Source organism: Triturus cristatus, chromosome 4_1 (genome assembly GCF_964204655.1).
Source record: "Triturus cristatus chromosome 4_1, aTriCri1.1, whole genome shotgun sequence".
Lineage (NCBI taxonomy): Eukaryota > Metazoa > Chordata > Amphibia > Caudata > Salamandridae > Triturus > Triturus cristatus.
Genome location: NC_140585.1, coordinates 246,785,746 through 247,722,163, shown reverse-complemented (window position 1 = coordinate 247,722,163; position 936,418 = coordinate 246,785,746). Strand labels below are relative to the sequence as shown.

Sequence of the window (936,418 nt, the reverse complement as noted above, 5' to 3'; positions counted from 1 at the left end):
TGTCTCGGGAAGTTCTCGACTGTACTTAGACACCAAACAATATCAGTTCCTGCCGTGATACATGTCATAGAAGGGCCAGAGGCTGACTGTCTTCTTAGTTTGCCGACGGCCGAACGACTGCGGTTGGTAGAGATCTTGTATCGTGTCAGCAATGACTGCAACATTGTCCACAAGTTCCCAAAGCTGTTCATGGGACTTGGCAAGATGAACAGGGGCCAGATCCGTCTACACATTGATGACCAAGTCCGGCCGGTTGCCCAACATCCTCGGAAGGTGCCGTTCCATCTCCAGCAGGCCGTGGAAGATGAACTGCAAGATCTGCTAACGGCCGACATCATCGAACGGACGGAGGGTCCCACACCATGGGTGTCACCAGTGGTAATTGTTCCGAAGAAAGGGACTCCGGGAAAGGTGCGGTTGTGTGTGGACATGCGGATTCCCAACACCGCCATCGAGAGAGAGCGTCACCCAGGCCCCCACCTGAGTGACATGATAGCAGCACTGAATGGTGCTCAAGTGTTTTCCAAGCTCGACCTCAACAAAGGGTACCATCAGTTGGAACTTCACGAGAGCTCTCGGTACATCACAACATTCGCAACACACCTGGGGCTATACCGATATAAAAGACTGAATTTCGGCATCTCCTCAGCCGCCGAAATATTTCAAGAGGCCATTCGCCAGACCATCCATCACATCCCCAACACACTTAACTATAGCGACGACATCCTGGTGTATGGGGCGAATGTCCAGGACCATGACACTGCCTTGGACCGAGTCTGCCATGCCCTTCTGGAAGCAAACTTAACGCTCAACAAAGATAAATGCGAGTTTCACCAATCGAAGCTGAAGTTCTTTGGGCACGTCTTCTCGGGGGCCGGGATGAAGCCCGACCCTGATAAAGTGAGCACGCTGAATGACACCGAGAGCCCACGAGATGTCAGCGATGTGCGGTCCTTCCTGGGAATGGCGAGCTACTGCTCGAGGTACATCAAAGACTATGCCACCCTCAGCCACCCACTCCGAACACTGACCAAGCAAGGACAGCCATTCGAGTGGACTCGTGAGTGCGAGCACGCCTTCCAGGAGATTAAGCAAGCGGTAGGAGCAGCTGGGAGTCTGGCATACTTCAGCCCTGACCGCAAGACTGAAATAACGGTGGACGCCAGCCCTGTCGGCCTAGGTGCCATCCTAGCACAATACGACAACGACACAGATCAACGCCACATAGTGGCTCATGCCAGCTGGAGTCTCTCCGACACGGAGAAGGCATACTCCCAACCCGAAAAGGAGAGTCTGGCGGTAGTGTGGGCCTGTGAACACTTTCACGTGTTCATATATGGGAAACACTTCACCATGGTGACGGATCACCCAGCGCTCGTCACCATCTTCGGGAATCCACGCTCCAAAATGCCACCTCGCATTGAACGCTGGGGACTGCGCTTGCAAGAGTATACTTACACCATCGTACATAAGCCGGGAAAGTCAGCTAACCCGGCAGACTACATGTCGCGACACCCCAGGGCATCCCAACTCTCCAGACTGTCTGTGGCCGAGGAGTATATCCACTTTGTGGTGGATCAAGCGCGACCGCCTGCTGTTCCCCTGGAGGTCATTCAACAAGCCACGTCACAAGATGAGATGTTGCAGGGGGTGATCCGCAGGGTGCAGACACATCGATGGCGGCACGATGAGCCCCAGGAAGGGAGTGATCCGACGACGCGTCAGGAACTGCAGGCGTTCAGAAACGTAAGCGGAGAGCTGTCTGTCACCGCTGAGGGCCTGCTACTGAGAGACCACCGAATTGTCATCCCCAGCCAACTGCGCCAAGGAGTCATTAACCTGGCTCACGAAAGTCATCGAGGTGTAGTTGCGACAAAGAGGGCTCTCTGAGAGCGGGTCTGGTTCCCGTTTCTTGACAGAATGGTGGAGCTCACTCTGAAGGAGTGTCCGCAGTGCCAAGTGGTTGGGCACGGGGATCCTCCAGCCCCACTTCAGATGACGCCACTACCACCCGGGGTATGGCATGAATTAGCCATGGACTTCTACGGCCCAATGCAATCGGGCAAGTATGTTCTCGTAGTAATTGATGAATACTCACGATTCCCCATCGCCCAGTTCGTGCCATCCACCAGCGCTACCGCCACCATTAAAGTGTTGGACGAAGTCTTTGCAGCCTGGGGTGTGCCCAAGGAATTAAAAAAAGACAATGGTCCCCCTTTCAACGGACAGGAATTCAGCGACTTTGTGAAGTTAATGGATGTGCGACACCGGAGAATAACGCCCCTATGGCCGCAAGCCAACGGCACCGTTGAAAGGTTCATGGCCACCCTAAAGAAGACATTCCAGCAAGCCACGCTTGACAAACGAGACTTGCAAACGGCTCTCAATGACGTGCTTCGATCATATCGAACAACACCCCATGCCACCACTGGCAAATGTCCGGCCACACTCATGCTAGGGCGCCCCATTCGAACACGGATACCTACCTGGGAGGGAGCTTTACGATCAGTGTCCCCAAGCCGCATCCATCACGAAGTGGCGATCGCGGACAGAGCAGGCAAGGAAAACATGAAGGCATATGCTGACGGCAGGAGACGAGCCAGATCCCTCTCCTTTCAGGAAGGGGACTGTGTTGTGGTCAAGCAAGAACAAGGCCGAAAGACAGACTGCAGGTTTAGAGCGGAGCCTTTAACAATCACTCGACGAAAAGGCACCATGCTGACTGCGGAATCAGAAAACAGGCGCATCACTCGGAACGTGTCTCACTTCCAAAAATACAGTCCAGCCATGCAAGAAGCACTTGTGGCGGGGCCAACGACAACTGGAACTGAGCACTGTGAAGAACAAGGTGAGGCTACCACCAATCAGGAAGGGGATGATGGAGGCCCCTCCGGAACTGTGGCTGAAGGCCGGTCCCTCCGACCGCGACAGACAATTCAACAGCCCAAGAGGTTAATAGAAGAAATATAAACTTATGTCATATTGTTTTGTTAACAAAGGGGAGATGTACAGTCGTGCGCAGGCTAGTAGTTGAAGGGGCGGAGTAGCGGGAGGAAGGAGAAAAGGAGGAGCGACTGCTGAGGCGGGCAGTTAGAATAGGGACGGCAAAGTAAGAGGATATATGTAATAAAGCTCCGTAGTTAACGATCACGGTGTCTGTCATCATTGGGAGAACCACGACACGACAAGACCGGATACCGGGGTCACTTTAAAAAAAAAGAAAATAATAAGGTGATTAATTTTTTTATTTATTGTGGTTGTATTTGAATATATTATTATTATGCAGAATATTTCTCCTCTTTCTGCCGACACCTGCTGAACCACTTTTGAAGTGGTCAATATTGAAGAAAGTTTTTACTAATTATTTTAAAGTGTGTGGTTCCAATTTCTCTACTTAGAAATAGGCTTCCTTTCTATTTTATTGCTTGGGATCAGAAGGACAGGGCGTTTTTAAAAACTTACTTACATAAGGCCACATCTAGTCCTAATGAAAATGAAATGTGTTCGAGAAAATGGGACAAGCATTATCTGCCTAAAAGCTCTATTGTTTTGGAACGTGTTAATTTTGGTATGTGTTCTCGACATGCAGATGAGTTTGTTGAAGATTATGTCACAGCTCTGAAGCAGTTGGCATCCACATTTGAATTTGGTAGTAATGTTGAAGAGCACATACATGACCAGTTTATGTTGAAATGTAAAAATGATAAGGTGAGAGAGGAAAGGAACTATGGTTGAAAGGTGATCATAACCTCAGTGAGGTGTTGATAATTGCCAACCAAATTGAACATTCTTTTGCATGTGTTGTTGAGGTACAACAAGGAGAATGTGAAGTAAAGTCTGTTCATGCCATCAATGTTAATTCTTGTGTCAAGAACAGGTTAACGCTAAAGGGTAAGAGCGCATGTTTCAGGTGAGGAGAGTGTAGGGCACTCAGAAACTTAATAAGGAAGGCCCTGCCATCAGATATATTTGTACTGTGTGTGGGGGCAAAAAGAGACATTTTGCAACGTGTTGTAAGAGTAATCCTAAGAAATCTAAAACTAGTGAAAGAGTCAATGATAAGATTGGTGAAAAAGTAAATGAAGTAAACTCCTTGAATGAACCTTATCTTATACAAGTTTAAGAGTACATTATAGAAGTCGGTGAGGATTCGGCCATCTCACTTGTTAACGGCACAGGTGTAGAGATGATGATAGATTTTTGGGCACCTTTTACCCTAATTTTTGGTGTTGTTTTTGACAAATATTTTAAAGGGAAGGTTTGAGCCTGATGTCAGCCCATATGCCTATGGCAGTCGGCCCATTGAATTAATTGGCTATATTGAAGCACATTTTAATTTCAGGGGCATTTGGCCGAAGGTAAAGTCTACGTGCCAGTGGTTGGTAACACTGTGCTAAAAAATTACTAGCTATTTTCTTGAACCCCGATGACAGTCCTGAGGTCTAAGACAACTGTGTCAACCAAGTTCCAGAAGATTTGGTTGCAGAGTTTCCCTCTGTGTTTCTTGGTAGGATTGGTTGTTTGAAGAATTATAAACATGATAGAGAATTCAAGGAGAATGCTGTACACGTTTCTTGCTAAGCGAAAAATATTCCTTAAAATATTAGAGAAGCAGTCAAAAAGAAATTCAGTAAGTTGTGCACCGAAGGTGTCATTATGCAGGCGGAGGCTACCGAATATTTGGCACCTATTGTAGTAGCCTGTGAACCCAATAATGAGATCAGGCTTTGCATTGATGTGAGAGAACTTAACAAGAGGGTGGTGGATTACAGGCGTCTGCTTCCTAATATTTTGGAAATGGTGGGAGCCCTTTCAGGTGCAGGATGGTTCACCACTTTGGATTTTACATCTGCTTACTATGAGGTTGAACTCACTGAATGATCCAAGGATCTCACCTGTTTCGTAACACCGTTTGGTACTTACAGATTTAATCGCATGCCCTTTGGTCTGTGTTTGACCACCTCTGGCTTTCAGAGACTCATGAAAAGGATGTTTGGAAATATGGATGGAAGTTTGTATTTTCACAATGACGTCTTGATTTTTGGATGTGATGTGAAGTAGCACAAGGAAAGAGTTAGAAAAGTGCTCAGTTTTGTGAATGAGTATTGAGTCACACTTAAGTCCAAGAAGTGTACATTTGTCCACTAAGAGAACGATTATCTGGGGCATGTGATTGCTGAGGAAGGTGTTAAACCAAAGGATGACTTGGTTGCTTCTATACAAAGATTGTCAAGGCTTGAAAGGAAGGAGATTGTCCTAACCTTTCTAGGAATGGCAGAGTTCTATTCTTGTTTTCTTCAGACTTTTGCTAGCAGGTGGTGAAGTTAGCGCGAACTATTAAAGAAAGAGTTGAGGTTAAACGGAGTGACAATTTGAGGATAAGTTCTTGGATATTAAAGAAAGTTTGTGAAAGGCACAAAGTCTTGGCAGCTCTGTACCAGGCCTTCCTTTTTCTGTCTCCACTGATGGCAGTGATGGGGGTATTGGAGCAATCTTGAGACAGGTCCAAGACTGTAGTGCTGTGACCAGGACATTTGCTTCTAGAGCACTTAGCGGCCCGGAATCCAAGTATTAGATGATTGCAAAAGAAATGCTGGCTGTTTACCATCAAAAAATGCAATACGATTTTATGGGACAAAGATTTGATGTCCATTCAGAGCACAAACTTTTGCATGACATTTTTAAAAAACAAAAGGGTTGGATTCTGTTTCAAGTCTCATCTGTGAGTGGATTGCAATTTTACAGGAGTTTCATTTTAATGCTAAATTAATGCCTGGTGCCATGAACAAGACTGCAGGCTGTCTCTCAAAATTGGTGAAGAAGGATTTTTGTTCGGATGTTGCTGAAAATTATTAGGTTGCTGAGGAGATCAGCGTGTGTCAGGTCACAAAGGGTTGTATTTTGGAACCTGAATGGCTGGAAGGATTGGAAAATAAATGATTGGTTTTTGTGTAGGGCAATGCGGATGATGATGTTTTTGACCAGCTTCTCAGAGGTGGAGTTTGAAGTTCTCCTAATGCGGCAGAGTTGTTGTTTAGAAAAGTGGCAATGAACTGTCCGTAAATAATGGTTTGGGTATAAGAGTTTCGCAATTGGTACCTCCTGTGTCATTGAGAGAAAGATTGATAAAACTGGCGCATGTTGAGCATCTAGCTTGAGTAAGACTAAAGAGAGCTTGAGATGTGACTATTGGTAGCCTGGAGTGGACATTGAAGTGGAACAGGTTTTCAGGGAATGTCTGGATTGTTGTCAGAGTGACAAGATAAGAAAGGTAAGGAGGCCACCATTTAAGTGTAGAGAACTTCCCAGGGGACCCTGGGAAGAAGTGGTGTTGGACATTGTGGGTCCGGTGTCCATGGAATCTACTCCTTCCTATCTACTTGTGCTTATGGATATGTTCTCCAGGTTGCCAGAAGTGGCTGAAATTACTACAGTATCTGTGATAAAGATTTTGGAAAAAATTAGTATTAAAGAAAGTCATTCTTGTACCATTCTCCCCGATAACGGGGTACAGTTCAATTGGAGAGGTTTCTGAAGGAGAGGGGTATAAAACATACAAAAAGTTCTTTATATCACCCCCAAACAAATGGCATGGTGGTGAAATTCAATAGGATGTTAAAGGAAGGTTTACACATTTCTAAGGATTGTGGGAGAAAATTGAAGTGTATAGATTTACCCCAGATGCCACCAATCGTAGTAGTTAATTTGTAAAAATCTGAGTGCCGCGGCTCTCGTCATGAGGCAGATTCGACCAGTCCATTTCTCCTGTTAGTGTTGCCTAACACAGAACCAACAAACCTTACAAGTGTGGAAATAATATGGCTTAATGGCCAGAGCTGCCGACTTCAGAGCTAGGGAATAAGGTTAGAGTCTCGGTGTTGGCTCAACACTGTGATTGTGGGCGAATCACTTAATCTCCCTCTGCCTACCATAAATTAATGTGTCCTTAAATGGTGCTCAAGCGCTGATGTTGATGATTAAGTGCCAGTGCTGAGCACCGGAAACCACCACCTCAAATTAAGCACTGAACACTGGACAAACACCATTCACGTTATATTGTAGAAGACAACCCAATACTAGTGTTTGCCCTCTGTGGATGAAGAGGAATGCTGAGAGTGAAGTTACTTAGATTGTATCTAATCAAAGGATTACCGATGACTGTCTGTTGAAAAAGAAAGACAAACAGCTACGGATGAATGCTTGTTATGATGAACGTAAAGGTGTGATGGATGGTAAAGTGGCTGTAGAAATGGTTGTTGTGAAGTCATCTAAACGCTGTCACACCAACTCTTAAGTTAAAGCAAGCCCCTCAACGTGGTTACATTGTTTCAGGGTCCTGTAAAGTTACGGAATGGACATATTTGGGAATTGAAAACATATTGATGTGATTAAAATATATGTATAATACTTCTTAGTTGCAGGATGAACGTATATGGATTTTAAACATATTGCTGTGATTAAGAAATTATATTTATAATTTGTTCGGCTGGTCTTGTTTTTTGTGTTTTCTCCCTTTTCCTGTAATTGTATTTTATCTTTCCCTGCAACTATGTGTTGTGTTTGTTTGTTTCATGTTTTAGAGGGAAGATGTGTGGTATCTGCTCTGCTCTTCTCTGAGCTCATGTGTTAGGTCTTTGTGTTCTGCATTCTATATTCTATGTTGGCAGTTGGGAGGGGAAAGTGTGGATGGAGGTTTGAGTCGTTCCTGATGGAATAAACCTTACTTTTGTTTACCTACTTGCTGTAGTCTTAGATTACTGTTATCCTGGATTACAGCACATTCTTCACATGTCTCATTCTGTTATGCTATGAGACTGTTTTGCACTATATTAATGGACAGGTTACAGTTGAGTTTCATTTGGGTATATGATTTGGTCTTCTGTGTAGTGTCTTGTCTTATATTTCCCCGGGAGACCACTGCTCCTCCTGTGTGGTGTGGTATAGTCTTGTGTTAACATATTGAAATGATTCATCCACTGTGGAATGGGAAGATGTCACTGTTATTCGATCTTGGCAGATGAACCCGAGTAGGAAACGTCACGCTCCTTCCTAATGGGGTCGTGCCTTACTTCATTATATCCTTTAACTGCTGAATAATGAAGCCATTCACTTACACTGGATAACTGCTCTTTCTAGATAAAAAAAAAAAGCCGTATTGCTTTTCTGACTCAATGGGTAAGATTTGACAGTTTGTTTTTGAGGCCTTGTGCTGGTCTTGTGCTGGAAACCAAAGAGTGCTCTCTTACACAGGCAAGCTACTGCATTGTTACATCATCTGACCTAAAAGAGTCTGAGGAAATTTGCAGGCTTGACCTTGGTGCTGAGAGACCAGAGAGGTCACTGGTGGAAGGAAATGATGTGGCGACTGAGCCTTTAATAGTGTTTTAGTACAACACTTTATTCTGTACAGTTTGTGTTTAAATTATGCTGCTTGGTTGAGGTTGTGTTGTTGCTGGTGTTTCATGTACCAGTGTTGTTGAAGATGCTTACACTAGTGTACGTAAGAAAATAGGATGGCTGCAGGCTTCCCGGAATGCATGCATTAGTTATCCTAGTAGTTGATAGATGACCTGTTTGGTTGGGCTGCATGGCTGTGTTCTGTCCCCATATGTAAAAAGGAGCTTCCTAAGTGTTTGTTGGAGTTTGCCACATGTTTTGGTGCAATGGAGTCCCTCTGGGTAATTGGCTGATGCATGTTGGTTGAGTTTGTTGTGATGTATGACAAGTAGCCCAGGAGTATCTTTGAAGATTCTTTATTAGTCTTAGTTGCCGGATGGTATCCATGTACAGCAGTCCCACCAGGAGCAGCCTGCCTGTTGCTCAGCCAATACTCCAACTGTCACACCTCACCTCACAGACACCCAAATATTCCATTCATCTCCATCACACCAACATTCCACTCAGAACACTCACACTGGCTGAGCAGCAAGGAGCCAAGGTAACAGAAGAGATGCATGAATACCTAAGCAGGATATAACAGAGTGTATGGCTGCTGTCTGCCCTGAATGCATGTACTGGTGTTCTCAGCTGAAGATAACTGGGCACCTGTCTTGGGTGGGGTGTATTGTGCGCAGTGATGCTCCCCTGTGGATGATTGGAGGACAGAGTGGTGACATATGACTGGTATTTCTCAAGCGCATTGAGAATGGATGTAGTTGTCTACAATGCAGTTTCTCATGGGTGATCGGGGGACTCATGTTGAAGTCTGCTCCAAGTTTTTGTTAATGTGATCCCTATGAGTAACTGGATAATGCGCATGGGTGGTGTGTGGAAATATGGATTTTTCTGGTCAGTTATGTCCCCTATCTTGGACCCCAACGGTTCTATGTGCATGTCACAAGTACATGTATGCTCCCTCCAGTTCCAGTAATGATGACGCAAACACATGTGCGTCCACCGTCAACATGTCCTCTGTCAGATCCGCCATGAATGGGCTGGATATTCCATTCCTAAATATGAAAGGCCACCGGCTTTATATGGTTCACTTATGCCATTTTACAGTCCAGGCAAGTAGGCCCTGATTCTGTCATCGAACTCCTCTTGCCTTCTGCCTCTGAAAGCTCCAGTTCAAGCCTGCATCTGTGACCATGAACTTTGTCTCATTCTCTGCGCGGCTCACGAAGCCTGACATCAGCCTATTCTCTGCCAAGAACTGTATTTCACCTTCGAATTATCTGCTTCCCCCTCAGCCGATGCATTCCTGCCTAGTAGCTTAAGTAAACATTCTTCCAGTTACCAAGCAAGAGGGCCCATCTTCTCTGTCCTCATGCAAATAATTCATAGCCCTGTTACCATGGAATATTCCTACCCCCTCGCATTCAGTGTAGACACCTAGACGCTTGTACACGCACGCACAGTCAGTATAGAATAGATTCTGTCCGAGAGTCCTTCTTTTGTGGATAACATAGTTCTTTAAACATAGGATGTTAGATATGATTTGGGATTAGGTTGACTTGACCCCCCAGACTTCTTGTCTCCACACGTAGAGCTAAATGTCAAGTCCCCGTCACCCCCTAGTTACACGTCAATTACTCGTCAGACTGCTGCGCGCGCATCAATGCCAAGTATTATCTTATAGATCCACCTATGTATTACATCATAGCCAATCATGTTCCTTTTTACTCATTATTACACCCATTTTCGGTTACGTAAAACCAAACGTCAATGTCCTTATCAATTGTTACGCCTACTGTATTCACTTCATTATGATGTATGTATTATAAAAGTTACTGCTTGTCAATAAAGTATGTACTTCACTTCCTGAACTCCCGTGGTGATGGAACTTGAAGCATCCGATTATAATCGCTTATTGGAATAAAGCCCATTCTGAAACTCTAATATCACGGATTCTGCCTCTCATTTTACTGAGCTACTTTATAATGTTCCTGTATCAAATTCAGTCCCGGTAAAGGAGAAATATTTACCACATGATGGCGCCCGAACAGGGACACTTTCTCATCTCACGCGCCGGCGGTGCGTTGCAGGCCCGGTCTCCTGCCACAGCTGGACGGACAATAACGCGTACCAGCAGGATTTCCTGTATCTCCCTCCGGTCAAGCGGGGGCGACTGAGACTGCAATCAACACCCAGACGAGGCGGTGAGAAGTGCGAAGTATCCCGACCAGAGCCTAGCTGAGAGAGCAAGATCCGAGGTATACAGAGACCCACCAGTCCGACGTCAAGCCCAGTGTCCGACGAGTCGAGTCGAGTCCAGTCCAATCCGAGTCAAGTTCAAGTTACTGAGGCCTTCCGTTTTCGAAGCTACCCGGTGAGTACCATTGCTGGGGAGGCATTTCTGACGTGCACATAGGTTGTGCCGGTCAAGACGGGTTTGGGTACACAAATCCGGTCTGCACTGTTTTAGCAGTGTATCTGTACTGTTTAGCAGTATATCAAGTATTCCGAAGTATTCCGAAGTGTCTAGTTATTTATCTAGTTATTGTCGAGAATTAAGCTTGGTGATTAGTTATGCAGACGATCATCATTGTTGTTTCAGTTAAAGGGTTAATGTTTAATGTTTGAAGTGTTTAAGTATATCGTGGTATGAATGACTGTTCATTATCGTGTTTATTGTATTAAGTCTGTTCAAATTCAAGTATCAGGTCAAAATCAAGTATAAGGTCAGTTCTCAATATGCCGCTCTTTTCGAAATTAAGACAGATCACTACCAGAAAAGGGGTTCTCGAAGAAGCCGTCCCTATTCCTCCTAGGGACACTCCAGGGCATTTTATGTATCACAAACATGGCTTAGACGCTATATTATTTCTTGACTTATGGGTAGACTATACCAAGGGATTACCAGAAAGTCAGAGGTGGCCCACAGCGGGGACCTGGGATGCAGAGTGCATCATGAAAGTCGAGGAAGAGTTATGGAAAAGGAAAGTCAGACAGTCACAGAAAGACGCCGTTGAATTATGGCGTAAAGAATCACATAGACGAACAGAAAAAGCACGTAGACAGGAGGAGAAGAGTAAAGAGAGTTCCAATAAAGTTCGAGAGAATCTATTAATTGAGGAAGGTATCCGAGTGAAATCAGAACAAGTAGACAGACAAAGAAATGCCCTTATGAATGGTATGTATCCCCTTCTGGCCGAAGGATTACCTAAGGCTACTCCGGAAACGCCAAAAGACTTGCCAACCCCATTGTTCCCCATAAAGGTACATCCTAAGGGGCATCCTAGAACGGCAGAAGATGTTTTTCTTTCCTCATATTTAGATGACGCAGCTCCCGAGTATGCCAATTCCGCCCCACGTAGACCGCCTATCAGGGAGGTTCAACGCCAAGATCCAGTACCCGTATCCCTACAGCAACAAATCGAGTCACAAGTTCCGGCAAGCACATCTGTTTCTGTATCCGCTCCTACAGCTACTTCTATGGTTGTGTCCACACCTGTAGTTGCTGTGTCACGTTCAACGAATCCTTTTACACCCGACGCCACAGATGGGGCCGCGGGAGGAGCTACCAATGTCTTTTCTACGCCACCCAGAATAAATAAGCTTACTTTTCAAGAGTCAGCGCATTCACGTACACCCAAACTCCTTAGTACCCGTACGCTTAAGGAACTTCTTATAGATTGTAGATATGACCCGGTGCCTGGAAAAGAGGACGAAATGACCCTAGCATCATTACGTATCAGACGAGCCGCAGTGTATTTAGCGAAGTTACCAGGAATGACTGCGCATCTAGATAATATATATCATTTTGTCCAAACAGGGCGAGATCCAGAATGTATTTACAGAGCTATGGAATACCAGAAAGTAGAGATACAGGGGGAACTGTTACGTTTCCTCATAAACTGTGTGATCAGAAATCAAGACCGACCGGGGGCAGACCCGGAAGCCATGAGAATTCTTACAAGATGGAGCCAGAATATATCAGAAGGGAGACATGATAAACAAAATTGTATAATAGCCATGTGCTGAAAGATCCGTAAAGAAATAGAACGCCTACACGAAGAGAGATTAGAGACAGACGAGTTCGAACAAAACGAGGAAGAAGGGCCAGGACTGCCCACAGGACAGTCAGACACCATAGCCTATGTAGGTAGAGGAAGATCTTGTAATAGGAATCAGACTAGATATCATACTGACTCAATACATCCGACGTGTCCAGATAATAACAGGAATTTTCAAATACCTATAATTAATATAAGGTCTAACGAGCATTCGTTCCAAACCGCCGACAAACTACTCCGAGAACGAAGGGGTTATCATTTCCTCGATTCTATGGATGAACAAGATTTAGCCAGGGCAGCTGTTCATTGGGTGGACAGTCCCGGAAAATATAGTGATGATACAGTAGTACGCACATTTTTGAATCTTACCCCAGATGAACAAAGGTTAGCTGGGATTTATATGGTCCAACAACTCATTATACTATATTGGAGTCAGCATTCGGACCCTGGTCCCTTGCCTGACATACTGACTGAATTACTTATGAATAAATGGAGAGGTCCAGGTACTGAATTAATTAAAGAAATTCTAGAATCAAGAAAGCAGTATATTCTTTTCGTATGTTCAGAACATGTTCCATTGTCCGTCAAGGAAAGAACTACGTATCACATAGATAGACAGAATCCCTTACGAGAAGTGCACCCAATAAAGGGTGAGGACAATGAGTTTAAACGCGTATTTGTATATACGCCTATATCGAAAATAGAATTATTAGAAATGAAGAAAGTAGTACCCAGTCATGACAAGGACCCAGCGGGGTTTCACCGAGAAATTAAAGACATGTTACTCATGGGAGAGTATACCTACCCCGACATTATGACAATATTAAAGGTGTTGATGCCTGCTGGCATTTATGAGAAACTCAAAGAAAAAGAGTGGGAGGTAGGTGATCAAAAGATAGAATGGTCAGCATTAGAAGCAGAAGAAAGAGCCCGAGGTCCAGGTTCGGGGCTTGGGGACAAAACTAAGGCATTACCAGGACTACTAGTACAGGTACTGCCACGTTTATTAACCACGAAAAAGGAAGATTGGGGTACAATTTCAGCCTGTAAACAGAAGCAAGATGAAGACACTAGTGATTACTATGCCCGTTTTGAAAAATGTTTTGGTATAAATAGTGGCATAAAAGCAAGTAGCGAATCCTATCCACATCTGTTTGTAACAAAATTAGTAGAAAATGCTCTGCCTCCAGTAAAGAATAGAGTATTAAAATTCGAAAGTACCTGGCAAGGTAACACTCCAACACAAATGTTACAAATGTTACAGTACCACCACAATAGAATTAAAGAGGAACAAGAACATGAACACAGACGCATGAAAGACACAAAAATGAAAATGCTAGTTTCCCAGACAGTTCCAGCTGAAGGACATAAAAAGGGTATGACACATTCCGATTCAGCAGGACCTGTAAAAGGGACATGCAATTATTGTAAAAAGCCAGGCCATTACGTACACGATTGTTCAGTTTTAAAACATAATATCGCCATAGGTAAAACACAAGAAAGATCACGGCCACTCAGACAAGACCAGAGTGAACAAGGAGCTATACCGAATGCCCAGGCAATGCCAGCCGCACAACAGCCAATACAGTTTGTGCCAGCTGCACCCCCATTGCCTGTTGCTGCCACACAGACAACAACACGACAAATGTATCAGACCGCACAGTATGAATATCCCGAGTATCAGCGTTACGCATGAACTAGCCTAGAGAGGGAAGTTGACTTACCCCTTATCGAGATTCCTGTAGATCAAGAAGGACCTTATGTACATAGTAAATTATTAGGTCAAGATAGAAAATTTTTACTCGATACAGGGGCAAGTCGAACAACAATAAAACGTAGTGAAGTTCCAGGGGCACCCCTCTCAGGCTCACAGAATATTTCCCTTGGTTTTTCAGGCAAACCTATTGTTAATGAAGTGTCACAGCCCCTTCCACTTACGAAAGGACCTCTGACCCGAACTACAGATTTACTGCTTACTAAATCATGTCCAGAAAATTTATTAGGAATAAAAACGTTAAAAGCTCTAGGAGCCATAATATGTTGTTCTCCGGAAGGAGTAAGATTGTTTTTACGTGATTTTAAAGGTCACTATGTAGCTAGAGACATGGATCCCCGACTGCAGACTTTACCTACACATCTATGGGCACAAGGCCCTACTGATGTTGGTTGCATGAATATTACACCATATCGAGTCACGCTAAAGGCAGGAGTGGTGCTACCACGAATGCGACAATACAAGTTACCACCAGATGCTGTAGTGGCTTTACTACAAATCATTGACGAGCTCATTGCCCAAGGAGTAGTTGTGGAAACAGACTCCAATATATGTAATTCACCGATAATACCGATCCTTAAACGAACAGATCCGAAGGCCCCGCCAGTATATCGATTGGTTATTGATCTGCGCGAGTTAAACAAATGCATTGTGCCACAATTCCCTGTGGTCCCAGATATCTCGTCATTACTGACAGCTATTGATTCCGAAGCGACATTCTTCACTGTAATCGATCTCAAGAATGCCTTCTTCAGTGTCCCAATAGATCCGGAAAGCCAATATTTGTTCGGATTTAGTTTAAATGGACGTAGCTTTAAATTCTCACGCGCACCTCAAGGATTTACAGAAAGCCCCAGCATCTATAGCCAAGCATTGAAACGAGAACTTGACAGTATCCACATGCCAGTTAACACGGCTCTGTTTCAATACGTCGATGATCTGCTGATCACCGCAAGAAGTGAACCTGAATGTGAGAAAGCATCACTGACAGTTTTACAATTTCTAGCCGAAAAAGGGCACAAGGTGTCCCCTTCTAAGCTGCAATTCTGTGTCCAGCGAGTTGTTTATCTTGGACACTCGCTGGACAAGGAGGGAAGGCAGCTTACACCCGACCGCATTCAGTTAATAGCTAACATGCCAATACCCAAGACACAAAAAGAGGTGCGGGCTTTCATAGGCCTCACTTCATATTGTAGACAGTGGATCCCGCAATATGCATTCCTAGCAAAACCACTCATTCAGTTGACAACCCAGGAGGCAGCCACATCGACTGTTCTCCCTTGGACTCAGGAACACACACAAGCTTTTGAAAAACTAAAGAAAGCTTTATGTCAAGCACCAGTTTTAGCAACACCATGTTACAGAAAACAGTTTACACTCTTTGTTACAGAACGCGAAGGTACTGCCTTGTCAGTACTCACACAGGAACAAGCAGGAGCACACAAACCATGTGCTTATTTTTCTAGTACATTAGATCCCGTAGCTCAGGCTTTGCCTGCGTGCCTGAAATCAGTGGCAGCAACAGCTTTAGCAATCAGACAAAGCGATGCCATAGTGTTAGGACATCCATTAACAGTTCAAGTACCACACGCAGTAGAGGTTCTTGTAAATAGAACACAAACACAACACTTGACCGTAGCACGACTTACAGGGTATGAACTTACATTGTTTCAGCCACATATAGAAATAAGACGCTGTAACACATTGAATCCTGCCACACTTTTGCCAGTAATCGGAACAGACCCACTAGCCCATGACTGTATTGAAGTTATTACTGTAACGACAAAACCCAGACAAGACTTGACCGATGTTCCATTGTCAGATCCAGACCTGACATTTTATGTCGATGGTTCATGCATGAGAACAAGTACAGGAGAGTTAGTAGCCGCTTATGCAGTCACAACAGATACTGAAGTCATTGAAACTAATCGTATAAATACTTTGTCAGCTCAAGCCGCAGAGCTCATCGCTCTGACACAAGCCTGTATTCAAGCCACGAATAAAAAAGTCAACATATACACTGATTCACGTTATGCATTCGGAGTTGTACATGACTTCGGCGTGCTGTGGCGAGAGAGAGGTTATTTAACTTCCCACGGTGCCCACATTCAGCACGGACCCCTCATTCATGCATTATTAGATGCAATACATCTACCCACTGCAATATCAATTATGAAATGTAAAGCCCATACAAAGGTTACTGATACCATTTCCCAAGGCAATGATCTAGCCGACAGAACAGCTAAACTGACTGCTCAAACTCAAACCCCCGATATGACAAAGACAATAGTCCCGACACCGACACATTGTATGACAGTTAAAGATCCTACTCTTGACGTAATTGACATACAGACACATGCTACACCGGACGAAATAAAGAAATGGACTGAATTAGGAGGGATCCAAACGGACCAAGGATGGATGATGAAGGAAAGGTCTGTATGGTTCCTTCCTGATTCAATGGTCCAAGTCATAATTAACACTATACATAGTCCAGCACATCTAGGAGAGAAAGCTATGCTAGACAGCATTCAACACATTTGGTTCAATAAGCATTTACGAGCAGCAGCCAAACAAAAGGTCCGTACCTGTATGATCTGTTGCCAGTTCAACCCAGGAAAAAGTGTTCCCGTAGAACAGGGTGGATTTCAGCCTCCTGATCACCCTTTTGAAGTCCTACAGATGGATTATATCCAGATGGAACGATGTCGAGGATTCAAATATGTTCTCGTAGTTGTCTGCGCTCTGTCCCGTTGGACAGAGGCGTACCCGGTTTCAGATTACACTGCCCCGACTACTGCCAAACAGTTAGTTCGAGAATTTTTCCCACGATACGGTTTACCACGTGTTGTCTACTCAGATAACGGCCAACCGTTCTCATCCGAATTAATGAAACACGTTTCACTTCTGTTAGGTTATCAGTGGAAATTCCACTGTGTCCGACATCCCGAGGCAGCAGGTCTCGTAGAAAGACATAACCAGATACTGAAAATCAGACTGTCCAAAATATGCAGAGAGAAAGGGGTCGACTGGATAGTAGCATTACCAGTTGCACTCTTTTACATGAGAATGGTAGCACACTCTAGAACAGGGCTATCCCCGTATGAGGTGATCTTCGGTAGACCACCGAATATGTGGGGGACGCCCATACCACGCAAAATAACTGATATTGACTGTAATATGCTGACAGATTACTTGGCTTCCTTGATGTCTGCACTACAATCTTCTCGTTCACAGGTAGCTGCAGCCTTTCCCGACAACACTGAGGTGAAACCCCATGACGTTGTTCCGGGTAATCTTGTCTTTGTGAGAAATTTCGACAGGAAAACTCAACTGGAGCCCAGGTGGAAAGCACCCAAGTTGGTCCTGTTGACCACAAGAACAGCCGTGAAGATCGAGGGCCGCAAGGGATGGATTCATTCAAGTCACATAAAAAAATTTCATGGACTACCTTCGGATATAGACACTGTGCCCTGCACTCCCTCACAGACTGATACAAAACTCCCTTTTGTTGAACCTAACAAATCTGAAAATTACAAACTAAAGCTTAGGCCCACCAAGTCGAGCAATTTGATTGTTTAAGTCCTCTCCAAGGTGAAGCGGTTGAATTGTCTCTGACATGTATCCCCTGGACCTAAGTAGAGGAAATACCGGGAAAATGTTGAAACGACAGGCGTATTGTAAATCACTGCGTAGCCACTGCATAGTGACATTATTAATTTTGTTTTTATTGAGTCTTTTAATAATTATTACAAGTATGTTGTTGCACATATATTACCCTATTTCTAGACATGTTTATAATGTTGCTGCTGAACATTCTTTTAGTGACTTACCTCCGCATGAATTGTCTTATAGACTTGCGCTGCGCAATAACACTTTCATTAGTATGTTACATCATTCCCATCAGACTAGTAACGCCACCAATTGTTGGGTGTGTGGCCGACTCCCTCCCTATCAGAATTATGAAGGAGTCCTGCCTTTCTTTCCACATCCATTTACACATAATGGCTCCTGTGGAGCATGGTTTAGTTTAATTAATTCCATAGACTCAAACACAGCAGTTTACCAAGATCATTGGGTATGGGGAAACCTGAACCTAGTTTTACTCAAAATCTGCCACCCTGACAAGGAGGGTCGCCCCAAAAGAACAGGAACTGATCTAGAAAATGAAGTATATGGATTAGGTAATTTTACACCTAATCTCATGATTCTAAATGTCGTATCCGAAGTTGAGCTAGTCTTACCCACCATGTCAGTATTCCCAGCGAAAGGTGAATTGTGTGTAAGAAAGGTTGGTTCTATACATATGGGCCATAGTAAATGCACTACTACAGTAGAATTCAGTGATCAAGGAAAATCTTCATTCAGAGCTTCCCGCCACTCCTACTTTATATGTGGTCAGACTGCATATATGCGTCTACCTCTAGATTGGGATGGTACCTGCTACATTGCATTCCTTTTGCCACCTGTTTTCCTAGCTCCTCCTGATTATTACAGAAATATTCATTTAGTACACAACAGAGAACGGAGAGATCTCCCCATTGTCGATTACACTGAGACGGCATGGGACAAGTATGTAGATTTTAATAAAGGCATCTTTCCCTATATAGGTACTGTTACTAATAGTAAGCTAATACGTAGATTAACTAGAACCCTTGAAGCAGTAGTGAATGAAACTATTTCCGCCTTAGGCAATTTAACAGAAGAACAGTCTGCTATGCGGATTGTTGTGCTTCAAAATCGTCTTGTCCTTGACGTCATCCTGGCTGATAGAGGCGGAGCTTGTAGGGTCATCGGATCAAGCTGCTGCGTATTCATACCAGAAAATTCGCCATCCGTATATAAAGCCATCACTCGCCTTCATAAGATTGTAAGCCAGATACACCAGAACCCAGGCACTTGGACTTGGTCCAGTTGGTTTTGGAATACGGTATCAGCCTGGGGATGGAGAGTTCTATCCTTCCTAGGTATTGGCCTTCTCATACTATTCAGTTGCTGTCTATGTCTACAATGTGGACCAGCAATTTGTGGTCTATGTGCCACATCGTGCATTCCACATCAAGATTTTCATTCAAGATCCCGGAAGAAGAAAGAAGAACAAATGATGCTATATGAACAGATCAATGGATTGATGAAGATTGATATCTCTTGAAGGGCAAGAAGGGGACAAGGAGGGAATGTGGAAATATGGATTTTTCTGGTCAGTTATGTCCCCTATCTTGGACCCCAACGGTTCTATGTGCATGTCACAAGTACATGTATGCTCCCTCCAGTTCCAGTAATGATGACGCAAACACATGTGCGTCCACCGTCAACATGTCCTCTGTCAGATCCGCCATGAATGGGCTGGATATTCCATTCCTAAATATGAAAGGCCACCGGCTTTATATGGTTCACTTATGCCATTTTACAGTCCAGGCAAGTAGGCCCTGATTCTGTCATCGAACTCCTCTTGCCTTCTGCCTCTGAAAGCTCCAGTTCAAGCCTGCATCTGTGACCATGAACTTTGTCTCATTCTCTGCGCGGCTCACGAAGCCTGACATCAGCCTATTCTCTGCCAAGAACTGTATTTCACCTTCGAATTATCTGCTTCCCCCTCAGCCGATGCATTCCTGCCTAGTAGCTTAAGTAAACATTCTTCCAGTTACCAAGCAAGAGGGCCCATCTTCTCTGTCCTCATGCAAATAATTCATAGCCCTGTTACCATGGAATATTCCTACCCCCTCGCATTCAGTGTAGACACCTAGACGCTTGTACACGCACGCACAGTCAGTATAGAATAGATTCTGTCCGAGAGTCCTTCTTTTGTGGATAACATAGTTCTTTAAACATAGGATGTTAGATATGATTTGGGATTAGGTTGACTTGACCCCCCAGACTTCTTGTCTCCACACGTAGAGCTAAATGTCAAGTCCCCGTCACCCCCTAGTTACACGTCAATTACTCGTCAGACTGCTGCGCGCGCATCAATGCCAAGTATTATCTTATAGATCCACCTATGTATTACATCATAGCCAATCATGTTCCTTTTTACTCATTATTACACCCATTTTCGGTTACGTAAAACCAAACGTCAATGTCCTTATCAATTGTTACGCCTACTGTATTCACTTCATTATGATGTATGTATTATAAAAGTTACTGCTTGTCAATAAAGTATGTACTTCACTTCCTGAACTCCCGTGGTGATGGAACTTGAAGCATCCGATTATAATCGCTTATTGGAATAAAGCCCATTCTGAAACTCTAATATCACGGATTCTGCCTCTCATTTTACTGAGCTACTTTATAATGTTCCTGTATCAAATTCAGTCCCGGTAAAGGAGAAATATTTACCACAGGTGTGTGAGGCTGCAGTCTTTTTTACTCAATTGTATGGTCTTTGAACTGTACCCATGTATATGTACTGCCACAGTGTCTTCGTTTGTCTTTAAATGGAGTGTGAGTTTAGTGCTATTTCTTCCGTGGTGAAAGTGTGGTATGTTATTGTTCCATGTTTTTATGTGTGTTCCAGGCAACCCTGACATCATACATACTGGAGCATGTGGACAACTTTGCTTCTGATGAACCACCTGCTATGTGGAATGAATATGTGAATTAATCAGCCTAACTTGTTCAGGTGTACTTTTTCAATCGGTACATATGGCAATCTTCAGGCTGGCTTTAACACCAGCAGGATTGTGCCACAGTATGTCTTCTGTTAATAAAAAATACTACTCTCAAAAAAACTTTGCATACTAGAGATATCCCAACTAAACCTAAAACAACCGCCCAATACCAGCTGCGGAACTGATTGAAAGGGATGTTGTAACACGGAATCAGAAGACTGATGGAATTGTGACACACCACAGTCCAGGGCCATTTGGCTTGAAGATAGACTTCTGTACCTTACTTTCTGTGGACATGAATTCAATTAGGATTGATGAAATCACAAGAGCATGTTTTAAGCTCTAGGTTGACAGTAAAATAATGATCTAGAGCAGTGTTTCCCAAACTGTGGATTGCGACCCATTAATGGATCACCAGCCGAACTTTGGTGGGACACCAAATTCCAAGAAATAAATAAAGATGCCTTTAAATTCTGTAATTATCTTGACACATTGGCTAGGCTCCAAACACGGAGGTCAAACGTCAGGCTGTTATTTTTGTAGCTTATTTTTTTAAGATGAGGACTGGTGTTTACAAACTCCTCTCACTTTGCAGTCAGAAAACAAAATTAAAGTGAATAATGCGACAATCGTGCTATGATACATGAAGTCTAGAAGAAAAGAAAGGCTGTAGCATGTCATTCTTATGGTAAAACAACAACATTTCAAATACCTCAAAATGAACTGTTCACATTCACCAGTAAGGGAAGATAAAAACTTAGCATTTTGGGGTAATTCTAAAGTGTGATGGAAACAAAGATTTAAATAGGATCAGAACAAATCAAGACACGTTGGTGATGCAAAAATAATATATATTCACTAAAATCCGATTTCCACACATTATCTTTTGTGTGCAATATAGTTTTAATAGTTAAACTGTATGTTTGTTTACATTTAGTGACCATTTCATTGGAAAACGTGCTAAATGACAATGTGCTACTACACGATGCTTTAGTGACATCCAAAATCGCCCTCCTCATGTCTATTAAAGCGAGGGTCTCAAACAATTGTATGCTAAAAAGTGGGTCATGGTTCGAACAAGTTTGGGGAGCACTGCTCTTAAGACACACCACCTAAAAACAACCAATCTCTCAAGTAGAACAATAGCTTCACCTTCCTAGTCAATACAATCTGTTACTTCCGATATGCAACCGTAATTATCTTGGTCTGAGCTCTACCCCATGAACCCTGAAAACCTGCAGAGGTAGAGGAAAATAAAATAACTGTGATGCTTGAAAACACTATATACAGAAAACTGAAAATTGTGAACCACATTGCAAGAAAGGAAATTATATAACAATAATTAATACAATTCGCCTCTGTATTGGGTCATTTGCTCACTCTAGTTTTAAGAGCGTCAAGAAACTTTCCCCTGAGGAGAGAAAACCACAAAGTCACACCTAAGATATAGCTCACTTTGCTACTAAAGGAAACTGCACAGGGCAGCTAAAAGTGCTGGGATAAAATTCAAATTAGACTTGGACAAGGTTCGTTACAGGGTTTTACACATTTCCGGGCATATTATCAAGGGTCTTATCTCCGCTTTTTTGGATTAAAAAGCCAAAAAAGCGGAGATAATGTTTTCGCCCTATTAACAAGAGGGTGATTAGCACCCTTTTACCCGACGCCTCCCTTTGCATCTCTAATGAGATGCAAAGTGGGCATCACTGGGCAGAACAACCTTGTAAATATCGCTGAGGTGCACATCGCAATATTTACAAGGAGGCCCAAGCATTTTTGCAGGTGTTAATTTTTGGCGAAAACAGAGGTTTTCGCCAAAATCTAACCTCTGCAAAAATGCTGACTTACCTATACTTTATATTGGAGGTGGATTATGCTGATACGACTGCAGGGTCTTATCAGCAAGGTTATCACCGTTTTCCATGGAACATCGCTGGAAAACCAGTGATGTTCCATGGAAAACAACGCTATCGCTGGAATAATTATAGCCATTGCGCTATGCGTTGTTAATACAGCGCTAGCATGGCAATAATTATCAGCGATAGCCGGCGATAACAATTCTCACGCTAAGAACGGCCAGCGATAATTATCGCTGGCCGTTTTCTAATATGTCCCTTCATTCTAAACAGTCATTTTTCAGTGCACCTTTATTTTGCACCGTAATACACCAGTCCTACAACAAATTTGTAATACTTTTGAGAATATCAAACTGGTATACCCCGTGGCCACTCACCCCCCCCACACAGTATTTCTTTATCAAATAATTGTTCCTAATATATTTTAATTGAACACATATATTTTATTACCAGATGTGCGGCAGCCCATCAAACACCTCCTTCAATGCTTTTAAGGAATACTGTGGTCATTTATAAACAAAGCTTGGCCACAAATTACTTTTTGAGTAATTTTATAGCCGAATGTGGATGTAGCCTAATCCATTTGCTCTTAAAGATAATATATTGAATTTAAAAGAAATTCAATAAAGCACTTATTAATAATATTAAAATACTCCTTTAGCATTAAATGATTTATAGAATAAGTGTAAACAAAGAAATAGTAAACTCTCAGTGAAACTAAGAGTTATTCACACTGTTGTGAACTTCTCACTGAATCTACCCAAGGACATCAGTTTAGAAGCAATGACGAATACAATCCTGATCCTCAATCCGATTGGATTCAGCAGTTGACCCATTCCCGTCATTGTGATGAAGATCATAGATGTTTCTTCCACACTCGCTTCAATTTAAAATCAATCCCTGACACAATGCCTGGTTCCAAAAATAATTACCCATTATTTTTTTATTTTTTAAACAGACTTTATTAGGTCACAGAACAAAATGCAGTCAATCCCCGCCCCCAATACTCCGCCCTCCAGCCAAATCAGGACGTAGTGCAGTGACCGCCCCACCACACTGACCACAACTGTACAACATTCACCCCAACAGTATCTGTGCTACAAGGTAGTGCATCCACAGGAGTAATCCACAGTGAGTGTGCGATAAAGCCAAAATACCCCCCGCCCCATCCCCCAGCAACCCCCCCACTCTACCCACCCACCCAAGCATGTCGCCAGTATCTATCAGAATTACATGTACATCAAAGCCTCACCCACCACTCGTCGGATCCGCCTCCCAGCAATCCCAACAGAGAGTGCCTCAAGAGCATAGGGGGAAGCCTGTTACAGGGTGCTCAAGGAACCGGGGTCCCATCATCCCCCACCGGATCTCCCCCATCCCCCACAGCCGAGCGTTTGAACAAGTCCAGGAGTGCCAACCATGCCCAGGCCCATTCGTGCGATCTTTCATTTTCACTACGTCGAGCCAGACATAGTCTATAGGTCCCCTCACTTCCCGCCCATTTCTCCATTTCCCTAGTCCACCGTAAGAAATTAGGTCCCTGCCGCGCCTTCCATTGGGAAGTAATCTCCCGCTTGGCCAGGACCAGCCCCAGGTCAATAAACCTACTGGTGACCTTAGTCTTTGCAGTATGCGGAAATCCATGTAGCAAACAGACCCCCGGGCCCACCTCCAAATCCCTCACCGTCAGGAGTAACGTCGCCACTTCCTCCCAAAACCCTGTCACCTGCGGACAGTCCCAGAACATGTGAAGAAAAGTCGCCCCACCATGACCACATCGGGGGCAAGCATCTGGCCCCCCAAAGTACTCAGCTATCTTGCGAGGGGTAAGGTATGCCCTATGAAAAACATAAAACTGAATAAGCTGGAAGCATGCATTTTGTGTACACTTCCAAGGGCGCTCCATGATTTCCTCCCAGTTTTTGTCCGCAATAGGCGCTCCCAGGTCCGCTTCCCACTTGACGCGCAGGGCAGCCAGGGGTTGCCGCATATCTCCAGTAATCCGCCTATAGAGACTCCAAAAATAATTACCCATGCAAACAAAACCACTGTAAAGAGAAGCATTGCTTGAACCGACTCAGGTAGGAAATCATTGCCTCTGTGCTAACCTTCCTGTGGAGCACAAGGGTCAATCCTGATCACACTTGGTGGATTGCCCTGGGCCCTGTGGCAAGCACAGGTATACCGACATACTATTCCGAGCAGAAGAACAGACAGGTGGTGCCTCATAAATCTCTACTGAAATTACACCCAGAGAGGTTTAGGTTTGGAATGCAACAAATAATAAGCATTGGTAATGCATCGGTTTCGCCTATGCGATGAATAATAAGGTGTTTTGATCAATCATCGTCCGGAAGGAAAGAGGTCCCTTACAAGTAACACAGGATTTGAGAGGATGTAACACAGCGGCCAGAGCTGCTGACTCAAGAAGTGGGGCTCCTGGTTAGAGTTTTGGTGGCGCAACATCCTGTGATTCTGGGCGAATCACTTAATCTCTCGCTGATAAGTTGCTATATAAATCTGCAGCAAGACGAAATATGATTGTATTTTTCTTGTTGGCCATGTACTCCACGTATGCTGCGGCTCCTGCCTGTGACTGACTTCAGTCATTTTACTTCAAGCAGATTGTGTTTTCCCTTAAAAAAAAAAAAAAGTCAGCCCAAAAATGATTTATGTATGTTGCAAGCTTGTTAAATCTTTGTGGGATCAGCTAAATGGAGGGCATCTAAAGGTACATGACAATAAGAGAAGGCGCTCTCAAGTGGCTGACAATTTCTCAGTGTTAGAGTGGGAAGACACCAGAATTTGAATCCCATAACCCCATGTGACTAAATTGTGTGACGCTAGACACGCAACTTTAGGAATACATTGAATCCAGCATTGAAAGCAGATTCCGGAAATGCTGTTAGGCTAAGCTTTTCAGACTGTTCTTTGAATAAAATACAGACTTGGTGTGAGTGAGCGAGTGTTGGACCCGGCCTCGTAGAATGGCCCTCCGTGCCCCCGCACCACCGAAACCTGGGCCTGCAGCCCAAGCACACGGCCCAGCCGACCCTTTCCACCAGGACACCCGCACCAACCCCGGACATCCCCGTCCATGGCCTCTCTCCTTTCGGCCACCCCGGGCCCACGTGCCCACTCCATGCAACAAGATGGCCGCCCGGCCCCAGCGAGACCCGGGCCTCGAGGCGCCACTCCGGCTGGAGGACATCACGCTTCCAGGGGATGAGAGAGGGAGGAGCAGTTTCTATCGCACCTCTAACTCCCCTGGGACGATGGGTTTCGATCGGCCCTCCGGCCTCCCTGCGGGCTGGCTCCATGCCTGCTGGGTGTCTGGGACTCCTCCCGACCCGGCCCTGAAAGGATCAAAAGACAATAGCAGGAAACCCCGACAAGCGGCCCCCAGGTGACAAGACCCCTGCCTGCACAGACTCCGGACATCAAAGAGGGGTCGTCCTATAACAAGGGGTGCTCTGAGGCTGTCCGGCAGATTCGACGCTGGAACAACGAGAGCCTGCCGACGCGGTCGCGGCTCCTGGAACTTGAACCTACCTGAGCCCTGCTGAGTGACTCGCGGCTCCCTGAAGATCGTAAGACCTCCGAACTCGTACTTGAGCCCTGCTGAGTGACTCGCGGCTCCCTGAAGATCGTAAGACCTCCGAACTTGTACCTGAGCCCTGCTGAGTGACTCGCGGCTCCCTGAAGATCGTAAGACCTCCGAACTTGTACCTGAGCCCTGCTGAGTGACTCGCGGCTCCCTGAAGATCGTAAGACCTCCGAACTTGTACCTGAGCCCGCTGAGTGACTCGCGGCTCCCCCAGACTCTCACGGTCCCGCCGGACCCCGACTCCGACCACGTATCCCCCAGCTCGAGGATTGTGAGCTGTGCGCCGGATACGTCCCTGCTTTGAACCGTTACCAGAGACAGTCCCGCTACCCCCTACCTTTCCGAGACTCTTGAGCCCGTGCTCACCTTGTACATATTTGCAGTGATACCTATTTGATAAAGCTTGTTTTCTGAGAATACCCAGTGTGGTCTCTCTGTGTCGTGTGGTGCCAGAAGTACGATCCTAGTTGCGAGATTCCTCCCCCTGGGGAATCTCTCGCCAGTGCCCGGCTACAATACTACACGGGTGGGACTCAGGGTAGTCAGGACCCCCTTACGGGCTCCTCTGAGGTCGCCGTCTAACATTGGTGGCAGCGACGGGATTCGGGCCCATCACCTAGAGATCGTACAGTGAACAACGGACGCACGACCAACAAAGATGGCAGAAGGAAGCGCCATGAGCTCCGCAGAAACCAACGCCAACAGAGTGTTCCAGGTGGAGCATCTGGAAGAATACACACACAAAGAGCTAAAGCAATTTTGCAAAGAACTTAAAATCGCTACCACTGGCCTCAACACTAAGGAAGACTTGCAGAAAGCACTGAAAACTTGGGTGGAGACCGGGGCCTCCCGCCCGGAAGGCACGGGGGAGCGCCCCGACGAAGCCGAACCCCCTCCAAGCGAAAGCAGCGACAATCAGGTGCGAGGCATTGTACCAGACGGGGGCCTATCCCCGGAAGAACTCGCGGACAGAGATAGAAGCCGCAGTCATGAACTCGAGTTAGCCAAACTCAAAATCGAGGGCGAATTGAAGTTAGCGGAGAAAAAGCTAGCGGTAGAGCAAATGCGCGTACAAGGCGAACTGGAAGAAAAGAAGCTCCAACGGGAGCACGAAGGAAGGAAGCTCCAACTGGAGCACGAACGCAGCTTAAAAGAACTCGAGCTCAAGGCCCGAAATGAGGACGGGAGGCCCTCGGGAAACCGAGAGACGGCCCCCCCAGCGGAACAGAAGGTCCACATCCCCAAAGATGTGGTCAAGGAATATTATAAAAACGATGACATTCAGCAATGGTTTCGGGCCTACGAGGTCGCCATGACCTCCAATCGGATTCCACAGAAGGACTGGGGGGCGGGGTTGTGGGGGCGGTTTCTGAGCGAAGGAAGGGACACCCTGCTCGACCTACCCCTCTCCCTGCAGACCTCCTACAGCCACATGAAAGAGGCTCTCCTCACAAGATACGGCCTCACCCCAGAAATGTACCGCCAACGGTTCCGGGACTGCAGGAAGATCCCGGGCACCACCTGGGTGGAGTATGTAAACTTTTTTAGTCGGGCCTTCGATGGGTGGGTCAAGGGCAGCAAGGTCACCACCCTTGCCGAACTCACGGATCTCATGTTATGGGAACATCTGGCTGCGAACTGCTTCATAGAGCTACGTCAACATCTGCTGGATAGCAAGCTCACAGATCCCCGGAAGCTGGCTGTGGAGGCCGACCGCTGGACCAACACCCGGGTCTCCCGGGGCATGGTAGGAGAATACCCCCGAACCAGTCAGGGACCACCCCGCCAGAGAGGGGGAGGGAACCAGGGAGGGCCGAGAGAGTCCCAGCCTAGCCCCCCGAAGACACCACCTCCACCTCCACCTTTCCCGGCGCCCCCCCCACCAGTAACAGGGCCCCCTGGGAGACGAGGACACCGGGTGACCGTCACATGTTTCCGTTGCCAGAAACCCGGGCACTACGCCAATGACCCAGAGTGCCCCCTGGCCACACAAGTCACCCCTACCACCCCTGCGAGACAGATAGCCAACGTAGCCCTGGGGGAGGAGGTTGAGGAAGCCGAGGAGTGGGAACCCGCCGCTATGGCCCTAGTATCCCTGGGAGATAGGGAGATGATCCCTGGTAGCCTCCTACCCTCCAACACACAGAAATACGGGCAGCTTGTCAAGATCAATGGCCACCAGGTAGAGGCCCTGCGGGACACCGGGGCCAGTATCACCGGTGTCCTCCGGCACCTAGTTCCCGAGGAGCAGATCCTCCCCAATGTCTTTTGCCCCGTAGTATCTGCAGACAATAGGGAAAGTATGTGTCAGGTAGCCCTGGTGCCATTTGAGTGGGGAGGGGTGATAGGTAAACTCAAGGTGGCCGTAAGAACCTCCCAGCCGGTCGACTGCCTCCTAGGGAACGACCTGGAGAGTTCTCCCTGGAAGCACGTAGAGCGCAAGGCCCACCTAGGAATGATGGGACTCCCCGAGTGGGTGTGTGCCACCACCCGATCTATGACAGCCCGACTCACTCCCCGGAGAGAAGTCGAGGGCCCCCCGGTCGAAGAAACCCGTACCGCCCCCGCCGAGGGTCCTCCCGTTCCCCCATCAGAAGGGTCCGTCGCCAGCAACGAACCCGCCCCATCCGACCCCGCCCCGGTCCCCGAGTTGGGGGATCTACCCGAGTTGGCCCATTGGCGCCACGAGGGCGGGCCCACCCGGGAAGAATTTTGCCGGGAGCAAGCCACCTGTCCTTCCCTGATCGGGCTGCGGCGCCAGGCCGAGGGCCAAGCCGCAGGCGACCAGACCGGAACGCACCGAATCTATTGGGAGAATAACGTCCTGTATAGTGAGCAGAAATCGGTGGAGCTGGGATCCGGACGGGTACTGGTAGTACCCCTCCGCTTCCGAGATTTCCTCCTGGGCTTAGCCCACGATGTCCCCCTCGCCGGTCACCTGGGTCAGGACAAGACCTACAGCCGTCTCGTGACCCATTTTTATTGGCCTAAGATGAAAGCAGCGGTAGAGGCACACTGCAAATCCTGCCCCACGTGCCAAGCCAGTGGGAAGAGTGGGGGGATGCGCAAGGCTCCACTCCAACCCTTCCCGGTCGTCAGTACCCCCTTCGAACGAGTCGGAATCGACATTGTGGGGCCACTGGACCCCCCCACCTCCCAAGGTCACCGTTTCATCTTGGTCCTAGTAGACCACGCCACCCGCTATCCGGAGGCTATTCCCCTACGCACCATTACGGCCCCCGTGGTGGGCCGGGCCCTGATGGGGATCTTTTCCAGGGTGGGTTTCCCCCGCGAGGTCGTGAGCGATCGCAGCACTAATTTTATATCAAGGTATATGACGTCCCTGTGGCAACAATGTGGGGTGTCCTATAAGTTCACCACCCCGTACCATCCCCAAGGGAACGGCCTAGTAGAGAGGTTTAATAGGACTTTGAAAGGGATGATCGCTGGCCTAGAAGAGCCCCTCCGGCGTAAGTGGGACGTCCTGCTCCCCTGCCTCTTGTTCGCTTACCGGGAGGTCCCCCAGAAGTCCTTGGGGTTCAGCCCGTTTGAATTACTCTATGGGCACCCCGTCCGAGGTCCCCTCAGTTTGGTTAAGGAAGGGTGGGAGGCAGCACCCCAGACCACCCCCCGAGATGTGTTCCAATATGTCCTGGCCCTCCGGAACCAGACCAGGAGGTTCCGAGAACTGGCCGAGGCCAACCTGGAGGCGAGTCAAGAAGAAATGAAGCGCTGGTACGACCAGAATGCTACTCTGGTCGAGTTCCAGCCGGGCCAGCAGGTGTGGGTCATGGCTCCCGTGAAGCCTGGCGCCCTCCAGGACCGATGGACTGGGCCCTACAAAGTGGTTGAGAGGAAGAGCCAAGTCACCTACTTGGTGGACGTCCAGTCGCCTCGGGATCCCCTCCGGGTCCTGCACGTGAACCGCCTCAAGCCTCACTTCGTGCGGACAGAACTGAGCCTCCTGCTGGCCACCGATGACGGGGCCGAAGATGAGTCGGATCCCCTCCCGGACCTCCTGTGTGTCAAGGAACAGGATGGCTCCGTGGAGGGAGTGAACCTCTCCCCAGCCCTCACTGCCCAGCAACAAGCGGACTGCCGCCAGCTCCTCAGACAATTTTCCGACCTCTTCTCCCTGACCCCCCGGGTCACCAACTGGTGTGTTCACGATGTGGACACCGGGGACAGCCCGCCGGTGAGACACCGAGCCTACCGGGTTCCTGACCGGGTCCGGTCCTGCATTCAAGCTGAAGTCTCGAAGATGTTGACCCTGGGGGTGATCGAGCCCTCTGACAGTCCCTGGGCCAGCCCCGTGGTCCTGGTTCCGAAGGTAGCAGCCCCCGGTGTCGCCCCCGAGCTCCGGTTCTGCGTGGATTACCGGGGGCTCAATGACATTACCCGAGCCGATGCCCACCCCATTCCACGAGCCGACGAGCTCATTGACCGACTAGGGGCCGCCCGGTTCCTCAGCACTTTCGACCTCACCTGCGGCTACTGGCAGATTGCGCTCACCGAAGGGGCCAAGGAGCGGTCTGCTTTCTCCACCCCCGATGGGCACTACCGCTTCCGCGTGATGCCCTTCGGGATGAAAAATGCCCCGGCCACTTTCCAGAGACTGGTAAATAGGGTCCTGGCCGGGCTAGAACAATTCAGCGCGGCCTATCTGGACGACATCGCTGTCTTCAGTTCAGAGTGGAGTGAGCACCTCCAGCACCTCCGGAGAGTGCTAACCGCCCTGCGCCAGGCAGGCCTCACCGTAAAAGCCAGCAAGTGCCAGATCGGGCAAGGATCCGTAGTCTACCTGGGGCACCAAGTCGGGAGTGGCCAGGTCGCCCCTCTACAGCCAAAGATCGACGCCATCCTGGCCTGGGAACCACCCATCACCCAAACGGAAGTCCGAGCCTTTCTGGGACTCACGGGCTACTACCGCCGATTCATTCGGGGATATGGCAGCCTGGTCGGCCCTCTCACTGAACTCACGTCTAAAAAACAGCCAAAGAAGGTGCAGTGGACGGCTGCCTGCCAGGAAGCTTTCGATGCTCTAAAAAAGGCCATGTGCACTGCCCCCGTCCTCCAGGCTCCCGACTACACCAAGGAGTTCATAGTCCAGACCGATGCCTCCGAGCATGGCATTGGGGCCGTCCTGTCCCAAGTGAATGATCAAGGCCTAGACCAGCCCGTCGCCTTCCTCAGTCGGCGGCTGCTGCCCCGAGAACAGAGGTGGAGCACCATAGAGCGCGAAGCCTTTGCCGTGGTCTGGGCACTCAAAAAACTACGACCCTACCTGTTCGGCACTCATTTCAGAGTCCAAACTGACCATCGGCCCTTGCGATGGCTCATGCAGATGCGAGGAGAAAACCCCAAGCTACTGCGGTGGTCAATCTCCCTCCAGGGGATGGATTTCACCGTAGAACACCGCCCTGGTACGGACCACGCCAACGCTGACGGCCTCTCCCGGTTCTTCCGCCTCAGCGAAGAGAACCCCCCAAGGTGATGGGCAGTTCTCTCCGGCTTTCAGCTGGGGGGGACGCATGTTGGACCCGGCCTCGTAGAATGGCCCTCCGTGCCCCCGCACCACCGAAACCTGGGCCTGCAGCCCAAGCACACGGCCCAGCCGACCCTTTCCACCAGGACACCCGCACCAACCCCGGACATCCCCGTCCATGGCCTCTCTCCTTTCGGCCACCCCGGGCCCACGTGCCCACTCCATGCAACAAGATGGCCGCCCGGCCCCAGCGAGACCCGGGCCTCGAGGCGCCACTCCGGCTGGAGGACATCACGCTTCCAGGGGATGAGAGAGGGAGGAGCAGTTTCTATCGCACCTCTAACTCCCCTGGGACGATGGGTTTCGATCGGCCCTCCGGCCTCCCTGCGGGCTGGCTCCATGCCTGCTGGGTGTCTGGGACTCCTCCCGACCCGGCCCTGAAAGGATCAAAAGACAATAGCAGGAAACCCCGACAAGCGGCCCCCAGGTGACAAGACCCCTGCCTGCACAGACTCCGGACATCAAAGAGGGGTCGTCCTATAACAAGGGGTGCTCTGAGGCTGTCCGGCAGATTCGACGCTGGAACAACGAGAGCCTGCCGACGCGGTCGCGGCTCCTGGAACTTGAACCTACCTGAGCCCTGCTGAGTGACTCGCGGCTCCCTGAAGATCGTAAGACCTCCGAACTCGTACTTGAGCCCTGCTGAGTGACTCGCGGCTCCCTGAAGATCGTAAGACCTCCGAACTTGTACCTGAGCCCTGCTGAGTGACTCGCGGCTCCCTGAAGATCGTAAGACCTCCGAACTTGTACCTGAGCCCTGCTGAGTGACTCGCGGCTCCCTGAAGATCGTAAGACCTCCGAACTTGTACCTGAGCCCGCTGAGTGACTCGCGGCTCCCCCAGACTCTCACGGTCCCGCCGGACCCCGACTCCGACCACGTATCCCCCAGCTCGAGGATTGTGAGCTGTGCGCCGGATACGTCCCTGCTTTGAACCGTTACCAGAGACAGTCCCGCTACCCCCTACCTTTCCGAGACTCTTGAGCCCGTGCTCACCTTGTACATATTTGCAGTGATACCTATTTGATAAAGCTTGTTTTCTGAGAATACCCAGTGTGGTCTCTCTGTGTCGTGTGGTGCCAGAAGTACGATCCTAGTTGCGAGATTCCTCCCCCTGGGGAATCTCTCGCCAGTGCCCGGCTACAATACTACACGGGTGGGACTCAGGGTAGTCAGGACCCCCTTACGGGCTCCTCTGAGGTCGCCGTCTAACAGCGAGGAATCCCAGATAGATTTGTCCCACATTCAGTTAAACCCCTACAGCCCGACAATAACTGGACTTGTAGTTCTTACTGTATAGTGCTCTGCAGTTACGTGGAATAGACTTGCAGTGCTATATAAATCTCCTAAATAGGTAGAGAAGAGGATGTGGTGCAGCAGCCAGAGCTGCTGACTCTAAAGCTGGGGATCCTGGTTGCTCTCAGCATCACAACATCCTGTGATTCTATGCAAAGCAACTAATCTATCCAGGTGATAAATTGCTATATAAAACTGCTGCAAAACTTTATGAAAAAATAGTTCCACCAAAGCGGAGGTTGACAATATTTTGGCTTCAGAAAACTGATAAAAGAAGCAGACGAGGAACAAGCATTGCTAAATGCAGGAAAATATACTACAACCAATCGAGATGGAGTAAAAGTAAATGGCACACACAGGAACCAAAGAAAAGCCAGGAAAGAGAGGAGGTGGGGTGTAAGCTCCTTTTAAGTTTATAGTGAAAACAATAGATTCCTCAAACACAGCACAAGCACTGTGCAGGCAAAACCTAAAAAGGAAAGGTGGACACTGGAGGGTCAAGGTGTCCTCGGACACATCCATTCTGTTCTGTTGTACCCGAAGAGCTCTTCAGGTGGGCACAGGGGATAGCACCTTCCAAACCAGGTGGTGAAAGGGTCAGATAAACGTTCTGAAATTACTCATGATGATTGCGGCAATGTGTCAACTGCCTTGTTCTATTTTAAGTTGGTGGGTGTTTACATAACATATATTACTATTATTTATGTCGTTTATGTAGAAGGTACCCAACAGAGGTCTTTCTAGTTTTTAACGTTTTGTTTGTATTGCATACAGACAGGTGATACTGTTGTCAAATTGTAATTTTTGTTACTGGGGTGTGTTCAAACGTCACACTGCTCAACGGTCACTGGTAAAGGGGCCTCAACAAGCACAGGCCATCATTTTTGCATTGAGGCAAGTATCGCCTAACTCTTTAAGAGTTAATTGTTCCTAGAAAGGCTTTTAAAAGCCACGTTCCTTTATAGCAGAATTTAAAACTGTTTCTTTTCGCAGGTTTCCATCCAAAGAGTGTATGCCACCAATGAAAATCTCCACCTGCTATATTCCCTAAAATCCTGCATGAAAATTGACAGTGAATTAAACTTTTACTTTTTTGCTAACTTATTAGGTCTGACATAAAGACAGCTTAAGCTGTTTGGCCAGCCTCATGTTTCCAAAACATATCTAACAAAAATATATAAATCCCAACCAACACTCTTTTACCACTCTTTTTTGTCACTCAAGTTATTCTCCCTCTCACTGTAGCACAAAACACAGAATAAGGGACCAGCCCTCTCAAGCCATTGGATGCATACACTTTGAGTAACTACATTTTTCCCTTGCACATGTATACATCTAAAAAAAAAAAAAAAGCTCCCCAAGAATAGAACTTTCAGCCACTAGTACTTTCCAGATAGTGCTAATCCCTATGTAAATTAGGGTTTTATCAACTATTTCCATTGTAATTTGACCCTTCACTATAAACAAGCTTTGCATATTTTGTTATCCTACAGAAAATTAGCACAAGTCATTAGAATAGATAGTTTATATGCAAAATTTCCAGGTTGAAGCCACATTCCCTCAGATTTGTGATTGACATTTCAAGAACTTATATTTGAGAGAGATCACTAGTAACTATGGGTGTAACTGTAGCTTCAGAACAGATTTGTTCAGCTTCAGGAAATAATTTTTCTACTTCGTATTGGTCATCTTCTACCGGAGATTGTCTCGTCTACCTTCCGATAACTAGCACACCGAGCTCGTATCCTCCTCCCATTAACTTGTGGCATTTAGCACATCAAGACTCGTCTCCTGATCGCACCATGATGCCCACGGAGGCTCGTCTTCAACCTGCGCCTGAGCAATTAAGAGCTGGGGCTCATTTCCTGCCATGAGCAACTAAGACATGTTTGTCTTAACTCGTGTTATGAGCGGATTTAGCACATACTGACTTGTGCTCCTCTTAAAATAAAGTAAAAATAATAGCATTTGTAAAGCGCATAGTTACACCAAATGGTGTGTCCCCGCACTAGGGCGGAAACTCCACAGGGAAGTAGGACAGAAAGAGTTTTTTCCGGAAGAGACCCTCCAAAGATTCTGAGCGGAGAGAAACAGGATAAGCATTCCAATTTCTGTCTGCCAAATAGCTGAAAGATCGCACCCCATTCTGGCTTTTTGTACTTTAGGGACTTTGACCAGATAGGTTCCGGCTGATCTGATATGGCGTGTGGGACCATACGGCGTGAGTAAGCCATGCAGATAGCTAGGATCTTTGCCCTGTTAGCTACGGTGGCTAGTGCATAAGAGCTTTAAATAGGACTATTTTCGCAACCGGCAGCCATTGTAGGTCGTCGAGAGCCTTCCCCGTAGAAGCTCTCCTGGGCAGCTTCAAAACTAAGCGGGCCCCCTAACTAGTGTCAACAGGACTCCTTTCCTTCTCCCATTAACAAACGCCATGAGCGACGTGGATGCAAATTTATATGTCAAAGGCACACCCCCTCAGCTTGTCAAAGGTCAATTTGAAGCAGTTGCATCTAACTGAATGGGGACCTCTAATAACAACTTGTGGAACGGCAGCTTCATGAAAGAATTGTAAGGATTCTATAGTTTATTCAAAAGCTACATCTAGTAACGCCTTGAGGAACAGCAGCTCGGAGAGAATTTTGAAGACTGCATCTGACTGGAGAGGGACCTCAAGTCAGACAAGTCAGATGCAATTAAAGAAGAATTTAAATTCTTTCATGAATCTTCAGTTCCTCGAGTCTCTACTTGAGGAACTGAAAATTCATTAAAGAATTTAAAAATGTTTTTGCATATGACTCGAGAGGGGCCTTTAGGAACAACTTAATGAAATGCAGCTATATGTATGTGTGAGTCTTTATATGTGATTAAAAACCCTTTAATAAAATATTGTTCTGTATTCTTTTGCTCTACTTACATTGATATTTTACTTCTGTGTCCTACAGCATAGGGCATTAGGCTTTAATACAAGAGATTGGGAATACTGGCTATCACGTACGTGCGACTCGAAAGCCAATTTGCTAAGAACAAGTTTGAATGAATTTAAATTTACAAGTGAGTTCTATGCCCAGGTTTATTACCATTTTACATCATGGTTGTGCCTCTTATTTGGCACAGCCACAATGTAAAATGTTAGTCTAGGTTGAAAAAGACATGCAAATCTTGATTTGCGTGGTATATAAATACATTGCCCCCAAAAAGTAACTCAAGACAGCACAGTGTGATCAGGAAGGAAATGGTTACTGATATCAATATTAGGAACAATAGTAATAATATTTTTTGGGGCAGATTTATGTTCCCTGGCGCATCCCTGCAAATCAGCATGGATGCGCCAGGGAAGATGCGTCACGCAAGTTTGCCCTTGCGCCACCGCAGATGCGCCGCATTTACAATGCGGCGCATCGTGGCGCAAGGACAAGCAGATACATGACGCATCTGCCAGCGTAAGGTTGGCACAGTGCTGAAGTTGCGTCGCAAGCGCAACGCAACTCCAGCACTGTTCCAACCTTTCCTATCCCTAACATGGTGCGTCAAGCCTTACGCCTGCTTCAAGCAGGCGCAGGGTTTTGACGCATCAGCGTTGGGAAAGTGACTCAGTGAAATCTTATAGATTTCACTGAGTCACTTTTCAGGGGCGTTCCTGCGACACAATGCCCCCCCTGAGTTGAAACGCCCACATGAAACCTGACGCAGGTTTCATGTGGCGCAGGGCTTTACACCGTGACGCATCTCCATAGATGCGTCACGATGTAAATGGGGCGCAACATGGCGCAGGGTTTACGCCACCGCTGCGTCACAAAAGTGACGCAACGGCGGCGTAAAAGTGGCACAAGTCCGATATAAATCTGCCCCTTTGTGCTTACTGCTATTGTTTAGGGCAATCAAATTTTGCATATTTCAAAAGACGAGAAATAAAGAAGTTGAAAGGTCAAAGACTGATCTTGAAATGGAAGACGCACAATGCGGATTCTATGATGAAATAAAAACTGTAGGAGTGTGTATAAGGAAAAGACTGAAGACTACACACCCAAATCTGCAACATCTGATGAGATAATAAGGTGATGAGTAAATGCCACCAAAGGGGGGATTGATAGAGCGTGAATATTGAAAACATACATGTTCAAGAAAAATTAAAACATAAATTTGGAAATTACACATTGCACACATTGGATAGAAACATCATGGAGTATAAAGTTTAGTATAGCAGAAGCACTGTAAAAGTGTGCTTTAAAACATAAGACATAAGAACACATGCAAATTTATATATTCACGTAAAATACGTGGAAAAAGAAAACCTGGCCTAGTGTCATGAAGAGTGCAAGGGGGAAATAACATGAGGTAGAAAATGTGGTGGTATTGATACTAACCAATGTGCTAGAAACCTAACATTTTAGAAAATCATATTAGAAGGGATATACTTTCTGAAAATGTCAAAACTAATTTTATATCTTTAAAATACAATGACTTGAAGAATTATAGGATTGATAAAAATTTGCAGAAATATAGCATACCTAAGCATAAGTAGTGCACTATGATGATACGTCGAGTACATGGTTAAAACATGAATTGCTGTTTGTTAAATCGGTGCATCTTTTGCCCAGTAAGAAGTGGATTTGCATGCCATCTGCATACATGTGAAAGTTCACTTGGTACCGTGCAATTAAATCAGCCAAAGGAAACAGATGTTGAACAGTACACAAGAGAGGGATGATTACTGGAGAATGCCTCTATAAACTTAGAAGGTGGATAAATGAACTGGCTATAAATTCATAGCTGCCTCTTACTCCAGCATTTTCAGCAGTACTGTGTTGTCAACAGTGTCATACGTAGTGGATTACTGGTGTCCTTTTGTCTATGTACATGGAGAGGTAGAACTTCACCCCAAAGTTGGCTATGGCTGGTTCGCTGCCCCTTGCATGTCTGAATTCTGACAGATGCACATGGAGAAGATGGTTAGGTCACATGTTCTTGGAATTCTATTGTCACCTTCTCTTTCCATGATCTTGCTGGAGAAGGGAAGGTTGGACCCGGACCTGTAGTTCACCTTTATGTTAGTATCTGTCAAGTATGGTCAAGAGGAGGGTGAGAAGGAACATTGCAAAGAGCCTGGAATGAGCCCAGAATGGAGGAAGAAATTGATCATGTTTCTTGTGCAGGTTGCAACAGAGGTGAAGAGTTGTTTGAAACATGAGACTAATGCCGGCTCCATAAAGGAGATGGGGGATTTTAACTTGGTATGCAAGCCTTTCATTACTTCAACCCTCTTTGCACCTGTACATATTGCAATTGCTTTGTGCATTGCTGGTCCGCATTCCTCACATCCTTGCAGCGTTTTGCCCCATACTGCCTGCTTGGTGTTTTTAACCGTTGTTATAATCCCCAACGGGCTACTATGTTTTTCAAATTTCCTGAAACGACTAGCAAGTCTGATCCAAACAGCAGTGTTCATTATTCTTCATTAGTGACTCCACCTCCTGCTTACATTGCTAGTTTTCCATGGTCTTTGTTCAGGTCTTGTGGACACACACACACTCAGACTGTCCCCTTCCAAGCTGGTAGGTTACTAACTGTTAACTCATAAGGACTCATACTCATTCCATGAGTTAGTATTGATTATTCCTGTAAATTCATGAGCAGATTGTTAAAACTAAGGGATCCACATAGTCAGGTCATGTAGATAGCTGTTGTAGGTTTATTCTTTATATCTTCAGTTACAAGTTATCAGGAAGATCTTCCAGTGTAATGCCTCACCAGAAGCAGTCTCCTTGCTGCACAGCCCATTCACTCCAATTGACCACTCATCCAAGCACAAACACTCTCCACATTCTAATGACCTCACACGCTGGCAGAGCAGCAAGGCAGAGAACAGCAGTAGGAAGATTGCATTATACAAACAGTAGGTTACAACATAGATCACCCCTGTGTCTGGAGTAAGATACATCCACTCATAGAAAATAGTCCTGTGAACCCAACCCTTACTCTCTATTATCAAGGCCAATGACTAAATTGCACTGCGTTTGGTGGTACTCTGGTCTCCCAAATGACTGCCAAAGTACATCTTTCGACACACTATATTAAGTGAGTGTCATTAAAGGTAGAGGTGTGCGTGTTGGAGCAGCACCCAGGCCAGGTAAATCAATAGTGAGCTCATTGGATGTCGATCGAGTCTGCCTGCTGATATTTCAACACTTCTAAGAATCCTTGGAAAATAATGTAGTTGGTTTAAGCATGCAGATCTTAAATATGATAACTACTGTCAATAATGACCCCTGCTTCAGGAATTGACCAAATCTTCCTGTAAAGACCATGAGACCCTAGGGGTCTGCCTGCTGCCCTGTACAGCTCATCCCACTATTTATGAGTGAATGTCATCCTGCTAACATCTAGAACACCAGGCACCTTTTTGTTTGAGATAAATGAGGATGAGGAGGCTGTAGAGAAACCCCTGTATAGTAATGTGATTGCATTTATATAATGCACTTCAAACCACATATGAGATGCTGTGGTAGATTAATGCAGTATAAACTAATGGTTGGTTCTGTCGAAAAAGGTAGAATTGCTTCAGAATGTTTTGCATTTATCCCGACATCTAGGAGCACCAATCACTGGTATACAGTCAGCATTGAGTACCACAGACAAAAAAGGTGAGACTGACATTATTTACTCAAAATGTGACCGATACATTAAAAATCATATATCGTATAAAACAATACAGGGCATAGTCACAATGAGTTATTGCCGCGTTAGTGGCACTTTTCTGCCGCTAATGCGGTGATAATTTTATCGCCCTGTTACCAAGCTGTCGCTAACAGCCATTAGAGACAGTTTTTAGGCAAAAACGTCTGTTATAAAGATCGCTACTTCTGTTAGCGATAATTATATACAGGAAAGGCGTTCCCATGCAAAAACGCCCGCAAACACCATTACTCCATATTCACAAGAAGATCCTTGAACTTCTGAAGACCAAAAAAACTGGCTCTAACTGCAGTTAGAGCCAGTTACTTAAGACCAGAAAATAGCTAGTGTTAAAAAACAGGGATAACACTTGGGGCCACTTCTCAACAGGTTTTGGTGCTGGACAGCGCTGCAAGCAACGTTGCAGCACTGCCCTGCGACAAAACTACAGTGAAGGAATGCACACCATCAATTCCTGTGCCCCAGTCATGAAAAGTGTTGCAGCGCTGCAACAAGACAGCATTGCAACACTTCTCACTATGCCCTTCTTGCGACAGCATGGATGCGCTGTATTCACTGGACAGCACTCCATGACGCAAGTAATGGCAGGCAGAAGGTACTGACGCAGTGCCGTTCATGAGGGGTGCCCGAATGTCGGCGTTGTTGGAGATCCATCGGTGGTGGTTGCGTGCTGCGGTGTTATAGTTTGGAAGCATTGGTGGAGTGTTGTTGCAGAGGTAGTGGACGAGACGTTCTTCGGTGACTTTGATCGAGCTGCGAGGGGGTGTGATGATGGCTGTGGCATCCGGTGGGCAAGGTGAAGATGTGATGTTACCAATGATGGCCGGTCCAGGAGAGTCCGGTGTTGTGGCTGTAGTTGAAGTACCCGCTGGCGGAGGTGACATGCTCGATCGTGTGTTCTGCTATGTGGCTCGTTGAGCTGACTTGCTGCTTGCGTCTGATGTAGGAGACCTTCCCCAGGAGGGGGTGGTATCCTGGTCACAGGGGTTTTCCAGGTGGAACTTGAGTTCACGGAGTAGGATGTCATCGGTGGATGGGAGACCCTGGGGTGCAGTGAGGACTACAATGGTATTGGAGAATAGGGGGCCATGACCAGAAGGGCCTGCATATGAGGGTGCCACAGAGGATGTGCTTGGGCCGGGTCTGGGAGTTGAGGTGGTCCATGGTCACCCTTAGGTAATTAGAGTGCGTGGTCAGTCAGAGTGTGCTTCTGTAGGTGATGGCAATGCCTCCTCCTTGATGGTCACGGTGTTCCTTGAGGGCGACACTGCAGCCGTCAGTGATGGCGATGGCGATGGCGATGTCCGGTCCGGAGCAGAGGTTGGTCCTGGCAGGTGAGGTGGAGTCCAGGGTTGATGGCGAGGAGGGTGCTGGCGTCGTAGCGGTGGAGTGTCCAAGAGGAAGGCTCTTTGGTGCAAAGCTCTGTCCAGGGGCAGACGGACGCAAACGGCGTAGCCTATAGGTTGCCTTTGGCACAGGAGACGACCATTACAACACAGGCAGTACATCATCAGCAACGCAACTCCGACAATGCAGGTCCTTTTACATCGCATTTGATTACAACCCATTGTGAGGACAGTAATGGGGTAATTTAAAGTTTTTCTGGTGGGTATGGGTTTTGGATGTAAAATATGAAAATTGGAGTGTGTGTTGGGGTAGGAAATGGAATTTGGGATGTGCATTTGGGGTAAAATATGAAATTTGGGATGTGTTTTGGGGTAAAATATGGAAATTGGGATGCATTTGGGGTGCAAAGGTTAGTTTTGGGTTGCACTCACTGAAGTGGGAATAGTGATATTAATGTCTCTTCTATGCAACACCTACTCTACTGTTGCAATGGGCGTAGTATTAGTATGCATTGGAATGGAATGCAATGTTATGGCATGCGTCGCAACTACGTATGTGTCTTTGGCACACCTGCTGTGCATGGTCGCACAGCGTCCGCCATTGAGAAGTGCTGGGGGGGCTGGACAGCTGTAAAGTGGTAAATGCTGGAAAGAACACTGGATGGGGTGTGGATGTGTGTGTGAGCGGCGGTTGTAAAAATGTTTAGGAGGAAAGTCTTACCTAGAAGTCGGGTCCCGTGTCTTCGTAGCTCCTGGTGGTCACAGGCAGAATGCACGCCGCTGGCGCGCCTAAGGCAAGCCCGTCTGCACCGGTCTGCGACCTGTCCGCAACCAGCGCCAGGAACTCTGGATCTAGAGCCACCCACTGCTACAGCGCCGCCACCTTCCAGGCACTCATCCCCGGAAAACTCAGACTGCCAACAGGCCTCGCAAAACACAACCCACGGCCAGTTCTCCTGCCTCCACTGCCACCAGACCTTAATCCACCACCCCAGCCTCCAACACATCCGACGCCAGCACCGGCGACACCCTAAGATGCATCCTCCTCAACGTGCACAAACACCCCATGGCCTTACTCGCTGCCAAAGACGACATCCGCACCCTCCTGGACCAAAACCACTCTGCAGGCCTCATCCTACTCAACCTTTCAGCGGCCTTTGACACCGTCTCCCACTGCACACTATTTGCCAGGCCACACGACGCCGGCAGACAAGGAAAAGCCCTAGACTGGATCCGATCAGTCCACACTGGAAGAAGCCAAAGGATCAGACTGCCACCCTTCCTATCCGATCCCACGTAAATCACCTGCGGAGTCCCACAGGGGTCATCTCTGTGCCCGGCCCTCTTTAAGATCTATATGACCACCCTCCCAGCCATCGTCCGACAACACGGCATCAACATCGTATCCTACGCTGATGACACCCAGCTCATCCTCTCCCTCACCAAAGACCCCACCACTGCCAGACTCAACTTCCAGAAGGGTATGCAAGATGTCACAGTCTGGATGACTGACAGCTGCCTGAAGCTCAACGCCAAGAAGACCGAAGTCCTCGTCCTTGGAACCACCCCTTCAGCATGGGACAACACCTGGTGGCCGACCGCCTTCGGAAGCCCACCTACCCCCTCGGAACATGCCAAAAACCTCAGCCTCGTATTCGACTCATCCCTCACCATGAACCGACAGGTCAACGCTGCCACCCTCCGCATCCTCTACAAGACCTTCAAATGGATCCCCCGGAGTAAAGGAAGACAGTCACCTATGCACTCACCACCAGCAGACTGGACTATGGAGTCGCACTCTACTGCGGCATTACCAAGTCCCTACTCCGCAAACTCCAGACATTACAGAACACCGCCGCCAGACTCGTCCTCGGCATCCCCCAGCACGAACACATCAGCCTACGAAGACTCCACTGGCTCCCCATGGAGAAAAGAGTCACCTTCTAAGTCCTCACTCACGCCTACAAAACAACAGACCCAAATACCTCAATGACAGAATCAACTTCCACGTACTCAGAAGAAACCTCTGATCTTCCAAACTTGCACTGGCCGAAACCCACAGAGCCAGAGCAGGAGGAAGATCCTTCCCCCACATTGCAGCCAAGAACTGGAACGAGCTACCGGCAGACATCAGACGGGCCCCCTCCCTGAACATCTTCAGGAAGACACTCAAGACATGGCTCTTCAACTAACAGACCTGCGGCCCCCCCTCTGCGCCTTGAGACCCTCGCGGGTGAGTAGCGAGCGTACAATTCCCCTGATTGATTGAGCTATCTTCATGCGATGAATGTTCCCCTTCTGCACTGCTTGACGCAGTGGGGCAACGCTCTTCCGACATTGCGGAAGTGCCGCCACTCGGGTGCGTCATCTATGTGTGATAGGCCTGAGTGACTCGCTACCCAGCCCTCCTGTGCTATGCGTGCCACCTTCTCCTTACCTGGACATTGACACCGTGGCGCAATCCACTGCACTCTCTCCAAATCTGTGACTCAGCCAGCAGGAGCCTCAGCTCAGTGGGATTTCACTAAGCCGGGTACAGTCGTCACTGCCTAGTCCGCTGGTGGACCTCCAGATGCAGTTGATGCAGCAGGGCCCCCTTAGGCATGAAGTTGCAGCGCTCACACCACACAAGTTCAGCGTAACACAGGGGCCTCACCCTACACAGCATATGGCCAGTACAACATCATGGAGCCTGTAATGCACGGAGAAAGCACACAGCATTGGTAATCCCCTTTGTGCACCCTGGTGTAGTGGTGGATCGTAGTATGCGATGCGGACCTCACTACGTTGGTGCGCAGGAGCGCCTCTACCATTAACAGCTCCAAGGGTCGCAAGTCGGTCTTCTCACATAAGTCAGCAACGTGTCTCCATGCGACCTGCCAGACTTCGCCACCAGGTACGGGCGATCGTCGCGCCTCAATTTCTACTGCCACGGCTCATCGACTCCACAGCTCCTCCTACATCCAGGCTCCAGGAGCAGGTCCAGCAAGGCATCCAGGCTCCAGGCGCAGGTCCAGCAAGGCATTCAGGCTCCAGACGCAGGTCCAGCAAGGCATCCAGGCTCCAGACGCAGGTCCAGCAAGGCATCTAGGCTCCAGACACAGGTCCAGCAAGGCACCCAGGCTCCAGGAGCAGGTCCAGCGAGTCATCCAGGCTCCAGGCGCAGGTCCAGCAAGGCATCCAGGCTCAGGTCCAGCAAGGCATCCAGGCTCCAGACGCAGGTCCAGCGAGGCATCCAGGCTCCAGGCGCTTGTCCAGCTGTCGCATCAGCCCCTCGTTGGACTGAGTAAGGGGTGCCGAACAATTCCACGGGAGCGAAGATAGCTTCCCTTCACCTCCCGAAGGCAGAATCTAGCGCTACTGTATCACACCCGGCCCAGAAAATCTGCCTCCAAAAGATAAGGTGAATGAAACCCAGAGTGACCCTCACTCTTCTCCATTGGTTATGACAGGTAACCCCTGGGGAATCGTCAGGTTACTCAAAGAGCTGCATGAGAAAATAAACTTAATTACCAATAACAAAACAAACTCTAGATTATTATGATCCTACACGTCAATGATTAGATACAAAAAACAATCCCACTTACCAGCCAATGAGTGTGCCAGGCGGAATCATGGGGTCTTGGGGAAGGAGTTTCAGTCACTCCTAAATAAAGCAGAGCCCAGCAAAGAGGCACTTCCAGGACGGTGCCAGAAAAACAATAGATCCTCCTATCAAATCCAAATGAAGTTCCAGAACATAAGGAAGGAATCCAAATGATAACCAAAAAAGATAGGGGTTAATACAACCCGAGGTAGAGCTGGCACACAAATGTGGCATCTGGATTCTGTGGAACAGAGCACTGTGGTTTTTTTTTCTGATGCTGGGGGCTGGGTGCACAAGGAGACCGGGCTCTGATCTGTAGAAGGGATATGCACAGTGCAGCTGAAATACAGGGGAGTAACAGGACAAGGCAGACAAAGGAGCATAAGGCAGAGACCTATGAGAGGGCACGTGGAAAGGCTGAGCAGCGAGGGATACATAAAGGGACAAAAATCAGGGCAGATGCGATAACTATCAGCTGCACTTGTTATCAGCAACAAGGCGAAGCGGAGTGGGGAAGACAAGTGTTTCGCAAAAGCGGGGCACGCAAATAACTTGGATGGATGAAGGGCGTGAAATCTGCATACCAATACAGGTGCATGGACATGATCAGCTGGCTCCCAAGACACAGCTTCAGGGGAATAACCCACCCAATCTATGAGATATTGTAATTTTCCCCGGTTTCTTTGGGAGTCTAGGATTCGTTTGACCTCATACTCTCTTTCCCCGTTTACAATCACAGGAGGAGGAGATTCTTCGGGTTCTAGTGAAGGGGGTGTATTTCTTGATCAAGGAACTGTGAAAAACTGGGTGTATTTGCATTTCTGGAGGTAACTCTAATTTCAATGTAACTGGTGTTAGTACCCTTTGCACTGCATAGGGACCTATGAAGCGAGGCTGTAACTTTCGAGGACCTTCTAGTCTTAAGTTTCAACCAGACCTTTTCTCCTATCTCATAGGTGGGTTCAGGGCTACGGTGCTTGTCTGCCTGTTCCTTCATGGCCTCTTTGGTTCATTGTAACTTTTTTGGCAACTTCCCAGGTAGCCAGATGAGCTGTGTGGTGGTTTTTAACAGCAGGGATACTTTCTAAACAGGAGGCAATGCAATAGGAAGAAAACGAGGATGATGGACGTGAGAGAAAACAAAAGGAGAGATACCAGTAGAGGAGTGTGTAGTGTTGTTATATGCAAACTCTGCTAACGGAAGGTGCCTGTACGCACTCACTGGTAATGGCAATGGTGGTTAGAAGACAACGCAAGAACTGTTCGAGAGTCTGGTTGGTACGTTCTGTTTGGGGGTGATACGCGGTGAATAATCTATGGGCAATCCCCAGAGCGGTGCACATGTCTTGCCAGAACCTCGACACAAGTTGCGCTTCTCTGTCTGATATAATGATGGAAGCGAGTCCGTGTAAACGTACTACTTGATCATGGAATACCTGCACTAGTTCACTTCATGAGGGTAGTTTTTTCAGAGGAATAAAATGGGCCATTTTTGTGAACATGTCTACTACCACAAATATCGTGTTGTGCCCTTGGCTGCGAGGGAGGTCTGTAATAAAGTCCATGCTAATGGAGTGCCAGGGTATGGGTGGAATAGAAGTGGGTCTTAATAAATCGGCATGGGAACTATGCAAGGCTTTTTGTCTAGCACAAACCGGACAGGAATTAACAAAGGCTGTTATGTCCTTACCCGTCCCCTCCCACCAGAGCCATCTTTGGCAGGTCTGTAATGTCTTTTCACCTCCTGGATGCCCAGCAAGAGCACTGTTATGGCACCATTTCATGATTTGAAGTTGCAATGAAGGGGTGGGTACATATAATTTGTCTTCATAATAATACAATCCCTGTTTAACATGATTTACAGGATTTTGTTTCCACTGCGTGAGAGGAATAGTAGAACAGGCGTTCATCGATTTATCTAGAAATGTTGCAGATGGAACGCTTCTAACGTCCCCAACTCCGATGATCTTATTGGTAGGTATAATGGGAGGAGGGATGTCAGGACCATCTGTTTTATCTGGACCTAATCTAGATAGAGCGTCAGCTTTCCTATGTTGTGGTCCATGCCAGTAAGTGATCAGGAAATCATACTGCTAAAAAACGAAACCCATCTCATTTGTCAGGGTGTGAGGGCCCGAGCTGATCTGAAAAATTGTAGGTTTCTGTGGTCTGAGTAAATGGTGATGGTATGAGGGGAACCCAACAAAAAATGTCTCCATTCCTGAAATGCTAACTTGATTGCCAGTAGCTCCCGTTCTCCAATGGAATAATTCTGTTCGGCTGGCAACAGGGTCTTCGAGAGATAAGCCACTGGATGCAATCGTCCTGTTTCTGGGTCTCTTTGGGATGAAACCCCTCCCACCGCTTGTTGAGACACATCAGCCTCAACAAAGAAGGGTAGTGTTTTGTCAGCATGTCTGATGATAGGCGCTGTAGTGAATCTTTCTTTCAGGGGCATAAACGCTCTTTCAACTTCTTCAGACCACATAAATGGTACACCCTTGCGGAGGAGTCTGGTAATTGGTATCAGCAATTCAGAGAAATGGTCAATAAATCTACGACAGAAGTTTGCAAACCCGATGAAAGACTGCACTTATTTTACACAGTTTGGGCTGGGCCATTTCACTATCGCGTCGACTTTCTTAGGATCCATGTGAACGCCCTGGAGTGTGATTACAAAACCCAGAAAGTCCATCTGGGAGGTATGAAAGAAGCTTTTGTCTAGCTTGGCAAACAGGTGATTCTCTTTCAGTTTCTTTAGAATTTTCCTTACATGTTGCACATGATCTTGTTCGGTCTTGGAGTATATCAAAATGTCGTCGATATACACGATGACAAAGATATCCAGGTATTCTTTTAGTATTTCGTTAACAAAAAACTGAAAGGCGGCTGGGCATTGCAGATGCCGAACGGAATCACGCAATATTCGAAGAGCCCACATTTGGTGCGAAACGCAGTATTCCATTCATCCCCCTCCTTGATTCTGATTAAATGATACACTCTTCTTAAATCGATTTTGGTGAAACTTGTTGCTCCTCGTACCTGGTCCAGCAAGACAGAAATGAGAGAAAGAAGGTATTTGTTCTTCACGGTAACTTTATTGAGGGCGCGATAATCCAGGCAGGCGCGCAAACCCCCTTCTCATTTGGGAATAAAAAACAGAGGAGAGGATACCGGAGAGCTGGAGTGTCTAATAAAACCCTTCTCCAGCATCTCGTCCAAATATTTCCTCAAGTACTCAGCTTCAGGTGCAATTAGCAAATAGATGCGACTAACCGGTAGCTCGGCTCCAGGGACAAGATAAATGCGGCAATCGTAACTACAAAGCGAAGGGAGGGCTGTGGCCTTTGCTTCATCAAATACCTTACTACGTAGGGGTATATTCCCAAGAACGTGTGATAACTACTGCAAGAGTAGTGTAAAGCAACTTTCAATATCGCAGCCCATCACGGGAAAATAACCCCATGTCAACGTGGAATTCACAACAAGGCGGTAGCATAGCGGTAGATGTATCGCAGACAATGTCCGCGATACAACCACCCCGACTGAGATAAAAACACAAACCACAACACCAGAAAACTTGCGATGAGCCCTTCCGCGATGAGGAAAGCAGGGATAAGCAGCGCGAGGGCAGCAATACTCACGCGCGATGCAGGAACAATCCAGATTCCACAGCACCGAAACACCCTCATCGCCGCAACCAACGACATCAGGGCCATGATGGACAATGGAGAAACCACGGCCCTCATCCTCCTGGACCTCTCGGCCGCCTTTGACACTGTCTGCCACCACACGCTACGCACACGCCTCCACAACACAGGGATCCATGACAAAGCACTGGACTGGACCACCTCCTTCCTCACTGGCAGAACCCATAGTGTCCACCTCCCCCCATTCCGCTCTAAAGACACCAAGATCATCTGCGGCATACCCCAAGGATCACCTCAGCCCGACACTCTTCAACATCTACATGGCACCACTCGCCAACATCGCCAGATCGCATGACCTCAACATCGTCTCATACGCCGACGACACCCAGCTGATCCTCTCCCTCGCCAAGGCCCCCGCCACCGCCAAATCCAACCTCCACGAAGGAATGAAGGCCATCGCCGAATGGATGACGATCAACCGCCTGAAACTGAACTCTGACAAGACCGAGGTCCTCATCATCGGATCCACCCCCTCCATCTGGGATGACTCATGGTGGGCAGCGGCACTGGGAGCTGCACCGACGCCCACTAACCATGCACGTAACCTGGGAGTCATCCTGTACTCTGCATTGTCAATGACCCAGCAAGTGAACGCCGTCTCCTCCTCCTTCTTCAACACCCTCCGCATGCTCCTCAAGATCTACAGATGAATCCCCACCGGTAAAAAAAGGACAGTCACCCAGGCCCTCGTCAGCAGCAGACTGGACCACGGCAACGCACTCTACACAGGAATATCAGCCAAACTCCAGAAACGACTACAACACATACAGAACGCCTCTGCTCGCTTCATCCTCGACATCCCCCGCCACAGCCACATCACAGCCCACCTGACCTACACTGGCTCCCCGTCAACAAGAGGATCACCTTCAAGCTCCTCACCCACTCTCACAAAGCTCTCCACAACACCGGACCAGCGTACCTCAACGAACGGCACCTTCTACACCCCGAACCGCCAGCTTTGCTCCGCTGACCTCACCCTCGCCACCGTTCCCCGCATCAGTCAAGCGAGTGCTGGCCGCAGATCGTTCTTCCACCTCACCGCAAAAACCTGGAACACCCTCCCCATCTGCCTACGACAGACCCAGGACCTGCTGGCCTTCAGGAGACTCTTCAAGACCTGGTTGTTCGAGCAGTAGCAGCACCCCCACACCCCAGCGCCTTGAGACCATCACGGGTGAGTTGTGCACTCTACAAATGTACTGATTGATTGATTGAACAAGCACAAGAACAGCATACGGACAATGCCACTGCACAAAATACATCAACAGCAGACTACCACGGATGCACCCTGGCTGACTGCAGAGGACAACATGCACACCACAACATTCAAGCACCGTGGAAGGACTGAACCGACAGGCACACCGCATGAAAGAGACCATTGGCAGACAAATCTGATCCACTGGAGCGATACACCCACCGTGCAGCATACGCACATAAGCAGAAGTGCACCTCGACATTGGCAACATCCCGGTACAAACAGCAACCCCTCCACAACTGAACACAGGATACACCTGGACTGGCAAATGTGCACAACCATGCAAATCACATCCGTAACCCCAGGGATATGTTACATGACAATGCTCAATTCCAAACATCAACCTGCAAAAATGTTTAATTCACACATGCAGTGCAATTGGACATCTACTACAGTCCCATGATTGCCACGGACCGACACAATGTGATGTGCTCACGAGAAGTAGGTGTCAATGATGTAGTTCCTACGGGCCATTCCTGCCACAGCTGCAGTGGGATGTGGCCCACCTTCCCCATCACCATTGTTCGGTACCTCTGGTACTGGGATCCATGGGGCCCTGGTGCGAACACAGATGTGCAACACACAACTATCATCTTGCACACGATGTCCGGGCTGTACAGGAGCTTCCCATCTGTGCCTTCCAGGCACCTGCAACGTGACTTCAACACGCCAAATGTGCGTTCAACGATGCCTCTGGTGTGTATGTGGGCCACATTGTACTGCCTCTAGGCGGGTGTGTTCGGGTATCGGAGGAGTGTCATCATCCAAGGGCAGAGTGCATATCCTTGATCTCCTGCAACAGTGCAGGGAGAAAAGAGGCAATACTTGGTCCGGCAGGATGTGATGGCAGGCCCACCAACTCAGTGACGCCTGTGCTGGCTGTGTGTGGGGTGAGTAAGCTAGCCCTCAGGGAGTAGCCCCGGATGACCATGGAGTGGTGTAGCCGTGTCTGGTAGGTGGTCTTGTAGTCTGACATGTCGAATGTGGCTTGGTCACGTGTGCATCCCCACTGTTCTTGGCTGTGGGATGTGTGGTGTGATGATTTGGTACTTACCAACGAGTAGTCCAGTTCCATATGTGCCAACCTGGAAGCGCTGGTTGAGGATGGACTGTCGGAAGATGAAGGAATCGTGCACACTGCCTGGGTAGTGTACAATGACATTGGTGAAGAGTCCCCGGTGGACCACTACTGCCTGCACATTGATGGAATGCGTGTGCTTTCTGTTGCGGTAGTGGTGTGCAGTATCCGTAGGGGGCACAAGTGGAACATGTGTGCAGTCAATTGCCCCCAACACGGCCAGGAATCCAGCTATGACATAGAAGTCTTGATTTGTCTCCAGCTGATCCTGCGCAGTGTTGGGGAAGTGAAGGTACTGAGGTATGAAGCTGAGGATGGCATCCAGGACAGGTGTGATGAACTTTGACAGGGCTGGCAGTTGTTGGTTGGAAGGTACCAGAGGGCAACAGGTGCAGCACAGCCAGCAGCTTAGTCTGTGGTGGGATGTTGGTCCTCCGCTGTGTTGGGACCGTCAGACTGTAGGCGATGTGTGTCATGATGCGGAGAATGGTTGTGCTTTTGAGCCTGTAGTGGGCAATGAATTCCACGGGCGTTAGTTCTGTGAGAGGTGCGTTTTCGGTAGGTCCGCTGTCTTACTCTACGCTGCCTCTGTGGTGGTACCGGAGGGGGGGTGTGCGGGTCCGGGTCCTGGGGGTGGTGGCCGTCCAGGGTGTGGTGGCGGTGGGTGTTGTGGCCCTGTTGGGGCTCCGAGCTGCATGATGAGTAGCTCCATGGCGTCATTTGTTCTTCGGGTATGGCTGTGTGCGGGGCTTTGTTGCCTACTGCAGTTAGGAGTCTGTCTTTACACCTGCTTGAGGCAGGTGTTGAATACCTGCGGCCACCGCGGCTTATCACCGGTTTTTGGTTCGCTTCGCAGTTTCTGGCAGTTCGTTATGAAAGTGGTGGTGGTGTTTTTTCGTGTGTTTTTGCACAGGTACTCTGCATCTAATTAGAGTTAGTTGGTGGTGTCTGCCATGGTGTTAGATTTTGGGGCAGTTATCGCGGGAATACTGGCGATATCCGCGGTTTGCACCTGCTTGGGAATGGGGTGTTAAATTTGTCTCCACTTTTGTTGCGTTAAGGTGGAGATAAATCAGAGATAAGTCCCTTAATTGGGTGTCCCCTGCGCAATTATATCTAGCATCAGATGCAATAACCATGTTAACCATAGCACAGATCCCTACTCAGTGGTGTTTAGATCAGAGTGAAAGGTGGTCAACCATGATACTCTGGCCGGAAAACAACTCCAGCGTGATCAAGTCATTGAAGCAGACACTGAGAAGGTTTTCAGCCAAAGTGTGAATTCCCGAGACTCAAAGGTTTCAAGTCCCCACTGGGAAGATGCTGGATGAGGGATAGACTTTGCTTTTGCATTGAGAATCGCTTGACATAAAGACAGGAAGGAGTCCCCAGGGAAAATATTTCTGCAGGGATCAGCTTGAGTGAAACACTCCTGGACGACTACTGCAGTAAGTAGCAGCGCCAGACAAGGTGGAAGCCATTTGGACGACCAAGGCAAAAGACAACATTATGGCGCACCAAGTAGCGCTGCTCTCTGCAGAGGTGATTTGTAAGTTGAAGAATGCCAGTGGTCTTCCTATGGTCCTCGAAGAGTGTACAATGGTGAGAGGTCAAAAGGAGTCCTTAGAAAAAACATCTACCAGTTTCAGGTTTATTTTGGATGACATGCATATGGCTCATATCACCAAAAAGAAACCTTCAGTTTTAACCTTTTATGGGATTGCAACTCACACCCTTCGGGTAAAGTGCAATAAAGATGGTTGGCAGGCAATGAAGAGACAGGGCAGATGTGTATGCCCTGTCTCCAGACTGTCTGCACGAGTAATTCCCTCAAGAGTAAAAGAAAGGTTCTATTATCACAAAAAGTCACACACTTGCCATAATGCTGCAATAGTGGAGCTTTGTCATTGGTTAGGTGGGGTGTAATGTTAATTTTCAAGACTGGGTCCAAACCAGTAGAAGAGAAGGTTTGTGCGCCTCCACCCTTGTGGCCAGGTTTCACTGTGCACCACTCCTTTGCACAAATGTAAATAGCAGAAATCAACAAGGAGTAGTAGCTGAGAATTGAATTACTGACAATTTAGCACTAGCTCCCTGTAGATATCTCTTCAGTAGGGCAGGACTAGGAACGCAAACCAGCCCTGGAAATTATGACATACCGGCCCCCGGAGGGGTGGACGAGGGTGGCGGGTGCTGGTGGAAAACACTGCTGTTGCTCTTTTGTTACAGGGGGACGATTTTGTAGCACTACTGTAAAACCAGCCCCCAGTAACAACCACCCCCCTCCCCCCCCCCCGACTGGTCCGAAACCAGTCCCCACCCTTCAGGCCCACCGGTAAAACACCCGGTGCCCGCTACAGTCAGTCCAGCCCTGCTCCTCAAAGCATTCTGCTTTCCTTTGCCATTATGATCTCTTCCCTACAGAAGAGATCCAGCTACTAAGGGTGAGAAAAAACAACTTAAGAAGACAAAGTCGGCCAGCCAGATTCACAAAGCCATTTAGTGCCTGTGTATGACCAAAAATGTCTCTATAGAGAAAGCAGCCCACATAGAAACAGCAAAAACTAGGAGAAATTAAGAAAATGTCCTCGTTTCGTCATGTTAAGGCCAGCTTTTCCCTCGTCTGTATGTTCACGCTGCCCCATATTTATGTCACCCTTGTAAATGTGGGACAGCGTCAAAATACAATGGGTGTTGCGCCGGAAGCCCACCACAACACCCATTTCACGCCCCTTTCACACTAAGCATAGAATGATAGGTGGCCTGATCTACAAGGCGGCATGAAGCCACATGAGGTGACTTAAAGCCCCTTGTAAATAAGGCGATGGGTTTATCGCCACACAAATGTCGCAAAAAGTCAATATGCCTCTTAGTGTCCTGAACCTAGAGACCAGAAGGGAAGCCCTCAATGTGACTGCAGGACTGGTGGATTATCAGTTTTCACACGTGTAACACTGTGGTGGCAGCATGCTGTGTTTTGTAGTAACTATAGTCTGACCTGTCCGTTTACTGGATCATAAGAACGGGAGCCCACTATCTAATTCACTCGAAGTTCCCTTGCTAACAATGAATGTGGAATTCTCATGCTGAAATCCTGGGTTCCTGGACAGATGCATTAATGCAAGTGGAGTTGGTATGCAGTGAATGAGTGCCCAGGTCCAAAGGGGCACAGGCCTGTGAGTTCCATTTTGGAAGCCACGGCTTGTCTATGTGCACAGGATGGAAGTGAGTGCTTTCCAGGACAGTGTCAATATAATGCTGACATTTCGGAGATGGAGGGGGGAACCGTGACCGTTAAGTGAGACAGGAGACAGGCTTCCCCTTAGAAATTTGATTATGTCTCTTCCTATACAGAGGGCTGCTGGGGCCTTCCGAAACTGCCATTTGGTGGATGGTAGGGGTGAAGGGTGGGACAGCAGCATCTCCGTCAGGGTGCAAAGATCCATTGGAAGGGGAACAGCGCTATGTCACTCCTACTGATCACTGTCAGATGTGGCCGATGAGAGTTATAGTGCAGACACCTCTTTGTGTGTTGGGTGCTTGCTTGAGACCAAGACTGAAGCCCAGATTTACAAAGCCCTTACAATGCCATTGCATCAGACAAGGTCTTCAGTGAGCAGGGCCGGACTGGGAACCAAAACCGGCCCTGGCAAAGTGCTCGACCGCCCCCCCGGGGCTTGGGGGTGCCGCCGAGCTCTTTTCCAGGGACGGTTTTCCGCCGTTTTTGTTACAGGGCCGATTTTGCAGCTATGCTGCAAAAACGGCCCTGTAACAAAAACGGCCCCCAGGGGCCCAAAACCGGCCTCCACCCGTGCGGCGCACCGGGGGATTGCCCGGTGCCCGCTACGGCCAGTCCGGGCCTGTCAGTGAGACGCTTTGCGTGGCTTAATAAATCCAGAATAACGCACGGCAGCACAAGTCGCTGCCTTGCGATACTCTGTGTTGGCAAGGCATTCCATGGGTGGAGCGTGGGTGTTCCCATGCATTCAACCATGGATTTTGGCACATTCCCAGATTTACTAAGACTAGTAAACTATAGGAATGTGTCAAAATGCTACACAATCCCAACAGTGGTGTAACGAGGAGAAATGTTCTCATTTATCCTCGTTATTTCCTCTTCCTGTGTGTGCTACATTCTGTAGCACACGTGGGAAGAGAAAAATACCTCTGAGGATTGTTTTTGTGCAGGAAGCTGTGCCTTTCTGAACAAAAAGAAAATCCTGCTTGTAATGCATTGGCACTAGGCAGTACTGTGTGCACCAGTGCAGGGAGAGAGCAGAGATGCACATTAGATTAGTCAATATACCGCATTTCTGCTCTCCACTCACTTGGCGCAGCACAGCACGTTGTATTGCTGCGCTGTGTGGCATTTAAGGCCTTCTTTAAATTAGATTTTTCAAATGTGATATTTTGAAAAACCGTGATGGAGACACCACTTGATTGCTCAAATGTAAAACTGGCTCCACTTATTACAATGCTTCTGCTGCACTCTAGTGGTACGTTTGATTAATGCTGCTATCTAGTGGCTCATTGCTGGACTTTTGAGGTTTCTTTTATTCAGTGCTGACCTCACCAGGTTTGGTTAAGCTTTCACTCCAGTCCTGACACAGGGACTAAAACATCTAATAAGAAAAGCACAAATAAAAAAAAGTCAATAACTCATTTAAGCTCACACAAGTATAGAATACAAACGCAAAATACGTAAAAGAAACAATTAAAACATATGTAAAAGAAAAGGAACAACATGAAAAATAACCATCCGCAAAATGCCATCCAAGCTAAAGCTATCATGCAACAGCTAAAGCTATCTTTAGCCAGACCCATAAAAAGGCAGCACGCGCTCCCTGTTCTTACTGAAGCAGTCATGTAAAGATTCGCTGTGATAATAGCATCAGCCCTATGATAGCACAGGTTATCCAGACATGCAAGCCTCACGCTTTGAGGCCATATGGACACATGAATTATATTTATTTTCATGCATGCACAAGAACCGGTATGAGAACCTTCGCAGTTATTTGGGTTCAAATTGCAATTTCCCATGGGATAGAATTGGCGGTACTCGCCAAGGTGCCCCTGAGGATTAAGGGCAGCTTCTGTCTCTGGGGATTACTTGCTCAAGTCCTTCTAGTTCAAAGAATTCCTGTCAAAACATCTCTGTTCTCTCTTACTGAGGTCTCTGTTCGCCTCCTGCTTTACGGAAATTAGATTCTCTTCTTGGTTAGATGAGCATCCGTACCCCGGAGCCCTGCATTCTCTCTGGCTGACTGAGGACATTCTCATGGTACGGAAGAGAATGTAACGAAGCATAAATAAGAAGTTCAAATAAAGTAGAGGTGGTGCTCTTTCTTGCATTAGTCAGAGCTGTCCGGTTTCCTGGTCCTTTGCATTCTGGAACTTATAGTCCTAAGAGTGTCTCTCGTTCAATACCAGCTGTACCAGATGGGGAACAACATTTACAACGCAACTGTTACAACGCACTACACTTCCAACGCATTTTTTACAACGCAACATCCATTACAACGCATTCCATTACATAGCATGACACTACAACGCATTTTTAAAAACTACCTTTACAACGCATTCCATTACATCGCATACTACCTTTACAATGCATACCATTACAACGCATAATATTACACTACACTATCCAACACTTACCCTACTGTTGCACCCCCTGGAGTTAGAATAGTAATTTTTACCCCTATACTATCCAACACTTACCCTACTGTTGCACCCCCTGGAGTTAGAATAGTAATTTTTACCCCTATACTAGCCAACACTTACCCTACTGTTGCACCCCCTGGAGTTAGAATAGTAATTTTTACCCCTATACTATCCAACACTTTCCCTACTGTTGCACCCCCTGGAGTTAGAATAGTAATTTTTACCCCTATACTATCCAACACTTACCCTACTGTTGCACCCCCTGGAGTTAGAATAGTAATTTTTACCCCTATACTATCCAACACTTTCCCTACTGTTGCACCCCCTGGAGTTAGAATAGTAATTTTTTCCCCTATACTATCCAACACTTACCCTACTGTTGCACCCCCTGGAGTTAGAAAAGTAATTTTTACCCCTATACTATCTAATACTTACCTTAAATGCAATTTAATATTATGCGTTGGAATGGTACGCGTTGTAAAGGTAGTATGCGTTGTAATGGAATGCGTTGTAAAGGTAGTTTTTAAAAATGCATTGTAGTGGCATGCTATGTAATGGAATGGATTTTGCGTTGTAAAAAATGCGTTGTAAGTGCATGCGTTGTAAAAGTGTGCGTTGTAACGACATACATCCGTACCAGATGGAAGCAGCTAGTCTGTTGTGCGAGCTCAGAATATTTTCACCACTAAGTGCACGGTGTTAATATTGACAAGAACAGAAAATCACAAGCGTATGCAAACAGCTTCAAACGCAGCATAAAAGAAACGTTTGGAGTAATACTGTTCCACACAAACTGGGGAAAAAAAAAACAAGAAGGAATCCCCAAAACACAAGATCCCCGGGAGAGACTCCGTTCAGAGAGTTTTTGAAAGAGGAACCAATCATGCAGTTTCTGTCAATCACTAGAGTCATCATAATACATGGAAAATGCTCCTTCTCAAAATGTATGCATTATGTGCTGATCCAAAGAAGTTTTCACAACATTGTAATGATGAAACTGGTATTGCAAATCATTTGTACAGTAATTAAATGAACCTAAATGTAATTTTGCACAAACATGTTTTTTTTTTCCTAGGTGTGGTTTGTGCTCCTAGAAGAAAATCCACGTTCCTCCCAATGGTACATGACGGATAGGTTTGCACCTTATCGTGATTTTGCACCTTAATGTGATCCCACAATGCTGTTTACTTGCATCCGTGGTAATTTTCCACCTAAACGCAAAATTGCACAGGAATATGATTTAGCACCTTGATCTTCTGTGATACAAAAAGGTGCTATGCAGATCCCTTACATCGAATGTGACCTCTTACCACATTTTCTCTCAGTACAAAGTTATTTTGCACCTAAGGAATATGCTACTTACCAGTATGCATCTGTTCTTGGCATGTAGAGCTTCAGATCTACACACTTTTGCATAGATCACCATATGGTGTTGGGCTCGGATGGTTGCAGTTTGTTTTTCCTCTAGGAAAGTCTTTGGAAGTCACGAGGTCGGTGACGCCTCCCTTGGATCGTATTGCGCATGGGCTTCGGCTCCATCCTCAGATTGTTTTTCGCCAACAGGGAAAGATGGAGCGTAGTAATAACAGTGAAGAAACCCATGTGTGTTGTATCTAAATAAGATAGACTGGAACGGATACAGGTAGACGGGGGGGGCGTGTGTAGATCTGCAGCTCTACATGCCAAGAACAGATGCATACTGGTAAGTAGCATATTCCGTTCGAGGCATATGAGCTGCAGATTACACACTTTTGCATAGACTATATAGCAGTTCCCAACCTTAACGGCAACCACTGGTATCTGTTGCAGTGGTTTGAAATAGTGTTTTTAGTACAGCCTGGCCCACACTAGCTTGTTGCTTGGTTTGCACATCTATACAGTAATGTTTAGTGAAAGTGTGCGGTGTTGACCATGTAGCTGCTTTGCAGATATCATCTAATGGGATGTTCCCTAGAAAAGCCATAGAAGCCCCTATCTTTCGTGTAGAGTGGGTTTTAGGGGGAACAGATAGTTTGTTTTGCTTTGGGGTAGCAAATCTGGATGCATTTTACAATTCACCTAGCTATCCCTGATTTTGAGATGGGGTTGCCTTTTGTGTGGTGGAGAGAAAGAGACAAATAGTTGTTTGGTCTTTCTGAAAGGTTGTGTTCTTTGGATATAGTAAAGTAAGGCTCGTTTGACATCTAGCGTGTGTAGAGCCCTTTCTGCAACAGTTTGAGGTTGCAAGAAAAATACCGGTAATTCTACCGATTGGTTTAGATGAAAAGGGGAAATTTACTTTAGGTAGGAATTTTGGGTTGGTACGGAGAACAACCTTGTTCTGGTGCATTTGGAGAAAAGGTTCTTGTATGATAAGTGTTTGTATCTCACGGACCCTTCTAAGGGAAGTGATGGCTACAAGAAAAGCTGTTTTCCATGTGAGAAATTGCAGTTCGAATTTATGCAAAGGTTCGAAAGGCGGTCCCATTAGCCTTGTGAGAACTATATTTAGGTTCCACACAGGTGAGGAGGGTACTCTGGGGGGAATTATTCGTTTTAGGCCTTCCATGAAGGCTTTAATGGCAGGCACTCTGAAAAGTGATAGGTGCTGCCTGTTTTGTAGGTAAGCGGCAATTGCTGCGAGGTGTAGCCGAATGGACGTATATGCTAGGTTACACCTTTGTAGATGGAGTAAGTAGCATATGATGTGTTGTATAGACACGTCTAGAAGATTGATTGTGTTGTTATGGAAATAAACAACAAATCTTTTCCACTTTGCAGTGTAGCAGGCTCTAGTGGTAGGTGGTCTAGCTTCTCTGATGACGTTCATACAGTCAGGGGGGAAGGTTAAGGTATCCGAATTCTAGGATTTCAGGAGCCAGATCGCAAGGTTGAGCTGAGCTGGGTCCGGGTGCCTGATCTCTCCATGGTTCTGGGTTAGGATGCATGGTGAGAGGTGTAGCTTTTGGTGTGGTACTACCGAGAGTTCCAGCAGTGTGGTGTACCACGTTGTCTGGCCCATGTTGGAGCTACTAGGATCAGTGTGAGGGAATGCTGTTGTAGCTTTCGCACCACTAATGGAATTAGTGGGAGAGGTGGAAAGGCGTACGCAAATTTGTCTGACCAGTTCATCCATATCGCATTGCCTTTGGACAATGGGTGTGGGTATTTGGCGGCGAAGCTTGGGCATTTTTTGTTTTCGTGGGTGGCGAAGAGGTCTATCTGCGGATGCCCCCACATTTGAAAGAATGGGTGAAGAAACTGCGGGTGAAGTTCCCACTCGTGGATCTGCTGCGTCTGTCTGCTGAGCAGATCTGCCATGGTGTTTTGGACTCCTGGTACATGCTGGGCCAGGAGAAAGATTTTGTGTGGAATTGCCCATCTCCATATGCTCTGTGCTAGTTGAGAGAGCTGGGGAGAGTGTGTGCCGCCTTGTTTTTGAATGTAATACATGGCCGTCACGTTGTCTGTGCGAATGAGGACTGCCTTGCCTAAAATCTGTGTTTGAAAGGATTTTAGGGCTAGAACGATTGCCAGTAACTCCAGATGGTTGATATGGAGTAACTTTTGTTGCGGCGTCCATGTGCCCTGCACTGTGAGGTGTAATAGATGAGCTCCCCAGCCGGAGAGCGATGCGCCTGTTAGTATTATTTGTGGAACCGGGTCCAGGAACGGTCGACCTCTGGAAAGATTTGTGGTGTTCCACCACTGCATAGAGCGATGGGTGCGACCGTCTACCAACACCAGATCTGTGAGTTGCCCCTGGGCCTGGTTCCATTGGCGCGCTAAGCACTCTTGGAGTGGACGCATCTGGAGTCTTGCGTGAGGCACTATGAAAATGCAAGAGGCCATCATCCCTATCAGTTGCATAAACACTCTTGCTGGAAGGGAGTGTTGAGGTATGAATCTTTGACGCAAAGCCTGAATGCTTGCAATCCTGGCCGGATTGGGGTAGGCTATGGCTTTTGAGGTGTCTATGGTGGCACCGAGGAATTGCTTTATGTGGGATGGTGTTAGCTGGGACTTTTGGTGGTTCACCGTGAAGCCTAGCTGGGGAAGTAGTTGGATTGTAGTGGCGGTGTGGTGTACACATTGGTTGTAGGACGTGGCTTTTATCAGCCAGTCGTCCAAATATGGGAAGACGTGAATGTGCTTTCTGAGGTGTGCCGCCACTACCACTAGGCACTTGGTGCTGTTGTGACCCCGAATGGGAGCACCTTGAACTGGTAGTGTTGCCCGTCCACTACAAATCTGAGGTACTTTGTGAGCATGGTGTACCGGAATGTGAAAGTATGCGTCTTACAAGTCCAGTGTGGTGAGGAAGTCGTTCTGGGAGAGGAGCGGAAGCACTTGCTGAAGCGTTACCATGTGAAAATGGTCTGAATGTATATATGTGTTTAGGGGCCGGAGATCTAGAATAGGCCGTAGATCTGAAAGACTTACAGGCCGGACAGTCTCGAGCCTCGTGTTCGGGGGAGAGGCAGAGGTTGCACACCTCATGAAGATCGTGTGGGGGAATTTGGACCCACATCGAGGGCACTTCTTGAAAGGAGTTCTTTCCATCAGCCAGGACCGGAGCTTGGGTAGGCCCGAAGGCCTCTGTCGACGACTGGAATCGAAGATGTGTCGATGAGGTGATTGAGGAGATCTGGATCTGAACAATACCGCGATGAGCGAGGATTCCGCTTCGATCGTCGAACTGGAAATGTTCGGAACCGGAGCGCGAAGATTACATCCGAGCCCTATGGCGGAAAAAAACAATCTGAGGATGGAGCCGAAGCCCATGCGCAATACGATCCAAGGGAGGAGTCACCGACCTCGTGACTTCCAAAGACTTTCCAAGAGGAAAAACAAACTGCAAACATCCGGGCCCAACACCAGATGGCGATCTATGCAAAAGTGTGTAATCTGCAGCTCATATGCCTCGAACATATAATACCACAAATTTGTTGTCTTTGCACAAGGGAGGAATTTGGACCTGTAGGTTTGTGCACGTAATTGTTATTTTTTCTCTTAAATATGTTTTTGCATCTAAGGCACTTCTACTGGAGTTGTATCAAGAATGAATTTGCATGAATTGATACCACAATTCTGATTATTTTGAACCTAGAAGTGATTTTGCACATAAATGCTTTTCATGCCCATCAGGTTTTCAATGCTCATGCTGCTGTTGCACCAAAGATGATTTTGCACCTCTGAATTGTCACGCAAATGCAAGGTCATACCGGTGCATACATACCTACTTGACTTAATCTGACATGAGATTATATCCGTTTCTATTGGCAGTGAGCTGTCCCATCCTAAATCTGCTTCTCGAGATAAATAACCTGCATATTTGTCATAGGATCCTATTATGAAGACCACACCCAACAGTGCTTCTTTTGATGAACTCCAGGATGCCTGCAACATCTAGGAGACTGGAAGCTATTGCTCATACGGAAACCTGTCTGTGAACAACAGGACAAGTATATTTACTCCTGCAAGTTGGAGGAAATAATCTAGCCCTGACTTCCGCCATGAAGTCGATGGAGGCCCAAATATTAAGGGTCCTTCTGAGGTCTCTTAAATGCAGCAGTCGGCATGCCTTCTTCTCACCCCATGCAGACTCCGTTAGCATATCTGCAGCGTAAGAACTCTTAAACAGGACTAAAAAAGGTGTCATGTGATCACTGGAAGTTAAATGGATTGGTCTGAAGAGGTTCTAGAAATGGATTCGGACTAGATGATAAAGGGACAATTGATCATGGCTCTATAAGAATATGGATCCATGTCCGGCCTTTCAGGATGCAGTTTCCATGGAGAAAATCACAAATAAAACTACAAAACACGTTGAGGTGTGGAGCACTTCATTTATTTGATTTTAATCTTTATTTTAAATATGTACATTTCAGATATACTCAGTGTTAGCTACACATAAAAATCAATGTCGCATAAATACGACAAAGAAAGGTAAAATATAAAGTGCGAATGTGCTAAAATTTGACAATAATTATCAATTACATATTAGCAGAATAATGTGAATACAAGATTCAATCAATATTTAATGTCAATTATATTTATTAAATGCTAGTTTATAGAACGCAACACTGTCGCAATCTTACCAGACACATACGAATGCCTGTGTCCATCATTGCGCTGTATCAAGCGGCTGCACCTTGGTCAGGCAACTATATCATTTGACCAGTCTTATCTTTGAAAATCACCTGGCATATACTGTAATACAAATGCCATCTAGAAGACAATTTGGAGGAGGTCTTCTATAATTTTTTCAGGGAGGGGTCGTGGAGGGGCCCCTGCCCACATTATCCCTGGGCCCGAAATCCTGGGCAGTGTATGCAAAGTAAGGAGCCCAGAAGCCCAGGAGGAGAAGGGAGCAGGGCCGGACTGGGAACCAAAACCGGCCCTGGCAAAGTGCTCGGCTGCCCCACTCCCCCCTCCCGCGGGGGGTTGGGGGTACCACCGAGCTCTTAGCCAGAGTCGGTTTTTAGACGATTTTGTTACAGGGCCGATTTTGCAGCTATGCTGCAAAAACGGCCCTGTAACAAAAACGGCCCCCACCCGTGCGGCGCACCGGGGGATTGCCCGGTGCCCGCTACGGCCAGTCCGGCCCTGGAAGGGAGCGCCATCGTACCCCCACCCCAGTAGTGGTGGGCCTTACCCGCTCCCCGTGCCCATATCTGGGAGGGTGAGGGGGTCGACACGAGCAGAGATTCCTGCCTACAGGAGCGGGCAGGGAAGGAGAAGCTGCAGGCCCCTGCGGTCACACACGGAAGTGCGAACTGTGCGGGAGCCGGTGGCGCAACAAGGGGTGGTCTCACTCGGCTGCCCCTAACATTCTGGAGGCATTGGGGTGCCCAGGTAGGACCAGGCACCCCTCAACTAGAAAAGAGGCAGAAAAAATGCGCACAGCGCAAGGCTGCACGCCAAAGAAAACAAAAAGCCACTCTCCCCAGCGCAGCGGAAAAGCTGCTCATCTAGTTTTCCCTGGTCTAGCCTGGAGCACCACATAATGTCCTCCGGGGCTTCCTTTGTGCATATCTTTCTGAATTTGTGGTGTCTCCAGAAGGGCAGGGGCCAGGCGCGCAACACCCATTGGACTCAAAGGGCTTCAGCCCTCCCCCCCTCGTGTGTGTCAGCCCGTCAGACAGCTTCCCGGGCACACACACAGTGTGTACTTCACAGGTCTTTAAAAGACCATTTGCATGTTAATGAGGCCTTGCTATTGTTTCACCCCTTCTAAGAGCCCCTGCAGCTGCACTCTGCCTATTGCTTGAAGATTCAGCCCCCCGAAATTTTTTCTTAGCCCCCCCCCCGAAATTTGGTTCTAGTTGCGCCTCTGGCAGGGACACTACCAATAAATTCAGCAACTGCGGGGGGAGGGGGGCGCGGGGGGCTGTTAAATGCCAGCCCCCCCAGGAGTAATATTTAAGAACTGACCCCATGTCTACAGGATCCAGAAACCATGACCATCCTAGGATTTTCACACTTTTAAAGCACATTTTAAAGCTTTTGCTCTGCAGCTGGGAGCTCTAGCGGCTTGTTTTATGGTTGCATTTAATGGGGACTGAAAAGGTTTAAGAAATGTACATTTTGTGATTGCCTCTAGAGGCTGTTTTTAGGATTGGATTTTCATGGTTTGAAAGTATATAAAAAGCACAAAGACAAATGATATATTCATTTGTAAATGCTTCATTGATATAATGATGTTGACCGTGATTACTGATCAAAGTGAATATGCTTTATTAATAACTGCATTTACACATGAATATTGATTGCATTTATGAACAAAATTTTGTTTTTAAGATGTGGTTTATTGTTCTTGCAGTATGGTTCCCCATTGACAAACTTAATAGGCTAGTTTTATTTAAAGTGATGTCCCATTATATTGTGAGGTATTATCTGGTATAGGTGTTAAAAAAATTAAAAAAAACATTAAAAAAAAACACATTTGCAACGTGTCACACAAGGTCTCTAAATTTTCACTTGGATCTAAACTTTGTCCTCCATGTACTCCTCCTCCGTGAACCAAGGCAGCATTCGAAAGGCTGCAACTCCCTGTAGCAGCACCATGGAGTCTGCTGCAATAAGGGCCAGAAAACCATAGCCTAGCTGGGACACCTCAATCAGTACCCCTGCAAACAGCAGGAATGTGCCAATGCCGATAGACAAACTCAGGTAGGTGATGGCCGACAGCCCCAAAGCCAGCTTCCATATAGAGCGTGACTGACCCAACCGGGCAAAGATCAGTGTCAGTGGAACAAATACATAGATGGGCAGAGAGCAGAAGCCCAAGACGGACCCAAAAGCAACTCCTGTTGGGTAGACTACGCCATGCCTCTTCAGATCGTCAAAATGAGGATCACAGGTGAGCTTCCCCATCGTTTCGTTCCACAGACAGAAGGAAAGGAAGCCAACCTTCTTGGTGTTGGTGTTGATGAAGACTCCTCCTTCCCCGATAAGGGCGTAGAAGAGCAGAGTACATACGATGACAGCCAGTCCTAGGACACTCAAGAATCCGAGCACGGCCTTCCTTCCCTGCAGCGATACCATCTGAGCAGATCTCCAGGGCCAGAAGCCCTGGTTTCGAGTATTCAGAGAAAGACTGTAAATATAAAGAAAATTGTAAGAACACTTTCTTGTTTTGCCCTTCACAATTCCCCATACAGATCACTTTAGTCTACATTCATGTGCACATTCTCTCTTGTTTGCATACTGGTATCAGAGAACACTGTCAGCAAGAGGAGGATATAGGATTAACCATAGCAGTATTGCCCACTGGCCGTATGTTACCTTTACTGTAAATCACTCACATAGACTAATATTTACAACACAGGTTTTAAGCAGCATATCATTTACATCAAAACTTTACAAATCATTAAATGTACTGTAGTTAAGGAAGCATACCTTTTTTGAGAAGTTCTTTTAAAAAAAAAATTCTATTAATATTTGAATTCGAAAATAGAATTTTTTTGGACTTATTGAGTTTTTATAATTATTGTAATATTACTTAAAGTTAGCGATATACATAATGACTTCGAAGTTATTAACCTTCAGAGCCAGTGGATGGAAGCGTGGTGTAAAAATAGTGTCCATACACCGTAAAGCATGCCCTTTCCTAAATCCGCAGGTGTGATCCCATACATCCGGGTTTGCTTTGGCTGCAGGCTTGTATGCATCAGAAATGCTTTTTTGAATGTTAGAAAGTCCTCCTCAAATCTAAGATGGCGGATTAGTGAGTGCAGGTGTGGAGCACTAGAGCTCTGCCACCAAACCATTTTTATTTTTACAGGTTAGGGGGCTAGCAAGTTCAGGGATGGAGAAAGCAGTCACCTGGCTGGTACTTCTGGAAGAACCTACTTCAGTGGGCGAGGACCCTCCTATTTTGTTTAAATACAGGAATGGAGGTGTAATGTAAGGAATCTGGAGTGCGGTGTAATCTGTGATATTCTGCAGGCAATTGGAGCCAATCCAGTCCTGGATTTCCACCTGGCACACTGGAAATTCTAACCAAGACACCCAAGCTCAGCCAGGAGCTGGGCGTGGTAATTGGAAGTGTGGAAATAGAAGCCTTGGGACCAAATAAGAGGAGCAAGAATTTAAACAGGACTATTTAAAATAAGAGAAGAAAGCAAGAATAACCATGGGGTTAGTACGTAGGCCTTAGATGGGAAAGAGGACGAGATTACTGTTCGAATGTTACTAGAGAGAAAATGATGCATCCATGCCAGTGCGGTGCCTTATGGTTTGAAAGAATATCATGGGATTTACACCGCTGACATCAGATGCCATTCGAAGTTTGTCCATGACTGACACAAGTACTGTTTGGAGCCCCAACTCAGGTACAATATTCAAGTGTGAATCCTTTTTGTTGGCATCATAAACAAGCATTTGCAATGCAATAGGTCTCGCAATTACACGAGTTAAAGCTATTGGCATTGTAAATGACAATGCCAATAGGCATTGTTATTTGCAATGTCAATAGCTCAAACTCGCGTAAATGCGAGACCTAATGCATTGCAAATGCTTGTTTTTCTAAGTTGTCAAAAATAGTCAGGATAAATGCAGAACAGCGCACGGAAGAGGACAGGTTTCCCACCTCCGTGCCCCGCTGCACTCCTTAAGCATAACTCACGAGGGGTACACAAAGGGCATAGACAATGAGGGCCGTGGGGAGCCTGCTTATACCTCGCTGGGGTGGTGATGAGAAAAGCAAACCCATTCTTTTTATTGAGCCAGCCCCACCCTCCTCGCCTCCCCTCATGCACACTCCCTTCCGAGGGGGTCTGTGCCGTACAAAGAGGCTTCCCTAAACCCTGTGCCCAGGTGCACCTCTGAGCCGCGCGAGCAGGGGGTCCGAGTGTGTGTGGGGCTCAGCCTCACCCGGTGCACCCACTGACACACTGGTAGGTGTACAAATGCCGCATGCTGGTTACAGCGCAGGGGGTTAATGCTCCTAGCACACCCCGCTCCCCAGTCTTCTGTCCTGTATTATCAGCCCGTCTTACGCTAGCTTCGCGCCTCCTCCTCACGCGAGTAAACATTTGGCTAAAGGCCTCAGCTCAACCTGAATGGCGGGGGGGGGGTGGCCTTGTGAAGTGCCTCGCGCGCCCCCCGATCGCTGATGGTTTTGTGCTGAAGTACATAGCTGATAACAAGCCTGTGACCCCGGCGGCGGCCGGGCCGCTAGAATTACAGGGTAACCAGGCGAAAGCTGGCTGCAATACACATATATCATAGATGTTGGGAATCTTTGAGCCGCTGACTATCTGTCAGGTCTTGCGAATTCGTACTGCCAATACAGCTCTAGGTGGGATTTCGTGGTGATGAAGGGCGGGTAGATGTGCCCAGGTGTCACTTCTTCTGCTTTTCGTTCGATTAATGTATTTAAACACCCCTTGCAACCAACAGGCACTTTCAATGAGATTCATCTCGGGCAGCGCTGCGAGGTCATATTAGTGCAATGCAACGCTGCACAGATCTCTGTAACATAACATTCTAGTCACCTACTCTGTCATGGGGTATAAATCAACATCAGGGCTTTCTATCTTTTAAAATCTGCGCGCCAAGCACCCCTCCCTGCCCCCGGCCCGTTCCCTACAGAAACACCTGCACTCAGAGCTGATGACGCACATCCCATGCACGCGACCGGCCAGGGTGCACAGAGAAGCGCATGGCGCCACGTGAAGTGCTTTGCATAATGGTACAGTTACAAACAAGACCCGCGTCTACTCTCAATCGGTGCCCGCCCTTTGCATATTAGCCTCGAGAGACAGATGTTTTTCCAAGAGACAATATGAAAATTACCCTCTGAAGAACATCCCGGCGGCCGGTGGGCCTCGGGTCCCAGTGACGAAGCCTGCAAATCCAAGTTACAATAAAAGCATGTTGACTTTTGGGTACTCTTGTGTAGCCAGAGGAAAAAGTGAACTTTAAAGCTGTTCATCGTATGATGAACTAGCCGGGCATACTCCAGAAGGAAGGGCACGTGAGGGAAGAGAAAAGGGGCAATTTTGCAAGGCTAATGTCTGGTAGGACAGGACCGGTGACAGCCTGACAAAAACAGATATGCTTTGAAGTCACTGCAATCCTCTTTCCATCAGGCCTTGACGCTTCCATATGGAGGGTGCATGTCAATTGCCTCTGACCCAGTTCACATCCCAGCCAGTGGCGTAGCTAGATCTTTTGGTGCCCATGGTGGTCCCTGCGTTTGCTGTCCCGCGACGGCAGTAGGTAAGAGCGGGGTGTAATTTCTGGGTTTAATATGCCTGTTCAAAATATTGTAACGTTGAGATATTTTGGTACCCAATTGATGATATATGGAGAAAAAAAAGTGATGTCATTACGACGTGTGCTCTGCACTGAAGTGTGTCTTTCAGAAGGAGACCGCACAAGTACCGTTTTGCGCAGCTCTTAGTTTCAAAATCCTATCCTTTATACTGAATGAAATAAAAAAAAAAATACATTGCAATGTGAGACTCCAAAAGCCCTGTTCCTGTACGGTTATCATTTGTGGAAAAGCAGCTCGACCGTGCATATATCAAAAGTGTCTGGGTTGCAAAGACATGCGTTTTTGTGTATTTTCAAAGCACTGCCTATTTGGGTTTACCCTGTCGTGTCTGCAGAAGGGAAGCAGCTTGATTATCATTTTGACATGAAAGAGTGAAGATGGACAAAGTAAACGATTGTGACGAAGAGACGTGGGGCAGAGCAGAAAGCAAGCGCCAATCCGCTATGAGTGGTGTAATCAGGTCTTCGGACACTCGTGCACGGGGCAGTCAGTACCTGAAGTTCTGCCCACGTATACAAGTCGGGGGCAAATGACGTGGGAAATGGGTAAAAAAACACAAGACAAGCCCGCCGCTGGAAAAAAACATGAAGCTGACGAGGAGGGAGTGGGAGGGGCTCACTGAAAGGGACACGGCAGTGAAAGGAAAACAAACAAGCCCGGCGGAGCGTGGCGCGAGCGCTTGGCAGGGCAATTTAAAACGACCCATTGCTCATTGAAGGTGGGAACAGGCTATGCGTGCAGCCAGAGAAAATAAACAAACGAGAGGGGAGGGGGGAATGCCAGCAACAGAGGAGCCCGCGAAAGTGATCACGATCGCTATGAAGGAAAGACACATGGCGCTGCGCGCGTGCACGTGCACTGTAGCTTTAGGCCACGGCAGCACTTTGAAAAGCCCAGATATAAAATGTCTCTTAGAGCCTTTGGCTCACGAGACCTAAAAAGCACAGCATATCATGATCAAAATAACATAGTAAGCTACACAGCTTAGCAACAAATACAGGAAAAACAAGAATATGAGCGGCTGTTAAGAGTCAGATCTCATATACCTCTGCGCAGGTAGCATGGACTTAAGTTATCAAAGAAAAAGGGGTACCTGTACCCCAACCCCAAAATCTCCCAAATTATCTTAACACTTGTAAAGAACTGAGCAACAAGTCAAGAAATCGCCAAGTCCCAACAGAATCATCACTAAATGCACAGGACCAGTATTACTACCAAGGTCTGCAACACGCAACACTTAGAGGCTTCATGCAATGTTACACCCTTCCCCAATTCTCTTCTTTAGCTCCTACGTCGCCACTGCCAACCTGGCACAGTCTGGAAGCATTAATATAGCACCTGCATGCCACTCGCCACACTTTGCAGGAGCTCTACTGTAAGAGGCAGCAAAGAAGAGAGGATCCAGGGGGAGCGGGTTCAATAAAGGTTCAAAGAAAGCTTTTTGAGAGATGCTCGTCCTCACATCTCTGCTGATGCTTCCTTGATTTTAATTAGGGCTCCCAGTTTTCCGTTTTTACTGATTTTTACAGATAAATACAGACCGAAAACGATTTTCCGGTCTGTATTTATTTTTAAATACAGCAAGAGGTCTTTGGATGATTTTTTCTACTGTCAATCATGAGTGCCAGGTCAGTAGGTATACAGATTGAGAGATCGGGAAGATGGAAAAAGAAAAGATTTCCCACTTAAGTGCAGATCTACAGTAAATTGTGCTAATCTACAATGTAAGTGTTTTCAGAAAATGCTACTGCACCGTATACTGCTGAAACCTTTTGGACATTCAAATGCGAGTAAACGTTTATCAGTCAAATAAATGTGGAAAAATACCCATTGCAGCTTCATTTACACAGAAAACACAAAATTTAAATGGATATATACAGAAAAAAACAGCAAAAAATAAAGATGGATACATACAGACGGAAATGTCGAAAAAATAAATACTGTAAAACCGGGAGCCCTAATTTTAATAGAATGTTTATTTTTCAGTTCAGTATTTGTTATTGGTTTTAAGGTATAAAGTAACATCTGACAGAGTCCCTTCTAAAGACTGGAAACCAAGTTTTATTGAGTCAATTGAAATAAATGTTAGACAGAATCTTTATTTTTTGACACTGGGCAGCTGGTTCGATAATCTACTCCTTCAGATCTTGACGCTCCAAGGAATTTCGTTTTTCATTAAGTGGGGTTGGATTGATGTATTTATTCCCTACAACACTTGTTGATCAAACTGTTCTCTGTGCAGGAGTTAAGTTTTGGGTAGCACAGTACCAGCAACAGAGCTATGGATTCAAACTGCATCTAGACCCCATCATGGGGAAGCTGGGAGAAGCAAAAAGGCTCTTTTGACTCTCTTTAACATGACCCTTCTTGGTTGTATTTTTACAAGTCCCACATCAGACTATTTTACCAGATGTTGCTTTCTTGGTTTCTTCTTTGCAGGCGCATTGCTGCTCAAACCGCCAGCACCCTTGAGAATGTGACTTGACTGTAATGCTGCTTTTATCAAGGTGTGCTTTTCAGCTGTTGCTTTCAAACATGTTTACTGTGCGTTAAAGGCCACACAGCTCCATTAATTGTTACACTCTAGTCTCGACTGTTGTGACTGCGATACCTTTCTCTGCAGCTCGAGATCCTCAGAGGCCCTGGGAACACGTCCAACGGAATGGATGCTTCCATTAGCGCTTTTCTAACTGACAGATTCAAGAACCATAAAGCGCTTCTCTGGACATACTGGGATCCGTGTTAATCCCGAGGGGTCTGGTGTTGCACTCCAGAGCCTGGCACACAAATCGATACACTCAATAATTGAAGCCCATTAGGCTCCACTAAAAGGACAAACAAGATTTTAGTATCAAACCATCAAGGCTTATTAGAAGTTAATGGTTTACGGGTGGCAAAAATCAGGTTAATAATAATAATAAAGAAGTTTATATAGTGCTCGGATATACTACCTAGTATGTCCCCGCGCTGCGGTGCAAGGTTACCATCAATTTATAATCAGAATGTGCATGCTTTAATTAATATGCAAATCACACCTTATGAAGTAGAGGATGAACCAGCCTGGGGCCATTTCAAAGGGAGGGACGTAGGAAAAGTCAGTCCTCTTGCTGTGCGATAACTATGAAAACTCCTTCTCTGCTTTACTTTATTCTACTCTAGTCTGAACTAAAAGAAACAGACACTAACATTTTACAAGCCTACGCGTAGTTCTCATAACTCTGTCCATTCAGGTTAAAGCAAAATTATACTTTTCTCACACTACAAGTTTGCTCTGGCTTTCGAACTTACGCTATCCTTAACAAGATAAGAAACATGGACTGGTCTGCACACTGCAGGTGTCTCCTGAATCCACTATTCATGGAAACATTCCACAATAATCACAAATTAAAGCAAATGTTCCTTTACATGGGAAAGGAGGAAAAACCTCGCCTTTGACAATTAGAACTCCAGGTTTCTTGGAAATAAAATGTTCATGTGTCATAAAACAAGATGGCAAACTACATTAGACGCTTTGAAATGAAGGTCTACATTGGCTATAGTCAATCTAAATTTGAATGAACAATGCGTCTCTGCGTATAGCATTAGCACGTCTATTTGTTGACGTAAACTATTGTAATATATAAAAACATCTCCACTTCCTTATATAGGAGTATTGATTTTCTCACTGAAGTGATGCATGCATATATATGGTCGGTGACAGTAACATGCAGAGGTAAGCTGTCTGCAGATTGGTGAACAAAGGTGCAAACGGCATTGTAACTTGACCTCTCTGGTATCCAATACAAGGCTGAATAAATCTACAATTCAATGATTATATGCCATGGGTCGGCCTCAAACTGCTGCGATACACCTTTGCTGGACTATGGCATGGGCCCTGGCAGCATGGGTGACAGGTGAGCTCTGGCAGTACTGGCGGCCGCCCCTGAAGCGACTTGTGGTCCCTGCCTAGTGTAGGGGCGCTGCAGACGTCAGGTGAGCTCTGGCAGTACTGGCGGCCGCCCCTGAAGCGACTTGTGGTCCCTGCCTAGTGTAGGGGCGCTGCAGATGTCTGGATGACTAACAGCTTTAGGCCTATATGTGGCTGAAGAACGTATTCACGAACTGACTCTTGCTTAACTATAACCTATGCCTCGGCTTAAATGCCCATGTATAGAAACTATTCGTGTGTAAATAAATCAGCAACCCATGTGGATATATTTAGGTAAAACTGTAAAATAAATAAATCCAACCACTCTTCTGTCCTGGTTAGATCTTCGACGCGAGTGATACCTTTCAATGGTAACATTAACGAGTTGGATGTAATGCTAGGTTTGTACGCCTTTTCAAAGGCCAGTTTACTCACTGCATCAAAAGCAGAGGACGACAACATATGGCAGCGACTTCTCCCTATATGGAGTCCCTTGAGGGAGGAAAGTATGGGAGAATAAACATTGCTGTTGGTTCTGAAGGTGGGCTCTCAAAGATGGGTACCCCGGTTGCATCACAACTCCTATACTGTACCCAGCATCACAGTACAAGCCCTTCACGCTGAATCTGCATATGGAGACCCTCCTGTGTGCAGACATAGTTCATAGGTACCCTGTCTGCACACAGCCTTGGATCTACACAGCTTGTCATGTTTCTAGGCATAAACCCCCAGTCTCTTAATCACACATACGCTAGCACCTTAGGGCTGTACATGTTCAACATGATGGTTCTTTCTTTTTGTCTAGATGAAACTGTGCTTGCCTTCTGGTTGGCATCTCCTTTTGCATGCTTCCATTTTAGCAACACTGAAATGTTCCTTATTGATAACTTAACGTAAGGTGGGTTTTCTAGCCATAATCTACTTTTTATAAGGTTCTGCATTACGTGGCAGCCCTACTTTTTGTGATCTAGCCTCACACCCTGAAATATGAGGGAATAGGAGGTGCAGCTAGAACAATACGATTTAGGATTGGTTGTTTTCAGGCACCAGGCATGGTGGCATACAATAGCATCACTACGTCACCCTAAAGCTCCCATTGAACTGGGACAAACCCTACCTTGTATTATTTTCCCTCGTTGCATGAGGAGTCTATTCTGTACCGCTTTTGCATGACACCCATCAAAGCCACAGGAATCCGCGACCAATACAAGCGGTGAATCAATGGTTATAAGTAAGCAATGCTTCAAATGTGCATCAGGTCTCGAATGTAGATTCACAACTCGTGCCTCAACTAGGAGGCCATACCCTCAACAGTACTACTGCGGCTTTCTACGCGTGGAGAACGAGCAGGGCTGAGGCTCTTCAGGGATCTCTGGCTCGCCACAGCTTTTCTCCTGGCTTGATTATTCGCATAGTAACATCTGGAGAAAGGGTGGCTTGAAGAGCACATCACTACGTTACAGATGTTCACATGGAGTGTATTTTTAGGAATGCAGTGGTAGCCGCTTTCTTATGGGAGTATTTGACATGCTTGAGTGGGACACATTTTCCACCCCTGATTTCAAAATAGCTTTAGCCTTATGTAATTGCAACAGACACCTGGTTCATTGTAAGGAACAATGTTGTGCAATCAACATAGTATAAACTGGCCCTTCTGACACAAAGCATAGACAAATATTGCTGGATTCGTGAAGAAAGAAGCTGGTTTTATAGTGCGACACGAAAGGGTGAAACTACTTCCGTTAAGAAGTGAGAGAGAATGTGTGAGTGGATCCTTTGTCGTGGGTTATCCGCAAATAAGGCTGAAAGGGGCGTGGTCAGGAGCCAAGCAAAGAAGTGTCCCCTAGATTCCCTTGCAGGCAACCACGGGAAGGGCAGATCGTTTAATTTAAAGGCGATTCCACTTCATCATAGCTAAAAATATGCGTCACTAACTGCAGCATACTTACAATATGTATTCCTCCTTTTCTATTGATTAGTTAAGCAGTGCCCACTAATGAGTTGTAAACGAGTACTGGAGAATCCTCTGTGGTCGACTTAAGCCATGGTGTGGCTATATATAGAGCGCACGGGCGCAGAAGTGTCGCGGCCCTGATGGACAACACATCACAAAGGAAAGTATGGATTGGTCATCACACAGAGAATATAGGAACGCCCACTGAAAACACCCATGTTTTAATGCTTTCCTCAGTTTCAAGAGGCAAGGGTCTCCACGGATGGATTCAGGCAAGGAATTGGATTCCAGTACGTGAAGATGGAGTCTGAAACTGCTGGTCGCTTTCCCTTAACGTCCTACAATAGGGGTCAAAGTTCTGCTCGAGAGGCTGAACAAAAGGTTCAGCTAGGTACATACCTTTGATTCTAACAATAAAATAATTAAAAAAAGAGAACATTAGTCAAGCCCTGGTATATGGCCTCCTCTGCAGTTGTCATGGACTTGAAAATCACTCTACACCTGAAAGTAAATGAAAAGGATTGCCAGGTAGGAAAGATGATCCCACCAAGACAATCCCCGAATCAGATGGGCAGTGCCATCCTGGACCAGTGGGAGGCAGGGGGCAGTTTCTGAGGGGCCTCTAGGTAGGCTGAGTTCCCATGGCCCCGCCGTGACTGAACGCGAGTGCTCACAACTCTGACGTGCAGGTGCGGCTCAAAGGAGGAAGTATTCTTTTAAGAACTGACAACTGTAGAACAATGCAGACATTGGCCACTTTGATCTACTGGCTTTCGAGAGAAAGATTCTTATCAAAGAGGCCCAAACAGCATTGATGAGCGTTGAAGAGGGACCCATCATCGAGGGTCTGAAGCTGGTTTGCGAATGTGGGGATTTTAGGAAATTGTGGGGGCAAGTTTGAAGAAATGACTAGATATCCATGACCCATTCTGAGATGCACGCATTCCAGTTCTGGGGAGAGCTGTCGCAGGCAATACTCTGGATTCCTGTGAGCCCAGAGATCAGGTGTGTAATTAGTATTCATGTAAATACGGGGCCCGGGCAGGTGTACTCACTTTGATCGGGGCTCGTGTAGATATAAAATAAATAAATAATTAGAAGACAGACCCTTGCTGGTTAGTTTGGGTTCGGAATCTGAAAGTGGGAGCCCGTCATTCGAGAAGACGACTCCAACTGGGTCAATATCGTGACAGAATAACCTGCTTCCGGTGGCCCAATAGCCAAGATCGTGCCACCGATGGCGTTGAATGCTGCTCAGCAATCTAATAACAATAAAAACACGGAGGCACCACCACTGGCCACGCTCTCTGCCTATCGCCCAATGCTTCGAGTCTGGCAATAAATACCCTTCGGCACAGCTGGTCCTCAGTTTCCCAAAATGTCTTCAAGTCTCTTTTAAATCCCATGGTCTCTTCCTTTATTGACATGCGACGTAACTTTTTTGTTTAGCTATTTTTACGATCAGATCTGGAAGTCTCCAGATTTCCTCCAAACGTCTCTGTGCGTGCATGCTGCTCCCCTTTGTTGTCCGCCATATATCGTTCTTTCTTGCCGTTTCTCATTCTCTACATATTTTTTTCTAAACCTCCCCCGTCTCATTCACCCTCTATCTCTCCCTCCTTTTCCCCTCTCTCTCCTGCATCCCTCCTTCCTCGCCTTCGTGTCTGTGCAGTGTTGAGACTGTTTGCACGTTCTTTGCAAGTCAGTGGCTGTTCTGGTTTTTGTGACGAGCACACGCTAAGCCAGAAACCACATCTATTTGTTTCATATTCGGTTCCAGATTCATGGGGAGTTTAGGTGCGGTCGGTTATCTTAGGCCGGAGTTTTAGGAGAGACAAGAAAATACCGCAACAGGCTACTTACCAAATCCCCCGGCTGGGGCTCTGCGGCCCGGAGGAACGGCTTCCAGGCCAGGCAGGACGGCGAGGCCAACCGCTACCGGTGCTTCTGCCGGACTTTACACCTTCATTACGGATAAACAGAAGAAAAGTGTGAAGAAAGGGCGAAGTCTATGCAGAGAGAGCGGAATATATACACGCGGCGCGAGTCAGTGATCGCTATATACAGAAACAATTCCAGCTCTAACTGGCCATTCAACAAAGCACAGCTGTGTGAAACAATCCCACAATGCTGGGCGTGCCTAGGACCAGGCCCACCAATCAAACCACAGCGTTTTTCGCGTACACACGACGTTGGGTCATTCGCCACAAAATACGATGCCTGTTGCCTAATTTTGTGGATTGTCACAAAAAAGCTCTTTGGTGTTTCTAGATCAAACATTATCAAACTGGTTGTTCGTGAGGGTTGCAATAGCTGCGGATACCCAGAATAGGGAATTTAAAGAAACAATGCATGTGTACCTCAGAGACAGTACTCGACGTGGCAGATGTGTCCTAACGTCCAGAGCTTCCGACTTTGGGCATGGACGTCATTTATGGATCGCATCTGAGATCCCTGGCTTGCCTTTTGCGACCCCTGGCACTGCCTTTGCGACCCCTGGCGTCAGAGGTGGCAAAACCAGAGCCAGGAACACAAGAGGAGCTCGTCCTCATGGAAGTCTGTTGGGCCGCCACTTTCCTTGTTTTCTCCAAAATTGTATTACACTAATAGTGATTAATATTTCAATAATATATATATGGCATTACTTACCATTTGGTGGCCTCATTATCACTATTCTTTGCTGCCTTCTAATTCGGCAGCACGTGAGAGGCACTACTTCCTTGTCTTTGTGCGGAGCATGGGCCAAGTACAGATTGATACAACTTTATTAGTGTCCATCCGCTGCTCTTGCTGTGATTCAGGTACTAGCTCTTTTCTTAGGTCTCGCCTGGCGAACGCAGCGCGAAGCGCTGCTGTCGCCAGCGAGATCAATTGTTGCTGACTTGCCTCGGAAGTGGCACAGGAGATGGGCACGCGCAGGCTTTGGCGGATTTGAGTTGGTGTACGCGCACGTACAGCCACGCGGTGTGCACATCTCCTGTCCCCCGGACATCCCATGTGCACCCGCAGCGTCTCTTCTCGCGCTCCCCCTTTCACTTTTGCAAGCGAGTTTCTGCTGCTCTGTCCCCGCGTGAATGCAGCGCGCGCATGGTGCACTTTAACTTTCTCTCCCTCTTAGTATCAGTGATGCGCTGGCGGCCGCACTCTCCGACACACATCAGTGTGATGGCTGTAATTTATCCAGCCCAAACCCCTCATCTGTCCAGGATCACCGCATGCGGCAGCCTCGCCAATCTACCCCACCGTGCGCGAGTCCGACGATTGTCTGCCATAACCCCTGCTGAAGCGCTGCCCGGCCACCGCGCCGCCCAGTCCCGCAGCCAAAAGTAGAGATGTGCCCCTGCCCCAACGCGATTCCCCCCCCCCAAGTCCTCCGCCTCCCCTCCCCCCCTCCATACACCGCGCAACCACCATGTGCTCCTGCTCCAAACCCCCACACCCCTGTGCCCTCTGCTTCCCCCACCACCGCTCCCATCCGTGTCCGGGGCGACTGTGGGGGCAAACCTCATGTACCACATTGTTGCAGCCATTGATGCACTAATACACTCCGAAACCCAAAAACATCATTTTTTTCGACACCTTAGGCCCAGGCCCTACCCATTTCCTATCTCAAAGTCGACTACATAAAGCTGCTTTACCTCTTCTACTTCTCTCTCTCTTCTCCATTTCGCCACCCTCGCTTTAGGAAGCTCTTTCTTTCCAGAAACCACAAGGAAGCTGGCGCTGTTGCAACTGCATCAGTTCTCTCACCGCATGCTCGCATTTAGTATACTTCGCTGGCTGCGAGAAACGTTTCTGGTAGATTTCCCTGTGCGTGCCCCGGAAGTGTGTGCAACGGCATTCCGGAACAGGAGGGAGCCTCGGGTCCTTCCCGCTGAAGCGGCTGAGCCAAGATGTGCTCCAGAGGATGAATGAGGAGGCAACGTGAGAGAGTATGAGAGGTGAGAAGGGGCAGAGGGTGCGAGGGGAGCATTTCAAATCCTTTTATCTTTCGTATGTAAAGACATACAGCATTTATAAAGTCCTCTCTGAGTCTCAAGTATGCTTAGCTGAATTGTCTATGGCGTCATTAACTATTAGTCTTATTTTATATAATTTTATATGACGACCTAGCCGACTTCAACTTACATTGTTTCCAGCTGTGATGCTTATTAAAACATAGTCCATTTTCCCTTTCTGTTCTTTTTCTATCATATGTGCTGACCTGGTCCTCTTTCTGCTTCTGATATATTTGTAGCTTTATTGTCAATGACGTCATAGTCCTCACTCAGCTTCTATTTTACATTATTGCATATGACAACATAGTGCAATTTCAACTTCTAGCATTTGTACCCCTTTTGTACTATGATGTCACGGGCGTGTATCAACGTCTTTTAAATTATTGCGTATGAACATCTGGTCCGCTCTAAAGTTCTAGTTTTCTTTTCATTGTTGTGTATAACGTCATTGCCCTCATTCAACTTATGTTTTATTTGTATTGTAGTTTTAATTAAGCTAGTATTTGTATTATCTTCTTAAAATGACGACTGACTTAAATACAATTTATTTTATCCACTACGTATAAATTACTACGTAGTGATGAAGCCTGTCCGCTATCTGTTGTCCCTTATTAAAATCTAATTAAAAACAGTAAAAGTTTCTTGGCTACATATTTCTTCCAGTTCTGGCCTCACAAAGTGCGTCACAAAAATTGTTGCATCGCTGTGAACAGTAACATGCGGTAGATTAAAAATCAATGTTTCCTGAAAGTAAAAACAGATTATGTCGTTAATCTGCGGACAATGCCGTCAGGGAGCTCGTTAATGCACTCACTTATGTCAGCATCTGATGCGAATAAAACACACCCTGGGTTTTAAAGACAATAAACTCGCCGCGTGGAGCCCCTCGGAGAGGCTGCGGCTCGTAGAAGTCGCCTTCGCGGCAGGTTTGGGCGGTGATCGGAGCCCTCCACCCGGACAATAAGTGGACAAACCTCGTCTAGGTGTCAATGTTTTTATTCAGCTGAGGGCTTTTTCCTCGGTACATCTCAGATGTTTCCTTGGAGCCAGACTGTAATAACAAACTGCGGTGTTTGGAAGGATGTTGTTGCTCGTTTTTGTTACCCCCTTTCTGACTCTGCCCCGTACCATGTCTTAAGAAAACAAGCATTTGCAATGCAATAGGTCTCGCATTACTGAATGTTTGAGCTATTGGTGTTGCATTATTATTAGCAATGCCAATAGCTCGGACTTTAATAGTGCGAGACCTATTGCATTGCAAATGCTTGGTTTTTTTGCATTCTTAAATAGCGCAAACTTGACCTCACCAAAATGTATTGGGGCTCTTTACATGAGCACCAGTTACATGACACAAGGTCACATTCACTGCTTTAGGGAGGGGTGTTTAAGTTATTTGCTCAGAATCACAAGATTCTCATATGCCCGAGAGATTCGAACCTGGTACACAAGTTCTAAAGTCGGCATCTCCGGCCGTAGCGCCACATCCTTCTGCCCCTTCCTACCAACTCCACCATTCAGATTAGGCATAGTTTTATTTTAGCCATGTTGCACAGCAGTTGACCTTTGACAGTGTCATAGCTGATTTATTTTATTTACTTTCAGCCATGTTGCAGCTGTGCTGCTGTTCAACATGGCTAAAAAACATTGTTAAAGCCAATAAATCTCGCATAGGTAAGGCTATTGTTTTGCCAATGCTTCTTTACCCTTCCCCTTTTCCATGTTGCTTGTCCCTCCCTCCTATTGTCTGTTTACTGCTACCCTTCCTCCCACTGTCCATGTTGCTCATCTCCACCCGCCATAAGAAAATAAAAAGTGCTATGGTGCGGCCAGCACTTTCAGTTGTGCATAGCGTTTGCATATGCAAGAGCTATTTGTTTTGCAAGTGCTTGTTTTTTTTCCACTGGCGCAATCCTTGTAGACACAATATCTGTTTGAAAGAGCAGGGTGTCCCTTGGAATTCAATGCCTCCTCAGACAGCCGAGGGCAGGCGCATGGCTCGGAGCAGAGGTGTCCAGAAAAATCCAGCCTAGAAAAGCAAATCAAAAGTCTACACAGATATCTCCCAGCATCAGAAAAATATACACCAATGGGGCGGGTAAATACCAACGTTTCCAGCTGAGTCTATCTCTTGGGGCAGTTCGAGAACCACTTTCACAGCTCTGGCAAGGTACTTCTATGCTGCCCTCTTAACAGTCCTGGTCCTTACACAGAGTTCTGCCATGCACTTCCATCCTGCACACCTAACACAACCAGGACCCATGGAACACTCCGGCACATCAACAGAGCGTTTCTAGGTGTGCAAGGAACCACACAGAGCTCTCCCAATGCACCTCAGCCCTACCATCCTTACAATACTGGGGCTCACAGTAGGCTATGTACTTCTTTTCCAGCACTCTTAAAAAAACTGGGACCCGCACAGCTCTATCACTGGAGAGGTGTGGTGCAGCAGCCAGAGTGGCTCACTCCGGAGCGCGGAGCTTATGGTTCATCGCTAGCAGCAGCTCAGCTCACCATCACGTGACTCTGGGCGATAGCTCACTTAATCTCCCCGACAGCCTCCAGCGTCTGGATACCTTTAGGGGTGATAAGTCGCGCTTTACAAATCTGTACGCGTCTGTAATACAGCGCGGGTGCAGAGGCAAAGAAATTCCCTCATTTGCATTGGGCACATCCTCATGCAAATGAGGGAACTCCCCCTGAAAATAGCGCTGGTGCTTCATGTGCGCCAGCGCTATTGGTAATACCAACGTGCCACGCAAAACGGGCGCAACCGCCCATTGCGCCCCCGGAGCACTTTGTGTAATACGGCCCCTGGTGTCCTTTATGAAGTATCAACAGGACTCCTCCTCTGCCGGCCCAGTAGCACCTAAATCATAATGTGGGTTGAGCCACGAACCTAGTATCCGCGGTTGCCACTGATCCAAACTTGATCCATCAGCCTGCTCACAGCAGGGGGCCAGAAGATGGCAGCTTCTGGCTCTGTTGTAACAAGTCCACCCGGTGCAACAAGTCAAGCATTTCCAAACCAGCTAAAATCACCAAACGGATGTTGCAGCACATAAGTTTAGTAACTCCAACCCCTTCTTCTTGCCCTCCCCCGAAAAAACCCCAACATATTCTTGACCCCTGTTCTCTATCAGCACCTTGCTCAGCATTGAGCTGCTGGTGGGTCTGTTATTTGCTCTCCACTAGCCCCTCATATCTACCAGTACCAGCACAATTCATGTACCTTCCTTTCTCTCAGTTGTGCCTGCACAGAGCTGTCAATTGATCTTTTGTCTGCAGATTTGTCTCTTGATTTCCCTCTTTGTCTATGTCTCTCCATCTCCAAGTTTGTATTAATTTTTCTACAACCATTCTGACTTTGCACACGTTTCTATCTCTGTCTGCATTCTCTATTTGGGGGTCTACGTAAGCGACTCTCTCCTGGATTCTGTTTAGATGGTTCGCAGTCGTTCGCTCCATGCTTTGATTTTTCTTAGGCCCTTACACCGCATCTCTGACAGTTTCTGTCTCCCATATTTGCACTAATTGTTGAGACTAAAGTCTTCTGCACAGCTTGGACTGCCGTCCCAACAACCTTTTTTTTTTTTTCTTGCCCATCTTAAATGTTTCACTCCAGCAAACTTACCACTCTGTGAGTGGACTGGAGTTAAATGTTTATGCTGTGATGTTAGTCAGTAGAGTCAAGCGCGGTGGACAGTGGGTCATATAATGCGCACCCCAAACTGAGCGACGGAACCTTCTTCCCCATCAATCCATGCCATAGAGTAAAGGTGGCAGACAGTCCTCACACAGGACACTACCTAGCTTTCTGACTCTGTGTAGTGTTGAGCACTGCATGCCTCGCCTGACGTGCTCAGGTAGGTTTGCGGATAAAGAGGTATGTTAGTAAAGTTAAAACTGGCAACAGCACGCTAAGGCCATCATGTACCTACACATCCTGGAGACACAGAATTTCCAGTAGCAAAGAAAGATTAGTACTGGAAAATCCTCAATTCAACAAACAGAAAACACTCGACCAAGCCTCCCTGGAGCAGCGCCGGGGATCTGGGGTGGCTTTCCCGCTGAGCCAAGGAGGGCCCATTCTCAGCTCGACTTTAAACGAGGTCTGAAAGAATTTCTATTCCTTGAATAAAGGTCTTAATTAACTCAGCAAGTCATGTTCCATATTTCCAACTACGAATAGCAAATGCAGCTTTCTTTTTACTCCCAGGATTAGTAAATCTGTCTTCCTTTATGTATTCTGACACGTTTAATTTTGAAAAGAAAGTGTATAATTTAGTGTTCATCTCTTATAACGCGTTTCCTTCCATCAATGTAAAAGCACTCGATTGTCCCAACTAAATGTATGTGGCATCATGTATTTCTAACGAAGCCACCTGAGAGTGAAGCCACATGGTTTTTCCTTTGTGTCCAAATTCCCTAATATATTATGCGACATCATCATAGGCGTTTTAAGCGCTATATAAATATTGTAATACACTTCTATACGTTATACAATAATATGCCAGTGGTAGGTTTCTTTTTGCTGATTGATGGTGTTAAAACTGTAAAGTTCCTACCTCTTTTTGATTGCAGAATATTTGCATGTAAGAAAATGGAGAAAACAGTGGGATGATATACATGTCTGATCGTCTCTCCACAGGGCACCATGCACCTTTCTGTCAGACTGTCTCTCCATACGTGGAGTTGCTCCATTATTCACTGGCCTATTTCCGTCTCCACCCACCAGGCCTGTCCCCTTTTGCTGAGCTATGAGTCACAGTTTGTCAGAGGCGGTGTTATTCTGCGGACGCGGCCCCTTACTGTACGGGAAATCACATGACTGAATGTGACATGCAGAAAATACGTTTCTTTTTCACTCAGAACACACAACGTGAGATCGCCTGATGCAGCGTTTCCAGGAAAGAAAAATAACACGACGCAGGAGAAAATCTCAGGCAATTTCTAGGGAGGCATGGGGCCAATGTGGAGCCTGAGACTAACCTGGGTGCTCCCAAACTTTACACACAAAACTACTCCATTGAGCAAAAGGATGTACGTGCAAGGCCCTCTTTTGCAATGTCCCTGCATTTGTAAATTGAGTAGTTCAATCAATGTAAGTCGTGGAAGGATACAGGTACTACAGTCGAAGGATGATAAAGAATGTGGAGGCACCAACACAAGATGGGATAGCCAATGACCAAGAGGCAAGCATCATGATTGACGAGAAAAACAACCAATGGGCTAGCTAAAAGCTCACTGTATGTATCCTATTGCCCTCAATAGGTCTTCGAAAACAGACAGCGAAAACCTAAAAATGAACAAAATACATGCATGGGGGCACATGGTTCTTTGCCTGCGTCTGCCGGGTCCATGGGTCACTCGGTGGACTATTCATTACTATAGGTGTAACTGTCCTCGGTCCTTGAGCCATCCCTGGTCTATACCATCTCTCCCAAACGGGCCTCTGATTTTGTCCGGGTCCAGTGTCTCTGTGTACATCAGAGGCTATACTGCTCTGCAGAGGCCAAACACTTTATGGGAAACCACATGACTACTTGCAACAGGAGCAGAGAGTTTCATTTTCACTCAGCACAGCCCACGTGATGTCATATCGCCTGGTGCCGCATGTGCAGGAATAAACAACATGACGCAGCAATAACTTTCTTATCAGCTTCGGAAGTGCACATTCACACCCCCGTCTCTCTGGGAGAATCCCGGCAGTCGATGCCAAGCCTGAAGTACACGTGGAAGGGCTTGCTGACAGGACGTCTGTAGCACTGAACTGGCAAAAGAAAGAAGTAGGAGGGCCGTAAAGAAAGGGTTAAGCTCTATCCTATAATGTCATTTTTAGGTTTTGCCTAGACAGCGCATGCGCTATCTCTGCAAGACGTTGTTTACAGACAGTGGGCTTACAGACCGCCCACAGCTTACCATTTGTTAGCTTCAGAGTGGGTCTCATTATCTTCGTCCCTGTTTATCACAGCACGTGGGCATTATGTCCTCTTGTTGTGTTTGGCCCTCCCCTGGAGCATAGACCCAGTACATGTGTCCATCAATTGCTCCAGTCCTTGTGTTAAAGCACTCCATAGGAGTGCTTGTGTTTTCAGCGCTGGCAGGCCCTGGCATGTACAAACACACAGCATGTATGCAAAGGTGGGTGGCTGGAACAATTCAATGACATGTAATTGTATTCACCGTGCAGGGTGAGGTGGTACATATTATCAACATGCGTGGCTTATAGACGATGTAGTGCTTGTTATTCAACATAGTTGTTCATGTTGGCTGAAGTTAAGATCTTCTTTACTTTAACCATATTATCATTTTTTTTTCTCTTCTTATTAATGAGTATTACGACAATGCGCCATTTCATTGCATACTGGTTTTGAAACGTAGCACCAATGACTAAGCTATAAAACACCCTAAAAGCTTTGAATTCTACCAAGATATTATGCAACTAATGATGTATAGCATAATATTGGCTGTCATATAATGAGCATAAAATTATGACAATACTAATTATAAAAAAAAAAAAAAAATCTTGTGTTTTGAGTCCGTCTGCCATATTCCCGTCTATGTACATTCTGTACCATCTCACACATCCCCTCCAATGTTTTTTCTTTTCCCTCCCACCTCTTACCCTTTACTTTACGCCACTGTATTGTACACCTCTGCACCACTCTACGCCACTGCACTCAACATCACTCTGCTCTACACTACTCTTCGCCACTGTACTCTACACCATTCTGGTCTTCTATGCACCACTCTATGCCACTGCACTTTACACCACACTACTCCACCACTCAAAGCTACTTTACTCTAAGACACTCTGCTCTGCACCACTCTACTCTATGCCACTGCACTCTGCTCTGCACCACTACACTTTAGGCCACTGCACTCTACACCACTCTTCTCTGCACTAGTACACTCCACTTTACACCACTCTACTCTATGCCACTCTATTCTACACCACTCTACTGTACACCGCTGCACTCTACGCCACTGTGTTCTACGTCATGCTATGATACTGCACTCTACACCACTCTGCTCTATGCCACTTCACTCTACGCCACTCTACTTTATGCCACTCTACCCCCATGCACTATACATTGTTCAAATCTACACCACTCTACGCCACTGCACTCTACACCCCCACCACTGCACTCTATGCCACTGCACTCTACTCTATAGCACTACATTCTGTCATTCCACGCCACTGCACTCTACACCTATGCACCACTCTACGCTATGCTACTGCACTTTACTCTGCACCACACTACTCTAGGTCACAGCGCTCTATGCCACTGAACTCTGCACCACACTTCTCTAGTGCTTACTATTATCATTGAATTCTATGCCACTGCACTTTACACTATGCCACTCTACTCTATGCTACTACACTCTACGGCACTGCATTGTACGTCACTCTACTCCATGCCACTGCACTCTACATCACTCTACTCTGCACTACTGCACTCTACACCTATGCACCACACTACTCTAGGTCACAGCACTCTATGCCACTGCACTCTGAACCACTCTACTGTACTGCATACTATGCCACTGAATTCTACGCCACTGCTCTTTGCTCTATGCCTCTGCACTCTTCACAAAGTCACTCAACTCTACGCTACTACAATCTACGCCACTGCACTGTACGTCACTCTACTCAATGCCACTGCACTCCACATCTATCTTCTCTGTACAACTACACTCTGCACCACTGCACTCTAATCCGCAACACTCTACTTTAGGCCACTGCACTCCATGAGCCTGTACTCTGCACCACTCTACTCTATGCCACTGCACTCAACTCTACTCTACACAACTTTACTCTGCAACACTCTACACAATGCTGCTTCACTCCACTCACCTCTACTTTACACCACTCTACTCCTCTGCCACAGTGCACTATATGCTGCTCTGCTCTACTCTGCACCACTCCACTACTCCACTGCACTCCACGCCACTCTACTCTACTCTACCCCACTCTATCCCACTTCACATCACTCCACTCTACGCCACTCCACACTACTCCACCCTTCACCACTCTACTCACCTCTATTCCATGCCAATCCACTCTACGCCCTGCACTCTACACCACTCTACTCCATGCCAGTCCACCCCACTCTACTCTAAGCCAATCCAAGCCACTCTACTCCATTGTATGACACCACACACCACTCTAAGCCATGCCTCTACACTCTACTCCACACTGCTGTACAACATGGCTAAAAGGCGAAACCTACTGGCATTGCCAATGCTTGTTATATATTGCCTTCTATGGTGCACACTCCACATAACCTTGTTTCAAAGCGCTGTTCAGTGCATATTTAAAAACAAAGTCAGTCACACGTTGACTGTAGCAGTTAAAATTGCATTTTTGCCCACATGCACAATTATCTACGTAACTTTTACACCGGCAATTGCTTACAGCAGAATAACTGGTATGTACGCATAACAGAGGTGAGCGATGCGGGTCTACAACATTAAAAAAAAAACAACAAATGGCTTATTAACACCATAACATTAATAAACTAGGAAGAGAGTAGGGAAAGGGGAGCTGGGCTAGTTAGGTGAAATTACCGGTGGGAAACAGATTCTGTAAAAAGGGAAATTCAGTTGTGGTTTCAGAACTGGGAGTGTGATACAGACTTCCCTGGGAGGGGGGAAGCGGCTGAGACTGAGGGATCTCTTAGGGATGTCAATAGAAAGCAATAGCAGCATGAGATTATTTATATCGAGAAATTACACAGTACTAGGGGAGATGCAGAGAAGTTTTTTACGCAGAAGGAACAGAAATCATATATTTGTTAGTAGATAAGAGAACAGGAAAATGTACAGCTCCAATGAACAGTGAAGGCAAGAAGTGACTCATCAACTGTGCAGTTAATGGGGAGCAGAAATAGGCATTGTTATCAATCTGTTTGTTTCGAACCAAAGCCCATAAAACGTGAAGCACAATCATAAAGCATACGTCAAGCACCGCCTCTCTATCACTCCCACCAGACAACCGCTCTGCCCATCTGGCCCTTGCCACCATTCCATGGATCTGCTAGGCCACGGCTGGAGGAAGATCCTTCTCCTACCTCACAGCGAAGACCTAGAACTCCCTGCCTCTGCACCGCAGGCAATCACCATCGTTACAGCAATTCAGGAAGGACCTCAAGACCTGGCTCTTCGACTAAACTGCAGACCTCCTCTACCCCCACTTAGAGCCTTGAGACCCTCACGGGTGAATGGTCACGCTATTACTGATTGATTGACAATCAAAAACATTTATAAACAAGAGCAATCGCCCAATAATTAGTGCATAATTTATTGGAAGAAAAAAAGAGAAAAATCAATATGTGCAAGGCTCCACCGCTGAATGCCAGGGTTGACTAACTCCAAGATTCACCCTGGAACACTCACTGCCCTTTCCAGAGTGGTATTTTTCATGCACAATATTACACCAATACTGGCTGAAGAGGGCAGTGTCACCTTTTGAAATATCCTTGCATTTATAAACTGAACCATTTGCACATCTAAGCCAAACTTACATGAGAAAATCAATCTGCGAATCAGGACCTTATTTTTGCTTATTGATCAGTCTAACTGAATCTCATTACTCAGGATATCAGTAATTAGAATGGAGTTTGATAAACAATACATATCCATATTCGGTAAAAAGAAAATAGTTCAAGGGACGTTATGGCTCTAAAAACTGCCATGTGTCGGGGCGAGCAACCATCACTACCCCAATTCACAGTTTAGGATCTCAAACAATATCTAAATGGTCAAGCTGGTGCTACATGTAGGGTAAAACCACACAGCGAATGGGGCGTGGCCATTGCCCATGTGCAGTGCCCTCAGAGCCAAGACAGAATCACTGACTTTCAGCAAAATACTCATGTGGAGGAAGTTTACAAAGCAGCCCCTTGGGATTCATCTCATGTCATGTGTACAGATTGTGTGCTTGAAGTTGGCCCCAAGCAGAAGCTTAGTTTGGTGATTTTATTCTCAGGAACACACGCATGCCCTTGGGAGCAAAAATCTTAAGACTATATCTAGGGTTGAACAGTGTCAGAGAGCAGTTTGGGAATAACCTGTGTGTTCCCAAACTTTTCAGGGAAACCTTGCCCTGCAGCACCCATTCCCAAACAATTACGTTTTACTCTTATGAAATATTAGACCATTGTGGGGGGGAAATGTGTGCAGGTAAAAAGAATTAGGAATGCCAGGTCACATTTTGCAATGTCCTTCATTTGCAAAAGGTATATGGGTAAATCAGGCTTAAACGCGCAATTCACTCTGTGGAGTGGGCTCTTGGTTTAGTAATTTAGCCATCAGCCTGAATCTCATTACTCAAAATATCAGCTATTAAAGGAGTTTTATATACAAATGCATATGGATATGCCATCAATAACATTTGGAAGTCAGTCTTTACATGCACACATTCAACTGCAGCCTTGTTTTGATAGTTCAGTAATGAGCCTGACTCTCATTCCTGAGGTAGTCATTGGAGGGCAGTTCAATACAAATATACATTGAACACTGGATATTCCATAAAAAAAGAACTTTTCGTGGAGAATCCTTATAGCCACGATCTCCCAAAAAATGGACACACATCAGTTTGGGGGAGCTGTGCATCCACTCTTCTCTTGGTTGCATAGCTCCTGATCTCACACATCACACTATCTCACAAATGATATCATAGGTGCTTCCCATAGCACAAAACTGAGGTAAGAAGAAAAATAAAATGATAATAACATTGGTTTATTATCATTTTCTTGTGTTTTAATCTGCTGGCATCTAGTGTGGCGACGCTCCTCTGCCATCACGGAGGATTCTCCCCTGTACTGCAGAGAGGATTTTCAACTTGATTCTCTCTTCTCAAGTGAGGGAGGCGGGGGGGGCAGTGAAATAAAACTATCTAGGAGCGCAAACATTTTTTGCACATTTCAAAGACACAGAAGAGTCTTGGGGACAGACTCCAATCAGAGAGACTATGAAGCTTGTATGCAGAGCCAGCCAGTGCCCTGACTCCAGGTGTGCCTCTGAGCCGAATGTGACGTTACCACTAGACTTGCCACCTTTAGCACTAGGGAACCGGAGGCATGAGTTCAATATCGTGTGATTTTGGGCAAATCACTTAATATCTCCATGCCTGAAAAACAAATGTGATATGTGTGTGATGTAACTGATCCTCATGAAAAGGGATTCAATACCTTCGGGTCCAGTTCAAGCTATATAAAAACAAAGAAAAGTGAGGTACGGAGCCAATTACTTTACTTAAAGACTCACAGGGGACAGATAGGTGGCTGGAGGCCTTTCTGCTACGGCCTATAAGGAAGAGGTAAGATTCAGGGATCATTATTAGGTTTCGCCTGCACAGCGCTTGCTGTGCTTGTGAAATTACCAATGCTTGTTCCTCGTCTTGTTCTCTTATCGAAATGCTGTTAACATCCACTTTTGTGGAACTATTATTTCATAAAGTTTTGTCTCTTTCTGCTTTTTCGTCTTGCAGCAGATCTATATTATAGCGCACGTCTTCAACATAAACCGGACTATTAATGTTGGTGTGTGCGGGGTAAAAATATACCTTTTGGAAATGGAATAATATAAACACACTAGCAACGGTAAAACCTGGTATCGTCGTATGAGTCACTGTGGATGCTGGAGGAGGAGCCATATTGAAGACCACGAGCATCCTCAAATGTAAAGATACCCCAAGCGCCGCCTCGGCTTTGGAACGATAACATCGCGAAAGTGAAAGTTATCGCGATCAAGCGCGGCGAGCGGCCGCGTGAGGCCACCAAAAGCCTGTGGTGGCACTTTTAAAAGCCGCTGTCTAAATGTCTCGCAGAGCAGCGCATGTGCTGGCTCAGGCGAGACCTAAACATCTTCCTTAAATGTGGAAGCAATGTGTAGATCAATGCGACCTCAAAAGGGACGTGGTGGCAGGTGTATCATTTGTGATCCATGGGACATTCGTGAAAGGGAATATTCATTATGAAAAGGTCTGTCCTTTGTAGTTAGCACCCTTGTCGAAACAGCAGATTTAATCAGTGTACGTTAACAGCACTGGAGATTCACCTAGTGGTCATGAGCCGATGTATTGAGAATTCAAACAGACATTACTTTCCTTACTTAAATGTACCAGCAACAAGTATGGGAACGTCTGTAAAGCTGTGCTAATGATGCAGCAATCACATGTTCATGCATTTATAATTTGTTTCTCCACTTACACATTATCTGGTAAAATTTCTTATTATTTCTGTTATGATTCCGAAATAATTGCTTGTTACGCGAAAGGTTTATTTAAACAAAACCTTTGTTATGAGGTTTTTTACTAAACTCTGTTTATCCACATTTATTTTTATGGTAAAAAAGACACGATCAGAATAGTTTGTCGATTTCTATTTCACTTGGCCAGCCAGACTGTCACGTGACACGGATTCATCATTTGTTATCATTTTAAAGCACCTGATATGCTTGTGTTCAATAACAGTGTACTCACTGACAGATAAACTAGTCTTGGTTTCACTGACCATTGCAGGTAAATTAAGTTTGCATGTCAATCATGTATATTTTTTATTTAGTGGGTGGAATGGACTCTGTGGTGGCCTCCTGCTTCATTTTGGGCCCCACCCATCCTGATTCGCTCTAGATTTTGCTATGTATCTTACGTTTTCTTTCCTTCTTGACCTCATGTAAAGCACTCTGATACCGTCTTTGGTCATGTTCGTGCCATATAAAACTTTATTAAAAAATGCAATAAAGAAATACGCTGGAATCAACAGATCTCTCCTACACAGACTCCAATCCATCCAAAATGCCGCTGCCTGACTCGTCCTCGGGACCCCACGCCACGAGCACATGACCCAACACCTTTGAGACCTCCACTGGCTCCCAGTCGAGAAGAGGGTCACCTTCAAACTCCTCACCCACGCCTTCAAAGCCCTCAACAACATCGAACCCAAATACCTCAACGAGAGACTCTCCTTCCACGTACCCAAGAGGAACCTCTGCTCCAACGACCTCGTCCTGGCGGAGGTCCCCCGCAATCACAGAAGCAGAACAGGTGGGAGAGCTTTCTCCTACATCGCAGCCAAGACCTGGAACGAGCTCCCCGTCAATATCAGATGCTCGCAAACCCTGCACACCTTCAGGAAGGACCTCAAGAAGGTGTGCAGGGTTTGCGAGCATCTGATGTTGACGGGGAGCTCGTTGACCTCAAGACCCCCACCCCTCCCACCTCCCCAAGTGCCTTGAGACCCTCACGGGTGAGTAGCGCGCTTTATAAACCCCCAATTCCCTGATTGATCGATTGATATGTTTTTTCCACTTAAAGCCCTGGAACAAGAAGAGTGCTGGAGTAGCACGCTTGTGCATTTAGGGTCCATGCGTGTATGGCTTATCCAGTCCAGATTTGTTTTCTTTGCATTCTGGAACTTGAAGCCTTGTTTATTACATTATTAATTCAGGACTATGAGTCCCAGATTTCCAGACTCCTGCACAAGTCTTCTTACTTGGGTAGCACTGCCATTTTTTGGGGAACTGATCACAAATTGTTGTCCCAGGCACTTTAAACTTGTGATATCCTGCACTGGGCACCTTCTTTGACATTACTTCTGCATAACTGCTTTTGTTTTGCACTTGTACTTTGACATCTTGCTCATTGACCTTTTATTTTTTTAAATTATCGCTTTTAAAGGTTATATGCACATTGTGCAATAGTTTTATTTAACTTTGCACTTTAATAAAAATTAAACTTGAAACTTGAGTCCCAGATTTCAAACAAAAACTTAACTTGGATGTATGTACCTGAGGAACTGGATGCATGTTACTAGGAACGTTGAGAGCTTTGTAGGTGCCCCAGGAAGTGTTTTAACACACGGAAGGCAATCAAGGTTCACACTGTGAGGAAATACTTTCAGTTTTCCTAATTCCTTTTGCAAGTTCAGTTTTTTTCTTTGCATTCTTGAATTTGTAGCTCTGTTTATGTTATTACCAAACCAGGACAAGAAGTCCCAGAATGCAAATAAAAAAAAAGCAAGGAGTAAAAGAACTGCTCATGCACGTACCTTAAAAACTTGAGAGGTTTTAGTCATAGTCCAGGGGAGTATTTTAACAAAATAATTGCTGCTCTAATAAATCCTGCCCAAACCAGCCACTCACTCACTCACTGTCTCTTCTAGATCCTAAACTGTTGGAGGGGGCCTAAACTAAAATCATTTTGCCCAGGGGGGCTCAGCACAAAAACGTCTGAATACTTCTGGTCTAGATTTACACGTTCGAATTCTAGCACTTTGAACTCAATCATTCATCCTTCCAAGGTTTATCAAATTGAAACAATTTGCGAGGAAAATAACCACAACTGACTTTAAGCATACAAAACTCATTGCATTCAGTTGTGTGCAACAGAGACTAACCGCAAACTGAATGAAAAAGTGTTTGCTAATGTTTTTTAGTAAAAACCACAATGTACAATTATGGAACCTCTTACATTTGACTAAAGTACATATGTGAATAGAGTTATTTCACCCTGAGCCCACCTTAAAAGGTATCTAGACAGTATTCAAGAGCAGGTGACTCTAGGATTATCCAAGGAGTCTTTGTGTTTCAGAACTCTCATCTCGCAAGTAGCTTACCCAATCCAGTTTTTAGGTCTAGCCTAAGCCAGCGCATGCGCTGCTCTGCGAGACATTTTGTATGTGGGATTTCAAAGTGCTACCCACAGTGTTTTGCTGGCCTAATGCTTCCGTTCACGATTGCGTGCACAGCTGGCATCTAATGGCTCCTCTGTTCGCACTACCCCCTCCCTACTCTTTAGCTTGATTCAGGCTCCTTTGTTTACATTACGCCCTTCCCTTCTCTCCCCGCTCTTCTCTGATTGCACTACCCCCTCCCTTCTCGTCCGCTTCATTGAGGCTCCTCTGCTTGTACTCCCCCCCCTTCTCTCCCCACTCTTCTCGTCACCTCTGATTGAACTACCCCCTCCCTTCTCGTTAGCTTCGTTGAGGCTCCTCTGCTTGCACTTTCCCCTCCCTTCTTTCCTCGCGTCACTGATTGCACTTCCCCCTCTCTTCTGCTCTTGGCCTGTTCCCTTCAGCGTCCATCTGATTGCACTACCCCCTTCAGTGTTTCACTTCTTGTCACAGCTCAGACTTTTCTGATGCGAATAACAGTTAGCCACGTGAACTTTACTGGCAGCCAACAAAGTCAGCACAGCTCAGAACTACCCCCTCCCTTCTCGTTAGCTTCATTGAGGCTCCTCTGCTTGCACTTCCCCCTCTCTTCTTTCCTTGCGTCCCTGATTGCACTTCCCCCTCCCTTTTGCTCTTGGCCTGTTCCCTTCAGCGTCCCTCTGCTTGCACTACCCCCAGTAGTAGCGCGCGCTTCTCCCCCTGCAGCCGGCAGCCTGCCTTGCTTGTTTTTTCTTCCCTTTTAGCAGCCTCTGCTCCCTGACACTATGCTTGCCTGGGGATATGGATTGAGTGTGGCGTTAAGTTTGAACTGAGAGCCACTGGAACTTAAAATGATTATTTTTCACTGTATCCTACCAAGCAGTTTATTATCTAACTCTGCTCCTCCTGCTGACTGACATTATCTTTCCTGGCTCACATTTGTGTTGTTTTATATATTCCACGTTTATGGGGGTAACTTCAGCTCCAATGTTAATTGACACCTGTAATTTGTAGAGAAAATTTAACATTTTATTTCGGCTGATAGTCAGTGCAGTGATGGTAACACTGTTCTTTAGTGATCTTTATGGTATTCTTGGAGGGCAAGAGGCGCCTGGGTTCTCGAGCTCCCGAGATAGCGCCTCTCCTACAGAGCTAGCTCTTTCTCTTGCGGATCCCAGAAGGCGCCTCGAAGTCCACGCACTTGATTCAGGCGCTAAGGTGCTTTATATTCTTTGCACAAGAGCCACCTTGGTTCTCGAGCTCCAGTTAGAGCCTCTCCTACAGCTTTAGCTCCTTCTCTTGCAGGTCCCAGAAGGCGCCTCGAAGTCCACGCACTTGATTCAGGTGCTAAGGTGCTTTGTATTCTTTGCACAATAGGCACCTTGATCTCTCTTCATCTTGAAATATGTAACCACGCTCTACGATAGTAACTGGGAAATTAGAAGTCACAGTTCAAAGTTGTTTTCATCACCCACTCTCCCTCTCTTTTTTCCTGCCTCCACCGTTCTTTTTCTCTCCAGCTTTCGATTGCCTCCTGTCGCACGCCCGTCCTCCTCTTCACCTGCCTTCCTTCTCCCACGCTTTCCTTCCCCCTTCTTTACGTCTCTCCTGCTCTTTCCCCTAGCTGCCTCTTCTCTCCCACTCTTAACACCCCCCCCCCCTTCCAGGGGCTTAATTTTCACAGGTGTCTCACGGAACGCTTATTATACGTCGCTCGTTTTTCATTTTCTGCCCCCTCTCTACCTCCCTCTTGCTTTCATCACCCGCTCTCCCTCTCTTTTTTCCTGCCTCCGCCGTTCTTTTTCTCTCCAGCAGTCTATTGCCTCCTGTCTCACGTCCATCCTCCTTTTCACCTGCCTTCTTTCTTCCACGCTTTCCTTCCTCCTTCTTTCCATCTCTCCTGCTCTTTCCCCTAGCTGCCTCTTCTCTTCTCTCCCACTCTTAACCTCCCCCCCCTTTCGCTGGGCTTAATTTTAACTGGTGTCTTACGGAACGCCGATTATCAAAAATTATGTCAACAAGCAATTTTACGTGTAAAACATATACCATGATAGTGCTAGTAAGCTATCAGTTTCAAAGAGCAATTAAGCAGTAACGTTGTGTAAACTGCATAGATTTAAAAAATATTTCCTCCAAAATCTTAAACATATCCTGATATTAAACTAGTATCCTATTACTAAATAATTTAAAGCTTCAGTTGCTTGTTTAGGGCAGTCCTCACTTGGGATGTCTTTACAGCCAGCCTTTTTGCTCGTACACACGTCCCTAGTCTGTACACTTGTTAGATCAACAGATAAGGCCGTGGAATATCTCCAGGGCGGACTCTGTTTAGTTTCACCACAGCCCCTCCCCCCCCCCAACCCCGCATTATGGCTATTTTTAGGCAGTCAGACGAGGTGTTTGTAAGAGGCCGCGTCTCCTATGGTGCGTTTATAATGCATATGTGTTGTTTGGGTTCACGAAAGCAAACAAAAGCCCCAGCACTCCTGGAAGCGCCACTGTAGCCATACAGGGGTTTAATTTAAAGTGGTATTTGCCGGGATGCTTTGCAGCGAAAGGCATTTACACATGCCATATACCATGCGATAGGGCGGTTTATAAATGGGCTTTTAAAGTCAAAGTTTTTTGGGGGTTTGCTTTTTGTAGTGTGCATTCTTCTCTCTCAGCCCTACCCTTGACTGTCTTCTTTAACGCGCCGTCCTGTTAGGGTTGGTTTGGGCTAAAATACAGATGCAAGTAGGCCTAGTGAAAGGTAAGGGAAACATTGTGGCACGCGTGAGCACTTGCCTCCGACGCGCATATGAGTGCGTTTCAACTGTGTACCATTAGTAGCGTGCTGTGCGTTGCCCTTTCCAATGTTGTCTTGGGTGTACATTTTTTTTTAAACGGCCATCTTTATAACACAAATCAAGTTGCCCCTTGGCACAGTGCCTGCTGTCACCATCCCATTGGCATTCGCCGTGTTAGCCTCAGAATGGTCGGAGGGTATACCACTGTGCAGCATGCATATTATATACAAATTACAGTAGTGAACACTGAACTCGCTCGTCTATCCTAACAGTTGTAATAATGCATTAACTTATTAGAAATAACTATATGCAGAGCACTATTTAAGGTAAGATGCGCATTCTGTCTTTGGCAGAAACAACTTTACAAAACTTCATTACAGCCTTCTTTTTACCATACCATCCGACCCTCGATACTAGAACACAAATCCTTACATTGTGCATTACTCTCATGCTACCACATCCCTCCTCGAGCAGCATACATGATTTGCGCTACAGGCCGCCAGTGCGATTCCTTCAATGGAAATGCCTATAGACAAATTCACACTCAAACATCAACATTTCGCTGCCATCCACCTAGCCATCTGCAGGTTACTGGCGCCACATCAATTAACCTATTAAACTTCATCAAAGAACTCAACAATTAACAGGACCAACTGCCATCTAAACAAAAACAGTGCTACTAACACCCTACTGCTAATGTTTTCACTACTTCCCCATTCACACCGCGACTGGCTCCATCTTGCTCTAGGTCATGTAGCCAGGATCTCTCTTCATCCTGAAATATGTAACCCCGCTGTACGATAGTAACCGGGAAATGATAAGTCACAGTTCAAAGTTGTTTTCATCGCCCGCTCTCCCCCTCTTTTTTCCTGCCTCTGCCGTTCTCTTTTTCTCTCCAACACTCAGTTGCCTCCGGTTGCTCGCCCGTCCTCCTCTTCACCTGCCTTCCTTCTCCCTCGCTTTCCTTCCCCCTTCTTTCCGTCTCTTCCGCTCTTTCCCCTAGCTGCCTCTTCTCTTCTCTCCCACTCTTAAATTCCCCCTCCCCCCTTTCTAGGGGCTTAATTTTAACGTGTGTTTGACGGAACACTTATTATTAAAAAGTATTAGCAGTTACAATCAGATAAGTAAGTTTTACAAACTCGGGTATTCATTTTTCAAAACTGTAGAAAATTCTTTGCGCTTCAATAAAAATGACTTGTTAATTCAGGTATTCTTTGATGCATTCGTTGTTGCCATGCATGTGGAGTGCAGCCTAGCTGGGAAACAACTGAGCGCTGCGTTGATGGCTTTGGCAGAAGGGAAGCCTCATACTACTGTTAAAGTTTACTCAAGCTGCAGCACAAATCCTGGGAAACTTCCACCTTCTAACAACAAAGATGTACATTTTAGTTGTTACGCTTTCTCCCCCTCCCCCCATCTTTTCCACACAAATCCTTTAGAAACTTCCAGTGTGTGTGTGGGCGAGGGCAGTGACTCGGAGTCACAGCTACCATCTGGCCCCAAATCATAGCGTGCTTTTGCCAGCCCTAGGTCATGTAGCCAGGATCTCTCGTAACCCCGCTCTACGATAGTAACTGGAAATAAGTCATAGTTCAAGGTTTTCATCACCCGCTCTCCCCCTTTTTTTCCTGCCTCCGCCGTTCTTTTTCTTTGCAGCTGTCTGTTGCCTCCTGTTGCTCGCCCGTCCTCCTCTTCACCTGCCTTCCTTCTCCCTCGCTTTCCTTCCCCCTTCTTTCCGTCTCTTCCACTCTTTCCCCTAGCTGCCTCTTCTCTTCTCTCCCACTCTTAACCTCCCCCTTTCCATGGGCTTAATTTTAACAGGTGTCTTACAGAACGCCTATTATGCGTCGCTCTTGTTTCATTTTCTGCCCCCTCTCTACCTCCCCCTTGCTTTCATCACCCGCTCTCCCTCTCTTTTTTCGTGCCTCCACTGTTCTTTTTCTCTCCAGCAGTCTATTGCCTCCTGTCACACCCCGTCCTCCTCTTCACCTGCCTTCCTTCTCCCACGCTTTCCTTCCCCCTTCTTTTGTCTATCCTGCTCTTTCCCCTAGCTGCCGCTTCTCTTCTCTCCCACACTTAACCTCCACACCCCCTTTCCAGGGGCTTAATTTTAATAGTTGCCTTACGGAACACGTATTATCAAAAAGTATGTAAGTAATCAATTTTACATGTAAAACATTCCATGCGATTGTGCGGGTAAACCATCTGTTTCAAAAAGCAATAAAGCAGTCCGATTGTGTGAACTGTCTGCGCAGTTTTAACTGGTTTCATATTACCGATTCTTTTAGAGGGCTCCCAGCATGCACCTGTATAAGGCCAGCTCCATGCCCCAGTACCCCCAGGCATCTAATTAGCTCTCAACATGCTCAAAATGCACACTCGACAGTTAGGCAAGTGTGCAGACGAAAAGTTTTAGCGGGACTAGTGAATCTACGGCTAGGCCAAACATAGTCTAGAACACATGCTCTGCCCCCTCTCTACCTCCCTCTTGTTTTCATCACATAACACTCAGTACCACATAATTACACACCACGTAATTACAGTATACTAAATGCACCATAAATACACTCCACATAATACCACTAAGTACCACATGATCACACAACACAATTACACTCTACTCAATGCAACATAAATACACTCCACATAATACCACTAATTAAACTACACACCACATAATTAGACTCCACTCAATGCAACATATATACACTCCACATAATACCACTCAGTGTCACATAATACGCTCCACATAATTACACTCTCCTCAATGCAAAACAAAATACCACTCACTGCCACATAATTGCATGCCACATAATTACACTGTACAAAATGCAACATACACCCCACATAATATCACTCAGTACCACACAATTACATACCACATAATTACACTCTACTCAATGCAACATAAATACAATCCACATAATATCACTCAGTACCACGTAATAACACACCACATAATTACACTCTACTCAATACAATATAAATACACTACACATAACACCAATCAAAACCACAAAATTACACCACATAATTACACTCTACTAAATGCAACATACACTCCACATAAAACCACTCGCTGCCACATAATTAAATGCCACATAATTACACGCTACTCAATGCAACATAAATACACTCCACATAATACCACTCGGTGCCACATAATTACACTCCACATAATTACTCTCCTTACTGCAATACAAAATACCACTCACTACCACATAATTACATACCACATAATTACACTCTACTCAATGCAACATAAATACAATCCACATAATACCAAAACCACATAAGTACACCACATAATTACACTATAATAAATGCAACATACACTCCACATAATACCACTTAGTGCCACATAATTACACTCTCCTCAATACAACACAAAACACTCCACATAATACCACTCAATGCCACATAATTACATGCAACATAATTACACTATACTCAATGCGCCATAAATACACTCCACATAATACCACTCAATGCCACATAATTACATGCAACATAGTTATACTCTACTCAATGCAACATAAATACACTCCACATAATACCACTAACACATATTTACACGTCACATAATTGCACACATTTCAATAAAACATAGACACTCCACATACCACTCACTGACACATAATTAAACACAACATAATTACACTATACTCGATGCAACATAAATAAAATCCACAAAATACCACTCAATACCACATAATTACACGTCACACAATTACACTCTTTTTAATGCAACATAAATACACTACACATAACACTCAGTACCACATAATTACACACCACATAATTACAATACACTCAATGAAAAATAAATACACTCCACATACCACTCAGGCCACATAATTACACACCACATAATTACACTCTACTCAATGCAACATAAATACACTCAGTATAATAACACATAGCCAATAGGTCTCGCTTTTGGGACCTTACAAGTATTTAGTTATGCAGCACAATATCCTTGGTGCAACAACATCAACTGTTGCATGGCTGAACACTTATAAGGTCCCAAAAGCGAGACCTATTGGCTATGCCAATGCTGGTTTACTTTGCATTGTAGGAATTGTAGTCATGTTTATTCTATTATCAAATCAGTACTGCAAGTCCTACACTGAAAGATAAACCTTGGTGTCACGCATGAACATAATACAATTGCCTAGATCCAGGGCTTTAAGTGGGCCGGGTCCTGAGCACCGGCAGTTAGTTCTAAAGAGCAGGTGCTGAGACGAGTCCCTATCGGGCTCTCCATTTTTGCCATCGCCCTCAGGGTGAAAAAAATCTACACTCTGCAGCAGCGCCACCCTTCGCTGCCTTTGATGTAACTTTAAAGAGACTCGTTATAGTTCTTTCAGTGTCATCATTTCAGAATTGTAGCATTTTCAATATTCTATACAACGAAGCCATAGTTGTTGCTTATTTATCTTATGCAACTAACAACCACTGACAAAGCCAATAGTCCTGGCTGGTTGTAGGTATATTCTTACTTGTTGTATTTTATATCTGGATGCAATGACAGAAACAGAAAAATACGTCAGGCGGCACAATATGCTAAGCAAAGATTTTTAGCTTGTGTGTTTTTAAGCCGAGACCTTCATTACATCGGCCACACCCCTTTGAGAGTCCCCCAGTCGCAACGCGGCGCATGGTTTACGCCGCCGCTGCGTCACAAAAGTGACGCAACGGCGGTGTAAACGTGTCGCAAGGGGCTTGTAAATCTGCCCCTCAGTCTCTTAGGGAACAGGGAGTGTCCACTGCACAGGCAACAAGAAAGCAAACCGCAAAATAACGTTGTTTTTGGCACAGATCCGTGTGTGTCCATGCAGCAGCTGTGTTGTATAACCCGTCCTGAGCCGCCTGTATGAAGCCTGCTCCAAAGGAAAGCATGGGCGGGAGGGGTTAGCTAAACCTACCGAAAACAGGGGCTTTTAGCCTTGCTTTCGCAAGAAGCATCTTAGAACACCTTACAAGCAGCTCCGAAAATGCACTGCCAGACAATGACTTTCCACACCCTCGCATGTGTAAATATAGGCTCCAAAAGTCCCACCAGGCAATGTGGTAGAGGCTAAAAAAAGACAGTGGTGGGCGATGGTGTAAGGAGGGCCCTTGGCAGCTATGCCCCCCGCAGCACATTTCAACTCAGTTGGATTCACCTAGACACGGGCCAGATTTCCAAAGGTAAAGTTACACCTTTGTGTAAGTTTACAGTTTGTTTTGGAATTCCCACAACGGCACTTTAAGGGCAAGCTTAAGTGTGCTGAGACTTCGCATTCAGGGTGGAGAACTCCACACATTAAAAGATAGGCATGTCATATCTTTTTATTTGCGGAGTACTCAGCCCTGAATGCGGAGTCCCCGCACTCGTAAACTTATCCTTAAAATGCAGTTTTGTCAATTTCAAAACAAAAGTAAACTTAGGCAAAAGTTTAAGTTTTCCTTTGGGAATCAGGTCCAACATGTTTATATATTTCTACACTACCAGCACCTCCAACTAAAGGTCATATCTGTTTTCAATAATATGCATTCGCACAAAAAAGTGGGGCCAACTGTTCACATATCAAGCAAGTTAAAAATACATAGTAGGTGGATGAGAGGGCTTGGCTTGCAAGTGAGAGGAAGTGGAAGTGTGGCACATGTTAGTCGGGAGTGCATGGGGGGATTCGATTGGAGAGGCAACCATGCTCTGAAAGCACCCAAGTACTCGTTGCATGTGTCCGACATCTTCAGCCCCACTGTGAGGACACCTATGCAGCATGTAGAACTCCCATCACCTCAGCTAGACTGCCTTGTGTCCAGTGCCATTTGCAGAGGGGTGTTTTGTACATGGCGGACGATAGGAGTAGTGTGGCCAGGCCCTGCTCGCAGCCCATGACTGCTGACCAACCCCTGCTGTACACTGGCTCCGGTCACGCACAGCAGCCAATGGATACCGGGCCAGGGCTTCCAGTGACCTCATAAACTAGGGTTCTCCAAAGTCGGTCCTGGAGGGCCGGATCCATGCCAAGGCTGAGTGCTTTGCAAATGCCACCAGAGCCCCGAGATGGCAGTATAGCACCATGTAACACCTTACCCATTATGTATTGCATCTTTATTTTGGGGGCGTTAGCTTCAAAAGCCTACCCTGGTTCTGGTGGTCCAGGGTTTGGGAGAGCAAGACATTCCGTCTTTTGGCTGTTTTGCGCCCGGGCTTTTCAGTTCATCGCTAGCATCAACGCCAGGGTAAACTTTTGAGCTGCATTATAGTCCATAGTTTTACCTCCGATACGGCATCACAGAAGGGGACAAGCCTTCAACCAATCACTCCGTTCACCTCACATTATCAACGTGAGACAGTTTGTGATCCTGGCTAGTTGTAGTGTTTCTTCCTCCCTGCGTGAACATGACCAAGCGTGGTCCATCACTGCTCGTCCTTCTCGGCTTGCACCTACATACAATACACATACGCAAATCTAACGCCGCACCCACCTACATTCACCCAAATACTTCTGCTTAGAACTTGGAAACATTCTAAAACAAATATCTTGCTGAGCTCATTCAAAACATGCACGTTTTACTGTAACTGCATGTTTTTGAGGAACTGGTTTTGTGTGCAAGAGTGAGGGAAGGCACAAACCATTAACTTGAAAACATGCAAGCAGTGAATAGTAGGTACTCAGCCACAGCACTAGGACTGCTTCTCAGACGAGTGTATGGATCGCAATAACAACCTTGAATGTGTTCATTATTTTTATGTAGCTTCTGAGAAGCAGACACCTTGGCCATAAAGCATGAAATGTGACAACATGTGTTCCTGCCCCTTATGTTCTGCAGCCCAAGGCCAATGTTGGGATGTGTCAGTGTGTAGGGCCAGCCCCTCATGTCTTTGAGGGGTGGGGTTCGGAGTAGGTTTTCCTCCTGCTTGTCAGCCGCTGTCCGCACATCATTTTAGATGTGACCAAGGCTGGTTCGATCATTGGGCCACCATGTTGGCTTTTTTCCTGCATGTTTTTTAATCTGTCCGAGCAGCAGCTGTGGGTTTTACTGATTCAGCTGAGATTCGCAATCCTAACGCTTGAGATACAGAGTTCTGTCCTATATCGAAGACATCAAACACCCGCGCAACCACCACCAAAATATCTCGCAATGGCCCAGAATCGCCTGCCAATGATCACTGAAACTAAACTTGCGCCTTATATAATCCCTGGCAAAGTCTTGCCACCCACTAGTGTAACTGCGGCTTAATAAATTGGCTACAATGGAGGGACCTCGTCAATGGCTCTTGCGGCCAAGCCCTTGGATTTCTACAGGCCCGTGGCGGAAATTAAATCTAAATCTTGAATCCACTATAGAGTTTGCCAACTCTTAGCTTTTGCTTCTGGGTACCATGCCATTTGATTCCCTCGGGAGGCTTGAAGATTGTAGTGCGAGAACAGCGACTTCCAAGTTGGACGCATACTAGTCGAATGCATTTTTAGCGAGCCTTTCCAAAGAGTGGCTCCATGCTGCAGTCCAGCTGATTGTCAGAGATGGCAAGTATGACTACATCACCCAAAGCTAAGGCTTTATTATTACGGACCTCTATTAGAGGCCCACATGAAAATCAAAGTTGGCTGCTTGACCTTTAGCACAGTTCATCCAGGCATTCAATTCCATGAGGCGCTGACACACAAAATCCATGTTTGGTCACAAGTTTCTAGGAGTAACTCCATTGTTAAGATTAGAGGCTTCTAAATGTTACCTGCAGTCCGGCTTTTACTGGAATGGCGGCACCTATCTCGGTTTCTTTGCCAGGGCAACTTCTGGCTTTTGACAGCTTAGCTTTCAGTCTGGAAGAAATAGACAGCATTATTATTCTACTTGCATTTGGGTTGTGTTGTTGCTTTTTTGCTGAGACTTTGTTTTATTTCAAAGTAACTTATTATCTTCGGCTTTTGTAGAATGGGAGCAACTTCTAAGGAGCCAAGAAATACTTGCTCCACAGAAAAAACTAAAAAAAGAGGACTTGTGCACCTCAATAAAGAGTTTTACAAAATAGAGAATTTAGAGGTCCCATTTATAGTCCTTGATTCTTGCAATTTAACATTATTAACATTTAAATCTGTCATAAGGTCTAAGAAAAGCGGAGGATATGAGAGATGCCAATGAATGGTGGAAAGCTGACAACTGCACAAGGTCTCAACATGGAGGTGTTTCATAAGATGTCTTGATGGAATTTCATATGTCTACAAGTGTATTGGGCTAAAAGCGCGCCAATGACCTTGGTTTATTAAAAGCATCGTAAAATACTGTATCAAATATCTGCTATACCATCACCAATGAAGAACGCTAGAAGATATTTCAATTGCCTTGTTTTCCAGTGTGGCTGAAAAATGCAATGGAGCGCATTGCTGCTCCCAGGGGCAACTTGCGTAAACGCAAATCTTTCCGCAAAGGAGGATTGATTCTAGAGCCTATACGCACTGCCGAACAATAACATGATGTAGAAATTAGACAATATGGCCAAGATGCATGAACTGCTACACAGACCTCTGGGACCACAATTGGATAAGATTTTAGGCTATATGTCGGAGGGGTGGGGGGAGGGGCTTAATGTGCACTGATTGATCTTTGTCATGTTTTATGTGGTTCTGTTTTCTGGGTGTACAGATGCACAATTTATCCTGCAGTAAACTGTGTATGTACGCAACCTTTATGGGTCATATCGATGGCAAAAACCCAATAATATGATTGCAAAGAAAATATATATCTTTCAGCAAAGAAAATGAACGAGAATAAAACATTAAAGGATAGCTCCATTTTCCCCTTTCCCTCCTACTATTTCCATTCTCTCGTGCCACCTCTCTTGCATCTGCCCTCTGAACGCGTGACATCTTAAGACCACAGAGAGGTCAGGGTACCACTGCACTTTGTACCCTTGGACTGCTTGTCTTCTTCTATGTGGATGCTCCTGTCTGCATTAGTATTGGATTAGATGGTGCACACACTGCCCTTTTCTCTCTGAGCAGTGAGCGTGTGTGTGTACCTGCATTGCTTGGACTGTGCACTATAAGGGATGAGGGTGAACTTTCGGCTGAATATTTTGGACCAGTTTTAATTACTACACACTGATTTTTGAAGTTTTAAAATTCTCTTATTGATACTTTAAACCCCATAATTTCAAAAACCCTAGTTAAAAAAAAAGCTGTAAAAGAGATAGAAAGAAATGGTTACAAAATCATGGCCTTGTGTCAAGAAACACTCACCCACACATTATAGGAATGGAGTTAGAATAATAGTTAATCTAGTCTCCAGATAAGAGGAGGGAATATTTTCCAATAATAGTTCATCTATTCTCCTGATAGACGGGGGGATTATTTTGCAAGGATCGAACGATTGTTTACCCAATTATTTTCCCAATTTCTGAAATGAAAGACTGGGCTGGAATGATTACCCTGATCGTACAGTGAATTGGTGAACGCTTCTAGTTTTGAGCCCATGTCTTACACACAATGGGCCTGGTGCATCAATGCCTCGGTACATATGGGCCACTGCTCTTTGAATGGACCTCATCCCTTCTTCTGAGTCCATGTCCTTACCTCAATCACCACTAGCCGCGCTTTGACTTGTGACGCCGGTTCAGCTTGGACACTCTGCGTGAAACTTCTCCCAAGCACAGGACACACATGTTGAAAGACCTGATCAAAAAGAAGACGCGGAGGTGGTCAACAGAATAAGAACGAAGATGCCATCTTCAAGAAAACGAAGCCATGAGCACGATCATAACATGGAGAGGAATGAGACTTGATAGTATGTAGCGGAGTCTCTGGTCCCAAGGAATGGTCACAAAGTACCCCCCTCAGGTGAGGGACACCACAGAGCCCCTTCTAGCGAGCAGAGATACTTCTGCCTGGTGGTCCGGACCTTGATGTTTATAATAAGGTTCTCACAATATTCCCGAACGACTAAGCACCAGCAAATTATTGCACGGCTCACAAGACAGTGCAACAAAAAGGCAATAGTGGAACCTCTTGGATCAAATAAGTATGTAAGAGGTGCATAACACCAGACATGGAATTTGGCATCACATTACCAATGCAAAATTATTACTCTGGTGCATAATATATACCAGTCATACCCCAGCAACCAAGAATTAATAAATAGATGCATTGTGGTCTAACATCACTTGCTGAGTTCCAGTCTACATTGTGATTTTGCACTAGTATGAGCTACTTTAGCTTGACAGAATGTTGTATGTGATTTCATAGAAAAACAATTTCATGGAATACCATTACTGAGAAACCATTTCACCGAAACCGTTTAATTGGAAATTTTCAGAGTGAATGGGATTTACTATTTCATAGAAACCAATTCATAGAATGTCTTTTTGTTTGAAATTGGCTTTTGCATGCTTACGTTTTAAGGTGTAAATGCAATAGTAACAGGTCTTACTTTCAGAAACAGATTTGTTGGAGGTATTTATTTCAGTGCTTTACTTCAGGAGACTTAATTTCAGATTCATATCTTTTCCATTGTCAAACTATTGCTTTGGATACTTTTAATTTATTGACCCATCAACGCCCCTAAACACCACCCATCCCTTGCCCCTAAACACTGCTCACCATGCCTATACTGCTCTCACCTCTGACTCATTAAAGTCCTTTCTACCCCTGCACTCTACCCATTCCTGAACCGCAAACCCACTCACATCCTTTAAACTACAGCATTCCTGAAGCATTAAAAAAAAACTATTTTTACCCTTAAACCTCACCCATCCCTGACCCCTTTAAATCCCTCCCCACCCCAACCTCCACCTATACCTGAACCCTAAAAAACCTCTCCACCCATCCAGGACTCCTAGGAACTCCTCACCACCCTTAAACTCTACCCTTCCCTTACCCTAAAACTCAGTATCTGCATCTTAACTCCACCCATCCCTCAATCCTTTCAAACCTCTTATCACTCTAAACTCCACTGAATCCTGAACCCTAAAAACTCTTCACCACCCTTAACCTCTACCCATCACTAAACCTTAATAAAGAATCACTAGCCCTAAACTCTGCCTATCCATAAACCCTACAATTCCTCAACACCCTTACACTCCACCCATCCCTGAACCCTAAAATCACCTCACTACTCTGAAATTCCACTCATCCGCAAACTCTAAAAAAATCCTCACCACCCCTGAACTCCACCCTTCCTGATACCTATAAAATCCTCACCACCCCTAAACTCCACCCATCCCTGAACCCCCAAGAAACCCTTTTTAAGCCTGAACTCCACCCATTCCTGGCCCCTGAAAACCTCTCATCACCCCTAAATATTACCTTCATCTACGTCCCTGAACCCAAAATCTCCTCACTGAAATGATCTTTCCTTTAAAATGTTTCCTTTAATTTTTGATTTATTTATATTTCTTTAAAATTTTCTTTCTTTAAAATTGCTTTTCCAATATTTGGTTTCTTAAATTTGGTTGCTTAGTTTTCGTTTATCCATTAATTGATTTACATCATGAAACACACCTACCTAATTGGCACATGCAGCACTGTGGATCTCTCGGTGCTGGGCGTGCAAGGGTTTGGGCTACATTATTTCTTTTTGAAAGTCTCAGTAGGTTTAAAAACACTTAGAAAGAGCTTTCTCCTACCTCGCCGCCAAGACCTGGAACACTCTCCCTACCAACTTACGACAGACCCGGGACCTGCTGGCCTTCAGAAGTCTCCTCAAGACTTGGCTCTTCGATCAGTAGCAGCCCCCCCCCCCCACCCCCCTCCAGCGCCTTGAGACCCTCACGGGTATGTAGCGCGCTTTACAAATTGTATTGTATTGTATAGTATTGTATAGCTTTGGGTCTTGGTCATCTTAAAGTTAGGTACACTGAGTGGCTTATGGCCCAAGGTATCACCCACAGGGATGGCTGGCCATCACTGGTGTAAGTATCAGAGGCATGTCAGGAAGTAGAACGTGACATGCCACGGTGGAGTATTGCGATCTAAACACCTTTTCCACCTCACCAGGTCTGCAAAATAAATCAATAAAGAACACAAACAAGGCTGTCAAGCAACGGGCCACACTGTGTTTAGAAATAACTTATGGGTTTAAAAGTACCTGCTGCTGTTCCTTGTGTGTCCAGGTAACCATAACATATCAAGATAACTCTGGTGAGTAATGTTCCTGCTGGAGAGCGATGGGAGCTATGGCAAGTGGCAGTTCTAACTCATCATAAAGTAGCGCAGAAGGCTAATATTGTTGCTGCAAAGACAGTGTACCATGCAGATCAAACTACTGCATTTTATGTGGCTAGCTCAGCTGGTTACTTTCATTAAAAAAATTACAATCCTACTTTGGTACAGTGACCTACAAACTGTCATCAAAGATTTGCATGCAAACTGCCAGGTATAGTGTAGAAGGTTATGTTTTACCCCAGTCTTTCATTGTCCTAATGTTGCTAAAAAGGGGTTGTTTTGGTAGAAATACATTTTTATTAGTAAAACCAACCCCAACCACTGTGGAATATTTTTAAATCCTGAGTTTGTGCTTCTGCAGACCAAACACTTAATATACACTGCCTACTAGTATGGATGGCATGATTCCTACCCCTTGTAATACTCATTGTCTTAGTAAGATTTTCTATACACTGATTTACACATGTACAATTCTTTGTGTCTGTGTGCGTAATGTACAGTGCTCCATCACCCTACACTGGTATGAGTAGCACTATATAGCAAATTAAATGCATGCGACAAAGGGGCTATGGAGAGATGAGGGGCACTGTTGGAGGGTGGTACTGAGGGAATCAGAGGAGAAGAAGGTCATTGGGGCGCCAAAAAAGATTGTTGCACCGGGCGCCACCAGCACTAAAGCCGGCCCTGTCGTAATGGTAATTATTGGTACTAGCCTTTGAAACTGCGTATTAAAATATCATCAGATTGCTTTTTAATTGCCATTTCAAACTATTTCCCAAACTGTTTTTTTTACCAGATCAGCCCTTTGCAACAAGAAGGCTGCCAGTGCCAAGCTGGTTGCTGGGCTTGGTGTGACGGTTCAGTAACCGGTGTCATTAAGACCAGGGCACAAGTTGGGGGTAGAAGGAGTGTACGGAGTACCCCCACAGTTTTTAGGTCTCGCTGAGTCAGCACGCATGCGCTGCTCGGAGAGCCTTTAGTAGGTGAGTTTTGAAAGTGCTGCTAGCTGGCGACAAGCTTGCGTTCACGCGAGCGTGCAAGCGCGAACCGCCAGCCATCAGCACCATCGGTCTTTCCTCTTGCTTGCTCCCTGCTGAAGACGGCTGAAATGCCAGAAACCGGTCCTAGGCAGCTTGTTTCCGGTCCAGGGAAAACATGGCTTGGCAGTTCGGGCTGGACTGTTCCCATGAGGCACAGGGTCAGACTGATTTGCATATGGTCATGTCTGAACTGGGGTGGCAGAGTGGGCTAAAGAACGGTGATGGATTAAACCCAGATCAGTTGACTGGGGGTGAGTGCTTGCAATGTTCAACACTCCGTCCATCATTTCCTTTGGTTTTGCCACGGACAGCTGTTTGTACTGTTCAGAGTAGCTACCCGGTGTACAGAAAAAGCAAGGCCTGTCTGCCTGGCTGCATTTGTAACAATCCCCAACCACAGGCTTTGTGAATGTGGCTTTGTTTCATGTCATCTGTGGATTTGAGATGTATTGCGACATCAATTACAGGATGACCCCTTTGCATAGACAACGGGTCAACACTGCAGCCATTCTACAACCACTGACCCTGCGAAACCCAAGATGCCAGAGTAATGCCCATGAAACAGAGACGGGTTGTCCTGCGGTGAGAAGGCTTTTGCCACATTTTATTTTTCAAAACACAGTAGGGAGTGCTTCTGGTATTGCAGAAAAGTTTCAGCTGATTTCCTAACACACATGAAAGGAAACTACTTGGCAGAAACACAAGTCATGTCACCACTTGTGGCCACCACCACCTTGAGACGGAGATTCCTGACTGTTGGGCCTACCATGCACCACATCCACAACCCTGGAAAATGAATTTCGATAAAAACGTACATATGCCACACAATTTCCACCCATCCATTTTTCAATATTCGATACACTTCAGCAGTTAGTGACTAACAATTTCAACTATTTGAAGACCAACAGAAAAGGTCGTCTGTTAAACCTTATTTTCTCACAAGAACCAGATTAACAAGCATTGGCATAGCCAATAGGTCTCACCTTTGGGACCTTATAAGTGTTTAGTTATGCAGCACAATATCCTAGGTGCAACAACATCAACTGTTGCATTGCTAAACACTTATAAGGTCCCAAAGGCGAGACCTATTGGCTATGCCAATGTTTGTTAGACAGTGGACTCCGTTCCTGCTACCCGAGGCAAATGGAGTCTGCGAACTGTCTCCTGTGCCCCACCAAAGAAGTAGCTTGCATTTAGAAACACTGTTAGCGAGTAACCTGGCCTCTGGGCGATTTCAAACCCCCTTCCCACTGGTAGCATCCCCCCTATGTAAGAGGGGCCCAGTGAGGAGATATGTTTGGATCGTATTTGAGAAGTATAAGACAACTTCACATCAACCCCTTTACCCTTTAATGAGCACCCAGCACACTAAATGCAGTTTACATGTGTCATACCAAGTCCCACGTCTCTTTTAAAACAGTATTCCTTTCAGCAATTTCTGAGCTTCATTACTGAACAATATGTGGAAAAGCTACACATGATTTACAAAAATTTCAAATATACCTAAAATGTTCTTTTGAAGTTTCCTTGTTATTAATCGAAATGGTTTGTTTTTGCAAAACCAGTCCGGTTAAATTCTAGGAGAGGAATATTATAAGGGTTTAACATTACTTTGTGTGACGACACTGTCTGTGACATAATTGTGAATTAAATAGCCTAATTAGCCCCCCTACCTTTCTCCAAGGCTTGTGCCCGCATTAGGACAGACTGCAGGGTCTCTCTAGGATGTGCCTCTGTGTGAGGGCTGCTCTAAGGAGCCCACTCCAGGCGTGCCAGACTCACAGCTTTGCACTCACTCGCAACGCAGAAGCCGCACCTTCGTTTGCTGCACAGGCACCACCTGGCATGTGTGCACAAAAGCATAGGTACCCCCTGGCATGTGTGCCAGAAGCACAGGTACTACCTGGAAAGTGTGCACAGAAGCACAGGTACTCCCTGGGAAGTGTGCAGAGATGAACAGGTATGCCCTGGCATTGGTACCCCCTGGCATTTGTGCACAGAAGCACAGGTACCTCCTGCCATGTGCGCACAGAAGCACAGGTACCCCATAGCATGTGCGCGATGAAGCACAGGTACCCCTGGCATGTGTGCACAGAGGACAGGTACCCTCTGGCATGTGTACAAAGATGCACAGTTACCCCCCTGGCATGTGCGCACAGAAGCACAAATATCCCTTGGCATGTGCACACAGAAGCACAGGTATCTCTTGGCATCTATGCACAGAAGCACAGGTATTCCCGGGCATCTGCGCACAGAAGCACAGGTACCCCCTGGCATGTGTGCACAGAAGCACAGGTACCCCCTGGCATATGTGCGCAGAAGAGCAACACCTTTTTACCTCACCTTCCATCGAGAGGACTCAAGTGCTTCTTGATAATGCCTACTCACAGCAGAACACACGACCATTGACAGTCAGTGACTCAAATTGTTCCCCCCTCAGGACAACTAACATTCACTCCAGGCGTGTTTTCTGTGCAAGCACTAAACTGCTCACTGGTCAGTGACATCACTGATGACATCTCAAATGACATCACTGATTACATAATCCAGTGACTGTGAATGTTTTTAAAAAGTTCATGAGTGTTAAATATATATACTAAGGTGTATTGGTGGATCAGTGGGTGTATGAGTGCCTGTATGGATGATTCAGTGGGTGGGTGCCTGACTGACTGTATAAGTGAGTGGTAGGTGTCTCAGTGAATGTATGGGTGAGTGACTGGTTGTGTGAATGTTTGTATCAGTCTGTCAGATGGTGTCCAAGTGGCTGTATGTGGGTGTGAATAGATACGTGAGTGGCTGCATGGGTAATTTGGCTGTCTGAGTACCTGTATGTGTGTCTGTGTGGATGGGTGAGTTGGTGAGTCAGTGGCTGTATGGGTTAGTAAGTGCATTTTTGAGGGGCTGTATGGGTGAGCTAACTATAACTCACGCCCCCGCAATGCACTGCTTAATGACACTTAATGACGACTTCATTCTCAAACTAGCAGTGCGCAAGGAGGTGTGTTTGCAGAGTGGTGGAAAAAGGGGGCGGGGCCACAAAGACATCTCAGAAATCCTGCAGTGTGGGACTTACTGAAGGTAACAGGAGGGGTAGTTGACCCCAAGGACATCCTTGGGGACCAACAACTCCTTCTGTTACTTCCAGTAAGTGCCATACAGCGCGATTTTAAACTCTAAATATCATTGCACATCTATCTGGTACTGGGTGTAATTTAATTTTAAAATAATTACTTGCTTATTCACCATGCCTTCAGTCACAGTCTGGAACCTCTTAGAACTATAAATGCATGTTACTATTCTCCTATGAGCCAACAAGATTCAGGTCTGTGACTGTCTAGTCTCAGGCACAGACATCTACAGTGATCACATTAACCAACTGAGCTTTCAGAACACAAAAGAGTATATTTCGCACTAATTACTTGAACTAGCATGTATTTCTCATTTATAGATCAATATTCAGGTCCGGACTGGGAAACCAAAAGAAGCCCTGGCAAACATGGTCAAACATAACATAACACGTATTTGCAAAGCGCATGTTCACCCAAGAGTATCTTACCGCTGAATAACAGATGCTTATTGTTACCCAAGCCTTCTCACTCTCCCACCTACCTAGCTGTCCTGTCTGCCTGTCTTTGCACTGCCTTCGTTCTGCCTACCTGCCCTTCTGCTACCTGCATGCTTATCTGTTGGCCCACAGGAGCCTGTTCTGTCTCACCTTTGCTCTCTGTTTCTCTATATGTCTGGGTCCCTGCTGTGCAAGGAATCCCTTTCCATCAGGTAACCCCTGTTCAGCAGTGTACCTTTTTATCTGCCTAAATGCTATTTCTGCTGTCCCAAACGCTTGTCTAATCGCTTTTATTTCCTTCAGCCTGTCTTCTTGTCTGACAACCTGTGTGACTGACTCTTGACTTCTGCAAGTTTCTCTCCTCCTGTCAGGTGAAGGTCACATTTCACACAATTGAATTGGAATTGTGCCCAGAATGTCTCTCGCTTAGGGCGATGTCATCCCTTAACTACCAGGCATATCTACCAGATATTCTGCTGCAGTGTGTCTGGCATCACTGCCTCTCATTGCCGCCTCTGTGACAGGCTGCTTGATGCCTGTCTCTTCCCCTATGTTGCCACCACCAGGTTCTGAAGGATCTCGCTCTAGTCTGTATGCTATAAAGATCTCTCTTTCCCTTGATCACCATCGTCGCTTGCTGCATGGAGCGTCTCTGATGTGGATGCCAGAATCTCTCTCTGCAATTCAGTGGCTGTGGCTGGATGTGGAGTTCAGCGATTGCGTTTTCATTAGGAGCCGTCTCTGTCGGATGTATGACGGAACCCTGCCTGCATTTCCCACGCAGGCCCTTACTCCGCAGTCACCCTGACTGCAACGCTACCACACTTTCCTTTACCATGCAAGTTATTACAACGAGTTGCCTTGGGGGGGGGGGGGGGGAAGGAGGGGGGAATCCTGTACTTTGGAACACTATAAATTACTATTCCAACTCCAGTCAGTGTATCAGTAGGGAAGGTGTTGTACTAAAAATCCTGGTACAGCATACGCATGACACGCATATCCCACATTTCACTCTCCCGACCCCCACCCGACTTCTTGGAGACAGCCCTTCAGGTCACTCGATCCGCATTGGTTGCCAGAGTATCTGCTGGTTAATAAATACACCCCTTGCCAAACATTTGCCATTGGCTACAACTTTAGTGATATTACACGGGCCACCATGTCCTACCGGACGGGTCTTTGCATCATTTCACTTCTACTGCTTTGCTTTAACCCCTTGAGTGCCCCGCCCTTTCCACGCCCTGTGCCGGGCGTTTCATTAGTGGGTGGGGTCCATGACGAGATAGTCTCGTCATGGGCACAGCGCAACCGCGGCCCATGACGAGACCATCTCGTCATGGGCACTCAAGAGGTTAATGCATACCTTTGACCACGGATGTAATTAATTTTCACCAATTGCCACAGAGAGTATACTTTTACAAACTTGCGGACATTGCTTCTCACAGAGCGTGGGCCCTCATACACAATCAGTTGTCTGTTGGCCACATTTTACTGTTAAGGGGTTCGCACCCTTATGCTATAGGCCACATTCTATGGCGCACACACACATTATTTTTGCATTATTCATTACATATTTTCTCCAGCTTCACTGATGGAAAGCTTATACCTCTGGGAATAATAAACCATGGCACACGAGCGTCCAAATCAGCAATTAGCTGCCATGGGTAAGCCTTTACCTGCTCTGGTGAATCGGTCTTTCATTGTTTTTTTCCCCTTTTTCTGCTGTCCCTTGATTAGCCATTCACGTTGTTTTTCTCAGAGCCCCCTGTTCGAGGAATTGCCCTGATATGATGAGATGTCCTCAAAGTCTCATCGTGGACCTCTCCATTTCTTCTTCACTGGTGACCAGTGGTACTGGCCCAGCCTTTGACGATTACGCTCAAAATAATTCCACCAATGTGAGTTTATTGGCTCCATTACTTTTCTGGCCCAATGGCTGTTGGTGGTCAGAAGAATTTGTTAATGTCTCTGAACCCTGATAGGAGTAGCTTACTCAGCCCTACCTTGTTTTTTCTCTATTCAAGGTCGCTTGGATTTCCTTCAGCTACCTTTAGACAGTATCCCAAATATATGTACACTGGTCTAAATTGATTTGTTTAATTTGTTTTCTTGGAGGTCATTTTCCTTTTTTCCCCATTAGGCAGTAATCTTCTTGCTTGTGTTCTCTTGTCCTGAAGATGACCTCGACTTACGAATGTCGAAACGTCGTCAACTTCTATCAGCCCGATTGGGATTGCTAATTATGCCATGATTTTTTCACTAATTTGATTATGAAAGTAATGTTTGTGCATAATATCTGCATCAAATAACTCCCAATTTATATGCCGATTTCTTTGTTCCTTTACGTATTTCACTTGCGCCGTTTAAACATTTTTTTCCACAAGCACTATGTGTTCACTCTGCACTTTAAACATAACCTGAAAACGTTATTGATGCTGCTGCCAAATCTCCCTGTAAAGTATACAGTCAATACTTTCTTGTGGTAAATACAAATCATTCAACTTCCCAAAAATACGATTGCGTGTTCTTCGTGTAATTAATTCACTGTTATAATTTGTACTTTTTCATTGACTCTCACTGAGACATTGTTGCAGGATATCGTACTTGAAATTCAACTCAAGTCCAACAACGCGCCCCTAAAGCAAGTCGTTGTAATGACTTACACGGTAAAGGAACACTTGATAATGTCGCAGTCGGGGTAATGACTTCGGACTAAAGGCAGGTTGTGATTCAGCCTGCGGGATGAAGGATGTTTGTCGTCTCTGTCACTTCTCTCTGGTACAGCAAGCTCTCTCTAGGATGCATCTCTACCCCGTGTCCTGTGCTCGTATGCATTCATCTTGTCGCCTCGATGCAGGAAGTTGTCTGCGCTGTTCACTAGTTTTAGGACCAGCCTTGGCCATCTCTCTTTCTTCTACATACCGATGCCCAAGATGACATATCTCTTTGTTACTTTATTTATTGTGGCTTTGTGTAGTGCCACACACTCCAGGGGCAACTTCAGTGCTGTTTGTTGCTGCATAGTAACAAATAGAAAAGTTAATATAATACTTAGCGTAGAGTTGGAGGCACTAGTGTTTGGATGGTTCCCAGCACCTTTAGACAGTCATAGGTTTCCAGTAATAATGCTGAAAGCAAAACTACAAGTCCCAGAATGTGAAGTTCTGTTGGGTAAAGCTAGAAATGGTGGAAGTGTTCCACATGAGTGTCCAGTTGGCAGAAGTGCCAATGCTAATAGTAGACAGATGGAAGGAAAACAAACAAAGCGCCTTGCAGGGTCAATAGGTCTGGCTTCAAAGTGCTAATGGAGCTGCACAGAGCTGCACACACCTCCCCCCTAGCACCTTGAGTAGAGCGCTCTACAAAACTCCTTATTGATTGAAAGCATGTAAACCCAAGTATACCCTAAGGCACGCTTGTGCATGCCTGTGTTTGCATGCATTGGCACATTAAACTCAGAGCTATTGACTCTGCCCATGCTTTTTTTTTTAATGACAGATGATTCATGTTTCTAAGCTGTGTTTTAATCACAATAAAACTTCCTATTGCAAAGTAAGCCAGCAGCTTCCCAATTGCCTATTGCACTTGGCGTTGTAATTATGGCTAAGGAACTCATTTTCTTATTGCTTGCAGTATGCAATTAACAGAAACGGAGTAATTACCAGTAATCTTCATTACCCCTAGTCCTATTAGTCCACATCCTAGTAATTACTTATGATCAATGTTTCCTCTATAATATGTTTTCCTTTGAGTGGCATCGAAAGTCTTCTGTGCACTACAGCCAAGGCCTGCACCTCCTTTATGTTGCTTGCCCACCGCCCTCCCCCCTCCTCCCGCATTTTGGTGTGTATAAAATATATATATATATATATGTAAAAAATGTCTTTACGCTTATTTTTTTACTGGATTTTTATTTTTTACCGTTATTGGAGCGAAAACCCACAGCCCCCCTTTTTAATTACCTTTACCACTCCATAACTTTACCCAACCCTAAGCCTAAAGCCCCTAAGCCCTACAAAAAACCCTAGCACTCATCACCTTACCCAGCCCGAAACCCGAAAAATACCCTTACCACCCTTAACCCTACCAATCCCTAAAAATACCTTTACCACCCCATGCCCCTACTCACGCCAAAGCCTAAAAATACCCTTACCAATTTATATATATATATATATATATATATATATATTAACTACTGGCGGTCGCCAGTAGGTAGTTATAGTTAGGACCCCTTTTCCATAGGAAATCCGCAACATTCTATTTTGAATAACTTTGGCGCCGGTTGACGAATCCTCGCAAATTTTTCAAAATAGGTGGGGCGCTACGCTCCGCTCCTACCCTGAAAGTCTCGGGGGGATTCGTCAAGCGGGGGCTGAGATAAAAGGGGGGTCCCAAAACGCGTTTTTCCCATGCATTTTTCCATAGGACCTTTAGACAGGGCTACAGCCCGAACGGCTGAACAGATTTACTTGAAATTTGGCAGAGAGGTAGTCCTCAGGTCAAGGAAGTGCCTTTTGTAGGTTTGGTGTAAATCTGTTCAGTATTTCCTGAGAAAATAGCATTTAAAAGCATATATATATGTGGGCGGAGCCTAACCACACATCTCATCCTGAGATCTGATTGGCTGTCAGCACTTCATCCAAGAAGTGTTGGCAGCCATCTTGGGACCAATATACATGATAGCACCTCATTAAAAAGCATTGCAGTTAATAGAAGGTTTTAAGACTTTAGTTACATTATAAATCATTTGTTGATGGTACCATACTCATTTTAGGAATTGTGGTATGTTCTAAGGTGATTTCACCATGTGAAAAAGCCTTCTGCTGGGATATCATGATTGAGAGAAAAATATTTTCTCATGCTTTTACCACAGAGGTTTGGAAGGTGATCTATAAGCTAAACTGAGAGCTTATTTTCTGTAAATTCACATTATCTTTCTCAGTCATGTGAGAATGAAGTCTGACATTCTTAGTAAAACATGTACATCCAACAAGGGCAGAGACTGTCAGTTGATTCCTTTGTGTTCTACTGCAGCTTCCCAGAGTGTTCCAAAGAACTACTAGAGCGCTAACAGTCCTACCTATGATAAACGTATGGCACACCTGAAGCCATCTTGCTTGGAATAAAGTGGTAACTCTTAAAACATTTAATTTCAAAAGGAACAAAATGAGGGGGTTCATTTTTCCATAAAAAGTATGATTAGTGCTGCAGAAAGAAAAATTAGGGCACATTTTGAGTGACTTCTCAAATCCTCTTCTATTTCATGAAAAAATTCTGACATGCAGACTGAAACATGAACTTTCAATACCAGCAGCAGTTTTCCCTGGTGAGCAGTAGCTTTACTACAGTGATCTAATGAGCAAAAAGAGTGCTAACATTCTGAATTTATGGCAAATGTGTGACACATCTGAATGCCTTCTTGATGGAATCAAAGTAAAAAACTGAAAGTATTTCCTACTGAGGAGACTGCAGTAAATGAGGAAATTAGGAAACTTCATAACAAATAAGTCTCCCAAGATGGCCACCAGAGACAAAAGAGCCCAAATATCACCCAGATGTAGCCCAAGTATAGCCCAATGACAGAATGTCCCAGAATGTTCTTAAAAACAACTAGAGCGCTTACTGTCTTCATTATGACAAAAGTATGGCACACCTGAAGCCATCTTGATTGGAATAAACTGGTAACACTTAAAACATTTAATTTAAAAAGGAACACAATGAGGGGGTTCATTTTGCCATAGAAATTATCATTAATGCTGAAGAAAGAAAATGAGGGCACATTTTGAGTGACTTATCAAATCCTCTTCTATTTCATTAAAAAATTCTGACATGCAGACTGAAACATGCACTTTTAATACCAGGAGCAGACTTCCATGGTGAACAGTAGTTTTACTACAGTGATCTAATGAGCAACTAGAGTGCTAACATTCAGAATTGATGGCAAATGTGTGACATATCTGAATACCTTCATGATGGAATCAACGTAAAAAACTGAAAGCATTTCCTACTGAGGAGACTGCAGTACATGAGGAAATTAGGAAACTTCATAACAAATAAATCTCCCAAGATGGCCACCGGAGACAAAAGAGCCCAAATGTAGCCCAAAATCACCCAGATGTAGCCCAAATATAGCCCAATGACAGAAGTGTGCAAAACACTTATTATTTAGTGTTTTTGCAGTGTTATATAGTGCAGACTTGTCAGGTATTGGAGTGCTTTACATGAGCATTGGTTACATCACACAAGCACATATTCATTTTGGTTGTAGACATGGGGAGACTAAGTGATTTGACCAGAATCACAGAATGTCGAGCTGAAGCAGAAACTTCAACCTGGTTCCCCAGTTGCAAAGTCTGCAGTTCTGGAAGTAACACCACATCCTCTCCCCTAAGTGCAACATTTAATCAAGTGGTCAACTGGATAAAAAAACATAAAGATAACAAATAATTTAAAAGTGCTTTGTCGCTATTTGAAAACTCAGACAAAATGTCCTTATTTTAGTCTTTTAGAGCACTAACCATAATTTTGATGCCAATAAGACCCTCTCATATATGTAATGTCTAAAGGAAATGCTCTAGGTATTACAGTTTTGATTACATCAAGATGATGTCAGGCGTTCCACACTTTTGTAATAAATATAGAATGTTAGCAATCTAGTTGTTCATTGGGATACTGTTGAGAGGCAAAGGCCAGGGGCACGGACTCTGAAAATTGAAGGCAGGTAGGAGAGTGCAAAGGCAACAATTTAACCACACTGAGCAGGCAGGAAGGGCCGTGGAAGCACAACAGACTATGGAGGGCAGTGGAAAGGGGGGCAGGGGCAACAAACCAACAATACAGGACTTGCAAGAGAGGCTGTTGGAGGGAAGATCTATTACGGGTCAAGGAAGCTAGAGGCGGTCCCCAGAGCCCCGGGAGCCACCACAGAACTGAGCAGGAGAGTGAGTCAGGGACAAAAGGGGCACCTTAATTTGAGCCGGGGTGCCTAGGAACGCTTGCTCCAAAAATGAAGAAAACAGACATATGAGACATGGAATTGGTGGCAGAATACAATGGCAGTTTAATGAGAAGATACAACTTCAAAGAAACCGCAGAATAGAGACATAAAGTACAAAATACAGAATCCAGATAATCATACAGCTGTCATGATATTCTCTGTATCTCAATTAATGTACTGACAGAGAGAGAGAGAAAACACATCTATAAATGCATCATGAGAAACAAGTTACACCAAGGAAAATGTTACCTAGGAACACTCACGTTTACTCTTAGAGCAAGCATTCCTGCAATTACAATACAAAATCTTTTAAATGCAAAAGTAAAGAGAACAATGGTTAAACATAACATGACATTTCATATAGGTAAAATAGAATAAGATACTTCAAGCAAAGCAGAGCAAGACATTTTAAGCAAAGGAAGACAAGAGCTCCCAGCTCTTGGGGAAAACCTGCACAGCCTGTTAACCTACATACAGACGGCGAGGTAGTCTGTCGATATCTGTGGGTGCTCCCTTTTTATATCATTTTGTGGGCTCCTTTGCACGCTACATCTACCTACGTATGCTACCCAAAAGCTTCGTCTGCAGATTTTACCAGACATTTCGTCATTTACCCACTTAATGCTGACAATGGACTGGGTGAAAAGGTCAGTCTCTCAGGCCAATCGCTTATCGTAAGTTCCATAGAGCAAGCAGAAAATAATTGGTATTGTACGGGCATTCAATATATTCATGTACAAAATCTCCTCAGTTCTCCTAACTTGACGCTCTGCGGTTGCCACTTCCTTAAAAGCGGGAAACCTGCCCAGGAAGCAAGTACCAGTCCAGGATGCAGCCTACTGTATGTCGACAGCTTCAGTGGGATGTTGAACTTTGATACCGAGCACGGAGCACTCGGGTAGGGTGGGGGCTACTAGTTTGGAGCAGAAGGCCTCGCAGACCTGCCTTCAGACTGCTATACACTAAAATTGCAGAGCTATGGTCAATTTAACAAAGAGGCCTACATATTGAACAGAAGGGCCTAAACAGGGGTTTTATGCTGGCTGAGTGGTAAGGATGTCTCAGGATAATTATATAGCAACACAGGACCCGCTGGTCAATTTAATACGGCCTACAAATGCGGCTGGCAGGGCAAGGACAAGGGTCTCATACTTCAGGTGTGGACAGAACGGGCCAGGGGCCCCCTGTGATACAAAATCTACCCTCCTTCAAGGCTGTGGCAATGTAATAGACCATTGTGGGCAGAAGGAAGAGGCAATGGTAGTACAACCATACATGCCAACAGACCCGATTCAGCCAGGAAACGTCCAATGTTTTTAAGCTCAAATGGGCTTTATTTGATCTGTCTCCTGTCTACAATATCCTCTTTTTCAATGTAACTCAAAGGGGAAAATCAATACCCCAGTTTTTTTTCAAAATCTCCCTCTTACCAAGTTCAAAATGTTCGCAAGTATGGTACATTGGATCATGGAAGGAAATGGGATAGGGACATGGACTTGGATAACAGAGGACAAGAGGGACATGGAGAGGTGCACCAAACTGACCCTGCAGGGCAGGCATCAGGGTTTGCAGCAGCACAATACACCACACAGGGCATGCAGGACGGGAGTGCAGCACAACAATCCATAGAAAGCAAGAGGGAGGGGACAGGACCATGCACATGGACAACAGAGAACAGAGGGGCAAGAGGCAATGGTAGCTAGCTGACCATAATGGACAGACAGGAGAGAAAGCTGCAGCATTACAGACCATAAAGGGCAGTAGGGACGGATCAGGGGCATTACAATGGAACAGACAAGCCAGGAGGGAGGGAGTAGGGGTCTTCACATGTAAACAGAGGGCTGGGGGCAAGGGGGCAGGGCAGGAGCAGCAAGATAGCCATGGAGGTCAGGCAGGATGGGCACTAGAAGCAAGACACACCATGAAGAGCAACAGTGAAACTGTGATGGCATACACACAGACCATGGAGGGAAGGTGGGAGGGGGTCAGGGGCAGCTAACTGACCACACAGGGAAGGTGGGAGGGGCCATGGCAGCACAGAAGACCAATGGCTATGATGGGCAAGAAGGAGGGTGCAGGGGCATGCACAAAGGACGATGGAGGATAGAAGGCAGGGTCAGGACCTGTGCACAGACAAGAAAGTTCAGGGGAAGGGACCTCACAACAGACCACACGGGGCAGGCAGGAGGAGCAGTTGCAGCACAACAGACCAGGGAGGGCAGAAGGGTGTGGCAGTACAATGGACCATGTAGGACAGGAGGAAGAGGATAGGGGCATGGCATGTGGACAGGCAGGGTGGAGGTGGCAGGGACAGGTTACAGTCATCTGACAATGCTAGGCAGGTGGGAGGGGAGTGGCAGCTCAACAGAACACTCAGAGTAGATAGGAGTGGCAGGTCCATGGGACATGGTGGGCAAAAAGGATGGAGCAGGGGCATGCACAAAGACATCGGAGGGCAGGGGGAAGGAGAATAGGGGCAGCAAGCTAAGCACAGAGTTTAAGCAGGAGGTCAATGATGGGGCATAGAATTGGGCAATGGTAGGCAGGAGGAGTGGACTGGTACATCATACTAAATTGAGGGCAGTGGCAGCACATCAGACCATGCATGGCAGGAGGGAGGAGGCTATTCCATGGATTCACACAACAGAGGATAGGGAGGAGGGGGATGGGGCAGCAAGCTAACTGTTCAGAGAAGGCGGGTATTAGGAACTTTATTGTTTTTAAAACATTGAGTCTGTGCGAACTACTTAAAATATGAACAAGTATGCAGCATAATCTCACTTTTATTCAGGAAGAAGAGGACGTTTGTGACTGTGACTCCGGGCTCACTTGGCAGAAACACACCCTGACCCTCCACCCCCTATCGCAAAATGTAATGCCCGTGAAAAGGGTAGGTGAACACAGTGTTATATAGAACATAGTCCTGAGAGCACGATTGAAAATGAAAACTAGATATAGTGTATGGTATAAACTATGCACCAAAAAGTGTGATATAAGATGAACCGGGCGTGAAATATAATATGCAATACATTGTGCGCAATGACAGATTCATTGGAGAGCGCGAGATAGCACAGGCACTAGCGCGTGCTATGCGATATGCGCCTTGGAGTGTAATATGCACAGGGCAGTGTTGTGTAACCTAACTAGTCTCTAAAGTTGTAATATAAAATATGTGCTGGGGAGTGTAACGTTGCATATGCACTGTGACACAGATATGGATCGCAGATTGTAATATGTATGGCATAGCACTGTGCGTTATAACATAGGCATCGAGGAAGGCACGTTAGATGGGGCAATATAACCCGTGCGAAGACAAGTGTGGCATGACATATTCACGGGGTGGTGTTACAGTGCACATGGGCTAGAGAGTGTCATAGCATATGCACTAGCTAGTGGAATACAACACAGAGGTGTGTGGCACTCGGCAGGCAATGGTGGGTGTAACACAGCATTGGGCTCTGTCAGGAGCGCGCTGTGACTCTCAAGTGATGTTCGTCCCCTTTCCAGAGAGTAAAATAAAAAGTATTACACATCCGGCAGTGGATGTGTGTTTTATTAACCGTGAGGGGGGTTTCTTGCATAGTTTTGGTCGAATTTTTGTCGAATCCCCTTTGAATGGCTTGGTGTGCATGTGTATTAAATGTGCCCGTCAATAGCTACCCATGTTTGTATAAATAAACGACAAGGGTGTCTACCGGGATTAGGCACGGTAGGGCATCAGACATGTCAGAGCTTCACTAGTAGTGTAAATACATTCCACGTGGATTCATTGCATGCAGTCGCCTTTTAATGACTATCCCGCAAATCGTCATGGTGATAGGTACGTACGGTTTGTCCAGCATGTCCTAGGTGTGTCTATAAATAAATATTTTTTTAAAATAATAAAAAACAGTGGCCGGCCCTAGGGATTGGGGTCAAAAAAATATAATTAGGAGACAGGCCCTGGGGGATGGGGTCATCAGGGCCAATAAATTAGAATAAGAAGGGGAACCACACAGCCCCCCTTCTTAAAAAATTAAAATAAATAAAAGACTGGCATCGTGCCGGAGGCCATGCCCCCTCCGTGCAGCACTCTGCAAACGCGCCCCCAACAGGCATCTCCAGTATGCGCCAGGGAGCTGCGCTGCAGACAGGTGTTCTGAGGCCAAGCCCCTTTTTACACCTCTCTGCAACGCAGCTCTGTGGCGCTTACTGGAGGTACCTAGTGGTCTTGTTTGACCCTAGGGACCCTTAGGATTCAAGGGGACTTAATCTCTCAACTTAGAACAGCCACAGGGCGCGTTTACACAGTGGTGAAGGGAGGGGACGGGGCCTGAGGTGACGTGTGCAAACACGCACTATGGCACGTTTTAAATTGGGGATATAATTTCCCTTCAATATTGAGGGCCCCTGGGGGCTAACTAGCCCACCAAGTGCTTCCAGTAAGCGCCACTGAGCTGCATTGCAAGGAGGTGGTCCAGGCCGTGCCACTTTTTACACCTCTCTGCAACACAGCTCTGTGGCATTTACTGGAGGTACCTAGTGGGCTAGTTGGACCCTAGGGACCCTCAGGATTCAAATGAACTTAATCTCCCAACTAAAAATGGACACAGGGCGTGTTTACACAGTGGTGAAGGGAGGGGACGGGGCCTGAGTTAACGTGTGCAAAAACGCCCTGTGGCCTGTTTTAAGAGGTAGTTTTAATCCCCATGCCCTATTATGTACTAGGGGCTTACAGAGGAGGTCATGCTAATCACAGGGGGACCCCAACGCATAATGTTCCCTTGTGTATGTAGGTGTTTTCACTGTATTCTAAGTGTCTTTTAACATAGCACTGGCTCTAGGACTGGCTAGTCAGACTCAGTTACCACCAGTATCCGTCTGAAAAAGTTGAGGGTACAGGATGATTTTGCAACAAGGCTAATTTCTGCTCTTCTTTTTGTTCTTTCTGCACGTTATCCTTCTTCCTGCACTTATCTTCGTATTTGAGGACTTCTGTTGCTTCTTTCTGCACTTCTTTTGTTTCTTTCTGTGCATTTTTTCTTCTTTCTTCACATGTCCTATCTCTGTAGGCATAGTTAGAAATTAGCATTTAAAAAACCTTTGAAATTCACAGAAAAAACCATAGGTTTCAGGCACGTTATAGTTAGGAATTAGCATTTAAAAAACCTCAGAAATTCACTGAAAAAACCATAGGTTTCAGGGGTGTTATAGTTAGCTGGACTTTTCACTTGTACAAAACCATTGAAATTTCCCCCGTTATAGTTAGTTCAGCTAACTATAACTCGCGCGCCCGCAATGCACTGCTGATGACGTCACATATTACATCACTCATGACATGGTCAGTGACATCACTCATGACATCACTGATGACATCTCAAATGACATCACTGATGACATCACTGATGACATCATCCTTGTGATAGAGTGGCAGACCTCCTCTCACCCTAATATAACCTTTGATACACACATTCAAAAATAGAGACTAAAATTTTCAAAACAATGGACATACCAATACCAGTTACAACAACCTCTTCAGTAATTCTAAGATCCACATACACATCCACTCATTCACCAACAGTCCTATACAGTCACTCATACATGTACTCACTCATCATATGTACTCATGCACCTATACATCCTGTTACACAATGCCACTCATCCATAGAGTTACTCACACACATAGTCACTCATGCTAATAAAGAATCAAACATACATTTACTTGCATATACAGTTATATTCACACACCACCACACTTACTTCTACGGAAACTTACACATACTTAGTCTTTTAAACAATCACTTATAGAAACACATACTTATTCATACAGGAACTCTTTCAATCTCTCACTCTCACATATACTCACATATATACACCAATAGTCACATATACTAGTTTAAAACATATGTAGTTACTCATAAAGACACTATTGAGACAGTCATTCACTCACTAACACACCCATACACACACTCATCCACCCATACAGTCCTGCACACATGCTGTGTTCAACACATACAAACAGTGAGTCACTCATTCATGCACCTATGCACTACGTAATACCCCCCACCGAACCATGCAGACACTCAGACTGATACTCAAAAAACCAACTAATAACCTATATAGACACCCATGTAGCTACTCACCAACCCATGCAGCCACTTATACACAAAGTGAGAGACTGATACAGATATTTACATATTTAAACATTACTCACTAAGCCATGTATTCACTATGATACACTTAATCAGTCAGTTACACGATCAATTTTTCAAAAACAAATCATCCATTTAGACACTTATCTACCCATTTATTCTTCCATCGACCTTGAGATATACATATATAAAACATATTTAATTTTCAGAAAAACACACATTCACTGGATGATGTCATCGGTGATGTCATCAGTGATGTCATTTGAGATGTCATCAGTGATGTCATGAGTGATGTCACTGACCATGTCATGAGTGATGTAATATGTGACGTCATCAGCAGTGCATTGCGGGCGCGCGAGTTATAGTTAGCTGAACTAACTATAACGGGGGAATTTCAATGGTTTTGTACAAGTGAAAAGTCCAGCTAACTATAACACCCCTGAAACCTATGGTTTTTTCAGTGAATATATATATATACACACACACACATATATATAGCTACCTGAACTACACTCACCTTGTGTGGTATAAAGCATATGCATGATAATGGCATACATGGTAAATGGTGCGTGGTAAAGGCTGTTTCCCGCTGTTATTCCCCCATCCAACCTCCTATCCACCACAAAAGCAGTAAACGAAGCCAAATACCACTCACATATCTGAGAACTATTTGGCTTTGTGAATGCTTTCTTGGATAGGCTGCTATGCAACATGGATTAAAGAGGAAAAAATGCACGATGACGCAGTGAACGCCGACTGCGTCATAGCACTTTTTTCTTAACTTTAAACCTGTGCTGCTGTGCAACACATCTAATAAAACATTGACAACACCAGTAGATCTTGCTTGCATAGGCGAAACCTTTTGGCTTTGCCAGTGCTTGTTACTGTAGCCATTCACATGTCTTCAGGTTTGGACAGGGAAGCAAGTGGCCTACATTAGCGAACGAGACAGCTAAAATAGTGGGCCACATTTGCAAATTAGGGCAGTTTTGAAAGTGTAAAGACATGGGGGCTTATTTACAAGCCCCTTGCGCTGCAGGTATCTCTCTTTTCCCCATATTAAAAGTGATGCATTGGTGGCGCAAGGGGCTCGTAAATAAGCCCCATGCTGTTTAAGTGTTTTACAAGGTCTGCAACACTCCATGCATTTGTGTTTATTGCAGGCAGTTCTTGTAATGATATTAGGGAAATATACAGTAAAAACCGGCCCACAAATAGGCCTCAAACAGGCCAAACAGGACCTGTAAGACCAGCCTGATGGCTCTATAGACTGGTGAACCTGCGTTTCTCTCCTGCAGCCTGTTGATATGTTAATACACTTAACATCTCGTCAAGTCTTTTCAAGCAAACGGATCAAGCAAAATGGCTTGTAAAGTTGTGAACTGCATTAGCATATTTACTTAAAGAGCTGCCTAGTCACACTCAGGGGCGTAACAAAGGCCCCCGCAGCCCCCGCAGTGCGGGGGGCCCCCGAGCTCCAGGGGCCCCCTAAGCGCACTCACTGTACACTTTTACACTCACAGACGCGGCGGCGCCGGTGGCTTCAGCGTGCTGCTCCAGCAAGCTTGGGGCTTGCAGCAATCTGCTGGCAGCCTCACCCAACTGCCTGCTACAATCACACTTCCCTCGTTTACACAACTTCTATTTGAGCATTAAAGGCCCCGGAGCCGCGCGCTGGGCTACTGGCAGCGTGCGGCCCCGGGCTTGTGTCACCAGCAGGGATAAAAGCAAATCTGCTAATCACACTTCCCTCGTTTACACAACTTCTATTTGAGCATTAAAGGCCCCGGAGCCGCGCGCTGGGCTACTGGCAGCGTGCGGTCCCGGGCTTGTGTCACCAGCAGGGATAAAAGCCCCGTCGTCGAGGTGAGGCACAGCCGCGACTGATGGTATGGACTGAGGGCGTCGCTGCGGAATGATGTGCGAAGACTGAACCCTGCTAGAGCCAGAGCGTGAAGGGTGGGACAGGGTGTGCTGTGCTGTTGGAGTCGGAGACACTGTGCATAGCAGACACATGCTCCTGGCTGCTGCCCTAACATTCCCTGCACGCTTCTAGGCGATATTCGATTTTCAGTAGTATAAAATTGATTTATCCCTACACATCCCATAACTATTCTATTTACAGCCCTAAGATATGTTTAAAAAATGTATTCAGACCCTGGGTGCCATCGGGCTGCGTTGCTGGCACTGGCACCGGGAATCAAACTGGTCCAGCCCTTGGCTCCCCTTGTTTCGAGTCATTCTTTGCAGGGGTGTTAGTCCACTTAGTTAAAATAATGTATATGCTTTCATATATCCAAGTACAATTACGGACATGAAATAAACACGAGTATTTCTAGAAGAGGACGATAGATACTGTCAGTACATACAACATCCAATAATTGTTTAAATGAACTAGAACGGGAGACAATTTGTCGTCTGTTTTCTCTAGCACAGGTAGGAGCTTAGCTGGGTTGCAGCGTTGTAAACTTTTGTGCCTAATCTAGAGTAGAAAGAGGTCTTCCCAGCTCTCAGCATCCTCTTTCTCATGAAACTGTGTGGGCGCTCTGGAGGGGGTGTCAGCCTTGAATGGAGCGGCGCCCGTCTGCTGTCCAATAGGGATTCAAAACACAACTTCTGGCTGTGTCTTACTGGCAGCCATGCAGATTTCATTAAGTGCCTGCAAGGATGTGTGGTGGAAAGGATGCCTAAAAATCAGAATTATTAAGGAGCGCCCCCAAAACCCCAGGGAATGCCTGCCTGCAGCACACACAGCAACCTCCCATGTACCGTTAAGTGTCAGGGTTCTTGCAGTAGGATCGCTCACACCAACCTGCAGCATGAGTACTTGACTGTGCTTGCAAGAGTGGGCACAAGGGTGCTGCTCCAGGCACTTACACAACTTGTAGCACAAGATGCCCTACCAGGCAGTACTTCGCAGCACACTTCATCGGGAAGCTTGGGTCACCCTGCACTTGCAGCGGCGGCACTTCGAGCAGTTTTTACCGCTGCATTTACAGTACTTATGTCGGCCGAGCGCCTGTTGCATAAGGTGCCTCCTATTGCACGTGGACACCTGCAGCTGCCCTCTTACACTGTGTACAGCCCCCACACACCACCCAACACAACCCTACAGGGGTCCTACATATGCACCATGGGAGCGTGCATGCTGGATAACCTTGTAAAACAACACATGTGGTGCGCGCTGAGCAAAACAATCCCAAAATAACACGGTTACTCTGGAACGTTCGCGCTGGGATTAAGATCGCAGATAGAGTGATTTAAACATGAGAAGCGATGATTAGCGTCCGAATTAGCTGATGTGGGTCCTATATGTTCGCCGTTTAACCTGCACGGCCAGACATGTAATCACTCACGATGATCACGGCTGCCGAGTATCGTGTAAACAAACCTCGTGCACTCACACACTAGACACTCTGTGTTTAAGGAGCGAGATTTTTTTTTTTTTTTACATCTGTTTGTAAGAGGGTAACATTTCACATGCCATGCACATTCTATTGGGTGGGGGGCACAGCTCATTTATACGGCCATAAAGACCCCGTAAAAAAGCCCTGCGCACCCTTCTCGTGCCCCTCCGCGACTCCCATGTGAGATGCACATTACTGATAACAAATTGGTAGGTGGTGGGCCGGGCCGCTGGCGGGGGTCCCCCTCATTGTGCTTTGCAGGGGCCCCCTCAAGTTTCGTTACGCCACTGGTCACACTGCCAGCCTGAGGGGCCCCATCAAAATACTGATGGGGCCCCAGCAAGATCTCTTTTCAACCGGAATCCCCTCTTGAAGTGCGCACATGTAGAGAAAACGTCCTTCCAATCTGCTGCGTTCTTTTTAAATGAGCAGCTGGGGAAGTTTCTGTCCGTGCCGGTAATCCTTCAGAGGTGCTAAGCAGTGGCGGCTACAACTTAACAGGGAATGATTTTTTTTTTTTTAAATCACATTCCTGCTTCGGTCTTCTTAGGTCTATTCCACAAGTAGGAGGCTCCCAGACTCCCCTAGCCAGCCACAACGCTGGTGTCACCGGCATGACAGCAGCATTGTGATAAGTCTGAGCGCCGTGGTTCGGCGCTCAGTCAGGGACTGTGAGCATGTGCATGTTCTCCACCCAGGCTGTGCAATACATGCAGGTGGAGAACATAGTAAGTGGGCATGACTGTTTGGTCAGCCCAAGATGACCGGCCAAACCATCATGCGCGCCCAAGAGTGCCCACCAATCCGCCCCTGCTCCTGTGACAGCCCAGCCCAGCACGCCCCTAAAATATAAAGCCAGGACGGAAAAATAACGTGATAATAACATTACATTATTATTATGTTATTTTTCCTTTTTGAACTGCTCACAGAGCAGTGAGGCGACGCTCCTCCACCTAAGCGGAGAAGCCGCCGCTGTGTGACAGTGTAAGGTTCACAGGGAGCATAACTTATGATGTGAAGAAGCCAGCGTACCCTGAACTGAACGCCATAAACAGGCTATCCTTGCCAGTATTCTCATGGCATTTCAAGCCATAATAAACTCCAGACTACTCTAAGGAGGATGGGTGCTTCATAAGGTAACTAAGTGAGTGGCCTAGTGTTAAGATTACTAGGACTGTAATGTGCACTGCTGTTGAGTTCTTTCAATTATTTAATTCAATTTTCAAACACAATTTTCAAAAATCATATACATTCTTTCAATATGCATTTCCATTTTTATACAGTGACATAATCAATAAGAATGTATTCAGTTATACATGACTATTATTCAAAAAATAAGGAACAGAATAGCATCTTTAAGCACCCAATGCATTTCGGGACGTTTAAGTCCCTTCGTCAGGGGTAAGCTGTGGAGAAAAGGGAGAATTTCAGAATCTGCGTATTGCGAAATCACTAAGTCACAGTTGAACTTATGGTGGTAATGTGCTCCCCTCACTACAGTGACCAATCTGTGGTATACGATACCTTAGGAATTTGATGCAAGTTTCTGGGGTTCACAAATTCAGTCACTGAGGGAACAACATTAAATGAGTTGAAGAAAACTAATCTCTCATGTCATTCACTGCTCTATTTCAAATGCATTTAAAGCCTTTCTTCGTACCTGGTCTGTGTGTATGCTACTTTGTGTTCGATTCTCGTTGATAAGCGGAATCTATAGGAACGAATAGGAGCTGAGTATTAACTGATTTGTATTAGATAAAAGATAAATGGTAAAAAATATGACAGGGAATCATAGCTCACCTTATTCTAAGATATGCGCGTGGCAGCGAAGCCTAGTAACGTGTAAAGATTGGTGTCAAATTTAATTGCGACCGGAGACCGTTAAAAGTCTGAGAATTAAAAATAAATAATGCAACAAATTACCTAAGATCCAAAAGGATACTGGAAAAATGAGTAAAGAAGTTAGGTAAATACGGTGAGCTTACTGAACAGAAGTTCGAATTGGCGGCGTGTATTTCCGAAATTCGCTCTCGACCAGGAGTACACTTCCTGGTTTTTTATGTGTATGTAGCGACGTGTTCAAGAAACACTAAAAGAGGACTAAGGTGCTACCAGCTCAAAAACCGAGCTCTGGTAATGATCTCTGCCTATGCGTGTTAATAAACACAGAGAATGGACTATAGTAAAGTGTTTAGAAAGATAGTCCGAGAATATCGGTTGCTGCTAGAGTAAAATAGCTAAATGTGACATATGAACGTAAAAATACAAAGTTGTCCAATGTATAATGGTTAGAAAAATATTATCAATGAAGAAAACGGTGCGTGTGGTTTGTGCTAGGCATTCGAGGAAAGTCTCATAAATCTGTTTGTTTCTCTTAATAAAGATGTGTGAATACGAAGTTATCCAATATGACGTTCCGTTCTCTAATGTTTAGAGAAAATGCTATAGATGAATGAATAGGTTCTGATGTGTGGTGTGTATTGTTTATTCTGGACATTCATGAAGAAGCTCCTGTGTCTGTCTATTCATCTGAATAAAAACGTTATATCTGTTTGAGACAGTGTTGAATACTTCTAAGAAAGACGCAACTGAATTAAAACATACATCTTAACTATCTTACCACAACATCGTTTTACAGTGGAAAAGACATCGTTTTGCAGTTGAAAAAGCATTATACTATATTCATTCAATCTATTGATTGGTACAAGATATTCATACAATATTCATTCAATCTATTGATTGGTACAAAATATATATTTCTCTGGTTGCTAAATGTGGGGGTGGTACTAGTGTGGATTTGAATGGATTCGAATGGTGGTGAGTTAAAAATGGGTTGGGATCCCAATGTGGAATAGATGTATCAGATATTCTTTTTTATTAAAGAAAACAGGCCATCTCAAGTTTGTCGTTGAGTCCGTTTGGGGTTAAAGTTTTTAATCTTTTAATCCAGAATACTTCCCTTTGTAGTAAGTACTTTGAGTTGTCACGGTCTGGAAGCTTTGGTACTTCTTCGATGATTTGAAACTTTAGTTGGGCAATTTGGTGACGTGCTTCCTCCCAATGTGTGGCGATGCTTGAGGTGGTGCTTTTAGTGCGTATTTTGCTTTTATGCTCCGTTAATCGAGTTTTCATTTTTCTCTCAGTTTTGCCGACGTACAACAGTCCGCACGGACATTTGATCGTGTAAATCACATTTTCAGAGTTACATGTTGTACTACTCTGTATTTTAATTTTTTGGCCCGTAGATGGGTGCAATAAGGTGTCTCCTGTGATTGCGTTATTGCAATGGATGCAATTCCAGCATTTTTGTGTGCCATTTTTGTGACCAGATTCCAAAGTTGTAGGTGGTTTCTTTCTTTTTGATAAAATTTCTTTGAGATTGTGTGCTCTTGTGTAGGCAAACAGTGGTTTGTCCTTGAATAAACCTTTAAAATCTGTTTCTGATTGTAGTAAGTCCCAGCGTTTCTGTATAATCTTTTTGATCCTCGTTGATGCTGTGAAATATTTAGATACAAAAACTGTGCGTGTACTGGTTTGTTTGGGAGACTTTTGGAGTAACTCGTCACGAGGTCGGTTTTTAACTTTATTAAGTTGCTCTCTGAGTAAATTCACAGGATTCCCTCTGTCTGTGTAGTTCTTAATCTGTTGTTGCCATGTTAATTCACACGCCGTGTTAGTTGAGGAAATTCGTTTGGTTCTTAAAAATTGTGAAACTGGTAGATTCCGAATGAGAGAGGGAGGATGGAAACTGCTGAATAATAAGGTGTTGTTTTTGTCAGTCGGTTTTTTGTACACACTGGTGTGTATTTCACCCTGTTCAATGTCTATCCAGACGTCTAAAAATGAGATTGCCTTGCGACTGATGGTATGAGTAAATTGTATTCTAGGATCTATCAGAATCAATGTCCGTATGTTATTAGTTAGTGCTGGTTCTGATTGGTTCCAAATGAGTTACTTTACATGCCTCGCAAGCACATTGCAATGTTGCACGCATATCGATTAAATTTGCTTACATTTTTTAAAACGAGTGCTCTCACCACCCATTTTTATGCTTCAGAAGGTAGTCATAGTGGAAAACAAGTCATGGGTGTAATTCCACTTAATTTTAAGTTTTTAAACAATATTTTTAAAGAAGAAACCTTAAACCCCCCAAAATATAGCTTGTGCCGAGCATATATAAGCCAAAGCAATTGAGAATTAAATTTAAAAACAATGAATAACCACGTCATGGTCATGGTAGTTTAAGGGTGTGTGATGCCAATTTCGATGCTTTTAGCATGTTGGTGACTCAAGGTCAGTGGTTGAAGGGGGGGGAGCTAGTGGGAACAACATTCCTCATCATTTTTAACTTTTCAAAAACAGTTCCCCTTCTTTAAGTTAAAAAATAACCACCCCCGATTGGTTAATGTTTCCCTTGAGGTGCCTCCAGCTGAAAGGGAAAGGAGGGGGGCTTCTCTACAGTGAAGACATGGGAGAGGCAGAAACAAGCCTTCCCGCCAAAGTGCCTGCTATCTGAACGAAATGTAAATGTGTGCACCTGGTTAATCATCAAGTTAAAAGACTGATTAGGGGCAGTGTACGCTGGATCAGATGGAGTTATATGGGGCTTCCTGGTGACAAACGTATTGTTTTTGCACGTTTTGTAATGTAAAGGTGATAGCAGCAGAATTCTGTAGTGCGTCCTTCTAATGGAGACTTACGAAAAAAGGTTCGAGTAGGTACCGTCGGACTGCATATTAATACAAATATATATTTTGAAAGCACTGGTTTTATTTTAAACTAAATGTCATTGCACATCTATCTGATATTGTGTATAATTTTAAAATAATGGCTTGCTTATTCACATTGCTTTTAGTCGCAGGTTGGAGCCTCGTAGCACTATAAATATAAGTTACATATTCCCCGCTGCGGCAAACAGGATTCAGGTCTGTGACTGTCTGGTCTCAGGCACAGACATCTACAGTGATCACATTACCCAACAGAGCTTTCAGAACACAAGAGTATATTTCTTCTCATTGAATATGCATGTATTTCTCATTTAAATTTGAATGCATTGTATATCGATATTCAGGGACAGACTGGGGAACCAAAGTAAGCCCTAGCAAAATACTCCAACATAACGTGTATTTGTAAAGCGAACGTTCACACAAGGGTTTCTTGGGACTAAATAACAGATGTTTATTGTTACCCAACTCAATGGTACTCAAACCAGCCCCACTACCTTCACCCCCTCCTGCTATCTCTGTATTTCCAGCCATCCCTGCTCTCTCTTTCCTCAGCTCTCTCTTCACCCTCTCTGATCACTTTCTCTCTACCTTCCCCTCGCTCTCTCTTGACGCCCACCTGTGCCTCCTGCCATGGACCACCAGGAGGCGGGGAAACTGAAAGGCACCAGGAATAGGTCTGGGGTTTCAAAACCAGCCTCCAACCAACCAGGGAAATGCCCGGTGGGTTAAAAGCTCTGTCCAGCCCTGTGTATATTTACCTCAAGGAGAAAGGCCAACAGAATAGTTGCCCAATCGTTGCACAATACTGTGTCCTTTCCCGCCATGTCTCTGGCACAGCCACCGCTCACTGACCCCCGCCCCCACTCAGCCCCAGTCAGAATTTCAGTGCTGAACTTGTACCACCGATCAATACCCATGCTGGGAAGTTTCGTTCTTTTTGAGCATATCGGAGTTAAAAAAATAAATACTAAAAAACTGCCTGCTAAAGGGAATACATAGTTGGGCTGCCCTGCAAACGCAAGTCGGTGAAGAAGCCACCTGCTTAACTTGAGCTTTGCTTTAAACATGTGAGTGGGTAACAGTAACTGCTGCATATTTTATTCTGCAGTTTTCTAAACCGCGAACTCGTACTAAAAGGTATTGGAGCGCTTTACACATACACCTGTTACATTTCCCATGGACACATGGATTTTTATTTTTTAAATAGTCGATTTAAATGATTTGCCCAGAATCGCAAAATGTTGAGCCAACGCCTAGACTTGTGCCTGGCTCCCGAGTTCCATAATCGGCAGCGCTAGCCGTTACACCACATCCTTGCATGACGAGGCTACGAGAATTCCAAAGGGTGCCACATATTTTACAGCATCGGATACCCCGCCCAACAATTAAACCCAAATCCAGCTAAACCGTAATAGGAGAACGGCTCGGCACATAAGAACATGTCCGGAAGAGCCGCAGGAAAGGGAAGCACTCAACGCGCTGCTCGAGGGCTTGTACGCGGAGTGTCCCTGGCGCCCCCCGTACTCACATTGGGTGTGTCATGACGTTCGACGATCCGAGGGAAGGGGCAACACGGCTGACTGGGTGCGACTGGGACCTCACGGCTTTCCTCTCACGACGTCCCTGCCTTTCAACCTCCCGTTCAACCAAAGTGTTTGGACGATATGGAGAGTTCTCGGCAGACCTCGGGTTTTTCTTTATTTAGCACTTTCGGTTTTGTTTTTACTTGGCTGGGTGGGTGGGAAGACTCCTGATCATCACATGATTGTTGTGGTCTGATCTGTGTTTACATCGTGCGCACCGCACCGCCTGGCGACTAAGGAACAGCACTAAAGAGCAATTAACATTCTTTCACTTATTTCTGGGTGGTTGAGATAACGTTGCTTTCGTTTTCCATCTTTCTTTCCATTTATTTTCTTGCTGAATTTTCTTCGTTTGTTTTCGAGTGACCCTGCTACTTGTTTAAGTCCAAAGCCAGGGCTTTAAATGGGACGAAAAAACTGGGGGGGTCTCTCAAAGGGGCGTGGTCAATGTAATTAAGGGCGCTTGGATTAAAAACAGGTAAACTAACAAGCATTAAAAAGGCAATAGGTCTCGTCTTTGTCCAAGTTAGAGCATTTTTTTTTAGCAAATGGTGTTTCTTTTTAGAAGTGTTTTTATTATTGTGTTGGCAGTTTTCAATGTACATAATATGCATATTTATGGATGCATTTAGAGGTTTCGTTATTTAGATATGCAGATGTATTGTATGTGTATATATGTGCATATACATATTGGTCTATATATGTATATAGGTATATAATAGCATAGTGTGCATACATATACAGATCTATACATGTATAAAAGCATATTTTAGTGATATTGGGATGGATATATGTATATATAGTGATATCTTTAATAAAATTGCTTCAACTTTAAAAAATGCGAGATCTGTTGCATTTGTAATGTTTGTTATTTAGTGTATACATATGTATATTTGTGGAAAGATATATGCATATATATATTGACATGTATACATATATATGCATGTATATAGGTAAGTGAGTAGGCCTCCTTTTGTTCGAGTCTCTTGGTTGGGAGCAGTCAGGAGCCTCACACCTGATGCAAATGCAGCAGGGAAAACAAAGGCTCACACTTTGTAAGCACTTCACACATACTTAAGAAAGGCAGCTTGTGGACAATGACACAAGCCAATGAAAAATATGGGCAGAGAGTGGGCGGAGCTTCAAGTCCATACCTGAATACAGCATGCCTCGCAGAGCAGCGCATGTTCTGCCCAGGCTCGACCTCAAAACAGTATTTGATTCCCAAATGCCTCAGCTAAGAAGCTTATAGGAGCAATTGACTCTCCACTTGCTTACAATTGACAGTAGTGATTATAAACTTTAAAGAGAGGTTTATCTTGCACAGAGGCACCACATAAGGAATGACCCATCACTAATCTCCTCAGCAAGCAACATTACTGGCATCCCACCAAAACCAACTTGAAAAGGAGAAGCCAACTAGAGGAGATCACTTCACTTCCCATCATTCATCTGCACAGGAAGTGACATCACTTCCTGCCTTCTCCTTACTTCAGTCAACTCCCCAGGGCACCCCAGCAAAGCGCGGACTCAGACAAAAGCACTGACTGTTTGTGCCAGAAACACCTGTGCGTCACCCAGCCCCGCATACCATCAACCCCCACACCGAGATACAGACAAGTCAGACACTCACATAGCATTGGCGCTACACACACACAACCTTGTACATGCCCCACTAACTACTGCACACACCTCTAACTACAGAACACACATTCCAACTCATGCTCATTAACGCTCACTCAGCATACTCCATGCACCAGACGTCGCAGATCGCATCAGCTATGACAAGCTTGACACCCTCCTCATCACAAAAACATGGCGCACACCCACATCATCACACATCCTAGGAACCATCTCCACACAGGCTACAGCAGCCGTCGTGTGGACTGTGCACAAAAGAAGGGTGGAGGCTTCGCTATCATCCATAAATCATCCTGGTCCTGCACCTTATGCAAGTAACACTCAACGCCAAAGCCTCCTTGGGCGTATAAGATCATAATTGATTAATTCTCGGGTGGTCTCACCACCTCATCTTTCAGACACACCCACACCGCCCTCTTGGGGAAACTTCACCTTCCCAGAAAACCAAAGCTCAAAAACACAAGAGACACCCTCACCTACCTCATCGACACAGTCAACACGATACAACACATTGCTCAACCAACACGCTTCAAACGCCACAACTATGACCTTGTCTTCTCAACAACACCAGCAATCTAACGCAAACCACACATGCTCCGGACCAGACCACCTCACAATCTCTATCTCCCTTCTCAGCATCTATCAACAACAGACTGCCTGGTCTGCAGTGGTTTCTACATCCTGGTGCAAGAGAGCACCTCGTGGCAGCAGAGTTCAGCCGCACAGGCACTTGGGGAGGATGTGGCATAACACCCAGAGCGGACAACTTAGGAGCGGAGGATCGGGTAGGTTTGAGTCTCGGAAATGACTCTAAACATCTTGTGATTCTGGCCAAATCACCTATTCCCCCCCCTGCCGAGCAAAGATGAATGTGTCCTCGTGTAACACAACTGGTGCTCATGTAAAGCGCTCCAATACCCTCGGGTCGAGGTCGCGCTATAGAAAACTGCAAATGTAACGCCAAGAAGCAGGAGCAGACAGCGCTTGTCCTGCCAGCCTCATAGACGTGCGCTCTGTCCAGTTTGTAACGTGTCCCAGCTGGAGGCGCTCTGCAGCCCTGACCTCTGCCCTCCATCACCAGGGAGCGTCACCAGGGAGGTGGGGGGCACTCACTCTATTCTTCAAGGGTGGACAGTGGCAGGGGCGCCGGACAGTGCCCTCATGCCCACAGCCCCTGTCCTTGCCGCCATCACTGGGTTAACGCTGTCAGGCTTCACTGCTACGCCGGCGTTCGCTGCGGCAAACAGGATTCAGGTCTGTGACTGTCTGGTCTCAGGCACAGACATCTACAGTGATCACATTACCCAACAGAGCTTTCAGAACACAAGAGTATATTTCTTCTCATTGAATATGCATGTATTTCTCATTTAAATTTGAATGCATTGTATATCGATATTCAGGGACAGACTGGGGAACCAAAGTAAGCCCTAGCAAAAATACTCCAACATAACGTGTATTTGTAAAGCGAACGTTCACACAAGGGTTTCTTGGGACTAAATAACAGATGTTTATTGTTACCCAACTCAATGGTACTCAAACCAGCCCCACTCCCTTCACCCCCTCCTGCTATCTCTGTATTTCCAGCCATCCCTGCTCTCTCTTTCCTCAGCTCTCTCTTCACCCTCTCTGATCACTTTCTCTCTACCTTCCCCTCGCTCTCTCTTGACGCCCACCTGTGCCTCCTGCATGGACCACCAGGAGGCGGGGAAACTGAAAGGCACCAGGAATAGGTCTGGGGTTTCAAAACCAGCCTCCAACCAACCAGGGAAATGCCCGGTGGGTTAAAAGCTCTGTCCAGCCCTGTGTATATTTACCTCAAGGAGAAAGGCCAACAGAATAGTTGCCCAATCGTTGCACAATACTGTGTCCTTTCCCGCCATGCCTCTGGCCCAGCCCCCGCTCACTGACCCCCGCCCCCACTCAGCCCCAGTCAGAATTTCAGTGCTGAACTTGTACCACCGATCAATACCCATGCTGGGAAGTTTCGTTCTTTATGAGGATATCGGAGTTAAAAAAATAAATACTAAAAAACTGCCTGCTAAAGGGAATACATAGTTGGGCTGCCCTGCAAACGCAAGTCGGTGAAGAAGCCACCTGCTTAACTTGAGCTTTGCTTTAAACATGTGAGTGGGTAACAGTAACTGCTGCATATTTTATTCTGCAGTTTTCTAAAGCGCGAACTCGTACTAAAGGTATTGGAGCGCTTTACACATACACCTGTTACATTTCCCATGGACACATGGATTTTTATTTTTTAAATAGTCGATTTAAATGATTTGCCCAGAATCGCAAAATGTTGAGCCAACGCCTAGACTTGTGCCTGGCTCCCGAGTTCCATAATCGGCAGCGCTAGCCGTTACACCACATCCTTGCATGACGAGGCTACGAGAATTCCAAAGGGTGCCACATATTTTACAGCATCGGATACCCCGCCCAACAATTAAACCCAAATCCAGCTAAACCGTAATAGGAGAACGGCTCGGCACATAAGAACATGTCCGGAAGAGCCGCAGGAAAGGGAAGCACTCAACGCGCTGCTCGAGGGCTTGTACGCGGAGTGTCCCTGGCAACCCCCCCGTACTCACATTGGGTGTGTCATGGCGTTCGACGATCCGAGGGAAGGGGCAACACGGCTGACTGGGTGCGACTGGGACCTCACGGCTTTCCTCTCACGACGTCCCTGCCTTTCAACCTCCCGTTCAATCAAAGTGTTTGGACGATATGGAGAGTTCTCGGCAGACCTCGGGTTTTTCTTTATTTAGCACTTTCGGTTTTGTTTTTACTTGGCTGGGTGGGTGGGAAGACTCCTGATGACCAACATGATTGTTGTGGTCTGATCTGTGTTTACATCGTGCGCACCGCACCGCCTGGCGACTAAGGAACAGCACTAAAGAGCAATTAACATTCTTTCACTTATTTCTGGGTGGTTGAGATAACGTTGCTTTCGTTTTCCATCTTTCTTTCCATTTATTTTCTTGCTGAATTTTCTTCGTTTGTTTTCGAGTGACCCTGCTACTTGTTTAAGTCCAAAGCCAGGGCTTTAAATGGGACGAAAAAACTGGGGGGGTCTCTCAAAGGGGCGTGGTCAATGTAATTAAGGGCGCTTGGATTAAAAACAGGTAAACTAACAAGCATTAAAAAGGCAATAGGTCTCGTCTTTGTCCAAGTTAGAGCATTTTTGTTTTAGCAAATGGTGTTTCTTTTTAGAAGTGTTTTTATTATTGTGTTGGCAGTTTTCAATGTACATAATATGCATATTTATGGATGCATTTAGAGGTTTCGTTATTTAGATATGCAGATGTATTGTATGTGTATATATGTGCATATACATATTGGTCTATATATGTATATAGGTATATAATAGCATAGTGTGCATACATATACAGATCTATACATGTATAAAAGCATATTTTAGTGATATTGGGATGGATATATGTATATATAGTGATATCTTTAATAAAATTGCTTCAACTTTCAAAAATGCGAGATCTGTTGCATTTGTAATGTTTGTTATTTAGTGTATACATATGTATATTTGTGGAAAGATATATGCATATATATATATTGACATGTATACATATATATGCATGTATATAGGTAAGTGAGTAGGCCTCCTTTTGTTCGAGTCTCTTGGTTGGGAGCAGTCAGGAGCCTAACACCTGATGCAAATGCAGCAGGGAAAACAAAGGCTCACACTTTGTAAGCACTTCACACATACTTAAGAAAGGCAGCTTGTGGACAATGACACAAGCCAATGAAAAATATGGGCAGAGAGTGGGCGGAGCTTCAAGTCCATACCTGAATACAGCATGCCTCGCAGAGCAGCGCATGTTCTGCCCAGGCTCGACCTCAAAACAGTATTTGATTCCCAAATGCCTCAGCTAAGAAGCTTATAGGAGCAATTGGCTCTCCACTTGCTTACAATTGACAGTAGTGATTATAAAGTTTAAAGAGAGGTTTATCTTGCACAGAGGCACCACATAAGGAATGACCCATCACTAATCTCCTCAGCAAGCAACATTACTGGCATCCCACCAAAACCAACTTGAAAAGGAGAAGCCAACTAGAGGAGATCACTTCACTTCCCATCATTCATCTGCACAGGAAGTGACATCACTTCCTGCCTTCTCCTTACTTCAGTCAACTCCCCAGGGCACCCCAGCAAAGCGCGGACTCAGACAAAAGCACTGACTGTTTGTGCCAGAAACACCTGTGCGTCACCCAGCCCCGCATACCATCAACCCCCACACCGAGATACAGACAAGTCAGACACTCACATAGCATTGGCGCTACACACACACAACCTTGTACATGCCCCACTAACTACTGCACACACCTCTAACTACAGAACACACATTCCAACTCATGCTCATTAACGCTCACTCAGCATACTCCATGCACCAGACGTCGCAGATCACATCAGCTAAGACAAGCTTGACACCCTCCTCATCACAAAAACATGGCGCACACCCACATCATCACACATCCTAGGAACCATCTCCACACAGGCTACAGCAGCCGTCGTGTGGACTGTGCACAAAAGAAGGGTGGAGGCTTCGCTATCATCCATAAATCATCCTGGTCCTGCACCTTATGCAAGTAACACTCAACGCCAAAGCCTCCTTGGGCGTATAAGATCATAATTGATTAATTCTCGGGTGGTCTCACCACCTCATCTTTCAGACACACCCACACCGCCCTCTTGGGGAAACTTCACCTTCCCAGAAAACCAAAGCTCAAAAACACAAGAGACACCCTCACCTACCTCATCGACACAGTCAACACGATACAACACATTGCTCAACCAACACGCTTCAAACGCCACAACTATGACCTTGTCTTCTCAACAACACCAGCAATCTAACGCAAACCACACATGCTCCGGACCAGACCACCTCACAATCTCTATCTCCCTTCTCAGCATCTATCAACAACAGACTGCCTGGTCTGCAGTGGTTTCTACATCCTGGTGCAAGAGAGCACCTCGTGGCAGCAGAGTTCAGCCGCACAGGCACTTGGGGGGGATGTGGCATAACACCCAGAGCGGACAACTTAGGAGCGGAGGATCGGGTAGGTTTGAGTCTCGGAAATGACTCTAAACATCTTGTGATTCTGGCCAAATCACCTATTCCCCCCCCCCTGCCGAGCAAAGATGAATGTGTCCTCGTGTAACACAACTGGTGCTCATGTAAAGCGCTCCAATACCCTCGGGTCGAGGTCGCGCTATAGAAAACTGCAAATGTAACGCCAAGAAGCAGGAGCAGACAGCGCTTGTCCTGCCAGCCTCATAGACGTGCGCTCTGTCCAGTTTGTAACGTGTCCCAGCTGGAGGCGCTCTGCAGCCCTGACCTCTGCCCTCCATCACCAGGGAGCGTCACCAGGGAGGTGGGGGGCACTCACTCTATTCTTCAAGGGTGGACAGTGGCAGGGGCGCCGGACAGTGCCCTCATGCCCACAGCCCCTGTCCTTGCCGTCATCACTGGGTTAACGCTGTCAGGCTTCACTGCTACGCCGGCGTTCGCTGCGGCAAACAGGATTCAGGTCTGTGACTGTCTGGTCTCAGGCACAGACATCTACAGTGATCACATTACCCAACAGAGCTTTCAGAACACAAGAGTATATTTCTTCTCATTGAATATGCATGTATTTCTCATTTAAATTTGAATGCATTGTATATCGATATTCAGGGACAGACAGGGGAACCAAAGTAAGCCCTAGCAAAAATACTCCAACATAACGTGTATTTGTAAAGCGAACGTTCACACAAGGGTTTCTTGGGACTAAATAACAGATGTTTATTGTTACCCAACTCAATGGTACTCAAACCAGCCCCACTCCCTTCACCCCCTCCTGCTATCTCTGTATTTCCAGCCATCCCTGCTCTCTCTTTCCTCAGCTCTCTCTTCACCCTCTCTGATCACTTTCTCTCTACCTTCCCCTCGCTCTCTCTTGACGCCCACCTGTGCCTCCTGCATGGACCACCAGGAGGCGGGGAAACTGGAAGGCACCAGGAATAGGTCTGGGGTTTCAAAACCAGCCTCCAACCAACCAGGGAAATGCCCGGTGGGTTAAAAACTCTGTCCAGCCCTGTGTATATTTACCTCAAGGAGAAAGGCCAACAGAATAGTTGCCCAATCGTTGCACAATACTGTGTCCTTTCCCGCCATGCCTCTGGCCCAGCCCCCGCTCACTGACCCCCGCCCCCACTCAGCCCCAGTCAGAATTTCAGTGCTGAACTTGTAACACCGATCAATACCCATGCTGGGAAGTTTCGTTCTTTATGAGCATATCGGAGTTAAAAAAAAAAATACTAAAAAACTGCCTGCTAAAGGGAATACATAGTTGGGCTGCCCTGCAAACGAAAGTCGGTGAAGAAGCCACCTGCTTAACTTGAGCTTTGCTTTAAACATGTGAGTGGGTAACAGTAACTGCTGCATATTTTATTCTGCAGTTTTCTAAAGCGAGAACTCGTACTAAAGGTATTGGAGCGCTTTACATATACACCAGTTACATTACCCATGGACACATGGATTTTTATTTTTTAAATAGTCGATTTAAATGATTTGCCCAGAATCGCAAAATGTTGAGCCAACGCCTAGACTTGTGCCTGGCTCCCGAGTTCCATAATCGGCAGCGCTAGCCGTTACACCACATCCTTGCATGACGAGGCTACGAGAATTCCAAAGGGTGCCACATATTTTACAGCATCGGATACCCCGCCCAACAATTAAACCCAAATCCAGCTAAACCGTAATAGGAGAACGGCTCGGCACATAAGAACATGTCCGGAAGAGCCGCAGGAAAGGGAAGCACTCAACGCGCTGCTCGAGGGCTACGCGGAGTGTCCCTGGCGCCCCCCCGTACTCACATTGGGTGTGTCATGGCGTTCGACGATCCGAGGGAAGGGGCAACACGGCTGACTGGGTGCGACTGGGACCTCACGGCTTTCCTCTCACGACGTCCCTGCCTTTCAACCTCCCGTTCAATCAAAGTGTTTGGACGATATGGAGAGTTCTCGGCAGACCTCGGGTTTTTCTTTATTTAGCACTTTCGGTTTTGTTTTTACTTGGCTGGGTGGGTGGGAAGACTCCTGATGACCAACATGATTGTTGTGGTCTGATCTGTGTTTACATCGTGCGCACCGCACCGCCTGGCGACTAAGGAACAGCACTAAAGAGCAATTAACATTCTTTCACTTATTTCTGGGTGGTTGAGATAACGTTGCTTTCGTTTTCCATCTTTCTTTCCATTTATTTTCTTGCTGAATTTTCTTCGTTTGTTTTCGAGTGACCCTGCTACTTGTTTAAGTCCAAAGCCAGGGCTTTAAATGGGACGAAAAAACTGGGGGGGTCTCTCAAAGGGGCGTGGTCAATGTAATTAAGGGCGCTTGGATTAAAAACAGGTAAACTAACAAGCATTAAAAAGGCAATAGGTCTCGTCTTTGTCCAAGTTAGAGCATTTTTTTTTAGCAAATGGTGTTTCTTTTTAGAAGTGTTTTTATTATTGTGTTGGCAGTTTTCAATGTACATAATATGCATATTTATGGATGCATTTAGAGGTTTCGTTATTTAGATATGCAGATGTATTGTATGTGTATATATGTGCATATACATATTGGTCTATATATGTATATAGGTATATAATAGCATAGTGTGCATACATATACAGATCTATACATGTATAAAAGCATATTTTAGTGATATTGGGATGGATATATGTATATATAGTGATATCTTTAATAAAATTGCTTCAACTTTCAAAAATGTGAGATCTGTTGCATTTGTAATGTTTGTTATTTAGTGTATACATATATGTATATTTGTGGAAAGATATATGCATATATATATTGACATGTATACATATATATGCATATATATATGCATGTATATAGGTAAGTGAGTAGGCCTCCTTTTGTTCGAGTCTCTTGGTTGGGAGCAGTCAGGAGCCTCACACCTGATGCAAATGCAGCAGGGAAAACAAAGGCTCACACTTTGTAAGCACTTCACACATACTTAAGAAAGGCAGCTTGTGGACAATGACACAAGCCAATGAAAAATATGGGCAGAGAGTGGGCGGAGCTTCAAGTCCATACCTGAATACAGCATGCCTCGCAGAGCAGCGCATGTTCTGCCCAGGCTCGACCTCAAAACAGTATTTGATTCCCAAATGCCTCAGCTAAGAAGCTTATAGGAGCAATTGACTCTCCACTTGCTTACAATTGACAGTAGTGATTATAAACTTTAAAGAGAGGTTTATCTTGCACAGAGGCACCACATAAGGAATGACCCATCACTAATCTCCTCAGCAAGCAACATTACTGGCATCCCACCAAAACCAACTTGAAAAGGAGAAGCCAACTAGAGGAGATCACTTCACTTCCCATCATTCATCTGCACAGGAAGTGACATCACTTCCTGCCTTCTCCTTACTTCAGTCAACTCCCCAGGGCACCCCAGCAAAGCGCGGACTCAGACAAAAGCACTGACTGTTTGTGCCAGAAACACCTGTGCGTCACCCAGCCCCGCATACCATCAACCCCCACACCGAGATACAGACAAGTCAGACACTCACATAGCATTGGCGCTACACACACACAACCTTGTACATGCCCCACTAACTACTGCACACACCTCTAACTACAGAACACACATTCCAACTCATGCTCATTAACGCTCACTCAGCATACTCCATGCACCAGACGTCGCAGATCGCATCAGCTATGACAAGCTTGACACCCTCCTCATCACAAAAACATGGCGCACACCCACATCATCACACATCCTAGGAACCATCTCCACACAGGCTACAGCAGCCGTCGTGTGGACTGTGCACAAAAGAAGGGTGGAGGCTTCGCTATCATCCATAAATCATCCTGGTCCTGCACCTTATGCAAGTAACACTCAACGCCAAAGCCTCCTTGGGCGCATAAGATCATAATTGATTAATTCTCGGGTGGTCTCACCACCTCATCTTTCAGACACACCCACACCACCCTCTTGGGGAAACTTCACCTTCCCAGAAAACCAAAGCTCAAAAACACAAGAGACACCCTCACCTACCTCATCGACACAGTCAACACGATACAACACATTGCTCAACCAACACGCTTCAAACGCCACAACTATGACCTTGTCTTCTCAACAACACCAGCAATCTAATGCAAACCACACATGCTCCGGACCAGACCACCTCACAATCTCTATCTCCCTTCTCAGCATCTATCAACAACAGACTGCCTGGTCTGCAGTGGTTTCTACATCCTGGTGCAAGAGAGCACCTCGTGGCAGCAGAGTTCAGCCGCACAGGCACTTGGGGAGGATGTGGCATAACACCCAGAGCGGACAACTTAGGAGCGGAGGATCGGGTAGGTTTGAGTCTCGGAAATGACTCTAAACATCTTGTGATTCTGGCCAAATCACCTATTCCCCCCCCTGCCGAGCAAAGATGAATGTGTCCTCGTGTAACACAACTGGTGCTCATGTAAAGCGCTCCAATACCCTCGGGTCGAGGTCGCGCTATAGAAAACTGCAAATGTAACGCCAAGAAGCAGGAGCAGACAGCGCTTGTCCTGCCAGCCTCATAGACGTGCGCTCTGTCCAGTTTGTAACGTGTCCCAGCTGGAGGCGCTCTGCAGCCCTGACCTCTGCCCTCCATCACCAGGGAGCGTCACCAGGGAGGTGGGGGGCACTCACTCTATTCTTCAAGGGTGGACAGTGGCAGGGGCGCCGGACAGTGCCCTCATGCCCACAGCCCCTGTCCTTGCCGTCATCACTGGGTTAACGCTGTCAGGCTTCACTGCTACGCCGGCGTTCGCTGCGGCAAACAGGATTCAGGTCTGTGACTGTCTGGTCTCAGGCACAGACATCTACAGTGATCACACTACCCAACAGAGCTTTCAGAACACAAGAGTATATTTCTTCTCATTGAATATGCATGTATTTCTCATTTAAATTTGAATGCATTGTATATCGATATTCAGGGACAGACTGGGGAACCAAAGTAAGCCCTAGCAAAAATACTCCAACATAACGTGTATTTGTAAAGCGAACGTTCACACAAGGGTTTCTTGGGACTAAATAACAGATGTTTATTGTTACCCAACTCAATGGTCCTCAAACCAGCCCCACTCCCTTCACCCCCTCCTGCTATCTCTGTATTTCCAGCCATCCCTGCTCTCTCTTTCCTCAGCTCTCTCTTCACCCTCTCTGATCACTTTCTCTCTACCTTCCCCTCGCTCTCTCTTGACGCCCACCTGTGCCTCCTGCATGGACCACCAGGAGGCGGGGAAACTGGAAGGCACCAGGAATAGGTCTGGGGTTTCAAAACCAGCCTCCAACCAACCAGGGAAATGCCCGGTGGGTTAAAAGCTCTGTCCAGCCCTGTGTATATTTACCTCAAGGAGAAAGGCCAACAGAATAGTTGCCCAATCGTTGCACAATACTGTGTCCTTTCTCATGCCATGCCTCTGGCCCAGCCCCCGCTCACTGACCCCCGCCCCCACTCAGCCCCAGTCAGAATTTCAGTGCTGAACTTGTACCACCGATCAATACCCATGCTGGGAAGTTTCGTTCTTTATGAGCATATCGGAGTTAAAAAAATAAATACTAAAAAACTGCCTGCTAAAGGGAATACATAGTTGGGCTGCCCTGCAAACGCAAGTCGGTGAAGAAGCCACCTGCTTAACTTGAGCTTTGCTTTAAACATGTGAGTGGGTAACAGTAACTGCTGCATATTTTATTCTGCAGTTTTCTAAAGCGCGAACTCGTACTAAAGGTATTGGAGCGCTTTACACATACACCTGTTACATTTCCCATGGACACATGGATTTTTATTTTTTAAATAGTCGATTTAAATGATTTGCCCAGAATCGCAAAATGTTGAGTGAACGCCTAGACTTGTGCCTGGCTCCCGAGTTCCATAATCGGCAGCGCTAGCCGTTACACCACATCCTTGCATGACGAGGCTACGAGAATTCCAAAGGGTGCCACATATTTTACAGCATCGGATACCCCGCCCAACAATTAAACCCAAATCCAACTAAACCGTTATAGGAGAACGGCTCGGCACATAAGAACATGTCCGGAAGAGCCGCAGGAAAGGGAAGCACTCAACGCGCTGCTCGAGGGCTTGTACGCGGAGTGTCCCTGGCGCCCCCCGTACTCACATTGGGTGTGTCATGACGTTCGACGATCCGAGGGAAGAGGCAACACGGCTGACTGGGTGCGACTGGGACCTCACGGCTTTCCTCTCACGCCGTCCCTGCCTTTCAACCTCCCGTTCAATCAAAGTGTTTGGACGATATGGAGAGTTCTCGGCAGACCTCGGGTTTTTCTTTATTTAGCACTTTCGGTTTTGTTTTTACTTGGCTGGGTGGGTGGGAAGACTCCTGATCATCACATGATTGTTGTGGTCTGATCTGTGTTTACATCGTGCGCACCGCCTGGCGACTAAGGAACAGCACTAAAGAGCAATTAACATTCTTTCACTTATGTCTGGGTGGTTGAGATAACGTTGCTTTCGTTTTCCATCTTTCTTTCCATTTATTTTCTTGCTGAATTTTCTTCGTCTGTTTTCGAGTGACCCTGCTACTTGTTTAAGTCCAAAGCCAGGGCTTTAAATGGGATGAAAAAACTGGGGGGTCTCTCAAAGGGGCGTGGTCAATGTAATTAAGGGCGCTTGGATTAAAAACAGGTAAACTAACAAGCATTAAAAAGGCAATAGGTCTCGTCTTTGTCCAAGTTAGAGCTTTTTTTTTAGCAAATGGTGTTTCTTTTTAGAAGTGTTTTTATTATTGTGTTAGCAGTTTTCAATGTACATAATATGCATATTTATGGATGCATTTAGAGGTTTCGTTATTTAGATATGCAGATGTATTGTATGTGTATATATGTGCATATACATATTGGTCTATATATGTATATAGGTATATAATAGCATAGTGTGCATACATATACAGATCTATACATGTATAAAAGCATATTTTAGTGATATTGGGATGGATATATGTATATATAGTGATATCTTTAATAAAATTGCTTCAACTTTCAAAAATGCGAGATCTGTTGCATTTGTAATGTTTGTTATTTAGTGTATACATATATGTATATATGTGGAAAGATATATGCATATATATATTGACATGTATACATATATATGCATATATATATGCATGTATATAGGTAAGTGAGTAGGCCTCCTTTTGTTCGAGTCTCTTGGTTGGGAGCAGTCAGGAGCCTAACACCTGATGCAAATGCAGCAGGGAAAACAAAGGCTCACACTTTGTAAGCACTTCACACATACTTAAGAAAGGCAGCTTGTGGACAATGACACAAGCCAATGAAAAATATGGGCAGAGAGTGGGCGGAGCTTCAAGTCCATACCTGAATACAGCATGCCTCGCAGAGCAGCGCATGTTCTGCCCAGGCTCGACCTCAAAACAGTATTTGATTCCCAAATGCCTCAGCTAAGAAGCTTATAGGAGCAATTGGCTCTCCACTTGCTTACAATTGACAGTAGTGATTATAAAGTTTAAAGAGAGGTTTATCTTGCACAGAGGCACCACATAAGGAATGACCCATCACTAATCTCCTCAGCAAGCAACATTACTGGCATCCCACCAAAACCAACTTGAAAAGGAGAAGCCAACTAGAGGAGATCACTTCACTTCCCATCATTCATCTGCACAGGAAGTGACATCACTTCCTGCCTTCTCCTTACTTCAGTCAACTCCCCAGGGCACCCCAGCAAAGCGCGGACTCAGACAAAAGCACTGACTGTTTGTGCCAGAAACACCTGTGCGTCACCCAGCCCCGCATACCATCAACCCCCACACCGAGATACAGACAAGTCAGACACTCACATAGCATTGGCGCTACACACACACAACCTTGTACATGCCCCACTAACTACTGCACACACCTCTAACTACAGAACACACATTCCAACTCATGCTCATTAACGCTCACTCAGCATACTCCATGCACCAGACGTCGCAGATCGCATCAGCTATGACAAGCTTGACACCCTCCTCATCACAAAAACATGGCGCACACCCACATCATCACACATCCTAGGAACCATCTCCACACAGGCTACAGCAGCCGTCGTGTGGACTGTGCACAAAAGAAGGGTGGAGGCGTCGCTATCATCCATAAATCATCCTGGTCCTGCACCTTATGCAAGTAACACTCAACGCCAAAGCCTCCTTGGGCGTATAAGATCATAATTGATTAATTCTCGGGTGGTCTCACCACCTCATCTTTCAGACACACCCACACCACCCTCTTGGGGAAACTTCACCTTCCCAGAAAACCAAAGCTCAAAAACACAAGAGACACCCTCACCTACCTCATCGACACAGTCAACATGATACAACACATTGCTCAACCAACACGCTTCAAACGCCACAATTATGACCTTGTCTTCTCAACAACACCAGCAATCTAACGCAAACCACACATGCTCCGGACCAGACCACCTCACAATCTCTATATCCCTTCTCAGCATCTATCAACAACAGACTGCCTGGTCTGCAGTGGTTTCTACATCCTGGTGCAAGAGAGCACCTCGTGGCAGCAGAGTTCAGCCGCACAGGCACTTGGGGAGGATGTGGCATAACACCCAGAGCTGACAACTTAGGAGCGGAGGATCGGGTAGGTTTGAGTCTCGGTAATGACTCTAAACATCTTGTGATTCTGGCCAAATCACCTATTCCCCCCCCCTGCCGAGCAAAGATGAATGTGTCCTCGTGTAACACAACTGGTGCTCATGTAAAGCGCTCCAATACCCTCGGGTCGAGGTCGCGCTATAGAAAACTGCAAATGTAACGCCAAGAAGCAGGAGCAGACAGCGCTTGTCCTGCCAGCCTCATAGACGTGCGCTCTGTCCAGTTTGTAACGTGTCCCAGCTGGAGGCGCTCTGCAGCCCTGACCTCTGCCCTCCATCACCAGGGAGCGTCACCAGGGAGGTGGGGGGCACTCACTCTATTCTTCAAGGGTGGGCAGTGGCAGGGGCGCCAGACAGTGCCCTCATGCCCACAGCCCCTGTCCTTGCCCTCATCACTAGGTTAACGCTGTCAGGCTTCACTGCTACGCCAGCGTTCGCTGCGACTGGGACGCACCACGCGTCGCTAGGGAGGTGGGGGGTATGAAACTACAATACCCATCACCCCTAGCGAACGCGCAAACGTACTTCCTGAGGCGATACAAAAGCCTCGCACACGGAAGAACCAGGGCTTGTCAATCAAGTCCCTTCTGGCGTTCCTCGAGGTAACGGACCTCGCTTGACCTTTTTCCCGAGAGTACTTTGCTTCGTGAGCCGTGACCAGGCTCAACCCCACGGATTCCTTCCAAGACGACCTTCACGCTCGTAAGAGCTCCACTAGACCTGTAAGACCGCGTGATTCTTTTGGTAGCGCTTTCTTCCCGGAATTACCGACGCGCACCGTCCCGTGACCCCGAAGCGTCTGGAGACCTGGCCAGTGTCTCTCCGCATCGAGGACTGCCTATTCTTCACCTGTCCTGTTTCTGCGCTTGGAGCCGACTGACTCCTGGACGACGCTGCAGAAACCTCCTGGGTGCAGTTCCTGCGCTTGGAGCCGCCTGAAAGGCTCGGAGAGCGACCGCGCCTCCACTACGTGGGGACCACTACTGGGAAGGACTTCTTTCACCTCCTCTCCTGTGCCTGCTGGGGCGTGAGTAACTCTGTGCTGAGAGCGACTGCCTGGGCGATACAGGGAACTGCCTGAGAGTGAGTGTATTGGGGATGCCACCCTTTCTGTAAATTGTGTCTCTCCTTGCAGTGTGGGTAGGGGTTCCTGTGGCTCATGCCTGTTCCTTCTCTCTCAACAGGAGTGGGTGTCCGGAGTACAGGTTCCGTTTAGTCATCACAGCCCTTCCCCTGTTATCCCTTTTCCCCGGGGGTGGTGTTGCTTATAGAGGGGTTTTGGAATCCTCGTAGGTAATACCGTTCTCGGGGAGAGAGGACTCTAGCGTCGTGGATCGCCCCTGCTGTATCCGGCTTATAAGGTTAGTGAGCAGGGTTGCCCGCTGACAGATTGACAAGCCCACGGATAACTACAGCCCGGGCGATGGATACCGCTAACGTCCTGGCCACTATGTTGGACAACTTGAACGCGCTTAGAGCGGAGGTGGACGCCTTTAGGGTGGAGAATCTTGAGCTTAAGAACGAGATGGGCACCATGAGAAGAGAGGTAGCCTGTCTGTCCCGTCACCCGCCCGTTGGAACAAAAGGGGGTTCCTATATTCGAGACTGGACCCTGCCTCCCCCAGTGAGATCCCAAACACATTTAGCGGAAGGGGGTACTCAGGCTTCAGGCGGGGGGTCACCAAGCCCCGGGGTCTTCCCGCATCACTCTTTCTCTACGCCTCTCCATTCTGGTTCCAAACCAACTGTCTTCCCAACTGACCAGGCAAAAACGGCCTTTGTAATGTCGTATTTAGGAGGCAATGCGGCTAGTTGGTCCTTCCCTTTAATCGAATGGGACGACCCTGTTCTGTACAACTTCCCAGCCTTTTGTGTGGAGATGCGACGGCTGTTCGATCGCAAGGCGCATCAGTTGTCATTGGATAAAGAACTCCTTACCCTGAAACAGGGTTTACAGGACCTGCTGACTTACATTACCTCCTTCAACAGACTCTTGGTAGAAACGGACTGGCCAATGGAAAAGAGAACGTCCCTATTCTATCAAGGGTTGAGAAGCGAGCTCAAGGATGTTCTGGCCCAAGTGGTACATATGCCGGCCACTTGTGAAGACTTAATTGATTTAACCATCCAATTGGACCACCGGCTTCTAGAGCGAAAAGGGGACAAGAACCGCAGCAACACCAGCGACACCCGGTTCCCTCCCAGTCGGCCCGATCGGTTCCAGAGGAAAGGCCTTCCCAAGGGGATGGGACCGAGCCCATGCAGATCGGTGGCATCCGAGGCCCCCTGAGTCAAGCAGAAAGAGAAAAAAGGAGAACTCAGAAACTCTGCTTATATTGTGGCAAGCCGGGCCACTTCATTAAAGATTGCAGAAGCCGACCCAAGAACACAACTGCTGGAACCCCTGGGCTTAAGAACCTGTCCGTAGTGGATTACACGACCGAGGACCAGGGAAACTGACGCGCCCAAATAAGATGAAGACCGCTTGTTTGAGGCCTAGAAGCAATGCGGTCTTCCTTGCTGTAGCCAATACTATACAGCCCTACGTCGCTCACATGAATGTGTGCGTCTTGTTGAACTTGCCTCATGACATATCTGTGGTTGTCCACTCCCTACTGGATTCCGGGGCCACCGGTAATTTTATGGACCAACAATATGCCAAGGAGCTAGGTATCCCTTCTGATCAAAAGGATACACCCGAGAAGGTGAAAGCAGTGGACGGCTCGGCTCTGACCTCGGGTCCGGTGTGTTATCACACAAAGCCCCTAGTGATGCAAATAGGGTTGAACCACTTCGAACAGATACGGTTTGACCTAATCGATGCCCCCCATTTCAAGCTTATACTAGGAATGCCTTGGCTGACTCTCCATGATCCCTTAGTGAGGTGGGCAGCACGCACTGTGACTTTGAATTCGTCTTTTTGCCAAGAACACTGCACCGCAGAACAAGTCAATACTTTGTTCCATAGTGGAAGTCCAGCAGGGTTCCTTGCCAGCACGTGCAACCCGCAACACATAAGTCCAGTCACCGAGTTACCCAGCGTATATGAGAGATTTAGACCTGTCTTCGACACACAAGAGGCAAAAAGATTACCCCCACACAAGGACTATGATTGCATCATAGAGCTAGAGGCAGGAGCCAGTATACCATGCAGCAGAATCTACGCCCTTACCGAAGCCGAAACCTCGTACCTTCGGACCTATCTTGACGACATGCTTTCCACTGGTTTCAAACGTCTGTCTTCCTCGCCTGCCTCCTCTCCGATCTTCTTCATTCCGAAGAAAGAGGGCGGATTAAGGGCCTGCATTGACTACAGGGCGATCAACAAGGTCACCGTAAAGAACAGATATCCCCTGCCATTGATCCCTGTTCTGTTAGACCAACTGAAAACCGTGAAAGTATTCACCAAACTGGACCTCAGGGGAGCCTATCATTTGGTGCGGGTACGACGCGGCGATGAGTGGAAGACAGCCTTCCGGACCAAATTCGGCTTGTTCGAATATACGGTCATGCCCTTTGGCCTGTGCAACGCCCCCGCCGCGTTCCAGTACTTCATGGATGAAGTGCTGAGGGGCCTCTTGGATGTATCATGCATCGTGTACATCGATGACATCTTGGTGTACTCCGCATCCCTGGAAGAACATGTGAAGCACGTGGCGGCGGTGCTGGAGCGCCTACAAAAGTATGCGCTGTACGCCAAACTGGAGAAGTGTTTGTTCCACGTTTCTGAAGTGGAATTTTTGGGATACATCATCGGTCCTGACGGATTGGTTATGGACGATAAGAAAACGCAGGCTGAGAATCGCCTACCAATGTGAAATCCCTACAAAGTTTCTTGGGCTTCGCAAATTTTTATCGCCGCTTTATAAAGAACTTTTCTGGTATTATACAACCGTTAACACTTCTCCTGAGGAAAGGAGCCTCCTTCGAGTGGACCGACGCTGCGGAAATGGCCTTTCAGACATTAAAGAATTGCTTCAAGACAGCCCCCGTGCTTCGCCATCCGGACGCCACACGTCCATTTGTGGTTGAAACCGACGCCTCCCAATTTGCAATAGGGGGAATTCTATCACAGTGACACCCGGACACGGGACAGTTGCATCCCGTTGCATTCTTTTCCAAGAAATTGGCTCCCTGTGAAGTAAGCTACAGCATTATGTATAAGGAGCTTCTGGCCATAAAAAGAGGGTGCGAAGAGTGGCGACATCATTTACTCGGCGCCAGACACACCGTAGAGATCTATACGGATCATCGGAATCTCTTATTCCTAAAGACCGCCAGAGCCCTGAACCCGAGGCAACTACGTTGGTCGTTGTTTTTCTCTGATTACGACTTCGTAATCAAATACCGTCCGGGGCCACAAAATGGAAAGGCCGATGCTCTGTCCCGGCCCCAACAACCCCTCATTACGAGCCCTGCGCCCATCGCAGACACCCCATTGATTCTAGAATCTGCATCATTCCCTGATGAATTGACGGCAGCCGCCACTACACCCGACTTCGTAGAAGAAGTACGAAACCAAACCTCAGCGACCGATGAAGTAGCTTGGGTAGCCAAAGACCCGCTACACCGGTCCTCCATGCAGCATCTATTATTTCAGGATAAACGCTTATATCTGCCGACCTCTTCCCTACAACAACAAGCCTTGAGATGGGTTCACGACTCCACCTTGGGTGGACACCTGGGAGTACTTAAAACCACAATAGCAATGAAGCGCCATTTTTGGTGGCCTACATTAAACCCAGATACCGCTGCCTACATCGCGGGGTGTGCCATATGCGCGCAAGGGAAGTCTCAGCACAAACGACCGAGCGGACTGCTCCACCCTATTCCAATCCCTCCAGCTCCGTGGCACACTCTGTCTATGGATTTTATAGTGGATATGCCCTCTAGTAGAGGAATGACTACCATCCTGGTCGTCATAGATCACTTGACGAAGATGGGCCATTTTATTGCCATGGAGAAACTCACTTCAGCGGCGGGCCTAGCCCAGCAGTTTTTACAACACATTGTAAGGAGTCATGGAATCCCAGCCGTTCTCATTACCGACAGAGGCACGCAGTTCACGTCGCACTTTTGGAAGGCCTTGTGTCAAGTCATGATGGTGGATGCACGTCTCTCCACGAGCTACCACCCTCAAACAGATGGCAAGACGGAGAGACTGAACCAGACGCTGGAGCAATACCTAAGATGCTTTACGTTGCTCTACGAAGAAGAATGGAGTACTGTGGTAAATAATTTAATTACCGGTACTTAATTTGATGCGGAAAATTAATAAGAATAGCTCAATAAAATAAGAGGCAGAATCCGTGGTATTAGAGATTCGGAACGGGCTTTATTCCTATACAAAGGAACATAATTCGAATTATGGGCCTTCTATTCCATCACCACGAAAGTTCAGGAAGGAAGGAACAATACATTATTGACAGGTAATCATTTTTATAGAAGAGGCATTACAGTGAAACAGATGCAGGAGGCGTAACAGTTGATAACAGAGATAAAGGCATACATGCGTAACTAAAATGGGTGTAACTAGGCGTAACTAAAGAACGTCATTAGGTATGATGTCACAAATGGGTGGTTCCATGAAAGAATTTCGCAATGTCAGCAAAAATACTTGGCAGAGATGCGCGCGCAGCAGCATGACGTGTGATTTGACGTGCAACTAGGGGGAGAATGGGACTTGACATTTAGCTCTACATGTGGAGACAAAAGTCTGGGGTTATGTCAACCTAATCCCAAATCATATCTAATATCCTATGTTTAAAGAACTGTGTTATCCAACAAGAGAGGTCTCTTAGGATAGAATCTTATTCTATACTGACTATACTGACTGTTAGTGCGTGTACAAGCGTCTAAGTGTCTACACTAGATGCGAGGGGGTAGGAATATTCCATGGTAACAGGGCTATGAATTACTTGCATGAGGGCAGCGAGGCCTGGCCCCTTTGCACGGTAGCTGGAGGAATGTTTACCTAAACTACTAGACAGGAATGCATCGGATGAGGGGCGGAGGAGATAATCTCGAAGGTGAAATACAGTTTTTGGCAGGCGACGGGCTGGATCAGGCACCGTTAGCCGCGCAGGGAGTAAGACAAAGTTCATGGTCACAGATGCAGGCTCAGACTGGAGCTTTCAGAGGCAGAAGGCAGGAAAAGGCTTGAAGACAGAATTCGGGCCTACTCGCCTGGACTGTAAAATGGGATAAATGAACCATATAAAGCCGGTGGCCTTTTATACTTAGGAATAGAATATCCGGCCCATTCATGGCGGATCTGAAAGAGGACATGTTGACGGTGGACGCACATGTGTTTGCGTCTTCATAACTGGAACTGGAGGGAACATACATGTACTTGTGACTTATACATGAAACCGTTGGGGTCCAAGATAGGGGACATAACTGATCATAAAAATCCATATTTCCACATTCCCTCCTTGTCCCCTACTTGCCCTTAGGAGATATCAATCTTCATCAATCCATCGATCTGTTCATATAACATCATTTGTTCTTCTTTCTTCTTCCGGGATCTCGAACGAAAACTTGGATGTGGGATACACGAGGTGGCACATAGACCACAAATCGCTGGCCCACATTGTAGACATAAGCAGCAACTGAATAGTATGAGAAAGCCAATACCTAGGAAGGATAGGATTCTCCATCCCCAGGCTGACAACACGCCCCAAAACCAACCGGACCAAGTCCAGGTGCCTGGACTCTGGTGTATCTGGCTTACAATCTTATGAAGGCGGGTTATGGCTTTATATACTGACGGTGAATTTTCTGGTATGAAAATGCAACAACTTGATCCGATGACCCTACAAGCTCCGCCCCTATCGGCCAGGATGACGTCAAGGACAAGACGATTTTGAAGCACAACAATCCGCATAGCAGACTGCTCTTCTGTTAAATTGCCTAAGGCGGAAATAGTTTCGTTCACTACTGCTTCAAGGGTTCTGGTTAATCTACGTATCAGCTTACTATTAGTGACTGTACCTATATAGGGGAAGAAACCTTTATTGAAATCTGTGTATTTTTCCCATGCTGTTTCAGTGTAATCGACGATTGGGAGATCTCTCTGCTGTCTATTGTGTACTAAATGAGTATTTCTATGATAATCAGGAGGAGCTAGGAAAACAGGTGGTAGAAGGAATGCTATGTAACAGGTACCATCCCAATCTAGAGGTAGGCGTATATATGCCGTCTGGCCACATATAAAGTAGGAATGACGAGAAGCTCTAAATGTAGACTTGCCTTGATCACTGAATTTTATCACAGTGGTGCATTTACTATGGCCCATGTGTATGGAGCCATTCTTTCTTATACATAGTTCCCCTTTTTCTGGGAATACGGACATGGCGGACAAGATTGTTGTAGCTTCAGATTCAACGTTCAGGATCATGAGGTTAAGTGTAAAATTACTTAATCCATATACTTCATTTTCTAGATCAGTTCCTGTTCTTTTGGGAAGTCCCTCCTTGTTAGGGTAGCAGACTTTAAGCAAAACTAAGTTCAGGTTTCCCCATACCCAGTTGTCTTGATAAACTGCGGAATTCGAATCTAGGGAATTAATTAAACTAAACCATGCTCCACAGGAGCCATTGTGTGTGAACGGATATGGAAAGAGGGGCAAAACTCCCTTATAGTTCTGATAGGGAGGGAGTCGGCCACATATCCAACAATTTGTAGCATTGCTAGTCTGATGGGAATGATGTAACATACTAATAAAAGTGTTATTGCGCAGCGCAAATCTATATGACAACTCATGCGGAGGAAATTCCCTAAAAGAATGTTCTGCAGTTATATTATAAGCATGCTTAGGAATAGGGTAATACCTGTGCAACAATATACTTGCAGCGATTATTAAAAGACATAAGAAAAACAAAATTAACAACGTCACTGTGCAATGACTACGCAGTGATTTACAGTACGCATGTTTCTTGAGCAGCATTTGATTATTTCTTTCTCTATTCCGGTTCAGAGGATACATGTCAAAGACAAATTCAACCGATTCACCTTGGAGAGGACTTAAACAATCAAATTGTCTGACTGACTGGACCTCAATTTTAGTCTATATAGTTCCTTATCGCTTAGTTCAACCAAAGGAAGCTTGGAGTCAATCGGTGAAGACACGCGAGGTGTAACGTTTACATCAGACGGTAGTCCATGAAATTTCTTGATATGACTTGAATGTATCCAACCTTTGCGACCTTCGATCTTCACGGCTGTCCTCGTGGTGAGCAGTACAAGTTGAGGCGATTTCCACCTAGGATCCAGCTGAGTCTTCCGGTCAAAATTACGCACTAACACCAGGTCCCCGGGAACTACGTCATGGGGTTTCACCTCGGTGTTGTCGGGAAAGGCTGCAGCTACCTGTGAACGACAAGATTGTAGTGCAGACATCAAGGAAGCCAGGTAATCTGTCAGCATATTACAGTCAACGTCAGTTATTTTACGAGGTATAGGCGTCCCCCACATATTTGGTGGTCTACCGAAGATCACCTCATACGGGGATAGCCCTGTTCGAGAGTGCGCTACCATTCTCATGTAAAAGAGTGCAACTGGTAAGGCTACTACCCAATCGACACCTTTCTGTCTACATATTTTGGACAATCTAATTTTCAGAGTTTGATTATGTCGTTCCACGAGACCTGCTGCCTCGGGGTGTCGGACACAGTGAAATCTCCATTGATAGCCTAACAAAAGTGAAACGTGTTTCATTAGTTCGGATGAGAACGGCTGGCCGTTATCTGAGTAGACAACACGTGGTAAACCGTACCGTGGGAAGAATTCTCGAACTAACTGTTTGGCAGTAGTCGGGGCAGTGTAATCTGAGACCGGGTAGGCTTCTGTCCAACGGGAAAGAGCACAAACAACTACAAGAACATATTTGAATCCTCGACATCGTTCCATCTGGATATAATCCATCTGGAGGACTTCAAAAGGGTGATCAGGAGGCTGAAATCCACCCTGTTCCACGGGAATGCTTTTACCTGGGTTAAACTGACAACATATCATACAGGTACGAACTTTTTGTTTAGCTGCTGCTCGTAAATGTTTGTTGAACCAAATGTGTTGAATGCTGTCTAGCATAGCCTTTTCTCCTAGGTGCGCTGGACTATGTATAGTGTTAATGATGACTTGGACCATTGAGTCGGGAAGAAACCATATAGATTTTTCCTTCGTCATCCATCCTTGATTCGTTTGGATCCCTCCTAATTCAGTCCATTTCTTTATTTCATCTGGTGTAGCATGTGTCTGTATGTCAATTACGTCAAGAGCGGGATCCTTAACCGTCATGCAATGTGTTGGTGTCAGAACTATTGTCTTTGTCATGTCAGATGTGTGAGTTTTATTCTGAGCAGTCTGTTTAGCTGTTCTGTCAGCTAGGTCATTGCCTTGGGAAATGATATCAGTAACTTTCGTATGAGCTTTACATTTCATAATTGATATTGCAGTAGGTAGATGTATTGCATCTAATAAGGCATGAATGAGGGGTCCGTGCTGAATGTGGGCACCGTGAGAAGTTAAATAACCTCTCTCTCGCCACAGCACGCCGAAGTCATGTACAACTCCGAATGCATAACGTGAATCAGTGTATATGTTGACTTTCTTATTTGTGGCTTGAATACAGGCTTGTGTCAGAGCGATGAGCTCTGCTGCTTGAGCTGACAAGGTAGTAATACAATTTGCTTCAATGACTTCAGTGTCTGTTGTGACTGCGTAAGCGGCCACTAGCTCTCCTGTACTTGTTCTCATACATGAACCATCTACATACAACGTCAGGTCTGGATCTGACAATGGGACGTCTGTTAAGTCTTGTCTGGGTTTCGTTGTGATAGTAATAACTTCAATACAATCATGTGCTAGTGGGTCTGTTCCGTTTACTGGCAAAAGTGTGGCAGGATTCAATGTACTACAACGTCTGATTTCTATATGTGGCTGAAACAATGTCAGTTCGTAACCGGTGAGTCTCGCTATAGTCAAGTGTTGTGTCTGTGTGCGGTTCAAGAGAACTTCTACTGCGTGTGGTACTTGTACTGTCAATGGATGTCCTAACACTATGGCATCGCTTTGTCTGATTGCTAAAGCTGTCGCTGCCACTGATTTCAGGCACGCAGGCAGAGCCTGAGCTACGGGATCTAATGTACTAGAAAAATAAGCACATGGTTTGTGTGATCCTGCTTGTTCCTGTGTGAGTACTGACAAAGCAGTACCTTCGCGTTCTGTAACAAAGAGTGTAAACTGTTTACTGTAACATGGTGTTGCTAGGACAGGTGCTTGACATAAAGCTTTCTTTAGGCTTTCAAAAGCTTGTGTATGTTCCTGAGTCCAAGGGAGGACAGTCGATGTGGCCGCCTCCTGTGTTGTCAACTGAATGAGTGGTTTTGCTAGAAATGCATACTGAGGGATCCACTGCCTACAATATGAAGTGAGGCCTATAAAAGCCCGTACCTCCTTTTGTGTCTTGGGTATTGGCATGTTAGCAATTAACTGGATGCGATCTGGTGTAAGCTGCCTTCCCTCCTTGGACAGCGAGAGCCCAAGGTAAACAACTCGCTGGACACAGAATTGCAGCTTAGAAGGGGACACCTTGTGCCCCTTTTCGGCCAAAAATTGTAAGACCGTCAGTGAGGCTTTTTCACATTCGGGTTCGCTTCTAGCGGTGATCAGCAGATCATCGACATATTGAAGCAGGGCAGTGTTAACTGGCATGTGGATACTGTCAAGTTCTCGTTTCAGTGCTTGGCTATAGATGCTGGGGCTTTCTGTGAATCCTTGAGGTGCGCGTGTGAATTTAAAGCTTCGTCCATTTAAACTAAATCCGAACAAGTATTGGCTTTCCGGATCTATTGGGACGCTGAAAAAGGCATTCTTGAGATCAATTACAGTAAAGAATGTTGCTTCGGAATCAATGGCTGTCAGTAATGAAGAAATGTCTGGAACTACGGGGTATTGTGGTACAATACATTTATTTAATTCGCGCAGATCAATAACCAATCGATATACTGGCGGGGCTTTTGGATCAGTTCGTTTAAGGATCGGAATTATCGGGGAATTACATACATTGGAGTCGGTTTCGACAACCACTCCTTGGGTAATAAGCTCGTCAATGATTTGCAGTAAAGCCACTACAGCATCTTGGGGTAACTTGTATTGTCGCATTCGTGGTAGTACCACTCCTGTCTTTAGTGTGTCTCGATATGGTGTAATGCTCATGCAACCAACATCTGTAGGGCCTTGTGCCCATAAATGTGTGGGTAAAGTCTGTAGTCGGTGATCCATGTCTCGGGACACATAGTGCCCTTTGAAATCACGTAAAAACAATCTTACTCCTTCCGGATAACAACATATTATAGCTCCTAGAGCTTTCAGTGTTTTTATACCTAACAGGTTTTCTGGACATGATTTAGTAAGCAATAAATCTGTAGTTCGTGTCAAGGGTCCAATCGTAAGTGGAAGAGGCTGTGATACTTCGTTAATGATAGGTTTTCCTGAAAAACCAAGGGAAATATTCTGTGAGCCTGAGAGGGGTGCCCCTGGAACTTCACTACGTTTTATGGTTGTTCGGCTTGCCCCTGTATCAAGTAAAAATTTTCTATCTTGGCCTAATAGTTCACTGTGTACATAAGGTCCTTCCTGATCTACAGGGACCTCGATAAGGGGTAAGCCAACTTCCCTCTCTAGGCTGTTTCATGAGTATCGTTGATAATCAGGGTAGTCATACTGTGCGGTCTGGTACATCTGTCGTGTCGTTGTTGGTGTGGCAGCAATAGGCTGCGGTGGTGGAGCTGGCATAGACTGTTGCGGAGCTGGCATGGCCTGTGCATGCTGCGGGGCTCCTTGTTGGTTCTGATCCTGTCTAAGTGGCCGTGGTCTTTCTTTTGTATTACCTATGGCGATATTATGTTTTAAAACTGGACAATCGTGTACATAATGACCTGGCTGTTTACAATAGTTGCATGTCCCTTTTACAGAACCTGCTGAAACACTGGACTGTGTTTCATGACCGTCAGCTGGAACTGTCTGGGAAACTAGCATTTTCATTTTCGTGTCTTTCATGCGTCTTTGTTCATGTTCTTGTTCCTCTCTAATTCTATTGTGATGGTACTGTAGCATTTGTAACATTTGTGACAGAGTGTTACCTTGCCAGGTACTCTCGAATTTCAATACTCTATTCTTAACTTGGGGCAAGGCATTTTCAACTAATTTTGTCACAAACAGATGTGGATACGATTCGCTACTTGCTTTTATTCCACTATTTATACCAAAACATTTTTCGAATCGGGCATAAAAATCACTAGTGTCTTCATCTTGCTTTTGTTTACAGGCTGAGATTGCACCCCAGTCTTCCTTTTTCGTAGTTAATAAACGTGGCAGTACCTGTACTAATAAACCTGGTAGTATTTTGGTCTTTTCCCCAAGCCCTAAACCTGGACCTCGAGCTGTTTCTTCGTTTTCTAATGCTGTCCAATCTATCTTTTGGTCTCCCACCTCCCAATCCTTTTCTTTGAGTTTTTCATAAATGCCCGCAGGCATTAATACCTTTAATATTTTCATAATGTCGGGATAGGTATACTCTCCCATGAGCAGCATGTCTTTAATTTCACGGTGGAAACCCGCTGGGTCTTTGTCATGACTGGGTACCACTTTCTTCATTTCCAATAGTTCTATTTTAGATATGGGTGTGTATACAAACACACGTTTAAACTGATTGTCATCACCTTTTATCGGGTGGACTTCGCGTAAGGGATTCTGTCTATCCATATAATACGTCGTTCTTTCCTTGATGGGCAGTGAGACATGTTTGGGGCATACAAAAAGAATGCACTGCTTTCTGGATTCTAGTATTTCTCTAATTAACTCAGTACCTGAACCTCTCCATTTATTCGTGAGTAATTCAGTCAATATATCAGGTAAGGGACCAGGATCGGAGTGTTGGCTTTTATATAATATAAGGAGTTGTTGAATCATGTAGATACCAGCTAAACGCTGTTCATCTGGGGTGAGGTTCAAAAACGTGTGTGCTAGTGTATCATCACTATATTTTCCGGGACTGTCAACCCAGTGAACGGCTGACCTGGCTAATTCTTGTTCGTCCATAGAATCGAGTATATGATAACCCCTTCGTTCTCGGAGTAATTTGTCAGCGGCTTGGAACGAATGTTCGGGGGACCTTATATTTATTATAGGGGTTTGGAAATTTCTGTTATTATCTGGACGTATCGGACGTATCGGATCAGTAAAGCATCTAGTATTATTACAAGATCTTCCTCTACCTACATAGGCCATGGTTTCTAACTGTCCTGTGGGCAGTTCTAATTCTTCCTCCTCGTTTTGTTCAGGCTGGTCTACCGGCAATCTTTCTTCGTGTATTCGTTCTACTTCTTTGCGGATCTTTCGGCACATAGCTACTATACTTAATAGTTTATCATGTCTCCCCTCTGATATATTCCGACTCCATGTGGTAAGAATTCGCATTTCTTCCGGATTTACCCCTGGTCGGTCTTGATTTCTGATCACACAATTTATGAGGAAACGTAACAGTTCCCCCTGTATCTCCACTTTCTGGTACTCCATGGCTCTATTAATACTTTCAGAATCTCGCCCTGACTGGACAAAGTGATATATATTTTCTAAATGTGTAGTCATTCCTGGTAGCCTCCCTAAATATATTGCAGCTCGTCGGATACGTAATGATGCCAGCAGCATTTCGTCCTCTTTGCCGGGCACAGGGTCATATCTACAATCTACTAGAAGTTCCTTAAGCATGTCGGGAGTTACTAGTTTGGGCGTACGTTGGTGGGCTAATTCTTGAAAGGAAAGTTTATTTACTCTGGGTGGCGTGGAAAAAATGTTTGTTGTACCTCCTGTAGCACCGCCTGGGGTGCTGGATGTGAAAGGATTCGTTGAACGTGATATAGCAACCATAGGTGTGGGTACAGCTGTAGAAACAGATGTGCTTGCCGGAACTTGTGTCGGAGTTTGTTGTTGCGGAGGTACAGACGGAGGGTCTTGGCGTTGAACCCCCTCGGCGGGCGGTCTATGCGGTGCAGTATTAGCATACTCGGGAGCTGCGTCGTCTAGATAAGAGGAAAGGAAAACATCTTCTGCGGTTCTGGGATGCCCTTTGGGATGTGATTTTATCGGAAACAATGGGGGTGGCAAGTCTTTGGGTATCTCCAGAGTAGCCTTAGGTAACCCTTCGGCCAGAAGAGGATACATACCATTCATAAGGGCATTTCTTTGTCTGTCTACTTGTTCTGCTTTTGCTCGGGTACCTTCTTCAATTAATAGATTTTCTCGGACTTTATTTGAATTCTCCTTACTCTTCTCTTCCTGTCTGCGTGCTTTTTCTGTACGTCTATACGATTCTTTACGCCATAATTCAATGGCATCTTTCTGTGATTGTCTAGCTTTCTTTTTCCATAATTCTTCCTCTACTTTCATGATGCAATCTGCATCCCAGGTCCCAGTTGCGGGCCACCTCTGACTTTCTGGTAATTCCTTGGTGTAGTCTACCCATAAATCAAGAAATAATATGGCGTCTAGGCCATGTTTATGATACATGAAGTACCCTGGAGTGTCCCTAGGAGGAATGGGAACAGCTTCTTCGAGTACCCCTTTTCTAGTTTTGATCTGTCTTAATTTTGAAAAGAGCGGCATATTGAGAACTGATCTGATACCTAATTTTGAACACGTTTAGTACAACAAAACACAATAATGAACAGTCATTCACACCACAATATGCAGAACGTATTTAAAACATCTAACATTTAACATTTAATGAACAACAATGATGGCCATTTAGGGATCTAGTCACTAAGCATAATACTCGGCACTAACTAGGTAATTCTGAATTATATACTAGACATACTAGATATACTGCTAAACAGTACAGATACACTGCTGAAACAGTGCAGACCGGATTTGTGTACCCAAACCCGTCTTGACCGGCACAACCTATGTGCACGTCAGAACGCCTCCCCGGCAATGGTACTCACCGGGTAGCTCGGAACGGAAGGCCTCGGAACTGAACTTGAACTGGACTTGGACCGGACTGGACTCGACTCGATACTTCGGAACTTCGGAACTTGGTGGGCCTCTGTATACCTCGGATCTTGCTCTCTCAGCTAGGCTCTGGTCGGGATACTTCGCACTTCTCACCGCCTCGTCTGGGTGTTGATCGCAGCCTCAGTTACCCCCGCTCGGCAGGAGGGAGATACAGGAAATCCTGTGGGTACGCGTTGTTGTCCGTCCAGCTGTGGCAGGAGACCGGGCCTGCAACGCACCTCCGGCGCGTGAGATGAGAAAGTGTTCCTGTTCGGGCGCCATATATGTGGTAAATAATTTAATTACCGGTACTTAATTTGATGCGGAAAATTAATAAGAATAGCTCAATAAAATAAGAGGCAGAATCCGTGGTATTAGAGATTCGGAACGGGCTTTATTCCTATACAAAGGAACATAATTCGAATTATGGGCCTTCTATTCCATCACCACGAAAGTTCAGGAAGGAAGGAACAATACATTATTGACAGGTAATCATTTTTATAGAAGAGGCATTACAGTGAAACAGATGCAGGAGGCGTAACAGTTGATAACAGAGATAAAGGCATACATGCGTAACTAAAATGGGTGTAACTAGGCGTAACTAAAGAACGTCATTAGGTATGATGTCACAAATGGGTGGTTCCATGAAAGAATTTCACAATGTCAGCAAAAATACTTGGCAGAGATGCGCGCGCAGCAGCATGACGTGTGATTTGACGTGCAACTAGGGGGAGAATGGGACTTGACATTTAGCTCTACATGTGGAGACAAAAGTCTGGGGTTATGTCAACCTAATCCCAAATCATATCTAATATCCTATGTTTAAAGAACTGTGTTATCCAACAAGAGAGGTCTCTTAGGATAGAATCTTATTCTATACTGACTATACTGACTGTTAGTGCGTGTACAAGCGTCTAAGTGTCTACACTAGATGCGAGGGGGTAGGAATATTCCATGGTAACAGGGCTATGAATTACTTGCATGAGGGCAGCGAGGCCTGGCCCCTTTGCACGGTAGCTGGAGGAATGTTTACCTAAACTACTAGACAGGAATGCATCGGATGAGGGGCGGAGGAGATAATCTCGAAGGTGAAATACAGTTTTTGGCAGGCGACGGGCTGGATCAGGCACCGTTAGCCGCGCAGGGAGTAAGACAAAGTTCATGGTCACAGATGCAGGCTCAGACTGGAGCTTTCAGAGGCAGAAGGCAGGAAAAGGCTTGAAGACAGAATTCGGGCCTACTCGCCTGGACTGTAAAATGGGATAAATGAACCATATAAAGCCGGTGGCCTTTTATACTTAGGAATAGAATATCCGGCCCATTCATGGCGGACCTGAAAGAGGACATGTTGACGGTGGACGCACATGTGTTTGCGTCTTCATAACTGGAACTGGAGGGAACATACATGTACTTGTGACTTATACATGAAACCGTTGGGGTCCAAGATAGGGGACATAACTGATCATAAAAATCCATATTTCCACAGTACGCTACTATGGATGGCTGAATTCGCCTACAATAATGCCGAACACTCATCGCTGGGATGCTCCCCCTTCTTCTGTTTAACTGGATACCATCCAAACATGTTGCCCTTTGAATGGCCTGCACAAACCAAACACCCTTCTATCCAAGAACATCACTCGCACCTGAAAAAGGTATTACAGACAGCAAAGAAACAACTGGAAACAGCCCAAGAAAAAGACAAACACTACGCGGGCAAAAAAAGAACACCTGAGCCGGCCTACAAAGTAGGAGACAAAGTGTGGTTAGACACAAGACATTTACGCATAAAGGGGAACACGCGCCTGAAACCAAAATACGTGGGCCCATACCCCATTGCAAAAGTGGTGAACTCTGTAGCCATGAAATTGACTCTCCCGCCCACGTGGCACATTCACCCAGTGTTCCACGTCTCTCTGCTAAGACCATGTCTCCCTCTCACTAGACTCACCCCAAAACCTCAGCCACTACTTTTAGATACGAAGTTAAAGGGGTACTAGATTCTAGATACATCAGAGGCAGGCTACACTACTTAATCGATTGGAAAGGGTATGGGCCCGAAGAGAAGTCCTGGGAACCTCTGGCCAATTTGCATTGCCCTGTATTGCTTCACGCGGCTCACCCTACAAAACCCAGGGGCCCGTCGAGACGCCGGCCCTAGTAGGGGGGTTCTGTCAGGCTTCACTGCTACGCCGGCGTTCGCTGCGACTGGGACGCTCCACGCGTCGCTAGGGAGGTGGGGGGTATGAGACTACAATACCCATCACCCCTAGCGAACGCGCAAACGTACTTCCTGAGGCGGTACAAAAGCCTCGCACACGGAAGAACCAGGGCTTGTCAATCAAGTCCCTTCTGGCGTTCCTCGAGGTAAGGGACCTCACTTGACCTTTTTCCCGAGAGTACTTTGCTTCGTGAGCCGTGACCAGGCTCAACCCCACGGATTCCTTCCAAGACGACCTTCACGCTCGTAAGAGCTCCACTAGACCTGTAAGACCGCGTGATTATTTTGGTAGCGCTTTCTTCCCGGAATTACCGACGCGCACCGTCCCGTGACCCCGAAGCGTCTGGAGACCTGGCCAGTGTCTCTCCGCATCGAGGACTGCCTATTCTTCACCTGTCCTGTTTCTGCGCTTGGAGCCGACTGAAACGCTCGGAGAGCTCCCGGACGACGCTGCAGAAACCTCCTGGGTGCAGTTCCTGCTCTTGGAGCTGCCTGAAAGGCTCGGAGAGCGACCGCGCCTCCACTACGTGGGGACCACTACTGGGAAGGACTTCTTTCACCTCCTCTCCTGTGCCTGCTGGGGCGTGAGTAACTCTGTGCTGAGAGCGACTGCCTGGGCGATACAGGGAACTGCCTGAGAGTGAGTGTATTGGGGATGCCACCCTTTCTGTAAATTGTGTCTCTCCTTGCAGTGTGGGTAGGGGTTCCTGTGGCTCATGCCTGTTCCTTCTCTCTCAACAGGAGTGGGTGTCCGAAGTACAGGTTCCGTTTAGTCGCCACAACCCTTCCCCTGTTATCCCTTTTCCCCGGGGGTGGTGTTCCTTATAGAGGGGTTTTGGAATCCTCGTAGGTAATACCGTTCTCGGAGAGAGAGGACTCTAGCGTCGTGGATCGCCCCTGCTGTATCCGGCTTATAAGGTTAGTGAGCAGGGTTCACGCTGACAAACGCCTGGTCTGCAGTGGTTTCTACATCCTGGTGCAAGAGAGCGCCTCGTGGCAGCAGAGTTCAGCCGCACAGGCACCTGGGGAGGATGTGGCCAAACCCCCAGAGCAGACGACTTCGGAGCGGAGGATCGGGTAGGTTCGAGTCTCGGCAATGACTCTAAACATCCTGTGATTCTGGCCAAATCACCTATCCCCCGCCTGCCGAGCAAAGATGAATGTGTCCTCGCGTAACAAAACTGGTGCTCATGTAAAGCGCTCCGATACCCTCGGGTCGAGGTCGCACTATAGAAAACTGCAAATGTAGCGCCAAGAAGCAGAAGCAGACAGCGCCTGTCCTGCCAGCCTCATAGACGTGCGCTCTGTCCAGTGTGAGGGAGAGAGGGGGGGCACACAGCTCATGTGCCCCTACAGCTCTCACTCAGTTGTGAGCCCTTAAAATCACAAACGTATCAAGCATTGACAAACCCAGCAGGCGGGGCTTTCGTTGCTTCTCTTTGTGTAATGCAAGCAGATGCCACAAAATAAAATAAAATCAAATGCAGGTGTCTAAACTTGGCTGCCGCACGTTTGCAATAAACATGTTTACATTATAAAACATTCACTAAGGCGGCTGCTTTACTAGTGGGGTTTTTAAATAGCAAGCCCTTCAATAGCACGGGACATTGTACGATTATTTGAGAAGGAGACGAGAATAAATCAACACTAAACCCTCCAATCACAAGCGCTGTGATCACAGGGACCTCTGACGCGTCACTCACGGGAATTACTACAACAGCTTTAAAACAAGCGCTCGCCATGGCGTAGACTTTTGGCTTTTTCGCCCGTCCCACTTGGACGGCCTCGCCTGCTTTCTTATCTTTATGGGGCCATGTGTTTGGCCCCATAAAGATAAGAAACATTTTACTTCAGAAGGAAAGCAGGCGAGGCTGTCCGAATGGGACGGCTCAAAAAGCCGAAGGAAAACGTCACAACAAGCTCTTTTCCAATGGCTGGCCACCGTTTAGCATAAACGGTGACGCCAGCCAATGGAAAAGAGTGGCGGGGCTTGAATCCCCTTACAGAATATACCTAAAAACATTAAATCTAGCCAGCGAGACTGCGCTTGTGCGCAGCCCACGCTAGCCGAGACCTAAAAACCTGTGCTTAGCATAGTGTGCCGCCCGACTTGTATTTTGCTGTTTCAGTCATTGCATCCAAATATATGATGCAACAAGTCACATCATAAATACAAGTCAGGACTATTGGCTTTGTCAATGGTTGTTAGTTGCACAAAATAAATAAGTAGCAAGTATGGCTTGTATATAATATTGAAAAAGCTTCTGGTGACACAACAACAATGTTGCTGCTCCTGAGATTCAAAAAGAGAAGGGATATCCAGAGAGAAAATGACTCTCTTTAAAGGATTTCCCTTCGGGGGCGTGGCTTGGACAGCAATGGGCACAGACGCCTGACTCCGTAGCTCCGTCTTCCCAAGGAGCGAGCATTACAAAAGAACTTAAGTGTGCTGAGAGAAAAAGGTAAACGGGAACACCAGAAGACATCGGAACTAGCAGAGACTCGGCAGCGCCGCTTGGCTCAACCGAACAGGCAAAGAAAGTGAGGAAAACCCCAGAAAGGAAACACCCTGGTCGGAGAAGAGAGAAAGATCAAGATGGTGGTCGCAAGCTGAACTACCCCCGAGGAGAAAGACCCACACTCAGCTACGCACATGGTGAGCCCAGCAGCATACCCTTTCAAGTAAGATCAGAGTAGAAGAAATTTCATGTGATCTCGCAGAAGCTATAACACTGATATAAAGACAACTAAGGTTCCGCTAAAATATCTGGCGAGAAACTGAAACTAACTTGACTGCTGGGGGCCACCATTTTGGGGAGAACAAAAACAAGTATGATGCGATAAGTTCGGTAAACAATGAAAAGCCTTGCTTTCAGACGGCGGGTGGGAGAAGAGGTCGCCTCAAGTATAAGGGGGGCCTGATACCGCCGATCAAAACAATTAAGCCTCACATAGACCAGTGGAATTAAATGCGCTGTGAGAGACAGAAAAAACGGGGGCGACAGAAAAAACGGTGGCAACAGAAAACGCCGGAGCGAGCAGAGAGGCGGCAGCATCGCTTGGCCCAACCGAACAGACAAAGAAAGAGAGGAAAACCCCAGAAAAAGAAACACCCTGGTCAGAGAAGAGAAAAAGATCAAAGATGGTGGTCGCAAGCTGAATTATCCCCGGGGAGAAAGACCCACACTCAGACACGCAAATGGTGAGCCCACCAGCATACCTTTTCATGTAAGATCAGAGTGGAAGAAACATCATGTGATATCGCCGAAGTTATAGCATTGATACAGAGACAACGAAGTTTCCGTTAAATTATCGGGCGAGCAACCAAAACTAACTGGACTGCCGCCATCTTAGAAAGAACAAAACAAGTTTGATGAGATAAGTTCGGTAAACAACGAAAAGCCTTGTTTTCAGACGGCGGATGTGGGAAGAGGACGCCTCAAGTACAAGGGGGCCTGATACCGCAAATCAAAACAATTAAGCCTCACATAGACCAGTGGAATTAAATGCGCTGTGAGAGACAGAAACAAAAAAAAAAAACGGGGGTACCAGGAAACGCCGGAGCTAGCAGAGAGGCGGCATCATCGCTTGGCCCAACCGAACAAGCAAGGAGGGATGAGAAAATCCCAGAAAGAAAAGACCCTGGTTGGAGAAGAGAAACGGATCAAAGATGCTGGTCGTAAGCTGAACTACCCCCGAAGAAAAAGACCCACACTCAGCCACGCACACGGTGAGCCCTGCAGCATACTCATTCAAGTAAGGCCAGCGTGGAGGGAAACTACATGTGATATCGCAGAAGCTACAGCACTGATATAGAGACAACAAAGTCTCCGTTAAAATAACGGGCGAGCAACCGAAACTAGCTTAACTGCTGGGGGCCGCCATTTTGGAGAGAGTAATAACAACCATGATGCAATAGGTTCGGAAAACAACGATCCTTGTGTAGACGACGGGCGTGGGAAGATGACGCCTCACGTATAGAGGGGCCGGGTAATGTAAACCAAAACAAAGAAGGCCCGCATAGTCCAATGGACTTAACTGTGCTGTAAGAGAAAGAAAATGGGGGCACAATAAGACCACGGAACTAGCAGAGTGACGGCAGCGCCGCTGGACTCAACCGAGAAAAACAACGAAGGGGGAGAAAATCCCAGGGAGAGACCCTGGTCGGAGAGGTTAAAAGGAGCAAAGACGTTGATCGAAAGCTGATCAATCCCCGATGAAGAAGACCCATACTAAACCGTGCACATGGTGAGCTCTGAAACATATCCGCCCAAGTAAGGTCAGTGCGAAGGAATACTTCACGCGATACCGCAGCAGTGTCAGCAATAATTTAGAAAACAAACAAAGTCTCAGTTAAAATATCTGGCGAGAAACCGAAACTGACTTTGTGTCGGGGACCCGCCATTTTGGGGAGAACAAAAACAAATAAGATGCGTTTGGTTCGGAAAACAACGAAAATCTTTCTCAAACGGCGAGTATGAGAAGAGGATAAAGGGGTCGGATACTGCAACCGGAACAATATTGCTTTCCATAGTCCAGTGGAAGAGCAGGGCGCACGCCTAATACTCCAGCGCTCCCGGAGCGAAACCGAAACTATCGGCAGGGCGCCGCCATTTTAGGGCCGCACTGTAAACGGCAACAAAGCCAAACTGGGGACAACACGCTCAACCAGCACAACGCACAGGGAACGGCGAATTCCTAATTCGGAAAGCTCAAACTAACGCTCCCAAGCCTGGCGCAGCTTCGTCTCTCTGGGGACCATAGCCACATAGCCGAATAACCCGATCCACTCCGCAAACTGCCACTTGCACCAGTCAGACAATAGAATGCCAATTAAATAGGAACGTACACAAAAGAATAATTGAAAGAAGACAAAACTCAGTGGGTGCACAACGAGGAATAACTAGATCAATAGTAAGACCAAAATACGCTGTTAAATCCAGACCAGCGAAGTAAGGTCCATACTTGACATTCTGCCTACATACATAGTCCAACTGGCCATATTCGCCACTCATAGAACAACAAAAACTTATGACCCTAAGACAGAGAGCCGACATATCTAAAGTCAATTATCAAAAAAGAAGACAATTAAGAAACTCAATCATTAAGCGGAAAGCTAGAAGCAGCTCACCCTACAACAGGAGAAGAGGGGAAGAGCTGCAATGGCTGGTAATGAGGGGAAGCTCACACAATAAGCAAAAAAAAAATAAGAGTGATTACCTGGAATCCCCTATCAAACAAAGACCAGACATTAACAGCACGCTGGACATGATCCTAAAAAAACTGGCAGATGTACATGATCTAGCAAAATCGACCGAGCAAACTACAGATGCCATACAGCTAGAATTGGCAGCGGTTAGAGCAGGCATACATGCAGCAAATAACAGACTAACGGAGGTAGAACAGAGGGTAAGTGATGTGGAAGACAAAGAACAAAAATTGAACAAGGCTCTGCAGGAACTCTCAAAAACAACAGCAATACTTCTAAAACAAATAGCTGAGATGGACGATCGAAATAGAAGAGGCAACATCAGGATTCTAGGAATCGCCGAAGGAGAAGAAGAGAAAAACGGATCATGCATGGCCTTCCTGCAAGATTTGATCCCTAAACTCACCAACCTGAAGTTCGATATGCCTCTTGAACTAGACAAAGCCTACAGAGTTCCGGCATACAGACCGACAAATATGGCTGGACCGCGCCCCATAATATGTAAACCACTGAGACTCCAACACACGGAAGCCATTTTTGCACTGGCCAGGAAAAAGCTGAATTTGATGTGGAACGGTCAAAAAATAATCCTAACCCAGAACTATTCGAAACACACAGTAGACACAAGAAAACAATTTCTTGTACAAAGGGAAAAACTGAGGAAGGAAAACATCCTCTTCTCTTTCATAGGCCCTACGAAATTCAAAATTACAGACAGGGGCAGAGTGCACATCTTCGAAGATCCCAACGATCTATCCAACTATCTACGAGAACCATCAACACAAGACATGGAGCTATCGCAAGCTAACGCGAACAAGAGAAGAGCCTCACCAGAACTAGGGGACAGCGTGTGAAGCTATTTTTCACCTCACGACCCCGGACACTAACACACGTACAACCATCTACCTCACTCTCAAAATCTACCTCACTTAAACCATTAATCGTAGCCACTCGACTACCTCAAGAACCAAGGCCTGGGACTGAACGTCAGAAAAGACTGCATAATGAGAATGGCGGGGCACCTGGAAAGAACAATCACCGAATCCAGCATCGAACATATGCGGAATCGAAGCGAATTAAGCGAATACTAGATCAATAATATCCTTTTCTTAAAATCAATGTTATGTGACCTCCAGTCTAAATAAGATGCAATTAGAGCAAATAAGATGCAAGTAACTTGGGAGGAAAAGAAGAGATGCACTGTCGAAATATTAGTTCAGGGAAGGGGAGAAGGAGCGTTGCTGTCACACGTCCGAAATTCAAGAAACAGGACGCGGGGGGGCTGGAGGGACGGCTCTGGCGGGGGGGGGTTTGTCTGTATGTCATGTTAGTTCTAGCACTGTTTGTCAAGCACTCGAATGTAACTTCTACATCATGTACCCTCTTGTCTCCAAATCTCCCCACCTACAAATTCATGCACATTGTTGAATCGAAAGGAGCAGGGGCAAAATCGAACATACTCGCAGAGAGAGACCTAAGTCAGGGACAATACCCACGAAACACTAAGAAACAACGTGAATACTACCATATCGAAAGGGGGCAGAGTCCGAAAACTACAACCACAGCTTAGCCTCACATTATGACCCCTACACAAAATAAGACACCATCTCTCTCATCCAATCTGAAGATTGTGTCCTTGAATGTCAAAGGCCTTAACCACCCAGTCAAAAGGAAGAAAGTTCGTGACTATTTAGCTAAAACAAAAGCGGATGTATTTCTCCTCCAAGAAACCAGGCTATCACAAGATGATGCAGAACGCTTTAGGGCAGGATGGACAGGGCAAATGGCGTGCTCCCAGGCAGTAGGGAAAAAACGTGGTGTGATCACACTAATAAATAGAAACTCCAAAATAAGCATAGAAGACCATAAATCCGATCTAGAGGGAAGAATCCTATTGACACACCTCAAAAGGGGAGACGAAAAATTTAATGTACTTAATATATATGGCCCAAACGCGGACGAGGCCATCTTCTGGGATAACGTGTCGGAGAGGATGGAAGCACCCCCACAAAATGAGCTAACAGTGCTAGCAGGCGATTTTAATATGGCTTTGGACTACACCTTAGACAGACAATCGCATTGCCACACACTACCTCCAGGGGGACATAAAGTACTTAGAAATGTATGTACCAAGTACAACCTGATAGACACCTGGAGACTTCAACATCCCGACACGAGAGATTACACCTTCTATTCAAACCCACACAACTCATATAGCAGAATTGACTACATACTGATATCTGGATCACACACCCACCTAATAGAGCATACGGACATAGCCATGAGAACAATCTCAGACCATTCCGGTGTCAGCCTACTTCTAAACGGCCGCCATGATGAGGACCACCCCGTAGATGGAGATTTAACACTGATGTCTTAAAAGAACAAAGTAATAGAACCAGAATAGAACAAGCCATAAAGGAATACATTAACTTTAACGACACAGCCGAGGCGGACCCCAAAATCATTTGGGACGCACTAAAAACCACAATTAGAGGTACGATCATGGACATTAAAGGCAGGATGAACAAAAGCACCAAGGCCCAGTTAAACCAACTAGTACTCGACATTCAACAACTATAATCTACACACATTTCAGGCACAAAGAATGTGGGGGTCCTTACAGATCTTGCAAGAAAGAAATACAAATACAATAGAATTCTAAGATAGAGAGCAGGCCTGTGGGTAAACAAATACAAGGCGATTAACCTGTGCGAAGCCAACAAAGCGGGTAAAATTCTAGCATCCTATTTAAAACACAAACAGAGGCAACACACCAGCTCCGCGATCACAGACCCCCATAACGTCACACACACACACAAATAAAGAAATTCTTCGCACATTTAGCGACTTTTACCAGGAGCTCTATAATAAGGACCAAACATTAGACGAAAAGGGCAGTTTAGAATACCGTAACAGCTTAAATCTCCCCAAAATAACACCGGAGGACGCACTCAGTTTGGAGAAGGAGATCAGCATAACCGAAATAGAAATGGCAGTTAAGTCTCTTAAAACTAATAAGGCTCCCGGACCTGATGGCTATACAGCCATCTTCTATAAAACATTTATCACATCACTACAGCCAATATTAAAAAAAGTTTTCAACCACTGCTAAAGGGCGGGGTCGATCTCTCAAACAATGGCTGAGGCAAACATCATAGTCATACCCAAAGAGGGCAAAAACACTCATCTCCCACAAAACTACAGGCCGATATCCCTGATTAACGTGGATTGCAAGATATATGCAAAAATCCTAGCAGTGAGACTTAATGGGTTACTCCCAAAACTTATAAGGAACACACAAGTGGGCTTCCTCAAATCACGCATGTCACATGACAATACCAGACTCCTTTGTCACATTATCGACAGAGCAGCCAAGCAAGTCAACCCAGCACTGGCTATAGCACTCGACGCAGACAAGGCTTTCAACAGGGTATCATGGCATTTTCTAGAACGCTGCATGCGGAGTTTCAATCCAGGAAGTGAGTTCATAAAGAAAGTTATGGCACTATATGACAAACCATCTGCCAGCATAGTGGTAAATTGGGCCATCTCCGAACCTTTTAGTCTCCACAGAGGCACAAGACAAGGATGCCCACTATCCCCCTCACTATTCCTACTTGCACTTGAACCACTGATCAGGGACATTGAGTCCAACAAGAGGGTGAAGGGTTTTGCCATCAAGGACACTGCAACAAAACTAGCGGCATATGCGGATGATATTCTTGTTGATACTGAAAGCCCTGAAACCTCCATCGTGGCCTTTATGGACTTCATATACAGATATTCGGCCCACTCCGGCTATAAACTCAACAGAGATAAGTCGGAATGTAAACCCCTCAACATACATATAACTAGAGACATATTGGGTGACTCTGGCCTCATTTGGCAAAATGGGTTCATCAAATACCTCAGCATCTATTTTGACAAAGATCTTAAAAACACGCTAGAACACAATGAGAAGATGCTTTTGAACAGGATAAAAACACTACTTGAGGGATGGTCACCAAAATTTATCACACAGTGGGGGAGGATTGAAACTATCAAAATGATGGTCACACCCATGATCAATTACCTCATTAACATGCTCCCTTTGATCCTCACTGTAGATTTCCATAGCAAAATAGACAAGATATTAAATACTTTTATCTGGCGAGACAAAAAACTAAGAATGAGTCTTAAGAAATTAAGACTGACGAAAATTCTGGGGGGTTTAAATCTGGCCGACTTCAGGACTTTCCAAACGGCCTACCTAGCAAAACAGGGCAGCTACTGGATCTTACCAGACCAAGAATATACTCCGGCGTGGCTGAAAGTAGAAAGAGCCATCCTAAACAATCTAGAGCCAATAGCACTTCAAACAACCAACAGACACAACACTCTATCGAACACTATACTTACAAACACCAGAAATGCCCTATAAAGGGTTGATCAGAAGTTAGAACACAGATTAACAAACTCGAGATGGGAATCAATATGGTCAAATAACAAAATAAAATACAAATGCAAAACACTCTATATGGAAACATGGGTGAATGCAGGAATATCCCTCCCTATTCAGCTAGAGGAGGAAGGAAGGCCTATCACTTTCAGCTCGCTTAAGGAAGAACGCAACCTACCGTATATCGAACTATACAACTACCTAAAAATCAAGGCGGCAGTGTCCAGAGCGAGACTGTCCAATGCAATACCCTCAGTCTTCCAATTTATGTCCAGCATTAACAAAACGGGCCACCAAGTGTCACACATCTATTGACTCCTGCGCCCAAACAGTTCAAGACTCAACACCAAAGCACAAACTTACTGGGAGTCACAGCGAAGTAACACTCTAAACGAGAAAGAAAGCCAAACGTTATGGTCCTCCCCCACACACAGTAAAGTAACGCCGATACTGGCTCAGACAGAATTCTGGATCTTACACAAACTACACTGGACCCCTGCTCACCTAGCGAAACTAGGAATAAACACAAATGGCCTATGCTGGAACTGTAATGGCGAGAAGGGAGATCTAGCTCACCTCATCTTCTACTGCCCCAAAGTCAAAACCTACTGGGAGAAAATCTTTACCTTCCTAACTGACATGCTAGGGTGTTCCCTTAAGCCAGAATTCGCAACTCTGGTAACTACCCCTATCACGACAGAACCTCTATCACAAAGAGACAGCGATCTACTCGATCTTTTGCTTCCTGCAGGGATTAAAATGATTCTAAATAAGTGGAAGAACACATCCAAGGCATCGTTCAAAGGGTGGCTCAACTGGGTAACATATCTTAGAGGTGCGGATACGTTGTCCCTACAAGACTCACCGTGGAGACAACCCAACAGAGGGATGTGGACATCTATGGACAAATACTTAGGCCCATACGAACCCCCATAAAAAAAGAGGGTGCTACCCCAGCCTAATAGCTGTCAGTACAAACTACCAAGCTCTCTCTCTCTATCTATGCTCCTATAAACTTAACGCAGCTCAGACCCCTATCTCTTCTCTACACAAACTAGACTCTTTACTAGAACAGAGGGGAAGGGCAGACTATAAAAGAAAGAGAAGGAAACGGGGGGTACCGTAGAATATAGTGTTCACGGATTCTGTGCATGTTCTATGTTTTTTGTATGACTAAATGTTTAGCTCTGTATGTGCTGGTATTGTTTTTGTTTTTTATGACAAAATCTCAATAAAAAGTATTGAAATTTAAAAAAAAAAGGATTTCCCTTCCCCTCCAACGCTCACCTAGCATGACGTCTTGCCATAACTTCTCCACTAGTGAGAAGTGAGCAGTGTGAGCACGCGCACATCGATGTGCCTGCTGTCCCGGAAAAAACAGACCGCCTGTGCCAGGGCACAAAACAGAGTTCGATAGAGACCCGTTTCGAGCCCCCCTTTAAACAAGCATTGGCATAGCCAATAGGTCTCGCTTTTGGGACCTTATAAGTATTTAGTTATGCAGTACAATATCCTTGGTGCAACAACTGTTGCATGGCTAAGCACTTATAATGTCCTAAAGGCGAGACCTATTGGCTATGCCAATGCTTGTTTCAAACCTTGGGTCGATCGTCATAGCCCTTGGGCCTGTGAGCTGGAGAAGCCCCACGGCCAATTAATGCCAGCACTCACACCGCACGCAGTTTAGAGTTTCATGAAATCACCCCCGCCCACCCCTCCAACAAACCGAGTGTGAGGAGGGAGCACCCGAGGAGGTACAGCGCAGAGGTCTTATGAGAAACGCACCTGGGCAGACAGAACCGGGGTTCAGCGTGGGACCCTCATGCTGGAGACAGAAGACGGGGGGCCCTGATCCCCCCGGTGAGGCGGCACCCTGCGGAACACAGCAGAGAGGGACTCCACCCCACGGGTCTTCTGTAACACTTATAAACATATACACACGCCTGCATGACTTTTTGTGATGCCGAGTGCGACTAAATCAGTACTGAGATCGCTGCCCCGGGGTGTTCAGATGTTATGCTGTGCACTACCAAGTGATGAATCACTGCCCCCCCCTCACAACAGCGGGCAGTAAACAGCTCCTCTTCAATCCATTCAGGTACTTTACTCCTTCAGTCCGGCCATATGTTCAGTGTGGAATGTGCAATTGTATTTATATGGCGCTTACTACCCTGTCGAATCGCTTTTCGGCGATTAGTGGTGAAATTCTCTGTTAAAGTGCGCACATTTAATTCCAGCCACATCTGCAATCGTGTCTTACTGGCCTCTAAAGTCATTTTGGACGCCAAATGCACTTGTAAGTTTCGTCTTTCAAACTGCAAAATACCCGAAACCCTTGCGGCTCCACACGCAGAAGCCAGTCCCGGAAGGACTTATTGTGTGTGTCATATTTCATTATAGCCCGGATCACTGAATAATGGTCCGGAACGCGTGATGTTTCGGCAGAAAACCTGCCACGCATGTACCTTGGAAAAGGCGCGCTGGTTCATCCACGTACCAACCTAAGGCAGCGAAAAGAGGAGCGCTTAATGTGCAGGCTCTAACAGGCGATTTTAAGAACACTAGAGATGCCAAAGAAGTCATGGAGAACAAGCGCAGTGCACCCTGAAGCTTGTCTGGCCTTGTTTGTAGCCCTGAAGTAGTAAAGTCTACAGACTGAGCACTTTGTAAAACTGAAAAGAAATGGAGAAAGGTCCTATTTACATTAAAGACGTGCCCTGAGCACAGGAAGCAATGCTTCCCTCTTCACACCGGTGTAGATTCATCAAAGCTGGGTGGGGTGGGGAATGGGGAGGGCAAGGCATCACACTGGGGCACACAAGCATGAGGGGGGCGCCTGGTGACGGCTAAGTGCCGACACCAGAAGGTCCACGGGACTCCATGGCCACACACCTCTCTCTGCCCCAGGGGGCGGGGGGCATGGCTGGGCACCACACTCTGGAGGAGACACGGACGGCACAGTGCACGCCACCACTTTGGGCTCTGCCTCCCGCTTGCCAGAAAGGGGCTAAAAATGACCAGTGCTTGCAAACTGACGATGTTTCAATAGAGGGCCCTCCCCACCACAGCCCTGCAACTTGACAAAACCCACACCGCATTCTGCCAAAACGAGCACTGTGCGTGCACTTCTCGATAGCTGCAGGGTAAGGGCATGCTTTCACGGGAGTTACCCAGACTTTCCCTGTTCATACAAGGTTCGGGTGTAAACAGTATCAGTATCAGTGGGCCAGGTTTCATTTGACACTTGCAGCCGGCCTTGGGGAGGCGGGGAGGGGGTTGTGCTGAGACAAAAGTTACACAAGGGAGAGGAAAGTCGAGGTGTCCTTTTAACTGAGCAAACTCTGACCAACTCTTGATTTTTAGCAGCACACTGTTAAAATTAGCTGAGATGACAGGGGCAGTAATGTCGCAGAATTTACATAACGAGGATTCGATCAAACACATGCGTGTGCATTGGGCAGAATAAAGCAGATCATCTTTAAACATGCACGCAGGTATCCCAGAAGACTACTTCTGTTGGTCTCTGTTATTGCATTCCTCTCACAAAGGTGCAGAGGGCTGGTTTCTTTCACCGCCATTAAAAAAAAATAAAGAAAAATAAACGTGCGCGCCTCGCGCTAAAGGAGGAGGCAGCAGGGGCAGGGGAGAAAGGAGGGGGCCTGCGCCTGTTTCCCTTGCGGGAGCGAGCAGGGGCACCATATGTTTGCAAGTTAATTACAAACATATGGTGTCAAAGCTCGCTCCCACAAGGGAATCGCCAAATGTGCACGCATTGACATTGAAAGAAATGCAATGCGTGCACATTTTTGGCTCAAAAGGCGAATCGATGGCTAACGATCTTTTTCCTAAGCAGCGCATGCGCGCTGCGTAGGCGAGACCTAAAAACTGCCGGTGCTCAGCACCGGTGAGACCCGGCCCACTTAAAGCCCTGTCCACTGCCTTTATCTCCTTTCATCGACCGACTCCACGTTCAGTTTTCACCCTCTTCCATACAGGGCAACAATAGGTTTTAGTCAGGGGTGGGGGTAGCTTCAGATTGGCAGGGTGGGGGCTTGGGGTGTGAAAACACCCAAATACAAGTATTCTTGCCTTGCCAATTCGGCATGGGTGTCCGGAGTCGGATCTGGTACGTCTATGTTCTTTTTCGGGAGCCAAGAAACCATAATCTCTGATCTAAAACAGGAGAGAGAGACACAACTGGTGACTGAATTTCAAACTGTGAAACCAGATAACCTGGAATCAATACAACCCTGCTTGCCCAAATCCTAGACAAATATTTTATTTCACAGACCCTCCTTTTTCCTTGTTATCACATATAAGCAGACTTTTAAATACTTGGGTTCTGGATGGGCTGCGTAAAAGCACCTTTTATGTTTGAATTAATAGACTATAATAGGAATCTAGGCCACATTTAGGGTTTACCTGACTAATTACTTATCTGTTAGTTCACTAATAGCTTTGTCATTGGGAGGTCAGAGATGAGTGTTTCTAAAAATTAGCACTTAATAAATGTCTGTCTATACCGTGATATAATCTGACGTGCTATGGTGAAACGGTTTCACATTGTAGGAGAGTAGGATCTGCTTCATATGTTTACCCCCACTTTTTGCTGGAGTTTCACTGTTTTTCGACTTTAGTTTAGTTTGGCTGGGACCCTGGTATTCAGGGCCCCAGCCTAGCTGCTTCCTCTCTAAAATGATTCCATGTACTTTAGGTACAGTTCAGATTGGATCTGAGGTGCCGTTATAAGTCCCTAGTATATGGTATACTATGTACCCAGGGCATAGGTACCCCAGAAGCCTACCAGGGGCTGAAGCATGTATTATGCCACTCCTGGAAAGCCACCCAAAATGACACCACAGGTCTGCTACTGCAGCATGGGTAAGGTGGTGCATGCACCCCTTACTGAGATATAGGTTCACTATATCTCACCATATACTGCACATACAAACCTATCAGTCACCCCTATGGCAGGCCTTATCAATCCTGAAGGCATGGTGCTTGGTTATATGTGAGGGGGTGCCCAGGCATGAGCTGAGCCCCTCTGCAGCCTTCGGAATCTCTTCTTCAGGGTTGCCAGTAGTGCAGCCTGACCATATACTCTTAAATGTATCATAACCAAACGGTAAATGCTAACTTTGGACTGGCTGCATGGAAACATGTCGTGTTTGGTGTCACACACCTTGGAATCATACCCCCATGCCAGTAACTGGTGTGGGAGTATGATCCCACCCTTCTTGAGGGAGAGACAGGACGGCACTGGTATACCCGATAGAAACTTAATAGAGCCCTGGCATCACAAAATGGATGCTGCAGCCACAGACATGGGTCTGGCCTCCTGATGCTGACCGAAACTCCAGCTGGGGAGGCCTGGGCAGTAGGTTTCCTGTCACAGGGAGGTGTAACCACCTCCCAGACAGGTTTATGTGTATTGGGGCTGAGTGGGAGCACTCTCTGAGTGATTTGAAGTCCTGCACTGGGGGCACATTTGGTTTTCGTGTGCATAGTCCAGCTCAAAGCGGTTCAGGGGCTTCCAGCCCCTGCTCTAGCGCGAAACTGGACAAAGGAAATGGGTGTAGCCACCCCTCTTTACGAACCCTCCCATAGGTGGGTCCCCAGAGTATGTCCAACCCCCTACCTTAGTATAAGTATGAGACCCCAGTCCATAGGACTTTAGATTATCCTTGACAAAACTCTGACTTTTCTGGTTGCTACAGACGTGCCCTGACTCCCAACCAAGTGGTGAGTCCCACAGACCTTGCTGGCCTGCACCGAAGCATCTTTCTCGTTTCTGCGTGGGTTGCTGTTGCCAAGGCTTGTTGTGTCCAATCAGGGCACCGACGCTGCAGCACTCGACATCCTTCGTGGGACAGCTCAAATCCAGCTCCTGGTCATCCTCGACGCCTCCTGGTCCTCGTAGCTGAAGAGTCAAGCTTTAACTCTTTCACCTGAAATCACCCGACATCGGGCATCTGTCCATCGCCTTCCTGGTCACTGGCTAGTGACCCAGACAAGTTCCCCTCTGCTTTCAGGTTCTTCTCATCTTCAATCCAAGCTTGGATCTCTTAGGACACTTCGCATCTTCACGGCAGCACTTCTGCGCCAGCTCCCACTAAAATCGACGACGCGACCCGACACCAAAAGACACCTATGCACCCGGCTTCCCTGGGTGAGGTAACACGAGTACTCCGGTGCGCCCGTCTGTGCTAGTCCTACAACTTCCTAAGTCCAAAAGGTTTCTGTCCTGACTCATTTTTAAGTGTCCCTAATCTGTAAAAATCTAACCGCGACTTTCCCCATAGAAGCTAACGGGAGCTCGCGGCTGTGTTCACACACTGCCTCCGTGGGTTCCCTGTGTCACTACCTTGGGTGGCTCCTTGGGGTCCCAGCGATTATACAGGCTCTAGGCCTTGTGTCTAGTTAAGTCGTGGTTCTTATATCACTATTTTAGTACATGGTTTGTCTCGCCTCTAGGGCCTGACGTGTATTTGTGCTATTTTACTGTGATTATTGAAGTGTAACTTATGTGTTTTGACCTCTAGTCTCATAAAGAGACTAGGAGGGTGTGTTTAGTAATAAATACATATATTTTTATATATATACCTGGTGTGGATACCTTTCATTTAGTGACTCGAGATTATAGACAGGTAAAACAAGCTGCTTTACATTCCTTCAAGACTTAGCCTGAAGGCTGCTCTCCATAGCTACCACTAGGATAGCTTTCAATAAAGGTTGTCTTTAACCTATAACCAATAAGGGGTTGTTTGGACTGATACAAGGTGCCCACTATAACTAGTGGACAGCATATATCAGGCCAACTTCTCACATTGGTGTGCAGCGTGTGGGATTCCAGCTTGCTATTGTTTTACCAGATAATCTCAATTGAGTAACTAACTGAAAACCACTAAAGGTACCCTAGGTACATATAATACAAGCTTTAGAATAACAGTAAGTTCTACTGAACTTAGAGTTGTGTGTTAAGGGATAGCATACCCTTTCTACAACTCAAGAGAGTTTAGTAGGCCACACTAGAGTAAGTAGTGCAATACACCACACCACACTAGTAATGTCTTCAAGGCCAGGAACCAGTAGGTCCTTGCCAGAAGCCAATGGGCTTCAAGATTTCCAGTATGATAGACTCCCATTCATGGAGTTGAGAGCATTGTGTAAAACTAGGAAACTGAAGACAGGCAAAAGTCCAACCACCCAGCAGCTCATAGAGGTACTCAGGCTGGATGACCTTAGCAAATCTTTAGGATTGAACGGCTAGGCAGAGTGGGTGGGACAGCACCTGAGGAGAGGCCAGGGGGAGTAATTCCCCATGACCTGACCTCTGAGGCTGGCCAGGCAGATCACAATGATCTGGACTTGGAAAATCCGATTCCCCTAGACAGTGATGGAGGGGGTGCCCAGGCATGAGCTGAGCCCCTCTGCAGCCTTCGGAATCTCTTCTTCAGGGTTGCCAGTAGTGCAGCCTGACCATATACTCTTAAATGTATCATAACCAAACGGTAAATGCTAACTTTGGACTGGCTGCATGGAAACATGTCGTGTTTGGTGTCACACACCTTGGAATCATACCCCCATGCCAGTAACTGGTGTGGGAGTATGATCCCACCCTTCTTGAGGGAGAGACAGGACGGCACTGGTATACCCGATAGAAACTTAATAGAGCCCTGGCATCACAAAATGGATGCTGCAGCCACAGACATGGGTCTGGCCTCCTGATGCTGACCGAAACTCCAGCTGGGGAGGCCTGGGCAGTAGGTTTCCTGTCACAGGGAGGTGTAACCACCTCCCAGACAGGTTTATGTGTATTGGGGCTGAGTGGGAGCACTCTCTGAGTGATTTGAAGTCCTGCACTGGGAGCACATTTGGTTTTCGTGTGCATAGTCCAGCTCAAAGCGGTTCAGGGGCTTCCAGCCCCTGCTCTAGCGCGAAACTGGACAAAGGAAATGGGTGTAGCCACCCCTCTTTACGAACCCTCCCATAGGTGGGTCCCCAGAGTATGTCCAACCCCCTACCTTAGTATAAGTATGAGACCCCAGTCCATAGGACTTTAGATTATCCTTGACAAAACTCTGACTTTTCTGGTTGCTACAGACGTGCCCTGACTCCCAACCAAGTGGTGAGTCCCACAGACCTTGCTGGCCTGCACCGAAGCATCTTTCTCGTTTCTGCGTGGGTTGCTGTTGCCAAGGCTTGTTGTGTCCAATCCGGGCACCGACGCTGCAGCACTCGACATCCTTCGTGGGACAGCTCAAATCCAGCTCCTGGTCATCCTCGACGCCTCCTGGTCCTCGTAGCTGAAGAGTCAAGCTTTAACTCTTTCACCTGAAATCACCCGACATCGGGCATCTGTCCATCGCCTTCCTGGTCACTGGCTAGTGACCCAGACAAGTTCCCCTCTGCTTTCAGGTTCTTCTCATCTTCAATCCAAGCTTGGATCTCTTAGGACACTTCGCATCTTCACGGCAGCACTTCTGCGCCAGCTCCCACTAAAATCGACGACGCGACCCGACACCAAAAGACACCTATGCACCCGGCTTCCCTGGGTGAGGTAACACGAGTACTCCGGTGCGCCCGTCTGTGCTAGTCCTACAACTTCCTAAGTCCAAAAGGTTTCGGTCCTGACTCATTTTTAAGTGTCCCTAATCTGTAAAAATCTAACCGCGACTTTCCCCATAGAAGCTAACGGGAGCTCGCGGCTGTGTTCACACACTGCCTCCGTGGGTTCCCTGTGTCACTACCTTGGGTGGCTCCTTGGGGTCCCAGCGATTATACAGGCTCTAGGCCTTGTGTCTAGTTAAGTCGTGGTTCTTATATCACTATTTTAGTACATGGTTTGTCTCGCCTCTAGGGCCTGACGTGTATTTGTGCTATTTTACTGTGATTATTGAAGTGTAACTTATGTGTTTTGACCTCTAGTCTCATAAAGAGACTAGGAGGGTGTGTTTAGTAATAAATACATATATTTTTATATATATACCTGGTGTGGATACCTTTCATTTAGTGACTCGAGATTATAGACAGGTAAAACAAGCTGCTTTACATTCCTTCAAGACTTAGCCTGAAGGCTGCTCTCCATAGCTACCACTAGGATAGCTTTCAATAAAGGTTGTCTTTAACCTATAACCAATAAGGGGTTGTTTGGACTGATACAAGGTGCCCACTATAACTAGTGGACAGCATATATCAGGCCAACTTCTCACATTGGTGTGCAGCGTGTGGGATTCCAGCTTGCTATTGTTTTACCAGATAATCTCAATTGAGTAACTAACTGAAAACCACTAAAGGTACCCTAGGTACATATAATACACGCTTTAGAATAACAGTAAGTTCTACTGAACTTAGAGTTGTGTGTTAAGGGATAGCATACCCTTTCTACAACTCAAGAGAGTTTAGTAGGCCACACTAGAGTAAGTAGTGCAATACACCACACCACACTAGTAATGTCTTCAAGGCCAGGAACCAGTAGGTCCTTGCCAGAAGCCAATGGGCTTCAAGATTTCCAGTATGATAGACTCCCATTCATGGAGTTGAGAGCATTGTGTAAAACTAGGAAACTGAAGACAGGCAAAAGTCCAACCACCCAGCAGCTCATAGAGGTACTCAGGCTGGATGACCTTAGCAAATCTTTAGGATTGAACGGCTAGGCAGAGTGGGTGGGACAGCACCTGAGGAGAGGCCAGGGGGAGTAATTCCCCATGACCTGACCTCTGAGGCTGGCCAGGCAGATCACAATGATCTGGACTTGGAAAATCCGATTCCCCTAGACAGTGATGGAGAGGACCATAATGGACCCCTCTTTGTCCCTCCTGGGAGAGTTGGTGGTGGGCCAAGAAGGTCAAGATCTTCCTCCAGGGAGTCTAACCATTCTAACACATCAGTAGGGCCCTCAATCTCCTCTCATAGGAGGGAAACCTCTCAGGAGAGAAGGGGAGACTGCTTAAGTATAAGGAAGCTCAGCTTGAAATCAAAAGAAAGCAGGTAGCCCTAGATAGGGAGGCCCTAGAGCTCCACAGAGCTAGAAAAAAGATGGGACTAGAGTCCAATGGTGGCAGCAACATCCCTAGAGATAGGGAAAGGTCTTATGACCATAGAAACCTGAATAAGAGTGTCCCTCCCTACCGGAGTGGGGATGGCATCCACAAATGGATAACTGCACTGGAAAGGACCTGTAAAGTACAAAGGGTCCCCCAGGAGCAGTGGGCAGCAATCTTATGGCTCTCCTTTGCAGACAAAGGTAGAGATAAACTCCTCACTGTTAGAGAATATGAGTCAGATGATTACAACAGTCTGAAGAGTGCCTTAATTGATGGGTTTGGCCTACCCACTGAGCATTACAGGTTAAAGTTCAGGGATACCCAAAAGGCACAGACTCAGGACTAGGTAGACTTTGTAGATTGTGCTACTAAGGCTCTGGAAGTTTGGTTACTTGGCAGTAAAGTGCATGACTATCAAGGATTGTACAAGTTGATTATGAGGGAGCAGATCCTTAATAATTGTCAGAATCAGCTGTTGCACCAGTACATGGTGGACTCAGATCTGACCTCTCCCCAAGAATGGGGAAAGAAAGCAGACAAGTGGGTCAGAACCAGGGTGAGGCGGAAGGTACAGAACCAAGGTGGTGATCCCAAGAAGCAAGATCCTAAAAACTCTGATTAGGGTGGGGAGAAGGGTAAAGACCAGAAGTCTTCACAAGGCCCCCCAAAATCTTCTTCAGGTGGGGATTCACAGTCTAAGAAGGGAAAAGGCCAAAAGAAACCATGGTGCAAAATTTGTAAACAGAAAACTCACTTGACCAGTGATTGCACCAAGTCCAAAGAATCTACTCCAGCCACCATTGCCGGTGATGGATCAAACCCAGATCTGTTGACTGGGTGTGAGTATTTGATTGGTTCTGATGCTCTGTCCATCACCACCCCCTTTTGTACCATTGCCCCTAAGGCAACTGTTCCCCCTAGTACAGTGGTGCTAATGTTCAGAGTAAGGGTGTAGTAGGGTTGACCCTGGGTTCTGAGATGGACTCTGGCCTAGTCAGAGTTCCAACTCAGGCTGTGTTAGTCTGTGATGGGGGCATGGATATGTCCCCCTTTGTGAGCCCCAGTAATCTGGCCAAATACAGACAACAGCCTTTAATAAATGGAGTAGAGGCTTGGGCATTCAAGGACACGGGAGCAAGTGTCACAATGGTGACAAAAGATCTTCTGGATCCTGGGCAGATTATATTTGGTGAAATGTACCAAGTGACCAATGCTAGCAATGTCAGAACAGACCATTCTCTGGCAGTTGTTAACTTCTCCTGGGGAGGGGTAACTGGCCTTAAGAAGGTTGTGGTAAGTGCAGACCAACCAGTACAGTGCTTGCATGGCAATGATCTAGAGACTTCAGCTTGGGCTGAAGTGAAGGTCAGGACACATGAAGAAATGTTAGGGATCCCTGCTCATGTCTTTGCTGTGACTAGGTCACAGGCCAAAATGTCTAAAACTGGACAGGCCCTGGATTCTGGAATAATGGACCAGGTGCCTTCCAAGAGGAGGAGCAGTAGGGTTAAGGCAGTGCCTTCCCACCTGACTTAGAATGCAGATCAGTCTCCTCAGGGAGATGATCTTGAGCTTAGACTATTGGCTTATATCTAGAGATGCACTTGCCGGGACCACGCTGGTCACACACCTCCCACATACACTCTCTGACCATGTGCCAGTGATGTTGAAGATCCAGATCCCACAGACTATCCCTCGCGCCTTTTCATGGCAACTCCCCCTGAACGCGTTCTGCGATGTGGCCTTTAGAGAGGACATCCACAGCGCAGTTACAGACTATTTTGCACAAAACACTGGGTCAGTTGCGGGAGGCATTTAAGGTGGTAATATGCTGTTGCTGCATCGCGAAACTGTCCAGAGTACTGCGGGTGCGGCGTGGTACTTTAAGCAGACTAGAGTCTGAAATACAGGTCCTAGAGAGAGACTAGTTCAGAAATCCCGATCCTCCATACTAGCTGATATAAGAGAAAAATTACTGTCTACCAATAGGAGGCCAAAAGGGAGGCACACTACCTAGGCTGAGAAGCCCAGGCGCAAAGATATGGAGAGGGAGACCACCCTGAGAAGACATTAGCCAGACTATTACGGAAACCTCATTCCTCTACGTATGTCACTGACCTAAGGAGAACTGACTCCAAACGGATTTCCTCTCTGTCTAAGCTGCCGAAAATTATGTCCACCTTCTACTTCCAATTGTACATTGCCATAAATGACAATGAATCACAGGCACTGCAGGAGTTCTTTGATTCCATCCAACTCCTGTGGCTGGACCAGGGACACAGGGGCTATCAGGATGCTCTGATCACGCCAAAAGAGATTGCCCAAGTTATGGCAGACCTGCCGACGGACAAGGCGCCTGACTTAGACGGGCTGGCGCTGGCTTTCTACAAGGAATATGCATCCATACTCATCCCACACCTTATCAAGATGTATCATGAGTCGCTGAAACTGGGGCAACTCCTGCCTTCGCTGAAGGAGGTGGTAATAGTGACAATCTTAAAACCAGACAAACCAGCTGATCTGTGCAACTCATACGTCCCCTATCCTTGATAAATACCGACAATAAGATTTATGCGAAAGTATTGGTAAACCGCCTGCTGCCCCACCTGCCACTAATAGTCTGCCCGGACCAGTCAGGCTTCATGCCTGGACGCACTACATCGCATAATCTCCGTACTATATTCACGATTATGCACCACATTCACCCCAATATACTAGTGGTGGCTGCCTTGCTGGACGCCACCAAACCATTCAATACTCTTGAATAGTCCTTTATATTCTCGCTGCTCCGATGTCTAGGGCTGAGCCACAACTTTATTTTGAAAATACAGCTCCTGTATTCTCTCCCCACAGCGATAATTAGGCTAAACGGTCACGTTTCGGAACCAATAAAAACCACTTGCGGCACAAGGCAGGGATGCCCTCTGTCCCCGCTACTATTTGCCATAGCCATGGAGCCATTGGTGGCCAGACTAAGACAACATCACACTGACAGGCCATCGACTTTACTATTCGCGGCCTTGTAGTACCCATGTATTCCGCTGATGGGACATTATATGTACGTGAACCGAAGATGAACCAGGAGCCCATGATACATGTGAGGAAGGCGATGTTGGGGACGCCGAAGTCTAGCACGTCCCAGACCTCCATGATGTGTTTATGGAGGGAGCGTCTGTGGAGCAGGATGCACTTGAGGTAGCCAGGTCCAGTGTTTATCGGACGTGCGGTGGGTAGGGCTAGTGTCCGGTGGCAGGTGAAGGTGCAGCTCCGACAGGAAAAAGGGTCTTGGGCTTCCATCTGTGATGTTCGTCGGCATGCGGTGAGGCATCTGATGTTGAGGGCGTGGAGGGTGCTGGCGTCTTAATGGTGGCTGGTCCAAGAACCAGGGTCTATGGTGCTGGGTGTGGCCCAGGTGCGACCAGGCTCAGACAGGCTTGCCTTTGGTGTGCCCATGCAGCAGCCGCCATGAGTAGTGAGGGGGAAGGCTGGATAGCTGGGAGGCGGAAAAGCAGGAATCAGCGCTGGAGAGGGGCAGGGCTGTGGTGACGAGCAGGGACATGGAGGGAAAAGGCACAAAAAGAGGCAAGAAAGGAAATAATGAAAAATGTGAAAAACAGAGAAAATCAAAGAAAAATGAAACAGTGGGAAAAAGAGATCAGAAGGCAGAAAGACAGAGGGCAGAGCAGCAGCAGAGCAGAGACACTCAACCACTGGACCACCAGGGATGAGGCGCAGGCAAGAGCCTGCGGGTGGAGGAGTGCCTCGAGCTACTGACCAGAGGGTCGGTAGCAGCTACCAGCCAGAGCTGTGCAGGGAAGGGAGCAGTCCACTGACAATCTTTCCTATTTGTGTCGTAGTTTATCTACCATGTTGATTGAGTATGTTATTAATAAGTGAGTGGTATATTTGTGACACAAGCTACTTGTGTAGCTGAATGCATAATAGCTTGTATTTTATCGGTGACCTCTCCTTTATGTTCATCAGCACCTATGAGTTTTTGGCTAGTGCATGTCATTGTTGCATATATTTATATGTTTGCATCACCACTAGGTCATACTCTATCTTCACCTCCTCTAAGGTTTTTGTGTCCCTCTTGCTCCCATATATCACCAGTCTTCAAGATGCTTGCCAGGTACCATTTGTTATATAGAGCTAGTGATGGAGCAGGTAAAGCAAAATTTTGTATACCTTCTCTATTTGCATGAAAATACTAACTATATAACCTACTTATATTATAATTTGACTAACGGTATGATGTGTTATACTAATCAACCTTTTGCAAATTTTTGTAAACACCAATTACACGTGGGACTTATTGCTATTTGCATGGCAAAATAACTCTAATTACTAAAATATGTACGCATATTAATAGTAGTACATGTGGTAATAGGATATCGCATGATTTATGTGGCTTATGTGACGTTTGCGTTCCAGTTTTGGATCGTAAAGGTGAGTATTATCGCTTTAAATGTCGCTAAAAGCTAGGAAAATACTAATACATAAAGGGATTAGTGATTAGTGATTAGTGATTCATTTCTTTGTATTAATTATTCTTTTGTGTTTGTTTCGCTTAAGTTGGCATTTGGGCCTGCCAAAATATGGCGTCCGAAATGGAGTTCAGAAGTGGCCACCGTCTCGTGAGCGCGATGTCTACTCCGCAGACTCGGATGGCTCCGTAGACCTCCAGGCGACCCCAAGTCACAGTGTTCCTGGTCAAGGATAGGAGCATGGATGACTGCCATACTTCAGTCAGTAAAATCTGGTCTAAATTAACAATTGGGACTTACAAGCAAATCTTCAACAATGTTGCATAAGGGCAACACGGACAGAGGAAGTGAACCAGCAAAATCCATGAGAACCTCATAGTGAAAAAATCGGATGTTCCCAACCAGCCAATCACCTGTCTTCTTAGCCTAAGAATGTTTCATGTTATCCCGAAATGTATTATAAAAGAGCAGTAGAATTGGGAGGAGTTAGGTGGAATGAAGATCGATTGATGCAGATGCTGCCTTCATACTCGATGACCGCAAACCTCTATTGACCCCACAGGCGATTACAGATGCTTGCACGATTTCTGGTCCTTTTGAGATCTTTGGGACTGTAACATGCTGAGCAAAGAACTTTTGGACTTTGAGCTTTGGCCTGCTTATTTTGGACAATTAACGGATAAATTCGGTTATGCAGAGCCAAATGAATTAGAGAAAAATATAGATAGCAAGAATAGGTAAATATAATGTCATGCGATTTGTATTAATTGAACAAACTTTTGATCGAGCAAAAATACTAATATTAATTGCAAACAATATTTAGATAAACAAATATTTAATTAACAGCAATTACGAGTTTGTGGTTTTTCAATGAAGAGAGTAGAGGATTCTGAGTCTTAAATGTGTTTTTAGCTGGTTCTAAATCACCATCAACCAATCCAACTAATTGGTCCGTCGACCAAGTGGTGGAGTGCCTTGATGTTTAGGATTAGGAATCTATAGGTGGTGAATGATAATGTATATTATGTAAATTTACTTTTCTTCCCTATAGATAATAAGGGACCCCCCACATGTCCAGCGCGAAATCATCATCCCTCCTGTGTGCAGACTCGTGAGTGGAGACGTCCGAGTGTTGGTGTTATGGGCCCCACCAATGAATGCGTATGTGAATGAGCTAGTGTGATGTCGGGTCTGCGACGCAGAGAGGATAAGTTGTAAAATGTTGTCCCTTTCTTTCCCCCCCTCCCCCCGGTCACGCGCTGGATCAGTTTTTCTGGTAGCAGAATGATGGTTTTATTGCATTTGGTTTGGTGATTATTGCTTATGGATTTCCGATTTTTTGAATATCGATGATTGATTGCGGATGTTTGAATGAGTATTGATTTATATACTAACACTCTATGTTGAGTCGCGTTGTGTTCTATGTTGTTTTGGAAGACTTCTGGGATGTAGGAAGTCGGATGCCCTGTGACAAGTGAAGTCACATGGTGAATTGTTTGTTGCCCTGTAGGTACACAGGGAAAACGTGTGACGATTGAAGTTGCACGACGCATTGTCTGGGTTCGATTTGGTAACATTGCCGTGTGTTACCGTTAGGGACATTTGTGTGTGAAAGAGGTGTATGGGTAGCGAAGGCCACCTGTGAAATTTTGGTCTTAAGTAACAGGAGTCCACGTGAACTCTGATTACGCTTATCACTGGAAAGGTAATAGGTGTCCCTAAGCTTGATAGAAGGGTAAAGTAGATGCTACTTTATTAACGAGTGTAATAATTCTGTAGTAGGGCAGAGATAAGCGCTGCTCTCGGGAAAGACAGGATTCTGTGTGAATTACAGGGTTATGTAGACGCTCCGGATTGGTGCGTTGGTGTGAGTCGCGCTAGGATTGGAGAATTGCAAAAGTGACATAGACGCCCCGGATTGGTGCGTTAGTGTAAATCGCGCTACGATTGGATAAAACATCAGAATAGTCGTAGGAGAAATCTAGCGATACTCAAAAGAGAAAATGATGTATTACGATCCACCAGAAAAGGAGAAAAAGTCCTGGTTCGGAAAGATCAAGAGTTTATTTAAAAAGGACAAACCAATTGTGACTAGAGAGGGACAATTGCTTCCTCCACCGAAATCACCTGCATCCTTTATGGTTGCGAAATATGGCTATCATACATGTATTTGGTTAGATAATTGGGCAAAGTATACAAAAGATGATGGATTTTTAGCATTTCCGGAACATGGTTCATTCAATTTAGCAGTATTAAGGAATTTAAGAGAAAGTATGATGAAATTAGAACCAAGACCTAGACCTACTCAGTTTGAAGCATTGACAGAATGGGGAGATGAGATGTATGACAGAGAACAACAGCGGAGTGGCGGAAGGTACAAATAAATGTTTGGTAGATTGTGTGGACAAGAGAATCAAGATGACAGAATGAGAAGATGGCGAAGTGCAAATATGGCTGATGGTATGTTCCCTATGAGAAGTGCTGAAGAGACTATTAGTAGAAAATGTACAGAAAAGAGAAATAATACAGGATCAGAAGGTTATAAGTATGATGTGCATGAGTCGGAGGATGATGTTCTTGAGGACATGTTTTATAAAAATCCACCCCCGTATCAACCAAGTTCCACATTATTGACACCAAATGCCCCAGGAAAAGAATCACCACAAAATATAAAGTTTGAATCAATACCAAATGAGGTAGGAAGAAATAATCCCTTTAGAGAAACAGAAAATACACGACCTGGTAAAATGGCAAATGGAAATTCAGCTGAATTAGCCAGAACTACCTTAGAGTTAACTGAAAAGATTAGGGAATTGACTAAAAACATGGAAGCTGTAACAGTTTCTGTAACAATAGGACCTGTAATGCCTATTTTTGATAAACAAAAGGATAGTGAGCATTGTCTGACGATTCCTTATAACAGTAATAAACAAACCGAAATGCAAAGAAGAGGTTCAGGATAAAATCCATGGGGACAAGTGGTAGGGATTTCTGTACAAAGTACTCCTAAAAATTTGACAGTAAATCAGAGTCTAGCGAATAAAGCAATAATGACAGAATCCGTACCAGGGTCACCAAAAAGTTTAGAACAAACACAAAATTAAATGGTTCCTGTAGGTCCTACTTCTGATGAATTAAGTGAATGGTTAAGGAGTTTACAGCAAAAAGATGCTGAACCTCGACCTTTAGATGTGTCCAAATTAAAAATAGTTTTAGAAGAATTAATAGTAGGAACTATTCCCACAGAAAAGTTAAAAGCCTATCAGGATGAAGAATTAATGTTTCTATGCAAAAGTATAACGTGGAGATGGGTATCGACTTTGAAAAAGTAAAGTCATTACATAAACCATACAGAGTAGACTTTTCTGAAAAAGACATTGAAAATTTGAATACTGCAGGACGAACAACTCAGATTAAAGACTTAATTATTTTACTTAGAAAATGGGGCGATGTAGACAAATGCAAAAGTAGATGGTTTCGAAAACGAGACGATGCAACAGACAAAATGTTTGCAGCTTACCCAGTAAGAGAAAAAGAAAAGGTGGTAACTGAATGTCCCATGAGGGAGATTCCAGGCAGAGGCTATGTGCATGTCCCCTGGACCAGACAAGACATTTTATCATTCACCAATGACTTTCCCCGCTTGCGCGAGAAGCTGGTTGAGTGGTACAGGCAGGTAGACAGGTTTGTAAAATTATCAAAAGTACTATGGATTGATTTGAATAGTTTATTTGACATAATTGTACCAGCAGACCTATGGGCAGAATGTAAAATTACAATAGGTTGGCCTACTCAAGAATACCCTAGAGATCCAAAAACAGGTGCTCCTGACCCAGAAGTAAGGAGAAAATATGAACAAGTAGTTACCTTTCTGAAAAATAAAGTGCCTCCTAAAGAAACTGATTGGGTAAAAATTGATAGAACTCATCAAGAAGTGAAAGAGTCTGTACATGCCTATTATGAGAGATTGTTACTAGCTTTTAAGCAATATAGTGGTGATGAAAATTTGAGTGAGATGGATTTGAGTCATTTTGTATATCGATTTGTGTATGGGTTGCGTCCTGAGGTAAGTGAAATGATTAAACAGCATACAGTGGATTGGCAAAATAAAAAGATAGATGAAGTACTGAGACATGCAAATTATTTTAGTGATGAAATTGAAGTAAAACAGCGTAAATTTAAAGAAAAGGCTATGTGGGCTCAAGTAAAAGTGGCAGAAAGACTGGAAGCCCAATTGATTGAACAAGAAAATGGTACGAGTATGAAACAAAAACCCAACATTGGGAAAAGGAAAGGACAGATTAGTCTAGAAGAAGCTAAAAAGAAGTGGCCATGTCATAATTGCGGAAGAATAGGGCATTGGAGGACAGAGTGTAAATTTCCCCCAAGTGCTAATGGTGATAATGCATCATTGAATCCACAGGTGCAGAATGAGGTGAGTTGTCAACCGCAGCGACAGCAGCAGGTTGTTGCCCAACAGCGTAAGGCACCAAAACCGCCTTTTCCACAGAGCGTAAATCCTCAGAAATACAGTAATGAGACAGGACTCTACAACGAAGAACAGGTAACTAAGCTACCGCGCGCTAGTGCTGTTTTGCAGTATTGGCTACAACGCGAGTCAGAAGAAAGCTATTGATGGTGCCAAGGGGAGGAAGAAGAGTGCGTACTTGGTGCAAATCTAGAAGTAGACCAGACAGGCCCTTTTGTGGATGGAAAGGTAAATGACGAAAACATTACTTTCCTAGTAGATACTGGTGCTACTCTTTCAACTGTTAGGTCAGCTGATGTCAAAAATCTTCCTCTCTCGGATGAACCAATCCAAGTAGTTGAAGTATCCAACAGACAGATAAAAACATATCTCACTGAGCCAGTTAAAGTTAAAATAGGGAAATTTTCTGAAATGCACCATTTTGTCATGTGCGATTCAAGCCCTGTAAATTTGTTAGGGAGAGATTTGCTGTGCAAAATGAACTGCACAATATTCTGTACTCCTGATGGCATAGCTTTTGAGACTCCTGATGAGGATGTACTGTACAAAATGACTATAGCTAATGTGGAACCTGAAATTACCGAGGCATTTGCTGTATTTGACCCCGAGGAATTGCCTCAAGAATTGAAGAAAACAGTAAAAACGGAGGTATGCGATTTCACAGGAGAAGATGTGGGATTGATGAAAAATGTAGATCCCGTAAAAATTTCTGTAAAGGAAGGAGTAAGTTACCCAAATATTCCGCAGTACAAATTGACACCCCAAATAATTGCGGGAGTCACTCCTATAATAGACAGAATGGTTGAGCAAGGTATTCTGAGAGAAATAATGAGCAATCCATGTAACTCACCAATTATGGGTCTGAAAAAGTCTAACGGAACTTTTAGAATAGTGCAAGACCTGAGAAAAATCAATAAAATCGTTGTATCAAGTTGTCCCATTGTACCAAATCCATCTGTGATATTATATCAGATTCCTTATGATGCAGAATAGTACACAGTGATTGATTTGTGTCATGCTTTCTTTTCCATTCCGTTGCACCCTGACAGCCAACAGATTTATGCACATTCCGGTTTGGCGAACGTACTTTGGCATGGTGCCGAATCCCACAGGGGTATTCAGAGAGTCCCTCGATATTCAATCAGATTCTGAAAAAGTCTTTAGAAGATTTAAACATGCCCGAAAGTTCGGTATTAGTTCAATATATCGATGACCTACTTGTGGCATCGAGAACTCAAGAAGCTTGTGTAGTGGATACCATTGCATTGTTGAATCATTTGGCAGATGGAGGACTTAAAGTATCCCCATCGAAATTGCAATTCTGTCTGAAAGTACAATATTTAGGCCACAAAATTGAAACAAACATTTGCAATGCAATAGGTCTCGCAATTATCCGAGTTTGAGCTATTGACATTCTAAATGACAATGCCTTTTTTGTTTTGTTATGCTTTTTAAGACCTAAATAAAAGGCGTTGTCATTTACAAAGCCAATAGCCTAAGCTTGCGTAAATGCGAGACCTATTGCATTGCAAATGCTTGTTTTGGGGTTGTTTGCTTTTGAGATGTTATTAAGCAGTGATGGGCCTGACATGGGAGGAGGATCACTGAGCAGGAAGAAATATGATGAGAAAAGGATTGTCAGAGTAAAATAAAGACTTTTGATAAGTATTCCCAGCATTCACAGTTCAGCTTCTCTGGTTTCATTTTGATCTGCAAACTCAGTGTGAAAATGTATGTTTTCTGTGCGTTTAAAAAAACATAAAGACTGAGAATGCCGAAGTCAGATTTCTCTATTGGGTCGTAAGTTCCGTTTTGAACTGGCTTTCATCAAAAATTCGGTTGGCCCTGACCACTGCTACGAGGCTGTGGGTGGAATGAGGTCTCACCACCCTCTGCAGTGGTGGGTTAGTACTTACTGCTCACTAAGTCGCCAGAGCAGGCATGCGCACTGAGCAGGATTGGCGGCGTAGTTCAAAGAAATGACTATTTCCTTGAGGAAAGAGAAACTCCACCTCCAATAGAACTGAGATTCTATCCTATAGCCCCCGTAAACTCTTGTCTCTCCCATGGGTATATCAGGATGAGATTTGTAAACAAATATCACTAACAGTTACATAATCATGTAAACCAGAACTTACATACAGTCCAGCATTTATTTTTCAAAAGAAGGGGAAGGGCACCGAGATGGCAAGCAAACCCGAGCCGCAATCATTCTGCTTACAGGTCACCACGTTGCTTCTCTCCAGCCCGAAGGGGTAGAAGTCCTCGAGGGGCATCCAGCTCCTCACTGCTGCGCAGCTCAGCATGAAGATTAGCGGTATGCAGGAGGGAAGCTCCCCCATTCCAGACAACGTCCTAGTTGGTGATAGGGAAGGCAACACACAAGGTAGGCTTAAAAGAGTTTAGAAAACTAGCGTTGTGCAGATGGAAACGTGTGCCCCAAAGAAAATCCCACATAACGTAAATTATACGACAAAGAACTCATCCCGAAGTAAACAAGGAGGCGGGGCCAGACACAAGGGCGACATTAATTAGCGACGGTGTGGGTGGTGTATTTTTGATAATGAATGCCAGGCGCCCGTGTTGTTTTTGAAAGCGAGCGCCCATGTGCTGCCTGTAGCGACGGGGTGGGTGGGACATCGGGATAATAAATGCTGGGCGCCCTCCTTCTCTTAAATACGAGCCCCTGGCATTTATTGTGGTTTCTGAAAGCAGGCGACCATCTGAAGGATGAGCAATCGGGTGCCTTGCAGTCTTCAGTTCATCAGATCTATTTGGAAAACGTTTTTAGAAAAATGGCATTGCAAATGGCCGCCATTGACCCGGCTGCGCTTGGAAAGTGAAAGTGAAAGCGGGCGTGGCCAGCTTGCTGAATGTAATCAAAGCACGTCGTCATCGTGCCAAAGTAGGAGAAGCTCCTCAATAAAGAAAAGTGCTCACCAGGCAGCCACGGCAGAACAACGAAAGAACGCATGCAAAGTGAAAGTATTCATTTCGCGGCTGCCGCTTTGATGTTCTCAGTGGCCGCGCGGCTCACTGAGAACATCAAAGCGGCGGCCGCAAAATGATCACGCAGGCTGCCAAATGGTGCGCGCGCCCGGCGCACATGCACTGTAGTTGGCGGCCTGAAAGCACTGGTTTGCACTTCCAGATCCCCCTTTTACAAAAGCTCTCGCGAGAGCAGCGCTAAAACGCTGGCTCAGGCGAGACCTAAAAACTGGCATACTGCCTACCGGATGAAACACTGTGCTGGACGTAATAACTGGTAGTACTGGTCACTTCTATACAGGCCTCGCATGCTTTTCAATTAAGGCACTTTGAGCTATAGTAAATGTAGCTGCCAGCCTGTTTGGGACAGGGTGGGCCTTACTCTGCCACTCAAGCTCTTTGTTTAATGAAGTGGATGGCTGTCTCAACTGATATTACTTTAAAAGCGTTACTAGTGCTCTATAAAATACCCTAATTAATGCAGGCCCAGCTACATGCTTAAACAATATTGTCGTTTGAGCAATACTGAGTGGTTCAGAGATGCTGGGTCACAACATTTCAATGTACAAAATGCAGCTAGAACTCTTTGATGGCAAATCATAACTTTAAAGAAAAACAGCATTGGTTTGACAAATATTAAACCCTACAGCAATACACCTTTTTGATTCCATTGTAAAAGTTTTGGAAGTGAGAAATTAACACGTGATGCAAGAGGCAGGAGCTTTGAATTGTATAGTGTGCTATTCTAAAACAAGATCGATAAGTGCACTCTATGAAGGCAGGGCTAGGCTGGGGGAGCGGGAGGAATGAATTTTGGTTCCGTGTCCAACTAGGATTCTTTGCACACAACACGCTACTGGCTTAACCCTTAAAATTTAAAGAATGTCAATGGATTCACGACATTATAAAACAAGCCGAATGTGAATGGCAGGCTGCGAAGGGTTTCCGAAGACCCTCGGGCCCACTCCAAGGAAAACAATGTGATGCGCAGAAGACGCGTCGATGGGTCTGCAGTGCGGTGCTTGGCAGAGAAACAAAAGGTCAGATCTGATGACCCACATTTGTGAGAGTTAAAGCTTTTGGCGTTGTAAATGGAAATGTGTTTTACCTATGTGTTTTGTTTAGAGTGTTGTGGCTGGATGTGGTGTACCTTGTACAGTAAAACATGGCGGATCAGGTAAAAAGCCAAAGATGAGCCTGCAGTGCACTTAGAAAAGAAGGAAGCAGGATGTCATGTAATAGGAGCACGAAAAAAAATTGACGGGAGGTGGTGGTGGGGGGAGGGCACCGCACGGGGAGACTAGGTAGCGAGAGTGGTGGTCAAGAAGTTAGATTGTTCACTTTACATCCAGCCCTGTGCAGCAGTATTCAAAAGCTTTCAAAGCACTGGGAGTGCATAGAAAAAGTTAAATGTGTGAAGCTGTTCATGATCAACGTTTTTATCTGATGATTGCCATCTAGATCACAAACAAGTCATGAAATACTGAATACTTTAGCCGCTGTACACGTTGAATGCCGACTACAAGCACAGCAGCACATAAGAAACTTAACCATGGCTGTGAAAACTAACAAAGGGCGCTACTAGCAGGCAGAGGTTCAGAATTAAGGCAAGCACATTTGCCCGCAACGTCAACAAATTACTTTATGTATCCAGGGCTTGCCTTGGGCACACATTTACTTCAATTTCCAGCGACAGCCATAAAAGCAGCTGCGTTTTCAAGTTAGCCGCCCACAGCCTCTGCTCGTCTAGTAACCTGCCGTTTGAGCTAACTCAGGCCAGCTTACATTCAGCTGAGCTGCAATGAGAGGTCCCGCGCCGTTGCGTTTGAGTCAGCTGCCGCCAAGACCATGGTACAATGAGGTGCAGCGCTTTGTTCAACGTATGCGCCGGCACTTACTTTTGCTTTCTCTCAGAGCAACGAGGGAGGAAACGTATGGGCGGAAAAGCAAAGCAATGGGCAGGGTGGGAGAGAAGCCGAGGAGAGGGAGGAACGAATAGAGCAGAAGGTTAAAACAAGGACAGGGAATGGCGGGGAAGGGGCGAAGGGACAACACACAGGGGAAGGGACCAGTAACCAACTCTTACTCAAAGTACCTACCATTAAGAGGAGCAGACAGGGCGGGAAAGCCCTATCAGTGGTAGGTCCAACACTATGGAACAAATTGCCTTTTGAGCTCAGGCAATGCTCAGAACTCCTGGTTTTTAGGAAAAAGCTTAAAACGTTTTTGTTCTAGTAACTATCAATCATTTTAGTAGTATATGGCCAAGTTGAGCTGAATTGTACCATTCGCCTCCTGTAGCTGCCAAGATCTTTTTCCTTTCTTTCTATGCGCAGAGATACTCTTTAAGAGTCGATTCTAGCGCGATATAAATCCATAAATAAATAAAAATAAAAAAGCAGTTACACAGGGAGACCAGCGAGGAGAGAGCAGAGACAACAAGCGTTCGCGCATGTGAATAGCAGCTGCTAAAAAGACAAGACAAGCCTGGCGGAGCGTGGCGCGCACGCTTGGGGGCGGGGGAGCGCATTCCAGGCGGGGGAGCGGACCCTTTGAAGTGCGATGCCAAGCGGATTGCATGGCGGCACGATGCGCGTGATTGTGCGCGTGCTAGCCATGCAATCTGCTTTTTGGGAGCACTTTTAAAACCCCCTTACAATAGTCTCGCTTTGCGATCGCTTACGCGATAGCAAGGCGAGACCTAAAAAGGACTAAGAAAAGTATAATAAAAGGAATGAGAGCCCCAATGACTCAAAGAGAAGTGAGAATGTTTCTTGGATTGGTTGGATATTGCCGTCAGTGGATAAGTAATTTTTTCCTTGATTGCAAAACCTCTGGTACGCTTGACAAGGAGTGATGTAAAAGATCCCATTGAATTAAATAATGAAGAGTTCAAGGCTTTTAAACAATTGAGAGATGGTTTGTGTGAAGCACCAGCTCTTGGCATGCCTGACTATGAGAAAGAATTTGAGCTCTATTGCAGCGAAAGAAATGGATGTGCACTTTCTGTGTTAATACAGAAACACGGAAAATTGAGGAGACCAATTGCATATTTTTCAGCTATGTTAGACCCTGTAGCTGTAGCATTGCCTGGTTGACTGAAAGCTGTAGCAGCTACTTGTAAGAGTCTGGAACAGAGTTGTGATGAAATATCCTGTGAGAGTGTATGTACCTCATGATGTGGCAATCCTTTTAACAAGGAGCCGCACTCAGTTCATGACGCATAGTCGTCTGACTAAATATGAGAAAGTCATCTTAGGTGCAACAAATGTGAGCCTTGTGAGATGTCTAAATGTGAATCCTTCAACATTGTTACCTGATGCTGAGAATGTGGAAGTCAGAGATGATGTGGATCATGACTGTTTGGAAGTACTTGATTTTTGTACCAAACCACGTCCTGATATAAAAGATGTACCTTTGACAGAAAGTGACTATGTGATGTTCATGGATGGATCATGCTTGAGAACAGATGAGGGAATTTTGAGTGCAGCGTATGCAGAATGTACGGTAGCAGCTGTACTGGAAGCATCTTGTCTGAAAGGAGTAAAGTCAGCCCAGGTTGCTGAACTTTTTGCATTAACAAGAGCATGCAAGTTGGGAAAGAATGTGAGAGTGACTGTGATAACAGATAGTCAGTACGGCTTTGGTGTGGTGCATGACTTTGGGCAGATCTGGTCCCAAAGAGGGTTTTTGACATCTAGTGGAACTCCTTAAGGGAATGCTGAAGTGGTTGGAAAATTGCTTGAGGCGATACAGCTGCCTAAGCAGTTAGCAGTGGTGAAATGTGCTGCGCATTCCAAGTCCGCTGATTACATTTCAGCGGGCAACCAGTTTGCCAACGACATGGCTCAGTATTGTGCACGTAATCAGAACTCTGTGAATCGTGGGAGAGAAAAAGAAATGAATTCATGTCCCTTGTTGTTTACTAACACTGTGAATACATGGGAAGAAGTGAGGCAGTTGCAGGAAGAAGCAGGAGATGAGGAAATGAGACAGTGGGTAAAAGCAGGATGTGCACCACGAGAAACAGATCATGTGTGGGTTTATCGGGATGGAAGACCAGTCATGCCAGATAGCATGGTTTCTACCATGGCACGATGTATCATGGACAAGCACATGTAGGAAGAGATGCAATGATCAGACTTTTCAGACATACATGGTATAATGCATTATCTAGACTTGTAGCTGAAAGCCTTTGTCAAAGATGCCTTATATGTCAGCAATTTAATCCTGGAAGAAAAATAGTGGTAAGTCTGGGAACGATAGGACGAGAAGGAGGGCCTTTCACAAGAATGCAGATTGACTTCATTGAAATGCCCCCCTGCAACAGGTTGATGTATGTTCTAGTGATGGTTTGTCTGTTCTCTCGATGGGTGGAAGCATACCCAACTAGAAGGAGTGATGGAATCACAGTAGTCAAGCTACTATTGAGAGAGTCCATTCCTAGATTTGGTTTTCCAGTCACGATCGAGTCAGATAGAGGAAAACATTTCCATAATGAAATCATGAAATTAATTTGTGAAGCATTGAATGTACAACAGAAACTACATTGTGCCTATCGCCAAGAGGCTTCTGGTGTGGTGGAACAAGTAAATGGCACCATTAAAAACAGACTGGGAAAAATGTGTTTAGCCACAGGTTTGAAATGGCCTGATGTCTTGCCTCTGGTACTCATGACTATTAGATCTATTCCGGATAGGAATACAGGCTTGAGTCCTCATGAAATAGTGATGGGAAGAGCAATGCAACATGTTTTCATACCTGTCAACAAACTATTACCTATATCTGATGACTTGGTGTTGGATTATTGCAAGGGGTTGGCTGATTCCGTTCATTCTGTGTTTCATCAGGTTGGATCGGATGCAAACACTCTTGAAAAGAAGCCGCTCATGATCTGAGCCCAGGTGACTGGGTGAGAATAAAAGTGCATAGAAGAAGAAACTGTTTGGTCCCAAGGTGGGGTAAACCACGTCAGGTGATCCGGACCACGACGACAGCTGTAAAATGTGCAGGAGTGAAGAACTGGATTCATGCTAGTCACACCTTGCGAATTCCAAATCCAGTGGATAACAAAGAAGGAGAATACTTTGAAGAATCTGATACAAGTTCCGAATCAGATACAGAAGAAATAAGAGCAAGACAAACTCCTGAAAGGGGGGAGTCAGAACCAAGTCCAGCTATAGCACCAGAGAATCTACCAAGAAAATTGTAAATTCCTGACACCAGCTCAGAATCAGACACTGAACAAGTACAGGCACATAAGAGTGAAAATAAAAACAGAGAAGAGACTGTCAAAGAAATTCTTGATAAAGAAGTTCCGTATGAAAAGTCAAGAGAAATTCCACCTGAAATAAAAGAAGTAGATGGTAAGGTACCAGAAACAGAGAGAGAGGGAAAGATTGTTGTGGAAGACCCCCGAGGAGATGTAGGGAAACCATACATTCAGGTAGAAGAAGGGACAGTTAGTCAGCAGGAAGATTGTGTGGAAGAACCATGAGGAGGGACAGAAGTAGAAAAGAAAAAGGAAGTGGTGGAAAGAAAGACTACTGAAAGTAAGAGTCAAGTTGGAACTGAATCGAATGACAGTGACGAAGAAGTACCAGAAGGTCGAGTCCTGAGGAAAAGAGCATGGAGAACTAAGTGAAATGAAAAGGGAAGTAAGCTAAAAAGGCAAGCAAAGGATGAAATTTGGCTAAACAAGATAAAGAGATTGAGATGCAGATTGACACGAGTAAATTCTTTCAGAGCTGAACAAGTGAATGAGGTGTCTAGCCAAGAGAAATCAAAAGACGTTGAACAGACACCATCAGAGGAAAGCAAAAGGACTAGAGAACCCAACCAGAAGTATAAGTCACCAGAATGGTCGTATGTGGCACTTCCTGAAGTACAAGAAGAGGCAGACAGCCAAGGAGATCTAGAGGTGACTGTACCAGAAGTGGTTGAGGAAGACGAAGAATCGGAAATCCTGAGAGTTATCTTGTCCGACATAGGGGAAGAGACGGATGTTCAGGAAATTCTGAATCAAGATTGTGAAAGAAAAGTGAAAGACGATCAAATGCCAAACTGAAGAGACAAAAGTGCTCTAAAAGGAGAAACTTGAAAATGACTAAATAAAAGAAATAACAGAAAAAGAACCAAGTAGGTGCTTAGATCCTTGGGTTTAGACAAAACTAGTTGTGAAGTAGACGAGGCTAAGTCAAAAGACACTGATCATTTTCTGAAATGGCAAACACAGAAAGTAGAAAATCTACATGTGTGTTCCTTCGAAGATGGTGCAAAATGTGTTGTTGTTGTACAGGATTACTAATGCTTTTGTGGAGTGTGTTGGCTTTAATGGTCTCATTTAAGGTTACATTAGAAACAATAGAAGGTCATAGTGAGAATAAGACTGATGTAGAAAAGATTCAAAAGGTTTATCCAACTAAAATAGATAGAAATTATTTACATAAAGATGGGTCCATAACTGATTTTTCTAACAATCTTTTCTCAAAATTATTGTATGAATATGTGAAAACAATTGATGTGAGGGACTGTTATGTCTGCATGCAGTTGCCTGCATCAGTGTCTGAGGGAGTGACGTACCATCACCTCCCAGTGACATATGGAATAACATGTAGCGTATTAGCAAGTTTGTTTTACAAAATAGGGAAACTAGAATATTACTTTTCAGATGTAGATAACATATTTTCACAAGTACCTGTAGTCAATAAACTGAATAAAGTAAAACCTGCTAAAGTGTTAGGTGAATTTTTCTTAGAAACTAAAGAATTAACATTAGAGTCAATATTCAGAAATAATCTAACTTGCAGTCTGAAAAGAGAGAAGACTTTCTTAGATATGGTAGAAGAAAGAAGACTAAAAATGCAAAAGAAGGTACATGAGGGAAAAGAAGAAAAGACGGGTTGGGATGTTGAAAGAGAAAAACATTTGAAAGGAGAAGCTAGTCCAACAATGGCTCAAGATTGGCCTCAGAAAGGGAAGTTGTGTATTAGAAGAAATCAAACTGCATATGATAACTATTTTGTAGGTACAAGTGATTGCCATGATACTTATAGAATAATGGGCGGATGGGGATTTAAAGGAGGAAATGATCCGGTATTTCCTGGATTATATTTTATCTGCGGAAACAAATCTTATTATCGATTACCGGACAATTGGTATGGCACATGTTATCTAGGCCTGGTTTTCCCAAAGATATTTCATGTGGGAAGAGGAAAAGATGGTGCACATGAGATAGGTAGACAACTAACACATAGGAGAAGAGAATCTTGGTCAGAAATTGTAGGAGACATTTTTGGAGCGTTGATACCAGCAGTTGGAATATTTCTGAATGCACATAAAATTAGAAAATTATCAACAGTAGTGGATCGCTTGTCAACAAGCACTGCTGGAGGATTTTTATTGGTAAATACCGAAATGGTTGCCATGTGAGCCATGGTGATGCAAAATTGACTTTCCCTTGATATAATTTTGGCAAAAGAGGGTGGAGTCTGTGGAATGCAGGAAGGTTCAACATTGTTGTACTTATATTCCTGACGAAAGTCAAGATTTAAAGACGTACATAAAGAAAATAACTGATTTGCATGAGGAGATTGTTCCACTGGAGGTTGAAGGTATTTGGGAGAAGATTGGAAAAAAGTTTTCTACTATTAAAGACTTTTTACTAAAACTAGGTGGTACCTTTATTGGTAAGATTTTATTTCCAGTAACATGTGTGATTATTCTAGTATTCATTCTCAGATTAGGATGTCTATGTAGCAAAAGAAGGAAAATACGAAATAACATAAAAAGAGAATCTGTAAAGAAAAGAGAAAGAAAGAAAAGAAAGAGAATTTGAAAAGGTAGAATTAGAAGAGGCGATAGAGAATATGTATAAAAAGACAAGAAAAGAAGAGACAGGGGAAACAGCCATGTGATCTAACAAATATTGAGAGAACTGAATTCATTTCTACTTACAAATTTTATAAAAATTTAAGGTAGTGTGGTGATGTTAAAAATCACCAAAGGGGGGATTGATAGAGCAGGTAAAGCAAAATGTTGTATACCTCCTCTGTTTGCATGATAATACTAACTATATAACCTACTTATATTATAATTTGACTAACGGTATGATGTGTTATACTAATCAACCTTTTGCAAGTTTTTGTAAACACCAATTACACGTGGGACTTATTGCTATTTGCATGGCAAAATAACTCTAATTACTAAAATATGTACGCATATTAATAGTAGTACATGTGGTAATAGGATATCGCATGATTTATGTTGCTTATGTGACGTTTGCGTTCCCGTTTTGGATCGTAAAGGTGAGTATTATCGCTTTAAATGTCGCTAAAAGCTAGGAAAATACTAATACATAAAGGGATTAGTGAGGGTTTAACATTAGAATCTTCATTTCTTTGTATTCATTATTCTTTTGTGTTTGTTTCGCTTAAGTTGGCATTTGGGCCTACCAAAATATGGCGTCCAAAATGGAGTTCAGAAGTGGCCACCGTCTCGTGAGCGTGATGCCTACTGCGCAGACTCGGATGGCTCCGTAGACCTCCAGGCGACCCCAAGTCACAGTGTTCCTGGTCAAGGATAGGAACATGGAGGACTGCCAAACTTCAGTCAGTAAAATCTGGTCTAAATGAACAATTGGGACATACAAGCAAATCTTCAACAATGTTGCATAAGGGCAACACAAACAGAGGTAGTGAACTAGCAAAATCCATGAGAACCTCATAGTGAAAAAATCGGATGTTCCCAACCAGCCAATCACCTGTCTTCTTAGCCTAAGAATGTTTCATGTTATCCCGAAATTTATTATAAAAGAGCAGTAGAAGGGAGGAGGTAGGTGGAATGAAGATCGATTGATGCAGATGCTGCCTTCTTACTCGATGACTGCAAACCTCTATTGACCCTACAGGTGATTACAGTTGCTTGCACGATTTCTGGTCCTTTGGAGATCTTTGGGACTGTAACGTGCTGAGCAAAGAACTTTTGGACTTTGAGCTTTGGCCTGCTTATTTTGGACAATTAACGGCTAAATTCGGTTATGTAGAGCCAAATGAATTAGAGAAAAATCCAGATAGCAAGAATAGGTAAATATAATGTCATGCGATTTGTATTAATTGAACAAAATTCTAAACTTTTGATCGAGCAAAAATGCTAATATTAATTGCAAACAATATTTAGATAAACAAATATTGAATTAACAGCAATTACGAGTTTGTGGTTTTTCAATGAAGAGAGTAGAGGATTCTGAGTCTTAAATGTGTTCTAAATCACCATCAACCAATCCAACTAATTGGTCCGTTGACCAAGTGGTGGAGTGCCTTGATGTTTAGGATTAGGAATCTATAGGTGGTGAATGCTAATGTATATTCTGTAAAATAACTTTTCTTCCCTATAGGTAATAAGGGACCCCCCACATGTCCAGTGCGAAATCATCATCCCTCCTGTGTGCAGACTCGTGAGTGGAGACGTGCGAGTGTTGGTGTTATGGGCCCCACCAATGAATGTGTATGTGAATGAGCTAGTGTGACGTCGGGTCTGCGACGCAGAGAGGATAAGTTGTAAAATGTTGTCCCTTTCTTTTTTTTCCCCCCGGTCTCGCGCTGGATCACTAGCACATCCTTTAGATGGCACTTCTGTCGCAAATAGCTTTTTGCAATTTTGTGCTGTGCCACTCCTTTTATAGAATGCGCTCTCGTACATGTTTATATGAACTTTTTTAATTCACTGATCCAGGATTGCCATTTGCCATCTCGAAAAGGGAAATTAAAAAAACATAATGACAAACAATCATGACAAATGCTCATGCATGTGTGATGATACATGTAGGCAAATATCCTCTCGCTGGGCTGCTGTAGCATCATGATGAATGCAGACAAACATGTAATTGCATTAAAAAACAAAATGCCAATGTTGCACAACATTGGCAGCAAAAAGGGAAGACCTTTTTGCTTTTCAAATGCTTGTTTGTCTTGGCCCCAGAGCTGGGGTTCTGTTTATGCGCAGAAGAAAGATCATCACCGAAGGGGATTGGTATGGAAACCTGAATAAAGTTTATCTAGCACCTTCCACTGTTACGTTGTGGTGCAAAGGATTACCATCAGTATGAGGCTTGTATCTAGTCGAGGTACTTGAGGCACCATCGCCAAAGCCAGGCAGCACTGTTAGCAATCCATCAGGACCTAAGTGGGAATGAGGCTTACCCTCCTTGGACAGGCTCTGGCACAGGGGGTTTTGCTTTAAGGCCTTATAGAACCTCAGAGTGTCTCAGCCTGTTTGTTGTGGTTACCAGGCTGATGCACTTCTGCGCGTAACGACCTTTTCAGGCACCAGTACATCATTAGAGTCAGAGATCCTGCAAGTTTATGACTGGCTGCCATCCTTGTAAGTTTATGCACCTGAAGGATTTGCTTCTTGAATGGGCAGTGGAAGGTGACCCTCACAGCTGTATCCAAATCCCTTTAACTGAACTGGATGGTTAGAGGCCTTCTCCTGGAGCCATGGGACAGTTAGAGGTTACAAGTGACTACCCACATCATTCTTACATCTCCACTCCCTCACTAGGCACTATAATTCTGTTTTTATTGAGCTCTTTGGCCAATGCTATTGATAACGCTCTTTCTAGTGGATACTCTATCTACCTTCAGAATCCTCAACTTTTCGATCTTCCCAGGCGAAAGACTAGAGCCGGAAAATCTTCATCACTTGCTGAAGTCCTGGTAGGTGGTGCCATCAGCTTCCATCTCAACTCCATCCCAGCCCAGTCATGAAGACACAGAGCCACATATAGGTGCCAACACTGTGCGCGGACATCAGTTTTCCTCCTTTTTTCTACACCCTCAAGACCTGGAACCGTGACTGGATAAAGACTATTGGAAGAACGGCAGTGAGGAAAACTTTCTTGGACCCTTATTAATTCCCAAATCTGTTCTGCGTGCCGTAAGATTGAATGCAGATCCCTGAGCACATCTGTTGTGATCTGTACAAAACCATACCTTGCCTCTTTGCATGCACAGCTGCACAGCCTCTCAGGAGAGAGGACACCTTGTTCCTCCCAGCGCAGCTTGGTGGAATGGTTCGTTGATGCAGCAATAAGTAAAATTAAGCACTTGCGTTCATTGAGTTCCTGATGCTGTCCACCTGCGGGTATGTCTGTTCACTTACCTCACAATCTTATGCCATTCCTGTTTCTTTTAGAAGTCTCCAAATCTCACACCAGATGGCACCCTTTCATTCACATACCCTGTCTGCTCCTAATGACCCGAAGGTGGACCTTTCAGGAACGGCCCAGCTGTGACTGGGGCAGCTGAGGTGAACTGTGGAGCTGGCATTCTGCATCTTCCATTGCTCCTTCTTCCATCTTGTCCATGCTTGGTCTTGTATCCCCTAACGTGTCTTGTTACCCGACAGAAGCCCGCTACCATCCCGCACAGAAGTCACTGTACTATGGAATACGGATTTAGGACTATGAAGCCTAAAAATACAGTTATGAAGCAGCTCAAAAGGTCCACACATCAGGTCAAGATGTAACTGAGGTCAAACTGCAGAATAATACACGAATTAGCAAACATATGGAACACAACCTTAAGGAAAGGCATCACAACAGGTGATCTGACAAATAAAGGGCGACCATGTTCACCGAGAAAGGCTGAAAGGGCCAATAAAAAACCTTTAAAAATGCCCAAGGCAAAACCTTGCCGCACCATAGATAAGGTGAACTAGAATACACCCAACAACTTTGCATGCAAAAGATGAACATGCTTCTCCTCACCCAAGGAGATGATGCAAGCCCATATCCAGAATATCATCCACCACTTCTGCCCAGGTCATAGCCTCTCAGCTGGTCCTGCTCAATCTCAATGCACGAAGGTGTAGACTGTGGAGGTTCAGATGAAATACCCTGCCTTGTTCCTGGGACATTAGGTTTTCCAAATGGGAAGCCAAAGCGCAGGGCAGGTGATCGAGGTCAGAGGTTCAGAGTGTCAGACCCTGTGAGCTGAATCAATGGCCACTAGAATGACTTGTGCTCGGTCATGCTTCACTTTCTCTAGGGCACACGGGATATGGGGCAGTGGTAGGAACATGTACAGAAGACCAGCAAAGGTGAAACATGTCTCTCGGAAATCCTCAAAGAGGACAGCTAAGGGTGAAAAAGAGGTCCACGGAACATTTTCATAGGTGGCAAAAATGTCCACCAAGGGCGTGCCTCAGTGGGCAAAGTTCACTTTAACTACCTCTAGGTGTAGACGCCACTTGTGGTCAGCAAGATGATGCCTGCTGAGCTCATCTGCACCGATGCTCAGGAAAGCTGGCAGATGTGGACCACAAAATCTTGTTGAGCACTAGCCACATCTCAGTGCCTCCAGACAGAAAGCAGGCAAGCCCACAGAGTCCAGCTTGGTACAGTACTACATGGCAGTCGTACTGTGGGTACCTAAATAAACTTGCCTCTTATATAAGTCTGAAGCGCTTTGATGGCAAATGCAGATTGAGAGGGTTTATGTGGCAGCGCTGCTCTGACCGGGATCAGAAAAGACCGATTTTTTGTTCGTCTAAGCGACCTCCCCAGCAGAGGGTCAATACATCTATCACCACTGTGGCCACTGGTGGGGGCAGACAGCAGCATGAAGATCCTCCATTAACGTATTTAGGACTTTTGGTGCCATGTCTCAAATGGTAGGACAGTTGAGGGCCAATTGGCAAGAAGCATTCAGGGAAAACAGCCAAACTAAGAAAAAAATCTTTCTTGTACACGGGATCAATGCATATCAACTCCCAGCCCAGAGGAGTAGAAGGGAAGGAATTAGAATTAAACTTACAAGTAGAAGTCTTTACTACCAAAATCTCAGATGTTGGGTGCCTGACAGTGGTTATAGTGGTCTTAGACAACCTTAGAAAGCTTTCCAAGTGGTAGCTGTGGAGAGCAGCCTCCAGGCTTAGTCCCGGAGTGATAAGCAGCTTGTTTTACCAGATCTAATCATTTAGTGTAGGTTAAACGAAAAAGAACCACATAGTGTAGTTATCAATATATGTCTATTTATTACACAACACTTACTAACACATTGATGTATCTCCTAACCGGAGATATCAACACAAATACACACGAATACTTCAATTGCAAGAGGTAGGTAAGTACAATACACAGTGGTCTCCAGGAGAGACCAAACCATATACTAAGAAAGTGGAATGCCACGGAGGCTGTGTGCAGAGTGGAAACACAGCCGCGTACTCAATAGAAGTCAACGGGAAAGTTATGGTTGCAGTTTTGAAGAAGAAGGACCCTTCCCAATGGACACCGAAGAAACCCAGTGGAAGACCGAAGGTTGTAGAGGGATACCCTAGGAACTAAGATACTTACAACAGGGAAGCCTGGTGCATAGGTGCGGAGTGATGTTGGATACCATCGTAGACCACAATGGAGGACTTCAGTAAAGATGTTGCTGGCAAAGACTGTGCAAGAGTCCAAGAATGGATTCTTGAAGAGAAGAGCCTGCAAGCAGAGGTTACGGAGTCAATGTCACTCTGAGGTGACCATGAGGCACAGAAGAGCAATGCCTTGTTGCTGCAGCTGTGAGGCCCAGGCGATGCTGAGGAAGACCAGGAGCATGCACAAGCTGTCTCACGTCGGAAGTCGAGAACCAGGGGGTCGGTGTCCGGTGGAAGCACCAACGAGCCTTGGCAGCTGCAACAGGAGTGGAAAGCAAAGAAGGAGCAACGTTGGGATAAGCAAGGTCCAAAGGACTCACCAAGTGCAGGAGAGTCAGAGCTGGCCCCGAGTAAGCAAGGGGTCCCACTGAAGCAGGAGAAGACCCTCGAGAGGACCCACAGGCCAAAGCCACAGGAGTCGTAAGAGGACCTCGAGAAGTTAACCAAAGATGATGGCCCACGGTGCACAGAATGTGGTGAGGGCGCTGATCTGTGAAGGAAGAGATGCAGGAGGCTGCAGCTTCTTGTGGCCCGAAGATCTCTGGAGTGCAGAGCCAACATACCTTGGCAAAGGCAAGTCAACATGGTGTACCGGGATTCAGTTGTTACAGCAAACAAATGATGGACGGAATGCTGACAATGCAAACATTCTCCCCCAGTCAAAATATCTGGGTTAAATCCATCGTTCTTTTGCCCACTACACCACCCCAGTTTGGACCTAGCCATATGCAAATCAGTCTTGACCCTGTACCCCATGGGAACAGTCCAGACTGAACTGCCAGGCCAGGTCTTCCCTGGACCAGAAACAAGCATTCTGGGACCGGTCTCAGGGTATGTCACCCTTCTTCAGCCAGGCTAGCTTAAATCCAGTGGCACAGTGAGCAAGGGACTCACGTCTGGGCATACCCATCCCATTTAGGGCAAAAAGTGTTACAGCAAACAAATGATGGACGGAATGCTGACAATGCAAACACTCTCCCCAAGTCAAAAGATCTGGGTTAAATCCATTGTTCTTTTGCCCGCTACGCCACCCCAGTTTGGACCCAGCCATATGCAAATCAGTCTTGACCCTGTGCCCCAAGGGAACAGTCCAGACCGAACTGCCAGGCCAGGTCCTCCCTGGACCGGTACAAGCATCCTTGGACCAGTTTCAGAGTATGTCACCCTTCTTCAGCCAGGTTAGCTTGAATCCAGTGGCACAGTGAGCAAGGGACCCACGTCTGGGCATACCCATGCCACTTAGGGCAAAAAGTGTTACAGCAAACAAATGATGGACTAATGCTGACAATGCAAACATTCTCCCCCAGTCAAAAGATCTGAGTTAAATCCATCGTTCTTTTGCCCGCCCCTCACCCCAGTTTGGACCCAGCCATATGCAAATCATGCCACTGGAGTCAAGCTTTCCTGGCTGGTGAGGGCTGAAAGCCCGAAACCGGTCCTAGGATGCTTGTTTCCAGTCCAGGGAGGACCTGGCCTGGCAGTTCGGACTGGACTGTTCCCATTGGGTGCAGGGTCAAGACTGATTTGCATATGGCTGGGTCCAAACTGGAATGGCATGGTGAGCAAAAAAACAATGGATTTAAGCCCATATCTTTGTACTGGGGTGAATGTATGACATTGTTCTGCATTCTGTCCCTCAATAGTTGTTTTTGCATGTGTCACCCCGAGTAGGACGGTTATGCCCAGACGTGGGTCCCGTGCTCTCCATGCCACTGGAGTCAAGCTATGCTGGCTGATGAGGGCTGAAAGCCCGAAACCGGTCCTAGGATGCTTGTTTCCAGTCCTGGGAGGACCGGGCCTGGCAGTTCAGGCTGGACTGTTCCTTTTGGGCGCAGGGTCAAGACTGATTTGCATATGGCTGGGTCCAAACAGGAATGGCATGGTGAGCAAAAAAACCGATGGATTTAGGCCCAGAACTTTGTACTGGGGTGAATGTATGACATTGTTCTGCATTCTGTTCATCAATAGTTGTTTTTGCATGTACCAGGATTCAGTCCCAGCGGTTCCGACGAGGGATACCGGTCTCCAAATTGCAGACAGGACAAGTCAAGCCTCAAGGGAGTTGCAGAACCACCACCTGTGTTGCTGTGCCTTTCAAAGTCCTTGGGATGTCAGCAGCAGCAGACCGGTCAGCTTTGCTGCGGTGACTGCAGATGCAGGGGAGTGTCTCCTTCACTTTCATGGGAGATTGCTTCAGGTGTCCTTGATGCCCACAGGTCTGTTGAAGATCCTGGAAGAAGCACAGACACAGATGACAACGATAAAGACTTGCAGAACAGCGAGACAAGGAGCAGCAGGAATCTTCCTTGGTGCAGTCTCAGTTCCAGCTGGAATCCTGCGAAGTCCAAGTGCCTAGATGGTTGAAGAGTGACTTGGTTTCAGGCTTTAGTCTTGTCCCACGATGAATCTGAGGATCCGACAGGTAAGCCCTTTTATACCCTATGGGTAAGGACCACAGAGGGGAGCAAACTCTCAAGTCGTTTGTCCAGTTTTGACCCAGAGCAGGAGCCAAGGGCTCCCAGAACTGGTTCCAACTGGAGTATGCAAGGAGGCCACCAAATGTGCCCTTCAAAGCAGTCTGGTGGCGCTGGCAAGCACCCCCATCCCAGCCCAATACACTATGTCCTATCTGGGAGGCTGTCACATCTTCCTTTGACAGGAAACCTATTGTTCTACCTTCCCCTCCTCGAGCTCAGCTCAGCAGCAGGAGGGCAGAATCGTGTCTGGGGTTGAGAGCAGCACTAGCTTGCTGGCAGACCCTGCAAGGCTTTCACTGAGAGTACTGGAGGCTTCCCGGAGGAGCCCCACAGTGCATGGAATCATACCTTCAACACCGGTAACGGTGTTGGGGTATGATTTCAACATGTTTGATATCAAACATGCCCAGGTTCAGCACAGCCACTGTATAGTTAGTTATTGCATAATGACTGATGGCCACTATATGTATCAAAATGGCTGACCGCACTTACAAAGCCTAGAGACTCGACTCCAGGGTTTGCAGGGATGTCCTGGTCATGCACACTTATAACCCAGCACCCGGCCTTCAGGATTGAAAGGCCTGCCTTAGGGGTGACTTATAGGTTTTAAGTATAGTGACCTCAGATTTACGGAAACCTATATCTGTCATAAGTGGTGCTAGCACCAGCTTAAACAGGCTGTAATGGCACGCCTGTAGTCACAGTTTAAGTGGTCTCTAATGGGTGGCATAAGACACGCTGTAGCCCATGGGAGATCCCTGGTGTACATATGCCCTGGGTACCTCAGTACCATATACTATACACCAGTAGCCAATTGTGGCAGTACAAAAGCACTTACCATGTCAAATTTAGGAGGTAACCATGAAAGCGGACCCTACTTTCCTACAGGCGGCCAATAGCTCTGGTGGTAACAAGGCATAGATAAGCTGACAAGATAGGGTCTATCAGTGTCTCATTGAAGGATAAGACAGTCTCAGTAGGAGATGACCAGGCTGTATGATTTCCAGATACAATTTGTTTTGGTCTTCTCTGACAGAAGTAGTAGTTACAACACCTGGGCAGCTCTGCAAATAACCACTTCAAATGATGCACTTTCCTCAGTAAGAGGAGCATAAGGAGAATCAATAGCCAAATTAGGTGAGGTGTCCAGACCACTGTAAATCTGGGTAATGTGCAGGAAGTAAGGTTTCTGCTTCCTCATTATCATCCTCATTTAAGACATCTGCATTATATTAGAATCGGAACCGAAAAGGTAAGTATGATGACAACCGTCACAGCCTCAGGCAAAGGAGTACAGGAACGACCCAGTGCCAGTGGAAGTGAGACTGGAAACCCCTAAGGTTCTGTGGTATGAGAACCAGAAGACATGTCAATAGCAGGCAGTCATATTAAAGATTTGCTGCAACCTGCTTTGAAGCCAACAGCACGCAGAACTCAGGTTGCACCTTTTTCAGGTACGGGATCAACTCCGAGGATAAAGATTAAGCCAATACTGTGTCCTGTGGATGTAGACTATGCAATGTCTCCTATGAATGGGAGCATCTAGAAGTCAAAGTCTTGCTTACGCCTTATCACTTATTGGAAGCATTTTCCCATGACTTACCCGATGAGGGTGAGACCTGGAAAAGAAATGACCTTGTTTCTTGTGTTTAGCAATATATGTCTTTCTGCTTCCTGATCGCCTTCGGATGCATACAAAAATATCTGTCCTATTTGGCCTCCAGACATGAAAGATATTGTGACCATGATCACATCTGCTTGCATCACATACAGCACAGTTTAGCACATTTAGCGGTTTATTTATAAGCCCATGCGTCACTTTTGTGCCACCGTTGCATCACTTTTTGTGAAGCACTGGCGGCGTAAAATATGCGCCATGTTGCGTCCTATTTACAAAGTGACCCATCTACGCAGATGCATCACTTTGTAAAGCCCTATGCCAAATTATACCTGCATCAGGTATAATGTATGCAGTGTGTGTGTTCCCCCACAAAAAGCCATGTAGATGTGATGCATTGAAATCTATGAGATTTCAGTGCGCCACTGCTAGGAAGCCATTGTGTCAATATCTTACGCCTCCCTCACAGCAGGCATGAGACTGACACAGTGCTATAATCATAGCCCTACCCCTGCATTACTGCAGTTGTGTCACGCTTCAGACACAAATCCAGAAATGCGTCAGTTTTGCGCCGACAGATACGTCAATAATACTAACGTATCTGTCATTCCTAGCAACATGATGCATCATACAGTAAATATGACGCATCCATCATGTCACAAGAAGGGTGCACTGAGAAGTGATGCATCACTGTTTTCATGCAGCGATGCTTCACTTTTCATAAATGAGGCCCTTCGTTTTCAGTTGCAATCTTCCTGCTACATTACAAGATTATATATATTTTTTGTTTGAAATTGGAGAAGAGTTCAAGATCTTCACCGAGGGGCACAGAAAAAAAGATCTGACATCAGCATATATATGTCTATATGCAGCTCAGTGTCATTATGTGAGGGACAGGGTGGCAATAGAAACCAATGGCGCCACCTACTTGCGCATTGGTGCTATTCAAATTTTTAAGGATCCATTCTGACACCTTGGTGGATTCTCAAGGTCAGGAATCTGTAGGTAGAAATTTCCATCAGAAACAGGTTTTTGAATGACTGGATACAGGCAGGGATTGTGGCACTCACACTGATGTAGCCGCTTGTGTTATCCAAAGGATCTTCTCAAGTACAAGAAGGCACCTCAAAATTGTTCAACCTATAGCGTTCAAAATGTCTTTGCCAAACTCCACCATCCAAACAAGATTCTCACCCTCAGACGTCTGTGGCCACTTCCAACACTGTCAACGTGGCCAGATGGTTGTCCACAACTGACTATTATGGGTAAGACTTCATGTCACTGGAGTACAGGACCAATAGAGGGCTTAACTGGTCCCTCTAACTTTAGATGGAGAAACTGTTCTTACACCTCTAACTCAAATTCTGTCCCCACAGCAGGCAAGAGGACTGTGTACTGGACAGAGATAATGTAAAAGAAACTTAACTTTTAACAAGCGGTAATACTGGAACTATAAGGTCTAGAAATATGGTTCTGCAATCAGCTGATCTCCTCTTGCTCGAGCAACTAGAATTTACCTAAGGGTGTAAAAACGGACTGTTTCTGGTACCCGTTTGTTAAAGAAAAGGTAAGCAGGGACACAGGGTGTAGATCAGGATGATACAGACTCATCCTTCGCGATTCCTGGAGCCTTCTTTGAGTCAGCTGTGGAGCTTGCTTTTCCTTGTGCGGAGTTGGTGTTGAGGCTACTGGGAATCCTATGTTCCTTAAGCTGTCCTCACAAAGGTCCAACCAGTCAGCTGGGGCTTGTGAAGTTTATTTATTGTTAAACCCAAAATAATCATATCATCAAGAAATGAAACAGAACCACGATACAAAAAGTCTTATACAGTTTTGTTTTAGCAAAGATTTTTGTATGTTAGATGCATGATAGGTGTTGACTGAGAGACAAACTTACGCACATGACAGTTACCAAGAGGCAAGCTAGACACTATTGTTTATGTGTACCATCTATCTTATCAGAGAACTAAGGATAGAAACAGTGAGTTGGTAATAATTAGTTGAGATCACTTTCTTGGATAAGCTGGTCAGTATTTAAGGCAATATTAAAAGCGGTAAGCATTTCGATGAAGTACAGTTAAACTAGGATTCAAGTCAAAGTTTCCTTGATATGAGGTCACTTACTCATGACGTGTGCTCTCCATGTCCTAGTGCAAGCAGGTAGGTCTTCCTTCTATTACCAGTCAAATAGCAAGCAAATCTGTAGGCTACCTGGACTTAGGATGAGACCTGAGGAGAATGGCAAACAAAGATTCTGCTGCTTATCTTATTCTTACACTAGACTATAATCCCTTTCGGAGTATGATGAATGGGGATAAAATAAGTTGTGGATGAATACTTATTCTCCTCTAATGGTGAAGGCCAACTACCACAGCTAATTAGAGGGTCTACTGGTGGAGCATTTTTCACTTCTGTTGTTGGCTAGATTTGGAGGCATTCCACCAATATTTGCCACTGGTGTTGTTAAGTGGTCACCACTATGGTGTAGTATCAGGCAGCATCATCATTGGGTTTCGCACCTAGGTACTCGTTGCCCTTGGTGAGTCCCGCCTCCTTTCGAGGGGAAAGAACTGGTGGGATCCTTGTGGAAAACAGGCAATAATTACCTTCTGTATCGAAAGATTGACTTTAATGCGGGTGTGGTACACAGTGGTGAGATTAAAAAGTAAGGTGGTGATGTTCTTGGGACGTGTAAATTATCCTGAGCATCAAATGTGTGGGGTCACCATGTTTCTGCCCTAAATGCCCATCAGGGTCCAAGCCTTTGTCAGGACTGGCCTCTGAGATCAACAGATCCCTTGTAATAACTCTGTAGACTCGTAAGTCACTATTTGCATTTCTTCTGACCGATTAATTGTATCATATATATCAACGGCTTAGACTGAGCCTGTAGTTAGTTGGAAAAAAACAAGAAGAACAAAGAGCATGGCTAAATACCTGTTATGCCTTTTTATTATTTTGAAAGTAGTTTCTAGTCTCTAAGAAAACCCAATTTCACTTTGCATAAGCTCATTATCTCAGATTGTATTTGTTGCTGAGTTCTTTCTTATATATGGGCCATGCATTGTTGGCCATCTTATGTTTTTTGAGGTACTTGCAAGTAACAGTTTAAAAAGGAGTGGGAAAGAATGCCATTTGTGGTATGACGCATTCTGTGATAAAATACAGGAAAGACAAGGAAGCCACCAAGTTCCTTATCTACTAGTCAAGGGTTTGACAAATGAGTATATGTACATATATATATATATATTCACTGAAAAAACCATAGGTTTCAGGGACGTTACAGTTAGAAATTAGCATTTAAAAAACCTTAGAAATTCACTGAAAAAAACCGCACGTTTCAGGGACGTTATAGTTAGTTGGACATTTTACTCGTACAAAACCAGAGAAATTCGGCTGTTATAGTTAGTAGAGCTAACTATAACTTGCGCCCCCGCAATGCACTGCTGATGACGTCACATATTACATCACTCATGACATGGTCCGTGACATCACTGATTACATCACTCAAATTAATAAGCCCAGGGGAGGTGGCGGTCCCCGGGACTGTGGGGGCACCCACACCCTAATTTTATATTGCCCCCGGGACCTGGCCCACCCGTACTTAGTTTTTTTTGTTTTTGGCAGGATTTGCGCACACAGCGCAAATTCTGCCGATTTGTTTTAAAATAAATGGCTTTTTTTGGCCCTGGGGTCCCTGTGGGACCCCCTGAGCAGGCCTGGGGGGGGGGGGGTCAGGGTCTTTCTACCCTGCCCCCCTTTTCTTGTCTTTTACCTTTTATTTTACTCTTTTCTTGTGACTCGGTTACTGAGTCACAAGATGGCTGCCAACACATTCTGGATTAGAGTGTTGGCAGCCAATCGGAGTGAAGCTCGTGCCCAGGAGGGTTCGCGACTCAGATATCGATATTTTTCTTTTTTAAATTTCTCAGGAACTACTGAACGGATTTACACCATTTAAATAAAAAGGTCTCTTTCTGAACCAAGGGCTACCTTTTTGCCAAATTTTTTGTAATTCCGTTCAGCAGTTCGGGCTGTAGTAATTCCGTTCAGTAGTTCGGGCTGTAGCCTGTTCCAATTTTTCCTATGGAAATGAACATGGGGAGAACGTGTTTTGGGACCCCCCTTTTTTCTCTGCCCCCGCTTGAGGAATCACCCCGAAACTCTCTGGACAGGGGCTGACCTGAGCGGGCCATTAGTTTTGAAAATGTCGCAAAGCTTCGTCAGACGGCGCCAAAGATATTGGCAAAAGAAAATTTTTGAATAGAAATGAGGTCCTAACTATATATAAATATATATTTGGGGGGAAGAAATCATATACATTATCCCAAAAAAGGTCTTGTGTCATAGCCATCCAATGCTTTTCTACGTGTTCGTAATTCTATATTTACACCATAGGTCATGGATGAGGCCAGGGTGTCGTGACTGTCTGAAAAATAGAGATAAAACCACAGATGTTCTGTTTTGCAGTGTCTCACAACCTCAGTAATTATGTTATCTTCTTTGGAGCATTGTAAAATATGTGTTTTCTCTGTTTATCTATGAACAGTGAGGTGAATTGCTGTAGAGTGTTTTGGTTTGATCGGTACTTCTCAGTGTCTTCTGGTAATGCAGTCCTTTATGGGGTCGAGGCACACTGTGATCTATAAAGTTAATATCTTAAGAGGGCTTCATGGTGGATATTATGTCCCTCTGCATGTTTGGAGTGATTTTTTTTTACTTTGCTGATAACATCGGGATTTTTCTATTTTAAATAAAAAAAATGACCTTTTGGAACAGTATTTTTTCGCCGTTTGCTTCAATCTTGTCCAATATTTTCAGGACGAACCTACGAAGGTCATTCTCTGTGTGTTTCTCTGTGCGCTAGTGGTTGATCATGCTTGTTGTTCTTCTTCCACATCTGATACTGCTGCGGTGTACACCTATCCACACTTTCACCTTTCTGCAGGTCATTTCAATGTACTTAACTTGGCATGGATAGGTTATCATGCAAAATACATGAGTAGTATTGCAGTTTGTTAAAAATGGGGGTCTCTAGTCGAAAGTGGCTGGCACTGATGTCGAATAGTGACCCTTCTTCCTAAGTCAGAGTAAGGGGGCTACACCCTTTGATAACCCCTGCTCAAACCTGTGGTTACGTAGCACGAGCAGACAGGCCTATCTCAGAGGCAGTGTGTGAAGCATTTAAGCATTTAGGACCATACACAATAACGCAGGAAAGACGCTACAAAATACACAACACAAGCAGTTATAAAAAATGGTTATCTTTATATAGATTAAACACGAAACTGAGAAATGCTCAAGGAACCACAATGCACGTAATTACAGATTCGTCTCAAGAGCGATGAAAGCACTTGTGCGTGCGGGTGGAACGAACTTGGTTCGGGGCCGGGATCTATGCGACCCGGTGATGCACAATGTACAAGGTACTTAAGATATAAAGGGGCACGGGGCACAGCTCCTCAGGGAAGGTGCGGGATGGCAGGAGGACCCCCAGCAGCCACAGGTCCTGGGAGGTGGCGATCCGCAACGTGAACTCATGATAATCCTGGGACGGGTAAAAGCGGCACCCAGCGGTGCACGCGGAAGTTGACAAGGCTCCCGATGTGGGGCTAGCATGGTCACTCAGCGGCTCAGCTCTTCAGCTGCAGCGGCCCACAATAGCGATGATTCTTGTGGCAAAGTAGGGATGGGCACTCAGCGGCACAACTTCTCAATGGCTGCGGCCCAAAACAGTGATAGTAAGGACTCTTGTAGCAAAGCCAATGCGGGCCTGCAGCGACACAGCTCCTCGGCAGCAGCGGCCCATAGTGGCGGTGGTACTGATTCTCGTAGTAGGGCAAATGCGGGCAGTCAGCGGCACAGCTTCTCAGCGGCAGCGGCCCACAATAGCGACAACAAGTTTTTTCTTAGCAAGGCCAAGTTAGGCACTCAGCGGCACAGCTCCTCGGCTGCAGTGGCCCACAATGGCATCAACAATAGATCTCGTAGCAAGGCCTATGCGGGCACACAGCGGCACAGCTCCACGGCTGCAGCGGCCCACAATGGCGATAGCAATAGTTTCCGTAGACAAGGCAAATGCGGGCACTCAGCGGCACAGCTCCTCAGCTGCAGCGGCCCACAATGGCGATAGCAATAGTTTCCGTAGATAAGGCAAATACGGGCACTCAGCGGCACAGCTCCTCAGCGGCAGCGGCCCACAATGGCGATAGCAATTTTTCCGTAAACACGGCAAAGGCGGGCACTCAGCGGCACAGCTTCTCAGCTGCAGCGGCCCACAATGTCGATAGCAATAGTCTCCGTAGACAAGGCAAATGCGGGCACTCAGAGGCACAGCTTCTCAGCTGCAGCGGCCCACAATGGCGATAGCAATAGTTTCTGTAGACAAGGCAAATGCGGGCACTCAGCGGCACAGCTTCTCGGGTGCAGCGGCCCCCAATGGCGATAGCAATAGTTTCCGTAGGCAAGTAAAAGCGGCGTTCCCCACAGTGGAGCCAGAGGCCTTGGATTTCTCGACAGAAGCCTCACCTGTGAGTAGGATTTCTCTCAATCGGAATCCGGGCTGCTGATGAATGAAGTGTAATGTCCCTGAGACTTCGGCAGGAGGCAAGCTCAATTCAGGCCCTTGGTTTGTTGCTTTAGTGGATGGATGAAAGTTTCAAAGTCCTTTCCCTCTCGTTTCCATGGCCAGAGGTTTGCCTTCGCATCCCGAAGTTACACACCACGAAGGGGTTTCAGCTCAGATATTTATACCTCCAAAGTCTTTGTTCTTGAGAAAGTCACAAATCACTTGACTCGGCCAGAACCAGTTTGGTGTCGACTTGGGTTACTTTATTTACGAGGCTGCATCCTCCCTTTCAGGGAGAGGGGGCCTATCACCAGACACCCAGCGGGAGGTGGAGCCATCATTCACCCTGCCAGGCACAGCCCTGCTCAGATCAAAGGGGTCACCCCTCCCCATACTTCAACGGCAGATTGTTCCGTTCGACCCAGGTCAGCCCCAGCCTGCTCTGGCCCTCTAAACCAGACGACCAATACACATACCAGTGAAACACACAGAAAGACTTAGATAAAAAGATACCTACTTTCCAAAAGTGGCAGTTGCACACGCAGAATATAAAGACAATCACTAGTACCAGACACACTTTAATATTTGGAACGGAAGCATACCAAATTCGACTTCCCTAACATGTTCCTTGGTACTACTAGGACTACACCGGTTCATCAGTTATTTTATGATAAGGAGCATTCGCGCTGTGTCACTGAATGGCAGTGGCACAGCGCCCAGAACATCTAACGTCAGCAATCAGGAAGGAGACAAAAACAACAAAAATGGAAGGGAGACCTACGCCAATGGTGCGAGGTCTAACACAGTTGGTATGTTTTCTTATCATCCATTTCAAGTTGGTATCCAGGTCGGTCGATCATCCTTGTTTTTTTTAGTGAGGTGGCACACCGAGCATGTGCCACATGGATGGTGCCCAGTGATGGGTTGTAAGCTGCAGGCTGTCGAAACGGATTTCTTTTTTAGGGCAAGATAGTGATATTGTGTGCACCAGGTGATCTCTGACACTCTTGCCTCATTAGTAGGCAAATCTGGGTTTGGCCAGTTTAGGTCTCCGGAGGGGATGATGCTCCAGTGTTTGATAGCTTTTTTGACTCTATCAGATACTGAGTAGAACGTGGTGACTGAGGTCAGGATGTACTCATTTTGAGGTATGTTGGTTTGTTCCAAGAGTGCTTCTGTATTCTGGTTCCTAGAGCGCTTATTGCATCTATGATTTTGTTAGGGTATTTCCTTTCGTGCAGTTTTTCTGTTAAGTCTCATCCTTGATCTTTTCGTTTGAAGACCGTGGATGGAAGCTGTCAAATGTCAATACGCTGTTTTTATCCGTCGGTTTATAGTCAGTTTTGGTTCGTAAACCTGTGCCGTCTGAAAAGATGGTGAGATCCAAAAAGGCTAGGTCAGTTCGGTTTGTTGAGCATGTAAATTTTAGGAAATTGTGTCTGGTGTTAAGCCATGTCATAAAGCTTTGGACAGATTCTTTGTCTCCTTGCAATACTAGGAACACATCATCGATATACCTTCTCCAGAAGCAAGACTCTTGTTTATAAGGATTGGAATCATTAAAGATGTGTGTACCCCAAAAATCCCTGACATACAATCTGCCAGGCTTGGGGCAAAGGTGCTGCACATCGAAGACCAATGTTTTTGCAGGAAGAGGGAACCTTCATACTCAAAGAAGTTCTCAGTTAGAGCTAGTCTGCAACATTCAAGGACAAAATGTCTGGGAACAGTTGACCTGGATACCAACTTGAGATGGCCAATAAGAAACACACCAACTGCAATACCACTCATAAAATGTACATGATAACCTGTCCAGGCCAACTTAAGTACATTGGAATGATATGCAGAAAGGTGAAAGTGAGGTTAGGTGAACACAGCAGCAATATCAGATGCAGAAGGAAAACAACACGCATGAGCAACCACTATCACACAGAGAAACACAACTTCACTGGGTCGTCCTGGAAACATTGGACTAGAATGAAGCAAATGCCGAAAAAATTCTGTTCCAAAAGGAACAACGATGGGTATATCAACTCAAAACTTTCCAGAAAGACTTAAACGCAAACATTCACTGGCTGGCTTTTTCAAGATATTATGGGAACAAGCTTTTCATACAAAAGCCTAGCCCCTACAAAATAAGCAACATGATACTAGCGTCAAAAAATTATGACGACACTTTTTCGTACCATCTCTGAATGAATCAACAGGCAGATAAGCAATACCATCTCACAGCACCACAATAAATGAAGAGAGTAAAAAAATCCACATTTAAACCATTTTACTTGAATACTCCACAGGATTTTCTTGAGATGAAGATGAGCAAGCACTGCCTTTTTAAATAAACTATCAAAAGCCTCCAACACTTCAGACAATTAATAGTAATAATGAACACCGGTAAGCCCATATCCACCTTTGGAAAACAACAAACATTCTCCATTGTCCATCTCGCAACAAGGCACATTTTTACAACCCAACCTCATCATTTATATCCACCAGATGAACAATTGGGTCTTTTTCTCAAAGAGACGTCCTCTACTCCCCCAAACATGTTACCAATTTGGCAACTAGAGAACAATTACACAGGGTTTGAAAACCCTGCGGCAGTGACAATACGTCCTCCGTTCAGGTCAGATGACGACAATCTAGGTGGAGACGTGGAGGGTTGGTCAGCGTCAAGTGGAGCTGGGGATAATTCACCCTCTCTTCTCCCCCCCCCACATTTGAGGTATACAATACGCAAAGCATATGCAGGCACATGCATCAACCCAAAAATAAATCGCAAAATTTGCGAATCGCTAAAATATCCCAATTGCGATTGCAAACCACCCTGCAGCAATGCATGAATGAAAATATAGCGAAAACACGTTTTCGCTAAAATAAGGAATCGCTAAATATTCTGAGAATTTATTTTGAGAATCTGTAATTGAGTCTCCCAATTATCGAATCACAAATAAGGAGTCGCAATTCTATGCATGAAAAATCGCTAATTGCTAATTTCATGAAAATGCTAAATAAGAAGGAACAGAACCAGGTGGTAATCATTAGTGCAAATCAGAAACAGCTGAAATTCAACAGAAAGGTACTTAAAAACACACACAGAGTGACCCTGAACATTTCACAATGGCAGCGCTTTACCTGATGGCGAGGAGGAAGAGGCTCCAGGCTGCAGCACCCAGAAGGAGGAGAGTACAGGAGCGCATCTTCAGAGTCCGCGTTACATGACTAGGACTGACAAAAGAGGAGATATATGACAAGTATAGGCTCAATGCTCAAATGATCCATGATTTAATCAATGAATTGGATTCCCTTCTGCAGTGTCAGACACATAGGACCAATGCTATACCCACGCATGTGCAGGTTCTATGTTGCCTGCACCTACTGGCGTCAGCCAGTTTTCAGGGGCTCATAGCAGTAGCTGGAGGTGTGTCTCAAAGCGTACTTTCACGTATCCTCAAAGCATTCCTCAATGCCATGATGTCCCGGATCCAATCCCACATAAGCTTCCCCACAACCGCACATGACCTGACCAAGACCAAACAGGAATTTTATCAGATAGCCCGCTTCCCACAAGTCTTAGGTTGCATTGATTGCACCAATGTAGCAATATGTCCCCCTGCAGGTATGGAATACATATATAGGATTAGGAAATGTTATCATTCCCTAAACATACAGGTAGTATGCAATGCAAAAAACATAATAACTGACATTGTGGCTCAATACCCAGGAAGCGCACATGACTCCTATATATTCCGCCAGAGTGGCATACACACTCGTCTTGTCAGAGGTGAATTTGGAGTGGGACATCTGCTTGGTAAGCATGTGTTATTAATTCTCACAGACATTGCACATATGCCAATGCACGACCGCCACTGACTCTTTGCTTACTTCGATGTAGGTGACAGCACATACGCCTTGCGGAATTACATCTTGACGCCGTACCTAAATCCTACAACCTCCTATGAACAGAGGTACAATTCAGCGCATATCTCCACCCGGAACATAATTGAGCGCACGTTTGGCCTGTTGAAGAGCTGCTTCAGATGCCTACACAAAACAGGTGGAGCATTGCAATACAACACTGAACAATGCTGCAGGATAGTGGCTGCATGTGCCATTTTACACAATATTGCCACAAGGGGAGGCATAGCCATAGAGGTGTATGACAGCGACTCGGATGACGACAACCAGCAAGGGCCACACTGACATGCAGCACATGGGGCAGGCACAGCAGAAAGGTGCAGGAGACGCACGGAAATCACACAAGGTTTTTTTTTAGGTGAGTAATGATGAGATAATGCACGGCTCTTGCAATCAAAAATTGTTTTTATCAAATAGGGACTTTAGTGTTGAAGTCATGTGCCCAGTAGCACAGGAATTGCATTAATGAACAAACATAAATGGAAATAATATCATGACTCCAAAGTCAGTCACAACTGTTGCCTCGTCAATAGTTACCTCACCATGTCTGGATGTCTGTGTCCATGCCAGTTCATCTCTTCCTCCCACGCACACCCAGACGCCTTTTGGATGATGCATCTTCATCCCTCATGTTGACAGCGGAGGATGTACTGCTGCGTGTGTTGCGCCTTCTTACAGTGCTGACAGGCATAGATGGACTGCTGAGGCTTGAGGCCTCCTCACTGCCCTCTTCCAGTGTAGCAATGTTAGACCCAACTGTGCCAGCCTGCATTAGTTCCACTGCAGTCGTCACCTGGCCCAGTGCCTTTGCCTTATCCCCACTCCAATGGGACAGCTAAGTCTGCATTGTCACAGACCTACGTGCCAGCAGTGCAGTGGTGGTGGCCAGACTATTATTTGATTTGGCATATACGTGCAAGCGCTGCATCAGCAGGCGATGGTGTCTCCTCTGTGACATATGTCCCTCCCTCATCACCCTGGTCAGTTCCCTCACGAAATCTGTCAGAACTGCGATGTTGCCTGACATCTTTCCAATTTGAGCCTGCATTAAGCGAAAGTTTTTCGTCTGCAGGCGCTGAACCCGGAGCATATGGCCCTCCAGACCACCCCAGGCCAGTGCTTAATTTGTAAAAAATTAAGTGCAGGTGCTCAAATATTTTTAAGGAGGCTGCACCCACTTCCCTGGCTCCGCCCACTTCCTTTGTTGGCTCCACCCACATCCATAAGTCTAACACATCAGAGCCACCACCTCACTTCTTGAGTTCCACAAAAAGGTGAAGACCTGGCTCTTCACTTAGGCACCTCAGGGACGAAGTGAAGAATCACAAAGCAAGACAGAAAGGTCAGATCAGGATAGAGTGCGACAGGTAACATCACTGAGATATGCAAGTATGTACTTTTGTGCGTATACAGGATATCCTTGCTCTCAATGCAGTCCCTTAGTGAAGCTTTAGAGCAATAAGTATCCTTCAACTTCATCTCGTTAGTAGTGGCATGGAACATAGCCATATACTACCAGATTTATTGTAACACAATGCGGAGCAATCCTCTAATCCAGTAGTTCTTAACCTGTAATCCAGGGACCACTAAGGGTCCAGAAAGGAAATTTTAGGGGGTCCACGACTGCTTAGAAAAATTATTAATATTTTACAGATCAGTAAAGAGAATATAAATAAAGAAGCAAAAGGATGTGAAATTGACATTTTAATAATGTTCTGTAAATGTGAAGGAATTTGAAATTGGAGGGTAAAATATAAATTGGTATCCTCATATTCATTCATGGGAGCAGTCGGTACAAAAACATCAAACACCTTATAATATGGATGAATGGTGGCTTAAGTTGAATTTAGAAAGTTCCAAAATTCCCATTAAAATTGTATTTATATATTTGTTTGTGAATTAAACAAAATATGTAATCATTTGTACTTGTTTGATGAATGCTTTTGTCTATTTTGTTTTGCGGTTCATCATCAAAATTGCTTACAACGGGGTGCCTGATTCCAATCATGATTCAGTGGTAGTCCACAGAAGTCAACAGACTCTGATTAAGTGGGAGTCCACAGAAGTCAACGGGTTAAGAACCACTTTTATAGTTTCTGATCAACATACAAGCAAATTGATAGGGTGAGAGAATCAGGGACAAGTCACATGACTTCCAGTTCATTTAATTCTGTACCCATAATGAAAACTGTATTCTATCTTCTGTTTGGAGTTCTTTTAGTACAGATACCTTAGCTGCTTTCTTCCCAACCGTAAGATGGCACACCATGGGAGACTGCAAACCACAGGAGCTCTGATCTCATTCACTTCCATTTCATTCAGTGTCGTTTGTGTTTACTCTAAAAACTAACAAGTTTAAAAACGTGGCTATAACATTATACTTCCCACAGTTGCAACAGGTGAATGTATGACAGTGACCTTAGTGGAAACAGTTGCAAGTAATTGATTAGTTTAACTCAATGGCCCCTGGTGTATCCAAAATACATTTCTTAAACTGAAAAAAGGCCATCAAGGGTCTGTCATCAATAATATATTGCACAATTCAGAAATTGTAGAAAAATGTCCACTACACAACTATTAACCCTCTGTTTACAGCAATTTGCATTCTCACTTACATTTAGATCATTTGATTTCAAGAGAAATGTGGTTTACCTTCTTCCCAACTCATTTAAAGACTAAGGGCTTGTTTGGAGCTTGTCGAATGGCCGCCTGGTCTACGGTGGCAGGTCCTTCGTTTCATTGGAGGATGTCCACCCACCATATTTCTAGATTTCTCTGACAGGCAGTAAGGGCTCTCTGTGAAGCTATCATTGCGGTGAATGCGCAGAAAGCACTGTCGCTTTACTTAGCAGGCCTCATGCTGAGTGTACCAGCTCAAAGTTTTGTTTTTCAAAAACAAACTTCAAAAGCTCAAGTTAGTTACTGAAAAAATAGCCTCGGCACGCTGGGAGTTTTCTACCAGTGCAAGAGGGTTCTTTCTTTGGCTTCCCATTCGGAACGGACAGGTTTGCCCTGGTTGTCTAGAACAGGAAAAATCTGCAGCAGGACCTTTCTCCTAACTAGGATGGACAGTTTGACGTCGATTGAGTGATGAACTAATGGGAGATGAGCTGCCCATCAAAAGAGTTCTTACATCAGGGCGAGCATAGGCTCTTCCATTAGAAACATGGTGCTCCTCAGGTGCTAAATAGAGGAGGGGAAGCAAGAGTTTAGTTAACAGGACATCAAAACTCTAAATGAGGCCCAAGGTTTTGTACATGGAGAAGGGAAGATAGAATTGCAAAAGTTTAAAAAACATAATTCCAGCAAACTTGTCCTTTGGTGGCATCCCTTACTTACACATTTCATCCTGGCTACCATTTCAGAGGAGACTACTATTTAGTTTGCTGAGCATTTGCATTTTGATCGCTGACTGATGGAGCACATTGAAACAAATAACACTGGCATTGGTTCAGTGACCTTATTGTATGTGGCATGCAGTGTAAGTGGGGCCACATTTTAAACTAACTGGTTTGTTCACAACCCTATACTATGTGACTATAAAATGTTAATGTGAAGAAGTTTGATTTTTAGACTAGAAGAAAAACAGCACGCCTAAGCACACCTTTAGTCTGCAGAGATTCGTGCCAACAAGAAATACTTTGTTTTCGTTAAGTGCATATGGCACCAGCCTGCCTCCGGAGAGTTCAATGCATATTATTTTTGTTCTCCACTCCCAACACAACAGAAATAACTCTTAGAACCCCATGTCACCCCTTTCCAATGCTCTCGAAATCAGCGTATAAACAAGCAGGCTGCAGAAACATCTAAGAAATGTTTGGGGAACATTTTCAGTAAAAGCCACCTGACAGCTTTCTAGTTTTCAAGAAAGGTTACGAACTACTGGCATGAGAGGCTTTATACATAAATAACCACTGTACAAGAAGCGAGAGTTCTAGAAATAGTCTGATCCATGGTAACAAAAAAATGACATATACAAGGGCCTACAGGCCTGTTTAAGTACAGCATGCAGTGCACTTTTAAGCTGCTCACACTCTGACGCTCACCAACCTGAAAAAGGACACTTCTTCCATTGAATAGCAATGAGTGCTCGGAGCGCTCGCCAAGAAAAAAAACAAGGCTACAGCTCTGTGTTTGCAGTCATATCCACTGAATGATGAATAGCGTCTCCCGTCCCGAGCACACCACTTCCGCTTCAAGGTCAAAGTGGTTCCATTGTGCATTTACGTGTGTACGTGTGCCTCATGATAGGGCGGGAGGCTGGAACGTCCAAATTTAAATATTTTACGGACAAAGCCAGCCGGCAATGAACCCAGGCTGGCATAGATTTACCGCGCCACATCAGCACTTTACCGGGGAGACAGAGGGAACTTAGTGAGTCAATATTGCATGTAGACCCGGCCCTAAGAAATAAGTGCTGGTGCTAAGCACCGGAAAGCACCGGCACAAATTAAGCACTGCCCCAGGCATCAGTAGGTTGGTCCGACTGCCGTGTGATTTGTGACCTGGCTCTTCGCCGCCGGAATCGGACTGTGCTTCTCCGGAGCTGTGCTTGGGGAGTCGGCGTGGGTGTTTCTTGAGGCAGGCTTGTCACTGGTGTTACATGTCCCTCATCCTCGGTTTCCATTGTCACAAGTGGTGGGACTGTTGCCCTGCGGGTAGTAGGGACACGTGATGGTTGTTGTGGTACCACAGGTGTGTCTGTCTCATCTACAGTGGTATTTTCCTGTGTCTCCGTGCAGTCACTGTCCACTGCCTCTTCTTGTTCTGCATCTGTGATGTTAAACAGTGCAAATCACCATTAATTTCTGTCTTTGATGTAATGTCACATTAATCATTACTTTCCTGCAATTAAATAATTTGCTGTTACACTATATTTGAGTTGTTTCATTTTTATTTGTGTGTTTGCCATAGTACCTGCCTGCATCTCCCATAATGCACTTTGATGTGTTTGGAAAATGTGGACTGGATTTGCATCATGGACACTTGTGCTGTACTGAGCTGATGTGATACCTTTCATATGTATACCAATGGTCACTTGCATGCATCTTATCTTGAGATGTGTTGGCCGCTCCAGAGGTGTCCAGCTGTGTCATCCCAACAACAGCTTCAGGCTGGAGTGTCGACTCCACCATGTCCTCTATAGGTGTGTTCCCAGTCTGTGTGGATGTTCCCCCTCCTGTCTTTCTTCATCCTCTCGGCGATGCGTTCTGTTGCTCGACTGCGCAGGTCGTACCATCTTTTTTTTTATTCGTCAACGGAGCGGTGTGTTACCCCAACAGCATTTACTTCATTTTGAATCCGGATCCATATTTTCAGTTTTTCTTGCTCTGGTACTTTCAGAGACAATTTCCCAAGGCTGTTTACCACATCCTCAATTAGAGTCTCTAATTCCTTCTCAGAAAAATTAATTTTCCGCTTCCTGGCTGTTTGGCTGTCTTCTGCTGTGGTTGCATCCATTTTGGCCAAGGGACAAGTGTTGTACAAAGTTTTTATTTCACTCCTGTTCATCTCCTGCAGTCAGCTCCCTCCTCTCCTCAATAACTGTGCACTGAATGAGGCATGGGCTGCTGACTTCCTGGTTGTGATGTCATCAATATGCACCAAACAGCTATTGCGATTTCCTGTGATTCGCTATTTAATCGCAGATTTTTTGTTGCATTGCTATTTGCGATTCCTTATTTGCGATTCCTTATTTCTCGCAAATAAGAAATCGCTAATTTTGTATTTGATGCATGTGCCTGATAATGCCTAGTACAATAACAACACCATGGGTATAGTTCACACTCGCACGAGCTGTGACTCCTATTCACTGAACCGCTACCAAGGATACTGGAACAGAAGCCCTTAAAAAAACGAGTATAGCTAAATTCCTTCTTACTCCGTATAGAGAGCACTACGGGTATTCAGCTCACACAAAGCGTAGCCAAAGAGGCAATCGTTAATTTTTCTAGTTAAACAAAAAAAGATCTCAATGTATCAGCAGAGTAAAAAAAAGCACTTAAAACATACAGAGGGACATCATAGCCACTACGAGGCCCTCGAAAAGAGATTAACTTTTATAGAGCACAGTGTACCTCTACCCCATAAAATACTGCATTAACAGAATACATCCATAAGTACAGATCAAACCAAAACATCCTACAGCACTTCACCTCACTGCTCATAGATAAATAGAGAAAACACATATTTTACAGCACTCTGAAGGTGATAACATGATTACTGAGGTTGTGAGACACTGTGCAATGCAGAGCATATGTGATTTTTTTTTTTTTTCTGATAGTCACGACACCCTCGCCTCATCCATGACCTATGAGGTTGATAGAGAATCACGAACAGGTAAAAAAGCACAATCATTGTATGGCTATGACACAAGACATTTTTTTGATTAATGTATGGGATTTCCCCCCACCCACTATTTATACGAACTTGTCAAATGCTTGACGAGTAGATAAGAAATGCAGTGTCCTTGTTTTTCCTCGATTTTGTTACAGAAAGCGTCATACCGCCAATGGAATTCCTTCCCACTCCTTTTTAAACTGTTACTTGCAAGTACCTCGAAAAACATAAGATGGGCATCAACAAATACAATCAGAAATAATGATCTTATGCAAAGTGAAATTGGGTTTTCATAGAGACTAGAAACTACATACAAAATGATAAAAAGGCATAACAGGTATTTAACCATGTTCTTCTTGTTTTTTCCAACTCACTACAGGCTCAGTGTAAGTTGTTGATATACACGATAAAATGAATCAGTGAGAAGACATGTAAGTAGTGACTTACAAGTCTACAGAGTAATTACAAAGAATCTGTCGATCTCAGAAGCTGGTCCTGATCAGGCTTGGACCCTTATGGGCAATTAGGGCTGAAACATGTTGACTGTACCCATGTGATGCTCGGGATAATTTACACATCCCAAGAACATCACCACCTGACTTTTTAATCATACCCCTGTATGTCACCCACATAAAAGTAAAGTTTTCAATACAGGAGGTAATGTTAACCTTTTTTTCACATGGATACCACCAGGCGGTATTCATCTAGGGAAGCGAGTACCTAGGTGGGATACCCAATGATGATGCTGCCTGATACTACACCATAGTGGTTACCACTTAACACAACCAGTGGCGAATTTTGGTTGGGGGATTCGGGTAGACAACTGATACCTGAAGACACCATACAACCTGTAAGATCACGCTCTTTTGATTAGGATAAGTTACACTAGTGGGAGCCAAGTGACCATTACACATGCTTTTACCTCCCCCTCCCCATGTTGTTTGCTAGATTTGGAAGCATCCTACCTTGGTGACTAGTTTGGGCTGGCTTATATGCTTTGTGTACTGGCCTGTGTCCAGAGAGCCATGTCAGTAGATATGTACACAAAACAAGAAAGGTTAGAGGGATAGATTTCACTCAAGAAAACCTGCTCTAAAAAAGAATGTAAAGGATACTGCGCCCACCTAGCTGGTAGAGCTGTTATATGGAGGGGGATAGGAGAGTGTATACAACCAGGCTGGAATGTGCAAGATGGACTGTACCAGGACAGCATAAAGGAGACCACCATCTTGTGAAGTGGGACAGACACACACACACGCACATGTGAAGCCCCCCACCCCCAAGGACTCAGTAATCAATTCATAACACATAAATCTACAATATGCTTCCTTCATACATGCCCCCAATACGAGGAAGGACAAGGCTACCAGGTATGGGGACTACATACCTTGCACAGGAAAGAGCGAATAATCAATCTCCCCTAGGGGAAGAGGTAAAAAGGTTTGCTCCGGGCTATTATCATGTTGCCAAAATGTACAGGAAACAGAAGCTGTACACTGAACTCCTAAGATTATCAATCCCATTGGGAAAACACTCAGAACTTTCCAGAAAACGTACAAGGGAGGGTGTAAGTCACTGACCACAGAAATGGAGGTACATTAGCAGACACCTAGAACTGAGCTGGCAATGCATGGATAGGATGAAGGTCCAGTTCATGAGGGAGGGGACTGTCATCTTGGACATCATTATTTTATTTTTTTAGAAGAGTTTTCTGATCCCGCCTGCATTGTAGGACATTCCTTTCTGTCTGAGATGATGGAAATTCCTCACCATTTGACAAAGAGAGAAAGTCAGAAGGACACGGTAATCTCACATTCACAAAAGTTATTGATCATGATAACTATTCTCCATTACACCTTCGTGAGGCCAAGCTGAATGAGATCATAGGCGTTTGTTTTGTGAAGTCTTTAATATCTTTCAACTGAGAAATAACCAGACGATCAAAAAGAAATAGAGACTTTTATTTTTTGTGCCTCATTTTATGTTACTGAAAGCAAATAAAAAAGAGGAATCAGTACCTAAGTCCGTGTTTTAATAAAGTCATTTTACAAAAGGCTTCTCATTAAGATCTTGGGGAAGTTCGCAACAAACATTTTGTCTTTGAAGAATTACCCATTCTCTTTGATTTCAAGTATTGAATCCATTAAAAAATCTCTTAAAATACTCTCATAAAAAGTAAGTATTGAACCATTTACTTAAAGTTATCTTTCCTTTGTGTACGTAAAGGAAAATGTACTTTGTTTGAAAACCACATGTGTGATTAAGCCGGTTTAACTTTAGAGGATTTCTCAGGTATTGCCAGCCGAGGGAAGAACCCTAATGATTCCTTTTCAATAAGATACGCACATTTGTCAAAACTATTACACAGAGCTCGAAGTGGGGAATACTGTACCATCATCATGACACTACCTTATATTTATGGACTTGTACACCTTGGTAGTGAGAACATGGCACATTTCCTTTGCAGAAAAATAACATTTCTACAATCATTTTATTAAAATATTATGAACATACACTTTCATAAAGTAAAAACTAACTTTTTTGGCAGATACACAATTACTGTAGACTATTTACGGAAACAATCCCTTTTCCTCAACATGAACAATACTGCATAAACATTAATGTAGCTATTTGTGTGTGTGCATTTAAAAGGTGTTAATTTAGACTACAAAAATATCATTTGGTTTCAAACATGACTGGTAAAGTTCCATTTGTGTACAGTAAATACCATAAAACAGCAGAACTGAATGTGAAGTATATATCAAAACTAAACACAGCACTGCTATTTGTGGTAAGGTTAGCGTTTTCATTGGTGTTGGTCAGAAACATGTGACAAGCAGAGACGTCTCCAACTTTGGTTTGTAATATGCATTTGTATTTGGAAGACTTTATCACTGTTCTGTGCAAATAGTAGTGACATAAGTACTTTCCACTATTATTGGTGTGCAATGTCTGGTAAAAGGAAGAATGAATGTATGTGGATTTTTCATGTATAGAGAAAAAACCTACACTCCATCGATATTGTCTTGTGGACATTGATAACCTAGGAGATAAGTTGAGTGGATCACATTGCACAAGCTCTTTAAAAAAAATCAAAAATACTGTCTTTTATTTTCAAAAGAGCCATGCTGGCCACTGTCTTCAGTTGCATCTTCCTCAGTTGCTCTGTGAATTGACCTACGATGGTTATTGCTTGATGGAGGCTTGTTTAGCCCATCAATTACTAATGGTGCTCCTGGACCTTGAAGACCGTCACTCCAGATGCCTGCAGGAATTTTAGTGTATTTAGTAACTGGAATCCATGTTTTAGAATTAGCATTCTTTGCCACATCTACGTTTCCCGCAGGACATGTAGTGAGTTCCTGTAATGTCTTCTGGTGCTCTGTAAATGAGCCAGTGCAGGAGCGCTGAAGTGATGATACTGCAAGTTCTCGAGGTGGTACGTAGTTCTGTTTGCTGCATACTGTTGCTGTGATAAGCTCTTCCACCGAGTTTTCCGAATTCATTAGGGCATGTCTGTTAAGAGAGAGGAAACATGAAAACTACTAACTACTGTGAATACTTTAAAAAAATATATATATTTTCTATCTTCAGTGTCTCCCAAACCATCTGGAATGGTAATGGCCTAACAGGAAAAGAGCCATTAGTATAACCAAAGGGCATATAATAAATAGCAGCAGATATTAAGATAGTTCTTTTTTTGCAGAGGTGGGACTCTTACACAGCACTAGTTCAGATAAAGTGGATCATTAAGAGTATTAATAGGCACTGAGTCAATACAAAATCTAAGGGATCAGTTTCTCAATGACATCATGCAGCAGCACTTCATGAATTATAGATGAGAGCGAAAACGGACATCTAGCAATGCTGAAGCATTTACTTGATGTGGGAAAATAAAAACTTCCTGAAAGCTCTGGAATCACATATGTAATAGACAATTAAGAAAAGTGTCCTTAGCTAAATGTCGGAGAAGTTGACAAGTCCAGGTTAACATTATCTGAGCACATGATTACTGGATCAGCAAAAGGTCATTGAGGACAGTCTTTTCCAGTATTATCCTAGGACTCAGAGAATGTGATGGCAAAGACAAAGCTAACTCCATATTAAGAGAGGTATTCAAGTCAAATGAACAAGTTACTTACCTCTGGTAATGCTCTTTCTGGTAAAACAGGCACCTGACTGGATCTAGAATATTCTCCCAGCAATGACGTCTGTGTGCTGATAGGATGTGCTTCCCTGTAAGTGAAGGGGCAGGGCAGCATAAAGGCATGCCACTCATGCAAGGTGATGTAAGTTCCTTAATACTTTTTCTCCATCTATATACTAAAGCATAGATCAATGTAAACAAATGCAAAGTAAGCATGTACCGAAATGTTTGAATGCATGTTGTATTTCTATAGCATAGACCTAATCAAAAGGCAGCTTACTGCTGTACAGGGTCAAAATCAAGCCTAAAATCAAAAAGTGATAGATGAGGTCGCTGGTTTGGGGACTGTTAATGCATTGTGATGTAGTAGCCTTTTTAAAGGTGATTCTTCATCGCTTTCCTAAATTGAAGTAGTTTTGGGGGCAGTCTTAATAGATATGGAAATGTTTTCCAGATCCTGTGTGCATAGACGGAAAAGGCCTGCTGCTTTGGTTTTTATTTTATTTTTTACATTTCTTAGTCTACAGTCAGTTGTCCTGACAGTGGGTTAGCTAAGAAACACCAGAGACGGTGAACTCGTAAATGATGCAGCTGATTTTGAAGATGGTGTGGGCCTGCAAGGGGAGCCAATGTAATTCCATCAGTATGGAGGTAATGTGATCATATTTCTTCAGGCTCTGGATGAGATGTGCTGTGGCATGTAGATGTGGATTCTGTGAGGCCTGAAACTGGGTGTTACTACCACCCAGATGCAAGTGCATGAGGATTTGAACTGCAGTTCTGAAGTTGCTTTCTGGAAGAAACTGTTTCAGTTTCTTTAGAAGAGTGAGCTGGTACCAGGCCACCTTTGTTTTTGAGGCAATGTCCAGGTGGAATCCAAGTGACTTGGATTTCAGTGAAAGTAGGGGTTGGAAGCTGCCATGGTTCAGAACATTGAGTCAGGTTTGTACTGATTGTCGTTCTTCAGAAATAACTGGAATTCTGGTTGGTTGGGTGAAGCTTCGGTGGATGCAGGGCTTTATTAAGTTGTGCAGATTTCCACTACATAGAATGAGAAGGACAGAGGACAGTGACGAATCTGCAGTTAGATAACAGTATCCACCAGAGGCAGCCTTACGAAAGGTAAGTAACTTGTTCTTCTGCTGGATACTTCTAACTGAAGATTCCTCACCTTTACATAGCATAGCATACCTTAAAAAAGGTGGAGGATGTGATGAGTGCACTCAAACCAAAAGGTTTTTCAGGATTGAAAGGGAAAAAGGGCCCTTTCTGAAGACCTGGCTGTCAAGGCAGTAGTGCTTTGTGAAGGTTTGCACCAACACACACGTCACAACTTCATAGATGTCTAGGACGGCATTCCGCTTGCCAGAACAGTTCTTGTAGCTTTGGCCCGGGTGGAATGGGCTTGCAGGCCTTCAGTAGACTCCTTTCTAGTGAGGGAATAATAGATCTTTATGCAATGAACTACGCAACTCAACAGAGTCCTCTTCTGTACCACCTTGCCTACCGTGTTCCCAGCTAAAGAAACAAAAAGCTGGTCGTTCAAGAGGCAGTCCCTTCTAGGGTAAAAAAAACAAGATCACAGCTCTTTTATGGTCAAGTTGATGAAGCCTCTCTCCATCTTTTCAGGGTGTGGCTAAGTGAAGAAGGTGCGAAGAAGGCCGGTAGGATAATCGACTGTCTGGCATGAAAAGCAGTACCACTTTTGGCAGGAACGCGGCCCAAGTTCTCAGCACTAGTTTTTCTAGAAAGCACTCAGATGTGATCACGATAAAAACGACAGTTTAGTCAGAAGGCACTAGGAACAACTGTGCACTGGCTTAAATGGGGATCACATGAGGAATGTGACAACCAAATTGAGATCCCAGCAGTGGCAGCTGGTGAACCCTAAAAGTGGTGGAATGTAATAGTGGTCACTGGTTCACCTCGTTGTTTTCAAAATTTGCCTTGGATGCCCTCGCATAAATGTACCCATACACTCACTCTCACTGCTTGTCAATCACAAACAAACTTACCCACACACACACACACACACACTTACACTTTCAGGATCACTGACCCTCACTCAGAGGTGTACAGGAGCTCTCATTTGAACTCCTGGGGTACAGGTGGTCTGCTTTAATAGTGCAGCAGGTGCAGTTGCACCACAGCTTTGGTGCCCTGGTGCCATTGCACCTGTTGCACCATTGATAGAGGCACGCCTGACTCACTCCCACTCCCTCTCACAATCTCCCCCTCACTCACTCATTCTAACTCACTCACACTGCTTAAATCCCTCCCTCGTTGTCCCTTATTCATACCTACTCTCACTCACTGATTCTCATTCTTTCATTCCATTAACACTTTAAAACACATTAAAATAACACACACTCTCACTCAATATAATTCTCTCTCAATCACTCACAAACACACTTTCACTCACACATAAACAGAGAAACAACACTGATTGTTTTACTTAACTTTATTTTCTTTGCTGACAACGTAATGGTTCCATGACAGAAGCAGAGCAGGAATCTCTTGATCTACATAGGAACCAGCAAGCCATAATTCATAACGAGGAGCCAGACAGAGCAGTAGGGACATGTTTTAGAGGAAGACCAACTTTAAACCCTCTCCCAGCTTCTTGATGTGAGAAGAAGCACATTCCTATCAGATTCTGGGAGAGTGCTTGAGGACCTAGCTCTGCTGCTCTGTGTGACTCCTCATTGGCCTCAGGGATGATGTGCGCCCTGACAGCCCCATTTTAGCAGTTACAGCGCTCTAGAGCCAAAAAAATGTGTGGAATAGATGTGAGCCATCAAAAGACATCCATAAGTAAGGCCTGTATGTCTCCTGAGAAACCTGTGAACGCGTTCAAGCATGGCGATGGAGCACCAAACTGGTACCACCTGCTTATCCCACACAATCAGTAGTATCAAGACCAGCACAAATCACATATTGGGACATATCCTGACCATCTTGAATGATTTGAGCCAGGGAGACCCTAAGTTCTTCTGGGACTACTGGCAATATCTCACTGGCCATGTCCCTGAGGGCATAGTATATTGGCCCAATAACCGCACTGACTGACCTCAACACTAGGTTGGCCAATGAGACCAATTTTTTTCCGAGCGCCTCAATCCGCTTTGACTCCTTGTCTGTGGGGGCATGGGTCTTAGGTAGTGAATTAGGGTCCACCTTGCTGGTGGAAGTCCTTCACCACCAGGCACTCTGTAGTGGGATGCTGTATAAGGAAAGCAGGGTCACCAGGAGCCAGGCGTCTGGCTACCTGCCTATTCACCGGTGAGGCGCGAACAGAGTTTTGACCAGGTGCCCAATAAGGTATCGGTTAGTGCTTCATTGAATGGAAGCATCGGCTCAGATGAGGCTAGCCCAAGTGTAAAACCTCAATAAAGAGACGTATCTTGACTTCAACTGAAGGTAGTTGTATTTCTGCAATCTCAACTGCTCATCTAATTACCATGGCGAAAAAAGCACTCTCTTCCGTTGGGGGCCCAAGAGGTAAATTCATTTTGTTTCAGGGGAAGTATCATACACACTGGCCTACTGTAAGTACATATAAAGGTTGTCATCAAAGTGAGTGAGGGAGTCTAAATTGCCCCCATCTCCTCCGTTGTTATTCCCGAGTGGTGACGAGCTCTGATCAGCGTCAGAGCCAAAAAGATAGTGGAGCCTCTGAAGGTGTCTTTGGGGTAGTGTTAGCACAGGATCAGGTTTGGGGACCGGGCGCGCTGTAGTAGATTTGGATCGCAACCTTGGTTGGGGTCGGACACTGAGCTGGTGCGAATTCTCCTCTGGTGTCAATGGAGAAGGGACCGACTGCAGCATAAATCCGCATCAGATTCAGTGCTGAAGGTGTGATGGGTGCAGACAGTGCTGAGAACAGATCCACTGGTGGTAATTGGGGTTCAAAGGCACAAAAGAGAGGGTTGGCAAAGTGCCAGATATAGCATGGCCTCCTTAAATGCCTTGACTTACCTCTGTGTTGCTGAAGGCCCAGGGACCTTGATGCGCTTTGGGATCAACTGTGGAATCGTCTCCTCATTTAAAGATCGGGAGTGAAATCGAATGGCACTTTATACCCCTGCAAATACTTTTTTGATAGAGAATGGCTAGATGAGAGATGACACTTTCCAGATTCCTTATGTCCTACAAAACAAGCCCTATAAGGTCCCAACACAATTCTTCAAAAAAGGCGTACAGTATAACTGCTATTGTGGGATGCCCCCCCCACCACTATTGAACTGGAGAAATTTATGGGAGGGTTGTACGAGGAAGGTGTAGCCCTAATGGACATTCGTAAATACTACTGGACAACCCAGCTTACAGTCCTAACTCACTGAGCACATGCAGCTCAAACTGAAGCGGTGGTAAGACTGGACAGCTACATGATGGGTGACAAAGGATACCCTGCAGCACAATGCGAATGGGAGCCCCTTGAAAACCTTCCCCCGCATTCCAGAATGGTAGCATCTATTTGGAGGTGACATTGTATCTGGGTAGGAAGGGCAAGCTCACAGCAGAAACTGCACTATGGGCCAGTAAGGCGCTGGCAGACCTAGGAGACATCAAGAGACTGTAAAGGTGGGACACAATAGGCATCACAAAGTTGTGGGACCTGTGTGAGGGAGGTAAGATGGTCCCCCTGGGGAAACCCCAGGACAATTACCAAGGATAGAAACATACCGCTACCTATAGGTGAGACATGTATTATTGTCATATACCACCACAGAGACTGATATCCCAGACTCCTCGCAACTGGAAGAGGGAGTGCTGACTGAATCCCACATTAAGGGGGCCATTGCCTTCCTGCCCTGGAAAATAGGTAGTAGTTCTCCAGGATGTCTCCACCGATTAAAAGAGACCTAGGAGATTAATCTGGGACCATTCCCGGAAGGCGAGTGGGAGAAGGCACTGCAAAGCCCTAGAGAAGGGGCAATCTGGATGTAGTTTCTGCCTGGTGCAACTTCATGTGTTACATAGGGTGTACTATAGGAGCACAAAATGCCTATGAGGATGAGGGACGGAAGGATCCTTCTATCACACAATATGGAAACACAAACATATTAGCAATTAATTCTGGGCATCATCTCAAGCATAACTGGGGTCCAGATTGACAATATGACGAAACGCATTCTACTCACTATAACAGACGAGGAACCAACCACAACCTATCAAAAGAAATAGACAGCACTGGGCCTGGAGGTGGCGATAAGAAATGCTGCCTGGTAATGGGGAATAGAGGACACTCCTAATGCTGGAGGAAGTGAACAGACACAGACTTGTGTATGCTAGTGGAATAAACTACCTATGAGAGCAGGGGCTCCCCCTGAAAATGGGAAAAAACTTGGGCAGTAAGGAGGATAAACAGCAGGTTATTTTTGGGCTCCCACAGAGGGGGAGGGGGGAGGATTTGACTAATTTTAAGATGTGTTCCACCTATTCATTTATCGCTGATCAACTGTGTAAATACTGTGCAACTTTCATGTTTCTGAAAAGAAAAAAAACGTTAAAAAAAAAAAAAAAAAGAGAGAGAGTGGTGGGATGTGGTCGAGTTCCACTTGGCTTTGTTATGCTTCTGCTTGGACTTCGACTTACCCGAGGGTCTTTACTACAAAGATGACTTCTTGTGGGAGCAATCACGAGAGCGGGACACAGAGAGGGTCTGCTTCCAAGACTTGGAGCACGACATGCGTGGCCCGTGACTTCCTTCTGTGTTTGGTGACATACAGCTCAGCTTCACGGTCTTGGACCACCGTCGGGTACTTAAGGGAGCACTCATCACACCAGTTGGAGTTTTGGCCCGAACCCAAGCACCAACGACACACCATGTGTGTGCCCTTGATGAACATCTGTTTTTTGCAGTCACCGAATGGTTTGAAGCCTGTAGGTTTTAAGAGTGGACTTTGTTCCATTGGACACTGGATTTTGTTTTGGGGGTCGTTGAAAATGACAAAAGTGAGAGTGGAGCTCTGATTTGCATTTAAAGGGGCAGAAAAGAAGGAACTGACGTCGGCACGCAGGGATGGTGTTTGTAGGCTGTACTGCACCACTTCAAAGACGGAACTAGCAGCACAATGCCACCTAGCGGCACATAGGAGCACTGCTAAGAGAAGTTTAAGGATCCAGTCTGGTGCCTGGGTAATAATGTTAATGTTAGGAATCTGCTGTTAGAATTATCATTGAGTCTTAAGATCACTCAAGCATCGAAATAGCCGTTTCCTGAAAACATCTAGGGCATGAAAATGTGGCTGGGTGTCCCCAGAAAATCCATTTGCCCACATCCTACCATACCATCTAGCCACTAAGTTGGTGCTGACAGCACAGCCTATGAAATGGGTAGAGTCCAGGCCAGCACTTAGCACATGTTTTGCTGCATACTCTCGAACCTGAAATGTTTGGGTAGGAGATGACTTGAGGTCTTCTTGGATGGCCGGAAAAATGTTATTGGCCATCGTGGATATACTTGCCCAGACGGCACACTACTTTCGAGGAGCGTAGGGCCAGGCTAGCTTATGAAAACCTCTTTTTGTTCGTATATTTTTTATTAAATGTACATTACATTTCCTCATTATCAATGACAAAGATGCAAATAAAAATGATACAAAATGCAAAGGTAACACCAATCACAGCAATTAGCGTTAATAAAGTATGGATTGGCAAAAGGAAAGTGAGAAAAGAGTGACAAAATAGCTTAGATACATAGGAGTCCATGTAAGGTGTTTCTCCGTTGCATTCCAAAAGAGGCAAGCATCCGAGTTCCCCTTGAGAGGAGCAAGAATGCGGGCATATAAACAATGAATGGACCCTGTGTCCGGGGCCACTATGAATCTGTTCTAAAGGCTGTATGCAGTGAGTCGAGTGTTCGAATGACAGTGCAGTATTTCGGATACCCAGGGTTCCCGAAAGAGTCTTGCTGTTCTATGGGAACCATACGCCAGTAATGACGATGAAATGCAAAGATTTATGATATGCACCAATGAAAAGGGCTCCACACTACTTGAATGCTGGTAGTCGGTCAATGATTTTAGTAATAGATCTTTCAAAAGCAGCCAGCATGAGCATGGCCTTGGATCATTAGGAGATTGATGGGGGACGGGTGGTCTTCCACTTTAGCACAGATCTTAGCCATCACCAGTGAAGAAGTCCTCCATCTCCTCTTTTGAGAAGTCAAACATTCACATCATCGAAGTATGTTGTATTGTCACATCGAGAGTCCGTTGGATGCTCACCGATCGAACCTGGTGCATAGTGTTGTAGATATTGGACCAGAAGGGCTCAAGAGTGGGACAAGACCATAGGATATGAATATGTCGCCGACAGTCTGATTGTATCACCAACCACGTGACATTGGGGCGTGTTTGGTTTGCTGTAATTTAAGAGGGGACCAGTGCTGTTCATGGAGTATTTTTGAAATAAAGACATTTGAGGCAGGTTTCTCTGAAGCCCTTGTTGTATGTTGTGAGCATGTCCACACTTCCTCATCGAATGCTTTCTGGCATTTCTTGGACCATAGGGACTGCGGGTGTTTCTTGGTTGGAGTGAAATATAACACACCTATAATGCTACTGTATATGCCACATATTATTTGCAGTATCTGCCCCACTTAGTGAGAAAGGTATGGATGAAAGAAGATGTGGATATTGTAAGTTTTCTCCTCGGTTTCAGCTTATACATGGTATGTAATACCAGTGCTGGGTGTCATCGAGGCCGTATTCCGATTCCAGACCTGGGAAACTTTTCTTTGAGTCCATTCTAAGTAGGTACAACCTCGAGGATACCCTTTGATTCCAAGGTATTCCAATGATGGGGCAAATCGCCTATCCTAATACTGGTATTCTGCCAGATGGGGCCCTCAAGATGAAAATACTTGTACAGAACATTTGTACGCTACACCATGTTCTGCAGAGATCTTTTAATGTAGACAGTCTGGGGTTTCCAGATCACCCTGGAAGTGTTAAGCAAGTTGCGAGAGGTGGTAGGCTGCATAAAAATGCTCTAACTTAGGGAACCGGAAGCCACCGAAAACTGGCAAATGTGTCGAAGTACTTTGATACCCTGTCTGGATGGTTTGAGGGGGGCGGGATTTGGATTCAATCTACTCATTGATGCCTGTTGGATAAGGCTTTCAAGTGTAGGGTGTTTTGTCAGGAAATCAGGATCAGCGGAGGACAGTCTGAGATGCCTGGCAGGAGGAGCGACCGTAGTTTCCAATTAGTAGCGATGCCTGTTTCTGTGAGTGCCTTATTAAATGGTAAAAGAGATGGCTGTGATTAGAGTTTTCAGTCAGAAAATTGCCTTTGATTTCAACAATAGGCAGTTGTAAATTTAGCACCTCTGCCACTCAGCACAATACAACTGCAAATGAGACACCTTTTTCTGCTGGTGAGTCCAGCTTAGGCTTGGGGAGATCTCAAGATGATTCGCATTCTGTAGGTCTAGAAAAAGTCCTTCAAAGGTGTATTGTGGTGGGAGCAGATTGTCTGCCTCCTTTTCATCATCAGTGTCATGGCGAACATTTTGTAGGCCCTTCACAGCATTAGAATTAGAACTCCAACCTCTAGTAAGACTGGCTTTGTGGAGGAGGCTCAGGATCTGGTTCAGTGACCACTGGCTGCACCTAGATAATCTCATATTACCACATAGGCCTGGCACAGGCAGGATCAGAGACCAGTTTTGGGATCGGAAGCAGTATCGGTGGAATCAGTAGCCGCACTGAAGGAAATGACATGGACATTGGAGCTGGAGTACAAGCATCGACTGATGTCGGTATGGGCCCAGAGAGCAACCAGCACCGGTGGAAGTCTGACCGCAGGCCCCAGCGGCCTTAAGGCACACAAAAGGGAGCTGTCAGCATCTGAAAAATCTGCAACATGGCCTTCTTGAAGGCTGCAGTCTGTTGCAGATCGATGATAGTCCAGGTAATTTGGAGCATACCTGAACCAACTGTGGTATTGAACCGGATTTGGGAGGCACTGAAAGTGGAGACCATTGGGTGTCGCCCTCATAACTTCTACTCTGATTCCAAGTAACAGTGTGGGGTCAAGTTGGCTTTTTTTTGCTTATGGAGTGTTTTCAATTTCCTTATGTCATGACTTCAAGGAAAAATGACATTTTGCACAAGAGCAGTCCAGTGACTTGGAGCGGATGCAAGATTACTGTTTTGAATGTTACCTCTTCTTATGCTTGGCGATGTTCCTATGCCCAGGCACCAAAGTTACACATCTAAAGATCTTGATAGCAGCCCTTTATGGAGGGGGTATGTGTTAGTTTTGACATCAGCAAACAACTTCTTTAATCTGGTCACAACTTGGTGGACTTTGTCGCCAGATCTATGGGCTCATCTGTCTCCCAGTTTCTCTCTGTCCATTTGAGTCACTCTGGACTTCCATGAGATTTTAGGATGAACTTTTGTATTCACCCTTTATTAGTTTTAATCTTTTTTGGAGCCCAGTCTCTCAAGATGTTTAAGCCAGAAAGTGCCTCCAGCCATTCTGGACGAGAGATTCCTCCTGCTTGTCGACTCTCGGTCCACCTGAAATTTCAGAAGGTTGATTGAAGAGTAAGCCCTACAGGATGCTCAGGAGTGTTGGTCTGATTTGGATTTTATTTTCCCTCCTTGTGATTTTATCCACTTTTGTCTTAAGACTTGAGTGCCAAGCTACACTGGTTGTAGATGTGATTATTATGCTTCCTTGTACTGTGCACCACTTTGGTATTTCTTCTTCCAGTTCAGCTTGTATTGCACCTCTTGGATATGCTGAAGGGGTGTCTCGGAATGGCCTGGCTTCCTTGTTTTCAATATTGCTTGTGCATAGCTGCTGCCTGCTATAGTGGTCGTTCCATTTAAGTCTGGTCACTGTGGAGCACCAACTTCCTATTTGGGCTACTTTCTGTTTCATCTTGAATGATGGCGTGGCCTTGGGTCTTGGTCCCTTATCTGCAGGGGTCTTGTTTGGTGATAGGCTGCATTCTCAGTCAGAGTTGTCGCACCATCGTTCTTTCAATGTTGTGTATTACATTTCATTTTTGCTTCTGTTGACTGTTCCTGTCTGTTTCAGCTGTTGGACCGTGCTGCTTCTGTCTATTCTGTGGTCACTTTGAGTAGAAGATCTACTAGATCCGTCTTCTCCATTTTACAACTGTTCTTGTGAGGTGAATGGTCACGGCTGACCCTTGGGCCTATCGTGAAGATAAAGGGGGGTGGGCTGTGTAGGGGGCAATTGTTCTTTGCGGATTTTGTTTGCCCTGCACTGCGGTTATGGTCTCTGTCTGTGTAGCTCTTGTTCACTATTCAGTGTGTGTTGTATTGTCTTATTGACCGGCAGGCTTTGGACGGTGTGAGGCCTCTAGTGGGCGTTTCCAGTGTAGTAGAGTTTTTCAGTAACCATGGACGGTGTTAATGGTTAGTTCTTCAGCTTTCCTTTCCCCTTGCTCTCACACTTGAATTTGGTAGGCTGCAAGTGGAGGATTAAATGTGCTGTTCATCCTTGTTTGGTGGTCTGTTGACTATTAGCCATGGTGCTTATTGTCTCTATGATTGGCTTGCCACACAAAAGTTATTCCGGTCTTCTGTTCTAGCTGGACTTTTATGCTTGCTACTCCTTGGTGCCTTGGCATTCTTGCCTGTATTTCTTTGTCCTCTGAGGTTGAATGTCTTTTGGTCATGCAGCCTTCCTGGACTGCATTTATGGGCTGCGGGGGATGTCTCTTCTTGACTGTTGCTTGGATAGGGTGGACTCCTTGAAAGGTCTTTGGGTTTATACCTCCCCTGTGAAAATAAAAACAAACTAAACAGGAGAGAAGATATTTTTTATGTTTTATTATTCCAACACTCATCCCACTCATGACTGTCGCACACCAGACAATCTCCCTCCTGGTGGAAGATTATGAACACCTGGAGAACAGGACACTCAGGTGCCAAGACCCTATGATGATTCATTCCAATTAATCAAATAAGTGGAGAACAAAGATATATCACTGCAGTGACAGTGTGGCTGAGGGTCATTTTCAGAAAATTTCCAAGAAACTCTGGAAAACGACCTAAGTGATTCACTCTTTTTAATTAGTTAAGTACTGGTTCGGGAAGCTGAATAAATCTCTGCTTCTCCCTCCCTCTTCCTGTTTTTTGGTATACATGGAAATCCTCTACGAGAGAACTAAAGGAAAGGCTACTGGGTCAGGGGATTGAAGAGTAGCCATTCCCACTCCATCCTCCTTAGGTGACTCCACGCAGCCGGAATCGGCAGCTCGCCTTTCCAGTGGATTTGCTCATTACTATCCAATCACACTCAGTCTGCCACCCTATCCCCATATCGATCTGATGCCTCCAAACTTATCTGTGGCATGCTCCAGGGATCCTTCCTGAGACCCACCCTCTTCAATGTCCATATGGCCTGTCCCCTTCCATTGTCCACTCCTTTGGCATCAGCACTATTTCCAAAGCCAACAACACCCAGCTCATCCTATTCCACTTGGAAGAAGCACCCATCACTCCGTTCAACTTCGTCAACTGCATGTCCTCCGTGGCAGACTAGATGAGTAGCAAAAGTCTTAAACTCAAAGGTGACAAAACTAAAGTTGTACTGTTTGGCAGAGACACCGCCCTCTGATCACCTGCTTGGTGGCCTACCAAGCTTGGTCCATCTCTCCTTCCCTCAAAAAATGCTAGAAAACTGTAAACTCTGATTAGCAACCAAATTTCAATATCCAATCAGGTCAACGTGGTTGCCGTCGACAAGCTTTCACATCATCAGTATGATCAATAAAGTATGGCTTTTAAAAGGCTTCTAGTTAATGTCTGCAGTAAAGTGATACAAGCCCTCATCACCAGCAGACTTGACTACGGCAACACGCTATATGTGGGTGGCGCTGCCCAGCTCCAAGTGGTGTAAAACGCTCCGGCCAAACATACGCACAACCACCCCATACAGGCCCACACAAGCAGGCATCTGCTGGATCTCCATTGGCTCCCAGTTCAGAATAACTCCCTCTTCAAGCACCTTTAAGGCCCTGCACAACCTGGGCTCCTCATATGTCAACTACAGCATCCACTTACACATTCTGACCAAAACTCTCAATTCTGCTGTCAAACTACTGGCCTCTTTCCCTCACATGGGGTGAGCCAAAGCAGGAGTACAGGAGTATGCACCAGATGTAGTAGCGGCACAGAGGACATTAAGACATGAGCTCCTTCCGCTGAAGACAGCTGCACATGATGTGAGAACTAACAGTCAGACCCAAGGTAGTCCTACCCCATGCTCTCAGATCAGGGACCCTCAAGAAAGGGTTGTGATGAGGAGCAACAAAGCTGTAGGATCTCCACCAACATGTCAGTCTTCACCTCCACCCCTATTTGCACTTTCAAAAAGCCTTAAAGCATCACCTACTCGTTCTTGAAAGTGGTAACACATGATTCTTACTAACTCAATGTTTCTTTTGCTATGCATAGTAACTCTTGTCAAAATACTTATCTCTTATCAAATAAATTAATAGCTATTAATGGATTCTAAATACCACTTAAAACATGGCCCTGTACGAAGTTAGGTCATCTCGGATGAACTTTCCAGCCGTAGTGGCTCTTGGCCTTACCTTAGCCCAGATGATGCTCCTGGTACAGCTGGAAGAGAGAGTTGCAACTTTCTCAATAATTTGGCACTGCTTTCTTCATGTGTTTGGTCCTGGCTCCTAGCCCTTTCATTGATACTTTCTAAATGCATGGCTGAACTCCGAATATTTGGCTCGTTCTTGTTACGATTGTGACCTGTGTAAACAAGCAGACAAAGATGTCAGATTATATTGGTCTGAAGACTTGTTTTACAGGCTGCCCAGTAGTTTTCCCAGTGATTCATGTATTATGAAGTTATCAGGGATTTTTTGTACTACAGTAAATGGGTGTTTTTCACTTTTGAAGAGGTGAATTTTCTTCAGTAGCTTCAGGTGGAAGCTGCTAATTCCAATCACTCAAAATACTAGGCTTTCGAGATGAGTGGTCAAATAGCAAAGTATCAGCCCCACTTTTAGGTCTGGAGTTAGCCAAGACGTTTTGATTTTATCAAAATTATATGTATATTATACTTACTTTAGGGACTTTCAGCCAGTCTTCTTCAGCCTCTGGTCTGTTATTGGGTCATTCACACTTCTCGTTCAGTTCATTTCAGCCATTGGTTAGCTTCACAGTGAGTGGCGGCGTTCTGCCCTTTCACAAGGAGCACGTCCACCCACAAAATATACACCATAAAGCACTACTATGGCAATGTGTGCTTCGTGAGACCCAAAAATATTTTAGATTTTCAACATTTATTTTTTGATTGATGAGAGCACAGCAGCTTTCTCAACAACAAATGTTTTGCAAAAGCCATTACAAAACAAGCATTGACAAGCAAAAATTACGCGATACGCCAGGCTTATTGGCTTTGTCAAAGTTTGTTGAATTTTTTGGTAGGTTTGATGTGTAATGACGCTTATGCCATTAGTTTCAAACTTAATTTTATCTATAGCTGTATAAACTACACATACACACAGATACATCCAGGAGCTTTAACCCCTTGTGTGCCCATGACGAGCTGGACTCGTCATGGGCCGCGGTTGCGCTGTGCCCAAGACGAGTCCAGCTCGTCATGAACCCCGCCCGCTAATGCAACGGCCGGCACAGGGTGGGGAAAGGGCGTGGCACACAAGGGGTTAAGCCATCTCTCTTGATACATTGCTTTATCACACTCTCGTTCACATTTTGGCTCTGTGAAAGGCTAGCTTCCTTCACTCATTGCCTTTCTTGATATTGTGATTCATATGCTGGCCAGCCAGCAGGACAGCCATTTGATGTGTTCTGTGTTAGGCAGTTTGAGTGACATCATTTTCCCATGTAACTGTGAACCTGCACCAAGCAGGAAAAAAAAGTTCCACTTCAAGTGAATGTTTTTTCATTCTAATCCATGTATTTGTAGCGGGAGCAAACAGAATCCATTCTGGGAGTAACTTTCCTACTGTTGGGGCGCTCAATTACTAAACAGAGCCCCCAGTCTAATGCTGTTCATGTCAGGTCACTCATATAGTTTGCAGAGTACTGGGAAGCCACAACACCAATGCTACACATTTAGATGTTGCAGTACCGAAGCTTTCCTAAGACTATTTAGTATTTACATTTTTAGAAAGCTTTTTAGTAGCCCGATTTCTTGTTATATGTTGCTGAGAAAATTTCTTACTACTTTTTAAGTCGGTAGTGCATGTTTACCTTCAGAGTAAACAGAGGAAAGCTTCACTCTGTGATTTTCCTTATGCTGATGCCCAAACTTCTGCATTGGAACCGGAGGATACCAAGGTGAATATTTTATAACTCAAGTGTCAGTAGTGAAGAGGGCAGCAATACCACTTCAGGAGAAGACACCATGTGAAGAATTTCCTCCTTACTGGAAAAAATAGGAAGTTATGCTTCAGATATTTCCAGACACTTTGGGCCTTATTCCGAGTACGGCGGCCCTACGTCCGCCGTATTCGCGGTGGTGGTCCAACTTCCGAAATCATTGCGGGTCGAGTGTGGCATTTGGACCGCCGCAGGACGGCCGCCTCTACCGGGATCCAGGATCCCGTGGCGTGGGGCAGTGGGAAGGGGCAGGAATATGCTGGTGGTACCGCTGCGGCACCACTGAGCATATTCCAAGCTGCATTTCCAGCACCCATTTCATTGTGAATAGCCCACCATGAAAAGGGTGGCGGAGATAAAACTAAGGGGGCCCTAACCAGGGTCCCCTGCCCCTTCTGGGTCTGGGGGTGCATGCGGTGGTGGACACATGTAGTGCCCCCCTGGAATTCCACATCGTGCAGGAACGTGTTGCAAGTGCTGTGAACGCAGCGGTCTGCTGTTCAAGCTCTCTTAGAGCTAGCTAGCACATCACTGAAATATAGACTATACAATGTAAAGCAGGAGCAATAATACAATAGCTCGAATTCATCTCAAGCTGACGACAAGGAATATGAGGGCTGAACAACCCCAGATAAACCCGTCAGGTACTTGCGTATGTGAACAGAGACAATATAGACACATACACACAGTGGGCAAAAACAATTATAATACACTTAACCATAGGTCACTGGTAGAGACTCTATCTAACCCGATATTCCTCACCTTTTAAATATTCCAGAAACTCTTTTCAGCAGTACCAATGCACAGTGGTACCAGTGGCAGCTCCTCCGCTACGGCGGAGGAGCGTCGCTCCACTGCTTTTGAGCAGTGCAAAGTAAAGGAAATATAAAATGATAATAACTTTGAGTTATTATAATTTTAGGTTTAATTTGCAGGTGGGCGGGGCTGTTCTGCTCTCGGAGCAGGGCAGGGTAGGAGTGGTTTGCACACTCCAAAGTGCACAGTGACTGTTTGGTCGGCCCTTTTGGGTCGGCCAAAACAGTCATGCGCACTTTCCCTGCTCCCCATGCAGGCTGCATTACAACATGCGTGGAGAACATGCTCAGGCCCCCATTCTCTGGTTGAGCATTGAAGCAGGATGCTCAAACCCAAACACAACACTGCATTGCAGCATTGTGATTGGTCAGGGGAGCCTGGCTGTTCTTCCTGGCTTCCTGTTCCTCGAGTCCCACGAGGAGAGCAAGGAGCAGAGACGCGGAACCTGGCCGTAAGGTATGTTTATATTTTTGTTTTTTTTCATTGCGCAACCCCACGCCTCCCTCAACCCCATCGCGCCCACCCCGCCAGTCATGCTGGCCACCATGGAGTGGTACTGCTGAAAGAAGTTTCTGTAGGTAGCGCCGTGTGGTTCCCCACTGACGCCGTTCTGCTCTGGAATGATGTGCGGAGCTTATATAGATGTCACTCTTGTGCGCCGATGGCTGTCTACGCCCCCGGATGTTATGCCCCAAAAGCAAATTGGTTGTGACCAGTGTGCAGATTCCTAAACTTAGAATCTTATTAAAGGATGTAGGCCAGTTCCCAGAAGGGGGAGTGAGAGACATTGCCTTCTTAGAGGACCATTCCTGAAACTTATTGCTTTTTTGTCCTCCTACTCTTCACCTACTCTCCGTTTTTGGCCCTAGAACTCGGGGCATGTTCCCACTGTACTGCAGTTGGAAGATAAGAGCACCCTACCTATACAGGTTAGGAGCGGGGTGGTCACACAATTGGGTTAAGCGCCGTACCTGGGAGGGCCCTATGAAAAGGTACACCTATACCCAGGGCAGGTACGGCATTGGCGAGTAGGGGGATATGGCACTGATCATGCCCCACAGGACTTGCCTGCCCAGTATGTCTCCTACTCAGGTTGACGTCTCTAATGGTAAGTATATCTGGAGGGGGCATCCCTTACCGCCAGAGTGGCCCTAGGGTACTTCCCAAGGGGTGAAGCTCAAGGTAGGTGAATAGCCGGGTGAAGAACTGAGCATGACTGCTGCCCAACAGGAGAATGCCCCTAGGTCGGGTCCCACTACCTCGGGGGTCAGTTTCCCTCCATGGGACACCTCCTGAGGTTGCCCAGGCCCCTTTGCGGCCATAGGGCCGCAGCCCTTCCCCACTGGTGGTGCAGTGTGGAAGTGCATCCACCCTTCCTACCTCTCGTAGGAAGTAGCGCTTAGCTGAGGGGTGTAACGGATCATCCACATGTCATGACAAGTGGTGGGTGCATCAGCACCAAGGTTGTGCTGGTTCTGGGTCTGGCCGGATAGTGCCGGTCAGCCTGAGCCCTTCCACCCGTGCTGTTTCTAGGCGCCCACCGCCAGCCTGACAAGATTGGCTGGTGTGCGTGTTAGGACCAACGATGTGCTTAATCTGGACTGCCATTGTCGGCCAGATAGCGGACTGACACAGCGGGTGTCCTGGAGACATGGGGCAGCTGGCCTACAACTGCATGCCAGTGCGCGTGCTGGTTCTCATGTGGAGCCTCGAGGCTGCAGTGTGAAAGTGCGCACACCCTTCCTACACATCAGGTAATGGTGTGGACATGATGTTTGTAAATGTAGGTCAGGCCTGACATTGCGGCCCGGTTGCGCAACTGCACTGCTGGTGTGGTTTACCTCTGTGTCCGATCTGCTATGGCATGCCAGTGTGCACACTCGCACAGACAGTACGATTAAACATGTGTCTGACCTGCCCCAGCAGGTCTGTGAGAGCTCCCTTTCGCACGTACTCCAGCTGACCCATAACAAACACAGGCCAGTCGGAGGGGGGCCTTTCACCTCCACTCGGATGGAAGGTGAAGTGCTGGGCAAGCATTTACAGGTGTTCGCTGCCCAAGTAGTGTGGAAGACCCACAAGTTTCCCTAAAGTTAGCATGGGAAGAGGTTGCCTGTATTTTAAGCTGCAATAATGGATTGCAGTAGCGCAGCCTCGTGATGTTCCCTATCAATTGATTCGCTAGGCCAAACCTGCTCCAATGGTAACAGTGGGCTTGGCATATCTTGTGTGGAAATGCCACGTATGGAAAGTTGACTTTTTAGGCATCAAACTCTTTGCGTGCCATGGTGTTTGGCGCCGGTCAACACCAGAGGCTGGGTGAGCACATCTGGCATCAGTGACCGCCGTAAATCATTGGGCATGCAACTGAGATAACGACCTCTGCCATTTAAGGGCCTGGCAGAATAGACAGGGGTGGCAGAGATTGTGACATCTGGCCTCTGGGTCCAGATTACAGTCCCCACAAAGACAGAGATCTACATTCCACCGCCTTATGGCAGACAGGACTGAAAATTTAGGGGAGACACCTGGGGTCAAAGGCCCAATGGGGTATAACTATACAGTGCTACCCCACTGAGCAGGGAGATTCGCTTGTAGGGACGCAGGAACAGAGAACCTGGAATGCGTAGTACACATTGCCAGGGGACTCTGTTGTGCACATGATGGATAACTGCATGTGGAAAGGACCGCATGCCTTCCTGAATAGTGGCTGGCCTGGGATAATGACCTGCTGACGCGTGGCACCCTGAAGTGGACTCCCAAGGACCTGTTGGCCTGTTCTCTCAGAGGTCTCAAGGACATGAGAGATCTCCTACGAGGGGCCCACACCATCTACCAGTGACATCTGGGATGCAATGCCCTCTAAATGCCCACATTGCCTGCTGAAAGCTGGACAGCGCAGTGTGAGCTTGGAACTACAGAATTGTGCTTGGAGACCGGAGGGCCTAGTGTGGAGCTCAAAACGTTAGCAGCATCTGCGGCAAAGTGGTTCCTGTACTGCAGGGACTACGGCACAGATAAGCATCTTGTTGGTGGTGAGCAGATTCACCTGTTGGTGAATCCAAATTGGCCCACTTTGTTGATTGTGCCGCATTTCTCTTGTGCGCCACGCAGACTGCTTGCAGTGTCCGATTCACATGTTGCTACCATTGGAAATGGGGGAAGCACTGATTGCAGAGTCTCATTCTATCATGTGAGGCACTGCTAAATTTGCACCTGTGTGTGTGTCCGGAATCATCTGCTGCGACTGACATCAAGGTGTGCTGGACATAGTGGCTCATTTCCAGGGAGGTACAGAATTGCAACTTTACTTTGTGTAACCTGAAGTGTCTGGTCTAACTCATCTCTTTGTGCACCAGACCCTGTGCCCGGATTGCCAGGGCACCTCCCGATCCACGTGTACCAGACAGGGTGCATTCTCAAGCCGAGAGACTCCTCTGTGTGTTGTTACCCATTCACTGCTTGTTCCCTCACTGGTCCCTTCATGGTGGACCAACTGCCCTCTCCCCATCTGGCCCCCCAAAGACTTTGTGGAGCCCGGTAAGAGTGAGAGGAAATGACTAGGCTGGAGGGACGCTTCAGAGAAGGCTCAGGAACAGGCCAAGAGACTGTGTAACCTCATTTGAGCTTTGCAGAACTGGGCTGGTACCAGAAGGACCTGAGAGGCCCCTGTTTGTAACAAATTATTGCTCTTGGCCCATTTCTGCTTCACAACTTGTTGGTGAACTTCCTGAGTGGTACCAAGACCATTTGTTTGCTTTTACCTCTTGTTTCTGCTTACTGTGTTATCCCCACCTGCTTTCTGGGAACCCAGACGAGGTGTGACCTCAGCCATGAGTGGCAGTGTATATGGAGCAAGGGGCTGGTGAACTTACATCTGGGTGACCGGGGCAGTGGGGCTGAATTGGAGGGCGACGGGAGACTTGGAGCCACAGGCTCTGCAGCATGTTATTTATTGACCCGCTTAGTATCAATGACACCGCATTAGGGTTTCGAGTACATACCACTGTGAAAGTGCCCATACAGACCGGGTTGGTACCTCTTGCATTGCGTAGTGGTGGAAAGTGAGTGTGAGTGTGGGGGAGTGGCAGTCTGTAAACCGCTTTTGCTTCATGACACTGGTCGCCAGTGTTGGTTTATAAGTTGTTCTCTTACCAAAAACACTTTACCTCTCAACAGTTGGTTTATAAGCGTGGCTTAGTCCTGCAACGCTGCTAATAGTGTTTTGATTCTGTGAATGCACATATTACTGATATCGTTGTAGTAGCCCAGGGTGCAACCTATAGCCATGTGAAATGGTATAATAAGGATGCTGTGTGGGGTTTAGAATAGTACTGTTCCCATGTGTGCATGTTAATGAGATCTGATCAACACAAATTTGGCCTAGTACTGCTAGTAATTTTGCCAAGTGTGATTAATGCCCGGAACTCCATGATATTCATGTGACATTGTTTAATATGAGAGTTGACTATAAACAACATTTCTTGACGTCAAGTGTGAAAACTCTCATTTGTGTTGTGCGGAATATTTATTGTGCTCGCGTCCTGTGTTTTTGCATTACACCTTGCTTCTGAGGGACGCCTGACTACTAAGTGCCAAGCAACCAAAGGGTGAGCCCAGGTTGTACAATGTGTGTAATCACCTGCCCTTAACGGGAGCGGTGCGTTCTACCTGGCTACAGCACCCCCTCAGCCAATCACACAGTGCCAGTTCCAACAGGGAGGATGGGAGGAGTCGGTGAGGAATCTGTGATAAAATAGAATCTCTACCAGAAAGAGTGTCACCGAAAGTAACTTACTCTTCTGAGAGAGACTTCTAGCTGCAGGTTTCTCACCTTTTGAATAGATACCGAAGGAGTACCTATATGGTGTTGGTCTCTGAATGGATTCAATCCAATAAGTCCTGTAGGACTGAGTGGGCAAAATGCTCCTCTAGGCAAACGTGGCTGTCCAGTCAGTAGTGCATCCTGAACGTAAGGAACAATGCCCACATAGCTGCCTGGCAGATGTCCAGGACAGGAACTCTGCATGCCAAAGCAGTGGTGGCAGCTTTGACCCTGGTAGAATGAGCTTGCAGGCCTTCCAGAGACTGCTTTTTGGCCAGTGCATAGCAGATCTTTATGCAGCGCACAATCCAGAGGGAGATGGTTCTTTTCTGCATGGCTTTGCCTATTTTCACGTTAATTAACCTCACAAAAATGTTACCCTGTATTCTCTGCTATGATCAATGTAAAAGTTCACAGTGCCCTTCTAGGGTCCAAGAGATGGGGTCTATCATCCACCTCCTACTTAGAGGGGTGAGGCGGAAGAGCATAGAATGCCAGTAAGGTGATGGTGAGTCCGATGTGGAACAGCGCCACAACTTTCGTCAAGAAGGATGCTCGCAACCGCAAAACTAGTTTATCAGGGAAGAAGGTGGGACAGGGCAAATGGACATAGAGAACCTGAAGCTCACTTACTCGCTGCACTGATTTATGGCGACGAGGAACACTGTCTTGAGGGTGAGATGCCGCAATGGACAGTGGTGAAGGGAGTACACATCAAATATGAGAGGATCAAGTTTAATTGTGGCATGACAAAAGGAGAAGGAGGAAACATGTGGTAACCCTTTAAAAAAACCTCACAACAGGTGATTTAAATAATGAGGGCCGATCCGCAACTCCAAAACGGTCAAAAGATACCTTTTAATTGTGTCCAGCGCAAAGCCTTGCAGGGTGATAGGACAAAACAAACAGCAAAACTTCAGATAACCTTGCCTGGAGGGTGTCTATCTGCTTTTTGCTGCACCAAGCTACAAACTTGCTCTGATGACAGGCTTATACTTTTTTTTGTTGACGGATGTCTGGATGCCAAGATGCATCAACCACCTTCAGAGGAAGGTCGATGGTGTTCAGCTGTCGCCATTCAATCTCCTAGCATGAAGGTGGACATTGTGATAGCCCTGGTTCAGAATCGTGTCCCATTGCTGTGCAGCAGATCCTCCCAGAGGGGCAACCTAATCGGCCAACAGATGCTAGTGCCTAGGATTTCAGGATACCATGCGCTCTGTACACAATTCGGGGCCACTAGGATGACTTGGGCCTGGTCGGTCCTGAAAATCTTCAGAACTTGGGACAGAAGGGTTATCAGCAGAAAGGCATAAAGGCGTCCCGCGTTCCACCCTGGACGTAACATGTCTCCTAGCAAGAGATGCTTTGGAAACTCTAGTGTACAGAACTAATGACATTGCACGTTCTCTGCGGTGACGCATAGATAAAGCCATGGTGCTCCCCATTTGCCGAAGATGCATTGCACCACCTCCTGGTGCAATGACCATTTGTGATCTGCGAGGCGTCAGCAGCTGAGCTCGTCTACCCTGGCACCAGGAAAATTCCTTGATGATCCCACCATTTCCAGAGCCTAAGTGCCTCCTGGTACATGGTCTGTACCCCCACCCCTGCTCTATTTGTTGCAATACCACATGGTGTTGGTGTTGTCTGTAAGCACCTGCAGTAACCTCCCCTTAATGCATGGAAGGAAGGCTTTCAATGCCAAGCGAATGACCTTCAGCTCCAGAAGGTTGATATGGAACTGGGTCTCTGTCAGAGACCAGAGGCCTCTGATCTCCACCTCTCCCAGATGGCCGCACCAATGCATTGGTCACCTCTGTCAGCTCTGTGTGGGGTAAGGCAAGAGGTTCAGGAGCAGACCCAATTGTGGTTCAGTAACCACCACTGCAGATATTTTGCATTCTCCTCCAAAATATGGATGCGGTCAGAGAGACCCCCTTGATGTCGGGCCCACTTAAACTTCAGGGACAGCATATGCGACCTAGTGTGCTTGACTAGCAGGATGCAGGAGGCCATCAGTCCCAGCAGACTCGGAGTCAATCTCACTGAAATCCAGGACTGAGATTTAATGATTTTGATAATAGCCTAAATGGCCTGCACTCTACTGTCTGGGTGAAAGGAATTAAACAGGACAGTGTCCAGAATAGCTCCGATGAAGGGGAGAGTCTGAGAAGGAGTCAGGTGTGACTTCTGCACATTGATAGTGGACCCCAAAGATGACCGGAAGTTCACTATCGTCTGGAGGTGGTTGACAACTGCCTGGGGCGAGCCCGCCTTTAACAGCTAGTTATCGAGGTTGAGGAAGACTAGTATCCCCGACCCCCGGAGATGTGTTGCTTCCACGCCATCACTTTCATGAACCCTTGAGCGGGTCTGGTAAATCCAAAGGGGAGTACAGCAAACAGAAGATGCTCCAGGCCCACCATAAACTGCATGTAGCGACGATTGGCCCTCAAAACGGGAATGTTGAAATATGCGTTCTGCAGGACCAATGCTACCAGGCTGGTCTCCAGGGTCATGGGCAAGAAAGGCCATAGCTAGGGTGAACATTTTAAATGTGTTCTTCCAGAGGAAGGCTTTGAGGGGAGCAGATCTAGAATAGAATGAAAGTCTCCATCCTTCTTTGGCCAAGAAAGTATCTGGAATAAAAACCATGACCCACGTCTGATGCAGGCACCCTCTCAATAGCCCCTTTGGCCAAAAGGACTTGCACTTCCTGACACAGGACGGCAGAAGGTGCAGTGAAATAATTGTGAAGGGTAAGGTGTATCCTTACCCTTCCAACAAAATGGACCCACTAGTCTGATGTTATAGCGTGCCACCTGGTAAGAATCGTTAAAAATCAGACATTGCAACAAAAGGTCTGATTACTTTATGGAATCTGATACCTTGATGCAGAGGCTAATTGAGAGGAGCTATCCTAAATGACTAGTAAAACAAGTAAGAAAGAGGGCCTGATACAATCCGAGAGAAAAGCTGCTAGAATCTCGACAACAAGATAGCTACTTTGATCGGATTATCTGTGTGACTGCATTATGTCCTGCAATAAACAAAGTGAAAAGGATTATACTAAAGCACTGGAATTTGGTTATAGGTCACCTACCAATTAAGGAAGCTCCCCTTTTCACTTTTAAGAGTGGTACCAACTTGAAGGATACATTAATGAGTCATCTTACCCCCTCCATCAAAATCCAATTTGAACTCTTATTGGGGTTTAGCTCCCCTTGTGGGCAATTTCAAATGTGCGCAATGTGTTGCATGTAACTTCTGTATTAAATCAAAGGTATTTTCGCACTAGGATGTTAAAATCAACCATAAAACCTTCACTAATTGTGATACACAAAATGTTATCTATACTGTTTGGTGCCCTTGTGACCTGATATATATAGGTCAGACAACACAAAGTTAAAAGCAGGACCATGCAACATCAGAGCTGGATGAAATGTGGAATTGTAGGAGCACCGATGGTCAATCAATCAATCAATCAATCATGGTATTTATAAAGCGCACTACATACCGGTGAGGGTCTCAAGGTGCTGAGGGTGCGGGGGGAATGCTGCTACTGTTCGAAGAGCCAGGTCTTGAGAAGTCTCCTGAAGGTTAGGAGGTCTTCAGTCTGCCGCAGGTGGATGAGGAGGGTGTTCCATGTCTTGGTGGCGAGGTGGGAGAATGATCTGCCACCGGCGGTCACTCTTTGGATGCGGGGGATGGTGGCGAGGGCGCGGTCTGTGGAGCGGAGCTGGTGGGTGGGGGTGTAGAGGCTGAGTCGGCTGTTGAGGTACGCTGGTTCGGTGTTGTGGAGTGCCTTGTGTGCATGGGTGAGGTCCTTGAAGGATATCCTCTTGTTGATGGGGAGCCAGTGCAGGTCTCTCAGGTGGGGTGTGATGTGGCTGCGGCGGGGGATGTCGAGGATCAGGCGGGCAGAGGGGTTCTGGATACGTTGGAGCCGTTTCAGGAGTTTGGCTGGGGCTCCTGCGTAGAGTACGTTGCCGTAGTCCAGTCTACTGCTGACGAGGGCCTGGGTGAACGTCCTTCTCGTTTCGGTGGGGATCCACTTGAAGATCCTGCGAAGCATGCGGAGGGTGTTGAAGCAGGAGGCGGAGACAGTGTTGACCTGTTTCATCATGGAGAGGGTGGAGTCGAGGGTGACCCCTAGGTTGCGTGCGTGGTCGGTGGGTGTGGGGGGTGCTCCTAGTGCAGTCAGCCACCAGGAGTCATCCCAGGCCGAGGGGGTGGTTCCGAGGATGAGGACCTCCGTCTTGTCCGAGCTCAGCTTCAGTCGGCTGTTTCTCATCCAGTCGGCGACGGCCTGCATTCCTTCGTGGAGGTTGGTTTTGGCAGTGTGGGGGTCTTTGGTGAGGGAGAGGATCAGCTCGGTGTCGTCGGCGTAGGAGATGATGTTGAGGTCATGTCGTCGTGCTACATGGGCGAGTGGTGCCATGTAGACGTTGAACAGCGGCATGAGCCTTGGGGGACACCGCAGATGATCTTGGTGGCTTCGGAGCGGAAGGGGGGGAGACGGACGCTCTGAGTTCTGCTGGAGAGGAAGGAGGTGGTCCAGTCCAAGGCCATCTCTTGGATTCCGGCGTCCTGGAGGCGTGTTCTTAGTGTGTGGTGGCAGACCGTGTCGAAGGCATCTGACGGGTCCAAGAGGATGAGGGCTGCGGTTTTTCCATTGTCAAGCAGGGTTCTTATGTCATCAGTGGCGGCGAACAGGGCAGTTTCGGTGCTGTGGTTGCTGCGGAACCCGGACCTGGACAGGTCAGTTGTTTGTTGACGGCCTTTTCGATGACCTTCGCTGGGATTGGGAGCAGGGATATGGGTCGGAAGTTCTTGAGGTCCTTGGGGTCCGCCTTGGGTTTCTTGAGTAAGGCGTGGATATCTGCGTGCTTCCAGCTCTCCGGGAAAGTCGCTGTCTCGAAGGAGATGTTGATGGTTTTCCGAAGGTGGGGTGCGATGGTGCTGCTGGCTTTGTTGAAGATGTGGTGTGGGCAGGGGTCTTCCGGGGATCCGGAGTGGACGGTGTTCATGAACTTGATGGTGTTGTTGTCGTTGATGTTGGTCCAGGTCAGCAAGCGGTTGGTACGGGTGGTGGTCATGGGGGCGGGGTTCTTGGCGGTTGTTGGGGTGGTGACGGCGTTGAAGCTGTCGTGTATGTCTGTGATCTTGCGATGGAAGAAGGTGGCCAGCGAGTCGCACAGGTCTTGAGACGGTGGGATATCGTTGGTGTTGGAGCTGGGGTTGGAGAGTTCCTTCACGATGCTGAAGAGCTCTTTGCTGTTGTGTGCGTTGTTGTCTAGGCGGTCTTTGAAGGAGGTCCATTTTGGCGGATCTGATGAGGTGGTGTTGCCTGCGGGTGGCGTTCTTGTGAGCTGTGTAGCTTTCCGGTGTTTGTTCACGGGTCCAGTTTTTTATTTTTAGTTTTCAGCAGGTTCGCTTGGAGGCCTGGAGGTCTTCGGTGAACCAGCTGGCTCTCTTGCTGGTGCGGGTGTTGGGGGGTTTCTTGAGCGGGGCGAGGGTGTTTGCGCAGTCATCGATCCACTGTCTGAGGCTACACGCTGCAGCGTCGGGGTCAGTCGGGTCTGCGGGTGGGCTCTGGGTGAGGGCGGTGGTGAGCTGGTCCTCGGTGACCTTGCTCCAGTTGCGGCGAGGCATCTGTTGGGTGTGGTGGTGGGTTTCTGGAAGGTGAAGTGGATGCAGCGGTGGTCAGTCCAGTGGAGTTCGGTGGTGTGGTTGAAGGAGACGTGGGTGCTTGCTGAGAAGATGGGGTCAAGCGTGTGGCCGGCGGAGTGGGTGGGTGTTGTGACGAGTTGTTTGAGTCCGAGGTTGGCGATCAGGGTGGAAGAGTTGGAGTCGTCGTTGTTCTCGAGGTGGAAGTTCAGGTCCCCGAGGAGGATGTAGTCCGTGGAGGCGAGGGCGTGTGTGCTGATGAAGCCGCCGATGGAGTCGCTGAACTGCGGTCGGGGTCAAGGTGGTCTGTAGACGAGGGTGCCTCTGAGGGTGGTGTTGGGGTCGGTGTGGATCTGGAAGTGCAGGTGTTCGGCGGTGCTGAGGGTGTCGTCGGTGTTGGTTGATACTTTGAGAGTGTTCCTGTGAACGATGGTGATTCCTCCTCCTACTCCGTTGGTGCGGTCCTTGCGGGTGATCTTATAGCCTTCTGGGATGGCTATGGCGATGTCGGGTGCCGAGGAGGGGTTCAGCCAGGTCTCCGTCAGGAAGACGACGTCTGGGGCGTTGGTGTCGAGTAGGTCCCAGAGTTCGACGGCGTGTTTGTGGGCCGATCGGGTGTTGAGCAGGATGCATCTGAGGAAGTTGGGTTCTTCGGTGGGCGGGTTGGAGGGTCGGATGCTGGTGAAGCTGCAGTTTCGGCAGGAGAAGGGTCCTTGGGTGCGCCTCGGGGTGGCCAGGCAGCAGGTGCGTGATTGTCCGTCGTTGAGTGCGTGGAGGGTGTTGGAGTCGTAGTGGAGGCGGGCGTCGTGGTGTTCGCCGGGGCCAGGGGTCCTGGCGCTGGGCGCGGTCCAGGCGCAGACGGGCTTGCCTTAGGCGCGCCTCAGGCGACCCAGCGGCACGGCCGTGCAGCTGCCGGCATATATGGGGAGGTGGGAGGGAGGAGCAGCTGGTTGAGCATTTCCAGCTTCTTAACCACACGGCGGAGAGCATACGCGGACATGAGATCAAGGAAGTGAAGTTGGGCCCGAGAGGGGGAGACAAGTCAAATGCACTTTTACGTAAAGAGCTTTATTGGATTGAGAAATTGTGCTCAATTGTACATGGACTCAACACAACGGAAGATTGGCGACAAGCTGTGTTCGACATATACTGACAATGGTTATATATATATCCATATCTGTCTTTGCTCTTACATGAATTAACTTGGTTTGGGCACAGTTGATGATATTTTTTTACCTTGATTATATGGGCCCCCAAGTTCACACAATATGAATTAATGGAAGAGATTATTTTGCCAATGACTTACTTGGGTTCAAGTTTTTTTTCTATTTCTATTTCTAATATAATACCTTTTAGATAAAGTTCTTGTTGTTTGCCTGCCAATTTCAAATGAGACAAGGAGTCTTTTAATCTTTTTCAATTTTCTTTTTCGAGTCTTTGTTCTTTTGTTTAGTATTCAAAACACGTGCACCCAGCCAGCTGGCTTCGTTCTACGTCTGCGCCGAAGTGAGCAGACAGCTTCTGAAATACACAGCATCCGGCTTGTAGCTCTACCATGAAAACTGTTTTTTATGCACTTGGTGGCAGAATAAAGCCATTTTCATGCTTTGTTCTACTTTTATTTACACAATTTTTTTGTATTTACAGAATATTTCAACCCAATCACAACCGATCTGTAGACTATGTTGGGGCAGAATGTTCTTGCCTTATTTTACTTGCTTTTTGCCAGTGAGTTTCCCACAGATATTGGCTTGGTTTTAGTCCTCGGATTTCTAATAAAGACATGCAATATTGTTTATAGTTTTGTGATAGAATACATTCCAGTATTGTATTTTGGGGAGCTATCCATCACTGACCTAGAGACGCTGCTTGAGGACTTTTCACATTATTACCACGTCTTTGGTTAAAGTCTCAATGTCGGGTTCATTCAGTTGCTGCCTCGTGACTACACGAGATAGTAATTATTTACTGAATGGCAGCTAGCATACTATTGCTTTTTTTGTAGAATCCTCTTATAAGTGACACAAAGTGGGTTATGCGAAGAGTGCCAAGAGGTTGTGTAATGAATACACCTGGATGTTTCACTTAAGATTGATATGTTATAATTTGTTCTTTCTAGAAGTAATCATTCACATCGTATCGAGAGGAATGTTAATGAATTTGGCCCATTTTCTCTTTCCAGGTGCTACCTTGTTTTTGGTTCTGATGATGGCTCTGTTTCAAAATATTGTTTATAGGGGTTGAAACCTTGACAAATATACTGGAGGACTGACTTTAATCAGGATCTTATCTACTATACTCTGATGCGGAGTTGTGTCAATGAATTTTAGATTTATGTCCGCCACTAGGTTTGTACATATATATTGTACATAGCATTTACACCCTTTAATAACTACTCAGCGTCACTGCGTCCTTTCTTGGAGCACCCTTTGATACAATGTGTCTGTCTATGTCTTTGTATATATACCGAGTATAATCTCATTGTTGTCCATAATAAATTGAATTAATTTCCCTACAATAAGCAATCAGGTGGTAGCCTTCTTAAAATTGCCATGGAGGCAGAGGCCTGCATTTCTCTGAGGGGAGCATTGTTTTATTGTATTGTATTCCTGCAAAATATCAGGCACTTCAATACCATTGGATCACAGAAACTATTGGCAGGAACAATTATGGTAATTGCCTGAACAATGCAGCCGCTCAAATAGAACAATTGAATAGATTAAAAACACCAATGGCTGGGAGAGTTGCCCTCATGAAAATGGTCTTCCTGCCCAAACTACTGAACCTTTTTAAAACATCCTTATACCACTCAATCTGATTTTTTTTAAATCAAAGTCATTGATGATAAAGATGGCCTTGGCTGAAAAGCAACCTAGAATTAGTTTGAGTGAACTATAACTATCGTATAATGCTGGGGTTTTGCCGCCCCCAATTATGTGGTATTTACTTGGTCTCCCAAGCCCAATCCACGCACCACTGGTTCCATAACATCAGGAAGGTAACCCACTATAAATTTGAAAAAGCATTGACACCCCCCTCCCCGCCGCCACTGAATACCACAATCATGAAGAAACCCCACAGACCCAACAGAGACATACACATGGTAGATAGCACAATATGGCATGGAAACGACCAGCAGAAATCTGCACAGTAGAAAACATAATACACTCATCACACCTACTGCTAAGAAGCAACCCACATATACGAGTGATGTGTCAACCACTTACAATAGTAAGGCTTCTGCATTCCTTTCCTACTTCATTCCTTTCTCTTCCCCTCACCTCTTTTCAGACATCCGTCCTGCCTTCAATTCATCCTTGCCTCGTTTTCCTAATTACCTCCCTTTTTCTTCCTTCCCCCCCCCCCCTTCAGTCCTTATTTCCATCGATAATTCCTTCATTTTGTCCTTCCTTCCTTAATTCTCTCTCCTTCCTTTTCATTTCTTCACACCGCCTTCGCTCTATTTTTTCTTTTCTTTCTTCCGCCTTTCCTTCCTTCTTCTCTCATTCCTTTAAACCCTCACTCCCTTCCATACCTATTTGCTTCTTTCATTTTGTCCTTCCTCCCTTGTCTTGTTCCTTTCCTTACACCAACCTCCTTTTCATTTTGTCTACCATCACTCCTCCTTCTTTACATCCTTTGTTCCAGAGTTCCTTTATTGCTTCCTTCCATTCCTCCTAAACTTTCCCGTTTCGTACTTCCTTCCTTCTTAGCATCTGCTTTAATTTCTTCACCTTTACTTCCCTTTCTCCTTCCTTATGCCATCCCGCCCCCAATTTCTCCCCTCTCCTGCAGCTTCCCATCTCTTCTCTGCATCCCTTCTTCCTTCCTATTTTTTTGTTTCAAAATCTAATGTGCCATTCTTGTCAAACACATCGTAATCTAACCCTACATTAAATAATACATGCATGATGCGGTTTCAGGTTAGCATCCTTCAGCAGCCGCGGTGCGTCCATTGGGGCGTAGGGGCGTAGCCCCACCAGCCCTGGACCCGCGTTAAAGAATTAAAATAAATGAAACTTTTACGAAATAACTACTTTACTTACCACATTTACACGGCGCCGGGCAGCACCCGACTTTATCGGGAGGGGGGGGGGGGGGCGGGCCGGGCTGGCTGGTGTGGATTGATTGACAGGTCTGTAAAAAAACGTTTTTTTCCCCGCATGTATGCTTCGGGCAGCAACTTGCCCGAGCATGCGCACCCAGGCCGGCCCCATTAGCTAGTAGGGGGGGGGGGGGGGTGCAGGACCTGCTGGCGGCAGCGCTGGCAGCAAAAGGGCGACAGGGCGAGCAGTCACTGTGCCCTCCAAGCCAATCCTGGTGCTGCATGCAGCGCCACTGCGCCAGGATTGGCCGGTCACCGCAGGGGCGGGCAATCCATATTGGATGCCGAGCGCGTGACGTAATAGGTAACGGTCGGGTGACGGGTGCACTTCACCACTCTGTCTCGACTCGTGCGCGTCGCCTGAGCCCAGCCTGACAGCCTCGTGGTCGTGAGGGACGGTGTGTGCTGCTGCTGTCTTACTCGTACAAGATCACCTTTTCTGTGAGTTTGGTTTGGAGTTGTCGTTCAGTGACTCTTTTTTTTAGATGAACAGTGGAGTGACGTTTCATCAACTAACTTGTGAAACTGAGTAGATTGTTGCTGCCTAGAAGAGATTTGGAGTCCCCGCATTCAGACATGACTAATACCTGGTCAGACGCACTAATACGATGTGCTGGATTGAGACGACAGTTTGCAGCACATTTGTGAATAACCTTCTGCGGACAGGACATGAATAGTTGCGCATTTTACGCATTTTTGAAAACGTTGGCACAACTCGACGTTTTGACTTCGGTAGAGATGGCACGCCAGGGGCCCAGACCAGGTGTTCTATGATTCATACCCCTCGTGTATGGGCACAGCACTGAGGGGCGTCTGTGGGCTAGGGGATAGATAGCCGAGCCTCAGAAGAAGGTTGTGGTACGCTGGGGTGAATAGCCGCTTTGATACCCTTAAGTGCTCTACGAAGGGTGCCCTTCCCGTTGTGTAATGTGGACTAGAACCCGAAGTCAGGGCACAGGCCACAGGGGTAGAAGGGTTTTTTAGGAGGTGGGTGAATTAGTTACTGTCGAAGATATTTGCAAATCTTGGGGTAAATAAGTCCCTTTGGAGCCCGAAGAAACCACGAAAGGTGGTAAATTGTTCTACGCGGACGTCCCCGAAGCGGGAACGGGACAGTGCGCGTTGGTAGGCGGACAGCCCTTTAGGACACGCCGCACGCCCTTTGCTGGTCGAGTTTCTCGGTAGATTCGTGCCGTTGCAGCGAATGCTGCTGACATCGCCGGCTTCTCTTGTCGCATTATACGCGCCCGTTACTGGGTATCGTGACGCGGGAGATGTGGGCAGAGGGGGCACTGGGGCAGAGAGGGCGCCGACTGTCATCTGCCTGCACGTGCGGGCAGTTTGGGAGGGAAGCAGCCATTTCGCCTGCTCTGTGGTGGGTCGGCAGGAATGGGGTGCAGTGAGGCACCCCGAGCCTGGGGCTGTCACCGGGTGCGTACTGACAAGGAAGTGGGGCGGCCGCGGCTCGCAGGGTGACCGCCGGGGCCCCGATCCCTCTGTTTTTAAAGCACGTCCAGCAGCTTCACCAGCTTGTTGTCAGACGGCCATTTTGGAATCTGCAGCAGCCCTTCACTGATGGCGTTTTATACACACGCTTCCCCGCTCCGGGCTCTCACCCGGGGGAAGCGAGCAGAGGGGGCAGAGGGACGCAGGGGTCGCCGGGGACATCGGAGATATTGTCTGGATCGAATCGTAGGACATTTTATGTTAGGAAGGAGGGATGTTCACAGGCGGGGCTGCTGTGCAAGGTTTGCAGGGAGAGGCTGGCTGTGCTCTGAAATGACACTTTTCATTGCTAGCCCATTTGGAGGGTAGCGCGGGGTGCCGTGTGTTCTGCTAACCGGGTAGGATTCTCGAGGGATAGTAACAATCAGAGACAGAGTGTCCATGATTGTTTTGGTACTGGACGCACCGGCGTGGGTCTAAGCGGGTGCCCTGCCCCCCCGCACCCGCACCCGCGAGAAGAGGCCTGAGCTTGCTCTGAACCCCACACAAGGACACCTGGTTTAAGGGAGCACCTTTCCACACACTACAGCCGTCTGATAACATACTATTGATAAATTTACACACACATTCTGACGGCCTTCGATGTACAGTAAGTAAAATAGTTCTGTTCTAGACGTGTATGTGCAAAGATAAAGAAAAACGCATCGAGCCATCTACTGCCTGATGCAGTCCCAGGTTTTCTGATACAATACTTGGGACATTTCTTAATTGGTCACCAGCGTTGCATTTCGATGCACGATTTTGCTGTACTGTTTTTAGTCGTTCGTACAGTGTTTTTTTTCTTTTTTACTCTCTCTTGTATTGCATTGCTGCTGTTGTTGTTTCCCTTGGTTTGTGCAGTAACTTCATTCCCGTTAATGCCAAGGCCTTCCTTTCCCCGTGTTATCTATTTTAGCAATGACCCCCTTGGAAATCTTCCTAATATCTCATTTGTAAATAATGACCTCACTCCAGAACTCTAAGACTTCTCTCCAATACGCTCCCTGATAACTGGCCAAGTTACTGTGGGTCTTACGGCCAGAGCATACATGACACGGCAAAAACAAACACACTTCACCAGGGTTACTGGGGATTAGACATTTCATGAGACTGCTTGCTTAATGCGGCCATTTAACAAAGGGATTCCCGACAGTTATGTCGCTTTTGTGCCATAAAATATCAATGCAGGTAGCATTAAGGATTGCGCGCTTCGCTGCACTGTAGGCGTCTGGTGCTCATAAAGGGACTCTGGCGCGCGGGCTAGCATTTATGAAGGCGCTGCTTGCTATGCGGGGGGGGGGGAGAAGAGGGAGGGGGGGGGGCCTGTCGCAATGTCGCATACTTCGAGACAATCTCCATGGATTTCAACTTTATTCTACCGCCATTAACAGAACAAATAACAACCCAGCCGTAAAGTGCGAAACGACAAGGGACTCTTTTTAAATCCTGCAAAAGTTGGTCGCACACTGCTCGTCACACCAGCAAGTTGCCCCAAAGGACTGTGGTAAATGTAGTGGCGACGGGGGGTACCCCTATGCCACGATGTGTAAAAAGAACAGTATGTGTTGCGTTAGCCATCCCTGGACACGTGTTTCGAGGTAGTTGCCTCTCGTCAGCAGGGAGCAGGTCAGTGTAAAGGGGTGCCGTGTGGACTGCCAAAATGTAATTAAAACAGGTCAAGTACCTCTCATGGCGCGCAGGTGCAGATCCAAGGCTCGTCAGCCCGTTGGCTCAAGGGAGCCGTAATAAATTATGCAAAAGTTGGTCGCACACTGCTCGTCACACCAGCAAGTTGCCCCAAAGGACTGTGGTAAATGTAGTGGCGACGGGGGGTACCCCTATGCCACGATGTGTAAAAAGAACAGTATGTGTTGCGTTAGCCATCCCTGGACACGTGTTTCGAGGTAGTTGCCTCTCGTCAGCAGGGACTGTGGTAAATGTAGTGGCGACGGGGGCAACTTCTTCTACTCTTAGAGCTGAGATTTCCATGAGTCTTATAGTCTGAATTCAGCACCTGAGCATAATAGGACAGAATGTATGAAGCTCTGTGGTAATACTGAATAAGCAGCTACCTATGTTATGCCATCTATTAATGTAATAACTGCACTTTCACAATTGCTTTATTAACCTTCCTGCTTTCTCAAATTTGCTTGAAAATGCACGATTTTTCTTCTTTTTTTCCAAAATTTTCTTGGGGGGGGTAATCCCCCCAAACCCCCCTTTTGGGGTTCGGGCTCGCGAGCTGCGCTCGCTCGCTACGGTGCTGTATGCTAATTCGGTTGCGCCCCACCACTTTCTAATCTCACCCACCGCCCCTGTCCTTCAGCTATTCCTTTGTCACAACATCAATCATATTTTGAATCAGCACACAAGACAGCATACACAGAGTCGACACTTAGCTTCCTTGATGGCTTCAGTTGCAATGTGTATCACCCCACAAGACAGCCATTCGATGTGTGGAGTGTCAGGTAGTGTTTGTGAAGGCATTTTCCCACTTTATAATGCCTTTGCAACCCAAAGCGAGAGCTTTAAAGATCAACATGATTCTGCTTCGAGAGGACATTTCTTCCTGCTGGTCTGCTGGTTTACTATCATGTGGAGAAACAAATCCACTTTGGGAGGAAGTATCTTCATGGCAGGCCCCTCACTATGCAAAGTGCCTGGCAACCCCAGCATTCCTGCTGGGCCAATCAGTATGTATAGAGAGCAACTGGCAGCCTCCGAACCACTGTTACGGAGTGGCTGTTCATTTCAATAGAGACCACTAGTGTGTTGCAGGTGTTGTTCAGGTGGTGTTATGTTATGTAATTTTAGTATACAAAAAATGGATGAGATGCTTGAATTATTCTCAGCCACTGTTAATTAATATTAGCCGTAGCCCAGTCCATCGCTATTGCACACTAGGCCACCACAGTTTGGATCCAGCCATATGCAAATCAATCCGGCCACTTCAGACATCTGAAGCTTCTACCCCTGCTCGAAATGACCTTCCTCCTGAATCCCTTCTTTGTAGATTTCCTCTTCTTCGTCTGCTTATGGTTCTGGCATCACTGAGGGCTTGTCTGATTCCTCTTCTTTGCAGGCTTTCTCAGAACTGAAGGGCACTTAAGGGGATTGAGAATCCCTTGATGCAAGATTGGACTCAGTTTTCCTCTTTATCAGCACTTTCATCTTGGCCTTAGGTGGTTCTTCCTCTTTTCAACATTGAGAGCCTTCTGCTCAGTGTCAAGCGTCAAGGCCGGTCATATTGGCACACTCTTTAGGCTCCTCTTCTCTCCCACACTCCTTATCCCCTTTCATAGTCCAGGCAGATTCTGAGGGTTTACCACCAACTGTATCCTTTGACTTCGAGCTGTGGGGATCTCTTTTGTTCATGGCTTCTCCTCGATCACCGAATGCTTTGTCACTGAGGTTCTCTTCGAGGACTGTGAGACAGAGGGTCTCAGCTTGGTTCCACTGCACCCGTGTGATGTCACCTGGCACTTTGACCCCCTTCCTTTCGAGATTTCTCTTTTTCGACATACGGTGACACCTCGGTGTCGGATCCTTCACCCCGTGCAACTTCTGTTTCCTTGGGCTTCTCCGAGTCGCTAGACAACCCTAGGCCTCGTAAGGAGGGTTGTCTATACTGTGACTGTGTCATGGCTCTATGAGCCTACCTGTGCTTCTCGCTGGTATTTAAGGTATTGGGCAGGAACTTGGTACGTGCATCACACCCCTTTAAGCTGTGATCATTCAGCAGACTAATGTTATACACCTCGCGACTGTCCTCCTGGACCAACTTGGTGGCACTATGGCAGAACCTAAAGGGGGTATGCTCCATCCTCGAAGCCTCAGATTACTTGTATGTTAATTCTCCCAACCACGTGGCGGAGGTACTTCCCCAAAAATTATTCGTTTTTTTCTCTGTTTTTTTCCCTTCCCTCAACATCGGTTGCAGAATTCTGTTATCCTTAGTGTCTTTTCAGTTCTTTTCTGGTGTTCCTGAAACAAAAAGTTAATTGTTTCACAGCTCCTAAGGTCTCAATTATGCTTCCAGACCCAAGAGGGAAAAAATGAATCTGAAAATGACAAGAATGTACAAGGGATCTGAGGCATATGTCTGACATTATGTGAGGAGGGATACAGCACACAATGGTCGATGTTCTCCACCGAAGAAAAAACACAGAAGAGAGAAAAGAGACAATTCTGAATGCAACCACTAAATGGCATAATAATGCACAGCATGGGAATCCACAAAATATTCACACTGCAATACCAGATAGCCTATTTTACTGAGAGCTGGTTCTTAAGTCAGTGAAAAGGTAGGTAAAGTCCCATCACAAGCCTACACAGGGGCACAAAGTGCAGTTGGTATCTAAGCATAAGTATTAAACAGAACAGAGAAAGAGAGTCCATAGAGGCATGCCACAAAAGTAAAAAAAGAAAAAACAGACAAGCAGACCATTCTAGTCCTTAACTAAATAGGTAAAAGAATATTGCACCAACCTAGTGATTTACAGCCAAAAGTGCACGCATTCAACCATTGCAAGACTCCCAGAAAACATTAAAGAAAGCTACCAAAGGCAAGGTAACCCAACAGTCCAGATAAATCTCCAGTAATCCATCCAGATTGGGAAACAGAACCCTACCCAATTCTTCCAACTGTTCAGAGAAAAAAAACTCCAATCCGAGCACACAAAGAGAAGTCCAAAATCAACAATGTAGTAAACACAGGTGTAGTCGTAGTCCGCTTTTAATCCAAAACATTCAGTCCGGGTCACACGATATCCAATTTTTTTACAGCCAATATTCAATCCAATTGCTTTACATAAAGTATTTTGTTCATCCAATCCACGTAATCAGCATATACTCCTTCAGTATTATATACGAGATAAAGCCAACAAGTGTTTCCTCGTAATTGATACCTCAACTTCAGGACTGTGGGAACAGGACTTTGGGGGGCCGTGGCAGGCCCCCCTTCACCCGGGGCCCTCCAAATCGGTCACGGGGTTGGAGTGTGGTGGACACTATTGGGTGCCCGCCACAGGGTGTACGCTTTTCCCCACCCATCCCATTTTGCTATGGGAGCCTGTGTATGCATTCGGTATACAGGCTCCCATAGAGTTCAATAGGAGCCTGACCAAGCCGAGTCTGTCAGCATACGGATACATCATACTCGTTCGGTCAGACTCTCACAGCGCATTTCGCTAGGAAAGCCCTTCAGATTTGAGTCGTACAGAGGGCTTTCCAAGCGAGATCAGAATCAGCCCCTAAATGTCTGCTTTAGAAGAGGTTGAAAACACATCTAGATGAGAATCCAGAAGAAACCAAATGACAAATCAAGCAATCTACAGCTCTTGCCAATTCAAGAACTAGACAAACCAATCATGGTGAGTTTATTACTTGCAACTCTAAAAGGAAATGGCAAAATATATGTTCCTCCTCTGAAGTACAATATTTCTATCTAAGCAACCTTAAATTAAGCTGTAGCTTCATCTGCTTTAAAAGCTGAATAACAAATATTTCTTAACTAGCAGGAATGCTGTGATTATAAGAGATGCTACTGAGATTTCAAAGAAACAAAATCTGTGTAAGTGTAAGGGCTATACGTCGATCATATTGTCTTAATAAAAACCGATGCACAAGAAGCTTCACGTACTTGCATCCATCCTTTTGTACAGAGATCACTGAAGAATCGGAAGAAGGGTCTGTAAAAAATTTCACGTGATCAGTGTAAAAAATGTGTGAAGTCGCGGTGACAAACTGCGGTCATTAATACAGGAGCACTTAGTACTGGTTCCATCCAATGCTTATGGCTGCTGCTTATTGTGTTCAGTACCCAAATAGGATCTGTGTGTTCATAAGGAATTGACATGGATATGTGATGTCTTAAGAGTGTATCAATGATTGACGTTCTTAAGTGCAACATTTAACTGCAACATTTTACATTTATACACTGATCGCGTTATTTTTTTATTAGATCATTCCTTGATATAATACTGTTGAACATTCATTATAATTAAAGTAATATTTAGTCAATTTAATGAGCGCATATTAATATTTGAGAAAGGTATAAAAGAGCAGGGCTTCTCCTGCTTTGTTATCACTGATTTGTTTGGAATGCCACTTCTATGTATATAATTATATTGGTCAGTCCCATATAATTATATTGGTCAGTCCCTTTTCACTGTTGTTAAATTACCGTATATGTGGTGTCTATGGGGAAAAAACACTCTAGGCCATGAACAAGGCGCAGGCCGGAATGTGTGGACCTTGTTGTTTGCCATGGCGAACTATGAAACTTGGGAATTAAATCATGCTGATTTTTCTTATAATTCGGTGACGTGTCTGTGAATTTCTCCATTTCGATTTCATTCTGGATATAAGATACATAACGGATAACCTAGTAATATAGTACACAACTGCCATAGATGTTTCTGGTGATGTCATAAATAAAAAAGCAAAAGACCGAATGGTTTACTAATGTCATCGCACCCTTCAATGGCAATATAGGACCATATTACACATGATAAGTATAATGTTTTTTCATATTACATGATTATTTTTGGGTAGTCACTCAGTGATAAACACATTTTTCTTCAAAGTGCATCTAACAATGGCCACTGATTAGAATTACAATATTTAGGCTTACGTTTGTGAAAAATCTGCAGATAAAAAATGGACAATGGTGATGGCCAGTGGATTTATGCTATTCTGTGGCTGCAACTTTTACTAGATGATTGTGAGTTTACCATATTTGCCACATAATTTGCAGAATTTGAAAATTTCACAAACATTTTCTTCCAGCTCAAATTGATGAAGATAACACTGCCATAGAATATGCCTCATAATTTAGCTTTTTAGCCACATGATTTAGATCAGTTTGATGCAAGACTTGGTCATCCATTGCCCATGATCCTAGTGGCCCGAACAATAGAATAGAGTGGTTTCAGTGTTCCATATAAAATACGTTTTTTGTACCACCGCATTTCGTGCCATAAAGAACACCCAGTCTGAGAAAATAAACGTGTGTGTTAGTGCTCGTGGGAGTGTGTGTGAGCGTGTGTCCAACAACCTCACCTGCTTTTATGTGCCATTCCTCTGCGCTTGCTGGGTAGATGGGGGCTGAACCATAATGTCTCTTGAAGGCCAGCTGCTCCTGGTTCAGGTGTTGTTCATACAGCCCTGGCGGTTTCCTAATGCTGCTGCTTTTCAGGTGAGGCTTTCTTGTAGCGCTGAAGGAGGTATAAAACTTGTTATCTACATGACTTTTTTTTCCGAATCTCCTTACTTATATCTATGGTGTTGGTTAACTAGAAATGTACAAATTAACACAACAAACAGCACTCACAAAGAAACAGGAAGCAGACAGTCTCACACACGTTGCTTGCCATAGTTTAATTGTCAGCCTTTCCACTTTTCAAATCATCGTTGCTAATGCTCTCCACTTGGTCAAGTGCTGTTGTCTTCGACTTTTTCAGGAAACACTTCATAATTGTTCAAAAGCAGCACGCGGTGCTGCTGGGTAGGAACTCAGGGGGGAGGGGGGGGGCATGCTTTTAAAGATAACCATTTGCATGATTGTCTCAGTAACCAGCCATGCGTCGTGGTCTCTCTATTGTACAGTTTCTTTTAACATACCTTTCCCCCATTCAGTCAATACAACTGTGTTTTAAGCAACGTGAATGTTCATCCTTAAACAGCAAGAATAGAAAGCTATGCGAAGCAAAATCTTGGAATGAGACTGCTTCATGAGCTCCTTTGCGTGCTGTGAAATATTGTCTTTATATCACTGCATTTTGTGTAATAAATACACCTCAACATGACATAATATATACACACACACACACGTATAGAATTGTTTCAAGAATCAAAAAAGATGGTTACAGATTTGATCTGATTTAATCCCACATTAGTAAATATGCTCCTCTCTGGAGGCAGACGGCTCGAGTAAAGGCGAAAGGTTAGTTGTACATAGAGCAGGGTGGGCGGATTGTACACTTTTAACTACAGAGAGGCAGACGATCTTTATGGATGGTGTGAAAGATTCTGGCATCTAACACAAAAAGTAACTGCAAAGAATCACACATGGAAACAAATAAGGCGTCAGTTGCATACACAGCATGCAAGTAAATGCTGTTGATCTTGTTCAATCAATCTGCTTTTCGATCAGACAGTTGGCAAACCGTGAAGCATAATTCACGCGTACAGAGGTTTGGCTCATTCAGCCAAATGTGTTTATCCTAATTTCTAAATTAGTAAGTGACCTGTTTCATTGCAAATTTTTATTTGTGGGTGGGATAGGAAAGGTACAGTAGACCACTTTCATAATCGTCATAATCTTCATATCACAAAAGGACAAGAAGACGATTGGTGAATAGGGAGTTCAGTGGTCTGGGAGATTAATCTTTGAATGAGACATGCGGAGATAAAAAGAGTAGTTAATCTAATGGAAGAGTGTCTTGTAAATAGGGTTGCCAAAAAGTGAAGTCACATGAGATTTATACATTTTGCACGTCTAAGAAAATGTTGTTTGAAGTCTGGTAAGGTACATTGTAGACTGCCTAAGCCAGAGCCACAAATTGTTAATAATGAGGAAGCAGAACGTTCCTAAAGAATGCCAGGGTGTGACTCACTGACTGGATCACCTCTGAACATCTGTGAGCAGCTATGTTTCTTTTTATTTGTAGGCATGAGTATGTCTTCCAGGAGCAGAAAGGACAATGACCATCCTCAGATAAAGAGATCTTCTGTTTCTAGTTGGAGACCTAGAACAGTCTTGGCTTAAGATTAAGTATCTGGAATACTTAAGAAGTAGCCTAGTAGCCGTGGTGGCGGGTGCTCCTCCAGATCAGAAGGGAACGGAGTCATCACAAGCTCAGTCCAAACTGAGGGAACAGTTTAGGAGATCTAGCAAAGTTAGAGCTGTTGAATGAAACAATGTACGCAGAATACTGTAGAAACTTGAGTAGGTTTAGTATTTCACAAAATACCGCTATTTGTGTCAAACACTTGCCAAAAAACTGAAGTCCAAATATCCAGAAAATGATCAAATTAGACCCTCTAACTCATCAGAGGATGAGAGCCCTTATCCGTTCCTGGCTGTGCTTCCCCCTGCAAGGAGCACTCTTTATCCTGGCTACTACTCTTTATTGTCAGCTCTCACCAAGTCAATCAAGGTTGAGAAATCATCTTTGGATGTTTCCTGTGGCTTGCAGTTGAGTTCTGTGCACTTAGAAAAACACACATTTTGACAAACGCCCGTGAAAAATCAATCAAGTGACTATAGTGCTGTATATCCTTCACTCATCTGAAGCTTAGTATTCATCTTGCCCTTCCTGCGGCTCAGCAAGCCGTTCCAAGCAAGGGAACCTGCTTCAGATACCTTCTGCGACCAGCCCCTGCTAGGGTGTGCAGAGATACCACGACTCCTCTCTATGGACCGAACCTCTGACCACAGGATGATCTTGTTTACTTACAGCCTGACCTTTCTATTGCTACCAGTCTTAAAAAAGAAACAGACACACATCCACATTTTTCCAAAGACTGAAGTAGGCCCCTAATGGCCTCCCTTATAGCAAAAGTTATTCTTCGAAAACTTTGTGGTTATAATGGTTAGTAAATTCTCTTCTTTTCACATATAACATTTTTGTGATTCTAATCAATAATTATCTATTATTTGTACATTGTGTATAGGTTTGCACCTTACATTCTATAATGTGTAACTGTACCGCAGAGTGCTGATTGACATCTACCTTCTTCAACGCCTATAGTGGAGCTAATATGAAGTTTAGCATGTAGTGCCTACAGATAAGTCAATGGTATGTCAAGAAAGCATTTTTCCTGCCTCTGTTTGTGGACAGCTGCATTGTGGTACTGTGTTGTGTGGCTAAGCTAACGGGTACTGATCAGATACCTATTCTATCATCCATTTCCCCACAAACATGCTAATCCAAGTGGGCTCGCAGATTAAAATTCATTCAGGAGCACCACCTCGCCTCACTTCATTTCTCCTCACATCACCTCACATCTACACCACTAGACCCCTCACACGCACCTCACCTACACGGCTTGGGAAAAAGATCTTCGACAAAGAGCCCCTCATAGGGTGCCCATCAGGCATTGCAGCACCGGCCTGACGAGGAGAAAGCCCTATGATGGAGCATGACACCCAAATGGGTGAATGAGGGACCCACTTTCCAAATTCGGAGACACCCACACTCCACTACTGAGTAAGGGTGTTGGCCAATCTAGCCTCCTTCTCTTCTTTCCCCACCCTGCAGGAACTGCATACTGCTTTGGTGCTACATTGTATTTATTGGGGCCTGAATGCTGGACCTATATGTGCCCCTTCTCCCTCATTTGTACTGAGTACGGATGAGAGGAGGCCAGATACCAGTTCTTTTTTAGGTTGAATCTAGGCAGCATGCATGCGTTGTCTGGAAGACCTGCTGTAGTCGATAAAGGACTTGCCTCTTGCCTGCTGACTTCCCATTGGTTCAGTGCCGCTTTATTTGCTGCTTTCTAAATGGTTCATCTGGCGATATGTCACTTTCGTTTCTTCGTAGAGGAGCACCACTCAAATACAGTGTTTGCCCGCTTACAATGGTGATATATTGTTTCAAGAACTCTTTTTTTATAATTGTGGCAGCGCAGCATGCGAAAGTGTAGTTCCGCATACGGTGGTCGTGCCCTTCTTTTGTTCTGCACAGCTGCCTCTTCTCCAGCTCTTTGCAAGGAATGGAGCCAGTTCATGGGCTGCTGCCCCGCACATGGACTGGCTCCATTTCCCGCAGAGATCGGCTATTTCCCTGCCCCTCTTTACCACTTTTCTGACTGACTACAGAAGGCTTGCATGCAGTACCAGAGCCCATTATTAAGGGTTTTGATATTTTTAATCACGGTAAGTGTGAATTCAGCAGTAGCCATAGCGCGCCGATCTCAGTCCATCTAAGTGTTTGCCACTGTTTTGCCACTCAATGTTAACGCAGTTCCCGTTTAAGAAGGCAGGTCTACCCCATAAACGTGCAACTTACCCCAAAGCCCGAGTTTCAAGCCGGCCTGGAGTGACCCCACCTTCCAGTTCCACAGAGTCCACATTTTGAAATGGCTGTGTGGCTGTGACTCGCCTCCAGTGTCTGTGTCCCGAGGAGGTGCAGAGGTGTGCGTTGCACCCCTGTTGAGATGGCTCAAACGTTTGGCAAAGGCCGGCGGCGAGATCATACACAGGCTTCAGTCGGTCTGGAGCTGGGAAGGCTGCCTTTATATCCGGAAGCTCTCAGCGTTTGAATTCCTTGGGCTAGCCGCAGGTCACCTGCACCACTGCTACATGAACAGTCGCCGCTGCTCGGGGAAAATGCTGTCTACTCTGCACAGGGGCAAACACCGGCTTTGAAGACAATGAAATAAACACAAGCGGAGTCTAGATCATAAAATAACATGTCCTTCGCGCCGCGCGCTTCACACCTCAGGAGGTTTAAGATAAAAATGTTATCGTTCTCGAAGCCTTTCAGATTCGGTGTTACATACAGTGCGAGTATTGCCGCGGGACTCGCGCATCTCTAGAAATCCGAAGTTCGAGACTCTGTTGTACGCCGCCATGAATAACAATCATGACACGCTGCGCGTGTACTGCGCTCTACAGCACGTCAAGGTTTTGTAGGGCGCATTAACGCCACCGCGCTTCCCTCCGAAACCAAAGAAATTGCGCCACAGGAGGATCATTTTAATGATGCCCTCACCCCACGTCCGTCCTCTCAACCCCCTCTCCTTTATTCATGCATTTTCAGAGCTACTATGAATGCTGCCGAAGTACTAAGAACCGGACCCAAATATTCGTTCACTTTCTGGTTACATGCCTCAATACAGGAATGGCAAGGCCCAAACTTCAATCAGTCAGAGGAAAGGCACAGCAGCGTGTTCAGTATGGCAGCGCCAGCACACCTCAGAAGCATTTGACATGTTTGTATAGGGCATATGAATGGCAATGGCACCATGCAAATATGACCACGCCACTGCAAAAACAATAAATAAATATGCATTGTAATTCACGCCCCCAGTAGCTCCTCCTGTGACGTTCGCCGTTCCCCTTCTGCAACTTGTTGGTAAACATCGGGGCACATATGTGGGAGGAAGGACCTTTCACCACTTTTATTAATGTTTTGCATTCACAGCGCGCTCTCCCACAGCGTCCACGAGCAGAACAATGAGGCGCGCTGCACCACAAGCACAAACAGGAAATGCGCTTTGTGGAACTTTCTTTAGGGTTTGACAGCATGTGTTTATGTTTTCACTGCCAGCAGGGCTGGACAGCCTGGCGGGATTATATGTGACAAGGGTGAATGCAGTGCGGATTTCATATTTTACATTTTTAGGTCTCGCCTGACCCAGCCTGACCCAGCGCATGCGCTGGTCTGGCGAGACTTATTGAGAGGGCTCCAAAAAGTGCTACCAGGCCAGCCTAGAGCTACAGAGCATATGTGCGGGGGTGCGCGCGCCGCGCTTTACCGCAATTACTTTCACTTTTGCCGCTTTGATGTTTGATCGCGATCGAGATCTCTTTCACTGCCGCTTGGCATAGCCAATAGGTCTCGCTATTGGGACCTTATAAGTATTTAGTTATGCAACTGTTGCATGGCTAAACACTTATAAGGTCCCAAAGGCGAGACCTATTGGCTATGCCAATGATTGTTTTAAATCTAGCACCAACACTGAACTGCGTGTATTATCTATGCTGCGTCTGCCATTGTTTGATTGTATGCATGCAGTGTGCACTTTGCCCTTCCCCCGCCACTCTCCGTGGTTGTGCAGCCTTTTACTGGTCCCACTTTGTTGCTTCCACCCTCCCACGACGTTCACTGTTCTCCTCCCATAACCTGTTGGTAAACATCGGGGCATGTGTGTAGTTGGACCTTAGCTGTCAGGCTGCAGGTTTAATCGACTCATTGGTTACGTTGTTTTCCTTGTTTAACTTGCCAGGCTTAAGCACCGGCCACAACTTTGTGCATCAGCTCCTGTCTCACCGATAAAGACAACGCACTCATTCCAAGCATATTTTAAGTCCAGGCAGCGCCCTTGCAGGCATGCTGGTTTTATTTATTCAGTGGAATGCGACAGTCCAGTTTATCACGGCTTTCTTCACCCCGTGAACTTGGAATGTAATCTTGTTTTTGTAGCAGTTCCTTCCTCTAGCGTGAAGCAATAATTTCTAAATATTACATCTCCCTAATTAACAGATAGACAGGTATCTAGAGGCTACAAAGGAGTGAATCAGGACTGTGTGGGCATTCTCATTTGGATTGTTAGCAAAGTCAGCACAAAAGGCTTTCTTTGCAAACCTCCGCAAATAAGGGAAAAGCACAGTACTTGACAAACACCCACTATCTAATGTTTTTAAGGCGATGTCCCAATAAAACCTGGATTTTTTTTTTTTTTTAAATCTAACACCCTATGGTGTGCATGTTTTTTTAGGTCTCGCCTGACCCAGCGCATGTGCTGGTCTGGCGAGACTTATTGAGAGGGGTCCAAAAAGTGCTACCAGGCCAGCCTAGGGCTACAGAGCCGGTTTCACACTAATTGGGGCTCATCAGTGGAACTTGGTTCCAGTGGCATGCCCAAACATGGGCACCTTGCTCACTGTGCCACTGGAACTAAGATACACCTGACTGATGAGCTTGAATGAGAGCAAAACCTGTCTTGGATTGCTTGTTTTTTGGTTTTCTGATACGGTATGGTGGGCAAAGGAACAATATGTCAGAATGCTACCCCAAGCGTTTGCCAGTGGTTAGACTTGTTGCGAGTATTCCTCTCATCATCTTTTGTGTGGTTTATGTACCACCTGTACGTGCACTGTGCCATATACTTAGACATGTTTTTGTTTTCAACTTTATACAGTGTGAATGTGGCCCATGGGCATTGGAGAGCGCTGTGCATTGGCACCAGTTATATTACACAAGGTCATATTAATTTTTCATTATTTTAGGCACAGGGAGATTAAGTGATTTGTCCAGGATTACATGATGTTGAGCCTATGCCGGGGCTCGAACCTGGTTCCCCAGTTGCCAAGTCGGGAGCTCTGGCCATTATGCTACAGGTTGATGATAACTTTGCACGCTGCCAGTCTGGCACCTTCTGCAAACATAAGACGATCACTGAATGTGGGTGTTATGATAAGGATCAAAGGCATCCAGGAAATTGGTTTAAAAAAGGATACTCTTTTTGCAAGTGGCACTGGCACCGCCTTTGCGCCGGTTGCTTTACCTTCTGTTCTAGTACTGCGGCTGCTGAAACAGACGAGACATCAACAGCGGGCCAGGGCGGATCGCAGCCGCTTCCTTCTGATGAAGGAAATCATTGGGAGATTTCACCTTCAGAGAGACAACCTGTTCAATAGTGAAGAAATCTTGCTAGGAAGTAAGGTGAAGAGAGAGCAAGGAGAAGCTGCAGCTTCCCTGAAGCCTTCAATGCTGCTCTTGTTGCTGAGGCTGGGTTAAAACTGGAAAGGCATGGTGAGCAAACAAACGATGGATTTAGGCCCGTATCTCTGTACTGGGGTGAAGGTATGACATTACTCTGCATTCTGTCCATCAACTGTTGTTTTTGCATGAGGCCAGCAATGCCGGCAGTGCTCAGCTCATTGCAGTCATCAATTATTTAAATAAGAAGTGCCAGGGCCCAAGATGTTTCTCATGAGACCACTGCAACTTTCACCACTTAATGTCCATGCAAGCCGTGCAAAACACCAGTACCAGTCATCCGTATTTTCCATTAAATTCCCACAACTGTGACAAGTTGGACTATTCTGTGTGACCCAAAGCTATAAAAATGGCATGAGCACCTTGGTAGTGTTATTATTTTTTATTGTATTTTTGAACACTTTGCTTATGTGCTTCTTAAAAAATAGTATGACTGCATCACCTTGTGGTGGACCTTCATAAATAGGTAAAGGTGCCACGAAATAAGTGCCAGTGCAGAGCACCGGCAAAAACTGCACAAATTAAGCACTGGCACATTGTACTCTTGGATGGTGCCCATGGTGCCCATTGAGCATAGAATGCATGTAAACCCCTCTCTGTCACCGTGCACAAAGTACCAGCAAATTGTTTGTTTTCTTATATGAAAACTATTCTAGAACTCTTGTAGAAGTAGAGATTCCATTCAGAGTCTGTATTAAAACATATGGAACTTGTAGAAGGAAGAAGGACTCCTTTTTAGGTAAAGACTAACTTCTATTTGGGGGCCTTTTCCTATTGTCCAGCCTTGAAATTTTGCATATAATGAGTAACAAGCCTTTGCAATGCAATAGGTCTCGCATTTAGGCTGGTTTGAGCTATTGACATTGCAAATAATTATGCCTTTCATTTTGGTTTTTGTTTCTAAAACAAAGAAAAGGCATTGTCATGTATAATGCCAATATCTTAAGCTTGCGTAAATGCGAGACCTATTGCATTGCAAATGCTTGTCTTACACTGTCCCCTGCCTGCTGCTCACCTCTCAGTATCTACACATTGCACCCACACTCCCCAAAGTTTATTGCTTTCTGTGCCCCTTCCTATGTGTTGTTATTTTTTTTTTTACGCGCGGCTAAGTCGGGTCCTACTACGCTACTCCTGCCGCTAAGCAAGGCAACCTTACTCTTCCCTCTGCCCCTTCATTCTTTCTCCTACATCCGGCTTTATTTTAAATTTGATGCAGGCTGTTCCTTCGTTCAAAAAAGAAAAAAATGTTAGGTGGCAGGCTCTTTATTGTTTTTGTTTTAATTTAGCCCTCCAAGATGGGTGTCTAACCATCTTAAAATGGTCAATTATCACAAAATGGACACCATGTCATGGTGCATTTGCACGTATATATACTGAAAAATGAACCCCTATGTGTCTTGTCACCACGTTGGTGCCAGCCACTTTCCTGAAGTTCGCAGGTTTCACATCCTATGTGTGTGCTTTTGTTTTGTAAGTATTTTTTTATTAAATAATAGGTAGTCCCTGTCCCCTGCTACACATTCCATCTTGCATTTTAAGATCTCTTTTTTGTATTTTATTAATCCACTCACATCCATTTAAATTAACATAGCCATAGCTTTACTGTTCAGTTGCTTTAAAAGCTTATAATATGGTACAGTGTGCATTTTTCTTCTTTAAATAATCACTCCACCTCCAAAAAAAAAAATTGCCATTTACAATGCCAATAGCTCCAACTCGAACAAATGCGAGGCCTGTTGCATTGTAAATGCTTGTTTTATATTTGGGAGAAGGATGGGAGGCCGCCAAACATAAGATACAATTTTAGAAGGGTAAAAAATGAATAACAGGTTTTTTCTTCATCTTTAGGTTCTGACTGATAAAGACTGCTTCGCTCTTGTTGTCTATTTCATGTTACTCAAGATCCCTCAATAAAACACATTTCAGATATTCACTGTTATGCATGAATAATTCGATATATTATCCATAGCATGTGGATTAGAGCACTTCATAGTGGATCACAAATACATTGGTTTTCAAGGGTTATAGGACAAACTTCTACACAGAAAATTTAACGATTGCTTAGTTTAAAAAAAATCAAAAGGCCTCATTCTTTCAATGTGGTCTGTTCAGTTTCCTCTACAATTTTATGCACAAAATAAAAATGACATCAAAATAATAATGCTATAGAAAATTGTACCCTCACCCAGAATGCTTTCCGAAGGGCCGCAATGTTGATAGCGATGGCTTTTTCCCTGTTAATCATGGAAAGATAAGAGAAAAGTGTTAGGGCATTCATGTTAATGTTGTAGACTTGTAAAGCGCACAGCTACCCTAGCAACGGGGCGTCCCGGTGCTGTAGACCGCTGGGGAACCCGTCCTGGCTATCCCTGTGAGATGGTCCCTTTCTGGGTATCTCCAAGGTGAAACCAGGCATCCCCGGCGTCTGTGGGGGGCCGTTGTAGAGATGAGGCAAGCTTAATGCCCAGAATTGCCGAGTGTGTTCCTGGTTAGAGTAGGTACCGAGGCGAGAATTATCGAGTCCGTTTTGACCCTGGTCCATGACCCTGCCGCGTTGGGAATTGAACCCTGGTCCCTGGCCGATTCTCTGCTTACAGGTCTGCTGCCTCTAACTAGTGAGCCACACCTCTCCACACTAGTGAGCCACACCTCTCCACACTAGTGAGCCACATGTATGTATTGCTTTTCGAATGCGCATTCCCATTCGGCTTCTACTGCTCGCAATTTATCTATAAAATATCCCTATAGCAAATAGCTCTTCAGGCTCATATTGTTTTTCTGCAAGTTAAAAAAGTGTTGACTACTGACTCAACAAAAATAATAGCGACCCTGTGTAAGGGATAAATAGTGATAACCGGGTTATTTGTTGGACGTCTGTAAGTATCTAGAATACATATATACACCTACTACTTGCTTATAAACTGTTAAGAACAAATTCTCCACATAGTCACTGAATTAACCTTTTATCTGGTTCCTTGTAATAATGCTTTTAGGGACCATTGTGCATCCAGCCCTCCACACCCTCCGCGGAGAAACTAGATGGGATATGGACTGTGGTACAAAGTAACCAGGTTGGAATGGTAGCATTCTTGTTGCACTGGTAAAAAAAGAGTAGTGGTAATGCCAGATTCAAGATGGATAAGTACAAATTCCAGCAGAGGGTTCACTTGACCACCGCAATGCTGCAAGATAAGGATTCTCATAGGACAGACGTGCCCTAGGTGCCAGGAAAAGCAGACTATAAGCATATGATGCGGGACTACATTGTGATATCGACGTATCGGGAAACTGTTATCCAATATATAAGGGCCACAGTTGGTAGCCATTTAAACGGAATCTTAAACATTGTGTCCTTGGGTTCCACCAATTAAAAAGGAAAGAGAAAACAAAACATGAGTTTGCAGCTTTGTGTAAAACTGAGAAATGAGAATAGCTAGATGACAAGATGATGTTTTAGGATGGACCATAGCGTTGGAACTGCGCATACTCACACCCTGGAGAGACCATAAGGCTGGTGATGAAATGAATCAGTGGAGGGGTCTGTGAGAGCATAATTGTTCCCCGGATACACTAACTCCATATTTCAGAGGCAGTCTCACAGTAAATCACTTTCTGTGTTGTATATTGCATATATCGCTGAAGTACTGTAGACTTACAGTCTCTTCACCGACTACAAAGAATTCACCATGTGCAAATGGCGCATCTATTTGGATGTATGCTATCTGTTCTATGTAAAAAGTAGTTGAAACATTTTCAAACTATTAACGTCCTGTAGAGGCCTTAAACCACCACGTTACATTTATTACATTTGTGACATGCTTAAGCACACCCTAGCTCGAAGGCATTGTACAGCAAGACGAAAAAAAATGAAAGTTCATCAAGCTAAAAAAAAAAAAACAACAACTAGCAGTACAAATATATATAATACAAATGAACTTTCAAAGTTAAATAAAAGAAAAAGGGAGAAAAGATCGTAGTTAGAGAGAGCAGAAAAAGTGCAAAGACCCCACTGGAAAAATCAATGTTAAGTGAGAAAACACAATTGTAAAATTAGGCACAGCACAGTATATTGGAAAATGAAATCAGAAATGCATGGTCTGAACGTCTTCCTTTGTCAGATATGACGTTTGGGAAGGATATAGCCGTAGCCCTACATAAATTGGACTTGAAAAAGAAGAGGCAACAAGGATGAGTAAAACAAAATAGGATGGTGGGTACCAACATCTAAGTCGTAATCACCTAAAAGGCTTCTTTAAGCAGTACCAAGATGGAAGAAGGCAGCCATAAAAGATAGCAATGCTGCCGGCAATTTAATGCAAAGGGAGTGTACAAAGAACCTAAACAGTGAAGGAACATATGGCACTACGTACCAACTATCTCTGCATCCCGAGTGCCAATCACTACTATTGAGGTGAACCCACCACATGGCAGGAGAAAAGAAGCACATGTATGGGGTCAAGTTAAACTCACCCTTCCGATCACCCAGTGCACTCTACACGGATAGCTTATCCAATAGTCTTCCTGTTTTCTCCTGTCTTCTGACTGGCACGAGGACTATCAATATGAGATCTTTGTTGGGTCCCCGGCCTCCTGCTCTTTGTCTCCTCTGTGCCGAGCACGGGGAGGCTTGGACTGCGCTACACTTGTAAGATACAACAGGAAGATAGGCAGCAGGGCTATTTGGAGGGTATACCAGAAGAGGAATCAGTGTTCTGCTTACCTGTAACCCAGGGAGAGACAGGTGGAGTTTCTATCTGATATTTCTCTTGATATGATATGTGTATCAGCCCTGAATTAAAGTGCAACTATTGAAATTGATTCGAAGGAGTGGTACAGCGATGCAGCACAGAAATCAACCACTTTGTGCCTACTCTGTGAATAAGTTCAGCTATTCGGTTCAAAGCCAGAAGAAAAGTTTGATCATCTGTTTATATAAGAAAAAGCCTCCTTCTTTATGTCAACTCCCTACTTCCTCATTGCAAATATCATCCAAATCTTCCTTTGTTCAGCCATCTAGAACACCTCCTCCACACCACTAATCTCCAAATACAAGAAAGCGTTGTGGAGGGAACTTCAAGGAGCAGTCTAAGTCTAGAGGAAAGCCTTGTTTACCAAATAATACTCAGTGCTCCTGAATATTCTGAAGAAAGAATGAAGTTCACCAGTTGGAGGCCGATGTTCATTTCAGGAGTCTACCTCAGACGCTTAGCTATTGAAAGACTGGGACTATACATATAGCCTTCCCTCACAATCCAGTCAAGAGAGAGGCAATGATACCAGCTACTCATGCTCCCATTCAGAAGAGACGGACTCAGTTCTTCTAGTTAAGGAATGTCACAAATAGATTATGAAAGTGTTATTCAAAATGGAGACACTACAGAGGATAATATCATTAATTATGCAAGGAGCCTTCATGATTACTTTGGTTTGGATCTCATAGACACCTTCTTCCAAATTTGCATTGCAGTAGATCATCAGAAGTTCCTGGAGGTCTGTTTTTCAGAAAAGCCTTATCAGTTCCAGGTACTGCCATTTAGTATCAGATCTGTCCAAAGAGTATGTACAAAGATGTTCTCTGTTGGTTGCTTTGCTCCATCTATGAGGGTGTCACATTTTCCTGTACCTAGACTATTAGCTTATTTGCCTTGGAAGATCTGCTAGCACTTCAGAGATGCCTGGCTCAACACAGACTACTCATCAATTTACCGAAATTTCAACTAAATACTTCTCATGAAACTCTAGGGACAGAGGTTGCAGAGATCAGCGAAAGTTACTCAGATGAAACAAGATATGACAACACAAGTATGTCTGGGGGATGATGCTAGAGATGACTGAACATCTTCAAAAAAGTCAGTGGGCGCATTTATGCATGGCGGCAGAACACCACACTGGTGCCGACTGCTCGCCCCAAGCAATTGATCTCCAGCACAACTGTAGTATTTGGCTGCATCCTGACCATCCTAAATGGTTTCAGCCAGGGAGCCCTAACTTTGCATGGGTCCTCAGGCAAGTTCTTGCTGCCTGTGCCCCAGAGGGCACGCGTGTATCAGCCTAGTAGGCAAACTGCATTGACTGACCTTAGGGTCAGGATATCAGCATTGGCGTGGTCAGTCCCAGGGGGATGTTCCACCATGAAGTACATTCCCTGTAGGAAGATGGACCACCAAAACAGTTTATGATTCTCCCCCTGCATCACCCATCTAAGTGGCCTGTGGTCATTCTGAACCTGGAAACAAACACAACAAGTACTGTCCCAGTTTCTTGATGGCCCAGATCACTCCACCTTTGTTCCTTGGGAAGTAGCCACACACATTTATTTTAACCTCAACAGAAGGCAGTTGTAAGTCCAGGACCTCAGCAGCACATCCAATTACCACAGCAAAGGAAGCACTCTTTATTGTTGGGGGCCCAGTGAGGAACAAAAACCCTGTATCGGGGAAATTACAAAGCACACTGGCCTCCTGTTGGTCCAAATATAAACAGTCAGCTTCATAATTTGGGAGTAAATCATCACCACCATTGTCATCTCCAGGAGGTACACTTTAGTCCAAATTGGAACCACAAAGATGATTGAGTCTCTGAGGACGGTTCTGAGGTAGAGGCTGTATGTTGTCTGATTCAGGGTGTGCCGGAACCAGGTACGCTAGAGTGTAATCAGAGTGCGATCTCAGAAAGAGTCGAGATGGATTCGATTTGAGGATGGACATCTGAGTCGGAACCAGATCCCCCTCCAGCACTGGCAATGTCGGTAAAATGAAAGTGGAACCAGCGCCAGAATGAAAGGCCTCAACTTTCTGTAGTGTCACCTATGGCCCAGGGAACTCAGGGCACATCGGGATCAATTGGGGAATCTAAACCTCAAGCGGTAGTGGGAGACAGATTGGCACCTTCACACACTTGTGACTTCTTTCCCAATAGAGAGTGGCAGGAAGGAGTCTAATGCCACTTGGCCCTTCCGGGACCAGACTGAAGAGTGAGAACGGCTTCACGCTCTTCACTTGGAACGGGACATACATCAAGTCCGTGACTTCTTGCAATGTTCTGCGACATACAGCTTTCACTTCATGTTCCATGATCACCTTCTAGTTAATAAGACTACACTTAACGCATGACTTTGAATCAGCCCCTGAGCCTAAACACGAAATGCACACTTCTTGGGGGTCCATTACTGACATCTGTTTCCGACAGTCACAGCATGGTTTAAAACCTGTAGTTTTAGGTGGGGACAGAGTTCCCTTGCGCACTGGTTTTAAATTTAGAAATCGTCAAAAACGAAAATGGGCGCAGAGATTCGGAAAGAAAGGAACTGACATCAGGGAGAAGGGTTGGAGCCTATATGCGGCTACGCTCCCTCAGTTTCAGGGCAGAATAAAACCAATGCCAGACCACACGGTGACACCTAGTGGGAACACATCTGAGAACATTTCCAAATCCAATCTGGCAAATTCAGATATTCTATAGGTGAGGAATATACAAAAGGATCCATCAGAAAAGGTATAATATTTTATTGCTTCTCCCCAGTACTGTTAAAAACACAGCCTGATTTTGTGAAAAGCCTTTCGGACTGAGAGTTCTTTGGCTCCTCATTTAATCTTCTCCTCCAGTCGCCCTAAACCGTGAAGTCTGGTTTTAACCATTTTAAATTTCAGAAACGTTTCCTTAAATTGACCAGTTTTAAAGTTTTCAAGCTATGATGGCACTTATTATCGGGGGAATGCAGCATTCGTACATACTTGGTTATAATAACAGCCTAAATAACAAGGAAGCCAAAAGTTTTTAAATCGCCACAGAGTGATGGCAGGAACACCTTTGGCATCTTGTACTAGCACAGTACTGAACGACTATTATTGGGCTCTGGTCTGGCAAATTCCAAGATATGACATTGTGATATATTGTACCTGCTGCGCAATAAACCAGCAAGTGCACAACTCTTTACAATGGCTTGGATACCAGGGTGAAATTGGTGGCCATGGGTAAGTTCTACACCCCCTCTCAATATTTAAACCAGCCTTTCTCACACTAAATAGAATGCTCTGTAATTCAGAAAAAAGCTGAAGATTTCACTGTCCCCCCAGAATCATGCTATTCAGTTTAATGCTAATCTGATCACCAGCCTCGGTGCTAAGAGGCAGTCAGATGAATGCTCCACTTTACAAACAAAGGAGAAGAGGGAGATTTGGCAAGGTGTGGTTTTGAATGGGGTTCTCAGTATGGGGAGATGGTAGCCAAAAACATCTTCTCAAACCACTAGATTAGGTGAATGTGATCTTGGTAGTGTTAATGCAATGCTGGAGTGCTGAAAAGACTAGAAAATTGAACTCTACTTACCCACTAATAATTTTGATATACTTTAAAAATATTAACAAAATATACACAATTCAACCGAGGTCCCATTAACAGAGGATAGACAACCAAAACATAATAGGCTGCATAGAACCTATGAATGAAGAAGTTGACTTTTCCCAAATAATTTGATCTTTATTTTTTGTTCCGTGAAATTTTCTCACAATTTGTTAGTGTGTACACTGGTCACATGCTGTACATTTTGACTGAAGAAATTAATCTTCCCCAGTTCAAATGACTCCCATTTGCTACTCACTGAGGGTGAGGACACAGTCATTCATGCACTGTGATGGCACGCAGCAATAACACGAACAGGAAGAAGCTTTACTATTTTCATACCAGTAACTTCCATTTCTCTAAGCACATTCTTTCTCAAGTAAGTTTCACTTTATGATTTTGCACAACTTAAGTTGCTGTAATTCCAATAAAACACATAGCGCCTGATTTAGAGTGCGGAGTATGGTCTGCACTCCATCACAGTGATGACAGGGTACCCATCCTCTGCATTTACAGATGTCTGCCAGCCCTGCATCCTCTCTAGTTGTTGACTGGGGGAACCTTTGTCACAGGGGTTCTTGCCAATGTGTTAAAAATGTAAAATGCTGTACCATCAAACTGATGGACGTTCATCAAACTTTTCACGCGTTTGGTTTTTCAAAACAAACTCCGGAATCAGGATTTTGTTTTTGGAAAATCCAAAACTAATGACCCCCACACGCTGGGAGTTAACTTCTGTGTTGTGGTGGTCATTTAAAAAATGTTACTGTCCCTTATCACCAGGTCTTACCCGGTGGTGATGGAGAGTAAAAACTGTCCGTTTGACCGCCAAATCTAAATTACCTGAGCCCTGACGGTCTGTACTCTGCTGGGCCACCTTGGGTCTGTCGTTGATTTACACATGGTCTGCCTACTTGAAAATCAGGCGGGCGGACAAAGGGTTTGGCTGTAAACCATAAACAGCAATAAACATAGTATAAAACAATAAAATCAAAAAGCATACACCAAAAGAAGCAACAAAGCTTGCTTAGATCAGACATGCATCATAAAATATATGATAAAACCGACGCAGCCAAAACATTTAATAAACTCCATAAAAGAGTCACAAGAGTGAACAAAATCAGTCTTGGTCCATAAATCCTCACGGTGCTGGTGCATAAGGGAAAACAACGTTTCTAACGGCACCCTATGCTTTAATAATGAACAGGTCCAGGCATGAGCTACAGCGCCTCAAAGCGCTACTGCATGAGGGGAGCAGAGACACTGGGAGCACCCTGTGCTACTGCGACAGGGCCCGCGTTAAGCCTGACATCATGCGCCTAGTCCAGGTAGTGGGAGACATAAAAATAATGCTTTCACTCGCTTTATATCTTAAAATATGAAGAGCCTCAACATGTTTTTTAATCCCTACATTTTAGTATACTGATAGTATCCATTTTTTCCCTCCCCTTCACATAGGCGAGGCGGAAGAGCAGTGCATGCTCCATAGTTTCCTTGTTGGTACCACAAGAGGGGCATGCCCACCTGTCCCGTCCATGTGGCCTAGCCCAACCTGAGGTGAAAGAGAGCAAGGGAAGGGTGGCATAACAAAACTGGAGGTATAATTATATAGGTGCCGCAGGTTCAATCTCGTCAAGGTACCACTCAGTCTTAAACTCATCCTTCACCAAGATGAAAGCGTGGGTTAGAGGGCTGAGGGATGTTTGTGGCTACATTACCTTTATTGTGTACTGGCCATAATTGGTTTGATGGTATTCTTGCTAATAGACCCCGCTGTCATCAGGTCTTCCCACAAATACTCTAAATGAGGCCTATGTACTACAAATAACCAGGCTCACACATACTGTATAACATAACAATCACCTACCTCGCTTACAGCTCTTTGATTCCACCTCTTCTCCAAGATCACACCCTGCTTCAGGCAAATAGGGTGCAAGTAAATTCCCATCTTCTCCACTGGCACCAATGTAGTAACTGCGCCCAAAGGCGGTGGAACGGGAGGCAGTATTAGGCACAAGAATTCTTTGAGACGGTAGATTCCGGGATTGGAGATGAGAGTTGCGCCAGATAAATTCTTATATAAACAAAATGAAAAAAATCTGAGGCAGTGATTGAATCTAAAAAAATATGATTAAGAAATAACTACATGGACCATTAATATAATAGGCTCCATTTCCCAGGTGACACGTCTTTTTCTCACTCTTAATGATAATAAATTGAATATCACAATATATATTCCTGCACACATAAGCTAATAAGGTTTCTCTCAAAGCAGATGGGTGGTTTATATTAATTATCACTGATCACATCACATATCAGCGATGACATCATCAGTGACATAAGAAGTAAACAGTCAAAAAGCTACACAATTTTCATTTACGTAGCGCTTAGTAATTGAGGCACTGATGCACTTTACTCTAAGTAGCCCGCAAGACTAAAACCCAAGTCCAGTAGAATTATTGATTATTAGGTTTAGTCTTGTTCATTGAGGTAAAACATACACCTACTTCACGGACTACACGGACCACTGCCTGCTCTTAAAAAATGAAAAGAAAACTTTTCATTTTACTTTTTGTAAAGCATCTCGTTTTCCTTTAAGGAAAACGGGCTGCTTTACAACAAAAATAAGATTGCTTTATTTAAAAGCAGTCACGGACATCGTGGTCTGCTGACCTCAGCGGGCCACCATCCCCACGATTTTTGCGATTCCTAGGGGATCCCCAATTGCGATCTACCTCATTAATATTAATGAGGTAGAGTGATTTGCGACCCCCTAGGAATCGAAACTCTTTGAGTTTCATGCATTGTAAATTGCGATTACCTAATTGCGATTCTCAGTAATTCGCAATTAGGTAACCGCAATATACAATTTTGAATATATTTTCAAAAGTACCTCAACTCAGGACATGTGTGTCTAGTGCATTGTATGCTTTAGAAAAAAAGCCCATTGCAATTGGAACATGCACACTTGCCATTGTGGTGCCTTCCTAAGGCTCACTGCCTGGGAGCGCCAAAGCACCGCCCGCCAGACCAGGATAAAACTCTTAATCTGGCGGGCGGTTGGCAGTGGAGTTTGGGGGTGTGGGAGCGGGGTGCTGGCATGATGGCCCGCTCCCACACCGCCAAACTCGTAATCAGGCCCTTAGTTTTTTTTTATGATCTGAGTGAACTTTTTTGTTTAAGAGAAGACACAGTTCAGTAATCAACTTCTTTATTTAAGAACCAACATTCATCTACTTGAAAGTTGATTTAGTAGCTCAAAAGACAAAACTGTGACTTACCGAACTACCAATGGATACATTGAGTCCTACCTTTAGAATATATTTTTAGCATCAGGATGTACTGGGTCTCAAAGAAAAATTAATTTCAATAAGGAGTAAAAATTATCGGCACTCTACTGGTTTTACGGAGATACCATCAAATGCAGAATCAAACCTGCAAATAGTGATTAACTGATTGAGACAGTACACATTGGGCCATCGTTACAAGACGCTTGTCATTTCCAATGGGGCTGCTAGCCCTGCAACCAGGGTGTGGCAATTACTCTACATTGACAAACAGACTTCTTGGAATGAAAATTATAGTGAAATGGAACATGGTGTCTGCTGCTACAGGCTGTAGGAACAGTAATGCATTTATTTTAAATGTTGTCCTTAGTACTTATAAATACTCCTATCGAGTACGCTAGATAAGAAAATATATGGTTAGTTCCCACCATTCTGTAGAGCTGCTTTGTAAGGGCAGTAAAGAAGCATTAAATCATATATGCAAGTCCGGTGTCTTTCATTTTATACTATGGGCATGTAAGAGAAAACCATGGCCCTGGGACCTCGAATTCTCTTCATTTGATTTTGTTCATATATAGCAGATATTTTTCTATGCTTTTTGATAGGACAGCTCTGTGAACATATGGTATTGAGATACGTGAAAATTGTCCTTTCTGTTTTGAGGCTCACTGATCCCTTCTCTTCTCTTATGCTTCTCTTAGGGTGAATCCTCCTTGGATGTTACGGCTTTGTGATGGTGAAAGTGATCTAATACAGTGGTCTAAGGAATGATTAAGTAAACCTGTTCTTGATGTTCCCTGTTTTACAGCAAAATACCCTTAGCAAACAAGTTCCGAAACTTGGCAGCATAAACACAAAATAAAGCATTTTTACCTTTCATGCCATTGTTCGCTTGCTGGAGAGTTTCTTTCTGCAGTTTGGAATGAGACTAGGTAGGTGACAAAATTGAGGCAATAGTTAAATTGGCTGGTCTTCAGTAAAACCATTTAAAGAAAGAATCTATAAGAAACTGGTATGACTCAACTTGGTGGAAGGATGCTTCAGTGTCACTCATCTTAAGAACACAATGCTCATTCTGTGTTTATTTTCCTCAATTTGAAGATAGCTGGAGGTGCTCTACAATTACTTGAATGACAACAGCAGAGCATGCACAACACCATTAAGCCAATTGCTAGTCCTCTGACAAATGTATGAATTTGTATTGTGTGGCTCAGAAAAGTGAATACCTCGAGGTACGTCCTGGTAGGATTAGTGTATTTTCAACCAACATTTCTCATATAATTTCATCCAATTACGAACAACCTTACCACATAAATACTTCACCTTCAAAAGCTGGCACAAAAACCACTATGAGGAGAGGATTTACCATACATCTGCTCAACAATCTTTTTCTTTGTTCCAAACAATTTACTGGCAAATGAAAGGATATCATATAATCACGATCATTTGACAACTGATCACTTCACCTTTTATAGCACATGATTTTTTATAGCAATTTCTAGATCTCTTCAAATGCCCCAATTAATGTATTAATATATCACAAGCATCACAGTCTTTGGCCTACTCTTCTCCCTGTCTCTGGTCACCCCTCACTTCTGGGGAAAGACCGATTATAAGGGGAATGGGAGGGGTGTACTGGTTATATCCAATTTTTGTAACTCAATCGGAAAGGGGGCTCCCTCTCCTGAGCCTAATAGCTACCTCCATGAAAGGTAACAAAGAACAGCACTACTGTTCATCACACATTGAACAGGCTGACTTCCTTTGCAATTCTACCAGTGCGACCTTTTGATTGTGACCTGGAGTTTGTGGGTACTAAGCACTCCTCCAATGTATTCCTAGGCATCAGAGTTTCTAATTAACATTCCTACGTAACCACCATTGCCTAGTTTGCCAAAAAAGAGAGGCATCTTCAAGGTAGCTTTTGTCAGTTTGAAAAACGTCTGTGGAAATGTTCCCTTTGCTAGAATGGTTTCTCACCTGTAAACCTAGTTCTCCTTAAGGGGAATATCCATTGAACAGTCCTTCCATTGTGCTGGGATGCTACAGCACTTTTTTCAAAGTCACATTTTGTGTAGTAATTTAGCCAGGAAGTATATGAGACACAAAAGTATACTCTAGCAGCTTAATAACAGACGATATTGTCAATCCCATTATTTACTTTAAAATATTAAAGAAATCAAAATCAAGCCTCAAAAAAGGCCACTAAAAAAGAAACATTTAAAAACAGCCTTCACAAACCCCTTTTGTTTCTTTTAAAGGGATTGTTAGGGAAGGAAACTGCACTGGGACAATCTCTATGCAGGAAGCCATCTTACCCATAACAACATCACCGTTCTGACTGGCACATGCCGATTTGGTTGAAAAAGTGGCAGTTGGGTCTGGAAATTTAGAACCCTCTGGGCATTGGGGTACGCTTTGGATGGGATAGAATTCAGAACTGCTCCCAGACATGGCTGTATGTGGGTTTTTGTGGCATTGATCGTGAACCCCAATTTGCATTACATATTGACAGTGGTCTGCATGTCCTGTAGATACCTCTTTCTGCTTGGACTCCTAATCTTCCAATCGTCTAGGTATGGGGTGACATTAATGTTGTGTCTTCTTACATGTGCTATCACAACTGCCAGATATTTTGTAAATACTGGTGGTGCTGTTGTCACTCTGAACGGCAATACCTTTAACTGTTAATGACGTCCCCTTACCTCAAACCTCAGGTCAAGACGATGTACCGGATGAATGGGAATGTGAAAGTAAGTACCCTTCAGGTTGAGTGCCGCCATGAACTCACCTTCCTGTAGCAGTGGAACCACATCCTGCAGTGTCACAATATGGAAGTGTTCTGACAAAATGTTGTAGTTGAGAGGTCAAAGAGCTAGTATGGGCCTCAATGTTCTGTACTTTTCAGGCATTAAAAAGTAAAGAATATAATCGTCTGCCTGGTGCTGCTTTGGGACTAGGCCTAATGCTCCTTTCAAAACCAGCACTTTTACCTCCTCTGTGAAAAGATGGAGGTATTGAGGGCCAAGGCCCTGGCTGTGTGGGGGTATGTTTGGAGGGTGTGATGTAAGTTCTACCAGTATCCTGGCAGACAGCACCCACTGGTCTAAAGTTATTTCTGGCCATTGGTGGTGAAACTGCTGTAGTCTTCCCCTGACAGATGTTGTCTGATCGAGGGGGGAATGTGTTATGTTAAAAATGTATACAGCGCACGAATACCAGTGGTGTCTTGGCACTAAAGTGTGAGACAAGTCACTGCTTTGAGGAGGAGGGTCCCTTTCCAGGTACTTCTACCTTTGCCTCTCGTACTATCACATTTGTATTCTCCCCTGCAAAAGCCTTTTCCTCCCTGATGGTAGGTTTGTTGTTGTCCTTGGTAGGACAGGTTGTCAGTACTGGTGGCTTGGGCTGAACCTCTGCCACAGTACCTACGAAAGGACTGCTTCATAAGGGCTATTGTCTGCATTGCACCCATGTATTTTGCAGTATCTTTGTTCTTTTTGATCTTTTCTAATTAGGCATGTACCTCTAGGCCAAAGAGCTGTTCCCCATCAAATGGGACATTGAGGAGGTGATGTTGTACACAGCCAAACATGCCTGTGTACTATAATGGCTTTATTAATCCCTTGTGCAGTGGTATCTGCACTGTCTAGAGCACATCTAATAGTGGTGTTTGAGATGTGTTTTAACTGCATTGGTCAGGAAGGTGCTGTAGCAGCTCTTCCATGTCATCCCAGGTAGCTCTGTTGTAACAGGAGAGCAAGCCCACTAAATTGGCAGTGTGCCAATGATTAGCATGGTCATCTGCCATCTTTCCTTATCTGGGGAAGGAGCATCACCTGTACTCTGGAAAGCTGCCCTCTTTCTAGCTGTAGTGACCACTAAGGAATCGCTACACTGTGTCCCCTAAGGTAAAGTGGGTCAGCAGGGGAAGGCTTGTATTTGCACTCAATACGGGTAGTGGGAACCCTTGACTTCACTGGTTCTTTGAAGATCTCAGTAGAAACCTTTTGCATTGACCCTCTCATAGTTAAGTATGAGTGCTCGGTTTTGGAGAGCGTCTCTCCCAAAATGTCAATTTTTGTTCCTGAGTAGTCTCCATCTGGACCCGATGGCACACTGAATGACTGTGGTATGAAGTAGTTTCATCTGAAGGCGAGGCTTTGACCGGGAGTGATTGTATGAGGCTGGCTTAGTATATGGTGCTGCACACTTATTTAGGTGAAGCCCCTTCCACCAATCCAGACAACCCTTATGGTGATTATACTGGTCTTAGACAACCATAGAAAGCTCTCTAAGTGGTAGCTGTGGAAAGCAGCCTTCCGGCTTAGTCCAGAAGGAGTGTTAATTCTAGGTTTACTGAATAATAACAATAGAAAAAATACTCAAACATTTCAGTAATAATCAATGAAAATGTTAGAGAAGGAAGAACAAACAACACACCAAAAGATTGCATGAATCTGAAGATGTATTAAGTGACATTTCAATATATTCTTTTACATTTTATGATGTCAAAGTAACATTAGAAGGCTGTCACAGTTCATGAACATATGAGTTGTTCAAACAGTGCAAGTGATATGGTGAAAAAAGTGCGAAAAAAGTGCTAAGTGTGAACGAGATATATACAGTGCTGTACAGGTGGTTAAAAACTGGTCATTCAAAGAACATCCATCCCTAGGTACATAAATCTCTGCTTGGGATTTAAATTCCATTTCATGTGGGGCAGAGAGAGTAGGGTCAGGATTCTGCCAGGCACGTCGACGTTTCGACCCAGAGAAGTGCGTGATTGATTAGTAGGCACAGCAGGTCTTCCTCAGGACAAAGCAAACCAAGGGACATCCTGATTTGAAGAAAGAAAGAAAGAAAAGTCCTAAGGGTTTGGTCCAGCGTAGGTTGGATTCAAAGAAATGATTGTATGAGGTCCTTGATGATGATGAATCACATCAAAGGAGCAGCACAGTTCAGTAGCTCTCCGGTGCTGCTCTGGAACTAGCTTCTCAGTTCCCGAGCATACCCTGGAGACTGAAGAGAGAGAATCCTGACCCTACTCTCTCCGCCCCACGTGAAATGGAACTTTAAATCCCAAGCGGAACAACTCATATATTCATGAACTGTGACAGCCCTCTAATGTTATCTTGACATCATAAAATGTAAAAGAATATATTGAAATATCACTTAATACAACTTCAGATTCATGCAATCTTTTGGTGTGTTGTTTGTTCTTCCTTCTCTTACATTTTCATTGATTATCACTGAAAAGTTTGAGTATTTTTTTCTATTGTTGTTATTCAATAAACCTAGAATCAATTCTGTACCCGACAGAGTCGACCCCACGGAGGCTGTGTGCAGAGTGTAAACACAGCCACGTGCTTAATGCAAGTCAATGGGGAAGTCCCAGTTGCAGTTTTCATGAAGGACCGTTCCAAGTGAACCCTGAAGAAACCCTATGGAAGACAGAAGGTTGGAGAGTCACCCCACCCATGGATACCCTAGGATACCTACACTAGGGAAGCCGGGTGCATAGGTGCGAAGTGTCGTCGGAAACCGCCGTAGACCACAATGGAAGACTTCAGGAAAGGTGCCGCCGGCGAGGCAGGGGGAGGAATCTGGTGGAATCCAAGGATGGATTCTTGGAGAGAAGTACCTGCAAGCAGAGGGAACAGAGTCTATATCACTGGGAGGTGACCAGGAGGCATAGAAGACCAATGACCACTGACGGAAGATGCAGGAGGCATGACAGTGACCTAGTTGCTGCAGATGTGAGGACCAGGCGATGCTGTCGAAGACCATGAGCTGTTCACAAGCTGTCCCACGTTGGAAGTCGAGAACCATGGGGGCGGTGTCCGGCGGGATCACCAACAACCCTTGGCAGCAGTAACAGATGTGGTAAACGAAAAAGGAGCAACATTGAGACGAGCATGGGACTCACCAATTGCAAGAGAGTCAGAGCAGGCCACGAGCAAGCAGGGGAGCCTACGTAAGCCAAAGAAGACCCTCAAGAGGACCCACAGGCCGAAGGCACAGTGGTAACAAGGGGACCTCGAGGAGCTCAACACAGATGCAGGCCCACGGTGCAGAGGATGCGGTGAGGATGAAGATCTTGGCAGGAAGAGATGCTGGGAGCTGGAGCTTTTTGTAGCCCGAAGATCTCTAGAGTAGAGAGCCAACAAGCCTTGGCAAAGACAAGTTGACGCGCTGCACAGGGGTTTCTGTTCCAGCGGTTCCGACGAGGGATACTGGCCTCAAACTTGCTCAGAGGACACTTTTGTATTTAAGGTATCCAAAACTGATCCCAGAAAATAAAGGGATTGAACTGGAATGGAAATTGATTTTGTGGGATTTTCATGCAGTCCAAATATGTTGACGGTGATGACAGAAATCTGGTAATGTCGCCACACTTGCTGATATGTTGAAGTTCTGATTAGTCAATGATCTAGACAGGGGTACACAAATATCTTCAACCTCCTGAGATATGCTGGAATGACTCGCATGCATTTTTGAAAAGGACCTTAGTGCAGACTTAATACTAAAAGGAAGGACTTTGTATAGGTAATGGCCGCTTCGCACTGTAAACCTCAGGAATTTGAAATTTTCTTTAGCATCTTGCAGATCTAGAGCATAGCCAATCCCCTGCTGGAGTTGGGGGTAGATCTGATGGCCAGCCAACATTCTGAACTTTTGTTTACAAATCCATTTGTTGCCTTTCTTCAGGTTTACAATAGGTCTCAACTTATTCTTTGGTTCCTTCTTGTTCACGAGAAAGTAATAGAAACAAAATTCTCATTCCTTTGTGAGGAATTGGGATCTTTTCCACAGTCAGATTCCGTGACAGGATGTAGACTTCTTGCTGAAGTTGAAAGGGCATGACTTCTTAGGTGAAATTGCTGGGGGGAGGATACTTGAATCAGAGGCAGTAACCATTTTGTATAATATTTGGAACCCCGTCACTAGATATAGTTTGCACTCTTAAGTGTAAGGAGTAATGCTGCCCCCACTGGAGTGGGTAACAGAAGAGGGGAAGTGGGAACTTCTAGTTTAACACTGGTGGTAAATTTAGTGGCTGGGGCAGACTGTTGGTGACCTCCTCTGCATCTGGATTAACACCTCTGCTGTTAATGCTAGTGAGTCAATTAAACCATATTGGGGTAGTATCAGTGGTGGGGTCTGGGAATGTTTACTGTATTCCTTTCTCTTCTTCAATCTGACCCCTCACAGAGTGTTGAGTTACGTTTTCATGCAAGAGATTTCATCAGCATGTAATCCAAACAATGCGTTACCTGAACATGGAAGATTACATATTCTGTGTTGTGCTTAAGGTTTCAGTCCCATGAGTCTAAGCCAAGGTGAATTAAGTAAGGCTAAACCCTCATAGTGTCCATAGGTTGCTAAAAGGGATGTACCTCCTGCTGCAGCACTTATGACTTGACTGGATACCATCCATACCTCTGTTTATGATTTCTCTTGAATTCTTTGCGTATGTCTCTTGGCAGGACATCTATGAACTACTGCAGTGAGCCCCAAAGTGACTGTCCATACCTCCAACATACTTTCCTCCAAACTGATTCCAGTTTTTAGGTCGAGCCCTGAGCCAGTGCGCAAGCGCTGCTCTGGGGTTGATCTGTGGTAGTAGAGTACGCCCACTACCCGGCCCATCTTTTTCATTGGCTTATGTCTTTGTTGTTCCTAAATGCTGCCTTCCGATTGGTTTATAGGCTTGTTAGTCCCTCCTTATGTAAATGTAAATTGATACTTGTATAGCGCACTACTCACCCGCAAGGGTCTCAAGGCGCTTGTACGAATACCGCTGTGGAACCCATCCTGGCTTTCCCTGTGGAGGTGGAGGCCAGGCATCCTTAGCGTTGTGGGGGCCGTTGTGGAGATTAAGCAAGCTATTGCCCAGAGTTGCAGGGTGGGACTCCATGATTGGAATAGACACCGAGGCGAGAATGATCATGTCCTTGGAATTTTTTTGAACCCAAGACCCCCCGAGGCGGGGAATTGAACCCTGGTCCCGGGCTAGACCTCTGCATCAGGGTCTACCACTCTAATCATTGAGCCACACTTCTCCACCTTATGATGGCCATGTCGTCATTTGCATCCTTCCAAGGCTACTGGGCGCTTTACTCCGAGTGTTGCACGGTATGTGTTATTCAGATTGTAAGTAGGCCTGGGCGAAAATTTCGTTCCGTTCGCGGAAATTGCGATAATTTGACATTTTCGCGTTCCGCGGAGAGCGCGAAAATGTCAAAATTTCTGCTTTCCGCAGCTTGGCGATAATTTGTTTCTTGCTCGCGCTGTAAAATAATACATTCTCGCGCGCGATCGCCTTACCTGAATCCCTGCGTTCGCCGACAAGTTTTCTTGATCCGGTCGCGTTCTCCATGAGATGTTGTATTGTTTTTAGCCATTTGCGCTGTCTCGCGACAGTTCGCGCCCGCAGTGACGTCATGCGTCGCACGATCACGTCTTTCTTCTCGCGATCATGCACCGCGAGACAACTCAAAACAAGATGGCCGCGCCCGCGAGCAACCACATGGGTAAGTTGGCAACCCGCAACCATGCAGAAAATCTCGCGAACATGCGGGAAAAAAACTTCCGCATCTTCGCGATATTTCCGCTTGTTTGCGATAATTTTAAACATTTTCGCGATAATTTGCGGAAGTGGATTTCGCGAATTCCGCCCACCCCTAATTGTAAGCACTATTTTCTTCCCGTGCCTCCCCCCTGCAGTCCTTGCCTTCTCGCCCCCCCACCCGCACTCCTGTTGTTCGTGTCTTCTCGCCCCCCTGCCCCGCCCGCACTCCCGTTTGCAATGCAATAGGTCTCGAGTAAATGTGAGTCCTACTGCATTGCAAATGCTTGTTGCTAGTTTTTTATCAACCGCAATGCGCTCATGGCCGCTCACCGTTTGATTGAGCCACAACTTCCAATTTCAGTATGTGTGCTGCAGAAGTGAGCCCGAGGCTGAAGTAAAGGTGCTTATTTAATGTAGACTTTTCAACCGTGAGTTTGTCTATGGCTAATGTTTCTTATGTAGTCCTCAATGTCTACTATCTCGTGTATTAGTACATGGCAGGGATTCCACCTTCCCATAGACTGCATTTTGTACAGCGTGATTTACTACTTGTAGTTTTCTTTGACCGGGAACCGCTGGCTCTACACTATACTGCTATCTGCAGCGACGAGAGCAGCACCGGGATTGAAATGTGTAGTGGGGGCTAAGTGTGGGGGCCCCGAGCCCCAGCCTGCCAAACATGGGCGGATCCAGCCCAGAAATGAGTCTGTTTCTGTTTCAGGATTAGTTCCTCTCTCTCCCTGCACTGTGGCCCCTTGGGCAGCACCAGGAAAGCTCCCCTCCTCCATGGCGGGCTGGAAGGGCGACTCAGTGCAGGAGAAGTATCGACTGGTACTGGTAGGCAGCGGAGGCGTAGGCAAGTCTGTGCTCACCATGCAGTTTATCCAGGTGGGTATACTATGTCTGGCGTGCATGGCTCGTCTATGCCCCCACTCCTTACTCACGCCGGCTGTAAACTACCCTTCACCCAGATGCTGAGCCACTGAACCCTGGTCTCTGCTCTCCTTGGCCCACCCTATCTGAGCCTGTCCCGCCCCAGGCGGTGTGCTATGCACTCTAGACACTGCCCCCTACTTTGCGAGCTTTCAGGACACTGCTGCCCATCCACCAGACACTGAAATAAATTCCATCCCGTCTACACACACCGCTCCCACTCTGGGCCCCTGAAACTGGGGCAATCATTCTTCCACCTTAATATGTGCTCCCAGCGAGTGAACTCTGTCTTTGCCTCCCCCATACACTGCTGCACATCCTGCCCGACCTGTTGTACCTTCCTAGAACACCGAATCCCTTGGCTCCTGTCACTTGCCTCTACACCCCTTACTATCCCTCCTCCAAACACTGCTAGCAACCCAGTCACTGTGTGTCTCTAAGACACTCTCCCCCCCTAAAGATCTCTCCTTCCATCCCTCACTGCGCCCAAAGTAACTATGACCCGCCGCCCAGCATCCCTGTCCATTCCTGCCCTATGTATTTTACTTCACATTACCGTCCGTCTGGTTGTCCCTGATATTTGTCCCTTCTTGCCAACTCACACTCAGCCCCATATCACTTGTTTGTCCACACAGCTGTTGTTAAGCCCTGCAGACTCACCCTCTTTTGCCATACTATTTGTAACTTCCACATCCCCTTAAGGCAGATGTCGCTTCTCCTTCTACCCCAGTCCCACTCTATCCTTTTATACCACACCTACCCAGGTACCTGTGCCTGCTCCTCCCTCATATACAGTCAAACTTGCTTATAATATCAATGTGTATTTTATTCTTGGTCTCACTGGCCCTTACACAGATTTTCCTTTTCTGCTGCCAATTCATCACATTATTTCTCATTTTTCGTTTCCTAACTGTCCTTTCCTTTTTCATTTTCCAGAGTCTAACAGCCCGTACCTGTCCCAAAATTGCCTACTTGTGTTTGATTTTTCTTAGTCAGTCAATTCAGTGTTTTTTCTCTATTTTTGGTACATGGCCCCCAAGTGCAATGGCATGGGCACACCTTCTGCCATTGCTGTCTTTCTTTCTAACCAACTTCACCTGTATCCTGGGCATAGCTGAAACACGTTTTTCATTAGACTCGTGGGCTTGAATTATCCAACCTGTAAAGTATGCTTGCCTTTGTATGATTTTACTTCTGGCCTGCACTGGCTGATGGTGGCACAGATGACATGGAACCACTTGGTTCTCCTCCCGTCATTACCTTGTCCTATGCTGACCCTTGCCTTTCGTCTTTATTTTACTTTGCTGGGCTCTGTTTCTTTTTAAACTAACCCAACAGCTACATTTGTAGTTATTTATTTTACAGTAACTTGTAAAAGAATCTAGAACTGAACATGGCCATTTGGATACTTGCCTCTCTTCTCTTTTCATCTTTCTCTATCCCTCATCCCACCCCGCCTTGCCCCTTCCAAATCTGGTCCCTCTGCGCCTCCCTGCTTCACTCTCTGACACACGTTTGTCCATCTCAGCATCAGCACATCAGCACTTCATCAGTGCAGCATGAACTCAGCACCAACACAGCACCTCCTCAGCACCAATGTAGCAAGACCTCAACACGTGCGCAGCACCAGCTCAATATTATCACAGCACCATCTCAGCATCAGCACAGGATCACCTCCGCATCAGTGCACTGCAACAGCGCAGCCCTTCCTCAGCACCAGCACAGCCTACCTCAGCAGCAACTCAGCACCACTCAGCACCACCTGAGCACCAGTGCAGCATCACCACCTCAGCAGAAAACAAAACTAAGAGAAATTGTTTTAATTTATTTTTTTAATAGGGTCATTCAGTTGTACATAATGTCTTTTTGGTTATATATAAGGTAACAAAAATGCTTTTAACACTTTTCAACATGCTGCACAGCAGCCGCAATGCTCTAAAACATAGCTTAAAGACATTGGCAAAGACAATAGCTCTGGCTAAACACTTATGAGGTCTGAAAGGCGAAACCTATTGGCTATGCCAATGTTTGTTTACTCTCCTTATCTGGAGGAACTGTAGAGGGAGCTGTGGCAAGAATGGGGAATCCAAGCCAAAGAACAACAGACCCTGGTCAGGCGGTCTGTATTTGTTCTGCACGAGAAGGAGTCACCTTGATAGGGGCTGGTCAGGAAAAGAACAATGGCTGGTTCAATGAGACCTTGGCCCAGAGGATGTAATGGCCTTGATATGGACTGTTGGTGCAAGGTCTCAAAAAAGTACAGATGTTAAGTGTTGGACTTGGCCCTTCTGGCAAGTTCACCCCTAAAACGTTTTGCATTTATCTTAGCGTTTTTCCTATGTTGTATTAGTGGTTTTAGGCCTCTAGGCGCTTTTACACTGTGTCCCAGAGGAAAGTGCGTGCGCTCTGTGTATGTTTTAGTGAGACTGACCTGCCCTCCCATAGGAATGCATGGGGGATCTGAGTGACCATGTTAAGTCCTGATGTGAGAGGAGTACAGGGTCGAGTTTGGTATGTGCGAACTCGTGAGATTGAATGCTGCGCGATGATGTGTGCGGCGTTACTGTGTCTAGTGTAGAAGTGCCACTTCTAGAAGCTGGCATATCTGTGTAATAAATGTGAAATGGTTGTGCTTGTGATTGGCTGGTGTGCCAGGCGTTTGTAAGCCCTTTGGGCTCCTGAGCTCGTATTTACCGTTGTTTCCTAGCCTATCGGGCTGTCGAAATTCCCTTTAGGGGACTTGAACTACAGAATTTCACTTCTAACTATCCATTGTTTTTATTGCATGTGGATTAATATGACCCGAGGTTTGATGTTGTTGTCGAATGTGTAGTAGTATGATTGTGTTGTCTTGAGGGAGTGTGTGGGATGATTATTTGTTTTATATTTGAAACTTGTTAGGCTCCTTATTGTCAACCCTATTGGGTGTAATTTATTAATACGTCAAAAGTATAAAAATATTTGTGTGTATGTACATCTATGCATAATTTCAAGTAAATCAAATCAAAATTTATATAAAAAAAATAAATAAAAAATGATTTAATGAATTTTGTGATACATTGTTTCTGAGTTGCCCTTTGTCCTGGTTTGCCCTTTTGGTCTTGAACACTTATCCTCTTGGACCCTACTCTGGGCCTTGTTGTATCATATACTTGCTGGCAGGTTACCTTCTTTCGTTTAGATTCTCTGTTAGTCCCCCTGCTGTACCTGCCTTATCCCATTTCAGGGGTCCCCCTTCTTATTAGGTGCCTGGCTCCAGGAGTCAGGATGGGTCTGCCCCGGTGGTGAATGGAGAGAGCTGCATGTTGATGGCAGGGAGGAGTACACCTGGGACCTGAATAGGGCTGGGCTTTCCCTCCACGATGCTGGCTCCACCCCCTGTGGTGCGTCTAATGTCCCTGGCCTGTCCTCTGAATAAGGAGAGGGGCTGAGGAAAACAAAGTGCTCAGGAACCAGTTGCATCTGGTTCGCCCCTTCCCTGCACCTTAGGAGACAAAGGATTTTGTGTATAAAAGAGGGGCTGTGACCCCATGAAAATGTTGTTGTTCTTGGACTAGAAACTACCAGGGGCATGCTGCTGCTGGGGCTTAGGGGAAGGCTTGCCTCCCTGGGCCCTGCCCAGCCCCTGGATGCCCTGGATGCTGGAGGACTTCTTTTGGACCCTCCTGCCTGGCCTGAGGATGGCTGGGAGACTGTCCTTGCCCTGAAAGCCTTGCCCTGCATGGCCCCTTGCCCCACGAAGACTGCTGCTGTTTGACAGACCTGCTGCTTTTCTTTTATTTTCTGAAGATGAACTTGTGCTCACAGCGATCTCCAAGGGCCTGGAAGTGAGCTGCCCCCAAGTGCGTCCCGTATCGCTGGACTGCCGCGAAGCCGACCGGTGCCTGCCCGCACCCGTGTGACCCGCTCTGACCACGAGCCGTGCCAACACCGTGTCGCTGGGCTGCCCACACCCGCTTCGCCCTCCTCTGAAGGGCACACTGTTCTGGCTGCCCGCACCCGTGTGACCCGCTCTGACCACGAGCCGTGCCCACACCGTGTCGCTGGGCTGCCCACACCCGCCTCGCCCCCCTCTGAAGGGCGCACTGTTCTGGCTGCCCGCACCTGTGTGACCCGCTCTGACCACGAGCCGTGCCCACACCGTGTCGCTGGGCTGCCCACACCGCTTATATCGCTATTTTCGATGGTGGGTGCCCATCCCGCATTCTTGTGAGCTTGCGGGTGCCCACCCCGCAGTGGCCGCCGCATCGATGCTGTTTGATGAAGCCAGAGCCCACCCGGCATCGCCGCATTTGTTACATGCGCGGGTGCCCACCCCGCGACTTTGCCGCTTATTGAGTGATCGTAATGGCGGGTGCTCACTTTATTGAGAAAATCACCACTGCGGCCGCTCCGGAAGTCAGGCAGAGATTGCCTGTGACCTGGGCGGGACCTCCCTGGAGTCCGGAAGCCCCGCCCACCGAAAAGAAGCTGCCCGGAAGAAGGAAGATGGCGCCTGCCTGTGCGGGGCTCCCCTGGTTTAGGGAGAGCCCCGCAGGCGCCACCAAGTGCCGATCGAAGGCGGAGGGGGCTCGATGCACAGTGCCGGTGCCTGCCCCCACCGCGGGTGAACAAGGAAGTGACAGAACCTCCAGGCTCCGCGGGGAAGTCTCGGTCCCAGAAGGGGGACCGGGCGAAGAGGAGCACACGCCGAGAGGAGCCTCCCCCTGCATAGCCGGTGAGTGGGGCCCTTAGGCCGTCCTCGATTCTTTGTTGTGGTGCCTGGTAGAGGCACGGTACCCGTGATGCTGGTAGAGCGGCCCCAGATTGCAGCGGGCCGCTCCAACGTGAGCCTGTGCGCTCCAACAGTGGGGCCATTATTATTTTAAGAGCCCAATGTGGCTCCAACAGGTGATATGGTTATTTGCAGAGCCCCAGAGGGGCCCATGCTTGTCCCCGTGCCTGGAGCCATATCGAGGCGCATTGCCGGCGCCTGGGCGGCCCCGCTTGCGAGGGGGGGCTGCCCCAACGTGAGGACAGGTTTATTCTTCGAGCCTAAGTGGCTCCAACGTTTGGTACCTTTACTTTCATGGCTACTGAAAGCCCAGGCCACATTTGAGTAATGACAGCTGCCCAGCAAGTAGTGGGCAGCTGCACCATTTAGGTCTTCCTTCCTAGGGACTTGCTCGTTGTGAACTCAGGAGTGGGGCACACTCCTTCGCCCCTACTTTGGCCTTCCACAGCTGCGCAGCACTTAGTGCCAGCTGCAGCGTTTAGGCCCTGTTCTTGTCCCCAGCTGCCCAGCAAGTAGTGGGCAGCTGCTACGTTTAGGTTCTGGCGCAACCTGGACCCTCATGTGATTGAAGTACTACTGTGTTAATGCTTATGGTGTTAGGGAATGTACTGTGTGTAGTATGTTTTGCGCACCCGGTATTTTATACCTCTGGAGATGATTTCTGCATAGGAGGTTGTTTTACCTATTTAGGTTTGTTAGGGAGATTATACCTCCCTGTGTGATGTACGCCCCTAGTGTAATTATACTTAGGAGGTAGGGTGTAATGCGTTAGACTTGTGAGAGATTGCATAATGTGTTTATGCCCCTGTGATGTATACAGGATAGGTTTTATACCTGATTCTATTGTGATAATGCTGGGGTCATTATTACGCCAGTAGTTACTGGCTGTGCTCTACCGTTATGATTTGTGTTACAGTTGGTATCTGTTCTACAGTTACCATTGGTGATTTGTGCTAATGCTGACAGTGGTCCATGTGGCCCTGTCTAGTGTAAATAGTCCCCTGTAAAATTCTGCCAGTGCCAGTTGGCACAGTGTAAATTATGTGATTATCATCTAATGTGTTTATTATAATACAAAGGCTATTTTTTATATATAAACTTGTGTGGAGTTTCTTTTGTGGTGGGCCTAGGGTGTTGTTGCTGTGTGTGCGCGCAAACGCTTTACACATTGCCTCCGGGATAAGCCTGACTGCTCGTGCCAAGCTACCAAGGGGGTGAGCAGGGGTTATCTTTGGCGTGTAACTCCCCAGCCCTGACTTAGAGTGGTGGTCTCTGCCTGCGTTTGGCGCAAGCCTTAGCCAACCAGAGATCCCATTTCTAACATTGAGGCTATAGTTAACGGAAGAGGGTATTCAATTTGTTAGCACCTCCTATATGAACCTCCTGGAAGGTATTAATGTTATCCACAGGAGATTTGCTCATTGGAGGAGAGCTATCTGAGTAACGGTCAGTGGACGTGGATGTGTGATAAGATCTTGTACAACACAATAGGGATGTGGAATCCTATCTGTATCTTGAACTAGACCACTTGGAAAACCTGGAGTGCTATTGGAGACACTGATACCTGTAACTTCTACCTAGATCTTTGGCAAAGTCTGGTATGTTGATAACAAGATCTGGAATGTAAAGAAAGAAAAAGAATGAAAAATAGTCTCTAAAAGACCAAACATCCAACCATGTACGTATAGTAGCACGAGACCAGGGTAAAGTCAAAAGTTATGGTCAACAGCAATGGAACGTGGTGCAGATACATAAAGTGTAATGGGCTAAGTCTCCGCTACTCTTCGGAATAAGAATAATTTTGTAGAAAAATGTCTGAGAAGGTAAAGTTCAGTGGGGCAAGGCAGCCAGAGGTGTCCGAGGAGGAGGTGTTGTCATCTGTGAGCTACTGGTTGAAGTCACAGTGAAGATTTCTATGTTCAGACTTAGGGCCTAATTCACAAATGTGACGAAGATCACGCCCGCTGTATTAATATCCCATGGTGATCATAATACGGCAGATGGGAGTGTGACGGAGTGTTCCATCCGCTGACATCTAAATAAGGCCCTTAGTCTCTTTTTTGAAAGTCAAAAATCTCCAGCAGGATAATGCGGCACGCTGTAGCCAATGAGTACTCCACAAGCCTGGATACCCCTTCTGCGAGAAGCTGTTGAACACTATTTGCTGAGGCAGAGAAGAACATAGCAGGGGCTACCAGGAAGTCAGGTCCACCGGTTCTCAAGGCACTTTTTGGCTGAAAATTGTTTTGAATGCCAAGATTTGGATTTGGGTGCCTTTAGCACCACTTCCAAGGGTCCAGGACTAGAGAAGGTACCACTTGGAGGGACAAGATTCACCTTGTCTTGGTCCAGGTGGTTTAAGATGGTTGGAGCCTTTTCTGTTCCTGAGGCATTGATCAAGAGGCCAGCCGTTTAGCAGCTGGAGTCACTCTGGCAGTCGTGGGTTCAAGCAGAAAAGCAGGTCTTAAGCAGTGGGGCAGTCCTCTGAGGGCACACAGCAGGTTTCAGGCAGCAGGAGTAGTTCTCTGAAGTAAACAGCAGGCCACAGGCAGCAGGGCAGTCCTCAGAGTCCTCCACAGGTCCAGAAGAGAACTTAAGAGTGGGTCTGAGGATTCTAATCTTATACCTGGTGCGAGATTTGAAGTGGAAGAAACTTCTAGAGGAGAGGTTTTCCCCCCCACAGAGGTGCTGGAATTTCCTTCCTCCCAGCCTTGGACCCAGGATGTCTGGGGGAAAAAAGACTAGTGTGAAATTGTGGGCTGAAATTGTTTATTTAAAGTGCAGGTGGGGGTGTGCACAGCCCTGCCCCTCTTATCCTATCAGTATGGCCCATCCTACTAACACCCAGTCCCCCTTTTGTGCAACTGTCTGAGAGGGATAAACAAAGGCCAACTAAACCAGTCATATAACCCAGGAACCAGACAGAAGGCACCAAAGGATTAGGAAATGCCAACTTTCTAAAAGTGGCATTTTTAGAGCTGAGTCTTTGGATTCAACTTTAACATTAAATTCCTTAGACACTACACATGACATTTCCACCTGCTCCCAAACGAAGTTTAGTGCCTAATAAATACAATAAGGTAAGCCGATGTTATCCTATGAGACAAGTAGGAGTCACCGTTGTGAAAAACACATTTGTGACATGTAAAAATTAAAAGTACATGTTCCAACTTTTTAAATACACTGCACCCTGCCCTAAGAGCTGTTTAGGGGCTACCGCAGGGATGACATATATATTAAAAAGGGAATTTTTGGTCTAGCAGGGGGTTTACTTTGCCAGGTTGAATTAGTAATGAAAACTGCTCACAGGCTGCAATGGCTGGCCTGGTACGTAAGGGGCTACTTAACTGGGTGACACAATAAGTGCTGCAGGCCCACTAGTAGCATTTAATTTACCTGCCCTGGGTATATGGTATACTATACCACTTTACAGAGGCCTTAAATTTACATTACATATGCCCATTAAGTTTAAGCCAATTTTATCATGTTTTAGGGAGGGGGCACAAGCACTTTAGTACTGGTTAGCAGTGGCAAAGTGTGCATAGTTCTAAGGCACACAAAGCCGAATTCAGCAAAATAGGAGGGGAGAAGTCAAAAAGTCTGGGAAAAGACCACCTACGGGGGACAGGCCTACCAGGTATGATTATAGGAGAAGCTTTTCCAGAAGGTTTGTAAGCGCTGGAGTTTGTAGGGAAGCCTCACCTTCGAAAGCCATTCCGCCGTCTTCTTTTCTACAGTGTAAGAGTGTCCAGACGCTAATGAATCTCTCTTCTTCGATGCTCTCCTTGTCCTCGATGTCGACACAGCCCTTTACGCTGAGTAAATAGGTGCTGTATCTCGTCTCAACATCGATGTCCTCTATTTTATATTGTCTGTACCCCCAGCATCCAGCAGAGGCTTAATTGTCTCCAATGAAGAACTATTTCAGCCACTCAAAAAGCCCTATATGGCTCCACCCTTTGTCACCATTTGCCCTATAGTCTCCATGCACATGCTAATGCTGACATAGAAAATTAAATCCAAAGGAGACAGAGTGCCAACACCATAAGAGAATAAATTCATACTGAGGTCAAATTGACTCCTCACATTCTGAGCAACAGATTAATTTTCCTACACAGTATTAGATAGCAAAGACATGTGAATAAGTGGATTCACAACCTTTCATCCCTTGTCAATTCGTTACCCAGCCCATGTCAGGTTAAGGTTATAGATATATAGCTGCTGTCCTTGTCCTACATGTCAGTCAACGATATGTCTACATATGCCAATTTGATGCCGATTTGTTGGTTTGATATTTATATTGTAACCTGTAAACTGAAAAATAAAGTTTATAAAAAAAAGTAATAGATTTATGAAGAAAACCCCTGTTCGAAACTAATCTGGACAGTAGAAAATCTAGTGGAGAAACCTCAGGTGTTCAGCTAATACACTCTAAACATGACAAATTTTCGATTGCTGCCTTGGTGGAGGTAACGACTTCACCACAAGTCTACCAATAGGATGTAAAAAAAACCTGGCCAGATAAGAAGGAAGTTCCGAGTCATTCCTCTGTAACTGACACCATGCATTCACATACATTATTACTAGTCTTGGTTACTATTTTAATTATGCTAATGAAATTCGTGAAATTCCCGAATTCCAAGTTAGACGAAATTCCTTGAAAAATGTCATTATGTGATTTCACATAACTTTTTTTTACCTCACATAACAAAAAAATCTTGGGAGATACCAACAGGAGACTAGTAAAAAAAATGTCTAAGAGAAAGAATTTTCTTCTCGAACCACTCTCCTGGCAGTATTAAGCAGGACATACTAACTTGAGGTGTGTGCTCGGGTCAAAAAAGATATCAACAAGCAATATTTTGCCACAAAGTATAATTTTCTAACATTTTTGTTGGAATTTTGTGAGAATCAATACACAATTTCGTATACCCCAATGATGTCCTGGAAACAAGGAACAATAGTAAAACCAAATATCACACATATATATGGTCATCATTGTACCCAATATACTGCATTTACCATGACCATTATCAGACTTATTACTATGCCGTCAAAGCTGCCCACAACCAATTGTTTGCACAGGCAAGAATTACTTATGTTGAAACAATCAGGCCTAATGTCCTCAAGAGGAGCCATTTCCAAATTCAGACGTCACAATATCTCTTTGAAACTGAATCTGCCGTGTGTGATTTGAACTGCAGGGCTGAAAGGATCGCCATAAGCAAGGGGCTCTTCTATTTGTATGTAACCTAAAAAAAAGAGGTCTTATCCATACCTATTCTGGAGAACCTTCCATGTAAACTGCGTCCATATTTAAATTTTCAAAAGTAAGGATATTTCCCGAGTTCTAACATGTCTTTCATGATCAAAAAGCTTTTATTTTCTATATTGGATAACAGAGAACTTTTTTGCTATCCCTTTTTTTTTAAACTGTTTTTTTGGGTGTTGGTGGGGTAAGCCCCACAAAAAACTTACCCACAACTCCCCCAATCTATAGACTTTATGGTCTCCACCTTTGTGAACTCTTTCACTCTTCTTATTTATTGTTTCTTTTTGTCATATATCTCTTCCTTATCCCATCTTCTCTCCATACCACAAATCGAGGGAGACTCCCTAACAGCACACCTCTTCCCTTCACCCCCCTCAGTCTTCTGTACTATACTACTTATAGTCCCTCTATTTGTCATATCTACAATTGTGCTTCCACTTCGTGTCTTTCGTTTTTGTTTTTACATAAATCTTAATCTCTTCTAATCTGCATCTTGTCCTGCCTCCAAAAGTGTGTAATATTCTGTTTTTCATGGTTTCCTCCATCTTGTCTGTTAGATCCTCCAGGCCAAGGTTTGGCAGACAGATTAAATAGACACATTTTTTTAAAGCCCTCTTCAAACTCATTTTTTTTTTAAATACCCTTATTCACAGTTTTTAATACAGTTTGAAAGTTATTTTTTATATTACAGACTACTGATTCAAACTAGGCTTTAGGAATATTTTTTATGAAAATCTTCAGATTTTGGTCAACAATGTTTTACACAATTTTGGCAGTTCACCGATCTAGAGATTCTTCAGCCTGTGGTCTGTGGACTGGCAGCAAAAACTCACCCCACAAATACCCTAAAGGGGAACTGCGTTATTTTACAGAACTACTTTTCAAGTATAACGGCTATACGTTAGAGCAAAACGTCATTAAAAGAAAAATGGTGTTTGTATGTACTAACAAATTATTATCCTTTAACTTGCTAGTAATTTGTCTGAAACAAAAAAAAATATTGCTGCATAGATGTATGGTGTATATAGTCTCCTACTTTGAAGGTTAAGTATTTATGTGGAAAGGTGGTTTGTAAGAAAAGATAGGATCTGTTGCCAGGTGAATGTCAGTACGAGCACTATCTTGCATTAGGACTGTGCCAGAGACAACTGTAGCAAAAGTATTTTTTCTCAAGAGCACCATCGCCTCTTCATTACTATCCAGCGCAAAGTATGTGCCACTCTGTAACTGAGACCAGCAGAAACGTGTTCTGCTGTACAAGAGGTTCAGAAAATGAACACTCAGCGCATTCGTACCACTACTCCGTGGCTCTCAGTCATAATCCGTATGCATCTTACTTCATGTTCTCTCATATTATGAGACCAGGTGTAATCCGTATGTATTGTGTCTTTGCTTTCTTTTTAGCTGCAGGGATAACTTCTTACAGGTACGATGCGTTCAGGCAGACTTGAGCTGCAGGATCTACTGCATCTGTGAGAACCCGTGGCTTCTGGCTGACAGTCACAAGATCAGTATTGCTGTCCATGATACTGGGGTTTGATAACCTTCTGCCAGCTGTGCTCACAGGTTACTGGCTGCCTTAATGATATGTGGCTGGGAGTGGATTAAAACACTTTTACTGGCGTGCCACAGGAAACTTTGAGAACAAACCTGAAATGTTATGAACTTGATGGTTCCTCAGATCCAGTCATGTTCCCGTTTAGCATCTTTTGTGAATCTGTTGTGTGATCTACTGTATGCCTTCTAAATTCTTTGGTCTCCCCTTTTGTACACTTGCTTGAGTCCTTTCAAGTATAATTTTGAAGTATTCTTATGACTACTAGACTTGTATCCTTCCACTGCTCACATTTAGGGTACTACTTTTTTCATTCTGTTTAAGCAGTCCACGACACTGCAAGTTTTGTCTAGCTCTCTTTCTCTCTCTCGTGTGTTGCACCCGCTCATCCATTGCTTCCCCACCGCTTGTGGACCTTCATATAAAAACAACTTTGTTTTTATGTTTTTTTGGAAGGGACCAGCAGGGGATATTTGCTGTTGGGCCGCATTGCAATTAAAACAAGCATTGGCATAGCCCAGTGGTTCCCAAACTTTTTGACCCATGGCTCCCTTGACCCACTTGGCAGTTGGCCGTGGCTCCCCACCATTTTTTTACCGGCACACCGGGGTGCCGCGGCGCACAGTTTGGGAACCACTGGTCTACATGAAGAATCAAGCCTAGACGTGATGAAGGATTCAGAGAGTAGACATCACCATCATAAAACTTTATTTGCAATCAAAAAGATCTTATAAAGTACATCTCAATTGCTAGAGAAAGGCTCAAGGAGCTCTGTGGCGTTACAAGAAGTTTACATGGGGTGGGCTCTGATGAACCCAAGATGGCTCACCAGATCCCCTCTACCCAGTGTTTTAAGTGTGCTTGGTCCTGCTGGTGCAGTTCTAAAAGGCAGGTGTCAGGACAATAGGTAAGTTTTACAGACACATCAGAGGAGGTCGCGCAGTAGTACATAAGTAAGCCCAGCCATATCCAAACATATTCAACCATTTGCAAACCTATCCATCATGTATCCTTCCATCTATCATTTCACTCATCCATCCCTTCATCCATCCTTCACTCATCCATCCATTATCCATCCATCCACCCTTTCACCCTATCCATCTGTATACGCATCCATCCACTCTTGTACCCATCCATCCATTCACTCATCCATCCAGCCATTTACCCTTTCACCCATCCAGCCATCCTTTCACTTACTCATCCATCCACCCAGTCACTCATCCTTCCACCCATCCACCCTTTCAGTCATCCATCCATCCATCCTCCCTTTCTCTCTCCATCGACCCTTTCACTTAGCCATCCTTCCATCCATCCACCCACCCACCCATCTACTCATCCACTCATTAATCCATCCATTGACCCGATCACTCATCCATTTATCCTTTCACTCCTTCACTCATCTATTCATCCTTTTGTCCGCCTACCCTCCCTTTCACTCACCCATACATCCATCCTTACATCCACCCTTTCACTCATCCATCCATCCATTCACCCTTGCACTTATAAATTCATCAATCCATCCATAATTTCACACCTCCATCCTCCCACTTACTCACTCATCATCCACCTTTTCACATATCCATCCTTTCACTCATCCATCCCTTCACTCATCCATCCACCCTTTTACCCATCCAGCAACCCTTCGACCCATACATCCAGCTATTTACCTTTTCTCTCATCCATCCTTCCACTCACTCATCCATCCTCTCATTCTCCATCTATTCAATCTTTCATTCATCCATTCACCCTTTCACTAATTCATCCAGCCATCCACCCATCCCTTCACTTACTCACTCGCTCACCTTTTCATATTAATTTTGAGCTGAGCCTTTTTGAGAAGAGGCCCATCAAGAACTTCACTCTCGCTGCAGGAGCCATTCCAGGACTGGGACAGAAACCACCCAGGGCAGAGACAGGATCCACCATGGGGGGGGGGGGGACAGGAGCCATCACAGGTTTTGGGGGGGGGACAGGAGCCATCAGGGGGGGCAGGAGCCATCACATGAGGGGGAACAGGATCCACCAGGGTGGGCACAGGGGTGGGCATGCAGTATTCTAGTATCATCTTTGTCTCTTCCAGGGTGGGGTAGGGCTCCTCACCCCCTCCTGGACAAGACAACGAGACGACAGGGTCTCTGTCAAAAATGTTAGTTTTGCCATCCCCCACTGTGATGTACAGTACTTAAATGAGAACTGATTTAACGGATTGTCCTCCATACTTTGTTAATCAGTGTGGGTGCGATTGTGCCATGTCTTTAGTTTATTTTATTACATTTTAGACTGCATGTTTGAAGAACCGAGGTTTTCTTACAATTTAGTAACATGAATTATATTCTGTGGAGAGAACCACGTGCTGCCTCGGTGTAATCGGGGCCTGTTCTACGATTTGTATGGCCCTAGGCAGGAAGGGAATGTGTGAGGCCCCTCTAAATTGCAGAGACATGACACGACGCATTCAGGGTTGTTTGCATCTGAAAAGATGCCCCTGCGACCGAAGCTGCAGCCCCTCCCTCTCAGTCACCTTCAAACACGACTTAACAGCTCATGACGGGGCTGAAGGTGTGAGTGTTGCCATCCCGCTGTGCCTCTCCAATGCTGCTGGGTATCTGAGCTGCGGCTGCAATCTCCCACATCCTGCGCGGCGGCGCGGCGCCCCTGGCTTCTAATCGCGGCGCACCGGGGTGCCGCGGCGCACACTTTGGGAACCACTGGCATAGCCAATAGGTCTCGCCTTTGGGACCTTATAAGTGTTTAGCCATGCAACAATACTTATAAGGTCCCAAAAGCGAGACCTAGGCCGTGCGGCCGCAAAAGTGAAAGTGATCGTGTTCGCGATCACGAGCAAACATCAAAGCGGCCGTGCTGCCGCGAAAGGGAAAGTAATTGCGGTAAAGCGCGGCGCGCGTGCCCGCGCACATGCACTGTTGCTCTAGGCTGGCCTGGTAGCACTTTTTGGAGCCCTCTCAATAAGTCTCGCCAGACCAGCGCATGCGCTGGGTCAGGCGAGACCTAAAAAGCGCTTTAGTGCAAGTCAAATTAAATCTATTAGTTATCAACTGCCCAAAGTGGGATCTGCTGTCTTATAAGTAAAAATACAATTTAAAAAAGTGCATGCGTCATTTAATAGATGCACGCATGTGTGGTAAGGCATGCATGTGCCTATGAAATGACAACAGCTTTCAGTATCATTAAGTTCATTGCACCTTTTTTTCCATTTCATTTTCTTTTGTCTTGGTCGATGCTGCACAGCATTGGCAAAATCATTGGTAAAGATAACAACTCAAACAGAAGAGAAACTCTTGCTTGCTTGATTAGCACATGACCCAGCCAGTGGTGTCACGGTTCCACCCATGTACACACCCCTCATTAACCTCTTCAGTGCCCATGACGAGATAGTCTCGTCATGGAGCACGGTCGCGCTGTGCCCATGACGAGACTATCTCGTCATGAACCCCACCCACTAATAAAACGCCCGGCACAGGAGGGGGAAAGGGCGTGGCACAGAAGGGGTTAATAGGTTGACTAGTCTAATGGTATTAAAGGCTACTCCATTCATTCTGTAATTTCCTGCTTTCCTCTTTGGTTAAGGAGTTTTCTTGCAAACTGGCTATACAAATGCCAACTCCCCTGGAATACAAGCAAATTCTCCTTTTCATACATCCGGTAAGCCCCTTTACATTGCGAGTCACGATTCATAAACCATCCCTGTCAATGCCACTGACAATGAAATCCAGTTCTATTCTACTCTATTCGCCGGATTTAAAGAGCACATGGCTACCCGCCAAAGGGCTTCCTAGTGCTGTCTCATCTAGCTGGAGTGAGAATAATTGGGGTGACTGGGGAAAAAGATAGGTTTTTAGTTTCTTGCTGACGCTCAAGCCTTCAGCTTCCAATTCTCTCTATAATCCACCCTCTCAGCCTTCCCAATTGCCTAAATCACCCCTCCACTCAGGTATTTGATAAAACACCAGCTTCATCTTGGGGATCTAGAATGCTTGTATCAGAGTCGATCTGTCAAACCAAAGCATACTAATAAAAAGTAAAGGAAATACATAAGCAATTATGCTGAACACCACAACCTCATCCCTCTGAACATGCAAGCAGCAGCCTCAGCAAACAGCCTGTCCCACAATACCCATGCTAGCATGAGGCATAGGAGGCAATAGGAATTGGATAGAATATAACCCTTTACGACCGTATGTACTAACTAAACAGTAAGATAGGGGCACATGTCTCAGCAAACCCCACTGTGTGAAGTAGACTAATATGGAACACCGTACGCTGTTCAGGAATCCTCTTCCTCTACAGAAATGGACAACACTTGTACGTGCCAATACTTGCCCTAGCAACCCAAAGGATCAATAGTTCATGTTCACTGCGAACTGATAGCTATTTCCTCGACCAAATTCAGCCACTGACTAACTGCCTGCAGAAAAGTGGCAGAACCTGTGCAAGTGAGAATCTTTATGCACTTCCAATTAGCTGCAAACTTCTCTGTGACACGCCAGATGACCACTCTTGGTTGTGGCTGGGTTCTCTGTGAATGGTGACTACAATATATTGTTTGTCTGGTTCATCTCCTCCGTCGCCAATCCAGTTGCCTAACCAGATCCAGGAAGACTCGTGTGTCAGAAAAGATGACCACATTAGGGTCTAGGGCTACAGCACCACTGTGTGTCTCTAGCAAAGAACTGGATTCCCCCATTGCAACCAGGGCATTGTTAATAGAGGCCACTGAATTCTCCCACTCCTCTGGCTATGTGTGTAGTTGCGCCTGTATCTGCAGGGCAGCTGTTTGTCTGATAAAGTCTTAAAGTTTTTATCCATCTTGTTTAGCTGGGAAGGTTTGTAGACCTCATCCTTCACAATGATATACTTGTCATTTCATTGTATTGTACTGTTGCACAAATATGTTATATTAGACCACCCATGTTGATCAGTGTGCCTGGGAGCTTATCATTGCGCAACAATTGCAGTGCAAGTGTTCCAGCTACTTTGTGCTCTTTTCAGTAAAGCACTCTGGTGTGTGACCTGTTCCCTATATTATTTAGTTTCTCTGCATTCCTCTCACATACACCAAGTGACCTCTATTAGCAGTACCAATGAGACCAGGGGAATCAATCGGGAAGGTGCTTGTAGTCACTAGCACCACATTCAGCCCAGTTAAACATTCATACGTATGTAGCGTTACAGATCTCCACTGCATAATGAACCTTAATGTCCTTTTCGCGTGCAGTTAGGAACGTGTGGAGCTGGAAGCCCAGTGCCTCATTAAGTGCACCAGATTGCTCATATTAATGCATTCCGCCGGCCATTAAATTAGGCTCTTCACAATTCTACAAACTTCCCATGCCTGGGGAGAAGAAATATTTGGCAAAGGGGAGGCAAGACACCCCAAATATTCTCACTGTGTCCATGTTTAGTGCATGGGAAAAACATCACCTCTGCTGCTGCAGCACTGATGTGTCACCCCGGGGATTGTCAGTTGTCACTCCTGCTCCTCTACTGTGTAAGCAACATACCTCTGCAATAGCTAAAGCACCGAGCAGGCCAGCCTGGATGTTTTTGAGTTCAGGCTGTCACAACTAGGGGTGGGCGGAATTTGCGGAATTAACCTTCGCAAATTATCGCGAGAATGTTTAAAATTATCGCAAACAAGCAGAAATATCGCGAAGATGCGGAAGTTTTTTTCCGGCATGTTCGCGCGATTTTCTGCATGGTTGCGGGTCGCCAACTTACCCATGTGGCTGCTTGCGGGCGCGGCCATCTTGTTTTGAGTTGTTCTCGCGGTGCATGATCGCGAGAAGAAAGACGTGATCGCGCGACGCATGACGTCACTGCGGGCGCGAACTGTCGCGAGACAGCGCAAATGGCTAAAAACAATACAACATCTCATGGAGAACGCGACCGGATCAAGAAAACTTGTCGGCGAACGCAGGGATTCAGGTAAGGCGATCGCGCGCGCGCGAGAATGTATCATTTTACAGCGCGAGCAAGAAACAAATTATCGCCAAGCTGCGGAAACCGGAATTTTTGACATTTTCGCGCTCTCCGCGGAACGCAAAAATGTCAAAATATCGCAATTTCCGCGAACGGAACGAAATTTTTGCCCAGGCCTAGTCACAACTTGTTCAACAGCGCGCACAAAGCTTAGTTTGAGATCTTCACTCAATAGGTCAGTTCTTGATCAGCCAATAAGAGAGAACTACAGCGAGTGCTCCCACTAACTGCACACAGTTTCTCTGTACATTGTTTCACCAGGGATACAAGCCGGTCTCAGTTTAAAGTGCAGCAAGACATAACAATAAGTATCTGTACTGCTGATGGGGGAAGCAAGAGGATTACACTCACCACATCATGTCAAACCATGGCAATAGACATCACAGGCTTTCCCAGAATTTAGAGACCTGAATGTACTTTGCTGGAATAGTTCTAAGTTGGATCATCTCCATCCTCAACTACTGCAACAGCTGGTTAGAAATATGACTGCCACCATACTCCTACCCCCCTCTCACTGCAGAGAACCTCAGGGTCTAATACTTGCTCCTATTCTGTTTGTATAGGGAGCAAATGACAATTCTGATGGAGGCGACTGGTATGAAGATCTACCAAAATGCCTATGACACCCATACCTACCTATATACAAACTCCCTTCAAGACAGTCTTGCTTCAAAGTTCTGTCTGACAAAACTACACGACTAGGTGGTATATAATTGCCACAGATTGAGCTTGAGGAAACTGAATTCACCAAATGTATCAATTCAATCAGAAATGGCTGACAAAACATTAAACCAACAACTTCCCTTCTATCAAATGGGGTAAAGCCCCTTGGCTTCGGGACTGATCACTCCCTATGAACTTCCTCACAGGTCGAACACACTGAGATGTCGCCACAGCTACATTAATCTCTAAAACCTAATACTCATTCTGCCCCTAACTGAGTTTTGCCGACTGGTTCAAGCTCTAGTAGAATCCGTCCCTGATTATAGAAATGCCACCCTCATGGGGGTCCCTAAGGCTATCTTGTCTCCTCTCATTGCTGTCCTGTATTTGGCAGCAGGCAGATTGTCATCAGACACCAACTAATTTGATCACAGCATCCTAGTACTAAAAGAACTGCATTGTCTAAAGCTATAAATAACCAGCATAATGGACTAAGCCATTCATCTACTTTGCCGGGCCTAATTATCTACAACCCCACCCAAACAATTTAAGGCAGGAATAAAAACTAAGGAGCAAAGTTATATTCAGAAAAAAGTCAGAAAAAAACCTGAAAACACCTCTCCCAATCCTTATCCAGAGCAGCCGCGTCTTTATAGAACATCCTCCCAGATTTAATGAGATGTCAAGAACAACGGCCCCCAGGGGCCCAAAACCGGCCCCCACCCATGCGGCCCACCGGGTGATTGCCCGGTGCTCGCTATGGCCAGTCCAGCCCTGTCCACTACATTGTTAATTTTTACTTTGACCGCTTGATCACTTACCTCCAAAGCAGTATCAAACACTGTTCAATTACAAACATGTCCAATGGCTGTTTAATTATTAGCTGTAAGACATCCAGCCACACAGCCCATTTGACTGTAACTAAGACCTCTGTCTGCAGAGTTTCATTTTACTGTAAGACACACTGACTTTTACGGTAGAGTGGCTATATTGAAACATGTAAAATAAATACATATACACACTGGAGGCAGAGCCCACTTTAGAAAAGGCTAGGGCACCTATGCTAAATGGCAAGACATCCCCTTTTGAGACAAGTTGTTTATATAGATTCAATAGCAGTGAAAGGCACCAGTTCTAAAAAGAAGGCAAAAGCATTCTAGTACACCAAGATTGGCCAAGCTACTCCCACATTCTTCTTTGGTATGTATTCTAAAAAGAAAGTCAACAGGGTCACTAGTCAGTCCTTGCCTAATGACAGGTGTCTCTGGACCATTCACTTTTGCTCCATACTATTCTATTGTTGGCATACCTAAGTCCAAGGTCTTTTTTTTTAAAAAAAAAGGCAAGTGTGAAGACGTCTTCTTTTGAATGTGAATATGCCCTATAGTTCATGCATGACAACAAGATACAAGGGGGGACCCTACTCACAAGGAACCAGGGTAATCAAATTATTAACAGAAACAATGGTTCCTGCGGAATAATATAGCAATCTATACTGATATGGGTATGCACAATCACAATGGCAAGGGTTGGGGTGATGTCAAAAGAAGAAGAGACCACATACACCTTTACTTTGGTTTTTCACAGTTGTTTTTTTATAAGGGTTAATCAGATAAAGGTTAATCAAATATATACAGCAAGTAATAAGACAATAGTGCAAAGTGTCCCCAGTGAAACTGGAACCTAAAACATTGGTGACATATGAACTTGGTTTCCAAAATTTTCTAAAGTCGACCATTTTAAATTATACACATTGTGAACCGCGTCCATTTACAATGATAAGCACTGGTTAATGGTTCGCTTTAGATATTTGTCTACGACATTTCGACCCTTTGTGCAATGTAGGGTCTCTTCAGGACTTAGCGGTGTAAGGACATCTAAAAAGAGGAGTCTATCAATGGGAGGCCGTAATAATAGCAACAATACTTTAACTGGAGCTTACCTGAGGAAGAGATTGCGCAGCCGCGTGATGGTTGTGTGCCACAGGCGAGTGAAAAGAAAAGGGAAGGATACTCACATGGGACCCAGCCGGGTACTGCGCATGTGAGAAGAAGAATAAGATATAAGGCATTAGAGAGGCAACTGGTAAATAATAATAAGTCACAGCAGTATTGGCAATCTAAGCTACTAAATGGGACCTTACCCAAAATGAGGGTGGGGAGAGGCTGGCAAACCGGAGAATGGCACAGCACAATTACTCAAGTGATTATGTAGTAGAAGTGTATCCTGGCGCACAACAATGTGTGCAGTCTTGTGTGATCTCTGTAGAGAATAAGATTTTGTCAACAATACTATAAACGAAAGCAACTTATATGAAATTGGGGGAGAAGGAACGTCATCTTACCGGAAAGAAGAATGTGAGCACAGGAGGTGCGGATGCTATGACCTGTGATATTTAAATTTAGCCAGCGGCTCAATGAATCAGTCTCAGAGGTATTTGTTTCTTGTGAAATGACAGGATAGTGGAAATTATTAAATGCTGATTCCATGTGTGGCCTAAGCGCCTCATGATAAACTGTGAGGTTCTTACCTAGAGAATCTTGTGGGTGGAGATCATTAACGCGTGCCGAGGCTACGTGCACTCGCAGAACAGCATGTGTCTGTCTGCCCAGGCCAAATGGCACCGAGCTCGCGGTGACCTCACCAGTATATACACTTGGGTATCGCCAAAACCGGCTCTCACCGCAGGCATCACTAGTGATTGCCACTAGACGGTGTGATGCGTTTTTCGGTGTCCATAAAGGAAATAAGGGAAAGACCAGTAAAGAAGAAAAGATATAGTGAAAGAATAGAAAAAGAGAAAGATAGAGGTAAAGTGTGGCATTGCTTTAATGGCTGGCAAATTGTAGGCGGTGTATGTGGACATATGAAAATATTATCTGTGCGAATGCTGATGCGGGAAAATATGTACAGCGTCTAGTGAATACGTGCCGAATTGATCAAGCAGCTCACTGCGAGTTTATGGTAAAAAAGGGGTATTGTGTAACTATCAGAACACTAAACAGAATAATTCTAAACATGCTGTGTAATTGAATCGCACACCTGCGGATATCAAGACAGACAATATAGCAAAATAATAATACACATCGTGTAGTTCTATGCTTCAGAACGATGTGTACAACACAGAGGATGATGCGTAGCCCCGGCGGCTCATAATGGCAAATAAGCTGTGGCGAACAGTACGTTATTGGAGGGTAAGTCAAACAATGTCCAAAATCAACACACGTCGTGTAGTTCTACCAAAAACATGCTGGTGTTGTCCATGCGATCAAGTGAAATGATGCTTGTAAGGACACACTATTGCTAATGCGGTCAACGTAATATTATACTGCAAAACGTTATACACATTACACATGCCTGTACACTGAAAATGACAAGTAAGCAGTGGAGAGCAGCTCGATATAATACCATGCTTCGGTTATACATAAATTATTACATTAGTTCCGAAGAGCATCATACCATACACAGTATGAGTTCACCATTCGGCCTTTTGAAAAGATAATAATACATGTAAACATACACCTGATTGTAAGGGGCAGTACAAGAGGGGCACCACAAACAAGAATGGGACAACCATGTAGTGGCAGTATAAACACTTGTTCTAGCTCATTAGTGAGGCCACAAAACCTCGCCACTCCTCAGCGGAGTTAAGACCCTGGTCAATGGAATTTGTCCTCTCTATCCAACAGCATTCAAGTAATTGTAGAATCTGTGTGAGATCTCCGCCTCTTTCTGGGATGATAGATCTGTCAATGATCTGTCCTCTTATGTCATCTGCAGTATGGTTCTTTTCAGAAAAATGAGTGACTAAGGGAGCATTGGCAACAGAGCACCTTATGCGACTGCGATGTTGCCCAATTCGAGCCTGGATGGATTGTTGGGTTTGTCCAATGTATGGCAGATTACATGGTACCATATGCAGTACACCACATTTCGTGTGTTGCAATTGGAAAGGAATGTGTGTTTCACATTAGTATGTTCAAATGTTTTGGTGTTAAATGTGAAAGCACAGGAGACACAATTTCCACATTTGAAGTGTCCGTTTACCTCTGGTAGGCCCCAGGTTGATTGTAATGTGCTGGTGTTACGCACAGTACACTCTGTGGATGAACGTGATAAATAATCTTTATTTAATATTCTTGCCACGTTTGAAAGCAAACATAGGGGTCTCATTATCAGGATCTATGCTTTTTATTATGTCCCAGTTTTTTATGATTAAATTGGGGACCTTGTTGGTATGTACCCCAAAGGTAGTCACACAGATAAGTCTGTCAATTGAGTTTTTCTTTTGTTACCAAACGTTCCTCTCTGGGGCACAACCAGATGAAAGACCCTGTGTCCTTAGACTGTAACGTGCTTTACTTTTTGCCAAATCGCACCAAATTACTCTGTATTTACTGGACTCCAACACTCTCCAGGACTTTGGAGTTTGTAGACGATCCTAGTGTAGGATAACCCTTTCTTTCACCCAAAAGAAGCTGAATAAGCTTTGGTATATTCCTAACCTTACGAGACAGTGGATATCCGGAGTCCTCGTGATAGTTCTAGGGATTCCGGAGAAACCTAGGGGATCAGGCCTACTATAGCCATCCCTAAGTCTTTCGCAAACACCAGAATTGAAGCCTTGAGGAAGTCACGGTGGTGACGAAACGCGCGTTGGCTGTTTCAGATAGAACGCTCCACGTGTCAACCCTTGCATTTACAAGAACTGCAAGAACTGAGATGTGTATACCAATAAAAAAAGTCTTCTTTGTTTGATGTCTTATCTGACATTTGATGTTACACGCTAGATGAAGTGCTTTGTGTCTGACAATTATTAAAACTGAGTTCACAGCACACATTTGAACATTTCATGACATTCTCTATACCAATTGGTTTCCTCTCTATATTACTTGGTGCGTGCAGCTCATATGATTAATTTCAAACAAATGTGATTGTTTTCAATTTGATGGAGAGTGCCGGGGTTTTTTTTTTTTTGTTCATATTACGGGCCATGTTTGACCTGTTTAACCGATATCCTTGGTAGTGGGGTATCTGACCTCGAGTCGGCACCTTCTTTACATGTGTCTCACAGTTGATTATATATACTGTATCAAACTGCCCCATCATCTGATTTAAATTGTTTATGTGATTGTGCGACTCACTATCCACCACTACCTTGTGTACTGATTAGATAGAACAAGGGTTCTAGGATTTTCGGAATGGCATTTAAAAACTCAAATTCTTTTGTGCTTATGTATCCCTGATTCTTACCCTCTGTGGTGACTTTCAATATTTCGTTCCTAATATCTGGTAATGGGTTCCCAGCCAGCTTCCTGTAGTGTTTTTCCTCACTGATTTGTTGTTTCTGGATCTCTGTGTGATAATCTTTGCAGTCTTGGACCACAATACCACCACTCTTGTTGCCGGGTTTCAAAATTATAGTCCTTTCATTTTTAAGTTCATTCAGTGCTTCGCGTTCCTGTAAAGTAATGTTGTACGGTATGAAGCATCTGTTGTTTTTTAGATTGTCTAGTCCTCCTAGTACTAACTTCTCAAAGGTTATTAGTTCTGGTGGCATCATGGTGTTAGTAGGGTAAAAAGTAGATGGTGGTCTTAGACCTGTTACTGAGTCTTGTAACATGGGTTCCCTGTCCTGGAAAAATAGTCTCAGTGAGATAGAATTCAATGACTTTGTAATGTATCTAAATAACATTCAGACACACCTCACCCTCACCTTCACCTCCACCATACACAAATCCATCACAGCCTTCTTAGATTTCAATATTCAACATGACAATGGTACCGTATACACCTCGCTTCACAGGCAACTTATTGAGAGCAACACACTTCTATCATACATGAGCCACCATCCACGAGCACTACGGTATGGCTTACCCTTTGGTCAGTTTCTGCTTTTACGCAGAAACTGCTCATGCAAGGAGCACTATATGACAGAGGCAGAAACATGGAAAGCCAAGATAGTGGCGCGAGGTTACCCAAACGGACTGGTTAAAAAATCATTGAAACAAGCTTGGTTGTGCCCCAGAGAGGAACGTTTGGTAACAAAAGAGAAAACCTCAATTGACAGACTTATCTGTGTGACTACATTTGGGGTGCATACCAACAAGGTCCACAATTTAATCATAAAAAATTGGGACATTGGGGGCCTGGACCGCTATCCCGCCAAGCTGCGCACAGGTGGAGCTTCTTCTACCGGGAGCTTTGTAGCTGCACTGGGACTCAATGACACATGGAGGTACCGTAACCCCGATAAACGACAATTCACTTTCTATTCTGGGGTACACAATAGCCTCTCCAGGATAGAATATTTCTTTGCATCAGCTGAATGCTTGAGCAATGTAGCGACTGTTGAGATTCTACCAAGGGGAATTTCTGACCACTCCCCAGTGCTCTTAACCTACACTAGCCACTGCAAGACACGGCAGCGTGTTTACCCAATTTACCCTGGATATTTACATGTCCCTAAGATCAAGAAAGCTCTCACCACTACCAAACAACATTACTTTCAAGAAAACGCGTCCTCGGTCAACTCTCCGACCATTCTGTGGGAAGCCTACAAAACCGTGCTCAGAGGACAGGCCATTGCTGCTATTACAGGTCACAAGCGCGACAAACACCGGGAGCTAAATGACTTGGAACAAGAGTTACGTGAGGCAGACGCCCAATGCACCCGAAACCCCACCCCAGCTTCGACCCAGCGCTTGCACCTCAGGCAACAAGAACACAGGGAATATCTCAGAGAGGTGGTTAGGTCACGCATGTCTGCCACGCAGCAAAAGGTTTATGAAACCGGCGATAAAGCCGGGAAACTCCTGGCATGGCTCGATAAATGGGAACTGGGGAAGAAATGTATAGCTAGACTTCGTACATTTGAAGGTCGGTTGGTAACAGACCCGCACACAATAGTGCACACGTTAGCGCGACATTTCCAGCAGGTGTACACATCGTCATCCACTATGACCATGGAGGAGGCGCAGTCCTACATTAAAGATATTGCTATGCCCAAACTCACACCAGAGGAGGCCTCTGCGCTCGAAGCTGATCTTACGATCGAGGAGCTGCAAGTGGCGATCGGTTCATTGCAATCGGGAAAGGCGGCAGGGCCTAATGGTATACCTGTTGAAGTATATAAAAAGGTAGCTGGAACAATTGCCTCACACCTACTACATATGTACTGCGATAGTCTAAAGGTTGGTGAACTTCCAATAGATCAACGACTGACCACTATAGTAGCGATCCCAAAACCTGGAAAGCCCCCAAAGAACGTACCTCGTATCGCCCCATATCTTTAATTAATGTTGAGGCAAAAATCCTGGCGAAACTCCTTGCATTACGACTGACACCGCACTTGGGGACCCTGATACACCCAGACCAATCCGGCTTCATGCCGGGCAGAAGTACGGCATTAAACTTACGACGCTTACATGGCGTGATGGCCCGCGTGTCATATTTGAAAGAGCCAGCAGTTCTCCTTTCCCTGGATGCGCGGATGGCATTCGATATGGTGGAGTGGCCCTTCCTTTTTGCTGTGCTTAATCACTTGGGCTTTGGTCCTAAATTCTGCGCGTGGGTACGTTTACTGTACACTAATCCAGTTGCACATGTGACGGCCAATGGTCATATCTCCAAAGATTTACCACTGTCGCCACTGCTATTTGCTCTAGTGTTGGAGCCGCTGGCGGTGTGGATCAGATGGGAACCGATGATTCGGGGACTCAGATGGTCGGAAGACTGGGAGGACCGCATCTCCCTATACGCGGATGATGTGCTGATATACATGGCCTCCCCCAGTCGTTCTATTGAGGTACTCCTCAACATATGTGAACTTTTTGGCCGGGCATCGGGATACACTATAAACTGGTCCAAGTCCGTCTTATTTATATTATGTGGCCCGCCCCCTCGGCTCCCCAGAGATTGCCCACTGCAGGTTGCGGAGGGCACATTCAATAATTTGGGTATCTATATAACCGCAAACCCAGATGACTTCTATACGCGGAATCTCGTGCCTCCTTTGGAGCGCCTCAGACGGGATGCGTCACATTGGGGCACATTACCGCTGACCCTCTTGGGAAAGGCGGCGCTCTTTAAAATGATGGCGCTCCCTCGGTTCTTGTATGCACTGGAGAACACATCGTTCCAGGTACCCCCAAGCTATTTCAAAGCGATAGAGGCACGAGTTTCCAGTCAGCTATGGGGAAACAAACCGGCGCGTATTGCACAGGGCAAATTGGTTAAAGGGTGGTACGACGGGGGAATAGCACTTCCAAACATACAGTTGTACTATTGGGAAGCACAATTGAAGATTATTAACCAGTGGATACACGTCCCGCAAACAGACCCCGCTTTTAAGGCGGACAGACACAGGCTAGGGGTAGAAGGTATGATGTCAGTGTTGTATAATGAGAAACGACCCCCCACATTGATTGGGCCCACAAAACACACAATCACCTTGTGGCACAGGGTGCATGCAAAACTGGGGTGGAAGGGAATCATAACTCAACTTACTCCACTGTGGGATACCAAACGTCTGGGATGGCTCAGGAATAGTAAGGGGTTTGCCCAGTGGGACGCAATCAGCTTATCCACGGTGGGCGACATGTGGCGTAAGGGGGAGATAATCACGTTTGAACGTCTTAGGGAACAATACGAGTTGGCGCCGTCGGAAATGTTTCGATACCTGTAGGTACAACATGCGTTACGAGCGACTTTGCCAGCGTGTACCGAAGTTCCAGAGGCCACCCCCTTGGAGGATAGATTACTCACAGATTATATGCAAAGGCGTGCCACTTCCCCCACCTAAAAAAAATTGGTCAACATCTTGCCGGACCCTATGAGGGTACTCCGGGGAAAATGGTCTTGAGCTGTTGGGGAACTCGATGACACCGAGTGGCAGGAAGTAACGGCATGTCCAAGGGAGGTGGGGATACCCTCAAGGCTTAGGCTGGTGCAGCTCAAAATTCTGCACCGTACTTACTATACCAGACTAACCCTCTGCAGGATGGGAAATGCTTTGCACCCGTACTGCTTGAGGCGCTGTGGGGAGGAGGGGTCATTATACCATACACTGTGGCAGTGTCCGAAAATAGCTGAATATAGCTGAATATTGGGTCAAAGTAATGAGGACAATGTCGCAAGTAGAAGAGGTGTCATTGGTGCCGGATCCCAAGAGATGTTTGTTGAATGTGTGGGAGCCTAACGATCTTACGCACCCAGCACAGGAATGGTTTACTTTGGGTATAATGATTGCAAAGCGTAACATAGCACAAAAGTGGGGCTCAGAGGAGATTCCGACACTCAAGGCTTGGTGTAAATATATGGACACAGCCATGGTGACAGAAAAAGCAGTATACATTAACCGAGGTTGTCCGCAAAAATGGAATAAAGTGTGGGGAGCTTGGAATAAATTCCGGGGATACATATGTGAACCTCCTAGGGTGCAGTTGGATGGGGCATCAGAGGAAGAGAGTGGTGGGGAAATGTAAGATTCATAGGGGCGGTATTGTCAATGGTTATGATCTAAATAACGGCAGTAAGCAAAGTATTGCAGTAATGTCAATCATCAGAATGCACTTGCTATGCGAATTGATGAAAAGTGAATGTGCCTTGCAAATTGTATTAATAAAAAGGTATTTAAAAAAAAAAAACTGGAAAAAAAAATTGGGACATAATAAAAAGCATTAATCCGGAGATTGAGACCCCTATTTTGCTTTCAAACGTAGCAAACATATTAAAGATCATTTAATGGGTTCATCCACAGAGAGTACTGTGCGAAAAACTAGCACATTGCAATCAACCTGGGGCCTACCAGAGGTAAAAGGACACTTCAAATGTGGAAATTGTGTCTCCTGTGCTTTCACGTTTAACACCAAAACATTCGAACATGCTAATGTGAAACACACATTGGAATTCCTTTCCAATTGCAACACAAGAAATGTGGTGTACTGCATATGGTGCCATGTAATCTGCCAAGCATTGGACAAACCCAACAATCCATCCAGGCTCGAATTGGGCAACATCGCAGTCGCATAAGGTGCTCTGTTGCCAATGCTCCCTTAGTCAACCATTTTTCTGAAAAGAACCATACTGCAGATGACATAAGATGGCAGGTCATTAACAGAGCTATCATCCCAGAAAGAGGCGGAGATCTCACACAGATTCTACAATGACTTGAATGCTGTTGGATAGAGAGGACAAATTCCATTGACCAAGGTCTTAACTCCGCTGAGGAGTGGCGAGGTTTTGTGGCCTCACTAATGAGCTAGAACAGGTGTATAGACTGCCACTACATGGTTGTCCCATTCCTGTTTGTGGTGCCCCTCTTGTACTGCCCCTTACAATCAGATATATGTTAACATATATTATTATCTTTTCAAAAGGTGAACCCATGCTGTGTATGATGCTCTTCTGAACTAATGTAATAATTTATGTATAACCGAAGAATGGTGTTATATCGAGCTGCTCTCCACTGCTTACTTGTCATTTTCAGTGTACAGGCATGTGTAATGTGTATAACGTTTTGCAGTATAATATGACGTTGATCGGATTAGCAATAGTGTGTCTTTACAAACATCATTTCACATGATGGCATGGACAACACCAGCATGTTTGCGGTAGAACTACACGATGTGTGCTCATTTTGTACATTGTTTGACTTACCCCCAACAACGTACTGTTCGCCACAGCTTATTTGCCATTATGAGCCGCCGTGGTTACGCATCGTCCTCTGTGGTGTACACACCGTTCTGAAGCATAGAACTACACTATATGTGTATTATTATTTTGATATATTGTCTGACTTGATATCCGCAGGTGTCCGATTCAATTACACGGCATGTTTAGAATTATTCTGTTTAGTGTTCTGATAGTAGCACAATACCCTTTTTTTTTACCATAAACTTGCAGTGAGCTGCGTGATCAATACGGCACTTATTCACTAGACGATGTACATATTTACCCACATCATCATCAGCAATCCCCAAGGATAATATTTTCATATGTCCACATACACTGCCTACAATTTGCCAGCCATTAAAGCAATGCCACACTTTACCTCTATCTTTCTCTTTTTCTAATCTTTCACTATATCTATTCTTCTTTACTGGTCTTTCCTTTATTTCCTTTATGGACACTGAAAAACGGATCACACCGTCTAGTGGCAATCACAAGTGATGACTGCGTTGAGAGCCGATTTTGGCGGGACCCAAGTGTATATACTGGTGAAGTCACCGCGAGCTCGGTGTCATTTGGCCTGGGCAGACAGACACATGCTGTTCTGCTAGTGCGCGTAGCATTGGCACGCGTTAATGATCTCCATCCACAAGATTGTCTAGGTAAAAACCTCACAGTTTATCATGAGGCGCTTAGGCCCCACATGGAATCAGCATGTAATAATTTCCACTATCCTGTTATTTCACAGGAAACAAATACGTCTGAGACTAATTCATTGAGCCGCTGGCTACATTTAAAGGTCACAGGTCGGAGCATCCGCACCTCCTGTGTTCACAATCTTCTTTCCGGTAAGATGACATTCCTTCTCCCACTATTTAATATACGTTGCTTTCGTTTAAAGTATTGTTGACAGAAATCTTATTCTCTACTGAGATCAAACAAGACTGCACACATTGTTGTGCGCCAGGATACACTTCTACTACACAATAACTTGAGTAATTGTGCTGGGCCATTCTCCGGTTTGCCAGCCTCTCCCTACCCTCATTTTGGGTAAGGTCCCATTTAGTAGCTTAGATTGCCAATACTGCTGTGACTTATTATTGTTTACCAGTTGCCTCTCTAATGCCTTATATTTTATTCTTCTTCTCACATGCGCAGTACCCGGCTGGGTCCCATGTGAGTATCCTTCCCTTTTCTTTTCACTCGCCTGTGGCACACAACCATCACGCGGCTGCGCAATCTCTTCCTCAGGTACTTCTTGACCTTTGCAGCTCCAGTTCAAGTATTGTTGCTATTATTACGGCCTCCCATTGAAAGACTCCTCTTTTTAGATGTCCCTACACCCCTAGGTCCTGAAGAGACCCTACATTGCACAAAGGGTCGAAACGTCGTCGACAAATATCTAAAGCAAACCATTAACCAGCGCTTATCATTGTATATGGACGCGGTTCACAATGTGTATAATTTAAAATGGTCGACTTTAGAAAATTTTGGAAACCAAGCACATATGTCACAAATATGTCACCAATGTTTTAGGTTCCAGTTTCACTGGGGACACTTTGCACTATTGTCTTATTACTTGCTGTATATATTTGATTAACCTTTATTTGATTAACCCTTATAAAAAAACAACTGTGAAAAACCAAAGTAAAGGTGTATGTGGTCTCTTCTTCTTTTGACATCACCCTAACCCTTGCCATTGTGATTGTGCATACCTATATCAGTATAGATTGCTATATTATTCCGCAGGAACCATTGTTTCTGTTAATAATACTATAATTCATGCATGCCTACAAAATTATGAGGGTGCCATTTTTTTATTTACCGATCCGAGATGTTTCGAAATAGAGGTAGCGCAATGATAAGGTGGATAACTCTGCAGTAATTTGTTTACTGATACTCCACAAAACCCAATAATAATAATAATATTAATAATAATAATAAGGTTGGGGACAGGATGCAGCAACGTGGCCGCTGGAGCGTGGGAGGGGGAGTAAGAGGGGATAAGCAGCAGCACTCAAAGAAGAAGTACCCTGTTATGTGGTCTACGTTTAGTCACCATTTTAGCTGCTCATTTTTAACTTGGCTTCTTTTTTTAGTGGTGGTTTGCACATGCTTTTCCCTCGAGAGATGTCCTTTACATGCATACATTGTCTCCTTGTAGTCTGCAAAATTAAGTTTCATGGTCGTACAATTTAGAATCAAAGGAATTGTTTTTTTTTCTGTACTAGTAGGACACCTTCTCCGCTGTAGTCTAATTATCACGTTGTTCTGCACCTCTGGCACAGTGTGATAAGCTTGCTGTTTTGTTATAAAAACAGCGTCCATGCTGAAGTCAATGAGAAGTTCACTTCATGACAGACTTGTCATGAAAAGCTGCTGTGACCTGTGACTAAGATTCAGTTCAGCTGTCCCCGACCTTTATTATAAAAAGGAAGATAGCCATGCAGAAAAAGTGTGCAGGCTTCAACACTCAAAATAGAGTGTATTCCTTAATGCACTAAGGTCGGCTTACTGACATTCAATACCAAGGTATGGGGTTGGGTCAATCCAATAGGCTTCCTGGCGGATGGGTAGTCGCGAAATGCTCTTTAGCATAGAGAAATTAGCAATAGATAGGAGTAATGTTAGTAACATTATGGACCATTAACATGGTTGAATTGTTTGTGTTTTTCACCATTTTAAGAATGCTTATTTCTATGATGTGTCATGTTTTCCATAAACGCTTGAAAATGCAATATTGTATCTTTTCTTTGTGACACTTTGAGCATGTATGAGTGACAAAACTAAGGGCAGACCTATTTTCAGGTTTTCCTTGTCATGTTACATGTTACTGACACCATCTATAACTCTGCAGGTTTATGAGTTTAGATGCAGTACTGTGAGCTAGCCAAACAGACCAACAATTAGTGATTATATGGTAAGAGTGAGTCTCTGAATTATGAAGTTTTGCTGTTCTACATACACAGTCCTACTAGAGTTTTAGGAACCGTATAACACAGGCGAGAAGGTTATGTGGGTGGAAAAGCCCAGTGGGAGTAAGAAGAACAAGTTACTTACCTTCGGTAATGCTTTTTCTGAGCATGCATGAGTGACAAAACTAAGGGCAGACCTATTTGCAGGTTTTCCTTGTCATGTTACATGTTACTGACACCATCTATAACTCTGCAGGTTTATGAGTTTAGATGCAGTACTGTGAGCTAGCCAAACAGACCAACAATTAGTGATTATATGGTAAGAGTGAGTCTCTGAATTATGAAGTTTTGCTGTTCTACATACACAGTCCTACTAGAGTTTTAGGAACCGTATAACACAAGCGAGAAGGTTATGTGGGTGGAAAAGCCCAGTGGGAGTAAGAAGAACAAGTTACTTACCTTCGGTAATGCTTTTTCTGGTGGATACAGTATCTGCCTGTGGATTCTTCACCTTTTGAATTCTCCCCTGCGCCAGCATTCCAGTGAAACTTTTTTCTAGCTCTCCCACATCGACGAGGATGTAATAATGGCACGGCTCTGCTCGTGACTCCGTATGACATCACCGGAGCCACAAGTAGACCTCATCGGCTTGCTGACGTCAGTTCCACCCGTTTTTCCGTGACTCCGAGGCGAACGGGTGGACCGACAACATAATTGGAGTATACACAGTATACAATATGAACACAAATACCCACAAATACCCACAGTATAAAGAAAAATAGGACAAGCTAGAGAAACAAAGCATTTCCTATAAACCAATAGCAAGGTAATCAAAAGACATAGGGAAACAACCATGTGAAATAACTAATAACTACCGCGAAGGAAGGAAAGAAAGGCCTTAAGAGCTAAACGTATCGCCCGCAATTCCAGCAGGTTGATGAGAAATTACCTTTCCTCCGGAGACCAAAGGCCCTTGATCTCCAAATAACCCAGATGAGCACCGCACCCTGGAGTGGAGGTACCGTGATCACTGTGGCCACCGGTGGAGAAAGATGACAAGGCTTTCCTTGCGACAGATTGCCCTCCACACTCCACCAAGTCAGATCCGCTGCAGTGTCTCGGGAGATCCTGACCGACTCCCTGAGCTCTCCATTGTGCTGATACCACTGCCTGCGGAGGCACTACTGGAGAGCCTTCATGTGCCAGAGTGCATGGTTGACCAACAGAATGCAGGAAGCGAACAGTCCGAGCAGGCGTAGGACCTTCAGGACTGGAACAACTTCTCCATCGTGAAACAAAGGAATCATCTCTTGAATGTCGAGAATCCTCTGCGGAGGCGGGAACGCTCGACACACAACAGTGTTCAGTACTGCCCCTATGAACAGATTGTGCTGTGAGGGCAACAGTTGAGATTTGGGCACCTTTATCGAGAAGCCCAAGCTGAACAACAGCGGTGCTGTCACGTGCAAATGATGAAGCACCATCTCCGACAACTTTGCTTTGAGCAGCCAGTCGTCCAGATAGTGGAAAACATGAACCCCGACTTCCTGAGATGAGCTGCCACCACCGCCATCACCTTTGTGAAAACTCGAGACGCAGAAGTAATGCCGAACGGAAGGACTGCAAACTGGTAGTGCTGAGACCCTACCGTAAAAAGGAGATACTTTCTGTGTGACTTCAGGATGGGAATGTGAAAATATGCATCCAGCAAGTTGATCAACACCATCCAGTCCTGTTGTTGCAGCACTTAAAGGACCTGAGCTAGTGTCAAAAGCTTTAATTTTTCCTGTTGGAGGTAAAAATTCAAGACCCTAAGGTCCAGGATAGGCCTTAATCTGCAGTTCTTCTTGGGAATCAGGAAATATCGGGAGTAGCAACCATGACCCCTTTCCTGCTCCGGAACCACCTCTATCGTGCCATTCTGCAATAAGGCAAGAACTTCCTGCTGCAGAAGCAACAAATGATCCCCGGAACACCAACCCTGGTGAGGAGGGTAAGGAGGAGGAAACTCCCGGAAGGGAAGGGCATACCCATTTTCCACAAGATTCAAAACCCAAAGGTCTGAAGTGATAGATTTCCAATCTTGAAGAAAATGGGACACCTGACCCCTACAGGACCTGCATGCTCCAAGATGGGGATCTAGAGCTGCTTTCCTGTGGTACCAGTGGTGGGGGCAGGAGAGGAAGAAGAGGAGGAGGAGAGTTGATGGGATGCACCTCGCAGATGACCTCCGCCCTTTCCCCTGCAAGATTTGAACAGATGATTCTGTTTCTGTTGCTGTCGAGGCTGCTGCCAGCAACGAAAGGAAGCCGCCTTACCAAAACCACTGTATCTTTTATATCCAAAACCCCTGGTTTGAGACTGAAGACCCAAATATTTTGCCGTGGCTCTACTGTCTTTAAAGCTCTGCAGCTCAGAATCGGCTTTCTCTCTAAACAGCTTGGACACGTCGAACGGCAGATTGAGGAGAGTAGCCTGCACATCTGGCGAAAATCCCGAAGACCTGAGCCAAGAATGTCTCCTGGTGGCAATAGAGGAACCCATCACCCTGGCCACCGAATCAGCAGTATCCAAACCAGACTGGATGACCTGACAAGCTGCAGCCTGCGTACCCGGACCACGATCACCATCCGGCAATTTGGGAGCCAACTGCTTGGCCGAATCCATTAGGACATGGACATATCTCCCCAACAAGCATGAAGCATTGGTGGATTTCAACGCCATACTGGTTGAAGAGAAGACCTTCCTGGCAGACTGTTCCACTTTTTTAAAGTCTCTGTCTGCAGGAGCCTGAGGAAACGATCCCGTTGACTGTTTAGAACAGGAAGTTTGCACAACTAAACTTTCCGTGAGTAGGATGTGCAGAAAGAAAAGCAGGATCACCAGGAGCAGGCCTGTACCTCCTTGCCACAACCCTGACACGGCAGGAGGAGAAAAAGGCTTCCACCACACCTCAAGAATTGGCTCAGCCAAAGCCTCATTAAAAGGCAAAAGAGGCTCAATCACAGAAGATGGGGAATGCAAAACCTCCGTAAGAATATTAGGCCTCAACTCAGACAAGGGCAACTGAAGGTCTAAGAGTTCAGCAGCCTTTCTGATCACAGCGTGATAAGGCACCACATCAGGAGAAGAAGAGGCCTTTGGAGAAGAAAGCTCACACTCTGGGGAAGTTTCCAGACCACTAGCCTCTTGAAGGTCCTCAAACTCATTCACAGTCTCATCAATTTCACCTTCTTTAGCTTCCTCCCGCTGAAACTCTTCCTCTTCCAACAGCCTTGGAGCCTCTCTTCTAGACCGCAACTTCAGGACTGGCATCGGCGGCGCAAAGCGCGGCACTGGAGACAGTCTCGATGAAGGCATCGGCGCCAATCAGAGAAGAAGAAGGTCCACCGGATGGCGCCGGAGACTGAGGAAACGGCGTTGAGAACCTCAGAGCCAGAAACTGCCAAGATGGCACCGTTGGTATGAAAGGCATGAAGGGTGCCTGGGCATATTGTTGTGGAACACCCAAAATGAAAGCAAGCGGACCCGCAGGGCCCGACGGCGCACCGGTGGGGTAGACTGCTCTGGCAAACATGCCATACATCGCATTCAGAAAATGCAAAGGCTCTGACTCAGGACCAGGAAATGGTGGAAAAGAGGCCTCAGGGCTTCAGGGCTTTCGGACCCAAAACAGGTGAGGTCGTAGGCACAGGCGAAGATGACCTAGGCTCCTGACTATATCTTGGCGATGGAGGTAACCTTGGTGCTGGAGAACCCCTCGGCGTCGGTGACTGCGCCGGAGAACCCGTCGGCGACGGAGAGTGTGCCGGAGTCACTTGAGAAGGAGAAGGCAACGGCGAGATGAAGTCCTTAGAACGAAGTTGTAAAGCCGAAGAAGGTGACTTCGAAGCTCTATCCTTCGATGAACGACGCCGGGAACTATGCCTTCGCTTTTTCTTATGCTTCCTCGACTTCGAAGTATGCGAAGTCAATGACTTTGATTTAGACTTCGACCTCTTTCGGCCCCTCTTCTCCTTTCTCGCCTTCACCATAAAGAGCTTTGCCTCACGCTCCTTCAAAGCCTTTGGATTCATCTTCCGACAACTGGAACAGCATCCAACGTTGTGGTCCGAAGAACAACACCACAAACAGTCTTCATGAGGGTCAGTCTATACATATGACCCCCACACTCTCTGCAGAGCTTAAAACCCTACTTCTTTGATGTCACCATAGCACTGCAACACCAAGAAAAACAAAAGATAACAAAGTAACTGTACAGAAAATGGAGAGTCCCAGAGAACCATTACGCGTCGACAGCGTGGAAAAAAAGGAACTGACGTCAGCACGCTGACGAGGTCTACTTGTGGCTCCGGTGACGTCATACGGAGTCACGAGCGGAGCCGTGCCAATATGACGCCCTCGTCGATGTGAGAAAGCTAGAAAAAAGTTTCTGTGGAATACTGGCGCTGGGGAGAATTGAAAGGGTGAGGAATCCACAGGCAGATGTATCTATCAAAAGCACATAATATGATAAAGAGGGGGCGAGAGAGAAGCACACAGGAGAGAGAGCAATATGGAGCTTAGTGGGGGGGAGAGAAGTGCACATGGGCGATAAGTGGAAAACTCTATGGAGTGCTTAACCAAGATACGACTGGAACACCTCACTGGGGGGACCAAGGAGAGAGACATGACCATCCCGATGATCCCTGGGTGGGGGGGGGGGCGGGGGGGGGGGGAGTGTGTCCCAGGGGGGCGCCTCGGCCTGCTCAGTGGGTGCCGGGATATTACATGACAAGGAGTCAGGTGGGCACATGTGGGCACAGATGCCCCCCACACCTCTCCTCAGAGGGAGACCCCAAGACCCCCCTTTGGCAGAATAGGAAACACACATTCCCCCAAGACGGTATGTTGTCATTTATGGGTTTGGTTGGTTTCTATCACAAGGCATATCTGTTATACCCCAGACTAGCAAGCAGTCACAGAGAGGTGATGCAATTCCCACAGTGGACTCAAGCCCATGGAATGGTACCTAAGCCATGATATCTGGTGGGTAGGCGCAAAAAGCACTGGACAAATCACACTTCATTCATATGGTTGTTGGGAATACTCAGGGGAAAACCCGCTAGGACTGTAGACATTAAACTGGGGACTGTGATGCGGGGGTAAATTCACTGAATAGCAATTACAATGTGTGTTTAAAGCAATAATAACGTACTGTACCATTGTGGCATGAGTGACACGGAAATCTGATAAATGCCAATAAAAAAGAAGTGTTAAAAAATATAGGGGCTATGCTCCATAGAAGGTACAAACACAGAAGAGGAAGGCAAGCCCACAGAGGACAACAAAAACAAAACAAAGCTAACGAAAGGGACAATAAAGGCAACCAATAGTAATCAGTCAGAGGGTTTAAGTTCACTGTGAATGCACAATAGGCCTTTCTCAACCAGACAGCTTGTACTCTTGGGTAAGTGAGACCTAAAAAGCTGAGTTGCAATTAAAACCCAGTCTTCCATGTAGCACACAGATCTCTATAGTAGCTGCATTATCCCACTGAGATATTGTTCTAATGATGCAATCAGAGCTAAAGCTCTCAGCTATCTTATATTCTGCTCGTCTTCCTTGACCATAGCCGTCATTGGAATGTTGTCCATCCTAGGCCTCTATTACCTCCAGGACACAATATTAAGCGGGCAATATTTTACTGAACTAAAGTATTGTTTGTTAGCGCACTGTCATTTACAGATAGCGCATTTTCCATTGAAATGGACACTCCATTTGCACCGACATTTATGTTTTACTGTGAGAAAACGAATATTACACAATAATGTGTGAATATCTGGTTTCAGTGAACATTTATCATTTGTGCATCACCAAATAATGCGTCTTGATTTGTTTTGATACTTTTAAAATCTTTGTTTCCATAAGACTTCGAAATTACAAAATAATGTGCTTCATTTTTGCTTTCCTGACGGCTGAATGTGTACAGTTCGTTTTCAGGTATTTACAGTTTCTTGTATGTTAGAAAAAATACATCCTACAGCCTTTCCTTTTGCACTTCCTGTACCCCAGCAAGATTTTCAGATAATTCACTTTAATTTTCTTTCCCAGAATGCAAAGTGAGCAGACTTTCTAAACACCAATGCCCATCTAAAAAACATAAGCAGCAATTTGTCAGAAGACAACAGACTGACATTAGACGTCTGTCTTTGAAGCGCGGCAAATGTGACAAGATAAATACAGAATATAACGGCATCTTAATTTACTTCTTGGACTTTCACATTCCACTAAACATTGGTCTGCAACATAAAGTGTAAGTTACTGTGCAGGACTTCTCAAGTGTACATTTTCTGTTCGCTTACCATGGTGTGGACATCTCCAGAGTCAAATAAGAGGTAGACAACGGCAACCTTTTAAGAAACGAAAGAAAAAAAACACTTTTATTGATTATTTAATTTCTAAGGTGTCACACTTAGGCACTCACTTATAAAACAGGACACAGATTTCATATTCCATATGTATAAGTTTGTGTATGTAAAATGTGACTTTCCTGTAAGCATCTGTTCGTGGCATGTAGTGCTGTAGATTCATATGCTGTGCATACTCCTTCCATCTACTGCTGGGCTGGAACATGTGCAACTTGTTTTTCTTCAAAGACATCTTTTCGAGTCACGAGCTACTGTGACTCCACCTATTGCTTGTAATGGGCATGGGCATCGGCTCCATTGTTAGATTGTTTTTTCCGCACGCAGGGTAAGGACTCAGATGAAGCACAGAGATACAGAAAGATGACTATGCACAGAAAAGATCATACATAAAAGTTTAAGAGAAAATGTCTAACACTGAAAGGCATCTGGGGAGGAGGGTGGGTGTAGGAGAGTAGGGTCTGCTATCCTATGGTCACCCCAAATTTTTGCTTTTTGCTTCACTGGTTTTTGACATATTGAGGCTGTGGGCCTGCCAATCAGACCCCCAGCCTGCTGTTCTCTCTACTAAATTAAAACTATGCACCCTAGGTGCATAACCAATTGGAAGTGGATCACCCTGTCAGCCCCTGTACCAGTGTACACTAGGTACCCAGGGCATTGGTGTACCCAAGGCCTGCCAGGGGCTGAAGCATGTATTATGCCACCCCAGGCTTGGCCTAACAATTTGACACAACTGGCTGATCACTCAGCTGGGGTAAGTTGGTGTAATCACCCCTTACTTAGGTGTAGTATACCTATACCTAACCTTAAATGGGACACCTGGTAACCTATAAGTCACTCCTATGGCAGGCCTTAACAATCCTGAAGGCAGAGTGCTTGGTTCCATGTGAGATGGTGCTCTGGCATGAGCTGAGCCTGTCTGCAGTGGTCGGAACAACTTCCTTCTACTGTTTCCAGATATCGTCATACCATATACTCTTAAGTGCATTATGAACCTCGCGGTTAAATGCTATCTTTGGTTTGGCTTTATCAAAACATGTCGAGTAAGGTGTCATACGAATTGGAATACTAACCCCTCACCAATTCTGGCGACGGGGTTAGCATTCCACCCTTCTAGAGGGACACGACATGTACAGTACCTGAAACCCGGGTAAAATCAGACATAGCCTCAGCTCCACAAAATGGATGCTGCCACCACAGACACAAGTCTGCCCTCCTGCTGCTGGGAGTCCTTCCAGCTTGGGAGGTGTGGACAAAGGGTTTCCTGCAAGGGGAGGTGCATGCACCACCCCAGACAGGATTTTGTGTATTGGTCAGGTAGGGCTTGAAAGAAACCAGACATGCCTGTGGCTCACAAGGAGCCTCGGTGCATATGCCAGTTCAAACCGGTCCTGGGGCACACCAGTCCCGGGCCTGGGGCGAGCTGGACAAAGGATTGGGGGTGTAACCACCCCCCTTCCTGGTCCCACCCATAGGGAGGGACCTAGCAGGTAGTCCGGCCCCTAGAATCCGCTTAAAGGTAGGAGCTGTGTCCTAAGACTTCAGACATCCTGGAATCAACTTGAAACTAAGAAGAAGACGGGAACTTCGACATTCTGCTGCACAGAAGACTGAAGGAAATCTCCCCTGTGGTCAGGGAGTGACCACCTTGCTAACGCAAGCACCATCCAGCGAATCAACGTCTGCTTTGCCGCTGCCTCCCGCCGGAGCCCGAGCCCAGAGACTGACAAGACCTGGACCTCCAGACCTCTCACCGCCCGATCCACAGTCCCTGAAAAGAGGAGACCCGTGGAGGCACCGAGACACGTGGAGCCAGCCATCTTGGAAACGACGACGACAAGCTGCAAGTGCAACAACCGAGGCTCCCTCCAAGTTGTGCTTCGGGATCTGAGAAGCCCAACCCTCGAGCAGCATTTGCACCAAAGGTGAGCCCTCCAGCATCTCCACGATCTGCGTGGGGCCCTTCTGCATTTTGCCACTCGACGCGCCTAACCGGTTGCTGGCCCGCTGGCTAGTAGCCATCTTGGCGACGAACTTCACAAAATACACCGCTGGTCTGGTTGCTCCAGACTGGCCCTTGCTCCCCTCCAAAGGAGCAGTCCCTCTGACCTTGCTGGTCAGAACCATCAGCTTATTTCATCTCCTACAACAATTGCTTTTGCCAAGGCTTGTTTGTTTCGATCAAGTCGCCGACACAGCCGACAGCGAGAGCCTGCGTGGGACAACTCGTGAACCGACTCCTGGACGTCGTCGACCTCCAGGGACCACGTGGCTGCAGAGACAAGCTACACCTTTCTTCCTGTTTGCACCCGACATTGCCCGGTACCCACCTGGTGCCACGCTGGTCACTGGCTAGTGACTGTGAACACTGTCCCCTCTGCTTACAGGTCTTCAACATCTCCGAACCACTCTTGGATCCACCGCATCTCTCCCGGACCGACCGCCTGCAGCATCTTTGTCTTCAGGCTCCACGGAACAGATAGAAGAAACCCGACGCACTTCGAGGCCTATGCACCCGCTTCCTGTGGGTGAGGTAAAGCTGGCACTCCTGTGCCCAAGTGTAGTATTACATCTCTAGTGCCTGTGTTCCAAATCTTGAGTTCCTAGTCCATCCGGAAGATCCGCTTTGCAGTAACTTTGTACTTTTTACGCACCCATTGAAACCTATGGGAGCACGCGTGTGACTATTTGCTCTGCACACGCCACCCGTGGACCTCCTGGTCACTAACTAAAGTTAGATCCTTGTAGGCCCAGCGATTCTAGAGGCCCTAGGCCTTTTCCCTTTTCTGTTCGTGGTACTTATACCACTATTTTAGTATATGGTTCGAGCGGCCACCAGGGCCTATCCATATAAAGTGCAACTTCTGTGTATTCTACTGTAATCTTGTTTGACGATTTGTGCTCCTGTGCTCATAAAGAGACTAGGGGTTACTTTGAGAAATAAATACATATATATTTTGAATATATATCTGTGTGGTGTCCTTTCATTGGTATAAAAGGGGGTTGCATTTGGTAAAACAGCTGGCTTAACACGCTTCACGAGTTTAGCCTCAAAGACTGCTTAGCCTACGCTACCACTAGGGCAGCTAGTCCGAAAAGGTTGACTTACAACCACACCATAAGGGTTGCTTGGCATGGTACAAGGTGATCACTTTAACTAGTGAGCATCATATACCAGGCCAACTTCTCACATTGGTGAGCAGCGGTTGGATTTGAGCTTGCTGTGTTTTACCATTGTAATCTCTTGGTTACCAATTGAAAGATCACATAGGTACCTGTAGGTACATATAAAACAAGATTAGATATACAAAAGTTCTACTGAACTTAGTTGTTGTAGAGCAAAGGGAGTAGCACACCCTGACTACAACTACTAGATAGGTTTAGTAGGTAAACCCAAGTGTAGGTAGATTGCAACACATCCACCCACACTTAAGAGCAATGGCTGGGGCAGAGGGGTCCACTGTACCCATCTCTGTTGAGAGTGACCCCCAGAGGGCACCATCCATCTTTGCTACCCTTAACCAGAATGAACTCAGGCATTTGGCAACTCTTAGAGGCCTTAAACAGCCCAAGAACCCTACCTCTGCTGAGCTCAGAGAACTCTTGCAAAATGATGAAAATCAGAGAGAGCTCAAGAAAGCTTCCCAGTTAGCCCCCTTAGGGTCAGGAACAGGAGGCCCCCCTTCTGAAGATGCTACAGAAGTACCCCTTTCCAATAGCCATCCCTTAGATGAGAACCATACTACAGAGGAGGAAAGTGGGGAGGATACAGAGAGTAGTGATGATGAAGGGAGAACTAGCCCAGTGCCAAGTGTTATACTTGGCCCAGCTAAACTAAGGCTATTGGGGACTGACAATGGGATTATCCCATTGGATCTCCCCAGTGGACTTAACCAGGGGCTTGGGAGGCAAAGGAATCGCTCAGGTGACTCTAATGCTTCTCATGCCTCTAGAGGCTCTCAAGGTCACTCCAGGAAAAGGATGACCACCCCTCAGAGGAGGGAACATGAGGCCAGAATACAGGAAGCCCAGCTGAGGATCAGGAAGCAGGAGCTAGAAGTAGCCCTGATGGAAGAAAAACTGAATAAGGCTAGGCAACCTAGAGAGAGTGGGTCTATACCCACTGGTGGCAGCATTGTCCCTAAGGACAAAGATAGGGTCTTTGATAATAGGAACCTGTCTAAGGTTGTGCCCCCCTACAAAAGTGGGGATGACATCCACAAATGGATGACTGCTCTTGAGAGAGCCTGCAAAGTACAGCAGGTTCCTGAAGACCAGTGGGCAGCAATCCTCTGGCTCTCCTTTGAAGGAAGAGGCAGAGACAGACTCCTCACTGTTAGAGAAGAGGATTTCAGAAATTACAGAGTCCTGAAGAGTGTTCTGGTTGATGGGTTAGGCTTAACCACTGAACAGTACAGGTTAATGTTCAGAGACACCCAAAAGACACAGACTCAGGACTGGTCTGAATATGTTGAATGTGCCACTAAGGCTTTGGAGGGTTGGTTGCTGGGAAGTAAGGTATCTGATTTTACAGGATTGTATAATTTGATGATGAGAGAACAGATTTTAAATAACTGTCAAAACCAGCAACTGCATCAACACTTGGTTGACTCTGATCTGACCTCTCCCCAAGAATTGGGAAAGAAGGCAGACAAATGGGTCAGAACCAGGGTTAAGCAAAAGAACCAGAACCAGGGCCAAGGGGGTGATCAGAAGAAAACAGACCAAAAGGGTGGAGATCAGAAATCTAAAGACCAGAAGTCTTCAACAGGGCCCCAAACTACTGCTAAGGAGGGTGGGTCCCAACAACAATCCAAGGGAAAGAAGAAAGAAGGTCAAAAGAAACCCTGGTGCAATCATTGCAAGAATACAACTCACTGGACCAGTGATTGTAAGAAGGGTGGAGCCCCCAACACTGTTGCCCCTAAGGCACCTGCTCCCAGTACTACTGTTAGCAGTGTTGGTCCCCAGACAAAGGGTGTAGTGGGAATCACTATGGGAACTGAAGGAGATTCTGACTTAGACAGAACCCTGACACAGGCAGTCTTGATCTGCGATGGGGACATTGATTTGTCCCTGACTGTGAGCCCCAGTAACCTGGGCAAGTACAGACAGACTCCTTTAATTAACGAAAAAGTGGCTCAAGCCTACAGGGACACATGTGCCAGTGTCACTATGGTGACACCAGGCTTTGTGGACCCTGGACAGTACATACCAGGTGAGAACTACCTGGTGACCAATGCCAGCAATGCCACTACTTCACATAGTGTGGCAGTTGTTAACTTCTCATGGGGAGGGGTAACTGGCCTCAAAAGGGTTGTGGTTAGTGCAGACCTCCCAGTAGAATGTTTGTTGGGCAATGACCTAGAGAGTTCTCTATGGTCAGAAGTGGAGTACAGAACTCATGCAGAGATGTTAGGTATATCATCACATGTCCTTGCTGTGACCAGGTCACAGGCCAAAAAGTGCCTCACTGAACCTCAGGTCTTGGATCCTGGAACAATGGACCAAGCACCTACCAAGGAGAAGAACAGGAGGGTCAAGGCTGTGCCTTCCCCCCGCCTCAGAGTGATGATCAGCCTTCCCAGGAAGCTGATCTAGAGGACCCTGAAGGAACTGTCCCTGAAGAGCTTGAACCTGATCAGGTTGAGTTTCTGGGGACAGGGGGACCTTCAAGGGCTGACTTGAGGCAGGCTCAGTTATCCTGTCCCTCTCTTGAACCCCTCAGACAGCTGGCTACTGCTGAGGCTGCTGGGAATGCTCAAGGTACCCATAAAGTGTATTGGGATGAAGGGCTCCTTTATTCAGAGGCTAGAGACCCCAAGCCTGGTGCTACCAGGAGGTTGGTTATACCTCTGCAATTTAGGGGCTTCCTTCTTACCTTGGCCCATGATATTCCTTTAGCAGGACACTTAGGCCAGAACAAGACTTGGGACAGGCTTGTCCCTCACTTTCACTGGCCTCACATGAATGAAGATACAAAGGAGTTTTGTCGCTCCTGTGTGACCTGCCAAGCCAGTGGCAAATCAGGTGGCACCACAAAGGCCCCCCTAATACCACTACCTGTGGTGGGGGTCCCCTTTGAAAGAGTGGGAATAGACATAGTGGGTCCCATGGATCCTCCCACTGCATCTGGGCACAGATTTATACTGGTGGTAGTGGATCATGCCACCAGGTATCCAGAGGCAATTCCCCTTAGGACCACTACAGCACCTGTTGTGGCCAGGGCCCTGCTGGGAGTATTCTCCAGAGTGGGGTTTCCTAAGGAGGTAGTTTCTGACAGAGGTACCAACTTCATGTCAGGATACTTGACAGCTATGTGGAAGGAATGTGGTGTCAACTACAAGTTCACCACCCCTTATCACCCACAATGCAATGGGCTTGTTGAGAGATTCAACAAGACCCTAAAGGGTATGATCAAAGGATTACCTGAAAAGCTCAGGCGAAGATGGGACATCCTTCTACCCTGCCTTCTGTTTGCTTACAGAGAGGTCCCACAAAAAGGAGTTGGCTACAGCCCCTTTGAATTGTTGTTTGGGCACCCTGTAAGAGGCCCACTGTGTTTAGTGAAGGAAGGATGGGAGTTACCTCTCAAAAAGCCTAAGCAAGACATAGTGGACTATGTACTTGGTCTCCGCTCCAGGATGGCTGAGTATATGGAGAAGGCATCCAAAAACCTTGAGGCAAGCCAGGCCTTACAGAAAGCTTGGCATGACCAAAAGGCTGTCTTGGTGGAGTTTCAGCCAGGACAGAAGGTATGGGTGTTGGAGCCAGTGGCCCCAGCAGCACTCCAAGACAAATGGTCTGGACCCCATACAATCCTGGAAAAGAAGGGAGAGGTCACCTACTTGGTAGACCTAGGAACTCCCAGGAGTCCCCACAGGGTACTCCATGTTAACAGGCTTAAAGCATATGTTGACAGGGCAGACATGGGCTTGCTCATGGCTACAGATGAGGGACAGGAGGAAGAGAGTGACCCTCTCCCAGACCTGTTGTCTCAGAACCCTGAAGATGGCTCAGTTGAAGGAGTGACCCTTGGAGGCAACCTCACTGCCCATCAGCAGACTGAATGTAGACAGGTTCTACAATCATTTTCACATATGTTTTCCTTGATACCTAGTCAAACTGACTGGTGTACCCATGTGGTGGACACTGGTGACAGTCTGCCTGTAAAGAACAAGCTTTACAGACAACCTGACCATGTCAGGGACTGTATAAAGGCTGAGGTACATAAAATGCTGGAATTAGGTGTCATTGAACCCTCAGAGAGCCCCTGGGCTAGCCCAGTGGTTCTGGTCCCCAAACCTCACACCAAAGCTGGCAAGAGAGAGATGAGGTTCTGTGTGGATTACAGAGGACTCAATGCTGTCACCAGGACAGATGCACACCCTATTCCAAGGGCAGATGAGCTCATAGACAAACTAGCTTCTGCAAAGTTTTTGAGCACATTTGACTTGACAGCTGGCTATTGGCAAATCAGATTAGCTGAGGAGTCTAAGGCCAAAACAGCATTCTCAACCCCAGGTGGGCACTACCAGTTTGTGGTGATGCCCTTTGGTCTGAAGAATGCACCTGCCACCTTCCAAAGGTTGGTGAACCAAGTCCTTACTGGGTTGGATGACTTTTGCGCAGGATATCTTGATGACATTGCTGTCTTTAGCTCCACCTGGGAGGATCACCTGATCCACCTGACGAAGGCCCTTGAGGCTCTGCAAAGGGCAGGCCTCACTATCAAGGCCACTAAGTGCCAGATAGGGCAGAGTAAGGTTGTATATTTGGGCCACCTTGTAGGTGGAGGCCAAGTTCAACCACTGGAGAGTAAGATACAATCCATCAAGGACTGGTCTCCTCCAACCACCCAGACTCAAGTTCGAGCTTTCTTGGGCTTGACTGGGTACTACAGGAAGTTTGTTAAGAACTATAGGTCCATTGTGACTCCTCTTAATGATCTGACATCCAAGAAGATGCCCAAAAAGGTTCAGTGGACAGTAAGCTGTCAAAAGGCATTTGATGACCTGAAGGAGGCCATGTGCTCTGCACCTATCCTGAAAAGTCCTGACTACTCCAAAGAGTTTATTGTCCAAACAGATGCTTCTGAGTTGGGTGTGGGAGCTGTGCTGTCACAACTTAATGTAGATGGTCAAGACCAACCCATTGCTTTTATTAGCAGAAGGTTGACCCCCAGAGAGAAGAATTGGTCAGCTATTGAGAGGGAGGCCTTTGCTGTGGTGTGGGCCCTGAAGAAGCTGAGGCCATACTTGTTTGGTACTCACTTCAAGATTCAGACCGACCATAAGCCCCTCTTGTGGCTAAATCAGATGAAGGGTGAAAACCCCAAACTGCTTAGGTGGTCCATTTCCCTACAGGGGATGGACTTTACAGTGGAGCACCGGCCAGGTACTGACCATGGGAATGCAGATGGGCTCTCCAGGTACTTCCACTTAGGACATGAAGACGAGACTGGTCAAGGCTAGTTTAATGTCCCAGCGTTTGGGGGGGGGGTTGTGTAGGAGAGTAGGGTCTGCTATCCTATGGTCACCCCAAATTTTTGCTTTTTGCTTCACTGGTTTTTGACATATTGAGGCTGTGGGCCTGCCAATCAGACCCCCAGCCTGCTGTTCTCTCTACTAAATTAAAACTATGCACCCTAGGTGCATAACCAATTGGAAGTGGATCACCCTGTCAGCCCCTGTACCAGTGTACACTAGGTACCCAGGGCATTGGTGTACCCAAGGCCTGCCAGGGGCTGAAGCATGTATTATGCCACCCCAGGCTTGGCCTAACAATTTGACACAACTGGCTGATCACTCAGCTGGGGTAAGTTGGTGTAATCACCCCTTACTTAGGTGTAGTATACCTATACCTAACCTTAAATGGACACCTGGTAACCTATAAGTCACTCCTATGGCAGGGCTTAACAATCCTGAAGGCAGAGTGCTTGGTTCCATGTGAGATGGTGCTCTGGCATGAGCTGAGCCTGTCTGCAGTGGTCGGAACAACTTCCTTCTACTGTTTCCAGATATCGTCATACCATATACTCTTAAGTGCATTATGAACCTCGCGGTTAAATGCTATCTTTGGTTTGGCTTTATCAAAACATGTCGAGTAAGGTGTCATACGAATTGGAATACTAACCCCTCGCCAATTCTGGCGACGGGGTTAGCATTCCACCCTTCTAGAGGGACACGACATGTACAGTACCTGAAACCCGGGTAAAATCAGACATAGCCTCAGCTCCACAAAATGGATGCTGCCACCACAGACACAAGTCTGCCCTCCTGCTGCTGGGAGTCCTTCCAGCTTGGGAGGTGTGGACAAAGGGTTTCCTGCCAGGGGAGGTGCATGCACCACCCCAGACAGGATTTTGTGCATTGGTCAGGTAGGGCTTAAAAGAAACCAGACATGCCTGTGGCTCACAAGGAGCCTCGGTGCATATGCCAGTTCAAACCGGTCCTGGGGCACACCAGTCCCGGGCCTGGGGCGAGCTGGACAAAGGATTGGGGGTGTAACCACCCCCCTTCCTGGTCCCACCCATAGGGAGGGACCTAGCAGGTAGTCCGGCCCCTAGAATCCGCTTAAAGGTAGGAGCTGTGTCCTAAGACTTCAGACATCCTGGAATCAACTTGAAACTAAGAAGAAGACGGGAACTTCGACATTCTGCTGCACAGATGACTGAAGGAAATCTCCCCTGTGGTCAGGGAGTGACCACCTTGCTAACGCAAGCACCATCCAGCGAATCAACGTCTGCTTTGCCGCCGCCTCCCGCCGGAGCCCGAGCCCAGAGACTGACAAGACCTGGACCTCCAGACCTCTCACCGCCCGATCCACAGTCCCTGAAAAGAGGAGACCCGTGGAGGCACTGAGACACGTGGAGCCAGCCATCTTGGAAACGACGACGACAAGCTGCAAGTGCAACAACCGAGGCTCCCTCCAAGTTGTGCTTTGGGATCTGAGAAGCCCAACCCTCGAGCAGCATTTGCACCAAAGGTGAGCCCTCCAGCATCTCCACGATCTGCGTGGGGCCCTTCTGCATTTTGCCACTCGACGCGCCTAACCGGTTGCTGGCCCGCTGGCTAGTAGCCATCTTGGCGACGAACTTCACGAAATACACTGCTGGTCTGGTTGCTCCAGGTTGGCCCTTGCTCCCCTCCAAAGGAGCAGTCCCTCTGACCTTGCTGGTCAGAACCATCAGCTTATTTCATCTCCTACAACAATTGCTTTTGCCAAGGCTTGTTTGCTTCGATCAAGTCGCCGACACCGCCGACAGCGAGAGCCTGCGCGGGACAGCTCGTGAACCGACTCCTGGACGTCGTCGACCTCCAGGGACCACGTGGCTGCAGAGACAAGCTACACCTTTCTTCCTGTTTGCACCCGACATTGCCCGGTACCCACCTGGTGCCACGCTGGTCACTGGCTAGTGACTGTGAACACTGTCCCCTCTGCTTACAGGTTTTCAACATCTCCGAACCACTCTTGGATCCACCGCATCTCTCCCGGACCGACCGCCTGCAGCATCTTTGTCTTCAGGCTCCACGGAACAGATAGAAGAAACCCGACGCACTTCGAGGCCTATGCACCCGCTTCCTGTGGGTGAGGTAAAGCTGGCACTCCTGTGCCCAAGTGTAGTATTACATCTCTAGTGCCTGTGTTCCAAATCTTGAGTTCCTAGTCCATCCGGAAGATCCTCTTTGCAGTAACTTTGTACTTTTTACGCACCCATTGAAACCTATAGGAGCACGCGTGTGACTATTTGCTCTGCACACGCCACCCGTGGACCTCCTGGTCACTAACTAAAGTTAGCTCCTTGTAGGCCCAGCGATTCTAGAGGCCCTAGGCCTTTTCCCTTTTCTGTTCGTGGTACTTATACCACTATTTTAGTATATGGTTCGAGCGGCCACCAGGGCCTATCCATATAAAGTGCAACTTCTGTGTATTCTACTGTAATCTTGTTTGACGATTTGTGCTCCTGTGCTCATAAAGAGACTAGGGGTTACTTTGAGAAATAAATACATATATATTTTGAATATATATCTGTGTGGTGTCCTTTCATTGGTATAAAAGGGGGTTGCATTTGGTAAAACAGCTGGCTTAACACGCTTCACGAGTTTAGCCTCAAAGACTGCTTAGCCTACGCTACCACTAGGGCAGCTAGTCCGAAAAGGTTGACTTACAACCACACCATAAGGGTTGCTTGGCATGATACAAGGTGATCACTTTAACTAGTGAGCATCATATACCAGGCCAACTTCTCACAGTGGGCATGAGTGAATCTACAGCACGACATGCCACAAACTGATGCTTACGGGGTAAGTAACATTTTCCATTAGTGACATCTGTAGCCGTAGACATACATGCTGTGTATAGACTGTAAAGCAGTCCTCCCGAAAGTGGTGGCTAGCCTGAGGATGTTGCAGAAACTTGGAAAAGTGTGCTAAGGACAACTTGACCAACATTGGCTTCTTGGCGAGCTAAAACATCAACACAATAATGTTTTTTGAATGTGTGGGGAGTAGACCAGGTAGCTATTTTGCATATGTCAAGCATAGGAATATTACCCAAGAAAGCCATAGAAAAGCCTTAGAAGCACCTTTTCTGCGGGTTGAGTGGGTTTTACAAGGGACCGGCGAAGGGCATTTGGCTTTCACATAACAAATCTGTATGAGGGGTGGGTAATAAATTCCGTTTACACTGGAGGGCTTCGCTGAGATTTGGCCACTCCGCATTAGGCTTCTAATGCAGAGTTCTAGCCAAACTCTACATACCGCTGCATGGCAGAGGTTTTTCTTGCATGCGGCTTGCCAACGGTAAGTAAGCGAGCGAGAATAGGCATTTCCCAGCGCCATATTCAGAGAGGAGGAACAGCATAGGCAAATATCCCCGATCAGCTCATCAATCGGGCATTGCCCATGGACTGTGGGTGTGGAAACCTGGAGGCAAAGTTTGGGTATTTTGCATTTTTGGCAGTGGCGAAGCAATCTATGAGGGAAACCCCAACAGAGGCAGTACACAAGTAGGACTTGGGGGTGGAGTTTCCCATTCTTCGACCTGTTGATGCATCCTACTGAGCAGGTCTGCAAAGTCGTGGTCCACCTCGGGTATGTGTTGTATGAGGAAATGGACCTTCTGCTGAATAGCTCACCGCCAAACGGCCTGGGCTAGGACCAACAACTAAAGGAAGTGAGTGCTGCTCTGTTTCTGGAGGTAAAACATGGTAGTTGTGTTGTCTGTCCGGAAAAGAGCTACTTTGTATTGGATGAGTGGGAGGAAGGCCTTGAGAGCTAACTGTATCACTAACAACTCCAGATGATTCACATGAGGATCACATTGAGCGTGTGTCCACACACCTTGTATGGTCAGGTCTTGTAATTGTGCCCCCTCAACCAGTCAGGAAAGCATCTGTGGTGATGATCACTTGGGGAATTGAGTACAGGAAAGACCTTCCCTGCAGCAGATTGCTGGCATTCCACCACTTCAGAGAGCGATGACTGTGGCCCCAAATCAACACTAAATCCTCACACTGGTCCTCCGCTTGTGACCATCGTGATGCTAGGTACTCTTGTAACAGAAACATATGTAACCTGGTGTGTGGAACTATGGCTATACAAGAGGTCCTCATGCTTAGAAGCTGAATGGTTGTCCTGACAGGTACATTGCGATCTGGTTGAAAAAGAGGTATGATCGACTGGAATGCTAGCAACTTTACTGGGCTGGGGAATACTTTCCCTACTTTGGAATCTAGAATGGCCTATACGAAGGGCCATACTTGTAGGGGATGGAGATGGGATTTGATTGCCTTGATGGTGGATAATTGACACAATATCGAAAACAATAATATTGTGATGCAAAAATATTGTGCCAAAAATATCGATTACAAAAAGATTGTGTCCCTATACTTATAATGGCAAGTACACAAATGTTGAAATAAAGTATTGTTTTACACGAATATTGTTAAAAACAAACATATTGTTTTAGATATATATATATATATATAGTCACTGAAAAAACCATAGGTTTCACACATGTTATAGTTAGCGGAAATTTTACTGATAAAAAACCAATGAAATTCCCCCGTTATAGTTAGTGCAGGCAACTATAACTCACGCGACCGCAATCCTCTGCTGATGCTAATACTGTATTTAGACACTTATTTGCCCATGTTTTCTTCCATACATTTTTAGCTATACATACATTACAAATATTTTTTTTTCATAAAGACACATATGTCATCAGCAGAAGATTGCGGTCGCGTGAGTTATAGTTGCCTGCACTAACTATAACGGGGGAATTTCATTGGTTTTTTATCAGTAAAATTTCCGCTAACTATAACATGTGTGAAACCTATGGTTTTTTCAGTGAATTTGCAAGGTTTTTTAAATGCTAATTCCTAACTATAACGTGTGTGAAACCTATGGTTTTTTCAGTGAATTTGTACGGTTTTTTAAATGCTAAGTTACTTTACGCCATTCGTGGCGTGCGCGCCCACTTAACGCAGTTCGTTCCGTGCGCGCACGGTGCGCTTCGCGCACCGTGCGCGCACAGTGAGCACGCGGTGCGCTTCGCGCACCGCGCGCCCACTTTACGCAGTTAGTGCCGTGCACGCACGGTGGGCACGCGGTGCGATGACAAAGCAAGAAAGCACGTCAACAAATCTGTTTCTGCTTTCCTCCGTGACTATGGTATGGGTGCCATTTACCACAACAACTTGCGTTATGACATGCAAGACATTTATAGAGGAGATGGTGTGCACTTCAATGATGAAGGGAACAGAGTCTTCCTCTTGAACCTTAGACTCTGCATCGGTACTTACTTGTAGGTACCACTAAAAAATCATTTCATAAACACAACGGCTCTTTTTAGAGCCCCCTAATATCTAAACACTTAAATCTGATTTTCTTATTTTTTTTTTTTTTTTCTACCGTACGCTTACCGTAAGCTTACCGTACGCGTACCCCGTGATTTTTTTTAAAATCAATAAATGTTTTCTTTGTACTTTACAGTCCTTCTTTGACCCCCTCACAAATGTAAGGGGGTCTGTAACTCTCCTCATTGCCCCCTTTTCTTGTTTTCACTCTTTTTTTTCTGAGTGAAATACACAAAATGGCGGCCGCCGCTTCCTGGTTTCGGCCGATTCGAATGTTTACTAAGATCTAAGAGCCAATCAGAATCGCGCTCGCGCACGCCACCGTACGCTTACGGTAAGCGTACGGTAAGCGTACCGTAAGCGGGCTCAGATATATATATTGATTTAAAGGCTATTTTCTTAGAATCTACTGAACAGATTTACACCAAACCTACAAAAGGCACTTCCTTGACCTAGGGACTACCTCTCTGCCAAATTTCGAGTAATTCTGTTCAGCCGTTCGGGCTGTAGCTCGTTCTAAAGGTCCTATGGAAAAATGCATGGGGAAAACGCGTTTTGGGACCCCCCTTTTATCTCAGCCCCCGCTTGACGGATCCCCCCGAGACTTTCAGGGTAGGAGCGGAGCGTAGCGCCCCACCTATTTTGAGAAATTCGCGAGGATTCATCGACCGGCGCCAAAGTTATTCAAAATAGAATGTTGAGGTTTTCCTATGGAAAAGGGGTCCTAACTATAACTACCTACTGGCGACCGCCAGTAGGTAATATATATATATATATATATCATGTGATCAAAGCCCTTCGGGGCTGAAACGCGTAATGACTGTGATGGTGTTGGCGGAATAAAGAAGACAATTGAGCACCAATTTGGCGGTCCGTGCTCCATTTCTTCGAAGCAGATTGAAGCGCCTCTGGCGGGTGGAGTACTTTAGAGAGAGATATATATATATATATATATATATATATATATATATATATATATATATATATATATATATTTATATATATATATATATATAGAGAGAGAGAGAGAGGGAGAGAGAGAAAGAGAGAGAGAGGGAGAGAGAGAGAGAGAGTTTTAAATAGTAAATTTTAAATATTTTAATATACAACATTCATAATATGTAAATTAAATTAAAATAATATTCAATAATATAGATACATATATACCTAAACACATACACAATAATGTGTGTGCATTTTTATATATTATGTAACACTATTATAGAGGATATACATTTCAAATATTATCAAATTATTTGGGTTATATTTTAAATGAAGTGCTATAACAAACATATCTATGATAACACATTCACTCAAACAAAGTTACAGATAGGTTCAAGTTGTACCCACACAAAATCATAGTCCCTCAGTGACCCCTCATGTGTCCTATGGAGTCAGGATACCTCTATTCTGACCCCTTATATGTTTTCACACTTTATTTTTTCCTCCCCCGAGCCAAGCGTGTTAAAAACAGGCAAAATCCCTATGGTCATTGCATGGGAGAAAAAGCGTTTAAGGGCCCCCCCTTTTCCTCAGACCAATCACCCCAATACATTCCATACAGCAGCTAAAGTAACTGGAACACTAGTATTAAAATATTTGTGAAGATTTGTCAAACAGTGCTAAAGTTATTAGCAAAACAAAAAATACTTTGTCTATGGGAAAAGTTGGTCCTAACCCACACTACCTACTGGCTATTGGCAGTAGATAATATTTAGGGCTCCCGATTTTATGTTATTTATTTTTAGGACATTTCAGTCTGTATTTATCCATATTTATTTTTTGATAATTTTATCTGTATTTATCCATATTTATTTTGGGTTTTGTGAAAAAATGAACCTGGAACAAGTATATTTCTACATTTATTTAAGCGAAAAATTGTGCTCCTAAGCCTGAACCGTTAAAAGGTTTCAAATATAAAAACACAATCAGATGACAACATTTGCACGTATACGAAAAAATTTAATTTTAGTATCAAGGTTGTGCATATCTACTGCTGTTTAAGGCTCTTTACTTAAATGTCTTTATTTTTTTAACCCCTTACTTGTCAATCCACACAGCTATTGGGCCTGGCAGTCATGATTGACAGCACTTAGAATCACTCCAAAAAAACAATTTCCGTTTTTATCCACATTTTAAAATAAATACAGACAGGAAAATAAATAATTTTCTGTTTGTATTTATCTGTAAAAATCAGTAAAAACGGAAAACAGGGAGCCTTAATAATATTATATATGTATCTGTATATCTATCTATCTATCTATCTATCTATATATATATATATATATGTAACTTTTTTATTATTAGTTTATAAATATGTATTTTTAAATTATTAGGATATTTTAGTAAATTACTCCTTTGGGGGTTTTATTGTTTTTTATATTTGAATATTTGGTCATTATTTTATGTTTTGCAGTTGATTTGTTAATATTTTGTAAGTTTCTTTCATATATATATATATATATATATATATATATATATATATATATATATATATATATATATATATTTATACACGTACAAAATATATAAAAAATATATATAAAATCTATAAAACCCCCAAAGGAGACATTTACTAAAATATTCTAATAATTTAAAAATACATATTTATAAACTAATAATATAAAAGTTACAAAATAAACCAATAATAGTAATAGATATATTAAAACCATATCAGGGAAAGTATTGAAGACTGGGAATAATAGATATACTCCTACTCCATTTTATGCAAAAGTAGTGAAAGTATCGGCTTTCAGAGGAGTTTCACTTACTATTCCCACTACAAACAAGTCAGCAGTAGGGAAAGCATTGGATTTAGGAGGGGTAAGATTTACTATTCCACCTCCAGTCTGTGGAACAGTAGGGAAAGCATTGGACTTCTTAGGGAAATATTTACTATTCGCACTCCAGCCTGTGCAAGAGTTGGGGAAACGCTGGACTTTGGAGGGGTGAGAATTACTATTCCCACTCCAGTCTGTGAAAGAGTAGGGGAAGCTTGTACTTCGGAGAAATTACATTTACTATTTCCACCCCAGCCTGTGCAACAGTAGGGAAAACATTTGACTTCAGAGTGGTTCATTTAGCTGTTTCCACTCCAATCTGTGGGAAAGTACTTTACTTCAAACATATTACATATTTAAATAACCCTAATAATTTAGAACAAATATAAAACTCTTAATATGAACATTATTAATCAACTCAAATGTTTATTATATATTTAAAAAATAACAAATAATAAAAAAATTACATCAATGTAATAATTAATTCTCAATTTAAATAAAATAAGGGTATTTAGTAATTACTTAATTAACTTCACACGCACACCCCCACAAACCTAGCAGCTCAAACTTAAAATATAACTAAAATACATAAGTATAACACCATTTACATAATTGATAAGAAAACAAGTTACTTACCTGTAACTACAGTTATCCAGTATTGGTATCTTTCATAGATTCACATGCATGCATGGCTTGTTGCCATTGAAGTTGCGGTTCCTCCTGAAGAGGTCGCATTTTGAGCCGTACCAAGGGTATGAGATGTATCATTGAAGAGCACATCCTCAGGAGCGAAGCGAACATTCGGACTGAAACTGGCCTCTTTTTTTTTCAATTAACCTTGCCAATTTGTGAAGATGCAGTTGGCGACCTAGTGACAACAATGCGTTGCATTGGACCGTGTGTAACCTTGCTCCGAGAAAAAACATGACTTGGAGAGGACGTAACTGATTTGCTGTCGTTGAGAAACAGCCTCAGAGAAGAGAAGAGATGGATACACTCTGCTGTGGCAATCTTGGTTTCATGTTCTGAAGGACCTTTGAGCAGCCAATCGTCTAGATAAGGGAACACTTGTATTCCTCGAGATCGTAATGCTGCTACCACTGGTGCCAAGCACTTCGTGAAGGTTCTTGGTGCCAATTTCAGCCCAAACAGGAGCACTTTGAACTGAATGTGCGCAAGGCACTTGAAAGCGAAGATATTTGTGATGTTTGGGGTGGATAGGTATGTGGAAATACGCATTTTCCATATCCAGAGAAGCCATAAAATCTCCTTTGTTTAAACAACTCAAAATCTCATGACGACGAGGGGGACCCCTGGGCAGAGTAATAGGTGGCTCTTTGATGAATTCCAGGGTGTGGCCATTGGTTACTAGGTCTAGAACCCATTGGTCTGATGTAATTTCCTGCCACTTGTGAACAAAGCTGATATCTTCTGGCCCACGGGTAAGAAGGGTAAAATGGTTGGTGCCCTACGGAGATCACTGCTTCCTGTTAGCGTCTCGGCCTTGATACTGCGATATCTTTCGACCACCCTGACGGGAGAAACTAGCCGTAGACTATTGACGGTATGATGTCTGGCTGTAAGGCTGTACTGGGATCGATACTGCCTATTCTGTTGGTTTTGGTATCCTCCTCTTGACGAAAAAACCACGTCCTCTCACTCCTCCGAAAGATCTGCACCCGTATTAAAGGTGCCTGATGATCCTGCAGTATCCGTGTTAATTTTTATATCTAAGAGGGTTTCATCAATATGTTCACCAAACCAAAAACCTCTTCATCATAGGCCATGTCTAGAATCTTTGATTGCCCCTCAGGCGTGAAAGTAGTGGCTTTAAGCCATCCCTGGTGTCCAAACACTGCAGCCCCTGCTAGCTGACGAAAGTTGGTGTTCACTATGTCCAAGGCGCATCTATAGTTTCCGATGCGGCACATTCTCCTTCCAACAGAATCTTTCTTGCTTTCTGCCTTCGGCCCTCAGGAATGAGGTCAATGAGACTCGCCATGTCTGACCACATTTGACGGTCATAACAGCCGGTTATGGCTAGAGGATTGGCAGCTCTAATAGAGGCCGCTGCCATGGTAGAGAATTTTTCACTGTTGGGCGGCCTGTAAAATTATTGAAGCTGGCCGAGGGTGACCCATTAGACATTATGGGCTTTAGCAGGTGCACAGTATTTCTTTTCATCTAGAATAGATGTAGTCTAGTATAGGTACCACACTCGAGATCTTCCAGGACTCTTCTTTAAAATCATAAAGGAAACATTCTGTCTGCTCGACTAACTGGCAGTAGAAGCCTAGTTCTTGCCCACTGTATTAAATTATGTACAGGATGCAGTCATAAATGAGGCCATCATAGACGAACTCATCGTAGACTTTGCTGTCGTAGACATGGGTATGTAGGCGAGGTTATTGCAGACGAGGCCGTCGTCATAGATGACCGTCCTGCACAACCATCATAGATGAGGCTGTCGTAGACGACCGTCATAGACAATGCCATCATAGATGAGGCAATCATAGGTGAGGCCATCCGTAGATGAGGCAATCGTCATAGACAATGCCATCATAGATGAGGCAATCATAGGTGAGGCCATCCGTAGATGAGGCAACCATAGATGAGGCAACCATAGATGAGGCAACCATAGATGAGGCAACCATAGATGAGGCAGTCCTATGATGGCCATTTGTGGATGAGGCCATTCGTAGATGAGGCCATTCGTAGATGAGGCCATTCGTAGACGAGGCCATTCGTAGACGAGGCCATTCGTAGATGAGGCCATTCGTAGATGGGGCCATTCGTAGATGGGGCCATCCATACATGATGAGGCTGTCGTAGACGATGGTCATAGACAATACCATCATAGATGAGGTAATCATAGGGAGGCCATCCATAAATGAGGCAGACCTAGATAAGGCAATCGTATGAGGAGTTTTTCTTCGAGATGAGGCTGTCCTGGGCAATCTCATTGTAGAGGAGGCCATCGTAGATGAGGCCATTTGTGGGTGAGACCATCATAGATGAGGCCGTAGATGAGGCCGTCGTCGACGACCGTCGTAGATGAGGCCATCATCGACGACCATCGTAGATGAGGCCGTCGTCGACGACCGTCGTAGATGAGGCCGTCGTCGACGACCGTCGTAGATGAGGCCGTCGTCGACGACCGTCGTAGACGAGGCCGTCGTCGACGACCGTCGTAGACGAGGCCGTCGTCGACGACCGTCGTCGACGAGGCCGTCGTAGACGACCGTCGTAGACGAGGCCGTCGTAGACGACCGTCGTAGACGAGGCCGCCGTAGACGACCGTCGTAGACGAGGCCGTCGTAGACGACCGTCGTAGATGAGGCAGTCGTAGATGACCATCGTAGACGACCATCATAGGAGGCCCATCATAGACGAGGCCATCGTAGATGAGGTCAATATTGTTGAGGCAGTAATATTAGACACGGAGTTTTGTAATAGACTCCTTAATGTCAGGTTAAACAGATTTCCCTGATGTAGGGATGAAAAGGGAGTTGTAAGATCAGCCTCTGAGGAGATTTTTCCCACTTGCCTCTCTCTGTGAGAAATGCCTATCAAGACTCAAGGTAGGTCTTTATGGCTTTTTTGCGCGCCCTCAGGAGGTTCCCGGCGCGACTTCTCCCTTTGACCTCTCCTATGAGGTGAAGCAATCCTCGTCGTTCTCATCAGAAGTGACAGATGAAAGTCTCTGTAGTCCCAATAATAGCCTCATCTCTCAGAACGTGAGAGTTATTGAGGAAAGGTTAGACATATTTCGTAGTCTATTACCTTGTTTCCTGCCACTCTGCCATATTACTGCCTTAATAGGGTCAGAGAAATGAAGTATGTTCCAAAAAGTAGTAATAGCTGAAGAAACTGAGCAGAGCTCAGGGAGACTCCCTTCACACACGACGTGCGGTGAAAATCTGAGGAGAACTGCCTCTGCTGGGAAGGTTCTGGAGGGTGCTGGCAGCTGATTGGCTGGGACCAATCTTTGGTTCTTTTTTCTATAATGATGTAGATAGGCTACTAAGACTTAGGCCTTAGGCTTTTTCTTTTAGCCTACTACTATTATTTACTCTTGGCACTACTTTTGTATTTACCGTGGGACTCCCGCCTCGGCGACGGGGAATGATTCAGGCATGTGAATCTATGAAAGATACCCCAATACTGGATAATCAAGTAACTAATTACCACTTAATTAATAAATTATTACTTAATGTCACACCCTATACCTATACAAATCTTGCAACTGGCAACTAAAATATAACTAAAATAAATCAATTTTACATAATGTGAATAATTAATTAGAAATCAAATATGTATTAATAGATAAATAATTGATAATTAAGTATTACTTAATTAACTTCTCACCCTATATCCCTACACACCCACCAGCCCACATCTAAAATATAACTAATATATAAAATAATTGAACACTTTACATAAGTAATAATCAATTAATAATAAATTAATATTTAATTGTTGAATAATTATTATTTAACTTTCCACCCTATACCCCAAAAAACCTAGCAACCCGCTACAACACTGTAGATTAATGTTAGCAACTACATTAAAAATGATAACTCGCTTAAAATTACAAACTATATTTAAAAATATTATTAACAAATATACAAACAATAATGACACACAAAATTAATATATGAATTAAAACACATTAAGATCATTTAAAAAATATATTTTTTACAACTATATTATTGAAAATTATATTAACAACAACGATATTCTGAACGATATAACTCACATGAAAAAACAGAAGATGTTTGTATCACAATAGGTTTTTCCAAATATTTCTGTCTCCTGATATAAAAAAAACATGGTACTTTGTAAAACACTCTGGGAGCTATGGTTACTCTGAAGGGCAGCAATTTGAATTGATAATCCTGACCTCTTACCACCATTTGGGTGTCACAAAAGAGTTACACAGGCTGATACACATTTGTGAGCAAAATAACCACGTACTCGATGCTGTTCTCAAACTTAATCCCATTTATTCATCAATGTTTGTCCATATTTATCCGTCACGTCAAAGATACAAAGTTGTTCTGAACAAACGCGCCAGGTCATGGGGAGATTACGCCGCTGTTGATACTGCAAGCTTTTCACAGATACCCCTGAAGAAGGTCTTATAATGACCGAAATGCATTGGGTGAACTGCACAACACAGAGGAATTACGTTTATACGTGCCTGCGAATAGGCCCGGATGGGCATTTCCTGTGTAAATGAAAAATGCTTGAAAACATGAAACTTTGTATCTTTGACGTGACGGATAAATATGGACAAACATTGATGAATAAATGGGATTAAGTTTGAGAACAGCATCGAGTACGTGGTTACTTTGCTCACAAATGTGTATCAGGCTGTGCAACTCTTTCGTGACACCCATATGGGTGTGTCATATTCTGGTGAGACACAGGCATGTGTGCCATTTTGACTCCTAACTTTTCTCTGCACCAAAACACGCAACCTGCAAAAGCAGTGTGTGTGTGTTAAGGTACAGGACCTCTAAGGGTGGCACAATATGTGCTGCAGCCTTCAGAGGCCTTCCCTGGTCACAGTGCCCTTGATACCCATGCTACCTTTTACAAGGGACTTACATGTGGCCAGAGAGGTGCCAAATGTGGGTACAAAGGTACAGATTTGGGAAAGAACACAGGCCCTTGAAACCTGATTGGCAGGGACCCAGGGCACATCAAGTCAAAGTGCATCAAAAATCTGTCAAAAAGGGGGAGGGGAGGCTACTGCAACAGAAACCCAGCTTCCTACAAACCCTATCTAGCGGTCTGAATAATTATTTTCTAACCTTCCTGTCTAACAATCTTTTCAGATGTCAAAGACTCCATTGCATGACAACAAGCCTTCTTTCTACAAAGCCCACTATCCACTGCACTCCCTGCCTACCTTTATAAAAGACTCTATTTTGGAGTCCAAAAAGCTATAATCGACATGGAAAATCTCCTTTCACTGCACTAAATCATATACCAGAGTGAACCAAATAAACCTAAGATCTGGGCCTAAGACATCTAGGACATCTATATGTAGGACAAAAAGTCAGGCCTCGGGTAAGGCAAATTTCAGGTACAACAAGGTATCATCAACACAGAAATGTAATCAGATGTTATAGTCTAAAGAGGGAGCTGAGTGGTTCCATAAAAAGGTTGACGAGTGTTGGGGAGAGCATCAACCTATTTGGACTCCTTAGAGGAGGGAAGGCTTGAGAAGACGTTTGCCACTTTTATTTGTTTGGAGCAAATGGTGAGATAGAATTCCATCCCTTCATGAATGAGCTTCTAATTTCCACCTGTTTTAGCAAAGTCTTTAAAAGTGAGGCATGTTTGACTTTGCCAAATGCTGCTGACTGGTCAAGAAGAATAAAAACACGATTAGCCTTTATCAAGAATGCACAGCTTGTCATCCCTTTATTGGAACATTTTGCTGTGACCAGGTGTGACACCCAACTGGATTTTCACATTTCCAACAGGGGTGCAATCAAAGGTTATCGACATGCCTTCCAATGGTCTACATTTGTTTGGAACAGAAAACATGGGAGGATGGAGGCAATAAAGGTCCAGCACACACGCTGTGAAAATGTCAGGAATCCCCTCCCGCACATGGATTCCCTCCCACGATGCCACTGCCGTGAACCTGGTGCGCTTGGAGGAGAGCGGACTACAACTCCCAGAATGCCCTCCGGCAACAGTGCCTTATGCAACTCAAGAGTTCTGGTTACATAACACCAAGGGTAACGCCTAGTTTTCGTGTTATGCAACTCAAGAGTCATGGTTATACAACGCCGAGAGTACTACTTAAGGAGAAGACCACTGGGACTCGGCGTCGGATATTCTGATCTTTACCGGAGTACCTGGTTGAGGTACACGGACCCGTTGGAGAGTTGAGCGGCGGAAGGAACATTCTAAGGAGCGGAGGAGAGGTGCTGCGTGTGCTTCCTGCCCGTGTCCTGTCCCGTTCTGAGAGCCGTATTCAACGTCATTGGGCACAGGTACCGTTGGTAGAGTCGAAGCTCCCAACGGCCTGACAATTGGAGAAAACGAGGTGGGTGCGAGCCGAAGCTCCCCACCCTCGTTACTTGGGTAAACACACGCCTAGAGCTAAGACGCTATCCAGGAGGTGTTTCCGCGTCTTAGCCATCGACACTCGTAGGAGAACTGGGATAGGTAGAGCGGCTGCTCCCATCCATTCTTTGCACCACCTTGGGTATCATCACTTAAACCCGGATACAAGAGACGCACACTAGGAAGTGTTCCCAGCGTCTTTGTGTTGTGGCAGTACTCTGGGGGATACTGGTAGAGCGGCTGTTCCCAGGTGGTAGAGAGCCCGGCCGGGTGACTCCCACGTGCCCCCCCCCGTAGATTCCACAACCTTGGAACTACCCTTCACAGCGGTCGAGTGGCATTGTCGGCCACTGCTTAGCACTGTGCCCTCCGTTGGAGCATACCGGGTCCGGTGTGCATGCGGAGGACAGTTAGAAGAGCTGTGAATGGGTATCGTACTTTAACTGGTGATTCCAGTACCGGTATTCTTTGTTGTCTGTATTTGTTTATCTGTTTATTAAATCATCCTTAACATCCATTTCTCTGGTCCGTCGTCTGTTTGTCCCAACCCCGAGAAAGCCAGGACGTTACATAATACCCGACCTCTTCCATAACAATCTCCTGGTTGGGCGAACGACATGGCCACGATTGAGGATGTGTTGGCCGTCTTAGCCGCGATGCAAATCGAGCTCACCGCTTCCAGACAGGAAACAGCAGACGTTAAGGCTAGAATGGACGCTCTGCAGAACGATCCGCTACAGGCGGGTGCCTCTCACACGGCCACGGCCCCTGCGGTTGTGGTAGAGATGCCCGTAGCCATTCCTTTGGCGACACCAGAGAGGTACAGCGGAGACCCCAACACAGTGCAGGTATTCCTCACTCAAGTAGCACTGCATCTGTCCTGCAAACCAAAGGCCTTTCCTACCAGCCAAGCCAGAGTGGCCTTTCTGATCTCGTATCTTGCTGGGAACGCGGCGCAATGGGCAGTCCCACTGGTGAGCAGGGACGACCCTATCCTATGTGATTGGGGAGCCTTCCGAGAGGAATTCTTGAAGGTGTTTGATCGAAGGGCGGACTCGTATACTGCCGATCGAGAGATGTTGGAGCTGAGGCAAGGCAACAATGATCTGGTGCAGTACCTTAATGCTTTTCGAAGGTTAGTGGCCGAAACCAAGTGGCCCATAGCCAAACAAACCGCACTGTTTCACCAGGGCTTGAGCGAAGAGCTCAAAGATGTGGTAGCACAAATCGACCCCCAACCCAAGACATGTGAGGGCTTGATCAACCTGGTGCTACGGCTGGACCATAGATTGAACGAAAGAAAGGGCGATCACAAGAGGAAAGGGAAAGCGCTGCCATCGTATGTTTCGATGGGTGGCCCTGAGACCAACTCCTCCACCAGGACGGAACCCATGGACATAGGAGCTATAAGGGCGAGCCTTACAGCCACTGAAAAAGAATCACGCCGCAAGCAAGGCCTTTGCCTTTACTGCGGAAAAAGGGGGCACTATGTACGCGAGTGTCCAGCCAAGCCAAAAACCTCACGATACCGAGCGAACAAAACGGTGACAGCAGTGGTGGACGCACCGGCGGAAAACTGAGGGACTCCGGGTCTAGGGAAGGGGCATCTTGGAGTCACACCCATATCCCTTCCATGTTGAGCCCGAATCAAGGAGGGCGAAGACATTTGTTTATTACCTTACACGTAGGAGTGCAGGACCAGTGGATACCTGTGGTAGCCATAATTGATTCAGGAGCCACGGGCATGTTCATGGACTACAATGAAGCACGGAGACTGGGTCTCACTCTCCTTCCCAAACAGATACCAGAGGAGGTGTATGCAGTGGATGGGAGAAGTCTGGTGACCGGACCTATCGGACAGCACACAGGAGACGTACCGGTGAGGTTCGGAAAACAGCGTAACGAACGTATCGATTTTAGCATAATCAGAGCCCCGCAGTACGGGGTCATATTGGGCCTACCCTGGCTCCAAAAACATAACCCAACGGTGGATTGGCCTACGCATCACATTGAGATGACTTCCCCGTTTTGTGAACAATGGTGCGCCATGCGGCAGGACCCCCACGAAGGTGAGGTAGGCGAAGGTCACACGGTCACCACGGCAGCAGAAAAGGCCGTAAAGCTGCCCAGAGTGTATCACGGTTTCGGGGACGTCTTCGATGAAATCCGAGCGGAGGTGCTCCCTCCACATAGACCGTTCGACTGCCAAATCGACCTGGTTCCGGGGGCTAGCGTTCCCAGCGGCAGACTGTATGCGCTCACAGAACCCGAAAACGTATATCTACGGGGATATTTGGATAAGTTACTAGGGCTGGGGTTCATCAGGCCGTTGAAATCCCCTGCCGCATCACCTCTCTTTTTCATCCCGAAAGCGAATGGCGAATTGAGGGCCTGCGTGGACTTTAGGGCCTTGAATGCGATAACCATAAAAAACCGGTACCCCCTGCCTCTCATAAGCGTCCTGCTGGAACAGGTAAAAAAGGCCCAAATATACACAAAGCTTGATCTCAAGGGGGCATACCATCTTGTGCACATGAGGGACGGCGACAAATGGAAAACCGCCTTTAAGACCAGGTTCGGGCTCTTTGAGTACCTCGTCATGCCGTTCGGACTATGCAATACCCCTGCCGCCTTCCAATACTTCCTCAATGAGGTGTTCTGGGAGGTATTAGATATTTACCTGGTCGTTTACATAGACGACATACTCATCTACTCCAACTCAGAGGAAGAAGACGTACAGCACGTATCCGCGGTTCTCAACAAACTGAGGGAAAACATGCTATACTGCAAACTCAGCAAATGTGACTTCCACGTCACATCAGTGGAATTCCTTGGGGTGATGCTGAGCCCCAACGGACAGGAGATGGCGGAACGCAGGATCAGAGCGGTGGAGGAGTGGCCGGTGCCCCGAGGAGTAAAGGAAGTCCAGAGCTTCATAGGCTTCGCCAACTTTTATAGGCGTTTTATTGAGGGGTGTTCTGGCTTGGTTGCCCCGATCACGCAACTACTACGGAAGTCTCAGGAGTTCGTGTGGGGACCGGAAGCACAAAAAGCATTTGTGGCCCTCAAGAAGGCCTTCAGCACCGCCCCGGTGCTAGCTCACTCGAATCCGGAATTACCCTATGTGGTAGAAGCGGAGGCCTCTGATGTGGCGCTGGGTGCCATTCTATTTCAGAGTAATGAGGTGTCAGGGTTGCTCCATCCTGTGGCGTACATGTCTCGTAAATTGAACGACGCGGAACGCAATTACCATATTGCGGAGGAGGAACTACTCGCGATAAAGGACGCATTTGCTGAGTGGAGGCATTTGTTAATGGGGGCCAGACACGTGGTTACAGTATATACGGACCACAGAAACCTCCAGTTTCTGACGGCGGCGCGGCACTTGTCTCCCCGTCAAATGAGGTGGATGCTCCTTTTCTCCGGTTTCAATTTCCACATCACATACCGACCCGGTACGGAGAACAGGAAAGCGGACGCGCTTTCGAGGCAATCGAATGCCAGGGATCCGCAGCCGGTTGCCGAACATTCCATCATCCCTCCAGGAGTTGTGATAGGGGCGATTCAACCACAGACGTTCCTCAGGGGGGTTCAGAAGGGGACCCATACCTTCATGTGGCGGAGGTGGCTTCACAGTCACAAGGAGTGGCAGATGAAGGACGGGATTCCGGTGAAAGGACGATGTATGTTGTTACCCACGCCTAGGCTTCGAAAACAGGCCTTCACCTGGTGCCACGTGTCTCCCTGTGCCGGCCATCTGGGTGTCGAAAAGACGGTAGCGAGCCTAGGACGGCAGTTCTGGTGGCCTGCCATGAGAACAGACGTCCGGAATTGGTGTTCATCATGTACCGTTTGCGCATCCATGAAATCGGACCACAGAAGATCGCAAGGACTCCTCCAACCCCTTCCTACACCGACCAAATCTTGTGAAAACATATCCTTAGACTTCATTGTCGGGCTACCAAAGGATCAAGGAAAGACGGCCATACTGGTGGTGGTGGACTATCTCACGAAGATGGGGCACTTCCTCGCTTGCAATCAGGTACCTTCGGCAGGAGAGCTGGCGTCGTTGTTATTGAGGAATGTAGTGAGACTACATGGCCTACCCAACGTGATCGTGTCAGACAGGGGGTCTCAGTTCACGTCGCACTTCTGGAAAACTTGGTGTTCGGCGTTACACGTCAAATCTGCCATGTCCACGAGTTATCACCCGCTGATGGACGGCCAGACGGAGCGCCTGAACCAGTCGCTCAAACAATATCTACATTGTTTTGTAGAGCAAGGGAAGGATGAGTGGGTGGACCTACTTTGGATCGCGGAAATCGCGTACAACAACGCCACACATTGTTCCACCAAGGCCTCCCCTTTCTATTGTAACTACGGCCATCATCCCCGGTTCTTGCCGTTTCTGCACCCGGTCAGGGAAGACAGATTGCCGACAACAGCCAAGCGGGTGGCCCGCATCAAGGAGGCCTTGCTGAGTTCTCGAGTTGCCCTGGAGGGGGCTAAAGCCTTGTATAAAGCCTTTTCTGATAGGAGGAGAAGGCCTGGACCCGTCTACAAACCTGGGGATTATGTCTGGGTCTCTACACGGCACATGAGATTCAAGAAAAGTAGCATGTTCCTTCCTCGCTTCATGGGCCCATATAGGATCCTTCGATGCATCAGCCCGGTGAACGTGAAATTGTGCCTGCCCCAGTCCCTGCGGATCCATCCCGTGTTCCACGTTTCCCTCTTGAAACCCGCGAACGCGGTGAGGCCTTGTGCGCCGGTGTCGGTGAATGTGGATTCGGAGGTGGAGTACGAGGTGGCTGGTATCTTGGATTCCACGTGGCGCAGGGGCAAACTATGGTATCTGGTGGCATGGAAGGGGTACGGACCCGAGGAGCAGTCATGGGAACCTGCGGTGGGGGTTCACGCTCCTCGTCTGGTGTCGTCGTTCCATTGTCGATTTCCTTCTTGTGCTGGTCCTGATGGGGGGCGCTGATGGGAGGGGGATGTACTGTCAGGAATCCCCTCCCGCACATGGATTCCCTCCCACGATGCCACTGCCGTGAACCTGGTGCGCTTGGAGGAGAGCGGACTACAACTCCCAGAATGCCCTCCGGCAACAGTGCCTTATGCAACTCAAGAGTTCTGGTTACATAACACCAAGGGTAACGCCTAGTTTTCGTGTTATGCAACTCAAGAGTCATGGTTATACAACGCCGAGAGTACTACTTAAGGAGAAGACCACTGGGACTCGGCGTCGGATATTCTGACCTTTACCGGAGTACCTGGTTGAGGTACACGGACCCGTTGGAGAGTTGAGCGGCGGAAGGAACATTCTAAGGAGCGGAGGAGAGGTGCTGCGTGTGCTTCCTGCCCGTGTCCTGTCCCGTTCTGAGAGCCGTATTCAACGTCATTGGGCACAGGTACCGTTGGTAGAGCCGAAGCTCCCAACGGCCTGACAATTGGAGAAAACGAGGTGGGTGCGAGCCGAAGCTCCCCACCCTCGTTACTTGGGTAAACACACGCCTAGAGCTAAGACGCTATCCAGGAGGTGTTTCCGCGTCTTAGCCATCGACACTCGTAGGAGAACTGGGATAGGTAGAGCGGCTGCTCCCATCCATTCTCTGCACCACCTTGGGTATCATCACTTAAACCCGGATACAAGAGACGCACACTAGGAAGTGTTCCCAGCGTCTTTGTGTTGTGGCAGTACTCTGGGGGATACTGGTAGAGCGGCTGTTCCCAGGTGGTAGAGAGCCCGGCCGGGTGACTCCCACGTGCCCCCCCCCGTAGATTCCACAACCTTGCAACTACCCTTCACAGCGGTCGAGTGGCATTGTCGGCCACTGCTTAGCACTGTGCCCTCCGTTGGAGCTTACCGGGTCCGGTGTGCATGCGGAGGACGGTTAGAAGAGCTGTGAATGGGTATCGTACTTTAACTGGTGATTCCAGTACCGGTATTCTTTGTTGTCTGTAGTTGTTTATCTGTTTATTAAATCATCCTTAACATCCATTTCTCTGGTCCATCGTCTGTTTGTCCCAACCCCGAGAAAGCCAGGACGTTACAGAAAACAAGAGGTGTGCTGTTCCTATAGCGAGCAAAAGAAAGTGGTCCTAACCGAGGGGGCACACACGGGAAATGCTCCTATAAGGAGCCATAGTCCTCACACATCCCAAATGATGTCATGTTTCATCATCGGGCAGCTCCTCAGTGGGCCGGCGCTGCAATGCCCAATGGGCTTCGCAGGGGGCTCTTTGCCATGGATCTTTTACCTGTGCCCTTGGCCGATGATGAAGCGGGTGTGTGTGGTATGTGAGGAGTATATACAAAAGTGAGTAGAGTGTGGGGAGAACGCGAGTTAAAAATAACTGTTAGAACCAGCTAAACCAACTTTAATTAGCGGGTTCCATGTCCTGATTTAAAAAAAACGTTGATATTTGCAAGAGCAGGATATAATAATCTTATCAAGAATATATAAAGTAAGGATATGGGTCTAAATGTTTCATGCCCTTTAGCGTCTCTCCGATCGTGGCATTTCTTCAGGACCAATTAACCCTAATATATACTCACTGAGGGGCAGTTCATATCTGTATGTAGAGATAAATAACCATATCTTCTCCAAATTACACCAGCCGAAACAGTGTCTCTCGGGGTGTGGACCTGAATGTAGCGGGAGGAAAATGGCAAACACTACAGGGTCTTGGACGCTCAATGGCGTCGCGCCCGACCTAGTTGCCAGTGTGCTCAAATAGCAACTGACATACCCTCCGGGCTATTTATTTGGATCAAATGTAGACCAATTAAAATTGTTATTGACAAAGCCAAAACATTGGTAATTTTACAAAAAAGACAACCATATTTTCTATTCCAAAAACATCAGTATAGACAGAGGTTATTTCATTAGGGATTTTCAACCACTTTCCATGCCTAGAGCCAGAGATATTTAACCAGAACATAAACACAAGATATGGAAGTAGACAAGTGAGGAGCAAACTTTAAAGGATGAGTAGTGGCCAGTCAAATAACCAGGGCCATGACAGAGGACTACGAGTCTGGCTCTCAGAACAAGACAACCTCCCTCAAAGTCAATGTGGGAGAAACAATTTAGGGCATTTTTTCCTGCATGACGAAAAAAAAGCATTATACCCATGGGTATTGAACATTACCCGAAATGGACACACAATAGAATTTACATCTATGGCACCAAGAATGCCTACAGTCAAGAAGCACCACCATCTGGAGGCACTGAAACAGTAAATAAGAAGCTATTGCTCCAATATGCCACAGAACCAGTACCAGAAAACAAGACCTTTTTTTAATTTTAATTAAGATTTTTTGGTATCCTCTAAAAGAATGGGGCATTAAAAAAGTTTGAAAAAACGCAAACTTTCAAATTATTATCCTCACTGGATGTACTGCACTCAATAAACTATTGTATTGTATCAACAGAGCTGAAATATTCATATTTCCTTCACCTGATGCTTTAAAAGCACCTGAGATACCACCGCTTCATGGTAGATGGAACAAACTACCAGTTGGAATCAGTCCCATTTGCCCTAAATCCAGAGTATTAATGAAAAATGCATGGTTCCAGTAGTGGTTTACTTTTGTTGAATGAGTATATATCCATACCTCGATAACTGGCTTATCAAAGTACCATCACCACAACAAACAGTTACTGCACTATACCATACATAGACACTACTAAAGAATTGGGTCCCACAAAAACACTGACAAGTCCATCTTAGTGCCACCTCAGAACATTTTGTTCTTGGGGCAAATAGATCCACAAATCAACCGAAAGCGTATCCATGACAAGAAAGGATCGACAAGCTATTCTATGTGATTGAGAATATAAGCTGTAAAAAGGTGGATAAAAGTAAGGAAACTCAAAGTATTGTTAGGGATACTTTCTTCCTGCATTCCACTCATACCGCAGTGGAGACAGAGAACGAGACACCTTTCAGGAAGGTTAGGAGCTGCTGAAAATAGAAATATATGCTGGCCAGCACCTATACGAAATCAAACCACTCTTTCTTATAACTACAGATGCCTGGATGGAGGGCTTGCATGCACCCAATTTGGATAAGACCAAAACCTACATATAAACCTTCTGCAATTGAGGGCAGTCTGGCTAGCATTGAAAGTGCTCCTCTCTCTGATAAGACAGAACCATGTCAAAATACAAACAGAAACATTATGGTATATAAGGAAACAAGGAGGAACGAGAACCACAAAACTGTTCCAGGAAGCTCGCCTACTGTGGCACTAGGCCTTGAAAAATCAACCCAACAGTAGAACATGTTCGGTTTTACAGAATGAGATAGCAAATGCACTTACCAGAAACTATGGAAATGTGAAATAAATAACAACCCCTTAGATCTAATCATCGAAAAATGGGGCAAGCTGCAACTACTTCTATTTGTGATGCTGAAGAATGTCAAATGCCAAAACTACACACGCAGATGGTGGTGTCTAAACTCTCAGGGGAAGGGTTTTTGACTCTTTGATTAGGGAAATGCGTGTGTGCTTTACCCCTAATACCACATAATCCAAGGATCTTGAGGAAAATGAATAAATAATCATACACCATCATATTAACCGTCAAGGCTTGGACCAAACAATTCAGGTTCACAAATCTATGGGACCTATTGATACAAAGACCAGTTTTATTCATGACAGATCCATTCCTACAATCCAATGATCAATTCGGAATCTTACATCACAATCCAGCCTACATGCATTGACTACCTAGCTATTGCTGGCCGAGATTTTAGATCACAAAACATTCTGTCAAACTGTAAAACGATCTGCAAGCAGCAAGAGTTGAATCAATGGTTAAAAAATATTCCAGATGGAAGAGGGTTTGTACCTGAGCATCAGAAAATAAAGTCAATCCTTTCTCCATACATCCACATGAAGTACTACCTTATTTGATAACCTTGGCACGTACAGAACTAAGTTATGGCTCTATAACTGTACAGTATCTTACATCATGACCCAGGCTCCCTGCACCTAACTACTTGGAAGTTTGGATCACTAAACATTACGCCAAAGTTCAAAAAGATCTGCAAGCAGCAAGAACGGATTTAATGGTTAAAACATATTCCTTTGAATAGAAGAGGTTCTGTACCTGGGCATCATAACACAAAACTGACTTATTCTCCATGCATTCAACTGAAGTACTACCCTCATTTGCTAACCTTGGCAAAATCAGGACTAAGCTATGCCTCGATCAGAGTACACCTGGCGCTAATTCTCAATATCCCAGGAATCCGTCTCCACCTTAATTGTTCTATAGTAGGGTGGTAAAGGAATATATGTGAGATTTATATCGCACCTTCCTACAGCTGCAAAAAAAAACTCTATCTTGGGATCATAAGAAAACCATTCAGTCTGATTCAAGGCATCTTTTCAAATGTCGTCATGGAAATCAGTCTTTCTAATGGCTAAAACTTCAGCAAGAAGATTTGGAGAAATTCAAGCCTTTTTAATTAAGGCAGCAGTCATGAAATTCACCAAGAATAGAGTGACTTTGCCAACCAATCCAAACTTCATTACAATGGATGTAACATCTTACCATCTGAGCAAAAATGGACATCTACCAACCTTTCTATCACAAGATGACTTTAGAAAAACTGTCCAGCTGTTTGTCTATGTAAAGTAGTGACCTGGTCCTCAACCAACACTTTTACAAAAGATCACTGTTTGAATGTCATATCAAGTGAAACAGCAGTGGGTCAAGCAGTGCTGCACAACTTTTTTCATCAAAGTAAATCTCATTACCACCTAATCTAAGATAAGATACTGCTTTGGTAATCATAATTCAAACATTTGAATCTTTAAAAAATGAAATGCTACAGAAGAAAAAGTAACTTACTTGAACCTACATTTCTGCAGCATTGGTATCTTTCATTGATACACACCCTTCCACCCTCCTTACCCGCTGATGTCGCCATAATTTATTACAAGATTAAAAAATACTGCTGTAGTAATATTGACTACCTGGGGTTCCCAGTGTAACGTTGGGAGATAATACAAGCATGTGAATCTAGGTAAGACACAATACTGAAAATATTTAATTTCACTTTGAGTGCTATGATTTCAAGACCCCATTCTTATGTTTTTACTGTTTGATACTTTGAGTGTTTTTTTCCTGATAAACAGTTTAGTTATGTATATACTTTTGTGCACATGTAAAAAGTGCTCGGCTACCCTGGTGGGTCTGATGTGCACTATACAAAACTACAAATAAATAAACAAAACCCTCACCACTAGTTGACTTCTCCTATAAAAGTAGAATATATTTGGCCTATTTCCAATGTGATTCACAATAAGAATGAATAATGTGGGGACCAGGGCATTTCCCTATTTAACTCCTCTGGCAACTGTTCATGACTTGCCATGCTGTTCACATTTGCTTGGCACAAACAGCATTTAATAGCATTATCAGAATGAATCAAACACAAAAAAGAATTAGCACAGTGCCCATTTTTCAAATATTCATGAGGATGTTCTTTATTAATTGAATCAAATGGAGATTTAGGCAAAGAACAGAATATGGAAAATAAACCTTTGTTACATTTGACATAATTTATTATTGCAAGGCGTGCTGTGTATATTTTTTACTATTGATCTTGGGATTTTGGGTTAATAAAAAGTTTCCACAATACCTTAAAGGTGATATTGACTGGAGATGTATGAACGTGTTTTGCAGGCAAAGATTTGTCTAACCTTTTAGGAGAAATTTCACTATTTCAGTCTGCACTCAAACATAGTCTCATTACAGAAATATTAATTCCCTCAGAAAATATAATTTTTTAGAATTATAAATCTTTTGTATAAACCAAAAACAATGCAAACACTGCAGAAAAAGAGACAAAATACATTAACAGGCTTAGCAAATATTACCACCAGTGGAATATACCCCTCATGACTGTCTCACTCCTCACCAGGAAGATCTTCCGAGTTCTCAAGCTTATTTACAAATATACGACCCTTGAGTTGGCAACATGTCTTCAGGCCACTCAAATGCACTTATTTCAGACATATCTATTGCGCTCAAATTAATATGCCACGTTTTAGCTAACTCTATTTCTCCTCAATAAGAAGCCAGAGGATGACTTAATCTGCAGATTGCTCAAATCCCACTTGAGCACAATTGCAAAACTTTGTCTGTTATAAATACATGCTTATGCCCTGATTTAACATTAATAGGTGATGTACGAAATAACACAGGAACATGTTTAGGATAAGACATATAATGAACAAAGCCCTTCACAATTCTGGTCCCAATATCCCTTCTTGATTCACCATACAAATCCAAGACCAGTCAGTACATTTACCTCATTTAGCCCATGACCTGTAGGCAAAAATTTGGTGGAAAGTCATTAATTGTCCGGGGTCCTTCTTTTTTAAATAACATGCCACCTACATTGAGAAATTAGGAGGACTATGCCAATTCAGTAAAGATCTTAAAACCTTACTATTCATGGACACATTCAGCCTACCTGCCAACTTCAAAGTCACCTGTTGAAGCAGACTACTCTCTTGTACCTCTTACTGTAAATCCACCAAATGAAGTTGATCTGAACGCATCTTTCAGCCCTGTGTCCTTCGAAGAAGCAGGCAGAAAACTAAATATTTAAATAAAATCGTACTATGCATAAAGTCAGCTTAGTAAATATATGGACTAATGTTTCAGATTTCTATAGATACTGTAGGAGCGAAATGCAAAACCAACACCACACACAAGTGGTACCAGATATACTCTTCGCACTCACAGGTCCGATGATGGTAATTTGCACCATGGAGTATCTCTAGATATCGGAAGCAGGTAGTCTTTTCTCTAGGGTATTAATGATTAGAGCAATTAAACCTTGATAATCTTAGTGTGGGAAATCTCTAAAGGAAACGTTTTCATTAGGAATACCCCTTGACCATTATGCTTACTAAACAATGTTTTTAGACAGAGTTTCCTTGATGGACTTGAAAAATACAAAACACAGACCTTTTTGCCATCAAAATCATTAAAGATGTTTCTTCCATCCAAGCTGGGAATAGGGTTCACGTGCAGCCTCTGAAGACCGTCAAACTTTTTGGTGTGGCGGGCACGGGTCTGAGAAGAGAGAAACCTCTAAAAAAATGTTGAGTTGTTAACATGCAAAGCTTTCTTCAAATTCAAATCATAAATACTGTTTTAAAAACAAGCTGCTGTGCCGTACTTGCAAAGAAGTTATCAAGGTACTAACAAGCATTTGTATAGCCAATCAGTCTAGCTTTCTGCCTGTTTTTCAATTCCGGTGTTGGCTTTGATAATGCTTTTAGAATTGCAGCACAGGCATTGGCAAATAAAACAGCAGCATGAGGCCATCATGGAATGTTATTTTGTATACATTCCATGATGGCTGTTATGTTGCATCGAGACACAAATGACAACTATCTCAGAACCATATACAATACACATGTGGGGTGAGGACGCTAATGGGTCAAGTGTGTTGCGGTGGCAATGGGGAGAGTCATTTAAACGGAGAAATAAATTGAGTACATGATATGGCATTGCTGTGAAAAAACAGTATATAGATGGAAAGAAAGAGGAGACTCAACTTCCATTGTGTGCATAGCTTTGGTGCTTTGCAGCTATGTTATAAGTTTCATTGATAAAAGGGAGAAGAGTTAGGAGTGAGCTGCAGGAAAAGAGCAGGTGGGCAAACGAGTAACATGCAAAAAGAGAGAAAGTAAGGAGTGAAAAAACAAGAGTAGGGAAGGGTAAAGGAAGATGTGAGTTAGTCTGAGTTGTTTGTAGAGTACAAGACAAGTGGTGAATGGAACGCAAGCAAGTATGAGAAAAGGGTACAGCATGAGTGGATGAAGAGCGAAAGGAAGGAGTGCAAAAATTACATAGAACAATTTGAAGAGTTTGGTACAGAAAAGAAGGAAGTTATTTCAAGTGGATGTGAACAATTTGCACATGCTTTGTTCAGTCTATCACAGTGATGGGAGTGAATGGGTAAAGTGGGCAGCCCCATGCTGTATGTTGTGAAAATGTTAATGATAATTTTACCGACCAAGGGAGGAAGTCCGATGATCAAAAGCCCCTCCGTATATGCATATTATGTAGACAGTCTGGTGAGACAGCTAAAGATCTGTCTAAATCCAGACTTAAAACATGCAGCAAATAATCCAGGTATACAAGGCAATCTACATACAATCTGTTTTGCCTATGCAACCTAACACTTTAATTCATCTCTCGCTCTGCCCCCTCGCCACGTCTGACAACAAAACCCTTCTAAATGACTCCAACACTATTTTGGAAAACTACGTAAACTTCCATGCTCAAACTAAAACATGTACACGCAAAATGAGACCTTCAGCACCTTAATTCACGACAGACCTCGCTGACAATAAATGTAGCTTCCGCAGAGAGGAAACAAAACAGAACTCCCGATGACCTCATAATGCTGAAGTCCCTCCATGCAACACACAAACAGCTCATCACATAAGCCAAAGCAAGGCACTATCTAACAATGAAGCAATCGACAGAAGCAGAATGCTCATCAAGACAATCAAGCACTGCTTCAACCTCTGCCTCATTCTTCTGTCCCACACTCCACTGACAAGTGCAATGCCATCAATCTCTTCCTTAGTGAAACAATACAGATATCCAACAGCACAATGGCAACACCAAGCCTGATAATCCTCTTACACCCACCTACATCTCACAACAATCATCCTTCAAAACCCTATTACTTGCATATCATGCCGGAAAGCAACTTCGTTGAAGATGTCTTTCCTCGCCCATCATCCAATCTTTCTCTTGGAAAGCACTCTCACCCTGATTCACCACTATCAATGCCTCCCTCACTCAAGCATCTTCCCAGAAGCTCTTAAAATAGGCCAGATCCTCCTACTCCTAAAGAAATTTATCCTAGCCACTGATGATCTTATAGCCTCAGCAAGATCCGCGAAAAAGCAGTCTATGCTCAACTCCAAAATCACATCAATACTAACCATCTCATGTACAACCAATCTGGCTTCAGATCAGACTGGTGCACAGAGACTGCTACCTAACACATTGTAGACGTCTGCCTCCTGACCACAGGTGAAGATGTCCCCTGTCTCCTGAAATTGCTGGATATCTGAGCTGTCTTCGACACAGTAGAGCAGTTATCCCATTCCCCACCCTGGAGTCTCAAATAAGGTTCACTGGCAATGTCCTTCACTGTTCTCCTCCTTTCTTTCCCAACAACACCAGTTCGTTCAAAAGAGCACCTCCAGGTCACAAAACATCCCTATCAGCTGAAGAGTCTCTTAGGGTGCCATGCTATCCTCTGTCATCTTCAACCTTTACATGGAGTTTAGGGGCTCTATTCACAGGTAATATCATCCAGATTCACCAAGATGTCAATGATACCCAAGGATACCTGAAAGTCTCCTTTGCTCCAGACATATAGTGTCTCAAACACTGCCTGCATCGCATCCAAAAATAGATGTCCTGTACTTACCTGAAAGTCAACCCCACTAAAATAGAATTCCAGTTATTTGAACAACATGCAAGAAATAGTACTGTCAGTAGAGGACATGGAGTTAGGTCATCACCCTAGGCAGCGTGTTGAGTGCAACTGGGCTCGCCAAAAATGTCTTGATGTTACGGCACTGCATGCCCAAAGGATGCCCTCGGGTTTAGCAGCTGATGCAGCACAACTGTTGTGCTTCTGGTGCTTTAGAGCCCAGGATATGTACTGTGTCTATGACATGCAGTCTGTCACTATCTAAACACACAATTATCAAGCCAGCAAGCTAGCATTTACATCCTTAAATCAGGAGAAAGTATACTTTTGCCAGCGCATTTAGTCACACTGTGGCACACATTTTATAAGGAGGCAGAGTCAAATGCAAGCACAATTCTCAGAAAGCCGGTCTGCCTACCACCCAAAGCTGCAAAAATACATCAAGAACAACAGTTCCTACATTTAGTGGGGTTGTGCAAATCCACCTCTTCGGGGCAGAAAGATTAGAGAAACAGTCAGTCATAGCACACAATAATTCAACATAGTAGGAACTTCAACTCAGTAAATGGTTTACACCATTTTAGGGTCAGGAAACTAGACACCTTAATCAAAAAACTTAAATGCCAGGCAAAAGGGAACCCAAATATCATGGTAGTTCAAAAGGGATGCAAAATCGCCCCTCAATGTTCTGCCAATTTGCCACCTAGGAAGTTATGTGCGCACATACTTAAATAATCACACTATAAACAGTCCTAATCTTAAGATCTCAGTACTGCCAGAGGGAGAGAATGGCTACCAGGCACTCTCCAAGAGGCAAATTCCCAAAGTCCAACAGAAAACCCTCGAGCACTACTTGCAAGGGCAGTTAAAAAACAACAAAGTCACTATATTGTTCCAAATCTTTTTCATTCAATAGATCATTCCTCTGCTCTAGCCAATATGTGTTTTGTCATCTCTGATTTCATCAGGGGTAGAAACCATATAATACATAATCTAAATTACTAATTTCTTTTTTTATCATTCACTAATGTAATAATTTTTTTTTAAGGATTGTAATTCTCCTGCACCAAGTGATACACTAAACGAGCAATTGGAAGACCATCTCAAGAGACTTCCATTGTTCCGTGATACCCGAATGGATTCATAGTATTCAAGAGAAACACTTGTGTTCAAAATAACATGCTAATATTAACACAGTAAGTTTAAAATTAGTTAAAACTATATACCAAATGTGGCATAACAATCAGTTTCTGCTTTTATTAATCCTAAAATTTGGAAACCACATATTCTGTGACAATCAAACAGTACCTGTGGCGTGCAAATCACAATTCTGGCAATAAAGTACTGAAACATCACACAGCTCACCTTTTTCAAATTCAAAATTATTCCAAATCTAATCCTATGTTCCACCAACATCTGCTTTAGACCCGTTTAGGATCATCCATGAATGTACAGTTCTGAAAACTCAAAAGTGAACTTAGTAGTTAAATAAATTCTCCCATTCCTTTTATCCGTAATTAGGTGACATCCATGTTATAAGTGTGATGAATCTCTCATATCCAACAAGATTTAAATTTCACCATGCCATCTTAAAAAAGCCTGGGCAGTGAACTCTGCTCCGTTCGCGGAGTTTGCAGAGTTTTTTGCACTCGTGTTTTTTCCTCGCTTGCACCCGCCAACAGTAAGTTGCCGAGCGCAAGTAAGGAAATTTCAACGCTAGACTGCTTCCTAGTGAGATTTCTCAACACAGGTGGTCGTGGATGGTCGCTAACGCTCGTATTGAGAAACCTGCCGTACGCTTGGGGAAGCTGACGCTCGAGTAGAACTTCTACTCGGGCGGAAGAAAGAAGCAGTGCCCGCTTACACTGTGCAAGATGCCGTTCACGCCGATTTAACAGCGCAGGACAAACACATGGCACTAAAAATCAGTGCGAGCGGAGTGAGGTAACCCACTCAGCCGCTAGCTGAGTTATTTTGTCACATAGCGGAATTCGGCGAGCTCCACCCAGGTTTACTCTTAAAAATACCAGTGTTAACCAATCGGTAAACAAGCTTCTCTACTCCAAATCAAATGACTCAACTATATCCAAACCAGGGTATGCAAGTACCTGGCTGCACCCCAAATCTGGTCTGGAAAAAAAGCAGATGTGCCACCAATTACACTATGACACTAAGATGCTAGATACAAAGTTTGCAGCTTAGTACGGGTCCGTAATACTTGTAAACGTACCCCATTGTTGCCCGAGGTCACCCGATTCATCCCGTAGCACAATGTGTATATGGTGTTCTACATGGGCACCATCCTGCATGTAGTTTAAATACTTGTAATTAAAAAACTGATTAGCCAAGTTAATTCGAGCACTCACCCCAAATATGAGAGCCATCTAAAAGAGCTTCAATTTTCGGTTGCACCAATAAACCTGCAGACTAAAAACACTATTTTCGAACGTGTTCCAACACTTGTTACTAGGTAGCCTAGAGTTGCATATACATTCTCTTTGTCTCTCAATGCACCAATCAATAACGCGGTCTTCATACCCCATAACCTATATACTTGGGCTTAGCGCAACAAAAGGCACCGCACCCTAACAGAGGCCATGTTAGAGTATGTAAACATCTTAACACATGTAAAAGAATAAACTGTGTACCCAAACTTTCCAATGTATCCCAAAAACTCGGGGTCTGCCATACGTGAGCTCGAAGTGCTATTTACAGGTCCCTGTCAATTGAATTGTGCCAATGTATGTCGCCTGTTAATCAAAATGAACTTCAGATACCATCTTGAATTGTGCAAGCATACCAAAATTCCGAAATATTCCATAGGAACACATGGAGTGGGTGCTTATATTTTAAAAAGTATTAATGTCCCCCAAACCATAGAAGTCTACTATGCTGTGTACAAAAAGCTCCATTTGCAGGTTCATAGTTTCTTGTCTTTAGTTGTGTATTAATTTGAGCGTCTCAAGTAAGGAACCAATATCTTGTAGCCCTTATTCAAACAAATTCAATTGTGTTTAACTTACTCCAATCACACATAAAATACAAGAATATCAAAATGTAGGCCCCAAAATCAGGTAAAACCCATCTACTCACGTGAACCTGGTTGTGCGTCACTTACATGACCGGAATATATTTAATCCAGTAAAAAAAGACTGTAATTCAAGATCAATGTTTGGAACTCTCTCACCCGCTTTAACTTCATAATTCATCAGGCTTCTGTGCAACGTAGATACAGTTCTCTTTTCTTAGTCCTAGAGTTAGCGCACACTTCAATATCACAAAATTGAAAATTAGTATGCAGATTCTGCAAATCTCTCTCGTAAGGTTAATATTGTACTACCCATGTAGATCTTTCTCCCAAACACAAATCAAGATGTAAACCACATAATTTCCATTTTAGCTGTGGACAATGCATCATGTGCAAACTAGCTGTAGACAGAAATAAATGTTTCAGCTATAATTTGATATGGTCCCCTTAAAGAAAACCATGGTTACAACCAAAGAGTAGTGGATAACCAAGTCCACAGAGCGAGCAGGTTTCCTCGGAGCATTATCTTCCAATACAAAGTAAAATAAACTCAACTGTTAAATCCACTAGGAGCTGGTTTGAAAAAACTTCACAACTTTATGAGTCACTATCATGACTGAAAATACTCCACCCCTTTCCTCTACCCTCAGAAACAAAAAGGTTGTAACTTTCTGACCTGACAACAAACTTTTTTCTGAGGAATTCATCTCACCTTAAATGACTCTAAAATTCTAACTCTCAAGCCTATACAAACAATGACATGACAAGTAACTGGCTCTATTCAAGCCCTCCTTCCCTAAAGAGAGGATTTATTTAAAATGCAACTGAGGGTACCCAAACTCTTCTAGCAATCCAGAGGCTCTAACGTGGCTTTTGGGTTGTCTTACACTCACCTAGTTCACTAGCTACACACAGCTTAGCCTCATTAAATGATTAACTCCACCTCAGCCATATCAATCTTCAATAATTTAAGGTAGGATAGATGACTGATTATGCCTATCACCACCCACCTCTGAGTCATCAACCTAACATGTCTTTTGGTGACATAAGCAGGGTTTGCGACTAACTGCATCCCAAGTCTTCTGCATCTACAATGGTCTGTACCATAAACTTACTTTGGTCCCTGTCCAGTTTGTGACCGACACTGCCCCAGTTCTCAGACTGGCCAGAGATACCGACATAGCTATAACATATGTATGAGGTCTGTCATTCACCTCAGGTCTGGCGCCTCGCGGGAGGGATATACCTTGTATATCATTTTCATATGGCCCTAAGGTGCACCAGTTTCAATCTTGCATTACTTGATCCTTTTTTAACGTCTGCCTCTGACGCACCACTTCTCTAACAACTGGGGTTCTCCCTTAGGCCAGTATTCCACAGCACCAGCGGGATGTAGCAGGCTCTCTGGAGAAATTTGAAATGTATGATAAGCAGTCTACTTTTGGAAATCATCATGCCGGTCTAGGCTCATTAGAACCTCCAGACTTCCTCTGGCAATTCTAACCCCAATTCCTCTCCCAGCCTAGTCGAGCTGTCTGAGTGAGCCCAGAGGACTCCTCCTGAGCCAATATGTACAGACTCAATATTAAAAGCTTAGTGGAGGTTGCCATTAATAGGGTCTCCAGAGATGGGACAGGCTCCAAAGGAAAATTGGGGACTACCTTCTTCCTAGATTCTGGCTGCCGATAACACTGAAATACGTCTAAAGAGGTTTAGCGTGAGTCTCCCTTAAACTCTGCTAGTGAAATGAGAATAAATAACTCTTACTATAAAGATCCCCCCAGCACAGAAAACCTCAATTAGTCAGCTGGCATATAGCCTTATCTTCGTGTGTAACTGGCAGTAGAGGATGATAGCTTAATGGCAACAAGGGAGGGGGAGTAGTTCATGGCTGCTTCCATCCTCTCACTTAACTTATCTCAGGTGGTAATCGTGGAAGCATGAGTGGCTCTTGAGCGGGGTGTGGTAAGATGACGGTGTGCCAGTCAGTGTCTGCAGTCGGACAGAAGCCACCCCGTCTTTTTCAATTACAAGGTTCATAAATAAAGGGCTGGTTGAAACCAATAAAGTAAGTCTGAGTGAACAAGTAATATCATTCTGGATCAGTGGCTTCAAACCACCCCCTCCCAATCCCCTGCTGAAATAACAATGTGTGTTTACCACTTCATTCTGGGCCACCCAAACCAGTGCCACTGCGGAAGAATACAATAAGCTAATCCAGTCCAGCAACTTCTGAGGCATGCCCATTCTGCTAGAGTGAATGCTGGGGTATGCCCATTCTAGGGAGTCAAATGCCTAAGAGGCATCCAGAACTACAGCAACGGTGTCAAGGTACGGATCTAAATCTTGCAGCAGTGAGTAGTGTGCACAGATTATGAGTTGTCGATCAGCCTGGAATAAACCCAGACTGGTCCAGTCTCAACTAGTCAGGAAAAAGGACTGTTAAACGGTTGGCTATTAATTTGGTGAGGATTTGGGCATCACAGTTCAGGAGTGAAAGAAGTGTCTAGAACTCATGTTTACATGCTGATTTTCCTGGCTTAGAAGCATGATAAGGATAGCTTCGCTCATCAACAGTTGAAGGCCGCTCCGCGTTCTGGCCTCCTCATAGACTGCCAGCAGATGTAGGATATGGAGAGCAGCATAACACTTGGAAAAGTTCGTCGGCAGGCTGTCAGAGCCCGGCACCTTACCGGAACGAAGCTCACTGATAACTTCTCTAATTTCCTCTAGAGTAAAGCATTGTGCAAGAGAATGGTGATGAGTGTCCTCAAGCCACCCCGCAGCGGTGGCATCTAACTCAAAGTATTGTGCAATTTGAGAATGGGTACAAGAGCACATTGACGTGTATAACATCTGATAGCATTGTGAAAAAATATTCAGTGTACTAAGAGTAGTAGTGGATCAACTAAGTCATATCCTCCACTTTGCAAACTATGTTTGCAGCACAGGGGGCATTTGATCATGTCCGCTAGTGACTTGCAACGGCACTCTCCTTCACCATATGCTCGAGCATGCACATACTAACCAAAGAATTTACACTTGATCTCCATCGCTTCATTAAATTTAGAGAGTTTGTCCCCGATCTGCCCAAGCCCAGGGCTGTTATGACCCTGGGTAGGAGACTGGTCCAAGTCCTTGAGACTGCCCTCCAGGCAAGTCAGATGAGCCCAAAGAGACTTCAGGATTCTATGCACCAAACCCTAATCGTATCCTTGATCCCTGATCCTTGATCCCTGATCCTTGAACCCTAAGCCTTGATCCCTGCTAGCCACAGTGCCATGATTGAGATTGAGATTGAAGTATATCTGGATTTCATTGTTCAGCAAAGACAACATCAAGCACTGCCTCAGTGCCAACTCACCAAAGAGCTCTTAACAAGGCCATGTATGGGATGATATGGTGGAGGAGAACTGGTGAGATATATGAGAGGGGGCGAGACAAATGCTGCACCGCGTCCACCTATGCACTGACAGCCAGAGACACCAGCCTATAATCAAGCCATGTTCCCATGTGGTGCATAGCTGATTAAAAGCTGCCCTTGTTGGTTCACAGTTTTCTATGCCTCCAAAAATAAAGCAGATTGTAGTCACTCATAATGGTGTGCAAGTGGGCAGATCTCCCTTCCCCTGCAGTGTGAGACCAATGCAGCCGATCTCAGAGTACAGTTCATATTTCTAACCATATCAGAGATTGGGACACAATCCATGAAATGGGTGAGCAATTTGCCCCATAAGCCATCATAGCACCAAGAGTCATCGATGTTTGGCCTATAACAGTTCACAATAGTGAGTGGGGCAGAGCCAGTCTTGCCCCATACTACAACATATTTGCCCTGCCCATCTTCAAGAGTGACCAGCATCTTGAACAGTGCACCCTTCTTTAACCTCTGACATAGGAGGAATATACAGAGCCAGTACAATGCAAGATCCATCTACCTGCAAATTTGTGACTGGTGTCTGAGGCAAAGTGTGTCTCCTGTAGCAGGGCCACTTGTATATGATGCCTATCAAGATATGCTAAAACTTGTCATATCTTGCAGGGGTTGCAGGCAAAATAATCCTGACAGCCTCAGATCATTCATGGGGCATTAGAAGTTTGTAGTAGGACATAGAGAGATGTGATGTGCGACTCCCTGGACACATGAATGCCAGTAAACGTGATGTGGTGGGTGTTACCTTATAGACCCCAAACATCCTCCACTATCCTAACCTGCCACCCCCACACTGACAACCCAAACCTCTCAGGACAATACCCAACCACAAATTTAGAACCCATCCCATCATAAACAGTTAAAAAGTAGTTAACAGAAATAAGTAACACTCTAAAAAACCCACAATGAAGGGTGAAACCCTTGATTATTGCCATGAGAGCCAGCAGTAACCCCTCTAGGTGCGGCTGAAGGATCAGAGGACTCAGTGGTAACACTGACCATATTTATGCATTGTGACACTGCGCTTAACATGGTGCCAGCACGCTAATCCATCTGGGCTGGAGCACTGATTGAGTACTGCAAGGCCAGAGAGACTATGGGAAACAAGACGTGTCACCAGTCTGCAGAGCTCAATTGCAATAAAAGTAGAGGAGAGCTTTGCTCTGAGCCGAATGCTAGTCCGAGTCAATCTACCTGGTTGGCAATGTGCATGGCCCTGAAGAGACCCGACAGCTCAGATCCTTACGAGCAACTTTTTTAGCAACTTGGCTGCCTGCTACAGTGACTGAAAGATATGGGGGCATATGTATCAAAGGATAAATTTGCGATTCTCAAAGAGCGATTTTTAGAGAATTGCTATTTGAGAATCACAAAACGATATGTATTTAAAAATTAGCAATATTTTTGCAATTCCCTCGCATTCCTTAATTGCGGCTCGCAAATTGCGAGACCCAATTAAGGAATGGCTTCCCATTCATTCCTAAGGGCTAAGAGGCCCATAGGAATGAATGGGAATTGCGCACGCAATTTGCGAGTACCCAAAAGGTACTCGCAAATTGCGCGTGCAATTTCAAGGTTGCAAGGGTTCCAAAAGGACACCCTGTTGCACCCCTGAAATGTGCATGTGTGCACATGTGGCACACATACATGCCCTAAGGGCATGTATGTGTGCCACATGGTACCTTGAAAAAAGCAAAAAAGTGCTTTTTTAAAGGAAATCGCAAATTACCACCAACTTGAAGTTGGTGGTAATTTGCGATTCCTTAAGGCAATATCATAATTTGCCATGCCTACTAGCATAGCATTTAGGGAATTGCAAATTGCGATTCTCTAAATGCTTGCACAAACTAAGGAATCGCAATGTTTGCGATTCCTTATTTTGCGAGTAGGTTTAAACTTACCTACATAGCACACAGCTAAATTGCGATTGCAAACGCTGAAATTCTGCGAATTTCAGCGTTTGCGAACACAAGTTACTAGATACAAATGGCCCCATGATGCTTTCCCTGGTGGGTAACCTTTAGACATGTTGGGTAAGGCATTGCATGTTGAATGTTTGTCCTGAGAGGGTGCTGCTTCATAGCAGCAAATTTATACCTAGATTCCTGTATGGTAACAGTGAAGCCTGGGAACAGACAGATGTTGTATCCAAATTAAGGCTGCGATTCTCCTGTGCCAGTCTCAGGGCTGAGTCTCCGTCTTGAATTGAGATGTGCAATAATGGTTCTCACTAGAGCCCGCCGGGGTAGTCTAGTCCCCAGTGATCTGTGTGCTCTCTCAGTCAACAACAATCGCAAAAAGGCCTTTGAGCCAAAGACTAGTAGTTGCTCCACATCTTATTCCGACTTCCCTGTATTGGCAGATACCAGGATGTCTGTAATGAGAATGTTATTCTGGTGACATCTTGCCTCCAAGTCTTTGTTTTTTGAGGCAGTGACACAGTATTTTCTCCATATTCACTAAAGAGTCACCCTTAGCTGCCAATTTTCTTCTGCCGTCAAAATTCTTTGTTACGCCCTAAAAGTCTGCTATCGTGCTTCTCCAGCTTCTGGGAGATTAAATTAATTCAAGAGTTACAAGTGTCCATTTTAAAGCCTATTGAGACTAGACTTCCCTGCATGGCTTTAAGGAGTGACTTTATATCTGCATCTTGGTCGTCAGATGTTAGTGCAGGGTTCTGAGAGACGGAGGGGCCACCATTCTCTGCAGCCATTTTTGCCCCCCAGCTTGGCCTCAAACTGCAGTGCCTGCTGATGGCCATCTATTTATCACGGTGAACTGTCGGGAGGAAGGACTGTGCTGATGAAGCAACCACACATTTCACTGAAGAGTACATATATGCAGAATAACAGGGTTGCCCAAGTGTACACCCAGCATGCTGTTCACCGGTCGGGATTTGAGAATTATGTTCAATATCTCGACAGTCTGATTCACATAACAAAACTAGAACCATGTTGACATTTGGCTGTGGAAAATTAAAAAATAATCTCTGTCATAGGTGCTGAATATAGTTAAATTCAACTTACCTGACAAGTCTCTAACCATCAAATTTACAAGAGAAGTAAGACTCAAAGAAAAACAGGATTATGAGCAATATGACCAAGGTAATGGAAACAGGATCAGTATTGCCATGTGAAACTCTAAGATAGGAGATGGAACTTGGAGTTTTTACGAGCGACAGGCCACAGTGTCAATGAGACAAGAAGCAGGCTTGACATTGAGTACATATTTTGTATATGAACCATTTGATCAACAGGGAGAAGTGAATTTATGGTACAGTTTGCACCTTTTGGGCTGTCCTAGTAATCGGATACCTGTGTTTAGGTAGTTGGCGTAAATTCAGAAGGACCATGCAGGTAAATCATACTTGAGGTGAGATTAGGGCTTTCTCTTTCCAGATGGCCTAATTTACCACAGTTGAACACGACCTTCCTGGTAGGGTTTGTTCATCTCTTTCACTTCTATTACATCAACCTGTGGACCCCCCTTCTTGCACTTCTCCTTGTTCACTCTGCTCCTCTTCTTGACTACACAGTTCAAGAAATCCCTACTCCTCAATTTGACAGTCTGTTGGAGTGGAATTTCAGTCTCATTATTATGAATTCGTCATCCAATACTGTAAGTAAGTATCTGATCATGTACATTTCGCAATAATCCCAACACAAAGGCAGCACCTAATCTTTGTGGGCTAAATCTGTGGAATGGGCTATGCACAAATATCTTTCAACAGAGATACTTTAGAAATTATGCCAGAGACTCTCCTACATTCTGCTTAAAAAACAGAAATCTTGGTCCGGTCCGTGCATGAGGTTTGTTTTTTAAAGATGTCGCTTTGAACCTTCTTGTCCTGGACATACAGTCTAAGATCCAAAAATTCAATATTGTCTCTTGAATATTTGATTGTTAACTTCACATTAAAAGTGTTTGTATTAAGATAAGACAGATATGACAACAGCTCCTCCTCTCCACCATTCCAAATAAGTAGGACACCATAGACAATTTAAGTTAACAATCAAATATTCAAGAGACAACATTGAGTTTTTGGATCTTAGACTGTATGTCCCGGACAACAAGATTCAAAGCGACATCTTTAAAAAACAAACCTCATGCAACAGCGTGTTACACGCGGAGAGTGCACACCCTAGAGCAACCATAAATGCCATTCCATATGGCGAGATGGTTCGTGCTAGACGAAATTGTAGCCAGGATAACACCTTCCAGGCTAACATAGAGACAATAAAAAAGAATTTTAAACACAGAGGCTATTCAGACAAATGCCTTCAGAAGGCTGAGAACAGGATTAAGAAAATAAACAGACAAAGCACGTTAATCCAAAAACCAAAAACTGAAGGGAGAGATGAAAATGAGAATGTTGTGTTTATAACCAATATAATGCACATAGCCACCACATTTATAACATCTTACGGAGAAACTGGCACCTATTAAAATCTGCACAGCTGCCAGTTGGCACTATCTCCGATAAACCCAAAGTGGTATACAAGAGGGGTAAAACATTTAAAAAAATGCTCTGTCCTAGCTGTGTGAAAAATCAGAAACAAGATATGACTACATGGCTACCAAAGAAACCAATGGGGTTTTTTACGTGCGGTTCATGTAATATTTGTCAATTTGGAAAATATAAAATATCTGAATTCCAATATAATATCGAAAGAAAATTCTGAATTAACACCTTCATGAACTGCAACACGACTTTTACCGTATATGTTGTTGGATGTGAGTGCAATAAAGTATACGTGGGTAGCAGTATTCGCAATCTTAAAACCCGCATCCAAGAGCATGTAAGGGCTATAAAAAATAGAGACAATAGATACCCAGTCTCCAATCATATTCATGAAATGCACCCAGATAGACAAAAAATATGGTTTCATGCGATTGACTCTATAAATGCTCCTGAGAGATGCGGTGATAGAGTGAGAATGTTGAGACAAACTGAAGTTAGCTGGATCTGCCGTCTCAGAGCTATCACTATGGGTTTGATTATTAATAATGAAATGTATCAGTTTCTATGAAAAAGAACTTAAATGATTGGACTATGCACAACTGAGGACATATAATGGCTGTACTTTAAAATTGTCCACAATGTAGTGACATCTGAAGTGATACATCTCATCCCTGCTAAGTGAATATTGTCTATGTACACAATGTCTGCAATGAGTACCTCTGATTAATGTACTATCATTATGATCTACCCTCTGAGTGTTCCCTCTCTGGGTGTCCTTTAAGGACATTCAGGGTGAGTAAGAACACTAAATGTAATAGATTCATTCAGATAAGACGTTACTATGGATTCGGAGCTAAATAGAAATTATTTCGAATCAAATAATTGATCTTATAACCAATGGCAGTTATATTCGCTAAATATACAATTTAAGTTTTAAATTTCGGATTAATCATGGAAAGGTTTGTAGATAAGATATTATTGTGGATTTGGAGCCAAATAGCAGTGATTTTTTAAATCTGTACTATTGCCAAATTGTGCGGTCGTAGAATGACTCTATGTAAACTGTTTTGCCAGTACTTTAAAGATGGCTGCCGTTTAACCCAAACAAATGAGCTAATACGGTTTTGGTTTTTTCCTTTTTACCATCTTTGAGTAATTAGATAAAAATGTTTTTTCATGAATTTTCAACAACGAGACAGGGTTGAACTCTCCATCTTTTAACAGAGGAATTTTTTGCCTAATTTGAAATTCGGCATTTCATAATCAATGTCATATATTACGTGGCTTAATTTATAATTTTGCAGGTATTTTTGGAAATATGGAACAATTATCAATATAATCTAGGCCAAACTTAGTAGCTCATTATCGTTTCATTATGGTTTATATCGGGCCAAGATAACGTTCGGCCCAACTTAAGATGGCGGCCATTATCTCGTCATATTGAAGGATATATTCAGGGCGGTAATCACAATGTAGATACAAACATGCCCTGGAATATCTAAATAATTAAACAATTGCCGGCATTTGAGTGAGACTGTAAAATGGCGAATATTGATGTTATGAGATTGATTCCTGGGCTTTTTAGGGCTTTCCTCTGTGCTTTTCACTATTACAAGATGGCGGATACATCCAGGTTAAGATACGTGTGCGCTGAGCGAAATTGATCTCAGGTGTGACCGTGGGCGGGTTATTTAAATGCCGGTTTTCATGTAGGCTATGAACTTGTGAAATACGGCCGGACGTTTGCAGCCCAGGACTGAAATGGTGTTGTTTTACAAGTAAGTGTGGGGATAGGGGCGGAGCTTGGCTCGCAACGAAGATGGCCGCTTGAGCTCGGAGCTCCGGCGAGCCACGTTCAATATCCGTAAATAATCCTGACCCCGACGAATCCCAGAGCAACGGTCGGCCCCAGCGGAACGTACCGGGGTGCCGGGCAGTTGAACGCCGCGATTTCCAGCCCGATCGAGCGAACGGGCGACCTCCGGAGCCGGCGACTCGAGCGGCGTCCTAGGCCGCGGATCCCCGGCCTCGGGTGGGGTGGACAGCCGACGACGTGCGGAGGCGTGCGGCCAGCGGACCTGAGGTGCGTGGCGGAGGACAGCGGCGATTAGAGGCAGGGTCCGCCGGCGCACACAGAGGCAGCGGACAGCACCGAGAGTGAGGCGCCGAGCTGCAGAGAGTGAGATCGGCACGCTGAGAGGCCCGGGTTGCATCCCACGGCGCCCGCAGCGCGGAGGATCGGTGATACCCCCTGCACGCCCTAAGACAGAGAGACTGGTGGTGAGACGCGTTGGGGGCGCTCCTGGACATCGTTGCGGCGGCGGCCGAGACGAGGGGCGCTGGTGAGCCCTGCAGCGGATCGGGAGTCACCACGGGTGAGACGCCTCCGAGGCTGGGCTGAGCGCGGACACCACGAGCTTGGTAGCCTTGCAGCTGGGACGGGGCGGACGGCCTGCCGGACACCTGGAGTGGACGTGAGAGGATTGGTACACCGGGTGAGGACAACAGGTGCTAATTGAACCGCCGAGACGCCCGCAGTGGGCTGCCTGCGACTGTGCCACGGCTGGGTGGTGACGGGGAACTTGCCAGGCCAAACGGCGGCGCGCTGAGCGGAGTGGGGGCACAAGATGGGTAAAGCTGATAAAACTCAGTCGAAACTAAAGTTCGAGCAGCGGCGCCCCCAGCCGCAAACACCGATGGAGGGTGCTACGGGAGGCGGGCCTGACCCCGCGGAAGACGACCGGGACTTGAAGGGCCTCTTGTTGTCCATGGAGAAGGGACTGCAGAGCGGCATCACTGCCCTGGGCGCCAAAATCGACGCGCTCTCCTACCGAATGGACCGTATGGGAGAGCGCCTGGACAGGCATTCGGAGCGCCTAGACCAGGCTGACAGCCGCATATCGGAGGTGGAGGGCGCGCAGACGGCACTGGACAGCGACCACAAGAAGCTCGAGCGCCAAATGCAGATGCTGCAGGACAAGACAGAGGACTTAGAGGCCCGTTCTCGGCGATGTAACTTGCGCATCACTGGCCTGCCGGAGTCCACTGCCACAGGCCGCATGGAGACCTTCGTGGAGACATTGCTGGTTGCACTGCTGGGGAAGGAAGTGTTCTCCGGGATGTTCGTGGTAGAGAGAGCGCACAGGTCCCTGGGCCCAAGGCCCCCGCCAGGAGCACCGCCCCGACCGGTCATAGCTAAACTTCTGAACTACAGAGACCGGGATGCGGCGCTGAGAGTGGCCCGGGAAAAGAAGACACTGTCCTACGAAGGGTCGCCTATCTCGCTCTACCCGGACTTCACAGCCCGGGTGCAGGAGGCCAGACGACAGTTTGCCCCAGCCAAAAAACAGCTCCGGGAGCTCGGAGTGGACTATGCCATGCTGTACCCGGCTAAGCTACGAGTCAACCGACAGGGCAAGTTGCACATATTCCAGGACCCTAAAGCACTTCAAAAGGCGCTGAAGGAATGGGCGAAGGAGCAGCGTCGGAGCCAGGCGCCGTCACCGCGAGGGGACGAGAGAGAGATGCCGACCTGGACGCACGGGACTGATCAAGAGTGCAGGACTCATCTAGTTGGTATTTGGTCGAGACATGCTTGGCTGCGGGGAGGTGGGATCTGAGGGGCACGGGGGGTGAGTGGTTGGACGATATGGTTATGGGGTACTGTACAATGTGAGATGCACTCCCCACCGGACTAGTCGCAACAGGGAGGCCCGGGGACAGTGACTTATCCCCCAGTTGCTTAACTCCTTTATAGGATTATAGAGTATGCTGCTGGGGCCAACCACCTGAGAGCGCTGTTAAGAAGTTGTATCAAAGTGCTGGGAGGGGTCGAGAGGCACCATAGTGGCTCGCTGGGCCGGGCGGCGGCTGTTGGGTGCTAGGTGCTTCCACACTAACGTGTGAGCGCTGAGCGACCTCCGCCCGCGTGTGCGTTCCACTCCGTTGAGAGTTCGAAAGTTAAGGGTGGGGAGGCGGGAGGTATGGGGTGCCCAAGTTTGGGAATCTGCAAGGCCGAGTTGGGGAGGGTCTGCTGTGGGCGGGGGGGAGGGGGGGGTTTGAGTTCCGGGGGTTTGAGGTCACTAGGATGGGGTGCGAGCTTAGCACTACTAGTATGCTCCTGCGCTTGGAGGCGCGCTCAATTGAGGGACTTGCACCCAAGAGCAAGCTATGGCGAACACCGAAGCGGCCATGCCTGAGAGGCGCGACGCACTAAGAATCCTCTCTTGGAATGTACGGGGACTTAATGACTACCGAAAAGCCCGTAAAGTGCTGCACTACCTTAAGAGGCATGAGATAGATATTGCACTCCTGCAGGAGACGCATCTTCCTACTAACAGCCCTATCCTGCGCACCAGGGACCTGAGGGAGGCACATGCGGCGGGGTTCACTACACACTCTAGAGGGGTGCTTACATGGGTCAACGCGCGGGTGGAGCACAGATTGCAGTGCATTGCCACAGACAACGCGGGCAGGTATGCACTCACGCGTTTTCAGGGAAAGGGCATGGATTTACTACTGGTTAATTGTTATGGGCCGAATTATGACTGCCCTGAGTTTTTCACAGCGCTGGCGGGAGCGGTGGGGGATACAGGCGCGCGGCAGGTACTATGGGGAGGCGACTTTAATGTAGTGTTAGACCCGGAGCTGGATAGATCAGGAGGCCCGAGCCGAGCGCAACCTGCGGCAGCGAGGGCGATCACTCGGGGTATGCTATGTTTGGATTTGGTGGATTTGTGGCGCACTCGTAACCCGGCAAAGGGAGGCTACACGCATTACTCGGCATACCATAACCTGCATACGCGGATAGACTACTGGCTACTATCTGCGCCCCTCACTTCGCAGATTCGCGAGTGCGTGGTACTCCCACGAACGCTTTCTGACCACTCGCCGATACTGCTCTCCCTGGCGACGCCCAGAAAGGCCCCCCCGCCGTTCCTTTGGCGATTTCCCCCTTACTCGCTGCTGGATCCTCTGTTCAAGGAGGAGCTAATGGCTGCGATCGAACAATTCTTTGCCACCAATTTGGGCTCCGTGGAGGATTTCCAGACTGTCTGGGAGACCTTCAAGGTCCATATTCGCGGAGTGGCGATGGCCAAACACTCGGGGGTACTCCGAAGTATCCGGCGCCGCCTTGCGACGCAGGAGCGTAATCTGGCAGCGTTGGAGACAAGGCTGCTAGAGGCGGGCGGAGATGACACTACTGAGGAGCTAAAGGCTCTCCTGGCAGAGTATCATGAAACGGCTGATGCAGAGGTGTTACACCTGGGGAAGTACGCCACGGCCAGGGTTTATGGTGAGGGGGACAGACCGGGGTCGGTGTTAGCTAACCTGCTCAAGGCTCGCAGGCGCAGGACCGCCGTCACGCAGGTCAAGGCAGCGGATGGCTCACTGCTCACAGAGGAGGAGGACGTGGTGGAGCGATTTCGGTCGTACTACGCTGGACTCTATGCTTCTAAACAAGCCGGCATGGAGGACGGCATAGGAGACTATCTGGACCATATAAAGTTGCCGTTCCTACCGAACGAACACAGGGAGTTTCTCTCCCTACCTATCGAGAGGGATGAAATTCTAGAGGCCCTGGCGAGCATGAAGGCGCAGAGCGCCCCAGGAGCTGATGGCCTCACTGTCGCGTTCTACCGAGCTTTCATAGACCAGCTCTTACCACACGTGTCGACGCTGTTTGACGATATGTGCACGAAGGGACATATGCCACCGTCCATGCGCGAAGCGCTCTTAGTCGCTATACCGAAGCCAGGCAAACCGCCCGAGGAGTGCAGCTCCTATCGACCGCTGTCGCTCCTCAACGTGGATACGAAATTATATGCCAAGGTCCTGGCCACGCGGCTGGCCCTGCTCGCTCCCGAACTGGTCGCCCCAGAGCAGGCGGGATTCATGCCGGGCAGGAACCTCACATACAATTTGCGGACGGTGTTTGGCGTCATGCAACACGTTCGCCCTGAAGCGCGCGCGCTCGCTGTGTTTCTCGACATGGAAAAGGCATTTGACTCGGTCGAGTGGCCATTCATGCGGCAGGTCCTGACGCGCATGGGGCTCGGTCCGATCTTCCTTCAAATGATAGGGGTGCTATATAATGGCCCCACGGCAAGAATACGCTTGGGCGACCGAGTCACGGAACCGATAACAATTACGAGGGGCACGAGGCAGGGGTGCCCCCTGTCGCCTTTGTTGTATGCCCTGGTGGCAGAACCGCTGGCGTGCGCTATGCGTGAATACCATAGCCTTCGTGGTATCAATTTCCCTACTTACAGGATAACGATATCCACGTATGCAGACGACACCCTGCTATATGTCAGGGACCCGGAAAATAACCTAGCCCCAGTGTTGAGGGAGGTAGTCCACTTTGGAGCGCTCTCCGGGCTGACGGTGAACTGGGATAAATCTATCGTGTTCCCGCTGACGCCAGTCACGACCCCATTTGCTATGGAGTACCCGTTGCACTGGTCTGAGGAACCGGTCCGGTACTTGGGGATCCAGCTCCATAGGGACTCGGAGGTGGTGCTATCTGAGAATTACGGACGGGCCATAAGTAAACTGGAAGACGACGTGGAGACCTGGATCAAGCTGCCCCTTTCGTTATTGGGACGCATATCCATTATGAAGATGGTGGTGCTCCCTCGGTTCCTGTTTCTTTTTATGAACATCCCCATGGTGCTCTCGCGTGCTTTCTTCGCGCGGCTACAGGCGACAATGCTAAGGCTGGCGTGGGCTGGCAAGCAGGCGCGGACCAGCTGGAGAGTACTGACGCTACCTTACCAGATGGGTGGCCTTGGGGCACCCGACATGGAGCTGTACTACCGGGTGGCGCAGGGAGCTCAGGCGCATAGTTGGATACACGGGGGAGAGGCTGTCCCGTATCTCAGACTGGAGACACTGTTTGCGGCGCCGTTGCCGCTCCCAGCGGTAATTTTTGAGCATCCGGACCGCCGCACGGGATTTCTTGATTCCTTGAACTCCACTAGGCATGCCTGGAACTGTATACTACAGCGCGACTCTGGGGCGCAGCTGTATTCGCCGGCAATGCCCACTGCCTGGGCGGTGTGGCTGGCCCCTTGCAAGGAGGAGGGAGTGCGGCGAGCGCTTAAGGAGATGGGAGTGCACACCATGGGTGACATGTTTGCTGACGGCCAAGTCAAGACGTGGGAGGCGGTGGCAGCCTCGGGCGCGGAGGGCACACAATTGCAGCGTTTTCAGTATTACAGAGTCAGGCAGGCCTGGAGGCAGTTGTTGGGGAGTGATATGGAGGAGCCGGCGGAGGTTCAGGAACTGACATACACAATTAAGAATGACAACCCCCGCGGGTTGATCTCTAAGCTGTACAGAATGGCGCAATCTCATAGGGTGCACGAGTTCGCAAAATGCAGACTGGACTGGCAAAGGGACTTAGGGATTACCATTGACGATGCAATGTGGGCGTACTGCTGCACGGGGATTAGACGCATCTCTCTGCATGGCAGACACCGGCTGGTCCATTTCAAATTCCTCAACAGGTACTACTACACGCCGGAGCGCTTGCATAGATATGGGCTGCGTGAAGACTCTGTATGCGAACGTTGCAGACACCCGACGGCTGGCTTCCTTCACCTAGCGTGGCAATGCCCGGGCATATACAACTATTGGGTGGCGGTCTACCACCAGATAGTGGGGGTGACGGGGGTGGAGCTGGCTCCGGACCCGGCAGTGGCGCTATTGGGGCATTCAAGAGGTGTACCAAAGGCGGCCAGACGCTTGGTTGATATGGGGATGCTGGTGGCGAAAAGACGAGTGGCGATGAGCTGGATGCGTGGCCCCGTGCCCACGGTGGAGCAGTGGAAGCGCGATGTGCTGTACTGCTGCACCCAAGCGGAGAGGTTCAGCGAGTTGCTGCCGCCGCGTAGCAGGCCTAAAAACTTCTGGGAATTGTATGAGGACTACCTGAGCGGGCGGGGGGCTGCAGCGGGAAGCTCGGATGGGAGCCCTGACACGGAGGTTGCAGAAGAGGAAGCTCCCGTAGGAGGTGTTCGTGCGGGTGACGCTAGATGGAGATGAGTGGCGGCTGAGTGCGGGATGCGAGCGATACTGCGACTGACTTAGGACCTCAGGGGTTTGGTTGGGGAGGGTGGGTTAGGGGAGTTGGGGGAAGCGTGAGGGGAGGGAGGGGGTTTGGAGTTTTATGGCCATAAAAAGAGTGACTGTCCCCTAAGCTTTGGGGAAAGGAGCGCGTTAAAGCCTGACCGCAGACAGGGGGTCTGCCCCGCAAGCAAGCGCTGAACTGGAGGGACACTCGGAAGACATTAGGTATTTATTCAGTTTAGCACGGTGATGCCCGGCCTCCGGGATGTGGGATAGCCGATATAATCGATTGCGAGATGAGACAAAATGGCGGGCCTCAGGTTGATGGCACTCGGATATGTATATTACTGTTCCTTGTATGCAGTCAATAAATACATTTAATAAAAAATTTCAAAAAAAAAAAAAAAAAAAAAAAAAAAAAAGTGTGGGGATACTTTCTGTGCTCATTTTAGGTCTCTGTTTTAATAGTCATATGTTATAGGAATAAAAGGGTGGTTTATGTTAAAATATAGATGCCTACGAAAACCATATCCCCCTTTAACTAAATTTAATTTATCTGACTCCTCTACCTTTAAAGCCCGAATTATTAACTAAAATAGGAGGGCTTATGCGATCGCACATATAATATGTAAAGGGCATCAGGATATATTCTGCTCATTTCAAGACAGTGACGAAAAACTTGTTATGGGCTTTTTATACTTTTTTTATATGACCCAGAGTGCGAACGCAGGTGGTTTTACTCAAAACGCCAGTTGCCTATCAGACTTAGAATATTGTTTACTGGTTATTGTTTACAATAAGCTTACAATGCATAGAATACACTTTGTTTAGTAACGGTTTATGGTGTCTATTTTTATAGGCTACGATAGGTATAAATATCATACCTCTAATACTGATGGACGATAATATTGAGCTCACCGTCACAGCGCTCAGGAATTTCCATTGAGGTATGGGTACATAGATAAACACTTTTTTCCATGATTTTAGTAGTGGTTTCCAAAAAATAATATATTTTTTTTTAATATACATTTTTATATACATTGTACCGCTCTTGTCTGCTGCTTAGGGAGTTATTGGAAGCGATTGATGAATCGCAATTCCTACATCCTTTTTTGTTCGAAAAAATCCACTTAAAGATCGAAAAGGGACACAACAAGAATAATTTTGGTAAGCGGACATATAGTTAATCATAGGTTGATCTTTCTTAGATTAAAGAATCTTCCCAGAATCTTCCCAGTATATCCCCCTTTTAAACAAAAATGAAGAAGTCTCTCAGCGTACTTCATGATGACATATACTATTCAAAATAGTTTGTGATGTCTCTCTGTTGTAATAAAATCATAATATCATTTGAAGCTGAAATGAAGCGAATATAAAAGAATCTAGCCTGATTTCTGACCCTCTTTGTAATTTCCTAAATAGGATGTAATTTAGACCCTCTTTGAATCAGCAGATCATGGTTTTAATGATTGATGTTAGGGGAACTTGTCTGCTTTCCTCTCTTTCTCGTGTAGTTTCTTTAGAAATTTAATTGCTCATTTTTGTATATTAATTCAAAATACTCATGAATGAATAAGAAATGTAATGGATATTTCTTGTGTGTTGAACAAAATCCATTGTTTTTAAAGGCCTTCCATAAAATTGTGTTTTAAATGTATATATTAATAATTTTGTATATAATTGTATATATAATGGATTTTGTACACATTATCTAAAATTATGTTTATATATATTTGTATGTAGCCCTGAAGAAGTCCGTAAGGACGAAACGCGTTGGCTATTTCGTGTCATTTTTAAAGAAGAATTTTGAATGAAGAAGTTATACAACGACCTGCTGATTTGTTTCTGACAATTCGTCTTTTATAAACATATGTATCACTGAGAAGAGTGCCGGATCATAGTTTGTTTATTATATTCTGTATCAAAGTCATGGTCATCTTCATCCTAGTGTGGAAATTTAGCGTGCAAACTGAACATTATCTGCGCCATCTTGCCTCTCCCCAGCGCCACGCACAGCGAATGCACGGCCGCCATTTTAGGCACCCCACTCTCTCCCCGCTCACTCTCGACCGCCAGCGCTTTCCCCTGGCGCTGCAAGCATCCCCCGCGCGCTGGCCACCCCCGCTCTCTCATACAGGCCATAAACCCTCTCCTTCTGCGCGACCCTGCTACGGAACCACTTCCGACCGACAACCCATACATGGTCATGCCTCTCCTTTGATAACCCCCTTCCTCTGCGCCCCATTGTCTGAACTAGTCCCAGGCCATCACCTAGCCCTGCGGATGCAGTTTATTGCCCCTACTGTAAGGGAAACACCCCACATCAAAGGGATTACAGTAGATCAAAGCCCCTACCCCCTGAGACCCGGCCGGTTGCACACACCCCCGGGAATTAGCGGAATTCCCTGCTGCGCGATAGCCATCTCCCACTGCGGGTAGGGTGGGAACCTCTACTGTAACCATGTGTGGGATCGGATCTGAGCCGGGGCTTCAGGGGATATTTCCCCGCACATCAAGGGAATCTCAAGAATGTACTATGTATAATAAAGCAATAAACCAGTGTATAAGAGACCAGGTCTCAGAGATGCAGTTAGAGCACCTCGTGACGATACCTTGCTGTCTGATCTGATGTGTTCTGCTCCGACGGAATAAAACTTTGTTTCCTGCCTTCCAGTCTCCGGCGCCTGCCTCTTTTATTGGTAAATTATCGAGTGGTATGAGAGGCGATTACCGCCGGGCAAATACTTGAAAGGTTATCGACTGAAACTGCCGCTACCATTTAACAATTGGCGTCCCAAACGTGGGGCCCATCAGCGACACGTGGATCCAGTGGGAGAGGTCCCGACGACAGAGTGAACGACTGCAACGATCGGGAGAGCTCCTGCCCAATAGACCCTCGTCTGGCAGCCGATCATCCGAACTTCACTGGTTCCGAGCAGACCTCTCTCGAGTGATCTACGGTCCTGACTGGGAACCATCAGGAGTGCCGCGGCAAATACGGAGAATAGAGGACGATCGGGCGCTGGAGGCGGAAGACGAGAAACTGTCCACGCGGTCCGGGTAAGGTCGTGAAATACGACAAAAGTGCGAAATAATTGATTGATTGTTTGAATACTAGTATTGCTCATTGATTGTTCTCTTTGAGATATTCGCTGTCTACAAACGGGGAGGAGTAGAAATACTCTCTCTCTCTCCCTTTGCAGATAGTGAAGGGTAGGTAACGCAGACTTTTGTCCCCGTTGAAACCCGTCGTGCCTATCTTTATCTCCCCATTATTGATTGTCCGAACATTGATTGTTTTGAAGAATAGTGCTTTTTGAGATATTCTCTGTTTGCAAATAACGTAGAATAGGAATATTCTGTCTAGTCTTTGCAAATAGTGAAGGGTAGGTAACGCAGACTTTTGTCCCCGTTGAAACCCGTCGTGCCTATCTTTATCTCCCCATTGATTGATTGATTGATTGTCCGAACACTAGTTGTTCGATATTGGTTCTTTGGAGGTATTCTCTGCTTACAAATAACGAAGAATAGAGATATTCTGTCTAGTCTTTGCAAGCAGTGAAAAGATAGGTAGTGCTGACTTTTGTCCCCGTTGAAACCCGTCATGCCTATCTTCTCCCCACTGATTGGTAGTTGGTTCTGCCCGGACCGCTTATTAGAGGTGAACCACCCGGCTCCACTGGAAGGCACCCCTAATAAGGACATGTTCACTAAATATGGACTAGTCGCCGTAGCTTATAGCAAGCTGTGGCATAAATATACCAAGAAGGACCCCGAAAGTCAGTGGCCACTGATGGGATCCTTCGACGACCGCAAGATAGAAGCGCTAGAAGTAGCTCTGCGTAGCAATAAGACGACGCCTACTATGCTTGACAGTATTGGCATGTGGCGCAAAGAAGCGACGCAACGGAAAAAGAGGGAAGAAGTAAAAGCAGAAAAGGAATTACGAAAGGCAGCTCACCTTGCCGCTAGAAAGTTAGAAGAAGACATAAAGGAGAGAAGGGAAACTAAACTAAGACAGGAGCCCGAAACCTCAGGCCAGTACGCTGTTAGGACCCCTTCTTTGCTCTACCCTGAGTTGTCCTCCAAGCAGCGAACGAATGACGAGTTACTGTTAGGTCCCCCGATCATTTACATGCCCCCTCCGTATGCACCCTCCCAATCAGTAGTGCAACACCCACAACCCCCGAACACGAGCGAAAGCAGTACAGGGGCCTCGGCCCTCACGGCCTCCGCGCCGGCTGAGCCTCTTGTACTGAACCCAATGTCGACTACAACGCTAGATGACCATGAGATGGGAAAGAAAGAGTCCACCAGAATGAATCGATTAACTAAGGATGAACGAGCAGGAATCGATAGGATAGTAGGGACGCTGGTGGAGCGAAAAGAAAGTGAGGAGTATATAACAGACGTGTATAGCTCGTATGCCGACAGCCGCAGACGACACTTCGTCGTACGGCTCTGTTATCACGCCCTGAATGCATATGAGGACAGATACCACGATAAAGGTCCCGAAGGCTTAGCGGCCCTATATAGGAAGGTAGACATTGGGGAAGAAGGAGAGGGCGATGTAACGAACCTCTTCACTCGTACACTCGAGGTCTACCGACACCTTAAAGAACATGGACAGACCACCAAAACAGAAACCCCCATAGCAACTAAGCCCCAGGGAGGAAGGGCCGATGCCATGATGCCCATTAAAGAAGCTGCCCCCTACTGGGTTCCCCCACGGGGTCAGGGAACACACGACGACATCAACCACCAAGATGCGAAGGGAAGGGTTGTATATAACTGGGTCTACCAGCCGTGGGACCGGCAAGATATTTTGACCTTTAGAAAGACTCTACCCGACTTGAGAAAGAACCCGACTGCCTTCTACACTGAATTGGGTACAGCCTTAGGCTCAACGATAATGACGTTAGCAGATATCGACTTGTTCTTTGGGCTATGCCTGCCGGCTGATGTGTGGAAACAAATCCGGAAAGTTGACCACGCTGAGCCGTTCGGATATACCTGGATACAACTCGATACCATAGATAAACAGCGAGAACCAGGACAGAAACCCCCGAAAGCCATCTTAGAGCTCCCAGACAAGATTGTACAAAAGCTGAAGACTCTAATCCCAGAAAGAAAGGTAGACTGGTCGATAGTGACGGCTTGCCGCCAGAAACCCCAGGAGGATGTGTCTGAATACTTCTCCCGATTCGAGACTGTGTTTTCCGATTACAGTGGCCAAGACATGACCACCGCAACCGGACACCACCTCTTTGTCCAGAATTATGTAAAGGGTCTGTCTCAAGAAGTTTCCCAGAAGCTACAGACCAGCGAGAGCAGTTGGGCAGCCTCCAAACCCGCAGCGATTCTCCAGATGGCCCAATACTACGAAAACCAGAAGAACGAGAACGATAGGGCGTCAGAGAAGAAGAAAAAGGAATTAAAGGAGAGGGTGATGATAGCACAGTTGCAAGGGGTGACCATAGGAAGGGAACCCCCAAAAGAGAATTACCAACCAACCGCCCCTAGAAAGCTACCCCCTAGAGACCATACACCTACACCCTACAACGGACGGAGAGACTTAGATGGAAATCAATGTGCGTTCTGTAGAGGGTTCGGACACTGGAAATCCCAGTGCCCGGTCCTTCTGGAAATGAACAAGAATAGGGACCCCAGAGACCCAGCATATGACCCCAGAAATAGAGGACAGGGACGAGGGCACACGAACAACACCATCAACGACAGGCCAGGCAGACCAAACACCTTTGATCGCCCCCGCCAAAACCAGTGTCAGCAGTCCGACTATGAGAGCACTCATGACTTCGCATAGGACCGCCAGGGGCAAGGGAGGGATCCAGTCGAACTCCGTGTTGACCAGCAAGGTCCTTACGTCACCGCTAAGGTCTTGGGCACAAAATCTCCATTCCTGGTAGATACTGGGGCGACACGTAGTGCGTTATCTAAACGACTGATTCCTAGGGCACCCTTGTCTGGCTCACACGTAACCTCAATAGGCTTTGACGGAACGCCCTCCACTAACCCCTTATCAGCACCAATCTCCTTTGACTTAGAAGATAACACCACTGACACGACCTTTCTGCACTCCTCCAACACCCCCGATGCTATTATGGGACTTGATTTGCTAAAGCATTTTCGAGCCACAATCAGATGCTCCCCAGACGGAGTTCGAGTCATCCTACACGATAACCCAGATCTGTCCAGACCCTGTCACACACGGCGTATGCTGTCTATAACCGATGCTGATATGTCCCTACTCGACACATTACCTTCACATCTATGGGCTAAAACCGACTCAGATGTAGGGCGCATGGTGATCGACCCGGTACACATAACCGTCCGACCGGACGCAGTGCTCCCAAAGCTTCCACAGTATCGGATATCACCCGAAGGCGAGAAGGCATTGGTGGAAATCATCGAGTCCCTGGTCGAGGCAGGAGTGGTAGAAGAAGTAGTGAGTAATGTTTGCAACAGCCCTATCCTACCCATTGTAAAGAAGCAAGGCGAGGGGGATGAGAAAGCCTACCGTTTCATTGTTGACTTGCGAGAGGTTAACAAAGTAGTCATACCCCAGTACCCCGTAGTCTCAGACATCACCACCATCCTCACCCTGATTCCATCCACTGCCACCATCTTTACTGTTATTGACCTCAAGAACGCATTCTTTTCCATCCCCATCCACCCAGACAGCCGCTACCTGTTCGGCTTCACTTTAAAAGCCCGTTCGTACAGATTCTGCAGGGCACCCCAAGGCTACACTGAGAGTCCCAGTATTTACAGCCAAGCCCTCAAGAGGCAACTGGATGCAGTCCAACTACCCGATGGAGTGGTGTTGATACAGTACGTCGATGACATTCTTTTGGCGGCCGACACCACTCCTCTTGCCGTCACAGCCACCATTCACCTCCTCCGCTTCCTTGCGGAGAACGGTCACAAGGTCTCCAGAAAGAAATTGCAATTCTGCCAGCCCCAGGTAACTTATCTAGGCCACCTACTATCCAAAGACGGGAGGAAACTTACCCCTGACCGAATTCAAACCATCCTAGAAACCCCTGTTCCCAAAACTCAGAAGCAAGTACGATCCCTAGTGGGCCTCACCTCCTTTTGTCGACAGTGGTTGCCAAACTTCAGTCTCACCATAAAGCCTCTGCTTTCCCTGCTGGCTAAGGATGTCCCCTTCCCCCTCCCCTGGACACCCGAATGCCAATCCTCCTTCAAAGAATTACGAGACGCCCTCTGCTCGGCCCCAGTCCTAGGAACCCCAGACTACACTAAACCTTTCTCCCTCTACACCCACGAAAGGGAGGGATGTGCGTTGTCTGTCCTAACCCAGTCCATAGGCCCTAAGCAACGCCCTTGTGCCTACTTCTCTGCCACTCTCGACCCCGTAGCCAGAGCCTTGCCCGCCTGCCTTCGAGCAGTAGCCGCCGCTGCTGTCTCTATCCGACAAAGTGAGGGGATCGTGCTCTCGAACCCCCTCACAGTATTGGTACCCCATGCTGTTGATACCCTCCTGAACCAAACCAAGACTCAACACCTGACTAGCGCACGACTGACTGGGTATGAACTGACTCTGCTTGCACCCCATATCACATTGAAACGATGCACCACTCTGAATCCAGCTACTCTACTACCTCTCCCTGACGCTGACCCCAATGCATCCCCTATACATGACTGCGTGACCCTCACCGACGAACAAACCAAGAGTAGGGTTGACCTCCGGGATACTGCCTTCCCGGACCCTGACGGAGAACTGTGGGTGGATGGCTCATGCATCAAGCTCCCTGATGGCACCACCTCAGCTGCCTATGCAGTCACCACAGCTCGAACAGTTGTTGAGACAGCCCGCATCACACAGCGATCCGCACAGGCGGCTGAACTAATTGCCCTCACACGAGCCTGCATCCTGGCAGCAGGGACAACCGCAAACATTTACACAGACAGTCAGTATGCCTTTGGGGTAGTTCACCACTTCGGGCTCTTATGGAAAGAGAGGGGATTCTTGACTTCTCATGGCACACCCATCCTGCATGGAGATCTAGTCTCTGCCCTGACCGAAGCAGTCCTCCTCCCCACACGGATAGCTGTGATAAAATGCCAGGCACACAAGAAGGTGACAGACATTATAGGTCAGGGAAATGCACTAGCTGACATTACTGCCCGAACCACAGCCGAGAATAGGTCCACGACCCGCATGTACGTGACCAGGTCACAAACTGAGAAATGGAAGGATGCTAGGGAAACGATTAGGGATATCCAACTAGCCAGCACACCACACGAATTAACTGAATGGGCCCGGGTAGGATTGAAGGACGATGACGGTTGTTGGCGAACTAAAGACTCGAACAAATGGTTGCTACCCGACTCATACTTGATCCCCATGCTGACCATGGCACACTCCCCCGCACACATAGGGTCTGTCCCCATGATCGAACTCATCTCCAAAGTCTGGCACAACGACAGAATACCAGACTCAGCCAAACGTCTGGTCCAACAATGCCTAGTATGCCTCCAACACAACCCTGGGAAAGGAACTGCTGTACCCCGGGGAGGGTTTGGGGTCCCCAATCACCCCTTTGAAGTCCTACAAATGGACTACGTCCAGCTAGAAAGGTGCCAAGGTTTAAAGTATGTGCTTGTCATTGTGTGTGCCTTCAGCAAGTGGGTGGAAGCCTACCCGACCCATGACAACACCGCTATGACTACTGCAAAAGTACTACTGAAGGAATTCTTCCCCCGATACGGCCTTTGTCGAATTTTGTGGAGCGACAATGGCCCCCACTTCGTAGCCGAAGTTATCCAACTCATCTTAAAAGGGTTGGGTATAAAACAGAAGTTCCATGCGGTCTTCCATCCCCAATCTGCAGGCCTGGTTGAGCGACACAATGCCACATTGAAGCTTAAGATAGCAAAAATAGTCGCCACCACAGGGCTAAGATGGCCAGACGCTCTCCCACTAGCATTGCTATCAATGCGTTCCACCCCCACCAAGCACCACTTAACCCCCTACGAGGTCGTCTTCGGGCGGCCCATGAACCTTTGGACTGCACCAAAGCCGACATCCATCCACGACTTCCCGGACGTCCTCATGTCTGATTATCTGTACAATCTAACTAAAACGTTGTCTATCATCCATCAGCAGGTGCTGCACGCCATTCCCGATGTTTCCAGGGGCCCGGGACACGACATCCAACCCGGTGACTTCGTCTTAGTGCGTAACTTCCAGCGCACCAAGAGTCTGGAGCCCCGGTGGACGGGCCCCCTGCAAGTCCTGATCACCACCCGAACAGCTCTTCGAGTGGAGGGGAAACGCAATTGGCTGCATGCACACCACTGCAAGAAGGTATCACCGACCCTGACAACCACGGACAACATCACCGCCCAAGAGGAACTACTGGACAAAGACCGACCATCCCTGAGCCGCTGCCCGGATACAGAGACACTTGAGTTGATTGAATATCCCGATCCCACTGTGCCATCCAAAGAAGGGTATAACTTGCGACGAAAGGAGAGAACTTCGGCTAAGCAGACCACAGGCTAAGTGGAAATCTCAGAACGGTAGCCTAGTCACCTCAAAGGCCACCAGGAGAGAAACTAAAACAAAGTCTGTGGTTCTGCCCGCTACCGAGTCTCTTGAAGGTGATGGAAGCGCCCGACATGAAGATGATGGAAGCAACCGGACGTCCGAAGATCCACTTCAAAAACCCAAAGACTGACCGAATGTACAGCTTTAAGACAATAGCACTTTTCATTTCCCTTCTCTTTTGCCTTCTCCTCGTGGTTACCTTCTGGATCATGGAGGAGAGCACACCCGCTCATAAGACATTGCTGACTACCGTTCAACCTACCACCACGAAAGAACACCATCTGATCTCACTTTCACCCCAACTCCGAGAAAGGCGTAAGGAGTTCTGGAATAACTCTTTTGTGCAGTTACTCCACCAACACAATCTTGCCACCAACGCCACTAACTGCTGGATCTGTGGATTGCTACCACATGCCACTGGGCACTCAATCCCTTTCATCCCTTCACCTTTTTCTGTCCATGGTTCCTGCCTCGCCTGGCTGATCCTCCTGCAGGAGAGCTACAAGGACAATGCCACTTCCGGCAGAACCATGTCACACTTCTACCATGGGTTCTGGCTGAACAAAACTGGTAGAACTTCCGCCCTCTTCTGCCCTCTGAGATCGAACACTTCCTTTCACATGGACATCCCTGCCAAAGAACGAGTTGAAATGCAAGTGTTCAACAATCCAGCCAGACCCACCTTCTCTTACCTCCGAAAACGGACGGCCGCCACCCTAACAGTGGCCCTGTCCGTCATCAACATCACTGGATCTGTATGCCTCGAAGGCCTGGGGGCACAGCTGGTGGGCCACAGCTCCTGCCTCATCACCCGAACATTGGACTCAGTTGACCCACCTTCCTTTGTTGCCTCCCCGAATATGTACTTCGTGTGTGGTACTAAGGCCTACACCTGGCTCCCGAAAGGTTGGGGAGGCACCTGCTACATCGCCTTTGTCCTTCCTCCGACGTATGTGGCTCCAGCAAACCATCACCGACAGAAACGTGCCAAAGACATTGTACAAACCGACTCCACCAGAGCACAGTTCATGGACGCAGTAAAGGGTCTTGTTCCGCTCTGGGGTCCGATGGCAAACAGCCGTGCCATCCGCCACTTAACCCAGGCAGTCGAAACAGCAATGAACATTACAGCTGGCGCCCTCGCCAACAACACCGCTGAGCTTCAGGCCGTCCGCCTGGTGGCTCTCCAGAACCTCCTTGTTCTAGATGTGGTTCTGGCTGACCGCGGAGGAGCATGCCGCATCATTGGGTCCAGCTGTTGTACCTACGTACCGGATAACTCACCCTCAGTCTACAAAGCAATTGAACACCTCCACAGACTGTCCACAGAGGTCCATCAAGAACAAGAGGAATGGTCACTGGGGAGTTGGTTTTGGGACGCTATTAAAGGTTGGGGATGGAGGCTGTTTTCATTTATCCTCATACCAATCATGATACTATGCGGATGTTGCTTGGGGATTCAGTGTCTGCCACCTTTATGTTCGCTTTTTATGAACTGCATCTGCCCTAAGACTTTGGACTTTGAAACTGAGCGGATGAAAGCTCTGAATGAGGTGGAGGTACGGGGTATTATGGGGATAGATCCAAACTAGGCAAGCTGGCGAGACATGTTAAAAGGGAGGACTGTGGAAATTTAGCGTGCAAACTGAACATTATCTGCGCCATCTTGCCTCTCCCCAGCGCCACGCACAGCGAATGCACGGCCGCCATTTTAGGCACCCCACTCTCTCCCCGCTCACTCTCGACCGCCAGCGCTTTCCCCTGGCGCTGCAAGCATCCCCCGCGCGCTGGCCACCCCCGCTCTCTCATACAGGCCATAAACCCTCTCCTTCTGCGCGACCCTGCTACGGAACCACTTCCGACCGACAACCCATACATGGTCATGCCTCTCCTTTGATAACCCCCTTCCTCTGCGCCCCATTGTCTGAACTAGTCCCAGGCCATCACCTAGCCCTGCGGATGCAGTTTATTGCCCCTACTGTAAGGGAAACACCCCACATCAAAGGGATTACAGTAGATCAAAGCCCCTACCCCCTGAGACCCGGCCGGTTGCACACACCCCCGGGAATTAGCGGAATTCCCTGCTGCGCGATAGCCATCTCCCACTGCGGGTAGGGTGGGAACCTCTACTGTAACCATGTGTGGGATCGGATCTGAGCCGGGGCTTCAGGGGATATTTCCCCGCACATCAAGGGAATCTCAAGAATGTACTATGTATAATAAAGCAATAAACCAGTGTATAAGAGACCAGGTCTCAGAGATGCAGTTAGAGCACCTCGTGACGATACCTTGCTGTCTGATCTGATGTGTTCTGCTCCGACGGAATAAAACTTTGTTTCCTGCCTTCCAGTCTCCGGCGCCTGCCTCTTTTATTGGTAAATTATCGAGTGGTATGAGAGGCGATTACCGCCGGGCAAATACTTGAAAGGTTATCGACTGAAACTGCCGCTACCATTTAACACTAGGGCAAAATAACTACTTTGCATATCTGCAGGTATTGATTTAGACTCATTTACATAATCGTACTCACAACACATCGATTGTATAAGGAACCCGTGGCTATCTTTATGGTATAAAAGAACCATACCAACACTAGATAGGCAGAGGAGAAGCTTCCACGCAGACACAAGACGCTGAGGTCCCTGCACACAGAAGCTCCAGCATGCAGTGGTCTGACATCCCTCTCAGGGAGTCCAACTCAAGACCAGGACAGGGTCCTTCACTCTCTCCAGGTAATGGGTTTGGATCTTTCCTGGGAGATTCTTGGCTTTACACCCACATATATGCTAGGTACACTTAGGTAGGGTTTGCATAGGAGTACACTCGATTACAATCATGTATCTATATGCCTGCATATATTCACTGTTTTAGCACCATGGTAGAATTCTACCCTTTATTTACTCTGTTAGTGCTTGTAATCTTATACATCTGTTTCTGTCTAATGGTTGTCGCAACAAACATGTTTTATACTTGAATGACGCTGGTTCAATAAATGCTTATTGAAAACGTCCCCATCGTTTATTCTGTGTATCTCTCTGATACTAAGTGAGTATGACAGACTGAACGAAAAGTACTGTACTGTTTCCACGTCCCCTGAAGGATCAAGGGTTGTCATGTTCGGTAGTAGCAAGAAACTCCTCTCCTTGATAAGGTTAGGGGGTTTATGGTGGCACTGTGAGCTAGCTGGTGTAAAGACTAACATATCCTTTGAGGGTGTCTGGAATCAGCCTGTACACCAATTCCTTAGCTTATGTTGTCTAAACCAGCAGATCCAATATATTTTTAGGAACTACATGACATTACAACATTTGCCAACCTTTTCTGGCGCAACTAAAGCATGATTATCTGCAGGAGCTTGTAAGGAATACCCACTCTTCTCTATCAATCGATCTCTCTCATTGCTGAGCACCACAAATCGCAATAGCTGATTCAAATCTGCACAATTTGGCTTACACTCTTCAAAATACATTTGTAATTCATTACATAGCAGGTTTCTGTGATATGTTGGAGAACTATTTATTAATATTAAATCAGAGGGGGCTAGGGAACATGAACAGTTACTCTTCGTCTGGGGCTAGAGTAAACTTACCGAGTAAAGAGGGCACCAGGGTTGCCAGGTTTCTCGTCATCGGCCTCATTAGAGGGTGAGGAATGTCTGCAATCATGATTATTTCAGTATAGATCTTTGACTACGCGTCCCACTGTGCACCTCAAGACTATCCCTGGCATTAATAGGACTGTGATCTCAGTATGCGTGACCTTTTAAAGGAGCTGCACAAACACAGAGTCTGGAACAGGAGTGCTATTTGGAGGAGGTAGTGTCTTGTTGTGAGTACCGTTCGCCATCCTCTAGCACCTGAGAGATAGTAACCTGCTTCGCTTCACCTGCTTGTGCATTATGTCCTTGTGCCCCTCCTGCTGGGGGCACCACCGGCACTGACCTGTGTTTAGGTGTGGCAGCAAGCATGCCCCTGGTATGTCTTGCTAGCATGGGAAAACGTAGAACATCCAGTATGTCCTCCTCTTTGTTCTCTTTTGCTCTGAAGAAAGATCATGAAACACACACAGTGTCTTTACTCCAGGAACTCCTCCTTCTTCTACCCACTCATCAAGCCTAAACATGTTGTTTCCTACCCAGATGAACAAGCAAAACACCAAAAATATAAGCATGAAATATAAGCATTTTAATCTGCAGGTTGGGTGTTGGGCCGTGCTCCACCTCTGGGGTCGGTCTGTAGAGTTTGGTCCAGCTCCTCCCCCACCTCAGCCTTAAAGTAGGAAGTTCCTGGCCTGAGGCAACAGGTTCTGTGAAAGAAAACAGTATCTCCAAGCCTAGTTAAAGTCTAAAACATGTTAATCATGCAAAAATTGTAATTTGCAAAACAGAGAGAGACAAAGCTTCATCCCAGCAACGCATGTGATCATATAATGCTAACTCCTCGCCAAATTTCCCAATTTCCTCACACAAGCAACAGAAAGAAACGTCCAGGTGATAAAACCCGAAACCCAGACAGTGAGAGTAAGCAGGTGCTCAGCTTTCTCAAAAGAAGTGTGCAAAAAGACCTTGAATCTAAGATACACGAAGGGTGGATCATCTGCTGATCCACTGGCTAGCAGATTTGTGTGTGAGGCCACAATGGCAACAGGGTATGAGAACATTGTTTTTTTACAGGTCTAAAATACTTGGGAGTGGGGAGAGGAATGTCATCAGGGATCACTGTTGTGAAATTAACTTACTGTCATTGCTCTGTTGTGTAGCAGTGAGAGGTGTCAGCGAGTGCCCATTGGCAATATTAATGCCTGCACTGAATTTGTGGGCTTTTTTAATAAATAATTGTAGTTAGGGAGTTGCATAGCGGAGATGGGGATTGAGTGAGGTGGTACTCCGAGGACTGAATTAAAAATACCATAAATTATCGGTCATACATAAAAGCTGGGATAACACTGGGTGACTATAGGGTGGGAAAGAAGGACATTCGTTCATTGTATACGTGAAGTCTACTGCAATTAAGTTTCCTCTTACAACTTGATCATTCAGAGCAAGCAAAGCAATAGCAAAGCAGACTGCTGAATAATATTTTATCCTACTATGAACTATTGTATTTAGTGATTAGAATACATATTGGTAGGTCAATGGCTAAGTGCTTTTTGAAACATCTGTTCTCCAAAAAGGAAAGTATTAATTATGGAAATAGTCACCTAACATACACTGGAATATGATTTAAATTCTGAATGAAATGAGATTCACTAAAAGTGAAATCTTGATAGAAATGGCAACCAACAAACCAAACTCATTGTTTGTCATTATTACACTTTCATCATGAGTTCCACATGATCCTGTTGGCTTAGAATGTAAATCTGTAGCTTCATTGTACAATGTAAACGTGGCCTGATCATTTCGAGGTACACAATTTCTGGACAACATTTACTAGTTATAAACCAGACCAGAAAAAGGAATGTTCTGCACAAGCTGGCATTTTATTTGTTCCTTACATTCTTGGTTCCCAGGTCATGGAGTGCCTTGTGGGTTATGGGTTTCTTGCTTGGTGTTCTCCTGTTCTCCTGTGGAGAAAGAACAGAGGGCTGATGCTTAGGAAATCTGTTTCAGGCAAATTACATCAGGATCACATTGATTCCTGAGCTCATAAATACTGAACCCATTGGCAAATCCATCCAAAGAACTTTTTATAAATAATGAGGCTGAAAGTTACAAGAATATGAATTTTATCTTTAGACACCGTTCAGTGTCTACTGATGCTCACAGTGAGCATCACAAAACCCATTTATAGAGATCTTAGTCTCTTTATTCACTGTGCCTAAGGGCACATCCTGTCACATGCATGGGAAGGCTCCTGGTGAGACCGGAGATGCAATAACATCACCTGAAACAGGAAGGTCAGGTAAACTCACTCCTAGTGGAAACCCTGCACAGGTAGGTCAGCTGTTCTGATTATATTAAATGTGTTGCTTCCAAATGTAACTAACAAACCTACATACTGCTCTTGAAGATATATATTGCACTATCCATATAATGCAAGCTCCAGCACAGAAGGACTCAATTCTCTCACCGTGGTTCATTCCACAAGAAATTACATTTCAAGAGGTAAAAGCCACAAAAGACAGACTCCATCACACACCCAACAAAATGTCTTTATGACCCATACAATACATACAGCTATCTGTAGTATTTATTTGCAGTATGCAGGTAACAAAGATTTTCCGATCTAGCCACATGGGAAGTTGTTCATCAGTCATATGTATTGTATGGATGCAACCCTTGGAGACCAATACAAAGTATGATGCAAGTATGTCAAGTGGTATTACCAACAGCCGATTTTAGAGTTGCCTTAAAAATATGGTCACTGAACATGCTTTAGAAATTTGAAACCTCAAGGGATTTACATGTGGCCACAGAGGTGCCAATTAGGGGTACAAAGGTACAGTTTTGGGAAAGAACACAGGCCCTGGGAACCTGATTGGCAGGGACCCTGGGCACATCAAGTCAAAGTGCATCAGTAATCTGACAAAAAGTGTAGGGGCGGGGGGGGTTACTGCAACAGAAACCCAGCTTCCTACAGGCTACACCCTGTATTAATTCCCACCTGAGGGATGGGTTTGGCAAAGGTGAGCACACCTCTCCTCCTAACCTGGTATTCCCGCCGATTCTAGCGCCCAAAGTGGGGTTCAGACCCAGTGGGGGCCAGTTGCTGGGAGCAGCAAATGGCTGGGGTAGCTCACAAAGGCGGCAAGCCTTTGAAGCTTTCCCTTCGTGGACCCTGCCCATCTGGGGGAGGAGGCTTGGCACCTCGTCCCAGGATATGCATTGTTTCAGGACCCCGAGAGCGGAAGGCTCTCGACCCAGGGGTCCAGAAACATGTCTTGTGGTGGCAGCTGGTGAGCAGCCACTCAGCCAGGACACTAGACTTGGGTCATTTTTTCAGGGGGCATCTCTAAGATGTCCTCTGAGTGCATTTTTTCAGTAAATCCCATACTGGTCTCAGTGTGGGTTTAATGTGCTGAGAAGTTTGATACCAAACTTCCCAGTTTTCAGTAAAGCCATTATGATGCTGTGGAGTTCGTAATGACAAACTCCCAGTACGATATACTCTTAATGATATTACTGTACGTACATTGTCTAAGAATTGGCATAGACACTGTAGGGATACAGGGCTCATGCACTTGTACCCCCGCCACTGGTATGGTGCACCCAGCTAGAGGGGTGGCTTATCTATGCCAGGGCAGTGGGTGGTAGGCATGGCACACAGTGATGTGGGGGTGGGGTGGGGTGGGGTGTGTGTGTGTGTGTGTGTTTTACAAGACACTGACATGTGACCAGAGTTGCCAATTGGGTTTTGAACAGTACAATTTGGGAAAAGAACATAGGCCCTGGGTACCTGGTTGGCAGGAACCCAGGGAACACTCAGTCAAAGTACATCAATCGTTTGGCAAAAAGTGGGGGCAACCATGCAAAAAGGGGCACTTTCCTACAGTATGGATCCCTCCTAAATGTGCAATAGGGTGTCTCACATTACTGAAATAGTCGTCTGAGTGACATCAATTTAATCTTGGATCAGGAAGGATCAGCTGTCCTGATTCACCCTGATATATCTGCGGTATTCAACGCAGTGTATCAAACAAAACTATTTCAGTGCTTATACAAATCGATGATTTGCCTTCATGCTTGAGAATGGCTACAGTCCTTTTTGTCGAAGAGAACCCAATCTATTCACATGCCCCCTATCACTCATCTTCAGGTTATCTCTCATAAGGCATACCCCAGGACTACACACTGAATCACACCTTTTAATGGGCCTGATTCACAAATGTAAACTTAGGCATATGTCTAAATTTAATGCTTTTTGGTGTGAACAAAGGTGAGTTACTACAAGTAACTTTACTAATAGTAATTTTACTAGTAGTAACTGTGTTATATTAGTAACTCTACTAGTAGAAATGTTACTAGTAAATAACTTTTGTGAATACCAAAAAGTAGTAAACTAAGACTTAAGTAGTTAACTTAAACTTAAGTCTAAGTTTACTACTTTTTGGCATTCACAAGGATGTGTTACTACTAGTAACTTTACTACTAGTAATTTTACTAACAGTAACTTTACTACTAGTAACTTTACTACTAGTAGTAAAGTTACTAGTAGTAACTTATCTCTGAAACTAATCCACAAAGGCAAGTTTATAAAGGTTGGGGGTCAAATACCCTGGACACTGATCTGAGAGCTTTAACCAACCTGCATTAAAAGATAACCTAATAAATGCCTGTGATCAGGGAAAGCAGCTGGTCCTGACATATCCATACTGGGTCCCACACCCAGTCACAAGGAACAGAACCCCGACTTTAACAGTCCATCACTCTTACCTGGGGCCCATTTCTTTCCTGCACCATGTCTCGGCAAGGTCACTCTTTCAATATGGGAGAGTAAGGGGGAGAAATCAAACTGCATTTAGAGGGAACGGGCCAATGATCATTTTGTATCTCTTGTGTTCAACCCTCTGTTATGGTATAGAATTTTATAAAGCGCACAGCTAGTCAAATAGTGTCCCGGTGCGAGCCCAGTGTGAAGAGAGAGAGAAAAAAGAGAAGACAGCTTAATTAAAGAGGAAAGACTTAATGCTCTTCCTAAATTTTTAGGATCTTGAAGGCAGCGTAAGACAAGAGGGAGTTGGTTCCAGGCCACAGCAGCTGTGTACGCAAGAGAGCTGCCACCTACCCTTTTTAGGCAGAACCTGAAAGTGCAGGCCATCAGCACAGTGGAAGAGCGAAGCTGCCTAGTAGGAGCATAGAACTGAAATAGCTTCCTTAGGTACACCCAGTGCTTAATTTGTGCCCGTGCTTTCCGGTGCTTAGCACCGGAACCTATTTCAGAGGGCCGGGACTATAAATCTTTTCTCCCGCGATCAAAATTCTCAATAACTTTTCAAAATAAATATGCCTGCCTGGATGGCTGCCCGATATGTTTTCACAGCCTTGCCATGTCTGATTCTGGCATGATGCATGTGTATTGTGCATCAGTTTTACTTTTCAGGACTGTGTGCCTTTGTTGACTCAGATAGAGACCCTTCGAGTGTTGCCTGTACTGGGCACAGGCGTCAGCGCGAGTTCTGCGTTCTGCAGTCTCAAAGAGCACAGAAGAGGATTGAATTGTCAGTCTGTGTGACACTGTGGTCGAACTCCGGAAAATGTCCTAGGCCACTAAATCAACGGAAAGTTTGCTAAAGGCGCACTGCCTCCCTCCTTGTCAAAGATTGGGTTTTGCGCTGCCTCAGACAGAGCTCCGTTTAGGTCTGTCTTTTGCCCTCATCTCGTACAAAAGTTTAGAGCTCCGGTTTGGAGGTTGTTAGGGTTTTCTTTTATGCTGTGCTTCATTTTGGTCATTAAGGGGTTTCTAAGCACTCCTTTAGCACTTGAGGCAAACTGATGCCGGGAGATGAAAAAAAATGGTTATGGTCAAATGATAAAGGCACGTTAGGAAGCTGGATTAGAACTGAGCTGAAAACTTTAACAGCCTCGTTTATTACCCGGCCTGTGCACATTGGCATTAAAGTCTGTGGGGGGCGCTGGGCGACTCACGTGCCTGACACACTGAACTCGTGGATCACTGCACCACTATGTTAAGAATGCCTACTGCTGCATCATACCAGCACCCGCGTGCTGTGGGCATTGCACTGGCCCAGTACTTAATATTACTAGTTTGGGGCTAGTAGGCAAGCGCACTTCTCCAAAGCCGATTCATGTTCCTAGTCCAGCGCGCTGAAAGTACTGCTAGGCACACTGGACTACCCTCACAATTAAATGCATCTGAAGAATTTAAACTTCGGGCACCACAAAGCGTATGCCTACTAGGTGGTATTGCACCAGGTCCACCTTGTGTATATGGTGTAACTGTATTGTGACAGTAATCTTTGCCAGGGCACTTCAGTGCTGTGACTGTAACTTGTGCCAGGGCACTTCAGTGCTCGGAAGCAGCCTTGCTGGCAAGTGGCGCTTTACCAAACACAAAGATAAGGAAATTAACTAAATTCATCATCACTGCAATGTGTGTAGATGTAGTACTTCTATTGAGCGCAAGATAGCAGACAAAATGTGCATCGTGGGAGCAAAATAATGGTGCCCATCCTGCCAGCACCTCCGTAAAACATTGCACCCTTTCACACTCAGTCGATTCTACCCAGAAAAAGTTAGTTGAACTCGGAGGTATTGTTTTATCTTCATCCTCGTACCACCCCAATCGCAATGTTTATACATAAATGGATCCCGCTCTCCATAGCGCTCACTGTAGAACTTCAGTGCATGTAGGCGCTTCATAGAGATTACCATATGGATTCGATGCATAGTGAAGTCGACAGAACACAAGAATTCAAATCATATTTCAGGCACTGGGTTTCTGCTCAGGCATTGTAATTTTTGGTAGATATGATCATTTCCCTCATTCAGATACATTTTGTTTGAATGAATGCGGTTGTTGTGCAATAAGTGGACTGTTATAATCCATGTCATGATTCTCAAGCAGTAATTTATTTTTGATTTTGGCGGCTTTCGCGTTGTCCACATAGGTGGTGGGCATGATAATTGGGTGGTGCCAGGAATGTAGCTGGGTGAATTCACTAGAAGTTGTGACTGCCGCCTAAGAAAAAGTTTGAGCACCGGTACTTATTTTGTTACAAATTAAGCACTGGGTACACCAGGCTGAGCCCATGAGGGGCAGCATGTGCCATTACGAGGGACTTAAATTTCACCCGTACTTTCACCGGTAACTAGTGCAGGTTACGAAGGTGCTGCCTGATGCTGATCCTCTTAGGGAGGTTACGAAGAGTCCTGGCCGCAGCACTTTGAACTACCTGATGTTTGTCCAGTAAATAGCCGGGCAGACCAGTATACAATGCATTGGCATAGGTAATGAGTGCGCGAGTGACCGTTTCCCTTGCGGAAAGAGGGAATAAAGGCAGAAACCTTTTTAGTGCTTTCAAAATACCAAAGCACATTCCAGTGAGCTTGTTGATTTGAGGGCCAAAGCTCAGCTTTCTCTCAAACCAAATCCCTAAGTTTTTAACAGGCTGACCCGGTGGTATGGGCCGGGGAGAATCGTTTGGCCAGAAGGAGTGTCAATACTGCGGAGGAAAGTTACCTTGTGGATAACAGCAATTATGTTCGATTTCCACAACCGAAGAAAAGAATCTTGGTTTATAAATTCCCTAATAATCTATGCTATTTACAAGCTTATCCCTTCAGATTTCTAGTGTATATGATTAATCACTCAGTGGAAAAACATTTAAGGCATTAAGCATAATGGATATCTTACCTTCTTTAAAATGAGCACATGTTTTTCTGTTACATTCAGTGGAATTAAGTGCATACCTTCAGAATTGATGAAATCTTCCTAACATATAGTGTACACTAAAGATTAGATGAATCTTCAGTAATGAAGTAATCTCATAACTACTGCCATTTACCAAGTTTCTACTCGCTGTATTCCATTGGAGACATCACATTTTATTTGTTGCGCATGCCTAAGCGGATGCCACTGTTTTCACTGTGCATTTATATTCCTGTTTTCTGCTATATGCAATCCTTCTCTGACATTATCTGGATGAGAAGTCACACACTTAGCCTCACTGATAACCCTGTGCAGTAAGTGATAGAAATGTCAGCTACCACTGGAATAAACTGTGTTGCATTTCACAGTGTCTCCTCAGATTGCGTATTTTGAGGTTACAAAAACTTACTGGAAGTAATCCAATTCTTATTTTTGTAGTGGTCTATTTTATTTTGGACTGGACCTGGGGCACTGCATTTTAAATACTTTATTGATACTTAACTAAACATTACCTCTTCAGACCCTTAGAGCTCTTTTTCCTCTAATGGGTTTGGTCTTTTTACTCAGGCCTCTGTATGATGCATTATTTTATGTTCAGGATCATGATCTAGTGAGAATAAGTCTCTCTAAAAGATGGAGACAATATCTGCCTTTCATATTTAGAATGTGCACTGTGCTGCAACTGTGCAACACATCACGCTACAGAAGTACTCTGAGAGAATATACTAAAACACAAAAGAGTATTTTACAACTAATTTTCATATGTCACTAGATCTGAGTACTTGTTCTTCAAAAATCACTTGTAGAACTCACCTGGATCATGGTTAACAGTCAATTGTAGAAGCATAACATTTTCGCAGGCCTTCATGCATTCCCTTACAGTTTTAAATGTGTCCAGATACAGAAGCGAGTGAGACACGAAAGCCATACTGACAATAATCAGTTATAACCAGTTCTTAAATCTCAAGATTACAGGACTAATGGAGGGGGGTGGTTGTTCTCGATACATATCCGTCTATACAAATGTTACCTGCATTTCTTCAGTAAACTCTTCATTGGCTATTTCAAGATGTGCAAAGCAGGAGTTTCTTTCTTTCTTTGTTTTGAGACGCTTCTTTCTGGACTTTCGCTAAGGAAAGGAAAAATAAGGGTTATCTAACCAATTGAATCACAAACCAAGTATAATACAAGACATCACACATTAACATGGGCCCTGGGCTCCTCTGGATAAAGAACTTGTTCAACGGCCATGAGAGCACTGCAGAGAGTAATCAAAGTTTAGTTTGGCAAAATATAAAATAATCACTGAAAAATGTTTATTAAATAACATGTTTGTTCTATACTATACTTTAGTATAACATTCTTAGACATTCAAAGGTCCAAACAAAAACCCAAAACAGTAAAACTCAGACAGTTATGACTAGCCATGTAGCGAGAACTTGCATCACCTCGCCTTTACACACACTGCCCCTCTCGCTCTGATAAAAATAAACATCTGCCTAGAAAAGGAGATCTGATAGGATACTTGTGAATTCAAAGGACATATCCATGGTACAGCGCAATTTTTCCAGAAGAGTAACTTTTTTTCTCCAGCTCTGAATCTCATTTTATAGGGAATGCCATGATTGAATTTGTTCCTCTGAAAAGGTTTCTTATTAGTAAGAGGTGACACTAAAAAGTACCATTTTATTATTTAATTTTTATGTGTCGATCTAGCACCATACTGCAAACGTTTAATGAACGGAAAAAAGAACTGGCAGTGAAATGAACTGAAAGTCAGGAACCTCTGCTTAACAATGATAGAAAGATGAAATAGATGTATGATAGGTTGGAAAGCGGGTAAAAACAAGTCTGTAGAAAAGCCTTAAAAGAGTCAATTATTTCCAACATAAATGGCACTTCAAATGGGTATCTTACGTTGGTGCCCAAATGGTGTAATTTGTCATGTTCTCGGACTTCTTGTGCAAAAAATAAAGGGCGCTATCTTGAATTCACCACAGATGAGACATGGACTACAAGATTTAGTTCCTATGAAATGATTTTAGACCCTTTTATTCCGAAGGGGTACACAAACCGGTACATCTTCATAGGACGGGGGATTGTCCTTACTCAGAGATGGGTGTTTATATGGATCAGTGGCAGGACCTTGTCTTTTCAAGAATGCATGTGCATTCATTTGCCATTCATAGTAAAACATTTTGTCCATTGAAGCATAAGCAACAAATAAAGTACAACATGCATTCTTAGGTGACATTACACAGCTGAGAGACTCAGCAGAAGGATATCCACTGTGAGCAGTCCACAAAAGAATTATCTAGTATTAATTTCATATTGGCAGAAGGTTCTCTGGCTATAAACTCTTAACTGATGTATTAACATGACTACCGAAAGAAGCAAGCAGGTGTAATTATAACTGTGGTATATACATACATATGGAGGAAGCAAAGTGGAAAAAGAACACCACTGAAAGATATTCTGCCTGTGTATTAGATTAAAGAGAGGATGGAAAGAATATCACACAGGACTACATTTGGAACTTTGTAAAATATAAAAAGGCTACATCTGCAAAGGTGGAAACTAATGGAAGTAACATTTGTCATCCAGATCTCATTCTTTTAATGGCACATTTACAAAAAGCTCAGATGTGTTTGATTCATGCGTTGATAGAAAAAACAATTAACACATATGCAGTCAATATTCAAGGAATAGAAAAGATACAAAAGATAGCTGGGACTTTAGGAAACAGTTATTTTTACAGGATGTAAACAAATAATTGTAAAGGTACATGACAAATACAGTTGCTTCTGGGTGGAAGGTGAGATATTAATGTGCTCACTGAGATTAGCTCTACATCTATAATCTTATCAGGTGGGGTTTGAACACCTTTTTGGGCACTGAGTCAGTTCTGGTCTTTGTCAGATGATCAGCAGCTGATCTCCAATTGCTAAGGTATCTCTACTGTGATTCTTTCAAACTGGTCAGTGCCTTTGACGCTGTTGATTAATCACTCTTGATCATACACCTGAAGGTAAAGGTTATTCGAGCAGGACCCTGGGACATGTACTGGTTCTACTCTTCGTCTGGAATGACCTAGTCAATCTACTTTCTCTTTGACTTATGAATGATGGCTCCTGGCTGTCCTCCAAGAGACTATGTTTAGCTTCACTATAAATTAGGGTGATCCTGCATTATGCTTTTAAACTTATCAGCGACTGATAGCCCAGACCACACCACAGTGGTGAATATGGTTAGGAGTCTCATTGGGATGCCAGAAGTAGCTAGTAAGATGCCGGAAATCCAGTGTTATTTTAGGGCTTCAGAGTGGTGAGGAGTTGATGACAGTACGAGTTACGCTGAGGTACACATTTTCTCTATTGTTTGTTAGTACATTCAACCACTACACTTGCTTCTAGTAGACAGTGGGGTGATTGCTAAAACTATTCCAAGATAGGATCTTTGACTACATGAAAGAAAATCTGCCTAATGCGGTTCTGCTGAGAGTCTTTAATGCATTTGATAAAATCAAGTATTGGGTAGATTGTAATTGGGTGAGTCTGAATTTACCCGACAGAAATCTTAATGATGGGGAATGATTCAAGCATGTGAGTACATAAAATAACCAATGCTGAAGAACATAAAATGACTTATTTGTAACACTGGTTCTCTAGCACTAGTGTACTCTTCAGATTCATATACTTTTTAATTTGTTCCTCACAATTGCAGAGATATGTAGAATACTTTACACAACTTATTTTTAAACGTCTTTCAATACATTTGTTTTAACAGTGGCGACTGTCTTTAAGGCAGGAGGCCTATGCTTTGTTGAAAGAGAGGGAACTCAGTATGCATTAGATCAATGGAGTTTCTTCAGTTCTGATTATTTTCACAACTAATTCAACTCTGTGGGGTGGTAACTTTTTTCCAAACACTGCATCATTCCCAAATTGAAATGCTGTTAGTATCAGGAAGAATTTCTTAAAGAATACCCCTCTTATCTTAGCCTAGTCCTGCTCTAGCTTCAATTCTGCCAGCCAAGTTTCTCATAGTGGGCTGTTATGATTGAGCATGATATTAAAAATGGGCTTCAGGGTATGAATATTAAATACCGAAGCCAGTGGCTTTTGAATAGCATTGATTTGCACCTTGAAATATACATAATAATTCTATTGTGGAACCTCCGATCTATTCATAATGGTGACAGCCATCTTACCTTAGATGTCAGGTCCAACAGATGTGCTGGGAGGCCATTGGATTCAGAGCTGTCTGAGCCTTCAGTGCTAGACGAGAAAACAATCATTTATTAATTATATAGATAGCAAGCAAATAGAACAGATGGATAATGTCTATCACAGTTCATGCTGGAGAAGTAATCATATGTGCAAGACTGTCACACAGATATTAATGTACATGCATTTTGAATGACCTCACCAATTTATTTCATTAAATATATTAAAGACACTACTAGGCCGGTCAAATCCCAGATTTCGAATTCCTGGGCACTTGAATTCAATTTAGAAGTATTCATTCATTCTACCTTCCTTCAGCTCTTCGGGTTGTATACAGGAGCTCTATTGTCCCAACAGGTCTGTCTGCTACCCACAGGAATATGCCTTTCAACAAAGACTTCATTTTAAGTGCTCAGAATTGTTACTAATGTATTAGCTATTTATCTCTGTAAACTGTGGAACCAGGAAAGAGGAGTGTTGGACTTGGCCCTTTTTGCAGGGTCATCCCTAAACTTTTTGCCTTCCTCCTGTATTTTTTCTGACCTGTTGTTGGCTGTTTTATGACTCTGGGCACCTTACCACTGCTGATCAGTGCTAAGGTGCATATGCTCTCCCTATGGTAAAATGTTGAAATTGATTGGTTTCCATGTTTGGCTTATTTGGTTTACTATCAGCCCCTAGTAAAGTGCATCAGGAGTGCCAGGGCTTGTAAATACAAATGCTGCTGGTGGGCTTGCAGCACTGGTTGTGCCACCCACAGAAGCGTCCTAGTAAAATGTGTCTAGGGTCTGCCACTGCAGAACCTGCGCGCGGTCTGGTACTGTCGCGCTGATTGCGCAAGTGCACCTACTTGCCAGTCCCCAAACCTTCACTTAACTACATATTAGCCACCCCTCTGGTAGGCCCAAGGTCAGGGTGCATTGTAGGCATAAGGTAGGACATGCCCTGATGTGTGTGGCATGTCCTAATAGTGAATTACAGCCATTTTCGTTTTTCACTATTGAAGGCTAACTGCTCTTCATAGGCCAGAATGGGCTGCTGGAATTACAACACGCTGTAATCCCAGGGGACTCAGAGAGCATGGTAGAAAGTCAAGTTTAGTATGCCTGAACTCAGAATAATAAAATACTTATTTTAGTAAAGTTTATTTTAATATCCTGCGTTTGTAAATACTACTTTTAGAAAGTTAGTATTTACTGGCCTGGCCATTTCAGTCCGCCTCTGCTGTGTGTGTGTGTTCTGCCTAGTAACAGTAAGGAGCAGGGCTGGGGAATTCCAGGAGACAGGCTGGCTGCCAGGTGGTGGGTAGAGAGATTACACCAGGATGGGTGGGAGGAGTACACCTTTGACTCTGAATAGACCTGTGCTCTGCCTCTACAATGCCGGCTCCGCCCCCTGTGGAGCGGCTGATGTCTCTGCCCTGCTGCTGAAAGGAAAGAGCAGAGTCACCACAACAAAGTGCTCCAAAACTGGACTGAGCCAGGCCCAGGCCCCCTGGCGACAAAGAACAAAAGAATTGTGCTATAAAAGAAGGAGCCCTGCTCCTAAGAATTCAGATCCTGTTTGCGCCAAGAAGAAACTCTGCCTGAAGAGAAGGACCTGGGAAAGCTGCATGGAGGACTACTGTCTCTGACCTGTGAGACTGGCCTGTGGTGGGTGCCTTGCTGCAAGAAGGAGAGGAAAAGACTAAAGGAAAAGACTTTGCATCAACTTGTGCTTTCAAACAATCTCCAAGGGCTTGCTTGTGAACTTGCCCCCTGAACTGCGCCCCAGGAACAGTGGGCGCTACCTTTCCCCCAGAAGAGAAAAAGCTGCTGGAAGCGATCCTGTGACGCTGACCCCTGAGGACCTTGTGCCCCTTCTCTGAGCACCGCGACATCTGACACCGGGGCTACTGCGAGCACCGCAAAGACCTGTCCATCTGGTCCAAGCACCACAAGCAACTGCCCCCCGAGCCGTAGCTCGCACCGCGAAGAAAAGAAACTCATCCGGCTCCAAGTGCTGAGGCTCTGCGACCCCCCTGGCCGTGGAAGCTCCTGTAAAGACCGGTGACGCACTGTGTGTCCCCTTCGTGAAGCTGACAGTGCGACGCACTGAAGAGATTGCCCCCGAGCTGCCCCTCCTGCTTCTGCCCGTGATCGTGTGGCCGAGACCGTCCTGGAGCACCCCACGAAGCACCGCCGCCCACTGCCTCAGAGGGACGACAACGCGACGTGGGACGCTCCTGCAGGGACCCCTGAAGCTGCTGCGATCACCCTTGTGTGAGAAATTAGGTACTGTGTGAGAACGCGCTGAAGTAAGACCCGTCCGCTGCTTTGTTCGGGCCGTACTAGCGCTGTAGACCCGCTAAGCGACTAACGCGTGAAGTGTGAGCTTTTGTACGGTTCGAAATCAGCTGTTCGAGGCGTCCCGACGAAGGTACGGCTCGTCCAGCATTAGATACATTGACGGCGCTCACGCGGGAAGCGTGAGCTTTGGCAAAAGGCGTACCGGACGTGTACGACGCGTACCAACGAAGGTACGGTACGTACGGTTCACGTCCCGAGTACGCGTGCTCACGCGAGAAGCGTGAGAAACGACAAGTGACGTCCAAAACCTCATACGAAGCGTACGCAAGGCGCTACGAAGCGCACAGATACCCTAAAGAAGCTATTTTAAGTACAATTTTGCCATTTTAAGAACTGTGGACTGCCTGAAAGCCTTCAAGAGTAACTGGAACCTTATTTAAGTTAAAGACTGTATTTTTGACAACCTGCCTAAAGAAACCTTTTATATAAAGAACTTTATTTTAATACAAATACAGCCTTGTGTCTTTGTGTGGTGGGATGGTGATTATTGTGTGGGACAACTTGAACGCTTAACCTAATGCCCTCTAGCCTGACTGCTCGCGCCACGTTACCTAGAGGGTGAGCAGGGGTTATTTTTAAAGAGGTAATCCTACGCCCTGACTTAGAGGAAAGGGTCCCTGCTTGTGGCAAGTGCATACCTGCGCCAACCAGAGACCCCGGATTCTAACATTGGTGGCAGCGGTGAGGATTTACGGATTTGCGTTCTTGGTGTCTGCGCAGTGATTACTAGCCATTGCACAGTGAGGACAGTCCAGTAGCTTGAGCCACAGAACTTTACAATTTTAACTTCGCTTGCCAAGAAAGAAGATCCCTTGTGTTTGGAGTCATGCCGGGCACAAACAGCATTGAGAAATCAATCTCTGATACCTCTGAAAAAGGAGAATTGGTATGGGATGAGTCAAAACTGTATAGCTATACAAGAGACCAACTCAAGCACTTCTGCAAAAACCTAAAGGTTCCACATGCAGGATGCAAGAACAAATCAGATCTCTACAAGGCGCTGAAAGCCTGGATTGAATCAAGGCGTACAACTAAGGAAGTTACACCATTGAAACCAGCGGAAAGCGTTCGCAGTTTTGGCAGAGGCCTGTCGCCAGAGGAGCTGGCAGACAGACAGGCCACCAGGGATCATGAGATAACATTGGCAAAGCTGGAATTAAAAAGCCAATTGGAGCTAGAAAGCAAGAAGCTGGCTCTGGAAGAAAAGAAAATGGCACTTGAAGAAGGAAAGATTCAGATGGAGCATGACTTCATAATGAAGAAATATGATATGGAGCTCGAGAGGCTTGAGGCCAGGAGTGTCTCAGCCCAGCAACCAGAAAGGTGCGTAGCTCAGAGATTGAGCTTTTCTGAGTGGGAGGAGGAATCCAGCTCAGATGGTGGCAGACATATTGAATTTTCTAGTGCTGAGAGAGTAGTACGCACACCCAGAGATGTGGCGCCTGACTTGAAGGAGGGGGTTAACATACACCAGGGGGTTCAAGGGCATGAGGTAGCTCCAGTAGTGCGCAGTATCCCTGAAGGGAATAGGGTAACTGGCGCAGGGGTTCATGGTCCTAGTGGCGGGAGGGACACTCTACTGACTCTAGATGAGAGGTGCAGGGAGAGGGGTTCCCCCAAAATTGAAGTCCTGGTATGTGAGTGCGAAGACCGCCCAGAAGAGTGTGGGTTGTGTGACAGAGACAGTCAGATACTGTCTTGCCAGTCTCAGGAGAGTGGTGTGGAGTATGTGTGTGAGGCACTGGATGGTGAGGTGAATGATAGTTTGGTTAACCCTGCTAGGGGGCTGTGTGATCCAATTGTGGGAGAGCATATTGTAAGTCCCTGTTTTCCAGAGCTAAGCCAACACCTGTGTGAGGGTGAGTTATCTGACCGCAGCGAGCTCACATTGGAGGCAGACCTTTTGGTGGAGTCCAGAGGGTCTGGAAAGGCATTGGGGAGTGATCCCGAGAGGAATGGTTCAGGAATCTTCAAACCCAGTGTGGTGGAAGTGGCTCAGAGTAGCCCAGCTAGGTCCTGTAGTAGTGAGAGGGGTGTAGGGCCTCACGTCCTGTCTTTAAGGGGAAGGAGTGAGAATGGGTTATGTCCCGGTAGTGCCCAACCTCAGTCTCAGAGCCTGGATGGTTCTTTAAGGGAACACCAGGTGGGGAGCCTAGTCTGTCCTGAGGGGCTGCCCGTTGTGCGGGATCCCCTAGTGTCTGGTGAACGGGGAGTGTCTGTAGGCAAGCCTCCCTCAGTTCTAGTGTCTGGCAGTACCGCTCCAGTTGGGAGGGTGCAGAAGTCCAGAGTGAGGGGTGAGAGGGGGAAAGAGTCCTCAGTGGAAAAACCAGTGGGTCAGGGGCCGGCCAGAAGGGCTGCGTCACCGGTGAATGACCATGGTGACACCACTTCTGTCCTGGGGGATCTTCATGCACTGTCAGATGGACAGGGGTCGGAAGATCTGCGCCAGGCAGACTGTCACACGACACATGAGTTATGTGTCACCCTCAGGGGGGGCATGCGTGCTCCCCGGCAAGTCCTGGTGCCCCAGGCGAGCGTTCAACCGCATGGGTTGAACCCAGGGTTGGGAAGCCAGGTTCAGGTGTTGTCTGACCTGGAGGGTGGGACCACTGTAATCACTGTCCTGACCCATGTTGCTTCTAGGGGTACCATGCCAGTTGGGAGTGGGCAGTACTCTGGAAGGGGGTGCAGAGGGAGGGAGTCCTCGCCTCTGACCCCGGCTCAACTGAAGGGTTTAGACCCTAGGTTGGAGGGCCAGGTTCAGGGTGTCCCCCCTGACCTGGACGCCCAGTTGCAGGATAGAACCCCTGACCTGGTGGGCGAATTGCGCAGGACACCTGCCCCAGGTGCCCTGGCAATTCTGGAAGGGGGTACCACTCCAGATGGGAGGGTACAGAGCCCCAAGGAGGAGGACCGGGTGTGGGAGAGGCCACCCCCGTCTTTGGTCCAGCCGCCGGGTACAGTCCTGGGGCTGGTGGGTCAGTGCTAGGATGTCATACCTGACCTGACAAGGGGGAGAATGGACAAAGGGTGCCAAGCACCTGGGGTTACTGCCCCCCGCTCCCTGACGCCACAGAGGATTGAGAGCCCTGAGAGGCATACGGCCTGGGTCTCATCCCTGACTACTGACTACTACAATTGGAGATCCTAATCTTTGCCTTAGACATGTCTGGCTCAGAATCATGGAATGGGGCATTGATATATAGACCTCCAGGCTCGAAGTCACACTTTGTCAATCAACTGTTAGAGTTTATTGCACCTCATGTACTCGCGGCAGATAACTTCATCTTACTTGGTGATTTTAACTATCATGCCGAACAGTCACTCGACCCCGATACAGGCCACCTTATTGGGGCAATGTTAACACTGGGTTTGACTCAGAAGGTGATTGGACCAACTCACTCTGCAGGTCACACCTTAGACTTAATATTCACTAATTCCCCTAAATTAACTATTAATCCTCCCCGCCCGACAATATGGACCGATCACTTCATTCTTAACTTCAGTATGCCCTCAATCATGCCTACCAATGATAGTTTAAAGAAAAACACCTGGATACGGCCTTGGCGCAAACTTTCAATTGACACCTTTTTATCTCACTTTGGGCCTCTCTCACAAGGAGTAAAGGTGGATGCGGTTGATTCCGCTGTTAGTAACTTAGAATCATCCATCACAAAGACCCTTGATAAAGTTCTCCCTCTTACAAGGGTCCAAGTAAAAAGTAATGCTTCACCATGGTTCACCGAGGCACTAAAAGTCGACAAACAAAAATGTCGGGCCGCTGAACGCCAGTGGAGAAAATCAAAGACTGACGAGCACCGCAGAAATTATATAAATTTTCATTCAACTTATATGAATAAGATTAAATCCGCAAAAAGGGCCTATCTTACTCAGCGTATCAACAAAGCAGCCCACTCTAGTAAAGAGCTGCACAAAATACTGAAGGAATTTACCGCTCCCCAGGTTGAGCGATCTTCTTTTGTACCTACCCAAGACTGGGTCGATTCCATTGCCTTGTTTTTTGATAACAAGATCAAAACTATCTATGCCTCATTTTTCTCTCGGGTAGCCGTTCACGTCTGCCATACCACCAATATGAGCCAAACCAGTCTCTCGCCACAACAAAATAACATTCCTTTATTAACGGAGTTTGATCCCATAACAAGCATCGAAGTCAGTGAGAGCCTAGGAAGGGTTAAGTCCGGCTCCCCCGCCGATCCCTTTCCTCCCCGTTCCTGTGCCAAAATTTTACCTCTATTTGTGGATATTTTAACCTTTGTTTTTAATCTGTCTTTTAATCAAGCCACATTCCCCCGAAGCTGGAAACTGGCACAGGTGAAGCCCATTCTTAAAAAACCCTCAGCTGACCCTAGCGTGCCAGCCAATTATCGCCCTATCTCCTTGCTCCCCTACTTTGGGAAGGTCCTGGAGTTCTTAGTCAATAAACGTCTCACGACCTATCTCGAAACCCACAGGCTCCTCGATCCTTCCCAATCTGGCTTCCGTGCGGCTCATAGCACGGAGACCGCAGTTATTGAGGTAGTGGACAATATTAGACTGGCCCTGGATCGCCGAGAGTCGGCAATTCTGGTCCTTCTGGGCCTGTCGGCAGCATTTGACACAATCTCCCACAGTATTCTCAAACATCGTCTGTGGGAGATTGGTGTCAGAGGGAGGGCCCTGGACTGGTTTGCGAGTTATCTGGCAGATCGTTTTACTATGGTTTCTGTGGATGGGATTACTTCCTGTTCATACCCAGTAACGGTCGGGGTCCCGCAGGGCTCGATCCTCAACCCAATGCTGTTTAATGTTTATCTAGCCCCGTTGGCTGACATCATCAGGTCTTATGGTTTTGACACACTATCATATGCCGATGATACCCAGTTGTTAGTGACTTGTGATCCCGACCAGTCTGATGTCCAAACCCGTTTCAAGAGCTGTTTGACTAAGATTAATGACTGGATGCACTTAAACAGGCTTCAGCTCAATGGTGGGAAGACTGAGGTTATCCTATTCGGGAAGGCCGAACAATTCTGGACCTGTGACTGGTGGCCTCCAGAGCTGGGTACCTGCCCTTCGCCCAAGCTCGCAGTCCGCAACCTGGGTATTACAATTGATAATTCTCTATCCCTGAAGACCCACATAAATCAAGTGCTGGGGACCTGTTTCGTCATCATGCGTCTGCTACGCAAGATTTTCAAATGGCTACCCATAGAAGCCAGGAAACCGCTGGTCCAGGGTCTAATCATTAGTCGATTAGATTATGGCAATGCTTTATTTACTGCACTCAACCAGGATCAACTTTCCAAACTTCAGATTCTTCAGAACACGGCCGCGAGGCTAGTTCTGGACCTCCCCCCACGCACTCCCTCTGCCCCCATTTTGAACACCCTATATTGGTTGTCAATTCGCCAAAGAGGGCGCTTTAAAATCCTATGTCTTACGCACAAGTTAATGCAAGGCACTGGCCCTTTATATCTGGCGAAAAAACTTCAAAGGTACGTCCCAGGACGCTCGCTGCGGTCTAGCTCTAGACCTCTACTTGTCCAACCCCGTGTCCGGACTGCCCGTAATGGAGGTCGCTCTTTTTCATACCAGGCTCCCATGCTATGGAATAGACTTCCATTGGATTTACTTTCCATAACTGACCATCCACTTTTTCGTAGAAAGCTGAAAACCTGGCTCTTTTCTCAAAAAGCTTAGGCACATTAATATCACGTTACTGCCCGGTTTCTTTGTCTTGGTTGCCAGCGCCCTGCGACCTTTGGTGATTTGTGCGCTATACAAAAATCTTTGACATTGACATTGACATTGACTGTCAGTGGCCACTGTAGCATTTTTCTGTCTGTCTGTTGGGACACACCTGTGGGCCAGTTAAGGTTAGGTGCTGCACAGGTGGTATCCATAGGTGAGGAGAAGGGTTCCCCATGGATTGGCTTGGTGGGCCCTGAGAGTATGGACAGAGGAAGTCCAATAGGTTCAGATTGGCGAAGAACTGGAGTCTGCCCATGCAGTTGCGGGCCAGGTCCTTGTTCTATCGCCCCAAGCAGGGAAGCCCATCACGGTGGTGACTGGTCTACCCTGCGTTTTGGCTGGAAGGGGGTTGTGTTGGACTTGGCCCTTTTTCCAGGGTCATCCCTAAACTTTTTGCCTTCTTCCTTTATTTTTTCTGACCTGTTGTTGGCTGTTTTATGACTCTGGGCACCTTACCACTGCTGATCAGTGCTAAGGTGCATATGCTCTCCCTATGGTATAATGTTGACATTGATTGGTTTCCATGTTTGGCTTATTTGGTTTACTATCAGCCCCTAGTAAAGTGCACCAGGAGTGCCAGGGCTTGTAAATACAAATGCTGCTGGTGGACTTGCAGCACTGGTTGTGCCACCCACAGAAGCGGCCTAGTAAAATGTGTCTAGGGTCTGCCACTGCAGAACCTGCACGTGGTCTGGTACTGTCGCGCTGATTGCGCAAGTGCACCTACTTGCCAGTCCCCAAACCTTCACTTAACTACATATTAGTCACCCCTCTGGTAGGCCCAAGGGCAGGGTGCATTGTAGGCATAAGGTAGGACATGTCCTGATGTGTGTGGCATGTCCTAATAGTGAATTACAGCCATTTTCGTTTTTCACTATTGAAGGCTACCTGCTCTCCATAGGCCAGAATGGGCTGCTGGAATTACTACACGCTGTAATCCCAGGGGACTCCGAGAGCATGGTAGAAAGTCAAGTTTAGTATGCCTGAACTCAGAATAATAAAATACTTCTTTTAGTAAAGTTTATTTTAATATCCTGCGTTTGTAAATACTACTTTTAGAAAGTTAGTATTTACTGACCTGGCCATTTCAGTCCGCCTCTGCTGTGTGTGTGTGTTCTGCCTAGTAACAGTAAGGAGCAGGGCTGGGGAATTCCAGGAGACAGGCTGGCTGCCAGGTGGTGGGTAGAGAGGTTACACCAGGATGGGTGGGAGGAGTACACCTTTGACTCTGAATAGACCTGTGCTCTGCCTCCACAATGCCGGCTCCGCCCCCTGTGGAGCGGCTGATGTCTCTGCCCTGCTGCTGAAAGGAAAGAGCAGAGTCACCACAACAAAGTGCTCCAAAACTGGACTGACCCAGGCCCAGGCCCCCTGGCGACAAAGAACAAAAGAATTGTGCTATAAAAGAAGGAGCCCTGCTCCTAAGAAATCAGATCCTGTTTGCGCCAAGAAGAAACTCAGCCTGAAGAGAAGGACCTGGGAAGGCTGCTTGGAGGACTACTGTCTCTGACCTGTGAGACTGGCCTGTGGTGGGTGCCTTGCTGCAAGAAGGAGAGGAAAAGAATAAAGGAAAAGACTTTGCATCAACTTGTGCTTTCAAACAATCTCCAAGGGCTTGCTTGTGAACTTGCCCCCTGAACTGCGCCCCAGGAACAGTGGGCGCTACCTTTCCCCCAGAAGAGGAAAAGCTGCTGGAAGCGATCCTGTGACGCTGACCCCTGAGGACCTTGTGCCCCTTCTCTGACCACCACGACATCTGCCACCGGGGCTACTGCGAGCACCGCAAAGACCTGTCCATCAGGTCCAAGCACCGCAAGCAACTTCCCCCCGAGCCGTAGCTCGCACCGCGAAGAAAAGAAACTCATCTGGCTCCAAGCGCTGAGCCTCTGCGACCCCCCTGGCCGTGGAAGCTCCTGTAAAGACCGGTGATGCACTGTGTGTCCCCTTCGTGAAGCTGACAGTGCGACGCACTGAAGAGATTGCCCCCGAGCTGCCCCTCCTGCTTCTGCCCGTGATCGTGTGGCCGAGACTGTCCTGGAGCACCCCACGAAGCACCGCCGCCCACTGACTCAGAGGGACGACAACGCGACGTGGGACGCTCCTGCAGGGACCCATGAAGCTGCTGCGATCACCCTTGTGCGAGACATCAGGTACTGTGTGCGAACGCGCTGAAGTACGACCCGTCCGCTGCTTTGTTCGGGCCGTACTAGCGCTGTAGACCCGCTACGCGACTAACGCGTGAAGTGTGAGCTTTTGTACGGTTCGAAATAAGCTGTTCGAGGCGTCCCGACGAAGGTACGGCTCGTCCAGCATTAGATACATTGACGGCGCTCACGCGGGAAGCGTGAGCTTTGGCAAGAGGCGTACCGGACGTGTACGACGCGTACCAACGAAGGTACGGTCCGAACGGTTCACGTCCCGAGTACGCGTGCTCACGCGAGAAGCGTGAGAAACGGCAAGTGACGTCCAAAACCTCGTACGAAGCGTACGCAAGGCGCTACGAAGCGCACAGATACCCTAAAGAAGCTATTTTAAGTACAATTTTGCCATTTTAAGAACTGTGGACTGCCTGAAAGCCTTCAAGAGTAACTGGAACCTTATTTAAGTTAAAGACTGTATTTTTGACAACCTGCCTAAAGAAACCTTTTATATAAAGAACTTTATTATAATACAAATACAGCCTTGTGTCTTTGTGTGGTGGGGTGGTGATTATTGTGTGGGACAACTTGAACGCTTAACCTAATGCCCTCTGGAAATCTAGCCTGACTGCTCGCGCCACGTTACCTAGAGGGTGAGCAGGGGTTATTTTTAAAGATGTAATCCTACGCCCTGACTTAGAGGAAAGGGTCCCTGCTTGTCGCAAGTGCATACCTGTGCCAACCAGAGACCCCGGATTCTAACATGGAGCATGGGAGAAAAAAGGCCACCAGAGAAATCAAAATCAATAGTTTTTACCCGTATTTTGGAAAGTGAACAGTCTTTTTTGTTCAGTTTAAATACGTGTCCTCCTCCCATACAGCTCTCCACCTGTGCTTCTGAATTTCACTTACAGTTCATGGAGCACATCTGACCAGCTAAAACAAGACAATCCCACAACTCACCATATGGCTCTTTAAAAGACAGGTCTATACTGAACCCAGTAACCTGCTCTTCCTTGGTAACTATGTTATTTATAGTACTTGGCTCTTTTTCGTGCCTTGATTCTCACGCAACACCATGGTTAGAAATCCTGTCTCTGTTCAAACCTCTCTAAAGTTATGCAGCATGTGACTCATCAGTGAATCTCTTGTGTATGGAGGTTGTGACAGTGTGGGCAGCTGTGCTGGTTGCATGGGAGGCAATCGCTAAGAGGTTATTCATGTATCAACAGAGGCGGCTCTATTGGCTCGCCAGGCAGTGCTCATTTTAGAAAATAGCCCTTAATTGTCTAGGGATATCTCAGTATCAACTATCATGAATTAATGCATTTATATTCCTAAAGTATGATATGCTGCAACGACGCCTACTCAGTAACTGGCATGACACACTCAAGCTTTAGCTGGTAAACTCAAAGTCCTCTCTGAATATCATTGTGTTTAGGCACCTGAAACCATTAGGATGTTTGTGCAGAACAGTTACAGCTCATTTTGATGCACTGCTCAGCAAACAGAGCAACCCACCACCTGCAGTGCCAGTGATCCACCATAGATCTCTTTGCCTTATGTGCATTCTCTCTTGTCTTCAACTACAGAAGGCTAGGACGCTCCTACCAGTGGGGCAGGGCTTTCATTTGAATAACAGAATGCGGATCAATGATTATAATTTCACCATGATTTCTATGGCTTTCACTGTGTGTAAAACCACTAAAACTGGAGCACAAATAACAGAAGAGCTATCTGGTCGACTTAAAAGGAATGAAGAAGCCAAGCATGCTAACTTTTGACTTTATCAACCAGTCACCTTCTTCACGCTGCTGCAAGCTGGAGAGTGAATCCTACACCATAACTATCATCTTCCCCTTATGAGCTGCAGCTCACTCAGACATTCCTGTCCGATGTTTTTTTTTTTTTTTTATAAAAACCTTTATTTTCAAAAGTCTGGACACAGCTATTCAGCCGACAACCCGGAGGTTCGGCAGCTTCGATAAAGAGGAACAGAGACGCGTCCACAGTACAGTGAAGGAGGAGTGCAAAGATTCCATTTTTAAATAAACACAAAACACACAACAACCCCCAGCAAGGCAAGAACACTGAATGCCCATGGTGATAGCCCCCCAGGGGAGGCAGAACCCCAATCATCTACCAGTTACAGTACTGTGAAAAGAGGAAGAAGGGGGACAGCAGAGGCCAAAGAAGTCCATTAACCATACTGAGCTGGAAAGAAGGTTAGGAGGAAAGCTGTTCCTCGGGGGTATCCAAATCAGGGGCAAGACAAATTCCCCCCCTGTATTGATTCCACCGCCCCCAGATGGCGCGCCACTTCCGAGGGCGGCCTCTAGCGCAATATACCGTCTTCTCCCTTAGCATACTCCAGTCCATATTTTCTTTCCACGCGGTCAATGTGGGGTGTCCCGCGGAGCCCCACAATCGTGCGATATCTCTCTTAGCGACCATGTTACCCAAAGTCACCCATTGGGTCTGTGCCTCATCGTGGTCAGTGGGCCCCCAGACATTCAGGAGGCAACACCGCGCTTCCGGCTGCATAGCAATGCCCGTCACCTCCCCCATCACTGCATGGACTCTCCTCCAGAAGTCCGTAATGACACCACATTCCCAAATGATATGCAGGAAAGTACCCACCATACCACATCCCCTCCTGCATAGGCCGCCCTCCGAGAATCCCATGTGAACCAGCCTTGGCCCCGTCACATACACTCGATGCAGTATTTTAAGCTGCACCAGCCTCAGACGCGACGGGATCGCAACCTCCTTAGGAGAGGAAACAGCAGACTGCCAATCCTCGTCATCCAACTCGAGGCCATCCCTAGTCCACTGGTCCCTCAGCCCCAGAAGCATATCCGCCCGGACGTTGATCAGTTTCTTATAGATGAGCGAGATCGTGCTCTCGGGCATATGGCCATCAAGGACCCGGTCCTCCAAAGGAGAGGACTCAGGCACCTTCTCACCCTCTATGAGGACTGATCGGAGGGCGTGACGCACCTGAATATAGCGGAAAAACTCGGATGGCCCCAGCTCATACTCCTTCTGCAACTCTTCAAAGGACTTCACCCTCCCCTTAATCAGCACATCTCCGACCCTGGAGATGCCGATCAAGTCCCATTTGTCAAAGCCTTTTGTGTGCCAAAGCCTACCCAGTCTCTCAGATTCAAACAGCGGGGTAGCGAGGGTGAGCCTATCCTTCCAGCCCAGCGAGTCAGTTGCCATCTTCCACACACGCACCGCCACACCAGTGGGCCCCGTGAGGGATGAGTCCAGGGACCGCGAGTACAACGCCCTGTAATAGTTACCACCACGCAGCAACCACCTGTCCATGGCATACCCAGGGCTGAGGGCAGGGCCATAAAACCCATGATTAATCGCACTCAGCTGGGCGGCCCAATAGTACCGTCGGATGTCTGGAAGCGCAATACCCCCGTCGTACCATGGAAGCGTCAACTTTGCAATAGCTATTCGCGGCCGCCCATCCCACAGCAACGTTCGTTGGAGGCCTTCGACCTCCCGAAAGTAGTTGGCCGGTACCCAATCCAAAGTATTCTGCAGCGCATAGAGGAACCGTGGAAGAGACATCATTTTGAACAGGGCCGCGCGCCCAACGAGGGAGAGCGGCAGCCTCCGCCAGCCCTCCACATCCCGCCTCAGGCGCGCTAGGGGGGGGAGCAGGTTCCTCTCATATCGCACAGCAGAGTCCATGGAGATAAAGATCCCCAGATACACGAAGCCCTGCTGAGCGACCTGGATCGAACAAGTGCGAGGGATCGGTGGAACCTCGCCACTAAGAACATATAAATACGATTTACTCCAGTTGATAACGAGACCCGAGTTCCTACCGAAAGATGTGAGTACGTCACAGACCACTATAAGTGATTTCTTGGGTGAGGCAAGATACAACAGGATGTCATCAGCATAGAGCGATATACGGTCCTCGTGTTCAGGCGACCATCTAAGTCCCCGTACATCCGGGTGCCAGCGTATCCACGCAGCCAGCGGCTCAAGGGCGAGGGCGAACAACAATGGCGACAGGGGACAACCTTGCCGAGTACCCCTCCCAAGCTGAAACGGAGTCGACGCCCGGCCATTTACCACCACACTCGCAAGGGGGCCCTCATACAGCAACCTAGCCCAGCTCACAAAACCGTGGCCAAAGCCGAACTTGGTCAACACGGCCCACAAATATGCCCATTCCACCGTGTCAAAGGCCATTGTGGCATCGAGAGACGCCACAATAGCTGGTTCACGCAGCGTGCCCGCCCTGGCAATTACACCATGAAGGCGCCGAAGATTTAACGCTGTGTTACGGTGCGGGATGAATCCGAATTGATCCGGGTGGACCAAGTCACCGAGTACCCTAATCAATTGGGCCGCCAGGATTTTAGCCAGAATTTTCGGCTCTGCGTTAAGGAGTGAGATAGGCCTATACGAGGCGCACTTATCTCGGGGTTTGCCCTCTTTGTGTATAACCACAATCGTCGCCAGTCGCTGATCCAACGGGAGGGCCCCACTCCCCCGCGCCTCCACGAACATGGCGCGCAGGTGAGGGGCGACCCTATCCGGAAACAGCTTGTACAGGTCGACCGGCAAGCCGTTCGGACCCGAGGCCTTGCCCGAGTTCAACGCGCGGATAGCCCCCGCCACCTCATCGACCGTTATGTCACCATCTAGATCGTCCCTATCTATATCGGAGAGACAAGGCAATGCGATATCACGCAGGAGGTCACGCGAGTCCTCGGGCGGCCTGTCCGACACTGAGGCATAAACCATACGGAAATAGTCCGAGAAACACTGTACAATCCTCTCAGGTTCCACAATCACCTCTCCCCCCTCACCCGTCAACTCCGGCACTACTCTATTGACCCGTTCTTTTTTGTCCAGCCAAGCCAGGAGTTTCCCGGCCTTGTCACCAACATCATACAGACGGCCCTGCTGTTCCCTACTGAGGGTCTTAGCGGCATTCGTCACCAGGTCCTTATACTCGGATTGCTTCAAGCACAGCTCATGCAGTGTGGCCTCTGTAACCTCCTCCTCCAGCGCTCCCTCCAAAGCCGCGATCTCCTCCTCAACCTGCAAAACCTCGCCATCTCTCCGCCGCTTGGCCGCCACTACAAGGGAGAGGGCTTCCCCTCGCAGCACGGTCTTAAATGCTTCCCACAGCGACACTGCCGAGTCCACGGATCCCTGATTGTCCTTGAAAAAATTATCTACTGTCTTTACCAGCGCGCTGCGCATCTTGGGGTCTCGGAAATACCAAGGGTTGATAGGGGCCACCCTTCCCCCTCCCTCCCGACCTAGATCCAGCCTGACCCACACTGGCGAATGGTCAGATATACCACGCGCCATGTGCCTGGCCTCGGACACCAATGAGGCATGCGCAGCCAGAGTGAGTAGGTAATCAATCCTGGAAAGGCTACCATGCGCCCCGGAGTGGAAAGTGTATTGGCTCTGGGTGGGGTGCCGGAGCCTCCAGCAGTCTATCAGGCCAAGCGTGACTAGAAAGTCTGGAAGCCACTTCTGAGCCCCCCCTGTGTCTCTGGGCGGGTATCTATCCAGCAGACCGGAGCCAACAGCGTTGAAATCACCTCCCACCACAAGCATACCCCCCGGGAGATCCAGCAAGGCCCTACCCAGATCTGTGAACGTGGAGGCCAGCCTTCCCACCGCCCCGCCACCGCCACAAACCTCCCCCTATCGTCAACAATGGTGGAGTCCACCTCAAATGGTAGCGAGGCTCTGACTAGGATGCCCACACCCCTGGACCCAGAGGAGAATCCTGAATGAGCTATGAATTTATAACCCTTCCTATTCAGGGCATAGCACATATTACCTATAAGATGCGTCTCCTGCAGCAGGGCAACATCCGGCAATGACTGTTTCAAGAATTGCAAAACAATCCCACGCTTAATGCGATCCCCCAAACCATTAACATTCCAGCTTATAACACTTAAACCCCTACCCCCCCATCCCCAAACGTAAAGAGGCCCACCCCACACCCGAAGAGCCACCATGGAACAGTCCTGGAAATAATCACTATGCCTTGCGGAAACAAACCCCCCAACAACAAACCCAAAATCCCGGAAACCCCCCCCCACCCTGCACCCCTGCTGCAGCTTACAAAGCCCCCCCAACTTGCAGTGTGCCTGTCGCCCTACCAAACCCAAAATCTACAAAAAGTACCCTAAGGGAGGAAAGAGCTCCCCTCGTCCTCCCACAACCTCCGTATTTACTGCAAGTCATTATCTAAAGTCAGTCCGAGTCAGTCCGGTTCCGAAGACATCAACCTTGTTCATCCCGGCCACTGTCCCCGTCTACGGCAGTGTCCTCTTCCGTGCGTCGTGGAGGCAGAGCGTCCAGCCATTCATTCGCCATGGCAGGCGACTCAAAGAAGAATGTTCGGTCTTCAAACACCACACGTAGTCTGGCAGGGAAGAGCATGGCGTATTTCAGTTCCCTCTCCCGAAGCCTCCTCTTCACCCCCAGGAAGCCCTGCCGCTGCCTCTGCACCTGCTGGGTGAAGTCAGGATAGAAATTCACCGACGCGTTCTGGAAGGGGACCGGGCCCGTTACCCTCGAGGCCTGCAGGATAGCGTCCCGGTCTCGAAAATGAAAGAGCCGGGCGACAATCGGCCTCGGTGGGGCTCCCACCTTGGGCCGCCCACCCGGCACTCTATGGGCCCTCTCAACTGCGAAGAACTTCCCTAGACCCTTAGGCTGCAGATGGTTGAGCACCAAGTCCTCCACGAGCAGGTCCACTGAAGTCTCGTCCGAGGACTCCGGGACCCCGATAACGCGCACGTTGTTGCGCCTGGCCCGGCTCTCGAAGTCCTCCAGCCGACGGGCGGCGAGATCACTCTCGGTCCGCAACTTACGGACCTCGGTCTGCAGGTCCGAGACATCATCGGCGAGGCCCGTGGTCTTGATGTCCAGGGATTTGACCCGTTCATTTGTTTTGCCCAAATCCGCGCGGATCAGATTGACATCCACCAAGATGGTATCCACTTTGTGCGCCAGGGCATCAAACTGTCTCCCAATCGAAGTCTGCAGCCCGTCAAGTGCGCCCATGACATCCTGCAGTGAGAGCTCCGGGGCCAAGGGTGAGGCAGTCTTCTGTGTGTCCGGGGACTGGCTCGGTGCACCCGGTGACCCCTTCTGCTGGGCATAGCGGTCCATGTTATTGGCTTGAGTATAAGCTCCCCGCCTGGTGGCCTTAGGCTTCGGCCGGTCCACCTCTGCTTTGCCCGACATGGTGGGCTCGAGCAAGTCGGTTCAAACAGGACCGCCCTCTCTCAGCGAGAGAGATCAGGAGTGCTCCGTCTTACGATGGGTCGCCAGTGTGGCTTGCAGAGCGTCCAAATGATAATAAAGCAGCCGTGAGCACTCCCTGGGCTGGGCAGACAAAGGGTGAGAAAGTGAAAGTGAAAGGATAGGGACCTCCGTCCGGCAGTTCACACCTCGCCTGGCCGCTGTTGTTCAATTAGAGGTCGGGCATCCTGCCAACTCGAGCCCCTGGCATCCCTCAGAGATAGGCCTCAATCTTCCGCCATGCGTAACTCCGGTTCCCGGTGGGCGATTCGACCTCGGGTGGCATCGATCGCCTCCCTGACAAGTCATCTACACGATGCCATGCATACAAACAGGATTATATACAGGATAGACGACGGAGGGCACGAGGGTCTCGGGAGCTCAAAGCTCACGCGGCCATCTTGGTCAAGCGCTAGGCTCCTCCTCCCCTGTCCGATGTTTTAAGCATCAGCATACCTCTGGTTTATCTTGTGAGGCAGCTTTGCCTCCTTCCATGAACAATCATATCCAGAGCAGTAGTATCCTGTGTTTGGTAGATTACATAGCTTAGGAGGCGCACTCCTTTGTATTCTCTAAATGCTGGTTTGTGATATACTTTTACTTTTCCTTAGGGAAGACAGGTCCCTCACACTTGATTCACCGCCTGACTGATTTCCAATATTTTATCCTCTTAGTTAAGGGCCTTTCTATGAGCATCTTCACACTGCACTGTTCTGTCACGCTCCAAAAATACCCTACTACTTTGATCATTCTCTCTCCAGCTTCTACAAGCAGATTTGCTGTTCTGAATACCCACGTAGGTAAACTTCAGGGTCCATTTATTTTGAAACTTTTTGTCAGGTATGGGGGAATACATGATGGATACTAGTGTAAACATACAGGTACAATTAGCACCACCCAGGAACAAGAGATGGGCTCCATACACCAGCAGTGAGGATTACAAGGCCTAACACTTGTGAGACACAGAAACCTGCTGTGAGACAGACAGACAAGGGGCCACATGTATCAACATTTGGAATAGCGATTACCTAATTGCGATTTTCAGTGAATCGCATTTAGGTAATCGTTATTACAAATGTATGAAACTCCAAGAGTTTCATAAAGTGATTCATAGGAGGTCGCAATTTGACCTAACTTATTAATATTAATGAGGTAGGTCGCAGTTTGCGACCCCTAGGAATCACTAAAATCACGAGGATGGTGGCTTGCTGCAGTCAGCAGACCATGTTCATGATTGCTTTTAAATAAAGCAAATTTTTTTTTAATGCAGCCCATTTCCATTAAAGGAAAACGGGTTTTGTTTAGAAAAAGAAATGAATAGTTCACTTTTTCATTTTTTGAGAGCAGGCAGTAGTCGGTGCTTGAAAGTATTGCAGCAGGAGCCTCCATTGTTTATCATAGTCCTTCATTTACCCTCTTGTCCCCTTAGCTAGGCTTTCCATCCCCACAAAGCCACCAGAAGCCTTCGATCCATTTTGTCTCTGAAGGTACTGCATGTTGTCCCCACAATGTTAGTATTGTTTGAATAGCAGCCTGTAAGGTAAAGTGTCTCACATGGACTGCAGCACTCGTTGTGCCACCACGAGTGTGACAAAACAAAAGCATGACTCCCAGTCTGCCACTGCTGGCTGGAAGAGCAGTTTTAAACTGCTAACTCAACTTTGCCATTTCAAGCCATGAAAAAGCCCAAGCCTTCTTATTTAACATTTGAAAGTCACCCCTAAAGCATGCCTAATGAGCCCTAAAGGCTGGGTGCATTATATTAAAAGGTCAGACCTGTAGTTTCATGGTTTAAGTTTCCAACAGTTTAGTCCAACATTGTCGTTTTTACTGCTGAAAGGCTAATAGCTCCATTGAAGAGTAAAGAGCTATAGGCTGACCACTCAGCAATGCAAACTTCTAAATGGAAATATTGAGGTTGGTACTTAAAGGAATCAAAAGAATCACTGCATTAAATCTGATTTGATGGTTACATCAAATTTAATGTCACTAGTGGACAAAGTGCAACTTTTGAAAGTTGCCACTTTGTTGGCCAAGATTTTCCAGGGCCCATTTATGGTTGCACACAAAGGACTATCTTCAAAACAGCCTCTTGGGGAAAAGTGTGAACGTCTCCAAGTTAAACCTAGGAAGGGTCTGCTGAGGGAGGAGATGTTATCTCTTCCTATCAGGAAAAGCAACACAGGATGTGAGCCCAAAAGGCAAGCTTCAAAGGGGACGTTGCCTTTGAAAGGGAAATGACAAGAGGATGAGGGGCTGCTTCATTTGTTAGGTAGACAGGAGTACGTCAGGGACAGCGAGGGGAAAACATTGATCAGACTAATCTCCCGTGGCCATGTAGCCCAGCTCCACAAGTTGAGAGAGGGGTTCTGCCATCTTGAGAGTGGGTAGAACACAGCATTCTGAGATAGCTAGATGCCACACTCCACAGGAAGTTGTCATCAGATTTGAGAGACACAAATGAAGAGAGGAACGAAGAAGGATTGCCCATATGACTTTGGAACCGGCAAAGTGAGGCTCCACCAAAGATTGGACTGTACCTGCTGCTCTTTGGGCTAGCAAAGAGAGGGCTGTGCCTGTAGTGTCTGCCACCAGAAAAAGTTGTCCCGAGCCCCAGACAAAAGAGGTGACTCCAAAAGTCAGCTGGCTCACTTCCTGTGGCAGCACCAGGGCAACAAAGGCTGAGGAAGCCTGCCCTGGGGAGTTGGTATTCAAGATCACTAGAACATCACTCCTCACCAAGTGCAGTCTGGGAGACCAAGTCTCAATGCCCAGACACTGCACCTCAGTCGGCCGCATCCTGGAGAGTCATTGTAGAGCAGTTTGGACAAGCTATCGCCAGAAGAATGGAACCACTGATTTTGTCACAGCCAGAGAGCTTCAGACTAGTGGCAACTGGGTCTGTGCTGGACTCCATTTGGACTTCGAGGGACGTTGACTTATATGGCCAAAGTCACACCACTGGGTTCATGGATCGAGGGATGGCCCCATTAACCGGAATATCAACTACCCTCGTCAACAGGAATATCAACTATAGCATCTTTGAGTATGTTCAGCATCCTGTATCCCTGACATCAGGACCACTCCGTTGGAACCTGTGGCAGGTTGCCATTGACACTCAACTGGAGGCTTCTTTCTTGTTGAGGTAACTGTCCTGTTGAACCTGGTTGGTCCCCATGACCTGCTCCCTGCCACTGTTGGCCGCCCAAAGTGACTTAAAGTGACCTGCTTTCAACTTTGCAATTGCAGGTTTTCTTCAAAAAGTTTCCAAGCATCAAATTTGTGGTACTTTCCAATGCTTACAGCAGATCCTTCAGAGTGGCAGCCTTATTGATGGCAGATGCTGAAGCCCAGGAGTTCTGGATACCTTAGTCATTGTGCCCAGTCAGTAGCCACTTGGATGATTTGGGCCCAGTATGTACTAGGTGCAACTGGTGTTAATGGGAAAAAGGGGTGTTGCCCTGCCACCCTCGGGGAAGAAGCAAAAACAGGGAAAATAAACACAGAGCAGCTTAAAAGAAATTACTTCTTTGAGGCGGTGTGCTGAATCTCCTGGGTGAACTCTAGTGAACTTTGCAGATGTCCCACTGCGTAAGCGCCAGCCAGGCAATGTTTTCTTCGACCTGCAGGCACAAGCTACAGCAATGACATCACATGAGAGGGAGTGCTAAATTAGAATGCCATGGATACAGTTGCTTTTAGGATGCATGAACAGTGGCCCGGGAGGAGTTACAAAACTCCATGCCTTCAACGGCTGGGGGTGGGAAAGGCCGATTAGGACAAGGAGGGAGTGGGTGGCAACAATTTGTTTATTATCACAGAGGGGCAAGCTGTAGAAGGGGTGTGGGGGCTGCTCTCCTGGCAGTCACACATGTTTAGTACTGCATTTGGTTTAACTTTGAAAAAAATAATATGGAGCTGAGCACACAGAATGCTCCTCATCTCCACCCAAGAAAAGGAAGTTAGCAGCTGTGGGCAACAATTGCCCTAGTGGACTCCCTGATTTAGCAGCTACAGAGAGAGTAGGGTTCTTGATGGGCCTCTTCTGTCTGAAGCTTGGCAGATAAAGGCTCATAATGAACTTGGGAGGGTGAGTGAGTGAAAGGAAGGATAGGTGGATGGATGGAATGGTGGATAATAGATGCATTGATGAATAACTGACAGGATGGATGTAAGAATGGAAGAGTGAAAGGGAGAGAGGGTGTTCGAGTGAAAGGGAGGATGGACGGATGAAAGGGTGAATAGATGGTGGAGTAAAAGGATGGATTGATGTATGATGAGAGAAAGGATGGATGGGTGGGAGAAGGAGTGAAAGGATGTATGGATGAGTGGAAGTATAAAAAGGTGGCTGAATAGATGGAGTGAAAATATGGCTAGAGGAGCAAAAAGATGGATGAGTGAAAGGATTTATGTAAAGATGGATGAGTAAAAATGGATGCATGAGTGAAATACAGAGTAGGTGGATGTCTGGATGAAAGGATGGATGAATGAAAGGGTAAATTGATGGATTCATAGATGGATGAGTGAAAGGTTAAATGAAGGGATGTGTGAGTGGACGGATGAGTGGGATGAAGGGTGGATACATGGGTGTAAGAATGGATGGCTGAGTGAAAGGGTGGATAGATGGATGAGCCAAAGGGAGGATGATGGGTGGATGGAGTGAAAGGACAGATAGGTGGAGCTAAAGGGTGGATGAATAAGCGAAAGGATGGATGAATAACTGAAAGGATTGATGAATGGATGGATGAATGAGGAATAAGTAAAAGGATGGATGTATGAGTGGATGGATTGGTTTGATGGATGGGTGTCCACAGACCAGTGGTGGCTCTCCTTTATGGGCTTCCCAGCTACATTAACCTGCCTTGTTTAGTGGTCCATTTTTATTATATCTAGAGTAAATAATTATTCACTCTTGGTACAATAAAAATTAAAATGCAGACCCGCGTTGGGTCCAGCAACAAACTGACATTGTTTGATTGATGACACAGGTGCATGAAGGTGCCTGTGGCAATCCAGCACTGTGAGCATGTCTGTGTAACAATGTGTTTGAGTTAAAGTGAGAAGGTGTCAGTGAAGGAGTAAGTCAGAGTGAGTGAGAATTAGTGACAGTAAGGACGAGTATGTTTGAGAATGAATGTGGGTCAGTGAGGAGAATGACTGCGAGTTCAACTGGGTGTTACTGTGTGTGAGGAACAGCAAGACTGAGTAATTCAGAATGATTGACAATGAGTGGGACTGAGTGAGACAATGTGTGTGGGGGTCAGAGTAGAATGAGTTGGATTGTGTGAATTAGTGAGACAGACTGAGTCAAATTGAGACAGTAAACTTAGGGTTCATTTACAAGAGGCCTGCGCTGGAGCATCACTTTAAAAAAATGCTCCGGTGGCACAGGCCTCTAAATCATATCCAGGGGCGACCTAAAGGCACCCTGTGTGGCTTTGCATGGCCTCATAGATATGGAGTAAGACAAGGCAGCGCAAAGTGCTGTATGCCTTACTCTGTGACAAGGAGGTGTTCCATGAGCGTTGCGCTGGGTGTTCCCATGCAACACCCATGGATTTTCATGCTGCCCCAGATTTACAAAGTCATGTAAACCTGGGGCAGTGCCAAAACCTTACAACTTTCCAGAGCAGTAGTAACAAGGAGAAAGGTTTCCATTTCTCCTGTTTATTTTCCTCTTTCCATGTGTGCTGCATTTTGCAGCAAACATAGAATGAGGACAATGCCTCCATGGATTGTTTTTGTGCAGGAAGGTGTCCCTTTCTGCACAAAAACAATCTTGCCAACAACCCAGAACAAGGGTACCTGTGTTAGCACTAAGCACCAAATTGTGCCCTGGCTGAAACAACAGAAATGAACTGTATCTCATAGATAAGGTGCATTCATGCCCTGTCAATTTGGCATAGGACAGTGCAGCAAAAAGACTTGTGGCACTGCCCTAAGTCAAATCTTTATAAATGAGGCCCTTAGTGCAAAAAAGTGTGAGAGAAACCTTCAAGAAGAAGCTCATTGGAATTCGAACCAAGGATTATGCCCACCACTTTTAAAGGTTACCAGCCTCCTCTGGTATGTCCTGATCTTCTTGAGAACTCAGGTCAGGAGTGTTATAGGTGAAAAGTAATACAAGAGTCTTAAATTCCACTGAAGTCGGAATGTATCTCTGAGGGAGGGACGCCCCGGAAACAACAACGTTCAGAAGTGCTGACATTGAGTGTTTTCGGTGGAACAGGTCACCTCATTTGTGGAAGAGATCTTGCGATACCTTCAGGGTGTAACTGCCAGCAGGCATGCTCAGCCAGCAGGATGCAGAAAATCAGAGGTCTCAGCAGCCTCAGATTCGACCTCACTGTAATCCAGGACCGAGGCTGAAAGATCGGGATCATAATCTTTTTTCCATGGGAAAGGCACGTAACCGAGCCATGTTCAGAACAGCTCCGATGTGGCAGAGTGTCTAGGAGGCAGTCTAATATGGCTTCTGCGTGTTGATAGGGAACCCCAAAGATGACAGGATGTTCACCGTAGCCAGGAGTGGGTTGATGACAATTTGGGGTGAAACCGACTTAAACAGCCAGTCATCAAGGTTGGGGAAGGCTAGTACTCCTGATGTCCAATAGTGTGCTGCCACCACCACCATCACTTTTGTGAACATCCGAGGACACAGCAAACTGAAAATGCTCCTCTACCATACAAACTTCACGTAGTGCTGATGGTCTACAAATAGGCATCCTGCAAGTCAAACGCCAAGGTTGAGGGCAGACAAGACCTGGGACAGGTGAGCATTTTGAATTACTCCTTCGGAGGAAGTGATTGGGAGAGCACAGGTCTAAAATAAGCCAAAGACCTCCATCCTTCTGGAGCACCAGAAAGTAGCGAGAATAACAACCACATTATACTTCTTGCGCTAGCACCCTCTCGATGGCCACTTTGGCCAAAAGGGCTTGTATTTCCTGTTGCAGAATGGAGAGATGTTCCTCTGTCAGTTGTTGGGTGAATGGTGGTCTGTGGGGCAGAGATGAAAGGAAGGGTAAAGCATAGCCTTAGCAAACGATTTGAATGACCCACCTTTCCATTGTGATTTCTTGCCAACCTGGATAGAATTGATAGATTCTGCCCCCCACCGGGTGGCAGTGACCCTGTAAGGGTAATCTAAAGACGTTTGGCAGGTAGGGTGGTGGGGGGAAATCAGTGGACTGAGGAGCACGTTGATCTTGGTAAGGGGGCAATGGGCCTCATGGCCTCTCCTGTGAAACTGCTAGCACAAGCTAGCGGAAAGGAACACCTCATCCAAAGTCTTGAAAGGACAACTAGGTGGAGAGGTTCAAAGCATGAACAGAAGCCCTACTCTCCTTGAAAGGTTGAAGGGCAGAATCAGCCTTGTCCCCAAACAAGCAAGTCCCATCGAATGGCATGTGCATCAGGGAGGACTGGACGTCACCTGAGTACCCAGTTGATCACAGTCACACATGGTGAGAATGACAACACTGGCGCCTAAAGAGGTCAGAGGTGTCCAAGCCATAATGAATTGTGAACTTAGCCGCATCACACCCATCGTGTATTGTTTGTGAAAGTACAGTATGAAGGTCTTCCAGAACACTGTGGAGGACTTGTGCCACCCAGTCCAAAAGGGCATGAGCATAGCGGCCCAACAAAAGGGAGGCATTGATCGATTGCAGGGCCAAACTGGCTGAGGAGAATAATCGTTTTCCAAAAGTCTTCACTGTCAGGGAAATTGTTGGGGTTGTTCTTACTAGCGGTGCTGTGACAAACAGGCTGGGTCACCTGGTGCAGGCAGTGGCACCTGGCAATGTGCCGGTTAACTGGAGGGCCAGAGCAAGCCTTAGCCCAAGCCACTAGAAGGGTAACTGTTCATGTTTCATTGAAGGGAAGGGGAGGCTCTGAAGCTGTCCAGCCAGGCGGCAACACTTCTGTCAATGCATTCGATTGCACCTACATGGTGGGGAGGTGGTGCTAAAGGACTTCAGCCGCCCAAAGCATAACCATGGTGTAGGAGGCAGATTCCTCCATGACCAGGCCAGGCAGAGAGAAAAGGGCTGTCTTAGGGGAAATATCTAGCCCACAAGCCCCTTGAAGTCTTCATAACAACTGTCATCGGCATAGGGCTGAGCATACTCATCACCCTGGTCATTGTCATTGTCAGAGTCTGTCCCAAAAAGGGAATGTAAAAAATGTTGCCTGCCTTGTGGTGTGAGTGCAGAAACCTCTGATGGATTCGGTTGTGACGTCAGTCAAAGTTGGACTGGCACTGAGTTGGAGAGCACAATCAGAGCCACCACTGTTCTGGTGGAAAGGTTGGCATCGGCATTGACATGCCTGGGCCTGGTGTGCTCGTGGGCGCTGGACGCGGCACTCGAGTCAACACAATTTGCCCGGAGGGTCCAGCTGGCACCTAGGGAGAACCCGCTGGTGGTAATCTTCATGGTACGCCTCTCAGCTCCGTTAGGCCCGAAGGCATGCCAGAGGGAAATAGTAGAAATCCATAGAGCAGGAGCATAGCTGCGCAGAACTCTTCGATCTGGAGCGACGTGGCTGTTAGTCCCGGAAACTCATTTTGTGCGTGAATCAGCTGCGGTACTAAAATTGGCTGACTTCGGGAGTGGAAAAGGGACTACTGGTGCTGCCCACATACTTCATCAGGTGATTGGAAATGGTATGAAGGAGTGGAACTCCGCTTTGACTTCTTATGTTTTTTGTGTTTACCGGAGGACTTGCAGCACAATGAAGACCTCCCTCTAGAGCAGCTCCGTCACTGTGGAAGCCGGAGCAGGATTTAGCCTTAGACTTGGAGCAGTCCGGGCGCTGTGTCTTCTTGTGCTTGGCAACAAAGTTTTACCTTGAATTCCCTAATGGTCTTCTGGTTCATCGATGTGCAAAGTAAAGCCGAACAGATTGCCTTTTTGGACACACTGCCAATATAGAAACTGACACCAGACCGGTCAGAAGTGCTGGATATGAAAACCAAGACAGAGGAAATCATACATGCAGTACAAATTATGCCTCTGGGTAAGACACCAGGCGAAAATGTCTTCCCTATTGACTTTTATCGTATTACGTCTAAATTGACCACCCCACTACTAACTGATTTGTTCTGTGATTGGGAAAAGTCCACAGTTTGCACCCAGGAAGCAGATGATTGGATGCAGCTTGGGAGCAAGTTCGATTTCTACCTTTGGACTTAGGGCCTGATTTAGATCTTGGCAAATCTGGTCCCGCCATCACCTTTTCAACGGTTTTACCATCCGCTCTATTTAGATGTTGGCAGGTCTATGGATGAAAGACCGTAGAGTGCCGCCGACTCTGCCAGGAATTATCATCCACATCGACTGCGTCATAGGCAGAAGCAGCTGTCAGCAGGATTCCAGCTAAGATTACCGCTGGGCCAATCATGATGTGTCTTTCCGTCAAGTAAACTGTGGCAGGGATACCTCCTATTCTGAGCTGGTGGAATAAAAAGAAATGAGGTAGAAACGTACCTTTTATTATGTTTCCCACTTCTGTTTCCGTTTGGAACCCCATTGTCTACGTCCTTCCTCTGCTAAGTCTACCTGACCATGACAGTAATCAACTCAGCTATCCCCGGGATCTTAGGTAAGCTACTTTTACTCTTGTCTTACTATGAATCTTGTGCTGAAAATTGCTTTAGCCTCGTGTATTTTTACAATGCTCTTACATGCACTTTTTTATGTGTAATGCATTAGTGTTCATTTTACTACTTATCATGGTAAAATGAACACGCTTGTATTGACACAAAAATATATATGTCGTTGTAGTGGCTGTGGGTTTGTGCTTGTGGTGCCTATGGGTGTGGCACTGAATAGTGTGTGTTTGTTGTTTGTGTGCAATGCTATATGTAAATAAGGGCCATGCCACATTACCTACATATATTTTAGAAGCAAACCCAACATATATGTGTATTGACACATTGATCAGTAGTACTTACCTGTCTCCACTCCACCAGGGACACCTTCCATAAAGAATCCGCCGCTAGGACAACCCCAGCACAACAGGGTAATCTAAATAGGGTCGGCGAAAATCCGCCGGCTTTACGGCGATGGAGTACTGTCGGATAGCAGAGGAGTCTGCCACGTTGACGGAGGTGAGCCGTTTATGCAACGCTAACTGTTGATGCAGACAGCGGTTCAGCCAGCCCTCATCAAATTACGACCGGTGACACTCCGCCAGTTAGAAGGAGTACTTGTAATTGCTACCATGGGGGGACACTGGTCGTCCCGCCAAGATCTGAATCAGGCCCTTATTCTCATTTATGAGGTCAGATTCCTTGTGCGAGGCAAGGCTGCAGACAGTAGCAAAGGAGGGTTTGATGAAGTCAGATGCCGATCTACATCGAGAAAGCAGAATTGGATTTTCCTACTGTGGAGAACACAGTGGAAGGTTGATTCCGGTCTTCTGTCTGTTCTCCAGCCAAATAACCGTGAAAAGTTTTGAAGTCTTAGGTTCTAGGATTAAGCAAGAGGAGTACAATCTGACACCAGTCAAGAGTTCCAGGACTTCAGAAACACTTGGGCATCAGAACGCACACCACAGAATAGACCAGTGAGGTCCAATGAAGGCCAAGTTGTAACTGGCCTGGTGGGCACTCTCAGGAAAGTGGGCTTCTTGCAAATTCTGTGTCCCTGTAGCTTAACAGGAGGTCAGTCAACTGAATTTATTTGACCATAGGGTTTATGTTTATGTTTATATGCTTATATAGAGCTCGAATGCCATGGCGTCTTGGAGCTGGGTGTGTGGACAGGAATGGTGCACTATGGTTGATGGCGGCCTATGCAGATGTAAACAGCAAGGTTTTCAAGCTCTTCCTGAAAAGCTGCAGGTTGGGTTGGAGCTTCATAGATAGTGGCAGTTTGTTCCAGAGCTTTGCTGCTCATTGTGATATTGCCCTGCCCCTCCATCTTGCCCGTCAGGTCTTTGCGATCTTAATGAGACCCAGGCTGGCAGATCTAAGAGCGCGTGGAGGGATGTATGGTGGGAACAGTTTTTGAATGTCCTCAGCGCCACCTCCATATATTGCCTTGTGCACAAGGCTGAGGGACTTGAATTCTACACGCTGTTTGATCGGAAGCCAGTGAAGTGATTTGATTCCAGCAGAGGTTGACTGTCCTCTGGGTATGCCCAGGAGTAGTCTCGCTGCGGCATTTTGTAGAGACTGCAGTTTTTTCAGTTGGAATTTGTCGATAGCCAAAAATAGGGCACTACAATAGTCCAGCTTGGATAGAAAAAGTGCTGCCATCACCGTTTTTTGCAGCTCTTGAGAGATGTATGGAAAACATTTTCTCAGAGTTTTTAATAGGAGAAAGCAGGATGATGTGAGACTGTTTATCTGGGTGCCAAAGTTCAGATTATCATTAAAGATGATCCCTAAATTCCTGGCCTTGTTCACCGGGCTGGGGCATTCTCCGGCCTCAATTGGCCACCATGACCTGTTCCACAGGGGCTGGTCTGGGCCGAATTCCATCACCTCTGTCTTGTCTGTATTTAATTCCAGGAAGCTATGGCTCATCCAGGTCATTATCTCAGTGAGACAGACATGGAACCTAGCTGTTGTGGTCTCAGGCTGATTGGTGACAGAGGTGTTGTGAGTCATCAGCGTAGGAGACCAGGACGAAGCCATGCCTCCCGATAAGGTTAGCCAGTGGGGTGACGTAAAGGTTGAACATTGTCAGGGAAAGGGCAGACCCCTGTGGGATGCCGCATGGAAGATGGAAACTGTCCGACTTCAGGCCATCCCAGAGCAGCCTCTGCTCTCTTGCCTCCACGAAGGCGAACAGGAGGGCCAAGGCGGTCCCCTCTACCCCTACGTCCCTCAGCCGCTGCACCGGAACTGTATGGTTCACGGTGTCAAACGCAGCCGATAGGTCCAGGAGCACGAGGACCGCCCTCCCACCCTAATCCACCACCCTTCGAATCTCTTCGGTGGCTAGGATTAAGTCAGATTCAGTGGAATGGCATGAACGGAAGTCATGCTGGGAGGTGTCCAGCAAGTTATTTACATCCAAATAGTCGGTCAACACTGTATTCAGTTGTTTTTCCAGGACTTTAGCTGCAATTGGTAGGCCAGCAATGGGACGGTAGTTTTTTGGTTCATTGGGGTCCAAATTAGATTTCATCAAAAGGGGCATAATCAATACTTTTTTCCAGGTTTCTGGGTAATAGCCAGATTCCAGGACTTGGTTTAGGAGGGGAGTGAGGTTATCGCAATCTTGTGAGCAGCCTGATGCATGATAAAGGGAGGGCAGGGGTCGGTAGGTGAACCGGTTTTTATGCAAAGCAAGAGTTTTTGTGCTTCCTCGCTGGTTATTGGCTGGAAGCGGGATAGTCTACAGTGGGTCGGTCCCATTGGTACTTTTATGTCCTGAGGTCCTGGGCAGCTAGGAAGTCGTTATAGATTCCTTGCACCTTGTCTTGAAAGTACCCGACGAGTTTATTGCACGAGGTTTGATCCGGCTTAAAGGCATTATCCTGTTGCGGTTTGGCTAGCATGTTAACATATTTAAACAGTTCCTTTGTGGAATTGCCAGCCTCCTTTATTTTGGTTGTAAAAAAAAGTTTTTTTGCGGCAGTGATTGCCTCCTTATATTGTAGAATAGCTAGATTATATGTGGATTTCATTGCAGTGTTATAGTCTTGTCTCCAGAGGCGCTCAGCTCTTCTGCAGTTGATTTTTAGAGTCCACATCTTATTTCTGGGTACATGGTTCACCTCAGAGGTCACAATAAGTGCATCCTTCTTCTTTCTTCCACAAGTCCAGAAGGGTTCTTGAGAGGGTGTCCATGAGTGCCACTATTATGCCTGGCCCATCCTTGACCAATAGGGAAAAAAGCCCATGGGTAATCCTACCCACGTTTGCAGCAGTTCAAGTGTACCCTACAACAAACAATCACACAGTGTCCCTCTCTACCTAAAACCAAGATGGCAGAACCTTTCCTCCCTTGTGAGGAGCTCCTGTGCCCACCCTAGGGATGTGTCCAGGGAAATGAGCAAACCCTCCCAGTAACTCAAAACCATTTCTGGGGGCAGCTCCTCTCCCACTGGGATTGGTGCCAGGGTGGCTAGTTAGCAAAAAGAAGGATCAGGCTGAGGTCTGAGATACAGCTGCCTGTTACAGGGAAGGCCCCTTTGAAGATAATGAAGTTCCTTTGCACTGCCAGATGGTCAACATGTCAGAGAAACAAGACACCTTACCACACCAAAGTCTTTTGTCTCATCTCTGGGAGCTGCTCAGACAGATCCTGGGTTGCAGATGGAAGCTCAGGCAAATGGGCTTCTCTGAACTTCTAGACTTTAGGTAGGCTAATGGTAACTTTTTAAAAATACCTTTTGTAAAATATTTGGCACAAATCCGACTTTACTAATGAATTGGATTTGTGATAAATATTATAAAGATCCAAGAAGTAAATTTAAACACCTGTGGCTACTGGTCAGTGAAGACATACGACATATGGTACAGGACAATGTGCATTAACTGATTGATGAAATGCAGCATAACAATCACAAATGGAAGGGGCTCTAAATCCTCTGCAGCAGGATTCATGACAGTTGCCCATTGCTTCAATTATGCGTTCCGCATGTTTCCACTATGCGTACCGTGCAAACTTCTATAGATGTCCAAATAAGATTGCTTACATGAGGTGGCAACGAACATAGACTGCCTAGCTCAAAGTTTTTGGTGACATCACAGAAGGAGGCCTGTGACTCCTTAAAATTGAACATTACTATATAGCACAACAATTATCAAAGCTGAAGTACCACTTTGGAGAACTAAAGACCCCAGATTGGGTCATTATAGAACGAAGTCTACAACATGACACCACTGCACCTCAGGTTCTAGACAGTTCACAAAATCCAAAGTGCCTGAAACACCAATGCAAAAAAGCTCAATACCTAACTGGAAGATGCAACATAAAGCCTTCCGACACAACAGCTCTTTTCAGCTAAACATCCCAGTCAGGCAAAATGCTGAATTACTAATCAATAGGTCTCCATTCATGTGGGGTGATTGGTCCCCTGCAGGCATAGAAATGGTCTGAGAACTACTTACAGGAAGACAAGTTAAAAGTTTTCAAGATCTCCAGTAAGAGTTTGGTCTTCCAAATAAACTAATCTGGAGATACCTCCACTAGCTTAAAAACATGCTTATTAAAAAGATGGGCTGACACACAGGAGTACCTACCTCTTCCATCATATACAAATACTTAGTTCAGTGGGGGGGGGGCATACAAACCTGATCTCAGTCCTATATCCTGCGTTCACAGATTAACCATATTCCAAAACAACAAAGGGGTCACTGCACTCCTATTGGTCTGAGCACACCCAAAACACTTTCACGATGACAAATGGGTCGCCATCTAGTCTGAGCAAGGGAGGGGTCTTAGAGAAACTTGTTGAAAGTTTAGCTTCCTAAAGGTACTGATGTAATAGCATTATACAAACTTACCTAGAGTCCTGATCCCATCCACCATCCACAAGTGAAGTGTCAGAGTCAGATAATGCTCCCTCCATGCTATGTTTCCTCCGCAGCTTTTCCATTTCCCCCAGCTCTTTCAGACAGAGGTGATACTGCAGAATGAGATATGTTTAGGAGTGAATTATTTCACATTTATTGTGCCCAGGTGTGTTAGGTTACTTATTTGAGATAATTTAACTTCACTTATGATTCCAGTTGAGAAACACCAGCCGTGTAGTGCAGGGATACATCTAATGTGCTCTGCCACATTTTAATGGCTGATAAGTTTACTAATATACGTAGGGTAAGGTCAATGGGGCACACAGGAAAGAAAACATTCTGCATTCATTAATAATTTTACACTGTGTCAGAGTTCACAAAATCTAGTGTTTGGTGGTATTTCAGAGCTAAGCCTACAGTGGCAAAGGTCTACCCAGACTGATTAATCATTAATATAATTATAAACTATTGAGGGTGTGGAGGAAGGAGAGAAATTTAAAATGTCACATTTTCGGTTAATCAACAGCAAATGTAGAAATTAATACATGACAGTTAGTTGCTATATCTCTTGCTTTTTAATGTGTGTATTCATTTAGAATATTTCTAAAGCACTCATAAACCACTTGGTGGTTTCTTGGTTTTGAAAACAAGTTTGTCCAGAGGGAAATATAGATGACAGGGTAATAACTGCCTAAACAGACATATCAACAGCATTACAGAAGGCCAGGTGTGATTCAATGTTTTAAACTGTCAGGTGTGGTATAAGAGCTATAGGGAACATTAGCAGTAAAAATGATGGGACTGTGACCTCTGGTCTTGTGTTGGCACACACAAAAGTGCAGGTTTTACTTCCTCAGGACATCCCAGAATACCGTTACTAAATAATATTTCAACAATAAAATGTACTTTATAGAGGACAGCTTAGCAATCTATTGCTTCAGATTTAGCACTCACAGACTTTTTCTAAATCATTACCTTCTGACCCTCCATTCCCTCAGCCTCCTTATTTAAGAAAGCCTCCTACTAAGGAGATTTGATCTTCAGTAAGGAGTCTGAATCTGCAGGCTGTGTTTTTAAGCCGGAGTGCTTCACTGGCTACTGTCAACCAGGCCTTCGGCCCCATACTACAGAACCATAAGTGGTTCCATTGTTACCAAAACAGAACTCACTAACCATGCCTTAAAGAAAGCTCCTGATGATTCTAGTGATGTCATATTCATATTTTCTAATTTAGAAATCACAAAATTCCATGTATTCATGTATTACCGTGCATGCTATCTCCATGTCAAATACACAGCACTTGGTATGGTTTGAAACGTGTTTCATTGTAATTTGATAATTCAGCTTGTAGGGATATATTGTTTAATATGTGTTGGAGAATAATCGGATTGCTTTGTTTGTAGACATATATTATTTGTTTGCTTGATAGACTGACAATTGTTTTTCCAAATATTAACATTTCACAGTGTTTAATATTTATTTCAAGCACTTCAGTAACCATGGATACATATAATTCAAACAAACAAATATATATTTTCATAGAAGTATAACTAGATAAAAATGCATCAAGGCTGATATATATTGATCATTGATTTTAATAACATTCAACATGCTGAAAGTGGTATTTTAACTGCAAATAGAGAAAAGTTCCTTTTGATGTTAAGACTTGCTTAGTTAGAGGCCAGGAGGAGGGGCTGTAGAACAAATGAAAGGGGTATCTACAATGCTTTTTTAATGTTGCCATTTTTCCTAGTAATATGTATGTTAGCTGCTATTGTTGCAATTTTTCACTTTCTTTTTATAGTTAATAAAATACAGATTATATGCACTAAATTTAGAATTTGACTTTTATAAAAGCCATAAAAGTAAACTCTTAGGGCTCTATTACGAGTCTGGCGGTCTGGGGACGGCGGTGGCAGATCAAGCCACTGCCGCACCAGAGTTCTGACCACCCAATTATGTCTCAGGCAGTAGGACTGCCAGCTCCACCAGGGAACTGCCGTTCCCTGGCATAGGAGCGGTGGTCAGAGGCCACAATATGCTTGGCGGGACAGCCACAGTTGGCTCTCAGCCAGGCTTTTCATGGCAGTTCCACTGTGATGAAAAGCCTGGCAGAGTGTGTAGGAAGCTGGCTTTGTATATACTATACCAGTGTGCACAGAGTCCAGTGGATCCCCAAAGGCTTACAGAGGTTAAAGTAGATAATACCTTACTCTCTATTTGTGGTAGTGTGGGTGAGCACTAAAACTTTATCAGAGGGTAGTGTTAAGCATTTATTGTACCCACTCAGGCAAGCAATGATGTCACACACTCAAAGACTGAACTCAGACCAATGGTTTTGTTTAAAACTATGTCTTTGTTGTATTTTATTTATAGAACCGAGCAGGACTAGGTACAGGTAAATATGATTGTTCTTTTCAAGATAGATTATTAAAAAGCAAGCTGGATGAATAATTACTTTTCTTACAGGGTTATAAAATTACAGTTGTAATTACTTTTGGATTACTTTTGATTACTTTTCAGGATTACTTTTCAGGATTACCTTTTCTACTCAGGGTGATATGCCTAGATATCACACTGGGACATTTCCTGGATAAAAGGTAAGTAAAACTGTTTTTCTCAACACACACTTGTATAGATTTTCATACAATTTTCAACTCCACACTTTTTCCACAGAAAAACAGCCAATGCAGTCCAATGGGAGAAAATCTGGTTATCCGTTTAAAAGCAAGTAATCGGTCTTGGGAGTTGAGTTTCTGGGGTTAGAACCAGGTTTCCCCCAGGGTCCAGGATGCACTGTAAGAGCACCCACGGCTGCACTAGTGCGGCCAGGTGCAGAGTGCTGAGGCACAATGTTATCCAATGGGGGGTATGGGGCCTCCGGTTGTCAGCTTTTCATGGACACGCCATGCAAAGCTCCTAGGGTTTAGCTCAGGGCAAAGTGGGATCCGTGTTTGCACACAAGGTGCACCCACAGCGGCACAGGGCGGCCAGGAGCAGAGTGCTGATTTGGCATTGGGTGCCCTGTTTTCAATGGGAGTTGCAGGTTTTGGATTTTGCTGCAGGCTTGGTCCGGGAAGTCTTCCGGGAGGAACCAACAACTGGGCCGGTAAGTTGGAGGACTCAGGGACGTAGGTGCACGCCAGGGCCTCTTCTTCAGGGCTCAGGGCGGCTGGATGCAGGGGGTCTTTTAAAAAAAACACTTTTTATTGATTACAACAAACAATGGTACAGATATCACTCAGCACATTTTTGATTCACATTCATAATTACTGTGGAACATATAGGGTACTCTCAACAATCAATACGTCCCTTGATTAGATTGCTCCTGTCATTTATGACTGACAGTTGCGATGGTCAACTGGGTGGTACACATATGTCCCCCCTGTATTCGTTCCATTTGCCCCATATTTGCATCCATTTCTTCGGGCACCCCTGGATACATATTACTGTTTTCTCCCTAAACATGCACCAGCCCATATATTTTTTACAGTCCATCATCTTCTTGTGCCCCCCATTTTGCTTAGCGACCATCTGACCCAACGACATCCATGTTTTCTCTTTACTACCCAAATCTGTTGGTTCCCATATGTTTAGCAGACATCTTTTGGCCTTGATTAGTAGTCTCTCTCCCAGTACTTCCCCCATGCACAGGACCACATGACTCCAGAACTTACTAATATGTGAGCACTCCCATATGATATGTAAGAACGTACCCTCCCGGCCGCACTGTCTTCTGCAACTAGGGTGTTCCCTATATCCCATCTTGACCAGAGCTGGTCCTGTGACATATACTCTATGCAATATTTTCAGCTGCACCAATTTTAGATTGGAGAAAATTGCTACTTTCTTTGGCGATGCTAGTGCTTCCAGCCAGTCCTCATCATCCAGCTCTGACTAGTTACTTTCCCATTTTCGCAGAGCTGCGGAAGAAGATCCGGTGAATGGTTAATCAGTTTAGAGTAAGTCAGGGAAATTGCTTTTTTCGCAGGAACCCATTGAGAAAAATATCCTCTATTGCTGAAGCCTCAGGAGGAGTCTCTGCCCTTGGAACCGCTGTCTGCAGGGTGTGTCGTACCGGTAAATACTGGAATTTCTCAATTTCCGCCTATTCGTATTCTTGCTGTGGAGTCAAGAAAGGGCACTACCACCCCCTTTTTCCAGACGTCGCCCACCCTCGATTTTTTTTTTTTTTTATAAACCTTTTTATTGGATTTTGCATCTTTCATATAGATTATACATCTTACACCATCGTTGGACATTATTGGACATACATTACATGCATTATCTTGACATAATATCCTCATCAGACTAGTTGTAGTCTCAGTGCATGTGGTATGTGGGTCTGTGTGCCTGCTTAAAGACGATGAGTTTCAGATTAAACTGCGTAACTCTTGGGTTTGGCTGGTACTCTCTCATTGCGTGTGTGTACATCATTGGGTAGAAAGAAATCCATTCGGACAACCAAACGGGGGAGACCTAACTGGGGAAGGTGGGGTTAGGAGTAGGGGCAGTGTTCTTCGCTGATCTACTAATTCCACGCATTGTTCTCTCTCACTGGGCCAAGGACTGTGTGTCACCTAGGCTAGCGACGAGAGGGATCCGCCCAGAAGAGGCTTGTGTGGTGCGGGGGATGATGGGGCTAAGTGCCATTTGGGTACCGGCGGGGGTTTCTGTGGGGGTGTCTAATACCTGCTTGAAGCTATGCTGGAGCATCGACCACTCCATGGATATGGGGCACCGCCTTGTTCCGTGCACCTCCTGCTGTCTGATTGTATCCTCCTCCGCTGCAATGCACCCCATTTCTTGACCGCCCCCCTCCATGCTGCTATCGGTGGACTATCAGGTGAGCGCCAGTGAAGTGTAATGCTTCGCTTTGCCAAAAGGAGGACTAGTATTGCAAACTGGGTTTCCACCTTTCGCTGTTAACTTCACCTAAATATCCCTCAGGCGCTAGCCTTCCCATGTGGCGAGCCCTGTCAGGCCTGTGACTGTGTGGATTGAGGTGTGCACTGCCGTCCAAAAGGGTTGTAACGTGGGGCAAGTCCATAACATATGGATGAACGTGGCCTCAGAAGTGTGGCACTGCAGGCAATCGAACTGTGATGCAGAGAAGAAATGCTTGAGCCTTTCTGGTGTGAGATATGCACGTGCGGTATATTAAATTGGATATTTTCGAAGCGTTGGTTACGTGATACCTTCTTGTGGTGTTCCAGGGCCATCCGCCATTCACTATCATGTAGCGCTCGACCAAATTCCTCCTCCCATTTTAACCAAAGCCGCGTTAGTGGTGTACGTGTAAATCCATGATAGATTTATATAACAAGGTGATAGGATGTCTCCCCTCCACCATATGTAATTTTGTGTGCAATACAGCATGTGTTATGGGTTCACTTGCCGTCAGATCCCACGTTTCCCTACAGTTAGCCACCCGTTGCCTGTGAATAAGGAACTGTCCTGCGGGAAGCCCACTTTCCTCCATCAGGCCCTCAAACGAGGACATCTGACCTTCCGTGAATAGGGCTTCCACCTCGGTTAGTGTGTGTTCTGTCCACACTGATAAGTCTCTGGTCGTGTAGTGTCCGTGTCCTTTGGTAAATGCGGGGAGTATATTGGCACTGCTCCAGAGAGACGGTGGATCCTTAACATGCAGGTTCTAAACACCTTCACCAACAGGGGATGTGCTGGATTAGGTTTGGTCCCTGGGAGGAGCATCCAGGTTATCTCCGGAGTCAACAGAATACCCACCCGTGTTTCCGTCTCCTCCAAGTGACGTCCAGCTGTCCAGTATGCGAGCCACTGCTCGTGGTGGGAGAACCGGGACATTTACAAAGTAGTATAGAAGACAGGGCACCATTATCATTTTAGAAAAAGCTACCATTCCTATGGGAGCCAAGGGTAACGTTCGCCAGAAGTTGACCTGGGTTCTTAATCCGCTCTGGGCTCTGTAGTGATTCCCCTCTAGGAGATCCCAAGGTGTGTGATATAGTCTAATTCATAAGTTTCTCGGGGCGTCCCCCTTCCATGACAATTTGGCCTCCCCCACACTGATCTCCCAATGAGGCATATCTGGGTGTAGGGGGTAAATAGTGGATTTGGCCCAATTTACATTTAACCCCGTTGCCTTCCCAAACTCATCGAGTGTGGCCCAAAGAGGAGTGAGGTCTGCCGTAATGTCCCTGACGTATACGAGGAGGTTGTCTGCGTATATGGATACACTGTGCGTTCGTCCCCCGAGTGGTATACCCCAACGATCGCCTTCTTCTCTCAGCCTTATCGCCAGTGGTTCTATCGCCGAGGTGAATAATAATGGGGATAGGGGATATCCCTGACGTGTTCCACGCGTTACTGAGATGGGGGGCAAGCTATGCCTGCCTATGCGGATCCGGGTGGTCGGATTGGTGTACAGCAGTTTGATGTATGCCATTGGTTGGGGTCCCATTCCCACCCGCTGCAAGACCTCAAATAGATACTGCAACATCTTGCAACATCTTGGACCTGGAACAACCTACGTATATTTTGGGATTTGTTCCTCTCTGGTACAAAACTGCATTGGTCAGGGTGTATTAGATGGGGGAGCACCCCTGTGAGTCTATCCGCTAAGATCTTTCAGAGTATTTTACAGTCCGTAGTTAGCAAGGTAATAGGGTGATACGACGACCGAAGCAGAGGATCCTGGGCTGGCTTAGGAAACGTCACCATTATTGATTCCCGCAGGGTCTTAGGGAGCACCCCCGTCTCCAGTGCTGCCTTATAGACTATGTTTAGCTGCGGTACTAGTTGTTGGGAGAATGTGTTATAAAATTCAATGGGGAAGCCATCGTGGCCGGGGGCCTTATTTTTGGCTAGGTGTCGGATCGCATGTTTGATCTCTACCGCCGTGAGTTGTTCATCCAGAGCGGATCGATCTTCCTCCGTTAGCTGTGTTATTGTATCGGTGTGCAGTATTCTGTGAATATATGCTTCCCTGTCTGGGATTGGCTCCCTATGCAGTTCTTGGTAGAACTCATGGAAGGCCATCTGAGGGTCATAACGTGCATTGTTGTCCGAAATCACCCTACCCAGGTAGTCTGAGTGCTGCGTCAGGGGGAGGATCGTCCGTGTGCACATAAATCGGTCTAGCCGTACTCGCAAATTATGAGGGATAGAGTGGAAGTGTGGAAATCTGAAATAATTTCCGTTAGCATAAGCTCAAGCCATCTTGGTTGTGGCATCCATTTTGTCAGCTATGTAATTCTTCCGTCTTCACTGTTGCTTGCTCTTCTATTCTGCTTGTGTCATCAGCTTTAGTTAACTCCTTCTTTACTGAGCCAAAGCAATGTACGTGCTGAGAAAAGGCCTGCAGCTGCTAAAATGCACCTGGTTAAAGATGTAACTGTCAACTATTTTCTGCTGTTGTAAACAGTTCTGTTCCCCCTCCCACTTTGCTGACTAAGTGATCACCCATCTGTCCATGTTTGTCGGTAACTATTTCTGTGTAGGCCTGTACCTTCTATTTGTATCTACATGCTTACTCTGCAACAAAGTGTGTATAAAAGCTCCATGGTCTGTGTACTCAATGTACTACCTCCTGCAACACTTGAGGGTGTTGTATGGGCGTGGTCCCACTCATGAGTGATTAATAAACTTGTTATTTGAATTCCAGCATCAGTGCGAATCTCTATATTGTTGGTCTATGGACCCGTGGACAGAGAAGGGTGACCCCTGCACCCGTGTGCTCATTAAAAGGCAAATTTCCGCAGAAGAAGTAGAGTTTAGTTGTCGGTGTGCATGTCGCCAGGCGTCCGTCAGCAGCCATTGGTTTGTCCAGGCTTGGAAGCGGGCTGTTTGTGTGTGGGCCAGTGAGGTGTTGGCAGGGGGGTGGGACCTATCTAGGGCAAGTTCTCAAGAGAAGTTATAATCCCGTCCCAACACCCATGGGGACGATGTGAAATTGAGCCAAGCTGCTCGACAGGGTCTCCCAAAATGTTGTTTGTTCTGTATTGGGGGCGTATATACTCCCTATTAGTATGGGCTGGCCGTCTAATAAACCTTCCAGTAATGCATATCTACTATCGGGATTTATCTTCCTCCCGGTCTCTAGGAAGGGGAGTCCCGGGCGAAGCCAGACAAGGGCTCCCCGCGCATACGCTGAGTATGTTGTGGCGCAAAAGGTACTCTGCCATTTCTTCTGCAGTTTGTCAAGTTCCCCCTTTGTCAAGTGAGTCTCTTGCAGAAGGATGACTTGCGCTAGATGGCGTATTGCTTTCTAGCTGTATGTATACCCCGTACATTTAGAGTGAGAAATGTAATATCTGTCATTGGAATCATGGCGGCTGATAGGCCGTGCTACGTGAAGTAGCTGTCCTAGGGGTCCCAATCTAAGCCCTGTGGTGTGGGTCGGGGGTGCCAAGTGCGATCCGTAGATATGCTAGCGGGTAATCCTGCCCTTTGTGACGGGATGGGTGTGAAGACAGGCTATGGTGAGGAGTTGAACCAGAATACTGTGGGGTGAACGACCCAATACTGGGGACCTGTTGTAGTGTACAGCATATCCAAACCGGTACAACCGTGTACCTATCAACGGAACATATCGGGGGATCCACCTGGCTCATGCGTGTTCCTATGACCCTCGAGCGGGACCCCTTCTAGTGTTATGTGTACAATACGCGGGGATGGCTTGCGCTGTTAGGTGTGGGGCTCGCTCCATCGTGGGGTGTGCCATACTTTGTGGAGTTAGCACGTGTGGTTTCTCAGACAATTGGGGTCTATATATCTACCATCACTCATGGACTTCATATGAGTGTGTCAGCTGTCTGTGGCATAACTGTTGGCGGGATCCCAGAGTTCTCGCCAGAGTCACTGTAGTTGTTAGGGTTCTCTTCGGGGCCTGAAAATGTGTGGAGTGCCTTCGTGATCTGATGTTGAGGGGTTCGTTCCCAGTTCTGCTGCTGCCTGGATTGCTTTCCGGCGTTCAGCTACGATCTGTTCAAGATCTGGCAATGTCAACGATTTCTGGAGTGCCTGCATGTCTGACTGGCTCTGGGTTCTCTTGTTGTGGCGTCTTGAGGGCCTGGGTGTTGCAGGCCTCGGTGCTCTTGTGTTCCTCTTCTTGGAGTCCATTTTCAGGTTCAGCTCCAGCCAGTTGGTGGCTTCCTGCGGGTCTGTGAAAAATACTGTAGTGTCCTTGTGAATGACTTTAAGCCGTGTGGGGAACAGCAGAGAGTATTGATCTTTATCTCGAGGAAGGATGCTCGCCTTCACTGGACAGCCCTAGAATAATCTGGAAAGAGCATGACATGCTTATCTTCCACTGTGATTGGATTGTTTTGTCTGGCAGCTCGCAGTATGGCATCCCTGTCCCGGAAGTGGAGCAGTTTTACTAGCATAGGGCGAGGAAGTAAGCCCGGGGAGGGCGCCGCGCCGGAACTCTGTGCGCCCTTTCTATAGAGAAGTAAGGAGTAAGTTCTTCTCGCGACGTGAAGGACTGGAGCCAGGACTCCATTTACTCAATGGGGTCTCTTCCTTGCACTTCCTCTGGCAAATACTCCGGCAAATTGAGGATTCGTAGGTTGCTCCTCCTGGAACGCCCTTCTAAATCATCCGTCCTCTCCTCCAGGGCCATAACTTGGGTTTGCAGGTCTTTTATAGATTCTTGTTGTGCTTTGGCCTGCGGGTGTATGGTTGACAACGTTTTTTCCCCATCTGTCACCTTATCCGCCAGTTTCCGATGGTCATCCCGCAGCAGGCTCAAGTCCGTAGCCAGGGTGCCAAAGCGCTCTTCCATGGTGACGCGCGAGTGCTCTATGGCTGACAGGACTTTATCCAGTTTATCGAACATAATGGCGTTAGAGTCTGCGTCTGTCTTTGGGCCTGCTTGGGTTGGGGATATGGATCGTGCTTGGTGGGCGGTCTGAGGACCCCCTGTTGCCTTATCCCATATCTACTGGCAACGTTATAAGTGCTAAGCCACCTTTCATTACTTCTTGACTCAGGGTGGGGCCCTATCACTGTGGGTTTCGTCGTCCCTCTCCGGACAGCCGGAGAGCCCCCGAGTGATCTGTCGCGGTGGTCTTCGGTCTTTACAGGGCCTCTTGGCGGAGATTATTCTCAGTCGGCTCTTCGCACTGCCTGTACCAGCACTGTACATTTGTGATCTAGCTGCCCCCTCCTTCTCCATCTGCAGTTCCCGGGCATCCGATCAGTTTTCCTTCGGCCGTTGCCCTGCGGGTGCCATTTGGGGTCAGGCGCCCAGCCTCTTCGCAACCTCGATGTGTTCGCTGCAGTCAATCCTTTTCACCTACTGTCCCGGTACCAGTGTTATATTAGGAGGATCAGGCCACCCCCTCCTTACTTATTCACTGTGCCTAGGTGTCTGATCAATTGTTCCCCGGAATTTACTCGGCGGTGCCATTTTAGGGTCAGGCGCCCGGCCGCGTCGCAGCTTTGAGGATTTGCTTCTGCCGGCCCTTTTTGCTCCGCAATACTTCGTCCCCCTCACCGGAGTGTCATAGCTCAGCGCAAGCCCTTTCCTTGCCTCTCTAGCCCCTGCCTGCGCTTATGTTTGGCGCTTGTCGGGGTCCGCGCTTGGAGCCCTAACAGAACACGTCCACAATCGTGGCTAGACAAGCCATGCCCCCCCAGAGGTCGCCCACCCTCGGTATGCCAATGGTATCCCATATATCGAAACCCCTTGTCTTCCAGAGTGAGCCCAGTTGTTCCACATCCCACAGCGGGGTAGCCAGTGTTATTTTCCCTGCCCATCCCAGACTCCTATGTGCCGTATGCCACACCTGAATCAAGTGTTTCGCGGGACCTGTTAGTTGAAATTTTGCGGGCCGTGTATTAAGCGCACAAGTGTAATTCTGGGGTCGGTATATGCAGTGATTGATGGCAGGTAATTGTGCCGCCAAGTAGTGTTTGTTAATATTCGAGAGCCCAATTTCCCCATCATACCAATCTCTTGCTAGTTTTGAAAATGATATTCGAGGTGGGCTGCTTCCCCAGAGCAACGTTCTTTGTACACCTTCCACTGCCGAAAAGAAGGACTTGGGGACTGAGTTAGGTGAATTATGGAGGACATGTAGGAAGCTAGGCAACTACATCATCTTAAAGAGTGCCGCTCTGCCTAGTATCTGTAGAGGAACAGTCTTCCAGTGCTCCACATCATGCCTTAGCCGCTGTAGTGGCAGCAGTAAATTAGAAGTATAGAACAATTTGGGATTTTTTTTACCTGCTCACTTGCTCCTTCTGAGCTTTTCTTCGCTCTTGGCAGCCCCGCACAGCTGATCCAATCACTGTTGCGGAGCCTCACATTGCCGCCGCCATTCCCCGGAGGACATTGGCCACGCCTACCACTTCAGGCCACGCCCCTTCCGTTTCCCCCACTACATATAATGTGCTTCCCCCGACCGCGCAGCGGGTGGGCGCAGTGGGCGCGCCGCCTGCGCGCCGAAGGCGCGCCAAAGGCGAGCCCGTCTGCGCCCGTCCGCGACCGACCGGGACAAGGGGCAGGCCACTATGCGCAATTCATAACATATACTTCTGACCAACTGTGCGCTCTCAATAAAAAGTGGCCCCTGAATATTGCTACACTGTCTTATGTTCAGCTTCTTGGCATTGCCTTGTCTAAGCCCACCACACCCGCCCCTCCTCTCTCCTCCTCTACTGCTGCCCTCCTTCTGAACACGAGGTCAGCCGTCAAACATCAGATTGAAATATTCGATCTATTAGATTCCAACTCTCCTGACCTACTGTTTCTAACTGAAACATGGTACAGGTCGGATTCCCTACCTAGCATTTTGGCAGCCCTCCCGCCTCACTATTCCATGCTCCGCGCAGATCGCTCGGAGAATAAAGCAGACGGCGGGGTAGCCTTAATTGCTCGCAAAGACCTTCATTTTCAGACACTTGCCTCATCTATGATTTCTACAGCCGATTGCCTTGTAGCTCGCTCCACCTCCTTTAAGATCCCAATTACCTGTGTACTAAAATATCGGCCACCCCAATCATCTTCAGGTTTTCTCTCTGCCTTCCAGGACCTATTGGCCACCTTGGTGGTCAATAACGCCTCCGTTCTCGTCCTGGGAGATTTTAATTTTTGGCCTACCGATCCTGCTGAAGATACCAAATCCAAGGACTTTACACAACTGCTCCTCAGCCTCAATTTCACTCAGCATGTTCAAGGCCCTACTCATACTCAAGGCCACATTCTCGATCAGATATGGACACTAAATATCCCGATGTCAGTCCCCAAAATTTCCCCCTGTCCATGGTCTGACCATTCTATGCTTGCTTTTTCCTTGGATTTGAGTCATAAAACAATACCTTCTTGCCCAAAAACCACTCGAACAAGGAACTGTAATCGAGTCGATATTCCTTCTCTGTGCAATTCGCTAATCACTACTTGCCCAGACTTATCGGGCCTGATCCCCTACTCCCAGACCACCACTCTAGATCATTGGCTAGCTAAAGCCTGCGATGCAGTGGCCCCCCTGAAGCGGGTTACCATCAACCGCACCCACAATGCCAACAAGTGGTTCAGCTCTGGCCTCAAAGCCAAAAAATTGGAGTTACGGCAGGCCGAACGAGCCTGGAGAAAAGAATACTGCCCTATCCGGAAACAATATTACATTACCATTCTTAAAGAATACAAACAAGCCATTCTGGCAGCTAAAACAGAATACTTTTCGGAGCGTATTTTTTTTTTTGTAAAATTTTTATTGTTTTCACAACAGTTAGAACATGAGGACATCGAGACAGACCGTGCTCAGAAATCTTATAACAAATTCCCACCCAAATGCATAATGTCACAATCAATACCACCGCTAATGCAGAGATAAGGACCACGTCTCCCCCGCTCCCCAGCACCCCACAGACCAACTTAACCATCGGAATCAGAGGAGTCTTCATCAGACACAGGCGGCGGATCACATATTCCTCCCCTGTACCTGTTCCATGCCCCCCAAACCTTGGCCCACTTGCGAGGGCATCCCCGCCTGACAAACACTGACCGCTAAGCAAACATGGCTGCGTCCATCTCTCTCTTCCACACAGACAGCAACGGCGCCTCCACCGCTCCCCACCTCTGGGCTATATTCCGTTTGGCCGTCATGATCCCCAGCGACACCCAGCCCTGCACCTGACGATCAAGATCATTGGGCTCCCACACATTCAGCAAACAGCGCCGGGGCTCCGGCACCAGCGATATCCTACACACCTGTGACATTGTGCGCAGCACCCGCTTCCAGAACACCTGAAGGATGGGACACTCCCAGACAGTGTGGTAAAAGGTTCCCTCCTCCCCACATCCCCGCAGGCAGAAGGGGTGAGTCGCTCTACCCATCTTGTGCAACAAGCGTCTGGTGAAGTACGAGTGATGCAAAATACGCAGCTGCACCAGCCGCAGTCGCGATGATATACCTGCCTCGCGCGGCGAGGCCAGCGCCTCACGCCACTCCGGATCATCAAAGTCACTGATCTCCGCAGCCCACCGTTCCCTCAGGAGCCCCAAGGGGTCTGGCAAGTTGTTAATCAGCTTGCGGTACGTGAAGGACGTAGCCTTCTTTGGCATGTACTCCGTCAACAGTCTATCCTCTAACGGGGACGCCTCCGGAACCTGGGCGCCAGGAGTCAGTTGCGCCATCAGTGCGTGTTTCATCTGGAGGTATCTGAACCATTCTGAGGGAGCCAGCTCATAGTGCTGTTGTAAATATGAGAACTGGACGATCGCCCCTTTTTGCCACACATCGCCCACCACCGAGATTCCGATATTGTCCCAAGCGTCGAAACCTTTGCTGTCCCTTAAACGGCCCAACTGCCTGGCGTCCCAAAGGGGCGTAAGTTGAGTCAGGACCCCCCGCCACCCCACCTGGCCCCCTCCGCATGCCAGATAGCCACAGTTTGCCTAAGGGGGCCAATCAGTTGCGAGGCCCGTCGGGCATCATATAGAGGGGAGAGCATACCCTTCTCCCCCAACACTTCCCTGTCCGCCTTAAATGCGGGATCAGACTGAGGCGCGTGAAGCCACTGGTTGATCACCTTAAGCTGCGCCGCCCAGTAATAGAGTTGGATATCTGGGAGCGCAATTCCCCCATCGTACCACCCGCGAACCAATTTTGATTGCGCAATGCGCGCCGGTTTATTTCCCCAGAGTAAGCTGGAAACCTGCGCCGCTATCGTGGACCAGCACCGGGTACGGGGTATTCTCCAACACATACAGAAACCGCGGCAGGGCCATCATTTTGAAGAGCGCGGCCCTCCCCACCAGAGTCAGAGGCAACGCTCCCCAGTGCTGCACATCACGCCTGAGACGGTCCATCTGGGGGCTGAGGTTACGCCTGAAAAACTCCGCCTGATCCAGCGTCACATGCACCCCCAGGTATTTGAACGACCCCTCCACCACCTGTAGCCGGCATCCCGCCGGTAGCCTCGGAGGGGGGCCTCGTAGCACCAGGAGGATCGATTTCGACCAGTTTATCGTATAGCCCGATGCCCGGCCAAATATGTCGCAGATGTTCAGTAATGTCAAGATGGAACGTCTAGGGGAAGACAGGTAAAGCAGTATATCGTCCGCATAGAGGGAGACGCGGTCTTCCCAGTCGGCGGACCACCGAAGGCCCCTCATCATGGGCTCCCACCGTATCCAAGCCGCGAGCGGTTCCAGCACCAGGGCAAAAAGCAGTGGTGACAGTGGGCAGCCCTGACGCGTGCCGCGCGCCAGAGGAAAATCCTCCGACATGTGTCCGTTGGCCGCGACATGGGCCAGCGGTTTAGTGTAGAGGAGCCGGACCCAGGCACAAAATTTCGGTCCAAACCCCAGGTGCGCCAGCACCGCAAAGAGAAAGGGCCATTCCACCATGTCGAACGCCATGCGCGCGTCCAGGGAGAGAATGACAGCCGGTTCCTGTAACCGCTCCACCCGGGCCAGCACACCATGCAGCCGTCTCAGATTATGGGATGTACTTCTCCCGGGCATAAAACCTGACTGGTCCGGGTGCACTATGTCAACTAAGTGGGGTGTGAGCCGGATGGCCAACAACTTCGCAAGGATCTTGGCCTCTGCGTTGATCAGCGAGATGGGACGATAAGAGGTACATTGGTCTGGCGGCTTACCCGGTTTCGGTATCACCACAATGGTGGCCGTCCGTTGGTCAACGGGGAGCTCTCCCAACTCCAAGCTGTGCGTGAACATGTTTAGCAAGTGCGGGGCCAGTGTCTCCGGCAGCCGCTGGTAAAGCTCTATCGGAACACCATTAGGCCCCAATGCCTTACCGGGCCGTAATGCGCCAATAGCCGCCTGTAGCTCCTCCAGCGTGAGCTCGGCCTCCAGAGTCTCCCGGGCCTCCGGGGAGAGCTTGGGCATCTGCAGGTCTTGGATATAAGTCAGCGCCACCTCCTCTGACATGGAGGAGGTGGAGGAGTACACTCCCCGAAAGTGCTCCGCCAGGGCGCACACTATGGCCCGTGGGTCCGCCGTTGTCAGCCCTTCTGCAGTGTCCAGCCGCGCAATGCTTCGGGAGCCGTCGTCACGTCTGTCAAGCCACGCGAGAAGCCTACCAGTTTTATCGCCTACATCGTAGACTGTGTGCCTCGAGGCCTCTAGGCGCTGTCTGACATGCCCACTCAGGTGCTCCTTGTACTTCGTCCGCACCACATGTAGGTCGCGCGAGGCCTCACGGGAAGGGGCCTCGGCCTGAAGGGCCTCCGCTGCCCGGAGTTCAATTTCCAGCGACCTCAGTTCCGCTATCTGTTCGCGCTTGTACTTTTGGAGCGTATTTTAGCTGCAGAAAGTCAGCCACGGGAGATCTTCGAACAGAACTCTGCCCAAGATCCTCCCTTCTCAGGTGCTATGTGATTCACTAAATGAATTCTTCATTGATAAAATAGCTTGTATCAAAGCAAATATTCCCCCCCTGCGCTCAGTTTTCCTCACTCCCCCCCTCCAGGTAATGCATTGTCCCTTACTTCCATTCCCGCACTCACTAGAGAATCCCTGCTTCCTTTGCTTAGCCGTGTCAAGTCAGGCTCTCCAGTTGACATCTGCCCGGCACGTATTCTCTGTCAGATCTTTGCCAAATGCCCATCCCCGGTCCTTACCCTCCTTAATGACTGTTTCATGCATGGTTTCGTCCCTGTCGCTTTCAAGAAGGCTATAATCCTCCCCATACTAAAAAAACCGGGGGCAGATCCCACATCCACGATAAACTATCGACGATATCCCTTCTTCCATATCTGGGCAAGATAGCTGAGTCCCACGTCACTCAGACACTTAGCACTTTTACTGAGGACAGTAATTATCTCGCACCCTGCCAGGCGGGTTTTCGCCCCCGCCATTCAACGGAGAAGGTGGTTATTTCAGTTATGGATCAACTCAGGGAGGGTCTCGATACCAGCACTCCTCAGGCCTTGGTCCTCCTGGATTTGTCCGCCGCTTTTGACACGGTGGACCATTCCATTCTCTTGTCCCGTGTTGAGGCGGCGGGCATAGGGGAACAAGCACTGGCCTGGATAGGCTCCTTCCTGGCTGACCGCACTCAGGCCGTTCATTTGGCTGAATTTTTCGCCCCTCCTCGCAGGGTCCAATGCGGTGTCCCTCAGGGCTCCTCTCTTTCCCCCTTATTATTTAATCTTTATATCTTTCCTCTTATTTTTGCATTACAACAAATGGAGGTCACAGTCTATAATTATGCTGATGACCTACAACTCATTTTTAATTTCTCCTCCCCCTCACTAGCTGTTACTGCCTTCCAGTCTGTCATGTTGTTTATCCGGGATTGGATGAATGCGAACCATTTCAAACTCAACCCGGATAAAACAGAGTTGATTCTGACAGGTGGCAGTGGCAACCCTTGGTCTTCTTCCTTTTTGCCCCCTTCCCTTGGCTCACCTCCCACGCCCTCCCATTCAGTTAAGACCCTTGGTATCACACTTAACCATCATTTGACCCTTCACTCTCACATTAGCTCGGTTGTCTCTTCTTGTTTCTTTACTCTGCGCATTATTAGGAAAGTATCTCGGTTCTTCTCTCCCTCTGCACTTAAACTGATTGTAATGGCCATGGTTCTATCCAAGATCGATTACGGGAACATTATTTATAATGGTGCCCCCGGCTACGCACTTCAACGTCTTCAGATGGTACAGAACCAGGCAGCTCGTCTGGTACACGGTCTACCTAAATTTCATCATTCGTCACCTCTTCTCATTGCTCTTCATTGGCTCCCCATTAAGCAACGGGCCCTGTTCAAGCTTGGTTGCCTTACCTTCCAAGCCCGGATGGGCACGGCCCCTGCCTTCATAAATTCTGCCATTATCAACTACTGTCCTCCCAGAGTTCTTCGTTCATCCACCAAATCTCAATTAGTTATTCCTCGTTTTAAGAAACAAAGATCAGGAGGCCAGAAATTTGCGGTGCTTGCGCCCACTTTCTGGAACACTCTCGCTCTCCATCTCAGACATTCCTTCCTCTTACATGGAGTTACGTAAGGTCCTCAAGACTTTCTTGTTCAATCAGGCCTTCAGCTTATAGTCGTCTGTACTTTCTTGCCCAGGAATCCCTCTAGCGCCATGAAACTGCTTTGTGAACGTGCGCTTTATAAATTTTTAAAAATTCAAATTCAAATTCAAATTGGGATCTTTAGTGATGAATAGTCCTAGATATTTGAATCCCTCTTTGGCTATCTCCACCTTGCAATCTTTAGGTAGGGCCGGCGAGTTACCTTGCAATACAAATATAAGCAATTTGGTCCAGTTAATGGTATAGCCGGAGTAGGTATCAAAATTAGTAAATATATTGAGAACCCTGTGCAGAGAGCTCTCCGGTGAGGCCAGATACAACAAAATATCATCTGCATTGAGTGTTATTCGGTCTTCCCACTCTTCTGCCCACCATAACCCCCGAATAAAAGGGTCTTTGTAAATCCAGTATACTAGGGCCTCTAACCTTAACGCAAATAAAAGCGGGGACAAGGGACAGCCTTGTCGCGTCCCCTTTGAAGTGTGAATATGGCTGACTTTTTTTTGTTGACAACTACTTGTGCAAGTGAGTCAGTATAAAGGATCCTTACCCAGTTGATACATTTTGGACCAAACCCGAGTTTTTCCAAGACGGCAAGGAGATATGGCCACTCCATTTTCTCAAAAGCCATGGTAACCTCCAGGGACACCACCACTGCCTCCTCTCTTATGGTATCCACCCTTCCCATGACTCCATGCAATCTACGAAGGTTTAGCGATGTATTCCTTGACAGCATATAGCCCAATTGGTCGGAGTGGACCAATCCAGAAAAAACCCAGACCAGCCGGGTGGCCAGAAATTTGGCCAGTATTTTAACCTCTGCATTCAACAGCGATATAGGTCGGTAGGACGAGCATTTATTTTTGGGTTTCCCTTCTTTATATATCACTAACAGAGTAGCTATTCTCTGGTCTTGTGGAAGATGCCCTTTCTTGAGGCTTTCCTCATACATTTTCTTAAGATGAGGGGCTATTTGTAGAGCTCGACAGAGAGGACGTTTGGGCCCATCACTTTCCTGGATTGGAGTGTTCATATGGCCTGTGCTATCTCTTCCTGTGTGAGGTCATTATCTAGCAGAGTCCTATCCTCTATTGCTATCACCGGTAGTTTCATTTCGGACAGTAAAGCCTTGATTTCTCTCTCCTGTCTAGTGGTCTGGGATGTGTATATTTGCTTATAATAATACTTGGCGAATTCATCAGCAGTTTCTTGAGTATCTGAAAGACTGTCCCCAGATTCTATGAGGAGCTCTGTGACCAGCCGACTCGCCAGTTCTCTTCTGTCCAGCCAAGCCAGCAGTTTCCCGACTTTATACCCTTGCTCATATTTTCGTCCGAACTTGTGCCTACTTAGTGTTTTCACCATTTCATTCGGCTCGCTCCTATATTCCTCTTTCTTTAAGTTGAGAATGTGTGTTTTGCCCTGCTCTTCTGTTGTAGTGAGTTCTCCCTCTAATTTCAATATCTCTTCTTCTAGTCAGGTTAGCCCTGCATTTTTTCCGTCTTTGCTCCAGCTATCTGGGACACCACATGCCCCCGTATTACCATTTTAAAGGCTTCTATCACCATTTTAAAGGCTTCCCAGAGGATCTGAGCCGATTCCACAGATCCCTCATTTTCACTAAAGTAATGGTATATTTCCAGAGTGATCTTCAATTTAATCTTCTGATTAAGAAGGTGCCAGGGGTTTATAGGCGCTATTCTAGTCCCGCTTCCTTTCCTGACCTCTACATGTGTGAATCCCGGACCGGCGACGTGGGGTAGGTCTACCGCCACCTCCGTTTTTTGGAACCGACACTACAACTTAGTGTCTCCACGAGCTGGATCCTAAACACCAATGCCATGACCCTAATGGGTTATGTTTTTTGAGTTACAGGTACCACACTTTCTTTGGGTGCTGTAAGGGTGGTCAATAGTATACTTTACCGCAGACCACCACCACTTAAGTGTAGGTAGTTATTCTGGTCCTGATGAATTGCCGTCTAAATTGACTACAAGGCAAGAAACATGTTGACCATCTGACAGACGCTACTAACCAGCATCCTTATAGTTGGTTATAGCGTTGGTTTGTCTTATTATTTTTAATTAGGGTTGGGGCCACGTGCATTAAAATATTTCTGAGTGGACCACCTCCCCTATTTTAGATTCTTCACACACACATCACTATCACCTACACCAATTTTAGGGCCCTCACTTGCACTTCACCAATCGGCTTCTGGAAAAAAGATCTCCGCCAGGAAGGCCCCTACTTGGGTGCCGATCGGGGATTGCAGCGCCGCCCTGATAAGGAGCAGACCCGATGATGAAGCATGACACCTAGCTGGCTGGGTGTGTGAGGGTCTTATTCCAACTAGGAGAAGTTTCTTCTCCCCTCTTACACTCTAATATTTACTAGAGTTCACTCTACATTTACATAACCTACCTGTGTATTAGGAACTGCATACCTTCTTTGTTAGAGCTCTACATGTGCCCATACTGGGGAATGATCGGAAATACCCCTCGCTAGGTGTCGGATCTCCTTAACATGTCTTGCCTGATCAGCAAGGGTAAGGATATAATCAATTCGGGAGAGACTATTATGGGCCCCTGAGTGAAAGGTAAAGTGTGTAAAGTGTGTGTCAGTTGGCTGGTGAATATCGCCATGCATCTGCTAGCTCCAATACGTCCGTGAAGTGTGGGAGTATCACTTGCGATGGTGTATGTGGGGAACGTTAGAATAACTTTCCCTAGGTCTCATAGTGCGGCCTCCTGTAGGCCCGGTGGAGCGTACATCGATACTATAGTCAGTGCTTCAGCCTCTCAATTTCCAGACACTGCTGCATATCTACCCTTGCCCCCCTCCCTGCTCCCCAGCACTCTCGACTCAAAACTGCCCATGTCCCCAACTATGCAAAGTGTCTGTCACCCTATATCTAACTTAACTGAAGGTAGTGTTGGGGGGGTGGCCAGGCCAGATTCCACCGCACCCGCACTCTTGCTCAATGTACCCTCATGTCTCTATTCATAATTATCACAATATCAATGGAGTCACTTATTGTTCCCTGCTTGACCCAGATCTGCAGTGATGCCCAGTCCAACAGTCCTTCAGCTGTGTTCGCCACTCCCCTCGTTCGCCTTCGTTGATGGATCATATCTCCCTCCTTGTTATGACGATTTGCTATTTGGGATGTATTTCTTCAATTTTCAGTGATTATGTTCTCTTGCCAGTCACCATCCCTCCAGTCAGTCTGCCGCAGATTCCGGTGTTTCAAAGCACCAGGACCTTCCCTTTGCTTTGACTCTGAGTTTCGCTGGAAACAGCATCGAGTATAGGATACCTTTATCTCTTAGTTGCTTCTTAACCTCCAAAAATGTTCTCCTTTCTCTCTGAACGGCAATCGTGAAGTCTGGATAGAAGGTGATTTCACTGTTTTCATACTCGATCTGTGGGGCCGTGCGGGTAGTTTGTAATATAGTGTCTTGGTCCCTAAAATGTAAAAGTCACGCCAACAGGGGCCTTGGGGGCACCCAGTTTTGGCCTACCTCCGGGAATTCTGTGCGCTCTCACTGTAAAAAATGTTGACACGGTCTTTGGTTTCAGATAATCCCAAATTAGAGTTTCCACAAAAAGGTCAGCTGACGGCCCTTTCGCCTTCGGGGAACCCCAGTATCCTGATATTGCACCTTCGTGATCGGCCTTCATAGTCGTCCAATAGTCTCTCCATTTTCTTACTGGCCACTTAGAGCTCATGGATTTCTCGTCTCATCTGGGTTGACTCTCCGCTTAACTCTGCGGTAATCACTTCTACGGTTTTGACTTTTTCACTAATCTCATCAGCTTCACCTCAGCCGTTATAGAGTCCATTCTATTTTCCAAGGATGTACGAACACCCACAATGGCCTCTATGATATCTTTCAGTCATGTTTCCCCTTTGTCCAGTCCCAGCCCCATTTCTATTCCTCCCTTGCCGAGAGTGTCTGGGTCAGATCGCTTTTGTATAGTAAATTATCCAATTTGGTCTGGAGGGTTCCCTTTCCCTCCCGACATTGCGACCAGTTTGCTGATGACCTGCTGGGCCCCAGTGGGTGCTGCACACTCCCAATCCTTCAGCCTTCCTGTGTACTCTTGTGTGCACCTCGGCGTCTTTGCCAGCAGGCCTCCACACTCCTCTGCTTCCCGTACCTTTGGTCGTGACTGCTATCGGAGCTGCTGATCACCCCCATTCCGTCCACCTCTCCTAAGCCTCAATCCGGGGTCTCGTCGACGCCCCTTTGTTACTCAAGCTTGACTTGGCACCTAAGAGGGGGCTTCTTCTCAAATATAAGGGCACTACTATTGAACTCGGTAGTAGATTGATCTACTTCAGTCGCCGCAGAGACATTGAAGATCACTTCCTTCCTCCTTCTCGGCTGCGGGGTATGACGCCTGGTTGTCCGCCACAGCTCTTTCCCTGTCCTCCGCAGTACCTGGTCCATGTATTGGCTGTGTTAGATACATCTCGTATTTTGAGAGTAAATAGATCTTGGCAAAGCGGTATTTTGCGCTGGGGTGGCTCCCGCCCGTCTCCTCTCTCATACTCTCGCCCCGGTTGTTGCTCCCTATTTACGACCTCAGGCGCCTCGCTATTTCAGCACCATCTTAGTTATTTGGCCAACCTCCCTCTTCTCCCCATGCCGGTGCCTTCCAATGGGGTGTTTGGTGCCCTGGCCTAGACTGCGTGTAATGGGCCTGCATCTCACACGTGCACTTGCCGGCGGGGGGGCTGGGAGGGGAATGTCAGCCACGCTCCACTGCTCCCCCAGCATTCCCCATGAAAGCAGCTGTTCAGTTGTGGCGTTTCCCAGTCCACGGGGCCGCTATCCCTCGCCTGCATCAATCCCCTGCTTTCGATGATCCAGGCGCTGTTCGTGGTCTCGGGGCCTGCGATGCACTTGTCTGCTTGTTTGTTGTGCAGCGATTGCCGCCTTCATGTTTTTGGGTACTCGACGACCTTCACCAGTTTCTCTCGCGTCTCCGGCCGGGCACCAATTCAAATTTAGTCTGGTGCTTTATCTCCTCTCTAGGCCGCACCTACAGATCCGGGCAAACTCCACCCCCGCTGTCCGCTCTTTCTCTGCATCACATACCACTCGGCCTCCGATGGATATCTTCAGTACTCCGACATGAGTTGTTGATATTTGGACGGATTAACTACGAGCAGAAGCCCAGGGAATCACGGAGCCTCACCGAAGTGCGGCCATCTTGATCGGTGCCTAAGCCACGCCCAGGGGGGTCTTTTGAGGTCTGATTTCATCTTACCGGGCCACTGGCGGTTGGGAGGGGGTCTATGTGAAGAGGCTGCAGGCAATGTGGGGGAGTCCTATATGGGTCAACTCACATTGGACTTGGTCTCTGTTTCGCTGGGGGACCTCGCTGGGACCGGTGGGCCACTCGATCTCGAGCCATAGGCGATGGCTGCAGTGGTGGTTCCAGGCGTCAGGTTTCTTTGTCTTCAGCAGGCTCGGAGTCTTGCTTTGGAGATTCTTTTGAACAGAGCTGCTGTTCACAGGAGATCCGGTCTTTGTTGAAGACAGTCAGTCCTTGCAGTGCATGCGTGGTAACCATACAGGCAATTTTGACAGACACCCCCAGGGGTCCTTTTCATCTGCCAGGAAAGGAAACCAGGCGGTTATTTAAGAGAGTAAGCCGCCCCCGTTGGTACCTCCGGTTGCAATCTCATTACACAACGGAGTACCGACGGAGAGGTGAGTAGGTTTAACATTTATACAATTGTAGTCTTAGATACCGGCATGACTTCGCTAGAGAATAACATCCCCCGGTTGGAGGGCGAATAAGGTCATATTTGTAATTCGGCTTTTCTGAATTGTTTTTATGGCGCCCTTCTTAGATCAGAACCCTGAATGTCTGTCGAGGTTTCATATTTCAGCGGATGTGGTATGCACGCAGCCACCGCGAGATTTATTCTCACGGGTGGATTTGACTCTCCCATTTGAATTACAAATACCGTTGTGGAGAGATTAATGGGTGCGTCTCATATTTCAAAGCTGATAAGCACTATTGCTTTGTACTATGATCAAAATGATTCTTATGCTGTTGTATTAATAGTGTTTGTCTGCATCTAGGGATATAGCTTATAGACACGAGTATGAATATGAAGTGGTTGGGGCACTAATACATATCAGGAAGTTGTAAGTATTAGCGTGCTTCAATGGGTAATGATACCAGATAGTGACCTCTAAGGTATAACCTACAGATTGCATGGCATAAGGCATACACTGTTCAAATTGATTTTAATATGAGTGCCACCATTTGGTTTTGTTAACCTAGAAAAGATGGTCACTCACCTATCATTTTATAGTAATTTCCACTCTGGTTAGTTATTTTTAGACGGCTTTACTTTCACTTTTTTGGAAACACACCGCAATGCTGATTTACTACATTTTGGTTTTTTGCTTGTGATTACAGAGCAGGGCTCCCCTTCCTGAGTTGTGACCAGGTAGAGGTGGGCTTACTTGTCCTACTATATGGGTGAGTTAATATTTGTTGGAGTACCTGAATGGACGTGCATTTGAGGATTGATGAGCGAGACATCCTCATGTTTTCAAAAAAAGCATATAAAAAAAGCGTTTAAGAAATTGTTAATTGAAGAGTAATTGTTCTTTTTGTGTCTCTTTTCGTTTAGACAAGTTCCAGTGATACTGATTCTGGACTTGGATCACTGGTTCTGTACTAAGTATACATTTTGCTTTTTCACTTTTTGCAGCAGCTTTGTTATTGGTCCTGAAGAAAGCCAACACTTACTTGTTAGATGTTAAATGGCTGAAACATGTCGACCCTTTTTTCATTCTAGCAGTTTGAATACATACTGCTGAGCACTGCGTTTTAATCCTGCCAGTATTGATGAGTTAATAAAGTTTTCTTTTCATCTGCACTAGGCAGTTTTAGATACACATTTTCTTTGATTTGTTGCGCTGCACCCTCACATCACCATCTTTTGCTCACATTTGGGATTTTAGCATCCATCTCTGAGGTTCGAACATCAAAACATCCCAGAGCTCCCTCCTCTCAGAGAGGAGGTTGCAGCCCTCAGTGGGACTAGTGTTTCCCTCTGGGAGGAGAAAGCCCAAATGATGAAGCATGTCACCTTTGGTGAGTGAGGGCATTCGTCCTAAAAAGGGATTCCTCCCCTATTAAATCTTTATTTAAGAGACACTTTCATTACTCTTTTCCTTCTTTTTCTTTGGCTGCCTTACTGCATTGCTTATAAGCTGTATTAGACCCAAGAAATCCATTGTGTTTAAAATATTTTCCTATAGGGGTATTATTTCTTGCAGGTCTTTAAATACACATACCCTCGGACCCCCCCTTGTTTGAGTATTTGGTGTGTTCTGAGTTCTGCACGGCTACGGCCGCGGGTCCTATTGTCATAGTCCACCACACAGGTGTACTATTTTTCACAAAAAATCTTTTTTTCGAAAAGTTGGGTTTGGCTGGCTTACTTTTTACTAATAGAGTGGTTACTTTTTTAGGAATATTGTCACATTTGAACAATGGCTGAACTTCTGGGTTTAGCCTTTGACGAGACAATAGTACGAGATATTCTATTAACACCTAGTATTTTAGAGATTCCAGCTAATGTCAGTTCTACATCTACTGATGATTGGGCCAAACTCTTGGTGCTAAAACGCTCGCATTCACAAACATATATACATGGTGCGATCATGACAGAATATTTGAGAGCCAACTGTGCACCAACTGGCCTCATTGTTACCAACACACCACGTTTGTTCTTGGAGGACAAGCAGTTCCTCAAGGATTGGTCTTTGATCGCATGGCGTTGTACCAGAGATTGGCTCATCTTTTGCTATAGGGGTATTATTTCTTGCAGGTCTTTAAATACACATACCCTCGGACCCCCCCTTGTTTGAGTATTTGGTGTGTTCTGAGTCCTTCCAGGGCTTCGGGAGGCCGCTGGCTGCAGGACAAGGTGACTTTTGGTGCAGGATCTCTGGAAACTGCAGACGGCACGGTAGGGCTGGGGCCAAGTTCCTCTGCTGGGCGTATTAGACAAATGATACACCTTACTTAAAGATACAAGACTCTGCACGTATTTCACCACTTTACTCTGGAGAAACATGAACTCAGAGAGGGGCTGATAATTTTACAAACGATTCCTTAAACTGCATGTTTAACAACTTAACAAAAGACTTGTAAAGAAATACAAGACATAAAACAGGAGGCAATAGCATCTTCAAGTCACACATTCAGGACCAGAGAAATGTTAGTCTGCTTATTAGGCTAGCCATATCACTACTTTGCATTCAGAGTAGAGCTAAACCTGCCTGTCTACAAGGAGCTCATCTATCACTGGTAAGAACCTCAGAGTTCCCCTGGACACTAAACCAATGAAGACCTTCCCTTACCTCACCTCCCTCACACCCATATTTCCACATCAAGGCATTAGACAAGCAGGACAAAGCAATGTAGTTTATGTGGATCCCAGTATGTTTTTCTACACATAATGCCATACCATGAAATCCAGGGGCAGAAAATGGAGCTACTGGTGACACCAGTTTCAGCTAAAAACTGGTCATTTTATGGTCAACTTGAACATGGCTTCAACTGGTTAAATCTCTGGCACTTTAAGGGCAATAAATGATTTGAACAGCTCTGTAATTAAGGCATCCTGTTCCAGAACTGGATCCTATGCAAGAGAGTTAAGGCCAACTACCTCTTGGCCCCTCATGGGCTAAATATGGGTAAAAACTGGCATGGGAAAGGCCAGATACTTCTCTGGTGTTCCCTTATCAATGAGTGGAGGCAACTAACAGCTTGACTATGCAAATGATTCTCATGCTTCCTTCTGGTCAGTTGGACTGTGGGAATCTCAAGGCTCCTGTGCAGACTTAATGTGAGAGATGTACTCATGTAGGCCCTTAACTCAACTAGGCTTGTTGTGTGCTTTTAATGTTTAGGCTTTGAAGCTCCACATAGCATACCTTCACATACTTATTAAAATGCACAATTTTAGTTGGTTTTGAATTTTTGGGTGGAATTTCAAAATGTTCATTGCTGTATGTGTCATTCTTCTAAGATGATAAAAATTAACACAGCCTATCTAACTGAACAGCAGTGTCGACAAGCTAAAACTTTCTATTTTGCAGCAGTATTGTTCTCCAACCTGAGTAAACATTGCACTTCATGCTTTCACAAACCCTGATCACATATAGTGAGAACTCTCTTTAAGTGCTCTGACTTATCACACAGTCATCCAGAACATTTGCATGTAACAATAAGCCATCATCAAGACTGCTTTGTTCGAGCCACCATAGTCGCTAGTGCATGCACCAAACCAAAATATGTGGAGCCATTGCTTTCACCATTCCTGGATGTGTCATGTTTCTTTACATTAGGCTCTTAATATTGTAAAGCACTATTTATTAACTCCAATGCCAAATGTGATGCCTTAGTCACCAGTATCATCCACAAGTTTGTTCCTCAGTCATGTGCTGGAGCGATTGCGATTGATTTGGCAAAGCAAGCTCCTCCTGCTTCTTGTGTGGTTTATGGCATAAGCTCAGTCAAACATGAGAAAAGTTATCAGTTAGTGCTACTAGCTCTTGTGTAGCAGTCTGTTGCTTCTTCTGCCTTTTTAGATTTTTGATTTTGCACCATGCTCCATAGTCGTATAGTTTGACTAAAGTGCATTAATTCTGACTGAATATTGATATAAACATATTCACTAGATTTGATTTGTTGCCTATTAATTCGGGGGTGTTCTGGTCATTGCATTTTTCTACTTTGAGCATCCCCCACATAGCATACATTCATGTAGTTATTACAATGCCTAATTTTATTATATTATTTTATTTACATCAATTCACACTGTGGCAATGTTTTGGTGTAGGTGCACCAATAGTTCATATGTTATGTATTCACAGCATAAAATTTTGAAAGAAAACAAAAAGATTAAGACAAGAGAAGTCACACCTTTTCCACAGAAAGCTTATTTTTCTCATAGTATTGTTGAGAACAGTATAAAAAATCCAAGCGAGTGCCTCTTAGCAAGAGTGAAGCGTCAGCATTCCTGAAGGAGCCTCACATTTATAAAGAGACTGTCTGAGGGTTGCATACTTGTGCTGGCTATCTGCTTTTCAAAAGAACAGAAACATAACATCAAAAGAGATTGACATGGCTCTAAATGCAAAGAGCTTCTGGAAAACACGTAGTTGTGAACAGGTATGTTTGTTGCTAGCCATTTGGGAAATTTCTACTTAAGGTAGAGTATATTGCCAATGTAGACATTAGGTAGGGGATAGCAAAGAACGGACTCCATCTTTGATTCCTCCAAAGAATGCTATCTCAAAATGTTTCAAATGTTCATTGTTTTTACGTGAATTGCATTCATAATATTCACCATAATCTTTTATCGGTAATATAAGCATAAGCTCTGCAATGTAATCATCTGCTCGGCACTAGAACCAGGCTTTAACATTAATACTGCCTTTTAAAATTATAGTCTGAATTTCTTGTGTCTGTATACGTTTGGAGAAAGGTGTTCCAGTAACCCACAAAAGAAAATGCATTGCAGATTGTCCTTGGCAGGATCTGATTTGTTGACAGAAACGTGCAATCTCGAGGTAAGTTGGTAGGAGATGCACAAGTCATATCCAAGCTGGTCTTCTTACTCAAGATGGTAAGTTTGTTCAAACCTGTGCTTGCCTAAGGCCCAGGGAAGGTCTATTGAGCTGTATTTATGAATGGGGGTGGGAGGAATAAAATCAGTTACTTACCTGTAAATGTGTTCTTCCAGTATTAGCATCTTCACACTTTTCACACCTTCCTCCCAGATATAGTTCACAACCGGAATAGCTCAACTGGATCTTCTAGCCGTTTCTTTAAAATCATAATGAAAGCAATTGTTCATTGGCATTGGCAACTCAAATACTTTTGCTGCTCGTCCCATCAGAGTATGGAAACTCCCAATAGCCTCAGGAGGGGAATCTACCAGATGAGGAACTGATGAAGAGGAGCTTGTAGCGGGTGATCATCTAATTTATTAGATGCAGAGTGGTCGTCTGGTACTTTTCCCTCTTACCTGTCCTCATCAGAGGACATTACATCATCTGCAGGTGAAACAACAATGCTTGAAACTGGCGTTCATTTTGGTGTATGCACTGCCAGGAAATTAAGCAATGTGGGTTGTGTCCTGCAGTTTGTGTTTGGGGAGAGTGAATTGTTTGCAGTGATGATGTAGCATGAAAATGCCCTGGAAATCTTTTATAATAGTCTCATGCAAGTCGTGAACCAAAGCTCTATGTACCAGAACCATTTCCTCCTGAGGCTCATGATGTCCGTAGGGTTGGTAATGCTTAGTATATGAGGTAGACTTATCCATAAAGTGTGTTCCTGAGAAATAATAATCCCCTTGACATTAGTCCTTACCCTCTTCTTGATGTTTAACATGTAGTTTTGAAGGACTATGTGCTGTTCTAAAAGGACTGTCATCCTCTGAATCCACTACATCTAACAAATGAGTAGGTGGAAGAGGTGAAACTTTACTCAGAGATGTATACTCAGGCATTGTTGAACCAACAGTATCTTCGCCAATGACATTGACGATTGCCTTGTTGACATTATCGGTGGCTATGCTATTGACAGAGTTACCTCTTTCGCCATGGAGTTGTTGACAAGTTTCTCATCGACAATGTCCAGTAGGTGAGATCATAAGTACCGTGACCGATGACGATGGTACCATCAACATCAACGATGCCGTTGTCGTCAAAGGTCGCAGATAGTGTTGTCATCCATGACAGGGCTAATTTCATCAACAGTGTTGTCGACAACAACGGAGTTGCCTTTGTCGATGTATCATCATTGTCGACAGATTTGCTGATGGGTTTTTCTATAGAGTGGATTTCTCCATTGACGACACTGAGGGCGGCTTTCTGAACTGCAACTACAATCTTGAAGAAGGTGTTTCAGTCTCTGATTTTTATTCCAGGAAATATCTTCCTTAGAATGCTTATGCAGGCACTCAGTAGAAGAATATGCTCTTTCGGATGAGCCATGATTAGTCTTCTTGTGAGTTTTTTTAGGTGGTTCATGAGACATATGACCCCCAGCCATTTCTCTTTTCTGAGACCTCCATGACTTAAAAGAATCATCATTCTCCTTCCTGGTCTTAACTTAAGCTTTTGAAGCCATAACAAAAGCCTATCTCTCTCTATTCTTTTAAGTTTGTGAGAAAAAAGCACAGCAAATCTTACAGTCTTTTACCCTATGAGAAGAGTAGAGGCAGTAAATACAGTGTTTGTGAGGACCCTCAGAGTACAGTCTTTTCTTGCTGCAGGACTCATAAGGTCTTAAAATAACTTTTCAGCTTGAATCTTACATTTTAGCTAGTCAGGTTTGAATAAAAGATGGAGTAGTTTAGAGAAATACAGTTGTACATTTATTTACTGATTGAGAATCCTGGAAAACTGAGATGGGCTCAGGGCTACTCCCTTCACACGACATGCAGTACAAAATCTGAGGGAGCGAAGCCTCTGTGGGGAGTGTTCAAGAGGGTGCTATCACCTGATTGGCTGGAGTTTGGTTCTTTTATAATGATGGGGATAAATTATTAAAGTGAATTCTTTTAGCTCTTTGTGTGTGACCTATACTGCTTCTAAATGTACTTCGCCGACAGGGAATGAATCAAGCACGTGAATCTATGAAAGATCCAGTACTGGAGAATCTGTAATTATGCATTTGGTCTTCAGCAAGACTTCCCGGAGATGAAGCCACTCCTCCTGACAGGCATAGCCCAGCTTTTCAGCAAGTAGGTAAGACTCACTCTTCTGGACTTCGGTCCAGTCTGGATGGAGAAGAAAAACAAAACACACAAAAATTCCTAATATGATTTTGTCATCTTCTTTTCCTAAATTGGAAAGGATGATGCTAAATCAAGTACTGGGTGACCGATCCTATACTAAGACCCCCACTAGTTGTCAAGCCAAATTGACCAGGACAATTGGAGGGCCTGCAATATTAAATGTTTTTATGGTTCTACAATTCAGAAGGAGCATCCTGTCCATTTAACCCCTCAGTTGGTGAGGCTCCCGCTACCCACAATTCCCCACCCCAAGTGCTGGGCCCCTGTTTTGATGTTTGGGGCAGTTTGGCCAAAGTCTACATAATTCCTTTTCCACATAAGGTATCCAGTTCAAATTTAGATCCTTTCCCTACATTTTGGGGATTCAAAAGCTATGTAGGGTTTGTGTACTCCCTGGAGGGCACAAAGAAAATGCCCAAAATGCAGCTATTTGTTTTTAAAAATGGAAAAAAGTACTGTAAAAGAAAGTTTATTTTCTAAAAATAGAATCAACATCTTTTCAGTTTTCTGTAACATGCAAACTGGAAAAAATCCAATTTTTTTTAACACCGTTTTTGTATTTCTTCTAAGCAGTAGTTGATTTTTCCTATTCCTTGTGGTTTCTATCTACTTACAGAATGTGGTGGAAACAGGTGTGAAACCCACTGGTAAATGCAAAAAGCTATACATTTCAGCAAACATTATTACATAAATAAAGATAAAATTCTGAATTTTGGTAGCAGTCCAAAAAAAATAATTTATGAAACCTGTGACCATATTACGTAAATTTTCTCTTAGCATGCTCCCTAGTTGGGATAGTTCTTGTCTCATGTAATAATTCCATCCACACAGGTAGGGTACCATTTTTATCTGGGGAAGTGTGGGAATGCTGGGTGGCAGGAATTGTGTGGATCCCGCAGTGCATGGAACTTTCTCTTGCACAAATGCAAATAAGGTGCATGATTTTAGCCAAAGTCTGGTGGTTATAGGGCCTTCAGGGTAAGAAAACGAAGCAGGCTCCATATAAGCCACACCAACTTTCATACATAATGGCAGTTAGGGAGCAATTGCATTGTACTTCCACAGTCTATCAGTGGTGCTTAACTCATGGAGGTCTAACCCCCAACAACAGTCTTCAAAACCCCTCTATTAAAGTATAAATCCTATTAGAAGCAAGCCACACCACCCTGGATTTGCCTGAATCTCTAAATCTCTAAGCTTCATAGATGCTCAAGGTTCATAGGGCTGACTGGTTGCTTGCTGATCCAGAGCCAAAATAGGGCGACCATTAACCCTAGCAAATGAGAAGAAATTGTTTGCGGTGGTGATGTATCATAAAAAGGCTCCAGAAATCTTTTATAATAGTCTTGCCGCATGCTCTGCAAGTCGGGAATCAAAGACCTTGGTAGTACTCACACTAGGAATTCTTTCTTCTTATCCCATCTAAACTGGCCCGTACGTCAACACTATGCCCAAGAGAATCCAAATTTCCTCTCCCTTACAGCAGGGGCTGGTGCAGGTAAGAGCGGTGGGGTGCACCGCTCTTACCTGCAGCGGCCGCGGCTGCTCTCTTGCCAAGGAAATGGGGTTACTCAAGGCCCCAGGGGGCAAAACATTTTTGGGGCTTGCAATGTTTGAAATATTTCTGGCATCTAGTGGGGTTTCTGTCCCCCCAGGGGCAGTAGTTGAATCCCTGCTTGGGGATCATGGTCCTGCAGTGATCCTCAAGCACAGACCCACTAGGAAGAGGTAGAGGTGAATAGGGGGCATTGTCCTATTTCAGGAGATACCTCTCCCACTAAGATGGATGCTCAGGGAGCAGAGATGTATCCCAGGTGCTATAAGCGCCGACTTGTTTCACCTTCATTCAGTGTTTGATCAGACTCTGAGTAAAAAATATAATCCAGGGTGCGAGAGTTGCTCCTCTCTAAATCCTTTTAATGTGAGCACAAAAAATATTTTCCCCCTAAATGTGGAAAACAAGATGTTCACGTCCTCCGCATTCCAGATGTACTGCAAGGCACATGAACATCTTTTTCTCCACATTTAAGCAGCTAACATGCTTCTGAACCCACAGTTCGATTAAGAGTGACTGGTCAAGGTGTTTGTGTATCGGGCTAAAACTTTGGCCTAAATCAGCTCCCATTCCCTTAGGAGGAGGCGTGCAGGAAATACAGATAAAACTAAGGCAAGACAAAAGGGCTGAATAATTCCTACATGGAGGATGTATGTGCAGGCTGGGATATTTGGGATGGTGTAGGAAGCTGGCTCTGTATATACTATACTAAAGTGAGGTATAGTGTGCACAGAGTCCAGGGGATCCCCAAAGGTAGGCAGAGGTTAAAGTAGATAGTACCTTACTCTCTATTTGTGGTAGTGTGGGCAAGCGGTAAGGCCTTATCAGAGGGTAGTGCTGATCATTTATTGTACACACTCACGCAAGAAATTATTTCACACACTCAAGGACTGAACTCTGACCAATTTGTTTTGTATAAAATATTATTTAGGTATGTTTATTTTCTAGAACCAAGCCAGGCCTGTTACAGGTAAGTATACAAATATTTTGCAACCACATGCAGTTTAAATACAGTTTGAATGCAGTGAATCGGTTACAGAATAATTACTTTGTATTTGCAAATAGTCAGAATTACTTTTCAGTTACTTTTCTTACAAAGCCAGGTATGTCTAGATACTAAGCTGGTGGATTTCCTGAGAGAGGGAAAAAGGAGATATTGCTTTTGCAAGCTCAGTACAGGTTTACAGTATTACTCACGAGCCACACCTAGTCCTGAGAAGACAGAACTGGATTTAAGGGTCCGTGGGTAGGATTCGGTAAAATGGGCACTCGAGTCGCACCGCCAGTGGCACAGAGGCGAACGGGTGCAGAGTGCAGCGACCACACATTAGCAAATGGGCTAAGCAAAGGTCGTGGTGACTGTGGAAAGTAGTCCACCAGGTTAGGAAACAAAAGCTACTGGGGTCGAAGTCAGCATGGTAGGGCCAAATGGCCAAGACAAGAACTAAACTGCCAGCGGCACAGAGGCGCCTGGGTGTAGAATGAGGTCTTGACTGAAGCTGCAGATTCTGTTGAGGGTCCCTCGGAGTTGGTCAGCGGCTGAGTCATCGTATACTGACTGCAAGCGTTCTGAGACAGAGTTGGTCGGACGGTCGCGGTTGGTCTTTCTGGAGCACTTTGGTTATAGAGTTGGTCAGGGTGTTACCTTCGGTCGCAGTTGAGGGGACCGTCCAGTTGTTGGCTGCAGATTTGGTTTAGGAGGCTGTAGTGGTTCAGGGTACACTGGGATCCAGGTTAGGATTGCCAGGGGGGACCTCCTGAGGATATTGGGTCACTCGGGCTCAGGTCGCCGGGAGCAGAGTGTTGGAGACTCTCAGAATCGACGGGAGTCAGAGTTGGTTGGTTTTGAGCAAGTACAGTGCTCACGGGAGACAGAGTCTGTTTGGTTGCAAAGGCAGTGCAGGTTCAATGGGTTTTTGAGGACTGCTGGCTGCAAGACACACTGAGGTTTTGCAGGAGGAGTCTGAGGTTGGGCCAGGCCGGGGGGGGGGGGGGCTGGGGCCAAGTCAGTGGGTGTCCTCCTCTTCCATTCTTCTGCAAGGCTGTTCGGTCCTTCTTCTTATGGTTTCTACTTGTCGGCTCTGATCTGAAGAGGCAAGGTTTAGGGATGCCCTAAATACTAAATTTAGGGGCGTTACAGGTAGGTAAAGGTTGGGACCAATGGGTTCCTTCCTTGGGGTGGGTACACCCCCTATTATGCCACCCTCCAGTGGGAAGGGAGCATAAGCCTCACTCTGGTTGGCTGGGTCCTCCCATCTTCAAGATGGTGGCGACTGAGAGTTGTGCTTCGCCTTGCTTATCCTAACTGAGGGGAGGGGTTGGCAAAGGTGGGCACACCACTCCTCTTATCTTGATTTTCCCAACAATTCTCCCACCCAAAGTGGGGGGCAGAACCAGTGGGGGCCAGTTGCATGGAGCAGCAAAGGGCTGGAGTAGCTCACAAAGGCGGCAAGCCTTTGAAGCTTTCTGTTCATGGACCCTGCCCATCCTGGGGGAGGAGGCTTGGCACCTCGTCCCAGGATGTGCATTGTTTCAGTATCACGAGTGTGGCAAGTTCCTGACCCAGGGGTCCTGAAACATGTCTGGTGGTGGCAGCTGGTGAGCAGCCACTCAGCCAGAACACTAGACTTAGGTCGTTTTCTCAGGGGACCTCTCTAAGATGCCCTCTGAGTGCATTTTTCATTAAATCCCACACTGGCATCAGTGTGAGTTTAATGTGCTGAGAAGTTTGATTCCAAACTTCTCAGTTTTCAAGAAGGCCATTATGGTGCTGTGGAGTTCGTAATGACAAACTCCCATACCATATAGTCTTTTGGCATTAAAGCACTTACAATGTCTAAGAATTGATTTAAACACCAAAGCGGTACAGGGTTCATGCACCTGTACCCTCACACTGGTGTAGTGCTAAAGGGGTAGCTCACCTATGCCAGGGCAGTGGATTGTAGGCATGGCACACAGGGATGTGTGTCATGTCGACTCTTCACTTTGTCTGTACCAAAACATTCAGCCTGCAATTGGGGTGGGAGGGGGAGAGAGGGGAGAGGGGAGTGTGTGTGTGTGTGTGTGTGCGTGTATATATATATATATATATATAATGGTACAGGGCCTCTGAGGATGGCACAATAAGTGCTGCAGCCCTCAGAGGTCTTCCCTGGTCACAGTGCTCTCGGTACCTAGGGGGCCTTTTATAAGGGTCTTACATGTGGCCAGAGAGTTGCAAATTAGGTTTTGCAACAGTACAGGTTTAGGGAAAGAACATAGACCTTAGGTACCCGGTTAGCAGGAACCCAAGGCACACTCAGTCAAAGTACCTCAACATTAGGCAAAAACGTGGGGGGCAACCATGTAAAAAGGGGCACTTTCCTACGGATGGTCATTACGGTTTTCCACAAAGGAAACCACCAATTTGAGGAGTAAGCGCGCGCGTGCACACACACACACACACTCTCTCACTCTCTCTTTCCCTATCAGTCACACACAAAAACACTGAAAGAGAAACTCACAGAAATTGAAAGAAAGATACAGAGATGTAGGGTCCATATCAACGCAACCATTCACCAGTCCACTAGTGCACCACCCACTCCACATACACACAACATATATCATACTTCCACTATGAAGGCAGATGATGCAGGTTAGAGGACATGGATTAACCTTTCATTTTGAGAGCAGGTATGGAAATTCCCCGATTATAAAATGCAGACTGGCCATGAGGATCAATTTTTAACAAGTCATATTTCAAGCCTATCCCTTCATTAGCATTAAATGTGGTATCTGAGCTGTTGAACAAGCAAAATTGTTGCCTTCCGTCCTGTCAAAGAATGTAAAATGTACTAGCCTAATGATATGAAAGTATTCATTCTGTCAAGCTCAAGGAGACGACGATTATCCCACCATAATCTTGTTGTGTTATATGATTCATTTTATACTACTGTATCGATGTTATATTGATTTGTTTTGTCCCCTCCCTTGGTGGACTGTTGGTTTTGCTGGACTGCATTTGTAAACAAAGATAATTTATTAATTTTCTTACTTATCATGGTATTCTGTAAGTAGAATCAAGCCTGATGCACAGTACCTGCTTTCTTCACTCCTTGCAGCAAGGAAAGGGGACAAGATATCTGTGTTATGCAATGTTATAGACTTAACAGGTATTGTATTACATCACCTGATGCATGTTTTTTTAATCACTAGGTTCATGGTTGCTGTAGTTCTTTTTAAAACTTTGACATGGAACAGCTGAATTAAAGTAATGGAACAAGGAAATATAATCCTTGCCTTCACTTACGTTATAGAATTAAACCTTTTATATGCAAAAGCTAAGAAACTTTGTATTTTCACTTTTTCCATGGAAGCCCATAGAGAAAACCCCCTTACACTGCTATATAGTACTTGAAGTGATCACTCAACAATTCAAAGCGCAATAGCACACATCTTGCTCCTTTTAGGTCGGCTTAAGAGGCAGTGAGCAGAACTTTCATGTGTTTAGACTAATTCACATTTTTCATACTTCCATGACCAGTATTTACTGATTCACTGAATTTGACTGGTTGTTGTGTTACAGATACAACTGAAATAAAAGCGCATGTGTCAGGTACAAATTCAATCTAATTTAGCCAACTGTGACTGAGAAAAGAAGTTTTATCAGTTATGTAAAATGTTTGACCTTGCTCAAGATGAGAAAAGGAGACTTGACTTAAGGGAAGTCAGTGGACCTGTTGAGGGATGGAACCCAAAAAGAATTCAAGCCTGGGTTCTCGAATTTGCTTCTTTTGTGTGCTATGAAATAGTGATCCTTCCACCTTACCTATTTAGAGAAACTGTCATGCTGATAGGGAGCAATGTTTGACTATGAAGCAGAGCAACTACCATTGGTCTTACCTTAGTCTGATCAGGATCACAGTAATCCAAAAGAGCATCACAAAAATGGAATCCCATGGACTCCAGGTCTTTGGTGCTAAAATGAGTGCCCCTCCTTCGACCTACAAAACAAGGAATAATGCTAAGTACACATCAGACGGCAAGACATGGAAATCAATCTTCAGCTAATGAGAGGGTTTCTTTATTTTTGCCTGCAGAAGCAAACAACCAATGACCAATGAAAAATCTTCAATATTCCTACAGCCAATATATTTTACCAAGCATGAATAATACAAACATTACACATACAATAGGGATAGCAACAGTTAAAGGGAACATGTTACTCACTGTCAGAGGAGACTGACTGCCACACTGGGAGAAAATGTCTGTTTCTGCATCCCACAGGGTGGTTGTGAGCTGCTAAGGACAAACTAAAATGGTTTGGTGGCTGATGCAGCAGGGTAGGGGACAGAGTAGAGCATTGCCCATGGTGACCTGTACAATGTCCTGTTCCTGGCCATGAAAGAACTGGGGTGGCTGTTACGGGCTGGCGGGCCTGGTGTTATCTGTATGCCAGCCCTCTGGAGTATTCTCAGAAGGAGCAACCGTAATGGGAAAGATGATTAGCTGAGGTCTAAGGAACACGATATGGCTCTGCTTTCCTAAAGCATTTGTGAAAAGTTTGCTTTCTCTTCAGATAGGTGGGACCTATCGTAGGGCATATCCATAAGGAATGTCTGCAAATTTCCAGAAAAAGCCAGTGGATCACATCCACCAATGTTTGTGAAACACAACACTTGTGCCCATAACTCGTCCCAAGCAATCAGTAGTATGAAGGCCATCCCTAATCACATATTGGGCTGCATCCTGTGCGTCCTGAATGGTTTGTTCAATAGAGGCCCAAAATTCCTCTGGGTCCGCCGGTGAAATCTCTTTGGCCACTTCCCAGAGGATGTCTGGAGGAGCCATGGGGAACACTTTTAGATTGACTTTTCTGGTGGAAGCAACGTTTTCTTTTACTTCATCAGAAGGCCCCTGAGGGTCCAGGGCCTCAGCTTCATATCTAATCCCTACCGCAAATGATGCACTTTCCAGCACTAGGGGTGAAATCAACCCTGTATCAGGGGGAATATCAAGCCCACTGCCCTCAAGCAAGTCCAAGTATATACTGTCATTATCATGATTTTTTTTTTTGTAAAACCGTTTTTATTGCAGAACAATAATAGCAGCAGCATACATTAGTACTTTGCCTGCATCACTGATACCAATGCCACAGATCCTGTGGCCATTCAGACAGCCTTACACAGCTCATGAGCCCACATCCCGGAGGCCGGGCAGCGATGGTCAGGGATCATCAGACTGAACTGTAGTGCGAGCTTTACGTTTGCTGCTAACAGGGTAGGGTAACTACGTTCCGCTTTAGAGTTTTCCCCCCCCTCCCTGTCCCTCACCCCCAACACTGCCCCTCCCCCATCCCATTCCCCGTTCCCCTCCCTCCCTCCCCACCTCCCGTGCTCACTCCCGCAACTGCGACTTGTCCCGGCTCTTATTTGTAGACTGGGTGCCGCTCAGAAGTACAGAGCTATTCACTGTGTTTGTGTGGCTGGATTGCTCCGGGGGGGCCCCTTCGGGCTCGGATGGCGTCTCGTCCTCCTCCAGCATACTATTTCGCAGGGCTTGCACCAGTCCCTCCCATGCCGCGGCCGCCTCTAGCGCCCTGTCATCAGCCTTGCGGGTTGCCAATTGGTATCGAAGCGTGCTTTCGCTCGCCGCCCATTTCTGTAGCTCCTTGGCCCACCTCCCGTGCGTGGGGCCCGCTTTTGACTTCCAGAGTCTTGTCACCTCTCGTTTAGCTAATAGGAGGCCCATGTCTATGAATCTACTTGTAGTTTTGTTCTTGGGTGTGTGAGGAAACCAGTGTAGGACACAAACCGCCTTAGTGTATTGTAAGTCTCTGTCCGTCACCTCGGTCAGCGTTTCCCCAACTGCCCTCCAGTAGTCCTGTAGGTGCAGGCAGTCCCACAGCATATGCCCCAGCTCCGCTCCCACCATTCCACATCGTGGGCACGCCGCGTCTGCCACCCCAAAGTACTTCCCAAGGTTACTGGGTGTAAGGTAGGCCCTGTGGAGAATATAGAAGTGTATCAGCTGGAAGCGCGCATTCCTGGTACTTTTCCGAGCGCGCCGCACCAGTCCCGCCCATGTAGCGTCAGGGATCTCAGTCTGCACTTCCAGCTCCCATTTCTCCTTCAGTGCCGTGAGCGGCCGCAGAGTTTCGCGCAACATTCTGGAGTACAGACAAGTCACCGCCTTATAAGTACCAGCAGACATCATGGTGTATTGGCAGGCCGCGGATGTGGCGGGTTCCAGGAGCCCCGCTCCCCAATGCGCCTGCATCGCACTTGTCACTGCCGCATGCATCAGGTAATCTCCCCGCGGGAGGTCGAAGCGCTCCTGCAGCACACGGTAAGGGATTAGCGCTCCCTCTTCGTATAAGTCACCCAGCATTTGGAGGCCCGCCTCTTCCCACATCTGCAGTCCCGACCAGTCTCTGCCATGCGGGAGCGCCGTCACCATTCCCAATGGGATCTCTGGCGCATACGGACGCCGCACCCCGGCTTGTCGTTGCGATCGGTTCCAGCATTGCCGGAACGTCCGCTCCTCCAGAGAGAGGTCCCCGATAACCAGCCGCTGTTGCAGCGTAATATACGCCAGTACATGGCGAGGGGTGCCCCCCTCCCTGTCCTGCTCTGGCCCCCGGTATACTCGTGCCACCTCCTGCGTGAAAATCTGCAACTGCGCTGCTAGGTAATAAAGTTCGAAGTCAGGCACCGCCAGGCCTCCATCGTCCTTCGGCCGGGTCAAGGTCGCCAGCGCCACCCTGCGCCGCCCCGTGCCCCACAAGAAAGAGACCACCAGTGAACGCAACTGTCGGAAGACAGAGCACGGAATCCACACTGGGAGCGTGCGAAAATAATACAGAAGCCGCGGTAGTGCAATCATTTTTAGCAGCGAGATACGCCCCGCTACCGAGAGCGGGAGGGTGGACCAGAAGGACATGTTGCCCCGCAGTGCTCTGATACACCGCCCCACATTGCCATCCAGCATATCCGCTGCAGAGTGGTATATGTGTACTCCGAGGTATTGCAGGCAGTCAGGCTCCCATTTAAGCAGTGGCCGGTGCACCGGGCGTGGCTCGCCGCGTCGCAACGGGTATAAGCAGGTTTTGGACCAGTTCACCCGCAGTCCAGAGAGCCCGCCAAATCGCGCAAGGAGTCGCTCCGCTCCGTCCAGTGCCTCCGCTGCGTTCTCCAGGAACAGGAGCAGATCATCTGCATACAAGGAGATGAGTTGCGGGGCCCCTCCATAATCCAATCCCCCCATACTGTCATTATCATGATGTGGAGTAAATCATCTCATACCCCCCAAAGTCAGATGGAAAAAAATTCTAGATAAAATCCGAGGGAAAAAGATGATGGAGCCTCCGGGGAGCACTCTGGTAGAGGAAGCATTTTGTCAGAATCTACAGGAACTGGGTGCACTGGAGTGGAGTTACCTTGTGACCTTGGCAGGATCGGACATTGGAGTCAAGGGCTCAATCTCGCGTGACATCAGGACTGGCATTGATGAAAAAGGAACCAGTGCAGGTCTTAGAACCTGAGTGAACTTCGGCACTGGGGTAGATGTGGAACCAAGCAGGGCTTGAGGGGGCGCAGACAGTGCTGAGGGTGGACCTGCTGGAGGTAACCCAACTGGAGGCCCCTGCAGATCCTTAGGGCCAAAAGGTGCACCTGAGAGAGCCAAGAGAGTGGCAGGAGTACGCAGCATGGCCTCCTTAAGGGTCTCGTATGTTGCAGCATCACTGATAGCCTGGGAAATTCAGGGTAAAGCAGGACCAGTTGTGGAATCAGCTGCTCGATTGAGGATGAGAAGTGATATCGTTTGACACCTTGACACCCCCCCAAACTCTCTTTGGACAGAGTGGCGGGATGGAGTTGAGCCCTAATTTGACTCCTTATACTTTTTCTTTGACTTGGACTTCGACTTACCCGACAACTTCGAGTACGAAGGAGACCTGTTGTGGAAACAACTCGAGAGTGGAAGTGGGTCCATGCCCTCAACTCAGAGCAGGAGAGGAATTTGTACGCTCTCTGGAGACTTCTTTTTTTTTTTTTTTTTTTTTTTTCAGATTTATTGATGTTTTATTCACTGTTTGTTTAGTTATTTATTTTTTTTTGTTGTTTTTTGGTCGTAAGACATTTATTATTAACAAATGAAAGAGATGTTGTACACTGCGTCACGCCAACAACCCGGAGGCAGGCCGCTATCTGGTAGATTATACAAAGATTACATATAAATAACTTTAAGGCCGTCATCCGGGCGGTGGATCATTCAGAGGTAAATTTAAGGTACAATAAAATCTGCATTTTGCACTGTGCATCTCTAGCAAGTAAACGGTCTTACTTTTTCTCTTAGTGCTGCTGACAAGTGAAGGATAGCGTAAATCAATGAGGCCGCCTCCAGATAAGCAGCAGGCAACCACCCGCCACAGCAGCCTATAAAAAGGACGTGCCAGTCAGCACCTTGTTTCTCCCAACAAGACCCCCAAACAAGCCAAACCAAAAACGTCAAACATAGGTGCAAGTACTTGGAAACAGCGTTTGTACCACATTTCAGTGCTCCAAAGGGTCGAGTGGGTCCGCCAATGGTCTCCCCAGTAGAGGGCCAGCCCTGTCCAGGGCAGGCTCGGAAAGGTATCCTGGCTGGGTATGAGTTAGCGACAGGCGGGCGGGGTAGGGGGGAGGGGGGGAGGGGCAATGAATTATCCACAGTCGGCCCAGTAGGGCGGGAGGGGGGGGGGGGGCGGGGGACACTATCCGGGTCAGTGGAGGCAGTAAACGCAGAGCTTATGTCTGGGCAGTTCCTGTCAGTGTAAGCGCGGGGGCAGCGGGACCTCTGTCGTTAACCTACGCAGCGCGTACCTTCAGCCCATGTCGTCTGAAATACTAGTAGCCCGTGAAGTACCGGCTGAGTCAGGGGCCGTGCGTTCTGTGGTCCACTGTACAAACGGGCCCCATATATCAGTGGGCCTGGAAGCGGTGGGCATGGTCTCCCAATAGTGTGTCAGTTGAGTGTGGCCGTAAGTCACATCTCTGATCCAGCTCTCAAGCGTGGGGAGGGCAGGCCTGCCCCAGTGTAGAGCGATCTGCCGCTTGGCGTACAAAAGGAGTAATGCATGTAGTTTCCTGTCGCAGGGCACAGTGTGCTTAACATACCCCAGTAATCCCAGCAGTGGAGACGGTGAGTCCCTCCTCCCCATGATTTGATTGATGGCATTGAAGATCCCTGTCCAGTATGCCCCCAGCTTGGGGCAGCTCCAAGCCACATGAAGAAAGGTGGCATCGTCACCCCCACATTTCCAGCAAGAGGCGTCCTCACGTAGACCCATGCGGCGTAGTAGCGTCGGAGTGCGGTAGTATCTGTGTAGGAATTTGAAGTGGATAAGCCGCAGTCGGTAACACGGTGAAAGAGCCGTGAGTTGAGCGCAGCAATACTCCCATGCGTCTTCCGGCAGCTGGTCCCCCAGGTCCTCAGCCCAAGCGGCCACGGCCGCGGCTACTGTCACCGGTGCTTGTTCCTGCATGCAGTTATATAATCTGGACACCAGTTTTTTAGAGGAGGGCCGTGAGAGCAAGTTTTGCAGGGCCTCTAGTGCGCAAGGCTCTTCCGGGAAGCACGGTCCCATCTTCTTGCAAGATTCCCTAAGGGAATGATATAGTAATTTGTCAGCAAACGTACAAGGCTGGGCATCCCCATCCACCGGCATCTCGAAAAATGTGCCATCTGGATATAGGTCAGCGAAGGTGAGAAGTCGACTCCCACGGATAGTGAGGACGTCACCTCTCGCCGTCAAACAAGGTAGCAGCGGGTTGCCCCTCAGAGGAATTGCCGGCGCATAAAGCAGGGAGAGACCAGCTCGTTTCCGAAGTTCGCGCCAGGACCAGCGGACCATTTCCACTGTGTCCACATCACGCGACGGGCACGTAACCTCTCCATATAGTGCCACTCGTAATGGCGAGGGGGCGACTACTGCTAGTTCCACCGCCAAATGCGGCTGGTAGGGGGTTGGGTAGGCCCAGAAATGTAAGAACTGAGCTTGTGCACAGAGTGAATAGAGCTTCAAGTCCGGGGCTCCCAGGCCTCCCTGTCGGAGCGGAAGCGTGAGAAGGTCCCAAGAGACCCTGGCCTGGCCGCCGGCCCACACCAGCTTCAGCAGTAGTGATCGGACCCGGGTGTGGAAGTGCGTTGTCATAGGTAGTGGCACGTTGACGAACAGGTACAAAAATTTGGGAAGGACCACCATCTTGGCAAGAGCGATTCTAGCGACCAGGGACAGCGGTAGCTTATTCCAGACTTCGATCTTTCCTTCCAGCCAGTCCACCGCCCTTCCAAAATTCAGTGACCACAACTCCTGTACATCCCGGCTGATCCAGATGCCCAAATATTTGACAGCTTCCGTCTCCCACCTGAGGGGGTAGTCAGGGGCAGGCCGAACAGTGCTCTCCGTCAGGGGGAAGGCCACCGACTTCGACCAATTAATGGATATCCCTGCCAAGCCCTCGAACCTCACAAATTCACGAAGTATAGGGCTCAGGTTGTCTTTAGGGTTCAGGACGTACAAGGTGACATCGTCCGCGTACAGTGAGATCAGTAAGCTTCTAGCACTGAATCCGATGCCCCTGGCTGTATGGTGCTGCCGAACTCGAGCTGCTAACGGCTCCATCGCAATTGCAAAGAGGAGCGGGGATAGAGGGCAGCCTTGCCTAGTGCCCCTCGAGACATCAAACGGTTTGGAGACAAGGCCATTGACGCTCACTCGGGCTCTGGGTTTCGTGTAGAGGAGCTTAATAAGGGTCAGGAAGTTTTGGCTGAATCCCATCCGCCGCAGCACACAGAAGAGGTAGGGCCATTCTAAGGAGTCAAAGGCTTTGGTGGCGTCTAGAAACACCACCGCTGCCTGTACTGACGGGTGTAAATAGTGAAGGACCGAAAAGATCGTTCTGAGATTATGAGATGTTGCTCGGCCAGGGATGAATCCCGATTGATCTGGGAGCGCTATCATCGGCAACATCGGTTGCAATCTATCGGCAATAACTTTTGCGTATATTTTGGCATCTACGTTGATGAGGGACAGGGGCCTGTAAGAGTCCAGCTGTTGGTCGTCCTTGTCTGGCTTGAGGAGCGTGACAATGAGAGCCTCACGCATGGAGTCTGGGAGGGAGTGTGACTCGAGGGCCTCGACAAACACAGAGTGTAGTCTCGGCGCTAGTTCGGCCACGTAGGTTTTATAAAAGGAGGTGGTCAGGCCATCTGGGCCAGGAGCTTTATTGGCCGGCATGCTTTTAATCACCTGGGCGATGTCTTGCACTGTAACGGTGAGGTCCATGTATTGTCTGTGATTGTTATTGAACCACACAAGTGCTATGGAGTCAAGGAAGTCCCGTAGTGACGTCGGTGTCGTGGGCTGTCTCGAGGTGTACAGAGCAGCATAGAATTCTGCGAAGGCGCCTAACACCGCCTCTTGGCCTACTACCAGTCGTCCAGTGTTATCATAGATAGAGTGTATGTAGTTCGACTGTGTGCGAGGAGCAATCAGTCTGGCAAGAGTCCTGCTAGGCCTATCTCCCTCCCCATATCTGCGCGCCTCTGCCTGCCGCCCTAGAAACCGCACCTCTCGCTCCGCCTCCTCATTAAATGCCAACAGCTTAGTTTTCAGAGTGCCAGCAGTCGCCAACGTTGGGTCGGAGCTAAAAGCGACATCTAAGTCTTTAAGTTCCCCCTCAAGTTTAGCTAGTGCGTCTCTTATGGTGCGTAGGACCCCTGCTTTACGGGCAATACATTGACCCCTTATAACAGCTTTAAATGCATCCCACACTATGGCTTCAGAAGTGGCTGACCCAGCATTTTCAGTGAAGTAATTAGTGATATCCTCTCTTATCTCCTCTACAAACACAGGGTCTGTGAGTGCGTGTGGGGGAAGGCGCCATTGGAACGCCCTATGTACGGCGTCGGGGGGCTGCAACACCAACATACATGGAGCATGGTCTGATAATGATCTAGCCATAATATCAACATTTGACACCCATGTCGCAACTTCAGGAGACACCAACCAGAAATCTAGTCGCGACCACGCAGCCTTATGAGAGGTGTAGCAGGTCCCCACTTTTGCACCCGGGTTTCTAACTCGCCACACATCTGAGAGTAGACCCTCCCTCATGATATCCAAGATCGCTTGGCGCGCTCTAGTGTGCTGCGGTCTACTCACACCTGTGCGATCCGCATCATCGTTTAACACAACATTGAAATCTCCTCCCAACACGACCGCCTGACAATCCAGCAAGACAATTTGCGCCCAAACATTTCTAAAAAAGTCAGGATCGTCCACATTCGGGCCATAGATTGCAGCTAGGACAATGGGTCGCCCCTGTAGAGCCCCATGGAGCAGGACATATCTACCCTCCGCATCCCTCACCTGAGAGTACTCCCGCCAATCCAACCCTCTGCGAATTAGTATGGCTACGCCCCTCGCATAATTGGAGTAAATGGAAGAGTAAACGTGCGCCCATCTGGAATTCTTCAATCTAGCTGAGGGGGTGACATTCAGATGTGTTTCTTGTAGGAAGCAAATATCAACATTGTGTCTTGACAACATGCCATGCAGCAATCGGGCCTTCTTAAAGTCCCCAAGGCCTCTAATGTTCCAAGTCCAGATTTTGATTCCTCCCATCAAAGCATTCGACAATCCCGGACTCCCAGCACCCAACCCCGCCCCCGGAAGCCATCCTGGCACCTGAACCCCACACCCATAGAGCTAGCACCTTGAAATATAGGCATGCGTAGTAGTACAATGCACCCAATACGAACCAAAACTCGAAACAGAAGAAAACCCCCCCCCCACCCCCTACCCTCAGCAACCCCCCAATCAGGTCGTGACATATCCCAGTAACATGTACTCATTGCAATGAAATACCCCAACATCAACAACAGAGGGAGGCACCCCATGAGGCGTGGTGCGCTCGGCTTACACCCCCGTATACTCGGGGTGGCTACCATCAAACTTTAGCGGTCCTGGGTTCTGGCAGTACCCCCACCCCGTAATCCTCAAGGTCCGCAGCCAGCCTGTGTCCCAGTGGGAGTGCGGAGACTACAGCACAAGCCAGCGTACAGTGATGCCGCAGCCCCCCGCCCCAAGGACGTCAGTTCGGGAGGAGCAAACCTGTGCGAGAGTTCAATCCAGCGTTCAACTGTGTCGCAAAAGAGTAAATTTGCAGCCTGGCAGGGTGATCATGTCAGAGACCTCAGTCGTTGTCACTCAGGTGTTCCGAAGCTTCCTCGTGCCTGGGCGATTTCCTCCTGACCCCAGCACAGACGTGTTTAGCAAATTTGAGGGCTGATTTGGCGTCCGTAAAGAAGTGCGAGGTGTTGTCGTGGAATACCTTCAGCTTTGCCGGGTATAAGAGAGAGTAAGGCACTCCGGCTTGTAATAGAACTTTCTTCGCTGGTAAAAATTCCTTCCGGGCTGCTTGCACCAGCGGGGTGAAATCTGGGTAGAAGGAGATGTGATTACCCTTATGTGTGATCTTGCCCTTCTCTCTCGCCAATTTGAGAATGATGTCCCTATCTTGGTAGTTAAGTAGTTTAGCCAGGATCGGACGCGGTGGGGCCCCCACCGGTGGCTTCTTCCCCAGTGATCTGTGTGCCCTTTCCACCGTGAACACCGGGGACAAGTCCGGGTCGAACAGTTCATGCAGGAGGTTCGACACAAACGATTCCATCTTCCCCGTGTTTGTAGTCTCTGGGACGCCCGTAATGCGGATGTTGGATCGTCTGGAGCGCGCTTCCAAATCGTCCGACTTGGCGCGCAGAGTGTCGAGTTCGCGCTCCAGCGTCGTGATGTGCCGCTTAGCCTGTTGCTGGAATTCGCAACACTCAGTTTGCCCATTTTCGAGGCAGTCCAGCCGCTTCTCATGGGCGTCCACCTTAGCCGTCACTGTTTCGAGTTGCGCCGTCATGGTGTCGAGTTTAGCATCTATGCTTTTAAGGCTGGTCCTCACCTCCATGATCAGGGCCCCAAAGTCTATGTCTGGGGCAGCACCCTGCGACGCCGACGTGCCAGCATCCGGCTCCATTATCGCGGTCTTCGGTGGCCTTTTACCATCAAACGTCAGCTTAGGTTGTTTGGCGTCGGTTTTCCCCATCTCAGCGGTCAGGAGCTATCCAACGGCCCAGCAATAGGGCAGCACCCCTCCGTGCCGCCTCTAGCTATTGCCCTGTATGTGCGCGACTGTTCAGACGGCGCCAGCCCGCACCGGGAGCGACCCCTAACACGTGGCAAGCAGGGCCAGCCGCTCTAGTGAACTTCGCAGGTGCCCAGTGAGCTCAGCAAGCAGCAGCGTACAACCAGGGCCTCCCCCGGATCCAAAGCGGCGGGCGTCCGCAGCGCAACGATATGTCCGCTCACTCACCCAGGATAGCGCCGCGCCGGGGCTCAGGGGGTTCAGGGCTGCATGGGTCCTTCAGTTGTGTGACTCGCCGGGTTGCAGATCAGTGGGAGGTCCCTGCGCTACTACGAGGCGGCAGGATCAACTGTGCCCCTCATCCCTTCATGGCACCCTCTCACCTCCTCTGCGGCCGGCGCCTCGATTGTGCTGGCGCTGACCAACTTCCACAACCTCCGCCTGGCTCGACACCGGCCAGCGCCGCCCCCGGTCGCCGCAGGATCCACTCGCCGCGGCAAGGCCGCTCCGCTAAGGCGCACCGGTCTTTGTTATCACCCCGTAGCCTTCCGACTGGGGAGCTCTCCGTCGGCAGCAATGTGGCTCTCGGTGCGGGGCGCCCGCAGCGACTGCCACTCGATCCGCTGGGGCCTCCGAAGCCGCGGCCCACCGTGATTCGCGGCTCCCGGCGAGGGGCACTTCCGGCGCGGGCCAGGACCAGCCCGCCAGCCGGCAGAAAAGGAGTCCGTCGCCGCTTCCAGGGGGAACCGCCCCCGCTCTCCCGGCTCGGATCGGAGGATCACCAGGGTGTAGGCTGCAGGACCCGGGAGGTGTGGGGTTCCGCAGTCTCCAGGTTCAGGATCATAAAAGGATTAATCAGAGTAGCCGGCGGAGCTCACTCAGAGAGCGGCCATCACGCTGCTCGGCTAGCCACGCCCCCTCTCTGGAGACTTCTTACAGTGTTTGGAGACATACAGCTTCCCTTCACAGTGCTGGGTCGCCTTTGGGTGCATGAAGGAACATTTTTCACACATCTTGGAAGCACCAGTGTCAGACCCCATGCGGGCCCGCCACCAACATCTGTTTCTGACAATCATGGCATGGTTTGAACTCTGTAGCCTTTGGTGGGGACAACGTTCACTTGCACACTGGAGAAAGGAATTTGAAAGAATTGATCAACTGACAAAAAAAGAGCAGAGCTCTAGATTCGAATTCATAGGCGCAGAAAGAAATGCTTGGACGTTGCAGCGCAGTAGTGCTCCATCACTTCTGGAGCAGAAAGAGATCAATGTGGAGCCACACAACTCCACTTAGAGATGCGCAGATGCACTGCTGGGAATGTGAGGAAACTGTGGTTAGAAGTATCCATAAGAAGACAACCTCTCATCAGTATGGTGGGATTTAGCCCTCTCTGCAGGGAACTCCCCCAAACCTTTTTTCTTTGCCCCTCCTATTTTAATGAATTCGTTTTGCTGGACATAAAACTATGTGTACTTCAACACTGCTAAACACAGTTAAAGTGCTTGTGCTCTCACCTTTAAACATGGTAAATTGGCGAACAACTAATTGGCACATTTAATATACTTATAAGTCCCTAGTAAAGTGAAACTACATGTAGCCACAGTCTGTAAATTAAACGCCATAAGTAGGAAGCAGCACTTATTGTCCCACCTACTTAAGTAGCCTTTTTTACATGTCTCAAAGTAACCCCCTTGCTAATTTTTAAACTGCCTTTTTTTTTTTTTTTTTAAAACCTTTATTTCAAAATTCAGGACACAGCTATTCAGCCGACAGCCCGAAGGTTCGGCAGCATTAAGAGTTAGGTACAGTGATGTGTCCCCAATACAGTTCAAAGAGTAATGAAAAGGTCCAATTTTAAATAAACACAGAAAACACTCACAACAAACCCCAGCAAGGCAGAACAGTGAAAGCCCATGGCGAAAGCCCCCAGGGGAGGCCGGACCCCACTCATCTACTAGTTACAAGACTGTGTACGGAGGAAGAAGGGGGACAGCAGAGGCCCAAAACGTTAAACTGCCTTATTAATACATAAAAGTCACCCGTAGGTTCGGCTCTAAACAGTTCATAGAGCAGGGTGCATTGTAATACAAAAAGGTAAGCTGAACATGTACCTTCACATGTCTTCACTTAAATCAGTGTGGACAGCGAGAAAACACTTTGATATTACAAACCCACCCTTGCTTGATGACTTTGAAACCCCCAAGTGTTCACCAAGAGAGTCACAACATTCAGAATAACAGTGATAGGCACCTCTGGTTCAGAATCATTGGACTGGTTCTCATTATTTAATTTTGATTTCAATATTAATTTTTTGTCTATTCCTTGTTGATAATGACTGTTGTATAGGAATCACTATTTAGGTTCTCTTGTTACTCAATATTCACATTTGTAATAAATATGTGTTGTTTTATATGGTATCATGTTTAAACTGTTCTGTTTTGTGGTATATTTGATAAATGAAAAAGTTGAGAAGTTTTCCTTTTCAAGATAGATTGAAAGTCCAGTAATTGTTTTTGAATGAATTGTGAAATAAATACACGGGCCATGAAAATTAATTCACTTGACCTGTTTTTCCAATGAAGAAACTTGAACAATTACAGCCATTTTTCTGTTTTGTGTAACTTGCTAACAGTCCAAAGTGGCTATAGAAAAAGGGCCCAACCTATTCGTTCGTCACTTTTAGAAAGTTGCCATTTTTTTGTCCCAGACATTTGGTTCCTGCAGCCTGGTCCTGGGTGACATGGCAGGGTGTAGTTGGCATTTTGCTTTTGTATCTTCCTCCCAGACAGCCATACAATAGAGGGACTAGATGTGCCTGGATGGGCCATCTCAGGCAGCATGGGGGGTGGAGCTGTGCATAGCCCCATTTGCCCTTCAAAACGCTGCACCCTGCTCTCACACAAATAATTTCACACTAGTCTATTGTGCCTGCAGTCAGACTAAGACCAGGGCAGGGATGCAGGAAATTCCAAACACTTCTGAAAAGGGAAACCTCCAGAAACTTCTCCTACTTGAAAGGAGGCACCAGGTCTAAAAATAGGACCCTCAGACCCACTCTTCAGTTCACTTTCTGGACCTGCATAAGAACTCACAGAGGATTGCCTGCTGCTGCGGACTGCTGGGTACTTCAGAAGACTGCTTTGCTGCACCAAGAAGGACTGCTATGCTGCCGGATGCCTGCTCTGTGCCCCCAGAGGTCTGCCCTACTGCTTGATCCCTGCACTTCTTCTTCAACCCGGGACTAACAGATTGATTCCAAGGGCTAATTGGCTGACCTACTGATCAGAGCCACAGGGACAGAAAATGCTCCAACCATCTTGAACCTGCACCTGGACACTGCCTGAGTGAGTCCTGTCCCTCCAGTTGGTGCCCCTCCAGTCCTGGATCCTTGGAAGTGGTGCAAAAGGTGCCAAAATAGCCCAAATCCAAAACTTCAGACTTTAAAACTTTCAACCAAAAAGTGCTCAGATAATCGGGAGGAGACTGGGAAATACCTGCTTGTTGATTCACCCAAGGTGCATTGCTGATCGACCTCACTTCCTGGCAGCTTCTGCTACGTTCTTCTTGTTCGCAACAAATCCTGTTCAGCGTCTCCTCACAAAAGAAGTATATGGCCTTGTGGAGCCCTTGTGGGCTACAGCCTGCAACTAAATCGTGCTGGAGGTTTACGACTTCCGAACAAAGGACCCTTCACTGCGACTTTATCCAGCGGCTCCTGGATAATGATGCCTCGTCATAGGACACCAAGCTAACCTTCTCAGACATTTTCATCTGAAATGTCTTCTAAGTCCAAAGGTTAGTGGAGACCGGGCCCAAATTCATAGTTCGACTGAATGGATTTTTGTTGTTTTGGTATCAAATAGTTTTTTACAATTTACACTATTTTTCTAAATTTGTGTGAGATTTTTCTTGTGTTGTGTTTTCACTTTATTTCTGTTTATGTGCTGCATACATATTTTGCACATTGCCTCTAAGTTAAGCCTGACAGCTTTTGTGCCAACCTGCCAGAGGGTTTGTGGTTCACCCTGACAAGGATTGTGGCAGTTGCTTCAGTAAGGTTTCACCTCACTCAACCAACAACCCAACTTATCACAAGTATAAGGGGAAAGTACATAACTTCTCCCCTCATCATCATCACTGTCATGAGAAACATTAGCAATGTCCATTGAATTGGACCCACAGAGAGTCCCTAGCCATACAGGTAATACTGGTGTCACGGCAGAAGACTAGGATTGGTGTCTGGCTAGAGAATGACTGGTTGCGCCGTTAATATTAGCATAACTGAGATTCTGCCCTGTTTATGGCCTTCTTTGCAAACTGCACTGGTTCCCTGTGGAGAAGCGTGTGTACTTCAAGATATTGTGCACCACCCATAAGATTCTACTTTCCCAGGTGCCCCCCTATTCTATCCAGTTTCTCTCCATGGATTGACCTTTATGGCCCTTGTGCTCAACCAACCTCAAGTTGGCCACTGTTTCTCGTGTTAAGAGAGTGAGAGCGTGTCGCCGCTTGTTTAGTGCAAAAGCCCCAGTTCTCTGGAATACACTTCCTACCCCTATCAGGAACGTCCACAACTACTTGTCTTTCAGGAAACTTCTAAAGACCTGCTTTTTCTCTACTTGTCCTTCAGTAAACTTCTGAAGCCCTGGCTTTTCTCAGTTTAGGATTTTCCTTTCAACATTCTGTTTCCCTGGCAATTGTTGCAGCAGGTTTAGATTCGAGACTAGCACCGGGAAGCCTCATTGCTGGGGCAGCAACACACATAACATAACATATAATAGGCCTGAAATGGGAAGATGTCAGTTTGGTGTCAGAGACCAGCTTTTGGATCGGAATTTGAATTAGTGCCTGCAGAATCAACATCAGCATAGAAGGAAAATGGACCGTGGTGCTGGAATAAAAGTCTGCACTTTCATCGGCGAGGCTTCAAGGGGCAGTTGGCATCAGGTGCAGCCCTCCCCCCACCCCCAGTAGAAACCCCACTAGGGACCCCTGGGGCTTGAAGCTGTGCCAAAGGGAGCCGGATGCCGCATGAAATCTTCGAAAAGTGCTATTTGCTGCAGGGTCGATGACGGGGCAAGGATTTCAGAGTAAGATTTTTATCTTGATGCTCTTGTGCAGTCTCACTGGACTTCTGGAGCTGGGATGTGGTTGAGTCCTGCTTGGCCATCTTTCGCTTATGGCATGTTTTCGACTTCGAATCACCAAAAGACTTCAACCAGTGACTGGACTTTAGGTGAGAATGGTCTTATGACCGGAACCAAAGATGGAAGAGTGACTTGTAGTGGGATATGTGCTTTTTCTGTTTGGAGACAAGCTTCACTTCTCGTGCCCCAGAAAGCCTTTGGGTGCAAAAGGGTGCATTTATAACATCACTCTGAGTTGTCACCGAAGCCCCCAAGTACCAAAGGTACATGACCAAAATCTGCTGCCTGCAGTCTCAGCATGGTTTTAATCTTGTTGTTTTGGTGGGAATATTTTTCCTACCATGTTGTAGTAATTCAAATTTAAAGTAGTCAGAAGGACAACATAGTTAGCAGCTGGGCACCAGGTCTGTGTCGAAGGATGTGGAAAAAAAAGGAACTGACATCAGGAAGCTGGGGTGGTGCTTATATGCAGCTCCACACTGTCACTTTTGGGATGGCACAGAGTTACTGCAGAGCTACACAACACCATCTGCTGTGGAAAAGGAGCACTGTTAAGAAAAATCTTAGGTTCCAGTGTGGTGCCTAGGGATATTTTAAAGGTGAGATCTGCGGTTAGAAGTATGAATTAGGATTCTCTTTAATACATATTACAATCTCTTTGTCAGAAAAATTAAAGTATCTTACCAAGTGTAGATCCACAGAATGTAGCTTCCATTGTGTAGCTGTTACGGATTCCCATCCTCCACATCACTACTCGCCCGGTTCCTTCCTTGCTCTTCTGAACTTTAAATTTGCATGCCAAGATCGAGAACTGAAAAGTTAATGGGTATAACGTTACTTCTGACAAGGAAACCAATAAAACTTACAGGGCCCTTTAAAGAGGAACTGATTATAGATAGTTGGAATTAGTTTGAATCCTATTTCACAACACAAATCGTTTATTTTGGCGTGGACTGATGATAAACACGGTGGACGTTTTTCCAAGTGAGGACTGAAAGACAAATATTTTTGCCTTTGAAATAGGGTCATCAAAGTCACTTATGGCATGGAATAAGAACAGTGGTCAAAGAGGAGACTGATAAAGGCACACCTTTTGAGGTAACACATGCCATGATCATACTACAAGTGCCCACCAACTAACTGGCTGACACAGGGACAAGAGACAAACTGCCTGCAATGCCCACATAGACTTCTGGACAGTAGGTTGGATAGGAAGACTCAGGCTGTGTCTGTACCTGAGATCTGATTATGGACTGACAACTCATATGTCGCTATCCCCATGCAGTGATTGAGGTCTATGGCACAAAAGAAAGAGAACCAAGCACGACCCATAGTGGTCGAGTCAGGTTAATTGTGGCATTTCTGTTTTAGCATCAAAGAAGTCTGGAGCACTACATAGTTAACTAATTGTTACCAGAGAGTAGGGCAGCAATATGTCTGATGTAAACAGATGCTGAGACAGTAGATCTACCAGCATTTGACCATAATATTGAGAGTGATTACCAAGGCTCAGGAGAAGGGTGCAAGATTGCTAACAAAATGAGAACAATAACTGTGCAACATCAAATCCAGAATCTCATGAACAAGGGCCAGAATTAACCATCTTTTGGCCTTGAGGAGACTCAGTCCCAGTGGAAACAGCAGCAGGAGGCTTGGAGATTATGTTTTGATTCCTAAAATGTGGCTGAAGGTAAAGATGACTGTACAATGTGATTTTTTTTGTATGACCGCCTTCTAAATTTCTGGACGATTGCTGCTGGTTTTTTGACTCTGAAGTGTACTGGGCCCTGCTGACTAGGCTCCACTGCATGTGCTCTGACCCCTCAAAGTGCCTATGCCAGTGGTTCCCAAAGTTTTTCGACCCACGTCTCCCTTGACCCATTGACTGTTGGCCGCGGTTCCCCATTATGTTACTTTTTTATTTGGGTGGGGGGATGTAAGCCCAGCCTCGGCTCGCTACCTTAGGTTCTCTTGAAGTGGATATTTCAGTTACCCTAGTAAAGTGCCGTATGTAGTTCCTTTTTTTGAAGGAGCCAAGGGAAGAGATTTTCCAAATGTTTTTGGGTAAGAAATTGTAGGAGAGCAGACCTTTTGCTTTTTGAATTGAGTTCCTTCCAAGGTGGGTTAGGGAGTTTACTTGTATACTGTCTAAGTTATATAGCATGAGTAAAGCGTGTGAATACATTTGAAGACACAGCAAACTATTCTGAAGAATATACGATCTCTTGCTGAACCTATGTAGAGTCTCTTCCTCCTGAGAGAAAATGGACAACAGCATTTTGAGGTCTTTGGAGATTATGGGCTAGTAATGCAAGAAGACTAGCAAAGACTGAATTACAGTTGTAGTAGATGATGGCTTTAGAAGCAGTTGACAACGATGCTGGCTTCAAGCAAGGAATATAAAACATGGGCAGAATGAAGTGAGTTATGTGCACCTGGCAGTTATTAGCCTTCCTGTAGCAATAATTAGAGACAGACTAAAGGACAAGCCCAGTCTAGAAACTTCTTCACCTTGAACAACATAAACTGCAGTCCCACCTTTGCCCCTACCATCCACTGAACAGCAGTGTTCCAGAGGAACTTATCAGCATCACTTAACTAAGAGGGCTTTCATTCAATTTCTAAAAGGGTGCCCTGGCTCCATTCTCCTACACATCAATGTCTGTGTCTCTGCATTCCAGCCACAGGAAGGCAATCCATACATCCCACTGTCCGGAAAAGCTGTATCAACCCTCCATCTTGGTCTATGTTGAACTAGAGGCCATTCAACATAGATCTTACAGGTCCCAGTACAAAATTCTCACCACACACACAGTCCCACTAACAAACATGCACCAAGCTGTTGTTGCATATACACACACTGTATGCACGTATGTGATATTAGAACAAGAATCTAGGATTCGCACAACAGCAGTAATTTGCATGAGGTGTTGGTAGACTACCCTCTCCCTGGCACAGATAACAAGCATTTGCAATGCAATAGGTCTCGTATTTACGCGAGTTTGAGCTATTGACATTGCAAATAACAATGCCTTTTATTGTTGTTTTCGTTTTTAAAACATAAATAAAAGGCATTGTCATTTACAATGCCAATAGCTTAAACTCGCATAAATGCGAGACCTATTGCATTGTAAATGCTTGTTACAGATGTAAATACAGCCTTACAGCCTTTTGGCCAAGATCTCAGACCAGCGAGGTTAACATTAGACAGTTGTGGTTACTGTGACTAAATGGATAAGCAGGTAGTTACCCACTTAGTGAAAGTGTCATATGCTTTAGTGACAGAAACAAAGCAAAAACGTTCTTCTCCTGCGGACATTTCTGCCATCAGAGGGCAAGAGGCCGCTTACACACATGCATTCATAAGTCTGGGAACCATAAGGGAGTGAATGAGACTTACATTCAGAGCGCTATTGTAGGAAAGTGGCATGTGACATGCACTGGGAATAGGGGGGTGTCATTGGTAGAGCTGGTGAGGGGGGTCATATTCTCCAAAGGGATTGAAGCCTGAGGTAGGAAGAAGGATGTCTCCAGGTAGGGTCTCTCCCACAAAACCTTTTTCCTCCGTCTTTCCACTCCTACACCACCATCTACCTTCCATAGCGCATTGAACTCCCCAAGCAACATGGATTACATTGCGTAAACTTTAGAGTGTAGTGAATCTTGCGACGACTTTTGCATGGGTAATAAACGCGGAAGAGCGGTATGTTTTTACCTCAAAGTGGCGTTACGTATGAAAAATGAAGCCTCTCCTACTGTAATTAGATAAAGCAAATAATTTTTTTTTCTTGGGACAGAAAAACGAGGCGGCAGAAGAGAAGCGCATATTAGCTGCTTTTACCCTGCTGCTCGCAGGGTGTCCCAGCTCCAGATACCAAGCATTGCAGGGGCAGCTGCAGAAGCTCACGGTGTATCCTGTAGGACTTAAGCAGCGAACGGACTTGGAAGTGGCTCTGGAGGCGCGAGAGAGATTAACAGCCCCTGTGTCCTCCCTGTAACCAAGTCCAGTGCAAAGCGAAAAAAAATACAAAGAAATGCCTGCTGCATGATACTGCTGCTGGTCTACTTAATAAATTTAGTAGATTCGCTATTCCCTGGGCCAATCAATCTCCCCAAAGCAGGCATCAATTATGGATGACGGGGTATGCGCGAGAGGCAGCAGGATGGGAGGGTGGAGGGGCAAGCCTACTGTAAGTCCAAAGAATAGCAGCTAAAAGACACATTGAAACAAGTATTGGAAATGCATTTGGTGTGGTCCTGCTGCCATAAATGCGTGCTCCAAGGCTGGGGAAGGGGTGGTGAGGGGGACTGGAGCAAGGGTGGGCTGAAGCCAGGAGAAGGTCATGGCGGGTCAGGAAAGGACACCATGCCGAGCACGCTAAAACATATAGCGCGACGCCCGTGTCAATACGGCTGCCCGAGGCCACCACAGGGGGCCACTCAAAAGGGGGGCCCTGTAGTGGCAGCGGGCCCCACCCCCCCACCTTCCTCCCCCCCCTTTTCTGGGGGGGGGGGTTTGGCCAGGGAGGAGTCCCCATTAGGTCGCGGTGTCCCGGCCACGTCCGGTGCGCGGGGCAGGGTGAGGGGTACATAGGTATCCCCCACCCCTTTTCTGCCTCTTTGTGCACCGGACGCGCCATGGACACCACGCTTCCCTCATGCTCTGGAGCTTGTCCGATTTAGCGCGGTGAGTGTAGGCCATGCCCCTCCACCCTCCCCCAAGCCGGATCTCCCCATGTGGGAGATTTAGGGCGGGCGGTCCAGCCTAGGCTGGAGTCTGCCGGGGACGGGGGGAGCAGGGTGCAGCTCCGGGGGTGGGTGCGGGGGTGCGCCGGAGCACGCAGCCAGTCGCCCACCCTGCAGGCCCGCCTGCGACGGGACGCTTCTGATCGCAGCGTTACCCCGTCCTCTTGCGTTGAGGCCCCCTCTTACTCAGTCGCGCGGCGCCCCCGCCTGCCCTCCTTATTTGCCTCGGGGGACGCACTGGGCCCATGGGTTGTGGGCGAGCACGAGACCGGGGTGGGCGCTGAACCCCGGCATCACATTAACCCAGGACAACCGAGTAAGCCTCGTGCGAGCTGGTGCTCAAGGCTGCTCTCGGGACGCTGGCACCTACGCGTGTCCAACCTCGGTAATGGGCAGTGAGCATATTCCTGGGCGTTCGCTTCTAGCTTGTGGTTCGCGGGGGCAGTGAGCGTATGGTGAGTATTTTTCGACGGGCTTGGCCAGCAGCCCGTGTGCCACCCCCTCCCTCCTGGGCCCTCCTGACCAAGCTACCACAGCGTGCATCCTCTGAGCACCGTGGCCGATGTATGTGCGGAGACTCACCAATGTCGGGGTTAATTGCCGCTGCCCTGGGTTCTACGCTCTCTGGTCTGCCGCTGCCGGTGCTGTCACCGCAGTGGTGTTGTTTCGTTGTTTGTGGCGGTCGGGAGGCAGGGCCCGCGCGGTGCACCTCCAGCACCGCGGGTTCTGCCTTGCGCCGCTGGATGCCTGTGGTGCTCCCATGGCTGTGTGGCAGGGGCATCCCCCCCCGCCCGGAGATGCTGCGTGGGGAGCGGGTCCTTGCGGGGTCTGCCGAGCCGGGTGGGAAACCGGGTCTCAGCACTCGGCCTCGCGTTCCCTGCTCACATGTTAGGTGAGTGCGCGCTCCGGGTCGGGGCATGCGCGGTGCACCCCTCCCCCTCCTGAGCACCCGTGCCAATGTTAGGCCTTAGACTCCCTCTGGCACCATGTGGTCCGTCGGCTAAATTGCTGACTTTGGCGGCGGAAACCAGGGTTCGAACCACGGGGTCGCGTTCACATTCTGGATCCTGGGCAAATCGTAGGGGGCTGTATAGACAGGGGTTTAAAGCAGCGGGAAGGCGCCTTGCACGCTGTGTGGCTGAGCTCCCATATGTTACTGTGTTCGGCCGTTCGTCTCAAGGACGGAATGGAGCTTTCAGCCTCAGCCGAGTGCAGCACATTTGCAGTACAATTTTCAAATATGTTTAAAGGTCCCTGGTTCTATCCCGTCTTCCGGCACAGTGCAAGAGGTTCCTTGATTCTTGCCAAATACGTTACTGAATCTCCCCGTGCCTGAATGTGTAATGTAAATACGGTGCTCGTGTAAAGCACTCCAATACTTTTGCAAGCAGATGCTCCTGCCCCGGTCTTTCAGGTCTCCGCTCGCTCAGCCAGAGCCACTGTGGCCCTATGGTTGAGGTCTCTGACGCTTACTCTCAAGGTTAAGAGTTATAACGCCAATGCTCTTTTCTGAAGGATTCCTTTCAAAACAAGTGGAGGCAACTGTAAGCCCCCAGTTAGGGGGTGATATTTTGGCGGTCAGGTGGCGCCTCGGGCAGACTCCGGTCCGGGCCAGACACTGGTAAAAAAAAAAAAAAAAAGATTATTATTTCACGTATAGCAGACGAGGGTAGGAGCTCCATGGTGGTGTGCATGCTCCAGGTGTTGTGGCCCTGGGGTTTCGCCCGGCACGTTGCGGCCCCCTTCCCCAGTGGCCTTACACCACCCCCCGGTGCCCCGACGCTGCGTGCCTGCGTCACCCTCCACTTTCAGCTGCCTGTGACTGTGCCACCCCCCCTGAGCCACGGTCGCTGTGCGCATGCATATTCAGGGGACTACAGCCCAGGCTGGGCTCCTGCCATCTTGGGGGGCGCGGGGGTAAGGTCGGCCCTGCACATTGCACCGGCGGATGGCTGCCGTCTTTGACTTGTTTGCCCTGTCTGCGACAGTGAATGTATTAACGTGATTTGTTTGTTTATGCAGGAAGGGATTGATGCCAGGCCCCTCTACCCCTTCTAAGGATTCGCTAGGACCGCACAGGTGAAGGGTAAGAGCCGCCAGGGGCAAGGTAGCACAAAGGGCGTTTAGACGCCAAACGGTGCGGCGCAGGGTGAGCGTGTCCTCTCAACAGGCCGGGCGGCGCGCCACATGGCCAAGGTATCCTAAGCGGCCTGCCAGGGTGACCGTAGTCAGGTGGTGGATAAGCCACCACCTCCTTCTAATGTCGCGCTGTTTTGTTTTCCAGCTACGTCTCACGCTCCCAGACGGTCGCCAAGGTGCAGGGTGCAGCACCAGCCCTCTTGCAGAGGTGTTTTCAGAGGTAATGCATGGGGGGGCAAAGCTGAGGGGGCAAGGCTGGGGGGTACACAAGAACAACACCAGCTCAGGGGGGAAAGGAGACATGATGGACAGCCAGGGATTGGGAGCCGTGCCAGCGGCCGGCAGACCATTAGTGTCCAATGGTTAACAATTTTCCCATCATCCGCACACAGGGTTCATCAAGATCCCCCCCAGGCATCACGAAAACACAAGCATTGTCACGGAGAGTGTAGCGACTACACGAAGTAAGTATGGGGTCGAGGGTTTGGGACCGAGCGTCGAAGGCAAGGACAGGGTGCCGATCTGGCACCTTGCAGCTAGGTTTTGGCTCACAGTTCAATTTCTCTTCCAGGTGGGCTGTCGCAGATCCATCCGGATGAATAGCCAGGGATCCCCTCTGCTTTTCTCGCTGATGTCCCAGGTGGAGGATTCCCAGCCAGGAACCAAGATGCGCAGTTGTCGGCCGTTATGGAGATGGTCAGGGCTAAAGGAGTGGCTTGGGTCACTGAGCTGTTGATGGCGCACAGCCTGGACGACTCTGGTATCTCCATGCCTGCCCATGCATGGGTCAGGAACCCACAGAGGAGAACGGTCCCACCAGATCCAAGAGGGTCCGCAGGCCCACAGTTAAGGACTTCCCAGCTGATCCGCTGGTAGCTAAGAGCCGTACCATGAGCATTGTGCGGACTGTGGCCGTGCCAGTGGCCGATGCACCACTGCCCCCCACAGCCGGACCAGTGCCCCTCCTGGTCAACGCAACGCCGCCTCCGAACTTTGCCAAACGTGATGACCAGGGTAAGCTTCACCGACACGCTAACGAACTTCATGACGAAGGTCAGAGCTGGCCTCCTGGCGGTTAACAACGGCAACATAGCGAACAGTGGCGTTGGGGTAGCTAGACCAGCACCACCCGCACAAGCACTAGGTGCGCTTTCAGTCACACATGTTTGGGGTGGAGGGGGGCCAGTCACTGAGCAGAGTTGCCACAGGGCAGCCTGCAGCAAGGGGTCTCAGTGCCAGTGCCAGAGCCCGGGGCAATTGAGTGCACACTCCACTCCCATGGGAGCCGGGGCACCAGAGGAGGACCTCGCCTGAGCTAGGTGGTCAGCAACGGGCAGAGCCAGCCATCCCGCCTGCAGCCACATGCGCCCCCCGCGGTCCCTGCCGCCACCTCCGCCCGCGTCCCCAGCATCAGGCACCCCCCCCCCGCTGCGACGCCTCCTGTGCTCCCTGCTCCTGCGCCACAAATCACATTGGCCCCCCTGCTGTCCGGCCAGTGTTCACTAGCGTGGGAGGTGCCACTTGCGGCCAAGGAAGGAATATGGAGGAGGGAATTTATCGACATCTTTACGCTTCTGATGCACGGGGCAGAAGAGGTGGATACCAGAAAATGGGTGGCAAGGAGGAGGACAAGAAGGTTCGCTTCCAAGCATGGCCTGATAAAACAATTAAGAGATGGGGGCCGGGCTTCGCTATCCTGGCAGTGGTGGTCATGGAGCGATACCCAGAACAAGGGCCGGGGTTGTTCCAATACGCCGGCATCATTACCAATGAGGCGGAGACTAACGACGGGATGGGCTGGTACAGGTATGACTGCGAGTTCAGGAAAAAGTTGGCCATGTGTCCGGAACTGGGGTGGGACCAGTTGGAGGTGCATCTCTGGGTCCAGCACATGGGCAAGGGCAGGGTTGAGGCCGACGAGAAGCCTAGCACCAACATGAAGAAGGGGGAGCCGAGCAAGGGCCAGAGGCAGGACAGGAAGGGTCAGTTTAAGCAGCCCTTTCGGGGAGGCCGTGGTGGGGGCCAGAAGCAGGGACCCAGAAGAGTTTTCAGTGGTACGTGCAGGCTGTTCAATGCAGGGGCATGCTCCTGGGGCAAGGCCTGTCGATTTCCCCACACCTGCAGCAAGTGCGGTTCTCCACACTCGGCCACCTCTTGCGACAAGCATGAGCACGCATCCATGCCGGCCATACACGACAAGTAGGCCCCAGGGCCGGCCTTCCCTGGCCAGGTCCTCCCCTTCCTCTCCCCCCAGGTCAGCCCAACCTGCACGCCCTGTGGTGCCCCCTCCTGGGACCTGCGGGGCAAAGGTCCATCCCCCATTTTCACCGCCAACCTGCTACCACTAATAAGGGAGTACCCCAATGCTATGGATAGACTGTCTCTAGCCCATGGGTTCTTGGAAGGCTTCAGAATTCCCTATCGGGAACCAATGGTCAACAGGGATGCTGAGAACCTAGGGTCAGCCAGGGACCATCCCGAAGTAGTAGGGGCAAAGATCAAGAAGGAAACGGCCCTGGGGAGGGTGGCAGGCCCCTTCCTGCAACCCCCCCTTCCGAACTTTGTGGTCTCTCCCTTTGGGGTGGTCCCTAAGAAGGAGCCAGGGGCTCTCATGCTGATCCAACACCTGTCATACCTGGAGGGGGATTCAGTGAACCACTGGCTGGAGGAGGGTTCTTGCTCGGTCTCTTACTGTTCGCTCGACATGGCAGTGGACATGGTCAGGAGGGCGGGCGGGCAGGGGAGCGTGGTTAGCCAAGGCTGACATTGAGTCCGCTTTCCGCCTTCTCCCTGTCCACCCTGAGAGCCAGCACCTCCTTGGATTCAAGTGGCAAGGTGAATTCTTCTACAACAGGTGCATGCCAATGGGGTGTGCGGTGTCGTGTGCCTACTTCGAAGCCTTCAGTTCATTCCTGCAGTGGGCTCTCTCAGGGAGATTTAACGTAGGTGGGGTGACCCACGACTTGGACGATTTTTTGTTAATTGGGGGTGCAGGTACACAGGAGTGCAGCAGGGGGCTACAATGCTTTCTGGAATTGGCAAGACACCTTGGGGTGCCGTTAGCACCTGGTAAGACGGAGGGTCCTGCGCAGGTTCTCACCTTTTTGGGCATTGAGCTGGACACGGTGACGGGCATGTCTAGGCTCCCCGCAGAGAAGGTCCAGGCTTTGCGACAGGACATCCAGTCACTGCTGGGGAAAGACAAGGCTCCTTTGTGTGTCATCCAAAGCCTCTTGGGCAAGCTCAATTTTGCAGCCAGAGTCATCCCGGTGGGGCGAGTGTTCGCCAGGAGATTAGCCAGGGCCACAGCTAACGTGTCTAAAAAACACCATCTGGTCAAGTTGGGGGCAGGCTTGAAGAAGGACTTGGTCATGTTGGGGGAGTTCCTGTCGCACTTCAATGGGACGGTTATCTGGAGGGCCCCCTGGGCGGACAGTCCCGAGCTCAGCCTGTTCACGGACGCATCTGAGAGGGAGGGCTTTGGGACAATCTTGGGCGAGGAATGGTGCGCACAGGAATGGCCCAACGCCTGGCGCAAGCGCGGCATCGCTGCTAAAATCACAGTTTTGGAACTTTTCCCCATTGTCATACCCCTCCACCTGTGGCCCGCGATCTTGTCCGATAGAAAAGTCTTTTTCTGGTCAGACAACATGGCGGTCGTGAGGCCATCAACGGGCAGACTGCCAAGTGCCCGCTGGTGCTCTGCTTGCTCAGGGAGCTCGCCAGAGGGAGCCTGCGCTGCAACTTCGAGTGTAGGGCTAGACACATTGAGGGGGTCAAGAATGTGGCGGCTGACGCTCTCTCTCGTTTTCAGTGGCTCCGTTTCCGGGAGGCCTGGCTGCAGGCGAGAGGGGAGATGACCCCCTTCTCAGCAACCCTCTGGAGGATCTTGGAGTGGAACAACAATTAAGAGCCATGGGGGAACGGGCCTTGGCCCCCGGTACCAGGAAACGGTACCTGGCACACTTGACCTCCTTCAACAATGTGGCTGATGCCTTGGGCCTGTCCGGGGTACCCATGGAGGGCAAGGTACAGGCGTTTGTGTTTTGGGCCAAAAAACAAGGAAAGAGCCACTCATGGGTCTGTGGTCATTTAGCGGCGGTCAGCCACGATGTCAAGCTTAGGGGAGGACAGGACCCAACCAAGTCCTTTGTCATCAGGGCGGGACTGAAGGGGTGGGCCAGGGACGAGCCCCGGGTTCCAGACAACAGGTCCCCCATCACCTTCCCCATTCTGCAGGCCATGCTGGATGTCCTGGGAGGAGTCACCCCCTCGCCCTACGAGGCGTCCCTCTTTTCCGCCGCTTTTTGCTTAGCATTTTTTGGAGCATTCCTTATCAGCGAGTTAGTGGCCCGGTACAAATCGGATAGGTCAGGAGACGCCCTGGGCATAGTGGATATTCGGTTGGAGGGTAAGTTGACGATCCACCTCAGGAGGTCAAAGAAGGACCAGAAAGGGAAGGGGGTGGAGGTGGGGTTATTGCCTTTAGGAGACCCCAGATACTGCCCGGATGCCAGGGTCCGGGAATACGTCTCATTTCGCCCTGTAGCACATGGGTACTTATTGATATACACAGACTTAGTTCCCCTAAGCATCTTCCAGGTGGAGCGCGTAATGGGTGCTTGCCTGTCCAGGGCCGGCCTACTCCAGGCTGATAAAAAATATTCAAGCCACTCTTTCAGGATTGGGGCAGCCACCACTGCATTCACAGCAGGTTTGGAACCTGCACGTGTTAAAAAAGTAGGGCGCTGGGAGTCACAGTGTTATAAGCGAGATATCCGCCCCTGAAGGGGCCTGCTTAGTGTAAATAGTATTGTAACGTGCAGTGTTGTGTGCCACAAGTTTTATGGTTTTGTGGTTGTAAGTGCAATGACATATTGTTTATGGTAAAAAAACGTTTTGAGTTGAAACGTGTCCTTTGTTTCATCAGGGTCACGTGTGTGGGTCATTGGGCACATTGCCATCTCCCGGTTGGCCCGTTGGGCATCGATCAGAAACTGAATGCGTCGATTCTCGCAGACAAAGTTTGAGTGGTTGGGTTTTCCAGGGATGAGATGGAGCAGCCTCATGAACAGACTGGGGCACTCGCTAGCTGCGCTGGGTGCCCCGCCTAATTTTTGGGTGATCCACCTGGGGGGCAATGACTTGACTGCCTCTGGGAGGACTTTGCTCCTGCATGCTATGAAGACTGACTTGGGAGAACTGAGCAAGCACTTAGGTCAGTGCGAGCTCTGGTGGTCAGAGATTGTGCCACAGGGGTCTGGCAGGGTGCTAAGTCTGGCGAGGCGGTGGAACGGTCCAGGAGACGGGTGAACACCTCCATGCGCAAGTTCACTCAGCAGAGGGGCCTGGGATTTATCAGACACGAAATGATTCAGGAAAGGGTCAAAGGATACTTCGAGTCTGACGGGGTACACCTCACTCCAGTGGGGATGGACTTGTTCTTGTTAGACTTGGAGGAGGCGCTAGCACAAAAGGGTTGCAGGTAATAGACTAGAGCAGTTGGTGGGGGGCCCCGGTGGCGACAGTTGGCGGCCTCCAGGGCTGTGGCGGAGTTACAGGGCGATCTGGAAGCATACGGGTACAGAACGGTACCGCTGCACGGCACACAGGGGTGCCAGAGCCGAACCCCAGGAGCCTCATGGGAGGTTCACGGATTCTATGTCGGCGCCCTATTAGTCCTTCGGGCGGTTGTGGGCCTGAGCAACCGGGGGTTTGCCTAGCTACGCTCCGCCCAGAATGAACGTGAGTATAATGGACCTAGGGTGGTCAGGTGATCCGGGAAGGGGATCACCAGAAGGTGCAGTACAAAGTGGTTCTCCACGGTGGTGCTAGGCTCATCAGGCGGGCAGGTGGCGAGAAGGCTGCCTGTCCTTGGATCGCCCGTAAGCTAACCCACCAGATTACATAACGTTGTATGTAATAAACCTGCAGCAGTTTTTTCCCAAGTATAAACTTGTGCGGTGTGTATTTATTTGCGGGCATTCATGCTGTGAGGGGGGGACCTTTGCCATGATGGTGCTATGCAGGAAGCATCAATTGGGAAGGTCTCAGTGCAACATATGTGCGGAACCCCGCCCCCTTTGGTTGAATTCACTCACACTCAGGGGAGTGCTGCGGCGAGAACGGGTTTCAGATTGAGTTTCTATGATGGACTTTGAAACTCTGCCAGCACTGATTGGTGGAGGTTCATCAGGATTTTGGATTGGCTGCAGAAAACTGCCCATGCCCCTAAGTGCCCCTGTGTAGCCTGTGCTATGCGAAGGGCATGTGAGCAAAGAAGGCAGCAACGTGGGACCGAGCACAGAAGAGGCACCCCTGAAGTGTGAACCCCCCTCCAGCCAGCAACCTACCGACTAGGTGAGAGCACCCCTAGACGTGTGAGGAAGACTCGATTAGCACCCCAGAAGTGTGAGCGCTCCAGAGCCAGGAACTTGTCTGCTTGCAAGGACATGAGAGAAAGACACCCCTCACATGTGAACATCCAAGAGGCACCCTTTTACGGATGAATAACCCTGCGCCAACCACAACTCGATGTCTTAGGGCCCCAGAGCCTCCCTCGACTTGTGATTGCACCCGACCTGTACTATGCAGGAGAAAAACTCTGACCTGTGTTTACTCCTTTCACGCATGTCTGGACAGGGTAAGAGGGTTTAGTTCCTTTCCTCATAAAATGCTTTTAATTCCAGATCTTTCCCTCCAGGTTCTTATATGAATATATATTATTTCTTGTATGTAACCCAATTCTTACTTTATGTCACCAATTAACTTATATACACATCTTTCTGGGGTTAAGAAGAGTGATTTACTTATTTTATCTTGTAACTTTTCAATTGCTTGTGTAAAGCACTTTTAATATTTTGGCCACATTTGAGGTATAAAAAATAACATGAATAAATAAAAACTCCTACCCCAGGGCTCCCCTGTACCAAGCTTTGCCCCACACACCACCCTTACCTTACTGGTCTATGTCTTTTCACAACACTCCATCATATCCCAGCTGTGCCCAGCACAGGCCTTCATGCTTAGCACTGTCTTCTGTCACCACAATTTACAACCTTACCTTTTCCCCTGTGTCTCTTTTGATTTTATTCTCCATGATATTACAGTGTACTTTTTGATTTCAGTGCCTTGTTCCCTACAACACATTTTCAGTGCCACATTTTGGCACTTTCCTTCTCTAAATACAGAGATCTCAAACACATCTCAACTTGGTGCCCAGCGGCTTGAAATTAGCCATATGGTGGTTGTTGGAATGGGAATGTTGCCCACGTAGAAAACATGTGTGTACCCCTGGCCTACTCTGTGTGCCCGGCTGCATGTGAAACTGATATTGTGATTTTGTTTAGCTCTGGCATCATACTAACCTAGGGCGTGCCTAACGTGTTTATGGTAATGCAGGGTGCAGAACCTATGTTGTGACTTTGAGGGGTGCACAATGATCGCCCTCATAGCATGCGTTGAACAACTTTCCATGTTCTGGGTAAGTTACACAGAGAGGTGGTGGCAGCGTGCCTGGCTTTTGTAAATCGGCTGAGTGATCAAACATTTTTATCTGTGCCAGGGAGAGGGTAGTCTACCAACATCTCATGCAAATTACTGCTGTTATGCGACTCCTAGATTCTTGTTCTAATATCACATACGTGCATACAGTGTGTGTATATGCAACAACAGCTTGGTGCATGTTTGTTAGTGGGACTGTGTGTGTGGTGAGAATTTTGTGCTGGGACCAGTGAGATCTATGTTGAATGGCCTCTAGTTCAACACAGAACACGATGGAGGGTTGATACAGCTTTTCCGGACAGTGGGAGGTAGGGATTGCCTTCCTGTGGCTGGAATGCAGAGACACAGACATTGACGTGTAGGAGAATGGAGCCAGGGCACCCTTTTAGAAATTGAATGAAAGCCCTCTTAGTTAAGTGATGCTGATAAGTTCCTCTGGAACACTGCTATTCAATGGATGGTAGGGGCACAGGTGGGACTGCAGTTTATGTTGTTCAAGTTTATAGACGGGGCTTGTCCTTTAGTCTGTCTCTAATTATTGCTACAGGAAGGCTAATAACTACCAGGTGCACATAACTCACTTCATTCTGCCCATGTTTTATATTCCTGCTTGAAGCCAGCATCGTTGCCAACTGCGTCTAGAGCCATCACCTACTACAACTGTAATTCAGTCTTTGCTAGTCTTCTTGCATTGCCCATAATCTCCAAAGACCTCAAAATGCTGTTGTCCATTTGCTCTCAGGAGGAAGAGACTCTACATAGGTTTAGCAAGAGATCGTATATTCTTCAGAATAGTTTGCTGTGTCTTCGAATGTATTCACACGCTTTCCTCATGCTATATAACTTAGACAGTATGTTATGTTAAAAGTTATTTATTGAGCGCACATACCCCGGGCGGTTTCTTGGCGCTAAGTAGGGGCGGTTGTATTCACAAGACAGTGAGCTCAATTTTTGAGTAGTTTTCTGAACTGGGCATAAGAGGTGGCCATACGCAGTTCGAAAGGAAGAAGGTTCTAAAATTGAGGAGCCAGGACCGTGAATCTGAAGCCCCCATGTTTCTTACGTTTGAAGGGTTGAGGGTCAACAGGTTTTTGTTAGAAGAACGTAGGTAGCGAGAGGGGACATACCGCTGTATCTTTGAAGCAATAAAAGCAGGGCCGCATCCTGAGAGGGCTTTATAAATGGTGCAGCCTAACTTGAAGAGACAGTGTTGGGACAAAGGAAGCCAATGGAGGCTCTTCAACAATGGTCTAACATGATGGTGCTTAGGTTGACCAAGGATTAGCCTGGCCGCTTGATTCTGCACTAATTGCAGACGATGTAATTGGTATGCTGGTATACCAGCATACAGGGAATTCGCGTAATCAATATGCAAAATTACCAAGGCAAGGACGACCTGGGTAAGGGCCTCGGTGGTCAAGAATCTGCTGATCTTCCGGATTCTTCGCAGATGGAAAAAACGAGCGGAGACCACTGAGCTGATCTGGGCCTTCATAGTTAGATCATTACTGATCACAATTCCCAGGCTTTTGACAGACCTGGCTGGGAGTGGGGGACTCCCCAGTAGTGGAGGCCAGAAATTAGAATTCCACGGATTGGCTGGTCCACCAGTGAGAATTAACTCGGTTTTATCAGGGTTTAGTTTGAGCTGGTTGACATTCATCCAGTCACTGATAAAACTCATTGTAGATTGGAAGCTCGCAACTGATGATACAGATGAGTCGATATTAAACACTAGCTGAAGGTCATCAGCGTAGTTAAAAGTTACGACCTCTCTCTTACGCAGGGCCAGAATCAAGGGTAAAATATACAGGTTGAAAAGAAGGGGTGAGAGGGAAGAGCCCTGTGGAACCCCGCAGGTCAGTTTTCTTTTTTCTTCAGAGAAGTAGTAAGGTGGACTGCTTGGAAGCGGTTGCTGAGGAAGGAGGAGATCCACTTCAGCGGCAGACCCTGGATCCTGGCGCTGCCGACACGGTCGATCAGATGGTGATGGTCGACCGTGTCAAAGGCGGCCGACAAATCCAGGAGCACCAGGGCCTGGGTAGTGCTCTGGTCGGCCCCCCTTCTAAGTTCATCCAAGACTGCCAAGATGACTGACTCAGTGGAATGTGCAGGTCTGAGATCTGCTTGATGGGAGTCCAGGTAATGAGATTGCTCTACAATGGAACTGAGACAGTTGGCAACATGGGCTTCTAGAATTTTGCCTAAATAAGGCAAGGAGATGGGACGATAATTGCTGGGGATCAAGGGGTTAGAGCTGGGTTTCTTCAGAATAGGGACAACTTTGGTGTTTTTAAATAAGTTGGGAATAGTACCTTGAGCAAGGGAGTTGTTTAGAAGCGATAGGGGGAGGGGGGGTCCGGACAGGAAAGGAAAACTTCCCGAAGGATGTGGGGAGGACAACTATCCATAGGGGAACCAGAACAGACCTTTTTAAGTAGGGCAAAGAAAACATTTCTAGTGATTGAAGGGATTCGATCAAGATGAAGGGAGTTTATGTGTGGGCACAGAGGGGCCAAGGGAAAGGTAGATCTGGGGATACTGGCCTTAATGCTGGCAATTTTCTCGATGAAAAATGAATTGAGAGAATCGCATTAAAGTTGTGATGGAGCAGGTTTTGCAATGACTCGATCTGGCTTAGCAAGTTTATCCACTATAGAGAAGATGTCCTTGGCTTTCTTGGCTGATTTTAATATTTTTGAGGAAAAATATTCTGCTTTGGTCTGGAGGATAGCACTTTTGTAATCTCTGAGTAAGGACACAAAAGCGTCCTTTTTATCGGAGCAATAATCGCATCTCCACCTACGTTCAGCTTGTCTCAGAGCCAGTTTCTTCGTTTTTAGGTCATCAGAGAACCATCGTTGAGCGTCATGGGGCCTCTTAATTTTAATTTTCCTCAGGGGGACTATGCTGTCTCTGGAAGATTCAAGCCAGGTGTTGATGTTTTCTGCCTGGGTGTGGAGGGACTCCTCCTGAGCAGTGGGGGCTGGGGCAGTTAGCAAGGAGCAAAATTCATCGATGTCCACCCGACCCCAGTTTCTAGCCATGAAATTTCATGACACAGGAGCTTTGGTTGGGGGGACACTAGAGATGGAAAAGGTGATAAAATGGTGGTCCGACCATGTACAAGGGGAGATCAGCAGGTGGGAAATTTCGAGGTTGGAAGTCCAAACCTGGTCTAAGATGTGCCTCTTGATATGGGTGGCTGCCTTTTCATGCCGGATACAATTCATTCCCGCTAGGAGATCAGTGAGTTCAATAGAACAGGAGCTTTCCCGTACATCGTTGGGCCAGAAGTTGAAGTCTCCAATTATCAAGATTCTAGAATGATTAACAACCAATTCGGCGATCATATCGCCCAACAGCTGGTGCAATGTAGGCATGTGATGTGGGTGTCTATAGAATAGAGCACAGATAAAGGAAGAGTGATGGGATTCAAATGTTAGTAAAAGGCTATTGACTGAGGGGATACCTGAAGTCACTAATGAGGTAAATTGATTTTTCTGTTGTATTATAGCTGCTACTCCTCCTCTGGCTTTACCCGCGGGTCTGTTAGCCTGAAGGATGTAATAGTTGTCTGGGATTGCAGCAAGGACATCAAGAGCAGACTCCGCCGTCAGCCATGTTTCAGAGAGGAGACAAATATCCGGTTTATCAGCATCTAAGAGATAGAAAATCTCAAGCTGATGTTTTACCATCGAACGGGTATCAAGGTAACAGATTGAAAGTCCCTCCTGCGCCTGATATGTGGGGGTGGCTGGAGCTTGCTGATGCTCATCTTTGTTAAGGGGCTCCTGGCCGTGTAGTTTGTAAGAGATTTCAAGGTGGGGATCCCTATGGGTCAAAATCCCGCACTTGTCTAGTTTGATCCGGGTGCGAGGGTCAATAGCCCAGTTCCCCTGCATTGATTTTAATTCCAATGCAGAGTAGCATAACAAATGGGCATACTGTATGGCCCCTGGCCCCGGCCGGCCGCGGACGGGCGCAGATAGGCTTGCCTTAGGCACGCCCGCTGTGCGCGTCCACTGCGCAACGGGAATGGCATGGCGTTAAGGTAGGCTGCAAGCGTGATGCTAGTCGCTAGGCTCCGCCCTGAACAACCAGAGACAAGTTGCTTCCTCGCAGGAACCCTCCACAACAATAAGGGAAACCCCGTGGTGGACCGAGGTGAGGGCGATAGCAATCAGGTAAAATGCAAGTACAAAAGTAAATAGCAGAATGCAAGTGTTTTTTAAAACAATAAAAAGCGGTATGCTAAAATTACTGCTGGGCGATGGGAATTCTCACAGAGACTTAGATAATTTTAGCAGCTGCAATGTGTCTGCGCGCATCTGCTACGTGACGGGAATGGCATGGCGTTGAAGTATACAAGGAGCAAATGTAAACTTCCTAACCCACCCTGGAAGGAACTCAATTAAAAAAGCAAAAGGTCTGCTCTCCTACAATTTCTTACCCAGAAACATTTGGAAAATCTCCTCCCTTGGCTCCTTCAAAAAAAGGAACTACATACGGCACTTTACTAGGGTAACTGAAATATCCACTTCAAGAGATCCTAAGGTAGCGAGCCGAGGCTGGGCTTACATCCTCCCACCCAAATAAAAAAGTAACATAATGGGGAGCCGCAGCCAACAGCCAATGGGTCAAGGGAGCCGTGGGTCGGAAAAGTTTGGGAACCACTGTTATAGGAGGATGACATCATGTAAGTGTCAGTTACAGATAACAGATTCATACCTAGGAGAATCCATTAAAAAATATCAGCTCTAACAAGTCTCAGATAGATTTATGTTGGTAATTATCTATCTACAGTGGAGATGAACAAGTTACTTACCTTTGGTAACACTTTATCTGTATACTAGCAGCAAATTCCTTATCTTTTGTATTCTCCCCAGGCGCCAGACTGGATCTGGACATTTTTCAGCAGTACCTCCATGCGTCGGGGGACGGCGCTGTATAACTCCGTGATGACATTGACTCCAGTTGGGACGCCTCCGGGTTTTAGAAGACTAATATTCATTCATTCATTCATTTATTCAGTGGAGTCATAAGTCCCCTCCGGCGCACGGACATGAGCTTCTTCTGTGAAACCTTCTGTGCCACAACACAGAGCCTCTATGTATAAACCAGGGTTGTAAAAAGAAAACCTCATACACTACAAATCGTTCGCGGGGAGGATGGGTAAAGCATTAAGGAATCTGCAACTAGACTATGTCTCTACCAGACAATGTGTTACCAAAGTTAAGTAACTTGTTCATCTGATCGAGACATATAGCCGCAGATTCCCTAACTTTTGAATTAAATACCGTACCTATACCCACCTGGAGGAGGGTCTGCGAACTAATCCAACAAAAGTTCTCAGAGAGAACCAGCCTGTCAAAATTAAGCATAGACCAGACGTATGTAGGAATTAGCAGAAAAAAAGTGTGAGCTCCTTATAAAAACTGTAGCAAGGACCACAGGAAATGAAAATAAAGACAACCCCTGCCGGCACAAAAAAACCCGTGCCCAAAGGGCACTGGAAACACGCCGAGATCAATGCCTTACTCAAGAAACCCAAGGCGGACCTAAAGAACCTTCGACCCATCTCTCTGCTCCCATTCCCGGCGAAAGCCATTGAGAAGGCTGCCAACAGACAACTGACCCACTTCCTTGAGGAGAACAAAATACTGGACTCCTCCCAATCCGGTTTCTGAAGCAATCACAGCACCGAAACTGCCCTCATCGCCGCCACCGACGACATAAGGGCCCTGTTGGACAACAGCGAAACCATGGCCCTCATCCTCCTGGACCTCTCGGCCGCCTTCGACACCGTCTGCCACCACAACCTGTGCACACGCCTCCACGACGCAGGGATCAGCGACAAAACCCTGAACTGGATCACCTCCTTCCTCACCGGCAGAACCCAGAGAGTCTACCTCCCCCCATGCCGATCCAAAGCCACCATGATCACCTGCGGCGTACCCCAAGGATCATCCCTCAGCCCGACCCTTTTTAACATCTACATGGCACCTCTCGCCAACATCATCCGAGCGCACCACCTCAACATCATCTCGTACGCCGACACCCACCTGATCCTCTCCCTCACCAAGGACACGGCCACCGCCAAATCCAACCTCCACGAGGGAATGAAGGCCGTCGCAGAGTGGATGAAGACCAGCCGCCTAAAATTGAACTCTGACAAGACGGAGGTCCTCATCCTCCACCCCCTCCACATGGGATGACTCCTGGTGGCCGGCCACGCTGGGAACTGCCCCAACACCCACCAACCATGCTCGCAACCTAGGGTTCATCCTGGACTCCACGCTCTCTATGACCCAGCAAGTCAACGCGGTCTTCTCCTCCTGCTTCAACACCCTCCGCATGCTCCGCAAGATCTACAGATGGATTCCCACCGAAACCAGAAGGACAGTCACCCAAGCCCTTGTCAGCAGCAGGCTGGACTACGGCAACGCCCTCTACGCGGGAACCACGGCCAAACTCCAGAAAAGACTTCAACGCATACAAAACGCCTCCGCACGCCTCATCCTCTGAATCCCTGGCCACATCACCGCCCACGAGAGACCTGCACTGGCCCCCGCTCAACAAGAGGATCACCTTCAAGCTCCTCACAAAGCACTCCACAAAGCCGGACCAGCATACCTCACGAACAACTCACCTTCTACACCCCGAACCGCTAGCTTCGCTCCGCTGACCTCGCCCTCGCCACCATCCAACGCATCCACCGAACGACTACCGGCGGCAGATCATTCTCCCACCTCGCCACCAAGACATGGAACACCCTCCCCACCCACCTGCGACAAACCCAAGACCTGCTGACCTTCAGGAGACTTCTCAAGACCTGGCTGTTGGACCAGCAGCTGCTTCCCCCCCAACCCCCCCCAGCGCCTTGAGACCCTCATGGGTGAGTAGCGCGCTTTACAAATGCTTGATTGATTGATTGATTGATTGAATAACACTCAGAAGACAACAGTCAACAGTAGGACAGTAGTACATTAAGGGTGAAATGAACTTATGGACCAGAAGGGTCAAAGGCAATAACAAACACCCTGTGAACTACAGTTCCCTACACCAGTAAGGAGGTATTCTAAAGAATCTGTCCTAAGAAATCCAGAATAAAATAAGTTTTAGAACAAACTCATCCACATTAGAGCTTAGATGAATAAACGTATTCATCGTAAAGTCGGAAAGACCAATCCAAGAACAAAATTACCCAAAGGTGTTTAGGCACATGAGAAAACCGCTCAAGAACACAAGACATGTTAGTGGCCCTTGAAGCAGAACTAGTCAAGGAAAAAATATGTTTACCTCATGAATCGTGTCGCCTAGAGTCTCTATCCAATGGAACCTTATGTAGAGAAACAATATTTTGTGAGGCTGAAGCAGTCTGAACTACCAAACTACGAGGAGTAGGATGTTTTAGGAGGCAAGCTCGATCTCCTTGAGCAGGCAAATGCCTGCAAGATATATCCCGATCTACCGAGACCCCCGTATCAGGCTTGGCCCAAAGTACCCAACAGTATGTCGTACAAGGCCTCACTATATGGTAGAACAAGCTCCACCCCTGTCTGACCTTGATAAAGGACATCAATTAGGGGATCAGTGGACTTCACCACCACAGACAGAGATAACCCCAATACTGTAGCCACTCTCCTCAACATATCTGCAAAAGTGTAACTCACCGCAGTAGCAAGATTAGGAGGGGAAAGCAACCCCGAGACTGGGAAAGATTCCAACCCACTAGCCTCACCAAGTGCAGAAAGCCAATTCGCCTCTATAAGAGGTAGAATAGTCTCCAAAATAGGCTGCAACAGCCTAGACTCTTCGGTTTCACCCACTACATGGCGACTTCCACAAATCCCACCATGAGAGAAAGGTGGAAAAACAACATTCTCCTCAGTTAGCTTTACCGACTCCACACCTGATGCCGGTGGATGTCGAGTAGGCAACGCCGAGAAGGCAACACCTTGAAGTCAAGCGAAAGAGGAGAAATGACTTTGATCAATGCCGCCGATGTCAATGCTGGAGTCGGCTGTTTGAGAATGGATGGCAATGGTGGAGACGCCGAAGAGCTATGCGCTGGCGTCAAAGTCAAGTCGGCCAACTCAGACGCCGACCGGTGCTGACCCAATGACTCCAACAGTTCAACTTGCACCGAGGACTAACCCACAGGTGGGGCTCCTCTCACTTCCATGGGGTCCGACGGCACTGCAGAGGAAGGTGAGGGCCCATAGATAAGATTTAAAGCATTATAGCACTCTCTCATCGGGGCCATCGTCGCCCTGGCTCCTGGAAAGATGTGGAGGCACGGGGAAGAGTCGTGTACGGCCTCCTCAACCGGCAAGCGGGAGGAGCTGTGGGAGACTGTGTCTTCTTCACGTGGCAAAGTTGAGGAGTGACGCAACTTCAAATGCCTGCGCTTACCTTGGGACATCGATGGAGAGCGACGTCACTGTGAATGGCTCTGATTCCGGGAACGTCCCGAGAACCACCATCTGAACCAGCAGAAGGAGACGAAAGGTGAAGTGAAGTCCCTCTAGACCGTGACACCTGCGCCGCAGGACGTTTCATACAGTTTTTGGCAGGAGCCGCAGTCTTTGGAGTCGTGGTGATCCCCTAAACACCACATACAAACGGAATATGGGTCTGTAGCCAACATTTGTCGAGTACAAGACCCACAAGGCTTAAAGCCTGAAGATATAAGCAAGGGACACTGATTCCAGTCAACAAAAACTGTCAAAGTAAGCCCCAAAACAGCGTGAGAAACCGCTTCTCCGGATCTGTGTTACAGTACAGGAAAGAAGAAAGTGATTGTCCGCGCGCCGGAGGGGACTTCTATGACTTACTGACGTCACAACCAGAGTTGATGTCATCATGGACAACATCGTATCCCGGCTCGTGGAGGTACTGCTGAAAACTTTCCGGATCCAGTCTGGTGCCTGGTGAGAATTCAAAAGTTAAGGAATCTGCGGCTAGATGTTAGTTTGCAGATAAGCTCACCATCTGTGATTGTTCTCAGCACGTCCACGGCAACAAAAACCTTTAGACTGCAGACTAAGAAGTATAAAAAGAGAAAATAAGGAAGTATGCCCTTTCCATTTATGCACTCAGGATCTGGAACAACATCCCTTATCCATCAGGACCACTCAAATGTTGCTCCAATTAATGAACGAGATGAAAACACACCTCTTTAAGCAACACTTCATAATAATGCATTAACTGACCACAAACAGGCTACCTCTCCTAACACTCATTGGCTTTATGCTTGGACTGTACGTGCTCCGCTGTACTTTGGCTAGGTTAGCGCTATGAAACGACCACATACATACATACATGCAGCCAAGGGCCTGCTAACCTTGTCAGGACAGTTTTTATGAAGCATCAAGGGGAAGACACGTTCTCTCAGGCGTGTGGATTCTGTCTGTCCCCTCGTCGCGCACCCATACATGAAGACATTCTGCTTCCTGCTGTGGCCATGAAGGTCACAATATAGCAGCACCTCTCGTTCTTCCATCATCCTGCAAAAGGGAGAAAATATATGCATTACAGATGTGACAGAGAGCTGCATAAGTATATGTAAATTTAAACTACCATTGGCAAAGCAAATCTGCCTTGTATTTTGAGTGCTGCCTATAATATTCTAAAGACCTGTTGCAGTAAAAACAAAACATACTGGTCTCTATATACGAATGATCTTTGAGATAACTAATCACTTATGTGACGATTCAGTGTACTTTTGCATACAAAATGGCCCCTTATGCATTGCAATGCAATAGCTGTTGTTTTTGGTATTGTAAAAAACAATGCTTTTTAATTCATTAAAAGCATTGGCATTTACAATGCCAATAGCTCCACAACTCGCAGTTGCGAGACCTATTGCATTGCAAATGCTTGTTTAATGGTGCATGCTCGCAGATATGTCATCATTCATGGGCATGTGTAGGAAATGGCACACCCGCATCATTGTGCATTTCTTTTTCTTCCTTTAGCCAATGCTGCACAGCATCCACAAAACGCACTAGCAATGCCAATAGGTGCAAAAAGCAAGACCTATTGGCTTTACCAATGTTACTATAATTTAAGAAGAAGTCATCCCTGATCTGTGAATAATTATATTGATCACATTCATTTGAAGAAACATAATGCTTTTGTGTTTAAGCGATGGGGAGCTCTTTAAAGCTAAAATATTAGTACTGATAAAAGCGCTTCAATTCTTTAGGCTATGACCGTAGATACTTATTATCCCAGCTAAATCCATGAGGGCGGGGGATGAAAAAGAGGCATGAGTAAAGAAGACCAGTGGAAAAAGCATCCCTTTCATGAGATGATCCTGCAATGCGTTAATATGAGGGGCGTCAGGCTGATTTCCGATAAAAAAGAAATACATCTCAGAATTTGGGAAACCAATTATTTCAAGCCAAAGGGTTTTCTACAACAAAGCTGCTGTATTTAGAGAGCCCTAAGGCCCGCCCCCATGATTTGGAACTCGACTCTAAGAAGCTCCAGCTCCAGCTCCTTGCTTGTCAAACTTGCAAAAAAGTTCTAAAGAAATGTAAGCACTTCCAGAATAAAGCATCTAGGACTGTTGTTGCACATCACAATGTTCTTGATAAAAACAAGAGGAAGAATGTAAAGGCGAAAATAGCCAGCGCTTTCAATTTACAAAAGAATCAATTTGTTAATTTCACTGCAGTTTTGGAACTTCCAATGTATAACTGAATGGATTTGTTCAGTCGACTGCAGTTTTCGAACAGTTCAAAATCCTACTTCTGTCTTCATAACTACGGCCCGAACTATTAGAGGAATACGGAGGACTTACAGCATTCAATTCAGAGGGTGCTAGAACTAGCATTTAGTCCAAAGCAAAGGGAGCTAGCTAGGAAGACTTACAGCATTCTATCCAGAGGGAGTTAGGATGACTTATAGAATTCCGTCCAGAGGGAGTTAGGAGGACTTACAGCATTCAGTTCAGAGTGCGCTAAGAGGACTTACAGAATTCAATCCAGAGGGTGTTTGGAGGAATTACAGCATTCACTCCAGAGGGTGCAGGTAGGATTTACAGCATTCAGTCCAGAGGGTGCAGGTAGGACTTACAGCATTCAGCCCAGAGGGCACTATGAGGACTTATAGAATTCAGTCCAACGGGCGCTAAAAGGACTTAAAGCAGTCAGTCCAGGTAATTTGAAAGGTATTTATCCATAGTGTGCATGATTATGATCAGCTCAGATAAAAGGAGAGTATTAGCTTCCGTCAAAGGGCTGATAGTGGTATGAAGAGATACCAAGAAAGCGAAGTCCGGGGTTTTATTACTGCATCCTCCTCTAATGAGCTGCTCGGTTCCTCTTCTTTATTACGCTAGAACGCAGATATTGACTCAATAACGCAGTTAGTCTCGACCAAAAAGATGCCAGGAGTAACAATGTTTATCCTTGAGTTTCTGCAGTAGAAAGGTTAAAGGTAGTATCAAGATGGCCCAAAAATCTGACACACTTGCCTGCAGATGTGAGGCAATCTAGAAAAAGGAGGTCTCAATTTTAATAATCTAACAGGACGAGAATTAAATGCCATGGCGGCCATCCATGTAGAAAACCTACTTCACACAACATAATTCGTTTTGAGAGCACATTTTATGGTAGGGGAACTACACAACTAGGAGACTGATTAAACATTCTATTTGGTTCCCCTTGCCACCAACAAGACCTCTCGTGTTCTAAGTAGGTAAACTGGATACCCTTGATAGTAAACCGCTAGATTTAGGAGCCACCTAAGATCATGGCTTTTGACAGCAAGTAATGCTACCTGTACAATAAACTGCTTCTTGATGATGGACAGTCTCTAGATGAAAGATCAAAATTGTGTTAGATTTGATGTTAAGGCTTGGCTCAATTGTGTGGTCTGTTCTGAAGTACTGGCTTGCTGACATCCTAGGCTCCCATTGACACGGCATAGCATGACCTGATGTTTTGGGCTCTGCACATTCCTTGGCTATCGTGGCACCATTGAGTTTTAGATGTCATGACATGAAGGCCCCTTCTAGTGGGTAAGACAGGGCATTCTGCAACATGTCTCGTTTACATTGTGACCTCCACTTACTATAACCTTCTAGATGTATGATAATTATATGTCATGGGGTTATGTCAAAACCCTTGTAAGGCCTTGTTTGATGTTCAGGCCTCTTTCATCACTTCAGGAAAAATGAGCCAGAATCACCTGAGGGACCTCTCAGGGTATCATATGGTAGTTCCCCTTACTGTGGAGGTAAACATTTTCAGCAATAAATAAATGGGGAATGTTTCAGTGTTATCTTGTGTTATTATAACAAATCAATTTTAAACAAATTGCACTCGCTTACACCATGCTGTCAGTAACCTGATTTCTATAGTACAATAATATCACAAGGTAATTCTTTGATTACCATACAGCGTATCTATTTCATCAAATTATCTATAATACATTAGGTTACATAGAACCAGTAAACATGCTGCACAGCAGGAGAAAAGGAAAGAAGCAGCTTATTTAGGGACACAAAACAAAGTTTGTTTAGTGAAACCAAACAAAGCTAAGTTGGAGCACAATTTGTCTAGCGAGGCATAAAGTTTGCTTTGCGTAAAACCTTTTAAACAGAACCGAGTCTGCATTTAAAGAAAGGCCTCACTTATTTGGCACTAAATACTTCGCACCCCAGACTATCTTCCGGGTAAATATATAAGACTAGATGCAACAATCATAAATGGAACCCCTTGGGACTCTACTCAAAGACATCAAAAGTCACCAATAAGATGATACACAACAATATTTGACAGTCTCTTCTACTTCATACAACCAACGCTTCTAACACTGCTCGAACCTCATCTACACCTAGATACCCAGCAACTACTGAAAGCTGAACCCGAACAAAATAGAATTTCTGCTATTCTCCAAGAACAGTAAGCAACAACTAGTCGAGCTTGTATCAATGGCATGAACCTGGATGGCTTTGAACCTCGAATTTCAATCAAGTTCAAGTTCAAGAAGTCTTTATTTCGAAATTTTCATCATAAAAGACATTTCCATACTAAAAACCTCATTTAAAAACATACACCAATGTAAAATCTGAATAAAAAACAACAATAAAAACAAAGTTTAAAACCTACGACAAGAATAGGATAAAATACCATAATTAATTTCTGAGCCATCAGAACGGGTCGTCAGGGAGACCAACCACTAGGTCCTGTTTAGCCCTCAGGATCCACACCCAGCCTAAAAATTTTGATACAGCTATAACAATTTGTTCGCTTGTGTCCGACTTAAGAAGTCTTAGGGCCTCAGACCCAACCCTTATTGACAAGTTAAGACAAGTTGGTTTGAGCCATTTTGCCCGGGGAGCTGCATAGACCGGGCATTCAAAGAATATGTGGGCAATCGATTCTTTGCGTTCAGTGCATCTACGACAACAATCAGACTCCTGACCTTTCCATTTTTTTGCAAACAATCTCGTTGGGAGGGATCCAACCCTAAACTGGTGGTAGAGTTTTCTATCACTGGGCTTTGTTACTGTGTCCCAATATTCTTCTAGGGCCGGAATGGATTTAAAATCCAGAAAAATTCCTGACAGAGATGTAGATGGAATTTGGCAGGCGTGTTTCTGGTAAACTGTTGCCCAATAGATGTTTTTATAAACTTTTTTTGGGGGAAACAAATTGTTGACAGGATCTGACCACAGATTACCCAAGCCCATTTGCTCGAGTGATAGTTTGAGATTTTTGAACCAAGGAATATTACCCGAACCCAGGATGGATCTTACATCCATGGTGGCCTTGGCATAAGCCACTAATTCAGGGGTGGTCCATAGCCTCCTCCACAAAGCCCCTGGCTTAAAGTGTGCTAAGTCATCTATTGCATGACAGCCTAGATCCAATAATAGAGGTATCGTGGGGCTAGAGCTGGGGAGGGCTGTCAATTTTCTTAAAAATATGTTCTGTATTTTTACCAGAGCAGACAGGTCGGCAAAACCCCAGAGGTCCGCACCATACAGGATCGCAGAAACTATCTTAACGTTGTAAATCTTCATGGCTGGGCCTATCCTCTTGGTCTCAGACTTTCTCTGTTCTCTTATCAAACACCCCGTGAGCTGGGCAAACTTTAGCGACAAGGCTTCAATCTGGGGCTTCCAACTCATTTTGCTCTCCAAAACAATCCCGAGGTAGGTCATAATATTTGTCTGTTCTAGCTTGATGTTATTCATTTTAATATGGCAAACCGCGGGTTTACTCTTGGTGAACACCATAAATTTAGTTTTCGAGTGCTGGTGGAACCTATGGGCTGAAATAGAGGACTGCAGCTACCCCTCCAATGACATGAATGTTATGTATTTGATTAAGTAAAGTGCTCTTCTGCCTTTCAGCTATGTACATGCTATATACCTACCACATACATACATGTGAAAATACATTTTCAATCCAACACTCACACCTGTACAGTAAAAGAGATTGTACTTATTTTGACTGGCTAATCAAGTTCCTTCACTTTTCTAACAGCAATCACTGCTCAGTGAAAGACTGAAGTACACACAAAAGAAACCAATAAGGAGCAACGAATGTGACTTGCAGTGCCTGCAGGAGTTAGGGGTAGAAGTGTGCTACAACGACTGTTAATTGTTACAGAACAAGGGACCAGTTGGGAAACAGTAGATGTGCTGTGAAATAGGGTTGTGTACATCTCAGTCCACTTTGTTCTGTGAAAGACTTACATATTTTTATGGTCAGTGTGATTTGTATCATGTTTTAGTGTCACTATTCCTGAATGTACTCCTTGTTTGCTACTCACATACAGACAAGAGTATTCCTGGATAATCATGACTTACCGTTTTATCATGTTGCGGGTATACCAGACAGAGGGGAAGGAGTCCTTCAAGATAGTTCTGTAGTTACGATTCAGGTCCCGGCCAGCAAGGGAGCAGCGATAGTTGCCCACGATTACACCATCAGGATTAAGCATTGGTACTACTTTGAAGATGAAGTTGTCTCGAAGCAAGCAGGCATCCTTCTTGCTGCTCAGTATGAAATCCAAGAAGCCCTTCATCATCCAAGAGCTGTTTGTCTCTCCTGGGTGGACTCTGGCCGTCAGAATCACAGCCTTTTTGCGCTTTACCTCCTCATCAGATGTTGAGGGATTGGTGATGGTAAGCACATACACCATGTTTCTGGCAAGCGACTGGCAAAGAACACGGATTTTGCAGAACTTAGAGCGTTCGGGGTCACTGGCAATGTCGGCAAGATAGCTTTGCAGATTTGAGTAGGTGTAAGGGTAGCAGTGTGCAAAGTAGCAAGTGTCCTGGTGATGCTGGAACTTAAGCTTCCAGGAAAGCGAGTAATACTGCTGCCGGTCTTGCTCAAGGGCATTTCGATAATATTTGATTTCATCACCAACTCTGTGCCAGCCAATTTGATGAGTCGCTGCCTGTAGCTCAGAATACATCAGTGGACGCATACCCACATTGTAAAGGCTAGAGGGCTTTGTCAAGTTGACAATTGTGAATCGGTAGGGGACACCTGTCTGGGTGTTTTGGACTCTGAAGTAGAACCACTGTGTGTGTCGGTCCGTGTAGAGATCATTGCGCAGGGTTAGTTGGTAGTCATACTCGCCACTAAGTACAGAAAAAAGAAATTAATTTACTGTTTTGGAGGGGTGGTATTTCTACTAAGCATAGTAATAACTCACAAGAAAATGAAATTAAAGTAGCACCAATACAGTAATAGGAACCAAGCTAGCATGTTACAAACAAAAAACAACTGCAAGAATTGAACAAGAAAATTAACATACAATTTCTAGACCTAAAGCACACCTTAGAGACCCTGTGGACATTCCAGATCCTAAGTAGCTAACTATGTAGGATACGCAATAGCACTCCAATAATACACCTCTAACAGTGCTCTGAAATGTGTACAATTGTCTAGGAACGGTGCCTGATCACAATATAAATAAGGTAAACAGGATGCTGAATAGCTTTAGATTATTGGAGTGATATAATTTTTTTTTACGATCAGTACTTTGATTACTTTAAATAATTCTATTTTTTTTCAGAAAAGCAAGGTATACTTGTGAATCCAATATCCACTCCTGCATTTATGTTTGTTGTCATACCACAGATTCCTCACCTTTTAAATATTCCCCAGGTGTTACCCCTGGATGCTGAAACTTTTGAGCAGTACCTCTGGGCCAGTAGGTTGCGCCATGCAGCACCGCACTGACACCGTTCTGCTCTGAAAATGACCTGTGGGACCTATGTAGGCGCCATTCCCACGTGCTGATGTCAGTCGATTTGGAGGCTGTCCACGCTCGCAGATGCAGAGCCTCAACAACAGATTGGCTTTGACCAGTGTGCAGATTCCTAGACTTTGAATATTAGTAATGGGTAAAGCCCACTTCACAGAACGGGGAAGATGGGAGGGTTGGTGATGAATATGCAGTTAGATAGAGTTTCTATTGTTACTCAAGGTAAGTAAGTTGTTCTTCTGTTAGAGGCTTCGAACTGCAAAATCCTCACTTTTGAACAGATACTAGAGCAGTTTCTATTAGGAGGTGGGTCTGTAAATTGGCCCAAACCAAGAAGTTAGGTAGGACTGATTGGTCAACAAGCCCCTTTCAGTGAACCTGACTGTCCAGACAGTCATGCTTCATGAACGTATGGAGCGATGTCCACACAGCTGCCTGGCAGATGTCCAGGACTTTAACTCGGTATGACAACGCAGAGGTAGCTGCTTTGGCCTTGGTGAAATGAGAAGAAGAGCTTCTAGAGGTTATTTTTTTGCCCAATGAGCAGCAGATCTTGATGCAGAGTACGATCCAAAGGGAGATGGTCCTCTACTGCATGGCCTTGTATATTTTCACCCTGGTGAATCACACAAACAGCTGATCTTCCACAAGGAGCTCGTCCCATTGATGTAAAAGCTCACCGCTCTCTTGTTGAAGCAATGGAGTTTCACCTCCTCTTTATAGGTGTATGGTGAAGCACCGAAGAAAGATGTCTGCATCAGCAGAATCAGTCTGTGTGAGAAGAAGATGCTGTACTGTGGGTTAAAACAGAGAACCTGAAGCTCACTCACTTGCTGCATCGAGGCAATTGCAATGAAGAGCACCGACTTGAGAGTGAGCAGCCACAAATATATCCCAATGAAAGCGCGTATACAGTTTTTATCAGGGGCTGCTAAATTTACATCAACCACCTCTGAAGGCTGTCGCCGCTCAATCTCCATGCGTGAAGGTGAAGAGTGTAAAAGTCTGGGTCCATAACTTTGCCCTGTTTTTGTGACAGTAGGTTTTCCCGGAGGTAAGGCCTGATCAGATGATAGATGCTCAAGCCCAGGAGTTTTAGATGCCATACTTTTCATGCCCAATCAGAGGGCCAAATGGATGACTTGGGACCAGTCATTCCTGATCTTCTTCAGAACTTGGGGCAGGAGTGGTATTGGCAGGAAGGCGTACATAAGTCCCAAGTTCCATTCTAGGCTGAATGTGTCACCTAGTGAGAGACCCCTTGGAATCTCCAATGCGCAGAACACCTGGCATTGCACATTCTCAGCAGTGGTGAACAGATTAAGCCAAGGGTCTCCAAATATGCTAAAGAGACCTTGCGCCACCTCTGGGTGTAACTGTCGCTCGTGATTCAATCAGAGTTAATGGCTGAGCTTGTCTGCTCTGGCATTCAAAGATACTGTCATGTGGTTCACAACCAGAAAGAATCCTTGATAGTTTACACATTTCTAGAGGCGTTGTGCTTCTTGGTACCGAGACCAGGACCCCACACCATCCTGCTTGTTGGTGGTGGTGTTGTCCGTATGCATCTGCACTAGTCTCCTTTTGATGAACGGAAGGAAGGCTTTCAATGCCAAGTGGTTGGCTCTCAGCTCCAGGAGGTTGATATGGAGCAGGGCCTCCACAGGAGACCACATGCCTATGATCTCCACCTCTCCCAGAAGGCTGCCCCAACCAAGAAGGGCCACATCAATCCTCCTGTCAACTCTGGATAAGTTATAGAGAGGGGCCTTTCGTTGACCCAATCATAGTCCAGTAACCACCACGGCAGATCTTTTGCAGTCTCCTCCAAGATCTGGTCGGAGAGGTCTCTTTGATGCTGGGCCCACTGAGCCTTCAGATCCCATTGCAGCGCCTGCATTTACCACCTGCTGTGCTTGACCAGAAAGATGCAGGAGGCCATCAGTTCCAGTAGCCCACAGTTGACCTCACTGAAATCCTGGACAGAGGTTAAAAGAATGGAATCATAGCCTGAATGTCTTTGACTCTCCTTTCCAATGGAAAGGCACAAAACCAAACATATCCAGAATGGTTCTGATGAAGGGGAGCATCTGAGAAGGGGTCAGGTGTGACTTCAGCACACTGATAGTGAACTCCAAGGATGACAGGAGGTTTGCCATAGTCTGAAGGTGATTGACGACTGTCTGGGGTGAGCCCACCTTCGACAGCCAGTCTTCGAGGTAGGGGAAAGACTCAGACCCCCCACCTCCAAAGGTATGCTGCTACCACTGCCATCACTTTCGTGAACACCGAAGGGGATTGGTGAGACCAAATGGAAGCACAGCAAACTGAAAATGCTCCAGTCCCACCACAAACCAAAGCGCCGCCAATGGGCTCTGCAGGATGGGTATATGGATTTGGGCGACCTGCAGGTCGAATGTCACCATCCAGTCTTCAGGGTCGAGGACAGCCAGAACCTGGGCCAGTGTGAGAATGTTGAATTTTTACTTCCAGAGGAAGTCATTGAGAGGGAGGATGCAGCTCTAAAATAGGACAAAGACCTCTCTGTCTTTCTTTGGTGTCAAGAAATTGTGGGAAAACAAACCACAACCTACTTCTAGCATCCTCTAGATAGTTGACCAAAAGGGCTTGTACTTCCTGCTGTAAGACGAACAGATAGTCCTCCGTCATTCACTCTAGGGACAGTGGAAGGGGCAGCGGAGTGGCAACAAAAGGTAAGGTGTATCCCTTATGGACTGTCTGCAAGACCCACCAGTCTGACGTGATGGTTTGCCAAGCCAACAAGAATCGATGGTTCCTGCCTCCAAACAAGTGACAGGGCTAGAAAAAGGGCACACTAAAGGGGTTTATCAGGTATGACTGTGTGGGGGGTAAATGCAGTGGACTGAGTGGCTGCTGGTCCTGGCCGTAGGAGTGGACAGCACCACGGCCAAGAAACTGCTGTGCACCTTGCTGGGGCTGAATTGGCTGATGGTATGAGGTGCCTCTGCAAAGCCACAAAAGGAAAGGTGGGGCTAATGGGGTGGTGAGATGGGGCTGATAAACCTAGACAGAGTGTGCTGGCCCTGCTCTCCTTAAACCGATCCAGAGTGGAATCAGCATAGTCTGTAAACAGGCAAGTTCCATCAAAAGGCATGGGGAGAGGAGTTGGCCTAACGACTTAACTTAATCTACTCGTGCTTAACAAAAAATGAATGTGTCCTCATGTAACGTAACTGGTGCTCGTGTAAAGCGCTCTGATACCCGATACCTTCGGTTCAAGTTCGCGCAACATAAAACTCAGTAAAAATAAAAATAAAATGTCCATAATGGACGATTGGACATCACCTGAAAATCTGGTTGACCACAGCCAGGCGTGATGGCGAATGGCAACACTGGTGCCAATTACTCACCAGATGAAATCGGTGGAGTCCAATCCACAACAAAAAACTTGCCCACATCACAACCACCCTGTATGGCTTGGGGTTGAAAAGGTTAAAGGTTGTTTGGAACAAATAGGACTTGAACCACAGAATCCCAAACAGCGTGGGAATAGGAGTCGAGGGGGCAGCTGGCATTCACAGGTCTGAGGGCCAAGCATGTGGAGTAAAATACCCCCTTCCCAATGGCCTCTCTGGGGGAGTAGTTGGACAGATATTTGGGTTCATCCTACTTGTAGACACCTGTACCACCAAGTTTTCAGGTAAGGGGTGCTGAGACATAAATGCAGGTTCACCTGTGGCAGGGCAGTGGGGTCTCGCAATCTGGTAATTGACCAAGGGGCCGAAGCAAGGTTTGCCTCAACCCCCTAAAATCAGTATCTATAAGAGCTTCATTGAAGGCCAAGAAGAGATCAGTAGATGTTTGCCTTGGCTTGAGAACCTCCATTAAGACATTGGTTTTGACCTCTAAGGTGGGAAGCAGGAGGGCAAGAACTTTGGCTGCTCGACGCATGACCAGGGCTTCAGAAGTACTCTCCTCCAGTGAGAGGAGTCCCAATTTAGGTGCAGTATCAAGGTCACTGGCTTCACAAAGGCCATCAAACCAATTTTCCTTGTGGTATGTTTGCCCAATCTCATCACCGCATCTTAACTACTGTCTGAATCCATGCCAAATAAGGAATACAACGTATGTGTCCTTCCTTGTGGAGGTGGCAAGTCAAGTGGAGAAGGCGATGCTCTGCTGGAAGCCAACCAGAACCTCAGACGAGGTTGTAGTGGTGCAGTCTCAGAGCCAGAGAGCACAATGGGCACCTTGTCCTCTGGAGTCTATGGAGGTAGCTTCGGTGTTGATGTTCCAAGAACCCGCGTGGAGCCTGGCACCAGAAGGTGGGTCGGAATGAGCGCTGGAGGAGGCCCAGTGGTGGATTCGGAGGGTCCAACTGGCACCAAGGGATAACCCACCGGCGGTACCCTAGATTGAAGGCAGCTCAGCTCCTTGGGGCCCAAAGGCATGCCAGAGGGAGTTGGTAAGGATCTGAACAGTCAGAGCATGGTCTTATGGAACTCTTCCATCTGCCTCAGTGTCGCAGACGGCCCCAGAAACTTTGGCATGGGCCGGTGTCGCCGAGTATTCTGGTGCTTGGTGCCATAGAATTTCGCCTCATGGTCTCGTTTGGCCTTCGGGTTTATCGACGCACAGTCAGTACAGTCCTTAGAGTTGTGGCTCAACCCCTTGTACCACAGGCAAATATGAGGAAAATCTGTCATTGATATTTCTTTGTGACAGTCCGTACAGGGTTTAAAACTGTCTTACTATGAGGTGACATTTCATTTGCACATTGTAAGTATTTTGGATTAAAAACTGTCACAAACAGACAAGGGGTAGCTTCGGATCTGAATCTAGTGGCGCGGAAAGAAATTAACTCCATCAGTGCACTGGAGTGGTGCCTATAAAGACCCTGCATGTCAGTTCCGGAGCAGAAGGTTGTCAGAGCGGAGCCATGCCACCTACTGGTGCACAGAAGCCAATCTACATAATAATCATGATATAGTCGTGGGACTATTCAAAAGGTGAGGAATCTGCAGCTATCCAAAAAGTTAAAAGTTTAACGATTGGAGTCCTGATCGCATTTAAATATCAGCAGTGGTAGAAAGTGGTAAAAAACTTTTAATTTTACTTTTCACCTTTGATATCAGAATGGGAAAATGATGCTTTGACATATTATTGCAGCATTACCAAAAGGTCATACAGCTGGTCAATGGACTCTGAGGCTCTCCTATAGGAACGAGGTCTTCTACTGCATAAGCAACCCCTGCAATTAGCCGCCCCTCACGACAATCCCTTGCCAGGGCACCACACACACTCAGTATGTACCACATCATCAGTAAAATAGAGCAGTGTTTAGGCGGTGGCAAGCCTATGGTTTGATCCGTGTGCTTTACACAGCAACGTTGTAAGGGGACCTGGCTACACAACATATTTTGCCTGTGAAACATTTTACGCATAACAGTTTTGAACAGCCATTCTTGTACATAACCTAATACCTTAGTAATGTAATGAATTGAATATAACTAAAAAGTATGTGTAATTATGGATATGAAACATTGACATCACTGATCCAGAAAAACTAGGAAGAAAAATACATCAGGGATAGTATCAGTGGTTATTTATATAAGTTTAAAATAAAGTTTTGTAAATAATAATTATTCCCAAAATCATCTAAAAAAGAAAATTGCTCAAACACATATTATCAAAATAATCAAAGAACATGGCAACAAACTTGCAAACAAGTTGCTGCTTAGGAGTCATAAAAAAAACTAATCAATGTATTCAAAGTATAATTCATAAACTCAGGAAGGCAATGTGAAATATTTGCTACATAAACTCTACATGCATTCGAAGGAGCACGAACTCTGAAACAGGCGTAGACCACATGAACGATACTGGCCCTGCTTATGAGGTGGCTGAATTCAGATGGGGTCATTGACAGTGGCATAGCAGGGAGGGGGGGGGGGTGCTCTCACCTGCGGCCTTCGTGGGGCGGGAAACCCAGCATCCCATACCACCCTCGCCCCCCCTCGCTATATTGCCTGCCCTTACACCGAACGTTAATGTTTGACTACTCCGGTAGTTAATTTGTAACTTATTTTTTATTGCATAATAGGAAAGAATGCTTAACATTCTTCAAAGCAGTATGGCAATATTATGTAGCTGGTACCTCTGAGAGGGAAACATCGTTTACAACGCGGGGATTACATCGCGATGCCATTACATCGCGGTTTTTACAACGCAAGTCGTTACAACGACTTGCGCTAGATGGCGCTCTAGGACAAGGAATAGTATAATTTACTATCCAACACCTTCCCTACTGTACGTAGACTGGAGTTGGAATAGTAAATTATACTACTCCTAAGTCCTATTCCTTGTCCTAGAGCGCCATCTAGCGCAAGTCGTTGTAACGACTTGCGTTGTAAAAACCGCGATGTAGTGTACCGCGATGTAAACGTATGCGTTGTAACGTCATACATCCCTCTGAGATGTGTAAAGCAGCCACCTCGAGATCAGTGCACACATTTTCCAACCATTATTGCTTCAGCCTCAGGGAATGTATTTGCCTAACATTGCTGTGAGAATATATACCGCTTGCTAAATACAGGGACTGATTACTGCTCGCAGTTTTATTATACACAGCTGTGGGTCTGGGATAGGCTGGCTATTCTATTCTATTTTCATGACAATCGGCAAAGATCTAAAAATGCAAAAGAAAATGATACCTGTAATCCTAGTGCCACAATGTGAAAATCCCCGATAAAGTCTTCAACAACACTTCTGCCTCCCTGGTTGTTATGGTTACAACGAGCAATCTCAGTTATATCACAATACTTTTTGCAGCTGAAAAAGAACTGGGGCTGTGAGGCTAAGTGCCAGTACAGCACATGCTGGGAAAGGGATGCTGCTGGCTTCTTAAAGGAACAGTGTCTGTTTGCTGTAGTTTCTGCACTTTTGACCCAACAGGCACCTTTTCCTTATTTTTTTTTACTTTCTCTAAGTCAAGGCTGCAGGTTATTTTGGATTGTGTAGCACATTCCCTTCCGTTAGGGGCTGTGGTCTTACTACTATAAAAGTTGTTTTCTACATAAGAACAATCATTGGCATAGCCAACAGGTCTCGCTTTTGGGACCTTATAAGTATTTAGTTATGCAGCACAATATCCTTGGTGCAACATCATCAAGTGTTGCATGGCTAAACACTTAAAAGGTCCCAAAAGCGAGACCTATTGGCTATGCCAATGCTTGTTGCTCGCGCTTCTTGTTTTCTAATGCTGTGTGTTGAAGCAAGATCCGAGTCCGCCAGATATTCGTGTTATATAATGCTGCTATCAGCTTGTTCTGTGCATTACATAAAAGGGTTCAGTGGCCTTTTCAGAGCTCGAATTGGAATGATTGTCACCATGGTGTTTTCTTCATGTACTGATACTCCTGTTTGCATTCACTTGCCTAGACGAGGGACTGATATCTGTCTGCATGCGTATATGTTGCTGTGCAAAGCTTATATTGCTTCTGCAAATAATTAAAAGGAACAGTTTAAGCCCTCAACAAGAACACGTTTGTATCCTTTTAAGGAAAACTGTGTGCATTTGAAAAACTGACTTCAGACAGTCACTAACCTTGGGATGTTCGAAAGGTTTCCTGTTGCTCATTTTTTATTAGTCATAATTGACCAGCTTCTGGTAATTAAAATAGGAGCTCCGTTAGTCATGACGTTTATGGAGTGTGTGTTTACGATGCATGACGTGGCCCGGTTGGCATTTCCTGGTTCTTAATAGGCAGCGTCTTCATTTATTTTCGGTGTGTAACTCATCCAAGACTACATCAGAGGCAAATGTACTCAAATGTTAGGTATTTTCTTTTTAACTCAGTTCCTACTTAACCCGTACAGTCTCCTTACTAGTGAGGAGGTTAAAGGTCAGCGTACTACGCATCTGCGCCAAGATCTGTCAGCTGTGTCTACTTCACACAGGTTCTGGGCAAGTTTGGATTTGCCTTGATTGTGTTGCAATTGCGGTTGCCGCGGTGCCATCTTGCACGTGCTTTGACGAATCTATGCCTTCACTTGTGTTGTAGGTTCCACTGGCTTAGATGGGAGCCATTTGTAAAGTACAAATAGCAAGTGACCACTTTTAATATTGTAACACTGATAACTGTGATCACAGGTGTGTGCGGTTACCCAATGCCATGATTGTGATGTAACGTCTTCAGTCAGCCGTATAAAAGATTGGCATTATTGTGGAGCGGAAACAAATTTTTAGCATCATCGGAGTGTGGGTTTTCAGAGACATGTTTCAGTTGTCTCGAGACATCTCTAAGGCCCTTATATTGAGATAGGGTAATTTTGGATCCTGATTTCCATAACAGCAGCAGTTAACTTCCTGGTACTGATGAAAGTTGTTATCATTTAGGCTACAAGTCACCGAACATATACTGCCTTTGATGCTAGGAGACAGAGCAGTTCTGCCATTACTTCATGCAACAATAATGAAGTTGTGTTATTAATTGGGAGCGATGGATGAGGAAGGACAGTTGACTTTTTTTTTTTTTTTTAAGAATCTTTATTCGGTGATTAAAAAACACCATAAAAGCATATATATATACATGGGTAAAAAGTCATTAAACATTAATCGAGATCCTTATACAGAGTTAGTGCAAATAGAGATACCGACATACAGGGTCATAAAAATAGAAAATCCAAAGTCTTTCATTCCTCTCCCCTAGTCATCTTTAGTCGGACCGCAACCTTAATAAAATTCATAATACAGCACAATGTTAGTGGATCAGAGGCTTTTTGCAAAAAGACTAATGCGTCCCTGGCACGTTCCTGTTGGGCTTTTTTTAAAATAATTACAAGAAATCTGCGCCTGGGCATAGAGAAATAGGGACAGAGCAAAACAAAATGGAGGGAATCCTGCGGAGACCTGTTGTCGCAGCCGCAGGGTCCCTTCTGCTCAATTGACGTGGTGAAACCTGCTGGTGAGGCCAACATAAAAGGAAGTAAATTCAGTCTAAAACGGCACATAAGAAATCTATCCTGTGCATTATGCACAAGATACAGATAAGGCTCCATACCCTCCACACTCTTTACCAAATTATGAGCCCTCACAGTCTTTTTAACACCTTCAGCCTCAGCTCTACATTGGGTTTTCCGCTCTAGGAAAATTTCCCCTACTTGTTTCTTGTGCTGGGCTGAAATTGTTGTGGGGTTCGTGAAGAGGTTTCCAAAGCCTAAATCTTCAAGGGTGTTTCTTACATATTTAAGCCAGGGGATGCGCATACAATGGGTCCTATCTAAGCAGTCCAATAACATTTCTCTGCTTAGATGCGCATCTGGATTAACCCATATTTTTAGCCAGGCCACAATTGGCCTAAGTTTTAACAGGTCATCCAAGTATGGTCTCCCTAGCTCCCTATGAGCTATGATTCCAGCGGTACTTGGTGGTGCCCTCAGGATAGATTTCAGATATTTGTTTTCTTCCTGTTGGATTCTAGTGGTGTTCACAAAGCCCCATACTTCTGCCCCATAGATTACTTTGGAGCATGATACGGAGCCATACAAGTTCATCACCTGTTCCGGGCTCCATCTACCTAGCCTCCTTCCATATCCAGCTATAGCCCCATTAGAGGCAATCATTTTGCTACAACGTTCCGCCACTAGGGAGTTAAACTGCAAAACACCATCAAAGGTTACTCCAAGATAAGAGAACGTTTTGACCTCCTCTAAAGTATGGGTGCCTATTGTATAAGTAAATTTAGAGGAAGGTTTTTTGCCGGCCAGGAGTACATATGATTTGCCCAGGTTGACAGATAGATCCAGTGTACTCATGAACCTAACAAACCCGTCTATCAGGATTTGTAAGCTTCGGGGTGTGCGTGCAAGCAGAACCGCATCATCTGCGTAAAGCAGAACAGGAATATGCTGCGCCCCGACCCTTGGGGAATCTGCCTTTAACCCCAAAAGGAACTGCTCCAGGTTATTGATATAAAGGGAGAACAAAAAAGGGGCAAGAATGCAACCTTGTCTGACTCCACTCTTACAGGGAAAAGAGTCAGACAATCTTCCCTCCCTATTAAATCGAACCTTGGCCGTGGTGTCGCTGTGTAATTCCCTTAATATGGTAATTAAACCACTCTCAATCCCCATGCTTGACATCATATCCCACAGCTTTCCTCTATTGACGTGATCGAATGCTGCTGCCAGATCCATGAATCCCATATAAATGGGTTCATCACTGGCCAGAGTATATTTGGCAGTCAGCATGTAAAGGTTCAGGCATTGGTCACTGGTGGACCTCCCTGTCCTAAACCCGTATTGAGTGTCCGAGAAGGTGTTATTCTCTTCGGTCCACTCAGACAGTCTGTTGAGGATTGCCCTACCCAAAAGTTTAGCCGATACGTCAATCAGGGAAATGGGCCGGTAGCACTTGGGGTCATCCCTATTGCCCTTTTTGAAGATTGGCACGATGATCGCTTTAGACCAGGATGGCGGCAGGCCACAAGTGGTCGCAGTATTTATGACCCTGGTCATCAGCGGGGCCCATAGTTCTATATTACTAAGAAACAGGTCAGGGGGAATTCCATCCGGCCCCGGGGCTTTATTTTTAGTCAGACCCTCCATCCCTGCAGTAATCTCCTTAAGAGTGAATACTACCGAGGGAACCTGACTTGTGGTTACGGGTGACTCTACATGGATACCGGGCTCATGGTTATATAGACCCCTAAAGTGTGTGACCCACTGCTCCGGGAGGATGTTAACCCCTATCTCTGGGGAATCATTTTCTTGAAAGGTCGGTTTATTAATGATTCTCCAAAATCCCGCTAGATCCCTTCTTTCGCCTGCCTCTCTTAAGTCTGCCCAAGCTTCTGCCTGCAGGGCAAGTTTCCTCCTTTTGGTCTCTTTTTTATATTTTTCTCTGCATACCTTGATTTTTTTAAGGTCCCTTGGTTTTAGCTTAACCCCTTCAGTGCCCGCCCCTTTCCCCGCCCAGTGCCGGCCGTTGCATTAGCGGGCGGGGTCTATGACGAGCTGGACTCGTCATGGGCACAGCGCCACCGCGGCCCATGACGAGTCCAGCTCGTCATGGGCACTGAAGGGGTTAAGGGAGCATTTCAACTCCCTCAATGCCTTAGAACAGTCTTTATCAAACCACCGGGGATTTACCAGATTACGTGTGGGCGCACTGGTCCTAAGTAGGCCATCGACCAGGTTAGCGATCTGGTCAAATGCTTCCAGTACCCTTGGTCCCTGAACTTCTAGGTCTAGACAGTCGTTAATGGCCAGTAGGCCCTTGTCACCCAAAATTTTATAAAACTTTACCCCATCTATTTTGGACCATTTCAGTCTCCTACCTTGATCTGTGACCCTCTCCTCAATTGAGCGGTGGACTCTAGTTCCAGCACCCACCCTATACGAGAGCATCAAAACAAGGGGATTGTGGTCACTGAAACTGCTCCAATCTATCCCTACACTGATTATTTTGTTTATCAGGGATCTCGAGGCCAGAATATAATCTATAATAGATGAGCAACCCCTGCCCTTGAAAGTTGGTAGAAGTGTACCATCCGACTGTGGGTCTATCATATTAATGGTATGCTCTAAGTCGTACTTAAGCCGAAGCAACCTAAGAGCCAACCCAGTAGGCGTATGAGAAAAATGCGGCCCCTTCTCCATTGAGCATTGTGACCAGTCTGTGTTTACCTTGACCAGTGCCGGACAGAGGTGGCAATTAAAGTCTCCCACTAAAAGCAGCCCGTGCGGCGGCCCCTTATTTTGGAATGTTGTTTCTTGTCCCAGCCTATGGTCTAGTTCAGCTAGTAGCGGGATATGGTTGTTTACTATCTCAGTGTTATAGATGTTAAAAACAGAAAATCTTAACCCCTTTCCAAGGAACCGAACTACCTGAATCCCATGTGAGTTCCAATCTGGGGAGGACCAGGAGCCTGGGAGGTCTAAATCTACGTAGATGGACAAACCGCCCATTGCTCTCCCTGATCTGGATTTTCGGGCGGGGACAAAAAAACACTTGTACCCCTGTAGATGGTAATTATTCACCAAGGCCCATGTCTCCTGTACACATATGACTTGAAATTTTCTAATAAAATCAACCCATTCCTTGTTATTAAATTTGCCCGCTATGCCTGCTACATTCCAGGAGATGAATCTCACTCCCTCTCCCCTCCGTCTTGAACCCCCCTGGGGCCTTGATGGTATCTCCTGTATTGACCCTTGCGTAGCCAGCCCATGTCCCCCTCCTATACATTCTATGGCTGTAGCGTTAGGTTCAGCAAACATGGAATTCCCCACACCACTCGGTAGAGTTTGCTGAGCCTGAGAGTTTTGCTCCTCCACCACCTCTACCAAAACGCCCTTATCCATGTAACCCTGGAGGACATTATCTGTTTGTCAATCCACCCCCTCTAGACCGTTCAGGCAATTAAACCGGTTATAGGTGTACAAGGGTGGTTCTGGTCGGCCAAATAGTGGCCTAGGGTTGAATGCCCAGTGTCTCCCCCTCCTGCCAACCCTCTCCCAGTTGTCATGAATTTGGGGCGGCTGCAATGGGACTGGAATAATGGGGAAAAAGAAAGATACACGAAGGGTTTGGATAGTGGATTCTTTGGATCTATTCTTCCCTTGGCATATGTAGGACACGGTTCCTGTGTCCCTAAAACTCACCAATATGCAGTCCCCTATAATAGATTTGTATGTTCTCCCCACCCATTGCACCCTTCTTACCATTATGATTTCGTTATTAAGGTGTGTCGGAAGGGGTCTGTTTATGTTTAACCACTTAATAACCCTACTTTTCAGGGCACAAAAATCCTCAGTTTCACCTTCTTCGAGTGGGGGGACACCCACCATGACTAGAGTGAAATCATTAGTCTCTGGGGGTAGGTTAGGTCTGCGTGGTCTCAAGGGAAGCTTCATTAGGGGAGTCGGTGTGGTACTATCTACCGGCTGTGCCGGATGAACAGGGCCTGAAGGAGGAGTAGGCATGTTAGAGTTAAGGGGCTTAGTTGGTGCAGGCTTGGGCCTTAGGGGTTTTTGCGGGGCCGCCGCGTTTGCGGCTTGTGGAGGGACTAAGTTTGCTGCACTATTTACAGGCTGTTGAGGGGCTATTGTGGCGGGGGTAGATTCTAGATGCCTTCCCTGATGACCAGCCGGGATTTTCAGACTACCTAGTGTGGCCTCCAGAATAGTTAGTCTGATCTCAATCTTTTTTATACTCTCGCTAATCGGTAGTAATAGAGACCTTAGCAAGAATTCCAGATTTCCAAGCGGGACAACAGAGAGGGGGACATTAGCGGTATTAGTTCCTATGTCTTTTATCAGGGCGGGAGCTAGATCCTCCCGGGCAATAGATTTGGGGTGTGATTCAGCCGGTAATTTCGCTGCTAATACAGGGGGTTTTGAAGATTTCCCAAAGTCCGAGTGAGAGATCTTGGGTTTACTCCTTCCCTGGGCTCCCTTCGATTTCCTCCTACGTTTATTAGGAGGGGGCCCCGGTGCTCCTTGTGTGGTGACTGGCTTGGGTTTAGCTTTCCTAGCCTTAAAGGCTGGTAGCTGGGACTATATTCATGGCTGCAACTGGTGAAGTGTTTACACAAACCCTCAGCAGGAGTGGGACCTCATCTATTAGGGACAACTCCTCCCTGGGCGTAGTGGGTTGTTCTCCAAGGGGGATGTTTTTCAAGTTATCTATTGAGCGTCTCCGTTCTGCCCTTAACCGGGACAGGTTGCACTCTTTGTCCCCCTCCCCCGCCGCCCGGGAGAAATAGTTCTCTAGGGTCCTATTTTTAACTCCTCCCGGCTTCAATGGGGTACTCTCCCTTGCCTGAGACGGCATAATGTGAGTGATGGATTATAATCGGCAAGGGGCTGTGACAGTAAATAGGACCAGGGGTCGAATGGACGACCCAAGAGAGTAGGCCCAGCCCGGCCTACTCCGGCCTCTGACGGCCACAGACGGTCCCGCCCTTGTCCCGGGCTTCTCCCGGGACGCTCCCGCGTGCGCTCCCGCGCAGCGGGAATAACAGATTGAAAAAATAGAGACTCTCGTTAGTGGGGGCGGGGCAGGCAGGGAGAGCGGCCCAGATGATTGTAATTAGGGCTGGCGGGGACTCCTGGGAGAGGTAGTCCCGGTCCCGCAGCTCGCAGCCCTGCCCACGCGCACTCACACCCACTGCAGGCTCCGCTTTGGCAAGGAAACAACTCCAGGGGTCCAAAGGTCCAGGACAGCACACCCCTCGAAGCGGGTTCCGCGAGGCGCTGCAAGGAAAAGCAGCAGTCAGGGCAGCAGTTCTCCACACGCACCAACAGTTGACTTAATATTCTCCATCTCTGTGATAGTCACGTGCTCAAGGGAGCTGAAGCTAATGAAATGCATTTGGCATTACAAATATTTCCGGAAATTAAATGCCATGTAATTAGACTTATTTTAGAAAGTTGCTATTTTCTACTCTTCCTAAACCAGCAAAACAAAGTATTCCGCAATACTCCGTTATAGAAAAAAATGTCCTAGCAGTTGCAATGGTATTTCACATCAAGCCAAGTCTAAGACATCCTCATCAAGTTAATTTTGGTAACCTTTAGATTAACCGAAAGATACAATTCAAATTCGACTGAATAATGCGCAGAAAAAGATTTTACTGAATAATGTTGCTAACACGGCCTACGTTTTCCAACTAATTTTAATTGCAAAAAAAGCATTCGCGTTCCAACAGTAACATCCTTTATGTACAACCATTACTTCACCAAAACCATAGGGGTAGTGTAGGTGACACCAACCGCGCTTTGCCCTCCCCCCGCACATAATATCACAGGAGGTGGCATCATTCAGTAACGGTTTCACAAGTGTGCTTTGTGAAGTTTAACAAAACACTTCCTACTTTAATTCAGGTTTATGTTGTTATACCAACCGTGACGGCTGCTCACACAACACTGTTCTGGACTTTACACAATAACGAACAATAAATGTTCTGGCACCCAGGATAATGTGCTGCAAGGCTAAATACTTACAAGTTCCCAAAGGCGAGACCTATTGGCTATGCTTGATAGGTTGTGGAAATGTGGATTTTCCTGATCAGTTATGTCCCCTATCTTGGACCCCAACGGTTCTATATGCATGTTACAAGTACATGTATGTTCCCTCTAGTTCCAGTTTCTAAGACGCAAACATATGTGTGTCTACCGTCGACATGTTCTCTGTCAGATCCGCCATCGATGGGCTGGATATTCGATTCCTAAGTATGAAAGGCCACCGACTTTATATGGCTAAGTTACTCCATTTTTACAGTTCAGGCAAGTAGGCCCGATTCTGTCCTCAAAGCCTTTCCCTGCTCTCTGTCTTTGACAGCTTCAGCTTGAGCTCGCATCTGTATCCATGAACTTTGCCCTACTCCCTGTGCAGCTAACGGTGCCTGCCTCGGCCAGTTTTCGCCTGCCTGCCAAGAAGCTGTATTTCACCTTCAAATTATCTATTTTGCTCTTCAGCCGATGCATTCCTGTCTAGTGATTTAGGTAAACATTTCCTTTAGCTCACAAGCAAAGGACTCAGCCTTTCCGTCCTCCTGCAAGTGATTCATAGCCCTGCTGCCATGGAAAGTTTTCTGCCCCTCGCATCTCATATAGACACTTAGGCGTTTGTGCACGCACACAGTCAGTATAGACTAGATTCTGTCCGAGAGTCCTTCCTTGTGGATAACATAGTTCTTTAAACATAGGATGTTAGATATGATTTGGGATTAGGTTGACTTGACCCCCCAGACTTCTCGTCTCCACATGTAGAGCTAAATGTCAAGTCCCCTTCACCCCCTAGTTGCACGTCAATCACACGTCATGCTGCTGCGCGCGCATCTATGCCAAGTATTATCTTATAGATCCACCTATGTCTGATAATCCTAACCAATCATGTTTCTTTTATTCCTTATTACGCCTAGTTTCGATTACGTACCTGTTTTGTCACTTTTCTTATCAAATGTTACGCCTTCTACATTCGTTTCATTGTAATGTACTTATTATAAAAATGCATGTCTGTCAATAAAGTATTGTACTTCACTTCCTGAACCCTCGTGGTGACGGAACCTGAAGGCCGCGACTCGAGTCGGCCATTTTTGATGGAATAAAGCCCATTTAGAAACTCTTATACCACGGATTCTGCCTCTTGTTATTCTGAGCTATTTTATTTTATTTCAAGATCCCGTATGAAATTCAGTCCGGTAAAGAAGATTTTTGTTTACCACATAATGGCGCCCGAACAGGGACACTTTCTCATCTCACGCGCCGGCGGTGCGTTGCAGGCCCGGTCTCCTGCCACAGCTGGACGGACCATAAACGCGTACCAGCAGGATTTCCTGTAAGCTCCCTCCGGTCAAGCGGGGGCGACTGAGGCTGCGATCAACCCAGACGAGGCGGTGAGAAGTGCGAAGTATCCCGACCAGAGCCTAGCTGAGAGAGCAAGATCCGAGGTATACAGAGGCCCACCAGTTATTTCGAAACCCCGATGTCCAGAGGGTCCGCTGTCCGCAGTCATCGAGTCCTGTCCATTCTCTGAGGCCTTCCGTTTCAAGGAGCTACTCGGTGAGTACCATCGCCGGGGAGGCGTGTTGACGCGCACATAGGTTGTGCCGGTCAAGACGGATTTGGGTACACAAATCCGGTCTGCACTGTTTAGCAGTGTATATGTACTGTTTAGCAGTATATCAAGTATTCCGAAGTATGCAGTTATTGTCAAGAATTCAGCGTGGTGATTAGTTAGGCAGACTGTCATCATTGTCGGTCGTTGTTAAAATGTTTAATGTTTAATGTTTAAAGTGTTCAAATATTGTGGTATGAATGAGTGTTCATTGTTCACTGTTCATTATTGTGTTTTTCGTATTAAGTGAGTTCAAGAGTAAGTATCAGATCAGTTGTCAATATGCCGCTCTTCTCGAAGTTAAGACAGATTACTACCAGAAAAGGGGTGCTTGAAGAAGCAGTTCCTATTCCTCCTAGGGACACTCCAGGGCATTTTATGTACCATAAGCATGGCTTAGATGCCATATTGTTTCTTGATCTATGGGTAGACTATACCAAGGGATTGCCGGAAAGTCAAAGGTGGCCCGTAGCGGGAACCTGGGATGCAGAGTGCATCATGAAAGTGGAGGAAGAGTTATGGAAAAGAAAGGTCAGACAGTCACAGAAAGACGCTGTTGAGTTATGGCGTAAAGAATCTCATAGACGAACAGAAAAAGCACGTAGACAAGAAGAGAGGAGTAAAGAAAGTTCAAATAAAGCTCAAGAAAGTCTATTAATTGAGGAAGGTATCCGAGTGAAATCAGAACAAGTAAATAGACAAAGAAATGCTCTTATGAATGGTATGTATCCCCTTCTAGCCGAAGGACTACCTAAGGCTGCTCCAGAAATGCCAAAAGACTTGCCACCCCCATTATTTCCAATTAAGGTACATCCAAAGGGGCATCCCAGAACCGCAGAAGATGTTTTTCTTTCCTCATATCTAGACGACGCAGCTCCCGAATATGCTAACGCCGCACCACATAGACCGTCTGGTGTAGGGGTTCAACGTCAGGATCAGGTATCTGTCCCCGTGCAACAGCAAGTCCCGACGCAAGCGTCAGCAAGCACATCTGTTTCCGCATCTGTCTCCGCAGTCGATTCTACAGGGGTATCGACACCCATAGTTGCTGTGTCACGTTCAACGAACCCATTCACACCCGACGCCCCAGATGGGGCCACGGGAGGTGCTAGCATTACCTTTACACCACCCAGAATAAATAAACTTGTTTTTCAAGAGTCAGCACATTCACGTACACCTAAATTCGTAAGTGAACGTACGCTTAAGGAACTCCTTGTAAATTGTAGATATGACCCAGTGGTTGGTAAAGAGGACGAAATGGTCCTGGCATCATTACGTATCAGGCGAGCCGCAGAGTATTTAGCAAGGTTACCAGGAATGACTACGCATCTAGATAACATATATCATTTTGTTCAAACAGGACGAGATCCAGGATGTATTAACAGAGCTATGGAATTCCAGAAAGTAGAAATACAGGGGGAACTGTTACGTTTCCTCATAAACTGTGTGATCAGAAATCAAGACCGCCCGGGGGTAGACCCGAATGCAATGCTTATTCTTACAAAATGGAGTCAGAATATATCAGAAGGGAGACACGATAAGCAAAATTGTATAATAGCCATGTGCCGAAAAATCCGTAAAGAAATAGAGCGTATTCATGAAGAGAGATTGGGAACAGACGAGTTTGAGCAAGATGAAATGTCCGAATCAGGGAATTCCGCAAGACAGTCAGAGACCATAGCTTATGTAGGCAGAGGAAGATCCTGTGAAAATACTAGATGTTTTTCTGATCCCATACACTCAGTATGCCCAAATAATAGCAGAACGTATCCGACGCCTATAATAAATCTGAAGTCTCCTGAACATTCGTTTCAAGCCGCAGATAAAATATTACGAGAACGAAGGGGTTACCACTTCCTCGATTCCATGGATGAGCAAGAGTTAGCCAGATCAGCCGTTCACTGGATTGACAGTCCTGAAAAATACGGTGATGAGACCGTAGCACACACGTTTTTTAATCTCAGTACAGATGAACAACGTTTAGCTGGAATCTATATGATTCAGCAACTCCTCATATTATATAAGAGCCAACATGCTGACCCTGGTCCTTTACCTGATATATTAACGGAACTACTCACAAACAGATGGAGAGGTTCTAGTAACAAGCTAATTAAAGAGATATTAGTGTCACGTAAGCAGTATGTCCTTTTTGTAAGTCCGGATTCTCTCTCGCTGCCCCGCAGAGAAAGAGCGCCGTACTATATGGATAGACAAAATCCCCTACGAGAAGTGCACCCAATAAAAGGCGAAGACAATGAGTTTCACCGTGTATTTGTTTACACACCCATATCAAAAATGGAATTATTGGAAATGAAGAAAGTAGTACCTAGTCATGACAAAGACCCAGCGGGTTTCCACCGAGAAATTAAAGACATGTTACTGATGGGAGAGTACACCTTTCCTGATATTATGACGATATTAAAGGTGCTTTTGCCTGCTGGCATTTATGAAAAACTGAAAGAAAAAGAGTGGGAAGTGGGTGACCAAAAGATAGACTGGACAGCATTAGCAGAGGAAGAAAGGGGCCGAACTGCAGGTTCAGGGCTCGGGGATAAAGTTAAACTGTTACCAGGTTTACTAGTACAGGTACTGCCACGTTTATTAACTACAAAAAAGGAAGATTGGGGTGCAATCACAGCCTGCAAACAAAAGCAAGATGAAGACACAAGCGATTATTATGCTCGATTTGAAAAATGTTTTGGTATAAATAGTGGTATAAAAGCAAGTAGTGACTCATATCCACATTTATTTGTGACAAAATTAGTGGAAAATGCATTGCCTCCAGTAAAGAATAGAATATTGAAATTCGAGAGTACCTGGCAAAGTAACACTCCGTCACAAATGCTACAAATGTTACAGTATCATCACAATAGAATTAGGGATGAACAAGAACACGAGCATAGACGCATGAAGGATACAAAAATGAAAATGCTAGTTTCTCAGACAGTACCAGCAGATGGTCACAAAAAAGGTGTGACACATTCTGGTGATTCTGCAGTTCCTGTAAAAGGAAGCTGCAATTACTGTAAACAACTGGGCCATTATGTACACGATTGTCCAGTTCTGAAACGTAATATAGCTACAGGTATTGCAAAGGAGAGACCACGATTAGTTAGACAAGATCAGAATGAACAAGGAGCTATGCAGCATGGACAGTCCATGCCAGTTCAACAACAGTCCATGCCAGCCTCACAGCAACCCATACAGTTTGTGCCAGCTGCACCGCCGTTGCCTGCTACTGCCACACAAACCACAACACGACAAATGTATCAGACTGCACAGTATGAATACCCTGAGTATCAGCGTTACGCATGAACAAGCCTAGAGAGGGAAGTTGACTTACCGCTTATCGAGATTCCTGTAGATCAAGAAGGACCTTATGTACATAGTGAATTATTAGGTCAAGATAGAAAATTCTTACTCGATACAGGGGCAAGTCGAACAACCATAAAACGTAGTGAAGTTCCAGGGGCACCCCTCTCAGGCTCTCAAAATATTTCCCTTGGTTTTTCAGGAAAACCTATTGTTAATGAAGTATCACAGCCTCTACCACTTACGATAGGACCTTTGACACGAACTACAGATTTATTGCTTACTAAATCATGCCCAGAAAATCTGTTAGGAATTAAAACTCTGAAAGCACTAGGAGCCATAATATGTTGTTCTCCGGAAGGAGTAAGGTTGTTTTTACGTGATTTTAAAGGTCACTATGTGTCTAGAGACATGGATCCCCGACTACAGACTTTACCAGTACATCTATGGGCACAAGGCCCTACGGATGTTGGCTGCATGAACATTACACCCTATCGAGTCACCCTGAAAGCAGGAGTGGTACTACCACGAATGCGACAATACAAGTTACCGCATGATGCTGTAGTGGCTTTGCTGAAAATCATTGATGAGCTGATTGTCCAGGGAGTAGTTGTAGAAACAGACTCCAATGTATGTAATTCACCGATAATTCCGATTCTTAAACGAACTGATCCTACTGCCCCACCAGTGTACCGATTGGTTATTGATTTGCGTGAACTAAACAAGTGCATTGTACCACAATTCCCTGTGGTCCCTGATATATCATCATTGTTGACAGCAATTGATTCCGAAGCAACATTCTTTACTGTAATCGATCTCAAGAATGCCTTTTTCAGCGTCCCAATAGATCCGGAAAGCCAATATTTGTTCGGATTCAGTTTAAATGGGCGCAGCTTTAAATTCTCACGCGCTCCCCAAGGATTCACAGAAAGCCCCAGCATCTACAGCCAAGCACTGAAGAGAGAACTTGACAGTATCCACATGCCAGTCAATACTGCACTGCTTCAATATGTCGATGATCTGCTGATCACAGCGAGAAGCGAGCCAGAATGTGAAAAAGCTTCTCTGACAGTTTTACATTTCCTAGCCGACAAGGGGCACAAGGTGTCTCCTTCTAAGCTGCAATTCTGTGTCCAGCGAGTTATTTATCTTGGTCACTCGCTGTCCAAGGAGGGAAGGCAGCTTACACCAGATCGCATCCAGTTAATTGCTAACATGTCAATACCCCAGACACAAAAGGAGGTGCGAGCTTTCATAGGCCTCACTTCATATTGTAGGCAGTGGATCCCTCAGTACGCTTTTCTAGCAAAACCACTCATTCAGTTAACCACACAGGAGGCAGCCACATCGACTGTTCTCCCTTGGACTCAGGAACATACACAAGCTTTTGAAAGCTTAAAGAAAGCTTTATGTCAAGCACCTGTTTTAGCAACACCATGTTATAGCAAACATTTTACACTCTTTGTTACAGAACGCGAAGGTACTGCCTTGTCAGTACTCACTCAGGATCAAGCAGGATCACGCAAGCCATGTGCTTATTTTTCCAGTACATTAGATCCCGTAGCTCAGGCTTTGCCTGCATGTCTGAAATCAGTGGCAGCGACAGCTTTAGCAATCAGACAAAGCGATGCCATAGTATTAGGACATCCATTGACAGTACAAGTACCACATGCAGTAGAGGTTCTTGTGAACCGAACACAAACACAACACTTGACCATAGCAAGACTTACCGGTTATGAATTGACATTGTTTCAACCACACATAGAGATCCGACGGTGTAATACATTGAATCCTGCTACACTATTACCTGTAATTGGAACAGACCCACTAGCTCATGATTGTGTTGAAATCATTGAAATAAAGACGAAACCTAGACAAGACTTGACAGACGTTCCGTTGTTAGATCCAGACCTGACGTTGTATGTAGACGGATCGTGCATGAGAACAAGTACAGGAGATTTAGTGGCCGCGTATGCAGTCACAACAGACACTGAAGTTATTGAGACAAATTGTATAGATACTTTGTCCGCCCAAGCAGCAGAACTTATTGCTCTAACACAAGCCTGTATTCAAGCCACAAATAAGAAAGTTAATGTATACACTGACTCACGTTATGCATTCGGAGTTGTACACGACTTCGGCGTGTTGTGGCGAGAGAGAGGTTATTTAACTTCCCATGGTGCCCACATTCAGCACGGACCCCTCATTCATGCTTTGTTAAACGCAATACATCTACCCACTGCTATATCGATTATGAAATGTAAAGCACACACGAAGGTTACTGATATCATTTCTCAAGGCAATGATTTAGCTGACAGAACAGCTAAACAGACTGCTCAGAATCGCACATTAGACATGACAAAGCCAATAGTTCAGACACCAACACAGTGTATGACAATTAAGGATCCCGCACTTGACGTAATTGATATACAGACACATGCCACAGCAGAAGAAATAAAGAAGTGGACTGAACTAGGAGGGATCCAGACAGATCAAGGATGGATGACGAAGGAGAAATCTGTATGGTTTCTCCCTGATTCCATGGTTCAAGCCATTATAGCTACAGTTCACAGTCCAGCACATTTAGGAGAGAAGGCTATGCTAGACAGCATTCAGCACATTTGGTTCAACAAACATTTACGAGCAGCAGCTAAACAAAAGGTTCGTACCTGTATGATATGTTGTCAGTTTAATCCAGGAAAGAGTGTTCCCGTAGAGCAGGGTGGATTTCAGCCTCCTGACCATCCTTTTGAAGTCCTCCAGATGGATTATATTCAGATGGAACGTTGTCGAGGATTCAAATATGTTCTCGTAGTTGTCTGCGCTCTCTCCCGTTGGACAGAGGCGTATCCCGTATCAGATTACACTGCCCCGACTACTGCCAAGCAGCTAGTTCGAGAATTCTTCCCACGGTACGGTTTACCACGTGTTGTATATTCAGATAACGGCCAGCCTTTCTCATCCGAATTAATGAAACATGTCTCACTTTTGTTGGGATATCAGTGGAAATTCCACTGTGTCCGACACCCCGAGGCAGCAGGTCTCGTGGAACGACATAATCAACTTTTAAAAATCAGACTGTCTAAAATATGTCAGGAGAAAGGTGTGGACTGGATAGTAGCTTTACCAGTTGCGCTATTTTACATGAGGATGGTAGCACACTCTCGAACAGGGCTATCCCCTTATGAGGTGATCTTTGGTAGACCACCGAATATGTGGGGGACGCCTATACCCCGTAAAATAACTGATGTTGATTGTAATATGCTGACAGATTACCTGGCTTCCTTGATGTCTGCACTACAATCTTGTCGTTCACAGGTAGTCGCAGCTTTTCCCGACAACACCGAGGTGAAACCTCATGATGTAATTCCCGGCGATTATGTTCTCGTCAGGAATTTTGATCGGAAAACCCAACTGGAGCCAAGGTGGAGGCGTCCTAAGTTGGTCCTGCTGACGACCAGAACAGCTGTGAAGATCGAAGGGAGAAAAGGCTGGGTGCATTCCAGCCATATAAAGAAATTTCATGGACTTCCTCCTGACACAAACAGTACTCCCCGTGTGTCTTCCCCCATTGACTCAAAGCTACCTTTGGCTGAGGCCAGTAGCACCGAACTTTACAAGCAGAAACTCAGGTCCAGATCTAAACTGTCGGACGATTTGATTGTTTAAGTCCTCTCCAAGGTGAAGCGGTTGAATCTGTCCCGACATGTATCCCTTAGGTCTGAATCATGTAGAGTCCAGAATCATAATGAAACGACATGCTTATTGTAAATTACTGCGTAACCACTGTATTGTGACTTTATTAATTTTGTTTTTCTTGAGTTTTTTAGTTACTGCAAGTATATTGTTGCATATGTATTATCCTGTTTCTAAACGTGCTTTCAATATAACTGATGAACATTCTTTTAGTGAATTCCCCCCACATGAGTTGTCCTATAGACTTGCGCTGCGCAATAACACATTCATTAGTATGTTACATCATTCCCATCAGACTAGTAATGCCACCAATTGTTGGGTGTGTGGCCGACTCCCTCCCTATCAGAATAACAAAGGAGTTCTGCCTTTCTTTCCACATCCGTTCACACACAATGGCTCCTGTGGAGCATGGTTTAGTTTATTAAATTCCATAGACCCAGACACAGCAGTTTATCAACAACATTGGATATGGGGAAATCTGAATCTAGTTTTATTCAAAGTCTGTCACCCTAATAAGGAGGGTCACCCCAGTAGAACAGGAACTGATTTAGAAAATGAAGTGTATAAATTAGGTAATTTTACGCCTAATCTTATGATTTTGAATGTCAAATCCGAAGTTGAACTAATTCTGCCCACTATGTCAGTATTTCCAGTTAAGGGTGAATTATGTGTGAGAAAAGTTGGTTCCATACACATGGGCCATAGCCAATGCGTTACTACAGTAGAATATAGTGATCAAGGTAAATCTTCATTTAGAGCTTCTCGCCATTCTTACTTTATATGTGGTCAGACTGCATATATGCGTTTGCCTCTAGATTGGGATGGTACCTGTTACATAGCATTCCTTCTGCCACCTGTTTTTCTAGCTCCCCCTGATTATTATCGAAATGTTCATTTAGTACACAATAAAGAGCGAAGAGATCTCCCAGTTGTCGATTATACTGAGACGGCATGGGACAAGTATGCAGATTTCAATAAAGGTATCTTTCCCTATATAGGTACAATATCAAATAGTAAGCTGATACGTAGACTCACCAAGACTCTTGAAGCTGTAGTAAATGAGACTATAGCCGCCCTAGGCAATCTGACAGAGGAACAATCAGTGATGAGAATTGTTGTTCTCCAGAATCGTCTTGTCCTTGACGTCATCCTGGCCGATAGGGGCGGAGCTTGCAGGGTCATCGGATCCAGCTGCTGCATATTCATACCAGAAAATTCGCCATCTGTATATAAAGCTATAACACGCCTTCATAAGATTGTAAGCCAGATACACGAAAATCCAGGCACTTGGACGTGGTCCGGGTGGTTTTGGAGTGTGATATCAGCCTGGGGATGGAGAGTTCTATCCTTCCTAGGTATTGGCCTTCTTATGCTCTTCAGTTGTTGTTTATGCCTGCAATGTGGACCAGCGATTTGTGGTCTGTGTGCCACATCATGCATTCCATATCACAGTTCTCGTTCAAAATGCCGGAAGAAGAAGGAAGAAGAAATGATGCTCCATGAGCAAATCGATGGAATGATGAAGATTGATATCTCTTGAAGGGCAAGTAGGGGACAAGGAGGGAATGTGGAAATGTGGATTTTCCTGATCAGTTATGTCCCCTATCTTGGACCCCAACGGTTCTATATGCATGTTACAAGTACATGTATGTTCCCTCTAGTTCCAGTTTCTAAGACGCAAACATATGTGTGTCTACCGTCGACATGTTCTCTGTCAGATCCGCCATCGATGGGCTGGATATTCGATTCCTAAGTATGAAAGGCCACCGACTTTATATGGCTAAGTTACTCCATTTTTACAGTTCAGGCAAGTAGGCCCGATTCTGTCCTCAAAGCCTTTCCCTGCTCTCTGTCTTTGACAGCTTCAGCTTGAGCTCGCATCTGTATCCATGAACTTTGCCCTACTCCCTGTGCAGCTAACGGTGCCTGCCTCGGCCAGTTTTCGCCTGCCTGCCAAGAAGCTGTATTTCACCTTCAAATTATCTATTTTGCTCTTCAGCCGATGCATTCCTGTCTAGTGATTTAGGTAAACATTTCCTTTAGCTCACAAGCAAAGGACTCAGCCTTTCCGTCCTCCTGCAAGTGATTCATAGCCCTGCTGCCATGGAAAGTTTTCTGCCCCTCGCATCTCATATAGACACTTAGGCGTTTGTGCACGCACACAGTCAGTATAGACTAGATTCTGTCCGAGAGTCCTTCCTTGTGGATAACATAGTTCTTTAAACATAGGATGTTAGATATGATTTGGGATTAGGTTGACTTGACCCCCCAGACTTCTCGTCTCCACATGTAGAGCTAAATGTCAAGTCCCCTTCACCCCCTAGTTGCACGTCAATCACACGTCATGCTGCTGCGCGCGCATCTATGCCAAGTATTATCTTATAGATCCACCTATGTCTGATAATCCTAACCAATCATGTTTCTTTTATTCCTTATTACGCCTAGTTTCGATTACGTACCTGTTTTGTCACTTTTCTTATCAAATGTTACGCCTTCTACATTCGTTTCATTGTAATGTACTTATTATAAAAATGCATGTCTGTCAATAAAGTATTGTACTTCACTTCCTGAACCCTCGTGGTGACGGAACCTGAAGGCCGCGACTCGAGTCGGCCATTTTTGATGGAATAAAGCCCATTTAGAAACTCTTATACCACGGATTCTGCCTCTTGTTATTCTGAGCTATTTTATTTTATTTCAAGATCCCGTATGAAATTCAGTCCGGTAAAGAAGATTTTTGTTTACCACAAGGTTACAACTTTGATAAATTGATTGGTTATAAACGTAGTGTTTTGTAGAGATCAGCCAGGTGGATTAATGTAAAAGGAATGACCGCCTCGCTTTTGGGAATGCGTGATTCTTTGAAGCAGGAGGCGGCATCATTTTGCGTTTCGCCACTGTTGTGCACAGGCCTACCACCCTTAAACATAGACCATGTGACCTATGCACAAGAAAAGTGCGGTCCTACACTCTGCACCACCCTACAGTGCACCAGGGCAGCACTGCTTGAGTGAGGTGCACTTCGGCTCACCACAGATTGGTTGGCCTGTGCACAAGGACAGAATAGTCAATGCGTTGCTCCTATCACCAACACTCCCTCCCCAATCCTCCACGGACTGCATAGTCTGTGCACAGGGACAGCACGGCCAGTAAATATGATTGGCGTAGAACAATCCCTTCGTGTGTGCCGTACGAGTGACTTTTGAACCGTTTCTAAGATCGTCTGTCACCTCCTAGCAAAGTTTCAGCTGTTGCCGGGAGGCAGGTGAGTGGAGGAAGTGGGGGGCATCGCTGGGGGAGCTTATCAAGCAAAACCACTTAAAGAGTATCCAGGGTTATCAGCAAAGCAATTCCTTCAAGGACAACCAACCGCCAAAGGAGGAAGAAGAGAACGTGCAGTGCTGCGGAGAGGAGGAGCAGGCACTACACGGGGCACAACAGAGGTGGGCAGATTTATGTGGCAGAGGGTTACTCAGCCGACCTCGAGACAGAGGGGCGCCTCCTCTACCGAACCCCCGCAGAGATAGACTAAGGGGGTCACAAGGAGCCTACACCAACTAAAAGGGGGGCATAAGTGGGCACAGAGCAACCCTGCCTACCAAGAGAGGGATGGGCAACTTAAAGACGGGACGGGATGAATACTCATGGGAAATTCACTGACCCCGAAGCAAAGCAGAATGGGCAGAGTAAAAATATCTAAATAAAAAAATAAACAAAGAACACACCCAAGGAATTCGCTGACTCCAGCCGTGATACACACTGAAGCGGCAGAGAAACCACCCCCTCCGACCACTTGAGACGTGCGCACTAGCACATGGATTTCAGGGGGATGGGGGTTGGTAAAATGGTAGGGGGGGAGAACACCAGAAAGATGATTGAACAATTTTGAATGGTTTTGGAAATGAATGTATATCCAATGAATGAATTTCATTTTGACTATGCGGCATTGAGTTACATGCCTAACAATTGATTTGTGATAGTGTCAAAATGTTATATGTCACTTACCCTCATACCTCACTCCATTCACTACCTTGCCCCTCCCTTTGGCACCCTGCACTTTGGATCAGTATTGATTAATTTCTAATAATGTGTATTTTGCCAAGTGTGATTAAATAACACTTTGCCATTACGTAATTGTTCAATCATCTTTTGATGCTGATTTTGTTAATGTTTTACAAGCCTTTACACAGAAGCGAGCAGGACTTGAGGCTCAGCCCAGCTCTGTCTGACATGTGCACTAAAGGGAGTTGCAAACTCCGACTAAGCTGCTGGGGCTGAGGACAGCAGCCCCGCCCAGCAGCAGTAATTATGTACTTTTGTTACAATCACAGCATTCGCACGGGTGACGCGATTGTAACAAAAATAATGAAAACAAAAATACGTTTTAATTACTTTTGTTACAATCACGTCACCTGCGCGGGGGGCTGTGATTGCATCAAAAGTAAATAAATAGAAATCAATTTTCCCCCTATTTCTTTACCCACGTGGTTGACGCGATTGTAACAAAAGTAACGAAAATGAAAAGAAATAATGGGCGATCGCTTTCAGCATGTACCTCCCCTCGCCTCCGCCGTCTCTGCCATTTTGCATGCGGACAAACCTACCTGGTGGTGTCCTTGGGTGTCCTCTTCTCAGGAGACGAGAAACTCGGGATAAAAAAGAAAGTGAAAGCTTGCACACCGTAGCAGGAGATGGGGCCTGGGACCTCTGAAAGCCTGACGGGCGGCAGGAAATATGATTAATGAGCAAGGTATAATGATAGCAGGAAGCCGATTAGCACCACAAAAAGGTCACAGATCAAAGTAGTATGCATTTCATGAGTCCGCAATCACTACATGCAATCTGCGGACTGGGAGAGGTAAGCTGGAAGTCAGGAGGAACAAGACACACGGCCACGAGACGTGCTCTGTGGTGGGGGACGGGGGGAGGAGCGTTGAAGGCGAGCAAGACGGAGAGGTGGATCTGTATACACCGTCCCTTGAAGGTTTAGAGGGAGCGTGCAGCCTGAGCGTATAATGGTCAATAAAGTTGAAAAAAGAGAAGGGTTTAAAGCTTTCAACAGTGCCAGTCTTTTTGTGCATTCTGAGGGACCTGGCTGAGAGGAGGCTGATAGGCAGTGAGTGGCCGGGGGCGGGTTGTGTGTGTGCGGGCAGGGGGGCTGGGTTGTGTGTTTATGCGTTGGTGGTGAGGAAAGGCTAGGCAGGGAAGTGGGGTTGCTACAGAGGAGGGCTGCGTGGGGGGGTAGTGAGTGCTGAGAGCAAGGGGGTGGAGGAGCATGCTGTAAGGCTTAATGAGCCATGAAAGAAAGGCAAATGGCGGCTGCGCGCATGCACACGGGTGTAACCACAAGCTTGAGGCCAGCAAAAGCCTCTTATAGCACTTTGAAAACCCACTTACTAAATGTCTTGCAGAGTAGCGCATGCGCTGGCTCAGGCGAGACCTAAAAATGTAGTGAAACCTAGATTCCCATACTAATTAAAGAGGCACCCCCAGACTACGAACACTGGGGTGCTTACCTCCTTCTACCGATTGACTTATATTCAAATGAAAGTGTTGCAGGGTCCCCGCACATGGGTAGGAATATTCTACCAGTGAGGATCCTATGATACAGAATGGATGGGTTCACTGTCCAGTTTGTGACCCCATTCGTTTCTGGTGATGGGGCTTATGTTAGACTAATGCCATTGCGCCCTCAAAATGTGTTTACTTTGCTGACACAGCAAATATTTAAATTATGCTTTACGGCTTTTTAGATCGAGCCTACAACAGCGCATGAGCTGCACGTGCTCTCTTTTGCAAGAGATATTGTTTACAATAAAGGACTTGGAGCCCGCATATTGTTTACCATTCATTGGCTTCCTAGTCACTCGTTGCTGCCTCCTAATTGGCCAGCACAGGAAAAGCGTCCCTCCGTTCCTTTCTGTTGAGTAGAGACCAAGCACAGATTGATTTAACTTAATTAGTGCCCGTCTGCTGCTCGGTCTATGATAGAGGTTCTATTTATTCATCAGCCCTCCCACTCTCCCTTATGCAGGGATACTTCTTTCTCCTCCCACCCAGCCCATTACCGTGTTCCTGCCCTCTGTCTGGTCCTTTCTCTCCCATATCTCCCTTGTGTTGCTTACTAAGACTCTGCTCCCTGACCGCCTGTTTAGGGCAGCTGACTCATCTTTCCAAAGGCTGCTTGATGGGACATCTGTCTATTCGGATGTCCCATTGAGGGAGTGTTCACTGCAGCAGCATCCTTCTCACCGGAGGCTGGCTGGACATCTGTCTTCACTCGGACTTTGGTGCTGACATCAATCTCTTCTCTGGGATGGTTGTTTGCAGAGACAAATCACTCTTCTCCAGGTTTTATTTGGTCGACTCAGCTCTCTAGTTACTGAAACTTTTTGCTCGGACAGCATTCTTTCCTCAGAACGACTCTGCTGGACAGCCAAGTTGCACAGCGACTGCTCTACAACACGGCTGAAAGTTTAAACAAACATTTGCAATGCAATAGGTTTTGCATTTTTTAGTAGTGTGTCACAGACTGTGCTAGTGACTCTACATCCTGCCATTTTTAAAACTTTTGATAATTTCCAGAAATATGGTAACCAAAATGTCATATGTCAAAAAGAGAAGTATGGGGTATTGCACTGTGAAGACGTTTTTAGGTAGCAGACATTGAATAGGGGTAGCAAAATAGATATTTTGGGAACTTATGGCACGTGGCAAACTGAACTGACAAGTAAACAATCCTGGATATAAGTGGCAGGTGTAAGGTGTCGGATGTGTGAGTAGTTGGATGAGGGAATGGTTGGATGTGTAGGCAGATGGGTGAGTATATGGCTTGGTGATGGATAAATAGGTTGATTAACACATGGAGTGATGGACAGGTGTATGGATACGTAGGTGTATAAATGGATTGGTAGGTGGAAAGATGAGATAGTAAGTGCTTTGCAAGGTGGATGGATGAATGGCTATGTGTTTGGATGAGTGACTAACCAAATGGGTGGACAAATGGGTAAGTAAATGGATAATTGAGTAGCTGGGTGCACAGGTAGATGGATGTGCACCATGGCAAAACAACACATTGACAAACCCAGTAGACCTATAGGTTTTGCTAATGCTTGTTTGTTTAAGAAGTGCTTGGTGTTTGGCTGTATTAGTCCTAATCCCTAATTGCCCTGTCCATTCAATTGGTTCACTTTGCTCTCATGAGAACATGATGTTGGATGTATAGCTTTTTATAAATCACAAAGTAAAGACAAGCACGCACACAGGCTTTCTTAAAGATGCAATGAAGATATTGGCCCTTTACCTACAGTATCCGCTATGCAATATTTTGCTGTGCATGCCTTTTAAGTTCACCACTTGTAAACTTCATCTTACGACTCCTTTTCATAACATTCTTCTTTGAGGACACCGTTTCGCGCTCATATGCAGCCTGTTCAGGAAAGTGCATTATTCAAAGCTTCCATGTTATTGTAGCCGAAGGTGTTACTTCTATATGGAATTATCTTTCTAAGACAGCACAGGAGAACACACTCAAACGTCCCTACCTATTCTCAAACTCTTCCCATAAACCAAAGTCAGAACTATGGTTTTTTTTACCAGGTTTGTCAAACGCACATAAAGCAAGACGTAGAAGTCATAAGGTTGGTGGTGGTCGAAGTGCTGGAGGTTATGCAGTCTCTTTAGTTCAGCTATCTATTCAGTGCAGAGGCACCGAACTGCTGAACAAATAAAACTGTCTATGTGAATGAATGAGTGGGTTAACTTGCAGGTATCAGGCACAGACAGAGAAGGAAACTTACACCTGGACCACCTTCTGTAGATTGCCACTTTCGAATCGGGACTCGAAGATTAGCGTCTTGTTGGATACCTTTTCGTGGACTGGAGTGGTGACATCCCTTAAGTGCCGGTTACCGCCAACCCGGGAGCAGATGAAATAGGATGATTTGTTGGCTGGAGGGAAATAAAATCATACAAAAGTTAGACAAAGTCTTGTTCCAAGTCAGGTGGTAACAGACAGCAATCGACCTATTTAAGCCTGCTTCTGATTGGGAATAATACAACTACTTTTTATGATGATGTTACGACCTTGAACATTTAAAGAACTGTTCTTAGTATAAACTACAAATGTTCTTCTCAACTGAAGACGTGCATCCTAGAACACAGTTGTGTCTTCTTGTGTTGTTGTGACGTAACCACTGGATTACTTGCAGCCTATATGTGTTACCCCACATTAAGATTTTCAGATGACGGTCCCCCTTATTTGCATCCCAGGTAGATGGCTTAAACCTAAATAGAGCCCTGTGAGAAACAAGTTCCCCTTGGGTCTAGCACCTTGTTGTTGAAAAGCATTGGCAAAGCCAATAGGTCTCACCTATCCAACCTAGTGGCTTTGCAAATGTTTTTTGCCGATGCTGTGCAGCAAAAAAAAAAAAAAGAGAGAAAATAGTGCAAATATGTGTATCCCACATTGAGACATGACCCTATGGTAGCCTAATATGATGACCTATGTGCACGCATATGTCCCCACGCATGAGCATATCGCATGAGTTGGCCACCATTTTGTTTTATTTTTATTTACTGGTAAATTTGTCGCTTGAAGCGGTATTTAGGAAAACTTAATTTAACTCTCTTCAAAACGCACATTTCTCAAATGAAGTGACTAAGAAGCAATTAGCAGCTGCCAAGCCCTCCTAGAATTGTAAATTAGATTTGTGATGTCAGGGATGGCGAGCAGTAGAGGAGTGGGTGGGGGAAAACTTAACATGAGGAGCAAGGCCAAGTGGCAGGGTAGCAACGGAGGAGACTTAGCCCGAAGATGGGATAGGAATAAAAAAATACAAAATAAGAAAAGACAGGGTAGGGGAAGGAATAGACAAGGTGGGAGTCGGGAAAAGAGGGAGCAACACAGAGCATGGGGGGGGGAGACGCTGGGGGTGCAGCACACGAGGAAGTGTGCAAGAAAACAAATGCACTCTCATGGAGTTCTGAAGGAATAAAGAAACAAGTTTCCCAACTGTGAGTATAGGAAGGATACAAGTCAACCAATCAAAAGGATGGCAAAGAAACTATCCTACAGGGGAGGGAAAAGAAGAGGAAGGAAAGTCATCAAATAAGAAGCAAGCAAATGAGAGAGACACGAAAGATGATCTTTGGGAAGCCTGCTGTAAGTTTCTGGTATGGGCCACTAAAGGTCTTTCGCAACCTGTCTCTACAGGAGACCTAAAAACAAACTACAAGGTCTCATTTTTCCCAGTTTACTGTGAAAGTGCAATTTTTGGATCTATAGCTGCTCCGCACGTCATTGCCCTCTTTATCCCCTAACAACCCAACACACACCCAAGGAGCATTGATAATTCTACGATACGCTGCAACCTTAAGATAAAATAGTTGGTTCACTCTTCATTGCTGTCATGGTTTGCTCCAGCCATTTCAACATAATTCCATTCATGCATGGTGTAATACTAAGAAACAGTTGTGTAAGCTAAAAGCTAAAGAATGTGTTATGCCTTAAAGCAAAAGCAATAAAAAAAAAGATAAGAGAGCAGTATGTACATTATAATAATACAAAATAAAAGATACTTAGTAAACTTTGCAACAAGTCAGAAAGAAGTTCAAAAGAACAAGTTAAGTACTTTTTGTAATGCTCTTTCCGATGGATAATTTATCTAGTAGATTCCTCACCTTGCGAATTTCCCCAGATGCCAGATTGGAGCTAGAAACTAAAAAGCAGCTGGTAGGTGGCGCCAGTAGGTAGGTGGCGCCTCTAGGTGGTGCCATGTGGTTCCACACCAATGTTGTTCTGCCCCGAAAGTGACAATGGAGCTGCATGTAAGTACCACCTATCAGTGCTTACGTCAGTTTCTTTTGAAGGCTTGTCCGCACCCTCAGAGCCCGTTGGCAAACTGGAAGGACCAGTGCACAGATTTCTAATTTGGAACCTTTATATATCGAAAAGGCAACCATTCCACAGAATAGGGACATGGGAGGGTGGTTAGTAATCTGCAGTTAGATAGAATATCCACCTGAAAGAGCATTACCAAAGGAAAGTCACTTGTTCTTCTAAAAGTTACTTTTAATGGCAAGTTCCACACATTATGCATGGATACCAATGCAGTACCTCCCAAAGTGGTGGGTTTGTGGGATGGCTCAAAACAAAAGGTCCTACAGGTCTGAACTGGCAAAATGCTTTTCCTGATGGACTACAGTGTCAAGGCAACAGTGAGAGTGTGCACGTCCATGTAGCAACCTGACAGATACCGAAAACTCAGCATGTCTATGCAGTAGAAGCAGCCTTGGCTAGGGTGAATGAGACCTCCTACCTTCTGGAGGCTGTTTCTTAGAGAATGTATTTATTTTTGAAGCTTATAAAGCGCACAGCTACCCCCAACGAGGGTGTCCCAGCGCTTGTGGCAGGCGGCAGATGAGGAACTAGACAGGGTCTAAGGGCTGGAAAACAACCAGGTCTTTAAAGAACGTCGGAAGAGCGTCTCAGACTCGGCCGACCGTAAGGAGAGTGGTAGGCTGTTCCAGGTTTTGGCCGTGATTCTAGAGCGGCGGAAGCGTGGAGTAGCCAGAAGGCGGAGACTGTTTGATCTGAGGACACGGCTGGACTTGGAGTGCTTGAGTCGAGCTCTAAGATAGGCTGGGCCGTGACCCCGAAGCGATATAAAGGCCAGGACGAGAGACTTGAATTGGATGCGTTTGGTCACAGGCAGCCAATGGAGTTTCCTTAAGTGGGGAGAAATTGAATGGCGATAAGGGGTTTTGCAAATCAGCCTGGCAGCTTCGTTTTGAACAATCTGCAGACGTCTGATCAGATAAGCAGGAGCTACCACATAGACTGTTTGCATAGTCGAGATGGGAGGTGATCAGGGCATGGATGATGGTATGATGGGACTCCATGGGAAGAAAGGTAAGGATTTTGCGGAGCATGTGCAGATTTCCAAAGTAGGCAGAGGAGACCTGACTGATTTGGGATTTACACGATAATTCATTATCAAACACAAGGTTCCTAGCCGAGTTCACCGGCTTGGGACGGGGATTCAGCTCGGATGACCACCACAGGGATGTAGGAGGGGGGCTTGTTTGATTGAAAAATAGGACCTCCGTTTTGTCCGAGTTGAGTTTCAGCGTGTTCTGCGACATCCAAATGGAGATATTACATAAACAGTGTCTGAAATTGACAAACGCTGCCTTGGCGGGATCATCGAACGAGAACACCAGTTGTGTGTCGTCGGCATAGGAGATCACTCTTACCCCACAGGATTCAACCAGTGCTGCCAGTGGGGAGAGAAAGACATTGAAGAATAGGGGGCTCAGTGCGGAGCCTGGGAGACCCCGCAATTCAAGGGTTTCTCCTTGGAGACAAAAGGTTGGAGAGAGACTTGTTGAGTGCGGTCACTCAGGAAGGATCGAGTCCAGGACAGAGGGGTGCCCTGGATCCCAAGTTGAGAGTGAGAGACCGTATCGAATGCCGCGGAGAGGTCAAGGAGCACTAGCATGGCCGATCTGCCTGAGACCACATGTTCGCCGACGGTCTCGGAGACTTCAAGCAGGACAGTCTCAGAACTGTAGCCGGATCTAAACCCGGACTGGGAGTCGTGGAAATGACACCGGGATTCAAGATAACTAGACAGCTGTTCTTGAACTAGCTTCTCCAAAACTTTGGCTGGCGCTGGAAGAAGGGAAATGGGATGGTAGTTTTTAAAAACGGACGGGTCAGCTTCCCATTTTTTTAGGATAGGTACGAGGAGGGCCGGTTTCCAGATAGAGGGGAAAGTACCCGAGATCAGGAAGGAATCCCAATTTCGGTTCAGTGGCGTATTAATAAGGGGGGCTAAGGTGTTAAAGAACTGCACCGGGCAGGGATCCTTAGATGAACCAGATTTGCAGGCGAGGAGTTTATGAAGTGAGGTGTCAGTGGGGATAGGGTGGAATGAAGTCAGTGCATCGCCGGAGGCCGTCGCAGTGTCTGGGATAGGGGAAGGTGAAGGTGGGGCAAACGATGAGTAGATAACCAGGATTTTATCATGGAAGAAGTCCGATAGCCTGTTGCAGAGATCCTGGGTAGGGGGAGTAGTACTCGAGATGGCAGACGGGATGGTGAAGTCTTTTACTATTTTAAAGTGAGTTTTTGAAGAATTCCCGGCGATGTTCATTTTATTGATAAAAAACTCTCTCATCGTCACACGTTTAAGTTTATGAAAAGTTTTTATGGCGGCTTTATAGATCAACTCAGCCGCGGAATCATAGCATGATCTCCAGCTGCGTTCAAGTTTCTTACAGCGGCTTTTCTCTGCCCTCAGTTCTGAATTGAACCAGGGGGCAGATGGCTTTTGTCTAGCGAAGTTGATATGTTTAAGGAGGCAACAGCGTCAAGGGCCGTTGAAAGCCAGCTGTTGAAGTTTAGTGCATCAAGCTCAGGGTCACCCGCCAGGTAGAGGGGGGTAGAAGAGAGTGCGGGAGTCATGGAATTACTGGTGATTTTAAACCATTTACTACTGTATTCCCGGTTGGTGGAAGTGTTAGATGATCATAGGGGTAGTGCAATGCTAAACGGAATTAAGAAGTGGTCAGACCATGTAAGTGGTAAGGGGGGAGCTGTGGCTAGGTTAGGGTTGTTGGTAAAAAGCAGGTCTAGCGTATGGCCGGCTCGATGGGTGGGGCCGACGACCAGCTGGGTCATATTAAGGCCTTCCAGTGACTCTAGCAACTGGCGGGCTTTAGTGCAGTGGATTTCATCCACGTGCATATTGAAACCTCCAAGGATCATAAAATGGGGGTGTTTAAACGAAAGGTCAGCAACTATATTGTAGAGTTCTACTAGGTGATGGGGCGGGGAGTTGGGGGGTCTATATAAGAGAATTCCGGCCAGAGCGACGCTAGGAGCTACAGTAATACTGAAATACATAGCTTCCAGGGGTTCAATATTCAGGAGTTTCCTGTACGAGATTTCCCAACTAGAGTGAAAGACCACTGCAATTCCGCCACCCACCTTATCGTCAGCCCTGTTTACCCCCGCAAAGCGAAAGCCACTAGGAATGGCCAGGGTGAGGTCGGGGTTGGAATGATCCCTGACCCACGTTTTGGTCTGAAACATTAAATCCCAGGCGTGGGTGTCAAGGGATAGCCAGATGTCGTCCGAGTGGCAGGGGAGTGATCTGCAATTAAGTAGGCAGGCTTTAATGGGGGGGGGGGGAACAGGTCGGATTCCCAGTAGAGGGACAGGAGGAGGAAGGAGTAGCGGGGAGCGGAGTAGAGGGAGTAACTGTAAAAGTAAATGTGCAGGAAGCACATTTCAATTGAGCAGGGGACCAGAGGGCTCATAGTTGACCAGGGAGGCAGTGTCTGCCTCTAAGGTTGAGTAATTGAGTCCTGGACCAGTGGAGAGGCTTACCTGGGGTGCGACTGGCAGCATGGCTGGCGCTGGCCGCGGAATGGGCGCAGATGGGCTTGCCGCTGCGCGTGTCCGCTGCGCGTGTCCGCTGCGCGCGGGAACTGACATGTGGCTTTTGTAGGCAGCGGGGGCTAGAATGCTAACCGTCTGAGGCCGGAAGAGTACGCCTCAATGCCACCAGCAACCGGAAGTGCGGGGCAGAAAGCGTGTGATGGCCACGGGGAGACTACAGAGGCAACAATGTGAGATGTGGTAGCGAGGTAGGAGGCACTAACGTGCAAGGTGCTGCAGGCGTCGGAGCAAAGTGAACCTTGAGGGAGAAGGGGTATAGCAGAGCGAATCGAGGTAAGAACAGAGGCTAAGCAGTTAAGGAAGCGGTGCGTCTGAAACCTTGGTGAAAGTGACAGAGTGAGTAGTTTGCATCTACGCTCGTCCGCTGCGCGTGGGAACTGACATGCGGCTTTTGTAGGCAGCAGGGGCTGGAATGCTAACCGCCTAAGGCCGGAAGAGTACGCCTCAATGCCACCAGCAACCGAATGTTCAGCAGGTCGTAATACAGAGAAATATCCAGCTTGATAGAGTCCTTTTCTGAACTGTCTTTCCATTGTTAGCTCCAGAAAACCCCACAAAAAGCTGATCATCCACTCAATGGTCTTTGGTGAGATTGATGTAAAAGTTCAAGGCTCTCTTGGGGCCCAGTCGATGGAGTCCTAATACATCTTGAGAAGATCTGTTTCTGCACTGCCTTACCTGCCTTTGCTACAGAGAATCCCACAAAGAGCTGATCGTCCACTCAATGGTTTCTGGTACAATCAGTGTAGAAACTGCTAGCTCTTTTGTTATCCAGACCTTGAAGTTTTGCCTCCTCTTTCAAGGGGTAAAGAGGAACAAAGAATGCTGGAAAAGTTATAGTTTGCCTCACATGAAAAGGTATCACTACCTTGGGCAGGAATACAGCTTGAGATCGCAACATCATTTCATCCCTAGAAGGCAGTTGGAGTACACATTAGGAAAGGGGTGACCAAATATAATTACTACTGAGAATTCACAAAGGCTTCTGGTGGAAACATATCTTGCAAGCCTTTAAGAAATCACATCTCATCACAACAGGTGATTTGAACAGCTAATCCGACAAAGGTAAAAAGGCCAATAAGGCTGTCAAGTATCCTTGAAAAGTGTCCCCTGCAAATCCTTGCTGGGCCAAAGATAAAGTGAACAAGACATTTTTTAGTTTGACCTGCAACCAATCCATCTACTAGGTGCTGCACCAAGCCATAAGCATATCCCAGCCCCTGGTGTACACTGATTTTGTGGAAGGGTGCCAAAATAACATCCATGACTTCGTTCAAAGGTCAAAGATCAAAGGTAGGCAACGACTGCATCTCAACATTTCTGGAAGGTGCCCTGCGCCACCTCTGAGTGTAGCTGCCATTCATGATTCACTAGCTGCTGGTGGCACAGTTTGCCATTCAAAGATCAGTTCACGACTAAGAAGATGTCCTGACTACCCAGCCATTTACAGATGCTAAGGGGCTCCTTGCACAGTACCCAGGATTCCTCCCTACCCTGCTTGTTGCAGTACCACATGGCAGTGGTGTTGTTCATGAGAACCTGCTCCATCTTCCCTTTGATGGATGGCAGAAAGACCTTCAACACCAAGCGAATCACCTGTAACACGAGCAGGATGATGTGGAGCCGGGCCTCTGCCAGAGACCAGAGTCCTCTGATCTTCACTTCTCCCATGTGGCCTCTCCAATCTCAGAGATGCATCTGTCACAACTTTCAGCTCTGGGCAGAGGATAGGGGTTTCCCGCTAGTGCAACAGCGGTTGGGCAGTGACCCCTGGTGATCTTGTGCAGTCTCTTACGAAACCTGGATGGCATCTGACAGATTCCCTTGGTGCTCAGCTAACTGAGACTTCATATTGTAGAGCCTACAACGTCCATTTGGCATGGTTGACGCACATGATAGTGGAGTCAATTGACGCAGAAGCCTCAGAGTCACCATCCCGGAGATCCAGGACTGAGGAAGAAACATCATGATCACAGCTCGAATGTCCTAGACTCATTGATCTAGATGGAATAATTGAAAACACACCTTCTCCAGGATGGCTCCTATGAAAGGCAGACTCTGCGAGGAGTCAGGTTTGACTTCAGCACGATGACTATGGACCCCAAAGATGTAAGGAGGTTTGCATTTGTCTGAAGGTAGTCCTAGACTGACTTTGTTGAGCCCGCCATTAACAGCCAATTGTTAAGTTAGGGGAATACTGGAATACACAACCTCTGAAGATGTGCTGCAACCACCGCTATCACTTTGGTGAACACTCCGGGGGGGAATGGTGTGGCAGTAGCGGAGCACGGCAAACTGAAAATGCTCCTGGCTTACCGTGAACAGCAGGTACAGCCTGTCGGCCTGTAGGGCAAGTAAATAAAAATAAGCATCCTTTAGGTCCAATGCCACCATCCAATCCTTTGGATTCAGGGCAGACAGAACTTTGACCAGCATGAGCATTTTGAATTTCTCCTTTCGTAAGAAGGCTTTGAAAGGGTGAGGATCCAAAATAGGACGAAGGTCTCCGTCCTTCTTTGGTAGAAAGAAGTATCGGTAGTAGCATCAAGTTCCTATTCCAAGGCAGTAAATCCTCTATGGGTCCTTTGGCCTGCACCTCTTAATGCAAAAAGGACAGTTGGTCATCCTGATGTTCTGATTATGAAGGATAAAGCAGGGGGTCAAAAAAGAATGGCAGGGCATAGCCTCATTGAGATGATTTGAAAGACCAATGTGTGATCCTCTGTCACCACAGGAGGAGGTGGTCATTTAACAGTAAGGGCACATCAAAGAGGTTTTGTGGAGTTGCCGGAGGGTGGGGGGTTGAGAGGTGCCCTGTCTAGGATGGCCTCTTGTCTATTGGGGCCATGAGCCCAGCCTCAAAAGGAGGCCTGTTTTATGGGCAGTGAAGCCTGACGTTGCCAATATGGCAAGCCTGTAGCATATCCCTGAAAAGGGAGAAACTGTTGGGAGAGTGCCTTAGTGGTGCCACAAGGCACGAGGTGCGAGCCATGGCCGGCTCTCCTTCAAACGCTGCAAGGTGAGTCCACGCTTTCACCAAACATAAGGTAGCCATCAAAAGGCAAGTCTATTAAGGATGCCCGGACATCCCCAGAACAACCTGTGGACTCCATCCACGTTTGGGCTTGAAACACCACACTTGTGTCAATTGCTTGTCCCAAATAATCAGTAGTGCCTAAGCCTGATCAGATGTCAAACTTGGCAGCATCCTGTCCATCCTGAATCGTTTGGGCCAAGGAAGCCTGTAAGTCTTCTTGGACCAACAGTAAAACCTCAAGAACCATGTCCCAAAGTGATGTATACAATGTTCCAAGATGCAGCTGGAGTTGACTGACCTCAAGGCAAAACTGGCTGATGAACATATTCATTTTACAAACGGCTCCACATGTTTGAACTTTGTCTGGGGGTATGGTCAGAAAGGCCTCCTGGGGCTGGTTTATGGCGATATGTGACTTGCTGATTTAACGGTGGGCCAGAACATGGTTTAGCCCAAGTGCCCAATAGTGTGTCAGTGAAGTCCTAGCTGAAGGGCAGAAGAGGTTTAGTCAGTGCTTGACCAGGGTGAAGGACCTCAGTGAGGACATAAGTTATTATCAACACAGTGGTAAAGTGCAGGTCCGGACTTTTAGCAGCTCTCCTGATGACCTTGCGAAAGATGCAATTTCTTTAGTTGCAGGTCTAGGGAAAACCAACCCAGTATCAGGTGAGGTATCCAGTCCACTGCCATTTTAATGTCCACATAACAGTTACACTCATCATGAGCAAAGTCGTCCCCATGACCCCCATTATCAGCACCATATGGTTGACTCTGGTGGTAGTCCAGGCCAAAAAGCTTGGATTGGTTAATTCAGATCAGGGCACAAGATCAGGGCATGGCAACCATTGAGGCTAATTTGGTTCAGGGCTGGACACTATAAAAGGTTGTGGACTCTCTGCAGGCACCGGTGGCTTCAGCGCCAGCATTAGAGGGACTGGCTTAGAGTTTGGTGCCAGAACCGAAATTGGCACCAACACCAGTGTGGAATCTCATAGTGGGCTTGGGGGTAACAAATGGCGCGGAGTATGGACCTGCCGGCGTTAAACCAGCTGGAGGCCCCTGAGGATCCTTGGGGCATTTAGTCACACCAGAGGGAGTCGGCAGCATGTCGAAGATAAGCAGCAAGGCTTCCCTAAGGGCTTTGATCTGCTACAGCATTGTTTCAATCGGTTCCTTGATGGAACGGGAGCAAGACCGAGCACGGTGTTTCCCTTGCACCTTCTCTGGAGATTGAGAGTGGCAGAAAAGTCCTAATTCCCCCTTGGGCTTTTTATGCTTTTCCTTTGACTTACCCGAAAACTTTGACTGTGAGGAAGATCTGTCACAGGAGCGACTTTGGGAACAGTAGTGAGTCCACACTCTTAACTTCAAACAGTTGAGGTACCTGCATGGAGTCTTTAGGTGTCTTACTATGTAGAGCTTCACCTCATGTACTCAGATGGCTTTTGAGGTAATTTGAGCGCAGTCGTTGCAAGCCTTGGAATTGTGCACGGAACTCAAACACCAGGGGCAAACCTCATGGGGATTTGTCAAAGACATATGTTGGTGACAGTGCATCTTAGGTTTAAATTTTTAGGAGGTGACCTGTTCTCTTGCACACTGGAAGTTTTGGAGAAAAGACATTTCTAAAAAAGATGAAAAACGGATCTCCAGATCAGAGTCTGAAAGCGCAGTAAGAAAGGAACTGATTTCCTCATGCATGGGTGGAGCTTATATGCGGCTCTGTTTGTCACTTTTGGGGTGAAATGAAGTCAGCGCAGAGCTGCACAACATCACCTACCAGCGAGAGAAAGCACTGCTTTTTGAGTTTCTGGATCTAATCCGATGCCTGGGGATATTCACTAGGTGATGAATCTGTGGCCAGAAGTAGCCATCAGAAATAAAACATGGGACATTTTAGACAAGCTGCAAGTCAAGATTAATAAATAAAGTAGCTTCCAAGGATGTTAGAAATGTGAGTCAGAATCCAATGTTTGGCCCCTACAGATGTCAAAACACACCACCTCTAACAGCACTAAAATGTTATCCTTCCTTCCCACTCCTAATTAATTGATACTCTCTATGACTGCATTTTGAGATGGTCTACCTTTTTGTGGTGAATCGTTAAGGAAGTGCCAAGATAAAAGGGGGTCCCACAACACATTATTCCACCAATGTATTTTCCATAGACTATTGTTTTTGACAGCACACTGCCCAGCACACCACTCCACTCTACTGTTTGAGACACCAATCCAATTTATAACAGTTTCCTTGACTCTATGCTATGCCACTTCAATGTATGCCACACCACTCTAAGCTAATCCATTGTACCTTACTGCACTCTATGCCACTCCACTGTACACCACACCACTCCATTTTACGATAATCCACTCTACGCTGCACTACTGTATAACATTCTCCTCCACTATATATAACTCCACTCTATAAAAGTCTACCACATTTCATGGCACTCAGCGACATTCTACTCCACTCCAAACCCGTACACTCCACTGTCCAAAACTATGCTCCACTCTATGCCAACCCACTCTACGCCACTGTACTACACTGCATGACTGTATGGCACTCGATAACACAACAATCCACTTCTAAGATCAGCCACTCCAGTATACCACACAGCACTCCACTCTACGATACTCTCCTGACATCCCACTTGACGGTAGTCCACTGTATGACACGCTACTTCATCCACCTCCACTCAAACACTCTACTCCACTCTATGACAGTCTACAACACCCTACTCTACTGTTTAGCATGCCATTCCAGGGTACAACTCGCTGCTCCAGTTTACAATACTCGACTCCATTATATGACTGTGACGGGACACTACATTCCCATCAGGGGGTACCAGGAAGTACGGACTGGTGGACACCGGTATCGCGTGTTCCTAACGTTCTCCCCTTTCAACAGGACGAATGGGCATCAGACACAGAAGGACGTCTACAAGAAATAATAGCCGATGCGGTGCCCTTTAACTGGGAAGACCTGGGGCAACAAGCCCCGCCCCTAGAGGACGTCACAATGCCCGGATCGTCAAAAGAGGGAGGAACCAGGAAGTGGACGGACGGCGATCCCCGGAGGAAAGACGGAGACGAACGGAGTGGTGGAGGAGACGAAGACACGGACGAGGCACGAGAGCGGGAGCAGGGGGAGAAAGGAGGACCGAGAGCGGAGAGGATCCGAGGCTCCGGATACGGCAAAGCGCCCAGCCACGTTCCCAGGGGAGGAGCGTGGCTTGGACAGGTACGGGACCGGGTAGCGGGCTGGGTAGGAAGGCGGGAGTGCCCGTGGTAACAGAACCATCCCTCGATTGAGGTCGTCCCCTTATTCTTTATTATTTCAACCCCTCACCTTTATTGACACTCGACTGTACATTTTGGTTTGCACACTGAAGGTGATTCCTCACTCCCGGGCCCTGGTACTAGGACCGTCACGCCTATATGGTGAGACTAATATCGTCCCTTGTCTTTCTTTTGTTCTGGGGAATTACCGGGAGCTGACGTCGTGACCGGAGGAAAGGCCGACCCAGGGGACCCAGCGTATCCAAGAAGCCTACGGGGGTCAAGGCACCACGGATCCCGCCGCCTTTGCGAGGGAAAGACTAACCAGCCGGACTAAAAGAAAGCTTGTACCAATAAAAGCTAAGATAACGAGACCTCGCCTAGCGTCCCTCCTTGACATCCCGTCACATCTGGTGTCAGAAGTGGGATTGCCATCTCACTCCGTCTGTGATCCAAAGATGGAGGCCCTTGTGCAACACTTAATCCAGGGCCAGGAGAAACTCAGTTGGGCCGTTGAAAGACAGATGACGTCCGCCCAAGCCGATAGGGAGCTCTTCCAAGACTCTATGAAAGCCCACTTGGAGTCTCTACAAAAGGCTGCGCAGGAGCATGGTGTACCAGTACCCTTAGAACGGCGGCTACCCTATTCCAGTTCGGCAGGAGTGGTCCTACAAAAGTATGTTGGTGGGGAAGACCCTGACGCCTTTTTGACCAACTTCGAGCGAGCGGCTCGCGCCTGCGGATGGCCCGAAGAGAAATGGCCTTTTTTTCTGGCGCCGCTCCTGTCAGGGGAAGCCCAGGCCGCTTATCAAGTGGCCAACCCCAGCGGTACCACCGGCTATCAAATCATTAAAGAGGTCATCTTGGAACACCTGGGGCTGGATGCTGAGGCATACAGAAGTAAATTCAGAAAATAAAGGGGTTTGCAGGGGGAAAACCCAAAGACCTTATATTTCCGTCTAAAAATGGCCGCCGACAAATGGCTCAAGCCAGAGACTAGCACGAAAGCAGAGATTATGACCAAAATCTATATGGAGCAATTTTTGGAAGCATTACCGTATGGAACACAAAGGTGGTTGAAACAACACCCCCCACTTAACCCCCGAACAAGCGGTGGACATGGCCAAGTATTTCGCAAGGGCCCAACCACGGTCATATCCCCTGGAAACGGAGAAAGCTAATAAACATCCGATAGGAGGCAGAGGCGAGAGAAAGGTGGCCCTCCCTCCTGCAGTACCCCGACCCAAGACCCCTCGCACCGAAGTCCCCCTGCCTAGGGGCCCCCAGTGTTTCGAGTGCGGCGAGTGGGGCCACATCGCCAGACTTTGCCCCAGAAAAAGGACAGAAGAACCCATGGATGTGGGATACCTACCAAGAAGCGTCCTGTACTCGGCTGAGATGGGTGCTTCATTTTATGTATGTGTGGGGATGAATGGCATCATAGTGAACGCTCTTCTGGACTCAGGGTGCCGACAGTCGGTGGTCCGAAAAAAGCTAGTGCTGCCCCACCAGTATCTACCCCAACGAATCGTACACATAAGATGCATACATGGGGAGGTCAGGCCCTATCCCTTGGCCCTCGTACCCATGACTCCAGTAAACGGACCCGCCTGTACGGTGAGGGTGGGGGTGGTTGACTCCTTACCGGAGGATGTGATCTTGGGGGCGGACAACCCAGAGTTTCTAACCATGTTCAAACATACCGTGGAGCAAGAAACCAAGGGACTAGATACGCCCACCCCGGGTCTCGTCGCTGCTGAACCTTGGATCATAGATCAAAGTTTCCGCTTTGCACAGATCAACGACCGAACCCTGTTTAATGCCTGGGAAAGCGTGCACCTCAACCTGACAAACCCGAGAGAAACATACCCTCGGTTTGTAATAAAGGACGAGCTATTATACAGAGAAGGGAAGAAAGGAGGGGACAGACAGCTGTTAGTACCCCAGCCCTTTAGGGACCAGATCCTCTTCTTCTCACATGCACATCTTACCGCTGGTCATTCAGGGAGAGAAAAAACCACGAGTGGGGTACTGCGGTTTTTCTATTGGCCAGGGGTGTTTAGGGATATAGAGACCTATTGCAAAACATGTGACACCTGTCAGAAAAAGTCATCATATAAACCAATAGCCGCCCCCCTACAACCCATGCCCATTATAGGTGTCCCATTGGAGAGGGTGGGTATGGATTTGATAGGCCCGCTTCCCCGAACCAAGAGAGGCCATCTACACGCCCTCGTTATTGTGGATTACGCCACCCGGTTCATAGAGGCGTTTCCCCTAACGTCCCCAACCACTAAGAACGTGGCCGAAAAAGTGATAGAATTGTTTTCCCGTGTAGGGTTCCCGAAGGAGGTGGTGACGGACCAAGGTACCCCTTTTACGTCCTGCCTGATGAAAGAGGTCTGTGCCACCCTCGACATCCGTCAGTTACGTACATCCGTGTACCATCCTCAGACGGATGGGCTGGTGGAGAGATATAACCGCACCTTAAAATCCACCTTAAAGAAAATGCTGACGGCAGAAGGACGTGAGTGGGACAAACTCCTTCCCCTGGCCTTATACGTGTTGAGGGCACAAGTACAAAGCAGTACGGGGTATTCAGCTTTTGAGCTTCTATATGGGAGACAGCCCAGATCCTTATTGGAGATGACCAGAGATGCATGGGTAAACGAAGATAGCCAAGACCACCGGACTTTACTAGATTACACCTCCCGGTTAAAGTCGAAAATTGGAAAACTAAGGGATCTGGCACACTCCAATATGGAAAGAAGCCAAGCCAAGCAAAAGAAATAGTACGACCAATGAAAAAAACTCCGGACACTACAAGTGGGTGAGTGGGCCCTAGTATTGTTGCCATCCAGCACCAGTAAGTTCAAGAGTGAATGGCAAGGTCCTTACATGGTGAAGGAAACCATAGGGCACTGAACTTATAAGTTACAAGTGACCCCATCCAGAACCCAAAGCTATCATATAAACCTTCTCAAGAAGTGGCGAGGTCCCCCCCCCCCGAAAACAGCTCATTTCTTAATACCAACCTATAGCCAGAAGGCCTCTACAGTGGGCTCGTTGGTGGTAAACCCAGAACTACATGACGTTCAGAAGGAACACCTAAGAGAGGCGCTCCGTCCCTTCGAAGTCGTCTTCTCGGACTCCCCAGGGAAAACACACCTAGCAGAGCACTCCATTGAAACCTTACCCGGAAAAATAGTGAGACAAAAGGCCTATCGAATTCCCGCTGCTAAAAGAGAAGCTATTCGGAAGGAGGTAGAAGACATGCTACGGTTAGGGGTCATACGGCCCTCCGCCAGTCCATGGGCCTCACCTATCCCAAACCCGACGGATCATCCCGTTTCTGTATGGATTTCAGAGCATTGAACAGCATCTCCACCTTCGATGCCTACCCGATACCTCGCGTGGACGAACTAATTGAAAGGATCGGAGAAGCCACTTACATAACAACATTTGACCTCACAAAGGGGTACTGGCATGTGCCCCTCCGGGAAGAAGACAGAAAAAAAAACGCCTATTCTACCGACCTAGGGCTGTTTGAATTTACGGTCCTACCGTTTGGGCTCCACGGAGCCCCGGCAACATTTCAGAGGCTGATGAACAAAGTGTTGTTGCCCTTCTCCTCCTTCAGCTCAGCCTACTTGGACGACATAGTCGTGTTTAGTCGGTCCTGGGATGAACATCTGCAACACATTAAGACAGTACTCAACGCCCTCCGCCAAGCAGGTTTACATATAAATGCACGTAAATCACGAGCCGCTTTCCACCGGGTACAATATCTGGGGTATGTCCTAGGGGATGGGGTCATATCTCCCCAAGAAAGGAAGATCACCGCTATAGTAGAAACCCCCTTCCCGGCCACAAAAAAAGAACTACGGGGTTTTTTGGGGTTGATAGGATGCTACAGGCGCTTTATCCCCTCTTTCGCAGACCTAGCCTCCCCCTTAACTGATCTCCTCCGAAAGGACTGTTCCGCATATACACTCAGGCATCCCACCCCTAAGACGCTGAAGGCCTTTAGTGACTTGAAGAAAGCCATCACTTCGGCCCCGGTGCTCATATCCCCCAATTTTCAGAAAAGTTTTATACTTGCCACTGACGTATCGGAATCCGGAATTGGGGCAGTTTTGTCCCAAATAGGCGAAGATGTGCACGAACACCCGATCCTCTACGTCAGTCGCAAGTTGTTCCCCAGGGAAAGCTCATATCCCACAATTGAGCGGGAGTGTTTAGCAGTCAAATGGGCGGTGGAAAAACTGCGTTATTACCTAGAGGGGAAGCCATTCATCCTGTACACGGACCATGCCCCCTTGCAGTGGATGTATCGGAACAAAAGCAATAATCCCAGGGTTCTCCGATGGTTTTTGTCCTTACAGCCCTTCTCGTTCTCTGTGCTCCACCGCAGAGGTCGGGACAACGGTAATGCTGACTTTCTCTCTAGATCCTCACCTCTCCTCGAGCGGGAGCAGCCAGGGGGGCTGGTATGTGACGGGACACTACATTCCGATCAGGGGGTACAAGGAAGTACGGACTGGTGGACACCGGTATCGCGTGTTCCTAACGTTCTCCCCTTTCAACAGGACGAATGGGCATCAGACACAGAAGGACGTCTACAATAAATAATAGCCGATGCGGTGCCCTTTAACTGGGAAGACCTGGGGCAACATGCCCCGCCCCTAGAGGACGTCACAATGCCCGGATCGTCAAAAGAGGGAGGAACCAGAAAGTGGACGGACGGCGATCCCCGGAGGAAAGACGGAGACGAACGGAGTGGTGGAGGAGACGAAGACACGGACGAGACACGAGAGCGGGAGCAGGGGGAGAAAGACGACAGAGAGCGGAGAGGATCCGAGGCTCCGGATACGGCGAAGCGCCCAGCCATGTTCCCAGGGGAGGAGCGTGGCTTGGACAGGTACGGGACCGGGTAGCGGGCTGGGTAGGAAGGCGGGAGCGCCCGTGGTAACAGAACCATCCCTCGATTGAGGTCGTCCCCTTATTCTTTATTATTTCAACCCCTCACCTTTATTGACACTCGACTGTACATTTTGGTTTGCACACTGAAGGTGATTCCTCACTCCCGGGCCCTGGTACTAGGACCGTCACGCCTATATGGTGAGACTAATATCGTCCCTTGTCTTTCTTTTGTTCTGGGGAATTACCGGGAGCTGACGTCGTGACCGGAGGAAAGGCCGACCCAAGGGACCCAGCGTATCCAAGAAGCCTACGGGGGTCAAGGCACCACGGATCCCGCCGCCTTTGCGAGGGAAAGACTAACCAGCCGGACTAAAAGAAAGCTTGTACCAATAAAAGCTAAGATAACGAGACCTCGCCTAGCGTCCCTCCTTGACATCCCGTCACAATGACACACCATGCCACGTCACAAAATAACACTTTACTACACTGTACGATGATACGCTACTACACTCTACTTTACTCCACTCTATTAAAATCTACAATATTCGACTATATGACAATTGACTTTACAACACTCTCTTCCACTATATTGTATGACACTTTGCATATCAACTCTCTACTTGATGCACTGGACTCTACGATTTTAAACCCATTTTTTTATTCAAAATCCCCCCAAAATTGAAATTTCATTCAAAAACTAAAGGTTAAAGCTTAGTTAGATTTAGAAAAACCTGTTTTCCCTATACAAATTACAAAAACTTTAAAAATTCTGAATTCATAGTTATAACTTTCACTTACAATTTATCCCGCACCTTAGAATTGTTATAAGCAGTGGACCTCGTTACACACTCTTTTCAGCTCAAAACTCTACAAAGCACTGTGTTCTCACAAATAGTGATGATCCATTGTACAACACCACACTGTACGAGACTCTGTGCCACTCTACTGCACGTCACTACACTCAGCAACACTGAACTATAAGACACTCTACTCTAAACTCCACTCTGTGCCACTCCACTCTACAACAGTCTGTGCCACTCTACGACACTCTACTCAATGACACTCCACTCATAACACTCCATTTCATGACACTCCACTGTATAATACTCTGCTCTACTGTTCGACACGCCACCGCACTGTGCAATACGCCTCTCCACTCAACGAAACTCCATTCCACGATACGGCACACCACTCCACTGTATAACACTTTACTGCACTGTATGCTACATCACTCCACTCTACTCAACTCCACTCGATTCCACTCTACAATACTCTACAATACCTAACTCCAAGACACTAGACCCTATGACACTCTCCTTCACTGTACTGTACTACACTCCACTTTATGACACTCCAATCAATGAAAACAGGTTTATTAAAAAATAAAGTCTATGAACAATGAAAATAAACAAAGGTTAAGGATAATTTATAGTTAGAAATTCCTTATGTATTCTTTATATATAAACCCAACTTGAAATGCACACACATTAAAAATTGTAAAGCTATAATTATAACTTCAATTTATAATGTACACATGACCTTCAAATTACTATAAGTCGCGCACCTCTGAACACTCTGGTCACCTCACTCGCCACACTACATTACCTATAACTCCTACCTTTTCCATTAACTGTTTATACCCTTGCATATTACATCTCTTATTGCATGTGAATTCATAGCATTCATAACAACACTAAGAACTTCTCAAATCACATTATTTGTCAACACAGTGCATGGTAGATTGGTGAGAAAAAGTTAAATGTTGTCAGGTTAGTGAGCTGAAAAGAGGGTGCAATAAGGTCCACTACTTATAATAATTTGAAGGTGATGGATACATTGTAAATGAGAGTTATAACTATAACTTTAACATTTTAAAAATGTGAGTAGTTTAAACTTGGTTTGTATAGGGAATATTAGTTTTCCTAACTATAACTAAGCTTTTAAACTTTGTTTTTTTTCATTGAATGTATATATATATATATATATATATATATATATATATATATATATATATATATATATATATATATATATATATATATATATATATATATATATATATATATATTCGCTACCGATTCCTACTTTATACAAAGAAACCAGCACTCGCGGGGTCAGATTGCAGCAAATATCCTTTATTTGGAACGCGCAGCAAACAAACGCGTTTCGGAACTTGTCCTTCGTCAGTGTTTGCAATTGACGATCGCCAGCAACATGTTTTTAATCGTCATGGTTATGGTCATAAAAACAGAAGAGGGGTAATGCTCGTAAGAATACAAGCACCATTTTGTAATGGTATTTCAATAATAGCATTGATGCCTACATTTAGTGTTTATACAAGCGTTTAACAATTCGTAGTATATACAACGAATTTGTTTGTCATAATGATATTCATAAACATAAACAATATACCATTAGAATCAATTGATCTTGCCGTGTATCGGCCTTGGGCAATCACTTTCTCGTGATTGCCCGATCCCCCTCTGTAGATTATGCCGTGTATCGGTTTATTTTTCAATATACATATTGTAACACAGATAAAAAATGTCATTAAACCAAATATTTAAGAATCATACAATTAGCTTAAAATCTGTTGGTCATCCCACTGTCTAGGTCCCCAGATGTACTGTCAATTCTTCCCCACTATTTAGCCCCTAGGGGGTCTTTGTTTGGAGGTCAATAATGCAACGTGACTCTAATCTTCTTAGTTTTAACACCCTATCTCCCCCTCTGATGTTCACTGGGACACAATCAATGCTAAAAAACTGTAATAGATCCCTATTACTCCTGTGTTTGATAGCAAAGTGCCTAGCAACTGGATAATTTAAATCCTTTTTTGCTATGGCACGCATATGTTCCAGAACCCGTACTTTCACACAGTGTATAGTGCTGCCTATATACCTAAGGCCACACAGGCACTTTAGGCAATACACCGCATGAGTAGTTTGACAAGTCATGAATTTGTTAATTCTTTTTCCTGTTTTTAGTCCTTGCACATCATAAGTGAATTCCCGTTTGCTAAAGGCACAGGCCTTGCACTTGCCACGTGGGTAAAACCCCTTCAACTCATTTAATGTTCCCTTACGTGTCGGCAGGTTTTCTAAGTGGCTATTAACCAGATTGTCTTTTAATGAGCGAGCTCTCTTAAAGGTGATTAATGGGGTTCTCGGAATATCCGCTCCGATTATTATGTCAGTCTTTAGTACATGCCAATTCCGTTTCATAATCTTTTTAAGACCATCTGCATCCTCTGAATAGGTTGTCACCATACGGAATTTGCCTTCATCTTGTTTTTTCTGTTCGAATTTATTAAATAAGCCCTCTCTTGGTAGTTGTTTTACTTTCTTTAAGGTATTTTCCAAGAGATCCTTCTGATACCCTCTGACTAAAAATCGATTGAGGCTTTCTTCTGCTGCCAAGTTGAAATCGCATTCTCTTGAACAATTCCGTTTCAACCTGAGAAATTCCCCATATGGGATGCTACTTTTGAGTTTCGGTGGGTGACTACTTGTAGCATGTAATATACTATTGTCCGCTGTAGGCTTTCTATAGAGGGCTGTTGTCAGTTTCCCCTCCTGTATTGTCACCCTAAGGTCCAGATAGTTCACTGCCACTGAACTGATCTCGCCTGTAAACTGTAAATTGACATTATTGCTGTTCAGATGTATCACAAATTCCTCTGCTTTGGTCTGTGACCCTTCCAAATTAGGAAGAGATCGTCGATGTATCGGTACAATACCACTATTTCATCCGTCCAATTTTTATTGGTCGGTGACCAGGCCACCTGCTCCTCCCACCAGCCTACGAATAAATTTGCATAGCTGGGAGCGAAGCAGGTGCCCATCGCGGTCCCAGATACCTGCCTATATAGATCTCCCTGAAAGAGAAATATATTGTTCGACAAACAGAATTCAATCAATTCGAGTAGCATCCCGTTATGGTCCACAAATTTCAATGATCTTTTCTGTAGGAAATATTTCACAGCATTCAAACCCTGCACATGATTTATACAGGTGTACAAACTTGTGATATCCAAAACAATAAGAAGATATGATGGATGCCAATGTATCCCTTCAATGTGCTTAATAAAGTCAGTAGTATCCTTAATATAGGAAGACAATTGCAGGACTGACTGAAAAAGAAAATTGTCTATAAATCTGGAGAGATTTTCTGTTAGACTCCCTAAAGCCACGAATTGTTAAACGCTTGTATAAACACTAAATTTAGGCATCAATGCTATTATTGAAATACCATTACAAAATGGCGCTCGTATTCTTACGAGCATTACCGCTCTTCTGTTTTTATGACCATAACCATTGCGATTAAAAAATTGTTGCTGGCGATCGTCAATTGCAAACACTGACGAAGGACAAGTTCCGAAACGCGTTTGTTTGCTGCGCGTTCCAAATAAAGGATATTTGCTGCAATCTGACCCCGCGAGTGCTGGTTTCCTTGTATAAAGTAGGAATCGGTAGTGAAAGTTTATCGCGGAGCATCGCTGCGCCGGAGCACCTGCCTAAGGAGTGACGCGCTGTTCAACGGTGCAGAGGAGCAGTGTTAGACCTGTCAGCCCTTTGGGTGGTCCCTCCTCATCATTATTTATTTTGTCCCACTTTTGCCTCAAACCCTGTTTGAATTTTTCCTTTTTGGGAACCACCAGACTTTTTCGTGTTGCCACAGATTCAGGGAACCATTTTAGCTACCCCTGAAACTTCTGTCTGAGGGCCTGAAGCACAAAATGGTGGCCTCCTGTGACATCACCAGCATCCACTGGAACCTACCAGCACCTTCCAGAACCTTCCAGGAGATTCCAGAACTGTGTGACAGTTGGAAACCGTTTAGAATGTTGGGAGGATAAGAGAGGCAGTTGGCAGTTGGAGCTGGCAGTTGGCACCTGACTGGTGAAGAGAGAGGAGCACAACAGTGAAGGAGGAAGGAGTGAAGCAGCAGGGGTGGAAACTTGTGCCTGGAGTGGGGTCCATAAACCCACCCTTGATACTTGTCCCTACTGATGGATCCCAGCCTATAGCCCTGTGTGGGAAGAAGACAGAAGAACACCATCCTAAGGACCTGGACAGCAGGAACAGGCCTTAGAACCAAGAAAGCAGCAAGATTCTGACCTGAGAACTGGTTTCCCTGGAGCCTGGCGTCGAGTAGCCTGAAGACCTGGAGCCCGAGGTGGAGAAGCGGCGCTGACTGAGGTAGCAGACGTCGTACCCGGAGCCGCCTGAGGTCGTAAGAGGGCGCCGGCGGAGGTCGAGAGGAATACCAAGGGTCGAGAAGGAGGTGAACCGAGGTCGAGCGAGCGGCGTCATCGGAAGGGTGAAGTCCGCCCTCCGGAGTCGTCGGAGACCGAGGTAGAGGAGCACCGGAGGTCGGGAGTGAGGATCGCACTCCGGAGTCGCCCGGAACCTGTGAGGAAGAGCACCGGAGGTCGGGGGTGAGGATCGCACCCCGGAGTCGCCGGAAGTCGACAGCGAGGCCAGGCCGGCCGACGTCATCGGAGCCGAGAGCGCCATCGGACCGGAGCCGCCCGAAGTCGACATCGTGAAGAGACTGCCCGACGCCATCGAATCGGAGGTCGAGATCGAACCGAGGCCACCGACATCGGACCGGAACCGCCTTCCGGCGTCGACAAAGAACTGACACTGTGCCGAGGCCGCCGAGACCGAACCGGAACCGCCTCACGGCGTCGACACGACTCCAGCGGCGTCGGAACATCAGAAAAGGGCAGTAAGTGGAGTAGAGGGCGCCTAAGGCCCTGTGGAGACCTGAGAGACTACTCTAAGGGGCTAGGGAGGTGCTGAAACCCACCTGACTGTGCCTGGGGTGAACTGGGACTAACCTAGAGAGGTTGTGTGGAGAGGAAAGCCAGGGCATTGGAATTCCCCCCTTTGATCTACCTCAGTTTAGGCCTCAGCCTTTGCCTCAGCCAGGGAGTAGGACCCCCCCCCAAGCCTTCCACACCCTACAAGCTGTGCCTGGGCCAAATCAGCCCTTAAGTATTGAAGTGTCATCTGATTCATGAGTGCTACTGTATACTTCTAATTATTTATTGAGGAAACTGTATTTATTAAGTTCTTATCTATTTAATGCTGCACTGTATTTATAGGTCCACAGGACTTGTTGGTGTACAGTATTTATTGGTACAGTATTTATTGGTACAGTATTTATTGGTACAGTATTTATTACCTCAAAGTATTTAATTGTCTGGATATATTGCACTTGTATTTATGCCCTGTTATTTATGATCACCCCTATTTATTTCAGCAAACAGCAAATATTTATTTGACCTGCTCTATTTAAGAATTTGTATATTGTGATTGTTATTTATTTTTCCAATCAGCAACTAAGAGAAAAAGATAAAGAAGAATATTTTCATAATTTTTACGGTGTAGAGTCGTTTTTGGAACGGATGCACGCATGGTTATTGTATGGGTATATTGTATGCTTAGCACTGTGCCTGTTTCCTGACCACTCGAGCCAAGCTACCACAGTGTGTTCGGGGAGTCCACCACCACCCTGCGGAGTGGAGGTGGGCTGTTTCCAACATAAATTGGTGTTCAGTGGTGGGATTGAGCTGTGCCTACGTATACTCAACAATAACTGTGGGTAGTCCATAGGCCTACACCGGGAGTTTTCTCAAGAGCGGCCTTCCTAATTGTGGGTTTTTGTTTTTTCCAAATTTACTCTGGTGGTGGGAGGAGGTATTATTAAAGGTACCCCCCTGCATAGTTACTGCACAAAAACCTGTCCTCTAACCTGAGTGGGCAAGATGGAGTTTGTACTAGAAAATCTAGAAACGTACACTGTGGCCCAACTCAGGGAGTTTTGCCAGCGGGAGGGGGTGTACTGTCCCCCAGGAGCAAAGAAGGGTGCACTCCAAACCAGCTTAAGGGCTTGGGGGGAGGCACGCAGGGAAAGCAAGGCTGAGGAAGAAGACAGGGATGGAGAGCCTGACCCCGAGGGGGCTGAGATGTACCAACCTGAGGTGGGGAACCTGTCCGCAGGGCCCAGGACACTTTCTAGGGGGGGCAGCCGTGCCTCTAGCGGTGGCTTGTCTGAAGTGGAGCTAACGGACCGGAGGGAGAAAAGACAGCTCACATGGGACTTAGCAAGGCTGGAAAAGGAGAAGGAGGAGCAGAGAATGGCCCATGAATTGCGACTGAAAGAAATAGATCTTCAGATCTTGAGAATCGGGGCACAACCTGTTCCTAATGGTGGCAGCCAAACCCAAGAGATCACCAGGGAATCTAAACCTTACCTGCCAAAGGACATTGTAGCGAGCTATGGGGCAGGTGACGACATCGCCAAGTGGCTAGCAGCCTATGAGGTCTCATTGAGGGCCCATGGGGTTCCAGCGAAGTATTGGGGAGGGGGACTGTATAAATACATGCCTCCAGCTGGTAGGGATGCTTTATTGGCCCTCGAAGAGGATGAGCAAACCCACTACCCCACCATGAAACTGGCGCTCATCAGGAAGTTTGGACTTACTCCGGAAAAGTACAGACAGAAGTTCAGGGGTAGTCACAAACTGGGCACACAGAATTGGGTGGACTTCCTGGACTATGCAAAGAAGGCACTGGAAGGTTGGATTCAGGGCAGTGAAGTAAGGAACTACGAGGAGCTGTTTGACCTAGTGTTGAAGGAACACCTACTCGAGAAATGTTTCCCTGAACTGCGGCAACACCTGGTGGATAGCAAGCTGACCAGCCCCCGGAAGCTTGCTGAGGAGGCGGACATTTGGGCTAGTACCCGGGTGTCCACAAGGGGGACTGGAGGGGATACTCAAAAGGCCGGACAGGGCGCCCCCCAGAAGAAAGAAGGAGGGGAAAAGAAAAAGGAGTTCTCCAAAGGCCCCCAAAATAACTTCCAAGGGAAGGGAACAGGATTCACCTCTAAGGCTAACCCACCCAGAAACCCTAATCCTGGCCAGAGTCAGCAGCCAAGGGTTGTCCATTGCTACGAGTGCGGTGGCGTTGGACACTATAAAGGAGATCCGAAGTGTCAGAAACGCTCACCCCCTCCCACTGGAGGAAAGCCCCCCGGAGTAGCTAGTGTAGTGCTCGGGGAGGAGATGCCCTTAACTAAGGGAAGGGAGTGGGCGGGTGTCACTTTAGTGTCCCTGGGAGAACGGGAGATGGTTCCTAAGATCCAGGTGCCCGCAAATACTGCAAAGTATGGGCAGTGGATCACCATCAATGGCCAAAGAGGGGAGGCTCTGAGAGACACAGGAGCCAGTATGACTATGGTACGTAGCCAACTGGTGTCTCCAGAGCAAGTCATTCCCGATGTACTCCACCCAGCCGCGATGGCTGACGGCAGAACCGGCCACTATCCCGTGGCTGAGGTTCCCTTTGAATGGGGGGGGGTTGCAGGTTCACTTCGAGTTGCCGTAAGCCCTGCCGTGCCAGTCGATTGTCTGCTGGGCAATGACATGGAGCACAACGCTTGGAAGGAGGTGGAATACCGGACTCACACCGAGATGCTGGGTACACCTGACTGGGCCTGTGTTAGCACAAGGTCCGTGACTACCCGAAGAGGGAGTTCATTCCGGCTGGAGCCTGGAACAAAGGCCCAGCCAGCTGCCAGTCAAGGGAAGAACCGAGGACAGGAGGAGCCTGCCTCGGCGTCTCCACCCCGTAGGACGGATAGGCCACCGGAGGTGGTGGACCAGGAGTCTGCGGAGGGGGACGTTACCAACCTGGAGGACCTACCCATCCCGGCCGAGTGGCACGTGGAGGGAGGCCCGACCAGGGAGGAATTCTGCCAGGGCCAGAGGGAGTGCCCTACCCTTGAGGGGCTGAGGCGACAGGCCGAAGCCCAGGCAGCAGGGAACGTTGAAGGGAACTACAGTGTTTACTGGGAGGATGGCCTCCTCTACAGTGAACCCAAGGCACCCCTACATGGATCGTCACGAGCCTTGGTAGTTCCTCAACGTTATCGAGCCTTCCTTTTAGAGTTGGCTCACGAGATCCCCTTGGCAGGACACCTGGGGCAAGACAAGACCTTCGCCCGTCTTGTCCCACACTTTTATTGGCCTCAGATGAAAGTGTCGTCCGATACCTACTGCCGGACATGTGTGTCTTGCCAAGCCAGTGGGAAAACAGGGGTGAAGCTGAAAGCTCCCCTGGAACCACTTCCTGTCGTTAGCACCCCCTTTGAAAGGGTGGGCATCGACATTGTGGGTCCGTTAGATCCGCCAACATCAGCTGGTCACAGGTTTATCCTGGTTCTGGTGGATCATGCCACACGGTACCCAGAGGCAATACCTCTGAGGACCATAACAGCACCTGTTGTGGCTAGGGCCCTGATGGGAATCTTTACCCGAGTGGGTTTTCCCAAGGAAGTTGTGTCCGACAGGGGGACCAACTTCATGTCAGCATATATGCGGGCAATGTGGAAGGAGTGTGGAGTGACCTACCGGTTCACGACTCCTTACCACCCCCAGACCAATGGTCTGGTGGAAAGGTTTAACAAAACCTTAAAAGGCATGATCCGAAGTCTGCCTGAAAGCCTGCGGAGGAAATGGGACGTCCTCCTACCCTGTTTACTTTTTTCCTACAGGGAAGTGCCACAGAAGGGAGTGGGCTTCAGCCCCTTCGAGCTTCTGTATGGGCACCCTGTACGTGGACCTCTTAACCTGGTGAGAGACGGATGGGAAAGAACTCCCAGAAAGCTCCCCCAGGATGTGGTGAGCTACATGCTGGCCTTCCGGAGCCAAATGGCTAAGTTGTGGAAGCAAGCTTCTGACAACTTGGAAGCCAGCCAAGCAGTAATGAAGGCGTGGTATGACCACAATGCTCACCCGGTGGAGTTGGAGCCTGGCCAGAAGGTGTGGGTGATCGAACCGGGAGAGCTTAGTGCCCTCCAGGATCGCTGGTCAGGACCCTTTGAGGTGTTGGAGAAGAAGGGTAAGGCTACCTACTTGGTGGACCTGAAGACCCCTCGTCAGCCCCTGCGGGTGCTGCATGCCAACCGCCTCAAACCCCACCACGAGAGGCCCGAAGTCATCTTGATGATGGTGACTGACGGAGGAGAGGACGTGGAAAGCGAGCCTCTCCCTGATCTGTTTGCGTCTCAAGAAAAGGATGGGTCGGTGGAGGGAGTGATTCTCTCCCCATCTCTAACTCCTGAACAGCAGGAGGACTGTCGCCAGGTCCTGGGGCAGTACTCTTCGTTGTTCTCCCTTGTCCCGGGTAGGACTCACCTGTGCGTCCATGACGTGGACACAGGAGACAGCCCACCTGTGAAGTCCAAGATCTACCGGATGTCAGACAAGGTGAAGGCCAGCATTCATAGTGAAGTCACTAAGATGCTGGAGCTAGGAGTGATTGAACCTTCTAGCAGCCCCTGGTCCAGTCCGGTGGTGCTAGTACCAAAAGCTGCACCACCGGGTGCCCAACCAGAACTGAGGTTCTGTGTGGACTACCGGGGACTGAATTCAGTGACAAAGACTGATGCACATCCGATCCCAAGGGCGGATGAGTTGATTGACCGGCTGGGAGCTGCCCAATATCTAAGTACCTTTGACCTTACTTCAGGGTACTGGCAGATCTCGTTGACTGATGGAGCAAGGGAAAGGTCAGCCTTCTCCACGCCCAATGGCCACTACCAGTTCTGTGTGATGCCCTTTGGGCTCAAGAACGCACCTGCCACGTTTCAGCGCCTGGTAAACCAGATCCTCACCGGAATGGAGAGTTTCTCTGCTGCTTATCTGGATGACATAGCCGTCTTCAGTAACAGCTGGGAGGATCACTTGCGTCACCTGCAAGCTGTTCTCCAGGCCCTGAGACAAGCTGGATTGACGATCAAGGCCAGCAAGTGCCAGATCGGGCAGGGGTCGGTAGTGTACCTTGGACACTTGGTGGGTAGGGGAACGGTGCAACCCCTCCAGGCGAAGATCGAGGCCATCATGGCCTGGGAACCCCCCAAGACACAGACTGAGGTCCGAGCATTTTTGGGCCTCACGGGATACTATCGCCGCTTCGTGAAGGGGTACGGTACCATCGTAGCCCCTCTCACGGAGCTCACGTCCAAGAAACAACCTCGACGGGTAGTCTGGACGGAGGCTTGTCAGCAAGCCTTTGAGAAATTGAAGAAAGCCATGTGCGAGGCCCCGGTCTTAAGGGCCCCAGACTTTTCCAAGAAGTTCATTGTCCAGACAGATGCATCAGAACATGGCATTGGGGCAGTGTTATCGCAACTCAACGAAGAGGGTCTGGATCAACCCGTGGTCTTCCTATCCCGGAGACTACTTCCCAGGGAACAGAAGTGGAGTGCAATAGAGCGTGAAGCCTTTGCAGTGGTATGGGCTCTGAAGAAGTTGCGGCCATACCTGTTTGGATCGCACTTCCTAGTTCAGACCGACCACAGACCCCTTCGCTGGCTGATGCAGATGAAGGGGGAGAATCCCAAGTTGTTGAGGTGGTCTATTTCCCTACAGGGGATGGACTTTCAGGTGGAACATCGGCCTGGAGTGGACCACGCCAATGCAGACGGTCTCTCAAGGTATTTCCGCCTTAGTGATGAGAACTCCCAAGGGGTTGGGTAGCTCTCCCCACTTTCAGCTGGGGGGGACGCGTGTTAGACCTGTCAGCCCTTTGGGTGGTCCCTCCTCATCATTATTTATTTTGTCCCACTTTTGCCTCAAACCCTGTTTGAATTTTTCCTTTTTGGGAACCACCAGACTTTTTCGTGTTGCCACAGATTCAGGGAACCATTTTAGCTACCCCTGAAACTTCTGTCTGAGGGCCTGAAGCACAAAATGGTGGCCTCCTGTGACATCACCAGCATCCACTGGAACCTACCAGCACCTTCCAGAACCTTCCAGGAGATTCCAGAACTGTGTGACAGTTGGAAACCGTTTAGAATGTTGGGAGGATAAGAGAGGCAGTTGGCAGTTGGAGCTGGCAGTTGGCACCTGACTGGTGAAGAGAGAGGAGCACAACAGTGAAGGAGGAAGGAGTGAAGCAGCAGGGGTGGAAACTTGTGCCTGGAGTGGGGTCCATAAACCCACCCTTGATACTTGTCCCTACTGATGGATCCCAGCCTATAGCCCTGTGTGGGAAGAAGACAGAAGAACACCATCCTAAGGACCTGGACAGCAGGAACAGGCCTTAGAACCAAGAAAGCAGCAAGATTCTGACCTGAGAACTGGTTTCCCTGGAGCCTGGCGTCGAGTAGCCTGAAGACCTGGAGCCCGAGGTGGAGAAGCGGCGCTGACTGAGGTAGCAGACGTCGTACCCGGAGCCGCCTGAGGTCGTAAGAGGGCGCCGGCGGAGGTCGAGAGGAATACCAAGGGTCGAGAAGGAGGTGAACCGAGGTCGAGCGAGCGGCGTCATCGGAAGGGTGAAGTCCGCCCTCCGGAGTCGTCGGAGACCGAGGTAGAGGAGCACCGGAGGTCGGGAGTGAGGATCGCACTCCGGAGTCGCCCGGAACCTGTGAGGAAGAGCACCGGAGGTCGGGGGTGAGGATCGCACCCCGGAGTCGCCGGAAGTCGACAGCGAGGCCAGGCCGGCCGACGTCATCGGAGCCGAGAGCGCCATCGGACCGGAGCCGCCCGAAGTCGACATCGTGAAGAGACTGCCCGACGCCATCGAATCGGAGGTCGAGATCGAACCGAGGCCACCGACATCGGACCGGAACCGCCTTCCGGCGTCGACAAAGAACTGACACTGTGCCGAGGCCGCCGAGACCGAACCGGAACCGCCTCACGGCGTCGACACGACTCCAGCGGCGTCGGAACATCAGAAAAGGGCAGTAAGTGGAGTAGAGGGCGCCTAAGGCCCTGTGGAGACCTGAGAGACTACTCTAAGGGGCTAGGGAGGTGCTGAAACCCACCTGACTGTGCCTGGGGTGAACTGGGACTAACCTAGAGAGGTTGTGTGGAGAGGAAAGCCAGGGCATTGGAATTCCCCCCTTTGATCTACCTCAGTTTAGGCCTCAGCCTTTGCCTCAGCCAGGGAGTAGGACCCCCCCCCCCAAGCCTTCCACACCCTACAAGCTGTGCCTGGGCCAAATCAGCCCTTAAGTATTGAAGTGTCATCTGATTCATGAGTGCTACTGTATACTTCTAATTATTTATTGAGGAAACTGTATTTATTAAGTTCTTATCTATTTAATGCTGCACTGTATTTATAGGTCCACAGGACTTGTTGGTGTACAGTATTTATTGGTACAGTATTTATTGGTACAGTATTTATTGGTACAGTATTTATTACCTCAAAGTATTTAATTGTCTGGATATATTGCACTTGTATTTATGCCCTGTTATTTATGATCACCCCTATTTATTTCAGCAAACAGCAAATATTTATTTGACCTGCTCTATTTAAGAATTTGTATATTGTGATTGTTATTTATTTTTCCAATCAGCAACTAAGAGAAAAAGATAAAGAAGAATATTTTCATAATTTTTACGGTGTAGAGTCGTTTTTGGAACGGATGCACGCATGGTTATTGTATGGGTATATTGTATGCTTAGCACTGTGCCTGTTTCCTGACCACTCGAGCCAAGCTACCACAGTGTGTTCGGGGAGTCCACCACCACCCTGCGGAGTGGAGGTGGGCTGTTTCCAACAAGCAGGATTTATTAAGCGAAGGCACCGTCCTGGATTTCCAACGTGGGAAAGGACTGTTCTATATTTGGACGAGAACAACGCACATGGCGAGTCACGGATACACGGGTAAGCCAAATGTGCATAAACTAACATTAAGATTCTAATCCAGGACAAGGAGGGGGGCGTTTAGCAGCATTGAATACTTTTATTGGTGAGGGGACACGGGATCGTAGCTCCAGCTAAACATAAAGACAAAATGGATATGTTTAGCGAGATAGCGTGCAGGGAGGCGGCAGCTGGAATGTTTACAAAGAATAAGTTGGACCCTACAAGTCTGGGAACCACAGAGATAGGCAATGTGACTAACACCCTACAAGCACTATTCAGCAACCTTGAGAGACTATACAAAAGAGAGATACGTAAATGGTGGGAGGCCACCTCACTCCAAAACTATATCGAGGTGGAGAGAGTGCCCAGAGGGTTACGTATCTACACAGTACCAGCATATGAAAACCCGGACCCACTTCTCCTAGAGGAATGGGCAGGACACACAGCTTTGTCATGCAAAGGGATGCTCAATATACTTGTGAAATTCGCGTGGAGCGACAGAAATAAAGCGTTGAAAGAGACTGAAGCTCTGGAGGAGGAAGTAACACAAAATATAGATAAGAACCAACAAGAACAACTGAGAGAAACAATGAAGAAGCGGCTCATGCAATATGAAATAAAAATTAAACAGAGGAAACAAGAAAAATTCGAGCGTGACGAGAGGGACTATGCCATGGGCAGAATACTAACTTTTGCAAAAATATTTGAGAAACCAAGGAGAGAAATATCTAAAAAGAAAATAACTACGAGTGCACCACCAGCCAGAGTAGAAACATCTGAATCCGATATAACGGAAAACGAACAATCGGAAGATGAAGTGGCAGGCCCATCCGGAGTACAGCAAAAGACCCCTTTTCAGATGGAGTTCAATATCATCCGCCAGTCGTGGCTGAGGGGAGGAAAGAGCAAACCCCCGGAAGGAGAAGGCAAACCAGAAGGGGCGGCTGGAAGAGGAAGGGGCAGAGGCAACAACACAACAAGAGTGACAAGGAGCAAGAGAGGAGGCAGATGGTAGTAGAAGCAGATCGGCTAACCATTATCAATCTGACTCCCAAAATTCTTACCACCATGGAAGAATCGGTTCTACAATTGGGGCTAACTTTTTGCCCTCATAATCGTCTAGAATTCACACAAACACGGATAGATCTTTTTAAGTTTGTGCGAAAATTGAAATTACATAAGTATTTAAAATTGAAGCCCACCATCAGGGAAGCAAGACAGCTTAAATTCCAAAGTAGAGAAACTGACCTACTGACAGTCAACGATCTGACCACTTTAGAGGTGCTGGAAGAACTGCGTCAAGAAATACCAACAGAAAATATTGATGAAAGTGGAACAATGACACAGAGAACTAGATGTTTGGGCACAGAGCAAGAGGCACCAACAGTACGTTTAAACCACCATCTCAGTTTCTACCTCAAATGCCGCTGGATGCTATAGATACATTATCAGATGCGGTAATAAAGGATTTAATGAAATTCTGTGAGAATAAAAAAGCTTCAAACTCGAGAAAGAACTTGACTGATTTGCAGAAAGCGGCGATGATGAATTTGGCAAAGGACGAGACTATAATCTGTAATCCCTCGGATAAGGGGGGAAACATAGTCCTTATACCTAGAGAACAATATGTGGAAGAAGCCCTCCGGCAGTTGAAAAACCACAAATGTTATGAACTAACAAACAAAAGAAAAATATCAAAACAGCATCCTAAACTATCAAACGTTAATAAACAAGTGGCATGAAAAATCTATGTTGGACTTGGATGAGTATTTATTTTTAAGATCAATGAACCCTATATTACCAACTTTTTACCATCTTCCAAAAGTTCATAAGGACAGTTTGAGACCACCAGGGAGACCTATAGTCTCTTCTTTAGGGAGTCTAACAGAAACTCTCTCCAGATTTATAGACAATTTTCTTTTTCAGTCAGTCCTGCAATTGTCTTCCTATATTAAGGATACTACTGACTTTATTAAGCACATTGAAGGGATACAGTGGCATCCATCATATCTTCTTATTGTTTTGGATATCACAAGTTTGTACACCTGTATAAATCATGTGCAGGGTTTGAATGCTGTGAAATATTTCCTACAGAAAAGATCATTGAAATTTGTGGAACATAATGGGATGCTACTCGAATTGATTGAATTCTGTTTGTCGAACAATATATTTCTCTTTCAGGGAGATCTATATAGGCAGGTATCTGGAACCGCGATGGGCACCTGCTTCGCTCCCAGCTATGCGAATTTATTCGTAGGCTGGTGGGAGGAGCAGGTGGCCTGGTCACCGACCAATAAAAATTGGATGGATGAAATAGTGGTATGGTACCGATACATCGACGATCTCTTCCTAATTTGGAAGGGGTCGCAGACCAAAGCAGAGGAATTTGTGATACATCTCACATCTGAACAGCAATAATGTCAATTTACGGTTTACAGGCGAGATCAGTTCAGTGGCAGTGAACTATCTGGTCCTTAGGGTGACAATACAGGAGGGGGAACTGACAACAGCCCTCTATAGAAAGTCTACAGCGGGCAATAATATATTACATGCTACAAGTAGTCACCCACCGAAACTCAAAAGTAGCATCCCATATGGGGAATTTCTCAGGTTGAAACGGAATTGTTCAAGAGAATGCGATTTCAACTTGGCAGCAGAAGAAAGCCTCAATCGATTTTTAGTCAGAGGGTATCAGAAGGATCTCTTGGAAAATACCTTAAAGAAAGTAAAACAACTACCAAGAGAGGGCTTATTTATTAAATCGGAACAGAAAAAACAAGATTAAGGCAAATTCCATATGGTGACAACCTATTCAGAGGATGCAGATAGTCTTAAAAAGATTATGAAACGGAATTGGCATGTACTAAAGACTGACACATTAATCGGAGCGGATATTCCAAGAACCCCATTAATAACCTTTAAGCGAGCTCGCTCATTAAAAGACAATCTGGTTCATAGCCACTTAGAAAACCTGCCTGCACGTAAGGGAACATTAAATGAGTTGAAGGGGTTTTACCCATGTGGCAAGGCCTGTGCCTTTAGCAAACGGGTATTCACTTATGAAGTGCAAGGACTAAAAACAGGAAAAAGAATTAACAAATTCATGACTTGTCAAACTACTCATGCGGTCTATTGCCTAAAGTGCCCATGTGGCCTTAGGTTTATAGGCAGCACTATACACTGTGTGAAAGTACGGGTTCTGGAACATATGCGTGCCATAGCAAAAAAGGATTTAAATTATCCAGTTGCTAGACACTTCGCTATCAAACACAAGAGTAATAGGGATCTATTACAGTTTTTTAGCATTGATTGTGTCCCAGTGAACATCAGAGGGGGAGATAGGGTGTTAAAACTAAGAAGATTAGAGTCACGTTACATTATTGACCTCCAAACAAAGACCCCCTAGGGGCTAAATAGTGGGGAAGAATTGACAGTACATCTGGGGACCTAGACAGTGGGATGACCAACAGATTTTAAGCTAATTGTATGATTCTTAAATATTTGGTTTAATGACATTTTTTATCTATGTTACAATATGTATATTGAAAAATAAACCGATACACGGAATAATCTACAGAGGGGGATCGGGCAATCACGAGAAAGTGATTGCCCAAGGCCGATACATGGCAAGATCAATTGATTCTAATGGTATATTGTTTATGTTTATTAATATCATTATGACAAACAAATTCGTAGTATATACCACGAATTGTTAAACGCTTGTATAAACACTAAATTTAGGCATCAATGCTATTATTGAAATACCATTACAAAATGGCGCTTGTATTCTTACGAGCATTACCCCTCTTCTGTTTTTATGACCATAACCATGACGATTAAAAACATGTTGCTGGTGATCGTCAATTGCAAACACTGACGAAGGACAAGTTCCGAAACGCGTTTGTTTGCTGCGCGTTCCAAATAAAGGATATTTGCTGCAATCTGACCCCGCGAGTGCTGGTTTTCTTGTATAAAGTAGGAATCGGTAGCAAGGATTTATCGCGGAGCATCGCCGCGACGGAGCACCCGCCTAAGGAGTGACGCGCTGTTCAACAGTGCAGAGGAGCAGGATATATATATATAGTTTTTTAAACAAATGCCAAAGGTTTCGGGATGCACACAACAGTTTGCCAGCCTTAGAGCGGCTTCCTTCAGCTTCTCTTGACCATCCGGTAATTTATTCACTGTCTGATGTGTTTCGTGGCTAGGACGCCACTTTTTCAAACGCTGCTTCCATTAACGCACAGAGCCACTCTTTGTTGTTTAGCATGCTTTTATTGGTTCTTGGCCCCCAGTGGGCCTGTCTTGATGTAGTATGATTCTGTGGCATGCTGGGACATATAGTTTCCTACGCGAGCACAATTAATTACCTTTGTAGGTCTCGGTGTGAAATTTTTATTAAAAGTCATTTATTTACTCCTTAGTAGGTTCCGGATTGGCAGAGGTAAGTCATTCTTCACTTGGCGCACTGTGCTGCTTGGCAGGATTGGAAATAGTATCCCTCCCCAGCCTCTCAAAGTTAAGAGATGGTGCCATCCCGCACGAGAAGGCCCCCGTGTCAAAATGTTGTTTCAACAAATGCCAAAGCTTTCGGGATGCACACAACAGTTTGCCAGCATTCGAGCGGCTTTCTTCAGCTTCTCTCAACCATTCGGTAATTTATTCACTGCCTGACGCGTTTCGTGGCTAGGACGCCACTTTTTCAAAGGCTGCTTCCATTAATGCACAGAGCCGCTCTTTTTTTTTTTTAGCATGCTTTTATTGGTTATCGGCCCCAGTGGGCCTGGCTTGATGTAGTATGATTCTGTGGCATGCTGGGACATATAGTTTCCCACGTGAGCACAATTAATTACTTTTGTAGGTCTTGGTGCGAAATGTTAATTAAAAGTCATTTATTTACTCCTTAGTAGGATCCGGATTGGCAGAGGTAAGTCATTCGTCACTCATTCTTCACTCAGTGCACTATATATATATTATATTATATATATATATTTATTTATTTATTTTTAAAACTTTATGAAGGTGGAGAACCCCCAACTCCACCAATGTCTTTTAAAATAAAAAAATACCTTTAAAGAAAAATTCAACTTGGGGGGGGGGGGGTCCTTCAGAACCCCCTTTATAAATTGCACTTACCACCCTATACCCTAGCCCAACCCAAGTCTTAAAAAAATAATACCCTTACCATCCTATAACCCTATCCAGCCATTAACCATAAAAATACCCTTACCACCCTATGCCACTCACTACTCCTAAACCCTACAAATTCACTTAAATCTATACCCTTATCCACCCCTAAAATCCCCCAAATGCCCTTACCATCCTATACACCCACCCCCTCAACCCTAAAACTACCCATACCACCCTATTTCCCTACCCACCCCCTAAACCTAAAAATACCCTTATGATCCTAGGCCCCTACCCACCTTAAACCCTAGAAAATACCCTTACTACTTTATGTCCCTACCCAACCCTAAATCCTAACAATACCCTTACTACCCTATGCCCCTACCCACATCTAAACCCTAAAAACACCCTTAGAACCTAATATCTAATACACTTACCCAACCCTAAAAGCAGCCTCATCGCCCAACAACACTTACCCACCCTAAAACTCTAAAAATACCCTTAGCACTGCATACCCCTACACGCAAGGAAACCCAATTACAATGTTATATTACCTACTGGCGGTCGCCAGTAGGTAGTTATAGTTAGGACCTATTTTCCATAGGAAATCCGCAACATTCTATTCCCAATAACTTTGGCGCCGGTTGACGATTCTTCGCGAAATTTTCAAAACTTTTGGCCAGCTCCAGTCTGCTCCTATCCTGAAAGTCTCTGGGTGGTTTGTCAAGCGGGGGCCAGGAAAAAAGGGGGGTTCCAAAACGTGTTTTCCCCATGCAATTTTCCATAGGATCCTTCAGTGGCAGCTACAGCCCGAACTGCTGAACGGAATGACACCAAATTTGGCCAAAAAGGTAGCCCTTGGTTCAGAGTCGTGCCTTTTGGTTAAATGGTGTAAATCCGTTCAGTAGTTCCTGAGAAAATCAAAAGTAAAATCACATATATATCAAAGGGCGCGGTGGATCCGCGCACCCTGAGCGCACCCTCCCGATCACGAGCTGCATGTTAGTTGGCTGTCAACTAGCTGTTAACACTCCAAACCAGGAAGTGTTGGCAGCCATTTTGTGCCTCGGTAGAACCGAGGCACAAGAAATCCTTGAAAAAAGTCTGCGTTTCATTGGTAATTAGATCCCGGGGGGCTTTTCACGTGCTAGCGCGCAAGCGTCTCGTAAAGTAATACGTATGTGTTGCGTATGCGCCTGGAGTCGCGTACCGGTCGCATAGCGATTGCGCACGAAAATACACACCCAACGAACAGCCTACGCGGATCCTACACAACAATCCTAAAATGGCGACTAAGTTCCACGCAGTGATCGAGAAAGGTACGCTTTGGCTGCGCGACTCCCCAAAAAAAATTTGAAAAAAAAAAAAACATTGAAGAAAATATTATAAATATATTTTAAAAAAATATTTAAAAAACAAACAAAAAACAGTTTCAATATTTAAAAATTCTTTTTGTTGCCATTCATATTAAAAATGTATAATGTAATTTCAAAAATAAAATATGTAAACAAAAATAGTTTTAAAAAAATTGAAAATCAGTATCAACAAAATAAATATAACTATTATTACATTTAAAAATTGTCATTTAAGAAATCTTTGAAATTCACTGAAAAAACCATAGGTTTCAGACCTGGTATAGTTAGCAATTAGCATTTAAAAAAACCTTTGAAATTCACTGAAAAAAAATATAGGTTTCAGACATGTTATAGTTAGGAATTAGCATTTAAAAAACCATTGAAATTCACTGAAAAACCATAGGTTTCAGACATGTTATAGTCAGGAATTAGCATTTAAAAAACCTTAGAAATTCACTGAAAAAACCATAGGTTTTAGGGGTGTTATAGTTAGCTGGACATTTCACTCGTACAAATTCCTTCGTTATAGTTAGTTCTACTAACTATAACTCGTACGCACCCGCAATCCACTGCTGATGATGTCACATATTACATCATTCATGACATGGTCAGTGACATCACTGATGACAACATCCACATGACAATCTGATACACCTCATCATACGCTAGTATAACCTTTCATCACTCATTATAAAATATGGAGTACCATATTTGAAACCATTGACACACCAATATAAGTTTCTAAAAACCCACTCAGTGATTCCTAGATCTACACACACATCTAAACACTTACCTATAGATTCACTCATACATGCTGACAAAGATCAATAGAACACTATCAGATATACTTATACACCTACATCAACATTACACACCAGCATACATCCTATTCACGTATGCAGTCGTCCTACTCACTTATGCAAACAATTGATCATACTTACATTTACTCAGCTACACACTTATACAAACACCACTTCATTTATTCATATAGATAGTAACTCATACTTAGTGTGTTATAAAATCACTATTACAAGTATACAGTCACTCATAGAATCGGGGAGTCTTATGTATACTTATTTATATACAACTGTCACATACACTGCCTTTTATATTTCTACTCTGTTGGACATGTATCATTGAGAAATATATGTATTCATCACTACACCCATAAAGACATTCACTCACCCAAACAACTGTTTCCACATGCAGTCTTAACTTCATATACCTACTAAATCAACTATTTACACATCTTTGGACAGTCACACACCTCCCACCCAACCACACACACATTCACTCTCCCATAAAAATACTAACTTAACTAATCAATAACTAATATAGACTTTCACATAGCTAGTACCCAACTTATGCAGTAGTTTACACAACAAGAGATAGAGTGATACAGATATTCACACAGTTTAATCACTATCCCATATATTTAGTGAGACACTTTAAATTAGTCACTTAAACAGTCAATCACACTGCTAGTAAAACCTCCATCCAGACACTTATACTTCCATTCATTCTTCAATGCAGATTGCTATATATATAATACATATTTAAATATCGAACCAAACCAAACCGAACCAAACCACATTCACTTGATGATGTCATCAGTGATGTCACTGACCATGTCATGAATGATGTAATATGTGACATCATCAGCAGTGGATTGTGGGCGCGTGAGTTATAGTTAGTAGAACTAACTATAACGAAGTTATTTCAATGGTTTTGTACGAGTGAAATGTCCAGCTAACTATAACACCCCTGAAACCTATGGTTTTTTCAGTGAATTTCTAAGGTTTTTTAAATGCTAATTCCTAACTATAACATGTCTGAAACCTATGTTTTTTTTCAGTGAATATATATATCTTGCGCAAGTTGGAAAATGTTGTTTGGCATGATAATTATTTGCTCATTTCTCTTGATGTCTCTTCGCTATATACTAGCATCAACCATAGGGACGGACTTAAAGCTGTAGAGTTTTACTTGAACAAACGCCCTATTTGTTTTACTGAGCACAACAAAATGCTGATGTCAATTATTTCCATGTGCCTAGAGAACAATTTCTTTTTATTCCAGAAAACTGTTTACCAACAGATTAGAGGCGTGGCGATGGGGGCCTGTTTCTCCCCAAGCTATGCCTGTTTGCATATGGGACTTTGGGAGGAACAGGTCCTCATGGCATCCTTTCAAGAAGTCATTTGTAACCACATAGTTCATTGGTACAGGTACATTGACGATCTCCTGATTATTTGGAAGGGCCCGGAGATCGGGGCTCTCCAATTTATTAATGACATCAACAAAAACAATTTGAATCTCGAATTTTCAGGTCAAATTAGCTGTGACAGTATTTGTTTCCTTGATGTTGAATTGTTTATACTTGACAACCACCTACACTCTAGACTCCATAGAAAGGCGACTGCTGGAAATTCTCTCTTACATGCTACTAGCCACCACCCTGCACACCTGATTAACAGTATCCCCTTTGGGGAGATGCTGCGCATCAGAAGAATTTGTACTACTGACTTAGACTGCTTTAAGGCACAGTCAGAATGCCGAGATCGGTTTCTGGCTCGGGGGTACACCACGAAAATGATAGATACAGCTAGATCTAAAGCCAACGATCAGGGCAGGACCCAGGCACTAGCTAAGAAATCATCTAGTGGTCTCATTACTGACCCAGGTACCTCAGAAACACCTAGATTAATCCAGACATATAGTCAACAACATCATACCATAAGAAGGATTGTCACTAGGAATTGGGCGTTGGTCAAAAGTGACTCCGTTTTGGGGGACACCCTGTGTCGATCACCTAACTTGACCTTTAGAAAGGCACGCTCGATGAGGGATCAATTGGTCAATAGCAGCCCCGAGTTGGTAGATAATACCACGTGGTTATCCACTAGTAAAGGCTTCATAAAGTGTGCGAGTTGTAAAGCATGTAAACATGGAACAAATAAAACAGACTATACTACTCCATGGAGTGACAGGATGACAAAATCGATAAAAAACTTACTTGCAAAACAGAATTTGTTATTTATGTACTGGAATGTCCATGTGGGTTACGCTACGTGGGCAGCACAAAACTACAGGCACATAAAAGAATTTTGCAGCACATTCGAGCCATCAATCATGGTGACCCTAGTTACCCAGTAGCCCGTCACTTTGATGAAACACACTCTAGGAGATCTAGTGAACTACAATATTTTTTGATTGACTCAGTTCCTCCTCTAAGGAGAGGTGGGAATCGTGATTCCTTGTTAAGAAAACTAGAAACAAGATACATAATTGAATTAGATAGCAAGATCCCTAACGGATTGAATTCTAGTGAGGACTTTTTTACTCACTTATGATTTACTGATTTAACTAATATACAATCCTGCTGTCTATTGAACATTTAAATCACTAGCGCTTTCTCTCTTTTTAAACCTATGATAGTATAAGATTTCTCTTTCTCTTTTGTACACACACAATTTTATGATTCTTGTTATTTATAGCACAATTTTGCACAATAGGTTTTTCTAACACCATTTGAAGATGACACCGGGTAGATTACAGACTCAGCGTGCTAGTAGTTTCCGCTATGTGCAATAAACCATTGTGATGGTTAATCAGTAAATATGTAGCAAGTTTTTTTCATGTGTCAATAAGGTTATACATAGATGGTTTTTAACCAATGTCATAATATGTATTAGGATTTTGCATAAAATATGAGTGTTTATTTAAACCCTGTTTTTTTTTTTTTTTTTTTTTGAAACCGTTTATTACAATCTCAAATAGTTACAAGTACGGGCCTACAACCGTCTGGCCGGCCGCTAGAGTGGCAGTAGCATATGACATACATACAGGAAAATCTCTTGGCGGTGCAAAAAGGGTACATCAGGAGATATCAGTAGTGCTGGCCACATAACTCCAAACCAACAATACGGTTTCCTTTTGTCAAAACACAACAACACAATAACAACCACACCCGCAAGGCAACCCGCAATCCCAAGTGACAGCACGCGCTCCTTAAGTGGGGGACCCCAACCAATCGCCAAACTTTGAAGAGGGGAATGAGAACAGATCAGGGTAAACCCTGTTTTTAATCCTTATTTTTAACCGTATATGACTTTTTTAATGAATATATTTATATATTTATATATTTATTCATATATTTATTGACCATGAGTTTCGTTTGGTATTCAGACCATAATACTTGCACTTTTCTTGCACATAGCGTTATTTTGCACATTTAGTACTATTACATTGTTATGGATACTGATTTGTTAATTACAAATTTGAATTTGTACAGTTGTAAGGGAACCATGAAGCATTAGGCTGGTATGTTATCTATGTCTATGATTATGACACGGCAGAGCCTGCCGTTCCCTTCCCGCGCACTGTCACTTTAAATGGTGTAACGTTAATCATGTGGTGTATCATGTGACCAAGGCTCTTTGGGAGCTGAAACGCGTAATGGCGGCGGTGCAGGGCACGGAATAAATCTTTGAAACACAGAATCTGGGTTCGCCTCATCTTTCCAGAAAGTATACGGATTGTGGGCGAGTATTGGTGATATATATAAATATATATAAACATTTTGAAATCGAAAATATATAGCTAAATTAGACTAGTGAATGATAACATTCTAATACACCTCTTCTGATCTGTTATTTCAAATAAAGTCCACCGAAAGACTATAGAAAACATTAAAAAAATAGTCAAATTAGTTACTATACATGCTCTCCTAATCTGAAGAAATTGAATATTGCGGAGCGTGGCCAAGCCGCCGACCGTAATGGCCACGTAGGCTTAAAGCTCCGCCGCTGGCTCCTAGCTAAACGATAGTCCTGGAGGCTATGGCGGCATCTCTGTCTTAAAAGATATCGCGGGTGACGCAGGAGGAGGTGGCACGGCCTCCAATATGTAAAGTGGCCTAATTGCGGCTCGCGGTGCGGATCGGCGCCAATCTACGGAGGCTGTGCGTGCTGCGGCCTGCAGCCTCGAGAGACGCCTGGGACTCGAGTTGTCCGCTGGCTGGAGCTGGGGCGAGAACTGTGGGGGCTGCTGCGAGGCGAGACTGTGCGGCGAACTTCACAAGGTGAGCGGCTGCGGTGGGGGCTGGTGAAGATCGTGACACTAGCAGTGGGGCAAAGACCCTCCACGGAAGCCCCGCAGGGTCAGGGACCGTGGGTGAGCCTGGGGACCAGCTGCCAGGCCGGGAGTTGTGGCACCCGCAAGGACTGCTCCCCCCGCGGCCTCAAGCTCCTCACTGGATGTGGCGGTGAGGACCCCCCCCCCGTTTTGCTGCAAGCCGGAAGATCATGGCAGTTAAGTACACGGAGTTTCCTGTTCAAGTGTAAAGGGCAGGTGATGATGCGTTTAATAACATTCTATCTGCACTACTAAGAACCCGTGCTAATGGCACGCTGGGACACCGCCAAGGACGAATAACATACACTTTGCAGACACTCAGTGCCAAGATAAGGTGAAGCGGCGGGGTGTTGCCACCCATCAAGTGCCGATGCACCTGTTTAAGTCTTTGCAGGTTTATTGCACAATTTTATTTTGTCTGTATCATTGTTTAATCATGGTTATAAGGGACGGGGATTTCCCCCTAGAGAAAGGTAAGGGGGATGGGTGGTGCGAGGGGGGAATTGGGTTGATAGGCTAAAGTTTGTAGTCTGGTTTTCTAACAGTTATCATCTACAGTGCAGCACTATTGGTCCAGGTGCCAGTGAGTTGAAAATGCAAGATATAGATCATGGTTAATAAGGTGATTGCAGAGGTCAGTGTCGTTATGAGGTCCTGGAATGTTCGGGGCCTAAATAATACTCGTAAGTGTAAACTGGTGACCAATTACATGCAACGCCACCAGGTGGACATTGCCTTTCTACAAGAGACTCATCTCGCAACAAATGCTAGGACGTCGCTGGTATTGAGCTGAGGGTCACATAAATATTTTACAGGATATAGTTCATATGCCAGAGGGGTTGCAGTGTTGATACATAAACGGGTGCCGTTCCGAGTGAAGGAGGTCTAGCGGGATGCGGGGGCGTTATTTATTGGTGAAGGGGTGTCTACTTGAGCACTCAGTCCTATTTGTTAATGTATACGCTCTAAATGTTGATGACCCCGATTTTTTTACACTATCCATATCCACATTGAATACATGGGGCGGATTACATATACATGGGGGAGGACTTTAACTTGCTGCTTGATCTGGAGTGTGATAGCACAGCACACATGATGGCCACAAAACCAAGGGCGAGGCGGGTGGTGTTGGATACTATAGAAAAGTGTGGGCTAGTGGATGCATGGAGATACATTTGTGCAGACCGCGAGTGGTATACCCATTACTCTGCACCTCATAATACCTGGACACACTTGAATTATTGGTGCCTACCGCTGGGGCGGTGATATGGATTGACGCAGTTACCCACGTGCCAAGCACACTATCCGATCATTCTCCTGTGCTGGTAAAATTGAGGATCCCTAGATCAGGGGGGGTAGAGTGAACATGGAAGTTCCCAGATATGGCCCTGAGGAATGCTGTTTTTGCAACAGAACTGGGGGAAGCGATCACTGAGTATTTCAAAATAAATGTAGGGTCAGTGGAATCCAAGCCCACGCTATGGGAAGCCTTTGAGGCATATACGAGGGGGGGGGGTGTGTATCTTAAAAAATGCTGTGGTACTAAGGGATTTGTGTCGTATGCTTGTGCAGATAGAATCACAGCACATCGAGCTAGATCGTAGAGTAGATAACGATACAGGCCCCCCGATCTACAAAGACGTGCAATGCTGATGACAGAATTTCAGGAAGCAGCGGAACGCAAGGCACCCTTTTTAGGCAAATATGCTGTGGCTAGGCGGTATGGGGAGGGTGAGAGGCCTGGTAGAACGTTAGCTAGACTGATGCAACACTCGCACAGGCCCACCTACATAGCTGAACTCATTGGACAGGATAAAAAGCGGATAACTGGTAATGTTGGGATTCTAGAAGAGGTACTTAAGTATTACACAGCATTATACACCTCAGCATTATAGACCTCAAAAGCTTCTGAAATCCCCTCAGACTACAGTGATTACCTCGATGAGGTATCACTGATCTGGATGGAAAAGGTGCACCAGAAGTTCTTGGCTGAGCCCTTTACGGAAGATAAAAAAATAAAAAAAAATAGAAAAAAAAAAGAAATTGAAGAATATTTTTCAATAATACCACTGCATTTTTTCACATTAAACATATACAAAGAATAATAGATCATAGGTTTCACAATGTAATATTTTCTGTGATTTTTTTTTTTTTCAGTTAGTATGCATATTTTAAAATATGTGACAGACCAACTTCCATAGATCCCTTAGACTTTACTAAATATATATTATATGTCCTTGTTTTAACTCACTTCTACTTGCGTATTATTCACATTTATAATGATATGCTTTCAATAAACATATGCAAAGACATCTGCGATTGTTATACAAAGAAAAAACCTGCTTGTTAAAGTTTCAACCAATTATTCGAGCTAAATATGAGTCTTTATGCATACATAATTTGTCATAAGAATATCTAAATAATGAATAAAAAGAAAGGCACAAAAATTATGTGGACCTCCTATATAGTGAATTGCTCATCACAACGTCTCCAATGGCAGATTAATGGCTTATGAGTACACTTGTATATTGACCAATGCTTCTAGTGTCCCCTCATACCATTATTTGGTTCATATAGGCTTGATATTTAAATTGTACTTGACAAAAAATGTCTTAGTATCCCTGAAAAAGCTTGCTTTCTACAACTTACCAACTTACATAATTTGCACGCCTTGTATGTAGGCTGTGGATGTTATTATGTGCAAACCTGGTTCTTTATCAGGATGTAATTTCTCCACGATTAGGAACACGCAAGAGACTTACATAACCGTCTTCCCCGTTATGTTTGGCTACCCCAGACCAGCAACTTCTTTCACCTTTTCTAGCAATTGGAGAGGCACTGTAGTATCACAAGTATCAGTGCACCCGTGTGGGTATATACATTGCCATGTTTGAAATGAACTATCCAGTGATAGAATTTCTATTGCTCTCTTTACCAAATCTTGCATGATCAACAATAAGTATTTCAGAATGTACCTCTGTTTGATGAAGATATGATGCTCTGATTTAATGAAATCTGTTATTTTTTTAAATCAAAAATATGTTTTACAACTGTTGGACAGAGCTAATACATATGCCAAAAATAGACTCTCCCCTTTCTCTAGTGGCGATTAATTCAAAGAACCCACCTTCATTTATCAGGTAGACAATTCGGCCGAGAGAAGGGTCCACGTAAGAGGGCTCCTGCTCTAGGCCTGTTGGGCGGTAAAGTGGCTCAGGAACAGGAGGACTGTACTCTGAAAAGAAAAGAGAATAAAGTACGTAACAATAATGGGTCCCTATCTTAAGCCAATCACTTTCACATGGGACACAAGAAAAATATATTAGCCCTCGGTCTTCGTAAATTTCATTAGCAAGGAAAATCTTAGTCCATGTTCATGAATAATGGAAGCTCTTTACTAAGGGATGGTTCTATTCCACAAACCAAACTTTTTTATTTTTATAAGTCAATTACAAATCAAAATGGAAATGATAAAATAAAGAGGAAGACAAGTTTCTAAATATATTTTAAAAATAAATGTAAGGATGATAAAAAGTACATTGAGGTTAGATTAGATAGGCTGACTAGGAAATAATTTGATTTACATGAATCTCCAAAAGCATGTTGGAGGAGAAAAAAAAAAAGGTTTTCTAAGAGTAATATTATTCATACGAGAAATACCGTAACACTTATAAGAGCTTAAGACCTGACTCTCACTGACCTTGTTGGAAAGGCAGCTTATATTCATACACTGCTCCAAAAGAAGGGCTCATCAATTTAAATAGGGAAGTACTTAGGGCTTGATGTACTATTCCTATTGTGAACAAGGAAATCCCAATTTGCTTTGCGTCTCCTCATATCATGCATTTGTACCAACCATATCCGTTTCTGAATCAAGACTTTTGAGATTCTTCAGCCTGTAGCAACCTGACTAACTCATTAAGCATATCGGTTAAGAAACTAAACCTGCTTCTTTCTAATCCCTTCTGACAGTTCTCATTTGTATCTCTTCAGTCATGGCCTGCTCTACAATGACTTTTTCCCATGCTTTCCTCACGGAACCTCCAGGGTGAAGCCAGTAAATGGCTATCCAGTGGGTCGCCAATGACTGTTCCAGTATCGTAAATATATCCTTATTCTGTACTTTTTGGGTTTCGGATTATAATTAATAGGCACTGTTTGGCTGAAGGTTCTGGATGGATGGCTGTTACAAGGTGCACTCTCATCACTCTCTTTTCTCAATAGTTGACCAACACATTGCACGGCCATGACACATGTATAAATAAAACTTCTATTTTACCATATCTTAGAAAAGATTACCTTTCTGGATATATTTTCTTGCTTTAGAATAGCTTCCATTTAATTGCAATGTACAAAGTTAAAACACATTTATAACCTAACTCTACTTTGAATCTAGCATTGCTCAATGCCTCTTACTTACTTGAGAACATGCCCTTTTCCACTCTGGTTCTGTAAGAGTTATGTATGTCATCCTCCAGTTCCAGCCTTGCCTTTATTGGTACTTTTTCCTGCCTGCTTAAAGCCCCAAGGATTATCAAAATCAGCATGCCCCTGTCCTAGGCTCAACAGGGCCTTCTGTTTCTGAGAAGCTACAGGAATGTTAGGGTAAACCCATCCATATTTTTTTTTGCAATCCCTAGAATATCGGAGGAACTGGCCACGTCTCACTCCGAAGGCATCTTGTACTTCGCTGAAGATGATGAAGGCCTACCCTAAGTATAATCAAAATGTTACATGCACACTATCTCCACCAAGTTAAGGTCATGCCATAGTTTACAGATCTGAAAGGTTGAAGCTACCAAGGCACTAGATCCCTCAAAAAAGTGGAGTCATCTAGGGACCCTCTTAACTGCTGTTTCCTAGGTGATCCCAGTTTGGCATTTCAAATAGAGGTAATGAAACTCCCAAGGCTTACTATAAAGGGTTCATCTTGTAATGATCAATTTAGGAATATTTTCTCCCAGTATCCTCCATTGTACACCATTTAACTGCATGCTAGAGTTGGCTCGCTATATAGTAGAGCTCTAGGACAGGAAGCCCAAGTAATCTGCCGTCCCAATCCAGCTTCACTACATCAAATATAATTCTACTCTATTTCCTTTCCCAAACCAGGATTACTAAGAGTTTCTCTAGCTCCCTAATGTCTATGTAAGGATATAAAACAAAGTATTGTAATACATACAAACACCAGGCCCAAAACACCATTTTAGTTAAGGAAATGCACCCCATAACTGACAGTGGGAGTGAATTCCAGAAACTGTTTGACTCTGCCCACATTAAGAGAACAGAATTTCAGAGGAATGCTTCACTTATATCACAAAGTATCTACATTTTTGAGTATTTCTTCTTTCTGGAGTTCTATTTCTAGCTAAGCTATCTGTTCTTCTGCAATCCTTGAAAGACTTCCCTCAGAATATTCTCAATTGAGGCTTGGTTCTCATGGCCTGGTCATTAATAAAGTTTGGCTAGATAGATTCTCAAGGTTTCAACCTGTGTTATCATCAGGGCTCTATTTGATTATTCAAGGCTAATATAATTAGAGATGGCTGCTCTCTTTTGAATAGCCAGGACAGGCTTTCCCAACTTGTGGAGTCTCTGCAAATATATTGCTTGAGCTCCAAAGTCTCTCTCAGCTCTCTTTCTGTTGTCAACAGTTCAATTTTACTTTGGGGACAGGGCTCTCACTTTTGCACCAGCTTCACTCTTTCCTCTTGAGTTAAGAGGATGTTCTGTAATGTTTTTGTCACCATATATGTTATTCTCACAAGCATCTTTTAATCCCACTTTCATGGCTTCACATTCCTTTGCTCTTGTTTGTGTGGGCCACCAGTTATCTTGGATGTATTTAGGGATTGTGGTACATATGTAGGTTAAAACTAGTAAACTAATGGTGCTTCTGGATTTAAATTCTTCACATAGAATGAAGTAGGAGCCATGCTGGACTCAAACTTCATTACAAGAGGGGAGTGTTCAGACAAATAACTGTTTAAATACCAAGTCTCTTTCTAGACCTTTTGAAGAAAGGGTAAACTTGTTGTTCAGCCTATGTAAAGATAGTCATGGCACAGAATGATTTTTTTGATTACTGTTCTAAGCCTGTAATGCCATTAACAGCATAGGAAAGGTAATGTCTACTCCAGACATATAGCCTGGCATCAATGCCAATCTTCTCAGGTGGTGCAGCAACAAAACTGATCCTTTTGAGGGAAAGGATATCAGGGAGAGGATTTTGTGGTAACTGAACTCGTTCACACCAGCAGGCGCAATTCTTTCTCCGCTGCCACAGCGAGACCCAAGTTGCTTTGATTTCCACTTCTAGATCCACAACCAGCTGATAGGAGATAGGACACACGTCCATCCTGTCTGAAAATACATCACATCATAAAAAATGGGATTAACACTTTCTTCAAAGGAACCACACCCTGCCTTTCATTATGTCCCTGACTCTTATCTCCCCATAGCAGGGCACATTTTGCAGACCACATCTCTATCTTGATGCAAGAAGTCGATCTTATACCTGCCAAGGGAGCCATCCAGCAGGTACCAGAATCAGAGAAGGTTGAGGGGTGCCAATTGCACTTCTTCCTTGTGCCAAAGTAGGATGGAGGCCTCAGGTCTATACTGGACCTATGTGCGCTAGATCTTGGAGACAGGATGGTGTCCCTGGACTTGTAGGATGCATATGTTCATGTACCTGTCCTGCAGTCCCACAAACACTACATGTGGTTCACAGCGGGGTAGGAACTCCAGACAACGGCGACCTCCTGACTTCCTGACCTCCCTGGGGTTCTCCATCAACAAGCCGAAGCCCCACCTGTGACATACACAGATGTATACACTCATAGGAACTATCGTGGGCACAGTAGAGTTCAAGGCCTTACCACTGCCACAGATTATCAAAGATATCCAGAATATAATCCAGATGTTTCATGCTCAATCCTGGGTCTGGTGAGGATGATTTTGAGGCTCTTGGGCTCCTGGTCTCGTGCATCCTCCTTGATGCACGAGACCAGACACACTAGATGGAACATGCAAACCCTGCTGTGGAACCTCAGGTTTCAGTGGGCCCACCTTGAAGGGGGATGCTGCCCAAATCTGGAAAGATACCACTCACAAACTTCACTGATCTGACCTATGGCAAGTAACTATCTCATCCCAAACCTGGATCTTACAGTGCTGACAGACGGATCGAGGCTGAATATCGGAGATCATCTGGGAGAGGTGGTGATCCGAGATCTCTGGTCACCAGTGAACAGCCAGCTCCACATAAACCTTCTGGGGCTTTGTGCGATCCATTTAGCTCTGTATGCCTTCCAGCTGAGCATCAATGGACAACACAACCACCATGTGACACAGCCACAATCAGGGCGCACTGTGATTCTGGATCCTGTGCCGAGAATCCCTACACCTCTGGAGGTGGTTGGACCAACAGAAGGCAACGACCTGCTGGGGTCCCCGTATGCTAGAGCAAAGGAAATTAGCAAGTGTTGGCTGGCAGACCACGTTTGTTGTTTCCATCCAGAGGTGGTGCATGGCATCTTTGACCAGTGGGGAGCGATTTGGTTTTATTATCCACAGTCATCAAGAACATGTAGTGTAATAACTTCTACACACTGAAGATCCCTGTAGAAAAGTCACTGAGATGCGCATTCCGGCTGCGAATAGACACAGGTCTTGTATATGTGTTCCTGCTGCTGCTTCTCCCCACCTTGAGATCTGAAGAAACTCCAGACAGACCGGGCCCAAGGTATCTTAATTGCCACCGGCTGGGGCCAAGTGTGGTACCCAGAGCTCTTGAACCTGAGCATTTGTCCTCAAATCGGGCTACCACTTTGGGATGACCTCTTATCTCAGGAATAGGGCAGGGTCCTAAACCAAATCTGAGTAAACAACACCTCCATGCGTGGAGTTTGAGCAGCAGCAACTGAACTCTTGACTTGTCGCTGAAGGTAATGAAGGCCATTCTCCCAGCTAGATGTCTTCAACAAAATCCATTGACGTCAGACAGTGGTAGGAGTTTTGGCCTGGCCTGGGTTTCAGATTTCTTTAAGTTTTTCTAGTTGTCCATCCTTTTATATTTTTAGCACAAACTGACTTTTTGCATAGCTCCAAATTCCAACATTTTGTGGGTTTTGTTCAGTGTGTACACAGTTAAGGCTACCATTTCAGAAAAATCCCCTTATACTGCAGTCTCAGGCGTGTGGTACGCAAATAATGAGGTAAGGGTGAGTTCTTGCTTTCATTCTGGTGAGCTTTTTGATCGTTTGATGACCCGCTCACCTTACTTTTCTAAGCTCATCAACACATGCTCTGAATGCTATTTATTTTGATACTGGGCATTTCAAGATTAGCACCCCCTCCAGGACTCTGGCAGACAACTCACCACGAAAGCCAACTGGTTCACCACCGACCTCCAAGAATCCAAGAGCACGTGACGACAACTCGAGATAGCTTGGAGGAACAACAAAACCCCTGAAGCACGCTTCGCCTACAAGACCGCCATGACAGAACACCACAAACTCATCAGAACCACGAAGAGAAGAATTTAATCCAGAACAGAATACTATCCAGGTCCGGCAACTCCAAGAAACTCTTCAGCATCATACAAGAATTCACCAAACCCCACAGTGAATCCTCCGATGTCCCTCCCTCCCAGGACCTCTGCAATATACTTGGTTCCTACTTCCATCTGAAGATCAAGACGCTCTACAGCAACTTCGATGAACAGAACCTAGACACCGACACAACTCCTTCAACCGACAACCCAACCCAGCCTACCATCACCGCCTAGACCCCTGTCACCACAGAAGACACCGCCAAGACCATGAAAGGTACACTCAGGAGCCCCCACCAACTCCTGCCCGCCCCACATCTTCCACAGAGCCACCTCCACCATAGCACCCGAACTTTGACGCTCCATCAACTGCACCCTCAAAACAGACAAATTTCCCCATGACTGGAAACGTGCAGATGTCAAGCCCCTCCTCCAGAAGCCCACCACAGACCCAACGGACCTCAAGAACTACCGACCCATCTCTCTCCTCCCCTTTGCAGCCAAAGTTGCAGAGAAGATCGTCAACAACCAGCTCACTAACTTCATCGAAGCAAGCTCGATCCTCAACTCTTCCCAATCCGGATTCACAGCAATGAGGCCGCCCTCCTTGCTGCCACGGACGACAATGGCGCCCTTCTCGACCAGGGCCACACGGTTGCCCTCATCCTACTAGACCTCTCTGCAGCCTTCGACACCGTTTCCCGCCGCACACTAACAGCCAGACTCCACAATGCCGGCGTCCGGGGAATCGCCCTCGAATGGATCTGCTCTTTCCTCACTAGCCGAACCCAAACAATCAGACTCCCGCCCTTCCTCTTTGAACCCACAGAGGTCAGCTGCTGAGTACCCCAGGGATCCTCTCTCAGCCCCACGCTCGTCAACATCTACATGGCCCCTCTCGCCAACTACGTCAGAATAAACACGGACTCAGCATAGTATCTTACGCTGACAACACCCAACGCATCATCTCCCTAACCAACTAACCCGACATCACCAGACACAGCTTCCAGAAAGGTATGAAAGACGTCGCCTCCTGGATGAGCAACAGCTGCCTAAAACTAAACTCAGAGAAAATAGAACTCCACATCCTCGGATCCACCCCCTCCACATGAACAAACACCTGGTGGCCCACCGTCCTAGGCACCCCTTCCACACCCACAGACCAAGCCTGCAACCTCTGCATCATACTCGACTCCTCCCTCACCATGAACCTACAGATCAATGCAGTATCTTCCACGTGCTTCAACACCCTCCGCATCCTCCACAAGACCTTCAAATGGATCCCCCCGAATCCAGAAAGATGGTCACCCACACACTCATAGCCAGCAGACTGTACTACAGGAACACCCTCTACGTCAGAATAAACAAATCTCTACTCCTCAAACTCCAGACTATCCAGAATGTCACAGCTAGACTTGTCCTCTGCATCCCAGAACAACATCACATCACCCAACACCTACGAGAACTCCACAGGCTTCCCATCAAAAATAGAGTGACCTTCAAGCTCCTCACCCACCCCTACGCCTCCTCACTCTCCCCAGCATCGGACCCCAATACTTCAACGAAAGAATCTCCTTCTACGCACCCAAGAGAAGCCTCCGATCCGCCAATCTGGCCCTGGCCAAGATCCCTCACATCTGCAGAGCGGAGGGACGATCCTTCTCCTACACTGCAACCAAGACCTGGAACGAATTCCCTCTCAGCATCAGATGATCCCACACACAGCAAGCATTCAGGAAGAGCCTCAAGACTTGGCTCTTCGAATGAGACGTAGCTGCACCAAACCCCTCTCCACCTGCCTTGAGACACTCATGGCTGAGTAGTGCGCTTCACAAATTCCTGATTGATTGATTGAATTACATGCACATTTAGTTCAGCTATGATTGCATAATTATTCTTACCTCTGTAAGTGATACTCTACTGACCTCGAGAAATCTACTCACCCACTCGCTATGGTGATTCAGATTTTATCAGGGCAGCTATTTTTAGGGCCTACTGGCTCTGTCTGACGAGAGAGCTCCAGCTGTAAATAACACGTGTTCTGTTCATTCAAAAAGTGAATGAGCAGTAAATATGCCTTTGAATCTTGTTTTTATCTTTGCTGTGTGTTCGAAGTTAAGGGTCAATGTCAGCATATGTCTTCTTACAAGCTGCTGCTTATTTTATCCAGGAGATTGCGGTTTCCTTTCCTTTTTCTGACTGCAAAGTCAGAGGATTTTGTAAAGTTAATTTTCTGACAATCGTGCTGGACATACAACAATTAAATAACTTGTAAATGAACTGTACAAATATTTCAAAATATATTTCAGTAGTGAGGAAAGCACTTTTTTGTAATTCTGAAGTGAGATGCATACATTTTAATAGGATCAAAACAAGTCATAATACTTTACTTGGTCTTGTGAAAATTATAAATATTTGCTGAAACCTAATTTTTTACACATTATTGTTTATATACTATCTAGTTTTATCAGTAAAACTGCATGTCAGTGGGAACGTTTGAGGCCATTTCAATGGAAAATGTCTGTCTGTCACATCATGCTCTAGAATTATATTTATTAAAAGCAAGAGTTTTTGAATATGGACTGAGAATTAATCTTGCCCCCACCCTGATGTCAATGATATTAGTGAACTACGAGGCTAGTCAGGAATCATCCCTGTACACATAATCTTAAAGTTTTTAGGTCTCGCCTACGCAGCGCGCATGAGCTGCATAGGAAAGAGACCTTTAGAAATCGCTCCAAGTTTGCAGGTAAAAACGTGCACTTGTTGCATTGCTTTAAATGGCAACGCGTGCACGTTTGGCGATTGCCTTGCGGGAGCGAGCAGCGCCATATGTTAGTAATTATCGCGCTCGCTCCCGTAAGGTAAACGCTGCCTGCTCTCGCCCGGACCCCTCCACCCCCTACTTGCGCGAGGCGCGCGCGCGCTTGTTTCTTCCGTTTTCGTTCAGTATTTTACAAGAACTTAAATACCTCATTGGAATTCATAATGCTGCCAAAAGAATGTCACTTTCAACTACAGTTAGATGGAGGTTTGGCATTCCGCGGTGTGGCTTAACTTGCTAGCACGCGACAACTTCCGACTCATGTTTATTGGAGAAACAGCCTTTCTTCCGCACAGCTGCCACGCGGACTCTTCCTAAACTAAAATCCGCGGCCAGAGGCCTTCGTCTGAATAAGGCCCAGAGAGTACACATTGAAAGGAGAGAATAGGCGATCGTGCACAATAATTACACCTTCTGAAATGTTATAGATTTCTAGCACGTTATCTTTAAACACGGCTTGAAAGTGTTTCATAATTATAATGTAAGTGATATCGGTATAATTACCAAATTACAGTTTGTCAGACGGTTGCGCACGGCGGTAAACTGAATAACCGGAGGTGTAGAGAACTGTATTACAATAACCAGTATTATATCACTAGATCCTTGCAGCGGGCAATGCATACATACGGACACTGAACACTGTGATCAAAACTTATTGATCCCATCATCGCACAATCGAGATGAAACGTTGGTTGCTTTATATGTTGTCAAAAATTGTTGCTAAAATATTTGTTTTTGGGTAGATTTATCGTCGTGCACAAATAGTTTGCTCAAAATCATGTGGAGAAATGAACCAAGCACCACCTGGTTTTTAAATGCATCTCTTGTCTAGTAGGCTGTCTAGGCAGAGGTACTGATTCCAAGGAGGCCTTTCAATTCCAATCCCTGAGAAAATGTCTGTTTGCTCAGTGTTTGGAATTATATGTAATGTGGTTATTACTGCATTTCATTGTGTTGGGACAGGAATGTTCCCTGCATGGTAAACTGACCTGTACCCTGCCATGAACACCCAATTGCATCTGAAACTGTTACTCTGATTTTTAGGTCTCGCCTACGCAGCGCGCATGCGCTGCGTAGGAGAAAGACCTTTAGCCATTGATGCGCCTTTTAGGCCAAAAACGTGCACGCGTTGCATTGCTTTTAATGGCAATGCGTGCACGTCTGGCGATTTTCTTGCGGGAGCGAGCTTTGACACCATATGTTTAATTAACTTGCAAACATATGGTGCCCCTGCTCGTTCCCGGAAGGGAAACAGGCGCAGGCCCCCTCCTGTCTTCCCTCCCCCAGCTGCCTACTTCTTTAGCGCGAGTCGCGCACGTGTTTGTTTTCTTTTTTTTCATGGCGGTGAAAGAAACTAGCCAACTTATGTCCCAAAGCTAACATTGTATAATATTTTACTTTCAATCGTGCTGCAGCCACTGCCCAACCTGGATATAATAACATTAAAAAAGCCAATAGGCCTCTCGTAGACGAAACCTATTGGCTTTGCCAATGCTTGTGCCGCTGAAACATGATTTTTTATGAAGCTGTAACAGAACAGTCAGAGGAAGCAACCACTGAATGGAGCAGATGCAACCATATGGTCCTGCGCTGTTACCACTGGCGTTTTAAAGAGTCCATCTTGGAAAGTACTTTGCTGCTTAAAGCTCGGCCCCGGCACCGTCCCCCACCCATCTATCTCTCTGCCTTGTTCACTCAGTGGATTGCTGCAATGAGTACTCCAGAATTGGTGCATGATCAGACACTTTTAAACCAGAGCCTGTGGTGTGAAAGGAGCATAGCGAAAGGCGTATTTATTTATTTAGAAGCGATTGTAAATGCATATAGCGCTTGCTCCCCTTCTTTGCCGCACTCCCTCTCATCTTGGGGTTTGAGGCTGCACAGCGCCGAGGAGCTGGGATCAGCAGATTCGAAAGAGGGCGGTTGATCATTAACCAGGAAGTCTTTTCTTCAGAGGTCTGTTTGTAGAAAAGCACATACGGGTGGATTTTTGACCCCACTTCCTCCCACTCAGCCCCGGGTCCCCCTTTCATGAGGTGCCACCGAGCTGTGTGCGAGGAGCCCGGGCTTTCTGTTCCAGGGCTCTGTTTACAGCCCGCGCGCATGGACTCATAAATCTTGTCCGACAATAAGTGACACAGCCATTGGTATGCGCGAGAAGACTCACCGGCCTCGCAGTCCTTTCTCAGGGCTTCCCTGCCTTTCTTGTTGGCTTTAAGTGTGCATGCACATCTCCCTCTTAGGTTGTGTTTGCTCTTATTCTGCACACCCCTTATTAATCACACCTTATGCTAATTTTAGTATTCCCCGATTGCTGGGTGGTGCACTGAAAAGGCCACAAGAATAGACCTGGTTCAAGAACAGTGATTGTGTGTCACTCAGCAGCTGTTGAAGCTCTCCTGGTGGATGAATACCCCCTCGCCTCTTATTCTTTATTTGCTGCTCGTGAACTCAGTTCTTCTGTTTAAAACACGTGCTAGACTTGGTTGTGAGGGGGAAAAGTTTACCACACAAGTCAAAATCTATAGTTTGCATCGACACCCACCCTGCTGGGATTGCTGGCTGTGTGTCTGCTTGCCCCTTTTTTGGGGGGTGATAGTGTCAAAGAATGCTGTGTAGCTGTAATAGAAAAGCTAGTGCGACAATAGAAGATCCTCGTCGCCAATGAGCGCTGAATCTCACTCACCCAGCTTGCGATTTTTTTCTCCCCCACAAGTCTCATATTGGAGAAAATCTCGCATATTTAGAGAAAACTGAACCGTTTACACGGAGAGTCGGGCAAGGTTAACCCCTTTGTTGGGAGCACTTTGTCACCATTAGCATATCTTTCCTGAACCTGCATGACGCTTTGGTGCGAGGTATATTCTCTACCCCACCCACAACCCCCCTCCGCCCCCCATACACCCTTCTGGTCTTTCTTTCTCTCTCTCTCTCGCTCGCTCTGTCTGTCGCCCTCTCCTCCCCCCCCCCCCTTTCCCTACCCCACACTTCCAGTGTTGAGGGGCTCTGGTGGCAAGAAGGCTCTTCCAGTAGAGTAATAATCGCATGTGTAATTTATTGGTCCTGTGCACCATACACCAATTATGAGCGAAGACGCAACATTTGCATCTCAGGTTTTATTAGGAGTTGGAGAATGCCACATGTGAAACCAAAGCTGAAACCAGCTGCACTTCGGTGCCAAAAGCTGGGACCTATAGAAGCACTTCATTCTGTCCAAATGCCCCAGTCTGTCATCCACTGTCATTCACCTAAGTCATTCACGCAGGCACATACAAAGGGCCAGGGAAGCTTTCTGTACACCTTGAAGAATTGCACTTGGAATGAATATCAAGTGCTGCATAACATTTGGGGCAGTTTTTACAGATCTGCACCTCAATGTCACAATCCTAACAGGAACAAAAGAATTCATTCACAGATAAACATTGTTTCACACACCTCTTTTTACACACACGCACAAATACAGACTGCACTTACCTTATTTTTTCCATTACTGTTTTTTTTAGGGTCAGCGATCTTCTTATGCAATCTATCATAATCATTAATGAGTGTCAGAGGATAATTTTATTTCAAGGTGCAAATGTCGAGCATGATGCTGCTCCATTAGTTGTTGCAGCCAAATGCTCTCCAGTACCAGTGAAGTCACCGCCTCAGACAAATATGAACAAACACTGTTTCTCCAAGCATTTTTTTTCTTTCCGTCCATGTAATTTTGATACTCCGACCTTGGATTTGCAAGACAAATTGTATTGCACATTTTCTTGAGATAGTGTGTTAGCAGTCGAATGCTGGGACACCTCTAAAAGCGAAAAACAAATGCATCTCTTCTTCCAGATTAGAACTAAGAATTAACAAGCATTGGCACAGCCAATAGGTCTCGCCTTTCGGACCTTTTAAGTGTTTAGCCATGCAACAGTTGATGTTGTTGCACCAAGGATATTGTGCTGCATAACTAAATACTTATAAGGTCTCAAAAGTGAGACCTATTGGCTATGCCAATGCTTATTATACATGGAGCAAAAGTTTAGTCTATTAGATCAAAAAAATATTTCTTGTACAGCAGGCATGTTGAACTTGCATGTTTAAATCTGCTCTCATAACTGATACCCTCAGCATATTAGCATATTTGTGAATGATTTCGAAGGAACCCCTGTACACTTATACCGTTTACACTACCAAGGGTCACAGGACTACTGGGCCGCCTAATCTATCTTTTGTTTTACTGCTTAATAATAAATTCCTGTGCACATTGTATAATGGCGGATGGCTGTAAAACGACAAGCCTAATGAACATTAATTAAGCGGGTCGCAGTTTAAAACCGCTTAAGATCAGTTGCAGATGCAGGGATAGGGACCTGAAAGGTACAGCAGACCTCAATACCTGCATTTGCATTCTGACACGGGATACATGTTTTTAAAGCAGACTGTGTCTATAAAAGGATGTATACATTTTTTTTTAATGGTTCCAAGTTTAGGAACATACATGTGGAGCAGGCAGTGCCTGCTTTCCCCTGAAACTCCCCACCTCAACTTGAGGCCTTGGACACCATTCCCAAAGGAGAAGTTGCACCACTACGACCACAACAGTTTGCAGTTTGCAAATCAGCTACTACCTCAACTATGGGGTCGATAAAAGATTAATGGTTTGCGACTGCAACAACCCTCACAAACCCCTGATACATTCAAAAATGCGAATGCCAAATAGGCCAAAGACGTCCATCCTAATTAAAATTCATAAAAGATCGCAAAAAAATACAGCTGAGATTAACTTTTTCTCTCACCCTTACTGGCAGCCAATTTCACTTTCTTATGGAAGAGAACATACAATGGTGACTACAGTCTCCTTTATTTGTATGCAAGTATTCACCCGCGTGGTTTCTCTGTCTGAAGCCACATAGTGAAAGCTTTGATTTGGGATGTAAACATATGTTAGCTCAATCTATGGATGGGGATTCCCTTAGGCATTACTCCACAGTTCCACTGTGGTTGTTTTGAGATAGAGCGTAGTTTGAACAGTGGGACAAACACTCTCCTTTGACACCAGCTACCCATTTTCTTTCAATTTAAGGCTATGTGGACTATGGTTCTAGCTTTCAAAGGACCCACTCCTGCCCTAACCCATGGATTGTTTCTATCTCATTAATTTTGCCCTTCTCTTGGCCGGGATGGCCTACAAGTACAGACATTCAGCAAGAAATGTAAAATGTTCCTTCTGTCTGACTGACTATTTTCTACATGTACTGTCCTTAGATTAGAACTCACCAATGTGCCATATTTTCTCCTCTATCACCTCACACTCATATGGCCAGCGGGCAGTGTGAACTGAGTTGATAGAAGACACTCCGTATAGACTGCGTGGCTCTCGAAGTCGTCTAACTTGTCGCCCTGAGTGATATTCAAAGATGACCTGTGTTGTCCGTTGGTTATATGGGTCGCAAATGGCATCTAATATATAAACGACAACAAGTAAAGCATAAAAATATGTTCAGGGAACAACAGTCTTGAACTTTATTGGTCTAACATAGATTTGTGTTCAATGCTGCATCTAGAATTAATAAGATATGAGAATCTCATTAAAAGAAGCTGATTCCTTGTACTTACGTAAGCACCTTGCTGACTCGTCCAATATATTTATTTTTGCAGAATATATTTTTTTATGATTTTTTTGTTTAATGGATTATTATTTAGAGTGGGCGACTGTCCACCTGAAGAAGTGATCACAACTCCTGCCTTGGTAAACCCTTCAAGCCACTAAATTAACCTGAGCCCAACCCCCTAGCAGCAGTGGCACAGAGCAGACAGGCTTAACTGTTGCATAAACTCCGACTCTGACATAGTTCTATAAGGTTTGCTTTCCCACCCACGGATGATACAAGTAAACTTGGTTCAAGGCATCAGCGCTGAATGCAAAATACAGATTACTGTTGCACCACAGAACCCCACTCTATACACTGTTGAAGTGGAATCATTGCTTTTGGATTACTAACAAGCACTAAACCAGGATCTTGGGCACCGTGGCATCAGAAACAGACTTATTTCACCATTTACAATATCACACAAACAAATGGTACTAGGAGGAAGAGACACTTTTAACTAAAAGCATTAATTGCAACAGGGTGAGACTGTTTCTTTAAAACAACCACACAGACTACGATATAAATAGCAAATAGGCATATTGTGAACAACAACAAAAAAAAAAATGAAAATTTCTACCATAGTTAAAACATTATTTAAAACCTTACCTCAAAACCTACATCTATGCGCTACACTAGGAGAGCATGGAAAGTAGTACTGTCAAACTCGAGTTTCTTTGGGAGTAGCAATGCACTGCATACCTTGTAAACAGCAAAAGCTGTGGCTATCAGTGATGCGTGCAGGCAGTGTTCCCTGCGAAAGGAAAACATATGCTGCTGCAGCGTCCTTCTCCTGGACTCAGATAGTTATCTGTACCAAGTGCACGATCTAGCATCTTCTTATCAGTTAAGACCGTCCCCGGCATTATCGTCTGCGATAATCTGGCTGAAGGGTCTCTCCTGACAAGTGGTCAAGTGGCAGTCCTTATATACTAAATCTATATTATTGGTTGAGTGACTGAAGACTTTCATAGTTTCTTGGAATGATAAGGCAGGATGATGGCTGAGTCAATGGCAGACATGACAATGATCTGAATGAATTTAGGGAAATGGCGATTCCCATTAGCTAAATTTGAGGAAAATGGTGACTTTCATTACCTAAGGTGGAGTCGGGCCTATTTGGAATGGATTCAGGGAATCAACGTCATAACCTAGGGATTTGCGTAAAGCAATTATGCAATACCAAAACAGTAATAAAGTCACAATGCAAAACAATAAAAATCACAAACCAATTTAGAAAAATAGAGTAGTATTTAAAAAACAGAAATGACACCACAATGACAAACATGCAACAAGGGCAACCTGTGGTATGATTTTTTAATACTAAGTGGAAATAGAACCAAAAAGCACTGGGCACCAATGATCTATGGTCTTGGTAAACTGGGACCTGGGTGCTATTTAAGACAGACTGTGATGCAGTGCGGGTTTAACACACCAACAAGGTTCGTCCCAGTTGCAGGAGTTGTACTGAATCTAAATATTTCTTAATGCAGAATGACGTACACCGACCGATAGTATATAGCAAATACATTGGCTTTGTCTATTTGTTCAGTCAGTAACCTCCCCATCACCATCTCTTAATTGACTAATATGATAGGCCACACTGTCTCTTTGATTTAGCCAATGTATTACTTTGCCGGTTTTGTTTTCTCCCTGCTCATACAGTCTGCTTTGGGATAATAACCATGCTTTCTGTGGTTCCTCTTGCCATATCTGGCTATGTTGCAGCTGTGACTTAGTGAGTTCGGGCATCTTGTCACAATTTGTTATGAGTCTATAATCCTGTTCAGCCAGGATAACTGTTTTCACATGCTAGCAGTTTTAGGTCTCGCCTGAGCCAGCCCTGCTCTGGTGAGACATTTACTGTGTGGGCTTTAAAAAGCCAACCACAGCTTTTTGGCTGGCATAGAGCGTGCGGTTATGCGCACAATGACGAGCAGAGGCGCCATCTGGCTTTCCTCTCTCGTCATGGTGCGCGTACATCGCACACCACTCGTCAGCCTGCTTTCACTTTTGCCGTCATGCGCATCACTCATGTGCTTTTTATTTTATTTTGGAGAGCGCATACACGGACGCACCACGATCACTTTTACGGCCGCGCGGCCGTGTCTCTTTCACGGTCGCGCGGCCAATGCTTGTTTCCTCTTCTGGTGACCTTAACTGTTTTTGGACTTCCTATTTCTCTTTTGTGTACTCCCTGTTCCTCTCAGTTCCTGCTCACACTGCATTTCTGTGAAAGCAGGAGGGTCACATGCGAACCGAGGAAATTCTACAGCAGCAAACCCGCTTCTACAGGTAATCTACCATTTCATTTTACAGCTTAAATCTTTTCGGGATTCAGATACGGTCTATTGATTATGTAGTTGTATCACCCCGCCCCCTTCAGGAGGTTAGGGGAAAATGGATTGGGAGTTTGTGAACCTGGAACCACATGTGCGTCTCTGTCCGATTGAACTCTGTTAAAGTGCAGACATCCTTTATGCCAATGTCACTCCCTTTATGCTTGTGGCATTCGCTCTTAGCTTCTCACCTTACCTACTGCTACAACCACTAGACTTATAAAATGTTTGCACAATCCACCTCATCATAGTCTCTTTTGTGATTGGGGAACCCACTTTTGTTGATGCGAAGGAAAGGAAGAACGGACTTCCTTTCCTGTATTGTCTTGCTGCTTGTAGGTGATAGAGGACTGTCCTTCTGACGTCTAGTGTGTGTAGAGCTGTTTCCGCTTGCATCAGCGGCTATAGGAAAAGGGGCTTATCGTTTGGTTAACAAGGAAATGTGAAATTACCTTTGGTAGAAACTGTAGGTTTGTTTACATGACAACCCTGCCCCTTTGTATTCGAAGGCAAGGTTCTTGTATTGTGAGAGCCGGTAACTTACTCACCATATGCAGCGAAGTGATGGCAATCAAGAATGATGCGGTTTTGAATGTTAAGCATTTGAGTGCTGCTTTGTGCCTGGGCTTGAAAGGAGGTCTCATTTGCCGTGGTAGCAGCTGGTTCAGTTTTCACACTGGTGTTGACCTTGGTGGTATCTCTCTTATAGTTCCTTATCAGAATCTTGCACTAACTGGTGTATTAAGAAACTCCTTCCTATAGTGTCCAGTGTGTATGCCACTATACCAGACAGGTGCCGCTTTAATGCTTTGTATGACTGTTTCGCATCCAAAAGGAGGTAGGTACTTGATAATTGAGTCTCTTGTCAAGTTCTCTATTAGCCCTTCCTGCCTGCACCAGTGGGAGAATCTGACATGCTTGGTGGTATGATGTAGGTCTCCAAGCCTATCTGAGAACTTCCATGCATTTTTGGGGAAATCCTAAATGTCAAAATTCTCTGTCCTAAGGAGCCATGCTGCTAAGCTAAGGCTGGCTGTTTCTAGCGGACATGCTTATTTCCTGTGTCGTTAGTAGGTTTTGTAAGGCAGGTAGTTATATTTTTCTGCTTTATGCCATCTCACCAGGTCTTTCTCTGCCCACTGCTGGGTCATCATTGTAAGTGTTGTGGTTGTTTGTCTGCATCTGCTTAAAACTAGTGGTAGCAGTGGGATTGGGGGAAAAGCATATGCAATTTTCCCTGACCAGTCAATTGATACAGCATTTTTCCGAGATAGATGGTAAAGCTACCTGTTTGTAAAGTTTTGGCATTCTGCATTTGCATATGTTGCAAACAGGTCTTTTTTGTTTGTCCTATTACTGAAAGCCTCTTTCCATGATTTCTTGATTTAGCTCCCACTCATGTGAGGCACCACTTTGTCTGCTTAGTCTGTCCACTTCTGCGATTTGCAAACCTGGCCAGTGCATCCCTATTAGTTATATCTCTTTGTATTGCCTATTTCTATATTCCCTGCACTGGTTTGGACAATATGTATGATCTAGTCCTTCCCTGTATGTTTAGATTGAATATCGTTGTTGTGCTATTCGTCTGAACTTCACCTTGGCATGTACATGGAAAGCCTTCAGTGCCAGAAAAATTGTTTTTTGCTCTAGCACATTCACGTACTTCACTGCTTCCAGAGAATTCCATTGACCCCCGATGCTATTTTTTCCCATGTAGAATGCATCTGTAGTAACAGTTACAGAGGGAGCCCGTTGTTTGAAAGATCTGCCTACTGCAATAGTCCCTATCTTCCACCATTGTATTTCCCTTTGAACCTTCTCTGTGACAACCACTAGCCCCCCTAGCACCCAATTGCTTGTGACCTCTGGCAATAGATCCTGTCTTTAGTTAGCCTCATGTGGAGTCTGGCATATGGGTTTAGAAGTATGCACGAGGCCATCAGTCTCAACACCATAGGTCTAGATGAACTTGTTCAAGAATCAAAATAGGTTTCAGTATCAGCTCTTGTTTCTGAATCAGGAAGTGTACAAAGTTCACACACTTATTGTATTAGTTTATTTGTACCTTCTCTATAACTTGTTTTTCTTGGACATCTTTTACTTCTTGTAGCAAGCAATTAACTCTTCCCTTTTCCCAGTTCTCTTTTTTGGTTTCACCATCAGTAATGTGTATAAGCTCTATAGAATACCCATGTCATATGATATTGAGTACCCATTAGTGACTTCTCTCCACCACAGGAGGATCCCCCTATTCTGCCAGTACTGGTGTTATATGTTGGGGGCCCTCTATTTGAGATTCATTTTGACGCAGGTCCCAACCCTCTTGGGGGTCTGTCCCCTTCCTTTGGTCCTGCCTAGAAATGGCGGCCTTGGCATTGTGGTATGCCCCATACTGTGGTACAATGTGCCCTGTGGGGTACTTGACTGAACGTTCCCCACTGTGGTTCTCTTGATTGGGGCACTCCCTCTTCTAAAGGACTTCTACTCTCCAAGACCCTATTTATTTTTGCTGTCACACTGTCCTTCATTTGTTGGATCCATTCATCCAGCACAAACAGTGCTTTCCCATAAAGAGCATACAGATAATTGATGCCTGTACCTGTTGCTTAAACCTCATCACCCTTAACTAGACATGCCTTCTCTGGTGGTACCTATGCACATCTGCCTGCTAGCTGGGTCTACTGAACCTAGCAGTGGCGTAACAAAACTTGAGGGTCCTCCTACAAGATACGTGGAGGGGGGCCTCCCTCCACATCTTAATCAGGAGCTTTCAAATCAGAGTACAGTGCTGAGGGGGCCCCTAGAGCTTGCCCCCCCACACCATGGGGGCTGCAGGGGCCTATGTTACGCCACTGGCATCTAGTGTGGATTTCAGACAGGTTTCTGTGATTCTTTTCCCCTCCAGTATCACTACCTTAGCTCTCTTTCTGCATTGCTCTGAGAGATGTTGGAATGAACCTTCTATCTCCTCACACTGCAAATGCCCATATCTGTTGAGGAGGGCAATTAGCTATCCACCATTGTATAATGGCTGACCTCTCGATTTTCTGACCCACTGTATAACCCTCTTCCTTTCACTTTCTGGTGGATGGCCTGTAAATGTAGAACCACTGGCTCTCTTTCTGGCTGTGGACATTGTTATAGAATTATAGAATCAGCTGGGATGTTTTTTATTATATATGTAGGATCCTGCAAGAAGTTTAAATATGTTTTCTTCACTCTGGGTGCAATGTGCTTAGAAGAGGCCGGCTACTTACATGTTTCCTTACCCTGGACTAGGATGCTTGGCAGCATAGGCAAGTGCTTGCTCTGTTTCTGTGAACATGAATCAGTTCGCTCCTCCTATAGGTATACTGTGTATGTGTCCACTGCGCTCTTAATAGTGGCCTTGAGATTTTGAGTCTATGTCTTCTTCTGGTGAGTCAGTGTCCTGCCAGCAAAAAAAGGGGATTGTAATATAGTTCCTCCTCATTGTTCATGCTCCTTTTCTTACAGTTTAGGTGTAGCAGGAGGATAGAGACTTGTGTTTTCCACCTCTGGTCTGTTAGTCTCCTGTATTGTTGCAAGGATTCTGAAGGACTTGAGAGAATTGTCAAACTTGTTCTTCCTCTGGTGCAGCCCTACCATCTCAGCTTCGAGTCAACATTAATTTTTCTGAACTTCAAGCGCCAACTGCTCAGTATTGAGGAAATATAAAGTTTTGCCATCTGGATTTTTCTATCCACATGGAACTGGATGCAATTCCCTTTTGGAGTCGAGTCAGAGTGTGAGGGTTTGTCACAGACGGTGTCTCTGTGCTTGGACCCGTAGAGCTCTATTTGTTTTGACTTCCCTTTGACTACTGATGGCTTCAATGGTGAGGATGTCTTGGAGGACTTGGAGTCCAAGGTTCTCTGCTTTACCTGGCAGACGACTCTCCAGCATTGCAGGCATATGTTTCTTATAATCTGTGTCTGTCAGAGCTTTCTTGGCAATTCCTCTTTTTCGAGGTCAACAATGCTCTTCTCAATGTTGTACTCTTCCCTCTGTGCTACTTTTCGGTTCCTTTTGAAGTCCACTGTTGATACCACATTTTTCTCTCTCTTTTTGTGTTGCTCTTTCAGCTTTGTCTGCTTTTAATTTGCTAAACTGCAAGCTGGAGCTCTATATCATGCTTCCAACCCCAGTGGTGAAAACATAATTGGATGATGGCAGCCACACATTGGGGCTTTTTGGGTGCAAGTCTGGCGTCAAAAAGTATGGACAAATCCACCAAATGGTCAATGATTCTCAGAGGGGGAGGCAGTTCCAGTTCCTGCCACTAGATGGTGAAATAATGTACAGCATGTGAATCCAGGAAAGAATCATGCGGCAAAAACACAGCTGCATACCCTTGTAATCACAACTGACAGACAGTAAGCAAATCTCATTAAGCCCATAAACCGGTTTCCTGAATCCAATAGACAACTACCCAAGTCTAAAAAACACAACTTTTTTCTAAAGGGAGTCTAAAACATGAAACACTGACTGAGCCTGTAAACAGGACTCCCTAATCCTGAAAACAAGAGCTTCATCAATCCGAAATGGGAATTCCTGAACTATTTCTATGAATATAGATCACTGAGTCTGTAAACACACCTCACTGATCCAGCAAAAAGCCAATCTGAACTGTAAATAGCAGACCAGCCAACTTATGAAACAAGCATTGGCATAGCCAATAGGTCTCGCATTTGGGACCTTTTAAGTGTTTAGCCATGCAACAGTTGATGATGTTGCACCAAGGATATTGTGCTGCATAACTAAATACTTATAAGACCCAAAAGCGAGACATTTTGGCTATGCCAATGCTTGTTCTTTTTTTGACATGTAACCCTGCTTATGACATTCCCCTTCATTACTGCCTTGTAGGCTTCTCATAATATTGCAGGGAGCCAACTAACACATTATTTATTTCAGAGTAGTGTGTTGTATCATCCCACAGGGCACCCCTAACCTATGGCTTTAGTAACCACCAACATTTTAATCTCCAAGACACCAATTCACGCACGCACAGTTCTACCTCTCTCAATTGTATTTCTACTGGTGCGTGATTGGATAGGGCCCCTGCAGAACAGAAGATCCTTTAATGTGAGACAAGCCTAATGTTAGTATTACAAACTAGTCAATGTGTGCCCCTGGAACAATGGTGTACCTCCCTGTTTCTGGATGATATGTTCTCCATATGTCACGCCGACCCCCAGAGCAAGTGAATTTAGCCAGTATGGATGCTTTGGTTTGTATTTTTAGTGTCAGACCTCATCTATCTATTTAGTAGTTTATGAGCCCATTGAGGTCTCCCCCTGAGACCGCTGGGTGCATCTAGCAGAACTTAGCCTACAAAATCTATGAAGGCCTTTGATGGTGGGGACACAGCATTTAATGATATCAGAGTTCTCTCCATTTAATGAGCGTGTCAGGATATCTCTTGTATTTGTCTATCCATGTATGAGCAATCTGGCTAGTCCGTCGCCTCTTTCAGTTTTTGTGTTCTACAAATCTGCAGGGGAAACGGTCTGTGTATAAGGATGGCTACCCCCTAGGAACATCCAAACATCCCGGCAGGGTCCCCTGATATAAATTCATTTCTACAAAGATATCTACAGCTGTTACCAATGAGGAGAGTCTCCTTCAATTTAAGAATGTCTAAATTGTGTAACTTTTCAGCCATAAGGAGCTTCACCAATATATGGCTTACTCCTTTAAAGTTCCCTGAATTTCCTAAATAATAACTAACGAGGAGAACAAATACACACAAACAAACAACAGCAAGATTAGTGTACTAGGCTTTAGCGGCCTCGCTCAGGCATCAAATCAAATAGCATAATTATTTGATCTATTTATTCTTTACATCTTCATCTTTTAACATGGCATGGTACGTACTTTAAAGTTATCAAGCACTGATGGAGATATGAGCAACACCCTCTAGTGTCACTGGTGTTTCGTCTTAACTTGAATGATCTTGCGGGCATTCTTGCACACAGCTCCCTGGAGTCACTGATGTTTTTAGGTGATACCTGTTGTCGTCTTCCTGGTGATCTTAAACAATGTTTGTCTCTCTGGGCGAGTCTTTTATTTTTGGATATAGTGGCATTCTCATCAGTTGCTCCACTCCCTTTGGGTGTCTTTGGATGTATCAAATCTGCAATAGGCTGCTCTTCCAGCTATCACAATTGTATTCAGGAGAGCCGAAAAAGAGTTTGCGGCTGAGGAAAATAACTAAGTCTGGCTGGGTACACAAGCATGCAGCAGATGACCACTGCTTTAATTTTTCCTCAAAGGATTCATGCTTCTATTGCTCATTTCTAGCGTAATCTGAGAAATTCGTCAAGCTTTGTATTCCACAACTCCTTTTTCTAAGGTTGAGATCGGGATGATGCCCCTATTGAGTAATTGCACAATTATTGGTCTTGGAGTAGCCATCAGTGGTGGTCTTTGTGTCAGAGCCCGGAGAGCATACTCAATGATGAAGCAGTTGGTACCCATCCCTGTAACCGCTGCTCTAAACAGGAAATGAGGCCGGCTGTATCAACAGATTCAGGAAATCCTAGAAAGCAGAGGTGGTTTGTTCTTGCTCTTCCCTCAGCATCTTCAACTCGATCTTCTAGCATTTTAGATTCTAATGTCAGGCATGACATTTTATCTTGGAGCACTGTGCCTTTGACGTCTGATAGCCACACCTCTGTTTGGGTAATCCTTTCAACTGTTTTTCTTAAGTGTTGTCTGAGCAGAGAGACATGGGATTTTACTTCCCCAGCTCTGGCCTTCGAAGAGTGTACAGATGGCAGAACAATCTCCTGCAATCGTCTGCAGACCAGCCAGAGCAAAGTATCTGCCACACTAGCTGTGAGGAGCTAGGTTGAGCAAACTTATTCAAGGTTTCCTCAGTAGAAGCATGAGAGCCAATCTTGTCTGCTGCAATGGCACTTATTCAAGGCTAATTTGATATTATGGAAAAAATCATGTCCCCCAAAGCCACAGCTTGAGTTGATCCCAATTGAGAAGTTGGACCTACTTGCCCTGTGGCTCTCCGACTAGGTCTGCAGGCCAGAGGCAGCACAAGCAGTTCTCTTCTGCACTCCTGCTGACACTTTAGAGGACTCTTGCTTTTGCTGCACCCCAAGATCCTTCTGCGGGTAGGCATTATCTATTTGCCGTGTTGATGGATACTGCACTGTCCCAGTGCAAAAAGCTGTTTGGGTGAGGGGCTATCAATCCTCGCACGGATGTGCTCCTGAACCAACACTATATTCCTCTTGTTTCCATGTTGCTCTGCAGTAAACCATAAAGGATTCCCTCAACCAGTTTCACTATCAGGGACCATGAGGGGTCTCACACTGTATTTATAGAATATTCAGTTTAAGCAATCTCTAATAGTAATACATGTCCCATCTTCAAGGCCTCACCAACCATCACCAATCCTTTTCTTTGCTGCATTGCTGCCACTTTTTTTTCTTCCCTCTACTGATGGAAGCATGTGGACCATGATCCCCGACCCACCGGGCTTCACTTCTTGTGCCCACTAACCTTGGCAGCTAGGTGCGTCTCTAAACCACCTGTTTGGTACTCCTGGAGGCATCCGGTGGTGATAGCTCAGCTCGTCAACTGCCTTCTCCATCCTTGCTCTTCAGCAGCTGACTACAACCGTGCCCTACTAACCTTACGGCAACTTGTGACAATTTTGTTTCTCGGTCCATGTGGGGAACTTCACTAAGTTTTCACCCAATGGCCCTTTTCCACATCTGCTACTAGTCCGGACATGGTCTGATTCTAATGGCTGTTTTAAATGCAAGGATTTTGTAGGATTTTATCAGGCAGCAGGGCAGGACATCGCCATCCCCCAAGGATACAAGATCTCCGGGAAGGACCGCCCCATCCGCCCGGGAGGAGGAATCCCAATCGTCCACAAAGCCACCCTGTGCCTGAGCACACTCCCCGACGAGCCCACAGACCTGATGGAACACCTTCACTTCAAGATACTGGTCAGCCCCACCACCACCCTCCGAGGAACCCTCATCTACCGACCCTGTGGACCCCGCGGACCTTTTGCCGAATCCATCATGGACATCATCTCCCCACATACCATCGCATCTACCAACTACACCCTGCTGGGAGACCTCAACTTCCACCTCGACAACCAACGGGACCCCAGCACCACATCCCTCCTGGCCTCCACAACATTTGACTCCACCAGATCGTGACCGAACCCACGCACTCAGCAGGACACACCCTCGACTCCCTCTACACAACAGGAAACCCCATCACCTTTAGCCACACCACCGAACTCCCATGGACCGACCATCGATGCGTCTACTTCACTTTCAGAACACCCACCATCCACAGACACCAACACCTGCTCCCACGAAGAAACTGGACCATAATCACCAACGACCAGCTAACCTCATCACTCAGCAACTCCACCCCTACCATCCTCGAAAACGACGAGCCCAACGCCGCAGCCCGAACCCTGCACAGATGGATCAGCGACGGCGCCAAAACCTTAGCCCCCCTCAAGAAAAACAACAACACCCACGCCAAGAAAACTAGATGGTTTACCCCGAACTTCGAGAGTCCAGACGCACTTGCCGCCTCCTCGAAAAGGATTGGAGGAACACCAAATCCACAAAAGCCCACAACAACTTCAGAGCCGCCACCAAAGTCCACCACCAACTCATCAGAAAATGAGGAAAAAAGCGATCGAAGAAAGAATCTGCACCCACGCACACAACAGCAAAGAACTCTTCAACATCATCAAGGAGTTCGCCCAACCTACCAGCGAGTCCACCAACATTCCACCCTCTCAAGACCTCTGTGACAAACACAGCACCTTTTTCCACCACAAAATCAAGAGCATCTACGACAACTTCGACGAAGACAACCAACACACTGAACCCTCACCAACTACCCCGACACGATGAAGCCAACGATCGACAACTGGACAGCCCTCACCACCGAAGACCCACTGAAGACGTTGAATTCAATCCACTTCAGGGCCCCCAAGGACCCCTGCCCCCACCACATTTTCAACAGAGCTGCCGACACCATCGCACCCGTGCTCTGTCACACCATCAAACGCTCCCTGGCAACCGCATCGTTCCCCGACGACTGGAAACACCCGAGATCAACCCCCTCCTCAAGAAACCCTCAGCGGACCCCACTGAGCTCAAAAACTACAGACTCATCTACCTGCTCCCCTTCCCAGCTAAAGTCATCGAGAAAGCCATCAACAGCCTGTGAGAAAGTGGGTTTCTGTTGCAGTACATCCCCCCTCTTTTTTGTTTTTGTTGCCAGACTACTGATGCTCTTTGACTTGATGTGCTCTGGGGCCCTGTCAATCAGGACCCCAGGGCCTGTGTTCTTTCCCCAAAACAAAACCCAATTGGCATCTCTGGCCACATGTCAGCCCCTGGTAAATGATACCATAGGTACCCAGGGCACTGTGACCAGAGAAGGGCCCTAAGGACTGCAGCACTTATTGTGCCACCCTTAGAGGCCCTGTACCCTGACACACACACACACTGCGCCTTTGCAGGCTGAGTGTCTGGGTGCAGAACAAAACAAAGAATCGACATGGCACACATCGCTGTGTGCCATGCCCACAAACCACTGCCCTGGCATACATCAGTCACCCCTCTAGCTGGGTGCCCTATGCCAGTGGTGAGGGCACAGGTGCATGAGTCCTGTACCCCTACAGTGCACAGGTCCATTCCTGGGCCCTGTAAGTGCAGTGCTGCCATTAAGAGTATATGGTGCTGGGACGTTGTCATTACGAACTCCACAGCACCATAATGGCTACACTGAAGACTGAGAAGTTTGGTATCAAACTTCGCAGCACATTAAACCCACACTGATGCCATTGTGGGATTTAATGTAAAATGCACCACAGAGGGCATCTTAGAGATGCCCCCCTGAAAAACGACCAACTACCAGTGACCTGACTGAGTGGCTGCGCAGGCTGCCACCAACAGACATGTTTCTGGACCCCTGGGTTGAGAGCCTGCTGCTCTCGTGGGCCTGAAACATTGCAGATCCAGGGACGTGGTGCCAAGCCTCCTCCCCAGGATCGGCAGGGTTCACGATGGAGAAGCTTCAAAGGCATGCCGCCTTTGTGAGCCTCTCCAGACTATTTGCTGCTTTCAGCAACTGGTCCCCACTGGTTCTACCCCCCACTTTGGGTGGGAGAACCAGCGGGAAAAACAAGTGAGGAAGAGAGGTGTGCCCACCTCTGCCAACTCATCCCCTAAGGTGGGGGAGGCGAGGTGAAGCACAACCTAGAGTTCCCGCCATCTTGAGGATGGGGGGACCCAGCCAACCAGGGACAGGCCCCTGCCCCCTCCCACTGGAGAGTAGCAGAATAGGGGGTGTACCCATCTCTGGGAAGGGACCCATTGGTTTCTGCCCTTTACCTACCTGTAACGCCCCTAAATTTAGTATTTAGGGGCACCCTGAACCTTCCTTCCTCAGATCCAGCAACCACAAGAAAAGAAGAAGGACGAAAAGCCGTGCAGCGCTACCAAGAGGACGACGCCCGCTGACTTGGCCCCAGCCCTGCAGGCCTGTCTCCCCTCGAACCTGCTCCTGCGAAACCCCGGCGTGTCCGGCGGCCAGCAATCTCAAAAACCCCGGAGGACCTGCCTGCCTTCACTCTCCAAGCTGTTTCTCCCGAGAACACCGGACATATTTAAACTGCAGCTTCTGGTGCCAGCCAGGAACTGCAAATCCAGCACACTCTGCACCCGCCGAGCCTGGCCCGTGTTTGAGTGAACAAACACCAAGCGGAGGTCCCCCCGGCGATCCTGACCTGAAATCCGGCGACCCCTAACCTGCCTCAAGCCTCCAGACGACGCCTGCAGCCTCAATCCAGGGGACCGCGACCAGAGTAGGTAAGAAAATCCGACGTCCAAAGGCTCCCCTGCACCCGACGCCCCACGGCCTTGTGTGCCCAACCCAGTGGTGCCTAACCATCCCTCTACATTCCAACTTACCCCTTGAAGTGGTGGTCATTCCTGGAAGATCCTCATCCCCGAGCCTGCAGTGTTTCTTTGTCCCGGAGAATCTCCATTGAAATGAACAGGGCACCCGACCTCAAAACAGCACCCTGCACCTGGCTGCCCTGGCGCCGCTGATAGTGCCCCTTTGGTGCTAATTTGGTCCCCAACTTGCCCTGAGCTTAACCCTAGGAGCTTTGCTCCCACAACCCAGTAGCCTGCTTGCCAGCCGCCACCAACCAGAGCCTCCCTATCCGCCTTAGCATAACATTGGGCCTCAACACTCTGCACCCGGCCGCCCTAGTGCCACTGGGGGTGCAACAACAGTGCATCACTGACCCTGGGTGACCCCTGAGTCTAACCCCAGAACCCTAACTCAAAAGATGGATTACTTACCTCGAGACCAATAACTTACTTTTCTTCATAGGATAACATTGACACTTTTTCCCCCAAAAAGTTTCTGTGTCGACTTTTGAAAACTAAGAATATTCCTTAAAAATCGCACAAATAACCTAACCGAATTTTCTCAACTGTATGCAGGAAAGGTCCCAGTGCTGGACCCAGGCGTCCAGCACTGAGTAAGGAAAGTAACTAAAAAGTAACTTACCTGTGAATTGAATTTCCTTCCATAGGATAACATTGGGGGTTCTAAGTGTCAACTTTTGAAATACAAGTATATTCTTTAAAATCCGTACAAACTGCAAAAACTTAATTACTTGCCTGTTTTAAGTAGATGGCCCAGTGCTGAATCTAGAAGTCCAGCACTGGATTACAAAAGTAACACAAAAGTAACTTACCTGCTAAATGAATTTCCTCCCATAGGATAACATAGGTGATTCTATGTGAAAAAGTTTCTAAGTTTCAAGTTTTGAAATGCAATAATTTTCCTTAAAAATCGTAACCAAAACGCATTTACTCACCTGTTTTCAGGAAATGTCCCAGGGCTGAATCTAGGATCCAGTCCTGTGTCAGCAAAAGTAATCTGAAAAGTAATTAACTGCATTTTTTTGCTTTAAAAGCCCATTCATTCGAATGTACTATACCTGCAATGTGTTGCAAACTGCTTACTTAAAACTGTGACCAAAACCAGTACAAGTCATACTGCAATTTTGAACTGTGTTCATACAAGTAATTTACTATTGCAAAGTATTTATATGGTTACCTGTACCAGGCTTGCTTGGTTCTAGAAATAAAACAACAGTATATTTTTTTATACAAAACAATTGGCCTAGAGTTCAGTTCTTGAGTGTGTGAGACCATTTGCTGACTGAGTGTGTACATCAAATGCTTTACACTGTCCTCTGATACTGCCTTACCGCTCGACCAAGCTATACACTTTGTACCTCAATTTGGTACAGTATATATAGAGCCAGTTTCTTACACAGCCAACTCGCCACATTCATCGAAGAGCACAACATCCTTGACTCCTCCCAATCCGGCTCCAGAAAAATACCACAGCACGGAAACCGCCCTCCTCGCCGCAACAGACGACATCCGCACCCTACTGGACAAAGGAGAAAAAGCAGCCCTCATCCTCCTCGACCTCTCAGTGGCGTTCAACACAGTCTCTCCCCGTACCCTAATACGCAGACTCCACAACGCAGGGATTCAAGACAAGGCCCTCAACTGGTTCCGCTCCTTACTCTCCGGCAGAATGCAGCGGGTCAGACTCCCCCCTTTCCTAACGGACCCTACACAAACCTCCTGCGGAGTCCCCCAGGGGTCACCCCTCAGCCCTACGCTCTTCAACGTCTACATGGCTTCGCTCGCCCCCATCGTCAGAACCTACAGACTCAACATTGTGTCATATGCAGACGACACCCAACTCATCCTCTCCCTATCCAACGAACCCAACACCGCCAGACACAACTTTCGAGAAGGCATGTAAGCCGTCGCCAAATGGATGAAAAACAGCTGCCTTCAACTAAACACCAACAAAACAGAAGTACTCATGATGGGCCCACACCCCGACGCCTGGAACGACACCTGGTGACCCGCCGCCCTCGGACGTCCGCCCACCCCCACGGACCACGCACGCAACCTGGGAATTATCCTGGACTCCGAACTCAAAATGGACCGCCAGATCAACACCGTCTCGTCCTCCTACTTCCACACCCTCCGCCTTCTACGCAAGACCTTCAAATGGATCTCCCTCGAACACAGAAAGACCGTCACTCACGCCCTGGTCACCAGCAGACTCGACTACGGCAACGCACCCTATGTCGGAATAACCAAAATACTCACACGCAAGCTACAGAACATCCAGAACGCTGCCGCAAGACTGGTCCTCAACCTGCCAAGGCACTGCCACATCTCCCAACATCTGCGCACACTCCACTGGCTCCCCATCGAAGCTAGATGCTCATCCACCTTCACAAGGCCCTCCACGACACCGGACCAGCATACCTGAACGGCCGACTCAAATTCCACGCACCCCAAAAGGACCCTACGATCAGCCCAGCTCTCCTACGCCGTGGTCCCCCGCACCACAAAGACCAGATCAGGCGGCTGCTCCTTCTCCTTCCTCGCAGCCAGAGCCTGGAACGCCCTCCCGCTCCACCTCAGACAAACAACATCTCTCCCCATCTTCACAAGAAACCTCAAAACCTGGCTCTTTGACAGACAACCTCCTTGATGGACTGGAATCTGCAAACCCCCCCCACCCCCCCTCCCCCAGCGCCTTGCGACACCTACGGGTGAGTAGTAGCGCTCAACAAATGCGTGATTGATTGATTGAATGTTTGCCATGTTGGCATGCCAAGCCACGCCACCTCTTATGAGAGATCCTCTAGACATGAAATTTGGTCATGGCCGTTGTTTGGCATCATGTGTTCAACTTCTACCACTTCATTGCATAACATGTTCTAGTGGAGGTCCACTTGATTCTCTTAGAATCTCCATCCAAGCAGCTGGAAGGTTTAAATGCCCATGCTGCTTGATTCCAGAAGCCATTCTGCCAAATTCAATGATGTTACATTTAGATGTAGAATTTGCCCCTGTAATCTGATGAGGAGATTCAGTTTATATGGTTAATCACTTGAGGGGTCTGAAAGACATGTGGGGGTGGTCTGGGTGCCACCATTGCATCAGCCAGGCTAGTGCTATCAGAATTATTTTGACTATGCATTCCATAATTTCAGTAGTACTGTTGTGATGAAGGAAGTTGGCAGAAAGGCACAAAGAAATCTCTTTGACTAGTCCATTAAAAGGACATTCCTCACGGTTTTTGGTTCAGGAGCCCCAGATGCGGTGTTTCAGCATTTATTGTACTAAACTGTCACAAGCAGATCGATAGAAGGGTACTCCAATGTGCAAAGATGTTTTGTAGGATCGTGGATGTGTTTTTCCTCTCCATAAAACTGAATGAGGTAATCTATCTCATAATTCAGAGTGCTTGGAATATATGCTGCTTTTAAGGCTAGACCACTTGCTATATAACGCCAAACCCCAAAACTCTCTATTAAAAATAGACGTGTGAAAACCGCCTGATCTTCAGGGATCCTTCACTCACGTGCTGTAAAGAAGAATTGACGGAGGGAGGCAACTACCAGGAAGGTGGATCATTGGAGATGGATGCTCCAGGCCCCCAGCAAGGGACAGCGATCTATTTTACACACCATTATAATGAAAACCTATCTGACTACACCTTTTCTTCAATGACAGCCAGTTGTTTGCCAGCGTTTACATTTTAAATGCTGCAATGTCGTGTTCAGGAACTATTTTAAACAAATGACCGTCCACTTTTTCAGAGAAAATCTTGCCTAGGATAGGCTTTTACGAATGTTGATGCATTTCATCTGGACAATGGCACCCACAGTGTTTAACTATATGGGCAAATATTGGATTTGGATTGGACACAGCAGAGAATAATTCTAACATTTATGACTATCAATGAAGATACGATGATGCAGAAATTAAATTACACATACATAGTTCATCTCTCTGATGCCTGTAACACAGCCTCAACTGGATGGTCTCCCCCCTCTGAACATTAAAAAACAAATGGCTAAACCTAAAAAAATAGATTCATAAATGAGTTGGGGATAACAGCTTCTTTTATAACTACCATAATATGAAACCTGGAACTGCTCAGCTAATCTCAGTTACTCAGGGATTCTTGGCTCCCTACTAATCTGAATATAATGGATTAATGAAATATCTGTGAGACGTGTACATCACAGGGTTTAGTGCCAGGAAGATAAAGTGATTTCCATCTAATAGAGCAATTCTGAGATGCCCATTACAGCACTGTCTAAAGCAGCCTGGTAATTTGAAAACAAATGTGTTCTGTATAAAGCCCCTAAATGCCTATCCTGGCCTAGGGACTAATCTAGAAATTCCAGTGGGGCAACATATAGTTAAGTTAGATTTTTGATAAACACATCAAAAATATAATTTTTAGATAAACTGTTCACCTCTGCCACGAGTCACCCTAAAAATAGTTTTCCAGGCTCTCCTTTCCAGCAGATACTGTAACTACTTCTTCGTCAGACCTCCCTGTCACAGTCCTTAAGTATGTGGGACATAACCCTTGACCTTACCTCCAGTAATCCTGTTTTTTTTCTGCGACATGATCAAGCTGTCTTGGAAGGTGGTAGCTAGCTGCTGCTGTTAAAGTCTGTTATAGCAAACTTTCTCTGAAGGGGGTGGTGGCGTGGCTTGAGTGCCTGCATTAGCGTGACAGCCACAGGCTCTGCTCCGCTCACGTCACAGCCTTGTTTATTTGCAGAGTTTTATATAGCGCTGGCTAGACCCGGAGGTATCAGAGCACTTTACATGAGGATCAGCGAGTTACAAGTTACAAAATTACATCAGTTACAGGAGCCAAGTATAACATAGGAGAAAAACTGTGATTAAACAAGAACATGAGTTATTAGCGCATAGCATAGCCAAGACACACGTCCAATGGGGCATGGAAAGAAGAGGGGGAATGGTAAAAAAGGGGTAAGGAATGCAGATGGGGTCAGGCAGACAGGCAAGAGGGAAAGTACTCAAGGGGGTCAAAACGGTCTAAGTGAAAGAACAAACAAACCAGCTGGGTGCCAACAGTCCAAAAGCATCCCGTGTATCGCTGAAAGTAGAAGAATGGGAGGGGTGTAGGAGACCTAAGGGGTGGGGGTCGACTAGAGGAAAAGGTCAGTCAGGAAAACAAAAGGAGCAGTTCAGCAGCAATGAGGATCGGTCGAAAACCGCCAAGATAGAGGACCGAGGTCATGGGAGCCTATAGCATTATCCCAAAATGGCGGGATATACAAAAATCAAAACATAAACCAAAAGGTAACTGACTCCACGGCTCCTCGCAGGGCTGGAAGGGGGAGGTAGCCAGATGATCACGAGGGAGGAGGCGGGGGAGGGAAAGGAAACACAGCGGAGAGACGAGGAAAAACTATGTCCAATGTCCGGCTGGGTAGGGGACGGCCGAGGGGGTGAAACCAAAGCCAATCTCCTCTATAGCTGCCTAAACAGCTCCACTGGGCATCGGCCATGTTGCTCGGGCTCAGCAGTCAGTACAACAAATATGGTTTCAGCCCTTGGGGGCATCATCACAGATCCATCGGCCGCACTAGTCCCGGTGTTACTGGGAAGCACCGCCCGCCTCAACCTAAAGCTCGCCCTCAAGGGGGCCGGAGGCGCAATGGCAAGCCCCAAAGTCTGCGGTTCACCCCCACCATAGCAAGAATGAGTGTATGTTAATCACGGGCGTAGGATCCAGATAGTAATAATCCACATTTGTCAAGCGCGAACAATCACCCATAAGGGTCTCTAGGCACTGGGGGCCGTCGGGAAGATTAAGCAAGCTATTGCCCAGAGTCACATGGTGCTCGGCTAATCTGCCGCCAGTGCCAGAGGGTCGAACTGTGATCCCCAGATTCCGGAGGCAGTCGCCCTGGCCGTGGCGCCACACCTCTTCCACCATAGTGGGGGGCCCCAGGCTGCTCAGGGCTCAACAGCAATGCCGCTGTGCAAAGAGGTGGGTCGCTGTGAAGATCTCCCCACATCAGCAAAGCTCGTATGTCACAGATCATATAGGGCCGTAGGAAAATGGCCGTAAATGATGGCGCAGGAGGAAACCTCATTTTATTTTAAAATATCTTTTTAATTGGCATTTTTAAAATATAGCATTATCATGTGCAATACAGTTCCATATCCACAGCAAGAATATCATCTTTAAATCATTTCCTAACAGTTCTCTCATCGACACATTATTTATATATCGCTGCATTGACGTATGGTTCCTATATATCATTGAGATTACAATTATTTCACCAATATGTTCATTGTCTCTATGCTTTGGTCGGGAGACATTACATTATCGCCATGGTAAAGTGCGTGGGAGAGAGTGGCTGGATCTGTTAGCAACACTATCTTTCACAGATCTACATGTATTTAGAATGCATACACGATTGCCATACACCAACTAAAAAAAAAATGAATAGGAATAAGGGAACACAAAATGGGAAAAAGGAAAACAAACTAACTCAGTGAATCCTTAAACTTAATGCACAGTTAACAACTGTAAAATTAACAGGGGTCCACAGTCAATACCATTATCCAAGACAATACGATCGGCACTATTATGTGGTTAGGGGCCTCCAGAGGGAGGGGGGAAGAAGCGGGGAGCGCTCAGAGAGCCCCAAACAAACAGGGGCAGTGATCAACAAAGAACACAACCAGAGAGATATCCAAATAGTGGCCTAATGTAGAGGGGTTAATCCACCATGTTCCCCGGGGCTCCCAATCGCGCACCAAAATTACAATAATCATCTAGTAATCAGGGGTTGGGTACCTACCCTGATCCCTCAGAATCATTGATTCTTGATCAGGCGTATTGCGTGTGTCCCATACTCTCAATATATCTGCCCACGGATCTGCCAAAGGTTTGCACCTCTTGTCCTCCCTGAGCAAGGCTTTCTCTTCTGCTCTGGCCCAACAGGAAACATCGTTTTCCCAATCTACTACCAAGGAACTCTGTTTTGTCTTCCACCAAAGGGCTATTCTTCTATTAGCCAAGACGAAAGCCAGATCTATAAACCTATGCCCCATTTTCTTGTGTTTGGGTCTCGGGAATAAGCCCGGAAGGCATACCTCCGGTGAGCGCACCAAGTTCCGCCCAAGACCCTGTTGATGGTGTCTACTATCCAGGTTCAGTAATCCTGAAGTCCAGGTCATGACCATACCATGTGATCAAAATTGGCGTCAAGTAATGAGAATCTTACGCAAGCCTGGTCATCTCTATTATACACTACATTCAGCCTGTGTGGCGTAAGGTATGTTCTATGGAGAATATTAAATTGAAGAGCTTAAATGCTGCATTTCTAGACAGCTTTTTTGGGCTTCCCAGGACCCTCTTCCACTCCTTCACGGTCTACTGCCTATTCAGAGTGCCCTCCCATCTCTCCTGCACTCGAGGCAGAGGCCGGTGGGTCATGTCCATTATTGCTAAGTAAAGCCATTTTACTAGGTGTCCCGCCATTCCCAACATTACCATGGCCTGTAGGACTGCATGAGTGACAGGTTCTGTCGCGTCTCTTCTCCACAGCTCAGCCAGCGCCCCCGTATCTTATGGAAATTCAAGAACTGTCCCTGTAGCAAGTCATGATACTCCAAGAAGTCGTCTCATGGGAGCAGCACCCCATCCCTATGGCAATCCCCAACCGTCAACACTCCCGCCTCCTCCCAGTCCAACAGCTGGCGTTGTGTAAGAGGGTGTCCCATCCCTACCTGCGGGAGTCCCGTAAGGGGAATACTCGATGCATAAAGCGGTCTGTCTTTGGATCTCGACGTACATCCCAGCACTCTACTGCCACGGAGAGTAGCGTCCCCATGTGTTTAATCTTCTGGCGACGGTTAAGCATTTCTAGGGAGCAAGGCCATTTGTATAGTCCTAGCCTGCAGCGATAGTGGGTCAAGCCCTCTCCCAGCTTACCTGGCCAGCCACTGGAGCTGTACTGCCAAATAGTAAGCTTCAAAACTTGGGGCACCCAATCCTCCCCCGTAAGCGGTAGCTGCAGAGTCTGCAGGGATACTCTGTTACATCCACCATCCCACAACAAGTCCCTCAATAACATGTCCAGAATGTAATATTTGTCCGCAATGCTCCCAGGGCACTTCCAAGGTTCCCCTCAAGAAGGTCCCCCTGATAATGGTACATCTGTAGTCCCAAGTACCGGAAGGAGGTCACACCACTCCAGGTCTAACGGAAAGTCACGTGGTCTGGCCAGGTTCGGATTCAATTGGAACACGTAGGTTTTTTATTTATTTAGACGTAGCCCTGAGAGCTCAGCAAATTCCTCCAAAATCCGTAACACTATCAGGATCCCATGAGACTCATTCCGCAAATAAATCAATACGTCGTCTGTGTATAAAGATATTATATGATGAGTCCCATCGAGAACCACCCCCAGCTTCTCACTCTCCTGCCTAAATCACTCAGCTAACATCTCCAATGCAGAGCGAAGAGCAATGCTGACAGGGGACACCCCTGGCTGGTTCCTCTATATATATAGAATATGGGGTAGAAACTGCATTACCTGTGCGCACTCGTGCTCTAGGATCTGCATACAGAAGGCGGACCCATTATGCCCAACCATCCCTCATTTGCATTTTCCCCATGACTGCCAATAAAAAGTCCCATCTCAGTGAATCAAAGGCCTTTTCCAGGTCCACCGCTATTATCACCATGACAGGATAGTCACTCATGTCCCTATGAAACAGAACGTGATACAACGCCTCAAGTTATTGGATGTGGAGCGGGAGGGGATAAACCCGTTCTGGTCCGTATGAACCAGCCACTGCATCTGCGGCAGAAGTCTAGTGGCCAATGCTTTACTTAGGATTTTAAAATCAATATTTAACATAGACAGTGGCCGAAATGCCATTACCTCTGCTATATCCTTTTTTGTCTTTGGCAAGGGAATCGATTATGGGAGAAGGTATTCCCCGGTTACTTTTAGGTCCAAGAAGGGGGAAAAAAATTAATATATCCTTGCATCGGACAACAAGAGGGTTACGCTCCACAAAACTACGGAAGAACAAACTAATATATCCAACATCTCAAGCCTCATGTGGTAAACGTGGATATAAGATGCCTAAAAAATAAAAAATAAAATAGAATACCTTCTTGTTGTCGTTCACACCCTTCTGGAAGCAACACTACAACTTAGGAGATAACAATTGTGCGAGGCTAACACATGTCGCACAGGACAGAATTTTACCAAGACAAGACACCCTGACACTGAAGATTTTCATGTTGGCAGATTTATGATAGATTGTGTAAACAACGGTTCTAGTCCTACCAGATAGCTACCCTAGAGGAACCAGCACAGAGATTTCACTACGTATATGTATTATACTTAAACAGAATAAAGTTTCCCCTCTACTCTTTTAATTCTTTGATGGTCCTGAGGAAGGTGATCCTAGTTATATTATCACCGAAACGTACGTAGACCAGACCAGCTACTTCACAACTGGAAAATGAACTCTAATGGATCAACTTAAATCAAATGAGAAAAAGAAATTCAGTCGGAAATCTATGTCATCAGAATAAAACTTGACAATAGTAATTAGTAGGAGATCTATCCAGTTGTGATATTTTTTATAATCCTTTTTGTCTGTATATTTGGTGGTATGTGGTATGGATGTTGGTATGCAAGAATAGCTAGCAAGATGTAAATGTAGACATTTTCTATTGTTTGTTGAGGGGTACTGTTAATCATCCAAGTACTGTTTTGTTTCTGATAACAATTTAACTGTTGTCTAATTTTATTGATTACGTATATCCACTCGTCTCCAGAATTTTTGTAAAGCACAAACTAAGAAAAAATATAAAAATACGAAAATGTTATATGAATATATATTTTTGATACAAAAAAATATTTTTGTTTCTTACTAAACAATAAAAACAAAGAAAAAGCAACAATTTTGTAAAGACATTGTATTTATGGGTAATATTGTGGTGTTGTTACATTGATCTTTGAGAGTTTTTACCAACAAAAATAAGATAGGTCGGTTAAGAGGCATATAATCCTATATATTAATTTGGCAAGGGAATCACCAAAGCTTCCCTAATCGATGGCGGTAGTCGCTTCTTCTGCAGCGAAGCCGCATACACCTGTTCTAACCTCGGGGACAATATGTCCATGAAAGAGGAGTAAAATTCAGTCGGGAGGCCGTCATGCCCAGGCGTTTTCCCCCGCGCCATCTCCTTGATGGCTGCTCCAATTTCCCCAGTCTTGACTGGCAGTGCCAGCAACTCTCGAGAGTCACGGTCCAAGCTCTGCAATCCCAAGTCGCCTAAGTAGTCCCGTATGTCCTCACCCCGCAATTCTCCCGGCTTCCCATAGAGGGTCTCGTAATACACGCGGAATGAGTCATTTATGTCCCGTGGGGAACATAGTACTCATCCATCCACAGCACGAATACTAGGGATGATGGCCCCCCTACTTTCCGGTCAGATCAACCAAGCCAGGAGCCTCCCTGCTCTGCCCCCTTCTACATGTTGCCGTTCTTGGTATGTTCGGTAAACAAATGTCCGCAGCCTCTCCCATGTGGAGTTACAGAGGCTCTTCACTTCCGCCAGTCGACCTTGCACGTCAGCCCCTCCCGCAATCTCTCTATCTAATGCCACAATCTGAGCTTCCTGGGATTCAAGTTCCCAGACTATCTCCCATCTGGCCCCTACTATTTGCCCCAAACATTGCCCTCGGATTACCACTTTAAAGGCATCCCATTCTATCAAGCGGGAGCTAGCGGTCCCATGATTTTCAGCAAAATAGGTAGTCATAGCTTCAGAGAGGCGTAAAGCCTTCATCTTCCAGCAGGGTGAGATCTAGGCGCCACAGTCGGATTGGGGCCCTCTCTGAGGTAGGGGCAAATCGTATTAGCAAGGGACTGTGATTTGAAAGGGATCTACCAAGGTATTCAGCCCCAGAGAACTGTGAAGCCAGTCTGTCGGAACAGAAGAACATATCCAATCTTGTATGTAAATCATACAGGGAAGAAAAATAAGAGTATTCTCTTTTTTGCCTGTTGCGCAGTTTCCACACATCTATCAATTCTCATCCCCTCAACCAGTTCTTGAGTCCCATTGCTGTAGTGGCTGCTACTTTACCTCTTAATGGGGGAGTAGATCTGTTCCAGCCTAAATCACATACACAGTTAAAATCGCCCCCCAGAATCAAATCATCCTGTACCACTCCTGCCAATGCTCCAGAGAGCCACTCTAGAAAGGAAATCTTATTTCAGTGATTCGGTGCATAAACACTTCCCAACATTATGTCCCTGACCTTCAACGTACCCCTGACCACTACAAACCTCCCTTCCGTGTCTATTAGTTTCCGGTAGACCTGAAAGGGGACCCCGAGCCTGACCCACACAAGCACACCCCTTGCAAACGCTAAGTAGTTGCAAATAGCTGCCCACGCCATCTACGTCGCAGCCTAGCCACCTCCACCTCCGTGAGATAGGTCTCCTGCAACAGCACTACGTGGGCTCCCCGCCGTCTTATGTAATTTAGGATACTGCAGCGTTTGGAAGGAGAATCCTCATGTTCCAAGTCAGGAGTTTAAATTCCTCAGCTTGACTAGCAGTACTGGCCATCCCTCGATACAATCCCCCCTCCCAGTGACCACCCCAGCGCACCAATCTGTGTTGTGAACCTCCTGGTGTGTAACAACAAAGCCAACAAAATAACTCCCGACCCACGAGCGGACTGACAATGGTCAGCTGCCCAAACCTGCAGACAAACTGCATTATACTAAACTTCAATAGTTATGTAAGGTTCGAAGCCAATGGTTCCCGGACCCACACAGGAGGCCTAAAGCTACAGATCTAAGGCCTGAGGGGAGAGTGGCTGTCCCCACAGGCACCCAACAACAGCACCAGTAAACACCCAGTGTGCGCCAGCCTTGATATGCCGGTCCAGCCTGCACCCAGGGGCGCATCGTGCCTATTTCACCACCCTCTCCTGGACCCCTGATAATGAGAGCAGGCACATGATCACAACACATTAAGGGGGGAGGGAAGCAACAGCCCAAGGGAGGAGAATGGCGAGGGAAAAGCCAAAGGAAGTCCTGAAACCACCGCCCACAAGTTAAATAATGTCATCTTCTGTGTTTGGAGTCACAATCGGTAGCTGAACACTGTCACCGCGGGAGGCATCAGAGTCTGTTTCTTCCGTCCCTTTCTGTGATTCCGTTCCGCCATCCGACGACGACTGCCGACCCTGCATCATTGCCGCCACGCCTGTAGTGCCTTTGTTCTCTCCTTAGCAGTCTGTGATGGGCTTTGAGTTTCCCCGATGCTTACGTTTCCGCAAACGCTTCCTGGCCTCCCCAGCTGCTGGCCGAGCCACCTTTGAGAGGGTCTCGGGTCAACCCTCCGTTTGGTAGACTTCCAACCATGCCCAAGCGGCCTTAGGGTCCTCACAAAAGTGCGTCATCCCATTCAGCACGATCCGCAGTCGGGCCGGGAACATCAAGGAGTATTGGATCCCCTCGTCTCGCAGGGCTCTCTTGACCTCCAGAAAGGCGGTGCGGCGTCTCTGAACTTCAAAAGTATAGTCAGGGAATAGGGACACTTTGCTATTTCCGGCTGCGTATGGACCCTCTGTGCGCGCCTTTTGCAATAACGCATCCCTGTCCATGAAGTGGAGCAATCTGGCCACCACTGGGCGTGGGGGCTTCCCCGGGGTCGGCAGCCTGTCTGGGACGCGGTGTGCCCTCTCCAAGGTGTAGAATTGTGACAGGCCCTCCGGTGCAACCACTTCACGGAGCCATCCCTCCAGGTATTGGACCATATCGTTCCCCTCCACTTCTTCCGGCAGTCCTAGGACTCTTACATTGTTCCTTCGATTCCGCCCCTCCGCGTCCTCGGTCCTCCATTCTAGAACAGCCACCCGGCTGGACAATTCCCCCACCTGAGTAGACAAGGACTGGTGCGCTGGGGTAATTACGGACAGGGAGGATTCGGTCTGCTTCACCCTGTCCGCCAACTTTGAATGCTCAGTTCTCAAGAGACCCAGACCCACTGCCACCGTGTGGATGTCTTGGTGCAGCCTCGCCTTGGTATCTACAATGGCTGCTAAGATTTTGGCCAGTTGCTGGTGAACAGGAATTTCCGTGGGCTCATTTTTGTGCACCTGTTCTGACGCTGCATCCTCATGGTCTGGGGAAGGCCCCATCTGTTTCTCCCCTTGGTTTCCTCCCTGGGCGGTCAGGGGGCAGCTGCCAGGATGCCAGCCAATCCCCACCCCAGTGCAGAGACACAGAGTTCCAAAGGCGGGGGTGACGCACCCTGGTCTCCCACACTTTATCACAGCAGCCCCCGCTGTTGAGAGTGCCTTCTGGGATCCCCAGCCCGCTGTCCCTGATGCCCACGGGGCACTCAGTACAAGGTCTCAGAGCGGCACAGGCAGGTGGCAAGAACCACGGGGCTCACTCTGCTACGAAGCAGAGTGAGCCCCGTGGTTCTTACCATGAGTAAGCTCACTGCTTTCACGAATTACTCCTTTGTCTTGTCCTAGTGTTATCCATCACAAGGCCTCAGGACCCGGTCCCCAAAGGTTTGCTGCAATCCAGTTGCAGAGACACCGAGGCCACACAGTGCTACCGCACCACCGCCGCGTTGCTCCACTGAGGCCGTAATCCAGAGAATCAGCCAGGCACCACACTCAGGTTCCAAAACTCGTGTGGCACTGCACCCCCCAGCCCCAACACAGATCTTCACAGAGCATAGCTCGCTCTTCCTACTATTCCAACAATGTGCGTGCCAATCGGCTCCCGGCTGCAGGCCCCTCAGATTCCAGGGTCACCAGTAATCACTCAGCCCTGACCAGGTCCCCAATCCGGGCCAATGCTGCTGCAGCGACAGTCCGCTAAGGGGCACCCACCACTGCAGGGGGCCCCTGGTGACAGCAAAGCACTCTCCGGTTCAGTCCCAGGCACAGCTATGACACAAAACTCCACAGCCCCGCAAGCACAGCGCCGACGCCCGTCGCTGCCTCACCCGAAGCTTCAGGCCGCCGACACCATAGCACAGGCCTCAGCCCATCACCTGCAGGGTGCATCCACAATTGCACCCCATCCGGGTCTGCCAACGCCGTCGCAGGCAAAGAGTCTCCAGGACACTGCTCACCTGCAGGGCACTGCTACCGGCCCCTGCCTCTCAAATCGATACCCCGCTCCACACCCCCAGCTGTGCAATAACTGGGTGAGGGTTAAGAAAGGAGTCCAGCCACAGCCTCAGACCTCAAGTGAGCACTCTCCACTGCTTCACTTGGCTACAACGGCAGCTCGGCGCCTCCCAGCGCCTTCAGGGCCTCACCTCCGCCAGAGGGTCACACTGCAGCGCAATACTCCGGACACCCAGTCGGGGCAATCTTGCATCAGCGCTGCTGATTTTTGTCAGCCTCCAGCAGGGCCACAAGACTCCGGTGCTGCTCAGATCCCCGGGGACCGCCAGTCATGCACATCCCCGATTCCAGGCTCCAACCGCAGGAGTCTCAGGCCGCCATTTTGACACGACCTCATCAGCTGCACACACAGCCCCGGGCCCGATCCTCCTTCACTCCCGGTCCCTCCGGCGGCGAAACCAGGGTCCTGCTGACTTCAGCCGGTCGGCCACACGATAGCGCGCCCCCGAGCTCCGGGGGACACCTCTATAAACAGGAGAAACGGCACAGCTGGCGCGGAGCTCTCAGCTCACGAGTCCGCCATCGTTGGCTCTCAAGCCACGCCACCCCCCAGGAGGAAACCTCTTGGTCAGTTTTCAAGGTGGGGCCACCACAAAAATGGAGGGACAATCGAGCGGTGCACATCAGGCGCCAGTGTCCGACCGGTCCCTCCGCCAAGGCCCCGGTACCCAGAAAGGCTCGGTAGCGGAAAGGCCACAGGTCGGACTCCCGGACCCCCCCCTTCCGGCCGTATTCACTCCTCACTGATAATACAGGCAGGCAGCGTCATCGTTGAGGCAATCTTCTCCCCCAGGGGGGCCAGCCGATAGGTCTGAGCTTCGGGGTGACGGTGGGGGCGTTACCGGGCACCCAAGCGGAGACCAGTGGCCTCGTGGCTCACATCTCCCAGCCTCCGGGAGCGGTCTCGTAGTCCTCCGGGTGCCATCTTAGCTCACTTTCTCACGGGGACATCGCAGCTCATAACTCGGCAGATCAGGATCACAGAAAGGTGGTGTTGTCGTCTGTGTGATCCGCCAGCGTTCCGATTACGGGACTGGTGATTTCGGTATGATTTGACCACGGCAAAGCGCTGCTCCGGATACTGGCATGCGGGTTCACCACGGAGCTTCAGCTACGAGCTACGAGCGGCCATCATGGAAGCTGGCTCCTCCTCCGCGCCACACTTCCTTGTAGAACGAAGCCAGTGGTTTGCCTCTCATTAGGTGAAGGGGTGCTGTTTCAGTTTCCGAGTCAGACCAGCACGCCTGAGGCTTTTGTGGGGCCTGCCTTTGAGAACAGTAGGGATGGGGCATTTGTGGTGACTCGCGGTGGGAGTGAGTGGCGCGGGAGTGCCGGCTTTGGCTTTGCATCTTTCAAGGACCGTGCAGGGATAGTTCAGCGCACGCCTTGTACCAGGTGGGCACCGTGAGCGGTGATTGGCCAGTGGTGCCGGTTGTGTGTGCTGGGTCATGTTCGTTGGTTGAAAAAGCGTCCTGGCAACTGGGGTTCAGGAAATTGTTGTGTAGTGACCCAGGGGTTGGAAGAACAGCCCTTACACAGGTTCTTTGCAGGTAAGTATAGGTTTATTCATGTTTAACATTCAATAGTAGTAGGAGAGCGCCGGGCAATGTCTAATGCGTTTGCGGGCTCGGCGCGATATGCAGTGCGATCTATCGGCACCCAAAATGGCCGCGACGCTCTACGTCATCACGTAGTTATGTGAAGACTAGAGCGCGACGCTACATATATCCTTTCTTTACAGATAACATTTTTTTATTTAAAGATACTTCTACTTGCGTGCGTACTCCCTTCCGTCTCCCATCTCAAAGTCTCTGAACTTCGACGGTCTCACCACTGTCCTTCCGGTACGGGTGCGTCTCACTGGGGTGCCTGAAGTGTGCTCGGTACCCTCTTGGGAGCTTCTCGCTTCTCCACCTTCGGAACTTGGGGGAAATCCCCTGCAGGGAGATCCACTGTAGATTTCCGAGAGTTCCGAGGCACCCGGGTCGCTCCCCCCTTCCGCTTCTGCTTCTCTCTCCTTTTCTCCGGGGCTGCCTGTGGTTGCATCCACCGGGTTGGCTTCAGTCCCTTGAGTCCGGGGAGGTATCACCTGTCCTGTTTCTCTTCTGTTCTATTGCATGATCTTATTGCACTTGGACATCCTGTCCTGTGACCAGACCTTCCCATCGCTCAGTAGGGCTGACCGGTTATAAACTTCTTTCACCTGCAAGGGTGCGCTGAATTTGCTGTCCCCTTTTCTCCTTAACTGGGCCAGTTTGACTCGAACCCAATCTCCCCTCTCTAGCTCCGTCTCCTTGATATTTCTTCTTTTATTGTAGTGTTCCGTGTATATTCTTTGTGCTTTTTCAAGATTGTGGTGCACTATGGCGGGGGACCACTTGTTTGTGATGGTGCACTCCTTCCATGCTACATTGTCTTTCGTGAAGGGGTCTCTACCCCTTAGGATCTGGAAGGGGCTGTACCCTGTGCTGGTAGGTGTAATCCTATACGCCCACAACATGCTCTTCAATTCCTTCTCCCAGTCTTTTCCAGTCCCAATCGCTGATTGTACGGACCCCATAATGACTCGGTTAAACCTTTCGGCTAGTCCATTTCCTGCTGGATGGTATATGGATGTGTGTTTAACCTTAATGCCATTCCTTCCCATGTAGGCATTCCACTTCTCTGATACGAATTGGGCCCCATTGTCACTTAGGAGGGAGCGCGGAATACCTTCTCTAAGGAAAACAGCCGTTAGGAACTTCAATATTTTGTCGTGTCCATGTCTTCTTGTACGTCCACCTCCGGCCACCTGGAGTACCGATCTACAAGTACTAACATGTATTTCTGGACTCCCTGGCCATCCAATATCGGACCCAGGATGTCTATTGATAGGTCCTGCCATGGGTTCTCTGGGTTGTCAAACTTTCCCAAAGGTGGTCGCATCAGGCTCTGAGACTTGTCCGCTCTTTGGCATTGGGCACACTCTCGCACGTGCCTTTCTATCTGGTTGTCCATCGCCGGCCACCAGTACATCTGCTTCACCCTCATCTTAGTCTTTACGATGCCCAGGTGGCCTTCGTGGATGAGAGCCAGGAGATGGGGGATCAACTTGTTGGGGGGAACTACTTTCTCTCCTCTCCTCAGGAAGATCCCTTGATCGCAAACTGACAACTCTTCTCTCACTTCAAAGAATTTCCTGAGCTCCGTCTCCATATGCCTCTTTTCCGGCCATCCCCTTATTATGCATTGCTTGACTGCCTCTATGTTTGTGTCGGTCTCGTACGCTTCCTTCCACTCTTGTTCACTTATCACGCGTTTGTGATCTTCCATGAATGCCACTTTGGTATCCTCCTCTTCGGACGTGCTTGGAGCTTCATCCATGGCCGATGCTCGACTGAGGTAGTCGGCTACTTTGTTCCTTTGTCCAGGGATGTGTTCCACATCGTATCTATAGTCTAATAATTTCAACGTCATCTTCGCGATGCGGGGTGTCGCCGTGGCATGTCCTGACGATGTGAGGACCTTGATCAGGGGCTTGTGGTCTGTTCTCAGCTTGAATCTCGTGCCCCATAGGAACTGACGGAACTTTTCCATGGCCCAGAGTACTGACAGCATTTCCTTCTCTATTACGCTATACTTCTGTTCAGTGGGCGACAACGATCTGGATGCGAAGCTGAGGGTGGACAGTTCTCCTCCTTTCACCTCCTGCATTAGGACTGCTCCCAGGCCCCGCTCGCTGGCGTCTGTCATCAATACCGATCTGGCTTGCGGATCGTATCCACACAGAGGTATGGCCGTGCTGATGTCCGTCTTTATCCTTTGGAACTCCTCTTGCGTTTCCTTCGTCCACTCGAATTTGCTATAGAACTCGGCCATGCCTAGGAACGACCGGACTTCCTCCTTGGACCTTGGTGGTGGTGCTTCACATATCGCCTTGACGTTGGACTGTTTGGGTGTGATGCCTTGATCGCTGATCACATGCCCTAAGTACGTGACCGACGTCATACCAAACCGGCACTTGTCCCATTCTGCCGTGAGGCCATTGCGTTCCAGGACTTGTAGAACTTTGGACAAACTGGCATCGTGGTCCGCTTTGTCCATGCCCATTACCAGGATGTCGTCTTGAAAGTACTGTACTCCTTCTACTTCGTGAAATAACTTATGCATTAGTTTCTGAAATACGGCTGCCGCCGAGGCCAGTCCGAATGGCATCCTGCGAAACTGATAGCACCCAAAGGGAGTTATGAAGAATGTTAGCTTCCTGCAAGTACGGTGTAGTGCGATCTGGTGGTAGGCTGACGTGACATCAATGGTCGAGAACCACTTCACCCCTTTGGTTTTTGCTAGCATCTCGTCTATTCTTGGCAGGGGAAACCGTTCTACTATGATGTTTTTATTCAACTCTCTCAGGTCCACACATAGGCGTATTTTACCATTCAGTTTCATGGCGACCACCAACGGAGCCAACCACTCTGCACTTGTTATCGGTTCTATGATGCAGTTTTCTTCTAGTCTGTGAAGTTCTTGTTGCACCGGGTCTCTGATCGCCAGTGGGATGTTCCTCACCTTGTGGCACACTGGTTTGGCATCCGTTTTGAGATCGATCCTGTGTGTGAATTTTGTCAGTTTGCCAACTTTGCTCCCGAACATGTTGGGAAACTCTACCTTCAGCTTTCCTGCATCTGGCCGCTGTGCATCGCTGGTCATCAAGACTTGTGTGATACCACATGGGTTCAACTGTATACCTAGATCTCCTTGGTCCATCCACCCTAGTACCGATGGGCCCTTTTCTGCCACATATAATTTGCACCTGGCATTCCGTTCCTTGAATTCAAATTTCAGACGGCGGTATCCCACCATGGGAATATGGTCTCCTGTGAATGTGACTGGGCGAATGTCTGGGGGCTCCAGATGATCACCTAGGAGATTCTTGAAGTGTTCATCCCACACATTACGTTGTATTATGGTGTAGGGGGATCCTGAATCAGCTACCATCTGTATTGGAACACCTCCAATCACTAGGTCACATTGGGGTTTCTTGGAGCGGTTACAATTGATGCCTAGCACGTGTTCATCTATGCACAGCACACTGTCGTCGTCTTCTTCATTTTCTCCTTCTTCCTCCTCCTCTTGTGCGACATATTTGAAGGCTATTCTCTTTTGCTTGCGGCGACATACCTTCTCATAATGCCCTGTTATCCCACAAAACATGCATTTGACTTTGAAGGCCAGACATCGCTTGTCGTACGCTGGGTGTGACAGACTGCCGCACCTGTAGCACATGTTCTTGCCCTCGGTGCCCGGTTTCCTCGCCGGAGCCGGTCTGGGCGTCCATTTGGTCTGTGTCCTCGTGTCCCCTGTTGCTCCCTTGCCTCTCTCCGGTGGTTCTGCTTCAGTGACTTTATTCACCATAGGCCTAGGGGCAGCCTCTTTCTTCGCCGGTTCTGCACATCTCTTCGATAGCTCCGCCTTTTTTACCATAACCTCCTTCAGTGTCGCCTCTCTGTTGACCCATAATTTGTCCTGTATCGTCGAGTTGGTGGTGTGCATGACTATTTGGTCCTTGATTAATTCATCGTGTAATGTGCCGAACTTACACGTGACTGCCAATTTCCTTAATGCTGCTATGTATTCATCTATGGACTCCCCTTCTGCTTGCTTCCGTTGTTGGAAGTTGTATCTGTCTATGGACGTGCATACCGCGGGTCTGTAGTGTTTGTTTAAGTCGTCTATCGCATGTCATCATCTGCCGCCTGCCTCGGCGGGGGGACTATGTTCTGAAATACTCTGATCCCTTCCGGTCCCAAGTTGTGCAGCAAAATCCTCTTCCTCCTTTTGCTGGGGAAGGCTTCTCCCGACTCGTCCTCCAGAGCCTCCAGATAGTTCATAAAGTATTCTCTCCAATCCTCCCATTTTATCGACGGGTCTCCCGGTTTGGGTAGGAAGGGGATCGGTGTCGTGAGTGAGGATGGCTGGGCGCACATTTCCGCGCTCTTCCTTGGTGACTCTTCTTTACCCCTCGGACTGCCTGGCGCGCTTTGTCTCTGCCAGCGTGGGGGGCTCTGGTGCGCCGCCGCTCCGCCTCCACTGCCTTGCTCTGCCTGCTCCGCCAGGGCCTCCCCTTCCTCTTCCATCTTGCGCCTCGAGAACGCCTTTATTCTTGCGCCTAAGTGCTTGTGTTCTGGGTGTCGCTGCACCCCGCTTCAGTGGGCCCTCGTATGACCGCAGCGCTCGCACTTCCTGCGTTGAGTGAGCTGCTGTGGCTGGTTGTGGCTGTGGTGTCGATCCTCCCTGCCGCGTGGTCTGGACCGCTTGCCAATGTGGCTAGGAGTGCCCTCTGCGAACGCGATGGGGATTCCCACGTGTGTGTTGCTCAAGGCACGGGCGTCCCCTCTGCCGCGCTCTCCCTCTATGAGTACCTGTGTGGGGTCGATCACAATGCTTCCGAAGCACCTGGCCACAGGTATCCTCTGTTATGCTCTCCACGGTCTGCTCCTTAGTTGGTCCCAGTCTCTCGTCGCCATTTGTTGTGTAGTGACCCAGGGGTTGGAAGAACAGCCCTTACACAGGTTCTTTGCAGGTAAGTATAGGTTTATTCACGTTTAACATTCAATAGTAGTAGGAGAGCGCCGGGGAATGTCTAATGCGTTTGCGGGCTCGGTGAGATCTGCAGCGCGATCTATCGGCACCCAAAATGGCCGCCGCGCTCTACGTCATGACGTAGTTGCGTGAAGACTGGAGCGAGACGCTACAGAAATGATTAAGCAGTGTTTTTCAAACCTGATTGGATAGTGTATATATAGAGGTGTGCTTCTGCTGGCCTCTGACTCATCATGGAGGGGGGAAAGAGGTCAGAGAAGTGTAATCATAGGGAGCAGGAGGTGGTTGCTGGGCCTCCGGCTGCTCCTTCCCTAGCTGATGTCCAGAGGATGATTAAGGCTGCTGTTTCAGCTGCTTTTCAGGCCAGAGAAGCAGAGGGGCTTAAAAGACAGAAGTTGGATGCCCCTGATCCTCCTGATCCCTTCCAGCAGATACTGCAATTAGATTTCAATATTCCAAGAAAAAAGTATGAATGATCCTCATCAGGGGCTTCATGAATAGCAAAGAACATTTTGGAGCAGCTCCCCAGCAGGAGGTTCCCGGCAGGAAGAGATGCAGGGGGAAAAGTCCATCCTTAGCAGGGTTTTTTCTGGTGGAGAGACGGAGGTATTTCATTTTGCTAGACAAGCTCGTTAGCAGGATTTGGAAGCTCCGGCAGCTGAGGCAGTCATCGTAGATTGTGTAAATGGTCTAGAAGGGCGCATCATGGGTGGTGTATGTCAGAATACGTGTACCAAAATATCGTCCTAAAAACATATCTCAGGCAGAATATGTGGTACGACAATATTATGACGGTAATTATATGTAGGTAAGTAAAGATGTACTACAAGTAGTTCCACATCCACGAACCTTGACAATATATACGGGGGGGCAGAGAGGGGGCCTCCACCAACCACTCCTGGGTTACCATTCTATCTTTATGCTCCCACTGCCTGCCAATCAAAACGCCATTGACTTGGGAAGGCAAGAAAAAACATACTGCTTGCTGTCTGAGGGACTGAGGGAGGACTGAGGCCTTGGACCTGGCTCTCTTTAAGTCAGGTAATGGAGGTGCATCTCCAAGGTCAGGTAAATTGGACTCCTGAAATCCACCAGGAGAGATAAAGTCGGACTGGACTGTGGCTGGGCCCTGCCTATAAAGAGCCATTGAGCCTGGCCACACTTCTATCTGTGCCCTGGTAAAGATTCTCCTACTAGGTGTGGTGTTTTGGCTGTGGCCAGGAGGGAGGTATATAGTTTTCTCTGAGGCCGGGTCTGAGCTTTCAGCTATGGTCCCGAGGCACAGGGTTACTGAAGGCCCTCTTTTCGTTGAATGTGAGGCATTGTCCACTAGAAGACTTTCTGACACTTTTGAATATTTACAACAGCAGGACTGAAAAACAGAGTTTTTCGATTTAAGTTCTGAAAGTGCCTGCATTTGATTTCCATGTCCTCTAAAAGCATAGACATTGCCAACTATGTTTTTGAAAAATCTAAATATTGAAACGCTTTAAGACCATTCTCTGTGGGAAATTATATGATTCACTTCATAAAGCAAATACACTACTGCCCTCTGGTGGCCATTTTGAAAAGCACGACTAGCGGGAGAACAGGATTTTCGGAGGCTACTACCATTGTTGTGTGTGGACACTTTTTTGCCTTTTAAAAATCACCCCAAACTTTTCATGTTATTTTGGTGTCATGCATCTTATTAAATTGTATCCCCGTGCATTAAATTGCTTTTGGGGTTTTATATCTTTATATCCTCCACTTTAAAGTTACTTTGGTAATGCCATATTCGTTTTATGCATTTCTCCGAGGAATGCTTTGATTCACAGATACAGGATTTCTCATTGAAACATACTTTCCACTTCTTGGATAACTGTTACTCGTCTCCTATTTAATACTCCGATTTCTCTCACCTATTGCCGAATTTGTCAGAGAGAATATGCCTTAGAATGCTTGCTAAACAAAACACATCTTTATAATTTCTATACAAATGAATCACTCTGCCCGGGTTAGAAATACCCTGCAAAAAGGCACTTAAAAATGTACAGTGCAATTACTAACTTGCCTACCTGTCAAGCAATCTCAGAGCAAAGAGAAGTGGAAGGATTAGTCTGTTTTAGACAGCATCCATTTTAAAGAAAAACATATAAAAATATGTGTCCCTCCTGCCTTCTGTACTGAAAACTTAACTTTTTTCCAACTCAACAAAGATCTGTTCGACACAAAGTAAACAACAAACGATACATCTGTTATGTGTACTCATCTCACTGCTGCACCAGTGAGAGGGCCACATGCCATGCTGCATAATCGACCTCGAATGACAGCTCTAACTGATAAATGGAACCTACAACAACCAATCCCTGAGTAAGGCTTAGCTCAATGCCCTTCTCTGTTGTAGATTGCATGAGCTCTGTGAGACAGCGAAAGGGAGCTCTGTGAGACAGCAAAAAGGATCTCTGACAATGTTAAAAACAAGCATTGGCATAGCCAATAGGTCTCGCATTTGGGAACTTCAACAGAAATACTTTATCTGCAGTCCAGGACACCTGTATTTTTACTGCGTGTAGGGAAATTAAATGCTTTGTCCAAAATCCCACCCTATTGAGCAACATTTGAGAATGGAACCTGGTTTCCGAGCTCGTACAGTTAGATGTTTTGCCCTTGAAAGTATATTCACTTCCCATTAACACAAGTTGTGTGCTGCCTGTTAGGCAGGCTAAAAAAGAAGTATGTTGTCTGAAGCTGGTGCCTAATAAAAGCCCCGGCAGTTGCAAGGTTACAAATTAAGCATTGGGAGAGCGACTGGAGCCAGAAGTTTTGTAATTTAAAGCACATACCCTTCATATTTACACAGGTTGTGTGCTGCCTGTTAGGCAGGCTAAAAAAAGAAGTATGTTGTCTGAAGCTGCTGCCTAATAAAAGCCCCGGCAGTTACAAGGTTACAAATTAAGCATTGGGAGTGTGACTGAAGCCGCAAGTTTTGTCCTTTACAGTAACATTTCCTTCATATTTACAAGGGTTATGCGCCGTGTTTTAATAGTGAAACCAATATTGAATGTAGGTTACCGTGCTTTATATTATGTAGTGGTGTTTTAAATATAGGGAAAGTGCAGTGCTAAATATGAGCTGATGGTTTCTGCTGCTCAACAGCAGCACCTAATTATCAACAGAAATACTTTAGTTGCAGTCCGGGACACCTGTAATTTTACTGCGTGTATGGAAATTAAATGCTTTGCCCAAAATCACACCCTATTGAGCAACATTTGAGAATGGAACCTGGTTTCCAAGCTTGTACAGTTAGAAGTTGTGTCCTCCAAAGCACATTCACTTACCATTAACACAAGTTGTGCGCTGCCTGTTAGGCAGGGTAAAAAATGAAGTATGTTGTCTGATGCTTTTGCTCCCTAATAAAAGCCCCGGCAGTTGTAAGGTTACAAATTAAGCATTAGGAGTGCCACTCGAGCCAGAGGTTTTGTCCTTTAAAGCACATCCCCTTCATATTTACACGGGTTGTGCGCCGCGTTTCAAGTGAAACCAATATTGAATGTAGGTTACTATGCTCTATATTATGTAGTGGTGTTTTCAACATAGGGAAGGTGCAGTGCTAAATATGAGCTGGTGGTTTCAGCTGCTCAACAGCAGCACCTAATAATCAAAAGAAATACTTTATCTGCAGTCCAGGACACCTGTATTTGTACTGCGTGTATGGAAATTAAATGCTTTGCCCAAAATCACACCCTATTGAGCAGCATTTGAGAATAGAACCTGGTTTCCGAGCTCATACAGTTAGAAGTTTTGTCCTTGAAAGCACACTGACTTCCCGTTAACACAAGTTGTGTGCTGCCTGTTAGGCAGGGTAAAAAAAGAAGTATGTTGTCTAAAGCTGCTGCCTAGTAAAAGCTCCAGCAGTTGTAAGGTTACAAATTAAGCATTGGGAGTGCGATTGGAACCAGACGTTTTGTCCTTTAAAGCACATTCTCTTCATTTTTCCACAAGTTGTGCGCTGCCTGTTAGGCAGGCTAAACAAGTGCGGTCGCAAAACTGAACGTGATCGCGCTGGGTTAATGAGTAACATGATCCAGGAATGCAGCTAGCACCCGGCGCGCTGCTGCTCACTCCCGAGACCCATAGGCCATGGGAGCGAACGTTTAGAGAAAAGGCGGGACATGCACCCGCCTTTGGCCATTTGTGTGCTTTCATTTTTGAAAGCGACACACAAAGCCCAATAGAATGTGACAACCACACGTACGAGCTTTAAGAAAGACTACTGTGTTTCTAAGAGGCCCTTTCCTAGAGCAGCACATGCACCCTGCACTAGGCTACACCTAACAATAGACCTAACAAAAGCGTAAGGCAGTGGCGGCTGGCATCTATGGGGGGGGGGGGTAGGCGCACAGGAGGATGTGCTTGCATGAGACCAAATAAAAAAATTAAACACTTACCTCCGCATTGCACCGGACCTATTCTTTATTCCACTGCAGCCCAGCCACCAGGAAACTCCCTCGACCAATCCTGGCACTGCTTTGATGCAACATTGAGAGCAGCCCCCTGATTGGAGGCAGCAGCCTCACTCGACGCTCCACAGCGCTCTGGAGGCCTGAACACAGCGAACACAGCTGTCTCAATCCAGCTGAGGTAGAGATGTTTAAAGTGCCCATGTTTGCCTGGCCGTCACAAGACATGTGTTTTGGTCGGCCTGAGATGGCCGGCCAAACACATATGTGTACTTAGGGAGTGCATAAGCACTCCTCCCTCCACCTCCCATGCCCCGCCCCTCCATGCACAAGCTGGCTCAGAGCCGGCAAACGAAAAATAAAATGATGCAGAGCATCCTTTTATTTTTCATTTGCTGGCTCTGCGCCAGACAGTGGGGCTACGCTACTCCACCATTGCGGAGGAGCCGCTACTGCTTGTTGCATTTCCTAAGAGCTGATATATGAGCCTTCTGGTTCTTGGTAAGTGACATGCCCCCATCTCCTGTTTTGCTAGAGTGCCAGTAGTGGCAAATTCTTGGCTTGCTGCACATAGTACTGATGTAACTCCCCTAAGGTCCGAATCCATTTTATGTAGGCCCGACTCCATCTTGGATAATGAAAGTCATCATTTTCTAAATCTTAAACAATGGATTTCGCCCTCTTTCCCGATTTATACAGAATCATTGGCATGATTGCCATTTGACGCAGATTTTGTCTGAGCAAACATAAGAAGATGATGGACGGAGCACTGAAACTTTTCAGACACTCACCCCCAATCACAGATCTAGGTTGAATCCATCATCGTTCTTTAACTCATTTCGCCACCCCAGTTAAGACCCAGCTATATGCAAATCAGTCTTGACCCAGTGCCTCATAGGAACCGTCAAGCCCGAACTGCCAAGCCAGATCTACCATGGACCGGAAACAAGCATCCTGGGACCGGTTTCGGGGTAACACCCTTCATCAGCCAGGCTAGCTTGAATCCAGTAACAAAGTGAGCAAGAGACCACGTCTGGGCATACCCTGCCAACTCAGGGCAAACAAAGCAAACACAAGGAGATGATGGACAGAGCGCGGAAACTTTTTAGACACTCAACCCCAGTCACAGATCTGGGTTGAATCAATCATCGTTCTTAACCCCTTCGATGCTGCGCAGATTCCGACGCTGTGCTGGCGGAATCTTGCGCGGGCGGGTTCATGACGGAATGGTTCCGTCATGAGCACAGCTCAACCGTGGGTCATGACGGAACCATTCCGTCATGAGCACCGAAGGGGTTAAGCTCACTTCGCCAACCCAGTTCGACCCAGCTATATTCAAATCAGTCTTGACCCTGTACCTTATGGGAACAGTCCAGCCCGAACTGCCAAACCAGGTCTTCCCTGGACCTTAAACAAGCTTCCTGGGACTGGTTTTGGGGTAACACCCCTCATCAGCCAGGCTAGCTTGAATCCAGTAACAAAGTGAGCAAGAGACCACGTCTGGGCATACCCTGCCAACTCAGGGCAAACAAAGCAAACACAAGGAGATGATGGACGGAGCGCTGAAACTTTTCAGACACTCACCCCCAGTCATAGATCTGGATTGAATCCATCATCGTTCTTTAGCTCACTTTGCCAGTCTAGTTCAGACCCAGCTATATGCAAATCAGTCTTGACCCTATGACTCATGGGAACATTCCAGCCCAATCTGCCAAGCCAGGTCTTCCCTGGACCGTAAACAAGCATCCTGGGACCAGTTTCGGGCTAACACCCCTCATCAGCCAGGCTAGCTTGAATCCAGGGGCAAAGTGAGCAAGGGACCCACATCTGGCCATACCCTGCCAATTCAGGGCAAACAAAGCAAACACAAGGAGATGATGGACGGAGCGCTGAAACTTTTCAGACACTTACCCCCAGTCACAGATCTGGATTGAATCAATCATCGTTCTATAGCTCACTTCGCCACTCCAGTTCAGACCCAGCTATATGCAAATCAGTCTTCACCCTGTGCCTCATGGGAACAGACCAGCCCGAACTGCCAAGCCAGGTCTTACCTGGACCAGAAACAACTTGATCGCGAACAAAGCAAACACAAGATAATGAATGATTTTGCCCGAACCATTAAAATGTCAAGTAATTTGACTAATGACAGATGTAAAACCTGATGTGATATTCGTCTGGGTCAAATGTGTACTCTTCACCATGTCATGGTTAAGTAAGAACAAGTACAGACATATTGTTGAAATAGTGTAGTCAGAATCGATGTCCTTTTACTTTATTTGTTCATAAAGAAACGTCTGGGACGCACACCTTGATGCAGACATCTATGTCAGAAATTCCTAAACTTATGTCAGAAATTCGACTCTCTGATAAGAGTTAGTATATAAGGACTGCCACTTGACCATTTGTCAGGATGTCACATGGCCTGTGGGGACATTGTCATCTTCTCTAAGTTAGCATGAGAACGCTGCAGCTTGCCAGCTGCTTTGCGCAAGTTACTACACAACTTTATTTTTCCAATAATTTCTATGGCTGTTTTCACATGAGAACTCATGACAATTTTGACTGACATTGTGAGCAAGGTCGAACAACAATGCCCCTTGTTATTTTGTTCTGGCCAGGTCTTAGCACCAAGACAAAACATACTGATGCAGCTGTTGTTTGGGACAACGTACTTTTGTTTTATTGGAATACATGAATAGGTGGTACCACACACTTGGAGAGGGACCTTTCCAGGGAGAAGAGCGAGACAGCACCTATGATGTAGATCTACGATCTATAGGCTAAGGTATGGGGTCTGCTGACAAACCCCAGAGATCTTCTAATATATATTAATACTGTTTCTTAGCAAGGGGAGGGAGGTTAGGCTCTAAGGTATTTTTCCTGATGACATCTCCCTTCATGATTTATGGACTAGCTGCTATGCTAAATGTGTTGGACTTAGCAGTTTTTGGCTAAAGTTCCTTAAACTTTTTGCCTTCCTCCTAGTCCTTTTTCTGACATGATGTTGCCGACTTAGATGCTTTGGGCACTTTGCCACAGCTGATCATTGTCAAAGTGCAAGTGCTCCCTGTATAAAGTGTTCTGGTAATAGGTTGTCCATAATTGGTATCTTTGTCTTACTAGTAAAGCCCCTAGTAAAGTGCAGTATGTGTGCCAGGGCTGGTAATGCAAATGCTACTAGTGGGCCCGCAGCACTAATTGTGCCACCCACATAAGTAGCCCTAAAAAGAGATCTCAGGCCTGCTACTGCAGTGCCTGAACGCAGTTTGTTAACTGCCTTGTTGTCCTGACGGGTGCACCCACTTGCCAGGCCTTACCCTTCCCTTTTTATGCACATCAGACACCCCTATAGTAGGCCCAAGGTACCTCCCTGGGCAGGGTGCAGTGTATGTGAAAGGTAGGACATGTACTGAGGTGTGTACCATTTCCTGGCAGTGAAATACTTACAAATTTATTTTTCACTGTTGCAAGGCCATCTTGCCCATAGGACAGAATGGGGAATGCTGTGTCCCATGTTTTCAGCATATCTTCCCACAGGCATTGGATGGAGAGATGGAGTTTAGTGTGCCTGAACTCAGAATTTAACAACACATATTTTTATGAAGATGGTTTTTAAATTGTGTGTTTAGAAACCACGCTTTTAGAAGTGGCTGGTTTCTTGTCTTAAACCATCCTGTGTGCCTCTGCCTGGTTGTGTATTGACTGTCTGGATTTGGATGTGACAGGGTCCTGGGAGTGTCCTGACACCAGGGAGGAGTAGGTGAGACAGCACAGGCTGGCCTGCATTTGGTGTAGTGGGAGGAGTAGCCCCTTTGATGCGAAGAGGCCTGTGCTGCTGCCACAAAAGAATGGTTCCACCTCCTGTGGAGTGTCTGAGGACCAGAACCCCACTATCAAAGAAAGATGGTGTGCACTGGCAGGAAGTAACCCGGGTCTGGTTTGTACCAGGCGCAGAGCCCCCTGAACACAAAGACTTCAAAGGTATTTAGGGCTAGAAATGTAAGAGCTGAAACCCCTAAACTCAAGACTGAAATCCAGACTGAAAAAGGATTGAAACTACTTCGTGGTCAAGAGGAACCTCTGCCAAAGAAGAACAGCTGAAGAGACTGAAGAGAAGGACTGCACTTGCTGTGTGTTCTGGGCTGGCCTGCAGTTTGCTGATTTGACTAAGGATAGGACAAGGGACTTTGCTGTGTGGTGTGTCCCCCCTGCTTGAGAGGACTTAGCTGTGTGCTGTGTCCTGAAGTAACTTGTCTCCAAGGGCCCGAGGAGAGCTGGTCCCCTGTTGTGGAAACTCAGGAACATCAAAGATTCCAACTGTGTCTCAGTGACACTTTTGCATGCCTGAGACTGCCGTGTGGTCCGTGGTGCTGTTTACAAGGTGCCCCGTGACCGCATTGCACCCGCAGCGTGAAACATCGTCCACACTACTGCATTGCTGTTTGTGGCTTGAGCCGCCATCATAACTGAGGCTGTGAGTGAGGATCACCGCCGCCGGCCCGAGCCGCAACGTACCAAAGGATTTCTTGAAGCTAAGGAAGCTGCAAGGTGAAAGGGATGGTGATCGTTGTTTGCCAAGAGGAATCTGACCAAGATCTTCAACGAAGGAGAAGGCAGCGCCGTAACACGTCTGGCTACAGCGTCGCTTAGCAACGGAGCTGCAACACCGTCGGGGCCGCCCAGCAAGACGTCCGACATGTGGGGAGAGAGAGAGAGAGGGAGCACACCCCCCCAGGTAAGGCTTGGACTCCGGTCGGGAGCCGCAAGCGTATGTGGCCTGAGGATGTGTGCAGGAGTAGTACTGGAGTACTCCGATCTCTCTCCAGCTGCACCACGTTAGACGCACTGAGTCCCCGAGCGGCCTGTACCTGCCCAGCAAGATATATGGGCAAGCTCGCTGCCCATAGGTTCGATTGCAAAAATCCTGACCAAACAAGCAAAGATCTTGTCGCTGGAACATGATGCGCTAGCCGTGAAAAATCTCTCCCATGGCAGTTGGGCGTCAAAACTCTATGCCCCTAAAACCCTGCCATACTACTTGTCATCATCCATGAAACCACGTGTGAAACGCCACCTAATAAGATTACGTTTTGACCTAATCCTGTTGATGGCGTACAAGTTTGGCTGGAGGTACAAGGAAGATGTGCCCACACAGTGCCGTTTTTGTAACAACGGGGAAGAAAATTTAATCCACATCTTGTGCATCTGCAGAACCCTACTCCCTATGCAAACTTTTTGGCTGTGTCCAATTTAGGGGATCCTGAATGTCCGGACATGCCAAGAAGCTCTAAAAGAGTGTATGAGGGGCGACTCAGCTCAGATGGCCGCCCGTTTTGTAAAATTCATGTTTGAGATCAATTCCGTGTTACCAGTAGAAGACCACCAGGAATCTTTGCCCTGCCAGCTATGATCCCCTTTGCTCTCATGAATTCCTCTTTTTGAATAGAACATGGACAGTGTTTTTAACTTGTTTTTGTACAAATTGCAATGATTTTAATTAATTGTGCAAATAAAATACTCTTACTCCTACTGAGGTGCCCGAGTTGACCGAGCAGATCGGCTTATAGCATTATTCCCTACAATACGAGCTGCCTTATTCTTGCATTACGAACTGCATTATTCTTGCATTATGAACTGCCTGATTCTTGCATTACAAACTGCCTTATTCTTGCATTACGAACTGCATTATTCTTGCATTACGAATTGCGTTATTCTTGCGTTACGAACTGCATTACTACTTGCATTAAGGACTGTCTTAATACTACATTACGAACTGCATTACGAACTGCATAGCATTGCATTAGATCATTGTGAATTGCTCATTAACACAGCAAGAACCTACGAGTGATTGTTGGCCTAATAACCGGCAAAGTGAAATATTATGATTACGCATATGTTGGATTTCTATTGTTTGGTCTCATCATATTTTTTTGATAAAGATACCGCTATTTATATAAAACCAGTGTGGTGTCCATTTGTGGTGTTATCACTGTGTTACTGGGAGTGTGGTTGCAAATACTTTACACATTGCCTTGAAGATAAGCCTGGCTGCTCGTGCCAAGCTACAGGGGGATGAGCAGGGGTTATCTGAGAGTGTGTCCCTCCTTTCCCTGACTAGAAGCAAGGGTCCCTATTGGGACTAAGGTACCTACCTCAGCCAACTAGAGACCCCCAGTTCTAACAGACTTTATTTGTACTCTGCATCTTCCTGATTGTTGTGGCATGTATACTGCATGTTAGGGCACATTAGTTAAAATAAATATTTTAAACTATTTCCTGTCTCTGTCAGATCTTACTGTTGACAAGTACAAGAGTGCGAACGAAAGGGTGTGTCTTGTTACTACGATTCCTGAGAGATCTGGGAGTGTTGTGTTCTGGGGAGTCTAATCAATTGTTTCTCTGTGAGTGAGTAGGAGAGCAAGTGAGACACTATAGCTAGTCGGTCCTGGGCTCATGGGTACTAAGGTGGTAGGATGATTCAGTCCCTATACACCAAGGTACTATAATCCTGCGCATAGTTCTGTTTTTTGGCAGAATCCCTGCAACAAGGAGAGGTCGTTTGCCCACATTATCGTATGAGGTACTGCCAGAGACAGTCTCACATACTGCCAGCACACGTCACAGAAGCTACACCTTGCCTGAAGCTGATTAAGCTGAGTCCCGAAGGAAGGCCGCAGTGTGTGTTTTCCCTTTGCAGAGAGCACGGTCTTCACGCCTCTGCTGATAAAGACAGCCTTTGATTTCAACAAGGTATGCAGTGCATCTCTTCTCCCTAACAAACTCAAGACTGTGCATGTTGTTCTGCCTTCCATTTCTGTAGGGCTGGGCCTATGGGTCACGTGTGCACTGATCTAGCCAAGAGTACATATAGGACGGCTTGTGATCACAAGCCGTTCTATCTGTACGCTTGGCTAGCGGACTGGGTCCAAGGTTTGCTGAGTTTTCCATATTGGACTGCTACAGTCAGCCTGCCTACTGTAAACAATTTTCAGCTTTAATGGGGAGTTAAGGAAGCATTCTCTAATAAGTTCCACAGTCCATTCATCACTTAGACAAAGTCTACAAATATGACAGATCGTCCATCAGTCTGCTCTGGGACGCACATACAGTCACCGTCCGTGTGGGGCGCATTTTGAAAGTTTTTCTCATTTGTATGTGTACAGTAGCCTTTTATTGTTCTTGCTGGTGGCTGCCAAATGAGTAACCACTTACCCTCTTCACTGAGCCTTCAAGTTTATTTTTGCCCCATCTCAACAATAAAAGTGCAACTTATCAGGATGCTTCAGGCAGCAAAATAAACACTCTCACTCAGTGGTCTGCCTGGAGAGGATTCACGTTTCCTCAGTTTGGCAGTTTAAAGTCTGTAGCAAACCTCACCATGACTTCTAAACCGGCCAATCTAAGGACTGTGCATGCTGGAACACAGGAGACCAGATGCAGTCTCCTCCTCATTTTCCTGGGTGGGCAAACCCCAGAACAGAAGCTGCCACTAGAGATGCTGCAAACAGCAAACTAACATAAAAAGCATTTGCAATGCAATAGGTCTAGCATTTACAAGAGTTTGGCATTCTAACTGACAATGCCTTTTATTTATGTGTTGTTTTTAAGACAGATAAAAGGCATTGTCATTTACAATGCCAATAGCTTAAACTCTTCATATGCGAGAGCTATTGTATTGCAAATGTGTTCAGCGCCCGTGCTATATAAATAATAAAAAAGCATCAGGAGAGAGCGTGTCCTGCCTGAAACAGCAGGCAGGACAAAGCTATTTGAGAAAATAGTGGCCGGAAGCTGTTAAAGCCTACTGAGTAACAACACACGTAACAGGGAGTGTTGCCATAGGAGGTTACAAAATGAGACAAGGTGGTACTAAGGAGGGACTACAAAGCCTATTGACCAATAAACAGCCACAGTTTACAGTGGACAATGACACAAGCCAATGAAAAAATGGGCGGAGAGTGGGCGGAGCTTTAAGTCCCTACCTGAATACAGCATGCCTAGCAGAGCAGCGCAAGCGCTGCCTAGGCTCAAACTAAAAAAAAGCCAGCCCCCATTTGATGGTTCGGAAGTTAAAAATAAATAAAAATCAGTCATGGAAGGGATGCAATTGGCCCCTAGTGCCACTGTACCTGCTGCACTACGGATAGCTACGCCCTTGTGCTGGTTCGGTACTATTCTGAAATGAGATATGGGATTCAGAGCAATTTGCCCAAAGTAGCAGATGAGGCGGTTTTTGAAAGGAAAGTCTGCAAATGTAGAATTGTTTCTGGGGTGAGCTGGGGCCATCTGAGAATGCTAGAGAACACAAAGCCCATTCATTCAGAAGTGCCTGGAGACAGTAGCATCCTTCTATGAGGCACGTTTGTGGAGCTAGGTGATTTGTTTCTGAGCTTGGAAGCTGGTAAAAGAGCTAAGAGAACTAATGCAACCACCGTAGAGTTAGAATGTGATCACATAACATGTCTGATACCTTCAGGTCTAGCTAGCTCTGTATAAAACTCAAAATAATACTAATAACAGGCTCCAAATTCAGTCTTTCATCCTTCAGAGGTCGATAAAATGAGTACCACTGAGTTGGGTAGTAAAGTACGTCATCACAGCCTACATACCAAACAAATGGTAGACAGTGCTACATAAATACAATTAATTGTGTTATTTTTGTCTGCCACAGCCGTACATAAGTTCGCTCAGCAATACTTTTTCCGGGCTAACTAAACATAATTCCACATTAAAAGTAGTACTTTTAACTTACACATTCCTTGTACTGACTGCTCTTTCCAACTTAAAACAGTGCAAAATATTTCACGATTTTCACATAGTGAACTCATCCCGCAGCTGGTGATAGGAGGTGCAAGCGGCACCGAGTGGTGAAAACGGTAACACTGAAGAAAAGGCGCAGCCTCTGAAGTGTTGTGTTCAAAATATTTTATTGAAATTTTATAATGAACATCAACAACATAGACATACAAAAATTATCAAATTCATTCCAATAGAAAAGAAATTGGTCATATTCTTATAAACTTAAAAGGAAGGGGGGGAGGGAAACATCTAATAACAAATTATTGAGTAAGCAATAAATAGAGCTACTATGACATATTAATTAGTATAAAAATCGTAAAAAGCAATACCATACATAAACATACCCTTAAGATGCAAAATAGAGATCAACAGGACTCCAAAAAGAGTGATAGGAAATAGGATTATGATTAACCCCAGACAAAGATAATTGAGCACCTCGTCTTGTAAAGATAACCCAAGACCACCAAGCATGAACTGATAACTTAGAAACATCTTTCCAACAAAAGGTAATAGATTTTAACGCAGCAGAAATCAAAAAATCAAAAAGCTTACATTCCAAAGAACTTAGAGATTGGGATAATGTAACTGATTTGCAAATTAACATTTTATATGATAAGTCTTCATGTATATGCAACAATTTCTTAATAAAATCCCAAACTTCTGTCCAGAATTTTGCAATTAAAGGGCAATCAAAAAGCATATGTCGTAACGAACCAGGATGCAATTTACAATGCCAACAAGTGTCAGATTGAAGGAGTTTAGCTTGGAATAAACGTTGTGGAGTCCATAAAGAATTAAATAATATATAGGAATTGGTTTGATAAAGTGAAAAGCCTCTGAAGTGTTGTGGCAGATTTAACACCCGAGCTGTGTCAGTGCCGGTGCTCTGCTTCCAAGTGAAGTGGAATGACGAACGGACAGGGCCAGAGACCACACAGTGTGGAAGACAAGCTTGGGGCATTCTGTTAAACATGGGTATGTTTAATTTGCAGCTGGTGGTCATGGGATAACTGGACGACTCCACGTGCGGGCACTGACAGGTGATGCGGAGCGTGGTGCAACGCTCGCTGGAGCAGTAACGCGGGCTCTTCTGGAGACATAGTGGTCTAGTTCCGTGACCTCCGTTTGGCATGTTTGCTGGAGCAGCTGGGCTATGGCTGGTGGACAGATCTAAGTGCTGGTCCAATAATGCGGAGTCAAGCGAGCGGCTGATACAAGTGGACACACCAGTTCGTCTGCATACATGTTGTGGTAGTTTCATAATACACGGCCACCTCAGGGGTGTTTATTCGGAGCCATGGGCCTGCTGAAAATGGGCGGCTCTGGGTATGGGCAGCGTGCTGATAGGGGTGCAAAGAAAATGGTGAGGACAATGCTTTTTTGGTAGACATGTTCATTCTCTCATACACATAAAAATCACGGGTAGGTATATATTTTGGGTGGATCGTGGGCCTGAGATAACTTGGCGGTTCTAAGTGTTGATGGAGGCGCGATGAGAGGTTGATAGGGCGAGCACACTGGCTCCTCTGCAGACATACCGTGGTACAGTTTCATCATAGACTCCTACCTCGGGTATGTTGTTTGGGCCCCTGGGCTTGCGACAACCGGACGGCTTCAAGTACTGGCAGTATTGCCGAGTGGAGTGCACAGAAATTAGTAAGAAAACATATCCTCTTTTAAGACATATTATGGTACATATCCTTCCTCTTCTCTCTCTCTCTCTCACATACACACACACACACACACACACTCACACACAGATACACACACACACGCAGAGGATTGTTTATTGAGTACCACATATCTGAGATAACTTGCTGGTTCTAATTGTTGGCCAGTGGGCGGTGGACTGGAGCGAGCGCACAGGTTCCTCTGTCTTCAGAGGTGTTATGGTACCGTTTAGTTAAACCGGCCTTTATCGGGTATGTTTATTGTGCCACTCTTGGACCTGAGAAAAGTTCAGGGCTCTATGGGTTGGCACAGTCTTAATGATGGTGCATTAAGGGGTGGATAGGAGCGAGCGCACGGGTAGAGGAACCCGTGTCTGCAGACGTATTATGGTACAGTTTAATGAAAGCGTTTTCATCCGGTGTGTTTATTGCTCTTGGCACTGAAGTAACTTGACGGTTTTAAGTGTTAGCACAGCGTTGGTCGAAGTGCTATGAACGGTGGATCGGACCAAGCACACAGGTTCCACTGTCTGAATACAAGCTATGGTACTGGTACAGGTCCTTGAGCTGCGGCCCGCCGCCCCCTAACCCCCCTACTCAAAGTCCGGTGCCTGGCGCTCAGCCTTGGCGTGCGGCTGGCTGTGGTTGAAGAGCTCGGCGAAGAGCTCGTTGTGGCACAGCTCCAGGGTGGGAGCCGCCGACATTGCGTCCATGTACGAGCTGAAGTTGATGGCACTCTTGTCGTAGATGGCGGTGGCTGCGCTCAGCTCAGCCAGGGTGCCCTTTGCAGCGCTCCTCGTCCTCTTCCCCCGGCGTGGTGTGCTGCGGCGCGCACAGCTGCCCCCGGCCGCCAGCCTTGTCCGCCCTGCTCTTGGTGTAGAAGTTGGCCGGCTCCATGGAACAGTTCCTTTAGCATCACGTAAAAAAGTGCTTACCGACTAATGAAGTAGACAGTCTAACGCCGCAAGTAAAAGATAGAGTTCTGATTGGCCGTCCCAAAAGGAGACAGGGTGGTAACAAGGAGGGACTAAGAAGCCTCATTTTCAATCAGAAGCCAGCATTTACCATGGACGATCACGCCAGCCAATGAAAAATACGTGTACGGATCTGCAGCTCTACATGCCAAGAACAGATGCATACTGGTAAGAAGCATTTTCCGTTCGAGGCATATGAGCTGCAGATCGCACACTGTGCATAGACAGTACAGCAGTGTCTCCCCTAGCGGTGGTCACCTGTATCCGTTGCAGTACTTTGAAAAAGTGTTTTAAGAACAGCTTAGCCTACAGAAGACTGTTGCTTAGCCTGCACGTCAACACAATAGTGTTAGGTGAAGGTGTGTGGTGTAGACCATGTTGCTGCTTTACATATGTCATCTAAGGGGATGTTCCCTAAGAATGCCATGGAAGCCCCTAGTTTGCGTGTTGAATGCGCCCTAGGGGGAATTGTTAATGTGCGTTTAGCCTTTTGGTAGCATATTTTAATGCATTTTACTATCTAACTCGCGATCCCAGCTTTGGAGATGGGGTTACCTTTATGAGGTGGGGATAAGGCTACAAACAGTTGTGTTGTTTTTCAAAAGGGTTTAGTCCTGTCAATGTAATAAAGTAGTGCTCTTTTGACGTCTAGTGTGTGAAGAGCTCTCTCTGCTACGGAGTGTGGGTTTTGAAAAAAACACCGGTAACTCAACTGATTGGTTAAGATGAAATGCAGAGATGACTTTGGGGAGGAATTTTGGATTTGTTCTGAATTGTATGTTTTAGGAGATGGGCTCCCCAACCGGTGAGTGATGCATCTGCTGTTAGCACTATCTGTGGAACCGGTTCGAGGAACGGCCGCCCTTTGGACAAGTTTTGTGTGTTCCACCACTGCAGAGAGCGATGTGTGCGACTTTCAACCAACATCAGATCTGTAAGTTGTCCCTGAGCCTGGTTCCACTGACGTGCTAGGCATTCCTGTAAGGGGCGCATTTGAAGTCTTGCATGAGGTACGATAAAGGTGCAAGAGGCCATCATTCCTATGAGTTGCATGAATACCCTTGCTGGAAGGGAGTGCTGTGGTTGAAAATTGGTGACTAGGGCTTGTATACTGGCTATCCTGGCTGTATTGGGATATGCCAGGGCTCTGGAGGCGTCTACTGTGGCCCCTAGATACTGATGTATATGAGAGGGCTGAAGATGTGACTTGGTGTAGTTTACTGTGAATCCCAAGTCATGTAGCAGCTGGATGGTTTGATGAGTGTGATGAACACACTGGTTGAATGACTTGGCTTTTATTAGCCAGTCGTCGAGATATGGAAAGACATGGATTTGTTGTCTTCTCAAGTGTGCTGCTACCACCGCAAGGCATTTTGTGAACACTCTGGGTGCGGTGGTCACCCCAAATGGAAGGACTTTGAACTGATAGTGTTGTCCGTCCACTATGAACCTTAGATACTTCCTGTGAGCAGGATGTATGGGAATGTGGTATCTAATGTAGTAAGGAAGTCGCCTTGTTTCAGAAGTGGGAGGACCTGTTGGAGAGTGATCATATGAAAATGATCTGACTGTATATAGAGATTGAGGGGTCTGAGGTCGAGTATTGGTCTTAGAGTCCCGTCCATCTTGGGGATTAGGAAATATAGTGAGTAAACCCCTATTCCTTGATGCTGTAAGGAAACTGGTTCCATTGCGTGCTTTTGAAGCAGTGAGAGAACTTCTTGTTTTAAGAGTGTATGGTGTTCCGTGGACATTGGACGCTGTTTGGGTGGTATGGTGGGTGGGATTGCTGTAAGTTCCAGGCAGTAACCATACTGGATAATTTGTCTTACCCACTTGTCTGCTGTGATGGAGTCCCAGACAGGTAGGAACTGTGAAAGTCTTCCCCCAACTGGAGTGGAATGATCTGGAGGGAGTGGAGGGAAGTCACTGTTTATTAGTGGGGGAGGCGCGGGCGTTGTTACCTCAGCCTCTCCCTTTGTTGTTATTTCCCCTGTATCCGACTCTAAAATATCCTCTGTTGGAGGATGTTTGCGTGGTGTTTTTGTAGGAAGAGGAGGCGGTCTCTGTTCCAATGTTTTTGGATGCTCCTCTATAAAAGGAGCGACGAAAGGAACCACGTGTGGATGGAAACTGTAATGCTCCCATGGATGTAGCAGTTTCCGTGTCCTTTTTCATCTTCTCTAGAGTGTTGTCTACAGCTGGTCCAAAAAGTTGTTCCTGATTGAACGGCTGGTTGAGGATAGTTGTCTGTACCTCCTGTTTAAAGCCTGAAATGCGTAGCCAAGCATGTCGTCTGAGTAGCACACTAGTGTTAATGGACCTAGAGGTTGTATCAGCTGCATCAAGGGCACACTTGATTGAGGCGTTGGTTATTAATTTGCCCTCTTGAATTAAGTCATTTGCCTGGGTTTTGTACTGATCAGGTAAATATTATAATGGGGTTCCAGTCGGTCATAGTGAGCCCTATCATACCTAGCAAGTAATGCCTGGGTGTTGGCTATGCACCAGTGATTGGCTGCTTGGGCAGCAACTCTCTTGCCAGAGGCATCTAACAACTTAGATTCCTTATCCGGAGGTGGTGCGTCACCAGATGTTTGAGAGTTGGCGTGTTTCCTAGCGTTAGGTACCACTAGTGAGTCTAAGGGTAGCTGCCCTTTGATGTAGATGGGATCATCGGGTGAAGGTTTATATTTTTTGTCAATCCTGGGATTGAGAATTCTAGCTCTCACTGGGTCCTTGAATATGTCTGGGGCATGTTTACTGACCCCTTTTAGCATTGGCAGTATTTGGACAGTCTTTTGTAACTGTTCAAAGGTTGTCTAGAAGGAAATCCTCGTCTGCAGGGTCTGACTGCATGTGAACACCATGGTAGACAGCAGCTCTATTAACAAGCTGACCAAAGCCAATAGTCATCTGGGGAGATGGTTTTGTTGGATATGGCTGGGGTTCAGGGAGGTCTGGGGGATCTATTGGGTCATCATAATCGTCCCAATCGTCCTGTGGTGTGTCCGTGTCATCATCAGGGTCAGTGAAAGAGTCAATGTTGCCTCCCTCACCCCCTAAATCATCATTATCATCATCCTGTGGTGATGGTGAATATGGTGGAAGTTGTGGAGGAGAGACAGGTTTAGGAGGAAGAACAGGCTCAGGAGGAAGAACAGGAGAAGAGGGTCTTATAGGAGAAGTGGCACAGTCTTTTTTCTTTACAGGCACTGCAGGAGTGTCTGGTGTGTCCAGCTTCCTCTTCTTGTGTGGGACAGCAGCCACTCGTCCTGTTTTGGGGTCTATATGGAGTTTTTTCTGCTTGGGATCGACAGGATCTGGTCGAAAAAGTTCTTCCTCTTCGGGAACCGCTTTCGGCGCCGACTTCTTCAGGTCCAAGCGGGGTTTGGATTTCTGCTCCGAGGCATTAGGAGGTGGTTTGGAGTCCTTTGGCTTGGCTATGGAGACAGAAATCTTTTTCGGTTCCGAGGGCTTTGGCTTCGGATCCAATTGTTTTTCTTTCGGCGTCGAGGTGATCGGTGCCGACTCCTTTTTGGGAGTAGGTTGCTCTCCCGTCTTCGGTGCTGAAGGCGCCTGCGGGACACTGATATGCGGCCTGCTCAGTCCCGAGCTGCCGGAAGGCTTGTCCTATATCTTCGGAGCCGGGCCCGGGGCTTCTGAAGCTTGTTTTTGGTCGTGAGTGGGGCGAGCAGGCGAAGTCTTGACCAGTGCCTTCTTTTTTTTAGGTGGGGTTGGGGTAGGGACAGTTGTACTCACTCGTTGACCAGGAGTGATGTGGTCGTCTGATTCTGAGTCGTCTGCTTCAGACACTATTTCCAAATCCTTGGAATCTTCCTCTGCGACATTGGGCCTTTGTTGAAGATGTCCAGTGGTGCCGGAGCTGCTCTCTGTGCCATGATGTGTCGTCGGGCCCGGCGATCACGGATGGTTTTCTTGGCTTGAAAAGAGGCGCAGGCCTGGCAATTGTTCCCATGATGCTCGGGCGACAGACACAGGTTACAGACCTTGTGATGGTCACTGTGAGGAAATTTTGCTCCACACTGTGGGCATTTTTTTAATGGAGTCCTTTCCATGAGCTGTAAGCCCGAACGGCATTGATAGGCCCAGCTGCCCGCGTTGACGATCGGAATCGAGTAGTTGAGATGCACGTTGAAGATCACGCGACGAAAGCAATACCGTACATAGTTTGCGCCTCAAAATGGTTTGAAAATATGGTGTCGAATCGGAGCGCAAAAGTTACATCCAAACCCAAAAGCGCCAAAAAACAATCTGAGGATGGAGTCGATGCCCATGCGCACTATCGTCCAAGGGAGGAGTCACCTATCTCATGACTACAAAAGACTTCTTTCAAGACAACAACAAGATGCAAACATCCGAGCCCAACACCAGATGACGATCTATGCACAGTGTACGATCTGCAGCTCATATGCCTCGAACAAATAAAAACAAATGACCCCCTATACCATGGGAAACATGCATGCCAGTCCAAAACATGCCTGGCAGCAAGAGGGGTATCCAAAGAAGAATAACAGCCTTGTGTGTATACCTGCTGTGAGCAAGATGTTTGGATTGGTGAGCAGTCTAAATATCGAGTTTTAAATTTCGACCTACAAGTATATCGAGTTGTAAATATCGTAGGTAAAGAATATCGAAGTCAAGAATATCGATGGACAGAATATCGACCCCAAGGTAAGTATTATCGAAGTTAATAATATCGAAATCATTAATATAGATGTAAGTAATATCGTAATCAAAAATTTCGATGTCAAGAATATCGATATTTTATTAGTGTAATGTATTTTAATATGTATTTTATTTGTATGTTAAAGATTATTGTAATGTATTTTAATACATTTAAAAATAAATGTTTAGAGATTAATAATTATTTAAAATATAATTTAGCGTTTTAGTATCAGAGCGGGTTGTGGGTTTATAGGGGAATAGGGTGGGAAGTAATTTAATTATAATTAATTAATTAATATGTATTATTTAATTGGTATTTATGATTAATTAATTGTTAATTAATTACTAATTGTTAATTAAATATATTAATTGATTAATTAATTGTTAATTAATTATTAACTGTAAATTAATTTTATTAATTGGTTAATTATATAAGTTATAATTAGTTTAATATTAATATTTATTTATTGGTATCGTTAATTAATTAATTGTTAATTACTAATTAATTGGTGATTTAATTTTATTAAGTGATTAATTGATGATTAAATTAATTATGTGAATTTTTATGTGTAGTGGGTTGTGGGTTTATAGGGGAATAGGGTGGGATGTAATTAAATTCAAATAATTACTGATCATTTTTATTTATTTGTAAATTAATAATAATTAATTGTTAATTAATTATTAATTGGTAATTAATTGTTATTAGTACGTTAAATATAGTAAATATAAATAATTTATTATTTCATGTTATTTGTTGTTATTGCTAATTAATGTATTGTTAATTAATAATTAATTTGTGAATAATTGTAATTTGGTAGTTAATATGTATACATTTGTAAATAATAAGTATATTAATTATAAAGAATGTATTATTAATTGTAAATAATAGATAAACTGATATTTAAATGTATTGTGTATTTTGTATGTGTAGTGTGTTGTGTGTTAAAGGGGGAATAGTGTGGGATGTAATTTAAAGTTATTTCTATAAATATTTAATTTAAATAATTGGTATTTAATAATACATATTTTGTAAATTAATTATTAATATGCTATTTTTTTATAACTAATTATTTAATTGGTTATTATGTTTATAGAATCCCTATGCTATCCAGTGCTTTCCCAACTGTTTTACTATCTGGAGTTGGAATAGTAATTTTTAACCCTACGCTATCCAGCGCTTTCCCTACTGTTTAACTTACTGGAGTGGGAATAGTAATTTGTACCCCTACGCTATCCAGCGTTTTCACTACTGTTGCACTCTCTGGAGTGGGAATAGTAATTTTTACCCCTACGCTATCCAACGCTTTCCCTTCTGTTGGACTCACTGGAGTGGGAATAGTAATTTTTACTCCTACGCTATCCAATGTTTTCCCTACTATTGCACTCTCTGGAGTTGGAATAGTAATTTTTTTCCCTACGCTATCCAACACTTTCCCTACTGTTGCACTCTCTGGAGTGGGAATAGTAATTTTTACCCTTACGCTATCCAACGCTTTCCCTACTATTGCACTCTCTGGAGTTGGAATAGTAATTTTTACCCCTACGCTATCCAACGCTTTCCCTACTGTTGCACTCTTTGGAGTTGGAATAGTAATTTTTACCTCTACGCTATCCAGCGCTTTCCCTACTGTTTCACTTACTGGAGTGGGAATAGTAATTTGTACCCCTACGCTATCCAACGCTTTCCCTACTGTTGCACTCTCTGGAGTTGGAATAGTAATTTTTACCCCTACGCTATCCAGCGCTTTTCCTACTGTTGCACTCTCTGGAGTTGGAATAGTAATTTTTACCCCTACACTATCCAGCGCTTTCCCTACTGTTTCACTTACTGGAGTGGGAATAGTAATTTTTACCCCTACGCTATCCAGCGCTTTCCCTACTGTTTCACTTACTGGAGTGGGAATAGTAATTTGTACCCCTACGCTATCCAGCGTTTTCACTACTGTTGCACTCTCTGGAGTGGGAATAGTAATTTTTACCCCTACGCTACCCAACATTTTCCCTACTATTGCACTCTCTGGAGTTGGAATAGTAATTCTTTTCCCTACGCTATCCAACACTTTCCCTACTGTTGCACTCTCTGGAGTGGGAATAGTAATGTTTACCCTTACGCTATCCAACGCTTTCCCTACTATTGCACTCTCTGGAGTTGGAATAGTAATTTTTACCCCTACGCTATCCAACGCTTTCCCTACTGTTGCACTCTTTGGAGTTGGAATAGTAATTTTTACCCCTACGCTATCCAGCGCTTTCCCTACTGTTTCACTTACTGGAGTGGGAATAGTAATTTGTACCCCTACGCTATCCAACGCTTTCCCTACTGTTGCACTCTCTGGAGTTGGAATAGTAATTTTACCCCTACGCTATCCAGCGCTTTTCCTACTGTTGCACTCTCTGGAGTTGGAATAGTAATTTTTACCCCTACGCTATCCAGCGCTTTCCCTACTGTTTCACTTACTGGAGTGGGAATAGTAATTTGTACCCCTACGCTATCCAGCGTTTTCACTGCTGTTGCATTCTCTGGTGTGGGAATAGTAATTTGTACCCCTATGCTATGCAATGTTTTCCCTACTGTTGCACTCATTGGAGTGGGAATAGTAATTTTTACTTCTAAGCTATCCAGCGTTTTCACTACTGTTGCACTCTCTGGAGTGGGAATAGTAATTTTTACCCCTACGCTATCCAACGCTTTCCCTACTGTTGGACTCACTGGAGTGGGAATAGCAATTTTTACCACTATGCTATCCAGTGGTTTCCCTACTGTTGCATTCTCTGTAGTTGGAATAGTAATTTTTTTCCCTACGCTATCCAACACTTTCCCTACTGTTGCACTCTCTGGAATGGGAATAGTAATTTTTACCCTTACGCTATCCAACGCTTTCCCTACTATTGCACTCTCTGGAGTTGGAATAGTAATTTTTACCCCTACGCTATCCAACGCTTTCCTTACTGTTGCACTCTTTGGAGTTGGAATAGTAATTTTTACCCCTACGCTATCCAACGTTTTCCTTACTGTTGCACTCTCTGGAGTGGGAATAGTAATTTTTACCTTTACGCTATCCAACGCTTTCCCTACTATTGCACTCTCTGGAGTTGGAATCGTAATTTTAACCCTACGCTATCCAACGCTTTCCCTACTGTTGCACTCTTTGGAGTTGGAATAGTAATTTTTACCCCTACGGTATCCAACATTTTCCTTACTGTTGTTTTTGTTGGAGTTGGACTAGTAGTTTTATTGTGTCTGATATTTCATATGTTTTGTATTATTTTTGCTATTGTAATATATCATTAATAATAAAAATTATTCACATTAAAAATATTGATTATTATTTGCTATATGTAATTATTAAATATTTATTAATGTTATTATTTTATGTGTATAGATGTATTGGTAATTTTTAAAAACATTTAATAATTTATACGTTACAGAAATTATTATTAAAATTAATTATTAAGTAAGTATATATATTATATATTATATGTATATGTTTAATTAAAGTTTTATTAAATTATATATATTAATTATACATTTTAAATATTATACAATATATTTAATTATGTTTATTTAATTTCTAAGTATAATTTGGTTTATTTTACATATATTTTTAAAGTAACAGAAAAGCGATATTTTTAATAACAATATTTTTGACATCGATATTTAATTTTCGATATTTTTGTACTTACCATGTTGTAGATAGGATGTCGATATTCTTGACATCGATATTTTTGTTGCGATATATTTGTAGGTCGATTTTCTGTCTGTCGAAATTATGTCATACAACCGTTTGGATTATTGCTACTCACTTCACAATATTCAAAATTCATATAGGTACTGTAGTCCTAAGCAAAGATACTGAGCATCCTCTGTAGAGACACTACTGAATCTGTGTGCAGATGTCTTAATAGTGATTGTTCCTTTGGGGAATACAGCTGTTAGAACCTTGACAAAGTCGAAGGAGCATACATTGGTGTTAGTCTGCTCATAATATTGGTGATAAACTGGTGGTGCAAGCCTATTTTGAAGACCTTCTGAATGTAGATCTCATTCTAGATCGCCGTACTCACTGCACCCATTCTAAAAGCATTTCACTCAGGTAGAAACTCCAATCTACACTTTTAATAACTGCATTTGGACTGCCGAAATGTTGGGTTCTGCTAGTGTGTTGACCCTAAGGAAATGGACTCTGATACAAAAGTGGGAGATTAGACAAATATCTAGTAAAAGACGTTCCAAATAGAGCCGAAGTTAAACAGCGCTTAAATGAAAATCTAAATATCACTCAACAATATTCAAGCCACCACACGAAGCGTCTTTAAGCCAGTGGCCAGACGTTAATTTCAAGCGACATGAAAAGAGCCAGGAACAAGATTCAGATGGGGAACTTGGATTCATGGACAGAAAATTCAAGAAATTGGCATCCCGGAATGAATTTAAGACCACAATGACAGTCATGGACCAATTCCATATACTTCAGGTTACTACACAGAAAGATCACTTTTAAATTCAAAGCAATGATTTTATGTAAAGGGCAATCAACCTGGCATATTTATAAGTAGGGGCATGATTCACATCATAAAAGACTAATGAAGCTCCCCCGTCTCCAGAAATAAATCTCAAACGAATAAAGCCTGCCGGAAACAATATCAGCAGGTATATCCCTCGATGGCGAGAAATACATAAGTTCAGGCCAGGTACCTGACAAACGTGAACATTCCCAGGACACAATGAGAGCAACGGGATAGGAAAATAAAAAAATTTAAAAATCTGATGTCCAGAAATAAATACATGGCTTAGCCCCTGACACACTAACAGGGTTGTTTAAACAAAACTTATGCTCACTTGCTGGTAAGCCTCCAGATGAAAATGTTCAATTCATTAAAGACCACAAACCAACACCTTGTATATGTTGCAGTGGACATTATGGTCATCTAGCAAAGAGGAAAGTTATACAATAGTGCTCTTCATGCAGAGTAATATCACTCTAGTACCTTACCACTTTCTTACCTCTGGATTCCAAGCTTTATACTAAACATCTGGTTACTCATTTAGATCCTCTTCTCCAACATCTATTTAAACTGTTTTTTGGGGACTGCAAACATTTAACAGACTTGCTCACTTTGTTAGACAGGTAAATAAGGAAAGAACTCTGGTGTTCCGTATATGATTGGATTAGAAACCATTACATAAGAAGAGTAGGTAATTTATTGGAACAGTCTTGGGATGTTTTGACCTAGGGCCCCATTTTATTGACATGGATAGTGCCAGCAACAGGTTCCAGGTGGCAACGGTAGTGATCATCAGGAGATTATCTCACAATTCAAAGAGATGCACAAGACAGAATTTCCCCCTTTTGCCAATGCTCTTTGTTCTGGCTATGTAACCATACACAGTTAGGATCAGAAATAATGATTCTATCAAGGGAGTATTAGGGGAGCATATATCACTATTAATAGATGATGTTTTGAACTCCTTGACAAACCCTGAGATCTCCCAGGCACCAGTTAAAGTAATCAAATTCTATAGTGAGCTGCCCCAGTTAAAGTAATCAAGTCCTAGAGCGAAGTAGCAGCTGTACAAATAGCAGGAAGTAGCACATGTATAAGTTAATACCCACAATCATAACTTTTGGTCATGAACATGAAAGGAAGATACCCGATAGAGTTAAAGTGGACATCTGCATTTAAAACAGAAAATCATTGGTGACATTTCAAGGAGTTCAAATAATGCCCAGGCATAGTAAATCCCAAAGTGATATTCCGAGCCAGACTGAACAACTCAGACTTACCCTATATAAATAGTAAAACATGTTCATGTTATGTTTGGGAATGAATGCTGTGCCAAGACTCCTACACAGAACAATGGAGGGACACTATGAATCTTACAGAAGGAATCTGGAGAATGTGCTTTGCTGAATAAAAAGAAGCATCTAAGGTGTTGGGAGCCCCTACGTAGAGGTGGTTTGACCTAACTAGATGTTGCAGTATCCCATTAAGCCATCCAATGAGGCATTAAGGAAGAGGGGATACAGCACTGTCAGCCAAACATTGGACAAGGCATTATTCAACGTCCTATGCATGAAGGCACAATCATAGGTCTCTGCATAATATGCTTAATCATTTGAATGTGGAATATAATCCACCCATCAATCTACAATATAACCCTAACAACAAGAACATGCTTTTTACCATATTATATCAAAAAGCTCTAAACAAAATATTTAAAGGGTTATTTAGAGTTGAGCAGATGACCTCTCAGCTCCATTAGAGGGCATACATGGATACTTGAAAGGGGTGGGCTGGACATCGACCAATTTGTAGCACAAGCTCTGCATCTGCCAAACTCTAAATAACACCTTTCTTACTTTCCCATTCTACTTTATGCAATCTATTATAATTCTGCTTTTACTCAAGCGATGGAGGGAAGTGCTCGTTCATTGGAGAGTAGGCAAACGCCAATTTGGTTTGATTGAAAATGAGCCTCAGGTTAATATATATTTTTAAAATAATTTTTAAAAAACGTTCTTTTCCATAACATACCGGAGTTGCAATACGTAACAGAAATTACTGACATCTGGGAACATAAATGGTGAGTAAGAAAAGCAAGTGATGACTTAAATGGTCGTGTTCCATTGAAACAACAGCAGGTTTGTGCACATAACATACATATTCATAGCTCTGCAATATACTAAATGAGCGAGTAATTCTGCACTGGTACAAAAAAAGATTGTGTAGGGCTAATTTTGGTTTAAAAGAAGAGAAAAAGTGAACAAAAAACGGAATGTGCTCAGATGTGGGGGGGGGGGGGGAATGCTGATGTTGAGGCAAGCAACCCTTTTGCTTTAGCGTAACAAGCCTGAATGCAGTTGACAAGCCAACATGCAACCCCTGCCTCGGAAATGGCATGCCCTCTGTGTGGCTGAAAGTAGGACACAGACAGCTGTTGCATCTTACAAAATGGTTTTGTTTTGTCAACGTAGTACATGAACACCCTTTTAACATATAACGTATGTAAGGCACGTTCCGCTATAGATTCTGGATGTGGAAACAAGACTGGTAACGGAAGGTATTTCAGTTGGTTTCAGAGAACCACCCTATAATGGTGAACCTGGAAGAAAGGTTTTTCCAAGGTAAGAGCGTGGATCTCACTGACTTGTCTGAGTGAAGTGATGGCTACATGGAAGGATAATTTCCATAACAGAAATTTCAACCAGCAAGAGTGAAGTGGCTCAAAAGGAGGTCCCATTAGCCTTGTAAGAACAATGTTAAAATTCCACACCAGAGCAGAAAGAGTCCGGAGTGGAATAACCCTTTTAAGTTCTTCTATGAAAGCCTTAATGACTGGCACCCTAAAGAATGAAGTGTGTTGCCTATTTTGTTGGTAAGCAGCCACAGCATCCAATTGCAATCAAATATAATGTACACCAGGCCTGATTGTTGAAATTGAATAAGGTAACAGACAATGATGTAAGTAGATGGATATGAATGGGAAGACACTAGTGTACAAAATGTTTCCGTTTGGCAGCATAATAGGGCCTGGTAGTGGGCCTTCTTGCTTCTCAAAGAATAAACATACACTCCTCAGAGAGGTTGAGATAGCTGTGGTTTTCCTTGAGAAGGTCTAGCCTGTTGGGGAGCTTCTCGTGGGGAACTAGAGAGAGCTAGAGGAGAGTGGAGTACCATGACTGGGCATGCCCAGGTTAGGGCTACTAAGATCCAAGTAAGGGATGTCTGCCTCAGCTTGTGGACTACAAATGGTAGGAGCGGGAGAGGTGGAAAAGAGTAAGCAAATATCTCTGACTAGTTCATCCATGGTGCATTGCCCATGGACTGTGGGTGTGGTAATCTGGCAGTGAAGCTTGGACATATAGCAATTTCGGCGGTGGCAAACGGATCTATCTGAGGAAAGCCCCACTGCCAGAAGTAAGGGACTATAGTCTAGGGGTGGGATTCCCACTCACGGACTGCCAGGTCTGCCAGGTTGTTGTCTTGATCTGGAATATACTGGATGACCAGATTCATCTTGGGATGTATCGCCCACCGCCAGATGCTCTGAGCTAAAGCAGACATCTGGGGCAAGTGCATGCCCCCTTCTTTTGTAGGTAAAACATGGCTGTGGTGGTGTATGTCAGGATTAACATAACTTTTTGTGAATGAGTGGAAGGAATGCTCAGAGAGGTCCTCCTCCACCCGCAGGATGCCACCTGCGCTTTATCCCTGGTGGCCAGTGGTAGGCCTTAGGTCTGTCCTATTGTCGGTGTCATTCATTGTACTGCCCTTATCGTTTTCTTTTTTGTTGTCTGTGACTGCTGTTGTCTGTCTTCCCCCTGTGCCTGTACTTTCTCCTGTACCCTTCTTTCCTTCTGTTCCCATCGTCATCCCCGTGATTCTGTGCCCGGTTTTCCTTCTGTGACCCTTGTGATTCTGTGCCCGTTTTCCTTCTGTGACCCCCGTGATTCTGTGCCCGATTTCCTTCTGTGACCCCCGTGATTCTGTGACCGGTTTTCCTTCTGTGACCCCCGTGATTCTGTGCCTGTTTTTCCTTCTGTGACCCCCGTGATTCTGTGCCCAGTTTTTCTTCTGTGACCCCCCGGAATTCTGTGCCCTTGCCTTCTGTGCCGTTCACCACTCCCGTTCCTGCTGCTGCGTCCCCTGCGGCCCTGCCCCCCTGACTGCCCATTCGCTGCCCCTACCTCCCGCCTCCCAGCTGCTCCTCCCTCCCACCTCTCCATATATGGCGGCCACTGCGCGGCCGCACCGCTGGCGTGCCAAAGGCACGCCTAAGGCAAGCCCGTCTGCGCCTGTCCTCGCCTGGACCGCGCCCAGCACCAGGACCCCTGGCCCCCGCGAACGCCACGACACCCGCCTCTGCTACAGCTCCAGCACCCTCCACGCACTCAACGCCGGACGATCACGCACCTGCTGCCTGGCCGCCCTGAAGCGCATCCCAAGGACCCTTTTCCTGCCGTAACTGCAGCTTCACCAGCATCCGGCCCGCCAACCGACCTACCAAAGAACCCAACCACCTCAGATGCATCCTTCTCAACACCCGCTCCACATGCAAACACGCCGTGGAACTCTGGGACCTACTGTACTCCAACACCCCAGATGTCGCCTTCCTGACGGAGATCTGGCTGAACCCCTCCTCGGCACCCGACATCGCCATAGCCATCCCGGGAAGGCTATAAGATCACCCACAGGGACCGCAACAATGGAGTAGGAGGAGGAATCGCCATCATCCACAGGAACACTCTCAAAGTCTCAGCCAACACCGACGACACCCTCAGAACCGCCGAACACCTGCACTTCCAGATCCACACGATCCCAACACCACCCTCAGAGAAACCCTCATTTACAGACCCCCCCGGACCACGAGCACAGTTCAGCGACTCCATCACCGACCTCGTCAGCACACACGCCCTCGCCTCCTTGGACTACATCCTCCTCGGGGACCTGAACTTCCACCTCGAGAACAACAACGACACCAACTCCTCCACCCTGATCGACAACCTCGCCAACCTCGGACTCAGACCACTCGTCACTACACCCACCCACTCCGCCTGCCACACGCTTGACCCCATCTTCTCCGCAAGCTCCCACGTCTCCTTCAACCACACCACCGAGCTCCACTGGACCGATAACCACTGCACCCACTTCACCTTCCGGAAAACCACCATGCACCACCACACCCAACTGATGCCGTGCCGCTGCTGGAGCAAAGTCACCGATGACCAGCTTTCCACCACCCTTGCCCGGAGCCCACCCACAGATCCGACCGACCCGACACCCTCGCCCCGCTCAAGAAGACCTCCAACACCTACACCAGCAAGAAAGCCAGCTGGTTTACCGAAGACCTCCAGGCCTCCAAGCAAACCTGCCAAAAACTCGAAAAAAACTGGATCCGTAAACGAACACCGGAAAGCTACACAGCCCACAAGAACGCCACCCGCAGACATCACCACCTCATCAGATCCGCCAAAAGGACCTCTTTCAAAGACCGCCTAGACAACAACGCACACAACAGCAAAGAGCTCTTCAATATCGTGAAGGAACTCTCCAACCCCAGCTCCAACACCAACGACATCCCACCTTCACAAGACCTATGCGACTCGCTGGCCACCTTCTTCCATCGCTTGATGGCAGACATCCACGACCGCTTCAACAACGTCACCATCCCGGCAACCACTAAGACCCCCGCTCCCACAACCCCCACCCGCACCAACCGCCTGGACCAACATCAACAACGACGACACCATAAAGATCATGAACACCGTCCACTCCGGATCCCCGGAAGACCCCTGCCCACACCACATCTTCAACAAAGCCAGCAGCACCATTGCACCCCATCTCTGGAAAACCATCAACACCACCTTCCCGGAGAGCTGGAAGCACGCAGAGATCAACGCCTTACTCAAGAAACCCAAGGCGGACCCCAAGGACCTCAAGAACTTCTGACCCATCTCCCTGCTCCCGGCAAAGATCATCGAAAAGGCCATCAACAAACAACTGACCAGCTTCCTCGAGGAGAACAGCATCCTGGACCCATCCCAGTCCGGGTTCCGCAGCGCCCACAGCACCGAAACTGCCTTCATCGCTGCCACCGATGACATCAGGACCCTGCTAGACAACAGAGAAACCGAGGCCCTCATCCTCAGCCGCCTTCGACGCGGTCTGCCACCGCACACTACGAACACGCCTCTACGACGCCGGAATCCAAGAGACGGCCCTGGACTGGACCTCCTTCTTCCTCTCCAGCAGAACAAGCGTCCGCCTCCCCCCCTTCTGTGCCGAAGCGGCGTACCCAAAGGCTCATCCCTCAGCCCAACGTTGTTCAACGTCTACAAGGCACCGCTCGCCCACGTCGCACGACGGCACGACCTCAACATCATCTCCTACGCCGACGACATCCAGCTGATCCTCTGCCTCACCAAGGACCCCCACACCGCCAAAACCAACCTCCACGAAGGAATGAAGGCCGTCGCCGACTGGATGAGGAACAGCCGACTGAAGCTGAACTCGGACAAGACGGAGGTCCTCATTCTCGGATCGACCCCCTCTCTCTGGCACGACTCCTGGTGGCCGACTGCACTAGGAACACCCCCAACACCCACCGACCACACATGCAACCTAGGGGTCATCCTCGACTCTACCCTCTCCATGATGAAGCAGTTCAACGCCGTCTCCTCCTCCTGCTTCAACACCCTCTGCATGCTTTGCAGGATCTTCAAGTGAATCCCCACCGAAACAAGAAGGACGGTCACCCAGGCCCTCGTTAGCAGTAGACTGGACTACGGAAACGCACTCTACGCAGGAGCCCCGGCCAAACTCCTGAAACGGCTTCAACACATCCAGAACGCCTCCGCACGCCTGATCCTCGACATCCCTCGCCGCAGCCATATCACACCCCACCCGAGAGACATGCACTGGCTCCCTGTCAACAAGAGGATAACCTTCAAACTCCTCACCCACGCACACAAGGCACTCACCAGACCAACGTACCTCAACAGCCGACTCAGCCTCTACACCCCCACCCGGCAGCTCCGCTCTGCAGACCGCGCCCTCGCCACCGTCCCCCGCATCCGAAGAGCGACCGCCGGTGGCAGATCATTCTCCCACCTCGCCGCCAAGAAATGGAATACCCTCCCCATCCACCTACGGCAGACCTTCTGACCTTCAGAAGACTTCCAAGACCTTGCTCTTCGAACAGTAGCAGCTTCCCCCCCCCAGCGCCTTGAGACCCTCACGGGTATGTAGTGCGCTCTACAAATGCTATGATTGATTGATTGATTGATTGAATAGGAGGCGATGGAGGAGGTGGAGTAGTAAGAGTAAGATAAGGAGGAGCAGGATTAGAAGGACCAGGCATTAATGGAAAGGTGCCTCTGTTGTGGCATCAAGGCTTTTTGGAAATCGGCTCAAAAGGAGGGTTGAGGGCCTCCTTGAAAGTAAGTCTCCTCTTGAGATGGAGGGAGTCCTTGGGTTACTGGGCAGGCTGTGCCATAACCCGTCCCGTGCCTGGCTGTATGTGGATAAACTGACAGGTGTCTAGGCGTTCCTGAAGTCGTTGCAGGATGAGCTGATCGATCTCCTCTGAAGATGGCCTGGATGGAGCTGAAGAAATTCGGCGCCCAGAATGCCCCGAGGTGGATTTTGGCTCTGAAGATTTCAACTCTGAGTGCAGCTCAGAGGCAGTCAATGTCGAGGGGAAAGGTTTCAAAGAGGACTTCGGCGCCAAAGGTATTGAGGGCGTTGGGTCTGGTAGTTCAGTGCAGACCATAGCCATGATGCAGTGGAGGCCCGGAAACATCTAATGAGGCACGGGAGGTCGAGGCTGGTGCCTCCGAAGGATGGGAGCTAGCACTACTCACTACGGTCCTCGGTAATGGGCGTTGACCCGGCAGGGGCCTTTCAGCGTCAACTTCGGACTTCGACCCAACATCATCCGAAGAGAAGGCCTCTACAGTCTTGACGCCAGACTCCCTCAGCTGCTTCAGAGCTTTCCCCTTGCCGACATTATCTGGAGCGTCCTCCTCTCCCCAGCACTGCGAGGCAATGCGTAGTGCCCTTTGGATCCAAAGCATCTTCTTGCTGCGGAACGCAAGACACACCGCACAGGATTTCTTCTCGGTGATCCGGGGACAGGCACAAGTTACAGACTTAGTACAAATCCGTCCTTGAGAACTTGGTGTGGCAAGTTGAGCAGAACCAAAAAAGGGAGTTCATTCCATCATGTGGACATTCTCTGCTGCTGAAGTGATTGGAGCCAAGAAGGGCAGAGCCCCGATGTGAAGATTTCGTCAACCGCAAGATGGAGTCAAAGAGACCGATGAACAACAGGATTGTTTGGACTGATAAGGGACAGTGCAGAAAGCCTGGCTAGAAAGTGTGGAGTAGAACCGGAGCTTGCATTTACATGTCCGAACCCGACAGAGGAGAAAAACAATCTAACTACATAGCTGATGCCCAGGCACATTGCCTACGATAGGTGGAGTCATCTCACCTTCTGTCTTGGAAATACTTCTTCAAACAAAAACAAGTTGACACGTCCAAGCCCAATACTAGATGGCAAGAGCATGCACAGCATGTGTATCTACAGCACTACATGCTACGTACAGATGCTTACAGGGTAAGTAAAATTGTCAATTTTAATGCCTAAGTATCATTTCCAAAGTATTATTTCTTTAGTGAGAAAGTCCTACCTATTGCTTTCTATGCAGCCCATTCAGGTGTGTAGGTTTCACCAATCCCCTGCCCAGCTGTCAACCCACCTACTCTCCCGCAAACCTTTTTTCAAACCTAAGTCGTCTATTTCCGTGCTTAGTGAGTAAACATTACAACATTCCTGATCATGCACAACTGCCCACCCAAGATGAACATAATGTAGCACTGTCTCACAGTCTTAGAAAACATTCTAACCATTGTAACACTCTCAATCTTGCACAGTTACATATACCACGAACATTTTGTTTCCAAGTGTTGGGGTTTTCTTGAGACAACAGACACTAAAATGTAGGTTTCAAAATCGCACGCCCAATCTGCGACAGCATGGCAAGTTTACAAGCAAAATTTGACTCAGGATGCTTTAGATGACTAAGGTCCTACTGCAAGCTCTTGGTCTCAAAACTAAAATGTTTGGTTGCTTGTGTCCCAACACGGAACCTGGAGCTACAGAAGGGGGTCATATAAATGACCTACGACTTGCCACAATACAGGGGGTTAGGGCCAGCTTGGTTGGGGCTCACTGGTGTTGAAAACAGACCATTTGACTAATCTGGTCATAATCAATCATGTACTAGAGTCTTCTTTGCCTTCAAATTGACAGTATAGTTATTTAGTGGCTTACTGAATACAGTGCCATGATTTATTTCAGCTTTTTACTGTATGGATCAATTAAACCATGCCAGTTATACATCCGTCAGATCCCTATAGATCAGTTAATGGGTTTCCAAATGGACCCAACAAATGGTAAAGATGGGGAAGAACATACTATTTTTACTTTACAAAATGGTCTTTTTACTTTAAAACACTCATCTTCAATTTCAGTTTCAAATATAGCCTATTCTCTCCGGAAAGATACCCCCAGAAGGAAAGCGTTTGTATTCTAAGTTAATGATTCTTTTCTTGGATTGAAATTGGGAAGCTAAGGCAATTGTGCCAACTAAGTGGATGCATCAATATGGAATTCCCCGTGCACTTCAGCACAAGTAAACCCACACAAAGTTTAGGAAAAAACAGAACATAGCTGCAAAAGAACTACTTCAAACCAACCATAAAGTAATAGAAAAAATAGACCGTTCTCTAGAGCACTCACCCCCATAGCATTGCCAGATATTTGTTATTGTTGCCTACTTTTACATTTCCAACAGTTACATTGTTATAGTTTAAATTACATTTTTCTAGCTTTTATAAATGATTGTTTAAAATTTAGGCTTAGAAATTGCAGTATGAGGTTGTAATTCACCGACCTTATAGTTATAAGGTATTTTCAAAATAATGTTTTTCATGTGGTAATAAAATAAAAGTATGCAGTGACAATGGTGTGGCATGAGTGGGAATTTAAATAACAATATAGTGGTTGTAGATCTAGAAAATATCACTAGCTGCTACCAAGCAGTTTAGTGGAATTAAATTCACCTTACAGAGAGTATCAATACACTTAGTGGCCTATATATAATTCAATCTTCTCACCCACCCTCAGAAGTACCACTGCTATTTGGTAAAAAAGACAGCCCAAAAGAAAACCAATGAATGTACACCATGGTACAATTAGTTTGACCAGGCAAGAACAACTGTACAGCCATTTAACTCACCCAACAAGTACAATCTTGTGTAAACTTGGTTTGGAGTTCTATTAGGATACTTGACCATGAAAAAACGGAGGAGTTTGCTATGTCTGAAAGATGTTAACAATAGGTTGCAGACAATTGCACCAATATTTAACTTCCAGGGAGAGGAGGAGAATAGTCCAACTGCATTTTAGATTTATTCAAACTAAGCAACCTCTGAAATGGTACAATAACCTTGTGTGGTTACTTGGCAATAAAGACCACAGTGACTCCAAGCGCTGGATGTCGTCTGAAGCTGCACAATAATCTGCAGAACCGACATCCAACTTTTAAATTAAAAGGATGACAAGGTCGGGATTTTGTAGGGTAGAGTAAATTGAGCTCCAGTAATAAAATGAGCTAAAATAAAACATTTTCTAAACTCTAAGTATACAAATACACCATGTTGCTGCTGATACAAACAAGACAGAAAATAATCTGATATCTATCCTTGGTCTGGGATCAATTTAAGAATTACAGAAAACCTTTAGATGATCAAATAAAGATAAGGAACTCCAGGTTAGAATTGTCAAAAACCTGTAACCAGGCAAGTAGTGAAACTGTGGAAACAAAAGAAAAGCTAACCTGAGAATTCATACTGCTGGAGATCTTCTGGCACAAAGGGGATAAAGGAATCTTCATCCTTAAAGAGAAACAGAAAGATATTAGTGTGAGAAAGTAGATTATTAGTTGGTGTGGATGGTACTCTGCCATAAGTAATAATGTCCTATTCTTTTTAGATCCATTAAAGGTTTCAGTTATTTAAAACTGAGCTCAACTTCTGGTAGCTATGACACAGAGCAGACATGCTTAACCTCAAAATGTGCAAAGTATTTAGAATTACTAATACAGTTAAAAAGTTGAAACACAACACATTAAAAATCGAACTCCAAAAATCTCACTCGAAAGATGCTGTGACACGTAGCACGATGTGACATAAAGCCAGATTGGTCGAGGTGGACAAGCAAACTGATCAGTCGGAGCAGTCAGTGACCCAGAGCTCTGTCCCATATCTTAACCTCTCCATTGGGGAAAGAAATGGGTCAATATGACGAACAATGTTCCGGTGGGTGTCCTACTTTTAGTATAATCACTATCTCTGCCAGACAGAGTTCTGGGGGCAATGTTCCTGTGAGTAGGGTCTTGGTCAATGGCTAGGGGAGTTGGGCAATATGTTTTGAAGAATTCTGCTGGGAACCTATTGGGGCCCAGTGTTTTCACAGATTGGAGCTGGGTGAGGGCTTCTGCCAACCCATCCAATGTGAGGTCTTCCTCCAGTGCCATAGCATTTTCCCTCCTCTGAGGGACCACTGGGACACTACAAACATCAGCAGAGCCATCCAATCAGAATGACTCCCGTCTGAATATATTGTTGTATACTAGGAAGCAAAATGCCAGACAATGTTCCCATTTCCCGTTACTTTATACAGGATCAACACGTGTGGGTCTGTCAGGGTCATCAGAGGTCACTAATCATGACCATTCAATGGGGTGTTGGCGTCATGTCTGAGTGTCTGTGAGATAAAACGTGAAGAAAACCGCCCTTGCCCCCCTCCCAACACCTCGAAAACGGCATCTGTCATGGAAAATATTTGGGACAGCTGCCAAACGGGTATATAGACCACAACTGTCCCCCCTTGTACCAAACACTCCCTCCCCATCCCCATTACTCAAACCAAGCAAGTGTCAATAGCACACAGTAACGGAAATCAAGAAAAGAAAGGAAAGAGAAAAGGAGAATGTCGGGGTGGGCTACTTCTGCTACATAGTTCTCGCAATTTAGCAAATCTGGAATGAAAACCGCATTTGGATCAATCAGGATACTTAGTCACAGTCTGGGTCAGGACCATGCAAGGCTGGATCCTGAGGGTCCACAATTCAAAGGTGTTGGAGTTTCTCTGTGTGGGATCAAATCCTCTGACAGCTCCTGATGGCTTCCAAGCCCGCCCGAGTCCTGGGGTTGAGGCATGTCAAAAGCAGGTCTCTCTTTCGTATGCGACTAGGCAGCCTCCAGTGTGTCAAATAACAGAGTGTTATTGTTGAGAATTACTTTGATGCAAGCAGGAAAGAGCAACATGGATTGGATCTGCATGGCCCTTAGCTGTTTCGCCTCCAGAAGTTAACATCTTTGTTGTTGAACCTTCCAGGTATAGTCTGGAAATACCATGACTGGTGCTGAATTGCACAATAGGCTGTCCATTTTCGAGGAGGCCTTAAGTATCATATCGATGTCTGTAAAGTTGTGCACCTTGGCAACTATAGGGTGCGGAGGGTCCCCTGGCAGGGGTTTCTGGGCCAGTGACTTGTGGGCCTACTCAACTGCATATCAAGCTGCCAGTTCACCTTTGAGGATCAAGGTCTGTATCCAGACTGCTACAAAACACGTTGCAAAGGTGCCTTCCGATCCTTCAGATATCCCCAAAATCTGGAGGCTGTTATGGAGGGAGTGCCCCTCCACATCTTCCACCCTTGCGTCCAGCTGGTGTGCCTGCCGCTTGCGGTCTGATACTTTACTGTGTAAAGACTTCAACTTGTCTTCTGTCTCTGATATAATCCCCTTCACAGCTGTGACCCTCGCTGCTGTGTTGTGCAGATCTTGGCGCAACAAGAGGAGGTCTGTTTGGAGTTCTACAATTTTGGAACGGGAGTCATGGATGGCCTGTAAGATGGGTGTTGACTGGTCACTGGGTGGTCGGGGGGGACGCCCCACCTCCTGCGGCACTTGAGGTTTGTGAATTTGTCAATGTGCCCTTGTGCTGCTGGGGTTCCAGAGGTTTTATCTTTCCCCATGGTGTGATGTCTAAGATCCCACTTACAGGATCAGCGTGGCTCTTCTAGTCTGTCTCACCTCTGACCTCTCTGGGCGCTCCAGAACACTGCCACCGGAGCAAACAGTCAGTGGACAGGAGTCATCCCACTTCCGGAATCTCACAGAGGCCGGACCTCAGAATCTCAGACAGTGGCCGACTTGTCGAAAGCCGTGCTCCCCCTCCACGTCACCTCGTTGAGCGGTCTTGCTGAGGGCCCCCATAGTCTGTTGCATCTATATCTTCTACTGTGTCTGGCAGCTAGGTGTTACATGGCCCACGGTCCCCCTTACTTAGGCCCCAGGGCCGGTCACTATGTGCCTCTCAGGATGCTGCAAAATTGTAGCTCAGGTGGGTGAGGAGGCACCCTGCACTAGGTACCCCTCAATTGCTGCTGGATGTGTCTCTCTATCACTCAGGACCCCACCCCCGGGTACCACAGCGCAGCAATCACAAGGGCCAGACCTCGTCAGACTGGCGCATCAGCATGTTCTCGCTGCTGAGGCATCCCCAGTCGTCCAGGCCTGATGCTGCCACCCTCCGCGTGGCCTTACCAGCAGTCCCTCTGCAGCCTCAGTCATCCAGCAGCAAGTCCCAGTAAGGCAGGGTATTCTTCATAGAGGAGGCCTGTAATCTCCAAGCCCAAAGCCCAAAACCCAACCAATGCTTTCAAAAAGCGAGGCCACTCCTCCCTTGCCCGTCACTGCATCCCTCAGCGCAAGGCAGCCGACCCCTTTCTCGTCCACCTCGGGCCAGCCTGCTGCTCTGGGAAGCCACACAAGAGCCGAGAGACCGGCTCTGGTTCAACAAGGCTCTCACGGCAGATGCAGCCTGTGATGGTCCTCTGACTTCAGATCTGGTGTGGATTTTTGAAGAGAGGCGGAGGAGCTCAACTCAGTTCAAAAGCAGCTGCCATGTTCAGTGTTGCAGACACCCCCCTACCCCCCCCCCATTGGTCAAGACTAGTTCCGACATAAGCCACCCACAGGGACCAGGCCAAGTTTGGATGTCTAAGGCCAGGTCCAGTTCCAGTTACAAGTGGTCATTTGGGCTCTTTAGGAAAAGGGCTTCTAGCAGCTTCTTGTGTACCTGTAGCTTAACAGAGGGTCAGCTAAATAACCTATTCAGTCCACTTTTTTGTCCTGGGCACAAGTAGGAGCAGGTCCATCCTTTCGGGTCTCCTCACAGGTCTCAACAGCAGGTGCAGTTCTTCTTCTGTCTTTCATAGGTCCAGTAATGTTCTTAGGAGGGTGCCCAGTGGTGGCACATTTAAGCCTGGCACTAGACTGTGTGTGGGAGTGACAAACCAATTGGGAAAATGTTCCCAGAGGTAACCCTAATGACTTTTGCAGCAGTTCCTGTGTGCCCTGCTGCAAACAATCCCACAGAAATTCTCTACCTAAATCCAACATGGCAGAACCGTTCTTTTCCTGTAAAGAACTCCTGTGCCGAGAGGTGTGGCCATGGAAATGAGCAACCCCTCCTTTGTGGTCACTTCAAACCAATTCTGGGGGCAGCTCCTCTCCCACTGGGATTGCTGCCTGGCTGACAAGAGGGACACATGAGGTTGCAGACCCAGGTATTAGCTACATCTGCCTGTGACAGGGTAGGCCTCTGAAGTTGATTAAAATCCTGGGTACTGCCCATGTGGTCATATTGTCAGTGGAACAGCACACCTCCTACACCCAAGATGTATGCCTCAGCTCTGAATGCAAGTTCACAACTCAGCAAGGTACTAATTAGCTCTAGGGTAGAGGTCTTCAATCTGTGGGGCGTGACCCCCAGGGAGGTCGTGGAGTCGTGGGAAGGGGGTCCCACATTCCCCAGCTTCACTTGTGCCTGCAACAGAAAATGTCTGCTTTCCTTTTGGAGAAAGACATCTGTCCTCGGGTGGCTAATTTAGATCGTAATCAGGTGAAGTTTCATCAATTGAGTGTCTTGTGTGTGAAAAGCCGTCATGCCAGGGTGCCCGCTCGCCTGAATGAAATGCAAATGTGCGCTATTAGTCAAGCTGCAAGTGTAAAGGGTGCTTGGGAGCCGGATCTGACTTTGATTGATGCAATCACTCCAAGCTCCGGGGTGACAAAGATTTGGGTTTTTTGAGTGGAAGTGCAAAGAGTTAACAACTGGGCTGTGATGTGCGTGCTTTTAACTGTAACTGCATTTACACAACCCTTAGTACCCCTAAGGAGGTGTTGAAGGGACAGATATGTAAAAAAGAAATTGAAATACATCCGCACTGGTATTACTAAAATCTACATTTTGAGAGCACCATTTTAACGTAAAACTTGTTGCGCATTTTGTAGCAGTCTATCTTACACTGTATGTATTGCAAGTATAAAAGAATGACTTACATATTCGCAGTGCTTTCTGTCACATGCTGTGTCCTCGGAGCTCAAGGAGCACAAAAAATACACGTCACTATTCTCCACTGCACATTTCATAATTTAATTATGTGGCTCTCTGGTTACACACAGACCTCTGCAGTGCATTAACTAGTAGAGGTTTCATAATGTACTACAGTGTATTTCCCACTGAGTAACAACTTCTAAAAATGTATTTTTAATTTACACTGCTCAATATTTTATATGTAGAGATCTGATGGTGAAAGACCTAAAAAAAAACGTGCAGAATATTTTGTTGTTTATTTATGAGAGGCTTGCATATTCAGAGCATCTCTTTTTTTGAGGCTCTGGCGGCGCAAGCGTCTCAACCATACCTACAAGGTGGTGCAAAGTCACCTGCATGGCTTTGCATGGCCTCATAGATATAAGACATTGCAGCGCAAGTCACTGCGCTGTCTTACTCTGTGCCAAGGAGGGTTCGATGGGCTTTGCGTGGGGTTCCCACGCAAAAACCATGAATTTTGATGCTGCTCATATTTACAAAATCGACTAAACCTGGGGCAGCTTCAAAAACGGACGCCTCCCCAGCAGAGGCATTACCAGAAGAATTTTTTTCATTTCTCCTCGTTTTTAACTCTTTTTGTGTGTGCTCATTCTGCAGCTCACATAGAAAGAGGAAAACGCATCTCAGGATTGTTTTTGTGAATTAAGGGGCCACTTTCTGTACAATGTTGTGCACCAACACAAGGGAAAAGGACAGGAATGCATCATATTTTATAAATACGGTGCTTTCCTGCCCTTTCACATTGGCGTAGGGCTACACCAATTCCTCATAGATGAGGCTCTTTGTTTTTAGCTACACCTTTGACTACACCCCATGCTGCCTGACCTTTGGTTTGCTACACACTGCTTAATATTATTCCCCACCTTAAAAGTTATTTGCTGCAGGAATTGGGGGCGTATATGGTTTTTGATTGTTGTCAATGATGAGGAGTACTGGGTTCTAGAAATTTTTGTCAGAAGGGGGTCCTTATGCCTAAAAATGTTTGACAAGGGGATCTCGGCCTCAAAAAGTTTGAAGAACTATGCTCTAGGGGGACAGTTAGAAACTCATGCAAATGGGCTTTTAGAGGATATAGGCAGGCAAAAGGTGAGTTTTTAAAAGTACCCTTTGTGAGATATTTATTAGAAATCCGACTTTACCAATAAATTGGGCTTTTATTAAATATTTTGAAAAGTCCAAGAATGAACTTTGCAGCTGTTTCCTACATGGAGATAATTCTATTTAATTTTAGTATTACCTCCCAATGGTTTCCTATGGAACAGCTAACACTGCTACAATGAAAATAGCTTTTGATGCCTTCTCACTGTAGAGACATGTTTAACATTAAACTTTAAAAAAAAAAAAAATTATAGGCATTTTGTAAGAACTTACAATCAGCATAGTGCAGTGGTATTCAACATGGCATATGTGGCGGGACAAAGTAAAACACATGACATAATTATCTTTAACATTAAGTAGTAAAGCGTGTCGCTTATACATTATTCACATAGCATATACAGATTCCCTTCACAACACAGAGTACCCTTACTTTGGTCTGGTTAGTCGCTTACATCTGACAGTGATTCTTCATGTGGAGGCTCACAAATATTACCTCGGAAAGCATTCCACCTGCACCACACCCGGGTCCATTTTTTGGGGCATCCCCTGTGGATGTAGACTGATTTATCTATCATCATTGCATTGTGCATGTCCCAACACCATTGGTGATGGCTAGGAGTCTGTCTCGATCCCCAGTTCTGAGCTATATTTCGCTTTGCCAGCGTCATACCCAGTGTCGCCCAGTCTTGAGTTGTGTGATTGAGGTCAGTAGGTTCCCATATGTTAAGTAGACATCTTTTTGGCTCCGGCGGAACCTTAACCCCGGTGCCTTGCGAAATTGTCTCCATGACTTTACCCCAATAAGTTGTGATTGCCGGGCAGTTCCAGATCGTGTGTAAGCATGTGACAGTTGTGCCGCATTGTCTCAGGCAGAGCGGTGTGTCTGTTGCTCCTAATTTATGCAGAAGTGGTCGTGTGTACAAAGTGCGGTGCAAAATTTTTAATTGTACCAGTTTTAACTTTGAAGAAATCGATACCTCTTTTGGGGACGCGATTGCGTCCTGCCAATCCGTTTCATCCAGTGTTCCCACCTCAGTCTCCCATTGCTCCTTAAAGGTGGTCATGGAGTCCGGCTGATTATTTATTATTTTTCCGGTATGTCAGGTAAATAGCTTTTTTAGTCAGGTGGTCTGTCAGGAGCCTGTCCTCTAACGGTGAGGCCTCTGGTAGTTGTGTACCTCTTAGTGCATGTCTGACCTGCATATATCGAAGGTTTTCGTCTGTGCCAACCCGTGAGTGATCTGTAGTTGGGCAAACGGGACTACCTCACCTTTTTTCCATACGTCTCCCACCTTTGAAATACCTATCAGGTCCCATTGTCTAAATCCTTCTAGTATTTCGCAGATTACTAAGCCATCGGGTTTCCCATAGTGGCGTGGCCTGCATGATGACCCCCCTCCCATCCCAGGATTCGTTGTGCCTCAAATTCTGACAGTGTGGGCCGTTGGACCTGTGAGGGCCACCCTCCTTGATTTGTTGAATAGTGTCCCCATAATCCCATCAGCTTCTAGGAGATGTCTATCCATACGATACGCAGGGTCATCTTGTAATGCGTGAAACCATTGATTTATTACTGTGAGCTGTGATGCCCAGTAATAGATTCTTATATTGGGGAGGGCAATGTCACCATCATACCAACCCCTCACTAGTTTATGCATGGTTATCCGGGCAGGTTTCCCGTCCCATAGCAGAGTGGCAACCTCAGCATTTATCGCTGCAAAGAATGCAGGGGACACTGGAAACGGCGTGTTTTGTAAGGCATATAAAAACCTGGGGAGTGCCATCATCTTAAAGAGGGCTGCTCTCCCTAGTAGTGTGAGTGGCAGTAAGTGCCAGTGTTTGACATCGCGGCGGAAACGCGCCAGTGTCTGTGTGAGGTTTTCTGCAATAAACTGTGTGTTTTGGTGTGTTATATATGCCAAGGTATTTAAATCCTTCGGTCGCAATCTGTATGTCTCAGTTACGCGGGAGCCATGGCGGGCGACATTGAAGTACATAGAGGAGCGACTTTGCCCAATTTATGGTGTAAACTGAGATCCGCCCATACGCTGCGCATATATCTAATAGACTGTTAATAGAGCGTGCAGGTTATGCCAGATATAATAGTATATCGTACGCATAACCGATCTTCCCACCCTATCGCCCACCTCAAACTACAGATGACAGGGCCCTGTCGTATCCATGACGCTAACGGTTCCTGCATCAGCGCAAAGAGGAGTGGTGACAGAGGACAGCCTTGCCTCGTCCCTCTACCCAGAGGGAAGTCTGCCGAGATGTGGCCATTTACAACTACCTGCGCCAGGGGCTTTGTATACAGTAGCTGTACCCATGCGCAGAAATGTGGGCGAAATCCCATGTGGCGGAGGACCACAAAAAGAAAAGGCCATTCAACGAGGTCGAATGCCATACGGGCATCCAACGACAGAATAACCGCGTCTTCTTCAATAGTAGTCCTGCGCGCCATAACACCGTGCAATCTCCTCAGGTTCGCTGACGTGTTTCGATTTGGCATAAATCCAGATTGATCCGGATGGATCAGTGTTGTGAAAAGAGGCTGCAGCCTCATGGCCAGCTCTTGTGCAAGTATTTTGGCTTCGGTCTATATGACATGCATTCCTGTGGTGGTTTACCCGGTTTATGTATTGCAACGATTGTCGCCATGCGCTGAACTCTTGGTAACTCCCCTTTTTCCAAACTATCCATATACATATTGAGCAGATGTGGTATGAGCTGTGGTGCCGCTTTCCTATAGAGCTCTGCCGATATACCATTGGATCCTAGTGTTTTCCGGTGTGTATCGCCCCCACAGCTAGCATTGGCTAGTCTTGGGTCAGGTCTTTCTCTAGAGCCTGTGATGCCTCAGGTGTAAGCGTGGTCATCTGTATGTCTTTTAGGATGGCAATATTTTCATCTATTGTGGCTGAGGCCAGAGGCGTATATACCTGTTTGTAGTGGGCCACAAGTTTCTCTGCTATTCGCTGTGTGTCTGAGGTTGTGGACCCGGTTTCCCGCCGGAGTTGTGCCACCCACCTGTTAGCTCTTTCCTTCCTGTCGAGCCAGGCAAGAAGCTTGCCTGCTTTATCGCCTAACGCATAAATAGCGTGCTGCGTATTGGTAAGTTTGGATTTTGCCTCCTCCCATGCATATGCCCAGTATTCCTGTTGCGCTAGGCGCATCTTGTGTGCAGTAGTCTCACTGGTGTCTGTAGCGTGGTCAGCCTCAGCCTGGGATACCCCCTGTTCTAATGTCTCCATCTGTTGTCGTGTGGTCCGTTTATGCTCAGCAACTAGTGAAATGGCCTGGCCTCGTAGCACAGTTTTATATGCCTCCCACAGAATCGTCGGGGAGGAAACTGAGGGTTGATTTTGCGCAAAATATTGCTCTGTTGCTTTAATTAGACCTTTCCCAATCTTACAGTTTTTGAGATATCCCGGGTAAAGCGGAAAGAGTCGGCGTCGCCCCGGGGTGTGTGATGCATATGTGATGAGCACCGGCGAGTGGTCTGAAATGCCCCTCGGCAAGTGCAAGATCTCAGTTACCCTTTCTAACCCAGTTGCTAGTGTAAATATATAGTCGATCCTGGAAGACTATTGATTCTCCCGTGGGTGGCGTGCTTTCCATACATCAATGAGTTCGCCCTGCGGGAGCCATAATAGGAATTTACCCAGGGCCGGGGGGGATGTCTGATGCAGCGTCGGTGGGATATAGGTGGATACTAGGTTATAAGATCGCCCTTCCCATTGACACGCTATCGCTGCAAATCGTCCAAGGTCATCCTTCCAGGACCCCTTCAGTATTAGTGGGAAGCGTTTATTAATTTAAATCCCTATGCCTCGGGAGCCGGAGGTAAAATCAGAGCGTACTGCCATTTTGTAGCCCCATCTATCTAGGGCCTTACGAGCCGAGCCTACCAATTGTGATTCCTGTATCAATGCAACAGCCGGACCTTTACGTTTGATGTATTGATGGACCAATCCCCTTTTTATTTTATCACCTAGACCATTTACATTCAATGACATCACCGTGAAAGAGAGGTGTGATACCCTAGGGGTCTGCGTGGTTGGGTCGTCCGTTGATTTGTCTATGAGCGTGTCATGTACCATCCCAACTGTAGAAGCACGGTGTGTCTTGTGCTATATGCGTCATATTGCCACTCATTATGCCTTTAAGTATACCATCGTGTTTCTGCACTGAAAAAAACATTATCCCATTAAACTGAACCCATCCCTCCTCCCCCCTCCCTGCCTCCCTGCACCACAGATTTGAAACTACCCACCTCCCCAACTTGGCAGAGTGCTTACTTCCCACAACTTTGTACTTGCGTGAGGGGGAGAGCTACCTAAAGATCTTTGTGAGTCGTTCCCTGTACCTGCAGTCTATTGCGGCAAATTGTTCACATAAAAAAAACACATTTTCAGTCTCGGCCGCCACTCTCTTTGGTGCCTTCGTGTAGAAGAACCATCACAGCCCTTATCAATTATTGCCCAGCAGCAAAGTACTTTGGTATCAATTCTGCCCGCCGTCGACATTGGGCTTGTTCCCCATGAGTTTAACTTCTACTAGGCAAGATATCAGTCTGAGTTGTCGTCGGTATTTAGTTGTGTGCCAGCCAAGGCATCCGCCTCTTTTGTTGCTGACAATGCTGATTTTGTGGGCTGCTGCTTCGTTTTTGTTCCGTGTCTCCTGGGTCCCGTGGCTGGGTGCCACCCCTCCAGCCAGTCGTGGGCTTCCTCCGGTGTCGTGAAAAACAGCTTTTCCCTTCTGCCTCTACCCTTAGCTTCGCTGGGAATAGCATTGCGTACTTAAGCTCTCGACTGCGCAACTCTTTCTTGACTTCTAGAAAGTTACGACGTTGCTTGGTCACAGCAGCTGTGTAGTCTGGATAGAGGGTCACATTGCAGTTATCCACCTGTAGTGGAGGAGCAACACGAACCACCTGCAGAATCGTATCCCGATCCCTGAAGATGAATATGCGTGCCAGTATGGGTCTGGGGGGGCTCCCGGTCGGGGCTTCATGGTTCCGCACCTATGCAGTTAGGCCCATATTAGTCACCCTCCGGTGTTGCGGCAGTCAGCCACCCGTGCCTCAGTGATGAGCTGGAGCTCTGTGCTGATGTGGTCTCCTAGTCGGCAGATCGCGTCAGGCCACCACCCTACTGTCTCATCAACTCGAGTCAGCGTTGTGAGCAGGGAGCACGCTCCCTGTGTAAAAGCAGCCCCAGTAATATCAGGCAGCGATGAATGCACGAGTCGATCTCCCCCACACAGGCCCGTGCTGTTGCTTCTATTATGTGCTGTGCGAAGGCTGGGACATTATGGCGGCATGAAGGCTGTATGCCGATACTCCCGGGGATCTTGCCCTCGCTGTGTATGTGGCGCATGCGGCAGTGTGCGGTCCCGGTTCAGTTCGAATTAGGCTGTATGCTTTTGCGTTATCCCACCAGCCCTCCGGTAGTCGCCGTACCTGTATGGTGTATCTTGTGCTGGGCCGGTGTTGCACCGAGCTGCTCGTTGCTTCTTGTAGCACTGTTCACTGTACGCGATGTCGCTCGTTTCTTGCACCAAATCTCACCTACGTCCGTCGTGGATCAGGCTGCTTCCACCTCTGACTCAGGCGGCACCTTGATTACGCGAGATCCCGGCTTGTCTTCAGGTCAAGGGCCTTGGCTCTGCCCCTCGGTCTCCGTCGGTCCCGGTTGCACCTACAGAGTTCAAACTTGCCGCGTACTGAACGCACCGGAGCCGTCGTAGGTGTTCAGTTTAGATGTAGCCGCCGGATTTATGACAGGATTGTAGGGGAAAGTATTGACGATTGCCGGAGCTCTCTCAAGTTGCGGCCATTTTCGCAAGTCGCTAGCCACGCCCTTCTAACATTAAACTTTTACATGTCCTACTTTTAAATACCTTCCGCCCTGGCCTATGGCCATAAAGACTTACATAGGGGTGTCTATCAATATTTAAAAGGAATGTTTCAGCCTGTCAAAAAAGTTTGTTTTAAAACAGCCAAGACAGGTGACAGTGGTAGTCCTGCATTCATATTTTGCACGCTAATGGTGATACAATGTGTGCTGCAGTCCACTAGTGACAATCAACTTACAGGCCTGGGGTACACTTTGTACCATATACTAGGGACTTATAGGTAAGTAACATATGCCAATTAGTAATGTAGCCAACTTTAACATGCTTTAAGGGGTCAAAGCACATGCACTGGGGCCTGGTTAGCAGAGTCCCAGTGCACAGAGTAAAAACAAAATAGCAGCATCAGTCCAAAAATATGGGGAGTGATCATGCAATAAGAAGCATTTTTCTACAATAAGTAACTGTCAATCATGGGGAATAAAATAGGTTACTTACCTGTAACTGCAGATCTCAAGTATAAGTATCTTTCATAGATTCACATGTTTGAATCATTCCCCGTCATCGAAGTGGGAGTTTCACTGTACTATAATAAGGCAACAGGTTAGTAAACATAGGCTATAATGACACTAGGCCATGAATTTAATAGCCTATCTATGTCCTTTTTAAAAAAGACCAAACTTGACCTATAATCAATCAGGCGACAGCACCCACTAGAACACTCCCTACAGAGGTTAGATCCCTCAGATTTTCGAGCACAAGTGGGAATAAATATAACCCCAAAGTGTAGGGGGAGGCCTCTAGGAGAAGAGGGTGGGTCGCATGTGAATCTATTAAAGATACCAATACTGAAGAACTACAGTTCTAGGTAAAATGTACTTATTTTCTTCTCCGGTATTGGATCTTTCATAGATTCACATGCTTGAATCAGAATAGTTAGTAGTAAAGATCAAATAATAGCATTCAATAATAATGCAAATATTATCAATAGTCATAAAAAAAATAATAATAATACTAATAATAATACCAATATTATAGTAGCTGATGGTGGGAAAAAGAAACTGATAAAAGGCTAACCTTACTGAAATAGATGATGCAACACAACTTGTCCCACGGTCACATCATCTTTGTCTGCAGCATCCAGACAGTAATGCTGGGTAAAGGTATGCCTGATGGACCATGTCGCCGCTCTGCAGATTTGTTGAACCGGCAAACCAGCAAATAGAGCCGTGGATGTAGAAACAGCTCTTGTTGAATGTTCCTTAACTCGAGTAGTTAAAGGTCGTCCCGCTGCGTTATGGCAGAATTGAATGGCTGTTGCAATCCATCTTGCAATGGAAGAATCAAAGATTGGTAGTCTTTCATTAACTGACCTAATGTAACATTGAGAAGCCAAGAAGGAGGAGGTTCCTTCACAGGTGGAAAAGTTCTAAAGAATCCTTTGAGGAACTGCTTAATGATTCTTGCGGACCAGAGAGCAGATTAGTTTCCCCATCTCCTAAAGAGAGAAATCACTGCTAAGTTTACTTTTATTGATGAATGCACAAGGCCAGACTTGGCTAGCTGCAGAAGATATGGTAAGATCTGCACTGGTATAGAGAGGAAAGGATGTACTTATTTTTCTTAACACCATACGAACAAGTTACTTACCTTGATCCAGTCTGACGCCTGGGGGTAATTCTAAGGTAAGGAATCTATAACTACGGTCTCTTTAAGATACAGAAACGTTTCCACTTTAGTTTATATAATTTGTTAGTGGAATCCGCTCGAGCTTTAGTGAGGATTTCTCTGCAGTCATTGGGGATATCAATGGTTTCGAGCTCATGATAGTCAGGACCCAGGCCGACAAATAAAGAGAAGTCGGATTGGGATGAAGTACGTGGCCCCTGTTGATGAAGAGTTAACGTTGGAGTGGTTGTCAGAGGAATGTGAGGCTGTTCCGAGAGAAGGAGAAGCTCCTTGTACCAGAATTGCTGGGCCATTGTGGAGCAATGAGGAAAAATCTACATGGTTCTCCTTAATTTTTCTGAGTACTCTTGGTATCAAAGGAATTTGAGGAAAGCGTGAGCAAATATTTTTGGCATTTGATCACAAAGGCATTTCCTCATGATCCTTTCTGGGGATGACAGCTTGCTTAGTATTAGCATTTCTTGTTTCACTTGGTTGCAAATAGATTGAGATGCTGTGTGCCCCAGCGAAAGAAGATGTCCTGCAGAACTTGGAGATTGAGTTCCCACTCGTGAAACTGGTTATTAGTCTGCTCAAAGTGTGCGCTAGCACATTGGATACTACTGGAACATGTTCTGTTTTCAGGGTTACATTGTTCTGCAAGGCCCAACTCCAAATTGTTTGCGCATGATGTGTCCCTCCCTTTTTGTTTAGGTAGTGCATGCTGGTGGTATTGTCTGTACAGATAAGTACAGGCGAGCCTGCAATTCTAGGGAGGAACGAGAACAGAGCCTTCAGCTCTAGTAGATCTATATGCATCCTTTTTTCGGAGATTAACTATTTGCCACTGACAGAGGTCCTGAAGATGGGTGCCCCATGCCTCAAGGGATGCATCTGTGGTGATGACGAAATCTGTTCTCTGAGGGCAGAAAAGTAATCCCTTGTGAGATACTGTGTGTCAATGACCACCATTGCATAGCCGTGACCGTTGTCGGGGTTATGAGGATTACATCGTCAAATGACCCCTGAACTTGCACCCACTGCTTATCGAGCTGTTCCTGTAGAGGACGCATATGTAGTCTGCAGTTTGGTATCAGGGGAACACAGGAGAAACACATTCCCAAAAACTACTTGTACAGTCGGACAGAGACAGACTTTCTTTTGTAAAGCCTTTGGGGCTACTAGCTGGATCTTGTTTTGTTGCTCAAGGGAGATGAAAGTCTTGTCTGACTTGGTATCTAAGACTGCATCTAGAAACATTAATGTTGTTGTTGGGTTGAGAGTTGACTTTTGCAGATATGGTGTGAGACCCAATTTCTTGAATAATAAAAGGCATTGTGCTGTGTCCGCTGTGGCTTGTTGGGATGTTGGAGCTTTTATTATCCAATCGTCCAAATACAGGAAAATTTGAATGCCGTTTAGTCTTAGACGGGCTGCCACCAGGGCCATACACGTAGTAAGTATTCGTGGGGCTGAAAGTAGACCAAAAGGGAGCACTTTGAATGATAGTGTTTGCCGGCTACCAGGAAACCTAGGTATCCCCGATGTTTGTGAAAGTATGCGTCTTGAAAGTCAAGAGCTGTCATGTGGTCCCCATGGTTGAGAAGGTGTAAAATGTCTTGCAGGGTGACCATCCGAAATGACAGTTTTTTCAGGTATTTGTTCAGCTGTCGAAGATCCAAGATAGAGCGCCATTCTCCTGACTTTTTCCTGACAAGGAAGAAACAGGAGTAAAAGCCAATGACCCTCTGAGACTTCGGGACATTCTCTATCACACCTTTTTGTACCATGATAGAAATCTACTTCAGTAGTTGTTTTTGATGGGGAAAAACCGTCCTTTTTGGTGGTACATTTGGTGACTGGTTGATGAATTCGAGAGTATGCCCCCGAACTATGATGTCCAGTACCCACTTGTACGATGTTATGATGGACCATTGGTGGATGTAATGAGAAAGACGACCTCCTAATTGCTCCCTGGATTGTGGTAAGTAGCCGGTACAAGAAAAATATCTTTGCTTTTTAGTGACATCTCGTGCCCTGGTAGGCTTTTTTCTTCTAGCTGGCTGTTTGTAAGCCGCTGCAGGTGATTGTCGGTACTGTTCTGCATATTGTGGCTTGTATTGTTCTTGATAAGACTGATCTTGTTGTCTATAATTTTGTAACCCTCTTCTGTAAGAGTAGGAACGTTTTCTTCAAGCTCCACGAAAAGGTTGTTTTCGAAACTGTAATGATCCAAGGGACTTGGCGGTGTCAGTATTCGCTTAAATAGTTTGCAGAGATTCGTCAATGTGTTTTCCGAATAATGCTTCTCTGTCATAGGGCATATCCCACATTTTTGTCTGGACTTCTGGCCTGAATGTTGTTGCTTTTAACCAGCCCATTCTGCGAAGAACTGCTGCTCTAGCTAGCTGCCGGAAACCGGTTGAAGAGATATCGGCAGCACAGTCAATTTTCTCCGAAGAAGCTCGTTTGCGTTCCAAGAGAATCTTCTTGCCATCAGGTTTAACATCCTCTAGAAGTAGATCGACATACTGTGTCATATCCGACCACATTTATCTGTCAAATCCACCTAGAATTTCAAGAGAATATGCTGCTCTTACTGTTATTGCCTCCATGCTGGAAAAGCATTTACCAATACTGTTAAGGCGACGTCCATGACTATCTGGTGGTGTTGTGATAGGGGTGAAAGGATTCCTGGAGCATCTCTGGGCTGCTTGACTGATTACGCAATCCGGTCTTAGTTGTCTAATAAGACATGCTGAAGCATCATCCGGTGCCTTATATTTCTTATCCAATCTGGGCTTAACCGCCGCCACTGTGGCTTAGTTTTTCATGATATCTATTCCCTCCTACCATATAAAATCTATAATGGAGATCGCTCTTTCTGACTTTTTTGTTGGTTCTTTAAAGTTGTAAAGGAAACAGTCTGCCTGTTTGGTATAGAAAGGCAACTGGAGACACTTCGCCACCCTCTCCAAGATGTTATGGAAACCGGTCTGGCGGTGAATCCACCAGAAGAGATGGTGTAGTCTGCAGATAGTCATCCTACTCATTAATAGTGCATGCGTGATCTCTCCTTCCTCTTCCTGATCACCATCTGCAGTGTCAGAATCATGAGCAAGAGGTTCTGCCAATGGTAGAGATGATAGAGGAATACCCAAGATTTGCAATGTGAGCGGCTGAGGAGGTGATGTTTGCTGTGGAGACAGTATTGTTGGTTGCAGTCGAGAAGTAGGCATAGAAGAAACCGGTTCTGGAAACCGTTTGTTATAATCCTGTAGCATGTCTTGGAGGTTGGTTACTAAATCCAGAGGCATCTAGATAGAACGGTCCTGTTGATGTTGCGGTATATATGCAGGATACTCTTGACAATCCTCTTCATAATATTGGTCATCATCATCATCATATTCCTGACATTTCACTTCTGAATTCTGAAGGACTAAGAGCAGCTCTAAAAGGGATATCATCTTCAGATTCCTCATGTAGGAAATGAGTCGGGTGAAAAAGTGACACTTTGCTTGGAGATGTGTGAGATGGAAGAATCACATCAGCAATAGGTGTATCAGAATAAGAGAGGCATGACACTGGCACCAGAGGTGTTCAAGGTACTAAAGATGTCAAAATGTCAACCTCCGTAGACAAGGATTTTTTGCATTTTCCAAGGTAGTACAGGTTATCCTGGTTGAATCGCCATCAACGGTGTTGTTGCCATAGATGGTGTTGTTATCGACGAGAGTTCCATCTAAGATATTTTCTGTAAGAGATCTGCCAACATGCATGCCTTCGTCGACAGAATAGGCCTCTTCGTCGTCGACTGAAGTCGTCGATGAACGCTTAGAAGAATGCTTCGTCGACACGACTGGAGACAGTGGAGTCGACTTCGATGTCATCGTCGACAACAATCTGAAATTTACCATGATCGTCGACGCTGCTAGAGATGATGACATTATCAAGGGTGACGCTGCCATAGAAAAGGTAGACATCAAGGTAGTCGATGTTGTAGACGAGAGCGACGTCGACTGGAGACATTTTTGAATTTTTCACAGCAAGTGCTCCCGTTGTCGACAGAAGGGATTTAGAAGACCTTTTAACAGATGGCGTAGTAGGCTTGGAAGGAACCTTGGAGGAAGGTATGTGCTGTAATTTCTCCTGAGAATTTTTAGAATGACCAGATACCTCATGGTGGGGTTTCTTAAAGGCCTTCTTAGGTTGTTCAGAAGACTCATTGTCAGAGGATCTATCCCTTTTGTGAGATGTGCCAGATCTCAAAGAAACATCACTGTCACCCTAAGAAACTGGGGTTTCCTTCGATTTAAGTCTCTGTAACCACAACAGAAGTCTTCCCTCTCTGTCTTTTAGGGTCTAATGGGAGAAAGTGCAACAGATTTTACAGTCTTTGACTGTGTGATCAGGATGGAGACAATAAATGCACTTTTTATGAGAGTCATCAAGGTAAAGTCTCTTTTTACCACAGGTGTGTTACATGGCCTGAATAATCCCTTCTTAGAATGTTCTGACATTGTCAGAATGTCCATAAGTAATATTAGAAAGAAATATTTGTCTGACCTGAGAAGATGTTTTCTGAAATCAGTAGGTTTGAAGAATAAACTGAGAAGAGCTCAGCAAGACTCTCTTCAAACGACATGCGGTAGAAAATCTGAGGGTGTTGTCGCCCAAGTGGTCATAGGTCAAGTTTGGTCTTTTTTTAAAAGGACATAGATAGGCTATCAAATTCACGGCCTAGTGCCATTATAGCCTATGTTTACTAACTTATTACTTTATTATAGTACCGTGGGACTCCCATTTTGACGACGGGGAATGATTCAAGCATGTGAATCTATGAAAGCTCCAATACTGGATAACTTAAAAGCCCGAATTTCAAGATGGGCTGAACAGAGTGGGGATTTACCATACCTGCTAAATTGCATTACCGCTTGGTGTGGTACATAATATGTTTTGCAAATACCTCCTGCTTCGAGTTTTCAACAGGAAAATTAAACATAACCTGCAGAATGAGTTTTCAGGAAAATAACTGTACATGTTTTGACTTTTCTAGGGGTCTTTTCCCCCCAATACATTTCAACAGATAAGACCTACCGGAATCTACCATGGGAAAACTGTGAGTGTATGATAAGTCTCACACAATTCCAATCCCTGTTAAAACTCTAGTTTGCACCAGAATTGGAATGCAACCCTAAACTTGAAGACAGGGCCTAAACTTTTTCAGTTCCTAGTTCAGGACAGTGGCAATAGCTTTCATAAAAACATCAGAAAAGATACCCCATGTCTATTAAAACATAAATTAGACATTTCTTTACCAGATACTATGGCAACTAACTTAGCCTTCATTTCAAACAACTCCAAAGTTTATTTTTGGGAACAGAGTTACATCACATCACAGGCTCTGTTGCGACATACAAAGGAGGTCCCTTGTGTTGCTTGTACCAGGTTGCTTGCTCTATTTGTGGAGTTTGTTTGCTCTGTGTGCTCAGGCAGTAGGAGCTTTAATTTCCCCCGTATTGCTATAAAACTAATTGTGATAAATTCATTTGAGAATCTATGTTTACATCATGGCCTGCGCTTACACACTTTATTGGCTCAAACCTGAACTGGAATCAAACTGCAATCTCTACTCCTGGTTGATATACACAATTTCTCTCCCAATTATATGTTTTCACTGGATGATGCAAATAAAAGAAAAGCTAATCATGGTACCTTTAGAACTCTTGGCCCACAGAGTCCTCGACATTATCAAACCCTTAGGAATGGCACAGAAGAAACATGTCAAAAGGAAACTGCATACTATTTTAAAACTAACAAACTAGGAATGTGCCCACATATATTATGGGAAACAACAATCTGGCTATACAACTTTTATCAGCTCCTTGGCAAAACAAGCCAATCTCACTCAATAATGTTCATGCACAGTTGCCTGGAAATGAGTGAGACAGCGAGCTACAGTGCAGCTACACTTCAGAGGACAGGTATATCTAGCCCACGTGCCCAGTAAGTTGGTCCCACACATCATGTTCCCTTTCCTAGAAGGCACCAATACTGAAGACAAGCCCAAATAATACTCGGAGATTCACTTATTCAGTATTTGCTGGTATATTGACTTGAGCAGGACTGCAGCAATTTGATCACTGTGTATGCGACTCGGGGCCTGCATTGCCCTACCTTACATTTTCCCCCAAACATAGCCCTACCACTTGGTGGATCATGGAGCATGATCTATGCACATCAATTGCTTTTACCTCATCTAGTCAAATAGCGATCAATCTAAAAACGGACTCTGTTTGCCTGCCAGTCTTACCTTGCGTCTTTCCCACAGGACTGACTACTAACTATTCACAACAGCAAATAGCACCCCATGACTCACCGTCTCACCTCTCACAAACCATTGAGCAACCAATTGCACCCCCGAAGAGATCACTATGACTCAGCAAGTATAAAAGTATAAACCACACAAGGACTATGCAGAGCTATGTCTTATTTAGTTTCAAGGAAGAACCCATGTGATTGGGCCATTTACATCGATTTGCAGTGGTATGTATTAATGCTTTGCAACTGCATTCAGGTCGCAAAACAATAATGTTTTACAGACACCCCGAAGGAGGTGGTAACCCATTCGCAAATGGGCAGGGGGTCCCAAAGAGACCCCTTCCCCTTTGAGAATGTACAAAAACTGGTGGTGGTCACATGGACCACTGACTACTCTTGAAAAAATTAAATTAAAAGTTTAAAAGAATTGCTTTATTTAAAAGCAGTCCCAGACTAACCTCAGCCGACCACCATCACTGTGATGGCAGCAATTCATAGTGGGTTATGGATAAACAAAAAATGTGTTATGCCTTCAATAAATATACTTGCTAACTTTCAAAACCATGTCAAAATTACACTAAGGATCTACGGGAGAAAACCCAGATGAGAGTGTATCACTCCCTAACAGTACATCAAACTCACAAAAGATACGGTCTCCGACAACTAGGGGGGTTGGTTTAGAGAATGTATTGCTTTTTAAGGACGAGAAACCTCACTCACCCGTAGGTGACATGTTTCATCATGGGGTTCCCTCCTCGCACCGGGGCCGCAAGGTCCCAGGTGTGGGCTACAACTCTCCACCAAGTGAGATCAGTGGAGAGGAGCTGAGGTGTTTACAAGGGGGGACGCCAATGAGATATGTGAGTGAGGGGCAGAGTGCAAAAGAGATTTGTGAAAAGTTAAAACTATCTCACGGGACCCAATAATTTTATTCGATGGTACCCCTGGATAGTGTTAAAATAGGACTGGGGGTTCAAAGCAAATATACCCCCTTAGTGGTCAACATGTTTTTGCCTTCAATGGACTCCAGCCAGAGTTCCTGGGCATTCTTCAGGACCAATAGACAAATCAAGCCACTCTGCATTAAATCATAGAATATTTCAGATGGATTTACTGCCCATGAATGTGTAGAGCCACGAAAAGGATGGGTGATTAGTACACCATCTCCATCTGATGGAGGGGTTAAGTTTTACCTCTCCTCAGCCGTATGGTACCCCACAGCAGTCTTGGCTATTAAAACCATTCGCTAGTCGGAGTGCGAGTGCGCTTCCCTCTGAAGGGGTCCCGGCGAACTTTCAAAACCACCCTTAAGCTCAGCAGCCTCTCTCACTGTCCAACCTCAAGTCTGCCTGCACCAAAGAGGAAGTTTCTGATAGGTTAAGGAGTCAAGACAGTGCTCACTGTTCGCTCCCCCTTCGGTCTCCAATTAGCTGCTGAAGATTTAGCAGTCAAGAGGCAAGAGCTTTTCTTTCCTCTCTCGTATCGCCAGGTCTGCAACTGTTCATGAGGAAAAGGAGTCCCTTTGTTGAGGACTCCTTTTTCCCTGAAATAGCATTTTCACTGACCACACCTGCCACTCTGTGGAGAGGGCATTAGGGAGGCTTTCAGCTTATGGTGGGCGCAAAAACGACATCAACTCTCTTTCCTGACCAGATCAGGTCCCCCACAGGCACTGAACACACAGGCATAGATGCCTGTGGACCCGGGCATGAGTTAATAATTCATCAGTAGTGGGGAATGGCCTGTGGCTCTGATTTGTCCAATTAGCTACTCATTTTTAGGTCTGCAAGGGTCCCTTGAATACTGATGCTTCTGATAGGGCTCTTCTCACCTGTGCTGGTACCTTTTGCTGTCCTTGGTAAATAAGTTACTTGCGGCAGCTCTTCGGCACTTGAACATGAGGTATTTAGTCAACTGAGAAATTGTTCCGCCACATTGCAAACACTTCAGCCAACGCTATGGAAAAATCTAATATGTTGCTGAAGCATGAAGGGTCCTTTCAGGTCTACGGTCCTTAAACAACGGTGATGGGCGGTCTGATATTCAGCACTGCGTACTGTTTGGATTTGTTTAGCATAACAAATGTTGAATAACCTAGACAACAAACTATGAAACGGACAGTTTAAGGAGCACTAGATACAACTTAGCCCCTTACAAAGAGCACTAAATACGGGTATGCGTCACTCTGTAGGCCTTGGTAAAATAACTATTTACATTAACTAGACGGATGCTCCACTGGCACTGGAATTGCCCTTGATTGCGTGTCTAATGTATGGGCGGCAGTGCACGTGTTGGAATGGGAGTGTCCCCTGCATGACATTACAGGCATGCACCCCTGCCCTGAGTGACCCAGGTGAAGGTGATTTGGTATCCTGGTATATTGGTAGCCCAGCACACATGACAACAATGATGGGTGCGGAGGCCTCGCCTTTTCATTATGGTTCTGAGACAAAAAGCCTCACTTTGTGGTCAGTGGTGTGGAGGAGTGCACTGGGCATGCTCTCTAGTCAATATGGGTGTACTGCCCACGTCCTGGGTCATATACATGAAGTGGAGGTTGCAGCATACCATTTCTTTGACTGATAGTACTGACATTTTTTCTTTTCAGTGATAAGTGTGGTTCCTACTATTCTCAGATGTGTAAAGTTCTGCTTGAATATAATGCCCAGATCCTGAACAGACATAACCCGTATGTGGGTGATGTGCATGTTGCATGACTGATGATTGGCAACATGACTACATATTGTTTGTGAACGTGTGGCTGAAGAGATCACAAGGGTCCATTCTAAATACTCACTGTACCATTCAGTATAAGACTGAGGTTGAGGTCCAGCCTCCCCAGACAGTGGAAGAGCGCTGCTTTAATTCTTGAGGGTTCTAGAGGGTTCATCCTGAGACAATGAAGTGTTGGAGGATGGAGAAAGAGATGCCTTAGTTAATTCAATTGTAACTTGACAGCAAGGCTCAGATGATTGTGTCTTCATGAGCACTTAGTGAGGAAGAGCAGGAGGTTTGCACTGACCAAAGAGCTGGTCTTCCTTCTCCGAGTCCTCGGAAGTTATCTAGGCACGGCCCGCCCATTGTGCCTCTCCTGATTGCTACTCCGAAGGCGGATGATGGCCTAATGCAGAGTCTGCAAATTTCATTGTGCTCGTGCTTTGTGTGCTTCGGATGGAAGCAGCACTGTCACCACCTGCTTTGACAGACATCACCTTTGATTTTAAAAACTGTGTCTGTTAGCAGAAGCAAAATTGACCTATGAAAGGAACAATGAGCCACTCCAAATTGCCTCCTGGATACTGACAGTGGAATAAACATCCCCTGTCTGGAAAACATGCATAAAAGGGAGACCTAAACTATTCTACTTGGTTCCAGTCCCACCTGCTTCACTGATCAGGGAGGCAGTGCGCCACTGAGAATTTGAAGGAATGCTGCGATGTGGGCTGGTATCTTTGATAGACAATCTCCCAGGTGAGGGGGCATTTTTTGAAGTCTGTGCATTTACCTTGAGAGCTGTGGATCTTCCTCTGGCCTGACATGCTAAGAGAGGGGATGGAGTGCCTGACTGTGCACGAAGAGACTGCCCTAGGAAGAGCAGAAGCCCTACCGCTGTACCTGGACTGTGGCGTAGCCCAGAAGAAGTGGACTGAACTATAAAGTATGACCAGTGCCCACTCATGTCTGGAGAGGATCTTCTGCTCCCCCCAGTGAGTTTCCACAAGTCAAATGAGCTGAATCAATCTATGATCCCGGTAAGAGTCAGCCAAAAAGACTGCAATGTGCATGTTATCTGCCAGAGGCCAGACAACTGGTTCCCACTCTTTAATTACCTTGAGCCTTGCCATTGCAGACTTGAAACTCCACCTGTGGGAGGAATCTTCTCAGCGAGGGACCTTGGGGCACAGCTGGACCTGTGCTGCTCCCACATGGAGCCATCGCTCTCAAGCCCCAACATCTGGAGTCAGCGGAGGCAGGACCGCAAACCCACACTATTGGGTCCTGCGAGCAGGACCCTTGCCTGTGATCCGGATATCAGCTGCTATGCGCTTGTACGTTTCAAGTGCCCAATACACCTTGTACTTATGCCCAATGACCATAAACATTGATTGTGTCTCCCTCTGCTGAAACACCGCGATTTATTTGAGCCAGTGGGACTGAATTACACTAAAGAACCTTGGTTGTGAGATATATGGACTGTCATATGAGCCGCAGAACCAAGGTAACTATTTGCACTATACTAAATTGTGTTTACACCTGTGCCAGACTTTAGCCTGTATATTTCTGAATGTTTAATATCCCATAGCATCTTTCTTCAAATGTTGTAGCTGATTAACATTACCCAAGTATAGTACTATATTTTAGGGATTGATTAAAGTGCTTCTCTTTTTACAAAGAAAACCACTTAGCTGGACAGTGCTTATTGTGCCTGTGTGACTGTCTGTGTTCTTAGTGTGGAACGGGTATATACCTTGCACACAGTCTGTAGTGCCACAGTAAGTCAGGTCCCGAGACAGCAGCAGTAGACGATGCTTGCTGCATGGCCCACAAAATGATTCTGGCAGACCATACACGCCTTAGAATGAAAAGTACACCTAATACACAGTGCAGCACACTTTTGTCCAGCGAGAGCAACCGCTTAACCATACCGTCCCACTAACCTCATCATTGAAGGAGGTAGAGGGTTATTTGAGGGAATATTCTTGGGGGGGGGGGGAGGGGAATTTGGCTGGTCAATCAGCTATTTGAATTTTAAAAAGAATTCTGAAAATCTACTGTTTTCATTACTCTCCATTATCTGGCAAAGTTTTGATGAAGGGTGCTTACAGATGTTTTGTGGTAATGAATAGAGTGATTATTTTGATAATTGTGGATTAATTCACAGCAATTAAATCAACCAAAATCCATAGGTTTCAACCCACGACCCCATGGAGCAAAACGCAAAATGTGAAATATCCAGCTGCAAAGGTGCTCTCTAGTGCTCATCATCTGCGGCCATGTCAATCTGCCACCAGGCACCCCAACGTGTAGTTACAGGATACATTCAGACAAGTGGTGAGAAGCTCCTAGCCTTTCTTGCTTCTCTTGCAATGAACCTAATGAGAAGTAATACAAAAAAGTCTTGGAGCCGTCAGAAAGGCATTTCTATCATTTTGTATTGGATTTCCTTTTAAAGTTGTGTGTACAATTTCAAGACTTTGCAACCTGTCAGGGGATCCATAAAAGTCAATTCAATTGAAGGATTCTGTAGCCACAAAACCGAAAAGCATGTTTTTTAACAAATCTGCACAGACTGTGTGCAACATATCACTCCTTGAAAGAGGGCAAAGACTGGACATTTCTCCAACTAAGGAGCTTATTTACAAGCCCCTTGCGCAGCCGGTGCGTCACTTTTAATATGAGAAAAAGTGACGTACAGGCGGCTCAAGGAGCTTGTAAATAATGCCCTGAATATTTAGTAAAATATTATTGAGACTTACCGACTCTGCTTCTTCGCTGGTGCACTGACCAAAGAGCTGGTCTTCCTTCTCCGAGTCCTCGGACGTCATCTCTGAGAGGATTTACTGCTGCTCTGCCTTCTGAAGCCTCCAGCCTGAAACGAGAAGTGAAATAATGAGGGAATAATATTATAAAAAGGTTTCTTACCCGGTTTGTAGGTTGCAATTCTTGCATTTTATAATGCCAGAGAGAGGAGCATGGATTGCTTTATTTTAATCCGCTTTCTTATCAATAGCATACTTTTATAACGTAGAAGTCTTTTGTTGAAGTGATGATAACATAATAAAAAATTATTTAATTGGAGGGTAACTATATTGCCCCATGCACTGACATTCGAAGTTTTATTGGCTTTCAGTGCCAAGAAGCTGAGCACTGGCGCTCAAGTATGTCCTTGTGCTTGTGAGACAGAGACCAGTGGGTCTTGGGTGTGTGATTATAATATTTTAGTTTTAGAAGAGGGCGCACTTCTGTGCATGAGCAAATAAAGGCCTTGGTCTGGTGCATAGGACAAGCCTCAAAATGATGGTGGACAGAGAAAACACAGCATGCGACTTCAGAGCAGCATGCTGGTAAAGCCAAGACATAATGCCACTACATATTAAACCATATATTATAACATGGATATGACTTATATAACACTAGCTTTGGACATCCTAATAGCTAGGCAGCAGGGCACAGAGCGGACACTGATCTCGCGATACATGCCTAGCGTTACATCTTCACCTTTGAGAGTCCACTTGGAAAGCCAAGGGAGGAGTAGAGGACAAATTACGTGCCTCTACCCCAGGGGCGCAGGGACTATTGGTGCAGCAGGTTCAGTGCGCCGGGGCCTAAAGCCCTTAAGGGCCAATTCAGCCCTGATAATTGCTGCATCTTATTACCCCAACAACAGTCAAAGGGGCCATTTTCCTTGCTTGGACAAGGACCCATGCAATCCTTGATATGCTACCGCTCAACCCCAAACCTCCCCTCCCCCATAAGTTCCTAAGCTGACAGACCTCTTGGGACAGGAAGTAGCTAAAGAGAAGTATTATTAATATGAAATTCAGGTGCAAGTAGTTTACCCGGTGCTATTTTCTACTGTTCTGACTGGTATTTGCAATAATTCATTTATAATCAAGAATAAAAACTACAAGTAACATTTTATTTTATATGTTTTATTTATTTGCAGTTTTATATTTAATGACCTAGACCTAATGGTTGTCAGAGTACTTTACTTAAAAAACGTGTGTACATAAGAACATTGACGTTTTATTACAAAAGAACAGTTTCATTAGGTTACATTCAACATGGGACCAGTTACAAGTTATATATCCTTATGTCTCGTTTCACTTAAACTAGGAGATAGCTAGTGACAGGTAAAATATTTAACCTGCTCTGACGCTGTACACTTCCTAAAGGGTAAGGACATCTAGATATATTGTCTGCCCCAGACTATGCAAAACATTCTGTCTTGGAGCGCATCTGGACAGCAGAACAAGTGTTCTGGCAAAGCTTTCACCCTTGTAGTAGACAGCTGTGGTACATGAGGATTCCCCGATTTATTTCCGGCTTTAGGTGCACCATTCTCACTAATATCCACAATATCCGTACTATTGGATAGCCATAAGTGAGTCGCCACCAGGAACCACAACCAGGCTTGTGACGTCGAGTCCCCCATGCCTGAAGTTCAGTCGGGGTTCTATAATGCTTTACTTAAGAGCATTCATAGAGAATAAAAGTTTGTTTTTGTTGTTTTTGTTATCTTCCCATCACACAAGAACAGAATATACAACAACTCATGTTATAGGATTTTGCCGAGACATATACATGACACTAGTATTTTCATACACATACACTAAGTAAAGTGAAACTATATAGTTACCCTAAATAAACTTTAGCATGACCTGACTGTGTAGGTAGACACATTACATAGTTGGCCCAAATAATCTTTAATACGGTCTGTGTAGAGAGAGCCTCCAGGCTAATCTGTACTGGCTTGAAGTAGCTATGATGATTTTTTACAGTTTTTCTTATGGAAAACAGAGGTTGGCAGTACAATGCCATAAAAAACATGATTTGCCATAAAAAAATATGGCCACTTATATTCCCAATTTGATTTCCGTGGGAAGTGTGCTGGAGTGGGGAACATCCTTAAGTTTGATCTAGCCATATGTGTCGGTGTTACAGGGAAGACTGCCATCCCCATGTAAATGGGCTTCAATGAATTATGGTCTCATTGTGTTGGATAACCTTCAACCATAGAACAAGGCACCGGACAACCCCCAAAGTCAAGCTTAGGACTCCGATTAACTTCTCATCGGCATGTCACCCCACATCACTCAATAATGCATTAAGTGTCAATGGACTGAAAAGGAGGTACTCTTTAAGTAATGCCCTGAGTGAGCTCACACACTTGCCGAGCAATCAAAAGATAAGCTGCCTTAAACAGGCAAAATGCGGAACCTTACAGTGCATGACACTTAAAATGCCTAATGGCTGAATAACTGCCACAACACCACTGACAGAACTACCAGCAAGCCTGCACTAAGACGCTATCACCATCAAATAAGAGACACCTAGAAAAAAGCACTAGTGAACTGCATCGAAGGAGGCTCCAACATCTGTAAGGAGATCTTCTTGATCGTCAAGGAATTCATCTCGCCCTCAGCTACCGTCAACAACATCGCCGCCTCCCGACAATTATGCAACAACCTATCCAACTTCTTCCACAGCAAAATCGCAAACATTTACAGCAACGCTGCACACCAACCCAACTCTAGAGAAATTTTGCTGACCTACCCACCACCAACCAAGATGGCCACCTGACCGAATGGACCACCCTCACCAGAAACAACACAAGGGCTATTGTGCACACCATCCACTCAGGGGCCCCAATGGATCCATGCCCCCACCACATCTACAACATAGGAACATCACAAATCAGCACCACCCTGACCGACATCATCAACACCTCCATCACTTTCGCCACTTTCCTGGAAGAATGGAAAATTGCAGAAAACAACGCCCTCCTCCAAAAGCCCACAGCCGACCTGAATAAACTGAGCAACTTCGACATATCTCTTTGCTCCCCTATCCAGCCAAAGTCATTGAGAAGGCCATCAACAAGCAACTCACAACCCACCTCAAACTTCACCATCTTCTAGATAACACTGAATCAGGATTCAGAGAGAAACACACCACCGAAACAGCACTCACCGCAGCCACCAACAACAAATGAATCATCCTGGACCGAGGAGAAATAGCGGCCCTCATCTTGCTCGACCTCTCCACAACCATCAACGCTGTCTCCCACAACAACCGCATCAAAAGACTCCACAAGATTGGAATAGAAGAATTCGGTCTCAGATGGATCTGTTTCTTCCTCATGGGAAGAACCCAAAGAGTCAGACTGACACCCTTCACATCAGAGACCAAGCAAATGATATGCGAAATCCTAAAGGGATCATCCCTCAGATAATGCCAGAGAGAGGAGCATGGATTGCTTTATTTTAATCCGCTTTCTTATCAATAGCATACTTTTATAACGTAGAAGTCTTTTGTTGAAGTGATGATAACATAATAAAAAATTATTTAATTGGAGGGTAACTATATTGCCCCATGCACTGACATTCGAAGTTTTATTGGCTTTCAGTGCCAAGAAGCTGAGCACTGGCGCTCAAGTATGTCCTTGTGCTTGTGAGACAGAGACCAGTGGGTCTTGGGTGTGTGATTATAATATTTTAGTTTTAGAAGAGGGCGCACTTCTGTGCATGAGCAAATAAAGGCCTTGGTCTGGTGCATAGGACAAGCCTCAAAATGATGGTGGACAGAGAAAACACAGCATGCGACTTCAGAGCAGCATGCTGGTAAAGCCAAGACATAATGCCACTACATATTAAACCATATATTATAACATGGATATGACTTATATAACACTAGCTTTGGACATCCTAATAGCTAGGCAGCAGGGCACAGAGCGGACACTGATCTCGCGATACATGCCTAGCGTTACATCTTCACCTTTGAGAGTCCACTTGGAAAGCCAAGGGAGGAGTAGAGGACAAATTACGTGCCTCTACCCCAGGGGCGCAGGGACTATTGGTGCAGCAGGTTCAGTGCGCCGGGGCCTAAAGCCCTTAAGGGCCAATTCAGCCCTGATAATTGCTGCATCTTATTACCCCAACAACAGTCAAAGGGGCCATTTTCCTTGCTTGGACAAGGACCCATGCAATCCTTGATATGCTACCGCTCAACCCCAAACCTCCCCTCCCCCATAAGTTCCTAAGCTGACAGACCTCTTGGGACAGGAAGTAGCTAAAGAGAAGTATTATTAATATGAAATTCAGGTGCAAGTAGTTTACCCGGTGCTATTTTCTACTGTTCTGACTGGTATTTGCAATAATTCATTTATAATCAAGAATAAAAACTACAAGTAACATTTTATTTTATATGTTTTATTTATTTGCAGTTTTATATTTAATGACCTAGACCTAATGGTTGTCAGAGTACTTTACTTAAAAAACGTGTGTACATAAGAACATTGACGTTTTATTACAAAAGAACAGTTTCATTAGGTTACATTCAACATGGGACCAGTTACAAGTTATATATCCTTATGTCTCGTTTCACTTAAACTAGGAGATAGCTAGTGACAGGTAAAATATTTAACCTGCTCTGACGCTGTACACTTCCTAAAGGGTAAGGACATCTAGATATATTGTCTGCCCCAGACTATGCAAAACATTCTGTCTTGGAGCGCATCTGGACAGCAGAACAAGTGTTCTGGCAAAGCTTTCACCCTTGTAGTAGACAGCTGTGGTACATGAGGATTCCCCGATTTATTTCCGGCTTTAGGTGCACCATTCTCACTAATATCCACAATATCCGTACTATTGGATAGCCATAAGTGAGTCGCCACCAGGAACCACAACCAGGCTTGTGACGTCGAGTCCCCCATGCCTGAAGTTCAGTCGGGGTTCTATAATGCTTTACTTAAGAGCATTCATAGAGAATAAAAGTTTGTTTTTGTTGTTTTTGTTATCTTCCCATCACACAAGAACAGAATATACAACAACTCATGTTATAGGATTTTGCCGAGACATATACATGACACTAGTATTTTCATACACATACACTAAGTAAGGTGAAACTATATAGTTACCCTAAATAAACTTTAGCATGACCTGACTGTGTAGGTAGACACATTACATAGTTGGCCCAAATAATCTTTAATACGGTCTGTGTAGAGAGAGCCTCCAGGCTAATCTGTACTGGCTTGAAGTAGCTATGATGATTTTTTACAGTTTTTCTTATGGAAAACAGAGGTTGGCAGTACAATGCCATTAAAAAACATGATTTGCCATAAAAAAATATGGCCACTTATATTCCCAATTTGATTTCCGTGGGAAGTGTGCTGGAGTGGGGAACATCCTTAAGTTTGATCTAGCCATATGTGTCGGTGTTACAGGGAAGACTGCCATCCCCATGTAAATGGGCTTCAATGAATTATGATCTCATTGTGGTGGATAACCTTCAACCATAGAACAAGGCACCGGACAACCCCCAAAGTCAAGCTTAGGACTCCGATTAACTTCTCATCGGCATGTCACCCCACATCACTCAATAATGCATTAAGTGTCAATGGACTGAAAAGGAGGTACTCTTTAAGTAATGCCCTGAGTGAGCTCACACACTTGCCGAGCAATCAAAAGATAAGCTGCCTTAAACAGGCAAAATGCGGAACCTTACAGTGCATGACACTTAAAATGCCTAATGGCTGAATAACTGCCACAACACCACTGACAGAACTACCAGCAAGCCTGCACTAAGACGCTATCACCATCAAATAAGAGACACCTAGAAAAAAGCACTAGTGAACTGCATCGAAGGAGGCTCCAACATCTGTAAGGAGATCTTCTTGATCGTCAAGGAATTCATCTCGCCCTCAGCTACCGTCAACAACATCGCCGCCTCCCGACAATTATGCAACAACCTATCCAACTTCTTCCACAGCAAAATCGCAAACATTTACAGCAACGCTGCACACCAACCCAACTCTAGAGAAATTTTGCTGACCTACCCACCACCAACCAAGATGGCCACCTGACCGAATGGACCACCCTCACCAGAAACAACACAAGGGCTATTGTGCACACCATCCACTCAGGGGCCCCAATGGATCCATGCCCCCACCACATCTACAACATAGGAACATCACAAATCAGCACCACCCTGACCGACATCATCAACACCTCCATCACTTTCGCCACTTTCCTGGAAGAATGGAAAATTGCAGAAAACAACGCCCTCCTCCAAAAGCCCACAGCCGACCTGAATAAACTGAGCAACTTCGACATATCTCTTTGCTCCCCTATCCAGCCAAAGTCATTGAGAAGGCCATCAACAAGCAACTCACAACCCACCTCAAACTTCACCATCTTCTAGATAACACTGAATCAGGATTCAGAGAGAAACACACCACCAAAACAGCACTCACCGCAGCCACCAACAACAAATTAATCATCCTGGACCGAGGAGAAATAGCGGCCCTCATCTTGCTCGACCTCTCCACAACCATCAACGCTGTCTCCCACAACAACCCCATCAAAAGACTCCACAAGATTGGAATAGAAGAATTCGGTCTCAGATGGATCTGTTTCTTCCTCATGGGAAGAACCCAAAGAGTCAGACTGACACCCTTCACATCAGAGACCAAGCAAATGATATGCGAAATCCTAAAGGGATCATCCCTCAGCCCCACCCTCTTCAACATATACATGGCAAAACTCACCAACATCATCCGATCACAAGACATCACCATCATGTCTTACGCCAGTGACACACAACTCATCTCTCCGTGATAGACAAGACAACCATCATCGGAACCAGCTTCAACTGCATGACCATAGTAGCAGACTGGATGTGAACCAACTGCTTGAAGCTCAACTCCAACAAGATGGAAGCAGTGGTCTTCGGCAACAAGACCTTCCAATGGGACTCCACCTGGTGGTCATAGGAACTAGACTAACATCCATACCCACAGACCATGCAAAAAAATCTAGGGATTATCCCAGATAACAAGCTCAACATGATGGCTCGTATCAACAGTGTGCACCTCCTGCTTCCATAACATACACTTGCTAAAAAGAAATCTTCAAATGGTTGCTTCAGAATATAAGACGGACCATCACACAAGCACTCATATATACCCTCTACACAGACTCTAGACCATCCAGAACACAGCTGCATGAGTCACACTAGACCTCCAACCCTGCACCACCATCACACTGCACCTCTGGAAGCTTCACTGGCTACCTATTCACAAGTGCAGCCAATTCAAACTTCTCATGCACACATACAGTCTTAGACAACACAGGACCAGAATACCTCAACAGCTTCATAAACTTTCACCAACCCACCAGACACCGATGCTCTACCGACCTGTGGCGCATTTTAAGTTAGGGGATTAAGTCCCCTTGAATCCTGAGGGTCCCTGGGGGCCAACTAGCTCACCAGGTACCACCAGTATGCGCCAGGGAGCTGCGTTGCAGAGAGGTGTTCAGAGGCCACGCCCCTTTTTACACCTCTGCAAACGCGCCTCTTGGCGCACTGCTGGTGGGGCGATGAGGTCCTCTTGTGTCCTGAGGACCTCAGGATACAAGTGGACTTCATCTTCCGAGCAGCAGTGCGCCAGGACCCACGTTTGCAGAGTAGTGTAAAAAGGGGCGTGGCCTAGGACCACCTCTCTGCAATCCAGCTCTGTGGCGCTTACTGGAGGTACCTGGTGGGCTAGTTGGCCCCAACTTACAACGCGCCAGGGGGCAAGTTTGCAGAGTGGTGGAGAAAGGGGGCGTGGCCTGGTATGATAAGTTAGCAATCCTGCTGTGTGGAACTTACTGAAGGTAATAGGAGGGGTAGTTGGCCCCCAAGGTTGACGTTGGGGGCTAACTACCGCTCCTGTTACCTCCAGTAAATCCCACACAGTGGGATTGCTAAGAGGTGTTCGGAGGCCACGCTCACCTTTCTCCAGCACTTTGCAAATGCAACTTCTATGTTATAGTTAGAAATTAGCATTTAAAAAACCTTTGAAATTCACTGAAAAAACTATAGATTTTAGGGAAGTTATAGTTAGAAATTAGCATTTAACAAACCTTAGAAATTCACTGAAAAAAAACATAGGTTTTAGGGACGTTATAGTTAGAAATTAGCATTTAAAAAACCTTAGAAATTCACTGAAAAAAACATATGCTTCAGGGACGTTCTAGTTAGAAATGAGCATTTATAAAAACCTTGGAAATTCACTGAAAATACAATAGGTTTCAGGGACGTTATAGTTAGTTGCACATTTTACTCATATAAAACCAGAGAAATTCGCCTGTTATAGTCAGTAGAGCTAACTATAACTCATGCACCCGCAATGCACTGCTGATGACGTCACATATTACATCACTCATGACATGCTCAGTGACATCACTCATGACATCACTGATGACATCTCAAATGACATCACTGATGACATCACTGATGACATCATCCACGTGATCATCTGATGCACTTTCTCACACACTAATAAAATCTTTCATACACCCACTCTAAAATACAGACTACCAATATCGAAACCATAGACACACCAATAGCAGTTAGTACATACCCGCTCAGTGATTGATACGTCTACACACACATCCACCCACTAACCCAGTAACTCATACATGCAGTCATTCATCAATACAGCCACTGATATATCCACTCATACACCCATATAGAGCTCACACACTGCCACTCACCCAAAGAGTTACTCAAAAACCTTGTCAGTCACCTAAAGAATTAATTACACTGCCATTTACTCACCTATACAGTTATACTCACATCACGTCACTTATTCATACAGATACGTACTGTCTTCAACAAGACCACTGACTCATTGTCAGTGAAATTGCTCTCCCTCCCTCACAGCTCCACCATTAAACTATACATGGTACATGTACTTACACATATACCACTAACATATCCATTCACTCACCAACACAGCTATATGTACACTCACTCACCCATACACTCCCTAACACACGCACTCATAAACGCATACACCCAGTGAATCATCCACTCACACATCCATGCAGGGAGTCACACACCCCCACCCACCCACACAGACTCTCTGGCACCCATACAGGTTTTCAGACAATCAATCATTCTTCAATATAACTTCGCATATATAGATATAACAATCTTGAAATTTTTAGAAACACTCAATCACTGGATGATGTCATTAGTGATGTCATCAGTGATGTCACTGAGCACATAATGAGTGATGTAATATGTAACGTCATCAGCAATGCATTGCGGGGGCACGAGTTATAGTTAGCTCTACTACCTATAACAGCCGAATTTCTCTGGTTTTATATGAGTGAAATGTCCAACTAACTATAACGTCTTTGAAACCTATGTTTTTTCAGTGAATTTCTAAGGTTTTTTAAATGCTAATTTCTAACTATAACGTCCCTAAAACCTATGGTTTTTCAGTGAATATATATATCAAAACAATACCCTTTGAGGCATAGAGTGACGCATAAATTATGCAAAAAAGAAGCAGAGAACTCTGGGTGGTTCTCAAGTTTAGGTGGAAAGCAGCTCCTATATAGAGCACCCTCAACACCAGCGACACTCTAGATCTGCTCATTTCAAATGTTTGCTTTTCTATCAAAGTCTTTATGCATAGGATTATCACAGTGCCATCCACACCGAGATAGAAGCGGACAAAGTCTTTTGCCATTTCTACAGCAAGTCTTTAAGCATTGGACTAGCACAGTACTGTCCATGCCGAGCTGTAAAATGACAAAAGCCATTTACCACTCCAGGCACAGTATTACAGCTTTGAATTGGCTAAATACCAACCAAGCCAACCTGAAATTAATAAATGCAACCCCTGACACGTGTTTCGCTTGAGAGACATTTGAGGTGAGCAGATCTAGAGTATCGCTGGTGTTGAGGGTGCTCTATACAGGAGCTGCTTTCCACCTAAACTTGAGAACTCTGCTTCTTTTTTTATAATTGTTTTACGAGATTACATAAGTATCACGGTAATGAAAGCAGAAGACAAAATATAGAAAATCCAACAGAACATCGGTGATATCAAGCCTCCTTCATCTCTCACACCCACCCGTTCAGTAGAATATGGCAATTGTCAGCCTTCAAAGCCCCATCTCTCTCACATTGGGCTGATATACTCAAGTGCTCCAAAGCCACATTTTATGACGATGATGTCTTACCATCGTCCTTCATCTAAGCTCTCTCTTACCCCTGCTTACCACTAACAATGCCACTGTGGTTCAAGGCAACTTCCCAAAGCTCACAAGACTGGCCAGATCCTCCCACTCCTAAAGAAAACTACACTAGACCCGGACAATCTCGCCCACAACTGGCCCATCACGCACTTACCATTCATAAGCAGGATCATCTGAAAAGCAGTCTATATTCAACTCCAAGATCACATCAATGCTAAATATCTCCTGCATAACTACCAGTCTGGCACCAGATCATGCTGTACTACAGAGACCATCACCTTACATTTTGTATGCGATGCCCTCTTGACCACAGATGAAGATGACACCTGCCTGCTTATATTGACTGACCTCTCTGCTGCCTTCAACACAGTTGCCTATCCCACCCTCATACACCCTCAAGTCACAAATGGGATTCACTGGCAATGTCCTTCACTGGTTCTTGTCCTACCTTTCCAACTGACACCAGTTTGTTCACATGGGCACCTCCAGGTCACAAAAGATAACATCTGAAGTTCCCCAGGATTCTGTACTGTCTCCTGCCATCTTCAACCTTTACATGGGGCCATTTGGTGATCCACTCACACATAACAGCATCAAGATTCACTAATACGTTGATGATATTCAACTGTACTTGAAAGTCTCCTCTACTTCAGACATCCAGTTCTTCAATCACTGCTTGTCCATCTTTCAGACCTGTTTGTCCAGCACCGACCTGAATAACAATCCAACCAAGACAGAATTCCTAATATTTTCCAAGAACAACAATCACAATACAGTACAAACTAAATATGAACCTTGATTGCTTCGAAACCCAACTCTCACCAAATACCTGTTCAAGCCTTTGTACTTTTGTATCCTGATGGTAGTAATGCCCTACTCCCTGGCCTCCCAGAATCCACATTGGTACCCCTTAGGGTCATCATACATGCCACAACACATCTCATCCAGGGCCTGATAAAATATGATCAGATAATCCTCACCCTAGTGGAACTCCATTGGCTCCTCTTGCCAAGCCGCACCTTCAAAACCAGCTGCAACATTTACAAAGCCATTAAGACCAGCAGTCCCTCTTATCTTGCAGACAGGCTCACAATCTCTGGTGATTCTCGGCACACCCGCAGGCAGGACACTATCAGACTGCAGACTGAGAGGTGTAAAAAAAGAAAAACCAAGACAACAGGCCTTTTCCATCTATACCCCTAGGATCTAGATTAACATACCTGTATCCATCAAGACTGCCCCAATGCTGCTCCAGTTGAAGAATGAGTGGAAGACTCACATTTTTAGAAAACACTACATCACAATGCATTAACTGTCCACAACTCAGCTTCCCCTCCTATTCCTCGCTGACTTTAAGCTTGTCTATGACCATGTACACCACTCTGCTGCGTTTTGGCTAGAGAAATACCACATGCATACATACATATATGGATACATGAGACTAGAATACAGCTAAAGATGTCTTTTACATCACATCTAAATAATGGATGTTGATAAACTAAGCCCACCCTTGGTGCACAAGGGTAAGACCACATCCAATTCCCCAGATAATCTGGATAAAAAAGGGGTCAGGTAAATCAGGCGTCTTAAACAGAGAGAAAGGCCAAACAAGTACACAGCTAAAAGGATAGGAGACGGCACACCCCACACCCCACACATAACAAAACCATATTGACAGGAAGGACAATGGCTCAGGACAGGGAGCCAAAGCCCTAACCCCACAGGCAGACCCAATGGGAAGCAAAGGGAAGCAACACAAAGAAGGCACAAAAATACCCAGCAATGCACACAGAACACACAATGCACATAGAGCAGGTTAAGTATAACGCCAAAATAAACAAGATTCACGATAATATTCTAAATTCTCTGCCACCCATTATAGATGATACTCTATCACCTATAGAATTGGATAAAGAGATAGCAGATACAAACCTACAATCGTTTTCCTCTATCTCCTTGAGTGAGACAGAAGGTTATCTGGGGCAGATTAAAAGCGGAAGCCCTTCTGATATTATTCCAGCAAGAATTTTTCCGATTGTAGGAAAAAGCTTGAGTCCTCAGATTCAAAGCCTCATCAACCTCTCTCTGACTGATGGGCAAGTTCCTAAGGAATGGAAAAAAGCACTGCTAAGGCCTATTAGAAAAAACTCCTCCATTCCTTGGACTGATTTATCCAATCTGAGGCCTATCTCGCTACTCCCTTTTTTAGGGAAGGTCATAGAGAAGCATGTCAATAAGCAGCTTTCTCAGTACCTAGAACTACATGGCAAGCTTGATAGTTCTCAGTTCGGTTTTAGACCCCAACACAGTACTGAATCTGCTCTGCTGTCGGTGACAGATGACCTTCACATGTACCAGGATCGAGGGTATTCTGTGATCCTGGTACTGTTGGACTTATCGGCGGCGTTCGATACCATATCACATAACATCTTAATCGAACGTCTGACCGCAATTGGAATAGAAAGCACAGCGTTAACTTGGCTAAAGAGTTTTCTGTCTGACCGCACCCAAACTGTCAGCATGGGCACATTCAGGTCGACAGAAACCCATATCACCAAGGGGGTGCCACAGGGCTCTTGTCTAAGCCCCACTTTGTTTAACATCTACGTGGCACCCCTGGCCAATATATTGAGAGAATTCGGGTTTGTACCTATCTCGTACGCTGACGACACGCAGATTATTTTCCCTTTCAAGCATCTGACCGACGAAGTGAGGGAGACCTTCTCAAACGGCATGAAAGCTGTTGCAAATTGGATGAAAGCGAACTATCTCCAATGCAACGTAAGCAAGACTGAAGTAATGCTCTTTGGGGAGGTTAGAAATCTGTGGACCTCAGAGTGGTGGCCAAGTGAACTGGGACAAGTACCTGAACCCAAAACGGTCGCAAAAAATCTAGGGGTCCGTCTTGACCATGAACTTACCTACAAGCAACATGGCAACTGGGTCTTTGGCCAATGCTTTCATGCTATTGGGCTCTTACGTAAAGTGTTTCCACTACTGCCTGATTCCATCAGAAAAACTCTGGTTCAGGCTCTAGTGCTGAGTTGCTTGGACTATTGCAACGGACTCCTGCTATCGGCCAATCAGGGAGTTCTAGCTAAACTCCAAGTAATACAAAACACTGCGGCAAGACTGGTGATGAATGCCCCCCCAAGAACTCCTTCTAAACCTCTTCTCGACAAACTACATTGGCTCCCAGTCTATAAAAGGATCAAGTTCAAGACATGCTGTCTTATCCATAGAACCATATATGGAACTGGTCCTCCTTGTTGGAAAGATAAATTCATCCCTTACATTCCTACTCGACTCCTCAGATCTAGCAGTAAACTTCACCTTAAAGTACCAACCATTAAGAAAGTAGACAAGGGGGGAAAGCTCTATCTGTGGCAGGCCCGACCCTATGGAACAATCTTCCTTATGAGTTAAGGCAATGTTCCGAATTCTTGAGTTTTCGAAAAAAACTCAAAACATTTTTATTTTAGTAATCTCTCACTACGTTAGCTGGAAACTCGCTGTTTTTGGCGGTGTGCCTTTTTTTTTTTTCTCCCGTCACCTGTAGCTGCCAACTTCTCTTCCTCTGTTTTTCTGTGCGCAGAGATACTCTTATGCAAGAGTCGATTCTAGCGCGGTATAAATTTATAAATAAAACATAATGTAGTAAGTACGGAGAATGATCAGTCATATTGCGATTGGGGAGAGAGGAGGAAATGGACTGACAGCAGCTGACTGGAGACAGGAGACGGAGAAGGGGCAGACATGGGCCAATCAGGGAAATGAACAAAGGATTACACAACAGTACTGAAAAGGGAGGAAAATAGGAGGCATGCGGTGGTCGGGGTGACAGGATGGATGACAAACAGAGTACAGCTGGGGAGAGAAGGAGAAGGCAAGCTGAGATGAGGGAGAGGGAAGGAACCTGGGGTAAAGCTGGAGGTAGAAGAGGCAGGATTATAGTGATCAGAGACAGATGATAATAAAATCACAGGGTGGATCTGGAACGAGTAGGGCAAGGTGTAGCCATAGACACTCTTATCTCAGCCAACAAGCTAAGCTTGCTAAGGGTTTTTTTTCTCAGCCTTGTGAAGGTAACAGGAATCGCAGGATAAAGCTGTGTGACTAATGCGTCCCAGGGCTGACTGAGAGAGGGGACCAAAGTGATGCAGTTGGTAGCCTCGCTGGTTGGAATGGAGAAGGTAAAATATGACAGTAGAAAGTGGCTTTTCTGTAGGATATGGGAACAGCCTCATTAAATATTGTAGTTTGGATATGTAAAATAGTCCCTTATTCATGAAATACAGCCCCACAACCCCCAAGAAGTGGAATGATACACCAAATAGCTAATAATGTGGTGTGAGTAAGCACAGTCTATGCATGTTTATTTTTTTCGACGAGCCATGCTTTGCTGTCACGAGACCATCAGCAATAGAGGCTAAATAGAGAGGAAGGTTAGCAGCCAACCACAAGCCCAAGTGAGAGGACATTAACAGTCATCCGAGTCTCAACTACCAGCAAGACAAATGTCAAGACCAGCAGGAGGGCTGGACAAACTTTGTAACCAGAACTCCCAGGAGGGGGCATGGATGCAAGTAGAGTCAGGAACACAAAGGCAGCAAGCCCAGCAGGGACCAAGTAATCCATAAAAAATCAGGAACATCGCAGCAAGCAATAATAAAGGGCAAATAGTACACAGGAATACTCTGTCCAGTTACAACAAGCATAAGGCCCTTGTCTCATAAAGAAGATGGACAAAACAAGAGCCTGCCACATAGAGAAGGTCATTAATAGGCAGACCTTAAGATTGAAGAGTTTACATTTCTTTTCTTTCAATTAGTGGAGAAGTGTAGCTTACTGGTTAGAGGAGGCATACCCTGAAGCAGAGGTCAGACCCGGGACCAGGGTTCAATTCCCGACGCGGCAGGGTCCGGAGCCCAATTGTCCACGGACTCGATAATTCTCGCTTCGGTGCCCACTCTAAGCACAAGTTCACACTATGCAGCTCTGGGCAACAAGCTTGCTTAATCTCCACAACGGCCCCCCGCGGCGGGATGCCTGGCTTTCACCTTGGGGATGCCCAGTACGGGTTATCTCACAGGGAAAAACCAGGACGGGTTCCCAATGCAAGCGCCAAGATGCCCAAGGGTAAGTTGAGCGCTATATAAGAACACATAATAATAATAATAATAATAATTATGGACAAACTTCACGATGTAATAATGACTGAGATGACAAGGTAATGTTACTTAGTGTCACTTCCTGCGATGTCATTGGAAGTGAAATGGTGTATCATGTCTTTTAGGCTAAAGAGTACTAAAATGTGGACAATTACACTACTACCCCAATAATGACCCTCCAGTGCAGGCTATAAACTGGAAAGTAAAGTACGAAGGAAACATTGGAGAATTAAAAAAAAAAAGTGGAAAGCTGTAACTTGGCTGAAGAGGAAAAAAGGGATTTTGTTAATTGTTCTGAGAGTTATGAGTAAGCAGTTGTGAACATTCATAGTAAATTAATTTGTTATTACCACACATACATACATACATATATATATATCACCACAACTCGCCCACAATCCGTATACTGGAAAGACGAGGCGAACCCAAATTCTGTGAATGAAGATTTATTTCGTGCCCAGCACCGCCGCCATTACGCGTTTCAGCTCCACAAGAGCCTTGATCACATGATACACCACATGATTGTCATTACACCTTTTAAAGAGACAATACACTAAGAGGGACGGCGTATTCTGCCGCGTCATAGTAATAGACATAGAAAACATCTTTGACTGATGCATCGTGATTCCCCTAATAACTGTATAAATACAAGTTTGTTATTTTGAAAATACAGTTTTTTTGTAGTATAAACATAGTACTACATGTGCAAAATACTGCTAAGTGCAAAAAAGTGCAAGTGTAATGGTCTGAATACCAAAACGCAATACATGGTCAAATGAGATATGAATAAATAAATAAATATATAAATATATTCATAAAAAATTCACATATGGTTAAAAGACAGGATTAAAAAACAGGGTTTAAATAAACACTCATATTTTTTTTATAGAAAAAAATCCTAATACATATAGTAGTGGTTTTAAAGAAACCATCTATATATAACCTTTTTGACACATGATTGAAGACAAGCTACATTGTTGTATTATTGGTTTCCATAATGGATAATTGCACATAGCGAAACACTAGTAGCACATTAAAACTAGAATCTACCCGGTGTCATCTTTAAATGGTGTATGGTAACCTAAAAGTGCAAAATTGTGCTATAAATAACATGAATCATAAAATTGTATGTGTAAAGAAAAAGAAAATCTTAAATTATCATAGGTTAAAAGGAACAGAGAAAAGAGGGAGCGCTAGTGATTCAGTGGTCAATAGACAGCAGGATTGAATATTAATAAAAATCAGTATATCATAGGTGAGTAAAAAAATCCTCACTAAAATTCAATCCATTTGGAATCTTACTGTCTAATTGGATTATGTATCGTGTTTCAAGTTTTCTTAACAAAGAGTCACGATTACCACCTCTCCTTAAAGGAGGGACTGAGTCAATCAAAAAATATTTGAGTTCACTAGATCTCCTAGAATGTGTTTCATCAAAATGACGTGCTACTGGATAACTAGAGTCACCATGGTTGATGGCTCGAATATGCTGCAGAATTCTTTTATGTGCTTGCAGTTTTGTACTGCCCACGTAGCGTAAGCCACATGGGCATTCCAGTACATAAATAACAAATTCTGTTTTGCAAGTGAGTTTTTTTATCAATTCTAGTCATCCTGTCACTCCATGGTGTGGTGTACTCAGTTTTGTTAATCCCGTGTTTACATGCCTTGCAACTAGCACACTTAATGAAACCTTTACTGGTGGATAACCACGATGTGTTGTCTACCAATTCAGGGCTGCTACTGACCAATTGGTCCCTCATAGAGCGTGCCTTTCTAAAGGTCAAATTAGGTGATCGACACAAGGTGTCCCCCAAAATTGGATCACTTTTGACCAACGCCCAATTTCTATTTACAATTCTTCTTATAGTATGTTGTTGTTGACTATATGTCAGAATTAATCTAGGAGATTCTGAGGTATTAGGGTCAATAATCTGATCCCTGGATGGTTTTTTGGTTAGTGCCTTAGTCCTGCCCTGATTATTGGCTTTAGATATAGCTGTATCTATCATTTTCGTGGTATATCCCCGATTCAAGAACCGTTCTCGGCATTCTGATTGTGCCTTGAAACAATCCAAATCAGTGGTACATATTCTTCTGATGCGCAGCATCTCCCCAAAGGGGATACTGTGAATCAGGTGTGCAGGGTGATGACTAGTTGCATGTAGAAGGGAGTTTCCAGCAGTCATTTTCCTATGGAGTCTAGAGTGTAGGTGGTTATCAAGGACAAATAGCTCAACATCAAGGAAACAAATACTATTGCAACTTATTTGACCTGTAAATTCAAGATTCAAATCATTGCTGTTGATGTCATCAATAAATTGGAGAGCCCCAATCTCCGGGCCCTTCCAAATGATCAACAAATCGTCAATGTACCTGTACCAACGGATTATGTGGTTGCGAACAACCTCTTGAAACGATGCCATGAGGACCCGCTCCTCCCAAAGTCCCATATGCAAACAAGCATAGCTCGGGGAGAAACAGGCCCCCATCGCAACGCCTCTAATCTGCTGGTAGACAATTTTTTTAAATAAAAAGTAGTTGTTTTCTAGGCACATAGAAATAATTGACATCAGCATTTTGTTGTGTTCAGTAAAACAAATGGGGCGTTTGTTCAAGTAAAACTCTACAGCTTTAAGTCCGTCTCTATGGTTGATGCTAGTATATAGCGAAGAGACATCCAAAGAGATGAGCAGATAATCATCATGCCATACAACATCCTCCAACTTACACAGGAGATCACCCGTATCTAAGATAAATGAGGGTAACTGTCTCATAAAATCTTGTAGAAAAAAATCCACATATTTACTTGCATTCTCTAAGATACTATTGCGGGCTGATATGATTGGCCTCCCGGGTGGTATAAGGGCGTTTTTGTGAACTTTTGGAATAAAGTACAAGACTGGCATGACAGGGTTGTCATTTTTAAGAAACCGGAATTCATCCAATGTTAGTAGTCCCTTGCTTTTCCATGCCAGTAGATTTGAATAGAATACTTTCCAAAAGGCTTTGACCGTGATCATATCACTCCTTCTGTAACAATCAGTTACGTTAAGTTGGTTAAGTGCCTCTGCCATGTACATACTGCGTGGTCAAAGAACGATGTTACCACCCTTGTCTGATTGTCGGATGATTATGTCCTTAAGTTTTTTTATTAGACAATGGTATTGGTTGTCTTGTGCAGTGTACTTCTTTTTGATGGACCCCTGCTTTTTATACAGACATTTCAGTTCCTGTGTGACCTTATCATGGAATTGGTCGATATTGTCCTTGATCATGATGGGGCAAAATGTTGATTTGGGTTTGAATGTTGTTAAAGCCCCAACATCCCGTCGCATTGTTTCTTGGCTGAATGATGATATACAATCGCCAGACTCTTGTTGCAGATCGTATAAGTCCCGCATCAGATCACTATCACCCACTGTTAAGGCCTGTGTGTTGTTGTCAGAAGCCCCAACTGGTCTGTTTTTTGCAGGTTGTAATAAATGAAACTTACGCAGTTTCAATTTGCGTACGAATTTAAACATGTCAATGCGACATTCTGCATAGTTGAAGTCACTCCTAGGGCTAAAAGACAACCCCAAGGACAATATAGATCGCTTGTTGTTAGTTAGAGAAACGTTGGAGAGATTGACGATAGTTTGGTCATCCTTGTCAATAATTACTTGCGCACCCATTGTTTCTTTGCTTTCCTGTTGTAGTGCTTTTTCCCTGCGTTGCTTGCACTTCTTTCGTCTTTCCCCTCTTTTGAAGTTTCGTCCGGAACGTCTTTGGCATTTTGAGCACGAGGGCGTAGGGTTTGTCTTCTGTCTTGGCGTAGACAGTCCAACTCCTGCCCCAGAGAGAATTTCTGAAACCCCGACCTCTGAGCCCTCGTGAGTTCATTATCGGACTCGCTGTCAACAGCCGAACTTAAGTCAGAGATTGAGGTTGAGGGAGCCGGGTCATTCGTTGCACCACTAGGGGCTGATACTGGTAGTGCTACCCTTTTGTTTCTTGCTTTCACGTTATCGTACCTCTTAGCGAACGTGAATACCTGACCATGTTCGTAATCAAGCTTATCCCTCTGAAATTTATACGTTTTCCTTTTCTTTATTATCTCTTCCTCTCGTGCAAGTCTGCCAATCATATCCTCTCTATACTTGGTAATAATGTCCGTCACCTCTATTTTGTTAATCTCCATATTGAGCAGATCAATCTCTTTCTGGATTCTTTCACGATCACTCTCTGCATATTTCACCAGGAGAATAACCAACCTACGTGAGGATTCAAGATTGCACTCAGCCCATTCGGAAAGCATTTTAGGATCAGGGTTCTCATAGCTAGGGGCAAGCATTATACGAAGCCCCCTCGGTACGCGTCCTACTTCAAGGTATCTACTGAGGGATTTGTGCTCCCACCATTTTGATTGTTCTGATTTCATCAGCTTCTCCAATTTTTTAAAAAGCTCTCGTACATTGTTGCTCTCATTAGATGTGTTGTGAGCCACAAGTCTTGGTACAGGTTCACTGCTTGGTGAGTCGTTGAACATATCACAAGCCGCAGCCTCTCTGCTTCGTAGTGTATCAGCGGACATGGTGCAATCTTAACTTGGGCAAATTTTCGTTGTGTCTAGAGGTGCGTGATTAAATGTCACTTGCCTTTAAACACTACACACTCCTTCACCGGGCACTGCGTCAGTTCCTGGTACTGCTTGGCCTCCGGAGCCGGATTCGTCCGATTCCCGCTCCTAGCTGCGTTACCGTAGGTGCTCCTGTTTCGCCGCCAGTAGGTAGTTATAGTTAGGACCTATTTTCCATAGGAAATCCGCAACATTCTATTTGGAATAACGTTGGCGCCGATTGACGAATCTTCGCGAAATTTTCCAAACTTTTGGCCAGCTCCGGTCCGCTCCTATCCTGAAACTTTCACGGTGATTCGTCTAGCGGGGGCCGAGAAAAAAGGGGGGTCCCAAAACACGTTTTCCCCATGCATTTTCCCATAGGACCTGTTGACGCAGCTACAGCCCGAACTGTTGAACGGAATTACACCAAATTTGGCAAAGAGGTAGTCCTCAGTTCAGACTCGTGCCTTTTGCTTAAATGGTGTAAATCCGTTCAGTAGTTCCTGAGAAAATTAGAGTTAAAAAGATAGATATATCTGGGCGGGGCATAACCACACATCTCATCGTGAGATCTGATTGGCTGTCAGTACTCCATCCAAGAAGTGTTGGCAGCCATCTTGGGCCCAATATACATGATAGCACCTCATTAAAAAGCAATGCAGTTAATAGAAGGTTTTAACACTTTAGTTACATTATAAATCATTTGTTGATGGTACCATACTCATTTTAGGAATTGTGGTGTGTTCTAAGGTGATTTTACCATGTGAATAAGCCTTCTGCTGTGATATCATGAATCATGTTTGAGAGAAAACTGTTTTCTCATGCTTTTCCCACAGAGGTTTGGAAGGTGATCTATAAGCTAAACTGAGAACATATTTTCTATAAATTCACATTATCTTTCTCAGTCATGTGAGAATGAAGTCTGACATTCTCAGTAAAAAATGTACATCCAACAGGGGCAGAGACTGTCAGTTGATTCCTTTGTGTTCTACTGCAGCTTCCCAGAGTGTTATAAAGAACAACTAGAGCGCTAACAGTCCTACTTATGACAAACGTATTGCACACCTGAAGCCATCTTGATTGGAATAAAGTGGTAATTCTTAAAACATTTAATTTAAAAAGTAACAACATGAGGGGGTTAGTTTTGCCATAGAAAGTATGATTAGTGCTTCAGAAAGAAAAATTAGGGCACATTTTGAGTGACTTCTCAAATCCTCTTCTATTTCATTAAAAAATTCTGACATGCAGACTGAAACATGCACTTTCAATACCAGCAGCAGACTTCCCTGGTGAGCAGAAGCTTTACTACAGTGATCTAATAAGCAACTAGAGTGCTAACATTCTGAATTTATGGCAAATGTGTGACACATCTTAATGCCTTCTTGATGGAATCAAAGTAAAAAAATGAAAGTACTTCCTACTGAGGAGACTGTAGTAAATGAGGAAATTAGGAAACTTCATAACAAATAAGTCTCCCAAAATGGCCACCAGATACAAAAGAGCCCAAATGTAGCCCAAATATCACCCAGATGTAGCCCAAGTATAGCCCAATGATAGAATGTCCCAGAGTGTTCTAACGAACAACTAGAGCGCTAACAGTCTTATTTATGACAAAAGTATGGCACACCTGAAGCCATCTTGATTAGAATAAAGTGGAAACACTTAAAACATTTAATTTACAAAGGAACAAAATGAGGGGGTTCATTTTGCCATGGAAATTATGATTAGTGCTGCAGAAAGAAAAATTAGGGCACATTTTGACTTCTCAAATCCTCTTCTATTTCATAATTTTTTTTTGACATGCAGACTGAAACATGCACTTTGAATACCAGCAGCAAACTTCCCTGGTGAGCAGTAGCTTTACTACAGTGATCTAATGAGAAACTAGAGTACTAACATTCAGAATTTATGGCAAATATGTGACACATCTGAATGCCTTCTTGATGGAACCAAAGTAAAAAACAGAAAGTATTTCCTACTGAGGAGACTGCAGTAAATGAGGAAATTAGGAAACTTCATAACAAATAAAACTCCCAAGATGGCCACCAGAGACGAAAGAGCCCAAATGTAGCCCAAATATCACCCAGATGTAGCCCAAGTATAGCCCAATGACAGAATGTCCCAGAGTGTTCTAACGAACAACTAGAGCGCTAACAGTCTTTTTATGACAAAAGTATGGCACACCTGAAGCCATCTTGATTGGAATAAAGTGGTAACACTTAAAACATTTAATTTAAAAAGGAACACAATGAGGGGGTTCATTTTGCCATAGAAATTATGATTAGTGCTGAAGAAAGAAAAATTAGGGAACATTTTGAGTGACTTCTCAAATCCTCTTCTATTTCATTAAAAAATTCTGATATGCAGACTGAAACATGCACTTTTAATACAAGCAGCAGACTTCCGTGGTGAGCAGTAGCTTTACTACAGTGATCTAATGAGCAACTAGAGTGCTAACATTCAGAATTTATGGCAAATGTGTCACATATCTGAATACCTTCTTGATGGAATCAAAGTAAAAAACTGAAAGCATTTCCTACTGAGGAGACTGCTGTAAATGAGGAAATTAGGAAACTTAATAACAAATAAATCTCCCAAGATGGCCACCAGAGACAAAAGAGCCCAAATACAGCACAAATATCACCCACATGTAGCCCACATGTAGCCCAATGACAGAAGTGTGCAAAACACTTATTTTGTGTGTATCTGCAGTTTTATACAGTGCCGACTTGTCAGGTATTGGAGTGCTTTACATGAGCATTGGTTACATCACCCAAGATCAAATTCATTTTGGTTGTAGACATGGGGAGATTAAGGGCCTCATGTACGTAGCCGAATACCGGTCGGTAACGGCCGATTTTCGGTAATTATACCGTTACCGACCGGTATTTAGGCTTTTGACATGTAGGGGGCTCATTTCTGTATTCGGTAATTTACCGAATCGGTAAAATTACCGAATCGGTAATTTTACCGATTCGGTAAATTCCGAATACAGAAATGAGATGTAGGGGGAGTGTGTGGGTGTTGTCTGGAGTCGGTATTTACCACCAACTAATAGTTGGTGGTAAATAAAGAATGGATGTGTAAAAGCATTTTATAGCGCTTAGAAGTGTGCAATGTGGCAGACATACATGCCCTTAGGGCATGTATGTGCGCCACATGTGCACACATGGCCGAATCAGGGGTGCAACAGGGTGTCACTGTGACACCCTGCCACCCTTGCATGTGCTCCCCCATTACCGAATCGGTATTTACCGATTCGGTAATGAGGCATACCTTCCCATCAATGGGAAGGTATGCCTCATTACTGAATCGGTAAATACCGATTCGGTAATTACCGAATTTTTCTGAATCGGTAATATTTACCGACTCATTACCTACATTGCATTTACCACTTCATAAATACCGAATCTGTATAATTCGGTATTTATGAAGTGGTAAATGCCAGCCCACCTACATAAGGCCCTAAATGATTTGACCAGAATCACAGAATGTTGAGCTGAAGCAGAAACTCTAACCTGGTTCCCCAGTTGCAAAGTCTGCAGCTCTGGAAGTAACACCACCTCCTCTCCCCTAGGTGCAACATTTAATCAAGTGGTCAACTGGATAAAAAAACATAAAGATTACAAATAATTTAAAAGTTCTTTGTCGCTATTTGAAAACTCAGAAAATATATCCTCATTTTAGTTTTTTAGAGCACTAACCATAATTTTAATGCAAATAAGACCCTCTCATATATGTAATTTCTAAAGGAAATGCTCTAGGTATTACAGTTTTGATTACATCAAGATGACGTCAGGCGTTCCACACTTTTGTAATAAATATAGAATGTTAGCAATCTAGTTGTTCATTGGGATACTGTTGAGAGGCAGAGGCCAGGGGCACGGACTCTGAAAATTGAAGGTAGGTATGAGAGTGCAGAGGCAACAATTTGACCACACTGGGCAGGCAGGAAGGGCTGTGGCAGCACAACAGACTATGGAGGGCAGTGGAAAGGGGGGCAGGGGCAACAAACCAACAATACAGGACTGGCAAGAGAGGCTGTGGCAATATAATAGACCATTGTGGGCAGAAGGAAGAGGCAGTGGTAGTACAACCATACATGCCAACAGACCCGTTTCATCCAGGAAACGTCCAATGTTTTTAAGCTCAAATGGGCTTTATTTGATCTGTCTCCTGTCTACAATCTCCTCTTTTTCAATGTAACTCAAAGGGGAAAATCAATAGCCCAGTTTTTTTTCAAAATCTCCCTCTTACCAAGTTCAAAATGTTCGCAAGTATGGTACATTGGATCATGGTAGGCAGGAGGAATTGGAGTAGGGACATGGACTCGGAAAACAGAGGACAGGAGGGACATGGAGAGGTACACCAAACTGACCCTACAGGGCAGGCATCAGGGTTTGCAGCAGCACAATACACCACACAGGGCATGCGGAACGGGAGTGCAGCACAACAATCCATAGAAAGCAATAGGGAGGGGACAGGACCATGCACATGGACAACAGAGAACAGAGGGGAAAGAGGCAATGGTAGCTAGCTGACCATAATGGACAGACAGGAGAGAAAGCTGCAACATAACAGACCATAAAGGGCAGGAGGGACGGATCAGGGGCATGACAATGGAACAGACAAGCCAGGAGGGAGGGAATAGGGGTCTGCACATGGAAACAGAGGGCTGGGGGCAAGGGGGCAGGGCAGGAGCAGCAAGATGACCATGGAGGTCAGGCACTAGAAACAAGACACACCATGGAGAGCAACAATGAGACTATGATGGCATACACACAGACCATGGAGGGAAGGTGGGAGGGGGTCAGGGGCAGGTAGCTGACCACACAGGGAAGGTGGGAGGGGCCATGGCAGCACCGAAGACCATGCATGGCAAACGGGAGGGTTAGTGGCAGCACAATGACTATGATGGGCAAGAAGGAGGGTGCAGGGGCATGCACAAAGGACCATGGAGGATAGAAGGAAGGGTCAGGACCTGGGCACAGACAAGAGAGTTCAGGGGAAGGGGCCTCACAACAGACCGCGCGGGGCAGGCAGGAGGAGCAGTTGCAGCACATCAGATCAGGGAGGGCAGAAGGGTGTGGCAGTAAAATGGACCGTGGAGGACAGGAGGAAGGGGATAGGGGCATGGCATGTGGACAGGCAGGGTGGAGGTGGCAGGGACAGGTTACAGTCATCTGACAATGCTAGGCAGGTGGGAGGGGAGTGGCAGCTCAACAGAACACTGAGAGTAGATAGGAGTGGCAGGTCCATGGAACATGGTGGGCAAAAAGGATGGAGCAGGGGCATGCATAAAGACATCGGAGGGCAGGGGGAAGGAGAATAGGGGCAGCAAGCTAAGCACAGAGGCTAAGCAGGAGGTCAATGATGGGCCATAGAATTGGGCAATGGGGGGCAGGAGGAGTGGACTGGTACAGCATGCTAAATGGAGGGCAGTGGCAGCACATCAGACCATGCATGGCAGGAGGGAGGAGGCTAGTCCATGGATTCAGACAACAGAGGATAGGGTGGAGGTGGATGGGGCAGCAAGCTAACTGTTCAGAGAAGGTGGGTATTAGGAACTTTATTGTTTTTAAAATGTGTGTCTGTGCGAACTACTTAAAATATGAACAAGTATGCAGCATAATCTCACTTTTATTCAGGAAGAAGAGGACGTTTGTGACTGTGACTCCGGGCTCACTTGGCAGAAACACCCCCTGACCCTCCACCCCCCATCGCAAAATATAATGCCCGTGAAAAGGGTAGGTGGACGTAGTGTTATATAGAACATAGTCCTGAGAACACGATTGAAAATGAAAACTAGATATAGTATATGGTATAAACTATGCACCAAAAAGTGTGATATAAGATGAACCGGGCGTGAAATATAATATGCAATACATTGTGCGCAATGACAGATTCATTGGAGAGCGCGAGATAGCACAGGCACTAGCGTGTGCTATGCGATATGCGCCTTGGAGTGTAATATGCACAGAGCAGTGTTGTGTAACCTAACTAGTCTCTAAAGTTGTAATATAAAATATGTGCTGGGGAGTGTAACGTTGCATATGCACTGTGACAAAGATATGGATCTCAGATTGTAATATGTATGGCATAGCGCTGTGCGTTATAACATAGGCATTGAGGAAGGCACGTTAGATGGGGCAATATAACCAGTGCAAAGGCAAGTGTGGCATGACATATTCACGGGGTGGTGTTACAGTGCACATGGGCAAGAGAATGTCATAGTATACGCACTAGCTGGTAGAATACAACACAGAGGTGTGTGGCACTCGGCGGGCACTGGTGGGTGTAACACAGCATTGGGCTCAGCCAGGAGCACGCTGTGACTCTCAAGTGAGGTTCGTCTCCTTTCCACAGAGTGAAATAAAAAGTATTACACATCCGGCGGTAGATGTGTGTTTTATTAACCATGAGGGGGGTTTCTTGCAAAGTTTGATAGAATTTTTGTTGAATCCCCTTTGAATGGCTTGGTGTGCGTGTGTATTAAATGTGCCCATCAATAGCTACCCATGTTTGGATAAATAAAGGACAAGGGTGTCTACTTGGAGAGTACCCACCGGCGGGGGCGCCGGGATTAGGCACGGTAGGGCGTCAGACACGTCAGAGCTTCACTAGCGGTGTAAATACATTCCACGTGAATTCATTGTATGCATAGTCGCCTTTTAATGAATATCACGCAAATCGTCATGGTGATAGGTACATACGGCTTGTCCAGCATGTCCTAGGTGTTTCTATAAATATATATTTTTAAAAATAATAAAAAACAAAGGCCGGCCCCAGGGGATGGGGTCCCTGGGGCCATAAGTGGCCTGAGGAGGGGGGCAACGCAGCCCCCCTCCTAAAGAATAAAAAAAAAAAAAAAGGCCATGACCCGGCGGTTGGGGTCCCCGGGGCCGATTAAGGCCTTGAGAGGGCCAAATTAATTTTTTTCAACTAAAAAAATTAGGGTGCAGGCCCTGGGGGACGGGGTCCCCAGGGCCAATAAATTAGAAAAAAAAATGGGGGGCCATACAGCCCTCCTTCTTAAAAAAATAAAATAAATAAAAGACCGGCATCGCGCCGGAGGCCACGCCCCTACTTGCAGCACTCTGCAAACGCGCCCCCAGGCCAGTTGTAAGTTGGGGAATTAATTCCCCTTCAATACTCAAGGTCCCTGAGGGCCAACTAGCCCAACAGGTATCTCCAGTATGCGCCAGGGAGCTGCGTTGCAGACAGGTGTTCTGAGGCCACGCCCCTTTTTACACCTCTATGCAACACAGCTCTGTGGCGCTTACTGGAGGTACCTAGTGGGCTAGTTTGACCCTAGGGACCCTTAGGATTCAAGGGGACTTAATCTCTCAACTTAGAACGGCCACAGGGCGCGTTTACACAGTGGTGAAGGGAAGGGACGGGGCCTGAGGTGACGTGTGCAAACAAGCCCTGTGGCGAGTTTTAAGAGGTAGTTTTAATCCCCTGCCCTATTATATACTAGGGGCTTACAGAGGAGGTCATGCTAATCACAGGGGGACCCCAACGCATAGTGTTCCCTAGTGTATGTAGGTGTTTTCACGGTATTCTGAGTGTCTTTTAATACAGCACTGGCTCTAGGACTGGTTAGTCAGACTCAGTTACCACCAGTATCCATCTGAAAAAGTTGAGGGTGCAGGATGATTTTGCAACAAGGCTTCTTTCTGCACGTTATCCTTCTTCCTGCACTTTACTTCGTCTTTGAGGACTTCTGTTGCTTCTTTCTGCATTTCTTTTTTTTCTTTCTGTGCGTTTTTTCTTCTTTCTTCACATGTCCTATCTCTGTAGGCATAGTTAGAAATTAGCATTTAAAAAACCTTTGAAATTCACTGAAAAAACCATAGGTTTCAGGGGCATTATAGTTAGCTGGACTTTTCCCTCATACAAAACCGTTGAAATTCCCCAGTTATAGTTAGTTCAGCTAACTATAACTCGCGCGCCCGCAATGCACTGCTGATGACGTCACATATTACATCACTCATGACATGGTCAGTGACATCACTCATGACATCACTGATGACATCTCAAATGACATCACTGATGACATCATCCTTGTGATAGAGTGGCAGACCTCCTCTCCCCCTAATATAACCTTTGATACACACATTCAAAAATAGAAACTAAAACGATCAAAACAATGGACATACCAGTACCAGTTACAACAACCTATTCAGTAATTCTAAGATCCACATACACATCCACTCATTCACCAACAGTCCTATACAGTCACTCATACATGTACTCACTTATCATATGTACTCATACACCTATACATCCTGTTACAAAACGCCACTCATCCATAGAGTTACTCACACACAGTCACTCATGCTAATAAAGAATCAAACATCCATTTACTTGCATATACAGTTATACACACATCACCACACTTACTTCTACAGAAACGTACACATACTTAGTCTTTTAAACAATCACTTATAGAAACACATACTTATTCATACAGGAACTCTTTCAATCTCTCACTCTCACATATGCTCACTTATATACACCAATAGTCACATATACTAGTTTAAAACATATGTAGTTACTCATAAAGACACTATTGAGACAGTCATTCACTCACTAACACACCCATGCACACACTCATCCACCCATACAGTCCTGCACACATGCTGTCTTCAACACATACAAACAGTGAGTCACTCATTCATGCACCTATGCACTACGTAATACCCCCACCTAACCATACAGACAGTTAGACACTCATACTGATACTCAAAAAACCAACTAATAACCTATATAGACACTCATGTAGCTACTCACCAACCCATGCAGCGACTTATACACAAAGTGAGAGATGATACAGATATTTACATATTTAAACATTACTCACTAAGCCATGTATTCACTAAGATACACTTAATCAGTCAGTTATACAATCAATTTTTCAAAAACAATTCATCCATTTAGACACTTATATACCCATTTATTCTTCCATCGACCTTGAGATATACATATATAAAACATATGTAATTTTCAGAAAAACACACATTCACTGGATGATGTCATCAGTGATGTCATCAGTGATGTCACTGACCATGTCATGAGTGATGTAATATGTGACGTCATCAGCAGTGCATTGCGGGCGCGCGAGTTATAGTTAGCTGAACTAACTATAACGGGGGAATTTCAATGGTTTTGTACGAATGAAAAGTCCAGCTAACTATAACGCCCCTGAAACCTATGGTTTTTTCAGTGAATATATATATATATATATGTACTAACAAATGGTTTGGCTCACACTACTTAAAACGATAACAACATAGTCAATATTAGAAATTCATAATCAAAAGCTACAATTCACTTTAGATGAATCAATCGCGCAGATAAAGACAACCTGCTCCAGTAGATGTTTATAAAAAGTGTAGAGTGCAATGTATAAAACAGTAGCAAACTTTTGCCAGACGGAGATGGGTGCAGGGGCCTATAGATTCCTTTAGAAGCTAATACATAGTTAGACTCAAGTTACCTAAAACCATGACAACATACGATATTTAAGATTCATAACCAAAAAGCTTCAATAAATTTTAAATTAATCAATAGCGCAACTGCAGGCAAACTACTCCAGGTGATGTAAAAAACAAAGTACAGAGTGCAATATATGAGATAGCAGCAGACTTTTTGTCCAATAGAATTAGATGCGGGAGCATATTGCTCCCTTTTGAAACTAACACCTAGATTGGCACAGTGTGTCTTCAATAAATACATAAAACTCACAGTGCACTCTGCGCTTTACACACAAAGCATTAAAACAGAAATTTCATAAATAAGCTCAGCTGTATGAAGAAATAGAGTAAATAACACCAATGCAGGAAGCAAGCAGAGCACTTGAACCTTAAATTGAGACATTTGATTGAAGAGGCTTGCCTCAATCTGATGTGGCACTAGCGGGCAGTCCAATCGCGGCTTGAGCTCATTGCTGGAGCCGCACCATGTGTTTTTGCCTCTTTGCTTAGTTTCTTAACCGCCAGGGCCACAAACATATTACATATTATCACACTGGAGCTGGCAGCGATGACTTCACTTTTTTATCACTATTATACAGAACTGTTGTAGCGTTTATATCGTGTGTAGGAGCAAGATTTCCCACTTCGAGGGTGTGCAGCAATCATAGGGAAATGACGTTCCTGCCAGTCCTTTTCAACAGCGATCCAAGCAAGCAACACATGACGAAGAAATTGGACTTCTGCTACATGCATGAGGGAATGTACATTTTTAGTGATCCCACCTATGGAAACAAATGCACCCCAACCCTCAGCGGCCCCCAACTGTGTCATTTGTCAACAAGTGATCCCTACACCATTGAGGAAGACTAGAGCACCTAAAAGAGGACCTTATCATTCCAGAGATCATAAAGGCTGGAGGTAAGAGAAATGTAAGATACACCTAACCACATAAACATTTTCAATAGGTTGGGGAAACAATTCTCTCACAGCTGAAATGGTGACAGTTTTTCAAACTGAAAACTTTGCCTAGCATCGCGATGCAGATTCTTGGAACTGACAGACGTGAACAAAAAGACAAACCAAGTCTAGACTTATTGTGCAACAAAACAAAAACCGACAAAATAAACAGAACTTGAGATAAGGCACCATGACAAAAGGAAAGGATAACTTCCGTAACCTGATAGACCCTCCTAGATTACAAGAACACCGTGATATTACCCCTTTAAAGGTTTTTATCCGACTTTCCACCCACAAAATTACAAATGTTGTAGGGTTCATTGTAAAAGTCTTTAACCAAGTTTAGGGCTAAAGACGATGTCACTTGCTGTGTGAATCTTGTAAATTGTTGTCTTGTTTCTCTAGCTGCCACAGGACATGTGGTGTGTAAGGACACAAGGCCTACACATATAAAAACAGACACACAAACTGACAGAGCCAGAACTTTGATCACAAGTTTGGCAATTCAAAGTAAAACAGTTAACAAGACCATCTTTCAAAAATGTTATTCTCCATTTGCTGCTGGTGTCTACGACGCATGGTTACTTTTTGGTAAAAGACCAATGCACTAAAAGTGATGTCAACAGGGCTGTTAGGGATCCCGAGGTACCAGGAAGGTTCCTTACAACAGCATGAAAAAGATAATTGGGGTATAGGAGAGACTGGAATTTCAGAGCACATTAGGAGCGGCTCTTAGTTAACTGCCCAAATAAGGTAGTGCGAGTGGTATTTCAGAAAAGCCCTATATGTGAGATCATGTCACAATCAATGAAGAGAAGAAAAGGGCAATGCTATAGAGCAGGAAAACTAAAAGGTTTACACACTTCGAATGCTACAAAAGCAGCCAAAAGCAACAGCAAGTGTCTTTTGAAACATACGACTAGAAAATGGCTGGAATATAAACTGATAGTCACCGAAAATGTGGCAGACATACGACCAGAATGTACATCCTAAGGCGATATCTAGATTCACCAAGCTCAGATCACTACATCTTAAGGTGGTGACATGTGGCAGTTGCATGCACTCAAGACTGGCTTCTTCTGGAGCTCCCGCCATTGGCAATCCTTCTACAACTTCGCCAGCCCAGAGTTTCAGGAGCATCTGTGACATGAGATAATGTTGAGCTCATTGTGCAAGAGGTCTGTCCGGATCTCCATCAGCTGGAGATATTTATAAGACTGTGCATAGTGCCAGAGACCCAACTCCCTATGTGGATATCCCATTCCAACTGGCTGCACAGGAGCTCCTACTCAAACTCCCTGCCCGAGACCTCGCTCCAACTCCGTGCGCCGGAGACCCTGGTCTAATGTAGGCAGAGACCCTGCTCTAACTCCCTGAGACGGTGCTCCTCCTAAGACTCTCTGCCCAAAGACTACGCATCAACTCCCTGCACCAGAGAGTAAGGTCTCTGTGGGTCTATAATGACAAGTATCTGATGAAAAAGTATGCTAGCCAAGGGACCTTGTTATAGGACAAAAGTAAAATGAAAGCAGAGAGTACGCATATCAGGTGCCTCAATAAGAAAAGAAAAAGAGAAAAAAACACAATGGAGAGTCTATCAGGCTGGTGTGCTGTTGGGGCATGTTGCGTTTCTTCTACATAAAAATCGATCTAGGAGGAAATGGCAGTACAAAGAAAACAATGCCTGTACGTCACACTTTCAGCTGTGTGGCATTTTCAGTGTCCTTTGCCAAGTCAGCAGGAGAGAATACCTTGCAAAGAACAACTTACGCTCACCTTTTTCATGAAGGATCAAACTCTTTCCAAACACTGGACTGCTTGTGCTCCAGACCTCTTGGCTTCCTTCCTGCAGATCGCCAGCCAAGATTTACAAATGGCTGCAATCACGCTTTGCTTTCTGCCTGCTGTCAAAAGTTTGCCCGGTCCTTGTAGTACTCTATATTGTATTGTTCTGTAGCATTTCTATAGCTCTTTCCTACCAGTGGACGAGGGCCCAAAGCGTGTTCCAGTTGGTCGAGTAAACAAATGTCGCTTGAAGTAAATGGATACTGCGTCTGCAGTGCTTGGATAGGTGAAGGGTTTTTGTGGAACTGTGGTCTCTCAGGGATGTGTTTTGGTGTCATGCAAAAGGCCATGCTATGCAACCTTCTTTCCAGAACGATTACAAAGTGACTGAGGGAAGATGATGACAGGAGAAATCTTTGGCTGGAGTCTGCCTCCTGGCGTGTGGTGGGCGATATGAATGGACACTATTTTTGTTGCAGCCATCAGCAGAACAACCGAGATTAATATTTTACTAGCCTATGTTACATGACACTAGCACTCCCTCATTGTGTCGCCGGTACTTTCATTCATTACTTGGGGCCTTTGTGCGCCTTTTGTCCAATCCCATTTATACTGCTTAAAAGGCCCTTAACAGGTGACTTGCTGCTGACATCCATGCTCATGCGCACTCACTTCTGGTTCTCTCTGTTTAGGTATTGACAGCAAGATAAGACTTGATGCAACCAAGGGAGGCACTCATTGCGTTCCTCTTTCTGGAAAGAACCTTACCGTTTCTCCATCACTCCGGCCAATGTACACATCGGAGCAGGATAAGAGCAAAGTTCGCAAACACAACGAGGTGATGGAGAGAGTGCTGAAACTTTTCAGACAGTCACCCCCAGTTACAGATCTGGCTGGAATCCATCATCGTTCTTTAGCCCAATTCGCAACCCCAGTTCAGACCTGCCATATAGAAATCAGTCTTGACCCTGTTCCTCTTGGAAACAGTCCAGCCCGAACTGCCAAGCCAGGTCTTCCCAGGACCGTAAACAGGCATCCTCGGACCGGTTTCGGGTAACAACCCTCATCAGCCAGGCTAGTTTGAATCCATTGGTAAAGTGAGCAAGGGACCCACATCTGGGCATACCCTGCCAACTTAGGGCAAACTGAGCAAAAACAAGGAGATGATGGACGGAGTGCTGAAACTTTTCAGACACTCATCCCAGTCACAGATCCGGGTTGAATCCATCATTGTTCTCTAGCTCACTTCGCCTCCCAAGTTCAGACCTGCCATATGCAAATCAGTCTTGACCCTGATCCTAATGGAAACAGTCCAGCCCGAACTGCCAAGCCAGGTCTTCCCTGGACCAGAAACAAGCATCATGGGCCCAATTTCGGGGTAACACCCCTCATCAGCCAGGCTAGCTTGAATCCAATGGCAAAGTTCACCGGTATCTTTTTAGACAAAGATTTCTTGAGATGGGCATTGGTCTAGTCATACCTTACCAGGTACGACAAAGAATGCTACCTCAACTTAGCCTTACCTTCAATTCCGTAAGCAAGTGGATTGCTCTCAGAGCTGTGCGTGTCCTCAGGACTCATAATAGCGATGATTCACTTTTAAGGTAAATTAGCACTTTATTCTCCTGAGTGGAAATCAGGAGTGAGAACAAATGAATTTCCTTCCTGACTAGTTATAAGCTTATTTAGAAGTGCATCAGGGGCACACAAGACCATTAACACCCGTTATTCCTAGTCACTGGGTGAAGCTGAATGATATTTCAAGGCGGCTCCTCTTACACTTCAAGAGGCAAACAATGCGAGCACTAGCTTAAAATATAAGGAAATCGCCAGAAGCCAATGGCTGTAAGAAAGATTTTTTATTGACGATTTACAGAGGTGTTTTTTCTAGTATTGCATACACTGTTTAAAACAATCTTAAAGCGAGGAGCCTTACCAAATAGTGTCCAAGTGACTCTGGTATTCTCTATTCCAAAACCAGGGAAAGATGTAACAAACTGCTAGTTTCCCACATATTTCTCTATTCAATGATTGTAAAAAAAGTTAGTCTAAAATAGTTGCAACCAATATTGGTAATAATAACAGAAATGGCGTGTGACAACTTCAGAGAAGTGATAGACATGACATATCTAAACAGAGGCAGCCATTACCATTGATACAGAAAAACAGTGACCAAGTTAATTGGTCGTTTTTAGAAAAAAAAAATGGCAAAAGTTCGACTTCGATTATGGTTTTGTGACTACAAGACTTATACAGTAACACAAGATCAGCCGCTATCAGTCAATGGCAAAAACAATGCAAGAGTTTCAGCTGGCATGGAACTAGGCAAGGATGCCCAACCTCTCTGGGTAATCTTGATTGAGTTTTTTTTTTAATTGAGCGAAAATAGCAGGCATGATAATCATAGTACATAGAAAAGACCACCTTCAATAAAATTCAATCTCATTTAAATAGACAATAAATAGCACAAATTCATATTCAGTTTTTGGTGTTGCAGGTGTTTGCAATTTCACAAAACCTAAATATCTTAGAAATTTCCTGTGCAGATGGAGAAGTAAAGGTGAAATCATTGTTGCATTAGAAAAGTTTCTTGCTGTTAGTCTCTAAACCGGCACTTACTTATGAACCCGTTTAATATAGCTGGTAACTTTAACAATTTATCAGGTCATGAGATTCACTGAGATAAACCAAGTGATTACTGATCTTTCTGTATTAGAAAACACTTTATGAAATAGAAGCTTGGGCTAAAGATTACCTGAAATATCAGGGGAGTCAGAGTTCACAGGCACATTCCATGATTGATGTTGACTAATTTGGCCATGAGATTATCAAAGGAAAAACTAAAATTCTAAAAGACAGGAGTTGTTAAAACCAACATTCAGGAGAATAAGTAAATACCAAAGTTGGCCATTTTGCCCAAACTATAAGATTTGGTAAACGGTTTACCAATTTAGCTTTTGGGACTGCAGGAGCAAAAGTGTCAGCATTTGCACTTTTTAGCAAAGCCTAAACACAGGGGTTTAGTTTTCCAAACTTTGAGAAACATTATGGAAGCCTGGCATTGCAGGACTCTACTTTTTGGCAGCAGTCTGAAATATAACAGGCGGAACTACTCTGGTGCACTTTAGAGCAGAACGCTGTCAGCACAGCCCTTCTATGAACGCTGTATAAAATCGTAGAGTGGACAAGGTAATTTGCACTGTGAAACATACTGTAGCAACTTGGAATATTTACCCAAAATGGGTGCAAAATATTTCTTATGTCTGGATGCCTCGATCTGGGGGAATCCAGCCAATGGGACTATTTTGGGAAACTGAATTTCGAAATACAGCTGAATGATATCAAATGGGAAATAATTTGTAATGTGTTTGCTTTGAGAAAAATAGAAAGTGCTTTGCCTCTAAAGCAGCAAAATATTTTGTCAGGCTTTACTGGACTCTACTCAAAATGGCAAACATTGTTGCTGATTGATTACGATTTATAATGGGCCAACAGTCAGGGATCAGACACACTATAACTTGCGACGGGTTGCTGTATTGTACAGTAATCAAGTTTTGGCAGGAAGTGTTTCAGTGATTAGAATTTGTTACTGATAGAAAATGAAAAAGGTCCCTATTCCCAACAACATCATATGTGTTAGTGTTACTCTCACTTATTGGCAAAATATGTGGCACTCACTTGCCTTGATAACAGCTTAAAAAAAGTATATTTTCTAAAGATAAATGTTGGTGTAAAATGGGTTCCGCCCATTTAGTATGGCCAGATTGTTTGCTTTTTGATAACCCAGTTTTGGACTTTTTACTGTGGGTGAATCACACTACTTGTGTCTAATTCACTGTAATCACACAGTAAATGGACTGTGCGTGTTTCCCGCCAGTGTCCGCCTTTTAAGATAAGGCTGCTGCAACACAGCTAGTGTAAGGGGCACTTGACTGGCACTCATAGGTAAAGTCAGTATGGTTTACTGTTCCATCTGCAGTTACACTTTATTATACACATAGGGGGAATTGTGCCTTACAGTGTAGTTTCGTTTCCCTTTGGCCTACAAAGTCCAGCAAGATATCAAATGGGGTCAAAAGAGTGCGTCCAGTTCAAATATGCAAGTCCCCAGAAGATACATGCACATCTTATGGGTCCTCCAGAATTTCATATTTCTCTGGCTCAGCTCAGGATTATAGCCCAGGCATTTTGCCACCCTGCTGGGCCAAGTTAATTACATTGCTCATCTGCAGAGTGCACCAAGGCCTCCCCACATAACATTTTCAGTGTCTCTACAGCACATTAACAGTGCTTCCCTCAGCTCCTAAGGAGGAAGGGGTGGGGAAGAAAATCTGTGTCTGTTAATTAGCTGTCACACTGTACCAGGCCTGGGACAGCCCCTGCCTACTGAAACAAGCATTTGCAATGCAATAGGTCTCGCAGTTACGCGAGTTTAAGCTATTGGCATTGTAAATTACAATGCCTTTAATTTATGTTTTTTTAAAAGAAAACAAAAATAAAAGGCATTGTTATTTGCAATGCCAATAGCTCAAACTCGCGTCAATGCGAGACCTATTGCATTGTAAATGCTTGGTATTATAACTGTTAGCAATTTATCATCAAATATGTATACATGCATTCCTGAGGATTTGATATAATTAGCATTCACGTGTACACACTACTTCACGTTAGAACGTGTATACGCGATTGTGGTCACTAGTCTTCTGTCGGTGTTTATTCTTTTTAACTTTCCACGGGTTATCTTTTTTTCATATCTATTGTCACCTGTTATCACAGCTTGCACGTTTTGGTTGGTTTAACTCTGATCATGCATACACACTGCCTTGCATTTCATGACGTCCCAAGGTTGAATGAGGTTGTCCTGTGGCATCTTTCTCCAGGTAACATGCAGCACATAAATCTGGATTCCTTTTCGTAGGCAGCGTCGCCCACCGCAGGCCCCATTAAGTATTGATGTTTTGCTTCTTGTGTTTGTTCTTTGCAGTTAACATTGAGTAAGCGGGCACATTGTTTTAAGTGGGCTCCGTTGTTACGAGGATGTGTCCGTACAGCACCACATGCTTTGTGCCGCCACCACAGGTACTGAGTCTCACGCGCATCCTTCAGATTGCAATTTCATGACACCACGCGCATCACGGAGTTTTAAAAGACAGCATTTTATTATTGCAGGCTTGCGGTTTAGCATTTAATGAGCGCACTCCATATTGAAGGGAATCGTGAACCCAGTTTAGGTGTTGATAGTGAGGACAATCAGTGTTACATACCCAACCTCGCCGAGTTGCATGCTGGGGAACTGTATACAGTCACAGGGTGTGACTCTGACTACCACTTTCAGCATGGACTTTTTCCTTTGCTCTTCTCGTTCTCCTCTAATTGCTCTACTTTGCCATCTTCCGATGTTTTCAATGAATATCGGTGATTACCTGACCATCATGTCATTCGTTTTGAACCTTTCTCTTGGTCCATAGTTACCCCTGATGATGGGTTTTCCACCTGACATGCATTGGGTTTCTTCACCGAGCATGTTGAAGTGCACCGCGTTTCTTTGATGGTACTTTCATCGAGCGTGGCGGGCAGCACTTATCGAGCAGCACACGAGGACTACATGGTTATTACAGGACCGCTGCCTTTAAAATGCGCTTAAGGGAAGGCATCTTAGGTGGACAGAGGTAGCACGTGGGACAGCGCTCATGGGAAAACACTTGAAGACTAAGCTAGAACAAGGACAGGACAGCGCCGATTACAGAGACTCGCCATGGCGGCGACCCAGGCTGCCAGTCCATGCAGGGCACCGGGAGAGCTGCAGTCAGCGGTGGCACATGGGGGAGCAGACGTAAGTGCGCAACGCCGGACAGGAGATGTGCATGTGTATGGTGCGAGCAGGAGTTGTGCTAACGCCGTGAGCCGTACGCGTGCACATCTCCTGTCTTCCACACGCATGCACATGTCCTGTCCCCCTTTGCCCACCAAACCGACAACAATAGTTCTTGCCAAGGCGAGCAACGCATGCGGTGCGTCGCTAGGCGAGACCTAAAAAGGAGGAAGCCAAGACAACTGGAGCCAACACAGGAGGGGTCCTCTTAAAGCTTTGGTGGGAATGGCCCTGGCAGTAAAGTCAGTAAGGAGATGGGACCAGTGACTTCTGGATGGATCAATCTTGAACTGTCCCAGCATGCTGTGCAGGAGGGTTGGGACAGGGGTGCCTGGCTTCTAGAACCTTTCACCCCCATTTAAAAACTTTTGCACAAGTGAGAGAGAGATTTTTTGTGCTGTGCTTTTTTCTGGACCCGGGTTGTGGAAAAAGCCATGGACAATTGAAAGGACAAGCCACTGAAGCCCTAAAAGAAGGAGTAGAGAAGCACCAGAGAAAAAAGACCAGGAGAAAAGCTCGCACAGAGCGTCAGTGGAACCAGCTGCCTGCAAAGTTACACCGCCTTGGAGGCTAGGAGGCCTGCTGTATCTAGATGATGGCTAGAGCACACCACCAGGAATTAAATAAACCCAGGATCATCCATAGCGGCCCAATGGGGCCAGAGGTATGACCTTTCAAATGTTGCTGACCTTTGACCCCCAGCAAGGATCAAAGTGCCACAGCTTTGAAAAGGGGCACTTTCCTACAGTTGATTGATATGAACCTGGGCATCCAATATACTCGCCGGATCCGGAACAGCCCCTGCAAGAACCTCAAAATCCTACATCAAGATTTTGCCATCAATGACCCATATGATGCGTTGTATGACAGAGGCACGCACAGCTGAACCACGTGTGCCTCTACCACACAGCCCAACAATGAATGCATCTAAACATGTGTGGTAATGAAACATTACCACGCATGCATTTACCACGCTTCATTTACCACGCAATTTCGTGGTAAAGGCATATTTAGTAAAGGGATGTGGGGTAAAGTTCACACCCCAGCCCCTCCGCCGAGTCCTAAAATCCTGGCCCCTGCACTATAACCCGACACCTCCCAAACCCCCAGCCCTAAAAACGACCCCACCTCATAAACCTTAAATTATCCCGACTCCCACTGCCCTGAGCCCTAAGAACTGCCCCTTTCCCCTGCCCTTAGCCCTAAAACTTTGCCCCTACCTTAAAACCTACACAGATCCCCCCTGCCCTGAGCCCTAAAACCTGCCCTCCCCCTGCCCTGAGCCCTAAAACTCTGCCCCCTACCATAAACCCTACCCCCACCCCAGCCCCCTGGTCTGAACCCTAAAACAGGCCCCCTCCATTAAAACTGAAAACAGGCCTCCTCCCTGAAAACCTACCCCCCAGCCCCTGCCCTGAGCTCTAAAAACGAGCTCCCTCCCTGAAAACCTATTCTCCCAGCCTCAGCCCAACTTATCTTTTTTTTTTTTTTTTTTGTCCTCATATATGCCACCAAGGTTCTTTATACGCAGTCGATCGGCTTACAAGCAATATGCTGACACAGTTCATACCAACTGGGAGGGATAGTCATGGAACCGGGCCTCGTCCCACAGCAATAGAGCTTGATAAACCAGCGAACGCCATACCTTAACCTTCAGAAATTCAGCCAGGGTTGTACCCAATGCCGAAAAGGGATCAGAACACCACTTATACCAAGCAGTGGGATAGATGGCTTAATCATTGGACCTGGAAGAAAAAAAAAAAACCAGAGTCTCACTGATCCCATTTAAGAAGGTGCCAAAATGATCTTTTGTCTGGGTTCCCGGCTCTTGCCAAATCAAGCTTTGAAACATGCAGGGCAGAGGCGTACCAATCATTGATAGAGGAAGGTAAAGGATCCTTCCACTTTCTGCATATCTCCCTTCTAGCCAGTAGTATAGCGTAGAATACTAGCTTCTTCGCCGAGCTGGAGACCCCCTCTAAGATTCCGAAAATCACCAACTGGGGATGAGCAGTTATTTTGGAGTCTATTGAAGACGACAGGATCTTACAGATGGCTTCCCAAAACTGAGACAGAAGGGGGCATTCATAAAACATGTGGATGTCAGAGGCTGCTAGGAGACCACATCTAGCACACGCAACCATATTCCCCTGAGTAAATTTAGAAAGGCGAAGGGGGGGATAATATGCTCTGTGGATAGTAAAGATGTGGTTCCTACGCAACCACGCCGGTTTCACCACATCCCACAGCAGTCTACAAGATGTTCTCCATACCTCATGCAAATCAGTATTGCTTATGTCAGCCCCCCAGAGTTCATGTGGAAGCTTAAATACTCCGTCCATCTCATCCAAAATCAAATTGTACCAGGACGAGATCTCCTTCTTAGCAGGGGGTCTATCAATTAACAGAGTAATAAGGGTACTGTAACCACCTACTGGAAATTTATTTTTTCGAACGGGCTGTGCAGAATAGGAACGAGACCAGCTGGACATCTGCCGATATTTTAGCCTAGCAAGGCCAGGGCCAATCTTTCTACTCAAACACTCCCAGGAGAGCAGTTCCCCCTCAACAAATAGGTCACCCCAGACCTCCAAACCCGCCTCTCTAATAGGTGCCGCAAGTGAGTCTCCCAACCAGGATGGATAATCGGGGAGATCCCATAAGGGAGTGATACTGCTATAGTACCCTATTTTAATGGATTTTGAAACCTGGGCCCAAGTCCTTGCCATTCCCAATAGAATTTTCAATTTAATTTTTTTAAAGAACTTGGGATCTCCGAATTTCAGTAGAAACCCAGACTGGCTAACCCCCTCTCCCCTAAGCAGAGTGGTGTATAGAGTTCCCACCCCATACTCCAATGTTTTTTTTAGCAACACCCTAGCATGAGACAACTGGAACGCCCAGGCATAGACCTGGATGTCCGGGGCGGCCAACCCCCCCTTTTCCCTGCGCCTCCTTAACTTTTTCCACGAGATTCTTGGAAGGTGTTTATTCCAGATAAAGGTGTTAATCTCGACCTGAAAAGTCTTAATAAGGTTTGCAACGAAGTACAGAGGGATAGTATTGAAAAGAAAGGAAATCTTTGGCAAGACAGCCATCTTAACCAAGTTAGCCCTTCCTAATAACGACAAAGGAAGATGGGACCAAGACTGAAGCAATTTACGGTAGTCCTTGGCTACATTGGAAAAATTGATATTTACAATCTGATCTATATTTTCCACAATATCGAGGCCCAGGTATCTCAATTTATTTCCTGGCTGAATACCCGAGATACAAAAGCTCTTATCCATACCCCAGGTCATCATCTCAGTTTTTGAAGCGTTGATCTCATACCCGGACACTACCCCAAATTCCGAGGCTAACTTAATTATTTCCGGGAGAGCAGTACGAGCATCAGAAGTGAAAATAAGGATATCGTCAGCGTACAGGGCCACTTTCCTTTCCCAACCTCTATACGCGAACGCCTTGATGTCGACATTGTCTCTTAAATTTTGAGCGAATGGTTCAACGTAGAGATCGAAAAGAAGTGGGGAGAGTGGGCAACCCTGTCGCGTACCCCTCGAGATGTTAAAGGGGTCAGACAAGATGCCATTAATCAGTACACAGGCACATGGGTTCTGATACAATAGACTGATTGTCCGGCGAAACCCTGCTCCCACATTGAACTTAGCCAAGGCCTCCGACAGATACATCCAATTGACTCTGTCGAAGGCCTTGGTGGCGTCCAAGGTAAGAACCACCAGGGGGAGGGACTCCAGAACTGCCAAATCGATAGCCCCTATTAAGTCAAAAGTTAGTTGATATAACTGTCGCCCCCTAACAAACCCTTTCTGATCCGGGTGTAAGATATTGGGGGCAACAAGAGCCAGTCTATTGGCCAGAATTGAGGCAAAACATTTGTAGTCGACATTTAGTATGGAGATTGGCCTATAGGAACCACATGCAGTAGCCGGTTTCCCTGGTTTTAAGATTACCGTGATAGACGCACTGTCCCATGATGTCGGGGGCCGACCTCCATCGAGTAAAATATCATTGAACAGTAGTACCAAGAAGGAGACTAGTTCCTGCTCCAGGGCTTTATAAATTTCAGCCGGTAGGCCGTCTGTTCCTGACGCCTTCCCCTTTTTAGCATTATGTATAGCCTTGATGACTTCCTCCTCCGAGATTACACTATCCAACCTCTCACTTTGCTCATCGGAGAGTGCTGGGAGTGTGATCTTACTAAGCCAATCTTTAATTCTAGCCGGACTGATGTTCTTATCCTCACAGTAGATATTTTGAAAAAAATCTCTTAAGGCTGATCTAATATCTTCATCTCGGGAGAGTGGGGAGCCATTGACACTAATCGCCTCAATGTTATTACGAACTTGGTCTGTTTTGGATTTCCATGCCAATAGCTTCCCTGCTCCTTCTCCATACTGAAAATGTGCGAGCTTACTGGCCTCCCATCTTTCTTGTATCCGCTGATTTAAGACCGAAGCGAGGTGGCCTTTTAAAGAAGTTAATCTTTCAGACAAAAGAGAGCGATCCTCTGATGTAATGGAATCAGCGTCTAGGTCTAACTGAGTCTTAGCGATGTCTGCTTCCACTGATGTCACTGCCTCTTTGTATTGCCTCCTCCTGTAAGCCATTTTGTTTGTAATAAGGCCTCTCACAAACGCTTTAAGGGAGTCCCACACCACTCCGATGCTTGCCGATCCTACATTTGTTGTTAAAAAGTGACTCACCTCAGACTTAATAAAAAGAACATCCTCCGGGTGAGAAAGTAAGGAGCGATCAAAGGACCAACTTCTAGCTGACAAATTTAGCATTGAAGAAAGCTCCATGATTACTGCCCAGTGGTCTGATAGATGTAACGGGAGGTATTTAACATCTTTAACAGAATCTACTAATGTATGGCTGACTAATACAAAGTCTATTCTGGATTGGTGGTGATATTTTTGATTCCTATAAGAAAAACCCAGCTGTACACCTACCCTCAACCTCCAAATATCCACATAGCCATATTGCTTCATTTCACTAAGCAAAAAGGATCTAGATTTTGATGGAATTCGAGATCGACTATTATGCGATTTATCAAGAGTGGGGTCTAAAACGATATTAAAGTCACCTGCAAAAATAACAGGCTCTGGGAGGGACAAAAGGTGAGAAAAAATTACCTCCAAAGATGACGGATCGTCCTGATTAGGACCATAATATCCCACAATAGTAAACTGACTGCCCAAAATAGACAGGGATGCAATAACCCATCTACCCGCTGGGTCAACCTTAAAATCTAACACTTTAGCCTTAAGTTGTTATTTGAAGATAAGTGAAACCCCTCTACAAGTCAAAGACTGAGAGGTAGAAATTGAAAAATCGATCCACTTATTCTCCTTCACTAAGGTATCCATTTCGTCTTGGACCAGATGCGTCTCTTGCAGGAAAATGACCTGTGCTTCAGAATCCCGAAGATATTGAAGTACTTTCCTGGCCCTAGGTTTAGTACGCAGGCCATTTACGTTCCAAGATATTATCTTTAAATTAGCCATCTGACTTCAATGCCTCTCAACCCAACCCAGAGACTTGGGACATCACCCGTATGACCTAGCCTAATGTCTGATAATTGCATCTCTAAAACTGTCCTACCCCCATCAGAATGCAATAGTACACAAGATTGGCACATGAGGAATTTTATAATACATTTAACCCCGTGACCCCTATATCCCCCCACACCCCCCTCCCACCCATGGAGAACCCTTGGTGTATCTAACCGGAACAAATCCAGTAGATAGCACCCCCATCTCAAGCTCCCGTGACCCTCTCTGACGCTAAACCAATTTCCCCATAAAAGGTGAGCTAGTTGCGCACATATTCTAACAGAATCTGTGGATGCTGGTATTTGAGAATGGGAGTTTATGGACACAACAAGGATAGAACAAGGAAAGGGGGAAACAAACTAAATTTTCTTTCCTACACAATATGTATATATATTTTTTTTTTCCCCCTTTTCGCGATTCTCCTTTTTTTTTTTTCTCAAATCTCCCCCATTCCCCCCTCCCCACCATGATAGTTGTGTGATAGCCAAACTACCTCTACTAATGCCTAAAAAAAAAGAAAACTAAATTCAATACCTACATATCTGCTAATATATTTTAACACTCAGAAGCCCATTTTTTTTTTTTTTTTTATCTGAAATTATTACAAAAAGTACGTATCAGCCAGCTGCCTTATTGCCCAACTCCAGAAGGAGCTCGTCTGCGGCTTGCACTGACCTGATGTTAAACATCTTAATATTGAACATCACCTTCAGGGCAGCAGGGAACACCAACTGAGCCGTTGCCCCCAATTTTCTAAATGCCTCAAGCCGCCTACCAAACTCCCACTGCTTCTCTAACGTAACCCTAGAAAGGTCAGATCTAATGAGGAAAGTAAATCCCTTTCCAAGGTGAGATTTTTGTTTCAGGGCTAAGTTAAGGATCTGTTCTTTGAGTGCATAGGTATGGAAGTTAACCAAGATTTTACGAGGTTTAGATCTTTGTTGATTTCTCCTGAACGGATCTCTATGGACCCTTTGTATATCGATGGTCAGATCCTCTAGAGATTTATCAAGAGATAACGACTCCTTTAGCAATTGCACCACAAAATTTTTAACGTCCGAACCCTCGGAACCTTCGGGCACATTAAGTATACGTATATTGGCTCTCCTGGCATTATTTTCCAGTAATTCCATCCTATCAAGTAGGGCCTGATCCTCCTTTCGTAGATTAACATTGTCTTCCTTGGCTTTGTCCAAATGGATAGACATCACAGCAACAGTTTCTTCTAGCTCCCCCGTCCTAGATGTTAACCCGTCGATCTTCTTATCTAAAGACTCACAATAGTTCAGAATGTCCGCCTGATTAGCAAAGGACTCTTCAAACCCTTTTTTAATATCACGGGACAGGGTTGAGAACATTGCCAGTATAGAAGCCGCAGAGATTACGCCCCCCGTATCTGGATCCACTGAGATCACCGGATCAAGGGCAGCAAAATCGCCTGCCCCCTCTTCTTCTCTTGTGTTACCTTGACCGCCCTTCCCCGGAAGTTGAGACTTGAGAGCCTTGACCAAATCCATGGTCTCTAAATCTGGCTGAGCCACATCCTCCTCAGAAAAAACGCCCTCAGAAGTGAGCTTTAAACCAGAGTCTCCACCAGAAGGGACACAAGAGGCAGGAGCAGCATCTGCAGCTGGAACACCCATGACACCTAGAGCACTCGACAGGGCCGTTTCTAGGTGTTTTGCCGCCCTAGGCGAGAACTAAAAAATGATGCCCCTCCCTTTTACTACCATCACACTGTCCCCCTGTCATCCAGGCTAGAAGAATGTATGCATTAGATATAAAAAGAACTTGGAAAGTTTGGAAGTGACAAAATGGTTGTGTTTTGCCAAGAAAGCATGTTACAGCAAGATAAACAGCAGGTGCCACATTACTACGGGGAACCAGCTATATTGCCCAGTTCATGATTACACTGGCATACATCTTGTACTGCTCAAGTCACAAAGCTTACGATTCCTAATAGCACGCTCTTGTACCTTACTGGTATATCTCCAAATGGTTTGCTATGGAAGGATGCAGCAGGGGGCATTTATTTAGCTACGCATAACATGCAGCTGGTAATGTTTTGACAAATATGATATAATTTTGTTGAAAAAATGATATGCATCCAAATAAAGGCTATCTTCCTAATAGACCCCCACCTCCATTTGGGATGGTGAGAATAAGGGTGAATTTGTTCCTGTATATTAGCAGAACGTAGAAGGAACATACCGGCAGGACTCAGTATTGTAGAGTAAAGTTGACTAACATGTTACACAAAAAATTAAGTTGTTCGTTTATGACAAGTGTATCTGAGTGCATCCCATTTACTATTTTCTTTCATTTTTGGAAAGGGAAATATTAAAGAGTGCATAAAAACAATGTTCTCTGAATGGTGTTGACATGTTTGGGATGCATGCCTCACACTCACATACTTCATTAGTAAATGTGCATTACTATAAAAGAACGCTGTTGGAAACGGCCCTTTTTGCAGGGTTATCCCCAAACTTTTTGCTTCTTCCTCCTTTATTTTTTCTGACCTGTGGTTGTTGGCAATAGAACTCTGGGCACTTTATCACTGCTGATCAGTGCTAAAGTGCATATGCTCTCTGTATAAATTGTTATATTGATTGGTTATCCATGATTGGTATATTTGTTTCACCTGTTAGCCCCTAGTAAAGTGCACTGCGTGTGCCAGGGCTGGTGATTCAAATGCTACTAGTGGGCTGCAGCACTGATTGTGCCACCCACAGGAGTAGCGCTAAAATGATGTCTTAGGCCTGCTTGCAGTGCCTATGTGCAGTCCAGGACTGCCATGTCGACCTGGCCAGTGCACCCACTGACCAGGCCTTATCCTTCCCTTTCTGTACATGTCAGGCATCCCTATGGTGGCCCTAGGTACCCCCCTGGGCTGGGTGCAGTGTATCTGAAAGGTAGGGCATGTACTGAGGTGTGTAACATGCCCTGGTAGTGAATTACAGCCATTTTCGTTTTTCACTGCTGAGAGGCTATCTTGCCCATAGGATAGAATGGGGAAGGCTGTTTACATGCCTATCTTCCCATAAGGGCAAGATAGAAAATCCAAGTTTGGTATCTCTGTGTTCAGAATTTAATTATACATCTTTTTAGCAAGATGGTTTTTAAATTCACTGTGTGAGAATAGCACTTTTTAGAAAGTAGCTATTCTCCTGTTTAACCTTCCTGTGTGCCTGTGTGCTGGTTGGCTGAAGGGTGTCATGTGATGAGCCAGGTGGCTCCAGGAGCCTGGATGAGTCAGCAGAAGGGTGAATAGGGAGATCTGCTTTAGATGGGTGGGAGGAGTAGTCCCTGGGTCTGAATAGGGCTGTCCCTGCCAAACACAAAGTTGGCTCCACCCCCTGCTGGCCAGGCTGAGGACTCTGCCTCTGCTGGCACAAAGAAGGCTCCACCTCCTGCTGAGCGTCTAACGACCCTGCCCCTCACTCTGAAAGGAACCAGGTGCTCCAGAGCAGAGCACACCCAGGAACCGGTTTGAGCAGGGGAATCCCCCCCACTGGAACAAAGAGAGACAAAGACTTGGAGGGGTATAAGAAGAGGACCCCAGACACCTAAACTTTAGATCACTTTGGAACTAAGAAGAAACCTCTGCCAAGGAGAAAGCTGGAAGAAACTGAAGAGGAGAAGACTGCCTGCTTGCTGTTTTGCTTTGCTGCCAAGGAGAGGGGAAGGACTTTGCTGTGTCCCCTTCTTTTGATTCTGATCTCCAAGGGCCTGAGAAGAGCTGGCTCCCTGTTAAGAAGTCCCAGGAACAAAAGGACTTCACCACCAGCTCCCCTGGAACTCTGCTGAGAGAGTTCTGACCTGCCTTGGAGTGCTTGCCCAGTCTTGGGGCCTCAGGAGGTCGTTTTTGCTGTGTTTGGGAGCTGGGAAGCAGAAGCGTGAACAAGAGTGACTGGTACCCAACGCATCATCCGATTGCGTGTCGCAAGACGAGAGTGCGGGGAAAATTTCATCGCGGCACCATCGCAACACGCAGAGTCTCCGCATCGCCGAGTGCGTCGAGCATCGTCCCGAAGCGTGAAGCTTCCTGCCATTGCGAGGGTTGTCGCAGAACCAGTTTGCGGGCCGCACCACTGCCGGTGCGTGAAAAGTCTCCAATCGCTGCGTGCGTCGACGCAGAGTCCCGTTCCGTGGCGCATCGAGAGTTGCGGCGCCGGAAGGCAACGCTGCGCCACGCATCGCACCACATCGAAGAGTGTCGCATCGAACCTGTGCGTGAAGCTTCCCCCCAAGAAACCTACGCAACGAAAGCCAAAGGTACCGCATCCTCCCCCTACAGATCGGAGCCGGCGCATCCACCTCTGCTGCGTGAAGCAGGGCTGCTGCAAAGCCTCCCCAGGATCTCAGGAGTATCGCATCGCCTTTGCCATCTTCCTTGTTATAGCTTTTGGGAACCTTATCGCAACTACAGGTACTGTTGGGCACCAGAGTGTCGCATTTTGTGCATTGAGAGTCGCATTGTGCAGGACACTGATTTTGACATCCTGGAGTACTTTCTGCAAACTCTTGAACTATTCTTAAAGTAACCTTTTTAATTGTATGTTGGTTTGTCTGTAGTATTTGGTCTTGTGAAGTTTTTAGTAAAGATACCTTATTTTTCTAAAACTGGTGTGGAGTAAATCTGTGGTGTTTTCACTGTGTTACTGTGAGTGTTGGTACAAATACTTTACACATTGCCTTTGATAGCCTAGACTGCTCAGGCCAAGCTACCTAGAGGGTGAGCAGGGGTTATCTTAACAGTGTATCCCCCTTTCCCTGACTAGAAGCAAGGGTCCCTACTTGGACAGTGGTACCTACCCTGCCAACTAGAGACCCCCAGATCTAACAAACGCTGTTAACTATCTGCTTTGCTGGACCTGGCATAGGAAATGATCTCTCAATCAGCATTCTTTTAACGCTATAAGGGGAGAGCGAGTTCCATTCTTTACACGCTTATCAGGATAGAACTCTCATCTTGAAGGAAGAGAATCCCTAGTCTCCTCTTCATCCTGATTCCTAAGATTAAAAAATGTGCTTTACATCCCCTAGTTCACCACCAAAAATGACCATCGGATCCTGTCCTTGTGGTTCGTCCTTCTAGGCCTGTATAAACAAGGACCGCAAGTCCTCGAGGGCACAGAACTTCCCAAAAGCGGAAATATTTGTTTTATAGACATTTATGACAATGGAGAACAATGCTGACACATCTGGAAAAATCATTTTGAAATAGAGTGTGTTTGTATTCTCAGAAGTTACCCTCGCCAAACTGTAGTAGGTCACTGCGCTCCAACGCACAAAGGAGCCACCGTTACCCCTTTGCATATACGTGCTAGACAGACACTGCAGTGTGTCTGGCTTCTAACTTTACCACCAAGGGAGAAGGGAATCGGCAACCTGAATTATTTAGCACTGACAACTCCTGGGTGCTAGTGAACCCTTGAACCTGCAGCATTGGGCTGCCTCTAATTTGGGACCATCCTGGTGACACACATAATTTACTCTCCAACGGAAATTTTTTCCTCCACGTTACCTCAATTACTTTTGGGATTGGGAAAATATATTCCACAAATTGCTATCACTTTTGCACAAAAACACTGTCCACTCGTTTGCAGGATGCACACTAGTCCAGAGCATAGACCATTAAACTTGACATATTTCAAACACCCTGCAGCTACAACTCCATACCTGGCCACAAGTCAATTCATTAGATAATCTCATCAGCTCGGAGCTCTGCTCTGAACCTCTTAAAAACGACCTTTACCTCCTGTTGCAGACAAAGCAGAAGAGGGTGTTCTCAACGCCCTTACCGTATGGCTGAGATAAAAGTGCACCCCTTAGGTGTTTTGGGTAGCGTGCCACGAAGCACACACATCACAGTGAAGCAGTAGAAATGGGAGATCACAATAAAGAAAAAAACATTTTAGTGAAAAAGGAAACTCAAGTCAAAAGAAAATGTCTGCAAGTACCATTTGTATGCTTACTTTTGTAACGCCCACAATAAACAAATCGAATCAGGTAAACATGCATAAACTGGGGTAAAAATTAAGCACATATATACTGCTGTTTTTTTATTTTAAACCAAGAATATCCAAATATTTGTAAATTTATACAGTGCATGTGCATTAACTTGTGTATGGTAATAACGTTTTTGTGAATCAAGCCCACGTGGAATATCCTCTTGTATTTCTCAATAGTCGAACCTGAACAAAAAAAGGAATAAGCAAGCAGCGTTTGACACACACAAAAAACAAATTATTGCTACAAACCGGACATGACAGAAAAATAAGCCATACAATTGGGTGAGGAGCTTTGTGATTGAAAATGTTGATTTTTACGTATATCTCCCACTTAATACTTTACATTTTGAGTTTCTGGTGGCTGTGATATGTTTCAATGTTTCCAAGCTCGGCTAATGAGAGGAGACACTCCCCTACGTATTTTGTCCTCAATTCAAAAAATGATTGCCAGGGAAACTACAGACCTGGATGAAAGATGACAAACGGTAATCTTACTTTCCAACTACATAAATATAAAGGTTACCTGTCAGAAAGGGAAAACTCAATTACACAAATTCGATTTACCTGTACGACACTTGTCTGCTCTTCACATTAGTCATAATGTGATTTGGCCAACCTAAACATTTTTGATAGTCATACTATAAGGTATGTAGTGAACTGTAGGCCAAAAGGCACCTTCGGAAATACAGGTAACTTTAGAATCGTAGTGATTTATAAAGAACTTGGACCATTACTTTTACCTGTAACTATTCATATTATTATTGACTTAGCATATGCAGCTGTTGTCCCCTCATTACTTAACGAAGCATGTTCTGTGCTTTCTATCATTTGGGCAAAGCGCTTGCGGAGACAGCTGAGGTGAGAAGTCAATACGTATCTTTGCTAAACTTTCTCCCGCACTGTAAGGGAACTTTTGACATCGAGGCTCCGCAGGCAGTGTCGGGACCACCAAAATAAAAGCGCGTGAAGTTCGCTTCACCACTTACCCCAGTGATGAAAGCGGTGTCCCCAGCAGCGAAAACACAGGCGGTGGCCAGGAGCACCGTGAAGCAGCTCAGGTTTGTCATGGCGCCTCCTGCCGTGCATTTTTAAAAGTGTAGCGAGAGAGCAAGCGTGACCAAGTGGAAATATATCTTAGACCTGTGCAGAGGCAGACGGGAACCCTTTTGGGTGTGGCAGGAATTAGAAATGTGCGCCTCACTTTACACAACACCTTGCCAGTGGAGGATATTTCCTAAGAGTGTGGAGGATTGCAGTGGCTGCTGGCTGATGATCCGGTGGAAGGCGGGCGGCGCGCACCGTAGGGCCCCCGTCCGTGGTGCACTGGTGCCGAACGTGACGTCAGGGCTCTTTCGAAGCCTAATTTTCGTTTACGTTTTCGTACGTACAGTACGTACTTGGCTCTTTTGCCGCCCTAGCCCTTTTGCCGCCCTAGGCGGCCGCCTAGTCTTGCCTAATGGTAGAAACGGCCCTGGCACTCGAAACGGGCATGCTGTTAACACCAGTGTCCATTACTGTCAACTGAGAAGACATGCCCTGAGCCTCCGACAAACGAAGCACCTGTGGTACAACTTTAAAAAATGAGCGCAGAGACGGGGTTATCTTTGAATTTGAATCAGGTGGCACGCTTGAGTCCCTTTTATATTTAGCTTTACCTCTGACCCCGTATGATCTTGTACCCTTTGATTTTACTTCCACAGACAGATAGGAAGAGGCTTTCTTACCTTCAGGGGGTGAGAGTCCACCATGTACCAAATCAGCCAGATTTACCTGTAAGGCAGGAGCAGACTTCTTCCACTGTACCTTTGTGGACTCTTTACCTCTTCTACGTGAGGTTCTACTTTTAGATGACTGCTGTTGAAGCTGCTGTTGAAGCTGCTGTAATGGCTGTGGACAATCCTTAGTTAGTACCTCCAGGAGCCCCTCTCCACCCTCCTTACAACTTTCCACGATCTTCGCGCCCTCAGGGCACTCCACACCTCCTTCCCCCTCCACCGCACCTCGCGAAATATATTCGAGCTTCAGAGCCTGGGAGGAAATATTACATGCAGCGGGAGACAGACAGCGCGCCTTCCTCCCCCGACGCAGCTCCAGGGCGGCTATGGACCACAAACCTAACTTTAGGAAAGCCGGTAATACAAGTTGAATAGGGTGAGTAACCCCCGCTGCTCCCGCTGCGCCGCCGCTACTTCCACCACTAAATTCGCTTCCTCCGGTCATGGAGAGGGAAAGCAGCCCTCGCACACAGCGAGCAGAGGCGGAGACCAGGTACGAACGTTTTAGGAGACAAACAATCCGTATTCCTACCAACGCGCGTCTTTTTTTTTGGACAAATTATCTTAAATGAGATTCTGTTGCTCCGGGTTTACGGGAAACATTATTAGACGCATGTTCACAAACGCCTAAGCAAAGAGCATCGGGAGCCTGATTACGGAGTGCTGCAGCGGATCAGCCGACCGCCGCCATGTTCAGCCCAACTTATCTCGCCGCGTCCCTGTCCTTCATGCAGGTCCTCCCTTCCGGTTCCTCTCCCCGTAGAACGCTGACTGCCTTAACCACTCGTATGTATGGCTCAGGCATATGCATGGTTAAGTTAAGCGTTGTTTAGCTTGCAGTGAAACAGAACGAGTGCTTGAAGCCATGTTGAAAAGGTCGTTTCCCATATGATGCTGCCCTTAGCATCAACATAGAGACTGTGAAAGGCTGTGTCAGGCCACCAATCGCAGGAACCGATAGCCCAAACCTCACTGAATAAATGAAGCTCCGTCAACAAGAGGGGCCAAGAAGGAACCAATCAGGAGGAATGTTGCAACAGCATCACCTCTACCTGCAATGTACAGATGAATCAGGCAACGGAGACCACCGCCTCACCAAGTGTCAGAAAGTGATTGAAGTCGGAACTGAACCATAACAAACCACAAAACACTGGTAGCAAACAGAGAATTGCACATAGCAGAGGTATTCAAACTGTGGGGCGCGCCCCCCTGGGGGTCCGTGGCTGCATTCCTAGGGGGGCACAAATGTCTCAGTAAACACTTGTAAATGAAGATGGCCTGAAAGTGCATTTTCGTGTTTGCAGGCTGCCTTCATTCCCATCCATTTCACTCTCATGCAGAGGCACAACAAGGTCCCCATTACCAATTCAGGGATTGTTGCTTTCCGACAAAAAAAATTCAAAAAGTACGACAAGTCTGATTCTGAACACATTCTGTAACAATGAAATATTTTGTAAATATTTAGTTGTTTTTGTTCCCCTTCAGGCAATTGCCTATAAAATAATGCACGCTATTTAAATGAAGAGTAAATGCCAATTAAACTAATTAGTTGGAAGTTCTCTCTTTTAGGTTATGAAACCTCAATTGGTTAGCACAATCACTGCCATGTCTTGCCTGTTAGTGAGACCACAGAGCTACAGATTTGAATCCTGGATGGCGCAGTGCAGAATTGAGACTTTTGTATTTATAGTGCTATGCGGTCCCAGCCTGTAACAAAAAGAATCCTGGATAGGTTTGCCATGATTTTAAAATGGTATTACGCACAGTACGATAGACTGGCACAAAATTATTTCATGTTTCAGGTAAAACAGGCACTTAAAAAAACATACTGTTAGTAACATGCAGCCAGACAGTACCTTGTGCGAGCATTTTTATAAATCCATATAAAAGACTTTACAAAACTTGGCACCTTTATGTTATCTCTCAAAAATAATAAAACTGTCACCATAGATCTTCAAGTGACTGCAACAATTAACTCCTATATTTGCTCCCAGCCAGCCTTTACATTTGGTGGGTAAGCAACTGCACACATTCACATACATTTTAGGTAAGTGATGGCCTAATGAATGGGGTGCTGTGGGGACTCATTATTTCATTTACAAATGAACAGAGATCACTTCCTTAGAGAGATGTCCTGAGGAAGATGACAGGATATTCAGGCTTATGTTTTTTAATTGACCAGGACTACCATTAGTGCAGCACTTTCAGTGGCGCTGGTATAGTGGTGTGAAGGTGCATTACACCCCAAATATGGTTCTGATACCAGCTAAAAGGAGGTTGGGGAGCCATATTCCTTGCTGGAATTGGGGGACAGGTCACTCTAGCTGTGCTGGTAACAGTCCCCGAGCAACAGGGGGCCAAAATGTGGGGCTTTCCCCTGTTTTCTAACACAAAGGGGAAGACCGCCTTTGTTTGGCCTCGGGCCTAAGAGCGATGGTCTAGTAGAGTGGGCAGTGAAATACATACCAATGGTGCTGCACATGCAGTGGAACTGGGGCCCAAGGGGGTCAGGTCCCAACTAAACCCCAATTATGGTTGTTTTACTATCCTTTCTTGCTTGCACTGGGGACCAGTCCACCCAACCTCTGCCATTGTTGCTATGGGCCTCGGACCAATGGCCAAAGAGAGGGCCCAACTGAAGCAGAGGAAACACCTTAGCTTAGGCCTCACAGAAATGACACCGTGAGGATGGGGCAAATGGAGGCCCATATCCCAACAAGCGGCAGAGGAGACTGCCTTCTTCACATGACGGTAGCTCTCATTTTTGAAGCAGGTACATTGGCACTGGGGACCAGAAGTGTGAGGGGTCCACTGCATCAGAGTTCTGACTGTCATACTTTACAAAAGAGGCATGGAGGTTCATTATCCTCACAAGCATTAGGGCTGAGGGCACCCTTGCTGTAAAGAGGCGGACAACATTTGGGAGCTCATTTCATTTATGTTTTGAGATTGAACTGATGGCCAGGCAGGAGTAGTAGATTGCTACTCAGTGACATAGCTGTCATTGGTGCAGAAGTTGAAGTTGCACTGGGGAAGAGGCGTGTGAGGGGCTCTTTTCCATTTATTGTTGATTATTAGCACCCAAAAAAGCACTCCTAAAAATGATCTCATAAGCCCCCCTCCCCCCACGCCCCTCAAGTCATGACATGAAGTTTTAGCGGGGGCCTGACTTCAAAATATTTTGCTTAAGGGGTGGGCTCAGAGCAAAAAAGTTTGAAGAGCACTGCATTAGAAGGACATAAAAGCAGGCCCCCCACAACAAGACGGAACATAACCAGTCATTTTATGGTGAGTTGCATAGCACCCAAATCACTGGACAGAGCATCCAGGTGCAAGTAAGCCCTTCACACCCTTTTTTGTGTATGCAACTCTGACCCTGGTCTAGAGCAGCAGGAAGCCACGACATCCCAAAAACAATTGCCCTGGCTGGAAAGAGAATTATCTTAACTCCTGTCTTTCACATCAGTTCCCTTACATCACCTTGGTACCCTCCAGTTAATCTTTCACACCCTGCGACCACTTTAGGAACTGCATACCCTTTGTTTTCACTCATTCATGGGCATGTATGCTGGACCTGTGATAATAATAAGACTGATTGTTATTATTTAAAAGCCCTCCTTTCCCTCCATTTGTTTGATATGGAAAGAGACTGAGACATCGCAGACCAGTAGCCGGGCAAACAGCAGAGCACAAAAAAGCCAGCCGCACCACATGCCGACGCCGCTCCACTCGCTGGCCCTGGGCAAATGAGCACTAACATACCACCATAACCAAAATGCCGGTGCCGGCACCATTGTGGCCGAATTCATCACTTGGCCAGCAAGAAAACTACACACAGCCTAGACAGGCCACCCAGTTCGGCTCAAAACAGATACCTCTGCATGCCAATCAGCTGGGAGCCAAGGAGATCTCACCACTCTGGAAACCCAGACATGCCCACCTAGGTTGGAGTAAGGCACCACAGGCCTATGGCCAGGCACAAGCAACACACACCTAAGTGCCAGTGTGAGATCAGAAGACCATTCCTTTATGCCCCAATGAACACACAAAGCCCCAACACCATATCACAGAGAAGGGAGTCAATGGCCAAATGCCAACAGGCATGCCCTGTTCAAAGCCCTAAAAAGGAATGCACAAAACATAATCGAAAATGTCAGGGAAACCTGCCAAACCACCTATTCGTGACACAAAATGAAGAAGTAATGTATCTAACATGAAATGTGAGATAAACCTGCAAACCAGAATCCACTGCTAATAGATGTTTTGGAAATCATGGGCCACAACAATCCATCACAGAAAAATGCTTACAAATGACATCATTATTGTAATTGTATTGTAATTACATTTATATAGCTCTTACTACCCCTGACGAGGCATCAAAGTGCTTTTTCGGTGATTAGCACGCTACTCCGGAACCCATAAAGGATTAGTGTTGAATTAGTATAGTGAAATATGAAAGTAATTTGAGGGGTTAATAGGGATAGAAGAGGGTAAAAGGTTTGCATTTATATAGCGCTTGTTACTCTGAGGTTTTCCCAAACCTCTTGGCAGGAACCGAACTCCTGCCTTGACTGGGACGAAGAAACCATAACCAAGTGCCGGCATCCACAAGCTGTAGCACACGGCTGCAGGCAGACCTCGATACACAGCCAACCCAACAAGATGATAGACGGAGTGCTGAAACTTTTCAAGCACTCACCACCAGTCAAGAGACCTGAGTTAAATCCATCGCTCATTTGCTCACCATGCCACCCGTTTGGACCCAGTTATAAATCAGTGTTGACCCTGCTTCCCATGGAAACTATCCAGCCGGAACTGCCAGGCAAGTCTTCCCTGGACCAGAAACAAGCATCTTGAGACCGGTTTCGGCGTATCAACCCTCATCAGCCAGGCTAGCTTGAATCCAGTGGCAAAGCAAGCATGGGACCCACGTCGGGCATACCCTTGGCCACTTAAGGCGAACATAGCAAACACAACAAGAGGATTGTAGGAAGCTGGCTCTGTATATACTATACCAAAGTGAGGTATAGTGTGCACAGAGTCCAGTGGAACCCAAAAGGTAGCCAGAGGTAAAGTAGATAGCACCTCACTCTCTATTTGTGGTAGTGTGGTCGAGCAGTAGGGCTTTATCAGAGGACAGTGTTAAGCATTTGTTGTACACACTCAGTCAGCAAATGAATTCGCACATTCAAAGACCAAACTTCAGACCAATTATTTTTGTATAAAAATATTCTTTTAGTTATTTTATTTTCTAGAACCAACCATGCCTGGCACAGGTAGCAATAAATACTTTACAGTAGTAATGCAGTTTGTAAACAGTTTGGATTGCAATTGTACTTTGATTTCATTACAGTAAGGTTACTGTTAAGGCAATGCTTTTCAGAATACAGTACATATACTTCGCATAGGACTTTAAGTAAAATATCATGTAAGTTACTCTTCAGATTACTCTTCTTACACAGTGCAGTATACCTGGATACTGCACTGGGACATTTCCTGTAAACAGGTAAGTAAAAGCGTTTTGGTTATTTAGTTACAGTTTAAAGGATTTCTTAGATTTTCCAACTCAATACTTCAAACTTTTCATAGAAAAACAGTCAATGTTATCCTAAGGAGGAAAATAGTGTTACTTTGCTGTTGAGTTGGTGTTCTGGGGTTAGACTCAGGGACCACCCAGGGTCAAGGATGCACTCTTGTTACACCCTTAGTGGTACTAGGGCGGCAGAGTACTGAGGCCCAATGTTATCCAGTGGGGGATAGGGTGCCTCCGGTTGGTGGCTGCTGACGAGCAGGCCACTGGGCTGTGGGAACAAAGCTCCTGGACTTAAGCTCAGGGCAAATGGGGGTTTAGGCCACCACAAAATATGCACCCTCAGCGGCACTGGGGTAGCCGGGTGCAGGGTGCTGTTTTGGCGTCGGAGCCCTATAGCTTTCAATGGGAGGGGGGCATAAGCATTTCCCTGGTTGGCTGAGTCCCCCCATCTGCGAGATGGCAGGGACTGAGAGTTGTGCTTCACCTCACCTCCTCCACCTGAGGGGTGGAGTTGGCAGAGGTGGGTCAACCTAGGGGTCCATAAACATGTCTGGTGGTGGCTAGCTGAAAGCGGCCACTCAGCCTGGACACCAGTGGTAGGTCATATTTCAGGGGGCATCTCTAAATCCCACACTTGCATCAGTGTGTGTTTAATGTGCTGAGAAGTCTGATACCAAACTTCACAGTTTTCAGTGTAGCCATTATGGTGCTGTGGAGGTCCTAATGACCTACTCCCACCACCATATACTCTTAATGGCAACACTGCACTTACAATGGCAGTGGGTTGTAGACATGGCACACAGTGAGCCATGTCGACTCTTCACTTTGTTCTGCACCAAACCACGCAGCCTGCAAAGGCAGTGTGTGAGTGTAGTGGTACAGGGCCTCTAAGGGTGGCACAATAAGTGCTGTAGCCCTTCTTCTGTGGTCACAGTGCCCTGGGTACCTGTGGTAACATTTACCAGGAACTGACCTGTGGCTAGAGGTGCCAACTGGGTTTTGTTTTCAATGCAGTTTTAGGGAAAGAACATAGGCCCTGGGTACCTGATTGGCAGGATCCCAGGGCACACTCAGTCAAAGCACATCAGCAGTTCAGCAAAAAGTGGGGGCTACCATGCAGAAAGAGGGCACTTTCTCTCCCCCCCCAAACGAAAGAGGATGAGACTAACCTTTCCCTAGAGAGTCTTCCTTTTCTAAGTGGAAGAACCTGGGAAGTCCATCTGTATTGGCATGGGCAGTCCCAGGTCTGTGTTCCACCTCAAAGTCCATTCCCTGTAGAGAGATGGACCACCTCAACAGTTTAGGATTTTCACCTTTCATTTGCATTAGCCATCTGAGAGGTCTGTTTTCCGTTTGAACTAGGAAGTGAGTACCAAACAAGTATGGTCTAAGCTTCTTCAGGGACCAAACCACAGCAAAGGCCTCCCTCTCAATGGCGCTCCAACATTGCTCCCTGGGGAGAAGCCTTCTGCTTATAAAAGCAACAGGTTGGTCTCGGCCTTCATCATTGGTCTGGGATAGGACCGCTCCTATCCCTAGCTCAGTGGCATCAGTCTACACAATTAACTGCTTGGCATAGTCTGGAGCTTTGAAAATTGGTGCTGAGCACATTGCCTTTTTCAGGGTGTCAAAAGCCTTTTGACAGCTAACTGTCCAGTTTACCTTTTGGGTCATCTTCTTGGAGGTACGTTCTGTGAGGGGAGCCACAATGGACCCATATCCCTTCACAAACCTCCTGTAGTACCCAGTTAAGTCAAGGAATGCCCTGACTTGGGTCTGGGTTGTTAGAGCTGCACCATCCAAGATAGCCTGGATCTTGGGCTGTAAGGGTTGTACTTGGCCTCCACCAACAAGGTGGGCCAGGTACACCACAGTTCCCTGCCCTATCTGGCATTTGGATGCCTTGATAGCTAGGCCTGTAGTTTGCAGGTCATTACAAACCTTCCCAAGGTGGATCAGGTGATCCTGCCAGGTGGAACTAAAGACAGCAATATCATCTAGATAAGCTGCACTAAAGGACTCCAACCCAGCAAGGACTTGATTCACCAACCTCTGGAAGTTGGCAGGGGCATTTTTTAAACCAAAGGGCATACAGTAAACTGATAATGCTCATCAGGTGTGGAGAATGCTGTCTTTTCTTTTGCTCCTGGTGCCATGCCAATCTGCCAGCATTTAAGTCAAAGGTACTTAGAAATTTGGCTGCACCTAGTTCATCAGCTTTTGGGATAGGGTTAGCATCTGTCTTGGTGACTGAGCTGAGCCATTTCTAGCCCACACAGAACATCATTTCTCTCTTTCCAACTTGGGGATGAGGTTTGGGGACTAGAACCACTGGGCTGGCCCAGGGGCTCTCAGAGGGTTCAATAACCCCTAACTCCAGCATCTTGCTGACTGCAGCTCTGATGCTTTGTTTGACTTGATCAGACTGGCGATAGATTTTGTTTTTGACAGGTAAACTGTCACCAGTGTCCACATCATGGGTACACCAGTTTGTCTGACCAGGGGTCAAGGAAAAGAGCTTTGCATACTGCTGCAAGACTTGCTTGCAATCAGTCTGCTGTTGGGCAGAGAGGGTGTCTGAGAAGACAACTCCATCCACTGACCCATCTTCTGGGCTACATGAGAGGAGGTCAGGGAGAGGTTCACTCTCTGCCTCCTGATCCTCATCAGTCACCATCAGCATGGTGATGTAAGCCCTATCATGGAAAAGCTTAAGGAGGTTCACATGGATCACCCTTTTGGGTGTCCTGCTTGTGCCCAGGTCAACCAAGTAGGTGACCTCACTTTTCTTTTCTAGGATAGGGTAAGGGCCACTCCATCTGTCCTGGAGAGCCCTTGGTGCCCCTGGCTCCAGAACCCACACCCTCTGCCCAGGTTGAAATTCTACCAGTGCAACTTTTTGGTCATACCAGTTCTTCTGAAGCTCCTGGTTGGCCTCAAGATTCTTGGATGCTTTTTCCATGAACTCAGCCATTCTGGACCTTAGGCCAAACACATAGTCCACAATATCTTGTTTGGGTTCTTGGAGAGGCTTCTCCCAACCCTCTTTTACAAGACAGAGGGGTCCCCTCACATCAGAAGTTCAAAGGGGGAAAACCCTACTCCCTTCTGTGGCACCTCTCTGTAAGCGAAAAGCAAGCCTGGTAAGGGGACATCCCATCTCCTTTTGAGTTTTTCAGGGAGCCCCATAATCATGCCTTTCAATGTCTTGTTGAATCACTCAACAAGGCCATTGGTTTGTGGGTGATAGGGTGTAGTAAACTTGCACTGCACCCCACACTCTTTCCACATGTGTTTGAGGTAAGCAGACATGAAGATGGAACCTCTGTCTGAAACCATCTCCTTAGGAAACCCTACCCTGGTAAAGACACCTATACGGCCCTTGGTTACTGCAGGAGCTGTAGTAGTCCTACGGGGAATTGCCTCGAGATATCAAGCAGCATGATCCACTACCACTAGAATGAATTTGTTTCCTGATGCTGTGACCCACTATGTCCACACCTACTCTTTCAAAGGGAACCCCCCAACCACTGGTAGTGGTATCAAGGGGGCCTTTGGGTGGCCACCTGTCTTGCCACTGGCTTGACAGGTGACACAGGAGCGGACAAACTCCTTCAACTTCTGAGACATCTGGGGCCAGTAAAAGTGGCTAACTAGCCTTTCCCAGGTTTTGGTTTGGTCTAGATGCCCAGCTAGAGAGATGTCATGAGCTAAAGTTAGGTTAGTTAGTACTTCTGAGGCACTACCACTCTCCTAGTGGCTCTAGGGTTGTGGTCTCTGGCCTCCGTGTACAGTAGTCCCTCTTCCCAATAAATTCTGTGGGTACCACTGACATCTTCCTTTTCCTTTGCAGCAGTGTGCTGCCTCTGGCGTTTAAGAGTTGGACAGTCCTGCTGTCCAAGGCACAGTTCTTCACCAGAGGGCCCCCCTGGGCCCAAGAGTTCAACCAGGTAAGGTCAAGCTCCATGGGCTCAGTCCCTCTGGGGTGTCCCTGAGGAGAGGGGTCCTGATCCTTTTGCTGTACATTAGCTGGTTCCCGAGTCTTCTTACCTTTCCTCTTGGAAAGTTGGGCCATACTTTCAGGCTCCAGCACTTCTTTTTCACCCTGTTTTCTGCTATGTGCTCTTGTTTTTACACACACCATCTCAGGAATATCCAGCATTGCTGCACGGGTTTTCAGTTCAACCTTAGCCCATGCTGAGGTTTCAAGGTTATTGCCAAGCAGACATGCAGCTGGTAGCTTTGGAGAGACCACTACCTGTTTCAGGCAAGTAACCCCCTTCCCCCCAGTCTAATGTCACCATAACCATTGCATGGTTAGTGGTAACACTGTCAGCATTGGTGACTGGGTAATCGAGTATTGCTCAAGGGAAACCAGTGTGTGTCTCAACATAGTGCCACAGGCACCTGCATCCCTCAGAGCTTCTATTCTGGTTCTATTAATTCATGGGTATTGCAAATACTTCCATGAGTTGGGTGGCCACACAGCTACAGTGGCAAACTCAACTTCCCCTACTGAAACTAGAACTGCTTCAGTAGGCAACCCGATTTGCTCTTGGCACACTGTTGATCCCATCTGGAGACTGGCTACACCAGGAGTAGCTGTACTAGGACTAGGGGGCTTCTTGTTAGGACAAGTAGCATCTCCAGTTAAGTGTCCCAACTTTCTACAGTTGTTACACAAGGCCTTTAAAGGATCAAAGTTATTTCCCCTGTCCTATTATTGGACTGGGAAGAGTTTTGGGACCCACCCCCCTGTGCAGGTTTTTGGGGCCCTTTGAAGACTCAGGCTTTTTATCTTGGGGATTCTCACCACCTTTCCCCTGGGGAAGTTTGTAACCCCTTTCTTTTGGTCACTCCCAGTGGTTGTTTTTGTCACCCTTGTCATGACCCAATGGTCTGCCTTCTTTCCCAATTCTTGAGGAGAAATTAGACCTAGGTCTACCAAATGCTGATGTAACTTTTCATTAGTGCAATTACTGTTCTTTCATAAACAGATTGTAAAGTCCATTGAAATCATGCACATTGTGTCCAGTTAACCAACCATCTAGTTTTTTACCTGAGTAGGCTACTGAGCCAATCCAGGATTGGTTTAGGGTTTTGGGAGCCTGAAACATAAACATATATATCTATATATCTATATATCTATATATATATATCTATATATATATATAGGTCTGCGCTCCATCTGTCTAAGGATTTGACAAACGAAAGAGGAGTTCGGATCATATATATGTATATATATATCAAACTGCTCCTCTCCTATCAAAAGAAGAAAGGGACACAGCGGGGTACTTTGGTACGTTTATTGGAGAAAAATCGGCATGACCGGTTTCGGCGTTAAGCCTTCTTCAAATGCCGCAGTTCACCTCAGAAAGTCCCAGTAAGTCATTATAAAGAGCTCCTCCTACCCAGTGATGAAGGGCCCAGCTGCAGCTCGTTAGCATACAGGCACCAGAACAGCCTCTGCCACGGACTGCTGATACCATAATGCTCCTTGATGAATCATGACGAGCTGCAGTGGGAATATCTGGCGAAATTTCAGGGAATAAACGTCCTCGGGTCCCCTACTTCCAAGTCTGCTCATCGTAGTGTTGCCAAGACTGGAGGCGCGAAGACAATGCAAGCGCCACTCCGGGAAGTCCCAGCCCACCGACTGGCAGCAGCTGCTTGAACAACCAAGGTGAGTAGACGGGCTGTGAAAATTCGATACCTCGAGTTTTGAAGAAAGACAGTTCCCTGTCAGCCAGTGCATTTCACAGCCACAAATAGGAAGGGTCCCTTTAGAACGTGCCACAGGCTGCACGTGAAAAACATCAAACTGCTCCTCTCCTATCAAAAGAAGAAAGGGACACAGCGGGGTACTTTGGTATGTTTATTGGAGAAGAATCGGCATGACCGGTTTCGGCGTTAAGCCTTCTTCAAATGCTGCAGTTCACCTCAGAAAGTCCCAGTAAGTCATTATAAAGAGCTCCTCCTACCCAGTGATGAAGGGCCCAGCTGCAGCTCGTTAGCATACAGGCACCAGAACAGCCTCTGCCACGGACTGCTGATACCATAATGCTCCTTGATGAATCATGACGAGCTGCAGTGGGAATATCTGGCGAAATTTCAGGGAATAAACGTCCTCGGGTCCCCTACTTCCAAGTCTGCTCATCGTAGTGTTGCCAAGACTGGAGGCGCGAAGACAATGCAAGCGCCACTCCGGGAAGTCCCAGCCCACCGACTGGCAGCAGCTGCTTGAACAACCAAGGTGAGTAGACGGGCTGTGAAAATTCGATACCTCGAGTTTTGAAGAAAGACAGTTCCCTGTCAGCCAGTGAATTTCACAGCCACAAATAGGAAGGGTCCCTTTAGAACGTGCCACAGGCTGCACGTGAAAAACATCAAACTGCTCCTCTCCTATCAAAAGAAGAAAGGGACACAGCGGGGTACTTTGGTACGTTTATTGGAAAAGAATCGGCATGACCGGTTTCGGCGTTAAGCAGTCCGTGGCAGAGGCTGTTCTGGTGCCTGTATGCTAACGAGCTGCAGCTTGGCCCTTCATCACTGGGTAGGAGGAGCTCTTTATAATGACTTACTGGGACTTTCTGAGGTGAACTGCGGCATTTGAAGAAGGCTTAACGCCGAAACCGGTCATGCCGATTCTTCTCCAATAAACGTACCAAAGTACCCCGCTGTGTCCCTTTCTTCTTTTGATAGGAGAGGAGCAGTTTGATGTATATATATATATCCAACAAACAAAGTTCTCCGTGTATGGGAGCCTCCAACCCTGGAGGGCAGCTTCGGCAAACCACGGGAACGGAGCGTCCCGCTACATTGACATCCACACGAAAGAAATACCGAAGCACACCATGAATAGGAGACTTATTTATTGTGTTTCAAGGGCAGCAGCACTCGTAAAATCTGGCTAGTTTCAGCTTCATTAGCCTTAATCAAAGACACTTGTTAACAGCTGTGGGCTCACATGAATGGCAGTCCAATTCCTTTCATGCCCATAATGCATATATATATTCCTCAGTTGTGAGTCCAAATCCCTCAGAGTTCTCTTCATGAGGTCATAAGACCCAGCATCTGCCCCAGAAAGGGTCAGGAGTCTGTCTCTGCAGTAACCAGAGAACAGTTCCCAAAGGAATGCCTTCACTTTCCTCATTTCACAAGCCCTTTCAAAGGCTGTGAACCATTTTGTGATATCATCACTCTCCTCATATTTAGGGACAATCTCTTTGGGGATTTTAGGATCATAAGATTGTTCCTTATCCTCATTAAGTAAATTTCTGCCACCATTAATGGGTGCTATGCCATATCTGCTCTCTCTCTCTCTCTCTCTCTCTCTCTAGAGCCAGCAACATGCTCTCTAGATCCAGTCTTTTGGTCAACCTTGCTAAAAGGCTGTCCTCAATGCCCTTAGTAGTGCCTGCCCCCCCTGTGTGGGATCTAGGTACTGAAAGGTTGATTCTTGGAGTCAGGGCCCCTGGAGCCCTTTTCTCCCTATGAAGTGGGGGAGGGGGGTTGATCTACTTTGTTATCCCCTTCCTCTTCTTCCTCATCTGATGGGTGGTCCTTAGCATACCCAGCCAACAGCTCTTGGAGCTTTTGTTTGGTGTGATGGGACCCCATGGCTATGTTTTTATTTTGGCATAGGGACCTTACCTCCTTGAAAGACCAGTGAAGGTAAGGGGTGAGGTCAAGCTACTCAACCAGGTCCTCTAAGACATTGTGGTTATTTTCACTAACAGCTAGGTTCTTGTTTTGAGACATTGTTAAAAAATAATTTCTAACCCTAGCTAAAGTGACTTATTTTTCTAAACTTCTACAGGACTTAACCAAGGCTTTAAGTAATTTTTCAAAAAATGCCAATTTGAGAAAATCTGAATTCTAAAGACAATTTAAGAGTTCTGTCATTTGATCAGGTGTTAACCAAGTAGTCCAACAAATGCAAAGTTGTATATTTCACCGCTGATACACCAATGTAGGAAGCTGGCTCTGTATATACTATACCAAAGTGAGGTATAGTGTGCACAGATTCCAGTGGAACCCACAAGGTAGGCCCAGGTAACGTAGATAGCACCTTACTCTCTTTTGTGGTAGTGTGGTCGAGCAGTAGGGCTTTATCAGAGGACAGTGTTAAGCATTTGTTGTACACACCCAGTCAGCAAATGAATTCACACATTCAAAGACCGAACTTCAGACCAATTGTTTTTGCATAAAAATATTCTTTTAGTTATTTTATTTTCTAGAACCATGCAAGCCTGGCACAGGTAGCAATAAATACTTTACAGTAGTAATGCAGTTTGTAAACAGTTTGGATTGCAACTGTAAATGTACTTTGCTTTGATTACAGTACGGCTACTGTTAAGGCAATGCTTTTCAGAATACAGTACATATACTTTGCATAGGATTTTTAGTATAATATCATGTAAGTTACTTTTCAGATCACTTTTCTTACACCATGCAGTATACCTGGATCCTGCACTGGGACGTTTTCAGTAAGCAGGTAAGTAAAAGCGTTTTGGTTATTTATTTACTGTTTAATGTATTTCTTAGATTTTCCAAATCCACACTTAGAAACCTTTCATAGAAAAAACAGTCAATGTTATCCTATGGAGGAAATAATGCTATCAGTTCAAATGTAAGTACTTTGTTGAGGGAGTTGGTGTTTTGGGATTAGACTGAAGGGTCCCCCAGGGTCAAGGATGCACTCTTGTTACACCCTCATTGGTACTAGGGCGGCCGGGTGCAGAGTGCTGAGGCCCAATGTTATCCAATGGGGGATAGAGGGCATCAGGTTGGTGGCTGCTGACGAGCAGGCCACTGGGTTGTGGGTGCAAAGCTCCTGGACTTAAGCTCACGGCAAATGGGGGTTTAAGCCACCACAAAAGATGCACCCTCAGCGGCACTGGTGCGGCCGGGTGTAGAGTGCTGTTTTGGCATCGGAAGCCCTGAAACTTTCAATGGGGAGTCTCCAGTTTGCAAAAGCACTGCAGGCTCAGGGACAAAGGTCTTATGGATACGACCACCACTTGGAGAGGTAAGTTGGGATCGTGGGGGTTTGTTAGGCACTGTCGGTTGGGCCACCCAAGGCCGTGGGGCATCGGGTGCAGGGGTGCCTTTTAGGGTCAGATCTTCTTACCAGCTCCTGGTTGCGGATGAGGGAAGCTTCGGGTTTGAGGCTGCAGGCGTCGACTGGAGGCTTAAAGGCAGGTCAGGGGTTGTTGGATTTCGAGTCAGGATCGCTGGGGAGACCTCCTCTTGGTGTTGGGCCACTCAAACTCGGGCCATGGGCGCAGAGTGGTGCAAACTCGCGGATCCTTGCGGAGCTGGGGTCTGTTGTTTGAACAAATCCGGTGTTCACGGGAGACAGAGTCTTTGGAATTGAAGGCAGGTAGGTCCTCCGGGTTTCTTGAGGTTGCTGGCTGCAGGACACACCGGGATTTCGCTGGAGCAGGTTCGAATTGGGGACAGGCCTGTAGGACTGGCACCAAGTCAGTGGGCATCCTCCTCTTTTTAGCTTCGGCACGGCTCTTCGCTCCTTCTTCTTTTCTTCTTGCAGTTTCTATTCTGAGGAAGCAAGGTTCAGGGTTGCCCCTAAATACTAGATTTAGGGGTGTTACAGTTAGGTAAAAAGTTTGGGACCAATGGGTCCCTTCCCTGTGGTAGGTACACCCCCTATTATGCCACCCTCCAGTGGAAGGGGGCATAAGCCTTTCCCTGGTTGGCTGAGTCCCCTCATCTACAAGATGGCAGGAACTGAGAGTTGTGCTTCACCTCGCCGCCCCACCTGAGGGGTGGAGTTGGCAGAGGTGGTCACACCTCTCTTCCTCACTTGTTTTTCCTACCAGTTCTTCTGCCCAAAGTGGGGGTCAGAACCAGTGGGGACCAGCTGCTGAAAGCAGCAAGTGGCCTGGGGAAGCTCACAAAGGTTGCAAGCCTTTGAAACTTCCCCTTCATGAACCCTGCCCATCCTGTGGGAGGAGGCTTGGCACCCTGTCCAGGATGTGCATTGTTTCAGGCCCCCGAGAGCAGCAGGCTCTCGACCCAGGAGTCCAGAAACATGTCTGGTGATGACAGCTGAAAGCAGCCACTCAGCTTGGACACTAGTGGTAGGTCGTTTTTCAGGGGGCATCTCTAAAATGCCCTCTCTGTGCATTTTTCATTAATCCCACACTGGCATCAGTGTGGGTTTAATGTGCTGTGAAGTTTGATACCAAACTTCTCTGTTTTCAGTGTAGCCATTATGGTGCTGTGGAGTTTGTAATGACCAACTCCCAGCACCACATACTCTTAATGGCAGCACTACACTTACAATGTCTAAGATTGAACTTAGACACTGTAGGGGTACAGGGCTCATGCACCTGTACCCCCACCACTGGTATAGTGCACCCAGCTAGAGGGGTGACTGATCCATGCCAGGGCAGTGGGTTGTAGGCATGGCACACAGGGATGTCTAGTTAAATCTTTTTGGGGTCTCAATAAGTGGAGAAGCCCCGGCTACAATGGAGCATATATTACCACGATTAGGGAGATTCTTTGCTCGCCACACAAGAGGAATTCCTTGTAAAATTGATACGCCATGATACACTTGCCTTGTTATCCTCCATGTCTTGAGAAAAACAGACGAGGGAGTCATGTATCCCCACTTGGTCTCGTCCTTTTTCCCTTTTTTCTTTGTATGACATTGGCATGTGGTGCACACGACTGTGGCACACTACGTTGCATTAAGCTAGTCTAATGCACGTCCTTTGTAACTGTATCCTTTTTTTGTTTCTGTGTCCTAGGTCATGTTCAGGAGCAGCACAATTGGCCCGCCCTGACATATATTGTGGGTATTTATATATATTTGTTTAAATTTTAAATTTACGTACACACTCATGTGCATTTCACCACTTTCTGCACTTCTTTGGTCCTGATGAAGCGCCAACGACTCTAGCGGCGATAGAGGCGCGAAACATGTTGACCGTTTTAATGCCACCGAGGCACAATGTGTCTTTGGGGACCATACTCTAAATTAGAGTTTTTTATTGCTGGCAGGAGGGTTACTAAATCAATATAACCCCCAGTCATCTTTTAATTCACTTTGCACACATTCTAGCTACCCTCATTAAAAACCCACACCCCACACACCCTCATACACCGTCCGGCATGCCTCAAAAAGATCTCCGAGAAAGTGACCCTTCGGGGGGCCCGTTGGGAATTGCAGCGCCGGCCCAACGAGGAGCATAGCCCGATGATGAAGCATGACACCCCTTGGGGTGTGTGAGGGCAACAAGAGGCAAGACTTGTGCTTTCCCCCTTGTGGTGGGTCCATTTAACCTGGGATTTTGTTTCCCCTCCTTTTTCTTTTGTCTTTTTATAAAGACATATGGGTCAATCTCTGGACCCTATCTTTGGAACAGTGCCCAACCTTTTTTGTGGTAAGATAACCTTTGGGAGCATGGACACTGGACCATTAACTGGCTCCTTGGTCTCCCCCCCCCCCCCCCTCTTTTTTGATGGAATATTTGCACGGCAGTTCTGTCGAGGGACCGTTTATCTTTTCTTTCCCTTCTGTTTTCCATTTCCTTTCATGCATGAGACCTATATATCCTCAAGATGGAAGGCTCCTAGGCTTGTACACGAGTGATATTCTCTCCTTGTAATGTGGTTTCAGTGGTGGAGGCCCCCTGTTTTTCCTTCCTTTTATCTCTGTTTACTACACCCATTGCTTTTGCAACAAATGGAGTAACTTTATTATCCTAGATAAATACGTGGTATGGGCTACACTCCTTGTTTCTTCCATCACTAACCATTATGGGTATGCCTTTGTGATCTACGTTTAGAGTTTAGTAGACGCTGTCATTAGGAGGATTTTACCTACCACGATTATGACAAGATCGCTTCACTCTGGCATTGACCGGTACACGTTTGATGGGCTGTGGTTTGACCGTATATAGAGTGCCAGTAATAATAAGCCTCCACTCGGGACGCCCATGCTCAGGGGATTACTAGTCCCAGTCTGCGCATGCACAGTAAGGGCGCATTTGCACGCATGCCCGTTTGCAATTTACAACATGATACGCCCCGGAAGGAGGATTCACCGAGGAACCTACGAGTTTATAACCTCCGTCCCGCTGCCTCCAATGCATTACTGGCTTGGCGGTTGGACGCGTAGGTGTAAGAGTGCAGGCACCTGCTATCTACAGTGAGTACCCGATGACGATTGGGGATTAGGTCACGTAACCTTTGTCTTTGGATGTGATGATAACACCCCCTATTCATTTGTGTTTATCTTTTATCATGCCTTTGTCTTAGCAACCTGACACGGTGCGGGCGTCTAATCGCCAACAGCCACTGAAGCGAGTTTTGCTCATTTAGAGGTAAGAATACCTCTAGGGAGGATGTCTTTTGGATGTCTTTTGGATGTCTAGTTAAACCTTTTTGGGGTCTCAATAAGTGGAGAAGCCCCGGCTACAATGGAGCATATATTACCACGATTAGGGAGATTCTTTGCTCGCCACACAAGAGGAATTCCTTGTAAAATTGATACGCCATGATACACTTGCCTTGTTATCCTCCATGTCTTGAGAAAAACAGACGAGGGAGTCATGTATCCCCACTTGGTCTCGTCCTTTTTCCCTTTTTTCTTTGTATGACATTGGCATGTGGTGCACACGACTGTGGCACACTACGTTGCATTAAGCTAGTCTAATGCACGTCCTTTGTAACTGTATCCTTTTTTTGTTTCTGTGTCCTAGGTCATGTTCAGGAGCAGCACAATTGGCCCGCCCTGACATATATTGTGGGTATTTATATATATTTGTTTAAATTTTAAATTTACGTACACACTCACGTGCATTTCACCACTTTCTGCACTTCTTTGGTCCTGATGAAGCGCCAACGACTCTAGCGGCGATAGAGGCGCGAAACATGTTGACCGTTTTAATGCCACCGAGGCACAATGTGTCTTTGGGGACCATACTCTAAATTAGAGTTTTTTATTGCTGGCAGGAGGGTTACTAAATCAATATAACCCCCAGTCATCTTTTAATTCACTTTGCACACATTCTAGCTACCCTCATTAAAAACCCACACCCCACACACCCTCATACACGTCCGGCATGCCTCAAAAAGATCTCCGAGAAAGTGACCCTTCGGGGGGCCCGTTGGGAATTGCAGTGCCGGTCCAACGAGGAGCATAGCCCGATGATGAAGCATGACACCCCTTGGGGTGTGTGAGGGCAACAAGAGGCAAGACTTGTGCTTTCCCCCTTGTGGTGGGTCCATTTAACCTGGGATTTTGTTTCCCCTCCTTTTTCTTTTGTCTTTCTATAAAGACATATGGGTCAATCTCTGGACCCTATCTTTGGAACAGTGCCCAACCTTTTTTGTGGTAAGATAACCTTTGGGAGCATGGACACTGGACCATTTACTGGCTCCTTGGTCCCCCCCCCTCCCCCCCTCCCCCCCTCTTTTTTGATGGAATATTTGCACGGCAGTTCTGCCGAGGGACCGTTTATCTTTTCTTTCCCTTCTGTTTTCCATTTCCTTTCATGCATGAGACCTATATATCCTCAAGATGGAAGGCTCCTAGGCTTGTACACGAGTGATATTCTCTCCTTGTAATGTGGTTTCAGTGGTGGAGGCCCCCCGTTTTTCCTTCCTTTTATCTCTGTTTACTACACCCATTGCTTTTGCAACAAATGGAGTAACTTTATTATCCTAGATAAATACGTGGTATGGGCTACACTCCTTGTTTCTTCCATCACTAACCATTATGGGTATGCCTTTGTGATCTACGTTTAGAGTTTAGTAGACGCTGTCATTAGGAGGATTTTACCTACCACGATTATGACAAGATCGCTTCACTCTGGCATTGACCGGTACACGTTTGATGGGCTGTGGTTTGACCGTATATAGAGTGCCAGTAATAATAAGCCTCCACTCGGGACGCCCATGCTCAGGGGATTACTAGTCCCGGTCTGCGCATGCACAGTAAGGGCGCATTTGCACGCATGCGCGTTTGCAATTTACAACATGGTACGCCCCGGAAGGAGGATTCACCGAGGAACCTATGAGTTTATAACCTCCGTCCTGCTGCCTCCAATGCATTACTGGCTTGGCGGTTGGACGCGTAGGTGTAAGAGTGCAGGCACCTGCTATCTACAGTGAGTACCCGATGACGATTGGGGATTAGGTCACGTAACCTTTGTCTTTGGATGTGATGATAACACCCCCTATTCATTTGTGTTTATCTTTTATCATGCCTTTGTCTTAGCAACCTGACACGGTGCGGGCGTCTAATCGCCAACAGCCACTGAAGCGAGTTTTGCTCATTTAGAGGTAAGAATACCTCTAAGGAGGATGTCTTTTGGATGTCTTTTGGATGTCTAGTTAAATCTTTTTGGGGTCTCAATAAGTGGAGAAGCCCCGGCTACAATGGAGCATATATTACCACGATTAGGGAGATTCTTTGCTCGCCACACAAGAGGAATTCCTTGTAAAATTGATACGCCATGATACACCTGCCTTGTTATCCTCCATGTCTTGAGAAAAACAGACGAGGGAGTCATGTATCCCCACTTGGTCTCGTCCTTTTTCCCTTTTTTCTTTGTATGACATTGGCATGTGGTGCACACGACTGTGGCACACTACGTTGCATTAAGCTAGTCTAATGCACGTCCTTTGTAACTGTATCCTTTTTTTGTTTCTGTGTCCTAGGTCATGTTCAGGAGCAGCACAATTGGCCTGCCCTGACATATATTGTGGGTATTTATATATATTTGTTTAAATTTTAAATTTACGTACACACTCACGTGCATTTCACCACTTTCTGCACTTCTTTGGTCCTGATGAAGCGCCAACGACTCTAGCGGCGATAGAGGCGCGAAACATGTTGACCGTTTTAATGCCACCGAGGCACAATGTGTCTTTGGGGACCATACTCTAAATTAGAGTTTTTTATTGCTGGCAGGAGGGTTACTAAATCAATATAACCCCCAGTCATCTTTTAATTCACTTTGCACACATTCTAGCTACCCTCATTAAAAACCCACACCCCACACACCCTCATACACCGTCCGGCATGCCTCAAAAATATCTCTGAGAAAGTGACCCTTTGGGGGGCCCGTTGGGAATTGCAGCGCCGGCCCAACGAGGAGCATAGCCCGATGATGAAGCATGACACCCCTTGGGGTGTGTGAGGGCAACAAGAGGCAAGACTTGTGCTTTCCCCCTTGTGGTGGGTCCATTTAACCTGGGATTTTGTTTCCCCTCCTTTTTCTTTTGTCTTTTTATAAAGACATATGGGTCAATCTCTGGACCCTATCTTTGGAACAGTGCCCAACCTGTTTTGTGGTAACACAGGGATGTGTGCCATGTCGACTCTTCACTTTGTTCTGCACCAAAACACGCAGCCTGCAAAGGCAGTGTGTTTGTGTAGTGGTACAGGGCCTCCAAGGGTGGCACAATAAGTGCTGCAGCCCTTAGGGGTCTTCTCTGGTCACAGTGCCCTGGGTACCTGTGGTACCATTTACCAGGGACTGACCTGTAGCCAGAGATGCCAATTGGGTTTTGTTTTCAATGCAGTTTTAGGGAAAGAACATAGGCCCTGGGTACCTGATTGGCAGGAGCCCAGGGCACACTCAGTCAAAGCACATCAGCAGTTCAGAAAAATGTGGGGGCAACCATGCAGAAAGAGGGCACTTTCTCTCAATGATGGACGGAGTGCTGAAACTTTTCAAACACTCACCCCCAGTCAAGAGATCTAGATTAAATTAATTGTTCCTTTGCTCAACCATGCCATCCCAGTGTGAACTCAGCGATATGACAATCAGTCTTGACCCTCCTCCCCATAGGAATAGTCCATCACAAACTGAAGGCGAGTGTGTGAACAGTATCAGCAACTCCATTAATCATCTTGTTGTGTTTGCCATGGTTGCCCTAAGTCCATCATCTTATTGTGTTTGCTAGACCTCTACACATACACAGGTGTACATCACCCCACACACTAGGCAGACAACGTGGAAGCGTGGTAACACAGGGGTAGGCCAGATTAACACATATATCATTGATACATTCATCCGCCCCTTCGCATCCTCCACAGGCGCCCATCAGCCTGGGATATGCCAAAACCGTGCCTCCTTTTTCTGCTGCGCCGCAAACGGTAATAGAGAGGTGCTGCAGTGCAACAAATGCACACCAGGCTCACTAGAAAACTGCACCAGGGCCGCATGCTCTGCTATGCAGCCGCTGAGCCATGTGCAGCTGGAGAACCTTCAATGGACCTCCGGCCGGGTAAAAACATGTGTGCAGACATCCCCAGGACCCAGAAAACGCACTTCATGAATAATAGCCCGCATCTCACCAGGACCAACACAAACATGCGGCACAACGGTACTGTGACGTGAAAAGGAAGTAGCTGTCACAACCACCAAACAAATAAAGCCTTGCTGGAGCAAACACATCACACTTGCTTTACCATGTCTACAGACACAAAAGAACAGGAGGTGTAGTAGGCGGTTTTTATATTGGTAGGAGTTGTGTCTACGAGGCTCAGGGGCCTCATTATATAATGGAGTGAAGCAGGAGGGACTAGCTAGTAATGCTCTCTGCGTGACATGATAGTATAGGTACCTACAAACTTAAAGGTGTATAAATAACTACTGCTCCTAAACTCAGTCTTTTATGAATTTCAGAATTACATAGGTTTTTCTTTATACCCATTTTTCACTTTTTTTAATATATGAGTTGCTGTGTACTCAGTACAGATTAAAAGAAAATCTTTGTAAGGTGCAGCTCAGCTACTGGTCTTATGTACCTTGTGTTCTCGGAGAACCTACAAACCCTACATATCCCTGCATCCAGAAGGCTCTAACGAACATTACGTATATTGATTTCCTAAATCGGCCATCGTGACACGAAATTACTGATGAAAACGTTGTCACAAATGGCTATTTTTTCCTAATCATTTTCATTATTATTTTATTTGAATGGTTTCAGGAAAATCTTAAGGCATCTACACAAATGACCCCTTGCTAAATTCAGACATTTGTCTACTTTTCAGAAATATGTAGCTTTCCCACACAATCCTTGGGTTTCACAACTGTTTCTACCATAAACTGCAAGTAGATTGAAAGCACAAAAATTATGAACAAGCATTTGCAATGCAATCGGACTCGCCTTTGGGACCTTATATGTATTTAGCTATCCCACACATTAGCCTGGGTGCTGAAACATCTACTGTTCTTTAAAATGGTGAGAAAGTAAGCACCAAACTGTGTGACACGCCAGGTCTGGGAACACATAGAGAGAAATATTGCCTTTCAGCGGGAAATGGTATAGTCCAAAGCTCTGTTTTTAATATAAAATCAGGGCCTTCTGTGGTTATATCACAGATTGAAAAGGATATTATTGTCTAGCGGTGCTCGTGGAAGACAATTTCTATGGACTGGAATCTAGAGAATGCTAAAGTGATTCTGGTATTTTACTGACCTCTCCTGGTCGTTTTCTATCAAGAAAGTTAAATAGAGGCAGTTTCCAGAAAAATTATAAAAAAGAAAGTCCCTCAGCAGAAAGCAATTCTGGTATTTTACTGACCTCTACTGGTCGTTTTCTATCAAGACAGTTAAATAGAGGCAGTTGAACAAGCAGAAAGCAATGCTGGTACTTTACTGACCTCTACTGGTCGTTTTCTATCAAGACAGTTAAATAGAAGCAGTTGAAAAGAGAAAAAAAAAAAGTCGCTAAGCGGAAGCAGACAAGTCCTAGGGTTGATCTCCAGAGCCCACAAAGTACATGCACATATAAGTATATACTAAAGTATATACAAGAGGTCTTGAATGCTCGACCTAAAAATGGGCTACCTCTTAGAAAAACGCCATAACTATAGTAAAAAAAAATCTGTTTTTAATAAACTTGTTCCTGAAATGTGCGAAGATTGAGATCTTAGCACAGCAAACCTTTAGTTGATTCTATTTTTAGGAGGAAATAACACTTTATTGCACAGCACGTTTTTCACACTTTTAACCAAAAAAAAAATGTAGATACATTTTGGCTATTGTCTCAGTTAACGTGCTCGCCATCCGAACCAGGCCTCAATAGCTCACACTCTCTACGACTTGACCATTTGTGACAGTTGGTTATTTGTTGGTTTCAGCTGCATAATGTTAGTCACTTCTTCAATTTATGCTGTCCTAAACCAATCCTCATACTGTAATCACACCTTTCCTGCTTATCGACTCTCTTCATCTCTATATTAGGCTTGCTCTTGAATCTATTTGTCGAGCAGAGCTACATTGTCGACTTCTCATTTTATGCATCCTATGTAAAGCTACATATACTATTTCTTCTTTTTATGTAAAGCACTCTGATACCTTTGGGTCTAGCTAGTGCTGTATAAAACTTAAAAATAAGTAAATAAATTTGCTCTAAGGGAATCTACAAACCCCGGTTACCTTTAGAATCCCAAGGATGTTGGCAAAAAGTACAAACATTTGTTGTTTATACCGTATGTGGAGAAAAAAATATGGAGGTGCAGTGCTTAATTTGAGCCAGTGGTTTCCGGTGCTCGGCACGTTATTGTCAATATTGGCACTTATGACAGTCTGCCACATGGTGGCACGGTCTAATTTATAGATGAGCACAACAACAGTTATTAATTAATTCAGTAAACATAAAAAATACTAATAAGTGCCACCCATGTCAACACTTGCAGGAGTGTGATGATTAGCAGCTGTGGTGGTGAGGTTATTGGCAGCACTGGCAGAAGCAATGACATGATGGAGGCCTCAGTGGCTGCTTAAGAAGAGCCCTGGCTCTTCATTTTCTACAAACTAAGCACTGTCAGTAGAGGTAAAGTGCAAAATACCTCAAATATATACAAAAAAAGGGCTCAGCACTGCAGTGGAAACGTCTCAGCAGTTAAGGGGTTGATATATTAAAGATACCCGCTCATTGATGCATCCAAGGTGACCCAGAGGTTAATGTGAAATCTTGGAACAGATCTTTAAAAGTTGGGGCATTTTACAAATCAGTGGCAAGGGTCGCAGCTGCTGACTTTAGAGCTGGGGAACCTTCAAGCCTCGGCGTTGGCTGAACATCCTATGATTCTGGGCAAATCACTTAATCTCCACGTGCATACCAAAAACAAAAATGAATGTGCCCTTATGTGACGTAACTGGTGCTCATGCAAAGAGCTCCAATACCTGTAGGTCTTCGCTCTGTATAAAACTGCAAAACATATATATATATATATACACACACACACAAAATACCAGACAAAAATGATATTTAAGTTTATATATTGGGATCGCAGAGCGATAAATGATATATATGTTAAAGGGCTTTATTAAAGAGCCCACTTGGGGCGAGTTAGTAACGAGGGGTCACTAAGGTAAAGTATTCTGACGCATGCGGAATCTAGTTATGGGGAAGGTGGGGCCAAGTAGCCTACTGATGAACTCCGTGAAGAATACTAGGGACCCTAAGAAATGTAATGTTTTGGTCTATACGACGCGCTTGTACCTAAATACTGTATTTAAATTCATATATCCTGAAGACCTTAATTGTTTCTCTAAATTAGAGGTGCTCCTCGTCGCAACGTGCATTACATGTATATCATTCCTGCCTCCGCCGGTGCATTATCAATTCATTACTTGTTCACATGTGCCCGGCAACTTTGGGCATCCCAATTAACCCATCGCCAGTGTGCTTCAAACAGTTCATTTCCTTTGCCGCTGGACATTATTTCCCTTCTTTTTCAAAAACTGAAATATGAACTTTTCTTGCACTCCTCCCCTAAGTGCCCCTGACAATAGGATGCCCTGGGCGGAAGCGGAGACACGTGTCTCTTCCTGCCTTGCGCTCTTGCCCAAACCCTGCTGCTCCGGTCCTGTCCTCAACGCCTGGCTGGCTGCCCACCCTCTTCCGCGACTCGCTGCGCTCACCTGCGCCGCAGTCCCGACTCTCCCAGGTCCGTCCAGTGCCCTGGGGCGGGTGAGGTGGACCCGGTGCTCTGGGTCCCGAGCTCTGCTCCGCCCTCATCTCCTCACCCGGCCGCCGCTGCTGGTTCCTCCGGTCTTCTGGACGGACTCTCTGACTCCCCAGGCCTTTGTATGCCGGTTGCCCAGGCAACCACGACCATCTGCCGAGTCTAGTAGGGAGGGATCATTCCGACCCCTAAGGCCTGGCCAGCTATAAAGCCACGGTGACATGACCGACGCCACTTCCCCCAAAAACATTACAAACAGCAGAGAAAAGCAAAAGTAAAATAATAACAAATGTAGGGAACTTCTATTAACAGCACAGGAAACTCGGCCAGGCAGTCCGTCATCTAGAGAACATCGTTATTCCTTAAGCAGTCGTGTCAAGGTGTTTTATAATCCTGGATAAGGTACACTTTTTGAACTCCATGAACTCGGTTTCTGCCACCCGTTTAGTTTTTATAGTATAATGTATTCTTTGTTTACGTTGTCTTAGGTTCTGACGTCATCAGGAATTTGTGTTCTGTTATGCTCGTGCTTCAGTTGAGATCTGGCAGCGCATTGTTACTGACTTGTCATTTGAAGCTTGGATATCTCCGCGATGCACACATTTTCTATAGACTACCTTTACCTCTTCCTCCCTCTGGCCTAGTGAGGACCCCGTGCCCCCAATCACACACCTTTCCAACTGAAAAAACCCTCCATAGCTCCTCTTCCTTTTTTGTGTCCATTACACATCTATGGGCAAGCGTGGTGCGCATTCTCCAGCGTTTCACTGCGGCTCCATCCTGGCCAGCACAGTTAGGGAGCTTGCAAGGACCAGATTTCGCCATGCAGCGTTTAGCCGAGAGGCGTGATGGCGCACTTCAGGTGAGTGCGATGGTCAGGCTGCCTGTGGTGTGGTGGGCGGTGCTCTTGCTGGCTTCTCTTTCCTATGGCCAGGCTGGAGGTCTGCAGGTACTTTCCTCCGGCCGGCTAGGGTGTTGCTTGGGAGATGGTGTCTCCTGGGAGTGCTGCTTTCTTGCAGGGCCCGCCCCTGGAACTTCTGGCAAGGCGGGCCTCTGGCACTGTGGCAGGGCTTGCGGGTTCACAACGTGAAGGTTTTTGGCTTGTTCTTTCTAGGGGCCTGGTGTGCTCGGGATTGGCTCCAGGCTTTTTGTGGACGTGTGAGTGGTCAGTACATGCGTGTTGTATTTTTACTGGTTCTCGCCCCTAGGGAGGGACTTCAGGAGTCCTATATCTTCTGTGATTTCTGGAGGTCTGTTTAGTTGGTGAATACCATGGAGAAGCCTGGGGCAAGGAAGAGAAGGTCTCTTTTCTTGGTTTCAGAGAACAGTGGTTCCCGTTTTGATGTCCCAGAAAGGGGTTCTGGTATTGTCCTATCTGGGGCTTCGGTATCCCTGACGGACCTGGACGTTCAGGCTATGATTGATGCTGCTGTCACCAGAGCCCTGTCTGCCAAACATAAGGCTTGGCATCCTTCTGCCCAGCAAAGGCTAGGCATCCTTCTGCCCAGCATGATGATGATGTGGACTCTACTGACTCTGAGATGTCTTCTCCTGAGAGACATGTGGTACCTGGTGGGAAGTTCATCTCCCGGGATGAGCTGTCAGACATTCTGGACCATATTAGAGACAATCTGGTTCTGGAGTTGCCTTCGGTGGAGGGAACTGATGAATTTCTGTTCCCGCAGTTTGCTAAGCCTTTGGCTCTGGGTCTGCATTTGCATCTGAAAATCAAGGAAGCGATTTTCAGGTCCTGGGAGTAGCCCGAACATTGCCAAGTTAAGTGGTTCTGCTAGAGCAGAGTTTTCAGTTTGAAAATGACTGGGTTTTGAAGCTCTGGTATGTTTATTTGTTATATTAATTTACTAATTATTAATTATTAATTATTTGTCTTGTGTAAGTGTTTATACTTACTAATCAACTCGTTTGTTTTAACAAGAGAGAATTACACGTGGGGATGCATAAATGTGCTATTTAACAATAATGTGCATGTTTTCATGTTTAAACGTTGCTGAGTGCTGTTTATTTTTAAGCACGAAACGCTTTTCGAATTAATGCTTTTCTATGTTGCAAGAGCTAGATAATTGCATACACATAAGGGTATTAGTGGGGTTAACACTGTTCAATCACTATGCTGTGGTAACGTTGTTTTTGTCTCTTTTAATTAAGATGGTCTATTGTGGCCTATTGTGGCCTAAATAAAGATGGCCGATACGAAAAGCCTGGCCTCGAGTAAAATTCGTGACGAGAGAGAGCCTTGCTGAATATGGTCCTGAAGTCAGCTGACCACAGTCCTTGCTTTGCTTGATTGAAATTTTCCGTGAGGACAGCAGCAGTTTTGGGCGATCTCCAAGTGAAATGAAGCGTCCTTGGCAGCTTTGGGAAACAAAGGAGCTTTAAAGAAAGACTCTGAACTGTGATCTCATTGCCGAGGAGACGTGGAATTACACGATACAAATGTATTTTTTGGTTCCTGTTCCGTTATGTTTATTTTGTGATTTTTCCTGAGCGGAGATTTTTAAATGTAGCGATGCTACATCCTTTCCTTCTCGCTTTGCTCAGAGGATTGACGGAAGAAGTTATTACAAATTATGTTTTTCTTTGTTCGACTTGCTATAAGAATTGTTAGCCTAGAGAGGGCTTTGCCACTTGCCATTTGCTTTTTGCCGCGTTCCGAATCTGAGTTGGTGAGGATCGTTGCTGAGAGGACTTCGTCTTGAGAGACTTTACCGAGAGACTTGTCCTGACCCGTTCTGACGTTTAGTTAGAATAGGTAACTATGAGAAAAATGATTTATTCTGATTGATTTTCTTTGACTAATTTTAGATAAAGCAATATAACTTTGAATATGGTGTTGGTTCTTATTTCTTGTCAATTATTGAGTATCCTATTTTGATTATTATTGTATAGATTGTTTAGATTATGTTTAAGGGCAGTCTCAATAACCAGATCTTATCGACCCCGATATAGATGCAGGGTGTCTAGGAGTTTTTCTTTCCACAGGTTATTTCTAGTAGAGTATTTGAGCGTATGTTAGTGAAATGGGCCCTAGTGTATGAAGAATGTATGTGCGTGTAACTGTGAGATTACTCTATCTGTGGAAGTAGGGATATTATATGCACCCTGATCTCTATCAATTTCCTGGTAGCAGAGGATGGTTATTGATGATTGTCTTGATCTGATTAGATTACATATTGATTGTTGATTATTGATGTTGGTATATGTACTAATACTATATGTTGAAGTTGTCATGTTGAGTTATATGTAGTGCTTCTGGAATTTGGAAGCTGGTAGCAGTTCCGTAGTAGGGCAGAGGGAAGTATATGCTGCTCTCGGGAAAGACGGGATTGTTGGTCCTGTATGTATGCAGGAAAATTCACATTGTCTGGATTCGGAATCAGTGACATTATTGTATGTTACTATTAGAATATATTTCTGGTATATAAGGAGTGTGTATGATAGTGAAGGTTATCTGTGAAACTCTGGTCTTAAGTCCCAGGGATCCGTAAGGTTTGCCATTAAAGCTTATCGCGGGAGGAGTAATAGGTATTCTCTGAGCTTGTTAGAGGAACTGGGCAGGGTAAACTGCTTGGTTAATGTGTGTTATAATTCTGTAGTGGAGCAGATTGTTTGCTGTTCTCGGGAAGCAGGATTCTGTGTGTATGTACTATATTTTCTTGCATGAATGTGCGTGAATGCATATACATTTAGTTGATTGTAAGACTCTTTGGATAAGTCCTAGAGGAAACAGTTAATGAATGTATGTTAGAAGGGCAGAGTAGAGGGAAGTGCTACTGTGTCAACGAGAGGTTCTTGTGAAATAGATTTCTTTTACTATTCTGTGGTTAGCGAAGCAGACAATGGAGATGTTTATATGTTGTAACTAATAGATTTTGTAGAAATTTTGACACGAAGTCTACTGAAAAGATTTTGTAAAGGAGGGGTAGACGAGTGACAGGAGACAGGAGACAAGCGACTGCAGCGACTGCTGACGTCAGGAAGACCGCGCTCTGATTGGATAATAGATCAGAATAGTGTTCGCGCTGGGATTGGTGCGTTGGTGTGAGCCGCGCAAGGATTGGAAGAGCTATTCTAGTGACGTAGACGCTCCAGGATTGGTGCGTTAGTGTGAGTCGCGCTATTATTGGTTGAAAATCTGTATTGTATATTTATAATACGGAAAAGAGTAGAGAGCTTTGGTAAAAACTAAAATGTATTACCAAGAAGAGAAAAAGAAGAAAACATTCTTTGGAAAAATTAAAAAGTGGTTTAACAAGGATAAAGATGTTAAGACGAGAGAGGGTGAATTGTTACCTCCACCGAAAACACCTGCATCCTACATGGCTGCAAGATATGGGTATCATACCTGTATATGGTTGGAGAATTGGGTTAGGTATACTAAAGAGGATGGTGTTCTAGCATTTCCAGAACATGGTTCATTTAATTTGGCCGTGTTGAGAAATTTACGGGAAAAGATGTTATGTCTTGACCCGAGACCAAGACCTACACAGTTTGAGGCTTTACTGGAATGGGAAGAGGAAGTACATGAGCGAGAAAAACAGAGATCTGGAGGACAGTACAGGTACATGTTTGGGAGGAGACATGATCGTGAGACTCATCATGATCGAATGAAAAGGTGGCGAGATGCTAGTATGTCAGAGGGATTATATCCAATGAGAACAGTTGAAGAAGGAGCAGAGAGGGTTCCTGAGTCAGAAATGAGAAGATATGGAGTTAATGAATATGAAGATGAAGTCTTGAATGACATGATTTACAAAAGACCACCTCCATATAGACCAGAACCAGAAGAGAGTACACCAGTTGTTTCTCCAATAAGAGATACAGTTTGTATCATTGAGACAGAAAATGTGACATCTGAATCAAGAAATGGTAATTCTTTCAGGGAGAAAGTAAATCGAAGTGGTGATGAAAATGCAAGAGAATTAGCTAGAACTACAACAGAGCTAACTGAAAAGATTAGGGAGTTAACGAAAAATCTAGAAGCTGTTACGGTGCCTGTAACAATAGGTCCGGTTATGCCTGTGTTTGACAAGCAGAGAATAGGTGAAAATGGTTTAGTGATTCCATATGTTGGGAATAATTTGATACGTTCAGTTGGTCCTTCAGGAGATTCAGGAAAAAGGACAGAAATTAGTGACCTGAGACAATCCAGACATGATACATGTAGTGAAATATTAGATTCTAGTGAAGCTAGTTGTTCAGGGATGCCAATTTTAGAACCGCAAAAGAGAGTGGTTCCAGTGAGGAAAACTACTGCAATAACAGCTGAAGATTTGAATGATTGGATGAAAGTTCTTCAGAAAAAGGATAAAGATTCACAAGCAATTGATGTGGCTAGGTTACGGGTAGAATTAGAAGAGCTTGTTACAGGGACAGTTCCAACAGAAATTCTTAAAAGTCATCATGATGGTGAATTAATGTTCATGTGCAAAAATATTACCTGGAGAGCGAGAAATACACATGACAGGTTAAGAGCAATAGCGAATGAGCAGGGAGTTGACATTGATAAGGTTAAAGCTTTGCAAAAAACCTACAGGATGGATTTTTCAGAAAAGGACATTGAAAATTTGAATGCAACTGGTAGAACAGGACAGATTAAAGAAATGGTTGCATTATTGCGAAGATGGGGAGATGTAGAAAAATGGAAGGATAGGTGGTATAAGAAAAGAGAGGAATCTGAAGATAGAACAACTTATTCAGCTTTTCCAGTGAGAGAAAAAGAGAAATCAGTGGATAATTATCCTATGAGAGAAATACCTGGAGGAGGATATGTACATGTTCCATGGACCAGACAGGATATTTTATCATTTACGAATGATTTTCCTCGATTGAGAGAAAAGCCCGTCGAGTGGTATAGGCCGGTAGATAGGTTTGTGAAATTGTCAAAAGTGCTGTGGATTGACCTGAATAGTCTGTTTGATATAATTGTTCCAGCAGATTTGTGGACGGAGTGTAAAATAGTTGTGAGTTGGCCTACTGAGGAATATCCAAGAGATCCAAGAACAGGAGCACCAGATCCAGAGGTAATGAGGAAGTATGATCAGGTGATGGTATACCTGAAGAGTAAAGTACCTGCAAAAGAGACAGATTGGGTAAAAATAGATAGAACACAACAGGAAGCAAAAGAATCAGTTCATGCTTTTTACGAGAGGCTGATACTGGCGTTTAAACAATTCAGTGGAGATGAACACCTGGGTGACAAAGATTTGAGTCATTTTGTATACAGATTTGTATATGGTCTCAGACCTGAAATTGGGGAGAGAATTCGTGAACATACAGTGGATTGGCAGAGTAAGAAAATAGATGAAATTCTGAGACATGCTAAATACTTCAGTGATGAAATTGAAGCAAAACAAAGAAAGCTGAAAGAGAAAGCAATGTGGGCACAAGTGAAAGTTGCAGAAAGACAGGAAGCACAGTTGATGGAACAGGCGAATAATCCAGGAAATAATGCAGGGAATAGACCTAGATATGCAGGGAAAGGAAAGGGGAATCTTGAGGAAGCGAAAAAAAAGTTTCCTTGTCACAACTGTGGCCAATTGGGACATTGGAGGAATGATTGTACAAATCCACCATTAGTGAATAATGAGGGTAAAACCTTGAATCAACAGGTGCAGAACGAGGGGAATAATCAACAGCAGCAACAGCAGAAAGTTGTGAGACAGCAGAGTCAAGAGCCAAAACCGCCCTTGCCGCAGAATAGAGGAGCACAAAAGTATAATCAGGATTCGGGATTCTACAATGATGAGCAGGTAAACAAACCAAGGCGTTCTAATCAGGTACAACAGTACTTGTTAAAGAATGAAGGGAGTGAGTCTGAGAGTGATTATTGACGGTGCCGAAGAGAGGAGGAAGAGTGCATACTTGGTGCAACTCTAGAAATAGACCAGGCAGGACCATTTGTGGATGGGAAAATAAATGAAGAAGGTGTTACTTTTTTAGTAGACACAGGTGCGACAAGATCAACTGTCAGGTCAACAGATATTAGAAATCTTCCTCTCTCGGATGAAGCAATCCAAGTAGTTGGTGTAGCCAATACACAAATCAGAACACGTCTTACGGAACCAGTAAGAGTACAGATAGGGAAATTTTCAGACATGCATAGATTTATTGTCTGTGACACGAGTCCAGTGAACCTGTTAGGTAGGGATCTGTTATGCAAGATGAATTGCACAATTTTCTGTACACCGGATGGAATAGCTTTTGAAACACCAGATGAGGATGTTTTGTACCGAGTGACTCTAGAAAACAGGGAAAGTGAGTTAATTGGTGCATTTGCTGTGTTTGATCCAGAGGATTTGCCTCGAGAGCTGAGGGACACAGTGAAAAGGACAGTTTGGGATTTTACTGGAGAGGATGTGGGATTGATGAATAATGTAGATCCAGTGAAAATTGCAGTGAAAGAGGGAATTACATATCCTAACATTCCTCAGTACAAAATGCCACCAGAAAAAATTGAGGGAATAACTCCTATAATTGAGAAAATGATTCAGCAGGGAGTCCTGAGAGAACTACTGAATAGTCCGTGTAATTCACCGATAATGGGGCTAAAGAAGCCTAATGGGAAATTTAGGATCGTACAGGATCTGAGAAAAGTTAATCAAATTGTGGTGGCATGTTGTCCTATTGTGCCAAATCCATCAGTGATCCTGTATCAGATTCCACATGATGCTGAGTGGTATACAGTGATTGATTTGTGTCATGCGTTCTTTTCAATTCCATTGCATCATGACAGCCAGCCGATTTTTGCATTTAGGTTTGGCCAGCGTATTTTAGCATGGTGTCGAATCCCACAGGGGTATACAGAGAGTCCTTCGATATTTAATCAGTTGTTGAAAAAATAGTTGGAGAGTTTGATCATGCCTGAAAGTTCAATACTAGTGCAATATATTGATGACCTACTTGTGGCATCAAAGACACGAGAAGCTTGTGAAGTAGATACCATAGCTTTACTGAATCATCTGGCAGATGGAGGGTTAAAGGTATCTCCAGCCAAATTGCAATTCTGCAAGAAAGAGGTGCATTATCTTGGACATAATATTGAAAAAGGTCTGAGAAAAGTGACTGATGACAGAATCAGAATCATCAGGGAAATGAAAGCTCCAAAGACCCAGAGAGAAGTGAGGATGTTTCTGGGGATGTTGGGTTATTGTCGTCAGTGGATAATTAATTTTTCGCTGATAGCAAAGCCACTGATTAAACTGACAAAAAGTGAGATGACAGACCCATTGGAACTATATGGGGAACAAATGGCAGCATTTGAAGAGCTTAAAAATAAAATGTGTGAAGCTCCAGCTTTGGGTATGCCTGATTACGAAAAGGAGTTTGAATTGTACTGCAGTGAGAGAAATGGATGTGCACTTTCAGTGTTAATTCAGAAGCATGGATTACTGAGAAGGCCTATTGCGTACTTCTCATCGACACTTGACCCTGTAGCTGTGGGTTTACCAGGTTGTCTGAAATCTGTGGCTGCAACATGCAGGAGTCTGGAACAGAATGAGGGAATCATAATGGGATATCCTGTAAGGGTATTCGTACCTCACAATGTGGCAATTCTTTTGACAAGAAGCAGAACTCAGTACATGTCACATAGTCGGTTGACTAAATATGAGAAAGTGATTCTAGGAGCATCAAATGTGACTCTTGAGAGATGTGTAAATGTGAATCCAGCGACACTTTTGCCGGATATTGAAAATGTGGGTGTGAAAACAGAAGATGATCATGATTGTTTGGATGTGCTTGAGTACTGTACAAAACCGAGACCAGACATAAGGGATCTTCCCTTACATGAGAGTGATCATATGTTGTTTGTGGATGGTTCATGCCTGAGAAATGATGATGGTGTGCTATGTGCAGCATATGCGGTATGCAAAGTTTCAGAGGTTATGGAAGCATCAGCATTGAAAGGAGTGAAATCTGCACAGGTTGCTGAATTGGTGGCATTGACAAGAGCTTGTGAAATTGGGAAAGATTTGAGGACGACTGTGATGACTCATAGTCAGTATGGATTTGGAGTGGTGCATGATTTTGGCCAGCTTTGGCTACAAAGAGGTTTCTTGACATCGAGTGGAACTCCAATAAAGAATGCTGAAGCAATTGGGAAATTACTTGAGGCGATACAGCTGCCTAAAGAGTTAGCAGTTGTAAAGTGTGCTGCCCATGGACAAGGGGATGATTTTATCACGGTTGGAAACCGGTATGCAAATGACATTGCTCAATACTGTGCAAAATCGAATCAGTCAATTAATAGGGAAAGAGAGGGGGAAATGTCTTTTTGCTCTGTGATGTTTACTAATGCCTTAGAGACATGGGATGAAGTGAAGCAGTTGCAGGATGAGGCAGGAGAGGAAGAGAAAAAAGATTGGATTAAGGCAGGATGTGCCCCAAGAGAAAAAGATCATGTTTGGGTCTACAGGGATGGCAGACCAGTAATGCCCAACTCCATTTTGTCGTCAATGGCAAGGATGTATCATGGCCAGGGACATTTGGGGAGGGATGCGATGATAAGGTCGTTCAAGCAGACCTGGTACAATGCAAAGTTCAGGACAATTGCAGAAAGCATTTGTCAAAGGTGTTTGATTTGTCAGCAATTTAACACTGGGAAAAAGACAGTGGTGAGTCTGGGAACAATAGGCAGAGAAGGAGGTCCTTTTACAAGAATGCAGATTGATTTCATTGAAATGCCCCAAGTGAACAGACTGAGATATGTACTAGTTGTAGTCTGTTTGTTTTCAAGATGGGTTGAGGCCTATCCGACTAGGAGAAATGATGGAGTGACAGTGGCAAAATTACTGTTAAGGGAGTTGATTCCTAGGTACGGGTTTCCAGTGACGATTGAGTCTGATAGAGGTGGACACTTCTATAATGAACTCATGAGTTTGATTTGTGAAGCATTGAGCATACAGCAGAAGCTACATTGTGCATACAGACCAGAGGCTTCTGGTGTGGTTGAGCAGATAAACGGCACAATCAAGAATAGGATTGGAAAAATGTGCTTAGCCACTGGCATGAAATGGCCGGACGTCTTGCCTCTAGTGCTAATGACTATTAGATCTACTCCAGATAGAACTACTGGTTTAAGTCCGGACAAGATAATCATGGGACGCGCAATGCGCCATGCATTTGTACCTGTCAATAAGTTGATGACAATAACTGATGACATGATTTTGGATTACTGTAAAGGCCTGGCTGACGCAGTTCATTCTGTGTTTCACCAGGTTGGAGAAGAAGCTACCACACTTGAGAAGAAGCAAGCTCATGATCTGAGTCCAGGAGACTGGGTGAGGATTAAGGTGCACAGAAGAAGAAATTGCTTAGTTCCAAGGTGGGGAAGACCGAGACAAGTTATTCTAACAACGACAACTGCAGTGAAGTGTGCTGGTGTGAAAAACTGGGTGCATGCGAGTCATACTCTGAGAGTTCCAAACCCAAAAGAGGGAACTGGTAAAGAGTATTTTGAAGAATCAGATTCCAGTGATGATGAAGACCCAGAACCAGTGAGAAAAGAAGCAGAAAAAACTCCAAGAGAACCATTGGGAGTCTCAGAAAGGAGATCAGATTCTGTAAGAGAGCCGGAAGTTTCAAAAAGCAGTGAAGAAAAAAGAAAAGAAAAGAGCAATTCCACAGAGATTACTCCTGAATCAGAAGAGGAGGAGACTGAAGAACCACTTGAGATTATACTTGAAGAAGCAGGGTCAGAAGAAGATAGAGAGGGACAGATTGCGGAAGACCCCCGAGGAGGTGTAGGGAACTCTTCTAATAAGCTAGGTGAAGGGACAAGTAGACAGCAAGAAGATTGCGTGTCGGAGACCCGAGGAGGGACAGGAGTAGGGAAGTCTCAAATAGTGGTGAAAGAAACTGTGGAGGAAAAGAAAACTGCTAGAAAACGAAAACAGAAGGCACTTGAAACAGAATTGGATGAGAATGAGAATGAATAAACAGAGGGTCGAGTTCTGAGAAAGAGAACTTGGATTGGAGAAAGAAACAATAAAGAAATTAGGCCGAAGAAGGTGATAAAAGGAGATCGTTGGCCTAATAACAGAGTAAAGAGATTGAGATACAGAGTAATAAGAACGAATACATCAAATGCTGAACAAGTGAATGAAGTATCGAGTCAAAATGAAGTGAAAAGAAAGGAGCAAGAAGAATCAGGAGAACCTGAGGAAATAAAAAGAATAAGAAGACCCAACCAAAAGTACAGATCACCGGAATGGTCTTATGTGGCACTGTCTGAAGAAGGAGAAGAAGAAACAGTGACTCGAGATAATCCGGAGGGGATCTTGAGAAAAGTGGTTGAGGAAAAAGAAGGAATCTTAAAAGTTATTCTGACTGACATTGGAGAAGAGTCAGATGCACAAGATGTTGTTGATGATCTGATACAATTTGATGTTGCTGAAGAAGAAGGAGTGAAAACTGATGAATATCCAAATTGAGTGAACTGAAAAATCACTTGGAGGAAAAGTGAAAAGAGAAAGTCTGAAATTCAGTTGTCTGAAGTAATCCAAAGCATAACAGTAGTGGAGTAGTAGAGGCTAAGTCAAAAGACAAGGTCAAAGTAATAAAATGGCTAACATAGAGGATAATCAAAGTAGATGTGCCTTCTTTAAAAGATGGTGTAGAATGTGCTGCTGCTGTACTGGATTATTAATGCTACTATGGGGAATTTTAGTTTTATTAGTTACTTTTAAAGTTACATTTGAGATGCATACAGAAAATATGACAGATATAGAGAAGAATTCGCAAAAAATAGTTTTGAATAGAATTAGTAATACTTACATACACAAAGATAGGTCAATTAATAATTTTTCTAGTAATGTTTTTTCGAAGCTGTTGTACGAATATGTGAAAACAATGGAAGTAAGGGATTGCTACGTTTGTATGCAATTACCTGCATCCGTTTCAGAGGGTGTTACTTATCATCATTTGCCAGCTACATATGGTATTTCATGTAGTATATTAAGTAGTGTTTTTTATTTGTTAGGGAAAGTAGATTATAAGATGTCTAACAGAGATAGTATTTTTGGACATTTGCCAATGAACAAAGAGCTGAATCCAGCTAAAGAAGCTAACACTTTTGGTGAAATTTTTATTGAAGAAAAAGGATTAACATTAGATTACATTTTTAAGAATAATTTAACTTGCAGTCTGAAAGAAGAGGAAAAAGCTTTCCTGGATATGGTAGAGGAAAGGAGATTGAACATGTATGAGAAAGCAGGGAAATATGAAGTGAGTGAAACAATTTGGGACATTGAGATGGGAAAAGAATTGAGAAATGGGGCTAGTCCAACTTTAGCTCTAGATGTACCACAAAAGGGTAAACTATGCATTACAAGAAGGAAATCCCAATATGATACATATTTTGTTGGGACTAGTGAGTGCCATGATACATACTTCATTGCAACAGGTTGGGGTTTCAGAGGTGGAGAAGATACAGTTTTCCCAGGAGTGTATTATGTTTGTGGGAATAAGGCTTATTACAAGTTGCCTGACCATTGGTATGGCACGTGTTATGTGGGTTTGGTCTTTCCAAAGATTTTTCATATAGATAAAATAACAGATGTAGAACATATTAATTTACTAATGCGTTTCAAGAGAGAAACCTGGTCTGAAATTGTGGGTGATATTTTTGGGGTTTTAATTCCAGCAGTGGGAATTTCTTTAAATGCTTATGGAATTCGGAAACTGTCAACAGTGGTGGATCGCTTATCGACAAATACCGCTGGGGGGTTTCTTTTAGTGAATACGGAATTAAGTGCCGTACGTGCCATGTCAATGCAAAATCGACTTGCCCTTGATATTTTATTGGCCAAGGAGGGTGGAGTTTGCGGAATGCTGAAAGTTCAACATTGTTGCACTTACATTCCAGATGAAAGCAAAGACCTGAAGGTCTATATCAAAAATATTACTGATTTGCATGAAGAATTAGTACCACTTGAAGCTGAGAGTTTATGGACTAAAATAGCTAATAAAGTGATAGCTGTTAAAGATTTTATTGCAAAAATAGGTAGTACTATTATAGGTAGAATATTGTTTCCTTTAACTTGCATAATTATTGCTTTATTGATACTGAGATTAGTGTGTGTGTGTTGTAAAAACAGGGGAGGGAAGAAGAAACTGAATAAAGAGAAGAAAAACAAAAGGTTGAAAAGAGAACCACAAGAAATTGAATTAGAAGAATTGAGGGAGAGTGTTTATTTGGAAACAAAGAGGGATGATGAAAGAGTGACTGGTGTGTAGTGTTGTGTAATGAGAAAAAGACATTTCCGATTTCTCCTAAAATGGGACTAAATTTTCACTAATTTTTTTTTTGGGGGGGGTTTATTTGGTGATAAAATCACCAAAGGGGGGATTGCTAGAGCAGAGTTTTCAGTTTGAAAATGACTGGGTTTTGAAGCTCTGGTATGTCTATTTGTTATATTAATTTACTAATTATTAATTATTAATTATTTGTCTTGTGTAAGTGTTTATACTTACTAATCAACTCGTTTGTTTTAACAAGAGAGAATTACACGTGGGGATGCATAAATGTGCTATTTAACAATAATGTGCATGTTTTCATGTTTAAACGTTGCTGAGTGCTGTTTATTTTTAAGCACGAAACGCTTTTCGAATTAATGCTTTTCTATGTTGCAAGAGCTAGATAATTGCATACACATAAGGGTATTAGTGGGGTTAACACTGTTCAATCACTATGCTGTGGTAACGTTGTTTTTGTCTCTTTTAATTAAGATGGTCTATTGTGGCCTATTGTGGCCTAAATAAAGATGGCCGATACGAAAAGCCTGGCCTCGAGTAAAATTCGTGACGAGAGAGAGCCTTGCTGAATATGGTCCTGAAGTCAGCTGACCACAGTCCTTGCTTTGCTTGATTGAAATTTTCCGTGAGGACAGCAGCAGTTTTGGGCGATCTCCAAGTGAAATGAAGCGTCCTTGGCAGCTTTGGGAAACAAAGGAGCTTTAAAGAAAGACTCTGAACTGTGATCTCATTGCCGAGGAGACGTGGAATTACACGATACAAATGTATTTTTTGGTTCCTGTTCCGTTATGTTTATTTTGTGATTTTTCCTGAGCGGAGATTTTTAAATGTAGCGATGCTACATCCTTTCCTTCTCGCTTTGCTCAGAGGATTGACGGAAGAAGTTATTACAAATTATGTTTTTCTTTGTTCGACTTGCTATAAGAATTGTTAGCCTAGAGAGGGCTTTGCCACTTGCCATTTGCTTTTTGCCACATTCCGAATCTGCGTTGGTGAGGATCGTTGCTGAGAGGACTTCGTCTTGAGAGACTTTACCGAGAGACTTGTCCTGACCCGTTCTGACGTTTAGCTAGAATAGGTAACTATGAGAAAAATGATTTATTCTGATTGATTTTCTTTGACTAATTTTAGATAAAGCAATATAACTTTGAATATGGTGTTGGTTCTTATTTCTTGTCAATTATTGAGTATCCTATTTTGATTATTATTGTATAGATTGTTTAGATTATGTTTAAGGGCAGTCTCAATAACCAGATCTTATCGACCCCGATATAGATGCAGGGTGTCTAGGAGTTTTTCTTTCCACAGGTTATTGCTAGTAGAGTATTTGAGCGTATGTTAGTGAAATGGGCCCTAGTGTATGAAGAATGTATGTGCGTGTAACTGTGAGATTACTCTATCTGTGGAAGTAGGGATATTATATGCACCCTGATCTCTATCAGTTCCTCCAAAAATCATACATATTGGAGGATGGGGATAAACTGTTACCGCATTCTGTCAAGGTGGAGTCCATCCTGGTTCCTCTCATTGGCCGTTCTTCTTTGAATCCGGATGACTGCCTGCCGTCTGATCATGTTGACTGCAAGGTGGATGGTGGCCATAAGAAATCTTTCTCGGCTTCCAACCTGATGCTTCGGGCTGCATTTGTATGGGGCGTTGGCTGCACAGTCATTAGTTAAGGACTTTGAGGCATTGGCAGAGGCCATGCAGGGGGTGCCAATATGTCTGATGTTCTGGTTCACATGGAGCAACATGATAAGTTCCTGGCAGATGTGTCGGCTGATGTCAAGGCGGCTTCCTCTGCGCTTATCATGGCTGGGCTCAACCTGTGTTTGAGAGACTGGAAGATGGATCTGACAGAGAAGGCTTTATTTCTTAAGCTTCCTGTTAAAGGGGGCAAGCTGTTTAGAGAACGATAGGATGGTCTGATCCAAAAATCGTTTTAAGGACAAGAAGAACACTTGGTCCTTCAGGTCCTCCTCTGGCAAGACATCTAAGGCTTGGAATTGCTTGGAGGCTCATGAGAGCCGAGATTTCCCTTCCAAGGAGAACCGTTCTTATGCCTTTTGCAGGAAGAGGTTTCAGCCCCGGAAGGCAAAACATCAGGATGTCGCTCTCAAGGCCGGGCATCCAGTCAGCGCTCCTATTATTTATTTATAGGTTTTATATAGCACTAGCTAGACCCGACGGTATCAGAGCGCTTTACATATAATGCAAGATCGTTCAGTATACTTCTATATAGACCAAGAAAAGCTTTGTGCAGTCATGGTAGTTACAATATGAGGACGATTAGCACAGCACATGTTAATGGCGAGAATGACATAAAGAAGCTTATGCAATCAAATGACCTCTTTAAGGGTCTGGAAGGATTGGGTGTGACCTTTGGGAACACAACTCAGATTGTTTGAGTATTAAATACTTTGTTTAGCAGTAGGGATTTAAGGTCCCATTTGAAGCATGAAAAATATGGTTGCAGCGGAGATCTCTAGGGAGTGAGTTCCAGATCCTAGGGGCATTTCTAGTGAATGAGCGAGTTTGGGAGGCTTTCTTTTCCAGTTTGGGAGGAATGAGTGAGTTGGTGCTTCTCACAGCCCTAACTCTTCCTGCTTTGGAAAGTTTGGAACCAAGGTAGTTTGGTTGTTAGTGTGAAGGGCTTTATGTTTAATTCAAGCAGTTTTGTAGATACATCGTCCTTCGATGGGAAGCCAATGGAGGTTCTTGAGGTCGGTCGCGATGTGCTCAAATCTTTTAAAACCTCTTAGTAGCCGGGCAGCTGTGTTGAGAACTGTTTTAAGGGGGGCAAGCTGGGATTTCGGAGTTCCTGTGAGGATGACGTTGCATAATCCAATTTTGAGAGGACTAGTTACTGCGCTACCGTCTTAAAATCATCAGGCAGAATAAAAGGTTTGATTTTCTTGAGATGTTTAAGAGTGTACATCGCTACTGTGGCAGAGTTGTTGATTTGGTCCTTCAATGACAAGTTTTGGTCCAGAGTGATGCCCAAGGACTTTACGGAGTTGGATAGTGTAAGAGAACAGTTTGGGGCGTCCAGGTTTGTGAGCCAATCTAGTATTGGTAGAGGGTTGTTTTTCAGTGAGAAAAGTAGTAGTTCAAATTTTGGGGTTTGTATTCAACTTTAAGTGGTTGGTGTTAAGCCAAGTTTGTATCTTGATTAGTGTTTTGTTCAGATGTATGATGTCACTCTGTGATTTAATATTGTAGTAAAGTTGAGTGTCATCGGCATAAAGTTGATATTTGACCCCATCTTTGTTCAGGATAACAGTAAGGGGCTCCATGAAGAGACTGAAAAGGGACGGGGAGAGAATTGAGCCTTGGAGCACACCATGTGGAACTAGTATTGGTTTTGATAAACAGTTGTTGATTTTTATTTGTTGTGAGCAATGTTGCAGGTACGATGTGAACTAACTAAGGACTATGCCATTGATACCCCTGCAGGTCTTGAGTGTCTTGATTAATGCTGGGTGATTTACAGTGTCAAAAGCTGCAGATAAGTAAAGTAGCATTAGGAGGCATGCATCACCTTCATCCAGGGATCTGCGAATATCATCCGAGATATTGAGCAAAGCAGTTTCTGTGCTACAGCTTTTCCTGAATCCTCACTAGAAGGTGTCCTGGCGGTGGAATTCCTCTATATGTTGGTTGAGTTGTAAAAGGACGCATTTCTCCTGTGGACTATGGATCCCCCACGGCCTCTCTTCAGTGGGTGCTCGGAGAGCGGCATTCCTTCCTGCATGGATGCTGTCCGTCACCGACATGTGGGTGAGGAATATAGTTCGGAAAGGCTATCTTAAAGAGTTCGTCTCACTTCCTCCAAGTAAGCAGGCCTCCTGCCAAGACAGTGGCACTTTTGGAAGGGATCAGATCCTTGGTGGAGAAACGTGCAATCCGCCTGGTGCCGTTGGATCAGTTGGCCAGGGGTTGTACTCGATCCTGTTCCTTGTGCAGAAGATGCCGGGATTTTCAGCCAGTCTTGGGTTTGAAGCTTCTCAATCGTTGGGTGGCGACCATTCAGTTCAAGAAGCTGTCTCTCCAGTAGCTCCTTCCCTTGGTGGCTCTGGGGGATTACTTAGCTACCATCGATCTGCAGGATTCGTACTTCCATGTTCCCATGCATCTGAGCCATCATCAGTTTCTGAGGTTTGCATTGGGGGCAGCGCATTACCAATTCCAGGTGTTGCCTTTTTGTCTAAAGTCTGCTCCTCTTGTATTTACCAAGGTGTTGGCCCCTCTGATGGCGATTCTTTATCTCCAGGGGAGTGCAATCTTCTCGACGAATGTTTGGTCAAGGGGGCTTCTCTTTCCCTGAATCGTTCACATGTTCAGTGGGTTCTGGATCTCCTGTCAGGCTCATAGGTTCTTAGTAAATGCCAAGAAGTCCCAGCTGGTTCCCTCTCAGGATCGCATCTTAATTGGAGACCCATTTCGGACGGACCTGGGCGTGGTCACCCTGCCGGATGCCCGGTTCAAAAGATTCATTCTCATCTGCTGACCCTGCTTTCTGCTCCAACTCAGCCAGTTTCCCTTTGGATGAGGGTGCAGGGCGATCTGGCTTCCATGGTGTTTTTAGTACCCTGGGCTCAGTGGCACCTCAATATTTTTATGAGATTCATTCTGGGCTGCTGGGTGCCCAATGTGCAGGATTTGACTTGTCTTCTTACTGTGTGGCAGGTGATCCGCAAAGAACTGAGGTGGTAGCTCATGGCCTCCAACATCCTGAAGGGGGTCTCCTTGAGGGATCAGGAGCCGATCATCTAAATAACGGATGCCATCAAGAGTGGCTGGGGGGGGGCTGGTCGGGTTCCCGTTCTTCCAACTGGAGAGAGTTGGAGGCAATATGGCAGGCTCTCCTTCATTTTTCCTTCATTTTTCTCCTCTTCTGCAGGAGAGGGCTGTTGTTGTCCAGACTGACAATATGACGGCCAAATCATACATCAAAATTCAGGGGGGACAAGGGCTCAGTAATTGTCTGCAACTTCTGATTATCTGTTCCTCTGGGCTCAGTTCAATGTGGGTTCGTTGAGGGCTGTGTTTATGCAGGGGGTTCTGAATTGTCAGAAAGATCACTTGAGCAAGGAGATTCCGGCCTCTCAGGGCTTTTGTCTTTCTCCCCTGTTGTTTGCCAAGGTGGGCCTATCTGCGAGCCCTGGCAATGCGCTTCTTCCCGGTTCTTTTCCCCGGGGAGGGGGATGTCGGCTTCAGGGGTGGATGCCCTGACGTGTGTGGCCAGTGGGCCTGCTGTTTGCTTTCCCTCCATTTCCTTTGATCTAGAGATTTATGGTTCGAACGGAGAAGGCTCATGTTTCTCTAGTGGCTCCTGCATGGCCCCACTCTGTCTGATTTCCTCTATTGATGGAGATGAAGTTGGGTCTGGTATGGAGGTTTCCGCTGGTTCTGTCTTCCTTGAGGTTTTTGTAGCTCCGGGGTGCCACCCTGGCGTGGCTCAAGTTGACGGCTTGGCCGTTGACATGGAGGGTTTATGTTGCAGGGTCTCTCAGCTTCTGTTTCTTCTTCTCTGCAGGCATCCAGACGGTTGTCTAACTGTCTTCTTATGCTAGGCACTGGAAGTCAATTCAAGGTTGGTGTGCCACGCTGCAGTTGCTGCCTCTGTCTGTTTCTCTGCCTCAGGTGCTGGATTTTCTCCAGGATGGTTTCCAGCTGGGTCTGAGCTCTACCACTCCTAAGGTGCAGTGGAAAGCGATTAAGGCTTTGCGGGCTCCATGGCTGGTGGGCGATCAAGGTCTGGTTTCCAGGATTTTTCAGGGGGTTTCAAATCTCCATGTGGTTCCTCAGGTGGTGTGTCCGTCTTGGGATTTACCATGTTGTTGCAGGCTCTGCATTATCCCCTTTTGAGCCGCTGGAGCCTGTGGGGTTCTATTTTCTGACTTTAAAGGTGTTTTTTCTGATAGCAGTCACATGTGGGAGAGTTGGGCTCATTGTCTTGTTTGTCTCCTTTCTTTCGTGTGCTCGAAGACAGGCTTGTTCTTCGTTTGGGGCCGGGTTTTGTACCCAAGGTAACATTTTTGTTCCATCGTCAACAGGAAGTTATTCTTCCGGTGTTTATTACGGACCCTCACCCCCTGAGGAAATGGCTCTTCATTCGCTGGATGTGCGTAGGGCTGTTCTGATTTACCTGTACTGGTTGAAGGGGTTCCAGGTCTCTTCCTGTTTGTTTGTCATCTTTGATCTTGCCCGGAAGGGGGCTAAGCCTTTGACTCAGACCTTGAGCAGGTGAATCAAGTCTGTGATTTTGTTGGCCCACAAGCAGTTTGGTCTGTCTTCTCCTCTTGGGACCCACGGGAGGTCTACTAGGGGTATGTCTGCGTTTATGGCTGAGGTGCATGGGGCTTCTTTGCAGGAGATCTGTCGGATGCCACCTGGGATGTTCCTTCCACTTCAGCGTCTCATTATAGGGCGGTCCAGGGTCCCGAGGACCCGGATTTGTTGGGTTCCCAGGTGCTTGCTTCTGTATTGTAAACATTTTTTTGCCTTTGGATTAAACTGATGTTTGCATTCTGTGTTGTTCTGGTCCATTTGTTGCCTTGGGTAAATTCCGTGCATAATTTGAGCCAGTGGTTTCTGGTGCTCGGCACCAGAACTTTATTGCCGACACCGGCATTTGACAGCTACCATATGGTGGCGCTGTTTTTTTGTAATTTAAAGATGAGCAGAACAGCTGTTGCTTACTAATTCAATGTAACTTGCAACCTACTAAAACCTACCACCCAAATCATTCTTATAACATTGGGGGCCTCAAACAGTATGAATTGCCACACTTGTAGCAGTCTGATGGTTAAGAGTTGTGTAGGTATTGCTATTGGCAGCGCTGGCAAGGGAGATATGTAGTGCAAGCTGTGGTGACCTCCTGATGAGAGCCCCGGCCCTTATCTTTTTACAAATTAAGCACTGGGTAAATTTCACTATGTGAGTTAGCACGGCGTGAGGGACGAAGGCGTAATGCTGCGATTACATACCGGTAATAGCATCTGAGTCCATCTCTCGCAGAGCTGACTTCAGCCCTCCGTCCCGCCCTTTTTCAGCCCAGTCAAACTATGTGGTGTTTGGGCTTAGTATGGAACGGGAGGTATGGAGGAGGGGAGAGAATTTTATGAGTTGGAAAGGTGTGATTGGAGGCACAGGGGCCTCATTATGTGAGTCAGCATGGCGAGAGACGGACTCAGAGTAATGTTATTACTGGTAAGTTATCACAGCATTTCTTTGTCACCTGTTTCCTACTGTAGAAGCGAGATTCCTATCAGTCTCACTATTGCAGGGACACCCTTTAGTCTACGGGTTCAATAAATGAGGATCAACACTGGAGTGGAACAAATTACAGGTTTATTATATCTCATGAGATGAGTCTCATCGCTCAGACACTGCAAGTGCCGGAGGGAGTGGGCTAGCAAGTACAAGTTCAGACATGGCATTTATACTTTTCAGTGCCTTGTGAAACACATTGAAACCACTTTGTCATTGTTACATAATGCTTACACAACCCCTTTGTATAATGCTTACATGCTGAACTGTTGAATCCTGATAAACCCCTACCCACGTCATCTTTGTAGATAGGCAAGGGTGGGTAAAGGCATTGGTGGGCTTGTAGATAGGAACATCTGCGTGCTCTGGGCCTTTCGGCACGGCAGGGCCTCTATTCTGGCACGTAAGTATTATCAGCACAACCAGCTTTCAGTAAACACATAACTTCTGACTTTATGAAAGTCCCCGCAGAAACACAAAAATGGGGGCTAGTAGACAAAATGGAAGAGGAGTAGAGGCTAACTTAACAGAATACATTTTTTACTGTTCAACAGTACCATTTATTTCTTACTTGACGTTAGCAACCAGTGGGCTTTATGTAGTATGGAGTTATGTGGAGCTCACTGCAGATGTATATCATTTTCAACAAAGACAGTTTTCTGATGTGCTGTTAACAACAACTTGAGCTGCAGGGATTAACCTGAAGAGAGTGTTGGCGGCATTCTTCATCCACCTGGTACATATTGGCCGACTTGTGTTTAGATTACCTATTGCACAATATTTGTATGAAAGAGGCAGTGTTTTACATGTAAACCATTGCAAAGACTGCTAGGCACAATTTATGTCTCCCTTACAAAAGACAGAGATACATACAATAAATTGCAGCCAGACCTATATTGTTAGGCAATCATAAACCCTAATTTAATTCAGTTAAATAAAAAAAAAACATTTAAATGATGGCAGAATCATCAAATTACTGTAAATCTGTTGGCACTGCACTGACACCCGATGTGAGATGTGCTTACATACACAAATAATAGTTCTAGCAAAGCATTTCTGAAGAGAGTGAACAGTATGAACATAGCGTGCTAGGCTGTATCAATCAAAATGTGTTGGCCTTGTGATGTCGACATACATTTAGACTCTAGGAGCATAAATAGTAAGGATTTTCAATGTCACTATCACAGGGAGATTCAATTCTGCCAGAGACCACTATGCAGACAGATATTCAAGTTGACAGTGACCTCTTGGTTTCTGTATGAAATTAGATTATTATTTGTTGTTGGTAACTACCCAATTTAAGGAATATTCCCAACCCTCAAAGTCACTAAATTAATCTGAGCTCAAATCCCTGGTAGCTATGGCACAGAGCAGACAGGCTTGACCTAAGGTCAATGTGTAAAGTATTTATGCAGTACCAAAACAGTAGTAAAGTCAAAATGCAAAACAATAAAAATCCCAAACCAAATTAAAAACATAGAGTAAAATGTAATGAACAAAATTAAACCAAAATGAATTTTTAACGTTTTAAGTAGAAATAGCGTTGAAAAGCACAAAGCGCTAATGATAGTCACTGAATGCAGTAGACCAAGAACTAGGCACAGTTTGAGGTTGACCGTGTTGGAGCACAGGTTAGATACACCAACCTTGTCTGTTCTGGTCAAAAATTATAACTTATAACTAGTCTTTAAAGTCTCAATCCACCATGGGAGTACCCTTCTAAAGGATCCAGGACTTCACAGGAGGCGCTTAGAGACTCACAGGGTGCAGGCAGAGTCCAACAGCAGGGTGTATCTAACCTGCGCTCCAACACGGTCTAGTTGCCACTGGTCAGCTGGGTCCTTCCAGGAAAAGGTCTCTTGTAGCTCATAGTATCTCTGTAGCTCGAACTTTAGGTCAGCCTTAGCACCCAAATATAGCATATTGCCATAATCTAGCCTAGAGATTACCAAGACCTGCATAATTGCTTTTTGGTATTCAGGAGGTATGAGCCATAGAGTCTTTCTCAAACATTTTAGCAGGCCGAAATAGCATGTAACAACCTTAGTGATTTGCTGCTCCATGGTTAGTTTGGAAAACTGTGATTGATTATTTCTTGTTCCAATACTGAATCCAACCTCCATTACCATGAGAGCTTTCAACCTGTCATAAGGCACTATGGATGTTGTATACAAATAACATCTACAGCAAAAATAAATTAATATATTTAAAGAGGCGGGAAGGCTAGTCAGGTCCGGGGGTGGCACATGGAGGTGAGGGGAGTGGAGTACATTCCTGCCCCCTCCTTCCCTATACATAAAATATATTGTGTTGGACTATTCAGAACACATGCTTAAATGAGTGAAAGAGTAACTAAGCACATGGATGGATAAGTAAGTGCATGAACGGATGAATGGGTGATTGAGAGAATGGACAGATTGATGGATGGTGTATCTGGTTGAGTAAATAGGTGAATTAAAGCATGAAGGCCATATGATTTGTTGAAAGCATGGATAGACGAATAAGTGATGAATAAATGTGCCCATATTTGCGTGAATGGGTAGCAGCAGAGCGGGACAGAGAACAATATGGATTTGTGGAAACAATCGAAACCCTGGAATTAATCCACCATTTGCTGGAAATTCTGCAAGCAAAGGCAGCATAAACACTCACTGTTCATAGCCAAGAGGCCCAGCTAAAAACAGATGAACTATAAAAGCAATGTATTTCAGCATTCATATTAGAATGCATCTAGATTGGGTATCACTTCAATTTACCCTGAGCAGCAGAGCACTTTCAAGGGTCAGCTGGACCCTCATAATTTCCCAGTACTTTTCACAATGTGAGACGGGAGCAGCATGGGCCAAAGGTTCAACATGGCTTCAATGAAAACAAAGGATAAATGACATGTGGGGAAAGTGCGGGAAGGCCCTATATAAGTGAGCTGCACATCACCAGTGAAACAACTGTGCAATGCTGATAGTAATTGTAGGAGGCTGGCTCAGTATATAGTGTCCACCTAGGGTGAGGCACAAAGTCCAGGCAACCCTTAGTGATAGTGTTTAGGTCCATGAAAACCAGAGCTCTCAAGGAGTAATTGCAATTGAAGTTGCATTCATATAGCACTTTCTACCCAGCTATGGAGAGCAGCTAAGGCGTATCCAGGAGGGTGTAAAGCAATTGCATGTACCACTTTAGTTAGTCAGTAAGCTTTTCACACAAGAAAGAACCACACCATGTGTGTAGAAAAATACTTTACGTTATTACACTAATGAAGTGTCGTGGAAGTTCTGCAGCTACAGCATCTCGTTGACCAGGCCGGCAAAACCAGGACAAGGAATACAGACAAGAAGGACCTGAAAGCAGAGGGGACAGAGTCCAAATCACAAGGAAGTGACCAAGAGGCACAGTACTACAATACCAGCCCTGGTTCAAGGTTCTTGCTGAAATGCAGTGAGAAGAAGGCAGCAGCTGTGAAGACTAGGCAACATTGTAGAAGACCAGGAGCCTCTCATGAGCTGTCCCACACTGGTTGACAAGTGCAGGATGGTTAGTGGCTGGCAGGACTACCAACAAGTCTTGGCAAACGCAGACAGTGGTTTGAGGGTGAAGATTCACGGATGCAGACCAGAAAGATCTCAGGGACAAACCCAGCAATGGTAAGTCAGGACCGGCCCTCAGCACACTCGAGAGCCAGAAGGAATTGGTGAAGCCCCCTCAAGTACCCTTTGGCAGCATGCACAGGAGGTTGCAAGAAAGCCCCAGCAGCAGACAGAAGAAGCCCCACGAGGCAAGACATGCAGGCAGGATGAAGTGCTTGGCGCTGTGCAATGCTAAATGCAGGGGCTGCTTGGAGCTTGAAGATCTACTGTTAAGGGAGCCAAAAAGTTTTGGCAACGGCGAACAGATGCAGTGCACAGGGAGGCAGTTACCGTTGGCTGGAGAGGGATTACAGTCTCCCAACTTGCAGGGAAGACTGGTCAGATCTCTTGAGAACCAACAAACCACCACCTGTGTTGCAGAGCCAGAAGATGTCTATGGGAAAACAGGATCAGCAAACCGGTCATCGATGTTGAGGTGCCGGCGGATGCAGAGAAGTGACTCCTTCCTTCAAGGGAGATTCCTTCAGGCTGGGATAGAGGCTGAGTCCTTGGTGCATGGTCACGGAGTCTTTGGAAAAGCACAGGGACGAAGATGCAGCAGCATTCTTCCTACCGGAAGCAGTCTTGTTGTGGGTCCTGGCTTAAAGAACAGCAGAGTTCTACTGTCCACCAGCAGAATAGTCTTTGAACAAGCTTCAGAAGAAAAGCAGTCCGTTCCAGAAGTGGTTGTTGGAATGAATCTAGGGGCCTACCCTTAGGGGAGACCTTAAGTAACCCCAAAAAGGTTTCTTAAGGGCTCTTCTGGGGCAACCCACCTACCAGAGGGGGTTAGGGACACTACTCATATGTTCTAGCTAGTCAGATTTTCCCAGTGACCAAGATTCTACATAGCAGAACCAAGTGGCCCCCTGTAGGAGCTCTGGAGCATCTCCCTGGTGAGGAGCTGGACAGGAGGGTGGATACTCCCCTGTCCTTTGTGTGGTTTTGTGCCAGAGCATGAGCTAACGGCTCCTGGACTGGGTGAAACTGGTTTATGCAAGGAGGGCACCAAATGTGCCCTTCATACAGTCCGGTGGTGCTCGGAAGTGCCCCCAGCCTACCTAATTCTAAAGGAGAGATGGTCACACCTCTCCGTAGCAGGAAATCCTTTGTTCAGCTTCCCCTGCACGAGTTAGACTCATCAGCAGGGGGCAGAACAGTGTCTGGAGCCGGCAGCAGCACGGGCTGGTAGGTAGACCCTGAAAGGCTACACAGGTAGGTATTGGGGGGTCCTCCAAGTAGTCCCCGGTACATGGAATCATGCAACTAACTATGGAATCGGTGTAGTTGCAGTATTCCAACACGTTTGATACCAAACATGACTAAGTTCAGGGTAACCATTATTTAGCTGGACATCTCGACATGCCAGTGTCCACTACATACCTTAAGATGACTACCCCGGTCTTACAAGCCCAGAGAGTGGAGTTCGGACTTTGTAAAGGGTACCTCTGCTTGTGCAGAGGTACTCACACACTTAGAACTGTGCACCCAGCCCTTGGACTGAAGGACCTACCTTAGGGACAACTTACAGGTTTTAAGTGTAGTGACTGGCATATATCTGAAGTGAAGGGTGCATGCACTCTTTCACGCAGACTGCAATGGCAGCTCTCTAGATACAGTTTGCATGGGGTTCTATGGGTGGCACAATACATGCTGTAGGCCATACGAGACCCCTGGGGTACCAATACCCTGGGTACCTCAGTACCCTATACTAGGGACTTATAATGGTACCGGAGTATGCCAATTGTAGAGTGTACAAAGTACTTACCAGTAAATTTAGAGGTAAGAGCACTGCCACTGGGGTCCTGTTTAGCAGGATCCCAGTGAACTACAATCAAAATACACTGATACCAGGCAAAACGTGGGGGTATCTATGCCAGAAAGATCATTTTTTCCTACATAGATCACTTGCTTTAGCAAAAAGATTTGACCAAACTTCTATACAAGATAACAAACAAAGTAAATTGGCATCAGAAGTGCAAGCGTACCTTTCTCAGAGAAGAAGTACCAAATTGACGTGCATTTGGTACTTGAAACAGCAATAAAACGTACTAAGTGCAAAATGTTATGCCACATTTATTTCAACACTAAAAGCAAGGATATGGGATTGGCAGGGTGACAGCAAAGAAACCTCCGCAACATTCCGCCAACTTACTGGGACTAGTCCAGCAGAAGAGAGTGTTTCTACCTAAAAGCAGTACTTGTGCCAATTTGTGAGGATTCTTAAGCACAATAGCAGCTCATCTGTGAGTATATTAAAATGGCCCATTTAGATCGGGGCAGAAATGGGATATGCGCCAAATTTTAATGGATATCTAATCCTTACTACCTTTGGTTCTGCCACTTAAATTTCAAGTTCTTGATGCTATGAAAGTCTGTTAAGTTTCCTTCTTCATTGCATGAGGGGAGTGTTACTCTTTGCAGTAGCCATGGTGCCAGCCTCCAATTAGTAGTGCAAATGAAAGGTGTCAAGTGTCTCTTTAAGAGTTTCTCTGTTACGAGAAAGAAACCACAAAGACACAAAAACATCTTGGCACTCTTGTAGCTTTTGATTGGGGAACAGGAGTGATGAAGAAGTAGATAAGCGAAGCACCAGACTTTCCCTGACAACAGGGCAGAGAAAAAGTCAAGCCTAATATCCAGTAGATGATTCAAAGGGAATTCTGGCTGTAAGTAGTAAAAAAACGATCAGGAAAAAATATTAGCAAATGGATGAAGAAAGCAGAGAAACATAAGGGAACGAATGCATTGCGAAGCATCGATCAATTGTTAATGCTTCCCTTATATATGATTAAAAAACAGGAAATGGCATGGCAGGTAAAAATACCACTTCATTTTATTTTAGATTGGGGAGCTCACACAGTAATCCCTTGTTAGATCGCTATCTTGTTAAGGGCATTTTATAAGGCTTCGCCAAACCCCTTTTTCCCATACATGGCGTTGATAGAGCGCTTCCAGCACTCTATTTTGTATGGGTGCATTATAGTCATAGTTGCCATGTACCCACAATTAAGCATATTGAGTGCAGTGTTTTATAATCATGAACATGTATGTATTGGAAGTCATTTACTGTAGTGGCATGTTATAATATGATCATGTATGTATCTTCAAGTCTGTGTATACAGAAAGCAGGACAATTTATAACCATATAATGTAATTGTTTTTGTTTAACTTGCCCGATTTCCTAGGCCCAAGACTGTACTTGGTTTGCACCTCCTTGGCTTCTCAAGAAATAAATATTGAAATGCATGTTGTTTTCAAGAAATAGCAGTGTTCTCACCCCACTTCAGGTATCTGAATGCCAACTCGTTATTTTCAGATGGAAGATACAAGGAATGCTTTGAAGACAAAAGGAAGCGAAAAGGGAGGATATCTTTCATGTCTGGCTGTTCTGGAACTCAAGGCCATTGCACCGTACAAAGCCGTCTTAATTAGAAAGTGATAACCTCCCCATTTAGAAAAAGTTGCAATGGAAACTTTTACCAGGATGAACTAAGAATCGAATTCTTTAATATATGATGCGCAGGGACAGAGACCCCAGACTTCTGCTAGCTTTCGGAGAGAAAGGAGCATCTTAGACCTCGCTCCTAGCCTCAAGCATCCTAACCCATTTGACGGAAGTCAACATGTGCTGACACCTTTGGGATCTGATGATAGAAAGACATTAGATGGGAATCCTTTAGCATAGTGTAGAGACAGATTTGATTTATTTTCTCATGAAAAGAGAGTCGGACTTAGTTTCTATTTTAAGCTGTATCTTACTCTTGGAGTTCACTGTTTTATTTCTATTGTGCCGAATCACTTATATTCGTAGGAGTGGCTCTGTATTGATTTTCCTGTATCTCTATATGATGGTTTTACGCTGTGTGTACAACTTATTATTCTTGGCCTTATAATAAATTGACAAACCTAAACTCGGAGTCTGTGGTACTTTCAGGTGTTTTATTGTCATCGTGTTATGGAATGTTTTTCCCCTCCATCACTGTTTAGTGGGTAAATAAAAGATTGTGGACGCTAATTGCGAAGAGGAAGATAGGGGTGCAATTCAGCGCAATCAGCGTCAATATTGCAATCTTAGAAGTTTGACATTTTGCTAGTGCTAAACTATGCAGTACTACTGTCGCTCTTCCTGCCAGGCACTCCTCACAAGCCTTGGAGGGGTGAGCATAACTGCACAAACTCCGAAGATGCTCAGCCACACGCAAAGCACAGAGCCCTCCTATGCACAGAGCCCTCCTATACCATTCCAGACCGCGCAGTAAGTGCCGTATGATCTGCATGCTTACTGCCACAGGTAAGCTCCTGGCATACATACAACACTAATTTAGAGGTTGTTTTTTACCCTTATTTGCCACTGGTATGCCTGATTTGAAGGCCTGCTGTTTTTGTTTGTAATTGCTGTTGCATGCAGAGCGGCCGTGAGCAGGAATAATGAAGAAATGTCGCCAACTCGCAAAAAAGTTAGGGTAATTTATTTTTTAAAAGACAAACCCTTGTTTCTGGGTTGTCATTTTTACAAATACCGACCCGTCCGGCATTACATTTTCGCTGTCATGGTAAGGACCGCAAAATACAGTAGTCCAGCTTTCAAAGGACTGGTAGAGGCAACAACACCACACTACCGTAAGTGATGCCTTAAGGCTGCTACCATGACATGTACAGACAAGCTGCCAATGTCCACAGATGACAGGAACTAATCCACTTCACAGGTCATGGCTGTATTACTCCCATGGTAAGGCTTGAAGCAAAATGCAGTGATGAGAATATCAATCTATAGAGGCAGTGGAAAGAGTGCTGTATACTGCTACTTCCTCTCCGCTACTCTCCTCAACCCCCCCGCATTTCATAAAGCCTCCTCACCTTTCCTCTTAGGGATAATTGTTACACTGGCCTGGTTGAAGAACACCACATCTGGTTGACCATGGCATTGCACATAGCAGCGAAGTCTTCAAGCGCCACCAGCATGTTACTGCCAATGGACAGACTGGGGGTTCTGAAATGCAGCTGTCCCAGCTAGACTATCATGGCGTGCAAGGGCAGTAAACTTGACTAGATACGAATCCTAGGCTGCTGCATCCTCTCAAACAGCAACCTGGACACCAAGAAGAAGCTGAAGTTTCCCACCAGTGGTATGATATGGCTGTGAGTAAACCTGCTATATGCCCAGAGATGGAAGAGCTATCATGCCACACCGGCAGCATGATAATGAGTGGTAGCCAAGCCCCAGTAGTGTCAACCACTGAAGAACGGTGCAACAACCAGACAAGAGGATAGGGCACCATCATGAATTAATTCTACACCACACATGTACAGAATGGAGCCCTGTAGTAATGTGTTTAAAACAAACATTGGCATAGCCAATAGGTCTCGCATTTAGGACCTTATACGTGTTTAGCCATGCAGCACATTATCACCCACCGGGCAGATTTCTGTAATGGAACTAGTACGAGTCAGGCCCCATTTACTTCCGGCCTGGGTCTATCACAGTGCTGCTTCCATGCAGCACACTCATGAAGTGAGGTGAAAGGAAAGAAGATCCTTTAGAATCATCAGCAGTGGACCTACAGTACACCACATGTCATAAACCACGGTTAAAATAATAATGGTTCCAAAGTGGGATGATCAACACGTGAATGACAGGCTTTTACTGTAAACTTGCTAGTATGTGCAGAATCCCTATGGGGAATTCAGAAGGACGCATTTTTTTCCGGTAACAGACTGATATTTTCATGAGTAAAATCTTTTGAAACATCATTTTAGGAAGAAGCTTGAAAACCTGCTTGATATTGCCTGCACCTAGGTTCCTCTTTAAATCTTTGTACACTCTTTATGACCTACCCCTCCTCTCTCCCTGTTCCCACACCTCACCATCATCTAGACTGGATGAGATTACACAAAACCCACAACAACTCAAGGCAGTTCTACATAGCCTTATCCACATCACCATAAAATTTAATAAATGGTGGCCAACTAGGAATTCGAGAACTAACGATGATATTCATGGCAATCTCACCAACCACCGCTCCCTGCCTCCAACACTCCTCCCTATCAAACTGATCTCACCTTCTTCAAAGTCCGCGCATCTGAGATGGAGAACCCTACCCTAATTCCTCCACTCGGCCCTTTAGACTATTAGATCCACTGTCTGACTAAGGTATCCACTGCGAGAAGTATGCCTGGTATAAGCTGTCCACTAGTTATAGTGGGTACCTTGCACCAATCCAAACAACCCCTTATTGATGATAGGTTAAAGACAACCTTTATTGAAAGCTATCCTAGTGGTTGCTATGGAGAGCAGCCTTCAGGCTAAGTCTTGAAGGAATGTAAAGCAGCTTGTTTTACCAGTCTATAATCTCTTGAATGGCTAAATGAAAGGAAACCACACCAGGTATATATATGAAATATATGTATTTATTACTAAACACACCCCTCTTGTCTCTTTATGAGGCTAGAGGCAAAAGCACATAAGTTGCACTTCAAATAAACAGTAAAGTAGCACGAAATACACGTTATGCCCTAGGGGCGAGCCAAACCATATACTAAAATAGTGGTATAAGAACCACGACTTAACTAGACACAAGGCCTAGAGCCTGTAGAATCGCTGGGACCCCAAGGAACCACCCAAGGTAGTGACACAGGGGACCCACAGGCCGTGTGCAGTGTGAGAACACAGCCGCGAGCTACCGTTAGCATCTATGGGGAACGTTGCGGTTAGATTTTGAAAGATTAAGGACACCTGGAGGTGGACTAGGACCAAACCCTTTTGGACTTAGGCAGTTCTAGGGTCAACAACAGAGTACTCGAGTTCCCTCACCCAAGGAAGCCGGGTGCATAGGTGTCAAATGGTGTTGGGTCACATTGTCATTTTCAATGGAAGCTGGCGAAGAAGTGCTGCTGCCGGGAAGATGCGAAGTGTCCGAAGAGATCCAAGCCTGGATTGAAGATGTGAAGAACCTGAAAGCAGAGGGGACAGAGTCTGGGTCACTTGCCAGTGACCAGGGGCATGATAGACGAGTGCCCACCGATGTCGGGTGTTTCAGGTGAAGAAGGTGAAGCTTGACTCTTCAGCCACGAGGACCAGGAGGCGTCGAAGACCACCAGGAGCTGGATTTGAGCTGTCCCTCGAAGGATGTAGAGTGCTGTAGTATCGGTGCCCGGATTGGACACAACAAGCCTTGGCAACAGCAACCCACGCAGAAAGGAGAAAGATGCTTTGTTGCAGACCAGCAAGATCTGAGGGACTCACCATGCGGTGGGGAGTCAGGGCACGTCTGGATCAACAAGGGAAGCCCAAGGAAAATCAGAGTTGCCTTCACAGGGACCCACCAGTTGACGGACCAGGGATTGCGAAGGAGCCTCGAGCGGAAATGCAAGAAGCGGGCTCACGGAACACTCATGGAGTGTAGGCCCACAATCTTCAATGCAAAAGGTGCTCGGGGCTTGGGCTACAAGTAATCCAAAGCACAACCTTAAGAGTCGTCGAGAAGTCAATGCACTTGCAAATATGCACGGTGTCCAGGACTTCCGGTTCCACGTCACTCACGAGGGCTGTGGGTCTCAGCTCTGCTGGGGACTCGGGTCGGTCTCTGAGAAGTCTGGAAATCCTCTTCCTGGGCTTCAGAAACTTTGGAGTCCATCTGGAGCTTCGGAGATGCAGACCGGCAATAGCTTTGTTGGTGCCTGCCAAGCAGGGGAGTCACTCCTTGACCCCAAAAGAGATTTCTTCCGTCCTGTAGTTTTGAGTAGAGCGTCGAAGTTCCAGGATTCAGTTGCAGAGTTTCGTCCAGGGATATCTAAAGTTCTGGTTACAGAGGTTCCTTCTTTATACCCAAGGAAGGGGTTGGACTAACTCAGGGGACCCACCTATGGGAGGGTTTGGAAAGAGGGGTGGCTACACCCATTTCCTTTGTCCAGTTTCGCGCCAGAGCAGGGGCTGGTAGCCCATGAACTGGTTTGAGTTGGACTATGCACAGGGACACCAAACTTGTCCCCAGTGCAGGACTTCAAAGCACTCTCAGAGTGCACTCACCCGGCCCCAATACACTAAAGCCTGTCTGGGAGGTGGTGGCACCTCCCTGTCACAGGAAACCTATTGTCCAGGCCTCCCCTGCCAGAGTTTCGGTCAGCAGCAGGAGGCCAAACTCGTGTCTGTGGCTGCAGCATCCATTTTGTGATGCCAGGGCTCTTTTAAGTTGATACCGGGTATACTGGTGCTGTCATGTCTCTCCCTCTAGAAGGGTGGGATCATACTCCCACACCAGTTACTGGTGTGGGAGTATGATTCCAAGGTGTTTGACACCAAACACAACATGTTTCCTTGCAGCCAGTCCAAAGTTAGCATTTACCGTTTGGTTATAATGCACTTAAGAGTATATGGTCAGGCTGCATCACAGACAACCCCGGAGAAGAGATTCTGAAGGCTGTAGAGGGGCTCAGATCATGCCTGGGCACCCTCTCACACGAAACCAAGCACCCTGCCTTCAGGATTGATAAGGCCTGCCATAGGGGTGACTGATAGGTTTCTATGTGCAGTGATAGGTGAGATATAGTGAACCTATATCTCAGTAAGGGGAGCATGCACCACCTTACCCAGGCTGCAGTAGCAGACCTGTGGTGTCATTTTGGAGGGCTTTCCATGGGTGGCATAATACATGCTTCAGCCCCTGGTAGGCCTCTGGGGTACTTGTGCCCTGGGTGCATAGTATACCATATACTAGGGACTTATTGCCACGGTTTTCCGTGATCTTCTCCTCGGGATGACATTGATGCTAGGTATGGGTCCCCCTCCCATCCGTCCCCAGCCCGGAGAATGTAGTATACACGCGGACTAGGGAGACGGGTGAGCGAGGGAAAACGGGGTAGGAACAGCTGGGAGAGAGAGACCTGGAAGAGAAGAAGCAATGGGTCAGAAGAGGAGCTAGGACACCTACACCCCTCCCAATGACCCCCTCGGGGTGAAAGGACCCTGGTACCTGGTACTCCTGTCTCTCCGAGGCCGAGGTTCTTCGAGCCGAAGGGGGGGGATTCGTGGGTCACCACGACAGGAAGAAACAAGGTTAGGGTGGCGCTACCACTTCCACGCCCGGAAATCCATGAGCGGAGGAGCGCCAAACAGGTAAGGTTCTCTTCCCCCACGGAGTGTGGTCTTGGAGCGTTCCGCTCGGTTTCCACCCGACAGTCTGGGGAGAAACGAACAGAAGGCAGACGAGGGATTGCGGGGAATCCCTCAGGAGATGTTCGCGCTTCTACTCTATGCTCGCGAATCCGGCGTGAGCAGAGGAGCGCACTCCAAGGTGTTGTCCGCCCGGAAATCTGAGGGCCTTGCTGGGGTGTTGTCTGCCCGGAAATCCGTGGGCTGTGATGGGGTGTTGTCCGCCCGGAAATCCGTGGGCTGTGACGGGAACTCCGGGCTTCCGAAGGGGAGATGGCCGCGAGGGTTCAGACGGGCCGTAGGTCTGGACTCGCGGAGTCAGCGATACAAGCGATGAGAACCGAGTCACTCACCGAGATGCGAATGCATCGGCAGCGTCACCGGCACTGGAAGGCAGAAACTCGAAGGTCCGCTGGAAGCTCCGACATTCTGCAGAAGCGGGCGGGCTGGAAACCGCGATGGTGGTAACAGGAGAGCCGTTGCAATGATTACGAGAATCATAGGCAACGCCCCCGGGATGGCTGTGGGCTTTTATTCGCTGTGGGGAGGTTACGTGATCGCGCGGCCACCGCGCCTCTGGGACTTGTAGTTCTTCCAGGTTCTTTGCGCTGGTGCCGGCGATCACGGATCATGACACTTATAAGGGCACCTCAGAATCCAATCTGCTATGTACCTAGGGTACATGAAGTCAATTTAGAGAGGAAGCAGCTAGGCTGGGGACCCGAATAGCAGATTTCCAGCCAAACTAAGTCAAACCATAAAAACACCAGAAAAAGTGGGGGCAACCATGTAGTCAGATCCCACCTTCCTACATCCACTCCCTCTTCCTATTTTATAACTCCTCACACTTTGATAACATAGACGATCAGGGTCAAATTCAATCCATTCTTGCAAACACACACAGAGAATCAAAGCCTAACCACACCGTGGGAAACAAATACAACCTTAAGCGTGTTACACTTACTGACACCTCCCCAACCAATTTCAACTCCTATCTGAAATGCTTGCTACTCAATTGCAGATTGGCTGCTAGACACGCTGTGAACATTGCTGACCTTAACCTTCTTTTCTGGACAGAAATATGGCTAAATGATTTCTCTATGCCTATCCTGGATATACTAGTCCCTCCTAGTTATGACATCACCAGATCTGATAGACCCTGTAGACCAGGTGGAGGCATTGCCTGCATTCATCGCAACAGCCTCTCAGTCAAAAACTCTCAGTCCCCTGTTCTATCCTCATGCAAATACCTATGCATTGATTATTGCATGCAACAACAGACCACTATGCAAATTATACACAATTTACCACCCGTCTGGAGGTAACCTGGAGGTAACCTATCTTTCATAGAAGAAATCATGGAAATCATCCCACAAACTTGGGCCAACACAGCACTCAAATCTTCCTTAGAGACTTCAACCTCCCCTGGAATGACTTGAAGTACCCTATAGTTAACAGCCTTAGATCTTTTCATGCTGATCTCAACCTGACAATTCTGCGACAGCCCCACACACAAGGGAGCAAATTTAGATCTTATCATAGTGAAAGCTAGCTCTATTAAACTGGAATCTATCCTCCCCTCTGACTGGTCTAACCATTAGTGCATCACATTCTTCATTTAGGAATCCAAAATAACAAATACTGCTCAATTAACGAAACCCAAAATATGGAAAAGGGGCATGCATAACATTAACCTAAATGAATTGACATCCCTCAGTAATGACATCCTTCCACCTCCTGGTGACATGTCAGACATCCAAGATCTTACCAACCACTATATCACTTCCATGAAGAACACACTCGACACGATCACACGCTTACAGCTCAAAAGATTGTCCACTAAAGACTCTAAACCATGGTACAATTAACACCTCAATACTGAAAGACGTAACCCGCGACTAGTGTAATGAAAGTGGAGATCCTAACCTTCCCTTGAACAGCTCAAGCATTTGAGATCACTTTCCCCCCACAAACTTTATTGGATTTTCATAGTACATACAATGCATGATGTTATCACAGTACTACACTTCAAATATGACAAAATATTCCACTGTTTACATATATCTTACATAATGTCAAAATGCAAGTCAGCACAAGACATTTAACCAGTACAGAGCTCAGTGGTCATGCCGTGCAGAGCTTTGTATACATTATATTACCATCCCTAAATATGGTAAACTTCAAACTCCCACCTCGCCCTACTTTGAGCTACCAACATTCGGAGTCGGGACATGGGTAAACTTAGCTGCATTTTTAGTAACTTCCTAATTGATTCAGACATAGGCAGTAAGCTTAATACAGTATGGTATGTGAGAGTATCCGTGGCATTACTAATTGTGTAAGTATAGATATATATATATTACCTACTGGCGGTCGCCAGTAGGTAGATATAGTTAGGACCTATTTTCCATAGGAAATCCGCAACATTCTATTTGGAATAACGTTGGCGCCGATTGACGAATCTTCGAAAATTTTCCAAACTTTTGGCCAGCTCTGGTCCGCTCCTATCCTGAAAATTTCACGGTGATTCGTCAAGCGGGGGCCGAGAAAAAAGGGGGGTCCTAAAACGCCTTTTCCCCATGCATTTTCCCATAGGACCTGTTGACGCAGCTACAGCCCGAACTGCTGAACGGAATTACACCAAATTTGGCAAAGAAGTAGTTCTCAGTTCAGACTCGTGCCTTTTGCTTAAATGGTGTTAATCCGTTCAGTAGTTCCTGAGAAAATTAGAGTTAAAAACATAGATATATCTATGGCTTCGGAGGATCCGTGCACCCTCCCTGCACCCAGCGGCACCCTGCCGTGCACGAGCTGTATTCTAATTGGCTGTCAACACTCCAGATCAGGAAGTGTTGGCAGCCATCTTGTGCCTCGGTAGAACCGAGGCACAAGAAACTTAAAAAACAAACGCGAAAAACGCGACAAGGGGGCAGGGTAGAAACACCCTGACCCCCTAGGCCTGCTCAGGGAGTCCCACAAGGACCCCCAGGGCCCAAAAGAGAATTCTTTTTTTTAAAAAGTCGGCGAGATTCGCGCACCCAGCGCGAATTTCGGCCGAAAAAAACAAAAAATTCACCTCCAGGAAGCGCCATGGAGCTGCGTTGCAGAGTGTTGTAAAAAGGGGCGTGGCCTCTGAACACCTCTCTACAACGCAGCTCCCTGACACATACTGGAGGTACCTGGTGGGCTAGTTGGCCCCTAGGGGACCGCAGGATTGAAGAGGAATTAATTCCCCAACTTAAAACGCGCCACAGGGTGTGTTTGCACACGTCACCTCAGGCCCCGCCCCCTTCCTGTACCATTGTACAAATATTTCTCTAAAATCAGCCGAACTACGAATTCCGATTTACTCACCTGTTATCAGGAGAGAATCCAGGGCTGCATCTTTTAGACCAGCACTGACCCTGAAAAGTAATTCTAAGCGTACTTACCAGTAACTTGTATTTCCTTCCATAGGAATCCATTGTGTGGTTTTCAGCAGAAAAGTTTCTAAGTGTCCATTTTTGAAACGTACAAATATTCCTCTAAAATCAGCCGAACTACGAATTCCGATTTACTCACCTGTTATCAGGAGAGAACCCAGGGCTGCATCTTTTAGCCCAGCACTGGCCCTGAAAAGTAATTCTAAGCATACTTACCAGTAACTTGTATTTCCTTCCATAGGAATCCATTGTGTGGTTTTCAGCAGAAAAGTTTCTAAGTGTCCATTTTTGAAACGTACAAATATTCCTCTAAAATCAGCCGAACTACGAATTCCGATTTACTCACCTGTTATCAGGAGAGAACCCAGGGCTGCATCTTTTAGCCCAGCACTGGCCCTGAAAAGTAATTCTAAGCATACTTACCAGTAACTTGTATTTCCTTCCATAGGAATCCATTGTGTGGTTTTCAGCAGAAAAGTTTCTAAGTTTCCATTTGTGAAACGTACAAATATTCCTCTAAAATCAGCCGAACGACAAATTCCGATTTACTCACCTGTTATCAGGAGAGAACCCAGGGCTTCATCTTTTAGCCCAGCACTGACCCTGAAAAGTAATTCTAAGCGTACTTACCAGTAACTTGTATTTCCTTCCATAGGAATCCATTGTGTGGTTTTCAGCAGAAAAGTTTTTAAGTGTCCATTTTTGAAACGTACAAATATTCCTCTAAAATCAGCCGAACTACGAATTCCGATTTACTCACCTGTCATCAGGAGAGAATCCAGGGATGCATCTTTTAGCCCAGCACTGACCCTGAAAAGTAATTCTAAGCGTACTTACCAGTAACTTGTATTTCCTTCCATAGGAATCCATTGTGTGGTTTTCAGCAGAAAAGTTTCTAAGTGTCCATTTTTGAAACGTACAAATATTCCTCTAAAATCAGCCGAACTACGAATTCCGATTTACTCACCTGTTATCAGGAGAGAATCCAGGGCTGCATCTTTTAGACCAGCACTGACCCATTGTGTGCTTTTAAGTAGAAAAGTTTCGAAGTGTCTATTTTCACAAAGTAAAAATATTCCTAAAAAATCGTCTGTATGACTTAAACACATTCTTTCAACTGTTTACAGGGGATTCACCTGTGCTGGATCCAGGATCCACCACTGAGTAAGAAAAAGTAACGATAACACTACTTACCTGCTAAGTGAATTTTCTGCCATAGGATAACATTGGTGATTCTGTGTGAAAAATTTTCGAAGTGTCAACTTTTAAAATACAATAATAATCCTTAAAAATCACTACTGTAACCAAAACGCTTTTACCCAACTGTTTACAGGAGATGTACAATGAATGAATCTAGCATCCAGTCCTGTGGTTAGAAAAGTAATCCATAAAGTAACTAATTGCATTTGACTAGAAATTCACATTGAGCTCAATGTTGCTTTGTGTTTGAAATTGTGTTGCCCATTGCAACAACTGTAACTACTGTACTTAAAAGTCTATTGCCTATTTGCAAAGTATTTAAACAAAAGTAATTCATTCTGAGAAAGTATATTTTGTATTGTAATGTATAATGTAATTAAAAAAATAAAATATCTAAAAATAAACAGTTTAAACAATGTAGTAAATCAGTATTAAAAAAATCAGTATTAACAATTAATACATTAAAAATTGTCATTTACAAAACCTTTGAAATTCACTGAAAAAACCATAGGTTTCAGGCCTGATATAGTTAGGAATTAGCATTTAAAAAACCTTTGAAATTCACTGAAAAAAACATAGGTTTCAGGCCTGATATAGTTAGGAATTAGCATTTAAAAAACCTGAGAAATTCACTGAAAAAACCCTAGGTTTCAGGCCTGATATAGTTAGGAATTAGCATTTAAAAAACCTTAGAAAGTCACTGAAAAAACAAATAGGTTTTAGGGGTGTTATAGTTAGCTGGACATTTCACTCGAACAAAACCATTGAAATTCCTCCGATATAGTTAGTTGTACTAACTACATCTTGCGCGCCCGCAATCCACTGCTGATGATGTCACATATTACACCATTCATGACATGGTCAGTGACATCACTGATGACATCTCAAATGACATCACTGATGACATCATCCACATGACAATCTGATACACCTCATCATACACTAGTATAACCTTTCATCACTCACTGTAAAATAGAGAGTGCCAGATTAAAAACCATTGACACACCAATACAAGTTTCTAAACACCCACTCAGTGATTCCTAGATCTATACACACATCTAATCACTTACCTATAGATTCACTCATACATGCTGTCAATGATAAATAGAACACTATCAAATATATTTATACACCTATATCGACATTACACACCAGCACACATCCTAATCACTTATGAAGTCATCCTACTCACTTATGCAAACAATGGAGCATACTTACTTTTACTTAGCTATACACTTATAAAAACACCACTTCATCTATTCATATAGATAATAGTTCATACTTAGTGTGTTTTAAAATCACTATTACAACTATACAGTTATCCATACAGTCACTCATACAATCACTGTGTCTTATGTATACTTATTTATATACAACAACTGACACATACACTGGCTTTTATTTTTCTAGTTTGTTGGACATGTACCATTGAGACATATATTTGCTCATCGCCACACCCATAAAGATATTCACTCACCCAAACAACTGTTATAACATGTAGTTTTACCTTCATATACCTACTGAACCAACTATTCACACATCTTTGGGCAGTCACACACCCCCCACCGAACCACACACTCATTCACTCTCCCATACAAATAGTCAGTTAACTAATCAATAAATAATATAGACTTTCATGTAGCTAGTAACCAACTAGTGCAGCAGTTTACTCAACAACTGACAAAGTGATACAGATATTCACACAGTTTAGTCACTATCCAATATATTTAGTGAGACACTGTAAATTAGTCAAGTAAACAGTCAATCGCACTGCTACTAAATCCTCCATCCAGATATTTATATATCCACTCATTCTTCAATGCAAATTGCTATATATATCATACATATTTAAATAGCGAACCAAACCACATTCTCTGGATGATGTCATCAGTGATGTCATTTGAGATGTCATCAGTGATGTCACTGACCATGTCATGAATTATGTAATATGTGAAATCATCAGCAGTGGATTGCGGGTGCGCGAGATGTAGTTAGTACAACTAACTATATTGAAGGAATTTCAATGGTTTTGTTCGAGTGAAATGTCCAGCTAACTATAACACCCCTAAAACCTATTGTTTTTTCAGTGAATTTCTAAGGTTTTTTAAATGCTAATTCCTAACTATATCAGGCCTGAAACCTATGGTTTTTTCAGTGAATATATATATATATATATATATATATTACATCTATTTCGTAATATTCGGGTGTTACGCCATCAGACAGTATCCCACTAGTGTCCGCACAGAGTCCAGACGGACGGGGGTCATTGCATGCAGTGTTCGGTATGTCTAGGGTTTTACAGGATTCTAGCATTTGAGATCACTTAGAAATTCATATTACAAAAGCATTAGAAACTTGAAAGCAAATGTTTTCAGAAGCCAACTAGATCAAGCTAGAAACCGACCAAAAACGACTATTTGAGCTTGTTAAACTTCAATCAACTGGACTACCCAACCCTTCCCCAGCTGGATCCAGTCCGCTACTAAACGGCAAAGAATTTGCTTCCTTCTTCCTTGAAAAGACATGAAATATGATATCTGATTTGCAGAGGGCACTGGAGCACCGTCCTCTCCCACCTTACTCCAGCCCTTCCCCTTCCTGGATTCCTGTACCCTCATGCCTGCCAGAGAACATCCTCAAAAACAACGCTTTGTGGAACTCCTTTAAAACCATAGAGGAAAATGGCATTCACAAAGTTTTAGCAGATCGGAACCCCTCAAACCACTTCAACGACCCGCTAACCCCCAACTTATTCAATGAGATCAAACTATCAAAACTCCCACTTTGGACCAAGATCGTTAATACCTCCCTAGTTCAATCCCTGATTTCCTAAAGTCTGAGTAGGTCACCCCATCCTAAAAGAAACAATGGCTGATCACCTAAATAACTTCCGCCCCATCTCCAACTCTGGTGAAGCGCCTTGATAAATGTGTACACGTCCAACTCTGTAACCACATTGATCAATTCCGTCTTCTTGACCAGTTCCGATCCGGCTTCCACCCAGGGCACAGCACCGAATCCGTATTTACACATACTGTGGACGAGGTGCAAAAAATGTGGGATCAAAACGAATCATGCCTCCTTATCCTCCTTGACCTATCTTCAGTACTCAATATGGTTAAGCATGACTACCTACTAGACCTATTGGAACATAGGACGTGACTCTCAGGGACTGTCCTAAACTGGTTCACCTCGTTTCTCCAAAACAGAACTAAAAAAAATCAGTCTCTGTCTAAATCTATGCATGTCACCTTAGGGGTCTCAAAGGGTTCCTCCCTACTCTTTTTAAGCTGTTCATGGAGCCGCTAACGTTAATTCTGAGCTCATCCACTATCACATATATGCCAATGCCATCAAATTATACCTGAAAGTCTCCTTCCCTACAGACATCATATCCCTCATCTTCACCCTACAAAACCCAAAACTGGCTGACATGCAACCACCTCAAACTTAAAACCCCCAAAACTGAATTCCTCCTAATTGCCCCACCCATACCGTCACCCGTCATTAAGGAATGGATGAAGCAACTAACAACATTCAACCTCTTGCCTCAGGTCATTGATTCAGCAAGATCACTAGGAATAACTCTGAACAAGAACCTTCACATGCAAAAGCACATTAGTGCTGCCACCAAAGGAGAAAAACTTCAAATGAACATCCTAAGAAAATTAACACCCTTCCTACACCAAGGTCTTCAACTCTGCGGTCGAAGCCCTAGTGATTCCCAGGCTGGACTATGAATCCTAGGTAGCTTGCCCAAATCTAAAAGGCGCCTTAAGGGCATCCCTTAACTCTTCTGCAAGGCTCATCACTGGATCGAAAAGAAACAACCACATCATTTCTGATTCAATCCCCTCAACTGACTCCCCTACAAAGCAAGAATGCCACTGAAAATTACATGCATGACCCACTAAGCCCCACACTTCAATACCCCAAATCACCTTGCTCAGAAACTTGAACTTTCTGGGGGCTTCAGTTCTTCTAAATGCTCCAGCACTTTACTGCTGAAACCACAAAGATTCTCTAAAAGAAAACCTACAAGAGAGCCTTCTCTGGCATCACCAAGAAAACTCCCTGCCCCTGAAACCAGACTGAGTCCCTCAATGGCATCTTTCAAGAAAGAAGTTAAACTACTACTCATGAACAAATTTCTACCCTAGATCCTTGGAACTCTTCTCTCGAACTTATCAGGACTTGTCAACTTCACTCATGAGGACGGCTCGTTTGTAATATTGTTTTGATCTATTTGTCCTAGCATTTTGATGATTGTATACGTCTCTGTTCTTTACACGTGTAAAGAGCTCTGATACCTGCAAGGGTTTTGTTTGCGCTATATAAAACCTTCAAATAAATAAATTCAATATCTAAAATTAAGTCTTTAATATCTATTGAGGTGTGAAAAATGTTAGGTGACATGTAATAATCCACATATCTAGTCAAAGTAGCTAAGTGCAACTCCTCTCCTGCCTGGCAGTCCAGGAGGTTCCTGTTGACAGACTCTGTGATGAACACTTTGGCCTTTGTTTCTACTTGACCATGTGCCATTCATCCAGTAAAGAAGTCATTCAATGGAAAGCAATACAATAAGTTAAATGCTGTCATGTGCGCAGAGTTGTCTGTACCGAGAGTTGGGCCGTAGTGATCTGATCTGGCATTCATGAGGACCTCAGTGTGGATGAAGTCCACCTCTTCAGCTCCATCAATCTTTATGCAACACTTAGTGTGCATCTACACAATTTCCTCATCCTCTGATTCAAGGATTGTAGGGGGTCTCAATTATGATTCCATCCAGCCTCTTACTGCTTGGCTACCCCTTCTGCTTGAACTCGGTGCACATGTCCATAGAGCAATACACTGTTACAGAGCAGTTCAAATTTCTGAATGGGTGAGTATCGGCGCCCCTTCACTAGATTTGCTGCACCGTGAGGAGCTTCTCTGTCATTATCCACCCGAGGATGTGACTGCGTGATGCCACTTGGCTGCACAGTCTCTCATTTTCACTTTATTTACTTGATCTCCCTGCTTCTGTTGAGAAGGCCTCTTCAGTGACATTGCTCAGTCTCTTGAGAATCCTAGAAATCTGTCCAGCTCTAGAGTGTTTCGGAGCTGCATGTATTGCTCCCACAGTATTCAATGTCTCAGTTTAGAGCTACTGCTGTGAAATTTGAGATTTCACTTCCCCATGCGGGTCGGCCGCTGCTTAGATACTTATCGTATTCAACAGTTAGTTATTTAGCTCCTCTAGTATTTTCCTTTCTCTTGGAGGCCCTGCACGATTAAGAACCTTTCATAGTCTGTGTTTGACAGCCGAAATGAACATTGAGAGTATCTGCTACCATATTATATTTGCCCCGTAGCCCTCGTGTTTGAGAGTATTAGGAGTAACTGCTGCACCTCCTCCTGATCAAAGAATCAGCATTAGCCTGTTCATGGCTCCATCACGGACCTTCATTACGTTGATGGAATTGCGGAACAGTGGCTTTCACAGTTTACTGATTGTTTGGGGATGATGAAACACGAGGATGGAGTCTGTACAAACTAACTTAAGGGACATGAAGCTCTTCTCTAGGTTTTACCTAGGCCTGGTTGGTGAATTCCACTCCGTTTGCAGAGTTTGCAGAGCTTTCCGCACTCCGCGGAACATGCGGCGTTCCGAAAAAGGAGTTTTTTCCTCCTCGCCAATGTTAAGTTGGCAAGTGAGGAAAATCCAACGCTAGACGGCCTCCCAGCGAGATTTCTCAGCGTGGGCGGTCGTGGATGGTCATGAGCGCTCGCGTTGAGAAACCACCTGTTCGTGTTGAGGAAGCGGCCTTTCGAGTGGAAAATCTACTCAAGCAGCAGAAAGAAGCAGCGCCCTCTTGCGCGGTGCATGGTGCTCTTCGTGCTGATTTTCCAGCGCACGACAAATACCCGGCTTTAAAAATCAGCACGAATGGCACAACCTAGTGCACTCCGCTGCTTGCAGAACTCCGCATAGCGTGGCAGAATTTTGTGGTCACTTCTCGGAGTTCCGCATAGCGGAACTCTGCCCAGGCCTATTTTTTTACCTGTGTGTACAGATGATCCCAATTATAGTAGATCTGATGGATCTCGCAAAATGTCCTAGGGCACACAACCATTTTAAGCACAAGTCCTTTACACCCATGTATTGTTCCAATAAAAACGTATCCCTAATACAAAGTCTAAGAACTACCACATTATATACAACCGGAATATTTTGGGCAAAAATATTGAAGTAGAAGATTATCGTACAAAATATTGAGTACAAGTATATCGTAAAGTTATGTACATATAGGTAAGTAAAGATTTACTATACTTAATTCCATATCTATGTATCTTAGCAGTAAATGTACATCTATGTAGCTCGGAGATTGTGCCTTTTATCAACATGGTACAACATTGACTTTTCAATTTTAAAAAAGCTGTCCACGGGAGCAAAGGTCAAATGATGCGGTTTCCTGTTGTTATTTGACTGGCATCATGGCATGATGTCACTTCTGCTTCTCCTTTGACTTTACCAAAATAACGCAGCTGATTTCCCAAAAAAGATGAGATTAGTGAGGCATTTAGACAACCAACTTTTGTCTGTGCTCTCAGTCAGTAAGGGTAGCCTGAAATACCGACACATCACATCAGTGTGTGGTATCTTTGCCTGTCTCTCCCTTTGTGGGTGTAGCTCTATTCTAAATGTGTTAATGTGGGAGTGTGCTGTGTGGCTCAAGTGCTGGGTACAGCAACTGAGCTAAAAGCATCTCCTGCTCCTGGCGGGCTTCGGTTTCATTTGTACTTCGACTGCGCCCTGCGCCTTCTTCATACCTCACCCCAGAGGTCACTTCAGGGCACCACGCATTCTTTCCAACTGAAACACACTGTCTGTGCTTTTTCTTGGCATTCGCTTATATCACTTAGAAACGGCCTGTTTTATTTAATCATTTAAAAAATAGCAAAGCAATGAAAGCTTCAATTAGCACGTTATTCTAAACAGTGGTCGAAGTGTATAAAAAAAAAGATATGGGAACTGTGATTCTGTGCACAAAGTAGGTAAGGTGAGTGGGCATAAGGGCGGGGTCAAAGGTGTGGCTTAAAATAACAAAATATTCTAGAAATTGTTCTGTCTTACACCTTCAGGTAACTACATATAAATTAAGGAACAGCTAAAAATGAATAAAAAAATGCAAGTTATAGTTAAATTAATCGTGGGAAATACACTAGTGAGGGATAGGTGTGGCGCAGCGGCCAGTGCGGCTGACTCTGGAGCGTAGGGCTTATGGAAAGATCCCCGGTGGCAGCTCTGCACCATGTGACTCAGGGCAATAGCTCACTATGGGCCATATGTAGGAAGCCTAATACCGGTCGGTAACGGCCGATTTTCGGTAAATATCCCGTTACTGACCGGTATTTAGGCTTTTGGTATGTAGGGGGCACATTTCAGGATTCGGTAATTTACCGAATCGGTAAATACCGATTCTAAAATACCGACACTTACCGATTCGGTAATATTTTACCTACATTACATTTACCGATTCATAAATACCGAATCGGTAAAATTCGGTATTTAAGAATCGGTAAATGTAATGTAAGCGCCTTGAGACCCTTAGGGGTGATTAGATTGCGCTTAACAAATACCGGATTTATTTGTTGTACATTATAAAAACCTCTGTTAGTTAATGAACTGCAGAGCTCTGTATCTGTAACCAGAGAGATAAAGAATTGAATCATGGTTGGTGCAGTGGAGAATAGTGGCTTGTGTACATTTAGTGCTATGAGGTACCAGAATGTGACAGAAAGCACTGTGAATATGTAAGTCGTTATTTTAAACTTGCATTGCACGCAGTATAAGATAGGCTGTTACAAAAGGTGAAAAAAGGTTTAAGATAAAAAAACAGTAGTTCAAAATTTAGATATTAGTAATACCCAGAATGTACATAGTGCAATTCTTTTTTCTAACTGTCCTGTAAAAGCACACACTTCACAGCTCGGCTGGTAACTCCCTTGCAATTCCACTTAAAAATAATAAATCTGTGTCACCAGGAAGCTTCAAGTAATTCCATCAATTAAAGCCAATACTGGCTTCCAAGCACCGTTTACATTTGCAGATTAACTCGTTGAGAATATTTACATTTCTTTCAGCCAAGCAGGAACCCTGGCAGGGAAGCTTTTTAAGCTGGCTGCCATATCCCTCGGTTTCAAAGCACAGGAATCTCCCTGCCTCACGCTTCAGTGGAAGCATTCTAGCCCTCGGAAATAACCCTCTGGGAAGGTTGTCCTTTCACAAAGAGTAGGGGAACTGTTTTTCTTAAAGTAAAAAATCATAGGCACGTTGTGCCCAGATCCCGCCAACTTCAACCACTGATCGTAAACCATTCACAACTTTACCAGTTAACATCAACTATGATGATGCTGCCCCTGCACTTTGGCCTATACAAAGTCACTAATCCTTAATGAGGAGGCAACCCACAAAATTCAAAGGCCCGTTGTCTTCAGTCTATCACAGCACCTCCATCCTTAGATCAGATACTGAAAGGGAGTCTTAATGGAGCCATGCCACGAAAGTTCAATTGGATCAATCCAATTTCAAAGTTCTCCTTTAAGTTGACCTACCCTTATACAGTGCAGTCCATAGATTACTTACTGGTAATGTCATTACTCTGAACCCAGACTTGCCTGTTCCAATCGATACGTAACGGGGCATGAATGCCTCATCTCATAGTGTGTAATAATAGGAACAGGGAAGGGGGTCAAAAGGTAATGGGTCTTACTGATATTTGCACTAGGGGAGTCTCACTCCTGATTTCACTGATCTCTCACACTTCAATAGGGTTCTGAGTCATAAGACTGTCTAGCATAAGTCCAGGTGGGTCAGATCTACACCACATTTGCAGGATAACTACCAGCTACATAACCGAGTCACAGTTAGATTAATTATATGGCAATTTCTTATATAGAAATGCTAGAAAAACGGCATGAATCTGTCCTGCCTGGACCTACTCTGGATATCCCTGTTTTAAATTAATTCTCACACATTTCACATATCCTTACTATCTATGATTATTCAGAATTCTACTCATTGCCCACATTTCTGCCCAAAAATTAAAAGTGGTTGACTTGCTCCTCAATTCCCTGGTATAGTACATATGTTTAGCATCTCGTTCACTGGCGGCAGTGCGGATGGTACACGCAAGTGAAACTCACACATTCCCATACCTTCTACTGGTCTTAGACATTCGCCATCTAACAGACAAGTGTTACAATCTATCTTCCACCATGTGCCCGCCATAGTGCATGAGCAGTGCCATTAGTTGAAGTGGAGACAATTATCTCTGAGGCTATGTCTAGCTCTTCCTTACCCTGCTCCCTCTTGCCTTCTTTTTTAGACTGGTTCCCTTTACCGGTTGTAGTTTTACATGTTTGCTTAGATAAGGATGTATATAGATCAACCGAATTTGTGTTCTTTAACAATCTGTCAGAAAGAAGTGAACTGTCCATGGTATCACTGGAGGCTGTACTAATACCGGGATTATTTCAATGTGAACTGCTCTGAAAACTGATGGGATTATCTGCATTGGAAGAATCCCCAATACAGAATTGTTACTGACTTCCACAATGGACCATGTAATCTGATCTTTGGCTAAAAAGTGTACAACCCCATTACCTGTCCAAAGTAGGATCCTTTAGAATAAGACTAAAACTCAGTGTGGGGTATAAAAGTAATCATTTAGATTCAGTGGAGTGAAAGTCATTTCCATATTAGTGGTCTTGCCTGCTCTTATATGTGCAAAAGACACAGATGATAGACGGAATGCAGAGCAAATCAAACATTCACCCTCAGTCAATAGATCTGGGTAAAATCCATTGTTCTTTTACTAACCAACACAGGTCTATTGTCTGGGGGTGATTGTTTGATTTGCTCTGCATTCCGTCCATCATCTGTGTGTCTTTTGCTTTCTCGCACTAAGTGAGCCGGGGATGCCCAGACGTGGGTCTCGGGCTCACTTGGCCACTGGATTCAAGCTAGCCTGGCTGATGAGGGGTGATGCCCCGAAACCAGTCCCAGGATGCTTGTTTCCGGTCCAGGGAGGACCTGGCTTTGCAGTTCGGTGTGGACTGATCCCATGAGGCACATGGTCAAGACTGATTTGCATATGGCTGGTCTAAACTAGGGTGGCATGGTGAGCGAAAGAGAAAGCAGCGCCAGCCTCTGGCGCCATCCTGTGGTAAAGCAGTATTAGCGGCCTTGACGTTAACAGCATGGAAAGAAAGCATAAATACTGTGTTAACCATCCATTTAGATTTCTAGTCTATTGAGGAAGCCAGATATCCCGCAAACAAATTCACCACTGTTAATTACAGTAAACCCCTCACAGTTAAATCGTCTTTAAAATGAAATATACGTTTTGAAACCAATGACAAGCATCGCTCATTTGACCATGGCGAGGCTTGCTTGACAGTTTATAAATGCGTTTTGCATTATGAGTGAGGGGCCCTGAAAACGCATGGGGTCTGGTAAATAACACCCTCTTTTCCAGAGGCTGTCTCAGTCACCCCCACGCCACTGGCCTCATACTCTAACGGTTTCGCTCATTCCTACGTCACTGCCCTCACGTGCTTCCATGCAGTCTCACACATCGTCTCATCCCACAACTCAGGAAGTGGAGCCCCGCTCACTCCCACGGCAGTGGCCTCATACATCGCCCCCTTCTTCGGCGAGTTGTTACCCCAGACACTCACCCAGTCCTTTAGGGTTTTGAGACCCCACTGGCGCTCCTCTTCTATAAGGCAGGCAGCCACCTCTCCCTCCACAGGATACAGACAGGAAGGAGAGCCTGTCCTGCAGGTGTGCGCGAGGGCGGCCCTCTCGCTCGCGCCCGTCACCTCCCCCAAGGGCCGCGAGCCGTGACTTTGACACGGATGGCCGTGTTTGTAAGTGACTAGCGGAGCTGTTTCCATGGCCCCGGCACTCACGCACAAGCAGAGATGAGTATGTAGATTACAGCCCAGGGTGGCATGCTTTAGTGGCTCGCTGATGACTGCGGTCCGTGTAAACGCCTTCCCCTCCCAGCTCGTTCATGTCATCTTAACTCACTGTACTATCTATTTCAGTCAGATTGGAACCACGTACTGACCTGTAAGTTATGCAGGGACGGAGCTTCAGGAAGGGTGTTGGGGTGCTACACACCCTAAACCAGACCCCCCACCCCCCCCCCGAAAAAATATTATTTTGTAAATAGTTGCGCACAAGTGCTTTCAGTCGTGTTTGATGAAGTGTTTGTTGAATCTCACCTGGAATTTTCACCTGCCCACATTGACAAAAACACACGTCTCTGTTTTGAAGTACTTAAAAAAAAGTTAATTAGTTTGAAAAACGATGTCTTTTAAGTGACAATAACAATACGCCATCCTCTCTCTTTCCGCCTCTCCTTAAGCCCCCCTTATGTCTTGCTTCCCATATATTGTTTTTTAACAAGATATCACTGCTTGATTGTTGGGAAATCAGAAGCTCCCAAACCCCCTCACCCAAACGCATTGACCAAGCCACGCGCCAGGCATTACGCACTCTGTTTCCATCACTTAGGGGGGTGCTGCTCGAGTTACCGAGTTCAGATCCGTGCTCGGTGAACTCGTAACCGCGCACAAGGTGACTTTTGTCTGCAGGATTTATTATCCGCCACAGTGTGTTCGTGTTTATGCAGTTTTCTTTCAATCATTGTCGTTTTCTTCTTTTATCTCCCCTATTTTCGTATTAATGTCTCGTGTTCACCCCTTTCCTTTCGCGGTATAATTGTCTGTTCTTATCCAGCTCTTCTTCCATCTTTAGTTCTACGTTCTATTTCTTTTCATCTCCCATTGTTTGTGCGCCTTGTACATTTTTTTGCTTCATGTTTTTTGTTTTCTGTTTCTCTTTTTTTGTTCCCCTTTTCTAACTTAGACTGTTTCAGCCATGCGAACCAAAACCCGATGGAAAACATCTGTGAAATACAATGCTGCACACTCCTAAGTCATGGTCCAGACTCGAGTATAACTTATACATTTTTCAACTTCCTTTTGTGCAGCGCTGCTCAACAAGCCCAGACCCCAAGCTTGCCTCATGAAATGCTGAAAGTGAAAGCACAGAGAGGTTGAAGCGAACACATAAGTCAATGGATTCATTAGCATAGGCGATGCACAAGATGACCTTTTCACAAGAAGTGAAGTCACTGCCATATCAAATACTTCTCTTTAACGGGAACTGAAGTGTTTTTCAGCCAAAGCTGAGGTCTAAACAACGCTTTGTAAATAAGACACGTTTTAAAGTAACTAGAAAATGTACATGATGCTGAGTAAATCGCATGTATATCTATGTCTGCAAAGCAAGGCGCGGGTGTTTTTGAGACATTATTTGAGGCTATATTGAAAAAATAAGGGCTTTTTCACCCTTGTGCCATTATTCTATTTGTAGCTGAGTTAATATTAGTAATGGGGTTTCATACCAGATACATTTAGGTGTGCTGAGCTTATAAATGATTCATAAATCAAATCTTGGTTTGTACATTTAAGCTTTTCACTGGGTCAATCATATGTTCTCTATTTTTTTTTTAAAGAGTTGATGCCATGTCTCATGCTCACAACAAAGACTTAGAAGACATTAATTGTAGCCATACATTGTTTACCGATCAACGTTTAGTTTTCTAATTCCTCTATTTAATATATTTGCATTTCTTTCAGGAAGCAGGCCTCCAGGTGTTAAGAGGGGTGCAGGAAATAAAAGGTTTCTCCGTTTCTACTTGAGTTGCCATTTTCTCCCCCAACAGGAATTGTTTGCTCAATTTCGTTTTTTCCCCCATTTCAGCACTGTGCCTATTATTAAACGCAACATAACATTACTCTTAAGATTTAATGTTTTATCTGGTGTGTTGCCCTGAGTAAACACAGCTTGTCATGTCCATGGCCTTAGTAATTGCAAAGCCCTTACAAGCCCGTCGCAGCGCGCGAACACTGCAACCCCCCCCCACCCCCAGCGTCCCCCACCACCCCCAGCCCTCGAAGCGTCATATGTGTGGAAGCAGCAGTAAACTGTGAGTGCGCCACCTGCTGTGTTTTGAATTTACAGGGAAATTGTGCAAAGAAATGGAAATTGAGGGGGAAAAGGAAAGGATGTAAAACGGGCGAATGACGTGAGAAACTCATCTCCTTCCCACTCTGCACCAGGCAGGTCAAGGAAAGGATTGAAAATAAAAGTTTCTAAACAGTCAAAGTATATAAACTGTTTATGCCCTCCCACTTCCGTACATACAGGTTTGCCCCTCGAATTGATTGTGCAAACTCTAATATGCCCGTCTTTAATCCCTTGTCTTTTTGCACCTATCCTACACATCCCACGCATATCTTTTCCCACACACCAATCTCCCCCCTCTTCCTGATTCAGCCAGCATGGCCTTCAATAGCAACACCTCCACATTTTTGTTTACTTCCCAAACATGCTGCTCGTTCTCCGCTCCCCTGACCTACTTGCCCTCAACATGTTGGTGACCCACCTCGTGCCATGCTAGTCCTCCCAAGCCCAAAGGCACACCATGTTCTCAAGCTGACCTGTCCACTAAGTGATAAAGTCCAGCCCACCAGTACCTTCATTACTAATCAGAGCCCAAGGGCAGGGGTAATTATCCATTCCAGGCCTTGCGTAAGTAGCAGCGAGCACAGAATGCCATCCAACCAGCCCTGCATTTGCAAAATACAGTGGGGTCTGTACACCAAACCCCTCTCTGGTCTTACCCAAGAGTGGGACTTGATTGAGGGGTGGATGGTGAGTACCACACTCCTCTTTTCACCTTGCCCACCGGTGAGGGGTAATACCCACGCCCTCACTTTACCAAGTTCAGAATTGGTGTACGCTAAATCCCTTTGCCTTGTCCAAGTAATGAGGGGAGAAATTCACGGCCTTGCCTTGCTGAAGGGCCTCGTCAAGGAGAAAGCCTAAGAAACTAAATCAGAGGGGTTTGGCTGCCACACGCTCCTGCATCCTGTATCGGTAACATGGCAGCTGGCAGATGACCCATGCGGAGTTCCACAGGGATCGTCCCTCAACCCCACACTTTTCAACAAATAAATGACACAGATGGCCAAAATCATCGGATCACATGACATCACAATCATCTTCTATGCCAATAATACACAACTCTTCCTCTCCCTGACGACCAAAATAAACACCGCCAGAAGCAACTTCGCCTTCTGTATGACCATGGTAGCAGACTGGATGCGAACCAACTGCCTGCAACTCATCTCCAACAAGATGGACGTACTGGTCTTCAGCAACAAGACCTCCACATGGAACTCCACTTGGTGGCCCTCGGAGCCAGGACCCACACCCATACCCAGACCATGCAATAAATCTAGGGATCATCCTAGATAACAAGATGAACAGGACGACTCAAGTCAATGGAGTGTGCACCTCCTGCTTCCACATCCTAACCATCTGCAAAAAATCTTCAATTGGTTACCTCATAACACCAGACAGACCGTGATGAAGAACTCATCACCAGCAGGCTGGACTAGGGCAACGCTCTCTACACCAGAATCTCCAAAGAGCTACTACACAGACTATCAAGAACACCCCTGCAAGACCCATACACAATTTAACACACTGCACTCACATCACACCACACCACACCTCAGGAAGCTTCACTGGCTCCCCATTCACAAGAGCAGGCAATTCAAACTTCTCGCGCTTACATTCAAAGCCCTATACAGGACCAGAATACCTGAACAGCCACACACACTTTCACCAACCCACCAGACACCTCACTCTCACTCGCACATATACCCAGAATCCACAAAAGTGATACAGGTCGCTCATTCTCCTATGTTTCACCAAAGACAAGGAACAACTTCCCTCAACACTTCAGAGCCTCCTCCTCACTTCTTGAGTTCTGCAAGTGAAAGACCTGGCTCTTTGTATAAGGACCTCAGGGACCACAAACCGACACACCTGCCCAAATTCCTGGATACCCTCTCGGGTGATTTAGTGTGTATACAAATGAATCTAACATAACATAACCCACTCTAAGTGACTGGCTACCAAGTAGTGGGTCAACTGGACCCTTCTTTTGCACCCCGTTAGTAGTTGGAAACAGGGTGCAGGAGTGTGGAGCTGCTCAGCCCCCTCCTCCGTGGCCCGCACTCTCTCCTGTGCACTGTTCCCAGTGGGGATAGGGAGTAGCATACATGCCTACATTTTACAAGGGGAAAGCGGGAGATTTTGAAAAAAAATCATGAAATGCTGAAAGTGAAAGCACAGAGAGGTTGAAGCAAACAAATAAGGCAACGGATTCATTAGCATAGGCGATGCACAAGATTACCTTTTCACAAGAAGTGAAGTCACTGCCATATCAAATACTTCTCTTTAACGGGCACTGAAGTGTTTTTCAGCCAAAGCGGAGGTCCAAACAACGCTTTGTAAATAATACGTTTTAAAGTAACTAGAAAATGTACATGCTGCTGAATAAATCGCATTTATATCTATGTCTGCAAAGCAAGGCGGCGGGTGTTTTTGAGACATTATTTGAGGCTATATTGAAAAAATAAGGACGTCTGGATAAGGGAGTTACACGTCTAAAATAACCCATGCTCACCCCCTTGGTAGCTTGGCACGAGTAGCCAGGCTTATCTTAGAGGCAGTATGTAAAGCATTTGCACATAACCCACAGTAATACAGTGAACGCACTACAAAAGGAAACCACACCAGTTTAGAAAAATATCCAATATTTTTATATAATTAAAACATGACCAAAAACGATAAAAATCCACAATACTATACTTAAAAGTTCACAGTTCAAAAAATACGTTGATTAAAAAGAGTTCCTAGTGTGGATAGCTCCGTCGGGGCTTCCACGGCGTCGTGAGCACAGAAAACCCAAAAACAGTTCTGGCTGACAGCGAGGTCACAGTCCAGCTACAGTGTCGGGAAGACCCGCAAACAGTACCTGTTTGAGATGCAGGGCGCCGAGGCCCTTGAAGTCACTCGCATTGCAGGTCGAGCTCCTTTCTGTTGGGATCAGTAGCGCTGGCATCGGCAGGCGTTGGGTGCTGCGGTGCGAAGTGCAGCGGTGCGGCGTGCAGTGCCCTCAGGTCGCAGTGCGAGCTGCGGCTCGGTGGCGGCATTAGATGGCATAGTCGGTGAGACCAGGATCGCGGTGCGAGGTGAAGGCGGTGCTCGTCATGGTCCCAGCAGGTCACGGTGCAAGCAGCGGCGTCGTCCTTGCTGAAGTGATGTCGTAGGCTGACGAGCGGGAGTCGATGGCACCGGCGTCGGTTGGCCAATGCTGCGGTGTGGGATGAGGGCGGTGCGTCGTGTAACTTACGAGCGGTGCTCCCGAACCACAGAGCAAGCAGCGGCGTCGATCTCGGCGGGACGTGGCCGCATCAGGAAGGCCACGGCGTCGTTGTGTAGTGCGGCGGTGCCCACAGGTCACGGTGCGAGCAGCTGCTCGGTGATGGCGTCAGCAGGCGTCGTCGGTGAGACCAGGGTCGCGTTGCGGCGGTGCCCTCTGCGGTGCCAAAGCTTCGGAGTGAAGCAAGGCGGTGGAGAGTGCGGTGCCCACAGGTCACAGTGCGAGCAGCGGCTCAGTGATGGCGTCAGCAGGCGTCGTCGGTGAGACCAGGATCGCGGTGCGGCATTGCCCTCTTGCGGTGCCTTCAGGACATGGGGTCGGCAGGGTCGTCGTCGAGGTGGTGTTCTTCAGGTTGCAGTACGAAACACACAGTCCCCAGTGCTGCGGGTCGAAAAACCTGGAGTCTTTGATCTTCCTGAGACTCCGTGAACAGGGGGCAAGCTCTACTTCAAGCCCTTGGAGAGTCTCACCAATGCGGTTGCAGAAAGTCCAGTCCAGGCCTTTCACTGCCCAAGACAGAAGCAGCCATGGCAGGTCAGCCCAGCAAAGCACGCAGCCAAGCAGTCGTTCCTTCCAGCAGCTTCTCCGGCTCTTCTCCTTGGCAGTCTACTTGATCCAGATGAGTTCTAAAGGTCAGGGGTCTGGGCCTCAGTATTTGTACACAAAAATCCTTTGATCTTCCAGGCAGAGGGTGTCTGTGTCTGGCCATAACCAGTTGGGTCTTCTCTGGTGTGAATTCCTGGCAGGAGGTGGAGACGGCTTTGTCAGAGGCAGACCAGGCCCTTTGAGGTGCAAGGAAATCTCCTCCCTCTTCCCCCCATTGCAACCCAGGTCTATTTAGCCCTTTCCTGACCTACCTAGACTATCGGGAGCCACCCTGCTTCCTAGCCATCTGTCGTCCAAAACCCAGGCATGCAATCCACATTCCAGCAGAGGCACACGGGATGACCGGGCAAAATAATACCCACTTTCTAAAAGTGGCCTTTATGAACTCAGGATGAAAAGGGCACCCTCGCTAAAGGCTGCATCTTTAGACGCTGAGTTCAGGCATACCAGACTTCATTCACTTATACCTTTTCCGGGCTACATACGTGGGTGGCACAATCCGTGCTGCAGGCCCACGAGTAGCGGTTGACTCACAAGCCCCAGCACCTGCAGTGCCCTTTACTGGGGACTGACAAGTAAGTCATAACACAATTTACCACAGGAGCACCAGAACTTTACCACTGATCAGCAGTGCGAAAAGCGCGCAGAAATGTTACACCAGCAAAAACAGAGTCAAAACCGGGAGGGCAGAAAGCCAAAACTCGGGGGAAACACGCCAAAAAGATGCCAAGTCTAACCCACGTTCCCTCCAGCTGAAAGTAGGGGGAACTACCCACACACCTGGGAGTTCTCCTCACTAAGGCAGAAGAACCAGGACAGGCCATCTGCGTTGGCGTCTTCTGTCCCAGGACGGTGTTTCACCGTGAAGTCCATTCCCTGTAGGAAGATGGACCACCTCAGCAGTTTTGGATTCTCCCCTCTCATCTGCATTAACCACCTGTGGTCGGTCTGAACCCGGAACTGAGTCCCAAACAGGTAGGGCGTCAGCTTCTTCAGTGCCCAGACCACAGCGAAAGCTTCCCTTTCTATGGCACTCCACCTTTGCTCCCTGGGGAGTAGTCTCCTGCTAAGGAAGACTACCGGCTGATCTAGGCCCTCGTCGTTCAGTTGTGAGAGCACCGCTCCCACTGCATGCTCTGATGCGTCGGTCTGCACGACAAATTCTTTGGAGAAGTCGCGGACCTTGATCATGGGGGCCGTGCACATGGTGGCCTTCAGGGTATCAAAAGCCTTCTGGCAGGACTCAGTCCAGATCACCTTTTTGCGGCTGCTTCTTGGAATTCAGCTCAGTTAAGGGGGCCATGATGGTGCCATACCCCTTAACAAACCTCCGGTAGTATCCAGTGAGTCCTAAGAAGGGCCTCACCTCGGTCTGGGTCTTAGGGGGCTCCTAAGCCAGAATGGTGTCAATCTTGGGCTGTATGGGTGCCACCTGGCCGCTCCCTACCTGGTGTCCCAAGTACACCACCGAACCCTGCCCGATCTGGCACTTACTGGCCTTAATCGTGAGGCCTGCCGTCTGCAGCGCCCTCAACACTTCCCTGAGGTGTTGTAGGTGTTCGTCCCAACTGGAGCTGAACACCGCAATGTCGTCCAGGTATGCGGCTCTGAATTCCTCCAGCCCGGCCAACACCTGGTTGACCAACCTCTGAAAGGTGGCAGGGGCATTCTTCAATCTGAAGGGCATCACTTGGAACTGGTAATGCCCGTCCGGGGTTGAGAAGGCGGATCTCTCTTTGGCTCCCTCGGTTAGAGCGATCTGCCAGTACCCTGACGTCAAATAGAACGTACTCAGGAATCTGGCAACTCTCAACCGGTCGATGAGCTCGTCAGCGCGGGGGATGGGGTGTGCGTCTGTCCGCGTGATGGCATTGAGCCCCCGATAGTCCACACACAACCGCAGTTCTGTGGCGGCACCGGGTGCCGTTGCCTTCGGGACCAAGACCACGAGGCTGGCCGAGGGGCTGCTGGACGGCTCAAACACCCCCAACGCCAACATCTTCGAGACCTCCTCTTTGATGCTGGCCTTGACCCGGTCAGCCAGCCGATAAATCTTGTGTTTCACCGGGGGGCTGTCACCGGTACCCACGTCGTGGGTACACCAGTGAGTCAAGGAGACCTGTGGGGCAAACTGCCCCAACAACTGGCGACACTCGCTCTGTTGCTCTGCGGTCAGGGCCGGGGAGAGGGTCACACCATCCACCGACCCATCCCCCTCTTGGGCAGACAGGAGGTCCGGGAGAGACTCACTCTCTGCTTCCTCCCTGTCGTCTGTCCCCAAGAGCATGCTCACTTCGGACCTCTCAAAGTGGGGTTTGAGGCGGTTCACATGGAGGACCTGTAACGGGTTCCAAGGAGCCTGCAAATCCACCAGGTAAGTGACCTCACTTTTGCGCTCCACCACCTCAAAGGGCCCCGTCCACTTGTCCTGCAAGGCACAAGGTTCCACAGGGGCCATAACCCACACTTTATGTCCCGATTGAAATTCGACCAGAGTGGCATTCTGGTCATACCACTTCTTCATTTCTTCCTGGCTGGCCTCGAGGTTCGCCTGAGCGAGTTTCCTGAAGCGGGCAGTTTGGTTGCGGAAGGCCAGCATGTAGCTGAACACATCCTGGGGTTTCTTCTTGGGAGCGGCCTCTCAGCCTTAATTCACCAAACTTAGAGGTCCCCGCACGGGGTGACCATACAAAAGCTCGAAGGGACTGAACCCAAGAGACTTCTGGGGTACTTCCCTATACGCAAAGAGAAGGCAGGGTAAGAGGACGTCCCACTTACGCCTCATGGGTTCAGTGAGACCCTTGATCATGCCTTTCAAGGTCTGGTTGAACCTTTCCACCAGACCGTTACCTTGGGGATGGTAAGGAGTGGTGAACTTGTACGTAACACCACATTCCTTCCACAGGGATGTCATATACTCCGATATTAAATTAGTCCCCCTGTCGGAAACCAACTCTCTGGGGAACCCCATGCGGAAAAAGATCCCCATCACACCCGGCCCACCACTGGCGCCGTCGTTGTCCTGAGAGGGATTGCCTCCGGGTACTGGGTGGCATGGTCCACCAAGACCAGGATGTACCTGTTGCCCATGGCTGTCTTGGGGTCTAGTGGCCCCACGATGTCCATCCCTACCCTTTCAAAGGGTGTCCCCACCACGGGGAACAGTTGGAGAGGAGCTTTGACCTTCCTCCCACTCTTGCCACTTGCCTGGCAAGTTTGGCAAGGCCAACAATGTACATCTGACTGCCTTCGCATTTGAGACCAGAAGAAGTGGGTGACAAGCCAGTCAAAGGTCTTGTCCTGCCCCAAATGTCCTGCCAAAGGCACGCCGTGAGCCAGACCCAGTAGGAAGGTCTGGAAGCGCTGGGGTACCACCAGCACACGGGCTGACCCAGTTTCCGCGACCTTAGGCTCGCTGTACAGGAGATCATTCTCCCAATATATCCAAGGTGATCCGGACTGATCATCAGTTGCCTGGGCTGCGGCCTGCCGTCGCAGACCCTCCAGAGAAGGACACTCTTTCTGCTCCTGGCAGAACTCCTCCCTGGTGGGACCCCCTTCTTGCTGCCAATGGGTCAGCTCAGAGATGTCCCCCAGTTCGGCTACCTGTTCCCCTGTAGGCACCGGGGCTCCCCCTCGAGGTCCGCCTCCTCCCGGGCCATGGGAACTTCAGGGGCTGGTTTCCCACACCCCTTGCCCTTTCTCTTGGCAGGGACCTGGACCACTGTTTCAGGCTCCGGGTCCCTCTGATCACCCTCTTTGGCCACCATCGACTGGGTGGACACGCAGCCCCACTCTGGCAACCCCAGCATTTCCAAGTGGGACCTGAGCTCCAGATCCTTCCATAGGGACTGCTCCAGGTCGTTACCGAGCAGACAATAGACAGGCATGGAAGGGATCACAACTACCCTTAAAGGAACTGAGACCCCCCCCACTCGAAGGGAACCTGCGCCACTAGACACTGGCGCTCTGAATTTTCGACTGTAATCCCCTGGTGGATGCCCCGGGGACTACCTGTGTCTCAGGGACCAAGTGACACCGAACTGAGGTCACACTGGCTCCAGTATCCCTGAGAGCCTCTACCCTTTTCCCGTTGATGGTCTCCCAGGTGCTGTATTTCTGTGTTAGGGGGGCATCTGGGACCATCTCACTGTCCCCTAGTGAGACGAGGGTCATTTCTGCGGGGTCCCCACCCGCCTGTTGGGACTCCTCCTCCTCCCCAAGCGCTACGCTAGCCAATACTTTGGACGGTCCACCGGTGGGTGGCGGTGTCCCCTTTGGGCACCTGGGGTCTCCCTTCATGTGCCCCACCTGGGCACATGCAAAACACTTGCATGGGCCGGTCTCGGCAGGCTTTCCTGTCGAGACCCCTGGCTTCTTATCTCCGGGGGTATGGGAACCTTTACCCTGGGTGTTATTTTGGGCCCTTTCGAGAACTCCTGTGTTTTACCCTTGTCCCCCCCACTTTTCGGCTGGGGACCCTACCCACCTTTGGCTGAGTCTCCCCCAAACGCTTTCTTGTGGACCCTGGTACTCACCCAGCGGTCCGCCTCCATAGCCAGCTTCCTGGGGTCAGTCAGCCTACTATCTACAAGGTGCTGGCGCAGATCTGCAAAACATAGACTGGACAGGTGCTCCCACGAAATCAAATTGTAGAGCCCCTTAAAATCTGTCACATTACTGCCCTTCACCCAGCCATCCAACGACCGACAAAACCCATCCACACATTCCAGCCACATGTTGGCATTAGATTTCTTCCAGGACTTAAACTGATCCCTGTACTTTTCAGGAGTGAGACCATACCTAGTGAGGAGGGCTTCCTTCATATCAGCATAGGTGAGGTTAGGCCCCTTACCCAAAGCTGTCAAAGTATCCCTGGCTTCCTCTGGAAACAGAGACCACAATCCTGCTCCCCAATTCTCCTCAGGGACCCCATTCATGTGTATCGCTGCCTCATAACCCTGTATCCACCTCTGTATGTCATCCCCCTTCTTGAACTCTCTACACACATTCTTAGGGATGTGTACGATTCGGTCTGTCTGCCTTGACGAGTTGCTGCCACCATCCGAGCCGGGCCTACTCCTCAGCTCCAGCTCTTTAAGACCTCGTTCATGCTCCAATAGCATTCTCTTCTCCTCCATTGCCAATCTTTTCTTTTCTAGCTCAGTGGCGGCTCTCCTTGCTTCCCGCCTGTCCTCCAGCTCCTCTGAGGACAAGCCACTGCTGCCTGGTCGGAAGGATTCCCCCCTTCCTAAAAGCACATCCATCCTAGGACTAGGCTCCTTCGCCTCTCCACTAAGGTCACCAGATTGCCCACTTGCGTCTCTGGCTGCTACCCAGGCCCTCGTTAAAGAAAGGGTATACCCAAAATCACTGGGACCTGGGTGTAAGACAATATGAAACAAGGTGGTCCCAGTATAACAATACAAAGGAAATGTAAAATAAACATTAACAAATAAGTCAAAAAGATTTTGAAAGCCGTTCAAGTGTTATTTAATCACACCGAACCTCTATTTCAGATTTTTAAAGAATAAAATAAGCAACAATCATTCAAAAAACATAATTGGTGTGCCCAAAGGGGTGGGAAGGGAAGGGGCAGTGAGTTTGTGTGAAGTTGAGGGGTACGTGAGCAATATTATAAACACTTGTTTACAATCAGATTGTCAGGCATGACTATTCAATGCCGCATATTATACATATGTTTCATCTCACAATACACTACAGTCAAATTGAGTACAGCCATGTAAAATGAAAGTCACAGTGCAACATGCACTGTTGATGTTACTGGCATTAGTGGTGTGTCGACGTTTCGCCCCTGGAGTCGTGTAGGTGTTTATCGGAACCTTACAAGTGGGGTCTTCCTCAGGACAGAAGTGCGAGTGGGGAGGAAAAAGGGCACCTAAAAAATTGATAAAAAGGGTATAGTATGTCAGATCTGTAGGTTAATTGAGATCAAGACGTCTAAAAAACAAAGGGAATTCTTGGCTTATAATTACCGTGTCTGCCTCACTGGCAGTGTTCAAAGGCGCAGGAAGTCGTCTAAGAATATGGGGTGCAGTGCCTCCCAGGGGTACAAGGGAGAGAGTGATGAACACCTAAAATAATAAGGTGCCTGTTAGTAACGGCCTCTCAAAATTATGAGGTCCTAAATGTACCTAAAAAAGTTAGCGCCAACTTACTCAGCCAAAGGGGAGAGATCCCCTACTAATTCTGTTCAATGCAGTCCAAATCCTGTCTGAAGACAGCCGTGGGAGAAAAATTGCGGGCTGGAGCATAAAGGCTTAACCTGAATTGAATCAACTTGAAGAATAAATCTACAATTTAGAAAAGGAGGGTAAAAAACATTGCTACGAACCCTGTAGCCATTCTAAAGTAACTTATATAATAGGTTGTTCGAGTATTTTTTAAAAAAGATAGGAGTGTGGGGGGAGGGGAAAAAAGTCAAGTGAAATGAATTAAGAGAGAATTATCGTTCTACGTCCCCTAATCAAAACCTTACATGCAATGTAATTCTATTGGAGGAGGAAAGAATAACATGCCGCGCTTAATAGAGCAAGTGACGATCGCTCTGTCTCTAATTGTGGCGAGAGCAAAAAGCCCGGGCATGAACCTATGTGGGTATGCCGTTAAAACTAAAAACGGAGATGCGCTGGACATACTGCGCTTAATGAAGAAACAACCACCGTGTGTTTGGTAGTGAGTCACAGGAATCTAATCCTGTATAAACAAACAGTTAGAACAGATTAGTAGCGGGGGTGCGCTAGGTTATTGCCTCATGACAGCGGGGGTAAGGGCCTCCACGGTCCGGTAAAAGCGCTGGTACGCTCGATTAACTGAGGAATGGACATGTCTCCATGGAGACGGTTTGGAAAGACTCACCCTCATCGCGTAGCCTCCTGTCATTAATGGGAAGGAACGCGTGAATGGCACGGACAGAAGTATTTAAAGGGGGAAGACGCGGAAAAACACGTGATCTCCAGTAGGGTGCCGCCGCTAGATGCCGGTCTTTACGTAGTTGAGGGGAAGGGAAGACAGACTTCAAAATTAAGCTTATTGGCAAGAGAAAAAACTTTTGGTAATGACATAGATGGTGTTGTGTAAGTGAGCAAATGATATCTGATGACGATACACTCTACATTATCAAACGATATACACTGTATGTCGGATAAACATATGATTAACACTGCTTATTATTGGGTTACAAACAATAGCAAATCAATCGTAGGAACAACGTTATTCAAACATTATCGTCATGGAAAAGACTCAGGCCTAAAAGTTACATTAAATACAGTCATGTCGAAAAAGAGGAGGAAGAAAATCATTTGATTATTCCGCTTGTTAGATGAAAAAAGGTTATAATAACAAGGGTGGTATTTAATCCAATGCACATTGTATGTCGGGTAGACAAAAAGTTACCACTGCATTATTGGAGGGTTAAAAACAATAACAGACCCATCGTTAGAACAACGTTATACGAACATTATCGTCATGGAAGGGCTTCATTAAATACAGTCATTTCGAAAAGGAAAGAAGAAAGAGGAAAATCATTTGATGATTCAGCTCATTAGAAGAAAAATGGTTATAATGAAGATGGATGATATTTCTCCAAGCACGGAAAAACAATAGGGAAATCAAGAACCCGTATCACGGTGTTGATATATGTACATAATGTGATTAGGTGACAACCTTAGGTGTATAGGCATGCTAGTTGGGCATTACTGCAATCAAGTTCATTCAGCCCGTTGGCTATTGTGTCCAAGCGTACCATCCATTTAGATTCCCTCAAATTCAACATAACAGACAGATTTCCTCCTCTTGGTCCCAACTTCGCTTTTTCAAGGACCAACCACTGTAGATCATCTGGGTTGTGTTTCATCAAACCACAATGTTCCACCAGGGGGCCCCTGCCACGTGCACCGAATCCTACTGTGGTGCTGTAGAATCCTTGATTTAATCTTCTGTTGTGTCTGCCCTACATAGAGTAATCCGCAGGGACAGATTATGCCATAAATGACATTCAGCGCCTTTTGTAGCTCGTCCTTTCTAGTGAGGCCACTGATTTGGACTTTTAGGTTTTTGCAAATGGATTTCAATTCCCGAACAGTGTAGAGCTCCAACCTATCCTCCTCAAAGGCAATGACCATGGATGCAATGGATGATGCCATTGATTCCGGCATGGTGAAGCAGAAAGTTCACCTGGCAAGATCACAAAAATCGGCCAAAAAGAAAACGGCTTAGGATGTGGCACGTAATGGTCTGCGATGTGGTAGTAGTGCACACCAATCACTTCACTGTAAGTCAAGTGCAAACGCAAGTCCTATCCTCACCGCTGCCAACCAATGTTAGAACCGGGATTTTTAGTAGGCTAGGGCGTGGACCAAAGCCAGGCAAAAACCACCACTCTAGTCAGGATAAGGGAGTTACACGTCTAAAATAACCCCTGCTCACACCCTTGTCAGCTTGGCATGAGCAGTCAGGCTTATGTTAGAGGCAGTGTGTAAAGCATTTGCACATGACCCACAGTAATACAGTGTACGTACTACAAAATGACACCACACCAATTTAGAAAAATATCCAATATTTTTATGTAATTAAAACAAGACCAAAAATGATAAAAATCCACAATACTATACTTAAAAGTTCACAGTTCAAAAAATAAGTTGATTAAAAAGAGTTCCTTGTGTGGATAGCTCCGTCCGGGCTTCCACGGCGTCGTGAGCACTCAAATCCCAAAAACAGTACTGGCTGACCGCGGGGTCGCAGGCCAGCTACGGTGTTGGGAAGACCTGCAAACAGTACCTGTTAGAGATGCAGGGCACCGAGGCCCTTGAAGTCACTCGTGTTGCAGGTCGAGCTCTTTTCTGTTGGGATCAGGAGGGTGGCGTCGGCAGGCGTCGGGTGCTGTGGTGCTAAGTGCAGCAGTGCGGCGTGTGGTGCCCTCAGGTCGCGGTGCGAGCAGCAGCTCGGTGGCGGCGTCAGATGGCATCGTCAGTGAGACCAGGGTCGCAGTGCTAGGTGAAGGCGGTGCTCGTCATGGTGCCAGAAGGTCACGGTGCAAGCAGCGCCGTCATCGATGGTGAAGCGCTGTCGTCGGCTGACGAGCGGGAGTCGATGGCACCGGCGTTGGTGGGCCAAGGCTGTGGTGTGGGATGAGGGTGAGGTGTCGTGTAACTTACGAGCGGTGCCCCCGAACCACGGTGCGAGCAGCAGCATCGATCTCGGCGGGAAGTGGTGGCATCAGGAAGGCCACGGCGTCGTTGTGTAGTGCGGCGGTGCAGAGTACGGTGCCCACAGGTCGCGGTGCGAGCAGCAGCTTGGTGATGGTGTCAGCAGGCATCGTCGGTGAGACCAGGGTCATGGTGCGGTGTTGCGGCGGTGCCCTCTGCGGTGCCAAAGCTTCGGGGTGAAGCAAGGAGGTGCGGAGTGCGGTGCCCACAGGTCACGGTGTGATCAGCAGCTCGGTGATGGCGTCAGCAGGCGTCGTTGGTGAGACCAGGGTAGCGGTGTGCTCTTGCGGTGCCTTCAGGACACGGGTCGGCAGGGTCGTCGTAGGCATCGTCGAGGTGGTGTTCTTCGGGTTACAGTACGAAACACACAGTTCCCAGTGCTGCGGGTAGAATAACCTGGAGTCTTTGATGTTCCTGAGACTCCGTGAACAGGGGGCAAGCTCTACTTCAAGCCCTTGGAGAGTCTCACCAATGCGGTTGCAGAAAGTCCAGTCCAGGCCTTTCACTGCCCAAGACAGAAGCAGCCACTGCAGGTCAGCCCAGCAAAGCACGCAGCCAAGCAGTCGTTCCTTCCAGCAGCTTCTCCGGCTCTTCTTCTTGGCAGTCTTCTTGATCCAGATGAGTTCTAAAGTTCAGGGGTCTGGGCCCCAGTATTTGTACAAAAAATCCTTTGATCTTCCAGGCAGAGGGTGTCTGTGTCCAGCCAGAACCAGTTGGGCCTTCTCTGGCATGAATTCCTGGCAGGAGGTGGAGACAGCTTTGTCAGAGGCAGACCAGGCCCTGTGAGGTGCAAGGAAATCTCCTCCCTCTTTCCCCCATCGCAACCCAGGTCTATATAGCCCTTTCCTGACCTACCTAGACTATCGGGAGCCACCCTGCTTCCTAGCCATCTGTCGTCCAAAATCCAGACAGGCAATCCACATTCCAGCAGAGGCACACAGGATGACCGGGCAAAATAATACTCACTTTCTAAAAGTGGCCTTTATGAACTCAGAATGAAAAGGACACCCTCGCTAAAGGCTGCATCTTTAGACGCTGAGTTCAGGCATACCAGACTTCATTCACTTATACCTTTTCCGGGCTACGTACGTGGGTGGCACAATCCGTGCTGCAGGCCCACAAGTAGCGATTGACTCACAAGCCCCGGCACCCGCTGTGCCCTTTACTGGGGACTGACAAGTAAGTCAAACATCCAATCATAACACAATTTACCACAGGAGCACCAGCACTTTACCACTGATCAGTAGTGCGAAAAGCGCGCAGAAACGTTACACCAGCAAATACAGAGTCAAAACCGGGAGGGCAGATAGCAAAAACTCGGGGGAAACACATAAAATGCCAAGTCTAACACTAACCCTGAAACTTGAGGCTCAGAAAATATTTCACCAAAAAGTCCTTTGAGAACCGACAGAGGACCAGGACCAACCTGCCAGCTGATCCGTTCAAGATGCATTGCTGGTCAGCCTGATTTCGAGGTAGCCCCCACTACATTCTTCTCTGCAGCAGCATATCCTGTTCAGCGGGACTTCTCGCAAAGGTATCCAACCATGTGGAACCCTTGTTGGCTACAGTCTGCAGCTTCATTCTGCTGGAGATTTTCTACTTCCAAAAAAGTGTCAAAGGTCGGAAGGTAAAAATCGTCACTGCAACTCAATCCAGCGACTCTCCGACTACAATGGTTCCTCCTCGGATACCGTCTGCTGCCTTGCCCTGCTGAACTCTACTTCTCAGGAGCTTTGCTTCAAAATTTCTTCTAGGGCCGTAGGTAAACCAAAGGAATCCAATTCACTCACTATTGCAGTCGGCCTTAACTTTTGACATTACCCTGATCTCGTGAGATCAGATACCTGCAGTTTGCACTTTAATCCTTAAAGCACTATTTTGCACTAAAACTTTAAAAATTCATAACTCCGGTCCTACCAATTGGGTTTAATTTATATTGGTGTCATTTTGTTCATTAAAATTGAGACTTTATATTTCTACACTTGTTTGTGATTTTTCTTGTATTTTGTTTTTACCTCATTATTGTTTGAGTGCTTCAAAAATACTTTACACATTGACTCTAAGCTAAGCCTGACTGCTTTTTTACCAAGCTACCAGAGGGTTAAGCACAGGTTAAGTTAGTGACTTTTGTGGTTCACCCTAATACGGATTGCAGTAGTTGCTTCAGTAGGGTTTTCACCCCCCACCCCAACCAATAAGCAAATTTCTTAGTGCTCTATGGTAATCATAGTGTCATCCCACATCTAATTCTAACATCCAGTTTGGAGCAGGTACTATGTCTACAACGAACCCAGAGACAGAAGTCTGGTAAGATGAAAACAGGGTCCTTCATTAATCAGAGTGGATACACAAGAATTGTCTTGCCATACTGTTCTCTCCCTTTCAAGTGTGCCCCAATTGTTACATGTGAACCCAGGAGACCTGTCAAGGAGTATTTGACACTCAAGCAGGATATGATACTGTAGTGCCAAAAAGTATGTCCAAAGCCCCCATTATGCAAATTCTGTGGAGTGGAGTAATCTCTGCCTGTTCAGGTCAGCCTTATTATAGAATGACCTCCTGCTTTGCAGAAGTAATTAAATATTAGAAGAAGATACCTCACCCACAGGTAATATAGGCATGCTTCATCAAAGGTGCCTTACCACCCGAGTGGACTTAACCCCTAATAGGGAGATGGTTATTAAGTTTTTCTTCTGTATATGTGTAGCGATTACTCTGGGTATACCCTAGGGATATCTTCATTCATTTGGAGGGTACCGATGTCATGGATTCAAAACAATAATAGAGGATGTGTTAAGAAACTCGATGGTTCATACATCCAATCAATACTCTTATTTGCCTACATGTTTCAGCCACTTCTAACCAGCCCGATTGGGTCTCCAGCTTTCTTCAGGGCCTATAGGCTCCCATCCTAACTGCTTCTGACTCTAGAAGGCATGCACTTAAAAGCAAAGAAATAGGGCTCTCATACCTGTTGGTTCTTGTAAAACCCTACTTGTGTTCTACATCGGGATAGAGGCAGTGGGTACTTCTCCTGTAGTCACATTTTCATCAAAGGTAATAAAGTGCCTCTTTCTTTACCTAATCGTTCTCTCCTCTGGACTCTGACACCGCAGAGGAAAGAACGATTAGGTTCAACCAAAGGATTTCTATTCGGACTGCCACACTGCAGCATGACCTGTAAGCGCCTAGAAGTGGCCCAACAGCAGCAAGCCAGACCAGTGACTCAAAGAAAACTACATCAAAGCCTTTTTCCCGGGACCTGGCCAGATGTGTCATTTGATCAACATCAAGCGTATGAGGTGTCACAGCTGGACCACCAAGGAAATGAACCTGTGGTGACTCGTGACCTCTTATACCAACTAATTAACCATGTGATGTGCTGGTGGAGGGCCTGGTGACTTGCAGCTATCCTGACAGCGACTGCTACTGCCTTCGGAAGGTAACCCTCACATCTGCTCCAGAGATGGGAGCAGGATGCAGACACACTCACAGCCAGTGCATCTTCCCCAAAGGGAGGGGGAGGAGACAAGAACAGACTTGTGCTGTGGTGCTAGTCCTTGGCCTACCACAAGCACTGGCATTGCTGAGAAAGACTGAGAGACTGAACACACTATTCTGCATCAGAGGGGGTACCTGAGACTGCTCACAGAGTGCTCTAAGTCACAGAAAGGGAGCGGAAGGGAGAGCATCTGCGGTGCTGTTGCCCCTGGGTACAGTGGCCTTGCATCAGACTCATTATATGTGCATCTTGTAATGGTTAGTATTGTGTTTTAAAGTGCATTACTTTATTTACTATAAAGATATGTACTGGGTTAAGCAAACAGTTGTTGCTCTCTTGGGTGACTGTTGAGTGCTGAGATTGTTGAACTCCCATGCTAACTTCCCTGAGAAGCCTTTGACAGCTCACCATTGCTACCACTGAGAATCAAGTACTGAAAGGGTTGTACTTGGCCCTGCTTCTTCCCAGGTCGCAGGAACAGACACCATACTTGTGTCACCCCCTAACGTCACATAAGATATCAAACACATCACGTCCTCACAATCACCAGTATAAGCTCACACAGCCCTCTGAAATAATTATGCAATCATATTAATAAAGCCACATCCATCAACATATATCCATGTATCCATAATCAGTTGCCAACAAGGCACATCTAACGCCCACATGCCCTCCATCATTTGCTAATCCACCAATATCCTCGTACCTCCAATCACCTACGGTTGTACACACAAACGTTCAGCTTCAAACACCAGAACATCTACTATAATATGCCAACGCACCGGCTATCATGTCCTCATGCAGCCACAATTTACCACTGCTCTAGTGTGTTCCTTTTAAAAGTTAGTTACATCATCATACATCCTTTTACAGACTCGTAAACACATTGCATTCTAAGCTTAGTCAATGACGAGGGTGTGAGTTAATGTTGACTTATGGCCTGATTCTGAGTTTGGCAATGCTCCGCTCCCTCACCACCAAAGCTCACTGCCGGCCGGCCCCCAAATTACAAGTTTTCTCGTTGTCTTGCGGGCGGCCCTCTGGCATTCCCACGGCTGTGCCTTTGAAAAAGGCACCACAATGGGAACGTCAAGCCCGTTCTTGCATCGCGTGGACTCTGCAGTCCATGCCATGCAGGAAAGGGGGTGCACGCGCACAGGGTGGCACAACATGTGTCCCCTGCATGCATCCCCATGGCCTAAGGCACCAGTGGGCCAGTTCTCTCACCCCCAGCCTTTTCAGTGCGGGCTCACTACCATGAAAAGGCTGGAAGTGAGGATACACGTAATATGCTTGGCGGTGCCGCAACAGCACCGCCAGCATATTACTGCCTCACACCGCTGCAACACCATCAGAGAACGGCGGTTCCCCGGCGGTTGCAGCAGGCCTGCGGAGGTCTGACCAACAAACTCAGAATTGGGCGGACGAACCCCGAGTGCGGCGGTAGCTGCCTCGCCACCTCTGGTTTGGCAGCCTTATGGACAGCCAAACTTGTCATCAACACCTTAGTTTAGTGAGGTTGTGACAGATAGGACAAGTATTCATGAATTGCACACATTTGTGTTTTTATTGGAAAGCCACTATTAATATAATAGTCAATCTTCACTCCCTTTCAAATCCAGTTTATTAGGGTATACAAAAATATTGCAGTAGAGAAGACTACACACGCTTAAGATGTTTTAACAGGGATGAGAAAAAGGAAAAAAAATAAACCTGTTAAAACATTAAAAAAGGAATTGGGAGGCCCATTCCTGGAAAAATCTGTAAAAACCCGAGACTGTGAAAGCAACAAAGTTCAAAATAGCAACCTAAAATGTCTGTGGTAAGGATAACTACCTGTAAAAGTTCACCTCTCACAAAGGGATTGCCTTACCTTTGAAATCTGTTTCTTCTTCCGAACTGCCTTCGGGCATGCCAGCGGGAATGTGGGTGCTGTCCCACAATAAACGCTGTATTATTTTTCCTCCAGCCACGAGTGGGCTGAGATGGGCTCCATTATACTGGAGATGGATACATGCACTGCAACACTGTGCCTGTCCCAAAACACAGAGATCGGGGCTCACCTGATTGGTCTTTATTAATAGACAAATGCTCTAACTTCATTGATAATTCAAGAACTGTCAGTCTTCATGTTAAAAATTGGGCTGTTGGTTGACTGAAGTAGGAGCCCTGGTCAAACAGCAACCACAATTCTAGTCAGGGTAAGAGGTAGGCAAACCCCAAATTAACCTGTGCTCACCCTCTGGTAGCAGTCGAGCTTAACTTCGAGACAGTGTGTAAAGTATTTCTGCAACACTTCAAGCAGTAAAACAGTGAAAACACCAAACAAAATGATTACCCACCAGTTTAGAAAAATAGCACTGATTTTCATAAACAAAACAAGACCAAAACAACAAAAATCCTATAACTAGAACTTTAGTTATGACTTTTTAAAGAATGAACGGTAAAATAGAGCTTAGAAATAGGAAGCTCGGGGCGTGGCTTGAAGCCGCCGGGAATGGCCGCACTCTAAAGCGGCTCCGCTGCCCTCACCGTTTCCTCTCATAATCCTGCACTAAAACGGTGACTAACCCCCCTTCCTTCGGGGGGTTCCGGATCCCAGAAAACGCAGATTGCACTGCACGCGTGGCCCGAGCTGCCGTAAGCGCCGTCACGAAGAAAAGAAAGGTGTCTCTGGAGGTCCGGCGGATGCAACATGGCGGCCCGCCCCCGTGTACCCGGCCTATGTGGTGAGGCCGAGGGTGCGTGCTTGCCACAGAATGACTGCAGAACCCAGGAATCCCTGACACTGCCTCGGCGCCTGCCGGAGGTCACGGCAAAGGTCGACTGCGGATCCGCGCTAATGGGGTGGCCGCCTATGTGTTGGCGTTGACCCGGAGGGCGCGTCGGCATCGGTGGTAATTGAGGCCCCGGCTTGAGGCCTGGTCGTCCGTGACGCTCGCCTCCCCACACGTCCACTGTGACCTCTTTTTGACTGACCCGGGGTGCGGCCACTTCACCGGCTCACACAGCTGCCCTGCTGCCCTGCCACGCAACCGCGGGGTCAGCATTATAAACGTATGCCCAGGGTCAAAACCTCACCTGCATTAGACACAGTCAACGCATCGATGCCACAGATCTGGTGCAATACAGGTGGGACTGGGCCATAAATAGACGCCGGCGCCGGCACCGGCACAACAGCTGACCACCCGATTTGGAGGATGCAGCGAGCCCCCCGGAGCATCGCTGTTACCTCCGCTTTCGCACCCGCGGAGCTGGCCCAGAGAAGACCACAGGTCATGGGGCACGCTCGCTGGCTCTCCCCCTGCTTTTCGCCTGCTACCTGAAGACCCGTGACCGCACCCGACCGCAACTCGCTTGGGGGGGCCCTACCTATTGTGCCAGGAAAACCGACAGGCCGACGGTGAGGGGCGCTAACTGGTCAGGCAGTGGTGATTTTTGGCATAAGACCCGGCAATACAGACGAACAGACGTCAACATTGCGCAACCATGGCCAGTGGCAAGGGTGCCAAATCACAGGCCCAAAAGGCACTAGCTAAATTTGCCTGGGGCAAAGCGGGTGAGGACAACGAAGTTGCTGCCACAGGAAACACCAACGACTCTAACCTACAGCCTCCTCACCCAGACCTCACCCTCCATGATGTAATGGAGGCTATCGCTGGGTTGCGGACATCTTTAGAGACTCGCATCAACACAGTCAACATCGAGGTCTCCCTCCTAAGAGCTGATCTGCGAAAAATGGACACTAGAATGAAAGATGTGAAAGAAACCACAGCAACGTTAACGTCTGACACCGATCTTCTCTAGCAGCAACTGGCTCAACTCCGTGTTCAACAGGTGAAAATAGAAGGCCTCCTCGATGACTATGAAGGGAGAACGCATAGAAATAATATACGCATTCTCTGAGTCCCGGAGTGGGCAGAGGGACCGGCCGCAGATCTCTTCATCGAAGACTTGGTGCTGACTAGGCTCCAGCCGAAGCGCCTGTCCAGTTACTTTTCCATCGAACGGTCACGCCGAGTCCCTGGGGGTAGGCCAAAGCCAGGAGCTCCCCCAAGGCCCATCATAGCACGAGTGTTTAACTTCTGGGACCGCGACGTGATACTTCAAACGTCTTGTGCTCACCCACCGATAATATTGGACAACAGTGCAATCACGTTTTTCCCGGACTTCACCACCAAAGTGCAGGCCCAACGACGCAGCTTCACCACACTCAAGAAAGCGCTGCAAGACAAGAGGTGAAATACTCAATGCTCTTCCCAGCGAAGCTCCGGGTCGAATCCGAGGGCAAAACCTGGTTCTTTCCCTCCCCAGAAGAAACTTGGGACTGGCTGGAGGGCTGGCGGCGGGTTGGAAAACCAAACAGTGGCAGAAATGACAGAACCAGAGGTGAATGATTGACCAAGGGAGACACACCTACAGAAGACCCAGAACGAGAAACGCAACCATCGGACATGAGAGGATAATGGGACGGGACGTTGAGCACTCTGATCAGAGTACCCTGAAAGACTCCTGAAGCCCCTGATCATATCACTGGACACATGAAAATGTACTGGGATGTTTCTCAGAGACCCGTCGATGGCTAAGGGGGACCAACCACTGTTACCAAGGCATAACTGTCAGTGACATGCCACATGGGTGGTAAAAACTATAGATGGGATTGGCGAGGATCTAATTGATATATTGTGTAATATGTATCCATCCTTAATTAACGGCGGGGGTGGGAAGGTTGTTTACCAGGCACCTCATATATGGGAGGGTGGGCGACAGGCACTCTGCCTTGTTGGGGGTGGGTAGTTTGGAATCCACCAGCAGGGGGGCTGGGAGGGGGTTTGTGGGGGGGTGTTGGGTGGCTATTGTTGATGTTATTGTTACTAGTCACACAGCACACAGTTGTACAATGGGTCAGACGACCAGTGACCAAGCTTACTCGATGCAATGTACACAACAGCCGGCTGCGCAAAGCCCCGCACTGTATAGTCAGTTCCGGTTGGACTGCTTGGCTGCCCATGTGGCGCTGGACTTGCTCACCTCAGTAATGGCCGCAATCTCCACTCCCTTTATCACATTGATGAATCACTATGGCTAATACTACTGTCACGAAATTGTCCACCATGACGTGGAACGTAAACTGGCTGGGAGACAAAATAAAGAGGGGTGTAGTGTTGCATTATCTCAAGAGACAGATGCCGGACTTGGTATTGTTACAAGAAACCCATCTAGTGGGCAATAAATGCAAGGCCCTCAGCAGGTGGGGATTTAAACTTCTGGTCCATGCAGGATTCACATCTGGATCCAGGGGGACAGGCATACTGGTAAGAAAAGGTCTTGCTCTTACACCCACAAAATACTTGTGCGGATCCGCAGGGTAGATTTGCAGTGCTGGGGGCCCCTGGGAAGGGACGGCGATAAATGTAGTATCAGTCTATCTCTCACCAGCGTTGGGGAAAGAGGCCCTCAGCAATTTGGGTAAAATACTGCTTGATCTCCCCGATGGTATTCTGATACTGGGAGGCGACTTTAACTTGGACGACACACTGGACAGGAATTCCCGATGCCCTGCCGCCAGACGCAATACTCTCATGGCGGAATTTGTTCAAGCCATAGGCCTGACGGACATTTGGCGCACATTGCAACCACGTTTGTCTTATTACACCCACTACTCTAACGCACACAATAGCATGTCCCGAATAGACTACTTCCTTACACTCAGGGCGGATATAGACCACTTCCAGAACCCCCGCGGGCTCCCACGAGGAATCTCGGATCATTCTCCGGTTTGGGTCGAACTTACCTTTCATAAACAAAAACAGCGTAGCTCTATAGTTATAAATCCATGGCTCTTGAAGATCACTGACATAAAAGACAAGCTAATTGAACAGACTGACTATTATTTTAGTGAGAATCTGGCTTCAGTAGACTCAGCGCAGACTATTTGGGAAGCCTACAAAGTGGTACTGAAAGGCCATGCCCTGGCGTTAAAAACTGGTAATCTCCGTCGCCATAATGAACAAATAGTAGAGGCAGAGAGTGCACTTCAACAGTTAGAAACACAACATGACTCCTCACCCACAGAGACAATGGCGCACTGTTTGGCCATCAAACGCCTGGAGTACAGAGCCCTACTGCGGGAAAAAGCGAGGGCACGACTAATTTCCACAAAGCATAGGGTGTACGAGGAAGGGGATAGAGCAGGCAGCATGCTGGCCTGGCTGGAGAAAAGGGAGCAGGGTGAGAGATGGGTGCCTGAACTCTTTACGGGCAAAGATGTGCGGGTATCAGGCCCTCAGGAAATAGCTGAAGCGTTTGCAGATTATCTGGAAAGAGTATATACATATTCCACTAACTACACATCGGCAGATTCCCGCCAGTTACTGGTGGACAGTACCCTCCCAACACTGTCCGAGACGGATAGGGCTGACCTAGAAGCTGATATCACAGAAGAAGAAATCTGCAAGGCTATATTTAGCATTCAATCAGGGAAAGCAATGGGGCCTAATGGAATCCGGATAGAATTCCTCAAATCAACGGCCTTGAAGATAGCACCCCACCTTAATCATATGTATGCGGAAAGCCTCGAGAAAGGCATACTGCCAGCAGACCAACGACTAGCCTATATAGTGGTAATTCGCAAACCCGGGAAACTTGCCGACTGTTGTAGCTCTTACAGGCCAATCTCCTTGATAAATGCGGAGGCCAAGGTCTTGGCGAAACAGTTAGCATCGTGTCTAAATACTGTCCTGCCCTTCCTTGTGCACACAGACCAATCCGGTTTTGTGCCGGGGCGGAATACAACACTGAACACTCGCCGGGTACATAAGGCTGCAAGACAGCACTGTACAGAGGAGGACACTGATTCTGTCACCGGACGCCTCTATGGCCTTTGATTCCATAGAGTGGCCCTATCTTTTCAAAGTACTTGCCCGCTTTGGATTTGGCCCGAAATTTATGGCATGGGTCAGATTGCTCTATACTGAACTCCACGGCCAGGTGAGGGTGACCAATCGTATGTCGCAGGTGTTCACATTGCATAGGGGGACCAGACAAGGCTGCCCCCTGTCCCCCTACTATTTGCCCTAGTCCTGGAACCCCTGGCATCATGGGTGAGATGAGACGTAGCTCTCAGAGGCCTTAAATGGGAAAAGGATACTGAAGACAGAATATCACTATACGCTGACGATATCCTGATCTATCTAGCCTCCCCCTACACCTCAATACATAGCTTATTGCATATCTTCGCAAACTTCGGCAAGTATTTTGGTTATGCCATTAACTGGGCAAAATCTGTGCTTTTTGTTCTTCACGGCCCCACACCTACCTTACCCAGGGGATGTAATATAGAGGTGACCAGGAAAGGTTTCTGCTATCTGGGGATATTTATTACTCCTGACTCACAAACGTTTTATGATAAAAACCTCATGGTCCCCCTACATCGACTCAAAGATGATGTCAAACACTGGAGGTCACTGTCACTATCATTACTAGGTCGAGCGGCCCTCTTTAAAATGCTGGCGCTACCACGGTTCCTCTACCTACTCCAGAACTGCCCATACCATGTCCCCGACTCATATTTTAATAGTGTCGAAGCGAAGGTTCGGACGTTGCTGTGGGACGGAGGGACGCCGCGAATAGCCTTAGAAAAACTGACGAAGGGGTGGTATGGCGGTGGCATCTCACTCCCGAACATACGACTATTACTGGGCATCACAACTGGTGGCAATCAACCACTGGCTGTACAGTCTTCCGACGAACCTGGCATACCGGTTAGAGAGGTACCAGACTGGGCGAGAGGGATACCTAGGAGCCTTGTATACTAGACCCCGAAAAGGGAAATACCTAGGGCCGATGGACCACACGACCTCTATTTGGCATAGGGAGACAGGACGCCTGGGCTGGAAGGGAAAACTGACGAAGGCGACACCCCTATGGTCCTATCAGCAACCAGGGATGCTTTGCTATCAAGCGGCGTTTGACAGATGGGACACCATAGGAATCTCTACTATTGGATATCTCTTACAGAAGGGCAAGATACTTCCGTTTAAGGATTTGCAAGTTAAGTATGAACTGGTGTCAAAGTTAGTGTTTCGGTACCTCCAAATACGCCACGCGCTTAATACAGCTCTCCCAGATCTGACAACTGTCCCAGACGCGTCCCCACCTATAAGATCGACTTTTAACGGAGCGCCTCCTGACCAAGGCCATTTCTCTTACATACCTTAAGCTATGTAATAACATGATAGACCCTTGAGATAAATGGCAGGAGTACTTGGGACTAATCGAGGACGAGGACTGGCAAACTGGCTTGATGTCCCCAAGGGAGGCGGCCATATCCCAACGCTTTCGGCTGAACTAGCACATTCCTCACCTGAGTAACCCTGGCCAAGATAGGGTCCAGACAGGATGCATTTTGCATGGGCAGATGTAGCTACATTGCCACATTTACCATATACTATGGGACTGGCCCCTGATTCGACACCTATGGGAAGGGACCACAAGGAAGATGCAAGATGCACTGGGGAAACAACTTGCTCTCACACCTTCACTGGGGATCCTGAATATCTGGGAGGCAACCGACCTTACCGACATAGAGCAACAATTCACCACCCTGGGGTACACATTGGTCAAAAGAGCCATCGCTGTGAAGTGGGGGGCAGCAGAGTGACCATTGGTGATAGGATGGGTGGCGGAGATGGAAAGATACATGGTAGCCGAAAAGGAGGTTAAGAAGTCTAGAGGTTGTCCAAAAAAGTGGGACAGGAAATGGGGCACCTGGAATACCTATCACTAGGAACTATGTATCTCACCAACAGTGGAACTGGAAATGTCACAAAAGAAAGCCATTGAACTGTAATGCTTGACCGACATATTGTACATGTTATTGTTTACTTTCCATTCTGTAAAGAAATGTTTATTGCTATGAGTATGCAAGTGACGAATGTTACTTAATAATACAATTATTAATTTAAAAAAAAAAGAAATAGGAAGCTCCAATTGGGGATATCTGGACACGCCAGACCAGGCCAAAGTCAAACATTCAGGCCTACCGCGATCGAGCCTGGGCCAGCTACAGGGACCCAGTTAGGCCAGCTGAACCAAAGTACCTTAAATCCTGGTTATTGTGCATTGCGTGCATCCATGCGGAAGATGCGGCACGCAGGCGGGTAGATGTGTTGGTTCCGAGATGCAACAACGCGGTGGTTTAAGGTCCTGTAACGTCGACGTCGAGGATCCTGTCAACAGGACTTGCGATGCGAAGTTCATGTTGAGGATGAGAGGTGCAGCTGAGGCAATGCGTCGGTTCTGATGAGCGGTGAAGCTGCGATGCAGAGTTTCGTCGTCGAGGCTGCCATCAACAAGGGAAGCAAGGAGTTTGTGCCGGTAAAAGAATTGTGCAGTGGCGGTTCTGAAGGTGATGCGTTTGCCCAAGATGTGGGATGCAGCGGCAATACGAGTCTCTTGCGACTGATCCAATCCACACCGCTGGATATGCATTGGCTCTGCTTAAAGATGCGCCGCTCAGTCGAGGAGATGCATGGGTCCTGCTTGAATGTGTCACCCAGCATAGGATGCATCACCTCTGCTGGCAAAGCACCTTATGCCCACTTCCAAGCGTCCAGAACTGAAGTGGCACCACTTGGCAGGGTAGACTGACAGATGGCTGAGTCCAGATGCAGAAGCAGGTTGGTTAGAAATCTTTCATCCCAGGCTCAGCTCTCGTGTGCTCCTGAACCGCTCTGCTTTCTCCCTGTTTCACTGCTTTCCCCTTTCTGCCCCGTCCCCCATTTTTCTGGGTGCTTTCTCCTGCTTTTCCCTCGTTTTTCAATGCTTCTGCTCATAGCCCCGCCACTGACTCCCAGCGTCCCCCTGCCTCCTCCAAGGACCTAATTAACGGAGACCGCAACCTGACCCCATTGAGCACCCCTTGTAGTAAGGATGGTGGGTTCATTGTCGACATTGCTAAGTTAGCATGACCTTCACTGCCATTAGGCTGCTTTTGCGCACGACACTACATGCGTTTATTTTGCAAGACTTTGTTTGTGCCCTTTTCACATGAGAACTGTCTGTTTTTCGCGGTTCTCTGCTGTGCTCTGTGGTTGTCTGCACACGATGTACAAGGTCGATAAACAGAGGTTGTCTGCTCACGATGTACTAGGTCGATAAACAATGCCCCTTGTCATGCTGTTCTGGTCAGTCCCTCGCACCTAGACATAACATGACATACAGCTGCACCACTGAAAATCGTATGCTTTAATATTGCAAGCTACGCATGTTGTTCACGCACTTGGAGAGGAACCTTTCACGAGAGAAGAGCTGTGCTTGGCCTGAAATGTAAACCTTTCATCTAGGCCTTGAGGTATGGGGTCTGCTGACAAAGCCCAGAGGTCTTCTTTTTTTTTTCTAATCACGGAGAGGGTGGCTAGGCATTGTAGCCCTTTTCCACTGTCTTTATAAAATGATATCCCCGTTTGTATTCCATGGAATTGTGACAATGCTGACTATATTGTGTTTATGCATTTTGCTGCTAATAATGGCACGTGTACTGTACCATAGAGCGCGTTAGTTAAAATAAACATTTTAAACTATACTGTGACTCTGATTACTCTTATTATGGACAAGTATGAGTGAGTGAGCGAAAGAGTTGTCTTGCTCCCGCGATTCCTGAGAGAGTCGGGAGTGTCGTGTTCTGGGTTGTCTAATCATTGGTAGCTTCACTGTTAGTCGGAGAACGAATGAGACACTATTGCTATTCGGTTTTTGGGATTTTGGGTACTGAGGGGATAGGTTGGTACACCACCATCTACCGTGGTCCTGGTTTCCTGCGCATAGTTCTGTATATGTGCAGAATCCCTGCAACATGGCGCCGCCAACGTTTGGTCTGGTTCTTATCTGCGAGAGGCCTGAGTAGTGCTTGTGCATGTCCACAATCCCCTCACTTCTGTTTCCGACGACACCTATCATGGTGTAACCTCCTATATTGATGTTTTTATAGGTTCTTTCAAGCTTGAAGTTTTAAAAAGGTTTCTCTCTATATACCTAACCCTTTATTGTGCTGCCGCCTTTTAGGTTGTTGCTCTTTTTTTTTCCGTGATGGCAGTTGATATACTGCCTCACAGCCGCGCAGCCCTCCATACATATCTGGCTCATTATGGCGTGCCTAATGAGGGCACGGAGCTTATATTCGTGGTAGATGCGAACCCAGCTTACCACTTCGAGGTGTTTTATTCTTGGGTCACCTTCCTGGCAGTGGATGGAACGGATGATCTGTTTCATACATACAGTGTCCCGGCCCTTCCTCACATTTATCAGCCTTATAGGGCTCTTGGAGTTCCACTTATAGCTTGGCAACACCATATTTGGTTTAATGGTGCCCTTCTTCACCCAGTATTGCCGGTCCGTTTAGGTCCTTTATCAATTTATGGGGCCACTTGGCCCGTTTTGGCAGGGTACACCCCACACCCACGTTATCTAACTCTTCAAATTGCAGACCTTCGTGTCTTGCACCCGTCTTTGATATGCGTGCATAGAGCGGTTATACAGTACATGACGCGCAACGTCCAGGTGGGACCACCTGGCGCTGCGGCGCAACCAGCGGGTCCTGGTGGTGTGACTATCAGTCCTGTTATGGTTAATTTGGTAATGGGCAAGCGACCCATAAATAAGGATGACTTGCCTTATTTTCTTCCCGAGAAATTTGGACAACTTGAGGCTGTCTTTCCAAACACCTCTCCTGTGGAGAAACACAAGATTTTGACTATTAGTTTGCCTAAAGACTTACTTCTTGAGTTGGCTGATTGTAACACCTGGGGTACGGTGTTCGCAGCAGTATATTCAAAGTGCTTCGGCACTCCCTCCATGACTGTACTCCCCTCTGTGATTAAACATGTTCAAGATGAACATGGAGCCGAATCGGCTGTGGAGCTGGGGATGCGACTGTTGGGGGTGTTCGACGTGGTTGCTGAGATGATCCTTGCCAATGTCAAGGGCAATGCGGTAAGCTTTCAAGTGGCAAACCGCTTGGAGGCTGTCCCTGAGGAAGACAAGCCACATGAATTACCAAAAATTATTGCAAAGGCTTATAAGACCTTAGGCCGCATTAGTTTGGGAGTTAAGCCTTTTACTCAAACGCAAACTCGATCTCAAACACAACAAAAAGCTCAGTCTGATAAGGACGGGTGTCCAGTCTTTCCTAAAAAGAACTGGAAAAATAAAAAAACAGGGGCAGCAACAACAGAAGCAAGGTTCGTGTGCTGGTTCACCAACACCTGACACTTCTGAGCGCACTTATGACTTGCGCGACCGCGCGGAAATTAAGATAGATTTCAAGTCCCTGATCGGCGTTCTCCTCGTTCTTCACAGGACACATCTGGCTCTCTAGTCTGTGGTGGGGATCGCCATGATTGTGGCAAGAGTCATCCGGCCATAGGGACGTGATCAGCCTTGTCAGTTTGATGTTAAAGGAAAACAAGAGGATCTACCTTATTTTCGACCACCTTTTCAAAAGAAAAATGTTGCCGCTTTAACAGCGAGATATGCCTCGGTGAGAACACGACTGCTGGATTGGACTTGGGTGGTGACTCCGCTCGACAGCGCAGCGGAAGTTACCATAGTGCGGGAGGCACTGCGTTCTTGTCTGGAGGTGACAGCAACTGAGACTTTCATTACAGTAGAGACAGCTGACACCCCAGTTGCCCCCCAATAGACTGTATAACATAGTTTTTCAAATTGAAGGTGACATTGAGCGTGTATTCACAGGGATTTTTTTGGAAAATCTGACCTCTTCGTATGACATTTTGTTGGCGGAGGTGGAGTGGCCCCCACCATTTGTTCTGGCCGGAGCAAGAGGGGAAGAAGTGATACTTCCGAGTTTTTCGCGTTATGTCCCCATGGAGCATGCGGAGGCCTTTGCAGCTGAGTGGGCTCTGGCCCTTGCACCGGCGGTGTACCATAATCAAGTGGGCTGGGATAAAGATTCTCCACCACACGAGATTCCATTGAGGTCTATGCCACAAGCTCAACCCCAATATCCCATCCGGCGGGAAGCTAAAGGTCCTGTTTCTGATGTTCTAACTGAGTTGGAATATCAAGGTGTGATTGAGACGTGTGTGTCACCGATGAATAATCCTCTTTTTACTGTATCCAAACCTGATGGGTCTTATCGCATAGTTTTAGATTACCGGCATTTGAATTCCCATTGTCGTACTTTTGTAGACAGTCTTGTTCGTAAAAAATATAAAACAACACTTGACATTTCCAATGGCTTCTATAGCCATAACCTGTCCCCTGAATGCAGTCAATGGACCGCAATCACAGCCGGTGGAAAACAGAATTTTTTGGGGCGTTTACCTATGGGGTGTAAGAATAGCCCCGGGGTTTTCGCCACCCGTGTTGTCTCTTTGTTAGACAGCATTGACCCAGATGCATATTCTTACGCTGACGATATTTATCTGACAGACGATGAACTTTGACCGCATTTATGCCGTGTTGACTGCATAATTCTTATGTTTGCGGACTACGGTTACAAATTTAACTTTGCTAAATCACACATCGCTTGCTATGATTTGCTCTTTTTGGGCTATGAGCTCAATAATGAAGGTAGAGGCTTGGCTCCTCACTTTCTGGAGAAATGTGCAAGTTTGTGCCCGCCAACTACTCTGAAGAAACTTCAGTCTTTGCTGGGATTTTTACATTTTGGGCGGACTTACATTCCCGATTATGCCCAGCGTATCAAGCCTCTTTATGCTTTGAATCAACCTACATTTTCAAAAGCCAGCTGGGTTTCCCGGAAAATTCTGCTATTCTGCAATCTTTGCAGTCTGATCTACTTGAATCTAAATACTTGTTGACATGTGACAACCACACAAACCTGGTGATACGAATCATGCCAGGCGCAGTGGGTTTCACTTACTTGACGTACAATGAAGGCAACACAGTACCTATTGCATACAAGTCGCATTTGTACACTTCAGCCGAGATGCGATTTTCCACTGTGGAAAAAGTTTTAACAGCTGTACAGATGGGGGTCCTTAAGGAACGCGCACTGGCGCAGGGGAAACACATTTTGGTGGTTACTCCTTATCCTACCTTAGAAGCAGTGACAAAGGCGAGTGTACCAAACTCTAAAGCACTACATCCCGTTGGATACAATGGGCTATTTCTTTGTAGACTCTCGATGTCACGTTTATCTTTGACCCTTCTCTTCAGACACAGGAGTTCTTGCATTATCAACACTTTCATCCACCTCCTCTGTCTTTGCTCTCTTTGGAGGAGTATACTTGTTTTATCTACACCGATGGATTGGCGCAACCGGCCACGGATTCTAAACATGCTTACTCAGAGGCTTGCGCAATTGTGGCTGGTACAATGGTGAACGGAGAATTCAAGCCTAATATAGTACATACACAGACGCTAGGAGACTGTACCGCCCAATTGGCCGTGCTGCGCGCTCTAGTTCTTGCTCTCGAGTTTGCAGATCTAAATGTTTCAACTCTCATTGTGTGTGATTCTTCTTACTGTGTTCAGTCTTTCAATGACAACTTGTTCTTTTGGTCTCAAAATGATTATCGAGATTCTAAATGCAGCGCAATTAAGCATAAGATGCTTTGGGTTCGAGTGGCAGATCTTAAACAACATCTGGCCCTCACACATGTTATACGTACTCTTGGCCATCAGCGTGTGGGAGCACACTATCTTGGTAATTCTTTGGCTGATAAAGCAGCCAAATCTGCAGTAGCCACGTGTTCCGTAGCAGCCGTTACAAGGTCCAAAACTAAGATTGATAATGAGATCTTGGCAGCTAAAGCTGCTACTACGAAGTGCGCTAATTACCCACAGGCCGCACACGAAGGCTTGGCTTCGGCCCATGCCGGCGTGTCTGCGACAGTTTCTATTTTGCAGCAACATTATTGGTGGCGTTGTTTATAGAAACAGACCCGTAATTATGTACTTTCTTGTGACATCTGTCAGCAAATTAAGCCTTCTACGGTGACTCGCCCACCACAAACACAGCTATGCATTTCCAATAGGCCTTTTGGTTGTGTCCATCTTGATCACTGCGGTCCATTTTCTTCAGATACTGCATATAAATACATTTTGGTTGCAGTTGATTCGTGCACTAGCTTCCTTTGGGTATGGCCACAACGCAGTGCTGACGCTCGAAATGTCATCAGGGATTTGCGTGTCTTTGTAGGAATCTTTGCCTGTGGCACCTTTCATTCAGACCAAGGTCCTGCATTCACCTCTAAGGCATACAGGGATGCGATGAAGTCTTTGGAGGTGCTGGTGCAGTTTCTGTCTCCATATAGGCCTGAGGGCAATTCGGTTGTGGAGCGAATGAACCGTGACTTAAAGCAATCTATGACAGCTAGAGTCTTAGGTACTGGCAGGAACTGGTTAGCCCATTTGTATGGAGTCCAACGTGCACTTAATATTCTCCCTAGAAGACCTCTTTGTGGGCGGACCCCATACAAGATGCTCTTTGGCATCAAGATGTTTGTGCTAGACCTTGAGGGTCTAGACGTTGCGGTGGCTGCCGCAACCTTTGACGTAGATAATCATTCTACTATGTTACAGGACCTACAAGAGACCTGTGAAAGTCTAGCAACTGAACATTTACCCTCTGCCACTAATGCTGCACTGCTGATTCCAGTGGCCGTCTGGCTTCCGAACATTGGAGATCTGATCCGAGAGAAGTTGGAGAACAAAAAAGAATTTGGTCCCTCTTATCGTGCCCTGGTTCCAGTGCTTGGCTTGAAGGGTACTCATACAGTCATTTTATCACCGCTTCCCAGTCGCAAAGACAACAGATACATCTCAATTGACAATGTCAAGCTACAACATCTGGTTGATTCTGAATAGTGTGACGCCTGCTGTTTCGTGCCCCACAATTTCGAGAAATCCTGGGGTTGGCGCATCTTTCAACTCCCCACATGACACTGTCATCAAGATGGACCCTATTGTTGACCATTTGCCTGTCCCTCCTGCTCCCTCCTACAAAGAGGAAGTTGAGTATACTTATCCCACTAGCGAGTCTTTGTGTGGATTGCCAGAAAGTCCTTTACACCATGACAGCTTTTCTTTTGACTCAATGTTCACCACTTCGATTGGCCCGACCAAATTGTCTATTTTTATCTCCTGGTTTAAACAGACTTATTTAGTCTCTCCTTGGACATGCATCTGGTTAATACTGATCACGATTTTTCTCTTCATGTCAATTGGGTTTGTGATGGTGATTTTCCTACTCATCAATGGTCACTACTTACCAAAACGCCCTGCTGTGAACTTGGTTGATGGTATTCTGGCCCTCACTCATCTTCCCACATCATGAAGTGTGACCAATCTCTTGTTAACATTTCAGCATTCCCAGGTGCAGATGGCATCATCTAAGATAAAGTGGATTTTCAGGTCCATGGCTCGACGGAAATTATAAACGTTCCATACATCTTTTGTTTCTCCATGGGTGATGTGGTAACACAGAACATACGTTCAGACGACTGGGATGTGCATGCAATACAATCATTGTTTTCCGATTTGAAGTATTATGCTGCTTTTAATGCTGAAGATTTATATTTAAATTCTGCCGATTTATTCTGTTATCAATATTATGTGCATCATTTCCTACATAAGACTAATACATTACGTCCTGTTGTCAATTACACACAGTGGGAACATTGCCCTACACCATTAAAAGGTGGTTTGAGAACACTTAGAAATAAATGTACATATTTTACAGACTTTGATAGGTCAACACCTGAGTCCTATTATTTTAAATTAAATGTTCCTTCAACTCCCATAGTAATGTTGACCCATAGGAAATTAATTTATTAAAAATCGTTCAGACATGATCTGTCAGTCAGGGGTTATGGTCACTGGAAGGCCACCATTGATTTGAAATCGATCTGGGGTTCTAAGACCTGGGAGGTGTGAGGCACTGAAGCCTTACATCGTGCCTGCCTCGTTCCAACACAAATTTTGTTTTTAAATTAAACAGTGTACCAGACAACTTGCTTTGGTTTGGCAACAGCAACAAAGTTAAATGCCCCTGCTATTCCCTCTTTAGCTGAGTATAATAATTAGCGCATATATACAAATTATACCATTGATGCCTTACAATCTTTGTTTCAAAATAACACGTTTAATGTATCTGAAATGGATCCTTTAGGTTGGCTAGTTTGGCAGACAAATTCTAATGCCTGCCAACTCCGTTTTCATAACACTAGTTCAGGTTATATGCAAGACAGACCCGACCCAGGATTTCCAGATGCACATTCAGTAACAACCTATTCGGTTGGAAAATTATGTCAACAGTGGTTGCAGCACTCTACACTATCGTCCATTAAACAACATTTATCGTTGTTGTCCGATAACATTAATTTGGCCGACTTTGTCTTCGGACCCCGGGTTCCTAGAACAAAGATTCATTTACGCAGCTTACAATGAAATATGGAAACTTGCACAGAGTGAAGTGGCCGGAAATTGACCAAGCAAACTTAGAAAAGGTTCTAGCTGTTGTTGATAACAGTATTAGCACACTATTTTCCCGCATTTACACATTGGATAATATTGTTTCTTCTGTTATTGATATTGTGCAAGTAGATGTGTCTTTGTTATATCATGGTCAAAATCAATTGCGTTCTGTGATGCAATTTGCGTGGACTTTGCAAACTCTAAAAATTCGGAAAGTACCATGGGATTATTTAAATGCGACTGCTTTGTTTTTGCCATTTAATCTGATGCTCAAAAAGCAGTTTATGTCCAAGAAAGATGCAATTTACACTCTTTTACACATAGAACAAATAGACCCTTTGCCTTTCCCTGTGGCGTACGCTGACTCTGCTGTCTGGCTCATCCATGGAGTTATATCTTTACCTTTTTCTTTGTTTCAATTCCGCTCTTATATGAAACATTACCCGCTAGGACGCTTTGAACCACTTGGTAGCGCTTTTCTGCATGAATTGTGGTCTTTGCCTTTCACATACAGATGTTTACAGGATGAGAAGGGGGTGTACTTAACAGAGGATGACTATGATTCTACAGTAGGTCATTCCCTTGTTTGTAAAAACAAAGTTGCACGGGGCTTGTGATGTTTCCACTCCGAACCTTGCTTGTATTTTAAAAGGTAATCCACTTCCCGCAATAACACCCACATTCACTCTGCTTACTAACCGTAGTTATCTTATTTCAAATAACCAAGAACGCTGCGGTTTGCTTGCTGGAATACCGTACATTGTAACGGTTTCTCGGCGCATTATTTGCTGTAAAAATTAGCTTTTTCCTCCTCCGCGTGGGAAGCTCAATAGCTCAATTTGGCCTTCCATACCAACTTTGAAAACAGACTTCAACAAATTTAGCAGACTAAAGGTGCTTTTATTCCAACAAGAAGTCCCCCTTATTTCTGTGTTCGAGACCTTCACCCTGCAGGTGGTTAGCACCGCTAACGAAATTCAGACGCTTTTGAATACTAACCTCCCACTACACTTTGGGGAGCTAATACATCGCATTTTTAATGCATCTCATACTCAAGGTCTTGCACATTTTTTTAAAGCTGTCGGCTCTGGCCTTGTGACTTCTCTTCGGACAGTATTTGGTGTGATATCTGCTTTCATTCATTCTATCTTTTCCAGCGTCTTTGGAGGATTCCCTCTAATACTGGCATTAGCTGCTGGAATCCTGCTTCTACTGTGTCTGCTGCGCAATGGCTGCTCCTCTTGTAGTGCTACACAGACTGGGCTTGCGGCAATTGCTCCGTGACTGTATGCATGGATGCTTCGGTACATTACCACTGGCTACTCTCAGTGTGTCTTCTGGGTTGTCCTTTCGCTTTGCGTACTTCACTTGCGTGCAACCATTATTTTCATGCTTCCGATGTCCGTTCACTTGGACGTTGGATTTATGCCTCTCCAATATGTCATGTTCAGACCCGGATTTCGACCAGTTAATGGGTCCCTTAGTGGCCCGTGAGCAGGACTGTTCTGGGATTGGAGCGTGAGTCTTGGCTCAATGGGATATCTGTGAGGCTACACAGAATCTCCTACTTCAAAGTTACATTGAATATCACACAAGTTATCCGGTGATGCTCATGGAGGCACCCGACTGTGAGGAGCACGCTTGTTCATTCAGCTTGCTGAATTGGATGGCATCCCTTTTTTCTACCAACAACAATGAAGTCCTTTTGGAGGGAGTTGCATTCTTTTGCTCATACACTCTGATGGATTAACCTCGCTCATGCACCACAGGCATATCGCAGGTTCTTAGCTTTCCCATGTATTTCTTAATATTTTTATTTCTCGTTCCCTTTCTACTCCCCCCTTTTTGTGAAAAACATTGATTTTTTTGAATGAAGGAGCTTTTGAACTCTGCTCGTACTAAATTGAACTCTGCTTTTGTCCTATGCCTATGTACTATGGACTTATCAGGGGGAAGGTGTAGTATTGATGGTGGGTTCATTGTCGACATTGCTAAGTTAGCATGAGCTTTGCTGCCATTAGGCTGCTTTTGCGCACAACACTACATGCATTTATTGTGCAAGACTTTCTGCCCTTTTCACATGAGAACTGTCAGCTTTTCATGGTTCTCTGCTGTGCTCTGAGGTTGTCTGCACATGATGTACAAGGTCGATCAACAATGCCCCTTGTTATTCTGTTCTGGTCAGTTCCTTGCACCCAGACATAACATGACACACAGCTGCACCACTGAAATTCGTATGCTTTAATATTGAAAACTAAGCATGTTGTTCACACACTTGGAGAGGAACCTTTCCAGAAAGAGGAGCAGTGCTTGTCCTGAGATGTCAACCTTTCTTCTATCCCTTGAGGTATGGGGTCTGCTCACAAAGCCCAGAAGTCTTCTTTTTTTATAATAAACTACTTCTAATCACGGGGAGGGTGGTTAAGCATTGTGACCCCTTTCCACTGTCTTTATAAAATGATATCCCCGTTTGTATTCCATGGAATTGTGACAATGCTGACTGTATTGTGTTTATGCCTTTTGATTACTCATATTGTGGACAAGTATGAGTGAGTGAGCGAAAGAGTTGTCTTGCTCCCGCGATTACTGAGCGAGTCGGGAGTGTTGTTGTAGGAAGGTGGATATCTGACTATGGTTACCCCCAACTTTTTGCCTAGTGTCTAGCTGGTTTTTCGACTTAGTTGGCCTGAGATCCTGCCATTCAGGATCTCAGCCTGTCTGCTCTCTCTTTAAAATGGACTCCATGTACCCTAGGTACATACACAATTGGTAAGGATCACCTTATTGGACCCTGTACAGTGTACCCTAGGTACCCAGGGCATAGGTGTACCCTAGGCCTCCCAGGGGCTGCAGCATGTATTATGCCACCCCTGGTCTGGCCTTCCAATTTGACACAACTGGCTGATCACTCAGCTGGGGTAAGTTGGTGTATCCACCTCTTACTTAGGTGTAGTATACCTATACCTAACCTTAAATGGGACACATGTTAACCTATAAGTCACTCCTATGGCAGGCCTTAACAATCCTGGAGGCAGAGTGCTTGGTTCCATGTGAGATGGTGCTCTGGCATGAGCTGAGCCTGTCTGCAGTAGTCGGAACAACTTCCTTCTACCGTTTCCAGATATCGCCATACCATATAGTCTTAAGTGCATTATGAACCTCGCGGTTAAATGCTAACTTTGGTTTGGCTTTATCAAAACATGTCGAGTAAGGTGTCATACGAATTGGAATACTAACCCCTCGCCAATTCTGGCGACGGGGTTAGCATTCCACCCTCCTAGAGGGACACGACATGTACCGAACCTGAAACCCGGGTAAAATCAGACATAGCCTCAGCTCCACAAAATGGACGCTGCCACCACAGACACAAGTCTGCCCTCCTGCTGCTGGGAGTCCTTCCAGCTTGGGAGACGTGGACAAAGGGTTTCCTGCCAGGGGAGGTGCGAGCACCACCCCAGACAGGATTTTGTGTATTGGTCAGGTAGGGCTTGAAAAGAAACAGACATGCCTGAGGCTCACAAGGAGCCTAGGTGCATATGCCAGTTAAAACCGGTCCTGGGGCACACCAGCCCCAGACCTGGGGCGAGCTGGACAAAGGATTGGGGGTGTAACCACCCCCCTTCCTGGTCCCACCCTTAGGGAGGGACCTAGCAGGTAGTCCGGCCCCTAGAATCCGCTTAAAGGTAGGAGCTGTGTCCTAAGACTTCAGACATCCTGGAATCAACTTAACACTAAGAAGAAGACGGGAACTTTGACGTTCTGCTGCACAGAAGACTGAAGGAAATCTCCCCTATGGTCAGGGAGTGACCATCTTGCTAACGCAAGCACCATCCAGCAGCTCGTCGTCTGCTTTGCCGCCGCCTCCCGCCGGAGCCCGAGCCCAGAGACCGACAAGAACTGGACCTCCAGACCTCTCACAGCCCGATCCACAGTCCCTGCAAAGAAGGAACCCGTGGACGCACCGAGACACGTGGAGCCAGCCATCTTGGAAGACACTCGACAAGCTACAAGCGCGACAACAGAGGCTCCCTCCAAGTTGTGCTTTGGGTCCTGAGAAGCCCAACATCCGAGCAGCATCTGCACCAAAGGTGAGCCCTCCAGCATCTCCACGATCTGCGTGGGGCCCCTCTGCACTTTGCGACTCGACACGCCTGCCCGGTCCCTGGCCGTTGGATAGTGGCCATCTTTGGGAACATTTTTGAAAACTACGATGCTGGTCTGGTTGCTCCAGACTGGCCCCTGCTTCCCTCCAAAGAAGCAGCCCCTCTGACCTTGCTGGTCAGAGCTAGAAGCTTTCTTTGATTCCTGCGACTCCTGCTTTTGCCAAGGCTTGTTGTAAAGCTGGCACTCCAGTGCACAGGTGTAGAGAAACATCTCTAATGTCTAGGTTTTAAGTCCTAAGTTCGTAGTCCATCCAGAAGACCCTTCTAGCAGTAACATTTGAACTTTTACGCACCCATTGAAAACCTATGGGCGCCCGCGTGTAACTTTCCTCACTGCACACGCGACCCGTGGACCTCCTGGTCACTAACTGAAGTTAGCTCCTTGTAGGCCCAGCGATTCTAGAGGCCCTAGGCCTTTTCCCTTTCCTGTTCGTGGTACTTATACCACTATTTTAGTATATGGTTTGAGCGGCCACCAGGGCCTATCCATATAAAGTGCAACTTCTGTATATTGTGATACTTGCTTGTTTAACGATTTGTGCTCCTGTGCTCATAAAGAGTCTAGGGGATACTTTGAGTAATAAATACATATATATTTTGAATATATATCTGTGTGGTGTCCTTTCATTGGTATAAAGGGGGGTTACATAAGGTAAAACAGCTTGCTTCACATGTCTAAACGAGTTTAGCCTGAAAGACTGCTTAGCCTACGCTACCACTAGGGCAGCTGGTCCAAAAAGGTTGACTTACAACCACACCATAAGGGTTGCTTGGCATGGTACAAGGTGGTCACTTTAAGTAGTGAACATCATATACCAGGCCAACTTCTCACAGTTGTGTTCTGGGTTGTCTAATCATTGGTAGCTTCGCTGTTAGTCGGAGAACGAATGAGACACTATTGCTAGTCAGTTTTTGGGTACTGAGGGGATAGGTTGGTACACCATTATCTACCGAGGTCCTGGTTTCCTGCACATAGTTCTGTATATGTGCAGAATCCCTGCAACATGGCTCCCTTCCTGTTTCTCTGAGGGCGTTTTCCTGCTTTAGTCTCATTTTTTACTGCTTCTCCTTCTTGTCCTTCCTTTGTCCGAGTGCTTGCTCCTAATTTTGCCTTGTTCTTTTACTGCTTTCTCCTTCCTTGTCCTCTGTTTTCTGAGTGCTTTCTCCTGCTTTTCCCTCCTTTCTCAGTTCTTCTCCTAGTGGTGGGCAGTGTCCCCAGACGTGACAGAGGCGGCCCGAGTGGACCTGAGGCTAGGTCCATGCCTAAACTCTCTCTTCTATTCCCTACCACACAACTTGCTGACTTCTGGCAAGGCCTACACCTGGGAGTTAGCAAAACGCACCGCCCAATGCTGAGCCCACTGAGAGGTGACAGAGGGTGTTGTGGGGTGAACCCAACCCCCTACACACGCAGAGCAGAACCAGGAGGTGGGTCGGAGGGTCAGGTGCTGTTCTCCTCCATTAGAGAGAATTGGAGGATAGCTGACCACCCGGGGGCAGCAACAGCAAGAGCTACATAGGAGGACTTCAAGTAGAAGAGTCGGCCACTGAGCGTCGATGGGTGCAACTTTGTTGCAATGAACTGAAGGGGCCCGAGTAGAGATCGGCGATAGTAGTCAAGTCAAGTCAAGTCAGAGAATTTATATAGCGCACTACATACCCAGAGGGTCTCAAGGCGCTTAGAAAGGGGAGGAGGATTACTTGTCAAATATCCACGTTTTAAGTTGTTTTCTGAATGCCAGGTGGTTCTGGGTGAGGCGAAGGTAAGCGGGGAGTGAGTTCCATGTTTTAGCAGCCAGGTATGAGAAGGATCTGCCTCCCATGGTGGTCCTGTTGATGCGAGGTACAGTGGCGAGGGCTTGGTTGGAAGAACGTAGTTGGCGGGAGGGGGTGTAGAAGGACAGTCGTGAGTTGAGGCATTCTGGTCCGATGTCGTAGAGTGATTTGTGTGCGTGAGTTAGCAGTCGGAAAGTGATTCTCTTATTGACGGGTAGCCAGTGGAGGTCTTTCAGGTGACTGGAGATGTGTTCGTTGCGCGGGATGTCTAATATGATCCTGGCTGAGGCGTTTTGGATTCGTTGGAGTTTCTTCTGGAGTTTAGCGGTAGTACCTGCGTAGAGGGTGTTTCCATAGTCCAGTCGGCTCGTGACTAGAGCATGGGTGGCTGTTTTCCTTGTTTCGGTGGGGATCCAGCGAAATGTTTTTCTGAGCATGCGAAGAATGTTGAAGCAGGATGAGGATACGGCGCTGACTTGTCTGTTCATTGAGAGTGAAGAATCCAGGATGACGCCTAGGTTCCGTGCGTGGTCTGTCGGGATGGGTGCTTTTCCAAGGGCTTCCGGCCACCAGGAGTCGTCCCATGCAGAGGGGGATGTACCTAAGATGAGGACTTCTGTTTTGTCTGAGTTCAGTTTCAGACGGCTTTGTTTCCTCCATTCGGCAACTTCTTTCATTCCTTCGTGTAGGTTAGTTTTGGCGGTGCTGGGGTCATTGGTGAGAGAAAGGATTAGTTGAGTGTCATCCGCGTAAGAGATGATGTTGAGGTTGTGTTGGCGGGCGATGGCCGCGAGGGGGCTCATGTAGACGTTGAAGAGGGTGGGGCTGAGTGATGATCCTTGTGGTACGCCACAGATGACTTCAGTGGCCTCGGACTTGAATGGTGGGAGGCGGACTCTCTGGGTTCTTCCGGAGAGGAAAGAGGTGATCCATTCAAGTGCTTTTCCTTGTATTCCGATGTTATTGAGGCGTTGTAACAGGGTGCTGTGGCAGACTGTGTCGAATGCTGCAGAGAGGTCGAGGAGGATGAGGGCGACTGTGTCTCCATTGTCCAATAGAGTTCGAATGTCGTCTGTTGCTGCGATTAGGGCGGTCTCAGTGCTGTGTTTTGCTCGGAAGCCAGATTGTGAGGAGTCGAGGGATTTGTTGGCTTCGAGGAAGGCGGCGAGCTGGTTGTTGACGGCTTTCTCGATGACTTTGGCCGGGAATGGAAGGAGCGAAATGGGGCGGTAGTTTTTGAGTTCGGTGGGGTCCGCTGTGGGTTTTTTCAGAAGGGCGGTGAGTTCAGCGTGTTTCCAGTTTTCCGGGAAGGTGGCGGAGTTGAAGGAGCAGTTGATGACGTCTCGGAGGTGCGGTGCTATGACGGAGTCTGCTTTGTTGAAGATGTGGTGAGGACATGGGTCTGTGGGGGATCCTGAGTGGATGGAATTCATCAGGCGGATTGTGTCCTCAGTGGAGATTGGGTTCCAGTCGTTGAGGGTGTTTACGGGGGGAGAATGTTCAGCAAATGGTTGGGTGGGTTGGTCTCCGGGTTGGTTGTCGAAGCTGTTGTGAATGTCTGCAATCTTGTTGTGGAAGAATGAGGCTAGGGAGTCGCAGAGGGCTTGAGAGGGGGTGATGTCGTTGGAGTTGGCTGAGGGGTTGGAGAATTCTTTGACGATGTTGAAAAGTTCCTTGCTGTTGTGGGCGTTGTTGTCAAGTCGATCCTTGAATGCTGTTTTCTTGGCCTTTCGGATTAGTTGGTGGTGTGTGCGGGTGGCGTTTTTGAAGGCGTCCTTGGTGCTAGTGGATGGGTCTTTTTTCCAGGCCTTTTCAAGGGAGCGGCAGAGTTTCTTGGACTTCTTAAGATCATCGTTGAACCATGAGGCCTTCTTGCTGCCAGGTTTGCTTTGACGTTTTTTCAGTGGTGCTAGGGTGTCGGCGGTGTTGGATAGCCATAGGGTGAAGCTGGCGGCGGCTTGGTTTGGGTTAGAAGAGTGGGCTGGGGTGTCTAGAAGGAGTGATGCGGAGATCTGGTCGGTGGTGATTTTGTTCCAGTTTCTTTGCAGAGTTGGTTGGAGGTGGTTGGTGGGTTTTGGCTTGTTGTAGGTGAAGTGAACGCAGCTGTGGTCAGTCCAGAGGAGATCCGTAGTGTGGCTGAAGGAGACATGGTTGCTGGAGGTGAAGATGGGGTCGAGTGTGTGCCCTGCGATGTGGGTGGGGGAAGTGACTAGTTGTTTAAGTCCGAGGTTGGCGAGGTTGTCCAGCAGGGTGGTGGAGTTGCGGTCGTTGGTCTTTTCAAGGTGAAAGTTGAGGTCTCCCAGAAGGATGTAGTCTTTGGAGGGGAGCGCGTGTGGAGTGATGAAGTCCGTGATGTCTTCACTGAATTTTGCGCGGGGTCCTGGTGGTCTGTAGAGGAGGGTGCCTCTGAGTGTGGTCTTGGGGTCGATGTGGATCTGGAAGTGAAGGTGTTCGGAGTTGGCGAGGTTGGCGTCAGAGCTGGTTGAGATGCGGATAGATTTCTTATGGACGATGGCGATGCCTCCTCCTGTGTGGCTGGTACGGTCCTTGCGTGTGATCTTATATTCTTCAGGGATGGCAATGGTGATGTCTGGGGCGGAGGAAGCGTTCATCCATGTTTCTGTTAGGAAGGCGACGTCTGGAGAGATGGTGTCTAGTAGGTTCCATAGGTCAATGGTGTGCCTGTGGACCGAGCGGGTGTTGAGAAGGATGCATTGTAGGTGGTTGGGGTCGGGAATCTGTGGTGTGGTCGTAGCGGAGATGTTGTCGGTGCCGCTGAATTTGCAGGAGTAGCAGGAGAAAGGTCCATGAGTGTGTCCAGGAGCGGCTTGGACGCAGTTGGGGGCGCGACCGGGGTTGAGGGCTAGGAGGGTGGCGGCATCGTAGGTGATGCGGGAGGGCAGCGCAGCGCGAGGGGCAGGGGGTCTGGCGCTGGGCGCGGTCCAGGCGCGGACGGGCGTAGACGGGCTTACCTTTGGCGCACCTTCGGCGCGGGTTAGGCGCGGGCGCTGCGCGTAAACGCTGCGCGCGGGAACTACTGTCATATACGGAGAGTGGAGGGGGAGGGGCGAGGGCGGCTCAGCTGGGAGGCGTGGCGGGCTCAAGGGACGGAGCACAACAACAACAACAAGCTCAAAATGGAGGGGAGGGCAGAGCAGGGCGCCGGGGGCTCACACAAACAATGCACAGGTCTACTTAAAGTGAGCGAGTAATGGCAAAGAAATGCACACGCTTTAAAATCGCCAAACAGTGCAGCTTTGAAATAACGATACCACGTTGCACAGAGAGCGCAGGCAGGGGAGCGATCACTCGAGGAGGAAGCGACGAGTGAATCACAGCGCTGCGTGGTCAGAGGACGCGCTTTAATGCTAGTGGGAGGGCGGCTCAGCTGGGAGGCGTGGCGGGCTCAAGGGACGGAGCACAATAACAACAACAAGCTCAAAATGGAGGGGAGGGCAGAGCAGGGCGCCGGGGGCTCACACAAACAATGCACAGGTCTACTTAAAGTGAGCGAGTAATGGCAAAGAAATGCACACGCTTTAAAATCGCCAAACAGTGCAGCTTTGAAATAACGATACCACGTTGCACAGAGAGCGCAGGCAGGGGAGCGATCACTCGAGGAGGAAGCGACGAGTGAATCACAGCGCTGCGTGGTCAGAGGACGCGCTTTAATGCTAGTGGGAGGGCGGCTCAGCTGGGAGGCGTGGCGGGCTCAAGGGACGGAGCACAATAACAACAACAAGCTCAAAATGGAGGGGAGGGCAGAGCAGGGCGCCGGGGGCTCACACAAACAATGCACAGGTCTACTTAAAGTGAGCGAGTAATGGCAAAGAAATGCACACGCTTTAAAATCGCCAAACAGTGCAGCTTTGAAATAACGATACCACGTTGCACAGAGAGCGCAGGCAGGGGAGCGATCACTCGAGGAGGAAGCGACGAGTGAATCATGAGCAACTCCATGAGCAACTCCATGCTGCTATCCTGAAATGTGAAGACCCCGGGAAAAGATCTAGAAGGAATAACATCAGATAACGCAACCTGGAGGAAGGAGCGGAGGTCCTGGACCTGGAAGCGTTTCTCATTGGCTTATTCACGGAGGTTCTTGGCTCATAGGGCATGGAGGGAAAAATAGACAGGGTGAACAGGTAGGGCCCCCGTCTACTGGGGGAGGCAGATGACCACGAGACATTCTAGCCACGATTCATTCCTTTAAGATGAGGGAGGGGCCAAGCTTTATTCCTTTAAGATGAGGAAGGCAATCCTTCAAGCAGAAACGAAAAGATAGGAAGACTCCTTTCAAGGGTTTGCATGTTCACTGTTCCAAGATGTGGATCCCACTACCCTGGTACGTAGACAACAGTTCCGGAAGTTAGAGAAAAGCAGAGACGGGACAATGTAAAATACCGCTGGACCTACACCTTTGGTGTCTGTTACCTTTCAGAATAAAAACCATCATGTCACCACCTATGCGGAGGTGGTGAGTGAGTTGGGCCTGCCGCCTCCTGAGGACTCCCCCATTGGGAGAGCCCAGAATGGGATGTGGAGGGGGGCGGTGGCGGTTGCAGAACCGCCCATGGCAGCAAAAGAAGAAATTAGTCTGTGGCACAGAGGTCTTGTGATGCCTGATTAGCCAGGGGACTGTATTTTAGGGTTCAGTTGGATGCCACTTAGGCTTAGTGCTCTTTCTGTACACCGCCATGTGCTAAGTAGTTATGGCCATCACTATACTCACATGGAATACCAAAGGGCTTAACTCACCCACCAAACATCATGAATTGTGGCAAAACCTATTAGATCAAAGGCATGACATGGTCACTTTACAGGAGACCCAACTGAAAGGGTCAGAGGAACACTGGCTGCGATTCAGGGCTTACCCCATCATGTATAGATCTTCTGCCTCCACTAAACACAATGCAGTGGCTATCTTCTTCCACAACTCCCTGAGATTTCACCTAGAGGGCAGTAACAGGGACAAAGAAGGAAGAGTGGTCATGGTTAAGAGTGGGATACATGGCCTCTTATGTACCTTTGCCTCTATCTATGCACCTAACTCTAATCAAACCTAATTTCTGAGTTCTATTCTGTTGATGCAGGGGGTTTCACTAAAGGGACAATCTTCTTCATGGGTGACTTCAATCTCACTTGGGATTTCGGCCTACACAGCACGCAATCACAAAGGGCACTCTCATCTAACTTCTCTAAAGCACTGAAACAGGAGTTTGCTTCCTTGGGCCTAGTGGATGCCCGGTGTACGCTCAACCCCACCACTACGGATTACACTTTTTTCTCACATACACATCGATCCTACTCCAGAATCGACGACATCTTCGTGGCACTTCGTAGCACTTCAGGCTACCTATATTCACCTGATCACTATATATATTAATTATTAATAGTGAAACAAATATCATTTTATATGTTATTGTTTATTATGAATAAATAGGTTTGTAGTTTTGGTTAGTGTTTTTTTAGTACATTTTATAGATCAAAAAGTTTGTGTGAGTATGAAGTATTGACTGAGTATGTAACATTTTTAGTGTGTAGCTCCTTGCATAAAATGTTTTAGATTATAGAGAGAATAGTAAATTTCATCCCAAATTTAATATAAATGGTTTAAACTGGAATGGGAATAGTAAATGTCACCTTTTTAATGTCTCACTCTTTCCTCAAATTGATATAGATTGGAGTGTGAATAGTAAATATCACCTCTTTTAGTGTCCAACAGTTTCTTTAAAATAATTACTTTGGAGTGGGAATAAGAAATGTCCCTCTTCAGTGTCCAACTCCTTCTGTAAATTAGTTAGGATTAGAATGGGAATAGTAAATGTCACCCTTTACGTGTTCAACACCTTCCCCAAAATAGTTTAGATTGGAGTGGGATTAGTAAATGTTATTTGTTTAATGTGTAATGTGGTTTAAGAGTTTGCAGTAAGTGCTGCTGTTTATTTTGTAATAAGGCATCTATAAAAGGGATATTTTTGTTGAGATATTCACCATGCATGGTGTATATTCACCATGCATGGTGTATATCTGAGTGAATGGTTTATGACACATTTCGAAGGTCCTATCCATCAACCAGGCTTGACAAAGGCTTAGTTTTAGTAAGTTATCTGCTATATAGAATATTAGTATTCCTTTATCTTTGTTTAGGTTATCAGATAAAATGTAAGGTTCCACATTATGTGTCATTTTTAAATGCTCAGGTATTACTTTGTCTTGGTATCTTCTAGGGGCAGGAGGAGTATTGCTGGTGGCTTTTTTAGTTCATGCAATTTATATTTTAAAGTGGGTGTAGGTAGTAATTGGTCTATGATGTGTTCGAGGAGTTTAGGCAGTATATCGTTTAGGATTTTCATTGTGGGTTCCTGGGAGCTAGTGCTTGCCTCTCCTATATCCTGCAATCCTTCCCTTACTTCTATTTCTGTCACATTTGGTATGTGGTTGTATTTTCTTACATTAATTACAACATCATCTTTTGTAATGGCCTTCCTATAGCATGCATTAGAATAATATTTGGTACTTGTCTAATTCACATTTTCGGTTGATGCACTTACTTGGATGTAGGTATTCCCCATGTGTCATAGTAACTGCTTTCCTTTCTGGGATGTTAAATATTTAGCTATCTCTGTCATTGTATCTGAAAGTAGTGTAATAGTATAAATAAAATCATTTTCTTAAGTTTATACGCTTTTAATTTACATATAAAATTATGCAACAAATTCTATTAAAAATCATCAGTTTCATTTTGACTGTTTATTTGTTAGTAGTCTGAATAGTTTGAAGGTTTATTTGTACACGCTATTGGGGTGAGTCTATATTTTTTAATAATTTAGGTATACTTACTTTGTTTGTCAGACCGCACGCCGTCAGTGGCGGTCTGCCCACCGCCAGGTCTTCAGTCAGACTTCCGCATTACGATGCAGGTGGTCAGACCCTTTGCGGGCAGGGAGAAGACTGCCGCCTCTGACAGGATCATCTGATTCCGACAGTGCAGCAGTCAGAATTGCAATCCCGAATGGAAGCGGTGTCGATGCAGGCACCGCCATCGGATTACGATATCCCTTTCCAACAGCCTTTTCATGTCGGAAAGACCGCCATGAAAAGGCTGTCAGAAAAGGATATTAGGGACCCCAAACAGGCCCTCATTGTAAAGTGGCCCAGGGGGCACATGTGGTGCTCCCACGCACCTCCATGCACTGTGTACCAGGCACCATGTGGTGCATGGATGTGCAGGAAGTGCTCATTTACATGACGGCTTGTGCTGCAGCCCATTTCCTGGGCTGCAGCAACAGCCGCAGTGTAAAGGAGCACTTTCCAACCGCCAGCCTGGTGGTCACATTGTAATGTGGCGGTGGGTCTGCTCACAGCTTGTCGTGCGGTCTCCTGACTGCCGCTCGCCATAGTAATAACAGAATCCCTGCGGCGGCAATAGGGTCCTACTGGATTTACAGACAAAAGCCTCGGGGGACATAACATTGATGAGGAGCTAGGAATACATCTACACAAAAATTAGGTTAGGATGATAGACCTGACCCCCTATGTGCCGCTGAACAATGTTCTTAGAAATATACATATTGTAAACAATGAAGTGTATACATCGACTTTGAATCAGATGTGCAGATGTTTTCGTGTGTTTCCATCAGCAATTTTCATTTGATGATTTTAACCTGACATTTGTCTATTTTTTGTATATTTTCATTACAGGAGAAAAGAAAGGGGCCTACTGTTGGATGGAGATGTCACTAGAGGTCCCTACCCTTTTCTTCAATATCACATCTCCATCGTGAAGGGCACAGTACAGATAAGAAGGTTTTGATTTTCTCCAATTTCTTCTTATTTTGATTTAGATTTTGGGTTTGAACCCCAATGATATATCGGGTTCAACATTACGGTTCTATGAGGTGTTGAACTTTAAGTTGGTAAACACAGACTGCACATACCTAGAAAAATGTACATAACGAGTATATTGTACTGGCTGTAATCGAAGTACTCCCACTTGGTATTTTCAGTATGATACTTGTGATACAATTCTTGTTGTGATATATACAGGAGAGACTGTAAGATGGCCGCCTGATGTCTCAGACCTTTTCTTATAAGATACATTATTATATGTTTACTCTCAATTATATTGCCACTTGGCATATACGCAGCAAATATGAATATGGCATTGTACCAGTAATTTTTAACGAAACATTCGTTTTGTGGAATGTACTACCAACGTTAGCATGATACTCTAAGGTAGTAACAAGTACAATATTAAATACTACAAAATGGCAGCTACAGTAGCATTGCAGCAACACACTCACATTTGGTGTTGTCCATCTTCTATGTTCTGCATTATCTATGTAAATGTGTGGTCTGCAGCAATTCGATGTGTGACCAAGACTGCTTCGCAATCGAAATGCATAACTCAAATAAATTCTAACTACCAAGTATATTTCCCCCGAGAATGGGAGCCTGGGGGGCAGCCGAGCACAGCGAGGTCTGCCCCCCGGGCAGATTGGGGGGGGTGGAGGGGGGGAGTGGCCGAACGGCCATTTTGTAATAATTGGGCTACATTTGGGGATAGCCCAAATGTAGCCCAAATCCAGGGAAATAGCCCAAGGGGTATTTAGGGAGTCTGCGCGCCCGCCCAGCCACCATTTTAGGCTTGGTTGGTGACCTGGTGGCTGGGAGCGCTAGCGTAAAAGATTTTCCCTCCCACCCACCCTAAGGTTAGGGGTTAGGGGGGTTTTCAGTTCGCGGGGTTCTGGATTGCTATGGGGAGACATGGTGGGCAGCATTTGTTGGAACAGGTACATAGGGGCAGTCTGATGTATTGTCGCTGGAACAGGTGCAAGCGGGGTGGTTGACAGTTGGCCGGGATTGGCTAGAGTTTGTTGTTATAGGTTTGGTAATTTGGGTCCAGGGACAGGTAAAGGGTTACGGTCAGGGGAGTTTGGGAGTTGGGAAAGGCTACATGGTGTAGGATTGGGTTATATGTTGGTTATGGAATGTTATGTTATATTTTGGGGGATGGGGGAAATGATGTGGGGATCGTAGGGGTGGGGGGAAGACACAAGGGGTCAGGAAGTTATTGTATAGAGAGGTGTTAGTTTTGTAAGGCAGTGGCCAAGGAGTTTAATTTGTGATATGCACCTGTTTCAATAAAACGGCCTTTTTCATACACAATAAAGTGGTCTGGTGTCGGCTTGCCCCCCACTCCCCCCTTAATCTCCCAATGCGTTTTAGGTTGCTTCTGGATATTATTAATCAATACGTCCGGAACAACGCATTAACTACCTATGGGCCAGGAGACCGGAAGGAGCAGATTGTGAGGATTATTTAGGGAGGCCTCAATCAAGGGACAGAACGTCCGGTAGGTAGACTGCCACAACAAGAAAAAATGCGGCCAATTCACGGAACAACTGCAGAGCTTGTTTTGATTTTGTAATGTGGCTGCCAGCCCTCTGTCCTTCCATTCTGACGCATTTCGGCACCATTGCCTTAATCATAGGAACGAGGTAACAGGACACAGGTGCATTTGATACCTGTCCCCATGTGACCAAGTGCAAATGCATTCAAGTCCCACAATGCAGTAATCTCAACATTGTAAAACTCGAGAATGAAGTGTCCTTTTCAATAAAGCTTAATGGCGTTTCTTTCACCTCAATACAGTTCTTATTGCTTCAATGCAAAAATTAAAGTGTCACGTGCAATAAAAAACAGTCCAACTGCCACGCTGAAAGTATTCTCTTGTAAACGAGAGAAGTTCTGGAATTGCCAGAGAGAGGTGTTTATGCCTCCCTTTCTCACCTCCTCATGGCCATGCTGTGTCAGACTTAGTGCTCTTTCTGCATGCTGAGGCATATATATAGTTATTAATATTTAGATTTTTGTGTGCAGATGTTTTGGTTAAATTGTTATGAATTTAGAGATATATTTTATTGGGGTGAATGATAAATGTTTTGGTGACGTAATATATTTATTTTTAATTCAAACATGTGTATACAATGTTTTAAGTATATTTTAAATTATTTTTAATGGTATAAGTATATATTTAAATATTCATTAATGATAATGTAATTATTTTAGCAATATTGCGTGACCTATTTAATGTTTATTCAAAGGTGACTATTCCCCCCCCGAAGTTTGTGTTTTTGATATAAGTAAAAATCGATATTTTTAACAACGATATTTTTGTTCTCGATATTTGTGGTTTTATTAGTTAAATTTAGGAAAGAAATATTTTTGTTATTGATATTTCTTTTCCGATATTTTTGTGTTTTGATATTATGAGCTTCAATATTAGGTCAGTGATTTGACAAAAAGGGTACATGAGGACCCTGCTTCCCTGAATTCTCTAATCCTGCTGGTGACCATGACGTGAAGAACCGAAGAAGGTTATTGCTGCTGTGCTCACACCACTTGTATGTCTCCAAGGAATTGTCCAGGAAGGCTGAGTCTCTCTGAAACTGCATGCACACTGATTGTGCCACAGCACCATGTACCATCACACTCACCAGCCCAGCGTCATTTCAGCAAACGGATGCTGTTGCAACTTACTGCTATACCATCTGATACCAAAAAGGAACTGCAGGCAATCCAGATACCTCTCCCCATGGAAAGTGGCAATCCACCTGCATGAGGTTCTCAGAAAAATTCAGAATCTGGCAAAAAGGCATTCTAAGTTGTTCACTTGTCTTAAAAGTTCTGCCTCCGCAGCACCCTGTGGCAAATTCTGGAAATGAAATGAAATGAAAGGATTTATAAAGCGCAACATGAGCCGGAGGTATCTAGGCGCTGAGAACACCAGAAGACAGTTATTTCCAAAATGATGTTACTGGTATAGCCAGGTCTTTAAGCACTACCTGAACTGGAGCAGCTTATGTTCGTTCTTCAGGCCAGTGGGCAAGGAGTTCCAAAGTTTAGTGGTGGTATAGGAGAAACCTTTGACTCCCCATTTCACTTTTGAAATCTTGGGGATAGCGGGGTTGCCACTATTAAACGATCTAAGTGATCAGCCTGGAATGTAGGGTCTGAGGAGTTGCGATAATTGATAATTGTCGTGGGCCCTTGTCATATATGGCCTTAAATGCAATACACAAGGCCTTAAACTGGATGCGCTTGCCGATGGGCAGCCAATGTAGCTCTGCGAGAGCTTTGGAGGCTGAGTCGAAGCGAGAGAGCCCAAGCAGAACTTTTGCGGCGATGTTTTGGGTGGTCTGCAATTTTTAAGACTACGTTTGCTTGCACTGGTCATGAGGGAGTTGCAGTAGTCCAGTCTTGAACCAATCAAGGCTGTGACCACTGTTTTCCTGAGTTCCAATGGGATGAACAGAAGTATTTTCTTTTTAAGAATGAAAAAACAGGTTGCTTTGGTATGGTTGATCTGGGCATCGAAGGAGAGCCTGTTGTCAACCAAACCCCCCAGGTTCTTAACCTTAGCGGCTGGTGTAGGGGGAGGGCCATTGTGACTTGGCCACAAGCTGTCTGACCAAACAATAGGTGTTGCCAAAAAGCATGGCATTGAGCTTAAGCCAGTTTGTGTGCATCTACTTCCCTATATGACTTATACAGCTTTTAAACCGGAACGCAGTGTTTGCGGATGAGCTGTTGATAGACACTATGATTTGCGTATCGTCCGCATAAGACACCAGCATGAATCCAAACGTTCTTATCAATTTGGCCAACGGGGTCATGTAAAGAATAAAAAGGGTGGGGCTCAGCGATGAGCCCTGAGGCAATCCACAAGGGAGTGTGAAGTATGGGGAGACAAACAGGTCAAGTGCTACGGATTGTGTTCTGTTTGACAGAAAAGATCTGAGAAGGCGGAGTGCTTTGTCCTTGATTCCCAGTGAGGAAAGACGATCGACCAGCACGTCGTGGTTGACAGTATCGAATGCCGCTGAGAGGTCTAAAAGGATAAGCAGTGCTCTAACCTTTGTCAAGGGTTAGCCTAAGTTCCTCTGTAGCTGTAATTAGGGCCAGTTCCGTACTGTGGTGGGCCCGGAAGTCAAACTGCGAATGATCTAGGATATCACATTCTATGAGGAAGGCGGACAGTTCCTCATTTAGATACTTTTCTATAATTTCAGCTGGGAACGGTATCCTAGAGATTGGTCTGTAGTTGGAGGGGTCATCTGGGTCCAAATTTGGCTTTTTCAGGAGTGGCAATATAGAGGCTTTTTTCCAGTCAGTGGGAAAGGCTCCTGACGAAATCATAGTGTTAAAAATAGGCCAAAGAGCAGGTCCCACGATTTCCAGGACCAGATGCAAGATTTTAGGGGGGCATGGATCAGAGGGCGATCCTGACTTAACTAGGGAGATTAATTCAATAGTGCGGTCAAGAGATATTGGTGAAAGTATGGTGGTGGGAAGCCTAGCTGTATTAATTTGGTGGGATGGATTTGCACGTGTGTTTTTATCCGTGAGGGCAGGTGGATTGACTTTGGGTGTGAAGTTGTCGAAGACTTGATTGACTTTTAGTTGGAAGGCGTTTGCTAGCTTGTTACAGAATTGCTGGCTATTGCCCTGACTTTGAATTTCAGGGAGCTTGAAGAGTTTTTTTTACCATAGCAAACAATTGTTTTGCACAGCCTTAGCTGCTTCAATATTTACTGTGATGAAGTCCAATTTGGCTTTGAGAATGAGCTGTTCACAGATTTGCATGGCCAGTCTATATTCTAATTTGGTTTGATCATTGTTGGCTAGTCTCCATTTCCTTTCAAGTTTTCTACAGGTCTGTTTTTGCTCTTTCAGGGATTTATTGAACCAAGGTTCAGAGCGTCTGGTGGAGTGCCATTGTAATTAGGGGAGCTAAGTGTTGCCCCGCATGGTAAATCCAGGAGTGATAATTTAACACAGCCTCATCTAGGTTTCCTGGAGTAAATTTGCGCGAGCCTAGTAGTATCTTGCTAAGTTCATCTCTCTCAATTTTATGCCAGGGCCGGTAGCTGAGAGTTTTCTTACATACAAAGGTAGGCTTTTTAGGGGGTAGGCAGATTTTAAACAGTATTTATTTATTTATTTAGTTATTTCTAACATTTATTGAGCGCGAACGAATACCCGTAGGCGTCTCGGCGCTCGACTATACAGCTATCTTTCCCCAAAATACTGATAACTTCGGAAGATCATGGGCAGTGTCACTGGTTATGGTCTGACCAGATAAGTGGTAGAGCTTTATTCCATAGAAGGTTAGGGTGGTCTGAAAAGATTCCATCCAGGCAGTGCCCCGCCGAGTGGGTTATTTCCTTGACCAGCTGATTGAGTCCTACACTAGCCATATGATCTAAAAGGGCCTCTGTATCTGTGTCTGTGGAGTTTTCGAGATGGAAATTAAAATCACCAAGGATAGTATAATTGGGTAATTTTGCTTTGGGTTCAAGGAGTTGGCCTATGGAGTGTAGAAAATTGGGTTTAGCTAGTAGTGGACGATAGATGAGAGTGCCATTAAAAGTGTTCTGGTTGTCGAGCTGGTTTTGAAGGTGGCTACTTCCCCTTAAGTCAAATCGGGGATTGCATTGAACTGAGTATTAAGACTATTTCTAGCTATACCCCCCTCTTTTCCCAACTCTGTCTTTCCTATAGATGTTTAAACCATCTGGAAGGGCTCCCAGGAGATCTGGTTCTGATGAGGGGTCAGCCCAGGTTTCTGTAACAAAGGCTATATCGATAGCATGCTTCTCCATGAGGCCATGAGGTCTTGAAATGCTAAGGCGTTTTTGATGGGAGATCTCATATTGATGAGTAAACAGTGAGTTATATCATGACTGGTGTCAGGGTTTGTTTGAGGTAGGGGAAAACTCTGAAGCACGATAGTGCAGTGAGGGCATGCTTTTTTTCCTTGAATCCGACCCGGCAGGCCCGCTGCATGCATCCGCTGTAGCATGCGGCTCATATAGAGCCAAGTGTCAGAAGAACTAGACAGCCGACTTCTTAAAACAGAAGTGAGGGCGGAACTAGGTGTTTCAATTGAATTCAATTGAACGGAAGTGAGGGCGGAAGTAGGTCTTTCAATTGAATTCAAGTCCCGCCCTCTGCTCAAACGGCACAGCAGCCGCGGCGGACCAGGGCAGGGACTAATTTGGCGGTCAGTGAACCTAAAATCTAAGACCGTGAGTAAGGCGTCAACATTAAAAGATAAAGTACACAAGTAGTTGTGCTGGTGGGGATAAAATCTGACTGCTTAAGACGAATGCAGTCTGTACACGCTGGCGGCAGGATGCAAAGTGGAAACTCGAAATGCAAGCTAAAAGCAATTAAAACAGACTAAAAACAATTAAAAACAGGCTACAGGTAACGATTAATGACATGCAGCAGGAGTCCAATGCCCGGCAGCTCAATTAATATGCCCCTGGTGTCACTGCCAACTAGTGCTGCGCGTTCGCTGCAGCATGCGGCTCATATAGAGCCAAATGTCAGAAGAACTAGACCGCCGACTTCCGAGAACTGAAGTGAGGGCTGAAGTAGATGTTTCCATTGAATTCAAGTCCCATCAAGGGCCCATCTTGCGCCTCATTTTCCTGTATCTCGGTGCCTCAACAGCTTCTGTTGTCTGCACCTTGAACATTCCTCAGCCCTTAGTTGAAGCTTGCCTGGTCTGCAATTTGTGACTTCGCTGGCTCTCAGCTTTCCCTGGTTGCACATTCATTGCTCGGTGGGAACCAAGCTGTTCCTCACCTTTCGCTGCCTTTCCTGGACTTAACAACTACTGATGTTGTCCATAAACAGCACAATCTACCTTAGGTCTAGTAAATAACTGCTTTCTACAAGAGCCCACATTGGGATCATCAATGTTTTAGGACAATCGGAAAGGGAGTGCATTCCTAAGGAGTGATACTCAATACTTGAGGCCTAAATGTGGGCTTGTACACAGTTACACGAACCTAGTGTTCCCACATGTGGAGACATTAAACACTGTTTAATCCATACTTATTATATTTGATTTATTCTCTATGCCTTGTTCTTTTGGTTTGTTTTATTTGAGAAAACTTTGCCATGTGTTGTGTTCTCTTTGATATGTCTGGCCATTTGGTACACGCTAATCTATCTCTTTGTTGTAACACTCTCTGTGGTAGTGATGCTTGCTCTCCCTACACATACACCTACAGGGGTGCACAAACACCCTTAGAGGCACTATTCTTATCTTTGTTTCTCCGCAACTCTAGACGTGTAATGCTTGCCAGACCAAAGCTTACAAGAAGAGAATGGCCCTTATCTCTTGTTTGCTACTGATTACCACTGCATACCCCAACTACACCCAGGAGAATTAATGGCCAATATGCTTCCAGAAGCCATCACGAGCTGCAACATCTGCCCAAAATCCCTGTAGGAGGAGACTTGATTAACTTGGTACCCTTAGATCCCCATTGGTCGGGACATAGGAGAGTGGGAAAATTCTGTTTGAATGCAATGAACTTACAAAAATTGCAACACCAAAACCCATTAACTTATAGCCACCTTTAGCTATTAACACTGTTCATCATTAAAAGCCATGTTTAGTTTATTAGTTTTTATATTCTTTTATGTAACAAAATATATTAAAGTTGGTTGTTATTCAGGCCTCTTAAAGTCTCCAGGCCATTTTGATCTATTCTGAGCCCTGCCTATTTCCTGTCTCAGATAGCTGACCTTTCTGACTTGAGAATTGCTAATTGCTGCAGCGCTCACACTCCTAATTCATCAGTGCTAGTCCAGAAAGTCACCCTTGTGCTCTTGAAAGCATATTTACATTCCATATTTCATTTTCCAGCATTGGAGAATATACTTTTTGTTTCAAGGTCATCACTTCTGTATTGCTCAAAGGCTTTGGCAATTCCAACCTAGGTTAAGACGAAAGGCAATTGATGCTGCGACTGACAGACTTTTCCTATGAACTTGTTACAGCCACTGCATCCTTTTACATTGCCCAGTGTAAATCTTTTAATATGTATTAGTGACTTCCACTTCAAATGAATCACCAACTTGGGTTAATGGCCCCTGATATTTTCCAGACCCAAGCCTAATGATCCATAAGTCATCATATTCCTGATTCAGTAATGGTGAGAATAAAACAAACCACTAAACATGGATTTAAAGAAAAGAGTGGGTACTGAAACCTTGGCTTTAAGCAGTATTGCTAAATTGTTGATAAGATGTTTGTAATATGAAGATTAAAATGTTCAATAGAAAGATTGAAACTAAAAAAGTGTCCATATAATGTTTGCAAAAGCAGGGTTTTAAAGGTCAGGACTGAAGTGCACTGGCTTAGCTGTGTGGTGAAACCTGAGCTGTTAGGTAGGACCAGGCTTGCACAGCAGACAGTGTCTGCGCTTTTTACATCACAAGGGCCGATTGATGGATCGTGGCTAGGTGTGAGTCTTTAAAAATTAGAGTCTTAGTACATATAGGCCACAGGTAGACCCCAGATTTCCCATGGATAGATAGTTCCTCCCGGGGGTAAGCTTCGCAGGGTTCTATACACTAACACCGCCATGTGAGATTGTCGGGACCCACTGGGCATGCGGTCCAGGTGTGGCGGGTGGCTACGAGGGGCCTGGGATGAGAGGGTAGAATCACGTTGGCCACCCCACTCTGGGACACAGACCTACTGGGCAATCTACGACACACCCGCGGATTTGATCGCTGGGACTTGATAGGCATCTCTATGGTTGGGGATCTCTGGAAGGCGGGAGGAGTAATCCCCTTTGCCCAATTACAAGTGGAATATGAACTAGCTAATACTGAGTTTTTCAGGTATCTGCAGGTCAGGCACGCGTTGCTGGCAGTGATTGCAAAGGGAGAGACACAACCAGACTCTGCCCCACTAGAAGATAGGGTCTTAGATGGGAATCTCCCGGAGAAAGCCATATCATACGGACGGACCCCATTCTCCAACTTAGAGCCAAGTGGGACCACGATGTTGCGGGTTTGGAGGATGAAGAATGGCTTGACGCCTTGGCTTCTCCTAGAGAGACTGCCATCTCCGCGAGGCTTAGACTTATACAACTGAAGATACTCCACAGAATATACCTCGCAGGACCAATGTTGGTAAAGATGGTATATAGTACTGAGGCCAGATGTACAAGGGGATGCAGGCAGGAGGGCACTTTCGCACACGTACTCTGGGAGTGTATTGTCATTCAGAGATACTGGTCATCATTGAAGAAGTGTATGGAGCGAGTAATGGGCAATGAGTTTGATTGTAATATAAAGCTATGTCTCCTGAATATTTGGGGTCCTACAGACTTAAACACCGAAGAGAGATTAGGGGTTACACATGGGATGATAATTGCCAAGAGAAATATTGCAAGATTGTGGGGGGTGCAGGAACCACCAACACTGCGTGAGAGGGGAAAAACATGGATTGGAGCATGGCAACGGAGAAGAATGTATATGAGTCGAGGGGGTGCCCCACCAAATGGACACAAATTTGGGGTAAATGGAATGAATACAGGGGAGGAATATGTGATCCCCTGCAGCCTAGACGGGGCACTGACCCAGGATGGTCGGTAACAAATGGACCCAATGTAAATTGATTGTAATAACTCTATGGTTCCAAATGTACTGTTAAGTTTGTGCCAGCACAAAACCCCGGATACGTGTCTCTGTATGATGTTTAATGTGTTTTAACCTTGTCCCAAATAAAAAGATTTATTAAAAAAAAATTAGTCCTTAACATAATTCATATTCTGTGTACTGTGAAATCTTTATTCATGAAAGGAAGCCAATTCAAGCATGAACGAGATTTTTGAGAGAATCCATGTTTAATCTCAAAGAAGAAACTCCATCAACATCTTTTTCCTGCACCAGCTCACCCTCCAGTAAAATAATGTCTAGACATTCAACTCATAACATTCTGTCACCACATTCCAGAGACAAGAATGCTAGTAGAAGAAATGCAGGCTGGAGAGAATACAAGCGACATTACAATACCACACATCCCTCTCTCCACAAAATAAAATAAAACAAAACACAATAATACCTCCAACACTACACACATGAAGGAAAAAGACAAACCTAAATAAGTATAACCAGAGAATACATACAGTGAAACTTAGAAAAAACAATTTAAATGACTCCTTATTTTTAACCACAATTCTGCGATGATTATCTTTCAGTTTGACAGCTCCTCTAAATAACTACACAACTTTAAGAGGATCACCATATTTTTTAGAACACGTATGGGAATTCTCACTCTTACCATATGACCATCTTTCACCACCATATCATTCAAACATTTCCGCATATCATAGTAAACTTCCCTTTTCACTTGTACCTCAAACTCTTTCTTGCTACAAAAACCTTTCATGTCATCCACAACCACCTCTTAACTTGATCACTTAAATATCAAGACATATCAGAGTACACCATTTCCTTCTCCTGAACAATTTAAATGGCGGTACTCCAGTGCTAACATGTAGAGGCACCCTATATTCCTCCACACTTTTGAAAACCATATCTCTCAAATATTTCTTCCGACATGTCCTGGCTAACTTAATTGCCTTCTTCTTAGTGGGATAAACCTTTCAACCATACCATTGGTCTGTAGGTGATATATGGTACAGCTTTTATGACTAATCCCCATCAATTCCAAGAACTAGGTAATTTTCTTGAAGGTTAACTGCATTCCGTTATCAGAAAGCAGACTCTTAGGATTACTCTCACGGACAAATACATCAAAAAGAAATTGTATTACAGTAGCCACAGTAGATACAGGGCCAGATTTATATCTTGGTAGCATGTATACTCAGTCACAAAGTTTACATACATAATGCCAAGATAATCGTCCGCCCGCCAAACTGAGAAGTGGGTAGACCTTCAGTTTAATCACAGCAGAGACTACTACATCTAGCCATGATCAAACCCCTCCAATGGCCCTGCAGAGTAAGGGTTGTCAGAGGCAGCCCTCTAATTCCGCCCACCTGATTTAGATGGGTGGAATTAGAGGTCAGTTTTCACAGCCTGTCACCATCAGGAAAACCCTAGCGGTAAGGGGCTGCGAAAATTGCTAAATGATACTCTTGCCATGGGAGAGGACTCCTGTAGTGAAAGGAGCATTTTATTCTTTATTTACAACAAGAAAATCCCAGTTTGGTGCAGGGCTCCATTAGGTTAATGGAGCCGTGCACCATTTTGTAAACAGCATTGTCAGGAACCGCTGCAATAACCCATAGATGGCACATGATTTAACTAGCAAATCCAGGAAGAAACTCAGTAAAACTCAGCTGTACCACAGAAAGCTTGTACCTCTTCTTTATTTGTACAACTAGGCAACACCACAGTGTTTCTTATCAGCACAATGAACTCAGAAATACAAGATGGTCATGAAGATGTGAAAATTAATAAAGAAATATATATTTTTGAAAGATCCAAAATTTGCATGTGCTGAACGTTAATGTTATGCCTCACGCTTTCAAGATACATAACACTTCCTTAACTTTATGACAGTGTTCCTCGAATGTGTTAATGATAATCAAAACATCATCTTGAAATAACTTTACACCAGACAAACCACCCAACAGATTTGTCATCAGCCTTTGGAACATTGAGGCAGCTGTGCATAATCCAAAAGGCATGCTATTAAATCTAACATTCTGAAAAAGTGTTCTAAAGGAGGTTAGAGACTTTGAATCCTCACTTAAGTGAATCTGGTGGAAAGCAGATGGGCGATACTATTTTAATGGGGAGGGGCATGCGGATCCCTCTCCAAGCCTCCTGAGGGCTTCGGGAACCCTAACCCCCAGGGGTGATGCCAAATGTTAAGAGAAGGTGCTTGCACCTCCCCTCCACAAGCCTTTTCAAGGCACCGGAGATCCCATCCCTCAATGCTGTTGTGTTTTTTATCGGGAGGGAGGGTGTGTGGCCCTACCCTTTTCAAGGCCCCATGGATTCAAACATTTAAAAAAAAGTTGAGGGTATCCTGTATAGCACCAGGACAACCACACAGCAAAAACAATGGCCAGCTCCTGTCGGCACCCAGGATGGATGATGGCTGGGGAGCCAGCAGGGGCTGCGATGGCCTTGAAGCTCCTCGGGCGACCTCCAACATTTAAAAAAGTGGTGAGTGTCCCAGATGGCACTGAGGCAACCACAAATAAATATATTTTAAATGGCTGCCTCCCGGCGGCATCCAGAATGGGTGCTGGCTGGGAAGCTGGCAGGGGCCGCAGGGGGCTTGGTGGCCCCTCACTTCCCCTGATATTTTAAAAAAGTTGTGGGTTCCCCCAGATGGCACCATGATCCCCACAAGTAAATATAATTCAAATGGCCGGCTCCTGCTAGCAGCCAGAATGGGTGCTGGCTGGAGAGCCGGCAGAGTGGGCAAGGGCCTTGGGTAATCACGTGGTCAGGATAAGCCTGGTAAGGAACACTGCTATTTACATGCTCATTTGTGAGCATGACATTGCAGAATAACATTCTGTGAATTGGTATTGCTTACATTTCTACTGCATAGGCACACTAGCACAACACCTTCAACATTCCGTACAAGAGAAAAAGTTCACTGTGAAAATTTCATTATTGTTATTGTCTGGTAGGCGGTGAAGCTATCAAACTAAAATAAACAATTGCGGCCTGACGGGGGTTTTAACATAGACACCTGGGTGCTGTTTATTATATATACAGAATCACTTCCTTGTTTAAGACAGAGGAGCACTCAGTTGACACTGCGAGGTCACTGCATGCCGTAATTCCAGGTCTGCTGATAACTGTTTAACAACACGAGGGATGTCCAGCTCTGCACCAAGACGTACAGCCTGATGACACTTACCAGCAGGTAATGGGAAGTTAGACCACCTGGCAGGGATTTGGAAGATAACCCACCCTAGGCAAGACAGGGTTAGGGAACGCTAGGTAGGAGTACACTATACAAAGTATTTATATGCCAGCATATATTCAGTGTTTTAGCACAGTGGTGGAATTGTTAATCTTTTTCACTATTCTCATAATGCTAATTATGCTACTTTGTTTCATTCTACTGATTATCTAAGCACAAGTATTTTATACAAGAATGACAATGCTTCAAATAAATATTGAAACCCCTTGATGAGTATTTCTTGTTAATTTTTTTGGGTATGCATGAGAGTCCAAACGAAAAGTTCTAGATCTGTTACCACAGTTTCCTTGGGGGGGATCAGCGTTGTCTTGTTTTAAAGTTGTACATACATTTGTTACCCTGTAAGGTTAGGGGTGCAGATGGTGCACTGTGGACTAGCAAGACGATAGGCCACCATATCCTAAGGGTGTGCTCGGAATCAGTCTGGCAGAATCCGGATGTTTCTGTTGTCCAACAAATACACAAGTTTACAGGAACGGAACAAACCGTATGACAGGGTCTCCTTCTTCAGCTCTCGCCATTACATAAACTGTGGGTGCCCCAGGTCAGACTGGGACACCCAAAAAATAATAAAATAAAAACTTTAAAAATGAATCATAAATGAGTGACAGCAGCCGCTCATTTATGATTCACTGCTGCTGGCCAGGAGCTCCCATAATGCCATCCTAGGGCTTATTTACATATTTGTTCTGTGTTTTGTGGTGCCCCAATCTGGCCACGGGGATCACCAACAAAACTGTTCTGTGGGGGGGTGGGGGGGGGGGGGGAACAAAGAGCACAAATGCCCCCAGGATTTTGTTTCAAACTAATTCTTCTGGGTCATTAAATACATGGCCGCAGGAGAGCTTAAGTGTGGGGACCGTGTGGGGACCTCTTGTGGTTGGTTCTATGGCTGCATTATGTGGCTGTAAGATTGTTAAAAAAAAAGTCACTTACACACTTTTAAATATGTTAGGAATAAAAAAGCTTTATTGAAATATTTATGAGAAAATAATTATCATGCATTGACATTGTGTGTATTTATAAGGATTACTTTGGTGTATAGCTGTTGATAAATTATTATAGTGACTCTTTGCCAATAGGTCTCTTTTTATAGGTGTTAAGCAGCTTGTTTGACCAGATCCAATCATGTAGTGTTGGTTACACGAAAAAGAACCACACAGTGTATATATGAAAATATGTCTATTTACTACACAACACTCACTAACACATTTTACATCTCCTACCCAGAGATATCAACACAAATATCCAACAATACTTCAATTGCAAATAGCTAAGTAAGCACAAGACACAGTGGTCTCAAGCGAGAGACCAAACCGTACATTGAAAAAGTGGAATGCGAACTGCGACCAAAGTCAGGACTTGGATTAGGAGACTCAGAGGAGATGGAGATGGAGATGCAAGGAACCACTCAAGATAAGTACCCAGGAACCCCACAGAGGCTGTGTGCAGACTAGAAACACAGCTTCGTACTCAATAGAAGTCAACTGGAAAGTTGTGCTTGCAGTTATGAAGAAGGACCCTTCCCAGTGGACCCTGAAGAAACCCTGTGGAAGATAGAAGGTTGGAGAGTCACCCCACTCGTGGATATCCCAGGAACCAGGATACCTATAAGAGGGAAGCCAGGTGCATTGGTGCAAAGTGACATCGGAAACCGCTGTAGACCACAATGGAGGACTTCAGAAAAGATGCTGCTGGCGAAGGCTGTGCAAGAATCCTGTGGAATACAAGGGTGGATTCTTGAAGAGGAGAACCTGTAAGCAGAGGGGACAGAGTCTATGCCACTCGAAGGGGAGAGCAATGCCCACCGATGTCAGAAAATGCAGGAGTGATGACGGTGACCTTGTCGCTTCAGCTGTGAGGCCATGCGACACTGAGGAAGACCTGAGCCATGCATGAGCTGTCCCTCATCACAAATCGAGACCCAGGGGGCCGGTGTTCGGCAGGAGCACTAACAAGCCTTAACAGGCATGGAAAGCGAAGCAGGAGCAACGTTGGAACCAGCAAGGTTCAAGGGACTCACCACAAGCAGGAGAGTCAGAGCTCGCCCGAGCAAGCAGGAGAGCCCATTGAAGCAGGAGAAGTCCCTCGAGAGGACCCACAGCTTGCCACAAGAGGACCTCGAGTAGCTCATCAAAGAGAAAGGTCCAGAGGATACGGCGAGGATGCTGATCTTGGCAGGAAGAGATGCTGGAGGCTGGAGCGTCTTGTAGCCTGAAGATATCTGGAATGCAGAGACAACAAGCCTTGGCGATGGCAAGTTGACACAGTCTATTAACAAAAGGGGGAGGACAGAAGGGCTTTTACAAGAGGTCCAGCATACATGCCCCGGATAGACTATATTTAGAAAGGGTATGCAGTTCCGTGAAGGGCCTCTTTAGCGGAAATCTTTTGTTCCTTGCCGTTGAGTGCGTGGGTGTGAGGGGCCTGAAGGAGTGTAGATGAGTAGAGTGAGTTAAAAAAGGTTGGATAGTCTGTTGAATGTGTTTATTTAGGACAGCTGTCCACCTCATTAAAAAGTTAGAGGAAGATGGACAGTTAGCGTGACTTGTATTTGTCTCTAACTGTCTCCTACTCTAGTTGTCGACATGTTTCATGCCCTCATGGCATTTCGTCAGGACCTGTGTGTGTTTCTATCTACAGTGTACAGAGGGTGATACTATTACTATCTGGGTCTGGCACCACTAAGGTGTGCCAATCGTCGCAGTGGAGCAACCTGCGGAGAAGGGAATATCAAAATTCACATCAGAATCATATTTGCTTATGTTCAAGGTTGCAACCGTGCATCCCTCAAGCCAACCAAACCATCGTGAGGTATATGACATCAGTCTAGTTCTGTGCCCGTTATTGTTTATGTCAGAGTGCAGGTGAACACCTGAGTCGTTGATCAAGACTAGGGGTGGAGTCATTCATTAGACCCTTAAGTGGTAGACATCTCATAACCAATTTAATTCATCGCATAGGAGAATAAGTAGCAAATGATTTTGTTAAGGGGAAACTCACCTAGAGCGACAGGTATTATTGCTTCAATCAGCTCTTGGCGGTATCACAGGCTAGCCCATTAGCTATCTGTGAAGTGAAATAAACGTAAATCCACGTGTTAAACGGCAAAGGATTTGGCTAACATGGAATATCTTGTTGCAGTGTGAGGTTGTGTATGGAACAAGGAGTACTAGGCATCCAAACGTTCTCTTAGTTAGTAAAGAAGAAAGTTAAAAAGTGGTTGTTATAGCCTTAAGATGCCTTGTCTGAGCTATACTATGGTACAGTGGTTGCATGTCCCAAGGTAGCCTAATTGGTAATGCCAGGTGTTATAGTCATGTATTAGGGTATCGCCAAGTATTGTGGCCATTGCTAGTGGCTGAGCGGAGGCACAACTAGCGTGCATTAGCACATAGCGAGCCAAACAGACCGCTTAAGAATCTTGTTACAAAGGATAATCGGGAGCCCTATTTTATCGAGTCCTTATTTACACCTCATTAGGAAATCTGGAGTACGTCCGTGTGTCAGCAATTCATTTTGCTCATGGATTAACACCAAGAACCCACATCTGAAATTTACACATACAGTGTCAGCGACTGAATTACCATTTTTAGATCTGATGGTAAGACTGGACAACTCGGAGCTGAGCCTACGGATAGGAACAGCTTGCTCCTGTACAGTAGCCATCACCCTGGCACCCTAAAGAACAACTTACCAGTAGGTCAATTCCTGAGGATCAGGAGAAATTGTAGTACACTGGAAGACTTCAAAAAAGAGGCGCAAACATTGGCTGATAACCTAGAACAACGTGGTTACCCCTCAAAAGAGATCAAAAAGTCAATGAAGAGGGCTAGGAACAATCCTCGGGAAACACTACTCCAGGTAGTGACTAAAGAACAGACAGACACTCTAACGTGTGTTACTTCATACACACCAACATCATCTTCCCTTAAGAAAGTGATCAACAAACACTGGGGTATATTAAATACCGGAGATTTAACCATACCTAGGCCTAGATTTGCATTTAAAAGAACTCAGAATCTAAAAGACATACTGATACACACCAGACCATTGAAGGAGGCCAGTGTAACACAAAGTACATTATGGGGCCTCCCACCAGTCAAAGGCCACTTCCCTTGTGGTAATTGTACCACTTGTGGACAGACATCAAATACCAAAGAAGTGACCTTGAGAGACAATTTCACCTGGGAACTTAGACGACACACAAACTGCAACACCACAAATTGCATCTACCTTGTGACATGCCCTTGTGGCCTTGAATACGTAGGTATGACTCAGAGGGCAGTCAGGATACGAATAACAGAGTACAAAAGGAACATACGGTGCATGAAAACGACAACCAGGCTGTATACACACTATAAGGAACACAAACACACCCCAGAATCATTGAGGTGGTTGGTCCTTGAAACTCACCCTAACATCACACAACGAGCCCTGTTCAGAATTGAACAGAGATGGATACACCGTCTGTCCTCAGACTCCCTTGGGCTTAATGATGACACCCCGTGGGTTAGCTAAGGTAAATTTCACACGAATACCTTAAGATATTTGGACCCCCATACACTCAGAAGCAACTTATGAATTTTTAAGGGGACTTACATAGTCCATGAGTATCCCTGGTAACGGTCGATATACACTTACTGACCCTTTTTCAATCCCCTACCTAATTTGTTCATAATACAACTATTAACGTTGATATATATCCCACATTATCACCATCATAAGACTCCAACACCTGACATAGATAGTCATTCTTACTTAAGTAAACCCACTACAAAATGGCGCCCACCGTAACTCTGACAACTTGGAGTTCTAACCGGACTTACATAGTCCATGAGTATCCCTGGCAACAGTGGTCGATATACACCTACTGACCCTTTTTCAGTAATACAATATATCTCACATTATCACCATCATAAGTGTCAAGAATTCCTGTCATGCGAGGGGAGGAAAACGGTAACCAGCGAAAACGGACTACATCTCCCAGGATGCTTAGCGGTTGAGAGGTTATGTAAACAGGAGAGCTGTTACATAACTCAAGGAAAACACGCCCTTATGTAAACAGGAGAGCTGTTACATAACTCAAGGAAAACACGCCCTTATGTAAACAGGAGAGCTGTTACATAACTCAAGGAAAACACGCCCTATAAAGGGAGGAACCGGGAGGTACAACGCTGTCGGATATTGTGTTTACACCGACGTACCTGCTTAGTGAAGAGCAGTGTTCCGGAGTGGTGCTCCAGTAAGGCAAGAACCGGGGTAGGTCGAGTCGTTACTCCCTGGGCCGTGTCTTGCCCCATCGTCACCTGTGAAGGACCCGGAAGCTCTACCGGATAACCATTGAGCTTCGCTTTTTGACTCGGCTGAGTCAAAGCGCAGTGGCGCTTTTGCTGGTTGGAGTCGTAACTCCCAGCCCGACCAGAGATACAGGGACTGCCAGCTGTAACGCACACCAGGAGGTGTTTGCCGCGTTACAGACTCGGAAGTCCACAGGATCGATCGAGCGGCTGCTCTCGGTTCATTCTTCTTTGCTTGTGATTGGGGTATCGGTGACGCATCACCAGGAGGTGACTCCGCGTCCCGGTGCAGTCTGAGGAAGAGGTTGAGCGGCTGCTCCCTTCAGGTAGAGACCCCGGCTGGGTGTTTCCCTGACTCCTCGATTCTCCCCAACACTCTTCGTGCCCCTCACAGCCTACCGATTGGCATTGTCGGCCATTTCATTTCTGCCCTCTGTTGGCATACGCCGGGATCGGCGTATATGCAGAGGACGGTTAGGACCATCCGTGCTGTGGGCTGGTAACGTACTTAGCCTGGAGGATTCCAGTGACTATAACCTTTGTTTATTCCTTGTATTATTTTTGCCTTCATTAAAATAACTAAACCTTCACAAGTGGTTGCGTTCTCATTATCGTGTCTGTTAAACGATCCTGAGACGTTCAGGGCGTTACAAAATATCCGACCTTAATAACAATAACTGTCTCCCGGTCGATAACAGACATGGCAACACTTGATGATGTGCTGGCTGCTTTAGCGACCGTGCAAATTGAATTGGCTGCCTCCAGGCAAGAAACAGCCGATGTAAAAGCCAGACTGGATGCTATCCAATTGGACCCGCTCACGCCCAGCACCTCCCTCACGAACCAGACCCCTGCGGTAGTAGTGGAAATGCCGGTAGCCGTCCCCTTGGCAACACTAGAGAGGTACAGTGGGGATCCTAACACAGTGCAGGTATTCCTCACACAAGTGGCGCTACATTTATCGTGCAAACCAAGGGCGTTGCCCACGAGTCAGGCTCGTGTGGCTTTCCTTATATCCTATTTGGCTGGAAACGCGGCACAATGGGCCGTACCTCTGGTGAGCAGGGACGACCCCATCTTATGTGATTGGGGTGCTTTTCGCGAGGAATTCCTGAAGGTCTTCGACAGAAGGGCTGACTCGTACACGGCGGACCGTGAAATGCTTGAGTTGAGACAGGGATCCAACGACCTGGTGCAGTATCTCAACGCGTTCCGAAGGCTGGTTGCGGACAGGGCCGGACTGGGAACTGAAATCAGCCCTGGCAAAATTTGTCAGACCAGCCCCCGTGAAATTTGGCAGACCAGCCTCCGTCCAGCGCGTAGCGAGCGAGCGCAGCGAGCGAGCCCGACCGCTACTAGGGGGGTTAGGGGGGGTTCTCCCCCCAAGAAAATTTTGGAAAACAACCGACCAAAATGGTGAATTTTACAGCACATTTTTCATTACATATTCAATTGTATCAACTTTCAAACCACAGTAAATAGTAGATGATGACCTTCAAGAGCACCAGGTTACCCACCCAGTCATATGTACCCATAGACATTCTTTCAGAGAGCACCAAAAATAGGCACGAGTAGTAAATCAGAGAGAAATAAAAGTGAGACCAGCCCCCACATGGTGTGTAGCGAGCAAGCGCAGTGAGCAACCACTATTAGGGGGAGTTTGGGGGGGTTGAACTTGTCCCCCCCACACAAGAAATTTGGGAGACAGAAAGGCCAAAAAAAAAAGTATTTTTCAACACATTTTTCATTACATATTGGATTGTATTAACTTTTAAAGCATAGTAAATGATTACCTTAAGGAGCACCAAGATACACAGTCATAAAACACAGACATTCCTACAGAGAACACTAAAAACTGAAATGTCGAGCACAAAACATGAATTTAAATATAACCAATTTATTCTTCATATAAAATAGCATAAAGACATTTAAAAACGCACTTAACTTCAAACAATTGTGCAAAGGTTCAGAGTAAAAAGTGTACAAGACAATGTGCAAACATTAAATGATTTTTATATCCTGAGTTTTGTAAATAGTGCTAAAATAAAGCATCTTATGTAAAGTGCAACAGTGCACAACATTATGATTGTGTGCATATTGACATTGTAAACAGTTAACATGACCTGCCTGTAGTAGCAAATCCTTAATATGAAACATAATAACGTACTTCTTCTCAAACAAGTGATATATTCAGTTGCACTTTGCATTAGTTTGTGTCAAGAGGGTGTTTCACAGATGAGATGTGGGAGCAAGTCCCCAAGCAACCACCCATGGGTTTTGATGTAAAGCCCTACCTACTAACAAAGGTAGACTACCTTTGTTAGTAGGTAGGGCTTTACAGTAGACCTAGATTTAAGACAAAAGCTGACACCTTCTTGAAGTGTTCCAAGAATGCATGTATGCTCTACACTACAGCATAAATACAGTACAGTAAACATTTTAAAGTTTTCCTAAGCATAGGATTTTGTAGTGGATGTATATTACTTGTTGTTTCAGTGCAAAACCTATGCTAAACGTAATGCTCACAGCCTTTCACTATGGTACAAAGGTGTGTGCGTGGTGCAAAGCAGGCTCAAAGAGAGCCAACGCAAGGAGGTCAACTCTGGTTATTGCACTGCGATGTTTAATATTTATAAATGGCCCTCAAAATGTTGAAGGTAACGTGCAAATGTCAAATGCTTTTCATGTCCAGAGTGCAACCGTCAAAGAAAATATTTTTTTGGAAGTGCTCAGCTTAGAAGTGTGGTAACTTAAGCTCACATTTTAAAGTGTTAACATGCCTTGCATCAATTTGCTTTTGGAGGCAAAAAGATCAATGATTTTCTCATTGCTTATTCGCATTAAAGCATCTTTTTCCACAGACATAAGCATAAAGGCTTCCAAACGTGACTGAGAGAGAGAATTACGCAGCCTATTCAAGATGTACTTGAGCTTCGAAAAAGATCTTTCACAAGCCACCTGAGAGGAGGAAAGTGTCAATGCCAACTTATAGGCATTAAAGAGGGAAGAGTAGGTGTTACTGTACAGGTTATAACGCAATAACAAACTATAGCAGCAAGCAATACAGTCCTTGCAAGTCTTACACTTATACTTTTTTTGCCCAACATTAGCGTACTGTATCATCTCATCCTCAAAGTTGAGATAATGGGTGTCTAAGTCTTGATCATCTTCAACTTCTTGGGTGATACTGTACTCTTCCTCAATACTGAGTTTTAGTCTGCTCCACTTAGATGCAAAATCAAGCAACTCATGCTGCAGTTTTTCAACAGATGCTTCCGGATCAAATCTAGTTAACAAGCCACTTAGTCGTTGAAGAGCATTTTGGGGAAAGTTCTGGACGATGTCTGGAAAGTTTCTGGGGTCCAGGCATGCCAAATCTGCAAACAACTGGCCATGAGTTGTGAATCGACTTTGCAGGCTGGTAACTACTTTGTCCATTGCAGTATTATAAACTTCTATCCTGTATTTATCAGTAGCTGACCTGATGGGTTCATCAGTCGCAGTTTCGCCGGGCATCATCTTCTTCCTGCGTACTCGAACCTCTGGGAAGTCAACTTGAATACAAATTTCGCTATCACACTGAACTAATTTTTCTTTTGCCCAATTGATGAATTTATTTGTAGCATTCATTATGCTGCTGAAATCCCGACCTTGTTGCTGTAGGGAGTCAATGGTTTTAGTCACCATTCGATATGCCTGCAGTACATCAAGACCTTGTGTTTGCAAGTACAAAGATAAAGGAGTGGTATTTTGAAAAATAAACAGATACATCTGTGCAGTCAAAATGGTGTCAAATGTAACTAGTGACTTTAGAAATGAAATGGCTTTGTATCTGATCTCATCATTGAAGTTATCTGATGTGGATATCTCTTCCATAGTTTGAAGAACCTCAATGTAGACAGATTTGCTTGGGTCATTGTATAGACCAAAGATTTTTTTGAGTGCTACATCCTTGGCCCACCATCTTGTTTCTCCAATTATAGAGATGGACCGAAACCGTGCTTCAATACTTTTGTCTCGCCACACGTTCATGCGAAGGTATGAATCTCTGAGAAATACGGCACAAGAATTTAACAGCCCAAACAGTGATACTGCAGATACAGAGGTTTTAGTTACGTCAGTTATAACAAGGTTAAGTACATGCGCGTAGCACCACACATGAATCTGATCAGGTGCTTTTTTACTCAGCCATGCTGTGAACCCATTATACTGTCCTTGCATATTGGAGGCTCCATCTGTTGAGTTACCAACACAATTTGCAATGCTAATGTTCATGGATTGAAGTGCAGTGCAAACTAGCTCACACAATGCCTTTCCAGTTGTCATTGTGCAATTAACAACAGACACAAGACGTTCGTGGACAACATCGGTCACATATCTGACTATAATAGAGCACTGGTCTACAACATTTATGTCCTGTGTTGTATCCAGCTGTATTGAGAACATTTCGGCGTCCCTGATTTCTTCAGCAATACCCTCTTTTATTAATGAGGAAATAATATCTATGAGAGAGTTTACAGTTGTTTTTGAAATCAGGGTAACCAAATTGCCACGCCCTTTACCACTCTTTGCAACCTCATGATGTTTTTTACTCTTTTTAATTACATCCTCAAGATGGCTTTTCAATAATGGATCAAATTTTTTAAGATACTGAAGAAGTTCCAAAAAATTTCCATGATCCAATGTTTCATCTTCTAAGGTGTAGCTAGCTTCAGTAGTTGCTCGATAGCTCAGGCCTCTTTTGCCAATCAGTTTTATTGTTTCCACTACTCTTTCTAAAATGGCACGTTTTCGCTTGACTTCCTCTTGTTTTGCAGTTGTGTACTTTGTAAAAAGATGGCCACATATATCTATGTTTCTTGATCTCATCATGAAGGATTCCGAAGTACTGTGATGAAGGATGCTATCTTCGTGCTCATCGATTCTCTGATACATATGCCTTTCATCAGAACAGCCATCAATGAAAGCACTTCTATCTGTCTGTTTGCTAAAAGCTAGACATACTACACAGAAAAAGGCTTCGGCTTTGTGTGAATAAGTCAACCACTGCCTTGGTTTCCCATTTTTTTGCCGATATAATCTTTTAGCATTCCAACGTAGACCATCAGGTTGACAGGGATGAAACTTAAAAAACGCATTCAAATTTTCAGATGTTGGTCTCAAAAACCATTGGTCCTCCGCTGGATCAATCAAAGTCACATCAGCATATGCTGATTTCTCAACTATGAGGTCTTCTTGACACTTGTCTTTGGAATCTTCCCCACTTTCTATTTCAATTTCACCTTCTAAACACTTGGGAGCTGCCTCCTTTACTGTGGAATTGCTACTCATTGCAGTCCTTTGGCCCTCAGCAGTTTGTTCAACAGCTTCACTTCTGAAGCTGGTAGACGTGATGTCACCTTCAAAAGAAATCAAATGTTTTTGGGGAGTAAAAATAGCAGTCACTTTTTTGTAGTGGCTTGCTTCTTTCTCTTGCATTTTTTTCTTCTTTTCACGTTCTTTCTCAGCTCCTCCTTTCTTGTGCACTTTCCTCTTTCCAAAAGCTGCATGAGTTAAAGTCACATCAGCACATGCTGATTTCTCAACTACAGGGCCCTCTTCTTGACACTTTTCTTCGGAATCTACATGACTTTCTAATTCAATGTAATCGTCTATATACCTGGGAGCGTCCTGAGTTACAGTGCCTTCACTGCTTATTTCAGTTCTTTGGCCTTCAGCAGTTTGTTCAGCACCTTCAGTACTGAGGCTGGTGGACGTGTGGCCGCCTTCGAAAGAAATCAAATCTTTTTTGGGAGTAAAAATATCCGTCACTTTGTGGTAGCGGCTTGCTTCTTTCTCTTGCATTTTTTTCTTCTTTTCACGTTCTTTCTCAGCTCCTCCTTTCTGGTGTGATTTTCTCTTCCCAGCACCTTTGATATCCATTGTGAAAATCTAAAATGATAGACAAGAGGGTTTTCAAAGCTGATGCAAACTGATAACACATTTGAAACAAGACATCCCACATCTAATGCATGGGGCTTGGTTATATGGTATACAGAAACTTGTTGTGAGACGTGTGCCTAGAGCATGCTTTTCACAATTTCATTTCCTAAACAGGGAATCCCACAGATTCAGGCAGCTATAACGTGGCAAATAGAGGATCACCCATTCTCTTGCAGACACATGTTATGAATTTCAAACATGTAAATAATTCCAACTCAAGAAGTCTCAATTGGCTCCTTTTCAGTCATGTACGTTTTCATTGGGAAGTATTATCATTAACACTACTATTATTTTTTGGGGTATCAGCATTAATAATGATGTCAGTGCCTTCTGGTTGGTTCTTTTTATCAGTCTATCTGCACATGCCTGGCGTCCACAAAAGTATCAACATAGCCTGAAATTATTTTTCTGATCGCTTCTCAGAATTTGTTGAGAGACTGCACATGGTCGTGTGAGGTCGCATGGAAGTGGTGGCCAAGACAGAGTGAGAGGCCTCTCTCCTGTGCAGTTGTAAGAAACAGCATATTAAAGTTTCGGATCATGTGTCACGAATAGACTGCACAATGTTGAGTGATCATAACTCTTCAAGAGAGTATTTCCTAGGACAGACTCAGAGAAACTGTGCAGAAAATAAAATCTCAACAGAAGGAGAAACTGCTTCATTGAACAGAGTCAGGCTGAGGCATGGTGTGAAACAGAATAAGATCACAACTGAAGAATAGAGTCCACTACCTAGGACATGCTTAGAGATACCATAGTACAGAGTGAAATTACATCCTGCAGATTACTTCCTGAGTAGGTGTACAAGATTGAAATTGCATACATTGCTGCCCAGAACTCTTTAAGGGGCCGTACTGGGATGATCACAACACCCTTCAGGCCACTCTTGATTTTTCAACAAAAAGTGCTGTGTTTTAGGCTTTTTTTTTTTTGCTTTTTAAGACTGTTTCAACGTCAACTTTACAGAATAAAAACTACATTCTGATTTTTTTATTTTATACGCTGACACACATTAAGCACCGACATGTGATGTCACACATGAGCACACAGTCCACTGAGCCTCAGCGAGGTAGCGTAGCAGTACTTGCGAGATAAAGAACACAGCGCGGAAATAGAAGCCACTGTTTCGGGGGAGGTCACAGATTATCTTGTTGAATCAATGCGCTGCTTCAGAATGTACAACCGCATAAAAAGCTGCACCGTATAGAAGTGAACGATCCCGACTACTTGGAGAAGTGTCAAATAGCAATTGGTTTCATCATGACAAAGGTATTACTTCTTTCCTCCCCTTCAACACTGAAGCGACCAATTTCGGCTTTAACTTGCTGGTATAGTCATGCCCTGCCCCCCCAAACCTCCCTCACTGCACCCACCAGCACGTCACCGCCTCCCTGAGTGTGTGTCTGTTTATGTGCGCCAGGGTCAGGAGGGAGAGTGTTGTTTGGCATATGGCTGCCAAGTGCTAACTCGCTAGACAAGCGGAACTGATTGGGGCCGTTTCGGTTTCCTCACACAGCAAAAGAGAAGGCCCTAGCAGCAGGATGCGACTTTCAAAAGAGACACTAGCACTGAACACGCAAGTGCGCATTTTACCAGCGCAAACTCTTTTCTTGTGAAATCCGGCCTGAAATCCAGAAAATTAAACAAAATATAGGTCATGATTCATGAAGCAACTGAGCCAGGCAGCGCATAGGGAACGCACCGAGGGCGACCTTCAACAGATGGAACTGATACAAGGGTACAAAGGCCCATTAGAGGTCAAACATTACATTGAAGAAGATGGTAGTAGCGCTAAGCCCTTTACTCTATAACCTGCACCATAAGATGTTAAATTACAATCCTATATCAGAATCGCGAATGATCCTGGAGCCCATAAGTCACTTCTTGTAGGCTAGCTTCAAATTCTGTTCGCATTAGTTGGTGAAAACTTTATTAATAAGAACGTGCACGAGGGGCACACTTTGGAGTGCTTTAATAAAATGCTGCTCTCCCGAGAGATGTGATTTGTCTAGTACTGTTTTTATTTAATGTATCCCCATAATGGTAGCGAGAGGAGAATGTTGCTGCAAGGGTGTGGCCCTAAAGTAAACACCATCTTAAAAGAAAAGCAGCTGCCACCTTTGACTTGCCTATGTCTGTGTTTCAATGCAATGCCCTCTTCTATGTTGAGGTCACTCGCCGATATTGTCGATGCGATGCTGAAATTACTGAGATAATTAAAGGCATGTACATATTGTGCGCAGCTCATCATCTTGTCGCTGTGTGCCTTGAATACGAAGCACACTTCCTACAGCGAATACAAAATGAGGCACCGTGTTAGCAGCCGGTTAAAGGCGCTGTCTCTACATCGGTTATTTAGCGTGAATACTGACTGCACAATCACTATGACATCTAGATACAAGAAAAATCCATGTGCACCACACAATAATGTGACACCGAATTGAAACCTCTAACCTAATTCAGGAAACAATGCGGACTACACTACAACAACCACCCTGATGTAAGGATTGAACGCAGCGCCGACCAGGCTGACTGCCACGTGTTGGCAGTATGTTCTGTTAAACTCGGTAATCCACATGGCTCGGACTCCTTCCCAAAAAAACAGACTTATCTTTCATGTTCAGGACAAAGCCTTTGTCCTGAACATGAGCTAAAAAAGGCCCCCCGCGTTAGCCTAAGCGGCGCCATTGCCAGAGCCCGGTGGCAACACCAGGCAGTGGCCAGTGGAAAACAAAACAAAAGGACTCAGTCGTGTTAAAAATAAATAAATAAATAAATAAACTCTAGAAAGCCCTGTTGTCTGCTTCAAATATATTTTTCAGCACAAGCCCCAAGTTGGGGCTTGTGCTGAAAAATATATTTTAAGCAGACTTGCTGACCCCAACCTTCGCCCCAGTTACAGCCCCCCAAGAGTCAAGCAGCACAACAGCGCCACCAATGGGAGCACAGTCACACATATCCACAGTGCTGCACTAGCATAGCCACTCTCGCAGGCACAGGCAGGCAGCCACCACCATCTCACTCCGGCAGCAGTGGACTCCGCCGGTGGAAGGAGGAACCAAGGGGTTGCCTGCAAAAGGGGGGTGTAGGTAGCAGGCCCGGCTCCAGGAATTTTTGTTTGGGTGAGCCAAAGGTACATTCGGGTGGGCCACTGCTGGCCCGATTTATCGCTTATATATCTAGCCAGGCCTGCTTCTGGGCCCTCCTTTTATCTCTCCTTAGTCTTACAAGGTACAGTAAAACACACTCTCTTTCTAAATGTTATCACTCTAAAAAAGTGCTTTTTTCCCATGTAATGTCCCTTTGAAGGGAAGAGGAGGTTTCTAAGGTGGGAGTATCTAGCAAGTGACTCTACTCGGGCTCCCTCTGTGCGAGCCTTCAGGGAGAAACCCTCTTCATTACTACCTCCACCTGACACATGACTGTGCAGCGCACTCCCTTACAGACTTAATGATCCACTTTTCTACCACCCCTCTACATTACACCTTATCTCACAGCTGACCTTGGGACCCAGCCCCATATCAGCCACCATTCAGTTCCACTTTCATTATTCCCAGTAAAAAACAAAAGTAAAATCACCTTCAAACTTGAAACATTGAATATAGCAGTAAATGTAATCAGCATGCATGTTAAAGTATGCTCTACAGTCAGTTGTCCTAATCATATGACTGTTAATTAAATAAACAAAAACAGAAAGGCCCTGACAGGGCCGGCTTTAGTGCTGGTACAAAAGTCTTTTTGACCTCTTTCTCTGTAGATAACTTACCAACCACCCTCTTCATCTCTCCGTAGCCACTCCCCCTCATGGCCTCCTCCTCAGACTCCCTAACTACTACCCTCCACCAGTACCCCTCATCTCGCCGTAGCTCCTACACACCCCATGACCTCCTCCTCAGTGAGGAGGAGGTCATGGGGTGTGTGAGTCCTCAGATTCCCTCACTGCCACCCTCCACCAGCGCCCCTCATCGCTCCGTAGTTCCCCCACCCCATGACCCCCTCATCGGTGAAAACTCCCATACTTTAACTCTGTAGATATTCACTAACATTTGTCTGTAGATTTGCCATGCTCCCCTTCACGTCTAATCACATTAATCTGGAGCAGGAGTCGCAGGAACTATACGACAAAGTGTGCCAAATGAGGTGCAATTCATAAGGTAGGAAGACAAAGGGAAGACATTAAAGACTAGGGGTGGGCACAACTTGCAGTGTTTCACTCTGTAAAAATTCTGCGGCGTCACATAAAAAAATGCTATAACATTCTGCAGAGTTCTGTCACTGGGCGGGAAAATATGCACATATCGCTGCTTGCACTGCAATTTAGTGCTGTTAGCACGAGTAACGTCGGAAAAAAAGCAGCACAAACACCACATGTGGTGCACAAGAGCTTCTGCCATTCGAGTTGAACAAACAATTCTATGCATGCATTAAAAGTCACATGTTTAATGTATTTGTCATTGGCTGTATTGCTTAGGAATTCCAGCACTTTGGGGTGTAAATGCCAGGACACCAGGCATTTCAGATGTCTTAAACTTTTGTGCTCAATGTTAATGTCCAGAGAGTACTTATGTCAAACTGTGGTCTCAGTCTAGGTACTTTCTCTTTAAAACAGCAAAAGAAGCGCCTAACAATCTCCTGCACTATCTATTCACTGGTACTACGACTATGTACGATGAAAAAAAACGTTTCTGGATGACCCTGTGATGGGTGCCAGCTTTTGGGGCACATATTAGTAGACCTGATTGAACCACGTCGAAGAGCACAGATTCGAAACTTTGAGTTTGAGGCATGACACAGTGAAACGCGAAACCCAAATAAATAAACTGGAGGAAATGCACAGTGGTCAGTGGACTCGCAAAACCAGCCGCTCAAGGCACTAGGAAGTCTGTTGCAGCCAGGCCTATGCCTGCTGCACTACTGTCTGAAGACACCATACTTTGGATCCGGAACACACAGATCGACTGCTTGGACGCAGCTACACAGGGGGGTCACGTGGCATGCTTCTCTAGAAACCTACACAGACCACTGAACAGATTATTTTGTCGAAGATTGATCTACCTTCGCCACATTAGCTTAACAATAACATATCTGTGTGTGAGTGTCAGGGACCCTCTAGAACCGGGCCTTGCCTGAGCCAGCCAGCCACCACCGTCCTCGCTCCGGCACCAGTTGGCAAATGGCAATGCATCGCCGCGCTGTGTTGTCCGCCCCGCCCCCCTGGCCCCTGCTCTCGAACAGCAAGGAGAGGCCTGCCTGCTCACGGCCCTGACTCTGAGTCTGGAATGATTGTGGATTTAGAGTCACTGTCTGTGTCTGAGCACTGCTCAGTGACTCTAAATCCACAATCATTCCAGACTCAGGGCCCGGGGCCCCCCAGGGTGCTAGTGCGCTGCACAGAAGAGAAGACACACTGATGACTCTGACTCACCTCGGCGACGGGTCGACGGAGGACAGTCGGACGCCGACGGTAGTAGTAGTAGTACTGGCCTGGGACTAGGGACTGGGACAGTCACAGGCAGCAGGCAGAGGCTACAATTAGAAATGAATTATGGGGTGCCCGCCCGGGTGCCCCTGCCTCGTTCAGTAGTCTCTGTCTTCGTGGCTGGTCTGGAAAATGCTCCTTGGTCGGGGTCACGCGCACTTTTATTGTTCTAACCCCAATGCGCATGTCACACAGCGGCCACCCCACCCTGCCTAAGGTGCATGAACTGAGACCGCGGTGACGCGGTCCGCGCACACGCGCGGGCTGCGCCGGCGGAGATTTCTGGCTCTGCGGCTGCGCGGCGCGCTGTGCGCGAGCCAGGGCGCCCGTGTGACGACGACCCACCCCCTATTGATGTTAAATAATAAATTATTGCCGCGCAGCCGGAATCGGACGGACCGATCATGAATTGATTCTGATTTCTGCTGAATCTGATTTTTATTTATAAAATTGTGCTTTTTCTTTCCCGCACGCACTGAGTGAGGAGAGAGTCGAGACACACACAGAGTGTTTTCATTCTATCTTAATACTAACGCCGTCGGCGGCGTCGCGTCGGACCAAAATATCGGCCCCAGCAATGAAACCGGCCCCCTGACAAAAAACCGGCCCCCACCCCTGGCAGCCTACCGGGGGATTGCCCGGTGCCCGGCATTGCCAGTCCGGGCCTGGTTGCGGAAACCAAGTGGCCTGTTGCTAAACAGACGGCGCTCTTCCATCACGGGCTGTGCGATGAGCTCAAGGACGCCGTGGCTCATATTGACCCACAACCCAAGACATGTGAGGGCCTTATCAACCTGGTATTACGGCTGGAACATAGGCTAAGTGAAAGAAAGGGGGATCATGGGAGAAAAGGAAAATCCCTTCCATCCTATGTGACAGTGGGAAGTCCTGAAACTTCCACCGCATCCAAGGGAGAACCCATGGACATCGGCGCAATACGAGCGAGCCTCACAGCCACGGAGAAAGAGTCACGCCGTAAACAAGGATTGTGCCTATATTGTGGCAAAAAAGGCCACTACGTACGTGAATGCCCTGCCAAACCGAAGACGTCACGTTATCGGGCCAACCGGTCGGTAACAGCCGTGGTGGACGTACCGGCGGAAAACTAGAGGACTCCCAGACCAAAGAAGGGGCATCTCGGAGTCACTCATCCATCCCTTCACTTTCCAACTCGGTCACTAAGGGACAACGACACCTGTTTCTCACGGTGCACGTGGGAGTGCATGACCAGTGGATACCCGTTGTGGCCATGGTGGATTCAGGGGCCACTGGCATATTTATGGACCACAACGAGGCATGCAGGCTAGGGCTAGTGCTTCTTCCCAAAGCTGTACCCGAAGACGTCTATGCTGTAGACGGAAGGCGATTGGTGACGGGGCCCATCGGGCAGCACACGGGGGTCCTTCCGATGAGATGTGGGAGGAACCATTTGGAACAAATCGATTTTAACATCATCCGAGCGCCCCAATATGGCGTCATATTGGGATTGCCGTGGCTACAGAAACACAACCCCTCTGTGGATTGGCCAACACATCGCATCGAACTGACGTCACCGTATTGCATCCTGCATTGTGGAATAAGAACGGAATCCCTTGACGCAGATGAGAGCGGGAGTCAGACGGTGGCTACAGCGGCAGAAAAAGATGTGGCTCTCCCCCAGGCTTATCACAGTTTTGAGGATGTATTTGATGAGGTGAAGGCGGAAGTGCTACCACCACATAGACAGTTTGACTGCCAGATCGACCTGGTGCCAGGGGCCAGCGTTCCCAGCGGCAGGCTGTATGCCCTGACGGAGCCTGAAAACGTGCATCTCCGGGGGTACCTGGATAAACTCCTCAAGCTAGGATTCATCCGCCCGTCCAAGTCTCCGGCCGCCTCGCCACTCTTCTTCATCCCGAAGGCTAATGGGGAGCTGAGAGCCTGTGTGGACTTTAGGGCATTGAATGCGATAACCGTAAAGAATCGGTACCCCTTGCCTCTCATCAGTGTACTCCTGGAACAGGTCAAGAAAGCTCGTATCTACACCAAGTTGGATTTGAAAGGGGCATACCATCTGGTGCGCATGAGGGACGGAGACGAGTGGAAGACCGCCTTTAAGACCAGGTTCGGCCTTTTTGAGTACCTCGTCATGCCGTTCGGTCTGTGCAACGCCCCGGCAGCCTCTCAATACTTTTTGAATGAGGTATTCAGAGAGGAGTTGGATATCTACGTGGTCGTATATATCGACGACATCCTCATCTATTCGTCCAGTGTGGAGGAGCACGTACACCACGTCAAAGCTGTGCTCCAAAAGCTGAGGGAAAACATGCTGTTTTGTAAACTCAGCAAGTGTGACTTCCACGTCACATCCGTGGAATTCCTCGGAGTGATGCTGAGTCCAGAGGGACAGGAGATGGCAGAACGAAAGATCAAGGCAGTGAAAGAATGGCCGGTGCCCCAAAGCGTGAAGGACGTCCAAAGTTTCATTGGCTTCGCCAACTTTTACAGGCGGTTTATAGATGGATTTTCAGGATTGGTGGCCCCAATCACACAGCTACTGAGGAAGTCCAAGGAGTTTGTCTGGTCCCCTGAAGCGAACAAAGCCTTTGAGGCCCTGAAAAGCGCCTTTGGTAAGGCGCCGGTGTTGGCTCACCCCGATCCGGATCTCCCCTACGTGGTGGAAGCGGACGCATCGGATGTGGCGCTGGGGGCTATCTTGTCCCAACGCAACCACGACACAGGGGTGCGTCATCCCATTGCGTACATGTCCCGCAAACTCAACGACGCCGAACGCAACTACCATATTGCGGAGAAGGAGCTTCTCGCAATCAAGGACGCCTTCACCGAATGGAGGCATTGGTTGATGGGGGCAAGACATGTGGTATCGGTGTACACGGACCATCGGAACCTACAGTTCATGACGGCCACAAGACACCTTTCTCCCAGACAGCTGCGGTGGATGATCTTCTTTGCGGGGTTCAACTTCCGCATCACATATCGGCCGGGGACGGAAAACCGGAAGGCGGACGCCCTGTCCCGTCAATCTGCAGTTAAGGAACCATTGCCTGCGACCGAGCATTCCATCATTTCCCCGAGGATGGTATTGGGGGTTATCCAACCGGATACTTTCCTGAGGGGAATAAAGAGAGGGATCAGGTCATTCGCATGGCGGAGGTGGCTCCTCAGTCACAGAGAATGGCAGCTGAAGGACGGGATACCCCTGAAGGGCAGGTGCCTATTGATACCCACGCCTAGGCTAAGGAAACAAGCATTCATCTGGTGCCATGACTCTCCATGCGCAGGTCATTTGGGCTTTGAAAAAACGGTAGCTAGCATGGGACGGCATTTCTGGTGGCCAACCATGAGAGTGGATGTCAGGAGGTGGGGACAGGAGTGTCCTACGTGTGCTACCATGAAGGCCGACCATGGCCGAACCCAAGGGCTCTTACATCCACTTCCGACCCCGGATAGACCATGGGATAGCATATCACTGGACTTCGTGGTGGGCCTACCGGTAGACCAGGGGATGACGGCAATACTGGTGGTGGTGGATTACTTGACGAAAATGGGGCACTTCATCCCCTGCAAGAGAGTCCCTACGGCCGGGGAATTGGCGTCACTACTCCTAAAGAATGTGGTACGACTGCATGGATTACCTGGGGTGATCGTGTCGGACCGGGGGTCGCAGTTTACTGCGCAATTCTGGAAGACTTGGTGCACTGCGCTGCATGTTAAGACCACCCTGTCCACCAGCTACCACCCTCAAACGGACGGCCAAACCGAGCGCCTGAACCAAACGCTCAAACAGTATCTGCGATGTTTTGTGGACCAAGGCAGGGAAGAATGGGTCGACTTGCTATGGGTTGCAGAGATCGCCTATAACAACGCCACTCACAGCTCCACACAGTCATCTCCGTTCTATAGCAACTATGGCCAACATCCCAGGTTCTTGCCATTTCTACATCCGTTCAGAGAGGACAGGATTCCCGCCACAGCGGACAGGGTGGCACACATAAAAGACACGTTGATGCGCTCAAGGGCTGTCCTAATAGAGGCCAAGAGAAGATACAAGGCTGCGGCAGACAGGAAGAGAAGGCCCGGGCCACTGTACCGCACTGGAGACTACGTCTGGATATCCACAAGAAACATGAGGTTTCGAAAGAACAGTGTGTTCCATCCCAAGTACATGGGCCCCTATCGAATTACCAAGTGTATGGGTCCCGTGAACGTGAAGGTGTGCTTGCCCCAGTCATTGCGGATACACCCTGTCTTTCATGTATCATTGCTCAAACCAGCACCCTCCAAGCCGTCTGGTACACCTAGGCCGGTATGCGTGGAGTCGGAGGTGGAGTATGAAGTGTCGGGCATACGGGCGTCCCAATGGCGCAGGGGGAAGCTGTGGTACCTGGTTGCGTGGAAAGGCTATGGCCCGGAGGAGCAGTCATGGGAACCGGCTGAAGGGGTTCATGCTCCGCGCTTGGTCTCCTTGTTCCATCGGCGTTTTCCTGCCAGCGCTGGACCCGTGGGGAGCCGCTGAGAGGGAGGATGTACTGTCAAGAATTCCTGTCATGCGAGGGGAGGAAAACGGTAACCAGCGAAAACGGACTACATCTCCCAGGATGCTTAGCGGTTGAGAGGTTATGTAAACAGGAGAGCTGTTACATAACTCAAGGAAAACACGCCCTTATGTAAACAGGAGAGCTGTTACATAACTCAAGGAAAACACGCCCTTATGTAAACAGGAGAGCTGTTACATAACTCAAGGAAAACACGCCCTTATGTAAACAGGAGAGCTGT

General features: G+C 46.0%; 2 protein-coding genes across 12 annotated transcripts; both read right to left on the bottom strand.

Annotated features, from left to right (window-relative positions):
• Positions 1-62,288: 62,288 nt before the first annotated feature.
• Positions 62,289-148,052, bottom strand: TMEM140 (transmembrane protein 140). Of its 9 annotated transcripts, none has more exons than XM_085651971.1 (5): positions 147,957-148,052; positions 105,116-105,214; positions 103,279-103,366; positions 75,966-76,065; positions 62,289-65,055 (listed from the first exon to the last, which is right to left on the bottom strand). In XM_085651971.1, exon 5 carries the CDS (start codon positions 65,001-65,003, stop codon positions 64,443-64,445), a length of 561 nt encoding a protein of 186 aa, XP_085508097.1. In that variant the 5' UTR covers positions 65,004-65,055; positions 75,966-76,065; positions 103,279-103,366; positions 105,116-105,214; positions 147,957-148,052; the 3' UTR covers positions 62,289-64,442. The 9 variants fall into 9 exon arrangements, with proteins under 9 accessions (XP_085508097.1, XP_085508096.1, XP_085508095.1 ...); XM_085651970.1 differs by lacking the exon at positions 147,957-148,052 and adding an exon at positions 139,378-139,513; XM_085651969.1 differs by lacking the exon at positions 147,957-148,052 and adding an exon at positions 135,097-135,264.
• An 87,626-nt stretch (positions 148,053-235,678) lies between these two features.
• On the bottom strand, positions 235,679-851,852 carry AGBL3 (AGBL carboxypeptidase 3). 3 transcript variants are annotated; one of them, XM_085651966.1, is made up of 22 exons: positions 851,709-851,852; positions 726,023-726,135; positions 700,972-701,029; positions 630,502-630,684; positions 616,992-617,099; positions 571,670-571,820; positions 538,845-539,627; positions 533,358-533,520; positions 510,305-510,431; positions 494,197-494,297; positions 457,402-457,523; positions 425,362-425,428; positions 422,182-422,280; positions 415,318-415,386; positions 378,731-378,856; positions 342,933-342,980; positions 296,104-296,158; positions 293,811-294,017; positions 285,789-285,837; positions 276,207-276,361; positions 250,470-250,641; positions 235,679-237,247 (listed from the first exon to the last, which is right to left on the bottom strand). In XM_085651966.1, the coding sequence occupies exons 2-22, from the start codon at positions 726,089-726,091 to the stop codon at positions 236,824-236,826; spliced, it is 3,336 nt and encodes a 1,111-aa protein (XP_085508092.1). In that variant the 5' UTR covers positions 726,092-726,135; positions 851,709-851,852; the 3' UTR covers positions 235,679-236,823. The 3 variants fall into 3 exon arrangements, with proteins under 3 accessions (XP_085508092.1, XP_085508091.1, XP_085508093.1); XM_085651965.1 differs by lacking the exon at positions 851,709-851,852 and adding an exon at positions 802,994-803,147; XM_085651967.1 differs by lacking the exon at positions 851,709-851,852 and adding an exon at positions 802,994-803,147 and having other exon boundaries at positions 378,731-378,838.
• Between the last annotated feature and the right edge of the window lie 84,566 nt (positions 851,853-936,418).

What these genes read in the sequence shown, in the direction of transcription:
- AGBL3 (XM_085651966.1), bottom strand. Translation starts at nt 726,091, where the DNA reads ATGACGTCCGAGGACTCGGAGAAGGAAGACCAGCTCTTTGGTCAGTGC. An exon ending in TGTTGGACCTGACATCTAAG is followed by an intron (nt 422,281 to 425,361) that starts GTAAGATGGCTG and finishes TCCTTTCCTTAG; the next exon opens with CGAAAGTCCAGAAAGAAGCG. An exon ending in GGAATGGCACATAAAAGCAG is followed by an intron (nt 250,642 to 276,206) that starts GTGAGGTTGTTG and finishes TTGTTTACACAG; the next exon opens with GTCACAATCGTAACAAGAAC.